The following is a 1,108,007-nucleotide window of genomic DNA, read 5'->3' as shown; positions in this document are numbered from 1 at the left end:
CTCCCCTCTGCTGCCAATGGAGACAGTCCAGCTCCCTAGCATGGTATACACCTCTCAGCTGGTGTCTCCTGTCACTCTTCCCACTAGCCGGACTACACACAGACAGACTATACACTTTCGAGCCTCCTAATTTTGCCCATGTTTTTCTCTCTACCCAGAATACCTTTCCCTAAGCTGCCTATAGGCCCTCTCAAAACATGCTAGTTCACTTTGTCAATGCCAGCAGAAGAATCTCTGTTGCTGCTATTAATGTCTTTCAAAGTCTCATGTGCTTTGGTCAGGCCTACCCAGGATAATCTCCATTTTTATTAACTCAAAGTCAACTGATTAGAGACCTTAATTATATCTGCAAAATTCCTTTTGCCATATGTGATAACATAATCATGGTGGTAATGTTCTGTCATACTCACATGTCCTGCTCACATTCAATGGGGTGATTATGCAAAACACATTAGGGGCCAGGAATCTTGAGGGCCACCTTAGAATCCTGCCTACTTCATATTCCTATAAACCCTCACCGGCAGCCTCCTCAAAGGCCATCAAGGTTCTATTAATAAGCTTTCACTGACATTTGCCTCACAGTCTTCCCACCTTTCACCTACTGCCTGGTGCCAATGGCACTCCCACAGTTTAGGAATTACAGTAGCGCCCACCTCCAAGTACCAAAATCCGTATTATTTGTCTATTTCTGTGTAACAAATTACCCCCAAAATTTAACAGACTAAAGCAACGATAAACTTGTATTACCTCACACAGTTTTCATACGTCAAGAATCAAGGAGTCATTTAGCTGGGTGTTTAAGACTCGGAAATTTTCATGACACTACAGTCAAGATGGTGGCCAGGGCCATATCATAAAACTTGATTATGACCGCAGGATCCAATTCCAAGATGGCTCACTCCCATAACTGGCAGATTAGTGCTAGCTATTGGCAGGTAGCCTTAATCCCTCATGGCATACATCTCTCCATAGTACTGCTTGAGTGTCTTCATGATATAGTAGCTGGTTTTTCCTAGAGTAAGTGGTCTGAAAGAGAACAAGACAGAAACTACAAAGTCTCTCATGACCTGTTCTCATAAATTACTCAGTTGTCATTCCAGCAATAGTCTATTGTTTACACAGGTAATCGACATTTATTATGGGGCTGCACTACCCAAAAGCATAAATACTGGAAGATGAGGATCACTGGGTGCCATCTTGGAAACTGGTTACCACATCAGGGAAATGCCAGTGAACACCACAATGAGATATGAATACACTAGAACTCACTAGAGTGGCTAAAATTAAAAAGCCAAGTGTTGACAAGGATGAGAAGCAACTGGAAATCTCATACATTGCTGTTTCGAATTTTATATGGTACAACCATTATAAAATCCAATGCCACACTTAGGTATTTACCCGAGAGAACTAAACATTTATACCAATACTTTTACATTATATTTCAAAGCAGCTTTATCCATAATAGTCAAAAACTGAAAACAACCTGAATGTCTATCAACTGGTGGTATAAATATATTATGATACATTTTCATAATGGAACATCACTCAACAATAAACGGACATGAATTACTGATATATGAAACAACATGGATTAATCTGAAAGCATTATGCTATGTAAAAAAAAAAAGACTACATGTACTGTGATTCCACTTACATGAAATTCTGGAAAAGACAAAATTATAGTGACAGAAAGCATATAAATTGTTTCCAGGCGGTGGAGGTAGAGGCAAAGTATTGACTATGAAGTGGGCACAAAACAATAGTTTGCAATGATGAAGATATTCTCTTGTTATTATTGTGGTAGTAGTCACATGGGTGTGTACATTTACTAAAACGCATTGACTTGCACAATTAGAATGGTTGTACTTAGTATATATAAACTATAAGGCTGGGCGCCGTGGCTCATGCCTGTAATCTCAGCACTTTGGGAGGCCAAGGTGGACGGATCACCTGAGGTCAGAAGTTTGAGACTAGCCTGGCCAACACAGTGAAGCCCTGTCTCTACTAAAAATAGAAAAAATTAGCCGAGTGTGGTGATGCGCGCCTGGAGTCCCAACTACTCAGAAGGCTGAGGCAGGAGAATCGCTTGAACCCGAGCGGCGGAAGTTGCGGTGAGCTGAGATTGTGCCACAGCATTCCAGCCTGGGTGACAAGAGCAAGACTCCATCTCAAAAAAAAAAAAGTATATGTAAATTATAGCTCAATAAAGTTGATTAAAATATTACTATCTCGCAGGATGATGAGGAATAAATAATATATGCACAGAGAGTTTTAGTCCAGTGCTTGTCATAAAGAAATATTCGGTTTATTCCGTATTTTCCTATTTAAGTTAGAGATTCTGAATATTATGAATGAGAGACTGATAAGTTATCAAGGTGCATAAGTACTTTGTGATACATACTACTATAGCTTCCTAAGTGAAAATAAATCTTATTTCTAGCTACTAATGTTCCTGGAAGTTTTTGATGTAATTCCTTCCCTAAGAGAAAATTTAACCTAGACTTTTACCTTTAATTTTGATTTAATACATCCTTTGAAGTAAAATTTAAAAAAAAATTCCTTTCCTCTTCAATGCAATGGTTGTCTTTAACTTTGCAAGAAAAAATTGTGTTGATGTCATTTTCTGGTAACTTGGAGGGAAATGTAATTTATCAGGTATCTTTCAGAATCAAGAAGAAATACATAGTCTCTCCTTTAATGCAAGGTAAAGGCTTTACCAGGTATTTCATGATACCACTGGAATCCTTTTAGGAAATACAGATATTACAAACATGACCTAGGGCTTCCTTTTCATGAAATGCTAGCAGAAAGACTCATTACTACTTGTGCATGCTTTTTAAATGGAGTATTTCAATGCATCATCATTATCACCACATTGCAGGCAGCATATGTTCTCAAATCTTTCATTTTAAAAGATACAGGCAATGTGGTAAGCACTGATTTGCACTATACATGTGATATTATAATAATCCTGTCTTTCTCACTTAAATCTATCACTGTAAGCCAAGTTTTCTTTTAAACAAGCTCTAAAATCTTAATAGTATTTATAAAAATTAGCAAGAAATCAAAGACATAGCTCAAAAAATAATTTAAGCATAGCTCAAAAAAAAAAAAAAAAAAAAAACAAGGACATCATCTTCAACCAGGACTAGGCTTAAGTTCCAAGCCCTGTTACTGTTTTGTTTGTTGTTGTTGTTTTTTGTTTATTTGTTTGTTTTGAGACAGGTTCTTGTCCTGTTGCCCAGGCTGGAATGCAGTGGTGCCATCTCGACTCACTGCAGCCTCAACCTCCGGGTTCAAGCAATCTTCTTCCCTCAGCTCCTCAAGTAGTTGGGACTACAGAAGCATGCCACCACACCTAGCTAATTTTTGTATTTTTAGTAGAGATGGGGTTTCACCATGTTGCCCAAGCTTGTCTTGAACTCCTGAGCTCAAGCGATCCACCCACCTCAGCCTAGAATTACAAGTGGGAGCCACTGCGCCCCACTCCATGTTATTGATTTTTATTGAAAAATATGATAGTATTTGTTAAGATCTGAATGTGTCCCCCAAAATTCATGTGTAGAAACTTAATCGCCAGTGTGACAAGAGGTGGGGCTTTTAGGAGGCAATTAGGTCATGATGGCTCCTCCCTTATGAATACGACTAAAGTCTTCGTAAAAGAAGCTTCACAAAGTATTCAATCAGCCTTTTTTCCCTTCCACCTTTTGCCACCTGAGCACGTGAGGATACTGTTCAAAAGTGCCACCTTGGAAGCAGGAACTGGGCCCTCCCCAGACACCGAATCTGCCAATACCTTGACCTTGGACTTCCCAGCCTCCAGAATTTTGAGCAATACATTTCTGTTCTTTACAAATTAACTAGTCAGTGGTATGTTGTTATAGCAGCACAAATGGACTAAGACAACAGTTAGAATCATTTTCAATAAAAATATTCCTGGAACTATTTCAATCCATCTGCAAAGGGTAGTAAATATATATAATGGAAAGAAAGTCAAATGAAAAAATTTTAAAGGCCTGTTTGAAAAGTCAGTTTTCCTTTAAGTGATAGAATCAACAGAGTACCAGTCAAATGGCTTTATGTTTGCATTTAAAATTAGTGAGAGAGAAAAAGATGACTCTTTTCAATAAATGCTTTTGGGACTATCAGCTAACCATTTAGAAGAAAATAATGTTTGATCTCCATCTTAACGCTTTGCCTCCTAAAACGGTTACATATTTTTTCATTGATATAATTAAACTATTAAAATAGTACTGAATCGCAGAACTGTGTGAGACTGAGGTGGGAGGATCACTTGAGTCCAGGAATTCAAGACCAGCCTGGGCAACATGGGGAGACCTTGTTTCTACAAAAAATAAAATAATTAGTCATGCACAGTGGCACGTGCCTGTGGTCCCAGCTACTCGGGAGGCTGAAGCAGGACAATCATTTGAGATAAGAGGTCAAGGCTGTAGTGAGCCGTATTCATGACACTGCATTCCAGCCTGGGTGACAAAGCAAGACCCTGTCTCAAAAAATAAAAATAAATTTTAAAATTAATAATAATAATAGAACAAAAAGGTAAACATTTTACGTTTTTGTTTTTGTTTTTTGTTTGTTTGTTTTTGAGACAGAGCATCTCTCACCCAGGCAGGAGTGTAGTGGCGCTATCTAGGCTCACTGCAACCTCTGCCTCCCAGGTTCAAGTGATTCTCCTTCCTCAGCCTCCCAAGTAGCTGGGATTACAGGCACATGCCACCATGCCCGAATTTTTGTATTTTTAGTAGAGATGGAATTTCAGCACGTTGGCCAGGCTGGTCTGGAACTCCTGGCCTCAAGCCATCCGCCCACCTCAGCTTCCCAAAGTGCTGGCATTACAGGCATGAGCCACCGTGCCTGACCAAGGTAAACATTTTTCTATTCTTGAGATAAAGAAACATCTTCTATGTCTCAAAAAAAATATTTTCAGTTAATAGCTTTATTATTAAAAATTAAAATAAAAATAAATTTGACAGGGAAAATATGTGCAATGTATATAATCACATCAAATTTTTAAGTGTAAATAGTTCCCATAACTCAACAGAAAAACACTAATACCAATAGAAAAAAATGAGTAAAGATCACAAAAGTAGAAACACAAATAGATAATGAACATGTTAAAAAATATTTTTCAATTCATTAGTAACATCAAAATGAAAATTAAAACAACAACAAAGCATATTTTTTAACATTTTGAATAGGCAAGGATTTTTTTCTAGAGGGAGAGTTGGAGCAACTTTTCTGGTGAGCAATGTGGCCATATGTAATAAAATCTTAATGTGAGTCAGTTTTGCATTGTTATAAAGGAATACTTTAGGTTGTGTAACATAAAAAGAAAAGAGGTTTATTTGGCTCACGGTTCTGCAGGCTGTACAAGTATGGCACCAGCATCTGCTTGTCTTCTAGTGAGACCTCAGGAAGCTTTTATTCATGGCAGAAGGTGGGGTGGGGGTAGGCATGTCACATGGTGAGAGAGGTAGAAAGATAGCTGCCAGGCTCTTTTTAACAACCAGCTCTCATGTGAACTCATTACTGTGGAGATGGGGCCAAGGCCATTCAAGAGGGATCCACCCCCATGACCCATAAACCTCCCACCAGGCTCAACCTCCAACACTGGGAATCACATTTCAACATGAGATTGGGAAGGGACAAACATCCAGACCATATCAAACCCTAAACTCTGACATTTCTGGGGATTTTTGCATTACTGATCATTTTTAATGAATAATTACTTTTTTTTGAGACAGATGATCATTTTTAAGGAATAATTACCTTTTTTTTTTGAGATGGAGTGTCACTCTGTTACCTAGATTGGAGTGCAGCGTTAAGACCTCAACTCACTGCAACCTCTGCCTCCTGGGTTCAAGTGATTCTCCTGCCTCAGCCTCCCAGATAGTTGGGACTACAGATGTTGTGGGTAGGAGCAATGAACAGGTGAAGCACAGAGAATTTTTTGGCAGTTAAACTATTTTGTATGATGCTATAAGGGTGGACACATGTTATTATACGTTTGTCCAAATCCATAGAAAGTACTACACCAAGAGTGATTAACCTAATGTAAACTGTGGATTTGGGGTAATGATGTTTCAATGCAGGTCCATTGATTGTAACAAATATACCCCTCTGGTAAAGAATATTGATAATGTCATGGGCTGTGCATGTATGGGGGCAGAGGATATATGAGAAATCTCCATACTTTCTGCTCAATTTTGCTGTGACTATAAAATTTCTCTAAAAAAAATTACATTAAATATATATATTTTAAAAGAAAGTCATTTTACTAGGCTTTTTCTTTTTTTTTTTGAGACAGAGTTTTGCTCTATTTCCCAGGGTGAAGTGCAGTGGCATGATCTTGGCTCATTGTCACCTCCACCTCCTGGGTGCAAGTGATTCTCCTGCCTCAGCCTCCCTAGTAGCTGGGATTACAGGTACGGGCTACCACACCTGGCTAATTTTTGTATTTTTAGTAGAGATGGGGTTTCACCATGTTGGCCAAGCTGGTCTTGAACTCCTGACCTCAGGTGATCCGCCCACCTCGGCCTCCCAAAGTGCTGGGATTACAGGCGTGAGCCACCGCGCCTGGGCTGCGCCGGGCCTAGTTCTTGAAATTCCCAATGGTAACATTCCTTAGTCACATTTTATCCTCCTTTTATCCAGGGAGGATAGAGGAAAGGAAAGGATAGAAGGAAAGAAGGAAAGGACAGTAAAAGGAAAATATAAAAGTAAGATGATTTAAGAAAAGGAAAAGATTGTGTCCCTCTGCTCCATGTTTAACAGATACTTTTTCTACAACCGAATGTCAATCGGCAAATGAATGGGTACACAAAATATGGAATGTACATTTATACATATGGTGGAGTATTGTTTACCCTTAAAAAGGAAGAAGATCCTGGCACATGCTACAATGTGGATGAAACTTGAAGACATTATGCTAAGCAAAATAAGCCAGTCACAAAAAGACCAATATTATATGATTCCATTTAGGTTGAGATGTCCAGAGTAGTCAAATTTATAGAGATAGAAGTAGCATGGTGGTTGCCAGGAGCTTAGGGGAGGGGGAAATGGAGAATTCAATGGATACAGTATTGAATTGTTCATTGAATTGTTCAATGGATACAGTATATCCCCCTTATCCATGGGTGATGCATTTCAAGATTCCCAGTGGGTGATGCCTGAAACCTCAGAAAGTACTGAACTCTATGTATACTAGGTTTTTTTCCTATACATATATACTGATTATGAAGCTTAATTTATAAATTAGGCACAACAATAATGAATAATAAAATATGAATTGGCACACTGGCTTGCATTTGTAATCCTGGCACTTTGGGAGGCCGAGATGGGAGGACCGCTTCAAGCCAGGAGTCTGAGGCCAGCTTGGGCAACAAAGCAAGACCTTGTCTCTATGAAAAAAAAAATTTATTAGCCAGGCATGGTGGTGTGCACCTGTAGTCCCAGCTCCTCAGGAGGCTGAGGTGGGAGGATCACTTGAGCCCAGGAGTTTCAGGCTGCAGTTAACTATGACTGCACCAGTGCACTCCAGCCTGGACAACAGGACACCCAGTCTCTGAAAAATAATAACAATAAGTAGAACAATCATAACAATATACTGTAACAAAAGTCATGTGAATGTAGTCTCTCACTCGCTCACTCTCTAAAAATACCCTAACATTTTTGGACTGCGGTTCGGTTCACTCTGGGTAACTGAAATCACAGAAAGTGAAACTGCAGATAAGGGGAGATTGTTACAGAGTATCAGTTGGGGAAGATGAAAAAATTCTTGAGATCTATAGTAGAGATGGTTGCTCTTGTACATTGAGCAGCAAATGTACTTAATGCTACTGAACTGTACGCTTAAAAATGGTTAAAATGGTCATTTTTATGTTATGTTATATTTTACAACAATAAAAGATACTTTTTCTTCAGAAGAGATGGAATGCATTTAAAATATTTGATTTCAAAAATGAAATGCTTGTGAAACATTTGTGAAATTTCTCAGTCCCACAGAAAAGCTGACATATGCAATGTTCTTACTTTTTTCTATTTTTAATTTTTTCTCTCAACTGGTCACATCACAGCAACATTCTTTAATCAACCAATAATCAAAGCTCTCTCCTCCCCCTTCAATGCCATTTTGTTTTGTTAAGTAAGAGTTTCTGGATGGAAAGACAGGGGGAGGCAGCAATAAGTGCAAGCTATATTAAGAGCCGCAAGACCCCAGGTAATTTCCCAGTACGGAAAAGTTTAAAAGAATAATAGGGATTTGAATTTCCATTCACCGGTTCCCTCACGATTACGTGCCACTTTCAGGCTGTTTGCCATTTTTTACCTTTCTCATTGCAAACCTTCCAAAGAGCTTCAGGGCACTGTGGTCTTTTTGTTTACTACCTTCTGTCAAACGAACAGCAGGCCTCCACTCCAAAGGGCACAACCCCTCTATTCTACTGAGCTACCATTGTGTGTCCTAAATGAACACAGTCTGCTTAATGCTACAGGTCGAACATCCATCTTCTTGATCTGTCCCCAGGTGAATCCCCTCTTAGAGTACAAGGATCTCTTGTAAAAGATGAGTGAATACCTTTGTTTTGTCATTTCTCAGATCCAATGGTGCTGACATAGCAAAATAGCCACCATTCTCCAAATAATTACAAGAGGACATGGTTATGTTACCAGCTGTCCAGTAATGTGCCATGCAGGTGCAGTGCCACAGCCTCTATTAATTTTTAGTTCTGTACTATTCACATGTTTTATTTCTCAGAAGACATATGTTTGCTTTTAGCCTGAGTGATCTGGCCCCTGACTGTTGCTTCACCTTCATAGCTCGCCAGTCACGTCTCCTTGCTGACAAAGCTTTGGTGATACTCAGGTTTTTGCTAACTCAGATGAGTCGAGGCCGGGCGCAGTAGCTTGCGCCTGTAATCCCAGCATTTTGGGAGGCTGAGGTGGGAGGGTTGCTTGAGCCCCAGAGTTCAAGACCAGCCTGGGAAACATGGCAAAAGCCCATCTTTACAAATAAATACAAAAATTAGCCTCACATGTTGGCCTGCTTCTATAGCCCCAACTACTCGAGAGACTGAGGTAGGAGGATTGCTTGAGCTGGAGGTCAAGGCTGCAGTGAGCAAAGATCACACCACTGCACTCCAGCCTAGGTGGCAGAGTGAGACCCCCATCTCAAGAAAAAAAAAAGAGTCACAGTTGTCCATACCTTCAGCCTCAGGACATTTGCATATGCCAACCCCCACTCCCACATTTCTCGTTATCCTTCACTGACAGTTCAACTTAATGTGGTTTCCTAAGGGAGATTATCTTTTCCTTCACATCACCCCACTCCAGCTTTTTTCCCATAGCATCATATTTTTTCCCCAGAACTTATTGCAATCTATAATTCTAGATTTGTGGGCTGATGTTATTAATATCTGTCTCCACCACTAGATTACAAAAATGTGTGAAGACAGAGAAAATGTCCGTCAAGTTTGCCACCAAATACTCAGTCCCAGATACATCATATAGGCTCAATTTCTGGAATAGAAAAGGGAGAAGGAGGGAGGAAGGAGGAAGTGAAGGAGGCCATACATATTTGCATCTTTAGCTCCATAACAAAGCTGATGTGCATCAGGAAGTTCCAATAGGCATCCGAAACTCCTAAAAGCCTATACTAGGGGATTGGTATTGCTATCGACATCTTCAGGGTATTCTTTCCCCCAGGAAACTACTGCATACATACATATATATATATATATATATATATATATATATATATATATATAGAGAGAGAGAGAGAGAGAGAGGAGTATATATATATGTGTGTGTATACACACCTCTCTCTATATATAAGGTGTGTGTGTGTGTATAGATACACCTTTATATAGCTGTGTATATATACATATATCTTTATATATATACACCTTTATACATATATATACCTATAAAAGTTGTATATATATATCCATACCAATATATACCTATAAAATATATATATCTATATATTTATATATACCTATATATACCTATAAAATATATATTTTATATATATACCTATAAAAGATATATATATAAAAAATAGATAGGTGTGTATATATATACCTTTTATATATATATGCCTATACTTTTATATGTATATAAAAGGTATATATATATCTTCTATATGTTGATAGACAAAACACAAAGAATTCATAAATATATACCCATATAAAAGTATATATATATACACCTTTATATATGTACACCTTTATATATATACACTTTTATATATATATCTTTATATATATATCTTTATGTGACTATATATACATATATACATATACATACAGATAGATATATATGTATTATACATACAGATAGACATATATGTATATATACATACAGATATATGTGTATATATGTATATATACATACATACAGATATATGTGTGTGTATACATACATACATACAGATATATGTGTGTGTATACATACATACATACAGATATATGTGTGTGTATACATACATACATACAGATATATGTGTGTGTATACATACATACATACAGATATATGTGTGTGTATACATACATACATATAGATATATGTGTGTGTATACATACATATAGATATATGTGTGTGTATATATACATACACATGTATGTACACATACATACATATAGATATATATGTGTATGTACACATGCATACATATAGATATATATGTATGTACACATGCATACATATAGATATATATGTGTGTATGTACACATACATATAGATATATCTGTATATGTATGTATACATATATAGATATATGTATATATGTATACATGCATATAGATATATGTATATATGTATATATACATACATATAGATCTATATGTATATATGTATATATACATACATATAGATATATGTATATATGTATATATACATACATATAGATCTATATGTATATATGTATATATACATACATATAGATCTATATGTATATATGTATATATACATACATATAGATCTATATGTATATATGTATATATGTATATATACATACATATAGATCTATATGTATATATATGTGTATATACGTACATATATACACATATATACACCTTTATATGGGTATATAGTTATGTATTCTTTGTGTTTTGTCTGTCAAAATATAGAAGGTACATATATCTTTTATATACCTATAAAAGTATAGGTATATATATATATAAAAGGTATATATACCTTTTTGTGTATATATATATACACCTTTATATGGGTGTGTGTATATATATATATATATATACACCTTTATATGGGTGTGTATATGTATATACCTTTATATGGGTACATAAATATATATATACACCTTTATATGGGTATATATATATAAATGTATATATATGTGTATGTGTATATACACATTTTTATATATATACCCATGTAAAGGTGTGTGTATATATATATATATATACACACACCCATATAAAGGTATATATATATATATATGTACACCCATATAAAGGTATATATATACCCATGTGAAGGTGTATATATATATATATACCCATATATATATATATACACCCATATAAATATATATACACCCATATAAATGTGTATATATATATACCCATATAAAGGTGTGTGTATATATATTATATATATATTTATATACACTTTTTTGAGGTTTAGAGCAGAAATTAAATAGGCGAAAGAGGCAGAATAGCTCTCTGCTACAGGGAGGGTCCCGGAAAAGTGGGTTGCCCTGCTTCTATATTTTTGACAGACAAAACACAAAGAATGTCAACTTGAATGTTTTTCTGGCAAGAGGGCATGTGAAATCCATGTGGCAATCTCTTTCCTAATTTCCCTGATCAGGGCCTTTTCCCGAGTTCACTGACATTGGCCTGCCATGATTTCCTTTAAAAAAAAAAAGGTTCTCTCAGAGACGTAACTGATTCCAACTAGAGCAATGATAAATCAGTTCTGTTGTGATCCAGTTGGCAATAAATTGGCCATTTCACAAGAGCAGAAAATCATCTCTCTTTTTAAAAGTCATTATGATGAGCAATGAAACTCTATGGTGCTTGCAGAAGTAAAATAGGAAGATTTAAAAAAAAATCTAGATTTTTATTTTAGTAAACTTAAGAGAGAATGATTAAAAATAAAAGTTTCCAAAACGTGAGAATACCATTGACTAATCGCTTGGAAACGGAGTCATTTTTCTGTAGCGTTTTAACTATATAAAGTCTTTTTCCATGCAATATATAAGTTGCCATCAGTTAGTATTTAGAGAACACTGTGCTTGCATAAGTGCTCACAGTTTACTTTGTTCTAGTGTATAATGGATAGTTAACCCACAAGAATGCTACCTCTATCTTGCTGATAAACTGTCTCAACAATTGGGTAATAGCAATAGTACATTGTCTATTATACCACCTTTCTTTTCCACTTCTATTTCTCAATTTCTGTAATTTCCTGTAAAAGAAAGATTAGATGGGCAAGAAAATTGGCACAAGCGTTACAAGAAAGATTTAAAGTTGAGAAATACATTTCTAAAATATATACTGTGTGCCTATCTTGTCTCTCAAGTATTCTACAATTAAGACTACGTTGTAATGAGAAAATAATTTAGTTTTAACTATGCATTTGTTTACATTAAAATTTATAGCATTTGTCCGTTACTTTGGGCAGGAATTTAGAGATGAGGTCCATTGTTTCATAAGCATTGTATTCTTTTTCATCCAAATTTATATACAATGTTGTGAGTAAAATCAATCAGGCCTGGGCTGAACAAAGACTTGCCTTTAAAACAAGTTTGGAGTCTGTCTTCTCATAATACTGTCTCATTGGAAATTAAGATTATCTTAGTATATAATACCATGATCAAATGGAGATTAAGATATATGTGGATGGTTATACCTGGCTTGTTTGCCGTGAAACCCCTAATTGTTGGAACTGCACCAAGAGTGGAAGACCCATGAACTGGACTAGTATGGTCTAAAGGAAGGTGGGGGGAGGGGAGACTGAGGCTGTAGCTTCTCTGTGTTAAAGTGACACACACGTACCTTGTATTTGAGGCAGCTAGACATGACTTATGTAGGTGAGGCGGGTACTTGGGTAGCATTTGGGTCTCCTAATAAGGCACAGATACCATACATGTGGTCCTGTATCCATCTAAAAAGCTAAGAAAATATGGTATTAGGTTTTAAAGCCTACTGAGTCTTTTGAATCTGATCGCCACATAGAACCTGTAACTAGGCCAGGTGAGGTGACTCACACCTGTAATCTCAGCACTGTGGGAGGCCAAGGCAGACAGATGACTTGAGCCCAGGAGTTCAAGACCAGCACCCCCCGCCCTGCCCAGGCAACATGGCAAAACTCCGTGTTAAAAAAAAAAAAAAGAAAGAAAGAAAGAAAGAAAAATTAGTCAGGGGTGGTAGTGCATGCCTGCAGTCCCAGCTACTTGAGAGGCTGAAGTGGAAGGATGGGAGGATTGCTTGAGGCCAAGAGGTGGAGGTTACAGTGACTACTGGAGTGCATGCCACTACACCCCAGCCTATGCAATACAGCAAGACTCTGTCTAAAAAAAAAAAAAAAAAAAAAAAAAAAAAGAACCTGTAAGTACTGCTTGCTGACCGATGCAAATATGTTAACTGAAATCTCCTTTATTCTGAAATGTCCTCTGTCTAATGCTTTATAATAATTTACTTACTCTCCCAAAAAATAATACCTACCCTTCATAAGAGGATTTTCTTATAAAAGAAACAGTATATACAGCCTTGCAGATTGTGCATTACATGGTTCCAAGGGATGCCAATTATACAGACATCCCTGTGAATGTGTTACAGATTTTTCATTGCCCAGCTCCAGGCAGTAATAATTACAATACAGTCTATGTACTTGGCAGTCTTTGGGCTTAAATGGTGCACAACTGGCTAATCCTAAATAGCCATATTTGGCAGCCCTGGATCTACCTCAGTCTGAAGTTTGTTGGTTCCAAAATGGACCCTGCCTCGAGGTAGAGAAAGTAAGGATTTTTTAGTAGATGTTGCAGATACACTGCCCCGTATCTGCTTGGCTCGACTGCATTGACACTCCTTGAACATGTATTCTTCTTCCATTTAGAAAGAACATTTAAACTAATTGAATGAAACCTGCAATGTGCAACAAAAAGATTTTTGTGTTTATTTATTGAGATTGTGCATGTACATGCAGGCTTCATTCAATTAGTGAAATGTTAAAACACTGCTGTGTTGCACAACTTAACCTTTCAGTATCAGGAAAACCCAAATAAAACAAATAACTAACAAATAAGAAAGTCAATGTTCTTAGCCAAACATGGAATCAGCAGAATCTGTTTTCCGAGATTCACGTTTCCATCTCAGAGCCCCATTAACCCTCCCAGTCAATACCCTTCCCTACCTGCTAGTTCCATAGTCTTCCTCTTTGCAGTCAGCTATTTAAAATGTTGGCTGATAGCTAAGGCAAGAACAGTGGTTTAACATTATGGCAAACATGTTACAGGCACCCTAACTTTGCCTACTGTACACACGGCAGACATTGATAATCTATCACTGAAATGATATTGTACTCGGTAAAGTGCTGCCAGCCTCCATCGGCAATCAGAATTGCTGCAACAAAGTCATTTCTCAACTAATCTTTGCTGAACTTAGACATGTTCCTGTCAATGTTCTGACTCTAGGAATATAGATGAACAAGATAGACAATGTTCTTGCTTTTTCTGGGGTACTAGCATTCTAATTAATGCTTTTAAAACAGAAAACTGAATATCCGAAAGGATAAACCTCCAGGAGTTGATGATATTGGCATTTTAGGCTTCATACTTCTATCAAATAGCCATCCTCATTATTTTCTTTTTTCTTTTTCTTTTTCTTTTTCTTTTTTTTTTTTTTTGAGACGGAGTATCACTCAGTCGCCCAGGCTGGAGTGCAGTGACGCGATCTCGACTCACTGCAAGCTCCGCCTCCCGGGTTCACTCCATTCTCCCGCCTCAGCCTCCCGAGTAGCTGGGACTACAGGCGACCGCCACTACGCCCGGCTAATTTTTTTGTATTTTAAGCAGAAACGGGGTTTCACCGTGTTAGCCAGGATGGTCTCGATCTCCTGACCTCGTGATCCGCCCATCTCGGCCTCCCAAGGTGCTGGGATTACAGGCGTGAGCCACCGCGCCCGGCCCATTCTCGTTATTTTCATGCAAGTTTCCTCCTATAAGTCAGTCCAGCAATTCTAGCATTGCATCATTAGGTCAATTATCTCATTATTAATAAAACTTCATGCCTAGGGGAAGAAGGTAAATAAACTGCATAGAATATTCCATTCTTCTCTTTGCCTCTTTCCATTATACAATACTGAGTGCCTACTGTGTATCGGGGCTAAATTTGGAATAGGGAATACAAGGATAATTTCATTCTCTGCCATTGTAAGGCTCATAGTGTAATGAGGGAGGTAGAAACATAAGCAGACGAACTCAAAGTAATCCTACAGACTACTAGGACCTGAACTCACTGTGTCAGCTCAACAGGCAGACCCTAGAATGTAATCAATTCATTGTAGAATTGTTGCAGTAAATATTCTGGATGTAATGGATTACTTTTATGAACTATACCAAAATAATTAGCATCTTTAAAGTAAGCAGTCTTTTCTTTTTTTCTCTAGACATAAGGGACACCCAAAGGGGAAACAGTTAGAAACCATGCTGTAATTTTTAATGAACATTTATCTCCCATTATTTTAAAAATTTAAAAACACAAAATCAAACATCTATGTATTAGCACCCAAAGGTATTTTTATATTTTATTAGTCTACTGATGTTTTAATAAGGGTAAGTTAAAATTATATTTAGTCAGCAGTTTTTGTATTTTTTCTTTTAGAAATTACAAGCATTTAAGGGTAATTTATTAAGTGAATTGGGCTTAAGGTTTTTTTTTTCCTTTTTTTGAGACAGGGTCTCACTCTCATCACCCAGGCTGGAGTGCAGTGGCATGATCACCACTTGCTGCAGCCACAAATTCCTGGGCTCAGGTGATCCTCCCACCTCAGCCTCCCAAGTAGCTGGAACTACAGACACATGGCACCATGCCTGGCTAATTTTTTAATTATTTATAGAAACAAGGTTTTGCCATGTTGCTGAGACTGGTCTCAAACTCCTGGGCTCAAGAGATCCTCCTGCCTCGGCCTCCCAAAGTGTTGGGATTACAGGTGTTAGCCACTGCACCCAGCCAGAACTAAGTTTCAAAAGTTAGTTAAGAATCTAGAAATTACAATTAAGTTAATATATTAAATCTTTACGAATTGTATTAATATAAAATATTATAAAACTTAACCATTTAAGAAGACAACCACTGCTATGTCATTTAGTTAAAAACAATGTAATACATGTATAATTTTACGTTTTAAATTTGGTCTTGAACAAAGCAAAATAATGTGTCAAGCTTTTGTTATGGTAAACTAATTATTCGAGACTGAGTGATGTCAAACTTCAGGATTGACACTCAGACACTTGCCACCAGTTATTTAAGTGGTGAACCCAGTGTAACTTAGCAGAATTCCTCTTTTGTTTGTCTCTTTTTTCATTTTACAATGTTTTTTTTTTTAATGGGAGTTCTTAGAGCTGCTGATGTGTGTAGATCACATATGGAGTGAAATTAGAATTATTCAAAGATGTGTGGGAGTTCTCGCTGTTGAACAAGTGTCTCCAGTAATTCTTACAACGAAGCAAGCTTGGGACATCTACCCTTGTTAAGGTCAAGTTTGCCAATAGATTTTTTTCTTTCCTTTTTTTTTTTTTTCATTTTACTTTAAGTTCTGGGATACATGTGTAGAATATGCAGGTTTCTTACATAGGTATACACGCGCTGTGGTCGTTTGCTGCACCCATGAAGCCATCATCTAGGTTTTAAGCCCCACATGCATTTGGTATTTCTTCTAATACTATCCGTCCCCTTGCACCCGCACCCCCATGACAGGCCCCAGTGTGTGATGTACCCCTCCCTATATGCATGTCTTCTCATTGTTCAACTCCCACTTATGAGTGAGAACATATGGTGTTTGGTTTTCTGTTCCTGTGTTAGTTTACTGAGAATGATGGCTTCCAGCTTCATCCATGTCCCTGCAAAGGACATGAATTCATTCTTTTTTATAGCTGCACAGTTTCCATGGTATATACGTGCCACATTTTCTTTACCCAGTCTATCATTGAGGGGCATTTGGGTTGGTTCCAAGTCTTTGTTATTGTAAATAGTGCTGCAATAAACATACATGTGCATGTGTCTTTATAGTAGAATGATTTATAATCCTTTGGGTATATCATTTTTTTCTTTCTTAAATGATCTTTTGTTGGCAGCTTCCTTGATTTCATGGCTTTGTAGCAGTTTTCATTTACTTCTGCTTTCACTCTTTTGTCCTATGTAGTGTAAAGTACTCTATATTGCATCTGTCTTTCTTAGGTTTTGGTAGTTTAATCGTGAAACTGTCTGTCTTGCTCATTCAGAGCTATGGTGCTTATGGTTGCAAAAGAAATAGTCATTTATTTTGTTGATGATAGAGCTTAAAACCAACTCAGAAATGTCTCAGCAACATCAATTCCTTATATGCAACATGCAGGCACAGTATTTGTAGTGAAGGATTAAAAATTGTTAACTCACTTGACAAGTTTAAAACAGAGTCTATCTATCTAGAAGACATTCCTTTTAAAAACAAATCATTACACCTATAACCTTAGGACTTTGGGAGGCTGAAGTGGACAGCTTGATTGGGCCCAGGAGTTTTAGACCAGCCTGAACAACATGGTGAAACCCCATCTCTATTTAAAAAAATAAAAAATTAGCCAGGTATAGTGGCACGTGCCCATAGTCGCAGCTACTTGGGAGTCTGAGGTGGTAGGATCACCTGAGCTGGGGGAGACTGAGGCTGTAGTGAGCTGTTATTGCACCACTGCACTCCAGCCTGGGTGACAGACCCTGTCTTTAAAAAAAATTATATATATACACATATATATATAAACAATCATTATATATATCAACACATATTTTGTTAAGGTATGTATAACAATATAATATATAACTATATGTAACTACATATTATATATGAAGTATACATATAAAATATATATATAAACAATCATTACCATTTCTTTTCCTTTTTCCTAAATTTCTTAACTTACTTGCCTCATTTCTTACTGGTCTCATTTCCCGTGGTAAGGAGGAAAAAGGAGTGCAGTCAAGAAACAATGATTATGACAAAGAACAGTCAGTCCATTGTCTTTCTTCCACCCTTACCACTGCCTCTTCTTGTGAATTGCTGCATGCAGAAATATCAGTCTTTTTCTCATTAGTGATTATACGGTACTAGACTAACTCCTTTGTGCCACAGCACCCTGGGGCTGTGTCTGGCACATAGGGAGTACTTTGTAATCTTAGGGATATTTCCCCCACTTAGTCAGTTGCTTGTTTAGTTCAGTGGCATTTTCTCGGAAAGCAGTTATCAATGAAAACCTTATCCAACATGAACTCTCAAAGGTTTATACCACCTCTGTAAGTCATTTCTGATTTTGATTTCTATTTTATAAGATACATAACTCTGTGGCCTATAAAACCAATTTTCCAATTGCTAAAAATAGCTTTTATGAAAATAGCTACTGAAAACATAAGTACAGGTTTGCTTGCTAGCTTTCTTCCGTGGGAGACCATGAAAGTACCCTGATCATTTATCTCTTTTGCTCTTATAAGGTATGGCTAATATGTGTATGGTCATTCTCTATGGAGATCCATTGGCAGAGCAACCACAATAAGCAGTAACCAGTGTATAGTGTTTGTAATACCTTTTATTTAAGAAAATGATGCTAAAAGGATCCATTGTTATGGCCATGACACTTGGATCCATAGCTGTGAGCCATGAGCCAAGAACTGTGACCACATCCTTGTGATCTGTATGCTGTGCCACCCACCATTCTTCACTGCCTGGATTGTGCAGCCAGCTGGCTTACCCCACCCGGCACCTGCCAGGGAAAATGTAGTAAAGACGAGGGGCAGTGGGTGGAGCCAAGCACAACAGCAGTCTCCTTGGCCAGCCAGGAGGCCCTTTTAGGGTGCTAGAATCAGTTTGGAATCCTGGGAAAGTTTACATTTTTAGCCCTCTAACTCATCGACTGCCATAGGGATAATTTGCCAAAGTAACAAAAAAGAGTAGTAATAGCCACTCTATATTTGTTTATATTTTTTACGTCACTGTAATAGATCATATTAACATGAATCAAAGCAGTATATTTGAAAATAAGCAGCAAAAGTTTAGGCAAGTTGGTAAATGTACGTAATTCTGAACATTATTTTCATATTGCAAGTTACAAAAGATCTAGATGAAACTAGAATGTGTGTGCATAGATCATGGTCATACTCAGCTTAGTGATGAGGGTGCATGTCATGGTTAGGGTGTAGTTGAAGGTCACGATCAGAGTCAGTGCAGCTCTGGTCAGGGTTAGGATCAACTCTGCATAAGGATAAGGTGTCAGGTGTAGGGTAAAAGTAAGATTCAACTCAGGGTCATGATGAGGGTCAGGGAAAGGGTCATGACAAGGTGAAGCTGGGGGTCAGGATCAACATCGTGGTGAGAGTAAGCTTCAATTTCATGATGAGGGTCAGGTTGAAGTTGAGGCCAGTGAAGGGTTTAGTGTCACAATGAAGGTAAAGAAGGGTCAGGTACAGATTCAGGATCAGTATCAGAGGGTTAAGGTCAGAGTCAGGATGAAGGCCAGTGTACATTTCAGGGTCAGTCTTAGTATAGTTGTCAGTGCCAGGGACAGGGTCAGGTTGAGGATTGAGGTCACTGTCAGGGTCATGGTCAATGGGGACAAGTAAGAGTCAACGTTCAAAGGAGGCTGAAAGTCAGTGTCAGGGCCAGGATAAGGGTTAGGATCATAGTCAACATGAGAGTGACAGTCAGGTTTAGGATAAGTGTCATTGTTCAGGGAAGGGTAGGGGTGAGAGTCCAAGTCAGGATGAGGGTCAGAGTCAGTTTCAGTGTCAACATGAGGTAAGAGTCCATGTGTGATTTAGATCACAGTCAGGGTCATGGTCAGGGTAAATGTAGGGTGAGAGTCAGGTTCAGGATAGGGGTAGTGTCAGGGTCAGAGTCAGCATCAGGGTCAAAGTCAGGGTGATGGTCAGAGGTAGGGGCAGGGTCAAGTAAGGTACAAGGGTTGGGGGGATAAGAGACAGTGTCAGGGTGACATCAGGTTTGAGTCAGATTTGAGGGTAAGGATCATGAGAAGGGGGAGGATGAGTATCAAGATCAGAATAAGGGTCAGGCTCAAGATCTCAGAACAAAGGTCAGAGTCACGGCCATGGTTAGGGTTGGGGTCACATGGAGGGTCAGTGCCAAGTCAGGTCAAGGTCAAGATCAGGGTCAGAGTGAGGGTCAAGATACAGATCAAGGTCAAGATCAGTCAGGGAGTGGGTCAGGGTCAAAATGAGTGTGAAGGTCAGAGTGAGAAGAGAGTCAAGGTAAGGGTCAGGGTCAAAGTGTGCCACTGGGAACGTGAGGGTAAGAGTTAGTGTGAGGATGAGGATCAGGGTTAGGCTGATGGTAAGGATGAGGGTAAAGGACAGGTTAAGGTTAAGGTGAAGATGCGGGTCAGATTCAGTGTCAGGGTGAGTGTCACAGTGAGTGCCGGAGTCAGGATGTGGGTTGGGGTCAAGTGAGGTGTCAGGGACATGGTGAGGGTGAGTGTCTGGGTGAGAGTAATGTAGAGGGTGTTGGGGGGATCAGCTTCAGGGTCATGGTGAGGAATAGAGTCTTGGTGTGGGTAAGCATCAGGGTCAGGTGCAGGGTCAGGATGGACAGACAGCATGAGGGCAAAATTCTAGGTCAAGGCAAGGTCCTAGTGAGGGTCACTATGAAGGTCAGACGCACATGAGGGTCAAGAGTCAATGGACATATGACCACTATGTCCCTGACATTCACCCCATTCATGAACTGCAGTGTCTTGGTGAGGATGAGAGCTACCATTAGGGCAAGAGTCATGTTAACAGACATGATGAGTTTCAGGCTCAGTGTCAGGCTGAGTGTCAGGTTAAGTTTGAAGGGTCAACTTGACCCTGACTGTGACCAGAACCTTGATTATCATCCTGTTCTGAAACCACCCTGACCTTGACAGTGATCCTGAAGCTGACTCTGACCCAGATAATACTCTTACACTGACCCTAATCCTGCACTTGACTCTGGACTTTTTCTGACCCTAACCTTCACTCTGACCTTCACCATGATGCTGGCTGACCTTGACCCTCAGCCTGACACTGACCCTGACTATCAAGCTGACACTTTCTCTGACATATACACTCACCCTTAACCTTATCCTTATGCTTATCCTGATGCTCTCTGACCCTGATCCTGTCTATGACCATCACTTGACCTTGGCCCTTCCTCTGACCCTCATGCTGACTCTGAGCTGACCTTTACCCTGAATCTAACCCTGATTTTCTCCCTGAATTTTATTGTCAAATTCACCATTTTTATAACTGTGAGCCTTACCCTTACACATATACTGACTCAGAATCTCCCTCTCATCTCACAATAACCTTGTCTTGCACCTGACTCTGACCTTGACCTTCAGCCTCACACTGACCTTACCTCTGACCATGAACCTGACACGCAAACTCACCTACCTCTGACCCCTAATTCCTACTCTTTCTCCAGTCCAGACACTCAAGTTCACCCTGCATTTGACATTACCACTCATCCTATTCTCACATTGACCTTGACCCTTGCTTACTTAGCCTGACAATTATTTCAATCCTCATCCTTATCCTTAACCTAACCCTGACCCTGACCCCAATCCTGATCTTTTCTAATGTTGATACTGACCCTCACCTGATGTTGATCTGACCTTGAAGCTGAGCCTGAGACTTATCCTGATCCTTTCATTGTAACACTCAACTTGATGCTGATCCTTATACTGAAACTTACTCTGAATTTCACCATGACCCAACCTTGACACTCACCCTTACCCTGAACTTATCCGTCACTATGTCCCTGATGCCTATCCTCATACAGACTCTGACACTGACCTTCACCCTGAATCTGACTGATACTCATTGTGTAAGGTCAGGTACACAATGTATATATATATATCTGAGTTTAGGTTGGCAAACAGAAGTAATATTGAAAAAAATTCATATTGGGGCAAACCAGCTTAGCCTTCTTACACATTACTCTCAAATGAAACTTCTTATTGCTTTTTAGAGTAAACTGACATAAACATAAGGACAGCAAAACATACTACTTTCAAAGGCGCATTCTTACTAAAATAAAAAAATATACAAAAGACCACATATAAGCCATATTTTAACTGACCCTTATTTATTAAATTATCAGTGAATTAACAAAACATGCCTTGGATGATAATACGTATATATTTGTATTTGCCTTCTCAAAACTTTTAATTAATATAAGATAATGCTTATTAAAAAATGACCCAGATGGTTTTTAACTTTCTGTCCTCTAGGTGTCACTTACGTCTACAGAAAAAGAAAGAAAAGGCTGATTAATTCAAGATAATAATTAATGTAGATGGTTGATTATGTAGGGTATAAGAATTACAGAAAGAGTTTCTAATTGATTTCTTATTAGTTTTTTTTACAGTTATTGCAGTTAATTCACATAATAATTTAATGTGATATAGATTGTTTTATTTAATATACTGATAAATTCTATTTAAGGCTATAAACACTTTATTATTTAATAATGTGTTGTATATCCACAAAATAGCTAATCTAGAATTAGCTCCACTTTCTAACAATACCAGATCTACAGCAAAACCCTCACTTCCTTAGACCCTCCCCCAAGTCACCCAACGAAAGATCACATTCTATAACAGGTACTTTCTGACGCCTTTTTACCGAGACACCCTGTAGTTCCCAGTGGTGTGCATTCTCCCCCAATGCAAGCCATAATAAGCCCAATTTATTCATCTCAGGTATGTGCCTAGGGGGTCTTTGACACAAGGACACTGACAAGTTAAGTGCATAGATACGCACAGAAGCTGCGAAGTCAGCATGACCAGGGCTGGATCCCTTGTTTTTGCCTTTTCAAAATTTTAAAATACTGGAAGATAAATTCTTATGAACAAATAAGTTGGATGGTTTTAAACTTTCTGTCCCCTGGGTTTTCCTTATGTCTAGAGAAAAAAAACAGACTGACTACTTACTTAAAAATAGTAATTAATGTAGATATTGATTAAACTGAGCAAAAAGATTGCAGAGATAAAAGTCTGCAGAGGATAAACGTATTTTCAATAGTCAGAAACCTATTTTTATGTTTGTACACGTGTGTCTGCCTAAATTCATACAAATAAATGTATATCAATAGCTCCTACACTTGATCTTAGCCAAAAGGGGGAAAAGCAATATCAATAGTTCCTTTACTACAATTTGTTACATAAATAATTTGCCAAATGAATAATTAGAATTTAGGTCTTCCATGTAAATTTACCAAATATTTTTATCCCCAGATCAATAGAGGTTTCTTTTGTCACCAAATTATTCTGTTAATTCTCAATGCTTTTTGCATATTCTTCAACCATTCTTTTGAGACCCCTTTGGATAGTGTTGACCTAATTTTATTTGTTCATATTTTAAAATGCCGGCACCTACTGTAATACACCCCTAAAATACGGACCACACAACCAGAAGATGGAGACGCCGAGCGCGTGCGCTGCTCGCTCGGCAGCACCACCCATCAGCCAGACGCTAGCCCGAGGGCCTGCCCGGCGCAAGCGCACTTGCTTGAAGGAACAGGTGGTGGGAATCTGGTTTTTAGCTGAGCCTCCAACCCTGCCTCCTGTGTCGTTCTTCCTACTGAGGAAAGAAGAGGATGCAGCAGATCTCCCCGTTAATCCCTAATCCTTGTCAGGCCGTTGCAGCAGGCACTCCCGGGGCTGCCGATGGCTCCCTACCGCGGGTTCCTGGAGAACAGCAATTTGGCAGCAGCTGCACCTGGAATAGTCTGTGCATGCTCAATAGTTGGGCAGGGGGCTTTTCCCCCAAAGATCAGCACAGGACAGGGTCAAAGGGATTACAGCGGGTGTTTCCTAGCAACGGTGAGTCCTGCCCACTGCAGATTCTGGGTAGGGGGTATGGGGCGGAGACTACTCTCTGAAAACTTTGCCAAGAGTGGCAGTACCGCATAATTGCGAGCATGCGTTGGGGAGCAGTGGGAAGGTGACTTATGCCAAAAGAACTAAATTGCAGGATTCTGGATGCATTAAACTTGAAATCCGTGACTGGGTCACTGGTAAAGGAGGTGGGATTGGGGTGGGCAGACAGCTCTGTTGCACCTCCCCCCCTTCCCCACCAAGGGGAGGAGTGGGTGAGTGGCAGGGTGGGGACCCCAGGTACACCACAGGGTCCAACCACCCGTTCCTTTAAGCAAGTTTTGGGCCCGGCGCGGTGTCTCACGCCTGTAATCCCAGCACTTTGGGAGGCCAAGGCGGGCGGATCACCTGGGGTCGGGAGTCCGAGACCAGCCTGGCCAACACAAAGAAACCCTGTCTCTACTAAAAACACAAAATTAGCTGGGCGTGGTGGCGCATGCCTGTAATCCCAGCTACGCGGGAGGCTGACTCAGGAGAATCACTTGAACGGGCGCAGAGGTTGCGATGAGCCTAGATCGTGCCATTGCACTCCAGCCTGGGCGACAAGAGCGTAACTCCGTCTCAAAAAAAGAGTTTTCATCCTTGCAGAATAAGGACCCTAGAGAGGGTTGATTTTAGATATGAAAGTTAATAGTAATGCTTTCTGCCATGGGAGTTTAAGAGATTTTGAGAGCTTTGCTAATTTTAGTTATAAAATTCCATTCGTTCTCTCTGTTCATCTTGAGGACTGCAGATGATAAGGACAGTGAAGTTTCTGTGTAAAAGTACTTAAGTGCAGTTCTAGTAAAATGAGCACCTCTGTCATTGGAGAGATAAATGGGAATTCCCCAGGTGGGAAAACAAAACCAAGCCATCCCCTGAACCCTTTCAACCCCCAACCCAGCATGGAATAGCTTTCCAGCAAGGAAAAACTTCAGTCCACCCTGAGAATAAATACACAATGAGCAAAACATATTTATAATTCATTGTAGAAGGTATTTGTATGAAGTCCATTTGGAGGTATTTAAAGGGGCATAGAGGCTTTGATTCCTGTCCATGAGCCCACCTTGGCAGTTTATCAGGGTGTGTCACTGGCAGGTAAGACACACTTTCAAACACATCCTTGGCAGCTACATCTAAAAGTAAGCCACCAGTGTTGGTCTAATATTGTTGTCAACTTATCGTTCCTTTATGGTTACATCATGAAGAATTTTCGTTAAGCTCCATTTTCAAGTGTTGAGGCACGCTCAGTTGACCATCCTGATGATCATCTAATGATCATCCTAAATTGAATTAGAGACTTGTTTCTGACAGTTAGGAACAGCCTCTCTGAATTTCTCCAAGACTTTTCTTGTCCGTGTGATGACAGGACTGTTTATCTAGGTTAATATTGTTTGTTTAGCATAGGGGCCAGCCAAAGCATTACCATGAGTTTCTAGGTCTTGTCTTTTCAATGACTGTGTTTTTATGATAGCTGTTTTCTTAGGTAATAGCAAAGCATCTAAAAGTTCTTTAATTTGTCATTTAATTGGTGTAAGTTTTTTTTTCAAGGTTAGAAACATGTCTGTTTCTAAACAATTCTGAATTTGTGGACTACCCCAAAAACACATTTACTATCAGCATAATTAATTGCTTATTTATTTATTTGTGAGCTGTCAAGCCCAGGTAAGGACAATGATGTTAGTTTTCTGAACTGATTTAATTTCTGGAAGTTGTCTATGTTTTAAGGGTGAATTTCACTCCATGATAGCATTTTAACTTTGATCAAATAAAATTGGTCAAGGTTATCCAAGGGAATCTCTGATGATAGTTGTAGAGAATACAAAAGCAGTAGAACAATTTGTCGACAAAAAAAGGAACCTCTGTTGACCTGGGCATAAAATAAGTCACCTCATGCAAAAGACCTAAATTCTAATTTTATTCTTTCGGTATATTATTTATATAACAAATTGTAGTAAAGGATATATTCCCTTTTTGTATGCATCAAGACATACAAATATAAATAGGTAATAATTTAAAGTTTTAAACTATAGCTTTAAAGCATAATTGTCAGTATACTAAATAAAGCAGTATGTATTATATTAAATTTATTATATGAGTGAACTACACAACTTTTAAAAATATACAAACAGAAAATCCTACATATACATACCTGTATCTCTCTGCAATCCTTGTACCTAGTATAACGAACTGTCTTTGTTAATTACTATCTCTAATTAAGGGAATAATTCTTTTCTTTCTTTTTTTTTCCCTCCAGACATAGGAGACATCTACAGGATAGAAAGTAAAAAACTGCCTAGGTAATTTTTCATGAGCATTTATCTCATGTTAATTAAAAGCTTTGAGAAGGCAAATATACACAAATATGTCTTATTATCCAAAGGTATTTACATATTTTGTTAACCCACTGGCATTTTAAGAAGGAAGAGACAATTAAAATTAGGTTTAATAAACAGTGTATTTTTATCTTTTTTCTTTCTAGTAAGAATGTGCCTTTGATATGTATTTTACTGTCTTATCATTTATCTTGCTTTACTCCGAGAAGCAATAAGGACTTCTAATAGGAATGTCTGAGGCCGAGCCTGATTGTACTACTACAAATTCTTTTTAATACTACTACTTAGATTCACTCTCATTTGCTCTGTTGTGTTAGTCAATTGAGCTGCTATAACAGAATACCATAGTCTGAGTGGCTGAAACAACAGACATTTATTTCTCACAGTTCTGGAGGCTGGGAAGTCCAAAATCAATGCACCAGCAGATCCTGTATCTGGAGAAAGCCCTCTACCTTGCTTACAGATAACTGTCTTCTCATACCCTCGCATGCTGGAGGGTCGAGAGAGGGAGCAAGTTCTGGAATTTCTCTCTTTTTTTTTTTTTTTTTTTTTTGTGAGATGGAGTCTTGCTCTGTTGCCTAGGCTGGAGTGCAGTGGTGCAATCTCGGCTCACTGCAACCTCCGCCTCCCAGGTGCAAGCGATTCTCCTGCCTCAGCCTCCTGAGTAGCTGGGATTACAGGCACCCGCCACCACACCCAGCTAATTTTTGTATTTTTAGTAGAGATGGGGTTTAACCATTATTGGACATGCTGGTCTCGAACTCCTGACCTCGTGATCTGCCTGCCTCGGCCTCCCAAAGTGCTGGGATTACAGGCGTGAGCCATTGCGCCTGGCCTATTGGAATCTCTTTTTATAAAGGCACTAAACCCATTCAGGAAGGCTCCACTTTCAGGACCTAGAGGCCCCATTTCCTAATACCATCAGATTGGGGGTTAGAATTTTAACTTTTTTTTTTTTATTATTTGAGACAGAGTCTTGCTCTGTCACCCAGGCTTGAGTGCAGTAGCACAATCTTGGCTCACCGCAACCTCCGCTCACCGCAACCTCCACCTCCTGGGCTCAAGCAATTATCTTGCCTCAGCCTCCCAAGTAGCTAGGATTACAGGCACATGCCACTACTGCCTGGCTAATTTCTGTATTTTTAGTAGAGATGGAGTTTCACCATGTTGGTCAGTCTGATCTTGAACTCCTGACCTCAAATGATCCACCCACCTCAACCTCCCAAAGTGCTGGGATTACAGGCATGAGCTACCGCAGCTAGCCAGGATTTTAACTTACAAATTTGGGGGGAACACAAACATTCAGTCTATACCTACCTTGAAAAAAAGAATACACCTTTTAGATGGATATGTGTTGTTCTTCTTACATTCATCTTAGTTTACTGCGGGAAACAATAAGGAGATATTTTTGAGAGGAATGTCTAAAACTGAGTTTGCTGATGCTAATACAGATTCTGTGTGCGTGTGTGTGTGTGTGTCAGGGACTCATTCTGTCACCCAGGCTGGAGTGCGGTGGCACAGTCACAGCTCACTGCAGCCTCGACCTCCTGGATTCAGTCAATACTCCCGCCTCAGACTCCTGAGTAGCTGGAACTACAGGTGTGCGTTACCATACCTGGCTAGTTTTTTGTATTTTTGTAGAGATGGGGTTTCGCCACATTGCCCAGGCCAGTGGATTCTTTTCAGTACTTCTGCTTAGACTCGTCCTTATTATTGTCCCTTACAGTAGGGCTGTGCCTTTGCAATGAATGACACATACTCATATGTGCTTATGTCCATCTCAGTTTACCCTAAGAAGCAATAAAAAGTTTCTTTTGAGAGGAATGTCTGAAACTGAGCTTATATGCACTAATACAGATTGTTTTCAATGCTACCTCTGTTTGCCTAAACCAAGATGTATTTAAGATTTATTTGACCCCAAAAAACTCAGAAACTCATATTCATCTTGATTACAATTTCTTCCTGTGAATCAGAACAAGATAAGAGGAACCTATGCTATATATGTGAAAATGAGTTCATATTTACACACTGTCCTCAACAGTAATTTCTTGCGAGTTAAAGCAGATATCATTGAAAATTGTATTTATGTGAACAGACTAGCATTAAAGAAAAAATCAGACACTTGTCTCTAAAGAAAATTCTGGTCAGGCACAGTGGCTCATGCCTGTAATCCCAGCATTTTGGGAGGCTGAGGCGGGTCAATCACCTGAGGCCAAGAGTTTGAGACCAGCCTGGCCAACATGGTGAAACCCCATCTCTACTAAAAATACAAAAATTAACCAGGTGCGGGTGTGCGCACCTGTAATCCCAGCTACTCGGGAGGCTGCGGCAGGAAAATCACTGGAACCCAGGAGGCAGAGGTTGTAGTGAGCCGAGACTGTGCCACTGCACTCTAGCCTGGGCGATGGAGTGATACTCCATCTCAAAAAAATAAATAAAATAGATAAAATTCTTAACTGCTAGCATTAACCTATGCTTTACCTGAGGCAAATCAATAAGAACCACACATTTTTCTCAACTGCAGTTTCTTTCTTTTCTTTTTTTCTTTTTTTTTTTTTTTTTTTTTTTTTTTTTTTTTTTTTTGACAGGGTTTCACTCTGTTGCCCAGGCTGGAGTGCAGTGGTGCAATCTCAGCTCACTGCAACCTTTACCTCCCAGGCTCAATCTATCCTCCCACTTCAGCCTCCCAAGTAGCTGGAACTACAGGTTTATGCCACCATATTTGGCTAATTTTTTAAAATTAGTTTTTGTAGATGGCTTTTCACCATGTTGCCCAGCCTGATCTCAAACTTCTGGACTCAAGCAATCCACCTGCCTCGACCTCCCAAAGTGCCGGGATTGCAGGCCTGAGCCACTGCACCCAGCCTTAACTGTAGTTTCTTACTTTGAGGGAGACCACAAATCAAAGCAGCATATTTGAAAAACACAGTAGGCTGGGTGCAGTGGCTCACTCCTGTAATCCCAGTACTTTGAGAAGCTGAGGTGAGAGGATCACTTGAACTGAGGAGTTCCAGACCAGCCGGGGCAACATGGTAAGACCTTGTCTCTATTTAAAAAAAAAAAAAAATTACCTAGGAGTGGTGGTGCATGCCTGTAGTCCCAGCCACTCAGGAGGCTGAGGAGGGAAAGTTGCTTGAGCCCAGGAGGTTGAGACTGCAGTGAGCCATGATCATACCAATGCACTCCCACTTGGGCAACAGAGCAAGATCCTGTCTGAAAAGAAAAGAGAAAAGAAAAGAAAGCACACAGTACATGTGTAAACAAGTTGAGAATTAGTTCTCAAAAGCACATTCTTATTGAGAACAGTAAGAAATCCAAAAGAAACTAGAGTGTGAGTGTATAAGATTTCATGTTCAAACTCAACTTGGTGATGGTTAGGTCATTATTAGAGTCAGAATCATTATAAGGGTCAGGGTGACAATGAGGGTCAGAGAGAGGGGGTCACAGACAGGGAGAGGTTAAGCGTAAATGTCATGATGATGGTGAGCTTTAGGATATGGTAAGTGTCAGGAGCAGTATCACAATCAGTATTAGGATCAGCATCTGAGGGTGTATTTGGGGATCAAGTTGGGGGTCAGGGTCAGTGAGGGGGTTAGTGATAGGGTGAGGTGCAGAGGGTCTGGAACAGGGTCAGAGTGAGAGTGGGGGTATATTTCAGGGTCAGTGTCAGGGTGATGGTTAAGGTCAGGGTCAGGGTCAACATAAGGGTCAGTATGAGGGTTGGAATAAGAATGAGGTCAAATAAGGGTCAGTGTATGAATGAAGTTCAAGGCCAGGTGAGGTTTAGGATCAGGATCAAGGTGAAAGTGAAGATGAGGCACAGGCACAGTCATTGTTCAGGGGAGAAATGATGTGTGTATCTAGACGAGGAGTATCCAGATGTGAGTTGGGATGAGGAATCCAATCAGGTTCAGCATCATTGTGAGGTAAGAATTAAAGATTAGGGTCATTGTAAGGATCAGGCATCACAATAGGGTGAGGGTCAGGTTCAAGGTAAGGGTGGTGTAAAGGTCAAGGCTAGGGCATCAGGTTCAGCGTGACGAACAGGGTCTGGTCAGGTTGATTATCAAGGACAGTAATGTTTGAAGAGTAACGGAGTCAGATACAGTGCCAGGGTGTTAATCGTGGTGGGGGTGGGGCTAAGTACCAGGTCAGTGTCTTAGTCCATTTTGTGTTGTTATAAATGAAAACCTGAGGGCTGGGTAATTTATAAAGAAAAGGGGTTTAATGGGCTCACAGTTCCGCAGACTATATAAAAAACATGGCACTAGCATCTGCTTCTGCCAAGAGCCTCAGGCTGCTTCCACTCATAGAAGAAGGCAAAGGGGAGTCACATGTGCAGAGATCCCATGGAGAGAGAGGGAGTGAGGGAGAGTAGAAGGGAAGGTACCGGGCTCCTTTTAACAACCAGATCTCATGGGAACTAATAGAGCAAGAACTCACTCATTCCCCTCCTTCCCTCTGCATACTCCAGAAAGGGCATTAATCTGTTCATGAGGGATTTACCCCCATGACCAAAACAACCTACACTAGACCCCACCTCCAACACTGAGGATCAAATTTCAGAATGAGGTTTGGAGGAGACAAACTTTCAAATCATTGTAGTCAGAAACTTGATAAATATAAGGGTCTGGGTCAGAGAAAGTTTGGGTTGCAGGTGAAGATCAGCATCAGGATCATGGTGAGGAGTAAAGTCAGGATGAAGGTAGGGACAATGTCAAGCACAGGATCAAGGACATGGTGAGGTCACGGTACATTTGAGGGTGCAGGTTAGGGTTTGTATCAAGATTACAGTGAGTGAGAGGATTAGAGTGACGTTCAGTGTTAGCTGAGTCTCAGGGTCAAGATGATCATGAGGATAGGGTTCTAAGTCAAGGTCAGAGACATGGTAATAGTGAGGAGGGTCATAGTCAGCATGGCAGCCAATATCAGGTATGTGGTGAGGGATAGGTTCAGGGTGAGAATAAAAGTTAGAGTCTGGGTTGCGTCATGACGATGTTCAGGGTAAGCTTCAGCTTCAGAGTCTTTTCATTCTCAAGATAAGGGTTAATATTAGATTGAGGGTCAAAGTGAGGGTCAGGGTCATTGTGAGGGTCAGCATAAGGGCCATGATCAGGATGAGTCTCAGGGACAAGTCAAGGTCCAGTTCATAGTCAAGGTGTTGGTCAGGGTGTGGGTGTGTGTGAGTGTAGGGGTTATGGTCAGGGTCAAGTTATATGGAAATAGAAGGATTGATGAGAATGTCATTGGTACAGTTAGGGTCAAGGTTGGCATGAGGGTTTCAGAGGAAAGATTAGGTTGACTGTCAGGGTCAGTTAAGGTTCAGGGTAAAGTTCAGGGCCAGGGTAAGGGTAGAGTCAGGGTGATAGCATGAATATCAGGGTCTTTGTGTGAGTCACTATCAGAGTGAGGATTACTATAAGGATAAGGGTGAGTTTCAAGATGTAGGTCATATGCAGGGTGATGGCCAAATCTGAGTATGGGTAAAGATGAGAGTTAGGTGCAGGTCAGGTTCAGAGTAAGAATAAGAGTCATCATAAAGGTCCAATTCTGGATGAGGCCTGGGTGAGTATACAGTTTGATCCAAGGTCAGAATCACTTTCAGGTGAGGGTCAGGGGAAGGGTAAGGCTGTGGGTGAAGGTCAAGGTGAAGGTGAAGATCACACTCAAGATCAGGTTCAGGGACATGATGAGGATCATGGATGGTGTCATGGTGAGGGTCAGGGTCAAGGTCAAGATGCAAAACAGTTCAGGGTAAGGTCAGAAAAGTATCTGGTTGAGGATCAGGGTCAGGGTCAAGATTAAGATTGGAGTTGGCCAAGGCTCTGGGTGAAGTTGAGGATCAGGGCTGATGTGAGAATAGTATCCATATCATGGTCAGCTTGAGTGTCAGAATCAGGTCAAGATGTTGGTCAGGTCAGGGTGATAATCAGGGCCAGGATCATGATAAGGTTAGGGCCAAGTAGAGGGTGAGGATCAGGTAGAGGTTAAAGTTCACAAGCAAGCTCAGGGACATGGTCAGGTCAGGGTTAAGGTTAGAGTGAATATCAGAGTCTTGCTGAGTGTCATGGATAAAGTCAAAGTCAGGCTCAGGGCCATGGTGAGACTCAGTCAAAGTCAGGTTGAGTATCAGTTCAGTGTGAAGGTCAGGGTCAGGGTAAGAGTGAGGGTCATGATGTGACTCAGGGTAAGAGTAAGGATGAAGGTGGTCAGGGTTATGGTCAGTATCAAGTTCAGTCAGCTCAGGTTTGGGGATATGGTGAGGGTCCCAATTGTTTTCATATTTATGATCTGGGTCAGATTGACGGTCAAGTTCAAATTTATGGTCAGGTTTAGGATAAGGATCAGGTTAAGGGTCAGTGTCAGGGTAAAGGTTAGGGTCAGGTAAGGTTCAGGATCAATGTCAGAGTGCTTGTCAGGGTCAGAGTGATGATTAAGGTGAGGTTGAGGGACAAGATAAAGGTCAAGTTCAGCAGCAGGGAGGTCAGTCAGTTTCAAGGTGTCATCATGGTCAGATTTCATTTAAGGTCAATGGAGAAAGTGAAGATAATGGTCAGGAAAAAGTTGAGGGTCAGATTCAGAGTCCAGTTTAGGGTCAGGATCAGAGTGAGATAATATCATGATGATGACAGTCAGTATGAAAGGTTGAGGGTCAGGGTCTTCATAAGGGTGGAAATCAGGGTCAGCGTGAGGGTCATGTTTAGAATAAGGGACAAGATAGAGGGTCACTATCATGCAGGTTTAGGTTAATGATCAGAGTAAGTATCGGGTGGCCAGAATGAAGAATAGGGTCAGGTATGCATCAGGGTCTTGGTTAGTATCAGGCTTATTGTGAGGGTGAGAATCAGAGTCGGTGTCAGGATGCGTGTCAGGGTCAGAATCATGGACAGGGTCATGGTGAGGGTCAGGGTCATGTTCTATGTGAGGATAAGGGTCAGCTTTAGTCTTGACATCAGGGTGAATGTGAAGGTAAAATCATGGTGAGGTAAGGGTTAAGTTGAGGTCTGATTCATGGTAAAGGTCTGAAAAAGATCATAGTAAAAGTCTAGTTCAAATTTAGATACAGGGTAGGGGTTAATTTCAGGGTCTAAGTCATGGTCAAAGAGAGGTGAGAGTCAGGGTGAATGTAAGTATATGTATAAAATACAGAGTCAGGGTTAGTGTGAGGTTAATAGTATGGGCCGCGGTCAGGCTCTAGCACAGTGTAAGGACATCGTAAAAGTCAAGACAGTGTCATGGTTAGGGTCAGCATGACAGTCACATTCAGGGTGAGGTTCAGGTTACAAATCAGGTAGAAGGTCATTGTTAAGGTCAGGATGTAGGACAGGGTCAGGTAAAGTTCAGCATAAAAGATAGGGTCACAACCACTATGGAAAACGATATGGTTGGTTCCTCAAAAAATTAAAAATTACTAGATGATCCAGCAATTCTACTTCTAGGTATATATACAGAAGAATTGAAAGTAGGGTCTCAAAGAGATACTTGAACGCTCATGTTTATAGAAGCATTATTCACAACAGGCAAAAGGTAGAAGCAACCCAAGTGTCCATGGACAGATGAATGGATAAATAAAATGTGGTATATACCGAATATTATTCAGCCTTAAAAAGGAAGGGAATTCTGATACATGCTACTACATGGATGAATCTCAAGGTTATTATCCTAAGTGAAATGATCCAGTCACCAAAGGACAAATACTGTATGATTCCACCTATATACTTAGATTACTCAAAATTATAGAGACAGAAACTATGATGGTGGTTGCCAGGGTCTGGGAAAGGAAAAAAGAGGGAGTTGTTATTTAACGGGTACAGAGTTTCAGTTTTGCGAGATGAAAAGAGTTCTGGAGATTGGTTGCACAACAACGTGAATGTACTTAGTGCCACTGAACTGTATACTTTAAAATGTTTAAGATGGTAAATTTTATATTACATTTATTTTACCACAGCTTTTTAAAGCCAGACTCAGTATAGTCAGTTTGATGATCAGTGTGAATGTCAGAGTCTTGGTGAGAGTCAGTGTCAGGTTGACGGTCAGGATCAGGGTCAAAGTTGAGTTGTTGGTCAGGGTCACGACCAGGGACAGGTTGAAATTTAAGTTTAGGGTAACTTTAGAGGGGTGGGATGGTTAGAGTCAATGTCAGCATGATATCAGAGTCAGAGATACTTTTAGGGGCAGGGTCATGGACACAAGATGAGAGCAAGAGGGAGGGCCAGATGAGGGCCAATTTTAGGGTGAACATCAGAATAAAGGTCAGGGTCAGGTTTAGAGTGAGGATTTGGTTGAGCATGTAATACATAGTAAACTCAAGGTGAGCATGTAATACATAGTAAACTCAAGGTGAGCAGAGTCAGGTGAACATAATGGTCCTGATGAGGATGAGTGTCTGGCCCAGCTAAAGTGTTAGGGTAGTGGTGAAGTAGAATCATTTGATGGTCACTGTGAGTGTCAGGGTCTTTTCAAGGTCATAGTGATGATCAGGACAAGGATAAGGGTCAGAATTTGGGTCAGGTTCAGGGTGAGGATGAATTTAAGACCAGTATGATAGGGTGATGGTCTGGGTCAGGGTCGGGATTGAGTCACTGTTCATATCAGGGTGAGGGTAAGGGCTACAGTCAGGGTCATAGCTTCATCAGGGTCATGATGAGGGTGGGAAAGTCCAAGGGTCAGAGTTATGGTGAGGTTCAGGGTGAAAGTCAGTGTCAGAGACAGGTTTTGGGTTAGGGACAAATTCAGAGTGAGGGTAAGGGTCAGAATAAGTATTAGAGCTGTGGTAAGAGTGAGGATGAGAAATTGAGAGACAGTGGCAGATTCAGGGTCTCAGTCACGGGGAGGGTGTGGAGCAGGGTCTTCTGAAGGTTAAAGTTTAGGGTGGGGTTCAGAGACAGGGCCAGATTTATGGTCAGGTTCAAGGTGAGTGTGAAAGGGTAAGGGTAAGAGTATGGGTCAACACCAGTGTGAGAATGAAAATTAGTGTCAGACTGAGTGTCTAGTAGGTTATGGGTAAGGGTCAGAGTCAACATTAGATAAGTGTCAGGTTCAAATTAAGGTTTGGGAAAAAATTAAGGTAAGGGTCAGACAAAGCTCAGGGTGAGGGTGAGGATGAAGGTAGAATCAGGGTAAGAGCCAAGTTCAGGGTCAGGTGCTTATTTAGCATCACGTTCAGTGTCAAGCTCAGGTCATGGTGAGAATCAGTGTGAGGTTCAGGTTAAGGGTCAGAGTTCAGTCAGGAAGAGAGTCACGTGAGTATCTAGATCAAGATCAGGGTCAAGATCGTGATGAAGGTCAGATTCAGGATCTGAGTAATTGTGAATGTCATGGTGAGGATTAAGGTCAGATTCAGAAGGAGTGTGAGGTATATGTCCAGGGTCAACATCACGATAAAGGTCAATGTCAGCATCAGGGTAAGGGGTAGGGTTAAATTGAGAGGGTAAGTGTGAGGGTCAGAGTCAGCGTGAGGGCCATAGGTTCGGGGACACGGTGAGAGTCAGGTTCAAGATTAGGATCAGATTCAGGGTGAGCATAGGGTTAGCCTCAGAGTTAGAGTCTGCCTATAGACAAGTTCATTGTGAGGGTGAGAATCTGAGTCCATGTCAGGGTCAGAGTCTTGGTGAGCATAGCTAAGAGTCATGGTAGTGTGAGAAACAGGATGGACAAGGTCATGTCCTGTGTCAGAGTGAATGGCAGGCCAGGCTGAGGCTATGGTTCAACAGGAGGCTCAAAATCAAGGTCAGGGTCAGCGAAAGGATTAGGTTCAGGGTCAGCTTCAGGCTGAGGGTCAGGTCAAGGTCAGGGTGTGGGTCAGAGTCTGGGGAAATGCAAGGCCAAGGGTCACCAACACTTTCTGGGTATTTGTTGTATAGAATAACCAAAACACACCCTAGGCCTTAGAGGTGGATTATTTATATTCACCGAAAGCCAACAGCTGCTTCATTGATCCTCTGCATCCCCTGCTGTCCAACCTACTACTTTAGGTCCTTGGAAAGACCGACCAGAAGAACCCTGGCTCTTAGGAAGCCATCTAGAACAGCAGGAGTATCTGCTTTTGTGTTCCAAATGCCTCCCCAGTTGCATCCTTCAGGCTCATTGAGCTAGTGACCTGGGGTTGGTCCCAGCCTCCTAAAGGCACATTTTAATTCTCTTTATTAGGAGCAGAGGATGACTTGTTGGAGATTCCCTGGTCTTTTCTACTGATACCCCCCCGCCCCCCCCCCCCCACCACTGCAGGTTGAGGCTGATGCCGGGCTCAGCCAATCCTGTTATAAGCATTAGATCTTGTGCCAGCGACTTCTCTTGTTGCCTCATCTGTAAAATAGGGGAGTTAGGTTTTATGGCCTTTTCAAACTCTATGGGAACCTTTCAAGCATTGACTCCTTGCAACTTTTAGGCCTTGCTTCTTTTCTGAAGACTCTATGAAACAGTGTTTTCCAGCTTTTTAGATTCAAGTCCCTAATGGCTAAAAATACACAGTGATGATCTCAGCTCTCACAATTCAGAGGCCACCTCCCGTTTCATTGGGAATTGCCATAACTCTTACATAACCCCAAAGGTCAAAAAGGTTCTGGAGAGCTTTAATTTCTATAGTTTGTACTATGAGAATAACAGCTTTTGGGGGACATCTTTCCAAATAACAAATTGCAATATGAAATCTGCTTTTTCAAACACCCCCCCCTACCACTCACTCCCTAGGAGAGCCCAACAAACTTTCTCAGGCTGTCATTTTCAGGTCTCTTCTCACCTCCCCTTTGGGAATTTCTGCTCTCGGATCATTTAAAGATATTGATTATCTGCTCCACCACGGACCCTGTTCTCTTTCTTTTTGTCCTAGTTGCCTGTGCTTCGTGTCAGTTTTCAGACAAGAAAACAGAGTGCTGTTAAGGCTCTATTTATAATATATCCTTGAAAGCCAAGTGCTGTCTTTGAGCTAAAACAAGGCAAGGTCACCCTTAGGGAGAATGAGAGCCCTCAATGCCCAAATGTGGGCACACTGGCACGCTCCCAGGCAGGCTCGCTCATGCACACACACACAACATCCAGGTCCAAACGAACAAGAGAAAAGACACGCAGGTCCAGGGAAAGAAGAGGAAATGCCTGGAATGTGATAGAAACTTAATACATGTTTGGTGAAAAAAAAAAAAAAAGACAAGGGGAGGGGATCAGGGAAGGAGGAATTCAGAGGGACTGCAAATTTAGTGAGGAAAGCACTGAAGTTGGAGTCAGGGGATCTGGATTTGAAGCCTGGCTCTACTTTTCTTAGAAATTTGAGCTTGGACAAGTTCCTTTCCTCTCTGAATTTTGGTTTCTTCCTCCCTTGAGTGGGTGTAAGATTTCCTTCCCAACTAATCTCATAAGATTGCTGTAAAAATCAAATGAAATAATGGCTATGGAAGTACTTTGTAAACTGAAACTACTATAAACAAATGAGGTGCTCAGTGTCGTAGCTAGCATTTTTTAGGGTGCCGTTTGCCAGTAACTACGACATGCTCTGTATACATTAAAGTATTTAACCTCACAACAATCTTGCAGATGTAAGCTGTTATTGTTACTCTCCTACAGATGAGGAAACATAAAGACACAGAGTAATTTGCTGGAGGTCACACTACTAGTAAGTGATCAACTTGGATTTGAACCAGGCCTACCTTAGTCCAGCAGCCAATTCTTTTAACCACTCCACCACCTGCTAGGCCTTAATATGTATCCAATGCCTTGTCACATACACAAGTGAACTTCAATCTGCCTTTCAGTGTTAAAAGACATTGTATTAGTTGCCTAGGACTGCCAAACAGGATACCACAGACCAAGCAGCTTAAAGAACAGAAATTTATTTTTTCACAGTTCTGAAGGCTGCAAGTCCAAGATCAAGGTACCAGCAGGGTTGGTTTCTGGTGAAGGCTCTCTTCCTGGCTTGCAGACAGCTGCCCTCTCCTTGTGTCCTCCCATGGCCTTTTTCCTGTGTATGTACACTCCTGGTGTCTCTTTCTCTTCTTATAAGGACACCAGTCCTATTGGATTAGGTCCCCACTCTTGCAAGCTCATTAAACCTTAATTACATCCTTATGGCCCTGTCTCCAAATACATTCACACTGGGGGTTAGGGCTTCAACACATGAATCTGAGGGGGACACGTTTCATTCCATAACAGACAAGCAATAGATAAATACTCCAAAAAATAAAAAGTTTGTCTACTTCTCCTCTCTGTCCCCCACCCCGCCCCCAATGAAGGATTTTTTTAAAAAATCTCATCAGGTCAACAACAGCCACTGCAGCAAAATTTTTCAGCTCTGAGTTCTGCCCAGACAACTGCTCTCCCATAATGCCAAGCACCTCTGCTGTGAAGGAACGAAGGAGGTTTTGTGCAAAACATTGAACATGTTTCTGTTCTCTGCCTCCTGCTCAAGAGCATTCTGAAGAAGTGGAAAGATCTGTCCCACCTTTCCCTCTTGCCAGCCATTCCTATTTATAGTTTCTGATGCTGGTGGGTCTGAAGGAGTCAAGAGTTTTGAAATCACTTCCGTTGCTCTGCGGCATGTTCCCTGCCCCTGCATTGGCTTCTCCTAGGCCATTAGAAACTTATTATTTCTGGTTCCCATGTGGTAGGGGTTGGGGTCAAAGGGAGACAGAGAAAGAAAGATTTGCAGCATGCAAAAGTGTGCGTTCTTTTTTTTTAAAAAGCCTCAGAGGAAAATAAATTGTGGTTGTATCCCTGTAGTGTTTTCTATTTAGGTCTGCTCATAACTACGCCTCCCAGTCTGTTCCTGGAAACCTAGAGAAAAAGTTTTAGGTTGACTTCATCCTTGAATCCTACTTCACAGAGATGCTGATGAATCTGAGGGCAAAGAGAGAAAGGCAAGAGGAGTTTGTTGCCTGGATGCCAGAAGCCAGTAAAGGGCTTTGCAATTCATCTCCCTATTCCTGGTGGCACGTGATAAATTACCAGCATCAATCTATCTAACAGTATCAGACTTCAGAACTTGTGAGTCATATGTTCATGGCATTGCTTTGTGCAAATAGATACTGTAACTATGCATCAATCTGGCACACTTTATGAATATTTATCAAAATGTTCTCTTGTCTCCCAGCATGTATATTAATAACAATAATACTAAATAATACCAAGTTGCAGCCATGCACAAGATTCCAAACTCTGGATTTAGTTTGCAAATGTAATGAAGGCTATTTGTAATCATAAAAAGAAAAAAAAAAGCCCAGTAACAAGAAGTTCTTATGGAAGATAAACTAAAGCGTATATGTTATAGTTTTATAGAGGGATGATAGAGGAAATATAGAAGTATAGTTGAACTTGATTTATTCCCAGTAAAAATTCTGCATTGGAAATAACAGAAATTCTTTACTTTGAGAACCTTATCTATGTGACTGTGAACTAAGTCATATCCCATATTTACTCTCACAGTGCTAATCTTACATTTTCAGAAAATAAATTAGATATACCCTTTAAATTTCTCTGTTACCTGGACTTACATTGCCTTATGAATTTGAGGGGGAAACATTTCATAATGTTGCCATAGCCAACAATGAAACTTCTGAGTGTCTGAAGACACAAGACTAACACATAGTTGCATTTCAAATCAACACACATTAAATTAGAAAAAACATCTGGAGAAATATATCAATATCAAATCGGCAATTTTGCTTGGGGCTTGATGCTAAATTTATAGGTCATCTTAATTTTTTTCAAAGCTTTGAATTTGCCAAATTTCATTTAAAAACATTTAAAGCTGCTTTAACTTTTTATTTAATTTGGGAAAACTTTAAAACGCATAAGAGAGGAAAATATGACAAATGTTCGTGTATCTCCCAACTAAAAGAATCTAATGTTAACAATTTTTTTCAGCTGTCCTTTCAATCTTTGCTTTCAAATAAATGACAAAACTTACAGATAAAGCTGAAATCCTCTCTATGTTGCTTGCAAGCCTCATGTTCCTGCCTGCCTCCCCAAAGCCACCACAACCAGGAATTTGGAAAACATCCTTTGACCACAAATATGAGCAGCCATTGATAACGTAAGATATTGCTTTGTGTGTCTTTAAACAATTATATAAATACCTGACGGTATCATTCTTCAACTTAATTTTTCCTTCTGCATTATACTTTCTTGAAGGTTTTCTTTCTATGTTACTTGCTGGCATTTAAAAATTTTTAATTTTTAAAACAATTTCCATCTCTTTAATTAGCAGGATAAGACAATTCTTAACGTTAACAAATCAAAGTAACTGAGAGACATCTAGAATCTCAACACTTTACAGAATGTTATCAGGGAATGCTACTCCCTCGATGTCTCAGTTTGGGACTCCCTAAGATATGGGCTTGTATGCTCTTAGTCTATCAGGAGAACCCAGAAAGTAAGAGTGTGGGAAGTGGGGCGGTGGGCAGTGGAAGCCAATATAAATGTGCATTACCGAAACTGCTACTGAGCTTGGACAACAAGGGACAACGTCTGTCAGTACCTCATGAAAAGTGCACCAAACGCTGCCCAGAAACGCCGCCCCAGGAGGTGGGGATGGAACCTTCATCTGCAAGCTCCTCTTCCCCATTGGCTGAAGATGGCCTCAGAGCACTAACTTCCCCACACTTTAGGCTATCCCTTCCATGAGCCAGGAAGGCTTCAGAAAAGGTCCGGAAGCAAAACAGGAAAGATACACAGTGCACACTTCCACGGGGCTCAGTCACTCACCTAGAACTGTTGGGCCATCTGAACCTGGCCTCCAGCTAGGACCACTGAAGCTGGGCAACAGCTAGTAGCAGGCCTCTGTCTTCCTTACACATGAATCTGACTTGACTATATGGAGTAGAGCTGCCCTGCTTCCTGAAATTCAATGAATGATGGGGAGAGTAAGTTTTCCAATTCCCACAAGCTGTCTCAGTTAGAAAATTCCAAACAAGGGGTCACCATCTTTGAAGTCACCCATCTCTTACAGCCCCAAACAAACACACACACAATATCAATTCTATTTAGGCTATTCATCTTTCCACGTTCTTTTCTGTATGTAGAATAAAAGAGCAGCTGCCCAGCAGCATGAAAAAGTCAACACCTTTCTGGGTTGCCTATACCAGATTACAGTTCAAGGGAATGAGCCACATGTATTTCTAAAATTCCAGCGCATAGTAGATGCTCAGTAAATTTACAGTAAAGTGTTGACTCCTACTTCATATCTAAAAAGTCAGCTTTACTTTGCATTACTCTTCAAAGGATGAGTCCACAACCTAAGGTGGTTTCATACAGTGTTCAGGTCCCTTATTTATCTCACTCCTTCCCATCCCCTGGGCAGTCACAGGACAGACGATGGGTGTGTTGTAAGAAATAAAGGGACCCACAGCATAGGCTCTACATAGGGCAAAAGGCAACAGTGGGGATTTAATGTGAGGTGGAGGGGGAACAAGGAGTTGGTAAGGAAGAGGTCAGTAGCTCAAAGGGTGAGTGGGAGAAACTAGGAAGTGTTGTGGGTTGTTGCTGATGAAAACTTTCTGTATCTTCACAATTGCTAGGAGTCTGCTGTGATTCTCTTTATGTGCAAAAGTCCATTCTTTCCAGTCGTCTCTCTGGAATAATTTCTATATTCAGAGCCTTCTTGTTACTTGTCATTGTCACTCAGATTGCTTAAACTTACATGATAATCTATTGTGTTCAGTCCAACTATGTCAGCATTGCCAACATTCTGCAGGGCAGAGAATATGTCAGCTGACTTCACTGTGGTGCCCAGCGTATTTGCAGTTCTCAGTGAACCCAGTTAACTGCCCATTCCCTCAACCCAGATGGCCTTTCTTTTGATTAAACATACCAGGCTTCCAATGCCAAAGGGAGACAGAGGATGATAGTTATTTTCTGGAAGACTCCAGCCATAATCTCACTTTTGCCTAAGTGTGATTTTGTTTACCTTAATTGCCTTTGTAGCTAGAGGGAGACTTTACTCTATAGGGCCAGAAAAAGACCTACGAAGGTTATTTATCATCAGGATAACAGGCTCAATTATCTGTTAGAAATAGAGACTAGATCCCTCTACCCTTTCGTGCTGTCTCTGGGAAGAAGGTCGATTTCCCAGGGCCTTCCCTTTTCATCTCACCACGTTTCACCCTTTCCCCAATTAAGGCAACCAAAAATAAAACACTCATCGGATTCTACAAATCAGGAGAGGACCCTTAGGAGAAATAACAATATGAGGTGTCTTTTGCTTCCCATCCACAAATAATACCTTTTATGTTATTGGTTAGGTATGATCTGATGTTAGACTTTCAAACCATGAGTCAAGTAAACACAAAAGTCTGAGACTTGCTAAACTCTAACACCCTGTTTTCTGGCTACCATTTTTTCCCCTCAATAGTCTCAATTTTTAGGTAATATCCTGTAACTGCAAATAGGTTTTAGAAGACTGATTTGATTTTTTTTAGTTAATCAATAAGGTTCAAATGTATTTTTGATTTACTAGGCTCCGAGGCATACACTGCATTTATATTAGAGCTGAGCATTACAGGAAGCAAGGACTGTCACTTGTAAAGGATGCCACCATCCACACACTTCCTCTGTGTTTTCCCCCTTCTGGCTACAAGAGCGTTCATCATTCCTAGTTCTTTATGCTTATATAACATCTCAACACTTTCTTAGTTTCGATGGAAGACACCAGAATATTTTTTTCTTAAAGAACTCTGTGCTATAGATATGCATAGATGGCTTTTCAAAACAATTAATTAGAGATGTAGCTTATTCTTGTACTCCATACCAAACATACAATGAAACACTACCCTAACAACTGGGTAGGGTACCAATTTCAAGATTAAAAGCATTAGCCAGGTGTGTTTTTTCAAAGATTCCGTTTTTCCAAACATCATGTTCAAGCGAAAGGATCAAGTGCATTGATGGTTTTCTAATTATTAAAGGAAAATTTTTTTTAAATTTAACAACCATTACTGTTTTGCTGAGTGGTTCCTGGTGATAGATATTATGCCATGTCTGTATGGGTGATAATTAATTTTATGTGTCAACTTGACAGGGCCATGGATGCCCAGATATTTGGTCAAACAGTATTCTCAGATGAGGTTAACATTTAAACCAGTGCACTGAGTGAAACAGATAGTCCGCCCTAATGTGTGTGGGCCTCATGCAATCAGTTGAAGGCCTGAATAGAACAGAAGGTTAGCCCTCCCTAGAGTAAGAGAGAATTCCTTCTGCCTCGCTGCCTTTTATCTGAGACATTGGGTTTTTTCCTGCCTTTGGACTTCAGTGAAAATGTCAGTGTTTCCTAGGTCTCAAGCCTGCCAGCCTGCAGACTAGAATTTACAACATTGGCTTTCCTGAGTCTCCAGCTTGCTGACATACCCTGCAGATCTTCGGACTTCCCATTTCCATAATCACATGTGCCATTTTTTAATAATAAACCTTTATAGCCGGGTGTGGTGGCTCATGCCTGTAATCCCAACACTTTGGGAGGCCGAGGCGGGTGGATCACCTGAGGTCAGGAGTTTGAGACGAGCCCGGGCAACATGGTGAAACTGTGTCTCTACCAAAAACACAAAAATTAGCTGGGCATGGTGGCATGCACTTGTAATCCCAGCTACTCAGGAGGCTGAGGCAGGAGAATCACTTGAACCTGGGAGATGGAGGTTACAGTGAGCCAAGATCATGCCACAGCACTTCAGCCTAGGTGACAGAGCAAGACTCCATCTCAAAAGTAAATAAATAAATAAACCTTTATATAGTAAATCTGTGTGTGTGTATATATATACGTGTGTGTATATATACGTATGTGTATATATACATATAATGTGTGTGTGTGTATATATATATATATATACACATATACATATAATGTCCTGTTGGTTCTGTATCTCTGGAGAATCCTGACCAACCCCTAATACAGCAGGAATCTAAAAGTCAGGTTTGCAAACCACCATTATGCCCAATGTCCCAGCTGGGCTTCATTTAACATGTAAGTCCACATGCAATTCTACTCATTTTCTGGATTAATGAAGGTGTGGTGCCAGGTGGACCAAGCTGTACTGACTGCATCTCTAGAGCTTCAAGTGGCATCCTCTGCGTAGCAATATTTTGTGACTTTTCACAGCGCATTTTCTTTTCTTTTTGAGACAGAGTCTCAGAGTCTTGCTCTGTCGCCCAGGCTGGAGTGCAGTGGCGCGATCTCGGCTCACTGCAAGCTCCACCTCCCGGGTTCACGCCATTCTTCTGCCTCAGCCTCCCGAGTAGCTGGGACGACAGGCGCCCGCCACCATGCCCAGCTAATTTTTTCTGTGTTTTTTTTAGTAGAGACGGGGTTTCACCGTGTTGGCCAGGATGGTCTCGATTTCCTGACCTCGTGATCCGCCCACCTCGGCCTCCCAAAGTGCTGGGATTACAGGCCTGAGCCACCACGCCTAGCCTCATAGAGCATTTTCATAAGCCTGACATCATTTCATTTTGGTCTTCATTTAGAAATAGTGATGAGTATTAATAAGTGCTTAAGGCACAATGTCTCTTTTCTCATGAGAGCCTTGTCAAATGAGTAACTGAGCTTCTAGAAAGTTTGGTGCAAAATGGAAATGTGGATATAAATGCAAAAGTGGGGGGATATGGGTGTTCTAAGCTCTGTAAACTTAGGTACAACTTCCCAAGCTACTGCTTATCTCTGATAAGGAGTTGGAGGGAACTCTGAATTTTCTGGAGAGAGCTGTTCATTGGCCAGGAACTGTCTATCATAGAAGAATTAAATAAGTCTTGTTTGGAGGAATACTGAACAGGAGCATCCTGTTTTCTGCTACTTAATATTTTAAGCAAGCCCATTCTACCAATGGTTTTGTTAGGCTTTCATGTTTTGTTTTGTTTTTTCTTTTTTGAGACGGAATCTTGCTCTGTCACCTAGGCTGGAGCGCAGTGGCACGATCTCGGCTCACTGCAACCTCCGCCTCCTGGGTTCAAATGATTCTCCTGCCTCAGCCTCCCAAGTAGCTGGGATTACAGGCATGCGCCACCACGCCCAGCTAATTTTTTTGTGTTTTTAGTAGAGACAGGGTTACACCATATTGGCCAGGCTGGTCTCGAATTCCTGACCTTGTGATCCACCCACCTTGGCCTCCCAAAGTGCAGGGATTACAGGTGTGAGCCACTGCACCCAGCCAGCTTTCGTGTTACTCTTATCAAGACACAGCGCCAGGTGGCAGACACTGTGTCACTATGAGAAATGCAAATCAAACCCCAGTAAAACTCACTCCATTTTAACCAAAGGCAATTATGTTCTTTTATATAATTGGTCTTTATTTGGATCAAATGCTACTCAAGGAGGGGAAAGGAAGTTTAAGTAAGTCATCAACGAGAATCAGAAAATTCCACATCTGCAAGGCACCTTACAGATGATGTAAGTTCAAGTAAGTGAAGACAAAGGAAGCCTAGCACGCTTAAACATCCACTCCCGGCTTATGAACCTGGATGGCACCAAGCTAGCGGAACAGCATTACCTACAAGACTGTAGTGGTCAGGTCTTGTCCACTTATGTGAGGCCTCTGCTGGTACCAGTACCCTATTTTTCTTCTGTGGACCCTCACCCTACCTCTACTCTCAATCTGCGTTATACCATTAGAGCTGACCTAAACTCTAGCTCCCGGGGAAAGCATGTGACCCAGGAATGGCAAATCTGAATCTTCCAATCCCCAGACAGGCATCGGGTTGGTGACAGGTATGTGATCCAAGTCAGGACAACCACAGACAATTCTAAGACTTTTTCTTACAACTGGACAAAAAATGCATCTTTCCGATTGTGGAGCTGCTGATAGCTTATGACAATTTGGAAAGCGCCTGAACAATAATGAAGTAAACACAGAGAGCAGGGCCAACAGATGGAGAGAAAGATTTCTGAAAACACTGTTGAAGCCTGTTGGGGTTGAAATGTGTCCGCCTCCAGATTCATATGTTGAAGCCCTAACCTTCTGTTCCTCAGAATGTGACCTTATTTGGAAATCGGTTCCTTGTAGATGTAATTAGTTAAGATGAGGTGTCTAGGGTGGGCCCCTCATCCATTATGACTGGTGTCCTCCTAAAAAGGGGAAATTTGGACACAGAGACATGCATCCAGGAAGAGCACCATGTGAACATGAAGGCAGAACTTGGAGGATGCTGCATGCGAGGGAACACCAAAAATTGCCAGCAAACTACCAGAACAAAAATTGTCAGCAAACTACCAGAAGCCAGGAAGAGAAGCAAAAACAGATTAACCCTTACAGCTTCAAAAGAAACCAACCCTGGTGACACTTAATCTCTGGACTCTAGAATTTTGAGACAATATATTTCTGTTGTTTAAACCAGCCAGGCTGTGGCTATGGCACTTTGCTATGGCAGCCCCAGCACACTAATATACAGCCCCAACCAGTCTTGCGTGAAGGAGGCTTACCCTAGAATTTTTAGTTTCCTGAACTGATAATTTATTTTTTTCTTTCTTTCTCTCTTTCTCCCTCTCTCTTTTCCTTTTTTTTTTTTTTTTTTTTCTTTACAGGTATCACTCTGTGGCCCAGGCTGGAGTACAATGGTGCAAACATGGCTCACTGCAGCCTCAGCCTCCTGGGCCGAAGCAATCCTTCCAGCTCAGCCTCTTGAATAGCTGGGACTTCAGGTGCATGACACCATACCTGGCTAATTTTTGTATTTTTTGTAAAGACAGGGTTTTGCCGTGTTGCCCAGGCTGGTCTTGAACTTCTGGGCTCAAGTGATCCTCCTGCCTCCACCTTCCAAAGTGCTAAGATTACAGGTGTGAACCGCTGTGCCTGACATTTTTTTTTAAACTTAATCCAATTTGATTGAGTTTCTAGCACCTGCTACATAAGATTCCTCACAAATACTCCATTAACCTACAAGCATCAGAGGAGGGGAGCGCAGGATGTTGATGGAATAAGACTGTGTCACCTAGGAAAGGTTGAGGGAGCTGGGAATATTTAACCAGCAAAAAAGACAACTTTACAGGAAAGGGGGTAAGGAAGAGTAGCGCTATCTTCATATAAGCTCCATGAGAGAAGGGATGTTTTCTGTGTGATTCCTTTCTGTATTTCCAGTTCCTGGCACATAGTAAGCTGCTCTACAAACATTTAAAGAACAATTGAAATGAACATCTCAGGGCCGGGTGCAGTGGCTCACGCCTGTAATCCCAGCACTTTGGGAAGCTAAGGCAGGCAGCTCACTTGAGGCCAGGAGTTTGAGACCAGCCTGAGCAACATGGTGAAACCCCATCTCTACCAAAAATACAGAAAGTAGCCAGGCATGGTGATGTGTGCCTGTAGTCCCAGCTACTTGGGAGGCTGAGGCATGAGAAATACTTAAGCCTGAGAGGCTGAGGTTGCAGTGAGCAAAGATCGCACCACTGCACCACATCCTGGGTGATAGAGCAAGACTCTGCTCAAAAAGAAAAGAAAAGAAAAGAAAAATCTCAGGGTCCTTCACTGCAAGCAATAGAACATGTTTAAGAGAACAAAAAAAGTAGGGGAAGGTTTATTAAAAGGTTATTGTTGAAGAGACCAAATAACCGCTAGGGATGGCTGAAGAACCTGACTAGAACGAGCAGTCAGCATCATAACCAAAATCATGCCACAAAAGCAGATGTGAGGACTCCACTCACATTTGTCACTGTTACCAAGGACTAAGAGAAATTTTTTACAAAAACGTTGCATTCCAATCTCAGTTTACCCATGCTACGTTCTGGTCCACAAATGTAAAATATTCATAATGTCTTCAGGGATTAGACCATGTTGGGGATAGCTCTGCTGCCAACTCTTCTGACACAAAGTAATGTTTTCAATGAAACAATAATCACATCTATTAAATGTTTGCTGTGTGCTGGGCTTCAGGCACTACATGTGTCCGGCCCTATGTGTGTCAGGCACTGTGGGATTATAGACGGATGGAATAGCAGAGTTCTGCAGGGATATTTAACAGCTGTGTGTCTTTAGTTAAGTGACTGAACTCCTCAGTACCTCATTTTCTCAATTTATAAAATGGCAATGATTCTTAGATGACATACCTCATAGATTCTTAGGAGGATTGTAATAAAATTGAGTTAGTATATATAAAGTAGCTACAACAGTGCTTGGTGTATAGTACCATGCGCTCTTCATCACAATTCTATAAGTGTGGTGTGACATTTTATGATGCTGAAACTAAGGTCCAGTGAGGATTAGTGGCCTGTGCATAGTAATACAAAGTGGTTGGTCCTAGATTCAAATAGAAATCTATCTGATACCAGACTCTGAAATCTTAGGCTTCTACAGGATTGACATTAGAAGCAAATTATGTTGAAGTGCCTCAGTCATACCTGAGGTGTAAAGCCGTGCACAGTTTTGGACAACAGAGAAATTAGCACAATTTTCAAAATATATTTCCTGCTCCATTTTTGCATATCTTACACAAACTGCTTAGATACCTAAGTAGTTTCAAGTATTTCTTTAATAGATTATTAGTAAAACCACAAAGGCAATACAAGTGCTTAATTTGGAACTTGCTTAGAACCTGAATGCAGGGTGCCCGAGCTTGCAAAGCAAAAATACTGGTTGCCCAAGTGTGTGATTTTGTGGAGCAGAATCGGGTTAGAGCCAGTCTAGATTGGTAGCAAGTCAGCCTCAGCCAGTGCCACCCATCCCACTGGAAGTATGAGGAAAATTATTGCTCTTCTCCCCAGAAAAATATACATATAATTTCAGAGGGTTCATGGACATCTAAAGATATCTGTAAATTCCAAGTGAATAACCCCTCTTCTTGATTAGTGACTCTAAAATAGTTTTTTAAATCTGCAACCATTTTTTGATTCAGCATCACACCATAGTTCCTCCTAATGTTCAGTAAAAAGCTAATATCTGCATGCTAGTATGTGAAGTTGCATAGAAACCAGATTTTTTTCATCCAACAAATGTTTATCGAGTGCCTAGTATACATCTGACATTGTTTCTAGGCACTGGTGACATAGATATGAACAAGATAAACCAGGCCCTTGTCATGGAGCTGAAATTCTAAGGGTGAAACCAACAATAAACGTGAAAAAGCAACATACGAAATAAAACAGGGTAAGGTAACCAAGAATGGCTGGTGGCTATTTTAGATGGGGTGGGACAAGGAAGGCATCCCTGGAGAGTCAGCTGAGCTGATACCTAAGTGAGGGGACGGAGCCAACAGTGTGAAGCACTCAGAAACGGTACTTCAAGGCAGAGGAAATGGCAAGTGCAAAGCCCTAACAGGTAAGGGATTGGTCTAACTGAGAAACCGAGGCAGGACCAGTGTAGTAAATTAATACTGAATTTAAGGCTTCAGTAAATCTAATACTGCACTAAGTTCAGTTTCTGGATATTTAATTTGAGCAAGTACTAATAACTACTTAGTAAGTACTTAATAGATTTTTAAGAACACTCTGGTCTGCATAATAATGAAAATCCAGGAAGCCAAAAGTAAGATGTCAAGAAAGAACCAGGATTTTCTTTTCTTTTAGACACAGGGTCTTGCTCTGTCACCCAGGCTGGATAGCAGTAATGCGATCATAGCTCACTGCAGCCTCGAACACCTGGGCTCAAGTAATCTTCCTGCCTCAGCCTCCCAAGTTGTTGGGACTACAGGCACACACCACCATGCCAAGCTAATTTTTAAAAAATGTTTTGTATAGACCAGGTCTTGCTATGTTGCTCAATCGGGTCTTGAACTCCTAGGCTCAAGCCATCCTCCCTCCTTGGCCTTCCAAAGGGCTGGGATTACAGGCATGAGCCACCATATCTGGCCATTTTTTCAATTATCAAATACCCTATCAGGAAAACCTGCATGGCTATCGATCAATTTTTAAGAAATTGCTGAACTAAATTCTTCCTTGAGGGACAGCCCCAAACTACCTCCATGAGCTGGAAGCTTACATGCACCCAACTTTTAGATCCTGCCTCAGTCCCTGCTTTTACTTAAAGCAGTAAATCTTCAACATGTCTAAATTATATTCCAAACACAAGCTTATTTTTGGAAGAAAGACAAAGTCTCATGTTTCTAGTAGGCATATTTCAAGTTGGGGGAAAAAAATAAAAGTAATTACAGTTCTGACCATAAGTCAAAACTCCAAGACTTTCTAAAAATGCCTTACAAAGGCAAGACTTTCTAAAGAACCAAAAAAGAAGGAAAACATTAATTTAAAAACTGCGAAAGTTTTTATCCTGCCTCAGAATTTCAGGAATGCTGCTATAATGGATTCATCTTAGTGCAGATGAAGTCGAGGACAGCAATAGAGTTTTCTATCACCCGCAACAGCAGCCATTTTACTGCCATTTAACAAAACATCACCAAAGTCGTGGTTCCCTGAAGGTTCTTCCTATAAAGTAATGTAAAAAGCTGGTGACATTCAACTTTGAGTAGATATATATGTGTGTGTGTGTGTGTATATATATATACACACATATATATACATATATACATATATATACATATATACATATATACGTGTATATATACACATATATACATATATACGTGTATATATACACATATATACATATATACGTGTATATATACATATATATACATATATACGTATATACGTGTATATATACACATATATACGTATATACGTGTATATATACATATATACATATATACGTGTATATATATACATATATACATATATACGTGTATATATACTATATATATACGTGTATATATATACATATATATATACGTGTATATATATACATATATATATACGTGTATATATATACATATATATATACGTGTATATATATACATATATATATATTTTTTTTTTTTTTTGAAACTGAGTTTTGCTCTTGTTGCCCAGTCTGGAGTGCAACGGCACGATCTTAGCTCACTGCAACCTCTCTCTACCGGGTTCAAGCTATTTTCCTGCCTCGGCCTCCTGAGTAGCTGGGATTACAGACATGTGCCACCATGCCTGGCTAATTTTGTATTTTTAGTAGAGACGGGCTTTCTCCATGTTGGTCAGGCTGGCCTCGAACTCCTGACCTCAGGTGATCCGCCTGCCTCGGCCTCCCAAAGTGCTGGGATTACAGGCGTGAGCCACTGCACCCAGCCAGAGTAGCTATATATTTTTAACCCATATTGAAATAACACAGAGATCTTTCCGTTTATTATTTAGTTTATTGATAAATTTACTAGATGAAATGCATTAGCTTAATGTCAAGGGAAAGAAAATGGAAGGTTTTCCCCATCATCAGGGCATTAAGGCTGCAGGACAGAATTGAATGAAATAATATTTATTAAGCACTTAGAGACATGTGGAAAGATTAAAGTGTTAGCTCCCAGAGAACATTACTGCATCTTTTGTGTAGGGCTTTCAAAAATTTTATTTTACTTGGTCCTTATAATAACTATTATAGTTATCATATTAGTCTTTGTGGTTGTAAGTCAAAGAAGCATGTCTTAAACCTGCATAAGCATAAAAGGGAATTTATTGGCTTATATAAAGTGTGATGCATTCAGGTCTGGCTAGATCCAGAAGCCAAACTACCTCTCTTATTATTCTCTCTCATTCTCTATTGTTCCTTTCCCTATGTCTTGGCTTCACTTTTTCTGTTAAATTTAACATGTTAGTGTCATTTTCTCCTGTTGCAGATTATTTCCCACAGGCAGCTGAAGCTTACATCATCCTTGCAGATTGCAAGTCCAGATGAAGTGGACGTCAGATCGTGTGGAAAGTCTAAGTGGCCCTACTTTGGCCATGTACCCTTTCCTCGAACCAATCTCTATGAACAATGGAACCCTTTACCATCTGTATTAGTCCATTTTCACACTGGTGATAAATGGACTAATACCCGAGCCTGAGTAATTTATAAGGAAAAAGAGATTTAATGGACTCACAGTTCCACGTGGCTGGGGAGGCCTCACAATCATGGTGGAAGGTGAAAGGCACATCTCACATGGTGGCAGACAAGAGAAGAGAACCTGTGTAGGGAAACTCCCCTTTATAAATCCATCAGATCTCGTGAGACTTATTCAATATCATGAGAACAGCACAGGAAATACCCGCCCCCATGATTCAATTACCTCCCACAACTAGGTCCCTCCCACAACACGTGGGAATTGTGGGAGCTACCATTCAAGATGAGTTTTGGGTGGGGACACAGCCAAACCATATCATCATTGAGGAGGCTCATGTCTGTGGCCATTCCAGTGGCCAGGCACTGGATGTGATTGACAGTCCAACCACAGCCATATGGAATTAGGGTTGGGGGTACTCATTCAGCAATGGAAAAGGGAGTGCTAAGCTGACAAAAGCTACAAATAGGCAGTGCCAATATTGTTAGCCCTATTTTGCAGATGAAGAAACTTTAATGGTGAACTTGACCAAATTAAAAATTATCTGTTAATGCCTCAAATCTCTACCTGAAGATTAAGCCTTCCATTCCAAAAGACAGATAAGGTGTAAATTGTACAGCAACACAATGAATTAAATTCACATCGAAGTAAAACTATCTGTTACAAGATCCTTCTCTGAGAGTCTGTCTTATTTAGGGGACAAATACAGTGTCTAACTAAAGGAGGAAAAAGAAATGCAGGAAGGAGAGTTGTTTGAGTCTTTGTCATTCTTTCTCTAGACTGCAAACTTTCTGAAGGAAAAATCTGCTACTTCCTCTTCTTTATCTCCTGCAGGCTTGGCAAATGATAGCACACAGCAATAAAGGGAGCCAAATAAAAAGAAATAAATTAGCACCCTTTGCTTGTCTTCTTTTCCCAGTAAACTGATGTCAGATCAGTATGTCACATTCAATTCTATATTCATCTGATAGATAGGACTGACCTTCCACGTTGGCAGAAACTGAAGGCGTTTGATAGAGATTTGAGAGCAGAGCAAATAACCCAGAATCAAGAATTTACAGAATATCAAAGCTGAGTTTTAAATACAATAAAATTCAACTGTTCTAATTTTATATATCAGAGAATACATTTCTGGATGCCAGAAAGTGTATACCAAGCTCAAAACTGTCTGTGGGGTGGGGATGGGGGTGGTGGGGAGAGGTGGGGTGGTGGGGGTAGGGAATTAGGTTGCTGTCCTTGGTCCTGAATTACCACTCCTTGCATGTTGTTTTTCCTAACGTTGGACACCGGGACTCCTGTCTAACCTCTCCAGGCACTATGGATTTTTTCCGTATTTTGTTTTTCAAGATTGATGGGGGGAAAAGGCAAATTATATACTACTTCAGAGAACACAGAATTGAGCCTTATATCACAGTATATAAGTTATTCCATATGCTTTTGATAGTTTTCATTTTTCTGACAGTTATTCATCCTCTCATTCCCAGGATTTGCTTATGATGTCCAAAGAAGTGAGTTAGTTTGTTTCACGTTCACAAATGAACTAGAGGTTCCAGGCTTCCCGAATCCTAACCAGCTGTTTCCCTCATCACCCCCACCCCTACACCTCACCATCTCACTAGTATCTAAAGATGCCATTCTAAGAGCCTGGAGACTAAGGCATTCCCACTCTCTTAGAAACCGCTGTATTCATTATCTATAGCTGCATTAAAAATCACCCTTAAAACTAAGGAGCTTAATGTAATAGATATGTATTATCTCATAGTTCCTGTGAGTCAAGAATTCAAAAGCAGCTTAGCTGAGTAGCTCAGGCTCAAAGTTTCTCATGAGGTTGCAGTCAAGATATCAGCCAGCCTTGCAGTCAACTGAAAGCTTGCCTAGGGCTAGAGAATCTACCTCCAGGGCGGCTCACTCACATGACTGGCAAGTTGAAGGTGGGTGTTGGTGAAAAGCCTTAGTTTCTCACTGTGTCGCCTGTGGAGAGGCCACTTACGTGTCATCACAATATGACAGCCACCTTCTCCTAGAATGGGCAATCCTCAAGACTGGGGTAGAGGTAGCAATGTTTTTCAGGATACAGTCTCTGAGGTCACATACTGTCACTTCTATTAGTCCAAGAAACCAACCTGATTCAAAGGCATGAATGCTAGAGGCATGGATCATTGGGGGCATCTTTAAGGCTGGCTACCACAGCTTCTTCCATGCATCCTTGTCATCGCACTTGTCCCACTGCATTATAATTACCATTCACTTGTGCACCCTTCTGTGGCAGATCCAGTTACCACCATGATAAGTGGGTTGTGAAGAGAACCCTGATTTTGTGCAGGTGTTAGAAAGCCCTTTCTCCAGGGGTCAGCAAACTATGGCCCACGGCCTGTTTTTACATAGCCCATTAGCTAAGAATAGATTTTACATTTTTAAAGGTTGTAAAAATTGACAGAAGAAGAATGTGCAACACAGATCATATATTACATACAAGGCCTAAAATATTTGCTATGTGGCCCTTTACAGAAAATGTTTGCTGATCCCTAGTCCAAGTCATTGACAGTAATCCTATTTTAAACTTGCCCTTAATGGTTTAAGAATGGGCAGGTATCCCAAGTCTGGCCTGTAGGATATAAGAGAAAGCCTATTGGGCATTGGGGGGCTTCTGGAAAGGATTTTTCTCCCTCATTAAAAAAAAACTGATATATCAGAAGAGATCCCTTATGCCTTTCATCCATCCTGCTTTGGGAGTTATTTGTGAGAATGGAGCTATGGCAGCTATTTTGCAACCATGAGGGAAAAGCAAAAAATATTCTGGGGAAGCTCACCCAGATACCTGACGTTGTTGAGTTGTCCAATTAAACAATCCTAAAATAACTTCCAGATGTTTGTTACAAGAGAATATTTCAAGTATCTTTAGGAAATTCTTTGAGTATCTTGTTAATTGCAGCTGGAAAAATTCTAAATGATATATGCTCCCTCCAGATAATAAAATTTTAGAGAGCAAAGGTCCTGTTTATTACAAAATCTTCTATTTCTACAATAAGGCCTGGAATATAATTAAGTTTTAAGTATTAATTGTTTAAATCGGAGTTTCTCAACCCCAACACTATTGACATTTTGGGCCAGATAACTTTTTTACCATGGGGGCTTCCCTGTACATTAAAGGATGTTTAGCAGCATCCCTGGCCTTTACCCACTAGATGTTACTAACATCTCTTTCCCACAGATGTAACAAACAAAATGTTTCCAGGGACTTCCAAATATCCCCCTGGGGCACAAAATCATCCCCAGGTGAGAACCACTGGTCTAAATAAATGATTATTAGGATATTAATTTCTACCATAAATTGTCATGCAAAACTTCAGATTCATCTTGGGGCTCAATCAGACTTTGGTCAAGGCAGAGAGGACTTGGAGACAGTGGGTTGAGAAGTGAGATAGAACTATAAAGACAGTGAAGAGGAGGCGGGCACTGTAGCAATCTGAGCTCTGTCTCAGGCTGGCCAGGCCTAGAGAGAATCACTAACATCTCTTCTGGTCCTAATTGAAATGTAGAAGTCATGAGAGCATAATGAGAACGATTTCTTGATCTGTCTTAGACAAAATAGTTCTGGGGACTGCAAAGGTGCAGACAACAGAGATGAAATAAATGTGATCTTGTTAATGGTATCCAGAGTCCAGACAGTCCCTAGCCCTTTGGGAGAAAGGTTATGACAAAGGACCGGGGAAAAAAGATGAGAAGATAGCACATGAAAGTGGTTGGAAAAACAACCCAATAATGAGAAAAATATATCAATGTTGCAGAGTGGTTCTCTGCAACACGTCTATCTCTTGAAACGACAACAGAAAAGTTTCCATCAAACTGTTTCCCGTCAAATGCTGGTCCCTGACAGATTGTGGCATATGGAACGTGGTTTGTCTTTTAAGTCATTGGGGTTTTCTCATTCAACTTCACCAAATCATGGCTGTAATTATGGCAGTAAATGCCTCTCAAATAGCAGCTTTTTTCCTCTTTAAAAGAATGAACATTTTAACAAGGATGTCGAGGACACCACAAAGAAATATGCACGGCAGGGCTTCTTGGAAGACAAGCTAGAGATGCGGTTCACTCCTCAGAAAGGAGGCTGATTTCCTAGAAAGAGCCAGGGTGAAAGGTGAAAAAAGGCCAGAGTTCCAATCCAGGCTGACCCTTTGCTGGCTCTGTCACCTTAATGAAGCAAGTTCCTCTATCTCTCTGAGCCTAAGCTTTCTCAGCTGTGAACTGGAGTTAATTTGTGAGGATGAAATGGGAGCATCTATACAAAAGAGTTTTCATAACTTCACCTCCATGTGCAGGGAATCTTATTATCCCCACCACCTCCACAATTCATGTCCCTGTATGAGTGATGACAGCCAAGAGGCTGCATCTGCAGGACTCATGCTAAGCATTCATGCGCCCAGCAGTGGTCTTTAGATACCACGTTAATTTAAGTATGATCCCCTTGCCTAAAATTCTTCCATGTGCCTATTGTCCCATCTTTAACTCAGATGACAAAGACCTCCATGATTCAGCCCTTCTCAGAGCTCTAGTCTCAAGTCTTCTTGCTTTCTACATTACATCTAAACTCTAGCCATTTCAAAATACTTGCAGTTTGCTGCATGGACCACTTTTTCTCACTTCTAGGCCTTGATACGTGAGTGCCTTTGGAACACTAAATTCTGCTTTTTTTTGGATGCCCCAGCTTAGAAGTCACTTCTCCTGTGTTTTTGGCTCAGTTGTGCACCCCTCCACCCAACCACAAAAAAAAAAAAAAAAAAAAAAAAAAAAAAAAATTCCATGTTGAAATCCTCTCCCCCAGGACCTCAGAATGCGACTCTATTTGGAGACGGGGCCTTTAAAGAGGTAAGTAAGGTAAAATGAGGTCGTATGTGTGGTCCCTAATCCCATGTGACTCGTGTCCTGATAATAAGAGGAGATTTGGATGAGCACAGACATTCACAGAGGGAAGACCACGTGAAGACACGGGGAGAAGATGGCCATCTGGAAGCCAACGAAAGAGGCCTTAGGAGAAACCAGTCCTGCCAATGTCTTGATCTCCGACTTCTAGGCTCCAGAACTGTGAGAAAATCAATTTCTGTTGTTGAAGCCACCAGGTCTGCAGTGCTTTGTTATGGCAGCCCAAGCATACTAACATGCTCTGGAAGTCTTCCATGAATTCCCCAAGGCCAGCCGTGACACTCTCACACCGTCGTTCATTTTTCTTTTCAAAACAGCTATCATATGGAATTGTCTCCTTTCTGGGTCTGTCTTCATCTTAGTGTGTGAGTTGGTGAGGTGGCTTGAGGGTGAACAATGGAAGGTCCTGAAGTCAGGGACTGTGTGTCTCTCTGCACCATGAATATTTACCTGAATACCTGGGATATCAAAGGCAAATGTATGTTGCCCATAGATGAATGCATAGATATGAATGAAAAAATATTATGTCAGTCATCCAGATAATTCAGGCAAACAAAAACTCTCTCACTGAAGAAAAGACATGAATCTGGAGTCACATTTTCCTAGTTTACCTGAACTCGCTAACTTCTAACAGAAGTATCTACACCTCATGAGACCTATGCAGTCACAGATTCTGAACATTTCCCATACTTGACCCTGGATTCATTAGCAGTCAGAGAAACATTTCTAGTGGGTTTCCCATTATTTCTCTTGCTTCTGTGGCTCACCATTTCTGGATCACATTTCCCAGGGGACTCAGGGTCAAGATTGGTGAGAGGGAAAGAGGGAAGAAAAAAAGGAAGAAGATTCTTTACATAAGGTAGCAGTCTGCAATCAGGAAAATTTCAGATATCTAACCTTGGCTCTCCTGCTACAGCCCGGATCTGGTTTATGCTGATTCCATGGGGAAAAAGTTGGTCACCACTTTTCAGGCAACCATCAGTCATAGAGTAAATTGACAGTTTCAAGAAACAAGTCCAAGATTAAAGAAGTTCTTTTTTTTTTTTTTTTTTTTACAACAACAACCGAAAAATTGAATCCTTTTCTATCCTTTTGGTAATTGCAACCACCCAATAATACCTAGACCGAATAGGCTTATTTAATATATGGATAACAAACCATTAAAAGCTGTGACAGCCAGAGGAAACAATTAGGAGGGGAAAGAAAATGAAGAGCTCTTGAATACATTCAGTTTTGTAAACTCTGTCAGCTAAGTGTTCCCTTTAATTACATTTTTTTTTTGAGACAGAGTCTTGCTCTGTTGCCCAGGCTGGAGTGCAGTGGTATGATCTCAGCTCACTACAACCCCTGCCAACCAGGTTCAAGCAATTCTCCTGCCTCAGCCTCTTGAGTAGCTGGGATTACAGGCGTGCACCACCACATCCAGCTAATTTTTGTGTTTTTAGTAGAGACGGGGTTTCATCATGTTGACCAGGCTGGTCTCGAACCCCTGACATTCAGTGATCCACCTGCCTTAGCCTCCCAAAGTGCTGAGATTACAGGCATGAGCCATCATCCCCAGATCCTTTAATTACTAGTAATTTTCATAATTGTGTATTAAGCCAACATGTCAATTAAAGTTTTGTCACACATTATTGTGCACATAGAATAATTCATTTTGCAATATTGTAGGGGAGGAAAGGCCAGGTGTATTGGGAATAGATGCATCCCCTTCACACATTCACATCTGACTTTTAAAACTGCTTTCCTTGAGCAGAACTTTATTTTAACGGAATTGATCAGTCATCTTGACAGTGTTTTGGCTCTGAGCATTAGCTTCTGAAGCAGTATTTTTACCCACTGGCTGTTTGGAGTGGTGGTGAAATGGGGGACAGAACTGATTTGACAAATCAAGTCAATAAAGCCATCTGACAAGATTCATTATTAGGCTGGGTGTGGTGGCTCACACCTGTAATCCCAGCACTTTGGCATGCTGAGGCAGGCAGATCACCTGAGGTCAGGCACTTGAGACCAGCCTGTCCAATATGGTGAAACCCCATTAAAAAATTAACCAGGTGTGGTGACGCATGACTGTAATCCCAGCTACTTGGGAGGCTGAGGCATGAGAATCACTTGAGCCTGAGAGGCAGAGGTTGCAGTGAGCCCAGATTGCACCACTGCACTCCAGCCTGGGTGACAGAGCAAGACTGTCCCAAAAAAGAAAAAAAAAAGATTCATTATTAATATTTTATTAATGCAGCGCAGGTCTTTCTTAGAGTTGAGCGAATCAGGGCCAAGACCCATTTTTTCATCACTTACTACCCTTCTCAAGCCTCAGTTTCCTCATGTAGTTACAGTGGGGTGTCATGAAAGACAGCTGCCTAGTCCTACCTTTCAGGGTTGCCTGGGACCTGAATGAGATAGTGGCAGGGCTTTCCTTAGGGTTCAAAATGCACCAAAAGTTACTATAGGCTTTGCTGTTCATGGGAAGCTATCATTAGCTTACAAACACCAAAAGACCTATCAGGCTTTTCGAGTACATGCCTGGAACCAGTATCTCCCAAGATTTACTAATCTGGCTAATAAAATAGAAATTAAACAGCAATTACCACGGGAGGAAAATCAGATGAATGTAGTGGTGCTTTACCTGAATATTAATGATGAATTAGGAGGTTCCATTCCAAGAATGTGGCAGGGCATGCTTTATTGGTTCATCAATAAGGCCCTCATGCTAATGGACTGGCATAAAACATCCTCTGAGGAATCAGCCCTGGCTTTCCCACAAGAGACCATAAACTCAACATAATTTACATGGCACAAAATCTATTTTCTTCCAGTCTGTAAAACAGTAATGAAAAACACCAGGCTTGGCGGAAAAATGAGGATTTAATAGGTCATGGATGAGTATATCACCCCTTTCTTCATTAGGGTCAAAATTCCATGTAATTGTCAGGCCTAGCATTCCCTAGAAGGAACAAATAAAATTAAAACACTGGTTTGCACAGGGCCTTCGAGATAAGGTTTATGTACACTGTCCCAGTGTTTGCCGGCCTGTGGGTCAGAGGTTCACATCCCTCGCCTGCTGACCCAGCTCCTAAAGCAGGACATGGGCCCACCATGTTGCCATGTGTTCTTGCATCATGGCCTCTTCTTGGAAGCCACTGCCTAGTAGCTATTTGATGAGGGCTCCCAGACTCTACATCCTCCCCATGCTTCTGTGGGCATGTGGCAATGCTGTCCCTGATGTGCCGATGTCCCTCAGCACCTCCCCCTACATGCTGTCCCACAGTATGGGGGAAGGTCCCCTATGCTGTTGAACCTGGTCACTTGGATCCCAGTGCATCCTGCTTGTGTGCAGACTCTTAGCAGGCTTCAGGAACTTCTTGGGCTTTACTATATCTCCTCTCTTCTCTGAGACTCAAGACCAATTCCTTAAACAAGGTTGGGCGACAACACTCATGATTGTCCTCATGTCTCCCTTCTTCCCTCTGCCCCTCTACAAACAAACAGATTAATAAATCCTATTTTCCTTCAGCCAATAAAACGAAAGCCACTTTGTGTAACAATCTATGAACTCAATGCCTGCGTGAATTACCAGCCCATAACCAAAAAGAGGGACAATAGCAAGTGTTGGCGAGGCTATAGAGAAATTGGAACTCTCCTACACCGCTGCAAATGTAAAATGGTGCAGCCACTTCGGAAAACAGGTTGGCAGTTTCTCAAAATATTCAACATAGAGTTAATGTATGACCCAGCAATTCAATTCCTGCATACGTACCCAAGAAAATTCAAAACGTAACATCCACACTAAAACTCGTACAACATGTTTGTAACAGCGTTATTCATAATAGCCAAAAAATGAAAGAACCCAAATTTCCATCAGTTGATGAACAGGTAAATAAAATGGTGTATATGCATACGACAGAATATTATTAAGCTATAAAAAAGAATGATACATGCTACAACATAGAGGAAACTTAAACATATTATGCTAAGTTGAAGAAGCCAGGCATAAAGGCCACATATTGTGCATCAAACAATATTGAAGCCTCAAAAAGGCTGCCGTACTCTCAAATACTTCCCACATACTTTCTGATGCCTAAAATTCCACTGTGGAGTTGGATTTTTGGCTAAGTAGTTTAATAGTTTGCTCTCACCTTCCACATTCAAGGGGTACTCTCTGCAACCAATCTTGTCTCTAAATGAAGACTAGTATAACACAACGCATTCTCCCTTCAATAGGTGCCAGACTATAATGGTTTGATGGAAGAGTTGCAAAAACAAAAACAAAAACAAAAACAAATTCTGCATTTGACCTGAAATCAGAGGTTGTTCACTCTCCTTTTCTGAATTTGAATAGAAAGTTTGAAAGACATCAGACATGTTGCACCACTGCACTCCAGCCTGGGCAATAGAGCGAGACCCTGTCTCAAAAAAAATTTTTTAAATAAATGTATAAAATGAAAGATACCAGATATGCATGTGGCATGTAGTAGAAAATGCAATGAAACTTGTAAGTGTGATGTAGTCATTTAATTGTTCAAAATTTTGTTGGAAGCCTCTATGTACAAGAGATAGGGCTCAGAGTCACCTGGAAAAAGGCATTATTGATAAGAAAAAAAATGGATTTTGGAGCTGAAATGTCTAGATTTGAAGTCCACTTCTACACATGACTTTGAGCAAGTTATAGAAGCTTTATGTGTGACTTCTTCACTTGTAAAATGGGGATAACAATAGTACCTACCTCATAGTATAATTGTAGAAGTTAAGTGAATTAATGCATACAAAGCTTTGCTTTTTCCTTTTTCAATAGAGATGGAGTCTCACTGTGTTGCCCAGACTGGTCTGGAACTCTTGAGCTCAAGTGATCCTCTCACAATGGCCTTCCAAAGTGCTAGGATTACAGGCATGAGCCACTACCCCCAGCGTGCAAGCAAAGCTTTTAGATCATTGCCTAGCATATATTAAGCATTAGTTGTCGCTTTTTCTTTTCTTTTCTTTTGAGACAGGGTCTCACTCTGTCACCTAAAATGGAGTGCAGTGGGGCCATCATGGCTCACTGAAGCCTCAACCTCCCAGGCCCAAGTGATCCTCCCACCTCAGCCTCCAAGCAGCTGGGGTGGCAGTTGTATGCCACCACACTTGGCTAATTTTTATTTATTTTTTGTGGAGATGGGGTCTCACTATGTTGTCCAGGCTGGTCTTGAACTCCTGAGCTCAAGAGACCTTCCTGTCTCAGCATCCCAAAGTGCTGGGATTACAGCTATGAGCTACCATGCCCGGCCAGTTGTTGTTTCTAAGGATGGTGATGGAACTGCCCTGAAGTTAGTTGCATCCTTTCCATGGAAGCCTGTTGGGAAAAGTCTAAGAGGCCTAAAGTTGAAGTGAACAGGTCAGCTCTCTTCACCCACTACATTCCCTCTACTTTCCCCAAAGCCTGTGTTAGGCAGGCCCCAACCCAATCAGAGGCAGGTGGATCTCGGAGTGTGGCATGTTCTGAGCCACTCAGAGCTTTTTTGATAGGTTCCAAAACAAGAGTTACAAAGGGTGGCCCCAGAGCCTGGTTGTCTCTTCTCCAGTCCCAAGATAGATAGTTTGCCTCCAATTATACCCCACATCATGACAAGCGTAAGGAGAATTGCAAGGAACATTCTGGACTCTACCCTTATGCCCTTCTTTATAAACCGAAGAACCAAATCTTGGCACTGCTTTTAGTACTTTTGGCCAGTATGACAGAACAGGACACTAAGTGGCAATCAAAATAACCCTTCCCACCCCTGGCCCTATCACCCTATATCATGTTGCTAATTTCTCCACTTTGAAGAAAATCTTCTTCATTGGAGAAATGAAGCTCTGTTGCTCATATACTTGTTTGTTGGAATGTTGACTTGTTTGCATTGTAGAATAAGGGCTCCAGGAGGGCAGGATCCTTGTCATCTTCCTTGTTACTGCTGTAACCCCAGCATCTGGAACAGTGCCTGTTACACAGTAGGCATGCAGTGAACATTTCTGGAATAAATGAATGGTACCCCAGTGCTCAGCACTGTGCCCTTGCTGTTGATGGGCTTTTGCCAATGATCACCTCTCAGTCTCCAATCCTCCCTGTTGGAATTTGTATCCCGGCTTTCCATCTGAGCCCCTGCTTCTGGAGCCCCTGAACAGTGAGGGGCAGATCAGAGGACCTCCCTATCTCCCCAACATCATCTACTTGTACCTGGAATTGACTCTTCCCCTATGCTAAGACATTCATCATTTCTTTAGAAATTTGGGTTTGGGACTCAGAGACTCTGGTTCCTAAGTCAAAGTCAGTGCTTAAAATGAGAGAGTGGAGTGGTCTGGTCTCATGTATGATCAAAGCAGAGGAGCCTGTATGCAACTGAAGAGAGGAATAAAACTAACTGCAGAGAGGATGTGAGGAGATGAGAGGAGAAGAGGGAAGTAGGGAGAGAGTGAGAGAGGCTGGGCAAGTGAACTTGTTGATTTGAGTGTGCTGGTTTTTCAGTTTTTCACCTAGTCCCTGGAGACCTGGCTGTACTTCCAGACTTGGCTATTTCTTTCAATTCACATTAGTTTGGTTGGTTTCTGTTTCTTGCAAACAAATAATGTCTAATGACAAAATCCTAGCACATAGGAGCCATCCTCAAAATATTTGCTGACTTGAATGCATTTTTCTTTTTTCTTCTCTTTTCTTTCTTTCCTTTTTTTGGAGACAGGGTCTTGCTCAGTCGTCCAGGCTGGAGTGCAGTGGCACAATCACAGTGGCTCACTGTAGCCTCAACCTCCTGGGCTCAAGTGATCCTTCTGCCTCAGCCTCCTGAGTAGCTGGGACTACAGGCACACACCACCACATCTGGCTAATTTTTTTTATTTTTTTTATGTAGAGACAGGGTCTCACTACATTGCCCAGGCTAGTTTCAAACTCCCGGGTTCAAGTGATCCTCCTGCTTTGGCCTCCCAAAGTGTTGGGATTACAGGCATGAGCCACCACGCCCGGCCACGTATTTCACTCATTGATTTGTTAATTTAGCAAGTATTTATTGAGCTGGTCTCTGGGCTAAAAGGTAAAAGCACACAGATATGCAAAAACTAGACACTGTCCTGCCCTTGTGGAATTCTAGCAGGAATGACAGCTATTAATCAAATAAAGACAAGAAGAGACATAATGAATTTAACCTTGTAGCACATGCTGCCTACTGTGTACCAAGAATGGTTCTGGGCTAAACAAAGACACCTAAACTGAGATGATGGACAGCATGCTCTGCTCAGAATAGGGAATACTCATAATATTGTTTATTGAAGAGCTGATACATACTTTATCTGATTTTACCTTCAAAATGATTCCATGAGATTGGTCTTAGAATATGCCCATTTTATAGGCAAGCTAGTAAAACTAGGCCTCGCCAGTGTTAAGTGACTTATCCAAAGTAAACAAGGCCCGCCGGGTGCTGTGGCTGATGCCTGTAATCCCAGCACTTTGGGAGGCCGTGGCGGGTGGATCGCTTGAGCTAGGAGTTTGAGATGAGCCTGGGCAACATGATGAAACCCCATCTCTACCAAAAATAACAAAAATTAACTAGGCATGATGTGGGAAGTTGAGGATGCAGTGAGCTGTGATGGCGCCACTGCACTCAGTCTGGGTGACAGAGCAAGACTGTCACCAAAAAAAAAAAAAAAAAAGAAAGAAAGAAAACGAGGTTGCACAGAGGCAGAGCCAGAATTGAAAGGCAGTCTTCTGTCTCCAAAGCCCAGAGTTTTTCATTTTCCTCCTCCACAGAATATTGCCTCTTCCATGAGACAGTAAGTGTGGAAGAATAATACACATCGTACAACCCTGCAGAAATGAGGCAGAAGGCATCCAGGCAGGACTGGGCTGTGCTATTTTTAGGATAATCTCTGCCAAAACAATGCAAGCAGCAAAGGAAAGAGGCATTTAATCAGCTCCCTCTGCTGAAGCTGCTACAGTGTGGGTCTCAGCGGGTCTATCTGCAGTGCTGTATAAATGCCCGGGGTCTCACAGGGAGACAGGGTGGATGGCTGAAGTTTGTGAGATCCGCGGTCTCATACCCAAATCGCCCAGCCAGCCAGGGTCTGGTGCCCGAGTTTTATATTCAGGCACTGCAGTGAAACGATAAACAGCCTGGTCACAGAGCTTCCCAGAGGCTCAGACCAGAATCAACCAAGCTCATCACAGCTCACGATTACGTGAAAGGACTCGGCTAAACCACGCACTCCCGACGGAATCTTATTTTCCTCCCCTATCATCTCACATTACGGACAGAAAGGATAGAAATAACCTTCTCAGAGCAGTGAAAACGAATGTCAATAAAACCCCCAGAGCTCCCTCGGCGCTTTGGAAGCAGTAACACTGTCTTCAGACAAATCTTTCCTCGGAAGAAGACAAGATCGTGAACTAGCTGGGGTTTTCATTTGGCTTTGCAAGACCAAGCCCAGCAAGGAGCAAGGGGAAGAGCTGCCAGGGCTTTAGCAGCCCGAAATATCTCCACACCCACTGCTGGTGCCTGAAATTCCACCAGGAGACTTGCATTCCTGGCTCAAGATGTTGCCTTTCATGATGCTATTTCTGGACTTTGCCTGGGTTCACACCTGAAAGCACACATTAAAAGAAATTCTGCGCATTCTGCGGTTGTGTTTCTCAAAGCGCGGTCTGCAGAGCCACCTGCAGCAGCAGCGACTTTATCAGAATAAACATCTAGAAGACTGGACCCCACTCCAGGCTGGAAGAATCTATACTTCAGGGAGTCAAGCTTCAGGAAACTTCGTTTTAAACAGGCACTCCTGTTAATCCTTAAGGACAATAAAGCTCGAAAACCATGGTTCTATACTATATGTTTTCCTATCAGTATGCCTGAATATATTGCAAATAAATAACTGGTTCTAACATCTTGTCCCTCTAGATCAAATGTTCTCAACCTCAATGCTATCAACATTTTAAGCCCAGTAATTCTTTGTGTAGGGGAAAAGAGATTTTTCTGTGCATTATAAGATGTTTAGCACCATCCCACTAGATATCAGCAACAACACCAAAAGTTATCAGTAGTAATTTTTGGTCGTGACGACCAAAAATAGCTGCAAGCATTGATAAATGGCCCCTGGGGAACAGAAAATCCCCTCCCCTGGGGAGTGAGAAGTATGCTTTAGGTAAATGGCTCCTACCCTAACTACACATTGGAAACCCTCAAGGGTCTTTTAAAAACTTGGATCATTGGGGTCCTGCCCCAGGAAACTTATTTTACACATCTAGACATCTATATTTGTAAAAGTTTCCCAGGTAATTCTAAACTGCCACAGTTGAGAGCCACTGCCCTACGTGGATGCTTGAAGGCAAGGGTCCCTGTATGTGTTTGTGATTTCATGAAATGTACAAACACCCAAGGCACAAGATGGGATTACTTGAGCACCTGTGGACCATCAGGACCCAGCTAGGACAATATAAGCTACCACTTCTGAAGCTAGCAAATAGACAACGTCAGCCAAATAAATTACAAATTCCCTCCCACCCTACCCCAGATATAACCTAAGTTAGTCAAATTGTAATTAAGACTAGACCTTTTCTTGATGGCTGGGGGAATAGATGATTTTATTTCCACTACATGATACCATATGGAGATGTGACAGCTGAAAAAGCTGATATCATTTTGCCACCATCAAGGAAGTCAGCCAAAAAATGAAAAGGACACTCCAAGGAGGGCAGCACCAAGAGAATCACAGAGGAACAGAGCTGGAGCCTTGGTGAAATTGTGTCTGAATTCCAATCTGTCACAGGCCTCTTCATTTGCAAAATAAATCACCTTTATTTTTTAAGTAAGTCATTTTGATCTGGGGTTTCCCTTACTTGCAACCAAAAGCATCCTCACTGATGTATTGCTCTAAGCTAATATCCTCTTGCAACTATGTTATATTGCTAAGAGTCTTGCTACTCAAAGTGTAGCCCTTGGGCCAGCAGCCTCAAAATCACATGGTAGCAGTTTAAAATGAAGAATTTCAGGCTCCTCTCCAGATCTACTGAATCAGAAGCTGCATTGTAACAAGATTTTAGAGGACTGGTACAAACATCAAAATTTTAGAAGTACCTGCTTAGATAACGGATCTCTCAAGCACTGGGCTAGGTGATAGGGAGACAATGATAAGCAAAAGCCGGACATCGTTATTGGCTTCCCTAATTTGATTAGATGCCCTGTTACATACTCAGTAACACCTCTATTTCATCCATCCATTCATTCTTTCACTCATTCTACAAAGATATATTTAGCACTACATTTATAAATTTAACAAAATTTAAAATATTAAAAGTGAGCAAAAAAAAGAGAGAGGGGAATAGTCCCTACTCTTAAAAAGCTCACTGTCTATTTGAGGAGACAGTTATTACTGATTCACATAAATAAATGTTAAGTGCCAATTATGTAAGTACTACGCTGGAGAGGTACATGAGGCCTGATCAGGGTGGTCAGGCACAGTTGCCCCAGGAAGACCAGAAGGGTGTGTTGGAAGGATGGGGATGGTAAAGAGGAAAGTACCCAAGTCAGAAGGAGAGGATGATGTGTAAGTCCCTCCATGGAGAAAGGAGCAGGATTAACCCAGTGAGCTGCCACAAGAACAGAGAGCATGGGGTGCAGAGAGTTGGGCATGGAACTTCATGATGAGCTTAAAGGGGTGGTTAAGGGTCAGGCTGTGTAACACATTACAAGCCAAGTTAGAGTTATTTTTTTCCCTTGAACCGCAAACTAATAGAAAGCAAGTGATGCATTTAAATACATTGCTTGCTGGCATGACCCAGCTTGTTGCTTGGTAGTGAGACACAGCCTGAGCTGGGCTCCCAATGCCTTTTGTTCTTATCTCCCCCACTCCCTGCCCCCTGCTTCCCTCGTAACCTAGCAGAGTAGACCAGCTTTGCTTAGCATGCCCACAGCCCACTTGTTATTGGAGGTGGTAGGCAGAATGGAGTAGTGGAGTAAGGCTGACTTGGCACATACCTTCTTTGCTATGAGTGCCACAATGGCAGGAATTACATGTAACATCGTCATCACTCTGCACTCAGCACTCCACAGCATTCCCTGGCCCAGAGAAGGATGTGAAAAATATGTGTTGGGTGAATAGCCTAGCCTAGGTTCCTTAACTTTAGAGAGGCTCAGCTTCCTTGTCTGTAGAATAGCATAAGGACAGTACCTGCTTCCCGGGGTGGCATTAGAACGTGACTGTGTAAGTACATAGCACAGTGCTAGGCACATGCCCCATGTGTCCCCCATTCCATACAGGCACACACACCCAAAAGGTACCCCAAAGGAAAGACAGTAGGAGCAGCTTGGTTCCCACTACCAGCCTCTACAGTCTAAAACAGAGGGTCTATCAAATATCCAATAAGTCCTGAAAAATCCAGATGATTTTGTGAATGGATGAAGAGATGTCTTCATTTACTACTTCTTACACTTCTAATGTCCAGCTGGTCCAGGGGACAAGCCACTTCATTTACTACTATCTCATAGCTTCTAATACAGCCCAAACTCATCCTGTTAATTACTGCTCCTCCAAGTGCCATGATATATATAATTATATATATATATATCATTTTTCTTGAAATAGAGTCTTGCTCTGTTGCCCAGGCTAGAGTGCACCGGGGTAATCTCAGCTCACTGCAACCTCCGCCTCCCAGGTTCAAGCCATTCTCATGCTTCAGCCTCCTGAGTAGCTGGGATTACAGGTGCCCACCAGCATGCCCAGCTAATTTTTGTATTTTTAGTAGAGACAGGATTTCATCATGTTGGCCAGGCTGGTCTTGAGCTCCTGACCTCAAGAGATCTGCCCTCCTTGGCCTCCCAAAGTACTGGGATTAAAGGTGTATGCCACCATGCCCGGCCTATGTTATATATTTTTTAAGTTAATGCTTTTGTTATTCTAGTGGCTCAATCACTACCTTTTAATAAAGTCACCTTTGTACCTTGAGATCTTCTGGTTTGGGAGCTTTGAGACAGGACTTTGACATGGCCAGAATTTCCATCTTCTGTGTCTTTGTATTGATCCATGCATTAGGAGCCCATGAACCTTGAAAAGCCCCATGTTTGGTCACAGAATAAACATAGGTTGGCCAAGCAGCACCTTCCCTAATCTTTCTCCTCCCCACCCATGGACTCTGTCATATGACCTTGGATAAATTACTTAACCTGTCCATATCTCAGTTTCCTCAACAGGAAAACAAGGATCACAAGAGTCATGGTGGAATGGTGAAGAGCTAAGTGACTTGCAGTGTGCCTGAGACAGTCCAAGACTGTGCCTGTTATCCTGGTGTCATTATCAAATTGCCCCAATCTAGAGGATAAATTATATAGTTATCTTATTAGGAGCACACATTTTACAGTTAAGCAAAGGTTTGATTTGAATGACAATTTAGTCCCTTAGTGTCATTACTTGACCTCTCTGTACCTCAGTTTGTTTACCTGGACAATGGCAATAATCATATGTTATTTTCTTCTAAGGGTTATTATAAGAATAAATGAAAACAATACACATAAGAGCACAATGAACTCTAACTGCTATTACCCTCAGCCTCCACATGGGAGGTTCTATAAGTCAGGACTGTCAGTTTCAATTGTGAGAAATATACCTCAAAGTAACATATGAGGCAAAGAAAATTTGTTGGCACATAAAACAGATGTCTGGGGTTTTGCTAGCTTCTGGCTGCTAGGGTCAGGTGCTGGAATTATGTCATCCCTAACCTGTGTTCTTCTTCCATCTTTCAGTTCTTTTTCCCTCCATGCTGGCAATATTCACCAAAAGGCTGTCCAGGGTGAAAAAGTTAGGCACTCCTAAGCTGCCTAACTCCAGCTCCTGAAAGCTCCAGACTTAACATAATCCTGACAGTTCCTGATACATAAAGAGATACTTTATTTTCTGGAGTCCATGTCACTCCTTGGAAAAAAAACTCTGAGTGGCCCCAATGGGTCATGGCCCCACTTATCCCCATGTCCACGGAGACGGGGCATGTTGTTTATCCAGCCTGAGTCACACTGCACCCCACAGCAAAGGAAGCAGGTGCTCTTGATTACATCCTACAGTGTTGGGGAGAGAAGGTTCCCCAGAAGGAATAAAGGATAGATTTTTAAAAACTAACAGATGACTACCATGTCTATCCTTGATAAATGATTGTTAAGATGCATTCAAACCCTAATGCTCCTATGTTGAGAAAGTGGTCTCTGGTAGACACGTAAAGTTTATTTTGTCCAGGCACAGTGGCTTATGCTTGTAATCCTAACACTTTGTGAGACTGGCACAGGAAGATCACTTAAGCCCAGGAGTTCGAGACCAGCCTGGGCAACATCTCTACATTTTAAAAGATCAATTCTATAAAGAACCAGGAAGAAGAAAATGAAGGAATAAAAGGAAACTAATTCCTTTTTCAAAATGGTAGAAAGGTATGAGAGGTAACCCACAGCTGAGAATGTATCTTCACAATGTGCTGCCAGCACAGCTTATTCTCCATTTATCCAACACATTCATTGTCCTTTGCTCTTTCCCATGCCCAGTGAGTCAAGGCCAGCCTCTTAGGAGGGCCTAACTTGGCTTTCACTGGGTTGAGATTAGGAGGGAGAAAGGAAAGCTAGGGTGCTTCCCCTCTGTCCTCAGCCCTCCATCCTCGCCATGGTCCTGTCAGCCCCAAGCTTTCTCCAGGCTCTGGAAACATGTTCCCATTCCTTTTGCCTTTGTGTCTACGGGTGGTAACAGCTTCCCAGTTCCTAGCCCCTGGGTGCTTTATCATGCCCTGATGGTTCCTTAACCCTGCTCACTTCTCTCCACAAACGTTAAATTCCATTTGACTCTCCTTTTTTAAAAATCTTGAGTGTCCCCATCAAAAAGTGGGCAAAGGAAATGAATAGACATTTCTCAAAAGAATATATACAAATGAAGAACAAACATATGAAAAAATGCTCAACATCATTAATCATCAGAGAAATGGAAATTAAAACCACAGTGACACACCACCTCAGTCCTGCAAGAATGGACGTAATTTAAAAGTCAAAAAACACCCGGGCATGGTGGCTCATGCCTGTAATCCCAACACTTTGGGAGGCTGAGGTGGGCGGATCACGAGTTCAGGAGTTCCAGACCAGCCTGGCCGACAGGGTGAAACCCCATCTCTACTAAAAATACAAAAATTAGCTGGACATGGTGGTACACGCCTGTAATCCCAGCTACTGGGGAGGCTGAGGCAGGAAAATGGCTTGAACCCAGGAGGCGGAGGTTGCAGTGAACTGAGATCGTGCCACTGCACTCCAGCCTGGGTGACAGAGCAAGACTCTGTTTCAAAAAAAAGAAAAAGTCAAAAAAACAATAGATGTTAGTGTGTTTGTGGTGCAAAGGGAAGGCTTTTACTTTGCTGGTGGGAATGTAAATTAGTACAACCTCTGTGGAAAACAGTATGGAGATTCCTCAAAGAACTAAAGATAGATCTATCATTCAATCCAGCAATCCCACTACTAGGTATCTACTCAAATGAAAAAGATATCATTATATTTAAAAAGACACATGCACACACATTTATAGCCGCACAATCCACAAGTGCAAAGATATAAAACCAACCTGAGTGTCCATCAACCAATGAGTGAATAAAGAAAATGTGGGTTGAGCATGGTGCCTCACACCTGTAATCCCAGCACTTTGGGAGGCTAAGGTGAGTGGATCACTCGAAGCCAGGAGTTCGAGACCAGCCTGGCCAACATGGTAAAACCCCATCTCTACAAAAAATAAAAAATTATCTGGACATGGTGGTGAGTGCCTGTAGCCCCAGCTACTTGGGAGGATGAGGCGGGAGGATCGCTTGAACCCAGGAGGTGGAGGTTGCAGTGAGCCGAGATCATGCCACTGTACTCTAGCCTGGGAGACAGAGCAAGACTCTGTCCTGGAAAAAAGAAAAGAGAAAAGAAAAGAAAAGAGGGACAGGGAGGGCAGGGGAAGGGAGGGGAAGGGAGGGGAGGGGAGGGGAGGGGAGGGGAGGGGAGGGAAGAGGAGGGAAGGGAAGGGAAGGGAAGGGAAGGGAAGGGAAGGGAAGGGAAGGGAAGGGAAGGGAAGGGAAGGGAAGATACACCGTGGAATACTTCTCGGCCATAAAAGGGAATGAAACAATGTCATCTGCAGCAACTTGGATGGAGCTGGAAGCCATTATTCTAAGTGAAGTAACTCAGGAATGGAAAACCAAATACTGTATATTCTCACTTATAAGTGGGAGCTAAGCTACTAGGCCGCAAAAGCATAAGACTGATGTAATGGACTATAGTGGGGAGAGTGGGAGGTGAGTGAGGGATAAAAGACTACATAGTGAGTACAATGTACACTGCTTGGGTGATGAGTGCACTAAAATCTCAGAATTCGCCACTACAGAATTCGTCCATGTAACCAAAAACCATTATAACCCCAAAGCTATTGAAATTTTTTTAAAAACCCTGAATGTGCCATCTGTTTATAGCCAAGACTTTGACCCATTAATTAGAACTAATGTAATTTATTAGAATTTGAATTAATGTAATTACAGTTACATTAGAAAACTAATGCTTTGCTTATATTAGTTTTCTCTTCCCCCATATGTACAAATAATACATATTCATATAGAAAAAATATGAAAATACAAAAAAAGCAGAATCTTACCACCTAGATGTGATCATTACTCACATTTTGGGATATAACTTTCCATATTTTATTCTTTGTGTGTAAATACATATACACACAGGTTTTTTTTATATAGCAAAAGTGGAATAATTATTAGATTTTTATCTTTTTTTTTTTTTTTGAGACTGAATCTCGCTCTGTCGCCCAGGTTGGAGTGCAGTGGAGTGACCTTGGCTCACTGCAACCTCTGTCTCCCGGGTTCAAGCGATTCTCCTGCCTTAGCCTCCCAAGTAGCTGAGGTTACAGGTGCCCGCCACCACACCCGGCTAATTTTTGTATTTTTGGTAAAGACAGGGTTTCACTATTTTGGCCAGGCTGGTCTTGAACTCCTGACCTCAGGTGATCCACCAGCCTCAGCCTCCCAAAGTGCTGGGATTACAGATGTGAGCCACTGCGCCCAGCCAATTATTAGATTTTTAAATGGAAAATTCTCAAAAATAAAATATGGGTAAAAACGGTCTACTTTCATGTTAAACAGGTAACAGAAAGTCAATGTTTTTAGATTAAACTTTAATCACACAAAAGTTAACTTTATGTTTGTAGAACGTTATTATTAGTTATTTGCTTTTTTCAAAACAATTACAAAATAATTACTTTTAAAGTTTTCATTTGTAAACAAAACACTCTGAAATTTTACTCAGGCGAGGAAAAATAAATGTGAGGAATATTTTTGGATTTGACTAGTTTTCAGCGATTTTCTTTAACTGTCATAATAGTGGGGAAAAAAGAAAATTGAAATAAGATGGAACACCTTCTAATTTCTATTTCCATCTGTTTATTTAGCTTTAAATGAGAATACAACATTTTTCCTAGGCACTTCACTTTTTATAACTTTAAAAAGTTGCCAATACTGATTAGTATTTTAAAAAACACAAAAGTTATATATTGTACACTCTGAATCAAATGCTGATTCAGCAATGCTTTTTAAACAAAGCAGAAGGATTTGGGACCCTGTCCCCTACCAAGAATTATCTTGTAACTAGACTCCCTTGCATGGCTGAAACCAATCACAAATGCTATTCTCACCAGTTGGTACTTCCACAAATGCAATAAATTTGAAGGCCGCTTTAGAATCTGATATGGTCTCCTTTGAAATAAGTATGACTGCCTTTATTGGCCCAAGTTATACAGAGTGATCTAGGATAACAAAGTGTTTATCCACCAAAACGACTGGGAACATTCACTCATGCAAACCCTATGAGCTGTTCACACTCCATGTAATCATTTATGTGATCTGGTGTCTTCACTTTCTCCTTTCACATGATATTCATTGCTCCTCTCTCATACCTTCTAATATTTCTCAGGGAAGACAAGGGAAATATAGATTTTTTTTCATTGTTAATAAACAGTCCCCAGCCCCATTAATTCAGTTTTCCAATCCATTGATTTTACAGTAATTCTTAAGGGATTTCTTCTGGCATGCATCATTTCTCTAACTCACCCACCACTCCCTCGTGGCTCTGAAAAAGTCTCAGCCTGGATGTAAACCTTACTTCTTTGGCATGGCCTTCCTCAGTTGCAAAGAGAACTGCTAGGTCAGCCAGACATCTGACTCTTTCACCTATGCAGTTCTTGTAAATGTTGTCTAGAGTCATGATCTCCACGTTTTCTCAGAACTTTATGATTATTAGAGCTTTTGAAGGCATGCTTAAAGAAATGAAAAGACACTCAATGAGCTAGCAATGATTGCAATGCACTGTCTACTCCAGTCAGTGTAACATCTGGTGGGGTCCATGAAAGTGTGCACAATGATCACTCTATTTTCTCAGCCTCGGTGCAACCTCCTTTACTTCCAGGACTTGGCTCTCAGAAACCTCACATTCTGCATACATCCCAGTAGACAATCTTTGGCATTATGGTATGCCTCTTACCACTCGTTAGTACCAAATCGTACTCCACACACACCACAACCAGCTAATCCTCAGCTCAGCATTCTGACAGATACTCTGTGTTCTCAGTTGATGCAAAATAAATTGTACCCAGTGGGCAAAATCTAGGCCCTAACTGAGAAGTGCTTGGGGAACACCAGTGTGCTATATCATGCTCACTGACAACCACGGGTCTACAGTTTAATGTTACCAAGACTGATTTTCACTGTCTTTATTCCAAAAAAGAGGCCCAAATCTTCCTCCAGGATTGTGGTGTTAGAAACTGTACTTACACTCAGGCTAAAGATAACCCAGTTCCAGCCACAGTGACCTTGTTTTGGTTCCTGAACTTGCAGACTTGCAGTCTTGGCTCAGTCTCTTCCCTCTGCTTGGATACGCTGCCCAGAGATCTTGATACAGTTGGTTCCTTGTTATCATTCAGGTCTCAGCTTGAATATGAGCTTCTCATAGAGGCCTTTCCTAACTACTGAAAGTAGCTCACCCACTTATATTTGTTCTCTATCATATTACCCCACTTTGTGTATTCGTGTGTGATTAACATCTGAAATTACTGTATTTTCTTATTGTCAGTGTTAGCTTCACAGGCCAACAATGCGTGCAGTCTCTCAGGACACCGTGCCTACTTAGAAGGACTCACCACTTGGTTTAAGGCTTTGCTGTTCTCATCTTAAAATTATTAATTTTGTTTTTGAGACAGGGTCTTACTCTGTTGCCCAGGCTGGAGTGCACTGGCATGATCTCAGCTCACTGCAGCCTCTGCCTCCCAAGCTCAAGCAACCCTCCTATCTCAGCCTGAATAGCTGGGACTACAGGTGTGTACCACCACCCCCAGCTAATTTTTGTATTTTTTGTAGACATGAAGTTTCGCTATGTTGTCCAGACTGGTCTCGAACTCCTGGTCTCAAGCAATCTACCCACCTTGGCCTCCCAAAGTCCTGGGATTACAGGCGTGAACCACTGTTCCCAGCCAATAATTTTTTTTTTAACGAGGGACCTCATTTGCATTTTGCATCACAAATTAGGTACCATTCCTGCCTATTGTTTATTGCCTTTCTCTTTGGTATTAGAAATTAAGTTCCAGAAAAGGAGGGATCTGAACTTTTGGCTCAATAATTGTGTTGCCAGCACGTAGAGCACTACAGGGAACACTGCAGTTGCTCAGTAAGTATTTGTTAAGTTCAACAGAATTGTCATATGACCCAGCAATTTCACTCATAGGTATATACCCAAAATAATTGGAAACAGGTGGTGAAAACCATACCTGTACACAAATGTTATACCAGCACTATTCACAATAGCCAAAAGGTAGAAACAACTTAAATGCCCATCAACAAATGAATAGATAGACAAATTGTGTTATGTTCATACAATGGATATAATGGATAATGGCAATTTTTTTAATTATTCAGCCATGAAAGAAAACTGTAGGAGAGGAGAGATTTATTTTCTAACCCATTGCTAGGTTCATAGCTGAGGCATTTGCAATAAAAGACAGCTTAGGCTGGGCACGGTGGCTCACATCTTAATCCCAGCACTTTGGGAGGCTGAGGCAGGAAGATTGCCTGAGGCCAGGAGTTCATGACTGGCCTGGTCAACATAGTGAGATCCCATCTCTACAAAAAATAAAAAGGAAGATCGGCCAGGCATAGTGGTGCTGCCTGTAATCCCAGCTACTCAGGAGGCTGAGGTGGGAGGACTGCTTGAGCCCAGGAATTTGAGGTTACAGCAAGCTAAGATCACACCACTGTACTCCAGCCTGGGTGACAGAGGCAGACCCTGTCTCAAGAAAAGAGAAAAAACAGCTTAACAAGAGAATAGCATACAAATTTTATGTGATATGGGAGACTTTTTAAATGAAAACCAAAAAACAGGGAAACCTAGGCATTTTTGTGCTTAGGTTTGATGACAAATGGATAGTCAGGCAGCAGTACCATCGGACAAAAGGGGTGTAAACTGATGATAATCAACTAGGGAGAATTTAGCAAGGCCTGTTTGTTCAGGTTCTTCTCTGAGTTCCTGTGTCCTTAGAGACAGGGCATTTTTCTCTGAGTATAGTGTGGCCATCTCTGGAATGGGGCCTTATGCCCTACTTCAGGAGAAGATTAAAAAAAATTCTTTTATAGTCTACTTCAAAGGAGAAGGGTGGGAGGAAGGTCAGAGAGAATTTCCTGCTTCTGCAGTGTTCTCAAATGCCAAGGTGCCATATTTTAGGGTAGTGGGTCCTGAACACCATCAGAATGAAGTACTGATACTGATACATGCGATGGCCTGGATGAACCTCAAAAACATTACGCTAAGTGAAAGAAGCCAGACACAAAAGATCATATCTTCCATGATTTTATTTACATGAAGTGTGCAGAATAGGTAAATCTAGAGAAGCAGAAAGCAGATTGGGAGTCACCCAGAGGCTGGAGTGGGGTTGGGGAGTAACTGCCAAATGGGTATGGGGTTTAATTTTGGAGTGATGAAAATGTTTCAGAATTGAAGACAGTGGCTGCACAATATTGTAAAGGCACCAAATGCCACTGACTTGTTCACTTTGAAATGGTTAATTTATGTTATGCAAGTTTCATCTCAATTTAAATAAAGGAAAGTGAAAATACATAAATATTTGTTGAACTACATATTGATAGAACTTGTTTCAGAACTCTTTGCCATGACTAAATCTAAAGTATTCTTAACCCAGCCTAGGGCTTCAACAACTTCCATCCACAGCTTTGAGTCTGCAGGAAGAAAAGAATACATTCAAGCCCGGCGCAGTGGCCCACGCCTGTAATCCAGTACTTTGGGAGGCCAAGGTGGGCAGATCAAGTTGAGGTCAGGAGTTCGAAACCAGCCTGGCCAACACAAAGAAACCCTGTCTCTAATAAAAGATACAAAAATTAGCTGGGTGTGGTGGCACATGCCTGTAATCCCAGCTACTCGGGTGGCTGACATAGGAGAATCACTTGAACCCAGGAAGTGGAGGCTGCAGGGAGCCAAGATCATGCCACTGCACTGTAGCCTGGGTGACAGAATAAGACTCTGTCTCAAAAAATAAAAAAATTTCACACTATTTCAAAGATTTGCTTTCATCAAGATGACACAGAACATCATTATCATCCTCACGACAACCCTATTTCTATTAGTTTTTTGTCTTATGCAATTATTTGAAAACTTTCTTTGGTAGGAGCTGAGTGTGGTGGTACATGGCTGTAGTCTCAGTTACTTCGGAGGCTGAGGCAGACATATTTCTTGAGCCCTCGAGGCCAGACCACATATGCAGCAAGACCCCAGCTCAAGAAAATTAGAAAAAAAATTTGGTAATTATTGAAGATGTACATGTAATTATAAAGAATTATACAGAGAGATCTCGTGTGCCCTTCACCCTGTTTCCCCCAATGCTAACAACTTGCATAACTATAGAATATTATGGCAACAAAGAAATTGACATAAATACAATCTGTCTACCTCATTTGGATTTCACTGTTTTACATGTGCTCATTTGCGTGTGTGTGTGTGTGTGTGTGTCCTGTTTCTATACTGAAGTGTAACAATAGCTCCTTTCAGTACTGTAGTCTGTTGACTAGTAAGAAATTTCAGAGAGCTGGTGGCACCACCACAGTAACCACAAGTAAGTGACCCAGAGCAAAAGTTAAAAGCAAGAAACATTTCTAAAGTCTTGCAAGGGACTTGGCAGTCCAGAACCTGTTAGTTCAATCATGCCTTTGACATTCACTTGACCCTTTTAGTGCCGCAGTTGTTAAAAAGGCTGGCATGCATTTTGTTTAATTCAACAGATGGAGGGATGTGATACAGTAAGAATTCCTTCTGTCATCTGAGAAACTGGGAAATTTGAAAGTGTAAACATAGAGTGGTAGCATTAAAAAGACAGGTGCCAATAAGGTAGTTTTACTAATGAAGAATATTTGCTAGTTCTGCCTGCTAATAGATTTAACTTGGAACAGAAACCTCAGGTGAATGAACAGATTTACGGACATTTTCTAGCTTTTACCTCAGCGTGCATCCTGTATGTTAGTTGAATTCATTCAAAGGTTCTAGTGAATGACCCTTTCTGAAGTGCACTGGTTGAAGGATTAGAAATCCCATTTTGCCAACCTGGCTTCCACACCACCTTCCTGTGTTAGTAGCATGTGGATTTTTTCTTTGAGGAGCCACCCTCTCCTAGTCTAGCTGTCTTGGTGACGCTATCCACAAACTCCACCAACCCCTGCCCTACACTCAGGGCTCACAGGATGGGCACATGACTCAACAGAATACACATTCCATTCTTCCACCTATAATCATTGGTTCAGAAAAGGCACATACCCAAAATTGGTCAAGAGATGTAATTCCTGATCTTTTGCTAGAATAACAAAGAACCTCTTTCCATTGGACTTGCAAGTGTTAATACATAGGCATGGAGCATCTGAACACCAATAATGAGAGCATCCTGCAAATGAAGCCACCATGAAAGAGAACAGACCTGACAGCCATCCTGAGCACCTAGAACCAGCCATACCTGAAGCTCTGACCTCTCAGTTCCATGAGCCAGTAAGTTACTAAGTTAATTACCTTTCTTGATGTGCTTAAACGAATGAGGTTTTTGGGTTTTTTGTCACCTACAACACCATGAGAAGGATCAATAGCAAATAACATCTATTAGGTTAAGCTTGGGGCCATAAATCCTTAAACTAATTTAGTGTTTATGCTCTCATCATTCAATAATTCCCTTATCTTTTCATCTAGTCTGCATTACTGCCTGCAATAATTTGCCTGACCCATGGCTTTAGCGCTTAGTGTGAAAGAAGTAACTCAAGTAGAGTAAACAAATGATGCTGTGAGTACATTAATACTTCTGGCCCTATAATGTCATCTTTTAAATAGGTTATGCATGTGTAACACTGCAGCCGACCATCTGTACTGCTTATTTAAGTTCTGTAATGAAATGGCCAGGGCCCTGTTTATTTATGTGATACAGGCAGCCTCCCTCTAAATCTAATTCAATCTTCAGTCACTGTTTTGTAGGCTAGGAGCTCTAATGACCGCAAAAGAAATGTGTGCTGCTTCAGATGATGCTATTAAAAGAAAATGGTTCCCAAAGAAATTTTTATCTCCTGATGGGGGGGAGCTAAATCACTATAAATTATGGAAAAGGAAATTGCAAATGTATCTTGTGTTCTTTTTATTGGAGGCATTGTTTTATCACAACTGTCAAGTAGAGCATACACCTATTTTGAAAAGCTTTTAACAACTTTGAATTAAGCAAAAATGGAGAAATAAGAGGCTGCAGAATTAGAGGAGCTAATGCAACCCTGCTTTGCAAAGCAAAGGCAGGGTTTCACCATTCCTTTTTTATTCACAAATGGCACTATCAAGGAGGTGGGCGGGGTGGCACAGAAGGTGAAACAGAGAAAAGCAACAGCAAAATACAGTAAAGAGAAGTGAGATCATCAGGAGAATCATAAGAATCTTGAAAGGAAAAGCTGAGAACTTTAGAATATCATTCTCCTGGGGCAGAGGAAAAGAGGATGGGGAGGGGAGGAGGACAGGAGGGGTGGGGCAGCAATTTGAATTCATTTCAACTGAATAAGTAATCAATCAATCTACTCCTGTTGGTGTGAACTTGGATCTTATAAAAAAGAATCTCAAAAAGAATGACTGTTTGTCTTTCCTGTTCATCACGGGGGATTTCAGTGGACTCAGGACCATTGTAGTTACTATTCACGTTAATCACACAGTTGCTGTGCTCAGCAAAGCCAGCAGAGGGAGTACAAGATTAATGGGTGGCTTCCAAGCTTTGCCAAGGAACCGATGCCCGTATCCAGGACCTCCCAATACGGTTTGTGAAGAGGAACGTCTGGCTCTTTCCCATGCCTCCTTCCTTACCTGCCTCCCTTCATCTCCCTCTTTCCCTACCCCAATACATCCCTACCCACCCTCCCCCCGCATCAATCCTCCCACCAAATTGTCTGATTTGTCATTTGGAAACATTTTACCAGAGAATTCACAGGTTGACATTCTGTTGGCCAACCCCATGACAGATGGGAAAGAAAGGCCCCGATGTAGGTCAAACAATAAAAATCATGCTGGATGAATTTTGAGTGCCAAGCAAAATCTAACCTTAGGAGAAAATAACAGGTTGCAAAATTGCATGTATACTAGGATCTCAAGTGTATAATATTTTTAATTATAGAAAAAAGAGAAATTTATCAAATTAAGAGTGGTTGCTCTGGAGTGTGATGTGTCTGAAGGCGGGTGAGATTTGTGGGATGATTTTTTTTCTTCCTTCATTGCATATTTCCATACTTCAGATGTATACATTGTATACGATGTATACATTGAACAGCTTTGATCACCATAGGAAAAATAAAACATTATAAATGCTCATGTTTATTTTACGTGTTCACATGCAATACTCTCTGTTTAATAATGCCATAGAAAGTGTTCATGTGGGCCGAGCATGGTGGCCCATGCCTGTAATCCCAGCATTTTGGGAGGCTGAGGGGGTGGATCACTTGAGGTCAGGAGTTCGAGACCAGCCTGGCCAACATAGTGAAACCCCGTCTCTACTAAAAATACAAAAATTAGCTGGGTGTGGTAATGCACGCCTGTAATCCCAGCTGCTCTGGAGGCTGAGGTGGGAGAATCGCTTGAACCTGGGAGGCAGAAGTGGCAGAGAGCCAAGATTGTGCTACTGCACTCCAGCCTGGGTGACAGAGCGACACTGTCTCAAAAAAAAGAAAAAAGAAAATGTTCATGTGACCATACTAACTAGCTTTGCAAAGGAAAGAAGAAAACAAGCTCTTATGGAGTCCTAAGTGCTAGGAAGTGTATTAGGAGTTGGGGGATAACAACATGAGTTAGACACACTCTGACCTCAGGAAGCTCATAGTCACACAGAGCATCTTATTCCCTTCTCACAATGACTCTATGAGTGTCTTAGGCCATTCCTGCTGGTCTCACAAAATACCACCAACTAGGTAATTCATAAACTATAGAAATTTTTTTCTCAGAGTTCTGCAGGTTGGGATGTTCAAGATCATAGTGTGGGGCTGGGTGTGGTTGTTCATGCCTGTAATCCCAGCACTTTGGGAGGCCAAGGATGGTGGATCCCCTGCGGTCAGGAGTTTGAGACCATCTTGGCCAACATGGTGAAACCCTGTCTCTACTAAAAATACAAAAAATTACCCAGGCCTGGTGGCAGGCCCCTGTAATCCCAGCTACTCAGGAGGCTGAGGCAGAAGAATTTCTTGAACCTGGGAGGCAGAGGTTGCAGTGAGCAGAGTTTGAGATTGTGCCATTGCACTCCAGCTTGGGCGACAAGAGCAAAACTCCATCTCAAAAAAAAGAAAGAAAATCACAGCATAGGTAGATTTGGTGTTTGGTGAAGGTCTGTTCCATAGATGGTGATTTCTTATGGCATCCTCACATGGTGGAAAAGGTGGCAGGAAAGAGCTCACATCTATTAGTCAAGCTATTTAATTAATGCTTTCCTTTATCTCAACTGATTTTTAACTGAAATTTATTTTAAAAGAAGCTTTGTGCTATTATCATAAATGCAAATCAGAATTATTTTCCATAAATAAGAGATAACCATAAAGTAAGCAAAATAAAAACAAAAATTTATATACTATTGTTGAAGAAGCTCCAACTCTCTTTGTTATGCTCTCTCTTTGTTATGAAAGGGAGACTAGCAAGTATGAGAGGGACACAGCACCTCACTGAGGCTTTCTTCTTGAAATAAACAGAAGGTCTTAACAAGTCCTGAAAGGGAAAAGCTTTGTATACAATTTAATGCATACTGTAAATGACATGGAGGCTTTGAAAACACAGGACTACTTGATGCAAAGCCAAGAGAAATATCCCAGTCAAAGCAGAAGAGAGAAACCTAGCGGCTGAAAGCCAGAGCTTAGGTGAAAGAATGTATAAATCAAATTTCACTACCATGATTGTTTTGGAAATATAAGCATCAACTAGAACATGAAACTAAAAGCCATCTTTTAAAATACAAAAATGTTATTTCTTAGTGACGAGGCAGTGCAATGAGTTAGAATACCATTTTAGAAATGAAATAGACATGGATTCAAATCCAGCTAAGCTATTTATTACATGCTTACCCTGTTTTTCTCCAAACTTCAATGTCTTCATCTATAGGTCAATGGAGAGTGATAAATAGTTTTTAATTATAAACTGGTCATTTGTATATCTTAGGTTAAAGGATAATTTTCCCAAAAAGGTAAAATCATGACTATCATATAGACATAAAATGAACATCTGGAATACATCTTATTTAACTCATTACTAATGAGTGAACCACCGAAATGTTATCATTCATTCAAAGGAGAAGTCCAACAGCAGATACATATATAGATGGGAACACTGAAATAAATTTGCAAGTAGACACAAAACTGTTTATTTCCACAATAAGAGAGGAAAATCAGTTGACTGTCCCCAGGACAGAATTTCCTTGCATGATTATGAACAAGAAATATTTGCATTACTATTAGTTTTATCATCAATTTCTGAATTGTTGTGATCAATACAGAAATCTATAGTAAAACACTTTTCAAGTTAACTTCTATCTCAACAGACTTGTAAAATAGCTTAGCCAAAGACCAAGATGTATATCCCTGTAGGATTACGTGGTCTCTAAAGACAGGTATTTCATTGAAAGAATATCCAATTTGAATATCCCAAAAGAATATCTCTTTTATTTATTCCAAAGTCTTAAATTTTGCCTTATACTTATGTTAAGACTGGATCTGTAAAAGTTACCTTTTTATTTTATTTTTTTATTGAGACAGGGTTTTGCTCTGTTACCCAGGCTGGAGTGCAGTGGTGCCATCAGGGCTCACTGAAGCCTCAACCTCCCAGGCTCAAGAGAGATCCCCCCACTTTAGCCTCCCAAGTAGCTGAGATTACAAGTACATGCCACCATGCCCACCTAATTTTTTATTTTTTGTAAAGAATAGGTCTCACTTTGTTGCCCAGTCTGGTCTCAAACTCGTGAGCTCAAGCAATCTACCTGCCTTGGCCTCCCAAAGTGCTTAGAATACAGGCATGAGCGACTGTACCCAGCCAACTGTTCACAATTAACAATTGTTCACATTAAAATATTGCCAACATTAATGATTCTGTAATACTGTGATTAACTAATTGGAGAGATGGAATACATGAACTTTAAGGCCGCTTCAAATTCTACAACTGTAGGATGTGAGCATGTAACATATTACAATGTTTATATTTTACTAAAGCTAAGTTTCAGTAAGATTAGGAGCAAATTGAAAATCGCCCTGAAACCAAGTTAAAAACATTTCTGAAATTCAAATGTAAGTTAATTAAAAGTTGATAATACAAAAACAAAATCAAAAACAATTTTCAGTAAAATTTGAACTTTATAAAGCCAGGCTTTTCCTTATTTAAGAAATATTGACAGGCCGGGCATGGTGGCTCACTCCTGTAATCCCAGCTCTTTCGGAGGCCAAAGTGGCTGGATCACCTGAGGTCAGGAGTTCGAGACCAGCCTGACCAACATGGTGAAACCCCGTCTGTACTAAAAATACAAAAATTAGCCCGACGTTGTGGCAGGTGCCTATAATCCCAGCTACTCAGGAGGCTGAGGCAGGAGAATCACCTGAACCTGGGAGGCAGAAGTTGCAGTGAGTCGAGATCACGCCATTGCACTACAGCCTGGGTGACAAGAACAAAACTCCGTCTCAAAAAAAAAAAAAAGGAAAGAAAAGAAATATTGACAAAGGATGACAACTGTCAAAGAAGAAAAGTGACAAAATCTCCAACTCAGTGTCCTGATCAATATGGAAATTGATGGCAAAACATTTCCAAGACTTTTTCCAAAGACATGGACATGATTTTTAGTGATTTTTAAGTCATTCCTTTGCAAGTCCTTAAACACTATTTCAATAACAAAAAGTACTGTTTTATAGTGAGAAAGGTAACTAAAGATACATTCTCTAAGCAATTAAGGTAACTTGACGGTGTTTGGAAGTTGATTTCTTAATTTCATCGTGACTCAAACTCAGATTTCCAGTGAAGTTCTGCAAGTCTGTCAACATTTTCCCACTGGCCCCAGATTGGCTGGTTCTTATTTTTGGTGCGGGGGCACTTCTCTGTGACAAACACACAACTCAATGATTCTCTCTTCGCCATTTAAACCACCCAAGCCCTCAGATAAACTTAGTGAACCCAGCAAAGGAATTCAAATAACATTTCCTTCTATTCACAAAAACTTCAACTTTTATGTTCAGTAATTAATGGTGCTGTGTAACCAGGGCTAACATTACAAAATAAGGGCAGTTATTATTTACTGCGACCATGTAATAAAGTGTCAAAGGTTATCACAACAGGATATCTGTGTTTAAATGGAAAGAGATAAGAAAGACCAAGTCAAACTAGTTATCCCTGTTTTGTTTTTCCACTGGAGGGAAGTCTGCTAAAATAACTTCTAAATAGCTAAGTTGCAGTCTCAGCACAAATAGAAACTTTAATGTTCTAGCCCTTCTTTCCTTCCAATTGTGGGTGGCGGTGAGTATTAGAAATAAATCTAATTGAGTACCTACAATGTGAAGATGCATTTTCTTTGCATCTTTTCATGATCTGTATGTAGTACGCATTTTCATTCCGTCTTATAGAACGAGGGTAGCTAAGTTCTAGAAGCAATCTGGAAATACGTGTGATGAGCCCATGTTGATGGCTGGGCAACCATGAGCATGAACTTCATCAGGGCTCCACTCGAACCACCTTCTCTCTGCTTTCAACTCATGGCCTTGCTTTCTCAGATCCCGCTACCTTTTCTCAATATAATTATAACTGCCATCATCTCAGCCCTTCATCCTTGTATTTACGGAAAGAGGTACAGCTTTTGGAGAACCACTGATTCCTCTCCCTGGGCTGATAGATGAAGACAGGGAAGCTCTGGGAGCTTCAGGTTACATATACAGTCATGTGTTGCTTAACCACCAGGATACTCTTCTGAGAAACACATCATTAGGGGATTTCATCCTTGTGCAAGCAACATGGAGTGTAAGTTACACAAACCTAGCTAATATAGCCTACTACACGCCCAAGCAATATGGTGTAGCCTATTGCTCCTAGGTACCAAATCTGTACAGCATGTGACTGTCCTGAATACCATAGGTAACTGCAACATAGTGGTAAATATTTATGGATCTAAACATGAAAACAGAAAAGCTACAGTAAAAATATGGCATGAAAGCTCAAAACTGTCCACCTGTATAGGGTACTTACCATGAACAAAGCTTGCAGAACTAGAAGTTGTTTTGAGTGAGTCAGCGAGTGAGTGGTGAGTGAATGTGAAGGCCTAGGACGTGACCGTACACTACTGTAGACTTTATAAACACTGTACACTTAGGCTACACTAAATTTACTTTAAAAGTTTTCAGGGTGGAGAGCAGGAAGAGAGTGAGGATCAAAAACCCACCTGTCGGGTACTATGCTCATTATCTGAGTGACAAAATAAACTGTACACCGAACTCCTGAGACATGCAATTTACCCATGTAACAAACCTGCACATATATCTTCTGAACTTAAAAGTTGGAAAGAAAAAAAAAAGGAACCAAATAGATGTGAGTTTAAATCCAATTAACCATGTATTGTATAGTCAGGCAACCCATAATAATGTTTTGGTTAATGATAGCATATAAAACAGTGGTCCCATAAAGATTATAAAGGAGTATAAAGAAAACCTATTCTGTTTTCTTTCTTCAATAATAAATTAACCTTAGCTTGCTGTAACATTTTTCCTTTTGAAACTTTTTAATTTTTTAAACTTTTGACTCTTTTGTAAAAACACTTAGCTTAAAACACAAACACATTGTACAGCTGTACAAATTTTTTTCTTTATATCTTTACTCTGTATTTTTTTCTATTTTTGAAATGTTAAATTTTTTTTTTTTTTTAATTTTGTTGAAAACTAAGACAAACACATACATTAGCCTAGGTCTACACAGTCAGGATCATCAGTATCACTGCCTTCCACCTTCACATCTTGTCCCAGTGGCAGATCTTCAGTGGCAACAATAAGCATGGAACTGTCACCTCCTACAGGGACAATGCCTTCCTCTGGAATACTTCCTGAAGGACCTGCCTCAGGCTGTTTTACAGTTGACTTTTTTTGTTTTTTTTTGTTTTTTTTTGAGACAGAGTCTTGCTCTGTCGCCCAGGTTGGAGTGCAGTAGCAAAATCTAGGCTCACTGCAACCTCCGCCTCCTGGGTCCAAGTGATTCTCCTGCCTCAGCCTCCCTAGTTGCTGGGACTACAGGCGTGAGCCACCATACCCAGCTAATTTTTTTTTGTATTTTTAGTAAAGACAGGGTTTCACCATGTTAGCCAGGCTGGTCTCGAACTCCTGACCTCAAGTGACCCATCCGCCTCGGCCTCTCAGAGTGCTGGGATAACAGGCATGAACCACTGCCCCAGACCAACTTATTTTTTATATATGTAAGTAGAAGAATGAAGCCAGGCACAGTGGCTCACACCTGTAATCTCAGTAGTTTGGGAGGCCAAGGTGGGCAGAGCACTCGAGGTCAGGATTTTGAGACCAGCCTGGCCCACATGGTGAAACCCCATCTCTACTAAAAATACAAAAATTAGCCAAGAGTGTTGGTGCATGCTTCTAATCCCAGCTACTTGGGAGGCTGAGGCAGGAGGATTGCCTAAACCCGGGAGGCGGAGTTGCAGTGAGCCGAGATCTCACCACTGCATTCCAGCCTGGGTGACAGAGCAAGACTCTGTCTCAAAAAATAAAAAATTATCATATCCTGTAAATATCTAAACCAGTAACATAGTCGTTTATTATCAAGTATTATGCACTTTACATAATTGTATGTGCTGAAGTTTTATACAACTAACAGTACAGTAGGTTTGTTTACACCAGCATTACCATAAACTTGGGAGTAATGCATTGTGCCATTGATGTTAAAGGCTAGTCAATAGGCAATAGGAATTTTTCATCTCCTTTATAATCTTTATGGAACCACCGTTTTATACGTTATCTTTCCTTTACCAAAACATCACTATGAGGTTCATGACCGTATGATCAATGCTTAATTGGATTTAAACCCACATCTATTCAGTTTCTAACTTGATGCCTTCTCCCTTATGCATTACCTCCTTATTGAAAAATAAGCTTGTATTCTTTTTAAAATTGACTTTACGGACAGGCGTGGTGGCTCACGCCTGTAATCTCAGCACTTTGGGAGACCGAGACAGGCAGATCACCTGAGGTCAGGAGTTTGAGACCAGCCTGGCCAACATGGCAAAACCCTGTCTCTACTAAAAAATACAAAAATTAGCCGGGTATGGTGGTGCATGCCTGTAATCCCAGCTACTCAGGAGGCTGAGGTGGGAGACTCACTTGAACCCAGGAGGTGGAGGTTGCAGTGAGCCAAGATCACACCACTGTACTCCAGCCTGGGCGACAGAGCAAGACTCTTTCTCAAAAAAAAAAAAAAAAAAAAAATTGGCTTTACATGTTTATTTTAAAAATAATTCCAGCTATGGCCAGGCGCGGTGGCTGAAGCCTGTAATCCCAGCACTTTGGGAGGCTGAGGCGGGTGGATCGAGAGGTCAGGAGATCGAGACCACGGTGAAACCCCGTCTCTACTAAAAATAGAAAAAATTGGCTGGGCATGGTGATGGGCGCCTGTAGTCCCAGCTACTCGGGTGGCTGAGGCAGGAGAATGGCGTGAACCCGGGAGGCGGAGCTTGCAGTGAGCCGAGATCGCGCCACTGCACTCCAGCCTGGGCGACAGAGCGAAACTCCGTCTCAAAAAAAAAAAATAATAAAATAATAATAATAATAATAATAATAATAATAATAATAATTCCAGCTATGTGAGAAAACACAATAAGAAAGTAAAAACTACTCAAATTCCCACCATGCAGTGGTTAATACTTGGATATATTATTTTCAAGGTTGTTTTGATTGCTGTTGTTTTTGTTTTTGAGATGGGTTCTCACTCTGTCACCCAGGCTGGAGTACAGTGGCGCAGTCACAGCTCACTGCACCCTCAAGCTCCTGGCTTCAAACAATTCTCTCACCTCAGCCTCCCAAGTAGCTAGGACTACAGGCACATGCCGCCATGCTTGGCTGTTTTCCAGTTTTTAAAATACATCTTACAAAACTGAAATCATCTAGTAATAACATTCTATAACCTCCTTATTTTCACTCAACAGGATATCAGTACCATTTTTTCATTAAATATTTTAAGAACATGGTTGCTTATCATTGCAAATAACTCCTTCATATTAATGTACTAATTTATTTAAATGATTCCAGTAACATTTTAAACCAATTTTGGTTATCAAAATCTTTCATCTTAGATGTTTATTCTATAAGTGGAGTTATTGCATGAATAACTCATAGAAATCAGAAATTAAGACTATAAGGTTTCCAGCCTGGGCAACATGGCAAAACCCCGCCTCTACAAAAAAATATAAAACTTTGTTGGGCATGGTGGTGCACGCCTGTAGTCCCAGCTACACAAGAGGCTCAGGTGGGAGGATTGCTTGAGCCTGGGAGGTTGAGGCTGCAGTGAGCAGAGACCGTACCACTGCACTCCAGCCTAGGCAAGAGAGTAAGACCCTGTCTCAAAAAAAAAAAAAAGAAAAAAAAGACTGTGTTTTATCAACAGTTGCCTGTGCAATGGGCTAAAGAGCAGGGACTTCCAAAAAAAGAAAAAAAGAGTTATGTATAATAAAGTATAATAAAGATATTAACATGTCTGAACGCTTTATAACACACATTTCTTTTTTTTTTTTTTTTGAGGTGGAGTCTCACTCTCTCGCCCAGGCTGGAGTGCAGTGGTGCAATCTCGGTTCACTGCAAGCTCCGCCTCCTGGGTTCACACCATTCTCCTGCCTCAGTCTCCCGAGTAGCTGGGACTACAGGCACCCGCCACCACATCCGGCTAATTTTTTTGTATTTTTAGTAGAGACGGGGTTTCACCATGTTAGCCAGGATGGTCTCGATCTCCTGACCTTGTGATCCGCCCGCCTCGGCCTCCCAAAGTGCTGGGATTACAGGTGTAAGCCACCGCGCCTGCCCTATAACACACATTTCTTAAAACTAAAAAGAAAAACTTTTCATTTAGGCAGCACTTACACAATACCAAAAGATTCAGGTCAAGAATGAAAAATGATAAAGATGGAAAATTATCAGGCAGTTTTGTCTAAGTGCTGAATCATCTGTATGATTTTGGTAATATCTGGGATGAAAGTGTACTTAGTCTTTAAAGTACAAGGGGAAAAACAATACAACCACGCTGCAATCTAAAAATGAAATGCAATGAGATATGTTTTGAACATTTCTATATGAAGCATAAAAAGTCACTGGGAAATGTGAAGTAAGGTGGTATTACAACCACAATGTTCACTGACATTTTTCCACCCTTCACCCTGTTGAGTCTCTTGCAAGCAGACTTGAACACACCTGCTGAGGTGGGTCTAGCCAGAATTTTATAGGAGCTATAGTTCTCAACACACACAAAGGGGTTTGCTTGCATGTGTAGCATATATTAGATAAAGGATAACTATAGCATAAAAATATTGGGAGGAAAGAGCTGGCAGCAAGAAACCATATAGCAACAGTCTCAAGAAGAAATAGGTTCAGTAACATTTAAATTGCTTATCGTGACTAGTCAGCCTTGCAGATGTAAAAAGCACCTTTCTCCATAACAACTGACTTACTAACATGAGTATGTGAGAGCCCTTCTAAGGCTATGTGGATTAGAATGTGGCATACCAAGAGTTTCACCCAATGCCACAGAGATCCTCTTCTTTGATAGACTGGCTGATAGGTTAAACAGAATTTTCCTAGAATTATTCCCTCTCTTATAAATTGCCCATATCTCGCTTATTTCCCTGAAAAAAAATTTTTTTTTCTGGCATTAAGCTTTTTTTTTTTCGAGATGGGGTCTCGCTTTGTCGCCCAGGCTGGAGTGCGGTGGCACGATCTTGGCTTACTGCAGCCTCCACCTCCTGCCTCCCAGGTTCAAGACATTCTCCTGCCTCAGCCTCCTGAGTAACTGGAATTACAAGCGTGAGCCACCACGCCCAGCTAATTTTTCTAGTTTTAGTAGAGATGGGGTTTCACCATGTTGGCCAGGCTGGTCTCGAACTCCTGGCTGCAAGTGATCCGACCACCCCGGCCTCCCAAAGTGCTGGGATTACAGGTGTGAGCCACCTTGCCCCAGCCACATTAAGCATTGTTAGGCTTTAAAAAACAACAAGGCCGGGTGTGGTGGCTCACGCCTGTAATCCCAGCACTTTGGGAGGCCAAGGCGGGTGGATCACCTGAGGTCGGGAGTTCAAGATCAGGCTGGCCAATATGGAGAAACACTGTCTCTACTAAAAATACAAAATTAGCTGGGCGGGATGGCGCATGCCTGTAATCCCAGCTACTCAGGAGGCTGAGGCAGGAGAATCGCTTGAACCTGGGAGGTGGAGGTTGAGATGAGCCGACATTGTAGCATTGCACTCCAGCCTGGGCAACAAGAGCAAAACTCTATCTCAAAAACAAACAAACAAACAAAAACAACAACAAGCAAAAACTCCCTCTCATGCTCCATTCTGTGATCATTTACCATTATTGTCAAGGAACCACCTTAATTTTTGCTATCTGTGAGAGAGAGGAGGGAGGGAAGGGAAGGGGAGAGAGAAGCACCAGAAGGAGAAAAAAACCTCATCACAGCTCTGAGAGAATGTTTAGGAAAAATAAGGATGATTTATCCCACATCTTGAAGGCTGGATTTTAAAGAACTAGGTAGACATAGTTATATGCTTTCTTGACTGGGATTAAATCATAACCAACAAAGGATCGGTAAAACTCACAGTTGATCTTGGCAAAGTCGCCTCTGCCTCATCATTCAGAATTCAGCTCCGATGTCACTTCCTTGGAGAGCTGCTCCTTTGACTCCCAGGTATAATATAGAACCTGAGTCAACTTCTAAATCGCCCTTATTATTAAGGACCCTGCACAGCACTTGTGGCTATTACATTTGGAATTTTCTACAAGTTGGTGTGTGTTTGTTTCCTTGTTTTCTGTTTGCCTGCACTATAGTGACAGCTTCAAGAGAACATGGTTATTAGTCTTATGGACGGTATTGCTAGTCACCTACTCAAGATGCATTTAATTGTACCCTACTTCCCAAGTTTGTTTACAGAAAACAAGGAGCCCATCAAAGAAAACAAAAGCAAACAAATGCTACATTTCTTAGCTCCCCTGCTGCTAGGGGTAGCCACGAGATGTACAAAGAGATACGACCAGAAATTGTTGTGTAGAGCTTTTCAGGAAAGCATCCTGGAGGGAGGAATCCTCTGGAACACACCTTCTCCCCTTCCATTTCCCCTTCCTTATTGGAATGCAGGCACTGCTGGAGGGAAAGCAGCAAGCTGGGACCACATAGAGAAGGTAGAGGCAGGCATGGTCCCCAGTGGCCCCTTGGAGCCACTGCGCAGGCACTGGACTGTCTGTGTCTAGACTTCTAATTACAGGAGAAAAATAAAACCCTTATTTGGTATAAGCCATTGCTGTCGGTGTTTCTGTCATTTCCTGCCAAAAGTCATTCCCAGTTGATATATTGCAGTATTCCTAGTACTTTGAACAGTGTCTGGCACATGGTAGATGTTCAACATTTGTGGAGGGGGGTGAGATTGAAGGCTATTCACCATCAGGCCCTAATGTAAAATAATAGATATATATTGGAGTTCGAAGATGCCAATTAACCATATTCCTCATTCCTAAGGATTCCAAGTCAATTGACAATAGACGCAGGAAACAGAGTTTTTAAATGACCTTTCATTCATTCATTCATTCGATATTTATCGAACTCCTATTATGTAGCACACACCATACCAAGCAATGGGGATAAACCAGCGGATGTAACAGACCAAAATGTCTGCCCACGTGGTGCCTTTATTTAGTGGTAGAAGAAAGACCATAAACAAGATATATGTGTGTGCTAGAAGTTGGGGGACAATTTGAAGAAGAGAATCACAAAAGTCCTCCCTGAAGAGTCATTTGAATATAATTCTAAAGGAGCAATATGGGACTATGCAAGGGAAGAATATTCTAGGCAGACAGTACAGCAAATCTGTGGGCCTGTCGTGGACATTTTCAAGGTCTTGACCTTATGCCTCAAGTTTTCCCATTTTAGTGCCAGCCTGATGTCAAATGACCAGCATCAGCACCCCTTATGCCTGAAGGCCTTCTCTGGGCACTGGACCCTGCCTTACCCCAGGCCTGAGACAGGCCCCTCAGGAGGGCTAACATTGTTCACCCCTGACGTGCAAGCTCTACACCGGCTCCCAAACCTTGCCAGTGGAATTGAGATCAGTTGCCCACAGGGGTAGCTGGCTGAGTGGCACACCCTTTCCTTTCCATCTCCTTTCCCAATTTCCTTCACTTTCCAAATAAACAATTTATATTCAAATCCTTGTCTCCAACTCTGTTCCTGGTGGAGGACACAAAGTGAGAAAGACCCTGAGTTTGGATATGTAAGGAGGCCGGGATTGCTGTACCTGAGGGAGGGAATGGAGAGAGTGACATAGAGTCATGGCACAAGGTCTTGTAGGACCCCACACACTCCAGCTTTTATGCCAAGATAGGAAGCCTTTGGAGGGTTTGAGGTATGGCCTCGACTTACGTTTTAAATGTTCACGCCAGGCGCCATGGCTCACACCTGGAATTCTAGCACTTTGGGAGGCCAAGGTGGGTGGATTGCTTGAGCCTAGGAGTTTGAGGCCAGCCTGGGAAATATGACCAAACCCTGTCTCTACTAAAAATACAGAAATTAGCCCACTGTAGTGGCACACACCTGTTGTCCCAGCTACCTGGGGGACTGAGGCAGGAAGATCGCTTGAACCTGGGAGGTCAAGGCTGCAGTGAGCCGAGATGGTGTCGCTGCACTTCAGCCTGGGTGACAAAGTGCAACCCTGTCTCAATCAATCAATCAATCAGTCAATCAATCAATCAATAAATGCTCACTCTAGCTGCTGTGCTGAGAATGGGTGATAGGACACAATGTTGGAAGCAGGGAAACTTTTTTTTTTTTAAATAGAGATAGGGTCTCACTATGTTGCCCAGGCTGATCTTGAACTCCTGAGCTCAAGTGATCCTCCTGCCTCAGCCCCACAAAGTGCTAGGATTAGAGGCAAGAGCCACCGCACCCAGCCTGGAAGCAGGGAAACTTCTAATAAGGAAACTATTACAACTAGTGCAGGTAATAAATGATCAGAACTAGGGTCAGAGTGGTAGCTTTATGACTGTCAAAGCTGGAGAGAAGAACACTGCCTAGACACAATGCCAACATGATATTCCCTTCCCTGGTCACCTCAGTTGAATTCATCCTCCAGTAGAGCAGCTGGAAAACCTCAGACCCCCAGGTGCTGAGCAGAGTCAGCATTCACAAAGTCACACACTCAGGTCTGAGTCCTGGCTTCATCACTTACTACCAATGTATCTTTGCACAAGGTGCCTAATGTCTCTAAGGCTAAAATATATTACCTACCATATAGGACTGCTGTGAAGAATTAAATTAAACGAGAGAACGTTTGTAAATTGCTGAGCACAATGCTTGGACCAATAAATTACAGCTTTAATATGATCATTCTGATTATCATACTTCAACAATTATAAGACATCATAGCTACTAAATGCCTTGTTATTTATCTACCTCCAAGGAAGAATAAAAATGGGGCCACTTAAATATGACGCAAGGTCTTAATGACAGTCCTGCATTACACATGAATGAGACACATCAGCTCTTCCCTGCTTTGAAGTATCTTTTTTCTGAGACGGAGTCTTGCTCTGTCACCAAGGCTGGAGTGCCATGCCACGATCTCAGTTCACTGCAACCTTTGCCTCCTGGGTTCAAGCCATTCTACTGCCTCAACCTCCCCAATATCTGGGATTACATGTATGCACAATAACACCCAGCTAATTTTTATATGTTTAGTAGAGATGGGGTTTCACCATGTTGGCCAGGCTGCTCTCAAACTCCTGACCTCATGATCTGCCCATCTTGGCCTCCCAAAATGCTGGCTTTACAGGCATGAGCCACTGCGCCCGGCTGAAGTATCTTTCATCTGTTCCAAGGAATTTGGCCATTTCTCCTGCCTTCAGTTGCATGATGTGTGATGGGAAATGCTTTTGCATATATCTGAGAAACAGCACGAACTCAGTATAACTGGCAGCTTCATCTCCTTGAGGTTGTCTGTCTTCTTAGATTCCTTCCACAAAACACTTAGAGGAATTGATGTCATTCCTCCTTTGACAAATATTTGTTTCAATAACATCATTTGCACCCTGCTACTTTACTTCTGTAGCCACAAAAACTGTGAAAACCGTGGATATAATAACTTTTCTTTTTAGTGCTGAATCACTGTGTATTCTTTCATAAAGTATATAAATGTCCATGAAACTGAACATGTATGGTTCCAACCATGGGCAAAATGTCATTGAAGCAACAATTCTGGATGTATCTGACTAAGTTAACAGATTCATAAGCAAGAACAACTACATCACGACCCAACAGAAATGGATACTCATGTGTGCTAAAACTCACATCCTATGATGTTTTTAGCAGCAGTCGGGGAGAAAAAGTAAGATCTTTTCCTCACCCATCACAAGGTTCATGGCTGAGGCCCCTGTAACAAAAGGTGACCTAACAAGAGAAAAGCATACAGATTTATTTCATGTAAGTTTTACGTGACATGGGAGCCTTCAGAAAAGAAGACCTGAAGAAACAGATACAAGTGTGTACTTTTATGAAGAATCATGTCAAAGTATAATCAGAGGACAAAAGGGTATGATCTAATGGGAATAAGCTGGGGGGAACTTACAAGGTCTATTTCTTCAGATTCTTCTTGGCATCTCTGTGTCTTCATTCCTTTCCTCCAGGTATAGGGAGGACCTCTCTGGAAGGAGAGTCTAATCACCTACTTTCAGGGGAAGGTCAGCTAGTTTTTATGGACTACATTAGGGGAGAAGGGTGAGACATATCAGAGAGACCTTCTTGCTTCTGTGGTTTTCTCAAATGCCAAGGTGCCATATTTGGGACGTAGCATGTCCTGAACCCCATTCACAACCCTATTCATAAAAGCCTCAAACTGGAAACTTCCCAAATATCCATCAATGGTGGAATAGAGAACTGTTGCTATATGCATACTATGAAATACACAGCAATGAGAATGAATAAAAAAGTATAGCAACAACATATGTAAACCTGACAGATGTAATATGGAGAAAAAGAAACCAGATAACAAAATACAATTCCCTTTCGATGAAGTTCAAAAACAATCAAAACTCATCTATGCTGTCAGAAGTCAGGAGAGTTGCTACTTGCGGTGGGGGTGGAGTTGAATAATGACTGCTTTTGAATAAGAGAGGAGCATCTAAGAGGCTGATAATGTTCTCTTTCTGGAGTTAGGTGCTGACAACATGGGTGTGAATGGCTTATGAAAATTACAATTCACTGAATTGTGCACTTATGACTTTTTCTGAAGTTATTTTCATTTTTTTTGAGACAGGGTCTCACTCTGTCACTGGCACTGGAGTGCAATGGTATAACCATAGCTCACTGTAGCCTCGGATTCCTGCGCTCAAGCAATCCTCAACCCTCAGCTTTCTCAGTAGCTGGGACTGCAGGCACGTGACACCACACCTGGCTAATTTTTATTTTGTAGAGATGGGGTCTTGCTATGTTGTCCAGTCTGATCTCAAACTCCATGCCCCAAGCAGTTCTCCTGCCTCAGCCTTCCAAAGTGCTAGTATTACAGGGGTGAGCCACTGCACCCGGCCATTTTTCTCTAAGTATAGTATAGATCAAAAAAGTTAAAAATACTGAAGGCCCAGAGTATGTTTACATATTTATATGTGTATATATATATAGATATATACACACATACATACACATACACGTACATAGCTATGTGTACATGAGTGTATATAACTACAAAACTGATCTTTATTGGGATGAAAAAGTGACACTTGAGTGAGGGATGACTTGTCACATCTTATAAAATTTTACTGATTGAAATTTTATGTAAAACATACTCAGAAGACTGAAGCAGGAAGATTGCTCGAGGCCAGGAGTTCAAGACCATCCTGGGCAAAATAGCAACACTGTGTCTCTAAAAAATATATATTTTTTTTATTGAGACAGAGTCTCACTCTGCGGCCCAGACTGGAGTGCAGTGGCGTGATCTCGGCTCCACTTCCCAAGTTAAAGTGATTCTCCTGCCTCAGCCTCCCAAGCAGCTGGGACAGCAGGGGCACACTACCACACTCAGTTAGTTTTTTAATTTTTTTGTAGAGAAAAGGTCTCACTATATTGAAAAATAATTTTTTTAAACTTTTCTTCAAAACAAAACAATCAACACTTACTTCATTCTTTGCTTCTTGCATGTAGTTGCAATCAGAAACATTTTATTGAATAAGAAAAATAACTTTCTTTTTATAATTTTATTTTTGTTTTCTTTCAAGGGAAACTCCCATTGAACCTGTGTGCACCCCAAACACTCACCTATGCTATGTACTGAAGTTTGCCCCTCGTTTAAAGTGTATCTAGTGGTAGTTTTCCTCAGATAATTAGGACTTCCTGTGAGTGGAAACCGCTGCAGAAACGCAGCAGAAGAAACAAAAATTTCTTCCTTGGAAAAGCTTGGAAAGTATTCCTGCAGAAATATGTAAAACTGTGGCTTCTGACACAAGAATCCTCAGCTCAGAAGGTCAAGGCTCAATCATTAGATGAGATGAGACTGATGAACTAGAGGAATGCCCAGGATTCAATGGCATTGTTTTCTCTGCACACTAGAAAATTGTCTCTTGTTATTTAGGCTGCAATTTACCAAACTTCCAGTCATTTCCCTCCACTTCTGTAATAGCTAAGGAGGTGAAGAAGACTGAAATATTCTCCCTAGGAATACCCAACCTTCTTTTCCTACACACTATAGTGTAATTACTTTTCATATGTTCTTACATGCTTGGCTGCACGATTCAGTTTGCATTCCTACTCTATGAGTAGATTAATTTATCAACCAGTTGAAAACTATCAACAGACTTCCAGCTACTCCAACTAGATTAGAAGAATCACCCATCCCAGCCCAGCCCAGCCCAGCCCACTCTCTGCACCTGCGAAATCATGACATAAAAGAAAACGGGGGCCGGGCACGGTGGCTCACACCTGTAATCCTAGCACTTTGGGAGGCCTAGGTGGGTGGATCACCTGAGGTCAGGAGTTCAAGACCAGCCTGGCCAAAAATACTAAAAATACAAAAATTAGCCAGGCATGGCAGAGGGCACCTGTAATCCCAGTTACTTGAGAGGCTGACGCAAGAGAATCACTTGAACCCGGGGGGTGGAGGTTGGAGTGAGCCGAGATTGTGTCACTTCACTGCAGCCTGGGCGAAAGAGCAAAACTCCATCTCAAAAAAAAAAAAAAAAAAGAAAAAAGAAAAGAAAAGAAAATGGTTGATGTTTTAAGTCACTGGGTTTTGGTGAAGTGTGTTATGCATCAATACATAACTGGAACAGCAGCAATTTGTTTCCAATGATGGGTAATTATAAGGAAATACACTAATTTTTGTAGATTTGGGAAAAGACTGAGAAACTTATTAACCCCAAGACAATTGCAAAATAAGATAATTGAAATAAATCTTAGAGACCCATTGGTACCAATGGGTCTTTTATTTTACCAATTTTTTTTTTTTTGAGACAGAATCTTGCCCTGTTGCCCAGGCTGGAGGGCAGTGGCCCAATCTTGGCTCACTGCAACCTCTGCCTCCTAGGTTCAAGCAATTTTCCTGCCTCAGCCTCCTGAGTAGCTGGGATTACAGGCACATGCCACCACACCTGGCTTTTTTTTTTTTTTTTTGTAGCGATGGGTTTCACCCTGTTGCCCAGGCTAGTCTTGAACTCCTGAGCTCAAGCGATCCGCCCGCCTCAGCCTCCCAAAGTGCTGAGATTAGAGGCGTGAGCCACCACACCAGCCTCTGATTCCTTTTTGTTTATCTATTTTTTTTGTAAGAGACAGGGTCTCACTCTGTTGACCAGGCCGGAGGGCAGTGGTAAGATAATAGCTCAGTGCAGCCACAAACCCCTGGGCTCAAGCAACTTTCCCACCTCATCCTCCCAAAGTGTTGGGATTACAAGCATGAGCCACCACGTCCAGCCCCAACCTTTACCTTTAAAGTTTCAAGGTCAGCCCGTGTTCCTCTGCTCTTCTCAAATACACTCAATCCTTTGGTGATTTCTTTCAGTCTCATGGCTTTAAACATCACCCACATATCCTTAACTCCCAAATTATATCTGGCCCAGACCTTTCACCTGAACTCCAGACTCGCTTATTAAACTACTTACTCAATTTCTCCTCTTGGATGTCTAATACATATGTTGAAATTCGCCTGGCCAAAACTTGACTCCTGTCCTTCCACTCCACCCCTAACTTGTTCCTCATGCAGTCTTCCATATTGCAGCAAATTTCAACTCCATTTATCCAGTTGCTCTGGCCTAAAACCTTGAATTTCATCCTTGCATGCTCTCTTTTTCTCACTTTCTGTAGCCTATCCACCAGAAAATCCTGTCGGCTCCATCATCACGATGTATCCAGGATCTAACCGCTTCTATCACTTCTGCTAACAATAAACACCCTGGTCTAAGTCATCATCATCTCTCCCCCTGGATGAAGCCACAGCTCACAGCAGCTGGAGGATGGATGCCCCTCTAAGTAAAGGGGATTTGAGCAGGGCACTGACAGCATCCATTCCAGTGACAGCACACAGAGGTACACCTACCACCCATGTCATCAGGCTCTCCATGTTAAAGCTCTTTGCCTTGCAGCACAGATACTTACTCACTCATTTGACAAACATTGTAAACCAAAAAGTATCTGAGACAAGTCTCAATCACTTTGGAAGTTTATTTTGCCAAAGTTGAGGACACACCTGGTAGACAAGTCTGTGCCTTTCTCCAAAGATGACTTTGAAGGCTTCAATATTTAAAGGGGAAAAGCAGGCTGTGGGAGAAACAGGGAGGGTATGGTCACATTCCTGAATCCACACGTTGCAAGAGAAAAGGAGCAGGTAAGGGAAAAGCTTACTATGTGTCCTTCTTGTTCTCAATAAATTGTCACTTTCCACAAGATAAGGTGAACACAGAGTGGAGACATTTAACCTTTAATCTGCTGCTATCCGCTTAGGAACAAAAGGAAAGGCAGTTGCTTGCATCATGACTCAGCTTTCAGCTGAATTTTTTCCTTTTGGCTTAGTGAATGAGGGTCCCAGAGTTTTTATTTTCCTTTCACAATATCCTGAGCACTTACTCCACGCCATGCGCTTTTCTTTTTTTTTTTTAGACGGAGTCTCACTCTGTCACCCAAGGCTGGAGTGCAGTGGCGCGATCTCGGCTCACTGCAACCTCCGCCTCCCAGGTTCACGCCATTCTTCTGCCTCAGCGTCCAAGTAGCTGGGACTACAGGCGCCCGCCACCACGCCCGGCTAATTTTTTGTATTTTTAGTACAGATGGGGTTTCACCGTGTTAGCTAGGATGGTCTTCATCTCCTGACCTCGTGATCCGCTTGCCTCGGCCTCCCAAAGTGCTCGGATTACAGGCATGAGCCACTGAGCAAGGCACGTGAGATTCTTGGAGCTCATACATTTGCCCCCTAATATTCTAGAGAGGACAATGACAAGCCTGCACTCAGCAGTGACCAGACTGATTCTTTTGCATTGTCCCTATGAGATCCAGAATTATTTTAGTTTCTTCCTTCTTACTCTGTATATAAATTGGTCTTCAATTACATAGGAAAAATAGGCTGGGTACAGTGGCTCATGCCTGTTAATTCCAGCACTTTGGGATGCTGAGGTGGGTGGATTGCTTGAGTTCAGGAATTTGAGATCAGCCTGGGTATTATGGGGAAACCCCATCTCTACCAAAAAATACAAAAATTAGCTGGGTGTGGTGGCATGCGCCCATAGTCCCAGCTACTTGGGAGGCTGAGGCAGGAGGATCACCTGAGCCCAGTTGAGGCTGCAGTGAGCTGTGATCAGGCCACTGCACTCCAGCGTCGGTGACAGAGTGAGACCTTGTCTAAAAAAATATACATATATATATATATATATATATATGAGAAAAATAAACGTACACATATAACATGCACACGTGTATATATTAATATGTATTTGTGTATATATATATATATGTTTGTATAAATATAGGGAGAAAACCAAAAAAGTTTTATAGGTACATATACATTTTTCTAGTTTCTGGGATATGTGTGTATACATATGTATGTATGTATACACATACACACTTACCTTTAAAAGTTAGACGTCCTCAGGATAGACCCTGGCCTAAGCCACCAGCTTTTCTTCTTTCTTCATCTTCTGATCTCTCTAGTTGATGTCACCCAGTCCCACGGCCTTAAAATCCACCTACTTATTTGTGGATGACTCTTGGTTAAAAGAAAGGAAGGGAAGTGCTTAGTGTGATGCACTGGCAATGAAGGACCACCAGTTCAGGCTTCATTTGAAGACAAAACCTTAACAGTGAAATTGCCGGGTGCGCTGGCTCACGTCTGTAATCCCAGCACTTTGGGAGGCCAAGGCAGGCAGATCACAAGGTCAGGAGTTTCAGATCAGCCTGACCAACATGGGGAAATCCCTGTCTCTACTAAAAATACAACAATTAGCCAGGCGCGGTGGCGCACACCTGTAATCCCAGCTACTCAGGAGGCTGAGGCAGGAGCTTCAGCCTTGAACCTGGGAGGTGGAGGTTGCAGTCAGCTGAGATCATATCACTGCACTCCAGCCTGGGCGACAGAGAGAGATCCATCTCAGGGGGAAAAAAAAAAGTGAAGTTGGGGAACTTACAGCAAAACTAAAAAAGCTTTTTCCAAAGTGAAGAGTCCACATAAAACATGTGGACCAGAGTGTGAAATTGAGTATCCTACCTTCTTCATTTCCCACTGGGAGAATTTAAGAATATAAACGTGCTGCCTGACCCACAGAAGACAGCTGGGCTTCTGTGTAGTTATAGATATACTCTAAACATCACTAAGGCTAGGGCTATGTTCTCAACCGGGGAGTGGTTTTGTCTCCATGGAACATTTGGCAACTGACTGGAGATTTTTTTCAGTTGTCAAAATTGGAGGGGAGGCCGGGTATTGTGGCTCACGCCTGTAATCTCAGCACTTTGGGAGGTGGGCAGATCACCTGAGGTCGGGAGTTAAAGACAAGCCTGGCCAACATGGCAAAACCCTGTCTCTACTAAAAATACAAAAATTAGCTGAGTGTGGTGGTGCCTGCATGTAGTCCCAGCTACTCAGGAGGCTGAGGCAGGAGAATCAATTGAATCCAGGAGATAAAGCTTGCAGTGAGCTAAGATCAAGCCATTGCACTCAAGCCTGGATGACAAAGCGAGACACTGTCTCAAAAAAATAAAATAAAAAATAAAAATTGGAGGGGAGATGCTAATGGCATCCAGGTAGAGGCCAGGAATACTGCTAAACATTCTACAATTCACAGGACAGCCATCCAGACATTATCTGGCCCCATATGTCAACACTGCTGAGATTTAAAAACCCTGGGCTGAGGATAAGTCCTTTCTCTTGCCTGTCCCCTCCACCCTCCCATTCCATCCCGCTTTGGAGCTCTCATCCCTTCAATGATGTTCTAATTTAAATACTTATGACTCTATCAGTTTAGACAACTACTTTTCACAGTCTAAGTCTCAGTTTCTGTAGTAGCTAACCTGCAAAGATTGCCTCCCATAAAACACACCTCTTGTATTTATGCCCTCAGATAGTCCTCTATCCTTGAATCTGACTCATTTTAACCAAAGGGACATCGCAGATGTTACACAAAGCTGGATCTGGGCCTAAGCCTTAGGAAGGTGTGGTGGCTTCTGCTTTTGGAGGTGTGAAGGTGCCATGTAGGAAGTCAACATGGAGAGGCCATGTAGACAGAGAGAAGCTCTGAAACTGCATGAGGAGAGAGAAAGGACCTGTGTCCCAGCCGAGCCCAGCCTTCTGACTATTCCTGTCAAGGCATTAGACAAGCCCATTGAGCCTCATGGTAACTGTAGGCAATGCAGACATCCCAAGGAACAGAAGAACTGCCCAGCTGAACCCAGTCAGCTCACAGAATTCTAAGAGGTAACAAAACAGCTGTTGTTTTAAGCCAGGGAGTTTTGAGATAGTTTGTAATGCAGCAACAGACAACTGAAACTGTTACCTTATCTCTCTACAATGAAAAGATGGTATGAGATCATATTTCAAATTATTTTTAGCCTCAGAATCCTAAACAAAATCTTATCTGGAAGCACAATATATGTATATCTGTGAGGAATGCTTTTTGAGACGCAAGTGACAGAAAACTCTGCACTGGTTTAGACAATAGTGGCTTCTTCCTCACATGGCAAGAAGTCTGGAGCCAGGTGGTTGCCGGAATTGGTTCAGTGACTCACGGAGGTCAGAGCCAATGTTTCTGAGATTCCAGGCATTCCTGTGCTTACAGCCACATGGTCACAAGATTGCTGTTGTAGTGGCAGACATGATGTTAGCATGGAAGGGAGGAGGAAGACAGGAAAGGACCATATCAGCCACATATGTCCCTTTTTAGTAAGAAAATAAAAGCTTCCTAAAAACTTTAGCAGCAGTTGGCTTCTTCTCACATTTCATGGGCTAAAACTGGGTCATATGCCAATCCATAGCTTCCAGGGAGACTGAGAAATTGAGGAAGAGGATTGTCATGAATGACCTTGACCACACTCCATAGCTTGAAGTTGAGCCTATTTCCCTGCACACAAAAATCAGGGTCAGGAAGAAAGAGTAAGGGAAGGGTTCTGAGCAATAAATAACTAGCTTCTGAAACAATGTTAAAAAAAAAAAAAGCATAAAATGCAGTTAATCTGATTGAATTAGGGGAGATGGGGCATGTATTTCTATCAGCTCATCTCCTCTTTCCTGGCTATTTCCCACTATATCCTGGATCCCAGGGGACTCCAACAAAACCCCAGTACTCCAGAGACCCACGTCTAAAAATCACTCAACTATATCTTAACAAATCTTCCTGCTCTAACATTCTGGAATCTGTACAGTCAATTGATGTAATTTCTTGGGGGTATCAATTTACATACTTTCTATATGGTGGGATAAGCATCTTAAATTTTACCACCTGTCTCAGATTGTGGGAGCTCCCCTTTCAGTATCATGATATTTCATTGTCATTCTTTCATTTATCAAGGTCCTTTAGGAAACCCTCGTATCTCTCCCAAGTGTAAAACCAGTAACAGAATAAAAAATATTTTATCGGCCAGGCGTGGTGGCTCACGCCTGCAATCCTAGCACTTTGGGAGGCTGAGGCAAGTGGATTGCTTGAGCCCAGGAGTTTGAGACCAGCAAGCTGTGATCAAGCCATTGCACTCCAACCTGGGCTACAGAGGAAGACCCTGTCTCAAAAAATATATGTATATATTTTTTTCTTGATCATTGTTCCAATGATCTTCACAGGTACTCTGTGAGGTAGGTATTATTACTCCCATTTTACGGATGAGGGAATGAAACTCAGGAAGACAGGAAACTGGACCACATTTACACAGCTCTGGAACTGCCACCCAAATCATCTGAGCCCATATCAAGAACTCTTTGTACTTACTAAATTCTACAATCTCAGACAAGCGTCACGCCTGTAATCTCAGCACTTTGGGAAGCCAAGGCAGGTGGATTGCTTGAGCTCAGGAGTTCAATACCAGCCTGGACGACATCAGAAAACCCTGTCTCTACCAAAAATACAAAGCAATAGCCCAGCATGGTGGTGCATGCCTGTAGTCCCAGCTATCTGGGAGGCTGAGGTGGGAGGATCGCTTGAGCCTGGGAGGCGGAGGTTGCAGTGAGCCGAGATTGTGCCACTGCCCTCCAGGCTGGGCGATGGAGGGCGGACCCTGTCTCAGAAAAAAGAAAGAAAGAAAAAGGGCTTAAGTTAATATTTAAAAATTTAAAAATATATTAAAAACAGAGGAAAAAAATTCTAGAATTCCTTCCAGTACCTGGGAGTAGAGTAGAGAAAAAGTCAAATGAGGTTTTAGCTCTCATGGGATTTATTTTCTAGATGAGAAAAACACTAAAAAGCACAAACTGGGGCAAGTAAATAAAGCCATGACTCTAGCTAGTACATTAAGGAAAAGATACAACAGGGCAAAGTGTTAAAAGAGTACTGTCAGGATAGGGTGGGAGCTCCTCTCAGCCAGGTTATTGGGGAAGCTTCTCTGAGAAAGTGGTCATTTGTGCTGAGAAAGTGTCAGCCGTGAGATTGGGGAAAGGGCTCCAGGTCATCATGAAGAACTTGCATATTTGAGGCATTTTAAGGAGACCACTGTGGTTGGACTGGTGGAAGGTAGGGAGGAACTGAGGCCAGAGGAGAGGTGAGAGAGGAGAGTGGGAGCCAGCTTGTTCATTTGTACACAACTGGTTACTTCACAAAGCCCACCTTCCCCAGGATGCTATTCAGAAGATGCACTCTGCTTTCACTTTTATCTCCTTTGAGGATCAAGAACTAGAAAGTTCAGACCCCATGATGCAGATTCTGGAACCTAGTGGTTTTATAAAAGTAGGCTTGGAAGAGAAATGGAGAGAGAGTGTCAAAGGATGAATCTTCCTAATCATCTTTCTTTCTTTTTTCTCATTTAGAAGCTGGCACTGACTAGATGAATCATTGTCTTTGCAGCTAAGAATTGCTGCGTCAAGAAGATATGACACTTTATTTTATGGGGGCATACACTCCATCTGTAATACATCTCTCCTGGGGTTAGCGAGCCAGTGCAATGATATATGCTCCAAAATAGGCAGGAAGAGTCCTAATGTTCCTAGTTCCACAGCTGCAGAATTTATGGGATAAGCCCTGGCTTTCTATTAGAAACCAACAAACAGAATTGATAACTGTAAAATCACTCTAGGCTAAGGCAAACAAATGGATTGATGTGTCTGCCAGCAATTAGCAATACCACAGCATTATTGCCCTAATAAACTTAACATAAGGCGTTTGGGTGTTTTTTTTTTTTTAATTAAGATAAAGACTGGAATTAGAAAGTTAGATGTGCTCCTTTTAAGCTAGAGCACCAGAAAGCTTCCATAGACAAGGAGAATGTTTTAGTGTGCAGGTGAGACCTGGAACCTCCACAGGGATTTCAACAAACCCCGAACATCATTTACAAGTTTTCTTTTTTTTGGGATGGAGACTCGCTCTGTTGCCCAGACTGGAGTGCAGTGGTGCAATCTCAGCTCACTGCAACCCCTGCCTCCTGTGTTCAAGCGATTCTCCCGCCTCAGCCTCCCAAGTTGCTGGCATTACAGGCACCACACCTGGCTAATTTTTGTATTTTCAGTAGAGACGGGGTTTCATCATGTTGGTCAGGCTGCTCTCGAACTCCTGACTTCAGGTGATCTGCCTGCCTTGGCCTTCCAAAGTGCTGGGATTACAGGCGTGAGCCACCGTGCCCAGCACAAGTTTTCATAACAAGACACTGGGAAAGAAACTGGAGGTAAGCAAGCACCTTTGCCCTTTGATGGGAGGGCTAAGATACTTTTTTAAAAAGTTCAACATGATGGTGGTAACATCCAAACCAACGACTGAGGGGTTGATACTGTGCAAGCACCATCCTCACGTGCCTGCATACCTGATGATAATTGCTAGTGTCCCTTTACTGAGATGAAAGGTCACTAAAGACCCTCAAATGTTAAATACCTTGACCAGTGTCAACATTTTATTCTGCAATCCTCAATGTAACAATAGTAAGCCATACAATAAGATGATGATGATGATGATGATGATGACTACTACTATGAAAACAATACCTTCTGCCATTCACTGAGCATGTATTATGTGCCAGGAGCCTGACATGTTTTATCTCATTTAGCCCTTACAATACCCATGTAAGGTGGATAGTAGTATAACAGATATTATTATTATTATTATTTTTGAGATGCAGTTTCACTTTTGTTGCCCAGGCTGGAGTGCAATGGCATGATCTCAGCTCACTACAACCTCTGCCTGCCTCCCGAGTTCAAGTGATTCTCCTGCCTCAGCCTCCCAAGTAGCTGGGATTACAGGCACATGCCACCAGGCCTGGCTAATTTTGTGTAACAGATACTATTATAATACTGCATGGTGTTATAATGCCCATTAAACTGAAAATAAAGCTGAGTCTAAGTGTTCAGTAACATTCCCAAGTTCACTGAGATACTTAGAGGAAGATTTAGAATTTGATGCTTTTGAATCTAGAGGATGTGAGCTTAGTCACTACGCATTCAGACTCTCAAACAGCAGTTGTGCCAATATGATCAATTTTCTGTTTTTAAAGATCACTGGAGAGCAGCCAGATGCTTCCACTGAAGCCGCTTCTCATTTTGGGTGAAGGGTCTTTTGCTTATCTGTTGCCCAGTGGCATAATCACAACTCACTGCAGCCTCTACCTTCTACCTTCCTGGATTCAAACAATCCTCCCATCTCAGCCTCTCAAATAGCTGGGGGCTACAGGCACATCCCACCATGCCCGGCTTTTAAATTTTTTTGTAGAGACATAGTATCATTTTGTCTTCCAGGCTGATTTTGAACTCCTGGCCTCAAGATATCCTCTCACCTAGGCCTCCCAATGTGCTGGGATTACAGGTATGAGCACCATGCCCAACCTAATTCAGTTGCATTTCTAAGTTCACAGGTTCACAGTAAAGAAACATGTCAGGCCCAGACAAAGGCAGCCTAAAGTATATTCTAACTTGGTTGGCTAGTAGTCCATATTCTATGCCACATGGAAAGGCCAGTTTGCACATTGCTTATTTTCTAGGAAAAATACCATGAAAGAGTTCAGGCTTCTTAACAAAACAAAGGTAATCACAGCAAAATTTCCCGTTTGGAAGGAAGGAAAGAAGGAACGGGAGAGGAAAGGGAAGAGGAAGAAAAAATGAAGAAAGGAAGGGAGGGAGAGAACACTTTCTACAGCATCCTAATGGACATCCATGGGTTGTCCTAAACCTCATTTAGGTTTCTGCAATGTCTAACAAAAACATTCCTAGGCTAGAAGAATTATTGACTGAAGATCAAGGGAGACGCCCTTCTACCTATCAGCCTCTGATCAATTAGTTCTTTTTGCAAGGTACTGAGAAACCAACTCAGGACTCCAAAAGACGGACATCAGTTAGAAAAGTTTTCATCAAAGCCCTTTTTATTTTCCACTCAAAATGCCATTAAGTAATACATTGGAACACAGACCCGGTAAACCTCAGGTGCTTCCCCTCTCCTGGTCCATGCCCCCCATTCACGTGGGTCACCGTTCCACTCCCAGGGTGTGGGATCTGCTTCCTGAACTGTTGCCAAGGGGATGGGTTACACAACAGGAAGAGAGGAGGTGTTGCTCCTTATGGGCGTAAGCCTCGGCCAGTGGGAACAAACCAACGGGAAATGCAAGATAGGAGGGTGAGGAGCAGATGGATCGCCCCTGTTTTTCCTCTCCCAGGGACTATTTCCAGTCATAGTTCCCCTCTGCAACCCTTGCGGAAAGAACTGTGTGCAAACCAAACAAGCCTGTTGAGCGGCCCACGTGTCTCCTCATGACTGGCTTGAGATAGAAAGCATCACCTTGCTTCACATATTTCCTTGCCTGGCTTGTCTTTTGCCCTCACCATCTCCCTGGGTTTGAAACTCCCAGATCAAAATTGTAGTGCCTTCCTCATGACTGCACAGACACAGAACAAACTCTTTGAGCTGAACGGCTATTTGACCAAGTTCTTGCTTGTGGGATGTGAGCAGATGTGATATATGCAAATTCCAGAAAATGCCCCTAAAAACAAGCAAGTTTATACCTCTCCCTCAACACCCCTTCTCTCTCTATCATCCTCCTCCTCCCTTTCCTTTCTCTTTCTCTCTCTTCATCTATCTCCACCCCACACAATGGCTGAGAATTGGCAAGAGTTGGAACAATCTTGGATGCTACATATCAGTGGCATAATGAACCAGTCAATACTGTGTTTTTAAGTGAAAGAGACACAAACTTTTATATTTAAAATAAAATTGGACTGGGTGCAGTAGTTCATGCCTGTAATCCCAGCAGTTTGGGAGGCTGAGGCAGGAGAATTGCTTGAACCTAGGAGTTCAAGACTAGCCTGGGCAACACAGCAAGAAGACTCCATCTCTATAGAAACACAAAACAAAATGAACAATAATAATAATAATAAAATTGCGTTAGGCACCTTAAGCTTTGCCTCAGGCTCTACTTTCTAAAGAACTCAAGCCAAAGCCAGTCTTAATTTGTATTTTGTTTGCCAGCTCTCTTCTGGTGAGAACCCTTTTTGTTTTTTGGTTTTTGTTGAGATGGGGTCTTCCTCTGCTGCCCAGGCTGGAGTGCAGTGGCACAATCATGGCTCACTGCAGCCTCAACGCCGTGGGCTCAAGTGATCCTCCCACCTCAGCCTCCCAAGTAGCTGGGACTACAGGTGTGTACCACTGCACCCGGCTAATTTTTGCTTCAATTTACTTTTTGGTAGGGACAGGGTCTCACTATGTTGCCCAGGCGGGTCTCAAACTCCTGGGCTCAAGCGATCCACTCTCCTTGGTTTCTCAAAGTGCTGGGATTATAGGCATGAACCAACACACTCAACTGAGGACACTTTTTTGAATTCTACTAGAAGTCCCAGCTAAACTAGAAGTGCTGCTCTGATTTAGGAGGGCAAGTACATCTGAAAATAAATTCTTCCATGGTCGAGCATAAAGACATAACTTGGATCCAGCTTTTCCCTCTGCTGGATGACTTTCTTTCATGCCTGAGATGATGGGCAGATGACATCTGAATGCAACTTTTTTCCTTCTCTTTGGAGTATTGGGCAGTTGGTTGCCTCTATTCTCAGATAGAAATATGACAAAGACAGAAAGTATGCTCAAATTCTCATGATGTAGAGAAAGACAGAAGTCTTAAGAACTTCCCAAGCTTTTATTCTCTTCGTGGTAAAAATTTTTAAATTAACTCTTAGGAATGAGCTAGCCCAGGCCTGGCAGTGCTATCTTTAGTGTTTAACTCTTGCAACATTGAAGAAAGACCCCTACAGAGCAAATGGCCAAGGCCTTGGCCAGCTGAGGCGGGATGAACCAGAAGTCCCCTGGCAAAATATCTAAATCTAAGGGCAATATATCTGGAAGTAGAAATTAGGTTGATTACGAAGACGATATGAGAAAAAAAAAAAAAAAAAGCCCCAAACATTTCCCTCTGATCCAGCAATTCTTTTAAGAATTTGCCTTAAGGAAATTATTAAACAGTTAGGATTACTATAAAATGATACTTACGATAGAGTTGTTCATGTTAATATAATAATACAAAAAAACCCCACAAAATAACAGAATATGCTGTTAGAAACAGTTATATAAATTCTAGTATATCCACGTGACGCAATACTAGGTAGTCATTCAAAATGATGATAGAGATTTCTATTTTTTGACCAGGCGCAGTGGCTCATGCCTGTTATCCTAGCACTTTGGGAGGCCGAGGTGGGCAGATCACCTGAGGTCAGGAGTTCAAGACCAGCCTGGCCAGGATGGTGAAACCCCATCTCTACTAAAAATACAAAAATTAGCTGGGTATGGTAGTGCATGCTTGTAGTACCAGTTACTCAGGAGGCTGAGGCAGGAGAATCGCTTGAACCCAGGAGGCAGAGATTGCAGTGAGCCGAGATTGCACCACTGCACTCCAGCCTAGATGACACGGCAAGACTCTGTCTCAAAAAAAAAAAAAAAAAATTATATTTCTCAAGCTGAAAAAGAAGCCCATGATATATATTATTTGACTTTTTTAAAAAAAGTTACTAAATGCAGTAAGATGGTGTCTATATTCTAGAATAATCATTCTTGAAGTGTGATCCCTTGACCAGCAGCCTCAGAGTCATTTAGAAACTTGCTAAAAATGCAAATTCTTGACCTCCTCTCAAACCCACTGAATCAGAAACTCTGACAGCCAAGTCCAGCAAGCTGTTTTAATCAACTCTCCAGGTGATTTTGAGGCATGCTAAAGACTGAAAACCACTCGTTTAGAACAAAGAGGAGGTTGCTAAAACATATTTGCAGGGGATAAGTAACAGCCTTGTCTCCCCTTTGTTATTCTATGTTATTCTAACAAAGCCCAGTACCAGGGGTATTAGGTGGAATGGTCAGTAATAGAAAATCCCAGCTCAAATGGTCTTTAACAATTGGTGGATTTGTTACTTCACATAAACTTGGAATATGGCAGGTTCCAGATCCTGTATTTAAGACTCCACCTCCATTTGTTCTGATTCTTTCATGAATTTGCTTCATTTTCGGCTGGCAGCCAGATGGCTGTTGCAGTTCCAGGCATCACATCCAGACATACCACATCCGGAGGCAAAAAGGGGCCGTCTCTGCTGGAGTCTCTTTAGTACTAAAAAACCATTCCCAGGAGCCCTCCTCTCCAGAGCTATGCCAGTGTTCCTCATATCTCATATTTTATTAGCCAGCCTGGGTCACAAGCTCATCCCTAAGCTAATTGCTGGTGAGAGGAATAAGAAAGCCCTGATTAGGGCTGGGCACCATGGCTCACACCTGTAATCCCAGCACTTTGGGAGGTTGCAGCTGGAGGATCACTTGAGGTCAGGAGTTTGAGACTAGCCTGGCCAATACGGTGAAATCTCATCTCTACTAAAAAATACAAAAATTAGCCAGGTATGGTGGCTCGTGCCTGTAATCCTAGCTCCTCAGGAGGCTGAGGCAGGAGAATTACTTGAGCCCAGGAGGTGGAGGCTGCAGTGAGCCAAGATCGCACCACTGCAGTCCAGCCTGGGGCGACAGAGAAAGACTGTCTCAAAAAAAAAAACCAGAAAGCCCTGATTAGCTTAGATGAAACAAGATTCGCCCCTAAGCTAGGGATAAGATCACCTTCCCTGCTGAAAATGCTGAACAAAACTGAGGTCCTGCTAGAAAGACAGAAAGGGAGAAAATGGCTTTTTTTTTGAGACAGAGCTTCGCTCTTGTTGCCCAGGCTGGAGTGCAGTGGCGCAATCTTGGCTCACAGCAACCTCTGCTGCCCAGGTTCAAGCGATTCTCCTGCCTCGGCCTCCCAAATAGCGGGAATTACAGGCATGTGCCACCACGCCTGGCTAATTTTTCTATTTTTAGTAGAGACAGGGTTTCACCATGATGGTCAGGCTAGTCTCGAACTCCTGACCTCAGGTAATCCATCCACCTTGGCCTCCCAAAGTGCTGGGATTACAGTTGTGAGCCACTGTGCCCAGCCTGAAAATAGCTTTGGGGTAAAAAACAAACTGCCTGCTACATTTGATCTAGGCTCAAAACAGCTTTTCTGTATTTTTCTATAAAACCTATGACTGCCATAAGTAACTTGTTAGGTGTGTTTTAAAAAATGGGGCTTGCTGGGTTTGTTTTGTTTTGTTTCTAGCCATTTCCTGTTTTGGAAATGACTCTTGAGTTTCAAGAGGAAGAAGAATTATGTCATACAAGGTTTTCTTTCTTTTCTTTTCTTTTAAGGCAGCTTCAAAGACTGACAATACTCCCGGCCCCTCCACTGTCTGGGCCGCTGTGCAACCTTCCAAGTGTGAAGTGACAGCCTTGTGTGTGATCTTTCTGCCTTCCCCAAGTTTCCATTTTCGACATTAAAGTTTACTTTTTAATTAAAAAAAAAAAAAAGACTGACAATACTATGTGCTAGCAAGGCTATGCAACAACTGAAAATCTTATACATAGCTGGTGGGACTACAAATTGGTACAAACACTTTGAAAAACTGTTTGGTATTATCTACCAAAGCTAAATATTCATTTATCCTATGCCCAAGCAATTTCACTCCTAGGAATTCTGAGAGACATGTGTGCATTGGTGTGCCAAAAAAAAAAAAAAAAAGTTCATAACAGCTTTCTTCACAACAGCACCCAACTGGAAACAATTTACATATGTATAAACAAAGTAACGGATCGATCAGTTGTGGTAGAGGCATACAAAGAAATATGACACAATACTGAAAACGAACAAGGTGCGGCTACTTCCAACAGCATGAACGTATCTCACAGATACAAGATCAAATGAAAGAAGTCAGACATAAAATAACAGATACCATATGATTCTGTTTACATGAAGTTCAAAAACAGGCAAATTCAATCTAAGGTGATGGAAGTCAGGAAGAGTTGTTACCTACACTGAAAAAGAAAAATTTCAAAGGTGGTCTTGCCTCACCAGACCAATAGACTTTATAATCAAAGCAGTGCAACGGGTGCAAAAAAAAAAAAAGACAAATAGACTTGTGGAATAAAATGCCCAAATATAGATTCAAGTTGAAATGAACACTTTTAGCGTATGATAAAGATGGCACTTCAAATCACTGGGGCAAAGACAGATTTTTACTAAATAGGGCTGAGAAAAATGAATAGCCACTTGTAAAAGATAAAATTAAATGCATATTTCCCATCACACACAAGAATAAACTCCAAATGGACCAGGAAGCTAAATGAAAAAGGAAAAAATAAGTAAAACTATACATATACTAAAAGAAAACATGGGTGAATTCCTCATTAACCTTAATGTAGGGAAAGACTTTATAATGACTCAAAAATCCTGAGGCAGTAAAAGAGGGATAGATTTGACCGCATAATGTGTATTTTGTCATACACATTAATAATTATGTATGACAAAAAGACAACTGGACAAACCTAAAGAACATATCTGCAATATGTATACATAAAAAAAAGACTAATATCTCTAGCTGGGTGTGGTGGCTCACACCTGTAATCCTAGCACTTTGGGAGGCTGAGGTGGACAGATTGCCGGAGCTCAGGAGTTCAAGAACAGCCTGGGCAACAGGGTGAAACACCGTGTCTATGAAAATAAAATAATAAAAAAAATTAGTAGGGCATGGTGGTGCACGCCTGTACTCCCAGCTACTCAGGAGGTTGAGGCACGAGAATCACTTGAACCCAGAAGGCGGAGGTTGTAGTGAGCAGAGATCACACCACTGCACTCCAGCCTGGGCAACAGAGCAAGACTCTGTTTCCAAAAAGAGAGAGAGAACACTTTGAAATTAGATTAAAACTAATAAAAGAAGGGGAAAGACACATGGACAGACAATTCAGCACAAAAAAATACATATGTACAGATGGTCCTTAAAAATACATATGTACAGATGTACAGTTGACAAGATGTGCAAACTGCCCCCCAATTAGATAAATGTAAATTAAAACTATATTGAAATACCATTCCCCACCTGCTAGATTTGTAAAAATCAAAAGGTATGACAGCCTGGGCGTGGTGGCTCACTCCTGTAATCCCAGCACTTTAGGAGGACAGGGTGAGCAGATCACTTGAGCCCAAGAGTTTGAGACCAGCCTGGGCAACATGGTGAAACCCCAATCTCTTTAAACAATATAAAAATCAGCCAGGCATGGTGGCGTTCACCTGTGGTCCCAGCTACTCAGGAGGCTGAGGTGGGAGGATCACTTGGGCCTGGGTGGTCGAGGCTGCAGTGAGTCATGATCAAGCCACTGCACTCCAGCAGGGGTAACAGAGCGAGACCCTGTCTCAAAAAAAAAGTATGACAAATCATTCCGATAGCAAGATCATAGGGAAATAGACACTGTCATACACTGCTGATGGAAATACATGATAGTACAATCCCTACAGAGGGGAATTTGGAACTACCTGACAAAACTACCCACTAACATGTTGAGCCAGCAATTCCCTTTCTAGCAATTCATAGTGGAGACACATTTCCAACAATATAAAAATACACACCAATAATAACAGCATTTTTGTCATTGTAAAATATTGGAAACCACCTACATGCCCACAGATGGGATACTGGATGAATAAACTGAAGCACACTCACACAATGGAGTATTGTGTTGCTGTAAAAAGAGAATGAGGAAGCTCTCAATGAACTGTTATAAAGTAATTTCCAATAGCATGTTTCAAGTGAAAAAACAGAGTATCTGTAGTAGGCTACCTCTGTGTAAGAAAGAAGGAGATGAAAGGAAATATACAAGGGATGGACACCATGGAAACTAATGAGACTGATTAACAACAGAAAAGTGGAAATGGGGTGGAAAGAATGGGGAAATGGGAGTGGGGTGGAACACATGAAAGGAGAATGACATACTTCTGAGTATAGTTCTAGATTCCAGAATCATGGTAATGTTTTACATCCTAAGGAAATAAATACATAATTGAAATCAACCAGAATGTAGGGAGAAAACAAACAGAACACAAACATTAACAAATAAAACTGAGATACCACCGACAATAATCACTGGGTGTAGGGGTTGAGCAAACTAACCTAAGTAAATTTAGAACACAATATTTTTTTTTTTGCTATGTATTACAAGACTAAAAAATTGTACACAAATATTGTATTCTAGTTAAATTTTATCTTCAGAGGGGTATGGATTAGCAACTCTGAAGCTATGTTATGTGTGTTCATGTACCACCACACCCAGCTAATTATTAAATTTTTTGTAGAGACAAGATCTCACCATGCTGCCCATGATGATCTTGAACTTCTGAGCTCAAGCAATCCTCCCGCCTCATCCTCCCAAAGTGCTAGGATTACAGTCATGAGCCACCACGCCCAGCCAGAACCACAGTTTTATAGACATAGCTACACAGCTATACAGATAGATGTAGAAATAGAAGTAGATGCGTGTGTATGTTAGTATATACATGTATGTGTCCAAGTGCTTTCTGCTCAAAGGACCTAGAAGCAACAAAAGAAATGACACCTCACAAGCAATGAGCCCAGGTCTGTCTCTATGCCATTCCCCAGTGAAAATAATAAGGGTGTCTTGGCTGCTCACAGTGGCTCATGCCTGCAATCCCAGTACTTTGGGAGACCGAGATGGGAGAATCACTTGAGGCCATAAGTTTGAGACCAGCCTGGTCAATGTAGCGAGACCCCATCTCTAGTTTTTTATTATTAAAAAGAAAAAAAAAAAGAAAAGAATAAGAGCTTCTTAAAGAAATGATTGATTCCAGCACTGGGGCAGGAAAAGCACAAGACGAGTCTGGAACATCTTATGGTTGCAGAAAGTAGACACAGGAGCAAGCATGAAGGCAATCCCAATGACCAAAGCTGGGACAATGTGAGCAACAAACACTGGCAGTGATGGGTTATAACACAAAAAATAAAAGAAAATAACCGTGAGTACAGGCTGACACTAAATGAATAGTTGGTAAATAAATATATAACATATATAATTATAAAACAATTTTAAATGTACTTATTAAATTATATTTAGTATATAAAATTTAAGTAATACATTTAAATGTTAAGTATATAATTGAATAAAGAAGTAAATGGGGGCTGGGCGCGGTGGGTCACGTCTGTAATCCCAGCACTCTAGGATGTCAAGGCGAGCAGATCATTTGAGGCCAGGAGCTGAAGACCAGCCTGGCCAACATGGCAAAACCCCATCCTAAAAATACAAAAAATTAACCAGGCGTGGTGGCGCATACCTGTAGTCCCAGCTACTCAGGAGGGTGAGGGACGAGAATCACTTGAACCTGGAAGGTGAAGGTTGCAGTGAGCTGAGATAGTGCCACTGCACTCCAGCCTGGGTGAAAGAGCAAGACTGCCTCGGCAAAAAAAAAAGTAGGCCGGGTGCTCACGCCTGTGATCCCAGCACCTTGGGAGGCCGAGGCGGATGGATCACTTGAGGTTCAACACCAGCCTGGCCAACATGGTGAAACCCCGTCTCCACTAAAAACACAAAAATTACCCAGGTGTGGTGGCGGGTGTCTGTAATCCCAGCTACTCGGGAGGCTGAGGCAGGAGAATTATTTGAACCTGGGAGGCAAAGGTTGCGGTGAGCTGAGATCACGTCACTGTACTCCAGCCTGGGCAATAGAGCAAGACTCAGTCTTAAAAAAAAAAAAAATTAAGTGGGGAGAAGGGATACCTCTTTCTTACAATAGAATTCCAATTCATAAATGTAGAAGGAATGATCAAAGCAGAGAACCACTATTTGGCAAACAGCAATAATGGGTGCTAAAATTAGTAGGTAAATGTATGATGAGTAACAAGATATTTGCATCATTTCAAAATATCTCCCAGCAAGATATTTATTAATTAGAAAGGCAGAAATAATAACTTTAAAGTTGAGAGATCTGGAAGATATCGCCTTTATCATGTGATCAAGGCTAACATCACTACCAGTGAGACATCATCATGTACCTCCAGATAGTAAGCACTAAGAAGGGCATAAGATCTCTGTCACATCATTGCCAAAAATGCATAGCTTGAATTTAATCATGAGGAAACATCACACAAACTTAAATTGAGGGATATTATATAAAATAACTGACCAGCCTCTTAAACTATCATAAAAGACAGGAAGGACAGAGGAACTGTTCCAGATTGCATTAGGCTAAAGAAACATAACAACAGGATACAATGTGTGAACCTGGCATTGATCCTGGACCAGAAAAAAAGATATTCGTGGAAAAATTGGTGAAAGGTGAATAAGGTCTATAGAATTCTATTGACGTTAATTTCCTGGTTTTTATAAGTATTTCATGACTTGGGAAAGGTGAGTGAAGGGTAGGCAGGGATACTTTATACCACTTGGCAATTTTTTTGTAAGGCTGAAATTATTTCAAAATGAAAAGTTACAAAAAATTTAAATATTAGTTATCCTTGGAGGAAGTACCAATTAGGAAGAGTATGAGGAAACCTGGGTGCTGGAAATATTCTCCATCTTGATCTGGGTTGGAGGTATGTGGTTGTATACTTTATTTACTTACTGATATTTTTATTTTTATTTTTTGAGACAGAGTATCATTCTGTCGTCCAGGCTAGAGTGCAATGGTGCCATTATGGATCCCTGCAGCCTCCACCTCCCAGGCTCAAGCGATCCTCCCACCTCAGCCTCCTAAGTAGCTGGGAATATAGGTACATGCCACTATGCCCAACTAATTTTTTTTTTGGAGAAACAAAGTCTCTCTATGTTGCCCAGGTGATCTCAAACTCTTGAGCTCAAGCAATCCTCCCTCCTCAGCCTCCCAGTGTTGGGATTATAGGCATGAGCCACTGCACGCTGCATGTGTACATATTTAAATTATGCAGAGCACTGAACACTTAAGATTTATGCACTTTGCTATAGGTACGTTATTCCTGAATTTTTCTAAGTGTTGATAAAAACCTACACAGATTTACTTCAGCCAAGTAAAGTTAAAGAGTAAGGCTGGGCGCAATGGCTCACGCCTGTAATCCCAACACTTTGGGGGGCCAAGGCTGGCGGATCACCTGAGGTCAGGAGTTTGAGACCAGCCTGGCCAACATGGTGAAACCCTGTCTCAACCAAAAATAGAAAAATTAGCTGGGCGTTGTGGTGGGTGCCTGTAATTCCAGCTACTCAGTAGGTTGAGGCAGAAGAATCTTTGAACCCGGGAGACAGAGGTTGCAGTGAGCCGAGATAGCGCCATTGTACTCCAGCCTGGGTGACAAAGTGAGACTTCATCTCGAAAAAAAAAAAAAAAAGTTGAGGAGTAATCTCAGTGATTTACATTGAGCTAGGCTCCTAATAAAAGTCCAGAAAACTGGATGTAGCGGCTCATGTCTGTAATCCCAGCATGTTGGGAGGTCAAGGTGGGCAGATCACTTGAGGTCAGGAGTTCGAGACCAGCCTGGCCAACATGGTGAAACCTTGTTTCTACTAAACATACAAAATTAGCCAGGTGTGGTGGCATTGATCCTTCATGACCTAATAGCAGAGGAAATTATAGTACCATTCTAATTTTTTTAAAAGATAAGGAAACCAAGTCTCAGGGAAATGAGAAGACATTGGCCCCCCAGCCAGAAACTGGCAAAGCAAGCATTGCCAAGCTGGCTGTGTCTAACTCCCAAGTCCAGAACGTTTCCTGCATCCCACACTGCCTCAAATGGGAAGATTTTGATTTTTATTTTTTTAAAAATGAATTCTGAGTTATTTTCTATAGCTGTAATTGTTAAAACCTGAACTCTGGTCATATTTAGCTGCATGCTATTTTTAAAAAACCACAAAAGGAACAAGATAATGTCCTTTGCAAGGACATGGACAGAGCTGGATGCCATGATCCTCAGCAAACTAACGCAGGAACAGAAACTGAAATACCCCATGTTCTCACTTGTAAGTGGGAGCTGAACAATGAGAACACATGGACACATGAGGGGAAACAACACACACTGAGGCCTGTCGGGGGGCTGTGGGGATGGAGAGCATGAGGAAGAATAGCTAATGGATGCTGGGCTTAATACCTAGGTGATGGGTTGATCTGTGCAGCAAATCACCATGGCACATGTTTACCTAAGTAACAAACCTGCACATCCTGCCCATGTACCCGAGAAATTAAAATAAAAGTTGAGGGAAAATATGCCTAATTAAAGAAAATTTTGGACACTTAGTTCTTTTTTATTTTTAAAAAAAATGAGACTTCAAATATTGGAAGAAAAACCTCAAGTCCAGCTTTTATCAACTTGACTTTTTTTTCTCCTTTGGCTAACTTTTGGGTTTCACTTCATTAACTTTCCCTTTAATTTAAGTTAATCTATCACTAATCATAACAAGATAATAGAACAAGTTCAGATAGACTCATTGTCAAGTCAATGGACAATGACTAATTTCTTAGCAAAGTGCTTCTTTGTATTACTTTGCCACACATATTAGAAACTGGTCTATTGCACCTCAAACATCTTTTATTGCAATTAGTCCATGAATCCAGAAATCATCTCAATGGATTCATGGATTCACATAGTTTAGCAGTGTCCTCTGTGGGCTGCCTATTGTTTAAGACCACTGGCCTTAAAATCTGATATACCTAGTGCAAGTCCTGGGTCTGTTGTGTTGTTGTTGTTGTTGTTTTGTTTTTTTTCCAATGGTATACCTTGGGCAGTGTATTTAACTTCCCTGAAATCTAATTTTCTTATCATTAAGGTGAGATAACTATTACTCCTTACTGTCCTTGGGTTACTGGAGGAATAAATGAGAGAAAGCATGTAAAACACTTTGCATATTCCTTGGCATGTAATCATTGTTAACTATTATTATTATCTGACAGTAATCTAAGCTGACTGGTATTATATTCATTGTTCAATTGCTCATTCCAGGTGGCTTCAATGAGGACCTACTATGCACAAAACACTTTGAAGGATATCCTTTTATTATGTCAAAGCAAAATAATTTTACTCTGGAATTCATTCTAAAGATGGTGAATGTCACAGAAACAGAAAACCAAATACTGCATGTTCTCACCTGTAAGTGGGAGCTAAACATTGGGTACTTATGGACATAAAGATGGCAACAATAGACACTGGAGACTACTGGATGGTGGAGGGAGGGAGTGGGGGCAAGGGCTGAAAAACTGTTGGATACTATGCTTAGTACCTGAGTGACAGGATCATTCATAACCCAAACTTCAGGATCACAAAACATACCCAAGTAACAAACCTGCACTTGTACCCCCTGAATCTAAAATAAAAGTAGAGAGAAGGGAAGGGAAGGGGAGGGGAGAGGAGGAAGGAAAGAAGGAAAGTTGTTGAGTGTGTGTCTACAATGTACCAGCCATTGTATCAGGTGTGGGGGAAACAGTGGCAAATAAGACAAAGTCCCTGAGCTCCTGATGCTTATATTCTATTGAGAAGAAATAGACAATAAACAAGTAAACAAAAACACAAGATGATTGCAGTCAGTGGAGAAGGTAAAACAGGTTTATGTGATGGAGAGTGCCTGAGGGAGCCACTGGTTGTCTATGGAAGCCTCTCGTTTTCTGCCCTTTCTGCCCTGACCTTTTTGATTGCTTAACTGCTCGAGGAGCTGGAGCAGACACATTGGAATGGAAGTAGGAGACACATATGGAAGGGGCTTTGATACTGGGCACCATTCTTTCTACACCAGCTTCTCTTGTCTAAGCCACTGTTATTTTGTGGTTTTGGCCCTCATCATCCAGCTTAATAATAACCAAAACAGTTACTTTCTTCTGAGGACATTTCAGCTCCCAACATAAACAAATATGAAAGTCTGGAAGAAATTGAGAATTTGATTCATAAAAGTAGAATGTCAGAAATTACAAAGTATGGTAGTAACAATTTAGGTATATTTTGTGAGTATCTTTAATTAGCATTTATTGATTACTAATTTGTAAAGCATCATTCATATTCTTTTAAACATCACAGTAACTTTATGAATTACCTACCTTGAGCCTCATTTGAAAGACAGACAAACATAATCTGAGCAAACAAAAAACTTCTTAAATAAGTGACTCAGCCAAGATTTGAACCCAGGTATCAGTGAGCTTTGGGTCCAAATGCCTAACTCCTTCCTCATACCATCTCTAGAGTTAACAGGAAAGTAGAAATGAACTGAAAAGATAGAGACACGTGACAGAGATAAAGGAAGTATCAAATAAATGACATGCATAAAAGGAGGTGAGAGCAAGAAGGACGATGGAAATAAAGAAATGGTGAAGGCCACGTTCATGGTCCTCTCGCTGGTGACTTGTTCTAAAATTGTGTGGCTGGAGACAATCATACACGTTACAAATGAAAGCATTGTCTTATAATCTAAGGGTACTACCCAGTGCAGGATTTCCTACCTAGGAAAGAAAGCACTCAAGCTTTGTTCTATGGCAAGGTATGGCTTTTGGGCCAAGATCTGCCTGAAGTCTGTTTTTATAAATAAAGTTGTATTGACACAAAGCCATACCCATTCATTTATGTGTTGTCTCTGACTCTTTCACACTATAACGGCAGAGATGAATAACTGCAACAAAGACCTTATGAACCTCAAAGCCTTAAATATTTACTATCAGGCCTGATACAGGAAAAGTTTGCCAACCCCTGATCGATGATATAGCTGACAATCCAAAGATCTCCCTGGTTATACTATTGCAAGCTCTCCTAACACATCAAGCTGAAGCATTGGGAACAACAATCTATTTCCTCTACTTTTTCCACTTTTGAACATATACTATTCAGGGGAAATGCTGAACTTCTATATCCTAATGAAAACTTTAATTAAATTCTCAGCAAAACCAAATCCATTCTGACTCCCCTCGTATGTGTGAGTGATCCATTTAATTCCCAGTATCTCTGAGACCATACCAGGAGACACTTCCTGAATCTTGTTAGCATACATGTTCATATATACCTGCTACCTTGCTTAAAAACATGACAGTAGTTTTAATTAAGCTTAAATCCACTGATTCAATTTTTATTAAATCATAATAAACTAAAGCAAAAGAAAATAGGGAAACTTGCTACAAGGAAGATGGCTTGTAGAATGTCATTGGTAAATACAGTGAAAAAGGGCATCTTGGCTATATTTTTGAACTGGCAGAAAACTGCAGTGGTTACATTATTCAGGAGTAATATAATACTCTCACACATTCCCGGAGGGCAGAACCTGGGGTTTTAATCATTTAGTAATGCACTTGCATCGAATCTTGCAGATTTGTCAAATGCCATAAATGAACCACGATTTCATCTATTTTGCTCTTTTGGGGCCCGCTCAATTTTTTATCCACAGCATGAGCATAGAAAGTTGGGAAGAGAAAGCATCTTTCCCAAGAACTCCTAAATCTCCAGGTGCTGGCCAAGCTGTTTGAGAAAGAAGTTGGCGATGGACTTCAGATACCTCCTATAATCCAGGTTTCCCAGAAGCCTGTGAAACCGCCTTTGCGAAGATTATGACAGTGAGAAAGTCTAGCATGGCTGACTCCTTCTTGCTTCTAGCCTCACAGGCTGGCTGTCCTCGCTTATTCCCAGGCACAAGCCAAGCTAACCATGGGAGGAATTCAGTTTATGGTTTAACATTAAAGAAAGGATGAAAATAGTCCTTCCCTAAAATGGACACTCTCCTTGTTCAGGGACTGAAACTGCCTTTGTAAGGCTAATGAAAAGCCACAGGCTGGGCAAAGTGGCTCATGCCTGTAATCCCAGCATTTTGAGAAGCCAAGGCAGGAAGATTGCTTGAGCTCAGGAGTTCAAGACCAGCCTGGACAACAAAGCAAGACTCCATCCCTACAAAAAATTTAAAAATTAGCTGGGCATGGTAGTAAGTGCCTGTAGTCCTGACTACTCAGGAGGCTGAGGCAGGAGGATCACTTGTGCCCAGGAGTTCGAGATTGCAGTGAGCTATGATCGCATTACTGCATTCCAGCCTGGGTGACACAGCAAGTCTCTGCCTCAAACAAAACAAAACAAAACAAAACAAAACAAAGGCCTCAAGATTAGAAGTATAGGAGTGGCTTGAATTTTGCTAAAAATGTAAGTGTAGCTTGCCCTTCTATAATTGGTTACTGTGCTGGAGGTCCTACTTCCCCAATTGCTCCTATAGATAACATCACTATTGTAGAACCTAAGGTTGGTCTTTTGAGATGTTTTTCAAACTTCTGCATTCTAGTGACCAACTGACTTCACTTGGACCCATGGCTCATGATAGCTGGTCCTGTGGTCCCCACCCAGAGGCTGATTCTGTGCAAGAGGATCATTTTCCACATTCCTATAATTTCATCCCCAATAAATCAGCAGCACACATTCCCTATCCCCCGCCAGCCAAAGTGTCCATAAAAACCCCAGCCTTTGAATTCTGACAGACTAAATTTGAGTAATAAACTTCCCATCCTTCCATTTGGCTAGCTCTAAGTTAATTAAACTCTTTCTCTATTATAATACCATTGTCTCAGTGAATTGGTTTTTTCTGCACAGTGGGCAAGATGAGCTCATTCGGTGATTACACCTCCTTTAAGGCAGGAGAAGCAGAAATAACTGCAACATTAAAATTTTTTCTGGGCCTCTAATGGGAACCACTTTTGGTGATGTTTGATTTACATGCTTGGTTCACAGTGGCCATGTGCATCTTATGACGCTTGCCTCAATGTGATCCTTTTCCTGTGTAATTTCAGCCATGTGTCATTTCTGTTTCTTCTTGGCTTCAGTCACACTATCATAAGGCTTTCTGGGGTAGGGGGGAAGTGTACAATCAATCTCCCTGGGGATTATTCACTGCGTGGATTATACATGGTGTGTTTCTTATCCCAGCTGGAGTCTCACATACCACCAAACATGAGCTCAGCAACACACTCCTCCATCATCTTGTGTGTTTGGGAAACAAAAACCAGTTTGAATGAGTTAACTCTGGCATCCAACTAAGAAAAACAGTAAAGCTGGGCAATTAAGAGGATAGAATTTAGCAGTAAGACCAACTTGATTCCAGACATCAGTTTTGCCTCTGCCTGGCTGTATGGCCTGAAGTCACTTAACTATTCTGAACCTCTGTTTCCTCATTTTAAAAATAGTCTGGCAATACTCAGTTCCCAGGCTTGCTGAGGGTTAAACAAGTACACACATACAGAGAATTTAGCTTAGACTAGAGAGGTAAAGGAGAAGGATTGCTTGAGCCCAGGAGTGTGAGTTCAGCCTAGGCAACATAGCAAGATACATCTCACAAAAAAAAAAAAAAAAAGAAAGAAAGAAAGAAAAAAGATCTTTAGAATAAATATTCATGAAGAAGACTAAATTTTCCTCTGAGAAATTTTGAAAAAAAATCAACAAAGCAATAGCAATATGACCAAAAGACATTGACAGGTCACAAAAAAAAAAAAAATATAAGGGTCCCTTAACCATATAAAAAGACATTTAATCTTATTTTTGTTTTGTTTTTGAGACAGGGTCTCACTCTGTTCCCCAGGCTGGAGTGCAGTGGTGCAATCATGGCTCACTGCAGCCTCAACCTCCCTGGGCTCATGTGATCCTCCCACCTAAGCCTCCTGAGTTTCTGGGACAACAGGCACATACCACCACAGCTTGTTACTTTTTCTATTTTTTGTAGAGACAGGGTTTCACCACGTTGTCTAGGTTGGTCTCAAACTCCTCGGCTCAAGCAGTGCACCCACCCCAGCTTTTCAGTGCTAAGATTACAGGCGTGAGCCAACACACCTGGCCTAACCTCACTTTTAATTAGAAAAATCCACATCAAAGCTATGCAGGGATATCATTTTTTTCCCTATCAAGTTGGCAAAAATCCAATCCAAAAGTTGTACAACATATCTTATAATCAATAGTAGAATTAAGCACTCTCATCCATTGCTGGTGAGAGTCCAAAATGGTGCAACGCTTTGGGGAGCTGATTGGCAATCCCTATCAAAATTACAAATGCATTTATTTTTTTACTCAGCAATTTCACTCCTGGGAATTTGTTTTACAGCTAAACCTAAACCAGCACTACATGAAGTTTCAGATACACCCTTGTATCGATTGTAGAGTTGTGTGTGAGCCAGAGGCTGGGAATACCCAAACATTCATCTAGAGATGAGTGGGTGAATAAGCCACAGTACTTCTGTACAATATTCACAGCTATGAAAAAGAGAATGAAGTTCCCTATGCCCTGTGAAATGTCACAGGAAAACAATTAAGTGAAAAAGTTAGCATGCAAAACAGTAATATAGTATGCGAACTTCTACGTAAAAGGAGGGAAAATAAAAATATACTTATATATGCACAAAAATAAATACCAGAAGGCTATGCAGAAACTTAATAAGAGTGGTTACATACAGGAGGCCGAAGGGTAGGAAATTAGGTAGGTTGGGTCAGGAATTAGAGTAAGACTTTTGATTTCACTTTTATTTTTGAACTATGTGACTAAATTATCAACTCAAAAAATTAAATCAAGCTAAAGAAAATGATTAATGTCTTCTAAAATGAAAAAAGACTTCCAAAATCAGTTGGAACTCATATTTGAATTACCTGTCACTTTGGATATACTGTATTTATGGCCCCTTGCTGGGTTGTAAACCTTGAAGATGGAGCATGCCTTATATAAACATCACTATAACCCGGGTGGCCAGCCATATGTCTTCCTCTCCATCAGAGTTAAATGAATACTTTTTACTAAACCAATGAATACATGAATGAACTTGCGGCTTTCAGGTGCAGAGAGAATGATCATTAGCTGACTATCAGAAAACTATCAAACAGTCAAGAAATGACATGAAAACAATGAAATTTTTCTTTCTTTCCTTTTTTTTTTTTTTTTTTTGACAAAAGACAGAGTCTTGCTCTGTCGCCCAGGCTGAAGTGTAGTGGCACAATCACTGCTCACTGCAGCCTCCATTCCCAAACCCAAGCAATCCTCCTACCTCAGCCTCCTGAGTAGCTGGGACCACAGGTGTGTACCACCACATCCAGCTACTTTTTATATTTTTCATAGAGACAGGATCTCCCTATGTTTCCCAGGCTGATCTCAAACTCCTGGGCTCAAGCAATCCACCTACCTCGGCCTCCTGAGTAGCTGGGACTACAGATGGTGCGCCACCACACCTGGCAAATATTGTTTATTTTTTTTGTAGAGACGGGGTCTTGCTATATTGCCGGGGCTGGTCTCAAACTCCTAGTATCAAGTGATCCTCCCTCCTCGGCCTCCCAAACTGCTTCAGTTAGAGACATGAACCACCATGCCCCACCAAAATGTTCATTTTTATAATAGGAAGTAGAAAGTAGACCCACTGAAGAGCTCGAAAGAAAAGGAAAAAACCCAACAACTATAAATGTATTCCTTCTCTGAACTCTACAAACTACTCTAATCCAGTTTACTTTGGGGGACTACATTTGAAACTGAAACCCAAACACAACAGCAGTGCTTTCTTGACAAAGCTGGAAAAGTCCACAATTCTGCCGCTGTTCCTGTCAAACCTGAGGAGTGCCTTGTTAGGTCAGAGAACAAGTTTCTAGACAGAACTTTCGACTCTTTCCTCATCACCAATTCCCTTAATAAGCATCGGGGGGAAGATCGTCCCAAACAGATGACTGATAAGATGTTTCCTATGCCCAGAAGACAATAAAAATTTGTTCATCCACACTTTTACTTCCTGGATCCACAATAATTTATTTTAAAATGTCATCTCCCTTACTGCAGGGTGGCTGATTTATAGATTAGGCATCTGTTTCATATAAAGGTCCCCAAATGGAACAACAATCTTATGTTTTAACAAAACAGAGAACTCGTTTCATAAATCACTTCCAGCCTATCTGGTATCTCACACTGAATATCTTTTAAATCCAAGCAGATTTCCTTCTCTTCAGAGCTTGTCCTGCAAGTTGCTATCAAGAACAGGAAAACACACATATACTTCAAGCTGTTGCAAGACTCCAAAGAAGTGTGGTGGCTCATGCCTGTAATGCCAGCACTTTTGGAGGCCAAGACAGGCAGCTTGCTTGAGCCCAGGAGTTCAAGACCAGTCTGGGCAACATGGTGAAACCCCATCTCTACAAAAAATACAAAAATCAGCCGGACATGGTGGTGCGCACCTATGTAGTTCAGCTACTCGGGAGGCTGAGGCGGGAGGATCCTTTGAGCCAGGGAGGTGGGAGCTGCAGTGAGCTGTGATCACGCCACTGCACACCAGCCTGGGTGAGAGTGAGACCCTGACTCAAAACAAAAACAATAACAAAAAACAAAGAAGCAATAATAAATCTAGAAATCAGTCTCTCTCTCTTTATTTTTATCCTATAATAAAACCCTTTTAAAATATTTTCAGGATGAAAACATTTAAGATAGTCAATGTCCTCAGAAAGCTCCTAACCCAGAAATTTGCAAACAAATGGAATTAGTTGGTCACTCCTTATTGCCTCGCCCATAGCAGACATGCCTAATTCATTGATCCTTTCCCACTGAGCTTGCTGAGGCCCTGCTGTGCTTCTCAACCCAAAGTTCCAGGCAGCCTCTATCAGGAACAGCAATTAATACGCAAGATGGAATAATCCAATTCAATCACTTTTATGGTAGCAGAACTGAGAAATAGAAGAGGTAAAAGACTTTGCCAACATCACACAGTGAATCAGCGATGCACCTGGAATATATTCTTAAGTACTGGCTCTAGCATTCTTCTTTGTCTACACCACCACATGACTTGCATTACCGAGGTCAAATTTGAGTTTGTTCTATGTCTGTGTGTGATCTTTGTTTTACAACAGAGCAATTCTCCTTTCCAAAAAAAAAAAAAAATCCTTACACATCAAAAAAAACATATGCTGCTTTCCAAATAAAGAATTTACTTGGCTGGGCACGGTGGCTCATGCCTATAATTCCAGCACTTTCGGAGGCCAAGGGGGGGGTGGATCACCTGAGGTCAGAAGTTCGAGACCAGCCTGGCCAACATGGCAGAACCCTGTCTCTCCTAAAAATACAAAAAAATTAGCTGGCCATGGTGGTGGTCGCCTGTAATCCCAGCTACTTGGGAGGCTGAGGTAGAAGAATTGCTTGAACCCGGGAGGTAGAGGTTGCAGTGAGCCGAGATGTCACCATTGCACTCCAGCCTGGGCAACAGAGCAAGACTCTATCTCAAAAAAAAAAAAAAAAAAGAATTTACTAATCATTCCAATACAAATGATTTGGTAGCTGCTGGCAGCCCGCCACTCTAAATATCATTTTGTTTTAGCAATAATCTTCTTTTCTTATCAAACACGCTTCTTCCTCAATACAGGAGGGATAATTGTTATTAAACAGGAAAATACTTTTCATTTGGGCTAACAAACGACGAAGTGATGAGCAGGGATTCATGGACAATACCCTCCATCACAGTTGCACAGCGACACGGTGAAGCTGTAGTGGCTCTTTCATCAAACTGTTACCAGGTTTATTAAATTTTTTAACCAGGCTTTATTTTTTCTTTCGCTTCAACCAAAATTTCTTAGAATTACACAATGTCAGAGCCAGATGAGACCTTATAATTCATCTGATTAAACAACTACAAAAATGTTGGAGAATCCAAGAAATGATTCAACCAGCATAACACAGGTAGGGCTCAGATCTCATGATTCTGAGCTCCTTCCATTTCAGGGTCCCACAATACTGAGGTCAAAATAAGGATTTTCCTGTCTAGGAGAAAATGTAAAACATACTGAGTTCTCAAATCAATGCTTTTCAAACTCTAATGTGCATATGGATCACCTGGGAGATCTTGTTAAGCTACAGATGACGTAAGTCTGGGATGGGGCCTGGGATTCTGCATTTCTAGCAGCTCCCAGGTGATACTGATGCTGCAGACCCATGTACCAGTGTTCTGTTTACTCCAAAGAGAACCACCTGGTTCTAGCAAAGAATCTTCATTGGATTTCTAACTAATGAGTCACACACAATCACTGTCAATCAGGTTATCTCATGTTGCATATAACTGAAATACAGTTTACACGTAATGGGGGTTTATAGGGAGAAACTGGCTAATTAAATGATTTGGGTTTGATAAGGTACAGAAGGAAGTAAATTCATCTCCCCCATTGCTATCTTCAAATTTTCTCCATTGTGTTTTCCTTCCCTACCCCAACTGAACGTCCAGGGCAGATTGCCTGGCATCTCCAAAAACATTCAAGTAGTAACAATCATTTTCAGGACAAATGTCCAATGTAGCGTAATAGCAAAACTTCAGTTTCTCATCCAAGTCAAGCTTTTCTCTCCAGCAGCTCAGACCTAACCCCAGATGAGAAAGCAAGAGGGATTTGTTGTTTCTTTCCTTGTTCTGCCTTCTCTCTCTCTCTTTTAGCCGGAGTCTCGCTCCATCTCCCAGGCTGGAGTACAGTGGTGCGATCTCAACTCACCGCAACCTCCGCCTCCCAGATTCAAGCAATTCTCCTGCCTCAGCCTTCCAAGTAGCTGGGATTACAAGTGTGTGCCACCACACCCGGCTAATTTTTGTAATTTTAGTAGAGATGGAGTTTCGCCATGTTGGCCAGGCTGGTCTCAAACTCCTGACCTCAGTGATCCGCCTGCCTCAGCCTCCCAAAGTGCTGGGATTACAGGTGTGAACCACTGTGCCTGGCCTTTTTGCCTTCTTTTTAAACCACTGTCTGATACTCCTATACCCCATAGGATTGGGATTGGGAGTGGGAGAGGAGCTTATGGAAGGGAACAATATGTTCTCACTGAACTGGTGATATATCTCAAACATTGCCTCTTTTCCTACTAGGGCAGTTTTATCAGTCTTTCAAGACTCACCATCCCCCACACCCCCAAACTAGGGACTTCTTTTTTTTTGAGACAGAGTCTTGCTGTGTCACCCAGGCTGGAGTGCAGTGACACGATCTCGGCTCACTGCAACCTCTGCCTCCCGGGTTCAAGCAATTCTCCTGCCTCGGCCTCCCAAGTAGCTGGGATTACAGGCATGTACCACTGTGCCTGGCTAATTTTTGTATTTTTAGTAGAGATGGTATTTCACTATGTTGGCCAGACTGGTCTTGAACTCCTGGCCTCAAGTGATCAGCCTGCCTCAGCCTCCCAAAGTGCTGGGATTACAGGCGTGAGCCACTGTGCCCAGCCCAAACTAGGGACTTCTTATGGTGCCCAATTTCCTTAGTAAATGCATTATTTTGCTGACTGCTTATGTGGCCCTTCCTGGCCTACTCTAGTGGTACAGCCCATACTGCCACATTCTGCTACACTCTTCGGCAGAGTGGGGTTCTTTCAAGAGATTAAAACAAGGCTACCATGCCAACAGGTCATCCACCCTCTTGGTTCAAAGCTCACCCTATAGGCTTTGCCACCACAATGTTCCCATCAGCCTCTCACCTTCAGGTTTTCCATATAAGTCAGGTTTCCTCCAAAGTCTGGGAGAAACTATTCAAGCCCTTCTAAGAACATTTCCATTGTGCTCTAGTGGATGCCATGTTGCCAGTTAAAAAAAAAAAAAAGTCTCAACCAGGCACGGTGGCTTACACCTGTAATCCCAGCATTTTGGGATGCTGAGGCAGGCAGATCACTTAAGGTCAGGAGTTTGAGACCAGCCTGGCCAACATGGTGAGACCCCCATTTCTACTAAAAAAAAAATACAAAAATTACCTGGGCATGGTGGTGGGCACCTGTAATCTCAGCTACTTGGGAGGTGGAGGCAGGAGAATCACTTGAACCCAGGAGGCAGAAGTTGCAGTGAGTGGAGATGGAGCCACCGCACTCCAGCCTGGTGACAGAGCGAGACTGCCTCAAAAAAAAAAAAAAAAAAAAAATGAAAAACTGTACAGAATGTTAACCTATGGGGTTTTAATTTCTAGAGCTATATATCTGTCATCCAAGAAAAGGTTTCCAGAGTACAGAATAGCTTTATATTTTCAATAAACTGACACATTCTACTAGCATAATAATTGGGTACATGGCATTCATTTCAGTTAATTAGAGCAATTGAGCATATACTAATTTCCAGGCACTCCTTGAAGTGGTAACACAGTAAGATTGCTATGAATTGATGATAAAAGTATTATTAGAACTCTGGTAGCTGATATTTTCATTTTTCCCCATGAAAAAAATATATCATAAAGACCATTAATCTTGTGGTTTTGAATCCTAGAATTGTTCAAATGGTAGGACAGAAGCACATTTCTAGAATGTGATATGACTAGCTATCTTATGTGATGGTTCCTGATCCTACCAGTGCTAGGGCTAGTTCACTTTTTTTTTTTTTTTTTTTTTTTTTTTTTTTTGGAGACAGGGTCTCAATGTGTCTCCCAGACTGGAGTGCAGTGGCACAATCTCTGCCCACTGCAACCTCTGCCTCTGGGGTTCAAGCCATCCCCCAACCTCAGCCTCCTGAGTAGCTGGGACTGAAGGCGCGAGTAACCACCCCTGGTTAATTTTTTGTATTTTGTGTAGAGACGGGGTTTCACCATGTTGCCCAGGCTGGTCTCAACCTCCTGACCTCAAAGGGATTCTTCCGCATCAGGCTCCCAAAGTGCTGGAATTGTAGGCGTGAGCCACTGCGCCTGGCTAGTTGATATTTAGTATTTCTTCATAGTCAATTCAACATAATAACATTTCTAGAGTAGACACCAAGCCCCAAGCACTTGGCAAGGAGGTTGAAACTATGTGTGTTGCAATGAGATTTCTCTTACACCAAACATTTATTAACATTCACAGATTCATCCACAGTGAAAATGATCAGGGTACTCCATTAATAATTTGCTTTATATGGTCCTAATCAAAGGGACTTAACCAAACAAGCTAGTGTCAGTGCTTGCCTTGCCCACAGCCCCCTTCTAAGGCGTCTTTACACTTAGGTTGCACTCTTTTTTCTTTGAGATGAAGTCTTGCTCTGTCACCCAGGCTGGAGTGCAGTGGCGCAATCTCGGCTCACTGCAACCTCCGCCTCCCAGGTTCAAGCAATTATCCTGCCTCAGTCTCCTGAGTAGCTGGGATTATAGGCACCCACCACCACACCCAGCTAACTTTTATATTTTTAGTAGAGACAGGGTTTCACCATGTTGGCCGAGCTGGTCTCAAACTCTTGACCTCAGGTGATCCGCCCACCTCAGCCTCCCAAAGTGCTGGGATTACAGGCATGGGCCACTGCGCCTGGCCATAGGCTGCACTCTTGAGCCATGTGGGACTCCACCACTTAGCTCAAAACTGATTGAAACTGACAGCAGCACTTGAGCCTACAGCAGCCACCTGTAAGCTGGACAGTGCCCTAGGAGATGGTTCAGGACCAAGAATTTTAAAAGTCCATGGTCATTTCAATTACATTCTTCCCTAAGGATACCAACCAACTTCTTTTCTAAAGAATCAAAACCTGGGCCAGGCGCAGCAGCTCACGCCTGTAATCACAACACTTTGGGAGGCCAAGGCGGGCAGATCATGTGAGGTCGCGAGTTCGAGACCAGCCTGACCAACATGGAGAAACCCCATCTCTACTAAAAATACAAAATGAGCTAGGCATGGTGGTGCATGCCTGTAATCCTAGCCACTCGGGAGGCTGAAGCAGGAGAATTGCTTGAACCCGGGAGGCGGAAGTTGTGGTGAGCCGTATACGCGCCATTGCACTCCAGCCTGGGAAACTCTGTCTCAAAAAAAAAAAAAAAAAAAAAAAAAAGAATCAAAACCTGAACCATCTTTTAGCCTCAACTTGTTCAAAAGCTGAAAAGGGTATGGAAGTGGGGAGTGAGAGGGGAACCCATAAGAGATGATCCCTGCCCACAACCATGCAGGGTGCAACACACCAAAAATAAATGGTCCCTAAGCCTGAGAGCTTACTGTTAAGAGTAAAACACAAACTAACAAGGCACTGTAGGAATCTAAAATTTGTCATCTCTGTTTTTTGACCCAAGAATGCTACTTTTAGGAATGGATCCTAAGGAAATAACTAAACAAGTACCAAAAGATGTATGCATGGGATCATCAGTAGCAATGGCAGTTTTCATAAGAAAGAAAAAACTCAACCTAAATCAATAAGAGATTGGGTAAATAAATACATTTACATAGTGAACTATCTACCTACATATTATTATAGAAAGAACTCCATGATAGATTTAGCCAAAATAATGTTTATATAATGAATCATATACAGTATGTAGATATATATATATTTTATAAGAATATAGGCTATAATGTTAATTAAAATGATTCAGCTTAAAGGAGAGCTTTTGCTTTCTAATATATGCTTTTCTGTGTTTCCAATCTTTTTTACTATGTTATGATACATTTGTAATCAGAAAAAAGATAATTAAAAAAATAAGTAATGAGGCCGGGCATGGAAGCTCATGCCTATAATCCCAGCATTTTGGGAGGCTGAGACGGGAGGATCGCTTGAGCTCAGCAGTTTGAGACCAACTGGGCAACATGGTGAAACCCTGACTCTACAAAAAATACAAAAATTAGCCTGGTGTGGTGGCTTACATCTGTAGTTCCAGCCATATCGGGACCTAAGGTAAGAGGATTGCTTGAGACTAGGGGGTTGAGGCTGCAGTGAGCCATGTTGGCACCACTGCACTCCCGCCTGGGTGACAAAGCAGGACCCTGCCTCAAAAACAAACAAACAAAAACATCAACAATAAACAAACAAATAATGGGCTAGGCCCAGGGGTTCACACCTGTAATCCTTTGGGAGGAGGAGGAGAAGGGAGGATGGCTTGAGCCCTGGAGTTTGAAGTGACAGTGAGCTATGATTGTGCCACTGTACTCCAGCCTGGGTGACATAGGGAGACTCTATCTCTTAAAACAACAATAAACAAAACCAAACTAATAATGATGCTATAAAATTAAAGCCCTAGGCTGCGCACAGTGGCTCATGCCTGTAATCCCAGCACTTTGGGAGGCCAAGATGGGCGGATCACCTGAGGTCAGGAGTTCGAGACCAGCGTGGCCAACATAGTGAAACCCCATCTCTACTAAAAATACAAAATTAGCTGGGCATGGTGGTGCACACCTGTAATCCCAGCTACTCAGGAGGCTGAGGCAGGAGAATCGCTTCGGCCCAGGAGGCGGAGGTTGCAGCGAGGCAAGATCACGCCATTGCACTCCAGCCTGGGCAACAAGAGCAAAACCCCATCTCAAAAAAAAAAAAAAAAATTTAAGCCCTAGTTTTTTTACTTTGTATATGTCTTTTGTGAAGAACCAACAATATACTAGATTAATGCATCCAAAAGGAAATGTAATGAGTCACAGATGAAATTTTGTATATTCTAGTTCCTAATAATATATCTTATGCAGCCCAACGTCTAAAAATTATGATTTTAACATATAACCAATATAATGCCACTGAAATATTTACATTCTTTTTTTCCTAAGTATTTGAAATCCTCTGTGTATTTACATAGCACATTTCAATTCAGACCATCTTTCAAGTGGTCAATATCTACACTTGGCTACTGTATGGGATAGTGCAGTTTTTTGTTTTTGTGGGGTTTTTTGTTTGTTTGTTTTTTGAGATGGAGTTCGCTCTTGTTGCCCAGACTGGAGTGCAATGGTGCCATCTCGGCTCACCGCAACCTCTGGGTTCAAGCAATTCTCCTGCCTCAGCCTCCCGAGTAGCTGGGATTACAGGAATGTACCACCACGCCTGGCTAATTTTGTATTTTTAGTAGAGACGGGGTTTCTCCATGTTAGTCAGGCTAGTCTCGAACTCCCAACTTCAGGTGATCTGCCTGCCTCGGCCTACCAAACTGCTGGGATTACAGGCATGAGCCACTGCGCCCGGCAGTAGTTGTTATTTTTAAGGAGGATAATTTTTAAACTTTTAGGTGCATAATTTCTGAAGTTGTTTGATTCTGTTTATATGATTGTTTATTAATATTATTTTGGTAATCTTTGAAAGACTGTTGCTAGGTTTTTGGTTTGTTGCATTTTTTTAAAGAAAGTGCTGGTGTAATAAATACTTTTTCCTGAACAAACACACCTTGGGTGAACTCTTACCTCTCTATTTCTCCTTTCCTTCTCAGTTGTTGACAGGCAGGGTCAAAAGTCAGAATTTTTAGTAGATATATTTGTTGCTGGTCCCTGGAAGGAGGAGGGGCAATGGACAGCAATAAAAGGTCACATTTATCAGAGGTCCCTTACTGCACCACTAGAAAATGACTGCAATTATTATCAGGGCTCCCTGAATAATCAAAACGACATATATCAACGGTCTGACTCATTCTGAAGAGTTACTCCCCTTCCCTTTTTTGTTTTTTTTAGTGTTTTACAAAGAGTAGCACCACCAAGGGGATAGTTATATTATCTGACCATCAACAAGACGGGTAGGCTACAATAGAGACCACAGAGCACAGTGAATTCAGGCAGATCTGGGCTTGGGTGTCTCTGGGCTTCTATATCCTCAACTGTAGAGCAGAGATTATAATACACAACCTATTTCAAAAGATTCATTTTTAAACAACTTTGTATCAAGTGTATAATACATAGAGAAAAGTGTACACATCCTAAGTGTAAAATACAAACTTCACAAATTAAATATACTCGTGTGACCATCACCTAGATCAAGAAACAGAACACTCTCAATGCCCAGTAGCCTCCTTCTCATCCCTACCCTCTGTGTTACGTTTCTACTGCGATGTAACCTGCTACTACAAATTGAGTAGCTTAAAACAACACAGATTTATTATCTCAGTTTCCATGGGTCAGGAGTGCAGGCACAGCTTAGATAGATCTCAGGTCTCACGAGTTAGCAATCAAGGTGTCAGCCAAGGCTTGGGTTCTCATTCAGGACTTGAGCTCGTTGCAGTTGCTGGCAGAATCAGTTCCTTATGGCTGTATAACAGAGGTCCAGCTCCCTTGCTAGCTGTTGGCAGGGGCCCACTCTCAGCTCCTACAGGCTGCCCAGTTCCTTGCTGTGTGGTTCCTGCCCCCATATACAGCTCACAACTGTGGGTCCCTTCCAGGCCAGAAGCACCTTGTCACTCTGACTTCTGTCTCTGACCTCTAACTGCTCATTTTAAGAGCTTGCCTGATTAGGACAGGTCAACCCATGATAGTCTCCTCGGTGATTAGGGACCTTAATAACAGGAGGGATACCCCACTAAGTCACAGGTTGCACCTGTACTCAAGGGACAGGGATTATATGAGGGAGCAACCTAGGGGGCAGGTATCATGTCCCCCACCTTAGAATTCTGCCTGCCTCACCATCCCCTAAGACTAACCACTACCCAGTGTCTAACCGTATTTTTCAAACTTCATAAAAATGGAATGTTTGTGAAATATACTCATCTTTTGTATGTAATTGCAGATGATTCATTTGCATTGCTGCATAGTGTTCCACTGTGTGAATATACCACAATACCATAATTTATTTACCCTTTTAAAGGTTGATAGTTAAACTAGTTATAACATAATGTATAGATTTTTTTAATGAGTAGGAAAGACAAGGAAACAACTACCTCTCAATTAGGAGTTGCAGAATAAAAATCATTTTAAGCATATGCAAAGAATTTGAGACATGAGAGAGTTTTATGTATCATCTTAGAGAAAAAGGTGGTGTTTGGTAAGTTTTTAGTTTTTTTGTTTTGAGACAGAGTCTCGCTTTGTCGCCCAGGCTGGAGTGCAACGGCATGATCTTAGCTCACTGCAATCACCACCTCCCAGGTTCAAGCAATTCTCCTCCCTAAGCCTCCCAAATAGCTGGGATTATAGGCACCTGCCAGCATGCCTGGTTTGGCTAATTTTTTTTTTTTTTTTTTTTTTTTTGAGACAGACTCTTACTCTGTCACCCAGGCTGGAGTGCAGTAGCATGATCTTGGCTCACTGCAACCTCTGCCTCCCAGGTTCAAACAATTCTCCTGCCTCAGCCTCCTGAGTAGCTGGAATTACAGCCGCCCGCCACTACGCCCAGATAATTTTTGTATTTTTAGTAGAGACAGGGTTTCACCATAATGGCCAGGCTGGTCTCAAACTCCTGACCTCAGGTGATCTGCCCACTTCAGCCTCCCAAAGTGCTGGAATTACAAGTGTGAGCCACCGTGCCTGGCCTAATTTTTTGTATTTTTTTAATTTTATTTTTTCGTAGAGACAGGGTTTTGCCATGTTCCTCAGGCTGGTCTCAAACTCCTGACTTTAGGTGATCCACCCACGTCAGCCTCCCAAAGTGCTGGGATTACAGGTGTGAGCCACTATATCCAGCCAACATTAATTTATCGTCTCAGTTTTTGCAGGTCTGAAGTCTGGGCATGGCTTACCTGGATTCTTTGCTCACGGTTCTCATAAGGCTGAATTCAAGGGGTCAGCCAGGCTGCATCCTCATGTGGGGCTTGGGGTCTTCTTCCAAGCTTATATAGATGCTTGCAGAATTTGATTCCTTGTGTTCCTAAGACTGAGTTTGCCACTTCTTTGCTGACTGTCAGCGAATGTCTGTTCTTGGCTGCTAAAGGGCCCCACGGTTCCTTGCTGAGCGCTCCTCTCCGTAGGCGGTTTGCATCACCACTTCAGAGGAGCAGGGAAATCCCTCCACGTGAAGTTACTGGCCCTTTCGAAAGGGGCTCCAGCCTGATGAATTTAGGACCGCTCAGAATACTCAGAATAATGTGCCTTTTAATTAAGTCACAATCAACTAAGAAATCAGTCAATTGGCTGGGTGCAGTGGCTCATGCCTGCAATCCCAGCACTTTGGGAGGCCAAGGCGGGTGGGTCACAAGTTCAGGAGATCAAGACCATCCTAGCCGACATGGTGAAACCCAGTCTCTACTAAAAATATAAATGTTAGCTGGGCGTGGTGGTGTGGGCTTGTAATCCCAATTATTTGGGAGGCTGACGCAGGAGAATCCCTTGAGCCCAGGAGGCAGAGTTGGCAGTGAACCAAGACTGCACCACTGCACTCCAGCCTGGCGACAGAACGAGACTCCATCTCAAAAAAAAAAAATATATATATATATATATGTATACATGTATACATATATATCAATCGATCAATCAATCAAGGTTGATGGGCATTTGGGTAGGTCCTATTTTGGGGCTATTACTAGCAGTGCTGCTATGAACATTCTAGAACATGTCTTTTGGTGAACACATGTATTCATTTCTGCTCAGTATATACGGAAGAATAGAATTGCTGGGTCATAGGGTTTGCATACACTCAGCGTGGAAGATACTGCCAAACAGTTTTCCAAAGTGGCATTACCAAGCTGTGTACCCACCAGCAGCGTTAGAGCAGCCCACAAGACTGTTTGGACAGTTAAAAGATGAAATCATGATAAATAACTTAGGACAGAACCTGGGATATAGTAATGACTAAATAAAAGGATTTTCAATAGAAATTAATACTAACTGTTATTTTCTGCTACTCTGTTAAAGTCTATGGGGTGTGTATGCCCAGCTTATTCATATATCCCTAGTGGGTCGCCAAAATTTATTAAATAGCCAAAGGAACATGTCAATGTTGGCCTCTTGTCCAAAAACAGTTTCTTCAGACTTGCATTTACTTTCGTTTTCCTTGGCTCTTGCACCAAGTCACACAATAAGGGGGTACTGAGGGATCTCCAATGTTAATACCTGAAATTAGTCTTCATAATAGGCCTCACAGAGAAGGTGGTTTCTTTGAGCCTAGGAGCAACAGGCTATTAGGCTATACCATCCAGCCTATGTGTGTAGTAGACTACACAATCCAAGTTTGTATAAGTGCTCTCAATGATGTTTGAACAATGAGGAAATACTCTAATGCATTTCTCAGAAGGTATCCCCATTATAAAGCGATGTTTGACTTTATTTACATAGCATTTACATTGGATAGGTATTATAAGTAATATAAAGATAATTTAAAGTACACAGAAGGATGTGGCTGGGTGTGGTGGCTCACGCCTGTAATCCCAACACTTTGCTGGGGCTGAGGCAAGAGGATTGCTTGAGCACAAGAGTTCATGCCCAGCCTGGGCAACATAGTGAGATTCCATCTTATTAAAAAATAAAAAATAAAGAAAAAAGTATACAGGAGGATGTGTACAAGTTATATGCAGATAATACTCCATTTAATTAAAGGGACTGAGGATACTTGCATTTTACTCCCCACCAGGGTCCTAGAACCAATCCCCCTTGAATACTGAATGATGACTGGCCCTTGCTTTGAAACCTCATCTAGGGAAAGATTCTGTGTCCTTTTGCAGGGAATTAAGTGAAACTCAGACCACATAGCAGCAATGAAATGTTAATCTTCTATACTTAGCTATTTTTTTATCCAAGGGCTCAGACATGTTAATCAATTCTTCCTAATTGCTTATTAGCCATTATTCCTAATAGAGGGAATGAGTCACAAGCTTCAGCTGCTTGATTCAAACTCTTTGAAGGCCAACTCAAATCAAGAGAAGTAGTAATCAAGAACTAGGAACTCTGCAGACTAATTCTCAGATAAATCAAATTTCTTGCCTAGGCCCAAAGATCTTTAGCAGTTGGCCTGGTTTCAAAAAACAAAAGAAGAAGAAGAAGAAGATAGCCTGATTTTAATCAGATGGTCACTAAGCCTAACTTCCGAGTCCTCATTTGTAAAATAGGGCAACGGAGAGCATCTACATTATAGGGTGTCAATCATTCATTGATTTAACAAATATTTAATTTCTACTTTATACCAGGCTCTGTGCCAGGCAATTAATAAGTATTTCTTAAATGTTAATCATGTATCAGCTATTATCACTGTAAACACTTATTTGCATATCGACTATCAACCTTGTGGGAAAATATCTGAAAAATGTGGTCTTAAGCTGGCTTTACACTCCCCTTAGACTCACCCTATTCACATACATAATTTTCTTTCTCATTTCACATACATAATTATATGCCTACTGTCTACCACTGGTGTGGAGCCAACTCCTCAAGCCTGAATCCTCAATTACTGTGGTCAGAGAATGCAAACTAATTTTATTATCAGCCTAAGTGCCTCAAAATTTAAAAGGCAAACATGCCACACTTCAAAGTCACAGGGGAAAGTTTTGGGGATTAACTGTCATTTTGATTATCTGCCCCACATTTCCCCTTCCATTAGCTAAGAAACATTAGGAGGCAGATCACTAGACACATCTGAAAGTGGACAGGTTCACTTTTACAGGAGAGATTCCATTTCCTCCTATACCCCCAGGCCCCCGCACCCCAGCTCCCAGGACTCTACATGAAACTATCAGTGGGAAAACATTTCCAAAATGCTCTTTATCCCCATCCTCATAGAGAAGACCTCAAATTTGCTTTCAGCCTTATTCATATGGTTCAGGAACAAATATTAAATTAACATCAGCAGAGGAACAAAAGAAGGTTGCAGAAGCAAAAGAACAGTATTGAATAGAATATTCATTTCTGGAGCCAAAATACTTGGGTTCAAATCCTGGCTGAGGATTGCCTGGCTTAGGGTTGCCAGATAAAATACAGGACACCCACTTAAATTTGAATTTCAGATAAACAACAAATAGTTTTTTTAGTATAAATATATCCTATATGCAGATTTAAGACATATTTCTGCTAAAAATTTATTTGTTGTTTATCTGAAATTCAAATTTAACTGGGTGTCTTGTATTTTGATTTGCTAAGCCTGGTAACCTGACTCTGTTTACTAGTTTTGTGATCTAGGATAAGTTACACAAACTGTCTGTGTTTGTTTTCTCCTCTGTAAAATAGGAACAGCAAAAGCATATTCTTCATAAAATGGTTTCAGTAGTCATTTTTGCTGTTCAACAAATGTGTCTTGTTCTCTTCCTTCCAGAAACATGGCGGGATAGCACTTCCCCATCTTCAAAGTTAAAGGAAGCCTGTGACTTGCTTTAGCCAAAGAAAAGTGAGCACAAGGGAAGTGTCATTTCCAGGTAAAAGGGTCCCCTATCCTACCTTCTCCTACCAGATCCAAGGAAGAGGCAAGTGTGAGGGAGAAATATACACATGAGGTTCTAAACATTGAAATCCAGGCGTTGTCACTGCAGCATAACTTAGCTCATCCTGACTGAGTGTGTTGTGAAGATTGCAAGAGTTAATAATTGTTAAGGATTTAGAACATGCCTGGCACATAGTAGGCACTATATACGTATTTATTAGGTTAATAAGAAATCTGCAACCTTTTTCTGGTACTAAAAAAGGATTGAGATAGGCCTTGCTTGCTGGCTATCATTCAGCTCAGGCTGCCATAACAAAACACTGTAGACCGGGTGGCTTAAACAACAGACCTGAATTTTCTCACAGTTCTAGAGTCTGGAAGCCTGAGATGAGGTTCTAGTGAGGGCTCTCTCCCAGGCTTGCAGACGGCCACCTCACTATGTGCTGGTCTTTCCTCAGGTGCATGCATTGCACATGTGGAAACGGAGCAAGATCTTTCTCTTTTCCTGTTCTTAGAAGGCCACCAATTTTATTGCATTAGGACCCCACCCTTATGACCTCCTATGACCTTAATTGCCTCTTCAAAGCCTTCCCTCCAAGTACAATCGTATTAGGGGTTAGTGCTTCAATATATGCATTTGAGGAGGAAACAATTCAGCCGACAGCATCATACAAGCTTTGGTAATACACACTTATTGTCCAGCTTTCCTTCTCCAGGCTTAAGAAATCAAATCTATCCCTTTTCCATAGTGATTGGTAATAAACTCTCTAAAGAGCAGCATTTAGCTTAGGGAGTCCCTTTAATCATTAGACAGAATGTTTATGCCTAAAACACTTCTGATATGGGTCCACTCAAATTGCAGCATGGGTTATAACAGAGCAGTGGACTCGATTGCAGATGACCAGGGCTGAGCAATCTGCGGAAGCCAGCCATGTGCACAGTAATTCAGAAAGGGCAGAGAAACCGGATCCAGGGGGAAAATCACAGGCAGTTAATGAGAATCAGATGCAATGTAATTCAGACCGCAGTGCACATCCTGATCTCTGGGCACAGGGAATTACATCCATAAACAGACCAGACTTGATTTTATGCAGCACTTTCATTCCCCAAAGAATCCCAAAAGCCTTCCAAAAGCACACTCTTGTTACTGGTAGCTCAGTGGTGTGGAAGACAAACAGAAAAATGTTGTGTTCATAACTCAGGCACAGAAACTTTGTTAGAATCCAGGCCATCCACGTGGGCTAGCTTGACTGGAATGCCAGGTGACCCTTTACTGGTATGAAAAATATACTTTTTTTTTTTCCTTTTAGATGAAAACATCCTTATAAAGGAAATCCAAGTATGCACAAAAGAAGCTTTTAAGCTTAGCCAGTGAACCACAGTTAAAAAGTATGGCATACATATCAGACTCACTCCACGGATATCTACATGTATGTGCATATATATTTATGTTTATATACCATGGAAACAAACTTTATAAAATATTACTTATCCTTATTATATGTGATGTATTCTGCACTAGATCTTAGCCAAAAGGCCAAGAAGTGATATGTGATGTGTTCTGATGCTATGGATCCTATTTTACTTTTTTTTAAGTTGATCATTATTTGGTAATTGATATGTTGATTTTATAACCCACTTCTGTGTACAATATTAGATTTTGAAACCCATTTCACTAAAGATAATGAAAGAGAGTAGAAGGCTCTGATACCATGACACTTCAATCATAACACAACATTTGGCCCTGGGACAGTTACTTTGCCTTTTTAGGTCATGAGTCACTGGGATTCTTTCACTTTTAACTTGTTAAGTTTTTATTTATCTATTTATTAGAGATAAGGTCTCCCTCTGTCACCCAAGCTGGAGTGCAGTGTCATCATCATAGCCCACTGCAGCCTTAAACTTCCGGGCTCAGGTGATCCTCCCACCTCAGCCTCCTGAGGAGCTAGCACTAAGAGGCACACCCCACCATGCCTGGCTAATTTTTTTTGTTTGATTGTAGAGATGGGGTCTCGTTGTGTTGCCTGGGCTGATCTCAAACTCCTGAGCTCAAGCGATCCTCTTGTCTTGACCTCCCAAAGCACTAGGATTGTAGGTGTGAGCTGTTGTGCCTGGCTACCTGCTGAGATTTTTATGTATGGCACCTGTATATAGGTAAAGCAAAAACATCCTGAAACCAACTTCATGTGAGATTATTTTGGAATTCCTATGTTGATTCAAAGTTGGGGGTTACAGCAGGCGGAGGTTGCAGTGAGCCGAGATCCCGTCACTGCACTCTGGACTGGGCAACAGAGTGAGACTCCGTCCCGAAAAAACAAAAACAAACAAACAAACAAAAACAAAGTTGGGGGTTAAAAATAGGGAGAAGATCCATTTTCTTCCGGCACTACACTGAGCTTTGGGTGGCCCCTAAATTGGTCAGAATTTTTTTGGTTGCATGTAGCAGAACTTCCTCCCATCCAAACAACACAGAAAAAATTACTGGCTTAAAGTCAAATGGTCCAAGGACTGTATAGGTGTCAGCATAGCTGGCTCCTGATTCTGAGATGATGCCACTATTCTTCTCCATCTCTGGGTCCTGCTTTCCTCTCTGTTTGCTTTATTCTCTCCTGTTATAGACAGGGCACCCCCTTGCACCAGAGAAGATGTTTAGTAGCAGCCTGACAACCCACAGGAAAGAGGGTACCTCTCCTGACTCCTTCAGCAAAAGCTCAGGCTTCTCATGATCCCAGCTTGGGCTACATGCCCATTTCCGAGCCAATCACTGTGAACAGGGACATGCCTTTCTCCAGTTACTCAGGTCTGCGTCATGTGCCTACCCACGGTGCATAGTAGTGGAGTCAGATCAACCAAATCAAACAAATTTGAGAATGTCATTATTACACAAAGGAAAACCAACAGGCCATTTCTAAAAGACAGGGGCAAGAATTTTAAGTGGATGATGAAAACAATGGCCACTACTGTCCTCTAAGCAGATGTCTTTGTCTGTTTTGTGCTGCTATAAAGGAATACCTGAGGTTGGGTAATTTATAAAGATGAGGTTTATTTAGCTCACAGTTCTGCAGGCTGCATAAGCAGCACAGGGCTGGTGTCTCCCTAGTTTCTGGTAAGGGCTTTTGTTTTGGTTTGTTTGTCTTTTGAGATGGAGTCTCTTTCGCCCAGGCTGGAGTGCAATGGTGTGGTCTCACTCACTGCAACCTCCGCCTCCCAGGTTCAAGTGATTCTCCCGCCGGAGCCTCCCAACTAGCTGGGATTACAGGCACCCACCACCATTCCCGGCTAACTTTTTTGTATTTTTAGTAGAGCCAGCGTTTCACCATGTTGGCCAGGCTGTTCTTGAACTCCTAACCTTAGGTGATCCATCCGCCTCAGCCTCCCAAAGTGCTGGGATTACAGGCATGAGCCACTGCTCCTGGTCTAGTAAGGGCTTTTGAGTTGCATCAAAACATGGTGGAGAAAGTCAAATGGGCACCAGACACATGTGAAGATGGATCAAACCTGGAGGCATCCTGGCTTTATAACAACCAATCTGGTGAGAATGAATCCATTCCTGAGAGAGCAAGAACTGTTATATCTGTCTCCATGATCCGAACACCTCCCACAAGGCCCCACCTCCTCACACTACCTCACTGGGGATCCAATTTCAACATGAAATTTGTTGAAGACAAACACACCACATCCAAACCATAGCCCCAGATATACCACCAATCCCTCCCTGTTATTTATTTATTTATTTAGTATCTTTTTTGAGATGGAGTCTTGCTCTCTTGCCCAGGTTGGAGTGCAGTGGCGTGATCCCAGCTCACTGCAACCTCTGCTTCCTGGGTTCAAGGCATTCTCCTGCCTCAGCCTCCTGAGTAGCTGGGATTACAGGCGCCCACCACCACCCCCAGCTAATTTTTGTATTTTTGTAGAGACAGGGTTTCACCATGTTAGCCAGGCTGGTCTCCAACTCCTGACCTCAGGTGATTCACCTCGGCCTCCCAAAGTGCTGGGATTACAGGCATGAGCCACTGCGCCTGGCCTCTCTCCCTCTTATTTAATCTTAAAAGTACAGAGAAGAAGCTGGAATTTTATCACTATACTTGGAGAATACTTTTCATCCAGAGAAATTCTGACATTTTCTCTCTGCAATCTCTTAGAAGTTAGAAGCTGTGACAAGGGATTCTCCTAGCTTTCAGATGGAAAACTTAATGTGCCATGAATTTCTGGTCATAAGCCTAAGAAGTAAAAACTCTTTGGGGCCTTTTAGAAGTTATCTCTCTAGCTTTACACTCATGGCTTATAATGTCGTAATTGCCTGGTGGTTGTACTGCAGCTGCCTTTGCAAACGGAGTTTCAACCCGCAGGTCACCTTGGATTAACCAATGTATTGTGTACTCAACCGACGGGCCGAACTGCCAGAGTCGTGAATACTTGCTCTGTCTCACACTGAAAAGCACATAGAAAGGGAAAACACATACATACATACAAAACCTTAACACAATTTGACAAAAAGGGGGAAAGCATATTGGAAAAACATGGCTTGAGTGTGATTATTTTCCTCCATTTCACCGAACACCATTATTCTGGGAAGCAATGCAAACAGAGCTGAGGCTTTCAGACTGCAAATATTATTGCTCTGCATTGAGGTGATAAACTTGCTGAAACAGAAGAAGACAGAATAGAAGGAATAGTCGTGGACATTTTAGCATACAACCCTCTATGTAAGACTAACAGGGCCCGAGTTTGGGGTTTTGCTCGTTTGCTTGCTTTGTCTTGTTTTTTTTTTTTAAATTAGTTTGGATTTTGTTTTTGTAACAATTTCTCATAGAATATTTCAGTTCACATTGGGGAAAGGCTACCTGGCTGTGATGTAGGCACATTTATCATCATAAGAAATGGACAGATTTCCTTTGATAACACTATTTTGCGTGGGGTTTTAGACACAAAATACAATAATTATTTCTTTGTAGATACCACATATGAAACACAGAAACTAGTGGTTTTCTCACTGCGTAGAACATTTTCCCTTCCTTTACCCTTGTGTTTTCTCAGCGTTCAGATCTTGGCTTAAATGTCAGGCCATAGTTTCTTAAACATTAAACATAAACAAAAGTAAAACAACCATACCATCAAGCAATTCCATTTCTAAGAATGTATTCCAAGAGAAATAAAAACATATATCCACAAAAAATCTTGTACATGAATATTCATAGCAACATTATTCATGATAGCCAAAAAGTGGAAACCACCCAAATATTCATCAACTGGTGAATGGGTAAACAAAATGTGGTAGAGCTGCGCAATGGAATATTATTCAGCCATAAAAAGGAAAGAAGGCCAGGAGTACTGGCTTATGCCTGTAATCCCAGCACTTTAGGAGGCCGAGATTGGTGGATTACTTGAACTCAGGAGTTCAAGGCCAGCCTGGGTAACATGGTGAAACCCCGTCTCCACAAAAAAAAAAAAAAAAAAAAATTAGCTAGGTATGGTGGTGTGCACCTGTAGTCCCAGCTACTCAAGAGGCTGAGGTGGAAGGATCAATGGATCCCAGAAGGTGGAGGTTACAGTGAGCTGTGATCATGCCACTGCACTCCAGCCTGGGTGACACAGCGAGACTCCACCTCAAAAAAAAAAAAAAAAAAAACCACCACGAATACATGCTATAACATGGATGAATCTACAAAATATGCTAAATGAAAGAAGGTGACACAAAAGAGCACATGCTGTACGATTCCATTTACATGAAATGTGTCGGAAAAATACATCTATAGAGACAGAAAGTAGATTAGTGATTTCCTATGGCTGGAGGTGGGAAGAGGGATTAACTTAATCAGGCATGTGGCTTCTTACTGGGGTAACGACAATGTTCTAGCTTTTGTTATGATGATAGTTATACAACTCAGCATATTTACTTTCTCTTGTTACCTAATTTAGAACTAGGCTGCCCAGGTTTGAATCCACTCCCTAACTTTGTGACCATGAGCAAGTTATTTAACTACATTATTTCATCATTGGAAGATGGAATTTTCATGAGATGTTAAGGTTCTTGTAAAAATTAAATGAGATGATACACATACCTGTTAATACATGTGCAGTGCTTAGAACAGTGCCTGGGACATAGTAAGTGCCTCTCAGGTGTTTGCTATTATCTGTATATCCCATATCTAGACAGATACAAAATAATGTACGTCTGCTTGGCTTTTGACTGCCTAGAAGTGTTTGTGTTCACTTCAGGCTTGCATCACAGGCATCTGTACACTCTTCAACAGCAAATGCTCACAGGGTCTCACTCTGCCACTCAGGCTGGAGTGCAGTGGTGTGATCATGGCTCACTGCAGCCTTAACCTCCCTGGACTCAGGCGAACCTCCCACCTCAGCCTCATGAATAGCTGGGACTACAGGTACATTCCACCACGCCCAGCTAATGTTTGTGGTTTTTGTAAGGACAGAGTTTCACCATGTTGCCCACACTGGCCTCAAACTCCTAGGCCAAGCAATCTGCCCATCTTTGCCACCCAAACCAACAGATCCTTTAATCCCTAGTCTTGGGTTCTCATCAATGTAGGTTTTCTTTTAGTAACAACTCAACAAACTCTTTTTTTATTTTATTTTATTTTTTTAGACTGAGTCTCACTCTGTCACCCGGTGGCATAAACTTGGCTCACTGCAAATTCCGCCTCCTGGGTTCAAGCAATTCTTCTGTGTCAGCCTCTCAAGTAGCTGGGATTACAGGCACCTGCCACCATGCCCAGCTAATTTTTTTCATTTTAGTAGAGACGGGGTTTCACCATGTTGGCCAGGCTGGTCTCGAACTTCTGACCTCAAGCAATCCACCCACCTCGGCTTCCAAAGTGCTGGGATTACAGGTGTAAGCCACCATGCACAGCCAACAAAGTCTTTTTGTACTAGCATTTATTCCATTTGTTCATCGATTAATTGAACATTTATTGAATATACATTAATTGAATGCCAACGACATACCAAACAGTGTCCTAGGTGCTGGGGATTATATATGGAATGAGACACAATCTCTGTCCTTAATAAGTTTGTAGTCAGAATGAGAGGTCCCCAAAACTAACTGGGCATGAGAAAAACAATAGGATAATAAGGTGGGATGTGGAGCAGGAAGGTTTTAGCCTTCTCTCTCTCCCGTCACTAACCTGCATCAATCCCTGAAAGCTACTTCTAATTTAAAACACAATTGTTTTAAAACTATGTAATATATGAATAAAAACACCTTAGAAATAGAAAACCTTGCTATTTTTATTGATCTGTAAGAGGCAACGTAAAAGCAGTGTGGTTGTTATGCAGACAATTTTATGGTAATTCTCCTATGGGTCACTCTCTCAAATTCCGATCCTGAGTTTCTTCTCTATAGCAATTCTGTAGCTTTCAACATGCCGTAAAGTTTTACTTATTCGTTTACTCTATTTGGCGTCTGACTCGGTTGCCCAGGCTGGAGTGAAGTGGCGTGATCACAGCTCACAGCAGCCTCCACCTCCTCCGGCTCAGGTGATCCTCCCACCTCAGCCTCCTCGGTAGCTGGGACTACAGGTGTGCGCCACCACGCCTGGCTGATTTTTTTGTAGAGACAGGGTTTCACCGTGTTGCCCAGGGCGATCTCAAACCCCTGGGCTCAAATAGTGCTCCCACCTTGTCCTCTCAATGTGTTGGGATTACAGGTGTGAGCCACTGCGCCTGGCCAGGTGGTAAGTTATAAAGCATAGATCCACAGACTTTCTGAATCAGAATCTATAGGGGTAGAGCCCAGGCACCTATTTTTTGTTTTTAACATAAAAATGTTTATATTGGTCACATATGCAGAAGCAAAACAGAAGATTATAAGGGGTATTAATGAACAGAATCGTGATTAGTTTTGTTTTTTCTGCTAGGTGATATCTTTTTTTAAAATTTCAATAACTTTAGTGGTACAAGTGGTTCTGGGTTACATGGATAAACTGTATACTGGTGAAGTCTGGGCTTTCAGTATACCCCTCACCAGAGCAGTGTACCCTATACCCAAGAGGTAATTTTTAACCCCTCACCCCTTCTAACCCTCCCCTGGCACCTATATTTTTAACAACCTTCCCAAGGGTTCAGTTTATGGACCTGCTTTTGGGAACCACTGCTGTAAATCATGGGTGGAGGAGGGAATATGAATTAAACTAAAGGTATAGAGGCCAGCTAGGAGGTGAGAGATTGGGACACAGTGAACCAGGCTAGGAGGTTGTAGTAGGCTCAAAAATAACCCCCATGGATGGCCATGTCTTAACCCTTGAACCTGTGAATGTTACTTTACATGGCAAAAAGACTTTATAGATGTGATTAAGTTAAGGCTCTTGAGATGGGGAAATTATCCTGAAGTATCTGGGTGGGCCCAAGATGTAGTTACAATTGCCCTTATAAGATGGAAGCAGAGTGAGATTTAACTGTAGGAGAGGAAATAGGTCATGTGACTACGGAAGCAAAGAGAGAAAAAGTGATGTAGTAGAAGGAAAGGGCCACAAGCCAAGGAATGTAGGTGACTTCCAGGAACTAGAAAACACACGAAGCCCAGGTGCAGTGGCTCACGCCTGTAATCCCAGCACTTTGGGAGGCCGAGGTGGGCGGATCATGAGGTCAGGAGTTCGAGACCAGCCTGACCAACATGATGAAACCCCATCTCTACTAAAAATAACAAAAATTAGCTGGGCGTGGTGTCGCAAGTGCCTGTAATCCCAGCTACTCAGGAGGCTGAGGCAGGAGAATCGCTTGAACCCAGGAGGTGGAGATTGCAGTGAGCAGAGATCACGCCATTGCACTCCAGCCTGGGTGATAGAGCGAGACTCAGTCTCAAAAAAAAAAAAAAAAAGAAAGAAAAAGAAAAAGAAAAAAAGAAAAGAAAAGATACAGAAATGGATTCTCCTTTAGAGACCCCAGAAGGAATCAGCTTTGCTGACACCTTGATGTTAGACTTGTAAGACTCATTTCAGATTTCTGGCCACCCAAACTGTGGGAGGATACATTTGTGTTGTGTGAAACCACAAAGTTTGTGGTTATTTTTTATAGCAGCCATAGTAAACAAATACAAAGGGAAAACCAAAAAACCTAATACAGACGTAGTAGGAGGAAAACCATTAAAATTTAGCAGTTGATAGGGTCTATTTAGGTTAAGAGAGAGGAGGAATCAAGAATGAGCCTAGATTTCTAATCATAGATGGCTGCTGTCATATCAATAACAGGAGGAAGGAAAGAATATAATTAGTTGTTTGGCCAGGTGCGGTGGCTCACAGCTGTAATCCCAGCACTTTGGGAGGCCGAGGTGGGCAGATCATTTGAGGCCAGGAGTTCAAGACCAGCCTGGCAAACATGGTGAAACCCTGTCTCTACTAAAAATACAACAATTAGCTAGCGTAGTAGCTCATGCCTGTAATCCCGGCTACTCAGGAGGCTGAGGCAGGGGAATCACTTAAACTGGGATGCAGAAGTTGCAGTGAGCTGAGATCATGCCACTGCACTCCAGCCTGGGTGACAGAGCAAGACTCCATCTCAAAAAAAAAAAAAAAAAAAAGAATATAATTAGTTGTTTGGTTGGTTGCTAGTATGATGCACAGGTAAAGAGGGCCAGCAGACATTTGGATATGCAGGGCTGAAGTTTTGATTCTGTCCTTTGCAAAATGGACAAAATAAAATATTCTTGTCTAATGGTTGTGAAGACTAAAGGTAATACATTCAGAAGACTAGCATGAATAGGTATTCAAGTGTTAGGGGAAATATCTTTACCACAATATGGTTCCAGGATCTGGGATTTGTTGTCCATCCCAAGGCATGGGATGAGACTCCGCCCCTAATCCCTACCCTCTTCCCATCAGCCTATTTGGCAGAATGCATAATAGTAGCTGGAGCAGTCATTGAAACGGTCATTAACACCAGCTAAGACTTTGTGGATTGCAGATACAGCGCCTGTGGAAAGTAACTCTATTGACCATAGAAGAAGACACGGGCTAATGCAGCTGGTCAATATTTTCTAATCGAGTAAAGCCTCATTGAGACAGAGGCTCAGCTGAAGTTTATCTTTTCCTCTTTTTAAAGAGAAAGAGTTTGGGAAGCAAATGAGTTTAACAAGATTTCCAAAGGGAATATTTAAACGGCTTAGAAAACAAAGTGCTTTTAATCACCTTCAAACACTTGAGAAGCACCATTTGCGGTCCAACTGATACTTGAATCGCACATCTTTTTTTTTTTTTTTTTTTTTTTTTTTTGTGAGACGGAGTCTCGCTCTGCCGCCCAGGCTGGACTGCAGTGGCGCGATTTCGGCTCACTGCAAGCTCCGCCTCCCGGGTTCACGCCGTTCTCCTGCCTCAGCCTCCGGAGTAGCTGGGACTACAGGCGCCCGCCACCACGCCCGGCTAATTTCTTTTTGTGTTTTTAGTAGAGATGGGGTTTCGCCGTGTTAGCCAAGATGGCTACTATCTCCTGACCTCGTGATCTGCCCGCTTCGGCCTCCCAAAGTGCTGGGATTACAGGCGTGAGCCACCGCGCCCAGCCAATTGCACATCGTTTCTAACTCTTTATTGCGCAAGTGCTCAGGGCAGACCTGGAAATCATTTTATAGCCCGGTTCTTTTTCCTGAAAATCATGAAACTGTTTCCTTTAAAATGTGTCTTCATTCCTTACCTTCCACTAATTCTGACTGGCTTTTCTCTAATAAGGAATCAGACTAAGTTTTGATGGATGTTTTTCCTCCACCATGTCAAACAAAAACCCAGTTCTCAATAACATCCTCTTCCTCATGTCCGTATCAAAGCCATTACCGAGACCTAACCATTTCCCTCCATTTCCTTATACTTTCACCTTCAAAATTCTAGTCACAGCTTCCATCATCTCTTAGCTAGACAGCTGCAACAGGTCCTTCTGTGGTTTCCTGAATCCTTTCTAGTGCCCTTCCAATTCTCCATCCTGACAACAGAGACTGATCCCAAACAAAGTGTAGCATCTGAAGTCGGACTGAATAGGATCGCTAGCTGTGGGGGCTTTAGCTCACAAGTAATCTTAATGAGGCTCATTATCTTCGTCTACAAAACAGGATAATAGCAGTAACTGCCACTGAGGTTTGAGGTAAGGATTAGGTGAGTGAAGTGCTTCTCATAGTGCCTGCAAATAGCAACTACTCAGCAAATATTCGATGTGGTTACTGCTACCAGCCTATCAGGACAATCTCACTTGTTATTATAAACATGCACGTTTATTATAAAACACTCATTCATCTGTTTATATAGGTGAAGTGCCAAATGGCTCAGGACTTTTCTTTCCCATAATTTTTGAGGCAAGCAATAATTAGAAAATGCATATGATTTAAATGAAACCAATCATACTTCGGAACAGTAAATTATATACATTATATAAAAGGAATATAAAAAATATGGGTAGATAGTTTTATGGTTCTCCCCTTAAATAAGTTAATAAAATTCCTTTCATGCTCCTCCCAGTCTCTTCTCCCAAAAAAAAAAGGTTGTTTTTTTTTTTTTTTTGAGATGGAGTCTCGCCCTGTCGCCGAGGCTGGAGTGCAGTGGCATGATCTTGGCCCACTGCAACCTCTGCCTCCTGGGTTCAAGTGATTTTCCTGCCTCAGCCTCCTGAGTAGCTAGGATTACAGGCACCCACCACCATGCTCGGCTAATTTTTGTATTTTTAGTAGAGTTTGAGTTTTGCCATATTGGCCAGGCTGGTCTCAAACTCCTGACCTCAGGTGATTCAGCCATCTCAGCCTCCCAAAGTGCTGGGATTACAGGTGTGATCCACCCCACCCAACCAACAACAACAACAAAAAAAAGGATTTTTAAAGAAATAAAAATCAAGTATCTAGAGTGGGCTATTAAGTATTCAGAAGGGCACTTTATCAGAATATGAAGAAATAATTAAATCCTTAGCTGACCAAATATAAACCATGAAAAGTCAGAAAGTAATGCTGCCCCCAAATTCTCCTCCATTTGCAACTCTTCCTAAGCACCAAAGTGTGTTTTCTATCAGGTGATTCCTTTTATCTTGGGAGCCCCTCTAATCACTCAGAATGTGCTCTGCATTGGGTAATTCAAAAGCAAAATCTCTCACAACCGAACTTTTCAGGAAAAGCTCATTAACTCAATGTGAGGGAAGCATTCCCTGAAGCAATGAAAATAATATTTTTAAATGAAATGCCGTTTTCTTACTTTTAAAGGACCCAGGGCTGGAGTTAGAACTTCAAAAGTCTCTAAAGACTGATGAGGTTCTGATGGCCATGCCCATACCCTACTTGGTATTTCAAAATAAAATCCCCCTTATGGCCAGGCTCGGTGGGATTATGAGTGGCTCACACCTGTAATCCTAGCACTTTGGGAGGCCGAGAAGTGTGGATCACTTGAGGTCAGGAGTTCGAGACGAGCCTGGCCAACATGGTGAAACCCCCATCTCTACTAAAAATACAAATATTAGCCAGGCACGGTCGTGCATGCCAGTAGTCCCAGCTACTAGGGAGGCTGAGGCAGGAGAATCACTTCAACCTGGTCGGTGGAGGTTGCAGTGAGCTGAGATCACACCACTGCACTCCAACCTGGCTGACTGAGTGAGACTCTGTCTCAAAAAACAAACAAACAACAAAAACAATAAAAAAAACCCTAAAGTAAAATAAAAGCTGCCTGAAAAGAAGGCCAAAGTTGTAGTTTTCCCGCCCATACTACATCATTGATTTTCTTGAAACAACATATATTTAATTCTTTCTTTTTTTTATTTTTGTCGATGTGCCTTCAGGAAAGTGTGTTTGTGTGTGTGTGTGTGAGAGAGAAATTGCTTTGCTGGTAACTAAGTACATGTTCAATGTGCCTACCAAGGGCTGTAAGGCAAGAACTGTAAGGACAAGGACCTGCATATGCACATCAAACTAGTCTGGCACAGAGTGATCTAGCAAAGGTGGAATTTAGAGGCCTGGGCTCAAATCCCAGCTGAATCACTTATCAGCTGTCTGACCTTGGGCTAGTTACTCTCTCTGAGCATCAACTACCTTGTTTGTTGTTGAAACACTGATGTGTGGTGATTACAGCAGGTACACAGAAACACAGTAAGGGTCCCCTAAATGGTAACTAAACAACAGTATACAGCGATTTGTCATTAACCAACCACTTATATGTAAATAAAGCCTAAGCAAAGTACTATCGATTTCCTTAAGTAGACTAGCCTGGCACCCTTACAAATGCTTAGTTTTTCACAATTCTCTTAGCATGTTTAGAGGACAAAGAATTGCTTAAAAACTCCACAAATTTTAATTTAGCAGAATCGAAGTTAATGAGTTTTCGGTATCCTAAAATGTAGAGAGAAGGAATGAAAAGAGAAGGGAAGAAAATTATATTTAAAATGACCTAAGGAAAAAATATAAAAGAATATATACGATGTCAGAGGATTTTAAGCATTTGGAGAGTAAACAAAATGTTATTTCCAGGAGTATGTTTATTATATTATATTTTATTTTATTTTGAGATGGAGTCTCGCTCTGTTGCCAGGCTGGAATGCAGTGGCGCAATCTTGGCTCACTGCAACCTCTGCCTCTCAGGTTCAAGTGATTCTCCTGCCTCACCTTCCCCAGAAGCTAGGATTACAGCCGTGCCACCACGCCCAGCTAATATTTTGGTAATTTTTTTTGGTACAGATGGGGTTTCACTGTGTTGGCCAGGCTGGTCTCAAACTCCTGGCTTCAAGTGCTCTGCCTGCCTTGGCCTCCCAAAGTATTGGGATTACAGGCGTGAGCCACTGCGCCCTGCCTGCAGGAGAATGTTTAATATCTGCTGGGAAGACCTACTTTTCTGAGAATATGAAGGCTTTCAATGCCTGCTCAATTATCTTGTGTCTTGTCACAAGACGCAAAAGATATCCTTGTTCTTAGGAAATACACACTAAAAATAATAATATTTAATACTGAGGATGATTTTAAAAAAAAGGAAGCTGGGTGCAGCGGTTTATGCCTGTAATCCCAACACTATGGGAGACCAAGCTTCCAGGAGGAATGATTGAGCCCAGGAGTTTGAGACCAGCCTGAGCAACACAGCAAGACCCGTCTCTATCAAAAAATTTAAAAATTAGGGAGGCGTGGTGGTGCATGTGCCTATAGTACCAGCCACTCAGGAGGCTGAGGCAGGAGGATCACTTGAGCCCAGGAGTTACAGCGAGCTATGATGGTGCCACTGCACTCCAGCCGGGGAGAAAGTCTCTTAAAAAAAACAAAAACAAAACAAAAAACAAAAAAACAAAAAAACAACCCTCCTATAAATCAGTAATAAAAAGACAAATAATTCTGTAAGAAAATGTCGAAGACTTAAAGAACACTAGAAAATACACCAAAAGTAAATAACCATTTCAAAAAGATTGAGACCTTGTCTCTAAAAGAAAGGAAAACAAGAGATGCTGTCATTTAACACATCTGAGGACACTTCCTCACCCCTGTGGTAGTCATTCATTCAACAATCTACTGTCAGCCCTTGTATTAGATACTGAGGATAAAATGACCAAGATTCGTGTGTGCCCCTCACTCACAGGGAGCATAGAGTTGGGGATGGGAGGGAGAAAAAGTGTACCCTTGAGGACATTTATTGAGACGTACCTATGTGCCAGGCACTGCTTTAAAACATTACATATGTGGCCGGGCACAGTGGCTCATGCCTGTAATCTCAGCACTTTGGGAGGCCGAGGCGGGTGGATCACCTGAACTCAGGAGTTCGAGACCAGCCTAGCCAACATGGTGAAACCCTGTTCTACTAAAAATACAAAAATTAGCCAGGCGTAGTGGCGGGTGCCTGTAATCCAAGTTACACGGAAGGCTGAGGCAGGAGAATCACTTGAACCCAGGAGGAGGAGGTTGTAGTGAGCCAAGATCGCACCATTGCACTCCAGCCTGGGCAACAAGATCAAAACTCCATCCCCCCCTACAAAAAAAAATCATATATACGAGTGGATTTATTATGGACTTCAGTGACAGTACTGAGTCAAAAGCTATGTAATTCTCATTTCTCCTTTTCTTACAAAGTTACCATTGAAAACTGTTAACTGAAAAATGGCAACAACCATTAAATTTAGGTTTCTTGAAAAAAACTCTATGTAAGCCATTTTAAAATAGGTTTGTGTTCTTCAGAAATGTCATTGTCATGAAAGACAAAGAAAGGCTGAGGAACTGATCAAAATCAAAGGAGGCATAATTATTAAATGTAACATGCAACCTTGGTCTGGATTCTGTACTGAAGAAAAAAAATGCAACAAAAGTTCTTTTTGGGTCAATTGACAAAATTGGAGGATAGATGGTAGATTCAATAAAAATATTGATCAATATTTAATTACCTGCAGCCGGGTGTGGTAGCTCACGCCTGTAATCCCAGCACTTTGGGAGGCCTAGGCAGGCGGATCATGAGGTCAAGAGATTGAGACCATCCTGGCCAACGTGGTGAAACCCTGTCTCTACTAAAAATGCAAAAATTAGCTGGGCATGGTGGCGCATGCCTGTAGTCCCAGCTACTCGGGAGGCTGAGGCAGGAGGATCGCTTAAACCCAGGAGACGTAGGTTGCGGTGAGCCAAGATTACACCATTGCACTCCAGCCTGGGTGACAAGAATGAAACTCCATCTCAAAAAAAAAAAAAAAAAAAAAAAAAAGTTTTGCATATGACAAATGACAAAGTAAATAGGTAGACGTTAACAGTTTGTGAATCTATGAAAAAGGGATGTGAGAGTTTTTTAATACTATTCTTATAATTTTTCTTGACGCTTGTAATGATTTATGAAAAGAAGTTTAAAAATTACATACATATAAAAAGAGCATTCCTAATAGCACAAAGGTAGGAATGAAAATTCCGAGCACACACCCTCTGCAGCTGGGTATCATTAAGAATGATGTCCCGTTGTGACCAAATATTAAAAGTTTGATCCGCCATGGTGAATTTCCATGGATTTGGGCAATAAAATGAAACATTCTCCCAGTCTAGGGTTTTATTATCATTCCCCTGGGAATGTATACTTGGTCAGATATTCTTTATTTTGGCACCAGGTCACCCGCCATTCCAGAATGTGTTTTGAAGTCAATTCATCTCTTAGGCCATCCAAATATTGAAAATGTCATTAAAATATAAGGTAAAACTGAACGGATTTTTATCTTGAAATTCCCCCAGTCCATTCCTATTTCTATTCATCACTGGGGAATTTTTACTTGTAATCTGAAGTCCCTAATGAGCTTAGACTCTTGATTGGCCAAACATAACTTTGCCCCAATTTAAAGTTTTTTCCTCATTTAACAATGTGATTTATGTGCTAACTTACACATATCTCAGGAGGTGAAGGATTCAAATACCAGCCATGACTTGGGACTTTAAAAGCAATAACTTTGTGTAGGCTCAGTTATACATGGAGAGAAAATTCTTACCTCATGGAGATGATGTAAGAGATAATTATCATTTGCAAAACGTCTCAAGGTCTTAAGATGAAAGGGGTCATTTGGGTGTATCAGACTGTCATTTTTATTATGGGTTCTCTCACATTTCTTTGATATTATATAGAGCACAATCATTTTAGCCTGTTTCCTCAGAAGTCTGTGAAGGTGGTTGCCTCATTTTGCCCATTAAACAAATGAATTTACTTTCCCTTGGCTGCAGGAAATGTTCCTATCAATGGAATAAAAAATAAAGAAACTCATAGGCCTAGCCATGTTGCTTCTCCTTTATTTTCACTGGGTGACTAACTTAGCTATTTTATTTTCAATTATTCTTTGGCTTTATTTTTTGTAAGAGATGAGGTCTCAGTCTGTTCCGAGGCTGGAGCACAGTGGCCATTCAGAGGCACAATCATGGCATGCTACAGCCTTGAACTCCTGGGTTCTGGATCCTCCTGCCTCAGCCTCCCAAGTAGCTGGGTCTACAGGGGTGCACCCCCATGCCTGGCTTGTTTTACTTAATTTTTTTCATGTTATTGTTTCAGTTTAATTTCATTAAACAAACTAATTTTACCTTAGTATGTTTGAATCATAAGCACATGGCCAAATAAATTCCACCAATAGTTATTCAGCACCTACCATGTGTTAGGCACAGAGAGAAAACGGATAGACAAATAGACTCAGTCACTGATCTCATGAAGCTCAGAGTCCAGTCAAGGAGAAACAAGAGAAACAATCACATGATTAAGTATTTAATTTTATTTTTCTATTTTTATTTTTAAATGTTTTTAGATGGAGTCTTGCTCTCTTGCCCAGGCTGGAGTACAGTGGCCCGATCTCAGTTCACTGCAACCTCCGCCTCCTCAATTCAAACTTTTCTCCTGCCTCAGCCTCCCAAGTAACTGGGATTATAGGTGTGTGTCACCATGCCTGGCTAATTTTTTGTGTTTTTAGTAGAGATGGGGTTTCACCATGTTGGCCAGACTGGTCTTGAACTACTGACCTCAAGTGATCCGCCTGCCTTGGCCTCCCAAAGTGCTGGGATTATAGGCGTAAGCCACTGCACCCAGCCAAATACTTCATTTTAAAGTTTGGCAAAGGCATAAACAGAAAGTAAAGAATGAGACAAGGGATTATAAAGATGGGCTTGATGTAAATCAATTTCTAATAGATCTTTCCAGTTCTGGTTGTAATGAATGTGATCACAGATTTTTCTCATAGGTCAGTTATTTTAATAACACATTAATTTGTCAGAAACCATGCATCTAGGCCACAGGAAGAGTTCAGAATCATTTTCTTATCAATGCTTCTTATTTTCTCAGAGTTTTAATATTTTTGAGGATTACATGATGAAATGGAATATTGCAACTGTAGAAAAAAATGGCAAATACTGAGCCAAAATTGGTTCTTACATACTTGTTGGTAAAAATCAAGAGGAAATTAAATATTTTTTAAAGCACAAAATGAACAATATTGTAGCAATGAATTAAGGAACAAACTATAGGACTCACTTCCATTCCTGAGATAACATCTAGTTAGTTATTAAATGCTTTCTATCTCTATAGAGTAAAGGCTCAATAAATGATACATTTGTTGGGCTCATACTGCCTTTTTCACTTAAAAGTATTGAATAATCTTGCATAGAAATGACCCCCTTCTGGTACACGTCCAAGATTGAGTACTGAAATAACTGTAAAACTCTCATAGGCAGTCTCTTAAGTACAGTTACACATCGCTTAACGAGGGGGTCATGTTCTGAGAAATGTGTAGGTAGCAGATTTCCTCATTGTTTGCACATCGCAGAGTACACTCACAAAAACCTAAATGGAACAGCCTACTACACACCTAGGTTATATGGGATAGCCTGTTGTTCCCAGACTGCAAACCTGTGCACCATGTTACTGTGCTGAACACTCTGGGCAATTGCAACAGAATGGTAAGTATCTGTGTATCCACACATATCTAAATATAGAAAATGGGCCAGGCCTGGTAGCTCACGCCTGTAACCCCAGCACTTTGGGAGACTGAGAGAGGAGGATCCCTTGAGCCCAGGAGTTTGAGACCAGACTGAGCAACATAATGAGATTCTTGTCTTGACGAATTTTTTTAAAAGAAACTAGCTGGGCGTGGAGGTGCACACCTGTGGTTCCAGCTACTTGGGAGGCTGAGGTAGGAGGATTGCTTGAGCCCGTGAGGTGGAGGCTGCAGTGAGCCATGATCACACCACTGCACTCCAGTATAGGAAACAGTAAGACCCTGTCTCGAAAGAAAGAAAGAAAGAAAGAAAGAAAGAAAGAAAGAAAGAAAGAAAGAAAGAAAGAAAGAAAGAAAGAAAGAAAGAAAGAAAGAAAATGTATAGTAAAAATACAGTACTAAAATCGAATGGGACCAATGTTGTATATGCGATTTGTCACTGACTGAAACATTGTTATGTGTTGCATGGCTTGTGTTAATATGTCTAAATAACCACAGAGGACTAGACATTCATTGGACCTATCACCTGCTTCTTAAATAAGCATGTGATATTAGGCCCTGGAGGTAACAATCAGCTCTTAAAATACTCCCTGGCACATACTGAGCACCCCAAAATATTTGTTGATAAATAAATGGATGGATCAATGAATGAGAAAAAGAAATCTATCTATTTGTAGGAGAAAAGAGGGTTATATGCCAAAAACTAAGCAACCAAACCCAGTTTTTGAATTCTTCTACTCAGCATCTCAAATTTAAAACTTTTGGTTCAACAGCCTGTGTTTACATAGGCTATTGTTTAGAAGAGTTGATACAGCTTTCAAACAAAGCAGCAGGTACAACACTTGTTGCAGCTTTGTATATGGTAGCTAAAGGTTACAGCCTGTAATCCCAGCACTTTGCGAGGTCAAAGTGTGAGGACTGTTTGAGGCCAGGAGTTCAAAACCAGCCTGGGCAACATAGCAAGACCCTGTCTCTATAAAAAAACTTTCAAAATTAGCTGGGTGTGGTGGTGCGTGTCTGTAGTCCTAGCTACTTGGGAGGCTGAGGCAGGAGGATCTCTTGAGCCCAGGAGTTCCTGTTACAGTGAGCTATGATTGCACCACTGCACTCCAGCCTGTGTTATAGAGCAAGACCCTATCTAAAAAAAAAAAAAAGTTAACAACCTAAATGACTCTCTGTAGGAGCTTGGTTAAATAAATTACAGAACCAAAAAATGAAATAGTTTGCAGCTGTTTAATAATTTTAAATACACATCCTCAGATACCTGTGAAGGTATTTGTTGCTGTTGCTTCATTTCACTGATTAAACAAACAAATTCCCCCCACCACCCATTTACAGGTAGGGTTCATAGCAATAAAATGAAGAATGAAAAATTTTAGTTATGTTGCCCTGTTTAAGAAGCAGCTTAAATATTTTCTGATGCGGAACAACCTCTAAGATATATTTCTGAGCAAAAACAGCAACGGTAATATAGTACCATTTGTGTAAATTAAAGGGAAGATCTATGCACAGAATATCTTAGAAAGTACACACAAAGAAATGTGCAACAACAGTTAAACTGTTGCCTTTGGAGAGAGGAACTGAGATGAGTAGGATGGATACCCTCTTCTCACTGTATACCTCTTTGTACGGTTGGCATTTTTCTAAAAAAACACACATATTTTTACTTATTCAAAATTTCATTTTTATATTTAAGGGATAAACTCTTGGAAGATTTCACTTAAAAACAAAACAACTTAAAAGAAGATGGATCTTGGAGCAATTCCACCCTCATTCTGATATTCTATAGATGCTGCTGTATTTTTAGAGTGCACAGAACTGTTTCTGGATTTCTATCACCCTTACCAGCTAGGACAATTTGGCTACCAGTTACAGAAGTTCCAATTTAAACAATAAATAGAATCTAGGGCCTTACCTAGCAGAAAAGTCTGGAAGCAGAGTATGCTTCACATGTGATTTGATTCCAGGCTTGACCACTGTTTCTCTTCAATTCTCTCAATCTGGCTTCCTCGAAATTAACACTGTCCCCAGGCTTGGATCCCCTCTTGGTGGCAAAAAAAAAAAAAAAGAAAAAAAGTCGCCCCCCACCCCACCAGGCCCTGTATCTACACCATCATCACCAAACTGTGCAGAATGAAGGGTGCCTCTGTCCCTGCATTCCAAGTACAACCAACCAGCATATTTTATTTATTTTTATTTTTTGAGACAATCTTGCTCTGATGCCCAGGCCGGAGTGCCGTGGTATGATCTCAGGTGACTGCAACCTCCACCTCCTGGATTGAAGTGATTCTCCTGCCTCAGCCTCCTGAGTAGCTGGGACTACAGGCATGCGCCACCACACTTGGCTAATTTTCGTATTTTTGTAGATATGGAGTTTTGTCATGTTGGACAAGCTGGTCTCAAACTCCTGGCATCAAGGGATCCACCAGCCTTGGCCCCCCAAAGTACTGGGACTACTTCCCTGTATGTTGCAGGAAGTCAGGAACATGAAATGGAGGGACCAGCTGAAGCCATGGCAGAAGAACGTGGATTGTAAAGCTTTCATGGACATTTATTAGTTCCCCAAATTAATACTTTTATAATTTCTTATGCCTGTCTTTACTGCAGTCTCTGAACATGGATTGTGAAGACTTCATGCACACTTATCACTTCCCCAATCGATACCCTTGTCATTTCCTATGCTTGTCTTTACTTTAATCTCTTAATCCTGTCATCTCGTAAGCTGAGGAGGATGTATGTCGCCTCAGGACCCTGTGATGATTGCATTAACTGCACCAATTGTAGAGCATGTGTGTTTGAACAATATGAAATCTGGGCACCTTGAAAAAATAAAAGGATAACAGCGATGTTCAGGGAACAAGAGAGATAACCTTAAACTCTGATCGCCGGTGAGCTGGGCGGAACAGAGCCGTATTTCTCTTCTTTCAAAAGCAAATGGGAGAAATATCGATGAATTATTTTTCTCAGCATGGAATATCCCTGAGAAAGAGAATGCGTCCCTGAGGGTGAGCCTCTAAAATGGCCCCCTTGGGTGTGGCCATTTTTTATGGTCAAGCTGTAGGGATGAAATAAGCCCCAGACTCCCATAGCGCTCCCAGGCTTATTAGGATGAGGAAATTCCCACCTAATAAATTTTTGTTCAGACCGGTTGTCTGCTCTCAAACCTTGTCTCCTGATAAGATGTTATCAATGACAATGCATGCAGAAACTTCATTAGCAATTTTAATTTTGCCCCATCCTGTGGTCCTGTGATCTCGCCCTGCCTCCATTTGTCTTGTGATATTCTATTACCTTGTGAAGCAAGTGATCTCTGTGACCCATACCCTATTTGTACACTCCCTCCCCTTTTGAAAATCACTAATAAAAACTTGTCAGTTTTATGGCTCAGGGGGCATCACGGAACCTACCGACATGTGATGTCTCCCCCAGACGCCCAGCTTTAAAATTTCTCTCTTTTGTACTCTGTCCCTTTATTTCTCAAACTGGCCGACACTTAGGGAAAATAGAAAACAACGTACGTGAAATATCAGGGGTGAATTTTGCCTGATATCTGGCTGAATTTCCCCCGATACCTGTGGTCACAGCTACTTGGGAGGCTGAGGCAGAAGAATCACTTGAACCCAGGAGGTGGAGGTTGCAGTGAGCCGAGATCATGCCACTGTACTCCAGCCTGGGTGACAGTGAGACTCCATCTCAAAAAAAAAAAAAGAAAAAGAAAAAAGAATACTGTTTTACCACGGGGTCATTTTACTTATTAATACAAAGTATTAAATGAGCAAAGGAGCACCCATCTAAGATATGCACAATCACCAAGTCAAGATAGAAACCCTGCCCCAACTCAGTATCATGAATGTGCCATTTGGATTCCTTTCCCCCATGGAAGGAGTTCCCCATGGTCATGGTCAGCTTCTATCTGTAGTTTTGAAATAGAAATCACAGCTTTGAATACTTCCGAATTTGCTGGCCTTTTCTAAACCTGGAATCTGGCAGAACCAACTACTCCCAAAATGCAAGCTGCATTTTCACTATTGAGGCTTTCAGATGGTTATGTCAGATTGTTTGAGTTGTTAGACAGCCAGTCAGCCAGTCAATAAATACAAACTGTGCCCTTTCTGTGTGCCACATTCTGAGTAGGTACTTAGCATGCAGTAGTTAACAAGACAGGGTCCCAGCTGCCCCCCTACCCCTTGCCCAGCTTGGTCCAGCAGGGAAGGCAGACGGCAAACATATTTATTTAAACAGCTACATACAAACTGCAAGAAATCCTGTGTGATTTGTCCCTTACTCCTGTCTTTCAGCTCCTCAAGGATGCCTCCCCCCTCATTCTCTGCAAGTCAGACACTGGATCTTTTATTTCCTAAAACTAGAGCTGTTTCTTTTCACCCCTGTGAACAAAGACTGTTCCCTCTATAAGGGAAACACCCTTCCAGTACCATATTCTTTTGTTGTTGTTTTTTTGAGACAGTCTAGCTCTGTCAACCAGTTTGGAGTGCAGTGGCAGGATCTTGGCTAACTGCAACCTCTGCCTCCCAAATTCAGGCGATTCTCGTGCCTCAGCCTCCCTGCTAGCTGGGATTACAGGGATTACACCCCGTGCCCAGCTAATTTTTGTATTTTTAGTAGATATGGGTTTTACCATGTTGGCGAGGTTGGTCCCAAACTCCTGGCCTGAAGTGTTCCTCCTGCCTCGGCCTCCCAAAGTGCTGGGATTATAGGCATGAGCCACTGCGCCTGGCCTGCAGGAGTATGTTTAATGTCTGCTGGAAAAACCTACTTTTCTGAGAATATGAAGGCTTTCAATGCCTGCTCAATTATTTTGTCTCTTGTCACAAGACACAAAGGATATCCTTGTTCTTAGGAAATACATACTAAAAATAATATTTAATATTGAGGATGATTGGTAAAAAAAAAGGAACCTGGGTGCAGTGGCTTATGCCTGTAATCCCAACACTATGGGAGGCCTGACCTCTTCCAGTACCATATTAATCACTTCTTCTTCTCTGGATTTCAGTTGAAACTACATTTCCTAAGGGAATCCTTCCCTCAGATTTGATCAGGTGTCTTTATAGTGTCTTCCAGCCATGTCTGCATTCTCCTCTTGGCACACAGTCCCTTTAGAATTAGACATTTACTAGGCAGATATTTGATTACTATCTGTCTCCCCAACCAGACTCTATGCCCCATGAGGGTAAGAGTATTTGCCTATTGTTTTCCACTTTGCTTTTCCATGCCACACTAAGCAGACTGTCATCTCAGGGCCTTGGTTCTTGCTGATCCCACTGCCCAGAACACTGTCTCCCAGATAGCTACTTGGTCCACACTCTCACTGTCTTCAAACCTCTGCTCAGTTCTGAACTTAGCCACGAGGCTTCCCCTTATCACCTTGTACATAACAACAATCCTAACCTTGGGCATCAAAAGTCCCCCTTTCCCCCTCCATAGCACCTATCTTCAGAGACTCTATTTTCTACTTTGTGTATTGCCACAGTAGAATGTAAGCTCCATGAGAAGAATGCCTTTGCCCAATTAGTTAAGGGCTTTCCCCCCACTAGCTCAAAAGTGCCTGACGTATCTTAGGTGCTCAATAAATATTTATTGAATTAAAGGACGAATCATTACCTAAGGTGTAGCAAATTGGCACATGATAAGCCTTGCAAATATTTTGGGAATGCCTGCATGAGGAAGTACAGGTGCTGCTAAAACAAATACAAGGCATTTAACCTAGTTGGAGGAGTCACGTAAGGTAGAATGGAATAAGAAAGAGGGGGCTGGGCACAGTGGCTCAAGCCTATAATCCCAGCACTTTGGGAGGCCGAGGCGGGCGGATCACTTGAGACCAAGAGTGCAAGACCAGCCTGACCAACATGGTGAAACCCCACCTCTACTAAAAATACAAATATTAGCCAGGCATGGTGGTGTATGCCTGTAAACCCAGCTACTCCAGAGGCTGAAGTGGGAGTATCTCCTGGGCTTGAGCCCAGGAGGTGGAGCTTGCAGTGAGCTGAGATCATGCCACTGCACTCCAACCTAGGCAACAGAGTAAGATCCTGTTTCAAAAATTAAAAATAAAAACATGAAAAAATAAAAAGAAAGAGGGTTTCAGCCCTTTTGATGATGTTAATCCAGTAGGTCAAATGTCAGTCAAACTTTCTTACAGTTGGTGGTTAGACTAGAATGTACAAACAGGAATGGGAATAGTGTTAAACCCTTCACTCCCCAAATTTCCATCTCTCCCAACCCCCTTGCTCTTCAACATATTTTCATTCAGCTGGCAGTTTTTGTAGTTCTGCAGTTTCTTGCCAAGAACAGAGATTGAAAATGTCCCACAGAGAAATCAGCATCAGGGTTAACCAACTGGAAGCCAAACCCTGCAGTTATTTTCCAGCGTTCCTCAACTCCCAGGAGAATCAGAGCAAAAAAAAAAAGGAGCAGAGGTTAGAGGGCAGGGTTCTAGAAGTGTCATTCTCTTACATACAATGTCTGAGTTGTGTGGGTGGAGGGACTGTAGAGGGTATGGAACAGAGAGCCTTGTGCCTGAATCTTTTGGGAGATGAATTTCCTCTCCCTCTTTACATGTTCTGGTCTTTTACTTACTAATGATACTAAAGGAGCTATATGATTTCTCCTGGAGCTGTGTCAGGATTTGCTCCATAAATTACCTGGGAGGATGCCATATGCAAATACAAGAAGAAATAGCAGTCTTGGTATTCATGGTGACAGCTTAGTTATCCTCAGGGGAAAGGAAGGAGAAGTAGGTATCTTTTTTCTTAACAAAGTTTTTCCTATCACCTCCGAATTCCATAGCTGTTCTTGGAAACAGGTTGGAATCAGCCTAGAAATTTTAGTAACAACAATTTAGCCTAAATTTCAACATAATGCCATATAATAGTTATAGTACATTTCTATACTCCTTTGGAAACTACTTTAAAGATCTATTCACACAATACTTTTCTGGGATGTAGGAAGCCTCTCAAGGAGATAAAAGCCATTCAAAATATGCTTGTTATCTCCCTAAACCCGATCAGTTTGCTTTTAATGTAGTTATCACTAAGAAGATTAGCAACATTCAATTCATAACCAAAGAAAGAAAGAAAGGAACAAACTATATATTAACCATCAACATCATTATTGTTAGGCTAAATGACACCTCATGTGAAAAGTATTTCATAATAATAGCAATCATACTCATTTTATAGTTGAGGACAGTGGAGCTGATATAGGTTATAAGACTTCTCTGAGGGCTGGGCTCATGCCTGTAATCCTAGCATGCTGGGAGGCTGCAGTGGGTGGATCGCCTGAGGTCAGGAGTTCCTGGTTCAAGAGATTCTCTTGCCTCAGGCTCCCTCCCAAGAAGCTGGGATTACAGGTGCCCACCACCACACCTGGCTATTTTTGTATTTTTAGTAGAGACACAGTTTCACCGTGTTAGCCAGGCTGTTCTTGAACTCCTGACTTCAAGTGATCCACCCGCCTTGGCCTCCCAAAGTGCTGGGATTACAGGCGTGAGCCACCATGCCTGGCTGAGCATGGGCTTTTATAACTGGCAGAATCAAAGCCCTGTGCTTTCACATAATGTCTAGACATCCTCAGGCAAGTCTTTTTTTTTTTTTTTTGGAGACATTGTTTTGCTCTGTTGCCCAGGCTAGAGTGCAATGGCATGATCTCGGCTCACTGCAACCTCTGCCTTCCAGGTTAAAGAGATTCTCTGAGATCGTGCCATTGCACTCCAGCCTGGGTGACAGAGTGAGACTCCGTCTCAAAACAAACAAACAAACAAACAAACAAAAAAACCCACGCTCTAAATCAAGATGTTCTGAGCACTATAATATTTTTATTTTCTGTAAGTTATATGTTTATATTGTATACCACATTCTATATTATTTTAATATGTCACAACTTTGTAATGTTGCCAGAGTGGTTTTTTAAAAATTATTTTAGGCCGGGCACAGTGGCTAGCACTTTGAGAGGCTGAGGCAGGTGGATCACTTGAGGTCAGGAGTTTGAGACTAGCCTGGCCAACATGGTGAAACCCCGTCTCTACTAAAAACTACAAAAATTAGCCAGGCGTGGTGGCAGGCAACTTTAATCCCAGCTTCTCAGGAGGCTGAGGCAGGAGAATCACTTGAACCTGGGATGTGGACGTTGCAGTGAGTCGAGATTGCACCACTGCACTCCAGCCTGGGCAACAGAGGAAGACTCTGTCTCAAAAAATATATATGTATTTAAAATTTATTATTATATATATATATTTTGAAAAAACAGGTCTCACTATATTGCCCAGGCTGGTCTTGAACTTCTGGACTCAAGCAATCCTCCCGCCTCAGCCTCTCAAAGTGCTGGGATTGCAGACGTGAACCACTGTGCCTGGCCATTTTTTTTTTAAAATGAATTTTAGGTAAAATTCATATAAAATAAAATTCCCCATTTAACCATTGTAAAGTATATGACTCAGTAGCATTTAGTAAATTCATAATGTTGTGCAACCATCACCACCGTCTAGTTCCAGAACCTTTTAATCCCCTCCCAAAATAAATCCCATAACCCTTAAGCAGCACCATCCTCACTCCTCCTGTCTTCAGCTCCTGACAACCACTAATGTATTTCCTGTTTCTGTGGATTTGCCTATTCTGGACATTTCATATAAATGCGATCATACAATATGTGGTCTTTTGTGTTTTCCTTCTTCCACTCACCAATGTTTTCAAGGTTGTTTTATATTTGAGCATGTATCAGTACTTTCTTGTTATGGTTGAATAATATTTCATTGTATGGATATACCACATTTATTTATCCATTAATCCATTGAGGGACATTTGGGTGTTTCTGAATTTGGCTGTTGTGAATGTTACTTCTATGAACATTTTTGAACAAGTGGTTTGTTTGCACACCTGTTTTCAGTTCTGTTGGGTATATATATACCTAGGAGTGGAATGGCTAGGTCATACAGTAATCCTATGTTTGACTTATTGAAGGACTGCCCACTGTTTTCCACAGCAGCTACACCATTCTACAGTCTCCCCAGCAATGTATGAGGGTTTCAATTTCTTTGCATTCTCACCAACATTTGTTATTCTCATTTTAAAAAAAATATACTCATCCTAGTGGATGTATAGTGGTATCTCCTTGTGGTTTTGATTTGCATATCTATAATGACTAATGATGTTGAACATATTTTTCATGGGCTTCAGAGTGTTTTAAGATGAATTTTAATTTTAGAAAAGTTTTAGGTTTATAGAAAATCTGCAAAGATTATATAACAGTATGTTAGTAACACAATCCTCATGTAAAATGTACTGGAAGGTATCTCTATGCTTCCTCCACTTCTTCTGTCTTAGGCCTTAAATTTTTTGATAGAGAAATATGTCATTGGAGCACACTATAGTTATTTATTTATTTAGAGATGGCGTCTCACTCTGTCACCTAGGCTGGAGTGCAGTGGTGTGATCATAGCTCACTGCATTCTTCAACTCCTGGGCTCTAGGGATCTTCCCACTGCAGCCTCTTGAGTAACTAGTACTACAGGCATACACCACCATGCTCGGTTAATTTTTATTTTTGTAGAGACAGGGTCTCCTTTTGTTGCCCAGGCTGGTCTCGAACTCCTGGCCTCAAGGGATCCTCCCACCTTGGCTTCCTGAGTAGCTGGGATTACAGGCATGAGCCACTGTACCTGGCTTACACTATAATTACTAATGAAGGCTCTAGCACATTGCTTATTTTGCCTTAAAACCATAGAGTAGATATTACAGGGATGTTAGAAATTAATAAATGGAAGTATATAGCACAGTGGTTAAGAACATGGTCTTGGTCCTAGTCTCAGTGACAACAGGTCTGAATACTGGTTATGTCATCTTTGGCAAGATACTTAACCTCTCTGAACCTCATTCTAAATTTTTAAAACAGGGATAGCATCTACCTTATAGTGTCATGAGGATCAAATGAGAATGGCATTGAAAGCACTTATGTGCAGTGTTAGGCATATTGTAAACACTCAATAAATGAGATGTTTACTTTGTTTGCTTGCATTTACTTCATTTTATTTTTGAGATAGACTTGCTCTGTTGCCCAGGCTGGAGTGCAGTGGCACAAACATGGCTCACTGTAGCCTCAACCTCCCGGGCTCAAGCGATCTGCCTGCCTCGGCCTCCCAAAGTGCTGGGATTACAGGTATGAGCCACCATGCTCAGCCTACATTTAAAAACACAGAACAATCACCTAATTTGTCTGTGTTCTCATAGTTGGTTAGGATCCATGGAAGACCATCATTCCGTCTCAAGGTCCTTCATTCATTCACGCATGTATTCATTCATTTTTCAAATATTAATCGAGTCCATGTTGTGGGTCAAGTTGGCGAGGAGCTACCAAGGTAAATAGTAGTCAAAATCACTGACCCAGAAGCAGAAAAACCTAGAATCAAACCCCAACTGCCATTTCCTAGGTTTGTGATGCTCTGCAAGTTACATAGCCTTATCAGGCCTCTGTTTCCTCACCTGTAAAATGGGAATGCGAATACTCCCTGCCTTATAGGGTGCAGAGGATTAAATACATGTATCACATAACGCATTTACCAAAATGCTCAGCACCATGAGCACTCCCTCAAAAAACGTTAGCCATTGTTGCTATTGTGGTCATGATTTTTGTTAAGACAAAGACAAATTATTGTAAAGATTTAATGTGACAGTAAATGCAAAGATTTGTAGCAGTGCATGCCATGTTGTAAATGTGTCTCCATATAAATGTTATTCTTCTTTTGATTTGTTTTTCATCCATTTAAAAATGTAAAGCCATTCTTAGCTCATGAGTCAGACAGGGATAGGTTAAAGAATGGATTGACTATGGGTTGTAACCCCTGGCATAGGGCATTGTAGGCAGAAATGATAATTTTTATTTTATTTTATTTTATTTTATTTTTATTTTATTTTTTTTGAGACAGAGTCTCACTCTGTTGCCCAGGCTGGAGTGCAGTGGCACTATCTAGGCTCACTACAACCTCTGCCTCCCGGGTTCAAGTGATTCTCCTGCCTCAGCCTCCCGAGTAGATGGGTTTACAGGTATGTACCACCACGCCTGGCTAATTTTTGTATTTTTAGTAAAGACGGGTTTTCACCATGTTAGCCAGGCTGGTCGCCAACTCTTGGCCTCAAGTGATCCACCTGCCTTGGCCTTCTGAAGTGCTGGGATTACAGGCGTGAGCCACTGTGACAGGCCCAGAAAGGATAATTATGGTTTCATGAAACGTTTGTTTCAACCATATGTATATATGTGTATGTGTGTGTGTGTGTGCTAGTGATAAAAATACATCTCCTATTGCAAACAGCAATCAGAAAAGTTTGAAAAACATGACTCTAGAGAAGGTTCTCAGCTATCTGGATAGCAGTATCAGGAAATGCCAGCTTGCCTTAGCAAGCAGATTGCATAGCTTTAATAGTTTCAGGCTTTAGTGGTATCAATTCAAAAAGTGAAGTCATACTGAGATTATGTGATAAAATTAATAACTTAAGGAAGGTAAGTCTAGTCTAAAACAGTCTAGTCTCAAGCCAGGTAACCCTGTATTGTAAGTGAGTTAAAAAAGAAAAAAAGATTGTTGTCTAGTTTTTGCTTCCATCACTCAGCTGTGAGTATTCCCAGCACTCTCAGAGTTCTAGAGGCAAGGTCACAAGATCAAGGTCAAACATCTGAAAAATGTAGATGCTGTGAGTTTGGAAGCAGAAACATTCCCAAGCATATGCCAGCTTGTGCATTCAATAAAGCAGAGGGCTAACTTAATAATGAAAGTTGCAGGATCTTCCAACACTTGGCTTAATTCAGCAGTTCTCAGCTGCATCTAAAATCCCTAGGGTACTCCAACTCGGGCAGGCTGAATTTCCAAGCCAGGAGTGTCAGGAATGTTCAGGACACAAGGACTCCAAATTTGGGCACTGACTCCCCCGGGGATGTTGCTCATAATCACTCTGGGTTTGTCTAAGCCTCCCCTCAGTTAGGCAACAGTCCATAAAAATGAGTTTAAAATTCTAGGAACGTGCTAAATCTGGAAAGTGAGTAATACATTATCTTTCTGAGTCCTCATTCATCTGGCTATACAGTTTGGTGGGGGCCAATTTTCCAAAGATGGCACAGTTCAAGGAGCAAGGTTGCTCAGACTCCAGATTGCTTCATTATCCCGAGTCATTTTTCAAAACCCCACCTAGTGTTTGCTGGATCAGCTTTGTGGCAAGATAGCATTGTCCTTTATGGAACCATATATTCACATCGTGGGCAACTTTAACCACCTCAGAACTCTGTGAATGCCTCCATAAAACATATCTTTGAGTATCATAATGCAATCATAAAGCTGGACTTTGTCTTTCACTTCTCAAAATACTTTTAAAATAAATTAGAGGAGAGGAGACAAGAAATTCTTCTAACAATGGCACTTTTAATTTCTAATGCCATGTTTACAAATTAAAATCCTCCCTAATGAGATGTCCTCCACGGTAACCTAGGTTTCCCTGTCATTGACCTTACCAAGTACTGATCTTTTTTCTTGTTTCAATATCAAATTAGGAGGTAGGCTTCCTCTGGGGGGGAGGGGGGGAAGTGTCTTTTAGTGCTGTGCCATCAGTCCCTACAAGGAGTTGACAAAATAAGTGTTTAATCAATAATTGCTAAAAAAAAAAAAAAAAAAAAAAAAGCAGCTGTGGCGAGGTATGCTGGCTCACGCTTGTAATATCAGCACTTTGGGAGGCTGAAGTGGGTGGATTCACTTGAGGTCAGGAGTTCGAGACCAGCCTGGCCAACATGGTGAAAGCCAGTCTGTATTAAAATACAAAAAATTAGCTGGGCATGGTGGCAGGTGCCTGTAATCCCAGCTGCTCAGGAAGCTGAGGCAGGAGAATTGCTTGGAGAAAAAAAAAAAAGTCAGATGTGGTGGCTTACACCTGTAATCTCAGTACTTTGGGAGGAGGAGGCGGGAGAATGGCTTGAAGCCAGGAGTTCAAGAACAGCCTGGGCAACATAGTGAGACTCAGTCCCTGCAAAAAATAAAAAAATTAGACAGGTTGGTTAGTGTGTGCCTGTGGCTGAGCTATGTGGGAGGCTGAGGTGGGAGGATTGTTTGAGCCCAGGAGTTGGAGGCTGTAGTGAGCCATGATTGTGTCACTGCACTCCATTCTGGGTGACAGAGGGAGATGCTATCTCAAAACAAACAAAAATTGCTGGGCTGGGCACGGTGGCTCATGCCTGTAATCCCAGCACTTTGGGAGGCGGAGATGGGCAGACTGCTGGAGCCCAGGAATTGAAGACCATTCAAGACCAGCCTAGGCAACATGGCAAAACCCCGTCTCTACAAAAAATACAAAAACTAGCCAGGTGTGGTGGTGTGTACTTGTAGACTCAGCTATTAGGGAGGCTGAGGTGGGAGGATGGCTTGAGCCCAAGAGGCAGAGGTTGCAGTGAGCTGAGATTGCGCCACTGCACTCCAGTCTGGATGACAGGCAGAGCCAGACTCTGTCTCAAGAAAAAAAAAAAAAATTGCTAAATGAATGAATGAATGAATGAATAAAAACAGTCTACCAACTGTCATGTGCCATCATGGGGTATTTAATTGTTATTTTCAGCTTAGCCTCAGAGAAACTCAAGACTCATTTTGGGACATTTGAAATCAATGTTATGTAGTTTAATGAGCCATCTGTATTAAACAAGTATAATACTTGACTGGCTTCCATTGTAAGGGGTTCAATCCTGCAGTGTTGCCAGCTTTAGAATATCTTCAAAACATCTATAAAAATATGGGCCAACCACTGCAGCTTTGATTGAAATCAAACTCCCACTATACTTGAATTCTTGGAACCTTTAGATAACTGCCGAAAAGGAGACCATGATAAGAGTCTGCAGAGGAACCCACCTCAATGAGGTTTCTCTAAGGAGCCCCAAACACTCTGCCAGACTTGATTAGGCAGCTGATGAGGTTTTTGAATCACTCGTGTTTATTGTGAAAGCTACCACAAAGTAGGCAGACTCTACCTCTACCCTCAACAACTGAAATTGCTTTATTAGAGACTGAAGTTTCTCTATTCCTTTTCCCTCCTGTTAGTGAAAATCTCCTTTTGGCTGGGATTGCTAAACCTGGATCATGTAGGCTGCTTGTAGCTAGCTATCTTTCCTGGCTGGCTGGAGAAGACCCATCTGTATGTAGTGGGAGAGGGTGAGGGCAAGACAGCAAAGGAGAATCAAGACACAGAGAGAGAGAAAGCTGAGGATGTCACTTGAACCTCTTCATCCAGACATACTGAAAACTAGTTTCACCTCTGGTCTTGCCACTTACACGGAGTAATATATTTCATTTTTTGCTTAAGGTAGTTAAACTGGGTTTCTGTCACTGACAATCAAAAACACCCTAATACAAATTGTTATTTTAGCCTTCTTCAGAATCCTGATCATCAATGGACTATTAAGATTCAATAAATTTGGAAACATTCTGAGAATAAAATATTATTCAATTATTGAAAGTAATAAATTCAAGTTCATGTAGGTCCAGTATAAGATTCACCAAATATAAAAAGTGGTTAATTATTGGTGGTAAGATTACAAATGATTTAATTTAATGTGCCTGTTTACTTGTCTGTTTTAAAAATTTCTTGCAAAAATTTATATTAGTATGGTATTTTTAAAAATATGGGCATTTTACCCTTAGTTTCAATGTGTATTTTCGTTTTTCTCCCTCTCAGTTCTGTTTTGGTACAGTAAATTGATAAAGATATACAATAAAGAAGAGGAAGGTTGGGTGTAGTGGCTCACACTTGCAGTCCCAGCTACTCAGGAGGCTGAGATGGGAGGATCACTTGAGCCTGGGAGGTGGAGGCTGCAGTGAGCTGTGATCTTGCATTCCAGCCTGGGCAACAGAATGAGACCCTGTCTCAAAAAAAAAAAAAAAGAAGAAAAAAAGAAATATAGAGTAAGCCATGTTCTAATTACCATATTTTGACAAAGTTGATGGGAGACAATATAAAAGAGGTACACACGTCTGTTCTCGGGAAAAATGAGAGTTTCCTGTTCTCAAGGAAATTAGTGTTAGTAAACCATCAGGTAGAGTTTCAGTGGAATTTTTAGGATGATAGGATAATTTGAGACACTTAGTGTTTTATATAGCTGAACCATTTGGGAAATTTTAGGAGAGATACTCGTGATACATTTTTTGATTTCCCTTGGTTCCTCAGACCAAAAGTCTAACCAAATATTCCAGTTCCCATGATTTATTATTTTTTTTTTTTGCACTTAAGTGAAACAGAACATTAACCAGGATTTAAACCCTTCCTGGAGTTACTTCCAGGGCTATTAAAATAATAGTTCATATATGATGTCTTGAAAAGTCACACAATTGTCACACAATTTAATATTTTATTTATTTATTTATTGAAATGGAGTCTTGCTGTGTCACCTAGGCTGGAGGGCAGTGGCACGATCTTCGCTCACTGCAACCTCCACCTCCTGGGTTCAAGCGATTCTCTTGCCTCAGCCTCCCTAGTAGCTGGGATTACAGGTGTGTGCCACCACGCCTGGCTAATTTTTGTATTTTTAGTAGAGATGGGGTTTCACCATGTTGGCCAGGCTGGTCTTGAACTCCTGATTTCAAGTGATCTGCCTGTCTTGGCCTCCTGAAGTGCTGGGATTACAGGTGTGAGCCACCGTGCCCAGACTTATTTTGTTTTTTATTTTTATTTTTTGAGACAGGGTCCTGCTCTGTTGCCCAGGCTGGAGTACAATGGTGCAATGATAGCTCACAGCAGCCTCGACCTTCTGGGCTCAAGCAATCCTCCTTCCTCAGCCTCCTGAGTAGCTGGGACTACAGATGGATGTCACCACACTTGGCAAATTTTTTGTATGTGTTATAGAGATGGGGTTTCACCATGTTGCCTAGGCTGGTTTCGATCTCCTGGGCTCAAGTGATCATCCACCTTGGTTTGCCAAAGTACAACATTTTATTTTTTCTTGCTTAGCTGAAAGTACTAAAGGGAGGAATACCATGGTCAGAGGAAGCTACCCTGGCTTCAATCTCCCCTACTGGTCTTCTGCTCTGAGTTACCTGTTTGGAGTCGGTTACCCTACTGTATATAACCTATTTATACTAACACCTCTAATGTATGCCTCCTGATAGCTTTCTTCAGAAATTAAAAAAATAACCAATTTATATGTCCTCCTTTGCCCCTGCAACTGACCAACTTATTTCCCATCCTCATATTTTCAGAAAAAGGAGGAAAATTACCACTTTAAACTGCAATGACACATTTCTTTAATCACAACTGGAAAACTTTGGAAAGAAATATATTTCGGAGAAGGGAAAGAAATGCACATTTCATATTCGTTTTTTCTTCCCCCTGGTAGAACTAGCTATATACAAATAAGATCTTAATTTGTCTAGTGTTTATTCTGTTATAGTTTATTTCTCAGCTGAATCTACCCTCTGTATTAGGAGTTCATTGTTGAAATGCTTATGCAATAATATAAGACTGCTTGGCATGTCACCTGTACTGCAGCCTAAACACTGTAGAAATGTTTGCAAATTAATTCTCTTTGCATTCCTGAATTATTTGAATCTTCAAAGCCACAGATGGAGAACAGGAGATTGAGTTCTGGAGTGAAACACTGTATCCTTTAGATTAAAGTGAAGAGACAGAAAGGAGGGGGACTTAATTACTGTGTATACACTATGTAGCAGATTCAAGAGTCCAGAGCATGCTGTTACCCAGATATGCTAAATGGCCACATCCTATCCTCTCAGACTACAGTGGTTCTGAGCATGGGTTTTGGGTCATGCCTCCGGGTTCACTTCCTGGTTTTGTTACTTGTAAGCTCTGGGGCAAGTTTCTTCACTTTCTTAGCTTCATTTTCCTCAGTTATAAAATCAAGGTCATTCCTGATAGTTCCTACCTTACACAACTGTGGTGATTGCATAAAATAACTCACATCAGCTGGGCGCCATGGCGCACGCCTGTAATCCCAACACTTTGGGAGGCCGAGGTAGGTGGATCACCTGAGGTCAGGAGTTTGAGACCAGCCTGGCCAACATGGCAAAACCCTGTCTCTACTAAAAAAACAAAAATTAGCTGGGCATGGTGGTGTACTCCTGCAATCCCAGCTACTCGGGAGGTTGAGGCGTGAGAATCACTTAAACCCAGGAGGCCGAGGTTGCAGTGTGCCGAGATGGCACCACTGCACTCCAGCCTGGATGACAGAGCGAGAGTTTGTCTCAAAACAAACAAACAAACAAACAAACAAAAACCAAACAAAAAAAACCCCCAACTTACATCACTATGCTGACATACACAGTAAGCTTGAAAGTTAGGTATTTTATAGCACTATTTCTCCCATCAGAATGTATTGCCAAATTCATAGCTAAAGTGAGACAAGTCAGAATACTAGGATCTTAGATCTATTCAGGAAAAATCTACTTCACAATGACATAACTATAAGCTCTTTTCATTGAAAGTAATGGCAAAAGCTGCAATTACTCTTGCACCAACCTAATATAAATATCCCTGTTTTGGCAACCAAATCTAAACTGACTTTGGATCAAAGGTCACATATTACACAATTTCATGTCATACTTCATCCATTTATTCAACAATTTCATGTCACACTTCATCAATTCACTCAACAACTGTGTATGGTGCACACTCCACACAAGGCATGGTTCATGGTTTTTGGTATTGAGGTTTCAAAGGTTGGATAGGAGAGAGATGATCTCTGCCTTGAAGTTCTCCAGTCTGGGACACAGGAACTAGACCACGTGAAACACCAGCCGGGAAGATGCAGAGGGAGCATCCTGGAAACTGGCAGCCTTGGCTACTTTGAAGGTTCAAATTATTTTTCCTTTTCCTGAATTAGAATAATGTATATTCTCTCCATATTGCCCTCTGTGCCCACAGGTACTACTTCTTCTTTTGGGGCTTTTCCACATCTAAAACCTGACGTATGCTAAATTCCAAGTTCTTTCCTTTCTCAGCTGCTGTGGTGACACCTGGAATCCTGGCAAGAGGGGGATGTTGTTGCATTGGGAGGAATCACAAAATGCCTGGTCTTGTCCAGCCCTTGGACTCCCCCAGGCAGAGGTGAGAGTTGAGTGGAGAGGTAGGGGACTCCTAATTCAAGATTGGTTGCGGGTATTCTTAGCAAACAATTACACTTTACTAGAATATGAAGTGGCAAAGTGGGGAAACACACAAGGTTAAGCTTACTAAGCTTACTAATGATTTGCAGGGGAATCTGTGACTCTCCACTAACATGGAAAGTAAAAATGTACATTTTTGTGGCAAGAGTCATTTGACAAATATTTTAGCATTTGCTAGTACCAGGCACCATTCTAGGAACTGGGAATAATATATCAGTAAACCAAACTGTCAAAGTGTCCTGACCTCCTTGAGTTTTTATTTTACACAGAGATGTGGATCACAGGTTTATTTGACAAAAAGGTCTGGGACCCAAACAATGCTTTGGAATCAAGATACTAAACCTATGGTGCTTAGCGTTGTGTACCAACAACACATAAGGGGAACCTTAAAAGTTCAAATGACTTAGCCCTTCCTTGCCATTCTGATTGGCTGGATCTGTGCTTGCGTTTGATAATTTATGTTTTGAAGTGCTGTTCATATTGACCTAGATTGCTTCTGAAAAAAAGCTGGAGACAAAGTTCCTCTCACCAAGCAAAGCCATGGAAAATTGGTCACCTCCTTTTTTCAGAAACACAACAATGCAATGGGATTTTCAGTTCTGGATATCCCAAGAGAGAAGCATCAACATCCCTCCTTATTTTTATTAGCTTAGAATAGCACCCTACAAACAATGCTTTAAAAGGATGTTTAAACGTATGCCTAAACCAGGTATGGTGGCTCACATCTATAACCCCAGCACTTTGGGAAGCTGAGTCAGGAGGTTGGCTTGAGCCCAGGAGTTTGAGACCAGCCTGGGCAATCAACATAGGGAGACCCCCCCCATGTCTACAAAAAATCAAAAAAATAAAAAACTAGCTGGGCATGGCGGCGTGTGTCTATAATTCCAGATACTCAGGAGGCTGAGGTGGTAGGATTGCTTGAGTCCAGAAGTTCGAGGTTACAATCAGCTAGTCGAGCTACTGCACTCCAGCTTGGGGACAAAGCAAGACCACGTTTCTAAAAACACCACCACCACCACCACCACCATCAAAAAACAAACACACAAAGTATGCCCATATTTTCTAAGTTCTAGAAAGGAGAGGATAAATTATCATACTTCCTAACTTGAATCCCCAAATGATTTCTTAATTTTCTTCCCAAATAATAATACTACTATTAAGAATATAATGAGTTTTTACTATTTGCCACTTTATAAGTGTTTTTCCACGTAATACTTCCAAGAACCCTGTGAGGTCTTGTTCTACTTATTTGATCAGCGAGAAACGGAGGCGCGGAGGTCACCAAGCTTGCTCAAAGTCACACAAGGGTGGACCCCTGAGCCTACCTCTCAACCTCGACTGCTGTGTCCATCCTTTCTTCATCGTTTCAACGTACCCCCCCCCCCCCCCCCATTTCTTGGAATCTCTCCTGTGACCAAAGATGAACAAAAGTTATACATCACTAAAGAGGAAAACAAATTGCTGGGGAGACTACCCAGCAGCCTGATTTGAGGAGTATTTGGGAAGGGCAGCCTTCCTGTGGTACGGGAGTCTTTCTGTCCGCCACCTCGCCGGGACAGAAGTCACTCTATCCGCACCCCGGGCGACCTCCGGAGGCCGCAGCTACCCCCGGGCTGCGAATTCCGAGTTCTCTCACGCCCCCGCGGGCGCCAGGACGCAGGGCATGTCCGCGCCCGGCGGGGATCCTTATCTCCTGGCCCCGGAGTAGGTACGCAGGCTTCCCGGCCTTGTCGGGAACTTGAGGCCGGGGCAGATGATTGACTGGGTCCAGCAGTCTCTGCTGGAAAAGCAGTTGAAAAGCTAGAGGGATCTCTTTTTTGGTTGAAGACCTGAACCCACACTAGCCCCATGGCTTCTCTCTCTTGCCTGTAGTTTCCCGTGTCCTAAAAAGTTGGTCCCAAAGTTTAAGGATGCGGGTGTGTGTAAGAGCGCGTGTGACCCGCACAGGGATCCCAGTTGGGGGACCGCAAGATCCCACCGTCCCCCTCCCCCGGGTCGCAGAGACCCTGGCAGACCCCGCGCCAGGACCCGAACCCGCGAGTGCAGGGCAGGCAGGGAGGCGGCGAGCGCCCCGGGGAGGGTCTCGGGGGTTTCAGTGGGACCTGCGGCGAGGCGGGCGGCGAACCAGCCGGGCTGGGTGACCGACAGCCTGGCCAGCCACTGGCCGAGGGCGGTTAGGAGGCTTAGGGCCGGCGCGAGTGCGTGCGCGTGTGCGTGAGTGTGAGCGCCAGGGTGAGTGTGGCAGTCTCCCCAACCCCCACCTGTTTGAAATGGTTTTCAAATGCCAAAGCCAGATTGCCCGGGTTTCAAAAGTTGCAAACAGTTGGAGTAAAACACGTGTGCGGCCCTCCAGCCCCAAAGGAATCCGCGGAGTCCAGGGCACTGTAAGAAAAGGAGAGAGGAGAGGGGTTCAGGAAGGGTGGGGGGGAGTTGCCTTCTCCCGGCCGGTCGGTTTTAGGACCCATCGGGAAGCACGTTGGAATCTCTCCCTTCGGGGAGGAGGGGAGGGGTGGGCCGGCCGGCTGGCGGTCGCGGGGCGCATGCGCGCGCGTCTCCTGTCGCCGGCCGCTGCGCTCCGCGGCGCGGAATAGAATGAACTGTAACAAAACAAGCCGAGCCTTTGTATCTGCTTAAAGGGGCCGCGAGCACTTACCTCCCGCCCTGCTCCCCGCCGCCCCGCCACCGCGTCTTCAGGGCTCCCGGCAACTGGCTGGAAGGGCTTCCCTCACCCTCAGTAACAGCCCGCCAGCGAGGAGAGGCGAGGCGGGCGGGAGGCAAAGAGGAGGCACCGCATTTGTAAAAGGCAAGAGAGAAAGGAAGGAAGGAAAAAAATAACCCGAGCGGCGCAGAGTGGACTCTGGTCCGGGAGAGCACGGGCGGGCGCCGGAACGTGGACCCAGAGGCACCAGAATGCAAACAAAGCTCGCGGGCGCCTGTGCGGGGCTCGCGGAGAAGCCCAGAAAGTTTGTTTTATGATGGCTTGAGTGCGCGAGCGTGTGCAGGGGAGCGAGGCTGCCAAGTTTCTCTCTCCTGTTTTGTGATTTGGGGAGAGATGTTTCTCCCATGAACCAGCGGAGGCTTGGGGGCTCGTGCTGTGGGGGGCACCTGTCTCTCGTTTTATTCTATTTTTTTGGAGGAGGGGTGTAACTCATCATGTCCAAAGTGATCCAGAAGAAGAACCACTGGACTAGCAGGGTTCACGAATGCACCGTGAAGCGGGGACCCCAGGGCGAGCTGGGGCTGACGGTGCTGGGAGGCGCGGAGCACGGGGAGTTTCCGTACGTCGGAGCGGTGGCGGCGGTCGAGGCAGCGGGGCTTCCCGGCGGCGGCGAGGGCCCGAGGCTGGGCGAAGGGGAGCTGCTTCTGGAGGTGCAGGGGGTCCGGGTGTCCGGCTTGCCCCGCTATGACGTGCTGGGGGTCATCGACAGCTGCAAGGAGGCCGTCACCTTCAAGGCGGTCAGACAAGGTAAGGCGGGGCGCGCCTTTGGGGGGCGCCCCGAGAAAAGGAGGGTGGTCTGTGGGCTGCCCCTCATTCTCGATTTCCCGCTTCCCTCCTCGGAGCGCAGTGAAGAGAAGTTGAGGCCGTGCGCCCTGTGGTGGCGGTGAAATACACAAAGTTGTTGTGAGGTTGTGGGTTGTTTGCCCACCTGCGTTTCGAAGAGGGGGCTGGGTTTGCGCAAGGTAGCGGGGGGACGTTTCCCAGGCCTGGCTGGCCAACCTGTTATCTCCGCCACTAAGTGCAGCGCAGTCTCGCCTGCACCCGAGGGAGAGTTGGGGAACTGAGTCAGGGGCATGGTGGACGCTGTCCTGGCTCCTTGGGGGAGGGATGCAGCTGGCGTTCTTTGGCCACGAGTCAGTTTCCATACCTGCTGAGTGGGTATACAGAAAGAGAGGGTCTGTAGTTTATTGGACCTCCCCCATCAGAAAATCTGCTTCACCCCGCGACCCCTCCAGGTGAGCTAGGACACCACTGCCTGGCGGTTCCTGAGCCCGCCGCCAGAAGAGCCTGCATTCACCCCTCAGCCGGATGACGCATGTGTCTCCACCGTGTGGCCCAGCCATAGACTTGGGAGGGGGAGAGGGGGAAGGGGTGCTTGCTTTTAGCTCGAATCGGGTCCAAGTTTACCCTCCCACCACCACCATCATCGTCATTATTGATGATGAAAATGAAGCTACTATTCATTGTTGGTTTACTACATGCCCGGCTCTGTGTAAAATACTTTACTTGCAGTATCTCACTCCGATTCACAACAGTTCTAAGAACGAGTTGTTCTTATTTATATACCCCAAATTAGAGATAAGGAAACTGGGATTGATATTGGTTAAGTGACTTGCTCAAGGTCACACAGTTGCCAAAAGCGAGGGTTTGAGCCCTTGCTGCAGAGCCTTAAGTATGGAGGAGGAAGAAGTGGGGGGATGACCCTACGGCACTGGAGGGGCTGATTCCTGAGGAGGGAGTGGAAGCAAATTCCTCTCTCAGAAATCTGTAGAGGCCTTTTAAAAGATGCATTTGGTGGCTGCTGGTGATGTAGGTCCATGACATCTCACTTTGGTACAGACAAGGGGCTGTCCTCATGTCAGCCCAATGGAGACCAACTGAGGCCCTTAAAGGGCTCCCTTGTGCAAGCAAGTGCCATGACGCAGGTTCTCCCCAGTGAAAGCACCGAAGGAAGTGGTGAAGTTGAACGTGGTGAAAAGTTCCCATGTGTTTCCATAAGGACAGGCAGCAGCTGGAGGAATGTGTCAAAGGAAGGGCTGGGCCTAGCTGGTCCTCTCTTGGAAACAGGCGTGCTCCAGATGAAATGGAGGAGGGGGCGGGGGACTCGCCTGGCCTTTTAGCAGCTTTGGGAGCTGAGGAGCTGACACTTAGCTATGGAAAGCTCCTTGTATTTATGACTTCATTCTCCACCGGGATACCTCCTCCAAGAAGCCCTCCAGAATCCTGCTAGGATGAACAAATTCTTCCTCCTTTGGGCTCCTTTAATGTCTACTTTGTGGTTTCTTTACTTACTCTGAACTCTGAGTTAGGTCCTCATTTCCATACAAGGTAGTGAGCTCATTAAAGGGAGAGATTGTGCCTCATTCCTGGCATACCTCTCCAGGTTTTGCTTGAGGTTCAAAACCTTTCCTGGCCTGACAATGCGTCTTCCTCACACTGGCTTTCCTGTGGGTATTACATAAGCCAACACGTGGAAAGTGCACCCAACAGTGCCTGTACATAGTAAGTGCTCCATAAAGATTAGCTATTTATGTTTGAATTGATTTTAGCAGCTATTTATTTCTGAAACTGGTTTTTAGTGTCAGGAACCTGGATAATTATGACTTGATAGGGCTGTAGAGAAAATACTGTGTGAAGGCATAGGATGGGAGCAGCTGCAGGTCTCAGTTCAGGACCATTTTGGAGAAAGGGTGGAGGAAGGACAGGCAAGGGTACCTGCCAAACTAGTGGGATGCCTCGCAGTGTCTAACGGGTCCTGAATAGGGGCTGGCTTGCAGTGTTTGCAGCGTGCAAAATGCTGCATGGGCTTGTGTCTCTTCCTTCCACTAGTTGCCAAATTTCTGGGAGGCGATGTCCCAGGGCTCATGGAGTTTAGGAAGGCTTGGTGAGATAATCAAGTGGGTTTGGAAACAGACACCTCTGAGTTCAAAGGAAACTGTAGTGTCTCCAGGTGTTAGCTCTCTTCACCCCTTGTGCACAGATTGTTCACAGCAGGGGCGAGTGTGTGTGTATGTTTGTGTGTGTGTGTGTTTATGTATGTATGTATGGATGTATGTGAATCTACTTGTAATGGGATAGAAATATGATACTGATTGGGAAACCTGAATGGCCTGGAATTCATTGCAATCTGAAAGTGACTATTTCATGTAATAATTACACAGGCACAGTTGGATCTTCTGACGTCTTCATTACCAGTAATGATGGCCCTAGAAACCATTTCACCAGTTTTCTGCTCCCTCTTCCATGTTGAGAATATGATTTAGATTGTATGACAGAATTGCTCTTAATGTGTCTTCATTACTGTGCCTTTTAAAGTCATATCAAGCAGGCTCATACTTGGTATATGGTAAAGAAAAATACTACTTTTGTGTTGTTTGCATCCCAAGTTAGCCACTTCCAGGGACACAGGTCACTCTGGATACTGTCTACATGGTGGGAGAAAATTCTGTTTCTACTTCATGGCAGTTCTCTGGAAAGATACATGGACCAAAACTGTCTGTGGCAGGACTGGATTGTGCAGGAATCAAACTCAGTGAATCTGCCAGGTTGGACTTGGTTCATTTTAAATGGAGAAGACAGTCCTTTGTCCGGTTGGAGTTGGTTCGTTTTAAATGGAGAAGACAGTACTTTGTCATAAAATGCCTTTACAAAGTTATATATAATTATGTGTATTCAGGTATCATTTACCTATAGTAAAATGCATATCTTAGATATGTAATTTGATGAGTTTTAATCGATGTATGCACTCATGTTAATCACTCAAATGAAGATAGAGAACATTTTCATCACCCCAGAAATTTTTCTCATGTTCCTGTCCAGTTAATTCCCCCCTCCCCCTGCACCATAGATCTACCATAGAATAGTTTTGTCTTAAACTTCATAAAAATGAACTAATGCAGTATGTACTCTTTTGTGTTTGGCTTTTGTTACTCAACAAAATATTTTGGAGATTTCGTTTTGTTGCATGTATACTTCATTTGGTTCTTTTTTTATTGTTTAGTAATATTCCATTGTATACACATACCAGTTTGTCCTTTTGCTTGTTTATGGACATTTGGAGTATTTACCATTTTTTACTATTATGAATAAAGCTGTTATTAATGTTTTAGTTGCTCTACATCTTTGGTAATCTTTGATTTTGTTTGTCTTTTGAATTTTAGCCGTCCTGGTATATGCTTCGGAAAAATGTAATTAAGGAAACTTTGATACAGAATATAAGATGTCGCTAGTATGTATTAAGATCTTGCCTTAGAATATAATAGGCGCTTGGCTAAGCTGATGCTTCGTGGGCATTCTCTTTTTCAGTCCTTACAATTGGACTCAAATGTTAGAAGCTGAGGTTCAGAGAATTTGGATAACTTTTCCAAGGGTCATACCACAGTGGCAGAAGTAGAGCTGCAATTCAGCTCTGTCTGATTCCAAAGCCTGTGCTCCCAATTCCTGGAACAGTAGGTCTCCAAGTGAGGTCCTCAGACCAGTGGCATTAGTATAACCTGGGAACTGGTTAGAAATCCAGATTCCTGGGCCCCACCTTAGTTCTACCAATTCAGAAGCTTTGCGGGGGATGGGGTTGGGGTTGGGGGATGGGGTAACAACCATGGGGTGTTTTAATAAACCCTCAAGGGATTCTGATGGGCTTATTAAGGGATTCAAGGGTTCAGTTTTAAGAACTACTGTACTAGGGTATAGACCAAAATTGAGAAGATGACATCAGATGAGACAGGTGACCTGGGTTCTAGAATAAGCTCTGCCAGGCACATTCTTGGAGCCTACATTTCTCTATGCCAAAAATAAGTGGGTGAGCCTCTTCAGGTTATTTGTGCTCGTGAAATCCTTTGTTTCCATGAATCACCCAGACTCCAAAGGTTTAAAATGGTATGATTGTAGTTTCCCAAAGTGGTGTATTACAGGTCATGCTTACAGATTTTTGCAGGTGAATTTTGTGGTTTTTCAGATTACCCAGGAACTGTAACTATCCCTCTACTTTTTGTGTATGTGTGGCAGTGTGGAGATAATAAAAGAGATACAATTTAAAAGCCAAACCAAACCACCACCAGACCCTTCCCCTCACTGTAATGAGGGAAATTGTGATCACATATGGTTGAATATAGTTCTTTGTGTGGTTTTTTGTTTTGGTATTGTTTTGATTCATTGGAATTTATGACAGTAACTCTCATTTTAAAACACAGGGCCTTGTCTTTCAGAGTTGTTTGGTTTCTCATGAATCTCTGGTCTTGCTTCTTTCTCCTCAGTGACCTCCTTCTGGTGTGCTGCAAAATGCTTAACAACCAGTGCTAGTAGTGGGTAGACCCTGATTTATAGCATAGCTGGAGTTGGGAAGAGACGCGTATACTTGCTGTTCCCAAGCCAATGTGAGCTGGCCCCCACACACCACTGAATGCATATAAGATAGTGCCCTTGAGGTGGCTCACCTGTAATCCCAGCACCTTGGGAGGCCGAGGTGGGTGGATCACTTGAGCTCAGGAATTTAAGACCAGCCTGGGCAACATGGTGAAGTCTCTACCAAAAAATACCTAAACTAGCTGGGCGTGGTGGCGAACTTCTGTAGTCCCATCTACTCGGGAGGCAGAGTGGGAGAATCGCTTGAGACCAGGAGGCAGAGGTTGCAGTGAGCCAAGATTGTACCACTGCACTCCAGCCTGGGTGACAGAGTGAGACCCCCATCTCACACACACACACACAAAAGATAGCTCCCTGAGTAAAGTGCCATTCCCTCACCCTGTTTGTTCCTTCATAGCCTTGACACAATCTCGTATTATCTTCTGTTTTTGTTGTTGTTGTTGTTGTTTTTTGTTTTTTTTTTTGAGATGGAGTTTCGCTCTGTTGCCTAGGCTGGAGTGCAGTGGTGCGATCTCGGCTCACTGCAACCTTTGCCTCCCGGGTTCAAGCAATTCTGATGCTTAGCCTCCAGAGTAGCTGGCATTATAGGCATGTACCACCATGCCTGGCTAATTTTTTGTATTTTAGTACAGGTGGGGTTTCGCCATGTTGCCCAGGCTGGTCTCTTGAGCTCAGGCAATCCGCCTGCCGCCTTGGCCTCCCGAAGTGCTAGGATTGTAGGCGTGAGCCACCGCAACGGGCCCTGTTTCTTCTTTATTGTCTGTTTCCCCTCCCATGAGAATAGAAGTTCCATGAAAACAAGAAGCTTGTCTCTCTTGTTCACTGCTGTATTTCTCAGTGTCTAAAAAAGACCCAGCAGGGCCGGGCGCGGTTGCTCATGCCTGTAATCCCAGCACTTTGGGAGGCCGAAGTGGGTGGATCACAAGGTCAGGAGTTCAAGACCAGCCTGGCCAAGATGGTGAAACCCTGTCTCTACTAAAAAAAACAAAAACAAAAACAAAAAAATTAGCCGGGCGTGGTGGTGGGCGCCTGTAATCCCAGCCACTAGGGAGGCTGAGGCAGAGAATTGCTTGAACCCGGGAGGTGGAGGTTGCAGTGAGCTGAGATCGCGCCACTGCACTCCAGCCTGGGTGACAGAGCGAGACTCATCTCAAAAAAAGACCCAGCAAATAATAGGTGCTCACTAAAATTGGTTGGATGCGTGAATGACTATTCCATTGTTTCGGAAGGTAAGTGCAACTAGGCCACTTGCAACATCTTTCCTCCCTTTATCTCGATTTGTCTTTTACTTCTTGTTTAGGATCCAGAGGTCTTCACTTTCTCATAATCAGATCTTCCAATTAGCTGGCTTTCTGTGTCTAATAATTTATACTGGGCTATAAATGACTGACAAGGATTAATGAATCCTATTCAAGTATTTCTGCCTGTTGAATCTAACTGAAGTTTAACAAGTAAGCCTCTAAATGTGAAATTTCAGATGTTCAGCAGGCAGGATCATGAGGATTTTTTTTGTTGATGTGGGACCTGTGTCCTCATCCCTAAAAATGATTCTTTCCCTCTGTTGTCTTGCAGCGTTGTCCCTGTGTACTTTTTTTTTTTTGGCTAATAGCAAATCAGATCTTTGCTACAGAACACAATCCTATTTTAGCCCTCTCGCTCTTAAATTGTACTTTTTATTTATGTCTTTTTTTTTTTAACTTAAACTTTCAAAAATCAACCTGTTTTTGTTCTTGGTGCCAAAAGACCACTCTTGGAAGGATATTTTTAGGTTACACTGTGGAACACTGTACAGGTTTTACAAAAAATGAAGCAAGGACATACAACGCAACTTGTCCATCGTTTCCAGTGGCCACCGCTTGTCATTGGCTGTGTTATTTAAAAATAGATTAACTTGACCTTCTGTGGCAATGGTATACAGTTGGCTCGCCGTGTTTCTTGGCATTCATTACCCAGCTGGTTTTAGATGGCAGAATTGATGATATCCACTAAGGGGAATTAAGTGGTTTATAAGAGAAAACATTCTGACATCTCCTTACCACAAGGGTTTACATGAAGGATGTTGCTTTGTAAACGAGGGTTATTTAATGCAAAGCACCACTCTCTGGTGTTAGTGGCCCTTTCCTTGAGTTTGTATATACAAGTAACAGGATATACCGATTTCGTATACACTGAGAATAAAGGCTGTCAAATTCGTTAAGGGCTGACGTTCACATCCTAAAAAAGTAGGTTACTGCATGCCTGCCTGTCTTTTTGCAGCTCATATGTGAGATCTGTAACCTTGAAAAATCCCTAGTACACACTGGTGCATTGCTAGACTTCTCCCCTATGGAGGTCGGCATCGATGTAGTATTTCTTATGAATTCATTTTGTTGTTTCAACAGATGTCAAGGTTGGTCCTATCATATTGACTCTGCTTTCTAGTTAAGTGTCCTATGGAGGGTCTCATGTGTTCTGGATGTCAACTTTTCCGAAGGCATGTAGCAAAATTAGAAAATGTAATTTGAGCAGTGTCTTTTATGATTAAATAGAAATCTTCTCTTTTTATGGCTCAGTAATTACCTAATGGAATAATCCATTATTAATCATTTCTGTAGTCTCTGTATCTGAGTGAAAGCCGAAGTCCTTATAGTGACTTCCAAGGCTGCCCGTGACCTGCCCTATGGATATTACTTCTCTTTCTCTGTCCTGCCTGCTAGTGCCCACCTAATCATCTTACAGGCTTGCTATCTCTTGAGCTTCAAGTCTTTCTGAAATGTCACCTGCCCAGTGAGGCCTCTTGTGAGCACATCATTGAAAACCGTAACTCCACTGCCACGTGTCATTCCCTGTTCCCCCTCTCAGCTTTATTTTACTCCATAGTATGTAGATCACTTCACCACAAGTAGATTTCTTATTTTACCTCTTTCTCTAGAATGTAAGCTCTGAGATGGCAGGAATGTTGTCTTGTTCTCCCACAGTATCCCCAGTAGCAAAAACAGTGCATGGTGCCTAGTACTTGCTTGGGTATTTGTTAAATGTTTACAGTCAAGTTTAGAACTAGAATAAATCTCTCCTGAGGTCAGTTACCTCTGAAAATGTGGATATATAGAAGTCCCTGAAAATTTAGGTGATTGATGATGGATCACATTAAAGTTGGTTAGAGTTTAACATTTACAGTCAATGGCTGGGGCTAAAATAGAGCTTAGCCGATTGATCCAGGAATATTCTTAAAGTCAGTGAACATTGCTGGCCTGCTTCAGTTGGTCTTAGTATTATGGGTTTACAAGTAAGAACATGTGGGTCCTTGGTTTCTTGTCAAGAAGGGGAGGGAAGAGTCCACTGGAGTCTCCTTGGAGTCAGAGATAAGGTCACATTTCCAATTTTAGGTTTCCCTGCATGGAAGAGGTCCTTGACTTTAAAATTAATTGAGTGTCCTGATTTTCAGAGGTTACTTTGATTTGGGAAATGACGGTAACAAGGGTTACCAGGTGGCTGATCCAAACAGGAGAGCTGAGGCTACTAGAGTCACCATGAGGATCTTGTCAAGTTAGGGATAGGTCTGTGCACAGCATCCCTTACTTAGCCAAGTCATTGGCCTCAGTCCACTTTCAGTCCTGTGTGCCCCCCACCAACATGAATCCCTAGAAGGCAACAGTTCTTCTGGCTGTGTGTGTAGACTTTTTCTGTTACCATCTCCAGTGTCATGAGGATGAGTTCCATAAGATAATTACATTCTCATGGCCAAGGTATCAACCCCACCATTACTGCGGACGGAGGCATTTGTGTGTCCGTTTAATGGGCCACAGTTATGCTTCTTACAATAAGGCTAATCTTTTACTCCGTTACGAGACAAGACTCGAGGCTCTCTTTATGGACAGGGGCATGATGGTGCAATTAAAAGGCGATCGTGCCCTGATTATAAGCCATGTTTCAAAATTACTGCTATATATAGTGTCGTCAGGACCGTAGTACTGCTCATAAAATGATCCACAAATAGCAATTTACTGATGTGTCATAGAGTCAGATTTTGGACCCAAGGTTGGCTTGGGTGAAGAGGCAGGCTTTACACTTTATGAGCTGGGTGTTCTGGGGCAAGATGCTGAGCCTCTTTGTGCCAGGTTTCCCCCTCGGAAAATGGGGATAATAATGATACCTACTCTCTAGGGTTGTTGGAAAAGTAGAAAGTAAACCACATGACACAGGGCTTGGCACATAGGGAGTGGTCAATAAATGTTGGCTTCTGTAATTGTTTGAATGCTCCCCATTTGAAAGCCCTTGGGAGAGAAGAAAGAATCTCTTGAGAGATGGAGATTGCAGTGTACAGTTCTCTGGAGAGTTTTTCAAGTCTAGAAAAAACACACTCTTTTTTCTGCTTGATTCAGATGCTGCCTTTTTGAAAGGCTGAGACTGGATTAGTTCAGACAAGTAGGAAGGAAGCCTCCGGACCTCACGGAGGTTTGAGTTGCCCGAGCTTCTCCCACGTTGTCCTCGGTGACGAATTGCTTTTAATGATTGTTCGCAGGTCGCAGGTTGTGGTAGTGTGGAGGGAGGGGGAGTTCTTGGGTGTTCAGGCAGGCTTTTACCATCAACGATGATTCTTGAGAATGGGACTCTGTGGTCCTCTCATCTTCCTGGTACCACGTCTGGGCTCCTACATCAGGAATGGCTGGGGGAGCAGTGGGGCTTAGTGGTCATAAGGGTTTGGAGTCAGACCGCCTGGGTTCAAATCCAGGCTCTCGCACTTCCCAGCTGAGAGACCAGGGACAGGTTAGCCTCCCAGAACACCAGTTCTCCCAGTTGAAAATGAGAATGTTATCTGTGTCATAAAGTGATTGTAAGGATTAAATGAGATAATGTACGTAAAACTTGTACTACCCTGCCTGGCTCTTAAGTGGTGCTCATTGAGGTATCTACCCTACTAGCAGCTGTGATCTTTTCTTTTCTTGATCTCAGCTCACTGCAACACCCACCTCCTGGGCTCAAGAGATCCTCTTACCTCAGCCTCCTGAGTGGCTGGGACTGCAGGCATGCACCCCCCACACCTGGCTATTTGTTTGTTTGTAGAGATGGGGTATCACTACATTGCTCAGGCTGGTCTCGAGCTCCTGGGCTCAAGCGATCTGCCTGCCTTGGCCTCCCAAAGTGCTGGGATTACAGGCATGAGCCTTCGTGCCTGGCCAGCTGTGATATTTTCAGCTGAGAAATGGAGGTATGTCAGTGAGTGCCTCTGAATCAGTGGTTCTCAGCTGGGGGCAAGTTTGCTCCCTAGGGGACATTTGGCAACGTCTGGAGCCATTTTTGGTTGTCACAATTAAGGAGAGGGTTGCTTCTGGCATCTAGAGAGTAGAGGCCCGGGACCCTGCTGAACACCCCACAATGTACACAGCAGCCCCTCAAGGGAGAATTATCCAGCCCAAAATGTCAGTAAGGCTGAGGTTGAGAAAGCCCCTCTACAGGCATGACTCCATGCTTGATACTGGGAATCTGAGTTAGGAGGGATATGCTAGTAATTATAACTATTATTTATTGTTCCTCTGATACATCACTTAAACCCAGGTTAAGGGTTTGCCTAGGTAGATAAGCTTATTCTCATTTCAGCTGTGAGAAAATTAGCTTGAGAAGTCAGGTTCTCCTGGTTCCCTGACTGCTGACCTAGGTGAGATTCAAACTCAGATCTACCTGATTCCAATAATCTTACTCTAGGTTTCCATGTTAGAAATGTCTTGACAGCAGGGGCATGGTGGTTCATGCTTGTAGTCCCAGCTACTAGGGAGGGAGGCTGTGGTGGGAGGATTGCTTGAGCCAAGGAGTCCGAGGCTGCAGTGAGCTATGATGGAACCACTGCACTCCACCCTGGGTGACAGAGAAAGACCCTCTCTTTTTTTTATTATTTATTTATTTATTTATTTATTTTTTTGAGACGGAGTCTCACTGTCACCCAGCCTGGAGTGCAGTGGTGCGATCTTGGCTCGCTGCAAGCTCCACCTCTGGGGTTCACGCCATTCTCCTGCCTCAGCCTCTCGAGTAGCTGAGACTACAGGCACCCGCCACCATGCCTGGCTATTTTTTGTATTTTTAGTAGAGATGGGGTTTCACCGTGTTAGCCAGGATGATCTCGATCTCCTGACCTTGTGATCCGCCCGCCTCGGCCTCCCAAAGTGCTGGGATTACAAGGGTGAGCCACCGCGCCCAGCCGATCCTCTCTTTTTTTAAGAAAAAGAAGAAAAAAAAAAAGAAAAAAGAAAGAAATGTGTCTACCCCATTAGCCTGAAGCCCTCATGTCAATGTAGAGACACCGGTCTTAGGCTGGCCCTTTTGCTGCCAGAGAGACAGTACAACATGCTTAGTGACCCCACGGAAGATAGTCCGATAAATAAAAAATGGTTTCCCAAAGTGTTTCCTGCCAAAAAACGGTGTGCTGCTATATATTTTCAAGCAATTCTGCTTAATTGCCGCCATCTCCTCTTCTCTCTCATCAGTCTCACCAACACTGTCCATTCTTTCCTCCCATGTGCCCTCTCTCTATCCTCCATGCACTTCATTATTTCAAAGAGTCACAATGGTGCCTTGTAACTATAGTTTTGCCCAACTGTCTCCCATACTAGATTATGTGTTTCTTGAAGGCAACATCCTTATTTTATGGATCTTTGTAGTCTCTGCCCTCCGTAGGTACTCCGGAATATCTGTTGAATTGAATTCTTTTTGAGGGTAATGAGTAGGCAAAATTAAAAAAAAAATTGTCTAAGATCTTGTTGGCTAGAAAATCCATGTCTTATTTTTAAGGCATATTAAATATACTTAGCCATATGTCTGACTTTTCCGTGATGATTTAAGATGGTTGTCTGCCAGTTGTTGTAGCATTTTGAACTATAGAGAAAAATATTGAATTAATTATGTTGAAGGTCTTAGAGGGCCTTTATTCTGGCCAGATGTGTGCATCTGCTTGCGCCTGTTGCTTATGTAATGTGGCCGTGGAAGGTACCACCTTGGCCTGGTTTAAATAGTATTTTACCACCTGGATTCTTGGCCAAGCGTTAGAATTTACATCTGATAGGGAGAGCATGTTCATTTCCTCCTCCATCTATCAGCCTGTTTAAGTCTGTGTGAGTTAGTTAAGAATTCAGAACTCAAGATCAAGTTGTTAAAAAAAAAAAGCTTTCTCCGGTGTTGCAGCATGTGTTTTTTTAACATTTTATTTTATAAAAAGCGTAGGCATCTAGATTTTGGTTTCTAATCTTTTAAAAACTTAAATAGTATCGTGACCTTATATGACTATCAATCACTATCTAAAATTGGTCTGTGATTCCACAGCTTATGTATTTTCCTGGTGAAATTTAAATTTTTTCTCATTTAAACAATGTATACAATACAGAAATATGTTAATATGGCAGAAAAATATGTCCGAATTGCTCGTAATCCCACCCCAGAGAAATACATGTGTTAACACTATTTTTATCCAGATGTACACATACACACACACAGACACACACACACACACACAAACAGAAACACAAACATATACTTTTGAAGATGGGGCTTTTTCTTATGAAAATAAGACTGTACAGTACATGCTGTTTGGGTGGGAGTTTTCTTCATGCCTAACAGCATATCATGGACTTTTTTTGTTTGTTTGTTTGTTTTTTTGTTTTTTTGTTTTTGAGACAGAGCCTTACTTCTCTGTCGCCTAGGCTGGAGTGTAGTGGCACGGTCTTGGCTCACCTGTATCTCCTGGGCTCAAGCGATCTTCCCATCCCAGCCTACTGACTAGCTGGGACCACAGGTGGGTGCCACCGTGCTCAAATAATTAACTTTTTTTTGGGTAGAGACAGGGTGTCACTCTCTTGCTCAGGCTGGTCTCAGAATCCTGGGCTCAAGCAGTCCACCCACCTTGGCCTCCCAAAGTGCTGGGATTACAGGCGTGGGCCACTGTGCCTGGCCAATCATGGACTTTAAAAAAATACTATATGTAGATCAAGTTGACTATTTCAGTGACTGCAAAATTTATTTTTGGTTACTTTATAATATAATAAGCTCTACTTTAAGGATGAACATTTAGAGTGTTTTCAGTTCTCTTTTATATAACATATTGATGACTACCCTCATACATACACTTTAGCGAACATCTTCAGATATTTTCTTTGGATAGCTATCTAGAAATAAAGCTGTTGGCTCACATGAATTATTTCTCTTTAAGACTTTTGGTATCCATCATCATTTTACCGCCCCCCCCAGAGAATATATTAACTAATATCCCTTCTGGCTGTATATTGAGCGTCCTGTAATTTTTCACTTATCTTACTTGTAAAGATAATACCTTCTACTGGAATTGTTTATTTATGGTGGTCTTCACAAGTCAGAAACTGAGTAGTAAGTTTTTCGTTTGTTTGTTTTGGAAACGGAGTCTCACTCTTGTTGCCCAGGCTGGAGTGCAATGATGCGATCTTGGCTCACTGCAACCTCCGCCTCCTGGGTTCAGGCAATTCTCCTGCTTCAGCCTCCCGAGTAGCTGGGATTACAGGCATGCACCACCACACCCAGCTAATTTTGTATTTTTATTAGAGACAGGGTTTCACCATGTTGGCCAGGCTGGTCTTGAACTCCCGACCTCAGGTGATCCGCCCACCTTGGCTTCCCAAAGTGCTGGGATTACAGGCGTGAGCCACTGCGCCCGGCTGGATACTGAGTAGTATTTTAAAGGACAATTAGGGAGTGGTGGGGACTAGGATTACCTGGAAGGGCTTATTCTGTTCAACGGGAAAAGCTGCCGTTCTCCTTTGGCCTCTTGCTGCCATGTAGGAACATTGGCCCAGTGTTTCTAGTGTAGATTTTTCAGGTTTTCAAGAGAACCCAGAAGCCTGTTCTTTTTTTTTTTTTTTTTAAATGAACTTTGCCAGTTTTAAAGCACTGGTTCAAAGTTTTCTTTTTTTTAAAAAAAGGGTGAACCAAACAAAACACATCTGGGAGCCATATTTGGTCCTCAGATGACAAGCTTGCAATGCCTTGTTTATATATTTGTCTCTCACTTGGTTTCTCTCATACTTCATCTCTCCAAAAGCAGTAATTGCATTACTCTTTCTGTATTCTCAGGGCCCAGGATACTGACCAACTCACAAAAAGGGTCAGGAAATGTGTGTTGAAATGAATAGTACATTTTGGAAGTGGTCTACTTTGGCATTATAGTCCATGTAGGTTTATTTGAGGCCCAGCTGGTGACAGCTTTCCAATTCAAGTTATGAAGAGCTGGGGAGAGAGTATATTTTGACAGCTGATCATAATTCTTGGAATATTTTGTCCCAGGGCCCTGGTCTGCCGGGTCTTAGAACTGGGTGCAAAGTCACATCTTGAAATTGATGTTCACATGAATTTGAGTTCTTAGTACAGGAATAGAATCTATTCTCTGCCCTGAAGTGATTTTATTGTGAAATGTGTAGCTTTACCAACAAGAACGAATGAAGTTTATGTATACCATTTAGGGAGGTTTTAAATTTGGCAGGAAAGTTCCTAATAATACAACTAGTTTGGACTTTCTGTTGATAGATTGGGACCTTAACCTTTACCCCAGGAGTGGACAATGTCAGAACATGATTAACCTCTAAGACCGGTAGGCATCTGTTTTTCAGTGCCAGCATTACATGGTAGAATTTTGTTTTTTGTTTTTTGCAAACCAGTGTAGCCCTTCTTGCTTTCCTGCCTGCATAATGGATTGTTCTGCATTGCGTAATTCATGTCGGGCACCAGGTTTGCTGCACTAGGATGAGGAAAGGGATTCAGGTAATTCAGATGAGAAATTTAGTCAGTGCAGTTTTTTTTCTATCAAGGAGCCAAGAAAGGTCCTCTATTAAATTAAAACTATAAAATTGTCAGCAAAAGTCCAATGCAGGGTTAAAATCTTACTTGGTTTGGACTTGTATTGTGTGTCTTTTCTCTCCTTCTCTGGTCCCCTTTCCCCCTCCATTTCCATATCAGAATGGAACATTCCAATAGACTGTCTAGGAATTCAAATTTTAGATAGGATATTCTATATGTAATCCAGAACTTCTGATGTGAGATGCAACTTAGGAGAGTTTTCAAGTTTAGACTACTGTATGCCCCGATCCACTTCCTTCATTGTGGTCACTGCTTTTGGAGCACCCAGAAGTCCCCTAGCTTGGCGTGAAGTTTGACTTCTTTCTGCTACTATAAAATGCTCAAGGATAATGTGGCACAAAAAGCTTGTATTTCATGGTGTTTCAGGCTGGGCGATCCCAGGTTAAATTTCTGTGCTTTCGTCTTTGTTAAAGAGTGTAGCCATGTCACAGTGCAAATGCACAGTTAAGTTCCTCCACAGTGTATATGAAACCTGTTTTATTTCAGTTAGGATTAGCAGAGCACTCTAGCTGACCCTAAGTGAACTCTAGGTGCGTATGTGATAAATGCGTATTGCTATATGCCACTGAGGTTTCGTGATTGTTCATTATATGGCATTATAATGGCAATAGGTAACAGAGACAATGAGATTCCATGTTCGAATGGCTGACACGTGTCCAAAAGCTATGGGTTAATTTGGGACTTTGAATCTTGAGTTTAGGCAAAGATGGAAAAAAATCCCCAGTAATTGTTCATTCCAGTGTAAGGACAGCAGATGAGACTGTTGTTTCGGATACCTACATCCAAGGAAATGTCCTGGCTTCTGCCTATTTGAATCTATGAGCCACATTTATTAACCCTATAAATTTATTTTTCTTTTAAAATTAAAAAGAGAAAACTTTTGAAGACACAAAGTGTTCTCTCAATATTGATATATTATACACGTGTCATTATTTATAAGAGAAAAATCGGGAAAATAGGATGCCCAGCAAAGGAAAAATTCATGTAGCTGTTGCCTAGGTATGTCTCTTCAACTCCGTGGGAAAATACTGCCATAGGGAAGAAAGGCCCTGGCTTTCTTAAGCAATGTGAATTTGTTTCTGTGACATTTTAGCTAAAAATGTAAGCTCAAGATATTCTGTGTGAAATAAATTATCCCAAAGAAAGATAATTGTGAGAAGAAGCCATTAATGGGAATAAGATAGCTGGTTGTAAGGATTGGAGGCTTTTTTTTGGTGGAAGGAGCTTATCCATGGGGTTTAATACAACATGGTGAGTCACCCTGTTGCCTGAATTCCAGAGGGGAAAGAGACATTCGGGAAAAGGCTGTGGGGGAAATTTGCAGTCCTGTGCACCTGTTACCAGGCACTTATATTCACCTGATGGCTGCTAACAGATTGCAGGCACAGCTTCTTGAAGAAAATCATCAACTTTGAACACAGTACCCCACACATTGGATTTGGGTGAACGGAAAGTATATCAGAATTACCTGGGAGAGTTTTCAAGTTATAGTCACCGGGGCGTGGCTTTATTAGTGATTCTGACTCATGTCTCACTGCTCAGCACAGTCCTGATACTCCAACTCCAAAGAGTGGTCCACAGAACAGCCACTTACATAGAATCAGGCAGGGTGTTTGTTAAATATGGGGATTACTAGACCCCAGCCCAGACCTATGGGATCAGAATCCTGGGGGTGTGGACTCTGTGAATCCAGTGTTTAAAGGTGCTCTGGCTCAATGTGGCAAGTCCAGCATGTGATGCTCCAGGCTCTAAAATATTGGCCTTTTCAATTCCAGTTATCTAACAAGTGATGGTAACAGACCCCACTGTACACTCGAATGAACACTGATTGTAGGAGGCAGTCAAGAATAGAAAGACAAATTGAGTTATTTGAGCTGCAGGTTCTTCTAGGGGGCAAATGCTAGGTGTGTGCATATGTGTTTGTGGAAGTTCATTTTCTTGCTTCAGGGTTTTAGTAATTTAGAGGGACCTTGTCCTCTGTACCATGCTTGCCCTTTTAAGACAGAAAGGGAACTCCGGTGGAAAGACAGCATTGGCCAATAGAACTTTCTGTGATGATAGAATATTCTTTATCTACACTGTGCAATATTTTATTCCCTAGCCACATGTGGCAATTGTGTACCTGTAATGTGGCTGAGGAACTGAATTTTACATTGTACTGACACACAATTTAAATCTATCTGCTTGTGGCTAGTGTCTACCATATTGAATGGCACAGAAGACAGTGCCTCCACAAATAGTGAGGACAGTTACAGATCTTTGGTGTCACATCCAGCTGCTCCAAGACAAGGTTGGAGTGATACTTTGGGTTGATGCTTCTTAACTTTGAAAGCTTGGGGTAGATCATGTTTTAGTGTCCCTTGGCCTTTTTCTTTATAATCGGTACATTTACTGATGATAGTTTTCTTAAGCTCAGCATATGGTAGTGCGCTAATTGTCCCAGGTGAAGTAGGTTAGGGGTGATGTTTTCTCCTGTTGACTGCTCTGTCTCCAGCACCTGTAATGAGTGAATATAATGGATGACTGAAAAGTGATTTCAACCTGAGTATTTTATGCAGGGTGGGAGACTCTGTGTTACCCCGAGGTTGTATAGTGAAACTGTTGTATCACTTGATGCTTTTGGTTATAATTAATTTAAAAAATGCAACTCAAATGGCTTAGGTAGCAAAGGAGATGAACTGATGCATATAACTTAGAATTTCAGAAGGATGGAGCTTCAGGTATGGCTCAATCAGGGTATGGGTCCAGTTTCTCTGTAATTTGCTTCAGAGCTGCCGATAGTCTGTATTGACTACCTGTGAAGATAAAACCTACATGTCTGTAATGGACAGCCTTGATTCTCTCAGAGCTGCTGTTTTCACCCTTCTCCTGTCTTGAGCCTCAAAATGGCTCTTCTTTCTGAGATAGAGTCTCGCTCTGTCACCGAGGCTGGAGTGTAATGATGTGATTTTGGCTCATTGCAACCTCCAGGTTCAAGCAATTCTCCTACCTCTGCCTCCCAAGTAGCTGGGATTGTAGGCGTGCACCACCATGCCCGGCTGATTTTTGTATTTTTAATAGAGATGGAGTTTCACCATGTTGGCTAGGCTGCTCTCAAACTGAGCTCAAGTGATCCGCCTGCCTCAGCCTCGCAAAGTGCTGGAATTATAGGCGTGAGCCACTGCGCCCGGCCAAGATGGCTCTTATTTGCAGATGGATAACAGGGGCAGACAGGGGTGATATGCCTTGTTACTCACAGCCAGGGAGAGAGAGACCCAGAGGAACGTCATGTACTGTGTGCTGAATGCCTTAGTTCTGCAATCCCTAATCATTGATGCTTATGCAAATTGGTGCCCACTTGCAGTAAGGGGTGGGGTCAGTCCTTATCTGGGCCTTTTGACTGTTGCACAGGGAGCAAAACATGGTTCCCTAAGGAAGAGGGAGGTGCTGTTGAGAAGAGAGAAGCCATGGAATAGATGCCAGGTCAAGTAACCAACTGATCCCCACTTCTGACAGCTACCTCCAATGGGATGGTGGATTTAGAGAAAGGTCAAATTGGACAGGTGCCATGGGAAATTTAATTGCAATTGAGTATGGATGAGGTAAGAGTGGACTCCTTGGATATGAGTTTTAACTTGACCCGATGAGTTAAAAAATACAGCTCCCATTTATTGATCATTTGTTATCTGAGCTCTTGTCAAACTCTCCACAGACACTACCTTATTATTATTATTTTTGCAACAACTTTGCAAGTAGATAAAATTTAACCCATTTTAGTGATGAAGAAACCAAGTCTTAGAGAGGTGAAGTAATTTGCTTTAACTTAACAGCTAGTAAACTGCAATTCTAATCTGGTTGTAATTGCAGAGCCTGTGCTGTTAAATAGTATTCAAGATCAGTGGTTTTCAACTGAGGTAATGTTGCCTTTCCAGGGAACATTTGGCAATGTCTGAAGACAGTTTTGATTGTTACATCTAGGAAGTGCCACTGGTATATAGAGAGGTAGGGGTCGGGGTACTGTAAACATCCTTTAATGCACCAGACAGCCCACTGCCAACAAAGATTTATCTGGCCCAACTGCCAATAGCAGCAAGATTGGGAAACCCTGCCTTCTAGTTCTCACAGAATTCCCCATAGGTTCACTCACCATCTCCTGAGCTCACTTTATTTTCTTCTTAGCTCTCATCACCATCTGAAGTTAGCCTGCCTATTATCTGTTCCACTGGAGTGTAATCACTTGAGAGCAGGAATCTGATCCATAATCCATGTATTCGACTCTACTTATGGCCAGGCAGTACCTGGCAGCTGAGCAGCATAAACATTTGTGGAATGAATGAGTGAATGAATGAACCAATCAAGATGGCATCCTTCTTGGTGTGGGTAGGTATCTTCCAATTGGATATGGCTCAGGGAAGATATGAGAATTTACCGGAAGCCTTGAACGGTTCTGGGGAACAATGGAGACACACTGTGGCTTCCCAAAGGGAAGAGCGAGAGGTGATCAGACAGCCAGTTCTCATTCTTGCAAAACTCGACAAGCAATGACTTGAAAGAGGACGATGGGAGGTAAGTAATGAGACCAACCCATACTGTGCTGAGTGAGGTGAGAGTCAGAGCTCAGGTGGCTGATTAAGACCCCGAGCACTCAGAATGCAGAAGGCTGCAAAGAGGGTCACCAGCCCATCAGTGGCCACCAAAGGCTGTACCAAGTCCACCTGGAACCTAGCCACAAGGGATGGTGATCATGATCCATGTGAGGCAAGATAGTTTAGTGGTTACAGTGGTCACTGGCCTATTTTCAATTCCTTCACCGCCCCTTACCGGCTGTGTGACCTTGATCATTTGCTTAACCTCTCTGTGCCTCAGTTTCTGCATCTATTAAAAAAAAATGCCTGGCTCTTTGTGCCTGGCTGGAGGCCACTTAGCCTAGAATTTTGGAATCCCAGGGTTTAACTCCTGGCACTGAATACCCTGGTTGGAAGGTAGAGAATGGGATGTCACCTCTGGGGTACTAGAGCATGGCCAAATGCTGTTAACCAGGCAGTCAGTCTTTGGAAGAAAATACTCTGCTTTTACATCCCCTGGTGGTAGCAGAAAGTTACACGTGTGAAAATATGCCAGGGGCTGCTCCTGTGTGTGTTGGGGTGAGGGTGTAGTGGAGGTTAAAGGTATTTTGTTCCAGCCAGGCTTGTAAAAGAAAACAACATTAAATGGGCATGTGCAGACACACCCCCCCCCCCCCCCACACACACACACCAAAGTGTCCTTCCTTATCTTTGTCTCCTGGTTGTGTGTGCGTGAAGCACAACCACCAAAAATTGTGGACCGCATCTCTGACCAAGATCAAAGGAGGAAAAATAAATGAGTCCAAGACAAAGCAATGTACAGATATTAATTCCCAAAGAAGAGTAAAGATGTTTGCTTTTTCTCTCAGCCTGTTGGTTCTCAGCATTCTCATTGTTTAACTATTCTAATGGTTTCTGCCTCCTTCTTTGTGTTTGCCTAAGAGTCCTTTCTTTTCAAAGTTGGGATGGCTTCCAGCTCTCACCTGCCCAATCTGTCCTGTCACCTGGCTGTTGGGCTTCATGTATGACAGTGAAAACCGAGGAGAGTAGAGCTATACGGATGATAACAATAGTGGAGCTTGATTTAGTGCCTCTCTGCTCAGGCTTTGCACTGAGGGCCACACGTGCACCATCCTTCATCCTTAGCACGTGCTGTGAAGTGTGTGTACCATCCTCTCCAGTTTAGCGGTCAGAACCCTGAGCCTTGGAAGTTGTTACTTGTCTGAGATTTCCCAGCAGATTAGGTGACAGCGGTGGGTTTCCTCTAGCTTGGTGTTCGTCAGGAGGCTGCATTGTTGCCTGGTGGCTGGTGGCGGGATCCCCTTCAGGGTGTGATGTACGATTGTGTGAATTAAGGGTAGGTGACCTCCTGGAGTTTGATCTGAAGAAAGCTGAGGCCAGGCACCCTTCCTTGCACCCTCCGTTGGGAGGGAGACGTTGGTGCCTTGACGATGGTTTCACTGCGAGCCTGGCTCATTGCAGCGCGGAGCTTCCCGGTTTTTCCATTTGCAGCCGCGCCCTGCGCGTGTTGAGACACAGGTGCTTGCGTCTTCCCGCACTGACTAACTCCTGCTTTCTCCTTGGGGTTCCCGGCAGTGCAACTTGGCACTTCATGAGCGTAGCAGGGTTCTATGAGACTTAAACAAAATTGTGGTAAAATATACGTAACATAAAATTAACCATTTTAATTATACAATTAAGTGGCATTAAGTATATTCAGGTTATTATGCAGTTATTACCACCATCCATCTCCAGAACTTTTTCATCTTCTCCTACTGTGCCTATTGCCAACTCCCCATTCCCCTTTCCCCTGGCCCCTGGTGACCTCTAAATTTCTTTCTCTGTGAATTTGACTACTCCAGATACCTCATATAAGTGAAATCGTACAGTGTTTACCCTTTTGCGACTGGCTTATCTCAATTAGCGTAATGTCCTCAAGATTCATCCACGCTGCAGCGTGTCAGAATTTCCTTCCTTCTAAAGTCTGAATAATATTCCATTGTGTATGTACCCCATTTTGCTCACCCTTCATCTGTTGATGGAGATTGGGTTGTTTCCACCTTTTCCTATTTGACTTTTATCTTCCCACTCCCCTTGGAAGCAGGTGGAGTCAGATTTTCTTGATGTCGTGACCTCCTCCGTTCTGCTTTTCTTTCTTGCTCAGCTTTGCCTGACTTTCCCTGGGTCTCTCCGGAGCACCACTTACCCAAAGTCTCCAGCTCCGGTGCTGGGGCACATATTGCCAGAGTAGAGCATTGCCAGCAACGTGTCCTCGTCGCTTCTTTGCAAAGGGTGTGTGTATTGGTCAGCTGTTCTTCAGTCGCGCCATCAGCTTTGACTCAGTCGACCCTTCCACCTTTCTGGCTTGGAGGCTGTATGCTCAGTAATTATGTGCACAGGATTTGAATTTAATGTAGTCCGGGTTCAAATCTGGTCCTGCTGCTTCCTTGCTATGTGGCCTTGGGTACATGTTTTTACTTCTGTGAAGTAGCAGTAATAAGAGCACATATCTTATATGATTGCTACAGGGATTCAATGAAATGATGCAGTCAACTCTCGGCATGGAACACAGAGCAAAGGCAACACTGAATAACTGATAGTTATTACCATATTAATTTTGTCAGTTTTCCTCCTTTGAATCTGATCACTTGATTCTAGGCTTGTGGAGGCGCTGAATAGACTTCGTAATTGACTCAAAACACTTCTGTTTAACACTCTGGGTTTTTATCTTCTTTCCTGGCACCACTACCTCCTTTGAGATTTTATAGAGCTGAATTTGTTGGACCAAATTATGTGGAGCATATTTGATAGAAACACATTCTAAGTATACTGTCTTTATGTCCTCATGTTATTTCCTTTCGATTTCTTGAAGTCTCAATTTAGTCACCACTCTGTAGGAAGCTACAAATGATGATAGAGCAATTAAATGATCCCTGAGTCTTTAGTGTTCTAGAATGATTGATGTACAGATAGAAAGAGAGAAAATGCGTATAGACATTTTCCAATAAACTTTATGTCAGGGTAGTTGCCTGGTTTGGTCAATTTTTCTTTCTATTGATTATTCCAGTGTAGATGGGATAAAAATTAAGCTACTAGACATTTATTGCTTATAAACTTTTTGGCATATTTAAAAAATCTCATCTAATTGTTATTTTAAGGCAGTAGCTACAGAATATCTAGCATATATGTACCCCTTACTGTATGCCATCCTTTGCTGGAAGTGCTTTTTATCAACTCATTTACTTCTCAGTCAGCTCTATGAAATGTGTTATAATCATTCCCATTTTTGAGAGTAGGAAATTGAGGCACAGAGGAGTTAAGATTTTTTTTTTTTCACTGCTGTTAATGGTAGGCAAAGTTGGGAAACAAACCAGGTTCTTAGGTTCAGGCTGGGAGGGGGTTGGCTGCGTCCACAGTTATCAATGAGGAAATGGATGCCTGCAGGACGTAAGGTGCTTTACTGGGCTCAGCAGAGCCAGGGCTTTATATCCAGGACTTTTATATATCCAAAGCTTATTTTTATTTACCATAGCTGTCTTAATTTATCAATTAGTACATGTGTATTATGTCTTTGCATTGCTATTTTTATTTTTTAGATTTTTGTTTTTTTTTTTTTTTTGTAGAGACAGGGTCTCACTATATTGCCTAGGCTGGTCTTGAACTCCTGGGCTCAAGCAGTCCTCCTGCCTCAGCCTCCCAAGGTGCTGGGATTACAGGCATGAGCCACCCTGTCTGGTGTGGGAGAGGGTGCTGGGTGAGGGGATGGTGGTGGGGCAGGATTAAACAGTGCTGCAGGCATTCCCAGAAGGAAAAGATCATGTAGAGATGATTTGTTGTCAGTTAGGGTTAGAACTGGCCTTAAGGGGAAGGTAGTATTTGTCTGTAGGATATTTACAGAGATGGGGTGGAATGTTATTCTAAGTGGAGGCAACAGTGGGAGCAAAGGCCTGGAGGCAGGAAAATTCCAAGTGTACCATGGACCCAGAGTGTCTTAAGTTAACATTTAAGAAAATGACGGAATGAGATAGCATGTGTCCTTTACCAGCCTGGCAGAATTTCAAAAGTGTTCATTAACTCTTGGTCTTGAAATGATTTGATAAGGCCTCTTTGGAGAGTATTGAGAAGAACCTATTAAAAATGGTAACATTTTGACCTAGCCTTTCTACCACTAGAAACCTATTCTCTGGAAATACTCAAACTCGTAGAAGATATATGTGGGGCTGTGTTCTCTATATAGCATTGCTTGTAAAGACAAAAATTTCAAGTTGGCTTATATGTGTTGTGGGTGGTTGAAAAATTGTATGGTATCTCCCTACAGTGGCTTATTCTGTAGTCAGTTAAAAAAGTGAGGTGGATCTCTGTCCTGACGTGTAAACAGATGATGATATATTAAATAAAAAAGTAAGAGACAGCATCTATAGGATGATCCCATTCTTATATCACAGCTACTGCTGACCTGGTTGGGTATGCTTGTGTGTGCCTTAAAAATAAAAAAAGATCTGGAACAACAAGGATCTGTTCCCTGTGGCTAACTCTGAGAAGGGTGACCGTATGTCTCGGTTTGTTTGGGAAATATCTGGTTTACACCTGTTGTTCTGGTGTAATTATTAATAGTACCCTCTTTCAGTGTTTGGTGAACTGCTTTGGATGGTGAATTATGTGTTTACCCTACCTTCCTCTGAGGATTGGAATTGGGGCAAGAGAAATGGGAAATGGGCTGTGACACAGGTGACTCGTTGGTGTAGTTTACAGCAAGCAGGTATTATTTTTATGAGGGAAATTGAGGAAGATGGCCCTGATACATTATGTAGTGGTTCACTGCGGAGCCACCATTGCATGGTCTTTATCAGGGGAGAAGTTACCTTTTTTCTTTTCGTCAGGTGTATGAGTATCTCCGTTTTACTTAAATAAGTCTTCAGTCAAATCATTGAAGATGTTTTCATTGTCTGAGAAAAGTGGGTAGCATTGGCCCTAACATGCTTTTTCAAATACCCAGTGGGGATGTTTGCCTTTCTTTCTTTCTTTTTTTTTTTGAGACAGAGTCTTGCTGTGTTGCCCTGGCTGGAGTGCAGTGGTGCGATCTCAGCTCACTGCAAGCCTCACGTCCTGGGTTTAAGCCATTCTCCTGCTTACAAGCTTGAGCCACCGAGTCTGGCCTTTATCTTTTTCTTTAATTTGGCTCCAAGGTAGTTGGATTGAAGTTCTTTTTTTTTTTTTTTTTTTTTTTTTGAGACAGAGTTTCACTGTATTGCCCAGGCTGGAGTACAGTGGCGCAGTCTTTGCTCACTGCAACCTCTGCCACCTGGGTACAAGTGATTCTCCTGCCTCAGCCTCCTAAGTAGCTGGGATTACAGGCATGTGCCACCATGCCCGGCTAATTTTGTATTTTTAGTAGAGATGGGGTTTCTCCATGTTGGTCAGGCTGGTCTCAAACTCCTGACCTCAGGTAATCCACCCGCCTCGGACTCCCAAAGTGCTGGGATTGCAGGCGTGAGCCACTGCGCCCAGCCAGAATTGAAGTTCTTCTTTGGGAAAACAACACACCTTTTTAAAAAATTTAAAACTGTGACCCTCCCCACCCCTGGGTTCCTCAAACATAAATTTAGACACAATAGGAGTTAAAATTATTAAATGAGCTACATGCAAACTATTGACCTAGAGTGGGCTTCAGAGTTGGCTAGGTTCCTCTTTTCTTTGCTTCCCAGTAAAACCCTAGAGGAAATGGGGATGGGTGGGAAAGAGCTGCAGTTAAAAAATAGCAGTGATTCAGATTTACCGGACATTACAGGGGCACTTCTGATGTGCCAGGCACTGTGCTAGATGATTTCACATCTGTCCCCTTATTTATTCTTTTTTTTTTTTTTTTTTTTTTTTTTTGAGATGGAGTCTCACCCTATTGCCCAGGCTGAGTGCAGTAGCACAGTCTTGGCTTACTGCAGCCTCTGCCTCCCAGGTTCAAGTTGTTCTCCTGCCTCAGCCTCCCAAGTAGCTGGGATTACAGATGTGTACCACCATACCCAGCTAATTTTTGTATTTTTAGTAGAGACGGGGTTTCGCCATGTTGGCCAGGCTGGTCTCAAACTCCTGGTCTCAAGTGATCCACTCGCCTCAGCCTCCCAGATGGTTGTCTATTTTTATCTCTCATCCATTTCTACCTCTGCTTTTCTGAAATTAGCTAGTTATTACTGAGTCTTAATTTTTTTTTGTGTTTCAAGGTAAGACTGGTGATATGGAACTTTTAATACTACCTCTTCTCATATTTATATTTATAGGAAAAACTTGGAATGAATGTTTACTGCATAAAGTATAGTTTGTATTATTCAAGTTGAGTGGATCATGGTGTAATTCCTTTTTATTTGCCCTCTGCTAAAAAAATAATTTCTAAGATGTTACTTGATAACTTGTCCAAGAAAAGTTTACTTAAAAGTTTGACAGATTAAAGCCAGTATGCATCTGGAAGTTTGGTGTTTTGGGTTAACTGAGTATAGAATGTTTCAGTGGCTGTCATTCTTTTGAATTTGAAGGATGTAACTTTGAAATACCATTTTGTTGCCCATCCTAACTAAAACAAGCAAAAGCAAATCTGATATAGACAAGGTTGTGTGATGTAGGGGGAGTTACAGCTAAGGAAAAAGGAAGTATTGGACATCTGTTGGGTATCCTATTGCCCTTTAAAAAAGTTAACTCATTTTTTTCCCTAGAATTGCATTTTACTTGACCTTGAAAAAAGGACAATCCAAATAACTTAATACTATTACCTGGCCATACTTCACTATCTCTCATTCCAGTTTTTTTTTTTTTTTTGTTCAGCATATTGTCTGGCTTCCTGGAAAGCAAACTCAGAGATGATTACCATATAGGACATTGGTTAGGGAATGCTTTTGGGATCAATTCCTGTTGAAGGAATTGGGCTGGAGGAGAAGTTAGGCTGTGAAGTCATCTCAACCAAGGCCCAGCCGACCTGCAGGAAGCTCTGACATTGAGATGGTTCTTCAGTATTGTCCTGTGTTAGGATGATAGGGCAAGGCTTGTATACCCTCAAGTCAACGAGGATTGGAGGCGGCTGTTCTGGGAAGGCTATGTGACCTCAGGGAAGGTGACTCTCTGCAGCCAACACAAGTCTTGGAGGGGGATCCTGGAGGCGGGTGGCATAGTACAGCATAGTGTTCACTGCATGTGGGCATATGACATAGGGGTGTATGTTTGTGTGTGTGTAATTGGCTTAATAAGCACCACCTTCTTCAGTAACATGACCAATAACACACATCTGGGAAGTGGGTGTGCTTGGATTTGAGCTCATGTTTGACTAGTTCTCGAACCTATCTTTTCGTCCCTCTAGGACTGTTGCAACGTTTGTTGTCGAGAAAAGAATACTTGGGCCGTTCCCTTTCATTTTCCCTTTGGCGCATTTATGTGTGCTGCCATGTGGGGACACCCTTGAAGTTAGCTGAATTGGCTTCCTCTGGTATCTCCAACCTTTTGTCACAGAGAGTTGAAAGGAAAGGTAAATTCTTTTGTCCTAAATGAATCATCAGCTGGAAGAAAAGTCTGAACTCTAGCCCTCTATTATATTCCCCAGCCAGGGATGACTTTGGGCAAATTGGTGTCCCTCCAGTTCCCTGGGAAGGCACTTGACTCAACAGGCCTCTTTCCATTTAAATACCACAGGTAACACTTGGCTTCCTCTGAGAAAGCTTTCAAGTCCTGCCCCTTTGCTTACAGCTGGCTGGCATTCTGTGTACCCCCTACGGCACTAGGATGAGACCGGCCATAAAATATTTGCTCTATGCTTTTATCACTGCCTGGAAATCCTGAGGGCAAAGGTGCTTTGTAAACACCAAGTTGGTAGTGAGTGGTGTGCAGAAAATTTGGAAATAAACACAGCTCAGTTCATGTAGGGGTTATGGGACTTCTCCAAATACCACAAACTGGAAATTCTGAAAAGAAAGTTAGATTTTATCAAAATTTGGGTGTTTGGGATTTTCAGAGAGCTGTCCTACTAATGACATCAGAGCCCAATATAGCCAGAGAAAGCTTCTTTTCATTATAATGGTGTAAGTGAGGAACGCCTAGAAGTGTGCTTGTTTTCAGCCTCTTATCATCTGCCGGCCTGCACCCTGGTCAGAGGATCAGATTCTTTCAAGAGGCAGTTTCTTTCATTCAGCCTTTTACTTGAGTGAAGCAGGCTTGTTGGGCATCAGTGAATATCATGCTAAGAGTTCCGTGGTTCAAGGAGACCTAGAATAAGGGCGAAAGCACTTTGTGAATTGCCCAAGTTATTGCCTAGGGATATGCATATTGGGAGCCCTGAGGAGTGGCCAAGGCACCACAGAACAGAGACTCACACTCAGTACCTGAGCAGGCTCCTTACTTTCTGTATACTTTTTGTTGTAAAATGGAGTTAATAGCAGCACCCATTTCATAGCGTTATTGTGATGACTTACTAATACATGTGATGCTTAGCATTGCTTAATGTTGTGGCTAAGCATTTTCTATATGTTAGTCGTTATTGTTTTTAAAAATAAACAATGATTCTTTTTTTTTTTTTTTTTTTTTTTTTGAGACAGAGAGTATCACTTTGTCACCCAGGCTGGAGTACACTGGGACAATCTCAGCTCACTGCAGCTTCCACCTCCCGGGTTCAAGCGATTCTCCTACCTCAGCCTGCTGAGTAGCTGGGATTACAGGCACCCACCAGCATACCCATCTCATTCTTGTATTTTTAGTGGAGACAGGGTTTCACCATGTTAACCAGGCTGGTCTGGAACTCCTGACCTCAAGCAATCCACCTACCTCACCTATCTCGGCCTCCCAAAGTGTTGGGATTATGGATGTGAGCCACTGCACCCAGCCAACAATGATGCTTTTAGGTTGAAGAGTTAATGTGCTCATGAGGGCAGGTTGAGGACCACAGTGCTGTGTAAAGATATACATTTTTTTATTGAACACCTACTATGTGTTAAGTTTCATGCTTAGAGCTTTGTAGACACTACTGTTTAATTCTCTCAGTAACATTGTTATGTAGGTATCGTTAGGCATTCTTAATAGGTGGAGCCTTGGAAAGTTTACCTTGTGTAGGTAGTCAGGGGTAGAACCAGGTCTTGAATTCAGATATTCCTTACTTTTTTTATTTTGAGGCAGAGTTTTACTCTTGTCGCCCAGGCTGGAGTGCAGTGGAAGGGTCTTGGCTCACTGCAACCTCCGTCTCTGGGGTTCAAGTGATTCTCCTGCCTCAGCCTCCCGGGTAGCTGGGATTACAAGCGCCGGCCACCACGCCTGGCTAATTTTTGTATTTTTAGTGGAGACGGGGTTTCTCCATATTGGCCAGGCTTATCTCGCGCTCTTGACCTCAGGTGATCCGCCTGCCTCCCAAAGTGCTGGGATTATAGGCGTGAGCCACCTCACCTGGCCGGATATTCTTTACTTTTAAGAGTCTGAAGTACTATGCATCACTCCCTCCAATGTCCTGGGGCAGCCACCAGGCATATTCATCTGTGTGTGTGTTTTTCTTTTGCTTTAGCATTGGGGCACTTCTTGCTTATTTCTTTGGTAGGAAAGGGGCTCAGTTTGTCTTGTGGGGTTGGTGGCAGGCAGGCCGGCTTACCCCTGATACGGCCCTGGGTTAGAAGGGAAGGGAAGATAAACTTTTATACAAATTGGGATAGCTGGGGTCTGAGTCCTGCTTCCTCAGTAAAATTCCTGGGATCTGCCTACACCTTCTTTTCTCTAACCTGGCATACCCTGCTTAAAGCCTCTCAGGGCTTCTCTCTGTTCTTAGGATCAAAGTATTTAGAGCTACAAGAGCCTGCATAGTCTGGCCCCTGCCTCCCTGGCCAGCTTCATTGTACATGTGGTGTTCTCTTGTCGTTCCTGTAATGTGGTATGCCATGGGGTCTTTGCACAAGCCTTTCCTCTTTGCCTGGACAATGTTCCCTGCCCCCCATACTCATCCTACTTAATATCTAGTCATCCTGCAGATTTCAATTGTAACATCATTTTCTCCAGGGATCCTGGCCTGACAGAATCTCATCTTGTTTAATGCTCTCATAAGACCACGTGTTTCCCTTTTGCAGCACTTGCCACTCAGTTGTATCTTTATGTGTGTTTGTGGTTGTATGGGTTGTGTCTGTTCCCCAGAATGCCCAGCTCTGAGCTGTGTGAGGGTCAAGGGCATTGCTGTGCCTGCCAGGTATAGTGCCTACATGTGGTGGGTGCTCATGTTTTAGAGACTAAATGGAGGAGGAGATGAAGAAAAGATTGAAATCTCTGGGTTCACCAGATGGTGTAGGGTCCAGCATTGTAAATTCACACGTTGACTGTGCTTGTGAATTATCTGGGGATGCAGGTCCTGATTCAGTAGGCCCAGGTTGGGCATCTCTAACAAACTCCCACGTGATGCTGATGCTGGTCCTATGAACTATACTAAATAGTAGGAATCTATGGAGCCAGGCTGGGCATGGTGGCTCACACCTATGATCCCAGCACTTTGGGAGGCTGAGGCAGGCTGATCACCTGGAGTCAGGATTTCAAGACTAGCCTGGCCAACATGGTGGAATCCCATCTCTACTAAAAATACACAAATTAGCTGGGCATGGTGGCACATGCCTGTGGTCCCAGCTACTTGGGAGGCTGAAGCAAGAGAATCGCTTGAACCTGGGAGGCGGATGTTGCAGTGAGCTGAGATCGGGCCACTATACTCCAACCAGGGTGACAGAGTGAGACTCTATGTCCAAAAAAAAAAAAAAAAAAAAAAAAAAAAAAAAAAAAAAAAAAAAAAAAAATCTATGGAGCCAGATAAGCTCCAGAGGACTAATGTGTGGGGCGCACATTCTCCCCTCCTCCAATTTAGTATCTTTCCTTCTCTTCTGCCCTAAGGAAAGTATAGCAAATACACTCAAATGGTTATTGCTGTACTAGGGCTCATCTCACTTATGAGCTATGTTCCTTGTTGTCTGCAGTATATTTTCTTGTTTGAGTCAAGCCCATCCATATTACTACTACCAGTTCCCTTGATAAATGGTCCTGAAATGTTTCCTTGGAAGCATCAGCAACAGACCTACTGACAACAGCTGCTTAGGATGCAGTTAAGGAATTTCTCTTCAGCCTTGCACCATTTCCCTTATCCTGCACATTTATGCTCTTGAGTTTCCTCTTCCTCACTCTCCTCCTCCTCACTAGAGTTGGACTGTGTTGGTGACATCCTGTGTCCAAGTGTTCAGAGTCAATTCCTGATTTCTCAGGCACCGATTAGATTTTGAGTGTGTTGCTCAGCTTTCCTGCTTTTTGGCTTCCTAATTCTTCTGTTTACAACTTGATTCTTACCTGTTAATGATATAGGAAAAGAGACAGTGTGTCATTGGGAAGATAGGATCGCTGTGGGGCTTAAAAGAGACAATGAGATAGAACTGATAAAGTTCTACCAAGGCAGGACCAGGGACCCCTTCCCTCTTGAGCGCCATGGGACCCAGCATCTGCACTGCACCCTGAATGTAGTCGAGCTTAATAGACTTTACGTGACATACGTGATCTTCAGGCCAGGCGTGGTGGCTCACGCCTGTAATCTCAGCACTTTGGGAGGTCGAGGTGGGAGAATTGCTTGAAGCCAGGAGTTTGAGACCAGCCTAGGCAACGAAGTGGGACTCTGTTTCTACATAAATAAATAAATAAATAAATAAATAAATAAATCGCTGGGCATGGTGACATGCACCTGTAGTTCTAGCTACTTGGGAGGCTGAGGTGGGAAGATCACTTGAGCCTAGGAATTTGAGGTTGCAGTGAGCTATGATTGAGCTACTACATTCCAGACTGGGTGAGAGAGTGAGACTCCATCTCTAATAAACAAAACAAAACGAAACCATGTTCTTCAAAGAGAGGACCGCTAAACCAAGAAAAAACTGAAACGAAAATTCAAAACTCATAATCCCATTCCCCTATTTTATTTATGTGTCTGTGTGTTCATACGTTTTTATGTCATACTTTCTTTAAACAACAGTATTATATGTGACATCATTAGAAACCTCCTTAAAGTTCTGGTACCATAGGATGATCAGAGTCTAAACAGATGAAAAAGCTTTACTTCAGCATTGCCTAGGGTTTGACATATGCTGAAAATAAACCATTCTAGTTTGTCTTACTCATATGTATATGTGTAGACACATATACATACCCATACACACATATATACATATATAGCTACACATAAACACATATACATATATACCTATATGTGTGTATATATGTGTCACAAGTGAAAAGTTACTTGTTTGACTTTATGAGAAGCTTTTAAGACTTTAACGTTCCAAATAAAATGCTGGGCAACTTTCTGTCTTTAGAAGGTGGGATTTCATTTTCTGTCGTATCCAATACTGGCAGTAATAGTTTTTCAGCCTCTCATGAGTTAATTCACATTTGCTGACATTATTCATATAGCAGCCAGCCACACAAATGCTTCCATACTGGTTGCTGGTTCCTGTCTGGTGAACAGCTAAATCCTCATGAGCAATAGACGATAAGGGCTAAATGAATGTGATAGATTTCTGTTTACTTGGCTGTGTCTGGTAGTGGTAAAGTCACAAATTTCAGTGATGGGAAGAATTGAGTTGTCACTTAACAAATTACTGATCTCTCTAAATGTAATTTTTTATCAGCTCAACATAACCCAAGTAAATCCAGAGTTTTGAAGTGACTGACTCTAGGCCCAGTGTGTCATTCAAAGAAATCCAGTCCAGGAACCAACCCTAGAAGTGACTGCAATCTTATTGGAAGTCAGGTGATTCCCTTTTGCAGCCCTTCCTAAGTGCCCTTTCCCTCTCTGTTTCTCATCATTCCATCTCTAGATTCCTGGTAGATCCATGGGAGACGCATGGAAGATCTCTTTGTGGTATGTTTCTTGTCCTCTACCAAATCTCTCCCTGGCATGGTGCTGCCATTCCTCTTTGTGTCATCTTCTCTCCTTGGCTTTGTCCTTCAGCTATTTTCTTCTCTCCCTTTGATTTCCCCCCTTCCACTCACACACACTGATGGCCTCAATATGTATAGTAAGACACAAGGGGAAGGCGTGGGAGATTTAGGAATGGGGTTAGTGCTGAGTGGGAAGTGCTAAAGATTTTCTTAGTGGGTGAGGAGAGGCGAAGAGGCTGTGAATATTGATTTTGAACAGCTGAGGATGAGGCTGTTCGTTATAAGATGAGGATATTATCCTGATGGGGATGGTGTTCCTGCTTAGTGAGGTAACCAGAAGTCTGAAAGGTGGGCCTATTCTGTCCTTAAAACATAGGAAGAGCCTGGAGTATCATTTTTAGGTTGAGACAAAAGAAAATCAAGATATGGGCCACTCATTGCAGATGATCTTATCTGCCTCCCCATCTCCTGCTTGGCCCAAAAGCAGCCTGCTGGGAGATGCAGCATTATTGAAGACTGTGGTCTGCCTTGCAACACATTCAAAGATCTGTAGGTCACATTGGTTCTTAGTTAAACCTAACCCACAGCTTTGCATATGGGACTGCTTTAAAAACAGCTGCCCTCTGTGATCCATTAAAAATAAAAAAGCGATTTAACATGGCAAATTCGTAGTTTCATAGGTTTTATCTTGATGTCATCTGAACTTTGGAATTATAATTCAGCAGATGTTTTAATACTCTTGTACATTAAATCAGATGTCAGTGGGATACAGAAGGAACCAAGCTGTAATAAAACAGCAAAGGTATATACAGTAATATATGTTGAGGACCCTTCTAATTGTTGCCAGGAGTAGTGTTTGTAATCGTGGCTTCAAAGGCACCTTGGTGGGCTTCTGTGGCTAAAATCCCATTCTTCTAGCTCTCTCCTGTGATCTTTTGCCTATCAGAGTTTGCTTTAAATCTGCGATAGTCGAAGATGCCTGAGACTCAGAATTTTTGGACTTACCTTGTTCATGGGATTTCATCTATCAGTGGTTTGTCTGCAATGGCAGATTGCATTTTTTTCCCAAAGATGGTGGCAAAAAATAGCTCCCATGCCAGATACAATGTGAACTTGACTGTCCTTCCATGGGAGTGGGGAAGGTGATGTCTATATACCATCCTTTTAAACCTGGACAGACCTTTGTGATTATCTGGACCAACAGAGTATGACAGAAAGTCACACCATGTGACTCTTGAGGCAGGACCGTAAAAATGCTATGTGCTTCTGCCTTGCTATCTTGGGATGCTTGTTCCTGGATCCCAGCCACCATGCTATGAGGAAGCCCAAACTAAGCCCACACAGAGAGACCACGCAGAGAGGCCACGTGTAGGTGTTTCGGCCGACAGCCAGTGTCAACCTCTAGACATGCGAGTGAAGATGCCTCCGGATATTCCAGCCTTTAGCCATCAAGTCACCCCCAACTGAAGCCCCAGACACTGTGGAGTCAAACTGTCCCCATTTCTGTCTGACTTCCTGAACCACAGAACCGTGAGCATAATGAAAGGGTTGTTTTATGCCACAAAGTTGAGGTGGCTTATTCTGGAGCATTAGTAACCAGAGAGAGAGAATGAGGAAAGTCCTTGCCTTCTAATAAAATCCGAGCAGGATTTTTTTCCCCACATCTGTTTTGGCGAACAGGAGCGTCAGCTTCTGAATTGTTTTAGATAGTCTCACAGGTATAAAGGAAGTAGCATTTTAGTTTACAAAGGGGGTGGGAGTGGATTATTGTGATGTCCCCCGCCTTCTCTTGTTACTATTATTATAAACAAATAAACAGCTTGTCTGAGTGCAGTGGTGTTTACAACTGGTTGATCACAACTGGTTACAGATTTCTTTGTTCTTTCTCTACTCTCACTACTTTACTTGACTAACCAAAAACCAAATAAACAAAAAAGGGAGAATTTGCTCTACACAGTTACCAAATTACCCTTAAAAACAGTTGAAGCTGGCCAGGTGCGGTGGCTCACGCCTGTAATCCCACCACTTCAGGAGGCCGAGGTGAGTGGATCACTTGAGGTCAGGAGGTTAAGAGCAGCCTGGCTAACATGTGAAACCCCATCTCTAAAATACAAAATACTAAAAATACAAAAATTAACTGGGCGTTGTGGTGTGTGTCTGTAATCCCAGCTACTCAGGAGGCTGAGGCAGGAGAATCGCTTGAACCTGGGAGGTGGAGGTTGCAGTGAGCCAAGATCACACCATTGCATTCCAGTCTGGGCAACAGAGTGAGACAAGGTTTCACCATGTTGGGCCAGGCTGGTCTCGAACTCCTAACCTTGTGATCCACCCACCTTGGCCTCCCAAAGTGTTGGGATTACAGGCATGAGCCACCGTGCATGTCCTGCCTCTCCTCTTTAACCTTGAATCAACAAGCCAAATCTCCACTCTCCATTACTCTGTGGCTGAATTGCAGTTGCTGTGGTGTGTCCTTGTCTCCACATGGGGAGGTGGTGGCGAATGGCTGGTAAGAAGGAGAGGGAAGGAGAGAAGAGTTTGTATTAGGGTTTATGGCTGCCCCTGTGACTCTGCTGTTCAAGGGGAAAGGGCTTTGTAGTTTTGCACCAACTGCCCTGTTCATCTTCACAGTCTTACAGGTATCAAAGTTATCTCTTCTTCTTTCATATGTTCAGGGCAGATGGATCAAAGCAGTTCAAAGGGAAGTTTTGCCTAAATACATGAATATAGATCTAATACTCCCTGGGACTGTGTATATGTGTGTGTGTGTATGTAGTGGTTGTTAATTCCAGCTCTGTACTATTAATAATTCTCCTGTTAGTGTCAATCATTAGGTGCAATTTACCTGTCTGGACAAATGGCCCTTACTATGCTTGTTGTACCTGAAAATACCAGGAAGGCCACGTTTGAAGTGCAGTGAATCAGAAGCACTATTTTTGAAAAATAGGCCAGGTGCAGTGGCTCATGCCTGTAATCCCAGCACTTTGGGAGGCTGAGGTGGGCAGATCACCTGAGGTCAGGAGTGCGAGACCAGCCTGACCAACATGGAGAAACCCTGTCTCTACCAAAAATACAAAAAATTAGCTGCCTGTGGTGGCGGGTGCCTGTGATCCCAGCTACTCGGGAGGCTCAGGCAGGAGAATCCCTCTACCAGGGAGGTGGAGGCTGCAGTGAGTCGAGATCGCGCCACTGTACTCCAGCCTGGGAACAGAGTGAGAGTCTGTCCCCAGAAAACAAAAAAAGAAAAGAAAAATAGTCTATGTGGGACAGGTGAGTTTTAAGCAGCATCAAGTCATTTCAGAAAAGACAGAGATCTTCACCACCACCCCCCACCCCATGAAATGTCCCTAATTCCTACCTAAGAGCTAGATCCTTACAAATAAAATTGGAAATGGTAGTATTGTGTTCTGTATGTTTGCATTAAAAGGAAACAAAATGTCAAGTGATTAAAATTGGTACCTCAGGGAATTATTTATTATAGAAACATTTAATGCAGTGAGATCTCCCCTCCCCATCCAGACATATTTTTTTCTTTTCTGCAAATTTGCCCAGTGTTTCTGAAAATGCGAATTTAAAATGCCTTATTTCTAAGCTAAATATTGAAGTTAATCCTTACCTGAGGAGAACTAATGCAAGTCGCTTTATTGCCAAGAGATTTTTGTGCTTGGCATTTGTTTTTGTTTATGAGACTCAATCTATGAAATTGAGGCAGGAAGCCTGTCAAGTGGCTTCAGAAGGGCTGAGCACACTGGGGCTTATAAGACTTGAGGCGGGAAGTGGTTGATCAAACCTGAGCTTGCTTTGGGAACAAGTACTGAGGCAAGGGGAAGGTTTGGACCTTGCTAGTGATCATATAGGATCACTTCTGTTTAATATATGTGAGAGCTTTCAGCTTCCGTGTTTTTCTAAAGGCTTTAACAGCTTGGCCTGTGGACAAGCAATTATTTAATTAAAATTGGCACAGATGTCCAAAATTTTCCATTGTTCTTCAGACTACTTGTTTTTTGTTAGGTAGACACATTGTTATGAACTGGATAGGAAGCAAAATTGGAAGGGCAGGTAGGAGCAACTGTTAAGGCCACGGACATGTAAGTTTCTGCATTATATAGGGTTGGGGTCTGCTTATTTGTCATGTGATTTTAAGCCATGTTATGTAACCTCTCTGAGCCTCAGTTTCCCCCTGTATAAAACAGGGGTAATTATAGGACCTGCCTCCTCCAGTTGTGAGGATTCAGAGGGATCTTGTCTGTCAAGTGTTTACATTTTAGATTTTTATTGAGTCCTGTGAGGCTGATACTCTTTTCTTTCTAGCATGACATTGCAATCGTTTTATAAATCTTGGCATATCTGAACTTTGGTCTGTGGATAAGTTGGTGGAGGTTTTAGTGGTTTGGATCTAGCATAATCATAATAATTTTTAGATATTATGTATCTTTTTTGAATATTCAAAGTTTATTTTAAAATTTTCTTTTCGAAAACCTCACTGAGGTGAGTTCTTTACTCCTGGGAGGTCTTCATCCCCCTTCACCTATTCCATCCTAATCAAACCAATTCCTACTTGTTCTTCAAGACTGAGGTCAAATACTATGGCCTTGAGATCCTCCACCCCCAAATACTTAGGGGCCTTCTCTGGGCACCCTGAATTTGTTTCTTCTAACTACATTCTATTATTTTCTAAAGACCTTTCTGTCTCCCCTATTTGATAGCAGGTCCCTTGAAGAGAATAATTTCATCTTTTCCATTTTGCTATGTATCTCCAGCACCAGGACAAGACATCTTTATAATATCTTAATACATGCCGACTGCAACTTTTGGAGCCTCAATTTCCTAATTGTTCACTGGGTCATTGGGATGACTAAATGAAATAATGGCCGTGAAGCACTTTAGACAGGGTCTGGCCTGCCGTGGGTTTTCATTAAAATTGGTGGGCTGAGAGGATAATAATTGCTGCCCTTCTGTAAAAGCCTGATATGAAAGGTTTAGCCTATGATGCAGGATGTTGCCCTGTCATGGAAAGGAAGTAAACACCCATTAACTGCCCATGTTGGGCCAAGCCCCTTGTGCTGAGTCCTGCCCCACCATGGGGGCTGAGCAGGGCTCTCTGGCTCACCTGCTTCCTGGTTGAAATACTCCAGTGTGGAATACCTTTCATCATGTGTGGTGCCTTTGGACAATTTTAGCTTTTATTTCCCACAAGGCCCATCTTGTGCCATTATTTACCCTTGGTAAGTAATCAAGGTAGAAGCATCACAGTATGTGTGTTGGGATTATTTTTGCCTTAGTCATATTAGGTTTTAAAATTTTTTTTTTAAACCCTGCGTTTATTTCAATAAGAAAATTTAATTGGGGTAGGAAGAAAGAGATGGAGAAATACGGATTAAAACAGAACATCACCTCCCAGCCTGGTTTCTTGAGCCCATTTGGAGGCCTTAAAAGGCATGTGGGGAAGGAATCTCAAGCTGTTTTATCATTAAAAGGGAACAAGGGCCGGGCGCGGTGGCTTACGCCTGTAATCCCGGCACTTTCGGAGGCCGAGGCGGGCAGATCACGAGGTCAGGAGATCGAGACCGTTCTGGCTAACACGGTGAAACCCTGTCTGTACTAAAAATACAAAAAGAAAATTAGCCGGGCATGGTAGCGGGTTCCTGTATTCCCAGCTGCTTGGGAGGCTGAGGCAGGAGAATGGCGTGGACCCGGGAGGTGGAGCCTGCAGTGAGCCGAGTTCGCGCCACTGCACTCCAGCCTGGGGGACAGAGCGAGACTCCGTATCAAAAAAAAAAAAAAAAAAAGCGTTGGGGGAACAAGACCTGATTAACAAGAGTACATTTTCTCAAGATATGGTTACCTAGTTTAACTAAAATGTCAAGTTTCTTTACTTTTAGGTAGAGTAAGGTTAACTCTGTGTGGTTACAGTGGCTCTCTCGGGGGCAGATAGGTTACTTATTAGTTCGTAAGCACAGTTGGGGAACACAGACTTCTCAAACTGGGCTGTATTTGCAAAACATGATGCAATTAGTTCTTGATGCCAAAACTATTGTGGAGCATTGGTGTGTCCTATTGTGGCTTAAAAGGGAACTTAGCAGTCAGATAATAAAGAAAGGAATAAACCAACATTAATACCATGTGTAGAAAGTGATTTGAGATGGAGAAAACGATAAACTTCCCAAGGTGGTCTGAAAGTATATGTTAAAATAGGCTTGTTTTATTCACGGAATATTTCACCATATATTTGCTGTAAGGCCTGAAGACTGTTAGGTGCTTTTTGCATTTTTTTCCCTCCACACTTGAGGGGTAAATAAAGATATTGGTAGGTCATAATCATCTATACATGTGAAATTTTGATATTGCATATGCTTGGCACATTGAAAGTAAGCATATCAGTACCATAGATGAGGAAGCATATTGCTCTCAGATTTTATTGATTCTTTCTCATTTCTGCCTGTCTTTCCTCTCCTTATCCCCCTAAATTATAATTTCATTGAAAAAGGGCTTCTTTTCAACACACACTAGTGCCTGTCAGGGAGTGCGGGAGTGCGGGGTTGTGGGGAGGAGAGCATCAGGAAAAATAGCTAATGCATGCTAGGCTTAATACCTAAGGGATGGCTGATAGGTGCAGCAAACCACCATGGCACATGTTTACCTACCTAACAAACCTGCACATCCTGCACATGTACCCCGGAACTTCAAATAAATTTTTTTTAAAAAAGGGATTCTTTTATAGCCCTTACCTTGAGTGATAAAGGGTCAGAATGAAAAGGTACTTATAAAATGTAATGCGATTTTATCCCCATTTAGATGTGATTCTATTCTCTGTTAAGAAATGAAATAACTGTAAACACAATACGTAAGTGAACTGTAAAACTACTTCCATTAAATGTTTCAAGTAATGGAAATACATCAACACTAACCCTACAAGCTATGTGCCTTAAAAGTTTATAGCCTCATTTTTATGAGCTTCAAGGCTTTTTGCATTAGATGAAAGGAATAGTACCCTGTAAAAATTGGTATCTTATGGGCTTGAAGCTTTCACCAGCATTTTAGGAAAGGAAAGGGTAAAAACAACAACAACAACAAAAAAACCCATCAAATGGTTTCAGAGTATAATCTACAAATGGGATAAGTGATCATTATCTTTTGGCTCTAGTCAAATAAGGAAGGCCTAACAGATTAGTCTTGGTCTCTTAAATCTTAACCTCTAAATATGTAGTTTTTATTAAAGGAGTATATTCTAGAGTAAAAACTAGGCTTAATACTTGATTTGTTGCAGAATTGTCACAATTAATGGGTTTTTGCAAGTGCTAACAAGTTGAGTCTTTTCATTTGTTACTTCAGCAAATGTTTATTGAGAGCTTGCTGTATCACTCATTTCTTGGCACGAAAAAGCTATGTAACAAACTACCCTAAACTGTGTGGCATTCAGCATGAAGTATTCTCACACTCAGGGGTCTGCAAGTTGACTGGGAAACTCTGCTGTATGTGTCTCATTCTGCAGCCTGGTCCTGGGACTGACATGACACACTGTCATTTCAGCACATACCCAAAGCAAGTCAGAGAAGTATAGTCTTCCCATGGAGGCTGGGGAGGAGGAGGGAGAGAATATTTGCCAAAAAAAAATAACGGAATCTACCACAACTACTGTTTGTTTGTTTGTTTTTTTTTCCCAAGACAGAGTCTAGCTCTGTCGCCCAGGCTGGAGTGCAATGGCGCAATCTTGGCTCACTGCAACCTCTGCCTCCCGGGTTCAAGCGATTCTCCAGCCTCATCCTCCTGAGTAGCTGGGGTTTTGCCATGTTGGTCAGGCTGGTCTTGAACTCCTGACCTCAAGTGATACACCCACCTTGGCCTCTCAAACTGCTGGGATTACAGGCAGGAGCCACCACACCCAGCCAACAACTACTATTTTGCCTTGTCTTGTGAGACTAGAGTTGGCGAACAGTCCTTGCTCTCATGGGTCTTAGGTTCCTGGTGTCGGGGGGGGGGCGGGAGTGTGTGTGGAGAGGGAAAAGAGGAAACACAAAAGCAATAGTTGAACAAGAGAATTTTAGATGGTGAGTAGGTTGACTTGGTACAGAACTCCGTGAAATTTCATCATGGATATGATATTTTCTTTTTGAGACGGAGTCTTGCTCTGTTGCCCAGGCTGGAGTGCAGTGGCGCGATCTCGGCTCACTGCAACCTTGCCTCCCAGGTTCATGCCATTCTCCTGCCTCAGCCTCCCGAATAGCTGGGACTACAGGCACCCGCTACCACGCCTGGCTAATTTTTTGTATTTTTAGTAGAGACGGGGTTTCAACTTGTTGGCCAGGATGGTCTCGATCTCTTGACCTCGTGATCCACCTGCCTCAGCCTCCCAAAGTGCTGGGATTACAGGCATGAGCCACTGCGCCCGGCTGATATTTTCTTATTTTTACTGAGTTCTGTGAGGCCGATATTCTTTTCTTTCTAGCATGACATTGCAATCATTTTATAAATCTTGGCAAATCTGAATTTTGGTCTGTGGATAAGTTGGTGGAGGTTTTAGTGGTTTGGATCTTGTATAAGGTCTCGCACAGTGCTGCTGGTGGTCAGTGTATGTGAGGAGGTGCTGCCAGACCACTTCCATTGAGGTAGGGTGGGTACATAGATGCATTTTTAAGTACTCCCTACAACAAAAACCATTCCCTGGGGAATGTAAAGTGCTGGAGGCAAAATAATCTGCAGAAGAAAATCTAAAGAACCGTATATATCCCAATTAAATTTCTGCCTCTGCTAAGCAAATTGAGAAAATCAGCAGTCTGGTTGCTTTTCAGCTGTGAGAAAATTGGGAATAGAATACCTGACAAGGTGTGTGTTGGAGATGACGTCATTCATGTATGACAACCACAAGAGTTGCTTGTTAAGAAGCAAGTATGCTAGTCATTTGATGACTTAATCTTTTATCCTGGCCGCCCGGGGCCCTCAGTTCAGGGTGTTGATTTCATCAGAACTAACCTAGAAAGAATGATGTGAAGCTTCCTGAGTGCCCGGCCCTCCGATGGTCCCAGCTGTCCCAGCACAAGCTGGAGTGTCTATTGCTTTACCTGGCAGAGAGCTCCGGGCTCAGAACAGGAAATGTGGGAGTTCTCCACCCAACTTTGACAGACGGGAGTGGAAAGGAGTGAAGCGAGCGGAAGTCTGACTTCATTTTTGGTTTTCAGACTGTCAGACTGGAAGGGTAACTTTAAGTGGGGGCTCACTTCCCCCCCCCCCTTAGTTTTTCATTTATAGTTATCACTAAATATATTCCAATGATGGAAAATTACGGCTTTTTACTTGCCATTTGGCAGCTGTGCCTGTATCTCTTTTTTAGTTTTTGGTGTGTATTTTAAATTTAGTTAGGATTGAATGGGGTGGAATTATGAGATTTAAAAAAAAATGAAGTGTTGCACTGTTAATTTGGGGTTAGGTGCAGTATAAAAAGACAAGTTATAATAGTAGCTGGCAATTATTGAGAGCTTATTGTGTTCTGTGTTGCAGGTGAAGACCTTGAAATACATGATATCATTTTTTTTTATCCTCCTTAACATTCTAGGAGGTAGGTGCTGTAATTATTTCCATATTCTAGATGAGGAAACTGAGGCTCAGAGAAGTTCAATAGTTGCCCAGTTGCGAAGTTCAATAGTGTTACCTAACTAATGAATGGTGGGTCCTAGATTCCAATTTACATTTGTAGGTTCTGGGACCCAAATTCTTAGAACTCTGGTTATTTTTTAGAAAGCTGAAAAAGATCCCGTTTTTGTTTTGTTTTGTTTTTTGAGAAAGGGTCTTGCTCTGTCACCCAGCCTAGAGTACAGTGGCACGATCATAGCTCACTACAACCTCAAACTCCTGGGCTCAAGAGATCCTCCTGCCTCAGCCTCCTGAGTAGCTAGGACTACAGGTGCATGCTACCACACGCAGCTAGCTTTTTAATTGCCGCACAATTTTTTGTCTGAAAATATTCCCAGGATTCCCAGAGAACAGACTTAGGTAGCTGTTGAGGAGGATAGAAATGAATGCACTGAATAATTACAAATGGGAATAGAAGGGCCCGGTGGAGCAGCGCATGCTCAGCTGGAAGAGATTATGGGAGGTTGTTAAATTTGCTGCTTCAGGAATGTGCTTGCTGGTCTGTCATTTTCTCTCCTTCCCTGACAATAGTTTGAATAGGATTTGAATTTACCATTTGGGGCCTAGTGATACATTTAGGATCTGATCTCTTTCTCAAAAAAAAAAAAACCTTTAAGGGAGCCATATATCCTTATGGGGAAATGGATGAAAAGGATGTGTCCTCTTGTCTGTATCACCTCTACTCTTTGAAAAGTATTTAAATTTCTTATTAACTTGAGCTTTCAGTGGGATTGAATTGACCTGTCTTATTATTTCTTGGCTCTCCTGCATTGGGACGGTGTGAGCCACTCACCTACTAATGACTCATTGTAATTATTGGCTATTGCTGAACTCCTCTGGACAGCACCGTTGTGTAACAAGTCCATCTCTAGACCATATTGCATTTGTTATTTATGTTTTTGCTTATCTCAGCACCTTTATGGAAATGTGTTTCTTGTTGTCTGTCTTCACCAGGGAGAAGCCAAGGCTGAGTGACTCATCAGAGGATCACGGTTCCTTCCGAGTTTTCTAGGGCCTGCAGTATGGGCAAGAGTTGAGGGTCAGTGGGGAACAGACAATGTTTTTGTCCCCGAGAAACTTATATGTGGATGGAGGAGCTTTCTGTCTAAGAACTCCATGCCCCTCAGGTTTAGCACCTGACCACTTAACCCTTTGTTTCTTTCCCATGGTTAAGGGAAACAATGAATTAATTTCCTCTCTGCAAATGACTGGTCTTTGTGGAGGACAGAGGAAAGAGGAATGGAGCCAGTGACTGAAGTTTGTTCATTCATTGATGTGTGTAAGTTACAGTCAGCTGTTGGCTAGATAGCCTCAGTGAAACCCACTTCATGTGCTTAGAGAGTCCCCTCCTGTTGAAGGTACACAGGGCTTGTGCACCACTTTAAGAGTGTGGCAGCAGTGATGATACTGTGATTCCAGCTAAGCAATTTGAGCCAGCACCCAGCTGTCTGAGCCATTCTAGCTGGGACCCCAGATGGTTCACCCCAACAGATAGCTCAGGGAGCTGAGACAGAAGATACTGCATTCCCTGTTCACATTCTAAATGCACAGAGTTGTAAGAGAGATGAAATGGTGGTTGGTTGTTCTAAGCCACTAAGTTTTGGGTAGTCTGATATAAAACAGTAGATAATTGAAACAGATACATTCAAGAAGTCTTTAGCCAGCACCCAGGGTGTTCCGACTGGGTTGCCTGTCTACCTCAGGGGGTGCTTAGCATATGAGGCGGGGAGATACTATTAAGCATTTCTAAGTTGAAAGTATTTTGAAAAGGGCACTGAGTCTCTCACTCTTTGCTGTGTTCTAGAGCATTGCATCTTGGAACCACCCACTTTCATGCTTTAGTCATTTACCAGTGTTTTTTTTTTTTTTTTTTGAGATGGAGTCTTGCTTTGTCGCCCAGGCTGGAGTGCAGTGGTGTGATCTCGGCTCACTGCAACCTCTGCTTTCCAGGTTCAAGTGATTGTCGTGCCTCAGTCTCCCAAGTAGCTAGGATTACAGGCACCCACCACCACGCCTGGCTAATTTTTGTATTTTTAGTAGAGATGGGGTTTCACCATGTTGGCCAGGCTGGTCTTGAACTCCTGACCTTTAGTGATCTGCCCATCTCTGTCTCCCAAAGTGCTGGGATTACAGGCTTGAGTCACTGCATCCGGCCTACCATATTTGTTTTAGTGTCTCCTGGCTGTGGGTTGTCCTCTCTTATTTATGAGATGGTAAACTTCTTGAGGGCAGGCAGGGAATTACTTTTCTTCTCTGGGGAGGGAGCACAGACTAGAGGTTATGGCATGAACCTTGCAATCAGGTAGAATTTTGTTCCATTTCCAGGGTTAGCTAATTGTGTTACCTGGGAGAAGTTGACTTACTGACCCCAAGCTATGTGTGTGTGTGAGTGATTTATTAGCTACAGGTAATGCTTACTTCACAGAGTCTGAAAATGATGTAAGATGATGTCACACAGTGGTTGATGAGATCACACTTGAACTGCCTAACTCACAGGCTTGTTATGATCAAGTTTCATTCAATTTGATTGAAAGAAAATTAAGTGTATCAAGGGTGTAAAGGCTACAATGGTGAACAAGTTTTTGGGTTCAGTCCATGGAGCCTTGAACAGTGCTTGGCACCCAATTAGTGCCCCATAACTATTTGTTGAATGAAAGACTAATGTGTGAAGTGTGTTTCTCTGTGAGTTATTCTTGTTCAGTAGGTGTTCAGTAAGGGCTTGCTGGTTCTTCTAATTGCCTGTGGGTTCCTACTGCAAATCACCTACCTCTAGCTACATGGGTTCTTGTTCTGTCAACATAGGTCCACACCCTGTGGAATAAGTGAGGCAGAGGTGTCATTTTAAGCCTCAGTGGGGAAACTGGTATCAGATGGGTTGCTGGTAAAACCATGTAAAGCAAAAAAAAGAAAATGAGTAATCTGTCATTTATAACCAGCTCCATGTGGCCTGCTGTGATGGCTCTCAGTTAAATGGGATGCTCTTAGACATTTCATTTCCATATGAAGCATCTGGAAATAAAGCTGTAATGAAGCCAGGTGCATGTAGTCCCAGCACTTTGGGAGGCTGAGGCAAGAGGATCGCTTGAGCCCAGGAGTTCTAGACCACCCTGGGCAATATAGTGAGACCCTGCCTCTACTAAAAATAATTAAAAAAAACATAGCCAGGCATGATGGCGTGTGCCTGTAGTCCCATCTACTCAGGAGGCTAAGGCGGGAGGATCTTTTGACCCAGGAGATTGAGGCTGCAGTGAGCCATGATCGTGCCACTTCACTCCAGCCTAGGTGAGAGAGTGAAACCCTACAATAACAACGACAACAACAACAATAAAAATAAAGCCGAAATGATGCCCAGATTCTTGGAAAGAGAAAGGAATTTCTGATAAAGTCTCTGCCCCTCGTTCCCTTGTTGTCTTTCCTGGATCTGGAAGGCATTGGTGGTATTGAGGGTTTTATTACTCAAAATATGGTCCATGTGCCAACTAGCAGCTTTCACATCTCCCGAACTGTTACCACCATGTGATTTAGGGAAGAGTCTAAGCAAGAAAGATATCTAGACCAAAACTCGTATTTGGTCAGTCAGAGCAAAGTCTTAAAATGTTGTAGTGTTTGTTAAGTATTAGAATTTCATTGCATCAGAAACAGGCCAGGAGATAGTCTGCTGGCATTAGCTCACCCAAGCTATTTCCTCAGTTTCCTGGGAACAAGAAAAAGCGACGTCTGGGAAGGACACTCAGAAATGGTATTGGAGGCAGAAGTTTCAAATGTAAGTTACTTGGAAACCACCTTCATGAGTTTTGCCATATTCACATATTATTACAGTATCATTAACTTTCTTTTTTTTTTTTTTTTTTTTAAGACAGAGTCTCTCGCTCTGTCGCCCAGACTGGAGTGCAGTGGCAGATCTCAGCTCATTGCAACCTCCACCTTCTGGGTTCAAACAATTCTCCTGCCTCAGCTTCCTGAGTAGCTGGGACTACAGGTGCATGCTACCACGCCTGGCTGATTTTTGCATTTTTAGTAGAAATGGAGTTTCACGCTGTTGGCCAGGCTGGTCTCCAACTCCTGACCTCAAGTGATTTGCCCACCTTGGCCTCCCAAAGTGCTGGGATTACAGGTGTGAGCCACCGTGCCCAGCCTCATTTACTTTTATTTTTTAGAGACAGGGTCTCACTCCATCACCCAGGCTGGAGTGCAGTGATATGATCATAGGTCACTGCAGGCTCAAACTCCTGGGCTCAAGTGATTCTTTTGCCTCAGCCTCCCAAGTATCTAGGACGACAGGCATGCACCACCACATCCAGCTGAGATCTGAGATTCAAAATCAGAAGATTTGATAGAGAATTAGAAAGGAAATAATTTTTCTCAAAATATGATTTGCCATTATTTATTTCTGTATCTGTATATATACCACCTAAGTTCTTCTGCACAATGGCCTATATATTTGAAGATGACTAAGTTTTTATAGTCAGCATTCTCTTTCTGAGCAGGTCCAGTTTACAACACTTGGCCTTTAGGAATGTTACGTTATACTGGGTTCAGGCTCATCATAGTTACTCTGTGCTAAGAGGCAAACCGGCTCAAAGGAACGTCATGCCATAGCAGGAGCTGAAATCTGAAGAATGAATCTTGAAGCATGTGCTTGAGAATGGCCTGACAGCTATGCTCATCTGGTGTTAGAAGCTTCAGCTAAACAAGGAGAGTCTCCCTTACCAGAGGGTCATTCTTTGGTAGGCGGTACCCATCCTAAGAGACTTGTAAATCTTTCCTTAGGGAACAAGCCTGAGCGGTTGATTTAGATGTTGGTCTTCCCTCAGTAACCTCCCTAATCTTTAACTTTTCCATTTTTGCCAGTGGTGGAATGCTGACCGAGAACCTGCCTGGTATTTATAGTACTTGGAGCAAGATACTGAACTTGAATTCATGATCCCGCACCTTGCCGTGGTGACTTGTATTAACTCTTTCTTTCCCTCCCCTGCCTCACGTTAATCTCACTCAGGTCTTGCCAGCTCTTCCTCCTGTGTCTGCTACTTCCTCTTTATTTCCTCACAAGATAATCCTCTTCATCATCATCATCATCATCAGATCTCTAGACTTTAGTCATTCTTGAACCACTTTAATTTCTTCATATCTGTGTACCACCTGAACCAGTTTTTATTTATATTTTTCTTTCAATCAAATTACTTTTTAAACTTTAGTCTGTAAAAACTGTAAAATCATAGGTTTTATATGACAGCTAACTTTCCCCAAATATTCAGTAAAATGAACACAACAACTGTATAACATTAAAAAATTATGTCTGGGTCAGGTGCAGTGGCTCATGCCTGTTAATCCCAGCACTTTGGGAAGCTGAGGTGGGCGGGTCACTTGAGGCCAGGAGTTCGAGACCAGCCTGGCCAATGTGGCAAAACCCTGTCTCTACCAAAAATACAAAAATTAGCCGGGCGTGGTGGCTGGTCCACAGTAGCATTACATTAGATTCATGTGGGAAGATATAAAAAAATACCAATGCCTCATGCTTCACTGATTAAATCAAAATTTATGGGAATGGAGTATAGAACTTCTAAAAAGTTCATTGGACAAGTCTAGTGTGCAGCCAGAATTTAAAAACACTGAGCTGAGAATGTGGTCAAATATCCTTCCCATCTTCACTCTCTACCTGTTTGAATGTATGTTTTACATTATTTCTATATAAATCCTCTTAAAATCTTCCATGTTTGAGGCTTACTGGTTATATAAAGGCAGTGACAGTGCTTTGAATAGTGTCTGCATAGGAAGCATTTTAAATGTGTAATTTTGTGATGGAGCATTGGAATAAAACTGAGCAAAGCTAGGTTCTAGGCTCTGTCCTTCGACTTACTAACTTGAGGATTACAGGCAGTTGTCTGCATCTTTCTGAGCCTTAGTTAGGTCAGCTGTCAGATGGGGAGACTAATCCTTACCAGGCATATCTCACAGAATTGAGTAAGGGTCAAATGAGAAAATATATTTTTAAAATGGTCTGTTAACTGTCTTCAGGGAATCAGGGCATAAAAATATTGTTAATTAACAAGTCAGTGGGTGGGGGTGGCGATAAAAAATAGAATAGGAAAAGTTTGAGGACAAAATATTTCACATTAGATGTGATAATTCTTAAAAATGAGTTCTTTCTAATTATAATGATAGAAGCTGTGCCATGTTTTTGCTCTTGGCCTGTTGATTGTCCTCAGAATGAGACAGCTGGGCTCATCTTAATGCTTGAACTGAACAACAGCTGCTAATTACAACTCAAGGAAAAACTACAGGCTGATCTGATTATGGTGTCTAGAGGTTAGACTCCCTTTCACCGTATCTCATTGTGTTCTTTATTGTGTTTCTGCTATGGTAGGTTAACTCTGGTTTTGCCCTCATTTGTAGGTAGATTCCTGGAAGTGGCACATCTCTACGTTGTTAGTAGAAATCTTGCCTTGCAGCCGCTGATGGCTCATCTGGAGTGATGTGACTGAGGAGAGACCTCCACCCTCCCAATCTGCCACTGTACTTAGGGGTACTGTCTGCATAACCCCCTTCACTGGGGCCAGTTGCCAACATTGTCAACAGCACAGTTATGCCTGCTTTAACTTTCACCTCAAAAATAGCTGACCACTCTGGCTTCTGTGTTGAATGAAAAAAAATAGGATATCACCAACACAAATGGATATCCTGAATTTCGGGACAAGTGTAGATTTGAGTAACTTGTAGAGGTCCCTGAATGTTTCCTGGTACTTACTGACTTTGTTTTCATACTTGATTGGAATGTCTTGAGCCCCAAATAGGCTCTGAAAAGCTGAGAGGTTTTTTGTTTTGTTCATTTTTTAAGCTTTTAACAATGTGTTCAGATAATAACTTACACTTATATCTTCAACCCATTTTCAGATTCGTGGTCTTATTTTGTCCTTATAACACTAGGAGGCAGGGGCATGCAAGTGCAGGGGCAGTCCTTGAATTTATTTACAGTTTTGATATGTAGTTCGTCATGGACTTTACCACACTAATTTTTATTTTTGAAAGTACTGTAGTCGGGAGCAGTGGCTCATGACTGTAATCTCAATACATTGGGAAGCCAAGGCAGGCAGATTGCTTGAGCCCAAGAGTTTGAGACTAGCCTGGGCAATGTGGGGAAACCCCATCCCTACAAAAAATGCAAAATTAGCTGGGCATGGTGGTACTCACCTGTAGTCCCAGCTACTGGGGAGGCTGAAGTGGGAGAATTGCTTGGGCCCAGGAGGCAGAGGTTGCAGTGTGTGGGGATCATGCCATTGCACTCCAGCCTGGGTGACAGAGTAAGACTCTGCCTTAAAAAAGAAAGGAAAGAAAAGCAGGCAGGCAGGAAGGAAGAAGTGAAAGTATTGCATTAATTCTTACTTAATTCTTGAGGGTTTTGGTGCCTCTTAAATTTTGCACCCAAGGTAAGTGGCTCGCCTGCCTCACCCTAGTTCCTACCCTGGCCTCCCATCTCTAATGAGCAGTTACCTACATCTTGGTTTCATATGCCAAGCACTGTGTTGGTTGACTTACAAATGTCTGTTATGTCTTTGATTTAATCCTTATACCAACCCTAAGGGGTCGGTACTGATGCCATCACCATTTCACCTAGGATACTAGAGCACATGACAAGGTGCATGCCTTGCCCAAGGATGCACATTAGGAATAGCAGAGTTCAAGCTCTTCCCTCCCAAAGTCACATGAGTGAAATCTGTAGCTATACTGGTATCCCTTGACAGGTAGGCTTAAAATCCCTTCTTTAGGCCAGGCACGGTAGCTCACGCCTGTAAACCCAGCACTTTGGGAGATCGAGGCGGATCACTTGAGGTCAGGAGTTCGAGACCAGTCTGGCCAACATGGCAAAACCCCGTCTCTACTAAAAATGTAAAAATTTAGCCGAACATGGTGGCGTATACCTGTAGTCCCAAATACTCTGGAAACTGAGGCAGGAAAATCACTTGAACCTGGGAAGTGGAGGTTACAGTGAACTGAGATCATGCCACTGTACTCCAGCCTGGCCAACAGAGTTGGACTGTGTCTCAAAAAAAAAAAAAAAAAAAAAAAAAAATCCCTTCCTTAATTGCACTACTTACCTTCATTGTAAAGAATGGACAGCTGATAAAAATTACATTATTCTCAAAGTACCAGTCCAGAAACAGCTTGTAAGAAGACCGTTGGACTATCACAAGCTAAACATAAATAATGTGACACCTATCTTAAAGAATATTTACGCAAAAAGCTTCTAAGGTGCCAGACGACATTTCAAACACGAATAACATCCCACAGGAGAAAATAATCTCAGCTTCCCAACCTGAGCCAGAACCAAGCTTTTGGAAATCCTGGTAAGGCCTGCACACATCTTGAAAAGGAAATCAAGTGCATCCAGAATGAAAGGACCAAGGCTGTGTGCACTTGCACCTGGGGAACATCAAGGCAAGAGCTAATTTTAGGATTGGCTGTCCTGCTCGCGCCCTTTATCTTAATTACATACTTCTGTTAATAGAGCTTAGCAATTGGCCCTGATTCAGATGCAAGAGACAAATTCAGGTGCACATCTCAACTCATCTAGGGATAAAATTAGCGTTTAGGTTGTAAGGGTATTTATAGAATCTATTTCTTCAGCTGAGCTTAGATATTTCTACTAAGATAAGACAATCTTTTTTTTAAAAAGTTAATGTGGGTAAAATTGGGACTACATCAACAGAAGAAAACAATGTTATTTATCAAGGATGGTATATAAGTTTCATGTGCCAATTCCAATAGAGAATGATGTTGCAAACATGTCTGTGTTTAGTGAGAAGAGGCACCATGATCAATCAGCTATGTCTGGCTGGAAATGGAAGGAAATGACCACAAACATCTGGCCCATTTGCTCCTTCTATCCTATACCCTTTTACCCTTGAGCTGATTCTCCAAAAGCCAATGAAGGACAGAGAATCTATCAACTAGGGAAGACGTCTTTACAAATACAGCATTTAATACATTCTTCTTGACTAACAGTTCTAAGCCAAGTCACTGAGCATGTTCAAATGGGGCACTAGTTTAATTGCTTTAGTTTCAAAATTGCCATTTTCTATTTCCAGTTTTCTTGGGTTTTCTGCAGTGCCACTCACTATCCTTTTCACCTGAACTCAGAGATGCAAAAAATGTGAGCCAAACTGGGTCTATCCCAACTGACTACTGAACACCACCCCCTCTCCTTGCTCTCTTGTGACCAGAGCTTCCATTGTTCTGAGACAATATGACATTTCCTCCAAACAGGTAGTTAGTAAATAAACCATCAAATACTGGAAACAATGTTTATTTTAAGTTTTCAAAGTACCAGGGGAGAAAAAGACGAGAGATTTCCACTTAAGAAAGTCTATTAGTCCTGTCCTTATTTCAACAATGTTCAATTCCATGTAATCTATTGGAGTATGATACCTAAAGGAATTTTCAATGAGACTTGAGACAGGTGCATTTCCAGCTTTTCTCAATTGCTTGGTGTGTACATTTCCAAGGAGGAGCCTGTATACCAACTAATTCTAACTCTCAAAGTCCATTGAGAACATTTCTGCATATGACCAAAATGATCAGGCTACCAAACTGGCCACTATGATCATTCTAGCTGTTCTCATAAGAGATTAAATTCATGAACAAGGTGTCAGCTTGAATGCTTCTCTTGCCTTACTTGACCTGCCACCTCCCATTCTTATAGTGTTAACAATAACTTGTCATGTGTTTCTGAAACACTGTGAACTTCTTCATCCAATAATATTCAGTATGTTTCCAGTCACATGGTCAGGGTAAAGTCATGGCTATCTCGCTCCTCACAGAAATCAAGAGAGTAACAGAGCCTTTTGAAAGTCACACATGCTCAAAAAATGAGGAAACACTGGGGTTGACATCAGTACCAAAGCTGGGGTAGGAAGGGCTACTACAGAGAACTGGATGGAGAGTTAGAAGGCCTGGGGCCTCTGCCCCATTTTAAATGAACCTCAGACAAGACCTCCAAATATCTGTCCTCAAGTTGCTTCATCTACAAAGAAAAGAGAAAACTTCCCCTTGTCTCCATGGTACAAAATTAATCTGAGAATGAAGTGGTATTTTGTGCCAGGCATGGTGGTTCACACCTGTAAATCCTAACACTTTGGGACGTTGAGGCTGGAGAATCACTTGGGCCCAGAAGTTCAAGACCACCCTGGGCAACATAGTGAGACTCCTATCTGTAAAATTAAAAAAAAAAAAAAAAATTAGCAAGGCATGGTGGTGCATGCCTGTGGTCCCAGCTACTCCCGAGACTAAGGCTGAAGTGGGAGGATCACTTGAGCTGGGGAGGCTGAAGCTGCAGTGAGTGGTGATCGTAACGCTGTACTCCAGCCTGGGCGACAGAGTGATACCCTGTCACACACACACACACAGACATACATATTTTATTTTGAAAATATTATATTAAACGTGTTTTAAAAGAAGGGGAGGGGAAATATGAACATGCAGATTGGTCATCACAGTTCCATGAAGCACTTACATCCCAGTATCAACAGAATTTTTAATAAATAAATGGTGTGTTTGAGGATCCATGAATGCAAAACCGCATCTTTCTGTTAACCACCAGATTCCTAGTACCCAACACACTATTTATTTAGTTTTTTAGATGGCGTCACTCTGTCACGCAGGCTGGAGTGCAATGGCACAATCTTGGCTCACTGCAACCTCTGCCTCCTGGCTTCAAGTGATTTTCCTGCCTCAGCCTCCCAAGTAGCTGGGATTACAGGTTCCTGCCACCATGCTTGGCTAATTTTTGTATTTTTAGTAGAGATGGGGTTTCACCATCTTGGCCAAGCTGGTCTTGAACTCCTGACCTCAGGTGATCCACCCGCCTTAGCCTCCCAAAGTGTTGGGAATTACAGGCATGAGCCATTGTGCCCGGCCTACACTACCTTTTAAGAGGGCACTCAATTACTATTTGATGAGTAAAATATGACAACATGAGTACTTCCAGGGTGCTAGGTACGACTTCAAGTACTTTAGATGCATTAACTCATTCAAACCTCCCACCAACTTATAAACTGTACTATTATAATCACCTTATGGGGTGAGTACCATCACTATTCCCGTTTTACAAATATAAAAAACTGAAACATAAAGAAGTTAAGTAATTTGGCAAAGTTACCCACCCTGGAAGCGGCCGTTGTCAACTAATGTTCCCTCTAGGAGGAGTGCTGAGTGACTGTGTTAGCCAGGGCATCAGTGAATAAGTGACAGAATAATTGGGAGGGAGAGAGAGATAAGGAGGGGTGGGGAAATGACTTTTTTAAAAGACTGCTATCAAACTCTAATTTCATTTTTAAAAAATTTTAAAACATAATATTCACCTAAAAAGAAACTGTATTTGGAGAAGAGCACCGAAACTTAGAATCAGGCTATCTAAATCTCATTGTCTATTGAAATTCTTTTCATCCAAACTATATGAGTGAATTTTAAAAGACAGAAAAGTCCAGAGTTGAAATGCTCACCAGTGGTTTTAAAGTCATTTCACAGAGAGGCCTCGGAGAGTCTCATTGTACTCCACATTATTCACATAAAAGAACTTCACTTAATTTTCCCCAGCTTCAAAGGAGAGCACTACTAAACAATGGTTCATAAATCAGTAACTACTGAAGCAGAAGGCAAGACCAGAGAAATAAATTATATGCACATATAAAGAAAAGCAAATATTTATGTCAGAAGGCAAACAAGTTTTACTTTATGATGTGTCTTGAACTTTTTCTGTATTCTAAGAAACCTCTTGCATTAAAATATTCATTTTCCCAGCCTGGGCAACAAAGCAAGACCCCATTTCAACAAAAACAAAAATAACCTGGGCATGGCAGCATGAGCCTGTGGTCCCAGCTGCTCAAAAGGCTGCTGCAGAAGGAGCCCTTGAGCCCAGGAGTTGGAGGTTGCAGTGAGCTATGATTGTGCCACTGTACTGTAGCCTAGGTGACGGAGGGAGAGCCTGTCTTTAGAAAAATAAAAAAATGAAAAGTCATTTTCCTTACTGTTAAGAAACAAACAAACAAAAAAATATATTTTTTGAAGTAAGCCAGGACTTGTGCTCTCAGGACCTCTCATGAGAGCTTTTAGTACCTGGGATGCATCAGTCACAAAGGGCTTCAAATGTAGATTTTTGGCACTGGTGCCTACTGAGCTTAGATATACAGTCACTATAATGGTGACTGAAATGACAATACAATCATTACGATGTTACACATGAGCCCTATTACCAGACCACACACTCTACAATACAAGACACTGATAATTAATATTCTTTATGAGACCATAATTGTCTCGTAATGGCAGTCACTCCACGTGGCATATTATGTAGGCATTAAAAGCATTGATTTATTAGGTATTGATATTTAAAATATACCATCATTTTTACGGCTGTATTCTGGCATTTCTTCCCTTTTTAAATGCACCATGGAAGTTGCCCAGGTGTCTCTGGACTTCTGCCCAGGGTGGATGGCACGAAGCATTTCCCTGGTGAGAAGGAGAAAGGTCAAGAGCAGGACTCTGCCTTTTTTTCTGTAAAATGCACCTTGCAGATGATAGACCTTGCACCAAAGAAGGGGCATGTGGCATGCCCAAATGTCGGCCAAGAGATAAGCAGAGGGTGGGAATTAAAACCCCAGGCCAGTCTCAGGCTGAGGGGATCATGGAAGCCTTCTTCCTAAGTCAAGACCTCTTCCCAAAGCCACAGGAGAGGGCCGATGCTCAGGGAACTCGACCAAGAGGTGCAGGCACTTGTTGTTAGAGTAAATCCAGCTCTGGTCAAAATAGCACTGCAGGAAAAATCTTCCTTCACTGTTTTATTTTAAGTTACATAGTTAAAGTCTCCAACCCTGCAAGGGGAGAAAGTGTTTTAAAAGATTGGTCTCTGGAGGCAGACAGATGCCTCGACTTACAAGACCTGATACAAATGATAAACTCTACGTAAAATACATACATGCTATCTCTTGAGCATTTAATACTGTATTAGTCTGTTCTCACACTGCCAATAAGGACATACCTGAGACTAGGTAATTTATAAAAATAAATAGGTTTAATGGACTCACAGTTCCACATGGCTGGGGAGGCTGCACACTCATGGCGGAAGGTAAAAGACATGTCTTACATGGCAGCAGGCAAAAGGAAAAAATAAGAACTGAGCAAAAGGGGTTTCCCCTTATAAAACCATCAGTTCTTGTGAGACTTATTCACTACCACCAGAGCAATATGGGGGAAACCACCCCCATGATTCAGTTATCTGCCACCGGGTCCCTCCCACAACACGTGGGAATTATGGGAGCTACAATTCAAGATGAGAAGGGTGAGGACACAGCCAAACCATATGAAGTACTAACCGCATATATCTAATACAGTCTCTCATATAATATTTTATAAGTCTGTGAGGGGCTATTATTATCTCAATTTTACAGATGATGAAACTGAAGGCAAGTTGTTTGTTCAATGTCAGGCAGGATTTGAGAAACCAGAATCAGAATCTGAAGTCAGTATAACTCCAAAGTTATGCTTAATGGTCATATTTTACCAACTCCTCAAAAAAGCCGAAGTGGGAGCCAAAAGGTTCACCTGCTTGCTAAAGCAGTACTGTCCAACAGAACTTGCAGTGATGTTTAAAATGTTGTACAGTGGAGCTATCCAATATAGAAGCTAAAAGCCACACATGGGTACTGAGGTCTTGAAATAAATGTGGCTAGTGTGACTAGGAAATTAAATTTCTTTTCTTTCCTTTTCTTTTCTTTCTTTTTTTTTTTTTTTTGAGATGGAGTCTCACTCCGTCACCCAGGCTGGAGTGCAGTGGCCTGATCTGCAACCTCCGCCTCCCGGGTTCAAGTGATTCTTCTGCCTCTGCCTCCCACGTAGCTGGGATTACAGGCACACGCCTTGATGCCCAGCTAATTTTTTTGGATTTTTAGTAGAGACTGGGTTTTACTATGCTGGCCAGGCTGGTCTCGAACTCCTGACCTCAAGTGATCTGCGTGCTTTGGCCTCCCAAAGTGCTGGGATTACAGGCATGAGCCACTGCACCTGGCCGGGAAATTAAATTTCTAATTCTATTTCATTTTAATTCATTTAATTGTAATTATTTAGATTTAAGTAGAATAAACATTGGACAGGGTAAGCTCTACAGCACATGTATAATCTGTGGCTGTGCTTGCACTAATAAGCGAGCATTCCAACTCTCAGGCCATGGCCTCTTCCACAATACCAAACATTAGGGGACCTGTGTACTAACTAGTTCTCTTATATATACCCATCATTTAACCAGTCTGCACCTCAGCTACTGATTAGCAACTCTGTGCTAAGTCACAATGACTTCTCTATCTTGCCTTTTTTTTTTTTTTTTTTTCTTTTTTTTTTGAGATGGAGTCTCAGTCTCTTGCCCAGGCTGGAGTACACAGTAGGGCGATCTTGGCTCGCTGCAACCTTCACCTCCTGGGTTCAAGCGATTCTCCTGCCTCAGCCTCTCGAGTAGCTGGGATTATAGGCGTGCACCACCATGCGTGGCTAATTTTTGTATTTGTAGTGGAGACGGTGTTTCACCATGTTGGCCAGGCTGGTCTTGAACTCCTGACCTCAGGTAATCTGTTCACCTTGGCCTCCCAAAATGCTGGGATTATAGGCATGAGCTACCACGCCCAGCCATTACCCGTTTATTTTTCATATACCTATGTGCTATATTTCAAATGATCTCCAAAAGTATGGCTTAGAGAGGCTAAGTAATTTGTCCGGTGTCACACAGCTAATAAGGGGCATGACCCAGAATTTAAAACACCTAACTTTTTGGCCCCAGCTTTTTAAAAGCTGGACCTTAAAGCCACCACTGTTCACTTGTATCATTAATCCCACCACTGTTCACTTGTCCCACCCTCATCCAGATGTGTCGGTTGCCCAGGGACAAGGCCATGTGCTGAAGGCCACGTGCTCAGCAGCTTTTCCGGGAATGGTGGTCAGTTTGTAGTGACCCACTCTAGAGGCCAGTTCCTCTTGAATCACCCGCACATACTTTCAAGATTACTCTCTGGAGTCCAGGGTGCTGCTTAATATTGGAATATTGCTGAGCTCACAGTTTATTGAGAAGACTGATTCTGAATTTTTGGTCTCTTGGCCTGGTGCTGGAGCCATCTGAGCTATGCAGCCTGACACTGGAGTAATTGGCATGTCCTATTAACACATAAGCTTTTCCTTTATGAGCACCCTTTGGATTGCAAGCCATCGAGTTTATCTACCTATCGACTCTTTGCAGAGGTGTCACATGGTTCCCGGTTTCTGATCCTGACCTGCATTCTGAAAACAAAATGAGGAACAAAGAAAGAGAAAGGATATTCATTTCTTTGGGTACTTCAAGGTTCTAATGAATGAAACAGAAATGCTGCTATTAAAATTCCCTGAAGCAAGACAGCAGTGAGTTTTACTAGCACATCACCAAAGAAGTTAATCAGGTTTCCTTGGGGTTGCTGGGCTACGTTGCTTTGAAGAAAAATAGCACTTCCCTGAAGAGTAAGAATAGCTGAAACCACATGTCCCAGCGAGCTTTCAGCCAACTGCTCCTGAAGGAAACGGAATTTAACTGTGAGAATGGTTTTTGTTGGATGACGTTTTGATTAAGCAACAGGCTACTTTTCCACCCCGGGAATGTGATCATTTGAAGACAGATATATTATGACCCAAATAGAAGCTGGAGTAGAAGGAAGGGCTTGTAGGCTGAGGTTGTGCCTTATTTGGTAAATTACTATAAGAAAATTGAACGGGGTGAGTTTAATATTCAGTCCTTATTTTCTGTTCCAGACATCTTGATATCTCTGTGAGTAGCTGTGGGGGGGAAAAAAAAGAAAAGAAAAAAACTTTGGCTGTTCTTTCTAACTTGACTTCTTTTTCTAGAATTTAAAAAAAACGTGAGTGAGATGGATAGTTGGGCTCAGTGAATGAAGGAAGAGATGCTTTCTGAGTCCTCGAAATTATTGCTTTGTGAATGAAGAAATTAAGAGCTGAGCCAGGCGTGGTGGCTCACACCTGTAATCCCAGCACTTTGGTAGGCTGAGGAGGGCAGATCACTTGAGGTCAGGAGTTTGAGACCAGCCTGGCCAACATGATGAGACCCCGTCTGTACTAAAAATACAAAATTAACTGGGCGAGGTGGCGCATGCCTGTAATCCCAGCTACTCAGGAGGCAAGGCTGGAAAATTGCTTGAGCCTGGGAGGCGGAGGTTGCAGTGAGCTGAGATTGCACCATTGCACTCCAGCCTGGGCAACAAGAGTGAAACTCCATCTCAAAAAGAAAAAAAAAAAAGAAATTTTGAGCTGAGTCACCCCATTGTAGGATTTCAGATGACACTTGCAGTGATGGAACTGAGGATACTGTTAGGAATGGGGGATAGGATCCCTGGGTTGGAAGTATTTGGGGTATGATAGGAGAGAAAAAGGAAGTCCACCTAGGCTAGGAGACAGTCAGCTCCCTCCCCTGGCCTTCTCTTCCAAGCATTCTAGGCTCCTGGAGATTCAGCAGTGAGCAAGACAGAGCAGGTCTCTGCTCTTGTGGGAAGGAGGCAGAATGTCCTACTTATCAGTGTGGATTCTAGAGCCACAAACTTCCAGACTTGGATCCCAGCTTTACCATTTAGTGGTTGTGTGTCTTGGACAAGTTACTTAACCTCTTTGTGCTCTAGTTTTCTCATTTGTAAGAGGAGGATAATATTCTTACTTGCCTTATAGGCTTGTGAGAAACTGAAGTGCTTAGAACTGAGCCTGGCATATAGTAAATTTTCCATACAGTGTAAGCTTTAGCTTTGATCAGCTGCTATTATTATAAAGCTTACCATCTTATGTGCACACATATGGCACGTAATAGGCATGTGAGTGAATAAATGCGGAAAAAAATAACAGCTAGTTTTGAGAGATAATGGGTAATGCAATAGGTGTTACATGCACTGGTCAGGGAAGGCCTCTCTGGAAGTTAGAAACTTGAGACAGGACCTGGATTTTGGTCTAGGAGTTGGTCTTCTGGTGATCTGGGGGCAGAGGACAGTGGGCAGAGGGAGCAGTGCCAACAATTCACCGAGGCGGCAAAGAATGTGGCAGGTTTGAGGAAGAACTAGCAGATGAATGTGGCTCAAGTCGGGCACAAACAGGAGATGGAGGCCTGTAGGGCCTTTCAGGTCATGGAGATGAGGTTTCTTTTTTTTTTTTATTTGGTAGTGGCAGGAGGATAGAGTCTCACTCTATCACCCAGGCTGGAGTGCAGTGGTGTGATCTCGGCTCACTGCAACCTCTGCCACCCGGGTTCAAGCGATTCTTGTGCCTCAGCCTCCTGAGTATCTGGGACTACAGGTGTGTGCCACCATGCCCAGCTCATTTTTGTAATTTTAGTAGAGACAAGGTTTCACTATGTTGGCCGGGTTGGTGGTGAACTTGTGACCTCAGGTGATCCACCTGCCTTGGCCTCCCAAAGTGCTGGGATTACAGACATGAACCACCGCGCCCGGCCGAGTTTTGATTTTATTGTAAGGGTGGCAGGTCCAGCTGAGCGGTGGTGTGATCTGGTTTCGAATAGGCTGTTCTGGGACACTGAAAGCATATTTACCTGTACCTAAGTGTGTTTTCAGGATGAAGTCAAGTGGAGTCCTCGTAGGTTGAGGGTGACAGTGACAACAAAGTGATGATGTTGGCAACCTTTCACATATGCCACTGTGGGATGGTGGTGGGGCCAAAGGATTAGACTCCATGATGACCTATGGTCTCCTTTCCAATGTTGAGATGCCTAAAGCACAAGTTAGATGGAAAGAAACCCTATAACATCACAATCATTTATAAGTAGGTATTGAGCATCACTAAAAAGCCCAGGGTGCTTTAATTGACATTTTGGTTTCCTGGAATTGGGATTTGAAAGATTACCTGCTGAGATGGTTTCCATTTCTTGTTAACTTGTAATATGTGCACAATTTCTGCTTGAAAATACCTGTAAGAGACACCACTGAGAGTGAAGCTGTCATTTGAGGATGCCTTCTACCTGTTGTACCTTTTGAACAAAGCAAGTGTGAAAGCATGTAATTTGAATTAGGGCAGGTAATAAAGCTTCTGCTAATTTACGATGACACTGCACAGCTTCTAAGTCTTCTTCATGGTTTACCTGTGCCTTAAGCTAAGTGTGTTTTGATTAATTCTTGTATGTAATTGAGTTTGGTTCAAAGTCAAACGCGAGGGTAATTAACTCCAGAACATGATGAAAATATTTTTTAGCCATCGACAAACTCATTAGTGAGAAAGGTCTTTTTTTTTTTGTTTGTTTGAGACAGAGTCCCAGTCTGTCACCCAGGCTGGAGTGCAGTGGTGCCATCTTGGCTCACTGCAACATCTGCCTCCCGGGTTCAAGTGATTCTCGTGTTGCAGCCTCCTGAGTAGCTGGGATTACAGGAGCATGCCACCACACCTGGCTAATTTTTTGTATTTTTAGTAGAGACAGGATTTTGCCATGTTGGCCAGGCTGGTCTTGAACTCTTGTCCTCAAGTGATCCACCCTCCTCCGTCTCCCCACAGTGCTGGGATTACAGGCATGAGCCACCATGTCTGGCCCAAAAAAGATCTTTTAAATAAATTTTGTATGGCCTACATCTTAGCATCCCTCATCCCACTCTGTTTAAAAAATGGCTATATATAAGTAATTACATCATTTAAGGTATTGGTGATGGTTTGCTTAATTTGTGAATATCTTACGACTTTTACAATATCATCTTATGTCACATAGGGGTTGTCTAGGGAGGAGCAGCAAAAAGTCACCACCAGTGCAGAGAGACATAGCCGAGTTCACCAAATGTTCCTGGCTTCTTGGCACTCAGAGTAGAACTGGGATGAAACACTTGCAAAGGACAACTTTGAAGGCACCAACCTAGGATGAAGCCATAAATAAAGACTGTCCTTTGGAATGGAGATTCTCCATCATTCAGTAGCAACTGACTTCAGCCTGGTATTTGTTTCTCTTGAATTTCCAGCTCAAAAATATAATTTGAAGTATTTTGTATTAGTACATGCCAGCCACTGCCACCATCCCTCAGAAGCATCTTACATAAGGAAGAATGTGCAAAATAAGGATACTCAGGCTTGATACGGTCAGAGAAGAGCTTGAGAGAGTCAACAGCTGTCAGTTATGACTTAATCTTAGTCCAAGTCTGAGTGACATTTCATTGCAAAGGAAAAACTAGAGAGAAATCAGTGCAAAGATTTGGTGATGCAAAAATCATCTTTCTTTATTATTTTATTTTATTTTTAATTTTTATCTATTATTTTGAGATTGGGTTATGAGACTGTCTAATTTTTGTATTTTTGGTAGAGAGGGGATTTTGCCATGTTGCCCAGGCTGGTCTTGAACTCCTAGGCTCGAACGATCCGCCCACCTCCACCTTCCAAAGTGCTGGGATTACAGGCTTGAGCCACTGTGCCCGGCCTAAAAACCATCTTTCAATTCAGACTTGGGTAATAAGGCATTCTAGAAAGTATTTTCTTATATTTTATGCCTTGTATAAAATGTCGAAGACCCCACCATTTCAATATGCTGGTGTGAGGACTAGAAATGACAGATTATTTTGTGGTGTAAATTCTTTTTCCTTTAAGTTTGGCCTGTGCTCCATAAAGAGACAGACATAATTTTGGAAATTCGCTTTCTTGGCACTGATGTGTTTGCTGAGTCAAGTCTTGAATTTTTAGAATGAAAATGAACTATTGCCATGAGTTGAAAGTTGGGCAGGAAGAACATTTCAATCATTTTTGGGTTAGGAAGAAAATCCAAGTTGACATTTCTCATGGATATTTACTGTTTTTTTTTTTAAATAGCTATTTCCCTTTTAATCTTTGCAACATAATATGAATGATTTGAATAAGTTTTTGCAGCTGTACAAAAATAACCCTGCCTATGGTACTATGTTAATTTGTTACTGGCTTTGCAATTTAGAAGATTTGATTATTTCAAACTCCACAGCCTCTATGATGTCCTCCAATGATCCCTACCTCCTGGTATTTACACTTTCGTGCAGTCTGTTCCCAGGTCTGTGAGACCAATAGCCTAATGATGGCGTTTCACTTCCAGGATAAGGTTATAAAAATCTGCCTTCTGTCCTAGTCATCCTTTCTATTTCCCTCTCTCTTGGATCTCTTGCTCTGGGAGAAGCTATGCTGCAAGCAGTGCTGTGGAGAGGCGCACACAGTGAGGAACTGAAGCCCCCTGCTGACAGCCATGGGAATGAGCTTGGAAGAGTATCCTTTGGACCAGTCAAGCTGTAGATGACTGCAGCCCCACTAACACTGCAGAGGTGTGAGAGATGTTGAGCCAGAACCACCCAGCTAGGCCAGTCTTGGATTCCTGACCCACAGAAACTGTCAGATAATAAATGCTTATTGTTTGAAGCCAATAAGACTGGGGTTACTTGTTACACAGCAATAAATAACTGATACAAACTGGCAACATAAGGTTGGTTAATCCATGCATCCATCCATCCATCCATCCATCCATCCATCCACCCATCCACCCATCCACCCATCCACCCGCCCACCCATCCACCCGCCCACCCATCCACCCCTCCCTCCCTCCCTCCCTTCTTCGCTCCCACTCTCCCTTCTTCCCTCCCACTCTCCCTTCTTCCCTCCCACTCTCCCATTTGCTCACTCTTTATGCTTTCAACAAATGTTTGAGGGCCTACTATTTCCCAGGAACAGTGCATAGTGATTAGGATGCTAAGATGATTGCCACAATCCATGCTTTGAAGGAGCAAAATATCTAGTTGTCTTCAGCAAAACAAGAGTTGAATTCTACTTTGTTACTTTCCTAGTATTAAATTTGAATTCTAGAAGTAAATATCTAAGAAAGATTTTATTTTTCTGTACCTTTCCTTTTTTTATATTCTTCATGCTAATTCTAAAAAAGGAACAATCAACATCCATTTAAACCATATTTGTTGTATACTATAAAACTGAATTTTAGATGAAATTAATGCAAAGCATATTTTATGGCATCAGCATTTATAAATTATGTAATGCTTTAAGTGGATTATTTGTCTTCACTGTTTACATTTTTTTCCCTGATTATATGAATTGTTCTGAAAACAAAAAGGTACTAAGGAATTTAAGAAAGAAAATGAGACTTGGGTCAAATAAATAGTAATATTGATAGAGTGCTTTCTCTATGCCATACTCTGTGCTAAGCAATTTATGTACATTTCTTTTATTAATCCTCACAAGGAATTGTAAGTATTATCCCTATTTTATGGATAATGAAACTAAGATTTAGAATAATTAGGAACAAAGTCCAAAAATCAGTAAGAATTGAAGGTGAATTTCAAATGCAGATCTAAGCTCTTAGCTGCTCTGTTGTGCATATGTTTATATGGCTGTGTAGTGACATGCAGTACCATGCTTCAGGAGTGCATAGTTTGGCTAGGAGACATTCACTTATACCATCTCCTGTGTGTACACAGAGCCCTTAAAGCGTGGTTTGGCCAAATTTGTATCAGAGTATCATGGGAGCTGCAATAGTCAGAACTTTAAATGGTGTATCTTATTAAATCGTGTACAACCCAAAGGAAATTTTTTCTACTTCCCTTACAAAGGTACTGAAGATGAAGAAAAAAGAGTAGAAAATACCAGGTTAGAGAACTTAACAAAAATTTACTTTATCTCATAACATTTTGATGACTGTTAGGAAAGGGGGCTGAGATGAGTGAGAATAGGGGGCACCTGTTCTGCTGAGAGGAGAACAAATTGCCTTTTATTTATTTTATTTTATATTTTATTTTATTTTATTTTATTATTTTTTGAGACAGGGTCTCACTGTGTCACCCAGCTGGAGTGTAGTGGCATGATCATAGCTCACTGCAGCCTCCAACTCCTGGGCCCAAGTGATCATCCCATCTCAGCCTCCCAAGTAGCTGGGACTACAGGTGTGAGCCACCACACCTGGACTGCCTTACTTTTCATCTTAGTAAAAGTGTAGTTGGTACCCACCAGGGGGTAGTATACTAGTGAAGTGGTTCGGAGAACAAGACTTGATTGATTGGCTCTGGCTTTCTTAGGAGCACCGCTGTCTTTCATATGTTTAACTTTCATCAACTTGCTGGAACTCATTTGAGCTTATTTTCCATATATAAAATAAGAATAAAACAAACATGTTTTTGTGTTGTTCTGAGGATTAAGTGTATGCGTATATGTGCCTAATAAATGTTGACCGTGAATAGTTGAGTATCTGACTGCTTCTCTTGATGTTTTTCCCTTGTTGTTCTTCATCGTTATTCTTATTGTTAGCAGCTGATCTCACCCAGTCCTAGCCCTTCAGGGGGGATCATAATGATTTTAGCAAAAATACATGATATTTTGGACTGAATAGAAACTGCAAATAAAAGGAAGTGAAATGGCTCTGACCCAGTAAAGATCATGTAGTGCCTACTGCCCAGAAGTTGTTTACATAATAGAAACAAAGTTAAAAGGAATACCTAATTAATTAATTTATTATAATTTTAATAAAGGAAGAAACATGTATATGTCACAGGCATATGTCTTAGACATAGGAACCTGACTGCATCAGAAAATATTTAAAACTACCAAGATGTAGTCAATTAACCAGCAAAATTTCTTCTGCTGAACATTTTCTAAAATATATTCTCTGCTCCTTTCTCGCAATAGTTAACAGTTTGAATTAGCAACAATGGCTTTATGTTATAAACCTCTTTCCATGGTCTTCTCTCCTTCACCTTCTTTTCTGCTGCTAGTGTGTGTGGACTTCTCGTCTGCCGTCTTATGTCCCTGTCAGTTTTTCAAATGAGAGATAAGAACTGCTTTGCAGTGTGAGGTGGCAGAATTAGGGACCAGTCAGGCTGCCAGGCTGGAGGAAGGTGGGCCTGAGCAAGCCTTGCCCAAGCACCTCCTTTCTTATTTCCTAGAATAGTCTGTTGCCCTTTGCTAGTTTTCTCATCCCTGGCTAACAGCTTGTCCTATTTGCCTTTGGATTTTATTATCTGCTCCTCCTTGCTGAGGTACAACATGATTATTAAGTGTGCCCAAGAGGAAACTCCATTGAGCTCTTGGGGTGAAGCAGCGTAAGAAGTTTGCTCCTTAGGAAAAATAAAAATCTTAACTGGTTCTGGTCCTTGGTCACTGGTACAGAGGTGGAGAGAAGTAGAGCTGGTTAAAGTCCAGGGAAGTGTGTCAGGCAGGAAGCTGGGAGGGCTTCTCCCAGCAGGGTGCAGGAAGGCTTCTGTGTCTTGTGGAAGTGATGATGTGCCCGAGTCTGCTTCACGAGTCTTTGTAGATGATAACAGGGCTCCTGTGAGCCCTCAGGTTGTTCACAGTTTGTTTTCTTTGAATTGCGTGAAAACATGTGCTTGACTTGGATGTAGATTTTATTTCCTTTCAGGGTGGAGGGTTGCAGACAGTAGAAGATGTTGGCTGCCAGCTTGGAGTGACTGCCAGGGCCAGCTGAAAGGGGAAATTTAACGAGAATGTTGAGGCCTGAAGTGCTTCAGGGAGCATTTCAAATTGCATCTCTTTAGAATCAGATGGTCTCCAGAGATCATAATGGGTTATGAGAGGTGCCAGGGTTTGTTTTCTTCAGGCTCAACATCACTTAAGACCACAATCCATAGACTCTTAAGGAATGAAGCACAGTTCTACATTGGACCCACCTTCTTCAAGGATCTGAGGCTTAGTGGACCTTTTAAATAATGATTCATCAAATGTCATAGTTCATGGTTTTATTTATGTATTTTTGAGACGGAGTCTCGCTCTGTTTCCAGGCTGGAGTGCAGTGGCACAATCTTGGCTAACTGCAGCCTCTACCTCCTGGGTTCAAGTGATTCTCCTGCCTCAGCCTCCCGAGTAACTGGGACTACAGGCGCCCGCCACCATGCCTGGCTAATTTTTGTATTTTTAGTAGAGACGGGGTTTCACCATGTTGGCCATGATGGTCTCAATCTCTTGAACCCGTGATCCGCCCACCTCGGCCTCCCAAAGTGCTGGGATTACAGGCATGAGCCACCGTGCCCAGCCTATTTATTTATTTTTTAAAACTGATCTATCTGTAGTTTTAGAATGCAGCTGATCCTTAGCCACACTGTGGCAAGTATTCATTATTCTTTGAATGTTCTCTTGGTGGCAAAGCCATGACCATTGAGACTTAATGTATCTGACTCTTGCTATAAACATGCTGTGTAACAAACTTCCCTGGAACCCATAACCTGCAACAGCAAGGATCTCATTCTCTCAGTCATAGCTTTGTAGGGTAGCTTTACTTAGGGTGTGGGTTGGCTGGTGTTAGCTCCAGAGTGTGGGGTTGGGTTCAGGTTTGTTCCATTTATTTCTGGAGTATAGGGATGCTGTAAAGAATTGTGAGCAATGGTTCAGTCCACCATACCATATTAAGCTTTCTTGATTCTTTTTTTTTTTTAACAAAATTGTAAAGTATACCTGACACAAAATTTACCATTTTAGCTACTTTTGCGTGTACACTTCTGTGGCATTAGTTATGTTTACATTGTTGTGCGGTCGTCACCACCATTCCTCTCCACAACTTTTTCATCTTCCCAAACTGAAACTCTTTATCGATTACATATTAAGTCCCCACTTCCTGGTACCCCCCATCCCTGGCAACCAACATTGTATTCTAGCTCTATGAATTTAATTATTCTTGGTACCTCATATAAGTGGACTCATAGAGTATTTGTCCTTTTGTGATCGGCATAGTTCACTTAGCAAAATGTCTTCAAGGTTATTCACGTTGTAGCATGTGTCAAAATAGTCTTCTTTTTTAGAGCTTAATAAATATTCTGCCATGTATGCACACCTTGATTTGTTTATTCATTCATCTGTTGATGGACAGTGGGTTGCTTCTGTTTCTGCTCCTTTCTCACTGAGTTCCCATTTTTCCTATGGGTGGAACCATCTGAGTTGGTTTAATGACTTTTGCCAACCAAGACCCTGAGCCCAATCATATTCATTCCTTTATTCAACAAATACTTATTAAGCCCCCATGGTATGCTGGCAACTGTTCTAAAGGAGCTTAAATGCTCTCAGTACTTAGAGCTGTGCTGTTCTATTAGGTGGTCGAGGGTTACATGTGCCTATTTAAATTTAATTAATGAAAGTCAAATAAAAAATTTTAAAATGCAGTTCTTCGATAATAGGAGCTGTATTTCAGGTGCTTAGTAGCCCCATATGGCTAGTGGCTGCTGTTTTGGACAGCACATGATGGATATCTTCTTGCAGAAAGTTGTGTTGGACAGTACTGACTTAGAGGGTTTAGGGAAAGCCCTATAGCAGTGGTAAGGAGCAACAACTCCTTAAACCACAAGCTTATGAAGGGGTCACCTTGTGAGTGCAAGCGTGCTCTAGTTATTCAGCCACATTTGAGCCAAAAGCTGGGCAGTCAGTGTCCTTCCCCAGCACTTGGGAAGGTGAATGAGCAAGCAGTTCAGTTTCTCCCAGGTCAGTGGCAATTTTATCCCCTAGGGAGCACTTGGCAATATCTGGAGATATTTTTGGTTATTGCAACTACGAGGAGGGGGAATGGAGGCCAGGGATGCTGATAAACATTCTACAATGCACAGGACAGCCACCCCCCAGCCCTTAACACAGAACCATACCAGCCAAAATGCCAGTAATTCCAAACTTGAGAAATACCTCCGCTCCCGGTGAAATGGTTACAGATAACAGCTAGGAACTGTGGAGCAATGTTTTGTGGCATGTGGAAGAAGCTACTACTGTACAGTGAGAGGAAATGAAGTCATGAAGATGGAGAGACTCCCCACGGTGTTCAAGTCTTCACTTCCCTTGTTCTCCAGACCAGCCTCAATTCTTCCCTTGGGTTCTATGAAGGACCTCAGTGTGATAATAACTTTACTCTTTCGCTTGAATTACTCTGAGCTGAGTGTTAGCCTTTTGGTAAATGTTCCTAATACAGCAAATTACATAGTCCTTCTTTTGATTGTATCCCATGTAAAACTTGGTCTACAAATATGCTCTCTGACTACCTTGGATTTAAGGTCGTCTCATCAAATGTTTAGCATACGATAAGCATTTAATTGCATGAAACTTACAGGGATGTTATGACTAAATTTCAAACAAACCATTACATTTCTTATGAATAAAAGGTTATTTTAAATGGTCTTATGTAGAATATTCGTATATATGTAATTTAAAGTGAGAAAACTGTGTAGAATTAAAAAATTCAATCATAATAAAAAAGGGTATAGAGTGAAAAGTCTCTAATATCCTGACTTCTCCAGTTTCTTGTCCTAGAATTGTTTATACACATACAAGTATACTTGTTTCCCCTTCTTTCTCTTGCTCTCCTTTAAAAAAATATGATATATATATATATTATATAAAGAATCTGTGTGCATATACACACACACACCTTATTTTAAAAATGATATGTGTATATGAGTTTCTGCTCCTTGTTTTTTTCCACTTCACGTTTACAGCTACATTTTAGAGCTCTTTTTCCATCAGCACCAAGATGGATTCCATTCTTTTCAATGACTTGGAGTTTACCTTTGAATCAGTGTTCTGTATGTAATTCATTAAGCCTGTCCTCTGCTGATGAGCATTAAGGTTCTTTTCAGACTTTTGTTTTTACAAATAATGCTGGAATCAGTAATATATCCTTGTATTTTGATCTTTATGCACATATAATTGCATTTGTAAAATGAAATCCCAGTAGTGGACTTTTCTGGTTCAAAAGGTGGACACATTTCATGTTTTTGTTCGATATTGCCAAATTGCTCTTTCAAAAAGATGCATCATTTTTCACTTTTGCCAACTGTATAAGAACATGCCTAAAATTTAATTCCCTTTCTTACCATATTTTTCTTTCCATTTCTGTCTCTCACTTATTTGCTTCCCTTAGACCTAGTCTAGAAGCTGTCAGGCTTTCAGTTCAAGGGTTTATCTCATTACATTCCGTACAGCACCAGTCATAGGAGCATTTGTGAAAGACATAACCTGTCTCTTTTGAGAGCACTGCCTCAGTTTCCTCCTTGACCCCCAGGGGTGGGCATTACCGCTGCAGACTCACGCCTCCTCCCCTTTAATCGTTGGCTCAGCTTCACCTGGATGAAATCCCCTTCCTCACTCTTCCTTCCCTTCCATCCCCTGGGAGGTCTTCAAGAGCTGGTACTCATCTATAGAGCCTGAGAAGTTGAAATCTGTTAACTTGCCTTGGGTGCTTGCCAGTACTTAAAGACAGGCCTGGTTGGACCACTGCATTCTTTGTCTTTGTAGGAGAAGCCATATTTGTTTGCATGTACAGTGTCAAGAAACGTTTCCTGTCGACTGCTTTGGCCTGGCATTTCCATTAACACTTTCAATTGGGAGATGGTTTCTCTAGCTTAGCTGGCAGAGGACCCAGTTTTACAGCCCATCTGCTTCTCTCTCTTTCTCAGCCATTGGGCCCAGTTGGGGCAACCTGTAACTTGAATCTGTGGCCTATAGATTTTAACTGGGATACTTTTTGGAGGGGAGGCAGGTGGGGGTGGGGAAATCCTTTCATCCTGACATTATTGGCGTAACCTTTTTTTTCAGTATGCTTCCATTTTTGAGGAGGAGATGACACTCTGGGTTCTTCCTTGCTCTCCTCCCAATGTTTTCTTATGAAAAATTTTAAACATACAGCAATGTTGAAAGAATTTTTTAGCAAACACCTGTATGCCCGCTACTTAGATTCTGCCACTGACATTTTACCATGCTGTTTTATCACATAGCTGTCCAACTGTCTGTCACTCTGTCTACCTTTTTGGGCTTTTTCAGTGATGTTTCTCCAGCATTTTAAAGGCACCATGGTATGGGTGGTTAGGAATATGTGCTGTGGTGCCAGATTGTCTGGGTTTGAATCCTGTCTCTACTGTCCACTAACCCTGTGACTCTGGGCAAGTTGCTGAGCCTCTTTGTGCCTCAGTGTTGTCATCTGTATAATGGAAATCGCGATAGTGCTAACTTCATAGAGTCTTGTGAGATTAAGTGTATTAATACATGTACGACATTTAAAACAACGGTTACTGTATATTAACCATTTGGTATATGAAAGAGAGTAAGTGCTAAAGTAATGTTCATTTCATGGATTTACAAAAGACTAATTCAGTAGGTTTCATGGATTTTAGGGAGAAGCAACTGTGTGCCTGGTACTGTGCCAGACATTTTATGTACATTGCCTCATTTGGTCTTCAAAACCACCTTAAGCAGATTATCCCGACTTGCAGATGAGCAAGCTGATGCCTCGTAATTAGCAGCAATGGGGTTTGATCACAAATCTATTTTATTTCTATGGCCATAATCTCTAGGCTTTGGCCGCGCCCCCACTCTCCCCACTACCCCCTACCCCTGCCCACCTATCCTGGAGTGCAGTGGTGCCATCATAGTCCACTGCGACCTCGAACTTCTAGGCTCAAGCAGTCCTCCTGCCCTGGCCTCCCAATAGTTGCCCTTTCTCTTTTTGTCAGTCACAAGATGCAGAAATTTCAGGATTCTATAAGGTGGCAGAGATTTCTGTGATTGAATAAAACAAATAGGTAGACGCACCTAATTATTATTTGTTATTATTATTATTTTGGTGTAACTTTTAGCTATTGAAAAGTCAGTCTTGCAGAAGAGAGAACACCTTGCTGTTTTTTGTAGTTTGGTAAAATACTGTCCCTTCCATTAGTATTTCCAATTCAGAGGGCTTTTGCTGTATGGGCTTTAACTGACTTAGCTGAATAGGAATTACCATGGGGTATTTTGGCAGTGCCATCATTGGTCACCTGTTTAGCTTCTGAGATGCTAGCAAATTACTCTTAGTTTGTTGTCCAAAATATTTTGTGGGAAGAAGGTTAGAAAATAGAAATAAGTACACTACTGACTCTATCTTATACATGGAAGTTTTGAGGACAAACCACACTCCAGTTGGTCATTTACCCTAGATTGTGGCATTGATACCGTCTTCTATCTCTGAGAAGTAGCCCATAGTAAGCAGTATAAAGAGGAGGGTGACTGGTGGGGCGTGATGGCTCACATCTGTAATCCCAGCACTTTGGGAGGTGGAGGCAGGCAGATCACTTGAGGTCAGAGTTCAAGACCAGCCCAGCCAACATGGCGAAATCCCGTCTCTTAAAAATACAAAATATTAGCTGGGCATGGTGGTGCATTCCTGTAATCCCAGCTACTAGGCAGACTGAAGCAGGAGTATTGCTTGAACTTGGGAGATGGAGGTTGAAGTGAGCCACTGCACTCCAGGCTGGGCGACCGAGTAAGACTCCGTCTCAAAAACAAACGAACAAAACCAAAAAGAAAAAAAAAAAAAGGTGAAACAGAGTCCTCAGATTTTGTCTTCTCACTTGAGTTCCTGCTTCAGTTCAAATTCATTCCTTTCCTCCTCTTCCATTAATCCTTTCTCAGTTCTTGAGATTACATCAAATAAGTCTCTATTAGGTGTTAATATGTCTTCAGCACCCCCTAACATTTGCTAATTTTCCTTCCTAATTGAGAGACCATACCTTGTAATGGCAAGATTTTGCTTTCAATGTATTTGCTTTTAGTTACTTTATTTTTATGGCAGCTGGTTCTGCATGTCTATTCCTAGAGGTGATATAAAGTTTCCATTTAAAATATATTTAATTACATGAAAAGAAAGTGGTTTTAAAAAGGGTAAAGTGGAATAGTAGAAGTGGTACCCATATGTGGCGAAAGTCAGGAGGCGGGGATGCAAATGATGGAAGTTCTTGTGAACACTGAATTAAATGATCCTCAGAGTTTGTATGTCTGGTCTCCATTGACAATGGATGCTCTGGGCAGATGGAACATTTACCAAATAGTTGCATCTGTTTTGAAGGTACTCAGTGGAAAACCATTTATACTCTACATCTGTTTCTTGGCTAAGAAAAATATATGCAGTAGATTCTGGCCACTTAGGAAAGTTTTAGAGCAAGGCTAATTATGCCTTGGGGCTTTGGCCAATGTGCTTGTCTTTATGAAAGAGTCCTTGGTATCATCAGTACCTAGAAGTAGATATGCATATGCATATAGTTTCCAGGAGAGTTTCTTATTGAAATTCTTTCCATTTCTTGTGTGGCCTGGACATCCACAAAAAGGGGACTGTGTATCTGTTGGACTTGGGGGTGGCTTCCTAAGGCTGATGAACATAAAAAAGGGGCATCCTCAGGGAATCCCCTGAAAGTGAACCTAGGATATGCCTGAGGATTTGCATGATTCCTGGGGATTCTGGTCAGGGAGACAAAGGTGTGCAGCTGCTCAAAAAATCTGTCTGAGTGGAGTTAGTGCTAAACAACCTGAAGTTTGGAGAGGAGTGGAAGTTAAGGGCGATAGCCCTGCCTTGAAAAGAGAACCACATACTCACCGGTGATAACTTGTGGACAGTTCATGGAGCTATGAGAATGGGAGCAAATGAAAGAGATGGTGGTTCCCCCCGCCCCCGCACTACCCCCAAGATGTATAAAAGGATGTACCTTTTTTTCTATCTCAATAAGAAAGGAACCAGTGACTCATGCCCTGTTCTATGAAGTGTTCTTCTCTCTATGACTCATTCACTCTCTGACCCACAGATATAAGTCCCTGTTTGGAGTGTCAAGGTGATTTCAGATGACCTTTCTTTCTCCTTTGTAGGGTCTGATTTTGATATCAGTAGGGAGGTGATACTCTCACAGTTAGGGCTGCCATACCTCAGCAGGTGAGTGGTTTGGCTTATCTCAAGTCTTAACATTGTTTTTGTTCGTGGATCTCTGACGCTAAGGTAATTACCAGGGGCAGAGGTACACTGTGAATGAGACAGGGACAGGATATTGAAAGATAGGGCAGGGCAGTTGCTATGCTTAATGGGTTAAAATTGTGTTGGTTTCTCAGTCTTCAGGATGGTGGCTCAAAGCTTCCTTGCAGAAATGTGATGCAGTAAAGATTAATGTTAACACCCTTAACAATTCTATTAGATGAACTAGACTCAGGAATCTGACTCACTGCCCTTCATTGGAAGCTTGGCTTAGTCATTTCCCAGCCTTGTGGTCTCAGACAAATTTCTTAATCATTATGAGCTGTATTTGTCTAACATATGAAAAAGTGTTGACCTTCAGTCCACAGATATAATTAAGTACCACTCTATCCCTGGCATTGTGCCAAATCTTAAAATAAATAAATGTATACAACAAGCAAAGCTCTCTGTCTTTACGAAATTTTTCTCCTGTTTTGGGAGTGTTGTGCGATTTCAAGTAAAATAGTGCATATTAAAGTAGTTTGCATAGGGCCCTTTTAAAATCATATAAGAATTATTATAGAAAAGTTACAAACTGCCCATCCTACATTAGATTGTCATTATTTTTATTTATTTATTTATTTAGAGACTGAGTCTCACTTTGTCACCCAGGCTGGAGTACAGTGGCGTGATCTTGGCTCACTACAACCTCCGCCTTCTGGGTTCAAGTGATTCTCCTGCCTCAGCTTCCTGAGTAGCTGGGACTATAGGCGCATGACACCATGCCCAGCGGATTTTTGTGTTTTTAGTAGAGACGGGGTTTCACCATGTTGGCCAGGATGGTCTGGATCTCTTGACCTTGTGATCCACCCACCTTGGCCTCCCAAAGTGGTGGGATTACAGGCGTGAGCCACCACACCTGGCCGAGCTACTTTTTTTTTTTTTTTTTAAGAGACAGAGTCTCGCTCCGTTGACCAGGCTGGAGTGCAGTGGTGCGCTCTCGACTCACTGCAACCTCCACCTCCCGGGTTTAAGCAATTCTTCTGCTTCAGCCTTCCCAGTAGCTGGGACTACAAATGCCACTCCCAGCTAATTTTTTTTTTTTTTTCCACTGTGTTGGCCAGGCTGTTTTCGAACTCCTAAGCTCAGGCAATCCATCTGCCTTGGCCTCCCAAAGTGCTAGGGTTACAGACGTGAGCCACTGCGCCTGGCCAGATTGTCATTATTTTAACAGCAGAACTCTCTGAACAAATTACTTCATTGTTTTATATGCAGTGTTTAAAAAAAAAAAACCTCATCTTGTTTTAACTTTTTTATTTTTGCTGACACTTGAGGTAAAACCTAATTTCTCTGCTCATTTTGTTGTGACTTTCTTTTTTGTTTCTCCTCCTCTTCTTTTTCTTCTGCTTCTGCTTTTTTTTTTTTTTTTTTTTTCCTGAGGCAGAGTCTCGCTCTGTTGCCCAGGCTGGAATACAGTGGCATGATCTCTGCTCACTGCAACCTCTGCCTTCCATGTTCAAGTGATTCTTGTGTCTCAACCTCCTGAGTAGCTGGGATTACAGATGTGGGCCACCACGCCCAGCGTTTTTAGTAGATGTTGGGTTTCACCATGTTGGCCAGGCTGGTCTTGAACTCCTGACCTCAAGCAGTCTTCCCACCTCAGCCTCCTGAAGTGCTGGAATTACAGGCGTGAACCACCTCACCTGGCCTGTGTCATGACTTTCTAATGGACGTTTTGATGTAACAAAGCTGATCTTCCTAAATAAGCAAGTTGGAAAGTACATTTCTTGTGTGTGTAGCTCCTGGAGGAACTTTAGTACACTTGAAAAATACAATTCAGAGGCCGGGCACGGTGGCTCACGCCTGTAATCCTAGCACTTTGGGAGGCCGAGGCGGGTGGATCACGAGATCAGGAGATCAAGACCATCCTGGCTAACATGGTGAAACCCTGTCTCTACTAAAAATACAAAAAAAAATTAGCCGGGCATGGTGGCGGGCGCCTGTAGTCCCAGCTACTCAGGAGGCTGAGGCAGGAGAATGGCGTGAACCACTGCAGAGCTTGCAGTGAGTGGAGATCGCACCACTGCACTCCAGCCTGGGCGACAGAGAGAGACTCCGTCAAAAAAAAAAAAAAAAATACAATCAGATTAATGTCCATGAGAACAAACAGTCCAAATATGCTTTCTTCTTATCTTGAAACTACTGATATGCCAGATAGGAGGAGACAAACAACCTCTTCATGAAGACTATGCCCAGTCACTTCATGGAAACCGTCCCAATTTGGAAATAGCTTTTTCCGAAGCACTTAGCTGATTTGCTCAGGTGGCTCCCAGACTCTTAGCTCTAACCAAGCAATTTGCTGTAAACTTCTTTCTTCTCAGCACAATGGAACATTCATGATGTTTATCTGGCAGAAACTTTATTAAGGGAAGCCTGACAGGAAGGTCGGGGGAAGAGGAATGGAGTCTGTCTTTATTGGAAAGTTTGTTCCTTGAAACGTGTAAAATGACACGAATGGATGTGGTTCTTTGATATCAGTTCACCTCCTGACTGCATTGAATACAAGGAACCCTGTTTTCTGCGGAATGCCTTAGTAAGGCACGATCTAGGCACTCACTAGACCTTTAAAAACAAGTCATTAGTTTCTCCAAGAGGGCTTCATTTTAATATTATTTTCTAAGATACCCTGCAGAGCATATTTAAGGGTCTTTCTATGTTGAATGCACAAATGATTTTTCAGTGGATTTTTGGGGGGTTTTTACATATTTTCCTTAATTTACATGAGGACTCTTTATTATACTGATCATCTATTTAGTTAAGTGTACAGTTCAGTTATGCATTTTTCAGTGTTGCATAAGGAACTGGAGTTGAAAATAACAGTTGTAGTTACCACCTAGGAAGGGAGGGGATGAATAACTGAATGAATTTCAAGAGGTGAGGGGAAATGCATTATGGGTAGATAGTACCAAGCTCAAGGTGACTTACTTCTGTAGATTTATGTTGACTAATTCTTTGACTGGACAGAGACCAGTTCGTTTCCTAGCTGTTTGTCCTACCTTTAATACATTGCAGTAAGTGGTAATAGCCTGTTGCAGGGGTATACCAAATGGACACAGGAATGCCCCCTTCTGCCTTCCCCTCTTATCCCTAGATGAATGGTGTCATGGAAATTCAAAGGTTATTCTGGGATTTCATGTTAGTTGAAAGCAAGTTTACTTATTTCTCATTTGGCATATCAATTTTTGCAGGCCTGCCTTTTCAGGCTGGCCCATGCTCTGTACTGCCTATAGTATAGAAAAGACAGATGAACTTATAGCTTAGAGCCAAGGTACAGAAAGTAAATAAGAGTGATGTCTTCTTAATAGACAAGGAAGGAATCTATTCAACTGGGGTATTTCAACTCTTTTCTCAGAATTTCTTTTCTTTGTGGCCATATAGGAGCAAGGCTGGTGAAGTTATATGGAAACAAAGGTGGGGAAATTACAGACAGAGATGGAAGAGTTGAAAGGAAGGAAGGATAACAAGAGCCCACCTCCCTGCAGTCTGGTCAAGGGAAATCTTGTATAATTTGTGTGGACAATGAAATTTATAATTTTGGCTTCAAGCCTGGGTGACTTTCTCCTCTCTGATTATAGGAAAAAATATTATAATTAAATTAGGATTAGGCACTTTTTCCCCTCTTCAGTGTCCTTACATAGGACAGACATCCTTTTTGTTTGGTGACCACAGGGACCAGTGACATCCTAGTTTTCTTGGAATTGTTTGTACTTATTGCTTTATTAGAAACCAGTCTATAGTCAGATGTCTGCCCACCCTTCTTCAGTTCTTTTCCGCCAAGATGTCAAAACCCTGGTGAGGAATCTGTGAAATGTGAACTATGATTTGGTTGTATGAGGTTCAGTGAAACAGCTGGAGGTTTTCCCAGCAGAAGGCTAAAGCAGAATTGTCTAGACATAACTTTTTTCTTATCTAGTCAAGCTTTTCTGGGAGCTTTTCCACATGAGGAATCTAGGCTCAAAGGAAAATCAGTTTGACTGGCTAAAAGCTCATCTGGCAAGTTTAAATCACTCCGGAAGCATACAGAGCTGCAGTCATTGGTTTGACAAGAACAGAAAGATACTTGTCTCTGTTGTTGCTAGTATTAAAAGAGAATTTATTGGCCGGGCGCGGTGGCTCACACCTGTAATCTCAACTCTTTGGGAGGCTGAGGCAGGCGGATCATGAGGTCAGGAGGTCGAGACCATCCTGGCTAACACGGTAAAACCCCGTCTCTACTAAAAAATACAAAAAAATTAGCTGGGCGTGATGGCGGGCTCCTGTAATCACAGCTACTCTGGAGGCTGAGGCAGGAGAATGGTGTGAACCCGGGAGGTGGAGCTTGCAGTGAGCCGAGTTTGCGCCACTGCACTCCAGCCTGGGCGACAGAGACTCTGTCTCAAAAAAAAAAAAAAAAAAAGAGAGAATTTATTCATTTGTCCATTAAGACATTAGGATGGGCGTGGTGCCTTACACCTGTAATCCCAGCACTTTGGGAGGCTGAGATGGGAGGATCACTTGAGTCCAGGAGTTTGAGACCAGCCTGGGAAACATAGGGAGACCTTGTCTCAATAATAATAATAATAATAATAATAATAATAATAATAAAAATGCTGGGATGGTGGCCCATGTCTGTAGTCCCAGCTACTCAGTAGGCTAAGGTGGGAGGATCTTGAACCCAGGAAGTAGAGGCTACACTGAGCTATGATCACACCACTGCACTCCAGCCTGGGTGACAGAGTGAGACCCTGTCTCAAAAAAGGAAAAACCAAAATAACAAAAAGAGCATCACTCACTTACTGTGCACAGATATAGTGCCTTGCGCTGGGGAATCAGTGATGGGTAGAATAGTGATGTTCTTTGTACTGAATTAAATCATTGTATAGCTAAGAGGATAAAGACAACTTGAGTAAAGGGCAAGTAGGAAAGGAATAATGTCTTAAGGGAGTAGAAGACAAAGGATACAGTAGAGAGAAAGGAGAAATCAGAGAACGTTTGAATGCAGTAAGCTTGAGGTGAGCCTGAGATATTTTTGGAATTTAACCAAAGGAAGGGGCTGTCAAACAAAGCTAGTTCAGAGTCCCAGGATTTGTATCTTTTGGAGTGACTGTGCCCTCAGAAACTTCCAGAGACTTTTAGAACTCATTCAGGCTTTGGCTTTGGCAGTTGTAAGAAGCACCACAATTCTTTCTACTCCGGACAAGGGGCAAAATGTGTGTTTTTTTTTGTTTTTTTTTTTTTTTGAGATACAGTCTCACTCAGTTGGCCAAGCTGGAGTGCAGTGGCACGATCTCAGCTCACTGTATCCTCTGCCTTCGGGGTTCAAACGATTCTAGTGCCTCAACCTCCCCAGGAGATGGGATTACAGGCACATGCCACTGTGCCCAGCTAATTTTTGTATTTTTAATATAGACAGGGTTTCACCATGTTGGCTAGGCTGGTCTCGAACTCTTGGCCTCAAGTGATCCTCCTGCTTTGACCTCCCAAAGTGCTGGGATTATAGGCCTGAGCTCCCCCGCCTGGCTAAATGTGTATTTTTGCTCACAAGCACCATGGGCATCAGCTTTAAACCTCCGATATATGGGCCATATTACCCGGAACTCTGTTGTCTTCTGTACGACTTTTGGAAGTTAAGTCTACCCATGCGGATAAGGATATTTAATTCCACACTGACCTCAGCTTCTCTTAGGAACCACTGCAGAGAATGCCCAGTTTTTACCCAGTCTAAGGCTATTTTCGGTCAAGGCATGAAATGACTTTGTCATTGCAGTAAACCCTAGTCACTGTGCAGGTAAGCCTCTTCTTGAGATGGATTGCATGCATACCTTTTTGATGATACAATAAGCAGGTCTTTATTGGATGTGAACGGAGTTTAAAATGCTGCTGAGTTGAACATTGGAGGGTGAAGGGATTTCTCCATAGAGTTGTTCCTACATGTTAAGAATATTGAGCTAAATTTAGAATGTCTTACACTGTACCTATTTTTTCCTGTGTAAGTCTCAAAAACTTGATTTAGACTTGAAGTTTTTATGAATGTCCCTACTTTTTTGTTTTAAGAGGGAGGAAGAGGGAAGGAGAGGGAGGTCATTTGATTGAGAAGGGCATAAATCGCAGTGGATGAGTTACCACAAAGTCAGTCCATATGGGTTACAACAGTTCAATCAAGAACTAGGCCAGGCGCAGTGGCTCACGCCTGTAATTCCAGCACTTTGGGAGGCTGAGGCGGGTGTATCACCTGAGGTCAAGAGTTCGAGACCAGCCTGAACAACATGGTGAAACCCCCTTTCTACAAAATTAGCTGCACGTGGTGCTGCATGCATGTAATCTCAGCTACTTGGGAGGCTGAGGCAGGAGAATCACTTGAACCTGGGAGGCAGAGGTTGCAATGAGCCAAGATCATACCACTGTACTCCAGCCTGGGCAACAAGAGCAAAACTCCATCCCAAAACAAAACAAAACAAAACAACAACAACAACAACAAAGAACTAAAACATAATAGCAACCAAGAAGCCCCCGGGTAGGCTCACTCCCTGGTAACCATTGTCCTGACCTCTATTCCCATTTTCTTGTTTTGGAACTTTGTACAGATAGATTCACTCAGTATGGATTCTTTTATACCTGACTTCATTTCCTCAACACTGTACTGAGATTTGTCCATGTCGCATGTAGCTGTAGTTCATTCCTTTTTCTTTTTCTTGTTTTTTTTTTTTTTGAGATGAAGTCTTGCTCTGTGGCCAAGGCTAGAGTGCACTGGTGCAATCATGGCTTATTGCAGTCTCCACCTCCCAGGCTCAAGCGATCTTCCCACCTCAGCGCCCCGGGTAGCTGGGACTACAGGCATGTGCCACCATCCTCAGCTAATTTTTTTTTTTTTTTTTTTTTGTAGAGACAGGGTTTTGCCGTGTTATCCAGGCAGGTCTTGAACTCCTGGCCTCAAGTGATCTACCCATCGAGGCCTCCCAAAGTACTGTATTATAGATGTGAGCTAGTGTGCCCAGCCCATTTTGACTTCTGTATAATACTATAGCATTCATATATCTACATTTACTCATGTGTCCTACTTTTGATGAGATTTGTGTTGCTCGTAGTTTGGACTATTACAAATTATGATACTGTCATTATGCCTTTTGGTATATGTGTATTTTCATTTCTCTAGGGTATGCCCCAGAGTGGACTTGTAGGATTGGGTTAGACTATGCATTTTTCTAATCCCAATAACATAATTTTTTTTGAGAAGGATTCTCACTCTGTCACCCAGGCTGGAGTGCAGTGACGTGATCTTGGCTCACTGCAGCTTCTCCCTCCAAGGTTCAACTGATTCTCCTGCCTCAGCCACCCGAGTAGCTGGGATTACAGGTGTGTGCCACCATGCCCGGCTAATTTTTTTGCATTTTTTATATAGAGATGGGGGTCTCATCATGTTGGCCAGGCTGTTCTTGAACTTCTGACCTCAAGTGATCCTCCCGCCTCAGCCTCCTGAAGTGCTGAGATTACAGGTGTGAGCCACCATGCCCTGCCTTCAATAGCTAATTTTAAGCAGTGTTCCAGCTCTTCTAGTTTATGTTACCACGAGTAGTCTATGGGTTTCCATTATTTAACGTCCTTGTCGGTGCTTGGTATTGATGATCTTTTAATTTTAGCCACCTGAAAGTATGCCTACTTTGAATTTTTTAAATTTCTGTGTTTCACTGTAAAGAAATGAGAGTGAGGTTTAGAGCCAGAAACTCTGAATGAGTTTAGCTTTAACCCTAGTTGAAGGGCTACTAGGTGATCATTTGAATCCTTAACTGAAGGTGGGGCCATTTTGTTAGACCTCACCCTACAGAATCTCACACACCAAGGTCCAAATGCCCGTGGCAAGCTATGTAAACCTACACAGTTATTTACCTCTTTGAGACTCAGTCTCCTTATCTGCAAAGGGATGTCATTTTAAATTCCTCACCGAGTTGGTATGAAGAGCATCAGTCATTCCACCAAAAAGCACTTAGTTCCTGGCCCATAGTTATTATCAAACAGTGAGTCACAGGAAGAAGTGGCTAGCTACATTGCTGTAGAATACTCTTGTATTTATTTTGGTTTATCTATTTTTAGGGGAAACAAAGTTATTTCATCCAGAGCATTAGACGTCAAAAGTCGATATATCCTTTCTGGAGCTGCCTTGTTTGTTTGATGTCCTGGTGTTTTGAAGGCTGGCATGTTTATGGCCGGGCAGAACCATAAACACTCCTTCGGCCCAGGGCTGCCCTGGATTTGTGTGTATTTCATACATGGGCAGTGGAGAAGGAAATCATCTTCAGCTTGTGTTTTGACACAGAGAAGTTTTGCTTTTCGTTTATCTACTCTCTGCATCCTCCACCGAAAACAAACAGAACACTCCGGCATGGGTAAATATTGTGACTGGCGGCCTCAGTGGTGGTGTTTTTCCCTTTGCTACAATTGCTGAGAGACTGATGGTGACATAGTAGAAGATCCATGGTTGTCATTCTGATACTTCAACCAGAACCATAGCAGTTCTGGAAATGAAAAAGTGAAGTAAAGAAAAATAAGAATTACAAGATAATTTTTTTTTTCCAAGGGAAATTGTAAGGCATTTCAAGGACGGAAAGGCAAAAATGTTATATGGTTTTGCATTTCTTCTCCTAGCACCGATATTCATCATGCCACCACTCCTGAGCCTTAGAATAGATAGACTCTTCAAAGACAGCTGAGCTTCCTTTCAGGTGGGTTCCCTCCGAGCCTTCTCCTGCTTCATTTGCCCTGCTTAGTGAAACTCAGCTAGAATTGAGGTGCAACTGGTCTAGGAGGCTAGGAGAGGTGTAACCACTTACTATGTAGCCACTGAGAGTTTGGCCTGGTGGAATTTCATTTGCAATTAATTATGTTTATTTATTTATTTAGTTTTAAGAGGCAGTGTTGTCCAGGCTGGCCCTGAACTGCTGGGCTCAAGTGATCCTCCTGCTTTGGCCTCCCAAAGTGTTGGGATTACAGGCGTCAGCCAGCACTCCTGGCCAAGGTTATTTTTTATTAGCTTAAAAAGTTATTTACCTCTAACGTGTTTTCTTCGCTTCCCCCCTCCTCCCTGTCTCTGTCTTTCTCCCCATCTCTCATTCTCTCTTTCTGTCTCTGTCTCTCTCTTTCGGGAAGTTAAGTAAGGGAAGAAAGACCAGATGAGAGAGGTTAAAACTGCTGGGCTCTGATTTCACAAACAGGACTGGATCCCTCCGTGTAGTCTTTTACTAACTGCATGATTTTGAGCAAATTCCTTCATTTTCTAAGTCTCAATTCTTTCATCTCTCAGTGGAGGTAACAGTTGTACCTCTTTTGTTATGAGGGTTATGTTCAGAATGACAAATGTCAGAATTTGCACAAATCGCAACAGCTGCCCTTACCTGGCACTTCCTCAGTGCCAGGCACTGTTCTGAGTACCTGCTTGGTATATATCCCAGTAGCCCTGGGGGTTGGGGCCTGTGGTTTATAGGTGAAGAAAATGAGGCAGAGAGTGTTTAAGAAACTTGACTTAAGATTCCTCCAGCAACAAGTGGCAGGACTGAGATTGGAGTGCGAGGCTGTGTAGTCCAGAGTCGAGGTCCTCTGTCGCAGCACTGCCGTTTCCCCGCCGTGCCGCCTGACAACACACCCCGCCCCTCCTCCTCCTCTCTGTAGATAACTATTTCAGTTTGGCATAACTTCCTTTGTAATTTGAAGCAACAAACCTGGGTTCAGACACTCCACTGCCTGTGCATCTTGCCTGTTTCCGGATCCGCCGTGTCACAGACATTTTCTATGTCAGTGCCTATGGCTCTACTCAGGTAAAAAATTAACCACCTCGGTGAGCGCTGCCCGTGTCGCTCCTGCTTGCTGGGGCTGGCTTTCTTTCAGAGCAACCCCGTTCTAGCTGGCCTGCTGCCTAGGCCCTGGCTTTCTTTCCCACAGAATAGCTTCTGAGAAAAACTGTGGGAAACAAATGACTTCAGAGGTTTTTAGAAACAGAAGTGCAAACTCTAACAAATTTCATCTGGCCCAAAAATGTTATTACCCAAAATCTTGAAAATATTTTCTTATAGGATTATTCCCCCAAGGTTGTTAATCTGAGAACGATCCAGGCCTAATAGGCCTGACTTTTTGCCCCCTGATATTGGAGTCTTGAGTAGTTGAGTGCCAGAGTATGGGGGGTTGAGGTAAAAATATTCCTCTGGAGGAAATGAAGTCATTTTATTTAACATTATAGCTACCACTGGGACTCTATCATTTTAGAAAGGGAATGCCAGTTCACACAGCCAAATGAAGCTTTTAAATTAGTCCAAGAAACCTTTTAAAAGGTAGCACTAGGTTTTCAGTTCCACAAACATTTATTGAGTCTATCTGTCCTAAAGATTCTTGCCATAGTTAAATTTTACCTAACGAACATTGCCTTTCTAGATAAATGTTATTGTAACATTATCTGCTTCTCTCTTTCAGCGGTTGGCATTTTACTTTCGGTGCTACAGAGTGGCAGCAAGCTACACTGTTTCTGTGCTGAGGTTGTTGTCTGAGAGAGGTTTATCTGGCCCTGTGAGCCCCGCACAGCAGAGAGACAAACCTTCATTTGTTAAGTGGAGGAAAGAATGTGGCCTTGTACACCTGCCTCCCTGGATACACCTGTAGGGCTGGTTTCCCTGCTGAAACCTCCCTGTGGAGCTCTTGACAGTGGTGCAATTGGCTCAGCCCTGGCAACAGTGTCAACAGAGACTGGGCTCGGAGGGACCCAGGTTTCCGTGTCCTTCTCTTGCTGGTTAAATCCCAAGTATGTGTGTAATCGCTCTCAGGCTGGGGAGGTGAAGTTGAAACCTGACTTATCACTGGGCCTAGATTCTCCTGTAGCATATTTTAGATAAGAGTGGAAAAAATTCCAGGCCCAGCATTAGCTGCCCTGAGACTGAGGAGCTTTGTTTTTCCTCATGAAGGCCTTTGGTTTCGTCTGGAAATCTGCCTGTGAATAGGCCAGAAGTTATAAAGGCAGCTGTCCTTACTTATGTAGTTTTGATTTTTCAGCAAGTGATTTGGAAGCAAGAATGAAGATTTGATCAGAACCTTTGCTCACTTGCAATGAGTAGAGTCTTGTTGCTTGTTTTCGTTTGGCATTGCCCTCCCCTTGAGAACACCATAGGCAGCTGCTCTCTGTTGGAATTCCAGTTCTGTGACCTTGGGCAAATTACTTAACCTTTCCCTGAGCCTCAGTTGTCTCATCTGTAAAAGGGGGATAATAATAGTACTTGACTCATAGGTTGTGTTAGGGATTGCCGAGTTAGTATTTGTAGTCCTTAGAACAGTATCTGCACGTTGTGTTATGAAAGTGTTTGTCAAGACAAACAACAGGAAATACTTTGTACAGTTAATTATATGAAGTGCCAGTGGTATTTATGTGGCTTTTTGTTGTTGTTTGTTTGTTTATTTTTGAGATGGAGTCTCGCTCTGTCGCCCAGGCTGGAGTGCAGTGGCATGATCTTGGCTCACGGCAAGCTCCGCCTGCTGGGTTCACGCCATTCTCCTGCCTCAGCCTCCCGAGTAGCTGGGACTACAGGCGCCCACCACCACGCTTGGCTAATTTTTTGTATCTTTAGTAGAGACGGGGTTTTACTGTTTTAGCCAGGATGGTCTTGATCTCCTGATCTCGTGATCCACCCGCCTCGGCCTCCCGAAGTGCTGGGATTACAGGCGTGAGCCACCGTGCCCGGCCTTATGTGGTCTTTCTGGTTGGTAAATATTCTAACACACGCAAATTAATCATTAGATCAAAAGAATTGTGTTTTGGTACGTAGTTAAGGTGCTCTTTTCTTTTAAATATACACTCCTTGCTGTTCTTCCTGTTCCCTTTGCAGAGCAAAAGTATCGGAAAAAAACAAGTGCAAGCACTTCCTTCTAATATTGGTTTAGTTGTGGTCAAAAACAGGAATTATGAGTCATGAACACCAAATTAACAGGAATGAGCCAAGGCAAAATTACATCCTAAGGATGGGGGTCATCTTTGACAAACAGACACACAGATTGATCAGGCATTAAAACAGCATTCTTAACCTTGGAATCCACGGGTCCCCAAAAAGTCTGTCAGAGAAATAGGGGATCTGCAAATGTGGGTGGGCTAAGAGTTATCTATCTACACTTTCACTAACCCCTAACTGAATTTGAGCATTTCCTTGAATTATGAATGTAAGCAACAAACCACAGTGACAGAAGCAATACTTATGACTTTGTCGTCAGTAGGAATCTCAGATATTTTTATATCATGTTGCAATCTCATTTACACTTATCACTACAGTAGCTAATAGATTCACCATTATTTATTTATTGTTCTTCAGTGCCTTAAGAAAAAGCATTATTATTTAAGAATATTTTGCTCACTACAGTTCAGTATAATTAGGTTCCTATGGACTCTTACATATTTTATTCATTTATAAACATTATTCTGAGGTAATAATAGTCATCACCAGACTGCCAAAGAACTCCATGCATAAAAATGATTAAGGAGTTTTAAAGTTGAAGGCTTAAGCTGATTGGAATCTCTAGAGCTGTTCTGTCCAATAGAAATATAATGCGAACCACTTGTAATTTAAAATTGTCTGGTAGCTACTTTAAAAAAAGTAAAAAAGAAAAAGTGAAATTAATTTTAATAATACATTTTATTCAATTAGATATATTTAAAATAATATCATTTCAACAGGTAGTCAATAATAAAAGTTACTTGTGAGATATTTGACGTGTTTTTCATACTGTCTTTGAATCACATGCGTAATTTATACTTCAGAGTATATCTCCATTTCGATGCAACAGTTTCATTGGAAACATTTGATCTGTTTTTACATTTAACAAAATTTCACTGAAAAAGTAGATTCAGGTGGTTCCAAACACAATGAAATGTTTTCCACTAACAGCATTGAGTATTTTCAATTTGAATCATTGAAGATGAAATAAAACGAGAAATTCAGTTCTTCAGCCATGTGAGGTATATGACAAGTCCTCAGGGTCTGCTGGGGGTTACCATATTGGACCATGCAGCTCCAGAGCCTGACTACACGCAGAATTCTCTGGGAGGAGAAAGCAGTGATTGAATGGATGCTTTAAATGTGGCCCAACATAAATTCATACATTCGTGAACTTTCTTAAAACATTATGAGTTTCTCTCTCTTTCCCTCTCTCTTTTCTTTTCTTTCCCTCCCTCCCCCCTCCCTCCCTCCCTCCCTCCCTCCCTTCCTTCCTTCCTTCCTTCCCTCCCTCCCTCCCTTCCCTCCCTCCTTCCTTCTCTTTCTTCTCACCGACTATCATTGTTGCTAGTGTATTTTATGTGTGGTCCAAGACAATTCTTCTTTTAATGTGGCCCAGGGAAGCCAAAAGAGTGGGCACCCCTGCCCTGAGGTATCCCTGCACTCTATCTGTCCCTGACTAGGTCCTCATGTTGGTAGTGACAGTACACAGTGCATACCTCTGTCTAGGACTTCATGTGACTCAAGGGAAGCATTTCCATTTAAGTGGTGGCTTTTGCAGACCAGTGGGGGGTAGCATTTTGTAATTTCCGTTCCAACCAGTTGAAGAGGGATTTACAAATTCTTGGAAAGATGATAACTTTTTTCCTTTGAGCAATCTTTGGTATAACAACAGAGTTTAATTTACATAGGGATTTTTAGTACTTTGCTTATATTCTTTGTTTGTTTTTCTCCTGTAGTGTTTTCTAGAGAGGGTGAGCTGCAGGGCACATTTTAATCTTTTAAATTAGTTTTTCATGGATTCTCAACATACTTTCTCTGAGGATCATTCAACAGCGAGGGCGGGGTACAAGCCTGGGCTTTTAGTCTTTTGGGGCCATGGGAGAATATGCAGATCTATGCAGAGTACCCTTACCAGGAGGGTTCTTTGAGGCTTCAAAGAACCCAGATCTTTGGCTAAAGTTGTTAGAAATGTCTTTTCCTTTTCAGGAGTGGTCTCTGAACTAAAGCTAGGTAATTTCAGCCAGTGCTAAGTTATCCACTTGGGTGGTCTAGTCTACTTTCATCTCCTAACTTGTTTAACTTTAATACTGAATGTGGCTTTTCATTTCTTTTGATTAAAATTGACAAGCTGTAAATTAAAAAAAAAACAGTAATATTGCTAGTTCTGGGTTTTTTTTTTTTTTGATGATCTGGCTCTGTTGCCCAGGCTGGAGTGCAGTGGTGCCATCTCGGCTCACTGCAGCCTCCCCATCCTGGGCTCAAGTCATCCTCCCATCTCAGCCTCCTGAGTAGCTGGGAATATAGGCACATGCCACTCTGCCCGGCTAATTTATGTATTTTTTGCAGAGGCAGGGTTTTGCCATGTTGCGCAGGCTGGTCTCAAACTCTTGAGCTGGGATTACAGGCATGTGCCACCGTGCCCAGCCCCAATCTAGTTTAAATATAAAACTGGAGCCAAGATATAAAAGTAAAAGAAACTTTTTTCCCTAGATAGAAAAGTTTAAAAACTTGGGAATTTAGGTAGATGTGGAGGTTTAAGTTTAGATCCTACCAGTAAGTAGACTCTCCCCATGTAGCACTTGTGGTATATCTTAGCACTTTGGAGAGAAAGTTGAACTCTTTTCAGCCTTAGAAACTTGGAGGCATGTCTCATACTTCAGCTGAATGCTGGACATGTTGAATATTATACTGTGCTAGGGCTTGTGACCAACAATAAAAAGTACATTTCCTTCTTTTGAGGGATTGTAGTCTTGGTAAAATGAAGCAATAAACTTGGTCAAGTCTAAATGATGATTGAGACAGAAGATAACATTTGTCAGTGAATTCTGTTTTGTTTTCTTAAGTCTGCACCTAACAGGAACTTAGCAATTTCCAGCCACCTAGTAGTAATAACAACAGAAATAGCAATTGACCTTTAACACCTCGTCCAACAATGTTTAGTGGGTGGTTACTCTGTGTTAAGCATTATTCTAGAATATAGGGACACAAATGTTGGACACAGCTTGCATAGGTTTATTATGCAGGTGATGGGAAGGTTTCTGATATGACACGTGCTCTGGACCAAGGGCCTTGCATTTTAATAAGTGGAGTGAATAAAAATTTATAGCCAAATGTCATGTTGGCAGCAATGGAAGTGTGCTCCGGAGGTGACAAATGCTTTGAGGAATATAGAGTGTCTGACAGCACAATGTGAAGAAATGACAGCTGCCATCTTTGCCTGTCTTTTTCTCTGTGCTGCATTTGCTTTGCTCTTGTCACCTTTCTTAGGCTGGTTACTGGGCAGTTGGAAGAGACTGTGGAGAATTCAATTCAGTTGTTTGGCTTAGGGACATAAAATTGAACTGCATAATTCATGGATAGGTATCTGCAGCATCGTCTTCGTGCCCTGTAGAATGGGTTGACTGCCAAAGGATTTTACGATTCTAAAATCCTAACAGATTTTAACAGTTGCTTAAATATTATTTCTTGGCATATATAGCTTTTTAAGTCTGTGGGTCAAAGATAGATGTACTCATTTGAGACTTAGTGATTTGTTTCATAAGTATGTTGAATAAGTTGAGCCAGTTTGAATTGTGTCCTTCTCTTTTAAAGAAAAGATTTCCCAAATTTAAACCTGGATTTAGATGTTTTTTGGGTTAACCCTACTGACTTTCCAAAATTTTCAGGCTTCTTGGCCTAACTCAAATTGTAATTTCATGAGGCTGGCCAAGTGATTTTTAATCTCATTTAAAAGTTACCATAAGCTCTACTTGAACAATTTGGGTTTTAGTATAATAAAAGGGCACATGTATTGGGCTTTTTATTTAGGCTATTGCAATAAAGAGAACTTTCATTAATGAAGAAAGTCTCAAAGAAAAGGCAGAAAATTTGGGGTTTTATGAAACAAGGGAGTCATTTAGGAAGGCTGGAGATGTATCTTATAATATTCCAGGGCAGAGTGTCCATTGCTGCTAGCAGCAATTATTTTTTAAAAGATATTGCCAGGCTGGGTGCAGTGGCTCATGCCTGTAATCCCAGCACTTTGGGAGGCTGAGGTGGGCTGATCACTTAAGGTTAGGAGTTTGAGACCAGCCTCGCCAACATGGTGAAACCCCGTCTCTACTAAAAATACAAAAAATTAGCCCGGTGTGGTGGCACGTGCCTGTAATCCCAGCTACTCAGGAGGCTGAAGCAGGAGAATCACTTGAACCTGGGAGGCAGAGGTTGCAGTGAGCCAAGATCGTACCACCGTACTCTAGCCTGGGTGACAGAGTGAGACTCTGTCTCAAAAAAAAAGAGGAAGATATTGCTGATTGCTGGGCACAGCAGTTGCTCAATGCCTGTAATCCCAGCACTTTGGGAGGCTGAGGCAGGAAGATTGCTTGAGCTCAGGGTTTGGGACCAGCCTGGGTAACATAGTGAGATCTCATCAATACTAAAAATAAAATAAATTAGCTGGGCATGATGGTGCATGCCTGTGGTACCAGCTACTCAGGAGGCTGAGGTGGGAGGCTCGCTTGAGCCTAGGAGATCCAAGCTGCAGTGAGCTGTGATTGCACTTCTGTACTCCAGTGTGGGTAACAGAGTGAGACCCCGTCTCAGAAAAACAAACCAAAAAACTGATATTGCTGATTAAAGCTTTCACTTGAAAGTCTCAACAGTTAATCAGAAATGTACAATTTATAGTTAGTGTAAATTGAGCATAATAATTTTATTATAGCTTATCTCAGTGTATTCATTTGATGATTTAAAAATATAAATATAGGAGTTTTCATCCTTTAAATTTATGTCAGAATTTAGAGACATGTTGTATTATTCTTTGTGTTCCTCCATTTTAGGTTGATTGTATACTTTTTCCAGGTTTTAAATATATTTAGGGGATATTTATACCTTACATATGCTGTTTGGGGTATTACAAATTCTAATCCCAGAATTACTATAGATAAAACCATAAATATAAAACGATAGAGGCCTATTATCTTAGCATTTTGTTAGTCTGCTTTTAGGAACTATTTGCTCTGGCTTACCGATACAATTTTCTTTCAACATTAGGATCCTCTTTCCTTGAAGAACTACAGGAAACACAAGCTCGGGAGTTATTTTACGTAACAATGAGGATGAGATGTTATTTGTTTATAAGTTATTCAGTGTCTAAAAGCCTTAGGGTACCAAACGTAACACAAGATAGAAAAGAAACAAATTTGCCTTGACATTTAGCTGTAAACTGAAATTAATTCATATAAAATACTGAGATGAAACACTTTAGTTGTAGAGTTTTGCATACTGCTTAGCTTTCATGATTTTGTCACTTTAGATTTTAGTTCAAAAGTGTGCTTTTAAACTGTATAAACTCATTAGCTGCATAAAATTCTCCAGCTATCCACTTTTTCCTATATTTTCTTACTCTGCAGGTGAAAACAGCATTTTTAATATTTAACATTCTTAAGTGATCTGTTTCATGGGGATTGTTTTTCGTTTTCTTGTCCCTGGCCCTACCTCTTCTGGAGTCAGCGCAGGCTGGTGGGTGCGCTGCCAGATCTGGGTGTGCGTGTGTGGTGTCAGGATACCATTATTGGGAAATGGATGACTGCAAAACAGCGAGGCCTACTTGTAGGCAGATGACATAACCAGCAGCTCACTGAATGCCATTGCCAAGACAAATAGGTTTGAGCTCTCCCCTCTTGGTGGCTGTTCTCGTCCATGCTGAAAGTCATTGCCACCCTTGGCTCTGCTTTTCTCTAACCTGGAGGAGGTTGCTGAAATTTCTGCCCAGTGGAAAAAAAAAACAAAGGGACCAAAACAGGATGTAAGTGAAGTTTTAATATTCCAAACCAGGAAATAAATGATGAAATGCAGAAAAGGCAGGGAGGAAATTCTAACTGGCACCAAGTTGGGAGGTCAGCGTCAATAGCCCACAAGGCGCTGACGAGGACTTGTAGTTCCCAAAAGTTTTTTAACTTGTGTTTCTTGTGAGTTGAAGTAACACATTTTTTATTCCTTCTCCATCACCACCCTTCTAATTCTCAGTCATCACCCTTAGTGCCCTGGGAGGGCATGCAGGAATGGCAGGAAGTGCCAGGACCTCACTTGGACAGATACCCTAGGTGGCCACTCCCTTCCAGTGTCCATGCTGTAGGCGGACCCTAGGGCCAGGCCCAGAGAGCTTTCTAAGGTGCATTTCCTCTTAAGTAAAACATAAATTAGAGAGCAGGAAAATGTTGGCTCTTGATTTTTTTTCAGGGAATTTATTTAATAAATACTATTTTAATACTAAAGAATTTTAAAAGAATGATTACCACTTTATTGCTTGCCTCTCAAGTGTGCCTTTAGCCACTGCTCTGTCTCTAGCACCTAGAACAGGGATTGGCAGTGTTAGAAGAAAAACTTCAGCCGAATTAAATTTAAAGAAGTTTAAGTGAGCAACGAATGATTCACAAATTGGGTAGTCCCCAGAATCACAGCAGATTCACAGAGACTCCAGGGATGCCCTGTGGTCAGAATAAATTTATAGGCAAGAAAAGAGAAGTGACATACAGAAATCGGAAGTGACATACAGAAATAGCTGGATGGGTTACACGTTGGCATTTGCCTTATTTGAAAAAGAGTTGAACACTCAGCAGTGTATGACTGGTTGAAGCATGGCTACTGGGATTGGCCAAGACTCAGCTATTGTTACAGCCGCATACTCCTAAATTAGTTTTTCACCCTTGTCTACCTATTAAGTTAGGTTATGGTTGGTCCACAAGGACTCAAATATAAAAGTACAGAGTCCTTCTCAGGCTATATTTGGTTTGCTTTCACAGCAGATACTACATACCCATTAAGTTTTTCATGAAATGAATGTGTGGTCCCCAGATCATCAGCCTCAGAATCTCCTAGGTGGTCATTACAAAATAACTCTTGGGTACTAAGTTTAGTACCTGGGTGACGAAATAATCTGTACATCAAACCCTCATGACACAAGTTTATCCGTATGACAAACCTGCACACGTACCCCTGAACCTACAGTAAAAGTTAAAAACAACAACAAAAAAACCGAATGCAGTTTCTTGAGCACACCCTAGCCCTTCAAAATCAGAATGTTTGGGAGAGAGCCCACAGACTCTGCATTTTAAAAAGGGCTTCCCCACCAGATCCATTGGTGCTCCCAGATTTGAGCACTCTTACCCTATGGACACACCACTTGTTTCCAATTTCCTTGTTGCTTTCCATATATGTTGTAACATGATGGATGAATTTGGTTCCCGTCCTCTATTTCATGCCCCATCACAGCAATATTATGTAATGGATATCCTCAATATAATGAATGAATGCTAATATTACATAATGAATATTTGCCTGGCTGTTATATTTTAATGCTGTCGGACAAAATTGACACTGTCTTTATTACCTAACCATTTCCCTATTGTTGGATTATCCACCTCTCTACCCCAACTATCTTCCCTTATTCTGTAATGCTGCAAAGAGTATGAAATTTAGACATACATCTTTGTTTTATTTTTTTAGCTATTTCCTTGGTGAGCTGGGCATTCTTCTAGAAGTTTCTTGCACACAGGAGATCTAATATCCAAAGGACTCCCTTCATGGCTCCCTCCCTCCGTCCCTTCCTTTTCCTTCCTTCTGTTCTTTCTTTCTTTTGCTCTTCCTTTCCTTAGTTCTATTTCTCAAAAAAGGCATTGGAAAGCTATTAGCATTTAAATAGCACTTTATTTTTTTTCCCCTTGAGATAGGGTCTTGCTCTGTTGCCCAGGCTGGAGTGCAGTGCTATGAGCATGTCTTACTGCATCTTCAACTTCCTGGGCTCAAACTATCTTCCAACCTCAGCCTCTCGAGCAGCTAGGACTGCAGGCACGTACCCCACATGCATCTCATTTTTTTATTTTTATTTTTTATAGAGATAGAGTCTCGCCATGTTGCCCAGGCTGGTCTTGAACTCATGGGCTCAAGCTGTCCTCCTGCCTCTGCCTTCCAAAGCGATGGGATTACAGGCCTGAGCCATTGTACCTAGCTGAGCACTTTCAATCTCTGCTATCTTACCTGCTTAACAAGTAACATTCCCTTTTAAGGGAAAAATAATCCAGGGTCACTTTTTATTAAATTTTACTAAGAAATGGCAAAACTGCTTAATGGAGTTGAACCAGGATTCTTAAACAGCTACTTGAGTTAGGCACAGAGTTAGGCACTTTTAGATTCAGTCAGAAAGAATGTTTTTTTCCTGGAACTCAACTTTTTTCATTTGAGAAATATGAAAATTGGCCCACAAGCTATATGATGCTGCCCTGTCATAGTGGAGGAAAACAATGCTCAGTTCACAAATAAGTTTTGAGTTCTATAGAATGAATATATTTCTTAATTGCAGGATATCTAATGACTTGTACTGTTGTTAAGGTGTACAAAGTAAGGCTTTCTCAAACTTTCTTGAACATGAAACTCTTTAATATGTTGTGATACTGCTTCTCTACAGAATATTCTTTGTGGAATACTCATCTAAAGCAGTGTTTTTCAAACTGTAGGACAAGATTAGTGACTGTAGTGAAATCTATACTGTGGATTACAAACCAGAATCTATATATACATACATATATATATACACGCACACACAATCACACACACAATTAGTGCATCACATATAGTAGGGTATTGTTTCCTGAGAAGTTTTTTTTTTTTGAGATGGAGTCTCGCACTGTCACCTGGGCTGGAGTGCAGTGATGATCTTGGCTCACTGCAAGCTCCACCTCTCGGGTTCAAGCGATTCTCCTGCCTCAGCCTCCCGAGTAACTGGGATTACAGGTGCCCGCCACCACGCCCAGCTAATTTTTTGTATTTTTAGTAGAGACAGGGTTTCACGATGTTGGCCAGGCTGGTCTCAAACTCCTGACCTCGTGATCTGCCCACCTTGGCCTCCCAAAGTGCTGGGATTACAGATTTGAGCCATTGTGCCCGGCCCTGAGATGATTTTCTTTTTTCTAGGGCATGCATAAAGGTTCAGAGAGAAAAAGGGACATTTTCAAAGAATGTTTCTCCATCTTCTCCCAGCAAAAGAAACACAGAACAAAACAAAAATACAGCCAATCTGGCACGAAGAATGCAACTGTAAACATTATAATTTCTCCATCAAATAACAGAGTTATATAGATTGTATTTGTTTAACAAGCACTTATATACCACTTGCTATATGTAAACAGTATTGTGAGCATTTTACAAATTTGTTTTCTTTTGAGACAGAGTCTCCCTCTGCTACCCAGGCTGGAGTGCAGTGGCATGATCTCGGCTCACTGCAACCTCCACCTCCCGAGTTCAAGGGATTCTCTTGCCTCAGCCTCCCGAGTAGATGGGATTACAGGTGCACACCACCACGCCCAGCTCATTTTTGTATTTTTAGTAGAGATGGGGTTTCACCCTGTTGGCCAGGCTGGTCTCGAACTCCCGACCTCCTGTTATCTGTCTGGTTTGGCCTCCTACTAAAGTGTTGGGATTATATGGGTGAGCCACCGCACCTGGCCGCATTTTACAAATACTGATCCTCAAAACAAAATTTGATCTGCATAACAACCCTCTAGGGTGTAGGTGCTATTATCTCCATTTATGGATGAGGAAAGTGAGGCACTTGCTAACATTCTGTATGATATACTTAACTGTAAAATCAGAAAGTGACAGTAATCATTAGAACTTTGACCTCATATTTAACAGTGGTAGTTAGAAACCAAAAAGGGAGCCAACCCTTTTATATTAGAGTCGGGATCATGCCAAATGTTTTTTCTGGCCCCCGGGTAATGGGGCTGGGAGACCAAGAAAATCATGTCCAAATCCCAGAATGATCAACTATCTGTTTGAGGCTATTAAAAGATAGTAGTTCTCCAGAGTACAGATAAAACATCTTCAGATATCATTTGCTCATTTCTGGGCAAAGCATGTGAAAGCCAATCACTCTCAGTAAGGAATTCTTTTGGTTTACAACTGAATATTACACTAATGTCAGGATTTCTCCTTTTGGTGGTTTTGTACGTGTTTTTTTTTTTCCTGCAAATGGTATTATATTAGCCATTAAAGTAACACTTCTCTCAGACTGTGCTGTGCATATAGCAACATGCTGTGTGGTAAAGCTCCTCGTCACAGGTCGGGAAGGAAAATGGTATTTTCTAAGAAAGCTAAGGCTGGGTATGGTGGCTCATGCCTATAATCCCAGCATTTTGGGAGGCCAAGGCAGGCGGATCACTTGAGCCCAGGAGTTCAAGACCAACCTGGGCAACACAGCGAAACCCTTGTCTCTACAAAAAATAAAAATAGTTGGGCATGATGGCACATGCCTGTAGTCCCAGCTTCAGGAGGCTGAGGTGGGAAGATTAATGGAGCCTGGGAGGCAGAGGCTGCAGTGAGCCAAGATTGCACCACTGCACTCCAGCCTGGTCAGCAGAGTGAGACCCTGTTCCAAACAACAGCAGCAACAACAACAACAGAAAGTTAATACTTCTCCTTTAATGCCTGAAAGCCATTGGGAAACACTTCTTATTTCTGAGGATGTTATTTTCTTCATTTATGAGAGAAGCCAAACTCAAGAGCTTTAGACTTTGAAGTTGGTGTTTTCATTTCAATGGTGTTCAAATAGCAGTGGTTCTTAAGGGGAGGTGGGGGTGGGGATGTTGTCCCCATAGGGCACAGTTCGCAATCTAGACTTATTTTTGGTTGTCAAAACTGGGAGAGTGCTACTGCATCTACAGGGTAGAGGCCAGGGATACTGCTTCAACATCCTACAGTGCACAGAAGCAATAACTAGCCCCAAATGTCAATAGTACCAAGGCTGAGGAAGCCTACTTTGGAGCAGTCTGATGCCATTTTGTATTAGTGAACTGTCTTGGTTTTAACTAGGGGCAATATAATTTTTTTTTTTTTTTTTTTTTTTTGAGATGGAGTCTTGCTCTGTCACCTAGGCTGGAGTACAATGGCGCAATCTTGGCTCACTGCAACCTCCACCTTCTGGGTTCAAGCTATTCTCCTGCCTCAGCCTCCCAAGTAGCTGGGATTACGGGTACCTGCTACCATGCTCAGCTAATTTTTGTAGTTTTTAGTAGAGATGGGGTTTCACCATGTTGGCCAGGCTGGTCTCGAACTCCTGACCTCAGGTGATCCGCCCACCTCAGCCTCCCAAAGTGCTGGGATTACAGGCATGAGCCACCGTGCCCGGCAGGGGCAATATAATTCTAATTCTTTGTACCTTGATTCCATTTATAGTTTTTTTCTTGAATACTGTTTCATGTGAAATTACAAATTTTGAGGGTGGAAGCAGTGGAGGGAAGAGGTGACATATGGTGTCAGTTGCCAGGAAAACTGTAATACCTCTTAGAGTTTCCCTAATTGTTGAATATGATGGGATGGTTTAAGGTTTGGGGTTTGTGAGGAGTTGAGAGATCTTCCACTGAAACGTGCTATGAACAAACTAAATCATGGTTAATACCTTGTGGGTTGCCTCTGGGTTGTGCAGTCTGATATGCACTTTGGTTACATTTATTTTGTTTACTCCTTGTAATAGTTCCATAAAATTCAGAATGTTACCAATACTAAAGCTGAGGAAACAATCTCGGTAGAAAAGTAATGGGACCCGTGTTATAGACTGAATGTGAATCTCCCCAAAATTTATATGTTGAAATCATAACCCTCAATGTGATGGTGTAAGGAAGTGGGACTGTTGGAACCTTTGGGAGGTATTTAGATCATAGGGGTGGAGCCCTCATGAATGGGATTAGTGCTCTTATAAAACAGACCCCAGAGAGCTTTCTCACTTTCTTTTCTGCCACGTGAAGATACAGTGAGAAGTTGGCAGTCCACATCCCAGAAGAGGGTCCTCAGCAGAATCTGACTGTGCTGGAACCCTGATCTTAGACTTCAGCCTCCAGAGCTCTGGGAAATAAATTTCTGTTATTTATAAGTGACTCAGTCTATGATATTTCATTATAGCAACATGAACGGACTAAAACATCCCCTAATTTCTTGTGAGAGTGTGGCATACAGAGTAAATTCTTTGAGCAGCCATTCCTAGTATTGCTTTCCCTAAGCTCCCTCTGCTTTGCTTGGAATAAGAGGTAGGAGGGTTTGGAGAACACTCCCCTGGGTGTTATTCTAGTACTTCACTGCTTTCCCTCTTAAAGGGTGGCCTAGCCTAGCTCCTGGCACATGTTTGCCAGTGATGTAGAAATTCTGTTTCTAAGGATTAAAGAGGTAGGGACGAAAATAATTAGGCAACTTGCAGCCTCTGCCACACTCATATTTCAAGATTCTTCTTTGATTTTTTTCATTTTAGTCACTTAATGATTCTTCCTTCTTGTTTGATTCTTCCTTGATCTCCAGGGACTGTAAAACAATCCAGAAACTTAGTAATATTATGAACAAGCATTTATCAACTGGCCACAATGTGCTTATTAATGTTCAAATACTATGAGGAATGTCAGCTTTGCTCCCAAAACCTTGTTAGACTCAAACCCTCATGAGACTTGATACCATGACTACTTATGTCCTTTTATTCCCCAAATCGATTTCCCTTTCCTTTCTTACTGGGTTTTAGATGCAGATGACACATTCCAGGGAAGATCGGAGGGCCTGTCTGAGTATGGAGAAGTACGAGTTGGTATTTTATATAGCCTATGACACTCCTACTTAATGATTTAGATGGGTTCATAATTTCACATTCACCATTGAAATATTTTTTCTGAAGTTAGAAAATGAACCATCGTTAGGGCTATTTGACAATATTTCTTTGGGATACTTTTCCTCATTCAGTTTGTTTATGAGTAATTTAAGATCCACTGTCATCATCTACATTTAGCTGTTTGTAATTTGTGGGGAGTTCACATTGAGTTATGGATTTTACCCCCACAGTGTAAACATGAAAGACTATGAAATAATGATCTTGCTGGTGAAATGTTTGTATATTTTTTAATAATGAGGACTAAACATTTGGCTGTATGAGTCTTCCTGCCCATAGGAATAGAAATGTGGAAACCTGCAGGAGATACAAAAGGCATTTTTTTTAAAAAAGGGAAATAGTCTCTTCATGTACAACTGTAGGGCCACAGTAACTTCAAAAGAATTTATTTCATTGATGACTTAGTAGCCCATTTAATGCATAATCCATGTTAGTTCAAAGTAAACTAGTTTATGTGTTTTTCTTTTTCTTTAGCAATATAATTATAATAAATTGATTTTGGGATGGGGGCGCAAAAGAATTACTAGTGCTAGTGGTTTACTCTAGTGGCTGAGGTCTCCTAAATTAATGAGTTAAACAGGACAGGATATAGCATCAGAAGAGAGTTCCTGCTGTTTACCTACAATGGTTGCATCCTCACTAAAAAAATATGCACTGCCCTCTGCTACAAAGACACCCACCAGTTCTTTTGTCTTTGAGGACTGTTTCCCCTTGTGCTCTGCCAGTCTATCACAATAAAATGATTTCAGTGATGTGGTCTCATTGCAGGAAATGTTTAATGAGTCTCAGGAAAACTATAAATAAATCTTAGGTCATTGTTACACCGAAGAACATCTTCAGGCCTTAGATAATTAGGATGTCCCGCCTAGGTTTATTACGAGAAATCTTCATTCAGAGAGGTGCATGCTTGATACTTCATTTTAATTTATTTTATTCTGGGCTTTAAATTGTCCTGTCTCAGTGCGGAAAAGGAAGAAGTGTCAAGTCTCTTGGCGAGTAGGGAGGTTGTCATTTTTAACAATGTCCTCATAAGACGGAGGGGACATTCAGAGGTTGGTCATCTTGTCCATCTCCAGTCTGCAAATATTAATAGTACTTGAATCACCTTGAACAGATAAGTGAGAACAGAGCTTGTTGTTAAAGGTCCTTAAAGACCTTTATTTATATTAAGTTAATATATTTAATATAATATTTATATTACTTCTTTAATATATTTATGTTAATTTATTTAGTATAATTATGTTAATATATTGTAATATTCATATTAGTTTAATATAACATTTACATTAAAGCACATTTCAAAACTGTTTCCCCAGGTAACATTTTAGTTAACTTAAATGGAAAGAAACTGTTCCTATCCACTGACCTAATTCTTTATTTCTCATGGAAGCTCTATTTTTATTTGTAGCTTAGGTAATTGAAGAATGTTCTTGGTAGCTTGAAGTCTGTCTTCCTTGTATGCACTTGGATTTGATAGGAAGAGTGATCATATTGACCCATAATATGGAATATACTTTTTAAGGTCAAGTTATCTGGTCAGCCATTTATTTCCTAATAGAGTATTGCTTGATCCGTATTCTCTTGATTCTGATAATGTCTCTTTTTCTTTTTTTATAAAAGTACATTAAAAAAATAAATGCCATATTTTATTTTCCAACAAACGGAATGATAGCCTGATTAATTCTTATTTGGGCTGGAGTAATCATCTAACAGAACAATGTCCCTTAGGCAAAATCTTACTTAATTTGGGTGTAGTTTCATTACTTATCTCTTTCCCTTTTTTTGGTATCAAACCTTACTGTCTGCAGTGGCTCTTCTGCTTGTCAGAAGTTAATTAAGTTGTAACTAAAAAAAAAAACAAAAAACCCACAAAATAAAAGAAGTGGCTTAAAAATTCTATTTAGCAGGTTAGGCATAGCCAGTTGTGCTTGTGCTTATCCAAAGCAAGCCACCTAGCAAACACACATGCACCCTGATGGCTTCACACCACAGAGGCTGCCGGTGGCCTGTGGTCAGACCATCATCCACAAATTGGTTCACCAGGGGAGTGCTCTCAGCCCCTGACACAACCTCTCTCTTTCTCTGTGGGCCTGTGGGCCACCTCCAGGAAAAACCTGACTTCTAAACAATTTCCTGGTGAGCCAGCTGGGGAAGGAGAGGATTTCCTTAGCTGAACACTGAGCACTGCCATTCAAAACAGACAAAGCTAGCAAGCGTTGGAAATCTGAGGCAAAAGGGCAAGGGAGAAGTGTCAGGGTGGGGCTGGCTGAGGTCTGCAAATAGGCTGCAAGAGTTTTCAAGGTGTTTGTCAGGCTGCCATTCTTTTGACAGCTCTTCAAAATCTCAAACAGTAATAACTTACTATTGGAATTCAGATTTCAGAATATAGGCCTCCTTGTCTATTGCTAGTTTATTTCCCTGATGAGATTCTCTTCCTGGGACAGTGAGTGTGGTGTAGGCTTTGCTCTTGGTAAGCTATACAAAATTGTTAATCATCAGGAGGAGATACTGTCTGTGGAGAAAATTAGGTAGAGATTAAAACAACCACCACCACCACCACCACCAACAACAACTTTGAACCTGAGCTCAGTGGCGCACACCTGTAGCCCCAGCTACTCAGGAGGCTGAGGTGGGAGGATTGCTTGAGTCCAGGAGTTTGAAATTGCAGTGAGCTGTGATTGTGCTACTGTACTCCAGCCTCGATGGCAGAGTGAGACCCTGTCTACACACATACCACACACATACACACACACCCCGCACGAGACTTTGAAGGTGTAAGGTACTTTGGAGATTGCCCTCTTCTATAACTAACATATTAAAATGTACCCACCTTCCTGATGAAATATAATATATATATATCTACATAAGATTTTTTTTTTTTTTTTTTTGAGAGGGAGTCTCACTCTGTCACCCAGGCTGTGGAGTGCAGTGGTGCGATCTTGGCCCACTGCCTGAGTAGCTGGGATTACAGGAGTGTACCAGGCACAGCCAGCTAATTTTTGTATTTTTAGTAGAGACGGGGTTTCGCCATGTTGGCCAGGCTGGTCTCGAACTCCTGCCCTCAGGTGATCGGTATGCCTCAGCCTCCCAAAGTGCTGAGATTATAGACGTGAGCCACTACACCTGGTCACTACCTAGGAATTTTTGATTTGCAGTTGACTTGCTGTGGGTTACACTTAGGAATTTTGATTCTGCTGTTTCTCTTTGTATTTTGCAGTCAGTTCCCTTCCTCCCACCATATTCCTGATATTTCTAGGGCCTTGGGAGGTTTGTTGGCCTAGGTACTGTGTCTGTGGTACTAATGGATTATGTCACTCTGTTCTTAAAACCTTCCATGGCTTTCCATTGATTTTAGGATGAAGGTCAGTTGAAGTCCTTAACCTGGTCCTGTGTGTTCTGGCTTTTTTCTGTCTGCTGCCTAACAAAGCCCCCAGGCTTAGTAGCTTTAAAGAAAACCAATGATTTGTTATTGCTCATCATTTTGTGAGTTGGCCAGATAGTTCTTAGGCTGGTTTCACCTGGGCTTACTCATCTGCCGAGTTCACCTGGGTGGTGGTTGAGCTGGAAGTTCTGATGTGACTTCCTTCACATGTCTCTGGCCTTGGTACTGGCTGTCCTCTGAGGCACCTTGGTGTCTTTTCCACAATGGTTTATTTTCCTCCAATAGGCTAGACTGGCTTCCTTATTTGGCAGTTTCAGGGCAGCATTTCAAAAGCAGGAAGGTGGAAGTGGCAAGGCCCCTTGAGGCCCTTTCTTCAGAGCTCACACAGTGTCACCTTTACCACATTCTATTGGTCAAAGCAACTTCCAGGCCAGCCAAAATTCAAAGGGTGAGGTAGTAGACTCTACCTCTTTTTTCTTTGAGACAGAATTGCGCTCTATTGCCCACTCTGGAGTGCAGTAGCAGCCTCATGGCTCACTGCAGCCTCAACCTCCTGGGCTCAAGTGATCCTTCCATCTCAGCCTCCCGAGTAGCTAGGACCACAGGCACATACCACCACACTCAGCTAATTAAAACATTTTTTTTGGTAGAGATGGGTTCTCACTTTTTTGCCCAGGCTGATCATGAACTCCTGCCCACCTCGGCCTTCCAAAGTGAACCACCATGCCTGACCTCTACCTCTTGATGGAGTTTGCTGCAGAGAATTCAATCTACAAAACCATTCTTCTTATTCATTCCACATGCCCACTTTTGTTCAACACTGTAATCACTAAACCTCTTTCAGTTCTTTAAACTCACCTTGTTCTCCAGCTTTTGGCCTGAAAACATGTGTTTCTCTCCACCTGAAGTATTCTTTCTTGCCTGTTTTTTCTAGCTGACTGCTATACATAGTTTAGGTTTTAGCTTCAATGTCATTTACTAAGGGTATTCTTCCTTTCCAAACACCCTAGATTTGGGGAACTGTAACCTCTCTTCTTTGATCGAATAGTTCCCTATGCTTTCCTTGTCATAATAGCACTAATTATTCCTTTACTGGAATGTTTACTTTTTGTTTTTGTTTTGTCTTTCCTGATAAACTGCATACTGTAGAAAGGCAGGACTGGTATCTGTCTTGTTCTTTACTGTGTTTGTACCAACCACAGTGGCTTACTATAGATAGGATTAAATAAATACTTGTGCAATGCAGATTAAATTGGTGCAGATTACTTATTGATGTTTGCTCACAAGAGGATTTCAATGTCCCCCTTTGGAATGTCCCACCACAACCTCCCCTTAAAAAAAAAAAAAAACAAAAAACTTTTTCTTCTCAGCCCACAATCTGGCACCATTAAATAGCCCAATATAAGAGGGACTCGGTTTTTATAATTAGGTTGGGAGCCTTTTTCTTAAATGTACTGCACCATTAGTCCTGTTAAATCACTTGCTAACATCAAATGAATGTTTGGAAAAAGTCCTACTTGTAGTCTATAAAATAGATGGTTAAAGATGCCACTTGAAGGTAAGCCTTTATTTGTAAAGAACAGAGAAAGACTTTCCCCTGCTTTATCCGACCTATTGTTTCTTCTTTTTCTGAACCTCTATTGTGTTTAGAATCATGCCTATAATCCTACCATTTTGGGAGGCTGAGACAGGAGGATCCCTGGAGGCCAGGAGTTTGAGACCAGCCTGGGCAACCCAGCAAGATCCTCTCCCTATCTTAAAAAAAAATTGGTAAAATATATTTAAAAAAAAAGAATCAGTTCATTACCCTAATTGCCCTCTAATTATTCTTGTGCACATCTTGGTGTCTCACCTAGATTCAACTCTTTGAAGGAATAGGGATTTGTTTTTGTTTTTGTTTTTTGTTTGAGACAGAGTCTCGCTCCGTCGTGCCCAGGCTGGAGTGCAGTGGCGCAATCTCAGCTCACTGCAACCTTTGCAGTTCAAGTGATTCTCCTGCCTCAGCCTCCCGAGTAGCTGGGATTACAGATGCCCACCACCAAGCCCAGCTAATTTTTTGTATTTTTAGTAGAGATGGGGTTTTATCATGTTGGTCAGGCTGGTCTTGAACTCCTGACCTCAGGTAATCTGCCCACCTTGGCCTCCCAAAGTGCTGGGATTATAGGCATGAGCCCCCGCACCTGACCGGAATGGAGATATGTTTATAATACATTTATTTTCTGCTGTGCATACATACTATGATAAACAATTAATAAAACAGGCTCATTTAAGATATCTTTCTTCTTTTACTCTGAATACTATATTTAGTGTAACTTTGGAGTTTCAAGGAGTATGTAGCCTAATCTAGCCAATTGTAGCTAGCCTCCAAGACCCCACCTTCCTCCCAATAATTTTCACCTCCATATATTCATGGCCTTGTATGGACTCCTCCTAAGCTGAGTAGGACTGACATTCAAGCCAAAAGTATGTAGTAGAAATGGCACAGTATTGTTTCCAAGGCTAGGTCATAACAGAATTGTGGCTTCTGCCTTGCTTTCTTGGATCTGTCACTCTGGGGAAGGCTAGCTGCTATAGTATGAGGACAGACAAGCAACCAATGAGAAAGGTCCATGTAGCATGGAACCAGGGTCTCTCATCAGCAGCCATATTAGTGAACCATTTTAGAAGCAGAAGCAGATCCCTCAGCCCCAGTCAAGCCTTCAGATGAGTGCAGCCCTGACCCATATTTTGATTGCAACCACATGAGATCCTGAGCCACGAACTAAACTGTTCCTTACTTGTAGAAACTCTGTGAGATAATAAATGCTTATTGTTTTAGGCCACTGCACTTCAGCCATTTTGCATTCTCTCTTTACTCCAAGGCTAAGATATGGCTTTTGTCTTCAAGTGGATTAATATTGAGTTTAGTCCTGGAACAGGTTCTTTCAGCCATACACACTTAAACAAAATACTTATTGAAACAAGTGTAACTGTAAGCTTCCCTGAATGCCTGATTTTCAATGGAGCATTTGGTTAGGTGCTGCCTAGAGGCAGATGGTATTCTCTTTCATATCAAGATTTAAACTTTGAAAAGATAGGACTGTTAAGTAAATGTAGTCTGGTATAGCGTAATGTAGTATCATACTTTATTTAAACATAATTATGAATCAGCTTTGGTTGCAAGTAATAGCCTAAGCAGGAAGGATAATTTATTATCTAGAGATGGCAAAGTCTCATGGAACCCAAGGGGAAGGATGGAGAGGGCCTCATGAAGGATCTTCTTTCCTCTGATTATGTTTCTTTCTAGATGGGCTTTCTCTGATTTTCCATCTACAAGGTGGAATTTGGAAGCCCCTTTGTCTCTCTTATTATATGATGGCTTTAGTCACAGAGAGTTTCTGTGGTTTAGCTTCCTGGAAAGAGAGAATTTCATAGGTAGAGCTTCAATTAGGTGCCCATGCCTAAGGCAATTAGCCATTGCTGGGGTGGGTGGAACTCTAGGGCTGCCTGGAGCTTTTTTTCTGTTGATGGTATATATATGTTGGGGATGGTGGGAATGCTGAAGGGGATTGTGTTCCAAAGAAGAAACTTAGGGGGCAGACACATACCTCAAAGTTACATGCTATGGGAGAGAGCAGTTTTAGAAAACATATTACCTAATCTTTCTTTTTTATTTTTGTTTCTTGAAACTGAGTTTCAGTCTGTCGCTTAGGCTGGAGTGCAGTGGTGTGATCTCAGCTCACTGCAACCCCCGCCTCCCAGGTTCAAGTAATTTGAAAAGAACGTAATCCACAGTCTTCGAACGGACCTTGTTTGCATTATTTTGTGTTGATTGGGAGAGAAAATATGCAAGAAAATAATCTACAGGTCGTATCAGAAGAGTGCAAGTTCAAGGCATTCTGTCCTAACAAAATAGTTTAGTGAAGTATTTTGAAATATTTGTAAGCATTTGTGTCCACAAACGTTAGAAAACTCGATACGATTTTTTCCCGTTTCCATGTGTTTGGGTTTTCAATCTCTTGATTTATCTCTGTGGCTGATTTTCTGGACTATTTGGTAACTCCAAGTTTCAGTAAAGTATTTAAAAATGTGATAGTATTACGATGGAGAGCAGGTAGTTTAGTGTCATCAAGCTTTTCTATGAGTTGGCTTATACACTTACCCTTCTCTAGTCACAGTGCAATGAAAAGTCATTCGTACAATATAGGTAGTGATTTTCATTGTGTTTCAAATGATCTGTTTCATTTGAACCCACAATTGGGTTCAAATCCACATGTAATGGCAGGTTTTTATATGCTACAGAGAGGAATAATAGTGGAACTGTTTTTTACCCTGTAATATAAGTTGAAGAGAGCACAAGAATGCAAGTGGACTTTTACTGTTGTTGAGACAAGGTCTTGCTCTGTCACCTGGGCTAGAGTGCAGTGGCACAATCTCGGCCCACTGCAACCTTGACTTCTGGGCTCAAATGATCCTCCCACCTCAGCCTCCCAAGTAGCAGGGAGTACAGTGTCTGCCACCACACCTGGCTAATTTTTGTATTTTTTATAGACACAGGGCTTCGCCATGTTGCCCTGGCTGGTCTGGAACTCCTGTGTTCAAGCTGTTACTGGAAAGGGGTCTTGATCTAGACCTCAAGAGAGGGTTCTTGGATCTCACATAAGAACGTGAGGCAAATCCACAAAGTGAAAGCATGTTTATTAAGAAAGCAAGGGAAGGCCAGGCACGGTGGCTCATGCCTGTAATCTCAGCACTTTGGGAGGCTGAGGCGGGTGGATCACGAGGTCAACAGATTGAGACCATCCTGGCTAACACAGTGAAACCTCATCTCTACTAAGAAAATATAAACAATCAGCTGGGCGTGGTGGCACGCGCCTGTAGTCCCAGCTACTCGGGAGGCTGAGACAGGAGAATGGCTTGAACCTGGCAGGCGGAGGTTGCAGTGAGCCAAGACTGTGCCACTGCACTCTACCCTGGGACACAGAGTGAGGCTCTATCTCAAAAAAAAAAAAAAGAAGCAAGCAATGGAGTAAAAGAATAGCTACTTCGTAGGCAGAGCAGAAGCATGGACTGATTGTTGGCTATTTTTATGTTCACTTCTTGATTATATGCTAAACAAGGGGTGGATTATTCGTGAGTTTTCCAGGAAAGGGGCGGGCAATTCCCAGAGCTGAGGGTTCTTCCCTTTTTAGACCATATACGGTAACTTCCTGACGTTGGCATGGCATTTGTACACTGTCAGGACACTGGTGGGAGTATCTTTTAGCCTTCTAATGCATTATAATGAGCATATAATGAGCAGTTAGGAGGACCAGAGGTCACTTGCGTTATCATCTTGGTTTTGGTGGGTTTTGGCTGGCTTCTTTACCGCAACCTGTTTAATCAGCAAGGTCTTTGTGACCTGTTTCTTGTGCCCACCAATCTGATCCTGTAACTTAGAATGGCCAATCTCCTAGGAATGCAGCCCAGTAGGTATCAGCCTCATTTTACCTAGCCCCTATTCAAGATGGAGTTGCTCTGGTTCAAACACCTCTGACAAAGTGATCTGCCTGCCTCTGCCTCCCAAAGTGCTGGAACCACAGGTGTGAGCCACCGTGCCTGGCCACAAGTGGACATTTTGATAAATACGTCTCCGTCTTATTTGGGGAAGTTAGTAGTAAAGACTGAGACACAATGGAAAGACCTTGGTTTTTCCTTTAGATACAAATAACATTTTTTTTTTTTTTTGAGACGGAGTCTTGCTCTTTCTCCCAGGCTGGAGTGCAGTGGCGCTATCTCGGCTCACTGCAAGCTCCGCCTCCCGGATTCACGTCATTCTCCTGCCTCAGCCTCCTGAGTAGCTGGGACTACAGGCGCCCGCCACCGCGCCCGACTAATTTTTTGTATTTTCAGTAGAGACAGGGTTTCACCGTGTTAGCCAGGATGGTCTCGATCTCCTGACCTGGTGATCCACCTGCCTGGGCCTCCCAAAGTGCTGGGATTACAGGTGTGAGCCAACGCGCCCAGCCTAGAAATATCATTTTTAATGTGATTTGCCCTTCTAGGAAAGCTGTGAGATACACAGGGGAAGTATTTTCCTCTTTGGCTGATAAAGGAAACTGCAACTTGGTTCAAGTGACTTGCCCAAAGTTTCATAACTCTTAGTAAAAGTCAAAGAATGGATTAGACCCCAGAATTTCTCCCAAGCCCACTCTCCATTCCACAGGCCTTTGGTGTACTCAGCTTCTTACCCTGAATTATTACCATGGGTTGATTTGCTCTTTGAGGCCCTTTTGTTTGTGGGAATTTGTTGGAGTTTTAAACTTTTATGGCTTTTGTGCCCCGAAAGGGTCTCAAGTTATTCAAGATAGAATTATCTAGTATCTTATGTGGATTGCATTGTTGAATTCTTGACGTAAAAATCTTCCTTGGCTGGGCACGGTGGCTCACGCCTGTAATCCCAGCACTTTGGGAGGCCGAGGTGGGTGGATCACGAGGTCAGGAGATCGAGACCATCCTGGCCAATATGGTGAAACCCCATCTCTACTAAAAATACAAAAATTAGCTGGGCATGGTAGTTGGGGGCCCCAGCTACTTGGGAGGCTGAGGCAGGAGAATCGCTTGAACCTGGGAGGCGGAGGTTGCAGTAAGCTGAGATCGCGCCACTGCACTCCAGCATGGTGACAGAGCGAGACTCGGTCTCAAAAAAAAAAAAAAATCATCCTTGATATCTGCCTGTGTGATGACTGAGTTTTTGTCAATTTTAGAAAGCCTACGTATGAAATGAATTTGAGTTAGATTGAGGAGAAAGGGTGAAAGGATGAATGAGGTATATAGATAGGTTGTCCCAAACAGGGGTGCTCTACAAACAGGTTCATTGTCACAGGTTTTTTTCTTTTTTCTTCTTTTTTGTGGCAGTGTCTCCCTTTATCACTCAGGCTGGGGTGCACCGGCAGGATCATGGCTCACTGCAGCCTCGACCTGCTGGGCTTAAGTGATCCCTCATGCTTCGGCTTCCCAAACTGGTGGATTATAGGTGTGAGTCTCTGTGGTTCTGGGCCTGCTTTTTTCATTAAATAAGCTGAAAGCATCAATGATAGCCTCTTATGTCCTGCCCACCCATTATCATTGTATCTCAGAAAACTCATGCTAATTGCATTTTTAATTAAAACTGTTTCAGTCATCTTCGGGGTCCTTTTGAAGTACAGAGAAGGTTTCATTATTTTGCTTAGAGGCTGAAATAATGGGCACCCTGCAAGGTGTGGTTTTACTTATGTAACAGCTCTCATTGTGGTTGCATTTTTATTTGAAAACGTAGGTTTTAAAAGGGAAACTACACATTTCATATTTAAAAGAAGGCATTGACCCATTTTCTCTAGTGATTAGAACCGTGGAAATTAGACTTAATGTAGTTTGACATGTACTATAGAATTTTAGTCTTTCGGCTGAAAGGAAACAATTGAATACAGCAACTAACTCAAAGTTACTTGCTTGCCACTGTGACAATGTTGAGAGATGTAGTTGAGATTCCTGCCCTCATAGAGCAGTTGAGGCCAGTGGAAAAGGAATACATTGATTTCATCTCATGTGCTCCTGACAAATGAGGTCATACAGTTTCTATTGAAACAATGGTACCAGTTCAATATCTGAAAAACTCTCTTTCTTTAAGTTCATTCTTACATTCTTGTTGCCTCAAGTTCTCAGAGCAAGTGCAATCAGTGCTAGTTAATGGTTAAGAACCAGCTCTGGGCAGGGAGCACTGATTGTAGTGTTTGCCAATTTCCTTTGTGTACATGCTCCCCCCACGGCCAGTATTAAGTGACCACTGTAAACTCAGTGAACCTAGTATTGGGAGGAGTTGCACACAGTTGGCTGTCTGGTGTTAATATGTATCAGTCATTGCTCTACACACCAGGGGTGCATCAGTGAACACTGCTGTAAAAAAATCCTTGTCTTCATGGAGTGGGGCAGAAAATAAATTCATGTAAAAGTAACTCGTGTTGCATATTAGGAGGTGAAAATTCTAAGAAAAAAAAGAACAGAGTAAGGAGGATTATGTATACTGAAGGGACTTGGGTTGCACTTTTAAGTAGGGTGATCATATTCCTCAAGTGGCTTAATTTTCAGATACTTGTCATTCTTGATTGCTTTTTCTGAAAAGGACATGCTGTGTTAAGTAGTTGATTTTCCTGAGTGCCAGGTGTGGTCTGCTTGGCTCACTGTGAGGACAGGATCTCCCTTCCCTTGATTCAATCCCTGACAGGTTAGGAATGAGCCTAAGAGTCCCTTCTCTCACCTCAGAACTCTGTCATACTCTTGGCTGATGTTGATCTTGTGGTCAGCCCAAACCACAGTCCCTTTCCACAGGAACTGCCAGCCAAGCCAGGTTTTCCTCATTGTATCATTTTACCAATGATTGATTGAACCTAAAAGCAGTACTTTACATTGATAGCTGTGATTTCTCATTATGTAAAAAACCTACAGAAGCACCCTGATTTCTTGGCAAATAAATCTGCATTTGTGACATCTTTAGTTGTTAATGCTGCTTGAAGCAATGTTTTCCAGTGTGGGACCACCTGTGATGGGTGAGGGCCTTGAGAGCAGTTCACACTTGTGGCATTAAATGGCTTTGGATCCTGCAATGAGACAGACCCTTTGCAGGTCACATTCAGTGGGCGTGATTATGTGGTGGAGAAAATGTTAGTTTGGTGCCTGTGAGTGTTTAATATCTTCTTGCACTAGCAAATCTACCTTTTCAGGAGATGAAAAGGCAGAGGTGTTACCGGAAAGGGGTCCCCATCCAGACCCCAAGAGATGGTCCCTGGATCTTGCACAAGAAAGAATTTGAGGCGAATTCATAGAGTAAAATGAAAGGAAGTTTATTAAGAAAGTAAAGAAATAAAAGAATGGCTACTCCATAGGCAGACCAGCCCTGAGGGCTGCCGGTTGCCCATCTTTATGGTTATTTCTTGATTATATGCTACACAAGGGGTGGATTGTTCATGAGTTTTCCAGGGAAGGGGTGGGCAGTTCCTGCAACTGAGGGTTTCTCCCCATTTTTATTTATTTATTTGAGACAGAGTTTCACTCTTGTTGCCCAGGCGGTGTGCAATGGCGCAATCTCGGCTCACTGCAAACTCCGCCTCCTGGGTTCAAGTGATTCTTCTGCCTCAGCCTCTTGAGTAGCTGGGGTTACAGGTGTGCACCACCGCGCCCAGCAAATTTTGTACTTTTAGTAGAGATGGGGGTTACACCATGTTGGCCAGGCTGGTCTTGAACTCCTGACCTCAGGTGATCCATCTGCCTCAGCCTCCCAAAGTTTTGGGATTAGAGGTGTGAGCCACCACGCCCGGCCCCTATTTTAGACTATATAGGCTTTCTGATGTTGCCATGGCATTTGTAAACTGTCATGTTACTGGTGGGAGCGTAGCAGTGAGGACAACCAGAGGTCACTCTCATCACCATCTTGGTTTTGGTAGGTTTTGGCTGGCTTCTTTACTGCAGCCTATTTTATCAGCAAGGTCTTTATTACCTGTATCTTGTGCTGACCTCCCATCTCATCCTGTGACTAAGAATGCCTTAATTTACTGGTAATACAGTCCAGCAGGTCTTAGTCTTATTTTATCTAGCCCCTTTTCAAGATGGAGTTGCTCTGTTCAAACCCCTCTGACAGAGGGAGGTGTAGGGAGGGAAAGAGGGAGAGAGAAAGAGAGAGAGAGAGAGAGAGAGAGAGAGAGAAAAGAAGACTTCAGTCTTGGATCTTCTGCAGATGACAGTTTTTAGGTAACAATAACATTCTTTTATTTACATAGTATTTATTTTTCAGACTACCTTCTATTTAGTGTAGGTGATAACACACAATAATGTAATAAAATTTCCTTTCAGGTTAAATCTATTGAAGTTAAAAAATGACTTCATTTAAAGAAATACTAAATAACAGAAACGATTTTGATTTGAATTTTTCTTTTACTAGTTGTGTGATCTTGAGTAAGGTACTTAGTACTTGCCACCTCAGTTTACTCATCTGCAAAATGGAGATAAAAGCATTTACCTCAAAGGGTAGTTGTGAGGATTATATGAGTACATATGGCCAGGTGCAGTGGCTTACGCCTGTAATCCTAGCACTTTGGGAGGCTGAGGCAGGTAGATCGCTTTAACCTAGGAGTTCAAGACCATCCTGGGCAATATGGTGAAACTGTCTCTACAAAAAATACAAAAATTGGCGGAGTGTGGTGGCTCGTGCCTGTAGTCCTAGCTACTCAGGAGGCTGAGGTGAGAGGATGGCTTGAGCCCAGGAGGTGGAGATTGCAGTGAGCCAACGTTGCCCCATTGCACTTCAGCCTGGGCAACAGAGGGAGATCCTGTCTAAAAAAAAAGTTAGTACATTAAGGATGGTTAAGGTTATATGAGAGAGCTATTATTATTTTTTTGAGAGGTTGGGGTTCTTTATTTTTATCAATCTAACAAACGTTCTAATTGTTAAAGGAGTATTTAGTGTTCTAGGTTATGGAAATAGAAAGAGGAATAACCAGTATTGTGTGACTATAGTGAACAAAGTTCCTGTTGTTTTTCTCTTAACTCTGCATCAGGGAATTATGTAGTCACTGGCCTTGGGTTGTTTGCAGTTGTCCTTGTTGGGTCAAGGTGGGCCTTTTTACATCAAATCTGGGCAAGGTGCCCTTTATTGTCATTCTGTTTGGCCTTTCAGCCAGCTTTTTGTGTATAAGTAATACAAAAACAAAAAAACAAAACAAAACAAAAACACTACCTGCACTGAGGACTTTTATTACCTTGGAATTTATTTCCAAAGGAAATATCAAGGACAATTCAGTGGAAGAAGAAGTGGAAATCTAAAGGTGACTTAAACAGGCATCTGGTTTTTTCTTCCTCAGCCATCTCATGGCTTAAATGATAAAGTCTTCTCAATTCCTAGATGAGCAATGGAAGTAGACGAGGCAGAGACACAGTCATCATGGAGCAGTGTATCCCATGGTGAGCTCTACAGGACTTGAGCTCCCCCAGTGATAGAAAATGTTTTATGGGGAGATCAAAGGATCTTGTGGCCAGACAAATTTGGCTAAGACCGGCATATGTAAAGCTCAACAGACTTATTTGTTTTCATGACTTCTCTCAGAGGGTTTTTATGGACAGAAATTCATCAAGATGCTCTACAAAAGAAAATAATAATAACAATTACCTTTTATTTAGCACTTAACTATGTGCCAGGCATGACTGTGAGTACTTTACATGCATTAACTCGTAAATTCCCACAACAGTCTTATGAGGTAGGCATGGCTGTTTATTCTCATTTGATATATAAGAAAACTGAAGCATGGAGCAGCGAGGGGCAGTGTGGGATGTGGGGTTTCCTAACCGAATCTGACCGGAGACAGGTTTAGTGGCGGACCTTCGGTAATTAAGAGCCCACCAAAGCAATCTGGGAAACCTGCTCTAGTACTCTAAGCAAGCTGTGACTTACAGGTAGATAATTTGGGGATGCGGGATGGCCTCATTCTTGCCTCATGTTGTTTGAGCATTCTGATTCCTGCCACGGAAATGATGGCTTCTCCTAGAATCCTTGTGTTATATAAATTCACCTCCCAATGATATTCTTGCTTGGTTTGATGCTAGAAATTCTTGAAATGGGACTCATGTATCTTAAAGTGACAGGCTTAATTTTCTAATTTTACAGTGTTCTGGAGAGGGAGATGCAATCCCACTGCTATAGAGCGACCTTTCTTAATTCGGGCATTTTAGTAGCTTCTCTGGAAGGCAGGAATTTGATATGTGGAAAGGAAAGACAGGTTTGAATAGGGCTTGTGATCCTACTTTAGTCCAGTGAAAGAGCACTTGATTAATAAATCATTTAAATCTTCCTAAAGTTAAAATGATGGAAAATGCTACTTTTTAAATCAAGGTTTTAAATGACTGTCAATTGGTAAAGAGCCATAATGCCATTTTTTACAGATGGTCTTAGCTTCAATTATTCATACATCTCCTTGAATTATTTTAGTATTACCCAAGAGATGAAATAATGTTGGATAAATTACTGCTTCTGCTCCTGTGGACAGCTGAGTCTAATACTTAAAAAACACTTTAATTATTTTCTGTTAATATTACTCTTAATATAAAATTCAGGTGCATTGATGCTGCAAGATTAGGTGCTTATCCTCTACAGTTTCAGAGCTGATGCTAGTTGGAATTGCTTCTTTGTGGTAATGAGGAAACAACGCTCTTTTGTGCATATGGAGAGAGCTGTACTTCAGGCCCAACATGTTACTTGGCCAAATGTGCTTGTGCAGTGTACCCCCTGTACAGCTGTATGTGATTGGCCAACCTTATCTCTTATCTCCCATAGCACCCTTAATGTCTCCTTGTTAATTCTCATCTCACTTAAAGTTACTTGTTGAATGTCTCTCATTCTTGCTAGAGGGTAGACTCCCTCAGATATGGCGTATACTTGTCATGTTTATTCCAAGGACAAAACAGTGCCAGGTACCTAGTGGGCTTTTTATGATGTTTATTATTTAAGATGTTTATTGAGGCCAGGCGTGGTGGCTCATGCCTGTAATCCCAGCACTTTGGGAGGCCAAGGCGGGCGGATCACGAGGTCAAGAGATCGAGACCATCCTGACCAACATGGTGAAACCCCATCTCTACTAAAAATACAAAAAATTAGCTGGGCATGGTGGTGCGCGCCTGTAGTCCCAGCTACTCGGGAGACTGAGGCAGGAGAATTGTTTGAACTTGGGAGGTGGAGGTTGCAGTGAGCCGAGATCACACCACTGCACTCCAGCCTGGGTGACAGAGCGAGACTCCATCTCAAAAAAAAAAAAAAAAAAAAAAGTTTATTGAATGCAAACTTAACATTTGCATGCATGGATGGGTGGATGGATACATACGGAATGGATAGAGCAAGTATAGGTCTTACATAGAAGAATTAGAAATCTTTTGCCTGGGGCATGTGATCCTGGGATCTTGGAGTCAAAATTGCAGGCCAGTATGGAATAATCAAATTTTATCTAAGCACTTCTAAGCCCTAAGGGAAGCTATAATTTGCAAATCTCCTCTGTTTTGAATCTCTTGTGTTCAGCATAGCCAGATGTTCCTGTTATCAAGAAAAAATGTTATGTTTTCCTATTATGTATAGTCCTACCAGAGTTCCTCATAGACATAGTTGTAAATTGGGTCTTCTAAAGACTATAGGAAGGAGCAGGAAATACGCCAGTGGTTATTATTTGACAGAAACCTGCTGATCTTCTAGCTGGCTGGTTCTTATTACTGTCTCTCCTTTCTGTACACCAATTTTCTTTGGGGATGAAGTGCTGGCATTGCAATGCTCCATTGATTCATTGTGTTCTCTTCTCAGGTGTAATCATTTCCCTGGGCTGCTGTAATAAAATATCACAAACTGGGTGACTTAAAACATCAGAAACGTATTCTCTCATAGTTTTGGAAGCTAGAAGTCTGAAGTCAAGCAGGGCCTTGCTTCCTTTGAAGGATCTATAGATCCTTAGCCTTCCTTGTCTCTTTCTAGCTTCTGGTGGTTTCCAGCAATCCTTGGCATCCTTGGTTTGTATCTGTGTCATTCCAGTTTTTACCTCCTCTTCACATGGCTGTCTTCCTTCTGTGTGTGTTCATGTCTCTGAGTATCTGCTCATTTTTGTAAAAGGACACCAGTCATATTGGTTTTAGGGATTACCCTGATTCACTATGACCTCAACTGATTATATCTGCAAAGGTCCTATTTCTAAATAGGGTCACATGTGGTTCCAGGTGGACATGAACTTTCAGGGGATGCTATTCAACCCCGGTATACCAGGTTTTAACTCTTGCATTGGTTGCTAATGCATGAATCTAGGTCTAGTCTCTGCTGTTTTTTTGTGTGTGACCTTGTGCATGTCATTTCATCTCTTAGAGTCTCTGTTTCTGTAAAAGGGAACTAATAATAGTACCTGTATCTTAGGCGATTTTGAAGGTTAAATGAGTGATGGAGGTAAACCATGTTAACACAGAGCTAGCACATGGCAGGTACTTGATACACTCCTATAATTATTATTATTCGTTTTTCATATCTAACCAAAATGTATTTTCTATATTCTTTCCTTTTGTGTAGTGTGTGTGTGTGTGTGTGTGTGTGTGTGTGTGTGTGTGTTGTGGTTGGAGACAGGGTCTCACTCTGTTGCCCAGGTTGGAGTGCAGTGGCGCTATCGTGGCTCACTGCAGCCTCAACCTCCTGGGCTCAGGCTAACTTTCTTTCCTGATTTTCTTCTGTGTTCCTTTAACTTTTACTAGCAGGCTACAGACAATTGTCAATCATTTTGATTGATTCTCCTTTGATTGATTTTGTGGAATGACCTTTTCTTGAGGAGGAATGGATTAAAAGAGTGGTAAGAGCTTCTGTATTGATTGGAGGTTATTCCAATATGGTGGTAAAGATCTTAAGAAAATGATAAGTCAGCCGGGCATGGTGGCTCATGCCTGTGATCCCAGTACTTTGGGAGGCTGAGGTGGGAGGATCACTTGAAGCCAGAAGTTCGAGACCAGCCTGGCCAACATGGTGAAACCCTGTCTCTACCAAAAAATACAAAAATTAGCCAGGCGTGGTGGCGCATGTCTGTAGTCCCAGCTACTCGGGAGGCTGAGATGGGAGAATCACTTGAACCCAGGACGCAGAGATTGCAGTAAGCCGAGATTGTGCCCCCTGCACTCCAGCCTGGGCAGCAGAGTGAGACCCTGTCTCAAAAAAAAAAAAAAAATTATACGTCATTGCTAAAATACAGATTGATTTAATAATCTTATCTTCTCAAATCAATTTTTTTATTATACATTGGCCTGAGCAAAATACCACGTAGTAGCTTTCTTCCAACATGGCAAACATTGTTAAATAATTCTGCAGTGGGTTAAAATGATAGTAAAAGTCAAAATTATACGTTTGCATTTTCTGTGCAATTATAACTTCCGAACTGAACTCAGTTTGGCAGTAGCATCAATTGTAACTAAAAACTGCAGCCCAATTCCGTTTTTTTTTGAGACAGAATCTTGCTCTGTCGCCCAGGCTGGAGTGCAGTGGCGTGATCTTGGCTCTCTGCAACCTCTGCTTCCCGGGTTCAAGCAGTTCTCCTGCCTCAGCCTCCTGAGTAGCTGGGATTACAGGTGCCCGCCACCTGGCCCAGCTAATTTTTGTATTTTTAGTAGAGATGGAGTTTCACCATGTTGGTCAGGCTGGTCTCAAACCCGTGACCTTGTGATCCACCCGCCTCGGCCTCCCAAAGTGCTGGGATTACAGGCGTGAGCCACTGCGCCCTGCCATTTTGTTCTTACCAAATGTAAATGTTGTCATATAAATTAAAACCCATGGGGGGAGGGTAATTCAATTAATCTTAATTTTCATTTTCTTCTGAAATGTGAAATTAAATAAAAGTTGTTAAAAATGTTTTTGGGAAGGGGAAGAATGGGCTAAATTTAATTGTACTATATTGTTTTAAAAATATTTCTTAAGTCCCAGAAGAGAGTGAAGCTTATAAATATGGAATGCCTTGAGGTGATTGAATCTAGGAGAAGAGAGATTAGGTTTTCACCTGACACATGTATTATACCTTAAAAAGAGATGGTTCAGGATTAGAAATTCATATGGTGTTTGTGTGTGACTGTCAGAATTTGATGGAAGATCCAATATGTTCTGTTCCCCACTGCTTAAAACTAAAAAGAAGATAATTTTAGAGCCCTTGTTTTTTAATATCACTGTTTTTAATGACTATCACAGGGGTCTTTGAGAAATTGAGGGCACAGGTCGAGGTGTTTAGCTGGAAGGAAAAAATACAGCAGGATGCAGGTGGAAACCAGCTCTTTAAATACATGGCTAATATGTGTAAATGAAGTCGGCCTCATTCTGTGTGGGCCCTAAAGGATGTGAACAGGACTGTTGTGGGTAATTTGTGATGTGCAAAACTCCCTAAAATAAGTGTGGCTGCCAAGAAATGTGGTTTGTTCACTGATTCAGAGCTTTCCAAGTCTAGTCTGGGTCACTGCGAGAAGTTTGTGTGAATTTAAACATTGGACCCGAAGTTAGACCAAGTGACCACTTAGATTTATTTCATTCCTGAGTTTCCAGGAATCTTAAGTTGGTGACCAATGGGATAAGATTGAAAAAAGTTAAAAGGGGTCAAGATGATGGAAGGTCTCTGATGTCTGGCTAAAACTGAGAGTTCTAGTGTTTAAAGCAGTAGTTAGATATCAGGAAGCAGGCTAACAGACTGTATGAGAGAAATTATTCCAGCTGTGTATAATGGTTACTGTTAACAAAGCCTCGAATGGGGGAACGATGCCTTTTTCTAACTTGAAAAATGTGTGTGAGAGAGAGAGAAAGAGAGAGAATGAGAGAATGAAAATATATCCAAGTTACCTCCTGATACCTTCTCTTGTGTAAGCATTTTTTGTTTGTTTCTTTTTTGTTTGTTTGTTTTTTCTTTTTTTTTTTTTTTTGAGACAGGGTCTTGCTGTGTCACCTGGGCTAGAGTACAGTGGCACAACTGTAGCTCACTACAACCTCAAACTCCTGGGCTCAAGAGATCCTCCCCCCTTAGCCTCCCAAGTAGCTGGGACCACAGGAGCGTGCCACCACTCCTGGCCAATTTAAAAATTTTTTTGTAGAGATGGGGTCTCCCTGTATTGCCCAGGCTGGTCTTAAACTCCTGGGCTCAAACGATCGTCCTGCCTTAGCTTCCCAAAGTGCTGGAATTTACAGGCATGAGCCATTACATCTGGCCCTTGTGTTAAGCATTTTGGAGGTTAAGAAGTAGAAAATCAAATTGTTTTTACATTTATAACTTCAGAATGAGAAGTCAGCATTTTGTCTCCTGGGGGGAAAGCTCCCTCAAATTCAATGAAATTAATTTAGCATTCTCCAAAGGAAAAGCCAGTGAAATTCTGTTGAGCAAGGATCATGAAAACTGATAGTCTTCAGTCTTCACAGATCAATGTTAACCATACTATCTGGTTTCATGTGTAGTGAGTGCCCTTCTGGGCACAGTATTGTTTCCCAGAATAATTTGGGATTCCAATTTTATACCCTTTTGGCTAGTTTACATTTTGTTTTGTTTTGTTGTTTTTTTTTTTTGAAAATGAGGATTATTATCCTTCCTTAAGAAAAACAGATCACTCTGCAGTATAATTGAACTCCTCTTAACTTTTTGTAAGCATTCTCCTTAACTTGCATTTATTTGTTGGTAGGGATAATTTGAAGAGAAGAGCATTTTAAATTCTTTGAATTTAAGCGAAGAATAATTTTAAGCTGACCTGTGTAGTCACCAAGCAATAGGATGAAAACAACTCATTTGTTGGCAAAAGAAATCACTTTAAGAATGTTGTGGAGGCCGGGCGTGGTGGCTCACACCTGTAATCCTAGCACTTTGGGAGGCCCAGGCAGGCGGATCATGAGGTCACTAGATTGAGACCAGCCTGAGCAACATGGTGAAACCCCATCGCTACTAAAAATACAAAAATTAGCTGGGCATGGTGGTGCACACCTGTAATCCCAGCTACTCGAGAGGCTGAGGCAGGAGAATTGCTTGAACCTGGGAAACAGAGGTTGCAGTGAGCCGAGATCGCGCCATTGCACTCCAGCCTGGTGACAGAGCGAGACTCCGTCTCACCAAAAAAAAAAAAAAAAAAAATGTTTTGGAGCAAGAGTATAATGCACAGGTGAATATATGTTCCCAACCCCAGATTTTTAACCAAGAGAAGCAAAAGTAGAGTGCAGAAAATTGACCTGAGAGAGTTATGTAAGTTTCTTCTTAAACTACAGATGCCCTTCTAGGGATTTAATAAAAATGCTTAATGATAGGAATTCATGTTTACTGATTCTGACCCTACCTCAGTGTGTAGATATTCTCTTTGTAACTGTAAAATTAGTTTCATTCTTTTATTTTTCTGAGTAGCTGTTTAAAAACAATAGATTTCGTTTGAGCATTTTTGGATTCACAGTAAAATTGAGAGGAAGGTACAAAGATTTTCTATGTACCCTCTGCTTCCAGCCTGTGCACAGCCTCCCCCATTATCGACGTCCCCCACCAAGGTGGTACATTTGTTACAATTGTTGAACCTACATTGACACATCATTATCACCCAAAGACCTTAGTTTACATTAGGGTTCATTCTTGGTGTTGTACATTTTATAGGGTTGGACAAATATGTAATGACACGTGTCCACCGTTATACAGACTAGTTTCACCGCCTAAAAATTCTTGGTGCTCTACTTATTTATCTCCCCGCTCCCCTAACTTTTGATCTTTTTACTGTCTCCATCGTTTTGCCTTTTCCAGTATGTCAGATAATTGGAGTCATATAGTATGTAGCCTTTTCACATTGGCTTCTTTCACTTAGCACTATGCATTTGTAAGTTTCCTCCATGTGTTTTCATGGCTTGATGGTGTGTTTCTTTTTAGTGTTGAATCATATTCCCTTGTCTAGATGTACCATAGTTCTTTTATCCATTCATTTACTGAAGGATGACTTGGTAATTGCACATAAAGCTTTTATAAACTTTCATGTGCAGGTTTTTGTGTGGACATAAGTTTTCAACTGCTTTGCTGAATACCAAGGAATATGATTGCTAGCTAGATTGTGTGGTAAGATTATGTTTAGTTTTGTAAGAAACTGCCAAACTCTCTTCCAAAGTGGCAATATAATTTTGCATTCCCACCAGCAATGAGTGAGAGTTCCTGTTGCTCCATATCCTTGTCAGCATTTGGTGGTGTCAGTGTTTAGGATTTTAGCTTTGCTAAAAGGTGTGTAGTGGTATCTCATTGTTGGTTTTATTTTTCAATTTCAAAAGTGCTACTAGTGATGCAGAAGGATAGAGGAGAAAGGAAACCCTGTAGCCCCACGAAACTCCTCATCCTTTAGAGTTAATGGTATAATATGTATCTTTCTAGATGTTTCTCTCTTTATGTGTAAGAAGGTGGAAATGTCTAAGGATAAGCTTAAGAAATAAAAACAGATCATTTCAATTACCTTTGACATTATAAATTTAAAGTATAAGAAAACACCTGGCAGTCCAGACAAATTTTTAAAGAAGTCAAAGTTAACTTTTTTGGACCATTAATATATTACCTGTATGATTATCCAAGATTTTAAAAAGTATACAATGAGAACAGTAGATCTTATCCCTGACAACTGTCTTCTCCTATCCTCATTATTTCATTATTTCGTTTCTCTGGAGGTAGTGGCAGGGTGTGTGTGTGTGTGTGTATGATACATGTACTTAAGTAAGAAATTCATGTATATAGGCTGGGTGCAGTAGCTCACATCTGTAATCTCAGCACTTTGGGAGGTGATTGTGGTTTGGCTGTGTCCCCACCCAAATCTCATTTTTAATTGTAGCTCCCATAATTCCCATGTGTTGTGGGAGGGAGCTGGTGGGAGATAATTGAATCATGGAGTGGTTTTTCCCATTCTGTTCTTGTGGTAGTGAAAAAGTCTCACAATATCTGATGGTTTTATAAGGGGTTTCCTCTTTCACTTGGCTCTCATTTTCTCTCTTGCGTGCCACCACGTAAGGTGTGCCTTTCGCCTTCTGCCATGATTGTGAGGCCTCCCCAGCCACGTGGAACTGTGAGTCCATTAAACCTCTTTTTCTTTATAAATTATCCAGTCTTGGGTATGTCTTTATCAAGCAGCATGAGAACAGACTAATACAATGGCTGAGACGGGAATATCACTTGAGGCCAGAAATTCGAGATCAGCCTAGCTATCATGGCGAAACCCCGTCTTTACTAAAAATACAAAAAAACTGGTTGGGTGTGGTGGCATGTGCCTGCAATCCCAGCTTCTTGGGAGGCTTAGGCATGAGAATCACGTCAACCCGGGAGGCAAAGGTTGCAGTGAGCTGAAAACGTGCCACTGCGCTCCAGCCTGAGCAACAGAGCAAGACTCTGTCTCAAAAAAAAAGAAAGAAATAGATGAATATATATATATAATATACTGTGTATTGAATATTATAAATTATATGTATATAAATATATACATGTTATATATATTCACATTTCATATGTGTATAATATAAATGTATATGTATTTCTTACACAGAAATGATAATACACAAATTTGCATCTTGCTTTTTCAACATAAATCAAAGCTTGATTCACTAAGTTCTGAATCCTTTTTTCAGGGTTATTTATTTTTAGAAATAAGGAAGCACAAATGAACTGGTTTGTCCATAGAGAGGAAAGCCAGGAAGTATAAAATGCCATTAGTTACCTGACAGTCATCATTTTACCAAGCAAAGAGAAGGCAGTTTTCAGGAAAGCATATGGAATATGGCTCTTGGTGGAACTACGTGCCACTTGAAGGATACACTGGATAACCCAGAGGGATGATTCACAACCAGTGCAGCTGTAAACTTTTCTTTTAATTAGGTAGGAAGCACCTGTGTGTTATTCATCGTTTTTCCTCTTCCCAGTCCAGTCTCTTCAGGGATTTAAAAAAAAGAAAAAGACCCAAACAATTTGGAATTTAAATTTTCTGTAGGAGAAAGCAGCCAGTGTCTAAAAAGGGGCAAGTGTGCAGATCATCTGCTGGAAGACAAGGTGAGAAGAGTAACTTGAACGGGTGTGAATTTTAGAGGGCAAATGACTGTGCACATTGCAAGGTGTTTGGCATGGAGCGATGTGTTAGCATCCCGTTGGTGTTTGGATTTATGCTTCTGAATTGAGTATTTAAAAATATTTAACAGAATTAATGCTAAATATGTACAAGCTGCTGTTCAAATGTGAACAGTCCTAGCATTTGTATCTCCTCTGGGCTCTGAGCATTACCATGAGATGGCACCAGCATCCTTTCATGACCTCTGTGTGGCAAGAGGCTAAGTGAGACTGGTCATGTGATTAGCAGTTTCTTGCAAGGGACTGATCAACATCATTTACCACACAATTTGCCTAAGAGATTGACTTTGTCCTTGAATGAATTGTTCTAAATGTGCATTATAATACTAGCCTAAATATGCTTTGTAAAAAAATTATCAACTATCATTTATTGAGTGCCTACTACATGCTGAGAGCTTTACAAATTTATTCCTGTGTAACTTTCACTACTATCCCAAGGGGGTGCTATTATCTTCATTTTATAGATGGGGAAGTTGATGCTCAGCAAAATAACATATCTTACCCCAGGTCACGCAGCAGGTTACTCTAAGCCATTGAACTCTGTTGTACAGTGCTGAAACCCTTTGTATATGTACATATATCCTGTAAATATCCATCCACCATAAGCAAATTTGTTTGGCACATTTGGGTTGATACTGTTCTCAACTTTGTGATTTGTAAATTTAATATGCTCATTAGGCATTTGTCGAACATTAGGCTCAAATCCTCTTAAGGATGGTGGCCTTCCCAGAGCTCTCAAACTGGTAGCCTGTGGGCTGAATTTGGACTGCACCTGTTTTGTTTTGTCTGAGGGGAGCTAGAATCAGCACTGTGTTTTAATTGAATTGAGCGTGAATGCCTTGAGGCTTGGCTTGAACTCTCAGGTCCCCTCTTAGTCTCCATAATTCTCTACTTTTTCAGACATTGTCTGCTTCACTAGTTGAGGTTATCTGCATAGCCCCTGATGGCATTTGAATTTGTGATGAAACCAGGAAGTACCCCAGTTTGAATGTGTTCATTTGTGGGTTCAGATTAATTAGTTAACAGATCGATCTTTGCTCTGAAATAAATGTTGCTGGATTTATGTTGCTCACTATGCAACAGAGTTGACTTTTTTTCCCAGGCTTTTCACAGGAGGCCCTCTGTTGGTAGAAGTCCCCGCCGGGTTTATGCTGGCTGAGTATGTATGCTGACCTGTGGATGTAGTCATATGGTGCATCTCTTGAAGGCTGATGTTTGGTTGATTATAGTATGCCCTGAGGTGATTTTGATCACGAAGATAAACCTAATGGAGAAAACATGAAAGCCAATTAGTTGTTAATAAGCATTAGGGGAGAAAGCAGGGTCTAAGATCCTCTTTTCTTCCCTCTTTGTCTCCCTTTGTGCTTTCTAATGGACTCTCTGGGTTTAAAGCAATTGCTTTCTGGGTCCATGTGAGTGTTTTCTAAATTGCCAAGAATATTCAGGAGTGTTAGAACCCCTTGAATTGAAGATAAAGACCTTGGGATACACAGTCAGTGGTATAATTCCTCCATGGTACTCTACTCACATTGCCTTCAAAAAATACGGTATGTTCCGAAGGAATTTCTCCTCCCTGTATTTCCTCTGTTAACTGTCTTCTGCTGTGTTTTCAGTTTGTTTTCTGTGGAACACCTGCCTGAAGGATGCTCTTTGCAAATAAGTTTGCAAAATGCTTTTTGTTCCAGTACTTTGTTAGGGATTTGAAAGGCATCTCATGGTAAATACTCCAAGCAGTACTGTGTTTAAGGAACCTGTTTTGCCCAATGCAGCATTTCCCAAATTAGTGAACTAACAGAACCCTTTCTGGAATCTCTCCTTTCTGAACACTACCTCCCCATCTTCCGAAACAACCTATACCTATTAGCTTTCTACAGGCCATACTTTGGGGTTGCCTCTCCCAAATTTAGGTCAGAATTTAGGTAGAAATTACCTGAAAGCATTGAACCATGTTTTGGATTTTTTTGGGGGGGTTGGGGAGGAGGAATAATCCCAATTCCATCTAAATGCAATTTTGTCAAATATGAAAAAATGGTTCTCAAAGAATTGAACTTCATGGCTTGGAAGTGTTTATTTATTATTTTTTGTTTGTTTGTTTTTTGAGACAGAGTCTTGCTCTGTTGCTCAGGCTGGAGTTCAATGGCACAGTCTCTGCCCACTGCAACCTCTGCCTCCTGGGTTCAACCTCCGCCTCCTGTGCCTCAGCCTCCTGAGTATCTGGGATTACAGGTGTGCACTGCCACGCCTGGCTAATTTTTGTAGTAGAGATGGGTTTTCACCATGTTGGCCAGGCTGGTCTCGAACTCCTGACCTCAAGTGATCTGCCTGCCTTGCCTCCCAAAGTGCTGGGATTATAGGTGTGAGCCACTGTGCCCAGCCCCTTATGGCTTGGTAGTATTTAAAGAGATCAAACTAGATAAAAGTTTACTTTATTCTTCATGATGTCTGATAGGTTGTTTGCTGATATAGGTGCTGTGTCTGGTTTTCCTTTCGTGACTTGTACCTAGTGTAGCTATTTATAGTGTATTTGACAAACTTTTCCACTTGTAGACTCAGGTAGGCCTGCTTGACCTCCTCTGGGGATATTTGTTAATGTCTTGTCAGAGTTGATAAAATTTTCCATGTTCATGCTTTCTTTTGATTCTCATAATAATCTTCTAAGGTAACTAAAAAAGAATCCTTATTTTCCCATTTGATTAAGGAAACTGGTCCTAAGAGATTAAGTCACTTGGTCAGGGTCTCTTGGTGAGGTGCTTAAGTGAAATTGGTTTTCCAGGTGCTGGTCTTCCTTTTCCAAACGAATCCTACTTTGCGTGTGACCTGAAAAACACTTTTTTGTTACCTGTTTTTGTTTGTTTAAACATGTACTTGTTTATTAGACGAAACAGGGAGCCCAAACAAAACCAGATGTGAGCAGCTTTTAACCATCCCTGAATCGTAGTGATCCATATGTGAATTATCCCCTTGTAGCTAGTTTTTAATCCCAGACTGGGCTCTTCCAGTTTTTCAGCCTGCTGTTCAAGTCTCCCCAGCCCCTGACATGGTTTTGTCAGAGCAGATTAGAGAGAAATTCTACAGTGTGAGAACATGATGTGTATGATTTAGGAAGCAGAACTCTTTTTTTTTTTTTTTTTTTTGAGATCAGAGTTTTCTTTGTTTTCCATTTACCTGAAGTAATGCATTGTTTCATTTAAACTTAAATAGCTTTCAAGATTGGGTTCATGAACATGTCAGTGGGCAGAGTTTCATATCTAGACTCGAGAGATGACAAAATAAATATGTCTAAGATAGAATTATTTTCACACCTACCTTTTCCCTTTCAAGTTCTATCATCAGTGATTGAGAATTTAGGCTTTCAAGGGCACACTTGGATTTAAATCTCAGTTTGTCCATTTAGTAGCTGTGAATGCCCTTGGGCAAGTTAATCTCTTTGCCTTGGTCTGGTTATCCTCCAAATGGGATAACCCTACCTATAATGAGGAATGAAATGCAGTAACGAGCGGGAAGCCACTAAGCACAGTGCCTTACACAGAAACTTTAATAATAGATAAAAATATTTGTATCACCTTCTGGGTGCCAAGTTTGATGCTAGGAAATAATCCAATGGGCTATAAAAGTATGATTTGGTAATTTGTTTGGAGCATGGGTAAATGAAAACAGTAAGAATACATAATAGGCTTATATAAAAGTTTTGAAGAAAGAGCGGTTATGCTGTTGGGGTGTGGCTTTGAAGGGCTTAAAAATAATCAGGAGTGTTGAGTTTTGATCCCAAGGTTTAAGAATGACTTTAATAAGCATGCAAGTTAGGATATAGTTTGGTCCTAAGTGCAAAAAAAATCTACCCTGAATCCACCCTAAGCAGAAAATAAATTTGTTGTAAACAAACAATAGATACATGGAGCAGTTTACAGGATCTGAGCAACACCTGAAAAATGGGATCAGAAAGGTGGACGCTGGGCAGCTCTGGGGCTGCTGGTGGAGGGAGCTGAAGCCACATCTCTGTAGAGCGTTCCCCGGAGGATGAGCCAACTCCAACCCTTTTCCGTCTTTTTCTGCTTGAGATTCAAATTCCATGGACAAACGTTCAAATGTCCCAGTTTGAGTAAAATGTCTAAACCAGCCTATGGAGATAAGTTATTTTCATTTGATAAAACTGGATTGCTTCTGTCAGAAATGGGGAAAATAGATGTTGGATAGCAAAAGTCCACCATGTCCAGGCCAGGCGCTGTGGCTCACTCCTGTAATCCTATCACTTTGGGAAGCCGAGGCAGGCGCATCGCCTGAGGTCAGGAGTTCGACACCAGCCTGACCAATATGGTGAAACCCCGTCTCTACTCAGAATACAAAAATTAGCCGGGTGTGCTGGCGTGCACCTGTAGTCCCAGCCACTCAGGAGGCTGAGGCAGGAGAATCGCTTGAACCCAGGAGGCGGAGGTTGCAGTGAGCCAAGATCATGCCACTGCACTCCAGCCTGGGCTACAGAGCGAGACTCCATCTCAAAAAAAAAAAAAAAGTCCACCATGTCTGAAAGAGGCCTCAAGGTAGACACCCATCTACTGTGTTGGATAGGTGATGAGCAGAGATTTAACTGCTAGGTCAGGACCTTTATGTCGAGAAGTAAAATTAAAGAGGTATTTTGAGATTATGGCCTGACAGTGATAGGAAGCCACTGTAGAGTTTTGATGGAGGTTGGGGGCACTCGTTTCTAGCGCAGGATGTTTTAAGTAAGTAGTTCTTTAATAAGCAGTAGTGACTCTTTTCTCAGATTAGATGATCACTTTCCCAGCTATCTCATGCTTCCATGTCCTCCATCGTATCAGTGTTTGGCATTGTGCTGCCCCAACAACCACTTCGATTAGTATGTAAACAGGAAAGCCATTTGCAATGGTGGCGTACTTTATTGGTTGTTTTTCAATGATTGATTTTCAAGGGTGCTTGTTTTTCCTCTGGAATATGCATTTGAAAGACTTGTGTATTTTCAACAGTACAGCATTGCATTTATCCTCATTTTTAAATGTGTTTTCATTGTGATAACTTTTTCATGGGGGGATAAAAGATCTTTTTCCAAATTTGAGATTCTCAATTATATCTATCTTTTAACAAAAGTACTCTGTAACTCTTCACTTTGGCAGCCTCAAATACTTAAACGTGTTTATTGTTTTATATTCAGTTATTTAAGGTAATATTATCCAAACATAGACAGAAGGTTATGAGCTAGATGAGGGGTCCCCATCCCCCAGGTCATGGACTGATGCTGGTCTGTGGCCTGTTAGGAACTGAGCCGAACAGCAGAAGGTGAGCATTGGGCAAGTGAGCATTACTGCCTGAGTTCCGCCTCCTGTCAGATCAGTGGTGGCATTAGATTCTCATTGGAGTGTGAACCCTGTTGTGAACTGCACATGTGAGGGATCTAGTTGTGAGCTCCTTATGAGAATCTAATTAGTGCCTGATGATCTGAGGTGGGACAGTTTCGTCCCCAAACCATCCCCCACCCCTGGCCCATGGAAATATTGTCTTCCACCAAACCGGTCCATGGTGCCAAAAAGGTTAGTGATCGCTGGTGTAGATACTATCTGGGTTTGATTATCTTGCTTGGAATCCCCACATCCCTGAAATAAAGCGGGCAGCAGCTAATTTACATTCTTTTCTTTTTACATTTTTTTAATTTTTGGGGATACAGGGTCTCACTCTGTCACTCAGGCTGGAGGACAGTGGTATGATCACAGCTCACTGCAGCCTTGACCTTTTGAGCTCAAGTGATCCTCCTGCATCAGCCTCCTGAATAGTTGGGATTATAGGCGCCCACCACCACACTGGCCTAATTATTATTTTTTGAGACAGGGTCTTGCTTTGTCACCCAGGTTGGAGTGCAGTGGTGTGATCACGGCTCACTGCAGCTTCACCCTCCCAGGCTCAAGCCAGTCCTCCCACCTTGGCCTCCCAAGTAACTTGGACTATAGGTATGTGCCACAACACCTAGCTAATTAAACAATTTTTTTTTTTGTAGAGATGGGGTCTCAACTTTGTTGTGCAGGCTGATCTTGAACTCCTGGGCTCAAGTGATCTTCCTGCTTCTGCCTTGCAAAATGTTGAGATTACAGGCATGAGCCACCATGCCCAGACTATATTAACTCCTTAAAGGTGGGCTATGGAAATAATGTTGATACTAGCCCTTCAGTGATGGTGTCAGTACAGGAAGAGAAAATTTATATACTTAAGTACATTTTGAGGGTAGCTTCATGAGGCACTGTGAGCGAAGGCTTTTGGTAATGAGAGTACTCTACCTGGTCATAGACGCACCTTAACTTGATTCCCAATTGTGCATGGAATTGGCATTATAAAAGACCACCCCTAGAAAATGGGTTATTTGATCACAACTAGAAGTCATTCTCTATATTTTAGAACCATAAATTTACTACTTTTATTAAAAAATTGACTCATGTCAGCATAACATGCTGAGAATAAGCAGACTTCTGAGTGTCTGCCCCACTGTGTTGTAGATTGAAATGTAGACTATGAGTGGTCATTATGGTTAATGACCAAGAGAGTCCTCTAATGATAAGGCATGCTGGAGAGCTGCCCCAGGAGTCTGTTAGAAAGACTGATCCACATTTTCCAGAGGGGAAGTCAGCCAGGGAGTCCTAATATCCTTTACGTTGGACAGCTCAGATACTAGTTTTTACGTAGCTGATTTTTGCAACCTCACTTATTTCATGGAGAGAAAAATATAGAAGATGATTTGCAGGAATTAAAAGTTGTTTCATTCGGAAATAATAAGGATTGGCTGGGTGCAGTGGCTCACGCCTCTAATCCCAGCACTTTGGGAGGCCAAGGCGGGTGGATCACGAAGTCAGGAGTTCAAGACCAGCCTGGCCAAGATGGTGAAACCCTGTCTCTACTAAAATTACAAAAGATTAGCCGGGTGTGGTAGTGGGTGCCTGTAATTCCAGCAGAGAATTGCTTGAACCCGGGAGGTGGAGGTTGCAGTGAGCTGAGATTGCACCACTGCGCTCCAGCCTGGGTGACAGCTTAAGACTCTGTCTCGATTAAAAAAAAAAAAAATTAAGGATTATTGTGGACAGTATTGGCAGAGAGAAGAGTGTTCAACACCAGGAAAAAGAGGTTGGTGTTTTGTTGTTTCGTAGACATTTTCTGCATATACTACTTTTGAATGTTTCTTATTGTGTGGTGTATGTGAGCTAGCAAAATATTCAATATTTGATGTCTTCTGTTATTTTGGATTCATTTATAAGAACTTTTCCTTCAGGGCATGTTTGTTTATGAGTGGCGTTTGGTGTATTTCTTGTGTTAACTTTGATTCTTTTTTAGTTGTGCTCATGTGGTATTTGCATGCTCCATGAATCATAAGAATTTCAGATAATCATAAGCACTGGAGAGAAAGTGAAACAGAGGGATTCCACAGAGAGTGATGGAGCCGGGGTAACACGTGACAGGGTATTCCTAGTTAGCTCCTTGGCAGAGGGGACATTTTGAGTTGAGACGCAAGTATGGGGCCAAGTCAGGCAAATGGATACTGGGGACAAGAATGTTTCCTAAAAAGCCAGTGACAAACACCAAGACTCTGAGGCAGGAACAAGCCTGAAAAGGCTTGAGATGCTTGAGAAGGTAGTTGGGGTGGAGAAGGAATAGCCTCAGGCTCACAGGAGGTTACAGTGAAGTCACCTAGAGGGAGCTATGGCAACTCTGAATGAGAATTCAGAACTGGGCATCTCAAAACACCAGATCCGCTGAAGACTTCAGCCTGAAAAAGGTAAAGTCTTTTGGTCATTTCCAGAAGGCAGCGGATTCCTAGATTTTTAACCAATCTGTGCTTTTGCTTTTAATGTGCCCATTTTACTTCCAAAGTTGCTTATATTTCCATAGCCAGAGCTTTACTGGCTGAGTTGTTGTAAATTCCAGGGAAGGCGGGTGTGGGGGGATAAGTACTTTGCATGTGGTGACCTTCAAAGGATTTGACAACAGAGACCTGGGTTTAAGTCTTGGTTTTGTCACTGACAAGCTGTAGGACTTTGAGCAAATAACTCAGCCTTACCAGGTCTCAGCCTGTGAGAAGGATAATCTCATCCACCCACTAGGGTTATCTGAAGGATCCATGGGAATAACATATATATTAATAAAATGTTTATTTTCAATAATATTATGCATCATGCTATATTTGAAACCAAAGGGAGTTAAGCAGTAATATTTTTAGCAATATGAAAAATCTAATTAAGGGCTCTCCTTAGGCAGTAGAGTAGAATTCATGTTAATTTTGTCATCGAGCCATTTCTTTTTACAAATCCTTAGTCTTCACCAAGTGGAGTGTTTTTTTTTTGTAAACAAGAGGCAAGATTTTTCTCACTGAATTTGTGGATCAATGCTAGAGACAAAGGGGAAATCTCATTTCTACCACTGTTCAGGTCCAGAAGTACTTGTCAAGTTCTTTTTCTTTTTTTTTTTTGCCAAAATTTACTAGGATGTCTGTAGATTTTTTTTTTTTTAAGGCAGAGTCTTGCTCTGTTGCCCAGGCTGTAGTGCAATGGCGTGATCTTGGCTCACTGCAACCTCCACCTCCTGGGTTCAAGCAATTCTCTTACCTCAGCCTCCCTAGTAGCAGGGATTATAGGTGCCCACCACCACGCCGACCTAATTTTTGTATTTTTAATAGAGATGGGGTTTCACCATGTTGGTCAGGCTGGTCTCTAACTCCTGACCTCAAATGATCTGCCCACCTCAGCCTCCCAAAGTGCTGGGATTCCAGGCATGAGCCCCCACACCCAGCTAAGATGGCTGTAGATTTTGATTTTGATTATTGAAACTTTTGTTTGTCTTTGGCATTTCCCTTGAGAGTTTAATGAAAACATGGACTTTTGTGGATACTTCTGTGGAGGGCAGGAATGGGCCTGGAAGAAAGGGGGGGGGTGATATCCCCTGGGAAAAGAAGCCCACCCATTGCATCTTCCCCTTGCTGTGGTTCAGCCCTGTATTAAACTGACCAGTGGACATGCTGCCCTTCAGACTGGGCTGAAATTCCTTCCCTGCTCCCATCTGCCTGCCTCATCCTAACCTCTCTTTAAGCACCCAGCCCTGGTGCTTCCTTCTTCATGGAGCTTTTACGTGCTATTCCAACCCACATTGATGTCTCCCATCCTTGAATTCACTTCAGACCATCAGTCTCCCTTTCCTAGTTTAGTCCTATTTCGAGTAATATATTCTTTTTATTATTAGATGCTACCATTTTCAAGATGTGCCTTCATAGTAACAGTATATTTTCAGGGAGAAGAATGACACACTTCTACATTATTAGCTAATGGAAAACACATGCTCAAATATAGTGATGTTAAAGAAACCAAGTGAGCAAAAGCAAGGTTATGTTTTTAATAAGAGAATGCCTTAATTGTGGATAAACCATCCCAGAAACTCTTTTATTTCAGTATTTTAAAAACACTTGGAGAACTCTTTCTTATATCCGGAAAGCACCACAAAAATCTGTCAGATGACAAGTCTGTTCTGATCTGTGTGGTGCATTCCTGCCTAGATATGTAGTCATTTACTACTGTGTAGTATAATTTGAGTAGAGTGCAGTCCTCAACTAAGTTGTTAGACTACATTTTGTCCTTTTTCTGTAACTTCTGAGTAGTGTACTCTAAATTTGCTCTGTAGACCTGAGCTGAGGTGCAAAGTCTGTTTTTGTTAACCTGTGCACAATGGTATAAATATAGAAATTGAGACTTAGAATTTAGAAATGTAATAGTAATTGGCTGAGTGTGTAATCCTAGTTGCTTGGGAGACTGAGGTGGGAGGATCATTTGAGCCCAGGAGTTCAAGACTGATGTGGGCGACAGAGTGAGACCCTGTCTGTAAAAAAATAAGAAGAAAAAGAATTTTTTTTTTCTTTTTTAAGGCAAGGTCTCACTCTGTCACCCAGGGTGTGTACATCACGATGCCCAGCTAATTAGAAAAAAAAAATATTTCATAGAGATGAGGTCTCACTAGGTTGCCCAGGCTAAGAAAAAGAAATGTAGTTGCACAAGACAGTTGTCTATCTGTTGAGTTTAATAATTAAAAGTTGGGTCTTGTATTTTGTAGGGTGTGCTTGTGTTTTTTCTGGTCATTAATTTTTATTATCTTTTGATACTTTGGGAAATAAGAAACAGCTGGTCCTTTCTCACAACTAGTTTGAGAAGCAGTGCTCTAAAACAGTAGTTCTCAACCCTAGCTGAATATCATATCATTTAAATCACATAAACCACATTTAATATCAATTAAATCAGAATCTTGGGGATATAGTATAGGCATCAGTATTAGTATTATTTTTAGTATAATTTTTAAGCTCTCCTATGTATTGTAATGTGGGGTTCTGGTTAAGATCCCCTATATGGAGTACCTAATTTTGTTGAATCGTATTGATTTCCATTGCAGAGAAAGTTCCAGGATGAGGCGTTTTCTTGTCCTGTTACCTGCTTAAGCTTTGTCTCCAAATGCTGTCCAAAGAGGAGATGGGCAGCCTCAAGAGGCAGTCACCACCTTATGTGCCTGGTCACCCTCCCCATGTGGCAGGTGCTGCATCCACATGATGACCAGCATATGGCCCTGCCCTCCTGGAGCTTCCAGTCTAGTGAGGAGAGGGAGGCAGGCTGTAAACAATTAAACTCTTCACTATTTTGTCAATGATACTTGTGAACTGAATGGTGGGTAGGTGATCTGTCTTAGCCAGGGTAGTCTAAGACCTGGAGAATGAGAAAGCCAGAGATAGGATTGATGGAGAAAGGGCATTCTGGGCTGAGGGATGGTGGAAGCAACATCCTAGAAGTGGGCAGAGCTTGGAGTGTTGGATGAGGGTAGGTCTGGGGGAGAGCGGTGGGAGCTGGGTTGGGAAGGGCAGCAGAGGCCAGGCCGCAGGGCCCTGAAGGCCGTGGTCAAGGTTTTGGATTTTGTTCTAAGGGCAGTGGCCATTCACTGGAGGGGTTTTAGCAGGAACCAAGTTTCCTGTCACCCAGTTTGATACATCAGAGGGTGGATGTCTCTTTGAAGATGTGGTAGGTGAGAAGCGGCCTGAGATTGTGTGACCTTATCACCCTTCTAATCCTGAGAGTCAAGCAGGCAAAACAGAAACTGACATAGGATTGGTCATTCCAGGCCATTCTTGCCCTCATGGGCTCTCCTTGCTGCATATTTTGTGAAATATCAGCCATCAGGGTAGTGGTGTCTCATTACTGTCTGGAATTAGTTGGAAAGTTGAGAATTGAATCAAAAAGTTATGGCACAATCTTGACAGCTTCCTCAAAGATTAAGTAGTCTGTGCTCCTTTCTAATTTGCTAGATTTACATGGTTTTGAGGAAATTAGAATGTTTGTTTGTTTCTTTCTTTCTTTCTTTCTTTCTTTCTTTCTTTCTTTCTTTCTTTCTTTCTTTCTTTCTTTCTTTCTTTCTTTTCTTTCTTTCTTTCTAGAAAGAGTCTTGCTCTGTCACCCAGGCTGGAATGCAGTGGCACGATCTCGGCTCACTGCAACCTCCACCTTCTGGGTTCAAGCGATTCTCCTGCATCAGCCTCCCAAGAAACTGGGACTACAGGTGTGCACCACCACACCTGGCTAATTTTTGTATTTTTAGTAGAGACAGGGTTTCACCACATTGGCCAGGCTGGTTTTGACCTCCAGACCTCAGGTGATCCTCCCACCTCGGCCTCCCAAAATGCTGGGATTACAGGTGTGAGCCACTGCGCCTGGCCTAGAATTATTTTCTGTGCCTGATTTTAGGCAAATCGAAATAAGCACTTAGGAAGTTTGAGTAAATCAAGCTGACTGGCAAGGATAAAAACAAAACCTTTCAGAAAGTACCTTCTTTTCCCTCTGTCTTAGGGAAACTGATCTCTGGAGAAGGTGTGTGTACATGCAGGCATGCGTGTATGTGCGTATGTGTGTGTTGCATTACATTTGATAAGAACATTTCATGAGTGCTCTTTGTGTGTCAGAAATTTCATTCTTATGCTGCCCTAGGAAGTAGGCATTGCTGTTATCCTGGTTTTGTAAATGAGGAAACTGAACTCTAGAGAGAAGTTACTTGCCTACAGTCACACCTGAGTTAGAAACGGCATCCAGGATACATACCCAGGACTCCTAGTCCAAGCTTCCACTTGCCACTCCTATACTATATTAAGACTTCAAGCTGTGGTGGCTTATGCCTGTAATCCCACCACTTTGGGAGGCCAAGGTGGGAGGATTGTTTGAGCCCAGGAGTTCAAAACCAGCCTGGGCACCATAGAGACCGTGTCTCTACAAAAAATAAACAACATTGGCTGGGAGTGTTGGTGTGTGCCAGTAGTCCTAGTCCCAGCTGCTTGGGAGGCTGAGGTGGGGGGATTGCTTTAGCCTGCGAGGTTGAGGCTGCAGTGAGCCGAGATTGCGCCAGTGTACTCTAACTTGGGTGACAGAGTGATACCTCTCCCCACCACTCCCCCCAAAAAAGACTTTGAGCTGAGAACCCCTGCTGATTTTTACTGGATTGACCTTGGTGTTCTCATTCTAGCCATTTAGTGACACCTGTGACCCTCTCATTCTATTCCTTTTGATCCTTAATTTCTGATTTTGTTAAAGCTTCTTAAGGCAATTTTCATTTTCTCTCTGCTTTCCTAGTAATGTTGGCAGGGTGATGCAGCTGATCTGGTCTGATTCCCAAGCTGGAGGTAATGGCGTGTGTCCTGTCCTAGTGCTGCTCCCTGATGGGGAGCATGCTCAGTTTCCTGCATTCAGGTACGAGCAGAGACTTGGCAGGATCCGCCCCGTTCAGAGTTGCAGGAAGAGCCCTGGATGCCTGTCCCAAATTGGAATAAGTGGGAGGGAGCCACAGGCTGGTACAGGTAAGAGAGCTCAAGCTCTGTCTTTTCACAGCTAAAACTTAGCCCTTCTGCTGTGATTCTTAGGAGGGCCAGGGGTGCTTCCTGCAGGAATGAATGACTTGTAGGAGCTTACTTTTGCATACGCAAGGGGCTGGGCTGTGGCTGCCTTCTCAAGTTCTCAAGTCCGTGTCTAGGGGCTGCTATCTTCCTGAATTGCTGCGAATTTTACTGCTAAGGAGCCATCTTGGCTGAGTTTGTTTTCATTCTACTATATGAGGTTGGGCTTGCATTCAGACTGGGAGCAGTCTGTGGCTTCCCTCCTTGTCAGATACTTTGGAGGTGGGAGCAGTGTTCAGGAACCTGATTCTCTAGGCAGACACAATTGCGATGTGAGAGTTTTCTCTCTCCTACAGCTTTGCTTGTTTGTCTCCCTCGTATTTGTAAAGCAGTAAAATACCAACCCGTAAGATTATTGTTTAGTAAACATAAGCAAATCCAGACATTTATTCCCTACTATTGCTATATTTAGAAATGATCATTAATCCATATCAGAGAACTCTCACAAATATGTGTCATTTTTGCATTCCTTAGCGTTTAATAAATATCATGGGGAAACATTAAGAAGTATGTTATCCTTTTGAGGAGACCAGTCTTGGTAGTTCTTTTGTGTAGTGAAAATGATGTATTAAAAAAAATAATGAATTTTAAAACCTGGTAAGTATTTTCTGCAGCAAAATAAGGATGTACTAGTAAAAGTGCTAATTATTGGAACCCTGTGGGATAGCAGGCATTTGTGAGTTTTTAGGCATTCTGGGATGTATACATGCAAAATTGTGGAGGGTGCTGAGGAAATGAGAACAGTAGAATTAGTCTATACAAAATTTGCCTTTTTCGCAGAATCTGGGGATTGGACCAGAGACCCGATATAACTTGAACAGAAGTTATTTGTGTATGTAGATAAATGATTTTCACCGTTCTGAAGCTTAACAGAAATATTTTCAATAGGGAAAAAACCTTGCCGTTGCAGTTCTTTATTTTCCACAGCGATAGCAAGCCGCAAGTGAGAGAACGTTTTTAATTGAAATCACATAACTTCATCTCAGCCAACTTCCAGTTGCTTCCCCTGTGCAGCGTTTTGCCAGAGTTTCAAACAAGACTGTACAAGAAAGGAAAAGAATGTGGTATTCACAGATACTAAAACATTGTAAAAACAACGCTCATATCTCCAGCCAATTTCGTCACCACGTGACTCTCACCCTTCCACCGAGGATGAACAGAAATGTCATCCATACACTTTCTCTGAGCTCCCAGTCTCTGGTCTGGGCCTGCATGGTGGATTCCTCATCATTTGAAAGACCACCCTGGGCTATTTTGCCCTTCCTTTTGTGTGGCGTCATCTTTTATTTTTTCCTTGTCTCTGGATTGTTTTGGTTAGAGAGGAATAGTCTTTATGTTGGGCTCTGCTTTGCAAGTAGTATAAATGCTCTTGAGCAAAAATGAAAAGAGGATGTTTACTGTAAGGGTATCTGAAGCATACCCAAGGTAAGGGTTATCCAGTGTAGGCCAGTTTTGGAAACACCCCGGGACTAAGACTTTGAACCTTATCAGGTTTTTCTGTTAGGTATTTTTCATTTCCTGCTGAATGCACTCTTGCTTCATTCTTCTGTTCTCTCAAAATAGACTGATCTGCTTCCCAGACCCTGGCTGTCCACACTCCTAGCATATACTTCCTCTCAAGGGTTCATCCAGACTGAAGCTGGAATCTCTTAGTCCTGATTGTAAATACCAGGGAGAAGGTTTCTCATTGGTTCATAATAGGTCAGATGTCTGCACCTGTGGCCAGCGTAATGGCGTTCTATGTGAAAATGATGGCTGAAAGTATGTCTTTTGTAACCTATAGGGGTAAGAAAATGGCTAGAAGACTGGGGAGACAGGGTATTCATCTGGTAACCCGGTGGTGTTCACCACAGTTGCCTTTTTGTGTTTCTTTGTGGGGCCTCTTACTAACTCCCTCTTCACGCCAATTTCAAGTTCATCAAAACTTAGTCAAACGGTGAGTATTTATATGCATGGTGTTGGACAGACAGATATGGCTAAGTAATTCTGTACTAGTATATTATGATTAAGTGAACATTTATTGAGTGCTTACCATATACTAAGCCCTTTTTCAAGTCTAACACTAGGCAAATAATACATGACTCTTTTAATTTTTGCTCACACCTTTATCACCTCTTCCCAATTATAACACTGTGTTTTCTGTCTACCTCTTACACATCATGTTCATTGTAGTGAGTGAGAAGTTATCTTGAAGGTTGGTTAGTGATGTTGTGACTTTTACCTTTAATGTCCTGGGTGATGGATGGGATTTTTAAGTGTTAATGAGTCCAAGGATGCCTGACATAGGAAAGACATGATGTTGCGTGTGTCCTTGCAATAACATGCAAAGCATGACGATGGGTGTATACTGCCTATCTCTTGTCCCCAAGACAAATCCAGTAGCATAGAAAGCTCATTTTTTTTTTTAGGTCCAGGTAATTGTAATCATGGGACACATGATAATATAAAAGCTAATCTGAAATTCTTTTGGAACTTTGATTACTCCCTTTGATCTAAGTATGTAAGTGATTAACTGCAAGATACGTGAAAAATGTTCCTTTCCCCTCATCTTTGGAAGCAAGATCTGTATTTCTGTGGGTGCAATGCCATCTTAGCACTCTCACTTTGGACTTGACCAAGACTTCTATGGTATCTGAAAAATTAGTGCATCAGGAAGGGTTTATTTTAATTTGGGTTCCTTAATCCAGTTTTAACTTTATCCCCCTTTGAAAGTGCCATTCAGAATGTAAGCAAGTTGGCAGAAGTATATATGAAACTGTATTAGATATATCTTTGGGGCTCCATATGTATGGAGAATTAACATTGGCACCAAGGCCCTTGCTGCAAATTCATTTTTCCAGCATAAAACATGAGAACAGGTCATAATTGTTCTTTCTGTTTTCAGCTCTCTTAATTTTATTCCCCTGGTATTGTCTGTAGGGATTTTTATCCCAGTTATGTCACAAAAGGATGGTAGTGTTTTGCCATGGTGGCATTTCCATTATCTGTCAGCACCTCTGAAATGATCTCAGTTTTTTCTGAGGTTGACATTCCTCCCCTGCCTTCCTGTGATCTGTTTTCATTTCTTGATAAGTCTGATTTCTTCAGCGGAATGGTCATAATGGGATATGTTATTAGTAAGAATTGTAGAGAGAAAATGGACCTGAGTAGTTACGAACTTCCTTCCTCTGATGACTCTTTTCCTGGAGCTGAATCCTCACATTTTACTTTTTCCACTGTGAATGTATTTTCTGTTTTGAAAGACATCCATGTAGAATATATTACTTAAAACATCTTTTAGGCTGGGCATGGTGGCTCACACCTGTAATACCAGCACTTTGGGAGACTGAGGTAGGAGGGTTGCTTGAGCCCAGGAGTTCCAGACCAGCCTGGGCAACATGGCGAAACCCGTCTCTACAAAAAAATTAGCTGAGCATGGTGGTGGTGTGTGCCTGTAGTCCCAGCTGCCCAGGAGGCTGAGGTGGGAGGATCACCCGAGCCTGGGAAGTTGAGGCTTCAGTGAGCCAAGATTGTGCCACTGCACTTCAGCCTGGGCTGCAGAGTGAGACTCAAGTCTCAAAAATTTTTTTTTTAATTTTCTTTAATTATTTAAAAATATATTTACTTAAATTGACAAATAATAATTGTACATATTCATGGGGTACATATGACATTTTGAAAACATATAATGTATAGTGATCAGATCAGGGTAATTAGCATATCCATCTTCTCAAACATTTATCATTTCTTTATGTTGGGAATGTTCAATATTTTCCTTCTAGCTATTTGAAACTATACAATATATTATTATTAACTATTACTTTGACTTTGGTTGCTGTCATTTTCATTTGCTTTTCTATGTCAGTATGTTTTGAAGGACTTTGTATACTAAGTGTTTCAAAATAATAGGAACTTTTGTGAAATGAGACATAGCAAATGAAGGAGCCATGAACTTACTCCTATTTTCTATACCTGTCAACAATTTGAATTTCAGGGTTCTTTTGTTTTGTTTTGTTGTTTTTGTTTATTTGTGTATATAATTTTTTTACACATACATATGTATACATACAAATGAACAAGCCTGTGTGCATTTAATTTTTTCAAGTAAATGCCTACTTTTTATGATGCCACACTAAACTCTTCCATATTACTGCCTTTCCCTAGGGTTTTGTAAAATAGTGCTTTATCTCCAAGCTACTACCCAGCCGCCTTTTATTTAAAGTGTTCAGTGGACCATTATTTGGGATGAATAAAAATTCGATGTTATGCCACAGAAAGGTAGGATTTTGGGGAGAAACAAATACAGGAAACAGGTGGAAATAGATACATTGAGAAGAATCCTTTTGAGCAGGGATTTTTGTAGAAAACATTAAACCAAGTCGTATATCAAACTGTCTGGCTGGTGGTCAGTCTAATCACAAGCATTTATTCTTAAGTGTCCTACAGAGAGAAAAAGCTGTTTATGGCTGTATCTTGAGTTAAATATTTGGATTTGGACTGCAAGTTAATTTTAGGGAGAAAACATCTGTCTTTTCTGAAAACAGTATGCCTTTAAAAGTGATCCCTGTGGTAGAATGTTGTTGAAATGCTTAAATACTTTCCATTAAGTTTTTTTTCCCCCTTTTCCTTTCTTTCTTTTTTTATTTTTTTTGGACAGGATTTTACTCTGTTGCTCAGGCTGGAGTGCGGTGGTGCTATCATAGCTCACTTCGGCCTCAACCTCCTGGGCTTAAGTGATCCTCCCACTTCAGCCTCCCTAGTAGCTGGGACTGCAGGGGTACACCACCATGCCTGGCTGATTTTTTAAAAAAATTTTTGTGGAGACAGGTTCTTTGTTTTTTTTTGTTGTTGTTTTTTTTTTAATTATACTTTAAGTCCTAGGGTACATGTGCACAACGTGCAGGTTTGTTACATAGGTATACATGTGCCATGTTGGTTTGCTGCACCCGTTAACTCGTCATTTACATTAGGTATTTCTCCTAATGCTATTCCGCCCCTGCCCTCCACCCCACAGCAGGCCCCAGGGTGTGATGTTCCCCACCCTGTGTCCAAGTGTTCTCATTGTTGAATTCCCACCTGTGAGTGAGAACATGCGGTGTTTGGTTTTCTGGCAGACAGGTTCTTACTGTGTTTCCTCAGCTGGTCTGGAACTCCTGGGCTTAAGCTATCCTCCTGCCTTGGCCCCTCAAAGTGTTGGAATTAAAGTCCATTAATTTTCTAATGCAAAAGAGTGTGGTACATGTTTATTACACAACTATTAGGAAGAGCTAACCCAAAAACTCACCTGTTTTTCCACCTATCAAATATAACCAGTTTTATTCTTTAGTGATGTACTAAATATAGTACAAATAAAAAAACAGTGTAACAACTATTTACATAACATTTGTATTGTATTAGGTATTATAAGTAATCTAGAGATGATTTAAATTATACAGGAGGATGTGCATAGGTTTTATGCAAGTACTGTACCATTTTATATCAGAGATGTGAGCATCTGTGGATTTTTGGTATCCAAGGGGATCCTGGGAACCAATTTTTCTTGGATATGGAGGGGCAATTGTATTATTCTAGGTGTATTATGTGTAGGTGTATAAAATCAAAATTTATATTGAACAGTATACATTTTGTTACTTGAATACTCATTTCCTGTGAAATCATGAACATGTTGCCATGTCAAAGAAAAGCCTCACCTGCTTTTACACTATCATTTTAAAGTTTTACTTAGTATTTCATTGTATGGATGTATACTGTCCATATTATTGTTGGGTATTTAGGTTGTTTCCAGTTTGTTTGTTTGTTTGTTTGTTTGAGACGGGGTCTCTGATGCCCTGCCTGGGGTGCAGTGGCACAATCATAGTTCACTGTAACTTCAAACTTGTGGGCTCCAGCGATCCTCCTACCCCAGCCTCCTGCATAGCTGGGACTACAAGTGTGAAACACCGTGTCCAGCCAGTTTTTCATGTTTTAAACAACTCTGTGTTGAACGTCCTTGTAGCTAAATCTTTGTCCACATGATTCGTAGTTTTCTTGGACAAGCTCCCCAGATGTGATATTCCTGAGTCCAAGGTTTTGATAATTTCAAGTCTTTTTTTCTTCTTCCTAAACCATGTATAACCAAATTGTCCTCGATTGATAACCTTCCTGTCAGCCATGGGCATGGTTGTACTTTTTTTTTTGTCGTGATTACTGCTGTTAGTGATAATAATAAAAATACTTATTATATTTAGTACCCTGGTAGGTTTCAGTTTTGACTGGGACTTCAGTTTTCTTCCTTGTCTGAGTCCTGTTACTTATGCCTGAATTTAAAGTGAGTAGGAACATTGGCCTTTTGTCTATTGCCTATAGGGAGAAAAATACCGCAGTGGGTGGAGATTTTGGTCTGTCTGGGGGCTTCCCCATGTCAGCCAGGCTGTTAGGTACTATTGAGCTAGTCCTTGCAGCATCACTTCTTGAGGTTTACAGAGATGCAACGGTATTGGGTCAGCCTGTATTCCTCTCCAAGCTGGGGGCGGGGGCGCTGAGCGAGTGTTTCCAACAAAGAACAACCTGGGTATCTATCTGCTTCTAGGCAGCTAAGGAATGCTGAATAATTAATAGCTTTCCAGGGAAATATTACTTGCTATAGTTGAATATTCTTTTGGATTTAATGCCAGCTATAGTTTGATGATTGAAAAGTCCCTTTGAGGAAAAAGTGTTTAGAAGCAAATATATTGATGGTATTGATAAATACTGTTTTTCAATGTTAAAATGGAGGGTAACTGACGTAAGTTTGGATGGGGCTTCATCATCTCAATGACTTTGATTTTAGCCATTACTATGCACTTGGCACGTGAAACTATAATGAATTTAGGTTAAGTTATTCCCTTTGATACAGAAAGCTGCCGGATAGATAGATGGTCATTAATCATATAAAGAGTCTTTGTAGGGATTTGGAAAGAAAAAGTTAGATTATTGTTTGAAGACAAAGGTAGTGTCTACCATGCCTTTCCTTCTCGTATGAATTGTAGTACTTTTGAGAATTCTGGTCTCTGACCCTGAGGGTGGCAGTTTAATTTCTGAAACCTGAAGGTGTCACACAAACTCAGACCAGCAAATTGCCCGTATATTTCACATGTTGTGTTCTTTAATGCCCATGGTTAAGACATTGAGTGGAGAGAATAGGGGCTGGAGAAGCGGTGCTGAAGTTTTGAATGGGGGACTCTGCCTGTTGTACTAGCTGTGAACCCGTCTAGGGAACAAGTGCTGACACTGCCTACTTAGAAGAAGACACATTTGTTAAAGAAGTACAGTTGCCTTTATGTCTGGCATTTTAGTTAACCAGTAGCAAAATAAAGGACTGATGGATTTATTGTCAGATTATGCACAACCATGCACATATTGCCAAGTCCTCCATGAGCATCACAGATATCTAGAATAAAGGAGACGTTTTTATTTGTTTTAATAAATAACATTAGCTAGCACCTCCATTTCCAACCATTCAGTCCTGTTTGGAAATGCCACAGTGATGGGTGTGTGTTATTTTGAACTCATGTGAAGGTTCCATGACAACAGTAAACATTCATATTGCACATTTTCATAAGGCAATGAATCTGGATGAGGCAAGTGGCCTCAGCCGGCAATAAAGATGTGTTATGAAATTTCCCATGCCAGAAGAGACACTCATAGCTGGGATTGGCCTTTTCAGAAGCAGTTGATGGTGATGAGTGATAACTCCCCTTTTAGTTTTGGCATCAGATGGAGTTTGTAGCTCATTGGTTTCATTGTGTTGCCTGGCTATCTCCTATTTAGACTTAATTGGATGGTTTGCACCACTGTCCTAGGTGGTTGCTAGTCTTTTCAAGGACTATCCTTACTGAATACTCTTGGTATTGTATTTCTCTTTTCTTACACGAATCCTCAATTACAACAACAAAGAAAATGCTAACATTTGACATCACTGGTAAACTAAGAATGCTTTAGATTAGGCTTTCCATTTGCTGCCTTTCCAAATTTGATAATTTATATTTGGATATCCTTTTAGCATATTTTTGGTGGAATGGTTCACTTTATTATTATTTTTAAAAGATGGATGTGTCCTAGCTTTCACCAAGGAACAACTCAGTTTCGATGGAATGTTTTATAAATATGATGTAATGGAAACTGAACAGGATTTGGAGTCACAAGGGCCTGTGTTGGCATCTTAGTGCCATTATTTATTGTGTGACCTTGGGCAATCACATAGCCTTTCTGAACTTCCATTTTCTCACTAGTAGGTAGGGATGATATTATTGATTGTTATTTAGGGGTTGTGGCAGAAATTATGCTGTTCTTACAGCTTTGAGATTCTTTCCATAGGGAGGCGGGTAGTGATGTCTCCTTCCTTCTTTTTGTATGGACGGGTGGCCATGTGATTATGGTGGAGCAGTGCTGTGAGACTTCCAAGATAGGGTCATAAAAGGTGGTTTAGCTTCTACGTGGTTCTTTTGGGACACTTGACTTTGGAAACCAGCTAGGAGGCTGCAAGGGAGCTCAAGGAGCCAAATGCTGAGGCCACATCCAAGTGTTCCAGGGGAGGTGAAACACACCTGAGGTTTCAGATGATTCTAGCCCTGGGCCATTGAGTTGCCTGCAGTCTTCCCAGTGTAAGATTCAGACATCAGGAACCAGAGACAAGCATTTCAGCTGTGCTTTGTACAAATTCCTGACTCACAGAAATTGTGAAAGATAATAAAATGATTGTTGTTAGTTTAAGCCGTTATATTTTGGGATGATTTATTACGCAGCAGTAGATAATTGTAATAAAGAAATCATGAATTCAAATAGTAGTTCTTCTTCTAATTTTGCATACTGTCTCTACCACTTAGTAACTGAGTAACCTGGGGCAAAATTTGTAACTTCTTTGTGTCTGTTTTCTTAATTGTAAATGGGACTCACGATAATTCCCTCTGGACTTATGATGAGAATTAGTGATTTAATACTTGATACGCTCAGTAAATGTTGCTTGTCATTATTTTCTATTAAACTATATTGTTGGATTTTTGAGAATGCATGAAGAAACTTACGTTAATTGTGTTTTGATTTTTAAAGGAGTTATGTAAATTTTGTTTTGTGCTTTTCTCCAGGCAAGAAACCAGTTTGAATGTAATTTTCATGAAATGAAAAAAAAAAAAAAAAGAAAAATGAACAGTAAATCTGATGTTAGTATCTGCCATTTATTTCACATTTTTTTTTCTGAGGTTGCATATGTCTGGGAACCTTTGACTTTGCTTGGTAGAAAGAGGACTAATGACTCCAATTAGAGGACATCAGTAGAGAAGAAGGGATGAAGGATGGGAGGTAGGAAAGAAATCTTATTTTCAGTAACTTATGTGCCAGAAACTGCACTGTAGCCTTTTACCAGTGTAGCCTTCTTAGATACTCTGAGAGAGATAATAAGAGAAGAATGGATTGTTACTTAATTTTTATCGTCCCTGAAATTGAGGTTGTTAGTGTCCTTCTCTGGTGTGTTACCTGGGGAAAGGAACAATGATTGCAGTTTTACTTTCAGGCTAAAAGCTACAAATCTGAGCTCACATTTCTGTTTGTTTCTGCCTCTGATCCTGGGTGGCTTTGTGACCTCTCTAAGCCTCAGTTTCTTCAGTTGTCAAATGGGTCTAATAGTGTTTCCTATTTCCTGGCGTTGTTAAAGAAGAGCCCATGAGAATCTGTTTCCTAACCTAGCTTGGTCATAAGAATGATTGTAATGCATGTTTTAAAATAATGGGACCCATCCCAGAGCTACAGAATTAGAATTTCCAGGGATTCTGTGATTAAGTGCCCCAGGAAAGTCTTACTGTTAGGCTGATTTGGGAGACATTAAAACAATGTGTAAAGTTGAACAGTTAACACCTAATACATAAATGTTAGCTGCTGTTATAATTATACTTAACATTAATTTAATGTTTTAGGTAAGTTCTTTTATATATGTTCTTTAGATTTGCTTTGGTAGGTTTTGATAATTTCTAAAAAATAAACACAAGAATGCCTTGTATGCCACTTAATAAAATGTTGGTATGCCACTTAATCAAATCTGATCCTGCTATTATTATCTTAAACAAAATCTGATTTTGCTATTATTTTATGTCCATCAAAAAGTTATGCAAAGTTTTCTCTTTTTCTTTCCTCTCTGAAATATAGACGATCATAACTAAGTTAATGAGTTTCCTCCCAACCTTTCCTCTTGAAGCTTAGGAGGACCATGGATTGAGACATCTTTTTCTGTAACATAATTAAAGAAAAATAGCTTCACAGTAGGGTCACTGAACCTTGAGGGAATTTGCCCATTGGCTGCCCATCAGGCTGTGATCAGAAGTTTTCGTGTTATATGTTACATACTTAAGGATGGGGAATAGCTATTTCAGAGACTCTAATTAAAGACTGTGTTTTCTATATAATGAGTATCTATAATGAGTTTTCTGTATAAAGTATCTATTTAGAACAATATGGGAGGGGGTGTATCTCATTGTCCAGCATAATCCTATAATAACTGGTTACTTGTCACAAATTTGAATTGGAGCAACATGGGCATATGTATATATTATACTTTAAGTTCTAGGGTACATTTGCACAATGTGCAGGTTTGTTACGTATGTATACATGTGCCATGTTGGTGTGCTGCACCCATTAACTCGTCATTTACATTAGGTATATCTCCTAATGCTATCCCTCCCCCTCCCCCCACCCCACAACAGGCCCCAGACAACAGGGGTTTGTATCCCAGTCTTCCAACACCTTAGGGCTATTGTCATGCATGTTGCTTGTCAAGTATTTTGCTGAATACTTTGGAGTATGGTTGCTTTTGTCACCCTTGGTTACATTGTATATCACGTTGACTCCTGCAAAATAGTGGGGAAAAGTAACCTTGGCAATGTATAATTAACTTATGAAGTAGAAAATACTTCTATCCCTTAATCTAACATTTTAGTTTGTTGGGGCTTATTGTGCTAGCAGCCCAGGCTTCTCTTCCAGTTGTGCTTTAAGGGTTTTATTGATGTGCTTACCTAAGTCCTAGTTCAGTGATTGGTCAGTGATGGGTGGTAGCACCTGACATATTACCAGATTTTATAATAGGTGCTCAGTAAATGACTTCTTACCATTATAGTTATCTGTCTCATTCTTTAAAGAGCAAGTAGTTGTCCATGTTACAAACCCATTAGAATAGTTTTTTTCTTCTTGTTGTTGGTTTCTTTCCTTTTTTTTTTTTTTTTTTTTTTTTTTGTGACAGGGGCTCACTCAGTCGCCCAGGCTGAAGTGTAATGGCGCACTGCATCCTCCGCCTCCTCAGCTCAAGCTATCCTCCCACCTCAGCCTCCCAAGTAGCTAGGACTACAGGTGCATGCCACCGTGCCTGGCTAATTTTTGTAATTTTTGTAGAGATGGGGTTTTGCCGTGTTGTCCAGACTGGTCTTGAACTCCTGGCCTCAAGCAATCCTCCTGCCTCTCAGCCTTCACAAAGTGCTAGGATTAGAGGTGTGAACCACTGCCCAGGCTGGAATACGTTTTGTTTTCTAAACAAACGAGGCGATACATTTTATTCTTGTTTTTCTTTCCAAGTTAATGTTTTGTGCTGTTCCAGCTGGCTATTGACAAATACAATAGGAGGAGTTCAATCAATGTAGCTTATTGGGATAGTTCTAAAATTGGAATCTGGGTTGCCATTCCAGCTGTATGACTGGCCTTGGGCAAGATCCTTCAACCATAGTGGTTCTCAGCTTGTACCTCTTATAAATGGATGGGCTGATATTTTGTGACTTGTTCAACTCCTGAGTTTTTGGCTATGTGAATCTGCTCGTTCTTTTAAAGAAGTGTTTGCGTTGGATGTGGTGTTAAAGTTGGAATGTTCTTGCAAGTCATTTGGGAAATTTTGGTCCTTGGATCTGTGCTGGGCCTTGTTCAGACATGAAATGAGAAAAATATTGTTGAATTTTATAAAGCTTAATGTTTTGAAGTTGGATGCACAAGAACATGTTTCTGACCTCCTCGGTGTGTGTGTGTGCCTGTGTGTGAGTTAGGAAGGCATATGATGAGTTTTTTTGTTTGTTTGTTTTTTGTTTTGAGACGGAGTCTCACTCTGTCGCCCAGGCTGAAGTGCAGTGGCGCTATCTCTGCTCACTGCAAGCTCCGCCTCCTGGGTTGACGCCATTCTCCTGCCTCAGCCTCCCGAGTAGCTGGGACTGCAGGCACACGCCACCATGCCCGGCTAATTTTTTTTGTATTTTTAGTAGAGACAGGGTTTCACCGTGTTAGCCAGGATGGTCTCGATCTCCTGACCTCATGATCCGTCCGCCTCGGCCTCCCAAAGTGCCGGGATTACAGGCGTGAGCCACTGCGACTGGCCGGCGTATCATGAGTTTTTAATGTCATCTGGAGCTGAGAACTGGTTGCCCACTTTTATTTTTTTCTGTAAACAGCATGAGGTAGACATTAAGATGACAATCTGTTGAAAGGCACAAAGCTTGCTTGTGTGCTTTGGCTTTTATAAGGAACACTGCAGTGACCGTCTTCATACAAGTGGCAGCATCCTCATGCTTCTCTGTTGTGAACACATACCAATACATTTCTGTATATAGCAGTACATTCTGCTTATCTTTTTGGTGTTGGCTCAGGTGGCTCCCCCTCCAGAAAGCCTTACCTGACAACCCCCCATGCCCCCATACTATGAGTATAAATTTTCTCAATATAGTAGCTCTCAGTAGATGGTAACTGACATTATTATTTTCCTTATCAGTACAGATTCTTTCATTGTTGTGTTACTTACTGTTATGTTAAGGCCTCCCAAGTTAAACTCCTGTGTTGCGCTGACTTTGGAATGCAGACTACTGTTTCTGGCAGCAGCTTTTAGGCGAGTATTTCTCCCCTGCCTCACAGATGTTCAAAAGTTGGTTGGCATGAGCTTAGAATTTTTTGAACGTCACCAGTGGTATTCAAGAATAGTCATTACTATGACTCATGATGTAGCTGAATAGAGGAGAGAACAGAGAATCATGACTCTGTACTGAAAATGTTGAGTGTGTCGCTAAGCCCAGAAGAGAAAAGTCTGTGCAGATACGAAATATGTAGCAGCAACTGGTCTTCTAAAAAGACTCAGAAACAGAAGGGGTTCTTGCCTTTTTAAAGTGATGGATCTTTCCCATCTCCTTGCCCACATTCTCTCCTACATTATCAGATGATTACTTTCTTTGCTTATTTAATTCAGCCATCTCACTCTGACCCATGGACATTATATCAGCCAGGTCAACTGAAGGATCACTCTGGATTAGTGTGGTGGTTTCAGTCTTTTAGAGGCTATGCTTCAAAAAGTTTCACAGATGCTTACTTAATATTAGTTGTACTTTTAGCGTCTCTTGGTTTTGGAAAACTGCTATGAATCTGATAATGAATAGTACTAGCCTATAGAGGTCATTATACATTATATCTTTGTAATATTACATTTGTTACATATGTATACATACACACATATATAAATATATACATAAACATACACACATATATGGCATCTGTATATTATAGAAAATACTTTTACTCACATTTTTTTTAGTGCACAGATAATTTCTGGTGTACCTGTAGAATCCCAAACCCCTTGGAATAACCATTTTCCATCTGTCAGATTTTGTGGTTCATAGTTTTTGGGAGCATTGAATTGGAAGGTCTTGGGCATCCTGGCCAGTCTTCTGGCTTTTTTCTTTTTTTTAGAAAGGAGAAATTAAAGCTTTTAGTTCTTTAAAATCAGTATTTCATTTTTGAGTGTTTAAAAAAAATCTTAAAGATTCTTAAATGTGTATGTACTTGTGTATATGTGTGTTTAAGACTTGTGAATCCAGTTGCTAGTTTTAATTCTAAATCTCCTTTCATTTCTTATTTCATTAAAAATTTTATCCCATTTACTACTTGTATAATTTTATTTTCTTAACATCTGCCAGTGGTAACTTGCAATGTATTCCAACATTTTTTTCTTCTTAACGTAGCCTCATAGGAATTCTTTTGGACATAAACGTTTATAATGGGCCTCTTGAATACTTTGGTTGCCAATGCTAGACATATACTAATTCCCTGCTCAGTACTTCCCTTGGCTCTGACTCTGAAGATGAAAGACATAGTCTTCCTTTCTCAACCTCTCCTTGACTATTATTGTGCTTTTGTAAAGTTACTGAGATGGGTTCTGATGCTTCATATGGCTTCTTAGATTTTAAGTCCTGTCACCATTAGGAAAAATCTGTTCTAGGAATGTTTGAAGTTCAGGGCCTTCACACACAATTATGTAGCAGCTTTCTTACCATCAGGCTGGATAGTGGGAATTGTTTTCACAGTAGAGAGAAGGTAATTTCGCTAATCAGCTGGGCGCCTTTTATAAAGATTGGGTTTTGCTGATCTCAAAAAATCTTAGTTTGGTGATAGGTTCTTTATGAAACACACAATATACCATATTGAACTAATATCAACTTGAATGATACAGTCAGTTATTGAGAGTGTAATATACAGGTTATAATAGTTGCTAATGATGAATATGATGTTAATGTGTGTTTTATGTGCATGATCATTTAGGATACTGTATCTATGCTGTTCTCTTGTGTGGAAATAAGTTGAATGAATAATAGGTCACTCAGTAAGTGAGATAATGGGCAATGTACCATATCCTCATGTGGTCTTGATAGCCTTAAGACATTGATCAAAGCTCAAAGATGAACTGACTTACTATCCAAATTGAAAATACTGTGCCTTAGATAATAGTGGTGTCCTATGATTGTGAGCTTATTAACGTCTTAACCAGACATAGAATTTTTATTTTTCTGTCTCTTTAGTTTTTCATGAGTTTTACGTTTACTGCCTCTGTCTAAGAGAAATTGTGGTATTTGTTAAAGGTAAGGAAGTTAAAGAAATAGATTCAGGTTTTATGGTATGTTATAGTTTTTTTTAATGCACAATAGAAGTTACAGGTTTATGAATTTACATCCCAGAATTCAGAAGGCTGTGGTTTTATTTGTAGATAGAAATTTTATTTCCCCCTCTTGCCCCTGCCCTTTTTTTTTTTTGGTATCAGTCTGCTGTACAGAGTTCTAATATGTGCTTTATTTTTGTAGTTTTTGTGTATTACTAAAGTAATACATGTTTATGGCAAAAATTCAAGTAAAACACAGGAATATAAAGTAGAAAACTAAATTTTTCCTGTTATCTCCTTCTGTTCTCAACCTAAAATTCTAATCCTCCAGAGACAACCAGTTTGGGATATATTTTTTCAATTTTTCTATACAGATAAAAATATGCATATGATCTTTGGAATCTTTTTTTGAGATGGCATACATACTTATTTTACTCATGTCTGAGAATCTTGGTTTCAACTTAGACTATTCTTAATCAGTATTTTATATTTATTTTAAGTGCACCTTGTATTTTATGAGTTTGCACAGAAGCCTTTGACATTAACTAGGTACTTTATTTTCTTAAATTATTAAGAAATGACAGTGGTGTATACCCATTCTGAAATGTTTTTTTGGAGAAGAGATGTGTAGGATCAGGTAGGAGAAATTAATAGCTTACTGGTTCAATACTGGTTATTTTGTTCAAGCTTTCTGTGTATCAGCCAACATATAGGTTTGGCTGCATTAGCAGATACCTCAAATCATGGTGGCTTCAATATAGTAGAAGTTCATTTCTACCTTATGTAACGGTCTAGCCATGTAACAGTCCTACACTACTGTGATTCTGCAAGGTTGGGGACTGAGATTCTGTCTCATATATTGCTCTGTCACTATAGAGATATTGTCCTCCTGTGCATTCTGGCTAGTGAGACGGAGACAAGTGGAGAGCAGGTCTCTTCTCTTCACAGAGACGGCTTGGAAATGACACACTGTGCTTCTGCTCACATCTCATAAGCCAGACCTTGCTCGTGTGGCCATAACTAGCTGCAACAAAAGCCTTTAATCAGGGCAGCCATATGCTCAACTGAGAGTTTGGAGGAAGGGGAGAATGTATTTTTGGAGGTAACTCAGTCTTTGCTGAAGAGCATGCCTTTATTATTTTTTTAAAAAGAGAATCTTGAGACACACTTATTTGAGATTAAATGAAAAATCCCTTTGATGTACCAAATGAAAAAAATTGCTATTTAGAATATTTTCTTGTCCTCATCCATTTATGCAGTTTGACTGTCAAAAAATACAACATATAATCTTGCTAATAATAGGACATTTACATATGAACTTTCTGTGCAGAATTGGTGTGAAACAGTATCTTATTAGGTAATAAAACTATGCAAAATAGGGAGATACGGAATATAAGAGCCTATTTCTCAATGGAACGAAAGGTTGGCCCATTATAGTTCTAAACTTTACTTAAGTATATAGCACATTATTCTTTGTAAGGTGATTTTTGCTTTAAGTTATACTTGTTTGCATAGTTAGATAATATAGATAAATAAAACTGTAACATCTCCGCTCAGAGATAACCACCATTCAACATTTGATTTTTAAATAGTATTATGTAGTATGAGTGTATATGTGTGTATGCATGTATACACATGCAGACAGATGCCACCTATAAGCACATGAGCATTTATTGTATAAATTATAACCATTTCGTACTGTGTTAGTTCGTTCTCATGCTGCTAGTACACACATACCTGAGACTGGGTAATTTATAAAGGAAAAAGATTTAATGGACTTACAGTGCCACATGGGTGGGGAGGCCTCACAATCATGGTGGAAGGTGAAGGAGGAGCAAAGTCAAGTCTTACATGGTGGCAGGCAAGAGAGCGTGTGCAGGGGAACTGCCCTTTATAAAACCGTCAGATCTCATGATACTTATTCACTATCATGAGAATAGCATGGGTAAAACCCACCCCCATGATTAAGTTACCTCCCACTGGGTCCCTCCATGACATGTAAGGATTAAGGAAGCTACAATTCCAGATGTGATTTGAGTGGGGACACAGCCAAACCATATCACACACTCTGAGTTTTGTTTTTCCCCCTCATTATACTTGATAGGGAATAACGTTCACAATATATGTGAAAACTATTTTTTTTTTTTTTTTTGAGACAGAGTTTTGCTCTTCTTGCCCAAGCTGGAGTGCAGTGGCAAAATCTCAGCTCACTGCAACCTCTGCCTCCCGGGTTCAAGTGATTCTCCTGGCTCAGCCTCCCAAGTAGCTGGGATTACAGATGCGCACCACCACACCGCGCTAATTTTTTGTGTTTTTGGTAGAAACGGGGTTTCACTGTGTTAGCCAGGCTGGTCTTGAACTCTTGACCTCAGGTGATCTGCCCACCTCGGCCTCCCAAATTGTTGGGATTACAGATGTGAGCTGCTGCGCCCGACCTGAAAACGTTTTTTCATCCAGGTACCTATTTTATGACTGTTTTATAATTTATTTTATATGTGATTTTTTTGTTGAATATTTAGGTTGTTTCTGAAGTGCTTTCATAAACAATGATGGGATGAACAATTTTTGTGCATACAGCCTTATATATCTCTCTGAATATTTCCTTGAGACATATATTACATGTGGAATTACTTGGTTATAGATCTTTAGGTTTTGGTACATATCATGCTAATACAAATTTTCTTATACTCTCTCCAATCCTTAAATCTCTGTTCCTCTAACAGAAAACCAAATTCCATGTGCTCTCATTTATAAGTGGGAACTAACATTGAACAGCAGACACTGGGGCTCCCAAAGTGGGGATGGAGAGATGGAGGAAGGGGTTGAAAAATGCCTGGTGGGATTGTGTTCGTTACCTGGGTGACAGGATCATTGGAAGCCCAAACCCCAGCATCATGCAATATACCCATGTAACTAACCTGCACATGTACCCCCTGAATCTTAAAAAAAAGGAAAAAAGAAAAGAAAATCTTTGTTCATTTGATAGCAAAATTAGTTGTTTAATAGCTCAGTATTTTAGTAGTTAGAAAATGGATTCAAGTTGTCTTAAATGTACTCTTCCTTAATTTTATCTCACATTTTGATGCCATGTTTTTTGTATTTAAGGGAAGTACTTTTTGGCCATTGTTCACCTATCTTGTGTGTTTCTAGATGGGAGCTTGGTCAAGTTCTCCCTTCGTTCTTCCACCCCATGTGGTGCAATTTTTCCTTGTGTATTGGTAATGAGTCTGCCCTTGGATACCTCATGCACAGTATCGCTATGTGCTATATGCACAGTGTCGCTAGTTCCTTGTATCTAAGAAAAGGCAGCACATGGCAGGGTGGAGAGAGTTGGTAGGCTTTATTCGGACATGTTTTTCTTTCTGTTACATTGTGAATTCAGGAATCTAATTAGTTGACCATCACCTTGAAATCCCTTTAATAAAACCTGTGGTTGGTTTCTTCTATTCTCTGTTTATCTTGCTCTTTTCATTCTTGTTCTTTTCCCTTTAAGATAAGTGTATTCTGTCTTGCTTTTCTGCTAGAGTCTCATTTCATTTTCCTTCTTTCTGATTTTTTTTAAAAGCCTTTTAGGGAATGATTCAGAAAGAATTCTTTTCTTTTTTCTTTTTGGTAGACTGGGGAATTAAGACTGAAAAGCTTATTTCTTTCTGATGAACAGGAAATGTACTGGCTCCAGTAGTTTATTCGGGGGAGTCACATTTTGCGAAACGCCCACAGGCAATTCCTGTGTACAGAAAACCTAAGATAAACAGTTGTTACTGCTGCAGCCATTGTTTCTCCCTCTGTCTGAGGGCAAGAGACAGGGAAAATCAGACTGAGGAGAGGGTTAGAACAGTGAGAAACGCAGTGGCAATTCAGGAATGTGTCATTTGTCTCACAACTGGATAGTCTGATGCCAGTGTTTAAAGCAACACTTCTTTTTCATAGAATATCTTTTGAAAATTGTGAATATTAATAATTCAGTAAAGGACACATTCCATTTAAACTGGGTGGTCTTCCAGGAGTAGAATCTCATAGCAAATTGCCAGTTTCTGTAGAATTCCAGAGATAAGTCTTTTTTATAATTGTTGTGAAGAATTATTTGTCTAGCAAGCATTAAATTCTTCCTTACTGTGACCCACTCTGTTTATAAAATATATATTCTTGTTTGTTCTTGAGGGTCGCGTTTCAGAATTATTTGATTTTACTTCTTTTAGACTAGAATTTGCTAGTACAACTTCTGTGGAGGAGGGTTTTGTGAAATATTTTTTTCAACTTGTTTAGGTAACACAAAATCCAACTTCAATAACTGTTGTGTAGTAAAATGGCTGAATCCTTTTTTATGCCATTTGCTAATATTTTGGGTTCATTTCGAACATATGCTTTTAAACTGTACTCTTCACTTGAGTGGCTGTGGTATTTCCAGACCTGTGACGTTTTACTACAGCTTGAGCCACGAAATGACTGGAATGTTAAAAGAAACTGGGGAGATAAATGGGTGTATAAATTGTTGATGTGGGCCACTGGTTAGGGGCAGCTAAGATACCTGAGAGCTTGTTTGTGAAGTCAACTTGTCCTTTCCCTTCCCTTTTCCCTTTTCTTTCCTTTGTTTTTTCCTTTTTTTTTTTTTTTTTGAGACAGGGTCTTGCTCTGTTGCCCAGGCTGAAATGCAGTTGCGTGATCATGGCTCACTGCAGCCTCAACCTCCTGGGCTCAAGTGATCCTCCCACCTCAGCCTCCCAAGTAGCTGAGACTGCAGGTGCACACCACCATGCCTGGCTAATTTTTTCTGATATTTTGTAGAGATGGGGTTTCACCATGTTGCCCAGGCTGATCTTGATTACCTGAGCTCAAGCCATCTGCCTGCCTCAGCTTCCCAATGTGCAGGGATTACAGATGTGAGCCACTGTGCCTGGCCAACTTGTGCATTTTTGGCGTGCACATTTTCTTTTCTGATTTATTCTCTTCTTTTTCCTTTCTTTCTCTCTCTTGCCTCCTCCTTTTTTCCCCCCAGTTGAGGAATGTCTCCCTTAGTCTTAATGGGATGGTCAACCGAGGTTCCCTGCCATCCTGTAGATGGGAAAACGTGTAACTTAAGCTCTGTCAATCAGACATACTCTTCCTGAGTTTGAGTATGGAACTGAGTGATATAAAAACTATTCACCCAGAGGTGAACAGAAGAGATTGCTAGTTCCTGCTGCCTAGGTCTTTAGAGTTATTTTGATTTCCTACCTTCCTAAGGCGATTTCTTCAGCTTTGTCTTTTGTGTCCATGTAGTAAACAGCTTTTTCTTCTTTAAGTTAGGCAGAGTTGGTTTCTGTTACTAACTGAAGAAGCCTGTCTGAAAGGTACATCTTAGAGTGATCCCAAGGAGCCTCACAAAGGGTGTTTCCCAAGAAACTCACATCAACCCACCTCACAGAGAATGATACAGAGATCAAAATGATTGCTTATGAATTTACAGAAAGAAAACCAACTTTCTTTGGATAGAATGTTTATTGTTGCATTTTAATGCATTTCTCCCTGTTGGCAAGCCTCAGAGGGGAAGTCAGGAGTTTCCTAAACTGAAGGTTGCTTGGGGAATAGGAAGTGTTGTCATTTGATCTGTGATAGAACTTGATCTCCTCTTGACGGGCCTTGGATGGGCACTGCCTAGCTAGGGCCGTTTCCTCTACTGGCTTTCCAGAGGCTCTTATGCCTTTTTGACCACAACCTACTTAGATGAAGAAAGGAATTTAAGGGCTTCCTCTCCTATTCAGCCCAGTTGCTAAAAAAAAAGTGCTTGGATGAACACTAGGAGCTGAATCCCCCTCCCATAGACTTGAGAACACATTCCTGTACACCTAGACGTTCTTAAGAGAAAATAAAAATCATCTGATGAGCTTACAAATGTGTGATGAGCTTATTATACTCATATGGAAGTCCTAACTTTTTTTTTTTTGAGGAAGGGTCTGGCTCTGTCACCCAAGCTGGAGTAGAGTGGTGAGATCATGGGTCACTATAGCCTCCAACGCCTGGGCACAAGTGATGCCCCTGCCTCAGCCTCCTGAGTATCTGGGACTATAGGCACACACCACCATGCCCAGCTAATTACAAAAAATTTTTTAGAGATGGGGTCTTGCCACTCTGCCCAGCCTAGTCTTGGACTCCTGGCCTCAAGTGATCCTCCTGCCTTGGCCCCCCAAAGTGCTGGGATTACAGGTGTGAGCCACTGCACTTGGCTTTGTCAAGAGATTTAGATCCATCATTTATGCATTGATCAGATATTTATTATCTATTTCCTAATACCAGGTACTCTCTTATCTAAGAGTATTGGGTGTTTAGCAGTGAACAAGTCCCAGTGCTTGCCTTTTTTAATCTCAGGGTGCAGAAGAGTTAAAATCAGATGCCAGAGTGGCTCATTTCTGTAATCCCAGCACTTTGGGAGGCTGAGGCAGGTGGATCGCTTGAGCTCAGGAGTTCAAGACCAGGCTAGGCAACATGGAGAAACCCTGTATCTACAAAAAATACTAAAATTAGGTAGCCCCAGTTAGTTGGGAGTCTGAGGCGGGAGGATCGCTTGAGCCCAGGAGGCAGAGGTGGCAGCATGCCACTGCACTCCAGCCTGGGTGACAGAGGAAGACCCTGTTACATACACACACATACACACACACACACACACACACGCACACATGCATGCCAGAGATATTTTATTTCCCATGAAAATGCGGAAGAGGACGAAAGTGATGAGATATTGCTGAGATGTGTCCCAGGCCAACAGTAGTATCTTTATCTTTTCTTTAATTCAGGAGGTTACAACTAGTTCTTTGGGTTTTACTCTCAGTGCAGTGGAACTAAGTGAATAAAACTTAAAAGTGTTTCTTCCCTGCCTTTGCTGCTGTGATGGGCTAGTGAGGATGTTCTCCCGGTGGAATCTAGTTGTCAGCCGTTTATCATCTCCTCAAGTTTGAAGCGTGGAATGCTACTTTTATGACATGGCCATTTCATATGCTGGTTCTTCCACCTCATCTGTCATAGAGATATTTGTTTTGGGACCAGTCAGCAGTATTTCTTGTTCATAATTGTCCTGCCAACATACAGCTCTCCTTTGGTGATACCATTTCCAAATCCCTGATGTTTTGGCTGAATTGTGACACATAGAGTCCTTCCTGACAGGGGATATGAGATGTTGTATATATACCATTTAGCCCACAGCGACGTGCGCTAAGGGTCACTGATTTTGGCTGCTACTGTGATGATGACAGCAGCCATCACTGCCAGCACTGCTGTTACTACTGTTATCATTACTACTGTATGGGTTTTTACAGGAATTTTCTTCCAAGACTATTTTTTTTTTTCTTTCTTGAGACAGGGTCTTGCTCTGTCACCCGGGTTGGAGTGCAGTGGTGCAATCTCAGCTTAATGCAACTTCTACCTCCGAGGCTCAAGCAATCCTCCTGCCTTAGCCTTCTGAGTAGCTGGGACTACAGGTGTGTGCCACCATACCCAGCTAATTTTTATATTTTTAGTAGAGACTGGGTTTAATCATGTTGCCCAGGCTGGTCTTGAACTCCTGCTTCGGCCTCCCAAAGTGCTGGGATTACAGGCGTGAGCCACTGCGCCCAACTTTTTAATCACACAGATTCTAGTAGCTGATGCCATGTGTCTGTTAGGGATGACAAGGGCAGGAACTACAAGGGGAGAGGAGAGACTGTAATAGGTAATTAGAGAATGGGCTTCAGAGTTCATCAGACAGACCCAGTTCAGCCCACTTATCAGCTGTGTGACTTGAGACAAATTTGTGATTCTTTCTAAGGTTGGTTTCCTAGTCTGTAAAGTGGGAATAATAATAATAACCATCATGAAATGATAATGCTACCATTTTGCTCCTTTCTGTGTACCAGGTATTGTACCTAGACTATCAACTTCAAACCTTATAACTCTAAATTGAGTTGTAGAACTCATGATTATTCCCAGTTTACAGATGATTCTGAGCACAGAGAGGTTAAGAACTTTGCCTGAGAACACACAGCCAGCACATAGTAGAGCTGGGATTATGTCACAGGTGGTCAGGTTGCCTAAGGTTGTTATAATATGTGAAGCTTTAAGCATGATGTCTCCTAGCGCGTTACAACATTTATTCCAAGTGTAATAACATGATCATAAGGTAGGCTTTAATTGTTAAAGAGACCTGTTTCTTCCCTTAATCGCCTGACTTCTCTCTGCTTGGAACCTTTACTCCCATATTCAGATTCTGCCTACTGTGGTGGATTGGGGCCAGGTCTTCCACTGTCCTTAGCAATGCAAAATGATTGCTGAAAACAGGGGGCTTAATGGTGGACCCTGGGACTCCCAGCGAACTTAAATGCTTCTCTTTGCTCTCCGCTTCCACCTTAATGTCTAGCTTTGTATCAAAAAGTTGAGAAATTTTTGGCCGAGTCTCTGGTGCATTGATGAGCTGACTCACTCCCAATTAGGCTGTGGGCCTGCCTGGTGGGGATACTCTTGTTTACCAATGAGCACAAGTCTTTTTGGTGGTTGTTTTTCAAAAGTGGATTGATGGTATGGAAGCCATTCTAAAGTGAGGCTCGTATTGACTTTGATCACTGCACCCCTAGCTGGAGCACAGGCAGCAGGGGCAGGTGAAAGGAAGTCAGGCGGGCTGAATGATGTGGAGGAAGGCCTTGGAGAAGGAAACTGCCCACTGCAGAAAACCATACTCACCTCTGCTCTTTCCCCTACCTATACCTGTTTCGTAGATAAATTGGAGGCAGCTTCTGGTTGGAGATGGTCATTACATCAGTCCAGGCAGTCTTCCTTTGAGCTGTGATCAGGAGCAGGGCCCTGGGCTATTTGTAACCAGCAGACAGCATTGAAGCAAAGTGTAATATTTAAACTGCCACAAACGAAATATGCATTCATGGTGGGAAACGTATCCATTTTGTCACTGGTGTGCTTTATCTTTTACTTTTATTTCTTCCTTCTAATATTGGGGTATAATAAACACTTATTCGAGGATGGTAGAGAAAAATAATTTATTTTTTCTTTATTTTGGCAAATAAAAAAATAAGTCTGCGTTCTTTTTTTTTTTTTTTTTTTTTTGAGACTGAGTCTCGCTCTGTTGTCCAGGCTGGAGTGCAATAGCGCAATCTTGGCTCACTGCAACCTCTGCTTCCCAGGTTCAAGCAATTCGCCTGCTTCAGCCTCCCAAGTAGCTGGGATTACAGGCACCCACCACCATGCCTGGCTAATTTTTGTATTTCTGTAGAGACAAGGTTTCACCATACTGGCCAGGCTGGTCTTGAACACCTGATATCAGGTGATCTGCCCACCTTGGCCTCCCAAAGTGATGGGATTACAGGCGTGAGCCACCATGCCCGGCCAAGTCTGCATTCTTATATCCAACTTTTGACTTGAAGCCTGGAAACCGTGTTAGGTGAGGTTTTCGTCCAAAGCCCAGTGTGGTTTTGTGATGTCCGTGTTCCTGTTTTTTTTTTCCTTTTTTTTTTGAGACAGGACCTCACTCTGTCACGTAGGCTGGAGTGCAGTGGTGTGATGATGACTTACTGCAGTTTCCAACTCCTCGGCACAGGTGATCCTCCTGCCTAAGCCTACTGAGAAGCTGGTGTCACAGGTGTGTGCCACTGTGCCTGACTAATTTTTTAAAACACTTTTTGTAGAGACAGTGTCTCACCATATTGCCCAGGCTGGTCTCAAACTCCTGGGCTCAAGCAGTCCTCCTACCTTGACTTCCCAAAGTTCTGGGATTACAGACATGAGCCACATGCCTGGCCCCATGTTCCTGTTTTGTTATGGGGTGTTCTGTTCTCATAGATGATCAGATTCTTTTCCAGTGATCAGAAAGCTTTTGAGTTTGTCTCTACAAAAATACAAAAATTAGCCAGGCATGATGGTGGGTGTCTGTAATCCCAGCCACTTGGGAGGCTGAGGCAGGAGAATTGCTTGAACCTGGGAATCAGTTAAACTAAAATACAGGTGACTGTTTTGGTAGGAAAATATTTTCCCACCTTCTTCTTACCTTACTGATTTCATGTCTGAGAGCTAAGACACTTTCTCCAAGTGTCTTAGAGGCATGCTGTCTTCTTCTGGATTCAAACTGAGGTCATCTCTGGGGAACCTCTCTACGTGGATACAAGTGGAGAAAAACACATTAAAATATCTGTGGGCATTTGAGAGCTGCTCACATTTTCAGGGAGGCTGCCAACATTTATGTTTGTGCCGTAAGTATTGTATAAGTCCATGCCCTGAGATGTTACTCATCCCAGTTTCGTGTTTGTTGGTAAAGAGGGAGTTGTACCTTGTAGAGTTTCATTTCTTCTCTCCCGTACGTTGACTCATATTGGTGATTATGTCAAAAACTACTTAATTTGTATAAAGGCATCTCCAACAGCAGTTTATATAAATCCCATATGGGAAAAGGTCCCATAAGTTGGACCACAGAGTATGTTGATCACAGCCTGGAATTTGGACTCACGCTTGCATTTGAGTCCCAGCTTAAACTTGGATAAGGTTTTTGTTTTGTGTTAATTTAATTTTTACTTAAAAATTAAAGCATAGGCCAGGTGCAGTGGCTCATGCCTGTAATCCCAGCACTTTGGGAGGCCGAGGTGGGCGGATCACGAGGTCAGGAGATTGAGACCATCCTGGCTAACATGGTGAAACCCCGTCTCTACTAAAAATACAAAAAATTAGCTGGGCGTGGTGGCGGATGCCTGTAGTCCCAGCTAATCGGGAGGCTGAGGCAGGAGAATGGCATGAACCTGGGAAGCGGAGCTTGCAGTGAGCTGAGATTGGGCCACTGCGCTCCATCCTGGGCGACAGAGCAAGACTCTATCTCAAAAAAAAAAAAAAATTAAAGCATAATACATGTAGATAATCTTAAGAAATTCAAAAGTACTTCAAGATTTATCACAAAAACATTAATCTTTAATATCACTGCTGCCCATTCTTCAGTGTGACATCACAGAGGGCACCACCTTTAACTCTGTAAGCTGTTCCTTCTGGCATTTCCCTCTATATTTAGAAACGATATGTTCATATTTATATTTATTGTGATTTCAATTTTAGGTATTATCTATTGTTATTTTCTGTTATCCCTGGTAAAGAAGTTGAGGATTTAATTTTGTTTTACTCCCTAAAACCCACACTTTTTTCCATCTACCTTCTTCCTAACTACATAGTAGTATCAGTACATCAGCATTTCTCAGCTGAGCCACATAGGACACTATAATTATATCGCCTTTTTTGGGGGGGTGGTGAGTGGGTTAGGAGATGGATTCTTACCATATTGCCCAGGCTGGAGTGCAGTGGCTGTTCACAGGCGTGATTGTAGCACACTGTAGCATTGAACTCCTGGGCCCAAGTGATCCTCTTGCATCAGCCTCCTGAGTAACTGGGACCACAGACATGCGCCACTGTACCCAGCTGTATTGCTTTTTTATGACGTGAATAAAATGCTTTGCTTTTTTTTTTTTTTTTTTTTGCTTAATTTTCTTCATCCTCATCTCTAATTCTTCCCTAAACTCTCCAGCAAAACTGAAAAACCCTCACAGCAGAACTGAAAAACCCTCACAGCATAGCTAAACCTATTAAAGCATCCATCAGTCCCTTAAAAAACGAGTTCTTGGTTTCCTCCCTCTTACTGTTTTCTGTCCGCTTGCTTTAATGTGGACTGGTTGGTTTCTATGTTGATTCCACAACTCTCATCCCCTCTCAGCCACAGTTCCTCATCTGTGCAATGAGGATAACAGCGGTCTCAGGGAGGTGTTGTGAAAATTTAATGAGCTGAGACAGGAACAGCAGTGGCGTGAAGTAAGAGCTCAGTCAGTACTAGCTGTTATTATTCCTTTTTCTTCTTCTTCATTATTATGTTAGGCTGTGGTCACTAATCTGTAATGCATCTTTAAGAATAAGGATATAGTAGGGCTGGAAGGGAACTACAATATGACCTATTGTAGTCCTTCATTTTCAGAGAGGCCTGGAGGAGATAAGTGTCTTTACCAAGGTCATGGGGCTGATCGATACGGAGAGGCAGAGCTACAAATAGATCTGTGCACCTCTGACATTGGTCATAGTCATGTGTTTTTTCCATTTCCTCATGCAACCTCAGTAGCCTTAAGGGTTTTGTAGAAAACATTTTCTAAATTTCGTAGTCATTTATTCTCCTTTTTCCTGATTCCTTTCTTTTCTGAAATACATAACAGCTTTATTAGGATATAATTCAAATACCATACAAATCACTCATTTAAAGGTTATAACTAAATACTTTAAATATATTCAGAGAATTGTGCAGCCATCTCTGAAGTCTAACTTAACATTTTCATCATCTCAACAACAAACCCTTTACCTTTTCTGTATCACTCCCCTACCCCCAAGTTCTAGGCAGCTACAAATCTGTTTTCTGTCTTTTTTGGATTTGGCTATTTATATTTCATATAAATGTGAACTGCAGTGTGAGGTCTTTTGCGACTGGCTTCTTAGCGTAGTATTTTCAGTATTATTTATATAGTAGCATGTGTCAATTCTTTATTCCATTGTTTGTTTATTTGTTTTTTGTAGAGACAAGGTATTGCTGTGTTGTCCAGGCTGGTCACAGACTCCTGGCTGCAAGTGATCCTCCTGCCTCAGCCTCCTTGAGTGCTGGGATTACAGACGTGAGCTACCACACCTGGCTTTTCATTCCTTGTAATGGCTAAATAATGTTCCATTCTATAGATACATATTTTTTTCCCCATTCATCAGTTGAAGGACATTTGGGTTGTTCCTAGTTTTTGGCTATTGTGAGTAATACTGCTATGGATATTCATGTACAGGTTTTTGTGTGAACATATGTTTTCATTTCTCTTGGGTACATACCTGGGAATGGAATTGCTGGTTCAAATGGAAACTCTTTAAGTTTTTAGTAACTGCCAGACTGCTTCCTAAAGCAGCTGCACCATTTTACATTCACACCAGCAGTGTATGAAGGATCCAGTTTCTTCACGTCATCACCAGCACTTGCCTGTCTTCGTACACCAATCAAAGGTGTATGAAGTCGATCTCATTGTGTTTTTCATTTGTGTATCCCTGACGGCTAATGATGTTGCCCATCTCTTAATGTGTTTATTTGGTCTTTTGTACATCATCTTGTGGAAAAATGTCTGTTAAGATGGTTTGCCCATTTAAAAATAGTGTTATATGTCTTTTATTATTGAGTAACAGTTCTTTATATGTTGTGGATACAAGTCCTTTATCAGATGTGTGATTTTAAGTATGTTCTCTCATTCTGTGGGTCATCTACACTTTCTTAAAAAAATTTTTGAGACAGAGGCTTTTTAAACAAATTTTTTTGAGACAGAGTTTACCTCCCAAGCTGGAGTGCAGTGGTGAGATTTCGGCTCACTACAACCACCACCTCCTGGGTCCAAATGATCTTCCCAACCCAGCCTTCTGAGTAGTTTGGACTACAGGTACATGCCACCACACCTGGCTAATTTTTGTATTTTTTGTAGAGATGGGGTCTTGCTGTGTTGCCCAGGCTAATATCGAATGCTTGGGCTCAAGCTGTCTGCCTGCCTTGGGTTCCCAAAGTACTGGGACTACAGGCGTGAGCCGCTGCACCTAGCCTGCATCTTCACGTTCTTGATGGTATCATTTGCAGCACAAAACTTTTATCTATTTTTTTTCTTTTGTTTGTGGTTTTGGTTTATATTTAAATAGGCTTCACCTGACCCAGGGTTTTGAAGATTTACTTTTATATCTCCTGAGAGTTTCATAGTTTTAGGTTTTATATTTAGGTATATGGTCCATTTTTTGTGTGTATTGCATAGGAAAGGGTCCCAACTTCATTCTTTTGCATGTGGATGTGAAGTTTTCCCAGCACCATTTGTTGAAAAGGCGATTCTTTTTCTGTTAAATTTTCTTGGCACCTGTGTTGAAATCAAATATGCAGAGGTCTTGACACACTGTTATTGTCCAGTCTCTACACATGCTGTCCTTCTCTCCCACAAAGTGTAATAATGTAATAATGCAATAACGTGCCTGATAACCAAATGAGTGGATTTCAGCAGTCCCCCTTTGTCTGAAACCTTTGTGATCAGAGGGAATAAACATCTTAGAGGCATGAAGCCTTGCTCAGATAAGGAGAAGATAGAGAACCAAAGTGCCATAATGTACCAAGTAAAAAGCATCAGATGTGCCAGAAAATAAGCAGTAGGAATTAACTTTGAGGGTTATCACAGGACCACTATGTAGAGTAAGCACAAGCAGCTCAGCTGTGGATGAGCTTTGCTGTAGATTTTGCTGCAAACCTCTGCAGGCCTGAGAGCTTGCTGTGGGTCCAGAGAGCAGCACATGTACTTGGCTGTGACGTCACTGGATGTGTCCTGATCTACTCCTTCTCCTTCTCATACATGAGGTTATCTGAGGTCTCAGCCAAGAGACAAATCAGCACTTTACCCAAGGACAGCACCAAAGCTCGCCATCTTGGCCGCTGCCCCAGAACCTTGGAAACTTTTGCAGTGAAATGGATTCTGATTATTTTTATTACCTTTGTTCTTTTTTTAGAATTGAAGTCTAGAATACATAAAGTGTGTTAATATTAAGTGGAACTTCGTGACCTTTTAATTGAGGTATTACTGTGTAACCATCACCAGATTAAGATATGGAACATCATAAGTACCCTGGGAGACTCCTTGTGCTATTTCCCATTCAGTGCTCTCCTCTTAAAGAGGTCAGCACTGTTCCGGTTCTTCTATTACCATATATTTGTTTTGCCTGCTCGTGAACTTCAAATAAATAAAAACTATGGTATGTACTCTTTTATGTCTGGCTTAATTTGTCCAGTATGTTTGGGAGACATGACCCTTGTGTTGTGTGTGTCAGTAGTTCATTTTTATTGGTTGTATAATATTCACTTGTATGTACATACAATAAAATATTTATTTTTCTATTCATATGCATCTGGGTAGCTTGTAGTTTGGGGCTATTTTCAATAAAGCTGCTCTATTTATTGTCTGAGTGTTTTGGTAGACATAAACACTCCTTTCTTTCATTTGTTTGGCTTTAGAAGATACTGCCAATAGGTTCTGATTTGTATCCTCTTCTGTTTTAATCTCACACTCAGCTTTGTGCTTAGAGTGTATGTTTGTGGTCTCCAGTGTGTGCAGGTTGGGGACAGGAAAGAGAAAGAGAAATTGATGAAGGTAGAATGGAGAAGGGGACAGGCTAATATGTATTAAAGAAAGTTAGGGAAGACTGGAGAGGAAGAGTTGGAGACAAAATAATTATTAGTTGGGTACATAAATTTTTAATATGGATTCAAATTCTAGCTCTGCCATTTACTAGCTACTTAATGTTAGAAAACTTAAGTCAACTCTAACAAGCACCTTTATTATAGGGACTGTGAGCAGTATATGAAGCATTGCCTAAAAGTAACAGCTCACATTTACCGAGGGCTTTCCATTGCTAGTCATTGTGCTAATGTAATTATTTAATTTGATCTTTACAACAACCCCATGAGCTATGTTCTGTTAATTTTCCCAGTTTTCCCAGTTAGGAATTTGGAAGTCTGAGAGGGTCAGTAACATGTCCCCAGGTCACACAACTGGTTAGTAGAGCGAGAATTCTGATAAGTTGACACCAATGTATTGACTGCAGAAGACTGGGAGGCAGACACACATGAAAGAGAATGTCTTTGCTTATAGACAGGAACAGGTGGAGAACTGTTACTGACCCAGGCAGAATAGAATAGCAGCCAGTGATTCATCCAGGGCTTTCTGGGCTGGTCCAATAAGGGACAATGACTGCATGGGGTTAGGGAGAAAGGAAAGTTGGAAATTTTCTTTTTGTAATATTTAGCCTTATCTGAAGGGCAAGGTTTTGAGTTTCTGTCCCAGCATTCAGTAGAAAACTTTGCACAGAGGTAAACCTAAGTAGTTATGATTCCTCCTCACCTTACTTTAAGTCCCCCAGCCTGATTTTTCCTAAGCCGGATCCCTGAGCCTGCGTGTTCCTTCCCTCCACCTCACTCCACCTGCTGTGTTTCCAGCTGTACTGGCCTCATGCCAGCTCTTGACTGCTGACTGCTTTGGCCTCTAAGCTGTAATACTGGCCTCCTGGGAAGCACCCAGAATTCCACAGTTATTTTCCTCTCTTTCCCCTTCAGCAATTCCCAAATTTGCTTTTCTCAGTGTTGTGCTTTCAGCTGGCTGGCTGTGCTGCAGTCACGCCGTCCCAATCCTGGAGCAAGTCAAACATTAATTACACAGGTGCATGAAGAAAGAGTGCATGCATTCTTCTCTCCCACAACCCCCAACCACAATTTCAACTCTCCCTCACTCCCACCTTGAGACATTCAGTGTTACCTGGTTGAATATATATAATTTTTGTTTTAAAAATATAACTATTAGGCTGGGCGTGGGCGCTCATGTCTGTAATCCCAGCACTTTGGGAGGTGGAGGAGGGTGATTTGCTTGAGTCCAGGGTTCAAGACCAGTTTGGGCAACATAGTGAGACACCACCTCTAGAAAAAATACAAAATTAGCTGGGCATGGTGGTGTGTGCCTGTAGTTCCAGCTTCTCAGGAGGCTGAGGTGGAAGGATCAGTTGAATCCGGGAGACAGAGGTTGCAGTGAACTGTGATCGCACTACTACACTCTGCCCTAGTTGACGGAGTGAGACTGTGTCTCAAAAAAAAATTTTTGTACGTATATTTATATGTGTATGAGATGGAGTCTCATCTCAATTTATTGCCCAGGGTGGTCTTGAACTCCTGGGCTCAAGTGATCCTCCCACCTTGGCCTCCCAAAGTGCTGGGATTACAGGCGTGAGCCACCATGCCCGGACTGAATATCTTTTCACACTTGTAGGAACATATAAAAGTCTTAGTCTTTCTTCATTTCCTTTTCTTTCTTTCTTTTTTTTTTCACTAAAATGGTAAAATCCCACTATGAACAGTCCTAGTTTTCCTTCTTCTCTACCCTCGTTCCTACCCCTCCCAACCCTGCCTCTCTCCTGTCTTTCTCTGTTTGTCTTCCTTCCCTTCTCCTCTCCCTCCCTCCTTCTCTACTTGATTTGACTCTCTTACTGTCTTCCTTTCTGCCTCCCTGTCTTCTTCCCCTCCTTCCCTGCTCTCTTTCTCATTTTAGTGAGTCACTGCCTTGGTCCATTCATAGAGCCGGGGCCAGGGGATAGATAGAAAGATGCATTAAGACACACCCTTACCCTCTAGGTCCTAGAGAAGAGATCAGGGTGCATGGGGAGATCAGAATGTGAATAGCTCATTGCTACACAGGCTTTCCCTATCATTTGGACAGTCTTTCTCTTTCACTTAATGAATGAAACTGAAGGATTTGTTGGAGTCCCAGGCTTCCAGTATTGAATTGACCTTGGATCCTGGGAATTAAAAAAAAAAAAGTATCTCAGTGCTCAGGCAGCCTATTAAATTAAGTTCAGTCCCTGCCCTTCCTGTGTTTGTTTACTCATCATTACGCACATTTGTCAACATTGTAGGCTCCTGTCTATGATAGAAATAAATGCTCAGCATCCGTATAGAACAAATCGCTCTTTCTAAGAGGAAATGCATTTAATGAAGAATGGCTCCCCCAGATTCAGAAACAGCTTGAGGGTAGTAATCAATGGCCTGAGCTATGAAGCCAGGTACAGAATGCAATGCAGATTTCCATTTCTAGGGTAAAGAATAGGAGAGATGCACTGAACGCTTACTGCGTGCCAGCACTGGGCCACGTGCTGCACATGTGTCTCTTGCCCTCTCATTCTCATGAAATAAGCAGCACTACAACCGCTTAATTGCAGGTGAGGAATGTGAGACACCAAGCGGCCAGGATCCTCATTTCATTTCAGTTGGATTAGAAATATTTATAGAGTGCCTACTATGTGCCAGGCTCTGTTGTAGGCCCTTGGAATACATCAGTTAAAAAACAGCCTTGGCTGGGCGCGGTGGCTCACTCCTGTAATTCCAGCACTTTGGGAGGCCGAGGTGGGCGGATCACAAAGTCAGGAGATTGAGACCATCCTGGCTAACACAGTGAAACCCCGTCTCTACTAAAAATACAAAAAATTAGCCGGGTGTGGTGGCGGGTGCCTGTAGTCCCAGCTACTTGGGAGGCTGAGGCAGGAGAATGGTGTGAACCTGGGGGGTGGAGCTTATAGTGCGCGGAGATCACGCCACTGCACTCCAACCTGGGTGAGAGAGTGAGACTCTGTCTCCAACAACAACAACAACAACAACAACAACAACAACAACAACAAAAAAAAAACCAGTCTTGCCTTTGGGATCTATACATTCTAGTGGGGATGGCAGGTAGGGTAGGATAGATGACACATTATAAACATAATCAATTAGTATTTTTTTTTTTTTTTTTTTTGAGACGGAGTCTCGCTCCGTCGCCCAGGCTGGAGTGCAGTGGCGTGATCTCGGCTCACTGCAAGCTCCGCCTCCCGGGTTCACGCCATTCTCCTGCCTCAGCCTCTCCCAGTAGCTGGGACTACAGGCGCCTGCCACCACGCCCGGCTATTTTTTTGTATTTTTAGTAGAGACGGGGTTTCGCCGTGGTCTCGATCTCCTGACCTCGTGATCCGCCCGCCTCGGCCTCCCAAAGTGCTGGGATTACAAGCGTGAGCCACCGCGCCCGGCAGTAGTTATGAAGTATGTTAGAAGTTGATACGGGCTATGGGCAAAGGAAAAAGTAGGGCAGGGTCAGAGGTTTGAAAATGTCCAGGCAGGTAGCAGGTGGTAGTATTACATGGGGTGATCAGGGTGGACTTTGTCGAGAAGTCAAGAATTCAGAAAAATATGCAAAGTATTGAAAAAAGCTACTTTGTCTTAGAATCTAGCTACAATTGTTTAAGAACTCATTTAACAAGTCTTTGCTGAGCTGGGTCATGTAGGAATGGTTCTTGTCACCCTTGCCCTCTAATGGCCTGTGGTTTTTTGAGGGAGATTAGTTAGCTCCCAACATATAATTAGGTGCTCAAGGGAATAATGCCGACAGATTTCCATTGGCATTAAGAGCAGGAAAGACTGGATGTGGGTAAGCATTCTCCCAAAGATATATGCTGAGTGTGTTTGTGATACCCCATAACTGATACAATGAGACACTAAGGCATTTTTCCAGGGCGCAGGGAGTCTGTCTAGAAGGTTATGTGGTGAATTCATGACAGGCCCTCTGTTCAGAGTCGAACAGCATTTTGAATCTGAGCTCTACCCGTCAACATTTGGTGTGTTGTGTCATATCTTTGAGATTTGTTTTCCTCCTCTGTGAAGTGGGAATATTCATACTTAGCCCAAAGGTTGATGTAAGGATTGCTGAGAGCATTTAGTTTGGGGTCTCACACATGTTGAGTATTTACTGTGCAGTGGTGATCACTGTCATCCATCCTCAGTTTGCAGGATCATTTGAGGTTTTGCCTCAAGGTAAACCTCACTGGCAAGGTGGCTGTGATAACAGTTAGTTTCTTAAAGGTAACTGGAACCTAGGCCAGAGGAGAGGCTGTGGTAGGAAAGCACTGGAGCATCTTTCTTTCTCTACCTGAAACAGGGCCAACTTTCCAAAACAGCATATGGACCCTAAGAACTCATGGGGATTTTTCTCAGCAGGCAGACTTGTAAGCAAATGACAGGGCAGGGAGGAGCAGCTTACGGATTCCTGATAGATCAGTGGTTACAAGGAGGCACTTTTGGGACTGCCATCTGTTCCCATCCTCCTCAGACCTGACGCCTCCTCAGACTCCTGGACCCTGAGTCTCCAGTGCGGAGTGGAATTCAGAAAGCACAGTAAATGGCAGGGCTTCTTGGGGGCTAGGGTGTGGAGCTGTCTTATTGTGCTTGTTGTACAGCCCACTCATACCCCCACTCCCACCCCTTTTTTGATTCAGGGTCTCGCTCTGTTGCTAAGGCTGGAGTGCATTGGTGAGATCATGGCTCACTGCAGCCTTGCACTTCTAGGCTCATGTAATTCTCCCACCTCAGCACCACCACCTCCTCTTGCCCCCACAGTAGCTGGGACTACAGGCGTGGGCCACTATACCTGGCTAATTTTTAATTATTTGGTGGAATCAGGGTCTCCATATGTTGCCTAGGCTAGTCTCGAACTCCTAGGTTCAAGCAGTCTTTTCACTTCGGCCGCCCACAGTGCTAGGATTACAGGCATGAGCCACCATGTCTGGCCTCCCACTCACACCCTTTGAAGTTAGGGGAACTGGGTTGATGATGCCAGAAAAGCGTTGTGGAGCTTAACTTTTTAGGAATTGTTCTACAGTTGATTGATGTGTTCAGAAAATGCTGCTGCCACCAGTGTGCCAGGAATTGGACAAATGACGATAGCATATCTTCGTCCCTCAGGGACCCCCTGGCCCTCAGGTAGTAGCAGCCCAGGGGTTGCAAACTGGTGGCCTGTGGATGCTGGTGGTTGGAAGATGATGAGTGCCAAATGCTTACTCTGGGCCTGGTAACTTTCTAGGTATTCTGGATAGATTAACTCATTGAAACTTCACAACAACCTTGTGAGAGACATGTTCTTAATGGTCTCCAATTTCCAGATCGGGAAACTAAGCAACTCACCCCAAGGGCATGCTCATGGACCCTTAAAAAATAGAGAGATTTCCCAGACATCTAGGTCTTCAGCTTCTCTTTAAAAAGATCTGAAGCTAGGTGGATGTTGCTGAGTTCACATCCTGTCCGGGACAGCCAGCAGCAGTCGAGCTGATTGACCACAGCCTCCACCATCCACTCTTGTGTGATGCCTCCCTTCTTCCCTGTTTACACCGAGTAGCTGACTTCTTTTGCTCTTGGTAAGGGACCACAAGTTATGTTTTGTTTTTTTTTTTTTCTAGCTGATTTGATGAACATGGCAGTGCCTTAGGAAACAATCAAACTTAGAAGACAGAAGTTTAGACCTCTGGGACGAGGGGAGGTGACAGAGAATGTAAGAAAGGTTTAGTAGGCAGTACCCACAGTGGAATTCATATGTCAGCCCTATGTATATATATAAATGAGATGCTGCATCTCTTTAGTTCTTTTGTTCCAAAGTTCAGGTTATACAGGTTAGTCTGTCATTGCCTGGTCTTTCTGTGTTGGTGGGAGCAGGTAGCGGTTGGGTGGGAGGGATTATGAATAGTCGTTCAAGGCCTACTGAGATCTTAGATCAACCTGCTTTTCTGAATCCCAGCCTAGGATTTTCTCTTCCTTTTTCTTTTAGTGTTTCCTTTTTCTGTTACTGCTTTTTTTTCCCTCTTAAATGTACATTGCATTAAAAAAAAAAAAAAAAAGTAGGCACTCAGGAGGTTGAGGTGGGAGGACCACTTGAGCCCAGGAGGTTGAGGTTGCAGTGAGCCATGATCACACCACTGTACTCCAACTGGAGCAACAAAACAAGACTCTGTCTGTTAAAAAAAAAAGTAGAAAAAAATTGAAAACAGCAAATATCAACAATTCCCCCAGCCACAGTTATTCTTTATACATAGTATATATCTTATATAATTTACATGTTTTATATTTATATATTTAATGTATTTATATATTACATGTTTACTTAATAATTATAAATTATATGTTTACGTTACAAAAATTGAATCAAAACAGTGCATAATGTTTTGAAACCTATTTTTCTCTCGGTCATATGTTATGAACATCATTCCATGTCAGCTGCTGGCATTGTGGTTTTAAAAGCTTGCAAAGTATGGCCTGGCATGGTGGCTCACGCCTGTAATCCCAGCACTTTGGGAGGCTGAGGTGGGTGGATCACCTGAGGTCAGGAGTTCGAGACCAGCCTGACCAACATGGTGAAACCCTGTCTCTACTAAAAATACAGAATTAGCTGGGTGTAGTGGCGCATGCCTGTGATCCCAGGTACTCTGGAGGCTGAGGCAGGAGAATCGTTTGAACCTGGGAGGTGGAGGTTGCAGTGAGCCGAGATTGCGCCATTGCACTCCAGCCTGGGCAACAAGAGTGAAACTCCATTGCAAACAAAACAAAACAAAACAAAACAAAACAAAAAAACACTTGCAAAGTGCTTATTTTTTATTTTTATTTTTTGAGACAGGATCTCACTCTGTCACCCAGGCTGGAGTGCAGTGGTGTGATCTTGGCTCAGTGCAACCTCTGCCTCCAGGCTCAAGTGATCCTCCCATCTCAGTCTCCCAAGTAGCTGGGAGTACAGGTGTGTGCCACCACGCCTGGCTAATTTTTGTATTGTTTGTAGAGATGATGTCTCACCATGTTGCCTAGGCAGGTCTTGATCTCTTCAGCTCAAGCGATTGCCTCGTCCTCCCTAAGTGCTGGGATTACAGGTGTGAGCCACTGCACGTGGTCAGTGCTTTTTTTTTTGAAGTTTAACAGGTGCCATTTAGGATTTTTCTGATTTTTTATATTGGCTCACATCCTAGACTATTTATTTGGTAAAAATCTAGGAGAAAATTATACCATCAAAGGGCAGAGAATGTGAGTTTATGCTGACTTGGCTTCCTTCTGTTTTTTAAGTAAACATTACCGTATGTTATATAGACCCTCTCTGTAGGTGTGTCTATGTAGTTGTGTGTATGGCATAGTTACAGATGTACATATCTACAATATTGAAGAGGAGTGCTGCTTAGTGTCTATCCGTATGTTATATCAACCCTCTCTGTATGTACGTAGGTGTGTGGATGGCATAATTACAGGTGTGTATATCTACAGTATTGAAGAGGAGTGCTGCTTAGTGTCTTATCATTTTGATAATGATGACCATTTGCATATCTTTCTTTATCCCTGCCAGCCTTTAAAAATATTGATTTTCCCAATATTTGTAGCCTCAGTAGAATCTTCATTTTATGACTGTAGTTTAGATTTGGACAGTGGCAGGGTGAGTAGGCAGGACTTCCATATTAGTCTAATGTTTCTGGCGAATGGCCATGAAGAGCCACCTGGTGTTCCTCCCACAGCCTGGAGGCAGGTGGTAGAGTTACGGAGGCAGAGTCTTGTTCCCCACTCCATTCTTCACCTTCTCCTCTCTGTAGTAACCTTGTTCAATCTGGGAAACCAGAATGAAAAGTACTGTTTTTCCTGATTCTGCTATGCAGCTGTGCAGGGCTGGATGTGGCCGGCGTAGCTGTGTGGCACGTGACATGGAGTCTGCCATCTCGCTGTGGCTGATGGATGGCCTTGACAGTCCAGGCTTCCCCATCATAGCTGCCATTTTTGTAGTTGGTGAGCAAAGCAAGAAAGCAGGCCACTTCCTCCACATGTTCAGGAAAGCTATTTCATCCATCACTTAGTAGGAAATTAACCCTGGCCTGTACCAGGGAGAAAGAAGAGCCTGAATGGGGTCATGATCACTCCACATAGATCCTTTCAACCTTGGCTAGAAAAATCCAGTGTTGAGCTTTTGGTGAAGAATCTTCCAGAATTTAGGTTATAGAGGTTATTTATTCATACATTCCTCTGTGCCTGTGTCTGTGTATGTATTTAGGTTGACAGATGGGTATAACGTTTTTACAAAATAGGATCATGCTATACATGCTATTATATAACCTAATTTTTTTTGGTTTACGTTTTTTTATTTTGTTTCATATTCTGTTGAATGTTTATTCATTCATTCACTCACCCTATTTACAAATAAAAAAGAGAAATATTCTTTCCACTGTCATTTATTTAGTAGTAGTTAGAGAGCAAGACAATAATCAAATAATTATACCAAATCAATGTGAAGGAGCTCTGAGGGAAAGTTACTCTGGGAGTGCCTAACAGAGGGGACCAGTTTCTAAGGAAATGACACTTCAGCTACAATCTGAAGACTAAGATGTGGAGGTAGAATTGGGGTAGGAAAAGAGGGGACTATGTCGATTTTTATAGATGTATAATATTTAATTTATGGATATGCCATAATTTATGTATCAAGTCATTTCGGGTTGCGTTTATATTATTGCTGATTTTTCATCTATTTTATCCATTTTGATGGATGGATTAGAGGCTTTGAACTCTTAGTCTAGCAGTAGAGTGGATCTGTCTGAATTTGCCAACGTTCTCATTTGTCTTTGTAATGTCCAGTGACCCACATTTGTATATCTCAACCAGGGCTGTCGACAAAGGTAATTGACCTGCAAAGAACTTACATCAAGGAAGTGGTCTCATTTTTATGATATTTGAGGCCAAGTAGTCATTTCTGGGCATACTACTTAATGATACATGGAATGTGCCCTTATTTCTTTATGATTTTAAATTTACCCTATACAACATACCAAGTTCCTACTCATTCCAGCTAGTGTGTTAAGGATTAAGAATATGAAATTGAAAGGCTCTTAGCCTCTCTCTCCAGAAGTCCTCAGTAGTGTGAAAACACAGAGAGACACTTGGCTATATATCATAAGTAATAGTCTTGTAGTAAAGGAGTGAGCATAGTCTGTTCTGTCTATTCTGGTAGCCAGAAGACATGGTAACCAGTATCACATGAGCTCTTCAGAGGAGATGGTATTTGAACTGTTCCTTGAAGATTGATCCGAATTTTGTCAACTATTAAGGAATTTGGTCCTTTCTGATAGATGGAACTCTGAGAGCAAAGATTTCAAGGATTGGGAAGGTTTATTAATGCCTGGTACTTATGGAAAGTACTAGGTACATTACTGGCTTCGTGGTGAGAAAGGGGCTTGGAGAGTAGCTGGGACTGGATTGGGGGAGACCTTGAATGCCATGCTAGGGAGGTCAGGTTTCATTCTGTAGATAGTGGGAACATACCAAATGTTTAAGAATGGAGAAAGGTAATGTTAGCTGCCCTAACAGAGAAACTCCAGAAGCTCTGTGACTTAATCTGTGAGAAATTTATATTTTCTTCACAAAATTTCCAAAAGAGGTGTTTCTAATTAGCAGGTGACTCTCTTCCAAGTGGTGATTCAGGGCTCTACGCTCTTCATTTTTGTGGCTCTGCCATCTGCAGCATGTGGTTTCCATGCCATTATGCACACTTGTGATGAGCTAGTGGAAGAGGAGAGAACATGGACTGTCATGAAGTTTTTTATAAGCCAAGCCTGAAATGGTCTCATGTCACTTCAGTTCACATTTCTGTTAGCTATAGAACCCAGTTACATGGTCCCACCACGTTACATGTGAGGCTGTGGAATAGAAACTAGGTGTGTGGTGCAGGGTGAAGAGGAACAGAGTGGTAGATCCTGCTGTGCTGCTGTTTATGGCAAATTAATTGTGATGATGCTGGTGTTGAGAATGATCTAGAGGAGAGAAACACAGAGACAGAAAGGGAAGAGGGCTCATGGGGAAGGCATGAGTAATTAGATTAATGAAGTCTAACATTTATTGAGTATGAACTCTGTGGCAGGTGCTGTTAAATACTTAATACACATCAACCATATGAGAATAGGTACTGCTCTTTCCCCATTTTATCGAAGAAAAAACTGAGCTTATGGGGTAGCTTGCTGAGAAAAGAACCAGGATTTTCAGACCCTGGCTAGTCTTAGTCCAGTGCCTGAGCTCTTAACCTCTAATGAATGCCTCTTGCTAGGCAATATTACCTTTCTGGGTATTCATAAAGAAGAGAAGGTAAACAAAAGAACCATGTCTTACATGAGGTGGACAGAGCCTCATTAGACATAGTGCAAAGAGAAGAATTGAAGATAAATAAGACGTCAGTTCTGGGAGCCTGGTGGTGCCAATTAGAGAGACAGGGCATGGTCTGTGTGACTTTTTGTGCAAGAGGTCTTACCAGTTGTCCCAGATCTGCCATCTTATGATGCCTGACGTGATTTAGCACTGTGGACTGCACGTGCCTGCTAATATCTCAACAAGTTGCTTTATAAGGGTTTTTGTTGGCTGCTCTGTGTTGGTTTTTCAAGGAAAGTTAGATCCACATTTCAGATGGGACAATGAAGGCCCAGTCCCTGTGATTCAGCCATTGAGTCACTCTGCTCTTCATTGTACGAGTGTCTTTTTTTTCACGGTGCCCCTTCCCTCTGCAAGCTCCCACTCACTGTTATGACTGAGGTCAAATGGCTCCTCACTCTGAAACTTTTCATTGCCTCCTTGGACAGAGATGGATTTCCCTGTTCTCTGTTCATGCTGCACTGTTACCCATCTTTATTTATAATAATCTCTTCTGGAGTCTATTTTCCCTATTACAGTACTAACATACCCAGTTTCAGTGGTTTATATACAAGAGGTGTTAGTAAGAGGGGTAATACTTTTTCTGTAGATAAGGGGTTTAGTTCTTTTCTCCCCATGACTATATAAAACAGGGATTGCAAACTCCAAGTCTTTAGAGTCAAGAGGGTAACTCAAGAGTGACACTGGCCTGGCTGAGAGGGTCAGAACCTGTGGGTGGGGTGGTGACTGGACCAGAGAGTACACACCTGGTATAAGAAATTCAAAACTTAATTAAAAATCAAACAAACATTTTGTTGGCACGCCAAATATTTGCAACAGCCTTCTTCAGCCTCCATGATTCCACTTTGTGACTTCTGATAAGGAATACAGTTCCTTGCCTCCCTGCAGCTGGAAAACTAGAGCGAGGGGGGCTTGCTTTCTGTCACTCATCCTTTTGAGTGTGACCCTGGTCCCATGATCAAAGGCCGCGTTGTGGCTGTGCTGTGGCTGTCCCTCTCACATCCACGGAGATGCTGCTGAAAATAAGAACCTTCATTAAAGAACAACCTATGCCCTTCTTATTTGAATTCTCTGTTACCCTAGAAGTAATGGGTAAAATAATGATTATTGTTTGTTACTTTGAAATGGTATTTGAATTTGAATTTGAATTTGAATTCTCTATGTTACCCTAGAAGTAATGGGTAAAATAATGATTATTGTTTGTTACTTTCAAATGGCTTGACAAATGCATTTGTCGTGTCGGACCTGGCTTAAATCTCTGAAGGACAATCTGCCTTCTCAAAGAAGCTGGGGAAATGGAAGAGGGAAAATTCCTCACCGTGAACCTACCGCATGCATCTTGCCTTTCTCCCCCATGGAATCTGTTCAGCAGCACTGGCTGCCATGGGGAGGACAGACTCTTGACACCATCCTAGGGGACCTTTCTCTGGCACCTGGCTGAGCATGCCATTACCATGGCAGATCCCCATGGCTCCTGTTAGAGATCCCTGCAGCACACTCCGAGGACCTGTTCCTCTTTTTAATTGGTGCGGAGGGAGGGGAACGCGCGGGCTGCCCGGATCGGTGGCTTCTGACATGCCCCTGATCAACTCTGCCTCCGTGTCTCTATCTGTAAAGATGGCTCTGTCAATACCCTTGTCTGCAGTTCTGATATAAGGATTAAATACAATCACATATTTGTCAAAAGACAAAATTACAGTAAACTTAGTTATAGATCTAATTGGCTTTTATTTGCGATTCATAAATCTGAGCAGCCTCCTTCAAAATAGAATAAGGGCTCCCTCTGGGCAGTAGTAGAACAGCGAGTTTTGTTAGGTGGGAACGGGGAAATAGAAGAATAGAAAAAACACCTGATTAGGCTGGATGCAGTGGCTGACACCTGTAATCCCAACACTTTCGGAGGCCTATGCAGGTGGATCACCTGAGGTGGGGAGTTCGACACCAGTCTGACCAACATGAAGAAACCCTGTCCTTACTAAAAAATACAAAATTAGCCAGGCATGGTGGTGCGTGCCTGTAATCCCAGCTACTCGGGAGGCTGAGGCAGGAGAATCGCTTGAACCCCAGAGGCAGAGGTTGCAGTGAGCCGAGATCGCGCCATTGCCCTGGGCAACAATAGCAAAACTGTGTCTCAAAAAAAACAAAAAAACAAAAATAAAAAACAAACAAACCAAAAAACACCTGATTGGTTAGCATAGGTTACTTTTTGGTAAGGGTTAAAGCAGAGGTGACCTACTTATTTTGCTGACTCAGGTAGACTGGAATCTCCTGTTTTCAAGAAAACCTGGTCTGTTTGGGGGATCTATCTGCTTCCTTAAAGTTTTTTTTCTTTTTTTTTTTTTTTCTGAGATGGAGTCTTGCTCTGTCACCCAGGCTGGCGTGCAGTGGCATGATCTCAGCTCACTGCAACCTCTGCCTCCCAGGTTCGAGTGATTCTCCTGCCTCAGCCTCCTGAGTAGTGCCACCTCACCTGGCTAATTTTTGTATTTTTTGTATTTTTAATAGAGGCTGGGTTTCACTGCGTTGGCCAGGCTGGTCTCAAACTCCTGGCCTCAGGTGATCCACCTACCTCAGCTTCCTAAAGCGCTGGGATTACAGGCATGAGCCACCATGCCCAGCCCTGCTTCCTTAAAGTTTTGATTTGCTTATGTGGCATTTAGCATGAGTGACTCCATGCTAAATGGAGTTTCAGTTTTTTCTGGTTTGTAGGGGCCTAATGCAGGTGCTCAGCTAAAACAATGGCCTCCCATAAAGTTTAGCTCTTTTTTTTTGTAGACGGAGTCTTACTTTGTCGCCCAGGGTACCTCCTGGGTTCAAGTGATTCTTCCACCTCAGCCACCTGAGTAGCTGGGATTACAGGCATGCGCCACCATGCCCAGCTAGTTTTTGTATTTTTAGTAGAGACAGGGTTTCACCATGTTGGCCAGGTGGGTCTCAAACTCCTGACCTCAAGTGATCTGCACACCTCAGCCTCCCACAGTGCTGGGATTACAAGCGTAAGCCACCATGCCTAGCCAGTTTTAGCATTTTTAAAGCACGTAGCACAATATCTGGCACACAGCAGGCCAACGTGTACATGATCCCTTCTTCTCATCCCTCCCTTTCTTGCTCTTTAAGTTTGATGGCTCCAATTATACTTATGGTGGATACAGAGAAACTTGGTGTTAGCTCATTCAGAAAGGAAGAGGAATTAACTGAAATAATAATACTAGCCAATCAGAAAATAGGATTTGATTTATTACTATTTTAATTTATATGCAGTTGGAGCAGATATATTTGCATAAAATGTTTCTTGAAAATTGCACTGTGGTTTCACCCCATGTCATCACAGATGAGTTTTTTGCAGAGATAATTAGACCAGGTCATTGGTGGTTTTAAAAAGCAAAGATTTCTGGTCACAAGGCTGTCTTCCTCCTCCTTTCCTCTTCTCCAAAGATAGATATTCATAATTAGATCCTGTGATGAGATAAAGAGAACAACAGATTTAAAAGGAAAAGAATCTTCATTTCCTTCTGGGAAGAAGCAATTATTTAGTTATTCTTTATTTGAACTTTGAAAATCTTGGTTCTTATCTTTTACCAATTTATTAATAGCATTACCCAGCCAATCAGAGTCACAGATCTACAAGGTGAAAAAATTAGTTGAATGCAGCAGAGACCCATTGATGTGTTGTCTCCACAACTGGCTTGTGTCGTAGATGGTAGGCTGAGCTCCTTTTCCTAATCATTATGTTTATAAATCACAACATCACTTCGTATTATGTCAACATGGAGCAGTGAGTTCTTTCTGAAGTCTTCTGGAAACTTCTGCTGGTCATGAGTTTGTTTGATGCTAAGGATGGCATTTATGCTTAGGCCATTATTAAAATATTATATTTGTTAACATCATTTTAGAATTAATATTATTTTTGTTGTTTGTTTGTTTGTTTGTTTTTGAGACAATGTGTCTCTCTGTCACCCAGGCTGGAGTGCAGTGGCACAATGTTGGCTCACTGCAGCCTCAACCTCCTGGGCTCAAGCAATCCTCCCAACTCAGCCTCCGGAATAGCTGGGACTATAGGCACAAGCACCATACCAGGCTAGAATGAATACTATTTAAAACACTAGGTTTTCATGAATCCCTGCCTAATCACCTAAATGTTGTGTGATTAGACCCATTTGTTCCCCCCCCTTCTTGCCTTCCTATCTCTTTTTAAATGTCTAAGGGATGTTTTCACCGTGTCCCTGGGAAACAAATGTCACACAGGTAAAGCAGGCCCTTCTGTGTCTGTCCCATCTATGTGGGTGGCAGACTACAGCACCACCTGACTAGCTTCCTAGCACATAGCAGTTTTAAAAATTTCACCAAAGACAGCATCTAAAGTTTATAAACCTTTATAAGGTCTTCCAAGGGGCGATATACTTGGCAAAAGAGCTAAAAATCACAGCTTTGCTGACCAGCTTTCTACGATATGGTATGGCAAATATCTCTACCAGGGCAGCCTGAGCTATTAGCTCTGGACCCTGAACTGTGTGACCCAGCAGGACCCTCTGCTCTTGTTTTCTTCTGTGTGATTTGGGGCTGATGATAGCTGCCCTGGCTGGAGTAATGCAAAGATTAGCAGGTGTAAATTAGAGAATAGCTAAGAAAGTCTTCTGATTTGCAAACAATCATAGGGTGATAATGAACAAAAGTTTATCAATTTTTAACTTCTTCAAATGTGAAGAATAGGACATCTCTGCAGCATTACTTGATAGCATTTCTGTGTTTTGATGGTTCATAAAATCTGAACCAGTCCTAGATTTTTGTGCTGTACTCTCTCATGTTTCTTTTCTCCAGGAAACTGCTTGCCAGTCCTTGTAAAGATTAGCTCTGTTTCCTGTTCTAAATGCTTCTGACCATGACTCTGGCAACTGACCTTAAGAACAAAGGCCAACTCCTATTGAGAAAGAAGGGCTGCCTTTCTGCCAGGTGTAGCCTGTGCGTGTGCAGTGGCCATGAGCCCCAATAAGCCCCATTACCTCTGTTGGAGCTGGCCAACTCCTGTCAAGTAAACAGGGCCGTCAGGGTGTATTGGTTTTCATGTGATTACTGTGTTTCTGGTAGGTTAGTTGACAGTTTCTAATATGTCACTGGATTAAGAGAAAAGGAAGTCTGGATCCATGGGCAATTTGAGTTCCCCTTCCATTAGGCGTCTCATGAACTTGAGCATGCCCAGAAACGCCCATGGAGAGGCAAGGTCCTGTTAGTTTGTGCTGCTGGCTGGAGCCAAGAGACCATTGTAGTTTTGCAGAGAGGGTTAAGACCATCAGCTCCCAACTTCAGTGTCCCAGGCATCAGTATGGAGGGGACACACTGACCTCTTGAAAAAGTGCCATTGACATTGAGGTGTAGCATGTGATGATGTCCTTACTTGTTCATCTGAGATATGTCAGAATGGAGGGGAGGAAAGCCTGGCGTGTTGTCTTAGAATCATTGTTTTCTATAGTCATGCAGCATCTGTGTCACCTGATGACCTTCTCCAGGCAGGGCTGTGAGGAAAGGACACAGCATTGGGCAGCGTTGCAGTTTGGGTCAAATTGGATCAGATACCTGAGTTCATTGAGTCTTGCTCTGGTCACACTTTATTGAGTAGGACATTGAGTGTTTGTCACCATCTGCCATTCATTTTTAACTTCTGCCATCTGGGAGGATATGTTACAGGGTTGTGGGAGGCAGGAATGGAAAAGCTGTGCATTTGATTGGTATAGAAAGTTATGAGTATACAGGGAGGTAAAACCTGCATTCTACTCTTCTGGAGTCTTCTATTCCCTTTTGCTTTTTCTTCTTCCCAACCCGAGGGCGATGCCTGGACACCCTGCCTAGACCTTTACTATCCACTATGGTAGCCATTAGCCATATGTGACTATTTAAATTGAAATATAAATTAGTTAAAATTAAACATAATAAAATACTCCCCCCACCCAGTCCCTCAGTTGCCATAGTCATATTTCAAATGCTCAGTAGACACATGTAGCAATCATATAGGGCAAAGCAGATCTAAAATACATCCATCATCAAGAAAATTCTGCCGGTCAGTGCTGGACACAGTAAGCTCTGGAAGAGTCCTGTGTTGGTCTAACACCATGTCCTCAGGCCAGAGCCAGGGGTGCCTGGCATGCGAGAAGCTTCCAGTGACTATCTGTTGCGTAAGTGAGGGAAAGAATGAGTGAGTGGATGCACATGAATGAAAGGCTTCATTTCACATTTGCTTGGATTGGCATGGTGCTTTTCCCCACCCGAGCCAATGTATCTATGGGGGTTAATGGGCTATCCGGTGTTGGTTCTTACAAATCTACATGTGCTATCTCCTACTTTCTGATTTTATTTAATTATGTTTTCTTTTCTTTTCCTTTCTTTTCTCTTTTTTTCTTTCTCTCTCTCTCTGTTTCTCCCCTCCCCTCCCCTCTCCCCTCCCCTCTCCCCTCCCCTCTTCCCTCCCCTCTTCCCTCTCCCCTCCCCTCTCCCCTCCCCTCCCCTCTCCCCTCCCCTCTCCCCTCCCCTCCCCTCTCCCCTCCCCTCTCCCCTCCCCTCTCCCCTCCCCTCCCCTCTCCCCTCCCCTCTCCCCTCCCCTCTCCCCTCCCCTCTCCCCTCCCCTTCCCCTTCCCTCTCTCCTGCCCTCTACCCTCCCCTTTCCCCTGCCCTCTCCCCTCCCCTTTCCCCTGCCCTCTCCCCTCCCCTTTCCCCTGCCCTCTCCCCTCCCCTCTCTCCTCCCCCTCTCCCCTCCCACTCTCCCGTCTCCTCCAAGGTCTTACTCTGTTGCCCAGGCAGGGATGCAGTGGTCTCATCATTGCTCACTGCAGCCTATAACTCTGGGGCTTAAGTGATCCCCCTGCCTCAGTCTCTGTGTAGTTAGGATTACTGGTGCAAGCCACTATGCTGGGCCATTTTATTTTATTTTATTTTTAAAGTTACTTTATTTTATTTGTAGAGATGGGGTCTTAGCTTGCCCAGGCTGGTCTCAGACTCCTGGCCTCAATCAATTCTCCTGCCTTGTCTCCCACACTGTTGGGATTACAGGTGTGAGCCAGCGCACCAAGCCCTTTCCTCCCATTTCTTTGGTACTGTTTATCTCTTTCTGTGGATCTCTAAGCAAACATTTCACAGGCCTTTTTTTCTCTTGTGGACTTACAAGGCTTCCTGCTTATAATGGCATCTTTTAATGAGCACATCCTGTCTGCTGATTAGGGTGCTAAGTGCTTCAGGCTGTAAACTCACCCCCGCCCCCCATGGATTTGGGCAGGTTTTTATCAGCCCAGAGTTTAAATAATAATTTTTATCCTTCAGGTGTGGCACACCCTCTGCAGCTGCAGCCAGCACCATCCATCCCCTCTTGCATAATACCCAGCAGATGTTGTACGTACTTATTTATGTTACCTTCCTTGTCCCTGTAGACATTTGAGTTTGCAACCCTTGATTAGGGGATGCTGTTTACGTTTCCAAGGTGTCATACTTCTCCCTTTGGTTGTGGACTTCTGTGGACTTCTCCCTTTGGTTGTGGTTGTAGGTATTCCCCTTTCAGTAGTGTGACCATCTGTCATGGCTTTGCACCCTGGGAGGTTTGCAGGAACTGTGAGTCATGGTGCTACCAGATGAGCCAGGCCACAGCAGCTCATTTAGGTGACAGAGACTAGCCGTGTTTTTAGGTGTGTGCCTCATTTGCAGAACCCACTGGCTGAGCACCCTCTGGTGGGACATTTTATTCAAATTCTTCCGAACAAAACTTCCTTGAGTGGTGTTTGTAAGAACAGCATTGAGCTTTTCCATGAACATATTGCAAAGTTACCCATTTTTCAGAAAAGGTGGCTGTTTATTTTAATCACACGGAAATGGTGGTTGTGAAGACGCTGGCATGGGAATTTCTGAGCTTTTGAGGAGAACTCAGGATTTTCGTGGAGAGATGGAGGCACATTATTGCCTCATCCACTTATTCTTTCAAAGTTGTGTGTACAAAGCACTGTCACATTTACTGGGACAGCAAAATCCTTGAGTGAAAAGGAGAAAGTGTATTGCATGTACTCATGTCTCCTTGTTTCTTTCTGCTACTTCTTGGTTGTGTTTTGTCTTAAATTTGAAACAGGGTCTCACTTTGTTGCCCAGACTCTTCTGAAACGCCTGGCCTCAAGGGATCCTCCCATCTCAGCCTCCTGAGTAGCCGATGCTTTTTTTTTTTTTTTAAACCTTTAAATAAAAGATTAGAATTTTTACACAGCTAACCTGTTTTTGTCAGGCCACTTTTTTTTTTGAGACAGAGTCTCGCTCTGTTGGCCAGGCTGGAGTGCAATGGCATGATCTTGGCTCACTGCAACCTCCACCTCCCTGGTTCAAGTGATTCTCCTGCTTCAGCCTGCTGAGTAGCTGGGACTACAGGTGTGCACCACAACACCCGGCTAATTTTTTTGTATTTTTAGTGGGGATGAAGTTTCACCATGTTGGCCAGGCTGGTCTCCAACTCCCAACCTCAGGTGATCCACCAGCCTTGGCCTCCCAAAGTGCTGGGATTATAGATGTGAGCCACCACACCTGGCCTGTCGGGGCACTTCTTGATTTAGATAACCACTTTCTCCATGGAAGGTTTCCGTATTGAGTATTAGCAGCAAAATGCATCAAACAGAGAGAAGCATTTTGAAATCATTTACTAAAATATGGTCTTGTGAGGATAGAGACTGCTTTTGTTTCCTTGCATTCAGCTGCCCTTTTTTGGATACATCTTAGGTTTTACTTACTGATCCAGAAATTCATTGCTTGTCTCCCTAATATTAAGTTAATGGGGAGGTTAGTGTGGGCAGAACTGAGAAATGAATATGTTTTGATATGTTCCAACTTCCCAGCAGGTGGTAAAAGCATGGTATGCATTTTAGACTTTTGATATTGAAACATTTGAGGGATGGAACTCGTGTTAAAAATTTCGTCGGCACAAAGTATGCATAGGTGAATGAATTAAGATCTTATCTTTGCCCTACTAGGAATTTACCTATCAATGCATTAAACATGTACTTATAGAACTATTTATATCACACAAGCAAGGTGATGTTTATAGTTTCAGTTGAGCTGTTTACCACATCATGTTGGGTTGGGCTATCATTAATCTGAAGACTTATTTTTAAATCTTGAGTTATGAATTAACAAAGATGCTGCTGATGTGTCCCAGAGTAGAAATCACAATTAATTTTTTTTTTTTTCTTGAGACGGAGGTTCGCTCTGTCGCCGTGGCTGGAGTGCAGTGGCACAAATCTTGGCTCAATGCACTTGGTTCCCGGAGGGAACCTCTGCCTCCTGGGTTCAAGCGATTCCCCTGCCTCAGCCTCCCGAGTAGCTGGGACTACAGGCACGTGCCACCACGCCTGGCTAATTTTTTTTTTTTTTTGTATTTTTAGTAGAGACGGGGTTTCACCGTGTTAGCCAGGATGGTCTCGATCTCCTGACCTCATGATCTGCCTGCCTCAGCCTCCGAAAGTGCTGGGATTACAGGTGTGAGCCATCGCGCCCAGCCAAAACCACAAATATTTTCTGATACTTTGCCAATTACTTAAAATTTGGTGTCGGCCAGGTGCAGTGGCTCACGCCTGTAATCCCAGTACTTTGGGAGGCCTAGGCGGGCAGATCACCTGAGGTCGGGAGTTCGAGACCAGCCTGACCAATGTGGAGAAACCCTGTCTCTACTAAAAATACAAAATTAGCCAGGCGTGGTGGTGCATGGCTGTAATCCCAGCTACTTGGGAGGTTGAGGCAGGAGAATCACTTGAACCCGGGAGGCAGAGGTTGCGGTGAGCTGAGATCATGCAGTTGTGCTCCAGCCTGGGCAACAAGAGTGAAACTCTGTCTCAAAAAAAAAAAAAAAAAATTGGTGTCAAGTGTGTCTTCAAACATTTTTATGGTAATGGAGGTGTGTGTATATACGCACGTCTGTCTAGTGTTTACCTACTGGGTAGAGTTTCACATGTTGTTCCACCATCTGAAACACAACGTGAGAGCAATAGTAACAAGCAAGATATGTTTGCTCACTACCCTCCTCTTCCTTTCTGGGGAGGCTCAAAACTGATGCTGGCCAGGTGCAGAGAGCCCATCCTAGACAGCAATACTACTTCCATCGCCAGCTACCTTGTTACCTTGTGGAAGACACCAGCAGGATAACCTTGGCAAGGCTTTCTTCCTTATGATAGGGCCACCAAGGAAGACAGATATAGGTAGTGATGATGCACGAACTTGCTTGGTATTTAGGCTGTTCACAGCCCTACCAGATATCTTCCTGGTTTGACAAGTTTGCCTTGGGCCCACAATTCCTTGAGCCTTCCCACTTCCAGCTCAATGTATTCGCTTTTATTCCTACTTAAAAACCTTCCCCATATGATTCAGCTTTTGGCCTTTATCCACATTCCTCTCAAATTCTTCCCCCGTTCTTGCCTCTTTCGCAGATCAAAACTATGCAGTATCTTCCTCCTTATGATGCATGTGTTCTAAAACTTTTTTGATTAAACTTTTTTATATTACTGAACATAAACATTTGACTTCTGCCTGTATATTTTTGAAAATATTTCCAAACATATGTGGCCATCTTGTATGTGTATGTACATGTTAGCCTAACACATTTTTTTTTGAGACAGTGTCTTCCTCTGTTGCCCAGACTGGAGTGCAGTGGCACCATCTCAGCTCACTGCAGCCTCTACCTCCTGGGTTCAAGCGATTCTCCTACCTCAGCCTCCTGAGTAGCTGGGATGACAGGTGTATGCCACCACGCCTGGCTAATTTTTGTATTTTTAGTAGAGATAAGGTTTTGCCATTTTAGCTGGGCTGGTCTGAAACTCCTGACCTCAAGTGATCCGCCCACCTCAGCCTCCCAAAGTGCTAGGATTAGAGGCGTGAGCCACCGTGCCTGGCAACCTAACAGATTTTTTTTGATTTAGTTTGCAAGCTTACATTCCATCACCAGTGCCCATCAAAATCCAAATAAGGCAACAACATAATACTCATAAGTCATTGTGTGGGAGAAAATAAGGTAATCAAGAGATCTGCAAGATAATAGTCACTTTTGTACAGTTCTTGTTAATATGCAGAGCACTTTTATGTATATGATCTTGTTTGATAGCGTCAACAATCCTGATGTGGATATTAGTTTTATCCCTGGCTGAGAGATGTAGTTACTCATTTAGTCAAACTCCAGGCATAGTTCTAGGTACCAGGCATACAGCAGTGAACAAAGCTAAGTCCCTGCCTTCTAATGGGGCATTTTTTTTTTCTCCAGATGAAGTCTCGCTCTTGTCCCCCAGCTGAAGTGCAGTGGCGCGATCTCGGCTCACTGCAACTTCTGCCTCCCGGGTTGAAGTAATTCTCCTGCTTCAGCCTCCCGAGTAGCTAGGATTACAGGCAACTGCCACCCTGCCTGGCTAATTTTTGTATTTTAAGTAGAGACAGGGTTTCACCATGTTGGCCAGGCTGGTCTTGAACTCCTGACCTCAGGTGATCCGCCCACCTCGGCCTCCCAAAGTGCTGGAATTACAGGTGTGAGCCACCGCGCCGTGCTTGAGGCATATTTTTAAAATAAAGGTAGCCTGACTGGGGCCTAGAGCAAGGTTAATGACTGTTCTCAGCCTGTGGAGAAAGTAAGGGAGGGAGTGAACGTTGCATCCTGGTTGTTTCTGTGTCGGTGGCTTCTCTTCTAAAGCACTGCTTATTAGTCTTTTTCTCCAGTGTGCCCCTGTAAAAACAGAGGACAAAAAGCCCAACATTACTTTGACAGCTTGAGTTCTATTCTAAAAGTTCATCCAGAGTTTATATCGTATTCTATTATGTATCTTTGTTTTAATGGAAAACTCTTTTAGATGATGTAATGTTCCTCCCTTGTATCTTTACATTCCAGGAAGAGGTGTCTTGCTTATCTTGACACTTCAAGGATATCTTTGCGTTAGGATGACTAGCCATCCTGGTTTACCCTGGGTTGAGAGTGTTCCTGGGATGCAAGACTTTCAGTTTTAAAACCCAGAAAGCACCGGGCAAACTGGGATTAAGTTTGCATATGGTTTCCAGGTTTTTCCATACTAAAAGTGGTCAAGACTTAGGCAAATTGTGACAGTTGGTCATCCTAGTTTGTATACTGCAAAAGAAGGGGACTGCATTTACCATAATTTACAGCATGACACAAACACATGCGTTCAAACTCTTAGTATGTTCTCTAACATACATTTAAATTAGCACTTTATATATATATATATAAAGAAATAGGGTATTCAAACAAGTTTGGCTGGTAATGTTTTATTTCACTTCTAATATCAGTGATTTAGAAAAAAATATAGGGTATGACCCTAGATCATAATAGTATATAAATTATATAGTACATAATTGATAAATTAATTTCAGATACATATTCTTGCTTTGAACCAAATTAGTAAAGTGACTAATTTATCTGCATTTCAGAGAAATTCTGCAGTTTAAAGTTGAATCTAGAGAGAGAGAGCTGGTTTCTTTGGGGTTAAATTTCTGTAGATTCCCAAACACTGACATCAAATCTTTAGTGGAACCTGGAAAAACGGGAAGGAGAAAGTATTTTAGCTCAGTTAACGTTCTTTCTCCGTTAGATGTGATGAAAAATACACAGTCTAACCATTGTGTAGAAGAAATGCTTGTTTCTTAACAGCAGCAACAAAATGTCGTTTATTAAGCACTTACAGACATCTTACCAGGCTTTATTCCTTATTTCATTTAGTTGTTACAACCAGCTTATGAAGTAGTTTATCAGTCAGTATTAGACATCTAACAATAACAGACCAGCAACCCCCAAATCCCAGTGAGATATATATATGTATATATATGTATATTTGATGATATATATGTATATTTGATGATATATATGTATATTTGATGACATATATGTATATTTGATGATATATATATATATGAAAGTTTACTTTTAGCTTAGGATACTTGTGCAGCAAATAGGTCAATGGTAGGGAGATGGACTGTGCTCATCACTGTCACTCAGATTGACAAAGAGGCTACCCAACATTGCTAGTGTTTGTGCAGAAGGGAAAAGAATGCTCTGGGTCAGGTGCGGTGACTCATGCTTGTAATCCTAGCACTTTGGGAGACTGAGGCGGGTGGATCACCTGAGGTCAGGAGTTCAAAACTAGCCTGGCCAACATGGTGAAACCCCGTCTCTACTAAAAATACAAAAACTTAGTCAGGCATGGTGGCACATGCCTGTAATCCCAGCTACTCGGGAGGCTGAGGCAGGAGAGTCACTTGAACCCTGGGGATGGAGGTTCCAGTGAGCCGAGATTGTGCCACTTCACTCCAGCCTGGGCAAAAAGAGCAAAACTCCATCTCAAAAAAAAAAAAAAAAAAAAAAAAAAAAAAAAAAAGGAATGCTCTGAATAGTCTTGAGCTGCCAGTTAAGTGTTTGGACTGCAAGTGATTTGCTTCACTTTTGCATACAACTCACTGGCTAGAAGCAATCACATGGCCCCACTCACTCACAAATCAGGAAGGCAGGAAGTGTCCACAGCAGCAGAGAGCTGGAAACATTTGGTGATCTGCTGTGGTGTGTACTATGGCAGGAAGTCTTCTCCACTTGAAGATGGGGGACCTGAGGCTGAGAGAGTTTAAATAACGATCAAGAACATTCAGCTTGCAGGTGACTGGGCTCAAACTCAGGCCTATCTGGGTCTAGGACCCAGGTGTTTAACTGCTAAGCTATAGGTTTTTCATCTCTTAATTAATTGTAAAATCAGTTCTTCCCTTCAGTGAAAACTCTCAGCTTAGAAAGAAAATAAAAAAAAAAATGAATACAACTTATGTTGGGTAACTTAAGAGAGCAGTTGTTTTCTTTGTGCAAACTGTGCCTCAAGTTATTTTCAGTGTATTTTAATTAAAGATTGCCTGTCAGCTCTTTGAAAGTGTCCCATTATTGCAAGTTGAACAATAATAGGTCCATGGGGCCAGGAGTAAGTGTACTTCAGTGCTGAAGTAGATTCTCAGGCCATCGGATATCGATGTCAGCTTCTTATTAAGCCTGCTCAGAACCAGCGTAGGATACGAAACATTCTAAGTTGCTTCGCTTTGCTTCACTTAGCTCGCCACTTTAATTCTTCCATATGTTTCTCATTTGGTTTTCTTTTATATGAAGTTTCATTTAGGATAACATGCAGTTCCCATGTTCACCATTCTTCCAGTAAACCAAACAGAGACACGTGGTCTGACAAAGTGGAATGCTTCTGACTTCTTCTTTTTAATTCTGGCAATAAATTGGGCAAATGAATTTCCTGTCCTTTGGGTAACTCTTATTCTCTGGTTGTCTCCTTTGTTCTTCTATTGGGGAAGGGTATTGATCACTTCTGAGCTATTCAAGATCAACCAAAACGTTGAAGTCTCACTGTGTTGCCCAAACTGGACTCAAACTCCTGGACTCAAGGTATACCCCAACCCCAGTCTCTCAAGTTGCCGGGACTACAGGTGTGAGCCACCATGCTTAGTTCCAAAACTACATTTAAATCCCAGCTCTGCTATTTCTGTGACCTGAGACAAATTCCTTAGTTAGGCTGAGCTTCAGTGTCCTCACTTGTAAAATAGTGAAGAGCGTAGTACCCAGTGGAATTTCATCATCAAAAGCACATTTAACTTATACAAAATCATCTCTGCATCCTTAGCGTAAAAGAATAAATAAATGATTGAGGGGATGAATGAATAATAGTTGAACGATGTGTTGGTTGTTCCCCATGATGTGTAAGCTCAAGAGTACTCTCGGGATTTTAAATTCATATATTTTGATATTTATCATACACATTGATAAATATATTTAAGAGAATGCACTAGAGATGAGACTATCTCCATATGGATAAAAATAAAATTTGTTTAATATGTTAGTTAGGATTATATGAATATGAAATTAAAGATTTCTTCCATGGATCACTTTGACAACAAGAATGCTGTCCAGATCTTAATTTTATGGCCTGTGGGGACTTAGATTTTAGAGGAAAAAAAACCACCAGGTGGTGCCGGCCAGAAAAGAAATAGAAACCTAGTTAGGGTATTTCCATCCATGATACCCTTAACAATTTGGGAATTCTAAAGCATTGAGCCATCTGCCTCAGATTTTATGTTATTAAGTACGTTGAAATTCTTGAGCTTTAAATCCTCATGTAGAAGACTCTGTCTCTGATTTGTGATTTGTCATGCTACATTCTTTTAGCTGATAGGATTTTTGTATTTATAAGAAAGAAAATTGCCTCTAGTGATCAGGTATTGCTTTTTGCACAGTCATTTCATTATGTTGGCAGTGTTTTCATAAGTACCCAACTTCAGGGTAGTAAAAATTTGGTTTAGGAAATAATTGTCTTAAAATTGGTATAAACGAATGTGCTTAGGGTTTTTTTTTTTTTTTTTTTTTTTTTTTTTTTGTAAGACATTGCTATTCTTTGTAATCTGAAAGAACAAGTCAATGTTTCTTTCCTTTGTTTGGGGGAGTAGGACCCCAGAGGATGAAAGCACCAGATAATTATATTTGTCGACCCATCCATCCTTTCAAATATGTATTTAATGCTTCTTCACAGAGGCAATGTGGTATAATGGCTAAGACCATAGGCCCTGGAATTAGACTGCCTGGATTTGAGTTCTAGCTGTACCATTTCCTAGCTGCCTTGGGTAAGTTACTTAACCTCTCAGACCTTCAGTTAATGCCATCTGTGGCGGCAATAATAACAGAACCTGCTTCAGAATTGTTACAAGGCGAAAGCACATATTTTTACAGAGTGTGTGCTCAAAACATATTGGTGATCATGACTGCTGGTACTATGAGGCAGTTGCTACTCAGACTTACTATAAGGACCTTTGTGGGGCCCTATTATGAATCTGGTGGCAGAGCATCATTTAACTGTAACACTCTGGAAGATCTAGATCATGACCCCTGTTTTACAAATGAAGTGTGGTTAGAGTAGCTAAGTAACTTACTAAGGTCACTCAAAGGCCAAACCTGCATCCATTGTCTCAACCTTGCCCTTGATTTGCAATTTTGCGGAGTTTGGGGTGAAGTTTCCCTTTCCAGCTGCTATTCACTTGAGACCACACTACATAAGGGCTTGCATCCTAGAATAAGACTAGTTTTCAGGCAGACTCTAGCCAACTTTAGGAGTCATTTTCATAGATTCTAGTGATGATCTTGAAAATAATACTTTTACATAACCACTGCCTTCTTTTGGAGGGGCTGGTGGCTGCTGGATTTATAGCTGCCTGGTACCTGTTCCTTTGCTCTGTGTATGTCTACCCATGCACAAAGTCAGTTTCGATGGCTTCTGACCTTGGGAAATGAAGTGTTGTTGCCAAGTAACAAGTGGCATTGTTACTACTGGTTTGAGGCTTTTATTCCCAAATTTTATAAAAGAAAGATTTAAGCTTTTTTAGCCTGGCCATCTACCTGCTTTTCGTCTTTGAACCAGAAAAGGACAAAAGAATCTGATAGGCTTTGCAGGTTAACTTGTCTGGCGGATCACAAGGCCAGCAAACTATTGGCTGGCATCCTGAATGATACTGGAAGCAAAACAGCAAAACTTACCTTTCCTAAAAGACTGTGAAACTTCTAAAATTCAGGTTGTCATTTGGAACCAGAGAAGGTCGAGACAGGTGTGGCTGGAACAGATGGGGAGGAAGAGCTAAGAGCTGCCACATGGGAGTGAACTTAACACATCAAGTTCTTCAGTCTGGCAGTGCAAAGGCATAGCAAAGACATGAAATTGGTGCAGTTGTGAGTGATGTGTAGAAACATGTTGAGGTGTTTGGACCCGGCTGGAAACTAAAATTGGTTAATTTAAGATCTGATGCATTGGATGATGAAAAATGTAGCAATAGGTGGCATTTTTTGAGTGCCTACTCTCTTCCAGACACTGTGCCAAAGCTAAACAGGAATTATCTCATGCATTCCAGTGTGGTAGATATTATTATTATGCTCATTTTCTTATAAAGATGGTGAAACTTAGTGAGATTAGTTGACATGCATAGTAAGTGATGGTCAGATAGCAAGTTCAGCGATACTCCAGGGGCCCATCATCTTAACCACGACACTCTATGTGCCCAAGGATTGATTTCTTTTTTTTCTTTTTTCTTCTCTTCTCTTCTCTTTTCTTTTTTTTTGAGATGGAGTCTCCCTCTGTTGCCCAGGCTGGAATGCAGTGGCACAATCTCAGCTCACTGCAACCGCTGCCTCCTGGGTTCAAGTGATTCTCCTGCCTCACCTTCCTGAATAGCTTGGACTACTGGCGTGCACCACCATACTCAGCTAATTTTTCTATTTTTAATAGAGACGGGGTTTCACCATATCAGCCAGGCTTGTCTCGAACTCCTGACCTTTTGATCCTCCCACTTCGGCCTCCCAAAGTGCTGGGATTACAGTGTGAGCAACCGTGCCCCGCCTATGCCCAAGGATTTCAATGGGCAGAAGAAATACTCAGATGAAGGAAAGGGTTGAGCAAATTAATGCATGGCCACAAAGAGTGCTGATGTCTTCCTAAACTTTAAGAGTGGAGTTAGGGATCCCTGGGGTGTCCTTTAGTGGGTGATTGGTAGGTAATAGTCTGTATCATTTTTCGTAATTTAATTCTGTGTGTTTAGATTGGATCCAATCTGCACTGGAAAACGCTCTAAAATAAGCCCTAGGTCTTGCATGAATTGGGTTTTCAGTTTCTTTTTAAGCTGCACTTTGAGAACTGCTTCTCTGGACCCCTGTTCCGGAAGTATGCCATTTAGGATGCTGGTTCAGTAAGATCTCAGTTGATCCTGATGTGTGTGGAGGGTGTGTTTTGAAGTTAAGTGGAGTTCTTTGGCAAGATCAGAGCTTTCAATATGTTAAAACTTCAGGGCTCTCTGAGAAGAGGACATAGCTTGTAGTGTTCTCCAGACATTTAAAATTGTTTTACTTGGATTTATTTTATGCCAAATTTATTCTTGTGCCATACGTTTTTGTTTCTTCAGTTTCTTCTGGGATATCCTTTTCTTCTGTGTAACCTTCTGTTCTGCTTTAGGAACAATTTGTACCTTTTCAGTCAAGATCATCTAGATGTGGCAGGGAGAGCTCGTGTATCAGTTAATCTGACAGTATGAGCTCTGCAAGTCCTGTAGCATATCTTAGGTGCTTTGTTCACCCGGATCTGCTCAATGACCAGAGAATCTATATCCAAACTCTTAAGTTCAGCATGACTCTCTGCATTTTTACACATGTGCAGCAAAAATTTAGCACTCTTTTTGGGCCACCGACCCTGTATCCAGCCCCACTGTTTGGCCCAGACACACCTACCAACTCCACTGTTGTAGCTTTGGAATGGCACACATTGCTTCTGTCAAGTGACATCTTTTAGATACTTGGTGGCTTTCATATCTGCATACCCTCAATGGCCTGGGTGGTTCCACAGGTGTTCTTGCAGTGAAAATGAAAATTTTAACCTCTCAATTTGCATGCTTTTTGTGGGAGTTTCTGGGTCAAGAGAATGGTGAACCATTTTCACCTCAGGCCATTTAGGGGAAGAGCCCCAAACATTTTTAACCATAAAACTCTCTTCTCTCAGAGCTTTGCTGAGACTGGAGTTGAAACTGGACTAGAAGTTTAAACCTTGGTTTCTTTTAGTTCTATTCTGTTTTGGTTGCTTTGATGTCAAAACAAAAGAAAACAGTCCACACTGTTTAAGTCATGGTGATGACTTATTTCCCTATACCAGGAACCTGATGAGGAGAGCGAAACGAAGAAGGGGTCCTCTAGAATCTGGGGGTCTTTGGAAATGAGTGAGTTAACTGATGGGTAAATAAGTCTTAATCTTGGCTGTGAAAGTCTGTAGCTGGGAAGTTACATTAGTTATCTAGTGCTATGTAACAAACTGATGTTTATTTACTTTACCCCACAAGTTTTTAGCTTAAAACAACAAACATTGAGCATTTCCTTGTTTCTATGGGTCAGTAACTTAACACAGCTTAACTTGGGATCCTGAGCTTCAGGTTTCTTATGAAGATACAGTCAGACTGTCAGTTGGGCTGCAGTCTCATCTGAAAACTTGGCAGGGATGGTGGGGGAATCTCCTCCCAGGATCATTCTCCTGGTTGACAGGCCTTGGTCCCTCATTCCGTGGACCTCTTGACAGGGCTGCCACATAATATGGCATCTGGATCCTTCTAGGAAAAAGGATCCAGGAGATAATGAGAGATCACCTAAGACAGAAGACAATCTTTTTATAACATTATCTTAGAAGTGACATCCATCACTTTTGATCAATTCTTTTTATTAGAATTGAGTCAATACGCCAATACTACATTTATGGAGAGAAAATTATTCAGGGTTATGAATACCAGGAGGTGGGGATCATTGACGACCATTGTAGGAGCTACATATTATGGATGTGTAAGAAGGGACAGAGATTTTTTGGTAGGGGAGACATGTTTCAGTTTTCATTTTATTTATGGTGAGGAGACAGGGAAAAGTGTAAGAGAAAAGCCACTGTCTCCCATTGGAAGGATCATATTCCACAGTCTAAGAGTAAGTAGAGAAGATTAACATACGTCAGACTGAATAAAGAGCAGTAGGTCACCATGACTTCACCTTCCAGGAGAAGCGCCCTGTTGGCTCTGAAGCTTGCTAGAAAAAAGAAAGGAAGGAACAAATTATAGAGAAGCATTTTGCTATGGTCCAAATATTTGTTTCAGCCGGATTAAATTTTATGTTAGAAGTACACATTTATGGCTGGGCGCAGTGGCTCATGCTTGTAATCCCAGCACTTTGGGAGGCTGAGGTGGGTGGATCACCTGAGGTCGGTAGTTCAAGACCAGCCTGACCAACATGGAGAAACCCTGTCTCTACTAAAAATACAAATTTAGCCCAGCGTGGTGGCACATGCCTATAATCCCAGCGACTCGGGAAGGCTGAGGCAGGAGAATCGCTTGAACCTGGGAGGCGGAGGTTGTGGTGAGTCGAGATTGCGCCATTGAACTCCAGCCTGGGCAACAAGAGCGAAACTCCGTGTCAAAAAAAAAAAAAGTACACATTTATAAAATTTCAGGGGATATGGAACATTAAAAAAAAAAAGAGAAAACAGGTGTGAATTCCTTTACTTGATTAAATAATCTTTTACACCTCCTCCCTTACTGTATTGTAAATTGTAGTGTTACAAAAAGATGGTATTGTTTGTTATCTCTTAGACACCCAGGAGAGAAGATCAGTTACTTCTTGCTCTCTAGGAAAGGGCTCCATAACTCAGAGCACTGACATCTGTTTTGACGTTTGAGAAATGGCAGTAAAAATTTGAGTCAATACTCTTCATATAGTGGAGGTCTGGAGCAGGAACTGGAACGGTAGACTGATAAAAATGCTCAAACTGATATTTATTTACTTATTATTTAAATATTTTATTAGTAAGATTGAGTTCCTTCTTGTCTATAGTACCAAAGTAGATAAGGATCCTGTTTTTTGAAATGAACCCCAGTTGCCCCTTAGGCATTGTGAGTTGGCTTATTTCAAACCAGTTGTAATATGGTCTTTTATTCTCTAAATTTCAGGACCTGATGCTAAGGAATGTGAATATACAGTTAGGTTCCTTTGAACCCTGTGTTGGTTCAAAAAGGCTGGTGGAGGGAAATTTATGACACTAAATGCTTATATTAGAAAAGAGGAAAATTGGCCGAGCACGGTGGCTCATGCCTGTAATCCCAGCATTTTGGGAGGCCAAGCCAGGTGGATCATGAGGTCGGGAGTTCAAGATCAGCCTAGTGAACATGGTGAAACCTCGTCTCTACTCAAAATACAAAAATTAGCTGGGTGTGGTGGCAGTCACCTGTAATCCCAGCTACTTGGGAGGCTGAGGCAGGAGAATGGCTTGAACCCGGGAGGCGGAGGTTGTGGTGAGCTAAGATCGCACCACTGTACTCCATCCTGCATCTCAAAAAAAAAAAAAAACAAAAACAAAAAGCAAAACAAAACAAAACAAAAAAACAAAGAAAGAAAAGAGGAAAATTTCAAGTAACAGTTTGGAGCCCCTACATCAAGAAACTAGAAGACGAGGAGCAAAATAAACCCAAGGCAAACAGAAGAAAGGAAATAAAGATAACAGAAATCAATGAAATTAAAAACAGAAAACAATAGAGAAAATCAGTGAAGCAAAAAGGTAGTTCTTTGAAAAGTTCAATAAAATAAACGGATATCTGGCAAGACTAACAAATAGAAAAAAAGATACAAATTATTAATATAAAAAATAAAATGGAGGCTGTCACTGTTGATGTCACCATGCAGATACCAAAAACGTCTAGGGGAATAATACTCTGAACAACTCTGCGCATATCAATTTCATGACTGAGATGAGATGGACCAATTTTTTGAAAAGCACAAACTACCACAACTTACTATCAAATGGATAATTTGAATAGCTCTATTATTTTTAAGGAAATTGAATTTGTAATTTGGCTCTCCCCCATCTCTAGGCCCAAATGATTTCAATGAAGAATTGTAGCAAATGTCTAAAAAAGAATTAATAGCAACTCTATATAATTTCTTCCAGAAAATAGAAGAAGAGGAAATAATTCTAACTCACTTTATGAAGCTAGTTTTATCCCGATATCAAAACTAGACCAAGATAATACTAAAAACAAAAACAAAACAAACAGCTACAGAACAATATCCCTCATGAATCTAGGCCACCCCCCACCCACACCAAAATCCTTAACAGTGTCTTACCAAATCAAAGCCAGCACTATTTGAAAGAATTCTACTACAACATGACCAAGAAGGGTGTATTCTAGGGATATAAAGCCGGTTCAGTATTTAGAAATCAGTCAAGGTAATTCACCTTATTGACAGGCTAAGAAAGAAAAATCACATGATTATATCAATTGATGCAGAAAAATTATTTGATAAAATGTAATGCCTATCCATGATAAAATCTCTCAGGAAAGTATGAATAGAAGGAAACTTCTTTAACTCAATATGGAGTATCTACATAAAACCTGGAGCTATCATTGTACTTAATGGTGCAAGACCGAATGCCTTCTGCCTAAGGCAGTGAACAAAGCATAGATGTCCATTTTCTCCACTGCTATTCAATACAGTACTGGAATTTCTAGCTAGGGTAGTAAGGCAAGACAAGGAAATAAAAAACATATACTCTGGAGATGAAGAAATAAACTACATCTTTGCAGGTGATATCTTTGTCTACAGAGAAAAGCCTAAGAAATCTACCCCCCCCAAAAAAAATCTTAGAACTAATAAAGGAGTTCAGCAAGGTCACAGGATACAAGATAAGCTTACAAAAATCAATGCTATTTCTATATACTGGCAATGACCACATGGATACTGAGTTTAAAATGTATACCACTTACAATTCCACAAAAAGGTATACTTAGGTATAACTCTAACAAAATATATACCAGATTTAGTATGTTGACAACTATAAAGTGCTAATTAAAGACAATAATGAGATCTAAATGAATGGAGAGATACCTCATTGCATATATTGAAGACTCAACATCGTAAAGATGCTTTACAACATGACTGTATTTGGTTTGCAAGTAATGTCTGTCAGTTCATAACTTATTTTTTCATCTTCACAGGTCTTCTGTGTAGCGAAAGTCTTGAATTTTGATAAAGTCCAGTTTGTCAGTCTTTTCCTTTTATGGATCATGCTTTCAATGTCGTGTCTAAGAATTCTTCTCCAAGCCCTATGTCCTGAAGGTTTTCTCCTGTGTTTTAGCTAAACAGTTTTATAGTTTATATTTTACATTTACATCTCTGATCCATTTTGAGTTAATTTTTGTTTAAAGATGAGCTTAGGCTCAGCTTATTTTGCCATTATTTGTTGAAGACTGTCCTTCCTCCATTGAATGTGTTTGCGCCTTTGTCACTCACGGAGCGGTCATTTCCTGTAACAATATCCTCTTCTGGAATGCTTCCTGAAGGACCTGCTTGAGGCTGTTTTACAGTCAATTAAAAAAAAAAAGTCGAAGGAATACATTATAAAATAATGACATAAAGTATAATATAATAAATACATTAACATTTATCGTAATTATCAGGTATGTACTGTACATAAATTTGTGTGCTGTACTTTTCTATGTCTGGCAGCACAGTAGGTTTTTTTACATCAGTATCACCACAAACACATGAATAGCTAGAATCTTATGATGGCTACAGTATCACTAGGCAATAGGAATTTTTCAGCTCCATTGTAATTTTATGGGACCACCATTGTATATGTGGTCTGTTGTTGACTGAAACGTTATGCAGTGCATGACTTAATAAAGGACTCATCTAGAATTTATAAAGATGTCTCAGAACTGAACATTAAAAACCAAGCAATTCAATTATAAAATGGGCAAAAGACAACACAGATGGCAAGTAAGCACTTAAAAAGATGTTCAACATTACTAACCATTAGGGAAATGCAAATTAAGACCATGATGTGTTATTACTACACAGAGAACAGCTGAAATAAGAGATAGTGGCAACACCAAATCCTGGTGAGGATGCAGAGAAGCTGAGTCTCTCATACATTGTTGGTGGGAATGTAAAATGGTACAAACACACTGGAAAATGATATGTCCATTTCTTAATTAATTAAATATAGATTTACAACAGGACCCCAGTCATATTCCTGGGCATTCACCCTAGAGAATTGGAAACTTATGTCCATGCAAAAACCTGTACATGATTGTCCATAGCAGCTTTGTTTATAATGTTCAACAACTAAAGTGTGCTACAACAGCTGAATGGTGAAGCAAACGGTGGTACATGCATGCTGTGGAATACTGTTCAACAATAAAGAGGAACGAACTATTGATATACACAATAACTTGGATGGATCTCAAAGGCATTATGCTGAGTGAAGAAAAAACAATCTCTAGAGGTCATATGTTGTATGATTCTATTTATGTAATATTCTTGAAATGATCAAATTATAGAGATGAAAACATAGTATTGCCAGGCATGTTGTGGAGAGGTGTGTATGCACTAAAGGAGTAGCACAAGGGAGATGTTTGTGGTGATGAAATATTTGTGTATCTTTTTTGTTTTTGTTTTTTTTTTGTTTTTTTTTTTTTGAGTCTCACTCTGTCACCCAGGCTGGACTGCAGTGGTGGGATCTCGGCTCACTGCAACCTCCATCTCCTTGGTGCAAGTGATTCTCCTGCCTCAGCCTTCCTAGTAGTTGGGATGGCAGGCGTGAGCCACCACACCCAGCTAATTTTTTTGTATTTTTAGTAAAATACTGTGCCCAGCCAGTTGTGTATCTTGATTGGGGTGGTGGTTACACAAACCTTTATGTGATAAAATAACATAGAACTCATACACAAATATTGCAATGCCAGTTTTCCGGCTTTGAAGTTGTACTACGGTTATGTAAGATGGAACCTATGGGGGAATCTGGGTGAAGGGTAAGCACAACTTCTCTGTTCCATCTTTACCACTTTCTGTAAACCTAAAATCTTTTCAAAATAAAAAGTTTAAAAATAAGACCTTCATGGGTTGGTCAAACTGAGTTTGAGAAACCCTGTATTAGACCTTTAAAGACGAATAAGGAAGTGTGAAATTTGAGGTTGTGCCTTTTAGGAACTAGCTAAAAATATCAAACAGGACACCAGAGATGAGCAAAACAGACCAACATAGATTTAAATGCTGGCTGAAACCACTCCTGTGATTTTAAAAAGAAAAATGTAAAGAAAGAAATTGGCAAGTTTGAGTTACTTCGCACTTTGCATTCATATTTAGTGTTTATACCTTAGAGAAGATGCTCACTGTTACCAAGCATCAGGAGGTTGGCCCCCATGGTTGGGTAAGCAGCTGGGTGGGGTCGTGGCATATTTTATAGAAGCAGAGGACAAAGTCGTCTACTGGTTGTGGTTCCCTTGTGTGAGCTGGACAGATATAATGGTCATCTGACTTTCCAGGTGTGTGGGCAGTGGAGAATGTTGCTGGAAGAATTCCAGGAACTCTCCTATCTCTGGGAGGTCATGGCATCAACCATCCCTATTTTCATATTGTGCTTTATCTTCCGTCAGCAGGTGTGGCAGCTGAAGTTGATACTCATCTGTGGGGTTGTTCAGACAGCTGCTGTAGAAATGACAGCCCTGATGGAGGTGGGCAGGGCCAGGAAGGCACACATCTGCCTTTTTGCCTGGAGTTATTTCTAGCAGGAGGTGATTCCCATATCTTACCTGTGTCTTCTTGGAGCTGAGGTACCATAATACTTCGTGGAGAAGCAAGTTCTCTGTTTTTGATTTTTATTTATTTATTTTTTTTGCATTGAAGAAAACCTTCATTTTTTCTGTCTTGATGGTGTCAGTACTTACTTCTTAGGAACCTTTTCCAAAAGGTGTCACATTTAGGACCTATCTGTGAGGAAAGGTCACAGGTATGTAAGATGGTGGCATTATTCTTGTTATTATAACACCTCCCATTTATATTACAATTTAACAGTTTCAAAGACAGTGAGCCAGGGCAGATGATTGCAGGTGTGGTGTTTTTGGCACCAGATATTTACAAAAGTGATGGCTCCACAGAAAGCACAGCTCGCTCTTTCTCTCTTTCTCTTTCTCTCTCTCTCTCTCTTTCTCTTTTTCTCTGATGGAGTCTTGCTCTGTCGCCCAGGCTGCAACCTCCGCCTCCTGGGTTCAAGCATTTCTCTGCCTCAGCCACCCGAGTAGCTGGGATTATAGGCGCCCACCATCACGCCCAGCTAATTTTTGTAGTTTTAGTAGAGATGGGGTTTCACCATCCTGGCCAGGCTGGTCTTGAACTCCTGACCTCGTGATCCACCCGCCTCAGCCTCCCAAAGTGCTGAGATTACAGGCGTGAGCCACCGCACCTGGCCTCTTTCCCTTTCTTTAGACAACCATCATCTTTCCTATTGGTCTCGTCATACCTATCTGGTCTTGTCTTTGTCCTGTGCTTCCTTATTTTTGTCCTTTATTCACGATCCTTATCACTAAGCCGCTAGTCCTCAGCCATTTTATACTTTAGAGATTCTTTAAGAAACCAGAAAGGTGAATGAACATTATACTGTGCCTGCAGAGTTAGATTTATTTCTTTGTTACCATCCAACATATCACTGAATAGAGTGGTTTATTCTTCTGACTGAGATCTTGCATGTGTTCATGGAGCAAACTATTCACATTTTGCAATGACAACATCATTTTTTCTTTGGCTTTGTAATGTTATGCACTGTAACTTTTACCCCTTACTTGGGAATGGTTGTACCTCCCTTCCATCTTTGGTCTGACAACCTGCTCAATGCAATGTCTGGTTGGTAGATGACAGCACAGCAGTGTGCCCCTTGGGAAATGTGGATGACATGCCACAAGCCACCAAACTTGTGCCTTGACACTGGGTCCTCAGTTGAGCAGGTAACCCCCAGCTTGCTTGCCTGCAGTGATGTGGACTTCAGTTCTGCTCTCATCTCTTATCTACCATACCAATTTTTATCATTAAAACAGGAATAAACAAGGTGCTTAATGTAATCTGCAAGGGAGAAACAGGGCGATTGAACAGAAGGGCTGCATTCTGGTTTCAAGCACAGGGCAGGAGAGTCTATATATGGTGCAGAGGGTGCTAAAATTGTAAATATAAATTCTTAAATCTGCCAAATAATGGTCTGTAAATAGTGTAAAATAAGAATGTTCTCATTTACATTTAAATAGTTTAGATTTCTTGTTTTTCACTACACAAATATAATATTAGTGCAAATATTATCTGGCAATGAAAGTAAATACACCAGACAGAGTCGTTGATTTCTTGTATATAGTCATCTGTTTTCAAACACTGGCTTATCATGAATGGCCTTTACCATACTCACGAGTTCTATTTGTTAAAGTGGCAAGAATCAGAAACTCAGGAAATGCAAATGCATGGGATTAGGAAATTCATTGGCTTTGGGTTGAAAGTGAATATTTTCTCTACTTGCTTGACACAAGTTAACTTGCTGGTACATTTGTCATTGCTATTAAGTGGCCCCTTTAACACTATTTTCTCTTCCTGCCAGACAAGTCTGAACTAATGAATTTTTTAACGTCCTTATCATATAACTGTAGTTTCTTGTTTCCTTGATGTGAATAAGGTAGTTACATAGTACTTAGTCCCTGGATACAGTAAAATAAATATTATACCAGAGAGGCACTCAAAAATACTATAGAAAAACCAAAATAGAGCTTTTAAAAAAGTTTAGGTAACCCAGAACAAGGTAGAAAAAGTAAATTGGAGAAAAGAAAAACAGAGAAGAAACAGAAAACAAAAAATAGAATAAAAACCTTAAGACCTAACACATTAACAATTTTATTAAAAGCAAATGCTCTAAGAACATCAGTCGAAAGACAAGAGATTGGCAGCGTGGACTAAAACATGACCCAGCTATATGCTGTCTTCAAGAAACTCACTTCAAATGAAACAATATAGGCAGGTTCAAAGTAAAAGGATGGAAAAAGGTGTGTAATGCAAACACCAATCAAAAGAAAGCAGTAATGGCTGTATTAACGTCAGATAAAGTAGACTTCATAGCAAATAAAATTACCAGAGACAGAGAGGGACATTTTATAATGATAAATAAAAGGGTCATTCCACCATGTCAACATAGCAATTCTAAATGCCTATGCAACAAACAAAAGACCTGCAAAATATGTGAAGCAAAAACTCCTAGAGATGAAAGAAGAAATAGATACATCCACAATTATAGTTGTAGACATCAAAACCCCTCTCTCAATAATTGATAGAACAACTAGAGAGAAAAATCAGCAAAAATGTGGAAGAACTCAACACCATCAGCTAACTGAATCTAATTGGCATTTATAGACCTTCCACCCAACAAAAGTAGAATAGATATTGTTTTCAAGCATCTACAGATCGTATACCAAGAAAAACCATATCGTGAGCAGTAACACAAGGCATGAAATTTAAGAACTGAAATCATACAGAGTATATTCTCCAACCATAGTGGAATCAAAGTAGAAATCAATAAGAGAAAGATAGCTCCAGCTACTTGGACTTCCTGAGCTATTTCCTGAACATGTTAAGCTCATTCACACTGTTCGGGGTTTCTGTGTGGAATGCTCTTCCCTCAGATTTTTCTCCTGGATGATTCATTCTGAGCTTTAAATTCAATGCCATTTCAGAAACTTCTGTAATTACCCAATCTAAAGTAGCCTTTACAGAACCTCCTTTGGCTAATATCTTCATGTTCCTACCTCCTCTTACTTTCATACCGTCCTGTTATTTTCTTCTTAGCACTTATTATCTGAAGTTACCTTTGTTGTTTATCTATCAGCTGGTGTTAGGCATAAGAATTTCAGCTGCAGAAAAGTAGGAATTACATGTGTTGTGTTCACCACAGGATCCCCAGTGCCTAGGGAAGTAGGTGCTGAGTAAGAATTTGCAAATGGACTGTAGATTTCTGTTACATAGCTAGTCATGTGTACTAGTAATCTAAAGATATTTTCACTGCTACAGAAAGCCACTGGGGAGCTTGTGAAAGTTCATAAACTTTTTCCTGCATGCAAATGAAACTAAGAGATCTAGCCCCTCTCTTTTCAGCCAACTTTTGGCTTCATGTAATTGTTTACTCAATTAAGGAAACTTTTCTGGGAGCTCAGATTGTAATAGGTTGAATATGCTCAAAAGCATGCTGAAGCCTGCCACCTAACTTGTGGAAAAAAGCTGGTACTTGCTTCAAGTTGGTTGTAATAACACAACAAAAATCTCATAAAGCCTGGAATTTAAAAATGAATATTCTCTATTTTATATAACATAGTAACGACTTACAAATAGGCAAGTCGTCAGTGATTACACTAGTAAACAGATATTTGAACATATACTTGCACATTCAGTGAAAGTTCATCTTCAGTCTTTCTGTTTTGAATTGGAGTTGTAACTATGCTATTGGTCTCTGATGCTACTGGGGAAGCCAGAGAGATTGTATTGTATGGGTGTTAGAAGTTCAGTAGACCTAGGCCAGGCGTGGTGGCTCAAACCTGTAATCCCAGCACTTTGGGAGGCCGAGGCGGGCGGATCACTTGAGGTCAGGAGTTTGAAACCAGCCTGGCCAATATGGTGAAACCTCCTCTCTACTAAAACTACAAAAATTAGCTGAGCGTAGTGTTGCACGCCTGTAATCCCAGCTACTTGGGAGGTTTAGGTAGGAGAATCTCTTGAAGCCGGGAGGCGGAGGTTGCAGTGACCCCAAGATCACATCAGTGCACTCCAGCCTGGGTGACAGAGTGAGATTCTGTCTCAAAAAAAAAAAAAGAAGTTCAGTAGACCTCCATTCCAGTCCTCACCCACTATTACTGATTGACCTGTTTGGAGATGTTGAAAAAGTCATTTATTTACCTTGCCAAGCTCCATTCATTCACTTCATCCATACAAATGGGAATATAATTGCACCATTGTAGAATTCTTGTGAGAATTTTAGTGAAATATAGTAAGAATGCATATTTAATCTGCTTCCTTGATACAGTCATATACTGGGTGAAAGCAGTGAGTAGGATTCAAGCTCCCCCACATTGAGTAATAATAACCAGACTTGAAAACAAAATAGTATCCATAATGGTTTGCTATTTTCATCAAAGTGGATAGAGACCATGATGGTTAGATTGAAGGCAGATGCTTTGCCTGATGGGTAGTCATTTCAGTAAACATTAAATATCTCTTGTACGCCTGGAGCTGCCCCAGGATGTGGAGGTATAGAAATAAGAGGCTCAAGTCTTCTGAGAGAGATGGTCAGAAAAATGAATGGCTCCAAAACACATGGTAATTTGTTGGAAGAGAAGCTTTGGGCTGAGTGCTTTTGTGGCACAGAGAAGGGAGCATCTAGCTTCATCCAGGAATCTTGAAAGATGAATGAACAGAAGTTACTTGCCAAGCAGATAGGCATGGAAGAGCATGTCGTATTCAGAGACATGCTAGCAGTTTGGTTATGAGGAATTGCTGTAAGCCTTTTATTCTTTTGTGATTCTCCATCCCTAGGAGTTTTCTTTTCAGTGTGTTCAGTTTCATTACATGTGCTAAAACCACACTGGAAGTCTTTATTGTTTTGAAGAATCTCTCTTAGCCCCTCCCTTGGCATCATTTGTAAAGGGCTTAACCAAATTATAAGACACAAAGACTGCACAGAACCAGCTGAATTTGCAGGCACTGATTTGGGAGACATCATTTCTGCCAGTTAAATTGGTGCCTAGTGGATCTGCACTGTGATTTATGCTGATGGCTGTGCAGTTGTTGCCTTTCCAGCTGCAATTAAACATTAATCTTTGGGCAGTCAAGAGAAAGGTGCTCTGAAAAAGAGGGCTGGTTGGAAACATCAGAGACCAAAAGGCACTCTTGAATGATGACAGCAAAACGTTAAAGACCTCCTGATAAATGGTAATGTAAGGTCTCTCGAGATTATTGGCACAATATGAAAGGCAAGGCCCCCACAATTATTACTCAACATTCAGTAAGTCCAGGAATGGGTAAAGTATGTGAATTGCAACTTTGGCAAGCTGTAACCTTGTGGCCCACGTATGTGGTGGCATAGTTCAGATTTGCCTTTTTAAATTTCAAATCTGTAGTAAAGACTGCCACCTTTTATTTTCTCTTTAAAGCAAATGTATTTCAGAGAGGCATTTTATCTAAAACTTCCATTCACACAAGTAAATTCTCTCCAGTAGATGCTTTTTAAATATTTGCAAAAATCTATGTGGAATTTTTTTGTTTTGGCCTCATGAGTTTCCTGCCTGAATCTTAAGACCAGGAGTCATTTAGTTCTTTGCTTTTTAGTTCAAAAACGGCATTTTTATAGTGGTAGCATGCCAACTTTCAAGAGTTAGAGGCCAGTCTTCAAATCTCCTTTATGGATTAAGTGTTCTATTTTGTGTACTTTGGAAGAGTGGTTAAGTTCAACCGTGTATGTGGTTATACAATAAGATGCTTTATCTCTATACTGCTCTTCACATGCTCCATCCTTTAAAGCATGGAGGAATTTGAACTCACTAGCTTTGGGTTTCAGCCTGTACTTGTTTTAGTTTTTGATGCATAACATCCAGGTAACGCTACTTGGATTCTGTAAAAAATTTTTGCCAGGTAGCCCTGTTCATCTTCCTCAGAATTAGCGGAGGAGGCTCTTAGCGAAGGAGAAACTGAAGCTTGCTGGGGAAGTGACACTTGCTTGAAGTTGTCCATTAAGTCAGTGGCAAGTTGCAGAGTAATGTGCTGACTTCTAGCTTGAAGTTAGAAGTGAGGAACAGGACAAAAAGGTCATTGTTAGGGACACTGCCAATTCACTTAGCATTCATGAATTTAGAATGCAGAATCAAATGCAGACCAGTCTCCTCATTTCACAAATAAAGGGGAATATCATTTAGCAATTGGAGCTCAGAGAGGTCCAATTGCTAAAAGTGCATATAGCTGATTACTGGCAGAGTCTAAATGTGTTTACATTTTAAAGATATTGTGTAACCTTTCTAAAACCACCCAATGTCACCCTCTCCATAGTTTTGCATGCTTGTTTGCTTCAGTTTAATACTATAAATCTTTTCATTTGTATTAGCAGATGTCACAGGTGGGACTCCTGGTAAACAATGGAGGTCCCATTGTTTCCTTATATTTACCTTACTGAAAACATGGAGGGTATTACAACCTTGGTAAAGTTTGGGCAAGCAGTCCCATGTTTCATCACTTGGACACATCTGATTATTAAAATCTAACAGATTGCATAATATAATACTGTGAATCATAAATCAATGGAAAACTGATAGCAAATATAAGTCAGTCTTGTTTAAGGCACCTCTATTGATAAGGAGTCTGATATAGAATCTGGCTATGGAAATCTGGTGTGAAATAGTGTCCACTGAGAGAAGTTGTGTTGTGGCAGCCCATTAACTTCGCATTGATTTAAACATATTTTGTGTTTTGCATGAGAGCTGTTACTGGAGCCGTGGTTGAACCGATCATTGGTTGGTTGGTGATAAACTAAATTTGCCAGCTATAGCTACCCCATGTCTTTATTTGGAAGTGAACTTTATATGTTTTCTTTCTCTCTCTCTGTGTTTTTTTTTTCTCTCTCTCCTTTTATAAGATTTTCCCCAGGTGTGGTTTTAGCATTACACAAAAAGCCTCAGGAAGATTTGATTCCAAAATCAGACTTATCCTTAAGGTGGAAATTAGAAAAACTGTGATGCCTCAAACAGATGTTCCCTCTGACACAGTATGTGCCAAGACCTTAATGGTAGTTTTCAATCCACGACACTGGCTTTCATGTTAAAGATCTGGGCAGTGCTGGTGGTCAGAACTCAGAAAGGTCTTTGCCTCTGTATGTGTACCAGGCTTCATTTGCATAAATAATGATCTCACGTGTGTCTGGAATGTCATTTTTTCACGTGTATGTAGATACCGTTGTGACTAATAAAACAGTTTATTTGTAAGCATTGCTGAATCCAAAGTAGAATTGGAGGTAGAGTCAGTCAACACCTACTGAAAGCACAACTGTTTATGTAGGGATCCATGCCATAGTTTTGCCATTATACAAACATATTACACTGGAAAAAAACTTGAGATTCCTGATCAAGCTTAATTATCTTTGGCTTTCAGAATAGTCTGGGATGATTTAATATCTTTGAGAGTAATGGCTCAGAGACTTTCCCCTACACCTACAGCTGTCTTTGGCATTGCAGACGTTGCAAATGGGGTTTTGTGCAACTCTCATGCTTATTAAAAAACATTTGTAAGCAATATACCATGTGTCTTAGTGTATTAGGGCTGCTATAACAAAACACCTTAGACTGGGTAATTTACAAGCCTGAGAAATTTATTGCTCACACTTCTGGGAGCTGGGAAGTCCAAGATCAAGGCACCAGCAGATTTGATGTCTGGGGAGGTCTTCTTCGTCATGGATTGTGCCTTCCTGACATGCCAGAAGGGGTGGAAGAAAGCAACCTTGAGCCTCTTTATAAGAGCACTAATCACATTCGTGAGAGCTGAGCCCTCATGACCTTATCTCTTTCCAAAGGCCCCACTTCTTGATACTATCACACTGGGTATTAGGTTCCAACATAGGAATTTTGGGAGGACACTGACATTCAGACCATAGCACTATGCAATTAGTTCCTTTTGATTTTAAAGACCAAGAGCCTAAGAAGGTGTTCAGAAATGCTCTTCATTTTGCCTGAGCCTATATATTAATTTTCTGTTGCTGCTATAGTGAATTACCACAAACAGAATGGCTAAAACAACACAATTTATTATTTTATATTTGTGAAGGTCAGAAGGCTGACGTGGATGTCAATGGGCTAAAATCAAGGTGTTGGAAGGGCTGTGTTCCTTTTTAAAAGTTCTGGGGTAAAGATCCTTTTCCTTGTTTTTTTGGGTTGTTGGCAAAATCAGCTCATTGTGGTTGTGGTACCAAGATCGCCTTTTTCTTGCTGGCTGTCAGCGGAGGGCCATTCCCAGCCTCTAGCGGCCACCCACATTCCATGACTCATGGCCCTATGCCTCTGCTTTTAGAGCCAGCCACAGCAGGGTTGAGCTCCTTTTCCTTTTGGAATCTTTTCTCTTTCTGTCCCATCTGTCTGATAGAACAGGAAAAGTTCTCAGTTTTTAATAACTCATGTGATTAGATCCGCCCGACTAGGTAATCCAGAGTAATCCCCGTATCTCAAGGTCCATACCCTTTATCATAAATTGCAAAATCCTTTTGTAATGTAAGGTAACACATTTGCAGTTGTGCAGATGAGAACATGGACATCATTAGGGGGCCATTATTCAGCCTGTTACTTGACTTTAAAACTTGAAACTGTGTTAATTTGCTTAGATTTCTGCCCTTGGGGTTTGGAAAGTACAGCATTATCATTAACCACTTAGTGACATCAGTAGGGCTCATTCCTTTCCTTTCAGTCTCCCATCTTACTGCTAACTGAAAAAAGGGGCTGTTTAAAGAATACATAGATGTGAGATATACTACCCTGGAGAACTACAACAATGCAGAGACTGGATTTAGCCATAAAAAAGTGTTTGAATTTGGGTGGTGAGAAATCTTATTGTGGGATAGACCTTCTTCTTCCTCCTATAAAAGTTCAGCTCCACAGTTAGCCTGTGATGTTGGTGCTTGATGTTCACCAGGTTTTGACAGAACCTGATGGTCCTCCTCTGGCCAGTTGAAGTCTGATAAGATATGCTGAGTTAACAGTGAAAAGTAGAACTAGATAAGAACTAGCTGCAGATGGAAATCATTCCAGACTCAAGCCTCCCTTAAGCTGATTTGAAGTCCATCACTTCTCCAATGCCAAGAAAGCAGATGGGCTCTTGTCACTGCAGAATGAAGCTATGTTAATTAATATCTTATAAAATCAACTCTAGTTGAACATGTATTTTGTGTGAGTGAGTGGTTCCTGGTTCATCTGGAAGGAAATGTTCAGGGAATCTTTTTGGATGGATTTCAGCCTGACTGTTTTCATGATAGACATAAAGATGCTATTAATTTTACACATAACATTAAAAAATTTTTTGCTGCAGGCAATTAGAATAATATAATGGGAAAATAACTTAAATGTTATATAAATGTGAATATAAATATACTTCTGAGTACTGAAAAGAGACAAGAGAAAAAATATCCCTCTCTGTAATAATTATCTCAACAACATTATGCAGCTTCTTCCATGCCAAAAGCTTGTAGCTTGGGACTTTAAGAGAATGTAGTTGAGTAGAGCTTGAAGTAAGGGTGCGTCTGACCCATCTGTGTTTGACCCTTTTGATTCAGCCATCCTAGGTCCAAGGCATTTCAAAGTTTAGACCCTGGACTGCGTGGAGGGAGCAGAGTATAGAGCTTAAGGCAGTGGGCTTCGGAGCAAGAGCAGTTTGGCTGTGTTGTTAACTAGCTGTGTGTGACTTTGGCATTATGTCATTTTGCTAAGTTCCAAGTGATAATATTGCCTCTTGAAGAGGTTTATGAACATAAAGAGACTTTAAAATGTTTTTTTGTAATATTCTTTGTGCTGTGCCTAGCATAGTGTAAAGTGATTAATAAATGGAAGTAGTTGTTTTTGTCTCCTACGTCTTCCCCACTTACTGTCTTACTTCCCAATTTGGCATCAACTTTCGACATTCTGAAAGTCTCTTAGGCTCTTGGTCATGAATGTTGCTGTTTTGTTCCTGTATCAGGGAGAAGCACAGAATATAGGAAAGAAAAAAAAGGAGAGCTACCCAGATAGTTGTGAAAGTTTAGATTTATAACCAGCCCCTGGTTCCTTGGGACTGGATAAAGCAAATCCTTACTTTAAAAACCTTTAATCAGGTGATTACTTTGGATTATAGAAAGTGAACCCCAAGGTTGATGCTGAACTTCTTTGAGAAATAAGGAAACATTGTTATAGGAGCAGCAGACCGGGGGATGGTGGCACAAATTCGTATTAGAGCAGGTCAGGTAATATGAGGAGAAACTGAAGAACATTGCTGAAAGCAGTGCTATTAGAATGGATGAATTTCCTTTTATTTGTTTTTAAAGGCTTCCTTATTCCTCTCAGTAATGTTATTGATAATGTGTTTAAAAATTGTTAGAAAGAGAACTATTTGAAATCTAAAGTTAGTCGTGTTTTCCATCTTTAAAACCCACTACAAAGGGTTTATGGAGGATCTGAGATGGTTAGCATATCCTAATTGCAAAAGTGTTGATGTCTCAATACAGTGCCCTTAATGTAATTAGAGACAATTTTTTAAAATCCATGCAGATAAATGTCAGGCTGGTCTGGTCTTCTGAATTGGGCGCAAAATGTACCAACTGTTGAATGATGAAGGCCAGCATATGTAATAATAACTAAGGTCAGTAAGAAACATATTCTTCTCAATTGTATATGTTTTGTTTTCAAAGTTTCATCAGACTGAGTAGCCATACTTAATTAGCCCAGAGGCAGATGAAAGCTCATTTAGGCAAAAGTAACAGGTAAGAATTTGCACAGAATGCTGATATCCAGTCTCTTTCAGCACATGTTTAAAAATAATATTCCCTTCTACTTCTTATCCCACATATAAGTAGCTCATAATACTGGCATTGAAATGCATATGCTTATGCCAGTATAATAATATTGATTTCTTTTTATTTAAGTTTTAGTATGATCTCCTACCTGTTATGAAATAATAGCTGTTCATTCTAAAAACCTTGCAAAATTCAGAAAAGTAAAATTAAGCAAACAGAATTCAATCATAATCCTTCCAGTCATTGATAGTGTGTTTTTACCATTTGGTGTATTTTTTCCATGCATGTATATGTGTATACCATGCATGTATATATGTGCACATACACATCTACACATATATACAACTACTAAAGTGGTATACCTATAAAATACATATGCATATATATATATAAAATTCAAAAATTTTATTATTATTATTTTTTGAGTCAGAATCTTGCTCTGTCACTCAGGCTGGAGTGCAGTGGCACGATCTTGGCTCACTGCAACCTCTGCCTCCCGGGTTCAAGCAATTCTCCTGCCTCAGCCTCCCGAGTTCAAGCAATTCTCCTGCCTCAGCCTCCCGAGTAGCTGGGACTACAGGCATGCACCACCATGCCTGGCTAATTTTTATATTTTTAGTGGAGACGGGGTTTCACCATACTGGCCAGGCTGGTCCCGAATTCCTGACGTCGTCATCTGCCTGCCTTGGCCTGCCAAAGTGCTGGGATTACAGGCATGAGCCACCGTGCCTGGCTGAAAATTATCTATATTTTTAACTTAAAAATACTGTTGACACCTTTCCTCATTGATGAATATATAGTTTTATGTTACCTTTTAGGTGTTTTAGAAGTCCATTGCATAACTGTGCCATAATTTATTTAACATTTCCCTTTTGATGGGCATTTTAGCCTCACTAGTAGCTAGGAAGTATTTAACTACTGACTCTCTAGGGAAGAAAGAGCTCTGATTTATAGCACTTGCTGATTTCCATGATGTCAATGTATCCACCATGGTTGATTTCAGACTACCAATATGAAGTCACTGAATGTGAAGTTGGGGAGAAGTGCTACTTTTGTGAGCCAATACAAGCCAGCTTCAGCACAACCACTGCTTAGGTTAAAGTATTTAAATAATTGATTTTAACGATAGTTCTTTAAAAGAAGTATTGTTCAAATGGGAGATAGATTCTAAAGATGAGAAGAGTCCCTGCCTGTTAGTGGAAAAAAAGAATGTGCCATGGGCCAAAATGTTTAATTGATAAGCTATAAGCTCTCTTCTTTTCATGCTTAAATTAGTTTTCCCAAAAGTAACCTCAGGCTTAGATTTTCAAAGATAAACTTTTAAAACATCTCAGACCAATATGCTTTCTAAGAGCGCTTCATACATTTTCTGTGTCTGCGCTTTTGAAGATAAGTTACTCTTCCCTCTTCTTTACTTTATGGGTGTTTTACCTTAAGCCATTCGTGTGTGTGTTTGCTCATTGGGGGCAGGGAGTACAGACATGCTTCTTTCAGGGAATAATTTTGAAGTATTTAGTATCCATGTAATCTTACAATATTTTAAAATATTCCCACAGATGCTTTGGTGTCTGGTAGCAAAAGAGGTTAAGACAGAAAAAAATATGACATTTTTCAGTAAAGAGGTATTTCTTATAACTTACTAAGAGGTTAAATTATTGGTAGGCAAGAAAATAGCCATGACTTGTAGTAACATGGCCTTTCTGGGTAAAACCCCCAAGCTCTGAATGCTACATTAGATGTAGAAGGTATTTAGGCAGACAACTTAAGGAGGGAATGGAGGGCTACTGTGTCTCTTTGTTCATGAATTCATTAATGTTGGAAAGAGATTGGGTCAGCTGATAGCAGAGGACGGATTTATTTTTGAAGATAAAGACACACAAATTCTTTCTACAACTTAGTTGACTTGTATATGCAGCTTTCTTAAGGTCTCCAGCACCGTTCACATGTTTTCTAACAGCTGTAGTTTGGGAATTCACCTGGGGCCTCTACACCTGCTGGGCCCCTCGTTTTTCTCCCACTCATGTAATGGTATATGTTCATTGAAGACATGTTGCTTTGGACTTGTGAATCACTCTTGGCCACCTAGGAATTGGAAAGCAGGCCAGATGTGATGTGAAAGCAAGCCCTACTATTTGCACATCTGCAGCTCTGGCCATTATTTACATCGGTCCTCCAAGATCCCCCATGGGCTTAGGGAAAAGGCAGAGCAGGGATTCCTGAAATTATGTCAAGTTCCAAATTCACAGGGACATAGGCTAGGCATGGATGACCTGGCAAAACAACTTTTAATCCTTTTTTAATTAAAACAATTCTTAAAATTTTCCTAAGGAAAAAAATTGTGTAGTAAAAATAATCAGTAACCTGATTGATTGTTTTGTACTTGGCATTGTGGTAGGAACTCTAGGAAATAGATTTTAAAAGATTCTTCATTTTATCAGTGAGGACACAGAGGCACAGTTTAAATAATTCACCCAGTGTCCTACCATCTGGTAAGTGGCAGAACCAAGATTCATACCCAGTTTCTTAAATTCTGGAGTCCAGTGTGCACTATGACCTCTCATATGGTGAAATTGGGGAAGGAGGCGTGTGTCCATCGTTAAAAATGGAAGGTTCACGAAGCATCCTCAGTGCTTATAGGTCAGCTCTGGCACATTGTACAGGCTCAATAAATATTTTTTATTTTTTAAAAGTAGATTGCTTTGGGTAGGATTTTTCTCAGTTTTATTGCCTTCTCATAAAAATAGAGATTAGGTATAAAAGCTGTCAGTACTGCAGGAGAAGCCACCTGGAGGTGTAACAGTAATGACAGTGAGAAAGAGAATAAAGATAGGTTGTTGACAACAGTGTATGCAATGTGTGTGTCAGGAGAAGCAGGCTGTGGAAGGCTTTATATAGCTTTATATGGCATACCACATTGCTCCCATGAGCCTTGGACTAGTGGAATGAATAAGAAATGTTCTCTCCTTCATTTAAGAAATATTTATTGAGCTCCTACTATGTATTAGGAACTGTGCTGGGCACTGGTAATAGAACAGAACAAGATAGCTAACATCCCTGCTTTTGAGGAAGTTTTTTTCCTTTTCCTCTAGAAAATATAATGGACCATAGAAAGAGGAGACAGAATAACATAAGACACCCCATTGTACCGTCATCCACTTTTGCAAACTCTGCTTAATTCTGTCCAGGCCCACTAGCTTCATCCTTCCTATTTTATTATGAAATAATTTTTAGATGTCAAATCACTTTATATGATATATATTTCAATATTTACATCTAAGAGGGGTATTTTAAATATATGTGATTAAAACAGTTAAAGTTAAAAAATTTAGCTGTAATACCTTAGTTGTCAAATATCCAGTATTCAAATTACTAATTGCCAAATGTGAAATATTTTTTCTCTTTGTTTGAATAAGGATCTAAGTGAGGTGCACACATTGTATTTGGTTGGTGATATGGTTTGGATCTGTGTCCCCACCAAATCTCATGTCAAATTGTAATCCCCAGTGTTGGAGTTTGGGCCTTGTGGGAGTGATTGGATCATGCACGTTCAGCAGTGGTTCACAAATGGTTCAGCACCATCCCACTAGGTACTGTCCTCACAATGGTGAGTTCTCGCAAGCTCTGATTGTTTAAAAGTGAGTAGCACCTCTACCCTCACACTCTGTCTTCCTCATACTCCTGCCATTGTAAGATGTACCTGCTCTCCCTTCACCTTCTACCATGATTGTAAACTTCCTGAGGCCTCCCCAGAAGCCCAGCAGATGCCAGCATCATGCTTCCTGTACACCCTGTGGAACTGTGAGCCAATTAAACCCCTTTTCTTTATAAATTACCCAGCCTCAGGTATTTCTTTTTATTTATTTATTGTTTATTTTTTACTTTTTTGAGACAGAGTCTCGCTCTGTTGCCCAGGCTGGAGTGCAGTGGCACCATCTCAGCTCACTGCGACCTCCGCCTCCTGGGTTCAAGTGATTTTTCTGGCTCAGCCTCCGGAGTAGCTGGGATTATAGGCATGCACCACCGCACTCGGCTAATTTATGTATTTTTAGTAGACACGGGGTTGCACCATGTTGGCCAGGCTGGTCTCAAACTTCTGACCTCAAGTCATCTGCCTGCCTTGGATTTAGGTATTTCTTTATAGCAATATACAAAACTGAATATACAGTCTAATACAATTGGTCTTTTATGTTTCTTTTTATCTATTAAATTCCTTTTTCATTTCTCCCCTCCTTCCTGACCTTCCTCATCTCTCTTTCTTCCTGGAATTTATATTTGAAGAAACTGGGTTGTTTGCCCTGTAGTTTCCAATAGTGTGGATTACCTGATCCCATCCCTGTGGTGTTAGTTTACATGTTCCTCTGCTCTCTGTGTTTCCTTTAGGTTGGTAGGTATTATAGGCACTTGATGCCTTCCATCTTTGTATGAATGAATAAAAGGAGTGATCTGGTCAGGTTGAAATGGTCACCTTGAAATGTGGAAAAAAACTTCTGAAAAATCATATTTGTCTCAGGGTTTATTAGTGTGTCTAAGCCATCATGCCTTGTTAGGGTTTGAGTTGCCTTATCATCACTGACATCTCACTCTCTGCCCTCTGGTATCTTAGCTGCTTGTCTTAAATTTTGCCCACATCTGAATATGTGAAGTCCTAGGGGAACCAAGCATCCCCTTTGCCCAGGTAAATTGATGACTGTATTGTGATGATGATGTTGCTTCTTTTGGTTTGGCATTGGCTATAGGTTCGGAGTGATTTCCGTGCTTTGTCATAATAGCTGCTAGAGCCATGCTGGTGGGTAAGAATCCAATGTCTTTACTTTTGTAACATCTTAGACCTCTGAGAAGATTGGATTGACAAAGTCTTTAGTGGTTCACTTGGTAAGAAAGCATTTGCAGATAAAGATCCAAGGAAATATCCAGGTGTTATGGCTGTATTTTAATGTATTCAGTTTCTCATCCAGGAGACACTGTTGACTTCCAGGAAGCATGCCAGGTGTGCAGCAGACATGGCAGATGTGGACGTTAATTATATGGAGCTTGTAGTCATGGGGAGGATACCAGTCACATAAACATATATGCTATGACCAAACTCTGGGAGACCTCGGGGCCTGAAACGGCAGGGGAATGATTCAATCTTGGGGAGTCCAGAGAAGGTCTCAGGAACTCCAGGACCCCAGGTTCATACTTTGAGAATTGCTGGTTAAGATCACTTTGTTTCCTTGAGTTCTACAATCCTGTGATACTAAGATTCCAATGCAAAGGTTTAGTCTACTGAAATTCAGTCTGTAGATGGGGAGTTTGTAACTAGCACCCATGCACCTGTCTTCCCCCAAGAGCCTCCTAGATTTACTTCAACTACCACCACCCTTTCCTTTGCAGATTTGACCCCCGGCTCCTGGGGTCAGCACGTGGCCCAAGATTGGGCAAATAGAGAATAACATCGTTTTGCCTACAGTGATTGATTCAGGGACAAGCATGTGACCCAGTCAGAAAAATTAGAATTATTACTGTGAGTTTTGTTGGTGTGTCAGGAGAAGGGTACCACCTTCTTTCCTGTGGCCTTGAATCTGGGATGATATTGACCTGGAACAGTTAGTTGCTATGGTACTAACACAGGGATCCTAAAATAAAGCCCCAAGTGAAGAGAGCCTTGATGATGCAGACTACTCAAAATGTGCCTGAAGCACATTATTTACTTAAGACAACAGAGTCCTGGGGGTTAGGGAACTTGAGTTAGTTTGATTTAGATTTCCTTTTTCTTGTGACCTGAAGAATCCTAGGTAATCCACCTACATTGAGGGGTGCATGAATAGACTTAAGAAATTGCTTTCAAGATTTTGTGATTCTAGGGAGTTGTGACACCATAGGCTCATGACCCTGAAAGATTAAGGACGCCTAATGTGTATGTTTCTAAAGTAGGGTGGACACAGTACTCCTCGACTTAAAAGAGATCCCTATGCCATAACTACCCCTTGTATCTATCAGCCCCTTGACATGGAGGATCACACTGCCCATGTGACTGGAGATGAGATGTGATCACCACAGATAGGCTGTAAACAGTAAGAAATCCTGGATAAATCTCAGAGGATAATGAATGAACAAGCTTCTAAAACTGTAGCAGAAAAGCACCAGGGGCTCATCTCTGAGGATCTCCCTGATAATGGTAAATTTTATGCAGTGCAAGCTGAAAGGCTGAAAAAAAAATTGCCACAGTAAATAACACTGCCTTCAAGTGTGGCAGTTTTTTTTTCTCACTTTGAAACCTTGCTTGTGTGGAAGTAAAGATTTGTTTCTGTTTGGTTGCTGATTGTCAGGTATTCTAGTAAGTCTGTTCAAAGGTCAATCAACTGATTAATAAAATGCTGGGACAACATCCCAGTTGTCCAGTGGGATGATTCTTGAGTTATATACACATGCCAGTGCAGTATATTTGCTTAATATAAAGATACATAATTCTGCTTAGCAATTTCTGAATTGATAGTTTCTGTTGACCTAAGCAGCCTTTATTCTGCAACCTTCCTTTTTTTTGAGATGGAGTCTTGCTCTGTGGCTAGGCTGGAGTGCAGTGGTGTGATCTCGGCTCACTACAACCTCTGCCTCCTGGGTTCAAGCGATTCTCCTGCCTCAGCCTCCTGAGCAGCTGGGACTACAGACATGCACCACCACGCCCAGCTAATTTTTGTATTTTTAGTAAAGACTAGGTTTCACTATGTTGGTCAGGATGGTCTCGATCTCTTGACCTCATGATCCACCCGCCTTGGCCTCCCAAAGTGCTGGGAGTACAGATGTGAGCAACTGTGCCCAGCCTCAACCTTACTTTTTTTTGCCTTAATGCTGGGGTGGATTTCAGGATTTAAGTTGATGAAATCAACTTTGTAAATAAATAGTTAACTTGGTTTGAAGGAAGATCTCTCTAGCCCTAACTGTCCTGCTGTTATTCACTTGTATACATTGGTCACTAGGATGACCAATGTGAGGGTGGAGGGAAGGGGTACAGTGCATAAAATTTAGGTCAAGTGAATTAAGCAATGATAAAACAGTTAAAATCGCATATTCTATTGCTGGGAGATCATATGCCTTGTTTATTTTGTTGTTGTTGTTTGTTTGGTTGGTTTTTGAGATGGAATTTCATTCACTCTTTTTGCCCAGGCTGGAGTGCAGTGGCACGATCTTGGCTCACCGCAACCTCCGCCTCCCAGGTTCAAGTGATTCTCCTGCTTCAGCCTCCTGAGTAGCTGGGATTATAGGCATGCTCCAACACACCCCGCTAATTTTGTATTTTTAAAAGTGATGGGGTTTCACCATGTAGGCCAAGCTGGTCTCGAACTCCTGACCTTGTAATCCGCCCTCCTCAGCCTCCCAAAGTGTTGGGATTACAAGCATGAGCCACTGTTCCTGGCCCATATGCCTTGTTAATAAAGCGTGATAGAATTATACATTTTTCTGAGGGTACAGTTAAATAGATATGTTTTCTAGTACGAATGGAATTCAATCAACGTTATTGATCTTTTGTTGAGCCGTGATGAACTACTTTCTGGGAGCTAGTGTTCTAGGAGTCTTCCGCATTCTGGCTTCCTGCACGCTCCAGTCTTCTCTGTGCAAGGCTGCTGTAACAATTGTCCTATAAAACTCAAATCTGGTGCCCTCCTGCTCTCAGAATAAAAATTGAAACTCCTCAATAAGATGTATTAGTTCTTCAGTGACTACTTCCTGCTTATTCTCTGGCCTCATCTTGAACTCCCTGCCTTCCCCTTGAGTTATTAAACGTTGGGTTCCTCCTTCATGCAGTGTTTTGTCCATTGCTGCGCTGTCGTACAAGTCATTTCTTGTACAGCAGTGCTCTCAACTCCTTACCCTCTGCCCCTCTGCATCTTCTGTGGCTAACGTGGATTCACTGTTTGGGCTGCATCTTCTGGGAAGTCTTTCCTTTCTCCCACATCTGGGTTGGACCCCCTCTGTTTGTTCTGACTGCATGCTGTGCTTACTCTCTTTAGCACTCAGCCCTTTATTCAGCTGTAAATCTAGATGCTGTTCCATCAGACCAGGAAACTTACCATGTTTATTATCAGGTCTCCAGCACCTGGTATGGTGCTTGGCAAATGGAGCCTCAGTAAGTATTTGTTGAATTAAATTGGGACAGACATAGAAACTAACCAAAATAGCACAGTGAATGCTTGGTAGAATAATGTATGTGATAACTCCTGGAGGACTAATTAATCAGTGTTTTCTGGACTGGGACAGTGTTTGAGTAACATGGAATATTGTGTGTGTATGTGTTTTAAGGACTGCAGATTTAAAAATAATTGTTTAACAAAGGAAAGTCAAAGAGAGAGAGACACACACACACACTCATAATTTTACTTAGTTGTTTTCTAACTGCAGTTAATGCATTATGTCTTTTGGCTTTCCCTGTGTAACTAGAATGGAACAATTAGTTACCATGGTCTCTTGCTTTGGAATTGGCTGTTTTAAGCCATTATCATAGTCCAAATTTCTTTTAGGATTAGCTTTTCTTTTTTATTAGACCATTGTGTCTTGTTCTATTACATTTGCAATGTCATTAGCTTAAAAACACAGGCAAAGCCTCCTTTTTTGTTACTGTGATAAAAGTGGTGTTTACCGAGGCCACAGCAGTAGTTGTTACTTTGATGACATAGAGCAGAATAGGAATGGTCCAAAAGAGTTGTGTCCTCAAAGCAAGTGATGAATTGAGCACATTTTACACATTTTCAGTGTCATTAATCACTCTCCCTCTTTCTTTTCTAACACTACTCAGTTGTTAACCTGGCTTCATCTTGGAAAAATGGGAGGAAATGCGAGTATATTATTGGACCAAGAAGTATATCAGTATGTTTTTAGCTTTTCCTTTCCAGGCAGTTTAATTTTTGAAGCTAAGCTCTTGTTTTCATGTAGATTCGTACCATGCCTGGGTTTTAGTATTACTGCGTATAAAGGCAAATGTAGAGCCATAAATGATGTTTTCTTTTTTGCAAGCTCCATTCAGAATATAATAAAATTATTTTTAACTATGGAGGGATGTATACGTACAATTAGCTAAGTATAATTTACTGCAGAGCATTTCTAAATTAAATTAAGTTCAGATATAATATATGTGAACATCTGATATACAAAATTCAAATAATCTGAGACCTTTAAAAAAGCATATAATTTTATATCAAAATTTTGGGGAATATGCACATCTTCAGAATTAGTCCATTGACATATGTAGTCATGTAGTTCAAATTAAGGAATGTGTAATAGCTCGGTACACAGGCATGTTACGCACCTAAGTAGGAAACAAATTTTTATTGAAATAAAAGTGAGACATATTGGTAATTTTTATGAATTGCAATTTATGTCCAAACCCTTTTATTCTGCATGTATGATTGACTACAGTATGCAAGATAATGGATAAATGCTCCATTATTCCGCTATCATTAAATTATTTTTTAGTCCATTGAATAGATATTTAAAGTACTGGAGTAGGTGCCAAAGATATGAAGATGAAAGAAAAGATTCTTTTGACCCACAGTAACAGCAGAAGTTGTTGACAAAACATTTTACATCCCTAAATTCTCTTCTTTCCTCTGCATTACTGTGATGATCTTGGCATTTATACTGGCCATGGCTAGCAACTAGTTCTTGCATTATAGGGAGCAAATTAACACTGACCTGAAGAATTATGTCCTTAAAGAGTATTTAGCTAAATATATTTGACATATTTTCCATGGCATTGATCTTTTTTTTTTTCCCCTGTTAGCTACTCAGAGCATCTGACTTGTTAACAAAGCTCCATTTTGGACAATCGGTCATGTCAAATAATTGATATGGACAGTAAGAGCTCATGTACTTGCCACTTTGTTTACGGTCAACATCTCAGTTGACACATTTCATCAATAAAGCAGAGGCACGTTGACAGATCTCTGCAGCTGTGCTGTCCAGTACAGTTCCCACTACCCCATGTGGCTATTTAAATATAAATTCATTGAAATGCAATGAAATGTAAAATTCATCTCCTTAGTCACAGTAGCCATTGTTGCCATTGGCGACCACATTGGACAGTGCAGATTATGGAACTTCTTCATCACTGAAAGTGTTGTTTTTTTGGATAGTCCTGTTCTAGAGATTTCCAAAACCTTGTTTGTTCACTTAGCGTCCTCTATGAACATTTAAGTTCTACTCCAAATCCTTCTAGATGGTGATTTCCAACCATGACTCTACATTAAAATCACCTGGGGAGTGTTTGAAAATGCCAATTAGAATCAGAATTGGGAGGGGGAGGGGGCTTGGACCCAGGCACCACTATTTGAAAAAATGCCCTCAGTGATTCCAATCAGCTGCCAGCTTTCACGACTACCATTGTAGACAATAATACTTTATTTTTTAATATACAAATCAGTGTCTCCTGAACTTAGTACCTTTCTTTTCGTTTGTCCTCCTTTGAATTCTGCTTAGAGAGAGGCAGTGGAGTATGTTAGATCTCTGCATTGGGGAGTCAGTTCTGCCTCTTACTAGCTGAGTAGCTTTTGGTTAGTTATTTAGCCAGTCCAGGCTTTTGTTACTTCATGTGTAAAATGTGGACACTGGTACCTGCCTTGAAACAAGTGAGGATTAATTAAGATAAGGTATATGAATCACTGGTGACAGTCTCTGGCACATAAGCCCTTAATAAAAATATATTTTATGATATAATTTTAATATTTCAAATGTATATGACAAGTAATAAAATATATTTTAAAATATTACATGTTTAATAGTATAGAATATGCTATTTTAAAATAACATTCTTGCTAAGATAATACTATATGATTTGACTTCATGGATTTTGCTCTGCCTGTTAGGGAACTTGTAAATATTTTCTTTAATATATCCAATGGTGAATTAAGGTGGGAATTTAGGCACTCCTGTCAAGTGAGCTGGGGGAGGGGTAGGTATTTTGGGGTAGGAAGGCATCTATAGAGTCTGCTCTTATCTACCAGAAGTTGCTTGCTCTGCTTTCTTGGTTAGATCCTTGAAACTGCTTAACTGGAATGAATGAAAATGCCCTTAGCAGGTGTTTTCTCTTGAGAAACAGCTAAGGCTGGTAGTGCTTCGTTCTTTAAAGCAATCAACAACCATGTGTTGGCCCCAGGCTGGATTAGGACAGATATTTCATTCCCAGATCATGGGCCCCACAATTGTCAGACTTTTTGACGAAAGGAACTTCTATTCAGTCCCTTGAATCACTGAGATTTCCACTAGCTCGGCAGCACAGGTTGCAGGGAGAGAGCAGATACGAATGCTGCCGCCTCCCTCTAGAGAAGGGGCTCTCATGGCAGCAACTGGTTGGGAACTGTACCAGGCAGGACTTAGAAATACAGCTGTGGATCTATGGACTGTGTTTCCCAAGTGGATGATCTTGCAGCTTTCCCAAATCAAAACTAAAATGCAGTTAAATTTTATGAGCTTCATTCATCCTTTTCCTCTCTGTAGATATTAGTATTTTCTTTCAAAAAGTATGTTTTCATAAGCTGCCTATTAAAATGCCAACACTCTTAGCAAGTGGTTATATAAATGAACCATTTTATGTCTTTGTTTTAAAATGATCAAATGAAATCACTATAGAATTGAAATCTGAATTATTGTCATTTCTTAGAGACATAAAAAGATGACAGCCATATTTTTCTTTATAAAAGAGTTCTGTAAGATTCTGTGATGCTCTGAGCATTCTATGAGTAGTCCTGTGATTTTGAGGGAAAGATAGTCTGTTGGGGTTGTTAGTGCTGAGGTGCGGTTGCTTAAGAAATGAAGTGCTTGCTTTCTTAGCTGAAAAACAAAACAAAACAGAACAAAAAATCCAAATTGTGTAGTTCAAAGACTGGAATCCTCTGGGCGAAAGAAATCATTTTTGACTTTATAAAAGACTTGATTTCATGGATGCCTTCCATGAAAGTCAGGAGGTCTGAGCTGATGATGATTTCAAATGCTGTGTGAATGAGAGGTGAGGAATAAATACTGGTAAATGTGAAATTCTAAGCCTTAGATTGATATGCATTAAAAGAACTTTTATGATGGAGTATTGTGTACCAGTCGTTGAGGTAAACACCATTACATGCATCATCTCAACTAATTTTTACTACCACCTTAGAGAATGAATTTTATCATGACTGCTTTATGCAGATGAATATGAAAGAAGGATACCCACTATTAGGAGTTTATTAGTGATGAGACACCCTGTGTCTGGCAGGGTAATCTACATCTTTAGCAGCTACTGAAGACCCGATCTCCTCTGAAGCTTACTAGATACTGGGGTGCCACTTGTTCTTTTTAGTTTGTGTATATTTTTATACAACATGATTTATAATGGCTGCATAATAGTCCTTAGCATCTAACCATTTTGTGTTTGTTGCTTAAGCAGTAGCATCATTTCCGTACCCGTAATTTTATGAGGATGGCTAAGTCTGGGATGAACGGGAGCAAGACCTGTCTATTGGGATTCATTCATTACTCCTGCAGGGTACCTTTAGATATGTCCGAGAGACTCATTCAGCTTTTCATTGAAGAACCCTGGACCTAATTATGTGTGTTATATTTCAGGGAACCACTCCATTAATATGGAACATTTAGATTGGCACCATTATCTCCCTATTATAAATACCATTTTATGACTTTAATTGTTCTAAACATCTATGTACCCTAAGCATTCTGCATATTTCTGATTATTTCTGTAGGATAAATTTCTAGAAGTGGAATGGCTGGGTCAAAGATGATACATATTTTAAAGAGATGTGCATTGCTAAAATTCCTCCCAGAAAGGTTGAAACAAGTTACTTACCCATAGTCAACTCTGAGACTGCTCTTTTTCTATATCCCCACCATTACTATGTAGTATTTATTTTTTCTGAGTAGTTGCTAATTTCATAGGCCCTAAATAGAAGCTCATTTTGTCCATTTGATTTGTTTCTTAATGGTCATTTTTTTCATAATTCGCATCTCCTTCCTATTTCCTTGTTTTCTTCCTTTTCCCCCAAATTGCCTTCCATCAGCTTTTGCTTAAGGATGGTTTTGCCATGCTGTAGGATTTCCTGGAGCAGCCAGTTGAGGAGTGAACAATAAAAGGAGCCTCAGTTGTTACAGGCCTCACCCAGTCCATGCTAGATTCATGAACAAGCTGGGAGAAATGGGGGTGTGGCGCTTGGTGAGACAAAGAGGATAGCTTGGAAGTCAGTTGGGGTATATGTGCAAATGCCATGTTCACCTCTCACTCCTTTTGGATTCTTTCAGAAGAATGAAGATGGTTTCGTTTCCTTGAATGCTGTTGTGACTGTGTATTTTTATATTGCTTCTCTTTAATAAAAAAGAAATTGACTTTTTTTTTCTTTTAGAAAATGTAAACTAGGCTGGGCGCGGTGGCTCAAGCCTGTAATTCCAGCACTTTGCGAGGCTGAGGCGGTCGGATCACCTGAGGTCAGGAGTTTGAGACCAGCCTCACCAACATGGAGAAACCCCATCTCTGCTAAAAAATACAAAAATTAGCTGGGTGTGGTGGTACATGCCTGTAGTCCCAGCTACTTGGAGGCTGAGGCAGGAGAATCACTTGAACCCAGGAGGCGGAGGTTGCGGTGAGCTGAGATTGCACCATTGCACTCCAGCCTGGGCAACAAGAGCAAAACTCTGTCTCAAAAAAAAAAAAAAAAAAAAAAAAAAAAGTAAACTAACTTTTACCAGTCAGTTTATATCATTGATTTAATGTGGTCTAGCATTTCTTTGGAACATAGAATGTATCATTGCTAACTCTTATAATGATCCTATAATTTTATTCGGTCCTTGCTCAGTACTGGCTTGTAGTTCTGCCAAACTTGAAACCATAAGATACTTGGGTAAATAAGTCCTGAAATAAAAGAAAATGATAGAGAAGTGTGTGTGTGTGAGAGAGAGAGAGAAAGAGAGAGAGAGATTTTATAAAATTATAAAATCCTGTAATTTTTTCAACCGTAATGTATTTAGGGTCACAGCAGTGTGTGCCCCCATCATGCTAGCCCTGCTGGGGAGTAGTGGGCCAGGAACAGGTAAATAATAACAATAACAGCAACAATTAACATTTTTAGAATACCCGCTTTGTGCCAGCCTTTACGTTGCATCTGTACTGAGTCAGGAATGTGATAAGATTAGTCAGGTTGGTGGTATATTATTCTTTTCTTCCTACACTTAAAAAAAGTATTTATTATGTGTCTGGTGTCTGGGAAAAAGCGTTTCCTGAGAGCTATTTAAATAGCTTGGCTTTGAGTTACAGAGAGACACAGATCAGTTTCAGGCTGGCTTAATGCAGAGATCATGAGATTACCTCCTCTCCCCCTGAGTTTTTGTGGGAGTTTGTACAAAAAGAAATAGTTTTGTGTTTATAGCTGCGAGTGGACGCTCTCTCTCTCTCACACACACACGTAAATATACAAAAGATTTTAAAATTCTCAGGAAATTAGATTATACATGTTATTTATAATCAACTAGCTGGTAATGACTAGCTTAAGTTAAAGAACAAGGGGGGATTCTTTATAATAAAGCTACAGGGTTAGCTCATGCCACTTGGGCAAGAATGGACTGGTACTTAGGAATGGACCTGAAAGATTATCAGTTTACCTCTCTGTCTTGGCTCTGCTTTTCTTGTTTTTTGTTTGTTTATTTATTTATTTATTTTTGCTACATTATCTCTTTCCCTGCAGCCCAGCTTTCATGTGAAAGAAAACATGAATAACCCTTAGCTCGTTCTGCAGTTTCAGGAACCCACAGAGACTGACTAGCTGGCTCTCAGTCATAGCTCCACATTTCCTTAGAAAGAGACTCTGCTTTGCCAAGCATGAGTCAGGTGACTGCTCTTGGTCGATGAGTGGAGGTTGGATTCCCAGTCCAAATATGGCTGCCTGGGGGCTCCCCATGGAGATCTGGCAGGAAGCTTCCCAAGAAGAGGGTTGGCTTCTGGGCTTGGCTGAGAATCTAAAAATGTCTAATGGAATAAGAAAAAAAGCAACCCAACATTTAGACACTAGTCTCCTAGCCTCTTACCGGGGAATGTCAGTGAATATAGTCTTTCATTGTTTGTTCATGTCAGTAGAGGCTGGGTGATAAGACATTGCTATCACAATAGGTGCTCTTCAAATGTTGAAGAGCCAAGATGCAAGGATTATCCTATGAAGTTGCCTGTAGGAAAATAATGAAGGCTGTGTGGCAGTTTTTGGCTTTTCTGTATACATACTTTGATACTGTATTTTCTATAGTTAGTTTTCAGAACCTAACATTCAATACTTGATTGAGAAGGCAAGTGTGCTTTTGTTTGTCCACATGTGACCATTCATTCAATTGTTTATCAATCTTTTGTTTAGAAATCAGCAGATTAATTATCCCAACAAACATGTGTTAAGTACCTACTATAAGCCATGTACTTGCAAGGTAGTGAAGGTACTGCCTGGAGCCCTCCTGAAATATGTAATCTCATGGAAGAGAAAGAGGAAAGAGCTAAATGTGTCCACAAATAACAAAACAAAGTCAATTATGAGGTGTGTGTGCACCATGAAGGGACCTAAATAGGCTGCTGGAGTTGAAAGTCAGTAGACCTGGGGAGGGATTCTACTCTTTGCATTTTGTGGAGTGTGGGCTTTCCCTCCCTGGCTGATTGCAGAAATGCAAGAGCTCCAAGGGAGAGCTGCCATCATCTTCCCCGGCGATAGACTGCCACCATTCCTGACAGAGATGAAACCTTTATTAGATCCTTGGAAATAAGAGAAGGAAAATACCCATCAGTTCATTCGATTCTCTCCAGGGAGCCACGTTGGAGTTCGTTTTCCATTTGTTGTTGTGGTTACGAGTTTCTTGTCTGGAGCAGTTTCTGACTTGTGTTCCTAATCAACACTGTAATGGAATTACTCATGTTTCATTTAACAGTCTGTCTTAAAATAACCTTTTGGAAGTACTGAATTACTTTTCTGGGTAGAGGCATTACTGCCACATTAATGAGCCGTTTGGGTGTATGGGATAGAGACTGGATAAAAGAGAGAGGCCTTCTGCTAGTTAGACTTCATAGGCAGCCTCTCTGTGTGGCATGAATTGAATGTCTTTGGGAGAAGGGTCCTCTTGGTCTTGCCCAATGTGCCAAAGTATCTAAAATTCCACCATTAGCATGCATTTCTTTGAGTTGAAATGGCTTTACCTAATACGTGAAATTATAGGTAAAGATTTTGATAGCACTTTTTGATGGATAAATTCATGTACTGGCTCATAGTTCTGTCATACTTGAAACCATGATACTTTGGTAAATAAGTCCTGAAATAAAAGAAAATGATAGAGAAGTGTGTGTCTGTGTGTGTGTGTGTGTGTGTGAGAGAGAGAGAGGATATATGTGAGGTTGTGTGTGTAGGAGCAGCAGTGGGAGAAGAGTTGGGGTGGGGAATTCAGAATGGGGGTGTATAGCAGGGCACTAGAGAGGAAAGGAGCCTAGGTGAATTTTGAAGACAGATTGTGAGCTCTTGTAGAAAGAGGAACTGGACAGGAGTCATTAATTTCTGTGCAAGACAAAACGGAATGGAATGTCCAGTGTATCTGTTTTGCCTGCATAATATCCATTTCCCTTCCTTTGGTAACTGGGCGCCACTTTTTATCTGGGCAACTGACCTTCTCCCTGGCCTCAGGGCTCCAGGGCTGGGCATGTCACTAGGCCAGTAAATGAGAGCGTCCCATCCTTAGTTTGAGTTTAGTTTTCCATTACAGCTGAAAGTTTTTTGATTGTTCAGGATTTCTGCAGGATGGTGGGACTGGGCAGAAGGTATTTCTGGAAGACCTGTAATTTAAATTGTTCTTTCTCACCCCATTCATGTCTCTTCTCTGTCACCTTTCTTGGCTCCAGTCCTCTGACTTGGGTAAGCAGTATTATTTCTATAGGAACTTGAAATGGATGACGTTGGAGAACTGAATTTCTGTCATCTTGATAAAGTTTTACATAAAGTTTTCTCACCTTCTTTTTCAGCTTCCCCTTGGAAATGGTGACAACTGTTACCATGTCCTAGTGGTCTTAAATTTATCTTCTACACTTGACCTGCTGAAGTGTCCGGAAACAAGTTTAGGGTCCCACCGTGGGCAATTATCCCAGTTATTAGAGCACATCGTCGCTGTCTGTGCTGGGAATGCTGTGTGAAACCTTTTTACGCTGCTCTGCTGTCTGTGTGTAGCATAGTATTTCAGTGTAAATGCATTTCTTAATAACCTACCCATGGGCCCTGTGGACCATAATCATTGGCTGAGTTCTCCTTTGGAATTCCCAATATCCAAATATTTCTCTCAGATTAAATATCTATACTTTAGATTATTCGCACTCTGAGTATTACTCTCATTTTCCCAGCGTAAATCTCCCCTTATTTCCTTTCCCTTTTAGATTACCCGTGGAGACACATCATTGCTGTACCTCACATTTCCCAGCAGAGTTTTAGCTGAGAAGTTAATTAATGTTCTTGTAAGAGGAGAATGCACTTAAAAAAAAAATCTGCTTTTACTTAAAATGAGATATAAAAAGCTGAGACCCATGTAGGTCCTGTGTGCGGCGCAAGTCCTCTTGAGTGACAGCAGAGCAGAATGGTCCCCAATTTGTGAGGTGGGTGGAGAATGATGCTGGAGTTCTGTTGGTGTCGTGAAGGTCTCATCATGCAGTGGGTCCCACGGGTGTGTAACTTGTGTCAGTTCCTGCTGAGAGCGTGTTGGCTGCTTACATTAATATTGTCCGTTGACCCATCAAATCATTGTTCTGGAAGTAAATGAGGCTCAGCAGTCAGACCAGTTTCATTTTATTTATTTACTTTTATTTTATTTATTTGTTTTTTTGAGACAGAGTCTTGTTCTGTCGTCCAGGCTGGATTGCAGTGGCACAATTTGGGTCACTGTAACCTCTGCCTCCCAGCTTCAAGCTATTCTGCCTCAGCCTCCTGAGTAGCTGGGATTACAGGAGCGTGCCACCACGCCCGACTTTTTGTATTTTTTAAGAGAGACAGGGTTTCACCATGTTGGCAAGGGTGGTCAAGAAGTGCTGACCTCAGCTGGGCGCCATGTCTCACTCCTGTAATCCCAGCACTTTGGGAGGCCAAGGCGGGTGGATCACCTGAGGTTGGGAGTTCGAGATCAGCCTGGCCAACAAGGAGAAACCCTGTCTCTACTAAAAATACAAAATTAGCTGGGCATGGTGATGCATGCCTGTAATCCCAGCTACTCGGGAGGCGGAGGCTGGAGAATCGCTTGAATCTGGGAGGCAGAGGTTGCAGTGAGCCAAGATCACACCATCGCACTCCAGCCTGGGCAACAAGAGCCAAAAAAAAAAAAGAAAAGAAAAGTCCTGACCTCAAGTGATCCGCCCACCTTAGCCTCCCAAAGTGCTGGATTACAGGCATGAGCCACCACACCTGGCTGGGTCTCATTTTAAATCTTGGCTCCATCAGAAAAAACAGCCCTGTGATCTTGGATAATTTACTCAATCGCTCTGTACTCAGTTTTCTTATCCATAACATGGAGATACTGGTATCTATCTTGAGAGGTTGCTCTGAGGATTATCACGTTGTGTTTAAAGCACATGTTATTAATAGGGAACATGAGCATTTGCAGTCTGGTGGTGGCCTACTTCACTCACTCCCAGACATTATCTCTTGTATCTTTTGGGTACTGTGTTCTCCATTTACTTCTGTTTGGAATAGCCTGATGCTGGGTTCACAGAGCACTCTCATAATTCTCTGTGTGGTGGAGATGGCAATATATAGCATGTTAGTTAAAATTATGAACTTGTAAGTTAGGCTTGTTTGTGAACCCCTGGTCACCCTCTGCTATGGTGTGAAAGTGTCCCTCTCCTGCCCTGGAATTGTGTTGAAACTTAATTGCCAATGTGATAGTATTAAGAGGTATGGCCTTTAGGCTGTGATTAAGTCACGAGGGTGGAGCTCTCATGAGTGGAATTAGTGTCCTTATAAACAGAGGTTGAAGAGAAAGCCCTGGTCCCTTTTTGTCCTTCCTATATGTCAATGTACAGTAAGAAAGCTCTGTTTTGAAAGCAGAGATGAAGGCCTTGCCAGACACCACATCTGCTGGAATGTTGATCTTGATCTTCTCAGCCTCCAGAACTGGGAGAAGTGAATTTCTATTATTTACAAATTACCCAGTCTAAGGCGTTCTGTTATAGCAACAGGAACAGATTAGGACAGCATCTTACTGTGTGACCTTAAATAGGGCATTTAACTTTCCTGAGCCTCAGTTTCTTTATCTATAAAATGTGGAAAATTAGAATACCTGTCTCATAGGGTGGTCTTACAGAAGAAAGTGTATATAAAGTACTTGGCACAGCATCTGAGTAGAGTACTGAGTAGGAGGAAATTGTTTTTATTATTTTATTGCTATGATGATGTTTCCATCATTATCATCATCAACTATGTCATCAGTATAAATCAGTAGTTCTCAAATGATGGATGGTTATTGCACTGTCTCCTCCCTGCCTTCTTCAAGGGGGTCATTTGGAATGTCTGGAACAGTTTTTATAGTCACAAACTATGGGTTGTGCTACTGGCATCTAGTGGACAGGGTCCAGGCATGGTATATTTAGATCAGTTTGATATAAACTAATTTTCAGATGACATCACTGATTGGTGTGGACAATTCATTTGTATCAATAAATTGATATTGATAAAAACTCCAGCAGAAATAAATTTAAAGGAGTTTAATTGAGCAATGAATGATTGGTGAACTGGACAGCCATCTGAGCCAGAGAAGGTTCCGAGATTCCAACGCAGTTATGTGGTGGGAGACTTATGGGCAAAAAATGGAAAGTGACGTACAGAAAACGGAAGTGAGGTACAGTAACGGTTGAATTGGTTACAGCTCCGCGTTTGCCCTATTAAAACACAGTTCGAACAGTTGGCTACATTTTTTTTTTTTTTTTTTGAAATGGAGTTTCCCTCTGTTGCCAGGCTGGAGTGAAGTGGCATGATCTTGGCTCACTACAACCTCCGCCTCCCGGGTTCAAGGGATTCTCCTGCCTCAGCCTCCCGAGTAGCTGGAACCACAGGTGCACACTACCATGCCCGGCTAATTTTTGTATTTTTGGTAGAGATGGGGTTTCATCATGTTGGCCAGGATGGTCTTGATCTCCCGACCTCGTGATCCACCTGTCTCAGCCTCCCAAAGTGCTGGGATTACAGGCGTGAGCCACCGTGCCTGGCCAGCTACATTTTTAAAAAAAAATTTTAATTTTTAAAAAATTTCTTTAAATTTTAAGTTCCAGGATACATGTGTAGGATGTGCAGATTTGTTACGTAGGTAAACATTTGCTATGGTGGTTTGCTGCACCTATGAACCTATCACATAGGTATTAAGCCCTGCATCTATTAGCTATTGATCCTGATGCTCTCCTTTCCCCTGTCCCCCACCTGACAGGCCCCAGTGTGTGTTATTCCCCTCCCCGTGTCCATGTGTTCTCATTGTTCAGCTCCCACTTATGAGTGAGAACATGTGGTGTTTAGTTTTCTGTTCCTGTGTTAGTTTGCTGAGGATGATGGCTTCCAGCTCCATCCATGTCCCTGCAAAGGGCATGATCTTGTTCCTTTTTATGGCTGCATAGTATTCCATGGTGTATATGTACCACATTTTCTTTATCCAGCCTATTGTTGATGGGCATTTAGGGTGATTCCATGTCTTTGCTATTGTGAATGTGCTTCAGTGAACATACATATGCATGTACCTTTGTAATAGAATGATCTATATTCCTCTGGGTATATACCCAGTAATGGGATTGCTGGGTCAAATGGTATTTCTGGTTCTAGATCCTTGAGGAATCGCCACACTGTCTTCCACAACGGTTGAACTAATTTACGTTCCCACCAACGTTGTAAAAGCATTCCTGTTTCTCCACAGCCTCGCCAGCATCTCTTGTTTCTTGACTTTTTAATAATTGCCATTCTGACTGGCGTAAGATGATATTTCATTGTGGTTTTGATTTGCATTTCTCTAATGATCAGTGATGTTGAGCTTTTTTTCATATGTTTGTTGGCTGCATAAATGACTTCTTTTGAAAAGTGTCTGTTCTTGTCTTTTGCCCACTTTTTAATGGGGTTGTTTGTTTTTTTCTTGTAAATTTGTTTAAGTTCCTTATAGATTCTGGATATTAGACCTTTGTCAGATAGATAGATTGCAAAAATTTTCTCCCATTTCGCAGGTTGTCTGTTCACTCTGATGATAGTTTCTTTTGTTGTACATAAACTCTTTAGTTTAGTTAGGTCCCATTTGTCAATTTTTGGTTTTGTTAACAATTGTTTTTGATGTTTTTGTCATGAAATCTTTTCCCATGCCTATATCCTCAATCATATTGCCTAGATTTTCTTCTAGGGTTTTTATAGTTTTGGGTTTTACGTTTAAGTCTTGAATCCATCTTGAGTTAATTTTTGTATAGGATGTAAGGAAGGGTTCCAGTTTCAATTTTCTGCATATGGCTAGCCAGTTCTACCAGCACCGTTTATTAAATAGGGAATCCATTCTCCATTGATTGTTTTTGTCAGGTTTGTCAAAGATCAGATGGTTGTAGATGTGTGGCCTTATTTCTGAGATCTCTATTCTGTTCCGTTGGTCTGTGTGCCTGTTTTGGTAACAGTGCCATGCTGTTTTGATTACTGTACAGTTGGGTACATTTGATTGGGAAAAACTTGGTGATTGGCACAAGTGTAGGCTACGGTCCGTTTACATCGCCACTTGCTATAGTTCATGATGTACAGAAAAACTTATAGACCAAATTTAAAATATGTAAAGAGGCAGCTTTAGGCTAAACTTGGTTTAATAATGTAAATATCAATTTATATCAGTATATAACATGTATTGATATAATATCAATATAATTTATATCAGTATAACATATTGATATAAATATCAATGTAATTTGTATCAATTCATATCAATATTTATATATATCAGTTTATATCAATAAATTTATATCAATTTATTGATATAAATACATTGCCTGTACCAGTCAGTGATGTTATCTGAAAATCTCTCCTCCCCCTTAATGTTCTGATGTCACTGTGTATGTGTTTTTTTTTTTACTAAGCCATCTGAGAAATGTTCTGTTTTGCAAAATGGTAAATTCTTTAGAATGTTCTTATTTGTGGCTTGTGCCACGCAGGGTCTATGCCAGGCCATTGGAGAAGCTAATAGTGTGATGCTTTTCTGTTCTTCTACATCAGTAAGATGAATGTTTGTTTTTCGAATTTCTTCAGTGTTATAAAGGGGACTTGAATGTTCTTAGAGTTTTCTCTTGGAAAGATGCAGAGTGGAATTTAGGGATGCCTCAGTTTGTGCTAGGTTCTTGTTAATCTATCATGATTATCTTAAAGGTTTAAGGAGTCTTCATGAATCTTGGTTACAATTTTTATTGAAGCACTCGTGTTATTGTTTCTGAGTTAGAGGAGGTGTGAGAACTTTTGTCATACGCAAAATTCATTTAAGAAATTATTGTTCAGTACTTGGTTTTCTCTTCTTGTATGAGTTTGCTAAGCATAATGGCCTCCAGCACCAATACTGCATGTTCTCACTTGTAAATGGGAGCTAAATGATGAGAAGACGTGGACACAAAGAGGGGAATAACAGACACTGGGGCCTATTGGAAGGCAGAGGGTGACAGGAGAGAGAGAATCTGGAAAAATAGCTGTTGGATACTGGGCTTAGTACCTGGGTGATGAAATAATCTGTTCAACAAACTCCCATGGCACGAGTTTACCTATATAACAAACCTGCACATGTACCCCTGAACCTAAAATTAAAACAAAAAAGAAATTATTTTTCCTGCTGACATTCTCAAATGATGGATTGAACAAGATTTCACAGGGAATAATTTAAAGATGAGAATGTAGAGAGGTCATGTAATGTCACATCTAAAATTTCCTTTTAGGAAATTTTAAGTCTATCTTTTATTTATAGTCAGTAAGCATGTAAAGGAAAATTATTTAAGCATTGAGCATTGAGGGAAAATGTATTAAAATTAGAAACCTTTGAGATTTTTTCATATGTACAATCTCAATTGCAGTAAATTTCACCTACAATATTTTAGTCCAAACAGTGTTAAATTGTCACCTGCTGTTATAATATCACAGGATTCCTAATACTATTTTTAATTGACATTGCTTTACCGGATTAGAGATGTTTGCTAACTCTAGTTAAAAAAAATCATCTCATTTAGCTGTTATCTTATTCAAAGTGAAATACTTTGATTTTGCAAGGAGCAGAAAACAAAGAAACAAAAAAATGGGCAAAGATGTTATTAAAATAAGGCCATATTGAAGGAGTGTGGTAGGAGTACTGGTAATGTCCTCTCTCTATCTTCATCTGCATGTTGGTTACATGGGTGTCTGTATCAGTAGAAAATGTTGAGGTTGTAGAGATGAAATTTGTGTTTTTCACCATAGATGAGTTAGATGCCAACAGAAGACACACACACACACACACACACACACACACACACACACACACAAATGAGATGATCTTTTGAGTGGAGTTTTGGAGAGTGTGTTGAAGTCACCGTGGAAGGAAAATGGTTAGGCATTCAGTACTTGAGGCAGGAAACTAGGCATTCTTCAGTCATCCATTCAGTCAGCCATTTAATGTTTACCTAATTCAGTGTTTGTTTTATGCCAGGTATTGTGTACTTGATAGATGTTACAGGAATGAACAAAAGAAAGATGGTACTTGCCTGAGTGTTGCTACCAGATAATTAAACTGAATTGATATGAACAATTTGCAAGAGCCACTGCTTTCTGAACCCCAGGGTGCAATGTGGATTTGGGCACATTTTTAGAGGGCCTTTAAGTAATTCTAAAGGACTTTTTATTTTTTCTAGACATTTCTTACACAGATGCTCTGTTTACCATCTTTTATTTTTAATTACACAAGTAACTCATGAATGTGTTCACATGGTGAAAAATTACAACCCCAAGGAGGAATGGAGAGTTGCCTCCATCTTCCTTGTCTCCCCCATCCCTCCCACCAAATAGAATTTAGAATTCTCGTATCAGAATAACCATTTTGTTCAGACCTTTTCTGATAGGATATGGAAAGGAGGGAGGGAGGGAAGGAGGAGAATTTTAAGGGCAGAATTGTACCTCAAATGCTAAGAATAATGCGTTGCACATAGCAGGCTCTCAGAAAAATTTTAACTGAATGAAGATGTTTTAGGGCAGTGGTCCCCAACCTTTTTGGCACCAGGGACCGGTTTCATGGAAGACAAATTTTCCAGGAGGTTGAGTGGGGCAGGGAGGGTGGTTTCAGGATGAAACTGTTCCACCTCAGACCATCAGGCATTAGTTAGATTCTCATAAGGAGCGCCCAACCTAGATCCCCAACATGTGCAGTTCAAAATAGGTTTCATGGTCCTCTGGGAATTGAATGCCACTGCTGATCTCACAGGAGGCCCAGCTCAGGAGGTAATGCTAGTTTACTGCTCACCTCCTGCTGTGTGGCTGGGTTCCTAGCAGGCCATGGACTGGTAGCAGTCTGTGGCCTGGAGTTTGGGGACCCCTGCTTTAGGGGTTAATAAAATAGAAAATCTTATAGTGAATTGAAAAGTTTTTGTTTCTATGCATTTTCTTACCCAACAGATATTTAAAATATAATTACTGTCATGTTAGGTTCCACTAAACTTTAAAACCTATCTGCATTTTTTAAAGAGTTGAGAGCCATTGGGTTAGAATGTAGGAGAAGTGATTGGTCGGGGAGCTGTTAGAAAGTGAAGGAGGCTGTCAGGGAGATGGAGACCTGGATTTGCAGAGATCTTCCTCAGATCTTGATAATGGAGAGCTTTTTTCCAGCCAAGTTGGCCTATAATGCTGTTTCTGCTAAGTGATCCAAGTACAGTTATTCATCTCTAAATTTGGTCATCACTTTGATGGAATCTAAGACTTAAGCGACCGGACATTTTTCTAGAATGTTATAACTTTGCATCTGAGTTCAAGACCTAGCTACTTTGACCATTTCAAAGCTTTGGATTTTCTTTCCCTCATCAGACCTTTCCTTTGAATGTTCTGTATTAGATCTCAAAAGACTCAAATGGTTGGTATTGTCTGCATCAGTGTTTCTGTTTAACTTGAAGCTAAACGCATGCTGTTCTTGAAATCTGTATTTTTTCTTGACTTCCTCTTTTTTTTTTTCCATTTCAAGAAGTGATTATTTCACTGGAAACATTAGATATGTGTTGGCCAAGAAGAGTTTTACCTGAAATTATTCTTTATCTCTCATTTTCATAAGTATCTCAAATATAAACCAATGGTGCTTGACAATTTGCAAATAAATGTAAAGTGACAGAGGAGAAGAACTAAGTAGGAACTTCCAGGGAGATTTGCCTGTGAGCACCTGATTCATCCAACTCTGTTTTATCCCAGGGGAAATATTACATTGGTGCAGAAGTTACTGCGGTTTTTACTATTACTTTTAATGGCAAAAACCACAATTAATTTTGCACCAACCTAACAGGAACAATAAACTGTGTGACAAATAGATTCACTCTAAGATAAAGGAAGAAAATGTATGAGAAAAATACCAGGCAGTCCTGGTAGAAGCTAACAGCAAAATACTTGGAAACCATAGGAATGGATACATATTTTAAAATTTTATTTTATTTTTAGTTTTAGTTTTTGCTATCACTCCTTTTCAGAAGCAACAATTTTGCCAATTTCTTACATCAGTTTTTTTTTTTAAATCTAATTAAAAAATGTATTTCCCATGGTGGGAGTTCATATCTTATTGGATGCATTTCTGATTGTTTGAAGCAGTCCATGTTCTGCCCTTCCAAGCACCTGTTCACTGGGCCTGTTTGCTGGGTTATAAAGACTATGAGACAGGACAATTGGACTCACTGATACACAATGTCTGGTTTTGCTAAGGTTTCCCTCTAACTCTTTGTGGGGATAAAAAAGAAATTCACAATTACTAAAAGATACTCTTCAGTGTATAGAAAATACTCCAAGGGGAGGGAAGGATTGATTATATTTAATATTTAACATGCCACCCCTAAAACTTTGCTTGCTCCTACGTTGAACTACTCTGACACCTTTAAATGTAAGAACCACAAATTAATGATGAAGAAGAAAAAGAAGCTGATGATCAGGATTAGCACTTACTAAAGGCTTGCCACGTGCCAGGCATTATTCTGAATGCTTTACATGTGTTAAGTCACCTGTTCGCCACTAGAACCCCATATGGAGCAGGTATTATTAGGCTCTCCATTTACGGATGAGGAAACTGAAACTTGGGAGGAAAGTAACATGCCCAACGCCATTCAGCAAAGTAAGTGGTAGACTTGGAATTAGGCAGTCGGAACCTTCAGGAAGTCTGAATAATTGGGAAACGTAGTATTAACTTATTTTAAAATGGTACATTATTTATGTGTTTAAATAATATGCTTGCTTGTTTTATCTATTTTTTTCAACTTCCAGACATCTTCTCAGCTGAAGAATATTTAAATGTAAAGCATTGGGTACAATTATTAATGTGAGGGGAAAATGTGCAATACACTACAGAGTTTTCAAAAGTTGTGGAAACATCAGCCCAAATAAATATTTTTTTAAAAACACATAAATATGAGTTTTGTTTTCATATTCATTTAAAACTACAATTAACTGACATGTCAGCTGCTCTTTTATTATTTGTAGTCCTCCTTTATCTGCAGGAGATATGTTCCAAGACCCCCAGTGGATGCCTCAAACCATGGAATAGTACCAAATTCTATAGTATACTTTGCTCTTCCCCATACATACATATGTGTGATAAAGTTTAATTTATAAACTAGGCACAGTAATGAGATCAACAGCTTCTTCAACTCTGCTGGAAATGTGACAGCCGCTTCTTCATCAGCAGATAGAGACCCTCCAGTAATTTTTGTATTTTTCGGTACAAGCTTATCCTGAATCTGCACAACCATTTGTTACTTGCAACAAATAACTTAGTGTCACTCATTTTAGGGGATCTCTTGCTGAAGTCTTTGTATAGGCTCGGTGCTTCCTGGTGCCACATGTTTCAGTCAGTTGGAACCCATTTCTCTTGATGTCTTCCACCCAAACATTTTTCTTTCCATTTGAACTAAGTACTTGTAATGCACTGTGGCCATAACTTTTGTAGTTTGAAGTGCAACAGAAAAGTAGCACAAATTTCTTTTTCCTTCATTACAATTTCATGGATAGAATACTATAGAGCTCAGCAACCTCAGCATATGATTTTTTTCTTTGCTTATTAAATCGAGAATTTTCACCTTTTTCACTAACAGAAGCACATTACAGCTTCCCTTTTGGCTGTTTGACTTGCTAGCCTCACTAGTCTTGCACTCTCGGGTCATCATTAGGTAAAATAAGGGTTTCTTGAACACAAGCACTGTGATACTTTGACAGTCAACCTGCTCACTGAGATGGCCGCTATGTGACTAATGGGTGGTGAGGGTATACGGGGTAGAAATGCCGTCCTAAAGGCCGGTTCCCCTTTGAGCTGGACACAGTGGAATGGTGAGAGATTTCATCACATCACTCAGGACGGTGCATGATTTAAAACTTATGACTTGTTTATTTCTGAAATTTTTCATTTAATATTTTTGGACTGTGGTTGACCGTAGGTAACTGAAACTGCAGAAAGCGAAGCCGTGGATAATGGGGGGACTACTGTAGCTGTAGTATTTCTAGAAATTATTTTCATGAAAGGAAATTTCAGTTCACAAAGAAGGTTGCCTTAGATCCTGGGAATATTTATTTTGACTGCAATCAGCATGAATCTGTGAAGTTTAAGGAAACGCAGGGCATCCTTCCTAAGCCATGGTAAAGAGGCAAGAGCCATGGTAAAGGGCAGCACCCCTACACCTATCTTGGCCCGAGGCCTACAGTTGGCGGCTTCCTTTGGAACTTCAGAGTGTCTTTGATGTGCCTTTCAGAATGATGTCTGCTCCATGGGTCCTGATGACTTATGTTTCCCGGGAAGAAGAAAGGCATGGAATGGGCGAGGGGTTGTCATTTTCAGTGCTTGTGAGGCTGTGTTTTTTTTGTTTGTTTGTTTGTTTGCTTTGAGATGGAGTCTCGCTTTGTTGCCCAGGCTGGAGTGCAGTGGTGCGATCTTGGCTCACTGCAAGCTCCACCTCCCGGGTTCAAGTGATTCTCTTTTCTAAGCCGCCCAAGTAGCTGGGATTACAGGTACACCCCACCATGCCAGCTAATTTTTGTATTTTTAGTAGAGACAGGGTTTCACCATGTTGGCCAGGATGGTCTCCGTCTCTTGACCTCGTGATCTGCCTGCCTTGGCCTCCCAAAGTGCTGGGATTTCAGGTGTGAGCCACTGCACCCGGCCAAGGCTATGTTTTTAAGGTGAGGAATTGAAGATGCAATTTAGAAATGAGACAAACTATATTCCTTTCAAGGGCTGTTGCCCCATAGCTGTAATGCCCATAAACTACAGCACAGTCCAATCCAAGGTTACACTTAGATGACAAAACTTCCCAACATATATTGAATAATCTCCACTAGAAATCTGTGTTATTTTTCCTGTCCGTGGTCTGGATTCTTCAAAGTTCTTAAATATTAATATTGGTTAAAATATTAGTATTTATACAAACTAGGTTTCTGTTTTCTTTCTTTTTTTTGAGACTGGGTCTCACTGTGTTGCTCAAGCTGGAGTGCAGTGGTGTGATCATGGCCTACTGCAGCTTCGACCTCCAAGGCTCAGGTGATCTCCTGACCTCAGTCTCCCAGGTAGCTGGGATTACAGGCCTTTGCCACCACACCAGGCTAATTTTCTTTTGGAGATGGGGTTTTGCCATGTTGCCCAGGCTGGTCTCGAACTCTGGGGCTCAAGCCGTCTGCTTGGCTAGACCACTCAAAGTACTGGGATTACAGGCATGAGCCATTGTGCCTGGCTGGTTTCTGTTTTCTTTCTTTTCATTTTAAATCTGTTTAATCAGAAGCAGCAGTTGCCATACATAGATCAGAGTAATTCAAAAACTATTCTAGAATAATGTAGTGAGTCATAGACTCTTTACAGGTATCCTGTCACACTATTAAAGCTTCCTTAGATGCATCCTTAATGTTTACTGGGCTAGTGTTTACCTGCCTCCACTCTTTCTTTTGAAAATGTAAGAGACCATTGCAGGTGGATAATGGCTTACACTGTCTGCACTAATTGGGCTTGCCTTGTATCTCAGAGACTGAGGGCTTTAATATTTTTTTCCAAACACTTAAAAGTGACCAGCAAATAATCACTTGAGCTTCATGTTTAATAGGTAATCAGAACTCATGAGGCATAGCTAAGGTTTTCTGGATGAAAAGTAAATGCTGTTGGAAAAAAAAACACACAGATGATTCGTTTCAATCCAAGATCACACCCTTGGAAGATAAGAGAAAGAATGAAAAGTACCTGAAATTTTGTTGGTAACAGAGGAGGCATCTTCAAACTATGGCCCTGAGGCCAAATCTGACCCACAGCCTGTTTCTGTAAATAAAGTTTAGTAGTCACAGCCATTCCCATTTGTCATGTATAGTACAAGGCCGCTTTCCCATGACAGCAACAGAATTGAGAGGTTAGGGTAGAGAGCATATGGTCTGCAATGCCAGCAGTATTTACTGTCGGCACCTTATTATAGATGAAATATGCCGACCCCTTGGTTAGAGCAGTAGGAATAGCATATTATTATTCAGAAGGTTTAGGCATTTAAAAAGATTTAAAGTAAATGAATATAAATACTCTTAATTTTATTTCATGGCAAAACTTATTAATAGCTAACTTGCCCCACATAGATATAGCTGATGTCCAACCGCTGTGGGAGCCAGTGTGTCCGTTTCCCCTCATATTTTCTGCTTAGTGACCAAAAGCCCAGCAGAAAAGAGATGAAACAGCAGCTGTAATGATTAATTTTGTTTGTACTTGGCTAGGCCACGGTACCCAGGTATTTGGTGAAACACCAGTCTGGATGTTGCTGGGAAGGTATTCTTTAGATAAGAATAACCTTTACATTGGTATTATTAGATTCAGAGCAAAGCAGATTACCCTTTCCAGTGGGGGTTGGCCTCATCAATCAAATCAGTTGAAAGCCTTAAAAGAAAATAGACTTAAAAGAAAATAGCCTTAAAAGACAAAGAAAATAGAGCTCCTGGGAGGAAGAAGGAATTCTGCCTGGAGAGTGTCTTTGCATCAGTTCTTCCCTGGGACCCCGGCCTGTGCCAGCTCTGCAATTTTGGACTTGCCATCCTCTGCAGTCCTGTGAGCCAATTTCTTTTCTTTTCTTTTCTTTCTTTCTTTTTTTTTTTTTTTTTTTTGAGGCAGAGTCTCAGTCGGTCACCCAGGCTGGAGTGCAGTGGCATGATCTCTGCTCACTGCAACTTCCGCCTCCTGGGGTCAAGCAATTCTTGCGCCTCAGCCTCCTAAGTAGCTGGGATTACAGGTGTGCACTACCACACCTGACTAATTTTTGTGTTTTTAGTAGAGACGGGGTTTCACCATTTTGTCCAGGCTGGTCTTGAACTCCTGACCTCAGGTGATCCACCTGCCTAGGCTTCCCAAAGTGCTGGGATTACAGACATGAGCCATCACACCCCACGGCCTCACCAATTTCTTAAATCTCTCTCTCTCTCTCCGTGTGTGTGTGTGTGTGTGTGTGTGTGTGTGTGTGTGTGTGTGTATCTTATCATCTTGAGTCATCTTACTAGATTCTCCCTGGAACGTATTTCTTTTATTGCTAAGAAACTTTTTGAGGACTGTCTCTGGAGAAGTCATGCTTAGGAAGACAGGGATGTTGGAAGGCACAAGGAATCAAGGTGGAAATTGCTGGCAGGGCTTCATCACATTATCAGGTGTGCACCATGCTGGCGCTCTCAGGGCTTAGCCAGTTTAGCCAGGATAGATGGAACACAGAATGAATCTATCTGTGACAACTTTTCATAAGATTATTCAGGCCCTGGCAAAAGATGGTTTTGCTTTCCGTGGTGTCAGTTATACACGGTCAACTGTGGTCTGAAAATATCCAATGGAAATTTTCAGAAATAAACAATTCATAAGTTTTAAACTGCATGTGGTTCTGAGTAGTGTAATGAACGTGAATCCTCCCATTGTCCATCGGACCCATGCTGTATATGCCACCTCCCTGTTAGCCACTTAGTAGCTGATCAGATCAGTTGGGACAGTATCTCAGTGCTTGTGTTCAAGGAATCCTTATTTTACTTTTATTATATTGTTATAGCTAGCTATATAGCTAGCTAATAGAATAGCTAATAATACATTGTTATAGCTAGCTATAACAATATATTATTAGCTATTCTATTAGTTTTAATAAAAAACTGTATTAGTTTAAAATAGTTATTAGTAACTACTATTATTATCATCGTTTGAGAGAGTCTTACTCTGTCACCCAGGGTGGAGTGCATGATCTTGGCTCACTGCAACCTCCTCCTCCTTGGTTCAAGCAATTCTCCTGCCTCAGCCTCCCGAGTAGCTGGGATTACAGGTGTGTACCACCACACCCGGCTAATGTTTGTATTTTTAGTAGAGACGGGGTTTCACCATGTTGGCCAGGCTGGTTTTGAACTCCTGACCTCAAGTGATCCTCTCGCCTCAGCTTCCCAAAGTGCTGGGATGATAGGCATGAGCCACTGCTTCTGGCTTGCTATTAATTATTAATGGCTATTTTATTAGTTTTCTATTAATAGCTATTTTATTAATAGCTATCTTATGATTAGCTATTGTTATTAATCTCTTGTTGTGCCTAATTTATAAATTGATTTTTTTTATCAGAAGTATGTATGTATGTATGTATAGAAAAAAAATACGTAGACTTGGGTATTATTCATGGTTTCAGGCATTCACTGGGGTTCTTGGAATGTTTTCTGGGCAGATAAGGGAGAACTAGTGTAAAAGGATTTAGATGGGGCTAAGATCTGTGTTTTGAAAAGGCACCTGAAGGCAATTGCGTTGCCTGTGGTCCCAGCTCAGACTGTCCTTTTGAAAAAGCCTTAAAGAAACACCCAGAACATTTATCTATATATTTGAATGTTTTTCTGCTATGGAAGTAATATATATTCAATGTAGAAAATTTGGCAAATGGAAAAACACACACACACACAAAACAGAGTAAACACTACCCATAAGCTACCAATAAGAACGTTCACCTCCTCATTAATTTAATTTGGGATGGAGGATAGCATATGGTATTGATTTCATTTCTGTGACCATCCTCCACCTCTTCCTGCCTTCTCTCCCACTCTTTTATTCATGTTCTTTGTCTCCTCCCTCCCTTTCTCTTTTCTGTGTTTAAAATATGTAACTGTATACCCTCCAGTATAATAAATATTCTCATTTGTAGCCTTCTTCCATGTAATGTCCCTTAAATATTTTCTAATATTAGTATTTTTTCAGCAGTGTGCTTTTGAATGTCTATCGTGATATCAGCAGGCTGTAGGCTTAAGAATATTCTTAACCGAGGTTGATTGAATTCATAGATGTGGAACTCATGGATACGAAGGGCTGACTGTACCTAGAATTTGTGTCTTCATTGTCTGATGCTCCCCTCTTGGGTTTTTCAGCTTCGAAGGAGGAGAGTGTGTGTTCTTCCTACGCAGGCTGGATCTGCACCAGTCATTGGCTTGGAGCGAAGAGAGGTTGGCAGTAATGGAGGCATGGACAGCACGTGCTGTGTGGGGTGTCTGTTTTAAAAGAATTGCACGTATAAAGCATGTTGATTTGCACATTCTTTATTTTTATTTTAAGGTTTTTTTTGAGGAGTCTTGCTTTGTTGCCCAGGCTGGAGTGCAGTGATGCGACCTTGGCTCACAGCAACGTCCGCTTCCTGGGCTCAAGTGATTCTCCTGTCTCAGCCTCTCCAGTAGCTGGGATTACAGGCGCATGCCACCACACCCAGGTAATTTTTGTATTTTTAGTAGAAATGGGATTTTACCATGTTGGCTAGGCTGGTCTTGAACTCCTGACCTCAAGTGATCTGCCTGCCTTGGCCTCCCAAAGTGCTGGGATTACAGGCATGAGTCACCGTGCCAGCCTGCACGATCTTCGTTGTACCAGCCTTGTACGACTATAGAATCGAAAAGCACAAGCATGTTCCCCTGCGAGGCTGAGGTTGTTAGCTGAAATGTCATGATGCTTTGGGTCTGGGCTACCCCTTTCTCACTTTATTAGCTTGAGCTTGACACTTTTTTCCTTCTACAGCTGACTCCAGAGGACTTATAAAATGCTACCTTATCAAGATCTAACTCTGTGTTGTAGGAAAAATAGGCAGTCTTTTTGTCTTCTGCCTAACCATTCAAGAGCATTAACCCTTAAAATGGCCATCTAATTTGGCTTTTAGTAAAAGGAGAAGGACCATTACTGGACTTCAAAGGGGTTGGATTAAAAACTTGTGAAGTCTAGGTTAATAAAAGATTTATTTAGGCAGAGCTTTGCTGGACAACTATTTTGCAAGGAGGCCTCAGTGGACTTCCATGTCTTTTTTGTTCTTTCCTCCCCAATTATGTGAACTGCTGTAATTAAGAAGGCAATAGGATCAGAAGGTCAAACAAATCGTTTTATCTTTTGTTTTCCTTTTTTCTTACTATGGGCCAGTGGTCTTATAGTTCTTTTTAATTTTAAGTATTGCATCTTGGCTTTTAAACGTTGGGTTTATTTCGTGTAATCGGGGTAAGCGTAAACTTGCCTAGCCTGTTAAGCACATACAGAACTAGTTTTCTTCCCAAGTAGTTGTTGGCTTTTTAAAAAGAAAATCTTTCTGTTAGACATCTTTAGTTAGGTCTGTAAGTTTTGAAGTAAAAGACATGCAATACATTTAATACGTTAATAATCATTACTGATTCTGCTTATAATGTTTCTGATCCTGAGCACTCTGGGCAAGAGCTTTATCTCATGGACTATGAGATTTTTGTTTGTGTGCAGAATGCTTCCTTTTTGTGGAAAACAGAACAAAGACAGGAAAATTTGTCCAAATTATTGAGATTGCATATTGCTCAAGGACTTTTGAAAAAGAAACTTTTTTTGTTTTTGTTTCTGTTTTGTTTTTTTCTAGGGAGTCCTCCATAAACCCCACCTAGTGCTCATCAGTTTTAGGTCCCTAATTGCAGCCATAGGGCCGTGGGCGAGGGAGATCCCGGCTAAATCAGCCTCTTTATGTGCTTCGCTTCTGTCCTTTAATACTTAAAGTGGCTCAGTAAGTTTGGGCTCAGAGACTTGGATTTTATTTCTGAATTTTCCTTAGACTGGCCAATTAACTTTAACTTACTTAACTTCTCTGGTGATCATCTGCCTCAAGTGTAAAATGGGAATTGGCTAAAGGATTAAATGATACTCAGTAATGTTTGGAACTGAGGGGCCTTATAGCCAAGCAAAATGTTCCTTGTCCTGGATCTGTAGAATGTAGTGGGGAGATTTCAGGGTCTGTGCCATTCTCTTGGCCACCCCGGTATGATTTTCAAGGGCTTTTATTACAGCCTAGAGGAGCTCTTGACTGGGGAACGTTAAGCATCCTTTGGGAGTGGTGGGGGAGGGAAGAATACCACAGGACTGGTGGCACTATCTTACTACTTTATGTACTTGCTTTCGTTTCTTCCCCACTGACTGGACATTTTGGTCATTATTTATTTATTATCATTTGTTTGTTTTTTTTTAGAGATAGAGTTTTACTCCCACCCAGGCTGGAGGGCAGTGGTGCGATCATAGCTCACTATAGCCTCCACCTCCTAGGCCCCAGCAATCCTCCCGCCTCAGCCTCCTCAGTAACTGGGACTACGGGTGGGTGCCGGCAAGCAGGGCTAATGTTTTACATTTTTTTTAGAGAAGGGGTCTCACTATGTTGCTCAGGCTGGTCTTGAACTCCTGGCCGCAACTGATTCTCTTGGATTGGCCTCCGAAAACACTGGGATTATAGGCAAAAGTCACCATACCTGGCCTCATTATTTATTTTTAATTTTTTGTTTGTTGTGTGAGCTTGGGGCTTTGGGAATAAATAAACTTCTCTAAATTTTCCTTGTATTTTCACTGAGCAACTCCCATACATAATGGTTGATTTATGGCTAGTATTGAGCTAATATTATTTTCCTTTGAGGCTGCCTCATTTCTCTGAACACTGATTTATTTAATACTTTCTGAGACACTTCAGTTTGGTGTGGGTCACAATACACAGAATGCAGACTGGAAGTAATTTAGAGTGAGCTACCGTAGAGTTGATTTTATTGCCACAGAGGGTCTTGAGTGCAAGCCAAACTTTGAACTCTGAGCAGACCTCGGCAACGCAGCTGGTGATGGGGCTTGTTAGGATTGAACTTGGGCATAGAGCAGTTCCCTAGAATAGCTTGAAATGAATAATCTAAAATGCATAGGGGAAAGTGGTCATAATGTAGGTACATACTAGCCACTGGCTTCCAGAAGGAAGCAGCTGTTATGGTGCAAGTAAATGATATTTGGAATTAGACCAGAGTTCTGTTCCTGAGTTCCAGACCTTGGCTAGTCCTTTCTCCTTTAAATAAAAATTAATATTTGTAAGATTGGGATGAGAAAGCGTGTGGGATCATTGTGTGATTCCCAGGACAAACTGCATTTGAAAAACATTCGAAAAACCTTCAAGCACTTGTAACATATAAGTGACTTGCTAGCCCTGCCCACATGGGCTTTTGGAGATTTTTTCATCATTGTTGTATGTGAGTTTACTTGGGCACAGTTGAGTTTCAACTTATGTTAATTACTTCTGAGACTTCTGGTTTGACCTCAAGGAAACCTAGAAAGGTCTAGTAAAAGTGGGGGGAAGAGGAAAAATGCAACCTGTAACTTTGCAGGCCATTGCAGGGATGACTCCCTAAGGATCAAGACTAAATAAACTTTTTTCTTGATTGGCTCATGCTTACTTTCTTAACCCCTGTCACTTTCCATGCTTGGTTTCAACTATCCTGAGCTCTCTCTTACTTCTTGAACTTGCTGAGATATCATGTCTTCAGTCCTTGGCACAGGCTGTTATTTTCTGAGAAATATGCCTTTCTCCCCATATTTTAATGGCTCCTAACATTCAGCGGTGTTATCATATCCATTTATAGTTATTTTTAACCACCCAAGGCTAATTAGGTGTTCAACCCCTGTGTTCCCATAACACCATGAACTTGTCCCTGACAGTCTACTCTGTTTTATTATTGCTCATTTATTTGTCCATCTGGCCTAGCAGGCGGTGCAGTCCCAGAGGGCAGGGAATGTGCCCTGCTTGCTGTTATATTTCCAGCATCTAGTATAGCCCTTAGTTACACGGAATAATTTTTAGGAATATGAGTGAATGATGTGTGAGAGTTAGTTCCCTTGTCACTCAAACACAATGTGTTTTGGCATTCTATTTAAAGTTTCTGGGCTGCCTAGAACCGACTAAACATAACATCTTTGTTTTGACAGTAGACTGTTCACCTAAAAAACGGCAGAGGAAGACTTTTCAAGTTGAGTTTATCATTTGGTGATCCGGTTTCTTTTATAGTGTGTTGCTATGAAAATGCTCCAGTGGCTTATAAACTCGAGGTGTCTTAAAGATGACCGGGCCCTGTGTCTGTAAAAGCTCATCCTTCACCCATTCATCACATCCCAAATGAAAAACCTTTCAGAGATTGCCTTTCCATGCCTAACTTTTGTTGTGACTGAGCTTAGAGTAAAAGTTTTTGTAACTGAATGTGGCTTCTGGGGAGGAAATAGGGGCAGTTTTATTGTTGTTCCAGAAATTAGTCTGATGTCAGACCCCTTGAAACATGAGATAGGAGAAGAATCTGGTTTCCTCTAATGAAATGTTCTGTGCTTGTGGCTTAGTAAGAGGTGCATTGATGGAAAAACATTAAGTAGGAATACAAAAGGTAATACAATGAGAGAGATGTGTTGGTCAGCATTAAAAGATTCTTGGGGTCATGCGCAGTGGCTCACACCTGTAATCCCAGTACTTTGGGAGGCCGAGGCGGGCGGATCACGAGGTCAGGAAATCGAGAACATCCTGGCTAACACGGTGAAATCCCGTCTCTACTAAAAATACAAAAACAAAATTAGCCAGGCGTGGTGGCGGGCGCCTGTAGTCCCAGCTGCTAGGGAGGCTGAGGCAGGAGAATGGCGTGAACCCGGGAGGCAGAGCTTGCAGTGAGCGGAGATCGTGCCACTGCATTCCAGCCTGGGCGACAAAGCAAGACTCTGTTTAAGAAAAAAAAAAAACACATTATTGGGCCAGGCGTGGTGTCTCATGCTTGTAATCCCAGCACTCTTGGAGGCTGAGGTGGTAGGACTGCTTAAGCCCAGGAGTTCAAGACCAGGCAACATGGGGAAACCCTGTCTCTACAAAAAATACAGTAAGTTAGCTGGGTGTGGTGGTGCATGCCTGTAGACCCAGCTGCTTGGGAAGCCGAGGTGGGAGGATCACTTGAGACTAGGAGGTTGAGGCTGCAGTGAGCTGTCATCATGTCATTGCATGCCAGCCTGGGTGACACTTCAGTTTGGTGTGGGTCTCAATACACAGAATGCAAACTGGAAGTAATTCAGAGTTGTTGATTTCAAGGCAAAAAAAAAAAAAAAGTTATGATCGGCTGGGCGTGGTGACTCATGCCTGTAATCCCAGCACTTTGGGAGGAAAAGGTGGCCAGATCACCTGAAGTTAGAAGTTCGAGACCAGCCTGGCCAACAAGGCGAAATCCCATCTCTACTAAAAATATAAAAATTAGCCGGGTGTGGTGGTAGGCGTCTATACTCCCAGCTACTCGGGAGGCTGAGGCAGGAGAATCACTTGAATCCAGGAGGCAGAGGTTGCAGCAGTGAGCAGAGGTTGCAGTGAGCCCTGATTGCACCACTGCACTCCAGCCTGAGTGACAGAGCGAGACTCCGTTTCAAGAAAAAAAAAAAAAAAAGTTAAGATGACAGCAGGAATAAGGGGGAGGTCGGGAAGGATTCATGGCCTAAAAAATTACACTTGATTTTACACAATGTCTCTGTGAACTCGTTTCAGAGATACTTATTCAGTGAAATGATTGTGATGTTTGGTATGGGTGAAAAGAAATATTTTGATGTAGTCTCCAAGGTAGGTGAAATTTTTTCTGAAATTTAAGAAATGTTGATTTCACTCATTCATTCATTTATCTCATTCATTTAATAAATATTTATGGAGTGCCAATTATGCTAGACATGGTTCCAGGTGCTAGAGATAGAACAGAGAACCAGAGACCACGTATTTATAACATGTTTCATTTCCTGTGATGATTTATATTATCTCACTGAATTTTATCCTAAACAAATAAGTTTGTATAACCTCTTGTATGACAAGAAGTGAAGGAAATGAATGCAATGCAACATTATCCGTAGTTTCTGTTACTGAAGTTTAATTTTAAACATTTACTTTTTATCTGTGTATAAGTCATGATTTTTCAGCCTGTCACCAACCTTGGTGACACTATTGTCTTTAATGTGTTGTATGAAAGATACTAATACCTCATTCCGTCCAAGAAAAGGGGGAAGAATGAAATCAAATTGGTAAATAGGACCCCTGTATGTTAGGCACTCGTTTTTCTGTAGCTGTGAGGAAAGCGCCCTCTTGTGGTTATCTATGGTTCTCCTACAAATACTTCTTAAACACCTACTTCCTTAAATAAAAATTACGTAGTAAGTAACTCATGAATACATATGGGATACAGAAGTTAAATCACATTTTAAATAGCGGTATTGAGATATAACTAATATGTCATACAATTTATTCATGTAACATGTACAATTTAGTATTTTTAATAGATACACAGCGTGTGCGACTATCAGTATAATCTAATTTTAGAACATTTCTGCCCTCTCCAAAAGGAATCCTATATCCATTAGCAGTCATTTCCTTCTCTGCCCTCCACCGCCACCCTCTCAAGCCCTAGGTAGCCACAAATCTCTTACAGATTTGACTATTCTGGACATTTCATCTAAAGGGCATTGTAAAGTATGTGGTCTTTAGTGATGTGCTACTCCACCTTATCTTGTTTCAGGATTCATCCATGTTGTAGCATGCATCAGTGCTTCATTTCTTCTTCCCAAATATTATTCCGTGGTTTGACTATACCACATTTGTTTTTTTTCTTTTCTTTTCTTTTTGTTGTTGTTGTTGTTGAGATGGAGTCTCGCTCTGTCGCCCAGGCTGGAGTGCAGTGGCGCAATCTCGGCTCACTGCAAGCTCTGCCTTCTTGGTTCACGCCATTCTCCTGCCTCAGCCTCCCGAGTAGCTGGGACTACAGGTGCCCGCCACCGCGCCCAGCTAATTTTTTGTATTTTTAGTAGAGACAGGGTTTCACCGTGATCTTCATCTTCTGACCTTGTGATCCGCCCGCCTCGGCCTCCCAAAGTGCTGGGATTACAGGCGTGAGCCAACGCGCCCGGCCCTACCACATGTTTTTTATCCAGTCATCAGTTGATAGGCATCTGGGTTGTTTCCACTTTTTGACCTCTTATGAGTAATACTGCTATGAATATCCATGTACTAGTTTCTGTGTGGACGTATGTTTTCAATTCTCTTGTATACATACCTCGAGTGGGATTGCTCCTAGGAATGTGGTAACTCCATGTTTAACTTTTTGAAGAACTCCCAGACTGTTTTCCAAAGTGGCTGTACTATTTTGCGTTCCTACCAGCAATGATGAGGGTTCCAATTTCTCTGTGTGCTCATTAATCCTTGTTATTGCACCTTTTTTTTTTGAGATGGAGTCTCACTCTGTTGCCCAGGCTGGAGTGCAATGGCACAATCTCAGGTCACTGCAACCTCCACCTCCCAGGTTCAAGGGATTCTCCCGCCTCAGCCTCCTGAGTAGCTGGGATTACAGGTGCCCGCCACGATGCTCAGCTAATTTTTGTATTTTTAGTAGAGATGGGGTTTCACTGTGTTGGTCAGGCTGGTCTCGAACTCCTGACCTCAGGTGGTCCATCTGCCTCGGCCACCCAAAGTGCTGGGATTACAGGCAAGGGCCACCACACCTGGCCTGCACTTTTTTTAAAATTAATTTTTTTTTTTTTTTGGTACAGGCTGGGTGTGGTGGCTCACACCTGTAATTTCAGCGCTTTGAGAGGCCCAGGTGGGCAGATTGCTTGAGCCATGGAGTTTGAGACCAGCCTGGGCAACGTGGCAAAACCCCATCACTACTGAAAATACAAAAAAAATTAGCTGGGCATGGTGATGCACGCCTGAAGTCCCAGCCACTCGGGAAGGCTGAGGTGGGAGGATTGCTTGAGCCAAGGAGATTGAGGCTGCAGTGAGCTCTGATCGTGCCACTGCACTCCAGCCTGGGTGGTGACAGACTGAGACCCTGTCTCAAGACAATTTTTTTTTTTTTTTCTAGAGACAGAGTCTCATTATGTTGTCCAGGCTTGTCTTGATCTCCTGGACTCAAACAATCCTCCCACCTGCCCTCTCAAAGTGTTCGGATTACAGGCGTGAGCCCCTGCGCCTTGCCTTATTTTGCCTTTTTGATTGTAGCCATCCTAGTGGGTGTGAAGCGGTGTCTTGTGGTTTTGATTTGCATTTCACTATTGTGTAATGATGCTGAGCATGTGCTTCTGAGCTTATTGGTCCCTTGTATATCTTCTTTAAAGAAATATCTGTTAAAATATTTGTCCTATTCTTTCTTTTTGTTGTTGAATTGTAAGAGTTTTTTTTTTTTAATACATTCTGGACACTGGACACTTATTAGATATGTGATTTGTAAATATTTCCCCCAGTAGGTTGCCTTTTCACTTTCTTGATGGTGTTGTTTGCAACACCAAAGTTTTTCATTTTGATGTCATCCAACTTTTCTTTTTTCTTTTTTTTTTTTGTTGTTGTTGTTTTGTTTTTAAAGGTGCTTTGGGATTATATCTAAGAAACCATTGCTTAACTCAAGGTCATGAAATTGATTTTTCTCTCTCTCTTTTTTTAAGAGTTTAATAATTTAGCTCTTACATTTAGGCTTCTGATCTGTGAAATGACTTTTCACAGATGGCCCAGTACTAATAGTGTCTGGCTCAAAGGTTGTGAGGACTTAATAAGATAACACTTATATTGCAAACATATTAAAAGCTCAGTAGATGTTAATTGTTGTAGTTATTACACCTGAAAACAAATCAGCTTGACTAAACAGAGTCCTTCAGTATATTACGATTATACCTAAGCTACAGTTGAAAAATGAACCTTTCATCTAACTTTTTTTTTTTTTTTTGCTTAAGAAATCCATATACTTTAAAAAATAGTTTTTATTCTCCTTTGGTCCAAAAGGGTTAGGAACAATAACTCAGTAGTTACTTCCTGTATTAGTTTCTTATTTGCTGCTGTAACACTTTTTCACAAAGTGAGCGCCTTAACACACATGTACTTAATATCTTACAGTTCTGACTGGTGACGCTGGGCTAAAACCAAGTTGTCACAGGGCTCTGTTCCCTTCCTAAGGCTTTATGGGAGAATCCGTTTCCTTGACTTTTCCAACCTAAGGACACTCCTTTCCTCCATCTTCAAAGCCTGCTAGCAACGTTGTATCCTTCTGTGCCATTCATCTACAGTCTTATCTTTTACAGATGCTTACGATTCTATTGGGCCCACCCAGATAATCCTATTTAAAGGTCACCATAATTAGTGACCTTAATTCCCCTTTGTCATGTAACATAGTCACAGGTTCTGGGAAGCAGGATGGGGATATCTTTGGGGTGATTATTCTGCCTATTATGCTTACTAATGATAATTTCTACAATCTGTGATTGACAAGTGTTTCCCTTTGATAGTTAGGGGCTCTAGACTTGGGACATGTGATAAATGGACATGAAATGCATGCCATCCCCCAGAATATATGGGAAAGTGAAATCTACCAATCTGCCCAGGAGACCCCTCTGTTTACCAGCAACTCTGTTTTTACAGAACAATGTTAGGTTTATAGTGAGGGGGAGCTCTCCAGTCAGATGGTTCAGCCTTCCACTGACTCACTTTAGGAAAGCTGCCTGTACTCTCTGTGTTTGCGTAGTTGCAGAGTCAGGGTGATGGAGATTAATGAGAGAATCAGTAGAAACCTCTAGCACATCTCTTCCGTGGTAGCTGTTATTATTATAGATGTTGCCATTATTGGCCAGAAGCTATTTAGGATCTTGTAATGGCCTCTCAGCCATGAGATGAAAACTGAATTGTCTATAATACGAGTTTAATGTCAAGTCAATTTCATTATATCTTTGGTCTTTGAAAAGTGGCAGTTGCTATATAATTTGTATAATAATTTTTTAAATGAATCTATTTCTGTGAAACAAATCACTACTGTATTTAGTTTTAAAAAACCTATTCCATGCAGCAAACCACCACGTACATGTTTATATATAACAAACCTGTACATCCTGCGCATGTACTCCGGAACTTAAAAAAAAATCTATCCATTTCCTGATCAAGGTAGATAGGCAGTTGCGAAGATGAAACAATCAAATGTTCAGATGATCAAATGGAGCCCTTAGAAACTACTGCCTAGCACATGTAAGTATACTCAATGAATGCTGTCAGATACCTTGTACTGTGTCAGTATCTGTTTGGGAAGGCTCTGTGTGCAGGTACTATTCTGTTTTCCATCCAAACTTTTAACTTTTAAATTTTGTTCTTTTTTTTTTTTTTGAGACAGAATCTTGATCCGTCACTCAGGCTGGAGTGCAGTGGCGTGATCTTGGCTCTCTGCAGCCTCCGCCTCCCAGATTCCAGCAATTCTCCTGCCTCAGCCTCCTGGGTAGTTGGAATTACAGGCATGAGCCACAACGCCTGGCTAAGTTTTATATTTTTAGTAGAGATGGGGTTTCACTATGTTGGCCAGACTGGTCTGCCTGCCTTGGCCTCCCAATGTGCTAGGATTATAGGCGTGAGCCACCGTGCCCGGCCCATCCAAACTTTTAAAAAATAAAATATGCAAAGTAGTGAAACATAAAACAGAAAAATCACCCGTAGTCATGGCCCTTACATAGTATATGATAAGCAGTGCAAATCCCTTCTTCTGCTCCATGTGGGCTAGATTCTTTTCCTTCTCATCAACCCCCTTCTGTAACCCATGGTTGATAATGTGGTGGCCATCCTTCCTTAATTTTTCTACATTTTTTATAATCAAGTCTGCAAATGAGCATAAACTGTACAGGGGCTTCTTCATCTGTTGGATCAAAGTAATGATTTATTTTTAATGTTAAAATTTTTTTTCAAAAATGGATTCTTCACTCAAAGAGGAAACTTTAAGTCAGCTGTTAACCATTTCTGACCCTGTGTAATCTTGAGTTTGAGTATTGAGACTTTCTGTGAATACATATGCAAGTTAGCTCTCCAAGGCTCTTCTCTCAATAGTTTTGGACCTCATTGTTAGTCATTTGAATCTCCTTAGTACTGTGGTTATAGAACTTTTGCTTTAAATCTTCTTCAGTGCTTTTGCAAGTATTTAGGCCAAGTTGGTAATTTCAGAATTAAGCATTGGCTGAAATTAATCAGTATATCTTCAGATGACAGCATAGGCTGGGCGTGATGTCTCACTCCTGTAATCCCAGCACTTTGGGAGACTGAAGCGGGGGGATCACTTGAGCCTGGGAGTTTGAGACCAGCCTGGGCAACATGGCAAAACACAGTCACTACAAAAAGTACAAAAATTAGCCAGGGCTGGTGGTGCATACTTGTAGTCCACAGCTACTCAGAAGGCTGAGGTGGGAGGATCACCTGAGCCCACGATGTCCAGGCTGCAGTGAGCCGTAATTGCACCAGTGCACTCCAGCCTGGGCCACAGAGTGAGATGATGTCCCCCCTGCCCTTCCCCCATAAAAAATTGATAGCATGTTCTCAGATCTCAGGACCACCCCCTTTTCAAGTTTGTCAAATGTGTTAGGAAACTAAGGACTGTGTTACAAGTGTCATTTTTTTTTCTTTGTTAGTGCTGTTATTTTCATGATAGTAAATGTTTCCATCACATGTAATCGATAACAGGAACTAGCTGGTAAGAAAAAGGTTAGAGTTACTTGCTACTGCTTTTGCTTAACAGCATACTTGTCACTTTCCAAAGATAGATCTTTTTTGGAGACCTTAAGGAATCAAGATCTTTCTCTCCATGGTGTGAATAAAATTCATTAGACTATTAGACTGTGACTTTAAAAGAAGCCTTGTGTTCCCACAGGAGAACTTTTCATCTAAGTAGACCTATAAATCTTTAGTTGAGTTTTTCTGGGAAGGGGCAGAGGCTATCAAATGAGGGGATAAATCTATCAAGCGATTGTGCAATTCTTGGTCTTAGAAAATTCTGAGATTCAACTTTACCTTTCTAAAGTTTACTTTTTAAATCATCTCACAGTTCCTTATACAAGAACACACAGGCAAAGAAAACGGCATTGCTGGGTTGAAGATGAATTATTTTTGGAAAAATGTTGAGTGCTTTAGTGTATGGCATCTGATATAGTCCCCTCCCGGCCCTTCTTACCTTGGGCTGAGCCCTTCCAGAAGCAAATTTGGGACCTGCTTGTGTTCTCTTGAGACCAGAATATTCCATTTGTGCACATTTACATGGAGAAGAGGGCCACTCACATTAACGCTGCCAGAGCCCCGGGTGTTATGGAAGAGGTCATACTGGCAGTAATGTGTACTGAAGTGTAAACTTAATAGTGAAGAAAAAAAATGAGTGAGGCTAAGTGGTTATTCCTGTGGAATTCTAGAGCATGACTAAGCAAAGTACAACTTTTGGAAAGTCAAAAAATTTTCATTTTGTGGGTTGCTACAGGGTTTCTTTTCCTATGCACTGGTGACATTTTGGACTGGATAATTCATTGTCTGGGGTTTGGGAGCAGGCAGCTGTTCTGTGTGTTGCAGGTTATTTAGCAGTATCCCTGGTCTCGACCCCTAGATGACACTAGTACCTTCCTAATTGTGATAACCATTAATGTCTCTGGACATCCCCAAATGTCCCCTGGGGGGCATAACTGTCCCTGGTTGAGGACCTCTGGAGTATATTGGAATCTTTGGAAAATTATTAATAGGAACTTTATCCAAGATGAGAGTTGTCTTTTAAAAAGTCATTAAAAGTGAAGACACATTTTGACTGGCTTCAGTCATCTTAGTATTTTTCTGTTTGGCAAATATTAAGTTGGGCAGAAATCTAGAGTCATAAAGCCAGTTAGGTCTAAGTTTGAATTGTGGCTCTTTGACCTGAGTGGTCCTGGCAAGTTGCTTAACTGCTGTTTCCTCACCTGTGCAATTGAAGTCATGGTCCCCATCTTCTGGGTGCGGAGTGAGGACACAGACTGTATATGTAAAGGTCACTATATGGGGCTTGGAATGTGCTGGTTATTCAACAAATGTTATCTTCCCTTTGAACCCTCCCTACATTTCTCAAAAGACTTTCCTTTTTTTTTTTTTTTTTTTTTTTGAGACAGAGTTTGACTCTTGTTGCCCAGGCTGGAATGCAATGGCATGATCTTGGCCCACTGCAACCTCCGCCTCCTGGGTTCAAGCGATTCTCCTGCCTCAGCCTCCCAAGTAGCTGGGATTACAGGCACCCACCACCATGCCCTGCTAATTTTTGTATTTTCAGTAGAGACAAGGTTTCACCATGTTGGCCAGCCTGATCTCAAACTCCTTACCTCAGGTGATCCGCCAGCCTTGGCCTCCCAAAGTGCTGGGATTACAGGTGTGAGTCACTGTGCCTGGCCAAACTTTTCTTTTTAAATTAATATTTTCTTCATTAAGTTAGTGCTGTAAACTGTGTATCACATGGCTGCTGTGGGGCTTTAAAGAATACAGTATCTAAAATGGCCTAATATGATGTATGTACTCATTAAGTATTTGATGTCTGAATAAATGATGCCCACCATATGAATTATTATGCATACCTATTTAATCATGATTTACCACACTTTCTAATAGCACTATAGTAGTGTTAGTTAGGAGTATTGATTGTTTACTGCATGCCAGTTTTCTTGCTAAATTTTTTATATAATTTAATTTAATCTTTCACAGAAAACGTATGCGATGGGAACTATGATAATTCCATTTACAAATTGTTTACACGGAGGTCCAGAAATTACACAGCACTGCAGTCAAATAGGTGGGATTTGAAACCAGCTGTATACATTTGTTTTCTATCTTTTAGGAGACTGAACATATTTTTCTTTTCCCTTTTCTTTTTCTTTTTTTTCTTTTTTTTTTTTTTTTGTGATAAGAGTCTCACTCTGTTGCCCAGGCTGGAGTGCAGTGGTGCAACAATCATGGCTCACTGCAGCCTCAACCTCCCAGGCTCAAGTGATCCTCCCACCTTGGCCTCCCAAAGTGCTGGAATTACAGGTGTAAGCAACCGCACTTTGCTATGAGCATGGTTTTCAAGTCCATTTGGTATTTATGCCAAATATAGTCCCTTTATTTTAGTAAAATGGTGATAATGAACCTGATGTTTATTTGCCAGTACTTCCTTTTTTTCTTGACACATAGTATTTTCCAGTCATTCGTCTAAGTACATCACAAATGGTGACTAATTTAACCCTCACAGCAACCACTTGATTAGGCACTGTTAGGGTCTCAATTTTATAGATGAGAAAACTGAAGCCCAGAGAAGCTAAGGAACTTCTCTGAGGTCACACAGCTAGTGAGCACATTATCTGTATGTTTGCTTCTCAAAAGTCGAATATTTCCCTTAATAAATATAATTTTAGAATCCTGAAAGTCTTTGAGTTTTCACTGTTTGCGTTTTGTTCATACATTCTTTATCCATGCACATGCTCACTTACCCTACAGTCCATCTACCCACAGCCTTGGTTGGGCATCTACTATGTTCCAGGTGCTGTGCTAGGCCCCAGTGCCCTTCAGGGACATGAAAGATGAAAGCAAGGAGAGGGTAGAAGAAGGTTCCTTGTTGGAACCTGTAGTATAATAGAAATAGGGAGCCCTGTTCAGTGCAGACATAACCAGGGTATGAATGAAGCAGCCAGCGATGGATAGAAACAAAAGTGGCTGAGATGCAGAAAAGTCTGATGGAAGAGATCGAATGACTCTTTGTTCATGAATCACACAAATGTCTTTCAGCTGCTCCAAGCTGGAGGGCTGTGGATTCATGTTTTACATTAAATTCGTGGTTATTCTGTGTGTGTGTTGCAGGGGGAGTACCGTTTTCTGTTGCTGTCATGAATTCTTTTTCACTGGGATGCCTGAAAGCTGGCATTAATTATTGTAGTGGTATGTCTGCCCAGAGATTTCCTGCAGCTGCCTGGAAAACCAAATATTCGAGGAGAGCCAGAAAATCACCCCAGATGTGTTCTATTACAGTTTAGAAATCAGCCTGTACAAAACTGATGTCCAATTTATAATTTAATATATTTGACAAGATCTCTTTTTATTATGTGTTTAAATAAGGGTTACCATTTTTAAAAATTGTGTTTCCTGGGACTCAGAGGCTTTGAAAAATTTTTGGAAATATATCTTCCATTCTCTTACCTAATCACTTTTTTTTGACATTAATATTTATGTGACCTTTTTAAAAAAAACAATTGAGAGTGGGATTTAATTAATGGAGTGTAAAACATTCAGAAGCCATAAACAAAAAAAAAAAAAAAAAAGAAACCCAACTATCTGCCAGTAGTGTTTCATATAGCAAGTAGTAAAGAATGCTACATTGATTTTTAAAATACTTTCGGCACCACCTATGTAGAAGACAGGAGGATGAGCTATTTCAAAAGGAGTGGTAAAAATTGCAAACTAAGTAGGAAGGGCAACAAAAAATTCTTATAGTAATTTATTTGACTAGATTTGGGGCACACTAAGTAAGTACGGGATTTATGGCAAAAATTTTTGTGTAATGTTTTTGTTTTGCAAATAATTTAAATTCATCAAAGAATAATTAGAAACCTTTTTTTTTTTTTTTTTTTTTTTTTTTTAAAGACAGGGTCTCACTCTGTGACTGAGGCTGAAGTGCAGTGATGTGATCATGGCCCACCGCAGCCTCAACTTCCCAGGTTCAGGTGATCCTCCCACTTCAGCCATTGGATAGCTGGGACTACAGGCATGCGCCATCATGTCCAGCCAATTTTTTATATTTTTGGTAGAGACATGGTTTTGCCGTGTTTCCCAGGCTGGTCTTGAACTCCTGGGGCTCAAGCAACCCACCCACCTCCGCCTCTGAAAGTGCTGGGATTACAGGTGTGGGCTACTGCATTTGACCAGAAACCACTGTTAAAAAGAACTATATAGTATTACCTTTCATAACCATAGTTAATACTTTGGTGTATGTAACTGCACATTTTTTGTCTGCATATCCATTCACATAATGGACTATGTTTTCTTTAAGATGCCTTTTTTTTTTTTTTTTTTTTGGCAGAGTGGGTGAGAAGAGAAAAAAACACTTAAAAAAATTTTTTTTTTTCCAGAGAAGGTCTCACTCTGTTGCCCAGGCTGGAGTGCAATGACACAATCTAGGCTTACTGGAACCTCCAAGTCCTAGGCTCAAATGATACTCCTACCTTAGTCTCCCAAGTAGCTGATACTACAGGCATGTATGACCATGCCTGACAAATTTTTTTAATTTTTTTGTTGAGATGGGGTTTTGCCATGTTGCCCAGGCTGGTCTGAAACTCCTGGACTCAAGGAATCTATCCATCTTGGCCTCAGAAAGTGCTGGGATTACAGGTGTGAGTCACCACGCCCAGCCTGAAAATACTTTGTTATATTCACAGGATTTCAGAAATTTTAGAATTAAAAAAATGCATTTGAGATCAATCAGTCTGTAGGTTACATTCATGTGGCTCTTTGGGTTGATAAGAATGACGATGATAATAAAAATAGCCAGTATTTATTGAGCACTTATTATACGCTCGGTACTATGAAATTCATATACATTGTCTCGTTTCACTACTATCCCGTGATGTTGACAACGTTTTTATCCTAACTTTATAACTGAAGCTTAGAACGGCTAAGTAATTGACTCATGTCGCAATCAATAGTGAAGACAGAAATCAAAATCTTCTCCCTACTGCCTAAGGCGAGTTAGTGTATCTTAGAACCCCTTGTTAGGCACAGAACATAGGCCCAGTACTAGTTGGCTCTTTGGTTGAATTTCTTGTTTTCCTCTTACTTAAAAATCACTTGTGATCTATATGTTCCATGTACTTGTTCATCACCAAATAGGAAAACATTTTGTGTATGCCGTTTCTCTTAGGCAAGCAGATGTGAAATGTCAGGGTTAAGAATGGGTGCACAGTATATCCATAAACTATGTGAACAAAAGCTTGGTAGACTCTGAGTTTTTAGGGGACGCAAGCCAACGGGATTATAAGGAAAGTATGAAAGCACTTATTATGAATTCTTTTCCACCAAAACCTGGACATTCAAAATAAGGAGAATTTTGCCCCAGGAAGATTTTGAATATATAACAAACATGGACTTCAGAAACTAATTATCCAAGAGGGATACAGGACACAATTTTTGCTCATTTCAAATGCATTTTCAATAAATTCATGGGTGAAAAACATCACAGGGAGATGGTGGAGACAACAGTGGTATTAAGATAAGTATCTTCCACGCCTTTGACAGTAACATCAAAGATGATAACTACCATTTCACCCTGCTCAGGACTTATTTGCTTGTGTAAAACAGAATTTTGGTTTAGCTGGAATTATATGTCAGATATAGAAACTCATAACAAGGAAAAGTTTCACCCAATGTTAGAACAAAACCTTATTTTTAGCAATTAATTTTTTTTTTGAACTAGCCAGAGGATCTGGGGCTATGGAAACAAATGCCCATGTGCCACTTAGTTATTGGGATGGTTAGCATTATGGGAATCTGTAGTGTGTAATTTCTGTAATAAACCTGTTTATCCTTTGGAATTTTTTCTCTTCCTGTGAAGTTTCCTTCATATCGTTCCCGGGAAGAAATTGTTCTAATTTGTACCTTGTTCAGCAACCACAAGTAATTTGTATTAAAGGGAAAACACAATGAGATATAAAAATTTTAATCTTTATATCGAATTTAAAAAAGTCATTAAAATGAAAGACTCAAGTATGATTAAGGCATAAACACTTGAATCAAGGCAGTCTGAGACCCAAAGAAAGCAAATTAGAGTATAGTTACATTTTCCTTCTGAATTCACCATGTTCTCCAGAAGGCAGGCTTGTGAACTTCTAGATCATAAACAAGGAGACTGTAACTTAGAATTCCAAGGCATGTACATCAGCATCACAGCCAGACAATCTGAGTGATATGGATAGACCTTATGCTAGTATATTCTGAGTTTACCTACCAGTGATCCCACCCCCACTCTTTTTTCTTTTTGTCTTTCTTTTGAGACAGTGTCTTGCTCTGTTGCATAGGCTGGAGTGCAGTGGCACCATCATACCTCACTGCAAACTCCACCTCCCAGGCTCAAGTGATCTTCCTGCCTCAGCCACCTGAGTAGCTGGGACTACAGGCATGCACTACCATGCCTGACTAATTTTTTAATTTTTTATAGAGATGAGGTTTCACTGTGTTGCCTAGACCAGTCTTGAACTCCTGGGCTCAAGTGATCTTCCTGCCTCAGCTTCCCAAAGTGCTTGGATTACAGGTGTGAGCCATGGTGCCCGACCCCCTACTTTTAAGGTTGTTAATCTTTTGGGGGTGTTGGCTGTTGTTTTAATATATTACTCCTTCATCATAGTGATTCAGGGTTAGTGAGAACTTGAGAGCTCTTTTTCTACCCTGTCAGGTACTTTTATGAATACTTTACATGTGATTTCTTTTATTTCTTACAACAGTCCTGCCAGGCAGGTAGAGTTTTTTGCCATTTACCAGATGAGGAAACTAGTCCGTGGTAGATCAAAGAGGAGGCTGGTGTGAGGTGGAGTCTGTATCTTCACCCAGTTCTGCAGACCTCATGACCTCTGTGCTTCCTGGTAACTTTCATCTGGTAGTTTTTCAATTCTTGCCTCCTCCCATTGCTTCCCCTCCTTAAATTCACGTGCTGTTAATTGTTTTCTGTGCATCTTTTCTGTCATTTGTAAATGCAAGAAATTCTCATCAGCCTGTGCAGTAATCAGGAACTGGGTCATAAAATCAGGTCCCTGGAAACGTGTCTTGTCCCAAACTTAGACTCATTTACCTGCAATACTGCCCTCAGTGAGGCTGAAGTTTGTTAGCTTCCTGATTTATGAAGCTTATCCTTATGCTGTCTCGTTTTCCTTTTCTCTGCTCCCTGTTTGCTTCCTCCGTGTTTGCTTCACCCTCACGAAGTGTTCTCCATGTGGCAGCTCCTGGCCTACTTCCTTCTTATGGCTGCTGATCCCAGGGAAAGAGGTGTCCCTCCCTTCTAGCACCATGATCGTTGTCTGCAGAGAACTCAGTTGGCTCAGTTGGGTCTTTTGCCTACATTGGTGGTGATTGGCCATCCCAGGTCCCATGCCCACTCCTGTGGTGAAAAAGCCAGGGTCTCATGATGGACAGCTGTACTCGAGTCCCCCCTGAATCAGTGCAGAAGAGACAAAGAAGGAATGGCTTTTGTCTATGGTCTGACAATGTTAACAGGGAGACACAGGTTCATAAAGTCTCTGTTTTTAAGAGGAAAGAGGAAACTGGCCCCTACAAGGAAGGGATTGGGCCTAATAGGTTATATTGTTGTTTTTTTTTCTTTTTCTTTTTCTTTTTCTTTAGACGGAGTCTTGCTCTGTCGCTCAAGCTGGAGTGCAGTGGCATGATCTCGGTTCACTGTAACCTCTGCCTTCCAGGTTCAAACGATTCTCCTGCCTCACCCTCTCCCTGGGATTACAGGCACCCACCACCAAGTCTGGCTAATTTTTGTATTTTTACTAGAGACAGGGTTTCACCATCTTGGCCAGGCTTGTCTTGAACTCCTGACCTTGTGATCCACCCGCCTCGGCCTCCCAAAGTGCTGGGATTATAGGCGTGAGCCACCGCGCCTGGCCAGGTTATAAAAGATGCAACACTATTCTTTTAAAATAGTCAAACCATAAATTAAGATCTTACGTGATCTAGCATCGTAGAATGGACTTCAGACTCCAACTAGTCCCTGCTTCTCATATCATGCTCCATACAGCACTGGGGATTCCTGGGTTAGGCTGAAGGAGAGTCAAATAATGATGAGGCTTATTGAATAAAATTAAATCCATTAGATTTTGTTTTTTATTAAAGGTTTCAAAATTTTTTGTGCTGACTAGCTTATTTGCTTTCTAATGCTAGCAGAACATAAAACATTATAAGCTAAATGGCAAATAACTATTAATCACATTTGGAGAAGGCTGGTTATACCTTATTTTGATAGCTAGTTTTAAACAAATTGCAGACATGTAAACTGTGGTTGTGCTTTTATATTACACAGTTGTAAAATTTTCTTTATTTATGATGAAATAAAATATCTCTATGTTTCCCTGTGTTCTGTAAAGAGATACTCACTTCCCCATGGTGCTATACTACCTGAAATAATTAAGAAACACCTTTAGGACTTTCCACCTCATATTCACCTACTATCTGAGCTGATATTTGCTGAGTAATCTTCTTCTTCTTTTTTTTTTTTTTGAGACATTGAGACAGATTCACTGTCTGTCACCCAGGCTGGAGTGCAGTGGCGCAATCTTGGCTCGCTGCAACCTCCGCCTCCTGGGTTCAAGCGATTCTTCTGCCTCAGCCTCTGAGTAGCTGGGACTACAGGTGCATGCCACCACGCCTGGCTAATTTTTGTGTTTTTAATAGAGACGGGGTTTCGCTATGTTGGCCAGGCTGGTCTGGAACTCCTGGCCTCAGGTGATCTGCCCGCCTTGGCCTCCCAAAGCGCTGGGATTACAGGTGTAATCTGTAATACCACACCCTGCCCAGTAATCTTCTTTAAAAATAAAATAATTTGCTGGGCGTAGTGGCTTGCGTTTGTAATCCCAGCACTTTGGGAGGCCGAGGTGGGTGGATCACGAGGTCAGGAGATCGAGACCATCCTGGCCAACATGGGAAAACCCCGTCTCTACTAAAAATACAAAAACAAATTAGCTAGGCATTGTGGCACATGCCTGTAGTCCCAGCTACTTGGGAGGCTGAGGCAGGAGAATAGCTTGAACCAGGGAGTCAGAGGTTGCAGTGAGCTAAGATTGTGCCACCGCACTCCAGCCTGGTGACAGAGCGAGACTCCATTTCAAAATAAATAAGTAAATAAGTAAATAAATGAATAATAATTTACTAAAAAAGGATACGCCTATATGCAAACATCCAATATTTTTCTAATGCTCACATTACCTATTAAAAGCATCTTTCATACCTCTCCCTCAGCTCTCATGGTGTGTGAGTCATACTTTGAGAAACACTTGAGGCACACAGGTATCATTTACACAAGAGTAAACTGAGGCATGTAGAGTACCTTGCCCCTATTAAGGGTTGCTGGACATTATCAGAACAAGAGCTGGCCAGTAGGTTTCCTCGTGTCAGTTTCTTCCTGCACGTGGCAGGATGGATGGGAGCTTAAATCACCAATGCCCTACGGTACCTAGAAGGCAACTAAAAGATGAACATATGGTAGCATTTTTCATACTTTTAATAATTAGTGCTTGACCAATTTTGATGAAAAAACTGGGAATTCTGATGTTAGTTTTCTATGAGACAGTCTTTGGAACTGGGAGAAGTCATAGAGTCTCTGGGAAATGCTGAATGGCCACATAGCCCTTGACACACTGGTTGTATTTCCACAGGCAGGAGTCTAGAGTAAACTCATGGTAAGCAGACAGAGCAGTTTCTGCCAGTGATGTGTCTTCTTCTGCCTCTCTCACCTTTCTTGTCCTCTCAGTAATAAGGTTCATGAGAGCAGTAATAGCGTCATGGGCCCAAGATAGCAATCCTCCCAGGTGGCACGTAAATCTCCTCACGGTGAATTTTGAAAGTGAACATCTTTGCCCAAGGGCCCTGTTGGATACGGTGACTTTAGTTGGAGGTTTTGACAGGAGAGGCTGTCTCATTGGTGTTATTCAAGCTACTTTATTGGGGAAGTGATGCAACAAAGGAAAGCTCTTTCCAGCCGCCTTCTATCCGAAAACCTGAACTTGAAGATGCCTTCTCACCTTTTTTGCTTTTAAGAGGCACTGTTACATAGAGATAGTAGGCACATGTTTAAACCCAGGTAGACACTTATTTCCTTGGTGTCCAGAGACCCGTGTTATCAACATCTACATCTTCTCATCAAAGTCAAATAGGGAATGGTGCTCCGTAAAGTATCTTCCCGGCTATGGCTTCTTCATTTTTCAATTGCATGCCCATCACCTTGAAATGCTGTGAAATTGCAGCTTGTACCTGGGTGGGGCCTGGGACTGTTTATTTCTAGGAGGCTTTGTGTGATATTGATGAACTTTATTTTTATTTATTTTATATTTTTTTCTTAGAGACAGAGTCTTGCTCTGTTGCCCAGACTGGAGTGCAGTGGTGCGATCATAGCTTACTGCAGCCTAAAACTCCTGGGCTCAAACGATCTTCCTGCCTCAGCCTCCTGAATAGCTGGGACTACAGATACACAACATCATGCTCTGCTACGCTTACGAACTTTCAGTAGGAAGTTCAAAGTGCATGTGCAATGTGAGCTCATTTTTATAAAAAGATCAAAAGAAAACCAAGTAAAAACCCCATTATATGCATATATGAGGATTATATACCTAAGTAATCATTTGGTTTTGTCTACTCATTATTTATTTTTGTCATCAGAAAAAAACAGATCAACAACTTTTAAAGAATATTTTCCTATTATTTTCTTCAGTAAGAAAGCGAATATTGAGTTCAAATTTTGCAATTTTTTTTAAAAGGCATTTCTTTTTTTTCAGGCCCAGTGGCTTTAAAATTGAAATTCATCTATTTAAGTTACCAAGAGGCTCTTTGCTGGTTTCAAGTTTCAAGGAGTTTCTTAGCACTAGGTTTGCTTTGTCAAAATCCTGGTGGGCTACAGTAAAATGACACTGGAAAATTTGCTTTGTCCCTGGAGTTTAAAGGGGAAAATATTATTCTCTGTACGGAGCAGTTTTTATCTTCTTAAACACATTTCTCACATTTTCTAAAAGATAATGATTTCTTTAAAGTAATGCCACTGTAGTATTTTCTAAAGCAGAGATATTAAAAATTAAATTGTAGGAAGGTTCAGACTGGGACTCCTGTGTGTTCTACCACAACTGGAAAAATCTGAGCCTACACTGCTGCATTTCATCTTTGCCATTTATTAATAGATGTGAATAAAGTCATTCTACCCATAGCTGGCTGTTATTATGTGAGCCTTGCAGGAGTGATTAGTTTTTTAGAAAGCATTCTAACTTTCTGCTATTTGATTTCAATAGTTTTATTTTTGGTACTTCAGTGAAGCCAAACAATGAAGAAAAAACTTGACTGAGACAAGCAACCTTTGCTTTACCACTTCTTGAATTTAATATGGTGGCACCAATATCCTTAAGTAATTTCTTTTTTTTTTTTTTGAGATTGAATCTTGCTCTGTCACGTAGGTTGGAGTCCAGTGGCGTGATCTTGGCTCACTGCAACCTCCGCCTTCCGGGTTCAAGTAATTCTCCTGCCTCAGCCCCCTGAGTATTTGGGACTACAGGTGGGCACCATCATACCTGGCTAATTTTTGTATTTTTAGTAGAGACGAGGTTTTGTCAAGTTGGCCAGGCTGGTCTAGAACTCCTAACCTCAAGCCTGCCTCAGCCTCCCAAAGTGCTGGGATTACAGGCATGAGCCACCACACCCAGCCTTCTTAAGTAATTTTTTAAAGCAACTTGTGTAAAGGGTTGCCAGTAGGAATAGAATGCTTGCCTATTTTGGTTGTGTTAAAACACAAAATTTCAACAAATTAAGTTTAAAGATGTTATTTGCTTTTAGTAGCAATTCATGAATTGGAGAGCATGTCATGCAAAGATTTAGAAAAGGCACTCCATTGGGCATGGCAGAATGGTCAGTTTTTATATGATAGCTTAAGCCAGGAACAATGCAATTGCATAATACAAAAAGTGGGTTGGTTTACATTAAGCTACATCAGATTGCTTTTCCTGTAAGGGTTAAAGCAGAGGTGATTTCCCTTTCATGCCAGCTAGAACTGCCTGAGGATTTGGCTGTCATCTCTTTTGTCATTTCTCCTAAGCTTAGACACCTTCGTTTTGTTTTGGTTGAATGGAACCTTAGCATGAGTAATCCCATTTTGGTTTGGTCTGTTCTGTTGGGGCCTAGTGCAGGAGATCAGTCCAAAACAATGGCCTCCTAACATAAATTTCATGTAACAATTGTCAGAGCTTCATTTAGGGGGAGTTCTTTCTTGGGGGAAGGATGAATGTCTTTGAGCTTTCTAAATGCTATAAAACTATTCTCCAATTTAGGATGACAGGAATTTTGAAAATGCTTTGAGTAAAGTCTTTATTTATTTATTTATTTTTCTTTTTTCTTTTCTGTGTTTTTAGTAGAAACGAGATTTCACCATGTTGGCCAGGCTGGTCTCGAACTCCTGACCTCTAATGATCTACCTAATGTGGCCTCCCAAAGTGCTGGGGTTACAGGCATGAGCCACTGCTCTGGCCTGAAGTCTTTATTAAAAAAAAAACTAAACTGTGGGTGAGTCAGAAAGAGATACTATATATATTTTCGGATCTGTAAGACATATAATAGAACTTGGGGGATAACACTCTTGCTTGGGTCAGGCAGGCAAGTTAAATGTGTGAATAGGTGATTATTGATAAATAGAGAGGCAGACTTGATGATCTGGAGAGTTCATGCTAACCAGACAGAACATGTGTGCAGATTGATTTTGCGTGTCATGATTCTGTCATTCCTGCTACCTAATCTAGAGCATGCACTTATGTAAGAAAAAAGAGAGAGAAATGGAAACTTAGAGAGGGCAATATGACCTGCCCAAGACGGTAGTTTGTTACCAACGACATTCGGACTAGAACCCAAGCATCTTTTATCCCCAGGCTAGTGTGCTTTCTCCTATTCTGTTGTTATTATTACTATTTGAGATGGAGTCTCGCTCTGTCACCCAGGCTGGAGTGCAGTGGTGTGATCTCGGCTCACTGCAACCTCTGCCTCCCAGGTTTAAGCAATTCTCCTGCCTCAGCCTCCTGAGTAGCTGAGATTACAGGTGCCTGCCACCACACCTGGCTAATTTTTTATTTTTAGTAGAGACGGGGTTTCACCAGATTGGCCAGGCTAGTCTCAAACTCATGACCTCAAGTGATCCACCTGCCTTGACCTCCCAAAGTGTTGGGATTACAGGCGTGAGCCACCGCACCCGGCCTCTTATTCTGTTATAATAATGACTGTGATTAAGATAATTCTTGCGGCCAAGGGCCGTGGCTCATTCCTGTAATCCCAGTACTTTCGGAGGCCTAAGCAGGCAGATCACTTGAGGTCAAGAGTTTGAGACCAGCCTGACCAACATGGAGAATAGCTGTACAATCCCTTGCAACCTAGTTTCGAATTTCTATTATCCACATCCTCTTTGGAAACAATCTAGTTTATGTTCCTCCTAAAATATGGTACCCGGAAAGAATCACAATAGCTTGGGTATATTCTAGCTGTTGTCCACCAGGCCAGGAACTGGGACTCCTTCTCCCTTGTTCTATATAACATACTACATTGAATGTAGCCTTAGCTTATTAAACTCCCAATTTCTGAGTTGAAGAAGGTATCCCCCAGTTTACCCAAATGAAATTTTTTTGAAGATTAGTTTGTTGACTTGTGCCTTATATATAGAAAGAGCTGTGCTAAATCTGTGAGTTTTAATTAATACCAAATATGTTAGGAAGGCAAATGTAAATATCCATAGCTGTTAAATAAACAAGCAGGAAAATGTTAGGGATACTTTAGTCCTGCCTACTCATCTCAACTTAATAAGCAGAGAGAAGAAAGCCACAGATGGGACCGAGGCTGGGATGATCAGATGAAATTATTTAGTTAGGGTCAGCAGATGTTTTGGTGATACTACCAGGGTTCACAAATGTTTTAAAAATTTAGGCAGATATTGCAGAAAGTGACTTTTGTATAGGAAGAATCATTGCCTTGCTTAGAAGCAAGATTGAGAAAGAGAAATCCGAAAATGGCAACCCATGTTGAAGACTGTCCATTGACTCATATAATGGAAAAATCAGTAGATTTCATGGGGAAGGAATCACTAGCATTCCCCAGTCAGTGATTAAGTTCTCTACAAAATTAATTCCAAAAGGCCATACAGCCTCTGGTTGAATATTTCTAAAGAGCAGGAGCTCAAACTTCTCAAAGCAACTTAAGGTTAGAGGAAAGGCACCACAGCCTCATGGATCTGGTATTAGGTTGTCCTGGGCCCGAATCCTGACTCTTCCAACTCTCTAGCTAAACGACTTTGGATAAATTACTTCAATGTTTTAAAATTCAATTTTCTTTATTATGTAAGGTAGTGTAGTACACCTCTCCTAAGTTTGTAAAGGGCATTAATGGGACTCTGGAGCTTAATAAGCAGTGGAACATTGGTTTCTTTATAGTTGTCCCTGCCAGTGCCGCAACCAAATGCTTGGCCTTACCTCAAATAAAAAAGTGCTTAATGGCAATCCTGTTATGGGATCATGGGATCAGTAGCCTTTCCCCTCCTTTGGTAAAGGTTCATTCCCAAAACCAGACCTATAAGTAGGATTCATTGTCTTTGCCAAATGTTTTTATTCTACAACAGTCAGTCACATATGTTATACTTTTAATAGGAACAGGCAAGTCAGATAATGTTAGATAAATTCTGTAGCACTGAGGACACCATGTAAGGGGCCATCCATTGACTTCCATGATGGGAAGGATGCATTCCTTACCTTGGGGACACAGGCCCTTTATGAAAATCAGCCTCACTGTTAGGTTGACTTAATTTAGTTCCTATAATTTCTTTAATGATTGTATCCATTTTTCTGCCATCTTCTTGGTTCAGTGCTGAAACCCCAGAAAATTAGTACATAGTCTGTTGCCATGTCACTTTTTGAGCCAAGTAAAAAAGGACAAAACAAGCGGTTCTGTTTTTAAATATCTAGGAGAAATCAACAAGCTTCAGGCATATACTGAATCTGTGTGTTTACACCTATGCTTATTCCAGAAACTAAAATAATTTCTGAAATTCCTTTCAAAAAGCTAAGTTAAATGACGTGACTTTCTCACTGTATTCTAAAGAAGATGCTTAAAAAAAAAAAAGAAAAAGAAAAAGGAAGCTGATTTATGGTGGATGGTAGATGTCTGCTGTCTGCTTTTGATGAATTTTTCACCTAAGCATTCTGTAGAGTGAGGTGATCTTTCCAAAAGGCCTCAGTTGTCAGCCTTTTTTAAAACTTTAAGGTAAATTGAACTTTGATTTAGAGTGAAAAGTGAAGAACCAAATTAAATAAACTGATGTTCCTTTTCTTCTAAAATGTTGGTTCTTTTGAAAACATAGCAAACATAGTAAAATAGAATATCAGCAACCCTTGCAATGTCAGAGCTAGACATCCAGCTTTTCCTTTCCTTTTTGAATAGTGGGGGAGAGGGGAGTGGACAGGAGTGGGAGAAGCATAGAGAATGAATCACAACCTTAAGTAATATCATAGCTGGCTTGCATTACATTTTTACCTGAGAATCTCTTGATCATTAAGTATCATGCCATTTTCACATCTACATTCTTTTTTATGGTGGGTGGGTGGGTGTGGAACTAGAAATTTTTATTACTGTATTTGAAGATTTCATGTTGATCATAAAAGGAAATGGAAGACCATAGACCATGTTAATACCCAAACTATAATTCTTTTGAACAAGAAGGTTTTTTTTCTTTTTTCTTTTTTTTCTTTTGAGACAGAGTCTTGTTCTGTCACCCATGCTGGAGTGCAGAGGTATAGTCTTGGCTCACTGCAACCTCCAACTCTGAGGGTAAAGTGATCCTCTTACCTCAGCCTCCCCAGTAGCTGGCACTAAAGGTGCCAGCCACCACACCTGGCTAATTTTTTAATTTTTTTGTAGAGATGGGGTTTCTCCATGTTGCCCAGGCTGGTCTTGAACTCCTGTGCTCAAGTGATCCTCCCGCCTCAGCCTCCCAAAGTACTGGGATTACAGATATGAGCCACTGTGCCTGGCCTCAGGATTTTCTTTTATTTATTTATTTCTTTTTTTTTTTTTTAAAAAAAAGCACTTGTGTGATATGAAATATGCCTATGCTTCCACCTAGGAGACTGTGCTGTTAGTGTAGGGAAATGCTTATGGGCACAGCTACCCTATTCAGACAGTCTGGGTTGGAATCCAGCCCTTGTGCTTAGCAGCTTTGTGACTTGGGAACGTTACTTTTTTTCTTTATGCCTCAGTTTTCTGGGGTTGTTTTGAGGATTAAATGAGTTACTATATAAAAAGTGCTTGATAAGTGATGTGTGCTATATAAATGTTGTTATTGTAGGATAGGCAAACTTTTTCCTTCACCTTCCTAGTTTTTTTCAGCCAGGCCTGAGAATTAAAGCACTGTGAGAGTCACAGGAGAAAAGCTTACAAATTTATGTAATGTAAGTCTTTTGTGACATGGGAACCCTTATATGGAAATGTAGATCTAAGGAAGTGGCAAAACCTAGATACTTTTATATTTGGTTGAACAGAGAGAGGCAATTCTGGAAAAGTAACTGAATTATGTAGGGAGAATGAAGGAAGAAGATAAGAATTGTTTTATCAAGGTCTGTTTGTACAGAACTCTCTTGGTCTCAGCTTCCCATCCTTGATGATACGAATGTGACTTTCCTACTAGTATAGGGAGGATAATTCCACATGGGGGTTTTATCACTGCTTTCAGGAAGGAAAAGAGTGGGGTCAGAGAGCCTCCTGCACTGCAGATATCCGCTTGAATGGCTCTTCCCCAAAGTAGTAGTGATGGTTCAAAAAAATGTACCATCCCTACTTTGGGAAACAGATGTTGTTTCCATTATTGGTCCCAGATTATGTTGCAATGAATATCCTTGTGTATAAAGTTGTGCCTGCATTTAGACCACATTCTGGAAGTGGTAGAGTGACGCTTGTATGAATTACTGTGCAGACCAGAGTTTCAGTCCTATCTGAGCCACTTACTAGCTGTGTGACCTTGTGAGATACTCAGTTTCTGAGGACCTCAGTTTCCTCATCTATAGAACAGGAAAAACAGTAATACCTATATCAGTGGGTGGTTGTAAGAATTCAATGAGAAAATCATGTAGAGGACTTAACAGAGTGCCTAACCTATAATAACACACCCATGTTATATAACTAAAGAAACAAATAGAAACAAAGTAATTATTGTTACTGATAGCATTTTTGTTTCCCTGGGCCCTGCTTATGATTCTCCAGTGAATCAACAAGTGAACAATGAGTAGTTCACCCTTTTCTTGGGATCATTATAATGTAAAATAATGATGGCATCCTTTGGAGATCTGTGTGTTTTTTCTTCCTGTTTTCTTTTTTCCCCTTCCCATTCTTTGTACTTCACTTGTCCACCTGCTGTGCAGTAATGAGATTCCTAGGAGAGGCTGGTGTTCGGAGAATGAATTAATGCCTTGCAAGTCGCCTCTGCTGCATGTATCTCCTTTATCATCAGCAGTCTCTAACCAACTATTTAGACTTTCAAAATCTGAAAAGGAAGAAATGGGTGTTCAAGGAGCTGAACTGTTAGTGGGACCCACTTCAGGAGGCATTTGTGATTGTCGTTGGAGGGGGAAAGGAACCACTTGAGCTGTGATTGTTCATAGACTGCCCTCCTGGCAGGTGCTGGGTGCTGGAAGTGGCTTATACCTAGTGAAATGCAGCCATTCTGGGGTATTGTGAGCCCTGGATAGTGAGTTACTGTAAAGAAAAAATGAGGCAGTTCCCACCACCACCCAGCTGACCTCCTGAAAACTTTTTAGGCTCTTACTCCAGTCTGCTCTATTGAGGTGTGGATACGGAAGGGTTAAGCAGTCCCCATTTTGTGTCTATTTAAGCCCATTTAAGAACAAGATGGAAAATGCAGCTTTTCATCTTGTCAAGACCATTTTTCATTTCTCACAGTACCATCCCCACACCTGACTTGTTTTCACAAGCACTTGGGAGCTCAGCAATCCTTGAAGGGAGGGTGGAGATGAAACAGATCACATTCCCTAGTGAGTGGTACTGAGAGGCAAAAACAATCAGTTTTACCTGCAGCCATCATGGGCATCTGTTTTCGGTGATTAACACGAAATTGTGCATTCTAGGTTCATTCTCGGCTGGTTAATGAGGAACCCGCTGGCTGATGGAATAAAGACTTCTTTTGTGGCATTGTGCATTTGGTTTGTGGCTGGCTTGAAACAAAATGACTTGCTCCTCTTAACCTCCCTGTGTTTGCCACTAGAAAAGAGACAGGCATAAAAGCGTTTGGAGAGGTTAGAAATGAAACCTCATGTAATTACTATAGGAAATGGCTTAACATTGTTGGAATTTAGCATTTTGCTGCAGTTCTGAAGAGTCCTTACTTGACAAGACTGGTACTAGGTCTATTGGAAATATAATTTATCCTTTATAAAAATGTCTAACAGTATTCTTCATTTGACTCCATTTGTCGTCTTTAGTTGGACAGGACAAGAATCTTCCATTTTAATCTCGTGTCTGATAATTATTACCCTGTAATTTAGTTCACAATCAGGTGGCAAATGTGTATGGATGTTAAGTTGGGATGTCTGAGAGCTGTTTTCCCTAAAACATACCATCTTTTGCCTAGTACATCCCAGGGCGCTCTGGAAATTGAATGTGCCTGGTGAAAGTCAAGAGGACTTGAAGATTCCAGATCACATAAGTTGTTTAGCTGCATCTGTCCTGTGGAAGGGCCCCCTTCTTTCATCCTCAGATATCTGCGTAACTTCAGTGTTTGGGATCTCTGATTCTGTCTTCAGGGTACCTATCCGTCTATGGGCGCTACATATGTTTAAAATGGCAAACAAGCTCACTGCATGCAAAGACTGTTTCCTGCCTACCTCTACCCCTTGTTTCAAAGAAGTGTTTCTAGGAAGCTTCCCTCTGACTGGCCATCTCAGGAGAGTGGTTTCTTTCCCTCCTTCTCAGATGGGTCTCATCTTTTGAGATTTTATGTTGATGAGAACTTCCTTAAACCCTGTTTTTCACTCTTCTTCTATCATAAGGCAGTGGTTTGTGGTAGCTAGGGGCAGAGGCTTTGCGGCCTGACCGTCTGGGCTCAAATTATAACTGTAGGCTGGGCCAGTGGCTCATGCCTGTAACCCTACCTCTTTGAGGGGCAAAGGAAGAGGATCACTTGAGGCTAGGAGTTTGAGACCAGACTGGGCAACATAGGGAGACCCCATCTTTACAACAAATAAAACAATTAGCTGGGCGTAGTGGTGTGTGCCTGTATTCCTGCCTTATATTGCAATGTATTCCTATCTTCTATATTCCTGTATTCCTGTCGCTTGAGCCTAGGAGTTTTAGGATGCTGTGAGCTATGATTGTGCCACTGCGCTCCAGCCTGGGTGACAGAACAAGACCCCATCTCTTTCAAAAAAAAAAAAAAAAAAAATTACCGCTCTGTTACTTCCTTGTTGTGTGACCTTGGGCAAGTTTCTTATCCTTTCTGGTCCCCAGTTTCTTCCTTTTAAAAAGAGAATAATAGTAGTAACTGCCTCTTAGAGCAGTATCTAGTGTGTCATAAACAATTATTAATCAGCAGACATTTATTGTGAACCTCCTGTGAGCTAGACATAGAGCTGGACATTATAAAGGAGGACGGGGAGGAGGAGGAGGAGGAGGAGGAGGTTGAAGACAATGATGATAACAATCATAGTAACAATGGTTAACATTTATTTTCCATGTGCAGTATTCCAGACCCTATGTTGAGAGTTTGACCTGCATTATACCATTTGACTTCCAACACAATTCTATTATATGAAGGAAATCCTTTCGTGCTCTCCAATTTTTGCTCAGGAAAGTGAAGGTTAGAAAGGTTGTATAGCTTTCTAATAGTCAGAGCTAGTTACACACCAGAGCCAAAATTTGAATCCAGGCTAATTCTAGAGCCCTGAATCTTAATTTCAGTGCTATATCACTCAAATAAAAAGGGGCCCCCTTTTGAATCTTTCTCACCTCTTCACTACCTCTTTAAATAAGGAGGTATAGACTCTATCAGTTTTACTGGAACACATTTCACATTCAAGCACACACTTGTTAGCCCCAGCTTTGCCCCATGACGTTGAAATGAAGACCTTTCTTTTATGCCTTTCAGAACAGAAAAGGAAATAAATGCAAGTAAATGTTCAAGACTTCTGTTTGTTCGGTCTTGTGCTCCATATAACTTGAAATCAACGTCTTCTACCCCCAACCCACTGCTGCTGGCTGAGATAGATAGTATTTTGCAGTAGATACTTTTTTTGTGTGTTGGGTTTTCTATCCCAACCTTTTGGTTGCTTGCTCAAATAATGTTCTGGTATAATGACACACATTGTCCTGAGATCCCACTAATAAGAATAACAAGAGCAGCTGCCTTTTCTAGTTGAGTGCTTCTTTTGTGCTAAGCACAGATATAAGGAACATTATCTCCTCTATTCCTCACAACACATCCCCATTTTATAGATAAGGAGACTGACACTTAGGCGGGTTAAATGACATCCATGAATATATGGCATTGGATGAGATGGTTACAATTTTAGCAGCTCAGTTCAATATTTTAAAAACTGTCCTAGAGGAGGGCATCATGTATTGAGAAGAACAACACTAAAATTAGGGACTTGATCCGATTCCTTGCTCTCCTGCTCACCCATCGGGAGACTCCAGACGAGGTGCTTTTGACTTCCTTCAGTTTCAGTTTCCATTTCTTTTTTTTTTTTTTTTTTTGCACTGGGCCGAACAGTTCTTCTTTCTGGGGCCGTGGTAAAGAAAATATGTATGAGATCATATATGAGAAAGCTTGCAAGGATTAGATGGATTTAACATTTGAATTCTAACATTCACCAGCATATATGTTCCTTGAGTATCTTATTTTTAAAATGTGGGGACTAAGTAAACATTTGCCTATTTTTCAGAATTCTTGGAGGTGTTTGTTGGAGTCAGTAAAGAGTTTGGAGTCAGAAAGTTTACGTTTTTGAGAAACACTGCCCTCATTGAATGAAGGCAACAAAAATATTATTAATTGATTTCTCACAGTTTCTCAACCTTGCCATATTTAAGGCCGAATACTTCTTGTTGTAGGGGCTGTCCTGTGCATTGTAGGGTATTTAGCAGTATCCCTGGTCTCTACCCACTAGATGCCAGTAGCATCCTCCATTTGTGACAACCAATAATGTCTCCAGACGTTGCCAGATGTCTCCTGGGGCATGATATTTCCCCCCAGTTGAGAACCGCTGCTTTGGGAATATATGTTGGAAATTAATTTACTTAAAATATTATGAATATGCTGTAGACTGGGTAAAATGTGATAACGGGAATGTATGGGCAGTTTGCAAAATCTGGCTCACTGAGGACCAGAGTGCCATTTTCAGAAATGAGCTCCAAGTGATTAAAAGAAAACAGTCAGACTAGATGTCTAATATTTGGGTAGTTTTGAATATAATAAAATCAACAGTGTAAGTAAACATCTTTGAAAAGGATGAATGACCTTTCTCTTTCTCCTTTCCCCAAGTTTTGTTCGTAAGCTTTATTTCTCTCCCCAGATGCTCCGCTTTGTGTCTTGCTGTGGAAAGGTGATTGGCTCAACAGCTCCATTCTAGGGGGTCTTTTCTGCACCTCTCTGAAAAGACCCAGCTAGGACTGAGAGATTTATCTCCTCGAGTCAACAGACCTTTGAAGTCAGCGAGTGTTGTTGTTGTTTTGGTTAGAACCCAGTTAATTTGACCCTAGGATTTGAGGTGCCTTAGAGCTGTGTGTGTGTAAGATGCTGTGACATCACAGAAATGGGTCTCTCAAGCCAGTTTTTCCTGAAGGAAGTTTCTGGAAAGAGAAGAAATGCTCTAAAGTATCTCTCTAGAGAAGATTATGTGTCTCTATTGTTTAAGGGATATTGGGTGATACATTTAGTTAAAATTGAAGTTTGTCTTGCTTTCTAAACCAATGAATGTCTTAACTTTATAAACCAGAGAAAGCAGAAATGAGTACTTAATTTCTCAAATAATTTATTTTAGGATTTCTTTCTTTAAATCATGTGGCTGAGAAACCTAAAAGTTGAAGCAGTTAATAGTTCCTGCATAAACTGAAACACTTCTGAGAAGATGGTTTAAGTCATTAGGAGGGTATGGTTCTATTTATAGAAATTAATAATTTATCGAGATGAAGTCTGGCTCTGTTGCCCAGGCTGGAGTGCAATGGTGTGATCTTGGCTCACTGCAACCTCTGCCTCCTGGGTTCAAGCAATTCTCCTGCCTTAGCCTCCCAAGTAGCTGGGATTACAGGTCTGCACCACTGTGCCCACCTAATTTTTGTATTTTTAGTAGAGATGGGATTTCGCCATGTTGGCCAGGCTGGTCTTGAACATCTGACGTCAGGTGATCCACTTGCCTTAGCCTCCCAATGTGTTGGGATTACAGGCGTGAGCCACCATACCCGGCCAGAAATTTAATGTATGGTACATTTTTGAAAAATGTGACCACTGGTTATATAGCTACAATGGAGTTTATTTTAAAATTTCAGAAAACCTCTTTTCTATAGAAGGTCCCTGGCCTCCAGTTTTGGTCCTCTGGAATGGTTATAAGTCAGTGCTCCTTGTGCTCTCAAACTCAGTGAAAATTAAAAGAGTTAACGTAGACAATCAAATATGTTTTTCTCTCCAAGTTACTGTTAAAAAGTAGCAAATGGAAAGCTACATAATTTGAGAAGAGCTCTTAAGTGATTTTATAAACCTCCCGGCAAGGAGGTAGCAACCCAAAGCTGTGCTAGATTATGAGATTCTGCAGTATGTTTTCTTAAGTGTCTGAAAAGAATTATTTCAGTATGGTATTTGAGTTATTTTCTTTAACTAAAATACTTTCAAATTTGGCATTCCGTGTATGGGTTCAGATATAAGTTCATTACCAGAGGAATTCTGTTTTTCATCAAGGATAGGTAATAAAGTATCCTCCTTGTATGATGGTGTGTTTGTGTATGTGGGTATTATGTTGTTTTAGTTGAGGCTGTATAGCTTTCATTTTAACTCTATTCTCTGAATACTCTGTATTGAAGGTAAGACTGTCTCCTGATGACTTCAGAATATGTCATCTGGAAATATGACTGTAATTTTTCTTAAAGGTAGTTTACAGGAAGAGACTGTGGCACCATAATGCGCTTCAGAGTGTGTACAGTTGGCAAAGGACATATCTCAGGATGTACAGAGATGCTTATGAAAGACTTGTTACAGTAGAGACCTCTGCTGACACCAGGAGCCAGACGCTGGGATGAACACGTATCATTTATAAAGCCATGCTCCTGTTCTGTCTTAGGGCAGGGTTTTATTTAAATAAGCAGGGTCCCCATGAGAAGTATGACCTTTACTCATGTTTTTATGAGCTATTTAAAGTGTTCTAAATTTACTAGTACATGCAACTTTTACTGAAATCTTGCAGCTTCTCTTTTCTTTAGATCCCCATCACTTGTGAGAGCATTGTTCTCATTCACACCGACATGCACCACCATTTAACTTATTTATGCTGTGTAAAAATGCGCACAATTTTTTCCCCACTGGCCATCTTTATTTTTTTCTCAGGGATCCACTAGTGGAAAACTACATCAGATTGTCCCTTTTCTTCTCTGTAAGAGGGGATCAATTACAGAGTGAACTAAGTTGGAAAAGAGAGAAGTCTATAAACCCCGACACGATAATTTTTAACTTCACGAACATTGTGTAGTTGTTCCGAGATATAGAAAATCTTTGGAATCTTTCATTGTGAAAGTTGAAATTATTTTAAAGACTTAAGGAGAGAGCTTATCTAGAAGTAAGAAATGGTTAAGACTATGAATTTGAAATGTAAGTGATCAGAAATGACATATTTTGAATTATCTAGGTTTAGCTTATTCAGTGTTTATATTGCAGCATGATAATGCATAAGGTTGCCTGCAGGGTAACAGTTTTCTCAAATTAGAACTATCTGAAATGAGTTGGCATGAGGTTAATAAGATTTTATTTTAATAATAATGGTAACTTTGCAGAATAGCTGTTGCCTGAATTTTTTTTAGGCTTACTCAGTTGTGGGTAAGTTAGTTTCATTATTCACATGAGAAAATATTAAAGCATTATGCTAACCTTCCTGAAGGCCATAAACATATATAGTTGTAACCTTGGGTCTCATTTACATTTTCTTAGAAGACTTATTCATTTTATATGCCTATGTGTAAATTCCTACCACTTGATGCTGAATCCTATCACAGACTGTCTAGAAGAAATGAATTCTAATTACCACCCCCACTGTTCCCTTGCCCCCGAAGTACTCTATACAAAATAGTGATTTTTAATTCAGATACACTTTCACATGCTTGAGTGAATACTCTGATATCAGAGACCAAAGGTATAGAGCTAATAGTATGGGTTGGATCATATCAGATATGACCCTGAACATGTCTGAATTACTTAAGCTTTCTAAGCTTTTTCTCTTTGATTCTCAGAAATAACTACTTCCTTGGGTGAATTGTAAACATTAACTGATATAATGCAAATGTACTGTTTGTGGCCAAGCGCGGTGGCTCACACCTGTAATCCCAGCACTTTGGGAGGCTGGGGCGGGCAGATCACCTGAGGTCAGCAGTTTGAGACCAGCCTGGCCAACATGGTAAAACCCTATCTCTACTAAAAGTACAAAAATTAGCTGGGCCTGGTGGCACACGCCTGTAATCTCAGCTACTAGGGAGACAGGAGAATTGCTGGAACCCAGGACATGGAGGTTGCAGTGAGCCAAGATCACACCACTGCACTCCAGCCTTGGTGACAGAGTGAGATTCCATCTCAAAAAAAAAAAAAAAAAAAAATTAAAATAAAAAATAAAAAATAAATAAATAAATAAATATACTATTTGTGGTGTAACAGTTATTTAATTGGCCAGCCCCTTCCTCACCTCTCTTTATATGAAAGATAACTTCCTTTTAAACATAGAAAACTAGCTGATACTTACTCCAAATAAGTTTAATCTCCAAGATTTAGTCTCCGATTTGGACAGTAATCCAAACTGGTTGGCTAAGATGTTGCCATATGTTCATTTGTAACTTGGCGTATTTGGTTTGAAATAGTGAGAATAAATTATTTGAAAACCCAGTGGGCCTTCTCCAAAGCTTTAGTTCTTTTAGCTGCCTAAAACTAGCACTGCCTTTAAGAGGAAAACCCAGTTTACATGAAACTATTTTCTTTAAGACATTGCCTTTGAAAGTGGCAGTGATAAAAAGGCAGGCTCAACATCAAAAAGTGAATCATGAAATACATCTAATAAGATACTTGTTTCAAAAGCTTGTGGAATAACTTTCTTGATCTTGAAAAGTGATATTACACACAGAAATCTGGGGACCAAAACAAGTGAGTGAGCATAAAATTGGTTGAATGAGTTTTCCTGTGCCCTATAAGTCCCTGATAGATGTTTTAGACAGTTATTTTTTCCTTTCTTCAGTAATTAGCTCATTATTTTCTTCCTACATCACTTGATTGAGGATGGAAATTAATTGTAAATGTGCCATTGTTTTTACATCAGATCGTGGCATATTTGCTTGATTCTTTGTTGCGGTGATCAAAATTCTGTCTCTCAGTGATAAGAAGGAATTGTGGATTTTGCTTTTATCCTTTAAAATCATTGGTAAAAAGTCACTATATTTTAGCAATGTCTATCATGTGACAGATTTCAAGCAAACAGAAAATGAAGATGGGGAATTGAAGAAAGTTCTTTGGGAATCCCTAAGATCAATGAGAAAGATTTTATATAATTATAACTAATGCAGAAGGCACAATAAGTTATTTAGACACTGTGTTCAGTCAGACGTTCTCTACAGCCTATACCTGCAGCTGTGTGGTCCTTTCCCATGCCTATGATCCGAAAGTTAGGTGGTTCGCTCCTTCTGGGCCCTTCTGCTTTTCCTAGAATTTCAACTTTACTTTTCTTTCTCCTGGATATTACTTCCTGGGAGGTAGTTTTGTGTGGTGATTAAAAGAATGGGCTTTGGAATCAACTTGCCTGGGGTTGAGTCTAGACTCTTTCACTTGCCAGCTACATAGCATGGGTACAGATTACTTTTTTTTTTTCTTTTTTTTTGAGATGGAGTTTGTGGTGGTGCGATCTTGGCTCACTGGAACCTCTGCCTCCCGAGTTCAAGCGATTCTGCTGCCTCAGCCTCCCAAGTAGCTGGGATTACAGGCATGTGCCACCATGACTGGCTGATTTTGTATTTTTAGTAGAGATGGGGTTTCACTGTGTTGGTCAGGTTGGTCTCGAACTCCTGAACCTCAGGTGATCCTCCCGCCTCAGCCTCCCAAAGTGCTGGGATTACAGGCGTGACAGATTGCTTTTTTAACTCTTAGTTACTTTACCAATAAAATGGAGATAATAACCATACCCAGTTCATAGGTGTTTTTGGTGAAGATTCAGTGAGATAATATGCAGGAGAGTGCTTCGTATTAGTGTTTTTCTCAGCTTTCTCATTGGGTAGATGATGGCAGTGTCTATAATACCACAAACTCTGACGAGCCTGGACAGTTTAGGTCTCACAAAGTGAGCTGAGTGTGTGTATTTACAATGCATCCCTGTGGTTCTCGGGCACTCAGTTTCAGTTCAGGATATACAGATCTTCCCAGATTTTCTTATCTCGGTCTCTGCCGTCTTTGGTGTTGCACTATGACGTAAGTTCCTCCTTCTTTCCCTATTTCTCTTTTAGACATTGTTGAGGAAAAAAATTATTCTGACACTTGTTAAAATGGTCAGGAAGACTTTACTGATGACTGCTGTAATAGGGGTATTACAGTAGAGGAGGGAGATCAGGCTCAACTTTGAATACAGCCAGGACAAGTGGGATTTATAGCTAATGAGCAAGGGAGGGTGTGAGGGGAGGTCAGTGGATGGAAAATGACTAAGAGGAGATATTAGAGGTAGAAAGATTTTGGCTGCACTGACCTAACAGGATTCTTGCTGAAAGCAGGCCAAGATGATAAGATGTCAAGGATTCTAGTCGGGGTGGGATATGACTGAGCAGGATTCTTTGCTAAGACTGGGCTGGCCAGCCAAAGACAGGACAGGGGTTAAGGTTGAGGCCTAGTCAAAAAAGAGGGCTCGTAGGAACCAGACAAAAGTTTGATCAAGAAGAGAGTCTTTGTGAACACACATCAAGGCCTTGTCCTCCACCAAAAATACATGCCTGCATGACACCATAACCTTAGTAGCTTGCTTCTGTATGCTTAGAAATTATACCTCTGAGATTATAGATGTAATTTTACAAGGTTTTTTAAAACATTTTTTGGAGAAAAACCATTTTGGATTAATTATGTCATTAATTTTGACATTAAATTACGTTGATTTGATTGGTTACCAATTATAAAGCACTTTCCCATGCATTGTTTTATTTATTCCTCACACCAAACCTAAGTAGGCATTTCCTCAGCTTATAGAAGAAAATTAAACCTTAGAGAGGCTAAGTTACTTACCTAACACCATATTAAAGTAAACAACAGAGGCTGAGTTTTGAATCTGATCTTAAAGCTACTTCTAAGTATCTTTAGAGGTATATTTGCCTGGGTGCGGTGGGTCACTCTTGTAATCCCAGCACTTTGGGAGGCCAAGGAGGGCACGTTGCTTGAGTGCAGGAGTTTGTGACCAGCCTGGACAACACGGTGAAACCCTGTTTGTTCAAAAAATACAAAAAAAAATTTAGCCAGGCCTTGTGAGTTGCGCCTGTAGTCCCAGCTACTTGGAGGGGCTGAGGCGGGAGGATGGCTTGAGCCTGGGAAGTCAAGGCTGCAGTGAGCTGAGATTGTGCCACTGCACTCCAGCGTGGGTGCCATAGCAAGACCCCGTTTCCAAAAAAACAAACAAACAAAAAAATCAGACGATATCTTTAAGGATAAGTAGCTTTTTAAAAAGTTCTTCCATAAGAAATTCTGTTTGTAAAAGAATAGAATAAAGAAGGAAATTTTTAAAAATTGGATGGAGATCAAGTCTTTTGACTCTAAATGTTGTATATCTTTTAAACTATAAAATTGAATGTAGAGTTTTAATATATTTTCTTCAGAGAGAGCACATATATATGGAATGCACATGCATATGTAAATCTGCACACATACATCCTTACATACACACTGCCCACATTTGACTCAGTGATACTTGCAAAGACCATTCTTCAGTGACATTTGGAAACTGCCTTTGTCATCTCTCTCTTTCCTAAGGCCTCTATTAAATGACAAGATTATCGTCTTGTCCTCTTGGTAAGAAGTCCATACTGCTAGCATCCAGGAAGTGTTTTTTAGAAAGCGGCTTATCAGAACCGTGTAGAACAGTGCCCTTTTCTCCGAAGGTCAGTGCAACATCATAATGTTAGATTGAAAAGAGACATCAAAAGTAGACAAAGGGAGAGACACTGTGTGCTCTTTGAAGCTGACCTTGCCACACAATGGGAATGCTCCAGCCTGGCTGTGATGCCGGGAACATTTCTCAGGCTCTTTCTGTCAGTGCACCATTGCCCAGCAGGGGGCAGGACAATTTCTTTCTTCATGAGAAGCCTCCAGCTGAAGGATCTTTACATTTATTTCAGGTCTCTGAGCTAGAGTAAGGGCAGAAATGGGATCGATACCTTTCTCATCTTTTGAATGCAGGACTAGTTTTACCGTTTTAATCAGATGTTTCCCCCAAATAATTATAGCTTATACTCACCAAGCTGGTTCCCAGTGCCAGGCACGTGTACACACAATAAACACATTAGATGGGTCAACCCTCATCACAAATTTCTGAAACTGTTTTTAATCCCCATTTTAAAGATGAGGAAACAGGTTCAGAGAAGTTGAATCACTTGCCCGGTGCATCTTATATAAAGAAAGGTTTCAAGCCACTTTGGTAACTTATTTTAATGACTCATGACACCTAGCACTGTAATGTTCTTTCTTTTCCTGCAAAAATTTCAAGTAGTACTGTATTTCGTATGTTGATTGAGAAGAGTTAATATGTAAGAGCCCTTCCTTCAAGGTCTACTTGCTTTCCCTTGGTGGCTTTCAACTTTCAGTGTATGTAAAATACCTTGCGGGGAACTTGTAAAAAAAACACATTCTTGAAACCCGAGATTCTAATGTTATAGATTTGGGATTGGACTCCAAAGTAAGCATTTTACCTCAAGTGAGGGAAATGCAGGCTATTAGTTGACTGCTTTGGAGAACTTCTGATTTACACAGCAAAATTTGACTTCTCAGAATTTTGATTCCCATAGTCACTAATTACATTGCATATGTTTCTAAAATGTGTGTGAACCAGTATTTGTTAAACAAATCAAATCACTATTTAGAGGAACTATATTGTTAGGTCTTTTGTAAACTTTATGAACTCATTCTACAGTTCATCTAGCTTGTTAATTTGATTGTAGTGGTAGATTTTTTCTTAGAGGGAGATGCATTTCTACTTGAGAAGCATCATTAAAGATCCCTTTCTCACCACTGTACATATAAATCCCTGGTACTTGTTCCGTTTTTAAAAAGCCCGTTTTCCCAACCTCCTCATCACATATGTAACTCCTTTTAGGTTCTCCAGATTTCTGTTCCTGCCCTCCGTCAACACACTGACCAGAATTACAGGATGGTTGCTTTGGGGTCCCGAACTATTATTTTGCCAATTACGGGACCATCTTGTTTTGGTGTTTGCCAGTGGGTTTCTGCCATTTGGTTTTAATTTGCAGAATGTGTCCCAGCCTCAGCACCCACAGGAACCCCTTTCTGCTCTGCCTGCCCTTAACCAGAGCCTTGGCCACCAGGAGTTTGGGTTTTCCTCGTTTGTTGTGCTGCAGCCTCCCTGACCCCATCTCTCATTGCACCATCATTTTGAGTTTAAATGCTTCCCACTGCATTATGGAGTAGGTGGAAAAAGTAAGCTCTGTATCATCTGGATCTTGCTTGGGAAGGCCAAACAAAACCTCTTGTTAAAAATAAGGATTCCAGAACATATCCTGAGGCCTCCACTTTTGTTTGCTTGGTCAGCATTTGATTCAGTGTATCATTTCTACTGGCTATAACCCTCAACCTCACTTGCATAATGAATGATTGGCCCACAGCGTTGTTTTTTTTTTTTTTAACTCAGACTGGACCTGGTTTTATATATTTATTTTATTCCCATAGGTTTCTGGGGAACAGATGGTATTTGGTTACATGAGTAGGTTTTTTACTGGTGATTTCTGAGATTTTGGTGCACCCATCATGCAAGCAGTATACACTGGACCCAGTTTGTAGTCTTTTATCCCTCATCTCCTTCCCATCCTTTCCCCTTGAGTCCCCAAAGTCCATTGTGTCATTCTTACACCTTTGCATCCTCATAGCTTAGCTCCCACTTATGAGTGAGAAGATATGATGTTTGGTTTTCCATTCCTGAGTCACTTCACTTAGAATAATAGTCTCCCATCTCATCCAGGTTGCCACAGAACAGTTTTGCAACTGATTTTGGTCATGTTTTACATAGAATCACATCACCTTCACCTTATTTGATGGATGCTCAGTTATAAGGATAGCTGTGGTAACAGTAACAACAGCTCTTATGAATTGCATCATGCACTTACAGACATTGGGCATTCTCTCATTTAACCTTCACTGTCATGATCTCTGAGGTTTGCTGGCTACCACTGAGTGCCTTGCATCTTAACATGATGAAGTCTTGGAAGCCCATCAACTCTCCCACTGTAGAGAATTGGATGGCTGTGCTGTGTTCCTCTTATTCCTCCCATACCTCCATTTATAGTAGTGCCTGAGCTCTGTCAGTTTTAACACATCTACTGTCCACCCCTACTGCCGCTGGCCTGTTTGAGGATGCCATCTGGATCACCATTGCCACCCCTATTACTCTCCTGCCTCCAATGTTATCCCCCTTCCCAGGGCTGCTTTGGGATCGTGTGTTGTTTCTGCCCTTTTGTCCGTGTCATTTCTCCAGTCTTAAGTGCTGTATACCCCACTGGTTACTAACCTGGCCAAACATTAATCCCCCACCAGGCCTTGATTTTGACAATAACTCCCCCAGGAGGTCATGCCCCTTATGTCCTTCTTTTTGGGGGCCCATAGCATCCTTTCTTTATCTCTCTTATTACATGTGTCAAGCTGTATAATTGTGGCCTGTTTTTTAAATCTCTTCCTACAACTTGGTCACCAGGTCCTTGACATCAGATGTGGCACACAGTAGGTGTTTAATAAGTATCAGTTGAAACAATGGAAGGACAAGTGAACCTAGCCTGCCCCTCACTGTGTTGCAATACAAAGCGGCAGCTGCAAATTCTTATCCTTTGAATAGATACATAACTTTTCTTCTATTTTGGACTCTCTGGGGGTTCCTGCTCAGTTTTAGAAAATCTTAACTTAGAGCAGAGCCAGAACATCTAAAGGCCCATATCCTACCCTGGGCTTTGCATTAATCATCCCCAAAAGACTTGAACTTGAGAATCAGAATATTCCTGTGGCTCACAGTTTTAGTGTTCTACTTGACACACAAGAAAGTGGGCATGGGGCCTGCTTAATGTCACTGTTCTCAGCAACTCTTTGAGGGCAGTTTTTGAGTTACCTAATAGATATTAAAATAACAACTACACCTTAATTCCTTTAGGAATAAGATAAGAGCAAACTTGAAAAATCTTCTTGTCTAAATTTGGCTGCTAAGGAGCACCTGGCCCATGCTTGGAGCCTGACTGCCTCTGAGACTCTTAGGTTTTCCTTGTCCCTCTTAGCTATCATCAGTTTTGGAGAGAGGAGGAGTCCTGTTTCTGGCAGGAATGCTGTGAAGCAATATCTTTTTAAAAACTGTGTTTAGAGCCACATTCTGGTCCTAATTACTGGCACCCCGAGTCTTGGTTTCCCAGCATTTGGCTCATTGGCTTCTCTGCCCACCACCCCTGCCTCACCTGCTGGCTTCGCTTCTGCCTTTCTGTAGGCCAGTGGTTCTCAAACTTTTTGGTCTTGACATTCTTTTAGACTCTTTTTTTTCCTCGTTAAATAGACCTTATTTTTTAGAGCAGTTTTAGGTTTAGCAGGAAGATGGCACAGAAAGTAGAGTCTCCATGGACGCCTTCTCCTCCTCCCCCGCAGTTTCTCTTCTTAACATCTTGCATTATTGTGGGACGTTTGTTATCATTGATGAATCTATATCAACACATCACTTAACTGAAGTCCACAGTTCACCCCTCTGGACTCTTAAATATACTTGATGACACCAAAGAGCTTTTATTCCCTGCATATTTACCTTTTTAGAAATGGAAATTGAGAAATTACAAATGTATATTAATTCATTTAAAAATCACAATAATATCCCCATTATGTATTAACATAAGTAACATTTTTTAAAGAAATAGTTTCTAGAACTAAATATTTAGTGAGAAGAGTGGAATTTTGTTAGATGTTTGGCCATCTCTGGGCAGTCTGGTTTAATGTAGGGCAGCTGGGTTCTCATTGCTGCTTCTGCCTTCAGGCCTGTAGCCTCTGGAAAACACAACTGTAAGATGAGAGTGAAAAGGGCATGTACATCTTTGCATTATTAAGTAATGGTTTTGAGCTTATGTATCTCCTGAAAAAGTGTTAAGACTCCTCAGAGGGTCCCCTGAACACAGTTTGAGAACCACTTTCATACACCTAAATGATGCTTTCCTTTAACTCCTATTCATCCTTTAGGTGACGGAGACAGGGTCTTACTTTGTTGCTCAGGCTGGCTTTGACTTCCTGGCCTCACACATTCGTCCTGCCTCAGCCTCCTGAATAGCTGGGATGTCAGGCATTAGCCACCATGCCTGGCTTAGATCTCACTCTAAATGTGCCTCATCAAGGCGTCTTTCATTAGCCCAGACTAGATCACCTTGTTTGGCCTTCCCATTACATGTGCTTATACTAAAATATCTGTATTTGCTACTAGACTGTAAGTTCCCCAAGGCCAGAGATGGGGCTCTGTTTGCTGCTGTATTATGTATTCCTAGCACAGAGAAATGCTCTGAATATACTTACTGAGTCAGTGATTGACTAGGCAGAAGCAGTACAAAGTAAGATAATTATTTTCCAGATATTCACCAGTGAAGAGGGAAGAGGCTTGAATATAGTTTATTTCTACATTATATTATAATGCCCTTGATGGCTGGAATCATGCTTTTCCCCTCCATGTCATCAGCAAGGGTAGTTTGTGCTCACTAGATGTGCCGAGTGAATGGATAGATACCCAAGAAGAGGACGGGTGAATTCAGGGGTTGGATGAGATTTCAAGTAGGACTTTAGGGTCCATTTGATTATGTGATTGTTATGTCCTGGAAATGACTAATTATACTGTCAATAATATAGTTATTTCTGAGTTACGTTTGATATAGTGACTCCATATGCTTGCATCAGGAGCATTTATCATCCTATATAGGAGCATTTATCATCCTATATAGAAACATTTACATCAAATTAGTCTTGAATCAGGGAAAAATATGCATTGAATTAAGAATTCAGGGCCGGACGTGGTGGCTCACACCTGTAATCCCAGCACTTTGGAAGGCCAAGGCAGGCAGATCACAAGGTCAGGAGTTTGAGACCAGCCTGGCCAACATATTAAAACCCTGTCTCTACTAAAAATACAAAAATTAGCCAGGCGTGGTGGCAGGTGCCTGTAGTCCCAGCTAGTTGGGAGGCTGAGGAAAGAGAATCACTTGAACCTGGGAGGCAGAGCTTGCAGTGAGCTGAGATTGTGCCACTGTACTGCAGCCTGGGTGACAGATCAAGACTCCATCTAAAAAAAGAAAAGAATTCAGTATCTGGCCAGGTGCAGTGGCTGATGCCTGTAATCCCAGCATTTTGGGAAGCTGAGGTGGGTAGATCACTTTAGGCCAGGAGTTCGAGACCAGCCTGGGCAACATGGAAAATCCCTGTCTCTATAAAAAATACAAAAAATTAGCTGGGCATGATAGTGCACACGTGTAATCCCAGCTACTGGGAGGCCAAAGTGGGAGGACTGCATGAGCCTGGGAGTCTGAGGTTGCAGTGAGCCAAGATTGTGCCATTGCACTCCAGCCTGGGCCACAGAGCAAGACTCTACCTCAAGGGGGGGGAAAAAAAGAGAATTCAGTATCCACTTGCCATAGGCACCTTGCAATGAGAAAAAGAAATAATTGATTAAACATATGTCTTCAACTACTAAGAAAGGCATAAAATTTGCCTTTTGAATTTTAATGTGTGTTATGTGTTTATGTTTTTCAGGTAAGGAATTACATTTGGTTCTGCCTGGTTTCCTAAGGGACTTGACAGATGCTGTCTTCTTATGTTCATTTGTAACCTGCCAATTCATGCAAAATATGCTTGCCTGCGAAGTTAGGGCTTCCAATTGTAAGTAATACGCTCTGTATTTTTGTCAGTGGATTGGATCTTGTGGTAAGAATTGTGCAAGATGATCTTGGTTATATCCCACGTGTTGTCTGCTAGGCTGATTTCAGAGGTGCAGTCTGACTTACCACTAATCCTTGACACCGCTCGCTGTGCCATTCTGGGGGCACTGTCTGTCCTCTGCCCTGTGCCCCTTTGCCTGTCTCATTCCTCCTGCTTGAGATACCTTCTCTTTCCTGCTTCTGTTTCTCTGTGGCTTACACCTTATTTGAGACACAAAGCATTCTGGTTCCCTGTATATAACATTTCCATTGTAAAAAATAATTTAATATGCGAAAATAGTTTTCCAAAAAATCACTTGTGGAAAAACCGTGAAAACATTATGCTAAGTTAAATATGCCAGATGCAAAAGGACCAACACTGTATGATTCTACTTGTATGAAAGATCTAGAATGGGCAAATTCAGAGAGACAGGATGGAGACTAGAGGTTGCCAAAGGGCTGGAGGGAGGGACCGAATGGGGAATTTATTGCCTTATAGTTAAAGAATTTCTCTTCCAGGTGATGAAAAAGATAGATAGTAGCGATAATTGTGTAATGTTGTAAATGTTACTAGTGCCACTGAATTACATACTTAAGAATGGTTAAGATGGCAAATTTCGTTTTATATATGTTAATGTAATTTTTAAAAAGGGAAAACAAAATCAGTTGTCCATAATCCCACCCCTCGGAGATTTCACTGTTAATACTTTGGCACCTTTTTCTTACCTTTATTAAAAAAACAGAAAACAAAAATATTTCCTGATAGTCTTTCTTATCATTGAAATTAGGATCCTAGAGTATAATACAGTCTATATCTTCTATAAAATCAGTCTATATCTTCTTTAATTCAGTCTTCTTTCTTAAGCATGTTTCCATACAATTGGAACCTTTGCATCAGCCTGGTCAGCTACTTAAGATTTCATTCTAACCAGACTCATTCATTTAAAACAGCACCACTATAATCTTTCTCAGCCTGTTCTTGTTATGCTGACTTCCCCATTTCATTTATTCAGCAAACATTTACTGAGCATTTGCTATGTGCCAGTTATACTTTGGGCCCTCGGAGGGAGGTAGAAACCAGTAATGGGGTTCAAAATCTGGAGTCACATCGTCTAACCTATGCAAACCAGTTCTCTGTGATATATTTTGAGAGACATTGGGTGATCTATAGATTCTATACTATTCATCTGTTCCTAAAATTCTCTGATATGGGGCATTTAGTTGTGAAACCCGAAAACTAGCTAGAAGAAACCTGGCCATGAACAAACTGTTAGAAGCACATTTTAAAAGTTAGCTTTCACTGTTTTTCTCTATTAGGGAGATACCCATGAAGCTTTTGGACTTTCCTAAAAACTGATTTGAAATATAATGAACAATTTGAAATTTTCATTCCCAAGAACAAAACAAAACACCCAAATACATCCCCTTATTAGAAGTCTAATGAAGGAATGTTAAGTCTCACTTTTTTTTTTATTTTAAAGTTTTAGAATAACAAAGCCCACACATAATCATGGTGTCTTGGTGAATATATATTATCTTTATGTGTAAATTAATTTTCCCCAGACTTTGTTTTATTATATTAAAATGTGTTCCACTCAAGACTTGAGAACCAACACAAAAAATGAATATGTATTATATATACCCTAGAGACAGAAAAAATAAATAATTACTTTAACAAAACCCTTAGTGACACGAATAGACTTTTCTTTTAGACTTTTTTTTTTTTTTTGAGATGGAGTCTTGCTCTGTCGCCCAGGCTGGAGTGCAGTGGCACAATCTCAGCTCACTGCAGCCTCCACCTCCCAGGTTCAAGCAATTCTCCTGCCTCAGCCTCCCGAGTAAGCTGGGATTACAGGCCTATGCCACCACGCCCGGCTAATTTTTGTATTTTTGTTAGAGATGAGATTTCACCATGTTGGCCAGGCTGGTCTCGAACTACTGACCTCAGGTGATCTGCCCACCTTGGCCTCCCAGAGTTCTGGGATTACAGACATGAGCCACCGTGCCCGGCCTAGATATTTTAAATACTGACAGAGATGAGGACTGCTTCAGAGATATTTTTCTTGGGTGATTTAGAAGGAAGATGGTGGAATATAAAGAACTTGGTGGACAAACACTTAGGAATCTTCTAGACTATATCCTGATTTTATAGTACCAGGCACATAGTAAAAGCTTGGTATAAAGTTGAGCAAATGAATGGATTTTGAAAGGACTGAACTTTTAACATTAGAATATGAATATTATCACCATGGGAAAAAAGATACATTATTTATTTTAACAAGTGATCTCAAGAGTGATAATGAGATGATGTGGTATGAATCATGTTTGTATGCCTAGACGTATCTAGCATCCAGGAAAATATGCAGATATCTTTGTAGAGAGAAGTCATGTAGGGCCTCTTTCTTTTTTTTTAAGCAATTGATAGAATGAAGTTTATTTAACCCTGTCTCCCATTTACTCCTTTCTTCAAAAGCTAATTTTCATATCTGTTTTCAGACTTTTATGTGGACAGATGTTTCAGGGTTTGTTTGCAAACATTTCCCAGACATATTGTTGATCAGCAGGTTTCTGCAATTAACAGCATCTTCTTAAGCCTGTTTCCTACATTCTGATTGACTGTATGACAAATGCTGTAGGTTTTCACAGATGCAGGGAAAGAGAAGGTTACCAGCTCAGCAGAATCCTGTGGAAATCAGATATGAGCCTTAGGACAGTTCATTTGAAATGGAATTCAGTAAAAGGTTGAGAGAGCATGAAGTAGTGTGGTTGTAGGTGGCATCTTGAATAAAGTCAGCTGTTGTGCATGCACCACAGCAGATACTGGGCAATGCACAGACACATTCACTCACACACAGTATCTCCTTTAATCCTCTGAAGAATTCTGGGAAAAGCGACTGGGGTCTTTATTTCAGGGATTAGGACAGAGATGCTCAGAGACCACAGAGCTTGCCCCAAAGCCCATATGAACATTCATGGTGGAGCCCCAAGTCACATTCTGATGTGTCTGGCTCTGAAGCCCTTACTTGCTCTACATAAAAAAGTATTCATTAAAATGAGAAGCAGGCTCTGGGTATATTGGATTTTCATAATGGGGAAAAAGATGCATTCATTGTCTCAAAACATGGGCGCAGGAATTCTAAGAATTTTTTTCTTAAAATTAATGAAATAATGATGTAAAATATTTGGCAGGGAACCTGGTGCATTGAAAGTGCTCCAAAGTAAGGCCTGCTGTTGCTGTTGTTTTTGTTATTGATATGCAACAACAGGAACCTTTGAAGAACAGCCTTTGTTCTTCTTGGACTTGATACAGTGTTAAATATTGTAGAATTCTAAGCATTTTGATATAAATATATTTAAATATCATATCCCCATGTTAGTGAACAAGGGCAATGAAAGCCACGTAGTATTCATTTTGTAGACTGCATTCCAGTGGATTCCGAACATCCTACTCTGTCAAGGTGGCACCTCCTCTATGCTGCCCTCATTAGGCTGTACCTAGTTCTGGGCATGACACTTATTAGTTATTTGTTGAATGAATGGGTGATTAAAATTGGTCGTGGGGATTAACTGTCTGCAGCCTGGATTGGGTCTCCATGTCCGTGGATTTTCTAGAGTGTGGATCTCCTTGTTGAAAGCTTTCTGCTGATGTATAATAAATTTTATTCACAAATGAAACACGTCCTTTGATGTCTATGACATGTTGTGATCCTAGGGTATATTCCTCAGCATTAAAGCCATTAACTTACCCCAGTACAGAAGCATGGTTTAAAATGAGTCTTCTCAACGTGGCTTCTTTAAAAACTCTGCAAATTGTAGCTCAAGGAAGATAGAATTACTCCCTGTTAGGTTTTTAAGTTCTTTTGTAAATTTTAAAGATTGACACAACTGCAGGAGCCAACAACAAGAACTTTTTATTTCATCAAATGTGCTCATCAAATGTTGTAGCTTAATAAATAAAGCAATAGGCCAGGCGTGGCGGCTCAGGCCTGTAATCCCAGCACTTTGGGAGGCCGAGGCGGGCGGATCAGGAGGTCAGGAGATTGAGTCCATCCTGGCTAACACGGTGAAACCCTGTCTCTACTAAAAATACAAAAAATTAGCCGAGCGTGGTGGCGGGCATCTGTAGTCCCAGCTACTTGGGACGCTGAGGTGGGAGAATGGCATGAACCCGGGAGGCGGAGCTTGCAGTGAGCCGAGATCGCGCCACTGCACTCCAGCCTGGGGGACAGAGTGAGACTCCATCTTAAAAAAAAAAAAAAATCAATAATAGCAACCTCTTTTATTTTGATGGAACTGCAGTTTCCACAGTTGATCAAGTTCTCTCTGGTCATAACCATAGTCTTTGATGTTGTTTACATGATTATAGAAGGAGCTTCAAAATGTGCATTTCAGAAGCAGCCCAAAAGGCATTAAACTCTTCTCACTATTCCCCCAAAGCTGTCATTGAATCATATTTCCCCCATTACAAAAACAGTAAATCTGAAACACTTAGGAAAGATAGAAAAGCATAAAGAAGGAAAAATAGTGATCTCAAAGTTAATGGCTGAACATTTTTGTTTATATTTTCTAGTGTTTGTGGATGTGTGCATACAAAAATGGGGTCACATATTTACAAGTGGATTTTTATTTACTTAGCACTATGTGCCTTAAATTTTTAAATCTTAATATGTATTTTTTCACGACCTGACCTTAGTGGCTGAAAGCAGTGGTTTTATAGAGATAGAGGTTTCCTGAAGTTTTCAGAATGTCTATTGATAACAGTTGAGAGAGTAGATTATTTCTTAACCGATGCAAAATAATGAACAGTAATTAAGTTTTCCATCTTTTCTCCCCACTATCACTGGGATTTTCCTGAGACCTTAACAGTAAATGTGAAAATAATGTGTGGCCCTACAGCCAGACACCCTTATCACTGCCCTGTCCACCTTCCCTGGAAGAGGCAAGTAGGCATGGCTGTTAGAAACAAAGGGTTCAGATTCGGGCTTTCCAGGTTCAGATCCCAATATCTCAATTTACTGGGTGTATGACCTTTGCAAGCTCCTTAACAATTCCAAGCATTGGTTTTTGCAGTGGTACAATGGGGATAGTAATTATACTAACCTCCTAGGATTTGTGGGAGCGTTAAATTAAGATAATGTAGTAATGTCCCTCACACGATGACCAGTGCCCAGAAAATATTATTAGCATCATTATCAGTCCAGTAAATTGTTTTAAAAACCAAAAAGACACTAGTGGAAATTGATTTATGGTGTTTCCTGGCAGAAAAATGAATATGGGTTGTTATGTTTCTGTGTGTTTGAGGGTGTGTGGGAGTACGCATGCATACTGAATGCACATTCCTATCAGAGGCTTCAGATAAACTAGTGCTTGAAAGCCATTCCAGGCACATCCTTTTTATTGTGTCCCTCTATTGCACTTTGCAGATACTGCGTTTTTTTTTACAACTTGAAGGTTTGTGGCAACCTTGCATTGCCCAAGTCTATTGGTACCATTTTTCCAACAGCATGTGGTCACCTTGTGTCTTTGAGTCACATTTTGGTAATTCTCACAATATTTAAACTTTTTCCTTGTTCTGTCTGTCTTGGTGATCTGTGATCATTTATCTCTGATGTTACTGTTGTAATTTCAGGGTGCCACAAACTATACCCATATAAGATGGCAAACTTAATAAGTGTTGTGTGTGTTCTGACTGCTCCACGGATCCCCCTTTGCCATGTCTCTCTCCCTCTTCTGGGGCCTCCCTATTCCGTGAGCCACAACAGTATTGAAATTAAGTCAATTAATACCCTGCAATGGACTCTTTAAGTGTTTGAGAGAAAGGAAGAGTCACACATCTCTCACTTTAAATCAAAAGCTAGAGATGATTAAGCTGAATGAGGAAGGCATGTGGAAAGCTGAGAGCGGCTGAAAGCTAGGCCTCTTGAACCAAACAGTTAACTAAGTTGTGAATGCAAAGGGAAGAGTTCTGGCGGGAAATTAAAAGGGCTATTCCAGTAAGCACACGAATGGCAAGAAAGTGCAACATCCTTATTGCTAATGTGGAGAATGTTGTTCTGGATAGAAGATTAAACCAGGTACAACATTTCCTTAAGCCAAAGCCTGATCCAGAGCAAGGCCCTAACTCCCCAGTTCTTTGAATAAAGGCTGAGAGGTGAGGAAGCTGCAGAAGAAAAAAGTTTGAAGCTGGCCTATAAGTTGGTTCATGAAGTTTAAGGAAAGAAGCTGTTTTTATAACATAAAAGTGCAAGATGCAGCAGCAAGTACTATTGTAGAAGCTACAGCAAGGTATGCAGGAGATCAAGCTAAGATAATTGATGAATGTGGCTATACTAAACAACAGATTTTCAGTGCAGATGGAACAGCCTTCTATTGGAAGAATATGTTGTCCAGGACTTTCCTAGCTAGAGAGGAGAAGTCAATGCCTGGCTTCAAAACTTCAAAGGACAGACTCAGTCTCTTGTTAGGTGGTAACGTAGCTGGTGACTTGAAGTTGAAGCCAATGCTCATTGACTATTCTGAAGATTCTAGGGCCTTAAAGAGGGTGCTAAATCTACTCTGCCTGTGCTCTATATATGGAATAACAAAGCCTGAATGATAGCACAACTGCTTACAGCATGTTTTACTGAATATTTTAAGCCCTTGTTGAGACCTACTTCCTCAGAAGAAAAAAGATTCCTTTCAATGTATTGTTACTGTTACTCATCGACAAGGCACCTGGTCACCCAAGAGCTCTGATGGAGATGTACATGGAGATGAATGTTGTTTTCGTGCCTGTTAACACAGCATCCCTTCTGCAGCCCATGGATCAAGGAGTCACTTAAACTTTCAAGTCTTATTATTTAAGAAATACATTTTGTAAAGCTATAGCTGCCGTAGATAGTGATTCTTCTATGGATCTGGTCAAAGTAAGTTGAAAATCTTCTGGAAACAATTTACCATTCTAGAGGCCATTAAGAACATTTGTGGCTGGGTGTGATGGCTCAAGCTTATAATCCCAGTGCTTTGGGAGGCTAAGGTTGGAGGATCACTTGAGGCCAGGAGTTTAAGTGCAGCCTGGCAATACAATGAGACCACATCTCCACAAAAAAAAATTTTTTTTAAATTGGCTTGGGGTGGTGGCCCATGCCTATAGTCCTAGCAACTCAGGAGGCTGAGGCAGGAGGATGGCAAAAGTTTAAATATAACTTTTATATGTGCTGGAAAACCAAAAAATTTATGTGACCTGCTTTATTGCAATATTCACTTTATGGCGGTCATCAGGAACCAAACCCACAGTATCTGTGAGCTATGCCTGTATAAGTATTCTCTGAGGATATTGATGGGATGAGTGCCACTGTCAGTGCAAACCTGTGATTTAAACACTTTGCTCCTGCAGTGAGATGTGGCCTAAAGCCATTAGCACAAAGAGGAAGAAAAACTGGAGGGCTTTGAAAGCACTAGTTGCCTACAGTGAGTTTTTATTTTCAAGTTAGAATATTGTAAGGGAATGTGGAATCTGATTTTAGGAGTCCTAATGAGGCAGGTTTAATGCGCTAATGGCATGTGTGTGTGTAGAGAGGTGTGTGTGTGTTCTTTTCGGTAATTGGTTATGTGAAACTTCAGGCTTCCATCTTCACCCCTTCCAACCGATTTGCCATATGTGGGTAGAGTAATGTTGATAAAGTAGAATTTAGTGATCTCACTTCCTCATTTAAAATCTTTCATTGGTTGTAATTTGACGTGATTAGCCTGGACCTTTGTGGTTTGACCCCAGCCACCTACCCTTGTAAAATCTTTATTTTCTGCCTCTTGGAAGTATTGGAAAACCGGGCACCATATGGCAGCCAGTGATTGTGAGTGAGCTACCACCTGCCATGCTCCCACAATGCTCTCTGCTTTCCTGTATTGGAACAATGTTACATTATTGTCTTATTTCCTGTTGTATCCCCAGTGTTTAGCACATTGCTGGATTCTAACTCAGCGCATACCTGGTGAATAAATTAATTAGTTCCAAACATTGACTTGTTCTTTACTGGAAGAAGTTGCTTTTATTCATTAATTTTAAGGCTGATTTATTCATCCATCCATCTGTCCATCCATCCACCCGTCCGTCCATCTGTCCATCCATCCATTCATTTTAAAAGTCTTGATGCGCTGGGCGCGGTGGCTTACACCTGTAATCCCAGCACTTTGGGAGGCTGAGGCGGGTGGATCACGAGGTCAGGAGATTGAGACCGTCCTGGCTATAACACGGTGAAACCCCGTCTCTACTAAAAATACAAAAAATTAGCCAGGCGTGGTGGCGGTGCCTGTAGTCCCAGCTACTCAGGAGGCTGAGGCAGGAGAATGGTGTGAACCCAGGAGGTGGAGCTTGTAGTGAGCCGAGATCGCGCCACTGTGCTCCAGCCTAGGGACAGAGCGAGACTCCATCTCAAAAAGAAAAAAAAAAAAAGTCTTGATGCAAGTGTGACAGTATTAACAATCAGTTCTGGCTGGTGGGCACAAAGGTGTTTGTGGTATTCTACGAATGAAGTTGCCTTTGAAATTAATAGTGAGATGGTTAATTTTGTGTGTCATCTTGACTGGGTTAAGAGATTCCCAGGTAGCTGGTAAAACATTATTTCTGGGTGTATCTGTAAGAGTGTTTCTGGAAGAGGTTAGCATTTGAATCAATAAACTGAGTAAAGAAGATCTGCCGTCACCAATGTGGATGGGCATCATCCAGTCCTTTGCTGGCCTGGATAGAACACAAATATGGAGGAAGGGGGAACTTGTTCTCTCTTCTTGAGCTGGGACACCCATCTTCCCCTGCCCTTGGACATTGGAGCTCTTGGTTTCTGGGTCTTCGGTCTCTGGAGGATTTATACCAGTGCTGCCCTTACCCACCCCAGGTTCTCAAGCCTTCTGGTTTGGATTGGGAGTTTATACCATCATGGATTGAAATATACCACCAGTTTTCTTGGTTCTTTAGCTTGCAGACAGCATATTGTGGGACTCCTTGGCCAATTCATGTGAGCCAGTCATGTGAGCCAATTCCTATAAATAAACTTCTCCTTATATATCTGTATATATATGTCCTATTGGTTCTGTTTCTCTGGAGAGCCCTGACTAATACAAATAGCATTCTTTTAAAAGGAGTCTCTGTTCTTGTCACCTGGAGCTCCATTGATCTAAAAGTCACCACTGGAAGATCCCACATAGATGAAGCTGCTACTTTTGCTGGGAACTTTTCTTACAGGTTGGAAATAGAATGATAGAAATGAAAGTGCTCTTGTGGCAAGACCCATAGAAAACCAATAGAGAACTGAATGATGGTAACAGAGAATGAACCTTCGGCTCTCTGAATTCACTTTCAAAAATATCAGTGTTATTCCTGAAAATTCTGCGTCTGGGAGATTTAATTGTTGGAGTGTCTCAGGCAAGAGCAGTGTCTTTAGAGATGAAGATGTGGGTTCAGATTGCTGCTCGGGCACTCACTGGGAGTAGAACTTTGATCAGGCTATCTAATCTCCATGGGCCTCTATGAAATCTGACTGTGGAGGTAAGAATGGTCCTCACAGAGGCTTCAGTTATTGACATGGTGCCTGTAAAGTGCTTGATAACCTGGCACATTCTAAGCATTTAATGTGTGGCAGCAGACATCAGTGTTAATATATGTGTATTGGCAAGTCAAATTTCTTTTGTTGTAAGTGAAACTTAGCAGAGGGAGAATCTTTAATTGTGGAGCCTCCTTGGTCAGCACATGTTGCTTTTCTTTTTGTCTTCAGTAGGTTGTTGATAATAATGATAACTGAGGTGCTGCTCTGGGGCCTGGGGGTTGCATTTTTATACTAGCTCAAGGATCATTCACTGGGTTGGATGGATCCCTAGCTAGAGCTGTGAATACCAAATTCATTGCTGTCTGACCATCTGTGGAGGCTTCAGATTGCCCTGGATCTGTTGACAATATTACATGATAGATCAACTTAATGGAATCTCGCTGATCTCACTCATCTTATTGGTTCTTATGTAGGTCTCACCATCTTGCATAACCTTAGGAATCACCTCCAATATTTATATTTTCTGTTGATCTCCTGTACACACACACACACACACACGTGCAGACACACTTTTAAAAACAGGCTTTATACACTTTTAAAATGAGAACCCCCCAAAAAATCCGTAACTTCTGTTTCCATTTGTCTATTATTAGAACACTTGCAGACAGCAATCTATAAAGTGAAATTTTAAAGCAGTCTGCATGGCTCTTATTCATTCATTTTCAAGAAAAAAATTAAGTGCTAGGAATACAGCATGATTCCAATATGTATTTGATGAAACATCTTCAGAGGTTAAATGACATTCATAGATATTTAAATTTAGCTTTGTGTTTCAGGAGTAATTTATTATTAAATAATAAGGGTCTTTTGCCAGATTCTCAAGTAACTCAATTGTATGCATAGGTATATACTTTCTTTTTTAATAGAGAGAAGCTTTTATGTGAATTGTAATGAACTATAGGATAATTTTAGGATTTGTCTTCCTTCCCCCTCCCCTCCCCTCCCCTCCCCTCCCCTCTCCTCCCCTCCCCTCCCCTCCTCTCCTCCCCTCCCCTCAGCTCTCTTCCTCCCTTCTCCTCCCTTCACCTCCCATCTCTTCACCTCCCCTCCCCCCACAATTTCCTTCTCTGTCCTCCCCTCCTGCTGTTTATCTAGATATGACACTGGATTTAGCTTCCCTGGAAATTTATAATAAATCCATACACACATTCAAGAGGACTCGCTTATTATTAGATTTTAACAACTCTGCTTCCTTCAGGAATCTTCAGCAGTCATATATTTGTGTTGGAAACAGTCACTAAAGAGTTTTCAGTGCTGTTGAAATAGAGATTTGACTAATGATAATGAAGGTTATGTAGACAAGACAGTTTCTCTCCCTCTCTCTCTCTCCCTCTCTCTCTTTCTTTCTCTCTTCCTCTCTCTCCCTCTCTCTTTCTCTCTTTCTTTCTCTTTCTTTCTTTCTCTCTTTCCCTTTCTCTTTCTTTCTTTTCTTTCTTTCTTTCTTTTTTTTTTCTTGACAGGGTCTCACTCTGTTGCCCAGGCTGAAGTGCTGTGGCGTGATCATGGCTCACTGCTGCCTCGACCTCCTGGGCTCAAGAGATCCTCCTGCCTCAGTCTCCAAAGTAGCTAGGGCTACAGGCAAGTGCCACCATACCTGGCCAAGTCTTTAAATTTTTGTAGAGGCAGGGTCTCCCTGTGTTGCTCAGGGTGCTCGAACTCCTGGGATCAAGCCTTCTTCCCACCTCCTGCCTCAGCCTCCCAAAGTGCTGAGATTACAGGTGTGAGTCACTGCACCCAGTCAAGATAATGTTTTTAACCTGCAAATGAAAAACGAGTTGGCATCCTCATCTGCTAAATCTGTTCTCCAAACCCTGTCAGCTATGGGAAAAATCGACTGAGACGATGTCCTTCTTTTTGAGAAAGATAAATGGACCTCAGAAAGGGACATTATAGTGATAGGAGGAGTAGATTGGATTTTAAATCAGACCCAAGATGGAGAAAAGTAACACTCAGAATTAGAGCAGGAATTTTGGTGTTAAACAGCAAAACTGCATTGCCCTTCCCTGGGAGCGGATTAACAACAGCTGTAGTGACATGGCCTCCTACAAACATGTGAAGGTGGTTTCATTGCTTCCATCCCCTTCTTGGAAGTGTCCATCTGACTATCTTTTAAAGTGCTTCTGGACTGAGCAGGCAAGGAAGAAATATCCTAGATGGTTGCAGTGATTTATTTATGCCTTAATATGCCATATAATATAGCCACTTTGTTTCAAGATTAAGATCAAACATCCAAGGAAGGGACTGGCTGAAGATTTAAACGGTCTTCAAATTACCACATCTGCTACATCTGTCCCTATAAACCAGATGGTTTTTTGATAGGATGACTCTCATTGTGTGAGAGATGGATGAGGTTTCCTTCTCTGGTTTTTCTCTTGGATTGCAGTTGCCACTGACAGATAATCTTAGAGCAGAAATGTCTGCTCTGATGGGCTAAATCTTCAAGATATTTCGCTATTTGTTTTTCTTAGTACAGTGTTTTGAGGTCAAACATTCTAAAATATAGAGACTTTTACATACAATTAATTTTCTGGCTTTTCATTTAAAAACACAAAACACAGCTGGGCACGGTGGCTCACGCCTGTAATCCCAGCACTTTGGGAGGCTGAGGTGGTCACCTGAGGTCAGGAGTTCGAGACTAGCCTGGCTAACATGGTGAAATCCCATTTCTACTAAAAATACAAAAAATTAGCGGGGCGTGGTGGCAGGTGCCTGTGATCCCAGCTACTCGGGAGGCTGAGGCAGGAGAATTGCTTGAACCCAGGAGGCGGAGGTCGCAGTGAGCCAAGATCGCGCCATTGCACTCATTGCACTCCAGCTTGGGAGCGAAACTCCATCTCAAAAAAACAAACAAAAACAAAAAACCCACAACAATGACAGAAAAAACAAGTGATCTTGGAACCCTGAGTCCAGACAATCAGCAAGAACTTAATAGATTCTTACCCCATTAATGGGGCAGGAGATTCCCCAGTTTGCCACAGTCCTCATCATTCCCTGATATTTTACACCTAGTTCATTTTTCTCATTTGAGTTTCTCATCAATGAATTCAATAATCAAAGTCAGAGTTTTTTTTCCAGACCTTAAAGATACTTCTTAGCATATAGTTTAATGCTTTGAGTTAGTACAAACTCCAGGAAGTGGATCAGACTTGGGGAATGAGGGAAGATATGCATAACTTTTGCTTAATTGTGATGTATAATCTGTAGCAGGATTTTTGCATAATTTTGTTATGATAGTTGATACTAAAAACAGAAGTCTCAAAAGAGTTTTGTATATTATATTGAAGGAATCCTCATTCTATTCAACTTCACATTCTTGTTTTCTAGGTAGGTGCCGCGCTGTGATTAGCAGTCTTTCTTCTTCTTTACTGTTGTAATGCTGATATCCTCTAGAGGGTAGCAGAGAGCAGCTTGATGTTAGAGAGTCTGGGGAAGGATGCTGGTTTGAAATGATTCAGAAACCGTTTCTTTCCCTTTCTCGCATAGCTAATCCTGGGAGCTCTTGGAAAGTGTGGCAGGAAGGATGAGGTTGTACTCTTTACTAGTTACTGCTTATCAGTATCCCCAAGGATCAGTCTAATGAGAAGTGGGTTTGTGTACAAAGTCTTTGCAAGTTTTCATGTCTTGTCAATGAGAGTAGCCAAATCTGGCTTGTCTGTGTGTTTTGCCTAAGTGCAGAGCACCTGGACTGCAATCCTAGCACACAGACATTGAAAAGAGGCAGGAACTTTTCTTCTCTAGATTCTGTTATCTCTCTAAGGTTGGTGCCCTCTTCTTTATGCTGAGACTGAATTCGTTGTATTTCTGAACAGTTCAGCAGGGGCTAATTTGCTAAATTGATATGTGAATGTTTTCTACCAAGAAGCTATATAATTTAAAGGGGAAAAATATTCATAATACTTAAAATAGAATTGTTTAATTGTGACATTTCAGCATCCCAGTATTATATCTGAACCACAAGTAATCAACTCTGACAATATTCTACATGACAGTTTCTAAAATTTAGACCTTCATTCTGTCCTGTGCTTGTAAACTTAGCAAGAATGGAGATTACACCTTATATTCCAATTCTGGCTACTATCCACATTTAACATTCTTCTTAGTATCAGTCTTCGAATCCTGGGGATAAATAAGCACAGCTTGCTTATAGGCTGAATTTTAAGAGCACCATTTATTATTTAAAGCACTAAAAATGGCTGATTTATGCATGATAATGTAAATTTCTTTCTTTCTTTCTTTCTCTTTTTTTTTTTTAATCTTTTGAGACAGAATCTCACTCTGTCACCCAGGCTGGAGTGCAATGGTACAATCACAACTCACTGCAGCCTCGACTTCCCAGGCTCAAGTGAATCTCCCACCTCAGCCGCCCCAGTAGCTGGGACTACAGGCATGCATCACCATGCTCAGCTAATTTTTTTTTTTTTTTTTTTTTTTATTTAAAGAGATAGGGCTTCACCGTGTTGCCCAGGCTGGTCTTGAACTTCTGGACTCAAGTAATCCACCCACCTCAGCCTCCCAAAGTGCTGGAATTATAGGCGTGAGCCATCATGCCTCGTCGTAGATTTCCTTAAATGCTGTCAGAATTCTGTTTAACCCGACTGGAGCCAAGTTTTAAGGTGGACTGTGTGATGGTGTTTTTAGCCATAACACGAAAATTCCCTTTATGTATGTCTGACATGGCAAACAAACATTCCCATATTTTCTCCAAAGCTATTACATTCTGAAGACAGGGTTTCTCTCTTGAAAGTATTTGTCAGCCTTTTACTTATATACCACTCATGAAATCATGGGGTATGGGTTATATGTTTTAAATGGACATTTTGATCACCCTTCAGGGAAACTGGAAGAAATTCCCTGTTGCACGGTGGTTACCTTTTGAGTTATCCAGTAACTAAATTTGGGGGCTAGAAGATGCCTCCAGAGGTAACTTGATTCATCGTGATTCTTTTCATTGAATTTGGCAAAACTACAATGGAGGTAACCATTCCACTTATTAAAAACGAAAAAAAAAAAAAAACCCCGGGGGGGGTGGGGAGAGTTAGACAATAAACAGATTCTGTTCTACAGCTCTGACAACACTTCAGCCTCTCACAATATTTTGCTGTAGAGAAAACAAAAATGAACTATTACTTTTTTCTTTTAGTGACCATTTATTCATTTGTTTATCCGTAGATCTTTCCATTCTAGGAAACATTTGTGGGATACAATGCTGTCCTTATCTCCTCAGTAGCATCTCCCCCTGTTCCCGCTAACCGACCCCTGATTTTGTGTCTAGTCAGCGCAATTACTTGATCTCAGGCAAAGCAGGCCTGTCCCAGGTCATACATCGTGAATCACAGTTGGTCTAAGCCAGTCTGGTCAGTCCATTCTGCCACACCAGTGACTGGTCTAGAGTTGTATATGCGACCCAGCTCTGGCCAATGAGACATGAGAGGAAGTAGAAGAGATTCCCTTCCTCAGTAAAAATGACGGATACTCATGAAGATAGTCATTTTGCCCCTGTCTCGTGCTTCCTGCTTTGAATGAGGATATGTTGCTTGGAAAGGCAGTAGCATCTTGTGAAAACGAGGTGACAGGCTTGGGGAGGAAAATTCACATGCTGAGAATGGTGGAAGCCATTTTTTTTTTAATAGCATTGTTGAAGAGCTGAAGCAACCCCAGGGATCACTTCCAGATTTTGTGAGATAAATAAGCCACTAACTGTTTAAGCTACTCTTATGCAAAGATTCTCTTATTTGCAGCCAAAAGCATTCCTAACTGATAAACCACCTAAAAGGCAAATGATGTAATGGAGATATTCATCAATTCCACAGCAGTATATTTTGTCTCAATCTGCTCTTCATAAATATTTTCTTTTGGCCTGGAAAGAAAGACAGATGCTGAGAAATGTAATTAGACTCTTGGTATGTGTGGCCAAATTTTAATTTTTAATTGAACATGAGGCCCCAAAATGTTTAGTAACAGAAAGAAAGTAATACAGCATCTCTTATTCATTCAAGTCATTCTGAACTACTTATATAACCAAAGGTCAGTGGTAGCAGGATTGTATTACATGGTGATTTTAATGTTCTGCCTTTTGTTGCTAACTGCTTGTTTTAAAATCTAGTTCAGTTTCCTGCTTAGATTGCAGTGCTGTATTTGCAGTAGACAAATTCAGAGATTCTCTTGGGAGACTCTGGTTATGGCTGGATTCCCAGAACAGCTGAAAAGGTCAGGAAGTAGAGTTCACTTTTCATTAGCGATGGGGAGCTTCAAAGATGGGTTCCAGGGTCAGCAAACACACATTTGCTCAAGGAATTTGGCCTTGCTGGGTAGTGGTTGTAATGTTTAGTAAAGCAGGATTGGCAGTGGCTCTTCCCTGAGTTAGATTCAGTGTTGTTTCTAAACCTTTGGCTGGAAGTTAGTCCACTTAGACATTCAGATAAAACCAAATCTTAAATGACTGTATAAAATATGTATGTTTTATGTTTTATATTGTCTACTGTGCATAGTATTATACCCAAAATGCTCATACATAGTGATTTCGTGTGATTTTAGCCAACCTCAAACTTTGATCCTAACTGTATTGTTAGCTGAAGTCATTGAGAACTTTCAGCCGGGAAATATTTTTAAATGAATATAGTTTGTATACTAATGTAGGTGCAGGCAACCTCAACGTATGCTTATGTAATGTAATAGAGATTTTGGAGTGACCTGCTGTCATGAATAGATAAGCAGTTTATAATTAGTGTGTTGGTCCTATATGAATATACTTGTAGATAGCTTGTTTTCTTCAGAGTGAGTATCATCCCCGCCATTCCATTTTTTGTTAACTGCTAATTTGTAGGACAGATTTGTTTTTATTGGATAATGCAGAACACAGATTCAGACCATGCCAGGTCCAAATTTTTGCAAAACCTGATTTAATCGGATCAAAATTAGTCAGGTTTTACTGCATGTCATTCCTATTTAATCTCAAGAGTTATTAAACACAGTAAATGATCATTTTGTGAGGAGATGTCATATGAGTATTGATTAGGAATCACAGTAAAGCCTTACTATTTTAAAAAATAATTGGCTTCATTACACACTCAAGTTCTACTAGAGGAATAGTGCTTATGCAGTTAAAAAAGTTTTATCCCCAAGTTCCTTTAAGATTTTAAAAAAAAGTGTTAAGAATAGTGGTGTCCTAGACAAAATAATATTTAAAAAAATACGGTTTTTTCTTTGCATCATTTCTTTGGGACAGTTGTATCTCTTCTGACAATACTGTTTGAAGGGTAAAAGTTCAGCTGTGCCACAGAACACCTGCTCTTTGCTTAGCTGAATGACTATCTAGTTTGACTTATTTCTCCAGGATTTGGAATTTTAGGCCCTGGGGTTTGAGGAAGTAACTTACCATGTTTAGGGGTGAATTACTTCTCTTCATCTTTTCAGCTTTTCTTCTTGCTGTTTCCCACACAGCAGCAGCTGTTTTTAACAACAGAAATCATGTCATAGCACTTTCCTGCTGAAAACTGCTGAGCAGCTTCCTGCAGACAAAGATCCAAATTCCATACCATGGGCTCTATGATCCCACGTGGTCTGTCTCTCTTTGCATCTCCAGCTCATCTTAGGCCACCTTCTGCGCCTCACAGGGTGCTCCAGCTCCAATCATCCTGTTCTGAGTTTTCCCCAAGCTCATTTCCATCTCAAAGCATTTGCTCCTGTCATTTGCCTCATATGGGAATCTCCTTCCCTAGATCTTTCTTGACTGATGGCTTCTCGTGGTCCCAGACTCAGTTCCTATGCCACCTCCTTAGAATAGCCTTCCAGACTTCCAGACCCTTCCTGAGTGTGGAAAATGCTATTCTGACAATACATTATGTTAGCTTACACTGAAGTTGCCTGCACCTGTATTAGGAAACAGACTATATCCCTTTACAAATGTTTCCTTGTCTATTTTGGGTGGGGGTACTAATTGACTTTCTTCTCAAATAGTACTCCCACCCAAATTTCCACCTATAGTCACTCTCCCTCACATCACCCGGATTGATATATCATCCTTAAAAGTATAATATAATTTTCACTTCTGAATAATATATATCTGCTTTCCTATCGTCTGTCTGCCTCTGTGAAAATAGAAGCTCCGTCTTGCCTACCTTGTTGATCCGTCTTGTCTGTCTCTCTGAGGGAGCCTGGGTGTCCCAGTGCCTAGAGCATATAGGAGGCACTCATAGTTACTCATTGATTGAAACAAAAGAAAGGGAAACAAGCAATGTGTGAATGCATCTGGAATATTTTAGAAGTAAAATAACAGAATTAATTTAGGCCATTCACATATATTACTCACATCTCCCAGGTTACATTCAGTTTATCATAAAATATCTTCCTCATTGGAAGCTTCATTTGGAGTAACTCCCATAGAGCCAGGGGCAGTGGCACACACCTGTAGTCCCAACTACTCAGGAGGCTGAGGCTGGAGGATTGCTTGAACACAGAAGTTCAAGGCCAGCCTGAGCAATATAGCAAGACCCCACCTCAAAAACAAATAAATAAATGGAATAACTCCCTGTTTCTTTATATATATAATAATTCGATTGTAACTCAAATGTTTATTGAAGTCCTTTTATCAGGTAACACAAATGTGTAAAGCAGTGGTTTTCAAACTGTTCTGTGAATTCCTAACTCTGGTAAAATTCCGTTTAAATAAGTGTGCTGTCAAATAAGTTGTTGAATTACAGCAGTATCATATTCTTTTAACATGTTCTATCAGCATGTTAAAGAATTTTTGTAAATCCTACAGTGAAGAAATTTCTATTACTTTGTCTCACTACTTCCTATACATATTTGGCCACAGAATTTTCTCCATCCCATATATTTTGTTTTCTTCCAAATTCCTGCTAACATTGTGTGGAATTACAGGTTGAATATTCCTTATCTGGAATGCTTGGGACCGGAAGTGTTTTACATTTTGGATTTTTTTTTTTTTTATTTTGGAGCATATTGGATTTCAGATTTTTGGATTAGGGATACTCAACCTGTTTATCCATCTCCCTTTATCTGTTCCATTCTGCCTCTCGTCTTTTGCATGCCATGGCTGTAACAGATAATGGTGATACTTGCCTGGGGATTTGAAGCCCTATCAAGATGCTTGTAGGATAAGAGACCATTCTGAGGTCCCAAGGTTCCTGAAACCCTGCCCAGGCCCCCAAGAGCTGAGGGCATCAGTGTTTCTAGGAACCCTGGTGAAGTTGTGCTTTATAGCACACCTGTGGATGGTGTCCTAGAGAAATTACGGGTTTCTTTCGGATCAGTATGTGTAAAAGACAATAATTTTCTCTAGCCATTTTTGAGATATCACCAATGAACTGAGAGTGGCATTATTCAGAGATTTCTGGGCTTTGTGAATGCTGCAGAGACTTGATACCGCAACAATAACCAAAAAAATAGGGCAATATATGCCTGCCTTGCTGTGTGATTTTCAAAGATTTGGTAGAGTTTCTGAATCTACTTCTCATTTGTAGGAAAATGTACATTGCAATAGTTATTCACTGTCAGAGACTCAATATCTTTACCAGATTGAATGGTTAGCAACCTGTACGCTGAATATTCTATTCTCCTAGACTTCCATTTTGTCATAATTTAATTCAAAATCAAAGTTTCTCATTGTGAAATATTAAGCCAAGGTGTTTTATATAAAAAAGCATTGAATTATCTTATTCTCCAGGTGGCGTAGCTTAAATAAGATGGAAATGTAAATCTAATCAATGACAAGACTGTGTCTATTTTATACTGTATAGCTTCTTTAAAAAAGACTGATTCATATGCAGCAGTAATTCATTTAATCTCAACAAGTCTTTGCATAATTTTATATTTCTTTACTATACTCACTTTGCCAAGAATATGTTCATATATATTACTTTAACCCTGCTAAACTGGCTTCAGAAAATACTTGAGAAGCAACTAGACTGTTAACCCTTTAAATAATAGTTTCTCTTTTCCGTTTCTTTCCTTTATTTTTATGACGAATTGACTTACCTGGAATCAAGTTTTTTTCAGAATTTGAGTTCCAACCTTTTTCCTGTTATGCATAGACTTTTCTAACGTTGGAGCAACCAGCTTGGAGAGTCTTGAAATTCTAACTTCTAGATCTTTTGTCTTTGATCATCGGCTAAGACTGTGCTGCTCCCATTTTAAGTAGGCTGGAATGGAATGTGCTGCTACTTCTTCCAGGATCTGGCAGAGTGAAGAAGGAGATGTACTAATTCCTGTCTTTCAGCATTGTTAACTTGGTGACACTCAAGTCCCTTGCATTTCTTCTTTTCCATGCTGTGCCATAGAATGTCAAAAGGTGAGTCTACATGCCTACTTGCCAGCCTTAGTTTCTCAGTGACCAAGTTGTCGAGCCCCAGCCACCAGGGTTTGGCAGAGTTGAGACAATGGAAGACTGTCTGATAATTGTACCTCTGTCCTCCTGCTGTCTTGTTAGACATGTAACAAGATCTATAATACCCTGTGGGGGGTGGTATAATAAGAACTCAAGGAAGTTTTATTCATCTTTGTAGCTATAGTGTGTGCTCAAATGGTAATAGCTGATGTTTGAGATAGGTCCCATTACTCTCCCTGTTTTTCAGATGGAGACACTGGGGTACACAGAAGTCAAGTGGTCCCTTCAAGGCTATAAGGAGATAGAGCCTAGTTTCACATCCTGACATTATTGTTCCAGAGTCCATGCACTTAACCATTGTACTGTCCTACTTCAATTGAATGACTTAATTATAACTGAAAGGGATAAAGAATCAAACTGTGTTGCAAAGGAATCTCATTTGGAGTTGTTTCCTTCTGAGCATATTGAAATATTGAGTTTTTTTTGACTCAAATCCTGGGTGTTGTGATTTAAAAATGAAATAGATTTCACCTGGGACTTTAATTTATGCTGTGTTTTTCATGGTGATTGATATGGTTAGGCTTTGTATCCCCACCCAGATTTCGTCTTGAATTGTAGTGCCCATAATCCCCAAGTGTTGTGGGAGGGACCCAGTGGGAGGTAATTGAATCATGGGGGCAATTTCGGCCATGTTGTTCTCATGATAGTGAGTGAGTTCTCACGAGATATGATGGTTTTATGAGGTGCTCTTCCCCTATTTGCTCTGCACTTCTCTCTTCTGCCACCATGTGAAGAAGGACATGTTTGCTTCCCCTTCCACCATAATTGTAAGTTTCCTGAGGCCTCCCAAGTCTTGCTTAACTGTGAGCCAATTAAACCTCTTTCCTTTGTAAATTACCCAGTCTCAGGTATGCCCTTAGAGCAGCATGAGAACAGACTAATACAGTGATCATTTATGTATTTAACAAATGTTGAGCACCTAGTATGTGTCGGGCATTATCCTAGATAACAGTGGCTCACCAATGAACAAAACAGGGGAAAAGCCCTCTTTTCAGATAGCATCCATTCTAATGGGCAGTATAGATTTATCTGATCCAGGTATCCAGTAAAATTTCCTACCCAAAGACTTTGTAGTTATGACTATACTCAGGTGAAGTTATGGCTATGCTCAGGTGATTGAGAATAATGGTAGTCCCATGCTGAAAGGGCTGTCTTCTAGACTGCTGAAGGATAACTTGAGCAAGCCATTCTGACAAAAACCTGAGAGACGAAACAGAATCAGACATCTTTAGTGTGGTGGTGATTTTTGTTGCTGTGGTAACCATTTCTGTTAGCATCCCTCTCCATGACTACATTATAATTTTCACAGGACAGTGTGAGTTTATATACAAACACATGTGCTTTTATAAAGCCTTGTTGAGGTGGAAGAAAGCTCAAGGACATGTGTTGTCTTTTTTAAGACACACAGTGTTTGGGCTAATTAAACCTGTCTGTTCAGGCATATCATTGTCAATGCTTTGCTCAGAGTATTAAGTTGCTTTCTTTGAAATGATGATGTATGTGTCTGCAATTGATGGGATTTTTGAAATGTGTGTGTTCACAGGTACACCTAGTAGATTTTTACTTTTTCCAATCCCCAAACATGCTAATTTCCACACAAAGTTCTCTTGCACTCATGCTGAATCTCACTAAAGATTAAATACTTGACGCTCTAACGAGACCCTCCTATATAATTAAGATGATCACTCTCACTTTAGCATAAGTTCTCCACCAAAACTGTGATTATGATGTGCATTTTTACACGTCAAAAGTACTAATTTTGCCATTCGTTGTTGTTAACTTTCTGAAGTTAATGAGAATGTACTGTTTAAGAGGAGCATATGTGTAGAGGAAACACAGATCCCAGTTTATTATCTATGTCGACTGATGTTGCTAGATATGTTACACATATAACATCTATAGAACCCAGTCCCCTTTGTGACAAACACCATGAGCAGGGAAAGGACTGGAAAGGAATAATTTTGAGGAGTACAAATGAGTCCTGAAACTTTGAAAACTGCTGCTTGAGGAGATTCTACAGCCAGAGGTGCCAAGAGATGGCTCTTGCTATTATTTCTGCTTCTAGAGATTGTCAGCTTTCTTTTGGAGCTACTTTGGGGTGGGGAAACTCTTAACACCTTCCAGATACTGGATGTTCTGCATGAAAAGTCCAGGATTGAAGCATTTTGGTGATGTAGCTCTTTTCATCAATAAGCTTATGGACAGAAGATGCTCTTGTAGACAAAAGATGCTTATAAACACACACACTTCCTCCGAGGTGTACCCACAGTGCCACAAGGGGTTTCACTCCTAGCTGCACTCTGACCTGAACTGTGTCTCTTCTTAGTTCATCTAGGTTTTGTTGAGCACTGGCCACTAGTTCAGACTAAGGCAGGTTCTCCATTGCGCCTTCCTGATATCCTTTTCTGACCTGTATGATGACAGTCCGGGCAATCTAAGTCCATGAGGGATGTCCTAATATCATTGCTCCTTCTCGGTGATCTTTGAGCTCACATATGTGAGCACAAATTCTCATTTGTGACTTTTTTTTTTTTTTTTACTACAACAGATATCTACATCTTGTATCTATAAAAATCAAAGGTAGCATTCAAGTTCCCTCCAGCCCCTCCACCCCTCCCCTACCCCCACAAGTATTCACTGTTCGAAACAGAAGTGGCTGGAAACTCACATGGTGTTTCTTTTGTTCCTTTACAGAAATGTGGGCCTATGGAGGGCTAAATTTGCTCATGTGAAACTTCTGCTAACGTTGTTCATAATTTCTTGAGGCTTTCATGTCACACTAATATTTTATGATTTAGATAAAATTTAGTCTTTGTTATCACAGAGTTTAACAACCATGTAGAAAGAAGATGAGTCCAAAGTAATTTTTTTGTTTTTGAGACAGGGTCTCGCTCTATGACCCAGGCTGGAGTGCAGCGGTGTGATCAAGGCTCGCTGCAGCCTCCAGCTCTTGGGCTCAAGCAATCCTCCCACCTCAGCCTCCTGAGTAGCTGGGACTACAGGTACATGCCACTGTGTCTAGCTAATTTTTTTTTTTTTTTGGCATAGACAAGGTTTTGCCATGTTGCCAAGGCTGATCTCGAACTGCTGGGCTTAAGTGATCTGTCCATCCCTGCTTCCGCCTCTCAAAGTACTGGGATTATAGGTGTGAGCCACTGTGCCTGGTCCCCAAAGTAATTTTTTTATTGTCTGGCTTCTCATCTGTTTCCCAGAGTTTTCCCATTCACTAGGTCATTTAATTCTTAAACAAATCTAGGTGAGGTGGATAGTGACAAATCAACCGTGGTGAGTACTCGTATCACGACATAATAAGTTTAGTTTCCTGATATTCAAAGTAGAAACATTCCACCTACCTCTCAAGACTGCTGCACGAATTCGTTGACTCAGTTCTTAAGCCATGGAACTTGCTCTCCTGTGAGAGCACTGTGGAAAGAGCAACTGACCCTGAGTAGTAGGATTGGAGGAGGGAAGGAGGTCAGCAACAGAGACCTCATAGTGGAAAGCAAGACTTGTAAGGGCAGAGTGAGAATGTGGGGGGACATTCCAGGAAGAAGAAACTGGGTAGTCGAGAGCCCAGAGTTGAGACACACTGGGAAAGTAGGGAATTACAGATTCCTTAGTCAACCTCCAGAATTAGAAATCAAGTCTATGTAAGCCTACTTGAAAAAAAAAACAAAAAACAAAACAAAACATACAAACAGAAACAGCCATTTTAAGGAAACCAACTGAGGCAGTGTGCAATGATTTAATTCCGTAAGTGTTCATTGTCACATTGTTTGCAGTAGCATAAATAAGAGGAGTAGTACTTTCAAGTATATTAATATGTTTTTCTCTTTTACATTTCTGTGTAAATGACCTTCTTTCCCAACACCCAGAGGCATCCATTTGCCTCAAGGGATTATGATTCTTAAAGCGGGAAGGTAGGAAGGAGTCAGTGCTTAAGTTTTGTCTACCAAAGTAAGATTTTCTAAATCCCTTAAGCCTGCATTAGCATATCAAGAACAAGGCCCAGTGAACTTGAATGTCAAGTTTAATGTAACTAGGGTGACCACACTTACTAGCTTGCTTAGGACAGCTCTAATTCATGCACCTTATCCTGACCTAATTATCAGTAGCACCCCTTTTACTCTCAAATGCATCCTGGTTTGGATGATGAATTATAAGTAAGGGAAGTCCCTGCCTCAGAAGAGGTAGAGTGACATGGAGCCCAGCCCTTCAGGCCCAGTGGAGTGTGGGGATCAAGGAAGATGGAAATGGAGGGAAGTAACAAAATATGTATGTGTGTGTGTTATGTTATACCCTGGAGTCAGAATTCCAGTGTATGCTGGGAGTGGTGGCAAACATATTAGTTAAAAGCAATAGGGTGTTGGTCTCACTACCTCTGGAACTCTAGGAAGGCTACACTGCAGGGCCATCCCATACCAAGACAGGTTAACAGCAGCTCAGTAAGTTTAGGAGAATGGCCAGGGATTTCAGGTGGGATTTCACACCTGAAATCCCAACCCTTTGGGAGACTGAGGTGGGCAGATTGCTTGAGCCTAGGAGTTTGAGACTAGCCTGGGCAACATGGTGAAACCCCGTCTCTACAAAAAATTAGCCAGGTGTGGTGTTGTGCACCTGTAGTCCTAGATACTGGAGAGGCTGAGGTGGGAGGTTCTCTTGAACCTGGGAGGTGGAGGTTGCAGTGAGCTGAGATTGTACCACTACACTCCAGCCTGGGCAACAGAGGGAGACCCTGTCTCTAAAACAAAACAAAAAAATAAAACAAACAAAAAAAGAATAAGAGCATATCAGGCTCAGGCAGAGAGAAGGCCTGAGAGATCTATCTGTCCTGAACTTCCTCAGCAACCACTTGGTATGAAAGGGAAGCTTTACGTGTTTCTTGGGGGATGTATAAGGTCCTGAGGAGAGAGCCTGTGAGCTTACCATGGGTGATGCTTTAGTGATGGTGAGATAACATTCTAGAAGTACAGGCTAAGATGGGCTAAGTCAAGGATTGGTTGGGGGATGGGACTGAGGCCCAGAGGTTCATCAGAATTTGAGGGGGTTAAATTAGGATGGAATTGGTAAGAGAGAACGTAGCACTCAGTCCAAGCCTGGAGAACAGAGCCAAGTCTTCCAGGGTAGACTTCAGTGTCAGATGCCCATGGGGCATACACTGGGTAACCTGGCAGGTAAGGTACTTCACAGCAGAGAGAGCAGAGGACTCGGTGACCAGCACAGGACCCCTCTTCCTACTGCCACAAGATTGTGTGAGCCTCCCAGATACCTGGATGTCATTGTAGGGAGGATTTGCATTCACATTAAAAAAAGAGATGGATTTGTTCATTTAAAATATATTAATCCAACACTTACCCTATGCCTGGCACTACTGTAGATACTGGGAATACAGCAGGAAATGAAACTGAAAAAAATCCTTGCCTTCATGGAACTTACATTCCAGTGACTTCACCCAAAGACTCCATTTAAAACACAAGAAATTGAGATACTGTCAACAATAACTTAGCACTACTCTGCTACCTGTCAGGGTAAGAGCTCTTAAGGAAGGTTAAATAAACTATAGACAATTAAGAAGTTGCATTTGTTTTGTGCATCTGAATTGTAACATTTTTAAATTTGACACTGCTGTCATAACTGTGCAAGATACGAAGTTGAGTAGATGGGCCAGGTGCAGTGACTCATGCCTGTAATCCCAGCACTTTGGGAGACCAAGGCAGATGGATCTCTTGAGCCCAGGAGTTTGAGACCAGCCTGGCCAACATGGCAAAACTCCTTCTCTACAAAAAAATACAAAAATTAGCCTGGCATGGTGGTGTGTGCCTGTGGTCCCAGGTACTTGGGAGGCTGAGGTGGGAGGATCACTTGATCCTGAGAGGTTGAGGCTGCAGTGAGCTGTGATTATGCCGCTGTACTCCAGCCTGGGCTACAGAGTGAGACCCTGTTTCAAAAAAAAAAAAAGAGGTCGAGTAGATAAATTATGGTACTTCTCTAATAAAATACTATGTATTAACAATGATGTTATAGTTGAATATTTATTTATATATAACTGTTCACAATGTATGATGTAAATTGTAGAAAGCAAGTTACAAAAATCATACATAATATTTTTAATTTAAAATATATATACATTAAACATTGTATAATATCCACATTCTACAAAAATGTATATATGGTAAGCCCAGATATACACACACACACACACACATATGTGTATATATATGTATGTATGTATTGTATGTAATATATATCCATATAAGCCCAATTCAAATAAATCTATAGCAGTGTCTTGGTTACATTTATGTAGCTAGACTGCTGTTTATGGATCTCTTTGTATTTATCTGTCTTCTGATGCTTTTGTTATTAATACATAATGTTTTGGTTTAAAAAGTTATTTTTCAAATGATTTTTTTTATTATTTTTAGTATTCAACAATTTAGGGCGTTTGCTTTGTGTCTTTTTTTTTTTTTTTTTGGTAGGGTTATGTGCTACTGGGTAGAAGTTGTGAAAAACAACATATAGGCTGTGGTGAGGAGCAGAGGGAGGGCAGGAAAAAGGAATTGACCTTTTCTTTTAGTGCTTTTTGAAAGGAAGGGAGGAAGGAAACAAAAGAAGGAAAAATACCTCAGCCCAATTGGAAAGACCAGATGGAAATCTGTAAAGGATGCCTCATGATACCTGACTTGGGAAATTTAAATACAAATGTGACAAATTTGTTGTTTCTGGGAGATTCATATGAAAAAGGATTTTTTTTCATCTCCGTTTTTATGTTGTCCTCAGTGTTATATCAGTTTCTAGGCACATATATTTGTACGTGAATCCTGTAATAATTTGATCTGAGAACGGGCTCTGAAATCTTTGTCATCTTTCATCACAGGCTACTTCGACTGTTTATACCAGAGTCATGAAAATGTGAAATAACTTAAAGGCAAGATGCATTACTAGTATGTAACTAAAGTGAACCGCCTGTGATTTGCAGAGAAAAGAAGTGTGATAGAAGTAGATTGGAAAAGATAGAGCAAAGGTACAACATTGTAGGATTTGCCCTGGGGCACGAGGTCATTTCTGTTTCTCAAATGTATATTGATATGGCTGTTCAAAGATTGGTTCATCTCCATCTCGTGCTGGAAACATGTTCTGTGAAAGGAGTTGCAAAAAGTTCTCACAGTTATCCTTTTTTTCATCATCTTAGGAAGCTATCTCTTAGGTCCAGCCAAAATGTTTTTGGCAATACTGGGTAACTTGCTTCTGCTGTTAGAATGCCCAGTCATGGCTTTCTCTAAAAAAAAAGTTTGTGTTGACCAGTATGATGTCACATTAACCACAGACGACATAGCCTATCAGTTGTATGTCACTGTGACCTTGTAGAACACCTTATCAGGAGTTAGATTCACAGACCAATCAATTCAAGGTCCCGAGTGTAGGTACAGGGATTTCTGCATGGAAGATGTTATAGAATGTTCATAAAAACCTTCCACAGTAACTCTGCCCACTTGGTTAGACAGAATCTACCATGGTAGTAGAAACTTGGGGGAAAAAAATCTTTCTTATGTTGTTTGCTCTTGGTGACCACCCTCTGCTATTACAGTAGGTTTATGTGGAGCTGGAGCTGATTCAGCACTTTCGGCCCTAGGGGAGGGCAGATCACCAAGCTTGGGCACTTAGGGTAGTGCTCCATCCTCATGGCCACTGTGATTAGTTCAGGATTCAGAGGGTGATCTAAGCTGGACCAATGAGAATCAACTCAAGGGCTTTTGCCAGACCTATCTAAGAAGTGATTCCTGGAATGGAAAGTTTTGAGCTTGAAGCTATAGGGGAATGTCTAGATATTGCAAGATGTTGAGTAGCATCTCCAGCCTCTACCTACTGGGTGCCAGTAACACATTCCCCCAACCCTAGTTGTGATCATCAGACATGTTTTCAGGTATTGCCACATGTTTCCTAAGGGACAAAACTGTTCCCAGTTGAGAACCACTGGTTGAGTCTAACTGGGTTTGAAGACAACTCTTTGACTTTTCAGTTATTTGTCCTGTATTAACTTTCTTTCACTGTCTTTTAGATGAGCCTGCTTCTGTTATCATATGTATTTCTCTGACTAAAGCCAGGAAAGGGCCTCCTCTTTTAAAAGATTCATGTGATTTGGCCCATCCAGATAATCCAGGATTGTCTCTCCATCTCAAGGTCCTTTACTTAATCATATCGGCAAAGTCCCTTTTGCCATGTAAGGGAACATATTCACAGATCCTGCAGAGCAGGATGAGGACGTATTTGGGGAGCCATTATTCTGCCTACAACATTCACCAATATTTTTCTTTTTGGCTTGAGCAAGTTGATTTGACTTCCAGTTGCTTCAACTAAGATTTTGTGATAAACTGTGACATAGTTTGGAAAACCACTTTTTAAATCATGCTGCAGTTCATAGACTGATTTTTTAAAACCCCTAGCACCTAACACAAAGCCTGGTCAGTGATGGGTCCTCCATGTGTACTCATTGAATGCAGAGTTTATTCTTTCGTTTTATCTTGGGTCCCATGAAGAAGAGTTATTAGAAACTACCACAAGAATTGTTAGGCAGAGCTTTGGGAGAGAGAATACTGAGAAAGGAAGTAAACATTCCCTGCAAAGATAAGCAATTAAGTGATTTTAAAGAGCTGGGAATTTCAGAGTCAGGTAGCAAGAAAGGAATTGCTGTTCCCCACTGTTCCTACCACTCTGTGAAATAAGATAGTCTGCCTTTGTTGTCGGCCTAATTGCTGCTCTTCCCTTCCCCTCATTTTTGTGCACTGCACATCGAGGTAAGTGACTGATAAATCTAGCCTAGATGGAGAAGAATTTATTATTTTTATTTTCCTTCTCAGAGCAGTTTCTCAGGATGAAATATATTTATGTTCACAGCCTCATGTATTCTGAGGTCTGTGTGTTTTCTAACAGATTACACAAATCCCTTTGGGATTACAATCAGCTGGCCTGTAGCATACACAACAGTCCCTGTATCATTCTCTGTGTGAAACTATCCCAGATCCTTAGGCTAGTCCTGAATCTGATATAGTGTCTCAGTCCTAAGAAGATGGTGTCTAATACATCAGTTCCTAAGTTGAGGACAAGAGGATGCCTTTAAAACAATTTGAGGGGGCTTGAATGGTTTAATTTTGTAAATGATTTTTTTGGAATATAATTTTTTGTTTTCACAGGCCTTAGAAAACAGAACTGAGTCTCGCATACCTTTGATTGTAACACAAACTTTTTGAAAGCTCTACTTCAACAAACCACTTCCAACACCTCTGTTGCTCCAAGGAACATCTCAACTGAGATGTGCAGCTGTCTTGGCTTTGGTTTACTAAATTTACAAATTTACAAATCCAAAACGGAAGGAATTCTACAACCTAAACTCTTCCTGCTTTTTTACTTAAGCAGCACAAATTTTTGGTTATAAAATGAAGTGTTTTCATATAATGAGTGCACATAAATATTTCATTGATGCGATTATCTTTGACATGAAATAATTCCACAGCATGGCGAGTGCCTGAGAGAAGTGATAAATCTGCTTCCTTTCCCCAAGTGATTTCTTTTTTAAACAAACAAAATGTGTGTCTGAAACGGTGGTGCTTGTGTGTACGTGTCTTTTTGTACCTGCCATTTCCTTCCCTGGAATGTGCACGTGACCCCTAGGAGTAAGTGGTAATCAGAGAGGAAAGCAATGTTGATTTCTGCAGTCAAGATGAAATAGACAAATGCTGGTCCAACTGGAATTTCCAAACTCCCAGCAGTATGCTTAATTAAAAATGCATTTCAAATTCTGAGCTTTTGGCATATATAGCAAGAAATAGCAAATTGAACTTACACCTGTATTATTAAAACCAAAACAAAAAATCAAAATCCTGACCTGGAGAGAAGGATGAAAATGCTATAAGGGGACCAAGAAAATGTTTATGACCTGCAAAAACTATAATTGTTGTTTGTGCATTTTTTACTTTAATTTGGGATGCAGAAAATTGTTACACCAATTTAGCATCTGATAAAAGTGATATGCCCTTGAGAAAATGCCTTTTTGCAAAGCATTGCTGATTAAAATGTCTGAGGTCGTTTTTCTTCCTAGGTAAGTCTTCACTTTGAAAGCAAATCTGTATACTACACCACATTTAGATTTCCCACCTTCTTTTTTTGTATGATTCTTTGGCCATCCCACCCCCCACCATCTCTACCCCTCTCCCCATCCCACCCATCTTATATCTTTGTCACCATCCTTTGTCCAGATTCTAAACCTGTGTCTGTGGTCCCTGCTCCTTCTGAGTTTCGGGGAGAGCAAGACACCATCATTAATATCTATACTATTTTTCCTGTAGTGAGGAACAGAAGAAACTGCCAGGCTTGGTCGCAGTGGTAAACAGAAATTTCAGATGATTTAAATTGGTGTTGTGGGGTGTGTGTGTGTGTGTGTGTGTGTTCATTTTATGATAATGGCACTTAAGAGTTGTCCTTAAAAGAGACTGTGATGTCAGAGAAGAAATGATTGAGGACTTGATTTACCTGTAAAAAGCTAAATTGAGGCTCACTGATGATTCTTAAGAGACAGTATCAGGCTTCGGGTTTTTTTAACCCTACTTAGAAGCTAATAATTTAGCCTATTATACAGTTTCATGCATGCTGGCAACCAACATGAGACTCTTGGGTCAGAGATAAAGGCTGTTATTGCTCACAGCACAGCAAGCGGCATGAGCATCATGTTTACGTAGGCTCCTATGCTCCCCAAATCCTGAGGAGGGTGATTCGAAGGGGCCCAGGTGGAGATTGTACACACTGAGTTTGCTTTGCTGCTGAGAAACCCTGAGCTGGGGGAATCTGCCTCTTGTACTGCAAGCCTGCTCTTTCCTGGATGGAGACATTACCTCATCTCTCAAGATTGTTTACTGCGAACATAACCCCAAGCAGTGGTCCAGGCAGAGGGTGTTCAGGCCTTAGTGTTCTTTGCAGGAACATTCAGGGGTCAGGGCCATTGGAGGAATGCCTCTCCCTAGAAGAGTACTCAAGGCGCTTTCATGTATCATAATGATAATAACTGCCAGTTACGGAACGTCTGTGTATGCAAGCACTGTGAACACGCTTTACATGGGTTAATTTTAACCCTTACGTCAACCCAGTGCAGTGGCATGCTTGTTTTACAGATAGAGCAGCCAAGACTTAAAGAGTTCAAGCAACATTGCCTGCTCTGAGCGCAGTTCCAAAGTCAGGTGCTTTTTATGGTTTTTTGTTTGAGCTTTTCGTATGTCCCCTTCATGGTTCTTATAATAATGTTATTTTATTTTAACTTTTCTTCCTCTTTTTCCAGCATTGGAGTGAAAGCTCTTTAAATTCAAGGACTTTATTTTGTTCACCTTTGTTTTCCCAGCAGCTAAATTAGTGCCTGGTGGTAGGAAGCAGGCATGCGGTAAATGTTTAGGAACCATGTCTGTTTTGTACCCCAGGGTTTTCTCAGTGTTTAACAAAACTACCTGTGACGTAGTAGGCGCACACAAAATACTTACTGAATGAATACATAAATGAATGAATGAACTTACCAGGTCCTGAGTAATGGAGCCAGGACTTGAACTGAGGTCTCTTTGGCTCTTAAGCCTTGTGCTTAACTATTATGTATCTCTGCCCTTCTCGGTTAGTGGTAGAATCAGCCCAGTTCTCAAAAATTGTTGGGGCTTAGGCTTCTGTCTGACTTGTTTTAGTAGTTCCCACAGGGTAGACAGCCAGTATTATATTGGAAAGGGACTTTGTAATAAAAGAGTTTCTTTCTTTTTTTTCTTTTTTTTAAAAATCTCTCTTGCAGCTTGATAGGGGGAAAACAATGGTTACCTCCCAGAATCTGAAAGAACCATTTTTACTCAAATACAAGGCTCTCTTTCCAGAGCTCCCTGTGGGTGACAGCACAGAGGGTTTGACCAAGAATGTTGAGTTTCTTCCCGGGCTAGTTTCCATGGTGATGGCTGCAGCTTTGCTAAGGCTGGTATGGCAGAGAGAGGAAGCAGAAGACAGGGTGATGTTGCATCACTCAAGCAACCAGAATGTTTTATGCCCACAAACAGCAGGGCCTGCTGCAAATGCCAATGAACAGAAACTGGCTCAGGAGTAGAAGGAATGGGGCCTGGAAAGCTATTCTCTCTGTAGGACTTTCTGTCTTTATTGCATTTTGAAAGCTTAGGCTGTATTTAGGGTCAAAACTGAACAGTAAGATTCCTTTCCTAGCTATGAGTTTCCTGAATGAATATTTAATTGGAGAGCCTACCAGTGAGAGAATAAAGGTAGAGTGATGGTCACTTGCTGAGATTTGCAGAGACATCCCAAAGCATTTAGGGGCAGCATTTGTAGAAAATTCCTAGAAAGTGTTTTATTGAGCAAATATTTATAGAATGCTATTTAGGTCATTTGTTGCTGCATAGCAAATCACCCCAAAACATAGTGACTTGAAACAATTTCTTTGGGAGACCGAGGTGGGTGGATTACTTGAGGCCAGGAGTTTGAGGCCAGCCTGGCCAACATGGTGAAACCTCGTCTCTACTAAAAATACAAAAATTAGCTAGGTGTGGTGGTGTGTGCCTGTAGTCCCGGCCACTCAGGAGACTGAGGCATGAGACCTGTTTCAACTTGGGGGCAGAGGTTGTAGTGAGCTGAGATCACGCCGCTGCACTCCAACCTGAGTGACGGAGTGAAACTCTGTCTCAACAACAACAACAAAAACAAAAACAAAACACAATTTTATTATCGCTCATGGCTTTGTTTTTTTTTTTTTCTTGCTCGGGGTCTCTCGTGGTTGCAGCCAGATGGTAGCTGCAGCTGGATTCATCTGGAAGGATTCCTGACTCACATGTCTGGCAGTTGTTGCTGGCATTGTTTGGAACTGACAGTGAGGACCATCAGCCAGAACCTACACATGGCCTCCCTGTGCGGCCCAGTTTCCTCAGAGCATGGTGGGTGGGCGCCAAGACTGAGTATCTAAGAGAGAGGAACTGGAATTCTCTTAACCGTTTGACCTGGAAACTGTTAAAAATCACTTCTGTCATATTCTGTGGGTCAAGTCTAAGAGCCCAAATTAAAGAGAAGGGCACATGGACCCTACCTTTCAATGGGAGGAGTGTAACAGAATTTTTAGGCTGTGTTTTTAAACCATCACAAGAGCCAACCATTTGCTAGGCACTTTGGAGAAACACCCTCTCTTTCTGTCCTCATGAAGTTTATAGCCTGGGAGATAGATATCAATCCAAAATCACAAGAATGAAAGATAAATTGCAATATGGTAAGGGTTCTGAAGGAGATGTGATCAGAGAGTCTACAATATGGGGATTGTATTAATTTGCCAAGGCTGCCATAACAAGGTATCATAGACCGGGTGGCTTAAACGATGGACTTTGTTTTCTCTCAGTTCTGGAGGCTAGAAGTCCCAGATCAAGGTGTTAGTAGGTTTGGTTTCTTCTGAGACCTTGCTCCTTGGCTGCCAGACTCCTGCTGTTACCCCTCTGTGTCCTCACCTGGTCTTTCTGCTGGACACTTGCTCATTCTTGTCCTAACCTCCTCTTTTTCTCAGGACACCAATTGTAATGGATTAGGCACACCCATATGACCTCATTTTGCCTTAGTAACCTCTTTAAAGGGCCTATGTAAATACATTCACATTCTGAGGTACTGAGGATTAGGGTTTTAGCAGATGAATTTTGGGGGAACAAAACTAAGCTTATAGCAGGCAATTGCTTAAAGATTTTTTTGTGTTTTTTTGTCTGTAGATATATCTTGTTATGGATATAAACTCAAATTTTGGAGTTTTGAATTATCAGTTTTTAGAGATTGTTTATCTAAAACCTTTTTACATTTGAATAAAACGTTTATGTGGTTCCAAAGTAAAATCTGAGGTCTATTCAAAGAAATCTGGCTTCCAAACTTCAACCTCATTTCCTCTGAATGTCCTTCTCTATTTGACCTTGGCATAATAGAGTTCATAGTAATTGTTTCTTACTAGTAATTATTTCAACGCTTCTAGACTGCAAGCTTCATGAAGGCAGAAACTTTTATTCTCTTGTTCATAGCATCATCCACAAAAAACTAACACTGTACCTAGAACACACTTGGTGTTTGGTGACTAGTTGTTGAATGGACATGTGGCATTGGAGTTTAAGGTGTAGACTGGAACCAGTAGGTTTGGGAATTGTCTTCATTGTCTTCATAGAGGCTATGAAAATGGATGAGACCCATCTAGTGGGATGAGTTACAAAAAGAAAAGGCAAACAGTTGAAGGTCTATATTTAGGGGACAGAACAAGGAGGGTAAGCAGAGAGAAAAAAGGAACAGTTGGAGAAATGGTAGGAAAGTGGGAGAAAGTCTGTATCAATGGGCATTGGGAAAGCATATATTTAAAACGGACTCCTTAGTCAAGAAGGGCATGGTTGAAAAGTGCTGAACTGGACACTGGAAGACATTGGTTCAAGTTTTGCTTCTACCTTAATTTGTTGTGTGACCTTGGGCAAATTAGTCTCTGAAAATCAGTTTCTTCACGTGTGGAATGAGAATCACTGTATCTATCTGCATTGTCTACCTCGTAGGGTATATGAGCTTCAAGAGATAATAGTGTTAACTCAAATCTAGAAACTTCTTAGTGCTTTAGAAATGTAAGGTTAAGGCTGGGCACGGTGGCTCACGCCTGTAATCCCAGCACTTTGGGAGGCTGAGGTGGGTGGATCACCTGAGGTCAGGAGTTCGAGACCAGCCTCAATATGGAGAAACCCCATCTCTACTAAAAATACAAAATTAGCCGGGCATGGTGGTGCATGCCTGTAATCCCAGCTACTTGGGAGGCTGAGGCAGGAGAATTGCTTGAACCTGGGAGGCGGAGGTTGTGGTGAGCCAAGATCACGCCATTGCACTCCAGCCTGGGCAACAAGGGCAAAACTCTGTCTCAAAAAAAAAAAAAAAAAAAAAAAAAAAAAAAAAAAAAAGAAATGTAAGGTTGATAAGTGATTCACCAAGTAAAGACATCTTCTAAACTTACCTAGTTTAAGCTTGCCTTTTCACTGATCGCTTGTCTGCCTTCTATTTTGCCTTATTATAGTATTTTGCTTTTTAAAACCATTCCTTTAAAAAAAGGCTTGTGAAATCTTGGGGAGTAACCTCTTAACATACTTTCTCTAACAACAAGGTAGTCTACAAAAGACAACTTTCAGAAGTCAAAAGCTTGGGCTTTATGTGGCACATTTCACTATTTGCGCACCAAGTCAGCTTTTTGGAGAAGCTTTGATTGTAAGGTCACTGGTTTGGGATCCAGTGTTTCTCATAACTTAATTCACACCAGATACTTCTAGGCAAGAGAGTATCAATCATGATTTGATTTACACCAGTTATGGTTTATGTTTCAATTAATGTGGAGGCTAGTTCTGTACGTCAATTAGAGCTACTAAAATTCTTTTCAAATTGCTTGACAAAAGCATATCTTCAAGTTTTAATCTGTCAAATGCAACGTGAAAACGTGAAATGAGCACTCTTCTCATATTCAGATGAAGGTGGCAAAATTGGGTGTCAATGTGCTTAAAGACATCTCTAATGGATAAGGTATGGAAAGGCTGATCCGAAGTGCATCTGGTCTTGCTAGAAGCTCATGTTGGCAAAGAAATGCCGTAAGGCTACTGACGTTTCCTGTTGTCTCTAATTTGGTATCTTTGCTTTCCCAAAACTCACCCATGATGTTCCTAAAAGAGGTTTAAATATTTTATCCTCCAATCTTGCTCTATTCAGTGGCTCTTAAAGATGAAGAGAGACCTCAGATGTATTAATAGAGGTAGGTGAGTCAACTCACTTTTAATGACAGAGACTTGACAAAAGACAGCTTCAAAGATACGTGTTCTTAAAACTTTTGAAGGCTCTGTAATCCAGTGTGCTAAGCATTGGACTGGAAAAAAAAGAGATAGCAGGTTTTCATTTCTGGCATGCCACTGACTGCCGTTGCTTTGGAGATTGGTATAAGAAATGTGTTGAGCTGCACATTTTCTCTTTGCCCCTTTTCATTACTTGGAAGAAACCAAGAGAGAATGATGTGAATGCTGAGCACATTTCTGTCACCAAAAGAGAACGGCCATGTAGTGTATATACATATTCATGTTTACTTGAAAATTACTGGCTAGCTTTAAGCATAATTTCTGTTATGCCAAAGCCCAGGTGTGCAGGCTTGTCCCTCTTCTGAGGTCCAGGTAAATTAGAACCCTTATAAAACCTCTGTTAACCTTTATAAAACCTCAGTTTGCCCCTCTAAGGCCACAGAATTTGTGGGGCATTGGGAGATGGGTGATAGAGTTGGAAATTACTCCTTCCTGCTTGGGTGGATTTACCGTTTCTCCTTTCTCCTCATGTTCATCACCTACCCAGGTATCCTGGAATTTGATGAAGAAGAAAAAGAAGAAAGAAGGGAAGGGTTGATTGAGAAGAATGGCAAAGTCTGTCTGGAAGCCACCAGAAGAAATACAATGCTAGCTCTTGTCTGTTCTTTCTCTGTCCTTCCCCCTGTTTTCTTTCTCTCTTCTTTCTTCTTTTGCTTTTTACTCTCTTCCCATCATTCTCCTCTTCTTCCCTCCCTTCCTTTTTTCTCACTTTTTCATCCTTCCTTTTTTCTTTCCTCCCCACCACCAATGACCGATTTGCCCACCTGACTGCCCCCAAGCCTTAACTAGAAGAAATAATTGAGCACTTTCTCCCCAGATTCAAGTTTCAAAAGAAAGAGATGTTCTGAGTTAAGTGAGGCAGTGGCATCTCCCAGTCCGTCTCTGCTTCTTCATCTCTGAGGGGTCTCTCACCTCTAGCAGTGAAGCAAGCACCTGGCTGCTCCTCTGAGCCTGTTCTGTCTCTCTTCCTCAGGCACAGAAGAGCTTCTCACTGGTAATTACAAGAGGACAGAGGATACTTATCCCAATGAAAGCTAACTTTCCTCTTCTTTTGGCGTTTACTACCATCTCTTTATTCTTTTAACAATTCATTTCCATATTTAAATGCCATTGATTTCTTTAAAAGGGGGGAAAAGCCAGGTTGGGTCCTATCTGTAAATCATTGCCCTGTCTTGAACCTCAGGTGAGAGAGGCATTGGCTTTGTCAGGTTGATTCTAAAGATTATTTTTCAACTCCAGGAAGTGGGTTACATTTATAGGGGTGATTATTTTGGTAAATAGGACATATGTAGAACTATGTCTAATTCCATACTCTTTGATGGTGAGATGCTTTTAAAATGTGTAGACATTGATACCTTATCCAATATTACCTCATTCTTTCTATGTGCCAGTTTTATATTCTTCACACAGTTACAGCCGCAGGTTGGATTGGCATGGCCATGACTTTGGATTTTTAGCGACCTCCTAATTTTATTGGCTTGCTTTCCTCTCTGGTTCAGCTATCAATATAGTTTAAAGGTTTTACTGAGAAAGAAGCTTGAGAGGGTGTGTAAAATCCATAGTTGGTGAAATATCTTTTTATCTTTGTGGCTTAATAATTATCTTTTCTCCAGGGATTCTTTTGCCAACTTTTTTTTTTTTTTTTTTTTTTTTTGAGATAGGGTATCACTCTGTCACCCAGTTTGCCGTGCAGTGACCCCATCATGGTTCACTGTAGCCTCAACCTCTCAGGTTTAAGCAGTCCTCCCACCTCAGCCTCCCAAGTAGCTGGGCCTACAGGCACGCACAACCATGCCTGACTATTTTAAAAAATTTTTTTGTTAGAGAGACAGTGTCTCACTGTGTTGCCCAGGATGGTCTCAAACTCCTGGGCTCAAACAATCACCTGGCTCGGCCTCCCAAAGTGCTGGGATAGGGAGCCGCTGTGGCTCAGGCCCGTTGCCCTGGCACTCGGGGAGGCGAGGCTGCACGTCCAAAGTGCTGGGATTACAGGTGTGAGCCACTGTGCTTTTTTGCCATCTCAATTGCATGGTTTGATTCTTGACAAAGTGCTTCTATGTGGCATAGCATCAACCCTGAAACATATGAGTCATTAAATATTTAATTTGGAAGTGTGAAATGGCAGGTTCACTTTTTAGATTACACATTAGAGCCCTGCCAATCAGCATTGAAGAAAAGTTGCCTACATCTAAGGTTTGGTCAGACTTTGGGAATAGAAGTTTATACAACATCTACAGTAACTACGGCAAACACATTCGTGTTTGATCAATGAGCTGTCATTCCCCGAAATCTTTTGCCAAGTCTTTAGTTTATCCGACTGCCATGCCGAGACGGTGGTTCACTTGAAATGATAAATGAAACCCACAGGTGGTTTTGGTATGGACATTTTTTGTTTATGTCTTGTGAGATGGAATTATAGGACTAGGATTTAAAGCAAATTGAGCATCTTGAAGAAAGTCTTTCAGTGTCTTCCTGTTGCAATTAAAATGACATGCTGAAACTTATTACCATGGCTGAGAGAGTCCTGTGGTCTCTGGCTCCTGCTTGCCTTTTCATTTCCATCCCATACTGTTCCCCCCACCCACCCATCCATTACGCTGTAGTCAACATGATGGCAGTAATGCTGTCAGATTTGCTTTGTCTCCGGACCTTTGCATTTCCATTTCCCCTCCACATCTCTTTCCTTTCTCCTCCCCTGTCTGGATCCTCCTTATCTTTCACTCCTCTCCAGGATATTCTGGACTCCTAACCACCTCAAGCCTTCTTCTGTCCTTATTTGGCACAGTCTGTTGGGATGCTGTTTGCCAGCTCATTGAGAGAGAGGACTTTGGCTCATTTTCGACAGTTTCCCATTCAGAGCACTGTGCTTGGCACCCAGGAGGTGCTGGGCGCACATTTGTTAAGTCAGTGAATGGAGGCTGGGTAATTTCAGGGAAGGCAGAGGCTATGGTATGGCGCCTTAGTCTTTCTGGAATAGTTGCTAAATATTCCAGTGAGGCTTTTAAGAGTTCCGCTCAGATTTAGCTCATTCATGTCAACAGTTGCCATGGTTTGCTATTTCAGAGCATTTTTTAAAACATAAATTTTGGTCCTTTCAGACAGAAGCATCAATTTGGTAAAGATTATTTTGTTTTAAATCCCATTTGCAAAGCGAAATGAAATTTAAACTAGCCTGTGTACCATCTACTAGTGGTTTTCCTGACAAAATGTAGCAAAAGTGCTAATGTTTTCATTACATTGATTAGAAAAAAAAATTAATTGGAGAACTTAGTTTGCTGAGCTGTTGAATAGAAAGTGCTGAAAGGCATATTCTCACAAATACAGTCAGTTTGTACTTTACAGAAGGATTTGTTACTCATGGACTCAGAGCTGGGTTTGTATGATACCACATTTCATCTACAGAAATATACTGCAGATAAGGAAATACATCTTCACCATAAGAATTTATTGTGCCAATCAATAAGAACATTAATGCTAACACTCCATTAGATTATCTGTTGAGAGGAAGGATTAGCCCCAAACCTATACATTAACCCTGTCTGAACAAGAGACTTAGAAGTTCGTTTCATATTAGTGAGCTCAAACTTTTGTAGTCATTTGATTTTGAAATTCCTTTTCCAAACTCAAGTAATCTTTGGAATGGGACACATTAATGTCTCATTATCTAGGGGTATGTGAAAATGTCCAAGATCTATTATGACTTAGCTTTTGAGAATTATTCAAAGCCATAAATTAGGGATTCTGCAATTAAATGTGATACTCATGGCTGCTCCCCATGTGAATAAAGAAGCATTACCATCAGAGGTTGTTTAGACTGACTTGCACCTTGTACAATTTCTTTTTGTACAAATCAGGGTAAAATTCACATAACACAAACTTAACCATTTTAAAGTATACAATTCAGTGAATGCTCACAGTTGCTTTTTTAAGGGATAATGTATTGTTGGTATTGCTCCTCTTGAGGGCTTACTAAGATACTCTGTATTTAATTAGAATTTCAGTAAATTCAAAAAGCACATCATAGCTGGCCTTGGTGTGCCACTGAATGTTAACCACTTTGTGAAATTTTCTAGAGCAGAGAAAATACTCAGTTAAGCTAACATACTCTGAAAACATTAAAGTACTTAAAATAGCACTTTATTATCCAAATGTAAGCTTAGAAAATTTTTTTTCTTCAAATAGGCCTTGATAAGAACATAGTTTGACTTAAAACCATGACAATGAGAGTTTTTGCAAAATCTTCTGAAATTCTCTGCATTTCTGTCCTATCTAGTATTTGTATGAAGGTAATATAAGATGAATTGTGACTGATCCTTAACCTCAGCAAAGGTCTCTAGAAATTCAGCCAGGCAGAGCCATTTTTAATTGGTTGGGGATTTGAGGAAACCGCGGAGGAGTCTGTGCAGTAGTAGAAAGCCGTGTCTTGAGTCTAGAAGGAAAATAGGGATTATTGGGAAGGGTAGGTAAATATGAGAAGTGCACATCCACTGCAGACTGGGATGAGACGGGGTCTAGAGGATGACTGAAAAGAAGGAGAGAGATTTAGCTCACCACAGAGGCGCATTTCTACAAAGTGTTAGCTACTTGTGCCTTTTTTTTTTTAAATGAATTTTTAAGTCGTCATGCACTTGAATGCACACAAATTTTCAGGAACTGATTAAAATGATTGTTGAAAAAGAAAATTGAAGTGACTGCCATAGCATTCCTAAATTTTAAAAACCACATAAGCCACATTGACTCTTTTGTCAAATGTGCAAGTTCTTGGTGCCAAGTCAGATGAGGAAGAAAAGTTTCAATTCAAAATAATCTCTCTGGACAGAGATAATAAGGAACAGAGAAGATCGAGGGCAGGAGAAACCTGGCAAGTGGTAATGTCTAGAAACCCCGTTAGGAAGCCTGGGGAAAGGAGGCAATCTAGGACAGCCAGCCCGATTTGAGCTTCCCACTGGAAAGGGTAGATGCTCCCTCCTCGCATGGCAGTTGAGTTGACACCTGGGGCTGGTGCTCATTTTGTTAACAACTGTGTCTAAGAACATTGGAATGAGTTGAAGCTTGGAAACAAACTGCAAATGAGGTGTCTCCTAAGGAGGAGAGAGCTCTGTTCAGGGCTGGGGAAAACTAAGCCTGTTCGTGTTGGTGGAATAAAACATAGAAGAAATGAGGCAGAACAGATAGCCAGCTGGACTTGGAGGATGTTGTAGGATGGTCTTTTCCTGTGAGGATTAGTAAAAGGGAATAGTGGATTGGTGATGCCCTGCCTTCTTTCCCCTCTTCTCATCCCCTGTGCTAGGAGATAGTTCATTAACTGAGACCCCTAAAACGCAAAGTAAGCAATAAAAAGGGTTGTTCAGATTGTACCAGCTTCCCAAAAAACTCACTGAATTCTAAGCAAGTGAATTTCTTGAAACAACTTTAAGCCCATCCATGTCTAAGAAATCCCTAGCTAACACTGAAGTTAACAGTTCCCAGGGTTAATGGGAGGTCAGGTAGCATTTTATTGACATCCTCATTGCTATTACTAATCTAGAACTCATTTTCCTGAGGTTCATTTACCCAAGCAAGTTGGTACAATGGCACTCTCCCTCCTACTGTCCCACAGGCATCCCCGTCAATGAGGTGGAGGCATCTGGGCACACTGGGAAGCCTGTGTATATTCTTTGGTGTCATCTAAACTATAAATTAGCTTGCCACTTTCTATTAGTGTACCTTAGGCGAGTTTTGCACATTATGAGTCTGAGATGACTGCAAGATATCCAAGTAGCAGTGTCCAAGAGGCAACTGGATTTCTGGGAGGAGCTCAGGAAGAAAGGTACTGGCTGGAAGATACATCAGCAGAGAAAGAGCAATTGAAGCCTTGGGCTTGGGTAGAATTGCCTAAGGGCAGTTCATCTAATGAAATGAGAAAGGGCACCTGGAGTATATTTAAATATTCTTAGACAAGTTTTTTATTGGGTCTTTATTCTAATCAGGGAGAAAACTTGTCCAGGGCAATCTTGCTAGCATTTGAATAGATAATTGACTGGCCAGTCATGGGTCCTCACTTACACCCTACTCCTGCGTCCAGCAGATGCCCTTGTGGTGTTCATTACTCTAGTTAAACTCACTGGGCACTGGAGCAGTTGTCAGATTTGCTCATCTTCTGGTTCAGTAGTCAGGAAGCACGTATAGCAGCAAAGACCGAAAGCCAGCCACCCCCTGCCAAAACAGTAGAGAGATGCGCATCATGCCTTGAAGGCCAAATGAGGCAGATTGTCAAGTGCAGCATGGTGCTCCTGAACGTGGAGGGTGAGCTGCCTCTCCAAGCCGGTCCTCTCAGTGTCTCTGCTCCAGATTCTGCTTGCAAGTATTCTATGAAGGCGGGTACCTTCCATCATTCTCAGCAGGGGGTAGTCCTGCATCTCAGAGATCTAAGGAAGATGGTTTCTCACCACCATATGGTGAGCCCAAGCTTTTGGGAGTGGAAATAAAAAGGAAGAGCGGCTTATTTATTTATTTATTTGATAAGTGTGCATTAAGGCTTTAGGAATATCCTGGTTGTCAAAATGGACAGGGTCCCTGCTTTCAAGGAGTTCAGATCCTGAAGGAGATAAGTAAGTAAAACAAATAAAATAAGTACCAGTGGTTGTAGTACATATACAGGTGGCCTAACAGAAAATAATCTAGGGTTATCTTCTTTAGCTAAGGAAGGCCTCTCAGAGAAGGGAGCTTTAAGGCTGTGCCCTGAAGGATGCAAAGGTGTGTAGAAGCGTCAAGAGCATTTAAAGAACAAGCAAAAAGACCAGGGTAGGAGAGGGCTTGGTAATTAATTCTAGAAAGTAAGAGGAGGCTAGCACGACTAGTTAATAGCTTCTGGCCTGGATTCTGCATATATATTGTAAAATGGACACCTTACTGTCGTGTGTGTCACCTCTGCCATGTGAGAGATGTCTCCTGGGGTAGCCTGCACATGGTCCCATGATAAATTACAACATTGACCTTAAAGGTTATGGCAATATTGGGTTCCACTGTGGAAACTCTTTCTGCCTAATGACTACATCCAAGAGGTGGTTTGTTGTGTTTGTGCGTTGATTTTTAAAGAAGCAGGGTGGCTAAAGATTGCCTGTAACTAGGGTGAGGCCTTATAAGCTGACACTTAAAAAATATATGTATATAAATTCCTCTTGGTATTTGGATTTAATGCTGCTATTATGGGGGACCAGTGGGCTCGCTCGTAAACATAGGTACTGAATACTGATCAGAAACCTTCAGATTTGTCATCTTCAGTATAGCAAATGTTCTATCCAGAGTGCTGAGCCAAGGGGGTAGATTTCCTAAGGGCCACATCCTAGGGAGAGCAAAAAAAATAAATAAATAAAATAACAAGCATGGGGGAATATATGCAGGCATTGTGTGGGATTTGCATATAATTTGCATAGCGCTTGATAAGCTAAAATCTGTTCTCAGAAAATGTTCAAATTAAAATTTTATCACGGCTACCAGTGCAGCCATTTCTTACTATTTTCTCCTCTATTTTATTCTTTTGCTCATATTGGCTGTCTCTGATTCATATATCTTTTTGTTAGAAATGTACAGCTGTGATTCTGAGCATCAAGGAAGAAAAAAGGGAAAAATCTGAGTCCACCAGAGACCATTTCTTGGCAAATGAAGTTCTTATTCAAGCTCTTCCTAGTCACATCTTTTTCAGTCCTATAATAAAAGTGCCTTTATTTGGGGTCTGTCTTGGAAGCTCAAGGGAGCCATGTGTGTGACAGGAAAAAAAAAAGAAAAGTGAACCTTGCATTAAAAGCTACTTGGGACTGGGCGCGGTGACTCACGGCTGTAATCCTAGCATTTTGGGAGGTCGAGGCAGGCGGATCACTTGAAGTCAGGAGTTCGAGACCAGCCTGGCCAACATGGCGAAACCCCGTCTCTACTAAAAATACAAAAATTAGCTGGGTGTGGTGGTGCATGCTTGTAATCCTAGCTACTCGGGAGGCTGAAGCAGGAGAATCGCTTGACCCCGGGAGGTGGAGGTTGCAGTAAGGCAAGATCACGCCATTGCACTCCAGCCTGGGCGACAAGAGCAAGACTCTGTCTCAAGAAAAAAGCTACTTGGAATCAAGTTAGAGCTTTTCTTTTATGAGAATTTTAGATAATCTATTGGTACATCAGTTTTTTCATTAGTAAACTGGGGATACATGAAAACCTTACGGAGCTATTGTGAAAATTAAATAATATGTGAATAACACTTAGTGCAAGGCCAGCAATTAATATCGGTAAACCTGTTTTTAGAAACTGCCCTTAAGCTATATTGTGGACATAATTTTTGTGTTTCCAAGTTGGTAATGAGCCCCCTGATGGTGGCCGCATTGTGTTAAAAAGGGGCGGTTGAATAAGTGATTTGGGGGTCCCAGCCTTCATGTTCTAAAGGATTGGTGGGTATAAGGAGTATGTTGGTGACCTGAAGAGCTGTACTTCCTCTTAGAAGTACTCACATTTGCACTTAATATTTAATTAACACATGCATCGACTTCATTAGAAGCAATTAAAGAAACAGCTTCAGGTAAAGACGTTTGGTGAAATTTTTGGATGTGAGGCTGTTAGAGATTCACATTTTCTATCCTTTGAGGGTTTCTTATACGACGTGTTACAGTCATTTTTTAATTTGTTGATCCCTACTAATTATCAGAACTGCTACCCAAAAAAATCACGACATTAGGATGAAATCAGATGTGGTTGTTCAGTTTTATTTATAAGTAGATCCAGGGCAGCCATGGAATACAAAGCTTGATTTTAGGAACATATTTAAAACATTAGATCAATTCATGTATGATTACTATTCAAAATTATAATTTGGTCGAATGGTAGAATGAAATTTGCTATTGCTATTATTATTATTTTTATTTATTTATTTATTTTGAGACGGAGTCTCGCTCTGTAGCCCAGGCTGTGCCCAGTGGTGTGATCTCCACTCATTGTGACCTCTGCCTCCTGGGTCCCAGTTCAAGCAATTCTCCTGCCTCAGCCTCCTGAGTAGCTGGGATTACAGGCATGCACCACCATGCCCAGCTAATTTTTGTGTTTTTAGTAGAGGCCGGATTTCACTATGTTGGCCAGGCTGATCTTGAACTCCTGACCTCGTGATCTGCCCGCCTCGGCCTCCCAAAATGCTGGAATTACAGATATGAGTCACCGCGCCCAGCCTGCTATTGATTCTTTAGAGGCTATCTCAACCATCTTATAAGGAATGTCATATTTTCAATGTACAAACCAAAAATGTCAAAATTGTACATAGTTAAAAATCAGTTTCTAAAATCTCACATTTTTCTTTAGGGGAGTAGTTTTCAAACTTGAGTGTGCTTTGGAGGGTTTGTGAAAATACAGATTTCTGGGGCCCTACCTTCAGAGTTTTTGATTCAGTAGGTCTGGGGCAAGGCCTAAGAATTTGCATTTCTAGCAAGTGTTCTGGGCTTCTGATGCTGAGTCCAGGGATCACATTATGAGAACCACTCGTTTAGGGAAAATTTATAAGGGTTTGGCTTTTCCCCTATTCTTGTTTCTTTATTATATGTATGCTATGGTGTGATACATTAATTTTTGTTGAGAATCCAAATGTATATTTTATTTTATTTTATTGCCACAAATGTTAGGAAATTCTGTTTTTGGTATCTGGCAGGAGGGAAACAAAACATGAAGCTCATGGACATGTATTTTCATGGGCAGTTAAGCTATTCTTTAGATGAAAATGGCCTTAATCATTTTAATTATTTTTTTAGTTATTAATTAATTATTTAATTATTTCCCCACTTATAAGTGGGGAATACATTTATTTATTCATTCAACAAATATTTAATGGGGACGCCTTATGTATCAACTACTGTTCTAAGTGTTAGAGATGCCTCATGAATATAAAGGGTAAAATTCCTTTATATTTATATTGGATAAAATCCAATATAAAGGTATTGGATGGGGGGGCTACAAAGGGTGAACGAAGAAAACAGATAATTAAAAAAATGTATCTCAAGTGGAAGGTGTTATAAAGAAGACTAAAGCTGAATGAAATGGCAGAAAGTGATGGAGACAGAGGGTTTCTTTACATAGGGTGAGCAGGGAAGGCCTCCTTGATAAGGTGAGTTGAATAGGTACCTGCAGAAAGTTAGGGGAGGGGGATGTTTCTGATGGAGGAAAATGCTTCTAAGATAGGGAGGCAGGAGTGAGCTCACTGTATTTGTAGAATAGTAAAGACGCCAGTGAAGTTGGAACCCATTTGGTGGGAAGGGAGATGGACGGTGACTGGCCATTGGATTTTATCTTGAGTGAGAAGAGGAGCTGTTGGAGGGTTTGAGAAGTGTTGTGATAGCATCTGCCTTACCTTTGGAAGGGTCATTCTGGCTGCTTGTGGAGGGTAGCAACAAGGAAAGTATCCTAGGTGATGTAGGATGAGTAAAGAGTGAGTAAAGCACAAATATTGGTGGCTACACTCATGCCAGACATCACAAATCAACCACAGAGGCCTTTCCCAGTGTCCTGGATGTTGACTGGGATGAGTTCCCGACATGGCCTGCAGCTGGAACTGAGAGCCCTTGGAATCTGCACAGCAAATGAAGTCTTTTTGTTTCTTTTCCAACAATTCAAATATCAAATGGCTTTCCAGTGCCTTATCTCTCCTTAAAAGAGGTCTAGGCGTCTACTGTAGATTCATTCATCCCCCAGCAACACCTGTTGAGCATAAAAAAAGCAAGTCTATAAGTGGATGAACTTCATAATTTCAGATCATATGTCCTGGGAAGAAAAAGGATGTGATTGAGACCTGGAACATAAGGAGTTGGCCCTTTCAAGAACAGGGAATGGGCAGTCTAAGCAGAGGGAGCAAGTACAAGTTCCAAGGTCCCTATAGCTAGGAGGACTGAAGGGGAGGATATCCAGGACCTCCTTCTGTTTTCCTTTGGTTCACATGTATCCTTGTGATCTGCTTCCATAAGGTGAACTCTGCAAGTCTTACCTCCCTGGGACAAGATTGGCAACATCTACTATTTAATGGGGGTGATGCCTGAATCAGGCCTGAACTTTGTCCCAACAGTCTCCCACCTAAAATACATCTTTTATCCTGTACTCATTTTCCCATTGTTATCTTTCTTCCTTGAATTCAGTTCTCTCTGACCCTCTTTTTTCTACCTTATCGGTTATCTCTGTTGAAGAGAATTGTTCAGGGGAGTAGAAGAGAATGGATTTCACATGGCATTTGTGTATTAATAAGATTATTAATTTGGGGACCTTCTTCCCTTTCCTTCCTGCATAATTTTTGGTAATAAATGCCCATCTAATTTACTAAATATTCCCTTGAGCACGAGCAGCCTTATATGCAAAAGAAATTTCGCACTTTGTACCTGAATGTAGTAGTGGCTAATACATACACACAAAAAAAGCAATTCAGTAGGAAAAATAAAATATAAAGAAAACCAATTATCTCAGCCTGTTCAAAGAGACAGCCAGCCAGGTAGTGAGTAGTAATTGCAGTATTTTGTTATGGAAGTCTTTGGTTGTAATTAATATATTTCTGCCTTTTAGTACATTTGATTTATTATGCATTAGAGGACCTTGCTTTGAGTAGTGCAGCTCAGGGGTTAGTCACAGGAGTATGAGTTAGGCGGAAATATCTGGGCACTACTATTTGCAGCACATTGTAGCTATTTCCAGGTATGGCTGGGAATAAGCTGAAGGCTTAGCCAGAATCAACTTTTGGTGTTGCGGAAACTGTCCTGATTAAGTCCCTTTTGTTCTCTGACCCCTGAGGATGGCTTATTAAGGTTCAGTTTACTCATCTGAAAAATGGAGTTGAAGAAATCCTCCTTAGAAGGTTGAACCCCGGGTGGTGGTAATGAGAATACTTCATATTTTTTTTTAGCACTTACTACCCGCCAGGCATATTCCAAAGCACATTATGTATACCATTTTAATTAATCCCCACAACAGACAGGTGGGGTAGATGCTGGCCCTATAGATTAAACCATGGCATGGAAACATTAAGTGATTTGCTCAAGGCACACTGCTTAGTGCAGTGTATGACACTTCTTAAGTATTTATATGAAAATAATAACCACAGCTGCTATGGCTTAGATATAACTTTTTTTAAAGGAGTTTGAGTATATTACAGAATGTAGGAAGTCTCATTCTCAATGCCTCTTGTTTTCTGTTTGTTTAGTTAGTTATCTGGCTCCATTTTACAGCACCAGTTTTCATCTTTATTGATTTTCTGCTGATTAAAAACAAAACCTGTTTGTATATTTTACTCATTTTTTTGGTTGTCCTTTAAGAAAGTGTTCTGGGCTGGGCACGGTGGCTCATGCCTGTAATCCCAGCACTTTGGGAGGTCGAGGTGAGTGGATCACCTGAGATCAGGAGTTTGAGATCAGCCTGGCCAACATGGTGAAACCCCCTCTCTACTAAAATACAAAAATTAGCCAGGCATGATGGTCCACGCCTGTAATCCCAGCTGCTCGGGGGCTGAGGCAGGAGAATCGTTTGAATCCGGGAGGCAGAAGTTGTAGTGAGTCAAGATCATGCCACTGCACTCCAGCCTGGGTGACAGAACAAGACTCCATCTCCAAAACAAAACAACAACAACAAAAAACAAAAACAAAAACAAGCTGTTCTGAATATGGGTACCCTGGCCAAGGATCTTCTTAAAGCCACCATGTGAGAGGATTCAGACCAGAGTCCGGGCTGTGTAGCAGACTATGTCCTGCTGTTCTAGGGTCATGACTGTGTGTACTCTGAAGTTGCCACTCTCACAGGGGTCAATGATACCCATGGACCCTGGCAGGAACAGTCCTGCACCTGGAATCTGCAAGCAACACCTATGTGCAGTGTTCAGGGCCAAAGGCTGTCTGTTGGGGTTATCACAGCATAATGACTTAGTAGGCCTAGGATCCAGGGTGTGAGGGGCTCAAAGCCAGGTAAACGAAACCCTCAAGTCCTTCAGTAGTCTGATGATAACTTTAACTGTGAACTGAGAACCATTTTCCTTGAACCAGCGGGCATGCCGAATGGCTGCTAAGGCACCCTGCAATACCTTGATATCCAAACGGAGTTCTGGGTCCAGTTTTGGAAGACTGGGTGGCACTGTTGTAATGACAGTCTTCACTGTAGCATCAGAAGAACTGATTTCCAAGCCAGTTTCATCAGCTTGGTAGGCATGGTCAAAACTTCAGAAGGATCCTGTGCTCTCAGGCTTCCCCCGACTTTGTTTCCCAGGGCAGCAACAGCTTCCAGCCTTGGCAGAATCTTGTGTATTACCAGCGGGGCAGCTGCACTGTGGCCTGTAGTGACCGTTCTCTTTTTATAGGATCCCACCTATCCAACTTCTTCAATTTGCACTTCAGATGTCCCTGGAGCCACAGATTGTCAATCACATTGTTTATTTTTGTCACCAGGGAAAAGTAAGAGGCCTGCTCAGCGGAATCAGGAGCTGGGTCCTGATTGCTCTTCAGCAAGGCCTCACTGAAGGAAGTTGCATGAGGTGTTGGCTTGACCCAGGGGAAGGCCATTTCACACAAATAGAAATCAAACGGGATATGTGGTACAAAGGGCCTGAACTCTCCTCCTGAGCCTCTTCTGGAGCCCAAGTGTCCACCACAGCCATGACCTTTGTCACTCTTCATGGTGCCTTAAATTCCAAATGGAAGCCGCATCAATCACCCCTTCCTCCCCTGCCCCCCTCTCTTTTAAAATCTTCAGACAGGATCTTGCTGTGTTATTCAGGCTGGTCTTAAACTCCTGGGCTCATGCGATCCTCCTGCCTCAGCCTCTCAAGATAGCTTGGATTTCAGGTGCATGCCACCAGGCCTGGGGATTCTTCATTTCTGATTAACTCCCAAGTGATGTCAGTACTGCTGTTCCGCGACCACATTTTGAATAGCAAGACTTTTTAGGACTTAATGAAGTAGTGAGATGCTTGCACCTATACATAGAATCACTGTGAATGTTTCACCTATAAAAGCACCTGCTACAGATTCATCGAATGGGTTACCGTAAACCAGAAACGACCTTGCTGTTGGAGATTCAATATTCCAAAATGATAACTCTTAGTAAAGTTATAAAGAAAAAGTAGCAGTTTCCTCTAAATTTGCATGGTTTAGTGTGTGATGTGTATTAAAACTATAAAAAACATACTGTGCATTTGTTTTTATGTGAAATGAAGGAAGATTCTTGGTTCAGATGCTTGGCGTTTCACTTCCTGTCCACTGAGACAGTCCTAAGTCATGCATGCCATAGCACAATTCATTAAGAGATTCTGCCTGTTAAATCCCAGTTTTGGTGTCCAGTTGCTGCAACAATCCCCTTCCTCTCTGCATTTAGAAAACAACCCTACAGGGCCGGGTGCGGTGGCTCATGCCTGTAATCCCAGCACTTTGGGAGGCCAAGGCGGGAGTATCATGAGGTCAGGAGATCGAGACCATCCTGGCTAACACGGTGAAAACCTGTCTCTACTAAAAATAAAAAAAATTAGCCGGGCTTGGTGGTGTGCGCCTGCAGTCCCAGCTACTCAGGAGGCTGAGGCAGGAGAATCGCTTGAATCCAGGAGGCGGAAGTTGCAGTGAGCCGAGATCGTGCCACTGCACTCCAGCCTGGTGACACCGAGTCTCTGCCAAAAAAAAAAAAAAAAAACAAACACCCCTACAGATTTCCAAAATGCCCAGAGGAGAGATACCATCTATGGAGAACCCCCAAATCCAAAGGCCAATGAATGGGAACAGGCCATAAGATGACTCATAGGTGTGATATGACTGCTTCTAGTTTGTTCAAGCAAATTGTCCCCAGAGCCAGGGGCCAAAGAAAATCAAGTAGAGAGTCACAGTTATTGCACAGAACATGACAGCAGAGCCGTACAGTCTTGTTGGAGGTGTTTTCTCTGCTGTTCACTTTGTTTCCCTAGCAATTGGGGAAAAAGTTTCTATGGCCATATTTGCAGCTGACAGATTTGTTTTGCACCGTGCTGCGAGAGGGTGTTAAGTGGAGGCCTGTGAAGAATCTGAAGCAAATGGAGATAATTTTCAGGGGAAGAAAACGTGTCTAACTTCCTAGTAACCACAGACTGAACTGTGTTTTTCCAGCTTAATTTCTGTCTCTCTCAGTAGCCCTTGAGTGTCAGAGACCACTGGCATTCTTCCAGGACTAGAAAGGCAAGAGAGCAGTTATTCAGAGCAACATACTCCTCTGAAGTTCAGTTTTCCTGAAAGCCTTATTTTTACTAAAATAGAAACTGATGGAAATGATCGAATGAAAATAGCAATATGTAGGGTGAGTTTTATTGATTGAATCAAAAGATGTATTTATTTTCTACTTCTAAATTAACATGACCACCTCAGATAGTTTCTTAACTGAAAATATTTTAGTCCGCAGACAAGCTACGTTCTTTGACATTGTGTGTAATACAAAATATATATGAGATGGATTTTTCTGCTTTTGATATCAAGCAGTTTTTATAACACTGGAATATGAAAATGATATATTCATTAGAGACTGTTTGAAAACTAAGTTTAAAATTTGAGGAAAAAGTTAAAATGCAAATAAAGGTATGTGTAATTCTACCACCCAGAAATGACAAGTATTAACTGGAATTTTCTCCTAATCTTTTTTTTTTTTTTAAATGAAGAAATATACAAGCATGTGCTCACATTTTAACAAAATTAGAATAGTTTCACTACTTTTGTATGCTAGTATTTTCACTTCTGTTATGCAGTATGCATCTTAATGATACTAATTTTCAGCACTTTTTTATTAATGGAAAATTTTGAGATAATTGTGGATTCATAGGCAGTTTTACAAAATAATACAGTGAGAGCCCTTCTACACTTAGTTTGATTTCCTCCAGTGGTATAATTTCCCAAAACTATACTATAATATTGCAATCAGGATATTGACATTAATACAGTCTACCAGGCCAAACATGATGGCTCATGCCTGTAATCCTAGCACTTTGGAAGGCTGAGGCTGGTGGATCACTTGAGCCCAGGAGTTCGAGACCAGCCTGAGCAACATAGCAAAATCTCATCTCTACCAAAAAAAAAAAAAAAAAAAAAAATTAGCCAGGTGTGGTGGCTTGCACCTGTGGTCCCAAATGCTTGAGAAGCTGAGGTTAGTGGATTGCTTGAGCCTGGGAGGTTGAGGCTACAGTGAGCTGAGATCATGGCACTGCACTCTTGCCAGGGTGACAGAGGAGGACTCTGTCTCAAAAAACAAAACCAAAAAAATCCTACCAAGTGTAGTCAGATTTCCCCAGTTTTACTTATACTTTTTTGTGCGTATGTGTGTATTTAGATTTATACACAATTTTTTCACCCATGTAGGTTCATGTATCTACAACCACAGTCAAGATATTGAACAGTGCTAATACCACCAAAATCCCTTCTATAGCCACACCCATCTCTCCCCTGGCTCCCTTCAAACTCCTGACAACCACTAATCTGTCTTCAATTTCTGAAACTTGGTCATATCAGAAATTTTATATTAATGGAATATATAATTTTTATTGCTGAGTAGTCTTTCATGATATGTGTATACCACAGTTTAACCACTTACCTGTTGAAGGACATCTTGGCGTCTTGGCTGATTCTAGTTTTTAGCTATTACACATAAAGCTGTTATGAACGCTGGCATACTGGTGGTTGTTGCAGTTGTTTTTTTTAATTTAAATTTTCCTTTTTCTGGGATAAATGTCCAAGAGTACAATTGCAGGTTGAATATTTAGTTTTTCTTTTCTTTTTTTTTTTTTTTTGAGACAGTCTCTGTTGCTCAGGCTGGAATCCAGCGGCATGATCATAGCTCACTGTAGCCTCAGATTTCTGGGCTCAAGCAATCCTCCTTCCCCAGCCTCCCAGGTAGCTGGGACTATAGCTGTATGCCATCCATCCTGGATAATTAAATTTTTTTTTTTTTTTTTTTTTTTGTAGAGATGGGCTCTCTCTACATTGCCCAGGCTGGTATCACACTCCTGGGCTCAAGTGATCCACCTTTCTTGGCCTCCCAAAGTGCTGCAGTTACGTGAGTGTGAGTTTTCTTATAAAAGTACTTGCCAGAGTGGCTATACTGTTTTACATCTCACCAGCAGTATGAGTGTAATCCAGATTTTTCACCTCCTTGCCAGCATTTGGTGGCGTCAATATTTTCATTTCATTCATTCTGATAGGTGTGAAGTGCTCTCATTGTGGTTTAAATTTGCACTTTCCTAATGCCGAATGATGTTGAGCATCTTTTCATGTGCTTGCCACATATATATATATATATATATATATATATATATATATATATATGTATCTGTATATATATCCTATTCAGTCAGATGTCTTTTCAGGTCTTTTGCCCATTTTCTAATTGGATTATCTGTGTTTTCAATATTGACTTTGGAGAATTCTTTGTATGTTCTAGATACTTGTTCTTTGTCACCTGTGTGATTTGCATGTATTTTCTGTCAGCCTATAGCTTGTCTTTTTTTTTTCTTTTCTTTTCTTTTTTAATAAGGCTTTATTTTTTTAGAGCAGTTTTAAGTTCACAGCAAAATTCAGAGACATGTCTGGAGGTATCCCATATACTCCCTACCCCTGTACGTGCACAGCCTCCCACATTATCAACATCCCCCATGAGAGTGATGCTTTCATTACAGTTGGAGAACATACACTGACACATCATTATCACCCAAAATCCATTGGGTACCTTAGGGTTACCTCTTGATGACATAAACGACATAGCTCTATGGGTTTAGATAAATTTATAATGACATGTATCCACCATTGTATACCAGGGGTCCCCATCCCCCAGGCCACACAGTGGTACTGGTCTGTGGCCTGTTAGGAACTGGGCTGCACAGCTGGAGGTGAGCAGCAGCAAGCAAGCATTACTCCCTGAGCTCTGCCTTCTGTCAGATCAGCATTGCCATTAGATTCTCATAAAAGTGTGAACCTTATTGTGAACTGTGCATGTGGGGGATCTAGGATGTGCACTCTTTATGAGAATCTAATGCCTAATGATCTGAGGTGCAACAGTTTCATCCCGAAACCATCACCTCCCCCGTCCCCATCCGTGGGAAAAATTATCTTCCATGAAACTGGTCCCTGGTGCCAAAAAGTTTGGGGACCGCTGTCATACACAGTATTTTCACTGCCCTGAAAATCCTCTGTGTTCTGCCTGTTACCGTTCTTTTTCATTCTCTTCACGTGGGCTTTCACAGAATGAAAGTTTTAAATTTTGATTAGATTCAATTTTCCCTGAGTGGATCACGCTTTTGGTGTCATGCCTAGTAACTTTTTCTCTGGCCCTATATCCTAAAGATTTTTTTCTTAAGTTTCTTCCTAAAAGTTGTATAGTTTTACATTTTACATTTAAGTGCATGAGCCATGCCAAGTAAATTTGGTGTGAGAGATAAAGGTCACAACTGACTTAGTGTAAAGTGTGAGAGGCAGGTCAATGCTCCTTTCTTGGCCTGTGAATGGCCACTTGCTGTAGCTCCATTTGTTGAAAGACTATATCCTTACTTTGCTAAATGCTTTTTGAACTTTTATCAAGAATCAATTAGGCATATTTTAGGTCTATTTCTGGGTCTACATTCTTCTTACCTTGATCTAGGTCTCTTTCCCTTTGCCAGTACCACAGTCTTGATTACTATGGTTAAATGATGAGCCTTAAAATTGGGCAGAGTGATTCCTCCCACTTCCTTCTTTGTAGGGAGTATTTTTGCTAGTCACGGGCTGGGTTGCTTATTGTCAGTGGGTCTCCTTTTCTGGCTTTGCAAGCCCACCCGTGATGCTACTTTTGAATCTTGGATTCATTTTCTAGGTTTCTCTCCAGAGGGGTTTTTGTTTTACTAAAGGAAATAAATTCCCCTTTTCCAGGGAATTTTTTCTTTTTTCCTCTGAGTACGCTAAAAGCTAACCCTAGAAGTTAAAATTGTGGATGTGAATGATGTTATTTTTGCCCCCTTAAACCTGCCAAACTCAGCTGGACAAAGTAGCATGTGTGTGTAATCCTAGCTATTCAGGAGGCTGAGGTGGGAGGATAGCTTGAAGTCACAAGTTCAAGACCAGCCTGGGCAACCTAGTGAGACCTCATCTTTTAATTAATAAAAAAACAACAAAAAAACAAAAAAAGCCAAAACTCTTATTAAACATCTTGCTGTGAACTTGTTCTGCTTTGGTATCATCTACTCACTTGGGCATCTAATTCTTAAGTTCTTTTCATTTTGTTCAAATTTAGCTGTATGATTGAGAATGGGGATGAAGATATGGAAAGTACTTGTTATCTATGAGTGCTTTGTTCAAAAGCAAGATGGCTTTGCACTGAGTCTCAGTAAACTTGAACATAAATAGAAGTGCAGAGGGTCTGCTAGTATTTATTTATACAGAAAGTTTTTGGGGGTTATCTTCTATGGAAAATGTTTCTAAACAGTGTGACAGCAAAATGATAGTGTAAATTGTAATGTCTGTCCCAGTTGGATATATAAACATATGAAGTGCTTTTTTCTTAAAAATGTTTGGGTGGTTCATTTAGAGTAAAAAAATGATATAACTCACATTCTAAAATAATGATAGGATAAAATAAGGATTTTATCTTTCAGTGTCATTTAGGTGCTTTGTTACTTTCCAGGGACTCTCGTGAGAAATGGAATTATGGGCGTAGCTTATTTGGGGCAGATGTTTGTAGATTGTGGTCTATAAATGAGACCCAGGTCTTTGGAAGAGAGAGGGAATAAATTCAGGGAGAAAGGATTTAGAATTATTCTTGGAGTTATAAATAATGAAGTGGTTGCGCTTAAGTAACTATAATGGCATTTTAGCAAGTAGACAAAATAGTACCTAAGCCCTGTTTTCAAAGTCCCGGAGACACTAGTGCACAGATGATAAATCAAAATACAAGAATGTAGGTGCTTTGTCCCTAAGCCCCACTATAGATATTGATTAAATAGGTCTGGATCTGTGGACCTATGGAGAACTCCTTTGCCAGAATGGCTTAAAATCTAAAGTAGGCCAAAATCAATTCTTCATCTTCCCAACTCCGAAACTAAAATACTGAATCTTTCCGTCCCATTACGAGAAAAACTCATACTATGCTTTTTCGACTTGCCTGGGAGGATAATTCTAGTATGTATGCCTGGTTGTCCCATAATTGCTATCATTATTATGATTTTAATAATTTTTTTTTGTTTTTGTTTTGAGACGGAGTCTCGCTCTGTCGCCCAGGCTGGAGTGCAGTGGCGCGATCTCGGCTCACTGCAAGCTCCGCCTCCCGGGTTCACGCCATTCTCCTGCCTCAGCCTCCCGCGTAGCTGGGACTACAGGCGCCCGCCACCACGCCCGGCTAATTTTTTGTATTTTTTAGTAGAGACCGGGTTTCACTGTGTTAGCCAGGATGGTCTCGATCTCCTGACCTCGTGATCCGCCCGCCTCGGCCCCCCAAAGTGCTGGGATTACAGTCGTGAGCCACCGCCCCCGGCCGATTTTAATAATTATTAAAGTATCATATCATATCATATCATATCATATCATATATCATATCATTATTATATTATTTGAAGTGCTGGCTGGGTGTGGTGGCTCAGGCCAGGTGTTGAGGCTCACTCCTGCAATCCTAGCACTTTGGAAGTCTGAGGCCGGAAGATCACTTGAGTTCAGGAGTTCGAGACCAGCCTGGACAACATAGCAAGACCTTGTCTCTACTAAAAATTAAAAAAGAAAAATTAACCAGGTGTGGTGGTGTGTGCTTGTAGTCCCAGCTCCTCAGGAGACTGAGGCAGGAGGATCACTTGAGCCCAGGAGATTGAGATTCTATGAGCTATGATGCACCACTGCTCTCCAGCCTGGGCAACAGAGCAAGAGACTGTCTCTAAATTAATACATCAATCAATTGATCAGTCAATAAGCTCTCCTTCACAAGAGCTCTCCTGTTTGAGTGATAAATGGTATGGTCACCATAGTCTTATCATATTCAAATCAGAGACAGATCAAAAGGAAGAAATGAATGACCTGCAAGAGATGGTGCCGTATAGCTTGTTGAAGACCTGCTGAGGGCTGCTGTCCCTTGATGGGTCTAGGCTGAGGTGAGGATGGGTAGGGCATTGGAATCCAAGGGAGATGCTAGACCCATACTACCTAATGTCATGGAAGAATAGAAAATGTACAAAGAAAAAAGTGAGAGCGGTGAGGCCTTTGTCTATAGGATGCTGTCTGAGCTTTCTTGTCCCCATACTTAGGAGGGAAAAAGCTTTGGGATCAAAGAGAGAGAGAACTAATCTTTCTACCCTCTAAGCAAGGACCCTGTATGCCTTCATCCCACTTAAGAAGTAAGCCTGAAATATGAGTTATTTGGCCATACCCTTGTCCTACAGTAGTCCTAGTCTTTGCTACCACCGAAGCCAGCTTCATGGAAACTAGGCCATATTGGCATGTAAGACCGAGAGTACTGTTTTAAATAAACATGCCCTAGATTTATTCTAGTTTATGGGAAAAACAAAAATAATTTGCAAACCAGCAACAATTATTAACACAATTTTTGGTGACATTTCCCCCCACCCCTGTTGGAAAACAGTGGGTTTGAAAAGCGCTGACCAAGAGTTGTGGGCCTTGAGTCACAGGCAGCGTGCAGAACCTCCTGAGGATGCTCCCTGTATCTGGTTCTGTGGTTCTGTGCCCTGGACTGCCGTTCTCCTTTCTTCTTGATAGCCTTTCTTTCCATGGGCTTTTTTATTTTATTTTTTCTGGAGACAGAGTCTTGCTCTGTCACCTAGGCTGGAGTGCAGTGGCATGATCTTGCCTCACTGCAACTTCTGCCTTCTGGGTTCAAGGAATTCTTGTGCCTCAGCCTCCCAAAGTGCTGGGATTACAGATGTGAGCCACCGTGCCCAGCCCCAGGGGCATCTCGATTAAGCAATAGGAGTGCAGTTAAGGAAGTGATGAAATTTATCAAAGAATCCTTAGGAAATGTCAGCTATAGCTCTTATCACCATGGCTGTCTGTAAAAGGGTGGTCCTGAGATGAAGTAGTCTCTGAGTGCTGGATTTTAAGACCCGTCTCACTGTATGGAATTCATATATCAAACACAATGAAAATGAAGTGTATTTGTGACAGTTGAGTATGAGACTTTTATTTTATTTTGTTTTTTTTTTGAGCTAAGGAAGTAGGCAGGTAAACAGAAAACCTTCACTGCAGAATTGACACACTGTAGAGGAAAATTGCTTTGTCTGTCCAAAGATATGCTTAGCTGACGAGAAATTAAACAACATGATTGAGGAGGAAAACCTGAATAAGTGGAACACGGAAGTAAAAAAGGATTCTGTCACTATTTACGCCCATTATTCAAGTTGGGAGATGGGATGATTCTTAATTATTCATTTGGGTGTCAATGCGGATAGAAAATCACCATCATAGAAGGATACATTAAAATGAGTAAGAGATTTTCAAAATTCACAGAATAAGTATGTGTGGAATTTTGCAGGTTTTCAGGAGCCTGTTGAGTTCCAGGGTAGGAGAGAGATGTCACGCCAAATGACAGTTTTCTTGTTCAAGGAGCGTGAACACAACAGGCTGACAAAATTTGAAAAGAGCAGTGCTGATGAGCAAAAGGAAAGAGAAGAAAGGACGGCTCTGGGCTTCCTGCTCTCAGTGAGGCAAGCTGTGGGTTAGTGTCAGTTAACCAGATATGAGTATGCTTCCAGGAGTGTGGCGTGGACTTGAGGAAGTGCCAGTTACCTATTCCCTGACATGATCTGTTCCCTCCACTCAGGGCCAGTGGACATCTGTATGTACGTTTCCCTTAATCCCATTATGTTTTTACTTGATACCAAGTAGCTCTTTTGTTTTGTTAGCAACAAAGCTTGATTTAACTTCTTGGTTTGCAGAGTAGATACTTAAGAAGAATGCAAAACTACTCTCACTTTGCTGTATAAGCGGCTAATTTTTTTTTTACCTTTTTATTTTATTTTTTAAAGGTTTTCTTTTTTTATCATTATACTTTAAGTTATGGGATCCATGTGCAGAACATACAGGTTTGTTACATAGGTATACATATGCCATGGTGGTTTGCTGTACCCATCAACCCGTCATCTACATTAGGTATTTCTCCTAATGCTATCCCTCCCCTAGCTCCCCATCCTCTGACGGGCCTCGGTGTGTGATGTTCCCCACCTGTATCCATGTGCTCTCATTGTTCAACTCCCACTTATGAGCGAGAACATGCGGTGTTTGGTTTTCTGTTCCTGTGTTAATTTGCTGAAAATGATGGTTTCCAGCTTCATCCGTGTCCCTGCAAAGGATGTGAACTTATCCTTTTGTATGGCTGCATAGTATTCCATGTTGTATATGTGCCACATTGTCTTTATCCAGTCTATCACTGATGGGCATTTGGGTTGGTTCCAAGTCTTTGCTTTTGTGAACAGTGAAGTGGCTAACTTTTTAAGGGACAGGAAATACAACCTGCCAATGATTAATATGGTGTTGGATTTTTGTCTTCATGTGCAGCACTTCCCGTGATTTAGTGTATTCCTTTGTGGATTGGGGTTCAGCCAAGGTGCCTCTTTTGGCATATGAAGAGTTTGACCTTTGACGTGGATACGAAAGAGTGGGAGAAAGTGCGGAAGTTGCCACCAAACTCCCATACTAACTGCAGAAAGCTGTGAGGTGTGGAGAGTGAGGGAACACAAAGTGATGATTCTCTCTCTTAAATCATAAGTCTGGGTCCAGTGTTGAGTTTTAACTACCTTCCTGTTTCCACGTGCTGAGATTCTTCTCTGATACCTTAAGCACTCTGCTCAACGTTTTTCTTCATTGCATCTGTCAGTTACATGAAAATCCCCTTTGGTCACTGAGACCCAAACGTTGCCAGTGTGTCATTGAGCCAGGTCAAGTCTTCGATATGACTGTGCTCCTACCCTCAACCCAGCCTTTGGCGTTTGTCCCTTAGTGACTATAGAAGCCATCTCCATCTTGCTCTATACCCCTGCCTTGACCCTTGCTGGCCAATAGTAAAAATCCCCTCCCAAAATATTTTTAAGTAAACAAACAAAAATACAAAATAATGTTTAAAAATAGAAAATGAAAAGTTTAAAAAAATCCTAAATGTTTATCTCCTCACCTTATTTAGCCTAGTCTGAACTCTAAAGATTTTCCTAGTGCTTCAAAAACTATAATGTCTGCACATTCTCCTAATCTTAAACTACCCTGAATTGTTTATCTTTTTCTCATCGTGTATCTCCCTCTCCACCATAAAATTTTAAATTTCCGAAGGGTCCTGCACAGCTCATAATAAAATACCAAGAGCACGGGAATCATTGAATCAATAATTGTTGAATTAAATTAAGTACATCTGGTAAAATCCCTTTGAATAGCTCATTGGTAATGGAGTCTGGTATGTTTGTATGTGGGGAGCAAACTGGGATATGTCGTTCTGTATTGTTGAACACAATAGTGTCCCTCCAGAAAAACACTGTTGATTTTGTGTGATTCATTGACAGATTCAAAGGATGGTGTAACCATCTGTTTTCTAAAGCTCCTGAGAAAAGAACAAAAGGATTGGGCTTGGAGTTGAGAATGAGAAGGGGGTAGATAAAAGGTAGAATTTTTTGCACTGCTTAGCTTGTGTAACAATCGACCGGATTAGCCAGGAACTCTGCCACCTCCTTCCTGAGTATGAATAAAAAGGAGTATTTTCTCCTTTGATGGAGATGCTGGACACAGCTTTTCCTAGATGACCTTTCTGGCCTGGTCCAATTCTGCATTTTTAATTGGAGTGTTTTTCTTCCTTATTCTCCAGATTTATTTTTTTAATTACAAAAGAAGTACGTTTGTTAAAAAAAATCTGAGAATTCAGAAATTTATAAACCAAAAGCCCCTGCTCCAATTACTTTTCTTGGAACTAACCATGATTATTGCAGTCATGATTATTTGCTCTATGTATTTTCATGCTGTCTAAATAGAGACACGTGTGTGTACATGTCATGGCTTTTATGAAAATGTGATTAAGGTTTTCATCCTGTCCTTCAGTTTGCATCTATCCTCATCATTATCATGTGTGAGTGCGTAAGTCTCATTTCTTTTTAATGGTTATGTAGAGTTTCTCTGTATAGAGAAACACGATAATTTTGTAATAGTGCCCATATAGATGTATATTTGGGTTTTTCCAAAATTTACTGTTAAACATAATGCTACAAATAGCCTTTGTGCTTTTACTACAAGCTTGTCAAAAATATGCACTCAATTTATCACATGCTTTCTTTACACTCTTTGCTGAGATAACCATGTGGTTTTTCTCCTCCAAACTATTGACATATATAGGGTAGCTTAAAGTCATCAAACAAGGTGAAAATTGAGTCCTGCCATAATTATCTTTGAAAATCCATTAAATCATCCCTGTTTGTGCTGTAGCATTTCTCAGTAAGAGCAGCTCAGCCCAGTTTTTTTTTTTCCAGTATTGGAACAGAATGTTGTTTCTTTGGTTGAACCCATATGAAGTGGTTGGCTTGTGTTCTAGAGCCATCTTTTATCAAAGACAATTGTTATCAGTTTTGTTATTGTTGTTGTTTGATTTTGTCTTGTTTTCTAGCTTACATCATTGAAATTCATAAACTAGAGGTACATGTGCCGCTGTGATGCTGTAATGAGCCACCTCATTAGATGGCTCCTTGAATTTTTGAATTAAGCCCTACTTGGTCTGTGATGGGTTTATTTTTTGGTTCTGCTTTTAATACACTGGTGAATTCATTGTGCTGCCCCGTTTTGTGAATTCATCTGAGTTTTTCTCTGTGTATTCTTCACAAGTTCTCTAATAAATAATTTTTTCTGTGTTCTATAATGTACTATTAATAAAACTTTCAAGTGGTATTTTTCTGGCATTCCCCCCGTTTTTAAATCACCATTTATACTTTGGCAGAAATTACTTTGAGATTGATGACTGCAGCTTTCCAAATTGATTTATTCTAGGCAAGCATCTTCTACTATTCTTGAAATTTGGAGGCCGTGGAGGTTCTGTTTTTAAGGCTGATATGTTGCTGTTTCAAATTATACTTGAAACTCTGAACATATGGAGCTTTTCATCCACCCTTCCATCACCCACATAAATGAATATCATAATTTTATTTTCATTTGGCCTCGTGAATCTCAGTGCCCACACATTGTGATTGAGACTGACAGTGTGGTTGAAGTTTTGTTGGGGAGATCAGAGAGCGTCTGGTCAGAATGTTTCTCTTCCTCTAATTTCTGATTCTTTTATCTTACGAGATACAGCAGAGCCAGCCACATGAATACTTGGAAAGTGCAGCTCTGGAATATCAATGGAGCCCTCTCTCCTGTCTGTTGGGAACCAGGAGCAAAGGCAAATTGGGAATGCATTTTTCAGTGTCTACAGGAAGTTTGAAGTTCATTTATTAACACGAAATGCATCTGTTGGGCTGCAGTGATGAGATTAATCCTCATTTTTAAATATTTGATCTGTAATTGATTAAGCCCTTGAAGCTTTTGCTGTAGTACAAATTTAGACTACTGATGTGCCTGGGAAGTGCACCAGGTTCTGAATTATACAGCGGGTTGCATAGTGGGCAACCTTCAAACCAGAGAACACCTGGGGCCAGCAGGAGTGGGAATACTGAAAAAGTGAAGGGCGCACTGGAATTTTTTAAAATTTATTTTGGTGATGACTCTGAAGGGAAAGGCAGTGTTGAAACTGTCTGAGAACATAAAGCCTTGGAATTAACTGCTGCTAGAAACGAGGGAAAGCCAAACTGTGTTAGTAAAAGAGAAAGAAGGGGTTGTTCTTGTGATGCATAGCCTCTGACACCTTGGCCCCTTTCCTAAAAATATAGTTCCCATATGTGGAGTTTCACAGGCACCTCATGGGCTTGGGAAGGTCTCTGATCCTAGGGGAGAAATAAAATGACTGGTTCTTGAAAATACATTTGAGGGCTTGAATTCTTCAGCTTTGGCAAGAATCTTAACCAAAGATCTCATGCTGATAGGGCTGAGATCGGCTTCTCTGTGCTTGTGTATTGTCTTATTGTGCTTGTCCAACATCCAAAATCCACAGGCCGTAACATGCAGAAATCTTAGCTACTTAACATCATTTTTAAGAGCTCTTTTGTTATGGTCATTGCTTATATCTTTAATGTCATCTCCTGTTGCATTCTTGAACACTAGACCTAACCTTATTGAGCTGTCGTATAAGCTTAAATTATTAGTATTTTTTGAGATGGGGTCTCGCTATGTTCCCCAGGCTGGTCCTGAACCCCTGGGCCCAAGAGAGTCTCCAACCTCAGCCTCCGGAGTGGCTGGGACTATAGGCACATGCCACACGCCCAGCTGTGTATGCTTAAATACGAGGTGACTCTAATAGAAGGCATTCCTCCATTTAGCTAATGAGAAGAATGAGGGAGAAAATGCTTTTGTTCTGCCAATTTGAGTAGATATGCTTTTAGAACTATAGGTGAAATAGGAAACGCCTATTTATAATATTTATTGAACTAGACAGACTAATATAATTTACAAATCTCTGCGCCCACATGTTATAGGAATGTACACGCAGGGCTCACCAGTAGTGAGATGAGTGAGGTGTTTGTGTCCGAAGATCCAAATGACTGTTGTTTCAGAGAATGTCAGAGCTGGAAGCACCCTTAGAGATCCTGTCCATGGTCCTTACCTCACAGATAAGGAAACTGAGGCTTAGTGTGGGCACACAGCAGGCTGTGGCAGAGCTGAGTTCCTACTTGTTCTCAAATTGGAGTAGGAGTATCTCTGGAGGATGTAGGTATCCAAGGTAATATGCCCCAGGGGCTAAATATGGCACACCACAACAAATTATCTATTTAACCCGAATATTTGGTCATACAAGTTAAGTAGTTGAACTATAAATATTTTATACATGTTTTTACGTAAAAAAACAGACACAGATTACTCTGGTATACAGCACAAGATTCGTATAAAAGTTTAAGATAAACTAAGACATCAGGAAATTTGAGGCGGTTATTTTAGGCTTCACCTCCAGATCATTAGAAGAAATTCATTGTGTCTGGCCATGTAAAAGGGTATAAACATTAGGAGAAATGTTTAAGAGCGTCTGCACTACACCACTTAGAGTAGTATACGGATGCTGTCCCTCATGTAAAACTTCAGTCATCGAATCTTAATTTAGGTGAACAAAAACTCGCAAGCCCAGGCACAAGTGCAACAGCTCTGTGTACCACCGACAGATGGCGCTGGCGGTCATTTATGTGATGCCCTTTTGAGTTGGGAACAAATATTTTTTAATACTCACCTTCGCAGAACCTGTCATAACACATACACTGAGAAACTAGGATAGAAGAAAGCAATTTATCATACTTGATTATGGCCTTGTGGCATATCACCTAAGATTAATTGATTCCCTTCTACTATAATTTTATACTCATAAAGAATTGAAATAATTTCTTGTAACACTTTAATAGTGGTTAGGGCCCACCCTTGATAGAGTGCACTGGTAGTACGTGCTTTAAAGGAATGGATTTGAATTATAGTTACAAGTCTGTTTCCTCCGAAATCAGTTGCTAGTAAATGGATTTATTGGTATCTGATCAACTGAATTGATAACATGCAATTTCTGAGCAGAATTCTATTGTGGTTTCATAATCCAGGACATTTTCTCCTTCTTCTCCATGCCTTACAGACACCCTTCTATTCAATATCCTTTTAAGGATGTTTTTCCCCCTCTTCAATGAAGATTGTTCCTATTTTTACTTTAACAACCCCAGGCACTTTCAAATGTAATCATTTTCATCCTGTTTTTACACATGGGTATATAAAGTAAGTGTGACCTAAACCGATATAATCTGATATATCTATAAATTAGTAAAATTTTTTAAAAATGGGTTCTTTGTCAGCGATTTATCATCAGCAGTTTCTCATTTGGAGCTTAATTAGCATATACAAATACAGCAAAGACTAATTCTCTAAAGTACTTTCTTGCCGTGGAACAGATTTGTTTTGGGTTGGAGATAGGATCTGGGATTGTCAGACTAAACCCTCCATGTCTAAAGTGTAGACAATGCCCACTTTTTTCTTTTGCATTTTGCTTCTTAAATGACATGAAAGCATTTCATGAATCTGAAAAGAGGAGCACATTCCCCAGTGTCATTTGGAGTCAAGGTTTCTAGTAAATTCAGTTTTGGCAATACTGGTTTGGGGATTTTTTTTTCCACCCAGGAATGCAGCAACCACTTTGCATAATGGGAAAATTGCATCTCCAATTTGGGATTCAATTTTTACCTACCTCAGGTGTGTGAAGTGGAAACTAACCTTTTTGTAGTGATAATTGTGCCCAATTTTGTATCTATGGTGAACTGATTGTAAGTCTATCACGGGTCAGCTTTTGGCCAGATTTCCTTATAGTTGTATGAGGATTGGAGTTGTAGGAACTTTTTTTGGTCATTACACCCTCTCTGTGCAGTGTGAATAGAAGCCTGTCAAGGAGGGAAGTGATGGGTATCTGAGTGATTTCACAGACTGGATTGTTAGCCATGGAAAGGTTTGACACACAGTCTAGCTTTGCCCACTCAGTAGCTAGATAAAGAAATTGAGGCACAGAGAGGGCAAGTAACTTTCTCAAGATGACATAACTAATTGGTGACAAATGATGGACTATTCTATGGGACCCCTTGACACTCTGATTCTCTGAATCAGTGGTAAGACTTGCTATCTGCATTTTTAACCCATTAAAAATATACCCTAGGCATTTCTAATATGTAGCCAGGTTTAGGAATTCCCTACTTTCTTTCTTTTAATTTATAGCAGTGGTTTTCAACCGGTGGCAGTTTTGAATTGCAGGGGACATTTGGCCAGCTCATTTGGGTGAGTTGGTTCCTATGGGAGACATTTTTAATTGTCACAAATGTCGATTGCTCCTGGTATCTAGTCAGTAAAAGCCAAGGATACTGCTGCACATCCTACAGTGCATAGCAATGCAGAGCAAAGAATTATCCAGCCCCAAATGCCAGTAGTGCCAAGATTGAGAAACACCTGCTTTACAGTGATTCATAGCATTGGCTCTAGAGTGCCAAATCCCGGTTCAAATTTTAGCTCTTACCAGCTCTGTAGTACTAGGCAGCATGATCAGTCTCTTGAAGCTCAGTTGTCTCATCTGTAAAATGGGGATATTAACAGTTACTTCACAGGGTTGTGGTGAGGAGTAATGTAAAGTGCTTAGAAGAATTGCATGGCTGATTCTACATTCTCAATAAGCATTAGGTATTATGATAAATATTAACATCATTACAATTCATAAGTTTCAGTTATTTTACATCATAAAACAGCTAAAAACAGTGAATGAATAGCTCCCAACAGGAGAAAGTTACATAAAGCACTTTGCTACATTCTAGAGGCTTAATACATGCTTGTTGGTTTTTACTTAATTAAAGAATATGAATGTGGTTGTATATGTGCCTGTTTACCTTGGCTATTTTTCTGTTTATATCTAGTAAGAGTGATAAGTAGCAAATTTGCCCAGTTTCAGGGCAAGGGCTATATTTATCTACATTAACTATGGAGACCACTGAGGTTCCCAGGGAAGAGATGAACAGTGGATAAGCTCCATGGGTACCAAACATGATCCCAGAAAAAGAAACACGTACCAACTATGTGGTTCATTAGCTTTGCAAAAAATCTTAGCAAGATTGTAAACTCATTACAGGTAAAGACCTTTGTTATAATTCTTCTGTAGTCCATAATGTCTATGGCTATGTCAGACATATTGATGGTACTCTATAAATAATTATTTTGGGGTTGAGGATTTGAGAGCAACCTCTAAATTTTCATGAAACCTACATAAAAGCCAGGAATTCAAATAACTCAGATTCTGCTTGAGTCATATTAAAAAAAACCTTCAATGTTGGCCATAATGAAGCCAAGCACTTATGTATATATGTATATATACATGGCATATGTGTTATATATGTGTGTATGTATACATATGTATGTATATGCATATATATGAGGAGTCTTCAAAAAGTTCCTGAAAAGTACACAATAGGATACAACTATACATGGATTTCAATTTTTTTTCCCCACAAGAAACTCATACTAACTTGTTATAAAGTAGCTGAACAGGATCTAGTTTCAGGTACTAAGAATGATGAGACATCAGTTTGAAAAGAACTTCTAATCGAGCAACATGAATTCTGCTAAAATCGAAACAAGAACAAATATCAAATTTGTGGTGAAATCACTGATGCTTTACCAAAAGTTTATGGGGGCAATGGCTCAGAGAAATCCACAGTTTACAAATGGATAATTCATTTTAAGAAAAGATGAGATGATGTTGAAGATGAAGCCCACAGTGGCAGACCATCCACATCAATTTGCAAGGAAAAAAATAGATCTTGTTTGTGCTCTAATTGAAAGGGACCGACAACAGCACAAATAATAACCAACACCATAGGCATTCTCAATTGGTTCAGCTTACACAATTCTGGCTGAAAAACTAAAGTTGAGCAAACTTTCCACTGGATAGGTGCCAAAACCATTGCAGCTAGATCAGCTGCAGACAAGAGCAGAGCTTTCAACTGCAATTTTAAACAAGTGGGATCAAGATCCTGAAGCATTTCTTTGAAGAATTGTAACAGGAAATGAAACATGGCTTTATCAGTAGAATCCCGAAGACAAAACACAATCAAAGCAATGGCTACTAAGCGGTGGAAGTGGTTTAGTCAAAGCAAAAGCAGACTGGTCGAGAGCAAAGGTCTTGACAACAGTTATTTTGACTCTTCAAGACATTCTGCTTGTCGACTTTCTGGAGGACCAAAGGATGATAACATCTGCTTATTATGAGAGTGCTTTGAGAAAGTTAAAGCTTTAACAGAAAAATGCCAGGGAAAACTTGACCAAAGAGTCCTTCTCCACCATGACAATGTTCCTTCCTGCTCATTCCTCTCATCAAGCAAGAGCAATTTTGCAAGAGTTTCAAAGGGAAATCATGAGTCAACTTTACAGTCCTGATTTGGCTCCTTGTGACTTCTTTTTGTTTTCTAATCTTAAAAAGTCTGTAAGGGACACCCATTTTTTACTTCAGTAAAAAATGTAAAAAAGGCTGGGTGCAATGGCTCACAGGGTCAGGATTTCAAGTCCAGCCTGGCCAAGATGGTGAAACCCTGTCTCTACTAAAAATACAAAAATTAGCCAGGCTTGGTGGCGGGCACCTGTAATCCCAGCTACTCAGGAGGCTGAGGTAGAGAATTGCTTGAACCTGGGAGGTGGAGGTAGCAGTGAGCCGAGATTGTGCCACTGCACTGCACTCCAGCCTGGGCAACAGAGTGAGACTCCATCTCAAGAAAATAAACAAATAAATAAAGATAACGTAAAAAAAGACAACATTGACATGGTTAAATTCCCAGGACCTTCAGTTCTTTAAGAATGGACTAAATGGTGGCTGGGTACAGTGGCTCACGCCTGTAATCCCAGCACTTTGGGAGGCCGAGGCAGGTGGATCACAAGGTCAGGAGTTCAAGACCAACCTGGCCAAGATGATGAAACCCCGTCTCTACTAAAAGTACAAAAATTACAGCACGCCTGTAATCCCAGCTACTTAGGAGGCTGAGGCAGGAGAATCAGTTGAACCTAGGGGGCAGAGGTTGCAGTGAGCTGAGATTGCACCACTGCACTCCAGCCTGGGCGACAGAGTGAGACTCCGTGTCAAAAAAAAAAAGGACTAAATGGCTGGTTCATCACTCACAAGAGAGTTTTGAACTGGTTGGAGCTTGCGTTGAGAAATAAAGTTTATATTTTTAATTTTTATCTTTTAATTCCATTTTTACACAAACTTTTTGAAAATACGATGTTTGTGTGGTATGCTGATAAATGTTTAACACCTGGCTCTGGCAGGGGATGACTGATGTCTCTGAGTACGAAGGTAGGAAGAGGTGCTAACATTTGACTCTCATGAGCCAGTATAAGCTTACTCCAGTGCACAACTATTTAATAGCACTTGTGTGCCAGGTACTATGCTAAGTGCCTTATTAAGTGTATTCGTTCATTTAAACCTCACGTCAGCCCTTCTGGTGTAGTTGTATTATTGTCATCCCCATCTTGCAGATGCAAAAACTGAGGCACAAAGAGTTTAAATGCCTAGCCCAAGGTCACACGGCTTGTTAGTGACAGAGTTAGGATGAGAACCTAAGCAGCCTGGGTTTGGAGTTCATGGTCTGAACCTCAACATTATACTATTATCTCTCAGAAAAACCTGATGTTACCAATTTACATTTTCATTAAATTAACAAAAACATTACACAGGGAGCAAACTCTTAGTACATAGCTATACTTGACGAAAATCCCTTGCACTGTGCCATACACATGTCCAGCTGCAGGTGGGAGTGTTAAAAAAAATTGGTTTCTTCTTGGCTGGGTGCGGTGGGTCATGCCTGTAATCCCAGCACTTTGGGAGGCCAAGGTGGGTGGATTACTTGTGCCCAGGAGTTCGAGACCAGCCTGGGCAACATGGCAGAACACCATCGCTACAAAAAATGCAAATATTAGCTGAGTGTGTTGGTGTAGTCCTAGCTACTCAGGAGGTTGAGGAGGGAGGATCACTTGAGCCCAGGAGGTTGAGGCTGCAGGGAGCCATGATTGCACCACTGCGCACCAGCCCGGGTGAAAAAATGAGATCCTGTCTCATAAAATAATAAAATAAAATTCAATTGGTTTCTTCTTTAAGAGTACAGAATTCATCCTGAGAACACAGTCATTCCTCCTGGTGCTCTCACTTGTCCCACACACGCAGCCATTCCTTCCCCAGTCTGTGCGAAACACACATCACACTTCTCCTGCGGTAGCATCTCTGATGGCCTTGGAAAGTATAATTAAGTTTTACCTTCTGGCTGCTTTTCTCCCAGGAATCGGCCACCGTGGAATTCTGATGAACCAAACTCTGTTCTGTATTATATTCGTTCATGCTATTTAAATCATTTTGAAACCTCCCCTCCCATGCTGGTCTACCCACCTCTGACACCCACATACTGTAGTCCTACTTTCCCAATTTTGAATTGTCCCTCAAGGCCTAGCCCATTGCCCCTTCTTCATGGGAGCCTTCCTCATGGCATCAAATAATGTAGATAAATGATTTTTGAAAATGAAAATGTCTATAATTTGAACACCTTTTTTCCTCTGTTCTCATTCTGGGCAGAAGGAATGCCATTTTCACTCACTGCGAACAAATAGGACACTGCTGTTTATCTTGCAGGAGACCATTGTTTTTCTCATGCTCGTCTCTCCCAGTGGGATAATTGTAGGTATGTCTGAAGGCTTCATCTAGTTTGGGTTGGATGTTTTCATGGAGAAAAGGGTATTGAAGCGGAGCTCATCTCCCCCTAATGGTGGACCTTGCCTGTGGTCATGAGCAAAGGGTGCAGCTGTGGAATTTCTGGAAGAGTCCAAAGCTGTCTCCGTGATTGATCTGTGATGAATCCTTGCACTGGAGAAATAAGGGTAAGGAATTTTCATCAGAATGTGGAAATGGCCATGAGGGGAGGTTGTTTCATCTTTTTCTATGGCCTCCACCAGCAAGATAATAAAATAACACTTCTCAGCATTGTTTCCTGGAACTTATAGGTTTGTAAAGGAAACGCATGGTCAAATCAGTTTAGGAATTGCTCACTGAAACATAGTTTAGACATGTGTCATTCCTATCTTCCCTTCAGGGCTTCTCAGAGCTTTTACTATGCTAATGTGTGATTGAATGTCTATAAGGTTTTATTAGAAGCAGCATTTTCCAAACTCACCTGCCTTGGAATTTTTTCGTTTCAAAGCATTCTCTCTGACTTGTGTTCAGTGGAATAGCCTTTGGAGAATTCTATACTGGAGAGAAAGATTGTTGGACATCTGGGGATGGCCATAAAAATCTATCCTGAGCATGAGTCTTGTCATTATTCTCTTAAGGAAGTATGTTTCCAAATCACTATTTATAGTATCTCTGATTATCTTTTAATGCTCTTTGTACAGTGCCCTGTCTACTAAGATAATAGTACATTGTGAATGCACGCACACACATGGAAAGTTTTAAAGAGGTGGGAAATTTGCTGAGAGCAACAGGGAGTTGATGGTGAATCCCTGCTCTGGACTGATCAACATGAGTCAGTGTATCTGTGATTAGTACTGAAGGGCTCCTAACTCAGCAGGTAGACTACTGGCTAGAGTTCTGGGTGGAGTTACTTTTTCAGTGACCATATGGAAAGTGTTTGAATTTTTTTTTCCTTAATGGTTTAAAAAAGTTGTGGCCTGGAAGCAAGGATATAAGCCAAACAATTTCACAGCATGAGCCCTCTGTAACTGTAAGGCGCTCTATGGTATACAAATTTATCAAAAGTAGGAAGAATAGTTTTTTTTAAAGATTTTTGTTGGTTTTGTTAGCATGATGTATCACAGTGGTTCATAAACATGGGTCTGTGGATGAGGAGCCTTTAAAACATTTAGATTTCTGGGCCCCACTGTTGAAATTTAGAAACTTTGAGGGGAAAGCCCAGGAAATGTTCCAAGAGTGATCCACATACTGTCAGTTCTTGTTTTTGTGTCTGTGTGTAGTTATGTTCTATAAAGTCACCATGAACACTTAATTAGCAAATACTGATCTGCTAAAGGAAATACAGGATTAGGTTCCTGTGAACTTCTGGTCACATTTTCATCAACTGATCAATACATAATTGTATCTTACTTGTATTTCTGTTTAATGACACTTTAATGTTCATTTCTTTCAAATCACATATGCAGTATTTCTTTATAATAAGATGTCACTGAGAAGGGTTGAACACTTTCCTGATCCTTTACAGCAATGCTGTTCACTATGTTTTTTCAAATTTTTCGTCTCACAAATCCACAAATTTAGCCTGTTTTCCATCTTTTCCATAGCCTCATCATGCACTATAGATCTTACCTTGGCAATCTGTGGCTTGGCCTCAGAGCAGCCAATTTCCTTTTTCTTTTTCTGGACATATATTATTGTGGATTCATTAACACCGAACTCACAGTTAAGAGCACTGTAACTCATGCCTGAATGAAGCATATCCAGCACACCATTTTCTCTGTAAGGCTGGTAAGGTTTAAAGAGGTAGGAAATTTGCTGAGTGTGACAGGGAGTCAAGGGTGAACACTTGCTCTAGATTGATAGCATGAGTCAGTGTATCTGTGATTAGTACTCAAAGGCTCTTCTGCCTCAGCAGGTAGACTTCTGGCTAGAATTTTGGGTGGGGTTACTTTTTCAAGGCCACATGGAAGATGTTTGAATTTTTTTAATGGTTTAGGGCAGTTGTTGCTTGGAAGCAAAAATATAGGCCATATACAGCCTTCTTGCACTTAGAAACACTATATAGACTTTAGCACTACAATTGGAGGTCATTTTAAACAGAGAAATTACCATCAAAAAGCACAAAAATGTGAAAGAATGGCACTAAATAGACTGTAAAAAGCACATTTGTTCACAGTGTGAGACCTGAATCAGAAGGACAGGCCATGGTCTTGTTTGATCTCCACTGGAAACATACTCATTGGGCAACTACAATTTTTCACTGCTCTGTACATGCCCATAAAATGTCGTGAAAGTGCCATGAGTATTGATTTTGAGGTTTCAAATAAAATTCAGTGAGTAGGCAAATATGCAAATATGGAATCTATTAATAGTGAAGATTGACTATTTTTCTCCACAGAAACTGGAATGAGAAACCACTGGTGTGGTCGAGTTCAAATTCCTCCCCTTTGCCACTTGGATAAGTTATTTAATTTATCTTGGCCAGAGTTTTTTCATCTGTAAAATGTGGCAATATCAGAAGCTACCTTGTAGGGTTGTTATGAGCATTAAATGAGATTATGATCTGAGAACAATACCTTATACATATACATGTTCTCTGAATAAGCGCTATTAGCCTTTGTTGTTATTGGTGGTAGTAATGATGTTACTAGACTTAGAGACAGTAAACCTGAGTATAGTGTCTACCTGGGCCACGTTATGCAAGTGGCTTATTTTTTCTGGATCTCTTGTTTTGTTTTTCATGAAATACGTACTGTAATAATTTCTTGGCGAACCTGTTATGAGCATTCTGTGAAATATCCTAGGTGACTATTTGTTCAGCATTGAAGCCCATTGCAATAGTAGTTGGGAACTGTTGTAATGGCATGGAGCAGTATGAATGTAGCCTACCATTTGTAATGACCATAAGTATCACTTAGTTGAGATATATGTTTCATAATGGACATTATTTCTTAATGAGGATTTAACATTTTTGGGTTAAAGCCCTATCTGTCAACACGACTTGACATATTATAGTTGTTATTAACTGTAACTATCATTCCTTTGCTATAGGTCTGTGGTTCACAGTGGGGTTGCTTTTGATCCCTAGGGGACATCTGGCAATGTCTGGAGACATTTTTGGCCATCACAACTGGGGGAGGTACTACTACTGACTACTGACCTAGTGGGTTTAGGTCAAAGATACGGCTGAACATCTTACAGTGCACAAGGAACGTTGACAAGGAAGAACAAGGCAGCCCCAAATGTCAGTAGTGTCAAGGCTGAAAAGTTCTCCACTAACTGAAGACTCCCCAAGGGCTGCCACTGTGGCTTGCTCACTGTCCTGAACCCTGGCACAGGAATGGATACCCAGTGGGCCCTCAATAGATACCTCTTGAATGAAGTAATCTGTAAAGACACAAAGCCCTTTAGTTTGGCTTTTCTGCAGTTGGTTTCATGACCCCTGAATTTTAGGATTCCATATTTGACTCCTCTTCTCTGTTCTGATTTTATTTTTAAGTTGTTAATTGTGCTATATTTCAAACATAAGGAAAAAATAATATAAGCAGTGCCCAAAGTGTGGTCTGTGGACTGGTACCACGGTAAAACCATTATCAGTACAGACGAAGGCAAGAACAGAAAATGAGAGTAAAAGTTTAGACATTTTTCTGGCAATTGACCAATGCTGTGATGTTTCTGCTAAATATACATAAATATCCTTCTGTAGCAATATGGAAATTAAAAACCGTGGTAGTCTCAGAAGCACAGATAACCAACATTTGCATTTCAACTTCCCAGACTTCACACATGTTGACATTTTACTATGTTAAATTTATATTTGTATATTATTTTCAATCTCACTTTGTTACCCTTTAGTTCCCTTTTCAAGAAATAAAACATCGTGGACATATGTATTGAATTCCCAGTATGTGCTAGGCATGGGTAGGTGTACCTCCTTTTGAAACAGGGTCTTCTTGGCTCCTCCAGCACCCGTCTCTGGTCTACCATCCATCCCCTGCTCACAACTGAAGGTGGAACTTCAGGAAGTGGACAGAAACATTGGTTAGGAAAACAATGAACAAAACCTGTCTACCAGCAGAATAGTGATTACCAGGGACAGGGAGTTGGGGCAGAATGGAGAGATGTAGGTCGTAATGTGTAAAGTTGTAGTTATGTGTGGTAAATAAGTCTAGAAATCTAATGTATAGTATGAGGACTATAGTTAATAATATCATATACCGGAAATTTGCTAAGAGGGGATTTTAGGTACTGTTGACACAAAAAAAGAGGTGACTATGTGAGATGATGGCTATGTTAATTTGTTTGACTGTAACAATCAGTACTTATATGCATATCAAAACATCACATTGCACAACTTAAATTGATACAATAAAAAAGAGAAACATCATTAGAACATACAAACAAACAAACATATCTGCCATACTGACCTCTCAAACTTCTATTTAGATCAGTGATTGGTAAACCACACCTGTCCCAATAAAGTTTTACTGGAACGCAGCCATGGCCATTTGGTTGCATATTGTCCATAGCTGTATTCACACAAATTGGCAGAATCAAGTAGTTGCTACAGAGACCGTATGGTCTGCAAAGCCTAAAATAATTACTGTCTGGCCTTTTATAGAAAGTTTGCTGCTCCCTAATTTAGACGAGTACATTTTCATTTAAACCCAGGCCAGGCTGCTCATTTGAATGTCATATGTAAACAATTTGGCTTCTGCATGGACTGAGTATGTCTTACTTGTTAATTGAAGGAGAGAGAGGGCACAGAGTGTACCCAGTGTTCTGATTATTTTTATTTTTTTCTCCTTTCATTCACCTTGTGGTTTATTCCACTTCAGCCTCCATCCTGAACTTGTTAAAGTTCTTGGTAATTCCTCTGTTTTTTTCTTGGCAGCAATAATAAAGAAATACAAAGATGAGGCTGGGCATGCTGGCTCACGCCTGTAATCCCAGCACTTTGGGAGGCTGAGGCAGGTGGATCATGAGGTCAGGAGATCGAGACCATCCTGGCTAACATGGTGAAACCCCGTCTCTACTAAAAATACAAAAATTTAGCCGGGCATGGTGGCGGGCACCTGTCGTCCCAGCTACTCGGGAGGCTGAGGCAGGAGAATGGCATGAACCCAGGAGGCAGAGCTTGCAGTGAGCCATGATCTCACCACTGCACTCCAGTCTGGGCAATAGAGCGAGACTCCATCTCAAAAAAAAAAAAAAAAAAAAAAAACAGAAAAAAACAAAACAAAACGAAAGAAATACAAAGATGATTTTAAGAATACTAAAAACAGGTAACACTAGTGCCAGGTGTCATGCTATGAATTTCATATGCTTCCCATCACAGTAAGTTTATCCTCTGTTTTCAAATGAGGAAACTGAGGCTTAGAAACAAGAAGTGGCTTGCTCAAGGTGTCTGGCTTAGAAGAAGCAAAGCCAGGATTCCAATGCAAACATCTTGATGAAAGTCTCAGACTTTAACCATACAGCAGGGCTTGATGGTTATTCATATGTTGCTGTGGTTTATTTGGACCCACTTTTTTCCCTCTGAAAACCAAGGTGCCATTTTAAATGGCTTCTTTCCTCTGCATTTGCCCTTGTTTAATTATGAAAATGACTTGTGTGTTTAATAAGGTGCCACTTCCAAAACAACATACAGAATTCATTTTGTTGACAGGAAATCACTCATTCTGTAATTTACATATGATAATGGGGGTTTTGCCTGACATTTGCTTTTCTCCCCACTCGTTCTAGATTTTAGACTAGGGATCCAAAAAGGCTAATTCTACCCCCAGGGGACATATACTCACAATTAATCTAGTTATACACCATCCTGTGAGCAAATATGTGTAAGAATATACATTGGGGGCTTTTCAATTTGTTTTTTATTTTTTAGAGCTCTAAACCGATGTCAGGAAAGTTGGTTCTGTGTCCTGAAGGGTACCTAATTTACTTTAGAAAATTAGTATTCATCTTGGAATCCTGGGGTGTAGTTTAGTGTTTTGTTTGATGTGCCTGTGAGGTGTCAGTTTGATGAGTGTATTTTTGCTTCAACTTGATGCATTTTTCTCTATCCATCTTGTTCCCAGAATTAAGATTCTAGTAATAATTGGTCCTTTGGCATTATGGATATGGGTCCAAAGTATTGTGATAGCTTATTATGGAAGGTGAGACATGGTGGCCTCCCATAGAGATGATGGTCCCTGTTCATCTTCTTTCATTATAGCAGAATTTGTTTAATCTGAAAGTGAAAAGCATCATTAGAAGACAGATGTCAGAAAACTTTCTGACTTTCCAGCTTTCTGTGAGTTTAACCATAGTTTGAAGTAATTATATGTTAAGAACAAAAATTGGGTTCATTTTTCCCTAATGAGATCTGGAAACTTTTCCAGAAGACAATAATAATCTTTGTTTGCATTGAATGCGTTGATTTCAGAGTTGTCAGAGGACCATCACTTTGTGTAACTAGACCTCCCTGTAGAAGATTAATCAATGTCCATGTTTATTTATCTTAAACTTGTCTGAGTTTCCTAGGATGTATTGTCTGTGCCCCTAGACAAGGTCAAGGTTCACAGAACATCTTGTACTTCACCCTTGTAGTGTTCACCACTATCGTGATTATTTGTATAATTATGCATTTAATGTCTGTCTGTCCTTTTTGACTATAAACTCAGAGAGGGCGAAGCCCGTTTACCATGTTCACCTTCATGGCGTTAGTGCCTTAGAGAATGCATGACATGAGACACTCACTTAGTGAATATTTGTGGAATGAATGAATCAACAAGTCAATGAACTTTTACCTCACTATGGTAAAAGTTCACCACAATGAACTTTACCTTTACCTCTAAGAAAGTTGGACTTTCTTTGAAGCTGAAATTATGCCTTCTCTTTTTTTGTATTTGCCCCACAACATGTAACAATTGGCATAACGAAATCATTTTGTAAATACCAGGTAGATTAAATGGTTGAGTGCTTTCTATGTGGCCAACTTGTAATTTGTGTCTTGTCAGTGTGGTTCTGGGTGGGTCATAAACTATGATCTTGATTTAGCACAGAGAGATTGTAACCAAACTCTGGAAACCTTTGCTATCCCCTCATTTGGAGATTGGGGGTTGAGAAATGTAGAACCCAGGCCAACATCACTGTGACACAGAGAGTGGTTTTGGTTTGGAGGAGGTCTCCAAGCGCTGGTGGGACTTCAGTTCCAGCTGATATCAGGCTCTTGGCCCCATTCCAAGAAGGAATTCAAGGATGAGGCAGAAAATAGTGCAAGTAGCAAGATTTATTGCAAAGTGAAAAATACATACTTAAGAAAGGGGAGTACGGGTTTACTCAGGAGAAAGTCATGCAGTGGGGTTTGCGGTTTCCATCTTTATGGGTTTCTTTAACCAAGGGGTGGGATATTCATGAAAATTCCTGGAAAAAGGTGGAGATTTCTCTGAACTATGTTGCCTTCCAGTTTTACACCAAATATGAGTGTTTTTGGAACTGTCCTGGCACTGGTGAGTGTGTGGTTTAGTATGTTAATGAGCATATAATGAGGTTCTAGGTGAAACCTAGGTCAAATGCAGCAGCACCATGTTGGGTCCAGTTGGTATTAGCCAGCTTGGTCCATGCCTGTTTTTCAGGGTCTTATCAACTCATAGCTTTTGTAGCTATTTCAGTAGTCTCTTTTTTGCTAGTTATGTGAAATTACTCCCTGGAATTTTCCATTCTCTTGTGATCACCCTGTTTTATTCCTGCCTCATTTTCATGTCCTTTTTTTTCCTCCAGAAACAGAACTGGAAGTTCTCGGGTAACTGTACTTCATAACACAGTGGTTAAGAACATGGACTTGGGAGTCAGACTGGCTCTGTACTTCCTATCTGGGTGACCTTGGTGAAATTATTTAGTCTGACTGAATCTCCCCTTTTCTTCTATAAAATAGGAATAAAAATAGGACTTACCTGGCTGTTGGCATTAATTGTACAAGAGGAGCTGGCAAGAAGCGCATAAAGAGGAAGCAACTATCATTAATCCACAAGTAAAGAAGGTGTGGATATAAGTTCTAGTTGATTTCTAGTATTTATTATGCATTATTGCATGCTCATGTGGATATGTCAAAATACAGGGCAAGAAAACCCTCGGATTTAGACTGGACACAATATTGTGCTTTGCACTTATTTCACTTCGTTTTGACATTGGACAGAAACTTCCTCTGAGATAGGAGGGCAAAAGATGGCTTGTGAATGGATGAACAAGTCAAAGCTGGATTAAAAAGAGAGAGAGAGGGAGAGAACTTGTGTTCCATAGCCTTGCTCCTCCCAGCTGTGGTCCAGGGACCAACAGCATTAGCATCACCTGGGAGCTTTTTAGACATGCAGAATGTAAGGACTCATCCCAGTCCTACTGAATCAGAATGAGCATTTTAACCAAATCCCTAGATAATTGAGATGCGTATTAACATTTCAGAAGAACGGGTCTGAAGAATTCAGTTGTTCAGTCAGTGTTACAATTTGGTTACCAGTAACTGGAATCTCAGTGCTTATACATTGTGTTGGAGAACAGAGCAACTAAACATTTTAAACAGTCAAACCGGACTGTTAAAATAGCAACATTTTACCAGATCATTTGGTTTTCTCTGAATAACAAATGCAGGAAGTTTTGTTCCTGTACTGATGTATTGCTATTTGGTCCATCGTGTCCTTATTAAAAGTCAACAGTGATATTTATAAAGAGAACTGTAACATTCTCTAGAACCCAAAAGGAAGGGGTTTAAAGTGATTCTGAGCCAAAATCAGTTATTATAATCATCACCTCATTCTACCTTCTTAATATAAATTGTTCTTTTCAGCATTAAGTCTCATTCCCCCAGGGAACACATGATAAAGTTCGTGATTTTCCTTCGTGTGACTTCCACATCATTTTAAAGTCCTAGCATATTAAATTAACATTAAACCTCAAATTATTTTCTGTGTGCACACTTAGTGATTCATTGGTAATTATACCAGACATTGTGCAAACCATTTCACACACATTATTTCAATTAACAGTGACCTTCTAAAGAAGGTATTGTTATGCTAGTTTGACAGATGAGAAAATTTCAGTCCTAGAATGTAAGTGACCTTCCCAGTATCATTTGGCTATTCGGTAGCAGACTCAAGATTTAAACCAAAGTTTTCATGCTATCACTTCACTGGGGGTCATCATGCAAGGTGGTTTGATTTTTATTGGACTTGGCTCCAAACTTAGGAGCAAATTTCATTGTTACCAGACAAAGCTCAGCTTAGAATGCAGCCACGTAAAGATTTTAAAGGAAACAAACAAAAAAAATTTCTTTTAAACTTTCGTGATGTTGTCATTCCCCAGTTGCTAGGGCTTCAACTTACTGACTCCTTTAACAGAGAGTGGTGTTCATTTGGGCAATAAGTACAACTGGCTCCCTAAATAAGTAGCTTCCTACGGCTTTCCATGTTGCTCTCTGTTGTGTGCACAGAATAGAGGACACTTCTCCCACTCCTCTTAATTCAAAGACAAATTTATGTGTTTTTTTTTTTTTTTTTGATAGAGATGGGGGTCTCACTGTTTTGCCCAGGCTGGTCTCAGACTCCTGGGCTCAAGTGATCCTCCCACCTCAGCCTCCCAGTGTGCTTGGACTACAGGTGTGAGCCACCACGCCTGGCCTCAAAGGCAATTTTCTATTTGCCTACCTGGGAGGTAGTATTACCACTGGCTCTGAGTTTGAATCCCAGTGCCACACTTATTGTATCTCCTTGGGTAAGACACTTAGCCTGCCTTTACCTCCATTTCCTTATCTTTAAGTTGGGGATAAGAATAGTACCTACTTCCTAGGGATGTTGCGTGGATTCCAGGTAGGGGATGTATGTAAAGTTTTTAGCCCAATACTTGGCATGTAGTAGACATTCCATAAATATTAGCCAATGATATTGTTATTCTTATCCTCATTATCATCTTTTTTGCTATTGTGTCTTTTTTTTTTTTTTTGAGATGGTGTCCTCCTGTGTCACCCAGGCTGGAGTGCAGTGGAGTGATCTTGGCTCACTGTTCAAGTAATTCTCCTGCCTCAGCCTCCCGAGTAGCTGGGATTACAGATGCACGCCACCATGCCTGGCTGATTTTTGTATTTTTGGTAGAGACGGAGTTTCACCACGTTGGCCAAGCTGGTCTCGAACTCATGACCTCAAATGATCTGCCCACTTGGCCTCTCAAAGTGCTGGGATTACAGGCATGAGCCACTAGGTCTGGCCCTTTGTCTCTTTTTTGATACCTCTTGATATATTGTATGTTTGATGTGGAGTACAATAAATATCGTTTATTCCCATCTTTGTTAGGTGGCCCTTCTTCAAATCCGCCTCCCACCCCCCCTCGGAGTAAGAAGTTTGCTCTAAAAGATTTTCAAGTGTTCTTTTTCTTTTGATGTTGTCTTATGCCATTAACCTTTTATATTCCATAACATTTTAATTGCATAAGGTTTAGAATTGAAAAGCACCTAAAACATGTGTATTGTTTTGTGTTTAATGATGGTTTGGCATATGAAATTGGGTTCTCTTTTAATATGAGACACTTTGAAAACAGACACCAGACTTCACCTCATTTCCAATATTAAGCCCTTCGGGAGGCCAAATGGAACAGACCCTTGCCAGTTCAGTGTCATAGGCAGCTTAAGAGACAGTAAACTGCATCAGAGGCAAAGGGGCTTTGAGATGGATGCAAGTTTTCTAACTTCTGATTAAGAAGAACAAAATTTTCTCAATATATGGTCCAGAATTTCCTTGGTGATATTGAGGGAATTTTTTTTTTTTTCAAATTTAACACTTCTGAAACTTAATTTTTCTGTCCCCATTGCAGACTTGATGACATGAGGAGGTTATATTTTTATTAGGAAACTGAAATCCAGAATGGTTAGTGAGGAGGCCCACACCTTCGTGCATACATAGACAGCACTAATGTCTGACACAAGAGCTTTCTGGGTTATCAGTGAATTCAAGATGTAGCCAAGATTTGAAGAGAGACAGAAATAAAACCAGAAAAGATTATTTCTGTTAAATAACATGACTTTTCACACAAAGTGTGGAAGAGCTTGGATGTGGGAACTGAACTGGAGTTGGAATTTACCTGGGCATTGGAATTGGAATTCAACTGGACATTGGAATTCAGCATTGGAATTCAACTGGAATTCAGTTGCATTCAAGTTCAAATCCAATTTCTACCTCTTACTAAGCTGTGTGAACTTGGACAACTTTCTCAGCTCATCTGTGCTTCCATTTCTATTCTGTCTGACTGAGGTAATGATAGTTCCCATTTCAAAGAGTGGTGAGGACTGAATTAAATAATGTATGCGAGCACTTAGCACTGTCCGGCAATAAATTGTAGTTATCATGGTGATGGATGATGACAACTCAAAAATTCTCCTCTGCATGTCAAGTTGAGCAAAATGGGAAAACTCTTTGAATTAATAGATCTGTATGCATTCCATTGTACCATCAGTGGAAGGAGGAACGGAAGAGCTCTTTATTTTGTCATCTGTGTTTTGCTGGAGTTTGACTCAGTTATATTTCAGAAGTCACAGTTGACTGTGTATGTAATAATCTGTACCATAACTATGTATGGTTGGATGTAGATTTTTTTCCTTTTAATTAGTGCATTGCTTTATGTGTTTTTTGAGCCTTTATGGGTTTACAGTGAAGTATCTTCCAATGCCATCTGGGACTACAGGTGGTGAGACACTGTTTTTTCTCCGCTCTACGTCTCTGTCTGTCCTCACAGTCGTCATATTGTCATAATGCTAGAAGGCCAGGAAGTTGAATGAGACATCCCCGCTCCACTCTACCCTGCTTTACACTGGTAGGAAGACACACTGTGTGTAATAAAGGGAGCTTATAAAGACTCCTATAATGTTTGCAACTGGGCTTGCTATTCCAAGGCTGGAGCCAGTATTCACCTTTTGAAATTGATATAAAATAAATTGGGTAATGGCAAGATGCATTTTCATTTGAATTTAAATGATTTGACAATTATAAAACACATATAATCGCTCCATAGGCAATCTATGCTTAAACTTTTACATTTTTATAACAACTGGGCAATAAAGTCAATGTATCTTGTATTCTTACATTTGAGCCCAGCACTCAGAAATTTAGAAAAAGAAATGCAGTGGGCAGTTGACAGAGCAATTGGTGGGCCCCACACAGATGTTCACTTCATGCCCTGACAAAGACTCATACTGCAGCTTCTGGGTGAGTAGAGGAGAGAGTATGTAATATTTAGCAAATGGGTATCTAATCACACTCATCATGTTATACCCATAATGAAAAGGATATTCTTCAATGTAAAAAAAAAAAAAAGTCATTACTCATATGTCACTAGCACACAGAAAGAGACTCAATGGTGTGTGTTGAATGGAGACTTGAATTTGAAGCTTTTAATATTCATGGAATCTTCTATTTGAAAGTGCTGGCAGAGAAAGCTTTTCACTGATTATTATAAGGCTGCCATACTTCATAACTGTTTTTCTCTCTGTTTACAGTCGTGATAGGTCACCATTCCACAAAACGGCACACAGGCACTAATATTCAACTGCAAACACTTAACAGATTCACTGGACATTTTTACGCCCTCAGTTTTGTTTATGTCCGTGTGTACGTTAAAAACCTTAGAGATGATTGATTTTGGGGATGACGTGTGAAAGCATCAAATGACAACAGTTTCCATTCTGGGGCTGTTATCTGGGCATAAAGATCTGCAAACTGAGAAGAATCAGGGCAGGTGATAAATCTTTTCATTCTAAAACAATTTAATGTTACCTTTGCCATGTATTCTATATGTAGGTCCATATATTAATATAAAGACTTAAAGTAACCATTTAGAGTTTTAAAAAATTCCATTATTGATAGTGGAACATACATGAAAGTATTGAGAATCAAATTAATCATCTCTAGTCTCACGATCCAGAGATATTCCTGTTCACATATGGCTGTATTTCTCTCTAGTTCATTTGCCTTGCATATTTCACTGTGTGTAGCAATCCCCTCCTCCTCACCATGGAAATATAACGCCTATGTGTATGCATATTTTGAACATATTTGGAGTTGTGTTTTATATACTGGAGTCACATGATAAGTGCAGTGAGACTCCACCAGTGTAACAAAAACTCTTTATAAAAAGAAACAGAGAGTGAAATTTTGTTAATTATGCCTCTTCTTCCCCAACTCACAACCCTGCTAGATTTAAAATAACCTTGGCCTAACTCCCTTTCACTGCCTTAGGAAGGGCACAATAGAAATGCAAAGAGAAACTTAGAGGGGTTGATTCTTGGCTTTTGAGATCCCAAAAGTCCAGATTCTGGAAGTTTAGGGAATTGTTAAATGCAATTTGCGCTATCAATGATTCGGGTTTTATAAACTCCTGTAGTACAAAACCCTGCATAAGTGTGATTTCATTGCACATGACATTGTGTTCTGTGCCCCACATCCATGACTCCTTATATTAAGTCATGGTCCTGATAACACGGAAGCTTGCAGGTGTCTGTAATTTATTCTAAGCACATCGGAAAGCCCATGAAAGAATGCAGACTGGAGAAAGGCAATCAGATTTGTCTTTTAGAAAGATTGCTTTATGTCTGGTGGAAGGGGCCAAAGTGGAAGGTAAGCGACTGATTAGGAGGCTTCTGTAATGGTCTAGTAGTGAAAGGTGTGTTGGAAAAGAGTGGGCTCATTCAAGAGCTGTACAGGAGGTGGAATTAGAAGAACTGGGCAGTTGATATGTTGTGAAGGATATGGAAGATGGAGGGAGTCAAAGGTGACTTTGTGGTCCAAGAAGGTGCTCTTTATTCCTACTCAAGTTGTGATGTTAATGCATATTTCCACTGGGGAAGAAAACAAATATATACAAGGTTTCTCATCTCATTGAGATTATTCTGAAACTACAAGTGACCCGGATTCTTGCTGGATAAGCTCTCCTGGTAGACTTCTGATGACTCACATGTCCTGGACTCCAGCTATTTAGGCTAATAGGTGGTCATATTTTTGATAGTAACTTAGGCCAGGACTATAGCTTTCTTGTCCAAAGTTTTGGGCATCATGGCTTTCTCAGGTATGCCCCATAATAATTCTGGTCATTGGTGTCAGCCTTCCGAACTACATCTTTAGTCTCTTGAAAACCAGTGGCCAGTTAATATTGCCATTATTTCAGTCGCTGTAAAGCCTTGCCATGGCCTTGCATTACATGAAAACCTACTAAAACTCAGGTGATTCCTAAAATGTGGTCATAGGAAGCTAAATGGTGACAGTCATTCTATTGGGTTTGCAAACCACGAAATCCCTAGAGGGCTAAAGGAGAGTTGAGTTACATTTGAGAATTCAGCTAGGTTGCCCTAGTCCCTAAGTTAAAGCAGTAGTTCTCAACTGAGGGTGATTTTATTTTCCAGGAGACATTTGACAATGTCTGGAGATGGTTTTGGTTGTCACCAGCTGGTAGGGAATAAATACTGGCATGTGGTGTCTTGTGGACAGAGACCAGGGGTGCCGCTAACATATCCTACATGCTGAGCAAGACCCCCTTCTCCCAACAACAAAGAATTATCTGGTCCCACGTGTCAACAGTAGTAAGATTGAGAGCCCTGATTTAAAGTGATTATTTTTGTAGGTTATCTGTCCCCGTTAGTCACTTTGAATGACTATGAATCCTATTTTCTTCTTGAAATATTTAAATAATGGCAATGGCAACATATCTAGAAGTGAAAACAAAAATTTTTACAGTGTTGAATTATTTATCTACCCCCTTTGATAATCAGAGTTTAAAAATATTTAAATAATGGCTCCACTGCACAGGCGTGACTAGTCTAGACACGATAATAAAACTCATTTTAACCATTTCTCATTTAGTTTTCATTTTGGATTGCATGTATATAAATAATTGTTGAAGTTTGGAAGTAGATATTGTTTTGTTCATCCAACTTAGCATTAGTGCTTTAATTAGAGTGGGGTTTTTGTCCTTCAGCATAATAGCTAGAGAAGATATGTTTTTAGATGTTTACATATAAATATTCCTAGAGCATGTTTGAACTGGAGAGATACATTCTCCGAAGATGAGCTGAAAAGTTTGTCTGAAATGTAGTCACTTTGAGATGAGTGGGGAGAAGGTTGACTTATAGGCCAAATCATTTGAAAAATTAACTTTGGAGGTGAATGGGGCACATTGTTGCTTTCAAATATGCAAAAAAGGATTCTCTCTTGGATCCTCTGGATATCTGGTGGTGTTTTCTTGGTGTCATATGCAAGGATGGCATGCCTGGGATGTCTGTCTGCAGTGAGAAAAAGAAGGAGACAAATAATTTGACAATTGACTCACTGATGAACAGTTAATTGACTTCATTGTCTGGTGGATGCTGATTCCACATGACTGGCAAAGTGGGCTTAATGTGCGGGTCCACATGCCGCAATATACAGGGAAAGGTCTCCATGTGCACAGCTAACCACCATGACCATCAAGGCACTGAGTGTTTCCTGGGGTTCTAGCTGCCAGATCTGCATCCTGGAATAAATGTAGACCCAAAGATTTGGACTTGCATGGAGTATGGGTCTACTGGCTACTTTGCCTTAGCTCCAGGGTGTGTTTGAACTGCTTTGGGTGTTTCAAAAGATAATTATCTGGACCAATGTTTTGTTTTGTTCTTCTTTTATGAGGTCGAATTGGCTAAAACCAGGCAGGTTCCTTGTACACCTGGTTGTTAATGAGCCTGGATAAGTCCATAATGTGGTATTTCATTCTACTGTGTGACTCGTGATCCTAGAAGAGCAGTGGGCAAAAAAGGCAAATGCTGATCTTCATGTAAGTCTGCTAGCCTTAAAAAAGTTATCATAAAATAAATTAGCAGAATTATAGAGAATAAAATGAGGACTAGGTGGGGTTGGGGGAGTTACAATCCCTTCACCTTAAAGCAACAATTTTTTTGGTCTTGCTTATTTTCATTCAGACTTTGACTATATACACACCAGGAAAAACTAAAAATATGCATTTTTCAGATATGCACCTTACTTATTTTACACGTGTTGATAACTAAATGCTTTCTACATTGGTACAAAAGTCATTGCTGTAAATTGTAAGAATTGTATAGTAGTTTATGTCAATGCCTCTCATACTTTAATTGCATTCTCATCACCTGGGAGCACTGCTTAAATCCAAATTCTGATTCACAAAGTCTGGATCAGGACCTGAAAATCTGGATTCCTAATAGGTTCCCAGGTCGCTGATGTGGCTGGTATACTCATTTCCTGTGGTTGCTGTAAGAAATTACCACAAACTTGTTGGCTTAAAAACACAGATATTTATTCTCTCACAGTTCTGGAGGCCAGACATTGGAAATCAAGGTGTTAACACAGGGATGTGCTCCCTCCACAGGAGACTCTGTCCCTTGCCTACACAGAAGGCCCCCATTTGGCATTTCTCATTCAGTATAATTCCCTGGAGATTCCTCTAGGCTGTTGCATGTATCAATAGTTCCTTCCTTTTTATTGCTGAGTAGTATTCCGTGATATGGATGTGCCACAGTTTGTTTAACCGTCTATCCTAAAAACAGGTGTGCACAGGTTTTTGTGTGGGCATGATTTTTCATTGTTGTGGAATTAATGTCAAGGAGTACTGTTGCTGGGTGTCTTGGTCCATTTTGCATTGATATAACAGAATGTCACAGACTAGGCAATTTATAAAGACAAGAATTTTATTTATCATAGTTCCAGAGGCTGAGAAGTCCAGGGTCAAGAGGCCTTCATCTGGCACAGGGTGGAAGAGAACCAGAGCATTTATGCAAGAGCATGCGGTGCAATGCAGACTCATCCTTTTATGAGGAACCAGCCTGTTCTTGAAATAATAGCATTAATCCAGTCATGATCACCTCTTAAAGGTCACACCTCTCAACATTGTTGCACTGGGGATTAAGTTTCCAAAACATGATTTTTGGCAGGATACAATTAAACTATAGCACTGGGTCAAATGGTAGTTGTGTTTAGGTATTTAAGAAACTACCAATCTATTTTCCAGAGTGCCTATATCATTTTAACATCCCCACAAGCAGCGTATGAGTGATCCAGCTTTCTGGATCCTAGCCAGCATTAGGTGTTGTCAATATTTTTGCCATTCTGATAGGTGTGTAGTAATAGCTAATTGTGGTTTTAATTTGCATTTCTCTAATCACTAATGATGTTAGACATCTTTTGATATGCTTATTTGCCATCAGTATCTTCTTTAGTGAAAAGTTCATATTTGGAGTCTGTTCATATCTTTTATCTATTTTCTTCTTGGGTTATTTGTTATTGTTGTTTTACTATTGAATATTCAGAGTTCTTTATATGTTCTAGATAGACACTAACCCTTTGTTAGATACATAGTTTGCAAATATTTTCTCCCAGTCTTTTCATCCTCTTAACAGAGCCTATTGCAGGAAAACAAGTTTTTAATTTTCATAATGCCCAGTTCATTATTTTTTCCTTTTATGGATTATGGTTTTGATGTCATGGTGTGAGAAAACTTTGCTTAGATCCAGATACCAAAGACTTCACACATTTTACTTTATTTTATTTGCTTAATTTTTAGAGATAGAGTCTCTGTCACCCAGGCTGGAGTGCAGTGATGCAGTCAGCTCACTGTAACCTTGTAATCCCGGGCCCAGGCAACCCTCCTGCCTCAGCCTCCCAAGAAGCAGGAACTACAGGTGCACACCACCCCACCTGGCTAATTTTTTGTATTTTTTTAGAGATTGGGGTGGGGTGTCTCACTGTGTTGCCCAGGCTGGTCTTGTACTCCTAGCCTCAAGTGATCTCCTGCCTCAGCATCCCAAGTTGCTGGGATTACAGGTGTACGTCATTTTTCACACATTTTATAGTTTTATATTTAAGTCTACCATGCATTTTGGATTAATTTTTGTGTAAGATATGAGGTTTAAGTCAACATTTGTCCTCTTTTGGCTGTGAATGTCCAATTGTTTCAGTATCATTTGTTGAAAAGGGTATCCTTTCTCCACTGAATTGCTTTTGTGTCTTCATGAAAAATCAGTTGGGCATATTTGAATGAATCTGTTTCTGAGTTCTGGATTCTGACCCATTAGTCTGTGTGTCTGCATCCCCATCAATGCCACGTAGTCTTAAATATTGTAGCTATATATTAAGTTGTAAAATCAAGTAAGCTGATCTTTATTCTTCAGTTTCAAAATTTTTTACTATTCCAGTTTGTTTGCCTTTCATATGAATTTTAGAATAATTTTGTCTATATCTACAAAAAACATTCATGGGATTTTGATAGGAATTATGTTAAACCTAGCAGTTTGAAGAGAATTATACTGTATTTACTGTGTCGACTCTTTGAATTCTTGATTGTGGTGTATCATCACCATTTATTTAGGGGATCTTAATTTCATCACTGTTTTCTAGTTTTCAGTAAACACGTACTGAATTTGTTAGATTTATACCTAAATGTTCTTTTTATTTTGATTTCATTGTGTTCATTGCTAATATATAGGCATACATTCATTAAGGCCAGGTGCAGTGGCTCACACCACTTTGGGAGGCTGAGGCAGGAAGATCCCTTGAGTCCAGGAGTTAGTGAACAGCTTGGGCAACATAATGAGACCCTGTCTGTGCACACACACACACACACACACACACACAGCCTGTAGTACTAGCTACTCTGGAAGCTGAGGTGGGAGGATTGCTTGAGCCCAAAAGGTTGAGGCTTCAGTGAGCCGTGATAGTGCCACTGCACTTCAGCCTGGGTGACAGAGTGTTTCAAAAAAGAAAAAAAAAAAAAGAAGTACATTCATTTTCAGATGTATATCTGGTATCCTGTGACTTTTCTGCATTCGCTTATTAGTACTAGGAGGCTTTTTGTTTTTAAAACAGATTCCTTGGGATTTTCTATATAGATAATCATGGTATTTGAGGAATAACAAGACAGTTTAATTTCCTCCTTTCTGATTTATATGCCTTTTATTTACTTTTCTGGCTCTTTTTGCCAACACTTTGGCCAGAACTTCTAGCTCCTTGTTGAACAACAGTGGTGAGAGCCTTGTGCTGTCCCAATCTGAGGGGGAAAAGTATTCCATTTTTCACCATGAATTATTACGTCAGATGTAGGGTTTTGGGTATTCTTTACCAGCAATATACCTCTATTTGTAGTTTTCTTTCTTTTCTTTTTTAATTTCACATAAAGAATGGAACTTGCATATTTGTAGTTTTCTTAAAGTTTTTGTCATAAAAGAATGTTGAATCTTATCAAATACTTCTAAATCAGTTGATATGATCATGTGGTTTCTCTTCTTTAACATATTAATATTGTAGATTTTAATAATTGATTTTCAGGTATTGAACCAACCTTGCATCCCTGGAATAAACCCCACTTGGTCATAGTGTATATTTTTTTCATATATTGCTGGATTCAGTTTGTGAGATGTTTTTTGTTTGTTTGTTTGTTTTTTAGAATGCTTACATGTAGGTTTGTGGGAGATACTGGTCCACTGTTTGTTGTTGTTGTTGTTGGTACTGTCTTTGGTTTTGGTATCAGAGTAATACTAGGTTCATAAAATAAATTGGGAAATCTTGTTTTCTCTTCAGTTTGCCTAACAGCTTTCAGACTGTCCAAATTATATATTTTATATGGGATGAGTAGTGGTAGTTTGTGTTTTTCAAACTCCATTTCATCTCAGTTGTCAAATGTATGTTTGTAGATTTGTTCATAATATTCCTTTATCCTTTGATGTATGCAAGGTCTTTAGTGATATCCTTTGTTTGCATCATATTGTTGGCAGTTTGTGTCTTAGGTCGGTTTTTCCCTGTTGTCAGTCTTGCTAGAAGTTTATCAATTGTTTGGTCTTTTCAAAGAATCATCTCTTTGTTTTATTGTTTTCTGTTTTTACTTTCATTGATTTGTTCTCTTTTCCTTATTATTTCCCCTTTTCTCCTTGTTTGGGTTTATTTTGTTCTTGTTTTTGTGGGTTCTTGAGGTGATAAGAGAGTTTATTGATTTGAATCTTCTTTTCTAATGTGATCCCTGTAAATTTTCCCTTTAGCACTGCTTTACCTGTAATTGTACAATTTTGACATGTTGTTTTTTTATTTATGTCGATGTGTTTTTAAAATTTCTCTTGAGATTTTCCCTTTGATCCATGAGTTTTGTTTTAACAAGTGTGATTTCTAAGCATTTAGAGGTTTACTCCTATTTTTCTTTTATTTATTTCTAGTTTGGTTCTCTTCTATTTAGAGAACACATTCTGTATACTTTCGACACTTAACATTTGTTGAGATTTGTTTTATCATACACAACATGGTCAATCTTGGTATATGTTCTGTGGGCACTTGAAAAAAATGTGCTTTTTGCTGTTGCTTGGTCGATTGTTCTGTAAATGTCTTTTGGATCCTGTTGTTTGAAGGTGTTGAGTTTTTCTACATCTTGGAAATTTTCTAGTTCTACCAATTATTGAGAGAGAGAAAGAGAGAGAGATGTTAAAGTCTCTAACAACGATTGTTGATTTGTTCCTTTCTTTTTTCTGTTCTATCAGTTATTGAATTATGTATTTTGCAGCTCTCTTGTTTAGTGCACACACATTTAGGATTGCTATGTTTTCTTGGTGGTTTGACCCCTTTATCATTACATAATGTCTCTTCCTGTCTATGTTAAGTTTCTTTGCTGTAAAGTCCACATTGTCTGATATTAACATAGCATTTCTATTTTATTTTCATTAATGTTTGCATATTTTTTTCTATCCTTTCACTTTCACCATGCCTATAGTGTTATATTTGAAGCAAGTTTCTTGTTAACATAATATAGTTGGGTTATGTTTTTGAATTTACTCTGCTAACCTCTGTCTTTTAATTGGTGTGTTTAGGTGATTTACACTTCATGTAATTATGGACATGTTAAGCCTTAAAAATTATGTCTTTTTATTTTTCATTTTTTCTGTCTTATTCATTTATTTTCTTTTTTATTCTTCCTGTGGGTTGAGCATTTATTAGCATTCTATTTTGATTTATCTATAATGTTTTTCAGTATATCTCTTTTTAGCCTTTTTAGTATTGCTCTATGTGTTACATTATATATAATACTAAAAGGGCTATAAAAATAGATATACTCAAAAGTATATAAAATATCTATATGTAGAATGGTCATTTTACCAGTTTGGCTGAATTGCTGAAACCTTACGTCTCTACATCCTGGTTTATAATATCATTGTCTGAAATATTTCCTCCATGTACTCTTAGAGCCACATCAGATAGTTGAGCTTCAAACCTAATTTAGAAAACTCAGCAGGAGAAGAGAAATGTATTTGCTTGTGCTTTTACTCTTTTCATTGTTTTTCTTCCCTCTTTTTGTCCTAAAATTCTTACTTTTATAACCACATTTCAGAGAACTTCTTTAATCATCTTTTTAGGATAGGTTTACTGTCAATGAAGTCTATTAATTTTTTGTTACCTGAGAATCTCTTGATTTCACCTACATTCCTGAAGAATATTTTTACTGGATATAGAATTGTGGGCTGACAGTTCGTTTCTTCTAGGACTTGAAAAATGTTGTACCCTTTTCTATTAGGTTTCCATGGTTTCTGATGAAAAATTTACTGTCACTCTATTTTTTCTATGTAAGGTAGTATTTCTCTCACTGCTTTCAATATTTTTTTCTTTCAGTTCTCAAAAATTTGAGTATATTTTGGTGTGGATTTTTAAAACATTCTATTTTGGGTTTGCTGACCTTCTTGAACCTCTCTTTTTATATATTTTGCTAACTTTAAGAAATGTTTTGTCATTATTTCTTTAAGTAAATGTTTAACTCTTTCTTTCTTTTGGGCCTCCAGTGACACAAATTTTAGGTCTGTTGTTAGAGTCCCAAAGATCCCTGAGGCTCTGTTTCTTTTTTCCATTCATTTTCACTGTTTTTTTTTTTCTTTCTTTTTATTTATTTTTTTGAGATGGGGTCTTACTTTGTCACCCAGGCTGGAATGTACTGGTGTAATCTCGGCTCACTGCAACCTCCGCTTCCCGGGTCCAAGTGATTCTTCTACCTCAGCCTCCCAAATAACTGGGATTATAGGTGTGCGTCACCATGCCCGCCTAATTTTTGTATTTTTGGTAGAGATGGAGTTTTGCCAAGTTGGCCAGGCTGGTCTTGAACTCCTGACCTCAGTGATCCATCTGCCTCAGCCTCCCAAAGTGCTGGGATTACAGGCGTGAGCCACTGTGCGTGGCCTTTAATTTTTAATATCCTACCTTCAAATTGACTAATGTTTTTCTACTGTCTCCTCCATTTTCTTGTCGAGCCTATCAACTGAGCTTTTTATTTCATTGGTTATAATTTATAGTTCTAAAATTTCTATTTATCTTTATTTCTTCGTCTTCTTTTCTTTGAAACAGGGCTTACTCTGTCACTGAGGCTGAGTGCAGTGGCACAATCACTGCTCACTGTAGCCTCAACCTCCTGAGCTCAAGAAATCTGCTCGTCTTAGCTTCCTGCCCTGCTGTGTCTTCTGGGTTTGTTTTTTTTTGTGGGGGGGGCTGAGGTTTTATACTTCTTTGTTTGTTTCAAGTGTGTTCATAATTGTTCCTTGAATCATTTTTAGGATGACTGTTTGAAAATCCTTGTCAGATAATTGTAACATTTTTGTCATCTTGGCTTTTTCATTCAGGTTGAGTTTTTTTTATTCTTCATATGATGAGTGATTTTTAATTAAAATCTGGACATTTTGCATATTATGTTATGAGACTGAATCTAACTTAAACCTTCTGTTTTAGATGATTTTGTCTGACACCACTTTTTTAGGGGAAGGGGATATGAGACCTTGTTACAGTCCAGTGGGGGTAGAAGCCTAGGTTTCCCACTCCTCTTCTTCCTTTGACATTCAGTGGGAGGAATGACTTCATATTACTGCTATGTGGGCCAGAAGTGCTGAATTCCTCTGGGGTCTCCAAAGATGACGAAGAGCGGATAAGGAAGAGGGGATGTGGGGAGAAGAAGAGATTCCACCCATGGGGTCGAAGATTCTGTCTTTACTCAGTCTTCTTTGACAGTAGCCCAGAATGAGGAGCAGAGATTAGGTGACCCCAATACAGTCTGAAAAGGGCGGAATTCTAAGCTCCCCATTCAGTCATTGCTGGCGTGGGTGGTGGTGGAAATATAGTCTTTTTCTGTGGCATTTGGCTGAAGTAGAGCCGTTATTGTGTAACAGTTTTCTTTATTGCCAGTTTCCCTCCTTCTTCCCTAATTCTTTAGCTAGAGAGAACAGGCTTTTGTTGTTGTTGTTGTTGTTGTTGTTTTCCTTCATCCCACTTGGTTTTTACCCATTCCTGGGTTCTTCAGCTCTGATTCTGGGATATATGAGACATAAAGAAAACCCATGAAACTCATCACCATGTTGAGGTTTGTCCCAAGGTTCCTAGTTGGTCTGCCTTTTTCTCTTTACATTTCAGACGTCTTCTTAATTTCCTAGATCCAAGGCCTATAGTTGTACTTAGTGGGAGGAATAGGGAAAGGTATGTCTGCCCTATCTTTACAGAAGGGGAAGTGTCACCCTCTTTATTTTTCGTAGATAGCAAATGAGACATTGACTTGACTGTATAATCCAGAACACTTACTAACAAGAGCTGTTGAGTTGGCATGAGGTGTTTGCTAGTAACATGGTTTTAAAGTAGAATAATAAGTACTAAGAAAACTAGTTCTATGTGTTTATCCAGTTCTTTTATTTCCAGCTCTTCTAAGGGACCCTGAACTGAGAAGTCACTAATGGAAGGGAAAAGTGGGTGAGGAGCTGAGAAATGAATAACTCACCCCACCATCTGGTCTGCTGCAGTTCAGAAAGTCACATGGTGCTACCAAGTTAGATCTTCTCCTCTGTGTTTACTGGAGGTGCCAAATGCTATATTTAAGCCAAGAACTGATTTTGAAAATATTTTTCTACTTCTGTTTTGTCAAACGTGTTCTCTGGCATATTATGTTAGGGCTTGTTCTGCTAAAGCTTAGCAGAGCCTTCTGTTTCTTCAAGCTGATTTGGCTTGCACCACTCAAAACATTAGACCCTCATTTTGGAACAGAAGTCTTCTCTAGAGAAAGCACTAAGTATGATTTAATTTCCAGGCAGGTAATACCTATCAAATGAGAGATGGAGCTTTATTCCTTAATTGTTATTCTTTTATATAAGGCACTTTTTAAAAAAGCTATTTTCTGCTCAAGCCTGTTTGACTACATTTTCTCTTTCCAGAATCTTTCTAATTATGGGGAGAAAAGCAAATGTGAAGCTAGCCTTCTTTTTATCAAGAAAAAGGATAGAAAATGTAACTGATTTACTTTCATGATTTGATTTTGCTTGAACTTTTGAGATACCAGTATGACTTCAGTATGTATAAACAGAGCTTACATATCAAGGTTACAGATAGGGCGGATGTCTAGCTAAGTCATTATAAAAACACTTTATTCAAAATTTTGGTATCTGGTTGAAGAAGATGGTTTTCTGCTAGCCTTAAGTATTTTTGGTTTGCTGATGTAAAATTCTCAAAGGCTTTTCATTCCCTTTGAGTCTTCCGGATAGAAGGTTTGATGGTCACAGCATGTTTGACCAGTGGCAGAATAATGTCTCATTAAAGAAAATTGATTGTTCTTGTGAGCACTGAAGGGCTTGATCAAGATATGGGAGTGGCTGCAAGCATTCATTGGTGCTGGTGCTTGAAGAAACCTTTTGAGGTAGCACACGGTTCAGTGTTAGCTGGAGTGTAGAATCCATCAACGAGATAATTACCCAGCTCACAGCAGTCATGTTGAGTTGTGTTTAATTTTGGGGAGCCTTCTATTTGTTCTTTCATCTTTTCCAGTGCTTTCTAAATGTGTTGGTGCTTTGTGCAGCTTCAGAAGTCAGCCTGTGCAACTTTTAAGACATCATTATTATGATTTCAGTGTGGGAAAGCCCTGCATTTGTGATCCCAGCAGGCCCTTTCTCACCTTGTTCCTTGTCATCGATCACAGCCTGGCGGAAACCTTGGGCCCCTAACCCATCCTTTGTATTTGATGTCTGTTCTTCAAACTACGTATCAGTTACTGATGACTTTTCTCAGGAATTGGTGTGAAAGAGAAAAGTGTGGCTGAGCCACAGTGAGAGACATCAAAGTACAGGTCACTTGGAGTCTCCTGATTCTTTTAGATGAAATTTCTACCCAGCTAATTTCAGTTTTCTTCCTTAGTCAGGGCAGGCAGAAACACGATTTAAATTCCCAGGGCTGTGACTCTAAGAGGGTGTTAGAATTTTTCCACTTCCTTATCTCATTGATGTTCTTCACTCCCGTCCCACTCTCTGCACCTGGTTCAGAGTCTTATATTTCTTCTTTGAAGCTAAGGGCACTTCATCTTAGGAGATTATACAGGATGCTCTATCAACAGAAGATTCTGTGTGTATATTTTGACAATTAGTGAATCTACTGTGAATTCACAGTCTGAGAAGTAGGCTAGGCTTAGAACCCTGGCTACACTGTGGAATTACTAGTGGAGATTAGAAAAAAAATACCGATGCCTAGTCCTTCCCTATAGATTCGGAATTGGTCTGAAGTGGGGGCCTAGGCACTGGTGCTATTATAGACATGCCCCAGGTGATTTCAGTGTTCATTGAAGTTTACATCCCTGTCTTAGAGGTAACAACATTCGGTTGCCACTTCCACTCTGAGTAAGCCTGGCTGATGCCTTGTCATTAGAACATTCCAGGACCCCAAGAGAGAGCAGCTCTGTGCTTTTGCTGTTAGAGCCATGTGGGGAAGCTTAGTGAACTGAATCCCTTCAGGTTCTTACTATAGCTCTCAGTCACCATCACTTACTTTTTATTTTTTAATATAGGCTTATTAGAAAGCAGAAATTCTCAATTGTGGTTTGGTATCTCCAAGGGTGTGGTTTGGTCTCAAAGGGCATTGCAAAATTTATTTAAAGTCACATGAATGGGTAAAGATAATTTTCTTTCTCATAAGGACTGGTTTGGAATCAAGCAACAAAAAAGAGGGTGTCACAGTTCCCAAAGGCTGAAGTGTGGACCTCTTTCAGTTTGTTTCAGTGACAAATGTTTGATCTCCTTCTGTGTTTTGGGAACTATAATGTGTCAGGGACTTTCTTCCCTAGTAGGAACACTCGTTAGTTGGATTTATTGGTGCATTTGGTATCTTCCTTGCAGTTTTAAAATGTTATTTTAGGATTCGGGTAAATACGTCAGTATATAAGCAATATATTTGGAGAGGAAGTTAAGAGAATTCAACTGCTGCAACCCTTGTTGTGAATAAACATGCAACAATGTTGAATTTTTGTGAACTCTTCAGCTTCCTTCCAAAAAGGTGAGGACAATCAAACCAGAACAGGTTTCTATGTAGCTGGAGCCTGTTAGAATTACTTCTAAGCTGATTAGCTGGGAGGGAGCTTTGTCACTTTTTCTGAGAAGCACAGCCGAATTAATTTTGGTGGAGGACACCTGAGGGAAAAGGAGTCATTGGAATGGAAAGGTGAGAGCAAGATAAGTATCAGAGGCTCTTAGAACAGGAGAGGCCTCTGGGGTTGTCGAATCCAACTTATTCATTTATAGATATGTGAATTAGAGCCTATGTATTAGACATTCCAGCAGTATTCATTAAGAATTGAGTAGAATGCTTCATGCTGTGTTGGAGCTAAAGGAGGTAGATGATGTATTAGTCAGTGTTCCCTAGAGAAACAGAACCAGTAGGATGTATATATAGAGAGAAGGAGATTTCTTTTAAGGAATTGGCTCACACAGTTATAGAGACTGGCACATCCCAAGACCTGCACGTGACAAGCTGAAGACCCAGAGGAGCTGATGGTACTCCCAGTTTGAAGGCTGGTGGACCTGAACCCAAGAAGAGCCCATGTTTCAGTTCTAGTCTGAACACAGGAAAAAACTGATTCCCAGCTCTAAGCAGTCAGACGGAAGTAATTTTTTTTTTTTTTTTTTTTGAGACGGAGTTTTGCGCTTGTTGCCCAGGCTACGATCTTGGCTCACTGCAACCTCTGCTTCCTGGGTTCAAGCGATTCTCCTGCCTCAGCCTCCTGAGTAGCTGGGATTACAGGCATGCACCACCATGCCTGGCTAATTTTGTATTTTTAGTAGAGACGGGGTTTTTCCATGTTGGTCAGGCTGGTCTCGAACTCCAGACCTCAGGTGATCTGCCCACCTCGGCCTCCCTAAGTGCTGGGATTACAGGCCTGAGCCACCGCACGTGGCTGGAAAGTAATTCTTTTATTTGGAGGAAGGACAGTAATTGTGTTCTATTCAGTCCTTCAACTGATTGGATGGGGCCCACCCACACTAAGGAGGGCAATCTGGCTTACTCAGTCCGTTGATACAAATGTTAACCTTATCCCAAAACCCCATCACAGAAACACCCAGAATTCTGTTTGACCAGATACCTGGACATGCTGTGGCCCAGTCAAGTTAACACATAAAATCAACCCTCCCAGATGACTTCCCGAAACTCAGATACTTGTGCAGATTTAAGTCTCAAATGCAGGCCCCCTGACTCCTTCCCCAGAGTTCTTCTATTTCATTGTTTTGTTTTCTGACTCATCTGTAGTAAATTAATAATAGAGAAAAAATAACCATAAAAATTGATAAATTAGACCTCATTTCAACATAGAACATTTCCACTCATCAAAAGGCATCATTAAGAAAATGAACTGGTAACCACAGACTGGGAGAGAATACTTGAAAAATGTGTTTCTGCAAGGGACTGATATGAGGGATATATAAGGGGCCTTTACAAGTCAACATTAAGAAGACAACCAATATACACTGATGAACAATTTGAATAGAAACTTAACAAATGAAAAGACACTTCTGTTAGTACTTGACAAGACTAACATTGTCAGTCATCAGGGCAATGCAAATGAAAATAATGGGCAGCATGCAGTGGCTCATGCCTGTAAACCCAGCACTTGGGGAGGCCAAGGCGGGAGAATCGCTTGAGCTCAGGATTTTGAGACCAGCCTGGGCAACATAGCACAACCTTGTCTCTACTAAAAGTCAAAAAAATTAGCCACGGCCGGGCCTGGTGGCTCACGCTTGTAATCCCAGCACTTTGGGAGGCTGAGGTGTTTGGATCACCTCATGTCAGGAGTTCAAGACCAGCCTGGCCAACATGGTGAAACCCCGTCTCTACTAAAAATACAAAAGTTAGCTGGGTGCAGTGGCACATGCCTGTAGTCCCAGCTACTTGGGTGGTTGAGGCAGGAGAATCACTTGAACCTGGGAGTAGGTTGCAGTGAGCTGAGATCGCACCACTGCACTCCAGCCTGGGTGAAAGAGCGAGACTGGGAAAAAAAAAAAAAAAAATCAGGAGAGCATGGTAGCGCACTCCTGTAGTCCCAGCTACTTGAGGCCTGAGGTGGGAGGAAGGAAGGAAATTCTGTCTCTGCTTGCACACCTTCGGCCATACAGTGTAGTACAAACAGAAGCGGGCGTGTGAAAGCAATCTGGTGATAACACACCAGTTTTAATTAGTTTGCAGTCTGGAGATGTGGAAAGGCTGGCTTGTTTAACTCATTTGTTTTGTACATTGTCATAATCCTGGATCTTAAAAAAAATTCTTTTCTGTTACCTTCTTAGAGAATAGAATTTCATGAAAGGTATATTTGAATCATGTCACTTTCAAGTCAGATGATGAAGGAAAGGGTAGCTCACATTAATGAGCATTACGTTGTATATTCTCATTTAGTCCTCATGACAGCCCTGTCAGGTAGATGCTATTCTTATCCCCATTTTTCTGATGAGGAAATGGAGACCCAGAGTGATTAAGTAAGTTGCACAAGAACATACAGAGGCAGCAGATGGCAAAGTCAGGATGGGAACATAGGTCTGCCTAGTTCTGCTTTAGCCACTGCCTGTGTCATTTTAATTAGCAGTATCATCCTTTATTCACTCAATTGTTCAGTCACATAGTCTATGCCAGCTCCTCCTGTAGGCCAAGAGACTCTATTCTAGGCTAAGAGGATCTCAGTCTTCATAGGAAACTCTCATGGTTTGGGGGTGTGGAGATGACAGACAATAAACAAGATAAATATATAAATAAGAATTTCAAAGAATCATGACTGCTACGAATGCAATAAACCAGAGCAATAGAACAGACACTGATGGAGCAGTGTCTTTTAGATACAGTTTTCAGAGAAAGCCTCTCATACCTGTGTTCCCAGCCCTAAACCGTGCTGCCTCTCGCACAACAGCCCTGTGCTAGAAGAAATGTATGGAAATATATGCATGTGCATATCAAATCTCAACAATTTGGAATCATCCCCAATATAAGCCCTTTTGCAATTTTCTTTCTTTCTTTTTTTTTTTTTTTTTTTGGAGACAGGGTCTCAATGTCACCTAGGCTGAAATGCAGTGATGCCATCATGTCTCACTGCAGCCTTGATTTCCCAGGCCCAGGTGATTCTCCCAACTCAGCCTCCCAAGTAGCTGGGACTACAGGCGTGCACCACCATACCTGGCTAATTTTTTACATTTTTTTTAGAGACAGGGTTGTGCCATGTTGCCAAGGCTGGTCTTGAACTCCTGGGGTCAAGTGATCTGTCTGCCTTGGCCTCCCAAAGTGCTGAGATTACAGGCAGGAGCCACCATGCCCAGCTTGCAATATTTTTTTGTCTAATATGCTGTTTGCTCTAAAAGAAAAATAAGAAAGAAGATTCCACATATGTGTAAAGGGGCACTTAAGTATAACTGTCCCCAATTTCTATATGTTTACCCAACCCCTGGGTGGGACTGTCACACTAGGTTTGTCACAGTAACTAGGGAATACACCATGCATTTAGTTTGGAGCTGCCAAGAACAGGGATGCTGAATGTCCAGAGTTTCATGGAACAAATTCACAGTGACAAGGAATTGTCCTGCCCAAGATGACAGTGGCACTCCTTTTGAGAAACACTAGGCAAAGCCTGCAATGGGCTTAACCTTGTGTATATTGAAGCCTTTGTGCTGAGGGGATAAGATTTGGTCGGCTAGGTCTGAAGTTTTTTGTTTTTGTACTTGGAATTCATTGAGGTCTTTCCTATTTGATGGCAAGTGCCAGGATTTTTACGTGATCCAGTTTACTTCATTCTATGCCTTCTCTCCTTTCTCTGGATATGTTAAATGACAAGACAGAAAATAAATGGCTTAGTGTGTGTGTGTGTGTGTGTGTGTGTGTGTGTGTGTTTTCCCTTATAAACATAGTTTAAAAAAAAAGCTGTAGAACTTTGGGTTGCCAGTTTGCTCTTTAATCAAGAAAAAAATGATCATTAAGGGCAATGTTATACGTGACCAGTGAGCCTGTCAGAGGGGAAACCAGGATGGCAGATGTGATAGGGTTGTCTTACATAAATCACCTTCCATTGCCAAGGTTGGCATATGGCCAGTGAGTGTCCTAATTACTGAATGGCTTTTATAGCCCCATTATTTATAATCACTTTTGAATAGCAGCTGGAAGACTACAGTGAGGTGGAATGAAAATAGTGGAGTGTGAAAATTATAATCGTTTATGGAATTATGGAGATTAGAAATATCTGATAATCAGCCTAGAAGTCTCTCCCCTAAATATTTTTTAAATAAGAGCACTATGTACCACATTCTTGAAATATGAGAGCTGTGGTCAATCAGAGAGATGAATCTTAATGGGTTGAGACTGTTTAACTTAGTGGGTTGGCGACATATGAAATAAGTCTAGAACTTGTACACAACGACATTTACATAAAATAGGTGCCCCTCTCCTCCCTTACCCCTCTTCCTCCCTCTGCCCCGGGACCATGGCGATTACTTGTGAGTCTCTCTTTTGTTTCTGACTTTGAAACTATTTAAAGAGAGGCGCTGTGTAAAGAATAGACTCAAGGATGCTCTGTTGATAGGAAATTGTGTCACTTTTTTCAGACCCATCAAATGATGTGTGTATCACAGTGGTTTCTGCTCTCACAGTCCAGTAGAAATTGAAGTGGCATGCTATACTGTAATGCAGTCAGAATGAGATTTCCCAATGTAGGTCAGAGCACCTAGAACTCTGGCCCCAGCCAACTGTTGCATGAATGACGTCAGATCATATTAGAATACAGTTGGCAATCCAGATTATCTATTCCAGTCTGTGAATAAATTGGGGTGAGGCTGGGAGGGTAGGAGAACATTTGTGTTAATCACTATGGATGTTCAAGGCTGTGGAATACCAATGGGATCTCAGTTGTATTTGCATAAAAACATTTAAAACATCTTACCTGTCAGCAGATTCCTAAAACCCTGGAGTACAAGGCTTTACCCCTGGGTGCTGGCTCATGGAAACAAACCTTGCTTTTATGCCTTGGCTGAGTGTTCTCTGGAAGTCTGTGCCATTCAGATGTCACTCTCTTGGTTTCTTCATATGGTAGGCATTGAGAGGGCCATTTGGACAACTTTATGATGTGGCAGTTTAGAAGGAAAGTCAGTCTTTGGTTTTTATATTGAGATTCACATAGATGTTTTACAGTGTCCTTATGACTGTAACTGCTTTTAAAAATAATTATTGGCTGAGTACGGTGGCTCACACCTGTAATCCCAGCACTTTGGGAGGCCGAGGCGGGAGGATCATGAGGTGAAGAGTTTGAGACCTCCCTGGCCGACATGGTGAAATCCCATCTCTACTAAAAATACAAAAATTAGCTGGATGTGGTGGCACACACCTGTAGTCCCAGCTACTCGGGAGGCTGAGGTGGGAGAATCACCTGGACCTGGGAGGTGGAGGTTGCAGAGAGCCACGACCACACCATTGTACTCCAGCCTGTCTCAAAAATATATATATATATTTTATTTTACTTTTTTACTTTGAAAGTTTCTAAACCCACACTAGTGTTGAAAAAACAACAAAACATATACTCCCATCACCAGGATTCACCAGCTGTTAACATCTTGCTACACCCATGCCATCTGTCCATATTTACACCTATTTCCATTTTGCTAAGTTATCTGAGTTTAGGGTATAGATATCATGATACCTCATCCCCAAATAACCAAAAATTACCACAAAATGATGACATTTTCCTACAAGCCATGATGCAGTTGTCACTTATCAGCATTCGTTCAGTAACATCATCAAACTTTGAGTTCATAGTCAACATTCCCTTAGCTGAGCCATAAATGTCTCTGTTGTTTTTATTTTTTTTAATTCCAGATCTAATCAAGCTTACACACTGCATTGTTATGAGCCTTGGTAAAAGTAACAATTTACTGCACACTTACTATGTGTTATACTAGATATTGCATTAGTGCATGATCTCATGAAGCTGCACAGCCCTTTTGAGCAGATACTATTATTATCCCCACCTGATAGATTAGGGAACTGAGGCTCGGAGAAGTTCAGCAACATGCCCAAGGCAAGCTGGTGAATTTGGGGCCTCGATCTGAACCAATCTAGCCTCGCTTGAAGTTCAGCACTCTTAACCATATACTACTGAAAGAAACACACTCTGTGGGGACATTGATCATATCAACAAATTTCTACAACACCAGCTATGCTTTTGGGAGACTTCCCAGAATCAGACACTGTCTTAAAAACCTTTGCGAGTACAAGAACTTGAATATAGAAAGAATATGTGTTGGTTTTTTGCTTTTGTTTTCTATACTGGTGCTTCCTGGTTTGTCTTTATCATCATTCTGATTGTGAACATTTCCTAGACCTCTCTGGTCAGGAACACAGACAGTCATACTCCCCCGGATTTGAGTCCCGTCTCCTCTGTTGCTTGCTACCTGGGTGATGGGGCAACTTCTGAGCCTCAGTTTATACTTCTGTAAAATGAGACTAGTAATCTCATTGGGTGGGAGTAAGGATTATAAAGTTATTGCTTCATATTGCTATCTGGCTCATTGAAAGTGCTTAATCAATGTTCACTGTCATCTCGAGTCCAATTGGTCCAGTTAGAATTCTAATAGAGTATCTTTTCAAGAATTTAGAATATTCTCAAAGGGCACAGACACCCGTATCTTTAGATTCCACTCAGCATTCTGAATGTAGAGACACTTCATTTCAGCTTTTGGTGAGGCCATGCAGCTGTTTACGAGGGCATGCCATAAGCTCACATCAGCTATATTACTTTACCAATAGGGGAACATTGTCGTTCTGCTTTCTGTGTATAAATCCTTTGTTTATTTTTTTTCTGAACAGATGTTATTCCACTATCTTAGTGTAACTGGAATAAATACAAGAGGCACCAAAGGCTGTAAATAATGAAAAAATCAAGATGATGGAATTTAAACCTAAGCTTGCTTTTCTTTCTATGCTTGATTCAAATTTTTTCTCACTGCGGGATGAAATTTATAATAAAAAGATTCACCAAGAGAAAAGAACAGAGAAGGCAGGCAGAAAATAATAATAAAGCGGATTTCCTGAAGTGCTAGCAAAATGTTTCATGCTTGCTCATGTGGGGAGTTAAATGTAAATAGTAGCTTCTTGAGCTTCATCAGCATACATAAATCTGTCTCGCAGCCTCTCTCTCACATCACACTCACCACACGTTTCTTTTTTGTTTGTATTTTTTAACTTTTACAGAAACATGACTAAAAGAACAATAGCCTTTGTACCACTCGGGGAATAGCTTCCATCTCTGCATGTGTGTTAAGGTACCCCCTGTCTGGAGTCATGTGTGATGTGTGCCTGTTATTGTCAGCCGCACAGTGGGGTGGCAGCACTTGAGATTAGCAAGAGATGAGGACCTGCTGTGAGAAATAGAGCCTAGCTCCCCATATTTCATTAGGACGTTTTGATGTGGCTGAGACCATTGGTCCACAAACTTTAGGAGGTATTAGAATCACCCCGAAGGCTTGTTAAAACAAAGATTGCTGAACCTCCACCCCTAGAATTTCTAATTCTATCAAGTCCTGGGGTAGAGACCAGTCATTTTTATTTCTTGTAAGTTTCTGGGTATTGCTGCTGCTGCCAGTCTCATGGGACCATATTTTGAGAACCACTGGCATAGACTAACCTGGGAGACAAGGAACACCCTCCACCTCCACACCAAGTATTACTTGAACTCTACCCCAACAATTACTTAAGGAGAATTCCTTACCTGAAGAGGCATGACCAACATCTAGACCAGGATTTAGCAAACTATGGCCCAAGGGACAAATCTGCCTCTTTCTGTAAATAAACTTTCATTGAAAAACAACTTCATGTACATATTGTCAATGGCTGCTTTCACACTACAGAAGCAGAATTGAGCAGTTGGATAGAGTTCATATGCACTATCAAGGCTGGAAAATAGTTGTTATCTTAGCTTTTTATGAAAATATTTTGCTAGACCCCTGACCTAGACCAATGCTTGAATGTTTAGAGAAGGGAGGTTGGAAGTAATTGTGTAAAGAACAGATCCACTGAATGTTCTTTATTTGTGTATTTTTTAGATGTGAGAGTTTTTGTTTTTTTTAGTTGAATAAATATGATCATGGCAGTCATTCATTATTTCTCACTAAGCCATACTCCAAATTAATTTTCTTACTAGAACGAGGAGTTTCTCAAAATGAAAGGTGACAGTTTTATCGTCATGTGGTCTCTTTAATACATTGTTGACATCTGTTCAAATTATTGGTGGAAAATTCTTAAAAACCATAATTAAAATGTGAAAAATTAGTCTCATTTTGACACTGTAATTGTCAGTTGAGTGATGCTGATTTTTTTCCAGATTTGGTAGAAACTGCCATAACCTTTAGGTAAAGCATTTTGTGAGTATTTATCAAGAACCTTTAAAATAATATTCATACTCATCAATCTAGTAATTCTACTTCTAGGAAATTTCAGCAAATTTTATGTTTAAAGTTTTTTATTACAGCATTATGTATAATAGTTGTTTTAAAGAAAGACATGCAAACGTCTGTTTTTTTTTTTTTTTTTTTTTTTTTGAGACGGAGTCTCATTCTGTTGCCCCGGCTGGAGTGCAGTGGTGTGATCTTGGCTCACTGCAACCTCTGCCTCCTGGGTTCAAGCAATTCTCCTGCCTTAGTCTCCCAAGTAGCTGGGATTACAGGTGCCTACCACCACGCCCGTCTAATTTTTTGTATTTTTGGTAGAGGTGGGGTTTCACCATGTTGGCCAGGATGGTCTCGAACTGCTGACCTCATGTGACCTCATGTGATCCACCTGCCTCAGCCTCCCAAAGTGCTGTGGTTACAGGCATGAGCCACCGCATCTGGCCACAAATGTCTATTAACATGAAACTCATAATATTGCCATGAGTTTACGTACCTACTTTGGAGCCATTTAAAATAAAGCTGGAAGAAGGAAAGCTAATATGATCTTTCTGGAGGGAATTTGTATCAAGGGCCTTAAACATTTTTGTGCTTTTTGTTTCAATATCTCCACTTCAGAGATCTCAAGAAGATAATCAGAAGTACACAGATTTTGTTCAAGGAGGATAATCAAAGTAGAAACAATTTTTATGCCTACTAGTTGGTAATAGGTTAAATAGGTTGTGATGAATTGATGAGATAAGATACTACGTAGCCCTTAAAACTGTATTTTTGTACACTAATGTTGCAAATGCTTATGAATTATTTGTTAGAAAACATAGATATAAATCCATATATGTGGCATGATCCCACACATCCTACACTTAAAAGATACCTAATAGATCTCTGTATTCCACTCAAAGCTGTTCGTTACCAGTTAAGCACAAACACTGGATTCCTTTTTGACTCCATTGCATGTGGTGTCTTCCTCCATCATGTCACCAAACTGTATCAGTTCTAGTTTTAAATTACATCTCTTCTCTGCCCCTTCCTGTCCTTCTTCCCAGACACTCCCTTAGTCTAGGCCACTTCAGGACTTGTGTGATCATCAGCTCTACTGGCTTCTTCTGACTTCCACCTCTACACATGACCCTGCGTGTGCATACACACTACACAACTGCAAAAGAAACGTTGATATTTAGACCACGTCCTCTACTTCCATGACTCAAATCCTCTCAGTGCATTCTTACACACGTAGAATAAAATGCAAGCTCTTTATCACGGCCTGCAAGGCACAGAATTGTCTGGCGACTGCTTCTCTCTCTCTCTTTTTAAAAATTTGAGTAGTATTTGGGGTACAGGTGGCTTTTGGTTACATGGATGAGTTCTTTAGTGGTGAATTCTGAGATTTGAGTGCACATGTCACTGAGTAGTGCACACGGCACCCAGTGTGTAGTCTTTTATCCCTCACCCCTCTCTCAATCTCCCCTCCTACATCCCCAAAGTCCATTAAATCACTCTGTATGTCTTTTTGTCCTCATAGCTTAGCTTCCACTTATAAGTGAGAACAGATGGTATTTGGTTTTCCATTGCTTCATTTAGAATAATGGCCTCCAGCTTCATCTAGGTTGCTGCAAAAGACATTATTTTGTTCCTTTTTATGGCTGAGTAGTATTCCATGGTGTATAGATATCACATTTTTCATTATCCACTGGTGCTTCTCTTTTTAACCTCAACCTGAGCCACCCTCTGTCTGAGCTTCATGCTGTTTCTCTAGCATACCAACCTCTTTCCTCCTTCGAAACTTTTGCATATGCCGTTCACTCTGCCTGGAATAGTCTTTCCCCAACACTTTGCAGACCTAGCTAGCCTCTCATCCTCCTTTAGTTCTCACCTTAACAATTGTCTCTGCCTGGAGGTCATGTCTGTTCATCCTTCCTAAAGCAGGCATGTACCCTGCTGCTCAGGGGCTCTGTATTGTCCTTGTTGCATCCTCAGGGCTCACAGGGTGTTTAGCTCTAGGCACTTAATAAATACATGTTGAATTAGTGAATGAAACTCCCCAAATGTATAAGTGTATTCTAAGTGTGCATGTATGTTTATAGGTACATAGGCATACAGAGGAGACCGTACCAAAATATTAATTGTGCTGTAAATGAAGTCACAGGTGATTTTAACTTTTGTTTGTTGTACGTTTGTGTATTTTTAAAATCTTGTGATTATTCATATGGCTTTTTCATTGTGGTTAAATATATATAACATAAAGTTGACCATTTTTCCCTTTCTTAAGTATGTGGTTCTGTAGCATTAAGTACATTTATATTGTTGTGCATCCGTCACCGCCATCCATTTCTAGAACTTTTTCAGCATCCACAAGTGAAACTCCGCACCCATTAAAGGGTAACTCTCCGGTGATTTATATTGCTTTTACAATAAGAAAAAAATATAGAAAAATATATTAGAAAAAGCAAGTAGCAAACATCCTTCTCAGATAAAGCTCACTTAAATGAATTTTGGATTGTAAGTTTGAGTGACTATAAAACAAGCTAATTTGTTTTTCAATTTATAATTTTGTGTTTAAAAAATCGTATTCTTTATAAAACTGAAGTGCTGAACTGATGGATTTTTTTTTGCTGTAATAGCACCACTGCAGTACAAACCATTTGTTGTTGTCCTAATAAATGGATTTTTCCTACAACTATAATCATTTTTTTGAAGAAATTGTGTGCTAAAGCAGAATCACCTGAAAGTGTGATTAGTTCAAAATCCTTATGCAGGTTCTCCTTAGCATTGAAAATTTGAACAGTATTAAAGTGTCAATTCTAATTGTAATGAAATACCATTCTTCGACCTTCCGGATGTGGATGTAGCTGTGGAGCACATGCAATACACACAGGGAATTGTATTCTGCCCTCTCGGTCACAGATGGATACATTAAGAAGACTCAAAAGTGTTCTCTCGGGAAACCTGGTTTCTTGACCACAAAGATTCTTTCTACTGAGCAACATTCCTTTTCAGATCTCTATCCTAGGAGATAGAGATCAGTCCAAGCAGGGTCCCCTCATCATCCATCACCTTGAAAAGATGCTTCTGGTAAGAGTTGATATGTGACAGAAAAAGAGACACGACACAACTTAGTTAAATTAGGGGATCATTTCATGTTTAAATAATGGCAAGAAAAATTTATACCATAAATAAGTGCTAAAGGAACCCTATCCAGAATATACAAGAATATCTCTTTATCAAGAATAACTAGATAACCTAATAGGAAAACGTATAAGAAATGTGAACAGGCAAGTCACAGAAAGGAAAACATAAAAGACAATTTAAAAACTATAATAGAATGCTCACTCTCAGTTGTAATCAGTAATTACAAATTAATATAACACCAAGATATCATTTTATCTTTAGTAGATTGGGAAACATATATAAAGTTGGAATGTGCAGAAAAGAGTTAGTGGCAGCTGGATGGAACGCTAAGGTGGCCCTTGGCTGGCATCTGGGAACTTGCATTTCAGGGAATTTCTTCTATTCTGGTAACCGGTAAGAGTGGCTCACTATGTCTAGACTGCATGCCCAAATGCTATCATTTATGCTTTTTTTTCCCGAGAGTCTGGAGATTTATTTTGTGCCAGGCAAAGGCTGCTTACCTGACCAACTCCCGGGCCCTGGGTGTCTAAGGAGCTTCTCCGGTGGGCAGCTTTTCATATGGGTTCTTTGGGGAATGTGTGTGTGTCCTGTGTAATGCCATTTGGAGACGACACTTGGAAACTTACACCCGATTTTCTCTGGACTTTGTTCTGTGAGACTTTTTCCTTTGCTGATTTTACTTTGTATCTTTTTGCTGGAATAAACCATAGCCATGAGTACAACTATATAACGAGTCCTCCGAATCTTCCTAGTGAATCATCCAATCAGGAGTGGTCTTGGGGACCTGAAAGATAGTGACAATAGCCAATGTTGGCCTAAGTGTGGGAAAACAGGACCACCAAAACTATTTATGAAAAGGCAAATTGGTATCACCATTTTGGGGATGAATTCAGAAATGTTAAGATAAGTCGAAGATATCTATGTCCATTTTCAGGTTTAGATAATCTAGAGGGAAAAACCCCACACATTTGCTAAAAAAAAATTAGGGGAGGGAGGCATTACAGTGACATTTATAGCAGCATTGTTTATATTGGAAATAGCTTAATTTTCTATGAAGGATAAATAAATTTTGGTTTATTTTAATATTGAATATTATACAACATTTAAAATAAGAAAAATTACATCCATCAAACATGATTAACATTCTGTAAACTCATGTGGGTGAGAAAAGCTGAGTTACATTGCTGTAAATTTAAAAGACACAGAATTCCAGATATATAGATAAGATACAGAAATATAGCTGGGCTCAGTGGCTCAAGCCTGTAATCCTAGCACTTCAGGAGGCCAAGGTGGGCAGATCACAAGGTCAGGAGATCGAGACCAACCTGTCTAACACGGTGAAACCCCATCTCTACTAAAAATACGAAAATTAGCTGGGCATGGTGGCGGGCGCCTGTAGTCCCAGCTGCTCGGGAGGCTGAGGCAGGAGGATGGCGTGAACCCGGGAGGCGGAACTTGCAGTGAGCCAAGATCGCATCACTGAACTCCAGCCTGGAGGACAGAGCAAGACTCCATCTCAAAAAAAAAAAAAAAAAAGATACAGAAATATAAAATAACGGCAAATCAAGAGAGCATCTAAGCCCATTTTCCTCAGTTAAAATATAAAATTGTCTTAGAATAAACTCTGAACCCCTTTCTTGGAAAAAGTTCTATATATAGTCATGTGTTGTTGCATAATGACTGGAATACATTCTAAGAAATGTGGCCTTAGGTGATTTAGTCATGCACACATCATAGAGTGCACTTACATAAACCTAGTTGGTATAGCCTACTAAACACCTAGGCTGTATGGTATAGCCCGTTGCTCCTGGGCTACAATCTGCACAGTATGTTACTTTCCTGAATACTGTAGGCATTTGTAACACAAATACTTACCATTTGTAATGGTAAGTATTTGTGTATCTAAACATATGCAAACATAGAGAAGGTACAGAAAAAATACAGCGTTGTAATTTTGGACCCATGGTAAGTATGGCTTTGACTGGAACTTTGCTATACAGTGTATGACTGTATTTCTGACCTATGTTCTCTTTTCTATTTACAAAATAAATCTTGAATTTCAAAGAAAGTGAAGATGCTATGACAAACTGTCTTCCAACTTATTTTATTGGCTCACTGCCCTTGACAATTAGTAGACAATTTATAGACATGTCTCTTGAATAATTGGCAATTAATTTGAGATTAGATGCCAAAATGTACAGTATTTTTAATAGAATGTGAAGGTTGAGGCTTTTCATGTCCAAATGTCATGGAACTCAGAGTAAATGTTAACTGGCAGCATAGTAAACTCAGTCTTTTTGCACATCTGCAGTAGAGGGGAGTTTTAGTTTGATGACCATAAACCCTAGCTACCTTGGCTAGTTTGAATATAAGCTTAGGTGTAAACCAAGAGCTTGTACTTAAGAATGCCTTCCAGGTGGGGCATGGTGGCTCACACTTGTAATCCCAGCACTTTGGTAGGCTGAGACAGGAGGATTGCTTGAACCCAGGAGTTCAAGACCAGCCTAGGCAACATAGTGAGAACCTGTATCTACAAAAATTAAAAAAATAGCTGAACATAATGGTGCATGCCTGTAGTCCCAGCTACTTGGCAGGCTGAGGCTGGAGGACTGCTTGAGCCTGAAAGGTCAAGGCTACTGTGAGCCATGATCACACCAATGCACTCCAGCCTGGGTGATAGGGTGAGACTCTGTCTCCAAAAAAATAAAAAAAGTAAAATGGTTTCCAATCTATATGTCCCTGGTTTATCTTGATAGTTACCACATATGATCCATAAGGATGTACAAATCTTTGTTATATATGTGATAAAAAGTTACTGTATCTGAAAACTCCTTTGGAATGTTGCTTTTGATTTAAGCATTTTGGATATCATAGACGTCTTTGCCATGGCTCAAAGGATAAATGTTAGTGTCTTTTTAATGTCAAGAACTCTTGTCACCTAAGAGAAATTTAAAACCCTACATTGCAGGCAATGGGAATTTTGCTGGTAAACATTATTTTTTTTACTCAATTCCTAGAGTGTCTTATACCTCAAGCTGGAGTTAGCAGGTAGAGAGATCACATATCAGTGACTTACTAGTTGATTTCATTTCCTGAACTTCAGCCCCAGCACAATGCCTGGAATACATTAACCACACACTAAATGTTTATTAATGAGTTTACATAGGTCCACACTATTTTAGCACAGGTAGATTTTTATTCACTTCTAGAAACACTAGAAACATCCTTTCATCCAGATCTCCGTAGGTCTATATTTTGTTTCTGGCTATTTCTAAGCCAGTAGAATAAATTTGGTTTGCATGGATTTTTTTAAAAAAAGAGTAAAAGTTCATGTTTGAACTGATTTTCTTTCTTTGCCCCCTCACCTCAATAATCGTCCATTCAACAACATCATAATTATAATTTCCATCTTTCACTGAGTGTTTTCTTTTTGCCAGGCACTGTCTGAATGTATCATCCCATTTAATCCTCACAACAATCTTGTGACAGAGCTAATATTACATCAGTGTTCTATTTTTACAGTTGAGGAAAGCAAGGTTCAGAGATTAAGCCCTGTTCTCAGACTCACCAGCTAATAAACAGTTGAGCCAGGATTCAGAAGTAGGCATGTCTGTCTTAACTACCTAGATTTACTTTCTTTTTCCTTTACTTCAACTCTCTGAAGAGAGAACTACGCAACCTGAACATTGACTCACACATAGTACTCATCCAATCATCCAATCATTGTATATATTTTAAACTTTTGAAATCGATTTTATTGGCATAGCTTACATATAATAAAACATACTTGTTTTATGTATATAGTTTTGTGAATTTTGACAAATATATAAACCAATGTTATTAATCAAGAATATTATACTGGGGCCAGGAGTGGTGGCTCACACCTGTAATCCCAGCACTTTGGGATGCCGAGGTGGGCAGATCACTTGAGGGCAGGAGTTTGAGACCAGCCTGGCCAACATGGTAAAACGCCATCTCTACTATAAATATGAAAACTCGCTGCGCGTGGTGGAAGATGCCTGTAATCCCTGCTACTCGGAAGGCTGAGGCATGAAAATCGCTTGAGCCTGGGAGGCAGAGGTTGCAGTGAGCTGAGATTGTGCCACTGCACACAAGCCTGGGCAACAGAATAAGACTCCATCTTAAAAAAAGAAAATATTATATTGGCATCTCCTCCAGAATCTTCCCTTGTGTTCCCCATTTTAAAAACTGACGTTAAAAATATTATATATTCACAGGATATTATAAAACATAATATAGAGGCCCAGTGTATAGAATCCTCCATGTATAGAAATCATATAGAAGTCCTTCACCCTGTTTTCTCAATTTCCAATGGGGAAGACCCATAGATCCATAGATTTTATTCCCTTATGCCCTTTGCAGTCAGTTTTTACCTACCTTCAGCTCTCTGTAACAACTAAACTGTTTTCTCTCACTATAAATTAATCCGTTCCAAAATTTTTTAGTCCATCCCAAAACTTTCTATATGAATGAAATCATGCAATATTTTATCTTTTGTGTCTGACTTCTTTTGCTCAACATTCTGTGTTTGAGATTCATCAGTATTAATGCATGCATTAGTAGCTTCTTTTAATTTCTATGTAACACCCCAGTGCTTGATTATACCACAGTCTGCTTATTCATTCACCTTTCGATGGACATTTGGGTTGTTTCCAATTTTTGGCTATTTGTAATTAAAGTTGCTGTGAAGATTCATCTACGAGTTTTTTTTTTTTGTGGACTTGTTTTCATTTCTCTCATGTAAGTAAGGGTGGAATAGTTGGGTCACTTGGCTCTTGAAGGTATGACTTTCTAAGATATTGACAAATTGTTTTCCTAAGAGGACGAACCATTATGCCTGCTAAACAGTATATTTGAGTTCCTGTTTCTCTACAACCTTGCCAACACTTGATACTTTCAGTCTGTTTAATTTTTGTTATTCAAGTAGTTATTTAGTGGGATCTCATTGTGAATTTATTATTTTTCCTCTAATGACTAATGATGTCTAACATCTTTGTATATGCTTAATAGTCACATATATTCCATTGTGAACTGTCTGTTCAAACCTTGTGCTGATTTTTTTGGGGGGTGGGTTCATGTGGCATGTGGGTGTCTTCATTCAGTAAATACTTGATGAATGATTGAATGACCTAAGATTGGTTTGAATATATGTATTTTCCTTTTGGCCACTTGAAACAGTAGATAGAATACCAAATAAAATAGCTCAAATTGGGTTTTATTATCTATTTCAAAATGAGCAGGTGTAGCTGGAATCTTATATTGAATGTGATATTAAAGTAAAGATCAGTAGTTTCCTGCCCTAGGTAGGAAATACCATCATCTTAACCATCACTGTCATCCTCATGATTTACTCTTTTTGACCATAGGGAAGTTACCATTTGAAGACATGAGTTCTGTAGCTCACGTGACTCCTGGGTTGCTGCATTGTTTCTCTAAGGCTAAAAATGCTCTTACCTAATTTGTATCTTGTCTAAAAATGGAAAGACAGTCTCAGCCTAGTTATTTTTAGCTGTCATTGAAGCATCTTTCTCCATTAAGAGTGAATGCTAGTTAAGTTGGTCTACAAGCCTTCTGTTGATCCTGTAGACTGTAATTTGTGATTATGATTTTTTAAAATGTGTCTCTTTTCTATGACACATTTTTGTGATAATATAATATTTTTAGCTTTTCTTTTGTTCTCTTAAGCGTAGAGAATTGCAAAGAAATAAACACAGACTCACTTAGATAACTATGCTTAACAATAACAACAACAACAACAACAACAACAAAAAAGCAACATACATTTAGTGTTTGAAAAGCAACACAGGATAGGGAGATGTCTATGTCTATGTCTCTCTCTCTGTCTGTGTGATGAAAAGTGAAGTCTTCTTATTTATCCCCAGCTCAAGTCCTTTTTTGTACATGAAACTGTTGTTAAAACTTTCATATGATTCCTCCTATTACCCAGTCTCTCCTTTTCCAAATTCATTTTTACAGAAAAGGAATCAGACATTATGCACAGTTCCACACATTTTCTCCCAATGTCAACCCATGAAAATCTAGCTTATGCAAAGTAGTTGTTATATGGATGAATTGTGCTTTAATTGCTCCCTTTTGGTTGTTTCCAGGTCTTTGTTTTTATTTATTTACCATCATAAAAAAAGCTATAGTAGGGCCAGATGCAGTGGCTCACACCTGTAATCCCAACACTTTGGGAGGCCGAGGCGGGCGGATCACTTGAGGCCGGGAGTTTGAGACCAGCCTGTTCTACATGGTTCTGAAGCCCTGTCTTTACTAAAAATATATAAATTAGCTAGGTGTGGTGGTGGGTGCCTGTAACCGCAGCTACTCGGGAAGCTGAGGCAGGAGAATCGCTTGAATCTGTGAGGCGGAGGTTACCGTGAGCTGAGATCGCGCCACTGCAGTCCAGCCTGGGTGACAGAATAAGACTCCAGTTCAAAAAATAAAAATAAAAAAAATAAAAAAAGCTATAGTAAATGTTCATGGAAATTTGAAGAGATTACAAGTATACCTGTAGAGTAAATTCTTGCCATTCGAATCCCTGGTCAAAGAACATTTTATGATTTGACAGTTATTGCTGGATTGTCTTCTTTAAGGTTTCAGTAATTTATGCTTCTAGTAATAGTGTCTACAAGTGTCTATGGCACATATTTAAATGTAATAGCCTACATTAAACACTTTGATATTTTGGCCTTCTAGTATTATGTGAGATAGGATCTCCAAATTAATGCATTGCCAGTGCTGTTTTATCTTTATGACATTCTGGCTTGACTTTACCCCTGCAGAGGAAAATCTAAAGTACATCCTCCTAATGACTAGGGGTGGCAGGCTAGAATTGCATCCTGTGGCTTTCTTGCAATCAGTTCTTGGCTACTTCTTTTCTAGGAGGCCCTGTGTTGATGTGGTATGTCTATTTTATGTATTTCCTGCAGGAGGAAGGCTGAACAAGGACCTGCGACATTTTCTCAATCAGCGATTCCAGAAGGGGTCTCCTGATCATGAGCTCCAGCAGACCATAAGGGATAACCTTTACCGCCATGCTGTGCCTTGTAAGTAGCCAGACGTTGGCATCTCACTGCTGGGTGTGTGTGTGTGTGAAAAGTCCAGGGGAGAAAGGAGATCTCAACAACTGGTTCTGGAACACCTGGTGGTTGGCCTACTGAGTGACTCCTTAACTCAAGCAAATCATAATTCAATAACACAGTGTCGTGGTGTGCCTGGGTTTCAGTCATGGCTCTGCAATGTGGGGCAAATTATCTACCCTTTGTAAGGCCCACTTTTCACATTAGTGGAAAGGACGTGTTAGTAATACTAGCTTCATGGAACTGCTATGAGGAGTCAATGAGATCAGGCACAGAAGGCATTCTGTAAGGTAATGGTGTGCTGTGAGCCTCCATAAATGTTAACATTTGCTGTTATTAATGGAGTAGACTTGGCCAGCGGCCTTCGGACTGACCTTTGTGGAGACCCCCAGTGAAGGGAATACCCCAGTGGGCTCTCTCTTCCTTCCCAGGGTTCTCCTTTTGGCCAACTTCATCAGATTCATAAGTCAGGATTTTATGTATAATTTTGTTCAAAGAAATGATTTCCCCAGATAAAAAATCCAAACCCCCAAACCATTAGATTACACCAAATCTGAAAAAACAAGACACAGAACATAGGAATGCTGAAAGCAGAGTGTCTGTAAAGAAAGGCAGCCTGTCTGTCTGTCTATGGTTGGATAAATTGGCAGCTCCGTTGTAGTGAAGTATCACTGTACTGTGGCACACTGTGTTCCTGGTTGTTTAATTTCTTTTAAAATATAAGGGAAGAATTATTCTGGTTTTATTACTTAGAATTTTCCTTTCTCCTCTCTATCACCCAGTCCTTCAAAGTTTGGAATTTATTTTCCTAGACGTATCATTTTTTGAACCAGCAAAAGAAAGGAAGAATAATTTAATGTTCAAGGTATCGTGTTTATTTCTATGATTTGTTTGCTATAAATGGTTTTCTTTAAAAAAAACTTGCAAATGATATGCTAGAGTGCTAATGTTTTCTGATAAACATTAGCTAATTCTTTCTGTAAAAGAATAAGCAGAACTAATCTCAGGCATTCTGTAGATTTTAAAGGACTTAGACTATAGTTCTAGATGATAACCTCCACAGATCAGATTCTAGAATAGCCCCTGGCTCTCCATTTTACTCATTAATAAAACAGAGGCTATGAGAGGAGAAGAGGTTTGCTACAAGTAACTTGGGACAAGGCCCCAAGGTTGCCTCTGTCCATGGAGTGGCTAAGCTGCATTTGACGGAGAGGAGGTTGTGATGATGTGTTAATGTGAACTTGTGGTCCTCAGTTCTTTTAGTCTTTTAGCATTGAAGTTATAAACTGTAGTCCTAGTAATAACCTCGTAGTAATTTCTTATATTTTGGCTTAATAATAATTAATTCCTAATGCTAATCACGTAGGTAGGGCAGGGATTATCATTCTATTTTTACAAATCAAGAAACTGAGGCAATGAGGAAGCCAATAAAATCAAAGCCAAAGGTGATCAGGGCTTCAAGTCTCATGAGTTCACCATTGCCCTGCTTCTTCTGCACTGTCAGGCATTCCTCCTATAGTAACCCTTTGAAGTTGGGGGTCTTTAACACCCATTTTACGGAAGAAGAAACAAAGTCACAGGGAGGGTCAGTAAGTGGCAGATCTGGTCTTTTTCACTCTTCTGTCATCTAGGGCTGTTTTCATAGGTGCCCTGTAGCTGCCTCTGAAGTTATAGTACAGCAGGTTGAATACAATTTTGCAGAAATCAGTAATTGCAGAATCATGATTGTTCTCTGTGTAATTTTTCCCCTACTTAGATTCCAATTTAAGAAATGGGGATGAAGCAAATGAGCACACCATTTCTTGATGCATCTGTGGTGTTACCATGGTTACATTTTGGCATGCTCTCCCATTTATTTTTTCCACTGATTTATTGGACCTGACTGTGAGCTAAATGGCTTGATTTTAAGCTTACCACTATGTAGGAATTGGGGCAAAAAACGAACTCTGTCTTTTAAAAACAGTGGAAAAATCATGTTTGTTTTTGCTTGTATAAAGCCCCTTGGCATTGATGTTTTATGGCTGTGAAACCAGTAAATCAGGAATTTGGAAAGCAGAAATGGTGTTCCTACTAAAAGAGAAAACAGGTAACAATTCATTTTACACTTTCTTCATAAAATGGGAAGGAAATTCAGAAGAGGTCTGTTTTGGAGTCTGGTGGAGCGTGTGTGCCTTTGAACATGAGTAGACTGGGGCTTACTTGGGATTCTTTCGACTTATGTTACTCTGGCCACATTTGTGTTTATTTTGATTCTATGGCCCATGTGACTGAGAAAGCCAAGCTCTCCACCAGCCTGTTGTGCTAATGGATTAGGAAGCCGTGGATTTGGGGAATGGATTCTCTTGATGATGATGTAACTGTGCTGCAGGGAAATGGGCTCGTGTAATCTGTATATTCCAGAACTTCCTGCCACTGACATTTCATTGACTTCGGTATTTTGAGAAGAGATGACCTCATGAACAGGTGCTTGTGGTGGGGGTAGACATCTTTCCCTGTACATTTTAGGAGGCTCATGGGTCATTGGAAATGAAGAAATAAAGCTCCTTCATTCTCAGGTTATTTTTAGCATTGCCATAATGTAGTGGAGCTGTATGTGCATCATAGCACACTTTACCACTTACGACTCAGTTTATCTTAATTCTCTGGCAAAGGAAACGCAGGTAATAGCACCCCTGTTTTACTGGCCAAAAGATGAAGCAACAAAATTGAACTTTCTCAAAATTGTACCATTTGAAATGCCATATTACTCATTCCTCATCTGCTGCTATTTTACTTTTTAAAATTTGTAACGGCGTTGTTGAAATATAATTCACATACCATACAACTTACCCATTTAAAGTGTTCATCCAGTGCTATTTTTGTTACAGTTATTATTATTCTCCACTCCGCTTTTATCTTCCCTTTATTCAAGAACTTTTATTATTTCTACAGTAAGAAGAAAGGGCATGTTAGTTGAAATTTAATTATATTTACCATTCAAAATACCACTAGAAAAACCCCAACAGAAAAGGGATGCAGATGCAGAATGAGTTCAGGGGCCTGTTGTGAAGTCTGAGGGCTGCACTGCTGGCTGTGTGGCCTGGCACAAGTCACATAACCTCCCTGAATCTCGCTGACTCTTCAGTAAAATGGAAATAGTAGTACTGACTCAACCACTGTCTTATCAGATACACATAGCAATCCTGTAAGGTGAGTCTTATTAAAGGAAACAGAGGCTCAGAGAGGTTAATTGTTTGCTTAAGGTCACACAGCAAGTAGCATGGTCAGGGTTAAACTAGTTCTCTGTAACTCTCAAGTTGGGTGTTATTAGTAATAGACTGATTAGAGTAATATACAAACAGACTATTGAGAGTAAAAGAAAAAAAAGTTTCTGATGGCTGAATTTAGAGCTCTAGTTGCTTAAAATAGTGACGTTTTATCTGTTGGGTTTGGGAGCAATGGAAGGCACAATACCTTAAAAATAAGTATATGCTCTCTGATGTTCAAGTAATTCACTGGTTGTACAATATAATTTTAATAATGATTATTCAGATTCAAAAAAATCATTACATGATTTTCTTAGCATATCTAAGTTTATCTTATTTTCCATTAGATCTTTTCTTTGTGTACCTATGGAAAACCTTTGCAATGCTTGTAAACATGCCTACTTCTCTCATTCCTCAGAACCACCTGGCTAATATTTCTCTTTCTCCTCCTCCAGTTTTGGTCACATTCCCAACCCCTCCCACTCTGCGCTTCAACCCTACAAACTTCATATTCCAAACACACTTTGTGTCTTCTTATAAATGGGTACATATTATTTTTTCCTATTTCGCTGCCTATCTGTCTGACCAGTTCACAGTCTTCTTTTTAAGTTTTAGCCAGATGCCACTTCCTCCACGAAGTCCTCTATTGCTTCTGCAGATTGGGCCTGTTGCCCTCTCCCCCAACTCCCCAAGCTGCACTCCGTGACCTCCTTCATGCCTGTTTTGTGCCTGATTGTAGTGCCTGCTGCATGCCTGCCTGTCCTAATTAGATTCTAACTTTCATGAGTCAGGCAGCATATCTAACTGAGTGACCAGGCCACTCCTAGCTTAGTGTCTGGACTATAGGATAAGTATTTGTTGAACGAATGAACAAATGAAGAAATGGAAAAAGATATTCTTTCTTTTTCTTCTTTTATTTTTTTCTTCCTTACTTAGCATTTGAGAAAAACAGCAGAATTGCTTTGACCATAACGCTTTCAGAATAAAAGGAAGGTCAGAGTCTTGAGCCCCAAAAAGGGTCATAGATGACTGATAAGGACTTCACTAATTACTTGGCTGGTAATCGCATCAAAGCTCCCATGAGCTTGGAGCTGGAGTGCCCATTCAGAACTCCTCCTAATTGTAGTCTAGAGATCACCGTACCTCCTGCATTGATAGCCTTCTTGTTTTATGACTTCTTGTCCTAGCTGATGTGACAACATCTGAGATTCTTGCTTTGGAATGGCCGCTTTTCCCATGAAGATAAATGCATTACCTGACAGGGCTTGTCATTTACTATACTGCTGCTGTCAAAACGAGATACAACTCATCCAGTAGTGCTGGTTCTCTGGAATGCTGTACAATGCCCCTCCCATTCCTCCTCACTTTTCTGGACTCAACTGTCATCTTTCTTTTCAAGCAAAGGTCGCCTAAAAGAGGAAAGGATGTCAGTTTTGTTCTGCAGCTTAACACTTTGTTCATCAAGGCTCTTCCCAATACTGAGACCATTGTAACCAGTCTAAGAGGTATTGATCATTGACTTAAAGGACTTTACAGAGGGATTACATGTGTTTGATCTACAAGGCAATTTAAATTTGATGTGGTAAACATAGGTGATACTGGTCTTTATACGATAGCCATATTCAAAAGGGCATTTTAGCATCTGCTATCATTGCCTATTATTTTAAATGGGGCCATAAATTACCATTAGTTCTATTTGAACTTACAGTTTTCTCTTAAACATAGTTGTTTCCAGGATGGCTTGCCTAAAATCAACCACTTTTCCTGTGATCTTTGACAATTAGAGCTGATAACATCAACTAGACCTATTTGTCAGCAAGTGTCCAGGATAAAGAACTGGATGTTGGAAAATAGTTTGTCTCCTGGAATGTGCATACCTGTGTTCAGGTTGTGTTGGACTCTGGTGGAATGCTTCCGGTCATAACTCATGAACCTGAGAGTTCTGCAAGCATCATAGGACTGATCAGATAAAGAGATAAAGGTCACTGGAAACTTTCTCTCTATTGCTGTTTCTCTGTCCTTGTCCTCTATCTAAACCAAGGGCTGTCTAAAAGGATTGCTTTAGCCTTTACAAAGCCTAGCCTGTGGCAAAACTATGACTAGTAACAATAGCAATAGCTCTCCAGCTTTTGGGTACCTACTGTGTACCGGATCCTCTGTCATGATATCTCTCTCTGTCCCTTTCTCTTTCTCTATCATGTCATCTCTCTAACTTTGGCTTCATCTAAAGTATACAAACTCTTAAGGATCTGAACTCTTCGACTCTATCTCTTTTCTATTTAACCACAGATGTTTGTTGCGTATAAACAGCATTTATCTTGATCAGCTTTCTACTCTTTTTCTTCCCTTCTCTTCTACCAATCATGACTGTATTTTCCCATGTGCCCTTGGCTTGTCTGTGATACGGGGACTCCTCCCACCTACTGACCCACCCCTTGACTGCTTACACCTGTCCTTCTCCATTGAAACTTATTTGCTGTGCATCGGTTTGCTATTGGGCTTCCTTTAAGAAGACAAGCATTAGAACAAAGAAGTGAATGTTTCTTATTGTGGTATGAGGTTCCCTTGTCCATCATATATTTGTGACTTTAAATGTGGTTCTGTCCAAATTATCCTGTGTAAGAGGATGTTCCAACAGAGGACATTCATGGCTAGCAACGAATTCTTACGCTTTTGATTTGTTTTTGTACTCCTCATAATGTTTAGCACAAACTATGTACATAGAAATCACTTTAAATACAAGATTGCCCATGTCAAGGGCGTTACTGTGTCAAGGATATCACTGCACTGCTTGTACGTGGTTTCCTATTTCACTATGTATAAGGTGAGCTATGATTTATGTTTCACAAAGTAAGGTAATAGTCCAGGCAAGGAGTTTTGTGCCAAATTAAAAAATCATGAGATTAGATAACAATACTTTTTGTTTAGATGTGATTTGGAGCTAGAGTATGGGCTCAGATAAGTGTAAACACATTTTTATCCATGGGACTCTCCAATGGAGCACTGGAAGGTGGTGAGGGAAGCGGGAAGGTTCTTTGTTATTCTGGAGTTTTATTCATTGAGGAACTTGGAGCATCCCTGGAACCCTCCTCATAAATGCCAGCAGCATCCCCCATATTTGTGACAACTCAGCAGAAAACCACTTTGCATTTCTACAGTACCCCTTCAGGAGCATTGAAGTGTGGAATCTATATTTACCTCTTGCTAGGGGAGAAGTGAGTTTTCCTGTTAGTGAGTTTATGAGAAGGACCTGGACATTCCTGACCGTGACAATTCCTGTTCTCTTGGGGGCTCTGTCTGATCCCAGGGAAGCGTGCATTCACTGTCCATCACTGCTGGAAATCTTCTTTGGGTGGGTCTCACGGGGAAGACAGTGGTTTTGAGATTTGCTGGGGAATGGGTTTGGTAAGTGTAATTTTGGGGGTGATTTATTAACAGTCCCCTTGTTAACAAAGATCTAAAGCCATTTTCTCCATTGTAGCTTTTGTCAGTAATAAAACTGACACTGTGATGGGTGGATTATGCCATTTATTACAAGGCTTTGTTTATTCTAGTCCATGTCAGTTACTTCTATTGATACTCCACCTTCTTACCTTTTTCTTGCTTGCTTTTTCTCTTTCTTTCTTTTTTTTTTTTTTTTTTTTTTTTTTTTGAGACACAGTCTTCACTCTGTCTCCCAGGCTGGGGTACAGTGGCATGATCATAGCTCAGTGCAGCGTCCAACTCCTGGGCTCAAGTGATCCTCCCACCTCAGCCTCCAGAGTAGCTGGGACTACAGACACATGCCACCGTGCCTGGGTCTTTTTTATTTCTCTTTTTGATCTTATGTATTTTATCAATCCTTCTCCTTACAGCTTATCTAGAGCCATTTTTTTTTAAAGCTTTAAGATCGGCTCTGAAATTCTAAATTCTGCACTAGACAGGGCAGCTGGCATTCATCACTCTTTGTCAGTAAAGAGCCTACGTACTTTACAAATATTGTTTGGTTAGTTGTACCATGATGCTAGTGGTAGTTATTACTGTCATTACATATGAGGTAAAGGGGGAGCAGAGAGGCTGAGTAACTCATCTGATACCATGCTTTCTAATTTAAAAATTGATACCTTTTTTAAAAAAACCAAGTTGTGTTTATTGAGTATGCCCAGTGTGTCAGGAACTCTGTTAAACACATTACTTACATTATTTCCTTTTATCCTCTTAATCTTTTGAAGTATAAGCTATTATTATATCCATTTTCCAATGAAGAAAATGAGATTTATAGAGGCTCAAGTGCATACACTTACAGAGCTGAGTTTGATTTCAGTCTGATAGACCCCAAAGTTATTATCTTAAACCACTGCATTTTACAGCCATTTGTACTATTAGTTTACTTTAGCACAATGGCGTATGTAATGGAAAAGAGAACCACTGGAAAGGCCCTCCCAGCACCTTCAGGCCACCTTTCAGGGCCCATTCAGCATAGTACACTTGGACTCATGCCCTGCCCCTGTGTGTCATTAGCGCTTGTCTTGTTGAGTCTAGAACATTCAAATGTGTTGGGCTTTCAGGTGTGGTGGACCTGAGAGGCTGGCAGGCTCTACCACTTACCAGTTTTGTTGGCTTGGGCAGGTTACTCATGCTTCCTGTGACTCAGTTTCCTCATTATCTTTACTGATGTTTAGAAGAAGTATGGACGCACCCAGCCATGAGCTCGATACTTCGTAGGCCCTCTGTTAAGACTGATCCTTCTTCCTTACCCCTTTCCCTTCCCTTTCTAGCATGACTTCCCAAACACTCTTTTCAGTTTCTCTTTAGGCTTTGAGGCCTTATTTATATGAAGATTCTTTTTTTTCTTTAAACAAGCTAAGTTTTAAAAAACTGACTTTCCGGCATTTGTAGAGTAACAACCCAACACTAGATGCCAGGCAAGAATATAGTGAAGATTAATAATTGGATGATTTAGCCAATAATAGGCATGCTTGAAACAGCACATTTTTTTGCCTTTTCCCAGCATCAGCTAATTCCCCAATGTTCTGTTTCTTTGTATTTCTTATTATACGTTGTTAACCCTAATTGCCATTGTATAGTTGCTGAGTGGATAGAGTCCTATTGGAGAAAAAATGGGAAAAAAATTACAAACGTAAAAGCTCATAACACTGGACTTGATTTATATGTGTCTGTTAATAGATTCAAATAAACATGGTTTGGCTGGTGTTCTTTATTCTAAGGTTCTCAGGGATGTAGAAAAAGGGAAAGCCATGGGAGTTTTAGATTAAATTTAATTAGAGTTGTGGTAATTTATAATCTTGTGAAAACATGTTAGATCAGACCTCACCACTTAATAATAACATCTATCATTAATTGAGCACTTACTGTATGCACCAGGCACTGTGCTAAGTGATTTACAAGCTTTGTTAGCCATCTCTGAACCCTGTAGGGCATAGTGTTATCAGTTCTGTATTCTGTATTCTGTAGTATGAGTGCAGCATTTGAGGTGTGGAGAGCTTAGGTAGTGGCATCTCCAGGGAGGCACAGTTTAATAATGATGGAACTCAGATTCAAACCTAGTTCTAACCACCTCCAGAGTCCAAGCTCTTGGTTTATTTTTCTGCCTGCCATCACCTTAAAGACCATTTTTTAAAATTAACATATTAAATTTTAAAAAAGAGTCTCCTCCCAATAACATATGGATTAGTATTTGTCTGAGCGTAGGATACTAATATATCTATTTGGCAGTCATGTTAATTTATTTAATTGCTTTATAATTTTAGCTGACATTTTCCATCAAGATTTGTTGCAATTATAAAGCAATTTCCATGCCGATTTTTGAAGGCACATGAAAGTTTTCACAGTATCCTTACCATGTATTATTTATTTTGAGGAAAGGATGTTTTAGTTTCCCAAGAATCATTTGAGTCAAGAGAATGAGAAATAATATATTTTAAAAAATTTCGTTGTATCAAATGTGTTCAATAAACGTAAGTAAAATTTCTGGCTTCTATAGTGGATTGTGTGTATTTCTTCTGTGGTCCAAGTAAGGAAATTTCACCAATTGTGTTCTGATGGCCCTACCTAGTTTGTGTTGGGGAATGAACTGCCCAAAATTTAAACAAGAAAACGTCAATTGTGTTATTTTCACTACAATATGAATAAAGTAGACTTTTAAAATGATCAATGACATATTTTTTCTTTTGCATTTAAAATTAACCAATAATACATCATTATTTTTAGGAAATACATGCTAATGTATTTAGGGATAAATGGCCATGGTGAATGATGCAACTTATGCTCAAATGGCTACAAAGCATTAAAAATGGTTACAAATATATTATGTGTGGGAGGAGGGAGAGAGAGGACAAATGACAAGCTGGTAGGTTAAAACGTTAATAACCAGCAAGCCTGAGTAAAGTGTGTATGATGTTATTTGTACTATTCTTATTCTTGCACTGTTGTGTAAATTTGATATTTTCTATAAAAGGAAAATCAACCTATACCAAAAAATAAAAAATAATCAAACTATTATAGTTTGGGAGAAAGGGGATTATATGTGAATGTTATGTTTTTGTCTCTCTTCCCCCTTACTTATATCAGTGTTTTTAGTCTAGAATTGAGATTTTGTTACTACCTTGATAGATCGTGTTCATTAAAGTATAGAGAGACTAGCCTGAAAGATATTGTGCACATATTAAAACAAGAATCTAGCACTTACAGAATACCAAGTTTATGCTAAGTGTTTTCATTATAGTTTCCCATTGAATACTTGTAGAAATCTTATAAAGGAAGTAATTACTATTAGTATCTTCACTGATGAGGAAACTGAGGCTAATAAAGTTAAGTGGCTTGGCTTACAATGATCGAATAGGACTGCAGCTTAGTCAGGTTGGTTACAAGAACCCCCACTAATAACCACCACTGTTTCTTTCCTCAGACTATATATGTGTATATATACTATGTATGTATACACATACAGTATATAAACATATACTATATACTGTATATACACATGTATGACACTATATATACTATAATAGTATAGTATATATAGTACTAGTATATGCTGTATATACTAGTATAGTATATATAGTGTCATATATGTGTATATACAGTATATAGTATATATACAGTATTCTATCTGCTGTATATACATATATAGTATATATGTGTGTATACATGTGTGTATGTATAATATATATACAGTATAAACAGTATACTATATATACTGTATATACAGTATACATACATACTATATATGTATATACAGTATACACAGTGTACTGTATATATGTATATATACTGTATATAGTATACTCTATAGTATATGTATAGTATATGTATGTGTGTATATACATATATATGTATGTAATTATATATGTAATATACATTAATGTATGTATGTAATATATAGTGTACATATATGTACATATAGTATATACATATAGTATACTATACTATATATAGTATATATACATATAGTATACATACTATATATAGTATACATACATGTATGTATATAGTATATATAGTATACATACATGTATGTATATAGTATATATAGTATACATACATGTATGTATATAGTATATATAGTATACATACATGTATGTATATAGTATATATAGTATACATACATGTATGTATATAGTATATATAGTATACATACATGTATGTATATAGTATATATAGTATACATACATGTATGTATATAGTATATATAGTATACATACATGTATGTATATAGTATATATAGTATACATACATGTATGTATATAGTATATATAGTATATATACTATAGTATATAGTACTACACATGTGTATACACACATATATACCATATATGTATATACAGCATAGATGGAATACTGTATCTATACTATATACTATATACTATTTATATATAGTATACTATATACTATATGCTATTTATACTATATATAGTATACTATATAATATATAGTATACTATGTATATACTATACTATATATAGTATACTATATACTATATACTATATAGTATACTATATATTATATATGTATATAGTACATATACTATACACTATATGTATGTATATATAGTATATATACTATATACACACTATATGTATGTATATATGTATATAGTATATATACTATCTACTATATAGTGTATATATATGTGTATATATACTATATATATACTATATATACTATATAGTATATACTATCTACTATCTACTATATATATACTATATAGTATATACTATCTACTATCTACTATATATACTATCTACTATATAGTGTCTATATACTGTATAGTATATACTATCTACTATATTACTATCTACTATATAGTGTATATGTACTATATAGTATATACTATCTACTGTATATATACTATATACTATATATACCTATATATACTATATACAGTATATATATGCTATATATATACTGTATATATACTATATACTATATATGTACCTAAATGAACATGACATTTTTCTCCTTTCCCGTCTCATAGGATAAGATTACAAACAGACCTTATAGAATTATTGGAGTTGCAGTTTCTGTATTCTTAGATTTCATCAATTGACTTGAGGGATACATATTCCTTATTTCCATCTCGAAATGGCTTTACACAGTCTCAAGTTCACTTAATTAGTGACTTGGGAAAAAAAAAGATATATCTGTTTCAGTGGAATTTTGAAAAAAAAAGTTGCCTGAGTTGTAGGTAAAGTATTCTTTAAATGTATAATATGACTTGGAAAGAAGACATCATGTGAAATCGTCAGGTGGACTGAAATTCTGTTCGAATTCTATCAGTGTTGCCTGCCTGACCCTAGCTAATTCTGGGAATCTAGATGGCTTTTTCCCCAGTGGATAGAAGTTTGTGGCTAATACAGGTTTCATTAACTTTTTTGTTTGATGTTCAATTCTAGTTCTCCCCGAGGCGAGCTATTGAAAGGTGGGCATTCAGTGTCATGCATTGCTTCAGTATTAGATACCCCATTCCAATCCACTTGAGTCAAGGATGCTGTAGGGGAATTTTGTAACTTCTTAGCTCACTGTTGAGTGGATCATTTATAAATCAAGAAACAGTTAGATATCTAAGGAACATGGAGTAGGTAAAAAAAATGTTGTTGATATAATAATTGCTGTTTTGTTCTGAATTTGTATTATATACTTAAGGGTCTGGCCTGTCCGGGCACATCAAAGTCTCTTTCCCTTCCTCTCTCCCTCTCCCCTTCTCTTCTTCCAGTTCCTTCACCTTCTCTCTTTCCTTCCTTTCCATCTACCTCAGAATGGTCTATTTCTTTCTCTTATTCCAGATTCTGGCAGTAGAATGCAACGATTGTGAACAATTGCTTGTGCTAGTCATATGCGGGTTCTAACAGAGACCCTTTAAAAAAACTGAAGGAAGCAGGGCGTGGTGGCTCACGCCTGTAATCCCAACACTTTGGGAAGCCAAGGTGAGCAGATCATTTGAGCCCAGGAGTTTGAGACCAGCCTGGGCAACATTGGGAGACCCCATCTCTACAAAAAATTACCCAGGTATAGTGGTGCACACCTGCAGTTCTAGCAATTCAATAGGCTGAGGTGGGAGGATCACCTGAGTCTAGGAGGTCGAGGCTGCAGTGAACTATGAGCATGCCACTGCACTTCAGGGTGGGCAACAGAGCCAGACCTTTTCTCAAAAAAAAAAAAAAAAAAAAAAAAAAGAACAAAAATCCGGTGGCTCGTGCCTGTAATCCTAGCACTTTGGGAGGCTGAGGCAGGTGGATTGCTTGAGGTCGGGAGTTCAAGACAAGCCTGACCAACATGGTAAAACCCCATCTCTCCTAAAAATACAAAAAATTAACTGGGCATGGTGTCAAGTACCTGTAGTCCCAGCTAGTTGGGAGGCTGAGGCAGGAGAACTGCTTGAACCCGGGAGGCAGAGGTTGCGGTGAGTCAAGATCAGGCCACTGCATTCCAGCGTGGGTGACAGAGCAAGACTCCATCTCTAGAAAAAAAAAAAAAAGAGAGAGAGAGAGAGATAAAATAAGTATAGCAAGTTATAAAAATCTTAAGTGCATGGTTTGATAAATTTTTACACACACACATGCACCACGCACACTTATCCATATAACCATTACCCAGGTCAATATTTTGAACGCTGAGGATTTCAGCAGCTCCCTTGTGTCTCCTCTTATTGAACGCTTCCCTTCCTTCCCAAAAGTAACCACGATTCTGATGCTATCACCCTGGATTATTTTTGCCTGTCTTTGAATTTCATATAAATGGAATGATAAAGTATGTATTCTTCTGCTGTAACTTTGTTTGCTAACATTACTCTCTGAGATTCATCCATGTAGTTTGAATGTAGCAGTAGTTTGATTTTTTTAATTGCTGTGTAGTCTTTGATTGTATGAATATACCATGATCTGCTTACCCATTCTTCTGTTGATTTGTTTCCAGTTTTTAGCTACTGTTGTGAGCATTCTTATACAATGGACATATGTGCACAATTCTAGGAGTAGAATTGCTGGATTACAGTGTAGTCATATGTTCTGCTGTAATAAATATTGCCAAATAGTTTCCAAAGTAGTTATACCAATTTGCACTCACACCTACACCGTGTAAGAGTTCCAGTTGCTTCTCATCCTCACCAACATTTGGTATTATGAGTCTTTTAAATTTTTGCGTATCTTGGTGGATGTGCAGTGGTATCTCATTGTTGTCTTAATTTGCATTTTTCTGATGTAGAATGATACTGAACACTTTTTCAGATGCTCATTGTCTATTTGGATATCCTTTTTCATGAAGTTTTTATTCAAGTCTTTTTCCGTTTGTCCGTTTTTTGTTTTGTTTTGTTTTTTGTTTGTTTGGTTTGTTTTTTTGAGATGGAGTTTCACTCTTGTTGCCCAGGCTGGAGTGCAATGGCGCAATCTCGGCTTACTGCAACCTTTGCCTCCTGGCTGATTCTCCTGCCTTAGCCTCCCTAGTAGCTGCGATTACAGGCGCCTGCCACCACGCCTGGCTAATTTTGTATTTTTAGTACAGACTGGGTTTCACCATGTTAGCCTGGCTGGTCTCAAACTCCTGACCTCAGGTGATCCGCCTGTCTCACCCTCCCAAAGTGCTGGGATTGCAGGCATGAGCCACTCCACCCGGTCCCTGTTTGTCTTTTTTAATCGGATTGTCATTTGCTTTCTGATTTGTAGAAAAAACTGGGTTTTAAATTTTGACTCTGTTGCTTATTGGCTGTGCTTGCACTGGTTGTCTAACCTTTTTGAGCTGCTTCTATGGAATGGGGCTAATGATACCTGCTTTGTAGGTTGTGGTGAGAATCACACGAGGAAGTGTATGTGAGTTCCTAAGCATAGTTCCAGGCACACAGATGGCATGAGTAAGTAGTATTAAAAAATTTTTTTAAACCTATTCTTAAATTAGGTGAACAGTTCGTTAAGTTATTCTGACTTATTTTCTTCTCTTTTCTTATGTGCTGTTCTCTTTTTTATACTTGTAGTACAAAAGGAAAGACAGTGGCCTCATGCATAATACGCAGTAGGCCGAAACACCTGATTTGTTCACCGGAACACTTGAGGTCATATCAATTCTCCTAAGAAATTTTTCTTGTAATGGGAACAAATGAGGACCAGAAGTGAGTTTCCAAAAAGAGAGAATAAGATAAAATATAGACATAGGACCCAATTAAAGAAATTTACCTGTCCAGGGTAGTAGTAGGGAGCACATAAGAATAGTCAGTGGGCTTTGTGTTTTATTTCCTGTCACTCCCTTGTCAGTTTCTCAGAGACTCAGTTTTTTTCATTTGCAAAGCAAAGATAACAATGCCTATTTTAAAGGGTTGTTGTGAGGCCTAGCACAGTGCTTGGACTCCTGTAAGCACTTTATATAATGAGGGCTGCTGTGATGTGTAATTGTCATGATGGGAGTGAGGATGATGTTGAAGGTAATGAAGATACCACTTCTGTTAACAGAGGCATTGCCTGCCTTTACTGTTGCCTGTTGAAAAGCTGCTTCAGGGGCATATACAATAGCAGTTTCAGGGAGTGGTGTGACCTGTAGCAGGAAGGGGAAAGTCAGGAGAAAAGAATTTTCTTCTCTGCAAGAGACTGGGGTAGGTACCAGCTATTTGACAGGGAGGCACTATTCTTGGATGTCCATCTGCACACTAGATTCATGAGTGTTGGGGATTACCTGGGCATCCCAAACCATATTACAATGAATTATGTTATTGTTATTTATTTAACATATACATATATTTTCAAAATATATAGAAAATGTCAGAATGGGAAAAAAAATCATAGGGACTTAGGCAGTTATTAGAGCTTGCTTTAAAAACCCGTATCAGTGTTGACCAGAATCTGGGTTTCAAGAGAATTGTCAGGAAAAGCAGTCTTAGGTCAGGAGTGGTGGCTCACACCCATAATCCCAGCACTCTGGGAGGCCAGGGTGGGTGGATTGATTGAGCTCAGGAGTTTGAGACCAGCCTAAGCAACATGGTGAAAACCCATCTCTACAAAAAATACAAAAATTAGCCAGGCCGGGTGCAGCGGCTTACACCTGTCATCCCAGCACTTTGGGAGGCTGAGGCGGGTGGATCACTTAAGGTCAGGAGTTCGAGACCTGCCTAGCCAACACGGTGAAACCCCATCTCTACTGAAAATACAAAAATTAGCCAGGCATGGTTGTGGGTGCCTGTAATTCCAGCTACTCAGGAGGCTGAAGCAGGAGAATCACTTCAGCCTGGGAGGTGGAGGTTGCAGTGAGCAAAGATCATGCCACTGTACTCCAGTCTGGGTGACAGAGCAAGATTCTATCTGAAAAATAAATAAATAAATAAATAAATATCCGGGTGTGGTGGCACACACCTGTAGTCGCAGCTACTCTGGGGGCTAAGGTGGGAGGATTGCTTGAGCCTGGGAGGCGCAGGTTGCAGTGAGCCAAGATTGTGCCACTGTACTCCTGCCTGGGTGACAGAGCAAGATCCTGTCTCAGAAAAATAAATAAATAAACAAAATAAAAAAATAAAGAAAGTGAAAGTAAAATAACCTTCAGGGCACTGAGAGGCACGGTGCAGTGGTTGCTGAGTAAACATAGGTTTTGGATGTGGAAAGATACATGTTTGACTCATAGCCCTTCTGTTCTCTGGCTTTGTGGTCTTGGATAAGTTCCTTCCCGAGGTTTTGCAATTTATAAAATTGGGACAATAGTATTATCCCCATAGACTTGTAGGGAGAGTTAATTAACATAATACATGAAAAGCACCAAGAGAGGCTCTGGCACATAGTAGGTGCTCAAACTGCAAAAATATGTCCATGTATCTGATGAGTAGAAATGCACATTCTGTGCTAATTGAAATAATCATTTAGTAGGCAGAGTTGAATGGATGCAAAGGAGGAGGGAAGGGATGTTTTACATGTAAGTATCCTGCACACAGTAGGACTCGCTGGATCTCCTCTCTGGGTTGTGGGTAGAAGTGGACTTTCATTTCAGAGTTTGATTCTGTAATTCTTTCGTCAAAATATTTGATGTTTCCTAGAGCAGTTGCAATTGAGATATGTTTCCTATATAAGTAATCTACCATTGAACCTGAGTTGGACAATGTATACTTTTCTAATATAAGGCACACTGATGGGCACACTTAAATAGTAAGTGTGATATTGTAGACTTATTTTTTCTCTCTCCTTCATTAACTCTTATCTGCTGAAAGCCCTTCAGCATGCTTTAAAAGTAGGTCAGACACTCTAGAAGGGTCTGGTTGGCCTACAAGGGCTGGTTTTTCTTTTATTGCCAACTCTTAGGCTCTCCATCATTGAGTTTGTCTGTCTGCAGGAAGATGAGCACTTCCTACAGTTGTGCATGGCCTACAGGAAGCACAATTACTTTCACATCATACTCCCCAGCAAGTATCAAATCTATAATTTCTCCCCCCTTTATTTATTCACTGTGGCAGATTTTTTCAGGAACTCATTTGGCTGGTATGTGAGTGTAGTGTAAAGTTTCACAGGTGAAATTTTTCAAAGATGCACATGGTGAACATGATGTCGAGAGCCATAATTTGTGTTCTGAAGCCAGCAAGAGTCACAACACAAAATACAAAAGGATGATACCAGCACAGGTTCATTGTAAATTGTACAATTTTAAGGATAAGTGGATGTGGTCTTGTAAAACAGGTCATTTATAGTGAGGTCTCGTCATACAAATTTAAAGGGTCGTTATGACATCCCTTGTACAATAAATGTTTGAAGTTTTTGGAACTTTATCTTTGATAGAGCTGTTGTAGAATGGTTCTTCTCTCATTAGCTATCTTAAGTTGCATATTTTCATGGCATGAGTCATTTTCAGGCAAAGCAACTGGAAGCTTGCTGCTTTTGTGTTTTCTTGGAAAGCCTGTAAAAGAGCCTATTTGAGTACCTTCCAAGAAGATGGTCATCTTTTGCACCTTGGAGGGAAGTAATGCTAAATAGTAACACATTAAGGAAAATGTTCCACATCTGTTCTATTTTCACTTCTTGTTGAAATTTACAGTCATAGGAATTTTGTTTATTCCCCATTTGCTGCTTGATTTTCCAGTTGACTAATAAAAGCCAGAGACTTGTCAATGGAGTTTTTTTTTTTAAATAAGCAGTTCACTTCTTCACACATTTGTGGCAATTCAAGTTAAAATCCAGTAGGAAAATAGCATTTCAAGTTGGTGTTTTTGGTTTCTTTTTTCTTATATGATGGAAATCAAAGGTTCTTATAAGGAAAACCCCCATCTCTATGAATATATAAATAACTGTGGAGTGATTTATTATTTGTCTCTGACATTATATGAAAGTCATCATATTCCACAAGCCAGGAAAAACATCCACAGTAGCAACTCTGATATCGTTTCTCTGTTATTATTTTTAGGCCCTTGGCCAATTTGAAAAGCATCAGATAAATTGAGGCACTTTTGTTTTGCTTGCCTTTCTCCAGCAGTATTTGCTATTTCTTAAATAATCATTATACATTAATGTCAATATATAACTAAACATCATTATCCAGGCACAACTTTGCTGTAGAATCCAACATAGCTTAAAATGTTATTATTGGAAGAGTGTTTTTCATTTTTATTAGTGTCTTCTTTGTCATATAACACCAATATTTCTTGATCCTCAGATACTTTTTTTTTGCATTTGGATGTTTTTAAACATAGATGTGCATATTTAATGCCGTAGTTTTCTTTTCCCCTGAAAAGCCATAAATTGAAAGTTGAATCTTATAATTAATTACATCTTAGAACTAAGGAAATTTTGATATTGTGAAAATTACAATGTGCTATAATGTGAATGTATCACCCAAAGTTCACGTGTTGAAACATAACGGCCAATATGTAGTAAGAGATGGGGCCTTTCCGAGGTGATTCAGTCGTGAGGGTGGAACCTTCATGGATGGGATTAGGATCCTTTTAAACAGACTTGAGAGAGTGGGTTTCCTTTCTTCCAGTCTTCTGTCATGTGAGGACCCAGCATTACCCCTCTGGGGGATGCTGTAACAGGGCGCCATCTTGGCAGGAGAGACCAGGCCCTCAACAGACAAACTTGCCAGCACCTGGATCTTGGAATTCCCTGACTCCAGAACTATGATAAATTTCTGTTCTTTACAAACGACTGTCTCAGGTATTTTCTTATAGCAACACAAAGAAAGACAAGGCTATTCCTTTTTGTTAGTTCTGCTTTAAGTTTATATTCAGGCTTACAAGACCAGCATGTAGGAGGCTTTTCAGTTTCTTAGGGATTTTACCTACAATTAGAATAACTTTCTGTTCGATGGCAGTAATGCCTCCCTTTTATCTATGCTCTATGGTTCAATCAACTAGACAGAAAATTTAATGCATGTTTCCAAATAATACCTTAATTTTTTATTGCAAATAATTGTCAAATTTTTATTATGTAGATTGTCATATAAATTTTTTTATTCAAAATGGAAGCAGCATTGTGAATTTCAGTGTCCCCTTTGACCATCTCAACACTGTGCTATATATATTTTTTGGTCTGGTAATCATAGATTATCATTTTTTAAATATTCATCTGAGATCTTTTTCTAATTATTCTTAACATGTATGAACCTGTAGAAAATATATAATAAACAGTATGGAAAGTATGTGTGTTTGGAGTTGCATAAAGGGTATCACACTTTTCTTTGAAAGCTTGGTAAAATCTGTCCATAAAATATCCTGGCCTGGCACGTATTTTTTTCTTTGCAGTAGCTAGGAAAAGGGAAGGAGGAGATAGTTCTTTAACTTCATTTTAGTTACAGTCATTGCTCTATTCACATTTTCTATTGCTTGTTAAGATAGTTTCATTAATTTATTATTCTAGAAAATGATCCATTCTGTCTAGATTTTAAATTAATTGGTATGAAGTTGTACATGGTATTCTCTTATACATGAAAATAAATCTTTTTAATATTTGTATTGCCTCCTTGTTTGCTCCTAAGGTTGATTATATATGATTTCTCCTTTCCCCACTCATGGTCCTATTTGCCAAAGGTTTTTCTATTTTAATAGTGCTTCCCTAGAAACAGTTTTTCTCTCTATTTTTTCCTTATTGCCAAGTGTCCAGTATAAATTTCTACCTTAATTTCATTGTTTCTTCTTTCTACCTTTTAAAAATAGTTTTATTGAAATATAGTTCCCATACTACATAATTGACCTATTTTTAAAAATCATTATTTTTTAGTTTATTGTCAAGGTGTACAACTCTCACCACAAAATTATAGAATGTTTTTATCACCCCGAGAAAGAAACCCTATACGCATTAATAGTCACATCCCATTTCCTTCTAACTCCCACAGCTATAGGTAACTTCTGATTTACCTTCTGTCTCTATACATTCACCTATGGTGTAGATTTCATATAAATGGAATAACACAATATGTGACATGTTGTGTCTTCTTTTACTCAGCGTGATGTTTTCAGGTTTATCCATGTCGTATCAGTGTTTCGTTCCTTTTTATTGCCCAATAGTATCCTCTCATATGGGTGTGCCACATTTTATTCATTCATCAGTTAGTGAACATTTGAATTATTTCACTTTTTGGCTATTATGAGTAATAATGCTGCTATAACATTCATGTATATGTTTTTATGTGGATGTATGTTTTTATTTCTCTTGGCTGTATACTGAGGGAATCATTTGGTCATATCATAAATTTAACTTTTTGAGGAACTGCCAGACTGTTTTCCAAAGTGGCTAAACCATTTTATATTAGCATACAGGACACTTCCAATTATGAACATCTTTACTTACTTGTCCTTTTAATTATAGCCATTTTAGTGGGTATGAATGGGATGTCATTGTGGTTTTGATTTGTTGAGCATCTTCCCGTATGCTTGTTGGCCATCTGTGTATTGTCTTTGGAGAAATGCCTATTGAATTCCTTTGCCTATTTTTAATTGGATTATTTGTCTTTTTATTGTTTAGTTGTAGAAGTTTTTCACATATTCTGGATACAAGCACCTTATCAGATAAATGCTTCACCAGTATTTTTTTCTTTCCATGGGTGTCTTTTCACTAACTTGGTGATATTGTTTTCAGCACAAAAGTTTTAAATTTTAATACACTGTAATATGTCTAATTTCTGCTTTTTTTTTATTTGTGCTTTTGGTGTCACCCAGGATAAAAAAGATTTACTGCTTTTTTATCTTACTCTTAAAAGAGTTTTATAATTTTAGGCCCATGGTGCATTTTGAATTAATCTTTGTGTTTGGTGTGGAGGTGGGGGTCCAACTTCATTCTTTTGCATGTGGATATCCAGTTGTCCCAACACTGTTGACTTTTCTACTTTTGTTTTTTAATTTATTTCATTTTAACTTTTATAGCATCATGCACAGAAAGCATAATTAATTTCTGTCTCTCTTGTTCTCTAATAAATGCATTTAAGGCTATAATTTCCTTCTGTGTGGGCATATGGGTACATCCTGCAGATTTTATTATGAATTTTTGCTTTCCCTTTGACTGTTAATGGCTGTTCTTACTGCATTTTAGTCAGTGAATGTGGCCTGTGTTATGTGAGTTCATATTTTATCCAAAGGACATTTCTGTTAAAAAAACAAACAAACTATAAAACCGCTTTCTGACCCCATGGATGTATTCTACCTCTTTATTATATCCAACAGAGCTATATGCTTGGTATGTGCTCAATAAATATTTGTGGAAAAACATATGCAGAGCAAGCATTTAGAGGGAATCCACACCTAAGAGTTAGCGTGTTGATGTGCCAGTAATAATACTTAGTCAGCACTTTCTCTGTGCCAGGAACTCAGATCTAAGTACCATGCCCTCTATTTCCCCAGTTAGTCTTCATCACAGTTCCATGAGGCAGGAACTCTTTTTACTCTCATTTTATAGGTGAAAAAGTAGAGTCATTGTAAGGTCAAGTTTGCCCAGTGGTTCACACTGAGAAAGCCAGAGGTGGGGTTTTGAACTGGTCTGGCCCCAGATCCCACTCTCATAACCAGTATGTTCTACTGCCTCGCAAGTGGTCACTTTTCCACAGCATTTATTCTGATTCCTAAACATTTCTCTAATTACTTTGAATGTGTTCAGTGAGAGAAACTGTTGGCCTTTTTCTCACAGTTATTTCTCAAAAATTGCCAGTAAAGAAGTGTCTACATTTCACTGCCTCTCTAAACTGTGCTCTCAAGGCACTGAAGCCATAGCTTGCCCCTGGGCTCTATAAGCCAGGCACCCATGAAGCTGGCTAGCCCAGGACCTACTAGTTTTAATTTTGTGTGTGCGACAAAAGAGACTTTAAAAGAAATGCAACTAAGCATCTCTCCTGGCTTATACTGGAGACCACACAAGCTGGGAGAGCCTTGGTTTTTGAGATCGAGTGTGTCAAGATACTACACCTCTGAGAAAAACCAAGTAGATTTTCATGGACTCTTTTCCGTGTGCTTCTCTTGCACATAGAGAAACCTGGTCTTTGGAGCTCTGATTGAAAATAATTTGTTATTATTAGGGATATTTCCTAACCAAAATGACAGCTATTTTTCTCTCCCTATTGAAGACTGGAAAGCTACATCCTTGAATACTTATTGAATAAAAGTTCCCTTCTTTCTCTCATAAAAAGAATGCCTTTTGTATTTTTGTTCCCTTCAGGGAAGTCTCTATGCAGATTCCTTGTAAAAGAGCAATTTAATTTGTACTGTACAATCATTTTCTTGTGGAAAACTAATAAAATACAAATTCCATTTTTCAGCATTAGCTTGTGGCTAAAGGCTTTTGAAAGTTTTATGTAGTATCTGCTTTTCTTTTTCCATTTTTAAAAATAATGATTGAGAGGAAAAGTGATGTAAATGCTCTCGTATGTATTATGTACATGGTTGATAAAGTATTCCCTTAAGTTTATTGTTTCTCTCAAACAAAACATGTAAGCGAATACTTTGCATGTAACTCTTAAGGCCTTTCACCTTCCTGCAAGTAGATGTGAATCAAGAATGAAGCCAGTGAATCTGTGTTTCTTCTGAGACATCTTACTCACTTTTTTCTGGCAGGTCCAGGATGTCTAGGGTTCTGGTGTTTGCATTTCACTAATTGAAGCCCTGGGAGCTGTTCCATTTTGCAGGTCCCCTCAGTAGTAGAAGATGAGCACTTTCATTTGGTTGAGATGTTTTATATAGAAACAATCATAATAGTAGCAGTAGTGATAGGTGACATTTAGTGAGCACCTGTTATGTATGGTGAACTGTACCAAGCACTTTGTATGTGTGATCTGTATAACAAGTAGAGAGTTTTTGTTCCATTTTGTACACCAGGGGAAACAGGCAAGTAATTATCTACAGTCACACAGCTGGAAAATGGAAAGATGGGGTTGGAACCTAGTGAGTCTGACTCCAGTATTGAGTCTTTTGACCACAGTGAGTGACTAGAAGGAAAAGGGGCCTTAGACATGCTGTCCTTTCACACCCTGGATTTTTCAGATGGACATGCCTAGGTTTACCGAGTAGCAAATATGAAGGAACAACATTTATTTTCTCATCTGCTATGAAATCCAGCCGATACTGCATTCGAAGGAAAGATCTATGCTGCCTTGTTATCTAAATGGCCCACTGCTCTGTCACCTTTCTCCCACACCCGTGAAGCCTGCTTTGCCATCCTATGATCCACCCATTTGTAATCTAGCTTCTGCATTGCCTCCCCCAACATACCCCAGAAAGAGGTATGCCCTTGCTTCCCTTCCCCTCTTGCCCTATTTTCTTGGCATTCTTCCTCTCAGAACATCTTCCAGCCCCTTTATCTCCTCCTGTCCAAGTTGTAGTAATGAATTCTTGGAGGATGCTTGCACGTGACCCTGTAGCACCTGGATTATGAGAAGGAAGGCAGTGGATAGCGTCCTTTCTTAGACAGCCTGGAGGCATTCACTCTCTTGCTACAAGGTGTAGCTTCAGCAATGACTGACCATTTGAAAATAGAGAAAACTTACCTTTCCAAAGCTAGAGGTCTCTCATAAAGTTTTCTCACTAAGGTGGATGAAGAGGAAGGATCCCTCAAAAGAAACAGGGTGGAGGTGATACCGCCGGCTCTTAGAGAATCTTTTAAAGAGGCAGCTTTGCCAACCATCTGCTCCAGAGGCCAGCCTCTCCCTATCCACTATCCTGTCACTCCTTAAAAACAGTGAGTTTTAATGACATAGAGGTGCGCAGTAAAGAAGCAGCTTGATTCTGAGTCAGATTGTACCCTTGATTCTTGAAGTGTCAATTCCTTGAAAGTGGATCCTTCAGATTCATTTTCTAAGCCACTCCATCGTCTTTAGTTTAACTCCAAAGGAAGACAATTATTTCAAACATAAGAGTTATTATCTACTGGAATTCCTTCCAAAGTTGGGGAAGAGGCAGAAAGGCAGAAGTCAGTTTCATCAGAAGGGACTTCTGTCCCTTGCTCTTGGGAAGTCAGGGTTGTATCCCTAACCAAGAAAGGGAGTCACGCCTCTTCCCTCGCCCTCACCCACCCACTCATGCACTCAGCCTCCAGCATGTCGCAAATGGGGCAACCCTATTTCCCGCCTTTCCATGCCCAGGGGCTCCCACAGGGCCATGCGGGTGATGGGGACCTGACACGCCCCAGCAGGGAGAGGCTCGCTCAGTCCCCGCCCCCTCCGCAGGTGCAGCCCCCTAATCCCCCCGGCCTAGATATCCGGCAGCCTCTAGGAGCCCGGGCTCTGTGATGTAATGCTCTTTTTTCACACTCCCGGCTTAAATACAGATGGAAATTGTTGTCATGTGTTAGAAATGTCGCCAGTAATATAAAAGGCGCAAGCCTGGGCATCTTCTCTCCCTTCTCGCACCATCAGCTGCTCCTGCTGCCAGCACCTCTTCCCTCGAAAAACCGCTCTGTGGTCAGGTGGCCGAGGCGCCCCCAGCTCTCCTAGGAAGGGGTTCGGTCCCACCCCCCCACCCCCGCCTCTCTTTACAGCCGCTGCAGAGCCGAGGACCAGCGTGGTGGGAGGCGGTTTCAGGCTCACAAAGGGAAGGATTAATCTTGGCGATTGGGCTGGGGTTTGCAGGCAAGTACAAGTGGTCCATGATCTCCTCTCGCCACCCCTCCACCGCCGCCTGCCCACCTCTGGATTCGAACGCTCCGCTGCTGGAGGAAGCCTGGGGACAGGCAGGCGGCGGCAGAGGCTCCCTGCCACCGGAGGTTTGAGCTTGGGTTGTGGGAACATCCATGGAGGTGAAGATGCCGTGTGTGGTGTGTGGACCAGGGAGGAGGGGCGGGGAGAAACCCGGCCAGCTTGGGAGGGCCAGATGGCCGCGGCTGCGTTTTAATTCACCAGGCAGGCCCGTTTGGCCAGGCTGGGAGGAAGGGGGAGGGGGGAGAAAAAAAAAATCAGAGGTCAGTGGATAGGGAGAGGCCGGGCTCTGGAGCAGATGCCTGGCGAACAATGGGGCTTTTGAAGGGGATGCTGGAGGAAGTGTGGCGCGCGCTTTGTATTGCCTCCTCCGCATTGCAGGTTGGAATCGGGCAGCTAAATTTTAATGAAGTGCATTCCAAAGTGTGCTCGTCAGCCCGGGCTTTTGGAGCGAGGGGCTCGGCTGAATGGGGACTGGGGGTGGGAGGGGGAGGGGGCCGGCGAAATGAGTTCCTGATGGATGGTAAAGGAGGAGATGAAAGCCTGCTCAGTGTGGAAGGCAGGGGAAGGGAGGGGGGAAAAATCAATACGTCCCTGTGCATATTAATAGGCTCCAGCAGGTGTTGGTAAATGTATGTTGCTGCATTGTTCCGGCGCCCAGGCTGTGGAAGGCGGGGGAGAGGGAGAGCTGCTTCCCCGGGCAGCGCGGTGGGCAAATGCCTTTGCACTTTGGAGGGCTTTGTAAGCTCTCGGGGAAAATAAGAAACGGAAGGGCTGCGATTCTCCTCTGTCTTTTTTCCTATTTCTAAAAGGAAGAATGTACATGCGGAAGGCTTTTTAAGTTTGCTTCCTGGAAATTAACATTTGTATGTTAGAGCACTGTCTTATCTAGGTAAGAGATGTATGTCTGTGGGCATCAGAAAACAGAATCCAGAGTCTGGCTTGCTGAGTGCTTGGGAGCTAAAAGGCTTTTCTCCCTGTCTGGTTCTGTAAGTGAATGGGCCAAACCCGGAAGGCTGGGAGATTTTTGAAGATTCAGGAAGGCTAGCCCTCCCTTCCTCTTCCTAAGTCCTAAGTCTAACTGACCTGGGTACCAGGGGGCAGTGGAGTGTACAAGGAAGCTGTCTTGTCCACAGTGTTGGTATATAGACTTTGTCTCACACACAAAGGGAGTGGATTTGTGCCTGAACTAAATTATTTGAGGGTATGTATAGCTTATTTATAAGGATTAGGTATGTTGGGCCCTTTTCTCTTTCCCAGAGTTTACCATGCTCAACACCCTGTCAAGTGAGAATCAATTAGGAGACTACTTATGAGTGTGTGCTAGCCAAATAACCCTTGCTGGTTTATAGTGTTGTTTGTTTTACTACTCCTCTTGGATGAGTATTCAGTGCTTTCAAAAGATTCGGACATATTTGTTGGGGGTTTCAGTAAAACGGGAAGCTTTTGCATGAGGGCATTGTGACTTTTATATTGAAAACATAAAAACTCCATATGCACATGGTAACCCACGGAATGACATACTGTCTTTGGGGTTCTGGGAAAATAAATGCATTTCTTAGTTGAGAAAAGCTTGTCTTTTATCATCTATAAGGCTCATACTTTCTGAAAAACTGTTGTTTTTTGATCACTTGGAAGCCTGTATTAATTAGATATGAAGTTGGATTCTTTTCGTGATTTAACTTGCACTGAAACTTGTCAACAAGGCACAGCTCATCACTTGCCAATGAATTTTAGTGCTGTTGAAAGCTTTAGCAGATTAATGATATCAACAGAGACTTGATTCCTCAATTTCTCAACTGAGCAAACAGAAGCAGTCTGCCCCTGTCTCTCAATGCCTTTCCTCTTTTGGCTTTGGGAAAGGGGATGGGGCAGAGGGAAAGGATTATTGATGAGGATACTCCTAACTCCTCACCCCCACCCTACCCAGCCCCGGGAGTTAAAAACTGAAGCTTACCCATTTGCTTCCCCATGTAGTTTCTTTCTTAGGCTGTATATTTCAAGTTGTATTTCTGTGTTTAAAAAGATGCTTGAGGTTTGGTGTTTGGATTTGTTGTGTTTGTGCTAGAGAGACGTGGAATTGGTCCGTTATTCTTTTTACTCAATTATGGCTCTTATATCGGTCTGTTCCTATGATTAGACTTGAGGCTCCTCTCCTGATCTTTGCTGAGCAAAAGCATGGGCATGTGTGTTTGATATGAAACCACCCCCAGGGGAGACTAGAGCCTCACTGCCTCTTCAGTTTAACTGTGGCCAGAAGAGGCAATTTGTGAGGTGGCCCCTGGTGTGTCCACTGGAACTACCAACCCTGAGTCTAGATTCTCTAAAAGCTTGTGGCAAAACAGTTTCACATGGGCTTTATTAACAGAAAGGAGCTCTTTGAACCTATACGTTTGATACCCAAGACTGTTTTTGTGATAAACAGTTGTATGGATCTTTGACATTATTGTGTATAAGAACAGAAACTATGCCCATGAATTAATGGTGCCATAGAAGTAATGACTGTAGCTGATTTTACTAAGACACATCTAGCAAAGGCTTCTGATGAGGCAGCCTCTCCTTTCCCCTTGTTTTCTATTCATTCTTGGCATATGGATGGGGGTAGAGGAGTGGAAAAAGAAGACAGAGAGAATAAGATCTCCATATTTACAAAGGAGCTAAACACCGTGCTTAATTGACACCAGTTATTGAAAAATTTAATTGTAATTTCTCTTTGACCCTGTGCTGCGTAATATAAAGCAGGTGATGTGATACCAACTGAAACTGCCTGTTTAATGATTTCAATAAATAAATACACAGACCTATGCATTATTCTGATGTTGGCTTATTAGGCTTGCATGGAATAGAATTTGGGAGACACAGAGCACTGAAGGTAAAAGGGTTTCTAAAGCTGAAAGTAAATATAGAGTTGATAGTACTAGAAAAAGCTAAATCAAAAGACACCCCCCCATCAGAATACTGCAGATATTTCTTTTTCTTTGCAACTGTATTTGCATAACAAAATTCTGTTCATTTAGTAATCACCATTTTCTCAGCATGTTTGTTTCTTCCTTTGAAAAAAAACATTTCTTATGTTGATAATCAGACCCCAAATATTTGAATGTAAGCACATCCCTCGCAGTCATACTGACACCCTCTGGCACCAGAAAAACTGTCATAGCATTTTTTGAGATGTCTGGTGGGAAGAAAGCAACAATGCCAGCCATTAATTCAGTAACTCTGCTGATCTCTGTGTCTGATAGTAGGCCAGCTGTTGATGACTTTTAGGCTTTTGAAGTGTTATAAACACTAAAAATGTAAAGATGCTGCCTTCCTTTGCTTCCTCGGTCTTGTTGACAAGTTTCTGCTACTGTTGGCCTTCAGTAAATTTACATGACTAATTTGGGATGTCAACACTCAGGAAAATTATGACTAAACAATGTTTCTAAATAGTGGGATCTGGGATTTGCCATTTTGTTATTGGTAAACCTGTTTGACAAGTGATTCCATTTGATAAAAATGGCACTCAATCCATTTGCTTTTCAAGAATCTAGTGAGTTGATGACTGATGCCATCTAGATATCTGGTTTGGTTTTGTTTTTTCAAATACAGTCCTTGAGCTGCTGTTGCTGATTATTATTTCTTCATCCATGGAGGTTGACATCCTTAAAGTTTTGATAGGTGGCCAGATTCAAGAATAAAAACAGGATGGAGAAAATGTTATCTGACTTTTACCAAAATGTTTGAGAAGATCTGAGGCATGAGAGTAAAGGGGAGGTCTTGGGCTTGAAAGTGACTCATCAGGCTGAATGTTCTTGAGTGAAAAGATTTTTAAATGATTATCTGACCTGAAAGGGCAGGAAAAAAAAAAACATATTTCTTTTAATTCCATTCTGTGAGGCTTTTGTTTGTGGAGATTTTTAAATTATTTCTCTTTCAATATCCCAATATATCTATATCCATATAATGAGATATCAATATGTTTCCAGTATTTCTATATCTAGTCGTAAGCACAATGCTTAGCAGGTAATACATGTTCAATAAATACTTGAATGAATGGACACATTAAGAACTTTGACCTTATGCAGTCATTATGAAGTTCAGGCTGTTTCCTAGAGTGCTATTGTAATTATCAAAGCAATGCAAAAAAGTACAACTCCTTGAAAAATCATTTTGAAAATAGAAAATGAAACATAGGTTTGTTTGTATTTAGTGATACATATTATTTTCCACCAACCAGATAGTTTATCCTATATTCTATTGGAAGTAAAAAAGCATTTAGATTTCTGCTCACTGTTGAATTGTTCTGAAAAGTTGATACTGCTCGCCTGATTAAAGAATCTCCTTTCCCCCCCATCCTTCACAATCTACTAGTCCTTGCATCTGAATTATTGCACTGGGTATATTTCTTTGCCACAATAAAGATTAGATCAGTGGGAATCTACAAATTTGACAACGACTGTATGAAATAACTTGGCTATAAGACAGTAAGTGCTATAATTTTCTCATTAATTGTGGAGTCATGCCAAAGAGAGTTGCTTTAAAAATACATGATTATAGATAGTGACCTGAAAGGGAAGCAAAAAAAGTCTGTAAACATTTAAACTCCTTTTTATGAGGCTTAACACTCCAGTTTATGGATGCTTTTGCTATATCCCTTTCTAGCTTGGGACTTTTTAATTTACTACTTATAATTTTACCTGAAGGTGACCTTATATTGAGAATAACTTATAATATTTGAGTGTCTACTATGTGGTAGGCGCTTGTTAGGCACTGGGGATCATAGCCCCATCAACAAAATATAAAAACCCCCTGCCCTCCTGTAGCTTGTATTAGAACCCATCTTAATTTACTTCTAATAAGATCAGGGAATAGGGAATAAGGTAGAAATGATTAGTTAAAATGAGATCTTTCCACTATGGGAAGTTTTTCCCAGAAGTTCCTGTGGTTGGCAAAACAAAAGTTGGGTTGGTTGCTTGCAGAAAAGTCAAGCACAATGGAAAAATGCGGCATGAAATTACACACTAGCCCTCATTCTTTCTGAAGTCCAACTCTCCAAAAGTAACTGCATGTGCGTGTGTTCCTTTGTTTCCCTCCTAACTTTTCTGCACTAATATATATATGCACATAGCTTTTTTCTTTTTTCTTTCAAAGAAGATGCTATCACACTCTACCTCCTGTTCAGTCAGTAAGTCAATTTCTTTTCCCCATCTGAAATTGACATGTTAATATGTAACACAAATATCCTACCTTATTCTTGGTGACAACCACATAATGTCCCCAAGTATGGTGGGAAGATGGTATAATATGTTTAACCCTTGCCCTGATGGTGACCTGTTAGCATGTTTCTAGTTTTTCAGTATTATTAATAATGCTCTATTAACTCCCCTTTGCATGCTAGTTCAGTTGCACACTTTGTATTCAGTTACAACTTGACTTTTCTTATTGTCTTTACATCTGGGCAACTTTCCATGTCAGTAGATGCATGCCTACTTTATTCTTTCTAATAATAACTGGAACCTACTTTTGTTAGGTTGCTGTGTGCTAGGGCTAGCTGATTTAGTCCTCACAGAAACACTAAGATATATTTATTTATTCAACAAGTATTTATTTAACAACCTTTATGTGCTAGGAACTGTGTTCTGCCTGCCTGGTATATATGATCAACCAAAACAGATGAAGATCCCTTATAGGGTTTATGTTCTAGTCAGGTGAAATCAAAACAGTACATGTAATAGTTGAGTAAATCATTTCGTATATTAGAAGGTGGGACATTATACGAGGGAAAAAGCAGAGCAGAGTAAGGGGGTTGAGTGTGGAGATTGGGCATGTTGCAGTTTTTAAATAGAGTTTTCAAGGTGTCAAGGGTCGACCTCACTGGAAAAGTAACATATAAGCACAAACCTGAATGCATGAGGGAAGGAGCCATGTGCATAACTGGGTAAAAGCCAATCCAGTGCAAAGGCCCTGTGGCAGAACTGGTACCTGCATTTTCAGAGGAACAGCAAGGAGGCCAGAGTGGCAGAAATAGAGTGAACAAGGGTTAGAACTATGGGAGGAGAGGTCAGAGTATAAGGAAGAATGACAGATTATGCTAGACATTTTAGACCCTAACCAACCACGCCACCCAGAATGAAATAGGAACCATTGCAGAGTCTTGATCCAGGCAGTAGCATGCTCCCAATGAACATTCGCAGAGCCTCACTGAAGGTAGTAGGATGAGGTTTTCCGAAGGAGCGGAAGCAGAGAGCACTGACAGGAAGTTGTTATGACAGGAAGTTGTTATAATCCTGGTGTGAGATTATAGTGGCCAGACCAGAGTAATGGTAGTGGAGGTGTACAAAGTGGTTATATATATTTTGAGAGTAGACTTATGCCTGATGGATGACCTGAGGGGTGTGAGAAAAAGAGAGGAATTGAGAATGACTCCAAGGGTTTTGGTTTTTTGCTTTTTAACATGAACAACTGGAAGGACAGAATAGTCATTTGCTAGATGGGGGACACCAGGCGGGGGTGGGTCATCTCTTAGTTTAAGATCAGGAGTTTCATTTTGGACATAGTGAGCTTGACCGTCAGGACTCTCAAGAAGGCAATGGTTGTAGATGGTGGAGTTCATGGAAAATTTTGCTGTACCATGGTTTAGCCCAACATTCCCCAGTTTTTGAATGATGGAAACGGTGATGAAAGGAACATCCTTGCACACGTAGCTTTGTGTGTATTGTGAATTCTTCTGTAAGTTAAACTCCTGAGAGTGGCATCACTGAGTTAAAGAGAATGCACATTTTAGGATTTGAAAAACTCCCAAATTGTTCCACTAAAAGAATTATATAATTTACATTCTCATCAGCATGTGTAAGCGTGTTCATTCTCTTGTTTCTTAAAGTTTTGCTGGTTTGATAGGTGAAAAAACATGGACTTTTTATAGTCTTTACCGCAAGTTCATGTTTCCTTTGGCCTTAGAGGCTCTGTCTAGATTCTGGAAGATGTGGGAATTTATCCTGTCCTGTGAAGGTTTGCCTATCCTGGGCACAGTAGTGACGTAGGTCACATTTGGTAGGACAGACTAATTGCTTGAGGACTTAGCTCTCTGCAAGGATGTAATATATTCAGCATTGTTCAAGCAGCTAATTAAAGATGAATGGGGGGGACAGCTAAGTAGCAGTTTTAAAGTACATCTCCTTTAAAAGGGGAAATTTTGAATTATATTATCCTCAGAAAGAACAGTTTATTCTGACATTTGGACAAGTTTTAATAGCAAGTGTTGAATTAAAATAGTTGGCACAACCAAGATAGTTAAGAGCACCGAGTGAATTCAGATTTCTTTACAGTTATACAAGGTCAAAGGAGTACCAAGTTGAAATCTTTATGATTTTTTTTACTGATTAATCAAACAAATAGTTGTTATGACCCAAATATGTTTATGAGCCCGATATTATGCTGGGTGTTAAAGATACAAAGATGTACAAAATAGCTTTACCCTCACAAGGGAATTGGTGGGGGTGAGAGACACATACATGGCCAATGACATCCCACCGTCACATGGGTTGTAAGAGAAGTATGTCAAGGTGCTGGGGGAGCACAGAGACTGACCTGACTTTGTCTAGAATTCAGGTCAGGGAAGATTTCATAGTAGAGGAGACACTGGTGATGCGTTTTAAAGGCTGGATGGGAGTTTTTCAGAGGAAATGAAGACATTCCTGGAAGAGGACGCAACCATGTGTATATCAAGTCATAAGAGGCTGGTGTTTCTGGGAAGGGATTAAGTCATGGATCGTTGAGTGTGCAATTTTAAGAGTTATGAGACAGACTCGGGGATGGACACAGAGATGCCAAGGAGCCTGGAACTTATCCTGAGGGTGATGGGTATCTTGGAAGAGTTTAGGAGAGTCACATGGTACTATTTGTTTTTTTTTTTTTTGAAAACCACCCTGGCAACCATCTAAAGCAAGGGTCATTCAAGTAGGGTCCTGAGGTCAGATTTGGCCCACTGCATGTCGTGGTAAATAAAGTTTTATTGGAACTTGGTCATCTGGTTATTGTATTTTTTTATGGCTGCTTTTATGCCACAGTGGGAGTGTTGAGTAGTTGTGGCAGAGACTACACAGCCTCCAAAGCCTATTTTCTATTTATTATCTGACCCTTGACAGAAAAAATTTCCCAACCCTTGATTTAGGGAATGAAGTTAATGCAGGGGGCGTCAACAAGGAAGCTATGGTCAAAGTGAAAGCCCAAGCTAAGGCAAGGAAGATAGGGGAGATACCCAATAAATAAATATTTAGGGAAAGAAAGGACTTGGTGAATACTGGAGCAGGAAGTGCAAGGGAGAGGAAGAGGTCCAAGATGACATGCATGGTCCTAGGAAGGGTGACTTAGTAGACGGGAAAGTCACAAGGGGCATGCAAGTGGGCTGTCCAGCAGAGTGTGGGATCTATAAGCCTGGGAGTGGCCTAAGTGGTTGTCCAAAATGGCGTGTTTAAGTTTGAACCTGTTTTCATAGTATCTTGTTAATATATAAAAATATAGAAGCACCTTATTTCACTGCCCCATTGTAAGGAAATGAATCCTTCTTGCCATCATTTTAAATCATTTTTAACTATTCAAGTTTCCTGTCTCCCCAGTTTTCTGTCCACGTACTGCAGGAAGCCGTCCATGCATACTGTAAACTGTTTACTCTGACCTATCCCTGCTCTGAACCTAACAACATTAGAAAACTCTTTACTTCCTAGATGGTTCTCTTCTTAAGCTAACATTTCTTGTTTCACTATCTAGAATATAAGTTTAAGGATAACTTCAGTGTCTCATACATTTTTGTGTTCCTAGGGTCTGTCGTGAAGTCACAATTTAGGTATATAAATATTTATTTCTTAATTACAGAACCCGATAATCAAATGATGGAGCCAGGCAAACTTATCCTGACTCTACTATCATTCATCATTCGTTCAATAAAAATTTATTGAGCATGTTGTATATGCCAAGCACTCTGCAAGGTACCAAGGGTACAATAATTAACACTTCTTTCCCTTGGGGAACTTTTATTTTTAGTAGAGAATGACAGACAGTACATTGCCCTTTGTACTTCCTTAAGTCCTAGAACTATAGAACATAATGTTGCAAGAGAACTCAGAGATGTTATTTCTGTTCAATCCTCTCATTTTACAGATACTTAACCTGCACAGAGATAGAATTTGAACTGCCCATCTCACCATTAGAGTAGTGAGAATTTCATCTACATTGCCTAGATTGAAAAATGTGATTTGATTCACACTGAAGGGCATAGGCACTCATTGTTTTAATGTGCCTTTTACATATGGGGAGTAGTTTGTCATCTTTGGTCAGTGTTGATTCTGAAGGTAGCATTTTTTCTTTTTGTTATTAATACACCCCTACCAGACTCGCCTTTGAATGCAAACGCTCCACCTTAATGGGGTCAAATTTAGGGAGGAATGCTTCACCCTTAGAGCAAGTGCTTATCTCATATAACATGCTGCTATCTCTATTCTTGAAAACTGACTATCTATATTCTTGGAAGGCTATCTATATTCTTGGAAAATAAAGGAGCATAGAGTTTCCGGCAGCTTCCCATTTTCATCGTTACAGGAGTTGAAAGCATCAATTTTCATTTCATTTTTTGAATTGCTTGTAATATGGGTTTTTAGCGAGCCTTTGGTAGGCAGATGAGCCAGCGCTTTGGGGCTGTTCAGAAAAGGAGCCTCTAAGGAAAGCCGGAGAATAGGCTCTAGAGCCTTGGGAAAAGAACCAAATGTGTGCTGGAGAATTGAGATCCAGATGGATCCCAACACTGGGAAGTTGAGCTTCTCTCAGGCTTGCCATACATTTTGTAGAATTACTCCCTGATTGAGTGCTTCTGTTGTTTCATTGTGTTGTAATGCGAAGAAGGGAGGGAGGGTGTGGTTAATACAGCTGGTCGAGTTACAACTCAATCTCTCAACTTTAAAATGGTAAAGTAGGCTGGGCACCTTGGTTCACGTCTGTAATCTTAGCACTCTGGGAGACCAAGGCTGGTGGATTGCTTGAGCTCAGGAGTTTGAGACCAGCCTGGGCAACATGGTGAAACCTCATCTCTACAAAAAAATAGAACAATTAGCTGGGCATGGTGGCATGTGCCTGTAGTCCTAGCTACTTGAGAGGTGGAAGCTGGGAGGTGGAAGCCCAGGAGGTAGGGGTTGCAGTGAGCTGAGATTGCACCAGTGCACTCCAGCCTGGGCGACAGAGCGAGACCCTGTCTCAAAAAAAAAAAAAGAAAAAAAGAAAGAAAAAAGTAATAATAAAATGGCAAAGAAATGCCATATGCATTCAGTAGAAACCATACTTCGAGTATCCACACACAACTGTTATGTTTTTTACTTTCAGTACAGTATTCAATAAATTACATGTGATTTTCAATACTTTGTTATAAAATAGGCTTTGTGTTAGATGATTTTGCCCAGCTCTAGGCTAATGTAAATGTTTTGAGCACGTTTAAGATAGGCCAGCCTAAGCTATGATGTTCAGTAGGTTAGGTGTGTTCCCAGTAAACCAGTGGTTTATTGGGACATAACTCCAAAGTGAGTCGAGGAGCATCTGTATCCTAATGGCATGAAGAAAAAAGCAGCAAAGTCTTGGGCCCAGCAATATCTTATTGGGGAATGTCAAAGATTTCAAATGAGCTTCAACCCCAACCTCAAAAGCAAAGCCCTCACACAGCAATAGATAGGGATCTCGGGGCAATTCACCAGGTTGTTCTTACAGTGCCTCTTCCATAATGGGAAAGCAGCAAGCCTTTGGGAAATTTTAGCTTCTCCTGTGAAGAAAAACTCTGCATCAGCTTTTGTGACCTGTTACAGGCTAAGGAGAAACCTTCATTTGCCCATACCAGAAGCTTCCCTGTGCCCTGTTTGCATTTTCCAGAATGCAGAATGAAGATATTGGAGCGAACTGTTCTGCTTGCCAACCAGTGAGAAGGTGTTAAAAAAAAAAAAATCTGTTACTTGCCAATTTGAAATTGTTGATGTTCCAACATTTTGTCATTAAGAGTATGTCTTGTAGTTTGGGATGGCTTTAGGCAAAATTTTAATATTTTTGTGTATCTTTGTGTATTTTTGTGTATTTAGTATTTTGTGTATTTAGTATTTTTGTGTATCTTTGTGTTTAATTTCTGTCGTTCAAATCACATTTGTTGAAGCAAATTGTATTCATTTTGAAAATTAACTTGCAACAAAAGTTACTCTTTTTGGTATGCAGTGCTCTGAGTTTCAGCAGTTGCATACAATCATGTAACTACCACTTCATTCAAACTATAGAATAATAATACTATCACCCCTAAAAATCAGCATTCCTAAAATTATTTTCTACTGACCCTTTGTAGTCAATCCTTTCTACCTCCTCCAAGCAATTATATCCATTTTCTATTCCTAATAATTTTGCCTTTTTTTCTGAATATCATGTAAATGGGATAATCTAGTGTATAAAGGTATTAGATTTAGCTTTTCTCACTTAATAAAATGGACTTAAGCTTCATCCATGTTGTTGCTTTTTTTTTTTAGACAGGGTCTCTTTCTGTTGCTCAGGCTAGAGTACAGTGGCATGACCATGGCTCACTCCAACCTTAACCTCCTGGGCTCAAGCGATACCCTCACCACAGTCATCCAAGTAGCTGAGGGTACAGGCATGCGCCACCACGCCCTGATAATTTTTTAAATTTTTTGTACAGACAGGGTCTCACTATATTGCCAGGGCTGGTCTCGAACTCCTGGGCTCAGCTGATCCTCCTGCTTCAGCCTCCCAAAGTACTGGGATTACAGGTGTGAGCCACTGCACCCGGCCTATGTTTTTGCTTGTGTCATTATTTTGTTCCTTTGTATTGTTGGATATTATTCCATTGTATGAATATACTATAGTATGTGTAGCCATTCACTAGTTAAAGGACAGTAGAATTGTTCTCATTTTTGGGAATTAAGAATAAAGTTGCTAAAGGAGACTTCAAAGACAGCAAGAGAATAGGTTCAGAGGGCCAGAGAGATAACTAAATATGTATTAGATAGGTATTTGTGTCAACAGTGGTTTTCATTTTGCTTGGTAGATACCTAGAAGTGAGATCTCTGTGTAGTATGGCACATATATGTCCAACTTTATAAGAAACTGTCAAGCTTTTTCCAAAGTGGCTGTACCATTTTTCATTTTCACCAGCAACATCTAAGAGTTACAGAAGCTCTGCATCTTCACCTGCCCTTGGTATTAAAATTAAAAACATTTTTTCTTTGCCTTTCTAGCAGTGTGGTGATATTTCACTGTGATTTTAACTTGCATTTTCGAAATGATTAAGGATGTTGAACATGTTTTCATCTGCTTATTTGCCATCTGTGTATTTTCTTTTGTGAAGTGTCTGTTCAAATCCTTTATCCACATTTAAAATTGGGTTGTTTATAATCATACATTTTAATGCATTGCACAAGCTGTCAGTCAGTCCTGCTCACCATTGATTTGCCTGATTTTTTTAATACCAAGATGATATCTTATTTTCAGACATTAAGCTTATGATAGGAGTTGGACAGATCTGGGTTTATATCTTGGCTCTGTCCTTGACTGTCTGAATGACCCTGGCAAATCATTTGACCTCTGTAAGGCTCAGTTACCTCATCTGTAAATGGTCTTAATGACTAATTGCTGATGTTGTTAGGATTAAATGAGTCCCTCACATAGAACCTGAAACATGATAGGCATTCACTGAATGGTAGTTCTTATTACACATCAATAAGTCTTACTGACTTAGGTGAATCAATTTGGCCCGTCTGCCTTTCTCACAATGGATATGAAGGTCCCTGAATGCGGGTCCTTGTTGGGTTCAGTTTCCCATTATAGCACCAGTGTCTAGCACAGTACCTGGTACAAGGAAGACTTAAATGAACTGGTCGAATGGATAAATGAATGAGATAAAAATGAGTACTGTTATACTTGACTTGGCAAGAATATCACAAATATAGTTTTGCGAGGCACTATCCTGAATCTAGAAATGTTTGTTGAACTATATCTTTATTACATTTTCCATTTATTTTAGTGCTGTAGTCATTGATAATCTTTGTACCACACACTTCAAATTTATTTTTAGGTAGGCTGAGGGCATAAAGATGTGGGGATGTGATGTACTTGCTTCCTTCCTTCTGCTTTTATATGTTTTTTCAAAGGCCAAAAGAGCTGTGACCTGTGTATTGTTCCTAGGTTTCTCGTCCACTTGAATGTGAAATCTTTGAGTAATTGCGAAGTAAATCAATGGCTTCCCAGCTTTGTGTCAAACACTGCTTATCGCTCAGGTCTACTGAGGTTGCTGCCAGTTGTGTCTTGGCTGTTTTTAGGATAGTGGGTATGTTGTAGTCTGGTTTTTTTCTTTCTCCAAGAAACCAGGCCAATAGATATAGCATCTGGGTTCCTATAAGCTGACCCTATTTTAAAGAAATTGCTGACTTTGGCAGGGTACTGTCAGAGCCTCACCAATTCCAGTATTGGCCTCCTGAAAACCATTGTTCCAACTGGTCTCTGCTGAGTCAGCTGTCGGAATTAGGCCAGAGTAGCTCATTCTGTAGGCTGGGCAATGCTTGATAACAACCTTCCATGGAAAGGAAAAAAATTCACTTTAAGCCAGTTTGCCTTTTTTTTTTTTTTTTTCAAGAGTAGATTTTTGAGGGCCTGACTAATGGAAATAGGGGTAGAGAATGTCAGAGTCTGGATGTGCTGTGATGTGTTAATTATTATTTTATTGCTATGAACTTCACACCACTGTCACTGTGGAAAGTTCTCCAGATTGAACTGCCTTTCATATTCTTGTGATCCATTTCACCTTTGAAAGACTAGTAGAGGTCACAATCTCATCTTCAGGGAGAAAATGACAGAGCTTTTCTTAGTATAGATTTTCAAAACAACTTTCACCTGGTGAATTAGCACCTAACCTGAATGTGTTCTTTAGTTCTTCTTCATTTAAAACTTGGTTAGATCATTCCTTTGAGTCCTTAAAGAGCCCTATTCTTCTTCAGCCTCATTTTGTACCTGTTCAAACACTAAGAGCTGGTCCATGGGAGTGCAGTTTATAGTGAGAAGGTGATTGTACTTGAACTTTCTCCTGCTTTCAACCTCCTTTCTGTTGCTGTTCAGTTTATCTTTTGGTGGTGGTGTTGGCAGAGCTGTTTCAAAAAAAACCTTGTAGTTAGTTCCCATTTCCCTGCTGTCAGTAAGAAACATCATTCTTAGAATCTTAGGAATGTCATTGGAATTCAACAAAATGGGGTTCTAGTTAGAGATTAGAGAAACAAATATATTATTTGTGACTCTGAGAGACAGGGTAACTCTATCCTAGTTAGCAGCCCTCTCCCACTGTAACATAGCTTCATTCAACTGTCTTGCAAGACACATGTTTTGGTGCTGAGAGTAATGAAAGTAGTGTCATCATAGGTTAGAAGACTTTCAAAATCAGTTCTAAGATCCTTAAATAGTGTAAATCTAAGAGCAGCAATAACAACTTGGGAGAGAAGGTGCTTGACATCTGTACTCACACTGTCCAGGTCAGTGGTCACTAGCCACATGTGACTGTTGGGGCCATTGAGATATGTGGTCAGTGTAAAGTGGACCCCAATTTTGAAGACTTAGTATGAGAGATAAAAGGCAAAATATCTCATTAATAATTTTATATTGATTTCATGTTGAAATTACAGTAGTTTGGATATATTGGGTTAGAGAAAATACACTATTAAGTGCATTTCACTTGTTTGGTTTGACTTATTTTTAACATTATGTAACTTAAAATCATATATGTGGTTTACATTATGTCTGTGTTGCACAGTGCTGATGGACTGGTGTGGCAATGATACCTGTAATTCTAGAAGTTGTAGAAGGAGAAGTCACGTCTCATGTCAGCGTTCATTTGCTGATGTGGCGTATGTATCTTTGGAAAACTGCATTCATGGAAGCAAAACCTTTAACAGTCATGGCCAGTCAGAGGTGATTGGAGTAGATGACTGCTGAGGTGACTTCCATGAGGCTTTGGGGTCGTAGTGGCCTTGGTGTAAAGTTCAAGACAGAGAATTGAAGTAACCAGGATGCAAAGGGAAATCCCTGCAACTTCTCTGGAGAAGCTTGCTTTCAACAGAAGTCTTATTTGACCTGGATTTTGTACTCAGAATCGTCAGGCATGTCAACATCAGAGAGCCGCTCTTTGATGTGATGCACCTAATAGGAATTCCAAAGAGCTGCCACCTGAAGTAAAGCGCTTATGCAGCATGTTTAAAATCATCCTCTCCATTACTACTCCTGAGAATATTGAAGAAGGCCTGTGCATATTGTTGCTAACTGTGATTTTTTTGAACCAACCATGAGGAGACTAGGTAGAGTACATAATCAGGGCCGAGCCTCTCCCACGTGCCTGGTGCTCTTCCTTTGTGCTGGGTAGAATCAGAAACAAAGCACATACAAGACTCTTATTCCTTGTTCACAGGGAGCTTACTCATTCACTAAATATTACATGCTTCTCTATGCCATGTACTGTTCTAGGGCAGGGAATGCAGTAGCTGGAAAGCAGCCTAAAATCCTTGCCTTCAGGGCGCTTACATTCGAGTACAGCCTATAGTCATGTCTAAAACACTCACTTGGAATGCATTTATGAGCTAGAGAGGACTGGGGGATTATGTAGGCCAACCCATTTATTTAACAAAATAACAGTCATTTTACATGTTGAATCTACCATAGGGGCTAGTGCAATGCCTGACATACACTAGGTTCCAGTTGTGTACACTTTTTTTCAAAAGATATTTATCAAACATCTACTATGTTCCTGGCACTTTTCTAAGTGTCAGGAATATATTCAGGATTGGAAGGAAGATTGTTGTTCTCAAGGAGTTTAAGATTCTAGCTGGAGGTCAGTAAGGGAGAGTTAGATAAGGACCGCAAAGTATTAGTAAGTGAGTTATATGGTATATCTGAAAATGATAATGCCTGTGAATGGAAAAGGAAAAGTAGAGTAAGGTAAGGGGTATTGGGTATGCTGATGGGAGATGAATGGCAGGTTTCAGTAGGGCTTAATTAGGAATGTGATGTTTGTGCAAGAGATAGAGTGGAGAGTATTAACTTCACAAATGGCAGGGGAAGAGGGATTCCAGGTAAAGGGAACAGCCAGTGCCAGGTCACTAAGGGAGGACCATGCCTAAATTGTATGAATAGCAGCAAGGGGGCGGGGACAGTGTGGCTGGGACAAAGTGAGCAGAGGAAGTGAAAGTACTAGAAGATGAAGTTAAAGCAGTAATAGAGAATCGGGTCATGTGGCAACTTCAGCAAGTACAATATAGGTTTTTGAGCAGAGAACTTCCGTGGCCTCATTTGCCTTTTTTTTTTCTTTTACAGTAATTTTCCTTTTTACTGGACAGTAAAATTCTCTTATTCATGTACATTTCTGTGATCTTTAGTAAAGGTTCATATTCAAGTCATATCGTCACTACATCATTCCAGAAAAGTCCTTTGTGCTGCCCCCTTTTTGACTCAACATTTCAAAGAATGATTCTGGATGCTCTTTGGATATAGAGTGTGCCTCTCAGACTGTAGGGAGTCAAACTTGGATGCAGAAGACCAGTTATGAGGCTTGCACAGCTATCAAGGTGAGTGGTGATGGGAGCTGGCACAGGGTGTGTAGATATTTTTGATGGGAGGTATGAGAGGAAGACAGGAGAAAAGGATGATATTAATATCCTGACTTTTGCCCTAAGCTCAGAGAAGGGCTGGAGTCATCCTTTACTGAGAGGGGACAGGCTTGCAGGTGGAGCCCATTTGAAGGGGAAGATAATTGTTTAACTCTGGGTATTTTGAATCTAAATATCTGTTAGATATGCAAGCAGAGGTATCACCAGGGAAGGCAGCTGAATTGAAATGTACACATTAATGTGTGGAAACTGGTGTGCATACTGTAAGAGAAACAACTGACAAAAAAATTTGTGATTCTTATAGAAGCGACTTCTCAGTCTTAAGCATTCAGAGGTGCTTGAGTAATCTGACAGCCCAAGATTGGTATCTGCCACATATTTTTTTTAAATTGTCCTTCACTTCTTTATTCATGCTTTGGTAGAAAGATATATTTACTTTATGTGCAGAAAATACTACAAAGTTCAGTACAGCTGTAATTGTCCTGGTGTTTGCGTGACCTGTTAATTGAAAAAAATAACCTGTGTTAGGAGTAAGGAAGAACTGGTTCAGAGGATTCTTTTTATTCTGCAAAAGTTGTCTGACTCCAGGAAGAACTTTTGGTGTTTGACTTTGGGTCACTGTGTATCGATTTGCTCATTTCTGATGTCTGTAGCTGTCATTGCACTTCAATTGAAGAAGAGAGAACTGAAGAGAAGGTTAAAATTAAAAGCAAGATGCGAGATTACTTGGCCAAAAAAAAAAAAAAAAGGAGAAAAAAGAAAAGACAAACCAAATGGGATACAAAATTATTTATATAGTCTCATCTCAAATTAGATTGAAAACTTGTATGTACATGTACAGAATACATTCTGGAAAGTGCTAACAGTTGCTATCTCTGTGTTGCTAATTGATGGGAGAGTTTGCTTCATTTTAAATTTTTTTTCTATGTTTTCAGGACTTTCTCAATGAACAGATACATTTTTCTTCTTAAAACTTGTTCAGGACATGTTTATTTAATATGCAGTTAAGACCTGGACTTGGGACAGACCAGTGAACGAGGCAGAAAAAGTCTTTGCCCTCAGAGAGCTAATAGTCTTATAAGATCATGTGAAATTGTTATAATTTTTTAATCAGAAAAAAGATACAGTAATTAATGAAAAAAGAATGCCAGTGAGCTTGTCTAGTTTCATTGGCTTTTTTAATGTCCCAATGATACTGAGTGAGTTTTTTTTTTTTTTTTTGAGATGGAGTTTCGCTCTTGTTCCCCAGGCCAGAGTGCAATGGCGCGATCTTGGCCTACTGCAACCTCCACCTCCCAGTTTCAGGTGATTCTCCTGCCTCAGCCTCCCGAGTAGCTGGGATTACAGGCTCCTGTCACCACTCCCGGCTACTTTTTCGCATTTTTAGTAGAGACAGGGTTTCACTGTGTTGGCCAGGCTGGTCTCAAACTGCTGACCAAAGGTGACCTACCCGCCTTGGCCTCCCAGAGTGCTGGGATTACAGGCGTGAGCCACTGAGTCCGGCCAGTGAGAGAGTTCTTTATGGATCATTCTCCATTCGTGTTTATCCCTGTTACAGTTGTCTCAGAGGGTCTAAGAACAGACATTTGTGACTGTGGGGACTCCTGGCTGCATTTTGGAAGTCACTTGTGTAGTGTGGTGTATCTCGTAGTCATAGGGCATGGGGAATCACTTCACTTAACCACAGAAAGGAACTGTATAAGGCCCAAATATGTGGCAGTCCTGGGATCAAATGGTCCCACCACAGAGCAGCAGAAAGCATCCTAGTTTTTTGGCAGAAGCTTGAGTAGATGGTTGCACCTGCTGCCATCATGACCTAGGTAAGACAAGTCACCTGGTCTTGCTAAGCCTCTGTTACCTTATCTGGAAAATACTTGGGATGAGCTGGTAGAATCTGAGATGTTCTGACTCCAGGATTTGCACAGTGGTGGGGCTGGACAATGTGATTCATTACACAATGGATATGTGTATGAACGTAATTATCCAATCTTCTTTCTGCTTTGGGAGGCTCAGTGCCGAGTCTATATTTTGTATTAGTGACCCCCACCCCTCCCCCGCAAAAAAATGCATCGCTTTAGGAGAGCTTGCAGGGAATATCTGTTCGTTCTCTCTCTCTCTCTCTCTCTGTCTGTCTCTCTGTCTCTCTGTCTCTCTCTCTCTCTCTCTCTTTGGAGACAGAGTGTTACTCTGTCACCCAGGCTGGATTGTAGTGGCTCGATCTCACCTCATGGCAATCTCCGCCTCCCAGGCTCAAGTGATTGTCGTGCCTCAGCCTCCCAAGTAGCTGGGGGTACAGGGATGTGCCACCACGCCCCGCTAATTTCTTGTATTTTTAGTAGAGATGGGGTTTCACCATATTGGCCAGGCTGGTCTTGAACTCCTGACCTCAAGTGATCCACCCACCTCGGCATCCCAAAGTGTTAGGATTACAGGCGTGAGCCATGGCATCTGGCCTGAATATCTGTTCTCATTGAGAGACTTGGACCCATGAAGATTTCATTTTCCCCCATGACTGTCTCTCCTTGTAGGGTTAAATATGTTTACTGAAGTTGGCATCCAGCTCTTATATTTGTTAGTGATTGGCTAGATGCCACAAGTGGGAACAAAAAAGAATAGGAGAGGATAGTTTTATACTTCAAGATGTGGAACCTGCAAAAAATGTTTTTCTGATATCTTCTCTATACTGGATCTCATAGCTGGTTGATTTTTCACCCTCCTCTTTTTTTTCCTTCTTCTTGTGTGCAAATGTTGGTAGGGTGATTTCTTTCTAATTTTATCAAATACAGTATGTCCAGAAACAAAACAGAACCATGTTTCTGTGTGTGATTCCTGGCAGAAATGGTGCGATTTCATCTCAGGATAAAACTGTGAATTTATGGGAAGCAACATGGTATGGGTGCTTAGGGAAAGCAAAAGGAATACATAGCCTGGTTGCCAGAGTCGCCTTTGTCTTGGCGGCTGGAGGAAATCACTAGTGATTTGTGGGAGCTGAGGCTCCTGAGGATGGAGGCAGAACCCGTCAGTCGCTCAACAAGCAGGCATGCTGGGTAGAAGGCCAAGGGGCGGGCAGCATTGCATTTCCAGTAGAATCACATTATTTATTCATTCAAGTTACACAAGTCGTGTGTGAGAGTGTGAGAGAGAGAGAAAGAGAGAGACAGAGCACAAACAGGAGCGAATAAAGACAAATAAAAGAATGTGGTTGATTCTGCCTGCCTTAGAGTCTGTGCCTGAGCCAGGGTGAGATGAGAGACATGGTTCGACTCTCAGTTCCCAGGAGCCTCCCATGGCATCAGCACCTTGATGAGCCAAGTGTGAGTCTGCTGTATAAAGACACACATTTTGTATACAGCCTGGCTCCTTAAGTGTAAGCCATCTTCTTCATCCAGGGCTCACCTGGAGAAACGTAGCACTGTTCTAACACTAAAGGCAAACTGGTGGTGTTGAATTTAGTGAGAGTAGAATATTATATTTTGTGGATAGTTTAAGGGATTCTTCAAGGACTGTTTTGACAGCTGTGCAGGGCCAGGATTGGGGTGACACGAGGGAGGCACTCACCTCCGGCACAGAATTGAAGGGAGTGCTAGAAACCTCAGTAATGAGGATAAATAATATTTTAATATAATATTTTTTAATCAAAATTATTTTAAGTGAAGATAGGAGACGTGTTTGATTTTTCATTTTGCCTCAGGCTTTGATATGGCTCAGTCCTGCACTGTTCTGATTTTGCCTTTGTTTAAAACTGATGTTTTATTCATAATGGATTCTTTGCGTTATTTTTATTTTAAAAAATATTGCATGAAATATTATCTCTCTCATATGTGGAGGGTTTTTTTGGCATATCCTTTAAATTTACATTCCAGGATTATGATTCATTTGTTTCACTCTAGTCCAGCTCTGCCTGTGATATTTGCCTTGACTTCTAACTATAGAAACCCTGAGTAAAATATAACTCCAAGGGACAAAAAGAGCACCTAGGGTGACTGCCTTCAAGTAGCTGAGTTATTATAGAGTATTAAGTGTGTATGTGGATCGAACTTAATGTGCCATGATATGTGAAAGACTACTTACATATTTACTTACAGCTATTTGTTGAACACTTACTCTGTGTCTGGCACTGTTTTCGGCACTAGGGTTATATAAAGTAGACAAAATGTTTGAATTTGTGGAGTCTACATCCCAGGGGTAACCATACATCATCTCTAGTTCTGAAGACAACTCTGCAATATAAGTATCAATTTACAGGTAAGAAAAGTGAAGCTCAGAGAATAATTCTGGCGGCAGATACCTAAATGTGGTATTGTCTAGCAAGGAATCTAGTAGTGAAAGGATTCAGAAAAAGTCAAGTTTATTATGACCTGAGCTTAGTCAATAGGAGGCTTCCTGGAATGTACGAGTTCTGAATTGGCTCTTAAAGGAAACCATTACTTAAATGCAAGACAAAATGCAGATAGCAGTACAACGCCCATTTTTCTTGATTTAAGCAAAGCAACAAGATAGCACAGAGACAGCCTGGCAAGAAGATGAAGATAAAAACGTATTTGCCTACTTCAGTCAGGCATCATCAGCATCATCAACAAGACCCCTGGATGGCAGAGCGGGTTCACCATTTGTATTAGCTCCAGCCTGTTAGAGCTGGAATCTTTTATTCAGGCTCAGAGAGGAAGAGTGTGGGGATTGATTAGCATTGTCTATGTAGGATTTACAAGGATCACCACTAATTGCATGCTAATGTGTCACACATGTCATGATATTGGTGTCACTATATTGATTGTTCTAGCATCCTGAGCTGAATTTTCAGAGGGCCACTGTTAGAATTATTATCAAACAGGTTATTAATACATGTTACTTGATTAATTAGATATTTAGAAACAAGAAGCAAACAGAAAACCGCTAAAAATGCTAAGTATGCATGCTCTACGTTTTATAAAATCTGTGTGTATATATACATAAAGTAATTAGAAAACAAAATTAGACAAATATCTAATGACTCTAAAAACATCTTTACTGAGGTAGAATTAATATACAATATCCTGTCCATGCTTAGAATGTATGATTTGATAAGTCTTGACTTGTGCATATACCCATAAAACCAGCACCACAATTAAGGAAACGAACATACATTAGCTCCCCCAAAAATGTCCTTGTGCCCCTTTACAGTCACTCTCCTCTACCCTGTATCTCCTGATTTCAAGACAACCAGTAACATGTTATCTGGTGCTAAGTTTGTTTTATCTAGAATTATATGTGAATGTAATCATGTGGTATGTATTCTTTTTGTAGCATGAGGAATCTGACTTCATTCGTAGCATAATAGTGAATTATACATCATTCACTAGCACAATTTTTTGAGAGCCATTCATGTTGTAGCATATAGCAACAGCTCACTATTTTTGTTGCTGAGTAGTATCTCATGGTATGGATGTATCATCTTTTGTTTGTTTATTCACCCATTGGTAGGTATTTGGTTTGTTTCCAGTTTGTCTATTACAGATTAAGCTGCTATGAACAATTGTGTGTAAGTCTTTATATGGATGTATGCTTTCATTTCTCTTGAGTAAATATCTATGGGTGGAATTACTGGGTCACATGGTCATCTCTCATTTTAAGAAATCTCTTAACCTTCCCAGAGTGATTGCATCACTTTATATTCCTGCCCAGCAGTGTAGGAGAGTTTCACTTCTTCCACATTTTCATCAATACTTGCTTTGGTCAGTCTTTTTAACTTTAACCTTTCTAATAGTATATCATGGTACCTCATTATGGTTTTAATTTTTATTTCTATAATGACTAATTTTTCATGTGCTCATTTGCCATCCATATGTCTTTTGTTAAAGTGTTTAATTCAAATATTTTGCTCTCTTTTTAGTTGGTGTTTTGTTTGGAACTCTGTAGATTCTGAATATAAGACCTTTTTCAGATATATGATTTGTACATACTTTTTCCCAATATGTGCCTTATGTTTTCATCCTCTTAACAGTGTCTTTTGGAGAACAGAGATTTTTAACTTTGAAGCAATACAAATTACCAATTGTTTCCTTAATAGATTGTGGTTTTGGTGTGATATCTGTTTTTACTTAACCTAAAGTCACAAAAGTTTTCTTCTATAAGTTTTATGGTTTTCAGTTTTAGTTTTATGTCTATGATCCATTCCGAGTTGAAGTTAATTTTTTTAAATGTGAAAGTCCAATTGTTTTAGTGTCACTTGTTGAAAAGATTTCCTTTCTCCACTTAATTGTCTTTGCATCTTTGTCGGTAATTAGTTGTCCATATATGTGAGGGCTTATTTCTTGATTCTCTATTCTGTTTCACTCATATACTCACCTTTCTTTACACCAGTACAACACTGTCTTGATTACTGGAGATTTATAATGTCTTGAAGTTAGGTACTATTAGTTTTCCAACTTTATTCTTCATTTTCAAATTTGTTTTGGCTATTCTAGGTCCTTCAATATTCCATGTAAATTTTAGAATCACCTTGTCCATTTTGACAAAATGTGTGGTAGGATTTTGGTTGGGATTGCGTTGAATATCTAGATACAGATGAATATGTGGAGAATGGACATTTTAAAAGTATTGCCCATGAATAGGGTAGATTTTAAAATTTCTCTCAGTACATTTTTTTTTTTTTTTTAGTTTCTATGCAGGTCATTTACATCTGCAGTCAGATTTACTGCTGGGTATTTTATATATTTTGTTGCTGTCATAAATGCTGTGTTAAAATTTTTGTTCCTGAAAATATCTATTGGGTACTATACTTATTACCCAGGTGATGAAATTACCTGTACAGCAAACCTCCATGGCATGCAGTTTACATATATATATGTATATATATACATATATATATGTAAAAACCTGCACATGTATCCCGGAACCTAAAATAAAAGTTAAAAAATAAAAAGTAAAATTTATTTTTCTGATTACAAGTTACAAGCAGAAAGAAATATAATAGATTTTTATATATTGATCTTGTATTCTGTAGTGTGTCTAAACTTGCTTATTACTCCCAGTAGTTTTATTGTAGATTTTATCAGATTTTCTACATAGATCAGGGGTCAGCAAACTTTCTTAAAAGGCCAGATAGTAAATAATTTAAGCCTGTGTGTCTCTGTGGCAGTTACTCAACTGCCCATGGTAGTTGAGTAATTAGTAGGGTGAAAGCAGCTGTAGATAGTACACAAGTGAATGGGTGTGACTGTTCTTATGAAACTTAATAACAAAACTGCCACATTTTGCCAAACCCTGACACAGCTAACCATGCCATCTGAGAAATAATAAAAGTTTTACATCTTCCTTTTCTATTCTAAATGCTTTTTATTTCCTTTCCTTGCTTTATTGCACTGGCTATAGCCTCTAGTAAAGTGTTAGACAGAAAAGGGTAATGAAGATATTCTTGTTCTCAATTTTAGGGAAAAAACATTCACTCTTTCACCATTAACTATGATGTTAGCTGTAGGTTTTTCATAAATTCTTTTTATCAGGTTGAAGAAGTTCTTTGCCATTTATAGATTACCAGGAGTTTTTTTTTTTAATTTTTAAATCAGGAATAAATGTTGGAGTTTCTGAAATACTTTTTCTGTGTCTACTGAGAGGACTATGTGGATTTTATATAGTTTATTAGTGTGATATATAATTTATTAGTGTGATAAATTATGTTAATAGATTTTCCAATGTTAAAATAATCTTACATGACTGGGATAAACTCTATTTCCCTATTTGCTCATGATGTATTATGCTTTTTATTTATTGTTGGATATGATTGGTTAAATTTTTATTTAGAATTTTTGCATCTTTGTCCATGTGAAATATTGGTTTGCAATTTTTTTGTTCTAATGATTTTAAATATGTCTATAATATTAAGTAGAAAAAATGAGTTGTATAATATGTGCAGTTTGTTTTTATTTTGATTAAAATAAATTAACCCCTTATATATGTATCTATATGTTTATAGTTTTGTGAAAGGAGTGAATATCAAACACAAAAATATTAACACTGGTTATTTGGGGAATGTAATTGGCAGATAGGGGTAATAAGAGTAACTTTGTCTTCATATCTGTATAACTTTTTTTTACTTGTCAAAATATGTGCAAGTCTAAATTAAAATTCTTGAATAGACTACACCTCTGAGAAATGTAAATGTTGGAGAGAAACAATCTGTTCTTTGGTCAGAGTTTGACCCTTCTGAAAACAAATCAAATGTTCGTATGATCTAGTTGCTGCTTTGGGGAAAAAAGGTAGTGTAGTGGGCATGGGTTTTTGTAACTAGACAGGTCTGACCTTGAATCCTGGACCTGCTATGGGCCTTTGATTTCTCTGCGTTTAAGATGAACATAATAATACTTATGGGACAATATTGTTATAAGGATAAAGGATAATAAGGATAATAAAGGAAAACAGCGTATCATAAATGGTAATTTCTACTACCACTACTATGGCTGCTTCTACTTATAGGATCAGAGAAACTCAAGGTCTCTAGTTCAACTTTGCACTCAATGCCTGAGTCCTGTCTCCGTGTTTGACAGGCAGCCTCTTGCCTCTGCTTAACCGCTTTGAAGGATAGATGTCTGTGACCCTGTGATGCAGTCTTTCTTCCCTTGGAGTGGACAGTAGTAACTCCCCAGCTGGTTATTCAGTTTCCCCTCATTTTGTGCAATGCAATAGAATGCACTCTGGAAACATTGGCTGGCTTTCTTTCCCTTTAACACCATTCGCTTGTTCCTAGTTCCTGGTGTTTACATTAACTGCCCTCTTAGCCTTGGCAAATTCAGCTCTCCTCATTTAAGGTCATTTGACCTTAGATCATCCTCTAACCTCTTAGAGTCTTAATTTAATTGTTTATAAAAATGAGATAATAATAGTTCCTTTCTATAGGGTGATATTGATAAGATATTATTCTTAAAGTATTGAGGATGGTACCTGGTACATAATAAATGCTCAGTATTGTAAACTAGTCTACTCTGCCTCATTTTTGTTAGTCAGAATTAAATAGGATGATTACCTCCCTCGTTTTTCACATTACTGTCCTGTTAAAGGAAATCTTTTTCTGTCCGTTTCTCCTGTATACTTTTTTCTAATTTGTGCATATATGCTTATTTTTTATCTCCACCCAAAGAGTAGAACTTTTGTTTTTTAATCTGTTATGAGGTTGGGTATATTTGCCAAAACTGAAAAAATGAGTTAAAGCCCTCATTTGGTGCCTAATTTTGTGCATCAAATGATCAGTACTGTCCTATAGCTATTTTTGGTCAGCATGCCATTTACGTTTTTGTTTAATACATGTGCATATTATTAATGGGACAAAATCAAACACAGAGGCCAGTGACATCTCTCAAAACATATTCATCAACTACACCTATGGGTATAGTTGTCCTGTTACTCATGGCTCCTCCTTTATAGAAAAACCCTACCAAATTTCTTTTTGAAATCTAGTTGCCCTTTGCTATATTATTTGACCTGTTGTCTAAAATAAAGTGTAATAAATTACTCAGAGAAGTTGGTTGCTTATTGCTTTTTCTGAATAAACCTATGGTATATTCTAGTAATCATTACTTGCTTTTAAAGGATACATTTAGTGAACTCATTAAGTAGTAAGACTTGTTACTCTTCTGAAATTTTAGCTAGGGATTCAATTTAAGATCATTTGGATCCTTTTATAAATAACACTATACCATTTTCTTTGAGTGATAAGCCCTCATTACATGTATTCATCATTTAAAATACCATTTAAAGAGCATTTATTTCTTCCACATTTTCTGAAACACAAAATTTGAGGAAAAATTTGTATCATATATTTGTATTGCCTTGATGAAAACTTATATAAAATAATTTGTATACAGTTGAGTAAAGGGAGGAAAATGACCCTCAGTTTCATTCACTGCAATTTTTAAAATAGAATTTTCCAAGCCGTTAATCCCTAATGCGGGCAGGTGCATTTGGGTTTTTCATTTTCTGGAAATATTTCATGTTCAAAATTGTAATGAAAAGCAATAAGCAAACTGGTTTATAGGTTTTTGGAAAAAGAGATGACTTTTCTGTTTCTTCTCTTCAAGTTAACAAAATTAGTAAGTGCATCTGATTTTGAGGCTTTCCAAAAAAATGTAAGCCTCCGTTTCTACAGATACCATTGGCAAAATTGAGTGTTATTCGGTAATTGAGTTTGGTTTGCTTGTTTTGTCCTAGCAGTTCTTTTGAACCATTGTATTTGAAAGAGCCCCCCAAACAACCAGGCAGCCTGAAACGGGGTAGGAGAGTGAGAAAAAGAGTTTAGTCTCTATTTCTTGCTTATTTTGTTTTATATGTAACATGATCTGGATTTTTTTCCATATAAGTCAAAAGAATGGTGCAATGAACCTAGATGCCCAGATGCCCATCATGTAGCTTCAACAGTGGTCAACTTATAGCCAATCTTATTTCATCTGTATCACCATTCTGGTTTATTTTCCTGCCACCGAATTATTTTGTAGCAAATCCTGGATATCATACAATTTCATTTTTAAACATTTCCATGTGTTCAATCTGATTTATAAGCCTTAAATATAAATGGCATTCATAATATTTGATACTTTATACTTTAGTGCAACTTTTAATTTCTAAGCTATATATAATTTTTCTTCATTGTTATATTTTTAATCTGAGCTGATTAAACATTTTTAATGAAGTATTGTAGAAAGGCCAGGTGTAGTGGCTCATGCCTGTGATCCTAGCACTTTAGGAGGCTGAGGCTGGTGGATCACTTGAAGTCAGGAGTTTGAGACCAGCCTGGCCAACATGATGAAACCCTGTCTCTACTAAAAACATAAAAATTAGCTGGGTATAGTGGTGCACGTCTGTAGTCCCAGCCACTTGGAGGATGAGGCAGGAGAATCTCTTGAACCCAGGAGGCTGAGGTTGCAGTAAGCCAAGATCGCACCACTGTACTTCAGCCTTGGCTACCGAGTGAGACTGTGTCTCAGAATAATAATAATAATAATAATAGTAATAATGATAATAAAGAAAGAAAGAAGCATTATAGGAATGGAAAGAGCTCACCTAGTGGTTGAGAGAGTATACTACCTCTCATCTTTCTAATGTTGCAAAGTCCTCCTTGCCTTGTCCCATGTAAGTATTTCAGTAAAAATAATTCAAGCATTTCAGTAAAAATAATTCACCAGATAAATATTCTTGAAACTTTTTTTTTTTTCTGAGACAGGGTCTCGCTGTATTGCCCAGACTGGATTGCAGTGGTACAATCATGGCTCACTGCAGCCTTGACATCCCAGGCTCAAGAGATCTTCCCATCAGCCCCCGAAGTAGAAGGGACTACAGGCGCATGCCATCATGCATGGCTAATTTTTTTTTGTTTTTAGAGACAGGGTCTCATTATGTTTCCCAGGTTAGTCTCCAACTTCTGGGCTCAAGCAATCCTCCCACCTTGGCCTCTCAAAGTGCTGGGATTACATGCACAAGCCACCGTGCCTGCCATCTTAAACATTTAAATCTTAAAGGATCCTTTAAAAATTGTGGAAGGATTTATATACTTTAAACTTACCTACAGTTTTGATTTCCACAGTGCACACATATTCATTTGTATAAGTGGAGAAGGTTTTTTCAATCTTTTTTATAGCGGTAAAATATGCATAACAAAAATTTACCATTTTAACCATTTTAAGTGCATATTTCAGTCACATTAAATACATTATGCTATTGTGCAACCATCATCAACATCCAATTCAAGAACTTTTTCATCATCCTACACTGAAACTATGTACTCATTAAATGACAGTTCTCCATTCTCCTCCCTCTCGCCCCTGGTAACCACAATTCTACTTTCTGTCTCTATGAATTTGACTATTCTAGGTACTTCTTGTAAGAGGAATCATGCAATATTTTTCCTTTTGTGTCTGGGTTATTTCATTTAGCATAATGTCTTCAGAGTTCATCCAGGTTGTAGCGTGTGTCACAACTTCATTCTTATTTAAGGCTGAATTGTATGTACCACATTTTGTTTATCTATTCATCTATCTATAGGACTTGGGTTGCTTGGCAAGTTATTTTTAAAAAGAATTTAAAGTACTGTGTGAGCCAAACAAAACATTTATCAGCTGGCTGGATTTAGCACATGGGCTGCAATTTGATGTCAACTGCTCTATATGGAAAATAAAATTATACGTGGATATTATTATGAACTCATTGCTATAGGTCATAGAAACTTTGGAAATGCAGAGGATAAAGTAACCCTGGAAATCACAATAAAATGACAGACCTCTTTCTATTTAAAGGCTTGACTAATTAGGAATTTATGGAGCATTATCAGAGACTTTACTGAACACCCTGAACTGGTATTTAATAGTCAACATGGCTCAAGCCCTAGAGCAAACTTGGCAGCAATCCTTCTCCTTTGGGAGCCAACATACAACACCCTGCACAAGGTTTTGCCCAGAGCAGGCGCTAAACAGGTGTAGAACGAATGAATACATTTTAGACTTGAGTGTGCAGTCCCTATTATCCAGTACACTGCTATAGAAATTAAATCTATTGGCAAATCAGCCAACCTGAGCAGAGCATGAGTATAATCAAGTGAGAGCTCCTTGCTCATATGCAGTGACTCCCCGACTCACCATTTCACCAAGTTGACACTATTATGTGCCCTGATTTGATGATGGTTAAGGTTTTACCTGACCAACCATAACAAGGAATCACCTATATTGCTTGCATGGATATAACAAGGGCTTTCTAGCTCCTGTGCACAACCAAAAAGAAAAAAAAAAGTGTCCAGTCAAAAAATATTTTATTTTTATTGCCACGAAGCTTGGGATATGAACTGGGGAAACGAGAGGGAAATGAGATAGGGAAATAATTCCTGCTTCAATATCAACAAGTGCCTTGCCTGCTCCTTACTCAGATGTGTGAAGAATGAATGATGAGTTGGTCTTTGGGTGGGAGTTTGGCCCTTCACCAGTCTTCCACGTTAAGTGCCTCTGGTTGTGTCCTTTACCCGGTAAATAGATTCCCTTAGGACTGTGCTTTGAAAGGTTTCTGTGTTGGAATTGACATGGATTCTGACCTCAGGATTTATATCCTGATATCCCTTTGAAGGAAACATTTAACTACCAAAGAGATTTGCTAGAGTCATGTTCAGCCTAAATTAAATATAAATATCACATAACATGCCAGTGGGATACGTTACAGCAACGTTTGAAGATTGCATGAGCTTCCCTTTTTTTTTTTTGTTTTGTTTTTGGAGAAAGAGTCTCCATGTGTCACCCAGGCTGGAGTGCAGTGGCATGATCATGGCTCACTGCAACCTCTACCTCCCAGGTTCAGGTGATTCACCTTCCTCAGCCTCCCAAGTAGCTAGGATTACAAGTGTGTGCTGCCATGCCCAGCTAATTTTTGTATTTTTAGTAGAGATGGGGTTTCGCATGTTGGCCAGGCTGGTCTTGAACTGCTGACCTCAAGTGATCCACCAGCCTCAGCTTCCCAAAGTGCTGAGATTACTGGTGTGAGCCACTGTGCCCAGCCATCCTTTTCCTCTTTCTTCTTTGGTTAGATGTGATGAAATGATTTGGGATACAATTATAGGGCTTTCCATCAGTGCTTTCCGTAGTAGGACTTCTATTATTTTTAAATTTTAGTAGTTGTCCTTCTGTTAGAGCTATTTTCTGGTCTTTATCCATCAGCCTTGCCTGTGTAATTTTTTTTTTCATGGTCAGTGGGGGTCATTCCTTTTCATACTTTTTACACGGTCAGCGTGAGTGTGGAGGCAGCAGGAAGCAGGAATGGCCTCAAATGTAGACTTTTGTCATTATCTCCAAACAAAAGTTGATGTACAGCCATGTAGATACATTCACAAGATTTTAATTAATATATCTTAAAAAAGCTCATCTTTTAAAACCACATTTAGCTATCTCATACTAGAGGTCTTAAAATTATGAGTGTCCTGGGCCTCTTCTGACATCTCAGAGGTCCTGCCAGTTTTGTCTGCTTTCAGAAGCAATGCCACTTAAAAGTGTCTGTATGTCATTCCTTTTCATACTTTTTACAAGTCATCTCCCTCCCTGTGGAGGGAGCAGGGAGCAGGAATGGCCTCAAATGTAGACTTTTATCATGATCTCCAAACAGTGTTGATGTACAGCCATGTAGATGCAGTCACAAGATTTTAATTAATATATCTAAAGATGGCCGGATGCTGTGGCTCATGCCTATAATCCCAGCACTTTGGGAGGCCCAGGCGGGTGGATCACCGGGTCAGGAGAGGTCTCAAAAATTATGAGTGTCCTGGGCCTCTTCTGACATCTCAGGGGTCCTACCAGTTTTGTCTGCTTTCAGAAGCAATGCCATTTAAAAATACATTTAAAAATGTATTGTCTTTTGGGTTATTTATTGCTGAATGACTAAACTCTTGGACACAATTATATGATCCACATTCCAAAACAAACAAACAAACAAAAACCCAGTAACACGGACTTGGGAAAACTGACTTCTGAGTATGTATGCCACCTTAGACAAAGCCTTAACTTTGGAACCAGATTTCCCTGGGTTATTAGTGGGAGGTATATGCTTTTTGCTTTTGCTGCCATTTACATGTAACTATCACAGAGATCATTTGTGTTAACTATGGAAAAAAAAAAAAGGTGAGCAAAACAGCAGACATAAAAATCACCCTGAATCTTACTACTTAGTCCCTGTTAATGTTCTGATGTTAATAGCCTTCATGCCTTTCTGAGTATATAGATAATATATGTAGATAAGTAACATGTGCCTATATTAACCAAACTTGCTTTATGTCCTTATTTTTATTTTTTATTTTTTATTTTTTTTGAGACAGAGTCTTGCTCTGTTGCCCAGGCTGGAGTGCAGTGGTGCAGTCTCGGCTCACTGCAGCCTCCACCTCCCGGGTTCAAGCGATTCTTCTGCCTCAGCCTCCCGAGTAGCTGGGACTACAGGTGCCTGCCACCATGCCCAGCTAATTTTCATATTTTTAGTAGAGATGGGGTTTCACTATATTGGCCAGGCTGGTCTCGAACTCCTGACCTTGTGATCCGCCCACCTCGGCCTCCCAAAGTGCTGGGATTATAGGCGTGAGCCACCACAAACTTAAAATATTATGACGTTTTTCTCTGCCTGTACATATTACTGTTGCATCATATGGTAAGGACTTCCTCCAAATCCACTGTCCGTTGTGTGATAGCAATGTTTCTTTTTTTTTTTTTTTTTTTTTTGACACAGAGTCTCGCCCTGTCGCCCATTCTGGAGTGCAGTGATGCGATCTTGGCTCACTGCAGCCTCTGCCTCCTGGGTTCAAGCGATTCTCCTGCCTCAGCCTCCAGAGTAGCTGGGATTACAGGTGTGCACCACCACACCCGGCTAATTTTTGTATTTTTAGTAGAGACAGGGTTTCACCATGTTGACCAGGCTGGTCTTGAACTCCTAACCTCAAGTGATCTGCCTGCCTCAGCCTCCCAAAGTGCTGGGATTACAGTCATGAGTCACCGTGCCCGACCATAAGCAATGTTTCTTAATGAGAGTAGTGTTGTCCAAACTGAGCCACACTGTCATACTGGAGAAGTTGAGGATCTGAGAAGTGAAGTCACTCAAAACACTGACTTTAACAACCGTGAACACAAATGACCACTGAGTTTTGTTTTTTGTTTTGCTTTTGATTTTCTTAACTACTACTGTCTTGAAATATTTTCTGGCCATGAATGGTCCTATGTATTTCTAATTAGTATTGACATACTAGGTTTGGCTATATATTGTGGATTAACATTAAGGAATATGATAGACTATTGATAAAAATAATTATTTTCTGTTGGAGTTAGCCTGCACCTGACATAAGCTACAGCATCAGATACTGAAGAAAAGGGAATGGAAAAAGATGTCTTAAATCATGCACCTTTTTTCTCTTGCTCAGCTGTCACTAGAGATGTGTTTCACCTTTAATGAATTGTTTGTGCCCGTATATATGTGTGTGCACCCGTGTGTATGCTGATGTGCTTGCAGGCTTGTTTTGGAGCCTATTCGTGTTATCTAGGTTTGGAAAGAATGAAATAATCGTCACAGTATCTCAGCAGTTCAGCTGGCCTTGACTGAAGGTCGATTGTTTTTAGGTCCTCTGGGTAAGAGTATTCAGAAGATGGAGCCCCCACTGGCTCATCTCTAAGTTGTCACCTCACTTGGTCTACAGGCTTTGGAAGCATATTGTGTTTCTGCCATTGATGAGCTGGTTGGCAGTATGGGGCCAGTAAACTTATTCTCACACAGGCATTTAATGATGAGAAAAAAATTGTGATATCATTTAAGAGCACTTTTGACAACTAGTCCCTCTGCTAAAGACCCTAGCTGCAGGTTAGAGTACTGTTAGGACATCGGAATGCACACAAATAAATCTTTCCGTTGCTATTGAACATGAGACAAGGCTGTGTCTATGTTTAATTTCCCAGGGGATTCAGGACTAGCCACTGCATGGCCTACTATTTTTACTTCTTTATTTATTTATTTTTGGTCTTCATGTTGTTACTATTGTAAATTGGATGACAATTCTTTGTCCACAGTTATTTCAAGATTTCTGCAGGGAGTTATTTATAAGCCATCTCTTTTTAAAATCTCATTCATTCTTATGCCATCTCATTGTCTCTTTGCCTTGGCTAGATCTATTCAGCAAACAAGAAAAATCAGAATTAGATATGGAAGAAGGCCAAAAACAGGGGCAGAAGATGGCAGTGGAATTATTAAAATCAGGACATTCATGCAGCACATTGTAATTGTAAAAGGAAGGAAAGAATCTTGAAAATAGATTTGTTCTGCCTTTTTTTTTTTTCTCTTAGAAGATTTGTTATCCATTTTCGTAGCCTTGTCTAAGGCGGGGGAGCTGGTCCAGGCTTCATGAGGTCATTTGCCAGCCCTGCACTCCGTTCCAGTTGGTTTTTCCTGACCTAGTCAGGAGGACGGCTTTGAGAAGAGTGAAACAATGGGAAAGCGTAAATGCAGGAGCTCCGTTGGCCCTTTCAGCCTCTGGAGATATGCATCTTGTTCCCTAGGAGCCCAGTTTCCAGTTGCATGAAAGCCTAAATGTCATTATATGTGCCATTGCTGGAAGCCACATTTATTAAGTATTTCCCATGTGCCAGGCACCATTATCTACTTCAGTAAATGAGAAGGACTGTGAAGGCTTATAACCATGATAATAATGAATATGAATATAAAGGCTTGGCATACTGGTCTCATACAAGTAAGCAGTCAGTAACTATCAATTGCCAGCAATATTTGTCTTGAATTTGTAACAACTCCTAGTAACTACCTAATGAATCAGCACCATCATCAACCAATTTTACTGAAGAGAACATTGAATCTTAGAGAGCAGAGTAACCTTACCCAGGGTTACTCTGCTACTAAGTGGCTGAGTCTGGGTTCAAATCCAGGTTGGTCTGATTTGACTGTTCGATCCACTCTCAAGGTGTCTCACTCACATGTCAGGTCAGTTCACACTGGGTTTTGGCAGGAAGCTATGTGGACTTCTCCCTAGGGTTGTTTGAGGGATCTCATGGCATGGCAGGCAGCATCCCTAGAACAAAAGACCAAAGACAGAGCAAGTTGGAAGTTTTAATGTCTTTTATGACCTCACTTCAGGAATCACATTCCATCATTTCTGCAACATCAGGCCAGCTCTCTTCATGTGGGAGGGGGACTAACTACACTGGAGCTTGAACACCTGGGGGCAAGAATCATTGAGTGTCACCTTGAAAGCTGGTGTTCAGTTGCATACTGATGTTCCCACTGTGAGTTGCAAGCTGTCCAATAGTCTGTTGTTTGTTCTCAAACCTGCTTATATCATTGTTACTCTAACAATATAATTTAATTAAATATTATGTAAACCAATGAAATGTAAGTGGGGAGGGAAAGCTGATATTTCCCTGAAAATTTATTGGAATCCATTAGGACAACTTAATAAAGTTCTCTTGCTTAAAAATTGCTGTTAAATTAGGTGTACGTAAAGACTGTAAAATATAAAGGGAAGTCATAAAAAATCTAAAGCACTCAAATTGGTTTGCAAGTGTGTTTACATTATCACTGTGTTTCAAATAAGCCCAAATTAGAAATCATAGACACTGAATTATAAGTATGGTTTATATCATGAAAGATACTACAGATCCCAAACAGGGAACCTAGGTTTAAAAAAAGTTAATCTACTTTAAAAGATGGATGCAAGAATGAACACTGTGTGTGTTAAAATAAAATGCTTTAAATACGTATGAATAATTTTATATGATTTCTTGCTTTGTGCAAGAATTAACTCATCATTTACTGGTCTCATTTTTGTGTTGGAACAAGGGCTTTTAATTTATGAGATGTCCCACAAGTTCTTTCTTACCTGTTAATTATTACAAAAGGAAGTTTACCATATTGTGTTCTTTCAAGAGTCATAAATCAGTTTGGCAAATTGGCTTGCACTTGTAATCCCACCTCCCCAGAAGGCTGAGATGGGAGGATTGCTTGAGCCGAAAAGTTCAAGGCTGCAGTGAGCTATGATCTTGCCACTGTACTATAGCCTGGGAAACAGAGAAAGAGCTTGTCTCTAAAAAACAAAAACAAAAAACACAACAAAGAACAAAGCATAACAAAACAAGCCAAGAGTCCTATAAGTCATTACTTTTTTACAATACTATATTTATCAATTCTAAGATGCATAGTATTCTACATTTTAACATTTCAGAAATCAAAATGCATTCTACAATGAGTGGCATTCTGTAACTTAATTGGCAGTATTTCTTCTGCCTTGTTGCTTCATAAGCTATAATTGTTGCCTCAGATTTGATAAAACGTGGTAAGTTTTATGGTTTTGTTTTTTAATAAATACAGTAGTCCCCTTCTTATTAACAGGGGTACATTCCAGGACTCCCAGTGGAAGCCTGAAACTGCAGATAGTACATAACCCTATATATACTCTGTTTATTCCTATACATACATACCTATGGCATGCATACATACCTATGTTAAATTTATAAATAAGGGACAGTAAGAGACTAACAACTATTAATAAAATAGAACAATTATAATGATATACTGTAATAAAATTTATTGTGAATAAATACATGTAGTGAATATGGTCTCTCTCGAAAAATATCTTATTGTACCATAAGCACCTATTTTCAAACTGTGGTTGAACGAGAGTATCTGAAACCACAGGAAGTGAAACTGGATTGGGGGGATTACTGTATGTTAAATTAATGTGAATCACTGGTTTGTTAGAGTTGAGTTGCGTATTTCTGCCCAGCTGTAGTTTGACTGACTCTGTCTCAACTTGCTAATAAAGTTTTATAAAGCAATGGCTTGATTTAAGAAGTGAGAAACTCATTTGATTTTCTTTCAATGAAGGTGGTAAATATCACATCTGTATGTCTTAGTTTTGTCATGTATAAAATGAGAGTTGATGTAAATTATTTCTAAAACTCCTTTTCAGCTTGTGCATCTCAAGATTCTGAGTCTTTTCTAGAAGAAACCAGAACTTCATACTTAATCTGTCTCATGTCTCATGTATTTTCAGGGTGTTCATAGATCCCCTAAGCTTGTTCCTGAACACTTCAGGATCCTTTGAGTTCAAGTTAAGCACCTCCTTGAATTTTGCTTCTTGTGTTTAGATTTTTCTGAGTGGTGGGTTTCGTTCCTTAAGGCTCAAGCCTTTGCAAATAATCCCCTCCTTAGTCCTGTTAGAGTTCTTAGTACCATTTGCCCCAGCCATAGATTGGGTGTCCTGTTGTTAAGGGTGAGGGAGAAAATACAACAATACAGAGGAAACGAAAGCTCTCAAAATACTTTAATAAAATGATCTTTCTGCTATGAATAACTCATAGCTCTGCCAAATAGGGAAGATTTATTGATAGAAAAAGAAGATAGCTGTCACATTTCCAAGTTTTCCTAGCAGTGTTTGAAGATCCATAAAAGCTTTTTCTACCTGGAGGTACAAAGTCTTGACAAAAACCTCAGGTACAGAGTCCATTAGAGAAACAGGGAAAGTACCAGGTCTAACGCTGTCTAAGTGCCTTGGACAGCTTGTTTTTATTTATTCCCTGTATATCTGCCATACTGATTGTTTTGTATCCCTAAGAATTACTGAAGGAAGGATCTACTGGCGTAACCATTTTTAAAAAGTGGGCTTCATTTGTGCTGATGCAAAAATTTATGGATCACTTTCTCTGATGCTTATATTAGCGAATGTAGTAGTTCCCATCTGGACTAATCACTGAGCAGTCTTCCTCCCAGACTTCTCTAGTGTTTGGAGATTTTGCCACATGTCTTTTGTTGTTTTTAGTGGGCACCATAGTAGAAAACCCACCCACATTGGCCTGCCTCATCATTGTGACTTTGTACCAGATGGGTTTCACTTGGTGGCTTTTCTTTGTCCTTTGCAGAGCTGTTTCTTTCCTATGTCCCTCTTTTCCTATCTGGTGGGGGAGAGGAGTGGGAGTAGCAGGAAACAGTTTACATTTCCTCCAGTTTCATTAAATTAACTGCAGATGACCGGCTCCTTTAGAATCTAGAACTATCTTTAGAATTTGTTCTAGCAGTTATAGTTTCTCCTTATTAAAGGATAGAAAAGATGATGAGCACATTTAAAAAATTCTCTAAAAATTTTATTTTAAATTTCCGCGGGTCCATAGTAGGTATATGTATTTATGGAGTACACAGACATGCAATGCATCATAATCACATCATGGAAAATCAGTATCCATCCCCTCAAGCGTTTATCCTTTGTATTACAAACAATCCAGTTAAGAGGAGTACATTTTTCAGTGCACCATCATAATGGATGCTTTTAATTCAAAACAGGCTGATTTAGCGGCAGTAATGTGATACTTTCACTAAAGTGATAGAAAATCAGCACTGATATGTACCAGGGAATCCCCTATATATTTCTCTTAAAATAGTATTATTAATTTCACAGTGGGAAGATATTAAATATTTTATCCTATATATATGGAGTTCTGTATTTTGCTAAACAGACAAGCTTTGAAGTCAGATGTGTGTTTCCATTTGTTTGTTTTTTGAGACAGGGTCTCACTCTCTCGCCCAGGCTGGAGTGTAGTGGTGCAATCTTGGCTAACTGTAGCCATGACTTCCCGGGCTCAGATGATCCTGCCACCTCAGCCTCTCGAGTAGCTGGGACTACAGTTGCATGCCACCATACCCGGCTAGCTTTTTGTATATTTTATACACATAGGGTCTTACTATGTTGCCCAGGCTGGTGTCAAAGTCTTCAGCTCAAGGGATCCTCCTGCTGGCCTCCCATAGTGCTGGTATTACAGGCGTGAGCCGCCATGCCAGGCCCAGATGTGTTTTAAATCCTGGTTTGTCACCCATGAGCCAAGAGAAGTTAGACAAGTTTTGTAGCCTTTCTGGGCTTCCACTTTCTGATCTATAAAAAGGGAATAACAATCCTTACATTGTAGGAGTGTGGACTGATTAAAAGAAGTAGTGGATGAAATCACATAGTGTAGCCCCTGGCACACAGTAAGCACTGTATGAATGTTAGAATATTAGAGAGAAATCTATTTCAACAGAGAGCAAAGAAAAACAAGTAGAATTAAATTAAAAAATTTAAAATAATATGTAGATAAATATTTTCAAGTTATGATTAGTATTTTGGAAACTGAAAATATTATGGACTCATTCAATCAGGTGGAAGTGTCCCTCAAATTTTCAGATAGATTGATTTAAAAGTAGCTTGAGAGTTGTGGTCAAAACCTCCTTCTTCTTCATGACCCATGAAGGATGAGAAAGACTGGCTAAGAAAACTGTTAGGATTATTTAATCCTCTAATTTGGAACATAATGTTATTTAATGTAATGAATAACTGACATGAGAAAATAACATTTCTGCTAATTTTACTTAGATGCTCAGCTTCTGAAAGGGGTATTCTTAAAGAGATACTAAAGTCAGTTTTTTATTTGTGAGTTCACTGACGAAAATGGACTCCAAGAAGAATTCTGTTGTCTTCTTTGTTGTTGTAAGACTTTTTTTAAAACTTCACCTATTGTGAAAAGGACTTGAGCTGTCATGTGTGCAGTATGTATAATTTGGCCCTTTAGTTCCTTTGTGAGAAGCCTAATCTAGCAGAGGAGTAGTACTTGAGAATGAAATTACCTAAGTTTTTTGCTTTAGAAGATTCATTATTTTCCTCAGTTTTCTGTCATATGACTTAGAACAAATATTTGGGTTTGCAGCTTATTATAATGGAAGTGGTTTTAGGTGACATGAACTTTTATGTCTGGTAATATAATCTATTTTCTGAGTTGGTGGTTAAAATTGTAGATTGCCAGGCTCGTCCTCTGGAAATTCTGATTCGGTAGATCAGGATGGGGTCCCAAATCTACAGGGGTTTTTTTGTGTGTTTGTTTGTTTTTAGCATGCACCCCATTTGAAAATCAGCCAACCCATTGGAAGTGTTGGCTAAAACTCATGGGTTTCGTGGAAGTGAAACTTAGCTTTTCTGTACCATAATACCTGAATTTGAGGAAACGAATGAGAGAGAATGATGTAAGAAGATAACAGGATCTACTGTCAGCTGTTTTTTTGTTTTTGTTTTTTTCTAATAAAGAGACAGGGTCATGCTATGTTGCCCAGGCTGGTCTCAAGTTCGTAGTCTCAAGTGATCGTCTTGCTTCAGCTATCATCAGCTTTGATTAAACATTGTTTGCTGATGTCCTGTCTGCTCTCTTCGTAATACTACTGGCTGTATTTTGCTTAGTAATTCTTTCCACTTGCAACCAGTCATCATAATATTCCAGAGAGGAGACCAATAAAGTGTCTGTCATCCATGAAAAATAAAAATCAACCAATTAAAAATGGAAACGTTTAGAAACAGATGGGGGCACTTGGACTCCTGATTGGGTATTGATAGCCTCTACATCTATTAATAAGCAGGACATTGTACTTAACATGAGAATGATGATAATTATCCTTCAAGGGTAAGAAAGCCTATTGGTGCCCTGGACTCATAGATCTGTAAGATAGTGACAGTAGAGATACTGCAGTCTGGACAGACCTGGATCAGATCCTATTTTATTGTTATTAATTGACTCGTGGGTAGAAGGCAGTTTATCTCCCTATTGAAGGCATACTGCAGATTGAAACTGATGGTGGATGAGGCCGTGGTTGGGGGGACCTCTCTACATGGTTATCTTCTATTAATTACTGACTGATTTTAGGGCTCACATTACATGTTAACTCCCTACCAAAAGCAAATTTAGCAGAGCAATTAAGTGATTGAAGGGAAGTCTTCCAGTTGTATTGCTAGGACAATTAATTCACCCACCTAATGTTTTTGAGGCCTGTCACAAAGTTCTGGAAATACTGTGGTGAGATTAGGAGACAAAAGTGATGAGGAGACTGGCACTGATCGATTTAGTTCAACAAATACGTAATTACCAAGTGAGATATGCAAAAGGAACAAGATTCCACAAGAGGATATGACAGAGGCATCTAACCAAGCATATTCATTATCTGTTGCTAAGTTTTAAGGTAATTGCTTACTGAGAAAGCTAAAACGATATATTTAATGATCTCACACAGTTTCTGAGGGTCAGGAATCCAGGGGTGGTATAGCTGGGTGGTCTTGGCTCAAGAACTCTCATGAGGATACAGCTGGCTGTCAGGCAGGGATACAGTCATCTGAAAGCACGGCTGGGGCTGAAGGATGGACTTTGATTATCACTTACATGGCTGTTGACAGGAGGCTTTAGTTCCTCACTATGTGTGGCTCTTACCACGTGGTAGCAGGCTTCCCCTAAAGTGAATACTCCAAGAGGAAGACAGAGAGAATGCACAGAACCAAGGTGGAAGGGACAGTGTCTTGTAACCTAATCTTAGGGGTGGCATACTGTCACTTCTCCTATATTCTATTAGTCATCCAGACCAGTTTTGTGTGCTGTGGGAAGACAATACACAAGAGTCTGAATACCAGGAAATGGGGCTCCTTAATGGCCATCTTGGAGGTCAACAACACACCGAGTCTGGGGATTTGTTGGAAAGTTCTTCTGATAAGTTGCTGTTCAAATTGACACACAAAGAATAAATAGGTGGAAGGAAGGGTACTTTGGTAGAGAGCCTTTCCCAGGTGGTCAGAGCATGGAATGTTCTGAAACAGTAAACGAAGGCCAGTGCGGATTGAACAGAACAAGTCTGGAATCATATACTGAGAGATGATGCTGCAGCAGTTGGCAGAGACCAGACCATAAAAAGACATGTCCTTTTAGGTCATATTAAGGATCTTGTTCTTTGGAGACTCAAGCTGTTGGAATGACATAATCAGATTTACTTTGTGTTGGTTTTTCCTTTTTAAAAAGATCTCTCTGCCTTCTGTAACAGTGTGGATTATAGGTAGGAAAGCCAGCTTGAAAGCTATTATAGTAGTCTAGGCAAAAGATCATGGTGGATGAGAACATTGGCAGGAGAAATTGTAGTGAATGCATGAAATATATTTAGGAGGAAAATTGTCAGAATTTAAAGACAAAGTGAAGAGAGTTGTCCAGGATGAATTCTCAGGCATTAGCTTTTATAATGAGATGGATGCAAATGACATTCACTGATAATGAGAACTCTGAAAGGGGACCAGGCTTATGAAATACATTACAGAACTGATCTTGAAATTAGAGACATCACTATATGTAGTGAGTAAATGTCTCAGGTGGTTCAGGGCATGGGGACCAGCAGGGAGGTGTTTCCAAGAAAAATGTAATTCTAGTCTAAGTGACAAAATCATGTTGCATTTTTAAAGCCATATGACAAATTTGGTTTTTAATTTTAATTTGTGTAAGTAGCTAATGTCTGGAAAAGTACATCAGAGATTTCTTGGTGTTTCTCTTTTGATGATCATTCTTGTCTTTCAAAGTGAGAAGATGCAATCTTTTAAGTACCAGCTTATGTTTTGAAGTATTAAGGTCCATTGGGATGTACTAGTTCAGGTCTCTATTTCTCTGTTCCACTACTTCCAAACTAATTCACTAACTCTCTCTCATACAATCTCTCGCTATCACAGAAACACACATACATTCTTATTTGTCAAAGAATCAAGCATAACGTGTCATAAAATTATAACATTTGAGAGTCCGCAGAGACCAACAGCTGATCATTCTTACATTCTAGGCAAGAAACATGTTAAGTGAATGCCTATTTTCCATCAGGCTCTGTATCAAGGGTGTTTGGTTTTTTGTTTGTTTGTTTTGTTTTGAGACAGGGTCTTGCTCTCTCAGGCTGGTGAGCAGTGGCATGAACATGGCTCACTGTAGCCTCAACCTCTGGGCTCAAGCGATTCTCCTGCCTCAGCCTCCCAAGTAGCTGGGACTACAGGCACGCATCACTATGCCTGGCAATTTTATTTTATTTTTTTGTAGAGACAGGGTCTCACCTTGTTGCCCAGCCTGGTCTTGGCCTTGGCTCAAGTGTTCCTCCAGCCTTGGCCTTGCAAATTGCTGAGATTACAGGCATGAGCCACCATACCAGGCTGGGTGTTCATATTTTTTTAAATGGCACCACCTCTCACCTATCAAAGATCTACTGTGTTCAAGCAGTGTTCTAGGCATGTGCTACATACCAGGCCGTGGACATGGGAGCTCACCTCCCCATCCACTCCCATGAGCGAAAGGCAGAGAACAGGAGCCATGTCCTGTCCCTAATGTGAGGAGATATGACAAGAGCAGATGAATTTGACATGGCAGTAGTGGACAGGATAAGACTTATAAAGCATGGCCTCATAGCTATTCTGAGGCAGAAAGGAATCCGGAGAATACTATGTTAACCATGATATTAGGGATTATTGTCTTGTTTTGTTCATAGCTGATTCCCCAGCCTCTGGAAGGGCCTAGCATGGGTGGGCCTTTAAAATACTTTTGTTGAAAAAATTGAATGAGTAAATCACCATTTAAAAAAACCTTTTAATTTCGAGATAATTTAGACTTAAGAGAAAAGTTACAAAAATTGTATGGAGTGTTCCCATTTATTCTCCTCTCAGCTTTCCCTAATGTTGACATCTTACATAACCATGGTATCATGATCAAAATCAGGAAATTAACATTGGCTATTAACTAAACCATGTACTATTAACATGTACAGTACTATTACCTAAACCATGACTATTTGGAGTTCACCATTTTCCCCTCCACTAATGTCCTTTTTGTGTTGCAGGATCCAATCCAGTGTCTCACATTGCATATCTTTGTCATGTCTCCAATGGAGACAGTTCCTTAGTCTTGCCTTTTCTTTCATGATGTTGACACTTCTGAAGAAATGTTCTGGTTAGTTATTCCATAGAATGCCCTTCAATTTAAATCAGGGTTGTCTGATGACTGAGGGTTCTTTGTGCTAGAAAGATTTCATGAAGGAAGTGGGACCTTTGGTGGGTTTGATGTAGGTATGAGACTTGGATGAACAGAAGGGTAGAAAGAGGATTTTTCAGGCAAAATGAACTGTGCCTAAAAGTATCTATTCTGGAGCACTTTGGTGTTGTGTTGCTTCTTCTTTGCATGTGTAAATGATGGGTAATCTTAGCTGACTCATTAAGAGAGGTGATCACCCTTGTCCAGCTGCCCTGATGCTTTGTGTCTTCTCTTTTTCCCATTGGTAAGAAAGTAAGAAGGTCTTCTTGGTTTATGCTCAAACCCAGCCTCCAACAGACTCTTTGTTGTTGGATTCAGGCTTTGGTTTCCTGGGTGTCAGAGCTGATGTGCCTCTTGTCATCTTTTACCACACTTTACTCAGATCTTCTCTAGTCTAGGGATATAGAATCATATGTTTATTTTGATGATTATTACTGTTATATTTGCTAAGATTTAGCAAGCACTGCATGACTCTATATCACATAGTGTCCAAAGTGACTCTTGACCATGCCTTCTCAAAGGTAAGTGATGTCTCTCCTAAGGGAGGTGAGTACTGGTTCTTAGGGAGTGAAACAAAACTTACCCTTTTTATGTAGAAAGTACAGATCTACCTACAATACCTAAACAGATATACAGTATATCTATGGTATTACAATTTCACTGGAAAGCAGGGGTTGATTAGGAGAAAAAAATCTAAAAAAGCTCATTGCTTAGAGCAATAATGAAGGAAAGGGTGAGCAACACTACTGTAGTCCAAATGATTTGCCTATATTGTCTCATTTAATTTTATAACATTACCTCGAGGAAAGTATTCTCAGTTTCTTCATTTGTATTTTGTAATAGAGATAATGAGAATTAGCGAAACTGAGAATTAGCCCAAGTGAGTATGGATCATGGGGATACCCACTCAGGACAGACAGACTGCAGAGTCCAAGGTCTAAACATAGTTCATTGCTGTCCATTTGTAACCTTACTCACATTAAAAAACAAATAGAAAGTCCATGGGAAAAATATATAGCATATCCTAAAACCAGGGAAAAACTTTTGGATGCTTATTCATTCATTTGTCTTAATATGTCCCCTTGCACCACTGTTATTAGGGCTGATAATTATAGTGCACTCTATATACACTTGCAACATTGATGTCAGGATTCTGGTCAGGCACAGGTATATCATCACCGTGTCTGTTCACTGTTACATCTCCATTGTCTAGAACAATGCAGCACATATGAAGTGCTTTAAAAAAATGTGTTGAGTGAATAAAGGAGACAGGATGTTATATTAAAAAAAAATTTTTTTCAAAGCCAAACTGAATTCATTCTATTTAATGTTAGGGCAATACTGTTTACACTTAAAAAATAAATGAACATGACCAAAATGTAGGACAAGACTCATACCTACCACAGAGAATATAAGTTCTGGGTGGCCAAGTGAGTTTGATGTAGAAACTACCTCTAGCTACTTACACTCCAAATGTATGACTTAATATTGTTATACCATGCATAGCTGATAGATTAAATCAGACTTAATTTTTCCATCCGTCTTCAGGGGCTCAAAAAAAAATCCAACAACTCAGTATTGTTATTTTAAATAGAATGGTATTAATGCAGTTGAGTGAAGTTATAATTAAGGCATCTTTTTTTCTTTTTTATCTGAGTATCAGGAATAGCAATTTATGTTTGAAGTGGGGACTACACATCCCTTAGATGTATTACCACACTGAACAGATCAGCAAAAACCTCAAGTTGCAGGAGGATATAATTCCCTCTCCTGGAGAAATTTTGCGTTTACCATCTGTGAACAGGAGACATAAGTTAATCAGGATATTACACAAAACCTATGAATTCATCTCATAATTAAACCAAGGCATAACACATGCATCTGGTTGAAGGTTCATATGTCATGTCAAGAGTGGCTGTGGAATGAATTAAGTTAGATTTCCTAAACTTGCCTTTATAGGCAGATGCAAATTTCAGTTTTCACAGGCCCTTCCCGAAGTAAGTAATTCACAGGATCAGGGCCCCAAGAAAAGCTAGATTTGCTCAAAGGAGGCCCATTTTCATCTATATGAGTGGAGACAGACAAAAGAATGGTGACATCACCACCAAGCCCTCATTTTCTTGTCCCCAGTTGCATTTACCCATAGTCTTGAGAGGGCGTCTAAGAAAATCTATCATGAGTGCAAATGAAACTAGCAAGTTGTGTAGCTCAGAATCCAAGAGTGGTTAGGAATTTTGCTGGCTGCTTCAAAGGATAAGCCACTCTTTTACCCCTGTATTAAATGGAAGCTTCTTTTGGAAATGGGTTCAAATACCTTTTGTCTCTAAATCACTGTTTGCTTTTAATTCTCATTTTCCCACTCCCCTGAAGCTTATAAGATTTGGCATAATTGGATGTTCATGTTGGGAAATTGGAATGGGGACACACACACACACACACACACACACACGTACACACACTCCTGAGCTGAGCCCTATTACCTGGACATGCTGTACTCCAATCCTCTTCATCAGAGAGGGTGGGTGGTTCAGGGCTTCTAATTACAGGCTTTCTGCCTCCTAACCCTCAGCCTTTGAGAACCCTCTCAGCAGGAATGCCGTGTACTACAGACACTCCATTCCACACAATGAATGACCTAATATAATTATTTGAAATTGAAAATCACTTTCACTCTGACAGGAATATCTCACTGCCTCCCCCACTTTGGAGTTAGCAACTTACACATTCCTTTTCTGCCTCTTATCAGCATCAGGCTTATCTAGTCCTCTGATGAGCCCCACACAGGGAAATTGTACCAGCTTTGCTTTAGTGAACCTCTCATGTCAAATTACTCCTCTTTGTCTGCTTTAAAAAGAGACAGGAGTAAATGTGATGTTACTCACTCTCTTAGCTAATGCATTTATGCATTTCCACACTTGTGAAGGAAGGTCTGTTTCAGATGCTTAGTGTGGATTGTATAGTCTTCTGCTTCTGTAAGTCACATGGAAAAATCATTCTAGTATTATGTGAAGTATAACAAATAATTGCTTTTGGCTTTCTTCTTGGGTGTGTTAGTCCATTTTCACACTGCTATAAACTTCCCTGAGACTGGGTAATTTATAAAGGAAAGTGGGCCGGGCGTGGTGGCTCACGCCTGTAATCCCAGCACTTTGGGAGGCCGAGGCGGGCGGATCATGAGGTCAGGAAATCAAGACCATCCTGGCTAACACAGTGAAACCCTGTCTCTACTAAAAACACAGAAAATTAGCCGCGCGCGGTGGAGCCTGCCTGTAATCCCAGCCACTCGGGGAGCTGAGGCGTGAGAATCGCTTGAACCAAGGAGGCAGAGGCTACAGTGAGCCAAGATCGTGCGACTGCACTCCAGCCTGGGTGACCGTGTGAGACTCTGTCTCAAAAAATAAAAATAAAAAAGGAAAGTGTTTTAATTGACTCACAGTTCCTCATGGCTGGGGAGTCCTCAGGAAACTTAGAATCACGGCAGAAGAGGAAGCAGGCACCTTAACAAGTCAGCAGGAAAGAGAAGCAAGCGAAGGGAGAAGAGCCCCTTATAAAACTCTTAGATCTCCTGAGAACTCACCATCATGAGAACAGCATGGCAGAAATCGCCCCCATGATCCAGTTACCTGTCTCCCTCCACACATGGGGATTACAGGTCTCTCCCTCGACACATGGGGATTACAATTCCAGATGAGATTTGGGTGGGGACACAGAGCCAAACCTATCATTGGGAATTCCATTTCTTTTTAAGACAGGGTCTCTGTTGCCCAGGCTGGAGTGTAGTGGCACAATCACAGCTCAGTGCAGCCTCAGACTTCTAGGCCCATGCAATCCTCTCACCTCAGCCTCCCAAGTAGCTGGGACTACAGGTGCATGCCACCATGCCCAGCTAATTTTTGTATTTTTTTTTTTTTTTTTTGTAGACATGGGGTCTCCCTCTGTTGTCAAAGCTGGTCACAAACTTGGGGGCTCAAGTGATCCTCCTGTCTTGGCCTCCCAAGTTGCTGGGATTGTAAGCATGAGCTATGGTGCTTAGCCTTGGGAATTCCATTTCTTCTTGCCATTCCAGGCAGTGATGTGAGCATGCTGGGGGCCAATCCCAGTTTAGTCAAATTGATTATTTCCCATCACTATTGCTGTGGTCCACCTGAAACTAAAACTAAAGTTGTATATGAATAAAAGGAAGAGCTGCCTGGAGGTGACAGGTTCAAACAGGGCTCTCTGGGATTTTCTTCTTGGCCTAGAGAGTCCAATTTCTTTCAAGTTTTATTCTTGCCAGTGAAGAGGTGAGATATCATCCAGAACTCAAAAGGGTGTGATGCCTTCTTGGCCTTAGAAGTTTACTAAAAACAGTAGCATGGAGAGACCAAGATCCAGGACTTTGAACTTGGACTGACCTGGGGCATTGCTCCAGCATTTCTTAGCTAAGTGGCCTTTGGCAATTATTTAACCTCTCCGAGCTTTGTCGTTCTGATCTTTAATAAAAAGACAAATACTTAACCCCCTCCTGGGGTCTCTTAAGGGTGAGATTCATCAGATTTGAGGCTAAAGACTAGGACCAGGATAGAAACTTAAGGGCCCTTGAATGCAGAGCTAATGTGGGTAGCTTTTCTTCTATGGAATCGGGCCAGCAGAGGTTTCTAGTGAGAAGAGGGAAGATGTGATTCTGTCTGTATTAACCAAAGTGCCAGGTGGTGGACCCAGAACACACAGGCTTTTAAAATGTTCTGTACCAGAAGAGAATTTTTTGGCTCATAGTAATCACTTAATAAAATGGCAGATGCTATTTAATGATAATCATAAGTAAAATAGTGATGATGATGATAATGAAAGGTTCAGCTCTCTTCCTGCTGTATTTCGAAGTCAACCCCACACTCCAGTGTTTGACCGGCACCTCCCTATTCATTTCAAGGTGGTAGCAGCTCTTGGTGGGCCCCTCTTACCCTGGCTACCCAGGGCCAGAACCATGTGACTCCCTTCCCCTAGTGGGTGCCCTGAAAGCCATATTTGTCCCCCACCCCCACCCCCGTCCAAGGCCCTGTGGATGGGGGCGGGCAGGCAGTCGCGCACTCCCGGGGGGCGTGTAGAGGGGTACCAGCCGCAGCCCGGAGTGTGAATAGCGCGCATTGACGCCGCTGCCGCCCGAGCGGGCTGGGGACACCCTGGCCGAGCCTACTGCCTGCGAGCCCCATAAAAGGAGCAGCTGCCGCCGGGCCGCTCAGACGCGCGGGGATGAGGCGGGCGGCCACCGAGCGCACGCCTGGGCTCCGGCAGTGACCGAGGCGAACTTCGGGGCCGCTCCGGGGCCGGCAGGTAACGGTTTTGTCCTTGGGTTTGGAAGTGACAGCAAGAAGAGGGGAGGGGAGGGGGTTAGGAAGGGAGGAAGGAGACTGGGCGGGAATGAGGAAGAGGGAAGACGGAAAGAGGGAGGAAAGGGAAGGAAGGAGAAGGCGAGGAAGTGGCCGCGCCGGGGAGCGGCTGGAACGCGCTGCACTTGCCGCCCGCCCGGGCGTTCAAGTTCCCCCCTCCCGCCTCCCCAGGCTGGCGGTCGCGTCCCTCCCGCGCCCCGCGCTCGCAGCTCGGAGGCTCCAGCCAGCCATGTTTCTTGGGCGAGCATCTCGGCCCGCGCCCCGGAGCGCAGGGCCCGAGCGGGGGCCGCCTTGGCTGCGGCGCCAGGGCAGGTGCAAGGAGACGCGGGCGGCCCATCAGCCGCAGGCTCGTTCCGCCTAGGGCCGGGGTCCCTTGGAGTACAGATTACTTTGGCTCCAGTGGGTTGAGAGCCAGGTTCCCTTCCCCCTTGCTGCCTCCCGTTCCCGCCGTCCCCGCTTCCCTGGCCTGCTGCCACTGAATGAACTGTTGGCTCACCCCACCCCTCCAGTAGCCTGCATTTTGAGCTTAAGAGTGTTGTTTGCAGCCGGGCGTGGTGGCTTACACCTGTAATCCCAGTACTTTGGGAGACCGAGTTGGGCGGATTACTTGAGGTCATGAGTTCGAGACTAGCCTGGCCAACATGATGAAACCCCGTCTCTATTCAAAATACGAAAATTAGCCGGGCGTGGTGGCGCATGCCTGTCGTCCCAGCTGCTAGGGAGGCCGAGGCAGGAGAATAGCTTGAACCTGGGAGGCAGAGGTTGCAGTGAGCTGAGATCGCGCCACTGCACTCCAGCCTGGGCGAGACGGAGAGACTCCGTCTCAAAAAAAAAAAAAAGAGTGTTGTTTGCATAAAGCTGGGCTCAGCTGGAGCAAATGGACAGGAATTGAAAAGGGAGGCCCTTTTGTGCAGAGCCTTATTGTAGAGCCACTTATCTCCCCTGGCCCTGAGTCTCTGGTGGTCCCCAGTGCAGGGAGAGGGGATGGTAGGGTGCCTAGGCCTTCTTGCGAGCTGTGTGCCAGCTGCCCCTCTTGTCCCTCATTGGGATGCTTCATCTGTGGGCGGAAGGCTCCTCTGAGGTGGTGAGAGCCTCATTTCACCTGGGATGCCCCCAATACCCCATGGCTCTAGTGTCTGTGGCTTCCCTGCTCACTCACAGGAAATGTAACTTCTGGCAATCAGGCCTGTCTGCCATGAGCAGAGCTTCTTCCTCCAGAGCAAAGCGTATTCACATCAGACTGAATGGGTTCCAGTCTGCAGAGCTGGTTATTGCTGGTTATTGCTGCAGGGCTGCAGGAGGTTATTGGAGACCCGTGCTTGAGGAGCTCTGGGATGGTAGTTTTGGAGTTCCTCAATTACTTCATTTACTCCTCATCTGAACATTGTTCTTAACTTTTCTTCATAGTTCTAAGCTCCCAATGAACTTCATAGCTGACCTTTTTTCTCAACATGTGGTATGTTTGAACTCCAGGCTCTGCCCTGAGTCTGGGATAGAACATACCTGATTGTAATTCTGTTATGGAGTGAATATGGGCAAATAACCATAGTTGCAAGCTGTATGGAGTACCTAAACATAGGGCAAACACTGCTATCAGCTCTTCATATATATATTCCTCTTCAATACACTCAGCCACCAAGAATATCATTCCCACTAAACAGATAAACAGAAGTGGGATTTGTCCAGTGCACACAGCTACCACGTGACTGTGCTCGGATTTGAATCTAGGCAGTAGCCCTCCAGAGCTCCTGCTTTTAACCCTGCTTCTTTGCAGAAAGTGGGCAGTACAACTTCTCCATGGTTTCATTCTGGGGTACCTTGAGGTGACAAAAAAGAATACCCAGCTGTGGAGTAGGTAGATGTGGGTTGAATAATGGATCCCACATTTATAAAAATCATAAGGTAACCTGTATAAATCCTATGTGATATGTTATACTCTGGTAATAGATATAAAATGCCATCTCATAATTTATAAGCAGATATTATCAGATGTATTTAGAAGTTACAGTAGTGTCATACCCTTTATAGAGATTTTAAAGCAGAGGCTGTCTACGCTGACATTCAGCTCTATCGCTTAGGGGTTGAATTAACGTGGCAAAGTATCTAAGCCACTGTAAGAGTCAGCTTTCCTATCCTTACATTGAGTTATTTTGCATAAGAGATGCACTTAAAACAGCACAGAGCCTGGCACACATTTTAGGTGCTCAAGAAATCTTGGGGTTATTGTTTTATAAGTCAGCATGGACTCTTGTATTGGTTATGTATTTATTTTGTAAGATGGATTGATGTAACAGTGGTTCAGCATTACTCCTTCAGCTGCAGTGCATCATAGACCTTCTATGAATGTTAGCTTACATACATGTACATGCATCCTCACGTGTATGCATATACACAAATGCATACATATATACACGTATATACACATACACAGTGCCCAGAAGGTCTACATTTGAGATTATAAGACCTTAGTGAATTCTGACTTGTTCAGTAAGGGCTCTGTTTTTCTTGGCAAAGCAATCATTGACTTTTTTTTAAGGGTTAGAGAAACTTCAAAGTTAATTTTAAAGCTGTCTGAAAACCAGCTGGGAGAATTAACACCACACCTAACAGTTGCAAGGAAAAAAAATGGATTGACTACGACATTTACTTTCTTCATAGGCTGTTAAAAACTGTAAGGTAATTTGCTAAACTGTTGCAAATAATCAACTGGAATCTTAACTTAGTTAAACAATTCTAGAATGAATATCTTCTCTGATGTGGTTTTATAGATGTTGATAAGTGAAAACTAAGTCATTGAATGAGGCATTTTCAAAATACAGCCTTGACACAGATGAACGTGTTTTAAACAGTTGTTCAGGGTTTGGCCAAAATATTTGCTTATAAAAGAAGAGGATGCTGCAAGCCCAATGTTTATAAAAAAGAATGTGCAGAGTAGAAAACAAACTGAATGTTGATCCGTAAGGGACTGTACATTGTAGCATGTACTTACAATAGAGTGAATATGCAGTTATCGAAATAATGACGTATTGTTTATATGCTGTATAGAATGGCCCATTGAGATACCACCTCCATGGGGGCAAGAGTTTTGTCTGTTTCGACTGCTTTTTTAGTGGTTCCTCGAATAATTGCTGAATGACAAGTAAATGAACGAGTGAATATTGTTCAACGAGACAAAGCAAAGTATTTAACAGGGTCTATAGTTAGTGGCCATTCATGATTTTAAATGTATGTTTATATGCAATTGTGCGTGTGCATAGAAAACATTGGTTGTTTCTGGGGAGGGACTGGAAGGCTAGGGTTGGGACAGAGGGAGATTTATTTTTGTAGTTTGAGTGTGTGTGTGTGTGTGCGTGTGTGTGTGTGTGTTATCATACCCCATTATGCCCATGTACTAATTAAAAATAAAAGTTCAGAGGACCTGGTTCCCCTGAGTTTGGTCTTATTTTTTATTCTGCATAACCTACCCTTTCTGTGACCCGTTTACTACATACAGGCTGTTTAATTTTCTCACCATGGCTAAGTGCCTGCAAGCTTTTGATGGGATCATCACATTTTTTTGAGGGGAAGGGTGTCTACTAGATGGAATTCCTATAAAATAAATGGTGCATCATCCTGCCTGTAGAGATTGCTCATCAGGGAGGCCTCTGGAGAAGTCTTCATGGACCTCTGACACCTTAGATCAAGCTTGGTCCTTCTTAGGAACTCTGTAGATACTTAAGAATGAATAGGTGGCTAGAATATGAGTCATCTAAGAATTTATAATTTCATCACAATAAAGGCCTGTCTGAAAGTAAGGAAGTTTTACTTCACTATGGGTACTTCCTGGCCTTTGACACACATCTTATGTACAGTTCCACTATTCTGACCTCTTGTAATTAGGTCTTTTAAGGAAGTATTCTCCAAAGTGGGAAATGACCCATGAGAATACAGGAAGAAGTCCTCAGGAGTTCCATGTATATACATTTTTAAAATGTTACCTTTTTAGTATCATATATATACAACATGTTACTGGTATGCCATCTCTCTCTCTCTCTCTCTTTGGCTGAACCATCAAAAGTAAGTTGCTGACATTATGCCACTTCACCTTTGCCCACATTTTCCATTTCTCAAGTTTCTTTTAAGTTACTGTATTTTGGGATAGGTGTTAAATTTTTTGATTTCTCATGGATTTGTCAGAAGTGACACATTATGAGGGGATGCGTATTTTAAGAGTTGTGTCTGAAGTTTTCACATGTGTCCATTTCTAACATTTAGGTCTTAATTTCCATCATCTCTAACCATTTTGATAAACTGAAACTAATGTACAAGTTTCTGTTGCAGCCCGCCCCTTTCCAAAGATATAGATCCTCCTGCACTAGATAGGATTGATATAAATGACAGTGATGGTGAAGATATTAGCAACATGGTAACATGCATGTGGCTGTTTATATTTATAAATCACACTCACATGTATTACTTAATCTACAAAATAACCCCATCAGGTTTGCATTATGTTTGTTTTCAGAAATAACCCTAATCATACTACCTGCCTCTGAATATTTCTGACAGCTTATATATTCTTTGCTATTCTGGAACTGGTCCGATGCTATCAGTTAGGCATTGGGGTTGCTCGTGGCTTGGTGATGGATCAGAACAAAAACAAGACCCCTTGTAATCATGCCTTAACACAGACAAAACATGAAAATTGTCCAAACCACAAAAATGACCACACATCCTCCCATTCTGGCTAGTATGAGTGACTGCTGCTTCTTTAAATATTAGAGTTGTAGCATTGCTTCCTTCTTTCTGCATGCTAGGTTAGATTTATTAGGAAACACAATCAGGGAATTACCTCCATGTCTTAACAGCATCTAGTCTAGAACAAAGACCTACTTCTTTGAACCCTCCCCCAAATCACATAAAATTACCCAACACATGCACAAATCCTATAAAAGTTCTTTGCAATCTCCTCTTTCTGAGATCCCCCAGTTCCCCACAGTGTGCATTATCCCTGCTGCATTGAGTGATATGTTGACTAGCACAACTACAGGTATGTTCCTAATGGTCTTGGAAGCATTTGCTGTTTAGTTGTTTACAAACAGAAGAACTTTGCAGAAGTCATTGGGTAGTATTTTATGGTAAAATACAGCATTTTAAAATAAAGTAGTCATTTATTATAATTTGTAAAATATAAAAATATAAAAGTCACCAAGAATAAAAGAAAAATATGCATTAATTTTATAATCCAGTAATAATCATGGTGAATATCTGGATATATCTACTTTATATATCTGCTTCTATATCTACTACACCTCTCCCTTTCCCCATATATACTCACACACATATACACACTTGTACACATAAGACATAGATAATTGGTATTATCCTGTGTATGTAGTTTTTTATCCTGCTTTTTTTGTTTAACATGATTATCATGACTATTTCTTGTATAATCTGATTTTCCTCCAAATATATCTTTAATCAATAGTATCTTGTCATATGAGAATAGAAAGGTGTTCATTATTCTGTCTAAAATGATTGGTTTTTCCTTTTTAAATAGCTGTGATAAACATCTTCCTGTGTTTTATTATTATTATACTTGTAAGTTCTGGGATACATGTTCAGAATGTGCAGATTTGTTACATAGGTATACACGTGCCATGGTGGTTTGCTGCACCCATCAACCCGTCATCTACATTAGGTATTTCTCCAAATGCTATCCCTCCTGTAGCCCCCCATCCCCGACAGGCCCCAGTGTGTGATGTTCCTCTCTCTGTGTCCATGTGTTCTCATTGTTCAACTCCCACTTATGAGTGAGAACATGTGGTGTTTGGTTTTCTGTTTCTGTGTTAGTTTGCTGAGAATGATGGTTTCCAGCTTCATCCATGTCTCTGCAAAGGACATGAACTCATCCTTTTCTGTGGCTGCATAGTATTCCATTGTATATATGTGCCACATTTTCTTTATCCAGTCTATCATTGATGGGCATTTGGTTTAGTCCCAAGTCTTTGCTATTGTGAATAGTGCTGCAATAAATATACGTGAGCCTGTGTCTTTGTAGCAGAATGATTTATAATCCTTTGGGTATATACCCAGTAATAAGATTGCTGGGTCAAGTGGTATTTCTGGTTCTAGATCCTTGAGGAATTGCCACACTGTCTTCCACAATGGTTGAACTAATTTAGACTCCCACCAACAGTGTAAAAATGTTCCTGTTTCTCTACATCCTCTGCAACATCTGCTGTTTCCTGACTTTTTAATGATCACCATTCTAACTGGTGTGAGATGGTATCTCATTGTGGTTGTGATTTGCATTTCTCTAATGACCAGTGATGATGAGCTTTTTTTCATGTTTCTTGGCCATATAAATGTCTTCTTTTGAGAAGTGCCTGTTCATATCCTTTGCCTACTTTTTGATGGGGCTGTTTGTTTTTTTTTCTTGTAAATTTGTTTAAGTTCCTTGTAGATTCTGGATATTAGCCCTTTGGCAGATGGATAGATTGCAAACATGTTCTCCCATTCTGTAGGGTGCTTGTTCACTCTGATGGTAGTTTCTTTTGCTGAGCAGAAGTTCTTTAGTTTAATTAGATCCCATTTGTCAATTTTGGCTTTTGTTGCCATTGCTTTTGGTGTTTTAGTCATGAAGTCTTTGCCCATGCTTATGTCCTGAATGATATTGCCTAGGTTTTTTTCTATGGTTTTATGGTTTTAGGTCTTATGTTTAAGTCTTTACTCCATCTCGAGTTAATTTTTTTATAACGTGTGAGGAAGGGGTCCAGTTTCAGTTTCTGCATATGGCTAGCCAGTTTTTCCGGCACCATTTATTAAATAGGGAGTCCTTTCCCCGCTGCTTGTTTTTGTCAGGTTTGTCAAAGGTCATATGGTTGTAGATGTGTGGTGTTATTTCTGAGGCCTCTGTTCTGTTCCATTGGTTTATGTATCTGTTTTGGTACCAGTACCATGCTGTTTTGGTTACTATAGCCTTGTAGTATAGTTTGAAGTCAGGTAGTGTCATGCCTCCAGCTTTGTTCTTTTTGCTTAGGATTGCACTTTTTTGGTTCTATATGAAATTTAAAGTAGTTTTTTCTAATTCTGTGAAGAAAGTCAATGGTAGCTTGATGGGGATAGCACTGAATCTAAAACTTACTTTGAAAAGTATGGCCATTTTCACGATATTGACTCTTCTATCCATGAGCATGGAATGTTTTTCCATTTGTTTGTGTCCTGACTTATTTCCTTGAGCAGTGGCTTGTAATTCTCTTTGAAGAGTTCCTTCACATCCCTTGTAAGTTGTATTCCTAGGTATTTTATTCTCTTAGTAGCAATTGTGAATGGGAGTTCACTCATTATTTGGCTCTCTTGGTCTATTATTGGTGTATAGGAATGCTTGTGATTTTTGCACATTGATTTTCTATCCTGAGACTTTGCTGAAGTTGCTTATCAGCTTAAGGAGATTTTGGGCTGAGACGATGGGGTTTCCTAAATATACAATCATGTCATCTGCAAACAGGGACAGTTTGACTTCTTCTTTTCCTAATTGAATACCCTTTATTTCTTTCTCCTGCCTGATTGCCCTGGCCAGAACTTCCAACACTATGTTGAATAGGAGTGGTGAGAGAGGGCATCCCTGTCTTGTTCCCATTTTCAAAGGGAATGCTTCCAGTTTTTGCCCATTCAACATGATATTTGTTGTGGGTTTGTCATAAATAGCTCTTATTATTTTGGATACATTCCATCAGTACCTAGTTTTTTGAGAATTTTTAGTATGAAAGGGTGTGGAATTTCATCAAAGGCCTTTTCTGCAACTGTTGAGATAATCATGTGGTTTTTGTCATTGGTTCTGTTTATGTGATATATTACGTTTATTGATTTGCGTACGTTGAACCAGACTTGCATCCCAGGGGTGAAGCTGACTTGATAGTGGTGGATAAGCTTTTTGATGTGCTGCTGGATTCGGTTTGCCAGTATTTTATTGAGGATTTCGCATCAATGTTCATCAGGGATATTCATCTGAAATTTTCTTTTTTTGTTGTGTCTCTGCCAGGTTTTGGTATCAGGATGATGCTGGCCTCATAAAATGAGTTAGGGAGGAGTCCCTCTTTTTCTATTGTGTGGAATTGTTTCAGAAGCAATAGTATCAGGTCTTTGTACCTCTGTTAGAATTTGGCTGTGAATCTGTCTGGTCCTGGGCTTTTTTTGGTTAGTAGGTTATTAATTATTGCCTCAATTTCAGAACTTGTTATTGGTCTTTTCAGGGATTCGACTTCTTCCTGGTTTAGTTTTGGGAGGGTGTTTGTGTCCAGGAATTTGTCCATTTCTTCTAGATTTTCTAGCTTATTTGCGTAGAGATGTTTATAGTGTTCTCTGATGGTAGTTTATATTTCTGTGTGATCAGTGTTTTAATATATGTTCAGATTTCAGTTTTTTTCTTTAGGATAGATTTCCCTTGGAAAGAATATATCTTTTCAAACTTTTTTATGTCTTGCCTGATTATTTTTTAAAAATTGTTTTTGATACATACACCATCCAGATTTAGTAACAGTTGGGCCCTGGGGCTTGCTGCACCACGGGGAGCCCTGAATCCCTCTCTCAGCCTGGCTGCCCTTCCCAGCACATCTGCTTCCTTCCTCTCTCACAGCAGACTGGTTATTATATTTTACCAACATGGCTGCATTTGCAGTCACCACGTGGAAGAAGGGAGAGAGGCACTTACCAGTGAAGGAAGAATGATTGTGCTTTGAGGATGCAACCCAGTGTGTATGAGCTAAAACCTCTTTAAGGGCATACTCTGATGAATCATTACCTCTTTCTTAGCACCTGGCAAGCAGCTTTGTGAAATGCTCTGTCCAATAGATAGTTTTTGAATAAATACATAAGAAGTCCATTTTAGATGTAAAGCAACCTGCAGTATCAAAAATCCTTTTAATAAAATACAACCCACTCTCAAAACAAATGTAAAAATTGATAGCCCCCTATATTTTTAAAATGTATATTCATTCTACCATCCTGCAGATATTTATTGAGAGTCTCTGTTTGCCAGGCACTTTTTTAGGCACTGGGAATATAGTAATGAATTCAACCAAGCTTACATTATGGAGCATGAATATAGAAAAAAAAACCCAAAATAAATATAAAATGCCAGGAAGTGATATATGCTGTTATGTAAAATAACGAATCAGGGTGAGGGGGTAGAGAATAAAGGGGTTTGATGTAATTTTAGGTAGAGTAGTCCAGGAAGGCATGTATAAACTAAGAAGTCTCTCTCCTATTGGTTGTGATTACTGATCTCGAATATTCCTTTTAGCTTAGAAGTTACTGAACATAACATATAGCATAAGTTGTTAATAGCATAAGTTGCTGTTGTATGTGGTTTGTGACTTTCCCTTTGAGCCCATCTTGATGTTAAGCACTTTCCATATGTTGTTTAATATTCCCATTGATCTAATGAGAAAGCTCTTAAGCCTTTTCTGTGGAAGTGAGTGTAGGGGAAGTGAGAGAGGTTACCTTACTTGCCTGAGTTCAGGTAGTAAGTGGCAGAGCTGATCCTGAAATCCGAACTTTGTTTAAAGCCCTTGGAAACCCATCATTAGCAAGGACTGAGAAGCCTAGGGTTAGTGCTCTCCCAGGTTCCTGAGGCTAAGAAGGAAAATGCACTTGTGGTCAAAACTACTGTGGTGAAAGGTTAATTAGAAAGCATTGGTATGTAAACTGTATTTATATTGACGACAGACTGCTTTTGTTTCCAGAAAGTGGGTAAAGGCACAGGCCTCTCTTCATATGCTAAATAGTTGCCACAGTCTGCTAGAGTGCCCAGGAAACCAGCTCCCTTTATGTCTAGGAATATTGTGGAAAGCCTGGCCAGGCTTTTGATCCAAGTACATTTCCTTGCACCCTCCTCATTGAGCACTTCTGCTTTGGCCATGATCACAAATGAGGATACAGGTTAAAAGGACACAGGCATCTTTTTTGTTTGTTCTTGGTCCCAGAGAACACGGTATCCATTTCAGATGGTTGCTTGGCAATATTGTGCAGAAGAGGTTTTCTCTTTGACAGTAGTTGGTCTGTGTTTCTGGTTGACAGTAGTTGGTGTGTGTCTTTTTGATGGTAGTTGGTATGTGTCGGTTTGACAGTAGTTGGTATGTGTGTTTGTTTGATGTAGTTGGTACGTGTTTCTGGTTGACAGTAGCTGGTATTTGTTTCTGTTTGATGGTAGTTGGTATGTGTTTCTGTTTCACAGTAGTTGGTGTGTATGTCTGTTTGTTGGTAGTTGGTACATGTTTCTGGTTGACAGTAGTTGGTATGTGTTTCCAGTTGATGGTAGTTTGTACATGTGCCTGTTTGATGGTACTTGATATGTGTGCCTGGTGACAGTAGTTGGTATGTGTTTCCAGTTGATGGTAGTTTGTACATGTGCCTGTTTGATGGTACTTGATATGTGTGCCTGTTTGACGGCAGTTGGTACATGTGTCTGTTTGACGGAAGTTGGTTTATGTTTCTGTTTGATGGTAGTTACTATGTGTGTCTGTTTGATGGTAGTTGGTATGTGTTTCTGTTTGATGGTAGTTGGTATGTGTGTCTGTTTGATGGTAGTTGGTACATGTTTCTGGTTGACAGTAGTTGGTATATGTGTCTGTTTGATGGTAGTTAGTACATGTTTGTGGTTGACGGTAGTTGGTATGTGTTTCTGTTTGCCGGTGTTAGTATGTGTTTCTGGTTGACAGTAGGCAGTTGGTATGTGTGTCTGTTTGTTGGTAGTTGGTTTGTGTGACTGCTTGACTATAGTTGGTATGTTTGTCTTAGTTAATAAAAGAAAAATGTTGAGGATCGAACAGAGAAACGAGTCTGCTCTGGGTCTGACTGCTGCCCTTCCTGTCCGTCTGGTGTGGATATTAATGTTGCTCCGAGGGTTAGATGAGAGCGTGGCATCTAGCGGACCTTCCTGATTGAAGAGAATCACATTAGGGCTATAATTAATTTTTCAGCTCAATTACAGGCTTCTTTTGACATCCTTCATATTGTATTTGCCAGATTTCTAAGAGCTTTGGTATATTGCAGTTCAATGCCAGCCTAACTTGGTATAAATTTAACTGTAGGGAATAGATTTCTGCATAGTTACTTGTTTTAGAAAATGCTGAACACATGAGAAAAATGTTTTTGGATGACAGAGAAGGAGGTAGATAGAGATCAGTGTTTTTTATCACCGCATGGAAGGATGGTGTGTATCTTTTAATCTGGCCAGAGAATATCCCCTGAGTCCATGCCACTTAAAGCATTATTCTTAGCTGTGGTATTTTGTTGTTTTTATTGAGAATTTAGAAGTCTTGAGGCCATTGTTTTTCTGGTTCCCAATAATGCTATCTTCTGGTTTTATCCTTATACTTCAACCTATAGGTTGGTGGAAAAGGCAGAGGGTGTTGTAAACATAACTGTTTACATTTATTTTATTTATGTCTTTATTTTTTATTGAGATAGAGCTTTGCTCTTGTTGCCCATGCTGGAGTGCAGTGGTGTGATCTCAGCTCACTGCAACCTCTGCCTCCTGGGTTCAAGCGATTCTCCTGCCTCAGCATTCAAAGTAGCTGGGATTACAGGCACCCACCACCACACTGCTGATTTTTATTTTTTTATTAATTTTTTATTTTTTAGTAGAGACGAGGTTTCACCATGTTGGCCAGGCTGGTCTTGAACTCCTATCCTCAGGTGATCCGACCGCCTTGGCCTCCCAAAGTGTTGGGATTACAGGTGTGAGCCACCGTGTTTGATACATTTAAAAGGTAATTATCTTCATAATCTGTCTCTTTAAATGTGTAATTTTCAGGGGATTGGGGAACAGCATGAGATCCTAATTTGACTATTAAATAACAATTGTTTCCTTTGCATTCACTTAAAAAATCTAGTGATTTTTTTCAGTGGAAGGCGAAAAGTTGGGAGGTCATTTTTAATCCAGCAATAATTTCCTGATTATTGTTTTTATTGCAAGGTATACCCAAGTTCTGAAGACTCTTGTTCAGAGTCTGTCCTTCTTCTCTGCCCTGCATGACCATAACATTCCCCCACTGCCATTCTTTCCTCCTTCTCACTGATTGAACATTAAACTATGAGGAGATAAAGATGAATAAGTTACAGTTTGGGGAGAAACACATGAATAAATAACAGTGAACCAATGTGGCAAGTGCCACAAGGTGCCATAAATTATGGGGAAAATGCAAAAGGGAACACAGAGAAAGGAGTGAAAGGGAACATGGAGAAGGGAGTGCCTGCTCCTGCTTATGAATGGTATGGCTTCCACAGAAAAATGGGCTTTGTAGGATCAATAGGAGTTTCCTGGGCAGAGAAAGAAGGAAAGATCTCATAGGGAGAGGTAATAGCTTGAGCAAAGGCATGTTGGAATAAATGTGTTTGATCTATTCACGGACAGTGTATAGTGGAGTGCATTTAGAACTTAAATTCACAGAATGGATGAGGGATGATGGCAGAGGAGGTTAGACAGCGTAGGTTGGGATATATTGTAAAGGACTTGAGTTTTATGAGCCTGTGCAATCCCCCCTAACACTTCTGTTTCACTTAAAATTGACTCCATTGTCATAGCCAGAAGAATTCAAACTCAAACAGAAAAGAGAATTTATGTGCTTACCTAATGAAAAAGTCCAAAGATAAACTACCTACGGGCATGGCTGGCTCTGGGTACCCAAAACATGTTAGCGATCTGTCCTTGTATCTGTCTTCTGCCCTCTGCTGTATTGGTGCCATTCTCAGTCTTATCTCTGGTGGGAAGAGGATTGTTCCTTGCAGTGTTAGAGTCCCATCCTTGAAGCTTAGCATCCTTCACGAAAAGTGAATTTCTTTTTCTCCTTTTTCTCAATGGTTACAGCCAGTGTCCCAAGATTGAATCTGGTTAGATTAACCAGGATCATACTGCTAGCCCTGAACACTGACTAGAGAATGGATCATGCTGATTAGCTTGCTCAGGGTCACATGCACCTCAGGAGCTGTGAACTGGTGGCCAGAAAATGGGTAATAGTGACTAGGTAGACTGAAACAGTGCATTTCTAATATAAATCCCACCCTACCCTATTAGCTCCTTTGAAAAGACCCTGGAATCCTTTTTTATTCCTTTTGCCTTTATAACTGTTGCAAAGGAGCCAGCCAGAATGCTCATTATCTTTTTTGTACAAATGCCCAGGAAGGGTGTGCTCTAGCAATATTTCAGGGAGAGAGATATGTATGTATCCAGGTCACTTTTTATTTTCATTCATATTATCCCATACAGGTTTCCTGAGACCTTCCGATATGGGAAGTTCTAGAAGCTAGAAATCTATAGTATGCTAGGAGTTATTATACAAAGATGAATCTAGGCTTCACAGAACTTGTAGCTTAGTAGGGGTGATAAGATTAGAACAACAACAAAAATATACAGGGAAACATTAGTATATATGTATGTAACAGACACAAAATCAACAGTGTGTACTAACTTAAAGTTCAGGGGAAAACATATAAATGTAAATAACAGTCCATGCCAGCTGCCTTTGCATATGGTGTGTAAAGGTCCCAAAGTGAACAGGAGTTTAGGCATGAGTTGGATTTCTCCATTTGTTTTCAGTTCCCATGTGCCCCTCATGGTGTGAGCACCTCACCAAGTGGGTGTTTATTCTAGTGTCTTACTCTATATTTTAAAAAATTCAACGTGGTCCTTAAACTCAAGCCAGCTTCCTCAGCTGCTGTTTAACCAAAGAAGCAGCAATGAAGGGTGATTTTGACTTTAAGCTGTCAAGAAAAAATATTGAAGTGTCGTAATTAAGATAGAGGTTACCTAACTGATCTCTATTTTAAGAAATATTAATTTTCATTTTGCCAAATAAAACCTTATATTTTTTCCTTTGAATCATCCCCTTGTAGTTACATGCATAAAATAGCTTTCAGCTGAATGAGTGATGGTATTTGAATGCCATTGATAGTTTCATTCCATTAGAAGAGAAAGAAACTGAACATTTGGATTGCTTTTTAGATTTGAAAGAGTATGGTGTTCATTGTTTTCCTGGTGTGAAGCATGCCTGAATTCTTACAGAAATTCACTGAGTCCTTGTTCCCTGTTCTTTTTCTTGAACACAAACTTTACTCGTAGAAAATGGGTAGGGTTGAATCTATACAGCTTCCTTCTTCCTCTTCCTGTTGCTATCTCTGGCTTATTGACTGGAGTCAGCAGCTTATTTCAGAGCTGCAAGAGACAAGGCATCTCATTTAGTTCACCTGCCTTCTTTTAGAGACAAGGAGAGTGAGGTTGTTAAGCTTCTTCAAAGTTAACAATAATCTTCTCTTGAAGCACATCTTCCCTTTGAAGAGCTATTCGTGTACCAGGCTTTTAGGAAAAAGGAAAATTGTTTTAATGAGCTGGTATTAGAACTCTCCACTATCATCAGACTTCCTTTTCCTCTTTCATATCTTTTTCAAATTCATGGTAAGGAGTGTCAGTAGAGTCCCTTGGGGAACAAGAACAACACCACCAAGAAGGAGCTGACCTGGGCTGACTTCTACCAGGCGTGTTGGATTCTGCCAGAGTTATTTTTGTCCTTGGCAGTCTTCTTCCTTCCTAATTGCTGGGCCATATGGTGCCTTGTCCCCCACATGGAGAGTTGGCACTTCCCCTCCATTCAATCTCTATCCTTTCTGTTGCACAAATTACCTGCCATGGTGATGGGGTTGAACAAACTCACCCCCTAGAGGCTCGGCAGCATCCATACCTTAGAAATCAGAGCTGAAACCTCCTACTGATGCCCTGGATTGGTGGCCAAGAATGAAAAAGCTGAACAAGAAATAGTGAAATGGGATTGAATTTGGAGGCAGCCAGACCTGGGTTCAAATCTTGGTGCTCTCTTGCCATCATCGTCAGTGTTCTCACTGACATCACAGTCAATGTGAATTGAGTGCTTACTGTGTGTGTATGCCAGGCACTGTGGTCTCACTTCCTGATCTCATTTGTTTGTCATGTTAGCTCTCAGGGAACTGTGGCATGGAATAGTTATGAAGACAGTTGCCCAAGTAACATGGCTTGGGCTAGTTTCAAACTCTGATCTCTCTCTTTCCAAATCTCACACTCTTTTTCTTTTTTAGAGACAGGGTCTCACTCTCTCACCGAGGCTGGAGTGCAGCAGTACATTCACAGCTCACTGCAGCCTTGAACTCCTGGGCTCAGGTAATCCTCCACCTCGGCCTCCTGAATATCTGGGACTACAGGTGTGCACCACTACGCCTGGCTGATTTTCATTTATGTATTTATTTTTGTAGAGATGAGGTTTTGCCATCTTGCCCAGGCTGGCCAAATTCCTGGACTCAAATGATCCTCCCACCTTGGCCTCCTAAAGTGCTGGGATTACAGGCATGAGCCTTGCACTTGTGGTATGTGTATAATTTGGAAATAGGACTACCAGTGATCATGCTTTAGAAACACACACACACACAAACATACAACAAACATTTATTTTCTCACCAGGTTTCTAAGGGTCAGGAATCCAGGAACAGGAATCCATAATCTGGCTTAGGTAGTTCTGGTTAGTTCTCTGTCTCACAAGCTTGCAATCAAGCTGTCAGGCCTCAGTCATCTCCAGTCTTGAGTATGGCCAGAGAATCTACTTCTAAGCTAGTGCTTGTGCTTTTTATAAAACATTCTGAGTCTAGAATTTACATAAGCCATATAAGGTCTCATGAATGATCTTACCTAGTAGTGGAGAATTTTGGATTGGATGGATGTAATATTTGGGATGATTTCATGAGACTTTGCAGGTTGAATTTTTAAAGCCTCCACCAAGAAATGGTCTTAACCATATGGATTCTAATGCTCAGAGAATGTTTTGAAAGAGGAGATCTTTTAGAAGCTGCCTCATTGGGGGAGTATTTGGTCTTGTTAAAAGAACTCTGTTTATAGCTTTCTACATGGTTTTGGTAGAATTCTACATGTCACTTTCCTCAGAGGGTAGTGAAAGTCTTTGAATTCTAGAAAGTGATTTTGAGGCAATCATGGTACACTGATGGAGTTTTTCAATAATTACGTATTTAATGACCTTTTGAAACTGTATTTTGGAAGTTGTCCATATTTTGTGATAGTCACAACACTAAAGTAATGATTGCAGTGTGTTTAAAAAATGGATCCAAAAATGACAATTATGGGTACAGTCTGAGTTTCTTCCTAAGTAAACACAACGCAAAAGTTACTGTCAACTTATCTATTCCTTCAGTATGTGATTCTGTGATGAGAAGAGCAGATTGCAGTGTTACTATGAAGCCCCTGGGGTCAGTGACCACACCTCCTTTTGTCTTTATTTCTCCAGTGTCTACCACAGTGTCTCCACCCAATAAGTGCTCCATAAATGTTGGACTGAGTTAAATCTACTAATTTGAGATGAGAAGGAAAACCACCCAGTATTTGGAGGAAACACAAAACCAGGTCATTCACACATACCATAAGTAAGCCAGTCAAAAAATAGGGATTGCATTCTTTTTGCAATCCAGGAGCTGTTCTAAGTGTGCGGGGCTACAGAGGATGCCCCCCAAAAGTTTATCTTTAGATGGAAGGAGGCAGGCATTTACAAAGTAGATAAAGAATTCCTGTGCTATCACATGCTGCAAACAAGAAAGCATAGAGTCACATGGTATAGACCAGGAGAGAGAGAAGGGTCCTGCTAAACCAGTGACACCCCTAATGTTGTGCCATTTGTGGGGAGACTTGACCAGTGAGGAGGAGGCAGCCACACATGGATCCATGGGGAAAATTGCTCTACAAAGAAAAGGGGAATGATCATAAATTAAAGCAGCTTACAGGATGGGAGTGCATTGTATGTTTCTTCTCCGTGGTAAGTAACCTAGATCTGATGATGCAGCTTGGTGATCACCTGGACCCAGATTCCTTCTGTAGTTTTGCCTTTCCCTCCACAGATTTTGGCTCCTTCTCTCTGGGTTAATTGCATTTTTCCAAACACATGCTCCAAGCTTGGGCTGCTGTTTTTGCACTGTAGCCAGTCTGACCCAGAAAGAGCAAAAGAGAGAAGTGCCTTCTCTATTTAAGGTCTTTTCCTGAAAGTTACACATACTTCTGCTTAGATCCCATTGATAGATTGTAATTGTTTGGTTATGTCTAGCTGCCAGTAGGCCACATATGTAGTCTGTATTCCAGGGCACCATGTGGCCCTGACAAATTGAGTGTTCGAAAGCACGGGAGAATGAATGTTGGAGTTTAAGTCGCAGTCCATGCCACAAACAGCAAGTGCAAAAGCTTTGGCATGCTCAAAGCCATTGTGTCTTAGTGAAGAGAACAGAAGCAGATGAGGTCAGAGAAGAAAGCAGGAGTGAGATCATAGAGAACTTTTTAGGCCATTATTAAGAGTTTTTCAAAAAAATTGCTCCCAATAGGAAACGATTGGAACATTGAATAGAAACCATTGGAGTAAAATATAAGATGATTTGGTTTAGGATTTAGAAAGTTTTCTCTAACTATTATGGAAAATGAATCCTAGGAGGAGAAGGCTGGGAACAGAGATATGATTGGAACATGTACAGATTTATAGGAATTGATGATGGTGGTGGGGTTATACTAGAGTTGTTGGCAGCTGAGAGAGTGAGAAGTGGTCAGGTTTAGAATACATGTTGGATGTAAGTGTAGGGCTAAGGGAAACTAATAATAGTGATGGCTAATTTATTGAAAACTTACAATGAGAAGTGGACCGTTTGAAGCACTTTAGTGTATTAACTCACTCTTTTAATCTGTATAATAACTGTGTGCTATAGGTTCTATTTATTCTCATTTTATGGATGGGGAAACTGAAATACAGAGAAGTCAGGGAACTGGCCTGAGGTCACTTAGCTGGAAACTGGAAGAGCCATAACTCAAACCCAGCAGTCTGGCCCCAAGGCATGTATGTTCTTAATGCTGTTGTATTCCACTTGAGGGTGATGCCTAAGTGCTTCATCTGAGCAACTGGTTGGACAGTGGTTCATTTACAAAGATGGATAGGGAATTGGAGCCAGAGAGCAAACCTATAGTAGTTCAGTTTGAGAATGTTAATCTTATTATTACTAGAAATAAGTATTATACTATAAATAATAATTGTGTGTTATAACTATTATTATAAATAAATATTATAACTTTAAATTTTGAAATAGTTTGACTCATATAAAGTTGCAAGCATAGTAGAGTTCCTGTGTACACTTCACCTGAGTTCCCCTGACGATAATATATTAGGCATGCACTGTATTAATTCTAAGCTGTCTGTTACGGGTCTAAGTGGAAATTTCATGTAGGCAGTTGGATGATAGGCAAGTCTGTTGCTCAGATGACAACCCTAGCTATAAATTTGAGATACAATTTGAGATCCATTATTATATTGATATAAAGCTGTATAGGTCTGGATTGGAGCATTTGGGGTTGATTTTTTTCAGATTTTTTTTGTGTGTCCTGAGAGAATTTAATGTAAAAAAAGAGATTTTGCTTATGCTAGGAACCTACTTAATTAATGGTAAGCAGTACCATTAATCTGTGGGCCAGGCACTTTCTTAAGCATTACACATGACTTATGTCATTTAATTCTCATAGCAACTTCAAAGCATGGGGATTATTGTCCTTATTTTTCAGAGATGCAAATAGAAATTTATGGGAACTACGAATAATAACAGAGCCAATGGGGATTCCAACACTGGGCTGTTTTTCTCCAAACCCCACCCCTCCTCTTTCTCTCTCTCCATATATATATATATACACACACACACACACACACACCACACACACACACACACACACACACATACGTGTGTGTCTTGCTCTGTTGCCCAGGCTGGAGTCGTGTGCAATCTTGGCTCATTGCAACCTCTGCCTCCTGGGCTGAAGCAATCCTCCCACCTCAGTCTCTCCAGTAGCAGCTGGAACTACAGGCACACACCACCACACCTGGGTAATTTTGGTATTTTTTGTAGAGACGGGGTCTCACTACATTGCCCAGGCTAGTCTAGAACTCCTGGGCTCAAGCAGTATGCCTACGTCAGCCTCTCCAAACCTGAATTTTTAGCCACTGTGCTATATGGTTCTGGAGGAGTTTGTGATGGAGAAAAGGAGTGAAAGACTCGCTTAATTCAATGACATGGATGAATTAGCACTCGCCTAATTCAATGACATGGATGACATTAATGACAGGTATCCAGAAAGTGACATTCAAAGTAGCACTCTGAACACTAGGGTTCACCTTCTCTATTTTAACCTTGGATATGAATATGGAGTTGATCTTGCTACAGGTGCTTGCTGTATTTGTGCTATATGCAAGGTATTGCTTCATTCATTCATTCATGCATTTTTTTTCCAACAAATACCTACTGAATCCCTAGCTAGGCACTCTCATACATATATGGGTAATATGTAAACAGGTGGGATATGGAGAGGACTTAAAGTCATTTAAGACATTCCAAATGTGAAGGTGGGAGAGGGTCAAGATCAGCTAATGATGGAGAAAGAGAGGGAAAGGCCTTAACCAGGGAAGTATAGCAAACGCTTACTACTGCAGAAATGAGCTACTGTGTGTATATTATATTTATGTATATATGTGTGTATATTATGTGTGTATATACATTTTTATGTGTGTTATGTCTGTATCCATATATTATCTATGTGTGTGTATACATAGGTAAAATCTATTTCACTCCTAGGTATATACTCATAAGAATTGAAAAAGATTTTTAAATAGAAACTCATACATGAATGTTCATAACAGCACATAATTCACAGTAGCCAAAAGTTGGAAACAACTTAAGTGTGCATCAACTGATGAATAGATAAACAAAGCGTGGTATATCCATGTGAGAGAATACAACTGCTCAGCCGTGAAAAGGAATTAAGTACCAATACATGCCATATCACATGCCTTGAAAACGTTTCACTACAAGAAACATCACACTGCAGGAAGACAGACACAAATGGGTACATATTGTATCATTCCATTTGTATGAAATATCCAGAATAAGCAAATTCATAGTAGTTGCCAGGAACTTGGGGGAGAGGAGAACAGGGAATTAATGCTTAATGGGTATGGAGTTTCTGTTTGTGGTGATGAAATGTTCCAGAACTAGATAGTGATGATGGTTGGACAACATTATGAATGTACTGTCACTAAATTATACAATTTAAAATTGCTCAAATGATGACTTTTATGCTAAGTGTATTTTACCAAAATGTGAAAAGTATCTACTCAAAATCTCTTTCTGTTAACCTGGGAGCAGAAAGTCCAAGACTTTTTTTTTATTTTAAAAAAAGAATATTTACCAATTAGGCATTACTTAATGGCAATATTTTGTTTTTGTTTTTTGTTGGTTGGTTGGTTGGTTTTGAAACAGGGTCTCCATCTGTTGCCCAGGCTGGAGTGTAGTGGTGCAGTCTCAGCTCACTGTAACCTCTGCTTTCAGGGTTCAAGTGATTCTCTCACCTCAGCTTCTGAGTAGCTGAGACTAGAGATGTGTGCCACAATGCTTGGCTAATTTTTAAATGTTTTGTAGGGACAAGTTCTCACTCTATTGTCCAGGCTGGTCTCAAACTTCTGGGCTCAAGTGATCCTCCTGTCTTGGCCTCCCAAAATGCTAGGATTCCAGGTGTGAGCCACTACGCCTGACTCCATAGTATTTTGAATGGTAAAATAATGTTTTGGTACAGGGGCCAGTTTTTACCTTGAGAAGAGGGGCAATATTGGGAGTTGACATTTGCTGAGCATTTGTTCTCTGCTACACATCCTGCAAAGTGCTTAACTCTTATAGATTATCAAATTGAAATGATCACAACAGCCCTTTGTGATAGGTGATATTTTCTTCACATTACAGGTTCAGAAATTGAGATGCAGATGGTTCTGTGACCCGCCTTGTATCTTACTAAAGAGAGGTATAAGTTCATTGGAGTTTCCACTCCATGGGGACAGACACTACATCTCCTTATATATCCATGGTGACTTTAGGCCCTAGTCCCTGTCCTGCCATGGTGTATCTATTGAATCTCTTCCATGAATGAATGAAGGACTTCGGCTATGTAAAGTAGCACCATGTTTGACAGCAATTTCGCTGTGTTGAAAATCTTAGTTTTGAGAAACGCTTAGATAAATTTTGCAATATTGGATGAATTTTGCAATGTTATATCAATTTGTGACAGTTGACGTGGAGTGAAAGAAAAGCGAGGTAAAAATAAAGTGCTTCTGTTAGTTTTCAGTCTAAATTTCAGAACAACTTTTTCAAGGTGTTTCAGTTTTTTTCTTGATGTAAATGATAGCAGTGAAGCAAGGAGAAATTAAAAAGCCATTTTTTGTTAACTTATGATACTCTTAAAATCTTTGTAGTCTTTCACCCAACTGAAAAAAAGCAGTCTGTAAAAATACCTTTGTTTTATGTGAAGATCAGTACTCCTCACCCCACTTTTTAAAAAATTGCCAATTGGTACTTCTTATGATCTCTCTTAAATATAATTAACTTTTTTTTTTTTTTCCTGAGATGGAGTCTTGCTCTGTTGCCCAGGCTGGAGTGCATTGGCATGATCTCGCAACCTCTGCCTCCTGGGTTCAAGCAATTCTCCTACCTCAGCCTCCTGAGTAGTTGGGATTGCAGGCATGCACCACCACTCCTGGCTAATTTATTTTTGTTTTTATTTTTTATTTTTATATACATTTTTTGAGACAGAGTCTTGCTCTGTTGCCCAGGCTGGAGTACAGTGGCCCAATCTCGGCTCACTGCAAGCTCTGCCCCCGGGTTCACACTGTTCTCTTGCCTCAGCCTCCCTAGTAGCTGGGACTACAGGCGTCTGCCACCACACCTAGTTAATGCTTTGTATTTTTAGTAGAGACGGGGTTTCACCATGTTAACCAGGATGGTCTCAATCTCCTGACCTCATGATCCACCCGCCTTGGCCTCCCAAAGTGCTGGGATTACAGGTGTGAGCCACCACGCCCGGCCAACTCCTGGCTAAGTTTTATATTTTCAGTAGAGATGGGGTTTCACCATATTGGCCAGGTTGGTCTCGAACTCCTAACCTCAAGTGATCCACCAGCCTCAGCCTCCCAAAGTGCTGGGATTATAGGCATGAGCCACCGTACCCAGCCCTGAAATATAATTAACTCTGAACAATGTAAGTTAGGTGTGAGACTCAGTGCTCTTATGGTAGCATCCCAAGTTCGGCAAGCTGTGGAAATGCCAGTGTTAAGGGCTGGGACTTTGCTTCCTAAAAGGAGCCACTGGTGTGACAAAGGAGCTGTTGCTCATCCTCTGCAATCTCAGCCTAAAAGCAGTGATTTAGGTTGGCTGTTTGAGAAGTCAAGACAATCACCAATGGAAGAAGAGAAGATACGTGAATCTTAGCCTTCCTAAAATATCATAACCATTCTAGAGTTTTTTAAAGCCTGCTTTCTTTGCTTTATATGTATCTTTCAGGCCTGGAATTAAGGACTTAATATTCTTTTTTCCTTTCTCACTCCTGCCTGCTGGTGGCCTTTGAAGGTCCCAGGAGTTACTGTTAATGATTGATGGCAAAACTGGGAGCTAACAGCTGTGGATTGGATGACCGTTTAATTTTTTAACTATTAGAGGATTGTAGGAATATTTAATCACCAAGTTACCCACAATGTCAGTTGAGGGAATGCTCCCATCATAGCACTGAAAGAGTCAGGCCTGTAAAAGGTAGCCTAGAAATCCCCCTCTTGGTTGTTCTTGTATTTAAAGTGATGAGAAGGTGGGTTAAATACAGTGGTCTGGGCATGTGAGGAGAGAATTGGGCTTTTCACTTTATAAGCAATTGCAGGTATGTCCAATGTGTTATTAAGGTAATTGAACTGCATTTCCATAAAGAGGATAGTTTCATTACCAAATTCTTTCTTTAATACTGTCATAATGGCAGCTGTAGCACATATAAACTAATTTACATGCAGATAAAGAATTCTGGGCAGCTTGGTAGCATAATTGCTGCATAACATAAGTTGCAAGTAAGAGCTGGAGCTTTTACTAGAGGTATGCTCGTGGGACCCATCTCTCTGACTTTGTTAAATTTCAAATGAAATACAATCAAGGAATAGCCATTTCAGTGATGCCCCATTTGTTTTACAGGCAGTAACTTCCCAAGTTACCTTAATTTGAGCAGTCATTTTGGCAAAAAATGGCAAAGATGTCAACAACACCTTCACAGTGAACTGAACATCAAGGAGGGCAGGAAAAAAAGAAAAATGAAACAAGCATATATCCCACCCTGCTGCCACTGGAGTGGAAAAGCACAATAAATATTTCTCACTTGCAAATCACATTTATTAGGTGATGTAGATTATGATAGAAGTGGAGAATTTACCATGAGTTATTTAAAAACTAATTACATATAACAAAAGATTCTTTGTTTTTGCAAAGATTAGGAAGCCTTTTTCCATATACATTTTCTATAAATTGTGATTTCCGCCTGTGACTTGGTGAAGTTACTGAAGTCCCCAGCAAAGTAAGCAATTAAAACAGGGGACAATGTGTGCCTCCCTTATATGGGGCACGCTGATTGAACACAGTGGGGATTCAGGAAGTAATACCTACTAATTGTATACTTGTACAATTGTGATACCTAATTGTATAATTAATAAGTGGCTTCCCACCATCAAAACCCAGATGTTGAGTTAAGCACATTCTACCGCTATATTATTGACAAGGTAAGTTGTTTTGTTCTTTTGTTTTTTCATAAATTTTTACAACTCAGAGGCTCTCTGTGACTGTAATTGAATGACCATGTAATTATAATCTCAGATGATTATACAGTGCTTATTCCAGACCAGAGCATTCGTTGAAAGTAAAGATGCCATTTTATTTTACCATTTCAGAAGCCATATTAGTGGACTTAAAAACTCAACATTCCAAACAGAACATTTCTCAGATTAGTGTTGATTCCTTAGTGAGGATGAAATCTTTGGGTAGCATGTGTGTATCTTAGTTCTACAGATTTTAAAAGCATTCCAAAGGTTAGTCAGTTGTTTCTCTGCAGATTATCCCAGTACAGCAGACAATGTGTTTGGCTACAAATACTGTAAAGGAGAAGAGAGAAAAAGAAAAACCTACTGAGGGTTGAGGGTGTTTGTGAGGGTCATACTGAAGCAGAGTTGCAGATTTGAGAAAGGTACTCCTCTGCTCAGCATGTGTCTGTCCGTAGAGAGGTAGTGTGGAATTCTTCTGGGAAGGTTGTTCACAACAGGGTGGCTTTGACATCGGTGCAGTGGGATAGTAGCGTCTGGCAGTCTTGCTGATTGATGGCAGTGAGCTGGAAATGGGTGCATTATAGAGAGATGAGAATGTGTAAATTTGAGTCTAGGGATGCAATTCCAAGTAGGTGTTTGAAATTTTGACTGAGGGTGCTGGTGCCAAGGGGAGAGGAGAATGATTTCTAGCAAGCAGCACAAGTGAACCTCGATGGTAAAATAATTGTTTCTGGAAGACAAACGTGAGGCTGCACCTCCAAGGCCTGTGGCTTGAGTATTTGATCTAAAGGGTACCATTTGCAGATCATTAATGGGCTGTGTTGGGACCTTTGCCAGTTTTCCTATTACATGTTTCTGGATCCTGGCCAAAACCTTGTGGATGAGCTCCAACCTCCAGAGAGAGCCCCTTGGAGCTGAGAGAGAGTTAGAATGCGAGTGACCACTAGGAATTCTGCATGGCCTGATGTATCAGATATCCACCTGTTGCAATCTATCGTTCAGCTTATCTTGGTTCTGCAGTAGAGTTTACATAACTTCAATGCCCTTCACTATTTTCAGACTCACACACCAGGACAGCAGAGTAGGATGTGTTGACACTTTGTCGACTGGGTTGCATTTATTCATTGTTTCTACATCCTCGTTTCTATTTGAGCATGGTCCACTGTGGAATTGAATGATGCACTGAAACCCTTCCGTATTTGCTTTGGGAATTTGACAAAAGACAGTCCAATTTACCCTACATGTCTCACTTTTCTATAAGAGTAATGAAACATGACTAACATATATTAAGTCCTGTAAGTTCCCATTCCTGTGTGAGAGAAACTTTCTATTCATTATTGCTTAGATATTCTTACAGCAATTTTATGAGCTGCTGATTAGAAAGGAGTACTTCTGTTTTACCTATGGCAATTGTTTTTCTTCTCTTGAAACCTATGAGAGACTCCATCGTTTCCAGATAGAATGCATCAGATATTTTCCATTGGGTAGTATTGCCTGTTGCCATTGTACACCAACTTTGTGATTTGAGAGTATATAGTAAAATGTTCATTGTGAAAGATTGCTGTCAAAACTTTCCCAAAGACCAAAATCAACTTTTCATTCTTCCTTCCTACCTTTCTTCCTTTTTCCTTTTCTCTTCCCCTTTTTCCTTCCTTTTCTTCTTGCTTTCCTTCCCTTTCTGCTTTCCTCTCTTCCTTTTTCAAAGTTTCATTGAGCATTTGCTTTGTAACAAACACTGTAGTAACTTGAGGTCTGTGTTTCATGTGATCTTTGCGTTTGAATTTCTGTTGGTGACAGCAGTAATAGGACATCATAAGCTCTTCTATAGCATGCACTCCCAGGCTTCCTACTCTGAAAGTATTTGTGCTGGTGATTTTAAATGATACAAAATTGTAGAAGGGATATTTTTACCCCTAAGGCTAATTACTGTTTGTGTTTCACTTCTAATCACTATTTCCAGTTATTTCCAGGACTGAGAGAAAAATTCTTTCTTAAAATACTTGTGCAGTTGAGTTCTAACTTACATATGAGTTCCTTTTCAAGCACATGAGACAAACAAAATTGCTTGAGGTCAAGATTTCCCTTGAAATTCTCTTAATCTGTGCAATATCTAACACTCCATGGAACAGGATGCATGTGAAACAGAGACTAGTGGGAGAACAGCCTCCAGTCACCTGGTCACTCCAGGACAGAAGTTCATTTACAAGGAGAAACAACACTACTCTTTAACTTTCTTTTTTTTCTTGCATTCTTTGCTTTTTCTTCCCTCCCCCACTCCTTGCCTCCCTCTCTTCACCTCCCTCTCTTCCTTTTTAAAATTTCTGGCCTTGCTTATGTTATTAAGGTTGCCACATTAAATGGTGTTTATAGTGACTCCAGTAACCCTCTGTTGAACTTTCACAGTTGTGTAAACTAGAGCATGGCCTCATGAAACATTCCTATTATCTGAATTAGAGTTTTCTACTCTTGAGATAAATGGTGGGCATGCATTAGTTCAATAATAATTGGCTAATGTGGTAATAGTATCATACACAGTAAGATTATATGTATTTTATTGGTTGACTGTGGTATAAAAGACTCTTTGGCAAACATAATATGTATGCTTAGACTCCATCTTCAGTACCCGGGAAATATACATTCTGGTTGAGGAGATCAGTAAGGGTGTCATTCCAGTGGAGAGTGGGATATTCTAAAGTGCGGGAAAGGAATGAATGCTATGAGAACCCATAATAATGATACTAAGCCCGACCTTTTTGTATCAGACATGGTTCCTGGAAGAAGTCATGTGTAAGCTGAGCCTGAAGCCAAAAGAACATATGGGAGTCTTCCCACCCCTACTGCAGCAGGAATTGGTGGCATAAATATTTTTTTGGTAGAGGAATTATAGGTATAGAATCTCCAAGTGCAGACAATCAAAGTAAGTGCCAGAAGTACCACATTCAGCTAAATTAGCCAGGACTTGTCTGCCTTTGAAGCATTTACTTTGGGGAGAGGTTTGTGGGGAGCTAAAAGTACCCAAATTGAAGTCTTGAGTACTGACACCTATGACTGGGGAAGAAATGATGAGCAGGTCATAAAGAAACTTTCAAAAGCTTGATTGACACAATGTGTGTTTTACTATGTAGAGTTTGGGAAGCTACTGGAGGGACTTTAAACTGGTAAGTGATGTAATTAAATTTGTATTTGTTGTTGTACACTGGGTCTAGAAAGTGTGCCCTTTCTCATACATCATTGTGAGATTTCATCCTAAACTTGGCTTTATGTAGGGGAGAAAATGAGAACAGGAATCCTTTCTTGATTTAGAGATCCTTTAAAAACCCAAGTAAGTTACCTATGAGATTAGGGAAAGTGGTACTTAAACTCCAGCAGCCTATGCTTGTGCTTATAGAACACTAGTCCTGTGAAATGCTCTGTGAAGAAAGAGTTGGGTAAACACAGCATAGTTTATTCTTTTTGGAAACTCTCAATTAATATCAGCATATTCAACACCTTTGAGAAGTCTTGCAGTGAAGAATTATTTTTAATTGGGTTGAACTCAGTGCTTTTTGACATTATTTGACTCATATGTCATTATTGCTGGATATATATTAACACTTTTAGGCCATGTTGTGGCAGAAAATACTGCTCTTGGTGAAGGCCATTGTAAGAGTGAAGGAGGGTACGAAATTCTGTTTGGATATTTTTCCTCTGTGATAGTATTCCCTCTGTATTGCTACTTTTCTGTTATAATAGAGATTTGGGAACTCATCATTACCTTAAGCTTATGTAGCTATGAAGAAGAATAGAAATGTCAGAGGAACACATCCCAGATACATTAAGTCCCATTGAAATAAGCAATTAGATTAATCACCATTATAATTTTTTTAAAATAGCAAAGCTATGGTTTATGCATCAGCAGAGAAATGGTAGCTTCTTTGTAAAAACTGAGTTTTCTGATTGTTATCCTATAATGACTTTCTAATGCCTTACAACATAACATTCAACTTTTCATAAAGCTCTTGGGCCTGAAATGACTCATTAATGTATGGCAAAGAGTATAACATTTATTACCATGTAACAACCACCCAAGAGGAAGGTAAATCACTCAGGGACTCAGGTATGCATATTTACATTAAAATAGTGAATTTTCATTGTCCTTGAATATTCATTGTATTGTATATTAATACTCAGTAAGTAATACAGGCCTCAAGTCAATATTCCCTGAAATCTATATTTCATAAACTAATGGCATGTTGGCGTATGTATTTAAATATTTATTAAACCAATTCTAAACATCTCTTGTACTTGCTCCTAAATCGTGGGCTATTGATTATTTTTAAAGCAACATTTCTTTCCAACATCCTTCCAGTGATATATCTTGAAGGCTGGTTGTTTAATATAGAGATATATGCTAGGAGGTTTATCTGTTTTGTTATAGCTGTGAGGTCAGAATTTTATTGCTTCTGGCTAAAGGCCACAGAAAGACTTCTATTGTTAAAAATCAGCTCTCTATTCAGCGTAATCTCTGTAATAAAGTGGAAGTGGGATGTGAGTAGTATCTCTAACAGAGATCTGTTATCAAGCTTAGGTTAATAAAGTGGTAAATTGATCCTTCTGTTTGAAGTCCCTTCCACTCTCTGTGGTAGATATTACATCTCACATCTAGACTTATATAATGGGGTTTGCACTAATTGTCAGCAGCAGGATTTGGGATGGATTGATAAAATCATGCCCTTTTTCCTCTCCTTGAATTTGCAGAATCTCTTAAGTTGGTGTCATAATAGTTTGCCCTCCACTGAATTGGCTAATATGTTTGCCAAAATAGATGTGATAGTGTTAAAATTTTGGAAAGCTATTTTGCTGAGGGTTGGTAATATTGAGTTAGCTCCCATGACTACCATGGTTTATAAGTCACGAAAGGCTTCTGAAAGGCAGTCTGGCAGTTAATCCTATGACATCTTAATAAACATTGTTTATGCATAGAAGATGGCTAGTCAACTGTGGCTCTTGTTTCTCCTGGGACTATAACTCTTTTTGCATCTGGCCTCTTAATGTAATGGAAATCCGGGAGTTGTGCCACAGAAGCTTCCATTTTTGAGAATGTTGAATGATATGGTGCCATTTTTAAAATAGTAAAAAAATCAATCCTATTAATAGCTCACTTTTTTTGAATACTCATTAAGTGTCAGGCATGGGGCAAAGCATTTTACATACATTATCTCCTTGTAACCTCACAACATCTCAAGAAACTAGGCCCCATTACTCTTCCGATTTGCAGATGAGATAACTGACTGAGGTTCAGGAAAACTAATTAATTTGCCAAGGGCTACCTGTTAAGTGATACAACTGTGTTCAAATATAAGTTTTTCTGGCTCCAAAACCCCAAGTTCTTAACCATATTATTGAAGGATCTTCCACATAAGTGCATTAGGAACTATCTTTTCCCTTACGGCTGGTTTGAGCTATCATGAATTCTTTTTTTGGTTATCTGTTGCTATGTCACAAATCACTCCAAAACTTAGTGGCTTAAAAAATAATAAGCATTTATTTTGCATATGAATCTGTAATTTGACTAGGGCTCAGCGGGATGGCTTGTGTCTGTTGCAGGAAGAGTAGGTGGGGTGGTTCAACGGGATCTAGCCAGTCCACTTCTAAGATGGCCAACTCATTTTGCTGCAAAGCTGTGCTGGTTGTTGGCTGGGAGCCTCCTTTTTTCTCCTTGTGGGTCTCTCCAGCTTTCTCCGAGTGAGGCAGTTATGTTCTAAGAGCTGCTGTGCCAAAGGACCAAAGCAGAAGCTGCAAGTATTCTTGTCACCTAGCCATGGAAGTAGCACAGCACCATGCCTGCCTTATTCCTTCAATCAAGCAAGCCACTAAGGCCAACACAAATACACAGGGGGTGGAATTGGACTCCACATCTTAATGGGAAGAATAACCTATCACAATCTGTAACTTCAATTACTGTAATAACCACCAAACTGTTGTTCCTCTTTCCACTCTAGTCCATCATAGAGTTTATTCTCAATTCAGTAGATGGAGTGATCTCTTTAAAATCTAAGTCAGGGCCAGGTGAGGTGGCTCATGCCTGTAATTCCATCACTTTGGCAGGCCAAGGTGGGTGGATCACGAGGTCAGGAGTTTGAGACCAGCCTGGCCAACGTGGTGAAACCCTATCTCTACTAAAAATACAAAAATTAGCCAGGCGTGGTGGCAGATGCCTGTAATCCCAGCTACCCGGGAGGCTAAGGCAGGAGAATCACTGGAACTGAGGAGGCTGAGGTTGCAGTGAGCCAAGATCGCACCATAGCACTCTAGCCTGGGCAACAGAGCGAGACTCCATCTCAAAAAAAAAATAATATATATATATATATGTGTGTGTGTGTGTGTGTGTGTGTGTGTGTGTATGTGTGTGTCAGATCATGATACTCCTGTGATGAAAACTTTCCAGTGGCTTCCCATCTTCCTCATAAGATACAAAGTCCTTATGGTGGCCTCTATCTCTCTGTGTTGTCAAGTCCTCATTTTCTCTCTGATCTATTAGGTTGGTGCAATAAAGAAAGTAATGGCAAAAACCGCAATTACGTTTGCCCTAACCTAATAACATCTTTCTCTTACCCCACCCACTCTGCTTCTTACTGTAATTCAAACACATAGCTTGCTCCTGCCTCAGAACATTTGCGTTTGGTGTTACCTGTTGTGCCTAGAACACTTCCAGGCCTGGCCCATGTCTCCTGCTCTCATTTCCTTTAGTCCTCTGTGCATATTTTACCTTCTCAGTGAGGAATTCCCTCATCATGTAAAATTGTAATTCTACTTCTACCGTTGAAAATTTCCTACCACTCTTATTCTGCTTTTTCTCCCTTACGTTAAGTGACATATTGCATATTTACTAGTTTATTTAATGTGTATCTCTACTGACTAGAATATCAGCTCCATGGAGAAGTAAACTCAGTTTATTTATTTATTTATTTTTTGCTGCATCTACCATCTTCAACATTACTTGGCACATAGTATGTGTTTAGTAGATATTTGCTGAAACCATAGAGGATTTCAACACAGGTTTTAATTTTTCATGGTGTCGATGTTTGTGAAGTATTTTTTAATTTGTGACTATAACAATGTCTCATAATACCATCAAATCAAATTTGGCTTAACAGCTATTTGGGATTCCAAGTCACATCAAGGAGTTTAGGGTACAGGATCCCACTGAGATCACTACTAATTCCCATCTCCTACCTTTTCTTGTGGGAAGAGCAATAAAATGTGCAAATGATTATTTTCTCGTGAAGTTAAGCCCCAGTGTACCTTTATTTCCACAAAAAATCGTGCAATTACTGTGTGCCTAGCCTGCGCTAGTCACTGAAGATGTAGTGGGACAGACACAATTCTAATTCTTATGATGTCAGTATTATGGTGAATAAGAAAGATAAATAAATATACAGATACAGAAAGTCATTTTACAGATTGTAAAATGTGCCGTGGTAGACTTATGCAGTGGTCTGTGAAGGAGAACTAGAGGGGATCTACTTTAGTTAGGGTCAGAGAAGCCTTTGGGGTTAAGATAGTCTTTAGGCTGAAACCTAGGCAATGTCTTTTGGTTAGTTTTAAGCTACTAACTAGGGGGATACATTCATTCAGGTGATGTTTATTCAGCACCTAATATGGACCAGATACTATTCCAGGTGCTTAGGATTCAACAGTAATGAGACAGACAAAACCCTCTGTTCTAATGCTACTGTGGAAAGATTACTTTCTAAATTTTGTTTAAAAATCTAAAGTTATTACATATTAAGTATATCATTTGGGGTCCAGTCAAGAAAGCAAAAATCATACTAGGTTTTTCAACAGAGGGACTCTATTATAGGGAATTGGTGTTGGAGATCTGAAAAAGCAGAAAGAGAGCTCTGAGGTCACACAAAGGAAATAACTTCAGAAAGCAGCCTGCATGGTTGGGTGGGAGGATCAAAATAAAGAGTTTGGAGTTGTTTGAGTCTCGAGGCTCAGAGGAGGGATCCCTGTGGCAGAGAGCTCAGATGTCCGAGAAGATGGCACTGGTACCTCTTAGGATGCGATGAGACTGACTCGGGAGTTGGAGACTGGAGCCAACTTATGCTGCCAGGGCGAAGGGCCTCTGCTGGGGACATACTGACAGGAACAGCAAACATATGGGAAGTAGCTAGTCCACTCTGACCTCCCACCTTCTTCAGTTTTCCCCTATTGCAGAATAATCCTAGGAAATACAGTTTGTAGACTCCTAACTTGAGCATTGCAGAAGAGCGTTTGGAAGGGTAGATTTGGAGCCAAGCCACTAGTTTAATAACCAGCACAGATGTTGATATGTGCTGTGGAGAAAGATAAAGCAGGATAGGTAGTTCAAGGGTGGGAGGAAGAGCTTACAATTTACAATAAGCCATTAGGAAGCTCTTTACCAAGAAGGTGACATTGGAGCAAATTCTTGAAGGAAGTTTGGGAGCAACCATTGGGGCTGTCTTGAGAAAGAGTGGCCAACTGAGACAAGAGTGTTGTAGGGAGGAGTAATAGCAAGTGCAAAGGCCCTGAGGCAGGATTCTTTCTGGAGTAGTCTAAGAATAGAGGCCAACATGCTTGATGTAGAATGAGATATGAAGCCAGGTAGTGTAAAATTTTAGAGCTTAGCTTCCAGAGTAGGAAAACCTGGGTTTTAATCCCAGTTCAGCCCCCTTAAAGAGGTGGGATGTACTATGTTTCTTTCCAAAGCCTCATTTGAAAAGTGGGCTTATTTTAGTATTTTGCTCATGATTGTGATAAGGTTTTAGGGGAAAAGAGAGTACAAAGTACTTGCAGTGCCTGACGTGTAGTAAGTGCTTTATAACTCTTTTGTGGTGATAGTGATATTAACAGACCTCTATTATTAGTTAAGTGCATGCTACTATTTATTATTATTATACTTTTAAAAAGAGACAGGGTCGGCCAGGCACGGTGGCTCATGCCTGTAATTCCAATGCGTTTGGAGGCCAGGCGGGCGGATCCCAAGGTCAAGAGATCGAGACCATCCTGGCCAACATGGTGAAACCCTGTCTCTACTAAAAATACAGAAATTAGCCGGGTGGGGTGGCGCATGCCTGTAGTCCCAGCTACTTGGGAGGCTGAGGCAGGGGAATCGCTTGAACCCAGGAGGTGGAGGTTGCAGTGAGCCAAGATTGGACCACTGCACTCCAGCCTGCCAACAGAGCAAAACTCCATCTCAAAAAAAAAAAAAAAAAAAAAAAAAAAAAGAGAGAGAGAGAGAGGGAGACAGGGTCTTGGTATGTTGTCCAGTCTGGACTTGAACTTCTGTGCTCAGGCAATTCTCTCACTCTCAGCCTCTTGAGTAGCTGGGACTATCGGTGTGTGCCACTGCACCCAGCTTATTATTACACTTTTTAAAGGACCCAGAGCTTGAAAACTAGGGCAAGAAATTGTTTTTGATAATTTCTGCTATTTCAATTCCCCGTGCCCCTGTAAAGATTTTTGAACTGTGCATCAGTCAGTACTGCCTTCTCCAATAAACTTTATGATGTGTTCTCACCCTCATTTTCAGTATTTGTGTAACCTGAAGCATGTAAGTGCCAGGCTTGCTGTTATGGTTGTAAAAAATAGCAATGCCTTTTCTCTGTAAAGTATTGGACCATATGATTTGGTGTTGATTACAATGAAGCCTGAAGTGGCAAGTGACAATTCTGATGGCTGAGAGTTTGGCTGAAGATTCCCAGAATTCATCCTGGGCCGTGGGTTGGTGCCATAGACTTTGGATACTTAACTGTTGATAGGGTTTATTTCTGGATGGTGGGGGTACTTGTCTTTGTGTTCTTTCGTAGATTCTACATTGTCTACAGCATTAACTTTTTATATCTGAAAAGACAAATAAGGGACAACTACCAAAAATTTGATCAGGCCCTATTGTGTGAATTTTATATTTTCCATGGCTTGCTTTTAATGTGTCATTCATTGACATTAGTTAGTATTCATTTAAGCATTTAGAAAGCCACTTCTTTTTTCTTAGATGTCTCATTTTCTGTTTTGCTTATGTAAAACAAAACAAAAAATTCTTGCACAGCATTTTATAAAGTGGTTAATTTAAAAAATTGCTCTCTTCAAATGTAACATATGTTATGTGTTGAGATTAGGAGCTTTCTGGATTTCCCAACTGGTTCATTTAAATACCTGTGTTTTGTTTGTTTGTTTATTTTGATTGTTTTGTTTTGAAACATTAAGCCCATTGGAGGCCAAGGCAATAGCTTCAATTAAACACTTTGACTCTTTGCTTCCCTCTGGGCAAAAATGTGGGTTTCCCAGAAAATGAGAGCCTAACTGCTAGGTAAATATGTTGAGAGGCAAGTATCTGGTGAAAACTTCTTGTAAGAGCTCCAGGATCATCCATCGTATCAACAGGTCTTCCCTGGCTCACAGGAAGCTAATGGCAGTCTTACCCTGCTGCCAAATGGAGGAAATAAAGATTGCCTCTGCCCTCTCTATGCCCTTGATCAGCAGTTGCTGTTGACAGGGATGACAAATCAGATGGAACCCAAGAGTGAGAACCAGTAAGCATTGTGTGATAATGACACTCACTTAATACACATGAAACAAAACACAACAAAAACAAAACTCCCCAGTTTTTTCTTTTGTTATTTATATGTCACAACAAAGGTATCCATTTCCTTTTAATGAAAATTATCTCTAATACAGATTCATTGATTGGATTTTATCTGGACTCACATTTGGTCCAGTTTGAATAGATGACAAAGGCATAATCTGCATTCTTGGATTAATGAGAATCCTATAGGCTTAAAGTAATGTGACTGTCTTAGAAGGCATAGCACTCACCTGACATCTCTGAAATAAGGAAGGCTTGTTTGAAAAGGCCCAATTTCTATTAGATTCTATTTAAAGATTATTGTCTTTATATAACATAATAATTCAAAGTAACTTATAATAATAAAAGCTGCTTGATTTTATTTATTTTTATTTTTATTTTTTTATTATTATTATTTTTTTGAGACAGAGTCTCGCTCTGTTACCCAGGCAGGAGTGCAGTGGCGCAATCTCGGCTCACTGCAAGCTCCGCCTCCCAGGTTCACGCCATTCTCCTGCCTCAGCCTCCCGAGTAGCTGGGACTACAGGCGCCCACTGCCACGCCCCGCTAACTTTTTCGTATTTTTAGTAGAGACGGGGTTTCACCGTGTTAGCCAGGATGGTGTCGGTCTCCTGACTTTGTGATCCGCCCGCCTCGGCCTCCCAAAGTGCTGGGATTACAGGCGTGAGCCACCGCGCCCGGCCGATTTTATTTTTTAAAAATTGGCCACTACTTTTCTGATAATACCGTTGATACCTCATATAGTATTCTATTTAGATAGTTATTTTTAAAGTCAGTGTGGGTAAAGACCAGAACTTGGGTTTATCACATCAGCACAGGCTTCTGTTCCTCACTGTGTGCATTTTCCAAGCAAATGTTTAGAAGCATTAGTAATTGGGTTTTTTATGTTGCTGTTGTTAAAAAAAAAAAAAAATCACCTCTAAAAGCTACCTAATTTGGCTTAACAACGAGACTGAAAAAAAATAATTTCTGTGACTCATCTATCTAGAAACTCTATAGTCCATAACATAAAATGAGCTATAGTTGTAGCCAGAGAAGTACCACATAATGTGAGAATGTAATTGCTCACTGAGACATGAACTAATTGAAATGAGGGCAATAACAGTTAATCAGCTGGGTCTAGATGATTTTGCAGTTGCTCCAAGTCCATATATTTTTGGATTGTGATTTATAGTTACAGAGATCATTGGCAAACATTAGATAAGGTAATGGAAGGGGCTGGGAGTCAAAGCTATAGTTTAGTTTTCTAGGAATCTGCTGATGTCATTATTTATGGGGGAAAACATAAGCATGTTACGAACAACACCAGAGTCCCAAGAGTGAAATCAACTGCCTGAGAACCCATATTATGACCAGGCTAACACATGTGTTGTCTCATGTAATCCTCATACAATTTTATGTGATATTTAAATGCTCATGTTTCTCAGCCTTTGCTCATGAGACACTTTTTGAATGTTTGAGTTTTTGATGCCAAATGTAAACCCCCTTCAAGGTAAATACCACTATAAATATGAGGGAAAAAAGCATGTGTTAACAAATGGAAAGATATGTTCAGTTTTATGCTACTTACTCTGTAGACCTGCTTCAACATGATACTGCTGTGTGGCTAGAAATTTTACTGCCCCAGTAAGTTTTCTTCAATTCTGTGAAGACCATGCACAGGTAGTGCTATAGTGTACCCTTCTTTGGTGTAGGCTTAGTATTGTACCCAATTCTTCTTTATTTTTTCAACGAGTTCTATGTTGCACTCTGTGATATTTCCTCTTGTTTACTTTGATGTAGCCATATGTATACTTGATGGGAGTGAAAATAAAATTTACATGTTCGTGACTGTTTGGCTGTACACTTGAGAAGGCTTCAGAACTATCATGCCTATGTCAACTGAGAATGAATGTATTTGTTAAATGGGCATAAACTCCTTTTTTCTTTTATCTGTTTTGAATTGCTATTGTAATTGCTTTGTTTTAGTACTTGATACAAATTTATTTCTCGTTTTATATCGTTATATAATATTTGCTCAATAAATATCACATTCATTTAATTATAGAAGGCTTTGATTATGTGAAGAATACCATGGTTAACATGGAATTAGGGCAATTGAGATCCTGAAATTTAAACATTATATTTCAATAAGTAGGCATTTTCTTATGGATCCGTGCTAGTGGCTAATGACTAGAATGATGGTATTTATAGAATGTGTTGACTTTGTGATTTCTTATTGAAAGATAATCCAAAAAGTTGTGGTTAGGAGCTATATAGATTCTTGTGTGACTTTGAAAAATGGTGATTAGGGATGGAAAATTTCATCAAGGTTGGAAAAATATACCCCTCTTGGAAGAATTATATTAGGCATTATGTATAGAAAACGTGTGCTCTTTGTTAGAGATATAGTAAGTGATCCATAGTCTTCCTTCTTCCATAACCATTTGCCTTTAGAAGCACAGAGTATGTTGTTGGGGGCGGGCGTGGGCAGATACTGTTGTTGTCATGGTTAATGCTTACCGAATGCATATTATGACCAGGTCAAGCATTTTACCTGTGTTATCTCATGTAATCCTCACACAGTCTTATGAGGCATGCATTATTATTATTCCCATTTTAGAGATGAGGAAACCAAGACCCAAAATGTTTACCTTGTCTATGGTTGCACAGTTTGCAAATACCAGAGCTGAGATTGGAACTCACCAAATCTGGTTGTAGATTTTGTAACAGTTTCTCTAGACTGCCATTCTGAAAGAGCTTTAGATCCCTGCAATTTTTAGGAAAATGACATAACATGGTCAGTGATTGCTGATCTCACTCTTTAAGTTCCCATATGGGGAGGACTAATGAAAGCAGCTGTTAAATTGATGAAGAGTAAATTATACTATTTATTATTATTTATGGAAATGTAACAATGCCTCAACTAAATTATAATATTCATGAGAACAGTGATCATGTTTTGCCCATCTTTATATCTCTGCAGTGTAATAGTTTTTTAGCAACTTTATTGATTTACAATTTATACATAATAAAATTCACTCCTTTAAAGTATATAATTCTTTAGTTTTTATTATATGCACAGAACTGTGCAACCATTGAAACGATGTAATTTTAAATAATGTTCATTATTCCCCAAAGAAACCATGTAGCTATTAGCAGTCATTCCCTATTATTATTATTATTATTATTGTTATTATTATTTTAGACTTTGTCGCCCAGGCTGGAGTGCAGTGGCACGATCATGGCTCACTGCTGTCTCAACCTCTGCTGGTCTTAAGTGGTCCTCCCACCTCAGCCTCCCGAGTTTCTGGGACTACAGGCACGTGCCACTATATCTGGCTAATTTAAAAAATTTTTTTAGAGACAAGGTTTCACTATTTGCATAGGCTGGTCTTGAACTCGTGAGCTACCATGCCTGGCCCCAGTTATTATTATTATTTTTTAACTAAGCAAGAAAGCTGCCGAGTATTAGAAACATTCAGTATTTAGCATTGAGCATGCAAAGTCACCTAATTTGTGGAAACTTGATATTCTTAATTAATCACAGGTTTTCACCAAAATAATTATTTTCTTTTAATATGCTTTTGAAAATTATCTGGTTGAAATCGTTGGAAGTAGTTCATTCCATTTTACACAAACAATTGCTATAATTAATCAGAGAAAGCGAAAGTATTATTACCTGCCATAATGGAGAGAGTCTATCTGCTCTCATCCCCTTTTCTCATAGACAACTTTTAGCGCTAGGGTATAGCGTTACTGGTTTCCTGAATCCCCCTTGGAACAAAAATGCCTCGAGGATAATCCTCAAAAGTTGATTTCTGATAAATGTGTATCTAATGCTGAAGATTCTTATCCTTTATTTCCTGGATGCTTTTTAATACTGTTTGAAATGAATCAATTACAGCCTGAGAACTCTCATGTTCCTGACTTTATTGAATGCGAGGTTTCCATGAGTTTGTATGTGCCAAAGTTCCCTTCCCTGAAAAATGAGGAAAAATGATTAATGTTCAGGTTCAAGTTGACTTTCCTGTGGAATGTTTTCTGGTCCTCCTCAGTATTCTGGTTAAGAGGCAGTAAGACATAGTTCCTGACAGTTTAGGTTTGGGATCAAAGAGGTTGTGGGGAAGGGTTTTACCAGCTTTCTTCTCCCAGACCGTCAACTCCATCAGCTCCCCGCTATGTTTCCTGGATGAAGACAGTGTTGATTTATTCAACCCTGGGTGAAGAGCTGTGGAAATTCAGCTGCACCTCGCTCCTCCCCTAGTTTATCCTCCCACCCCTCCCCAGTGTCTTCTTTGTGTACAGAAGTTCCCACCTAGTAACAAAAACCTGGTTTCAAGTCCTGGTCCTGCCACTTACCAGCTGTGTAATTCTTGGCAAGTCACATAATGTGTGCATGTTTTCTCATCTGTGACACAGGATAATAATATTACCTACTTTATAGTGTTGTTGCAAGGATTAAATGAGATAATGCATATAAAGAATAGACGTTGACCTAAATACAGATTTTTTAAATGAACATAATTTTCTAATGCCTTTAATTTGCTGAGGGGTTTGTATCCTTGCACATGAATGTATTTGGTCTCACAATCATTCTGTGATATAGTCAGAGCAGTAGTTACCCTTTTTGTTTTACAGATAAGGACATTGAGTGCATAAAAGGGAATGTTCCAAGGTAGTCACATAATTAATTTAGTGGCAGAGCTGGATCAAGACTGGTTCTTCTTACATCAGCTCCTTGAGCTGCTGTTTTTGTTTATTACTGGGAACCATTTGCTTGCCCTAGACAAACATATACTCTCTTTTTGTATTATATGATTCATTCAACAATCTGGAAGGTTCACATTTTTCTTTGACATAATGTGGTTCTCCTTGAAAGGTAACATGTTTACACTTAACTGAGAGCACCTGGCTTCCAGGAAAAGGATACATGGACGGTTTGAATAGTTCCTGTGGAGCTACTTGGATTTGGCACTCAAAACTTCTTCTTTTCCTTCATCCCATGTCATAGCTATAGAGAAAAGAGCTAGAAGTAGGATCATGAAAACCAGATCAGATGCTTCCCATCTCTCATGTCTAGGCCACTTTTGCAAATCATCAGCACAATGGAATAAATGCCAAGTCCTTATTTATTTCAAGTATTGTAGGTGTGGTTTTTAAAATGAGATTCCAATACCTTCATCATACAGTGTTCTTCCATGCAAGATGGAACCTGAAATGGTCTGCTGATCCCAAACCTGCAAGTTATAGCTGGAATAAAATAATTGTCTTTACACACCTGCTGTTGAATGGCTTGGCATTATTCCATTTATGAGATGAAATTACTGACACTACTGTGTTGAGATCTGGGATAGAAAAAATAAGGGTCCTGTTTCTGACCTTTGTTATCATAGTTGAGAGTTTTGGACAGAGAATACCCCATTATTCAAAATGGTGCTTCTAGAAAGGATCCATTTATGTTGCCCTGAGTGGCCTTGCTTCTTTGTGAAGTGATTTGTAGATCACCACATATAAAGTGTTAAATAACTCAACAACTTACCCTGATTCCTGAGGAGGAGGCTGGCCTTCTTTATTCGTGTTTATTTTATAATGTGTTATAGGGATGACAATCAGTCAAGTCTCTTTTAGCTGCTTTCTCGTTTACAATGAGGCATCAATTCTGATTAGACACAGACCCAAACTGATTCCAAGTTCTTAGAAGACAAGGATCTTTCCTTTTCAACTTTGTTCTGCTGGAGGTACAGCACACCTGGGAGTGGGGAGGGGGCAGTGTATGTGTGTGTGTGTGTTGCTTAGTGACACTAACAATTTGAGTCACATTTATTCACGTGACCCTTTTGAGTCTGCATAGCTGTCTCATCTGGGATTACCTGTATCATGGATTTTTACCCCCTCTCTCCACTGTTCGTTTTCTAACCACTCCCACCCTCGAAAGTAGTAGGAGCCATAGATTTTCTTTCAGCCCTTTTCTTGGCACCATGACCACCTTACCCACACACCTTTTCTTTTCACATTGGAATTGTTTCTGCTTCAATGCACCCTTCTGTCTCCCTCTCTCACCTTTGGGTCCCTAATTCCTAATGTAATGGTATTTGGAGGTAGGGCCTTTAGGAGTTAATTAACCAAAGGTCAGATTCTCGTGATGAAATTAATGCCCCATGTAAAAAGGGGAAGGGCTTTCATTTCCTGTCGTGTGAAGATACAGCAAAAAGGCAGCTGTCTGAAAATCAAGAAGAGGGTCCTCTCACCGGACAGTTCTTGTTATGTTACCCAGGCTGGATTTGAACTACTGGGTTCAAGCAATCCTCCCACTTCAGCTTCCCTTGTAGCTGGGACTCCAGGTGTGTGCCAAAATGCCTGTCTCAACAATGCTTATTGTTTAAGCCACCCAGTTTATGGTATTCTGTTATAACAGTCCAAACTAATGAAGACAAATCCTTATACTTATGCTAAGCAGAAAGTCTCAAATTGACATTAATAGGCATCTAAGATATTTCTAATGTTTGTCAATCCCCTTTTGTGATAATAGGATAATTCAGACCTCAGGCTCAGAGCCTTCGGCTGCAGATAAAACAAAATGGCTTTATTTTTGTTGCATTTATTTTTAGTTACTTACTGTTTATGGCAGGATGAAACTGATTTTCCATTTGAGGTAAAGCTAAATGTTTCCTTTTTTAAAAAATTATATACAGTAAAATTCACCATTCGTGGTGTGCGCTATGGGTTTTGACCAAAGCACAGTCGTGCAACCACCACCGCAGGCAGGAAACAAAACAGTGTCCTCCTCCTTTCCCTAATTACCTGTGCTGCTCCCACCCTACATAGCTGGTAACCACTGCTTGATTCTCCATCTCTATAGAATATATAGAATATAAATGGAGTAATCATACAGTGTGTAATCTTTGAGTCTGGCTTCTCTTTCCCTGAGCATAATGTATGTGAGACTCGTCCATGCTGTGTGTATCTGTAGTTTTGCTGAGCAGTAGTTCTTTGTAGGGATGTGCCACAGTGAATTCATTCACCAATTGAACCACATTTGGTTGTTTTCATAAAGTTTTGGTTGATTATGCATAAAGCTCTTCTAAACATTTGTGTATGGGGTTTTGTGTGAATATGTTTTCATTTCTCTGGGGTAAACATTTAGGAGTGGGATTGTTAGGTCATATGAGAAATTTATGTTTAACTTTTTAACTAACTGCCGAACTCTTTCCCCAAATGGTTGTACCATTTTGTATTCTTCCCAATAAGGCATGTGAGTTCTAGTTGCTCCATATTTTTGCCAGCATTTGGTATTACAGAAACATTTTTAAACCATTCTAATAGGTTCGTGGTGGCTAAGTATTTCCTTTTAACCCAAATATGTTTAAATTTTTTTCTTTTTTTTTTTGAGACAGAGTCTCGCTCTGTTGCCCACACTGGAGTGCAGTGGCACGATCTCAGCTCCCGGGTTCAAGCAGTTCTCTGCCTCAGGCTCCCAAGTAGCTGGGAATACAGGTGCCTGCCACCACTAATTTTTCTATTTTTAGTAGAGGCGGGGTTTCACCATCTTGGCCAGACTGGTCTTGAACTCCTGACCTCATGATCCATCCACTTCGGCCTCCCAAAGTGCTGGGATTACAGGTGTGTGCCACCGCACCTGGCCTGTTTAATTTTTTTTAAAAGCAGTTTCAGAAGGGGTTTTTTTAATATTAAATAAGATGTCTGTTTCACCACAAAAGGCAGTTTGATTTGAGGGATAGATATCAAGTAAATTGTAGTGCTGATTGTCATATATGGCAAAAATTGTGCGAGAGGTAGGTAACTGAGTGAATTTGGAGGACTAATACATTCTACTGTGCTCTAGCTCTATCAGCTAAAGAATGAACTGCATGAGGCTGTCCTGGATATCCAACTGATACTCTGGATATTTATCAGATGCAAATGATTGTGTTAGAATAGGAAAATGATGATCTGTTCTTAACACGTAAGCGGTTGCAGTGACTGTCATTTTTTGAAGTCTTGTTAGATTTTGACAAGCAGGACCCTGATTAATTTAACAGCAGGTGATATCATGGAATATTGACAATTTAATCTTTGTGGGCTGATTATTTTCCTTTAACAGTCTGGCCATAAGACCATTTGGACAGTTGCTGAGTGAGATCTCAACATCTTGAAACCGGATGGCGTTGGGAAGGTGAAGCAGTGGGAAATGGCTTATCAGAATTTCACCAGTAGGATTTTTCTTTTTCTGCCTCAACTGGATATTTCAAGAGAATGTCTAGAATAAAAAGATAGCGCGGACAAGTTCCCAGTCCAGTTTCCTTTTTGTAGTCATGGTTTGTGGATTTCAGTGATAAGGAAGGTCACTTTCTCATTTCCTCAGCACGAGTCTCTGAAGCCAGATACACTGCAAGTTTATGAACCATAAAATGTGTGTAAGAAGCAGATAGCCACTCAAGCTTTACTGGATGAACTTTGGGGGCATTGCTAATTCATTCTGAGACACTCACTAGGACATAGCTCAAATTAATTACTTAAGTTATTATCTAGTGGTGGGAAGGGTTGATATTCACTATTCTAGTACAAATCTTGGAGGTACTTAAATACTTAAAAAGGACCCTGTTTAAGTGATGAGCAGTTTGGGGTTTAAAAATAAAATCAAGTGGAAAAAATAGTACCACTTTCTCAAATCTACTTGTAGTATATTCCTATTCATCGGTAAGGCAAGTAAAGTATTGTTGACCTTGAGGCTGGCTTTCTGTGAGATGGGAAACCTTGAAACATTGTTTGTGTGATTCAGCAGGAGTCTATAAGTTGTTTGCATGTTTTTTTGTGAGGACTAAGTTACTGTTGAAAGTACTTGAATAAAATACCCAAGAATCAGGTCTTAAAATATTTCTTAAATAATGATTTCATTCAGTTTATAAAATGCCAAGACAGTTACCTGCCTATTGATACCATTTGGAGCATGAGAGTTGTTTAAACAATCATTTCATCTCTTCCCGTTTCTGAAGCTACCCTCCTGAGCTTACCACTGTTAAGGGTATAGTATTATTATACCCATTTAACTATGTGAACTCATAAAACTCATAAACTTGTAAAACAAGCCATATTCTGTTTTTCAATGAAATGCAGTGATAGTTTACATCTTATTCTGTAATTTGTTTGTATCACTTCAGTGCACATTAAAGGCGTTCCTTCAGGTAACTGCATGTAGATTTAACCATTCTTTTTTTTTTTTTTTTTTTTTTTTTGAGACGGAGTCTCAGTCTGTCGCCCAGGCTGGAGTGCAGTGGCGCAATCTCAGCTCACTGCATCCTCTGCCTCAGCCTCCCAAGTAACTAGGACTACAGTTACCTGCCACCACGCCTGGCTAATTTTTTGTATTTTTAGTAGAGATGGGGTTTCACCGTGTTAGCCAGGATGATCTCGATCTCCTGACCTCGTGATCTGGCCACCTCGGCCTCCCAAAGTGTTGGGATTACAGGCATGAGCCACTGCACCTGGCCAATTTAACCATTCTTTACCATTTACCATTACATAGCTAAAACATTTTCCCAAGGGTGGATCAACCATATTTCATTCAATCATTTCCATATTCGTGGACACTCATTTTTTCTGTGTCTTGGAGGGCTGCTTTTGTTTTGGTCTTTTTTGTTTTGTTTGCTACAAACCATGCTGTCACAAATATCTAAGAAATTTTTTTTTTTTCCTAGAGACCACAGCCAATAGGAATCAATAGAATTTTTAAAACAAATCGTGGAGTTGACTAGATAGTTTTTCAAAGCATATGAGAGTTTTTTTTTTTTTTTTTAAGAGCAGTTTTCTTCTATCTGTTTGAGATGTCATGCTGTTTCAGGTAAGTATGTTTCTTGTTCTTACTTTGAGTGCTAGAAGTTGTTTGGGACATGGTACTGGATGTAGTGTAATGAAGGCAACTCAGATATTCTCATGGTTGAGAGCTGTACTGACCAGTCCAGTAGCCACTAGCCGCATGTGGCTATTCAAACTTAAAGTTATTAAGATTAAATAAAAGTTCATATTCAGTTTCTCAATCACACTGGCCACTTTTTAATAGCTACATGTGGCTAGGGGCTACCAGGATAGACAGCACAGATATGGAACATTTCCATGAAGACAGGTTCCATCAGACAGTGATGGTTAAGGATGAGAGATGCTGCTGTCACATTGCCTGTGTTCAGACAGACCATGGCTCTGCCCAACTTGTTATGTGACCTTGGGCAGGTTACTTCTCTGAGTCTGAGCTTCTTCATCAATAAAATGAGGGTAATAATAATCTTTACTTCTGTGTTTCTTGTGAAGATTATATACAATAATAGTATTGATTAAGTGCTTAACAGCTTGCTTGGGACATAAGTGAACATCTGAGAAATGGAAGCTATTATTTTTTTCCCAGTGTTATATATTTTTTTTCTTTTTTGGGGGGTTGGATGCTGTGCTTATTATTAGCTTAGAGCTAATAACTGCAAGATATCGTTGGCCCAATTTCTAGCTAGAAAAAGAGAAGGCAGTATTGTAGGCTAAGGAAAATCCCAGTTTGTCAGCCTGGTTGCTTTTTTTTTTTCTTTTTTTTTATATTAATACGCTGTCCCTGAGAAACATGGTAGAATTTGTTTTACTCGTCTTCTGTCAGGAAGTAACCCTTCTGGCTTTGTTAGAAGCATGGTTTATAATAATTGTACCCAACCCAGATGGCTCCTGAAAACCCTTTGAAATGCCATCTGCCAGGCGTGTGTCCAGCCAGCAGCCTGTCATTCTGCTACAAGAAAAGAGAAGGCGGGGTCCCCTCCCTGGGTCCTTTTCTCCACAACATCGGTGAATAGAGCCTGGTCAGGTTGGCCCAGACCCAGGGCGGGCTGCTCAGAGGATAGCTGGGAAACCTTCTGCTAGCCTGAGCATGGAAAGGTTTTGTCTGGGTAATAAACCCTGAACGTTTTGTGGGTGGAGACTTGCCCGCCCTCCCGCTCCCTTCCCCTGCTGCTGTAAGGCATCCTAAGCATATTTATTTACATGGAAAAATGGGATCTGCTAGTTTCATGTTTCTGCTGAAATGTAGCATTTTTGACGTTCTTGATTATTTTGAATCCTCTCAGGAAATTAAGACCCCAGGGTAATTGTTGTCTTTAAGGTAAACCTGACAAATTGGATCTGAAAACATCATTGAAAGAATGGCAAAGATGGCTGCAGAAGGAGAAAAAAATCAACATTGTCTAGTTTGGCAAGACTATGAAACTCAACACATTTTTTGTTTTGTTTTATTTTGTCCTCATTTTTTTTTCAAGATGGATTAAGTTAATGGAACTTTGGTATGGAGGCTGAATATGAGAGTTGCCATATAGAACATATTTAGGACAGATCCTTTCACAGCAAGTTTCAAAGAGATTCTATTCTTGCACTGCACTGGAATTCCCAGTGTGATGTAGACTGTTTGTGTTTTAGAGGTAGCTGGCTGAACAGCTTTTTCACTTGGCTCCAAGACATCACACCCTCCTCCTTTGCTCCTATCTTGCTGGCTACTGCTGCTTAGTCTCCTTTGACGATCTTTCTCTTATTCTCATCTTCGAAAAGTTAAAAGTTCTTAGTATTCAGTCCAAACTTCTTGGCTTTTTTTCCCCTAAACTCTCTCTGTAGATTTTATCTTTCTGTCTCTTGCCTTCAAATGCCATTGGTTTACTAATCAACTGATCACTCTTAATATTATTATTAAGTTTACATTCCACCCTCTACTCTGACCTTCAGACTTTTAAGGTCAGCTGTGCTCCAGCTCTCTGCTCGTAGGTGTCTATTAGGCATTTCAAACCTAACATGTCCAAAAGTGAACTTTTGATTTTCCCTTTTCCCAAAACCTTTCCCCTCAGCCTTCTCAATCTCTGCAACTGGCACAGCCCATTTGCCCAGGTCACAAAATAGGTATTTCTGTCTTTATTCTGTCTTTCTTACATACAACATCCAATCCATCAGCAAGTTCTATTAGTTCTGTCTTCAAAATATAGACCTAGCATGGTGTGATGAGCTGACATACTTTTTAAAATTTATTTTTATTTTAAGTGCTAGGATACTTACATATGACATGCAGGTTTGTTACATAGGTAAACATGTGCCGTGGTGGTTTGCTGCACCTGATCTTCGTATTAAGCCCCACATGCATTAGCTATTTATCCTGGTGCATCTCCATCCCCCTGATGCTCTCTGTCCCCCATCGTTGGGTGGCATGGAGAGCATCAGGATAAATAGCTAATGCATGTGGTGCTTAATACCTTGATGATGGGTTTTACTTTTAATATGTCTGTTCTATGGACTATGCTGTAGCTCTTTAAAATACTCATGTTTGTAATAGAAATCTCACTGCTTCTTATCACTTCTGTCCTATTCTAGTCCATATCTTGATTACCATTCACCCGGACACTATGGTAACCACCCAACTGGTCCCCCTGCTTTTGTTCTTTCCCACCTCCCGCCCTACTCTCCAAAAACTTGTTCTCCTTGAAGTCAAAGAGCTTTAAAAAGGAAAACCAAGCCGAGTGTGGTGGCTTATGCCTGTAATCCGAGTAATTTGGAGGCCAAGGTAGGAGGACTGCTTGAAGTCAGGAGTTAGAGACCAGCCTGGGCAATATAGTGAGACCCCCCATTTGTACAAAAAAAAAAAAATTAGCTGGGTGTGGTGGCAAGTGCCTGTAGTCCTAACTACTCAGGAGGCTGAGGTGAGAGGATCTCTTGAGCCCAATAGTTCAAGGAGATAGTGAGCTGTGATTCCTCCAGTGCACTCCAGCCTGAGCGATAGAGCGAGACTCTGTCTCTGAAAAGGAAAATAAAAGAAAAACCAAATCAAGGCACCGCCTTGCTCAAAACCATTCGAAGGATGACATTCCATTATCCTTAGAATAAAATATGAAGTGTTTTCTATGGCCTACGTAATCTTGCCACTTGCTTTCTTTTCCAGCCCTTTTTTCATCACTGTACCGCAACCATGCTGGCCTTTCTGCCCTTCCCTGAACACACCAGATCACACCCGTATCAAAGCCTTTTCCCTTCCCTCTGCCTGGATGCATTCCCCATCACCTTTTCTATTAGCCAGGCTCTTCCTCATCACCTAGCTAATATAGCTTCCCTACTTCTCCCTTGCTCCCTCCCTCCAAGACACTGTCTAAACCTTTAACCTATGTTGCTCTGGCATACTTTCTAATCTTTCAGTCTGTAGAAGAATGATTTCCTCCTGATATTATATGCTATATTTATTTATATACATATTTGTTTTCTGTGTCTCACAGTAACATATACATTCCATCAGGGCATGAGCTTTGTCTTGTTCACCAGTGTTTCCCCAGTGCCTGGCATGTGTTGGGGCCTCAGTAAATATTTGTTGAATAAATACAATATATAATGCCATGAATACACACACATATACATAAACAGATATATATATATGTATATAATAACAGATTATTATAGTGGGATTTGAACGGTAAGATTCTATCAATTCATTCTAACAAAAACATAAACTATAATGTCTGCTAAAAATTATTGAGCAAAGCCCTCAAAAAGGATTATCTCATTCAATACACACAACAAACTTATGGATTAGGTGCTATTATTATCCCTATTTTGCAAACAAGGATACTGAGAAATAGACACTAAGGAACCTGTCCAAGACCACAGGTTGGAGAGGCAGACCATGAACCTAGGATTCCCACTCCAGACCACTGTTCTTTAACAGTATATGATACTGTCTCTATGTTTCCTGTGCCTGACACTTGAGATTTAAATTTAAAAGTTGTGAACTACCTCAAGGGATTTGTCATCACCTGCCAGGGGAGGCACGAAACGGGAACAAATTAGGAAACAGTGTAAAAGTAGACTTTTTAACCTGAAGGTTCTAGCATGCTGATTATGAGAAGCAAACATCTATACTATAACCATCCTATGCCCAATTTGCAGCTATTTAAAATATTCAGATTTCAGATAGAAGAATTATGTGCACTAAAAATACATTTTGCCTGAGTAAAGTGTGTACTAAGTGTTGAGTGTTTTTGACTTATGAAAATTGTGAATATCCAGTGTAGGTGTGGATGCGGTTATTCACATGGGCAAATGATCAGAGACTGCACAGTGCTAGGACCTTTAGCGCCACTAGGCACATATAGTCGGTTATTTAATTGCATTACATTTCAACGAAGAGATCCTAGACATAGGGAAATATTGTTGCTTATTATATAGGAAAACGTTGACCTTAAATCACCACCACAGGTAATAATGCCTTGCAAAATGAGCTCTGTTGAATGTAACAGCAGAAATCACATTTTTTGCTCTTTTTTTTCATCTCATAATATTTAACATAGGCTCCTAGTACACGGTACATAGTTGCTGTTTGGTTTATTTTCCTTTCTTGACTTATGTGTAAACCACATTCTACTCATTGCTTCCACTTTGTTGACTGAGATTGGGCTAAAATGATAGATCCATAGCCCAGCACCTGAGCTGGGTGACTTTTTTACTCTGGATGCTCTGCATTATTTCATAAGAGGAAGCGTTACATTTGTTAGCCACTGAGAAGATGACCAGATTAATTCAGGGGGAGAATTTTCTAGCAAATGCAGTGTCCTTTCTCCCTAGTCAGAATTCATGGACGGCCTCTTTTTGCCCAACATATTAATTACATGAGGAGCAGCAGCATTTTAATCCCTGGGAGATGTCCAACCACAGATGTCAGGCAATCATATTTCTCTGGTGATGTGTTTATGCAGCGGGTGTCATTTTCTTTAAAGGGCTTTGGAACTTGCCGGTTGTATTGAGGAATACGAGAATCTCAAGGCCTATGATAAAAACACAAACCCCTTAGGCTCTGAGCTTAAGGTGGATACGTTTTTAGTATTTACTGGAGTCGTAAAAGCTGCTGACTGTGAATGTTGTCTGTATAAAATCCAGTTCACCTTTTTTATTCAGTGCATTGTCAAAAATGGTATAAAACTCTCTCTAGGTTACCCAGCTGTGCTTGGTTTTCTCTCTCTCCCATTTGGGGGTCCCAGGCACTAGAGTGTGGAAATGAGAATGCTGTTGTGTTGTATTAGAAAGAAGTTGCCTTTACTGTGTCCCTGTCTGGACAGATGAGGCGGCAGAGTCTTAGGTACGCCCTCTTACTGAACAGGTTATTTTAATTACACCTGGATGTGGAACTTCCTGTTTTAGTTGATTGATGGTTTGTTGTGCCTTTGTATTTTCTGCTACAGGCACAACCCGATCTCCCAGAGAAGGAGAAGTGCCTGGCGTGGACTATAACTTTCTGACTGTGAAGGAGTTCTTGGACCTCGAGCAGAGCGGGACTCTTCTGGAAGTCGGCACCTATGAAGGTGAGTTACTTGTACGACAGCATAAAACGCTTCTCTCCTGGGTACTTGAGAGAAGCCAGAGCCATCCAGGCAAAAATGTTTTGTGGAATCTGGAGGTCTAAACAAATAACAGGAGATTGCAGTTCACCTTAATATGACGAATAATAGATAAAGTCTATGGAATAAGGCTTTGTGGAGTTCTTTAAAAATAGTTTTAGTTTTTCTCTAGGAGTTTTCTTTTTTGATTTACCTATTCAAGTATGTGGGTGTGTTTTGTTTTTAATATGGACATGTATGGTATTAGGAGAGAAGGAAGAATCATGGTTAATCACAAAATGTGAACCTATAAGTAGTGTTGTTTTAATATTGAAGAAATAAAATATCACTTTCCTACTGACTGGTTTTTAATGTATTTTTATGTGATTCATAAAGCAAACTTTTTTTTTTTTTTTTTTTTTTGAGACGGAGTCTCGCTCTGTCGCCCAGGCTGGAGTGCAGTGGCGTGATCTTGGCTCACTGTAAGCTCTGCCTCCTGGGTCCATGCCATTCTCCTGCCTCAGCCTCCCGAGTAGCTGGGATTACAGGTGCCTGCCACCACGCCCGGCTAATTTTTTGTATTTTTAGTAGAGACAGGGTTTCATCGTGTTAGCCAGGATCATCTCGATCTCTTGACCTCGTGATCCGCCCGCCTTGGCCTCCCAAAGTGCTGGGATTACAGGAAAGCAAATTATTTTAAAAATATTTAGCTAAGTAATCTTCATATACCTGTCTCCCACCTGCCTGATTTAGGATTCAATATTATAAATAATCTGATTACTCTTCTGAAGTTTATGTCAATACAGACATGCGTGTGCACATGCGTATGTACATATGTGCATGCCTGTTGTATGGATATTCCCATTTCTTCCCAGTTTTCCCCAAAAGGTAGTATGTAGTACATGCTGTTTGGACCTTGCTCTTTTTGTTTAACAGTATGTCTTAATAGGTCATTGCAATTCAGTAATAAAGCACTTCTGATTTTCTTCTTTTTGAAATATAATTATAAAAATTATAATTCCTTTGTATGGGCATACCATAATTTATTTAACCACTTCCCTCTGAACAAATATTTGAGTCAGTTTCAATGTTTCATATTTCTAAACACTGCTGAGTTGAATGACATGGATGTATCATTTCATACAGGTGCAAACATATCCATAGGATCAGATCCCATTGCTGGGTTAAAGCCAAATGTGGTGGAAAAAAGTCACGTTTTTCTGAAAAGAGTATTATAGCTTGATTACTTTTTGGAGTGTTATTATTATTTGAGGCAGAAGTGGTGTAATGATACTATTAACTAGGACAGATTATTAACTTGGTCAAGTTATTATGTGTATCTCTTTACAAACTCTTTAAAATTTGGATTTATTAGGCATTCACAGGGGCATTTTAAAGATTAGACTTAAACATAAAGGGTAAATACAAAGTAGATTATTATTTTATTAGGGACATTATAGCTTTAATGTGATAATTGCTCCTGTTACAGTGACTAACACTCATACCATGATCATGAATCTTAGAGATGGCTGTTTCTGGTTTGATATTCTTTGGAGAAGACGGGAAGGAGCATTGTCTTTGTACATACTGCTCCTTTCCAAACTGTGAATATACAGTAGAGAGTGTATATTAATCAAATTCCTGCTCATGAATCAGGAATTTTTGTTTGTTTTTGAGTGTTGCTAATTATCAGTTGGCTTAGTTTCCTGAAACTACATGTTGGAATGTGACTGGGTGGCTGGTGGGCTGGGCAGGGGTCTGAGAATAATCGAGGTCTACGAGTGTATAGAGGGAAGGGAGGGGGGCTGCGGGAAGGTACAAGGAGCTTCTTCAACATGTTGTCAGCATGCTGTCCTCACATGTTGTACATGTGAAGAGGAGAGCATGTGTGACTCCTCTTTGGTTAGCAGAGAGAGAATTGTCCTCATCTGCAATCAGTTATTATGCCCATCTGGGGGGCTTCAGTCGTCAAATATATAAAACATCTATTTGCATTTTTGGAGAGGCTGGGGTGGGAGTGGTTGTACAAAGCAAAAGAGGATTGGGTCGGAAAGGAAAAACTTGTGATTTAGACTCCAATTTAACTTGGAAGATGGAAAGTAAACTCACTTTATTTGATGTTAATGGAACAAATGATATATAGGTGGAGTCAGTTATTTTTCTCATTTAATTTTATCATTGCAACAGAGGTGGCTATTATCTTCACTGAATTTTTAGATGGGGACACTGAAGCCAAGTGGTATTAAATAACTGTTTCAGAGTTGCATAGTCAGTTCTAGAATGCTAGAGAAGGAACCAAACCCAGCTCAGTGTGACTCTCAGATCCTACACTCTTTCCTAAAAACCCAAAGAATATCCTAGATATAACTAAGAAGCTAAGGAAAATAACCCATTAGTACTTGAAGCTAACTTCCTGGTGTATAGCAGTAGAGGAATGGTTTTCAGAAAATGTCTGATTGTCTTATAGAAAACGGTGCCTTTGTGAATGTTGTGTAGTTATTTTGGAATTGGAATTTTCTTAGGCGCAGGATTAATCTTTTCCAGTTCTAACCCATTTGTACAGCGTTCTTCAGCCTTTGGCTTATTAGCAGCGAAATTTCCTTACCATATGAGATGGCTCATAATTTTTCTTTTTCTTTTTTTTTTTTTTTTTTTTTTTGAGACAGAGGCTCGCTCTGTCGCCCAGGCTGGAGTGCAGTGGCGCAGTCTCAGCTCACTGCAACCTCCGCCTCCCATGTTCAAGCGATTCTCCTGCCTCAGCCTCCTGAGTAGCTGGAACTGCAGGTGCATGCCACTGTGCCCGGCTAAGTTTTTATATTTTTAGTAGAGACAGGGTTTCACCGTGTTGGCCAGGATGGTCTCGATCTCATGACTTCATGATCCTCCTGCATCGACCTCCCATAGTACTGGGATTACAGGCGTGAGCCACCGAGCCTGGCCGAGATGGCTCATAATTTTTTGGAACTGACCAGAGTATATTATATTGACTCTTAAAAGCTGAGAGCCAAATGGAATGTTTATTAAATGCCATATACCCTCATCGGAGTAGGGCTGGAAAGACATTTAGAGAACTTCCTCTGTCTTTGCCTCCCCTGGACAAGTCCCTTGATGGTGGCTGCTGTCTATTGGTGGACACTAACAAGCATGCAAGCCCTGCTGTCACACTGCCTGAGTTGATTCTCAGCCCCTTTGCTATTGAGCTGTGTGCCCTCTGGCAAGTTACTTAATGCTGCATGTCTCCATTTTCCCATTGGTAAAATGAGGATAATAATAGTGCTTCCTCAGAGGTAGGGCTAAATGAGACAATAATTGGAAAGGGCTTAGCAGAGTGTCTGACACATGTAAGCTCTCCTTCAGCATTAGCTCTTGTATTTACACGCACCTAGTTCAAAATTGCTCCTGTAGTGGATCCCTTTCCCCTCTACTAGTCAGTAAACCAGCAGATTTGCCAGTAAAATGTCTTTATTTACTTCCCAGGTACTCACCATCTTTTTTCCCCTCCTGAAATTGCTTTCTCCAGACCTCTGCTGGTTCCAGAGAGGAAAAGTCTACCACAACAACACAAAGCACTCTTTAAAGCAAGACATATATAAATGTTTAAGTAACAGTAATAAGTGTACATGAGGGAATAGTTCCTACAGTAAAAGCCTTAAAACTAGCTAAGTCCTACTTGTTTCCCCTCTTCCATATAGGTAACCATTATTAAAGATGCTAGTGCAAATATTCAGAAAACTTATATGTACACAACATATATGTATATCTTGTTTACTTCACTCTGTTATTGCCGTTTGCCCTTAACATACCCTGGAGATCTTTCCACATTACCCCATACAGTTTCACCTCATTCTTTATAAATGCTGCATAGTGTCTCAGTGAATGAGTATATATATATATCTACATCTATCTATCTCTCTCTCTATCTATCTATCTATCTATCTATCTATCTATCTATCTATCTACCTATCTATCTATCTGTCTGTCTGTCTGTAAATATATAACTTATTTAACCAGCCCCCTGCAGATGGACATTTTAAATGTCCCCTGCCTCACCTCCCCCTTCTGTTTTTGGTGGTGGTGCTATAAACAGTGCTTCAAGTATATTGTTACGCAATTATGAGCATAACTATAGGGTAAGTTTCTGGTAGCACAGTTTTAAAGCAGGCCTTTTAATGCATATGTAGTTTATTTCAACAAATATTTATGGAGCATTTATTTCAGGTCAGACTTTTTTGTGAGGCAAGGGATATGATGTACAGGGCAGTAGACCAAAACTACCTGACTTTGAAGGTGCTTATGTTTTTTAATTAATTATTTTTGCTAGTGCTTGTGTGGCACATAGTAGGTGCTCTTCAAAGTGCGTTGTATGCACAAATTCATTTGATCTTCCTAACAAGCCTATGAGGTAGGTTCTATTTATGTCCATTTTACAGAAGAGGAGTATGAGGCCTAGAAATGCCAGTAATCTCTTCTTAGTTCACATGGTAAATCAAAGATAGAGCTGGGATTCAGATTCAGGCACTCTGGCCACAGAGTCTACACTCTTCCCGTGCTCAGTCTTGTGAGGCAGATTAAACATAAACAATTTTGCTGGACGAGGTGGCGGATACCTGTAATCCCAGCACTTTGGGAGGCTGAGGTGGGAGGATTGCTTGAGCTCAGGAGCTCACGACCAGCCTGGGCAACATGGCAAAACCCCATCTCTACAGAAAAATACAACAATGAGCTGGGCACGGTGGCGTGCACCTGTAATCCCAGCTACTCGGGAGGCTGAGGTGGGAGAATCACCTGATCCTGGGAAGTTCGAGGCTGCAGTGAGCCAAGATCACACCACTGCACTCCAGCCTGGGCAACAGGAGCAAGACTCTGTGTAATATATGAATGAATGAATGTAAACAATTTTAAGAAAAGTGATGAGTAGGCCAGGTGTAGTGGCTCATGCCTATAATCCCAGCCCTTTGGGAGGCCAAGGCAGGTGGATCATTTTAGGTCAGGAATTTGACACAAGCCTGGCCAACATGGTAAAATCCCCTCTGTACCAAAAAATATATAAAAATTAGCTGGGCATGGTGATGCATGCCTATAGTCCCAGCTACTTGGGAGGCTGAGGTGGGAGAATCACTTGAACCCAAGAGGCAGATGTTGCAGTGAGCTGAGATTGTGCCACTGCACTCCAGCCTGGGCGACAAAGTGAGACCCTGTCTCAAAAAACAAAAAAAAAAGAAAAAAAGTTATGAGTGTTTTGAGAGAAACTACACAGCGCTCCAGAAGCTTATAGAAAGGGCATACCATTTCATCTAGTTTTGGCAGACTCCCTAGAGGAGGCGAAGCTATGGGAGGACTGTGTTAGGTCAGGTGAGAGGCTGGGAGATGGTGTTTGAGTTTAGTAATCAGCATGGGCCATGGGGCCTGAATCCACAGAGAACGATGTGGTGATGAACCAAGAGAGGATTAGAAGGATGGCTTCTAGAAAGGGAGGGGAAGCAAGCACACCTTGTTTCCCTTAGAACCACTGCTATCCCGTAAGAACTTCCTTCCATGCTGGGAATGTTCCGTATTCTGTACTGTCCATTACGGCAGCCAGTGGCTCTTGTGATTGAGAAACCAAGTTTTAAATTAACTTTAATTCAATATAAATTCATTTAAATTTAAGTAGCCACACATGGCTGGTGGCTCCAGTTTTAGAATAAAAGCTTCTGAAAGGAAGGTTGAGGACCTGCTCAACAAGATCTCTGTCCTCACCAGCTGACTTCACAAAGCAAAGCAGGTCTTAAGAGTTAAGCTCCTTTAAAAAAGAATCATCATGTTGAATCTTCCCAAAGAGGATGTTATGCAGAGGAGTGGTGATCTTCTTTTGTGGATACATTCTATGACAGGCAAGATGGCAGACAAATAGAGTGAACCAGTGAAGCCTCAAGGCCCAGTAACCTTCAGAATTCTCTTTCAGGCCCAATATTTGCTTGATTTACATTGGTCGGTTGTAGGACTTTACAGCTGGAAATGCAGTAAAGTTAGTTTCTTCGGATGATAGAACTGAAATCCAGAGAGAGCTTGCTTTAAGATACTGCAGGGAGTTAGGGACATAGCCTGGCCAAATGTTGCAGGACTGGGATGCTTTTATTTCCCTTTGCCTGAAAAGTAATGCTTCTTTTGTAGCCTCAGTTACTAGTCTGTGAGTTCATTCATTTATTCATTAAAGATAAAATGCTGAACAAAAGCAGATATGGTTGTGGTCACTGTCTTTATGGGTCTTAAATGTCTAGTGAACAAGACACTTTATTTAAATAAACAAGTAACCAATTGTAAGTGTGCGAAGGTCTTTAAAGGAGACCATAAGGCAGGGAGAGTGGATGTCTGTGTAATCGAGAAAAAGTTCCTCTGTAGAAGTAGTAATTGAAGTGAGATCTGATGGTTGAGCTGGAGTTAGGTTGCTGGATTTAGCAAATAAAAACGTGGAACACCCTGTCTTGCATTTCATCTGGCAACCACAGTTGGAGTTGGCTTTGAACCACATTGGTGATGGTGGTGGTAAATAGTCAGCTGAATCTGGAGATATTTATGTGAAAAGCTGAATTTGTTAATGTATTGGTTATTGTGAGAACGAGGTAGAAAAGACAGATGATGATAATCCTCCTAAGATAACTCCTAGTTTCTGTGTTCTGTTACTGGATAGATAGTGGTACCATTTGTGAAAATAAAAAATTCTATAATTGGGGTAGGTTTGCGGGGCAGGGACTCCATCATGAAACTTTCTATCCACCGGCAGCTGTAATGCTGAGAGTAGCATTATACTCCCAACAGAGTAGAGCCCCTTCCTGGCTATGTAAAGAATCTGATTATCATCCCTCACAAGGCATAGAAGTTATTAGTAGAGTTTGTCATTGATCTCTGCTTTGCAACTTGAACCAGCTCCTCATTCTGTCACTGAACAAAATTGGCATCAAAGCAAGGTAAAGAAGGCAAGAATAAGCACATCTTTCCAACTTGGCCCAACTTCCTAATTGTGGCACTGAGCTTATTTATTTGATATGGTGCTTAAAATAAATCAGCTGAACCATTTCCCTTTTCCCTTGCTTTTCTTTTTTTTTCTGTTGACATTTTTGCTCTGCAAGACAGGTCACTGCCTCAGCCAGCCCTTGGGACTTCTCTAGGAGAGAGTTTACAGGGGATGAACTATTCAGTGGAGGGTGGGGGTCCAGACATGGCTGTTTTACAAATGCCTCTGGGTAGAAGAGGCTGATTATACCCTTTGAGCATTGCAAAGGTTTTCCTTCAGCATAGAAGTGCAGTGCCAGGGTGACATTTCAAATTGGAGTTATGGGTTGCATATTTCTGCATGTTAATTAGGAAGAGGATGTCAGCATTCAATAATGTTATTGTTTTGCTTCCTAGAAGGTCTGCAAAAAGGCAGCTGCCAATGGTATAATTTTTGGGGACACAGAGATAAAATAGGGGTGAAGAGAGTTCTTGTTTCTGGTTAAAGAAAGCGAGACTGTCTAGAGTCCTGTTCTTTGGCAGGCCTTAGAAGCAGTCTGTTGTGATGAGCTCTGTTGGCAAACTCTGTCGTAGAATGTTCTCTGTTGATAATGAAAGTGACCAAATCAAATCTGTGCTATAATTGGCTGTTCTTCTGCTTATGAAGATGGGGGGAGCTGGCGAAGTTTTCTTTAATTCCCTGCTTAGAGATCCCCAAATATTCCTGGAGTTAAAAGCGTAGATGTCAGAGACAGACTAATCTGTGTTTAAATGCCAGTCATCATCTTTGACTTGTGTAAATATCAGTTTCTTTATGTGAAAATGGGAATATTGATGCCTTTTTTTCTGTAAGATTGTTTATAAAGATTAGAGTAAGTGAATATATGCGTAGTGACACTTAATATGTGCACGATAAAGGTAACTTTAAAAAAATGTTGTTCTTTGAATATGTGTTGTGATAATACACTCTTTTACACATTAACCCTATTATCTGTCTACAACATCAGGCCTGATTGGAGACTGGCAGAGTTGATTATAGGCTAACATCGTGCCAAGCACAGCGCTGGGTGCTTTATACACATTATCTAATTTAATCTTGACAAAAACCTATTAGGTTGCCATGATTTTTGTCTTTATACTATGTGAACTGAGGCTGAAGAGAGAGAGGCCCCTTACCTCACTCAGGGTCGTAAAACTCTTATGTTGTCCTGTTCGGTCTTGTATTAGAAACCAAATGGCACTGGCAAGAACAAACTGCTAATTATAGAACAGTGGTTTATTGTCCTTCTGTGCATGAACATCCTATTTTTGTAGGGTGGGGCAGGTAGGAAAAGGAAGAGTAAAAAGAAAGTATTGCAGTTTTATGAAGGAACTATCATGTGCTGAGCAAGCAAGTAGCAAAGCGAAGTGATGCAGATCTTGGTAATTCAAATGTAATTGACGGACTGGAAAGAAAGTGTTGTGAGTCATGCTGTTAAAAACTGGATCCACAATACAGGTTTTTAGGAGGATCCCAGGCTGGAATTCATGTGCACTATCTGCCTTTATTCATTTACTCATTCTGCAGTGAATTACCGGGTAATGGTATGTGTCTGGCACTGCGTCAGGCCTGAGAACACAGTGGTACACAAAATCAGATGTGGCTCCTGGCCTCTTTGAGTTTATAGTCTAGAGGTGAAGACAGGTACTGATTAATTAAACAGTCTGCTATATACATTAAAGGGCATTGGGAAGGGGAGGTATGTGGTTCCTTGAGAACATATAAGAACTGATAAGGACAGCTTTGATCTAGTCTGTGGGGTCAGAGATACTGTTGCTGAGGATGAGCAGGTAGTAACAGGGTGTGGAGCAGAGAGAGGAGTGGGTGCAAGAGCTGTGAGATGGGGGAAGGGGGCACAGTTTACATTCTGAGGGCTGAAAGACAACCAGTGAGGTCAGAGTGAAAAGAACAAGGTGAAGGCAATCAGGACAAGTGCTTGGAGAGTGGGCATGGGGCAGACCACTCAGGACCTTGAGGCCAAGGCAAAATCAGATATGCTGGATGTCCGTGTATTCATGTACTCTATACATATTTGCACTATACATAAAGAGAGTAAGGTTTTTGTACCTCTCTCCCCCCAAAAAAAGAAAACAATTTTTGCCCCCTTGGGGGTGATATTGCCCCTGTTGAAAATGCATGCTGTAGATTCCCAGCCATAGGTGGTCACTACCATCCTGTTCTCAGGCTTATTTGCAAAAGCTTGTCTCGTAGGAAGAAGACAGACAAGTACCCCCAATTCCCACCCCCATTTACCTTGGACCAGCCATGTAACTCCATGGCAGGCGTTTCTGCCACTTTGGGCCTCTATGTTTGTCATCTGCAAAAGAAGAATGATATTCTCTGTCCCAAATGGCTTTGCTACACAAACAGTGATCCATGGATCTCAGGCCCACCCTGATCATTACTTAATGTAATTTAATTGTTTGCACATTGAAGCTTGACAAAACTGATGTATGCCATATAGAATGGTTGTGAAGATCGTGTTTCAGTCCAATTTTTACTTTGTATATCCCATGCCTAGCATTAAAAAGGTTTTCTGTAAGGAAATGAATGAATGAATAGTAAATTTGTATAATTTGAAAGCCATACAGATTTGATTCATCCCAGCTTAAATTCCAGGGTTACAATCCTCCTTAAGTATTTTATAAAGCCCTAAAAATTGATTTGCAGTGCCTATTAATTTTTAAATGTGTGTCAGAAAAATATTTTCTTTGGCTTTGTCCTGGCCAGAGATTTTGCTTGTTAATTAAGGCCAGCAGTGGCTTCCTCTTAAGTCCTCCTTTGCCCTCCGCTTTCCTCCCTGGCTACCCTCCCTGTTGAGTTTTGTTGTAGAACCAGTTCTGAAAATAGCAGCAGAGAGAACAAGTTTCCACTTGGGAGGGAGCCCAGCCACTGCAGGAAACGTGTGTTGGATAACACAGAGCCTGTGGGACAATCAGCCTCATGGCTCCTAGACACTGTGCAGCCTGCCAAGTGATAGCCCCAATTAAGTTTTTAATCACTTACAATTTTTCAGATGATTTTTATTTAATACCGTTAAGTCGCGCATACTGTCTGTAAGGTTTGTGTTTCTACATGGCTAGACTTTGTAAGGTTTGTGTTTCTGCTGTGGCTAGACTTTGCTTGATTGTGATGAGAGTGCAAACCATTGCAAAGGTGGAATACTTTCTGGAAGGTTAGAGTCATGAACTCAAATGCCTGAGGGGCCAGACAGGTCAGGTAAGAGGGTGCTTAGAGGCAAAGAAGACCACTGGTGACTGTGGCAAACTGGAGCAAGCATGACCCATCCTGCCCATTGCTGCATGGTAAGGGCAGTTCACAGCAGAATAAGACAGCCAGAGTTGAAATAAGACAGCCAGAGTTTTTGTCCAAAAGCCCAGGGCCAAAAGCAAGCTCTCCAAAAATCAATTCACTCAAAGGCTAATCTGTGAATTATTGAAGACTTTTTGAAGTTTAAGGTTTTCTTACATCTACTCATGCCTCTGCTCATGCCCCTGTATCTGCCCATGCCCTTGCATTGCAGCAGCCTGAGGGCACTGTTCTAGATGGGGTCCAAGATCTTTGTCTGTCAAGGGTCAGGCAAAACCAAGAGGAGGAGCAAAAATTTCTCTGCAGAAATCCTTGGTTTAGTATGTTCATGTGAATTGGCTTTAGACACATACTTGCTTTTCAACATCCTCTATAAGAGATGGAGTCCCTGGAACCAGTCTTTACAGTTTGTCAAACAGCATTGAGAATCCAGACTTAACTAGAAGCTTTCTAATTTTAAATGTTGGTCACTAATCCAAATTATTTTAAAACAGTGGTGTATGAAAGTTTGAACACTCTGCAGTTAGAAAACCACTAGACAGGAACTTTTCTGTAAAGGTTGTAGGTTTCAGTATGGGAAATATGAAATAGTGGAGAGATTTGGATAATAATAACACTATCTCATATTTAACATCTTATAGTTTACAGAGTACCTTTGAAAACTCTGCATTAGTTAATTTTCACAATAATCCTATGAGGTTGCTACAGCTGGTGCTACCATTCCCATTTCACAGAGAAAGTACTAGAGAGACTGAGTGTTAGAAGACTTGGTTATTTGGTTATTGACAGGTTTGCTTGCTTAGTGGTCAGTTACCACGTGCAGCACTTTGGATACATGGTCTCTTTGATCCTCAAAACAATGTAGTATGGGTGTCATTTTAAAGACTGAAAACATGTGATAGCAACTTTAGGTAGCATTTATCTACCCTCACCATAGTGGCAGACTTCAGCATAGGTTAAAGGCAGACCGTCTCATTTTGTCTTCCTAACAGCTATTCTAGGTGTAAACTAGGTTCTCTTAGAATCCCAAGTTAAAGGAGGGCAAAGACTGGCCCAGAGTCACACAGCCAGTTAGTTAGTAGTGGGCTTTCAACTCTGAGCTGTCTCTTCCAAGCCTTTTACCCCATGATATGGTGTGCCAAGGCTCTGCAGTATTGCTCATGGGCCACTCATTAGATTAAAGCCAGTGAAATTGCTTATGTTTGACAGTTTATATCTTCTACAACAGCAATTTCATATGGTTCAATCTAATATTATCTACTTTATCTGCCTCCAGTCAATGTTAAACTAATTTTCAGGAGCAGGAAACCGTTGTGAACAAGTGGATTGTTTTGGGTTGTATGTAATTGCATTAACAAATCTGCTAATCATTTATTAACTTAAGAAAGATTTTGAACTTGAAAAGTGAGGGTAGGTACCTAATGGAAAATCCACACATATTTGTCAAAGTTAAGTGGAACTTTTATTTTCCAAGCACTTATTATTTCTGCCATAAATGCAGATGTTGAAGTTTTCATTGATTTTAAATGATTAATAATTTTATGAATGCTACTTCAGTTTAATGGCACTGAAACTGAGTGATATGGTTAGGAAATTATGCATATAAAAATTACGAGGGAGGGGTTCCACATCTTTCAGTAGAAGTTTCTTATTTATAGACATTGGCCTTAATTTAACATCTAACTTGAAAATGTACATGATGTCGTGATATAATAATGATTAAGGAATGAAAATTAAATTCATTAGAGCTTTGTCTCTCTCCTTTTTTTCTCACTATGCAGATTATTTTTAAAATAGGTAATCATCGTACTTTCCTAAACTTCACTAAAGAGTCTTCAGTTAATGAGAAAGTTAACAGTTTGGCCTAGTTACTTACACCTTCAATGAAGGCATGAGACATCCTTTGATACAACCACTGTAGAAATGCAAGATTAAGTGCATTTCTTGTTTGACACGTGCTAATTTCTTCTTTGCTCAAGTGTTAGCCCCTAAAGACACATGTGAGATGCCTTTCTTCAAGCTGATTCGACTCAATTCTAGCGCCTGTAAGTTGGAAACCTGAAAGAAGATTTTTGAAGATAAGGATAGATTACTTCCTATGAAAACACTTGAATGATTGAGTTGAGTATAAGCCACCAGAATGTGCGTATCAGGTTTCTACCTGGCACCCTTCAAATTTGAACGTGGTGCTCTTTCATGTACTGCATTTAAAAAATGTGTATGTTGAGTTTTCCTGCTGATACAGACTATTACACTCCTCTCAAAGAAAGTGGGTGTGTATCTCTATAAATTTTGATGATTCAAAAAACATTTAAAAAAATTTTAAAACTTTTTATCTTAAAAAAGAAACCTTATTGGCCAGGCATGGTGGCTCATGCCTGTAATCCCAGCATTTTGGGAGGCTGAGGCAGGTGGATCACCTTAGGTCAGGAGTTCCAGACCAACCTGGCCAACATGGTGAAATCCCGTCTCGACTAAAAATACAAAAAAGTTAGCCAGGCGTGGTGGTGCATGCCTATAGTTCCAGCTACTTGGGAGGCTGAGACTGGAGAATCGCTTGAACCTGGGAGGTGAAGGTTGCAGTGAGCCGAGATCGTGCCATTGCACTCCAGCCTGGGTGATGCAGCGAGACTCCATCTCAAAAAAAAAAAAAAAAAAGAAACCTTATTTATAAGAATAAAGCCTGATAGAAGCAATTTTTTTTTTTTTTTTTTTTTGAGACAGGATCTAGTTCTTTCACCCAGGCTGGAGTGCAGTAGCACGATCTCTGCTTACTGCATCCTTGACTTCCCAGGCTTAGGAAATCCTTCCCTCTTCAGCACCCCCAAGTAGCTGGGACTGCAGGAGAGTACCACCACGCCTGGCTAATTTTTGTATATTTTTTAGAGACAGGATTTTACCATGTTGCCCAGGCTGGTCTTGAACTCCTGAGCTCAGGTGGTTAGCCCGCCTCAGCCTCCCAATGTGCTGGTATTAGAGGCATGATCCACTGTACCCTGCTGAGAAGCAAATTCTTTATTATCTGTATGTCTCACGGAGACCAGGCTATTACTGTCTCCTTTTGTGGGTTTTTTTTTTTTTTTTTTTTTGGTGCTTGTGTAATAAAATGTGTTTGTTATGTAACTATGTACTGAGGTTAGACAATGGGGTTGGATCCTTGGGAAGATACAGTGTGTACAGGATTTATTATTATTTACAAATTCTGTTTTACTAAGCATAGAATTACAAATATTAGTTAGGATTGATTCAGCATCTCAGAATCATTTCCTGGCTTCCTGGCCTTACTCTAAAAGATGTGAAGTGGTAAATGGATCGATGGCATTCTAAGGTTGATGTCTTTTATTATGTAGCCACTGAATATTATTGATAATCAACGTGTTTTTCAAACTTTGATCTTGATGAACCACCCTTTATGATTTTGTTCATATGAGAACATGTATTATTTATTTAATGTTATCTTTAAAATAACTTTTAAAAAATAGCTTACTTTTTAACTTTTCAAAAGGAAACTCTTATTACTACTATCTCTATTATGTATTCAGCTGATTAATTTCTTATTATATAAAACTGTCTTTTGAAACTTCAAGTGAAAAATAAGTCAATTTTTTAAAGTATTGCTTTTTTTCTTAAATTCTAAAGGCAAACTTTATATTGCTGTCATAACTTACCAGTGAGATTTCTCTATGGCAAATTAAAAATATACGTATCTATTAAAATAAAAAAATTAAAATGTAAAAATCTATTTATGTACAAGTGAGAGTCACATAGCACACTATAGTGGGACCTAAATCAAACTGGGAAAGAGTGGCTGAAAGTGAAGATGGGCCACTACTGGAAGAATGACCCATACTGGGTGCCACCATTGACACAGGGTTTTCTGTTAAAGCTTGGCAAGGGTTTTTTCCTACCCCGCACGACTCTGAGAGTCAAGCCTGCCATTCAGCTAAAGAGGCGCCACGTGGGGTTTACTGTCCTCCTTTTTAAATATTGCCCTGGTTCCCTCTTGATGAGTCCCCTTATTAAGGGAAAGTGACCTCAACTTTTTAGGCCTGTAAGGATGCCGGCAGTAATGAATTTTTTATCTTCTGTGAGGCTTGCTCTAAATTGGATTCAGCATTATGCTGGTGCATATATGTAAAAAGATGACCAATTGATATTCAAATGTAATGAGGAGGAAGGTTTACTATTCAGCATAGCCTCCTTTGTTTTTAGCCCTAGTAGGTTCTTTGCACTAAAACAATACAGCTGTCCTCTTCCCGTCTGAAATTACTGTGTCTAGCTGGATAGGAAAGACATCTTTTCTAACCCACTCCAGAAATAAAATACAGTTTGTTCTGGTTTTCTAGTTTAATTTTTTTTTAATGTGCCTAGAGATTTGGATGTGAAGTCTTAAAAAAAAACACAAAGTATTCCTTTTGAAACATGCAAATGTGTCTCTCCATCACCTAGGAAACTATTATGGGACACCCAAGCCTCCTAGCCAGCCAGTCAGTGGGAAAGTGATCACGACGGATGCCTTGCACAGCCTTCAGTCTGGCTCTAAGCAGTCGACCCCGAAGCGAACCAAGTCCTACAATGATATGCAAAATGCTGGCATAGTCCATGCGGAGAATGAGGAGGAGGATGACGTTCCTGAAATGAACAGCAGCTTTACAGGTAAAGGTCAGACCATGTTGCCCTCAATGGACCTGGGGAAGGGATGACGAGGAGGCTTTTGCATAGAGTTTTGAAAAGGATGATGTTCTCAAGAGGGATTTTGTAGAGTCGCCAAAATTCAAACTTGGGCCACACAGTGCTTGCAGAAGAGATGGTCCTTTCCCTGGTCTTCTTTTCATGCCCCTTTACAGGTATATTTTAACTTCATCAGAATACCTTAAAGGAGCTGGGGGTGAATGTATGAAGAAGGCAAACGAGAAATCAGCATGGTTTCTTTCTCTTCAAAATGATATATGTATATAAATATCTGTATTTTGTTCATTGATTTTTTTGGGGGGGTAACTTGCAGCATCTCTATCATTATGGCTGGTTGCTATGAAGCAGAATATGAGAATGTGTTTTATCAGTTTAATGTCAGTTGATGCTGTATAGAAGGCTAGCAGCATGCTCTTATATCTTTGAAAGCAGAGATATAATGGAAGGATATTATGTGTTCAGTTAACTTACGCAAAATTGCTATATGCCTTAAAAGGGAGAAAGATGGAAAAGTAAAATTCTAACATTATATCTATATATGCATTCTATATTATATAGCCTATGTATTACTGACTATATTATATATATTTTATCTATATTCAGGGCTGTCTACCTCCGAGCTTAGGTATGTTGTATTTTATGAAGGGATTTTCAAGGACAAGGCCTTTGGGTAAGGCCATACAGGCTGAGTACTGCAAAACTCGAGGGGGTACCATTCACAGGGTATGATGTGTGTTCCCTGAAGGGCAAAGATTGCAGTGAGCCGAGATTGCACCACTGCACTCTAGTGTGGGTGACAGAACAAGACTCTGTCTCAAAAAATATAAATTAAAAAAAAATAATGATAATAATAATGTTGTGTGTTCCTTGGGTTAGTGCAGTGACCCAGAAGAGCTCAAGAATATTTTTTACTGTATGAGGATTTGACCTTACATAGTAACTCCAAATGTAACAGCTGAGTAAGATAGGCGTAACTTCAGTCTACAGTGTTGTGGATTAGAAGAACACCTTGTTTCTTCTGTTGTTCCTGTACTTAAATATTGCCTTTAATATTTTAGAGTTATAGCTATGAATAAGTTATCCATTTTCAACATAGGAGATTATCCTCTCCCATAGTGGCCTTTTCTCACATTATCATACTTTGGTCATTGTTTGATTAGCATCAGCCCCAATGAAGGTGGAGATGAGTAGACTGTTTTCCCCTGTGCTACCAACTCTAACAGAATATTTAGGAAAAGTTTGTTATTTATGAATGCTGTTTGCAACCTGTATGGGCCTCACTTAGGTTTTTTAAAATTTATTAGCTAAGCTCAGAAGACTAAAATTTATCACATGGAAATAAAATTTTTTGGATGAGTTTATTGTCATAGCAGTAGGATAGCCAAACATTTGTGCAAGAAGTGTTAGGTAAAGACAGAGGAGATTTGTTTGTTACCCTGGCTTGGCTCTTGGTAGTTGTCTTTTTAGAAACGTTATGCCTAACTCATCCATATGTAAAATGACTCGCGAGGATTGGATCATTTCTGAGTTTCCCCTTTTAGCTGTGTGAATTTGACTTCATGAAAATTTCTGTTTTCTCAATTAGAATGGGTTAGGCCAGTGCCTGCCCAATAGTTGTAATGTCTAGAAGAAATTTGCCACCTTGTACCTATGTTTTAATTAAAATCAGCTGTTTTCATTCATTTAGGAATCTTTCATCTGTTTATAGTGGCCCTTACCAAAATGAAAACAGATCATGAAACATGTTAACATTTCTTTCAAAAAATCTCATACTTCAATGCCTTGATATTTTGATAAATAAGAATAGCAAATCATGGTATAACCTAAGCCATAGTTGTGGTCACAGAAACAGAAGACTTTGGGGGTAGTGTGCAGCAAAACAGTTCTGCCAAGCAGATTGGGTGGTCCCCAAGAAGCTTGTGTGCCTGTATTTGTCCTCTATTTATTAAATAGATTTTTTGGTAGAAAGAAGGAACAAAGTAGAGGTAGTTTACTGTAAGTCTAGATGCAATTTCCTGTTTCTAACTACTATCAATCTTTCTCTCTAGAAGCCATGCCTCAGAAAATCTGACCTCATAAAATCCCCACTTGAAATCCTGGCATCTTAGAACAACTTGTGGGCCCAGATCATCATTGCCAAAATCAGTCTGATGATTAGTTTCCACACAAAACAGAAAGCCAAGTGACACCTGATTGTGTTCCTCACGTTCTTGTCTGATACCAGGAAGGCCAATAGGGTGCACTGAGGAAAAAGTGGCCTTGAGATATGCACGTGATGGGACCTCTTCACAATGTATGGAGCATGTTGACTGTCCCCTCACTTACAACAGTATACCTGCGACAGCTGACAATCTGTCATGCACTAACTCATGCTAAATCTTTCAAATAATTAACACTACCCAGTCCATAAGTATGTGAAACTAGTGGTATCAAAGCATTTTGTGTTCTGAACCACATTAAATAGGAATCCACCAGCCAGTTTGCACGTAAAGTGACAGCGGCATAATGAGGTGTTGGCTTCTGCTTGGGCCAGCTATGATAAAGGCATGAGCATCATATCAAAATGTAGAAATATTATGAAGCCATTAAATATTATATTTACCAGGATGTTTTTAATAACTTGCTGCTGTTTCTATCTTAGCTGCCTTTTGCTTGAGTGTTTTGAAGAAGGTATGTCTCAATAAGATGCCTAAGTAACGTTGGGACTGTGCAGACAAAAGATCAAGGAGCCTATTGGCCAGAAGCATCTGGGAAGGCAGCCCACCCCTCCTTTCTGCAGTCATTGATTAAGGCAGAAGCTGAACAGTGAGCAGTCATCCCAGATGCTCACCATGGAACTGACTGTGAACACAAAGCAATGGGACAGTCTTCTACAAATTGTGCCCGAATTATCGACCTAAAAAGAGTCCTTGAGAAAGAACCCTTCCTATGTGGGCTTAATGAAGGTAGAGTTAAGCCCTGTTGGCCAAAGCACAGATATATACACAAACAAAGACTTTTGCAAAAATATTGTGTTTATTAGAGACAACTTAGAAAGTGTGTAACAAGGGCCGGCATGGTCGCCCATGCCTGTAATCCCAGCACTTTGGGAAATTGAGGCAGGCAGATCACCTGAGCTCAGGAGTTCAAGACCAGCCTGGCCAACATGGTAAAACTCCATCTCTACTAAAAATACAAAAATTAGCTGAGTATGGTGGCAGGTGCCTGTAATACAAGCTACTCAGGAGGCCAAGGCGGGAGAATCACTTGAACCCCGGAGGCAAAGGCTGCAGTGAGCCGAGGCTGCACCATTGTACTCCAGCCTGGGTGACAGAGTCAAACTCCGTCTCAAAAAAAAAAGAAGAAAGAAAATGTGTAACAAATCACCACAACTAAAAAGTAACAGGTTCATTCATGAACACCTCTGAGAGACATCAAAACATTACTTAATCAGGTTTCTAGGCTTTTTTTTTTCCAATAATCCCTGATATTCTTAAACATTAGGTTGCTGACACTTCTTTTTTGTTGGTAGAGAGTGATAAAGCATTGATTTGGAAAGTTAAGAGATAATCATTTCTATAAGAGCTAATGTTTCTCAAGTATGGACTATATGGCAAGCACTTTGCTGAGTTCTTTATGCATATACCAGGGAGGTCAAATACCTTGTCCAGTATCGCAAAACTGGTGATGGAGGGTCAGAGTTGCCACTGCAACCCAGAAAGTCTGATTCCACAGCCTGAGTGCACACCTACTATGCTATTTGTGTTTTAAATCAAGTTCATCAGCTTTATGGAGCCTCAGAGATCATGATTGGTTGTACACAGTGGGAGATACACATAAACCTAAAAGCATGTATAATTTAAAACGAGCTTCAGAAATCTTCTTTGACTTGGCTTATGTTGTTGAAGTCACCTTGAAAGGTCCCCAAGAGTGAGTGAGTGTGCGTGTGCGTGTGTGTGTGTGTATAAATGCTTGGAAGCTTCTGATTTACTATTAATAAAAATGTCATTCATGTTCGTTTATGTTTTACAAACGATTTTTACGTGTATCCCATAAACCTCCTGAAAATCTTGAGAGAGAAGCAATCCATATATTACCTTCCCAGTTTTGCAGATGAGAGCCCTGAAGGACTGTGTACTTGTTACACCACTGAACAATGGGAAAACCAGGTTCCCTGTCTCCCCATTCCATCTTGTTCCAGTATTCCATTCTACCTGTCCTCTTTGGATTCACTGATAACCTTTAGTAAGAAAGTGGTGGCTGTGCTCCTAAATCTTTGGTAAATTAAATGAAAGGTTTTGTTTGTTTGTTTGAGACAGGGTCTCGTTCTGTGACCCAGGCTGCAGTGCAGTGGCTCGATCACAGCTCACTGCAGCTTCAACCTCCCAGGTTAAAGTGATTCTCCCACCTCAGCCTCCCCAGTAACTGAGACTATGGACACGTGCCACTACACCCGGCTAATTTTTAATTTTTTGTAGATATGTGGTCTCACTATGTTGCCTAGACTGGTCTCAAACTCCTGGGCTCAAGCACTCCTCCTTCCTCAGCCTCCTAAATAGCTAGGATTACAGGAACATGCCACCATGCCCAACAAAAGATTTTTTTGAAATCACAGCATGTGTCAGAGTCAAAACCATGACTAAGGCTGTGAATTCTTGAGTCTGCCGTGTGTCTGTGCCAGCAGCTCATTTTTGGACTTTCCATTTTCTTTCTGAGAATGAGATTCAGATTCTGTTGAGCTGAGAAGAAGATATGGAAAGCATATAAAATAAAAACAAATACTTGGATAATGTAAAGTAAGATCTCGTTGCTGAAGGGATTTTTTTTTTTCCTCCAGGAAATTAAAATTACTAAGAGATTTTCCCAGAGAGCTAATATTCCATCTTCACGCATTGTCTGGGAACATTGGCAGGACTTTTTTTTTTTTTTTTTTGTAAACATGTAGACACTCAGTGTTAAATTGAGTGCATCTCATTTCATATGTAGTGGCACTACCCTTTTCCTGTTATATCCAGTTTCTATTAGAATAGGTTAATTAAAATTTTCAAATGAAATTATTCTTTCTCCTTATCATCCTAACAGTTTAATGCCTCCTAATTGAAAAGGCTGTCACCAAGTTTGGACAGTTGTAGTTGCAATAAGAGGTCTCAGTCCCAAGCACCCATTGAGCATGCCCCAGGTGCCAGGCACTTTGCATGTGTTAATTCTGTTCTTATGCCATGTACATTATGCCCATTTTACAGGTCGAGAAATATGTGTGCTCAGAAAGGCAAAGCCACACAGCTAGAAGCAGACAAGACTATAATCTGTGGTCTGATGTTATAACCTATCCTTTTTCTACCTATTTGTAATGTATTTGCAGGCTGGGGGACAGGTCTGGCCTGAAGACAAAATTAATCATAATTTTGATGAAGATAGAGGTACTTTTGCTGCTGGCAACTACCTACTATGGCTCACTATGTGCTAGACACTATTCTAAGTGCCTTATCCATTTAATCCTCCCCACAACCCCGTGAAGTAGAGATTGTTTTTGTCCCCATTTTCCAGATAAGCAAGTGAAGGCACACAAGGTTAAGTACTTTGCCCACATCAGTAAATGGTAAAGCCAGGATTCAAACTCGGATAGTGTGGCTCCAGGGTCAGTGTCCGTAATCATGACCTTTCATTTTTCACTGATGTCATACTGCATTATTTTTTAAAGAAATTAAGATTGAAAACTTGGGAGATTTTACATAAAAATACAGATTTCCAACTTGTCTTGAAAAATCAGAAGTTTGGCAACCCCAAGTCCACTCTCCTCCAGGGCACAAACTGTCTGGCACTGAGTGCCCAGCTCCCTTCAGCCTGGACCCACTCTCTACACGTCTCATTTGCATCACTGGCCTGGCACTGGTGCACGGAGGAGTGTGTAGCCAGAGACTGCACCACTCTCTGCTCGTTGGCGGCAGGGCAACACCTGTCCTAAGAGCTGGAGGTTCTGGTGATTCTGGAAAATGGCAGGTTCAAACCAAGAAGCAGGTAGAGTAATTCCCAACTGAAATTAGAACTTTTTAAACAATTGGTTTTCTACATCATTCTTTCTTTTAGTTCATAGGAGAACTCTTAGTGTCTTTGTCTTTAAAATGTAGTTATTATACCACCTGAATATTCATCACCTGGGTACTTAAAAAGTGTACATTTTGGAACCTTGCCCCAAACCTGTTTCCTGGAGGACAGAGCCAGAAATATTCATTTTAACAATCTCTCCAGGTGATTCTTTTATGCACTTAAGTGTGAAAAGTCTACCTTCCAAAGATATGCCAGAAATGAATATTTGTTGGCTTCTAGAGAATTAAAGGTGACTCCTTTAATTCTTGCCGGGTTTTGAATTTATTTTGTTATTGATCAGTAATTTCTAAATTTTTCTTCTATGTTGGCCTAATTCCTTTCTGTTCCCTTACTTATAGTTGATCTATTAATGTGCACTCTTGGGTGCAAGTTGCAAAACTAACTCAAATTGGTTTAAGCAGGAAAGTGAATTTGGGGGTTCAAGCAAACAAAATGAGGGGCATCCTTGATTTCAAGTATGAAATCAGAGATCAGAGGCTCAGTCAGGGATATTAGATGACTTTCTTCATCTTTCACCTCTCCTTTCCTCTGTGTGGACTTAATTCTCTGGCAGGTCATGTCAAGCTATGTCAGGATGGCTCCAACACCTGCAGCATGAGAACCTATTAGCAAATAGGCTCCAGCCTCAAGCGACCACCTCTGACTTCATGGTTCCAGTAAATCTTCCATGTCTGACATTCAAATTTGTTTGCCTTAGATCATCTACCTATTCCTGACCTAATAACAAAGACAAAAATGATAGAATACTCCTGATTGGCAAGGAGTATGATGTAGAGCCAGGAGTAGGTCCCCTCCTGGACCATGTGGGCCTGGAGTGGAGAGGGGTACCACAAGGATACCTGAGTGGTGCTAGCATGAGAAGAGCAAATAGATGCAGGGCTGGGAATACCTACAGTCAGCCTCCTCAAGGGTGGTAGATTATTGGTGGTGGTGGTGGTAGTTTAGTAGGCTTGGCATGTCTTCCATCCACCTTTTAGATTATCTTTACTCTCATGTGTGTCATTGGGAGCTTCTCATCAGAGAAAGCTTTGAAAACAGCCTTTTATCATTCTTCAGTCTGTTTTTGCTAAATCAGAAATGTCTACAGAATCACTGTGGGAGATAGAAATTCACTACATACCCTGATTATTCAGTTTTAAAGCCCCGTGGAGATTGACATTTAATATCATCGGCCTCTATAAAAATTCAACCAGAATGTCAACAATGCCATTTGGGGATACTTTGATGACATCACCCCTGAAGTTTCTAGTTAATAAGAAGGCAAGGAGACTCAAGTATTTCGAGCCTTCTTTTAAGACTCAAGTCATATCAGTCCACCCACATGATACTGTTCTGGGGGTAACTGTCTTGGTTTTCAGAGGAACATAACTTTTTCAAAAGAGGTTCCAGTCTGACTCACTGGTATAGCTCTCTCCATATTCTAAACTTTTGTATACGTTTCAGCTTAATTTACCATTCTTTGATCTTTGCCAGTGTCTACCGAAAATATTTATACAAATATAAAAATAACTTATAAAATCATTTATACAAGAGTGGGTAGTAATGCCACTGTGTCTGTGTTTTCACCCTGGATACTTTTTTGTGCCCAAACATCTGACTAATGAAATCAAATGATACCTATGGAATGAGGGTGCAGATCCATCTGTGTTTTGATGGCCTTCTTAGTTTAAGAGTTTGAGTCATGAATTGGTTTCTTCTTTGACATTTCCAAGATTGTGAGCAATGCATTACTTGGGATTTTTTCCCCCTTCTTTTTAAGTAAACTAAATTTCATTGATCATTTTGATGCTTTCTAATTAAGGGACAGACATCTAAATAAAATAGAAGTAATAGTTAACGGCCAGGAATTAGGAAAGGATAAGAGCATGAACACGTACGTTTATTGCGGCATTATTCACAATAGCAAAGACTTGGAACCAACCCAAATGTCCAACAATGATAGACTGGATTAAGAAAATGTGGCACATATACACCATGGAATACTATGCAGCCATAAAAAAATGATGAGTTCATGTCCTTTGTAGGGACATGGATGAAATTGGAAACCATCATTCTCAGTAAACTATCGCAAGAACAAAAAACCAAACACCGCATATTCTCACTCATAGGTGGGAATTGAACAATGAGATCACATGGACACAGGAAGGGGAATATCACACTCTGGGGACTGTTGTGGGGTGGGGGGAGGGGGGAGGGATAGCATTGGGAGATATACCTAATGCTAGATGACGAGTTAGTGGGTGCAGCGCACCAGCATGGCACATGTATACATATGTAACTAACCTGCACAATGTGCACATGTACCCTAAAACTTAAAGTATAATAAAAAATAATAATAATAAATAAATAAATAAAGTAAAAAAAAAAAAAAAAAGAATATAGATGTGTATAGTTGCATACTTCCCGGGTATGGGGTATGATTGCTGAATACCATTTTTTTTTTCTCTCTCTCTCTCTCTCTCACCTTTTCACATGATTAAGCAGCCGATTCTGGTGAACAAGACGAGCACACTCTCCAAGAAACAGCATTACCACCTGTGAATAGTAGCATCATCGCTGCTCCCATCACGGACCCTTCTCAGAAGTTCCCTCAATACCTACCTCTTTCTGCAGAGGATAATTTAGGTCCTCTACCTGAAAACTGGGAGATGGCCTATACCGAAAATGGAGAAGTCTATTTTATAGAGTAAAGTATAAAGCTTTTTTTTCTTAATTGAACTACAGTGTCCTTATTGTTTTAAGACTTCTTCATATATTCTGGATATAATTCCTTTATCATATATGTGATTTGTATGCATTTTCTCTAAGTCTGGCTTTTCTGTTCATTGTCTCAAATGTGTCTTTCAAATAGCAAAAAATCTTAATTTTGATAAAGTCTGATTTATCAGTTTTCTTTTTAGTCAATTGTGCTTTTACTGTAGTAGCTAGGAAATCTTTGCCTAACACAGAGTCATAAATATTTTCATTTTTTACATTTTGTGTTTAGGTCTGCAATGCGCAAGTTAATATTTTTACATGGTGCAAGGTGTATGAATTAGGTTTGAGAACAGACAGACAGGAAAGTCTTTCAGATTTATAAAATGTAAATACTAGCTTTTCTGAAAAGGAAAAAAAAAAGCCGACATTTGAAACCATTCTGGAAAATCTAAGATAATGTGGTTTTCCTAACCAACAGTAGTCAGTTTTTAAATGCAGTATTTTGACTTTATTATCCTATCATTGAGATTCACCATGTTTTAATGTACCACTGAGAAAGAAAAAGAAAATGGCTGATTAAATTTAAAAAAAAATACCACAGATTCATCTATTATACTCGTATAGATTGAAATTGATCTACTGTTAAGTCAACAATAACAAAGGGGAGGACATTGCAGAAAACTATGAGAAGGATCTCAATTTTGCAAATTATACATGTATACACACATATCCTACATCTATTCTATGTGAACATTTGTTTCTGTTAATATGTAGATCAAGTTATAGGCACAGAAAGTTCTAGAAGTATCTATTAACAGTTGGGTTTGAGTTAAGTAAATAACTTACTTTCTAACCACATTTTTCATTGATATGCGTTGTGAATTTTTTATACTTTGTGTGTGTGTGTATACACACATTTATTTATTTATTATTTCCCTTCCTGAGATGGGGCCTCACTGTATTGCCTGGGCTAGAGTGCAGTAGCATGATCATAGCTCACTGCAGCCTCTGTCTCCTAGGCTTAAGTGATCCTCCCGCCTCAGCCTCCCAAAGCGCTGGGATTACAGGTGTGAGTCACCAAGCCTGACATACTTAGCATATGTTTTATAATTAGAAAAAACAATGAAAATTAGGTAGTATGATTTTTCTAAACATATGAGAGTTAGAGAAAAGGCTTGGATCTCAGAACACCCTCTTTGACAGCCGGGTGCAGTGGCTCATGCCTGTAATCTCAGCATTTTCGGAGGCCAAGGCAGGCAGATCACCTGAAGTCATGAATTCTAGACCAGCCTGGCCAACATGGCGAAACTCCATCTCTATTTAAAAATACAAAAATTAGCCAGGTATGGTGGTGCATGCCTATAGTCCCGGCCACTTGAGAGGCTGAGGCAAGAGAATCACTTGAACCTGGGAGGTGGAGGTTGCAGTGAGCCGAGATTGCACCACTGCACAGCTTGGGTAACAGAGCAAGACTCTGTCTCAAAAAAAAAAAAAAAAAAGAATACCCTCTTTGAGAACCTACCCGGGAAGAGTTCTGAGATAAGTGAAATAGAGCTTCTGTGCTATTTTCCAGCCAGAGGGAGGGGACAACCCATGTTTCTGTCTTCATGTTAATGACAAATGCTTTTTAAAGATAAGGATAAAAGAAGCAGTCTTTTCTTGAGAGTCAAGAAGTGTATTAGTTAAGAGCTCAACTAAAGGGTCATGTTGTTTCCATCATTTACAAGTTATTTGACCTTAGGAACTTGAGTTTACTTCTTGCATCTCAGCTTTCTATACATATATATAAAAAGAGGACTTGAATATTATGAATTGTACCTACCTTGTCAGACTGTTGTAAGAATTAGAGGAGATAGAGAAGCTAAAGTTCTTGGGCTAGTACTAATTAGTGATCACTATTGTTATTGTTACCATTTTCATCATCATTATCTGTGGTTATTCTGAGGAGTTTAAACATTGTTATAAAAATGGATGCCAACCATAAACTCAGGATTTTTTACTTAGCTTTTGCAATAAATTGCCTTCGAAATTATGTCACATTAGTAAAGAAGAATTATGCTGAGAAAAGGGAAGGATAATAGGTGTTCCTGGTACAGAATAATCTGTGAAACTCAGATTCTTAGAAAAGGATGTACCAGTAATTTTGTTCAAGACTGACTTGATATATTGGAAAAAGGGAAGTTGGATATCTTGATGGTTAGCAGGATGCTGGCCTCCTATACTATGGCTGGCTTACAAGAGAATGTAGTGATTTGCCTACTTTTTATAACTTAGGTTTTAGCTGATGTGAAGCCAATGTTTCGTTTACCTAAGGTTTAGTAGAAAACTTATACAAAAATGTGGCTAATGATAATTATGGGATTTGGGCTGCAACTGTCAAATTTCATATATATTAAGTGATTAGATACATATCATTTATATTTTAGCCTAAATTATATATACTTGTTACTTTGTTTTCATGTGTTTTTCATTCCGAAACACTTCTTTTTAGGATATCTTCCATTGAATAGCAAATTAAACCGCATTAGAACCAGATCTACCTTGTTTATGCATGTACGTATATGTACACTCACATGCAAATATATACACATTTGTTTTATAGTTTTTGGGAAATTGAAGAAATAGTAGAAATTTAAAAGAACATTAAAAAATCAAGCATGGATTTATAAACCTTTGGCATTGCATAGAAAACAAACATAAGAAGACTTTGAAAGGAAGAGCAAATAAGACAGACTGGCTAGGGGGCGTGGGATCAAAGGAATACTAGGTGGTGAGTTCCCTTTCTGTTTTACTTCATTTATCCAGACTTAAAGCTAAAGAGCCAGCAACCCAGAAATGCCTACAGATAGAGGCAAATAAAGCCCTGATAAAAGCCTGCTCTCTCTAGCCAAAGAATCAGGAAAGGGGCATCCTGCAAGACAGAAAACTTTTATCCAACAACCATTCTACTCCAGCAACAGCGCAGAAAAACCTGTGGTCCTGCGCCCCAAGGGTAGAAGCTTAGACCTCTATCCTTGACAGGCTGTGGGACTAGGAGCTGAAACCTCCCTGCTGGGTGGCGTCAGAAAAGGCCAAGTGTAGAGCTGGCACTTTGCATCCAGGCAGTAAGGAAATTCCCCTTATTTCCACATAGATTTAGTGGAGACCACTTGAGGGAACTCAGGACTTCCACCCCACCTGGCAGTAATGAAACACCCTCTTCCTCCCCACTGGTGTGGTGTCAGAGGAGGTTTAGAGGAGAATCAGGATTTTTACCCCCATCCAATGGTAAAGAGCCCACCCTCTCCCTGTGGAGTCAGAGAGACCAGCTTGGGAGCAATAGCGAGATAGTCCTACCCCTCCCAGCCTAGCTGGTATCAACAAAGGCCTGGTGGGGAGCTCAAGCCACCATCCCCACCCAGCAGTAAGAAGGAGCCCATTCCCCTCTCCGGTGTCAACAAAAGCCAAATGGAGACCCCACCTAAAAGTAACAGATAGCCCCCTTTCCTCTTTTCGGCAATATTAGGAAAAGCCAATAGAAGGTTTAAGATCCAGACCCCTATAATGTAATACCAAAAATATCCATGTTAATAAAAAAAATCACTTATTATCCTAAGAATCAGGAAGATATCAAAATGAGTGGAAAAAGGCAATGAGTAGATACTAACACAGTGATAATAGCACTGTTAGAATTTCCTAACCGATTTTAACGCAGCCATCATAAAATTACTTCAGCAAGCAGTTATACCATGCTTAAGCCAAATAGAAAATTAGAATGTTTCAGCCAAGAATAGAAAGTCTCAGCAAAGCCATAGATGATTTAAAAAAAAGTAGAAAATTTTCAACTGAAAAATACAGTAGCCGAAACAAAAAGCTTAGTAGATGGATTCAACAGCAGAAGAGAGTGGGGATAGGAGAGAATCAGTGGACCTGAAAATAGGAATTACCCAATAAGAACAATAGAGAGAAAATCAACTGGGGCAAGAAAACCAACCAACAAACAAACAGAGCTTCAGGGGCATTTGGAACAGTAACAAAAGATCTAACATTTATTTCATTGGAGTCCCAGGGGAATAGAAAGTGGGTAGGACTGAAAAGAAAGGTACTTGAAGAACTAATGGTTGAAAATTTTCTGAATTTGGCAAAAGAAATAAACCTACAGATTCAATAAGCTGGCTGAACCCAAAGAAAACTACAGCAAGACACATTCATAGTCAAGTTTTTGAAAACTAAAACCAGAAAAACGTTGAAAGCAATGAGAAATGACACCCTATGTATGTTAGTGAAACAAGTAAAATGATAGCATATTTGTCATCAGAAACAACGAAGGCCGAAAGGAGGTGGCATAGCATTTTTCTAGTGCTGAAAGAAAAGAAGAATTAACCCAAAATTCTACATCCAGTGAAAATAACCTTTAGGAATCAAGGGAAAATGAAAATATTCTTAGACGAAAGAAAACTAAGAAAATTTGCTGCCAGCAGGCCTACTCTCAATAAATGGCCAATGGATGTTCTCTAAACAAAAAGAGAATTCTAAAACAATACCAAAATTCTAAAAAAAAAAAAAAAAAAACAAAAACAATGAGGAAAAGAGAAGAATGGAGAAAGTAAAACTATAGATAAATAAAATACTTTTCTTCACCTTTTGAGTTTTCTTTTTTCCCATTTTTATTGAGATATAATTGGCATCTCTTTAAATTTTCCAAATTAGGTTTGAGTGTTGAAGCAACAATAATACTGTTTAATGTTTCTAAATGTGTGTAGAGAGAATATTTAACATAATTCATTATAAATGAGGGAGGGTAAAAGAATGTCAATGCAGATAAGGTTTATCTACTTCAGTCAAAGGGGTAAAATGATGATGCCAGCAGACTATAAGATATATAAAATGTATTTATAGATTTTATATATATATATATATATAAAATGTGTGCATATATATGTAATGTAGTACCTAAAGCAGCCACTTACAAGCTATACAAAGGAGATATACTCAACAGTACTGTAGATATATAAAAACAGAATTCTAAAATATTCATGTAACCCACAGAAAGGCCAGAAAAATAAAACAGAGGAAAGAAAAACAGAACGAAAAGAAAATTACAAACAAAATGGAAGACTTAAGCCCTAACATATCAGTAACTACATTTAATAAAGTGAACTAAATACAGCACTTTAACAATGGGGAATGGCAAAGTGAATTAAAAAGCATGACTTAATTGTGTGCTATCTATGACACATTATTTCAAATGTAACAATATAGGTATGTTGAAAGTAAAGAATGGAAAAATATATCTTGCAAATGTTAATCGAAAGAAGCAAGAGTTGACATATTAATGTCAGATACAGTAGGAAAATCTCCAATGAATTAGAAGCAAACTAAACAACATACTTTTAAATAATCTATGGGTCAAAGAGGAAGTCTCAAGGGAAATTAAAGATAAGCAAATAAATTGAACTGAATGAAAATGTAAATACAGCACATTAAAATAGGTGGGACACAGCCAAGGCAGTGATGAGAGGTAAATTTATATCACTAAACATATATATGAGAAAAGAGGAAAAGTCTCAAATTAACAATCTAAACTCCCAATGCAAGAACCTGGAAAGAGAAGAATAACTTAAGCTCAAAAAGGTGGAAGGAAATAATAAAGATAAGAGGAGAAATTGTCAAAAGCTGAAAAACAATAGATAAAAATCAATGAAAGAAATAGCTGATTCTTCAAAAGGATTAAAAACATTGAAGAACCTCTAATAAGACTGACAAAGAAAAAATGAGAGCAGACCAAATTGTCAGTATTAGGAATTAAATAAGGAGTCACTATGGACCCTAAAGTCATTCAAGATAATAAAGGGTGGAGATTCCTCCTCTCTGGCCAGGGCATCCCTGAAAGAGAGAAGAATAGAATAAACACAATAAAAAATGATAAAGGGGATATCACCACTGATCCTACAGAAATACAAACTACCATCAGAGAATAGTATAAATACCTCTTTGCAAATAAACTAGAAAATCTAGAAGAAATGGATAAATTCCTGGACACATACACCCATCCAAGACTAAACCAGGAAGAAGTTGTATCCCTGAATAGACCAATAACAAGTTCTGAAATTGAGGCAGTAATTAATAACCTACCAACCAAAAAAAGCCCAGAACCAGACGGATTCACAGCCAAATACTACCAGAGTTACACAGAGGAGCTGGTACGATTCTTTCTGAAACTATTCCAAGCAATAGAAAAAGAGGGTCTCCACCCTAACTCTTTTTGTGAGGCCAGCATCATCCTGATACCAAAACCTGGTAGACACACACACACACACACACACACACAGACACACACACACACACACACACACATTTCAGGCCAATATCCCTGATGAACATCGATGTGAAAATCCTTAATAAAATACTGACAAACCGAATCCAGCAGCACTTTAAAAAGCTTATCCACCACGATCAAGTCAGCTTCATCCCTGGGATGCAAGGCTGGTTCAACATATGCAAATCAATAAACATAATCTATCACATAAACAGAACCAATGACAAAAACCACATGATTATCTCAATAGTTTCAGAAAAGGCCTTCAATAATATTCAACACCCTTTCATGGTAAAACACTCAATAAACTAGGTATTGATGGAACATATCTCAAAATGAGAAGAGCTATTTATGACAAACCCACAGCCAATATCATACTGAATGGGCAAAAGCTGGAAGCATTCCCTTTGAAACTGGCACAAGACAAGGATATCCTCTCTCACCACCTGGAAGTTCTGGCTAGGGCAATCAGGCAAGAGAAAGAAAGAAAGGGTATTCAGATAGGAAGAGAGGAAGTCAAATTATCTCTGTTTGCAGATGACATGATTGTATATTTAGAAAACCCCATCGTCTCAGCCTAAAAACTCCTTAAGCTGGTAAACAACTTCAGCAAAGTCTCAGGATAGAAAATCAATCTGCAAAAAATCAAAAGCATTCCTATACACCAATAGTAGACAAACAGAGAGCCAAATCATGAGTGAACTCCCATTCACAATTGCTACAAAGAGAATAAAATATCTAGGAATACAACTTACAAGGGTTGTGAAGCAACTCTTCAAGGAGAACTACAAACCACTGCTCAAGGAGATAAGAGAGGACACAAATAAACGGAAAAACATTGCATGCTCATGGATAGGAAGAATTAATATTATGAAAATGGCCATACTGCCCAAAGTAATTTATAGATTCAATGCTATCCCCATCAAGCTACCATTGACTTTCTTCACAGAATTAGAAAAAACTACTTTACATTTCATATAGAACCAAATAAAGAGCCCATGTAGCTGAGACAATCCTAAGCAAAAAGAACAAAGCTGGAGGCATCATGCTATCTGACTTTAAACTATACTACAAGGCTGCAGTAACCGAAATAGCATAGTACCAGTACCAAAACAGATATATAGACCAATGGAACAGAACAGAGGCCTCAGAAATAACACCACACATCTACAACCATATGACCTTTGACAAACCTGACAAAAACAAGCAATGGGGAAAGGATTCCCTATTTAATAAATGGTGTTGGAAAAACTGGCTAGCCATATGCAGAAAACTGAAACTGGATCACTTACTTACACCTTATACAAAAATTAACTCAAGATGGATTAAAGAGTTAAACGTAAGACCTAAAACCATAAAAACCCTAGAAGAAAATCTAGGCAATACCTTTCCGGACATAGGCATGGGCAAAGACTTCATGACTAAAACACCAAAAGCAATGGCAACAAAAGCCAAAATTGACAAATGGGATCTAATTAAGCTAAAGAGCTTCTGCACAGCAAAAGAAACTATCATCATAGTGAATGGGCAACCTACAGAATGGGAGAACATGTTTGGAATCTATCCATTCAAAGGGCTAATATCCAGCATCTACAAGGAACTTAAACAAGTTTACAAGAAAAAAACCGCTATCAAAAAGTGGGCGAAGGATATGAACAGACACTTTTCAAAAGAAGACATTTATGTGGCCAACAAATATGTGAAAAAAAGCTCATCATCACTAGTCATTAGAGAAATGCAAATCAAAACCACAATGAGATACCATCTCATGCCAGTTAGAATGGCAATCATTAAAAAGTCAAGAAACAGGCTGGGTGTGGTGGCTTATGCCTGTAATCCCAGCACTTTGGGAGGCTGAGGTGGGTGGATCATGAGGTCAGGAGATCGAGACCATCCTGGCTAACACGGTGAAACCCCATCTCTACTAAAAATACAGAAAATTAGCCAGGCATGGTGGCGGGCGCCTATAGTCCCAGCTACTCGGGAGGCTGAGGCAGGAGAATGGCGTGAACCCGGGAGGCGGAGCTTGCAGTGAGCTGAGATCGCGCCACTACTCTCCAGCCTGGGCGACAGAGTGAGACTCTGTCTTAAAAAAAAAAAAAAGTCAAGAAACATTGGGAGGCCAAGATGGGCAGATCATGAGGTCAGGAGATCGAGACCGTCCTGCCTAACATGGTGAAACACCATCTCTACTAAAAATACAAAAAACTAGCCGGGTGTGTTGGCACGAGCCTATAGTTCCAGCTACTCAGGAGACTGAGGCAGGTGAATTGCTTGAACCTGGGAGGTGGAGGTTGCAGTGAGCCGAGATCGTGTCACTGCACACCAGCCTGGGCGACAGAGCAAGACTCCATCGCAAAAAATAAATAAATAAATAAAAAGTCAAGAAACAACAGATGCCAGAGAGATGCATTTACACTGTTGGGAGTGTAAATTAGTTCAACCATTGTGGAAGACAGTATGGCAATTCCTCCAGGATATACAACTAGAAATACCATTTGACCCAGCAATTCCATTACTGGGTATATACCCAAAGGATTAGAAATCATTCTACTATAAATATACATGCGCACGTATGTTTATTGCAGCCCTATTCACAATAGCAAAGACTTGGAACCAACCCAAATGCCCATCAATGATAGACTGGATAAAGAAAATGTGGCACATATATACCATGCAATACTATGCAGCCATAAGAAAGAATGAGTTCATGTCCTTTGCAGGGACATGGATGAAGCTGGAAACCCTCATTCTCAGCAAACTAATATAGGAACAGAAAACCAAACACCCCATGTTCTCACTTATAAGTGGGAGTTGAACAATGAGGACATATGGGCACAGGGAGGGGAACATCACACACTAGGGGACCTGTCGGGGGCTGGTGGGTAAGGGGAGGGACAGCATTAGGAGTAATACCTAATGTAGATGACGGGTTGATGGGTGCAGCAAACCACCGTGGCACATGTATACCTGTGTAACAAATCTGCATGTTCTGCACATGTATCCGTGAACTTAAGTATAATTTTTTTAAAAAAGAAGAAGAAATAAGTAATGCAAGTAGTATTCCCAGGCTTAAATAAGGAGTCACTCATCACAAAAAAAAAGATAATGAGGGATGAATTTGTATATTTAAGAACTCCTGAAAAAGGAATATTGAACTATTACACTATTTCTACATAATGTCTTCCAGAAAATAAAAGAGGAAGAACACTCTACGGTTATTTTTATGAAGCTAATATTACCTTGATAACAAAACTAAACACAGTACAAAAAAGGCATAAATGCAAAAACCTTTAACAAAATTTAGTAAGTAGTGATCAGCAATTTCCCATGATCAAGTGGGAATTGTTCTAGTGCTTCAAGGCTGTCTCAGTATTCAAATAAATCAATCAGTGTAACCCACCATGTTAACAGGCTAAAGAATCAATGCTCATATTCATTGATGCAGAAAAAGCATTTGACAAAATTCAGCCCTCTTCACATGGGAAAATAGGAATTAAGGGAAATTTCTTTGACTTGTTAAAGAGCATCTACAGAAAACCAATGGCCAACATTATACTTAATAGTGAAAAGATGAAATGCCTTCCCTGCAAGTGTGAAAACAAGCCAAGGATATCAGCTGTCCCCACTCTTTTTTCTTTTTTTCTTTTTTTTTCTTGAGACAGGGTCTCACTCCTGTTGCCCATGTTGGAGTGCAGTGGTGTGAACGCAGCTCACTGCAGTCTTAACTTCTCTGAGCTCAGGTGATTCTCCCACCTCAGCCTCCCGAGTAGCTGGGACTACAGGTACATGCCACTACACCCAGCTAATTTTTTGTAGTTTTTAAAGAGACAGGGTTTTTCTGTGTTGCCCAGGCTGGTCTCCAACTCCTGGGCTCAAGAAATCTACCCGCCTCAGCCACCCAAAGTGCTGAGCTGTTCCCGTGGTTATTCAACATCATGCTGGAATTTCTAGCCAGGGTTATGATTCAAGATAAAGAAGTAAATGTCATACAGATTGAAAAAGGAAGAAATGAAACTACTCCTGTTTGCAGATTATATGGTTATCTTAGTAGAAAATCATGTGAAACATACCAAGAAAATTTTATAATAAGCGAGTTCAGAAAGGTTGCAAGATAAAAGATAAGCATATAAATAGCAGTTGTATTCTATGTTCATGGATTGGAAGAATCAATATTGTTAAAATGTCCATACTACTCAAAGAAGTCTACACATTCAATGCAATCCCTATCAATATACCAAAGATATTCCTCACAGAAATATAAAAAACAATTCTAAAATTTATATGGAACCACGAAAGACCCAGAATAGCCAAATATATCCTGAGTCAAAGAATAAAACTGGAGGAATTACATTACCTGGCTTCAAATTATAGTACAGAGATGTAGTAACCAAAGCAGCACAGTACTGGCATAAAAGCAGACACATAGAGCAATGGAACAGAATAGAGAACCAGAAACAAATCCATACATCTACGGTGAACTCATTTTAGACAAAGGTGCCAAGCACACACATTGGGGAAAGGATGGTCTCTTCAATAAATGGTGTTGGGAAAACTGGATATCCATATACAGATGAATGAAACTATCCCATATCTCTCTCCATATACTAAAGTCAAATCAAAATGGATTAAAGGCTTTAGTCTAAGACCTCCAACTATGAAACTACTAAAATAAAACATTGGGGAAGCTCTCCAGGACATGAGAGTGGGCAAAGATTTCTTGAGTAATACCCTATAAGCACAGGCAACCAAAGCAAAATGGACAAATGGGATCACACCAAGTTAAAAACCTTCTGCACAGAAAAGGAAACAAAGTGAGGAGACAACCCACAGAATGGGAGAAAATATTTGCAAACTGTCCATCTGACAAGGGATTAATAACGAGAATATATAGGGAGCTCAAGCAACTCTATGGAAAAATCTAGTTGTCTGATTGAAAAACGGGGGAAAGATCTGAGTGGACATTTCTCAAAAGAAGGCTCCAGATGGCACATAGATATGTGAAAAGGTGCTCAACATCGCTGATCATCAGAGAAATGCAAATCAAAACTACAATGAGTTATCTTACCCCAGTTAAAATGGGTTTTATCCAAAAGACAGGCAATAACAAATGCTGGCGAGGATGTGGAGAAAAGGAAACCTTCTCACACTGTTAGTGGGAATGTAAATTAGTATAACCACTATGGGAAACGGTTTGGGGGTTCCTCCAAAAAAAAAAAAAAAACAGAAAAACTAAAAATAGAGCTATCACATGATCCAGCTAGGGATGTACCCATACCTAAAGGAAATCAGTATATTGAAGAGATAACTGCACTCCCATGTTTATTGCAGGACTATTCGCCATAGTCATGATTTGGAAACAACCTGAATGTTCATCAACAGATAAATGGATAAAGAAAGTGGAGTCCATATACCCAGTGAAGTACTGTTCTGCCATAAAAAAGAATGAGAACTAGTCATTTGCAACAACCTTTGTGGAACTGGAGGTCATTATGTTAAGTGAAATAAGCCAGGCACTGAAAGGCAAGCTTCACATGTTCTCACTTATTTGTGGAACTAAAAATTAAAGCAATTGAACTCATGGAGATAGAGTAGAATGATGGTTACCAGAGGCTGGGAAGGGTGGTGGAGTGGTGGTAAGGGGAAGTGGAGATGGTTAATGGCTGCAAAAAAATAGAAAGAATGAATAAGATTTAGTATTTGATAGCACAGCAGGGTGACTGTAGTCAATAATAATGTAATTGTACATTTAAAAATAATTAAATGAATATAATTGAATTGTTTGTAACATAGAATAAATGCTTGAGGGAGATGGTCAGTTCATTTACCCTGATGTGATCATTACACATTGTATGTCTGTATCGAAGTATCTTCTACACCTCATAAATATGTGCACCTACCATGTACCCACAAAAATTTAAAATTTAGTAAATAGCAAGTGTATATCTATATACTAGAATACTTGGTTACCAAAATCAAAAATAAAATATAATTTAAAGTTGCTCAAAAAAATAATACAGGTGTCAATCTAACAAACCATATATTGGATCTTATATGCTGTAAACTATAAAATGCTAATGAAAGAGGTCAAAGAAGTTCCTTATAAATGGAGAGATATACTTAAACATGTACATGAATTTTTATAGTAAATTTGTCCAGATAGCCAAAAACTAGAAATGATCCAGATGTCTTTGAGTGGTTAGACAGGCTGTGTGATACATTAATTTCATGGAATACTACTCAGCAATAGAAAAAATTGATTACTGATATATACAGCAATCTTGATGAGAATTATGCTGAGGGGAAAAGCCAATCATAAAGTATTACATACAATGATTCCATTTATATAACATTCTTTTTGAAATTATTTTTATTTTTATTTTATTTTGAGACAATGTCTCGTGGACATACAGGAAGACTCAGAGTTGATAGAGATGTCAGTGCTCCCCAAATGGATATACAGGTTTAATGTAATTTCTGTCAAAATCTCAGTCTTTTTGTAGATACAGACAAGTTTATTCTAAAATATAAATGGAAAGGCAAAGGAAAGAGAATAGCTAAAACAATTACAAAAAGGAAGAATGAAGTCATAGTAATTAGTCTGCTTGATATCAAATGTACTAATTTACATATTGTGACTTTATTATATAGTCACAATAATAAAGACTGTGTGGTGTTGGTGAAGGAGTAGACTCATAACCTAATGGGACAGAAGGCAGAACCCAGAGATAGATCCATAAGTGTCCCCAACTGATTTTTTACAAAAGCAATTCAATTTGAAAGCAATCCAATGGAGGGCAGATAACCTTTTCAGTAAATGGTCCAAGAGCAAGTGGACGACCAGAGGCATGTAAGCTAACCTCCACCTAAACCCCACACTTCATACCAAAAAATTAACCCCGAATAATTCAGACTCTGAAATGTAAAACATAAAACAATAAAACTTTTAGGGAACCAAAAAACCAGAAAATTTTTGAAATACAGGGCTAGGCAAAGAGACATCAAAAGCAAGATCCCTGAGAAAGAAAAAATGATAAATTTGACATCATTAAAATGAAAATTTTTTGATTTGTGGTAGAGTCTGATAGAGGATGAAAGGACAAACTACAGAGAAAATGTTTACAGACTCCACACCTAAAAAAGGACTGGTATGTAGAATATACAAAGGACTCTCAAAACTCCAGAGTGAAAAAAAAATATATCAAACCATTCATTTAGAATGTGAACTAAAGAGAGGGACAGAGGGACAGACATTTCACTGAAAAGGGTATATAGATGGAAGATATGCACATGAAAAAATTAGTTCAGCCCTAGGGAAAAAATTAGTTAGCTCTAGGGAAATGGAAATGAAAACCACTATGAGATGTCATTTGCTTATTAAGATGGCTAAAGTAAAAAATAGTGACAACACTAAGTGATGGTAAAAATTCAGTGAAACTGGATCTCTCATCCATTGCTGGTGGGATTGTCTGGCATTCTAGAAAACAGTTCCTAAGAAACTAAGCATGCAGCTCATACCATTTGGCAATGACACACGTGATCATTTATCCCAGAGAAGTGAACACTTAAATTCACACAAAAACATGTACATGAATGTTTATAATAAATTTGTCCAAATAGCCAAAAACTAGAAATGATCCAGATGTCTTTGAGTGGTTAGACAGGCTGTGATAAATTCATTCCATGGAATACTACTCAGCAATGAAAAGAATTGATTATTGATATATACAACAATCTTGATGAGAATTATGCTGAGGGGAAAAGCCAGTCATAAAGTAAGACACACAATGATTCCATTTACATAACATTCTTTTTAAAATTATTTTTATTTTTATTTTATTTTGAGACAGCATCTCACTCTGTCGCCCAGGCTAGAGTGCAGTGGCACAGTCTCTGCTCACTGCAACCTCTGCCTCCTGGGCTCAGGTGATCCTGCTACCTCAGCCTCTCCAGTAGCTAGGACCACAGGTGTGCACCACCTGGCTAATTTTTTTGTATTTTTTTGTAGAGATGGCATTTCACCACATTGTCCAGGCTGGTTTTGAACTCCTGAGCTCAAGCAATCCACCTGGCTTGACATTCCAAAGTGCTGGAGTTACAGGCATGTACCACCACGCCCAGCGCTATATAACCTTCTTGAAATGACAAAATTATAGAAATAGAGGACAGATTCGTAGTTACCACGGATTAAGAAGAGGGTTGGGGGGAATGGTTGGAAGGTAACCAGGTGTGACTATAAAAGAGCAACGTGAGGGACCCCTGTGATGATGAAAATGTTTTTTATCTTGACTGTGTCAGTATCAGTATCCTAGTTGTCACGGTATACTATAGTTTTGCAGGATGTTATTATTGATGGGTTCTAGGTAAAGGGTGTGTGGGATCTCTCTTCTTTCTTTTAACTGAATGTGAATCTACAGTTATTTTTGTTTTCAACACAGTTTTTTTCTTAATCCTGCATAATCTCCTCTCCTAACAATGATCCTTGTTACTATCTTACTGTGTAGGAGTAGTGCAGACTGTGGATTCTAGTGCAAAACTCTCTGGGTTTAATTCCCATTTCTGTGATGTCTCAGCAGGGTGTCCTTAGACAAATTGCTTTACCTTTCTATTATCAGTTTTCTCATTTGTAATATGGGGAGCAATAATTTTAATGCTAATAATACTTCTCTCATAGGGTTATTGTAAGAACAGATTCTGGCAGTCATACGTGGTGGTGATGGTGGTGGTTGCTATATTACCTTTTGTTATTTTTATTTTAACACAGTTGATATGACGTGTATACATTAGCAGATTCTGTTTTTCTCTTAAGCCATATGGTTTTTTTTTGACAATAAGATTTGAATCAAAAATAAAGAACTTTGGCAACCCCTCTTCCCTGCCAACTCCCAAATTTACAACCGAAATGTCACAGTTAAAAAAAAAGTTTTAAATTACTGCCTGAACTTAATTTTTAAAAAACTTCTTTTTTTTTAAAGAAGTGTTTTATTATTATTATTATTATTATTATACTTTAAGTTTTAGGGTACACGTGCACAATGTGCAGGTTAGTTACATATGTATACATGTGCCATGCTGGTGCACTGCACCCACTAACTTGTCATCTAGCATTAGGAATATCTCCCAATGCTATCCCTCCCCCCTCCCGCCACCCCACAACAGTCCCCAGAGTGTGATGTTCCCCTCCCTGTGTCCATGTGTTCTCCTTGTTCAGTTCCCACCTATGAGTGAGAATATGCGGTGTTTGGTTTTTTGTTCTTGCAATAGTTTACTGAGAATGATGATTTCCAATTTGTTTTCATGTCTAGTTTGTAGCCAGAACTACTGGACTGGAGTTGTTTGCCCCACCCACTTAGCTGCATGGTGCCCTGGGGGCTCAAGCAGAACTTTGTCCCAGCCACTGCTTTGGGAAGCACAAAAGCTGAATGCTTCCAGCCATTCTGGTGACATTTCTAATATGATTGAATGGCGATATCTTTGGGAATGTGTCTCTACACTTTCAAATCTGCAGGGTCCCAGTCACCATCTGTTGAAATACTTCATCTAGAATTGAACTTTATCCCTTAAAAGGCAGTTGAGTGACATGTTTAGCCTCTCCAAGCTTATCCTTGGTCCAGATTCTATTTATGACGAGTAATTTGGGGCTGCCTTCATTATGTCCAAAGCATAATTTAGGACATTGTGATTTAATGATGTGTATTGGTAGTTTTGAGTCATTTATGTGAATTAAGGTAGTTTCATGCTGTCATGAGAATTCTTATGTAATATAATGAATGAAATAGCAGCCCTCTTTGTGAGTTTCAGCATCCAAGACTCAAGTCATAGATAAACTTTAAATTGAAGTTTTCTCTGTGACAAATGTAAAGCCTAAAATAATCTAGACAAGGGTAGATGGTATACGCAAGGGGTATCATTTGTAACTTATTTTTCAAAAATAAAACTGGTATTATTTTTTAAGCTTTCAGTAATTGAATAATCGTATGTTAGGTAAGTAAAAAGCCTACCTAAGACCCTCCCCAAGCCATTTTATAATTCTAAACTCAGGCTCTCTTCTGGTTTGGGTTTACTGTTGGAAAGCATCTTTGTTGTAGTTAAGGAAGAAATATTCAAGAGTGTGTAATTCCGTCATTGGGCTTCTTGCTTTTTTTTTTTTTTTTTTCCAAACAAATTTCTTATTTTTGTTTCTGGATTGCAGCCATAACACGAAAACAACATCTTGGTTAGACCCTCGGTGCCTAAACAAGCAGCAGAAGCCTCTGGAAGAGTGTGAAGATGATGGTAAGGGGCCAGGCAGGTCTTGGGTTAAGTGAATTGGGGGCACTGTTCACATGTGCAAATTTTAAAGAGTCATAGGCAGGTCAGTCGGGTCTTATGTTGAGTTTTTAAAAGGTAATGCAATTTCTGCTAAATGGACTGTGGTTTACAAAAGCAGGAAGAAAGTCAGAGTTGTTTCAAGAGAAGAATTTGTTTACACATAAAGACAGATGCTTACTAATATCTCCATTAGAAGCAGAACAGTCAGAAACTGTTCAAATGAAGATACGTCCTCTGTCTTCAGGAACTTAGAGTAAATTCTAGAAAGTCTCTAGGAATAAAGAAACCAAAGATGGTCTGGTCACTCACACATTCTCAGGTTTAACCCTATCTTATAAAAGTCTTAGGGAGAAAAGTTGGGAGTTTTTCTTGAACTGTACATATTTCACATACTTCCCTAGTCTTGGAGGTAGGGGAAACAGATCTAGACATGTTTGAGAATCTCTGTGTAACTTAGAGTATACCCACAATATGTAGTAAGTGTATTCTTTTGAGACAGAGGTTGAGGTGTTACCTAGAGCACCACTCTCCCTGTTAATCTTGGAAATGAACTAACTGGCTGTAAGAGCTTTTGTTGAAAAAGTTCATTTCAAGGCTTTGGGTTTTTTAATTACTTCTCCAAAATGAAAAAAAAAAAATTGAAACAGAGCTAGTGTGTCCCTTTTCAGTACACCAACGTCTATCCCAAGTTCTACCAAAATTATTTTTTAATGTGGAAGAATGAAAAGGGAAATGGTTTGCTTTGCTCTGCTTCGCTACTCATTATTCAATTCTGGCATGTGAATTAGTAGTATAATTATTAAATATGTATTTTACTGTAAGATAACAGAACTTTATTATTTGTCCTATAGTGCAGAATGGTTGTATATATAAACTTGAAGATTTTTTGAAAATGCAAGGCAGTATTTTATAGTATAATACTGTCAAAACCTTGCACTCCCTGATCCTTCTATTATACATGGTTTGCAGATTATGTTAAATGACATAGACTATTGTGTCGGTATTTATCTGAGTTACTTCAAATGGAAACAAAAGTCCTTCTAACTTAGGAGGCATGACCAAGATGCTTGTTTTATCTTGGTTGCTTTGTTTCATTCCTGAAGAAGGAATAGAACAGGTTCATTCAGCTCTGATATTTTGCATGCTTGGGAGATAATAGACTGTACTGATTATTTCAGTATTCTGTTTAACATGTAATACTGGTTAAGTATCCCTGATCCCAAAATTTGAAGTCCAAAATGCTCCAAAACTGGCCAGGCATGGTATGGCTCATACCTGTAATCTCAGCACTTTGGGAGGCTGAGGCAGGAGGATCACTTGAGCCAAGGAGTTCAAGACCAGCCTGGGCAATGTAGTGAGACCTTGACTCTACAAATAATAAAACAAAAATTAGCTAGGCGTGTTGGCATGTGCCTGTGGTCCCAGCTACTTGGGAGGCTGAGGCAGAAGGATCACCTGAGCCCAAGAGTAGGAGGCTGCAGAGAGCTGTGATTGTGCCACTACACTCCAGCCTGGGTGACAGAGAGAGACCCTGTCTTAAAAGAAACAAACAAAGCAACAATAGGCTCCAAAATCCAAAACTTTCTGAGTGTCACCATGATGCTCAAAGGAAATGTTCACTGGAGCATTTTGGATCTTGGATTTTCGGATTAGGAATGCTGAGCCAGTAAGTATATTACACAAGTATCTCCAATCTGAAAATATGCAAAATCTGAAACCCTTTTGATTCTAACCATTTTGGATAATGACTACTCAACCTGAACATAAATAACCAGTTTTCCAAGATCATAGCATAAAACACATTCAACCCTAAAATTTCATGGAACGATAATCATTATTTGATGTCTTATGATTTTGAAAGCAATTTAGGCACTTATTACCGTAGGGTCTTCAATGTCAATATCCCTTTTGTAATTATTCTGGGAATGTATGAAAATGCTTGTTAATACAATATTATAAGTGATCGAATACTGCAATAGCTTTTACTGAGAAAAACTGTACATAGAGTAAAATTATTGAATGGAATTGACATTTTTGTTACCAAATCTAGTAATTTTTAATTCTTAAAATTCTTATCTTTTTGTGTTAATGTTGTTTCCTTTGGAACAAGAATGTATTCATACCAAATGCAGTTAGTTTATAATTATCTCTTTAATATTAGAATTCATATATTCTGTTTCTAGTAGAAATTCTATGTATATCTGTGTGCCTGTACACACAAACAGTATAAATATATAATCAGATTATGGTAAGTATCAGTTTGCATTTTCTGTTGCCAGTTAACGCAAAGCTGCCTTGTTATTATTTATAACACAAAGCGGAAAAACATATTGGTTGCAAATATTGTCCCTGTATTTCTTTCTGTTCTCTGTAGGTCATACATATGAGGTGTAACAGTATAGCATCATACTTAATTATTATAAAGATTTAATATGTTCTATTTCCTACCTCAGAAAATCGAGAAACTGGTTTGAGATTTTGATGTTAGTGAATGACTCATTCTGTCACTGCTGTGTCCAGTTCAGTTAGAAGCCCTCAATGTTGCCTTTGAACTCCAGACCAATATTGTAATCCATGTGATTGATAATGTCAACGATTGTCTCAAAGATACTTCGACTTAGTCATATTAAAACCATTAAAACTGATGATCTTTCCCCCCCAAATTACATAATATACAAAGTGTTCCCTGTCTCCATTCATGGTAAATTTATGCATACTCAAAATTCCCCCTTGATATGTCACTTTTCTTCACACCTATTTCTAACCCGTGAACCAGCTGAATTCATTTGGCATCCTAAATATCTCTTGGATCCATTCACTATTTTTTTCACCGCATCTACCATTCTCATCTGGGATCATGCTCATCTCCCATACAGACTCTTTTCACTCTCCTTTTTATGTTGCACTCGGAGAAATCTTTTAAAATGTAAATGTGATGATGTTATCGCTGACAACCTCCACAGGGTCTGCTTAGGAAATGCCAGGTCCATAGCTTGCTTCTCTGAGCCCTGTGTGGTCAGCCTCTCTAGGTTTTCTCACACTATTTCTCTGCTCTCTGCTCTTCATCCCCACTAGTCCTCATTGAGTTCCTGCCTCATGTCAGTTAAATGTGCATTTCTCTCTTAGAATATGCTTACATTTCACTATACTCTTACATGTCACAATAGTTATTGAATAATTTCTGTATGTCACGTTCATCCTAGGTATTCGAATGTGTCAATGAATACAACAGACATTAAACTTTGCATATCCTTCAGGTTATACTTCAGGGAATTTTTCCATGACTTTGCCACCAAAAATATGATTAGGTCACTCATGTATCTTACTCTGTTGAGAACTTATCATGGTTTTAGTTTTATTTGTGTGAGCTTTGGATTTGTCTCCTGTTCTGGAAAAGTAGAGATGTCTGATTGTGTTTTTTGAGATGGAGTCTCGCCCTGTTACCCAGGCTGGAGTGTGGTGGCATGATCTCTGCTCACTGCAACCTTTGCCTCCCTGTTCAAGCGATTCTCCTGCCTCAGCCTCCCGAGTAGCTGGGATTACAGGTGAGCACCACCTGCCTGACTAATTTTTTTGTATTTTTAATAGAGTCGGGGTTTCACCATGTTGGCCAGGCTGGTCTTGAACTCCTGACCTCAGGTGATCCACCCACTTTGGCCTCCCAAAGTGCTAGGATTACAGGCATGAGACACCACGCCTGGCCCCTGATTGTGTTCATTTTGATATGTCACCTAGCACAGTGACTGGCACATCATAGGTCTTGATAAATAACTACTGAAGAAGTGAACAAATGCTCCCAAAGACATTAGATAATATCCAAATGGGCATTTTCACAGATGACTTTGTGTAAATTAGATTCTCCTTTTAAGAAACGGTGCCAATCAAAACTTACCGCTGGCAGTGGGATCATTTTTTTTTTATTATTATACTTTAAGTTCTAGGGTACATATGCACAACATGCAGGTTTGTTACAATATGTATACATGTGCCATGTTGGTGTGCTGCACCCATTAACTCGTCATTTACATTAGGTATATCTCCTAATGCTATCCCTCCCCCCTGCCTCCACCCCACAACAAATCAAGAGTTTACAAGGTGTCTAGGCCCATGTTGGTTATTTAAGTCAATCATTGATTGATTGGTTCATTCATTCATTCATCAAGAAATATTTAGTACCTAACGTGTGCAGAAGGCTACACTGGGCACTGAGCGTACTGTGGTACTGAAAACAGGCTCAATCCCTGTGTTTGTGAAGCTTATAGGAGACACTTGCCCTGACCCTGGGGAAACATTATGTATGAAATGATTTTTGTGTGTTCTCCCATGTTTTCTTCTCAATAATAAGAAAATGTTTTACTGACAGCAAGAGGACGAGGTCAAGAACAGAAAGGATTTGGACTTGTTTTGCTCACTGAAATTTTTGAGGACATTTTAATTCTAATATTTCTGAGCTGCTTGACTTAGAAAGTGTGTGTGTGTGTGTGTGTGTGTGTGTGTATGTGTTTTCTCACAAAACCAGTTAAATGCCTCCCAACACTCCTTCAGGGCAGTTTTCAAGGCTTTCTTCTTTGATATATTTTATCTTGACGTAATTCATCTTTCCAGCTCCTTTTTGAAAGACATCAAAGTTAGCTCATTATACAGTCTGCACTTTCAATTTGACCTCACCTTCCGTTTTTCAAGCAGCACTGTTACTTGTAAGTTAAATAATGCTTTAATTGTGAGTATAATTGCCTCACTGATTAGAGGATTATTGAAGGATTAAAAGGACTGATAATGAAAGGTCTAACAGCTTTGTTTACTCCCAATAAGGTCTGTAATAAGTGACTTCCCACTTAAGAACATTGAAACCGCAAAGGTATTTGTCATCTTTTACAACCAATCAAATCCTATTTTGACATGCAAGGAAATGAGCCATGTAATTATTTTGCCAATATCAGCTCTTCCCGTTTTGTGATTTACACTGAGGTCGCAAGTTTACTATCCAAGCCAATGAAATAAGCCACAATGCAGGTAAGGATGAACTAGAGTGATGTGTTTGCTGCTGTTTTCCTGAGGAGATTTCCTTTCTTGGTTCTGGTGTCTGAATTTTGCTTTCTCTCTTTTCTGTCTCATTCCTGCTATTCCTTTGGAGAAGAAGGGGTACACACCGAGGAGCTGGACAGTGAACTAGGTAAACCCTCCCTGCCTGCTGCTGCTGCATGACACGTGCATGACATGGCCTGCATGGTTTTCTTCCCCAGTGAATTGCTTAATCCCTCTGTTTCTTTAGTTTGCACTCCTCCAATTATGATTTTCATTCTAGCTTATCCAGGAAAGGTCAGTCTTACAACCTGCGTGTCTGACTGCAGGCATCACGCGGAGTTGTAATACATTATGTTTACAAAGAAAATGTCTGACTGAACAGAGACTAGAACGAGAGTTAGCAAATTGGTAATGGGTAGTCTTGTAAAGCGAGGATTGGGAAAGAACCGAAGAGATGCTCGCTGTGTCCCTTGAACTTTGGCGTATCCTGTCTCAGTCTTATTTCTTTATTTGTTTAGTACGGATGGTTATTTGAGTAATACAAAAAAGCCAAGCAGAACAAACAAAAATCAATTAAGACTAGTTTAAGGAGCATTATAGGAGCACTTGCAATAAAAGAAGGTCACTGAGGAATCGAATAGTTAAGTCTTAGGATTGTGTTGTTATTACGTCACAGACCACGTGTTGTTGACCTTGCCATTATAGTGAGTGGTTGTTTATATAGTGATGCAGCACCTATATGTACTGTTTGCCTTAGAGTTGTGTCAATGCAAATCAAGTCTTGACTACTCTAGTTATTGTTGTTTAGGAATAATTTATACTAGCAGATGATGCTAAATTCTTGTTTCTTTGCTATTGGAATATATTGAATTATGTTTGCTGTTACGTTCAGTCCTTTACGTTCAACCTTGAACAACATTAAAATTAGTTTGCATTCCATCTGATACATTTGCTGATGGATTCATAGGAAAGCATAAGTTTCAGCTAAATTGCTGATGAAAGCCTCGGCTGATGGAAGATTCTTTAGCAATTGAAGATTGTTTAAGTAGAAGATTGTTTAACATCAGTATGAGTGGAACTGTACTAAGATTATTGAATCTGCCTGGCATTTTTGAGATTGCCTAAAGACCTGAAAATATAAGTCTATTTAGTACAGATTATTGCATTCATTTTGTTTTCTTTATTTTTGTTACCTGAGATCAAGATAATCAGTCATGGTTGGCTAGAATTATGATAGAATAGAACCAAGCTCTGTTTTTCTTAACATTTGGAACCTGTCTGTTGTAATTGATGCACATGCCAACAATGGTCAATAACTATTGATGGATCTATTTTTAAAGATGTTTAATATTAGTTGTCTTTGTGGGCATTGTGAGAGGGATGACTTAAGGTTCACCCTGAATGATAGAACAATTTGAAACTAATTTGATCGAAAAAAGAATTTGCCAATCCAGTGATATTAGATAAAGTAATTGAAAGAGACAGAAATAGGTTTTCCAGACACAAAATGAGTGTCTTCATCATTTGTTCAGCCAATTTCAACCACTCTTGCTACCTGAGTAATAGGTGTGAGAGATCACTCTGCTGTCTGCTGGCAGCCAGTGGAGCTAGCACAGCTGTGTAGAGGAGCACAACCTTATTTGCTTCTCTGGAAATTTGAATTTGAAATTTTCAGGAAAGAAGTTTCTGCATTTTACCCACATGTAACTGTGATATCGTGGTGACTTGCTTATGCTGTTAAAGACTCTAAACGTGAGTTCTCTTGGCTTTCTCTGGGTTCAGATCAAACTGTGTGGCTCACCTGCGTACTGGCTGTGCAAACTTAGACAAGCTATTCACCTTCTTTTAGCTTCCCTTTCCTTATCCATAAAGAGGGGCCAAAAGAGTAGCTCCCATGGTGCTTATGAGGTGACTTAATGAAAGCGTGTTTTAATATTTGTCCCTGTGATCAGCACATTCTATTAGCTATTTGCAGTGTTGTTATTTATTACCTAATTCCCTCTTCTTGGATTTTTCAGTACTTTCTTACGGTACTTTTTTCCATTAACACAGCACAAGGGAGGAATGTGTTCTATATTATAGAAATGGCCCAAATGTGTTCTTGTAGGAAGGGTAGAGATAAAACCTTTGATTTTTGCCTGCACATGTCCGCTGTGTAAAGAGTAGCACACGTGTACACACACTGTTTTCTGTTGCATTCACTCCAGATTCTGTTGACAAGCTCACTGCTCATTTTCTTAATAAGAGGGTCCTAATTTCAAACAATAGCAACTGTCAGGTTTTCAGTGAACAATGTAATTCCAGATGTGACAAGGAAACCCTCTTTGTAATCGGCCTCTGAGAGGCGTGGGCAGTTGGCTTGGGTATTGGACACAGATCATTTGATTATAGAGTTGTCATTTCTGAACTCTGTTGTTTGAGCTGGGTCAGTTGCTCCATTATGTACTTTGGTTTGCAGAATTTATCACGTCCTCTGCAGACATCTCCCAGAATTAAAAAGCACCTGCAGAACCTTCTTTTGGAATTATAGGGTATTCATGTGGTGAAACCAACTAGGGGAGATAGAGCCAAGAAAGTAAGTTCTCCTCCCACCCAAAACTAAGTCACAGTTTTGAAATGTATCTCTGATTTTGAACATGATTTTCAATCTATATACAGAGAAATCTCTTTGAAAAGAACTTAGATCCTTTGACTGCTCAGTGTTTGCTCTTTGGAGACAAAATAGTGCAGCATGAGATTTTCAGAGGCAGGAGTAGCAAGTACACAGGCCACAGACATCTGTCTTATTCCTTTTGTGCTTTCCTGGAACAGCTGCCATTTGTTGGACACTTTCTATGTGCCAGGAACTGTGCTAAGTGTTCAGAAGTATCTTTGTTTAATCCACCATTGACTTTTGAGGTAAATCCAGGAGAAAGATGTGGTTCAGAGATGTTAAGTAAGTAGCCCAAGGCCACAGAGTAGTAGAGATAAATGAAAGAACTAAGGCTCAATCTTATATCTGGGCAATGCCAAAAGGATCTTAGCCACTTCAAATCTCTGTGATAGGTTGTACAGTCTAATCTGCTCCCTGACTGTGGTTAGTCATACGAGGATTCCTTTTTAAGAGTCTTTAGAGTGTTTGCTTAAAAAATTATCATGTCATTCTGGACTTAAATATTTTCTGCCTTTTTCAGTCTTTTAGAACCAAATGGCAAATTCTAGGACAAACATCTTCCTATTTAAAATCGATGACCCATTTCTATTTTAAGCATTAGGAGACTAATTTCTATGATTAAGTTAATGACCACATTGGAAGTGAGAAACTATCTTTCCAGTTTCTGGAGTTTGCTCATCTGTTCCAAAAGATGTGTTTAAACTGACAAATGTCCAGATATGCCAGTTGACTGGACCCATTTTTCAACTCTAGAATATTAAGTTGTTGACTAGGCACTAGAAAAGAAGTCACGGGTACCTTCTTTTCTAGTACCCTCCTTGGCCCTCCATCAAAGCACATACCACGTGGCTGAATTTTCTGCTTAGATGATGCACTTGAGTTTGTCTTTGTGTCCCTGGTGCCTAACACACCCTCGGGCAAAAAGTAGGCATTCAACAAATGTTTGTCAAATTAATAACTGAGTAACTTGAAAGCTTAGTATTTCCCCTGTTTTATCTAAAGATAATCAGGCCACATATCTCAGTTTGCAGATTTTGAAAAGAGGTGGCGTTTCTATGAAACTTAATGCGGTCTCCTCACATCCACCCACCCTTCTGCCCTATACAAATGTATGACTGTGCACCAATTTGCATTTTTTTAATCTTCGATTTCCCAACTCTTTGGTAATATTTTCCTGGTTCATTTTCATTTAAATGGTAATTTCCAGCTTTGTAAGGGGAAAGCATTTCCTAGGCATTCAATTTGCATCGGTCCGCAAGACTCAGTATATACAAATGCCAAGTTGTATCAACATCTGCAAATTGGACCTGTCTTGCATTTTAGTAGCTTATGTCTCCTACAAGTCAAAGACTTCTTTAGAACTTGCTAAATGTTTTTTCTTTTTAATTTAGAAGAAAAGGGGGGAAAAACCTGTCTCTTTGTTTGCAAACAAGTAACATGTGGAGCAAAAACCATGAAATTAATGTCTCTTGATGTGCAGCCAAATCTGAACAAAACATAAACTTTGAGTAATTAGCCTGTATGTGTTTGTGTGCATGTGCATGCCTCCACCTCAGTCTGGAACTGTTTGTGGTATATGTAAGCCTTCTGCCCTGATGACATCATTATTTAAATCAGTGACCACATGATTCCTTGAATTAAACAAAAATCTATTTCAAATATTTCAAGTTTGTAGTATTCTATCAAAGTTGGTCTTAATAGCTACTTCTAGGACTAATTATTCACTTTAGAGTGTGGTGTTACGTAAGTTTGCCTTGACTACGTGTATCAGGGAAGCTTTAAAATTAAGTTGAATAACTGTTGCTCTGCCTGAAAGGATTGTTTAATGACAAAAAAAAAAAAAACACAACCTAGTCCCTTCTTTCACCAAGTAAAATAATATGGTGCAGTGGGCCTTTCCACAACAGATTCTTGTTCAGACAGAACTATTACCTGTTTAATAAAGTTTTGGCCTTTGATATGAAACCTTAGGAAGTTCTGTAGAGCATGGCTGAGTTTTCAGAAAGGCACATACATCCCCCAGTGCCATTGTACCACCACATTTAAAGAAATAAAATCATCCGCCTTAGATAGTGAGCTCTTAGGGATCAGGAGCTGTGTTACTGCCTTCACAGGTTAAGTGCTGAGAAAGATGGGCCAGCCCAGAGGTAGCAATTGAGTGATAGTTGTGTGCAGTTCAAAAACCCAACTGCATTTTCATTAGGAACAAGGAGAAGATAACATGCAGATTTTATTTTATTTCAAGAAGAGCAAAGCAACACTATTGTACTGAAAATGAAACATTAATTTTCATCCATTTTTGCTTGTGTAATAAGATGGCCTAGGAACAAAATGAGAAAACCGTAAACATTTAAGATAGGAACTAGGCATTCAAGGCAAGTTTAACCTATAGTTTCACTAAAATCTAATTTAATAGTGATTTAGAATAAAGGCTGCATTTTATTAAGTTTTATTTTCTTGCATAAAATACCAGTAGATAAAGAAATGCTGTTCATGTAGAAAAATACACTGATAAAATAATAGATACTTTTTTTTTTTTGGTTAGGATTTACAGTTTTAATTGGATTTAAAGCATTTTTATGAGTCTTTCTCTTTTTGCCTAACTCAGTTGTTGAAAACACCCAGGCTCTTCAAGAATATGCTCTTCTTGCCCTAAATGTTCTTTTATTTTTCAGAACTGCCTGCTGGTTGGGAAAAGATTGAAGACCCTGTCTATGGTATCTACTATGTAGAGTAAGTGCCCATTCACAATCCACACATTAGTTTATACCTCTCTATAATTATGTACATTTGTGTTAAGTACAGCCTGACATCATTATAAGGCACAAACCAATTAACAATATTAATTTTATGATGAAAATATGTATGCATATTTTAATGAATGAGAAGATATTCAATAAATCTGAAAATAGCAAATCATATTATTAAATTCACATGGGCAGGATCCATGTCTTTTGTTCACCACTGCATCACAAAGGCCCAACATGGTCCTGGCATATGGCAGGTACTTAATGAGTATTAGTTGAATGAATGAATGAATGAATGAGAAAAGCCAGGATTCAGTAGACCAGATGAAGAGGGATTGTTTGTCTTTACAAGGAGTATCTGATTTGTCCACTTTTTGCTCTACCCAGATCTGAACTCCTTAGCAATTACTTCTTTATTCATTCATACATTTCAAAAGGTTCAGCCACGGTAATTTATGAAATGTTGCCAGGATTGAGGAGAAAATGGAGAACTAGCCTAGGATGCAGACTTTGTGTGTTTCTTTGTTTCTCTCTTGCCTGAGGTTCTGGTTTCCCATTTTTAAAAGTCTAAAACCCTTGTGACTTTACTGTGTGCCTTATTCTAGCATTGGGCACCCACTTTTTCCTTTCATCAAAACTGTTGATTGATAGGATGATACTAAAAGAAACCCAAAGGTTAAGACATTGAAAAAAAAAAAGCTTTATATTATATAGTTTCCTCTGAGAAAAATGAGAGGTAACTAATAAAAGTCCCTTCAAACGAAGCAAATGCCATATAAATATTGTAGAAACATAATCGTACCTGCCACACTGAAGATGTAACTGTCATATTTTCTCTCCTTTATGCTGCTGGTGATGAAAAGTCATTTGTATAATACCCTGGTGATATGAACACAAGACGAAAAAAGTGCCAGGCCATAAAATAGATGCCCAGCATCTTACTGTAGAAATTATGAGTTCAATATAGCAAGTGTCCTTGGCCAGTACTAACTTTTACCTCCACTTTGCCTAACAAGAGGGATTGGTAATATGGGGCATCAGAGAGGCAAACTTGGCTGTCCCTCTGAGCCTCAGAAAATAAATTTCTTTTGTGTGCCCCAAAGATCATGTTTCTCACAGATGTACTGTGGGGTTTTTGCTATTTGAAGCTCATTTTGAATTGTCCCTCAACTAGTTTATGCATTAAGAGAGAGCAGGAACAGATGACAAAAGCTTTTATGGGTGAAGACACTAGTTTGAGGGGCAAGTTATTATCTTACCACACAGTTCTCCGTCTGTCTTTTCAGATTCATGTGCCTGTTAATGGTAGACCATTTCTTAGAATGAAATTGCTACAAGAATTAGGAAATAAACATGTAGGCCTTTAATAGAAATTAAGAGCAATCAGTCTATCCTTTCTATTGATAAGCCTGCTTAAAAAAATAAAGCCTAGCTTTTTAAAAAACTTTAGAGTTCTAAATAATCACAATAGTATGCTCCTAAATTTCTAATAAACTGTTATTTTGAATTAAGAAAAATAAGTTCAGGCATGGTGGCTCATGCCTGTAATCACAGCATTTGGGGAGGCCAAAGCAGGTGGATCACTTGAGGTCAGGAGTTCGAGACCAGCCTGGCCTACATGGTGAAATGCCATTTCTACTAAAAATACAAAAGTTAGCTGGGTATGGTGATGCACGCTTGTAATCCCAGCTACTCGGGAGGCTGAGGCAGGAAAATTGCTTGAACCCAGGAGGCAGAAGTTGCAGTGAGCCAAGATCGCACCACTGCACTCCAGCCTGGGTGACAGAGAGAGACTGTCTCAAAAAAAAAAAAAAAAAAAAAAATATATATATATATATATATATTTATACGTATATGCTTGTGTGTGTGTATATGTGTGTGTGTATATATATACACACATATATGTACCATATATATGTACATATATATGTATACATATATATGTACATATATATGTATATGTATACACATATATATGTATATATATATAATTAGTTTTGTAGCCGTCTAAGTGTTTGGATCTTTGTCATTTTGAGCACATCACATCTACTTAGGTTAACTTTATTTGGATTCTCTCTGCCTAAGGCCTGTACTTTTAATTGTGCCTCTATGTTTAGTGATCAAAATAGTTAACAGATGTGAGTCGAGTTCTTTGTTTAACTTCATTTTTTGGATGAATACTTATGCTTCTGTGAACCCTACTGCAGACAGTTACACAGCAGTTCTGGCATTGTATGTTACAGACAATGTCACATAGCCACTTTAATCTTATGTCTCAATAATTCCTTAATCTACTTCTTATTGAATTAAAGCAGCTTCCCCTGTCAGGTGGTATCTTGGACATTTGGAAGGGGGTCAGTGGTTAAAATCCTGGGATTTGAAAGCAGACAAACCTGAGCTTGCATGCCTGTTTCCTGCTTACTAGCTATATTATGCTAGGTGAAGTATTTAACTGGCCAGACACTTACTTTCCTTATTCATAAGATATGAATAAAAATAGGACTTACCTCCTGGCATTTACTGAGGACTTTTAAATAAAATGCATATAAAACTGGTAGCCCAGTGCTTAGTGCATATAAGTAGTCAGTAACGGAAACTTCATTTTTATTTCCTCTTTCTAACTGAGCATTTTAACACACGAGGGTTAGCATCTCAGACCACTTGCTCTGCTCAGTTTGATTCCAGGGACTTGGTCTGATTGGCATTTTGCTGGTAGGATGAACTGTTTCAAGCTGAATACTATTTGCTGTCTTCCCCAGCCACATCAACAGGAAGACACAATATGAGAACCCGGTTCTAGAAGCCAAACGGAAGAAGCAGCTTGAGCAGCAGCAGCAGCAGCAGCAACAGCAGCAGCAACAGCAGCAGCAGCAGCAGCAGACAGAAGGTTGGCCTCTTTCCTCTAGGCTTTTTCTTGATCAGGGGAGCATGGGGCGAAATCTGAGCGCTGACACCCTCGTGTGGTCAGAACTGGCCTCGATGATTGAGTCCTCTGTTGCCACGCTGAAGAGTTGATGTCCTGTGGGGAGGAAGAGAACCCCCTCTCCATGTTCCTCTGGATGGCCAAAGTGGAGATCCTAATTCAAAGTCACCCAAATCTCCATTTTAATTTAGAAAGGAGCATCATTAGATCAGAGAACTTTCTGATGGGGGAGGAAATCTCTTGCCCCCGCAGTATTTGCATTGCAACTGATAGCTAAATCCAAACCACTTTTAGCATTTTTGCTTTAAGTGGAGTTACTGGGCATGAAACTAACTTTTAATTTTAGGAACATTACATGTAAAGAATCAGAAAGAGCTGGTAGTTTTGGGTGCTTTTAAAAATTACAGACTAATTCATGCTCTTTGTAAAAATATGGGCAATTCGGGAGTATAGAACATTAAATTCTCCCCTGGTTGCCCCCTTCCTATTCTCAGAGATAAGCCCTGTGCAGAAATTTTCTAGGGATATACATATACGCATATTTTAACAAAAATCTGATAATAATTTATACGTATATAGTATGTATGTGAGACCTGTTTTCTCACTTTTTATTTCTTGCACATATTACTAAGTTGGCTAATATAGATTTAGCTTATACTTTTTAATGGTGACATAATATTCCATTTCTTGAATGCCTCTGCTTTATTTAGCCATTCGTTTATTACTAGATACTCTGGCTTTCCCCAGTTTTTCATTGTGATCTTTTAGAATCATAGGCTTAATACTCCCCTCAGTATAATATGTGAATATCAAATAGAATACCAAGTATAATGCTTCTGTTACTATAATATTGAATATAATAAATATAAACCATAGACTACAGGTTGGCAAACTTTTTCTGTAAACAGCCAGATAGTAAAGATTTTAGGTTTCGTGATTCATACAGTCAGTCTCTGTTAGAACTACTCACCTCAGCCATTGTAGTATGCAAATAGCTGTAGACATTATGTAAATGAATAGGTGTAGCTGTGTTCAAATAAAACTTAATGGGCACTGTAATTTGAACTTCATGTAATTTTCATATATCACGAAGTATTCTCCTTTTTATTACTTTTCAACCATTTGAAAATAAAAGTTATTCTTGGCTCACAGGCCGTATCCAAACAGGAATTGGCCCCAGTTTGGCTAGTGGGCCATAGTTTGCCAACCACTGCCCTGGACTGTACAATTTAGAGAGAGTAGGTATGTATGTCTGTGTACATTCACCCATTGAAATGTTATCTACCTTAGTCTCTTTTCTAGCTAAAAAGAGCTCTTCTCATGTACGTTTAGTGGGTACAAGTTCAGCTTTTGACACATGGGTATATTAAGTGGTGGTGAAGTGTGGACTTTTAGTGTAACCATTACCCAAATAGTATACATTGTACCCATTAAGTAATTTATCATCCTTCATCCCCCTCCAACCCTTCCGAGTTGCCATGGTCTATTATTCCACACTTCATGTCCATAAGTACACGTTATTTAGCTCCCACTCAGAAGTGAGAACATGTGGTATTTGACTTTCTGTTTCTGAGTTGTTTCACTTAAGATAATGGTCTCTAGTTCCATTCATGTTGCCGCAAAAGACATAATTTTATTCTCTTTTTTTATGGCTGAACAGTATTCCATGGCATACATACCACATTTTCTTTATCCAGTTATCCACTGATGGACACTTAGGTTGATTCTGTATCTTTGCTGTTGTGAATAGTGCTGCAGTAAACATACAAGTGTAGGTATCATTCTGATAGAATAATTTCTTTTTCTTCAGATACCCAGTAGTGGGACTGCTGGATCGTATGGTGGTTCTATAGAGGTTGCAGTAATTTACATTCTCATCGACAGTGTATAAGCATTCCCTTTTCTCCACATCCTTATCAACGTCTATTATTTTTTGTCTAAAAAGAATTTTTTAATGTATCTTTCCTGAGCTGATAAAACTTGGTAGTGTTAGAAAGTGCAGTTTGCAAATGAAAATGTACAATTGAATATGTTAGCTGAGCTGGAAGTGATTCTGGGGTGCCATCTCAAGGGTCACTCACTGTGAGTTATGTCTGGCCTTCCAAGGTGAATAAGACTACAATTAGGACCCAGGAGTATTTGTAATAGGTCTCATTTGGATTCAGAGATAACAGAAGAGCACACCCTTAGCAAACTGCTGAAATCTACCTTCATCTTCCTCCCTACCTAAGACAAGCTGGCCTCAGCAGCCCAGCTCATGTCTCAATCACATTAGAGAAATTTCTCCCTTATACAGCTGCCATTAGTTGACTGTATGTCTTTCCTGACATTTTTTGACTGACTTCACTTTGGACTTTCCAGCCAGAGAGAACTGGAGTTCTTATTCATTATATCGTAATATTTCTTTCCCAAAACGTCTTAGACAAGAAAAAAAGAGTTTCATAGAATGAGGTCAGATAACAACTTCTTTTTAATCTAAGCTATCTGCCCTTGGTTTATTGCCTTGAGTATTATTAATAATAAGGTGAATCATAAGTAACTCAATGAGCCATTTGAAGGAAAAATAGAAAACTTTCTTTTCTTTTTCATAGAATGGACAGAAGATCACTCAGCCCTTGTGCCTCCTGTTATTCCAAACCACCCTCCAAGCAATCCAGAGCCAGCCAGAGAAGCTCCACTTCAGGGTAAAGTACTTGTCTTTCTAATTGTGTCATGGTTTTAGCTCAAAATCTAATTTTTTTAAGGTATTTTGAAAAGTGGAATCTCGTAACTCCCAAGTCATTCCTTTGATAGTGAAAACCATAAATAATGAAAACAATGATAACTGTATTGTTAGACTTGTCAAGAAAAATTAGGAATCTTCCTGAATAATTTTTTTCCAACTATTTGTAATATTTTAAAAATAAAGACTACTTGTTAAATGATCATTCAAACCAACGTTTCTCAGTCTCACCACCATTGCCATTTTGGGGTAAGTAATTCTTTGTTGTGTGGGTTTGTCCTGGGCATTGTGAGATGTCCCCTGGCCACTAGATGCCAGTAGCACACAGCCCACCTCTCATTGTGACAAGGAAATTGTCCCCAGACATTGCCAGATGTCTCTGGGGAGCAAACCCATCCCAGAGATAGGAATCACTGACTTAGAGACCACAGATATTTAATAGTATGTTAAAAAAGATAAATCTGAAACTCAGCATTAGATATTTCAAGAGTCTAGCCAACATATTAGGTTTTGTCTAAGACTTTCCTATAAATGCAAATGGTTTGATATCGTGTTTTCAGTTCTCATTCCCTATTCTTGCTGCGGTTTTGGTATTTATGCATGTTTACAACGTTTCAATAGGTCTTGTTTGTTTACATTCACACATAGGATGAGGCCTTTATAGAGGATTATTCTTGAAAATTGGAAGCTCCAGAACCTTACAACTTTCAGGCCTCATTACTCTTAAATTATAGAAAATATTTGTGTTTAGTTTTCTTTTTCTTTTAAACAAGCATCATGTTTGACAGAGTTGGGGAATGTTTGTGGTACAGAAACAATAAAAATACTATAAAATTTGTCTTCCTTTCTACATTTTAAAAGATTTAATTGTGTTACATATAAAAAGATAAGTAGAATAATTCATTTCTTTAATTTTAATTCATTATAATTTTCATAAGAAAGAAATTGTTTCTCTGCTAGCTGACATTGTCACTAGATTAGAATTAGTATCAATTTATGTAAAATAATTTCTTCTGGCATGAATATACTTTTTAATGGTGATAATGGCTTTAATAAAGATGGGATGTAGTAGATAATAATGTTGATTAATATCAACATGACTGTGGAGTCCTCAGTTTTGTGGGGTTTTTTGTAAATATAAAGTTCCTTCTGTAGGCTCATGCCTTCTTACCTTCCCCTCTCTCACAGTAAGTTAGCCTCCTTTCAGTTCTTTTAACCAGCAAAACTGTGAACCGCTTCTGAGCCTTTGCAGAGGCTGTTCCTTCTGTTTGCAGTTGTCTTTTCCTCCTACTTCTTACTCTGCTAACTCCTGTTCACCTCAGGTCTTTGCTAGATTCCCCTACCATGTTTACTCTTAACCATCCTGTACTTCACATTTATGAAATTTAACCATTATAACTAGTGTTCATTTGTGTGCTATTATTTAACAATAGTTTCCTCATTAGACTTTAAATCCCATGGAGGCAAGAGACTATGATTCTCTGTTTTTTGTTTTTTCACTGTGAGATAATCCCAAACTAGGCATAATCCCTTGATATCCATTTTCTGATGCCATTATTATTGAGTGAAACAGTATCCATCCATCTTTCCTTCCATCCATCCATCCATCCATCCACGTATACATATAGAATAGCCAACCAGACTTTCTTACATAATTATCTTAGAAATTAAATAAATTAAAGCTGTAAAGGTTCAGGTTCTGAGTGCCAAATGCTTAGTGCACCAACTAAGAATTGAGACGGTATTTATCTGTATTAGACACTTCATCTCAGATTCTTACTTTTCTTTAACTCAGCCTTTTTTTCTTTTTCTTTTTTTCTCTTCTTCCTTATTTCCTTATATCTCTTCCTTGTTTCTTTAGTCATCTAGTGATTGACTAAGACATCCACTGGTTCTTCATTCAGGCTGCTATAACAAGTTGCCATAGACTAGGTGGCTTAAACAACAAACATTTATCTATCAGTTCTGGAGACTGGGAAGTCAAAGATCAAAGTGCTGGCAGATCCAGTGTCCAATGAGGGTCCACTTCGTGGTTTATAGACGGCCATTTTCTCGCTGTATCCTCATGTGGTGCAGAGTAGAGAGAGAAAGGACTAGTTCTCTTCCTCTTATAAGAATTAGCCCATCATGTGGGCTCCACTCTCATGGTATAATCACCTCCCAAAGGCCCCACTTCCAAATACCATTCAATAGTGTCTGAAGGTTCAGGCTCACTGAACTCTCCTTGAGATTGACTCGTTTATTCTTACCACCCTTCTGCTGTGTAGTCTCTTTGTTGATCCACAAGTTTCAAGCACTTTTATAATCTTTGGAATATAACTGATACCAAAGAAACCAGTTAAAATCCATACCATTTGGCTCCAAGCTGTGATTTCAATAAACATTAACCTAGACTTTAGCCTCATTGGTTATAACTCTGGGTTTCCTGCCTACTGGTTAAGTGTCTTGATTAGCCATCTAGTGTCTAGTGTCTTGTGTCTTGGGCAGTATCTAGTGTTGATAGACTGTCAGGAAGAAGCCATATAGCTAATTTGGTTAGATTGTTTGGCAGTAATTTTGCCAAGTTCACAGGCCAACGAAATTCTCCCCTGATCAAGAGTGTACTTCTAATCTCAGCAAGTGATAATTTGGAGATTTGCTCTTATGAAAACTCTCCAGCTTCAAGCTTATGCTTGGAGAGAGATTTTTGCAGCTACCCCTCCACCACACTCACTCTATCACCACCGCCATCAAAACAATAACTCACTTATTGAGCTCTTATTATGTGCCAGGTACCTTCCCAGGCACTTTACCTACATTATCTGCCATGGTTGTTTCTCACAACTATCATGTGAAATAGGTATCATCATTACCTCCATTTATACTTGTGATACTCAGGCAGAGAGGTTTAGTAACTTGCCCAAGGCCATATAGCCACTAAGTAGCAGAGCACAGATTTGAACACTATACATGAGGAATAGTTTAACTTCTGGTTGAAAGGTTTTTGGTTGTTTTAGTTTTTGTGGGATACCTCATTTGTGTAGTCTAAATCTATGCTGTTCGGTATGGAAGCCACTGGTTACATGTTGCCATTTAAATTTAAATGAATTACAGTTAAAGAATCAAAAAATTAAGTTTTTCTGTCTCACTAGCTGTATTTCAAGGGCTCAGTGGCTACATGTGACTAGTGGCTGCCATATTGAACAGTGCAGGTACAGAGCATTTCCATCATCACGGAAAGTGCCATTAGACGGTACTGGTCTAGGGTATTTAAACACTAGTGTCAAGAAGTGACATTTCTTTCCCCTCCCCCCAGCCTGGCAGGGAAACATGCACCTAAGGTTCATTCAGGTGCAGAGTTTTGGGCCAAGACCCAGAACATCCTGATCAGTGAGTCTAAGGAAGGAACTGAAAATGAGTACATTTTAAAAAGCTACCCAGGGGATTTTCCCTGGGTAAGACACAACCAAGTCTTACCGCTGGTGACTGGTAAACAGAGGTTAGGATCTTAGAAAATTACATGTACCACAGGGCTGCAGCTGAGAGCTCCAAGTTCCACTGCTTATGGGGTGAAAAGCATTTCTTTCCAAAAGCTACATTAACTAATGATCCACCCATACGTAAAAAGTAATAAAATGTGCATAAATGTGAAACCCTCTGATTTTCCTTCCCTTGTTAAACATTGGAAAAGGAAGTCAGTCGTATAATTTCAAAGCTCTGCTCATGTCTTTATTAAGTTAACATTCTCAGCACAAAATATGCTAATGTATTTTTTTTTAATTAGATAAACTGCCAGGCACATTTTCACATTTTCTAACTTAGCCTATAATAAGAGTGAAAAGCTCCAATAACCAAACACCTCTTTTCAGCCTTCTCAAAGACATGATAAATATCATTTCTGTGTGCTTTTATTTGTTCATTCATTCTCTCACTCAACAGAAATTTTTGGAGCACATAAAATGTACCAGACAATATTCTAGATACTTGATATACATATAAAAATCCTCATGGAGCTAACATTCTAGTGGTTTTATGTACCTGCATATCAGTGCCACTCATGCATGGGAGTGGGGGACAGTAAGAAAACCAAAGCAATAAGTAAGATGTATATTCTGTTGGAAGGTGGTAAATGATAAGGACAAAAATAAAGCAGGAAAAAGGGATTGGGAATGTTGGAGGTACTGCAATTTTTAGTAAGGTGGTTAGGGAAGGTCTTGCTGCGAAGGTAATGGCTGTTGATGTCTCTGCATAGCTGAAATGTGTTTCCCTTCAGGGCCCTGGAATGCCCTAGCAGCACCTGCTACAAGAGTGTAGGCCAGTCACCCTCCTCCCCCTAAAGTAAACTTTGGGGGTTATCTTACCTCACCTCAATTTCCATCTGATAATTGTCTTGGCAGCTGTCTCCCCAAAGCTCTTGGTGCAAGTGACACCACCCTCCCAACGCCTTGGCAGATGACTTTGCGTGGCGAATCCTTGTAAGTCTTGCCTTTCTTTAGCCACTATGACAGGGCTGTAGTTTGTCAACCTTCCAATAAGCTTTGGGACTGCGCTAGAGAGCAGGTTAGTGAAAGGACCTCTGATAGCAGGCAATTTAAAAGAGCCTTCTTTGCAAGAGCCAGAAACTTTTAAAATATGCAATTAAAAATTGTATGCATGCCCAGAGACCTTTTAAACTCTTTTAGATATAACTAACCAAAAATAACTTTCTTTCCTAGGTGCCAGGCTCCTAGTGCAGGGATGTAGGGGCCTAATGTCTCCCTCTTTCTCTCTCTCTTTTTGTTTTGGATAACATTTTTGATAGAAAAGAAACAGGGCAGATGGAGAAGCTGTGTGTGGCAAGGACAGGGTATAAGAAGTAAGTAAAGTTAGAAGAGATGAAAGAAGCTGCTCATGAAATTAGGTCTACTACTTGGGATAATCAGAGAAGTTCCAATAAGTTTCTCAATTACAGAGAAGTGCCTAGTAAAACCCAAAAGAAAACGTTTTGGTTTATGTTCAAAATGTTATTTGTGAATGTATCAAGAAAACTCAATAAAACCTTAGGTAGCATGTTTGGAAGTAATTTAGCGATATCTCTATCTGTAAATTTATTTTATTTTTATTATTTTTTTGAGACAGAGTTTCGCTCTTGTTGCCCAGGCTGGAGTGCAATGGCGCGATCTCAGCTCACTGCAACCTCTACCTCCTGGATTCAAGTGATTGTCCTGCCTCAGCGTCCCAAGTAGCTGGGATTACAGGCATCCACCACCTCATCTGGCTAATTTTTGTATTTTTTTTTTTTAGTAGAGACAGGATTTCACTATGTTGGCCAGGTTGGTTTCGAACTCCTGACCTCAGTGCTCCACCTGACTCAGCCTCCCAAAGTGCTAGGATTACAGGCATGAGCCACCACACCCCCAGCCTAATTTATTTTAAATAAGACAGCTGAATTTGGAGCTGTGTGGCTACTCTTAGTAACTACTTAGTTTAGGGATTTTTGTGTGTGTGTGTGGGGGGGGGGGTTTCTTTGTTTGTTTTTTTGGTTTGTGTTTTTTAAACAAATATCCTAAACTTGTTTTAAACAGTAAATCTTAGCCGTAGGCATGCGTTGGCTATATCACAAATTTAATAAAAGATGCAGATAAATAGGAAAAAATCAGTTGAATTTAGAATTCAATTCAAAGTGATGACCCTTAATTTTGAAAATAGTCATTCTACATTTTTGTCAAATTATTATTTGTGACTATAATATGTTTTCTGGTATTATCTGTGCATTTTCAGCCTGGATTTTCCGTTTGATTAAAACTTAAGTTTTTGTTCTGTTGGTTTTTCAAGTGGAAGCCAGGCCCAAAGCAGCACATCAGAAGCCATACAGCAAAATAAAATTAAAACAAAACAAAAGACATAAAACAGACCAGTTCCATTTTCTGTGAAGGGGTTTGTGGCAGCTCAATTCCTGTCAAAGTGCATGAATAGAAACCAAGAAGTGTGTCACCTGACAGGGACTAGTTTCATCCCTCTCTTGTAGTTTCTTTTGGACCCTGGAGTTGACATACTCAATGCTTTACCTCCCTCCATCAACACTGGGGCCTAGGAACATCCTTATTCCTCAAATTAAGAGAGGACTTTCTTAAGATGCTATATGCCCAAAGGCTCTAGGGCATAAGCTTGAAGAATTATCTATATGTTGTCTCAAATCTTGTTTAATTCTCCTTTTCACCAGCGGTGACATTCCTTATGCGTTTCTTATTTTAATCCAGGCAAACCCTTTTTTACACGAAACCCTTCTGAGTTGAAAGGCAAGTTCATTCACACAAAGCTGCGGAAAAGCAGTCGTGGCTTTGGCTTCACGGTGGTTGGAGGGGATGAACCTGATGAGTTTCTCCAGATCAAGAGCTTGGTCCTAGATGGTCCTGCTGCATTGGATGGCAAGATGGAAACAGGTAGCGTCAACATGGCCTTAGTGTGTTCTGTGTGGTGAGACTCCAATCCAGGAGATAAACATGTGCAATCATGATGTTGTTTGTTTGAGCAAGACCAAGCAACGTCATGATTGCACATGTTTACACCTTTAAACACCTTGAGAATGAGCCAGGTCTCCACATTATATAAATTCATCCCTTGGGACAGATTAAAACCTGTGAAGTCATTTTCACTTTGGGAAACTGTTTGAGTACAGTAAAGCAATAAGTTACTAAAAAATGTAGATCCCCATTTAAATAAATGAATTCTAAACTTGGATTTCTCCAGTGAGATTTTTTTTTTTAGGAGAAAGCTCCAATGTTCTGTGAGTGATTATTACATTCTCATTAGCAGGGAAGACACTAGGTGCTGAAAGAACACTTTATTAGCTGTTAAAATCAGTAATAGAAGCACTTTATACCCTATAGTATCACACCCACATGCAGTTTCAGTTCAGCTTTATATTAGTGGAAGATATTATAATACTGATGGCAATTTTCTGGGTGCTGTTTTCTTAACCCCCACACTCTTGCCTTCTACAGGGGATGTGATTGTAAGTGTGAATGACACCTGTGTTTTGGGACACACACATGCTCAAGTTGTGAAGATCTTCCAGTCCATCCCCATTGGTGCCAGCGTGGACCTTGAACTCTGCCGAGGTTATCCATTGCCTTTTGATCCAGATGACCCCAATACAAGTTTAGTGACCTCGGTAGCCATTTTGGATAAAGAACCAATTATTGTGAATGGGCAAGAGACCTACGATTCACCAGCTAGCCACAGTAGTAAAACAGGCAAAGTCAATGGCATGAAGGATGCCAGGCCAAGCAGCCCAGCGGACGTGGCTTCAAATAGTTCTCATGGTTATCCTAATGACACTGTTTCTTTGGCTTCCTCCATAGCCACTCAGCCAGAACTCATAACTGTTCATATTGTCAAAGGGCCAATGGGCTTTGGTTTTACTATCGCAGACAGTCCTGGTGGAGGTGGCCAAAGAGTGAAACAGATTGTTGACAGCCCAAGGTGCCGAGGCCTGAAAGAAGGGGATCTCATAGTGGAAGTTAATAAGAAGAACGTGCAGGCCCTAACTCACAACCAAGTGGTGGATATGCTGGTTGAGTGTCCTAAGGGAAGTGAGGTCACATTGTTGGTGCAACGAGGAGGTAAGTAGGTTTGTTTTGTTCTTTGAATTTTTTTTTTGTCCCAAATTCATTGCTTAACTTACTCATCTTCAGATGACCACTGGGGGCTTTTTAAATTTATTTAAATGTTTCAAAATGCCCACTGATTTCTCCAAATACTAACCTCTTTAGCATAAAAATTGTGGTTTGTACATTATGACAGACATACGCAGTTAGAATGATACCTTAAAACAGAAATCAGATTGTGCCTTTTTAAAATGTTAAGATTTAAAAACCTAAGTTGGGTGTGGTGGTACCCATCTGTAGTCCTGGCTGCTTGAGAGGCTGAGGCAGGAAGATCACTTGAGCCCAGGCATTTGAGTCCAGACTGGGCAACATATTGAGACCCCATTCTCTAAAAAGTTTTTTAATATATATATAAAAAATAATAACCTTTATCCTTTAAATCTCCTGAACTTGGCCTGCATAGCCTACAAAATGTGGCTATGGTCACTCCAAACTTGTCTCATGTTCCTGTCCTCCATCTGTTGGTGCTTTAGCCACACTGGCTGCTTTTATGGAGCTCCTTTAATGCTTCAAGCCTTTTCTTGCCTCAGGCCCTTTATATTTACTGTCCCGTCTGCCTGGAATGGTCCTTTTCCAGCTCTTTCCAGCTGGCTCAGTCTCATTCAGGTCTCCTTATGAGAGAGGGCTTCTCCCATCACTTTATCTAAAGTAGCTCCCAACACTTCCATATAATCTTTATCACAGTTTTTCATAACCTTGATCATCATCACCTTTTTAGCATAAGACGTTATTTCATGCTTTTATTTATTTTTCATTATTTGTCTTTCATTAGAATATAAAGCTCCATAAAGCCAGGGCCCATGTATGCATGTGGACAGCTGTTATCCCCAGCATTTAACACAACACCTGACTCCTTTTAGGTATTTATGAATGAATAGGTATTAAGTGAATAGGTATGTGATTATTTCTATTTGGCAGAAACAAGAGGTCTGCTAGTCATATTAAACACTTCCTTCAACATGCTCACATTTAGTAGTTTAGGATCTCAGAGATCTGGGTTATTCTAAATCTCGAGGCATTAAACTTCCTCCTTTCTCCTTGAGTCCGTATCCCACTCTCTGCCTCACCAGAAAACACAGGACGTCACACTGAGCAATATTTTCCACCATATTGAAATGTCTTGCTCCTGGAATATATACTTATATGTGATTAGTCATGACTGATAGTTTTACACAGTGGGCCTGAGAATGGCTGTTTCCCTGATCCTTGCTACCATGATTTGTTTCATGAACAACATATTCAAAGAGATCAAGAACCAGACTTTGACTTCCTTTTGGTTTGTTGCAACAGGGGAGCTCATTTGTGTCACAGCAGCCAGATTCTCATGTTTTCATGAACCTGTGTGTTCTGCGATCAGAATGGCTGGGGTCATTTGAAGGAAACCCAAAATACAGAGTAGCTGTCTATGTGAATTGAAATGCTCAATGAGCCTGGCTTAAGCAGTTATAAAAGGCATTGTGCAAATTTTATTTTTTTAAAAATGTCATTTCCACCAACTAATTTTCAAGTCTCTTCTTGTACCTAGATCACTTGACTGCTCAGAGAACTGGTTTTAAACAGTAGCCAAGATGTATGTAGTAGGAAATGACTTGGGTATAAGAACGATTATGACAATAATGATGATGGTGATGATGAAACCTGGCACTTATAGAAGAATCAGTGATACACAAAGCACCTTCATACCTGCACGTGCCTCTCCACTGATATTTGTCACTTCCCTGTGAGGTAGGAAGGTGCCACCCCACAGTAGTTCTGAGCTGTTCACCCTGGCTCTGTGGTTTCCAGTCCAATGTTCTGCCCTACTTAACTGAATAACACTGATTTTTGTATAATTGCTTAATACTGTGGCTGACAACCTGGAAACTTTCAAATAATTCTTGGTACATCAGGTGCACCTCTGATTCAGCCACTGCTCATTTGACAGACACAAACCACCTTGTTCTCCTAACTCATCTATCCTCTTTCTCATTTCTGTTATTGATGTGTTGTTTATTATCCCATTAGATTCACTTCTAAGGAGACCAAACATAAAGTTTCATTATAGCCAACTAACTTACACATTTATTAGAACCATATTGTAATGAATTTGCCTACGCCAGCAAACAACTGATTATAGAAACGTACTCCTTGATTTTATTTTTTATTTTTATTTTTGAGACAGGGTCTCACTTTGTCACCCAGGCTGGAGTGCAGTGGTGCCATCTCAGCTCACTGCAGCCTCAACCTCCTAGCTTCAAGCGATCTTCCTGCCTTAGCCCCCCAAGTAGCTGAGACTGTAGGTGCATGCCACCACTCCCGGCTGATTTTTGTATTTTCAGTAGAAATGATTTCTCCATGTTACCCATGCTGGTCTCGAACTCCCGTGCGCAAGGGATCCACCTGCCTCGGCGTCCCGAAGTGCTAGGATTACAGGCATGAGCCACCATACCTGACTATACTCCTTGATTTTAAATATGTTTGCATTCTCTCTTCTTAATTCCCAATGCCATCTTCTTATTAATGCTGTTACATTTTATAACATTTATATGAAAAATCCGGAATATATTGCCATATTCATCAACATCTACATGGTTTATTTCAGAACATGAGTAATTTAAAATCACTGTGACATCAGCAATCTTTAAAATACACCATATGTCTTGTGTTTGATTTATGTATAGGATAGAAAGTTTGTACATCTGCAGTTGGCAGGCTAGCACCGGATACTATTAATCTTTCTGGAAGGCATATAAATATATTTGTTTCTGCCATACATTAGTTGCTTGAATCAGGGCTGACATTTAATCATCTCTTCTGTGTAGTGGGGATGTATTGAGAAGGCTTGATGAAGGTGCTTCAAGACAACAGCTAGGTTGAATGAGAAAGTAAATGGCCACTTTACCGATTCTTTCTAATGAATCTAGTTTATTTTGTAACTGCTAGTAAGATGGCTGATAAACTCATCTACACTGTTCCATGAGTCTCAGGAATTCCTCTCGTGAGGTTGTGGCTTTCTATGCTTTAAAGAACGGGCCATTTTTACTCTGGGACAGAACTGGCTGCTATGTTTGTAGCACCCATTTTCATTCCTCATCTCTAGAGCTCATTTTTGACATTTGTTCTTGTCAAGATCTAATACATTTCATTTTTAGTATTTTTAGTCCATCCCCCTTCCCTCATCTGGAAATCGAGCTGAAGGTTGAAATATCATCTGTAAATGTCCAGGGTCAGACAGTTTCGTGAGTCAGGCTTAGAGCTGCTGTGCAGTGTTCATCCATACTCCCAAGTAGCCGGGACCAGTCCTGATTTGCTTACAAATCTCCTCTTCATCAACATCTCCCTGCTTGCCAGTCGATCACTCAGGTTTTTAAAGGGCAGCTCCTCCTGTGTCTGGTTCCGCTCTTCCAATTGTGTGTCCTTACTCCTTCTCCCTCTGCTGTCCAGTCAGGAAAGTGCTTTTTACCCTTCTATTTTGAACATAGCATCTGCATTCAGAAATCCTGTCACCTGACATCAGTGTGCATCTAGAGACTTCTTTGAAGTGTTTGGAAAATCAAACTACTTTGTGGATTTTTATTTTTAATTTGTAAAAGCTATCGAACTTGTCCCATAAGGATTTTTTACTTTTTTAAAAAAGGCTCATGTAGATAGCGTAACCAGCTGTGCCCCTCTGTGTCAAATATTTTTGATATTCGGCAAATTCACACCTATCAGTAGGTGTGACACTCTTTAAGATGTAATTTCATGTTGAGTCACAACACTCTGTTTCAAGAAAAGATTTGGCAGCACTGTATGCAAGTGAAGATCCTATGTTTTACTTTTGAGAGAAGGCATGTATTAAAAAGAAAACTGAACTTGGGATACCAGGAGCTGACCTTGAGTACAAACTCTGCCCGTAAGCTTCTGCATATGCTTCAGAAGGGTACTACTTCTACCCTGACACTTATTTTTTTAATCTAAAAGATGAATGTTTTGAGCTAGAGAATCTTTCAGGCACTCCATTCTGGCTCAAATTTTATGCAAGGGATGACCTTATTGTTGTATAGAGGAAAGACCACAGGACTCTGGAGACAGAGGATGCAAGTTTAAATCCTGGCTTCTGCTCTACTTCCATTGTGACTTTAGGCAAGTCACTTGCCTTCTCTGAGCTTAGTTAGACTTCTGAAAAAAATGGGCATGATGTACATAGATTAAATAAGGTAGCATTTGTGCCAATTCCTGACGTAGTAGTCATCACATGATAAAGCAATAGTGGCAATTGGGTGGGGAAGCATTAATATTTTATTTTTTATAAAAAGTTCTAGCTGGGCCATACAGATTGTATGATGTTTAGGCATGTGTGTTTTTTTGTTTTTTTGTTTTTTAGAAGTTCTACTGGTAGGTTTTTTTTTTTCTTCTTCTCTTGATACAGGGTCCTGCTCTTTTGCCCAGGCTGGAGTGCATGATCATGGCCCATCACAACCTCAAACTCCTGGGCTTAAGTGAACCTCCTGCCTTAGCCTCCTGAATAGCTAGGACTACAGGCATGTGCCATCTTGTGAGGCTAATCTCTTTTAAAAAATTGTTTTGTAGAGACAGGGTCTCACTCTGTTGCCCAGGTACCACTGGTGATTCTGATATACAACCAGAGTTGCAAAAAATGTTAGGCTTCTGCCTCTACGGTCCCTTCTAGTTTTGATTCTTTGACCTATAAGTTGGATGAAAATAAGTTTATAAAGCTTATTTGAATATTTTCGTTTCTGAGTAATGTTCATCTTTTAAAGTCTGTTTTGTAAGTGACAGACTTTTCAGTCTTCCCTAAGGTCCATTTCAGCTCCCACATTCTACATTTTTCTACTTCCGAGGAGAATAGAAAGGGGACTTGCTATTGGAGATGCTCATTTAGAGTGCCGTCTCCCACTGGCTTTTGGTGATCACAACAGTAATGGAAGTGAAATTTTCCTTTCTAGTTTGCACAAACCATATACTGAATGCTTTGGTCAGGCCACTAAGTAATTTCAGGGTCTGATTATAAATTCATGAAATGTTAAAATTCCTAGAGAGCAGTAATGTGTTTGACTCTTACTCTTGTGTCTCTGGCACTTCCTGGGGAACCTGGCAAGTGATAAGGTCTCAGTAAATCATAGCTGAATAAATTAAACTTGATCCACCAGTCACAATGGAAGATTAATCCTCTAGCTTTATAAGCACACTTTGTAACTCTAGAAAAATGATAATGAGAGTTAAAAGGCAAAACTTAGATAAGAAAATGGTGGCGGTGATGATAATGATAATGTCACTACTGTCATTTCCTGAGTGCTTACTATGTTCCAGCTGTGTTACCATGATACATGCAATACACACACATACATTCATGCACACACACATGCCCAAGAAGGTAAATAAAACCTTTCAAGACTTCATTGTTGCAACCACATTGAAACTGCCACCAATTTGCAATGTGATGATGGGTTGGATCCTTGTGAAATGAAGGCAGTGATTGTTAGCTTCTATGCTAGGACAAAATACAAGAAGGAATTGTTTTTGTTTTCCCACAACTTAATTTGGTATAAATTAGTATAAAGCAAAGGAGAAAATTCTGTTTTAGTTGGGAAAACCTGCATAAGATTTGGAATGAAAACAATAAATGCTTCTACAATGTGCCAGGCATGCTTCTAGACATTTTACATATCATAATTCATAAGAGTCCTCTGAAGTAAATACAATCTTAGCTCCATTTTGGAGAAGAGGAAGCTGAGGCCCAGGGAGTTTCTGTGGTTTACCCAAATTAGCTGGTTAGTGGCAAAGCTAGGATTGGAACCTAGGAACACTGGCTCCAGACAGTGCTTAAACACTCTGCCCAAAAGCCTCCTGCCTTACAGGCAAGAAATTGCTCCAGTACCATAATTATTGAGGACTGTATCTTATGCATAAAGAAATGAGTAAATCCTGAAGTCTATGGGCAGAGTAATGCCTCTTAATTCTCATCAAAATTTACTGATGATGTTTAGTTCATTAAATCGTCATTGATCCAAACAGAGAAAGCAGTATCTAATCTCGTTAGCTAAGTGCATCATTAGCATTAGCTCTTCTCTGTGTGTGTGTGTGCGTGTGTGCACGCACGTGTGTGTTTCTGAAATGATACAAAACCATCATAATTAGAACCACGGTAAGCCATGCACAGAGAGTTAAACCCAAGTGATCAGGCACTTCTCCTCTTTGCCCTCTGGTCTTGGACCAGAGAATGAATTGTACATTATACTGCTTAAGTGTTTGACTGCCACAATGTCTCAGATTGAGCTGTAGGGCCCCAGAAAGGGGAATTCAGGTTGTGTATAGAGTGATATCTTAATAATGTTGGAGTCCTATATGTTCCCATCAGCAAATACTGCCAGTTCTCCCTTCTCAGTGTACTCAAACTTGGTTTACATCTCACCCCATCCCTGGCCTTTACCACCCATTGTAGGGCACCTGGCCTTGCAGTGGCCTCGCAACAGGTCTCAGTGCTTCCTCCAGTCTGCCCTCCAGCTACAGTGCTTTAAAGTACATCAGATCAAGGCAGTCCTCATGTCAGAGGACTGCCAGCCAAGGGAATGTTCCCATCATTAAGCGTGAACTCCAAAGTCCTGTGTCAGGGCCCTAGCACTTACATCTCCTTCTGTCTGTATTTTTCTTCTCCCAGGTAGCCACAGGACCTCCTCCCTCACATCATTCAGGCCTCAGCTTGGAGGTTATTTCATCCCCTTTCATCTGAGGCGTCTGCTGTGACCATTCCTCATAAATCAAGCAGCATCTCCCACGATCACTGTCTGCTCTCGTGATCTTTCTTATGTACTATACCTACCTGTGATCCCCCTCAGATAAGGGACTTGGTTGCAATCACTACTTTATTCCTGCTGCCTAAAATGGTGCCTAGTCCATTATAGGTATTCAGAAAATCATCTGCATTGAATGAAAAGATGAGTTAATGCAGGACCCTTTGATTTCATAAGTGCTAATCCTGAGAGAACTTTCTGAGGTTGTGAGCATTATAATAGACTGACCACCCCCCAGTCACACAGCTAAAAGGGTTCAGATCCTGACTCTGAACCCAGGTCTGTTTGTTTGCAATAGCTGTGTGCTCTGTTCACAGGCTGCCCTAAACAGCTAGTAGATGCATTGTTCATTGTGTCCGTAGGCCAAGATGTGGGAGCTTCATGTCAGTGAATCATGTTGGTTCCAAAGCCTGTTCTCCAGCATCTTGTCAAGTAGCCACTATCTCATGATTAAAATTATGTAAGATTTAAATTTCAGTTTCTCAGTCCATCTGTCCACACTTCAAGAGCTCAATAGCCACATGTGGCGAGTGGCTACCATATAGGACAGTGTAGACAGAGAACATTTCCACCATTGCAGGAAGTACTGTTACACAGCACAGTTCTAGAGATTTTAATTATTTCACCCTCAGAAGTGAGAAGCTGGATATCCTTTATTTTACCCTTTCTTTTGTTTTTATACATTTGAATAGAAGAAAAATATGAAATTGAAGGCACTTGCATAGTTAATGGATTTATTTTTATGCAGAGAGTAATAAACATAGGTCCTGTTTATTACATCATTTCCATGTTTAGTCACTGCTCTGAGTTCTTTATATGTGTTAACTGGATGTTAGGGAATGCAAGGAATTCACACTCAGAGGATTTAAGACTTGTAAAGTATAAGTGCTTGGGGGCAATCTCCACTTTCTCAATCCTGGCATGGTGTCATCAAGTTTATAAGCGGGTTACAGGACCTCCACCTGGCTGGGAAGCATCTCAGCTTTTATACTAGACTGATGTTATTTAAGGAGCTTAAATTAAATTATTATTTCATTAAAGTACCTTTAATCTAAAAAATGGAAGAAACCTCAAAACACAAGAAAAACTCAACTAAAATTTTTATATATCAAATATGTATAATCTGCCATATGAGCTATCAGCAAGTTACAATTTGTCAGAAGTCTGTTTTAAGGGGGAGACTTTGAAGTCTCCTTGGTGTATTTATCTGATTCCTTGATTCAGTATCTCAAACTCATTGACCTCACTCACCACTATCTGTGGTGCTTGTATTTTCTAATAATTTTGTAATTTGAGTCCTCTTGTCACATCCAACGTGCTGCCTAACATCTTCTAGCTGTTAAAAGTTGTTCAAGTTAAAATTAGCAAATTTTCTAGCACTTCCACCATGCTAAACAGGATGGCATTCCAATTTGGTATTAAAGGAGCCTTCTGGCCTTTATTCATAATGCAGTTTTAAGTTGCTATTTTGATTTATTGCCATGGTTTAAAGTTATCAGGGATTTTATTTGAGAATTCTTTGTAGACTGACAGGTCACATTTATATTTGAGATGACTTACAGCAAGAGATGAGATAAATATAAAAATGTTTCTATTTTGATTCTGTCTTTCATTATATAATGCATAAAAATTATTCCTCACTTTCACATCTTAAGGAATTCTGGATTCTTTACGGATTTTTGATCTCATGGTTTTTAAACTTAAGCAAGCTTTACTTATTTAACATTTGTATGCAACTCAGACTTTATTGGATGATTTGAGTTTTATTTCTGTTATATTCACAATGCAAAGTGGTTGGCACACATAAAACTTTTACTTTTGTTCTACAAAGCAATGTCTCATTCTCCTTGAAGGTAAACTTAATGCATTGAGTTACTTACTTATATGCATTATTTATTACAAATGTGTTCGTGTGTGATTTATAATTCTCATTAAGGTGTGGTGTCATCCCTTCCCCTTTCTGGAAGAGTGGTAGAATTTCATTCCCTTGGCTGTCAGGCTGTAGAATTATTATTCTGTGCTTTTATTTAAGTGTGGAATTTGAATATAAAGAAGTTGCTTTGTTGTCTCTTTTTGGGGGACAAATTCATTAACATCACGTGCCTGTCATCGTCTAGGCACTGGGAATAGAGCAGCGTCATCTGCAAATGAAACAAACAGGCTCCTGATTTCATGAGGCATTTATTCTAGGGGAAGGGGAGAAAGGGCAAAAATAAACAAATGAACAAAATCATGCCAGCCAACGAAAAGTGCTGTGAAGCAAATCAGAGCAGGTAAAGTGAACAGGTGTGGCAGGCCTGGCAGTGAGGGGGCTCTTCTAGATTAGAGGTGAAACTTGAGTGACCACAGAGAAGGGAACAGTATTCCACCAGGAAGGGACAGTTAGTGCAAAGACCCTAAGAAAGAATTGGAACAGAGACCTGTGTGCCTGGAGAAAGGGGAGCAGGGGATGGGGATGGCTGAAGTCAGAGACTGGAGGCCAGGACCTGGAGTTCGAATTCCATTTGCAGTGGGAGGTCCAGATTCACACGGTGAAGGGACAGGCTCTCAGTAACATGTTCAGATAGTCCCTGTGGCATATATATGAAGAATGTATTTTAGGGGAACAGGAGGGGAAGGGGAGACCTGTGAGGGCTTTTGCAGTAGTTCAAGCAAGAGTGTTAGCAACTTGGACTTTAGGGCAGACAGAGGATCACGGCAGTGGGGGACTTGGGACACCTAAAGAATAGTCAGCAGGGCTCCATAGGTTGACTGTAAAGTGGAGGGACACACTTTTTTTGTAAAGAGACAAAGGGTAGACATGTTAGGGTTTGTGGGCCCTACAGTCTCTGTCCCCACTACTCTACTCTGCCCTTGTAGCAGGCGATATGTAAAGGAATGGGTTGGTTGTGTTCCAAGAAAACTGTATGTGTCCCGTGGGCTGTATTTGCTGACCCCAACTGAGGGAAAGGAAAAGGGAGGGAGCCAAAATGACCCCAGAATTTTTGACCTGGGAGAAATCTTTGCTGAGATGTGGATCCTAGGGTAGAAACAGGTAGGACTTGAGCTGTAAAATCAAGGGTTTCTTCTCACACTTGTTAATTGTGAAAGCCCATTTGACATCCAAATGAAACAGAAATGTAGGCAGTTGTCTGGAATGTGGGGTTTGGTGGTTGTGAGGTTAGGTCAGGAAAAATACGCGTTTATGAGCCATTATCGTCTCAGTGAGTATTCTATAAACTGTGGGCTGTGACCTATTACTGGGCTGTGAAATCAATGTATTGGGCTACACCCAGTGTTTTTCTTGGAAGTGAAACATAAAACATTAGAGTATATCACACTCCCTGAAGATAAGTCCTTTTTTATGAAATATTTACTGTGTGTGTATACCCACGCATGCATACATGCATACACACACACACACACACACACACACACACACACACACACACACACACACATTTCATAAAATGGGAAATACAATTTATAACACATTCATACACTTGTGTGTGTGTATATGTGTGTGGGTGTGTGTGTGTGTGTGTGTATGAATGTGTTATAAAATGTATTTCCCATTGTGGAACATAGTCACATAAGTTTGTAAAAGATAGAATCAGAGGTTATTTAGAGCCATGGGGCTGAATGAGATTACTGAGGGAAAGAGCAGGAAGGAGGGAGAAAAAGTGCAAGATAGAACCCTGAGGCACATCACCATTCAAGGGTCAGACTGAGCAGGATGCCCCAGTAAAGATGGAGCCACCAGCGCAGATAGGAGAAAGAACAGGAAAGCGTCATATCACAGAACCCAAGAGAAGAGAGTGTCACAAGGCGATTCTAGCAGCACTCATGGGTCAAGAGGTGGACGCCTGCAGGGGTGAAAACACTGCCTGTGGCATAACGTCCCCTGAGGGCAGGACCCATGAAGTGTGGCTACTAATGCAGTCGGGCTGGGCCGGAGAGGCTGGAGAGGGGAGGAGATGGGATAGGGATTGGGGTAAGCTGTTCAAGAAGATCTGCTGTGCAGTGGAACAAGTCCTGGAGAGGGGTGTGGAGTCAAAGGAGAGGGCTTTGTTTCGTTTTGAAGATGAGAGATACCACAGCGTTCTTGTGTATGGATAGGGATGACTCAAAAGACAGGAAGAAAGTAATGATTGGAGGAGAAAGGAGGATTCATTGCACTCCCTCTTTGCAGGAGTGAAGTATTTAAGAAGGGGAAGAAGATGGGATGCAACATAGGTGAGAAGGGGTAGGCCTTGGGGTTAGTCTGTGTAAACTGTGCAGAAGATGGAACTAGATTTGATCATTCTTTTTCCCTCTAAAAGCAAACTATTGAAATTTCTATTTATTTGAGGCTTTCCTATTTAATTTCATAGTCCTAGTAGTAATAGCCACAAGCCTCTTTCCATTTGACCCATTCTTGTTCTTCATGAAGGACTGAGGATATTGTTTGTGCACAGTTCTGAAATAAGGAGAAAATAGTACTCACAATCTAGTTAGGGAGGCAAGACTAACAAGTGAGCTTTACCGTCAGTAATATGTAGTCTGAGTCTGTGCCATACATATTTGGATAAGAGGTGAATGGTGGGGTACGGAGGATGGACAACAGTCTACTGGAACTGGAGCAGAGTGCCCCAGCCTCCACAGTTTGTCATTTTGGGCCAGACAGTTATTTGTTGCGGGAACTCCTCCTGTGCATTGTAGGATGTTTAACGGCATCCCTGGTCTCTACTAAGTAGGTACCTGTCACATACCTGCCCCCTTTCTCCAATGGTGACAGTCAAAAACATCTCCAGACAATGACAGATGTCCCCTAAGGGGCAAAATCGCCCTCTGCTAAGAACAGCTGGACTAAAGCAGTGCTTTGAAATATAGGAAGGATTTAAAGTTACCAACTGGTCCATGGGCAGTATTTGACATGACTCATCATGTATTTTTTAATCAGTCTTAAAAAAAAATTTTCAGATCTGAATGCATTTAGCTGGAGCCAACAATTCCAGCTTCCCCCTGGCCTGCTGTTTCTTACATCTGTCCTTACTCTTGCCCATTGTGTGCCTGTGGCCCACAAAGCAACTGAGTTTGAGACCCAAAGACAGCATACACAAAAACATCAAGAAAGGCAAGGATATCATGCATGAATGTGCAGGCCTGTTGTGGATCCATTTCCTAGGACTTTCTTTTCACCATCATCTCAAAATCCCAGTAACTGGCAACTTTTCTTTTCTTTTTGGTTTAATTTATGCTTAAAAAAAAAAAAAGAGAAACCATATATCATCAGACATTTCCCCCCTTAACTTTGGAGTTTGTTTCCTACCCTTACTTTGGTTCCATGTGAAAATTAGTTTATTAGTTGTCAGCAACTTTGGATAATGTTTCCCATTTGAAAAGTCTTTGCTATGAGGAATATTATTATGATAGCATCCTCCATTATATCAGTCTTTTTTTCCCAACTTTAAGTTCAGGGGTACATGTGCAGGATGTGCAGATTTGTTCCATAGGTAAATGTGTGCCATGGTGGTTTGCTGCAGATCATCCCATCACCTAAGTATTAAGCCTAGCATTCATTAGCTATTCTTCCTGATGCTGTCACTACCCCTGCCGCCCTCCGACAGGCCCCAGTGTGTGCTTGCAGCCTCACTTTGTTGAACTTCTCTTTATTGCAAGAGATATCATCCTACTTCTATTGGAAGCATTTTTCAGTTCTGAGCATTTTTGAAACCGTTATCTGAGACAGAGTTTACCTTGTGTAAAATGTTCCCACCTTCCTTCATTTCCCTCAAATGAAATCACACGTTCTTTACCACCATCTGGAGGGAAGTATTTGCCATGGTGCTTACTGAGTCTGTCTTTGCAGTGTCACCTGTAAAGTTAAAACTTCTACCTTACCTGGTATTTCCTTTGTTTGTATTTCTGCTTAAATATTAATCATGTCCCCTATTTGTGAACATAATCCTTTTTGGTTCAAACATCTTGCTGGTAGAATCTTAATGTCTTCAAAAATAGCCTGGAGCCCTTAGGAGTAATATGATTCCACTGGCAACGTGGAAAATGCCCTTTATTGTGTGCCAAGTTGTAACCTGGGCTTATTTCAGACTCTTGTTAACAGTGTTCCTTTTTGCATTTCTAATGTTCTCAACATTTTTGGTTCCTCACCATATGCAATAAGTGTCATTCATTCATTCATTCAACAAACTTTAGCACTGTGCTATTCTCTCATTATAGAGGAGTGCCGTGAAGGAAACATCAAAAATACAGTGTGGTTAATCACAGCTTCCCCATTGTCTCCTGCCTAATTCTTTTTCTAGAAATCTCATTTGGTGTATTACCTTTGCCATGAAAAATTCTAATAGACCCTTTTTGTGATCTTTGTATTTGTTGCAAGATTGTTTAAAGGTCCTTTTCCACTGTGTCATAGAATAGCAGTCATAATAACTATGAAGCTGCAACATGGACCAGCTATGACTTTGTGATGGAGGGAATCCCTTTCTTTCCCTAGCATTGGCTGTTGACTCCACTCATTCATCAACCTGAGTTTTTAATTAGGCTTTTATTTTTTCAATTGGTATGCAAAAGGGGTCTTGGCATGATGAACCTGTGTAAAAGCTGTGTTTTAAAAAGCTTTCTTATAGTTACATAAACATGAATTTGTTTTCAAAAATTGCTTGGAGATAGTTGGAATTAGGTCTACACGCTCTTAGGTATTTTTGTTGTTTCTAAATTTAAAAATGGCTTGCATTCTGTGTAGTTACTTTTGCCATAGATACCACTTACCAAAATGGCAGATGATTGCATTGAAAAAATAACAGCACTGCCCATGAATTAATGGGATTCTATGTTTATATAGTTTGTCTGCATCTGCAAATCAACTTTCACGTAGACTTTGGTAACTAAAGGAGGAAGAGAAGGCTGTTTTATAACCTAGCACTAGCTGCCAGTAGCACCCCCGTCTCCCTAGTTTTAACAACCAATAATGTCTTCAGACAGGGCCAAATGTCCTTTAAAGAGCAAAATTAGATGTGCTTGAGAACCACTGTTTTAACCCCTTCAACACCCATTTGGTTTTGCTTGTTAGAAACTCTGTGTTCTGTTTGTTTAGGTACAAATGAAATCCACTTCTGGGTTATTTTTTGTTGAATATGGATTGAAGAAATTTTATTGGAGAATTCCCCACTTCTTCTTAGTGTTGCCTCTGCATCTCCTCAGTAACGGAGTGGCAGTGTAGTCAGCTGCGAAGGTCTCCAGCGTGATCTCTGCTATCACCCAGCAGTGCAGCCTGAGCCAGCCCTGGGCTATGTCCATGAGCCTCCAGATTATCATCTGAAGTATGGGTAGGACTGCACCCTTCTCAGCACTGTCATGACGATGGAATAAGAAGAGGGTCTGTTACACCTTCAGCGCTGCCCTGTTCTGATGAAGAGTTTCTTATTTTCTGGCCCCTTGCTCTGTCATATTGAGTGGAGCTTAAGAGAAAAGAGGTGGAGGAGAGGCTGAAGCAGACCTGTTTTCAGTACCTTTGACTTAGTTGTCTGGAGTAGAGAAAAGGTTAAGGAAGGTGAAAAGGAAGAGCCTGGAAGGAAAGGTGGTAGGAGATGTGTTCCTTTTGGTCTGTGACAGCATGTTCCTTCAGTAAACAATAATGAGAAAAACCAGGATGGAGTAGTAGGTTTTTCATGAAGTGAAGATTTTCCAATATGAAAGATTCTCCTTTATAGGTAATGACGTTCTTCTTCTTCTGTTTTTTTTTTTTTTTTATGCCCAGGCTGGAGTGCAATGGCATGATCTCGGCTCACCACAACCTCTGCCTCCCGGGTTCAAGCAATTCTCTTGCCTCAGCCTCCCGAGTAGCTGGGATTGCAGGCATGCACCACCACACCCGGCTAATTTTGTATTTTTTTTTTTTTTAGTAGAGACGGTGTTTCTCCATGTTGATCCGGCTGGTCAGGTGATCTGCCTGCCTCGGCCTCCCAAGGTACTGGGATTACAGGCATGAGCCACCACACCCAGTGTCTCTTTTTTTTCTTATGAAAAGGTTGTTATCATTTATCTCCTCCTTTTTAATCTTCTTAGTTCACAAAAGAAAAAATTGGCAACGTAGGATCAATTGCTCAGTTCTGTTTTCAAAATCTGCTGGCTTATGAAATGTGAAATCCAGGAATCACTGCTCTAGGGAAAGGCCCACAGGAGGTTGAGAATAGAACAGGATACGAAAGCAGAGCTGCCGAAGTAATGTGTGAGTGGGGGTCTGGCATCCAAACCTCAGGAAGAGCAAATGGGAGCTCCCCTCTTTCTTTGATCATTGCTTCCCCTAGATCTTCATTCAAGAAGAAAGAGTTCGGATTCAAGGCCAGGGTTACATTCGTCACTCTTATGTAATACAACATTTATTAGTCACACCCTTTTATGAAACTCTTTTGTCCTATATAAGTTATCAGGGTAACCCAGGAAGTGAAATCCAAAAGCAAGACAAAAATTGGGTGAACCGAGCACATTTAGTGTGCTCGAGGGCACCCCAAAATATCCATAGCTGGTTTCTTGTATGTAAAAAGCAGTCTCAGAAACTTTATGACAGCTTTCAAAAATTCATTTCAAGTTGTGTTTGCTTGCATTAAGATCACCATCTGCATTGACTCTAAGCCTGATTAGAGCTTCATTTACCAAGAAATAAATAAACAATAGGAAATAGCCAGAATCAGACAAGAGAGAAAGCAAAAGGATCTTGGCATTTATTTTCCGCAGTGAGAAAGTTGTTGACTTGAGTGCTTACTGGGTCAGCATGTATTTCGTTTCCATTGTACTTACTCTTCCCTGCCATAAATGCAATGCTTTGTTACACATCTTGTTCCCAACTAAAATATTTCATTAAAGGGCCTCACAGTTCTTGCATTTTCCTGCATCTCCAATGTACTTGACCTATAAAAGTTACTTCTAATTGAGGCTTGTCCTAACTGGGATAGTGTGTGGGTTGGGGTGTATGTGGGTGAAACTGATTCCTGTACTCAGCCTTTAAGCAAATCCAATTGGTACAGTGAGCACTGCCTCACCGAAACCTGAAATCTAATAGCTGAACAAAGCCCAAGCGTCTCCTGCCCTTCATAGCTATATGGGGCAGCAATTCATTAGAAATTGACATAGTCAAGGAAACAGCTTTTTTCCCTCTAAGTCACATAATCACTTAGACCAGTTCAGATACTCTTTCAGCAAGAGGATTTTGAAGACATTTAATATCTCCATGGGAGATGAATGGGGCTGCTCACTGTATGTCCATGCTCTTTGGAAAACGTGACCCCTCAGTAAATGACTTCTTTAGGTCTGACTTGCAGACACTTTGAATAATGCAGTGCTGCAGGACTTGAAGCCCGATCGCCTTGCTGTTGTTAACCATGACTTGTGTTTTCTAAGGCTTATATGATTTCTTAAATTTAAGATATTGGAGTAAAACTTGATATGGTACCAGGCATGGCCTCTGTTGCAATTAAGCAGTTTGGTAACAAAGCTAATTGAAATTGCCAAACAATGTACCCCCCTCCAGAGCAAGCTGGAAAATTTTCCTATTTTGCAGAAGTATCTTGTGACAAAAAGTGACCATCACATCAATCAGTCTGTTGAAACTGCTCAAGAGATTCATGGATTTGCCCTAAGAAAAGGACCTGAGATTTTTTTTTTTCCATCAGCATGTGTTCGCTTTTTGTAGGGAAGAGTGAGGCATTGAGAGGCATTGAACCCAGTGCTGTAATAAAAGTTTGGTTTAGTAAGTAAGGATATGAAGCTATCCTTACCTGAAGATTTAGATCTCAAAGAATCCTTGAGAACATATCCATTTGCTGGGGTGGGGAGCTTATAGGGTTTGGTGTTCCCCTCTGAGCTTTCAGTTTGTTCTGAGACCAAAGCTCATCCGTGGTGATGGGAAGTCAGGACACAAGGTGGCACAGCAGAACCTTGTTCTCTGTGCTGAGTGAGGCAGTTGTGAGTTGAGCCGAACCTGGCAGCTCACCAATAAATCAAGGAACAGACCAAGGATCAAGAGCTGTTAAACAGTCACTGCAGCAATGATGGCTATAAAAAGAAAGGCCAAGCAGCTCCTCCCCTTTGCCTCATCAGCTCTTCCTGCAGCTTTCAAGGTGTAAACTCATTTTATGAGCTCTGCACATTCATACATGCATTTGAGAGATACAGGTGTTTATTGAACTGGTGACCAGATACTGTTCTAGGGATAGACCGATAAAATAGAATAGGTCCCTGAAATAGAGACAATCAATAAGTAAACAATAAACAATATAAATAATAGACAAGTAAACAAGGTCATTTTAGAGAGTGATAGGCTCAATGAAAACAAAGAAACTGGGTTGTGTGAATAAAGTGGGTCAGAAAAGGGCCACTTCAGATCTGCTGGTAGCCTGCCTGGATCTCTGGTTGGCTCTCTGAAGGAGTCACCTTTGAGGAGGGTCCTGAGTGAAAGGCAGGAGCCACCCACACATAGATCTGCAGGCATAGAGTTCCAGGCAGAGGGAGCAGCCAGAGAAAATGCCCAGAGAATTGCAAGGAGGCAGTTCCGCAGTGGAGGGTGGCAACCTGGCTGGAGTGTGTGTCCAGGAGGAGGAAATAAAGAGATAGGAAGGGTCACATCCAGGAGGGCTTAGTGGGACACTGAACAAAGAGTTTGTCTTTAATTGAAATGGTTTTGGGAAGCCATAGGGACATGGAGCCAGGAGACAGTACAATCTGATTTCTGCTGTATAAAGTTGTCTCTGGCCTCGGTGCGGATAATAAAGAGGAGAAACCATAAAGCAGAGACCAGTTTCTGGACTCATGTGGTCATCTAGGCAAGAGAAGGTAGTGGCAGTGGAGATGAACTTGCATGGATTCAGAATGCGTTTGGAGACGGATATGGTGGGAGAGAGAAAAAGAAGCCTCAGGCAGGGTCTTAGGTTTCAGGGATTTGGTGTCCTATAAGGTTAAAAGCCCAGATATTATTCTGGGTTTCTATCTTGGTCCTGAGCCTAACTTACATTACTAAAAATAAGCAGTTGGGATAAGAAACAACCTAAAAGTCAGAAATGCAAAAGAAAAGGGCCCCAGCATGTATTTTTTAACCTACAAGCTTCTCAGCACCAATTACAGTGATAGGTTTTCCTTTGGGGCCGGTGACCTTAAAATAAGGGCCCACACAGCATCCTGTTTTTCCAACCCAGAAAAGGAATCCTTATCAGTGTTTTCTTTTGGTGAGCTATTTTGAGCTATTGTTTCATAATCCCCCCGTACATCCTATGTAGTTAAAAATCACCCTCTCAAATTTGTAGGAACTGCATGGGGCTATCAGGCCACCATAGTTTCACCTATCTTAGGGAGACCTCTGTGAATGAGCTGTTGTTAAGAGGAATGGGTTACATGGTCAACCCTTAAGTATTTGCATAAAAAGCAATTCAAATTTGAAATATAGGTACTAGAAGCCTCAAGTTGTCGGTATGGTAGTTAAGGAGTCTTCCTTAGAGGTAGAAGCATTTTTAGATGAAGACAAGACCCGACTTCTAAATGCCACAATTACAAATATTTTTAACTTACATAAAGTTAGAGAGCTTTCCTAGAACCATATGAGAAACTAGCTTAATTCTACCCTTAAAAAGTAGATCTTGGTAGGAATATTACCTAGGGTAGAAAGATTGACCTCGTGGTAGGTACATCTTGACAAATTAGTAGTTATTTTAAGTTAACGGTTCTTTTTCTTTCCTTTCTGGAGAGAAGATGCCATAGTTCACTCCACTTCTGACTCATTCCATATCTTTTCTCTAAGCCCATTAAAAAAAAAAGAAATTTTGTTATTAGGTAGTGTCAGGAAACATTTGCAAGCTAGAAAAAGCTCCTGCCCACTTTGAAACTGAGTTTTTGTGGCCAGTCAACCTGTTAGTTGTGTAGCTTTAAAGACATGCTTCATTGTCCCAAATAAGAGACTGATCTCGTTGTATTTTTAGCATGTGTAGCCTTGAATGACCAGTGATTTAGGTACTGAGACTTGGAGTAAAATATCAGGGATGTGTTAAGAAATTGATTGACTGTGCATACACTCTTCGGCTATCTGTAGAAAAGAACTGTCTTCCCAAATGCATGTCGCAGTTATGAGCCCTTGATACCTTGACCCCGTTGACCTAGCAGTTGTCAGTGGTAGGTCCATGTGTTTCATAAAGCTATATTAAAAATTTTCTGTAAATGCATTTGGTATGTATGAATGGCTATAGGATTAATCTTATCATAGTAGACTCTAAACCAAAATAATTAAGGAACCTTTGAATGACAGCATATAGTTTAAAAGCACAGGCTTGGTTTTAGACCAAGTATCCCCAGCTATTCACCTGACTGTGTGACATTGGCCATGTTACTTGACCATCAGCGTCTTGGTTTTCTCTTCTGCAGAATGAGAAGATATTAGTACTTAGAGCGCAGGTACGAAGAATAAATTTATGTCAAAGACAGGCTCTGAATACTTTTTAGTTATTTTTGCACTCAGCTTTCAACCTTTATGTATACTTCACATGTTTTCAAGAATAGCAACAATAGGATCATCCATATCATTTCAATGACACCTTCTCTGGAGTGACCATTTATTTCTCAGGAATTGCATGAGGACAATTCATCCATCTTACCCAGGTCTTTGAGCAGTCCAAGGTATTTATGACTTTAGGTCTTTCTTACCTGTGCCAGGTCAAGGCTTGTGACTTTGAGGTGAAAGGCTCTGTAAGCCATCAGGAATCACCAGCTTTGCAAGCCATTTATTTCTCCTGGGACATATTTATTAGACTATGTGTACTGTGTAATTGAAGCAGACTTCTCTGTAGCTATAAAACCAGTACAACTATGTTCTCAATCTTCTTCACAAAATGCCAGCTGACACTGCCTTGGGAGCTACTTATTTCAGACATCTGAAGTCCAACTATCTCTCTAAATTATGATGGTCAAAATACTTCATAATGACCATTATTAAGTCCCCAAAGGAAAGAATGTCTTCATCTTTTTGGAGACATTGGGTCTGATACTTATGTTCTTGGCAGCTGGTATCATGTTTGTATTGAAAAATTATGCTACGGGGTTATGATGGTATTTAGCCAGAAGAAGGAGAAAAAAAAATCAAACATGTCCAAACTGGGATCGTTTTTTCATTCCTTTTTATGGATTCAATTTTGTGATATATAGTGTTTATAAAGTCCTTCAGTGAAAATGTACTCTGGTTTCAGCTTGGCCTTGAGTTTATGCTGGTACACTGATTTAGCTAAAACAAAACAACAACAAGAAAAGCTTATCATCATTATTCACTCAAGCATCAATCATTGCATGTGCTTCCACCCACTCCCCCACCCCACGTTTAAATGCTAGCCATTCTTCACTTCAGCTCCTCCCTCTGCCCTCTTCTTCATATTGGATTAGATGTCTCTTCCCTGTATTCCTGAAAGCAACAGTGCTCCCTTCTCTCCTGGCATGTAACACTTACCACTGTGAATTATAAAATGGTTGCTTTGCTTTTTCTCTTTTAAAATAGACTATGAGCTCCTCCAGGGCAGGGGCCATGTCTGATTTACTTTTATCTCTTAGTGATGCTTTGCTAGGCATATGGCAGAGCTCAATAAATCTTGTATGAATGAATGGTCTCATGACTGGTTCCTTCTCATACTTCAGCTCTTAGCTCAAATATGGTCTCTTCAAGAAAGGCTTGCATGATCACCCAACATAAAATAGTTGTGCATCCCCGGCACAGCCTGTTCCATTGTCCTGCGTCATTTTCATCACAGAAGTTACCACTCTCTGAAATTGTTTGCTAAGTTGTTTATTCTGTCTCCCCACAGAATGTGAGCGCTGTGAAAGCAGGACCCTGTAGGTCTTGCCCGTTGCTTTATTTCATGCCAGTTCCTAGGCTGTCAGCACAGTTCGGTTACATGAGTGAGTGAATTTTCCCTGTTTTCCTTCCTACCCTCAGTGGAAACTGTGAAGGCTGAATGTACCTTTTCCTGTTTTCTGGACTGTCGTTAGCTTTTTATTGGTACAGAGAGAGCAGTTTAAATTTATTTCATGGCTTATATATTCTCTATTAAACAAAGAAAACAAGAAACTGGTTGGCAGGAAATGATGCAGATGGCTTTTTTTTGGAAGGGTTGCCGGCCATTGATGTTCATTGTTTAGAACCACTGGATTGCAGTCAAATAATCATCAATTCTGATTGGCTGGGGAAGTCTCAGATTGTTCTCAATTTGTCTTTCCTGCACCCCATTGCGACTTTGCCTCGATAATCTCTTACTGTTTTGACTCATCATCCTACTACCCCCAACAAATAAAAGCATGGCCTAGGAGGCACATTCCTTTTACCAGGGAGTAGCACTTTTGCTGAAAATTACCTGTGTTCTTTAATACAGTTCCTCTCCTCATAATTTTTTCAGATGTGTCTTTTAAAGCTTTCCAAGAAAGAAGGCGAAGTAAGCAATGCAAGTTTTACCTTTCTGTTTGATCCTTCCCATTGGCCCCTCTACTTATATGCTGCTCTTACTGAAAATAAAAACTTAGCTAAAGTAAATCTCACCCTAGGAATTGCTTCTAATGCTATAGCCATATACTTCGACAAGGATGATTTAACTTAAGGACTATAGGCCCCAATAGAGTGGGTTTCTGAGGGTCACTAGTGAAGGTTTCAAAGACTCCCTGAAATTATATGCAAAATTATGTGCTTCTGTGCAGCTTTGCTTGAGAGGGGCTATAACATCTTTGTATCACATTTTTCAATCAAGGCCATGACCCAGTAATTTAGGAGCATAAACACTTGAGTAGAATGGTAGTGAGTCATTGAGCCAAAGGAGAGATAGAACAAACTCCAGTTGTTTTTTCATCTAGCACTGCGCTAAGGCCAGTATGTGCCATTGTCCAGGCATGCTAAATATTGGCTGCAGTACTGATCCTGTTGATGATTATTGCCACATTATATGTAAAATCCAGCAATCTTTGAAAATACTGAAAATAAGAATATGAATTACTTATTAATCCTAGTGTTTAGAAAAATATTTTAATGCATTTCCTTTAGTCTTTGGGTATATGATGTGTGTGAATATATATGTATTTCCACTTTTTAACAATAAGTTTATATATTCTATGCACAGTTTTTACCCTGCTGTTCATGTCTTATATCATTATTTTTCCCCCAATCACTGAATATTCTTTGTTGTGCTCATTTTTAATGGTTTCATAATTTTTCATCTTATTGATATAACACATCTCTCTACTCAGTCCTCCGCTCTTGGAAGTTCAGATTGTTTCCTTTTTTTTTTTTTTTTTGAGACAGAGTCTCACTCTGTCACCCAGGCTGGAGTGCAGTGGTGTGATCTCGGCTCACTGCAGCCTCCGCCTCCCAGGTTCAAGTGATTCTCCTGTCTCAGCCTCCCGAGTAGCTGGGATTACAGGTACCTGCCACCACACCCAGCTAATTTTTGTATTTTTAGTAGAGATAGGGTTTCACCATGTTGGCCAGGCTGGTCTCAAACTCTTGACCTCAGGTGATCCACTTGCCTCAGCCTCCCAAAGTGCTGAGATTACAGGAATGAGCCACCGCGCCCTGCCTGTTTCCATTTTTTATCTTCTTAAAATAGTGCTGTGTTGACCATCTTTTTATAGGAATTTTTGCAAGACTGATTATTTCCTTAATACAAACTCCTAATGATCAGTTTACTGAGTTAAAATTAATTGTAAATTTAAAGTCCTGCATTTAGAATTATGCATTGATAGGTTTTCGAATAACAGAGAAGGCTCATGGGGTCTGAGATTGTGCTCAGAAGTACTTTTATCTTCTTTGGTATCTAAGACCAGCCCTTGACCAAGACCTCACAGTCATTTTCTTTCAGTGGCTTTCAGTGGTCCCTGATGACTCCCTCTCTAGCTCCTACTCTCTCTCTCTCTCTCCCCCCACCTTCTTTCTCTCTCTCGATATATATATATATATAGAGAGAGAGAGAGATCTATAACTGTGTGTGTATGTGTGTATACATATATATACACACACACAGTTCCCTGCCCCTTGCACACTGTATTACCTAATCCAACTCCAGGACAGTTTTTATTGCAACATTTGCCTTGCGAAACTGTAAAGTATCCCATGTGTTCAGTGACATGTGGATTAGTGACACAGCATTTGTTGGAATGCTTAGGAGGAAAGCAAAATGTTTCCACTAAAATGCTGAAGTCGGGAGACCCAAATGCAGAAGGGAATGAATATCACAATGAAAAAATGTAAATTGATGACATAAATAGTACATTTTTCTTATGCGTAGATCCATTTTGTATGTGACAGACACTTTAGGATTCACCCTTTCAAAGCCTCTTTGTGCAGTTTTTCTTGATTCATTCAGTTAGCGAGGTTGGTTGGCATTCCCACTTGCTTTAAACCTGGAGGAAATTAGGTCCAGAGAGGTCCACTCTCTTTCCCAGCAACTCAGGTTTTGTTTGTCTCAGTGCTGAAATGGCAATGCTCGGCTTCTGCTTGGTTTCCCCAACAGCCCAGCTGAGCTCTCCTACTTCTTCCGTATTTATATTTAATCAGTAGGACAAGCACAGGTCCTAATCTATGAGGGTTCTTTAATAAAACTATATGTATGCGTTCACTTTGGGGAAAAGTAAGCAACTCTTGGAGGATATAGAGGTCAGTGATGCTCAAGAGATTTTAAAACGCAACAAATGTTCTGAAATGTGCTGCATTTATCTTAAAAAGCAGTATAGAGGCCAGGCGTGGCGGCTCACGCCCGTAATCCCAGCACTTTGGGAGGCTGAGGTGGGTGGATCATGAGGTCAGGAGTTCGAGAGCAGCCTTACCAACATGGTGAAACCCCGTCTCTACTAAAAATACAAAAATTAGCCAGGCGTGGTGACGTGCACCTGTAATCCCAGCTACTCAGGAGGCTGAGGCAGGAGAATTGCTTGAACCCGGGAGGCGGAGGTTGCACTGAGCCAAGATCACACCATTGTACTCCAGCCTGGGCAACAGAAGGAGACTCTGTCCAAAAAAAAAAAAAGAAGCAGTATAGAGTTTTGTTTATTGTGGTATCTGTGGATATGTATGTGTGTATTTATAAATAAATAAAGCTTTTCTTGATGTAGAGATACTAAAAATAGTTAATAAAGCCACGCATAATCCCATGAGCCAAAGAAAATACTGTTTTCATGCATAACCTTCTAGCCTTTCTTTGCAAAATGGTATGTATTCTGTTACAGCTTTACTTTTTTCATATAAATTATTTGTGTACAAGCATTATAAAATTTCACCAACTGTGACATTCTGCCATTTAGTTATAGTTTATGGCCTTGATATTTAGAGGAAAACAGATTTCTCCTCCTTACATTAGTTGGTCAGGTCCCAGTCACTAGCAAAGAATTTGCCATTCGTTTTTTCCAAAATGACACCATTTTAATAGAGAGCTTTAGATACTCAAGTCGCAAGCTTTTCTCGCTCCTGCAGATCACACTTTGAACATACACTTCCCTGGAAAAGTTTTCTGGGATCCCTTAGAAGTAATATTTGCTGCCTTCTAAGGCCCTAAGAGCGGATGCTGCCATCCATAAACTCTTTCTTCTGCCTCTTCTGAAAGTTCCCCTTCCTTACCCTGAATGGACCAGACAAGCCCATTAAGACAGGTGCCGTATGCCTTATATGTAATATGTGACATGATTTATAGAACACAAACTTCCTGCTGCCACAAGGCATACAAAGTGTTTGCTTGTCTAGGGAAGACCAAGACCACTGGTATGCCATGAAGTATGGGATGATGTTGCTTCCTATGGCCTGGCTGGTAGGGATATCTCTGCAGTTAACCAGTTACATACTCGCTATCTCCTTTGATAGGTCTTGGAGCATTCTGTCTTGTCAAGCAGTGACCTTTTGAGTCTTTTCTGTTAGGTCTCCCAGCTGTTTTCAATCCATCTGAATAGTTTGGGCTAAAATAAATTATAAACTAATAAGGTTTTTCCAGCATTCATATGTATTAGATTTTAAGATTTAATGACCATGTGGGCCTAAAACAAATCTTTGAGTTCTTTTTTAAAAAAGCAATCAAGTGGAGTCTCTTGATTTTTGACTATTTAAATATTAATTTGTGGTTGTAACCTGCTTTTGGGCTGCTGTAAAAGGTGTGGCTTTTTAAAATGAAGGTTTTCAGCAACTAGCCAGCAAAGAGGAACAAATGCCTCTTTAAACAAAGATTTTCTTATTTGTTGTAATATACGGTTTGTTGCGTCAGTTGAGCTGGGATCTTCTGGAATATTCCATGGACTACTTCCTCAGAGGAAACAGACCTTAACTGGTTACCGCCATATCCTTCAGACTGGTTGGCTTTGTGTAGTTAACAATGAAGGGGCCATTAATTAATTAATATTTATTTTTGAATTAGTATTTTATTGCATCAGTGATATGTGAAAATGCTGGTCTTAAAAAAGAATTCTAAATAAGGCTAAAGTCTCCTTAAATGAGTCCCTCTGATCCTTGCCCCTCCTTGCCACTATTGAACATATCCACATTATCCATTTGATGTGGACGTTCATGGAAGGCAAAAGCCACACATGTGTTTGAGTGTGTGGAGCACCTGTCTCCTGCTGTGCCTGCCATTCTGCAGTGTGGCATTTTACTGAACATTATGTTTTAAAGACCATGTTGTTACCTGTAGAGATAGCTCATTCCTTTTAACCTAGCTTTGTAGGTTGGATGCCCCACAGTTTTTTAGAATTTCCAGTTGTTTCCAGTTTTCTTTTCTACCAACAATATTGCACTGAACATCATTGTGAATGCACCTTCGAATGTGCATTGCTAGAGAATGAAAAATGCCCTTTATTTTATATATGAAGCTCTTAAGAGAAGGGATTTGAAGATCGGCCAGAGTCTTACAAATGATTAGCAGAGTATAGATTGAAACCATTTTCCTTGACTCTGCTTACCTAATGGGGGATTGTTTCCAAATTTTCATGTAGGTCATTGGGATCCTGGGCAGAGTCAAGTGTAGTAAAAGATAACTATGGTGAAACCTTGCTGATTCCAATTAACTAAGAAGGTCTCTCTTAATTAGGAGAAAATATGAATTTAAAGATGTCATCTTATATAATTTTGAAGTTTATACAGTGACCCACACTTATACAACCTAATAAAATTTCTTAAGGGAATCATATTAATAAGCCAAAAAAAGCACTTAATTGTTATTTTAAAAAATAAAGACATGTCAAAATTGTTCAACACAGTTACTTGTATCCATAGGTAAAATATTTTCTCCTATAATCTTTTTTATATTTTAATATGCTTAGCAGATGATTTTTCTGTAGTTAGTGCAAGATAACTATACCACTTCCTTTCTGAATGATGTAAATTAGCTAAGGAAGGTGAAAAGGTGTAGACATTTGAGTAACTCCTCTGTGCCAGGTAGGAGGCTTTTAAACATTTTCTCTTGTTTCATTATCTTAATAATCTTGTGAAGTGAGTCTTACTATTTTCCCTTTATAAATGGAGAAACTGAGACAGAGAGGGCCCCAAAGCACTTTGTTAAAGGATGCCTATCTGAGTTTGCCTGATTTGAAAGAGTAATACTCTCCCATATCAGAGTTTCCTTAAATATGGTCCTCAGATTCTCTGTATCAGAATCTCCTGGAATTTTTGTTAGTACTGCAGATTCCTCGGCCCCCAGTGGTGGGACCTGGGCTGCTGCATTTCTGACAAACTACTGGGTGTGCCTTATGCCCTCTGAGGTCTGGGAGCCAGGCTTCCATGGTGACCTCATTTTGGTGATGCAAGGAACCTTGCCAGAGGGTGCCCCCATGCCTCCCAGGACGAGTAATCCTCATCATGCCTCACTCCCAGTGGGCACTCTGCCGGCTCATCTGGGCTGCTTCCTCCTTACTCACCCACTTGCCTTGCCTCGCCTTACATTACTTGTGCTGAACTCAGCATGGCTCATGGTTTGACAAGTCACTTCCAAAAGAGTTGAGATCGTCACACTCCCTAGGAATCACTTTCAAAAACAGGTTGAAATCTCCAGTGCACCATCACCAGATCCCAAGCATCTCTTGTGTGCTTTATACAGATAGAATCTGCATTTTGCATTCTAACTCCTGCCCAAAGAAAAAAATCAAAAGAGGCAACAGCTTGCAGAAATGAGTACTTTTGAAACACCAATGCACGCTTTATTTTCCTTTCTCACCTGTCTTTCGCACCCTTCCCTGGTGGTAGATTTCCCATAAGTCTGCCCCCAATTGCTCCTGACTTCCCTAGAATTGAGGAGCTCACTTGTCCCTTCCAGCTCCAGCCCTCCCACTAAGGACAGGGTTTTGGAAGAGCCAGCTGGATTCAATGACCTCATTTGCCTTTCTTTCTCCATTATTATCTTTTTCTTTCAGCTTTGTGCAATTTTTCTTTTTCACTCCCAAATGACATGCTTTCCCTCCTGAGGGCTAGTCCTGCTCCAGTCCTTTCCAACAAGCTGTGAGTAGGAGGTTGCTTGGATGACTGGCAGACGTTGAGACAGACGTGTGCTGATGATCCAGAGGGGACCCTAGACCAACTTGGATTTGTGTTCATTTGTTAGCATTCTGTGTTGGCAAAAGAGCATCCGTCTTTGTTTTGGTATTGAGCTCATCCAAATAAAGAAAGCATTTCCTCTTCCGAAAGGCAGAGGAAAAAAAAAGAAAAGACCAAAAAAATTTTTTTAATTTTAACCATGTACTCCTTTGAAACTAAATATATACCCTTTCCTCTGTCCTGATTGGTCCGTTTCAATTGACAAGTGGATCGTGTGGAAAGGAAATATCCTGGACTTAATTGTAAGTTAAGTCTCTCTTAATCCAGAAGAGCATTTGAGATTCTGTCCAAGTGTTCAATTTCCCAGGCCGCTGAGGTCTGTGAATTTCTTTTCCCAGCCTCCAGGCTGCTGCAGTACAAGTCAGCATAGCTAATGCAGATAGATCTCCTGCCTCTCGCTCTCCTCCTCCCTCTGCTTTGATTCGATATGAACAGCCTGGTAACTCCGATGCTGGGGAGAAATCTGACATAACTCTGCAGATGGCTAGGTTGCCATGGAACACCTGGGGATTGTTCTTTAAGGAAAAGGTAACATTTATATGCTAATGATTTCTTCCCCCCTCCCCTCCTTGTTGCATTTTTTCCAGGGCTGCCAGTTCCCAAGAAGAGCCCAAAGTCGGTAAGGACTTGTCAGTTACTTGGTGCTTGTTGGGGCTGGGGTGGATGGTGGGGGGCTGGAGGTGGGAGGGTACTCTGTGTGGCTTCACTTCACTAAATGTGTTTTACAGTGGATGGGGGAGACAGGAGCTGGGGCTCATTTTCTTAAGTTCTGGGGATCTGTTTGTTATACAAGGTATTTGGGCTTGTCTTTAACTGTATAGTGATTTGTGGGCAGGCTGCAGGAGCCAGGATAAAGAATGCATGTTTGAAATCTTCTCTATACAAATGCATCCACACTCTCCTTCAAAGGGATGAGTTTCTTAGCCGTTTTAACTTGATACAAATGCTATTGTTTCCTTTGGAAGGAGAGAAAAAAAGAAAGCTCCACCTGCTCCGTGAGTAGCATTGCTCTCAACTGGTGTTCCCAGCCATTCACATGTCTACCCATTCTCTCCCTTAGCTTTCTTAGGCGCCGGAGGATGAATTATTTACAAAATAAAAAGCCTGTAGGTTTAAGGAAGAATTGCTCTGCCCAATATATGTGACCATGCTCAGATGGAACAATGTTCACTGCCCCAGCACTGAAAATAAGACATTTCCTTGCTGTAGAAATGTCCTTTGTTGTTTTGCCAGCTTTAGCAGCATTATGCTGCAGGTATAGGATTCTTAAAAAAAAAAAAAAAAAAAAAAAATCAATGTTTTGCTGTCCTTTCCAATCTGGTTTCCCTGAAGATGCATTACCTAGTTGACATGTTAGCTAATAGCTTAGAGGCTATAGTGTTTTGCTTGGTGGTATGGGTTTATGCTCCCGGGGCACTAATGACAAATTAAAATGCTGCTTAACTCAAAATCTGGAACTCCAGTGCCTGTGAAATTGATCTGGGTGGAAGGGGCTTCCCAATTCATTAACATTAGGATAAAGAGGGATGTTTCCATGTGGTTTAGAAGATTTGGGGGAGGGAAAATGTACAGCCTCGGGCCATCCAGGAAGGGAGAACCTTGAAAACTTTGCGGCTTACGGTGCTGCAGCTGAATTCTTTCCACCTGTCTCCAAGCCTGGCAGCATGAGGCAGAAGTTTATTAAGGAGATGAGGGAGGGAGCTTCCTGCATTTTAAACCTCACTCCTAAGTTCTCCAAAGAGAAAAACCTGCAATAATTGATGTGATTCCAGTGGCATAGTGCCGTGGTGATTGGAACTTTGACTTCAGGGCTGGTTTCCTTGTCAGTGTGTGTTAATATCCAGGCAGAAAAGTGCTGGTTGGTGCCCACATTGGAACCACAAAGATGCCAGAGTGTGTGCATGTGCGCATGTGTGTCTCCCTGTCCCTTGGTCATAGCCAGTAACCCATCTGCCTTCAGAAAAGTGGAAGGAAATCCAGAAGATGTGTCTCATAAGCTTGAGTTAGCATGAACCATCCTTTTTTCTCCCCCACCCCAGCCATGCTATGTTGATACATGGGCTTATTTTACACACCCCACATGGAATGGAGTCTTAACAAGGAGTGTGCTGAGGGAGACATAGTAGTTTTGAGCAGGTAGCATGACGTCAAGTAGCAAGGTGTTCTTTTCCATTTTGCATTCCATTTAAATTTAGTGTGCAAAAGGATTTTTGTAATTCATTTGCATTTCTGTTTCCCCCAAGTGTTTTGGAATTACCTGGTGAACTCAAAGGCTATCAAATAGGTATTGAACCTGCATTCACCAAGTCAGTTAAGAGAATTCCCTATGACAGTTAATTTTTGCAGAAGCCATATCATTAGCAAGCAGCAAGCCAATTACTTGGGCTGCATTCCTAAGAAAGAAGCTCTCAACTGCTTTACCCATAGTCTGCTGGTTCTTAATTACCACAAGCTAAGAGAGTGATGTGTTGCTGGGTTAGAAAATAATAAGCCCCCAGCTTGGGGCTTGTCCTTACCTGATTTCTGTGCCAGGACAGGGTTGAGGATTTTCACAGCATTGCTGGCACACACTGGCAGTTGCTGTACAAAATTTGGGAGCTGTCGGCCAAGGGCTGCTGTTGGATGTAAAGTGCTGCTGACATCTGTGATCAGTGAGAGCTCTGTACAGGTGGGTTGAAAGTAGTTTCCCTTTCCCAGTTTGAATTTTGATGATGTCCTGCCAGGGAGACAGATGATTGTGGGATTTTTCTGGTGGGGTCAGAGGGAATTCACAGGGAAGCTGGATGTCCTGGTACCAGAAAGCCATTCAAGTAATGACACATAAGGTCAATTATGCAGGATGCATAATTAAAAGCACACTGATTGTACCTGGGTTGTGACTCACTTAGATTTGGCAGTAGCTCTGTGCACATGTGCACAGTGGTCTTAGCTCAGGACCATTGTGTTGTGGTTGTTTTGTTTATTTTATTCGAGGCTCCTGACAATGTTGGCTTGCTCATGTGACTGGCAGCTTCCTTTTGCCCTCATACCTTTTTTTTTTTTTAAGGTTTTCAATAATTAAGTAGTTGGGTTTTTATTAGAACAGAAGGACTTATCTTTTTTTATCTTGTTTCTTCTCCTGGATAGTCCCTGTAGCTTACTCTTAATAAGCAATTTCACCTGCAAGATTTAGTTTAAATGTTGAAATTGTGGTTTATATACTCATTGGGGACAATGGCAGTATCTTAATAAAAATTTATTAATTTAATACCTGGACTTTCATAACATCAGGGATTTTTCTGCCAAATAGTAGAGACAAAAACAAGACATATTTTCTGTCAGGTTTTAGACCTCTCTGGGAAACTGATTCTGTGGCCCAACTTAATCATCCTGACTGAAAACTCATTTAACTGAGACTCTCAGTCTAAATCACCCACAAGGATGTTGTGTATGAGAATTTAAAACTAAATATCACACCAAACCCTGAATTTTAAGTCAGTATCCACCCGTTTTCCTATGAATTCATTTCCCAACTCTTCTCCCTTAATCTGTCCCCTCTTTTTTTTTGAGATGAGGTCTCACTTTGTCATCAAGGCTGAGTGCAGTGGCACAGTCATAGCTCACTGCAGCCTCGAACTCCTGGGCCCAAGCAATCTCTTGCCTTAGCCTTCCAAGTAGCTGGGACTGTAAGTATGCACCACCATGCCTGGCTGATTTTTATATTTTTTGTAGAGGCGGGAGTCTCACCATCTTGCCCATGCTGGTCTCAAGTGCTCCTCCTATCTTGGCCTCCCAATGTGCTGGGATTACAGTCATGTGCCATCACACCTAGCTATCATGTTCTATTTATCCGTCTGTTCCTCCACCTACATATTCATCTTTCATCCATTCATTCATCCATTATTCAGAAAACTAGTATTTAGAACCCATTAAATAACAGGTTTGGTGTGAAGCACTGGAAATACTATAATAAATAAGGTGGTCATGGCACCTCTCTTCTTGCAGTTTGCAAACAAACCGTGTATTGATTGCTCCTTGCAAAAAAAAGATTAATTGTCACAAATTTCCAAAATGTTTATGCAATCATTTCATCAATAAGTATTTATTATTTTATGTATGCCAGACCCAGTGCCAATATTGGATAAGAATTAATCAGAAAACATCCCTGCCCCCATGGAAATGGGGAGGGAGAAATAATAACCATATTAACAGGCAGATCTACAAAGATCCTCACCTCATAGGGATTAAAGTGTGATGAGCATTAATAAAGCAGAAATATAACATGGAAGCAACTACACACATAATGTAATCATTCCACTCTTAATTATAATGACTTATAAGTCATCATAAAATGCCAACACCCATGATTGAATAAGTGCTGTGATTGAGCTGTGGAGTACTTTGGAGTTCCCCAGCAGCCTAGGCAACATAGGAAACCACATTCTTTACTTAGCTATTATTGTCAGATGAAAGAAAGTGTACCATATTCACTAAAGAGACAAGAGTTTCCTGTTTACTAAAAAAAAAAATTCTACCAAAAGTTTTTATATAGAGGACCCTGGATGGTGGGCAAAGCATCCAGTGCCCATCCACATTGAAGAGGCAGTCTCTTCAACAGCCTCTTTAGAGCAGACATAGCAAGCTGTCTGCAGGGTAGCCACAGTGTTAGGTTTTTGTTCCACTATCGTCTCTGTCCCTTTCCCCTGCAAGAGATGCTAAAGGAAATTGCTGAAAACTAGTCATTAAGAGATGTGAGGGAGACACTCCTTTTACACACACACACTGAGTGACCCTGGCCTAGATCATTCCATTTTATGTACCCTGCCTCTTTCTCAGACTCACACAGTTGTGTGGCACCTGTCTTCCTTTTCCCTGATGCCACTTGTGTGACAACCAGCAGGATGATTGATCCCATCAAAGCTTCTACAGCCTACAAGAAGAAACAGTGAGAGTAGTAGATGGGTGAAGGCATAGGATCACTTAAGTCAGTCTCCTTGCCTCTCACTTCCTGTGGCAACTCCCCTTCTCTGCCTTTTGGAGCCCTGGAAGATGGACTTTGCCATTGTATTACATTCCTTTAAAACATGCAATGTGAACCAGAACCCACTTTCATATCCAGTCAATGCCTGCCTTTTCTTCTCCGTTAACTCCTCTCGCCCACCTTTTTGGAAGAAATCGTTTGACTTAGACCCATACATGATAAAAGAAACAAAAGGAATGACCATCCTCTGCACTGGCTTGGATTCGAGTCTCTGATTTTCACACACCCTTTAATGACGTTGGCCTAATACCTCATCAGCACTTGGAGTTTTTCCTGTTGTCCATGTAAATCACTGCAGTAGCCTTCGCTCTTTGCAGATAAGTGAACTGTAAATAATTTTGCTTTAAAATGGATCGATTTGTCATTTTAAAGCCACATGAATTCTTTTCATCATTTAAGCTCCTAAGTGCTGTCTGTATTCATTTGCTCTTCCAAGCAAATATTTTCAGTTCACTTTATAAGTACCTACATTTTGAAATCATTCTGGGAAATACTGATGAGTTGATTTTTTTTCCCATTTCCATTTATAAAAACCAATATGTCTTCCCAATTTCCCTGGCCTGACAGTAAGTAAGGGAATCATTCATTTCAGAGAGGTTGGTACAGTTTTAGTTTAAAAGGTCTTGTGATACAGGTTCTTGGCCAACATGTGGCCAAAGACCTTTACGGAATTTTTTTAATTGAGCCCATTTCCATATTCCTAGTTGGCTATGAATTGAGACTCAGCAGTAAGACTCTTGCTTCAAAAATATCAACATAATGACAACAATTAGCATTGGAAATTCCTATCTTAATATATGGCACCCCTTCTCAACCAGTTACTCACACTAGAGATGTGGTGCATGGATATCCTTGTTTCTAAGCTCTCCTCCTTTTGGTGATCCTCTTCACCTCCCTTCTCTCCTGTCCCCTCCATTCTCCTGCTCCTAAGCCTCCTCCATCCAGTCTGTCAGCAATCCCTGTTGAATTTGGCAACAAAGTGTCTTCTGACCTCACTTGTTCTTTTCCTGGGTAACTCCAGCTACCCTGGTATTGCCCACCTCAGGTCCCCACATTGACTGCACCTGGGGCTTCCTGACTGGCCTCTCTGCATTCACTCCTCTTCCCCACCAATCCATTCACCACCCAGTAGTGACACCAAACTTTCTGGAAACATGTTGGCTCTTGGAACATCCCCACTTGAAATTCATTAATGGATTCCCCCTCTTGAAACTAAGAATGAAACCCAAACTCCTTACGTAGCCCACAGGGCTCATGCATTATGTGGCCTCCCAGTTCCTCTCAGGCCACCCTCCCTTGCTGTGCCACACTAAGCTTTTTTGTTCTTCAGAAAGTCCACTTAGCACACCCTCTTTTTTTTTTTTTTTTTTTTTTTTTTTGAGATGGAGTCTCGCTCTGTCACCCAGGCTGGAGTGCAGTAGTGTGATCTCAGCTCACTGCAAGCTCCACCTTTCCAAGCGATTCTCGTGCATCAGCCTCCCAAGTAGCTGGGATTACAGGTGCATGCCACCACACCTGGGTAATTTTTGTATTTTTAGTAGAGATGGAGTTTCACCATGTTGGCCAGGCTGGTTTCGAACTCCTGACCTCAAGGGATCTGTGTTCCTTGGCCTCCCAAAGTGCTGGGATTACATGTGTGAGCCACCATGCCTAGCCTTCTCTTTCTGTTAGTAGGGTTCTTCCAGAGTCCTCTCTTTACCACCTTTCTAAAGGACATTGCAGTGTGTTGCTGTCAATAGATTATATTTGATTAATATTCATCTACACACACTATGTATACACACACTTAGATACATTCCCAGGGATAAATTTCAAGAGCTCAGGTACCATCTATTCCTTATTTACATGTTGTTTCCCTCAGTATCTGGCACACAGCAGGTGATCCTATGTATTTATTGGGTTAAGTGAATAAATCTACTGCAGGTAGGGCAGCACACTTAGGAGCGCCTGGGCTGGATGTTATATCATTTGTGTACTAGGTTTTTCCATTTTTCCATGTTCTTAGTATGCACAGGGTTTCGTTAACAGACTTAAAAGTATACTTTTAACTACAGCTACTTGTCTTTGGGCTAGTGTCTCACCTAGGAAAATGAGGTGAAATACAATTGCATTAAATGCAAATCTGCTCCTGTGTCATAAATAGTTCAGAAGTGAACGTATTCTCATGCCCCTAGTCTTCTGGGAGGTGATCCAGACTGCTGAAAATGCGTACAAGTTGACTTTAATTTGGGAGATATATAAACATGGTTTTTCTCCTGGACAGTTCTGGGCTCTAACCAGATAAAGGACAACCTCATAGCTAATTAGCATGCTAACAGAAAATAAAAAAAAAAAATACTTTGAACTCCCCTCACCCCCACAGCACAGTTTTAAAAAATCCAGAGTGCCAACAAGATATTAAATTACAGAATATATCTTCAAATTAATGAGTTTTCATAATTGAACTTGAGAAGGAACATAGAGTGAGGTTAAGTCTTAGCAGGGAGAACATCCAAAAAGCTTCCAGATTATTGTGTATTTAGCCCATTAGTGTGCCATTTATATATGCCAGTTAGAGATAGTTGAGTGGTGGCGCAGTTTTTAGAGCACATTCTCAGGATGCTCCTTTACTTTTATTTTCCAGTTTGAGGTATAAAATTTAGATGGCATTTAAAAGAGACTCAGAGGTGCAGTTTGACCGAGAGGCAGTTTTGCAAACTCATTCCAGATTGTGTCTGTCATTTGGTGTTAAATTGGACCTAAATGAGTCATTTATTGGGGAGGTGAGAAAGGGTGTTATAATTTGAAAAATGGCCCAAGCATTTCCAGTAGGCTTCATTTGCACTCTCTATTTCTGGTGGAACCATCTCTTCAGTTAAACGTAAGAGATCTAGGTTCTTCCATGTCAGGGATTTATTATACTGGGACAGACATGAGAGGGTTTCAGAAACCCATGACGTGACATGCTGAATCTCTGCACACGCATGTACAGGTATGTATGTAAAAGCACATACGCATTTTCTCTGGGAGACAGGTCCAGTACTTTTATCAGACTTTCTCAGTGGGTCAGGGATGCCAGAAGGGTATTTCTCTCCAGTTCAGGAAGAGGGATCAAGTGGAAAAGGTTTGAGTTAGGCTTCAGAAGGTAATGGCCCAAGAAGACAATGGAACAGAAACTGCCAATAACCCTACAAAAGAAGCAGCAGCACAAGGTTGTTTCCTGCAGGTAATCCTGCAGTGTGCACACCTTTGTGAAGCGTAGTTTCAACACGATGAGACCAGAGCTTCCAGGGTCAGAATTTAGTGCTCATAGGCCAACCCTGGAATCAATCTGGCATCTACTAATTTGAGGAACCAAAAGAGAGTGGTCCTTTGAAGGGAGGCATGCCACTCTCAGGGTAAATGCAGAGGTCTTTTATTGAGTTTTTTGCTTTTACATTTAAAATATCTTTCCCCTTCATAGGTGAACAAAAGTAAAACATTACTAAAATGTAAAAAAATAGGAAGTAGCAGTTCCCGTTAATTCTATTTACCAAGGTTCATTTTGAAATGAAAATGACTTTAAATTTTGTCTTGATTATAAAAAGTATTCTCTGTGCACCATAAAAATAAAAAAGGTAGGTAATGTGGGAAAGTATAATGATAAGAGGGAAAAACTCCACCCATAATCCCATTTTTTCTATGCGTTGTTATGTAGGTTCACACAAAAAAAGGGCCGATGCTATACATGGTTGTTTATAATCAAGACCCTTGTAAAGACCACATTGAAGAGCGGGGGACGGGGGAGCGGTGGGGGGAGAGAAAAACAACATTCCCATGTGCATGCAAAAGAAAATGAGTATGGTATCCATCATTTACATTTTCTCACTCTGACCTTGGGAGCTGAATTCACTGTTGGAGGAGAAACTGTTGAAGTTGGCAGAGCCAGGTTCTATCAACTCTGGAATGGCAACCAAATCTGAGCTGAGCACTTGATCCTCAAAAGAGAAAAATGGTGACGTGAGATGATGATGGTGTTTGTTCCCACCCAAACATCAGCGTGTTTTCCTGGCATCTGCAACAGTGTATGTTTTTCCCCTTGAATTGGAGTGAATTAAGCCTCTCATACAGTTTTCCCAAGACCTCCAGGATAGCTTAGAATATGGTCCTCAAATTTCTCCTGCAGGCACATCAAGTATAATTTTAAACGGTCTCTCTTGCCTTCATTGAATGCATGTCCAGTTGTTCTCAATTTTGAATCCTTGCCAATACCTGCATTCAAATCTGTAATAGTCAAGAGCAAATGAAGTTTTTGTCCTCCTTGGTCTTTCTTCAGATACTTGTTTCAAAGCAATTACTGGAAGGAGAGGAAGTATAGGGACCTGAGAATTAAATGAAGAGAACTTGCAAATTCCCAGCAGAATTCCAGGGGAATGAAAGATGAAGGATACTTGGGGAGACAGCAAGGAAGAATGGCCTTGATAGGATTGATCGGAACACCTGGTGGAAGAATTGGGCTCTTCCCTAAAGAACTTCAGGGATCTAGAATGATCAAGGTCAAAGCTCTTATAAAGTACTTTAAAACCACGAGCTCTACAGGATCTAAAAAAGAGAATGGAGAGCCCCTTCTTGTCCTCTACCCCATACAATGCTTTAAATCAGCTAAGTATAGTGACATGGTGTCTATGGTATATGAGGCATGACTGCAGGATTTTTTGTTTTGAATAGGGAATGCTAAACACCTGAGATTACCACAGTCTTTTACTGGAGAAAATAAGCACTACAGTTATTTTCTGTTCTACCCACTATTTTCCTTTCCATTAGGTCTTACTCTCCATTCATTCCCCATTCTAACAGAGCTTTTTGTAAAATGAGAAGGGTCTTTGCTGAGCAGATTTTAATGAACAAGGACTTGGTTATTCAACTGAAATTTAAATGGAACTCTTCCCCTTTGAATATTATAATACTTGGACTTTGGAGAAGTTGCAAATCTGAGAAGGCTGACCCCCAGAGGTCAACTCATATACAAAGTTTGATCTTGGTTTTCAACCAGCAGTACTGTCAGCAGTTTAAGAGGTGAAGTGTAATGCTTGCAAAATTGATTAGCTAAGAATTATGGAAGTTCTTCATATATTAGTAATTTCTACACCTAGAAATACCAGTAAACATATAATACTAGGCATGATTTTTAAAAGATCTGACCTCCTTTTTTTTTAATAGTCGAAAAGAATGGATAGCAAACTCTTAGAGAGGAATTGGGTATTTTATTATTAAAAGATACAAGACATGGAGTCCTGAGGAGCATCTTTAGCCCTGATTATATTTCTTCTGGATATTATAGCCTTATCGTAAACCACTCATGGTATTTGGTGTCACATATTTTTGTGAAAATGGGAATGTTAAAACTGATCCATCTTGCAGTAAACGAGCATAGCGTCTTAGCTGAGAACCTGTGATGAATATCAGATTTGTTTTCCGCTGTAGCCCAGAGAGCAGTATGGGTTATGATTATGTCTTCCTATCTGGCCCACCCCTGTGTTTGTCTGCCAATCACCTGGGGATTTATCTGCATTCAGCATTAGCTGGAGAAAGGTGGGAGCCAAAATACTGTTGATGTGTGTGTATATGCAGAAGTGCTAAACAAAGACAAGCTGGTGGAAAACAGCCATTTAGAGAACCAATAATAATCTTTTCTTCTTGCCCCTCTCACTTACTTACTTTCAGCAACCACTGGAAAGGAAAGACAGCCAGAATAGTTCTCAGCACAGTGTTTCCAGCCACCGAAGCCTGCACACAGCATCCCCAAGCCACAGCACACAGGTGCTCCCCGAGTTCCCACCTGCAGAGGCCCAAGCTCCAGATCAAACTGACAGCTCTGGCCAGAAAAAACCAGATCCTTTTAAAATCTGGGCCCAGTCCAGGAGCATGTATGAAAACCGACGTGAGTAGCATCCTGGCCTCTGTCTTACCCTGACCCCTCCGCAGGGCTCTACCTTTCTCTTGAAGGTTATTGAAAATAGATGAGTTGCAGTGTGTAAACTGGATAAAGTGAAATCCACAAGAGGCAAAAGTATCACAGAGGGAGTGGACTCTGCTGGCTATTCATGGAGGCTCCACTATGCCTTCACTTTGGGGAGGGGGTAGAAGTGGATGGTTATCACATAAATGCCCTGGGTAAAAATGGGTTTTTTTCCTCCCTTCAGTTAAAAGGAATGGTAGATAAGAGCTGCTGTCTCATTAATTCTCCGAGTGGAGATTGTAATGTGCTCTGAGCACAAATCTGATATGCAATAGAACTTAAACATGATTGACTGGGATATTGGGCTAATGAGAAGAAATTAAATGCTTTTTAAGTGGTCTCTTGATTTTTAAAAATACTGGTAATTTTTTTTAACCATTATAATCTCTCTAAACATTCCCCACAAAAAGGAAAAAACCATAGCAGTGAGTGGTTGTGCTTTAATTACTTACCCAGTGCTTTACCTTTTCTATAAATATGAGCCAGTGATAGTATACTTTGTAACTTCTTGGCTTGTATAAACATAATATCACCCTCATGTTTAACGTCTTTTTATTATGAAATGATTTCCAAAAACTATTCACCATAAATAATATTCATTTATCTTACCAATGAACGTTCCTAAAAATGCCTTAATTTTAGGTGATGCAAATTGATTGTTGTTGTTGGGTAGCTGTTTTCTGATGTTTTCTTATAATGATCAGGGTGAGGCAGCTATGAAGGACAGATAACTCATTTTCTCTTTTTGGTATGGGGTAGGAGAGAGGTGTTGTGACGGTGGAGATTCGGTTTGTCGAAGGGTCTGGGAGAAGCTGGAAGAGTGAAGGGAATCATTTTGCTCATCCTCCCCTCAGCACAGGTTTCATTCCTAGCTGCAAATGTGGTCACTGCTCAGCAGGGTCCCCATCGAGAGTCGTGGCAGAGAGGTTGTGTGAGGTGTGGGTCCCCGGCCTCCTGTCCACCACACAGACCTGGCCATGCTGTGCTTCCTTTGCCGGCCGAGGTGCATGCTGAAAGTCAACTCCTCTGTGACCCAAGCAAAATGGGGCAGTGAGGCCAGCATCCTTGTCTGAGGAGGAAAGTTGGTCAGTCCACTGAATGATGCTCAGCAGTTGGGGGGCAGAGGTGAGCCTGGAGTCTTGCTGGTTATCAAATGTTAGGAGTCACTCAGGGCTTCATCCTTTTCCTTCTCAAGGGAGAAATATTACTGCCTTCTTGCTACCACAATGCATGGAATTAAATAGGCTGTTTTGGCTACAAGTTCACTCTGCTGACAAAAAGCCCACTAATTTGAGCAGGGACTTATTTAGTCGCTGGACTAGAAAGACACCCCTAAAGTACCCCTGAGGCCTGACTAAAGGAAATGAAATTCCATTTGGAATGACCTCATATGCAGTGGATGCTAACCAGGAACCAGGTTCTGTCCTCATTGTGTCTCCTCGCTCATTGTAGTGATTTCACTGAAGAAAACCGTTTAAGAGATATTTCCAAAGTGGAGCGTTTTCACATTCCCCGCACATTTCTCTCTGAGCTTGTGGCTCGTCCAATCAATGGCCCAACTTCAGTTAATGTTGAGATATTGCTTTATTGACCGAACTCCTGCTCTCCTCAATACAGTACACATTTATGATTGAGTTTTCCTGTATGAATCTTTTTGTGATAAAATGAATTGCATTCTGAAGGGCTGGCAGGGGCATCCTGGGTTGACAGGACAATTGTAAAACATCTGTTTAATAGAAGGCTCTTGCTCAAATGCCATTTTTACCCTGGTGGTGGCAAATTTTCTTAATAATTTGACTTAATCAAATGTTTCTAAAAAGTTTTCACTAGGAAAAAAAAATAAGAAAAATATGTAATGTGGCCATAGCCAGCTACTGTAAGTACTGAAATTGCTCAGGTGGCAGCCAGACTGAAATATTCGGGGCCAGGCACCATGGCTCAGTCATATAATCCCAGCACTTTGGGAGGCCGAGGCGGGCGGATCACAAAGTCAGGAGTTGGAGACCAGCGTGGCCAATATGGTGAAACCCCGTCTCTGCTAAAAAATACAAAAATTAGCCGGGCGTGGTGGCGTGCGCCTGTAGTCCCAGCTACTCAGGAGGCTGAGGCAGGAGGAATCGCTGGAACCTGGGAGGCGGAGCTTGCAGTGAGCTGAGATCACGCCACTTGCACTCCAGCCTGGGTGACAGAGCGAGACTCTCTCAAAAAAAAAAAAAAAAAATTCGGAATGGTGCCAGTTTTGTTCCTTCACTTTCTTTAACATCTGAGGAATCGGATAGAGAGCACAAATGAGAACCTGTTCCTTTTTGGTAATTGGAGTCTCTGTAGTTGACGGATAGATAGTAGCTACCTAATTGATGTTAACATTCACATGGATTTCTTCCTCACTACTAAATGAGGATAATGATGAGACCTCCCCCTGGCCCCCATGGTAATTATTCAGTATCTGTCACAGATTTGCCTATTTTCACAGCACCTAGGAATGAACCTGCATCAATCTCATCTTTGAATCAGTATTTTTCTTTGTCTGAGATCAGTTTCTGCCATTCTCTTAGGTTGTTTTGTATCTTGTCTTTCAAAGAGAAAAAAGTGTATAGCCTTGTTAGATGTGATTCCCTGCCCCCTCCCGCCAAGACAGTAAAATGAGCAGAGTAATCCAGGAAAAACACGAAAATTGAAGTCAGCAACAGCAGCTTAACTGTGCCATATTACCCTCTTTTTGTTGGAAATACATTTTTCTTTTTCTTTTCTTTTATTATTAGGGGCAATGTGGAGATTAACACAATCTGTGAACGCATTCCTTCACATGGTCTAAATGTGTTGTGATGTACCATATTTTTGATATGGCCATCTCTCAAGGCAGCAGTATTAGAATGAATCAGTCTGAATTACAAATGTGTTCATGAATCCTTTTGAAGGGTTTCAATGTTTAATTAAAAACAAAGACGAGCACTGAAGTCCTTTAAAAGCCATGTTGCCTGTTTTATGGTTTCTCTAGAATTGTGCACATCTTAAAAACGACAGCGATGCAGTCTTATTAGTAAATGTTTAGGAAAATCAGATCCTATCCAGTAGCATTTAGTACAAAAGAAATTATAAGGCTTATAGTTGAAACTTTGCCTGTTCACTATATAGTTTGGAAAGAAAAAGCTGAAAACTGTCCTATTAACCAACATTGTAAATCTGTCCTGCCTTGGAGAGACACGCTTACAAGTTTGGAAGTGGCGATTGAACTTCTTTATCATAGTGAGCTTAAGAAGCTTGGATATACCGCCAGATTTTAAGAGCAATTATGAGTTTGTATTTGTGTGTTTGTTCAGTTCTCGGATAGATCCATTGATTTGCATCTCTAAATATAAGACTATTCTGGCTTGAAATGCTTAGAATTCACCTGAACAGATATTAGTACAAGAATGAATTTCATCCTGGACTTGATACACTTTTGAATAAATGCTGTAGTATAGTGGTAGCACAAATATACTTAAATTTTTCAAAAAGCAATAAGGGTTTAGACAAACCATGATTGAAGTAAGGCCATTCAAGAATGTGTACTTTAGTGTGTCATTAAATAAGGAGAGTTTAAGATGGTAATAGGAGTTATAGGAAACTCTCAATGGTGCAATTGTAAATTCTACCTTTTTTACAAGTAAAGCACTGTGAAAAAAAAAGAAAGAAAAAATGGAATCAAACTATAGTCTTTTAAAATAACAGCCATGACCTTTATTGTGAAAGCTGAACTGACTGTTCCTTATCAATCAAAACTAAAATAAGTGAACTAAGAGAAAGAATGTACATTAAGCTTTGCAAAATTGTGAAATTAATATTCCAGCTATGTCACCTTCACCTGCGTCGGGATTGAGCAAGGGTGAGAGAGAGAGAGAAATCAATTCCACGAATTTTGGAGAATGTCCGAGTAAGGATCCGCTGAAAACTTTTGTCTCTCCATTTTCATTCATCTTGTTTGATGTTCTCATTGGTCTGGGGGCCTGGGGAGAAGTTCAGAAAAGAGAGGGAAGAAAAAAGGGGCATGAAGGGAAGTGCTTTGGAGCTCTTGTTGACCAAACGCAAACCAAAGACAAGATGGAATAAAAAGGGTTTTGCATGCCCTTGTCAAGTCTGGAAATGTGTTAGTTTGTCTGTAGTAATGGAGACACCAGGCAGTTTCTCTGCAAACCTGGTGGGTCCATTCTCTCTAATTATCAGAGGAAGTCTTTTGACTGCTTTATTGAATTGTCACTGGCATTACCCAAAGGAGACTAACTGCAGAAACTGTTCATATGCAAGGGCTTACAAATGAAAATTGGACAAGGTTTTCTTAGCTCTATTTGATTTAGCCTCACTCAAAAAAAGTGATATTAATATTGGGAAAATGGTTCTACCTTACTGCCGCCTAAAAACTTAATTCTAATAAAATCTGCCTGAAGTAAGGAAGAAAACCATTTTGGGAGAAGTAGTTTAGAAACTTCAATGCCTCTAAGGAGAGGTGGCCTCAGAGGACACAGAAGAGAGAAATTTTATAATCCCATAATGTGTTTCAGTACTCATTTATCGCCAAAGTTATATATTGGGGTAAATGGCATTTAGTTGGTAGAAGAGTAGAATTCTTAAAATACCAAAATTAAAGTAGCAAGACTTTCTTTGTAACATGTCTGTGTGTCGACGTTTATGTCTGTGTTTTCTGGCTCACTGTTGTGTCTTTAACATCCCTAGTGTCAGTGGGCATCTTCCTTTTCAACAGAAAACCTTTAAATAAATTTGCCATTTTCCCAGTGATTCTCAGAAGGAAAGGAAGCTTTTTTTTTTTTTTCCATGTGGCCTAAACGGTGTGATAAGCCTAAATCTGTTGGCCACAACCTCCCATACCATGCTAGCTCACACCTAAATGAGCAACAGTAGGCAGAAACTTGTTAAATTTGGTGTCACTGTAGGATGGGCAAATGTTCTGGTGTTAAATGATGCTGAGAAAAATGGATCTGGGCTGGAAGTCTCTGCAGAGGCCCTTTCGTTGTTCCCAGAAAGGCCACACACTCAGCAGACCTAAAACAGACTCTGCCAGGAACCCAGTGCTGGCTGGAAAGCACCAGTGGTCTATTTCAGTAATAATCCTCTTGCTTGAGTGAATCAAAGACGGAGACACAACTTGATTTAATTTGTTGTTTCATTGAGGCTATTACAGCAAATATCCTTTAGCCAGCTACTCGAACAGAAAGAAAATATTGTTACCTTAGCGTGCTCAAGAAAATATTACTCTCAAATTGTGTTTATGGGAGTCCTGTGCAGTAGCTTAGCTCCATGTTCTGGGTGTTTTGCAGCTTAGCCTCAGCAATTATAATAAAAGCAGTGGATAGAAAGCACCCATTTACAGCCCTGGCACTGAGATAGCTCAAGTAAAAAGATCAGATTCAAACTCCTCTGACTTGTACTTACTGGTCACTTGGTTTCTTCTCTGTTGGTGTATTCATTCACTATACATTTTAAGTTTGTGGGTGAATCACTAAAAAGGGACATCTCTTCGCCAACCTAAAATCTAAACATCCACCTTCTTCTTCCCTATTCCATTGTACAAAACTGGAGAAGAAAAGAATTAAATTCTCAGGCCTGCACTTTCCTTCAGCCCCAAATCCAGTTAATTAAATAAGAAGGTATGCACTATAGCATTTGAAAATCTCCTTTAGGATTCACTGCAACTGAAATATATTTTTTTCTCTTTAAAAAAAAGATATTTTATAGGTCATAAAACACCCTATGTATACATTAAAATATTAAGTAAGAATTAAATAGAAATAACTCTTTTACTTTAGTGAAGTAACACAGTGGTGTATAGAACAATTTCATGTATAGTAAGTATTTTCTTATGGAAATTGCATTTGTTTTAAAAAACAAGATATTCATTTTAAAGCCCTGGACCATTGCTGAGTATTGAAAGTAAAATATCAGGTTACTGGAAAATGAATTAATACTTTTAATGCTGAAATATCATAGGCAAATTCTAGAGTAAAGCAGTCATTTTGGCAATGAGATATATGATTCATTAACATAGACTTTTTGTCATCACCATTGATCTTAAGGATTTGGAGGCCTGGCTGATTTTGGTAATAGTATTGAAATCCTAATAAAATTTGTACAGTCACCCCTCAGTGTCTGCTGGGGATTGGTTTCAGGACACCCGCATCCCCAACCAAGGATATAAAAATCCATGGATGCTTAAATCCCTAGAAAATAGCCTAATATTTGTGTGTAACACACACACACACCCCTTCCTATATTATTTATTTGTTTGTTTGTTGTTTATTTATTTATTTGAGACAGGGTCTTACTCTGTCACCCAGGCTGGAGTGCACTGGGGCAATCATGGCTCACTGCAGTCTCAACCTCCCTGGCTCAAGTGATTCTCCCACCTCAGCTTCCCGAGTAGCTAGGACTACAGGCACACACCACCATACCTGGCTCATTTTTTATTTTTTGTAGAGACAAGGTCTCACTATGTTGCCCAGACTTGAATGCCTGGGCTCAAGCGATTCGCCTGCCTTGGCCTCCCAAAGTGCTGGGATTGCCACTGTGAGCCACTGCACCCCACCTCCTATATACTTTAAATCATCTCTACATTACTTATGACATCTAATACAATGCAAATGCCATGTAAATAGTTGTGATACTGTATTACTTAGGGAATAACGACAAGAAAAAAATCTGTACGTATTCATCACAGCTAAAACCATTGTAGGTCTAACAAATTTTCTATCTGTGATTGGTTGAATATAAGGATGCAGAACCCACAGATATGGAGGACTGACTGTATGCAGAAATACTAGGATGTTTTAGAGTAATTTTTGGCAAAAATGATCTAACAAAGCCTATTAGCATTGCTAGCCTTAATTATTTTAAGGAAGAAGAAAGTGACTTAAAGATAAATCAGAAAGTCTGTTTAAACCAAGCTGTTCTCTTTCATCCTCTAGTAGAGGAAACATCTGGTGACTTAACATGACTTCAGAATCCTTAGATCTGGCTTCAGAGGTGACTCTGACTTAGCCTGAGTGTTCTTGGACATGGGCACCTGCTTTGTGGTGTGGCACATAATAATTTTAATTTACTTAATTCTCCTTGCAAGAATACTGAGGAAAGCAGTTAATGCTGACTATTTGTAGTTAAGGATCATGGCTTGGGCTTGATTCGGAATTATCAAACAGTGATGAGTCCTGTGAAGAACTTTAGGGCTCAGTGACTATTCCCACTGTTTATCCCCGTGTCTTCCATTATTTCACCTGTCCAGAGTATTTTGTTTCTTTACCTATACTGAAAATCTTCCATCTGATCAAGCACCACCATTCTTGTCCTGCAACTGTGTTCATCTTGGGAGTATCATTGCTTTTATCAGTAAAATAATCCTTCTCTTTTTTCTCCCCTTTCTGCAGTTCCAGATTACCAGGAACAGGACATCTTCCTCTGGAGAAAAGAGACTGGATTTGGATTTAGGATTCTGGGTGGAAATGAACCAGGGGAACCTGTGAGTCTTTTGCTTGTCTCTCTTCCCAGCATATTTTTCTAAGGCTTCAAAGCAAATTGGCGACAGTGACAAATCACCAAGATTTAAGTCCAGCTAGATGCAACACTGACTCCTTAATCTTGAGTAGTGTGGGTTTTTCATTGGGTTTTGTGGAGCTCTCTTTGTCTTGAGGAAGAAGAGACTAGATTCTTTCTAAAAAGTTTGTATGAGTGTTTGTGAAAAGTGGCAGCTGCCTCTGTAGACCACCCCTTTCCCCCAAGGGAGATGAAAACAGAAAGCAAAACAGGAATAGGCATCACCTAATATCACTGTGGCCTGGTCCTTCTGGCCAGGACCCTTCACTCTGCCAGCAGGTAGTAGGCTTTGTATGTTGAGTTGCTGGTGTGCAGAGAGTACTTCGCAAAGCCTTATGAGACAGTGATTGGAAAATGTCAGACCCCTGCCTTTACAAAACTTGAGAAAGAACCCTGAGTAAGGGTCAAGAAACATTGAACTTCCCTGGGCCTCAGTGTCCTCCATTTTGGAATAAATTTAGAATAACATAACAGGGTTCCTTTGAAGGAAGAAAAGAAAACTGAAATAGGTATTGTTAATTTCCTTGTGATAATAACAGCCATTATTCATCAAGCGCTTACTATGTGCCAGGTTCTGTGCTAAAGGCTCTTAACATACATTCTCTCATTTATCCATCAAACCCACCAGTTTATCCCGTTTTCACATCAAGGAAAAGAAAGGCTAACTAACTTGCCCAAGATCACAGAGCTACCAAATGGAGGGACTGACAAATAAGGTCTGACTCGAGTTCATGTTCTTAGCAACTATTTTGTCAAAGTTCTTTGTAAACTATAAATGCCACGTAAAGGTAACTATAGCATTATTGTCTGCTGGAAAGGCAAGGCAGGCACAAATATTTTAGCTAAGGTTTAGTGAATGGCAAATATAACAGCAAGACACTAACTATAAAGAGTGCTCTGCTTTCGGGTGCTAAAAGACTTCAAAAATGGAGATGTCAAACCAACTTTTGCTTCATTCATTCATTTAAGAGTATTTATTACAGATTCCCTATTCCTAGGCATGATGCTAGACCCTTAAATAAAAGTAATATTAATATTTTAATTAGCAGAGTTTTATGGAAAGAGAGTTTTTAGGTAGCTACCAAAGAAGAATAGGGTATACAATGAAGGGAGAAAAGTAATTTATATCTGCAAAGGGGAAAAAGAGAGTGAGTCATCAATAGGCCACAGATAAACATCTGGAAACTAAGCAAGAAATATTCTTTCCACCATTTAAGAATTGTTGCAGTGCTTAGCACAATGTCTTGTACACAGTGGGTGCTCAATAAATGTTTGCAGCATGCCTGCAGACATGAATGAATGAATTGTTACCAGAGATGTGAAGGCTATTGATGTAACAGTAAACATAGGAGAGCAATGTTTCATCCATCGTTCAATTACTCAACAGATTTATATTGGTCACATCGTACCACTGGGTGCTGCTGATACTGACGGCCGCCTGAGGTCTGGAGATGAATTAATCTGTGTGGATGGGACACCAGTAATTGGAAAATCACACCAGCTTGTGGTCCAGCTTATGCAACAAGCTGCCAAGCAAGGCCACGTCAATCTCACGGTGCGGCGTAAAGTGGTTTTTGCGGGTATGTATTTCATTCATTCCTTCAGACAGTGCGTTGTCACTTTATTCACAGAAAAGGCCTCCTTCCTGTGTCTGCCTCCTTGAGCGTCTATTTTAGCAAATGTTTGCAAATGTGATCAAGCTCAGAATTTCCAGATGGCTTGCTTCTCTCAAACCCTGCAAAAATTACTGTCATTCTAAAGTACTTTAATGTGCGTTTGCATATGTTCAACAAAGGCTTCCAGAGGAAGGCTAGTTGAATATATATTACTTCCCTTCTATCTCCTTGCAAATCAGAACTTAGCCATCCTCTTCATTTGTTGCTAATCCTCAGCAAATGAGGTCATTATGAAAGTCAGAAGAGTTGTAGCTTCATATCAAGGGAACAGAAATCGGGTTTGTGCTACAAAATAAGCTCGTAAAAAAGTTACTGATTTCTTACTGTCCTATGTATTAAACCAAGATTTTTTTTTTCTTTCTTTCTACAAGAAAGTTGTAGAGCTGGCCAGTTCTAGGTCAGCTTTGATTCCTTCTTCCTGCCCATAAGCTTTGAACTTTAATTCTCAAAATACTACATATCCTTTCAGGCTCAGCTCAAATATAACTTTCTTCCCTCGGAAATTCCTCCTTCCTCCAACTGCCTTCAGATTTTAGCATTCCCTCCTTGCCATTCTAGTGACTCATGGTTTACTGCTGTATCAGAATCTGCCATTTTGAGACAGTGAATTGTGTGAGTGTCTGTCCTTTCCCTTGAAAGCTCACGTTGAACACACCTTGGTTGTTCACCTTTGGATGCAGCTCCCACCTTGAAACCTTTAAGGCAGAACCCAGAATGCAGCAGAGGTGATTGTCTCATATCAGTGGAATTACTGGAGAAATATGACCTGAAATATTATGAATTCTCTTGGCATTCATATTAGTGAAACAGATACCTGTCAGATAAAATTAATTGGTAACTTCTTTAAAAAAAAAGAGTATAACCCATTTTAAATGGTATATGATTAATTATAGAATTAAGATCTTAAATTCCAGTGTGTTTATGACCTCACAATCCTTCTTAACATACTATTCCATGTAGCTAAAAGCAGTCAGCTAGAACCAGTTTTTGAGATGAGATGAAAACTAACTATCTCGCTTCCCTGGCCCAAATACAAATAGTAAGGCAATGTGATTTTTTTGTTTGTTTGTTTCAGGTTTATTTTTTTAAATCTTAAATATTTTGGATTTTTAGCTCTGTGTAAAAGGCGTGTCAAATCTATGAAGAGACATTATGCAAGCGAACTAGTCACAAAAGGAGAAATATTGATTCCCTTTATATGAGATACCTAGGGTAGTCAAATTTATAGAGATAGAAAGCAGAACGATGGTTGGTGGGGGGTGGAGGAAATAGGAAGGGGAATTAGTTTTTAATGAGTACAGAGTTTCAATTTGGGAAAATGACAAAATTCTGGAGATGGATGATGATGATGGTTGCACAAAAATGAGAATGCACTTAATACCACTCAACTATATGCTTAAAAATGGTTTAGAAATTTGTTATGCTTATTTTTCTAAAATTAAAACAATCTATGAAAAGAGAAGCTTTTGGAAATAAATACAGTCTGATCCAAAACTTGGACACAACACACATTTTGTTTTTTGGCGTAGTTGGTTCCACCTACGGTGTTGGCTGTTTAGGAGTGCTTTACCTCACAGTCTGATGGTAACACTAGAATGGTGACTAAATTCAGAAGGAGGCCAGTGTATCCAGTTCTGTGATCAGAGTCGATGTTGACACCTGGAAGCTAAGAAGAGAAGCATGTGTATGTCTCACAGGTGTTGTCATGAACCCCACATAGGGCAGGTAGCCTCAACGTTACTATCACCTTACCGTTTGTTGCCTGATGGAAAAAGCTGAGTGGAAATGTGACTGGAAAGTAATGACAATGTGAACGTGCATCCAAGGTTGTATCTAAGAAGCCAAAATGGCGGTCTTCACAGGTGTAGCCCTCACCTACGCTTAGGCCCTTCCCTTTGTGCAATGGGGAAATATTTCACAGCAGGCTGATCTTGCTGCAAGCTTGATTCTGAGTGTGGATGTCGACATATAGCATGCTATAAACAACAAACGCTATTTGGGAGTCCCATTTGGTGTTAGGTGGGATCAATGTTCGTAGATACTGAATGGTTAATATTTGTCAAGAGAAGCTGCTTTCAATCCGTATATCCAGGTTTTGTGAAACCAGGTGCTGTCTCCTCCCCTCGGTTCACGTTTTGATTTCTAGCAGGAGTTGCAGGAAGGAGGGAGGGGCAGCAGGATGGAGGGGCTGCAGGACACGGTGATGTACGCGTGCATCTCTCTGCTATAGTGCCCAAAACCGAGAACGAGGTGCCCTCGCCAGCCTCCTCTCATCACAGTAGCAACCAGCCGGCCTCGCTGACAGAAGAGAAGCGCACCCCGCAGGGCAGCCAGAACTCGCTGAACACGGTGAGCTCGGGCAGCGGCAGCACCAGCGGCATCGGCAGTGGCGGCGGCGGGGGCAGCGGCGTGGTCAGCACCGTGGTGCAGCCCTACGACGTGGAGATCCGGCGCGGGGAGAACGAGGGCTTCGGCTTCGTCATCGTGTCCTCGGTGAGCAGGCCCGAAGCAGGCACGACCTTTGGTGAGTGCTGAACATGAAATTACCCAGGGTTTCCCACCATGCCTGGGAGTTTTTGTTCTCTTGCGAGTGAAAGCTGACTCAGACTTCACGTGCAGAAATGCTTTATAGCTTCTTGCTCTGGGTAAAGACTTAATTGGAGATGGAGTTGATTTGGTAGCTTTTTCCCTTTTGAAGGTTGGGAATATTTGTTCAACCCTTTCAGCTTCCACACTGAGAATGTGATCACGCATACACAAGTTAAAGCATACATCAGATTTGCGTGAAATTTGAATAGCAGCCGGGCGCTGTTGCTCACGCCTGTAATCCCAGCACTTTGGGAGGCCGAGGAGGGTGAATCACTTGAGGTCAGGAGTTTGAGACCAACCTGGCCAACGTGGTGAAACCCTGTCTCTACTAAAAGTACAAAAAGTAGCTGGACGTGGTAGTGCATGCCTGTAATCCCAGCTACCTGGGAAGCTGAGGCAAGAGAATCGCTTGAACCTGGGAGGTGGAGGTTGCAGTGAGCCGAGATTGTGCCACTGCATTCCAGCCTGGGTGACACAGCGAGACTCTGTCTTAAAAAAAAAAAGAAAAGAAAAGAAAAGAAAAGAAATTTGAATAGGAACCCCTGGACAGCATACAGAGTCTACAGTTTTTGCCAAAGCAAGGCTTTTGAAAGGTCTTGAATAGGATAGCACTAATTGCAAGGGCCTCAGAATGGTCTTAAGAAAGTCTTAAGAGTTTTTACAAGGAGCATACGGCTGTAAAAATGCTCTAGGAAAAACAGAGGTGTAAGGAGTAAAAATACTACATGAGATGCTAGTCTGCCTCATCTGTGTTCTTTCTCTACTCTATCCCCATAGGAATTTTTTTTTTAATTTTAAGTAATATTTTTACTGTTGCTTGATTTAAAGTCTGGTTAAAATCTGAGTTAAGAGTCATTCGATTTTCCTGTCTCGTCCAGACATTGAGGGTTTCAGCAAAGTATGGAGAAACACAGTTGTCACTTTCTCAGAAGGATTCACTCTCTTCTGGGTACACTAGCAAAGACCAAGAGAAACCCAGATGATTGCAGAAACTAGTGATATATGAATCTGTTTCCCATTGCAATGGATTGATTATAGATGTACACTCCAAAAATAATCCACCTTCCTGATTGGGTAAAAAGTCATTTGTTATCTCCCAAGCACGTTTGTTACTTACTATGGAATACAATGGGAGAAGGGGAAGGGCTGTACAGGCTGTGCGGGCTTTTCATGCACCTCAGCTCTATCCCTGAATGACTTATCCACATGGAAACTGGCTAGAATCAGCAAGGTGCTATAACCCTTTAGCATTCTCATCCAGTAGAGCTCACTTGGCCTCCATTTAATCTTGGTGTGTTGCTTCCTGCTGGAGCTGTCTCCCCATAAGTTTTATGTTTAACAGGGGACAGTGACTCAGCCAGGTCTATGCATGCGTGGCTGCAGTAACAAACGCCTATTACTAACAGTGCTTTTTGAGCTACATTAATAAAGTCATCATAGCATGTCATGGATGGATGACCTGACATCAAAGCAAGGTTTTTTGGTTTTGTTTTAAAATTAATTTCAGAGACTTTCTTGCTTAATATAAAAATAAAGAGAAGGAAGAGGGGAGAAAGAAATCCCAAATTATTTTCTTCAGATCTCCAGTTGACTGTCTCCATGCATCCTGTGACGTTCCTATTTCAGAATTGTCAGTTTCACCTTCTAGAAAGAAATAGCAAATATGTCAAGTGGCAGGTTATGTGTTATATAATGAATATTGTATTCACACTCACAATTTGGTCTTTGATTGTTTTCCTTTGGCTCTTACAACGAACAAATTAAACTTTCCCTAATACCTTGCATGAGGCTTCTGAGCTTTGCTGAGCTTTCCTCAGACCTGCTGTTCGATACCTTTGTTATACCAATTGTCCTTGGAGATCAACTAAACTTAGTCAAGACCTTGAATTTGAGTATGGGAGCATTCCAGCACACCTACCTATTGTATTCTAATAGACTGTTAACTTTTAAAAATTATCTTACCTTGATGTTCCATTCTGTGATACAAGCTCAGGCAAATCTGCTGAAATTCAAAGGAATTAAAGTGCATTTTCCCACACACTTTACCCTTAAGGTCCAAATTATGACAGAAGAGCCTACTCAGTTAGTTGTAATGTCCCTCATGTTATTTGTCACCCTTTCCAAAAGGTAACTCAACTGCATAACTACCTTCATAGTCCCCAGAAAGACAAATTCTCAAAGTAGGTGAATATGCATAAGAACTTTGAAACTCAATACATGATTAACTAGATTAACTAGAAGTCCTGTGTCAGGCCTCAAAGCCAGCCACCGCTCTCTAGAAGTTAGCAATGACATGCAGTGCCTCAAAGTGCACGATAAACCTTTCTCTCCAAATGCACTTTTCTCGGTCTTTGATATTGTGGATGTGCAGTAACTGATGATGAGAAAGGAGATGATTAAAGGAAAAAGGGTGAGGAATGATTTGAACCTAGCTTTGGATCAATGTCCTCAGCCCGAATAGGTACTAGATTTTCATAGTCCTTTGAGGGGATTTTTGTGAGGCAGGAGAATGATTTCAGAGCTAATGAACCAGTCGGGCCACGCTCTGAAAGCACATAAGACTAGCTGCTTGAGCAAAGGTCCTAAAAGGAAAAATAAGCTTCAAGGTTGGGTGCTTTCTTGGCTCATCTCTTATAATTACACCCTTTTTCTAAAGCTTTCATCATTCTGGGGAGAAGGCAGAAAGTCTGAGTGTTTGTTCATCAGGTGTTTTCAGATTGAATTTTTGGTGCTAGCAGACTCTTATGCCTCACCAGATGCCCAGTGATTATTTTTCTAAACGGAGAAAGAACAAAACATTGGCAGAAGCTTAAACAACAGCTGGCAAAAATGAAGTGACATGAACACAGAATGAGTAAAAGCATCCATCCCAGCCTTGGGTTTCACATTTGCAGTCCCAAAATAAGCGAACAGCCAGTTATTTTGGGGCTCTTAAAAATCTTTGAAGTTGCCAACTATCCCAAATTTTGTAATTGGTTTAAGGAGGAAAGCTGGGGATTCCCCTAATTTTGAATCTGGAAAGGATGGCAGCAGTGAATTCTAGTTTCAGGGCAGTAGCTCCTTATACAGACACCCTGAGTATTGCCAATGTTTTGACCATCGGTGCAGAGCTCTCCTTTAATAACATTTGCTTAATGCTTTAATTTATTAACACTTAACCTTCTCTTTCCCTTTTCAACCCTTTTTCTCTTCCCTTTGCTATATTCCCACGTAACTTTAAAAAAATTAAAACTCAATATCAAAGCAGGCAATGCATGTGTGGCTATGCCTCACAAAATAGGTCGGATTATTGAGGGGAGCCCTGCTGACCGCTGTGGCAAGCTGAAAGTAGGAGACCGGATCTTGGCAGTAAATGGATGTTCCATCACCAACAAATCCCATTCAGACATTGTGAACCTAATCAAGGAAGCGGGAAACACAGTTACCCTCCGCATCATTCCTGGGGATGGTAAAGTATACCTATTATCTCTCTCTCTCTCTCTCTTTTTCTCTGTCTCTGTCTCTGTCTTTTCCTTTTCTCTTTCTCTCTCTTTCATTAGTGTTCATGTAACTGAATAGTATTAATTTAGTGGCAGCTTTATTCATCCCTAACTAAATATACCCATCAGGTAAACGTGAGCCATTGTTACTAACCCATACCTCACCCTCTTATGTAATTAATCCTCTAGCCCTGTGACCCTGTGTTGCTGCAAACATAAAAGTTTCAGGCCGGGTGCGGTGGCTCACGCCTGTAATCCCAGCACTTTGGGAGGCCAAGGCAGGTGGATCATGAGGTCATGAGATCGAGACCATCCTGGCTAACACGGTGAAACCCCGTCTGTACTAAAAATACAAAAATTAGCCGGGCGTGGTGGCGGGCGCCTGTAGTCCCAGCTGCTCGGGAGGCTGAGGCAGGAGGATGGTGTGAACCCGGGAGGCGGAGCTTGCAGTGAGCTGAGATCGCACCACTACACTCCAGCCTGGGCGACAGAGTGAGACTCCATCTCAAAAAAAAAAAAAAAAAAAAAAAAAGTTTCAGAAAAATCTTCAACCTTTCCTCAACTTATTTAGCTTTTTGTGTCCTTGTCTTCAACACTATAAAATAGTTTTAATACAGGTGGTACAGATCCTCTGATATGTATAATATGAACTGTATTATATGGTGACATGAGAAAACCTGCATGGTGGCAATTCAGAGCCAGTACTATGGTTTTTTAGAATAAGTGAATATATCAAAGTTTTTTATTTAATGGGAGAATCTAAGAGTTTGTGTCTACTGGATTTGTCCCTAATTTTTGGATGTGAATGAAGAAAGAATGAAATCTCTCTATTTTTGATAAATTGTATCTGCATTAAACTAGGCCTGTCCTTATTTGTTTGTGTGATTAGTTAAATTCAAATCTTTGGTTCTTTTATGTAAGTGGTGATTCTGCCCCCCAGGGAACATTGGCATTGTCTGCAGTGGGTGTGAGTAGCATCTAGTTAGGTCAGACATGCTTCAAAACATCCTACAGAACACAGAACAGCCCTCACAGTAAAAAGTTACCCAGCACAAAATACCAATACTCATTGTATTATTCATGTTTAATAAAAATTAAGTTGAGGCTGAATGCGGTGTCTCACGCCTGTAATCCCAGCACTTTGGCAGGCCAAAGCGGGTGGATCACCTGAGGTCAGGAGTTTGAGACCAGCCTGGCCAACATGTTGAAACCCCATCTCTACTAAAAATATAAAAATTAGCTTAGCGTGGTGGCACATGCCTGTAGTCCCAGCTACTTGGGAGGCTGAGGCAGAAGAATCGCTTGAGCCTGGGAGGCGGAGGTTGCAGTGAGCCCAGATCGCGCCACTGCACTCCAGCCTAGGCAACAGGGCGAGACTCATCTCAAAAAAAAAAAAAAAAAAAAAGTTAAGTGGATACACTAAGGTCAGGAAGTATAGATCCTTTAGCGAATTAGTTCCTGAATATTCACTTTATTCTAAGCTGACTTTGCTCTTGGGAGGAAAGTGACACACTTGTCCCAAAATGTTTAAATGTCTTTTTTCAGTCTTGCTATACACGTTATAAAATATATATTCTAAAAGTGAGTATTTCTCAAGAAAAAATCTAGTTTATGAAGATAGTGTGATAAAAACTCTATGCCATATATCTATAAAATAAGAAAATTAGGGTTTCATCTGAAAGTTATTTACCAAATGAGTATTTTTATATACTAACTGCTAGAAAGTGAACTTTATAGTTCAAGATTTGAAAGGTGTAGCCGGTGCCTTACGGAAAAGGTAAATGCAAAACCAAACAGTAAAAATTTAAAATTGTTGATTCCAAGAACAGAGAACTTTCTCTGCACCAAAAATATGCCACACTAAATGTGGAGGAAAACACTGGCCTCTTGAATGATGGTCTACTTGACCCTCCTTCAAATGCATGGTTAGTCACTTACCAACTGGTCTGGAGTTCATTCCACCAATTCATCACTCTGGAAAGCTGTTACAATTTAGGAAAGTGGTCACAAGATGATAGAACATAGGTTCCTAATAGGAAGGATGAAGGAAGCCAGAAAATATAGTGAGAAGTGATTGAGAGAGCCAAATGCGGTCCAGACATCCCTCCTTTCATTGCACTTCATTTTATTGCGCTTTGCAGGTACTTCATTTTGTACAAATTGAAGGTTTGTGGCCACCCTGCTTCGAGCAAGTCTGTCAGTGTCATTTTTCCAACAGTGGGTGCTCACTTTGTGCCTTTGTGTCACATTTTGGTAATTCTCACAATATTTCAAGTTTTATTAGTATTAATTATTATTATATCTGCTGTGATGACCTGTGATCTTTGATGTTACTGTTGTAATTGTTTGGGGGTGCCACAAACCATACCCACATAAGATGACAAACAATAAATGTCATATGTGTTCTGACTGCTCCACTGACTGGCCGTTCCCCATCTCTGTTCCTTTCCTCGGGCCTCCCTTTTCCAAGATAAAGCAATATTGAAATTAGGACAATAAATAACCTTACAATGGCCTCTAACTCTTCATATGAAAGGAAGAGTCACACATCTCTCACTTTAAATCAAAAGCTAGAAATGATTAAGCATAGTGAGGGAAGGCATGTCAAAAGCTGAGATAGGCCAAAAGCTAGATCCCTCATGCTAAACATTTATCCAAGTTGTGAATGCAGAGGAAAATTTCTTAAAGGAAATTAAAAGTGCCACTCCAGAGAACACATGGATTTTAAGAAAGCGAAACAGCCTTATTGCTGATATGGAGAAAGTGTGAGTGGTCTGGATAGAAAATCAAACCAGCCACAACATTCCCTTATGCCAGAGTCCAATCCAGAGCAAGTTCCTAACTCCTCAATTCAGTAAAGGCTGAGAGAGGGGAGAAAGCTAGAGAAGATAGTTTGAAGCTAGCAGAGGTTGGTTCATGAGATTTAAAGAAATAAACCATTTCCGTAACATAAAAGTATAAGGGGAAGCAGCAAGTGCAAATATAAAACTGCAGCAAGTTTTCCAGTGGATTTAATTATTAAGATCATGGATGAAGGTGGCTACACAAAATGACAGATTTTCAGTGTAGACAAAACAGTCTTCTATTGAAAGAAGATGTCATTTAAGACTTTCCTAGCTAGAGAGGAGACATCAATGCCTAGTTTCAAAGCTTCAAAGGACTGGCTGACTCTCTTGTTAGGGGCTATTGCAGCTGATGACCTTAAGCTGAAGCCATTGCTCATCTGGCTATTCTGAAAATCCTAGGACCTTTCAGAATGATGCTAAATGTACTCTGCCTGTGCTCTAGAAATGGAACAACAAAGCCTGGATGACAGCACATATGTTGTGCTGTGGTTTATTGAGTATTTTAAGCCCACTGTTGAGACCTACTGCTTAGGGGAAAAAAATTTCTTTCAAATATTACTGCTCATGGACAATACACCTGGTCACCCAAGAGTTCTAATGGAAATGTACAAGGAAATGAATGTTGTTCTCATGCCTGCTAACACAGCATCCATTCTGCAGCTCGTGGATCAAGAAGTCATTTTGACTTTTAAGTCTTACTATTTAAGAAATGTATTTTGTAAGGCTATACCTGCCATAGATAGTGATGGCTCTAATGGATTTGGAAAATCCATTTGGAAAGATTTGGAAAATCTTCTGGAAAAAAATTCACCCTTCTAGATGCCATTAAGAACATTTATGATTCATGGGAGACATGTTGACATTAACAAGATTTTAGAAGAGGTTGATTCCAACCTTCATGGATGACTTTGAGGAGTTTCGAGACTTCAGTGGAGGAAGAAACTGCAGAAGTTCCTTTGTGGTGGAAATAGCAAGAGAAGTAGAATTGGAAGTGGAGCCTGAAGATGTGACTTAATTGCCATAATCTCATGATAAAACTTGAACAGATGAGGAGTTGCTTCTTATGGATGAACAAAGAAAATGGTTTCTTGAGATGGAATCTACTGGTAAAGATGTTGCAAACTTTGTTGAAATGACAACAAAGGGTTTTGATTATTAAATCAACTTAAGTTAATAAAGCAGTGGCAGAGTCTGAGAGGATTGACTCCAATTTAAAAAAAGTTCTACTTAGGGTAAAATGCTATCAAACAGCAACATGCTGCAGAGAAATCTTTCATTAAAGGAAGAGCAAACTTCATTGTTGTCTTATTTTAAGAGGTAGCCACAGCCACCCAACCTTCAGCAACCACCACCCTGATCATTCAGCAGGCATCAACATCAAGGCAAGACCCTCCATCAGCAAAAAAAGTTTACAACTCACTGAAGGCTCAGGTGATCATTATTTAGCAATAAAGTATTTTAAAATTAAGGTATGTAGTTGTTTTAAACATAATGCTATTGCACACTTAATAGACTATAGTATAGTGTAAACATGAATTTTATATGCACTGGGAAACCAAAGAGTTTGCATGACTCACTTTACTGGAATACCTGCTTTTTTATTGCCATGATCTGGAACTGAACCCGTGATATCTCCGAGGTATGCTTTGTGTATGGATTTAGACACGTTTATCAACATGTCATGGAAAGATATCAAACAGACTAACCCAAAAGAACAGGACCCAGGGATTGACTTGCTGGGTTTATAATTGGTCAAGCTTATTGTGGGAATGTGAACATCCAAAAGAAGGAAAGGAAGTACTGCCTGAGTGAAGAGCTTAGAAAAAGAGTTTGAAGTCAGTAAAGACATAAATACTCAGAAGCGACTTATTCTGCAGTGTAGATAGTAGATGTTGACTTAATTTAATAAAATACACAGCTGGATGCGGTGGCACACACCTGTAATCCCAGCACTTGTGGAGACTGAGGCAGGAGGATCACTTGAGCTCAGGAGTTCCAGGCCAGCCTGGGCAACATAGCGAGACGTCGTCTCTGCTAAAAATTCAAAACAATTAGCTAGGAGAGGTGGCTTGCACCCGTAGTCCAACTATTTGGGGCAATGGGCAGGATACGCTGGCAGGAGGATGGCTGGAGCCCAGGAGGTTTTGGTCGAGCTTCAGTGAGCCCTGATCATGCCACTGCACTCCAGCCTGGATGACAGACTGAGACCATGTCTCAGAACAAACAAAATAAAATACCCTGGAAAAAAAACTTTTAAGCCTGAACACCAAAAATTATCATGCAAGGTGGATTATCCAATAACAGTTGGCATTATAAAGGCAATTTTAAAATTTAAATATGTAGGAAATATAAAATTCACATAGACATCTTGTGCTACCTTGGTTAGAAACAAGTAAACATAAAACTGGTACAACATAGTTGAGGATTGATATTTTTTAAGGCAATATATGTTCTGCTGAGCATGTGATTTCATCCAAGATGTTTCAGGAATTTGGTTGATATGATAATAAGCCTCTTCTCTAGTTACTTTGTAAGTGCCAGAAGCCAGGTAAAGGGAATCAAGTCTGGCAGAGGGTGAATATGTGATGCTCAATTTTTTTTTTTTGAGACGGAGTCTCGCTGTGTCACCCAGGCTAGAGTGCAGTGGCATGATCACGACTCACTGAAAGCTCTGCCTCCCAGGTTCATGGTGATGCTCATATTTTAAGTGGGTCTGAGAAACAGCATTTTGGAAATTAGAGTTGAAGCAGGGGAGTTAGATTTCTCAAAAGATGTGGGAGATCCAGGAGGATTTTGCAAACCCCTAGAAGACGAAGAGTGAGCATTACAGTTCAGTGAAGAGATAATCACACTGGATCCACTTCCTTTCTGTGAAAGCGTGTTGGACATGGTTGATTCCAAAGCAAAATGGAGGTGCCTATGCCTCAGGTCTCTTTCAGATCTTTTACTCTAATATTTACTTCATCAAGTGGCCCAAAGACCATTTGTTTCATGATATCTACAAGGAGACTGAAGGTCTTAACTCAGAGTGGTTTCTAAGCTCTTAGAAATCCATCATGTCTGGGGCCAGGCAAGGTAGCTCATGCCTGTAATCCCAGCACGTTGGGTGGCCAAGGTGGGCGGAATGCCTGAGCTCAGGAGTTCAAGACCAGCCCAAGCAACATGGCGAAACCCTGTCTCTACTAAAATACAAAAAATTAGCCAGGCATGGTGGCGCATGCCTGTAGTCCCAGCTACTTGGGAGGCTGAGGCACAAGAATTGCTTGAAACCAGGAGGCGGAGGTTGCTGTGAGTCAAGATCATACCATGGCACTCCAGGCTGGGAGACAGTGAGACTGTGTCTCCAGAAAAAAAAAAAAGAATCCATCACGTCTGGGACACTGTTCTCGAAACCCCAGCAGGCCCTTTGAAAAGATGCTGTGTCCTTTGTGCAGTGCTTGAGTCTACTCTGAGTCCATTTCCATGTCTAGTTCATGCTATCTAATTCTTTGCTCTTGTCATCAGTAGCCTTATTCTTTCTCCAGTTTCACTTATCTCAGTCTTTAGTTTCCCTCACTCTGCTTCCCACATTTTTCTCTGACTTTTCCAACAAAACCTCCAAAACGTGATTCGTCTTTCCTTGGCATTATTTTTTGTTAGAAGGTCTGGCAGGAGTGTTTTCACAGCCTTGGTCAGGCCAAGGTTGGGGGAGTCCTTACCTTCACTGCTTTGATTCTCTTTGGGACCAGGGTGGACAATGGGGGAGGGCAGAACCTTCTCTCCTGTGAGATATGGGCAAGGGATGAATGAATAAATACACAATGGCAGCACAGAAGGGCCCAGAGAATAGCTGAACTTACTGAATCTGAACTTGAAATCTAAGAAGTCAAACAACATTTGCATTGTATGGAGATGCCCCATGGAGTGGGAGAGAGACTTTAATCAGACAAGGACAGAAGCTCCCTGAGCCAGGTAACATGGAACCATCAGATTGAATCAAGTTCAATATAACGAAAATCTTTAGAAGCTTAAAAATGCTTTATTTGAATAATGGTCCTAAATTTGCACTTCAGATCACTCTGATTCAAAGTATTTGCTTATGTAGGAGGTAGAGCTTGGCAACATATAGATATTGCTGTTTCCTTGGCAAAGGCGTTAGAATAGTAAAAAGTCTCCCAAAACTTTTCAAATATTTATGGGATTCAAATTTTCCCATGCCGCCCTTAGATATTTATTACGTACATGTTTATCCAGTAAAATATTTACAACAGGAATAATTGTATCCTTTGTTGATTTGCTTGGCTTTCAATGTGGATTCCGTAAGGGGAGGCTGAGGATATTAATATGGGAACAAGGTTAGAATTGTAATTGCTTGTCACAGATAGATAGGTTGAAACCCAAGATGGAAGATGCTGTTGGAAGAGTAAGTGCCGAGATTTGGAATAGTCCCTGGACAGGGCTGTGAGAGCTCGGATTTGCTTCTCTTGATACATGACTGCTATTGAAAGTGTAGTAATCTCCATTTTCACTCCTCTGGGAGAGCTAAAGTAGGTATAAACACTGTTTAATAAAGGATGTTGGGTACTTTCTGGAATTTGTCATAAAGTACCTAATCTGTCCATGTGCCTTGCAGTTTTAAAAGTCAAATAAATTGACACCTCTTTCTAATACTGTTTCTGGAGGGCAGGGAGACTCATACTCTTGTTTTAGGCCCTTCTTTTATATTTTTTCCACCATAAGTGGTCAATTTTGCTTTGGGATAAAGCTCTTTTTTATAATGGGCTCATCTTTATATTTTAAAGCGCTAGAGAGCATTTCAGCAAATACAATCCTGGTTTAATTGCAAATGAAGAAGTAAAAGTTCATTAAAACAAGTATAACTTTATTGATAGTATAAAAACATCCCGGAAATCTAGGGTATACCTAAAATTATTTTGGTGCTGCTCTAAGGATGGCTTATAAAATCTAGCCATCAAAGCAGGGTGTTTCATATTTTAATTCATCTCTGATACTGCTTGGTGAAGTTGGTAGTATTTATACAGTAAAATAAAATTATTTCTTTTTTGAAAGGAATGTTCCAATTAGATATGATTTCCTCAATACCAACACATAATTCCTATGTAAACCGAAAACTAAAAGTTCACTGTCAGGCAGGTCCTGGGTTTAATTCCCAGTATCTCCACCTGCTGCCTGAGTGACCTTAGACATATTACCTACATTTTCTACACCCCAGTGTCTTCATTTGTAAACTGGGGCCATAATTGCACCTATTTTATTGAGTGGTGAGAGTCAAATGAAGTTTGTGGTGATGGACTTAGCACAGTGCTTGGCACGTTTAAACGATCATTAAATGGTGGTGCTTCATAGATTAAGATAAACAACAAATGAGGAAAATTCAGCAAGGTCAAATTGACATTTGCATGCTAAATGTTAATTTTACTATGCTTAAAATTAAGCTTCAACCCAAAAAAGAGTTTCACAGACATACAGATGAGGAAAAAAAATAGCAAATAAAGGATGGGAATAAAAATAATAAAGGAATTCTGTGTATTGGGTGATTATCTCATCAAATTATGAAAGCAGCAGAAAAATAAAAATAGTTTGAGAATGGAATCTGATCTGCTCAGAAAACTCTGGCTACCAACAACACGCAAGAACTGTAAAGAGGAACCTCTGTACAATTCAATCATTATAATCACTTTGATTACAAGGAGACATTCTTTTTAGTATCCTGATTGTGATTTCCCCATGGCCTGAACAACCTGGTGATTTCTGAGAGTCTCCATAAAATTAATTGCAATGAGCAATATGTAGTTTGCTAAAAGACCAATACACGTGTTTATGAAAGTTCCGGAGAGTCACAGCGATGGGCTATACAGCTTGTTTGTCCTATTTAGTGACACAGGGAGCGTACTTTATAAAATATTACTGATTTCATCACCTTGGTTCTGCTGGTTAACTGCCTTCAAATGGGAGTCATATGAAGGAGCTAGTTTTCCTCCAAAAGCTCTGAAAATAATTTGCTGTTAAAATAGCATCATTAAAATATACAAACAATATGCTTTTAACATTATGATGACAATAATAAACACATGGTACCAAAAATAAGCTAATCACTTCTGAGCAGTTTTTGTGTGCCAGGCACTATTCCAAACAATCTTCTTGGATCATCTTTGCCCCAGTTTCCTTAGATAATTCTCTTATTCCCAATGTGCACACGAGAAAACTGAGGCACTGAGAATTTAAGTAACTTTGCTTAAGTCCCATCCAGGAAATTGAAGAGCATAGAATGCAAAGTCAGATAAGACAGTCCGACTCCAGAATCTGACCTAGCCACCATTGTGCTAAACTGTCTCCCAGTAAGCCTGAGAAACACCACCTCCCCATCTTGGATGGTCACAGGCATATTGGTGTAGTAAAGACTCAGAGGAGTGCATAGGAAATGATTGGTGAAACAGATTTTGGGAAACATTGTCCCAAAACATGAATGGGATTCACGTAACAATTCACTTGATTTAGTTATTTTCTTCTTACTCTTGTGCCTTAGCTATAAGAATAATGGGCTTTTATGGCTGCAGTATATTAACTGTTGAAATCATATTTCGACTTTCTCATTTTGCAGAGAGCTTAAATAACTTACACAAGGTCTCATAGTAATAAAAAGTAGTAGCTGTAATAAATGTGTATTGAGTGCTTATTGTATGTCAGGCACAGAGCTTAAACATTGCATATACTTTTATCCATGAGAGGGGAATTATTGTCATCACCCCATTTTAACAGATGAGAAAAATAAGGCACACAGCTAATGAGTAGAAAGAAAAGGTGATTTGATCACAGGTCTGAATCGCAAGCCCATGCTTTTAACCACTATGTGTCATGAAAATAAAATAACAGGAAGCCGGACCAAAGCTGAGTAAGATCCTTGGGAAATGTAAATGGAAGATAGACCACAGGTAGTTGGGATTTGTGGGATGTCTTTTGTTCCAGGACTCCAGTGGAAAGATATATATTATAGGTATCTCACTTTGGAATAGTTAACATGTTTTCCCATATAATAGTTAAATGTGATGGGAAGATACATGTATTCAGTAAACACGAAAGTGCCTACTATAAGCCATAGGTCTCCTGGTAACTTCTAGATTTAATGGTGCACTGAATTAAATGGGCATGCACAGGTGAATCTTATAATGGAACCTAACACCACATTTAGCATTTTCTTTATTAGAAAATGTATGACGAGTTTCAGTCAACCTACAATTAAATATTAAAAATACAACTTGCTCATAGTTGGTTGCTACTTGCCTTGGTCTTAATGAAGAAATTATTAGTAAAGAACATATAGCTATTACTATAGGAATTATTATATTTTAGTACGTGCAGTCCTTAAGTGCAGTCTGTAGTTGCACTTAAAAGTGTTTTTGGATTCAAAATCTCCAAACTTCTGGAGATAATGAAGTTGCTTGTGAATGTGATTAGTGGAGAAGGTCAACTTATATAAGGATATAATTCATTTCATGGGGTGGCTTCATGATTTGTATAACTTACATTTACAAACTCTGGCTCTGACTAATGCAAATTTTAAAATTGACTTTTCGTGAGTTATACTAAACAAGATCTGTCAAGAGTTCCATATTTTCAGTTGTGCTTTATTAAAAGCAGTGGGAAAGATAGTGGATATTATATGTGTGTTTAACAAGATGTTAGTACACTTCTGATCTTCATATTCAGTTGAGGAAATCAAGCCGACTCACTAAATATTGCTGATAAATTGCAGGAAACATTGGTAGAGACATTTATTATCAGACTTTAAAGTTCTGAAAGAGAATTCTGCTGTGGTGCAGCACTTTGATGGGACTGCCTTTTTTCAGTGGCAGGGGAGGAGTGAGAAACACCTACCTGGGCTAGAATTTTAGAGCAGTGTTTTCTTTGGTAAACTCTGTTTTATTTGTGGAGGTGTCTGTTTGGGAGGAGGGTCATGGGGACATACATGACCCACATCAGAGAAGATCTTAAAATGGTTTATTAAACTCCTAATTGTCTAGAAATTCAAGTCAGACTGCTTGAAATGGGGACAGAGAAGTCACACTTGTTATTCAGATACAGGGCTTCTGCACACCTCCTGGCTGGAGGATGTCTTATCTGGGGTCTTCATTTCTTTATGCTCTGTCCCTCTTTGCAGAGTCCTCGAATGCCACCTTGCTGACCAATGCAGAGAAGATTGCCACCATCACCACCACACACACCCCTTCTCAGCAAGGGACCCAGGAGACAAGGTCAGACATGGCTTTGGTTTCCTTTGTTAAAGGGGAAAAAAGTAACTCCCAGCATGACAATATATGTCCTTGATTCTTTCTCAGTTTGCTAATGGGTTGCTCTTATATTTATTTCTTTCACTTTGGCAGGAATACCACCAAACCAAAGCAGGAATCTCAATTTGAGTTCAAAGCACCCCAGGCAACACAGGTGAGCACCATGTCTCTTTTTTCTCTATACTTTGCACATTTCCTTCCAACTTTCTCAAGCTACTTTTATGGGATATTTTTTGAAGCACCTTTACTTTAAAAGAAATAACCTTTTGTGAGGTGATTTACCAAATGTATACTTACATTTGATTGTCTAGGAAATAACATTTTATTTTACTACCTTAAAATATTCCTAGATAGCGTTTTCTAGGGGAAAAAAAATGAAAAGCAGTAATTGTCACAAGGATCAGCAGTTAGAGAAAGCAAAGCAACCAATATCTACTCATAGTATTCATAAACATGCTTCTGCCAAGAAAATGTCTTTTTGATAAGGTGTTTTTCAGGCTTGAGAATTTAAGGTGAGATCCATAGAGCAAAACGCCTGTCCTCAGGATGGCGAGGGAGAGTGTGAAAATACTAGCAGGTGAAACAAATTTGAGGAACTCCTTTGGGTGTGCAAAATTAAACAGATTCCTTTTTTTTTTTTTTTTTAATTAAGAGACAGGGGTCTCACTGTGCTGCCCAGGCTGGACTGAAACTCCTGGGCTCAAGCAATCATCCTGTCTCAGCCTCCTGAGTAGCTGGTATTACAAGTGCCCAGCAGGGTTCTTTCTTTACTGGTTGCCTGAGGGCTTTCAGTTGTCCCTTCATAATTTTCCTTGATCAGGATTTGGAGAGGTTTTGTTGGTATCCTCATGATGGGCGCAGCCAGCATTTATTGGACACAGGTCAGGGAGGCTGGGCATCCAGCAGCCAGGTGGCTGGTATCATATAATGAGGAATTGTCCTTCCCCAAATGCAAATCACAGCCTCACTGATTAAATTTTAATCCACATATGTTATAATAAATACACAGATGCATATAGACATGCTCATAACTGTTTTCAAATTCTGGCTCTGTGACTTCTGAGATTAATGAGGATGAATCAAGATTATTAATAAACAAGAGTCACCAAGAGGGGGATAGAGATTGTGCCTTTTTGCCAAGAATGTTTAGGAAGAGTCCTATGGATATTAGTTCTCCTAGAATGATTGCATTTAATTTCTTTAAATAGGAGCAAGATTTTTACACTGTGGAACTGGAAAGAGGAGCCAAGGGATTTGGCTTTAGCCTTCGAGGAGGCCGAGAGTATAACATGGACCTCTATGTTCTGCGCTTAGCAGAGGACGGTCCTGCGGAGAGGTGTGGAAAGATGAGGGTAAGTGGAGAGAGGAGTCTGGGGTAGGTGCAAATAAACCATCTGCAGTGAATTCTTGTCATATATGGTTAGAATGTTCATGTTCATAAGAATTACATTTTCTGTAGCTTTCATGATTCTCTTAAATGCATGACTCCTACCCTACCAAATATTTCTGCCTAAAGCACAATTAATTATAGCTGCTAAAGTTAGGTGAACACTTACAACTCTTTGGGGTTGATATAGGGAATAAAAGATTTAAATTACTTTTAAATATATTAAAGTAGATATTTTTCAGAGCCCATTTCTATAGTTTTTGTGCTTAATGTCATGGGGCAGGCACATCACTTGACAGGAATTCTGGGGTACCCTGGGATGCTTAGAAAGCAGGAAAGCCATATGGCCCTGTAGATTCTGGGCAGTGAGGTCTGCTTATCCTCTAGCTGGTTACCAGTGGTCTTACCTTAGGCTCAGAGAGAGCAAGTCTACTCTCTGCCTTAGCAAAGAGCTAGGGCTCTGTGGCATGAATATTCAGAGTTGCTCTGTAGTAAGAGCTACAGATTTTTAATACATAAATGCCAAAAGTCCACTCTGCTCTGTTTCACTAATATCTGTTACTGTAGATGAATGTGCTGTTCTCCTGGGCAGATTAGATGATTAAGAAAACATAAATCATCTACCCATAGATAGGTCACATAGATTGGGAATTGCCCATGGAGAGCCATTTACAACAAATTAAAAGAAATCAAGACAGTCAGGCCAGGAAAGGAAAAAAGTGAATGCAGTTGGGCCTGAGCAGAAAAAGGGAAAAACTGATTAAGGGTGAAGATCGTAACACTTGCACTTAAGCCACAATCTTGATGTTTAGGTTTCTTCAGAGTGAATTTTTTAACATTTAAAATTGAGAAGGTAGCGCATTGAATGTGTTTTAAGAAAATTAAACAGTGAAAAATGTAGTAAAAATACAGTGTCCAGGGCCAAACAGTATACCAGTTTCTCTCATATTCTTTTCTTTTGCATGTATATATTCAAGGGGAGATACATGGTGGTATATATTTTTTTGTTTGAATTTCAGATATAAGGAATTTATTTTCCCTTCCCTTTTAATCACTTTAAAAAGTTTCTGATCAAATGAAATATTATTATGCTACTTTGTATAATGGTGTATAGTTTACATGACAGGTTTACATGTATTACCTGATTTGATGCCAGCAGCTTGGTAGGTGTGAGTGGTATTATCAGCCTCTTCTGTAAGTAAGAAAGTAGACTCCAGGAAGTTAAAGTACGGGGAGCAAATCAGTTACCAAATGATAGGATTCAAATTAAAGACTGTAGACTTGAAAGCCAGTGCCATTCCTCTTCTTTTTAGAATATAAGCTCTATTTGAGTGGGGATCTGCCTCGTCTTATTTATTCTTTTATTTCCAGTGTCTAAAATAGTCGCTGACACAAAGTGAATGCTGCATTCAATATATCAGTCAGGATTATGGTCTCATCTGAAGTCTCACATGGGGAAGGGTTTGCTTTTTAAGCTCACTCACATGGTTGTTACCAGGATTCAGTGCCTTTTAGGGCAGTCCCTCATTTCATTATCATGGGACTCCAGAGGATAGCTCATAACATGCATCAGGGCAAACAAGTGAGAGAAGAAAAGAGGACAAGTTAGACAGATGACAAAATCGTTTTATGACCTGATCTTTGAACTGATATCATGTTTGCCATATTCTGTTTATTAGAAGCAAGTCACTTGACGTAGCTCACATTCAAAGGCAGGGGGAGATTACACAGGTTGTGAATGCAAGGAGGCAGAAATCATGGGAGCCTTCTTAAAAGCTGCCTACCCCAACCATTAACATGCCCTTACTGCTTTTTTTCCCCCCTTTCTCATGTAATTTGGCATATATGTAGTTTTCTAATTGTCTTAATTGTCTTTCCCTCTTTAGAATATAATCTCCATGAGGGCAGGGATTTCTGTTTGTTTTTGTCACTGCCACCTCCAAAGCAATAGATGTTCTGCCACGTGCTTAATAAACATTTGGTGAATCCGTACATGAATTTCAAATCTCACTTAGTTTTCTTTTGCTTTGGCAGATTGGTGATGAAATTTTAGAGATCAATGGTGAGACCACCAAAAACATGAAGCATTCTCGAGCTATAGAACTGATAAAGAATGGTGGCCGCAGAGTTCGTCTGTTTCTGAAGCGGGGAGACGGCTCAGTACCAGAATATGGTGGGTCAAACTATGAAAACATTCCTTCCTTCCCTGGCATGACTCCATGAATTTGTCTCCAGAACGGCAGCAGGAAAGTCTTTTTTGTTTCCCCTATTCACCAGTGTCTTACCAGCCTCTCGCACCATGTGATTATTTGCCTCGCTTGTTCTGAAATCTCTACACATTTCATCCTTTTGCTTGCTTACGTGGACTGGGGCATGGCCTAAGACAAGATCTTTATAGCCCCCTTTCTGATAATCAGAGAGAACGTTTTGTCTAGTCCGACCAAGAGCGAAGGAATGTTTGTTTGTACTGTGCCAAACTGTTCCTCAGATCCAATTGTTAGCACAAAATGACTATATACTCCTTTTAAAAAGCAGGAAAGCAGGTTTCCTGGGTGATATGTTGAGGCACAATTATTTTTTCCTTTTTGGTTACTTGGTGTCTTTATTTAAGAGGCATGAAATTTTGAGAGATTTGGGGGCTTTGCTCACCTCCTTTATGCTCTGTATACAACACTTCTCCATCCCCCAACTGGTCTCTTACCCCAAATCAGACCATCTGAGCCCACTACTATCAAACAAACAAACAAAAACTGTTAATATATTAGCCATAATGTTTTTAAATGATAAAGGTTGAAATAAATTCCCAGTGCTCATCATGAGGGAAACATGTGACTATACCTTTCCTATGAGGAAAGCCAGGTTATACATAGAGTTCCTTTGTCATATCTTTAGACTTGATTTGAGTAGACAGCAATGATCTTTACATAGCTTAGTGTTCTGATGGCAAAATATTGTATATGATAATAATTACGTCCTATTTATTTGAGATTTGTGTTTAAAATTGAAAAAAAAAAAAAAAAAAAAAGAAGCTATGCCCTAGATGTAGGGCTTTTTTTCCCAACCAAAGGTCTACAAAAGTTTCTATAGAAACTGTGATTGAATGGTCCCCAGATACGTTGGTCCCCTTTATTAGGGATTTATCTATTATCACCCTCTTTTCTGAAAGTCATTCTGCACAATTCTCAGTTGCATTTTGGACTTAATGAGATGTTTAATTCAGGTGCAGCTCAAGGAGAAGGATAGCTCCTTGTAGGGCCAGCCTTCCCAGGTGTTGGACATTTGTACAGGTGCAAAATACGAGGGGTCCGAGGTACAGGGGGAGGGGTGGGTATTAGACAAGGCCCCTATAGACATGGCCAACCACAGGGGAAGTATTTTGACAACATTAAGATGTCGTGGCTGTGCACTGTACTGAACTTCTGACCATTAGGTGTATTGATACCACTGAAACTGTGTAACATTGTCTCCCTTTTCTGTCTTCCCTATGCTTCTGTTGGATGTGATATTTCATTTGAGAGTCATCGTCAGTAACCTGTGTACCTTCTCAAAACCTATGTCTGTTGCACTGAGGATGAAAATCCAACACTAACAAATGTTCTTTGGGCTAAAAATAAAGATCATTTAAATACATGGTTTTCCAAGAAGGGTTGAACCTGCCAGGGTTGTGCTACTGTAATGTCTCCATGCGTCACTTGGACTAAATCTCTCTAATTCCATTGATTAGAGTCACAAATGGGTTATAATATGTTAAGTTCCAATATTTTTCTGACTTGATTGGAACCTGCTTCTCTGTGAGGCTATTTTTGTAATGAGTTTTTTGTACTTAATTTAACTGCCGCGGTCTTTGGTGGGGGTGGGAAGGGATTTTGTTCTTTTGTTGTTTATTGTTAATGCTCTCTTATGCCAGCCTGTCATTGTTCCAGTTGTTTGAAAAAACAAAACAAAACAAAACAAAAAAGGATGCATTCATTGTCTGGGTTCTCGAGTCACCTTATGGCTGTCTAAAAATGTCACTGTTCCGATTGCGGTCTCTGCAGCCTTATTTGAGTGTTGCCTTAGACTGTCTGACTGGACAAATAAACTCTCTTTGCCCTATGTTAACAAATGTAGATTTTTTTTTCTTTCCTCTGTGTTATAGGGAATCTAAATGTTCAACTTTTTCTCTTTCTCTCTTTCTCTTTCTCTCTGACTGTTCTTGGTGCTGGGCCCTCCCTTCCACAGCGATGATACCTCCTAATATCGCTGCATGTATGAGAAATGAAAAGCTCGGGGAGGCTTGCTTCTACCTTATGGGCCATAATCAAACTACGGTTTGTAGCTCAATCAATACTAGGTGTTTCTGTGCTGTGGCCTAATTTCCTCATTGCTTCTGCTTAGCTCTGTTTTGATATGTTTGGCAATTCATTCTGAGCACCCTGCGTTCTTTGAATTGTAAGTACAACGCTGACCCTGTTGAAGTGTTGCCTTCCCTTGTCTTAAAAGTAGGCATAAGAATCCACTGGTGATCCAAGTGCCTTCCTGTATCTACATCTTCAAATGACCTTTGTTAAGAGCCTGTTTTTTGTTCATTCTCGTAGCCAACCCAGTATTTAGAAAGAATGAACCTTGTATCATGGAGCCCTGTATCATAGGGCTTTGCTAGATGGGAAGACGAGATTTCCTGCTTGGTCAGGTATCTCTTTGCAAACTACAGTCCATGGGCCCAATCCTGTCCATAGCCTGTTTTTGTAAGTAAAGTTTTATTGACACATAGGCACGCCCATTACTTTTGTGTTGCCTGTGTTTTTATACCACAGTGGCAGAGCTGAATAGCTGTAACAGAGATGGTGTGGCCCAAAACACCCAGATTATTTACTGTTGCCCTTTAGAGAAAGTTGGCTGACCCCTGCTTTTGGCTTTTCACTTGCTTTTTGTTAAAAACCCATTCTAGGTTTTGGGAAGTTGTCATGAAACAGGTTAATTGCTAAATATTGACCTTGTTGGCTCATGAAAGATCCTTAAAGAGCCCCAGTGACCCCTTAGTCTCTGACTGTCATACAAGTCTGCCCTCCAGACTGCAGTGCCTTGTTTCAGGTGCTTTGCTTGGAATGGTGTCATGTGGATGACTTGTTGGGTTTAGTTGCAACAAAGCATCCCAGCTTTGAAAAGAGCTCTCCTCAATTCAGGACACTGCCTAAAACATTTGCACTGTCATTTCAAATATTGAATAATGATAAATAGGGGCCATTATGGGCTGCCCTGCTTTTAAACCTGTAGAAACCTTGATGTTACAGGAGGCAGCCCAGTGACTCCAAGCTCTTACATGTCATTATGACTGCCTCCCATATCATAAAGAAAAAGTGCCTCTAAACCAAAAATTGTATTTGACCCCCATCCAATCTCAAATGTGTACCTAGCAGCTTCTCTTCCCCTACCTTTTATCTATCAGAAAACACCTTTTAAAAACAGTTCCTTATTTTTTAATGTGTGCAAAAGTAGAGAAAGTAGTTGAATAATACAGATAGAACAGTTTAATGGGCCCTTGCGTACATACCCCATTTGCCAGTCATCAACATCTGGCCAGCATGTTGCCTCTGTAATCCCCTTTGCCTGCTACCCTGGATTTTTTTTAAATAGAAGTATACTTCTGCATATGGTAAAATGCATAAATCCTGAATATACAGTGCAGTAGATTTTTCACTTCTGTATGCGCCCATTTAATCACCACCCAGATAAGATGTAGATGATTCCTGCCCTGCTCCAGAAAGCTTCCCAGGTGCCCCTTCTTCACATCAATACCCTAAATTATTTTTAAGTAAATCAAAACAAGTATTCTTTAAAGCAAAGAATATTTTCTTGGGGGGTGGGAGAGGGGTGGGCGCAGGGGAAAAGGGTTGGGGGGTGGGAAAGGAAGAACAAGGGATAGCTAGAGAGAGGAAATTTTCATGCCTCTAGACAGACTATTTGGATTGTGCCTTTAAAGACTCAAATCATGACTGATTTTTGTCAGTTCTTTAATGATCTATGTCTCGGGTATGGAGAACATTCAGTCAGCCAGACGCTGAAAGCCACAAGTACTAGTTTTTAACCCTAACTACGTGCAGTTATCCTTAAATTAACAAGATTCAGTTGGCTTTGAGTCTGACTGCTTTAACAGTTGTTTGCTTGTGACTAATGAGGTCTCGAGTGTGGGTGCGAACGGGGACAGGAGCCGAGGGACCTTCGTACCCAACTGTTGCTCTCGTTTATTTTCCTGGCAGACCCCAGCAGCGACCGCCACGGCCCCGCCACCGGTCCACAAGGTGTTCCGGAAGTGAGGGCCGGGCCCGACCGCCGGCAGCATCCGTCATTGGAGTCCAGTTACCCACCCGATCTTCACAAATCATCACCACATGGGGAAAAGCGGGCACACGCAAGGGATCCGAAAGGCAGCAGAGAGTATAGCAGACAACCCAATGAACACCACACCTGGAATGGGACTTCGAGGAAACCCGACAGCGGGGCATGCCGACCCAAGGACCGGGCGCCGGAGGGACGGAGGGACGCGCAGGCCGAGCGCGCGGCAGCCGCCAACGGCCCCAAGAGGCGGTCCCCAGAGAAGCGGAGGGAGGGCACCCGCAGCGCCGACAACACTTTGGAGAGGAGGGAGAAGCACGAGAAGAGACGAGACGTCTCTCCGGAGCGGAGGCGAGAGCGGTCACCCACCCGCAGGAGAGACGGCTCCCCCAGCCGGCGGAGACGGTCTCTGGAGAGACTCCTGGAGCAGAGGAGGTCCCCCGAGCGCAGGAGAGGGGGCTCGCCCGAGCGCAGGGCCAAGTCCACCGACCGGAGGCGCGCACGCTCCCCCGAGCGCAGGAGAGAGCGGTCCCTGGACAAAAGGAACAGAGAGGACAGAGCCAGCCACCGAGAAAGGGAAGAGGCGAATCTGAAACAGGATGCCGGCAGAAGTTCCAGACATCCCCCGGAGCAGAGAAGGCGACCTTACAAAGAATGTAGCACCGACCTCAGTATCTGAGACGCTGAGTCACATTCCAACCTTTACCGTGTCAAAGGTTCTAAGAGGAAAGTCACAAACCTGAAATTATTTAGTTTCTTACCTAATGAAGCATCTGACACCTGATGATCCTATGAATAACAACAAACATTTTATGCATTTGAAATCTTATAAGAAAAAATATATATGAAAAGTATTGTGCCTGATGTATCATATTAAAGAAAGTATTTTTAAATGCATACTTTTTTGGAAATTATTTGCCAAATGCTGGCCCAAAGGGATATAAATTTTGTTTCTACGTAACCTGTAGAATCGTCAAGAATTGTTCCCGTTTTTGGGCAATCTTTTTCTCTCCTGGTTAATTGGGGCTGTTGATCATTTTCTCTAAGTAAGGGAATTTATTGATTAAGTTTAATTAATTTGATATAGACTGTCATGTAGTGATGTAGTGGTATACTGTAGTCGGAAGTTTTTCTTAAAAGCAAAGAGCAAAAATGCAAAGTTTTATTTGTAAAAGCTGAGGACCCTTGGGGATGGATTAGGTTTGCCGATGATCCTAAAAGTAAGCAAACTGTATGACAAGACTACTATTGCAAATGAAGGATATTTATAGCTAAACTGTGCAGCACAAAGAAGTTTTATATTGTGAGTTATAGTTGGTTCAGAAAACAGTTTGTACTCTCCCTGGCCCAGGAAGGCACAGAGACAAAAATGCCGGCCACCTTTACCCAAATACAGCCCAAGCACAGACAGTCAGGTTCGTGATCATCTCCAACATCTGGTAAAATCTCATTGAAGGCAATGCCATCACAGCTTTGCTCAATTACTACGAGGAAGAGACAACAAGCATCTTTGGTGTTGTCTCGTCTGATTGGAGGCTGAATAGTAGATGGAATGGGGGACAGTGTGCCTGGTGTGAGGAAGACGTAAGATCCCCAATTTGGAAAGCATGCCCCCCTCCCTTTTAGTAGAAGCCCATGGTTGCCCTTTGCCAAACTGGGGAGGAGGCAATGAGCCTTGGTGGAAGGAACCTCTCTGTTGATATTTAAAGAAGTGAGGGCTGTGGGTATTCATTGTTAGAAATGCCAATTTCACTTTGAAACCATAGTCCAAGTCTCTAGGTTGGTAGAAGGGAAAGGAAGGAAGTGGTCCCAGTGGTTCTAGATCTGGTTGGGAAACTTCTGCCTCATGACTCTGTCCTTTGAGTCCTTTGGACAGCAGCACAAAACATAACAATTTTTATTTTTAAACAGACCCATTCTTTTTGATCCCACAGGAGCTGTGGTTGGGTCGGCCGTAGCCCCGGGATGTGGTTTAAGTGGATTACTGCCTAGCTGAGCCAAAATGTTTGCTTGTACCTGTTGGACCACTACAGCAAACCGCTGCTTACAGTGCATTGTGTATTTCTGTAGTACTGTTTTGCATTTTCCATACAGACAGAAAACTTTGCAAGTCAATCACTGTTGTTCCCATGGTACTGTAAGAAAAAAAAAAGGAAAAAGAAAAAAAAAAAAAGAAAACCAGCCAATCATTGCGTGTACAGAGCTAAAAATTGTAATTAATAGAGCCTGTTGGGAAAAAAAAGAAAACAACTGTTGCCTTTTTTTCTTGTATAAAAGAGAATTTATGACAAAATTTAGCTGTGAGGAATGTGATATGTGTTTATATTTCTGAATATGGAACAAATTGATTCGTGGGGATATATTTTAATGTAAACTAAATCAGGTATGTAAAGTTGTTTTAAAATGGGAGGCTATATAAGTAATTCTCTAAAGCTTTAGTTGGTTTGAATATCATCATTTCCTCCATGGTGAGCCTGCTTGTGAATTATTAAGCACTTGTTTGCATTCTCTGTTCTTCACTCATTTATTTCTTGCAGTGTGCTATGGACTTAATGCTCTTTCTGTATTGATGAAAAGCAGTATGTGGGCCAATCTTTTTATAAAACACTATGCATATATAAATATTACATTGTTCATAGCTTTATTTGACTTATGGGTTTATACATAACATTAGAATGAGTAGCTGTAGTTGTGTGGACATTTATAAAACAAGTTCCTTTCCTGGAACAGACACAATATACATTCTGTAGCTAAAAAGGAGGGAAAAGTCTGTGAATGCTATTTTTATTATTAAAGTTTTCCATACAAAGCATACATTGAGCTGTAGTAAGGCTGAGGAAGAGTACAACTGAATAATGATGTTCTTTTTCATCAAGTTCCTAAGAGCTGACTTGGAGATTTTATTCCCAGGGCTCCACTGCTAGGATTCTTCTCACTAGTTCTAACAAAATCTGTGATGTTAAATGACTGATGCTCTCAATTGTGATCCAGAGTTTTAAATAAATGAAATCAAGGTGGATTTTGGGAATATATCCTGAAGTTAACATCTTGATGTCCTTCTTGTTGTAAGATGATATTTGACAATTTAAAATCTATGTGCTACCCACCTGGGCTTGTCTCAATCCGTGGACTTTTTGGTGTGGCAGTTTCACCTGAATTCCACACATCAGATTTGTTTGGAAATATTGTACTGTACAGGGACTATGCATTATGCAGAAAGATATAGTTTTCTTTGAACTGCTGTAACCTTAAATTGGAAACTGATTCTTGTGAGCCTACTTTCCTTAATCCTGCCGCCCCCCTCCCCCACTTAATGTAAATGTCTTGATGAGATATAATGGATGAGTGTTTTGTATGATGAAATCAAACGATTTAGGAATTTGTCTCCCTCCGTTACACAGTTGATGCCTGAAAGAATGTTGGGGGGGAGGACTCAACACCCTAATTGTATTTTTTAAGTTTCTTTTGTGAAAGATTTTTTAATGCATTTTTACTGTAAAAATACATGGAAATGTATGCATTCCACAACCACTATTGCTTCTGGATTGAAATCTTCCTTGTCTCTATGTTGTCTCAAATGTATCAGGGTCAAGTAATCAATTGAGGGCCCCTGACTCCAACTTGATGAAATGCCATTGTGTTGAAAGAGCAGGATCTATGCCATTGCAATAGCATAGTGCCTTGCTACTCAAAGTGTGGTCTGTGGACCAGCTGCCTCATCATCACTGAGGAGCTTGTTAGAAATGCAGATTCTCAGCCCTACTCCAGACCTACTGAGTCAGAATGTACATTTAATAAGATCCTCAGCTATGCCGTATGCACATGAAAGTTTAAACAGCACAGCACAGTATAGCACAGAACCCTGATAATAAAACAAATCCTGCCAAGCTAAGAGCTTCATCACTTCTGGTGTGATTCTTGGGCACATTCCTTAACCTCCTCTGAAGCCTCCATTTCCTCATCTGTAAAAGGACATACTTCACAGAGCTAAGAATAGATACACATCTTTGGCAATCAGAAGAGTCCTCAGTAAATGACACAAACTTTTTTTTTTTTTTTAATTGAGGAAGATTTCTGCATGGCAATGAGTACTCTATTTGTTGTCCTGGTTTATTTTCCAATCAAAATAAAGGAAAAAAACATTTTTTTTTTTTTTTTTTTGAGACAGGGTCTCACTCCGACGCCCAGGCTGGAGTGCAGTGGCATGATCGCAGCTCACTGCAGCCTCAACCTCCCAGGTTCAAGTGATCCTCCCTGCTCAACCTCCCGAGTAACTGGGACTGGAGGGGCATGCCACCAAGCCCAAATAATTTTTGGTATTTTTATAGAAATGGGGTTTTGCCCTTTTGCCCAGGCTGGTCACAAATGACTGGGCTCAAGCAACCTGCCCAACTCAGCCTCCCAAAGTGCTGGGATTACAGGCATGAGCCACCATGCCTGTAAGAAAAAATTATTTTCTCACTCTGTTAAAATGCGGAGGAAGGCCTTTTAATTATGAATAGTATAGTACATACTATTCAACAAAATACTACACTTAACCATTGCTGAGGAATATGAAACCAAAATGCTGTGCTGTGAAAACTGAGACAAAGTCATCTCTAAGTCTAACTTCAGGAGGTAGATATGTGTGTGGAATTAGATATACTCCCAAGTCACACTAGATACGAAAGTTAACCATTCTCAAGTGACCTAACATTCATGGGGGTGGATCAGGTAGTGTTGAATAACTTTCCAGTTTCCTTCACACAGTTTTTGGTTGTTCCTTTTTATGACTTAGTGTTTGGGGTTTTCCTCCAGAACCTAAGCTCCTGGGCATTCAAAAAGCATTTTGTTGAATAGTAGGCCTTCCTCCAACCCATCTCCTTTGCTGTATTTTGCTTTGTCACCAGGATGGTAATTATGAACTCTGCTCACTTCCCTAGTATCTCCTTTATAAAAGATGGCATCTCAAAGCGGTCCCTGGCTTAACCAACAGTTGAAGCTGTTTGTAAAGCCCTTATGTCATGCAAGTTCTTTGCCTGCCGTAAACAGCCACACCAAATCTGCAGAGACTCAATTATGCCGTCAGGATTTTTCCAGCTGGGGGCAATCCGAGACCACCTTTGGTGGCCTGCATTAATCATAAAAGGAAAAGCCCTTTCAAGTTCCTCCGAGCGATTTCCCCTTTGAGGCAACACCATCAGCATCGTGGATGTTTAGCACAGTGAGATCCAAGTGCTCTGGCAATACAAATCATTAGAAGCTTATGTGAAGGGAAATGCCCTCTCCAACACAATGATTTAGGGTATTTTTTGCAGGAGTGGATCTTCTGTGAAAATTTTTTGACTACTTCCTCCCACCTCTAAGTGATGTCTTTATGCATTGTGGTCATTGTCAGAGGCAAGAGGAGTGTGGCTTTACTTCATTAGTGTAGTTATTAGGTGTCCAATGGATCCAAAGCACAAGATCTCTTTGCAAGTACATGGATTTAAGCAAAGTAGTGATAACTGTTGAATTATACAGTAAATACTCAAGTACTGCATGCGACTGCTACCCTTGACTGCATCACCTTTCCACCTAACTGAAAAGTCTTTATTGTCATGTCTCTGGAGGGAATAAAGGCATGGTCTTCACAGCCGAGAGCTCTAAACAGCACTCCATTAAGTGCTGTACTTTATATTTATCCCTCAGAGAATAAATTCTCTTTGGTCTCATAAGATTGTGGAATTGAAGGGAAAATATCTCAGAAAGGCTGCTCATTCCTACATGTGTAATAGGCAAGGCTTGCTACTCTATTTCTCATTTCCTCAACACATTTATTGAAGATCAGCTCTGTGCCAGGTACATGGTGGGGGCTAGAAATGCCTGGTTCCTGGTCTCAAGTGCTCGTAGTTGGTGGGGAGAAGACAAATGCTTGCAAACTGCATACCAAGCAGAAGCACGGGGTCCTCTGATAGCAACTAATAGGAAATTTAGCCAGATTGAAGAAGGTTATAATTCAAGCGAGGCCAGAAGGAAGAGGAAGCTAATCAGTGAAAGAAGGAACAAAGTGCAGGCTGAGCAAAGGCCCAAGTGCAAGGGAGTGTGGTCTAGAAGGGAAGGGTTGCATTGTGAAGGGAATAAGGGTTGTGCCAGGCTGGACTTGTTCCAGATTGTAGACTTCAGAATAACAGAAGACCACTGAAGAGCTTTAACAGGGCCTCCGGCGAGCTGTGTGTGTTCGGGGAGGGAGAGGTGACCAGCTCAGGTTTAAGTTTGAGAAAGATGGCCTCACAGCGTCATGGGAGAGCAGACTTGGAGAGAGGTGGAAAGAATCCACTTAGGCACCGGGGCTGTCCAGGGCAGCAATTGTTACCATGAAAACCCCTCCTGTACCATGCAGTTCTCAAAGTTCAGAAGTCCCCAAGCCCATGTTTGCCTTCCTCTTACTAAAAGAGTTCATTTTATTTCCAACCTAAATCCTTCAGCTTCTCTTCCCTATACCTTAATTAATACATGCAGAACACTTTGTACCCAATTTCTTCTGTTAGGTAAGGTCCATCATTTACTATTCTACTGGGTTTTCTACAGGTTTACAAATTCCCACCTTACTAGCCTTTTTTTTTTTCCAGATCCTTGTTTCAAACCTAATCTTATTTTCATTTATTTTTAAGTTGACCACATCTTTCTCAAGTTACAGAAGCCTGTCTATGTATTATCCAGTCTTTGCTAGCCATTCCCCATGTTTGAGTGTGAAGAAAGGAACCACTCAATCCTATGATACCCCATTTTTAAAAGCAGAGTTTTTATTTACAAAACGAATTCATATTTACAATACGAATGCATATTTACAAATGCATATTTACAATAAAAGATTCAAGCATTTCAGGAAAGTATAAAAAGTGACATTCTTCCTTACACCTGTCAATCCCAATCCACAGAAATAACTGTTATTAGCCGCTTGATTCGTGACATTTCTAGTCTTTCTCTGTGTGTGTGTGTGTGTGTATGTGTGTGTGTGTATAACTGTATGGGTATATGTGTACGTATATACAGTTTTTATGAAAAAATGGGCCATTAGCCCTTACTATGTCATGAACTGTTCCTTTACCTTACATATTGTGGGTATTTCTTCAAGTTAGGAGTATGTATGTATATATAGATGTACGCACACACATAAAAATAAAGCCTCTTATACGTCACTCATTCCCATTCTTTGTCCTTCTCTCTCCCCCACTCTTGGATTAGCTTCCTTGCGGTTCTCTCTGCCTTTTCCCTGTGCCACCTACAGATTCCTCTCCCTGTAGCAGGCAGAGCTACTCTTTTAAAATGTCAAGTGAAAGGTCAAAGTCCTTAGAGTAGGCTCTGAGGTCCTCCGGGATGGGGTTGGCCCCTCTTTTCCACTCTGGCACACTCAGCCTTAGGGGCTTTGCTCTAGCTGGTCCCCTGCCTGGGACTGGTCTTTCCTCAGATATCCATGGCTGACTCCCTCCCTTTATTCAAATCCTTGCTCAGTTGTCATTCTTCCAATGCATCCTACCCTGATCACCCTATTTAAAATTGCAAGTTGTTTCCCGTGTTCTACTCTTTTCCCCACTGCGGCACTCAACACCTTCTAACATGGTGTGTAATCTATGTGCTTACTCATGGTCTCTCTATTTTTTCTTTTTTTTTTTTTTTTGAGATGGAGTTTCACTCTTGTTGCCCAGGCTGGAGTGCAATGGCACGATCTCAGCTCACCGCAACCTCCGCCTCCCAGGTTCAAGGGATTCTTCTGCCTGAGCCTCCCGAGTAGCTGGGATTACAGGCATGTGCCACCATGCCAGGCTAATTTTGTATTTTTAGTAGAGTCGGGGTTTCTCCATGTTGGTCAGGCTGGTCTCAAACTCCCAACCTTAGGTGATCCGCCCGCCTCAGCCTCCCAAGGTGTCTATTGTTTATCACCTGTCTCCTTTATAATCAGGGCCAGCTTTGTGGAGATGCAAACTGTGCACTCACACAGGGCCTTGCACTTAGAAGGGCCCTTTGCTTGATTTAATGCTCTGCTCTCATGGTCTTGAATTTTCAGTAATTTTTGAATAAGGACCCCCACATTTTCAATTTGCACCAACTCTTGCCAGTTATGTAGCTGGCCTCTTCTAGAATAAGTTTCTTCATTAAGTTTCATGAGGGCAAGAATCTTTGTCCTGAATCTGATGAATTCCAAGGTCCTGGAGTAGTGCCCAGGACATAGTTTGTATACTCAGTAAACAAAAGTATTGTGCTGTCTCTTCATAGCTGCATATTCTAAAGTTGACCACAATTTACTTAACCAATCCCCTATGGACACGCAATTGTTATTACAAAAACATGTTGCAGTGAAGAACTTTATACTTTAAAACCTGGTACCGTTAAGTGGTTTGTTTAAATAGTTTTGAAGAGATAAATTGTGATTCCTAATCCTCCTTTTTTCTGGTGACACTGATGTTACTGAGAATTTGCATTCTTTTATTGGGAGCAGCTGTTTTTAGCAAAGTGCTTGCAGTCTGTGGGACCTTTTCCCATCAGATGAGAGTTACCAGGCTCAGCGGAGCCGCTGAACCAATGGTTCGTACCTTGGGTGCACATTGGAATCACCTGGGGAGCTTGAAAAGCGCTGATGCCTGGGCCCACTTCCAGAGATTCTGATGTGGTTGCTCTGGGTGTAGCCGGGGTTTATAAAAGGCCCCAGGTGATTTTAATAGAGAGCCATGCCCTTGTCCATCAGCTTTAACCCCATAGCCTGATGGGGATTGAATGTGTCTGCTTTGCTTTCTCTTTTCTTCATAAGGTGTCTATGCTTGCCTTTTTAAGGTTGCGATGATGCAGCAGCTCAAAGAAAAGATGGTGTGAGATTATTTTCCGAAAGTAAACTAAAAAACCTTCCTACTTGCACAAAATTATTAGCCAATATAAACATAATGGACATGTATATATCAATTGTGAATTCTGTTTTACATTCCTGTCACCACTGAATTCATTCACTAATAAGGACAGTTGTTCTCAAGAACAGGGCAGAAACACCATCGTTTTATCAAGATTAAGCTATAGTATTTTTTCACTTAAATTCTTTTGAGAAATATTTTATGTTCTTATTTAAATAGAACATGTGGTATGTTAAAACTTAACAAGAGAATATTGAATAGTTAACAATCAGCAGTCATGAAGAGGGAAAATTATTTCTAGCAAGTTCTTGGTTTCCAAAGTATTTATGATGTCTCTGCCCCCATCTCTACCCACAAATAATTTTAGCAGGCAACTTTGGGGCTGAAAAATAATTGTGTTATGAGTGAATGAGTGGAGTTTGACATTCCTATGACCAAAATAACATACAAGCCTTAAAATTTAGGGGAAAAATATTCTTGGGAAAATGCTACTGACAAAAAGTGTCGTTTACCTAGAAGCTCTAGTATTTATGTAAGCAACTCTAACACTGGTCCAGTCCAGTGACCCAGAAGGTACCATTGATATGACCAGCCCTAATTTGGGACCAAAGGAGAAATCAGGAGTACATTTGAGATAGTCATGAAACCGAGAACTAGATAGTATCTCTTTTATTGGCTGCAGAATGTGTCAAGACTAGTGAAAATGTCATCTATCTCTCCAACCCATCTATTTGACAGTCCTCCCTATAGCCACCCCTTCTAGGAGGAATTTTATGATTTAGATTTTCCACTTATCCCTGGGAAATTATACCTTAGATGACCTTAACTCACTCCATTGTCTTCTAAAAATGTAAATCAGGCCAAAGCAGTTTGTTAACAAATAGGTACCGAGTATTATTTTCCAGGCTTGATGCTGGGCACTCAGCGTCAAACAAAAGCAATAAAACTTCAGCCTTCCTGAAGTTCAGAATCTGCTGGGAAAGACAGACATTGGATAATTGAGTTAAATTGTGGTAACAGCTATGGAGTGTATGTGGTGCCCTTGAGTGTCTATAATTGGAGGACTTAATCTGGATAGAAGAAAAAAGGGAGGCAAGAAGGAAGAGCTCTTTCCAAGGAGGAAGCAAGACCTGAGCAAAGGCCTCATGGCCAAGGGTGTGTGTTTTATTCCAGGCATGGAGGGAAGGCCCATGAGACTAAAGATCTACCATAGCCATGGGGAGAAATAGAAGCAAGAACTGAAATGTGTCTGTGAGCCTTAGGGAGAAAAACTCACTGCCTATTCCCATAGAGGAAGAAAGGAGAGACAAAAAAAAAGCTATTTAGAGGGGACCAAATGACCCTCCCCATTGCTAAAATAAAAAACAGTGAGAACAACCCACATTCAACATGTGGATCATCCTAAAACCTCTTAGAATTACCACAAACTATGTGAAAGGAAAATGATGTGCTCCTCTCCTTTTTAGAAAGAAGCAAAGATTTTATTTATTCTTCCTACCAGAGCCAACAATTGGGTTCCAGAGAACACATCTGGGCTGGGAGTACCTTTGTTTCCAGTTGCTTTCTTTTAACTGGTCTTATTGGAAACTTGTAACACGGGAACCATTTCCTGTAGCTAGGTGGGCAAAATTATTGTGCACTGTCACGGGCCCTGCAAAATCACCCCAGGAGTTTGGCTGATGATGTTTTCTCCCCTCAACTTATTTCAGTTTTATTTTTGAAATCTATTTCATGGGGGTTATTTTTATTACTTTGGTGTATTTTGTCTGGATTGGTTTTTGTTTCACTCTTTATTTTTATTAAAAATGTATTCCCTCTCCCTTCCTGGATTCCATTAAAATGGATGAGAAATTCCACAGGTGCATGCCTGGATAATTAAAATGTCTCAATCTTTGTTCCTATTAATGAGCTTTATTTTGGATTTTGAGGAAACTGTTCTTGCTTCATGCCCCTCCCCCACTATGTCATTGATGGTTACACTGAAACAGTGGGAAATGGTCTGGTCCATTTATAGAATTTAAACCAGAAAGAATGCCATATTCTCTATGATTTTACGCTACTTTCAGGAGGGACCAGATGTGGGTGTCACGAAGAACATGATTCAGGCTTTGAGAAGACTAAGAAGAGCAGTTGAGACCAAAAAAACAAAAAAACCCAAAACAAAAAAACTCTTAATATTTTGTTTTACGATGCAAGTAATGCATACTACATTAGTTTGGTTTTTTTAAAAAGTCCAAATAGTGTAAGCTAAAAACTCTTAACCACTCCCTTCCTCAATTCCAGTCTCTTCCCAGAGCTACCACTGTTGCCATATTGGAACTCTCCTTCCAGACATGTCAGGGTATCTGCTAATGCACAAAAGCATATGTGTGTGTGTGTATGTTTTTTGTCTGTGGGGTTCTAAAATTACAAGTGCATAATAATGTACCTATTGTTCAGTGGTGTTATTTTCTCCCACTTAATTCATCTTTTGAATCTATGCCTTTTTTTTTTAACTGCTAAATTGTACAGTCATCCCTTGGTCTCCATGGGGGACTGGTTCCAGGACCCTCTGCAGATACTAAAATCTAAAGATGCTCAAGTCCCTGATACAAAATGGTGTAGTATTTGCATATAACCTACATCCTCCCATATACCTTAAATCATCTCTAAATTACTTATAATACCTAATACAATATAAATGCTATGTAAATAGTTATACTCTATTATTTAGGGAATAATGACAAGAAAAAGGTCTGCACATGTTCAGTAGACAATTTTTTTTCTCAATTATTTTTGATCCACGATTGGTCGAATCTACAGCTATGGAGGGTCACCTGTGTTCTATAGCATATTAGTCAGCTAGGGCTTCCATACCAGAATACCACAAACTGTGTGGCTTCAACAACAGAGATGGATTTTCTCAGAGTTCTGGAGGCTGCAAGTCCAAGATCAAGGTGTTGGCAGGGTTGGTTTCTGGTGAGGGCCCACTTGCTGAATTGCAGATGGCCACCTTCTCACTATGTCCTTAGGTGGCCTTTTCCCTTTGTGCGTACCCCTGGGGTCTCTTCCTCTTCTTATAAAGACACCAGTCTTATCACATTGTGGCCCCACCTGTATGACCTCACTTAACGTTAACTGCCTCTTTTAAAGGCCCTATCTCCAAATACAGTCACATTGGGGATTAGAGTTGCAACATATGAATTTTGGGGGTAATTTAGTACATAGCAGATGTATATATCTCCTATACTTTAATACTTTGTACTTTGTCTGCCATGGGATAAATTCCTTTACATTTTTTCTTAAAAAGCTTAATATAGTATGATTTTGCCTCCTTGGTCTAAAAGTGATTAAGATTTCCTTTACCTCTGAGGGTAGGGGGAGGCAAGAGAGGAAATGGAGATGGGAAGGGATGGGGGGGGGGGGAAGGGATTGATTACTTTTAAGGCTGATATCCAGTTACTCATTCTCAATAGCCCGCAGGGTTTTCAGCTGCTTCTCTGCCTGCTAAGCTACAAAGTGGGAGAATTTGGCATTTGAGGATGCAAAGTTGGAGGAGGCAGGCAAGGCCCGAAATGTCCTGTGTGGGATGCAAGCCTTCCTTGAAAATTAGCATTGCCAGTGGGAAGCCTGGGAAGATTTAAAAAGCTCTGGGCCCCGGGCAGACACCTCCAGCTCTCTTTCCAGTCGCTATGCAGACTGAGTTGTCTGGGTGAGTAGCATCCAGTTACCAAAATTCAGCATTTACCATTTTGTGCATCTTTAAGGACCCTCTGTGCTGGCTCACCCAAGTCCCCTTATGTCATGGGAAAATCTGAAATTCTTTGTTCATTTGGATCAGAGTAATGGCTCAGGGAAGACAAAAACTTTTTTTTTTTTTTGAAAAATCTACAGGGGCTCTCTGGATATGTGCAATACTGGAGAGAAATACTCTGACCTCTTGTCTAAGGTAGTAGTTCTCAGGGGCAATTTTGCCTCCAGGGTACAGTTAGCAATATGTGCGGACATTTTCATTGTCACAACTTGGGGAAGAGGTTGGTGGGCTACTGGCATACAGTAGGTAGAGGCCAGGGATGCTGTTAAACACCCTACAATGCACAGGAAAGCCTCCCATGATGAGGAATGATCCAGCTCTGTATCAGTCTGTTCTCTTGCTGCTGTGAAGAAATACCTGAGACTGGGTAATTTATAAAGAAAAGTGGTTTAGTTGACTCACAGTTCCACATGGCTGGGGAGGCCTCAGGAAACTCACGATCATGGTGGAAGGCACCTCCTCACGGGGTGGCAGGAGAGAAAGAATGAGAGCCGAGCAGAGGAGGAAGGCCCTTATAAAATCATCAGATTTCACTAGAAAAGCATGGGAAAAACCATCCCCATGATTCAGTTATCTCCACGAGGTCCCACACTTGACACATGGGGATTATTACAATTCAAGGTGAGATCTGCCTGGGCTCACAGAGCCAAGCCATATGAAGCCCCAAGTGTCAACAGTGCCCAGGTTGAGAAACTCTGCTCTAAGCCAAATGATAAAGATTTGCTGGGGCCTTGCAATTGGGAGAATAATTTCAAAGAAGGTTGACATCTTAATTTTGCGGAAGATGTAATTTTAGGTAAGTCTGCATCCCTCCAAAATTGCTGATTTGAATGCTTCTTTGAAACAGCGGGTATCTCAGTAAACGACTTCCTTTTCTATGTTTCCAATGGCTGCTGAGGCAGTCTTCAATTTCTTAGTCATAACATACAGGATTCTTGGAGAGCAGTTTGTGAAATCCAAAGCCATTCTATGTTTGGTTACATTTTCAGTTGGGTTAGTTCTATCAAGTGGCCTTATTTAAATTTCAGCCACTAACTAAAGCTTCACCTTGAATTTAATAATAATGCACACCTCACAAGGTGTTATGATGATTAATTAGTTAACTTTTGTAAGGTGCTTTGAAGACAGGAAGTCCACTCTGAGTTCTGTTATAATTCGGCAAATTAGGCAATTTTTAACCCGAGTAGTGGCTTTGATCCTGCCTGCCGTCTCACATACCTGAGCAGTTCGGTGGGAGGAAGGATATTGGAATAAGCAGTCATGGTCAGCAGTGGAAAAATGCAAACCTCATTTGCGATAGCTATTTTCAGGTTCTTTTAATGGTGAGATGAAGAGGAAAACACCCCAAGGGAAATTAATATCCCTTAGTAGTGATGGAAGACTTCAAGTTATTACCCCTGAAACCCCAACAGGTAAATTAGAGAAATGGTGTATTCTCTCACTCATAGTTATTCATTCATTCTGTCTCTTCCCCCTCTTTCCCTTCTTACCGCCCCTGCCCTTTTCAGAAAAGGAAAGCATGATGACGAGACTCTGCTGAAACTCTATCAAGTAAACCACAGGTTACATCCAGGAAATCTTCATTTTCTGTGTGGCTTCTATCTTTTAACTCCTCTAGAGTTTGCCTCCTTCTTCCTTTATAACCATCATCATTGTTATTATCATCATCTTGTATTTGCACAGCCCTTTGCAGTGTGGAAAAAAAAACAAAAATTGAAGCCAAAAACACCTCCAATGTGCCAGGCACTGTCCTGGGACTCCATCTATTCCTCAGAACACCTATTAAGATAGGTACGATTACCTCCTGTTTACAGTTGTGATAAGTGAGGTTCAGAGACTGCTATCAAGACCATGGTCACTGACCTGGGAGGTGATGATGCTGGGAGTGCTTGTTCTAAAGTCGGTGTTGTATTCTTTCCGGAACCTCAAGCTAAAAGAAATTTCACAGCACCTTGTTTTTCATCTGACTTTCGTCCTCTTGGGAGTCTAGTAGGGAAGGTGGCATCTTCTTTGCTTTTCAGATAAGGAAAAAGAGGAGTAAAAGGGTTTGCTTATGAATACCAAGTTAGCTGGTGCATCGCCTCGCTCACCGCTCATACACGCCTCACCCCCTGCAATTTGGCTTCCACATCGCCCCCTGGTGGCCCTCAGCCACCAAGGCCACCTGTCCTAATAGACAAGTCTAGTGCTACCTTTCCTCTCTTCCCTTTCTGCAGCCCTGGACACAGGGGACCACTGCCTCCTGGATTCTCTCCCCTTAGCTTTGATGTTTCCTTCCTCCCCCTGTGATGGGTACCCTCCCTTTGTTTTCTCCTGGTCCCTCTGCCCGCTTTATGCACTGATGGCTCCCCAGGAATCCCTCTTGGGCATTCTTTTCCATTTTGGTGATTTCATCTATTTCCATTGCTTAAATCAGTGGTTCTAAACTTTGCTGCATATTAGAATCACATGGGGGAGCTTTCAAACTTCCAGACTGCACCATAGACTAATTAACGGAGAATCTCTGATCATCAGTATTTTTGTTTTTTCCCTGTATCTTTCCTGGTGATTCCAAAGTGCAATGAGGTGTGCAAACCAGAGGCTGAATAATCTGCTATATGTGACTCTCAGGCGTGCACTTCCAGCCCGGACCTCTTCCTTCAATACAAGACCTATATCTCCACCTGCTTACTCTGTCCCACAGACACTTTAAACTCAGCACATCCAAAGAGTATGGTTGTCAGATTTAGTGATTAAAAATACGGAAGGCTCTGTTACATTTGAATTTCAGATAAACAAATCATTTTTGAGGGTATGTCCCAAGTATTGCATGGTGCAGTCTGGAAGTTTAAAATCTTCCCCAGGTGATTGTAATCTGCAGCAAAGTTTAGGAACACTGATCTAATACATGGAAATAGGTGAAATACTTTTAGGATAAGTATATCCTAATTATTTCATGGGGGCATACTTACCCTAAAAAGTGATTTGTTGTTTATCTGAAACTCAAATTCAACTGGGCCTCCTGCATTGTATCTGGCAGCCCTCCCAAAGAGAAAATGACTTCTCTTGGAATTGCCTCTCTGCCTGTGCCCAGTAGCTCAGGGAAAAGCTTTACCATCCTCCCTATCAACCCAGTGGTGAACCTCAGAGCCTTCTTTAACCCACTTCTTTCTCACTTACCTCACATACAATCAATCACCCACTCTTTTGACCATCCCTCTGCATCAATGCCAATGTCATTGCTGTAAGTCTACCCTCCTCTCCCATCTCATTCTTTCGGGATTATGTTAACTTTGTACCTGGATCCCTTTGCCTCTACCCTTTCCTCTAACAATCCAATTTTCATGATTGGCCAAAATAACCTTTTAAAACACATCTGATCATGGCACCCTTCCCCCATAAAAGCTTCTGATGGCCACTGATTGCTGAAAGACAGGGCAGCATGTGCCTCGCAGAATCAGACCCCAACTCACCCCAGATCCAGGCCTCCAGTCCTAGAGCATGGCCTGGCCCTTTCCTGCATCCTGGCTTCTAATTGGCCCGGACTACCTCACAAAATTCTGGCCATTCAAGGCCAGAGAGGACAAAATAAAAACCAACAAAACCAAATCCACCTTGGAGTCACCCTTTTCACTTTCTGATCTATTAGTAATTCCTGTGAACACTTCCTTCCTTATAACTCTTTCCAGCTGCCCACCAGCACGCTCCTTTCTCCCTACTAATGCTCTTTCAAGACTTCGGCGTCTTGCGCCTGGACTCATGACAGAGCTTTCTGGTCGGACTCACTGCTTCTACACTTGCCTCTTCCTCGTGTGGGCCTTTTTAAGCAGGTAAGATCTTGTCACCTATGTACCTATGTACGCCTTCCCTATTTTGTTACACCCACTCCCCTTGCTGGTATGGCCAGCAACTGTTTCAGAATACACCGACTGGACCTCCATCCAATGGCCAGGTTCTGAGCTTCACTGCCTGTGAGCTTTCTCTGGCTGGTGGAGCCAGCTATCCTCATGCAGGCAGCAGGCTGGCAGTGACCAGCAGCCCTCAACCCATGGTCGACAAACCTTGGGTGGATAATCCACACTGTTCTCAGAGTTCCCCAGCAGGATTAAGCGCAGTTGCCCACAGGGATGATTTGCTTGTTAACACCGTTCATTGGCTCCTTCTATTCTTCCCATATTGGCATTTACTGGGTTCACCTCCCAAATAAGCAATTTGCCCTCGAATCTCTGACTCGGAGCCTGCTGCTTAGGGCCCCCAAACTAAGACACTGGTAAACTGTTAGTAATCTTCTCAGTGTGTTAGATCATCCTCACAAATGCACCTGATGAGTGGGAGAACATACAAAATTGAAGGACTGTGCGGAATCAAGAGAGTTTGAATACATGACTTTTGATGACATCACAGGGTTGACCTCTTTTCCTCCTTCTTATTGAAATCTCTTCCTAAAACTGGAGAGAATTCCTATCATAAGCTCTTTTGACGTATACTTATGTGACTCCCAGCAACCCCTTAAGTGCCTGTTTCACCCACAAAGGAGGGGTCCTGGGAACCTTGTTTATTGTCTCTGACCCTGGCTATAGATGATTGAACCAGAGTGGACTTTATTTGCTAAGCTGGGAAAATAAAGTCCGATCTCTCAGGGATATAGAGTTAGGACTAAAGACAGTTTAGCTCAATCCCAGCTGAGAAAAATAAAACCTAGGAACAATGAGACAGCCATTTTCCATCACATAGTTATCACTACATAGGCTAAAGCTAGTTTGCAGAGAGAGAAATAAAGGAGGCAGAGATGAGAGGAGGAAAGTACTGTCTTGGTCCCTGGCTGCTTTTCAACCCCTTCCTAAAGCTCAGCCGCATCTTTGTCCATGGCTTCTGAGAGACAACCTGTATCCTTGTGATGTGTTTTTATTTTCTTCCTCCTTTAAACACTTTAGCTAGCTCAAGTTGGTTTCTGTTACTTGCAGCCGAGGGGTTCTAATAAATAATGTTTCCATGGAGCTTTCTACAAAAGAAATGAGACATCTTTGATGTGATTTCCTGCTGGAAGATTTTTGTCCAGACTACTGAGGTGGCCAAAAATAAGCATCCACTGCCCAAGGGGGGCTGTCTGGAGGAAGGTGGGGAGCACAGTGCATTGTGTTTTTGTTTCCGGACAGGCTTTAGTTTTTTGTTTTTTCTTCCTTTAATTTGACCATACAACTGGAGTATTTTGGTGCCATTTGGCTTCCTAAGATATCTCTGTTAAGACCCAACATTGTGACGTAGGCATATCCTATGGCAATCATCCTTAAAATTATAAAGCACTTCTCTTAAGCATGGTTAAATATGGGAAAATGAGCAATGCCATCTTTCAGGTATCCTAAAAATCTAATGTATTAGAACATAGGTTTTCAAAGAATCCATCAATCAGTTAATTCTCCCACCCTCCCCCTGCTTAAGTGGTATTCCTATCCTGAAAGCATGCCAGTAATGAGCTGGTGTTGGAGTGGTCATGGTGGTAGATTGGCTCCACTGATGACCCCAGTTAAGGGCTTCTCTGTATTCAATTCTTTTTGTCCTGAACCTTTACAGTCCTGTTTCAGTACAATTCTGGGCTAACCTTGTGACTTACTGTAACCAAAAGAATGCAGTGGAAATGAGAGCATGACTGTTCTGGGTCTAAGTCTCAAAAGGTCTTATACACTTCACATGCTCTCTGACGCAGTTGGTCTTGCTCACTCTTGGACTCCAGCCATGCCATGAGAACAATCCCTGGATAGTGTGCTGGGGCACAAGAGACCAGGTGGAGCAGGACCAAGTCATTCTAGTCAAGGCTATCTGAAACAAGCAAGCCCTACGCAACTTACCAGTTGACTGCAGACAGTTGGGCAAGCCCAGTTAAGATTAGCAAACCAGGCCAGATTAATTCAGGTGATCCATAGACTTCAGATAAATGGTTGTTGTTTTCGGCTACAAAGTTTTGGAGTGATTTATTATATAGCCCTATTGTAATAACAAGCATAAGTGATATACCACCAAATACTTACTCTATTGGAATTTCAAATGCCTAAATCCCTAACATGAAACTTGAAAGGAAAATATATTATAGTTCTACCTATAGGTATTACGATAGATTTTCAACAGATCTATTGGAAGCTGTATTTTTGTTTCGTTTTATTTATTTATTTATTTATTTATTTATTTATTTATTTTGAGATGTTGTCTCACTCTGTCACCCAGGCTGGAGTGCACTGGCACGAGGTTGGCTCACTGCAACCTCTGCCTCACGGGTTCGAGCGATTCTCCTGCCTCAGCCTTCCAAGTATCTGGGATTGCAGGCTAGCACTGCCACGCCTGGCTAATTTTTGTATTTTTAGTAGAGACGGGGTTTCACCATGTTGGCCAGCTTAGACTCGAACTCCTGACCTCAGGTGGTCCACCCACCTCAGCCTCCCAGAGTGTTTGGATTACAGGCATGAGCCATGGCGCCTGGCTGGAAGCTGTATTCTAAATGACTGACTTAATATGGGCTATACTGTGTACCTGGAAGTCACTCTACAGACACTTGGGTATCATCTAAAAGATTAATCCTCCAGAGCAGAGGCGAGTGGCCATTTACAGCCCATGGGCCAAATCCTAGCCATGGCCAGTTTTTGTAAATAAAATTTTATTGGAACACAGTTACACTCGATGATTTACATATTGTCTGTGGTTGGTTTTGTACTGCAACATTAGAGTTGCATAATTGGGATAGACTGTACAGCCTGCAAAGTCTAAAATATTTACTTTCTGGCCTTTCGTTTAAAAAGTCTGCCAACTCCTGTCCCAGAGAATCTGAAATTAAGGTTCCATGTGCTAATAATTGGAAGAGCTGTGTTGTATGGATTAAGATGGCCAAGGAAGAGAAAACAATGATTTCAAATATAAAGCAAAAACCTGAAGTTGCAGTGGTAGATGCTCTTAATGGCAGCTACCCACTTGGGATGGAGATGCTTTGCACAGAGACATGTGTGTGCAGCATGCTTTATGGAGAATCAGCAGGAGGTTATTTAAATAATGACCAATAGCAATTTCTCAACTCAACAACAGGGAGCCCAGTTTGCTCTAAATATAAACATCACCTTTAAACTCCTTAAAAATCACTTTTTTCTGTAGTTAACAGCTCAGAGTGTGTAATCTTTCTCCCAGGAGTGTAACTTTTTTTGGAATGTGAGAAACCATAGGGAAAATTTTCTAAAGAGATTTGTTTCAATTAACTCTGCCATTGATTTACTCCTTAATAAATAAACAGAGGGAGAGTCATGAAGATTAACCAAGATTCTTATGGATGATGGATTCCAGATACCCAAATAATTTCTCTTATCAACTCTCATATTTAAGGAAAAGATTGGAAGCAAAAATGTATAGGTGAATGAGACAGATAAAATTTTTGGGCTGGGTGAGGTGGCTCACGCCTGTAATCCCAGCACTTTGGGAGGCTGAGGCGGGTGGATCACTTGAGGCCAGGAGTTTGAGACCAGGCTTGGCAACATGGTGAAACCCTGTATCTACTAAAATTACAAAAATTAGCCAGGCATGGTGGTGCACACCTGTAATCCCAGCTACTCGGGAGGCTGAGGTGTGAGAATCACTTGAACTCGGGAGGTGGAGATTGCAGTGAGCCAAGATCACGCCACTGCGCTCCAGCCTGTTTGACAGCACGAGACTCTGTTTAAAACAAAACAAAACCAACAAACAAAAAATTCTATCTAAATTTGTCTTAATTGAAATATATGAGAGAGATGCATACTTTAAATGAGGAGTTCATAAGCCATGGTAAAGTAAATCATGTAAATCATTTTATGCTGTTATTGTCCAGGCGTGTCTGCTTTTCCCCTCTTCTTGCCCCCTTGACTGATCCCTTGCTATGTGTCAAGCATTGTGCAACCCCCCCACCTGAATGCTGAAGAAGCATATTGAGGTAGACTTGCCCAAGAAGACAGCTTACTGATTCCTCCACCCAAACCTGCTTTTGCTCAGTTCTCCCCAGTCCCATTTGATGGCAGCAGCCCCACCCAGTTGTTCATGTCCAGTCCTAGGCAATTCCTTGGCTTCCTTTCCTTTTATTTCCCATCCAATACATCATCAGATTCTATCAGTCCTTCCACTGAAGTAGAATTCAAATCTGGCAGTGTCCAATGTCTCCAAATCCCCATTGCCATCACCGCAGTCTATAGAACGAGTGTCTCGCTTTGATGCCTGGACAAGCCTCCTACGTGGTCCTGTTGCTTCTGTTCTGCCCTGTGTTCAGTTCTCTACACAGCAGCCAGAGTGAGCTTTTCAAGGTGTAATCAGGTCAAATCCTTTTCCTGCCCAAACCTTACAGTAGTTTCTCTTGCCACTCCAGTTCCAAACCTCCCACTGCTATCTACAAAGCCCTATGTGATCTGGTTCCTCACTGCTTCTGTGACTGTCCCTTTGACCATTTCCTTCTCCTCTGACTTCGGCAGTCTACATGCTCTAAACTTCTTCCTGTTCTTCTAAATCACCCAGCTTATTCCCACCTATATGCCTTTCACTGGCCCTTCCTTCCATCTGGAAGACTGACTCTTTCATTCTCTCTCCTACTGTACTTCCAGTGGTTCTCAGCTGGAGTGCCCTCGTAGGGCACACTGGGTAATGTCTGGAGACATTTTTGGTTGTCAAATCTGGGATAGGGGGTTGCTACTGGCTTCTAGTGGGTAGAGTCCAGGGATGCTGCCAAGCCTCCTACATTAACCAGAATAGCTCCCATAATAAAGAATTATCTGGCCTTATATCAGCAGTGCGGAGGTTGAGAAGCCCTGCCCTGTTGAGTTCTCTGCTCAAATATTTTCTCTTCCGAGAAAACTTTTTCCACCTACTCTTTCCAAAAGGGCTTTTCCCCTCTTCTTCCTCTATCACTCTGTAGTTCCTCATCCAGTTTGACACTACCTGGAATTTGAGCATATATTTCTGTTTTTTGTCTCTCATCCCCACTCGAAGGTAAGCTTCCTGAGGGCAGAAGCTCTGCCTGGTTTGCCACTGGTTCTTCAGCATCCAGGCCAATATCCAGCACATAGTGGGCCTTCAAAATATGCTGACAGCTCTCTGAGGCTTGGAGAGGTTAGCTATCCTCAAGATAGCTCAAGCAAAATCACGCAAGGCTCAAGATCACGCAAGGCTAGGGAGAAGACAAGCCACCAGGTTTTCTATCAGTCCTTTTAAGCTACTGCATATGTACATACAATCCAAGGAAAAGTTTGTGCTGATTATGAGAATTCAAATTTAAGGCAATTTTCCTAGCTTTCTTCTTCCAATTTTCCATGCTTTCCCCATGCCCTGTTGCCAGTCCCTCCTGTGTAGAAATTCTATTTTCATTAAAATCCAGAAACTCTCACCACTCCCACTTCCCCGTCAAATACTTATTTCTTGAACACCTCTGATTTCTCTTTCTAATTCAAATATGGCTACAAGTGAGGTGGAAATGCTAGGCAGCCTGGAGCCCGATCACACATGAGCTGTCTGTCTATCAGCAAACCCCACTGTCAATATTGGATTAATTGCTTGCATAACCTCACATTCCCTGTAGCTTTCCCCTCCGAGACAAAATTACCAGTCTCCTTCAGCACCAACTTGGCAATAAGAGGAAGCCTTGAAATGATTATCCTAATTTAAAGACAGCATGAATTCCTGGCTTTTTTTTAGGAACGTAAAATTGTGAGTGTCCTTTGTTCTTGCAAAAGTGATGCACTTAAAAAAAAGTCATTTAGTTTCCCTTCTTGACTTTTCTGAACTTAAAGATTACTTCCAGTTTTATTTTTCAAAGACTTGGCATTTCAGTATTTTAACATTGGACATTTTAACTTCAGCCTTTGAATGTTTCTGTAGATTTTTTTTTTCTATTCCATTTCATCCCTGCTTCTCTAGCTCCCTCCTCCCCACATTCACCAACTGACTGCTCATTTCTCATGCTGAATAGATAGCCGTCATTACTATGGAAGTTGATGAAGGATGGCTGGTTGTCAGAGGGAGCCCCCAGCTGGACACCCCCAGGGTTGCAAAATGAAGGATGCCACTCTCTCCTTGGAAGAAGGTCCCAGACTTTTGCTGTCGGCTTGCTTTTTTGCCCTTATCAAAAGTGGTGTATTTTCTCTGCTCCAAAGCCTGTTCCTCAATGAATTAATTTCTTGGCAACCCTCGCAGTGTGCAGCTGAGCACTTCAGTTTCTCACTTAGGATTTCCTGTCAACCTTGACCTCCCTTGGCTCTTGCTGGGAAAGTAGCCTGCAGACTAACATGATTCTAGCCTCACTTAGGCTGAATTACTTCTTTCTTAGGAGACAAGCTGCATTTGTTCCCTCTCCATAATCCCTCTGAGGTCTTCGACTTGAGAGAAGCCCTGAAGCTCTTTGAATCACATTTGAGCAGCAGTTGTGTTGGCTGCAAAATTTAAATTAGCCAAGCCCAGGAGAAAGTGACTAAGAAAATCAATGTTTCAAGGAAGTAGTATATATGGAACATGAGGTAGGAGGTCACAGAGTGGAAATAATTCAAGCTTTTGTAAGGTGTTGGGTCAAATTCGATTCAAATGCATAAACACTGTGTGACCCACTGTCAGCCACTGAACCTCTCTGGGCTTCGATTTCCCCCACAAAATGGGATTTACGCTACCATTTTAGAGTTTGTGGAAGGATTCAGAATAGAGTATGAATAGTACCTACTAAAGTGACGGACTGTTATTAGGAGCTATTTTTTTTTTTTAATGAAAATCTTTTTTTTTTTTTTTGAGACAGTATTTGTCTCCCAGACTGGACAGTGGTGCCATCGTCGCTTAATGAAACCTGGAACTCCGGGGCTCAAGCAATCCTCCCACCTCAGCCTCCCAAGTAGCTGGGACTATAGGCACATGCCACCATGCCTGGCTAATTTTTACATTTTTTGTAGAGACGGGGTATCACCGTCTTGTCTAGGCTCCTGGGCTCTGGTGATCCTCCCACCTCGGCCTCCCAAAGTGTTGGGATTACAGTGAAAATCTTAAATATGGCTTGTTACTCTCTGTGAAAACCCTAGCCTAGTGCTTATGTTTCTGTAAAGATTCAGTCACAAGTGGGCTCTAATCAGGCTTCTTTCAGTACCTGTGTCTGTAACCTGGGCTCATATACTTCCCTTCCCTGGGCCTCTGAGATGCCACTCATTAAGGAATCTGAGATGTCTTTCTAGTGGGTGTGCTAATTAGTGGATCCCCTCAACCTCATGGCTTTGTTTGTGGTAAATTGTTTGGGTAATTGACTGAGTTTCTAGCCTCATTCTCTGAGCACTCTGGGCCTGGCTAAGGTTGAGTTGCCTCAGCCCAGCCTTTTCTTCTGGGCATCGGCTGAAGAACAGTTACAACTGGCTTTGAAAAACAACAGCCCTTATGTTTGTATTGAGTTTTAAAGCTTTGTAAAGTGGCATGACAATACAATTTCTCATTTATAATCCCATATAACCCTAGGAAGTGTATATGATCATTTTGTGCCCATTTTGTAGGTGAGGAAACTGAGGCCTTGGAGTGTAATGATTTGCCCAAGTTTGGACAGTTAAGGGATTAAAGCCAGATCTCCCACCCCACTGGCCTCTTCATTACAGTGTACATGTGGTGGTCTTCATGTTCAGATTTATGGATGCCTTGGCTCCGGGGGCTCAGAACAGTCTGACATTGTGCTGATGTTTAGCCTCTATTAAAGCATGGCCTCTTCAAACCTGGGTAGTTTCTCCTTGTTTGCAATTTGCAGTCAGTAATGGCTTTTTAACAGAGGGCCTGGATGCCTTTTGAGAGAGCATGAATGGACAATAATGATGGTGATGGTGAGAGTAATAGCAGCTAATGTTTTTTTCGGGACTTTCAAAGGCACTGTGGTAAGTGCTCAACAAAAGTGACCTTATTTAACTCCTTTAACAAGCTTCATAATGCAGAAGAGCTTCCTTGAAGAAACTTGTGTATCTATCCCCATGTGATGAAAGAGAAAACTAAGACTTAGAGAGTCAGGGTCACTTGTCCAGTATCACGTGGTAGGTATGTGGAAAAGCCAGAAGTAGAGCTTGGATTCTACAGCCCATATGCTTCACAATTCAATGCTGTTCTGCAGTAATAGTTTAAATTTTTTTTTTTTTTTTTTTTTTTTTTTTGCAGAGTCCTCTCTGTCACTCAGGCTGGAGTGCAGTGGTGCAATCTTGATTCACTGCAACCTCTGCTTGCCAGGTTCAAGCAATTCTCATGCCTAAGCCTCCCGAGTAGCTGGGACTACAGGTGCACACAACCATGCCTGGCTAATTTTTAATATTTTTTTGTAGAGACAGGGTTTTGCCATGTTGCCATGGTGGTCTCGAACTCCTGAGCTCAGGCAATCTGCCTGCCTCGGCCTGCCAGAGTGCTAGGATTACAGGTGCGAGCCACCATGCCTGGCCCATAGTTTAAACTTTCAATGGACAAACCCACTCAGAAAAACTTCCCTGTATGCCTGCTAGATGCCCCACACTGCATTAGGTTCTGGGCAGACGTCACTGTATTAGGTGCTGGAGAGGCTGTGAATTTATGGGGAAGATAGCCAGAAAAGCAAGTCATTCTAGTTCCACAAGCTGGAATGTTATAGTAGAGGGATTCACAAAGCAGTGTGAGGACATGGAGTGGGGAACAGAGGCAGGTCTTGAGGTTGAGAAGGATTTATTAGGAGGATAGTTCAAAGTGCACTCGGAGGAAGTTTGAATATTTGTTGCATTCAGCCACATTGGAATCTAGGATCTCAAATAATATCAGCAGGAATCTATCTTCCTCTCTCCTTACTTAGGTTCTGCTTGCATGCAGTGCAACTTGAGATCTTTGTGTTCTGTAACTAGGAGATACAAGAACATGCTTGACAAGCACAGATGACAGCTTCTACCCTCCTCTACAGAAACTGATATCTTCTCATGCATTGTTTGTAGATGCACGAGTTTTCATCGTTGAAAGTTAGAGCTGGGAGTAACCTTAGAAATCTGCTATTGCCAGGCCGGGCGCGGTGGCTCATGCCTGAAATTCCAACACTTTGGGAGGCTGACGTCAGCAGATCACTTGAGGTCAGGAGTTCGAGACCAGCCTGACCAATATGGTGAAACCCCATCTCTACTAAAAATATAAAAATTAGCCGGGTGTGATAGCGCACACCTGTAATCTCAGCTACTTGGGAGGCTGAGGCAGAAGAATCGCTTGAACCCGAGAGGCAGAGGTTCCAGTGAGCTGATATTATGTCACTGTACTGAGCCTGGGCAACAGAGTGAGACTCTGTCTCAAAAAAAAAAAAAAAAAAAAAGGAATCTGGTATTGCCAGATAATTTCCACCTCAGCCACCTAAGATGCTACATGGTGCCACCCAGGCCAGGAGCCCAACTCTGGTGATTCCCAGCCAGTAACACACATCGGTGGAGTCATCCTGGGATCTCACTGTGGAGTTTGATCAGTTCATCCAGGAGACTTTCATATACTCCCCATCCATGTTGTCAAGCAGCCCAAGCGTTTCCTTTGGATTCAGATGTTGAGTTGCTTTTTCATAGTTACTTAGTAGCTAGGTCTAGAAGTCCTGGCTCTTGAATCAAAATCTGGACTTCTGTGGAGGAGACTGTTGACTAGACACCAACAGTCATATTTTCTTCTTCGTTTCAGTTCTGTGAGACCCTGGGATAGTCAATGCATTGTCCATGGAAGCCATGAACTCCACTTCAGCAGGGGCCCATGAGCCTCCCCGACTTCTTCTGGGCTGTTTTTTCTTCCTGCTGGTTCAAACGGGGACAACTCCCAAGCAACCATGGAATTTACATCTTGAAGATGGTAGCTGCTCTGCCAGCTTGGCTCCTCCAGATGAGTGCATGGGAAGTACCCCTGGCACCCTATAATCCAAACTGTTATACAAGCAAGAAATAAACCTCTAATGTTTGGGGTCTATTGGTTATGCCAGTTAGCCCACCCTAACAATCAGAAGTTGTTTGCCTGTTAGTTTCTCTATACCAAGCTTATTCTGTTAGATGGGCTTATGTAGGATTGCAAATAATATTTCATTTTCTTAATGCAAAATAGGTGAATTCAGACACCATGGTGATCGTATTTTGAAACGGATATCTCACTGTTCATCTCCCTGTTGAATTTCCTCTGTGAGTTTGCTTTGCTCTGAATACAAAGACGGGAGAAATGACATCATTTCTTCAAGATCTTTAGCAACACTACAGTGAAATTGAAACTAGAAGCAGAAAGCCATGCACCATTTTTTGCAAGAAGCTTTCAACTTCATCACAATAGCTTTTTTCTTGAGTTTTCCATGGCCCTTGGTCCGGTTCCCAAGGCCTTTTCCCTTAAGGTTAGTGTGCCATCTGTGTTCTCAGAGGACTCTGTATTTCCCTTCTCCCTCAGTGGTTCAAAGAAAGACTCCAAATGAGTTTTTTGTGATGAAAGGGGAGGAAGGCTTGCTTGTGCAGTCTTTAGCTGAGAGAGCCTGGCACCCAGGAAAGAGTTGCAGGAGGCCGTGACAGTGGGAATGAGGGAGGCATTTATAGAACAACAATAACAATACAGCCACAGCTGCTATTACTGCTCCTGCTTGTTAAACTCTTCCCTTATGCCAGTATGTATATTACAGACATTGTATTACTAAATCATCACAGCATTATTAGGGCAAGCATTACTATTGCACTTTACAGGTGAGGAAACTGATGTTTGCAGAGGCCAGATAGCTTATCCTAGTTAGTAGTGACACGGAAGCCTGGAGTTGAAGCAACTTGCTTGGCTTCTAAACCTAGAGCTCAGAACCAGTCTGATAGATTTCCCTCCCCACTGGTGTGTTGGGGAAGGCAAATAGTTAACTGAGTTCCCTGAAGGTAGGAATTTCTATTTGAAGAATACATAGCAGGAGGAAGACTTTTAGGAGAAGCAAAACAGACAGAATATTTTATGGATGGTGGAGTTGTGGGTATAGTTGTTGATAAAGAGAGTTGTGTGTTGTGTTGTGCTGTGTTGCAGGGTTGTCCACAGGAGGAGTAAGTATGTTGACTTTGCCATTGACTGAATATCTGACCCACAGACATGTGAAGATATCTGAGCTTGAGTTGATCTAGTCTGAGTAGCCACCAATGACCCGCATGTAGCTTCTGATTCACCCCTTTGTGACGCATGGATTGCATCTATATACTCTCCCAAAGTCTTTTATTTTATACTATTTCATGTTATTTTATTCCTCCATTTTTTCTCTCTTAAAAACATTTATTCAATTTGTGGGTGTCTTAGGATGTACTTCCCCAGAAGCAGGCTGTGAGGCAAGGAATTGCGTGCAAGTAGTATATGTGGAAGGTGATCCTAGGAAGCACTGGGAAGGGGATGAAGAATTGAGACAGAGAAAAGAAGGAAGCCATTACAACGAATGTTAGGGAGCAGGCTACCTCTAGGGGAAACCGGCTTAGTCCCTAGGGAAGAATCCCAGGGAGGCAGCACAGAACATATCTCTGAGATGTCCCGCCAGTAGTAGAAGCCACCAGCTGAGAGGTGAAAGCTGAGTGATAATGGTTCAGGAACACTAGAAGCATCTGTCACATTGGACAAGGTAAAGAAAATAGAGTCTGGGAATGAAGAGGGCTGAATTCTATCAGGGAGTCAGTGCAGTCTTGGTAAGAGTCCCAGGCCAGGAAATCAGGACTGCTTTCTAATCCCAGTTTACCTCTCTTCAGCTGGGTAAGCTTGGGTAAGCCACTTCCCTTCTCCAGAGAAGGGAAGTTTTCTCAACAGTAAAGGAAAGAGCCTGGGGTAAATGATTCTGAAGACCCCTTCTGGCTCAGAGGGTCCATGGTTCTTTGAATCAAAGTCTTGCGATGGACTCAAACAGATCGATCTTCTACCTCTGCATTTTAACCTAAAGGATAGATTGTGATAGCTATCTTCTATTGAACAAGTCCTTGCAACAAACTTAAAAGTATAATGGAGTATTTTATTTCATCTTCACAGCAGCACTATGAAAACAGGGACTGTTTTTATCTCAATTTTGTAAAAGAGCAAACAAAGCAAGGTTGATTAATTTGTCCACACTGCATAGACAATATGTGATATAGCTGGGGTTTGAGCTCATGCCATTCTGAGTCATAAGCACTATATTCTGCTGCCTCCTACTTTTGTGGTGACAGCCCAGAACATCTGTGATATAGAATCTTCACACATGTGAATATTTATGTGAAAATACAGTGGAACCAGTTGCTCTATAATGTGCCGTGGGACATATGGATTATAAACACACTCCAGGTCTGTTCAGTAGACATCTATATTATGAGCTGTGTCCCAGAATGGAAATCGACAACTGAGGTACAGTTTTCCCAAGATCATCCTCATCATCATCACTATCATTGTAGTGTCAGTCACTTTTTGATGGCTTACTACATGCCTGGCACTGTTCTCAGTGCTTGACATTACAACGCTGAACATATCAACTTGTTCAGTCTGTACTCTAACCCCATAAGGTAGTTACAATTATTACCCCCATTTTGCATATGAGAAAACCCAAGCAAAGAGGAGTCGAGTAGTTTGGCTGGGTCACATGGCTAGTACGTGGCAGAGCCAGGAGTCTGGCACCAGAAACCATAGTTCTTCCCCTACCACAAGTCTAGCTTTCCAAAGGCTCAGATGCATGGCCACTGTGACATTTGTATTTGCATGGTGGCCTGCTAAGTTAGAGCTTGGACTTCATTTCGCTGTGCCACCTAGAAAGCGATGGGAAGGAGTGACTGAGAGCCATTTTAGTCAAAGTTATCAATTGTCAATATGTGACTTAAAAGGGAGCATTCCCAGGTCATCTTTGTTTCCTGGTGTGTTCTACTTATTGCAAATGCTCTTTGTCTGAAAGTTGGGTAAAGTCCAAAGAGACTTTTTGTTTTTTAACCAATTCAGGGACATGGCATCTGCCTTGGTCCTTAGGATTATTTGAATGCTGTGTTGCATTCCAGTGTTCTCATAGTACCCATCCTTCATCTGCCGCCAATTACTCCCAAACCAGGGCAAGCAGGGTTTTTCTGCACGATAATGAAGTTCCATTGGTAAATGTGCTGCTGGCTGTAGGATCTGAGTGAGGACACCCATGCTGAGACTGGCCATCTGTAGGCACTTGTGATGATTTCTTCACCTAGTTAATCTGACACCCATTCATCGACTCATTTCTTTGTTCGTTAATTCAACAATTACACCCCAATTCATTGTCAGATTCTGTATGAAGTACCATAGGGAACACAGAAAGATGAACAAGATTTATTCAGAATCCTTAAAAATTCACTGGCAAGCCTATTAAAATAGAAAATTGAGGCATAGATAAGGGAAGAACCAATTAATCATGGAACGAAATTAGGAAACAATCATGTTATTCATGAAACAAACATTAAATAGTGAAAAGTCACCATGTTAAGACTATGTAAGACTATGACCTTCAGAAAACAATAGGAACATTTGACTGCGACATGAGAAAAGAATGTTTTGAACTGGAGAAAAAGAGGAGGGTAAGACACGGCATGTTTTTTAAATAAATAACAATTTAGTTTCAAATTAAAGGTCATCTTGAGATTTTATTTTTTGAGAAGTGTACTTAACTTTTTCCTTTGGTTATTTAACAGGTTTAAAATCAGATCAGATTGTATCGGTAGCTCATTTGAACTCAACCTCTGATGTTAGCCTTGCACAATCTCAAGGCTTGTTGTCAATCAGGACATATTTACAGTTCCTTCATGGATCTGAAAGCAGTTTGTAATTAAGCAACAAGAGGGAGAAAGACTTAGTTTGTTCCTGAAGATGACAGTTACAAGTGTTGCAGTGTGGACTTCTCTCAGCAGTGATAGATTGATTTGTCCTCTGGAGAGCAGGGAGTGGAACACAGGAAAGGGAAAATATCTCCTTGTGTTAGTCCATTCTCACGCTGCTAATAAAGACATGCTTGAGACTGGATAATTTACAAAGGAAGGAGGTTTAGTGGACTAACAGTTCCACATGGCTGGGGAGGTCTCACAATCATGGCAGCAGATGAAGGAAGAGCAAAGGGACTTCTTACGTGGTGTCGGGCAAGAGAGAATTTGTGCAGGGAAACTCCCCCTGTTAAAACCATCAGATCTTATGAGACTTATTCATTATCACAAGAAGAGCACAGGAAAGACTCATCCCTGTGATTCAATTACCTCCCACTGGGTCCCTCCCACGACAAGTGGGAATTGTGGGAGCTACAATTCTAGATGAGATTTGGGTGGGGACACAGCCAAACCATATCACTCCTTTTCAGGGAGCATTGCGCGTCCTGACCTCTGCAAATGGCTTGGCTGGATTATTTAAAGAGGATTAGAGATAACATGTATGGGAGATGTCTGTGATGAACCAGGACGTGGGCCCCATGATCTATTGAAATGAAAACTGATGATGATCATTCAAATTCATATGCCTTTTCTTCCTGAGTCTTCCAGAATCCTTGAGCTGTAAATAGTAAGTGTACCCTACATTCCTCTTACTTGTTTCTCTCACAATGTGAATGTCAACCGCTGGAGTTATAATGTTCTGTCTGCCTATCTTCATAATCGCTCCACTTCCTATTTTCCTAGCCACTTACCCCTTTTCTGATCCCTAGCCACAAAGAGGATCTTATTCCAGTCCCGTCTTTACTTGTGACAGTTGTGCCACATGTCCTTTATCTCCAAAGACTGACAAAACAGATTTCTGAGTAAAGAAAGGATTTTTTACATGGAAGATGTGATACTGTAGCAGCTTGCTATTTGCAGGCCGTCTACCTAACACCTCATCAGGAACATCAGTGAAAAATCAAAGCCAAGAAATAAAAGATCCTGAAGGATAAAGCACAGGTCAGAAAGCCCAGGCACAGAATCTCCTAGGAAAATTCATCAGGCCTTGACTGATATTCAGCTTGCTCTTACTATGAATGGTTTTAACAAGCTTGTTTGGTTGGTCCCTCAAATTAGAAAATTAATTACTTTGGGGGTAGCTGGAGTGGACGTTTTAGACCAGTACTGGCCAATAGAACTTTCTGCAGTGATGGAAATGTCCAATATAGTAGTGGCCAGCCACATGGGTCTATTGAGCGCTTGAAATGTGGCTAGCACAACTGAGGGGCTGAATTTTTATTTTACTTAATTTTAATTAGATTAAATTTAAATCCAAATAGCCATATGTGGCTAGTGGCTCTCATGTTGGACAGTGCAGCTCTAGATAGACTCATTGACTGTAGTGAAATGACCACAGCACCATGGTATGAGGTTATTTAGTATAGAGACAAAGAAGCTTCTAAAACTCCAAGAACTCCTAAATCTCATTGAGTTATAGCTCTGATAATTCACTTATTTATCCATTCTTTTATTTGGTAAATGTTTATTAGGCAGTTACCATGAGCCTGCACTGTTCTAGGTGGTGGAGATGTAACAGTGAACAGAATGGATAGAGATCCTTGCTTTCATGCAGCTTCCTGAAGGGATGTCTCCACTAAACAAATACATAATCAAAATACATAGGATGTCAGTTGATCGCAAGTAATATGTGCAAGTCAGCAAGAAGGGATAGGGAGAAGGGGAGGATGTGGGAGTTGCAACTGTAAATAGGAAGGCCAGGGAAGTCCTCAGTGAGGAAATACAAAAGGGAAGGATCAACCCTGAGGTTACCTGGTAAAGAAAGAGCATGCAAGTTATAGGGAACAGTGAGTTAAAATGTCCTGAGTAGGGAGGGCTCCTGGCAGGTTCAAGGAATAGCAGTTGGAGGAGTATGGCAGTAAAAAGAATAGGAGGAGATGACACATGATGTTAACTCATGCCAGGGTGGCAGCAGTGGGGGTGAGTATTTGTTGATGGTAGAGCCATTAGCACTTGTTGACAATTTGGTTGTGATGTATAAGAATAAAAGATGAGTTCAGGATGATTCCAATGATTTGAATCCATGCAAGTAGAATGATGAAGTCATTTCCTGATATGATGGACCATAATTATAATATAATCTTGACTTATCAAGAAGAGGTTAAATCAGGTATGATAGATACTTGGAAGTGAAGTTATTTCTTCATGCTGCATCCATGGCAGACATTAAGAATGGGCTTGAATGTGGCCTCAGAATCCTTAACATAGTTCTCCTGGAAACCAATATGTGTCTAAGTTGGCACTCAAGATAAAACCATCACTAGACTTAATTATGCATGTAATCGAGTGAGAAAGGTGAGGAAAGATGTGATTCATTTCATGAAGCATTCGAAGAGAATGACTTCATTTGTATATAATATAATTGCTTATATTAATGGGATTGGATTCTCCAAAGTACATTTTTCCAGAGAACCAATGCAAGTAAAAGATTCACAGAAACTTGGAACCCTCTGTTACCTGACTATAACATCTTTCATTGTCGAGTGGAGTCTCCTGTGATGCGGGGCTGACTTGTACCACTGTATCACGATTCTCTAAAGCACAAGAGCCATTTTCATTCATATCCTTCTCCCCAGTGCTTGGATCATTGTAAATGATCAGTAAATGCTGGTTAACTTGAATATTTCTGAATTTAAAAAGGACCTGATTTTAAGGTGACCTCACCGTATTTAATAACACTATTAAAATTTTATTAAATACCTACTATGTGCTGGATATGGGACATCTAATAGTGCCAAGTGTGAGAAGACCCATATATGTGATATTGAATCATAATTAAACCAATATTTATTGAGAACCTACTGTATGTCACAAACTAGACGAGACAATACACAGAGCTGCGTAGGATTCAATTTGTGCCTTCATGTTGCTCAAACATGGATGATCTCAGTGTAGTGTAATTGTTTCACTGAGTATCACAGATTCACATAAGCATGGATCTTGGACAGAGATCTCAGACTTCCTATCCTTAGGCATGTCTATTCTCTGTTTTCTAGGCAAACAACTGAGGGCCAAACAGGATTAGTAACTTGCCCAAGAACATGCACCTGAGCCTTTATGGAAATTGTTCTCAGCTGGGTCAATTTTGAGCTGCAAGGGACATTCAGCAATGTCTGGAGACATTTTTGGCTGTCACAGCTGGAAAGATGCTATGGGCATCTAGTGAGTAGAGGCCAGGATTGCTGCTAAACTTCCTACAGTGCACGGTACAGCCCCTACAACAGAGAATTATCCAGCCCCTAGTGTCAATCGTTCCGAGGTTGAGAAATCCAGCTTCATATCTACCCTATAGTGCATCAGAGTTGTGGGTTTACTTTTTTTGAATCTGAAGGAGGGGAGGAAGCAAGAAGTATAGTTTGAGAAACTTATATATTGACACTTTGCATCTTTAAAATACGAGGACACCCTGTATGTCCACTCTGGAGAGTGTGGAAGTATTTGCTGACCCAGGTGCTCCGGATGGCTCAACTTTGTTTTCGTCTTACCAGGGTTTGGACTTTGTTTTGGCTGTGTTTCTGTGTTCTGCGTCAAACTAGATGGTGTTTGTTCAGAGAAAAATCAGGAGGTTTGCTTAGAAAAAGAAAAAGGAGGCCGGGCATGGTGGCCCATGCCTGTAATCCCAGCACTTTGGGAGGCCGAAGTGGGCAGATCACTTGAGGACAGGAGTTTGAGACCAGCCTGGCCAACGTGGTGAAACCTTGTCTTTACTAAAAATACAAAAATTAGCTGGGTGTGGTGGCACGTGTCTGTAATTTCAGCTACTCAGTAGGCTGAGGCAGGAGAATTGCCTGAACCCAGGAGGCAGAGGTTGCAATTAGCCAAGATCGTGCCACTGCACTCCAACCTGGGTGGCAGAGCAAGACTCTGTCTCAAAAAAAAGAAAAACAAGCAAACAGACAAACAAAACAAGGTTTTTGCTGTTTTGTTGGAAATTTGCTATTGACCTCACAAATGAATCCGAGAGGAGAAAAGGGACAAAGGCTTTGGTGCAAGGAGACAAGGAGACTAGGTTCATGATGGTGAGCCTTGCCCTGTGGGAATGCCACAGGCTGATGATTTTGTAAATCCTCCATCCTCTGAAACAGATGGAAGAGAAACTGCCAGTACAGAGTCAGGACAACAGTAGGAGTCAGAAAGAGCTCATGAAATATAATACTTTGTTCTCTCACTACATGAGTGGATCTTGAAAAGAAATTCCTTACTCTCTGGCAACTTCCTGACACACTTAAAACACCAAAATCCTTCCTATGAGCTTCAAGGCCTTGCCAATCTCTCTGACCTTCTCTTTTGCTTGTTCACTTCCCTTGCACCTCACTGGCCTCCTTGCAGTTCCCGGAGCACACCAGGCATGGTCTTACTGCAGGGCCTTTGCCTTTGCTGTTCCCTCTGCTTGACTCTCTTTCCCTACATTTCCTCCTGGCTTGCTCCCTCATTTCCTTCATGTCTCTACTCAGAGAGGCCTTCTTTGACCATTATCCCCCCCCAGCATCTTTTAAAATTCTTACTCTGTTTACCACCTGATGTAATTTAATTTTTCGGTTTGTTTGTTGTCTGTCTCCTCCACCTAGTATGTAAGCTCATGATGATGGGACTTCTTCTGCTTCATTATTACTGTCCCTCAGCACCCAGAACAGTACCTGACACATTATAGGCATCCAAGACTTATTTGTTTAAAGAATGCATATGGCTAGTCGGGACTGGTGGCTCACATCTGTAATGTGAGCCACCTTTGGGAGCCCTAGGGAGGCTTTGGGAGGCCGAGGCAGGTGGATAACTTAGGCCAGAAATTCGAGAACTGTCTGGGCAATATGGTGAAGCTCCATCTCTTCTAAAAATACAAAAGTTAGCTAGGCATGGTGGTGCTCACATGTAATCCCAGCTACTTGGGAGGTTGAGGCACAAGAATCAGTTGAACCCAAGAGACGGAGTTTGCAGCCAGTGACAGTCAAGTGACGGCCAAGATCATGTCACTGTACTCCAGCCTGAATGACAGAGCCAGATTCTGTCTCAAAATACAAAACAAAAAAACCTGACGCATATGGCAAATAGAGAATTTTAGGTCATGCTCACAGGCAGATGTTGTGTAGCAGTATAGAAATATTGGAAGTGTTATGCATATTTGTCCTACCCCTCAGCAGCTGTGGAGTCTTGTGGAGTCGGCAGCTTCTAAAACAAGTCCCAATGACCCCTGCCTCCTGATGTCCATGCCCTTGTGTACTCCCCTCCCCTTGACAGAGGGTTGGACCTAATGATTTACTGTAATGAATACAACGTGGCTAAAGTGATGGAATAGCACTTTCAAGAGTAGGTTTTTCTGGGAGGCTGAGGCGGGAGGATCTCTTGATCCCAGGAGTTGTTGCAGTGAGCTGAGATTGTGCCACTGCACTCTAGCCTGGATGACAGAGCAAGATCTTGTCTCTAAAACAAACAAACAGAACAGGTTTAAAAAAAACTGTGGCTTCTGGATTGCTTGTACTTTTTCTCTCTGACTCTTCTTGCTTTCTGCTTCTGATGAATCCAGCTGCCATGTGATGGGCTGCCCTATGGAGAAGTCCACATGGCAAGGAAATGAGGGTGGCTTCCAGCCAACAGAAGAACTGAGGACTTTAGGCCAACAGCCTACAAGGAATCTAGTCCTGCTAAGAACTATATGGGTGAGCTTGGAAGTGGATTCTTCCCCAGTCAAGCTTTCAGATGAGACTGCAGCCCCAGTGACCCTGTCTTGTAGTTTTGTGGACAATGTAAAGCAGAGATTCATTTGCACCCAGATTTCTGACCCATAGAAACATAAACAATAAATATCATTAAGCTGCTAATTTTGGAAGTAATTTGTTAGGCAGCAATAGTTAACAAATACATCTCATGTAGGGGTTTGTTGAGGATTAGATGAGAAAAAGATGAGTAAGAAATGACTCCTCCCATCAAGGACAGTATAGCCTAGTGGGAGGTTTTATATCAGCTGTGGAGCATTAAGTATGAGAGTGAGATGAAAAAGACATTCCAAGAACAGAAAATGGCATGACCAAAGGAATGGTAATGTGACAAAGCATGGCAGGTCATCTGAGGCATAGATATTTATGGAAGGCATTGAGCCTGGGATCAGGCCAAGGACAAACCCTTGAGAGGCTTTGTGTGTCCTGAGAAGGGGCCTGAGAGATTTTCCTGTAGGTAATGTGTACACTGAAGTATTTTGAGCACTGGAATATGTTGGGAGGAGATGTGCCATAAAGGATTTTAAGGTCAAAGCCAGTAGGCTACACCTTTAAATATTTACTTCTTTTTGTATTTTTAAAATGTATGAGTAATGTGTATATTTTCACTGTAAACAAATAATTAATACAAAGTAAAAAAAAATCACATTTTAAACTCTTTAATTTCCCATTTTCCCCTTCTGAGGACACCATAATTTTGATTTGCTGTGTCACACACAGTGACACAATGTACAGTGATGTGCTGGAGCTGGCTTATAGCAACCCTTGTGTTTAGTGACAGCATGTTAATAGCTTGAAATTGAGCATATTTGCATCATAGACATTGGCAAAGACTACAGGCCACTTCCCTTCCAAAAAAATAAGCTTGCTTACAGGGACGCCACTGGTTGTGTGTATCCTTTAAGATCCTTTTCTACTAAGGTACATGTAAAAATTAATTTCAGACGGATAGTAGAAATATGCAGTTAGTGGCTGAGAGCACAAATCCTGGAGTCAGACTGCCTGAGTTCAAGTCTTGTCTCTGTCATATACTAAGTGACATTGACTGAGCTATTGAAACTCTCAGATCCTCACTTTCCTTCTCTGTAGAATGCAGATAATAATAGTGACTGCCTCATAGACTTTTAATGAGGATTAAATGAATGAATGTGTGTACAGGGCTTGGAATAGTGCCTTGCACACTGTAAGTACCTAAAAAGGTTAGTTAATATTGACATAAAAGGGGCCATACTGTAAATAATGTTCTACAACTTAATTTTCTTTAAACAATACATCTTGGAGAGCTTAGAGATAGTATTCCTTTTTTTTAGAAAAAAACTAAACTTTTAATTTTGAATAACTGTAGATTCACCGGCAGTTGCCACAAAAAAAAAAACACAGAGATCCCTTGTACCCTTTCACAAGTGTTACACAATGGCAACATCTTGCAAAACTAAATTAATATCACAACCAAAATACTGACATCGTACAGTAAAGATATAGAACATTTCCATCACCAAATGGATGTCTCCTGTTTTCTTTTCATTGGCACACCTACTTCCCTCCCACCCCCCAATTCCTCCTCAAACCCTGACAACTACTAAAATGTCCTCTATGTCCTCTATTTGTATAACTTAGTGATTTCAAAGATTTTATATAAATGGCATATTACAGTAGTTAACCTTTTGGTATTGACCCTTTTCAATCGGTGTAATTTTCTGGGGATTCATTTAGGTAGTCGCATGTATCAGTAGTTCCTTTTTATTGCTGAGTAGTATTCCATAGCACAGATGTACCATGGTTTGTTTAACCTTTTTACCCTTTGAAGAATATCTTGGTTGTTTCCAGGTTTTGACCATTAGGACTGTTACAAACATTAATGTGGAGATTGGGTTGTCAGCATCTTCAGCTCCAAAGCTTGGGTTATTAAATAAGGCCAAAAAGAAAACCCAGGGCATTTCCCACCATGTCATTCCTTTGATCACAGATCCCTAGCTGGTTTGTCTTCTTCGTTCCTCCTTTCAGAATTTACTTACATTTGTGTTATATGCAATGTACAGAGCTTTTAGTTATACTAAACAGGAAAAATAGGAAAAAGTGTGTCTAATCTCTCTTCCCGCAAGCAAAAGTCCTAGCATTCTTTTGAACTGCTGAGTATCACCCTATACAAACGCCTATATTTTGATAGGTACTCCAAATTGCCCTCCAAAAAGGCTTTCCCAGTTTAAATTCTTACCCATCCTAATACATACCAGATACTATTTTGTGGGCATTGCACTCATCTGATGTGTACAGGTTAATGTGGAGTGAAGTGAGGTAGACCTGTCATGATCTGCATATGGACTCAGACCTGAGCTTATTTTTTGTGCCTCTGAGCATGAAATATTTTAAGTGGCAGCCAGGTAGCTGGTGAGAGACCAGTCTCACAGCTGTTTGCTCCAGTGAGCCAACAGCGAGGGCCTTGTTGAGATGACTGGAGAGGCTGCTGACTAACAGGAAGATTCCTAATTAAACCCTCATGCCTCCATTTAAGCATGTGAGAGAGGGTTTGGTTGGCTGGGGAAAATTAGCATGGATTCAAAGCCAAGAAGAAACTGGGTCACAAGTCTAAATCTGGGGGTGTCACTAAAATTTGGAATGTTGCTAGAGATTGCTTTTGTTGTAGAGAGAGGAGAAGGGTTGAGTGGTGGAAAAGAAGGATAGGCCCTGGGAAGCACCATCAAAAGATCATGAGGAAACGATCAGGCAGAGAGAGTGGAGTACTGAGCATATATGTGAATTCATGATGATCCCGATGGAATATGTAGGACCATGTGAGACATTAAGGCCCAGAGTCTTCCATGTGGGAAAACGGTGTTGAAAAGAGGCTGAAAATCAAACTGCTTGGGAGGTCCTTGGATAAATTGTCAGGTTTTAGGTGAGAAAAAGGTGAAAGAGAGATTTCAGATCTGATTCTTGAAAAAGGGGCAGGATTTCCAAAGAAGAAGAGCATTCTAGAAGGACAGCACAGCACTAGCTTAATTTGTTTCCTTGTCTGTGTAATAAACTTGGCAGCTTCAAGCAATATACATTAATTATCTCACAATTTCTATAGGGCAGGAACCTGGGTTCTCTACTCAGCCTCTTACAAGTTTGCAGTCAGGGTGTTGGCCATGACTGGGTTCTCACCAGAGATGTGACTGGAAAAGGATCCACTTCCAAGTTCCCTTAAATTATTGGCAGAATTCATTCCCATGTGGCTGCAGGGTTTGTGGCAGGTTGTTAAAGCAGACAGAAAAGTGAATGAGAAAGAGAGAGAGAGACTCCAAAATGGATCTGCTAACCATACAGAGTTTATAGCATAACATAATCACGGGAGTAACATCTCATGACCTTTACCACATTCTATTTGTTAGGAGCACACATGCAAAGGGACACGACGAGAGAAAGGTGAGCACCAGGTGTTGGGGGTTATGGTGGCCACCTTGAAGTTTGTCTGCCACATGGCACAGGCATAAAGGATTATTACAATATTGGGTTCAAGGAGGAAGAGCAGGGATAAATTGGCTGTTGAGGAACATTAGATATAAGGATGGATCTAAAGATTGGGGCTCCATCCTGCAGAAGAACCTCGAAGGCCAGTTTGAGAGCTTTACCCTTTGGCGTTGTGGAACCTATGAATGTACTCTTCCAACCTTGGCCTCCTGTTGCTTCCTGAAGCCCACGTGCTTGCTAAGAAATACAGTTTTCCTTTCCATTCTCTGCTCACTCATTTCCTAAGCAATCATTTCTTTTAAAAAGCGTTTTAGAAACGAAATGATAATTGTATTTAAAGTGCAGTATCTGCATCGAATTAACCTTGACCATTTTCTATAGTTTCATTATTTGGGGAGTTGTTGAAGCAGTACACACAAATGAAAGCATTGAGAAGCAAGATAATAGGTAACCTTCCCAACTTTTATCTAACTCAACTCCTCAGTGGGACTAATTGTAGAGAACAGAATGAGCTACTTGCTAAATGCATCATGTCTTTATCCTCTCTTATGAGTGTCTGTTTAAAGAGCTATGTTAGAAAATTAAAGATTCTAATGGAAATATTCAGGAAGGTAAAAATGCATGGAGATGGAGTGCATTTGAATTATGTCAGAAATTGTTCTCAAATATAAAAAAGATTAAAAAATAACTGCAGTGCCAAATAAACAGTTCCCTGTAGGTGGAATTTATAAAAAAGATTAAATATAAAAAATATAAAAAAGATTAAAAAATAACTGCAGTGCCAAATAAACAGTTCCCTGTAGGTGGAATTTATAAGCCTTTACTACTGTGATTAGCTCTGTTTTAATTGTCAAATATTTTGTGAACTTCCATATGATGGTGGTGGTGTGTGACTATTAGCATCCCTTGGTCGATAAGGTATATATTGACCAAAAGTAAAATCTTTACAATGAATTTATAATTTTTTGAAGATGACAATCACATGGCTGATTATTATTAGTATTTTGGTGAATCTTATTATTAGTACTTTGTGAATCTTGGCGGGAGCTATGGACTTTTGAAAAATGCTTATATACAGAAAACTACATAGAGTTTTAAGAGGTTCATGAGCCCCCTGAAATCATCCATTGTGGACCTCCACAAATCTGACACTGAGAAACCTTGAATAACATATCTTTGAAAATTATAGTAAATCCACATATAAGGTGTATAACTGACTCAGTCTGTACCCAGTGATAGATGTCCTATGGATTTGAGAATCTTTCCAGGGCTATTTTGGACCAATGGTCTAAGTGACAGATTTTATTATATGTTTGAAGTTCTCATGTCAAATCCTGGATGTAAAGGACTATAAAGAACTTCTTTGTGCTCGTATTGGAATTTTGTTTTCTAATAATGTTCAAAATTTCTCTACATAGGAACTTGTTTTTCAGACAGAAGTTTTATTGTAATAGTGTGGGAGACATGTAACAGTCTATTTGGGGTTGATGATAAAGATAAAACAACAATGCCCTTATGTGTTTGTGTGCACATGCATGTGTGTGTGTGTGTTTGTGTGTGAGGCTGTGTGTGTGTGTGAGAGAGAGAGAGTCTGAGAGAGAGAGGTGAGAAGAGAAAGGGAGATGAAGAGAAACAGAGAAGAGCAGAGAGAAATACATACAGACAGGACCACAGAGAGAGAGATACGCAAACATAGAGGTAGAGGGAAACTCACATAGTGACAGAGAAGTGGAGTTAAAGGGAAAGGAAGAAACAGTCATAGAAATAGACAAAGAGACAGAGATTCAATCAGTCAGTGCTATGATCTGAGTGTTTGTGTTCCCCCAATGTTCATAAGTTAATACCTTAATCCCCAATGCAGTAGTATTGAGAGATGGTGTCTTTGGGAGGTGATTAGGTCATGAGGGTGGAGCCCTCATGAATGAGATTAGTGCCCTTGTAAAAGATGCCAGATGGAGCTTGTTTGCCCCCTCCGCCATATAAAGATACAGCTAGAAGGCAGCATCTGTGAGGAACGGGGCCCTCACCAGACACAGAATCTGCTGTTACCTTGATCTTGGAATTTCCAGCCTTCAGAACTGTGAGCAATACATTTCTATTGTTTATAAATGATCCAGTCTAAGGCATTTTGTTATGGCAGTCTGAATGAACTAAGACAGTGAGATTGTTGGGAATATGGACAGACAAACATAAGAGACAGGCAGTATGAAAGGCAGAGATTTTTTAAACCAGTGAGCACCCAGGGGTGCTCCTATCTGTTGGCTGATAGTAGGATGCCAGCAATGCATTTTATCATCATGATAGGGCCAGGTAGGTGCTGGTGGGTGATTAAAGAGGCAAGAGCTTGCTAGATGAATTACTTCCTGGGTAAAAATTAAATGATTCAGAAAGGACATTACTACTGGCCTTGTGCCACCTGTGTTAAACATTGTCTGGGACAGTGCTGCTGGGCTGAAAGGAACTGACACTTCTTAGCTTTCCAGGAATTTTTTGTTGAACTTCTGAAAAATTTTGCTGAACTTTTGAAAATGTGTTTATTTTATCCCTCTATGAAGGATTAGATGAACATTTAAAATAGAACATGCTTTCATCTCTTCCCAAAAACTTGCTACGGTTTTTTTTTTTTTCTTGAATACCTAGTTTGTGAATGTTACATAAGTCAAAAAAGAGTCATTTAAAAAGACACTATACTAGTCTTTCATGAGGGATCAGCCAAGGCCAGCATTAACACCGAGAAGGAGGTGGTACATTTAGAGACATCATCTTTTGATGTGCAAAAAATTACCCACTGGTTCCCCACACAGTACACGGCTGTAATTCATATGGTGAATGATCAGTGTCTTTAATGTCTTGTAACATAAAAATACTTGGAATTTAAAATCTTGCTTGAAAAAATAACTCACGTGTTAGTGCATATGTCCCTGATAAACATATGCTTTGAGCAGATATTCAGTCTCTCCTGTATGCTGAGCTGATGGAAACTCTAAGGAATTTACTGGAAAGCCTTCTTTTAATGTGTCCATCACATTACATTAGGAATGTAATTTGTGTCAGAGGATGGCTTATTTTTAAATCAAACCTTGACATGAACAGTTTTTCAACCACCAAAATTAAACATCAATTGTGGTTTATGTTGTAGAGGGTTTGTTAGGGGACCCACTAACTTGAGAAACCATGAATTAGAGAATAGAAGTGAAATAAAATAATCTTAATGTATCATATTCCATAAATAAAGACAGAAATTTTATAGGTAAAGATGATATGAACCATCTTTAAGGGATGAAATCTTATAAGAATTGACCAGAAAGTACATGATATGAAAGGATCTAGAAAGACATTTTGGACTGTTGGTGGAACATAGGCTTGACTAAGATACTTGGGATCAGGAACCTGTCTACCTTGTTGATATTATTTAACAATGCTAAACTCAGAACCGTGCTTGGTTCTTAGTAGGTGCTGAAAAATACTTTTAATGAATGAATGAACAAATAAATAGTGTGTTAAACAGAAATATGAGTACATTAAAAGAAGGATCTAGAAAATACATTTCAGAAATACAGAATTGTTCATTTAAAGAGAAATGAGATGACAGGAATTTTAGCAGACCACAGTAGATAACATGAAACAGATGTGGCTAAATCCATAACGGCAAAATCATTCAAGTAATCACTTAATTTGGTTTCTTTTTATACCTCCAGTCCCCCTACTTATTTACTTAAACAAAACACTTTGTCTTAATGAGAACTGAGTCATTAGGGACAGTTTTGGGACCCTGACTTTTTGGTAGGAGAAGGATAAACCTGATCAGTTAAAAATACCAGTCAACCATGGTGGAAAGCAGTATGGTGATTCCTCAAAGAGCTAAAAGCAGAACAACCATTTGACCCAGCAATGCCATTACCATTTATACCCAGAGGAATAAATCATTCTACCATAATGACACATACACATGAATGTTCATTGCAGACTACTCACATTAGCAAAGACATGGAATCAACCTAAGTGCACATCAGTGACAGATCAGATAAAGAAAATATGGTACATAAACACCATGGAATGCTATGCAGCCCTAAAAACGAATGAGATTATCTCTTTTGCAGGAACATGGATGGAGCTGGAGGCCATAATCCTCAGCAAACAAATGCAGGAACAGAAAACCAAGTACAGCATGTTCTCACTTATAAGTGGGAGCTAAATGATAAGAACTTATGAACACAAAGAAGGAAACAACAGACACTGGAGCCTACTTGATGGTGGAGGGTGGGAGGAGGGAGAGGAGCAGAAAAGATAACTGTTGGGTACTGGGCTTAATTCCTGGGTGATGAAATAATCAGTACAATAAACCCTTATGACATGAGTTTACCTATGTAACAAACCTTCACATGTACCCCCGAATCTAAAATAAAAGTTAAAAAAAATACCTGTAATGTGCAAACCCTTTATTAGTGGAATTAATGTTTGAGCAATCATCATCACTGTAGAAGTAGCTGTAAATAGCATTTTCCACTTGCTCTATGCTGGGCACTGTACTATATGCTTTACTAGCTTTTTAATTATCAAAGACTCCTTCATTGTTGGATATTATTACCCTCGTTTTCTTCATGAGGAGAATGGGGCTCACAGAGGCTTTGTAAGTTACTCAAGGCTGCTCAGCTAGACTGGAAATGGAAGTATGCATATGCATACATTTCATTCCATTTCCAATTACTCTTATTTGTAAACATTAACTTCCATGTGAACTAATTTGTATGTGACATAAGTACTTCATGGTTCAAGAATGTCCAAGATTCATTCTTTTATTCTGTGCCAGGATGTATTTGCATGTGTATCAGTGTCAATATTAGATTACTAACTCTTAGAGGATAGAGTTGGCTCTTTAAACCTCTTTACAAAGTGCCTGGCTTTGTGTCCCCAGAGCCTGACACTTAGAAAGCATTCAGTAATTTATCCAACAAGTAAATGAATGAGTGAGCAAGCATCACATGTAAATTAGGACCTTTCCTTTGGGCTCATAAAACCACTTTTAGTGTATTAATAAGGGTGTGCTTTACGTGCTCATTATACATAAATTCAAAAGTATCAGAGAAAATGATCAAAAATAATGTTGAATTTTACATTGTAAAAGCTTTTGTAATGCTGATGAGACACTTCGTTTTGTATCTCTTGGGGCCAGCAGGGGAACCTGGGGCTCATGTCTCACTCTCTGGGTTCAACACTGGAGATTTCAAAGTTCCTTTGGGAACAATTATAAAGGGACTCATTGGGGAAGGGGATGGCAGTGCTCTCTCTACCTATTCTCAAGATTTTTCCAATAGCTGTTCTTTGGGGGTTAGACACATTTTAAGCTACCATAGCCTGATTTCCTTCATGATTCTTAACTTCCTTTATGATTATGTTCACGTTCCACTTCCTGTGGGCTTTCTAAACATAAAATGGGAAGAGGAGAGAACACATAACTAAAAAGTGTGTTCTTAAAAGAACCCTTGGATTTTCTTTTGCAGGTGCCCATGAGGTGGTCTGGACTGGTACATCACAGCATTGTTTCTGGCTGCAGGTATGATGGTTAATTTTATGTCTCAACTTGACTAAGCCATGGAGTGCTAGGTATTTGGTTGAATATTGTTCCCAGTGAGTCTGTGAGGGTGTGCTTTTGGATGAGATTGACATTTGAATTGGTAGACTGAGTGAAGCAGATTGCCTCCCTAATGTAAGTGGAACTCATCCAGTCAGTTGAAGGACTAAATACACCACAATGGCGGACCCACCCAGGAGTCAGGGGAGACTCCTCTGCCCCACTGTTGGAGCTTGGAACACTGGTCTTTTCCTGCCTTTGGACTCCAACTAAGACCTCAACTCTTCTTGGGTCTGAGCCTACTGGCTTCCAGACTGGAACTTATAACATTGGCTGTTTTGGTTCTCAGACCTTTGGACTTGGACTTAACTTATACCATTGGTTCTTTTGGATCTCCACTTTACTGAATGCAGATGTTGGAACATCTCAGCTTCTGTAATCATGTAAGTACATTCCTTGTAACAAATCTCTTTGTATGTATCTGTATCTGTATTTATCCCCATCTCTATCTGTATCTCTTTTGGTTCTGCTTTTCTGGAGAATCCCAACTTGTAACAAAACCCTAACTTGTAACAAAAAAAAATCAAGTAAACTTAAATGAATAAGATGGCTATTTGTCACATGAGAAGTAATCCAGGACTAGGCAGTACAGGGCTGGACATGGCAGTACAGTGATAGCATCAAGGACTCCGACTCCCTCTACCTTCCTTCCATACCTTTTTGTGTGGCTTTGTTCTCATGCTCTCAGGATGGTTGTTGTACATCCAGGAGTTGTGTTCACATTCCAGGCAGGAAGGAGGTGGAAGGTCAAAAGACCAAAGGAGCTTGCAGGAAGTCTCACGTGAGGGTGCTACTTATATATGTCATTGGCCGGGTTCACGCCACATGGACACCTCTACCTTCTGAGGGTCTGGGAGCTAAAGCATTAGCTCAGCACATTACTACTACAAATAAATTTGGGGTTCTTTTGCAAGAGTGGGGTATGGATGTTGGTAGGGCAATGCTCTCCATGGATTGTTAGATAACCATGTCAAAAAAAAATGTTAGTACTTCACTGGTTTGGGAGGTTATATAGATTCAAAATAAGTGTGAATTAAATATTATTTATAAGTTTCTCTAGCAGAGTGCATCAAACATTATTTCATGGAATGAGGCAAGAATATTAACATTTACAGAGCTTCTATGATATGCCACACACATAGCCATTGCTTTACGGGCATTGTCTCTTTTGATTCTCACAGCCCTATGAGGTCATTTCTATTGTCCTCATTTCACAAATAGGGAAAATGAGTCTGAGAGAGTTTACTTAAGTTATCTAAATTTGCACAGCAAGGAAGTAGAAGAATAAAATTAGAACTCAGGCCCATCTTGACCTTACAAAGTCCTTATAAAACTTTATTCTTACAGGAAATCTTATATATATCTTTCATATATGATAACATATTTTTAAAAAAACTCTGATTCTTAGCACAGCAAGCTCCCAGGAAATGTCTGCTGATCATATCTGCTTTTCTCATCGTAGCTACTGAATTCGATGCTCCTTTTACAGGTGTCTCTTTAAGTCCCAATCCAGAACAAGCGGCTCACACCTGAAGTCAGACAATAATGTCAGTAATATGAGAATGTCTTCAGTTTTAAGGATATTCAACAAATATTTGTTGCACACTTATGTTGAGTCAGGCACAGTGCAAGGACCTAAAGGTACAATGCCACACAACTCAGGAAAGGTCCTTTGTTCATGAAGCTGAACTTATTTTCTATGGGAAAGAGACAGGCAAGACTCTAGTAAACAAGTGAAGATGACAATTGGAGAGAATGATGAGTGTGCCAAGGAAATGAGCAGCACAGTGGTATAATGACCTGAGAGGGAGGCTGCTTTAGAGAGGATAGTCAGGAAAGGCTTTCTGAGGAGACACCATTAAAATGAGGACTGAAAGATGAGGAAAAGCCAACCATAGAAAGAACCAGAAGAGCATTCCTGGCTGTGAAAACAAAACAAAAACAAAAACTGTGCAAAGGTCCTCAAGCAATTACAGGCTTGGAATACTTGAGCAACAGGCCGTAGATCTGGACAGTGAGGAAGAGGGAGGGTTGTTGGGAGACAGTGTACCCAAAGGCAGGAACCAGATATATCCTTCTAGGACATGGTAAGGGCTATGCATTTAATTTGGGGCAATTTTAAGCTAGAACTTGATTTATGTATATAAAAGTTCAGACTTGGAATCTAAACAATTAATCTTCAAGGGAACATGACGTATTGCAGAAAACAGTCTGTGCATCTTTCTTCATTTATAACTTTTCTCTTGAAATCATTATTAAAACAATGAATGCAACGTATTCCAATGGAAGGCTAATGTTATCAGTAAAAGGAAAATACACCCATTAAGAAAATTTAAGAAAACACAAATGTCAAGGAGACAGCTAAGTCTCAAAAACGATGTATTTTGATCCTGCCTTTCTTCCCCTGCAAACCTTTAAAAACACATTTTAAAAATTATTTCACCCATGTTTGGAAGCCCCATGTTGACTACCGAAGTCTTTCTGCTTGAAGTTAAAGTTTTGCTGTTGCTTTTAGTTTATTTCAAGACTTTTAAATGTGTTTACAAACTTTCCAAGAAAAGATGCTTCAGTCTTTGTTTGTTACATGTTCTTTGCTCTCCATTGCTTCTTGCTAATACTTCTTCCATCCGAAGTCACTTTTCTTTTGCCTGAAGTTTATCTTTGAGAATTAGATTTTGTAGGCAGTCTTAGTTTTTGTCTAAAAATGTCTTCACTTTTGTTCTTGAATGATTTGGTGGAGGTAGGTAGAGGATTCTTAGTTGGCTGTTATTTGTCTTCAGTAAATTGACAGTACAACTCCACCCGTCTATTGTCTTCTGTTAAGAAGTCAGCTATCAGTCAACTGCTGTGTTTTTTTCTCCAAAAAAATCTTTTTGCTGTTAAACTTTTCTAAACTTCAGTTTCCTGCGATTTTACTCTGGTATATTTAGGTTAAGATTTTTTTTTTTTTTAAATGCCCTGTTTGGAAGTCATTTAGCTTCTTGAATCTGTGGACTGACATCTTTCACCAGTTCTAGAAAATTCTCTCTTCATTAATGCTTCAAATATTGTCTGCTTCCTTCTCTCTCTCTTTCTCTCTCAATCTCGCTCTCCTTTCTTTTCCTTTCCTTTCTCTCTTTCTTTCTTTTTCTTTCTTCCTTTCTTTCTTTCTTTCTTTCTTTCTTTCTTTCTTTCTTTCTTTCTTTCTTTCTTTCTTTTCCTTCCTTCCTTCCTTCCTTCCTTCCTTCCTTCCTTCCTTCCTTCCTTCCTTCCTTCCTTCCTTCCTTCCTTCCTGTCTCTCTCTGTCACACAGGCTGGAGTTCAGTGGCATGATCACAACTCACTACAGTCTCAACCTTTCCTGGGCTCAGATGATTCTCCTACCTTAGCCTCCTGAGTAGCTGGGACTACAGGCATGCACCACCATGCCTGGCTAATTTTTGTATTTCTTCATAGAGACAGGGTTTCATCATGTTGTCCAGGCTGGTCTCAAACTCCTGAGCTCGGGCAATCTGCCTGCTTCAGCCTCCCAAAGGGCTAGGATTATAGGTGTGAGCCACCACCTCATTTTCTTTTATATCACTTAAAAAAGGTTTTTAAAAATGTATATTAGGTTTTCTCTTCCCCTCTCTTCTTACTTCCCCTCCTTATATTCTTGTTCCTGAGCCTTTTTTCTTTTCAATTATGTGCTCTGTGTGCTGCATTCTGGATAAATGTCTTCTATTCTCTCTTTCAGTTTACTTAGTTCTTTTTCATCTGATCTGCGGCCCAATACTATACATTAAGTTTTAGATTTTGGTTATTGTATATTTTATTTGTGGAAGTTCAATCGTGTTCTTCTTCAAATCTGCTATGATATTTTGTTTAGTTTCCTATACCCTGCATTTATTTCTAAGTTTGTCTTTTATTTCTTTAAACAAAGAACATAATTTTTAATAATTTATGTCTAATAATTGCAATATCTGAAATACTTAGGTGTCCATTATTTCTGCTGGTTTTCACCCATGGCTTATTATTTCCTTAAGTACTTTGCTGTGTTTGTGAAGTGTTTATTTCCCTTAAACAACTCTATGTGGGGTATTTCCCAATGACTAAATAACTATTTAAGTTAAAATCATAGTTTATACTTCTTGGATCACTTAGGTGCTGCAAAATTGGTGATGTAAATCCTAGAGAGAAAGTGCCCATGCTTCGCCTCCTCTCAAGGACAATTTGTCTATGTTTTCTCTTTCTTTCCTTCCTTCCTCTTTATTTCTCTTCTCCAGCTCTTCTTAGTCCAAGGTATCTCTCCCTGCAATCTACCCGGGTGGAAGGAGATAGGTAGATATATTGATTTATCCGTTCCCCAATACTGTATACCTTTGAGAGCTCGGGGTATTATAGTTGGAGGTGATTTACTAGACACACGACATTGAATGGGCCTCATCCTTTAGTTATTGCTTCCTCCATACCACAAGTACATTAAAAGGAGAGCATAGTTCCTTCCAAATTGGCAAATGGCTTCAGACCTAAAGCAACTCCAAAGTTTTCCATTTACATCTTTTATTTTGGTACTTGGTATTTCCTTTTTCATTTTGCCAGCTCTTTGATGCTGTTAAAAGGACTAAAAATGTTTACTACGTCAGTTTTAGTTGTTTTTAGTGGAAGAGTTAGTCCAAATAACCTAATCTGTCATTGTTGACTCATCAACTTTTAAAAGCTTAAAAACTTTAATAATTTTTTCCTGTAAAAGTAACTTTTCCTGACTAGAAAGTAAGAGAAAAGCTAAGACATTAGGGAATTCTTCCATCCTTTATGTGATTTATAGCTCAGTCTTTTTTTTTTTTTTTTTGACTTGGAGATGATTTTCTACTTCTTGGGACCTGTACTATTTTCCAATGATGCCATCCATTTCAGAACGCTAACGGGAGATGAGGTGAACATATGGGAACTACGGCAGAGAGATCTGGGCTTCGCTGTCACCTATACTGGATGTGGGATTGCATACATAGCCCCATTTATTTTTGTAAATTTGGCCAAATTGGCTAATTTAACATGTAATCAGAATGAAAGTGGTCAGAAATATCCATGAAGAGGTACATTGGGAGGGGAAGTGTGAGCTACCCACTTCCTTAATAGGAATGCAATTCCAGGTTGCGCAGATTTTGCAGGTCTTAAAACTAACTTCCTTCACTCAGCCTTTTCATTAACCTGTAGCTGTATTTTTAACATGCTCCAGGACGTACACCTAGGACCTCAGTTTTGTTGTTATGAGAATGTTACATAAGCTGTGTTATCTTCTGTTTAGTGAGTTTTTTAAGAGTATGATTTTTTCCTTCACTCTCTATTATAAATGTCTTTTTTCCTTCCCTTTTAAATTCTCTGTGGTTCTACTTCGATGTTTTATGTTCACTACTCATCTCACATATATTCAATTTGCCTTTTTTTTCCTAAACGGAAATAGTTTTGCTTTTATTTTCTCGTTATTTGAGTGATGTATTTCTGTGAAAAGGACATCTTCTCTAACAGCCCTTTCCAGAGATAATTACTATGAACATTTATTAAGAGTTTTGGTAGATACCGTGCCAAACTCCACTTTCTCTTCTCTATATATCTGTGTAAATTTATGATACACACGTGCACACACAGATGTATACAGTCATGCACTGCATAAAGCTGTTTCAGTCAACAATGAACCACATGTACAACAGTGATCCCACAAGATTGTAATGGAGCTGAAAAATTCCCGACATCTAGTGACGTTGTAGCTGTCTTAATGTCACAGCACAATGCATTACTGACGTGTTTGTGGTGATGCTGGTATAAACAAACCTACTGTGCTGCCAGTAGTATAAAAGTCTAGCACATACAATTATTTACAGTACATAAAATAAATGACTATGTTACTGGTTTATGCATTTACTCTACTTTTTATCATCACTTTAGAGCGTACTCCTACTTACTAAAAAAAAAGTTAACTGTGAAACAGCCTCAAGTGGATCCTTCAGGCAGTATTCAGGAAAAGGCATTGTCATCATAGGAGTCAACAGCTCTATGCGTCTGATTGCCCCTGAAGACATTCCAGTGGGATAAGACGTGGAGGTGGAAGACAGTGATATTGATGATCCTGACCCTTTGTAGGCCTAGGCTAATGTGTGTGTGTATGTCTTTGTTTTTAACAACAACAACAACAACAACAACAAAGGCTAGAAAGTAAAAATTAAGAAAAAGTTTTGTTTTGTTTTGTTTTGTTTTTTTGAGACGGAGTCTCGCTCTGTCGCCCAGGCTGGAGTGCAGTGGCGCAATCTCGGCTCGCTGCAAGCTCCGCCTCCTGGGTTCACGCCATTCTCCTGCCTCAGCCTCCCCAGTAGCTGGGACTACAGGCGCCCGCCACCACGCCCGGCTGATTTTTTTGTATTTTTAGTACAGACGGGGTTTCACCGCGTTAGCCAGGATGGTGTCCATCTCCTGACCTCGTGATCCGCCCGCCTCGGCCTCCCAAAGTGCTGGGATTACGGGCGTGAGCGACTGCACCCGGCCTAAAAAAAGTTTTAAAAATAGAAAAAAGTTTATAGAATAAGGATATAAAGAAAAAATATCTTTGTACAATTGTACAAAAAGTTTTAAGCTAAGTGTTATTACAAAAGAGTCAAAAAGTTAAAAAATGTGTATAAAGTTAAAAAGTTATTGTAAGCTAAGGTTAATTTATTAAAGAAAGAATTTTTTATACCTTTAATGTAGCCTAAGCGTATAGTGCTAATGAAGCTTACAATAGTGTACAGTCATGTCCTAGGCCTTCACATTTGCTCACGGCTCACTCACTCACTCAGCCAGAACAACTTCCAGTCCTGCAAGCTCCATTCATGGTAAGTGCCCTATACAGGTGGACCGTTTTAAATCTTTTATACAATATGTACTGTACCATTTAGATATACATAATGCATAATTGTGTTACTTATTGTGTTACAGTTGCCTACAGTATGCAGTACAGTAACATGCTGTAGAGATTTATAGCCTAGGAGCGATAGACTATACCATACAGCCTGGGTGTGTAGTAGGCTAGCCCATCTGGGTTTGTGTAAGTGCAATCTGATGTTCACACAAGGACAAAATTGTCTAACTATGCATTTCTTAGAATGAATCCCCATTGTTAAGTAACACATGACTGTAGATGTAATATATATCTATACATATATAATATATATAGCACATCATATATAAATACATATATGAAGTATGTGTATGTGCATACATACATATATATTTATAAAAATGTGTCCAAACTATATGTAGATGTGAGAAAAGACAAACTGTACTAAAAAAATGTGCAGTCACTTCTGTCTTTTTAAGGGATGGCAACATTTGTTTCTGGATTTGTTTATCAAAATATATTTATCAGTAAAATGATGGTCTCTGTACAATTCTTAAGGTAGAAAATGGAAACAAAGATAACTGAATTTTGGCTGGGTGCAATGGCTTATACCTGTAATCCCAGCACTTTGGGAGGCCGGGGTGTGTGGATCACTTGAGGTTGGGAGTTTGAGACCAACCTGACCAACATGGTAAAACTCTGTCTCTACTAAAAAAATACCAAAATAATAATAATAATGATAAAATAAATTAGCTAGTTGTGGTGGCAGATGCCTGTAATCCCAGTTACCCAGGAGGCTGAGGCAGGAGAATCACCTGAACCTGGGAGGTGGAAGTTGTGGGGAGCCGAGATCACGCCCCTGCACTCCAGTCTGGGTGACACAGCGAGACCCTGTCTCAAAACCAAACCAAACCAAAACAAAAAAACCCAATAGGACAACTAAAAAACCATGGATGGCCAAAATCCAATCTTCAGCCAATCTCTGTAAAGTGCTGTGGGTACACTTCCCCTCCTCTGCCCTCTGCCCGTTCACTCTTTTCTAAGCCATCTGTAGAGGAACACATATACTATCCTTTGTCTGGGTTGTGATGTGGAGTGAAGGCATTGGGGTGGTGTCCAGTGAGGCCTGACACTCTCCAGAAAAGCACAAGCAGGAAGGCGATTCAGAGCAGTGATGGAGAATTCAGAATGGATAGGAATGGGAGCGTGAGTTGGTGAGAAGACATGGACTCACACCCAGACTCCTGGCAAACCAAATCCCATGCTCTTAACCACAAGTGTTCTGAGCATGGTGGCTCCGTCCTTCTCACCCCGTGAATTGCCTTTAGCTATAGTCCGAGACCAATATTGTTTCCCAATCGGCATTGCATGCCTCACGGCCTAGGGATTTCTCAACTCCACTTACTACTGCAGCCTCATCCCACACCTGTTCCACAATTCTCCCACACAGCTTTGACGAGTTACCAACAAATGCCATCTCTTCCTTTCCACATCATATATAAGGTAAGACACTTTTAAAATCATTCTTATCCACTCAAATGGCAATATTTGAGGAGAAGATTTGGTTGATTGCAGCCCTCAAATATAAGAAATAAAATTTTTAAAAGTCAGCGAAAATACCTGGTATACATTAAGCCCTAAAAAATACTAACTTTCCTTTTTTACTGTGTATTCATCTAACACATCACTACTTAGGGCAGGGGTAATGAATGGGGTTGAAGACACAGAAAGACTATTTGAAAAAAAAAAATGGAGCAATAAAAGCCCAGATTCCCTGTCCATTCTGCTTCACCAGTATACTCTCCTCTATCCACTCTCTCTATCCAACTTCACGAGAGACTAGCTGTTTCTTTTATTTTTTTAATTTTAGAGAGAGGGTCTTACTCTATTGCTCAGGCTGGAATACAGTGGAGTCTTGGAGTCTTGACTTCCTAGGCTCAAGAAATTCTCCCACCTCAGCCTCCTGAGAAGATGGGACTGCAGGTGTGCACCACCATACCCTGCTAATTTTGTTTTTATTTTTATTTTTTAGAGATGGAGTCTTACTATGTTGCCCAGGCTGGTTTTGAACTCCTGGCCTCAAGTGATCCTCCTTCCTTGACCTCTTAAAGGGCTGGGATTACAGGTGTGGGCCACTCTGACTGGCTGAGACCAGGTGTTCCTTTTCTGGAGAAACTGAATGTGAGAATTAGGTTATTGTATCAGCACACTGAAGTGAAACTCTCCCATTCATACAGAGCTTCTAATGTGATTTTTTAGTATTGCACTTTTTAATAAGGACATCAAAAGATCAACACGTTTGAGGAAAGCCTTCAACTTGAAAGACAGAGACATTTCTATCTTCCTGGAAGAAACAGAAACAAAGTAAGAACCCAAGAAAACTTTGAAAAGAAAAACATAACAGCAGTAGCAGCAGCAACAACAACCAGTAATTAATTTCCTCAGAGATATTGCAAGATACTGCATCCATGACATGAGAACAAGAGGCTATAAAAAAGGGAGAAATCTTAGAAAAAGAAAAGACTTTTGGAAATTAAAAAGCTGAAATGAAATGGAAACTAAAGCTGAAATTTAAAGTTCCATAGATGGGCATAACAAAAAGAAATGGACAAGAGAGCAAGGATAGGAAAATTAGATGATAATTCCAGGAGGTTCGGGGTGCAAGTTACAGAAATTTCAGGGAGCAAAACTAGAGGAAAGAGAGGAAAGGAAAACATCAATTAATCAAGAAAAATGTCTGGAAGTGAAGGAGGTGAGTTCCAGAATGAAAGGAACTCATGAACACTATAGTGGCTTTGATATGGTCCCAAACGCCAGTGGGACCTTGATGCCAGCCAGTGTCCACGCTCTTGACGCCATCACAAGAAGGAATTCAAGGATGAGTAAAAAAATATTGAAAGTACAGATATTTATTGCAAAGTGAAAAATACATACTCAAGCCGTGTTCCTGCCACTGCACTCCAGCGTGGGCAACAGAGCAAGACCTTGTATCAAAACAAAACAAAACAAACAACAAAAAAAATGGGGAGTGTGGGCATACTCAAGAGAGAATCACACAAGAGACATACAAGAGGGTATGGGATTTCACCTTTATGGACTTTTTTTAACCAAAGGGTGGAATATTCACGAAGATTCCTGGAAAAAGGTGGAGATTTCTCAAAACTGATGCCACCCATTTTTACACCAAATATGGGTATTCCTGGAACTGTCATGGTGCTGGTGGGTATATGTTTAGTATGTTAATGAGCGTATAATGAGGTTCTAGGTGAAACCTAGGACAAATTCAGTGCCATGTTGAGTCCAGTTGGTCTTAGCCAGCTTGGTCCACACTCTGTATTTTAGGGTCTTAGCCCCTAGGTTCTGCAGCTATTTCAACAGTTTCCTTTTGCTAGTCATGTGAAACTGCCCCTGGAATTTTCTATTCTGTGACCATCCTTTATTATTCCTGTCTCAGGTTGAATAGTGTCCCCCCAAAATTTATGTTGACCTGTAACTTCAGAATGTGATTGTGGTATTGTGAAATATATATTTGGTCTTCAACCCCCTTTCCTGGCATAAAACTGCTAAAATTCTTAGAATTACCAAAATGATGTCTGTTTGTATGCTACTGATTGACTGGTGGCTGGCCATCCCAGGGTAGCTTCAGGATGGGGCAGATCACAAGAAAGATCAAGGCAGGATTAGAGGGCTGGGACTTTCAGCCCCACCCCTAACCTTCAGGGAGGGGAGAGGGTCTGAAGGGCAACTTGATTACCAATGGCCATTGGTTTAATTAATCATGCATATGTAATGAAGCCTCCATAAAAACCCAAAAGGACAGGGTTTGAAGAGCTTCCAGATAGCTGGACATCATGGAGGCTCCTGGAGGATGGCTCACCAAGGGAGGGCATGGAAGGTCCATACCCCTTCCCATACCTCACCTTAGGCATCTCTTCATCTGTATCCTTTGTAATATCCTTTATAGGAAACCAATAAATGTAAGTGTTTCCCTGCATTCTGTGAATCACTCTAGCAAATTAATCAAACCCAAAGAGGGAAGCATGGGAACCCCAACTTGGAGCAGTTGGTGAAAAGTTCCAGAAGCCTGGACTTACCACTGGGGTCTCGGGGAGGAGGGAGGCAGTCTTGAGGGACAGCCCTCAACCTGTGGGATCTTACTCTATCTCCAGGTAGAGGGTGTCAGAATTAAATTAGGGGACACTCAGCTGGTGCCTGCTGCTTGGTGAGTGAGGAAAAACTCCCACTCATTTGGTCACAGAGGTATTCTGTGTTGGTGGTTGTTGGTGGTGTGAGAGAAGAGGATCAGACAGTTTGAGTTTTTCCACGCCTTGATCTTATTTGGAAATACAGTCTTTCCAAATAAGTAGCAGATGTAATCAGTGAAGCTAAAATGAGGTCACACTGGATTGGCATGGGGCCCATATCCAGTGACTGGTGTCCTTATAAGAAGGCCATACAGAGAAATAGAGGAGACACACAGGGAAGAAGTCCTCATACAAATAGAAACTGGAGTGATAATGCGAATTTAGCCAAGGAATGGCAAGCATTGCTAGCAACCATCAACCCTTGGAGAGAGGCATGGAACAGATACTCCCTCAGAGCCTCCAGAAGGAGCCAGGCCTGTTGACTTCTTGATTTTGGACATCCAGCTTCCAGAACTTTAATAGAATACATTTCTGTTGCTTTAAGCCACTCAGCTGGTGGTTCTTTGTAACAGCAGCCCTAGGAAATGAATATAAGCACCCAGTGCGATGGATGAGATCAGACCTGCATGAAAGCACATCATCATGAGGTTTCAGAACCCAAAATTGAAGAGCCAGTTCTGCAAGCTTTAAGAGAAGAAAATAAGTCATATACAGGGTATTGGGAGTCACGTATGGGTTATCAGGAGTCATTTCTCATCAGCAGCAATCCAGAAAACTGGAAGCAATAGAGCAACACAATTTTGAGAGAAAAGAATCTTCAAGCTAAAATTCTACTCAGCCTATCAACTTAGAATAAATAAATGGTGTTGTCATACTTGTGAGGATTCAAAATATTTGCTTTTAGGGTAGCTTTCCTTAGGAAGATTCTGGAGGATGTGTTTTAATAATGGGTTCAACAAAGACAACAAAAGCAAACATGGAATTCAGAAACAGACACTTCAAGACAGGAGAACTGCAAAGGACAGGACCCAGAATGTGACCTGGACAGCAGGCACGGAAAGACAGGTCCAGAGTAGAGGAAATGGACGTGAAGTTCTGGGAGGGAGGTCTTTGGGAAAGAAAATAATGGAACTGATGTGTCTAAGTAAATGGAAAACGTTATTCGTAGGTGTGAAGGCAGAGGTGTTGGGGCATTTGGAAAATATTAGCAATTTGGGCTTAGAAAATCAGACAAATTAAAAAAAAAAGACAACTCTGAGACAATGATTGCCTCCAGGAAAAATGAACGATTGCCCAAGGAAGAAGTTATGGTGACAGTATACAGATTGATTCAAAAGTAATATAAAATGTATAGATAATGTGTGAAATTGCTAAGTTAAGAAACAATAGTACACGGATTGGTTAATGGGTACAAAAATACAGGTAGACAGGAGAAATAGGTTCTAGTGTTCTATAGCCCTGGAGGGTGACTATGATAAACAATAACTTACCGCATATTTTCAAATAGCTAGAAGAATGGACTTTCAGTGTTCTCAACACAAAGAAATTATAAATGTTTGACGTTTTGGATATGCTGATTACTCTGACTTGATCATTGTACATTGCATACGTGTATTGAAATATCATACTGTACTCCACAGAAAAAAGGAGTTGGGTGGTCATGGTGGCTCACACCTGTAATCCCAGCACTTTAGGATGCTGAGGTGGACAGACTGCTTGAGCTCAGGAATTTGAGTCCAACCTGGGCAACATAGTAAAACCCGTCTCTACCAAAAATATAAAAATTAGGTGGGTGCAGTGGTGCATGCCTGAAGTCCCAGCTACTCGGGAGGCTGAGGTGGGAGGATCACTTGAACCCAGAAGGTTGAGGCTGTAGTGGGTCATGATAGCACTCAAGCCTGTGCAACACAGTGAGACTGTGAGACCATCTAAAAAAAAATTGACGTAAGTGTAATTTAACTTCATAGAGCAATTGAAAATTTTCCATTTAGTGTTAGGAAAATGTTACAGAGTTTCATTTAATCAGTTATCCAAATAGAAACAATAAAATTTTCATTATACCAGAAAAAAAGCAAAAAGGCATAGTTTTTTTAAAATAAATATGAAAGTAAATATTAAGGGAAAAAACTAGAAAGATTGAGGGCTTGTTGCCTATGGAGAATTGGACTGAAGTATCCAGAGAGGTTGGGTAGAGGAATGCTATTTTTCGTTATAAGTCATTAAGTATGCTATTTCGTATTTGAAACAAAGTGCTACTTAGTTTGATAAACATTAATTAATCTAAGAAACAGACAATGTATTTTTTTTTTTTTTTTAGACGAAGTCTCACTCTGTCACCCAGGCTGGAGTGCAATGGCATCATCTGGGCTCACTGCAACTTCTCCCTCCCAGGTTCAAGCAATTCTCCTTCCTCAGCCTCCTGAGTAGTTGAGATTACAGGCGCCCTCCACCACACTTGGCTAATTTTGTATTTTTAGTAGAGATGGGGTTTCACCGTGTCGGCCAGGCTGGTCACTTGTCCAGGCTGGTCTCGGACTCCTGACCTTGTGATCCTCCCATCTTGTCCTCCCAAATTGTTGGGATTACAGGTGTGAGCCACTGATCCCGGCCAATGTATGTTGTTAATACAGCATTTTATATAGCATATTTTAATATACAATTTAAAAACTTTATTTGGTGTTCAGCTGAGAAGTTTTTCAACGCTCAAGTAAGATAATTTGTTTTGGAATCACTGAGAGATATAATAGCACAATGATATAAAATCAAGTAGACTTGATTTTGAGTGATTTAAAATATTTCACATGATAATTTTTTAAGACAGGCAATTGTTGCCTTACTTACCAATTAAGAAACTAACCCCGTGTGAGATAGGATTTTATACCAGCAGAGACTGGAGTTGCAAGATTTAGCAAAAACAGACAAGCAAGCAAGCAGACAAGCAAGCCAGTTACCAGTTAGATTCAAGTTTCAGACAAACAGTACCTTTCTTTAGTAGAAGTATGCCCCATATACTCACTGGGGACTTTTTATACTAAGACCTTATTACATTGGGACCTTATTTTACTAAATATTACCCATTGTTTACCTGAAACTCAAATTTAAGAGAATGTCTTGTTTCCTATGTGACAACCCTAATAGAGGTTCAATAGGCAATCGTTGAACTTTTTTTCTTCTTGATAACCCATTAAGATCTGTTATCCAAGAATTGTCAAAATCTGCTTGCAATCTACCTCTATTTTCAGGCTGTATCCAATTCTGGTGTTAATGAGTTCCATAAGGTAACCAACCACCCACAACTTCAGAAGAGTGGTTCCATCGATGCTGCTCCATCATAAATTTATCTGACACTAGACAATGGCCAAAATAATGACTTGAATGCAAAACTTAAGAACACAGCCAGGTAAATGTCAGGGTAAACAAATATGGTAGCATTTTTTTTTCTTTGGTGGGTAAGGAAAGGACAGGGTATATGAAATGGAATGCCGTATCTGAATAAGTTGGCATATACTTGGTAGAGGGTTGTAACCTTGTCTAAAGGTGGCCAAACGTAAAGTTGCTCTTATACTCTCTTTGAACTCAGGCTCAATATTGTAATAGTCTGGGCTGTCACCAGTCTAGCTTTTATCCCAAGTCAATACAATTTTTGTTAGAATTGTTCCCTGGGACCTCTTTCACCTTTAATAGAATTGCAGAGTAATTCATTCTTCTTCATTGGCAATTAGATGGTTAGGGTTGGTATGCCCAGTTTTCAAATCCTTTCCAGAAATCAGCTCTTCAAACAGCTTGGAGTAATCAAAGAAACCAGAAAGTGGTCAATTACATGCTTATGTTTTTCAATTATTTCCAGCATTGGTAAAGATTCTATCTATGATGGCCTTATGAGTATTAAATCTCTAACTTCATAATGTGTTGTTTTCTGGTTATCAAAGAACTGTCTGAGACTAAATGTGTCCTGCTGTAATTACTCCTCCAGCTTGTGCTGTTCTTCCCTCCTCCTGCCCCTCATTTCTAAAAGGCACATTTTCTCCTCGTAATTCCCATGTCTTTGGTTTTCCATATCTATCCAACAATGTCAATATGCTTCTCTGTCTGAAGATCGTTGGCTTCTGAAAGTCTTGTAACTTCAATTGTGTAATCCCTTTATTTTTTTTCAACTTATGTCTGTTTCAGTTACTTTATTCCCCTCCTAAAACTTCACCCCAAACTATGAAACCCCAAATGGCCCGTGTTAGTAAGACTTTTTTTTTTTTTCTTAGAGACAGAGTCTTACTCTGTCGCCGAGACTGGAGTGTAATGGTGTGTGATCATAGCTCAATACAGCCTCTACCTCCGGGGTTCAAGCGATCTTCCTGCCTCATCCTCCCAAGTAGCTGGGATTACAGGCATGTGCCTGCCACTCTGCCTGTTGAGATTCTGAATTGAAAATAATAAGCCACTGGTGGAAAGAGCCATACAAATCCAAATTGGAATCCTGGCTCCATAATTTTCTGTGTATTTATTCTGATTACCCATTTTCCCTAGCTATAAAATAGCGATAACAGTACCTGCACAGAGTTTGGGCTTAAATAAGGTGAGAGTAAAGGGTGCATTGTAGCATCTCTCACATACGGGTCACACAATAAAATGTAGCTATTTAGAAAGCACTTCCACACAAAATACCATGTTTTTTGGTCAATCCCAGCCCACCACCCAAACCCATAATGTTGGCAGGAAATATCTCAACCCCACACAGATGAATTGTTTCATGCCTGAGGGCTTATACCTGGAAACATGAGGCTTAGGATTCAAGGATTCAGATGCTCTCTGCTTTTCTAACACACCATACCACCTCATGACTTCATTGGTAAGAAGGTTTCTTAAAAAGCATCTACTTTTGCTGAATTAACTTAAAAAACTCTCTGTCTTGCACTTTTGTTAGATTTTAAAATGTTTTTCATTGTAGAATGTATCTCTACAGTCTCTCTGGCCCAACAAGGAATGAGAAATAGTAACCCCAAAAATCAAATTTGAAAAATAATAAAAAAAGGGATTCATTCTATACTAAATGCTAAGGTGCATGATATCTGTGGTTTTGAAATGTGAGAACATTTTGTGCTACCTCCCCAGACTATGAAGTGGTCTCCCGAATTACGATGGTGAGTGAAGCAAGATCAGAAGTATGTAGGGGCAGTGACAGTATGCTTTGGTTGAATTGTCAAGTGGTTTTATTGGTTGATGTCCTTGAAGAGCCTTCAGCAAGAAGAAGCCAGATTTCACTTATCTATCTGCCTCCGAGAAATGGTGATGTAAACAAGGTTAGAGTCTTCCGATGGGTGAATGTGAATTTGCCCTATGGCTCACCTGCAAGTTTTGTCTCTCTGACATAGAAGCTTGTCAATTATGGTAACTCTTTTCAGTTATCATGAAAGTATTTCACTTTAGATGAGTTTGGCCTGGCAAGGGTGGAATAAACCATCATAATTTATTGGTGCTTTTCTGAAAAAATGGTTTTTTTCAGAAAAAACCACTGGGGCAGCAACGTGCTGAAGCCTAGGGAGTGAATCGTGATTGACTTAAACAATACCCTTGCCACTTACCCTTGTGCTAGGATAACCATTGGCAAAGCTCTAACTTATCAAGTAAAGGAAAGTGTGCTAAAGTATCTTGGAAAAAAGCAGGGCTTGTTGGTATCACCCTCATCCCTTCCTTTACTGTGGATGTGTCACCTTTTCTGGGAGACTTTCTCTGCTCTACTTAAAACAGACTCCCCTCTCCTGCTATCACAAAACTACTTACAACATTTTCTTCTCCTTAGCCCTTAGCACCAGCTAAGGTCCCTGAGAACAGTGTTGTTTTACTCTGTTTTATTTAATGCCATAGCCTCAATACCCAGAGCAGTTCATGCTAGAGGCAATATTTGGGGAATGAATGAATGAGCGTCTTGTTCCGTAACCTGCACTCAACAGCCTGGCTCCATCTCCCACCTGTCTCACATGCAAAATAATACATAAAGATATCCACTGGCGTGTCAGACTTTTGTTTTTGAATCTGAATAGCCCTTTTGCAATAAGAGAATACTAATTTTAATCCACATGACTGTCAGTTCTTACTCCTCTTATATCTTCTTAGTCTAGACATCAATAAAATGGAAAGAATTTTAGGTGAGATATCTACCAAAACAAACAGATCTGAATTCTAACTCCAGCTGTACCTCTAGTTCATTGTGTAAAGAACACAATCTCTTTCATCTAATTTTTGTCATCTCTTAAATTTGCATTTTCTCAAAGATGTTGTCTCACTCAGTCTTGAGTTATGTAAGAATAAAAACAAACTCTTTTCCTAGTTTTCTAAAAATGGTGCCTATTTCATCAGCATTTATACTGTAAAATTTGCTTAATAAATTCCTGATGATGATCTTAGGGAAAAATAAAGTCCAGAAGGGTTGTAATTGCTTGGTCTTGTCCTTAGGGCTAAGAGTTGAAGGAGCCTTAGACTAAATACTTGGAAGGTTACAAAACTAGTTTTCAAGCCCTCACATTGACCACCACAATATAATTTGTCAAAGAATCAAGGCCAGGGGCATCTACCCAAGGCTTTGATCTAGAATAATTGCTAATCTAATGAGGCTTTTATATTAAGGGTATTATTTCACCCAACAAACTCTTCTCTATGGAAGGAAGTAGAGAAGAGGGTGAAGTGATAATAGAGTTCAATTCATATGAGCAGCTTTGGAAAGAATTATTTAAAACATTATGCTTTTGGCTGCTCAATACCGGCTATTCTTTGTCATCTATTCTCTGTTCTAAGGAGTTTTGCTAATATTTGGATCATTCTGTGTTTTTGTTAATGTTTAGCTCATCTGTTCTAAGTAGTTTACACCCTTCCTGTGTCTGAAAGTGGCTTTTGTTAAAATTTTGGGTTAGTGGCCATCTGGTATCTTCCTCTATTTCTCTTGCAGTCTCTCTCCCCATCTCTTTCTCTATCCCTTTTCCTCTATATATCTTAGGATATCTCAATTGAAAGTAAGAAAATCCTAGTTCAAGCTGCTTTTGAAAATAAGGAGAATTACTGGCTGGCATACGTGAAAAGTCTAGAGATAGAGCTTCAGATGTAGTTTGATCTAGAAGTTTATAATATCACCTGATAACCAGGTCCTTTTCTCTAAGATTCACTTGCTTCTACTGTCTTCGTCATCCTAAGATTATTTTCCTTATAATTGCAAAAATGGGCCAATTTCCCACTTCAGTAAACCATACATCCTGGGGGAGAACACGCACCTGTTTTTCAGGATACCAAACCAAAACATGAGGACCTAAAATAGTCTAGGCCACAAGCCTGGAAGAGGCTACTGGGTTGACCTCTCATATCTTCTATCCCCTTCTTTTCTAGTAATAGAATTTTATCCAGGCACATAAATGCCTGAAAAAAAGACTATATTTTCCATCTTCCCTTGCTGCTAGCATGGCCATGTGACTAAGTTTTAGCCAATAAGATATAAGCGAAAGGTATTGTGTGCAATTCTGGTGTTTTGCCCCTAAACTAAAGAAGAGGAAACATGGGAGCTTTCCTAGTTGTAAGCAATCCTGAGACCACACAGACAAGAGCAGCACTCTAAGAATGGAACAGCAACAAGATAGAAGGTGCTTGTGGCCCCCGATGACTCCACAGAGCATAGCCATTGTACGAACTTGAGTTTTATGTGACAGAGAAATAAGCTTTGATCTTGTTTAAGCCACTGGTAACTTTGGCTCTCTGTCCCATTCATAGCCAAACCAACATTCTTTCTTAAATACCTACCTACTCCTGAATTGTGACCAAGTGGATGGAATGCGTGGCTTGGGGTGGGTGGGCTCAGCTTCCCAGAGCCATGTGGGTCTCTAAATGAAAATGGAAGCCTGTAGAGAAAGAAGTGGGAGGAAGCTTGGGAGATGACCATCAACCGTCTACTCATTTCTTTTCCTTTCTCTATCTCTGTTATTCTGGTTTTAATACCCATGACCATCTTTGCCTGCAACCCACAGATTGTTGTTGGCTTAAGTAGCTCAGACAGAAAAGCAAACAACACAAAAACCAGGAGGTTGCCCCAATATCTTGGAAAATGGCAATACTCAAATGATTATTTGAAGACTGCTGCTTCTTTAGCAGAACTAAGGAAGACTGAGATGCACACTTTACCTTGATTTTAGGCTTTTATGAGTAGGAGCCATGTGTTCTTCACAAAGGATAAGCTCAGTACATGTTTGTCACTCGAATGTGCTTAAAATAGAGACAAGGAATAGATTGTAAAAATATGGAAATAACGCTTACTAAAAGAGAATAAATTTCCCCAATGGCACAAAAGTGTAAGTTTAGGACACATAGTTATGTTTAGCACATTTATGTAGAGAAAAGAGAAATAGGGATAGAAAAATCTTACAGTAGCTATCCCCTAAGTTTGCCTGCTTATATTTACTTTCATGGTTTTTGCTTGTTCATCTGAAATTCAGGGATGGGGTATTTAACATGCTGGTGGCTTGTTTTAAATACATATTCCAGGCAGGAGTGGAGGGAATAGAGCTGAAAGGCAGTTTGCTTTCCTGCCTGTTCACATCCTGAAGAGCTCCATCTCACAGATTGAAGTAAATTGCCACCAAATAGCATTGCTTACCCTCAAACCTTCCCTTGTGCAGAAAATAAGGCATTTGAGCCTTCAAAGGGCATTGCCCCTATGCTTCTTGAACAGAGTTAAACATCTGTATGAAAAATCCATGAATGTCAGTGGAGGAAGTCTCAAAATGTACTCTATCAAGAAGGATGAAGCTAAAGTAATAGTACGGAAAAACCACCAGCCTATAACAAAGAAATTGCCACGAAGGTGCTACTGTTTATATTTGCTCAAGGGCTCCAGCTATATGCATTGTTTCAAATAAATATTTTATAATATGTCACCTTGGGCTGTTTCACACATCAGTCAAAGCTGGGAACTTTTTCTCAGTGTCTCTCTTTCTATTGCTGTGTGAACAATGTGCTTCAAACACTTGTCTAAACAAGGTTTATTGCTGTGCAGGCAGCAGCAATGACTGCTGGGAAGTTATACTAGAAAAGGGGGAGAGAATTTAGCAGCTGAGTGGTGTCACTGCATAGACAGACCAGGCTTGGATTAACCTGGTGCCCATTGACTTTGGATGCTGTTGGATGCATTTTCCTGAGTTATTAATCTATGAATATAGGTGCCACACACCTTTAATGACTTGCTGGGATCATATGGTGAAAATGGTAGCTTCGTTTGGACTGAGCTGACAACCACATGTACACAGCCCTCAGCTCTGTTGGTTTTACAGATTATAGAGAACAACTTCTAGTCTTGGTTAGCTGCCTGCTGAGAGCAAAGTTCATTTTAAGTGTTTCCAGAAAATCAATAGAGCTTTTACTTGTTGCAGTGAGTTTGTGCCAAGCATACAACAAGACCACTTACACCATTAACTCCTCTGCTCTGAGCCTGCATGGAGAATCACAATGGGACCTTTTGGCCTTGAGTCACGTGGAGAAGATTGGTTATTTCCTTGGCCCGACCATGATCTGGGGGACCAGGGATGGTTTTTAATCGGTAGCCTAACATTGTATGAGGGAGTGGGATGAAAGGAGGAAGAGCTAGGTCACAGACTTCATCTGTCTATGAAGCTCAAGATATTTTAAAGGACTATGGTCACAAGCTACAACTCATGATTTATAATGGGACTGAAATTAATATTTGAGTGGCCCTTATGCCTGGGCAGAGAAAACTCTTGCCTTTGATGTAGAGAATTGGCACCTGGAGTGAGTCCCTGCCTGCTGAGTTATACCTGGTCCCAAGTGAGTTTGTACTGCAGAAAAACAATTCTTTGATATTGGTGGGAGACATGGCTCTGTCTACTCTGAAGGCCATGGTGAAGGAGGGGGGCTACAGTTAACTCTCTTCCAGGGCCTTGGTTTTCTACAGCTGGGGTTTCTGGATTCTTTTTATCTCTAGGATCACCTGGAGAGCTTTAAACATACTGATTCTTGGGCTTCCCAGCAGACTTACTGAATGGGAGGCTCTAGATCTGGGCCTTGAGATAAAGTCTTTGAAAAAGTCTCCAGGGGGATTCCTAGGTTTGGACAGACCTGAGGAAGTGTGGGGAGTTTGAATTAGACGTACAGAGTCAATCCCTGCTTTGCTACTTCTCAGCTGTATGAGCCTAAAGTAGTAACCTAACTTCTTTATACTTCAGTGATGGCATCTGTACATGGGGGTTATAATAGAACATCCTCACTGTACAAGGACTGAGGATGAATGCTGGAAAGAGCTCAGCATAATATCTGGCACTCAATCAGTTCTCTGTAGAAGATAACTATTATTTGGCTTTTAAGGTGATATTAGTCCTTAAGAGCCCAATCTATCCATACCTTCCCTACCCATCAAAGTCCCTACCCATCAAAGTGTCAATGATAGCAATGGCAATAGCTAAGAGTCCTTGTTTACTGTGTACCAGTAAACACAAAATTCTTTCCAATTATTTTCTCTTCATCAGAACTAGTCACTGAAGTAGGCAGTATTAATATTGCTATTATTTAAAAGTGGTGTCTGATGCTCAGAAAAGTGAAGTAATATGTCCAGAGTCCTGTCCCTTGAAGCTTGTGAGTGGCAGTGTTGGCATTCAGACACTGGTCTATTGGACTGACCCCAAAGACCTTGTCCCCAACAAGGTTACTTGCCATCCCTACCCTGGGTCTCTCCTCTAGATGAGGCATTTCTAGGCCTTTTTAAAACCCAAGTTTCCTCTATATTTTTCACTTTCTTCTGTGTTTCTGCACCAGCCAAATAGTTGTCATTTCTTTTGGTTTATGATATGGAATCCTTTTTCAAATCTCACATGTCTCCTTTCTCTCTGCTGAGAGTCACTGTCCTTGAACATGATTTGTCTATTTCACTACTATGCTCTTGGATAAATGCGTTACTCCTATTGCTCATTGCTGTGAGCCTTTTAAGGACAATGATAGTGCTCTGTGGTTCTTCAGCCTCCCACAGGAGGCACTGGGGCCCTGCCCCATGCTGGGGACACAAGAGAAAATGGGCAGATGCTCATGGAGTTCTTCCCTGAGAGCAAACTTAACCATGTTTGGAGTCGCTAAGGATTTTCTGTCTGATAGGCCTTTATTCAGAGTGTAGACGGTGTTCCTTGCTCTGGAAAACTTAAATTTTCTTATTCTCAACTATATCCAAGGTCTATGTTGGGAGTCTTAAAAAGGAGGATTCTCAAATGAAACTTACCTAGCTGGTTTGGTTTGCCTCCCACTGCCCTTGGTCTGTCCTAGAGCTGACTCTCTATTGCTCTCTAACATCAACATTCTCTTTTTAACTTCAGACATTTCATAATTTTCTTTTGTGTCCGGGGATGGTCAGAGGGGCCTTCTTTACAGTCTCATAGCACTCTATTTCTCATTGCCATTCATCACAATCACTCCAAACATATTATCTGTATGTTTACCTGACTAATGTCTCCCTCCAGCCCCAGTCTCAATGTCTGTTTTGCACATCACAGCATCCCGGTACCTACCAGAGGGCCTGGTGTGTGACAGGTGCTCAGTGAATATTTGCTGAATGAGTGAATGAATTTGTCATTCTTCTATTTGTGGAGAACAAGCGTGGACAGAAATACAACTCGAATTGGCTCTATTATGAAAAAGGAATTATTGACTCACACTATTGAAAATTCGGGTGTAGACTCAGGAATGGATGCACTAATGAATGTGTCCTAATGCTCAAGTAGGGAGTTTCAAAATCTGCTTTCCTCCATCTCTCAGCTCTGCCTCTCTTTGTTATCTTTATTCTGAGGCAGTCTATTACCATATGGTGAATAGATTGCCACTAGCTGAGATAGCATCCTCAGACTTTAGTCATCTGAATGTAAAAAAGCGACTGTTTTTCAAATCTTCCATCAGAAATCCCAGACTTAAATACCACTGGCCCAACTTGGACAATATGCCCATTTCCTGAATGAATCATTATTGCCAGAGGGAAGGATGATGACAGTTGTCCGGTTTTGCTCATGCCCATGCCATGATTAAAAGAAGGTGTGGTCAGACCCACCAGGACCATGTGGTCTGAGAGTAGAGGAGGTGTGTTTCCTTCCTGGCAGACTCAGATGCTATTTCTGGAAGGAAGACCAAAGGGAGCTGGATAGGCAAAACTAATATGTCTCCACTGTGGTGCCAAAATGCCTCCACGTCTGATAAATATCCCTGAAGCCAAGAAGTGGACCTGCCATTAGCAAGAAAAGTTGATAGGCTGGTGCAATCCAGGCCTCACTAGATCACTGGGTGAGGCCCACAATGACAAATTCCAAATTAGAGGGAAAAATGACCTGTGAAGGTTTAGGCTTCACTTCTTTCCTATTAAGAACCCCGCTATAGTTATGAGCTGTGGCTTCTTATGGTGAAGTGAAGTGGACTAAACTGGGAGAGCATTGTGATAGATGTTGCAGTGCAGAGCAGGGCTTAACCAACACAAGCCTTTCTAAAAGCTTATTTCTTTAAGGAGCACCGAAAATGTCTTCCTCTCTGACTTCAGCACATCTCACAAGGCTAGGAAGGTGTTATGGGGTTTCATGTGTCCTACTAGCTTCTGTTTTCACTACTTTAACTAATGGACCCCAAGAAGTATCCATGTAATGGAAGGTGGCCCAGCTCTCTGCTTCTAGACTTTAACTTCCTAGTAAAATTATCTTGGAGAATAGATTTATGTATAACCTAGAATAGCAAGCACTTGACTTTGATTGGCTCAATAATCATTCATCTTCCTAAAGCTTAGTGCTAACAGTTTTTTTTTTTTCCTTTTAGAGAATTACTTCTTCTCCATTGGGTGTGGGCTTCTTTCTTATTACAGAAGCTGGAACACGGAGGTGGGAAAGAGAGAACCAATTCTGCCTCTACCTGCTCCTGAAAGGCCAGGAGCTGGATCTGTGACTTGAGCTCAACCAATCAGGCACTTTCATCGGAACATTAAATCTTGAACTAGTGATAAAAACATAAAGAAAATGTTTGGAGGAACTTTCATGACAATTGGGGGTAATGGCAGTAACAAGTGCTATTAGCTGCAATATTCTGATCAAACTATTTCTGAAAGGAGACAGTTGTTGTGCTTCCTGCTCCCACAAAATCGGCCCCCAGAATCCCAATATTTCTAAACCTCTCCTTCCAGCCATCTGTTGATATGGAGCCCTTTATATTTATATTCTTCCAGTAAACCCTTCTCTCTAAAGGTGGTTACAGTTGGTTTCTCTTGGGAAATCCAAACTGATACACTTAGGTTTTTGTTTTTGTTTTTAGATGGAATTTTGCTCTTGTCGCCCAGGCAGAAGTGCAAGGGCACAATCTCGGCTCACCGCAACCTCTGCCTCCCGGGTTCAAGCGAGTCTCCTGTTTCAGCCTCCCGAGTAGCTGGGATTACAGGCATGTGCCACCATGCCTGGCTAATTTTGTATTTTTAGTAGAGACAGGGTTTCTTCATGTTGGTCAGGCTGGTCTTGAACTCCCCACCTCAGGAGATCTGCCCGCCTCAGCCTCCCAAAGTGCTGAGATTACAGGCGTGAGCCACCGTGCCCAGCCGCACTTAGTTTTAAAAAAATTGCTTAACTGTATTTCGTAGACAAACTTCCACTTTAAGAAAAAGCCACTGTGCTGGGAAACAGTAGAAGTGAATTTAAACCACAATTCTGTAGGTCTTTAGCAATACAATTTCCATTATGTTATTTAAAGTCCATCTCAGTTTCTTCACCTATAAAATGAGAGTTGGAAAATTTTCTGCTTGTGGGGCTGTTATGAGTGGCAGTGAGACAGTGCGGCAGAGCCATGAGAAACATAAATGCCATATCAATTATAAATGTGCAATGCAATTATATGGGTCATCCATAAGTGGATGGATTTGATTTAATCCTTTAGTGTTGCAGTTGTACTCTACCTCTACCCACTGCATGCTAATTACTGACATTGAGATTCATGAATTCATTCTAGAGAAATTTATTAAATACCCACTATGTGCAAGATATCAGCTTTTAGTTAGAATTTTTATGAAATATCGATCATTTGCTGTCTGTCTGTCATCTTCTTCCAGTTCTATGGAACACATTACTCAGATCTCTATGCCTACAGGAGGAAACGCTGACTACTTCACAGGTGTCTTGCCTCCTTTGCCAAGAGTCATTTTTTTCCTCCAGAGAAAACACTGATGAAATAAACAAAGGCAACCAGGAAGCAGCCTTTCTTTCTTGCAATATCCTTCCTTTCCCCAGGAAAAAACTTTCAAGATGTAAGTGGCTTTCTTGGTGCCATATTCCCTTCGGGCAGCTTCTGAAGGTGTGCTTGCTGCCCAGGGGAGAAGGCCATGATTAGCAAGCGTTATGACTCTGTTGTGAGTAAGGATTGGCAGAGCCAGCGAGGGGCAGATGATAATTTCAAACATCAACCGCAGCTGACACTGCTTTTTGGAAACAAAAGAAAAACCATGTAACAATGTCATAAATACGTTGGCAAATAAAAAAATAAAAACCAGCCTCTTAAGCACAATACCAAAAGAACTATTCTTAACTAATGAAGTTTTTTTTTTAAACTTTATTGCTTAGTTAACAGTCGACAAAAAGTGAGAAAAAAAGAGGCGAGGACTTCAATTCAATTAATGAGTACAGTGCACATGCCCTAAAATCAAATGTCTTTGATCCACATTGAGAGCTACATTATGTGAGCAAGCATTCAGAATTTCAGAAGAGGGTTGTGGTTAACAATGATGGCTGGGAAAGCTCGGCAAGTAGGATTTATTTGGAATGTACTAAGTATCTCCTACTCCTATGAGAGCCTAAGTGGTCTCTTCTTTCCTAGTCAAAAGTAGAGACAATTTAGCTGGGAGATTTATTTGTCTGCTTTAATAGAGCTATGAAATTACACTATCTTCAAATGTTAATATCTAGCTAATCCCCCTGAATTTTGCCTGGTAGCTGGGATGAAGAACCATGTTTAATGTCGACTATTTACAATTCTAAAGAGAACACAAAGAAGAGAAAGTTTCCTTGCTGCATAATTATTCGAGGTGATTCGATGTTTCTGGAGTGCCAGTTCTACCGCTGGCATGCAGGAATGAGCACAAAAGCCCCCATCAAGAGGGGCCGTTAGCTTTTGTTCCATGAAGCTGATTGTTTTCGGTGAGGTGGACAAGCCTATGCTGGGACTACTTTTGGTTTACCATCTAAAAAGCAAGCTCTTGCACAATCTGATGTGTTAAATGTTGATTCACAGAATGTGAGAACTGAAAGGGACATTGGAGATCATCAAATTCAGCCTCCCCCTTTTTCCAGAAACTGTAAGCTAGACAACCTGGATACTAAGAATAGTGACAAATGTCATACTGAAATCCAAGACTTTGAGAATGTCAAAATCCTGCCCCCTGCTATATTGTCTTTTCATTCTTTTAAAACAGACCCATTTGAAGATTTAGCACGGTTTAAATGAGTGACTGCAGTGGCTATTTAAATCTACCAGGGGAGGTCTTTGCATCTTTTTTATTATGGATTATCTTGCATCTTTAAATAGATTGCTTTCTAAAGTAATGTGGAGTGGAGAAAGGGAGGAGCAAATGCCATTTTCTATAAAACATCTCCTGTGAGAGCAAACAGAAGAGAAGCCTGGAAAGTGTGACAGACTTGGCTTCCTGAAAGAGGCTCTGTGGGCTTGATGACCTTGATGTTCATGCTATAGTTGTTATGGCAACAGGAAAGTGAAATTATGGTTGCTAAGGGACACTGAACTGAAGAAACCTCCATCACTTGCTGGTCACTCCACTCTGCAACTCAGAAATCCACCCAGAGCAGGGATGAGTCAGCAAAACAAATTTTAAAGATTGAGCTAAAATCAAGCTGTATTTAGTAGTATTTGTTCTTGAAGAAAGTCCCAAGGTTTTGAAAGAGTGTGGCAATTGTTTTTAAAGTCTTAAATGACTTAAATGTGATAATCTTCCAAATGAAAGGAATGCTCCGAGGCACCACAGCACCATTTCATTTACAAACAGATGATTTTTGAAACAGGAAATATATTCACAGTGTAAATCTTTGCCTCCAGAAAGGTCAACATAATTAGTGAAGAGAAAACTCAGGCTATACCTGAAAATGATTCATGATTCACTAAGTGGAACATCTCCCAGTACCATCCTGGGAGGACAGTCAGTGACATCAACGTCCATTTTCCTGAGTGATAATCCTCACTGTTCCACACATTTGTCAAAAAGCACCGTGTGCATGGGATTTCTTGTTGACCAAATTGTGCAGGGGAAAACATGGATATCCATTACATACGGTAGAATCAAATGCCTCTGTATTTCCATGCCCAGGATGGAGACCACATATGTAAGTCACATGTTATCTTTCCATCTGGCACATAGCAAATGCTCAATATATATTTGTTAACTGTTGGGTGGATTACAGAAAAGGGCAGGCTACTGTATACATGCAGCCTGTGGAAGAGCATTTTTAAACATCAGCTGTGAGCTAAGTTATGCCAAAAATGGTTCCTGTCCTTTAACTCTTCCTCCTTCACTCTGTTCTTCCTGCCCTTTCCTTCCTCCAATATTTGCTATTTGTGTCTCATCTACCAGGTACTCTGACAGGTGTTGGGGGATACAGAAATAAATATGGGTGTGCCCTTAGTCTTGGAGGAGCATGTTCAAGTTGAGATCATGGACTTGTGAACAATGATGACATGGTGCACTCAGTGTTAACACAGAGATATGAAAGGTGCAAAGGGACTAGAGAAGAGCTAAAGCTGCCTGGGGTGTGGGTTTAGCTTGCTTCATGCAGTGTACTTAGCCACAAGTGTGCATGCACACAAATACCTTTTTCTCTCATGGGTGTATAGGAGAACTTGTAGGTCTGTTAAGTGATGTGTGACAGGTTCTCTGAGAGGCAGATACAGGTAGAAGTGTGAGAATTATTGGGGATAATGCCTATGAGTGGTAAAGAGGAAGGAGGCAGGAGCAGGCAGGTAAAGGCTTCAGACCTTGAAGTAGGTCTGTCATCTATGAAAGGTAAAGAGAAAAGAAGGAGGAAGAGCTGCAGACTGCAGAACAGCCCACAGGGAGAAGTGGCATGAAGATTGGCTGTAGAGGCATCTAATGTTAGTGAGCGCTTGGCTGGAATGTGCCTGGAAACTGGGTGATCTTGGCTGAAAACTGGTGCAGATTCTGAAACACCCACAGCTTAATAGCACTCCTTGAGTCCACATCTCTCTCTCTCTCTCTCTCTCTCTCTCTCTCTCTCTCTCTCTCTCTCTCTCTCTCTCTATCTCTATCTCTCTCTCTCTCATTATGGTAAAAAACCTATAACATAAAATGTACCATCTTAACTATTTGTAAGTTTACATACAATAGGGTTAACTATTTGCAACTTGCTGTCTAACAGATCAGATCTCTAGAACTTTTTCATCTTGCAAATCTGGAACTCTACATCCTTTGAACACGACTGCTCCTTTTCCACTGTCCCTAGTCCCTGGCAACCACCATTGCACTTTCTGTTTCTGAGTTTACTATTTTAGATACCTCATATGGGTGGAATCATGCCGTGTTTGTCTTTCTGTGACTGGTCTGTTTCACTTAGCATAACATCCTCAAGTTTCTTTCATGTCGTAATGTATGACAGGAGTTTCTTCTTTTTAAGGTAAAATGATATTCTATTGTATGTATATACCACATTTTCTTTATCCATTTATCTGTTGATGGGCCTTTACATTGCTTCCATCTCTTGGCTGTTTGTGCCGTGTTTACTGCACAGTGAACATGAATATGAATATGCGAGTATCTCTTCAAGATGCCAGCATCTCTCTTGAAGGGACATCTGAGTAGTGTAACCCCATGGCTGCAGTGCTGTTAGAGTGCACATTTCTTTTTTGGATGGATTGTCATAATGTATAAGTGAAGATGCCCATCATTGAGCTATTTAAGAGAAGCCAGATGATTGAGACAAAACATTCATTTTAACATCTAAGGGTATTCTTGGGGCTACTTTTGGGCTGCCCCGTTTTCTGAGAAATTGTCATTCTCCTCACATGAAGAAACATGACCTTGTAGACATGATTACATTACCTAATTATACTCCTCCCTGACTCCAACAGATTGGATGAGGATAGACAGCTGAATAAGGTGAGTCCATCTATTGGCTGGTGTCAACCAATCAGATGTTCTCACCTGGGAATTTGGAACTGGGATGCAGGAATGGTAGTTAGCTAATTGGAGGCATTAGAATTGGAAAACAGTGGAAGGCATCCAGGCAGCCACGTTTTAATCATGTTTTTGAAGAGGCAGAGAAAGCTGGGTTTGAGGAAATGTGCACACATAGAGAGAGAGAAAAGTGAGAGACCAGGAGACGATGTGGCAGCCAAAAAGGGAAGAAAGCAAGATGGAGAAAATAGCTTCCTCAGTCTGAGTTAGCCTTTGGTTTTCAGTTTCTCAAGAGCCTTGAGATTACATAAAATATTCCTGATTCTTTAAAATGAATCTCCTCTTATTTAAGGCAGGCTGAGTGGGTTTCCATTTCTGGCAACCATGTGACTTTGAATCTTTGCCAAAATGAAATTAGCATTTATCTCATCTTTTTTGACGTGCAACCTAAAGTTTTCACCATGAGTCTGAGAGAAAGGTAAACTGGCTATGAAATGATGTGGCCCATTTGTGGGATGGAGGAAAGGATTTGGGTTCTAGGCTCGTATAATCTGAATTTTAGCTACCACTTTGCTACTTTTTGACTGTGTGACTTTGGAGAATCACTTATTCCGTGGGCTGACATTACCACATCCTTAAAATAAAAGTTGCTTCCTGTCTTAGTCCATTTTCTGCTGCTATAACAGAATATCTGTGACTGGGAAAGTTATAAAGAAGAGAAATTTGTTTCGTTCATGTTTCCAGAGGTGAAGTCCAGGAGCATATGGTGAGGGCCATCATGCTGCATCCTCCCATGTTGGAAGGCTGAAGGGCAAGAGAGTATGCTTGAGAGAGCAAGAAGGTGCCAAACTCACTTTTATAACAACCCACTCTCACAATAACTATTCTACACCCAAGATAACAACATTAAACCATTCATGAGAGCAGAGCCCTCATGACCTACTCATCTCTAATTAGGTGCGACTTCCTAATACTGTTGCATTGGGGATTAAGTTTCCAACACAGGAACTTTGAGAAACACATTCAAATCATATCCCTCCCGGTTTGTAAAATACTGTGTTTCAGTAACACTTACAGTGCACACTGTATTAATGAACCTTGACAGTCTGTAACAATAGCCAGCATACAAATGGGGGCCATTTTTTTGATACACAGTTGGGTGAAAGGCAAACAGGTTAGCTGGTGCTTTGTAAAAGGTGATGTGATAGAAATATATATTTAGGCTTGCATATAGTAAATACTAAACATTTTTAGCAGCTGTTTTCAAGCCCATTGCTCATCTCTTTACATACCTTTTCTTCCCAACATGATCATGACCATCATTTCCCTTAATAGTTAATTAATATTCATTAAAATGACTTTGGTATGCCTAGCACTGTGAAAGTGAAAATGATGGAAAAATGATCCCCTATTAAGTGACCTCTGTGTGGCAGATCATGTAAGTTTTTCCAAATGTCTTATTTCATGTAATTTTCACAATGATTTTGCAAAGTAGGCATTTGTTCTTTTACAGATGAGGGAACTAAGACTCAGAAAGGTTAAGTGACTTGCAAGGTCACCCACCTGAGAAATACTAATACGAGGACTGGACCCTGGTTTTCTAACTTCTACTATTCTGTACTCTGTGGTAGGAGGAAAGATGCAGCCCTGGCCCTCAAGAAGCATATATCTAGCCTAGGGCAGAGTCAGGTGGGTTGGTGGATGGGAGTTCTAGGCAGAAACAAAACACAACCACCCAAGGAATAGCAGGAGAACAAAACCTGACTCTGAATCCAGTTAGTGTATTCCCATCACTACACTAGCTTAGAGAAGAGTCAAAGGGCATTGGATGATTCTCAAAGGACATCATGGAGGAGGAGATCTAAGGGAACCTGGTCCAGTTATCTAACCTCTCCAAGACAGGGATCCCCATAGGTAAAACAGGAATAACAATATTTGTTCTTCTTTCTTCATGGTCATTTTGTGAGATCAAATCGCTTGAAGTGTGTTACAGAACTTTGAACTATCCAAGTGCTTTCTAAATGTGAGGGAATGATTTTATAAATAAGGATAGGCAGGATTTTATACTGCCAGAGAGAGAGAAAAAGAGAAGGAATTCTAGGAAGGGAGAAGAGCATAAGGACAGAGAGAAGTAGAATGACTTCAGGGCTCTCTCTCTTAATCTCTGAGTCTCTTGATCTCCACATCTATCTAATTTCTATTTCCATTATGATTGCTATTTCTATCATCTCTAGAGAAACAGCTAATGGAGAGAAATATATAGATCTAAATATATGAAAGAGCGAGCTAGGGAGAATGGGGGAAGGGAATGGATGAATGGGGGTAGAGAAACTGACTTGACTCCATAGAAAAGTTCTAAATGAAACTCTAAATTGTCAACCGTTAATGGCAGCATCTTACTTGATACAGAAAAGTATTTGAGCATGCAGTGGACATATGCCATTTTATTTGATTGCCCAGTATCCATGCCCTGTCTTATTTATGCACAATATCCTATTATGTGTAGTTCTTTTTGGAAAACTGAAGGAGGCTGTCAAAACAGATCCTGAGACAGATGTTTGCCTGCAGGTGGTTCGCTGGGGAGTACTCTTAGGAACAACACAGGTAGGGGAGTGAGGAAAGCTGGATGGGGCAGAGGGTGAAGTTGAACTGTAATGTAGTTTGCATAAAGACCTCAGTCAACTCCACAAGGAGGTCTGAGACTAAGACGGCTCTTCAGAGATATCCCAAATTGAGGCACAGTTTGCAGGCTTTTGTATTCCTTTATCAACTGTCAGAGGCATTAGAACCAGAGAGGAATCCATCTTCAGTGAGGGCAGGAAAAATGAGGCTGGGGCTTGCGGGAATGCATTCGCAGAAAGTTAGGTATTCCTAGCCTCTAGATGTTTATGATTAAGGGAAGAGATTGATAATGTTTACTAAACAGACCCAGACTCAGGAATGTCCTGATATCCCAATATCTTGAGAACAGAAGCATTCCTAATTTTGCTTTAAAGATAATAATATCGATTCTTGCAAAATATAGTAATAAAATAAATTCTTTATCACAAACCCTTGTAGCAGAGCACTTATCCCCATGATTTTTTGTTGTTGTTGTTGTTATCATGTATATAAACAAGCATTGTACCTAGACTGGGTGCGTTCTTCCTGTTACTATTGGGAACAACCTACTCTGTCTATGGAGCAGCTATTCTTTCACCACTTTGCTTTCTTAATAAATTTGCTTTCGCTTTGCACTTTGGACTCGCCCTGAATTCTTTCTTGAATGAGATCCAAGAACCTTCTCCTGGGATCTGGATCAGGACCGCTTTCCAGTAACCTACCCAGGCATTGAATGCAGGCTGCCCCCAGTAGAGAGTGTACCCTTGGGTGAGGCAGCTTCTCCCAGTGGAGGACAATTCCAGGGGAGGGATTTATCTGGGAACCATCAGCAGGCAATATCCGCAGCAGCTGGGGGAATTGAGAGGCTGGGTCTTGAGAGATCTGTCAGTGTACCACAGCATCCCCACCAAGGGTCAGCTTCCCCTTTTCCATGTTGCCTGCCTGCTGGGTCAAGGGCACATGAGCTAGGTTTGGCCCATCAGATTCTCTCACCAAGGACTTTATCTTGAGTAGATGACACAAAGATGAAGGATCCAATAACATTCACTTAGGCAGCAGTAGTAGGCACGGTTATCTTTTCAGTTTTGTGGCAGTAGTAGCTGGCCAAAATATTCCTGAAACACAGCTTTTGCCAGTGTCCTGTGGTTCCTTAGTATTTTCTAATCCTTGGCCTTAAATCTCTGGTTGATGCTGTGAGTCTTTTCTTTCTTTCTGGTAAACTTCATTTTATCTTTAGACATTGAAGCTTGGTTTTGGTTTCTTAAAACTAAGGAACTCTGATAAAGGGAATAAATGACAAAAGAGAAAAGGAAAGAACATTAAATTCTAGAATAATGCTTATTATCTATGCTAGTATGAGTACAAAGAGGGTATCATACCTTTTAATAGAATATGACAGTGGTAATAGTAATTTGATTATTATTTTCCTTCAAGAGTTTCATTTTTTAACCCCAGAGAAGGATATATATATATATATATATATATATATATATACAGAATCTTACCTCTTTTGACAGGCTGTTTGGCAAAGAGATACTCTCCATTGTATATACTTCTTTTGCATCATATTCTCAAGCTTGTTTGTAAAAATGAATGAGTTTGCAGAAGACAGATCTCACTAAACAGGTTAATTAGTTGAGAAAAATGAGAAGCCACTACTGGGCATTTTAAAATCACTTACAGGGCCAAGGTGGGTGAAGTCAATTAAGAAGTACAAAAATTCACTAAGACTACGGTGGCAATTCTTTTAAGGCCCCTTTGGATAATACAGAGTTCAAGGCTGAAGAGTGTGTGTGCAGAACATAAGGTAAGATGGAGATGCCAGTAAGGTGTATAGGAGATACCCAGAGGCAACAGCCTCCAGAAATCATTCCAAGAAGTGGAACAGGAGGGTGAGAAGTAGGAAGGTAGTTTAAGTATTAATGACAGCATGTTTAGGGTGTTGAAATCTTTGACTAATGGCTTAATAAATCATGGATTAATAGTGAGATTTCCAGTGGGAAAATCAAAGTTCTCAACCAATTTACTTACATGTAGATAGAGTGCTCCCTGGGTTAGGTCATTAAAACTTCGTCAGAAAGTACTTAGTAAAGCAAGTGGTACTAAACATGAGGCTAAATTGCCTTGCCTTGTTGACCGGATTCAAAGCAAATCAGCTCAAGTGGGTTCCTGCCATCCCTTTTGGAGTGTGCCTGCTGACAGAGGAAATGGATCCCAGCGGGAGCAGATTTCTGAGTATTTAATCTCCCATTGCTACTGTTGCAGTATCCACAGGCTTGAGATGGCTAGGGTAAAAACTGAGATTTCTGTTTGTTGGTCTCTTTGAAGCAAGGGAAGAAGGAGGAAACCCTAGAAGAAGGTACTAAGCTTTCTCTTTTGGGGAGGTGGTGTTGCAAGATGTTGGGTTTTGGAGGAGGAAACACATGTTCTTTGGGATGGGTGGTCAGAGAAAGGCTCATTTACGAGGTCATATCTAGGTTGTGACAAGTAAGATCAGAAGGAGGAAGCCATAGAAGGACACCAAGAGTGAGGCTGGGAGAAGTGAGGAAGGATGTTCCAGGAAGAAGGGACAGAGCATTGCAAATACTCTGGGGGAGGAAAGAGCTTGGAATCTTTGAGGAAGTGAAGGGTGACCAATGTGGCTGGAATTAGAGGGTGAAGATTATGGTGGGGAGTGGGGATATTTGGTACTGAGACCCAGGTAGAGAGGTAGGAAGGGGCCCATTATTTTGGCTAGCTGGATCATGATATTATACAAAGCTGGGATTTTGTTTGACCTGCAACAGGAAGCCATGGGGGAGTTTTAAGGCAAGGAGTGACATGATCAAATTTCTATTTATAAGATGCCACTGTGGCTTCTACAAGGAGAATATGTTGGAGGAAAACAAAAATGAAATCAGGCAAAGTAGTAAAGAGGCAATTACGGAAGTGTAGGGGAGATGTGGTAAGCGTTTGATCTAGAGAGGTGGCCAATGGTTGTCAATAGAAGCCGACGGATTAAGGGTATAGTTAGGAGGCAGAAAAAGAGGATTTAGTGATGAATTGGCTGGTGCAGAGGGATCATTAGAATGAGATAAATCTAGGATAACACCCACATTTCTGTCTTGAGCTACTACTGGTATGTAGCAGTCATTTTCTGGCTTGCCTTCTAGCCATTGGCCCCATTTTTAAATTCTGCAATTTTATTCCCTTCACCTCTTGCTAAGTCAAGGTCTCAGGCACTGCTCTTCTTGTCACCCTCATGCCTGCTTGGTGGTCAGAGGAAAAAAAAAACAGCTCCTCTCCTGAGTGAGTTGTGTCTCTTGTCAATAGAATTAAAAAACAGAGCTCCTTCTCCGGTATCAGCACCACGCGACTAGCCTCTCTTGCATGCAGTGCTGGATCCTTGAGTGATTTAGAATCAGCGTTTCTTACTCAGCCTTGATATGAATGCATTGCCTGTTGATTATCTCAGACACAACTTATTACCCTGAATTTAAGACTCCTTCAGCGCTGTTTCAATTAATGTGGTGGTGAGTGTGAACATTAGAATGGCCAAGCACAGCCAGGATTTAATTGATTTAATTTGCATATCTCATTCTGAAAGAATTGTATGTTGTAAATTCACCCACTGGCAGGACCTGACCACTGCTACCTTCTTTGTGAATACAAAATTAGCTTCCCTGAAGGTTTCCCTAACCCTGGTTGTCTTTAGATCACTTAAGACTTTTAATGTTCGTTCCATCTTTTTAGAGAAGAGTACAGAACCCTCTTGGGAAATAAATGCCAGTTTGGGGGAAGGCTGTGAGTATGACTACATTGCTTATAAGAGGAGCATGTGCACTGAGAGTAGTGTCATTTTGGAGCCATCTGCAAGGGATCTTTTGGGGACTCTGGTTTTGGGAGCTGAAGTCAGAGCAGATGCTTCTCTGATGGAGACTAGGTTGGGAAAAGGAGTTATTGTATCTTTCTAGGCCAAGACACATTTCCCAGAAATCTTTCTGGGTACTGTTAGAAGTTTTATTATAAAAAATGTGTAAAAGACAAGCTAATGGAAATCTTATATTGCATACATACCTGTGTATGCAATATATTTAAATATGTTATACACATGAACACCCACCCACACAAATAGCTATACATCTGGTAATCACCAAGTATGCATCAGTACACCTGTACCAGTTGATGACATATTGAAATATTTTCATTGCACTTGGTAAATAGATGCTGCCCCTGAATACCCCTATGGCTACCTGCTGTACCCTCTGGGGCTCCCCTTGATCTCCTTGATGTGTCCAAGTGGAAACACTTGGCTCTTGAAGGATGCCTCCAGGCCTCTGTCCTGATTCTACAGCCAGAGTCCTTTCTGATGAGTCTGTGAATTTACAGGTTGTTAGCCATTTTGAATACCACCTGTGTGCATGTGTGTAAATGTTTGGGATTTGACCTCATGTTGAAATTTCTTTCATTAATTCATCCGCACAGTGAGGCTTGCCTACTATATGCAAGATACTTTGCTAATTTCAGGGGATATGAAGTTGAGTTAAATAGTCTCTGCGCTCAAGGAGTTTAGTCCAGGAGTGGAGACTGACACATCAATGTGTAAGTGTCATGACAGAGATAAGCAAACAGAATCACAGGATTGTTGGGGGCTCCTAATCCAGCATGGGATTATGGTGGTATAAGTAGTCAGGGAAAACTCCTTGGAGGGAGGATAATTGAGCTGAGTCTTACAGGATGAGTGGGAATTACCCTTATGAAGGGGTGGGGGTGAGGCAGGGTGTCCGGGTGTCCACTGAGATTCACTGGCAGGGAGTGTCCAGAGGAGTGAGAGAAGAGGGTGAGGCAAGAACAGGGAAGATCTGGCATATGCAATAATTGTTATTTTGTCTGCACAGCATTCTTTCTGCTAACAGAATGTATCTCTTTCTTTTGGGTTACTCTGCCTCTCTACTCTCAGACTGGTAGTTTGGAGGTGATGACTCCCACTTCCTGTTATGCAGGTGGGTATGTAACCGAGGTCTGGGTAAATGTATCCTCTGTTGCTTTGGCACAGGGATTGGTTCCAAGATAGGCATGGACCCAAGTCAGTCTGGTAAGAATCAGCTCCAAGATATATGATGGATACATTGGAAAAAGGAACCCTCTCTTTTTCTGCTGATGGGGCTAAGCCCCTGTTGGCCAACTTGCTATTGTGAGGAGAACCAACCAACCAACCACCATTCAGGAAGGCAGAGTTGAGACATAACAAAAATAGATTACTGATAGATACATCTGAGCAATTGGATTCCACTGTGCCAAAGCCCATATACCCTGGGGTTTTTTAAATTATATGAACAATACACTTTTCAGTTTAAGCCAAATCAAGGGCAGGGCCTAGAGTGTGCAAGTGAAGGAAACCCAATGAGCTCATGTCATCCAGCAGAGTGAGCCACGAGGACTCTTGGGAACAGTGCAAACTAAGAAGTGAGTGGATGCAGAGGACTTCACCAAGGATGCAAAGATGGAAATGTCAGGGAAATGGGAGGAGAACCCAGACAGTTGCTTGTACAGAGAGCTTTCTGACAACTTGAATATAGCTTTTCCTCTTAAGTATGTCTGAGCAGAATCATGTTTGCATTCTGGCTTCTTGTTTCTGTTCAGATTGGTCCTATTCAGTCTATATAATCTGCATTTCACCATTTTATTTGCTTAAAAAAATTTTTTTAAAATCAGCACTTCAGAGGGAAGTGTCAGTGAGGCATTTTCCTTAACATCACTGAATTTGAAGTAGTGGATTTTGATTTAAGAAGGTTTATCAAAATGCCCCCAAACCTATCTTAAAACACTGTACTCCCTCCCTCCTTAATTACTACAAGTTTGTCTGGGGACCACTTTATTTTGTCATTTGCACTTTGGATTTCATGGCAAGCTAACTTAATAATGTGGTAATGTAAACAATAACAATATTAATCACTTATTCCATGCCCAAGAGTGTTCTAAGCTCTCTGTATGCAACTGGCCTGTGAGATGACCACCATTATAAACCCTGTTCTATTTTATTTTTTGCTTTTTTAATTCATCGACTTTATTTTTTTAGAGCAGTTTTATGTTTACAGAAAAAGTGAACAGAAGGTACAGAGGGTTTCTATTTATCACCCCTAACCACAGTTTCCTATATTATTAACATCTTGCATTAATGTAGTAAATTTGTTATAGTTAATGAACTAATATTAATGCAATATTATTAAGTGAAGCACATAGTTTATATTGATTCACTCTTTGTTGTACAGTTCTGTGAGTTTTTATAAAAGTATGATTCATATATCTACCATCACGGTATAGTACAAAATAGTTTCACTGCCCCCAAATTCTCCTATACTCCAACTATTCATTCCTCCCTCCCTCAACATGAATGCCTGGAAACCACTGGTCTTTTTATTGTCTCCATAGTTTTGCCTTTTCCAGAATGTCATATACTTGGCATTATCCAATATGTAGCCTTTTCACACTGGTTTCTTTCACTTAGTAATATGCATTTCATGTTCTTCTATATCTTTTCATGACTCTGTGGCTCATTTTTTTAATCACTAGAACATAGTCCATTGCATAGCTGTACAACAGTTTGCTTATGCATTCACGGATTGAAGGACATCTCGGTTGCCTCTCAGTTTTGACAGTGATAAATAAAGCTGCTATAAACGTTCACTTAAAAGTTTTTGTTTGGATATAAGTATTTATCTCATTTGGGCAAATACCAAAGATCGTGACTGTTGAATTGTAAGGTAAGTGCATGTTTAGCTTTGTAAGAAACTACCAAACTCTTCCAAAGCAGTTGTGCCATTTTTCATTCTCATCAACCATGCATGAGGGTTCCTGTTGTTCCACATTCTTGCCAGCATTTGGTGTCAATATCATGGATTTTAGCCATTCTATAGGTGGTAGTGATATCTCGATATTGTTTTAATTTGCAGTTCCCTGGTAACATATAATGTCGAGCACCTATTCAGATGCTTGTTTGCCATCTGTATATCTTCTTTGGTGATGTATCTACTCAGACTTCTTGCCCATTTTTTAATTGGGTTGTGTATTTTCTCATTGTTGAATCTTAAGAGTTACATTTTTAAGAGGTATCTAATTTATCAAATTTGTGGGCATAGAGTTCTTCCTAATATTTATTATCCTTTTAATATACATTAAATCAGTAGTGATGGCCTCTCTTATTTCTGATATTAGTAATTTGTATCTTCTTTCATTTATCCTTAGTTAGCCTGGCCGGAGGTTTAACATCCTATTGATCTTGTCAAAGAACAAGCTTTTGATTTCATCATTTTTCTCTATTGGTTTCTTATTTTAAATTCCATTCATTTCTTCTCTGATGTTTAGTATTTCTTTTCTTCTGCTTACTTTGGATTTGAATTGTTCTTCTTTTGCTACTTTCCTAAGGTGAAGCTTAGATGATTGATTTTAGATCTTTCTTCTTTTCTAATATTTGCATTCAATGCTACAAATTTCCCTTTGAGCACTTCCTTTGCTGCATTCACCAAATTTTTATAAGTTTAAAAAAATTTTTTTTTAGGTTTGGGGGTACATGTGAAGGTTTGTTACACAGGTAAACACTTGTCACTGGAGTTTGTTATACATATTATTTCATCACCCAGATATTAAGCTCAGTACCCAATAGTTATCTTTTCTGCTCCTCTCCCTCCTCCCACCCTCCACCCTCAAGTAGACCCCAGTGTCTATTGTTTCCTTCTTTGTGTTCATAAGTTCTTATCATTTAGCTCCCACTTATAAGTGAGAACATGCCATTTTAGTTTTCTGTTCCTGCATTAGTTTACTAAGGGTAACAGCCTCCAGCTCCATCTATGTTCCCTCAAAAGATATGATCTTGTTCTTTTTTATGGATGCATAGCATTCCATGGGGTATATGTACCACATGTTCTTTATCCAATTGACATTGGTGGGCATTTAGGTTAATTCCATGTCTTTGCTATTGTGGATAGTGCTGCAATGAACATTTGTGTGCATGTGTCTTTATGGTAGAATGATTTGTATTCCTCTGGGTACATACCCAGTAATGGAATTGCTGGGTTGAATGGTAGTTCTTCTTTTAGCTCTTTGAGGAATTGCCATACTGCTTTGCACAATGGTTGAACTAATTTACTCTCCCACCGACAGTGTATAAATGTCCCTTTTCTCTGTAACCTCGCCAGTATCTGTCATTTTTTCAGTTTTTCATGATAGCCATTTTGACTGGTGTGAGATGGTATCTCATTGTGATAAACTCCATTTTAAAGATGAGAAAACTGAGGTTTAGAGAGACTGAAACATTACCAACTCATACAACTAGTGAGTGACAAAGCTGGGCATAAAGCTTACCTTTATTCCATTTTTGTGAGGAAAATATTTTTTCTATTACAGACATCCATAAGAAAACAACTAACCTTAAAGGCCTAGATTTTTATTTTATTTTATTATATTATTATTATACTTTAAGTTTTAGGTTACATGTGCACAATGTGCAGGTTTGTTACATATGTATACATGTGCCATGTTGGTGTACTGCACCCATTAACTCGTCATTTAGCATTAGGTATATCTCCTAATGCTATCCCTCCCCCCTCCCCCCACCCCACAACAGTCCCCGGAGTGTGATGTTCCCCTTCCTGTGTCCATGTGTTCTCATTGTTCAATTCCCACCTATGAGTGAGAACATGCGGTGTTTGGTGTTTTGTCCTTGCGATAGTTTGCTGAGAATGATGATTTCCAGTTTCATCCATGTCCCTACAAAGGACGTGAACTCATCATTTTTTATGGCTGCATAGTATTCCATGGTGTATATGTGCCACATTTTCTTAATCCAGTCTATCGTTGTTGGACATTTGGCTTGGTTCCAAGTCTTTGCTATTGTGAATAGTGCCGCAATAAACATACGTGTGCATGTGTCTTTATAGCAGCGTAATGTATAGTCCTTTGGGTATATACCCAGTAATGGGATGGCTGGGTCAAATGGTATTTCTAGTTCTAGATCCCTGAGGAATCGCCACACTGACTTCCACAATGGTTGAACTAGTTTACAGTCCCACCAACAGTGTAAAAGTGTTCCTATTTCTCCATATCCTCTCCAGCACCTGTTGTTTCCTGACTTTTTAATGATCGCCATTCTAACTGGTGTGAGAGGGTATCTCATTGTGGTTTTGTTTTGCATTTCTCTGATGGCCAGTGATAATGAGCATTTTTTCATGTGTTTTTTGGCTGCATACATGTCTTCTTTTGAGAAGTGTCTGTTCATATCCTTCACCCACTTTTTGATGGGGTTGTTTGTTTTTTTCTTGTAAATTTGTTTGAGTTCATTGCAGATTTTGGATATTAGCCCTTTGTCAGATGAGTAGGTTGCAACAATTTTCTCCCGTTTTGTAGGTTGCCTGTTCACTCTGATGGTAGTTTCTTTTGCTGTGCAGAAGCTCTTTAGTTTGATTAGATCCCATTTGTCAAGTTTGGCTTCTGTTGCCATTGCTTTTGGTGTTTTAGACATGAAGTCCTTGACCATGCCTATGTCCTGAATGGTGTTGCCTAGGTTTTCTTCTAGGGTTTTTATGGTTTTAGGTCTAACATTTAAGTCTTTAATCCATCTTGAATTAATTTTTGTATAAGGTGTAAGGAAGGGATCCAGTTTCAGCTTTCTACATATGGCTAGCCAGTTTTCCCAGCACCATTTATTAAATAGGGAATCCTTTCCCCATTGCTTGTTTTTCTCAGGTTTGTCAAAGATCAGATAGTTGCAGATATGTGACATTATTTCTGAGGGCTCTGTTCTGTTCTATTGATCTATATCTCTGTTTTGGTACCAGTACCATGCTGTTTTGGTTACTGTAGCCTTGTAGTATAGTTTGAAGTCAGGTAGTGTGATGCCTCTGGCTTTGTTCTTTTGGCTTAGGATTGACTTGGCAATGCAGGCTCTTTTTTGGTTCCATATGAACTTTAAAGTAGTTTTTTCCAATTATGTGAAGAAAGTCATTGGTAGCTTGATGAGGATGGCATTGAATCTATAAATTACCTTGGGCAGTATGGCCATTTTCATGATATTGATTCTTCCAACCCATGAGCATGGAATGTTCTTCCAGTTGTTTGTGTCCTCTTTTATTTCATTGAGCAGTGGTTTGTAGTTCTTCTTGAAGAGGTCCTTCACATCCCTTGTAAGTTGGATTCCTAGGTATTTTATTCTCTTGGAAGCAATTGTGAAAGGGAGTTCACTCACGATTTGGCTCTCTGTTTATCTGTTATTTGTGTATAAGAATGCTTGTGATTTTTGCACATTGATTTTGTATCCTGAGACTTTGCTGAAGTTGCTTATCAGCTTAAGGAGATTTTGGGCTGAGACAATGGGGTTTTCTAAATATACAATCATGTCATCTGCAAACAGGGACAATTTGACTTCCTCTTTTCCTAATTGAATACCCTTTATTTCCTTCTCCTGCCTAATTGCCCTGGCCAGAACTTCCAACACTATGTTGAATAGGAGTGGTGAGAGAGGGCATCCCTGTCTTGTGCCAGTTTTCAAAGGGAATGCTTCCAGTTTTTGCCCATTCAGTATGATACTGGCTGTGGGTTTGTCATAGATAGCTCTTATTATTTTGAGATACGTCCCATCAATACCTAATTTATTGAGAGTTTTTAGCATGAAGGGTTGTTGAATTTTGTCAAAGGCCTTAAAGGCCTAGATTTTTAAGTTTTCTGAAATTTATGTTATGTGGCTTTTAACTTGCTAGTCCTTTGACTGTGTCTCACTGCTCTGAGTATCATCTCCTTGTCAATAATTTACAGGACCTCTCAATAACAACAAATAGTAATGCTCTTTTTTCTATGCGAATGTGATGACCTGCCTGTCTAACTGTTCCCCAACCTGTTAAAAGTTACATGAACCATTTCATGTGATTTCCAAAACCTTGCAACTGATATTTTATCTTTCGTTGTTTAATAAATATAATCAACACTACAACCTTTAGCATTTTGTGGAAACTACTCTAATTTCTCAGCAATAATGAATCCATCTACCAGAGGAATAGCCTTGGGGGACTCTATTTCTTGTAGAACAGAATGAAAAGTTTTGCCCATAAAGCAAAACCAGAAAATCTGGGACTCCCCTTGGTGCTATTTCATGATTTTTCACCGCTCAAATGGCTTTAAGCTCTGTGATTGTCATTCCTCAGTGTCATAGCAGAAGCAAATAATTTCTCAAGTGACTGTTCAGAGATCTAGGCTTAGTCCAGGTCTGATCTTTGATGAATACTAAAAGTAGGCATGGCTTTCTCTGGAGGAGCATTTTTTTGTAAAATACTAAAGCAAAACATACACAAGATGGTGAAATTTCCTATATTTTGAAACCTTAAATTCTTTGTAAAACATGTTTGAATGAAGTCTCCTACTTACTTTTATTGTTTTATTTTTGCTCACTGAGCAGAAATTGTTTTTATCCCGATCATCTTTTCTGTTCTGCCAAATAAAAATGAAATATGATCATATACACACACACAAAGCTTCCTGGGAGAATCATTCCAGAATCTCTCAGCTTATTAGCAGTGAGGAGGAAACAGAGCAGTTGTCAGAAATGAAGTCATTCCTAGCAGCTGCCTCACGTGTGAGAATTGCCTGTCTCACCATGAAAAGGCTGCTCCTTGACAACAGCGTTTTAATCACTGTTTTGTTTGAGGGAAGACCAAAGTTTTGGTTATTATGTGTGTTAGTCTATTTTCACGCTGCTAATAAAGACATACCCAAGACTGGGTAATTTAAAAAGGAAAGAGGTTTAATAGACTTATAGTTCCATATGGCTGGCAAGGCCTCATAGTCATGACAGAAGGCAAAAGAGAAGTAAAGGCACATATTACATGGCAGCAGGCAAGAGAGCGTGTGCAGGGGAACTTCCCTTTATAAAACCATTAGCTCTCATGAGACTTATTCACTATTACAAGAACAGCATGGGAAAGACCCGCCCCCATGATTCAATTACGTCCCACTGGGTTCCTCCCACAACACATGGGAATTATGGGAGCTACAATTAAAGATGAGATTTGGGTAAGGACACAGCCAAACCATATCATTAAGTTTTTCAAAACGGTTCATCCCTTGACTGTATCCAGACTTATTTTCTACCACTTTGGATAAAATTGTTGGGACATTCTATACAACTTTCTAATGTTTTGTTGTTTCGCTGTATAATCTGAGTTGGAATGGGTTTGAAATGCTATGTCTGGATCCCAGAAAAGTAAAATGCCCCTGGATTATGGCAGATTTTGTAATTTGTAGCAACTCTCCCACTGATGACAAACCAGAAAGCTGGACAAAATATCATCTATTAAAAAATCTGTTTTAAGGCTTTAGGGAACTAACTAGGTGGTGAGGAATTATTGAACCCAGATGTAAGAAATAGAAGTACTCAAAAGAGGCGCAATAACATTTTTGGCTGCTGTAACCCTGGGTGGGCTTGCAGATTCCAGAAGAGGCAGCTGAGACTGGAGCAGCACTTTCAGCAGACTAATGGAGTTGGAAGTAGGTGGCAAAAGTTAGAGTTCAGAACCTGCTTATGGTAGAAACCTAGTAAGAGCTCTACACATTGAATTGGGAATGTAAAAGCCTGCCCCTTAATTAGAAAGTGTGTACCAGAAGCAAAACTGTATTCTTAGAATCCACATCTTTGGATTATCTGGGTGGTTCCTGAAATCAGATAGATACTATTCCAGATTTCTAATGCCTCTAGTTGCCTGACGAAAATAAATAAAAAATCCTCCTTAGAAGAAAATAGCATGATTTGAGTTCAAATTCTTTCTACAAACACTTTTTAAAATGCATTTATAGGCACACAACTCACAGATAGTCAGGCACATAAGACTACACATTGAGTGAGTGCAGATGGAACAGCTGGCACGAGATAGGCCCCACCCAGATGTTGGAAAGTTCAAAAACATTTAAAAATAACTGTGCTTAGAAAATTAAAATGTTTTGTCAGAAAATTGGAAAAATGACACAATGTATTTTAAAACAAAACAGAAATACAGAAATTGAAAATAGCAATAACCAAAATTAACATCTTAAGAGATGAGTTTAACAGTTGATTATAAAGAAGAAGAATTATAGAACTGTAAGCTGTCAAAAATAAAAAGAAAACGGTATCTCAAAACTGCTGGGGGCCACAAATGATGGGATGAACTCATGGAAGGTATAGCCTGATTCTGCTAAGATGGATTCCATGAATCTATCATTTGTAAAAAGGAATGAAAACAAAGTTTTATTTGTACCGCATTCTTCAGAAATTGTAGTGGATAACTGTGTTAGGATCCATATTCTACCTGATTCAAATAGAAAGGGATTAAATATACAGAGATTTAGGGGCTTACACAATAATTGAAAAGACTAAGCAAACAGGCTGCAGGCTGGGCTTCCAAACGGTCACAGAGGTGGTTTACCAAAAAAAGTTCATCTTTTGTAACGATTAGGAAGCCACCACCACAGCTGGTGGCTCCAAGACTACATTGCCTTAGCCAAGACCCTTAGTAGCAAATTAGGTTCCTGAGCTCTATTTCTTGCTACACATGAAGCTGGGACCATCTGTAAGGATCTCACAAATGTGTCCATGAATGCTCTTGCTAGAATAAGTAGTGTAAGCAGCTAGATTTTGCATGATTGTGCCTGTTGGCAGAGGCTGCCCATTGTGAACCTGAGTTGGAGGGAAACTTGAATGAGTAGTTTTTAGCTTCTTGGCCTCTAGCATCTGTAAGGCATACTACAAAGGGAGGAAATAAAGAGGCATGAGTCCATCTGCCACATCTACCACATCTGTTGTTTGTGTTTGTCTGGCACCACATCATCCTGTTTCTTATGGAAACAGAACTTTTTTTTTTTTTTTTTTTCCTGTAAGGGAATAATGCAGTCAATGGTACACACTGACTCAGATCTACCAGTTAGACTAATCTGTCCCCTAGACACTGTAATTTGTTTATAGATGTGCCATTGATCCATTTTGGTTCTGTAAGACTCGTCTCCAAGGCTCCTCTGCCAAAGCTATGAAAAGAGACTTGTTCTTACTACCAAGAATCCTAAACATGCAGGATATGAATGTGGGCTGCTGTTGGTGGTTTCCCACCATGAATCGAGGGCATATTTGAAAGTGAAATGAAGTAGATTCCAGAAGAGAAAAGAAATGGGAGTGGGGAGTGTTCCTTTGATTTTTCTTGAACCCTGGGTCAAACTGTGCCTAAGCCTGTTCCCCTTTGGATTGCTCAGTTATATGATCCTATAGATTCTCTTTCACTTTTTCTAGTATGAGTTGGGTTTCTGTCATCTGCGATATAGAGTTCTGATTAGGAATTATGTGAACTAATGTGTTTTGATATGCACCATCTTTACAGCTGGAAAACATCTCTCTTTGTAAAACTGACGTAAAGATTGTGGCATCTTATTTCCCGTAGAAATCTACATTGTACTGGTCAGAGGTCTGTGGGAGGGATTCTGAGAGCTTCCCTTCAGGCCTATCCTGGACCTCCCTGTGGGTGGGAGTCTGAACAATCCAGCCCTTTGTGGTAGTAAAGTATTTGGCAAGTGAGGTTGTGCCATTTAAAACTGGGGTGACCAGACCAGCAATAAGCCTTACATTATATCTTGTACTTGTCTCAGGAGTCTTCTCAAGAATTCAGCTATTTTGATATAAGGCTTGTTTCTTCATTCGTTCATTTATTCATTTAACATTTTGGAGTCTCCACTTTGTAGCTTAGGGCAATTAAGTTTCAAAGAAATGGCTATCCAACTCCACTGTTTACAAAATTTAGTGACTCCGTGCTGCCTGGGGAAAATGGCCAAAATCTAGATCCTTCTGCATCCAAGCCTGACCTGCGTTTGCAGTAATATCTTGGCCTGCGCCTTTCTAGAGGGTCCATGTGGCAGGTGCTTTGTGATATTCACCTCTATGTGGCAGGAACTTTGTGATATTCACCTCTATGTGGCAGGTGCTTTGTGATATTCACCTCTACGTGGCAGGTGGTCTGTGATATTACCTTTATGTGGCAGGCACTGTGATAGCTACCTCTATGTGGCAGGCGCTGTGATATTCACCTCTATGTGATGGGCTCTGTGATATTCACCTCTACATGACGGACTCTGTGATATTCACCTCTAAGTGGCAGGCACTCTGTGATATTCACCTCTATGTGGCAGGTGCTCTGTGATATTCACCACTATGTGGCAGGCACTGTGATATTCACCAGTCCGTGACAGGTGCTGTGCTATTCCCCTCTACGTGGCAGGTGTGTGCTATTCACCTCTACGTGGCAGGCACTGTGCTATTCACCTCTACATGGCAGGCGCTGTGCTATTCACCTCTACGTGGCAAGCATTGTAATATTCACCTCTATGTGGCAGGTGCTCTGTGATATTCATTTCTATGTGGCAGGTGCTCTGTGATAGTCACCTTTCTCCTAAGGAGCCACAATTCCCAACCACACCCCCACTCCCTTGCTTACATGACTCTTGGATATTGATGCATTTCCTTGCCTATTCATTTTTCATAATTTGGATCAGGTGGCACTGATTTCAGGCCCTGATCTTTACATTAAGATCAACCTTTCCTTTGTGCTCCCAATGTATTTTTTCATGTCACTCTTGTTAGATTTATCACATCCCAATGATGTTATTTTATTCTTGTTTTTTCCTTTATTACCCTGTAAACTACTAAAAACTAAATGTAGTACCTCATTCACCCTTTTATCTTCAGTGCTCAAAACAAATACTAGGTCAATTCCTCATTCCTCAATTGTACACTTTTATAGCATCACTTATTTCTTTGTAATATTTGTCAAGATTGGAATTTTATAGTTGTTTTTGTGAGTTTTGGATTAATTTGTGTCTTCTTTACTAGATCAAAAGCCTAAAAGGGGTAGGGTCATGACTAATTTTGCTTGCCAACATATTCCTCCTGCCTAGTGTAGTCCCTGACACACAGTAGGTGCTAAACACATTTATTGAAGAGATGAGTGAAATCTTTGTTGAATAAATGGATGGATGATAGATAACAGACTGTGTTAATCCCCTTCAGGAATACTAGTAGTTTAAAAAGAGTAGCCTAGAGGAGTTTTCTTCTAATGGAAAGGACCAGTAATGTCACTGTTAGTGGAATTTCAGGTACCATAAGACCCTAGGTGATTTAAAAACAATGTTTAAATTTCTATCTTACAGAAAAGTTGAAAAAAGAGTACAAAGATTTTTCCCCCTGTAAGTTGCAAACAGTCCCCAGTCATCCTCCCATACTTGAGTATATCTGATCTAAAGGAGAATATTCCCCTATATAATTATAATACAACCATCAGTATCAGGAAATTGACATTAATAAATGGCTACCATTTAATCCACAGGCCCCATTCAGCTTTTGTCAATTGTTGCAATAATGTCTTTTTTTTCCCAGTCATCAGGCTAAAAATTTATTTTTTTTCCTTTTTTAAATTTTAAATTCAGGGGTACATGTATGGTTTTGTTGCATATTGCATGATGCTGAGATTTGAGCTTCTAAAGATCCTGTTGCCCAAGTAGTGAACATGGTACCCAATAGGTAGTTTTTCAAGCCTTGCCATCCTCTCTTCCTCCCTGCTTTTGGAATCCTCCGTGTTTGTTGTTCACATCTTTGTTTTTGTGTGCACCCAATGTTTAGTTCCCAGTTATAAGTGAGAACATGTGGTATTTGGTTTTCTGGTTTTGCATTAATTCGCTTAGGATAACAGCCTCCAGCTGCATCCCTTTTGCTGCAAAGGACAAGATTTTGTTCTTTTTTTTGGCTATGTAGTATTCCATGGTGTATATCACATTTTCTTTATCAAGTCCACCATTGATGGGCACCTGGATTGATTCCATATTTTGGCTATTGTGAATAGTGCTGCAATAAACATATAAATAAGGTCACGTGTCTTTTTGGTAGAATGATTTCTTTTCCTTTGGGTATATACTCAGTAATGGGATTGCTGGGTCCAATGGTAATTCTATTTTTAGTTCTTTGAGAAATCTCCAAGCTGCTTTCCACAGGGTCTGAACTAATTTGCATTCCCACCAGCAGCATGTAAAGTGTTCCATTTTCTCCTCAACCTTGCCAACATCTATTTTTGACTTTTTAAAAATAGCCATTCTGACTCGTGTGAGATGGTATCTCATTGCGGTTTTGATTTGCATCTTTCTGGTGATTAGTGGTGTTGAGGATTTTTTTTGGTATATTTGTTGGCTACTTGTATATCTTTTGAGAAGTGTCTTTTTTTAACTTCTTTTTTTAAATTATACTTTAAGTTTTAGGGTACATGTGCACAACGTGCAGGTTAGTCACATATGTATACATGTGCCATGTTGTTGTGCTGCACCCATTAACTCATCATTTAACATTAGGTATATCTCCTAAAGCTATCCCTCCCCCCTCCCCCCACCCCACAACACGTCCCAGTGTGTGATGTTCCCCTTCCTGTGTCTGTGTGTTCTCATTGTTCAATTCCCACCTGTGAGTGAGAACATGTGGTGTTTGTTTTTTTGTCCTTGCCATAGTTTGCTGAGAATGATGGTTTCCAATTTCATCCATGTCCCTACAGAGGACATGAACTCATCATTTTTTATGGCTGCATAGTATTCCATGGTGTATATGTGCCACATTTTCTTAATCCAGTCTATCATTGTTGGACATTTGGCTTGGTTCCAAGTCTTTGCTATTGTGAATAGTGCTGCAATAAACATATGTGTGCACGTGTCTTTATAGCAGCATGTTTTATAATCCTTTGGGTATATACCCAGCAATGGGATGGCTGGGTCAAATGGTATTTCTGGTTCTAGATCCCTGAGGAATCGCCACACTGACTTCCACAATGGTTGAACTAGTTTACAGTTCCACCAACAGTGTAAAAGTGTTCCTATTTCTCCACATCCTCTCCAGCACCTGTTGTTTCCTGACTTTTTAATGATCGCCATTCTAACTGGTGTGAGATGGTATCTCAATGTGGTTTTGATTTGCATTTCTCTGATGGCCGGTGGTGATGAGCATTTTTTCATGCGTCGTTTGGCTGCATAAATGTCTTCTTTCGAGAAGTGTCTGTTCATATCCATCGCCCACTTTTTGATGGGGTTGTTTGTTTTTTTCTTGTAAATTTGTTTGAGTTCATCTTTTATGTCTTTTGTCCACTTTTTGATGGGTCATTTTTTATTGCTGATTTGTTTATGTTCCTTATGGATTATAGGTATTAGTCCTTTGTTGGATGGATAATTTGCAAATATTTTCTCATTCTGTAGTTTGTTTACTCTGTTAATATTTGAGTGGCTGTACAGAGCTCCTTAATTAGGTCCCAGTTAACAATTTTTATTTTTGTTGCATTTGCTCTTCAGGACTTAGTCATAAATTATTTGCCTAGGCCAATGTCTATAAGGGTATTTCCTAGGTTTTCTTCTAGGGTTTGTGTAGTTTGAGGTCTTACATTTAAGTCTTTAATCCATCCTGAGTTAATTTTTGTATATAGTGAGAGATAGGGGTCCAGTTTCATTCTTCTGCATATGGTTAGCTAGTTTTCTCCAGCACTGTTTATTGAATAGAGTGTCCTTTCCTGTGTTGATAAAAATAAACAATGCAGAAAGAGTATCCTATTCAAGAAGTAGGATAGCCTTTATTTCAGTGGTTTCTATTCTGTTCCTTTGGTCTGTGTATCTATTTTTGTACCAGTAGCATGCTGTTTTGTTCACTGTAGTCTTATAGTATATTTTGAAACCGTATATAGTATATTTTGATATTTAATATCATGCCTCTGTTTTTTTCTTTTAGCCTAGGATTGCCTTGGCTATTCAGGCTCTTTTTTGGTTCCATATGAATTTTAGAATAGTTTTTTTCTAATTCTGTGAAAAATAACATTGGTAATTTGACAGGAATAGCACTGAATCTGTAGATTGCTTTGGGCAGTATGGACATTTTAACAATATTGTTTCTTTGAATCCATGAGCATGGAATGCTTTCTCATTTGTTTGTGTCTTCTGTGATTTCTTTCAGCAGTGTTTTGTAGTTCTCCTTGTTGAGATCTTTCACTTCCTTGGTTAGATGTATTCCTAGGTATTTTATTTTTTGTGTGGCTCCAGTAATGTCTTTGTAGCAAAAGGATTATCCAATAAAGGACATTATTGAAAAAATTGACGAAACTTGATCTAATCCTGGATCACATGGTACATTGGTTGTCATCTCTCTCTTAAGTCTTCAGTCTGGAAAAGTTCCTTAGTCTTTCCTTGGCTTTCATAAGCTGGAGACATTTTTGAATATTACACTTCATTTACTTTGTAAAGTTTCCCTTGATTTGTGTTTGCCTGATGTTTTCTCATGATTAGATTCAGTTCATGCCTCATTGGCAGGAGTATCACAGAAAGCAGTGCTGTGTTCTTTTCATTGCTTCCTATTACAAGAGAAGTTTACTTTGATCAGTGGTTTCTTCACTGTAAAGTTTTTCTTTTTCTTCCTTGTATAATTAAGTATTTTTTTAAGGAAAGAGACTTTGAGGTTATGTAAATATTTCACTTCTCACCAAACTTTCAGTGAAGGAGATATATTTGAGCAAAGAATCCTTTCTGGCATTCTCAGATGCAGTTTTACCCTTAGACTTAGGCAAGGGGGACTCCTTGCTATGGGTGAGCCCTTAATTTAAAGGAACCTCATCTCCTTTTCCCTTCCCTTCCCTTCCCTTCCCTTCCCTTCCCTTCCCTTCCCTTCCCTTTCCTTCGCTTCCCTTCCCTTCCTTTCCCTTCCCTTCCCTTCCTTTCCCTTCCCTTACCCTTCCTTTCCCTTCCCTTCCTTTCCCTTCCCTTACCCTTCCTTTCCCTTCCCTTCCTCTCTCATACACACACAGAACTTCTTAATGTAGGTCCCAGTTATCAATTTTTATTTTCATTGCACACACACACACACACACACACACACACACTATTAGTATATATGAGTACATCTGTCATTTATGATCCAGTGCTCAGCTTTGCTACAGGGAGAGTTGTAATCCTAAACGTCAACTGCCATGACTAGCACCTCTCAAGTCTCAGAGAACCACTTCACAACTTCTCTTGCCCAAGGTTCCTGAAGCAAAAGATGACTGAATCTGAACGTCACTGAACCTGGAGCTTTGTGGATTGTGCTGCTGCCTACATCAGGGACACTGCTCCACAGTACGGGAGGGCTTAAATGACAGAAGGTAAGACAGAAGTAAGAAAACAGATATATTATTTAACATGTAAAATTCTTCCTTTTGGATAACATAAATGCAAGAATAGATTTTGCATACCAAGAATCTTGTTTTAAGGCTACTTATGAGTCAGCTGTGGATTTGTAACAGTCACATAAGGCAGCTAAGGGATAATGTACAATATTAAACAATTTTCAATTTATTTAGTTCTAGATAAAATGTGAATGAAGCATAATACCAATTATTTGCACACTTCAATAGTAAGCATTAGCATTGTGAGTAGTTTTATTTCTACACACTTAATGAGATTTAAAAGAAATATTAAATATTTAGTAAGAATTTTTAAAAATTAAATAAAATATTTGTTTTATTTAGTGTTGATTTAAAATTTGAATACTCCATTAATTATTTTAAATTTTGTCTTTTAATTTTAGTAGATAATTTAAAACATTTTAGAAGACAACATGTGAAGGCAATACTTTAAGTAATATTATATAGTTTATTAAATAATGTATAATAGATATAAAAAGGATAAAACATTAAGTAATAATTTAAATAATTCTTTTTAGCTTATTACATTTACTTTAACTTTTGAATAAAAATATTCTCAAATTTAGTGTATTGTGAATATAATTTACATTTTATCTAGAATTCTTTAAATTATTATTGTTAATAGAACATAGATAATGTGAAAATCTTGATTGTAATATTAGTGAAATGATTATAAAATTGATTCTGTGGAAATAAGGGCAAGAAAAGTAAAGCTTATGGGATAGATAGGTAACAATTTATGACTACGTATGGCTTTATTTTATTACTCATTCAAATGCTCCTGGCCCATTTACAGAATACTCAGAGCTGTACAATAATCTTTCCATTCAGTCATCTTTGATATGTTATTGATTTGTGGTCACTTAAAAGCCATGGTTTTACATATTTTCCATTTCATCTTTGTGGAAAAAATAGTCATCAAGGTAGGGAGACAGAACACATTTTATTTAACAGTTTTTAAGCCTGATTTATAAAATAGACATACAGCTTATGGGCTTCCATTTGAATTCTTACCCCAGGCTCTGCAAGTGTTATGGGTGAGCTTTCTCAGACCCCCTGCCCACCCCACCACTTATGTAACTACCTAGATTTATGATGATCCTGAACTCTGGGGACAACTCATATTATCTTCAAATTCTGTGCATCAGATAAGATTGGATATTTTTGTCTGTAGAGTAGCCATTGGCATCTATTTCATCATCAGATAGCTTTGTGGACTATTAGGGGACTTCTGTGCACATTGCATCTTCTTTTGGGGAAGGTCTGATGTCCATTAACAGTTGAAGCTGAGCTTTAACAAGAAGGTTAATAAACTTCAAAAGTGAGTCCAGTGTTTTAGGGCCGGCTAGTATATCCTTTAATGCCCTCTCCATTGGTTGGCATGGATCTGCAGGATGGTTGATATGGTTTGGATGTTTGTCCCTGCCCAAATCTCATGTTTAATTGTAATCCCTAATGCTGGAGGTGGGGCCTGCGGGGAGATGTTTGAGTTACGGGAGCAGATCCCTCATGGCTTGGTCCTATCTTTGAAGCAGTGAATGAGTTCACATAAGGTCTGGTTATTTAAAACTGTGTGGCACCTCCCCACCCCCTACTCTCTCCCTTGCTCCTGCTTTCACTCTGTGATGTGCCTGCTCCGTCTTCACCCTCCTTCATGACTATAAGTCTCCTGAGGCCTCCCCAGACACAGATGCTGCTATGCTTCCTATACAGCCTGCGGAACCGTGAGCCAATTAATTAAAATACCTGAGACTGGCCAGGCATGGTCGCTCATGCCTGTAATCCCAGCATTTTGGGAGGTCGAGATGGGTGTATCACTTGAGGCCAGGAGTTCAAGACCAGCCTGGCCAACATGTCGAAATGCTGTCTCTACAAAAAAATACAAAAATTAGCTATGTGTGGTGGTGTATGACTGTGATCCCAGCTACTCGGGAGGCTGAGGCTCAAGAATTGTTTGAACATAGGAAGGAGGTGGAGGTTGCAGTGAGCCCGTATCATGCCACCACACTCCAGCCTGGGTGACAGAGCGAGACTCTGTCTCCAAAACACAAACAAACAAAAAACCACCACCAACAAAAACCCTGAGACTGGGTAATTTATATAAATTATATGTTAATTAAATTTATATAAATTATACAACATATAAATTATATGTTATTTAAATTTATATAAATTACCCAGTCTCAGGTATCTTTTTTATAGCAATGCAAAAACAGCCTAATACAACAGTGTTGTGTTTGTGCCCCACCTCCTCCTAGGAGGCCCTGTGGGATTGCAATTTGAGCAGTGCAGCAGGAAGGTTCAGTGTTCTCTCCCTTCTAGTAAGGGGCTAGTGGATGTTGAAAATTGTCTCCATTCTACCCTTGTCTCCGCTTGTACTTTGACCGTGTGTGAGGATTTTTTCTTTTCTTATCACAAAAGCAATACATGTTTATAGGAGGGAAAAAAACGATAATGAAAGAGAAGAAAATAAAAACACCAACAATTCCACCAGGCAGAGACAGCCTCTGATAACATATCTGTTTGTATCTTTCGAATCACCTGGGGAGCTTTTAAGGAATATCAGTGTCTGTTGCCCATTCCCAGAGATTCTGATTCAAATAGTCTGGAGTGTGCAGGACTAGTTTTTTAAGGTCTAATATGTAGCCATAGGTGAAAAACCATGGGTCTAGACATTTAGTGTATAAAATGTATATTTTTACCAAAATGGGCATTCTATAATACAGTTTTATTACCTGATTTTTATCATTTTATTACAAACATCTTTCTATAGAAGGATGAGAGAGCAAACCCATCTTTTTTAATGACCTCACAGTAGAATTTAATTTGCTTACTCATTTCTTTGTGGTTGGAAAGGCAGAATGTTTTCACCTGGGCTGGGGAAGGGGGTGGGGTGGGGAGGGTGTGGGCAAAAAAGGACTGAAATATCCATACTGGCATCAGAAAGCTCACAGATGCAGAGAAAACTAAGACAAGCTCAGCTTGGGTTATGACAGATGACACAAATACTGGAATTGTTTGCTATAAAGCTATGGTTGTCAGTGGGAAAGTCTCCATATAATTGCTTATTAGTCATAGATACGCCTGGAAGTTTATTCCGTTACTTATTTCTCATTCATTCATTCAACACATACTGAGCATTACTTAGGGCCTAACACTGGGAATACAAAGATAAGATTTTGTCCTTTACTTCAAGGAATTTATAATCTAAGAGAAAGCACAGGCAGATATACAAATAGCTACATGTGTATTTATTGAGCACTTAACTCTGTTCCAATCACTCTTCAAACCATGCTCAGTGAATTTCGTCAATTTTCCCCATTACCTAAATGAAATCAGTAGTATTATTATTATCCCTTCATGCAGATGAGGATACTGAGGCACAGAGAGTTTACTTTGTCCATGGTTACTTAGCCAGTAAGTGGTAGAACTAAGAATCAAGACAAGGCAGTCTGTCTCCAGAGTCCAAGCTCCTAATCTCTATTTTCTGCTGCATCAAAGAGTACATCAAAGAACAGTAGGTTCCAGGACAGGATTCATAAAGGAAGAAGTGGTAAGCTCTAATTTGGGAAGGGATTAGAAAAGAGGAGTTTCAGGAAAGACATTGGAACTCAAAAAGTTATTTAATTTTAAGAGAAAGTCCAATAAGGAGGGAGAATATGTAGATGCTTGGCATACATACCCACAGTACTGTAACTCTGGCTTGTCAGAAATATTTTATTTTCTATTTGTCCTGTATCTGCCTACTGTGTCCCAATATTCCATGGGAGCTGGAAGAGGACCAACTGAGGTAGTCTGATAGCCCTTCCAGTGTGGGTGGGCCCACAGATGTATCAGTGTCTGGTGGGACAATGGAGCCACTGGGCTGAGGAGAAGGATGGAACACTTGCATTGGGAGTAAGGCCAACTCTGTGGCCTTCATCCAGCAGATAAAAGTGCGTCACCGTATTAGTCTGTTCTCATGCTGCTAATAAAGACATACCTGAGACTGGGTAATTTATAAAGAAAAAGAGGTTTAATGGGTTCACAGTTCCACATGGCTGGGGAGGCCTCACAGTCAGGGCAGAAGGTGAAGAAAGAGCAAAGACACATCCTACATGGTGGCAGGCAAGACACAATGAGTGCCAGCAGGAGAAATGCCAGATGCTTATAAAACCATCACATCTCGTGAGACTCGCTCATTATCATGAGAACAGCATAGGGAAAACCACCCCCGATGATTCAATTACCTCCACCTGGTCTCTCCCACAACACATGGGGATTTGTGGTGTTGGGTCCCTCCCACAACACATGGGGATTATGGGAACTACTATTCAAGATGACATTTGGGATATGGCCAAACCATATCAACCACCAAGGAAGGAAGGTAGCATCATTCAAAGACCCTCCTCACAAGAGGAAGCTATTGAACCAAGTGCAGAGAAGATAAGACTCAGGAGAAAATTTAACTTATGATAGATCTGAGGCGAGTGCTCAAGGAGCTCTCATCAGTGAATTTATCTAGAGGGATATCTCAGAATGCCTGCCATTAAAATTCACATTGCTATAGGTTCCTTGGCTAGCTGGAAGAGGATGCTGCTTAGGAAAATTTACTGTACCCATCAAGCAGAAAAAAGCACAGAAATAGGTCTTCCCAAAGGTGAAGAAAATCCCGTTAGAAAACAGCCTATATCATACTGAATGGACAAAAACTGGAAGCATTCCCTTTGAAAACCAGCACAAGACAAAGATGCCCTCTCTAACCACTCCTATTCAACACAGTATTGGAAGTTCTGGCCAGGGCAATCAGGCAAGAGAAAGAAATAAAGGGTATTCAAATAGGAAGAAAGGAAGTCAAATTGTCCCTGTTTGCAGATGACATGATTATATATTTAGAAAACCCCATCGTCTCAGCTCAAAATCTTCTTAAGCTGGTAAGCAACTTCAGCAAAGTTTCAGGATACAAACTCAATGTGCAAAAATCACAAGCATTCCTATGCACCGAGAACAGAGAGCCAAATCATGAGTGAACTCCCATTCACAATTGCTACAAAGAGAATAAAATACCTAGGAATACAATTTACAAGGGATGTGAAGGACCTCTTCAAGGAGAACTACAAACCACTGCTCAAGAAAATAAAAGAGGGCACAAACAAATGGAAAAACATTCCATGCTCATGGATAGGAAGAATCAATATCATGAAAATGGCCATACTGCCCAAAGTAATTTATAGATTCAGTGCTATCCCCATCAAGCTATCATTGACTTTCTTCACAGAATTGGAAAAAACTACTTTGAATTTCATATGGAACCAAAAAAGAGCCCACATAGCCAAGACAATGCTAAGCAAAGAGAACAATGCTGGAGGCATCATGCTACCTGACTTCAAATTATACTACAAGGCTACGGTAACCAAAACAGCATAGTACTGGTACTAAAACAGATACATAGATCAATGGAACAGAACAGAGGCCTCAGAAATAACACCACACAGCTACAACCATCTGATCTTTGACAAACCTGACGAAAACAAGAAATGGGGAAAAGATACCCTATTTAATAAATGGTGTTGGGAAAACTGGCTAGCCATATGCAGAAAACTGAAACTGGATCCCTTCCTTACACCTTATACAAAAATCAACTCAAGATGCATTAATGACTTAAATGTAAGACCTAAAACCATAAAAATCCTAGAAGAAAACCTGGGCAATACCATTCAGGACATAGGTGTGGGCAAAGTCTTCATGACTAAAACACCAAAAGCAATGGCAACAAAAGCCAAAATTGACAAATAGGATCTAATTAAACTAAAGAGCTTCTGCAGAGCAATAGAAACTATCATCTGAATGAACAGGCAACCTGCAGAATGGGAGAAAATTTTTGCAATCTATCCATCTGACAAAGGGCTAATATCCAGAATCTACAAAGAACTTAAACAAGTTTACAAGAAAAAAACAACCCCATCAAAAAGTGGGCAAAGGATATGAACAGACACTTCTCAAAAGAAGACATTTATGCAGCCAACAAACATATGGAAAAAATGCTCATCATCACTGGTCATTAGAGAAATGCAAATCAAAACCACAATGAGATACCATCTCATGCCAGTTAGAATGGTGATCATTAAAAAGTCAGGAAACAACAGATGCTGGAGAGGATGTGGAGAAATAGGAAAGCTTTTACACTGTTGGTGGGAGTGTAAATTAGTTCAACCATTGTAGAAGACAGTGTGGAGATTCCTCAAGGATCTAGAACTAGAAATACCATTTGACCCAGCATCCCATTACTGGGTGTATACCCAAAGGATTATAAATCATTCCACTATAAAGACACAGGCACACGTATGTTTATTGTGGCACTATTCACAATAGCAAAGACTTGGAACCAACCCAAATGCCCATCAATGATAGACTGGATAAAGAAAATGTGACACATATACACCATGGAATACTATGCAGCCATAAAAAAGGATGGGTTCATATCCTTTGCAGGGACATGGATGAAGCTGGAAGCCATCATTCTCAGCCAACTATCACAAGAACAGAAAACCAAGCACTGTGTGTTTTCACTCATAAGTGGGAGTTGAACAATGAGAACACATGGCCACAGGGAGGGGAACATCACACACCAGCCCTTTCGGGGGGCGGGGGGCTAGGGGAGGGATAGCATTAAGAGAAATACCTAATGTAGGTGAACAGTTGTTGGGTGCCACAAACCACCATGGCGCTTGTATACCTTTGTAACAAAACTGCATGTTCTGCACATGCAACCCAGAACTTAAAGTATAATTGAAAAAAAGAAAAAGAAACCAGACCACCCCTGGAGAGTGTTAAAAAAATTTCTTACATTCATTGATAATCTTCTTTAACAGAGTGGATCCTGGCCTTGGTTCTATGAACGTCTTGATGGGTTTGTTATACAAGTATGAAGGTCAGAACTGTAGAGATGTGAATTACTGTTAAGATGTTTTAGGCTGAAAAAAGGAAAACAATGCCCCAAATGAGCTTAAGGATTAAGTAAAGTATTATCTCATAAGAGGAAGGTTAGGGGTTGAAAGACTTCAGAGTTTGTTGATTCAGGAGTCAAGGAATGTGGTTGTATTAATCAGGTTGAGTAATGATATGTGCTATAACAACAAATTAGTCCTGAGATCTCAGTGGTTTAACACACAGAAAGACACTAGTCATTCATGTAATCATTTAATGGAAATAGAGGCCTCTACTACATTCAAGAACTTTGGCTTCTTCTATGTGATAGCTCTGTCATCTTCAATATGGCTTCACAATCACCCTATCATCATTCAGCCTGCAGATGGAGAAAGAGCAAAGATAGGGAGGGTGAACCAGGCCATTTTAAAGGCCAGGCCTAGAAGCTGTAAACATTACTTTCATACACAATCCATTGGTCAGGACTCAATTTTCTTGTACTGCCTGACTTCAGGGGAGGGGGCGGGGTGTCTGTTAACTGTAGTTTATTCTGTGCTCAGGAGAAAAATAAAATGGGTTTGGTGAATTCATTGTCTCTATCTCCTGAGCTTTTTCTCCTTTTCTGCTCTGTCATTTTCAAAGTCACTCCTTCTCTTCTGGTAGCAAGATGGCTGCAGCAGTTCCAGGTGCCCTATCCAACTACCACAGCTGAGAGAAGAAAAGAAATAATTTCTTATTTGTGTGTCTCCCATGAATGAGGAAACTTTTCCCAGAAGCCCCCAGCAAATCTTCCCTTATGTTTCATTGGCCAGATTTGGATCACATGCTTTTTTCTGTAGCAATCCCTGAAAGGGAAATGGGATTGCTGTTTGACAAGTCAAACCTGTCCCTGAGGCTGGTAAGGGGCAATGTCCTCTGGAGCACACAGTTGTTTGTATATGTGAATCTCTAAAAAAATTTCAGGGTTCTGTTAGGATGCAAGAGGGAAGTGTTGTCTGGTATCTGTGCAGCAGGGTCTGGTGTAGTTACTGTATGTACTCAGGAGGAACTAAGTTGGTTTCTCTGGGCACTGAGTGAGGAGGACTGTGAGGAGAAAGCTGGGTGATGTGGCAGGAGATCTGAGGTGACTGCTCTCTCAGTTCCATGTCCTTCAGTACATTCTTCCTCTTTCTCAGACTGCTTTTGTACAAACTGGCAAGGGGCTGAATTTCTCATCTAGGTTGACAAGGAGGGAAAAGGAACAAATGCAGGAGCTAGGGACAGAGGAGATCTAGGGAAGTGGTAGAAGCCACTGGGAGGGCAGTGTAGTTGGGTTTTAGTCAAGTTAATCTACATTGCAGGTTGCAGACAGGTTGCACACATCACAGGTGGTTGCAGACAGGGCCTCAGCAACCACCTGGGTAACAAGATGGCAGCCACAGACTGTGTGGATTTTAACCTGATAGCATCATTCTTCCAGAAATTGTAAGTAACACTGAGAACAAAACCTTGGGGCTGGGTGAATTCTTTGGTTAGTTTAATTAATGTACCATTTGCTAACCACAAAACACATGCTGATTTTGACTTCTTCCCTTTGTGTTGACAAAAGAAGACATGGAAGTCAAGAAATAGAAGACCGTCTGGGAGAGTGAGATCCTAGAAGTATGGATGGGAACTGGGCTAGGTGAAGTGTGATTTACTTCCTAGGAAGTGATGCAAAGATTTCTCAGTCCCAAAGTTTTCCATGATGAAAATGACCCATAGTCATCCAGTGAAAAGGTGACAGTGTGAAAGTCTACCCAGTGAATGTCCCAAAGGCTTTGAATGCTGTGCCCGTGGGTGACCAGAGCATATTCCCTGGGAAGTGACACAGAGGTTCAGAGCATTGCCTCTGGGGTGAGACAGTCCTGGGTCTCAAGTTTCGTCCTCTTTCCTAGCTCCTTGATCTGAAGTAGCTGACTTAACCTCTTTAGACTCAGTTTCCCTTTGGCAATATACATTAGGGTCATTGTGCAGCTTGTAAGAGATATTTAACGTAAAAGTGATTGGTAGAGTCCCTAGATGGCAGAAAATGCCTAATAAATTCTAGCTATTCTTTCTCCTGAAATTTTAGTCTGTAACACAGCAGCTATGGTGGCAGAAACTGAGATGCACTTTGTGGATGACAGAAAGGTGCATAAAAGTGCATGCATGGGACTTTGGAAGAAGGTAGTCTCAAATGCCTTTTTAAGAGAGATTATATTGTCACTTCTCTGGCAGTGTTGAAGATAAAACAGAGGGTGCAGCACTCTTCTTGGGAGGAAGAGCCCTGCTTTGACCTTGACATCTGTTGGTGCATTTAGCAAAACTTATTTTAAACAACTCCTAAGAATTTTATTCAATGTAAAACTTCTGTATGTATCTGGATGGAAATACTGATCTGCCCTTGATTCATTTTATCCATCACCTGTCTTATCTCATCCCACCTCACATTATCTTATGTTATCTTATCTTATCTTATCCATCTAGTCTTGTCTTGTCTTTCTGTCTGTCTGTCTATCTGTTTCATACATCATCCATCCATCTGGTTATGTCCATATGGTGTAAATGATAAAGAACTTTCTGCCCTCAAGTTGCTCCTAAGCTTGGAGGGAGACATTCCAATAGACAAAACAAGAGGACCAAAGTATTCATGGGATGCTTTAATGCAGCACAGAGGGTTTCCACTGCAGATTGGCAGTGGACTGAGAAGGCTTCCGAAGGGTTAGTAAGAAGAATCCAGGTAAAATGTATAGACAAGAGGTGGAGAAGGATGCTGGTAAGGACATTGGCAGTAGAATCCCCAGTCAATGCAAAGGCCTGGGGGCAGGCAGGTGAAAGACACCTTAGGAACATACTGAGTAGTTAATCATGGATAAAGCAAGGGCAATGCATCCTAAATGCTACTGAGCATAGAAGGCACCAAGAGAGCTTGTTAAAATGCAGATACACACACAAAATATATTTGAAAAAAATACAGACACCGTGACCCACCATAGAGATTCTGAACCAGTGGATCTGGGATGAGGTCCAGAAAACCAGCATTTGACACAAAAGGCCCTAGATAATTCTCAGGCAGGTGGTTATCCTACAGTCCATTAAGAAACAATTGTGTGAGGTTGCAGAGAGAGTTTTATATGTGGTACATCTGAAGCGAAAGCTGTGGTCCCTTGCTATTCAAAGTGTGGTCCTTGAAGGAGTAGACTTCGCATCCCCTGGGAGCTTGTTAGAAAGGTAGAATCCCAGGCCCCACTCCAGAACTTCTGAATCAGAATCTGCATTTTAAGAAGACTCCTAGGTGATTTGATGCACATTAAAGTTTGTAAAGCACTTTATCAGGCAGGGATAGCACCTTAAATGGTTTTATCAATAATAGTGAGATACTTTATATAATAGGTGATGGCAAGTCAGTGAAAAGCTGTAGCTGAGGGAGTGGTGTGGTTCAGTTTGGTCTTTAAATTAAATATTTAAAATTTTTTTTTGAGGAGTTTGTATTCTCCCTGCCTTTTCCCTTTTCTCTGTTCCAAGAAGGATTCATGCCCTTGATATTTCCTTAACTAAGCTTTTTTAATTTTCATTTTTGTTTTCCTAGATTGAGAGCCAAATTTGCCTAAACAAAATACTGTTTCTGCCTCTCCAAAAAGCCTAAGTTTGTAGAAGAGATGACACAAAGGGTCTAAGCATGTAGAGCAGAGGGAGGGTGTTCAAGGTCAAGGACTGAAAGTAAGGATGTGTTTGTAGGAACTGGAAGTGCCTAAAGCTGGTGAAGCTCTGCCGGAACTGAGGTTAGCAGATCCATCTAAGGTTTTTTTCCTTAGACTGGGGAGGAGTGATGCCTACCCAAGGTACCCAGAGATGGGATCATAAACTCAGGACTCAGGAGTAGCCCAAGATTCTCAAGTCACCAGCATGGCACAGCCGCCACGGAACCTCTCCTTGGAAACAGTGTGCCACAGATGCCCTATTGGGTAGACGAAGTGTCACCTCCCACTCTCTTGCTTGGGGTTGGGTAAGACCCTGGGATGTTGGTGCATCCCTGGGAGGGCAGCAACAGCAATAAGCACTGAGAGGTATTTGAGCCCATGGTCAGATGGGCACTGGGAATCAGACAATTTGATTTAAATAGAAAAAACCATTTCTTGCTCATCTGAGATTAGGAACTAGATTCATCTTCCAACATTTAGAAGGTTCACCTTGATGCTTTTGTGAATTTCAAGAAGGGTTAAAAAATTGTAGTGATGTAAACACAGTTGTCTTTGATGGCAAAGTCTGGGCTGCCTTCTCCTGTATTTCCTCTCCCTCTCAGCAATGCAGAAGCGTAGAGAAGCAATCAGAGCTCCCTCACTCACTTTGGGATATTCATGGAGGACAATGCACATGTCAGTCCTGCTGTCACGGTCACATCATCCATCTGCCCCCTTTTCTCAGCTGAAAGGCTGAATGCAACATTTCTGTTAACAACAGGATCTACTTTTTCATTTTACCATTTTATAATTCTAAACTGCAGAGCTGTACTAATTCCAAACTTCCAACAGTTTTAAGTCCTCTCTGTTTTCCATCAAGCAGTGCTTTACCCTTGGTGGATGGAATATCAAGTGCTTCCTTGCATATCTGAGTTTGATAATTGTCTTTAAGTATTTCTAATATCTTTCACTGAATGATTACTGTGTCTATTTAGTTCTCTAAGGATAACTAGTAATTTGCTTATCTGGGCCTGGGTATATGGATGATATCACATATATGTTCTACCAGCATATATACATATTAAAATGTCATCTTTTCAATGAAGCCACCCTCTCATTCTTTCCTAGAGCAAATAACTTCATGTTTTTCTGAATCTCCATATCTGTCTAGCTATACCAATCATTCTCAAACATGGCCACACATCAGAATTACCTGAGGATACTTTAAAAACAAATATTCAGAGCCTTGCCCCAGACATATGGAATCAGGATTTCCAGGGGAGGGACAGAGGCATCTGCATATATATATTTTAAAACTCTCAAAGTGATTCTGATGCATACTGAAGGCTAAGATCCACCGATCTCCACCTCTCTGATGGTACTGATGCTTTTCTACTTGGTGATGCAGTTATCAGTGGGTATGACTCTTCTGCTTTTCTGGATTTAAAACTCTGAATCTCATTAGTCTCTGTCATTTCTCCTATTCCCAATACACGTACACTGACTACCTCAGTGCTATATACATAATAGGTAATGATTTATTGGGTGAATATGATTATCACCCTACATCTAATAGTAATAGCTACTGCTGCAAAAGAAAAATGTCTATAATATATGATAAAGGGAAAGGTATGATTTTAACATCCAAAATTTGGTACAAAGTTCTTAAACAAAAAATTGCAAATATCCAAATCCATAAAAAGTCTTTGAAAAATGGAAAGTTTGAAAAAAGTTTTAAAAACTTGCTTGTTTTTCTTATTGCAAAAACATTTTATGTTCATTACTGAAGCATTAGTAAATACAAGCCAGGCCAAAAAACAAACAAACAAACAAAAACACCAAAAAACACTTTTTAGTGGCTCTCTCCCAGATAAATACTATCATTTTTATCCAAAGAGGCTTTCTGGTAGTTCAAGACATTGAAAATTTTCAGGGCCTTAGGCAAAGTTGAAAGTTCTGGACATAGTAAAAAGAACTGATCATAAAGCAAAGCATGACCTAAAAGGGAGGGGGGAAAAACTCATGGGCCCCTTTTTTCTAAGTACACAATCTTCAGACATCCATCACTGACCAAAGCATACATTTTCAAAGATAATCATGGGGATGGAGGCTAGATAAAGAAAACCGAATGGAAATGGAACAGTCGTCAGAAGCTCTGCTCTCCTGGAAGAGCGAGCAGCACACCTCCAGAGGCATGGCTTATGCAATTCCTGTCTTTATCTCCTTATCTTAGAGGTCAGCTTGGCTGCATTTTTTCTGCCTCAGTGATTTATAGAACGTTCAGCATTTTCAGAATAATTTTCCTACCCGTCATTTCTTGCCCAGAGTGCTGAGGAGTGGCTAATCAAGAGAAAAATACTAAGACCCAATTTTTGAGCTAGGAATAAGGCTCAAAAAGTGGCAATTTGTACGTAATTTGATGTTGGGTTATGCCCTTAAATTACTTTTTCCTTACAAATACTTTACTTTTTTGCAAACCAGAATCACTGACTGTCAATTTTATGAGACACACTGCTCAGAAGTCTCCAGAGCATGCCCCCATTTAAAAAAAGAATTCTCTGATCTGTCTGACTGAGTTTAGTTTTAGGTTGTGATTAGAACTCCTAATTAATCTCTGCAAACGTGGAGATGTGGAAATGAACTCAGCAGAAAAGCAACTGAGGGGCTCTCTATGATTGTTTTTCCCATTAACCAAGTCTATTGCAATCCCTAAGCCAGCTGTGGCAAGTCTATTTAATAACTTTATTTTCATTTCCTGATTTTTTACTCAGTTTCTCCTGCAGTCCTCATTCCCGGGTAGCCTGGATTCATTGTTTGCTATTTCCGTCCATATGCTACTTTAAAATAATCACATGTGGATTTATGTTGAAGTCTGTCCTTAGCATTGGTTTCCTTGGCCAGCAGTTATCAGTGATGGAAATCAATGTAACAAAAGACTTGGGTAAACCATGAAGGGAGAAAAACAAGAAAGACATCCACTTCTCCAGCATAATGTTCCATAGGGTGCTGAAATGTTACGTTTTATTTTTAATTGAAAATAAATTTTTCCACACAAAGGCCCCTTGTGTGGTGAGGCACAAGAGGGCAGTGTTACGTTAAATTACGTTAAATTAAACTTTATGAAGATGTGATTAGTTGTGGAAACCTGGAGGGATTCAATTAATCATAGTGTTGGAAAAGCAACTTCTGTGCTAGTGGCAGTGAGAACGTGAATAGGTGAATAGTGCACAAGGACAGATCAGAACCCAAGTCCCAGGGCTCAGATCTGTTGACCGTGCTTTGTGACCTTGGCAAGTGGACAGAGATCTGAGAAGAGAGAGGACATTAGCCCTCTGCAACTGAGCCATATCAGGGATTTTGCAGGCCATGACCTCTAGAATACATTTCTCATGACCCTTGGATTTCGGAAGTCTTGCTTTTCTTGATAATTTGATATTGCTTTAGAGGGCTCTAGGGAGCTGGTACAGGGCCAAGAAGAAGGGAGAAGATGAATGGTTGAGATGAAAGTGTTTGCTATCAGTGTTTTAGGGTCAGAGGGTTCCAGGGCTTCACTTAGCTTCTGGGCAGCTGAAGGTTTCATTCAAGCTCCAAAGCCAGGAAGCATTGGTGTTCCCATGTCTGCAAGGTGCTAGCCAAGAAGTATGATTGGCCTTGAACCAAGCCAACTTCCTTGTCTTTGCTTTGTCTCTCTTGCCCTGTCTCTTCTGCTATCTTCCTTATTTCCTCCTGGATGCCTTATCTTTCCTCCACAGTATCCCATTTGCTCCCTGAAGATTCCACAAGTCACTTCCTTGTGCTTCATTTCCACATTCGTGGAAAATGGCCCCAAATGAAGCTATAATATTTACACATGGGATAAAATGAGGAACGCACCTGTCAGAATGACTAGGATATTCTTTCTTTTTAATAAATAGTAAACAATTTTATTATTACTGTGACTGTCAATCTATAATATAGATGATGTTGCAAATGAGTTTAACTTCTCTTATATTTTAAAATATTTTCATGAACCCGGGAGGCAGAGCTTGCGGTGAGCAGAGATCGTGCCACTGCATTCCAGCCTGGGCGACAGAATGAAACTCCGTCTCAAAAAAAAAAAAAAAAAAAAATTCAGCATCCAAACACTCATAAGCTGTTAAAAAAATTTAAGGAGATTTACTACGATTAGGTTGATTCTATAGGTATAATTTATCATTCAAGCTGGGACAACTTTGAAAGTGAAAAGTAACGCTAGTAATAATTACACTAGGACAACAGGTATAAACCAGGACTGTCCTAGCCCAATCAGGATGTATAGCCATGCTAATATAATGTGCAGGTTTTACTGAAGCAATAAATTCAGATTTGAAATGCTGGGGGACTGTTAAGTGCACAAGCATGCAATGGAAAGTGTCTGTTGGGATAGAAGCCCTATCCTTAGGGCTTTTGGTATGAATATCTCCCATATCCAAGGAAAAAATCCATGGCCACATCCCTATCTCCATCCCCCGGTCCCAATGCCTTAAAAAATAGGAGTTTCTTCTCCTCCTGGTGATATTTTCTTCACTCCAGTTTCCATAGGCCTTAAATCTGGGTAAGGAGTTGTGCTTTTGTTTCCTGACACCTGTGGAGTGGTATTTGCAGATCCTCTTGGGAAAAGAGCTAGGCCTAGGGAGAGGAGGCCTTTTAAATATCACCCATTCAGGGTAAGACTACCTGAATCTAAGCCCACTCCAGTGTCCCTCCTCTGTGGCCCATGGGTTTGTTTTTTCTTTCTTTTTCTTTTTTGCACTGATCATGTCACATTGTGTGTGTTGTCCATGGAGGACAAGAACTCTGTCTCATTCATCATTGTCACCAACCAGGAGGACAGTAGCTGACACACAGTTTAATATCCTTGACTTAAAGGAGGAAGAAAATAATGACTGGAGCCCTTGAAGAGTTAGAAAGGAAAAGGCCAGCCAACTCATGTAGAGACCTACAGGACTCTTCCAAGCAAGACATACAATTTATAATGATAACAACTAAATATTTATTGAGCTCTTGCTATGTGCCAGACCTTGCTAAGCACTTTACCTTTTTATTTCATTTAATATCACAACAGTTTTATTTCTGGTTTAGAGATGGGGAAACTGAGGCTTACAGATTTGGGGCAGCTTGCCTTACATTCTACCTCTGCTAAGTTAATTTAGATCAATGCTGACTGTTCCAGACAGAGCTACAGAAGGAACTTTTGAGAGGTAACAGAGACAATGAGGCCTAAAGTAGATGAGAGCCACTCAGATGCTGCAACTAACATGGGACCATCACTGCGAAAAATTTTATGAGCTTTTCCTTCCAAAAAATGCAGACCTATCCACCAAGTCATCTGCCTATTCTTCCTCTGTTCTCAGGGAATCTTTTTTTCCAGGTTGAGTTTGGACTCCAAGTGACTTCTCCACTTTTTAATGATTTCTCTTTGGAGAGATCACTTGTGCTACTTTTAAGAAATCCAATACTGGCCTATCTAGGGCCTCTTGCCACAGTGGATAATGCTTGTGGACTTGTGCAAAGAGTTTTAAGTGGTTAAGAAAGATGCTAAGTAGTTAAGAGAAGTCATTTACTTCTCTGGTTGGTACTGCTGATGAGTTCACTCCAATCCCACTAGCCTATTATAATTCTTCCTTAGAAACTTCCTAAGGACCGAGTATATTTTCCCTTTTTCTTTGCCTCACAGTTTCACAGATTTAATGGACAGTGGTTTACTTTACAATGTGCCCACTTCTCTTCCCTGCTCACTGACAGGCAATGGGGCTAAGAGGACAGATTGTAGAGTTTTGCAGATGTTCTTGTCACTGCTCTGACACCACTCTAGAATGTATTTTTGGTGGTTAGGAAAGAAGTAAACAGCAATTGGAATCATTTTCCTAGTATTATTTAACAACACAGTTATCTTAAAAGAGTGATCACATGGTGTTTGGTATTGGGCTACAATTTAATTGCAACTTTGAAACAAGAAGAAGAAAATCAGTATTTTAGCCTGCTCTGAGTGTGTGCTTGAAGGCTCCTATTTGAGCTAAGGGTCTAGGAGTTAAAACTTCATGGTTAAAGCTTCCAATTATTTAGAGGATGGAGTATTGTTTTTTCTGCACAGTAGCTATTCTGTATCAGTTAGGATAATTCAGGTTTTGCCGCTGTAACCAACAACCCCCAAATCTTGGTGGTGCATAACAAGAAGGACTTATTTCTTGCTTACATGCATGACCATAGCGGTTTGTCTGAGGGCTGTTCTCATGTGGTCTCTCAGAGACTAAGGTTGAGGGAGATTTCATCTTGATAAATGTTTCCTTGATCTCTCTGCAACAGTGGGTGGGAACATAGAGAATCACAAATTGGCCTACAAAGCTTCTTCTAGAAATGATACTAGTTCATATCTCATAGGCCAAAGCAAGTCACTTGTCTACATCTAAATTCAAAGAAGCTGGGAAGTATAAACTCACCATGTTCTTTGATGGCAGAGAGCTGAAAATTTTAATGAATGGTGCTCATGACCTCTGTGACATTTTTCCCTGTAACACAAAAGTTACCGACATTCAACATTCATTGAAAATGAATACATGGAACATCCATATGCCATTTATGTTTAGACTCAACAATTGTTAATTTTTGCCATATTTATGCTCCTCTCTGTCTTGCTCTCTCTCTCTCTGTGTGTGTGTGTGTGTGTGTGTGTATACGTGTGTGTCTTCTGCTTCCTCTTCACATTAAAATACATGAATTTTGCTTTGAGGGAAATGGATTACCCATTCTTAGTAATGTGCCTTTGGGGGATTGACGGCCTCAATTCTGGCAAGCTCTTTTGCAGGAACTACCAGAGAGGACTTCGCTTCCTTCTCTGCATGATGCAGTACAAGGAAGTGATGCTCAAACTGCTGCAGCCATTTTACATCCATGAACAGAGAGCTCAGAGCTGCCAAGGGCCCACTATGAGACAGGCAGCACTGGAGGAATCAGACTGTAGAGACAGGCAGGACTTGGGTGCTTGATGGCATTGTTTGCGTCTCCCCTGAAATCATCTTTAGACTTTTCTTTTAGGTAAGAAAATAATTTCCTTTTTTTTGGAAAATACTTAAGAGTGTCAGTAAAAGACCAGTGGAGAGGACCCATGTGAGTACCATGACATCTTAGGTGTGTTAAATGGCATTTGGTCTGTGAATGATGACAGAGTGAATGATGCTCATATATCATACCTGTCTTCTTCATGTGCCATCATCAGTTTTATAATAATACAGAGAGTCATGATTTATAATAAGAACACTATCCTTATCTAGGTCTTTGTTTTCTGGTGTTTGTCAGGCAGCTTGAAGGTGGAAGTCATCAATGCCCAAATGACTATAAGCCAAACGTGGCTCACTTAACTGGTAGGTTTTGTGTTGAGGAGCTGAATTTACACGTTCATATTGTATTTCCCTCATCCTACATGAAGGATATGCAGAATATCTCTCCTTGAGATGAAAGGAAAAGAACTGTGACCATTCCAGAGTCACATCGTCCCAGTTAAGTCATCTCCGCAATAAGAGGTGCTTCTCTCTACCTGTATCCATTTATGACTACAGAGAAGGCATCTGCTTGAACCATCTAGCCCTTGTGGATCAATTGCTGTTGCAGGAAAATCAGGAAACAATTTTGCCCAGGTGATCAGGGAGGGGAGTGGACACCATGCTCAACCACTCTTGGAGTAGGTGGTAATGGTGGTGGAGAAATAGGAAATGAGGATGTTTGGCAGATGAAAACAGCAAGGCCCTCTACCTACCTACTCATCCATTTTGCTAGCTAAGACAAACAAGCAAAAATAATAGACGTGTACTAAAATCTTACTATAGGTAAGGCAATGTGCTAAGTTCTGTGTGAGACTCCCAAGGAGTGTTGGGCACAAATATTGCCATTTAGGAGCAAATAGATCTCACAAATAAAGATAATGCAAAATCAGAAGTGCCAAGAAGGGGAAGACGGGTATAGTTGAAAGGCTACACATTTTTAGAGGAACGAGTTATTTCCTGTTGCTGGGGAAATTAGAGATGACTTCTCAGAGGTAATGCTGACATAATGATTAAACACATACATTACTGGTCCCTAAAAGACAAGGGTTTGAATCCTGGCTCCACTGGTTATTAGCTTTGTGACACTGGGCAAGTTATACTCTCTGAACTCATCTCCATATCTCCTAAGTGGGAGTAATACAGTATCTGCCTCATAGGGATGTGGCATGGAGATGAGACACGTGCGGTCCCTCAGCACAAGGCCTGGCATGAAGGCTCAATGGATGACAGATGTCGTGGTTTTGTTGTAATTGTTTTTAGAGCTTTATTTGAAAACTTCCACCTGGAAAAGAAATACAGCATCCTTAATGACAGTTGTGAATGTGCTGAGGCTATTGAAAGCCGGTATGATTGTAAGAACACCAGGGGCTCGTCTGTGGGAATGAGGGAGGTAGGGGGTCCTTGTTTTCACATGATGGACAGTAGCCACGTGGTGGGTGGCAGCTAGATTGTGTCATACCCGTTTGTGTGCCCAAAGCTTTGTGTTTTCTATTGGAGAGGACAAAGAGACAATCAAAGAAAAATAGACATGAATTATAGGCAAAAGGATGCTGGGTCTGTTTTGGATTAGTGGAAATAAAATGGGTGGAAAACATTTGGTTGTTTGATCATAAGGAGAGCTATTTTAAAAAGCCCCAGGTTTGTATGTTATCCAGAATATTTATTCTTAGTAATAATGCCAGGAAGTCATGTGATGTAGGAAAAAAGATGTAACTTGGAAGATCTAACCTGAGTCTTGAATCCACCAGGCTCTGTTGTGTGAATATGCGAGGGCCCACTTAGAGTCATCAGCATCAGTTTCCTCATCTGCACTTTAGGGTGATGCTCTACTTTCCTTGCAGGATTTCTTTTGGTGGGGGTGATCAAGTGATTTAATGAGATATAAATTGTTGGAAGAGTCATTAGCACTGTGGAATGAGCTGTGGAATAGAGCAAAGAGTATCGGATGCAGGGGACAGAGGAAGTGTGTGGTCAAGTGAAGACAGCACGGGTCGAATCATAGAGTGGAGCTTTTCTAACTAGGGGATTTGCTAAAGTTGGGAAATGTAGCCCTGTCTTTGGAGGGTGACTTATTTGTTATGAGGGTATTTCAATACTGTATTTTTCATTTTGATGAAAATCTAACAAAAACAATATAAGCCTGTTTTGGATCATCTGGTTCTCCTTATAACCAAGTACTGCCATGCAATGCCAGTGCCTACATTTGCACTGGTGTTTACAACAGTGTTGGAGCCAAGACAAGAAAGACCACTTTGATTATCACAGGCTAAAACGAAGGCAGATCTTACACAGAAATGATGAATTTTAGCCAAGGGAAGGCCATATACTATTGTGGGGTACTGTATAAGCAACTCATGTAAATTTATGAGTGGTGATTTAGGGTCAGCAAAATCATCATCTTTCATATTATTACTACTAGTAGTGGGAATTTTTAGTTTTGTTTGGATTCAAGTTTTAATTTTTTATAGTCGTAGAAATAAAAGTATAATTTATAAATAAAAGTGCCTGGTTTTATGTTGCTATGTATTTTGTTCATATTATAATACAATTAAATATCATTATAAAAGTAAAGGAACTTTGGGGATTGATATGGTTTCATTTTTTCATTTAAGAAGAATCATACTGTATGTGTTTGAGAAACAGTGATGTTGAGTGTAAAAGCTTGCACTTGAAATAAGAACATGAAAAAATGCTCAACATCATTATTTATTTAATGGGGAAATGCAAATTAAAGCCACAATGAGATATCACAACATATCTATTAGAATTGCTAAAATTAAAAGACCTGGGTCTTACCAAATGTTGGCAAGGCTGTGGAGCAAATGGAATTCCCTAAGCTGCTGGTGGGCATGGAAAATTGTGCAGCCACTTTGGAAAACAGTCTAGCCATTTCTTGAAAAGTTAAATATATAGTTTCAGTCATTCCACTCCTAGGTGTTTACCCAAAAGAAATGAAAGCATACATTAGCATAGAGATATTATGTGAATGCTCACAGCAGTTTTATTTCTAATAGTCCAAAACTGCAAACAATCTGAGTGTCCATGAACAGTGAACAGATAAACCAATTGTGGTATATCCATACAATGAACGATTACTCAGCAATGAAAAAGAATAAACCATTGATAAATCCAAGAGCATGAATAAATCTCAAAATCAATGTGCTGAGTAAAATAAGCCAAAAAGCGTATGTAGTGTATGATTCCATTTACATAAATCTCTAGAAAATGTAAACTAAGGTATCATGACAGAAAGATTAGTGGTTGCCTGGGGATGGGGTGAAGACAGGGAGGGAGGGATGGCAAAGAGCATGAGATAACTTTTAGAAGAGATGGATATAGTCATTCTGTTGATTGTGATTATGATTTCCTAGGTATATACATATTTCAAAACTCATCAGATAATACCCTTTAAATATGTACAATGGATTTACCAACTGTAGTTCAATAAAATTGTTAATCAGTGGGCAAAGGACATGAACAAACACTTCTCAAAAGAAGACATTCATGTAGCCAAAAAACTCGAAAAACAGCTCAACATCACTGGTCATTAGAAAAATGCTAATCAAAACCATAATGAGATTCATGTCAGTCAGAATGGCGATTATTAAGAAGTCAAGAAACGATAGATGCTGGAGAGGTTGTTGGGAAATAGGAATGCTTTCACATGATTGGTGGGAATGTAAATTAGTTCCACCATTGTGGAAGACCGTGTGACTATTCCTCAAAGATCCAGAACCAGAAATACCATTTGATCCAGCAACCCCATTACTGGGTATATACCCGAAGGAATATAAATCATTCTATTATAAAGACACACACACACATATGTTCATTGTGGCACTATTCACAATAGCAAAGACATGGAATTAAACCAAATGTCCATTAATAGTACACTGGATAAAGAAAACATGGTACAGCCAGGCGAGGTGGCTTACGCCTGTAATCCCAGTGCTTTGGGAGGCTGAGGCTGGGGATCACCTGAGGTCAGCAGTTTGAGACCAGCCTGACCAACATAGAGAAAACCTGTCTCTACTGAAAATACAAAATTAACTGGGTGTGGTGGCGCATGCCTGTAATCCCAGCTACTTCGGAGGCTGAGGCAGGAGAATTGCTTAAACCTGGAGACGGAGGTTGCGATGAGCTGAGATCATGCCATTACACTACAGCCTGGGCAATAAGAGTGAAACATATACCACGGAATACTGTGCAGCCATAAAAATGAATAAGATCATGTCCTTTGCAGGGACATGGAAGGAGCTGGAAGCCACTATCCTCAGCAAACTAACACAGGAACAGATAACCAAACACTGCATGTTCTTACTTATAAGTGGGAGATGAACAATGAGAACACATGGACACAGGGAGGGAAATAAGACACACTGAGGCTTGTTGGAGGGTGGGATGGAGGAGGGAGAGCATCAGGAAAAATAGCTAATGCATGCTGGGCTTAATACCTAGGTGATGTGTTGATAGGTGCAGCAAATCACCATAGCACATGTTTACCTATGTAACGAAGCTGCACATCCTGTACATATACCCTGGAACTTAAAATTAAAAAAACAAAATACAAAAAACAAACAACAACAACAACAACAAAAAAAAAAACTTCACCAAACTTTGCCATCAGAAAGACCTGGTTTTGAATCCCAGCTTGGCTCTCACTATTGTTCACTTGGGTAATTGCTTAACATTTTGAATGTCACATGTGAAATGAGTCTAATGATACCTACCCCAGAGGGTTGCTGTAGAGCCAAGTGAAATATATGTATCTTCTAGCAAAGAATTAATAGTACACAGTAAGTAACCAATAAGTGGCAGTTGTGGGTTGGAGATTTCACCTGGCAGAAAGCAATTTGGACCTTATTTCTGTGCTGACATCTATTTTCTGGTTTTGGAGGATCATGCCGTGCACTTATGATCTGTAAATACTCCAATAAAAAATGTGCTGCCCTCTCACCTGAAAGCCTATGTGCAGCTACGAACAACAAAAACTGCCATTGCTTATGCTGGCCTCTGCATGAGTGAAATCAGAATCTTGAGGGTGAGGGAGTGAGAATCCCACATCAGTATTTCATAAACGTCTGCATGATTCAAATTCATAGGGACACTTGAGAACTAGGGCTCTCTCGCTGTGCTACTCAGAGGGTGGTCCTTAGACCGGCAGTATCACATCATGCGGGACCTTCTTAGAAATGCAGCATCTCAGGCTAAAACTCATATATGCTGAATCAGAAGCTTCATTTGAGCAAGAACCCCAGGTCATTTATATGCACATTAAAGACTGAGAAACAACAGATGGGATGATCTTGGAGGATCCTTTTATTTTTTTTTCAAATACTGTGCCAAAGTTTTGAATGTGATATGATAACATAATCTCCCATGTTAAATCTTATTGGGAGGAATCAAGGAGACCAGAAGATTATACCTCAGAGAGTAAAGCAGGTCAGAGAAAAATTTACCAGAGGAGATGCTTACTTCTTGGAGCAGAAGGCCCTCAATTAGTCCCTTATAAAATGATAATTGGGGAAGATTTGGGAAAAATTGACCTCAATAGAAACTCTGTATTTACATATTTACCATTTATGTGGGTTGTTTTCAAACTCTTTCCAAATATTGCAATTAACGTAATTTTTTTTCTCAGAAACCTGATTTCATGGCCAGCATTGCAGTTTGCTTATAGTTAACTTCTATATATTAAATATGTCTATCTGCTAGCCTCTGTGCAAGAGCTTTTGCTACCCTGTCTTGTTTAATTTAACCCTCATATTAACCCTATGAAATAGTTACCATCAGTAAACCCATTTTTACAAATAAGGGCAGTGTGGCTTAGGGAGCTAAGTGACTCCCTAAAAGTCCCATCCAGCTAGAAATTGGCAGCACAGGGATTTGAACCCATGTTGGATTTGTGTAAATCAAAGCTTGGGTGTGTACTAAAGCCAGCAGAGCAGAGAGATGAAGACCATGATGCTGGAGCTGGCCTGCCTGGGTTTGAGTCTTAACTCCATGTCGAATGGAAGAGTAAATGAATGATTTTGTTGTGCGTAAATAAGTGTGAGTCAGGGGACAAGGTCTAGACCAGCAGATACTTTAGACTAGTAGAGATGAGGCAGTAATTTCAGGGAAAGAAAGGGCAGAACAGTGGCACTCAACATCCAATCTGGAGGGTTTTTTTTTTTTTTTTGAGACGAAGTCTCTCTCTTATCCCCCAGGCTGGAGTGCAAAGGTGCCATCTTGGCTCACTGCAACCTCCGCCTCCCGGGTTCCAGTGATTCTCCTGCCTCAGCCTCCTAAGGGGCTGGGATTATAGGCGCCTGCCACCACGCATGGCTAATTTTTGTATTTTTAGTAGAGACGGGGTTTCACCATGTTGGCCAGGCTGGTCTCGAATTCCTGACCTCAGGTGATCCACCCGCCTCAGCCTCCCAAAGTCCTGGGATAACAGGCATGAGCCACCACGCCCAGCCCAATCTGGAGGTTTCAGAGTAGGGCATGGAGTAGGAGGTGGAGGATGGAGAAGGGGAGGGGAATAATGTAGTTAAGAAGGATAGAGTTTCAGGGAGATGGAGGTATTGATCACAAACATGGCTGCATCATATCTTTGCCCAATTTAAGTGACAACGTGTAACAATTGTGTTTGGCATAAGCCTGACACCTAGTGAGACTTAGTAAATGGTAACCTATCACTAGATCCAAGGACAAATCTATTGTTACTATTTTCTATCAAACAAGAGCCTCTGCAGGAACCAGCTGCTTCATCTCTTGTCATTCCATTATCTTCCGTTTCTAAAGAAAGTGACTGCAAACTGAAAGCCCAGTTCCACCCAGTGCCATTTGGTCCCATACTAAGACTCTACTTCAAAGATTATGAAATACCTCTTTGTAATTGTTTTCCTGTATTCTTTATTTATTTAACTTGATTTTCATATCACCTTATTTAAAAAATATATATATTAAAGAAGAAATATAATTTTGTGAAAAAATAGAAAAAACATGCAAGCAAAAATAAAGAAAACATAATATGTAACTCCAGTCTTTCATTGTGTAATATTTAGGTAATTGGCAATATGTTACCATTTATAAATGATGCTGGTATGAACATCCTTATCTGCAAACCTTTGCACATATCCTTTATTATTTCATTAGGACATATTTTTGAAGCAGAGCCAACGAAGCCATTTGTCACTGGTTTTCACTGTGTCCTCTAGCACTAGGTTCAGGGTATAAACCCCCAGGTCGAAATTTTGGGGAAAATGACTTAATAAATGGTAAAAATTTGCCCTTCCTGATTTACATCTATAGCTTCCCCTGAGACTGAGTCTGCTCTGGGGTATCTCAGAGGTAACATTTCAAAATGGTATTTGGGAAACTCACCTATTAAAAATGCCCAAGAGCTGCATTTAATTCTGGAGTTCCTGGGCCCCCACAGCCCCCTACCTTGGGTTTTCCTGCATAGCTGCCTCTAGCTCCAAGGTCTGAAATGCCAATAGGAATCACGATCTCTCTCTTTTTTTTTTTTTTTCTTTTTTTTTTTTTTACTTCTTTTTTTTATTATTATACTTTAAGTTTTAGGGTACATGTGCACATTGTGCAGGTTAGTTACACGATCTCTCTTTTGAGTATACAAGTTTCTCCACGCTTTGAGAGAACTCAAGCTACTATTTTACTTTTATACAGCCTGAATCCTGGAAAATTGTATCATTTTACCATAAATGAAGACAAACGAGTTCAAATTGGTCATTCCAGTGATCACAGAGATAACATCCGTATGAACAGGAACGAGATTTAAGTCAAGCAATCATATTTGTTATAAAACATACTTTCTCTAAAAGCAAAGTAAAAATTAGAAAGAAAATCAATACTCTTCATTAGGAAAAGGAAGAACATAAAAGAACATTGCAAGTCTTGATGTTGGAGAAAGCTCACCTGGGCCTACCAAGAAAACAGAAGTGCTGATGAGTGATTTCCCCAGAAGCTGACAAAAGGATTATTTTTGAGGCCCAGTTTGGTTTATAAGCACCCTGAGTCATTTGCGCTGTGTTCAAATTTCTTATGAGAAAGGAGAGAGATGTGGTTGCTGACTTGAAAGTTAAGGAGCAAAATCCTCCCCAGCTGGTTCCTGGGGGAAATTCCACAGCATGACGGTGGCAGTATCTCCAGTTTTGTGGCCTGAAGTGGACCTCTATCCTCAAGACTCGGCTGCCATGTGTTTTTTCAAGGCTTCTGTCTGTCCAATAAACAAAGGGAGGTAACCTAACCATATAGCAAAATAGAATTCGTGTTTTCATCCTCTCGTTTATAGTACTCGAATAGCTAAAATGTTTATCACGTGATTTTTATAAAATACTTATGTGGAAAACCTGAAACTGAAACCATGTTAGAGATGGCAGCCTAATTGTTTTTTAAGTGGACAGAAAACTTGTACCAACACATTACAAAAGACGATAACCAGATGGACAATAAATATTTGAAAGATGACCTACATCATTTATTATCATGGAAATGCAAATTAAAAACACAATGAAACATACTACAAATCCACCAAAATGGCTAAAATTGACCGTATGTCATCAAGGTGAATGCATGTATATTCAGTGACCCAGTAATTCAGCACTGACTTACACATCCGAAAGGAATGTGTATACCAGAAGGCATGTACAAAAATGGTCAAAGAAACAGTCTTTTTAATAGCCATAAAATTGGAATGCACCAAAATTTTATCAACCGTAGAATGGATAAGTTGTGTTGTATTTCTGCAAGGGAATACCACACAGCAATATAAAAGAGCAAAGTATAATGACACACAACCACATGGATAAGTCTCAGAGTGCAGTGTTGGACAATATAAGCAGATGTACAGTAAACACCATGAGATTCCATTATATTAGGTTGGTGCAAAAGTAATTGTGGTTTCTGCCATTGCTTTCAATAGCAAAAACCACTATTACATTTGCACCAACCTAGTGTAATATTTAAAACAGACCAATCTGATCAGTGATGTTAGAGATCAAGACTGATTACCTCTTGTGGGGAGGGGCAGTTACTGGGAGGGTGGATGATAGAAGCTGGTCACATTCTGTTTATAGTGCCTGATTACCTTCGTGGGAACACTTTGTAAAAATTAATTGGAGCTGGCCAGGCGTGGTGGCTGACTCCTGTAATCCCAGCACTTTGGGAGGCTGAAGCAGGCAGATCACGAGGTCAGGAGATCAACACCATCCTGGCCAACATGGTGAAACCCCGTCTCTACTAAAATACTAAAAAAAAAATTAGCCGGCTGTGGTAGTGCATGCCTGTAGTCCCAGCTACTTGGGAGACTGAGGCAGGAGAATCGCTTGAACCTGGGTGGCAGAAATTGCAAAGAGCCACAATCGCACCACTGCACTCCAGCCTGGTGACAGAGCGAGCCTCCATCTCAAAAAAAAAAAAAAAAAAAAAATTGGAGTCATACATTTTTATGTACGGCGCTTTTCTGTAGTATGCTACAGGTCAATAAAATAGTTTATTTTTAAAAAGAGATCGCAAAGGAAGATGTCTGATAAATAAGTAGACCATCCCATTTTATCAGGTGAAGAAAATGACTGTGATTGATTCAGGGATGATGATTTTCATAATTATATCTTATTTTGCTCAGTGAAGAAAATTTGTGGGCAAATGTTTTGCTAAATTGAATCTATTCTTTTTAAGGAGATCCTGTTATAAATCATTTTGAGAAGGTCCTTGCTGTCTAATTCATCTCATCTATGAATTAAGACTTTTATTCATTAGGCTTGCTTTCAGCAAGGTGCATCTGAAATGCTTCAAATACAGGTCGTTTGCTCTTCTGTTTACGTTTAAGTTAAGCTCTATGCTCCAGTAGCATCTACATTCACAATAGCACTAGCTTCCTAGGGCTGCCACAACATATTACCGCAAACTGGGCAGATGAAACAACAGAAATGTACTCTATCATGATGGTTCTGGAAGCCAGAAGTCTAAAATCAAGGCATTGATGTGGCCTTGATTTTTATCATGTAATCTTCTCGACAATCCTGCTGTTTTGCAGATGTCACAACTGCGGTGGCACAGAGAATTTACCTAACTTTCTCAAAATCACATGACTAATGAGTGATTGAGGTTAGGTCCATCTGCTCCAAAAAGCAGACGCCTGCTCTTAAAATTGTACCACGAGGCAAAGCGCATTAATTGCATGCGCATTGCAGACCAGGCCCCAAATTAGACCACAGGAGATAGAATTAGACCATGGGCCCTGGCTCTGAGAAGCTCATAACCTATGTACTTAATTAACTTGAGAGTATAGATGGCAAACCATTCAGTCAACAAATCTGCAATGAAAACCTTGAACATGCTAGGCATGGGTTTAAGCACTTATGTGACTTTAGTAAACATGACCCACAAGACCCTGCTCTCTTGGGGTTTATAAGTCTGTTGGGGAAAACAGAATACTAACAAGGAAGCAAAGAGGAAATCAGATGTGTCCAGATTGTGATAAATGTTCTGAAGGAAATGAGCTGGGAAATTAATAATAGCTTGGTTTCACCCCTTCTGGGCAAGTAATAATTTAGCAGTGACCTTTGAGAGCAGAACCATGTGTAGGCACTGGAGGTGCTAGAGGCTGGTGGTTAGGTTATAAAGCTCCGCATAAGACTTGGGTAACCCCTGGCAAGTTACTTGAAACCTCATCTGTAAAACAGGGATAATAATGGTCCTTACCTTGGAAGGTTGCTTCACCAATTAAATTAGTTGATAGACTAAAAGGACTTTGCATTTTGCCTAGCATGGAGCAAGGGTTCAACAAAAGCTGTGACTCATAACTTCCATGGTTATTATTAAGTAGGCAATAAGGTTAGAGAAGGGGATGGGGTGGTAAGGAGTTGCTAAAACACTCCTGTCTCTCCCTGCTCATGAATGCCACTGTGCATTTGATTTATCTCCGCAGCACGGGAGGCTGGGCTTCGTAGCAAGCGCATACTCAGTTTAGGGAGACAATGACCAACCATGAGAGAGGATGAATGAGGTGTTCTCTTTCTTAGCATCCTGCTTTTATTACTCCTGATGGCATACAGCCTTTAAACTAAGCCCTTTCTTACCCTGTGTTCATTAATACTGTTTCCTACCTCCTCAAAGCTGCCCATGGAGCTCCCCTGCCCACTGGCCAGTACTGTGTTGCACTGCCATTGCTGATAGCATCTCATGATGCATGCAGGGCAAGTTTAAATGTTGACAGCAGTGACTGGTCGCTAGACACACCCCACAATTGCAGAGCTGATTTCTCTCTCTTCTCCTACGGTAATGTGATAGATTTCATTCCCAGAGAGCTCTGCAGGCAAGATTTAAGTATGTTTTTCCCTGCTGTGAGCCTGGAATAAAGTCTTCACAGATTGCCAAAGCAGACTCAGTGAATCACTCTAGCTTTCCGGTGCTCCTCGTTCCTCTGCACGGAGGACACAACCTGATTTAGTAAGTGTCTCTCTCACCTTCCATTCATCACCAGCCTTAGACACACTGCCGGATGGTGAAACTCAGTTGCAGATGTTCCTTTCAGCCCATTACATGAGCAGAGAGACTTTTCACAACGTAGCTTTTCAAATAGGAGATTGCCCTTCTTCAAGAGACAGGATTGCAATGTGCCAGGGTCACTGTGTGGCCTAACAAGCCAGTGATTCCTGGGTCCAATTCTGAAGCATCAGCTCTGGAAAAAGTCCATGTTAAAGCTTATGGCTTTTGACAGGATATAGAATTTTGTTTACAGAAGTTAAATATACTGGCTTAGGAGTGATCTGGTACAGGTTTGACTCTATGAATTACAGTCTTTGTAGCTTTGGACAAGTTGTTTAACCTCTCTGATCCTCAGTGTGTTCATCTGTAGAACAGCACTTAATTTAGGGGGTTGTTAAGTGGTACAATGTACTTAGCTCAGTGCCTGGCACCTAGTGCTCAATAAAAGTTAGTGGTTTTTAACGCTGTGGTTATTCCTGCTGTGTTAGTGTTATCATTGATGTTATTTACAACCAGGCTAATGGTTAGCCCAATCCTGTCTTTTCTCTTAGCCTTCCTTTGTGGAGGAACTGAAGGGACAGTGTTTTAGAAAGTGTCATTTTGCTCCCTCTGGGCTGACTGTAAGTGAAAAAGTTAGGATGCTACGGTTTGAATTTGTCCCTTCCAAAATCCAGGTGTTGTCAATGTGATAGTTCTAAGAGGTGGGGCCTTTAAGGGGTGATTAGGTCATGAGGGCTGCTTCCTCGTGGATTTGATTAAGGCCCTTCTAAAAGAGGCTTCATGCAGTGTTCGGCAAGCTTGCCCTTCTGCCATGTGAGGACAAAGCCAGAAGGCCCTCTCTAGATCAAATGCTGGCGCCTTGATTTGGACTTCCATGCCTCCAGAACAGTAAGACAACAATTTTCATTTCTTATAAATTACCCAATCTTAGATATTTTGTTGTAGAAGCGCAAAACAGACTAAAACATGGAAGCAACACATTATGATGTCAAGAAAAGAGACAGCACTGGACTTAGAGTCCCAAAATGTGATGTTAAGTTCATGCTTCTCCACAAGCTACTTACTGGAGTTAGGTCAAGTCCCTTAAGCCCTTTTGAGCTTTCCTTTCCTCTCCTCTGATGCCTCCTTCAAATGGTTGCTGTGAGGATTAACAATGATTTCTCACTCTTACTAGTGCAATATCTATGATCTATTGAGTGCAGAGTATAGCTCAGACACTGTGAGCTATACAGCTATACATACAGACATCAACCTAATCATCTCAACAACCCTGTGACTCCAAAGCCCTTATATTTAACCTTCACTGTCTCATAAAATGAGATCATGTGTTTGAAGATAAAAATTCTCAAAATCTTTTTGGTGTCCTGCAATATTAAATCCAGATTCCTTTATGTGCCATTTAGGGGCCATTCAGGTCTCACCCAGACCACAGTTCCGTCCAGGTCCTGTCTATAGCTGGGATCTGTGCTTCCTCTACTGCAGCCATAATTCACTTGCCATTTCCCAGAATTTGTATTTCTCAAAAAGACTTCTGAACCTTTGCATATCTGTTCCTTTTGCTGTAATGTCCTTCTGTCTGCTTGTTTACCTGGGAAAATTCTACTACTGCTCTTAGGCTCAGAATAGGTGACCTTTACTATGATTTGTGACTCTGACCTCTCAGGTATTACCTTGTCCTTTGTGTTTTCAGTGCACCCTGCATATGATTTTCACACAGCACATATCACACCCTGCGATGATTATCTGTGAGAATCTGTGGTCATCTCTATTCAAAATGCTAAACAGGAATCAAATTGCCAGTACCAAATACAGTACCTGGCACACAGTGCGTGTTTGATACATGCTTATGGAATGAATGAATGGAATGTTCCCAGTTACCTGGTGGGGTTTGCTCCCTGCTACCCTTCTTTGACCTTCTCCAACCTCACCTGTGATGGGGAGATTTTTTTGGCTCGGTAATGTGTTTAACACTATAACATATGCTAGGACTGGAGACCCATATTATTATTATTATTTTTTAAATTTTACTTTAAGTTCTGGGATATATATATGGAATGTGCAAGTTTGTTACATATGTATACCCATATTATTTAGAGAAATCTGGTTTGTTTATAGGAGAGCTCAGGTAAATGGCTCTTGGCTAATGCTGGAGCTGGGAAGCCCACTTGGCCTTATATGCATCACAAACACATACTTGGCCCTATCAAGAAATTTATCCTGAGATTGTAATCAGTACTGGTGAGAATATTTTATCTTTTTGATATTCGTCATTGTGTTTTATATAATAGCAAATAATTTATGAAAAAATCTAAATGTCGTACAGTGAGGGATTTGTTGAATAAAAGATGGCAGCTCTATATAAAAAAATTAAAGTGGTCCATTAAAAATAATATTGTAGATGAACATTTTGGTATGGAAAGAACGTTCCCATGCAGAGTAAGAAAAGATCACCAAAGGTTATATACAGCATGATTCCTTATTTATAACAATTTATTATCTGTAATTTTATAATTTTAATTTTTAGTATATAGATAATATAAATGTATCTGTGTGTGTGTTTCTGTGTGTATGCGTGTGTGCATTTGACACAGTTGGGAAACGTTTTGACAGGTTATACACCAAGGTTTTGACAGAGCTTTCTGTCTGGCTGATGGAATTACAGGCATAGCAATTTTTTAGGGGGTACAAAAAAATTCTGAGGTTATATTTAATATTAAAGTATATTTATATTCACAGCAGTGTTCAGTAGAATTTGTTTTCGAAATGCTAATGTTTCCATTACATTAAAACAAAAATTTTCTTCTTCAGTGACATAGTGAAATGATGCTGGCTGCAACTATCAAAGTCTCCTCTCTATTATACGTGACAAACTATTCTGAAAGTGACGTCTTTTGGACAATTCACGATTGGATTGCTGGGGTGAAAAATTATCTTGGTACAGGCAGGAGGAAAGGGTGAATTATAATTGCCTCTTTAAATGGATTTTATGTTGAGAATTCTAACTGATTGATTTATGGTTTAAATCAGGCTTTCTATAACTCCCCCAAATATATCAGCCAACAAAAGTCGTTAACCGATTGAGGATCCAGAGATAGTATTATAATGAGACATTTAAAATAGAGATCATGAGAAAGTACTCAATTGCAGGCAAGTTGCCATCTGCAAGGCTAATGTAATTATATAGACCAAATCTCATATAGTTTTTCTTTTCACCAAATTCCTCTGGTACTTAGGTCCTTCCTTCACAATCTAGCCCTTGATTATGCAGGGTCTTATATTCTTCCCTTCTTATTTTTTGGAATAAATTATGTTCACCACATCACATTGTGAATTTCTAAAGGTAAGCATGTGCTGTGCACTTTTTTTCTTTAGCAAATCGACACCCAGCTAGGGATTTGTGAGCAGAGAATAGTGGATGAGGATCCTTAACCTATTTTTAGTATTTCAAAATATCAGCCAGACATGGTAGATTTTCCCATCCTAAAGCCATTTAGGCTAAAATGTCAATTTTCTTTGCTCTTGGCTGGAAGTATATCAACAGGATGGTTACCTTGGTTATTTTTTGCTTGCTAGATGTGCCAATTGGTTGCTGAAGACATTATAGAAATGTCCGGGATGTGTGTGAAGGATCAGTTATCAGAGCCCCATGGTTTGTTAGTGAAGAATTGCAAACCATTGGCTGAGCTGAACACAATGTTACTGTTAAATATTTGTTAGTTGACTCAAGGGGAAAAACACCTCTATTTCATCAAGATAATTTATTCAATCTGTTTGACCTCAAATCAAGCAGACCCAATAGTTGGCTATTGACTGAAATTTTCAATTCCAACTGTTTTGAGATATTGATTCCCATATGTTGCATCAGAATCACCTGGGCAACTTTTTAGAATACAGATTCTCTCACTTCCCCTTTTCCTTCCCTCCAAGATTCTGATTTAGTAGGTCTGGGGTGAGGCCTGGGGATCTGAATTTTGCAAGCACCCAGGTAATTATTATGCACAGTTAAATTAGCAGCTGCTAACACAGATCAATATTAAATAAATCTAATAATAGGTTTAATTTTTTTAAGCCTATGAAACAAATTATTTTTTCCCCCTATTTAAAACCAAAGGAGATTCCTAGAGCTCTACTCCCCTACTTTCAAGTGTCCTGCCTTGGAGGATCGCTAGAATGTCCCAGATCTTGTTGGCTGTTGTTTCTCCCCCATCTTATCCCCAGTAAGCCTCTTCTGTGGGACGTTCCCTTGATGAAATATGAAGACTGCATTACTTGCCATGATGTCAGTGGGAATTCTCTGCTGGGAATAGAGGAACTCTTTTTTCTCCTGATTTCAAGGATGTGGAGGCTCTAAAGGCAATGAAGGAAACACAAGAAATAAGCAGGTGGCTTTAGTATAAATTATTAATTCAGAAAGGAAAAAAGGGCATAATTTGCTTCTAGATCATATTCCAAGAGATATACCTGACCTAACTAATATTCTCCTTTCCTTAAAAGATCACTTGTTTTTCCAATAGTATAGGCAAGGCAGACTCTGATCCTGAATGAGTTTGAATTCAGAGTGTTTTTCCAGTTTGGAAGCAGAACCCTGGCACTGTAAATGTTTTATTTAATGTAACAATGCAGTGAGAGGCCCCACTGCTGTTAGGAAAGTTATAAATAGTTATCTAAGTCATCAAACCCAATATATTTTAATAAAAATAATGCCTTGAGTTAAAAATAAACCCATGGAAATCCACATAGAGGAATTTTATGTGTAGTAAACACATTTTGGGGGAAGAATAATGACATTTAAAATGTTCAAAGCACATTGCAAAGTGATAAAAACAAAAAGCATATGCTAGCATGAACCAAATTTTGGCAGAAAAACCCAAATAGAAAAAAAAAATTGGCTAGCAGGAACACTCCAAAAGTACTATCAGTGGTTATTTCTGGATGATATAATTAATTACAGCAATTTTTATTTATCTTGTATCATAATAGTTCCTTTATTTTCTAAACTTACTACACAAAACATAACTTTCTAATCAGAAGACAAACCAATTTATTTTGTAAAGAATATCCACATATATAATACCTTAGGTATTAGTCCATTTTCATACTGCTATGAAGAAATACCTGAGACTAGGTAATTTATAAAGAAAAAGAGGTTTAATGGACTCACAGTTCCACATGGGTGGGGAGGCCTCACAATCATGGCAGAAGGTGAAGGAGGAGCAAAGGCATGTCTTACATGGTGGCAGGTAAGAGAGAGCTTGTACAGGGGGACTGCCCTTTATTAAACAGTCAGATCTCATGAGACTTATTAACTATCATGAGAACAGCATGGGAAAAACCTGCCTCCATGATTCAATTACCCCCTACCAGGTCCCTTCCATTACACATGGGGATTATGGGAGCTACAATTCAAGATGAGATTTGGGTGGGGACACAGCCAAACCATCTCACCTTAGATATTCACCTAACTTTTATTTGTCTATACCCATACAAACGTTTGAATCCTGGATAAAGAATGCAGATAGAAGTTTCTTTAAAGACATGAGGCTGTAGGGTCAAATAAGAAGGAAACTGGGGCCTGGGGTTGCAAGGATGGCAAATGCCTGGCAAGCTTGGGGTCAACTACCACCTTCCATATGAAACCCCTGGCAGATATTATCATTGGCGTTGATCCTCTTTCCCATAGAACCTTGGTATCAGATTTCCCCAAATCCCACCAATTACCAGTAGTTGTTTGGAGAAGGCACACAGGGAGCAGCTTACTGGTCTTTGCTGGCTTAATATAGAGTCCCTGCCCCCAAGGCCCTATATATAATGAGGAGACACAGCAAGTATAAAAAAAGAAAAGCATAGGATTGAATTCCCAAGTCGAAATCACAAAAGAAAGAAGAAATGTCACAAGGCTGTCCATGATTAATTACCAAATGAATGGTGGGAGAAGATCATTTTATTTTGGGATGGTGAGAACACAAAATATTTTCCGGTATGTACCAGCTATGTCTATATGATGTCAAAATTTCCGAAAGAAAAATGTCTGTCTCGGGGCAGCCTCCTTCCCACTCCTGATCAGAGCTGACACGCATCTAGTCAAACAGTGAACTTGTTGCACTTCAGCATGTTGGTTTCTCTCTCTGTTTTTTTTTTTTTTTCTTTAAAGTGAGTTGGCAGGCTTTGCTATGAGAGGTTGTGGCAAATGTGATAATATGTAAATATTTTGCAACTGTAGGAGAAAGGCATGAAGGTTATTTAAGTATAGTAAAAGTCCACTTTAAAACTGTCTTTTATTTTCATAGACTCAGTTTATTCCAAGTTTCAAATGATAACCTCTCTTCTGCTGTGATAAAGCATTCTTTTCACTGTGTTTGGGATGGTTCACAAAACAGATGAATTGTGACATGCTAATTAAACTCTTACCCCCCTCTCCCCTACTTGTAGGGTGTCTGTATTGCTTTTCATTCATATGTTGATATAGTTAAAGAATAGACTAAAGCATATTGCAGAAGCCATAAGATAGTTATTGACTGAATGAATGCAAGTTTTATTGCTTTCCAATAATGGACTATGACAACTTCACTTTAATTTGTGAAAGCACAGTATTTTGTCATGAGGTTTCATAGCAGCAGGACATTTCATATACATTTTGGGCTGCTTGCCAAATGAGGAAGAACATGAGGGCAGAGATTAATATACCATATAATGCCAATATGTGGGCATTTTCACATATATATTTCACAATACTTTTTCAGGGTTGTACTGGTAGTCAGAAAACCTAGGAGTTAGTCCCAACTTGGCCACTTACTAGTTATAAGTCCTTGGGTATCGTGAATCCCTGTTTTGTTTTATTTTTTTCTACACCCAACTCCCACTTCTCCTTTATTAGGATAACAGTAGCCCAATACTCATTTGAATAACTGCCCTTTTGCTATTCATTGCCCATCTCTGAGGGACTGTCGTACAAATGGACCTGGTCAACCAGAACAACAATGACTGAAAGAAAGATGAGTATGAAATCCAAACTGGGCCACTTAGAGTGACTCCTGAGATATTACTAGAACTTTTAGAAGGAATTATCATTTACATTGGATCTTAAACCTGTAGATATAAAGAAATACCTGAGGCTGGCTAATTTATAAAGAAAAGAAGTTGATTTGGCTCACAGTTCTGCAGGGTACAAGGCATGGCACCAGCATCTGCTCAGCCTCTGGTGAGGCCTTAGAAAGCTTATAGTCATGGCAGAAGATGAAGGGGGAGCAGGTGTGTCACATGATCGGGGGCTAGAGGGAGGAAGAAGGAGGAGGAAGAGGAGGAGAGGGAGGAGGAGGAGGAAGTTCGAGATTTTTTTAGACAATCAGATCTTGCATGAACTCACGGAGTGAGAACACACTCATTGCCATGAGGATGACACCAAGACATTCATAAGGTATCAGCCCCCATGAGCAAAATACCTCCCCAGGCCTCACCTCCAACTTTGGAGATCACATTTCAATGTGAGATTTGGAGCAGACAAAACATCCAAATTATAGCAATGGCCATCTCATCACTCTTGGGAGTATCTGCCTAAGAATAAAGCCAAACTAGAAGAAGAGATACAAAAGAAGAGAAAGACATATTCTAGACAAATATGACTTGATTACCAAGACTTAGCCACTACTAAAACTAGAAATACCTCAATGGGCCTCAGAGTCCTGTGAGTCAGTAAGTTAGTTGATTTGCTTAAACTTTGAATTAGGTTTTTGTGATTTGCAGCCAGGGTTTTAACCAATCGGGCAATATTCCCCTTGTGTGATTCAGGTTTCTTTTCTTTCAAGGGTTAGACATTTTGAAAAATTATTATTTTGCTTTCTAATTAAAAAATCAATATATGCTCATTGTAAAATGATAACATTATAGAAAAGGATTATTAGGTTTTATCTGCACTTATCAGTTATTTATCACTGTGTAACCAATCTCACCCAAATCCAGTGGCTTGAAATAATAAGTGTTTATCAATGCCCATGACTCTAGATGTTAGTTAGGTGGGTCTGTTATTCTGATCTAGGCTTAGCAGATCTAATTGAGGTTGCTTATGTGCCTGTGATCAGCTGGTATATTAGCTGAGTGCTGACTGCCGGGGCAGGGGGAGAATGGGGTGTCCAGGCTGTATTTCTCTTATCATCCAGCAGACTAGCTTGAGGCTTGTTCTCATTGAGGTTGAATAGGGCCTTAAAAGAGCTAGTGAAAGCCTTTTGAAGCCTAGGTTTGTGACCGACATGCCTTTACTCCTGCTGCTTCTATTGGCCAAAGCAAGTCACAATGCCAGCCCATGTTCAAGGAGAGAGGAAATGGACTCCACATCTCTGTAGGAGGAGTTGCAAAATCACATTGCAAGCAGCAGAGATATGGGAAAGGGAATAACTGAGGCTAGTTTTGTAATTTATATATTACTTCATTCTCTCGGAAATAATTGTTGTTAATATATTAATGTACAGTCTTCTGGATTTCTCCACAATACATATCCTCTACTCTATTTTCTAGAATATATAATATATATACTTCCAAAAAACGTATTTTCTGCTTAGTTTTATTTTTGTGGTTATGTTGAAAGACAATTTATAGGTGTATTATCCTGCAATTTACAGTTTTCAACTTGACGATATGTCTTGGAACATATTTCCATGTCTACACACATTAAGCTCTTCTAAGAGATTGAATGTAGATGATTTCATTGGCTCTGACCTTCTGTGACTCTGGAATTCTATCGCTCATTATGAACCAAATTCCCAAAATCCTCAAGCTCACATCCTCAGAGTGACAGGAGAACCGCTAGATACCCAAGTAGCTAAAAAGTTGAGCCTATAATCCTGACTGGGCATATGTGTCAATTTCAAGTATTGAGTGATTTTGCCCTGGCTGGTTAGAAAATTACTTAGCATTATTATTATTAATTATAATGATAATTAAAAGATGGTTTCTGTTGAAATCCCAGTAATTGACTCTCATTAGCCCATGAAAGAATGTGCTGATTGTTCCAGATACATTGCTTGTCTTCTGGTTTGCACCAATTCAGCAAATAAGCTAAAATTGGAAGACAGAACAACCTGCTAAGAATAGGTAACCCAGTTGTAATAAGTCAAGTGCTCACCAAACGGATCCCACAGCAATCAAGTTAATGAAGGACTGGACTCTGGCTTCTTTCCGGCTACTTGGTTTTGATAAATCAGTGAAGTCTTTAGGGCTGTTTACATTTCTTTAAAGCGTGCCCTCATAGTTCTTAAGCATCTTCAGCCTGAAGACAGCTTATATTGTAGAAACTGGCTTTGGGAATCTGAAGGATTCTTTTATGTTATGATTAAGATCTTTTTGGAAATTTTAGTTAATAAATGTTAGCTAAAAAATAAGGCAGTTATGGATCCTTTGGTAAGTAATTCATTACTAAAATAATATCCTTTCAATCTCTTTCCTTTCCAAAGTAAACTTTGGTAATGTCATCAGTGACACCGACTGACAATTGATCAGATCAATGTGACATGAGCTCGGCTTCCATTCCAAGATGGCTGAATAGGAACAGCTCTGGTCTGCAGCTCCCGGCATGATCTATGCAGAAGATGGGTGATTTCCGCATTTCCAACTGAGGTACCTGGTTCATCTCATTGGGACTGGTCAGAAAGTGGGTGCAGCCCACGGAGGGTGAGCTGAAGCAGGGTGGGGCATTGCCTCACCTGGGAAGCACAAGGGGTCAGGGGATTTCCCTTTCCTAGCTAAGGGAAGCCATGACAGACTTTACTTGGAAAATCAGGACACTGCCACCTAAACACCCAGCTTTTCCAATGGTCTTAGCATACGGCATACCAGGAGATTATATCCCACGCCTGGCTCAGCAGGTCCCACGCCCATGGTGCCTTGCTCACTGCTAGTCTGAGATCAAACTGCTTGACTGCAAGCCTGGCTAGGGGAAGGATGTCTGCCATTACTGAGGTTTGAGTAGGTAAACAAAGCAGCCAAAAAGCTCGAACTGGGTGGAACCCACTGCAGCTCATGGATGCCTGCCTGCCTCTGTAGACTCCACCTCTGGGGGCAGGGCATAGCTGAACAAAAGGCAGCAGAAACTTCTGCAGACTTAAACATCCCAGTCTGAGATTCAAAGAAGAGCTGGTACCATTCCTTCTGAAACTATTCCAAGCAATAGAAAAAGAGGGAATCCTCCCTGACTCATTTTATGAGGCCAGCATCATCCAGATACCAAAGCCTGGCAGAGACACAACAAAAAAAGAATTTTAGACCAATATCCCTGATGAACATCGATGCAAAAATCCTCAATAAAATACTGGCAAACTGAATCCAGCAGCACATCAAAAAGCTTATCCACCATGATCAAGTGGGCTTCATCCCTGGGATGCAAGGCTGGTTCAACATACGGAAATCAATAAACGTAATCCATCACATAAACAGGACCAAAGACAAAAACCACATGATTATCTCAATAGATGCAGAAAAGGCCTTTGACAAAATTCAACAGCTCTTCATGCTAAATACTCTCAGTAAACTAGGTATTGATGGAACGTATCTCAAAATAATAAGAGCTATTTATGACAAACCCACAGCCAGTATCATACTGAATGGGCAAAAACTGGAAGCATTCCATTTGAAAACTGGCACAAGACAGGGATGCCCTCTCTCACCACTCCTATTCAACATAGTGTTGGAAGTTCTGGCCAGGGCAATCAGGCAAGAGAAAGAAATAGAGGGTATTCAGTTAGGAAAAGAGGAAGTCCAATTGTCCCTGTTTGCAGATGACATGATTGTGTATTTAGAAAATCCCATCGTCTCAGCCCAAAATCTCCTTAAGCTGATAAGCAACTTCAGCAAAGTCTCAGGATACAAAATCAATGTGCAAAAATCACAAGCATTCTTATACAGCAATACAGATAAACAGAGAGCCAAATCATGACTGAACTCCCATTCACAATTGCTTGAAAGAGAATAAAATACCTAGGAATCCAACTTACAAGGGATGTGAAGGATCTCTTCAAGGAGAACTACAAACTACTGCTCAACGAAATAAAAGAGAACAAAAACAAATGGAAGAACATTCCATGCTCATGGATAGGAAGAATAAATATCATGGAAATGGCCATACTGCCCAAGGTAATTTATAGATTCAATGCCATTCCCATCAAGCTACCAATGATTTTCTTCACAAAATTGGAAAAAAGTACTTTAAAGTTCATATGGAACCAAAAAAGAGCCCACATTGCCAAGACAATCCTAAGCAAAAAGAACAAAGCTGGAGGCATCACACTACCTGACTTCAAACTATACTACAAAGCTACAGTAACCAAAACAGCATGGTACTGGTACCAAAACAGAGATATAGACCAATGGAACAGAACAGAGCCCTCAGAAATAATACCACACATCTACAACCATCTGATCCTTGACAAACCTGACAAAAACAAGAAATGGGGAAAGGATTCCCTGTTTAATAAATGGTGCTGGGAAAACTGGCTAGCCCTATGTAGAAAGCTGAAACTGGATCCCTTCCTTACACCTTATACAAAAATTAATTGAAGATGGATTAAAGACTTAAATGTTAGATCTGAAACCATAAAAACCCTAGAAGAAAACCTAGGCAATACCATTCAGGCCATAGGCATGGGCAAAGACTTCATGACTAAAACACCAAAAGCAATGGCAACAAAAGCCAAAATTGACAAATGAGATCTAATTAAACTAAAGAGCTTCTGCACGCAAAAGAAACTACCGTTAGAGTGAACAGGCAACCTAAAGAATGGGAGAAAGTTTTTGCAATCTACCCATCTGACAAAGCGCTAATACCCAGAATCTACAAAGAACTTAAACAAATTTACAAGAAAAAATCAAACAACCCCATCAACAAGTGGGCGAAGGACATGAACAGACAGTTCTCAAAAGAAGACATTTATGCAGCCAAAAGACACATGAAAAAATGCTCATCATCACTGGCCATCAGAGAAATGCAAATCAAAACACAATGAGATACCATCTCACACCAGTTAGAATGGTGATCATTAAAAGGTCAGGAAACAACAGATGCTGGAGAGGATGTGGAGAAATAGGAACACTTTTACACTGTTGGTGGGACTGTAAACTAGTTCAACCATTGTGGAAGACAGTGTGGCGATTCCTCAAGGGTCTAGAACTAGAAATACCATTTGACCCAGCCATCCCATTACTGGGTATATACCCAAAGGATTATAAATCATGCTGCTATAAAGACACATGCACACGTATGTTTATTGCAGCACTATTCACAATAGCAAAGACTTGGAACCAACCCAAATGTCCATCAATGATAGACTGAGTTAAGAAAATGTGGCACATATACACCATGGAGTACTATGCAGCCATAAAAAAGGATGAGTTCATGTCCTTTGTACGGACATGGATGAAGCTGGAAACCATCATTCTCAGCAGACTATTGCAAGGACAGAAAACCAAACACCTCATGTTCTCACTTATAGGTGGGAATTGAACAATGGGAACACTTGGACACGGAGTGGTTAGCATCACACACCAGGACCTGTTGTGGGGTGGGTGGAGGGGGGAGAGATAACATTAGGAGAAATACTTAATATAAATGATGAGTTAATGGGTGCAGCATAGCAACATGGCACATGTATACATATGTAACAAACCTGCACATTGTGCACATGTACCCTAGAACTTAAAGTATAATAATAATAATTAAAAAATGTGGCACATATACACCATGGAATACTATACAGCCATAAAAAGGATGAGTTCATGTCCTTTGTAGCGACATGGATGAAGCTGGAAACCATCATCCTCAGCAAACTATCATAAGGACAGAAAGCCAAACACTGCATGTTCTCACTCATAGGTGGGAATTGAACAATGAGAAGGCTTGGACACAGGGCAGGAAACATCACACACCAGGGCCTGTCGTGGGGTGGGGGTTGGGGGAGGGATAGCATTTGGAGAAATATCTAATGTAAATGATGAGTTAATGGGTGCAGCAAACCAACACAGCACATGTATACATATGTAACAAACCTGCACATTGTGCACATGTACCCTAGAACTTAAAGTATTAAAAAAAAAAGTGACATGAGCTAAGAGCAGGTGGACTTCTGTATCTTCCGTAAAGCAATTATTTTCATTCATTCATTTGTTCAATCAAAAAATGTTGTGCATGTGCTGTTTGCTAAGCCTGCACTATGATCTGGGAATATAAAGATGAATAAAACACACTTTTTGTCCTTAGGTGTTACATTTTTGTAGAGGGAGATTGATTCTTACAATGTGATATGAGAGTTCCATGAACAGAAATTGATTTAGTAGTCTAAAAGAAAATTGAGATGGCTTATAAAGATACTTAAAATATGGCCTGAATTACATTACAATAATATAACAGCACATGCTTACGTAATATTTCTATCCTTCCTAAGCACTTTGTATGAATTAACTTATTTAATTCCCATAAAGCCCTGTAAGTGCCATTATTTTCTTCATTTCACAGAAAATACACATGAGGCATAGAAAGGTTATGTACTGTATTAGTCTGGGTTCTCCAAGGAAACAGAATCAATAACATGTGTGTGTGTGTGTGTGTGTGTGTGTGTGTGTGTGTGTATGTGTATGTGTGTATAGGAGCCAGTTTCTAAATTGGCTCCTCAAATGTGCAGGTCAGGCCGGCAGGCTAGAGACCCAGGGAAGAGATGTGCTTGAGTGTGAAGGCAGTCTGGAGGCAGGATTACTTTTTCCTCAAGGGACTTCAGTCTTTTTCTCTTAAAGCCTTCAACTGATTGGATGAGGGCCACCTCCATTATGAAGAGTAATCTGTTTTTCCCAAAGTCTATTGATTTCTATGTTAATCACATCTAAAAAATAACCTTCACAACAAAACGTAGACTGGTGTTTGACCAAAAATTGGATACTCTGACCTAGCCAACTTGATGCATAAAATTAACCATCACAGTTCACCGTTTGCCGACTTTGTACCCACACACATCTTCTCAAACCAGACTTACTCCCCAGATAAAGACAATAACAAGGTCGTACTTCTGCTTAACATGATACAAATATCCTGTATACAACTGAAAATCCATTAACCCTTTCCCATTGGGGAAAAGGATGCAATGTCCTTGGGTAGTATTCACTTTTCTTTGATATGATGTAACTTAAATACTATGGTATAAAGTTAACAATACTTAAATACTGTAATACAAAGTCAGTACAGCTTATGTTGTATGACAAGGGGATAAAAGGAAGAAAACAAAGATATGTGAATATGTGTATATATTATGTATATATGTAAGTGTATGTACATCCTCTCATTCTCTAGGGCCTCTCCAAGAGGGCTCTTTTCCACCAAGCTAGCCTGCACATATTTCTACAAACACACACACACACACACACACACACACACACACACACATATATACACAATGTATATATATACATACACAGCTAGTTACACACACACACACACACACACACATTCATAATAAAATGAGGAAATGCTTATAACAATTACAGGCCTCTTTTCTGCAGTAAGTCAGATAGTCATAGCTGGTCTTTACTTTCTTTCACTACCCTTTCCATATTCTCTTTGCTTGCCCTCAGCAAACACCTCAGCTTGTCATGATTCTATTATTAAAGATTAGAATAAATTTATAATTCCATTACTGAAGGATATGGGACATTAGTAGTCCTGCCTGAATTGGGTTGGTATAGTTTTCCATTGACTTTAATCACAGGGGATGGTAGTGTTAGGAGACACCCTAAGAGAGCTCCTGTACTCCAGCCATACCCTTTTTACCTTCAATGTGGAGTAGCAGTCCAATTTCTCCCTGGTGATCAGGATCAATCACCCCAGCCATCAGAGCCACTCTCTTCTTTGCTCGTTGATTCAGAGGCATGAGGAGCCCAAAGTGTCAGAGCAGCGGTCTTAAATTCCAGGTCAGTGGATTAATTTTTGTTTCTCCTGGTGGAAGTATTTCTCCTTTTAGGATAAGGCCTCTAGATTGGCAGAGAATAAGGTCTCAGGGACAGAAAATAAAACTTTTGGTAGTGGATCACTAGGGGTCTGTGCCAGTAGAACACCCCTTGATTCCTGGACCCATGAATGCTAGCTATGGGAGAAGTAACACCATATACTGGGTACTGATTCAGAGCATATACTGCCTCCTGGAGCACTTTGTCCCAGACCTTCACTGTAGCTGGCACTGTAACTGAGTCTTCGAAAGTCTATTCCATCATTCTATCAAGCCAGCTGCTTCAGGATGGTGAGGAATATGGTAAGATTAGTGAATCCCATGAGCCCCACTTCATTTGCTGTGAAGTGAGTTGCTTGATCAGAAGCAATTGTAGAATGCCATGAGGGTGGATAAGTATTCCGCTAGTCTACAGATGGTAGTTCTGGCAGAAGCATTACATTTAGGGAAGGCAAATGTGTATCCAGAATAAGTGTCTATCCCAGTAAGGACAAAATGCTGCTCTTTCTATGGTGGAAGGGGTCCACTGTAATCACCCTGCCACCAAGTAGCTGGTTGATCACCCAGGGAAAAATGCTGCCATCTTGGGGACTTAGTGGTGATCTCTGTTGCTGGCAGAGGTTTCAGTCACACAGGTAGTAAGGGAATGTGCTTCCAAAATCATGTCTTAACTGTTTTGCCTTAGCTGGCCTGTTACAGTGAGAAGTGATCCAAAAAGCAGGCACAAAAAATAAAGTCCCCTCTCTAAAATTCCATGTGTTGAAGATGAAGTACTGAATAAGATTGAGGAAACCTGACTTTGATTACAAGTCAGTCAGAAACTTCTTATACTTCTTGGGAAGCTTCCTTTCTCCTTCTATGCCTCATCTGTAAAATAATGGTCTTCATTTAAATCATGGATCTTGCACTAGAAATACCATTTGACCCAGCAATCCCATTACTGGGTATATACCCAAAGGATTATAAATCATTCTACTATAAAGACACATGCACATGCATGTTTATTGCAGCACTGTTCACAATAGCAAAGATTTGGAACCAACTCAAATGCCCATCAATGATAGACTGGATAAAGAAAATGTGGCACATATACACCATGGAATACTATGCAGCCACAAAAAAGGATGAGTTAATGTCCTTTGCAGACATGGATGAAGCTGAAAACCATCATTCTCAGCAAACTACCACAGGAACAGAAAACTAAACACTGTGTGTTCTCACTCATAAATGGGAGTTGAACAATGAGAACACATGGACATAGGGAGGGGAACATCACACACCAGGGCCTGTCGAGGGGTGGGGGGATAGGGGAGGGATAGCATTAAGAGAAATACTTAATGTAGATGACGTGTTGGTGGGTGCAGCAAACCACCATGGCACGTGTATAATGTATACCTTGTAACAAACCTGCACGTTCTGCACATGTATCCCAGAACTTAAAGTAAAAAACAAACAAACAAAAAAACAAACAAAACAAGCTAACTTAAAAAAAGAGAAAGAATGATTTAGAGAGGCCAAACAGGTGAATTTCTGAGTGCCTTCCCCTGGCCATCCCACCAAGAGAAACTTAACTTTTATCTAGTTTCATCTATTATAGTTTGAAGATCTCTAGACTAGAAGATTGAGACCTTTTGTTTTTTAACATTATAAAGGAATGAGACTGAGATTTGGCCAACATTACTATATTAGAAGTTCCTCTCCTTATGAGCGTTCAACCTAAAAATTGCTTTCAGTTACTTATGACTTAGTGGCTTAACACAACCATGTATTTTCTTACAATTCTCTCAGTTGACTAGGGGGTCGTTTCCCCAACATGGTGTTGGCTGGGATACCTCATGAAGTTACAGTCAGCTGGTGGCTAGGCTCGTCTGTGATCCTCAAGCCCTTCCCTCACATATCTGAGGTCTCAGTGCTTGATGATTAGGAAGGCTTTGTTTTTCACCTCCTGTTCTCTCATCTTCCAGGGCCTCTCCCTGAGCCCCCTCTTTCACCAGGCTAGTCTGTACTTGGGTAGCATGATGACCTCTTTAGGTAGCATTTCTGCCATATTTGATTGGTCAGTGAAAATCACAACAATCCAGATTCAAAGAGAAAAGAGATAGACCCCCACCTCTTGGTGGAAGAAGCTGCATGTGTGTACACGGAGGAGAGGAATTATTGGTGGCTTCACTTTGTTTCCATTGATTTTTCTCTATTGTTTCTCTCATCTCTGTTTCATTAATTTCTGCTCAAATCTTTGCTATTAATATTTCCTTTGTTCTATTCACTTGGAATTAGCTTACTCTTCTTTTTCTAGTGTCTTAAGGTTGAAGGTTATGTTATCAAGATCAAGACTTTCTTCTCTTTTAATGTAGGCGTTTACAGCTATAAATTTCCCTGCAAGCACTATTTTACCTGCATCCTGTGAGTTTTGATGTGTTGTGTTTTCATTGTTATTCATCACAAAGAATTTTCTAATTTCCCTTGTGATTTCTTTGATCTATTGGTTATTTAGGTATGTGTTGTCTAATTTTCACATATTTGTGAATTCCTCAAATTTCTTTTTGTTAATGAGTTCTCATTTTATTTCATTGTGGTTACAGAATATACTTAGTATGATTTCAGTCATTTTACATTTATTGAGAATTGTTTTATGGCCTAGATATGGCCTATCCTGGAGACTGTTCCATGTGTAATTGAGAAGAATGTGTATTCTGCTATTGTTGGTGGAATGTTTGTAGATTTCTGTTAGGTCTAATTGGTTGATAGTATTGTTCAAGTTTTCTTTTTCCTTGTTGATCTCCTGTCTAGTTGTTCTATACATTATTGAAAGTAGAGTATTAAAGTCTCTATTATTGCTGAATTGTCTATTTCTTCCTTCACTTCTGTTAGTTTTACTTCTTGTATTTTGAGGCTCAGTTTTAGATGAATAAATGTTTATCTTTCTGTATGACTGGCCCTTTTGCCATCATAAAATATCCCTTTTTATCTCATTACTTTTTATTTTTTTTTTGAGATAAAGTCTTGCTTTGTCCCTCAAGCTGGAGTGCAGTGGCGCAATCTTGGCTCACTGCAACCTCCGCCTCCTGGGATTCTCCTGCCTCAGCCTCCTGAGTAGCTGGGATTACAGGTGCCCGACACCATACCCCGCTAATTTTTATGTGTGTGAATTTTTAGTAGAGACGGGGTTTCACCATGTTGGTCAGGCTGGTCTCAAACTCCTGACCTCAAGTGATCCACCTGCCTTGGCCTCCCAAAATGCTGGGATTACAGACGTGAGCCACCATTCCCGGCCTCTCAAAACTTTTTATTTTAAAGTTTATCTTAACACTTTTTGTTCCAAAGTGTATTTGTCTAATATTAATGCAGTTTTAAAAATGGTTGCTCTTTCAATAATATGTCTTTTTCTATCCTTTTACTTTCTCTGTATTGTGTCTTTGAATTTAAAGCATGTCTCTTATAGAGGTATATAGTTGGATCTTGTTTTTTTTTTTATCTATCTCTGCCTTTCAACTGAATTGCTTAATGCATTCACATTTACTATTATTACTGTCTAGTTGGATTTATGTCTGCCATTTTGCTTTTTACTTTCTATAGGGCTCATGTCTTTTTTTGTTCCTCTATTCTTCCTTTACTGCTTTCTTTTGCATTAAGTATTTTCTAATAAAACACTTTAATTCCTTTAATGATATTTTCACTTTTTATTTTTAAGTTATTTTCTTAGTAGTTGATCTAGGGTTTACCACACACATTTGAAATAATCAGAATTGACTTAGATTTATACCAACTGAATTCCAGTGAGATACAGAAGCACTACTTTGATATAGTTCTATTCTGTTTTTCCCCTTTTAAGTCATTATTATTATATGTATTATATTCATATATGTTGCAAACTCTGTATTTTTTGTAATTATTGCTTTATATAGTTTTATGTCTATTAAGGAAACTGAGCCTGGGCAACATAGCAAGTCACCATCTCTACAAAAACAAACAACCAACCATCAAAAAAAATAGCCAGGCAAGGTGGCACATGCTTGTGGTCCCAACTACCTGGGAGACTGAGGTGGGAGGATCACATGAGCCCAGGAGGTCAAGGCTGTATTGAACCATGTTCATGCCACTGCACTCCAACCTAGGCAGCAGAGCAAGATCCTGTCTCAAAAAATAAAATAAAATAAAAAATAAAGAAAGAAAAAAAAGAAAAAGAAAACAGAGGAGACAGGAGAGTACATACATGTTTGTAGAGTTTTTTTTTTTTTAATATTAATCATCCTATCTGCCATTTCTGGTTCTTTTCATTTATTTCTGTGGATTCAAGTTACTGTTTGGTGTCATTCCTTTTCTTCAATACAGCTTTGCTCTTACCCACCATCTTTGTGTTCTTATTGTCAAATATTCTATACTTCTATATGTTACAAGCCTATAGCAATACGATTATATACATATGTTTTATACAGGTGCTTTGTAAATCAGTTATTACAAGAGGAGAAAGGAGAAGAAATTCATACTATCTTTTATAATAACATAATTACTTTTACCAGTGTACTTGTTTTTTATTTTGTTTTTCATGTGGATTTGAATTAGCATCTGGGATTACTTCGTTTCAGCCTAAAGAACTTCCATTAGTATTTCCTGTAAGGGGAATTTGTGACAATCTTTGGGGAAAATCTATCTCAAATAGTTTCAGAATTCAATAAAGCCACACACTGGACTAGAAGCATATCAACTCTACCCACCACCAACAGATGGCATTAGAGGTTCCATCAATAACATCATCAGTACACTTATGATGACCTTGCTTGCAGCCATAACTGTAAGTAGAGGGAATTTCAGTGATGCTGAGGCAAGTGCAAAGCAATCCTTCTGGGAAGAGACCCTAGGAAGGTCAGAGGAAGGGAAACTCTCAAGCATGGGCCAGGGCTGCAGAGCTGTCAAAGTGGCTCCCTTGGTTGATATGATCCACAAAGCAGAGGAAAGGAGGCTTACAGCTCTGGCTCCTTCCCAAGACAAAGAAAATATTCCCAATTATACTGTGGCAGCTTGAAAATAGGTCATATCTACTGTCTCAGTTATTTTGCAGTGACCCTGTAATCTAAACCAGCTTCCTTGCTCTGTATTTAATTTGGAAAAATCATTAAACCAAAACAGAACAAGAGCCCAATTAGGAAAGACCTGCTGCATAACAGATAATTATTGCTTTTCCAGAAAATGAGTATCTTTGGCTATACCTGGATTGGGAGAGGCAGTTCCAAACACCCTGGGTCTGGTACTGTGCTGGACATCATCCACAATTTCTCACTAATGTCTCATGAAAACAATGCTGTGAGTCAGATGTTATTATCTTCTGTTTATAGAAGTAGAATCTGGAGCCCTGAGAATTTAAGTAACTGGCCCAGGTCCCAAAGCTAGTAAGTGGAAGAGAGTTGAACTGTGGGTCCTTGTGTCCCAGATCTCGTGACAGTTGTAAGGGTCAAAACGGTAAATTTTAGATTGTGAAAGCACTTTTTAGCCCTTCTGGTTTAGCTAGGACCATTTTTCTTAATCAACATCCCATCTTTCTGCATGCACCCAGTTTATGTTCTGTAGTTAACTCTTTTGTGTGTAGACTGATACCCTAATGTAAGTACATTCTATTGATTCAATGGTTTGCAAATTTTAGCAAAATAATGATTGCTTTCCAGTCTTCTCACTGATGCAAAGGAATGCATGGTGCCACATTTTTCTTCTCAGTAGTTAAAGCTTTAACTAGGATTTGTTTGTGTGTAAAGTTGTCTTGCAGGTCATGATACACTGAATGCTTTCATGGGAGCATTATAATAGAAGCTAATTCGATACCTGGTTGCTGGGTTAAAAAAATGCCAGTCTGGCTGCCAGGAGATCTTTGTTGCATTTCTATTTCTACCATGAACCATTGCATGACCTAGAGCAAATCATTTCTCCATCTGGAAAAGAGAGGGTTGTATTTGATACTACTAAGTTTCCATTGCCTCAGTACTAAGACTTTGTTGTGGCCTCATCAGATCCCTAGGTGTTGGGAGAAGAGCAACTTGACAGACCTGGGAGCTTGTTACTTGTCCCACCATCTCTGCAGCCACAGGACACACAAGCCAATTGCCTAGACACTTGCCTGTCTAACTTCTTCTTTCCCACCCAACTTGTCCATTTCCATTTGAAGCCTCATATATTGTTACTCTCTGAGTCCTTTGGTTTCTGAATTCATGAAGTCACTTTTTTGGCACCACTTTTCCCCCGAAACATTAATATAGTGGTCACACTTGCTGCCTTGTGTTGAGCCCCACTATATCCCTGTTATGTTCTGAATGCCTACTACATGCACTGCTAAAACCATTTTGCGTGGACAGTCTCATTTAACCCCCACAACATGCCCTTAAGGAGGGGTACCATTATAATCCCCGTTGTAGAAATGAAGAAAATGAAGGCTGGAGAAGGTAAGAGGCAGAACTAACGTTGGAACTTAGGATCTAACACCAGCACCTGTGCTGTTAGCCTTCAGGGCACCCCGCCCCCCATGATAAGTGAAAGACCGGAAAGTGTCAGCACCACTCACCTGGAGTGGGAGTCTTGAGGGTGAGGCTCTTCTTCCCAAACTGTGTGTCCACTTTGCTATGGGGGAGGAATTAAGTGAATATTAGAAAATCACAACAATGTCCAGTCTAAAGGTTTTGGGTAAAATTGCTAAAAATAATTTGTGTCCATACAGGAAGTTATCAGTAGTTCGTAACTAAGAGCTATTTAGGAAGGCAGGGGGCCAGAGCATAGAAAAGGTGACTTTGGTGTTTCCAAAGGCAGGTAAGAAAGATAGGACCTTCCCACTGAGTTGGAGGATCTGAGAATTAAGATCGACAGTTCAAGCTTTTGGCTATCATGTCTCCTGTCACAATTACACCCAGCTGAATTATATATCCAAGCAAGTCCCTTCAAAATGGCTTCAAGGACTATTCCATCTTGGGAGTTCCCGGCGTTGTGGACCTCTGGCGTCATCCCTTTGGCCACATGACCTGAGAGCTGCTCCAGCGAGCTCAGACCGCCCCCCAGCCTGCCACCCAACATGAGATGCTTCTCATGGAAAATACTGAGTGAGGTAACAGAGGGGAGACACTTGTCCCTTCCTACCTTGCTTCCATTCTTTCAGTTGAAGGGATTTTAGGAAGAGGGAGGAGCATTACTCACAGAAAACTCCAAGCATTAGACTTTGTGCTCAGGTTGTTCATAATTAGCTTGGGAATTAACATTAAGGAAGATTTATTACAATTTTGAAGATCAGGACCACTGATCTGCAATAGACAAAGCATCAATTTTTCTATTGTTATTTTGGTGATGGAAAGAAGTTTTGTAGCAGAGCTCTCTGCTGACATATAATATTTCTCTGTACATCACATATCCTGGCTTAATATCTAGATGGCAGATTATGTGTTGTGTTTGAGTGAACTTGGCACATACACAACTTGAATCAAGCTGAGCAAATTCTCATGTTGCCAAAACCAATCCCCTATTGGTGATTTATTCTCCACTTCCGCGTTGGCCCTCCACCTGGGAAACATGCACGTGAAGGAGATCTTCAGGCTACATGCCCGTGCCTGTTATTCTCCAGGGACAATCTGACATTGTCTTTTATATGGAAAGGAAAATAGAGGTACTTATTTGAGAGTAAATAGCAAACATGCAAAATCTAGGTTGTACCCCTCTATGTAGTGGAAAAAAAGCCCTAAAACATAATAAATAATAGTTCCTTCTATAGATACTTCTCAAAAAAAAGTGAAACTATTTTTTAGAATAAAGCACCTTGGGGTATAAACCTTTTAAGATTCTAATTTCAATAATATTTATGCAAATGATTTTATTTTTATTCCTTGTGCCAAATACAAATAATGATAGTCCATTCCTAAAGCTTAACAAAGAGCTGTTCTAATGGTGTTGTTTTGGTTTTATGGATTCATTTAGCTAGAGGCACATGTTTATAATAGCCAAACAGGATTTTATGGAGTAATTAGTGGTTAGAAAGAAGCAAACATAAACATTTTTCAAAACAGAGGGGACCCAAGTGCTTCTGATAAGCAGATAGCTTGCTATGTTTTTCCTATTCCACAACAGTTGTCTACTCTGAACACTAGCTACAATTCCTACAAGTTCAAAGGCACTTATGTTCCTAAGCAGTGGTGCCAGGTAAGAGTGCCCTCATTGGCTTGGATAGGAAGACCTGGGTCTAAGATCAATCTTCGTTTAGACAAAGAAAGGCGTGGCTTTTGTGTTATGATTCAAAAAGTTCTGATGCTGGCACACATGGGGCTTGGAAAAGATCTAATGACATCATAATGTCCTTTTACTATACCTACCCCTCAATAGCTCATCAACAAGCTAAGTAAAAAGAATGTGCTTCCTAGGTAAATGCAACTTTAAGACAAATCAAGTTTTCACCCTCTAACAAGACTGTTGACCACAATCCCCTAATATATGAAAATTCTGGAGCTAACTAGGTTTTGGAAAACCCTTCCCTCCCTAAAGGGATTTAACTGCATCATCAGTTTCTGTACTTATAACTCTGTCATAGGACACTCTGGCTTTAAGTTTGGTCTCTGAACACATAGAAGCCCCTGTGAAGTGAGGATACTCCTTGAAGGATGCTTGGCTTTTAATGATCCCTGCATCTTGCCTTCATGGTCTTGTGTAATCCTCTTCTCTTAGGAATGATGGACCTAGTAACTTGCTTCTAAGGGATAGAATAGGGCAAAGTGATGGGATATCGCTTCTGGGACTGGGTTTTCAAAGTCTGTGATTTCCGTTTTGCTCTCAATCCCTCACTCTTTCTCATTTGCTTGTCCTGATGGTAGCCAGCTGCCATGTTCTTAACTGCCCTTCAGAGAAGTCCATGTAGCAAGAAGTGGAGGGAGTCCTTTTGCTAACACCCAGTGAGAAACTGAGACTCTCATTCTATAGCCTGTGGGGATATGAAACCTGCCAGCAATCATGTCAGTGAGCTTGGAAGTGGATCCTTCCCCAGTTGAGCTTTCAGATGAGACCCCAGCCCCAGAGAGACACCTTGATTGCAGCTTGAGAGATACTGAGACAGAGGCCCCTGTACACTGCTCCTGCATACCTGACCCAAAAAAAACTGTGAGATAAAAAATGTTTTAAACCATTGAGTTTTAGGTCTCAAAGTAAAATGTCCAGCCTAAAGTAATATAATTATTAAAGCTGATTTCAATCTTTATCCTGAACCTTCAATTTTGTACTTTTTATTTCTTTGTCTTCCTTTGTTATGTTCTTAAAAATAAATTGCATATTTTGTTTTTTCACATAGGCATGTAGCATTTGTTTGAATAATTATAATTTATTTCTGGCTAAAATTATATATACCTCTTTGGATCTTTCCTGAACCTTTTTTTCTAAAATCATATTGAATTCTTAAATATGAAAGAACCCCCTTTGCAAATAAAAGAAGCCAAACTCAAGTTAAAGGAAGAAGAGACTTTATTAGCTCATGTGTCTGAAAAGTCCAGGACAGCGAATCCTGGCTTCAGTATGACTAGATGCAGAAGTTCAAATATTGCCATCATGATTTAATTACTCTCTCTGTTTCTCCACTATCCTCAATCCCTGCTTTCCACACCTCTATCTCTGTATTCTGCCTTCTCTTATCCTGTCTTTATTCCCAGGGCAACTCTCTCTCTTCTGTTAGCCAAGATACCACTCCAAAGCTAGAAAATCCAGAGAAAAGGACATCATCTCTTTTCTCCAGAGTGGGCATTGATCTCCCTGGAGGTCTCTGATTGGCTCTGCTGAATCATATGTCATGTTCCTTGAACCAATCACTGTATCCAGCATATTCTGATGGGCCAGGTTGGAGCACATATCTGGCCACGACACAGAAGACTCCAAGTTGCCTGGTAGATAACCCAGAAAAATCATATGGCATTGGGAAGGAAAGAGTTCCTAAAAGGGAAAAAGAGTCCCAAGCAGTCAAAAGGTACCATAAGTACACTAAGTAGAAAGATAATTTATTAGAAAGAAATTGTTATTTGTTGCTACATACAATCACCACAAACATAATGGCACAAAACAACAATAATCATTTTTTATTATTGCTGATAGTCTTCTGGGCTGAATAGACTTAGCTAGATGATTCTCACATGGGGTCATTAAAACAGTTGCAATGAAATGATAGCTAAGCTGGTGTCACCTTGAAGGCATCCTCACTCATGTATTTGGTGCCTGGACTAGGATCACTCAAACAACTGTAATTCCTTTCTCTCTCTCTTCCTCTCTCTGTGGTCTCCCTATATGGTCTTTCCAGTATGGTGGTTATAGGTGGCCAGACTTCTTACATGGTGGCTCAGGGCTCCAGAGGCCTATGTCCCAAGAGGAGAGACAGCCCGGTGCCTTTTATGGATCTAGCCTCAGTAGTCATACACCACCACTTCCTCTGCCTTCTCTTTGTCAGAAGTGAGCCACGTTCAAAGGGAGTGAAATAAGATTCCATTCTTGATGAAATACACATCCAATAATTTGTGGACACATTTTAAAACTATCACATTCAGATTTTAAAAACTGTTTTCTTTCTTTCTAGACCAGCATATAATTATGAATTATTCCCTGGTGAGGTCAAGATTTGACTGAGACCCAAGTGTGGTCGATAGAGGAAGGTGATAAAGTCATCAACTCCAAGGATTGAGGTTTCTAATTTCTGAACTAGAAAAAAATTTGAATTTATATTCTTAATCAGCACTTATAATCCTAATGAAACATGATTTAATACACAGAATGTATACACATGCAGATACGTGTTTGTTCATTTGTTTATTGTCTTCAGCAATCCTCATGGTGAAGGGTGGCCAGTGCACGTGCTCATTTATAAGCCATTGTATTTCTCATGCATATGGAGGATTCTGGACATGTTTAGGGGTTTCTTTTCTTGTACAGATAATCATTTTTATTGAGGAAAGATATTCCAAGCAGTAGAATTGCTTTTTGCTCTGTGAATTGGTCTGCTCTCCGCATTCCACTATTTGTAATATATTTCCCAAGGGTTTCTATACTTACAGTTCTGTGTGTGTGCAAATAAATGATTTAAAATGTTTGATTAGCAAAACCAAGGGAAGTGGTCCTTCTTTTCTCCGTGAAAGAAACTTTAACGATTGGTCTTATCAACTGTATTTGCAACAAACTGGGATTGTGATGTTGGGTAAGTCATGTCATCTTTTTGTGCCTCAGTTTGTTTGTTGGTTTACATTGGACATGGAGTTTAATGCATTCAGCTTATTGCACATATCTAAATACACAAACTTTACAACCTGAGGTTCAGCATGAAACAAACACAAAACAAAAGCCCTCCTGTCTGTGTACGTCACCAAATTCCTTCTAGATGCGCTTCAACCCCACAAATTTTAAACTGGACATGCTCAGTCTCCCAGTAATTCTCTGCTGCCTCTGGGCCACTGCTATTTACTTTGATTCCTCCCCTGCTGACAAGATACAGGAAGAGATGAGGTGGCAAAATGGATTTTCTAATACCATTATTTCCCTACTGGTAAGATACAGGGAAAAGAGGAAAAACAACATGCATTTCACGGTATCATTTGGGGTTACTTGCTATGGTGTGAGCTGTGAATACAGCTGAGTCTCCTGATATTACAGTAATTGAGCTCATAAATGCAAGCAGAGTAACAAACCAGGCTGACTCTTAGGAAGGGAATCCTCTTAATATCTTTTATCTGTAAACAAGGTCCAAACTAGGGGAACATTGAAGGTCTGGTCAGCAGTAAGCCCTTGCTTTCAGAATCTTATTTACCCACTGCCTAGTACATAGTGGGAGTTCAATAAATATTCATTAAGTTAATTTATCCAAGTAGCAAATTCTGTGGAAAGAGTATAGCTGTTGAATGCAGACAGACTTGAGTTCCATTCTCAGTTCTTCTTTTAACTGTTACCTTGGAAGTATTACATGTGGCTTCTGTATCAATCCAGATGCAACTGAAAAAAACAGAAATCACTCAATGTATTTGAAATTGAAGGGATATAGTGCAGATAATTCATTACACAGATGATAGAAGCGAGGCTGAGAAGCCAACAGGAGTCATTGAGGCAACCCAAGCAGAAGCAATGGAAGGAAGCTTATTCCATGCCTGGGGTGGGGGTCAAAGAGAGGAGGTAAAATTACTGAAGCTCAGGGCCTGGGGTCAACTGACACGAGGCCACCAGCCAAGAAAATTTTGGTTAAGATTTCTTTCTTTCTTTCTTTCTTTTCTGAGATAAGTTCTCACTCTGTTGCCCAGGCTGGAGTGCAGTGGCACAATTTTGGCTCACTGAAGCCTCTGGCTCCTGGGTTCAAGCGATTCTGCTACCTCAGCCTCCCGAGTAGCTGGGATTACACGCATGTGCCACTAGGCCCAGCTGATATTTGTGTTTTTAGTAGAGATGGGGTTTTGCCATGTTGGTCAGGCTGGTCTTGAACTCCCATCTCCTTGGCCTCCCAAAGTTCAGGGACTACAGGTGTGAGCCACCATGCTCAGCCTGAGCTCTCATTTTTATAGTTTGTATCATGGAACAGAAAATAAAGTAATTAAAAATATGTATTTTTTTCAAAGTACCTATGTCTCCATCCCAAACCTAAACCTAGTAGTCTCACTTTGTTATGAATTACTGAATAAGACAAATGTAATCAGTGAACACAAAGCCTGGTTCATGGCAGATGCTTAGTAAGTTTTTCAGCAAAATAAAATTGTAATGGAAACATCTGTGGAGAAGGTAGCATATTAAGTTGCTGTCACCTTGGGGCAAAATAGTTTATGATATCTTTTCCTGTACGTTAGGTGATAGATGGGCCTGGTACCTGCTGTGGCTCCTTATGGAGAGGCACATAGAGAAGTCAAAGCTACTTAAAAACATGAGCAACCCAGATCTTTTGGCATAATTGAATTACAAATGTCTCGTCTAAAATCTCCCATCAACCCCAAAGATATTACCTGGTAGATAATTCCTTGCTCTAAGCTAAGCTTTGATATGGGTATCTTATATACATTTTAAGAATTCAAAACAACTCTAATCCCATCTATCCTAATAAAAGAAAAAAGTGCATCCAGTCATACAGAGACTCAGAGTAACCGTGAATTAGCAATTTGTCTTTCTCTTTTTTCACCTCCTTGAGAGAATTAAGCCTTATCCTGTTTTCTCTGTAGGACAATCTTTTTGATATTGGTTGAGATGACACTTCATTTGCTTAATCCTGATTTTCTAACAAGGATAGAGATAGACTTAAACTGAAAGAAGGCGTTTTTAAAAGTCCAGATAAGAATCTTCCTGTGAGCTAGAGGAGGGGTGAATTATTAATAGCAGTCTGAGAATTCTTTTTCCCAGAAGCACTGTCTTTCACAATATTTCTACTGGCCCCACGTATCTTCCCATGTCCATGATCAGAGGACTTCCTTCTGAATGCAAATCTATAAGAATACAAAGTCGTCATCTAACTATGAAAAATAATAAACTGCATCTGAAAGAGAAGCTTGTTTGTTTTCTGGGAAGAAAAGAAGCCAACATTTTAGAATTACTAGAAAATTGTTAGAAAACTTTTCCCTTGTTGTTATACAGAATTGCCAAGCTGGGCCCTGTCTCATGGTCTTTGTGCTTCTGTCCTGGCAGGACTGCTCTTCGTCCAGCTTAATCCCTTGTGTCTTTCAGGGATCACTGAGGTCCCTGCTCATATGTCACCTCTTCAGAGAGGCCTTCCTTGACCACCTGAATGATGAAGTTCCTGCTTTCCAGAGAGCTGACCTTTCAGAGGGGGAATGACAAGCAGATTAATGTTTTATATGACAAGAAACAAATTAAGGGTAAGGGACATCCAGAATAACGGGGTGGGAGGCTGGGAGAGGGCTCTATTGGCTGTCAGCTGAGGCCGCCCTCATGAGTTGACATTTGAACAAAGGGCAGGAGCTTGCTCTGTGCATTCAAAGAAAAGGAATCTAGAGGGCCGAACTGGAGTTACCAAGAGGACAAAAGTGGGAGATGTGATCAGCGAGGTAGCCGATTACAGTCCAGGCCATGGAAGCCATGATAAAACTTTGGATTTTGCTGAAGGAGATGGAATGTTTTAAGTAAAAAGGTAACATAGCCTAGTTTCCTTGTGATCATTCTGTTGCCTTTTGGAAAATGGACTGTAAGAGATTAACAAAGGAAGCAGAGAGACAAGGGTTCCTCCTTTGGCATTTCCTTGGGTAAAGAGATCACATGTACTTTGAACTCCCTTTTGGTTTCTGAACTGTGATCCACTGACTGCCGCTCTCTGAACTCCATCAAGGCTGTCATCCTGGACCCCGGGATTTATCTTCTTTCCTTGTGCATCTGGTGTTCGTGGTATGCTAGCTGCAGTGCCAAGAATAGGGACAAAAACCTGGCAACCTGCATTTATTGATAAAACCAAGGGATGGCATAACCTGGAATAAGGAAAAGTTACACGTGTTCAGATGTGCCTGCTTCAGCCAGAGATTTTAGTACATCTATGAGGCTTATTTAACAGAAGAATGTTTCAAGGGGTGGAGTGGGAGAATTAGCTGCTTTGTTTTTCCTTTCCCTCACTCTCCTACTTGTAAAAATGTTTGTGAGACACGCACATGGCCTGAACATCAGAAGGAAGATTAGCAAGGAAGAGGAAAAAATCAGATTTGTACTTTGAATCATCTGGCAAGGGCAGAGAGGTCCCAAGCTCAAAGGAGGCTCTTCTGCCTGAAATAACTCATTTTGTCAGTTCAGCTCTGTGGCAGGGAGAGGTTTCAAAGCCAAGCTTGCATCCTGGCTCTAGCTTACTTGAAGGAAACCCCTGGAGTGGATTCTAGCAGGGACACAATGCCATTGGTTCAATTTGGGACCCCAAAGTGCCAGGGGGTGAAGTGTCCATGTGGTGTGAATATTATTTCCAGGCTCCCAGTGGCTGGCAGCCAACCCAGTAGCATCTTGTTACCATGACAACGAGGGGACCACATCTCCTGTGACATCCAGTGATGGCTGCAGGCGAAAGGACCATGAAAAACCATGCTATAAAGCTTTCTGCTGTTGTGTGTAATTTTGAAGAGCCCACTGTCTTGAGCCTGTTTGAAATAGAAAATGAATTGCAGATGGACTTGCATGAGAGCTGCTCTGGAGAAAATGCCTTTGGAATCTTAGAACATTCCTGTTCCCCCTCCCTCTTTGCTTGGTATCAGCTGGTAATGAAATGGCTTTTATTCATCCTAGGTATTGCCTTGAACTGGAGTTGAAAGTGTCTGCAATTCCACCAGGACCAAAACTTGGGGAGATAAGAAGATTGGTACGCCAAGACCAACAAATAAATTACATCTGTGTGATAGTTACTCTGTTTTCCTAACATGGCCTGGGCTTAGGTTAACATTCATTACACGGAGCCTCTCTGGGTCTTAATTCTAACTTGAACCTTAACATTCCAAGATTTAAATAACTACCTTTTGTGGCTTATTTTGCCTTGTTTCCTTGGGGGCACCGGGAATTTGCATAATGCTAGGTCAAAAGTCCTTCAAATGTATGATACAGGAACGTTTTGTAGAACAAGAATGATCTTTGTGCTGTGAAGGAAACCAGTTAGTGGCAAGACTTTACACATTGATCTAAAAACTTAACCTCTGCCAATCAATTATTATCTCCATGTCTGTTCTCTTTTTGAGAGATAGGAAATGTAGACCACAACACAGGGCAGACAATAGATCTATCAAGGTGCCTCATAACGCAAGCATCGCAAGGGACATCAACTGGATGGCTCCTCAGAAGAATGTGAACAGGGGCTATCTGGAATTATGATTTACTGACTTCAGGAGTGGTGTGCACTCCAATCTGGTCAATCTGATGGGTGCATAAATACTCTACAGGAATCTCAAGCTCCTTTGTTCTCCTAGTAGCATCTATTTGCCTTTGATTTGACTCATCCTGTGTCTCTATTTTCACTGGGAGGCTTTTGGTAATGGATGGGATGGAGCAGGGCTGCTGCCTTTGCACAGTTCCAGGGCTCCCCATTCTAATTTTAGTCTATGTCACTAAGTTTTAAATGGGGATGATTCCCACCCCCCGAAAAGAAAACATTTGACAATATCTGGAGTCATTTTTTGGTTGTTGTCACTGGGAGGGGGTTTGCTAGCACATGTAGTGAGTGGAGGCCAGGGATGCTAAACATGTTGCAATCCACAGGACAGACCATCGCCCCTCCATCTCCCTGGTCATCAACGATTATCCTGCCTCAAACATCTATAGTGAGAGATGGAGAAACACCGCTTTACATAAAAGAGCTGATCTTCTATACAAATGGCCAAAAAACATATGAAAAAAATGCTCAACATCACTAATAATATGGAAATGCAAATCAAAACCACAAAGTGATACCATTTTATTCCTGGAAGAATGGTCATAATCAAAAAATCAAAAAAATAATAACTTGGCATGGATGCAGTGAAAAGGAAACACTTCTACACTGCTGGTGGGAATGTAAACTAGTACAACCACAATGGAAAACAGTGTAGGGATTCCTTAAAGAACTAAAATTAGAACTACCATTTGATCCAGCAATCCCACTACTGAGTATCTACCCAGAGGAAGTCATTATACGAAAAAGATACTTGCACACGTATGTTTACAGCAGTATAATTCACAATTGCAAAAATATGGAATCTGCTCAAATGCTCATCAGTCCAGTGGACAAAGAAACTGTGATACACATACACACACATATATATACATATATATATGTATACACACATATAGATGCATATATATGTATACACACATATAGATGCATATATATGTATACACACATATAGATGCATATATATGTATACACACATATAGATGCATATATATGTATACACACATATATATGCATATATATGTATACACACACATATACATATATATGTATACACACACATATACATATATATGTATACACACACATATATACATATATATGTATACACACATATATATACATATATGTATACACACATATATATACATATATATGTATACACACATATATATACATATATGTATACACACATATATATACATATATATGTATACACACATATATATACATATATATGTATACACACATATATATACATATATATGTATACACACATATATACACATATATATGTATACACACATATATACACATATATATGTATACACACATATATACACATATATGTATACACACATATATACACATATATGTATACACACATATATACACATATATATGTATACACACATATATACACATATATATGTATACACACATATATACACATATATGTATACACACATATATACATATATATGTATACACACATATATATACATATATACACATATATATGTATACACACATATATACACATATATATATGTATACACACATATATACACATATATATATGTATACACACATATATACACATATATGTATACACACATATATACACATATATATGTATACACACATATATACACATATATATGTATACACACATATATACACATATATATGTATACACACATATATACACATATATATGTATACACACATATATACACATATATATGTATACACACATATATACACATATATATGTGTACACACATATATACACATATATATGTATACACACATATATACACATATATGTATACACACATATATACACATATATATATGTATACACACATATATATACATATATATGTATACACACATATATATACATATATATGTATACACACATATATATACATATATATGTATACACACATATATATACATATATATGTATACACACATATATATACATATATATGTATACACACATATATATACATATATATATGTATACACACATATATATACGTATATATATGTATACACACATATATATACGTATATATATGTATACACACATATATATACGTATATATATGTATACACACATATATATACGTATATATATGTATACACACATATATATACGTATATATATGTATACACACATATATATACGTATATATATGTATACACACATATATATACATATATATGTATACACACATATATATACATATATATATGTATACACACATATATATACATATATATATGTATACACACATATATATACATATATATATGTATACACACATATATATACATATATATATGTATACACACATATATATACATATATATATGTATACACACATACATACACACACACACAGTGGAATACTACTCAGCCATAAAAAAGGAATGATGAATTAATGGTATTCACAGCAACCTCGATGGGATCAGAGACTATTATTCCAAGAGAAGTAACTCAGGAATGGAAAACCAAACATTGTATGTTCTCACTCATAAATGGGAGCTAAGCTATGAGGATGCAAAGGCGTAAGAATGACACAACGGACTTTGGGGACTTCGGGGGAAAAGGGTGGGAAGGGGGTGAGGGATAAAAGGCTACAAATTGGGTTCAGTGTACACTGCTCTGGTGACGGGTGCAGCAAAATCTCACAAATAACCACTAAAGAACTTAGTCATGTAACCAAATACCACCTGTTCCCCAAAAACCTATGGAAAAAAAAAAGATCTGATCTTCAACATACTCCCACACCATTCTCCCTCATGCCAGTATCCTTCAAGGTGGCCCTGCAAGGATCCAGGACAGAAAATATGCATGCATTTTATTTTACTTCCAGATCTTAATAGTCTCTGTCCCACTAGGGAATATCACGTTGTTATTGAGAGCAAATGGGCTGTGGAGTGAAATAAGCTAGGATTGCTTTCTTCAGGTCCGCCTAATACTAGCTGCATGGCCTTCAACTAGTGACATAACTGCTGCTATGAACTCAGTTTCTTTATTTGTAAATGAGGAGAGTATTATCCATGGTGAGGATTAGAGAAGAAAATGGGTTTAAAACACAGAACACCCTGTCTGCCCCATAGTAACACCGAATAGGTGATAGTTACCCAAAGAAGCTAGGGCTAGACTTCTTAAGCTGAACCTTTTAACAGGCACCATCAGCAAGCAACTGTACTAAGCAGAATGAGTGATTGCTGCATTTATTATTTTTATTGCAGGTAGTTGGGAAAATATATAGCAGTCTCTGTGTCAGATAAAAATCCCCTTGACCACCATCCACTCTGTGGGAAACTTGTGCTGTATGTGTGGTGTATGATCTTTGGTACGGAGGCATAAGAAATCAAGATAGAAAATATTTGCAACTACAAACAAAAGCAACTGAGAGAAGAAGAAATGCCAAAGTCATAAAAAATTAAACAATCTCTTGGATTTTGTTGTGATATCATTTTGGAAAAACTCTAATTAGGAAAAAAAATGCTCTTTGGGGAAGATACTGCTCTAATCTTGAGCCATTTAGTCTAATGATATTTGCCTGTACCTCCACCCCCAACCTGACTCCCCAGAAATGTTTTGGAGATGTCAGAATTTCCAAGCAAGTTTCCCTGTGTTCTAACAGGATTCTGAGAATGCCTTCAACATGGCTTATGATGGATGTTTGTGATGGAAGGCCCCTGTGGTTTTCATTTTGGACTTGACTTAATCAAAAACAATCATGCTAACAAAAGAGGGGGGAAGGGAGTTTGCTTCTCCCAGTTTTTCTATTGTGTGGCCAATTTAATGTCAGGATTTCTCAAGGGGCTTTAAAATACAAGACAGCAGGAAAACAGTTTAATATAAAAATGCCAGTGTGGACTAAATCTAAGTGGAATAAATCAAGCATGAAGAGGTAGAGCGTCTTAAGGGTATAGAGATTTTTGTGTGTGTTTTAGATTTTAGTATTCAATAGCCCAGTGCCGTGGTGTTTGAGGTTCCATGCATGAACATAACTGCTCAGAAAAGGCTTTCAACAGGTACACACCAGCGGGTACAAGAGCACCTCTCACGGGAATCTTCAGCCAGTGTGATTTCCCTGTTAGTTAAATATGATGAGAATTTACAACACAATGCTGGCATCCCATGCCTAGATGGAAGAAGAAACTGATTGCATCATGTGACATCCAAACCGACTGAAAATATTTCTCCGAGTCGACAAGCATACCTGAAATTCCTCTGTAAAATTTTCCTTTGGGTCAAAGCATTGTAGACTCTAGTTAAAGTACAGACATGATATTCTAACTGGCAATAGCAATGCAGTGGCTATCAACCTTGGCTGCACATTAGAATCCCATGGCGAGTCTTTCTCAAAATATTGATGCCAGGCAATATCCACCAGGATGTATAGTTTAATTGGTGTCAGCATGTAAAAATTCTCCCACGTATTTTTCTAATCTGCAACCAGGGTTGAAAACTATTGCAATAACAATTTCAGCTCTGTTCTTTGGATATACTTTTTTCTGCTTCAAAACACCTGTGCATTCCCAGACAACTTCTGTCACAGTGACTCACTTTGACATTGATTCACGAGACAGAATCTTGGGTTGGAATAGGGAAATAGAGAAACTGGAGAGAAGTGCAGGAATGACATAGGTAGCTGGAACAAGCTCCATAAGCGGGGCAATGTTAAGGTATTTAATGACCAATATAGCATGGGCCCTGAGCTTTCAGAATAGAGGCTACTTAATACTGGGTGTGTTTGTTGATATTCCCCTAACTTTGAGAATCTCAGTATGAAGACGTTGGCACCTGCTGATTCTTTTACACTGTGAATTTGTACTACTGCTAGCAGTCTCCTAGCAAAAACCCAAGTCAGAGGAGGAAAGGAGGCAGTTAAGAGAATTTGGGGACCAAGGGTGCAGCATGTGTGACAGCCATGGCTATCTAGTTGGGGAGGGAAGGGTTAAAAATAGAGCAGTGCTAGACAGAAGGCTAATAGGTTTGGGATAAAAAAACAGATGTTACCTACTTCCCAGGGTTGCCTTGGTTCAGCCATATTCTTGGGTGTTCAGATGTTTTATAAACATAGTGCCCTTTGTAAGAATTCTAGAGATGAACTATAAAAACTTGGAGTTTTTTTTTTTTTTAAAGGCCTTCTAATGAGAACCAATGGTTCTCAATAAATTCCCACAGGTCACATAACAACCAAACCATAAATTGTAGACCTTGAGACCGAAGCAAGGGGTCACCGTGATATTGTGTATCATTAAACTGGTGACTCTTGGTGGCCCAGGGAGTCGAGGTGGGGGGAGCTTTCTCCTGCAGATTCAACCATTTCTGTTCCCTGAGAGCCCAAGAATTTCCAGGGAAAAGAGGAGACCTTTTTTTTTTCCAACTGTTCCTCCAACTGCATCTTGGCTTCAATCAGCATTTTTTTTCCTCCTGCAACCTTCCCTCTGGCAATCCTGGTCTGTATGTACAAGGCAAAATTTGAAAATGTAAGTTGGTGTATAATTGAAAGTTCATCCTTAAAAATTGTTGTGTAATTGTCCTCTGACATGGGAAATTTGCCGTTTCCCATTAGTCAAAGATGTTCTTTGACTTTAGTCCACCTTTAACTAATTTCAAGTTGATCTGGAAAAGTGATAAGAATTGAAATAGGCATCTTCTTGCAGATATTGAGCATGTTCAAGACCTTAAGATAAGAAATCTAAAAATCCATTTATGCCATGTGCCTTCAGACACATTTCTAAGTTGTAGTGATTTATTAAAACATTTGCCAGATACCTTCTCCCCACTTTCTCTACAAATGCTTGACTGCTGGTGGACAAGATTTTCTTTGACAACAATGAAGCATTACATTGCCGAGCTGTTACTTATGTGATTTTTGAGGTCAAGAGGATATTTGATCCCACCATCACTACCACCTTCAAAGACAAGATGAGTTAATCTTATTTCCTAGCAGTTCACTAGTAAGTGAAAAATGTCCCAGTGGCGAAGATGGATTGTTAGTTAAAGGTCATTCCAGCTTTACTGTGGAACACCCTTCATTCCTGGTTCAGAATCAGTATTTAATGTTTGTACAAATGATTAATGACAGGTTTTCATAGACAGCCTTGAGACTGTATTCCCAGCCCTGTTGAAACTGTGTCCGTACTCATCTTTTATTCATTTTAAAACATTTGTTGTTGTGGATCTGTGGCAGAATGGTTTCAGGTTAATTATACTTTCTGTCACATTACATCCTTGTCCGGTGAAAAGATCCTCTTTTGTTCTTTTTGGTCATCATTCATCCATTTGATTTTCACATGCTTCACCCCCATTTATGCAGATGATATTATTATTTTATAGATTTTTTTTCTATTTTTTACCCTTTCGCCCACTAAGCACTATGCATTTAAGATTTGCAATGCCCAATAGGATGTCAACTGTATGATGCAGTGTTCTCTTCCAAATAAGTGGAAATGAGCTGGCTGTGATTGGGAGCTCCTCCCCTCTCCCAGTTGGATGGGCTGTATCCAGCCTCAGGTCCCCCGAATTCTCTAGATGCTATAAGCATGAGCATGCAGCTCCTCTGAATAGCCAGCACCCAAGCATAGGCTATTTTGTCCCTGCTTGCAAGGGCTCTCACTAGTCCTATAAAAAAGGGATAGGTTTCTCTCCTGGAGCATAGCCCATGAGACATCTAGCTACCCTCTGGCCTAAGAACACCTCTCCATAGAATGCTGTAATAAAAGGCAACTGGGTGTCCAATATCCTGCTGCAGCCCTTCTCCCTAGACCTTCTAGTCTGCCCATTTGAAGTTTATATAGTGTGTGACAAAGCCCTGCGCTTAACAAAGAACTCCTGTGGGGCCGTGTGTAGCCCTTTGCTTCACCTGCTGCATATTGCTCTGTTATGTACCTCTACTGCTTACCTAATCTCCTCTCCCAGTAATGGACGTCCAATTTCTTGCCCCCACAAACGTGTACAAAGACCGTACCCCTGCCTTTTCATGAATCTTTGTGAAATTTCCCCTGGAGTAGAAGTCCTAGGTCATAGGAAATATATATAGAGAGATGTAATTTGCCTGAGTAGTTCCAGATTGCTCTACTATGAAAACTTGCCTCTCTGCACAAAGCTGATTGGCCTCAGGTTGACAGCTGATCCAGGCTGAGTCAGCTGGATTCCCTCTAGAAATTTAGAGTCAGGAAAGGGAGTCTGTCTCATCATTTGACTTGGGGATCTGCGGTCTTGAGAGACAGGGGTGGGGCCTGTTTCTGTCACGCATGCGTAGAGTGACAGAGAAAGCCTTTCTACAAAGAAACGAGTGAAGTGAGCTGTGATGAGGTGAAGAGAGGAGAGACCACCAACGGCAGAATTGGGGAGATCCGGGACTGGCAGTCTTGATTCATTCTGGCTTTCTAGTGCTTGGGTCTCATCCGTACTGAACTGTTTCCTCCGTTCTGAGTTCCATAGTGTGTTCTTGCACATTCCCCACTCCAAAGCAAGACACAATGAATTTCCATTACTTGTGACCAAATGAGCTTTTAATATAAAAGAGATTAATCCCCCTGAAAATCAATAACAAACCCAAATTTGATCTGAATATTTTACGAAGTTTGCTGAAACCTGTGTTCTACAGGTTTTGATAAAGGAAGTTTTGGTTTTGAAGAAACGCTGAGTATTATCCATTGATTTTCTCATGAGAAATGGGATTCTTCTATCAGATATAGGCAGTAAATATTCATTCTTGAATTTCTATTAAAAGATCAAAAAATAAAACAATAATATATATTAGAAAAATTTTACAGGACCAATACCCTATAGAAATTAGATAGCAACTAGCAAATGTGAAGACAGCTGTTTTAATGTGTGACTTTCAAGTAACCTGGTTGGCATCATGTACAGAGTGTATATATGGTGAGTTGAACTTTTCCTATTTAAATATTTTGTATCATAGTATATATATTGCCCTTCCGCCTTTGGCTGTAAATGTTAGCATAACCTTTAACATTGTAGGCTTTTCTTTTCTTTCTTTCTTTCTTTTTTTTTTTTTTTTTTGAGATGAAGTCTCCCTCCTGTCCCAGAGGCTAGAGTGCAGTGGTGCGATCTCGGCTCACTGCAACCTCCACCTCCTGGGTTCAAGTGATTCTCCTGCCTCAGTCTCCCACGTAGCTGGGATTACAGGCGTGTACCACCACGCCTGGCTAATTTTTGTATTTTTAGTAGAGATGGGGTTTTGCCATGTTGGCCAGGCTGGTCTTGAATTCCTGACCTCAGGTGATCCACCTGCCTCATCGTCCCAAAGTGCTAGGATTACCGGCATGAGCCACCAGCCCAGCCCATTGTAGGCATTTCTTTAGTCAAGTGATTCTTCTCAATCCTGTCCTTTCACTAAAATGTTTGGATGGTTATACTCAGATTTGGGTGGTCATTAGCTTTTCATAACATCTTTTCATAAGGCTGGTTAAAAAAATGTCTGAGTTGCGTTGGGCCAGATATATGGGAGTAGATGGATTTAGTATCATTGAAAATGGTTGCCCTCTTTTATGACTAAGAAATATACAGAGGCAGTGAAAAGAAATTCTTGATGGCAGGACGTAAAAATATGGTTGATAAAATGCCAAGATACCTTTTCTTCTTCTGGGTAGCAACAACACTAAAGGTAAATACTGCTGTTTCTGTAGTTTTATGAAGAAAATGGTTTTCCTCATTCTGTTTCATTGGGACTACCCTGTTCACCCTCCTTTATATCCTGTCTGAGGGTTGTTTCATCTTCTGTGTAGTTGTTGCCCAATAATTTTATCTTTTCTTTCCTCCCATTGTATTTTTCTTGGTTCATAGCCCATCTGTTGTGAATCTCAGATAAAATGTAGTAAAAATTCAGATTTATGGCTAGGGAAAATCAGAATCAGGTGGTTTGCAGTTAAAGAGAAACAGGTCCATAATGGCAAAAATCTAGCAAAATCACTTGCAAACCTAGAATATATCAAGGCCTCTTTCTAGAAAAAATAAGAAAGATAAGTAAAAATGACCAGGTGCTTTCACTTGAACATTTCTACATGGTCAATGCATAGATCAGAAAAAAAAATTGAGGTGGAAGGGAAGCAGTGGCTAAAGGCCTGTGAGTTTACCAAAAAGAAACTTTTTTTTTTTTTTCCAGTTTGTAAGCTCTTGCTTTTCCCAGGAAGATAAAAGGCAGAATTTCAAAGCCACATTTTTTTTTTTTTTTTTTTTGCTCCCAGGAAATGTTTTTGTGTTCGTATTATTGTTACAAAGTTAAACTTTTTTCTCTTTCTTGAACAAATGAATGGCTGGATTATGCCACATGTTGAAGTTGTTAACCTCTTTTAGTAATTTAAACTTTATGAATCAGAATAAGTGAATGAGGGCATTCCAGTCCTTGGCTTCCAGGTTATGGGACAGCCCCTCTCACTGAACTTGGACTTGTATGGTTACTCTCCTTCCTGTGAACAGAACTTGCCTTCTGAAATCAGACGTCTTGGGGGAGAGAATGTGGTGGTCATCTGTTGGCTGCCAAGCCTTTCTTCCTCTGAGAGTTGCTTTTAAAATAGGTAGGGTTTGGGGGAGTAACTTGCTGGAACAGAAAGCTGCAAAAAAGCCGGCAAAGCTTGGCCAACAACCTAGGGTTTAAAAGAAATGTGAAAATTTCATTGCATGCTCTACAACTCCTTTTTACTAACCCCTAGCATAATTCATGCATTTTTCTGCCTGCTTTTCCCCTGTGGGGATTTTGTAATTCCTGGTTTACAGGACAGACAAATGGCAGCCCAGACTATTCACTCATTCATTCATCCATCAATCCATCCATCCATCCATCTATCCATTAACAAAAGTTTACTTAGTGCCTTCTCTATGCTAGGCACTGTGTTACATGTTGAAGATGAAACTGCAAGCATTATCAAGTCTCTGTTGTCCAGGAATTTAGAGTCTGGTCCAAAAGATAAGCATTACTCTTAGCAATTCTACTGAGTGGGTGCATAATAAGAAACAATTAGAAACATATTTAAGCCCTGTAAAGGAATGAAACTGGCTCTAGACTGGGAGAAGGAATGTGATAAAAAGATTCTTCCCAGCAGAATAACTGAGCTAGGATCTTAAGAAGGAGCAGGGGTTAATGGGAGAGAGAAGGGTGTGAGAGGACACTGTAGACTATGGAGGCAGTGAGCACAAGGCCATGTGACACCAACAGCTTGGTACGGCCCACAGGACAGTCAGAGGGCCAGAGCAGCTGAGCACATGGGGAACTGGCTGCATTTGAGGCAGATGAGCTACATGCACAGTGGGCATCTCTGCGAGGGCCTCACAGACTGATTAGGGCTTTTGCTCATTATCCTAAGAGCCATGGGAAGTCATTGAAGGAACATCAACAGAAGGCAGTGCTGTGACATGGTAGATGTTTCACAAGGGACACTCTGGCTGTTAAGTGGAGAATGGAGGAGAATATAGCAAGAAGGAAGCAGTGAGACAGGAGTAGGCTGTCTCTAGGAGAGAATGGTGGCTTTGTCTAGCATGGTGACAGGGAGCTAGGATAGTGGTTGGCAATCAATTGATGGAAAATAACAATAGACAGCCCTAGGTGATGGTTAGGTGTAACGTGAGGGAAAGACAAGGGCAGGCATCAAGAATGAAAGAATGATTCCGAGATTTTTGCCTATGGAATAGGAGGGATGGTAGTACATGTTGGTGCAGTAGGTTATTATGGAGGATGAACAGCCCCGCTATATCTTAGTCACTAGTGTCTGGCAGCCTCCCTCTGTTTGTCTGTGTTTCATTTCCAAGTCAGTCTTCTCTGAGCTGCGATTTGAGAGATGATGTAATGCAGATATTTTGAAAGGTGACCAGTAGCAAAAGGAAGAACAAACTTTTACCAAGCACTTATGTGCCAGGCAGTGAGTTAAGCATTGGGATTCCAGGAGTGAGGAAAATGAGATCACGTTCCTGCCCTCTAGGAGTGTCCAGTCTAACAAGGTAGACAAATAATAAATAATTATGATGACTTTGTTAGTGATTTTTGTTTCTGTGAGAGGTACCATGAGAGTATGGCTAAGTGAGCTGATCTGCTCTGGTGGGAGGGTGCAGGGTCAATGTAGGTGGAGAATTGCAACTTAAGTGAAGACCTGAATGATTAGTTGGCAATGAGAAGAAAAACAAAACCTTCCAGAAAGAGGAAATAAACATTTTTTAAGGTCTAAACGAATCAAAAATATGAAATGTTTAAAGAACTGGCAGAGATGTCCTTCTATCTGATGAAAGTGGGGGATACAGGAGACAGTGACTTATGTCAGGATTGGGGTATAGACAGGTTCTGGCAGATTGGTGCTCCTGGCTTCCACTTACTTGGCATCTGAGAGCTGTTTTTTGCCTCCTCTCCTCATTCCTTAGAACTCAAAGGACACACGAGGAACTGAATTGGGAGAGGCTTGGCACTAACAAAGCAGAAATTGTCAAGGGAAGGGGGAAGAGGAACTATCTACCAGTGAGAGCAAGGAGGGTGGTCTCTGGGAAGAGCTTTTGACTCCCTATTTCTGACTCAAGCGCTGATTCATCCCTTTTATTTTTTGCAATTAGCTTCTTGGTTTGGGATAATTTTATTTGATTACCCTTTAGTTCCCATTAGTTCCCGAGCTTATTTTGACCAGGGTTATAGAAAATGTACCATATGGTAACCACCTTCTTCAAGTCACCCACAGAAGTGTTTTCTCTTGAGTACTTCCCTGGCTGCCTTCTCCAGATGATGTGGCTGTCATTCTTGTCCTGGGTGAGAAAGGAGATTAAGATGGTTTATAAGAAATAAGATGTCACAGTGAAATAGTCTCAAGGCACCGTGTACCTTGCCAGTTTTCTGTTCTAACATGTATTATTTGGTATAAGGATACCCTATAATTCTTAATTTTTTATTTAAAAAATTTTCTCCAGTCTCTTTTCTCAGCTTTAACCTCTTTGACCCACCCAACAGAGCACTCTTTTATTGTGTTTTAAGTTCCTTCTGTGGGCTACCAGAAAAATAGGCCTTATGAAGAGCTCTGCCTCATAGAATAACTTACTTGAAAGGAAGAAAAGTGTCAGGGAGCATTTTAACCTTTCTCATTTTCTAGATACACTCAGCTGAACATTAATTTGAGGTACCTCTTTAGGAAGGAGATCATGCATGTCTTATCTCAACGGCTTTTCTGATAATTCGAGCCGTGTGCCTGTTCCGAGATTGGGAGTTTCTTCTTGGGCGGTTCTGTGGACAGCATGATTGGTTATATCTTGGAAATGAAATAATCTCCCACTTGTACAGTTTTGCTATCAAAGATTTTCAAGCAATTGCTCCTCTGTATGAATACAGAAAAACATAAATAGCTTTTAGGTTTGTTTTGCAACAGATTAGGCACCCTTGATCTTTTTCCTTGGTGTGTGCACATGCACGTGCCTTTATGTGTGTGAGTGCGTGTGTGTGTGTGTGTGTGTGTGTGTGAGGGGGGCAGCAGAGAAAACACATTGCCATGGGAAGAGTGCACAGGACAGGGAATTCGAAATTCCAAATTAGAATCTTGGCTCTGTTTGTCTTCCAGCTATCCATGTAACCCTGAGCAAATCATCCCAATGCCCAAGATTCAATTTCTTCATGTGTAAAATGGAAATAACAATAATAATAATAATTCCCACCTATCTTCATCAAAACACTGTATTGAAAATATGAACAAATGCTTTATACATATGAGAAGACAATGATTAGAATTACTACTTCTCTCTCTCTGGGTAGTCATTCATTCATTGGTCCCTTCATTACCAAAGATGGGGAGTGGCATGATCTGACTTGCTGGTGGAGCACGGCATGGAGGAGAGCTCAAGTGGAGGTAGGGGTGCAGGACTGTGGTGGCTGCAGTTGTCCAGGAAAGAAAGAGCACAGCGGTGACAGAGAGGTTGGAAAAAGGTAGAGAATTGAAGATAAGATAGAGTGGACTGATTAGAATTTTTATGGGGGAGACAAAACTTGAGTTTAAATCATTCAAGAATATGGTGAGTTCTTGGGGACAAATATGTAGAAAACTGTGCTCTGGGAAGGAATAGGTCAGCGAGGATTGGGTGGAAACTACTCCTTGTTTTGTTTTTAATGCCCAAAGTCATACATTTAGAAATGCAAAGGAAGAAAGTTGTTTTCCATGTAAAAGATCACAAGCCATCAAACTGATGATTTTTTGTTGTAAGTAACACATAGCATGAATAATTTCTTTATTAACTTCCAATCACTTTGAACTAATTTCTCACAGTATGGCAATGACAACCTCATAACCCCAAAGAAACTTAAACCTTATAGCATAGTTGAAAATGACTTTTATGTTTTATTGAACAAAAGGATCACTTAAGGGAGAATCACAATGTCCATGGAATACAATAAAACACAGGCTCACATTGGCTGGTACACGCTCATTGTTAATAGAATCAGAATAAACACATCAATACCAAACTATGCAATAAAACCTGCATTATTAATCTACAGAATGGTAATAGAGCTATTACCTGATTTACTTATTCTTTTTTTAAAAAAATATTGCTGAGTGGCAAATGTACAGCATGTGGATATGAGTTAGGTGTTTTGAAATACCACAGCAGCAGACAGTACGTTTTGGAGACTGTGATTGAATTGAATCAACTACAATAAGTAGGTCTACTTTCATTACATTCTCTACTTCTAGATCTGCTAGTACATATTTTTTATGAGAGGAGTTAATACACCATTATTATTCCATTGAAATAAATGAAGGACACATGTATATATCACTTTTCATTAGCAAATTATTGTATATTATCTAGCTATATTTGGGAGAAAATATTTTTTAAATTTCCTGATTATTCTTGCATTTGGTAAGCATTTGTTTTACCATATGGGAGACATTGTTCTAGGCATGGAAATTCACGGAGGACAGGCAGATATTATTTCTGACCTTCTGAATGGGAAGACTGACACATACCCCAAAATGAAACATGCCAATTAGTAAAATAACTGCAAGTTGTAACATTATGCAGGGCTTAGTATATGTGAGAGGGCTTTGGGCTTTAGTCTGAGTATGATGGGTAGGTTATGTAAAGTTCTGGGCAAGGGAGTGTTGAGATCAGGTATAGATTAAAGACTATAATTTTGCTACCTGGTAAAGAATAGATTGGGCAGAATAGAATAGCCAGTAAGTGCAATACAACAGGCTCAACATCATTAGTCATTAGAGAATGCACATCGAAACTATAATGAGTTACCACAGTGAGATATCAGTTCACATCCACTAGGAAGACTGTAATCAAAATGACAGATATAGTAAGTGTTGGCAAGGGTGTGGAGGAATTGCTAGTGAGAATGTAAAATAGTGCAGTCACTTTGGAAAACAGGCAATTCATCAAAACGGTAAACACAGAGTTAACCATATGACCTACCAATTCTACTCCTATGTATATATCCAGGACAATTAAAAATACGTGTCCACAGAAACACTTGCACATGAATGCTAATAGCAGCATTATTCAAAGCAGCTAAAAAGTAGAAGTAAACTAAATGTTTATCAGCTGATAAATGGATAAATAAAATGTGGTATAGCTACACAATGGAATATTATTCAGTCATAAAAAGGAATGAAGTTCTGATATATATCACAACTTTGATGAACCTTAAAAACGTTATAACTAAAATAAGCCAATCAGAAAAGACCACATAGTACAGGACTCCTTTTATATGAAATGTCCAGAATATGCAAATTCATAGAAACGAAAGGTTGATTAGAGTTTGTCAGGGGTTTGGGGGTGGGAATGAGGGATGACTGACAATGGGTACGGGTTTTTTCGGGGGAGCAATGATAATGCTCTGGAATTAGTGTTGATGGTTGCAAAACTCTACAAATATACTAAAATGAATCATATATTTAAGTGGATGAATTGGATGGTATGTGAATTGTATCTCATTACAGATGTTGAGAAGAAGAGAAAGATAAATGAAAGGGGAGACCAATGAGAACATGTGTTACGTGACTGCCCTCTCTTCTTGCTATAGGTCAGAACTGGCCAGGCCATGGAACTGCTCTTGGGGAATGAATGTGCCAAATATATAAGTACTAGCAGTCAGGATTCCCTCCGTGCCTCCTTCTGTACCTCATGTACCAGCCCCACAAAATGACCTGCCATTTCTCTGAGCGAGCCATGCACTTTCTTTCTACTTACCTTTGCTGAGGTGTGACTATGCTTTCTTTTCTTTTTCTCTCTACTAGGAAAAAAAAATCACCAGTTCTGCAAGCTTAGTTCATATTCCTCCTTGAAACTCTCCTTGGTTGCCTGGCCCTATAATACATCATTCTAATTTTCTGTAAGCCCTTGACATGTGGCTTGTGCCTCTGCAAGATCTCAGCCATATAGCATTTCAAAGACTCGCTTTGAATTCTCTCTTTCTCTATCTCCTTCTCTCCCTTCCTCCCTTTTATCTTTCTTGCTTTCCTTTCTCTCTTTCTTTCCAACTCCTGTGTCTGTCTCCATCCACGCATTTTTCACAACCAAAAGGAGTTTCTTTGCCCCTTTAAAGTCCCTACACTTCTCTCCTGTTATCCAGTATCCATAGTTCTGTTCACCATTGGTTTCCTAAGTAAGGCTATATGTATAACAGACATTCATTCTTCTTACAGAGGTCCACCTTATTGTCATTACAACACTTCCCTTTCTTCTTACAGAACTTAAGTTCTGTTGGAGATTTTCAGCAGGATATAATAAGTAAATTTTTCATAATCCATTCAACAAAAGTTTTCAATAAGTATTTATGGAGCAATTACGACGTGCCGGGCACTAGTTCCTAGGAATACAGCTGGGAAGAAAACAGTCCAAGGACTTTGGTAATATATAAGATCAGAGCACGGCAAGTGCACTGCAAAGACTTATATTGAGTGATGTTAGAAAGGATGAGTCAGAGGCAGCTTAAGTTTGGGTGGGCAAGCAAGGATGGTGAGGAGGTAGCATTCGAATGTGATCTGAATGACAAGGAGGAGCACAGAAGCCTTTCTGGTAGAGGGAACAGCTCAGGAATAGCCTAGTGTCAGAAGGCACTTGGAATGTTCAATGAACTGCATAATGTTTAGCATAACTGTAATTTGGTACGCAAAGGAGAGAGAGAGGCATAGGCACAGTTGAAGAGTTAGGCAGGGGCTAGATCTTATGTTTGAATGTTGGGGTAAGGCATTGAGATTGCTTTTAACCGCAAGGGGACACCGTAAGAAATTGACACATGCACCAGTCTTTAAATGGGTTGGAGTTTAGAGATTTCATGTGTTTATTTTTATTTTTTGCCTATAAAGAAAGTAACACACCAGTCCAGAATGTGAAAAAAAAAAAGTAGAGAAATGGGCAAGAGGAGAAATGAAGCTGTTTACTCTACCTGAGCATCCAAAATGAAATACACAAAATATTGATCTTCAAGTGAACAAAAGATAACCCCTAGGGATGCTATTGCCAGAGGTGGCGCAGTAAGTATTGTGGATTTCATATATTTGCATAATTCAATTTCAGCTCAAAGACAACAGGAAAGAATTCTTTTTTTTTAATCAGGGAGAGTTTTAAAAGCCTTTCTATTGCCACACAGAAGACAATGTACATCTTTTAAAAAAAATTTTTTTATATAGAATCTCACTCTGCCAGCAGGCTGGAGTGCAATGGTGTGATCTTTGCTCACTACAACCTCCGCCTCCTGGGTTCAAGCGATTCTCCTGCCTTAGCCTCCCGAGTAGCTGGGACTACAGGCGTGCACCATCATGCCCAGGTAATTTTTGTATTTTTAGTAGAGACAAGGTTTCATCATGTTGGCCAGGATGGTCTCAATCTCCTGACCTCGTGATCTACCTGCCTCGGCATCCCAAAGAGCTGGGATTATACGCAGGAGCCACCGCGCCCGACTGAGAATGTACATCTTATGGGGGAACTGATGAGAGATCCTATTGCTTAGAGAGAGAAAGAACTGTAGCATCACATATTTCCAACCAGAATTTGAAAGAGCATTTTAGGGGAAGCAATGTATCCCAATAGAAACCCATTAAATAGACCAGAAGCTTCAATAATGTTTATTCCTTTTGGGTATCACAAATTCCACTCCCAGGAATTTATCATAAAGAAAAGATCACAGACTTGCACAAACATTAGGGGATGTTCAACCATTTTTTTTAAAAATAGTAAAGTTTGGAAACCTAAATAGCCAGTAATAGAGGAATAGTTAAAGAAATACTCCTACGCAATGTAGTATTCTGCATAAGGCACAATAATGTTTCGAAGAATATATAATGACAAAGATTTTTCCCATGAAGTATGATTAAGTAAAAAATATGAAATCCCCCCTTACCCCGTAATTGGTGGTTAGATGGGAAAAAATTAAGTTATAAAATACCATATACACTTTGGTATTAATTGTTCAATTGTATATTTTAGAAGAGAACTTTTTCAAAATGTTTAAAGTGGCCATTTCGAGATATTCCATAGCAGAAGGTTTGAAACTTTCTCCCCTCCACTGTTTTCTGAAATTTCTAAAGTGAATATAAGTAAAAAATTAATAATTTATAATGATTAAAAATTAGTAAAAATAGCTAAATATTTGCCTGCTGTGTGCCAGGCACTAAGTGGTTTACCTTATCATCAATAAATTTATTTATGATAAATGATTACAACCATATTCTGACACAGGTACTATTATCAATCCCATTTACTTTTGATAAGATTGAAGCAAAAATAGATACTAACAATGGGCCTGGCACGGTGGCTTATGCCTGTAATCCCAGCACTTTGGGAGGCCGAGGCGGGCGGATCACGAACTCAGGAGATAGAGATCATCCTGGGCAACATGGTGAAACCCCATCTCTAGTGAAAATACAAAAATTAGCTGGGCATGGTGGTGCTTGCCTGTAATCCCAGCTACTCAGGAGGCTGAGGCAGGAGAATTGCTTGAACCAGGGAGTTGGAGGTTGCAGTGAGCCGAGGTTGCACCACTGCACTCCAGCCTGGTGACAGAGTGAGACTCCATCTCAAAAAAAAAAAAAAAATTGTTAATAATGTACCTAAGTTGTGCACCTATCAAATATCGGCACTGGGTTTAGCACTGCAGGCAGTCTGACATCACAGTCCACCCCGTCAATGGTGGCATTATACTTCTATTAATAGCAAATGCTTAAGCAGAAAGTAAAGTCTCTCTGTGACCAGACAGTATGAAACTGTTTTGCTCAAAGTCATTGTTAAGAGATGATCACCAATTCCTCAGTGAGGAATGGCTAGAGACTATGCGTCATTTATTACAAATTTTATACAATGTAGATTTCCTTATAGAATTCAGATTCCATTGTTTTCCACGAGCCTCTCAGGTTTTATGATTAAATAACATATCAGGGTATTCTCATATGTAGGTCCTTGGACAAGTGAACCATACCAGACTTTATGAGTCAAGATTCTGATGTCTCCACAGTGGGAAAAATCAGACAAGCTGACTTTACATAATTCTGACTTACCTGGGCTTCATTCTATCTGGGTTTGCAGTGTACTCTACCACCTTCACTTACGGTGGCCTTATTGTGCCTGTTGGCTTGGGTTAGATCTTGTTATGTACACTTTTTATAGAGCTAGACACTATCCTTGAAACAAAAGCATGCAATACGAGGCGTGAAAAGAAGACTTTGTAGCTGGGGTGAGACTGGAATGAAATTTAGAAAGAGGCTGTAGTGAGAATTGTCCATAACTGTGACAACAGTATGGATCACGTGATATATATTATTGAGTGCCTGGTACTTGCCAGGCATTGCACCAAGTGCACATAATATATGTTATCTGTATTTACTCCTCACAATAGTCTGTGAGATGGGTATTATTCTCCCCACCTTATGCATGAGGAAGCTGATGTATACAGAGGTAAATTGTCCGTGGTCATGCAGCCAGTACTAGTGTTTCTGATCACAAAGCTATTTTTGCTTCCACAATGGCAAATGGCATCTTTCACAGCCACTAGCATGTCTCTGTTCCTTCCTCAAAAATAAATCCTTAAATTATTGTTTCAATTATCATTTTACTTATACTACATGATAAAGAAATTAAATTTTTTTCTTTTTGTGAGCTTTCAGCCTCCTTTGGAGAGAAAGAATCTTTTCCCTCTTATTATAAAAACTCTTCGTTGAAATGTCTGTGTTCCTTCAGCTGCCCCTGGGGATTCATGTTCCTGAGTTGGACTGGCAGAGAATGTGATGTTTCTCCACGAGGGACTCTGGGAGTAGTCTGATCATTGTGAAATGATTTCAGTAGTCACTGAGTCAGAGTGGCTGGAAGACTTTGGAATCTGACAAATTCACACCCTTTTTTGTTTACCTGCCACTGTGGCTTACTCTGGGTATTCCCAGGCAACATGGCTGATGTCCCGGTTACTCTGGTAACTGTAAGGAACTGAGAGGCTTTCTTGCTTTGCGTCTCTCTAGCCTGTCCTTCAGGCAGCATCGGCGGCTGCCACCACAGGAAGAGCTAGTCTTTGTCGGAGAACTGGGCTCTTTTTTGGCCTTGTAAGAAATCAGAGCCATGTTACTGGGACAGCCCCTCTGTCTTTGCCTGCGTCTTGCCAGAAATTCCTAACTGATTGTCAGCAGTTATGCTGTGTTCCTTCCAACTGGACATTCCCATTTAAATGTATTGTCACTGCAGCCAGGGTCATTTGCAGCTTGTTTTTAACATGGTACCTTTCCCCCATGGGTTTTCTATACCCCTGTCCACTCTCATGTTGGTCCTGAGAAAGTTACCCTTTTTCACTCTGACGTTTAACACACACTCTCAGGGATTATGGTGTTTACAATGTCACTTTCAGCACTGCATTTTTCTTTTAGTTTATTCCTCAATGAATGATAATGCATTTTTTAAAAAATCACTCTTTTTCTTACACAAATAATAATAATGTTAATTTTAGAAAATCAAACAGAAAAAATTAAAATTGCCTACAATTAAAGTGGCCAGAGATTACTAGCGTCAACATGCTGGTGTCTTCTCTTCCTATTGGCATGCGTTCTATATTTTATGGGTAGAGGCACACATACAGCTATGTAGTTGTGAACATTTATTTTGAAAATTTGGGAAGAAACACAGCACATTTAAAAATTTTGGCCTGGCATGGTGGCTCATACCTGCAATCCCAGCACTTTGCGAGGGTTAGGTGGGAAGATCGCTTGAGGCCAGGAGCTTGAGACCAGCTTGGGCAATATAGGAAGACTCTGTGTCTACAAAATATTTAAAAGTTAGCTGGATGTGGTGATGTGAACCTGTGGTCCCAGCTAGTCAGGGGGCTGAGGAGGGAGGATTGCTTAAGCCTGGGAGGTTCAGGCTACAGTGAGACATGATTGTACCACTGTACTCCAGTCTGGGTGACAGAGCAAGACCCTGTCTCTCAAAAAAACAAAAAAAACAAAACAAAACAAAACAAAAACAAACAAAAAAAACCCCAAATCCCCAAAACTGGCTGTGGTTTTAGCTGGTCTTCCAAGGAAGATGAATACATTTCTGTTTGAGGTAATTGTTGTTTTGTTCAGGCCAACACTTATGTTTCCCTTGATAAAAAGCTATAATGTGTATATATTATAGTATACAAATATTTAGTGTAGAATTTAAGAAATTCTTACGTATGTATATACACGTATATAACCACAACCAAGATCAAGATATAGAATATATTCAGACCCCATCCCTAGAAGATTCCCTCATGACCCTTCCCAGTCAGTAACCCCTTTTCGCTAAGAGGAAACCACTGTTATAACTTCTATCACCATAGATTAGTTTTGTTAGCTCTTGAACTTCAGGTACATGGAATCACACATTCTTTTGTGTCTGATGCTTTTGCTTAATATTGTGTCTGTGAAAGTCACCCATGTTGTTGAGCTTAATGGTAGTCCTTTTTTTTTATTACTGCATAGTATTCCTTGTCTCAGTATACTACAGTTTATTTTGTTGATGGAGATTTGAATTGTTTTCTGTTTTAGGCTCTTACGAACAAGAATGACGTTCTAAGGCTGAGGCCTTTGCTGTCATTGCATCGTCTCCCAACTTCTTCCTCTGGCCTTCCCTTTCCCCACCACTGTCAATCTTGAAGAACTCCCTAATCATCTTTTCTCATGCTAATAATCACCATCTCACAGTCTACTTCTTGACCTGATCTGCAACAACAGCCCTGATGGATTTATTATATCAAATTGGCTATGGTGTTTTACTTTGCTCTAAGACTTAGAAATTCTGAACCTTACGAGTCAAGTTTTCATAAGGCCCTGAACACAAAAGAGATAACAACTGGCATGCTAGGTGCACTGTCAGAGTGAATGTCATAATCAAAGGTGATTTTCCAAACATGAATGAACATTTTGTAGGTTTCTAGGCAAAAATTTCATGTAAAATGAGAAAAGTGGTGTATTAGGAGGTATAATCTGGCTTTGTATGTACGAAACGAATTGGAGAAGAAACCTGTTAGACAAGTACAATTGTTCCAACATAAGGAAACAATAAGAAAGAAGGGATGTGAGAGCCTTTGTGGAGAGAGGAGGAACAGGTTGAGGGCACTGTGGCTGTGTGTGGAATTGTCAATGTGGAAAGTGGAGAAGTTAATGATAACACCAATGCTCTGAATCCAGATGGCCAATGTAGCATTTCTCATTCCATTCATTTGAGCTTTGGGGAAGAAGAAAAGAGTGTAAAGGAGTAAGCTTTTGAAAAATATAGATGTCAGGAGGAAATACTGGTGTGTGGTTAAGGAGATGCAGAGTTCAGTTTTAGAGCTGGTGGAATGATAAGAAAAGGATGCATCAAAGAATAGGAGAGGTGAGCCTTTTGTGTAAGGAAGGAATTAAAACAAAAGAGATAAAGATTGGGGCAGCAGGGTTATATCTTGTATTAGTTATCTATTGCTGTACAACCAATTACCCTAAAATGTAGCAACTTAAAAGGACTACATATTTACAATTTCACAGATTCTGTGGATCAGGAAACCAGGTGCCACGTATAGCTGGGTCCTCTAGCTTTGGGTCTCTCACAGGGCTGTAGTCATCTCAAGGCTTGCCTGGGGAGGATTCACTTCTAAGAACACTCATGTGTTTGTTGGCAGGCTTCCAATCCTTGTGGGTTGTTGGAGTGAGTTTCAGCTCCTCATAAGCTGTGAACCACCCTTGGTTTCTTGCCACGTGGGCATCTCCATCGGGCAGCTCACAACATGGCAGCAAGCAAGCAAGAGGGTAAGAGAGACTGCCAGCAACAGAGACAGAAAGCCAGCGAGATGCAGGTAAGACTGCAACCACATCATGGAAATGACATCTCATCACCTGTGCTATGTTCCGTTTGTTAAGACTGAGTCAGTAGGTTCTGTGCACAAAGGAAGGGGATTCCACAGGTGCCTGCGTACCAGGAGGCAGAGGTTGCTAGGAGCCCTGTCAGAGCTGCCGACCACATCTACATAAAGTAATATTCGAGGACATGGTGCTACTTCACTACGGAAAAGCTCTCTAAGCATTTTTTGCCTCCTACAACCTTGCTGTTAGAAACTTCCATAAAGTATTAGAAATGTTTTCCTTTGATAGAAGACCATATGTCAGTGGAGATGTTTTTGTCATTTACTAATGCACTCAGTAACTTGATTTGAAAAGTGAACTGTGCAATACTGTATAATTTCAAATGCTTTTCTAGCAAAAATGTATTACCTTTAATTAGACTGATTTAAAGCTGTTAAGATTCTTGTCAGAAATAATTTTTAAGTGGATGTGTCAAGATAACAGCAGTTGTCAAGTGAAGAAAATGGTAATTTGTGCATGTGCTGTCTGGCTTATGAGCAACTGGGTCTTTAAATACTAGCTGAGCGTTTGTGCTTACAATCCCTCTTAAAGCAGCCACTCTGGCAGTTAAGGATTCAAACTGTTGAAATGCTATTGTTTGTGGTAAATATTTGTCCTATGACTACGGAATTAAATTTGGTTCCTGCCCTGTAATACAGACAAAAGCACCACTAAGAAGGGAATGCGTTTAAGCAATTCAGTTTTCCAATTGGTCCAGCACAGAACATGAGCAAAGCATTCTGGGTGATTACAGTGGAATAATGATAATCATAAAGACCATTGTTTGATGAAAGCAAACCGGGTGACTTGAAGCATTTGAAAAAACTTGAATTCTATCTTGCAATGTTTTTAGGCTATTCATTTCTTTAGCAAGCTTTTGTTATTGGGCAGTGGAAAGGCGGGCTTTTTCTTGACTTTGTGGCGGGGTTTCTTAGTAGTGGCACTATTGACTTTGGGGACATATAATTCTTTGTTGGGGGCGGGGGTTCTGTCCTGTGCACTGTAAGTTGTTTAGCACCATTTCTGGCTTCAACCCTCTGGATGCCAGTAGCTCTGTTCTTCCCCATCCCCACCCCAGTTTTGATAATTAAATATATTTCCAGACAATGCCAGACGTACTCAAAGGTAGGGGGAAGAAGGGAAAATCACCATGCTATGGGAATCAACATAGCTTTTTGATATGGTTTGGCTTTGTGCCCCCACTGAAATCTTATCCTGAATTTGTAATCTCCAGGTGTTGAGGAAGAGACTTGGTGGGAAGTTATTGGATTATGGGGGCTGTTGCTTTCATGCTGTTCTCGTGATAGTGGGTAGATTCTCACAAGATCTGATGGTTTTATAAATGGTAATTTTTCCTGAGAAGCTCTCACAGGCTCTTCTTTCTCCTGCCACCATGTGAAGAAGGTCCTTGCTTCCCCTTCCATCATGATTGTGTTTCTTGGGGCTTCCTCAGCCATGTGGGACTGTGAGTCAGTTAAACTTCTTTTCTTTATAAATTACTCAGTCTCGGGCAGTTCTTTATAGCAGTGTGAGAACGGACTAATACACTTTTGGCTTAGGAAATTCTAAATTAACAGGATTTAATATGTTAAATTTATAAATATTTTGTCTTTTCTGTTAGTCCTCCAGAGCATCCACATGCTATATAAGATTATATATTCTCTTATTGATTCAGTTAATAGGCATTTGTTAAGTGCTTACTACCTGCAAAAGACGTTACCCAGGTATTAGGGAGATAAGGAGAAAAACAGATATAGATTTTTTTTTTGTCCTGAAGAAGCTTGAGATGTGTGGCAGTGGGGCAGGGACTTAGGTCATTCATACACATAACAGTAATGCAAGTAGAAAGCACCAAGTTTGACCAAAGAGCTAAAATTTTCTGAAATGTAGATCTGAGAAATAATCTAATGTAATTATTTATAATGTAAATTATTTCCTTCTATTTCAGAAATTTCAGAAATAATGTAAATAGAAGGAAAGGAACTTCTATTTTTCTCTTGCAGACAAGTGGTGGGTTAAAAGCTCAACCCTGAGCTGAATTTAATAGGGTGAGGTTGACCTGTAGTTTAGGCACATGAGAGTAGGTTTTGGGTTGGGACTGAAACTCCGGAATATAACATCAAGTCTAATGGGGCAAGGCAGGGAGATGGAAACCCAGCCTGAAGCCCATGGTTCTCAATTACAAGTAGCAAAATGGAGGCAGCACATTCAAGGGGACCAACAGAGACAGGCACTGGAGAAGGTCCCAGAAACACAGACAGCACCTGGTGCCTTTGGTAGGAAAACTGCTCATATCTCCCTGGAGCAATGAGAGATGTAAAAGGACTACACTAGTTTGATGAAAAGAGAGGCCTTTCAGTGGAATCAAAATGATTATTCTCCAATGTATGGTGCTCAGAAACTCAGCAGTGGTGTATGGAGAGCAAGTCCAAACCAAATAGAGGCCGCAGAAGACAAGATATCAAAAGGTTCTCTTTCCAGGTACCTACCACAGACTGGCTGCTTGCCCAACATCTCCATCAGTAGAGCTTTGACGTTTGAGCCAGCCTTCTGAAAAAAGCAAAAATTCTCCTGGAGATGGCATTAGTAGCCACAAATCTCTTGGTGGTACAATTCTTGAAGTATATTCCTAAGACTTTTAATGGCTGTTATTGTGAAGAGTTCTATTAACAAGTGTGTTTTTGGAATGACAGGTAAAACAAGAGAAACATATGCCTTCACTGTAAAAATTGTCAGTCTTTCAGGTACACCATAAACCTCAAATCGAGGGATATGATGGGAAGCCTTTCCCAGATTTATTTGACTACAAAGCTATTTCATTGTGTAGCATCTGTGCTTTGGTAACCGTGCCTTGTTGTGAATGAGTCTGTGAAATAAGTGGCTTTTGCCAACTCTCTGAACTTTAAGTGAGTAGGGAGATTGCAGGGAAAATACATCAGCATGTGAGTATTCACAGACCCCTCCCTCCCTCACCTGCTATGAAAAACCTGACTTTGCCTGCCTGGCCCACCATTTCTCCTGCTCCACCTAATAGGTCGCTGGCTTGATCACCAACTTCTTGGTTTTTATTATTACAATCACTGTAAGTGGTGAGGTCTGGAGATTGTAGCTCATTACTCTAGAAAGGTCAAAGAGTAAATGGTAGAAGAAAATAAATAGAACTATTAAAGGGGAAATTAAAAGTGGGACTGTTTGGAGGGGGTGGTTGTCAGTACCTGAGCAGGCAGGTGAGTGGCCTTGAGAGCAGCCTTTGTGCATCTTGGAACTTTCGAAAGGAGGAATGGTTGGTAATTGAATGTTTTTTTGAGTTCTACAAAAGTAATTCTGAAGTTTTTTTAAAACCAAACTGTAGTAAACACAAAGTGTTTTTTATTTACTTATGACTTCTAGGATGGATTTCTTTAAATGTGAAAATGAGATCAAGTGGGATTTTAAGGCAGGATTTAAAAGGTCTATGTTTATAAGAATTATTCCAGAAAATATTTAATGGGAAGCAGAGGTCATGGGTTAAAGTGAAAGAGGGTCAGAGGATGTGTGTATTCTGGTAATAAAGACAGAATGGGATGATATGGTAAATAACTGTCATTTTTTAATCTTTTCTACTTACCTCTCAGAATAACAAGCACCCTATTTCTAGGAACAGCTCTTCCACTCCATGTGGTTCTGAGGAGCTGCCAATCACAGGACATGGCCCTGCAGCCGTAGGAATGGACATAAAAAGTAGGCCTGGCCAATCATAGTAACTGGTTTCCGTGGCCACAGGGATGAGCACATGACCCAATTTAGGCCAATCAGAGTCCTTCCCTGCAGTTTCATAGAGAGAGATAATGGAATAGAGAAGCTCTGGTGTTACTAAGCAGGAAATGAAAGCCCAGAGTTGTCTGCATCCACACCTCTTTTACCATTTCCTCATTCAACCCGGCCACGAGGAAGAAGCCAGTCTATAGAAAAGGAAGAAGACAACATGTAGAACCTGAGCTTGGAGATGGAGGGAGATAGTAAAATGTAATCACATTGTCTAAGTCACTGGGCTTCCTGGGGCCAGCTTACTCCTGGACTTCCCTGCTATTTGAACGCATCATTCCAGTTTGGCTTAACTCAGAAAGTTTAGTTTCTGACACTTGTAACCAAAGGAGTCCGGGTGAATCAATGTTCTGAGTGCCTTGAGGACAGAAAGCTGTCAGTGGCTGCAATGAGGAAGAAAGGCCACGCTGATGGGGTGAGAAGGTGTTGCTGTCAACTTCCCATGAGCCCTATTTGCTTAGAGCAGGTCCTCATGGTATAAAGAGGGAGTGGGAATCATATAGGGGTGAGAACTGAGAAATTAATGTCCTCTTGCCTTGAGTTGGCTGCCTTCCTGGGGTGATGTGGCAAGAAGAGTTGGGTTCCTTGAATGGTAGTTTGGTTTTGTGTTACCACAATTTATGCTATAAATATTGATCTGTTTTCTTTCTTATCTGTTTCATCGCTGTAGTTGCTATGCTACATTTCAGTTAAAAAATACATGTCCACAATTTTTATTGGTTGCTTGTTTTAATTATTTCTTTATGGTTAGATGAGGCTGTATATGCAAAGAAACATGTGATGCTTCTTTATGGTCATCTGGCATGGTCTACAGACATGACGAAATGAGGCACAGTCTACCCACATTGGCTGAGTGTGATGATTCATAACACCAACGCAGGGAGGCGTGTTTTACTACATTGGCCTCTATAGTTTCTCCTCAAACACACTCCCCATGTATTTCCTTCAGAAATTCAATTCATGCTGCACAAATTAATGTCTCATTTTTGTATCTTTATGAAAGGCAATAACTTAGATGATACGCTTTGAAGTAGGAAGCATTGGAGTTCTTGAAAGAAAAGACAGACACCGTATTGATTTTTCACTGTGAACCAAAAATGCAAATAAGAGCACTATATGTTTTCTTTTTCTTGTTATTTATGTATTTTTTTCTTTTCTTTTCTTTTCTTTTTTTTTTTTTTTGAGTCTCGCTTTGTCGCCCAGGCTGGAGTGCAGTGGTATGATCTTGGTTCACTGCAAACTCTGCCTACCGGGTTCACGCCATTCTCCTGCCTCAGCCTCCAGAGCAGCTGGGACCACAGGCACCCGCCACCACGTCTGGCCAATCTTTTGCATTTTTTAGTAGAGATGGGGTTTCACTATGTTAGCCAGGATGGTCTCGATCTCCTGACCTTGTGATCTGCACGCGTCGGCCTCCCAAAGTGCTGGGATTACAGGCATGAGCCACCGCACCCAGCCATTATTTTCTTTTTTGTTAAACAAAAAATCCTTTTGCAACTGTCCTGGGTCTTAGACTGTCTCCTCCTCCTCTTCTATTCCTATGGTGTGGATGTAGTATAGACTCAAGCTGGATTAGAAGTCCAATTCTAAAAGTAACTGAACTGGGAAATTCACTTATTCTTTGGTGTGTGTACATGGGCATTAGGTGTGGGCCTGGCTTGGTGGGAGGAGATGTGGCAATCAACTTGTGGTCCTAGTCAGTAAACCCCCATAACTTGGCAGCAGAGCTAGGGAACTTCTTATAATAATCCAAGACTTCTCCCTAGATAAAAGGGCATTAGGCTATATGTCCTGGGGGGACTATTAAATGTTAACTGATTTTTAAATAGTTAATGCTATTCTGCATTTGTTGAAGAAACTCAGGATGTGTAGCCAAGTGAATGGAAAGGCATGTGGTGAAAGTGATGATGATGATGATGGCTAATACTTACTGAACACTTACTACATTTAGGGCACTGTTAGGAGTATTCTGCACCTGTTCTCACTTAATTGCTACAACTTCATCAGGTTACCCATTTCTCAGATGAGGAAACTGAGGCTTTGACATTGACTCACACAGCCAGTGTGCATGGACCCAAATCTCCATGACTTCTGATCCCAAGTTATAAAGGAGCTGATTGGGACTCAGCTAGGGAATGATAATTTGATGTGCTTGTCAAGAGAATGGCTATTCTGCCAGGCTGTTCCTGGGCATGTTCAAGCCTAGGTTGGAGGACTATTGTCAGGGAAGTTGTGAAGGGAATTCTCATACATTGGGTAAAGAGATTAGGGTGCAGACTGAGAGGGGAAATGTGGCATGTTGGGGAGTGACCCGAGGAGAGGTTGGACAAGTAAGCCGGGGTTGTATGTTATTATAAGGATTTGTTGTTTTAATCCTAAAGGCCTTGGGAAGCATTTGAAAGGCTTAAAGCCAAGAGGAACTTACATTTTTTTGTAAGATTAAATTGGCTTCACTTTAAAAAACAGATCCAAATGGTTGGCCGGGTGCAGCAGGACCTTTTAGGAGGTCATTCCACTTTTACCATTGACATGGGAGAGCTAATGATGGCTTGAACTAAGCCACTTGATTAAAAGAAATTAACCAATTTAGACAATAACATCCCCAAATGTCTAGTCCGCCAAACTCTCATTCATTCCTCCTGCCTTGTAAATTCTCTCCATTGCTCATCACTTTCAGCTGGTCAAGAAAACTTGGGGCGGTTTCTAAAGAAGCCATTCAGCAAATATTGACAGGCAGGGAGGATTAGGGCAAATAAGTGATTTATTTAACCCTGTCCTTGGATGCACAGAAGTTTGTGGGTGACAGGATTGTTATCTCTTTAAAGAAGATGGAGAAAGGCAGATACCAAGGGCTAGGTTTGCTGTAGGGAAGAGGTGGAAGAATTGAAGTTACCATTTGTTCCCAAGTCAGGCATCTCAGGGAAGTAGAAAACGCTATGAACTGAGAATCAGTAGATTCTTCTTTTTAAATTATGGGACCTTGGCCATGTCACTTAACTTCCTCAGTTGCTTTATCTAGAAAGTAGACATTCCTGCCCCATGTTTCTTATAGGATTACTGGGAGGATTCAATAAAATGGCACATATGGAAATTCTTAAAAAGTCACAAATCATTCTATACACACTAATTGTCATGTTCAGTCATCGAGGTAAGAGGCACTTTACGGGTGCAAAGGGCAACTTTACTGAGAAAGCATGCTCATGTTTTAAAATCTCAGTTTTCTCAGGATCTGAGTATCGTTCCTAGTATCTGATTATACTTTCCACTATAAATTGCTACTTAATTTGCACTTCTGTTTTGGGGAAGCAGTGCTATCCAGTGTTAAGAACATGAGCTTTAGAGTCATACAGATATAGAGTTAATTTTCTGCTCTGCAATTTGACATCTTTTTAATATTTAACTTCTCCAACTCAGTTTTCTCTTCTGCAAAATGGGTCTATAAATAGAATGAACTTTATAAGCCTGGTTTGAGGATTAAAAGAAATATTACATGTAAAGTTGTTAACACAGTCGTTAGCCCATGTTAAGAGCTCATCACATGTTAATTATTATTTCTATATCCTTTAAAGTTTTCAGGGTACTTTCTAGCTCCATTTTCTAATTTAATTTTTCTTAACATTATCAATAGGGGGCTGATATTATCCGTCTTCCTTCATTTGTCCACTTAGGTAGGTTTTGCATGGACTACATGAAGGGTCTTCCACCTCCCTCCACCTAAAAATTCCTTGGGAAATTACCCAGGAGAAAGAACCAAATCCAAAAGAGGCAGAGACAGCTGATTTTTGTAAGGGATAGTGAGAGTAAATGACGTTAGGCCAGTTCAAATTATTGACGTCCCCAGGGCCACTGAGCACCCAGAACTATAGTGAAGTTCCCAGCAGTCCTTGCATCATCAGTGGTGTTCCCTCATTGCAGACCCATGGGAGAGCACGTAGGTGCCATGTTCCTAACGTGATGCTGACGCACAGCTTTGCAAGTTTCCAACCAGTTACCGGGAGGCAGTGGGCTCTGGGCCAAGCTGGGACTCATGACATCACAGAGGAATCTCGGCACTTGAATAGCTGACAGTGTCTGCCTTTGCCAGCTATGCACTGGAAGTTGGAAGGGAATTTGGCCTCCAGAAAGCACATTTTTACTCCAGCCTGGAGCCTGTCAAAATCAACACGAGACTCTTAGCAACTACAGAGTTATCCTGCTAATTGTTGCCGACACTTAAGAAAGTGAGGAAATGTTAAAGGGCTGTCTCCTTGTCCTGAGTAGCAACCCTGATCCTCTCTAAGCAGATGGACCAATAATTATTCCCATCAATAAGGGGCAAATGCACAGCTCTGCCTTCTGGTATCTGACCTAGGGGTTCTCTGTGTTGTTTGCCAAAGCCGAGGATGAGAATAGAACAAAAACTGTAGGGGGAGCTATTTTGTTTTGAATGCAGAATGTAATCTGCCTTTTTGAGTAAGCAAAATATTAAAATTCTCAGAGTCTCTTTTAGAGAAAAATTTTACTTTCTGGGGTGTTAAGAAAACGCTATAGAAATAAGCCTTGTTCACAAGATAACAAACATCATATAATATGCATCAATATGAATCGAAATTAGAAAATGAATTCCCCCAGTTATTTCAAGTGATATATGGGCATTTGGTGGTAGAAGTGGTAAGAAAAACAGACTTGGGTTCGGATCCCAGCTCAGCTGTTATTAGCTGAGTGGCCTCGAGCAAACTGCCTCATAGCTCTGTAATATGGAAGTAGACTGCCCTGCCACACCCAGAGTTCTTATTTGGATTTAATTTTACAATGCATTTAAAGCTTGACAAGTAGCAAGTGTTCAAAGAATGATTTTTTCCCACCTCCCTTATTTCTCTCAAGTGTGAAATATCATACCCATTCATATCTATCTATGAATTATGGCCAGGTGTGATGGCTCATGCCTGTAATCCCAGTGCTTTGGGAGGCCGAGGAGAGAGGATCATGTGAGAGGCCAGGAGTTCAAGGCTGCAGTGAGCTATGATTGCAGAACTGCACTCCAGCCTGGGCAATAGAACAAGACCCTATCTCACACAGAACAAAACAAAAGAAATAATTTTTCTTCTCTGATTGGCTTCCTGCTTTTTTTTTTTTCCCCAAGACAGAGTCTTGCTCTGTCACCCAGGCTAGAGTGCAGTGGCACGATCTTGGCTCACTGCAGTCTCCACCTCCTGGGTTCAAGCAATTCTCCTGCCTCAGCCTCCCGAGTAACTGGGATTACAGGCGCCTGCCACCACGCACATCTAATTTTTGTACTTTTAGTAGAGACAGGGTTTTACCATGTTGGCCAGGCTGGTCTTGAACTCCTGACCTTGTCATCTGCCCGCCTCGGCCTCCCAAAGTGCTGGGATTATAGGTGTGAGCCACCTCACCCGGTTGGCTTCCTGCTTTTTCTATGGACAATGTGATTAGGTATATAAAACAGGGTTTGTAGTCACAATGAGTTCTACCGTGAGGCTGAGTATCCTGCAGTTAGTTCTTTGATAGGATGGTTTGAGGATGAAGCCTCTGCAGAACAGTGTTTGATGCTGCTGGACAATGTATTTGTGCCCAAGCCCATGTCAGGATGAAAATCAAGACAGAATGGCATTTGCTTCTTTGGAGAGGCCTGGGTAGTGACTTGAAAAGGATCCTGGAACAAAAGTATATTTCCTGGCATACCAAGGATCTATAGTTGTGGCAGCTCAGGGACTGCTCTGTTCCTTAACCAGACATAATATTCTTCTCAGGTTAAGCCTCCATCAGAACCCAGAAGGCCACGAGGTACAGCAAGCCAAAATCTCAACTTCCAGTGAAACAAGGATTGCCTTTGGAATCTGTTTTCTAAATCACAAATGGGGGTTACTACGAGGCTAAGAAAACTATTAATATTAGTAGTTAACCAATAAATGGAAACAAGGGAGGAAAAACAATACAGATCTGTGAAAGACCAGCAACATATCACAGGGGAAAACATTTTGCTGCTTCTTCCTCCTTCTGCTGTGCTGGGCCGGGATCTCTTAATGAGGAGCCATATCCTCTCAGGATATTACCTCAGAGACTATCAGAAGCCTTGCTCAGAGGTTGCTCTCTCACATTTTTTTTCTCCAGTCACATTTATACAAGAGAATTCCATATTTGACAGCACACTGGTACTTCCCTTGTTTAACAAAGGCATCTTAATTTTCCATGACGGTAACATTTAAGTTACCATAAGTTCAGTCTTAAAATAATTGTTACACTTAACGGGTATTCTTAGAATAAGGCCGGAAGGAAACAGAAACAATCACTCCAATTCCCTCATTTTATGGGTGACAATCTGGGGGCCCAAGTTTCATGCCTTTTCAAAGCAACACTATGTCTGGGCTCAGGGCTGGGTTGAGAAGTCAGATTTATGTTTCCACACTGACGCTCTCTGACTTTGCCTTGTCATCATTTAGGGGTGGGTAGGTAATAGAAATTTACAAGTGTTAACAGGGGTTTAAGTATAAGAGAATACTACCAAATAGTCCCACTGTGGAAAATCATGATACACAGAATTTTATGAAGGAGGGATATCATGAGGTTTACACAAAAATCGTGAGGGTTACATTTTACAGTTAAAGAAAATGTGGCAAAGAGAAGTTTAGTGACTTGCCCAAGGCAACATAGCTAATAATTAATGGAGCCAGGATTTGAACTCATTGTATCTGGCATATCTGGTACAAGTTAGAAATTAAGCTGGAGTTGCTTATAGGCATTTATGTTATTCCTTGAGGTTTACTCATCGTACTTCACTGGTCTGGGGTGAAGCTTGCACTTTGGGAGCACATGGAGAAGGCTGGGATTGGGAATTCTGCCTAGCCTGAATGTAGAGAGTTATCCAATGTTGTCTCCATTTCTGTATCACATGAGTGAATAGGTTGGCATAACAGAAAGACCCTAAAGAGTTTTGAGATATGTTTGTATTATGGTGGGGACTGTGTTATGCTGGGACTGTTTCCTCTTCTGTCTCTGCTTTCTCAGAGACCCTGCCTTAATGCCCCAAAGAGGCAATCTTCACAGCTCCTCTGATTGGACTAGGGGTAGACAAAAAATGACTTCTCTCAGAATCTCTCGCCATGGATTTTGAAATTAGTGTGTGTTTGAATTAGTTTCCTTTGGAGAGATGAGTTGGAAAGTCACATAGGCTTGTGATCAGAAGTCACCATCTCAGGGATGCTGTGGTCATCGATGTGTTTTTAATCAGAAAGTAACTGCTTAGAGAGAAACAGGAGTAGATGAATGAATGAATGAATGAATGGGTTCAGTCAAATCCAATGAGGCGCAATGAAAATCTTGCTTATGCTTCCTCCTCCCCCAGCTATAAAAAGTACTTGAGCCTTGATTTTTCAGGTGTCACTACAAGCTTTAATGTCTCAGGTCCTGACCATAAAATCAACAGAGGAAGACAGAGTGGAGATAAGGAGTAAAAATGAGTCCAGTGACATCATTTGGATCCTGAATTCATTTGTGCCCTAAGCCAACCTCTACCCTGAACGTTTCTGATAGAGGAGAAAATATCTTCTCTCTCTCAAGTCAATTTAAGTTAAGTTTTCAGCCCTACTCAAGATAAAGAGTTCTGACATATGAACCTCATATCGCCAATACGTTTCTTTGTTTTGCAGGCTGCCCAGCCAAACTTCAAGAAAAAAGGAAAAGAAGTGCTGGTCAGCTGCCTTTTGATAGTAGTTGTTTCATTTATTATTTTCTGTTTTGTTGTTTTTGTAAAGAACATGTAAGAAACTCTTCAACCGAATTCCACGTGGTGCCTAGATCCTAATCCTTCTGAAGCAAAAAATGTTTTTCTGTTCTCTGGGTGGTTCCTGGGATACTGCAGTTCCAAAAGAATAAGACATGGAAAAAGTTGGCCAGAGTTAGAAAAAAAAAAAAAAAACCTGAAGAGAGGGAGTAGAAATGATTAAAGCAAAACAAAACAAAAACTGAAAGTGAGTGAAAATGGAATATCCATGAATTAAAAGCAGTACACATGGAAACAGAGCATCTCTCTTTCAAGTTAGAGCCCTGGAATTGAATACATTGACTCATTGGCTACAATCAGCCTTGACTGAGCTCCTTTGTTCACCTCTAAACTAATCACTATGGCTCCAGGGATGTGATGCTGTAATTGATCAGGCTTGGATCACCTGACCACATGTGGTGCTGTGGAAATGACAAACACCATCCTACTGAGATTATGGAAGGGGCAGTTCCACGTGGAAATCAGGTTGCTTAGGATGCAAAAGACAAGTGAATGAAAGTCAGGCAGATAACAACAGAAAATATCCAGACTAGAGTTCCCTCTAAAGTAGCCACTATGTAGAATCCAAAATCCTTTAATGACGTATTTCTAAGTGAAACATTTTTGCCTAAGATAAGCATTTCTGTAAGATTTATAAAAAATACAGCTTTTCTCTATGTTGGAAATTTCACACTAACAGGAATAGTTCTGAAACACTGAAAATCTTAGAAACCTGTAGGATATCTGTAATAATACTGAGAAAGTAAGGATTGAATATTATGAGACTGTGAAAATTTCATTTTCAGTTTTTTTGTTATATGTCCTTATTATAGACTCAGGATTTCCTTTGGAGCTCATTAATGTAAATACTTTCAAAATTACATTAATAATTTTTATGAAACTGTAATTTTTGTGAAACTATCAGCCCTGGTCTCTTTGAATTTGTCATATTCTACAACTCTCTCAAAGATGCAGCTATAAAGAAAGAAGAAACTGCTTGGGGTGACTAGTTGACCATCGCAGAATGGTTTCTTGAATTGTTTTGGCCCCTTACAAGAAGTTTCTTTAAAAAAACAAAAGTATATATTGTGCTGTTTCAGACTAGGGTTGAAAGTGTGATTTTTCTCATCACACTCTTCATAATCCTTTCAGAGAATTTTGATGCAGAAATAACTTATTAATTTGGAAATCTTCCGTCACACCTAGGAAATACATCTCACTCTGAGATGAATATGGATGGTTACAATAAAAATTAAGTGCATGTACGGTAAATGGGCATTGTTGGATAAATGCAGTGATGGAAGAAAATAAGATGGTGGTCATGCCATTTCTACCTGACTTCCTTTTCTCCAACTTGATGATACTCTACCTTCAGAAACAGGTGAACAGGCCATCCATCATATTCTTTTCTTTGTAGTAACTTTTATTGGTTTGAAATACCATATGTTGTTCACTTGTGCAGTGTTTGAGTTGAAATAGGCATAACTAAAATTACATCTTTTTTTTAAAGGAACTTTTGTTCTTAAACACAGGAAGTTGTAAACTCTCCAATAGCAAATTTTATTAACTCATAGGCAATACTATAAATGATGGTACTCTATTGAGTCAATGCCTTCAACATGAATCAGGAGATTAACTTTTGCAGCAAACTGTCAATCTTTACTCCCAAATTATGGTAAGTAGTTAAGTTTTTTTGTTTTGGCTTTGAAGTTGAATGATTCTCTTTGCTCAGTTGTGTCAGTCAGAAAAGGGGATTTTTCTTCTCAGCTGAGCTCTGCATGTTTTTCTTTAACAAATTATCATCTCCCCCCCACCCCCGACTATGTCATTACATTGTTGTTATGAACATTCATCAATTTCTAAATATTTCTCTAAAGTTCTGAGGGATTTGGCAGTTTAAACTGTATGCCATTATTGACAATATTAAATAAAACTTTCTGAAAACCCTTATGCAGGCTTTCATGTGGGTTTCTGTCAGGTTTGCAGTAAAATGTCATAATGTCATATTTGCATCTTTTTTTGAGAGAGAGAGAAAGAGAGGACAAGAGAGATGGTGTTCTGAGTCACTTGCTGAAGCTTTCTATACACATTTTTAGACCAAAAACCATGATCTAGGAGAGAAAAAAAAAATCAATTTCTCAGAAGCATTCTATGATATCCAGTCAACTGGTATATGAGCCTAAGTGCACATGATAGTTGCCCAAGAAAATTCATTGCTGCTTTATTTGCATCAGCTAAAAAATGAAAACAGAAATAACCTAAATTTGTAAATCAATGAAAAGTTAAATAAACCATGACATAATGTAATGTTATGTAGTATTTAAAGTAGATTTACCTGAACTCACTTAAAATGAGGCTCAGGAAAATATTATTAGGAATAAAAAAGCAATTGCACAACGTTTGATATAGTGGAATCATTTTTTCTGTAAAATATATGTCTTCATGTCTTCACATATATGAATGTATACAAACAGTTAACTATAGTTACCTCTGAGTAGTGAGACTGTTGGGTAATGAGTAGGGAGAACTTTGCTGTTATCTTGACATACCCATGCGTTAAAAAAATGATGAACATGTATAACGATTGTAAAATGTACATGCACAAAAGAAAATAGGCTATCAAGCACTTTCATTTTACAAGTGAGAGAACGGAGCATGGAGAAATTAAATGACTTTCTCTGGTAACAGAGCTCATTAGAGTCAGAATTTGAATTCAGAACTTTAGACTTCAACTTCTGTATGATTATTCCCCTACCAGATCAATCCTCTTTAATGTATTAGAAAAAAAAATTTTAATCATGAATGCCTGCATCTTTGAAATACAGTAAAAATAACCCCTCCTGCCCTCAAACCTTGGCATTTAAATTTTAGAAGTTCAGATCTTGCTTTTCCTCGAGATATCTATCTATAAATGCACTTTTGTATATGACTTGGAATTAAATGTTTCTCCTTAGTTTTCAAATGAGTTTTATTATCATCTGATAAGTAGGCTAACCCTAGTGCAGGGAATAAATATCTTAATTAACTGATGAGTGGTCAAATCAATCTACAAAATTAAGAGGAAGAGGGCAAAGGGGCAGGAGGGAAGGCTGCCTTCTATGCTGCTTTGTGTAATAATCTAATCAACCAACATTAGCAAAAGTCTCCATGGCTCAGCTCTTCCAACAAAGGTGTTCATTGTAGTGATATCCAGGAATCAACCTCACAAAACCATCTATCCAGGTGGGCTTTGAATTGAGCTCTGTTTCTTCTACTTTAACTTGGTCTCATTCATTTCTTCCTCCCTGGCTACCCATAAAAAGTTGCTCTGGAGAAATGCTCTGGCACCTAAACTCACCCTGTGGAGTACTTTATTCATTGTTTTCTTGTAGTCCTCTTTAAATTGCAGACATTCAAACTTATTAAGCTGTGGCATTCTATTTCTATCTGGGGGTGGGATCTGAGTTAACTGAGTGCTGAGGAACAAACATTGTTAGGGATGTACAAAGGGCATGATCAGAAGAATAGGGAGATTCTGAGCTAAATTTCAATATCAGCTAATATTCAGTATCAGCTTATAATCATCAGTCACCACCAACATCAATATAGACCTTGTTAACTTCAGAGATACCATTTACTGGGCATTGACTAGGAGCCAGGCAGTAGGGTAGGCATTTTACAGGAACTCAGGCCCCATTACAATCTGTTGGGGGCAGATACTGTTATTATTCCCATTTGTATATAAGGAGATTAAAGCCAATAAAGCTTGGACTGGTTCAAGGTCACATTGGCTAAGGACTGCATTGCTTGTTTTACAGGAAAATTGTGTTCTCTCAGAATTCAATGTTTGTGTAGGAAAACAAGCCAGGGGACTATAACAACATACTCAACACAGAAGTGGGATCTTCCAACACTTCTTTCCCCCAGTGGATTCAGCTTGTTAGTATAGAGGGAAACTCTTCGACTTTTGGAAAATATCTATTGATTTCCTTGTGTGGGGAAATTTACAATTTATATGCTTCAGATGCCATTGAACCATTCACTGCTTTGTTGCTTTGTCATGGGCAGGAAAGACGTTTGTGAAAGGAAGGCCAAGTAGCATCCTCATTTGGCCTCATTTGTGCAATAGATAACTGTGATCCTGGCATTGAGAAGGATGCCCCAAAGCCACTTGAAAGATGAAAGGGCCTATCTTGAAATAAGGTTTGCTGGAAGATCACAACCCAAGCATCTAAAATGTTAGTTCAGAAAAAGGATGGCAAAGAACTACCAGAGTCTTCAAATAGGAATTTCTAATTAGAATTTTAACAGCATGAAATTATCCTTTCTCCACCCTTGGAAACTGCCTTTTCTTATAGGAAGTAGATAAAATTTTCCTATCCCTTGGTTATGGACTTCAAAGATATGCAAGGATCAGTTTTGTTTTGTTTTTTTTTTTTTTTTTGTCATTTTGCGCAGCTTTGGTATCTGGGTGTTCCTGCTGAATTCTATAGTCCAAATTCTTGTCTACAGCTCAAGGCTGATCTTAATATAAATGGCAGGTTTGTCCTACCTCAGATGCTTATTAAAATGTCATTCAGCAATTAGCTGAATCAAGGAAAGGAACATAGTACGCTTTTATTCTGTCTCAAAGCTTGCCCATATCTAAGCTGAGAATCTCTGTTTGCTCCCATCACATTGAAGCAGCTGTTGGTTATGGTGCCTAGGTTATAAATATAGAAGGAGCAAGTGCTGTGCTTTGGAGATATCTGAAGGAAAATAACTTCTGCTACCTTCTGCTAACAGCACCAATCAATTTTGGAAGTGATAAGGATAGATTCCCTGGGGGCCATCAGCTGCTCTGTAACACATCCTGAAATATAAGAATTATATTGAAACGTTGCTATTTCATATAGCACTTTACACACATTTTTAGATTTAACCTTGAAAGTTGAATAGAAAGGGCTATCAAGAAAAAAAAAACTTAGCCCCTACAAAATCCATACTGCATAATGTATGTATCGATACTATTGGTGAGACTTTTTCTTCCTCCAGTGAATTAGAGGGAATCCCTGAGATATTGACATCACACTAAACGGTTAAGTTTTTAGGGCAAGCATGAAAGAGTTTAATTTTTCTCAGCACCTTGCTTCATCTCTGGAAGTTGCCACAACATGCCTCACTTTGGTAGCACAGCTATGTTGACATCCTTTGGGCGTAGTAAAAGTAGTAAAAACAGGGAATCTCCCCTTCTCACTCTCACTAGTGAGTATCATGAAGAAACATAATAATGGATTTGCATGCTTAGTATTGTAAGGACATTACTTCCAATACTATTTGGATCTTAATTGATAGTAAGCAAAAGAAACTTATAAAGAATGTGCTGCATCACTTAAAAATATTTCAAGTACTTTAAATTGGCAAATTAATTTTTCTTTGTTTTTTAGAATTGACAACTACTCCATCAATGCCCAATTCTTATTAAGTGCATTTTCTACTGGCTCAAGTTCTATCTTTGATTGCTCTTTTCGGAATTCTGCAGTAAGAATCTCAATAAATAAATAAATAAATAAATAAATGCATTGGGCTGACTTCTAGAATGGTTGAGTAAGGATCTCTGAAAATTCACTTCTTCATAAAAGAAATGAAGAAATAAGAACACTTGCAAACAAACAAATAAACAAATAAAACCAACCAACCAAACAAACAAACAAAAAACCTGTCAAAATCAACTTTTGAAGAACTCTAGAAATAGCTAAAGGCTTACAACAATCTGAGGAGTGTTTATTTAAGAAAAATAATTGAAACTTTATAAGAACAATTAGATTTATAGCACTTTAAAATTTATAATTCTTTCCTCTTCCCCAGCCATAGTAGCCTTGAAAACCATCAGGATTACAGTTATGATTGCTGTGAAAACCAGTAGCCTATCAGCCACTGGAAGGGAAAAAATAGGTTTGGAGTTTTCCTAAAGCCTGATCTCCAGAGAATTTCCACTATTTGGCTTGTCTGAAAGCTTGCTGAAAAGCTCCATTCTCAGGGCTTGTTTTTATTTGACTTGATTCAGAACTCACTCTGTATGAATAGTGTTATCTTCAAGATACTTGTTGAAAACAATTGGCAGCAAATGTTTAATATTACAGCTGTCTGAGGTGCCATTACCAGTTGGGGCTAACAAGAGGTTGACCAAAAAACTTAAATGGAAAAACTGAGGAATGAGACATTTGCAGGGGTCTTTGAAGGGCTCTGACATATTCCTGGGACTCTAAAAAGCCACAGAAATTCTATATAAAAAATCATAGTGAATCCACAAAAGAATTATTGGAGTTAATAAAGAAGTTCAGTAAAGTTGCAGGACACAAGATCAATACACAAAACTCAGTTGTATACACCAGCAATGGACAAATTGAAAATGAAATCAAGAAAGAAATTCTCTCTACAATAGCACAAAAAGGAATAAAATACTTAGGAGGAATAAATTTCACAAAAGAATTGTGAGATTTGGCACTGAAAACTAAAAACCATTTCAGTGAAGTTAAGAAATACCTAAATAAGTGGGAAGATATTCCATGTTTATAGATTGTAAGAATTAATACTGTTAAAATGGCAATACTCCCCAAATTGGTCTACATATTGAATGCAATCTCTTTCAAATCCAAGCTGCCCTTCTTTGCATAAATGGAAAAGCAAATCCTGAAGTTCATGTGGAAATGCAAGGGGCCCAGAATAACCAAACCAATCTTGAAAAAGCAGAACGAAGTTGTAGGCTTTGCACTTTCTGATTTCGAATCTTCCTATGAATTTATATTAATCGAGATGATATAGTACTGCCATAAAGATAGACAAATAAGACAAGTACATGAATAATGTAGAATCAAAAGCCTAGGAAAAAACCCTAGCATTTATAATTAATTGATTTTTGCCAAGAGTGCCAATTAATAAGAAAAGCAGTCTTTTCATCAAATGATGCTGAGACAACTGGATACCCACATGCAATAGAATGAAGTTGTTCTCCCTACTTCACATGATATACAAAAATTAATTTGCAACAGATCATAAATTTAAATGTAAGAACCAGAATTAATTTTTTGTGACATTGGATTAGATATGGTTTCTTAGAAATAACACCAATGGCATAAGCAACAGAAAAAGAAATTGGATGCCATCAAAATTAAAAACTTTTATGCTTCAAAGGACACCATCAATAAAATTAAAAGACAACCCAGATAATGGAGAATATATTTTCAAATCACATATGTGATAAGGGTCTAGTATCTAGAATATTTAAAGAACTTTTTACAACTCAACAATAAAAAGAAACATCTAATTTAAAAATGGAAAAAGGATTTGAATAGATCTTCCTCCAAAAAAGATATATAAATAGCCAATAAGCACATTAAAAGATGTTCCACATCATTATTCATTAGGGAAATGTAAGTCAATGCCACATGAGATATCATTTCACATTTATTAGGATGGCTATATCAAAAAGACAAAAATAATGAGTGTTGTGAGGGTGTGGAGAAATTGGAACTCTCATACATTGCTGGTGGGAATGCAAAATGGTACAACCATTTTGAAGAGAGTTTGGAAGTTCCTCAAAAATTCAAGATAGAGGCACCATATGACCCAGAAATTCCAACTTTAGGTATAGACCCTAAAGAATTAAAAACATATGTTCACATAAAAACTTTTGCATGAATGTTCATAGAATTAATAACAGCCAAAAGGTGGAAACAACACAAATGTCCCTCAACTGATGAATGGATACACAAAATATGGTATGAACCCACATGCAATAGAATGGATGTATTCTATACATCCATGCAATAGAATACAATAGTATTATTTAGCCAAACAAAGAAGTAAATACTTCTATCTTCTACAACATGGATGAACCTTGAATAAGGGAAAGGAGTCCTTCATAAAAGGCTGCATATTGTAGCATTCCATTTATATGAATTGTCCAGAATCGGCTAATTTATAGAGACAGAGATGGGTTAGTTGTTGCTAGGGGCTGGATGAAGGAGGAGGTGGGGAATGGCTGCTAACAGGCATGGGGATTCTTTTTGGGATAATGACAATGTTCTGGAATTAGATAGTGGTGATGTTGCACACCTTTGTGAATATGCTGAAAACACAGAATTGTATACTTTAACAAGATGGATTTTATGGTATGTGCATTATATCTCAACAAAGCCGTTATTAAATGAAAAAAAAAAAAAAAAAAATGAAGGCATTCCCCCAGCTGTTCTCAATTGCTGTTCTCAGGACTTTGTGGATGAATGACTCAGCAGAACTCACTACTTTTTTATTTTATGTTATTTTATTTATTTATTTATTTATTTATTTATTTATTTATTTTGAGGCAGAGCCTCGCTCTGTCGCCCAGGCTGGAGTGCAGTGGCACGATCTCAGCTCCCTGCAGCCTTGGCCTCCTGGGTTCAAGCTATTATCCTGCCTCAGCCTCCTGAGTAGCTGAGATTACAGGCACCCGCCACCACACCTGGCTAATTTTTGTATTTTTAGTAGAGACAGGGTTTCGCCATGTTGGCCAGGCTGGTCTGGAATTTTTGACCTCAGATGATCCGCCTGTCTTGGCCCCCCAAAGTGCTGGGATTACAGGCGTGAGCCACTGCACCTGGCCATTTCTTTTATTTTTTAAAAAGCAAGACTATTTTGCCACACAGAAAACATATATTAAACAAAATATATTAATCACATATCACTGTTATAATCTAGATAAATAAATAGACTTCTTCACAGACACCATATGGAGATGGAATTCACCTACAAATATAGTCAAAATACTGTGGTAATTTCACATTGAGCTTGGGTTGGCAGAGAAAAAAGAAGGAGAAGTTAGGGAGAATAATTCAGGCCTGATGATTCTCCTCTTGATCAACAACAAAAAGCCTGTCTTAGATTCTTAACCATCTAGCCTGGTTCTCTCTACTGATTATCTTCAACAGATAATAGTTTGTCTGCCAAGTACTGGTAATTATTTTAGATTGTGAGATTTCACTGTGATTAAGCGAGTTAAAATCTGTCTCCCTGGCATCCTAAATAAATCCTATACCTCTCAGAGTTTAAGCAATCTTTTTTTCTTAAGATGGAGAATGGTTAAAAAGAGATTGATCTCTCCTTGTAAAAAACAACAACCCTACCCCCCGCCCCCACCGCCGCCACCAAACACACACACACAAACCCCTCTGACTCTTCTAGCTAGTGTCACAATAAAAGATGACAATCAACAAAAGATTGAGCCTTTTGGCAATGGAGATGGCTTTAAACCTGAACAATTCTGTTGAGGTTTTTGTTGGTCTAGTCTGTTCCTTTCCAGGTAAACATCTTTGTTTATTTAATGCACACATTTTATTCTAACGTTCTAATGCTAATGTTTTATTTCTATCCCCCTGGACCTAAGAATACATTATGAAAAGATAGTATCCTGCCAAGATTTCTTTTTTTTTTTTTTTTGAGATGGAGTCTTGCTCTGTCACCAGGCTGGAGTGCAGTGGTGTGATCTCGGCTCACTGCAACCTCCACCTCCTGGGTTCAAGCGGTTGTCCTGCCTCAGCCTCCCAAGTAGCTAGGACTACAGGTGTATATCACCACGCCCAGCTAATTTTTGTATTTTCATCACTGAAAAGGAGGCACACAAGAAATTTCAAGTTGGAGTTTCATGATTTTTGTTTTTAGTGTGTTCATAGGCATAAATATTTATATTTTGCTCTGCATTTACTAACTTAAATCTTGCATGCTTATATAATCTTGATATAACCAAGGTGGTACACCTGAGGAAATGTAATTGTAAAATTGGATTGTCATTTAAATGTTCCATGGAAGCAAATTAAGGATATTATTCATCTTATGGATTGACAAGTTATTTCGGGGAGAGGTTGAAACATAGATCAAGCAAAACTCTTCCCCTTGGTGAACCTCTTTTGGCCACTTGACAATTTTTCTACTTTGGACATACTTATCATAGGTTTGTAACAAGAAGGCAAAGAGGAAGGCTTTGAACTGTCATCTGCAAACTGAATTACCTGATGTCATTTATACATCTTATGCAATCTGGGGGCAGAACTTGTTTATTTAGATCTGATTTATACTGTGGAATTCCCATGTGGATATGAATATGGTAATATTGAAGGGTAATTTAGATTTTCTGTTGCTATTTCCTAGTGACTAGTTTTGCAAAAGAATGCATATAAATTAGAAATTAGAAGGAACCATGTCTTTAGGATTTTGTACTTATATTAGTGATGGAAGCAGCCTGGCATTGTTAAAAAACAATCAAAGGATCTGAAAATGTTTCCAAATAAAGTGGAAAGGTATTGTCCCAGTCCTTCTCAGTGACATGACTCCTAAAAGAATAAATTAGTAGGAAATTGGGACTGGCTTAATTTTGGAAGAGTTACATCCAAAATGGAAGTGAGTTTTTAGGTCTTGGACAGAATCTACTTAATCTCTGAAAGTTTTGGGAATTAAATCCAGAAATTTCAGGGAAATAGACCCTCAGCATGCTAGCATGCATGGCAGCACCCTCATGTCCCATGCATGGTGGACATCATGAATGAAACAGGACAAACTTTCGTGCTAAACCCTAAGGCAAAGTATGATAGCCAGCCTCCAAGATCTTCCCCAATGATCCTAGCCTCTCTCGTGTATCCATACCCTTGTATAGTTCCATCCCATATTGTATGAGGCTGGCCTGTTTGACCAATAGAGTCCTGCAGAAATGACTGTGTGTGACTTCCAAGGCTAAGTCATAAAAGATATCATGACTACTGCCTTGCTCTTGTGGATCGTGTCCTCTGGGGGAAGCCAGCTGCCATGTCAGGAAGACCCTTAAGCAACCCTGTGGAGAAACTCACATGGTAAGGCCAACTGCTAAAAGCCAATACCAACTTACCAGTCACCTGAGTGAACCATCTTGGAAGTAGATCCATCAGCCCTAATCATGCCTTCAACTGATGGCAACCTCATGAGGGTCCTAGAACCAGAGCCTCTCAGCCAAGCTTCTCCTAATTTCCTGACCTATAGAAACTACAAGAGGTTATAAATGTATATTGTTTTAAGCTGCTAAATTTGAAGATAATTTGTTACATTGCGATAGATATCTAATGCGTAGTGTTTGAAAGGTGATTCTCGGAAGTTTAAATGAGTGAGGAAAAAGAGACAGGGAAGACAGAAGTCAATATGTTGATGAATGAGTTACTGCTATAGACAAATGGGTTCAATCCCCCTGGGGATCCTGTGATCGTTGTATAGGATGCACCTGAGAACAATGCCCATGAAGGAAGGGGACGCTTGCTTATTTTCCCAGTGATTCCCATTTCTTCACTGGATAAAGTTTTCCTCTGGAAGCATTAAATCCTTAGTACTTGCAGGCTGCCTTGCCCTTGGGTTTCCAAGGAATCAGAAAATCCTTAGCCAGAAGAGCAGAAAGTTGCAGGTGGTGGAAATAGGAAGCTACCCTAATGCAAAAGAACTGTCCACAGAGCCCAGAATTGAGCTCAGGGGTGAGTTGGACTTAGTGAAGGATGGGTTGGATGATGGGTGGCACTTGGGTAATGCCTGCCACATAGCTTCGTAGACTTTGTCATTGCCACACTTTGAGAAGACACTCCTAATCAATTAGAGTTAGGGTTTGAGATAATGTTCATTTGTCTTCTTCAGTTCATAATGTACTCCCCACTCTTTTTTCTGGCCCCTCCACTCAACACCACTTTCCACCTGGTGAATTCTCGTTTAATTCACAAAGGTCAAAGGGTACCCACTCCACGAACCTTTCCTAATTATGCCTCCTTAGCCTGGCTAAGTTAGCTTCCCTTTCTTCTGATTCTCTGTTTTCAATAGTTACATGGATTGTCACTGTTTCTTGATGTGTTTGTCTCCCACCTGTGGGTGAGCTTTTGCTCATCTTTGTATTCTGAATGTCTGGTATGTATTAGGTCCTCAAAAAATGTCAGCTGCTGGTCATAGGTGGAAGCTAAGAAAAGCTGATCTCATAGAAGCAAAAAGTAGAACAGAGAATACTGGAGGCTGGGAAGGGTAGGGGGAAGGGAGGGAAAGGGAGCCATTTGCTAAAGTGGCAAAATGACAGCTAGCTAGGAGGAATTAGTTCTAGTGTTCTATAGCACTGTAGGATGACTAGAGTTAACAATAATACATAGTTTCAAATAGCTGGAAGGAGGATATTGAATGTTCCTAACACAAAGAAATGATAAATATTAAAGATGATGGATATGCTAATTACCCTGATATGATCACTACACATTATATGAATTGAAACACTATGTATCCCATAAATTTGTATAATTATTATATGTCAATTAAACAGGAAAAAATTTAAGAAAGAAAAAAATGTGAGCTGAAAGCAAAACTAGAGGAGTCGGGGAAATGTCTAAACCGCAGTGTTCTACAATATTCTCTCGGTTTATTTTCCCTACAGAGGTACTCATAGATGCTTTATTATGGTTAAAAGAAAACTATTTACGTCCTTCAGGATTACCGGGATTTCTCTGTATAGCAGTAAGCCAATTGAGAATGAAGATTTACCAAACTGACCAGGTTTGAGAAGATGTAATGTTAAGCCTCAGGCCATCCAATACCTGAATTAACTTACCATATGTACTTTTCAATCTGTTCTATCTTATCTTGGTAGAGAAACTTTTGCACTTAAAAAAAAAAAAAGATTCTCCAAGGCAAAGGCACGAAATGGATATGTTGCCATGTTAACTGTGGTGCATGAGATTTGGTTCCTATTAAAGTTCGAAGAATGAGGTTTACATCTGAAGGGAAAAAGTGACCAGCAGCATTTCAGAGCTGGCATTGTTTCTAAAAGTGCCCAGGGAACAATCCCATCCCCAAACATTAACAGATGTCATTCTCTTGTCCTGGACTGACCCGGGGCCCTTACCCATGGTTCACTTGTGATTTAACCGGTGTGGATTAAGTTATCTTTCCCTTCAGGGCAGGACAAGCAGAGAGAAGTTTCATTTTGGCTCATTTTGTTTTGTTTTTACCCCCTCTGAGCCATTCCATGGCTTATGTTGGGTGCATTGAACAGTTGCTGGACCCGGAGAATCCCTTGTTCTCAGATGCCAAGAGTTAAATGGATTCAGTGCATTGTCCAGGGGGCGTTATGAAAGGTGCTAACAGATGCGGATTTCAGCTTTGTCATTAAAATGCTTCTCAAACGCCACCTGATGTCCCTGGGTTAGAGGTTTTCTTTCAGCCTTTTCTCATTACATTTTAGCTCTGTTTTGTGAACTAAACCTTTGAAGAAACTTGAGAGCTATTTTGGAAACCCAAGAATTAGAAAACATGAAATGTCTATAGCTCTGAAATATGCATGTGACCTTATTCCCCATGCCTGTGGTGCAGGGAAGGCAAAAGCAGATGCTAAGTGTTTTTCTGTGCTCTGAAAATATCATATTCCTTAAAAAATTTGCCATTAATTATATTACAATGATCTATACACAATAGTTTCCACTGCGGTCTTTGTAGAAAATTCTTAAAATTGGGTGCTAAAAAGATTCATACCATGTTTGGATCATAATAATGTCTGGAACTTTTGAATGCTTTTATTTTTCCTAAAGGTGTACATAATAAATCTAATAATAAGCACCCAAATGCTCTTTCTTCTTTTTTTTTGAGACGGAGTCTCACTCTGTCGCCCAGGCTGGAGTGCAGTGGCGTGATCTCGGCTCACTGCAAGCTCTGCCTCCCGGGTTCACGCCATTCTCCTGCCTCAGCCTCCCGAGTAGCTGGGACTACAGGCACGTGCCACCACGCCCAGCTAATTTTTTGTATTTTGTTTAGTAGAGATGGGGTTTCACCATGTTAGCCAGGATGGTCTCGATCTCCTGACCTTGTGATCCGCCTGCCTCAGCCTCCCAAATTTCTTTCTTCTTATAGTTACCTGTAGTAAAGACAAAGACTAAATGCCAGTATCAGGCTCAGGATTTACATTATTAGAAGTGGTTTGGGACCCATCTAACTGCAAGTAAAATAGAAATCTTTTAATTCAGCTGATTTCATTTCACTTCAGCTCTAGTGGCACAATCGAGTTTTGCTAGGGTCTGATTCAATTAGGATTGTAAGCAATTTCTGGCTATTCACAGCAGAAAAGCAGTGTCGTGTGTATCTCTGAGGATGCCCTTTACACAGATAATCCTGCTTTCACCAATTAGGAAATGAGCTATTATAGGCCTGAAATGTCAAGGATATGTCTAGTATTTGTTGGCCAAGCATCCCATCTCCTTTCCTTGGAGAACCACCCATTTCCCACTCCCACCCTCCTCACTACCCTAAGCCCTAGATGGGGATAATTCTATTTTGAGGGTTCAGGGGTGCGTTCAAGACTCAGGCCAAGCCAATTCAGGATCAATTTTCCCTGATTGCAGTGATTTGGTTCAGGGATGGGCACCTGTATTAAATTAGGCCCATCAAGAGCTTTCCGAGGAGTTTTGCTGGAATTATCAGACAAGAGTTCCACTTGTCTTCAGACTGAGATTTTAAGAAACTTTTCTATTCAGAATTGTTAAGTGGCCACTTTTGGCACCAAATGGAGAGAATCCACCATCAAAATTAAGAAATCCAGAGGAGAGAGGAGCCAAGGAAAGGTGCGAGAGTTATTTCGAGGAACTGACTTTAGCCTTCCCTATTATATGAGCCAATAAGTCCTCCTTTCGTTGTTGTTTTGGCTCTAGAAGTTGGAATCCAAACTAATATACAGAACTACCTTGGAGATCCTTGGCAGGGTGAATGGAGTGTGACCTCCTGTAGATGTGACACGGTCCTGGGAGGTGGGGCGGGGGTTTCCACAAAGACATGACCTGCTCTGGCTGTCACTCCAGTTTTTTGACTTGAATACCCTAATTTTAGGCAGTTGTTTTTTTGTTTGTTTGTGTTTTTGCCCATTTTTGGGGGGTGGAGGAAGCCAGAATGAATGCAGGACAGGTACATGAGTTCTCATCCTCGCTCTGCACTAACCCGTGACCTTGTGCAAATCCTTTCCAGTGCCACAGCCACTGGCTTCCCCTCTGTGGATTGCAGTTTCTTTGATGTTGAACCTATGTTGGTAAAGTTTAAACTCTTCTGAGGCACCCTCGCATTTCTGGGAGGAATTCACCTTAGGAAATAGAGATCAAGTCATCCCAATTCCGGCTCTTTACTACATTTCCCTCCCTGTTCAACCTGCAAGTAATCTTTTACCTATTTTGTGTTTAAGATTGCACTTGAAAAAGAAAAAAAAAGTCCCTTTTTAAAAAATGTTTGAAAACCACTGAAGAGGTCTCTAACCTTCCTTTCAGCTTGTTTCGCTGACGTCGTCAAGATACTAATCCCTGAGAACATTACGTTGAAGGAGTCAGAGCCTGGTCTGCACCTGAGCTGGGCTAAGCCTCTTTATAGATCCTCAGGCCCTATTGATACAATGAGCCAAAGGCATTATGTTGCCCTTTTCCCTTTTTAAATGGTGGGTTTGCTTTCTCGGTAATTCTAAGGATATTAAAATCCCTGACCTTCTTTCCCAAAAGGACCTATTTGATAAATAGTGTATTGTATTTATCTTATTAAGGTGAATGGTTTACACAATTTAAAAATTATATAAATAGTACTTGCTCGTTATAGAGATTTTTAAAAATCAGAAATTAAGGGGAAAAAAATCCATAGTCTCATTATCCAAAGACAAGCCAGTCTTCTGCTCAAGTCTCCCTGATAGCTTTCCACTGCCTTTGGGAGCAAATTTCCTTGCCTGGGGCTGACCCAGCATAGTTATAACCCTTGCCCATTCCCCTTTTGCACTTAATGTCTTCTCTGACTTCTTTTAGTCCACTGAAAGGGCTCACTTGCTTTTACCACTAGACCTTTGTGCCTCCTGTTACCACCTTCTCCATCTTGCTGGTTCCTCCTTGAGTTGCAGATCTCAGCTGAGATGGCTCTACCTCTGGGAAAACTTTTTTCCCAACAGGGGCTCTGATAGACACTTGCTCTCAAAATATCTTCTCTTTTCCTGAGCATTTACCACAAGTTGGTATTGTTACTGGTTTATTTACCTATGTCTCCTCTGTAGCTCCATGATAAGAAAAACTAGTTGAATTGTTTTCCCCATTATTACTGCCAGTGCTTAGTGCTCATCTGATACAATTACTCAGTGTAGATTGGCTCAATGAATCAGTGTTGTTTAACCACTGAATTGTTCAGTATATTTCTTTTGTCTTATTTTCCTTATTATTTTTAAACATAGTTTGTGCCAACTGTTGAAGTGTTGGTTGTGCTCTGGATGTTTTGTTAAACAATTCGTGCAGCATGTGAGAGCCTTCTCTCCTTCTCAATTGTTGTCTCTTCCATGCTAAGGCATTAATATTATTTATGTGCCCCCTTCTCTGTGGCAGACACTGTGCTGGGTGCTTGTCCATACACCAGCTCTGGCGTATAATCTAGGGCAATGCAGAACAGGGAGACTGTATCATTCTCATCTCTACATTACAAATTGGAGCCTGTTAGGAGTTAAGTAACTTACCCAAGGACACCCAACTGTCGAGCGTCTATATTGAGATCTGAACTGGGATTCAGATGTTTCTGAATTAAAGGTATCACTTTACCTCTTGTCTTTTTTTCATTCAGGTTGCTATAACAACATACCATAAACTGGGTGGCTTATAACCAATGGAAATTTATTTTTCATAGCTCTGGAGACTAGAACGTCCAAGATCAAGACAACTGCAGATTTGGTGTCTGATGCGGGCTTTCTGGTTTCTATTCTAGATGGTTCCTTCTTGCTGTGTCCTTACATGGTGGAAGGGGCAAGGTGACTCCCTGGAGTTTCTTTTATAAGAACACTAATCCCATTCATGATAGTAGAGCCCTTTTAACATATTTTGGGAAAACATAACATTTAAAATGTAACACCCCTTTGTTTCTTGGCCTGTGAACTCAGGCCAGTCTAAAAGGAAGTTTTGTTGGTCTCTATTGAAGTTTTCACTGGGCCACAAAGTAAAGAACTTTAAAAAAGTAATATCTTCTGCTAATTCAATCTGCTAACCAGAGGGTAAAGTGACATAGTACAAATGCAATCATAGGTAAAAGATTAACCTATTTTAATATGGAAGGTCTTTTGTTGTTGCTGCTTTGGAGGAGTTGACTTAGCCCATCTGGGAATGAGGTACCTTCCTGATATGCCAAGTAAATACTTCCTCTCACTGGCAAGAGGTAGAAATGAAAGAATTCTATTTTAAAGATCAAGCCTTCCCTGTCCTCAAGGAAGTGACAACCAAATTTTTGCTTGACACGTTTGGATTCTGTTTTAAATGAGGCACTGAAGGTTTCTAGTAGGCCAAAAAAGAAAACGGGATTAGGGGGTGGTGGATAGTAGAATGGTAGTCTGTGTGTGTGTGTTGGGAGAGGTGGCAGGGAAGCACAAAGAAAGGAAACTAAAGCCTGTCGCTCTGGGAAGAAGGGATTCGAGGTGACTAGGCTCTGCTTAGAAGGTGCCTGGTGAAGTGCCCTGAGAAGAAGCACTGGGTCGAGAATTTATCAATACACTTATACAAATTTAGAAAATAAACATGACCTCTGCAAGAGCTCCACCCAATTGACAATCCAATTTTCACACCAGGGTTCTCTAACTACTCTTAGCAATGACTATCTCGCACGAACAACAAGTGGGCCCAAGCCACAGGGCCTTTTTCTACCCTCATCTGAGGACATGGAGGAAGGTACGTGTACCTTCCCACATTGTTACCAAGCTACTATAGATTTGAAGGGGCCCTTTGAAGCGGGATGGAGGTGAGCACTTTCTATGTGTGGAATGGGGCTGAGCACTGGGGAGGTATGTCTCTGTATTAGTCAGGGTTCCCCAGAAAGACAGAGCCAATAGGAGATATATGTGTACATATATATATATATATATATATATATATATATATATATATAGAGAGAGAGAGAGAGAGAGAGAGAGAGAGAGAGATGGGGAGATGGGGATATAGGTAGAGAGGTAGGGAGGTAAGTAGGTAGACAGGTAGGGAGATAAGTAGGTAGAGAGGCAGGGAGATAGGGAAAGAAATATACATAGATGAGTGTGGATTTTTTAGGGGAATTGGCTCATGCAATTATAGAGGCTGAGATATTCCATGACAGGTCATCTGCAAGCTGGAGACCCTGGAATGGTAGCAGATTGGCTCAGTCCAAGTCCAAAGGCCTTAGAACCAGGGAAGCTGATGGTGTAACTCTCAGCCAAGGCCAGAGGCCTGAGAACCCAGTGGGCTGCTGGTGTAAGTCCTGGAGTGCAAAGGCTGGGGAGTCTGAAGTTGTTATCCAGGGACAGAAGAGGAGGACTATATCCCTGGCCAGCAGACAGATCGACACATTTGCCTTTTCTCTGTTTTTGTTCTCTCCAGGCACCCAGTAGATTGGATGGTGCCTGCCCACACTGAAAGCTATCTGGGATTGAACGCATTAGTTCCCCACTTACCTGCTATTTCAACCTGCAGATTTATATCATAGTGACTGGCACAGTGCCTAGAGCTTCATTTAATTTGTTGAATGGATTAATAAATTTGTGCATGTATGCATGCATAAAAAGCAAAAAGTTATTCATCTATGAATACCATGATGAAACTGAGAAGCTTAGAATACTGTAGCATGAAGGGTTATTATCTCTTATCTGAGAAGTACCCTAAATATTAATACAACACTGAGAACCAACATAGTGAACTGCCTCTCAATCCCTAGCAGTAGGGGGGGTGTTCCGTGTAACTGAGCCAAGTCAGTTCTCTTGGTCAGGCAATGCACAGGGAGAGCCTGTCCTAGGTGGCCTCTGCAAGAGTGACAAACTCACTTCTCACTGCTGGGACATTCCATGTACTGCTTCAATCCCCTATTTGAGTTATTAAACTTAGGCAACCTTAGACAGTATCTAGCCTGGCCTCCCATTTAGAGAATGAGTATATGGGGAGTGAGGTGATGTTACCAGTCTCCTAGCTAGAACCAAAATCCCTTTATCTTGCCTTTTCAGAATCCTTTCTCTATGACTTCTCCTTTCCTCTAAATCAGACTCATATGTTTCAATGCTTTATGGGAACCTAGTAGGAAACATACATGAGAGAAGCTGTCATATATATGACAATAGGGAGTAGTGGTGAGTATGACAAACTACAGCACATGCCCCATCTAAAGGACAAACCTACATTTCAGCTCTAAGGGTTGCATAAGGGAGGACGTGTGCGGTGTGGACAAACCTTTTCCTTTTTAAAAGTCTAAAATCTGAATATTTATGTGAAAAATTTCAACTTTTACATTTTGGCAGCAAAGTTTTAAAAAACTTTAAAATACCATATGGGCAGAATAGAACATGTATTCAAGACCTGACAATGGGCTTTCACTGGTGACTTCTGTTCTATACCTTCCAATGAACTTGACCACAGAGCAAGGATATACAGGTATAAGTGGTGTGTCAAGCCATTAGATAGTAGTGACTCTCTCTTTACCAATGTCTGAAGGTAACCTTCTTTTAAAACATATATATTTGTGTGAATTTAAAGTTCTCACTCTTGTGCTACTGTCAGTCTCTTTGCACTTTGTTGAGTTGTATTTAGGGTATGTAGGCTACTCTTAAATTTAAGGTATTTAGGGTATTCCTCAGAAAAAGATGCAGTCACATTTATGTCCCTTAGCAAGCTGCAGAGTTAGTGGTCAGGAACACAATCTCTGGAAACTTTCTGCCTGGGTATGTGAACTTAGGCAAGTTACTCGATCTGTCCATGCCTTTGTTTCTTTATGTGTGAAACGAAGGTAATAACAGTAGTGCCTACTTTGTAGTGTTGTCACAAGGAGAAGCTAAGCTATATATAAATTGCATTAGAGTAGTGCCAGGTAGTACCTAGGAAGCACAGAGTGATTTTTGCTGTTACTTGGATTAGTTTGTTAGTATTGCTAGTGAATTGTTCTTTTCCTTGAATCTATCCGCGGATTGTGTCCTTCATGTGGATAATAGCTGAACAGATGTATGTACTGCTTTTTACAACATGTAGGCAGATAGGGGCTGAGAATAGTTAAACATAATCCCCTGGTCTTTTCATTTGGATATCCTCTTTTGGGGATTAGGAAGCCATCAGGCTGTGGAGACCTTGGCAAAATAGAAGGAATAGAATTGGGGTGGGGTTGAGAACCTGCTGAGGTGGCTTCTGAAGTTCTGAGATAGGGCTCAGGATGGTTTTAAACTGGGATCTCTTTTAAGCTAGACTACTTCTGACCTTATCACCAATATGCCATTAAAACCAGCAACCTCTGTTGCTCTGATTGGCTATTGGGCTATTCAATGTTCTTAGAATTTCTACCAAGTTTTAATATCCTTGGTGTCATTTTCTAATACTTCAGCTTTTTATTAACTTAAACTACATTATTGAATTTAGTAATTATCTTGGTCATTATCTTGCAATACACATATGTCATCTTAAAGCATATGTTTTTCTAGCTGATGGAACAGGCTGGAACCTCTCATGCAGGTGGAAAAACAAACCCTTTCTATATAGACAGGGAGGTGTCCAGAAACAAATCATGTAGTTTCTTGTTTGTTTCTCAGCAATGCAAATTGCAGTCATATGATAGCTGTCATGCAACATAATGGTGAGAGGACAAGTTCAGGATCTGATTTCATAAACATTTCAAAGAGTTGTGCTGTGTGTCTCTTGACCTGCATCATTCCTTTAACTTGAGGCCACCTTGCCATGTGCAGAAACCCTCTCAGGAAATGAGATGAGTACATCTCTGCAGGTGGCAGGCAGGTGTAATAGGAAAGGAATGTGGAGACTTAACGTTGAGTTTCTGTGATGTGGAAATCACTACAGTTTCTCTTTGAGCTGTCGGAGAGGCGATGGTGGATTTGTAATGAGAGAGCTCCTCCTCTTTAAGAAGGGTTCTCTTTCATTATTCTTCTTTCTTATTCTTCTTTTCCTTTTTAGGGAGAGAACTCTATAGAGGGTGGTGTCAGAAATTTGCTGGGGCCTGTTCTCCAGACCCGCCCACCTCCCAGACAGACATTTATGAGACAGAAAGAAGATGATCTAGAGAGTCTAGTTGATGTACAAATGATGGAAGGGATGTGATCATTTCCTGGAGGAGAGGAAATCTTGATGGGAGGACTGTGACAGATACCCACAGCTGATCTCCACTGACTGTTCTTAGAAACTCATTTAGTGGTGGGCTGTGCAAGATAAGGCTGTCCATGCTGACCCTTTCGGGTTTACTTCCAATGTCATCTATGTCTTATCACTCTTGTTTCTTGGTCAGGCTTTCTCTTGCCATAAAAGCCTTAGGGGGACCTAAACTCCATTTATCTACAATTCTGCTTATTAGGATCGTGAGTTTATTGCCCTCTTATGCCTGGAGTTAAATGGGTTTTTTGAACTCTCTTCTAAAAGTCAAGTCATCCTTCTGAACCTCATCTCTGATTAGTAGAACATAAACTTTATTTCTTTATTTTGATTTTCTTTTTCTTGAACCATGATTTCCCCCTTTTGATTGGAACAGAAATGACTTGATTATTTTCTTTCCCCCTCCAGAAATTGTATCAAAATGAGAGACATCGTGGGCTGTTTCTTGAGCTGTTCCTTGCATAATGTCTTCTTGATAGGCCAATTACAGTGAACAAAACATTTTAGATGACATCTAACTGGAAACTTGTAAACTACATTGTCACTTTGATTTCTGTTCTATCACTTATTATTGTATTTTTCCCTATTTTAGCTATAATCTTCCATGTGGTTTTTAATTCAGCCCAGGTTCTGAAACTTAAAAATGTGTTTGTGTGGCCAATATGTTACACCAGAATGGTCTCTTTTTATTCACAGTAAATGTGGGGCTTGGTTTACATGTGTTTGTACCAATTCTTGTTCCTAAAACTCAAAGCCCTTTGCATTTTTGTGGATATTACTAAAGAAGTTATTCATACACTGGTATTGCCATGATTAATACACACTCCATTTTGTGGCTTATTGCATCTCTGACTGTAGATGAAAAATTCTTGGTAGCTATGCATTCTATTTGAAGTTGTGATAAGAACTGACTTTTATGTTTACTCCTGATAAAGGGATTTTTTAAGATGTCTACTTACTGATGCAGCATTGGAAATCCTTTATAAGCTGAAAGGAAAATAATATCCCCTTGGCATCTTGGCTCCCGTGTCTGGAAAGTCTCTACCTAAGGCCTTCAAGCAGCAAGTGTGGCAACATTGCCATCCAATAGAACTTTCTGCAATCCTGGAAATGTTCTATTCATAGCTAGTAGCCACATGCGGCTATTAAAATTTGGCTAGTGTGCCTGAAAAACTCAAGTTTTTATTTCATTTTATTTCATTAATTTGAATTTAAATACTCACATGTATCTAATAGCTATCTTATTGGACTAGGTATAATCAGGAACAGGAAAAAGTTGATTATTGAGGCTTCTATTAAGTTTGTAAACTTTTCCCTTGTTCTCTCTTGTGTTTAAGTTTGCCCTGAAAAATTAGTAATAGTTATAAAATTTTTGAGTCCTTATTATGTGCTATCTGTGCTACATGTTTTAACATGCATTATTTCATGTAATCTTCATTTCAGACTACAAGGGAGCTACTACTTCATTGTTGTTAAAATGGAGACAAAGAGAAAGGAAGTAACTTGCCAAGGTTACACAGGGAGTTGGAGTTATAGCCTGAGGCCAAGAGACCCCATATGGGTGCTTTTATCTCTCTACCAGTGCCTCAGTCTGTTTGGGCTGGCATCACAAATTACCACCAGCTAGGTCATTTATAAACAATAGGAATTTATTCTCACAGTTCTGGAGCCCGGGAGGTCCAAGATCAAGGCGCCAGCAGATTCAGTGTGTGGTGAAGGTTTGCATTTTCCTTTCAAGATGGCGCCTTTTTGTGTCCTCACCTGTTGGAAGGGACAAACAGACTCCCTCAAGCCTCTTTTATAAGAGCACCAATCCCATTCCATGAGGGTTAGGATGTCCTTTTTGGGGGAGTGGGGTATGCAGTTCAACCCACAATAGGAGCCTGTTTTTTTCTGTTAGGAATGGAACTTTCTTGCATTCTGAGAATGCAGAAATCTTGGGTAATTTTACATTGAGATTTTCTGGAAGAAGAGTAGTATAATGGAAAGAGTACCACATTGGAAATCAGGAGGGCTGGATTTGAATCATGAGGGTGTTTTAGTCCCTCCATTCCTTGGTTTTCCCATCTGTGAAATGGGGATAACAACAGCAGTAGACTGGTGTCCCCCTTCTTGCCTCTTTTTCTGGCAGGCCTTGCTAAGTGAGTGACGAATGGAGGCTGCGGCCAGCACAAAGCCATTTCCTCCACAGGCTGAGCCTGCCAGTAATGCCTATGGCTCTTTCTCCCATATCTCTTGTCCCCACAGCAGGTCTCAGGGCACAGCCCTTCTTGAAAGTTCAGGAGAAGATGGGAAGGTGGTGGCAGAAGTCAGCATGACATCGTATACCCATTGTTTTTCAGGACTCCCAAGGATATGCTGGTATTTTATGATGGGTACTACTGGTAGGAAGGAAGTGGCAGGGGTGGTGGCACCCCTATGTAGCATGATGCTGGAGAGGAGGCTGAGCAGCTGAATGCCCCTTTCTGGGTCCAGCTCTGCAGTCACCAGCTATGTGGATGAGGTGAACTCACCTCCTCTTGGAGTCCCAATAGTTTCCTCTGTTGCCACAGCAGAATTAGATTCTGTGTTCCCTTGGCTCTTTTCTGCCCTTCCTAACTTTCTCTTGAGGAATGCAGAATTAAGCCAAAGACCAGTGAGGCCTTTAAAAGGTTTTGCTTATTTGTTTAGCCCACACTCATTTTCACCTTTTTCAGACTTAGGTTTGCTTTGGAAGCATGGAAGTAAAGTTTAACCTCAGATGAGCAGCTTAACACGGGTACCTCCTCAGAAGTTAGGGAGTTAGATGTGGATCAAAGCTGCTCACCTTCCCAGTGTCCACAGGCTTGAAAGCTCAAATACACCCTGCCACTGATATCGAGAAAGTCTGGCGGTAATTCTTCTAAATATCTCTTAATCTGTGGTCTTGCAATGAGTGGCAGTGTGTGTCCTTCCTTCTGTCCTCTGTGCCTTAGTCTTCCAGTAGGCCTCCTGGGCTCATTGACTCAGGTCTTGTGCTGTTCTTTTTCCTGTGTGAGGTTTATCAAATAGGAAAACACAGGAGGTAATCAGGCAAGTAAAGATGAAATTACGGCTGCATCCATTCTTGTCTCCAGATTAGCTGTGTCCCAAATTATACACAGAGATGGAATACTGACTTTTATAAAATTTATCTGGTATTAGGAAGACAGAAACAAAAGAAGATGCCACCATTGTAAACAATAGCTAGCTATCATGTTGTGAGCAGACTTGCTCAGGTTGTTGGAAGATGATTACTTGCTTCTATTATTATAAGTTGGCTTTTCAAGAAACTGCTTTGTTTAGTAGTATGCAGTGATTTGAGGAATGTGTTTTGTAAGTGATTCTCTTTTAAGTGGACATCTCAACTCGTTATGCAGCTGTTCTTCTAGTTTGCTGTCGTGAATAGTGCTGCAGTGAACATATGCATACATGCATCTCTGTAATAGAATGATTTATGTTCCTTTGGGTATATACACCCACTAATGGGATTGCTGGGTCAAATGGTATTTCTGGTTCTAGATCTCAGAGGAATCGCTACACTGTCTTCCACAATGGTTGAACTCATAAGTGGGAGCTGAATAGTGGGAGAACACACAGACACAGGGAGGGGAACAACACACACTGGGGCCTGTTGGCAGTTGGGGTGGAGGGAGGGAGAGCATTAGGAAAAACAGCTAATGCATGCTGGGCTCAATACCTAGGTGGTGCATTGATAGGTGCAGCAAACCACCATGGCACCCATTTACCTGTGTAACAAAACCTGCATATCCTGCACATGTACCCCAGAACTTCAAAATTACAATTAAAAAAAAAGTGCTTATGGTATATACTAGCTTTGCTCCTTGCTTAGAATTCTGAAGGGAAAATTTATCTTCCAATTATGAATATGCCAATTTTATAAAAATGTACAATAACTTCACAGAGGAGCTTAATGAGTGTTTAATATTCAGCACTGGATTAGATTACATTTCCATGGGAATAACAGAAAAATCCCCAAATAGCAGAGGGTTAAAGAAGGTAGAAGTGAATTTCTTTCATGCATTTAAGAAGCTAGAGGCAGTCTACCCAGGGATGGCATGGTCTATGACATAAGAGAACAAGATTTCTTCTTACTTATCTTGTCACATGTATTTTTCTTTCCCATATATGTCATGGTCTAGGATGGCTGCTTACCTCCAGCCATTACATCTACATTCTAACCGCAGTAAAGAGCAAGGAGTGGCAAAGGGTACTCTCCCGTCCTCTAAGTGAACTTCCTAAAAGTTACGTGGCCGGGTGCGGCGGCTCACGCCTATAATCTCAGCAATTTGGGAGGCTGAGGCGGACGGATCACGAGGTCAGGAATTCGAGATCAGCCTGGCCAATATGGTGACACCCCGTCACTACTACAAATACAAAAGTTAGCCGGGCGTGGTGGTGTGCACCTGTAATCCTAGCTACTCGGGAGGCTGAGGCAGAAGAATCGCTTGAACCCAGGAGGTGGAGATTGCAGTGAGCCAAGAGCATGCCACTGCACTCCAGCCTGGGCAACAGAGCAAGACTCCATCTCTTCAATTATATGCTCATTCATATCATTATCTGATGGCCTTCTTTTTTCTCCACTAGACTGTAAGTTTCTTGAAGGTAGAGATTATGCCTGTGTTTTCACTGCCAAACCTACCGTGGCTACCAGTGCTCAGCATATGATGAACACTTAATAATATATGTAAAAAGAATGAATGAATGTAAAAAGAATGAATGAATGTATCAGTAGGCTGCTATTAGCTCCATAGTAACTTCAGTCTCCATATTAATGAGAATAATTTTTCTTTTACTAATTAGTTTGTTTACAGGTTGTCTTCGGTTCATTTTCTGCTGCCATGACAGAATACCACAGACGGGGTAATTTATAAATAATAGAACTTTATTTGGCTCACAATTCTGGATGCTGGGAAGTCCAAGAGCACAGTGCTGGCATCTGGGTCATCTCATGGTGGAAGATGGAAGGACAAATCAGCACACCAGACAGAGAAAGAAAATCAGGTTGATTCTTTTATCAGGAGCCCAATCCTGAGATAATTAACCCACCTGAGTGATAAAGACATCAATCCATTCAGGAGGGCAGAGTTGATAATGGAAACAGGAGAATCCTTCTGTTTCTACCTGTACAAATGGCTTTACACTCCATGTGTGAGTTTTCTCATTTAGAGATGTGGATAGTAGGGGAACCTGTCTTTGAGGTACGTATTGGTTTGGATAGGCCATGCTGCACTAACAAATCTTCCCAAAACACAGGTGCTCAATACCACAAAAGTTTATTTCTCATCAACACAGAATCTGCTGTGAGCCAGGTGACTCCCCAGGGCAACTACTACCCATTCACTGACTTACCAGTGATCTAGGTCACCTCAAACTTGTGACATGCATTAAAGCCACTTTACCGCAGTGCTTTAAGGAAAGCAAGAGAGAGCTTGGGAGAAGGGGGATCATTATTCGCCCCCCAGCTCTTAAGTGCTTCAGATAGCAAGGGACAGATGTCACAGCCACTCACAGCCCACTGGTCAGAACTAGTCACATGGCCTTACCTGACTGCAAGAGGGCAAGACCATGTGCGAGAGCACACACGAGTAGGAAATGAATCAGCCATGGCGTAACTGTCACGACTCAATATTTGACGATGATGATGACATTCTGAGAGATGTTTCCTTGAGAGCAGAAGTTTTATTTCTCCTTATCCCTCACCCCTTCCTCCCTCTCCACAAACAAACAGGTAGTAATCAGTACGTGTTTAATACCCTCTAAATGTCTGCTGAATAATAGAACACAAGGGGGAAAAACAGCCACATTCAATAAATGATAGCTTCAATGATGAGGTGGATGATGGGATTCCAATGAAGGAGCCATAAATTGCAGCTAAATACACCAAGAAGTCTTTGTGGTGATACTGAATGTATTTGAGCTGGCTATGTAGGTCAAATAGGATTTCAAGGGGCATGTGGCGAATCAAAAAAGAGGACTAATATGAACGATGTTCCCAAAGCATCAAGTGTCATGTGTGAAGGGAGGTGATTGCATGTGGCCAGGCCAGGAGAAAGGGATAGAGACAGACATGAGCATTCTCATGAGGGGAGCAGCTCAAGTATTAATCTGCTTTAAAAAAAGGGTTGACTTCAACTAGACTGATGGTGCAGCCCATTTATCACCAGGTTCCTGTCCCTATCCAGCTCTCCCTTTTTGCTCCTTCTACTTTCAATGTGCCAGATCCCTAAGAAAGGAAGGAGCTCACATTTTTGATAGACTCTGATATTTAGTGAACAAAGAAAGTCTTTCCCAGTCTCCTGACCTACTCTATAATTTGTATATACTTTGTGATAAAAATATGGAAAATGGGCTTTGAAACAAAAATATCACCTTTGTATTTTTTTTCCTGACACTTTCATCTAATCTCCCTGTTACTCTCCAATAGCTGTCAGGGTTGGGTTAGCTCAATGTGGGCCTCCATCTCTCTCATCTATTTAAGAAAGAGAGGTTGGCGAGGAGACCTTTGATTTGTCTTTTCATCTGTTGTTTTTCACGTTTTCAGAGAGTGAACACATGTCATTAGCCTTTATTCCCCTTTTCTGAGTAAAATATCCTTTCTATTTCTATGGAAACCCTCTGGAAGTGCTACCATTATTTTTGGTAGAAGCCACTGATTCTTTATGCTGTAGGAATTGTTTCTCCGTGCTGTAAAAGTGAGGTATTTTTCACCGGATAGGGCCAGATTCTCTTAAAGTGTGTTCTATATTTCTTCTAAATGTATGTTTTTTATGATATCCCAAGAAGGGGGCAAAGATGCTAAATTTATCGTGGAACTTAAGGTGAAGGATGGTTTTCAAGACATCCCAGCTTAGAAGGTGAGGCTCCAAGTTGAGTTTGAGGGAACCTGGGGAAATAATAGCATTCCTAGGTTGAATGTGGTAGCTAACAATATCGCACGTTTCTGAGAGTGATTAGGAGCTAAAAATGAAGGCTCTTGTGGAGTGGAATGGTACATTAATCAAGGAAATTGGAATCCTCATGCTTTCTTTATGCATGCTGGAATAAATTAAGGTAAAAACTAATTCATCATGGCCATTCCACGATGCAGGCACCTTGCCTGGAAAATGAAAATTGAGGGAATGGAATTGCATCGGGGGGAAGGCATGTTACACTCGACCCAACTGAATTAATGAGTGCTTGGAAGGGGTCTGGCAGGCAAGTGAGTTATCAGCTTGTTGGTATCACTCTAGTAGTCTGGGAATTTAAGATAATGGGAAAAGAGAGGGAGGACTGGGGCATAACAGGCTAAGAGAAAGCAGACTATCAGATGCCCATGGGAGCAGAGAGCTTAGATGTCATTAAAAAAATGACCTGGCTAGCAACAAAGATTGATGTGAAGAGAAGAAAGAAAAGGGAAGGACCTTTTGAAAGTGCTTTTGGCTTGATCAGGAGGTAATTTATTTACTGTTTAACATGGCAAGAAATGCAAAATGAGATTCCTGGGTTGGAAAGGGGGTTTCATATTTGGCAATCAGTCAGGGGCTTAAAATAGAGTTTCCTGAACCTGTAGGCCAAACAGGTATGGCAGTTCAGCAGTCTGTGCCTCAGGATTAGCCTACAGCAGTGTTGGAGGATGGCAGATATCTGGTGATTGTCATGGCACGTGGATTTAGAGATACAATGTAGAAGATGTGAAACCAAGTCAAAATATAATGCCAAAAATGTAAGGAGGAAGGTCTCTGGGCCAGACAGTTTTCATCAAAGTAATAGTTCCCATTTATTGAGATTAAACTATGAGTATATCGTTAGATTTAATCCTTATAACAATTTAGAAGTTAGATCAAAGTATTGTGTCCACTTTACAGATGGATGGACTGAGGTTCAGAGATGTTAAGTGATGTGAGGAGAGCACCCAGCTAAGATAAGGTGGCCTAAGAGTTGCGATACCTAATGCCAGCTAGGTATTAGGTATCTCAAATCTTAAGCCCCATCATGCAGAGTTCAAACTCTGAACTGCTGCCTTTCCTAAGAGACGCATAAAAGACAGAATATGCGCATGAAGATCAAGGTAGGCATGTATCCTGACTTAGGCAGCAGTTAAAGGGCAAAAATACATGTTGGAAATCATGATGGTTCCTGTGCACTTTTCTTGACACCATTACCTCAGATCTCTGTACTGATCTTTTTTTGTTTTGTTTACTGTTCTTTTCCCTTGCTTTATTTGTACCCACCTTTTAGACTGTGGTTTTGATCTGCCTTCTCATTCTGTGCTGTTCTTTTTTTATATCTAAGCAGTCAACATAGAATGGTGGTTAAAGGTGTGGTTTCTGCTGCCGGGTTGCCTGGGTTCAAATCCTAACTTTGCTACTTGGCTAGCTAAGCCAGTGGCCTTTTGTGATTCAGTTTCTTCACCTTTTTTAGTTACCCATGGCTATATAACAAACCGCCCCACAACTTAGAGGCTTAAAAAAATTACAATCACTTGGCCGGGCACAGTAGCTCACACCTGTAATCCCAGCATTTTGGGAGGCCAAGGCGGGCGGATCATGAGGTCAGGAGATCGAGACCATCCTGGCTAACACAGTGAAACCCCATCTCTACTAAAAATACAAAAAAAAAAAAAAAAAAAAATTAGCCGGGTGTGGTGGAGGGCGCCTGTGATCCCAGCTACTCAGGAGACTGAGGCAGGAGAATCACTTGAACCTGGGAGGTGGAGGTTGCAGTGAGCTGAGACCTCACCACTGCATTCCTGCCTGGGTGACAGAGCGAAACTCCGTCTCAAAAAAAAAACCACCACTTAGTTGTTCACAATTCTGCAAGTTGGCCAGGGCTTGGGATGGGTGGCTTGGCATGGGAGGCTCATCTCTGCCCCCATGTGCTGTTGGCAGGGGAGGTGAGCTGGGGGTGGAAAAGAGGAGTGGGGAGAGCTTGACTAGAGCTGGAGGATGCAAGATGGCTTTGCTCACATGCCTGGGGCTTCGGCTGGCATAGATGGAACTGCTAGGGCCTCGCTGACCCTCTCTGTCTCTCCATATGTTCTTTAATCATTCAATAATCTAGCCCAAGCTTCTTGACATGAAGGCTGGATCCCAGGAGGCCAAATGCAGAACCTGCCACGTCTCTTAAGGTATAGGCCCAGAAATATTAATAGATGTCACATAACATCCCTTCTGCTCCATTTTATTGATCAAAGAGAGTCATGAGTCCAGCCTAGGCTTAAGGGCTGGAGAAATAGACTACACCTCTTGGTGGGAAAGATGGCATGTGTGCTAAAGATGAATGGAATTGTGGAAGGCCATTTTGCAGATAATCTACAGGGAGGATAAATGATCTTTCCTAACTGGATTATTGATACAGGTAGTTCACATTACTGACTTACTTTATTCTGACCACAACTTTAAGAGTTATCAAGAAAAAAGTATAAGGATTTATAGACTGTGGGGTTCTATTTTAAGATGAAACATGCACCAGAGCAGATTTGAAGCAGGGCGTGAATTTACCGGCAGTAACCCTCAATATAAGCAAGTGGATGTGCTAAAGTGAGAAATTAAAACATCTATCAGTTAGGTGATGTTTTGTTTCCTTCAAAGACAGGGATGTGCTAAGTTTTTCCCAGCAGTTCATTCTCTCATAATTACCTACATTATAATTCAATTTCCATGAGGGTTTAACAAAATTGTTATTACAGAAATGAATTTGTTATTTGCAATAAAGTCTACTTGCTTGACAAACCAGAAATTTATAAAGGTTTTTCTTGTAAGTGGTTATTATAGGCAATGTGCAATATTCCTGTCCAGTGCTTTTGACAACACCCATGTCACAGCATGTTACACATCATAAATACATGGAACCTTTTAGTGCCAGTGCTCCCATAACCTTGGTTACTGAAATTTATCATGACTTCTGAAAAGGATCCCATGAGTGATGGCATATACAAGGTCATCCAGGATGGGATCACATAGGAGCCTTAGTAAATCCAGCAAGCTAAAAATCTTCAATCTCATGCCGTGTTATAGATATGAACAACTCATTTTCCCCTTTCATGTGAAATCCTGCAACGCTCCTTTTTTTGAAGCTTTCCATGTCCCATTCTTCACACACAGAGTGAAGCACTCAGTCTTCTAGGCCACTTCTGCGGGAGGACCATTATATGCCCATCTGTCTTAACTGACTTCAAGCATACTCAGTTGAGACCCCTAATGCTTTGCCCATAAACAGGCGGTGAATGAAATTTAGCCAGGTGGCAAGGTAAAACACAGAGGAAGAATGAGTGAATAATACCAGGGGTTTTGCCAACACAGAAACATCAGATACCTTGCTTAGGAGGCAGTTATGACTTCGTCAACCTTCTGCAGGAATAAATGGAAGAATCATTTAAGGGCCATGAGAAACATTGACTATCACTGTGCTTTCTGGGTGACCTAGAGGAAATTTAGATTGTGCCCAATTTTCATCTTTAAACACCACTGTCTTGGTAAGATTAGGCTCTACCTCTACAATTCCATTGTTACTGTACTTAAAGTACTCTATTGTGTTTGCTTGCCTCCTCTATTTATTTTTTTGTTTTTGTTTTTCTCAGTGGCAGGGTCTCTCTCTGTTGCCCAACCTGGAGTGCGGCAGCACAATCATAGCTCACTGCAGCCTCAAACTCCTGGGATCAAGTGATCCTCTCACTTCAGCCTCCTGAATTACTAGGACTACAGGCATGTGTTACCACGCCCTAATATTTTGTTGTTTTTATTTTTTGTAGAGACAAAGTCTCGCTGTGTTACCCAGGCTGATCTCAAACTTCTGGCCTCAAGCCATCCTCCTGCCTCAGCCTCCCAAAGCACTGTGATTACAGGTGTAAGCCATTATACCTGGCTACCCCCTCTATTTGGATATGTTAGGTTACAATAACAGAGACCCGAAAATATAGTGGCTTAAATAAGATGGAAGTTTTGTTTCTCCCTCATAGAACAGTCCAAGGATGAATAGTCCCGAGTAGTTGTGCCATCCTAAATGTGTGGCTTCCATCTCTGGGCACAAGAAAATGGCTAGAGTTACTGTCATATCCCAGCCACTGGGAAGGGAGGAAAGGATAATGGGGGGAGTGCAAGCAGCTTCCTTCACAAGATCATAATCTAGAAGTTGCAGGTATCATCTCTGCTCACATCCTATTGGCCAGATTTGGTCACATATTTATACCTGATTAAAAGGGAGGTTGGAAACACTAGACCTCAGCAAGGCAGCCATGTTCTTCACTAACACTTGAGTTGGTGGTGGAGATTCTATTAAAGAGAAAAATGGGATACAGTTATTGCAGGGTGATTAGCAATTTATACTCCTCATTACACTGTAAACTCCCTGAGGGTCAATACTTTTAATTATTTGGCACAAAGCAGGTACTCATGAAATGCCTGTTTAATTCAATTAAATGTAATTGTACAGACTTTTCCTGAATGTATATTTATGATCATGTGTCTCTCTTATAAACTCCATGAAAACAAGGAATGCTTGTTTGAATCAACTCACCAAGATGTCATATAGCAGTTTTACACAAGGTAGACATTCATTCATACACAACAGGTACTTATGAAGCACCTACTGTGTGCCATATACTTTGCTAGGCTCTGGGGATTTAGCAGAGAATGGCAGTTACATAATCCTTCCCCTCCATAATCTTCATCTAGTGAGGATGGCTGACATCCCCCAAAAATAATTCTAAATAACTAAGTAAATAATCTTAAGAGTACAGAGTCTCACAAAGGAAAAGTCCAGGATGCTATGTGGTTATACGATATGGAACTCAACTCGGTATACAGAGTTAAGAAACCCTCCCTGAGGAAGTATGTGTTGAGGTTAAGTCAGTCAAGAGGTAATTATTGAGCATCCTCTATACCCTGGGTACTTTTCTAGGAATTCAGGATAGAAAAGGAAAAAGGAAAGAGTAGAAAATGCCTAGAAGAGAGTAGGGAAGGACATCTCAGACAGAGGAAATGCCATGTGCATTGCCCTGGTGAGAACTGGGAGAGAGCCAGGAATATTCCAGAAATCGAAGGAAGTCAACATAGCTAGAGCCAACAGAGGGAAGGAGGAGTGGAAGAATGGAACAGGGCTGGAGAGGGGGGCAAGATTCACATCACACAGGGCTTTGTAGTTTGCATTAAAGATTTGGGTCTTAATTCTACAAACATTAGGAGTGGTTAGAGAATAGAAGCCAAAGAATGGCATTCATTCACTCATTTTCATTTAACAGATATTTTGGGGACCTTTATGTCAAAGATTGATCAGGTAGTGGGTATAGAGCAGCAAATACAACATAAGTTTCTGAGATTAACTGCTTTCTGGTATCAGTTTTCCCCTACTTCTGCAATAATAAAACCCCTGCTTTTTGTCTGGGCCTGTGCAGAAATATAAGCCACATTTCCCAGCCTCCCTTGCAGAAGGCATGACCATGTGACTAGGTTAAACTAATAAGATGTAAGCAGAAGAATATTTAAAGGACAGAGGGCCTTGCCTCTTTTTACCTAGTCTTCCTTCCTCCTGGTTGGAAAAGAGATGCCATGACTGGGCCTGGAGATAAAAGCCTTGTAGGAAAGAGAATAAAAAAGAGAGAGAGAGCCTGAGCCCCTTAGAGATCTTGGAGCCACCTTACCAGCCCTGGACTGCTTACCTCTGGAGGCAAGAAAGAAAAAAGTTTTGGTCTTAAGTCACTGTTAGTTTAGATTTTCCATGACCAGCAGACGAAGCTCATCTTAACTGGTATAACAGGTCAGGTTCCAGTTCTCAAAAAATTGATGTTCTATTTGGTAGAAACAGGTAATAAACAAGGGAAGGGAAAGATCACTTGGAGATCAGCATTCAGAGGAATATAATGCTGGATGCTTCCTTCAGATTTATGGTCAAGGAGGTGTCTTTGAAGAAGTGACAGTTCAGCTGCTGCATGGGTGAAAGATCGCTGGCAGGGATATAGCAAATGGGTTATAAGACGGGGCATTCTCCCCCTATTAGACAGGGAAAAGGGATAGAAGGTAACAGTCTGATTTATGTTGGTTTTCTTTCTTTTTTTTCTTTTTTTTTTTTTTTGAGATGGAGTGTTGCTCTGTCACCCATGCTGGAGTGCAGTGGTGCGATCTTGGCTCACTGCAACCTCCACCTCCCGGGCTCAAGCAATTCTCCTGCCTCAGCCTCCTAAGCAGCTGGGACTACAGGTGCCTGTCACCATGCCCAGATAATTTTTGTATTTTTAGTAGAGACAGGGTTTCATCACGTTGGCCAGGCTGGTCTCGAGCTCCCGACCTTGAGTGATCCACTCACCTCAGCCTCCCAAACTGCTGGAATTACAAGCGTGAGCCACTGTGCCTGGACTTACGTTGGTTTTCTAAGATCAGTCCCTACGTACTCTCATTCAACTGCCCAAAACCTGTATCATAAAAATACCAGAGGAGAAATCTCAAATAGAAGTCCAAGGGGACATCAACTTATTCAGCTTGCACCGCCACACTCACAACAGTTACCAAAGTGTTCTTCTACCTCCGGCCAAAGGGACAGACTGCCCAGAATCTGAACCAGTAACCAGAGGTGAACACATTGGTGTTTCGTTTGATGACAGACTTTGTGGTTGATCCCACCAACCTCCATCTGCAAATCACACATTTTAGACCAGCACAGTGGCATCACCCCATGTTAAAGCTGATTAACCCTTTGGAAAGTATCTAGTAGATACTTAGAAAGGAAAAACAATGATTTGCATGGGTCCTCCTCCTGCAGAGAAGCTGAACTTCACCCACCAGTGAGGACACTGTTTCCTTAGCACTCTGAAATTAGGACATTTGTTATTGGACTACAGGTCGTGTTCAGAGCAGTTTTTATATATGGTTTTTCTCTCCTGACTTTGCTCTCTCCTTTCCCCAGCATCACTTTGATTCAGTAGGGCTGACAGGCTGACAAAGATGCTCTTTTGAATGATTGGGGAAAAGATGTGGCATCAGCAATCTTGTCCTGTGGACAGAGCATAACCAGATACTTTACTGTTCTCTTCTCCAAGCAAGCAGGAATTATAAGAAAGGCTTCTATAACCAGGGTTTGGAGGGGGCATTTGGATACCTTTTATGGCTATGGTACCTATTCATTACCTCTAACTTGTATTGTTGGCATGAAAAAACCACCACACTTCTCCCTTATCAAGTTTGCTTCTTTCTTTGTTTTGAGACAGGATCTCACTCTGTCACCCAGGTTGGAGTATCGTGGTGCGATCTTGGCTCACTGCAACCTCTGTCTCCTGGGTTCAAGGGATCCTCCCACCTCAGTGTCCCAAGTAGCTGGGCCTGCAGGCATGTACCACCATGCCAGGCAATTTTGTTGTTGTTGTTGTTGAGACAGGGTTTCACCATGTTGCCCAGGCTGGTCTTCAACTCCTGGACTCAAGCAATATGCCTGCCTCAGCCTCCCAAAGTGCTGGGATTACAGGCATGAGCCACCGTGACCCACCAGGTTTGCTTCTTCCTATCAAGGTTAACATCGTTACCTAATATTTACCAGGGAGGTATGAAGAGGTTCTGAGATGATGATGGTAAGAACCCTGGAACTTGATGGAAGAGTGGCTCATGTCCTGAGTAAGGCATTTCATGATCTACAGGTGAGCGCACTGGCTAGGAGTCTGAAGACTCTTGTTTTATTAAAAGTTGTAGGCCAGCCCACTCTCAGTACTCAGGAACTCTGTGAGGGTAGAATATCATAATGTTCATACTCACTGAGCTATTAGGAAGGCCAGAGCTATCAGTAATTCTGAACATGGAAGCTGATTAATCATTGCATCGACTCATTCACTAGGCTTCTGAACATCTGGAAGAAAACATAAAATAGTGATTAAGAGTGTGGATTGTGGAGGCAGGGAAGCATGGGTTCAAGGACCTGTTCCGCCACTTTTAGCTGTGAGACCTTGAGAAGGTAAGTCTCTTCACTTCTCTAAGGCTCAGTTTCTTCATATGTCAAGGAAGAATGAGGAAAATATTACCTTCCTCTGAGGGAAATGTGAAAGTGATGTAAGTCATGCATGCAGAGCACTTAGCACAACACCTGGCACCTGGTAAACACTCAGTAAAAAATGGCTTTAAAATGTGTTATCAATAATGATTCACAACTGAGTGAACATTTTAAATACACTATATATTGATATTATCTCTTGGCTTGATTCATTATTGGACTGGCTAGTAGTGTCATAGCCATTGATGAAATCTTGAGACCACACACTTTAAGATTTCTCATCTCTGTTTTTAAGTATGATTTTCTAAAAATCCAATTCTAAAGGGCCAAGTTTAGAAACTTACCCAATCCCATGGCTTGGCAGCCTCAGAGAAGAGGCATTCAGACAGGCAGTTCTGTACCAACAACAAAACTAGGAGAGAATGCAGCTTAGGAAAGAAGCAAAAAAAAAAAAACCAGCACTAACTGGAAGGTACGAAGTGTGAAAGAAGTGCTCAAAGGATCCTCAAAAGAAGGAAATTTAGAAAATGGAAATTTCTTGGTGGTTGACAACATTGCATTCTCCCTTCGCACAGAGAGAAAGAGAGGTTGTGTGTGTGTGTGTGTGTGTGTGTGTGTGTGTGTCATTTTCCTTTCCTTTTGTTTTTTTTTGAGACAGAATCTGGCTCTGTTGCCCAGGCTGGAGTGCAGTGGCGTGAGCTTGGCTGACTGCAACCTCCACCTCCTGGGTTCAAGTGATTCTTCTGCCTCAGCCTCCTGAGTAGCTGGGACTACAAGCACCCGCCACCACACCCGGCTAATGTTTGCATTTTTAGTAGAGACGGGGTGTCACCATATTGGCCAGGCTGGTCTCGAACTCCTGACCTCATGATCCGCCCACCTCAGCCTCCCAAAGTGCTGGGATTATGGGTGTAAGCCACCATGCCTGGCCTTTTCTTTTCAATAAGACACCATTTTTCCCCCCAGATATCTTCCTATCTCCATTCAGGGAAGAGGACCCTCTCTCCAGCCAAAGGGTTAGTTTGATGTGTTTCAGCCAATTGAGTAATTCCTCTTGCTAGTAAATTATTTTAAGGGTGGGCATAAGGCCTAGCTGTGGCCGATGAAAATAGTGTGACTGGCTGGGGGACTTCTTACAATTTTTCCAGAAGAAAATTCTACTTCACTCTTAAACTCAGGAATAGATTGTCTCTTTCTTGCCAGAACTTGTTTCATCCCCGTAGGAAGCCTGGAGCTGTTTGGGCAGCCATCTTGTGACCATGAGGAGAGTTATCCTGGAGTAAAACTCCTCCATTGAAGATGGTGGAGTCTAAAAACTAGAGACAATAATTTTTCTAACGCAGGCAACACTTTGAGACAGTGACTAATTCTCTTGAAATATGCTTTGTGTGAACTTGGGTGTTGACATTACCCATGTGTGTCCTTGTCCTGTTCTCCCAATATTGAAAGTATAGAACTTGGTTTACGATATATTTTTAGCCATTGCCTACTTGAGGGCCAATCACGGAAATGATGTATTCTCTTCAGGGGGCAAATTATCCAAGGGGCAAAGGGGTATCTTCTGGTAAATTAGCGGTGGAATAACAAGAGCAAGGTATTCTTAGCCCAATACATGAATCCTTCTCTTTGAACTGCTACTTGGTAACCATGGGAATTTAGACAAATTTCTTTTCTCTCAGCCTCAGTGTCATCATCTTTAAAATGATGTTAATAACACTGACTTTTTATTTCCCTTGCTGTAAAGGATCAAGTAGGATCGTGTGTATAGAATGTACAATGACAATTCTACAATGGTATAGGAATGCAAAACATCGATGATACCGATAGCAATTATGATATCTCAACACAGGTCTACAGCTAAGGGGGAAGCATACTGTTGACGTTTTGAAGTGCTTTCACTGTTTTCGTTTTATCTCTGTGATTCACCAGAAGAGAAATTCAAACTGACTTTTGTTCCAGGGTAACTTAAGAAGGACAACCCAGAGGGAATAATGTATGCCTCTTTCTCTTAGAAGCATTAAGTGGTAAAAAAGAGAACTTACTCATCCCCTTTCACAACAGGTGAGGGCATTCCCCACCTCGGGTTCCCATTTCACAGGCCAGATAAGGAGAAGTTTACTTTTCTCCCCGGTGAGAAACAGAATCCAGCATGGAAGCTCAAGAATGATACTGATCATTTGTGGACACAAGCAAGCTGCTCTCCTGATTCAGATATCACAAGGTAAATGTCCTTTGGAGTTTCAGCACCCCATCTCAAGGGGAGTAGAGAAAACCTTATAATTTCTGCCTAAAAGACAAATCTCAGTATGTCTGTGGAGTGGGCTGTATTTTTCCTTAAATTTTTGCCATTTTTCTCTAAAGGTACAGTCATGTGGCAGGCCGTGGGACTGGCAGGTTTCTATGTTTATTTCATTAGAATTGGAGTTTCAGAGAATTATACTTAGAAACAGAGGTGAGGCTAGGCACAGTGGCTTATGTCTGTAATCACAGCGCTTCGGGAGGCTGAGGTCGGAGGATCGCTTGAGGCCAGGAGTTTGAGACCAGCCTGGGCAACAAAGCGAGACTCTATTTCCATAAAAATTTTAAAAATTAGGTAAGTATGGTGGCACATGCCTGTAGTCCTGGCTACTTGGGAGGCTGAGATGGGAGAATTGCTTGAAGCCAGGAGTTTGAAGCTGCAGTGAGCCATATCACACTGCTGAACTCCAGCCTGGGTGACAGAGCAAGATGCTAGTTCTAAAAAGTAAAAATAAAAACAGAGATGTAAAAACTTAGGGTGTGTGGTCTCAAGGTCTCATCAATGGCTATGACACCACTAGCCAGACCAATAATGAATTCAGCCTGAAAAAAATATATATCAAAAAGAGGCTATCAAACCAACCATTTAGTGTTGTGGAAATTGTGGGTCTCAGTGAAATCACCTCTCTCTAGGAGTTGTATAGCAAATACATGGATGCAATTTTGGTTGCTCCAAGGATTGGAGAATATCTGTAGCTCTTGTTTTTCTGTTACAGATGAAATCATCTGACTGCTTTATTATGATTTCCAGTTTAGAGCCCAAACATGCAAATATTAAATGCATATTATAATAAATGACTTTCTTTTTTCCTTCCTTTATATTAGTTAATACCTGTTTGTTTATTTAAATTACATGTCAGTAGGTTATATTATCTGTGAATTTTATTTCAGAATGGTAATGAAGATGTGGCAAAATAAGTGGCCGATAACCACAAGAGAAAACTTCCTTGTGGTTCAGCAGAATTCTTTGATTTTTATAACCAGTTGATTCAGAGTTGTGGGGATATAACCTCACCCCTGTCAGAAAGCATTTTGTCTGTGCCAACTTCTCCCAGCTCAAAAAGCGTTTGAAGAAAAGAAAATTCATTCACTAGCAAGTAATTTAGTAATGAGTCAGTGGAGAGCTGGTACGTTAGGAGAACAATTTAGAGGATGATTTTGTATGTTTCTGGATAATTAATCTGTTTCGTGATTTATAGTACCGATTACAAATGTTTATTTGCCACATGTGACTCTCTCTTTCCTCCTAGGTTATTTTTGTATAGGTAGTTTATTTCTTAAGCTGTGTTTCTTTGTTACTAATTTTCAAAAGAGCTGAAATGTCCATGAGTAATTAATGGGGGAACGTTGAGCTAGTTTAAATGGGCAAATTGTACTATGGGAAAAATTGCAACCCAGATCTCTTTTGTATGCTCACAAGATGCTGGCCCATTCTGTGCACAGGTTGATAGCTCATTTTTTTGTAGCACCTTAATCTTGAGGTAGCCAGACTTTTTGATGATTGTTTTCATGAGCACAGAAAGTTAGCATGCCATTCCTGAGCTGAGATCATAAAGTGGGCCTGGCCATTTGCGTATGATGCAATAAGCCACCAAAGTCTGTGAGTGCAGATGTGTGTGAGAAAGTTTATTCATCATGCCTCTTAAAGCCCACAACTTGAGTTAAAATGTAAACATATTATTCCAAAAGCATAATTCATTATGACATTCTCACTTAGTCTTACTCTAAAACAAAGTACTTACAGAATTAGCCTGGAAACTGGAACATAACGAATAAGCCGTATCATGAGCCATATCACAGGTCAGTTGAGGTTGAAGGGACACTCCATGGTCTAGCCCCTCATGTAGAGGTAAGCTGAAAAAAATGGGAGCAAAATATTTGGTTAAGAGAGTCTAGCAAGTGATGGAGTGAAGTATGTGTTCAAGATGAAGCCTGTCAATAGAAAACACACGAAGGAATAGATTGGAGAAAGGTAACTTGTGTCCTTGTTCAAGTTCCTGTTCCTGTAGAAATAAGACCTGATGATTTTGGCACTCTTTCCTGTTAAGAAAGGAGATAGCCTTCTAAACACAGAGCTGTAGGAATCCACTACCAGCTCAATCTGTTTTTTTTTCGTTTTTTTATTATTATTATACTTTAAGTTTTAGGGTACATGTGCACAACGTGTGCAGGTTTGTTACATATATATACATGTGCCATGTTGGTGTGCTGCACCTATTAACTCGTCATTTACATTACATATATCTCCTAATGCTATCCCTCCCCTCTCCCCACACCCCACAACAGGCCACGGAGTATGATATTCCCCTTCCTGTGTCCATGTGTTCTCATTGTTCAATTCCCATCTGTGAGTGAGAACATGCTGTGTTTGGTTTTTTGTCCTTGCGATAGTTTGCTGAGAATGATGGTTTCCAGCTTCATCCATGTGCCTACAAAGGACACGAACTCATCATTTTTTATGGCTGCATAGTATTCCATGGTGTATATATGCCACATTTTCTTAATCCAGTCTATCATTGTTGGACATTTGGGTTGGTTCCAAGTCTTTGCTATTGTGAATAGTGCCGCAATAAACATACATGTGCATGTGTCTTTATAGCAGCATGATTTATAATCCTTTGGGTATATACCCAGTAATGGGATGGCTGGGTCAAATGGTATTTCTAGTTCTAGATCCCTGAGGAATCGCCACACTAACTTCCACAATGGTTGAACTAGTTTACAGTCCCACCAACAGTGTAAAAGTGTTCCTATTTCTCCACATCCTCTCCAGCACCTGTTGTTTCCTGACTTTTTAATGATCGCCATTCTAACTGGTGTGAGATGATATCTCATTGTGGTTTTGATTTGCATTTCTCTGATGGCCAGTGATAATGAGCATTTTTTCATGTGTCGTTTGGCTGCATAAATGTCTTCTTTTGAGAAGTGTCTGTTCATATACTTCACCCACTTTTTGATGGGGTTGTTTGTTTTTTTCTTGTAAATTTTTTTAAGTTCTTTGTAGATTCTGGATATTAGCCCTTTGTCAGATGAGTAGATGGCAAAATTTTTCTCCCATTCTGTAGGTTGCCTGTTCACTCTGATGGTAGTTTCTTTTGCTGTGCAGAAGCTCTTTAGTTTAATTAGATCCCATTTGTCTGTTTTGGCTTTTGTTGCCATTGATTTTGGTGTTTTCGTCATGAAGTCCTTGCCCATGCCTATGTCCTGAATGGCATTGCCTAGGTTTTCTTCTAGGGTTTTTATGGTTTTAGGTCTAACATTTAAGTCTTTAATCCATCCTGAATTAATTTTTGTGTAAGGTGTAAGGAAGGGATCCAGTTTCAGCTTTCTACATCTGGCTAGCCAGTTTTCCCAGCACCATTTATTAAATAGGGAATCCTTTCCCCATTGCTTGTTTTTCTCAGGTTTGTCAAAGATCAGATAGTTGCAGATATGTGGCATTATTTCTGAGGGCTCTGTTCTGTTCTATTGATCTATATCTCTGTTTTGGTACAAGTACCATGCTGTTTTGGTTACTGTAGCCTTGTAGTATAGTCTGAAGTCAGGTAGTGTGATGCCTCCAGCTGTGTTCTTTTGGCTTAGGATTGACTTGGCAATGCAGGCGCTTTTTTGGTTCCATATGAACTTTAAAGTAGTTTTCTCCAATTCTGTGAAGAAAGTCATTGGTAGCTTGATGGGGATGGCATTGAATCTTTAAATTACCTTGGGCAGTATGGCCATTTTCACGTTATTGATTCTTCCTATCCATGAGCATGGAACGTTCTTCCATTTGTTCGTATCCTCTTTTATTTCGTTGAGCAGTAGTTTGTAGTTCTCCTTGAAGAGATCCTTCACATCCCTTGTAAGTTGGATTCCCAGGTATTTTATTCTCTTGGAAGCAATTGTGAATGGGAGTTCACTCATGATTTGGCTTTCTGTTTATGTGTTATTGGTGTATAAGAATGCTTGTGATTTTTGCACATTGATTTTGTATGCTGAGACTTTGCTGAAGTTGCTTATCAGCTTAAGGAGATTTTGGGCTGAGACAATGGGGTTTTCTAGATATACAATCATGTCATCTGCAAACAGGGACAATTTGACTTCCTCTTTTCCTAATTGAATACCCTTTATTTCCTTCTCCTGCCTGATTGCCCTGGCCAGAACTTCCAACACTATGTTGAATAGGAGTGATGAGAGAGGGCATCCCTGTCTTGTGCCAGTTTTGAAAGGGAATGCTTCCAGTTTTTGCCCATTCAGTATGATATTGACTGTGGGTTTGTCATAGATAGCTCTTATTATTTTGAGATACGTCCCATCAATTCCTAATTTATTGACAGTTTTTAGCATGAAGGGCTGTTGAATTTTGTCAAAGGCCTTTTCTGCATCTATTGAGTAATCATGTGGTTTTTGTCATTGGTTCTGTTTATATGCTGGATTACGTTTATTGATTGGCATATGTTGAACCAGCCTTGCATCCCAGGGATGAAGCCTACTTGATCATGGTCGATAAGCTTTTTGATGTGCTGCTGGATTTGGTTTGCCAGTATTTTATTGAGGATTTTTGCATAGATGTTCATCAGGGATATTGGTCTAAAATTTTTTTTTGTTGTGTCTTTGCCCAGCTTTGGTATCAGGATGATGCTGGCCTCATAAAATGAGTTAGGGAGGATTCCCTCTTTTTCTATTGATTGGAATAGTTTCAGAAGGAATGGTACCAGCTCCTCCTTTTACCTCTGGTAGAATTCGGCTGTGAATCCATCTGGTCCTGGACTTTTTTTGGTTGGTAGGCTATTAATTATTGCCTCAATTTCAGAGCCTGTTATTGGTCTATTCAGAGACTCAACTTCTTCCTGTTTTAGTCTTGGGAGGGTATATGTGTTGAGGAATTTATCCATTTCTTCTAGATTTTCAATTTTATTTGTGTAGAGTTGTCTATAGTATTCTCTGATGGTACTTTGTATTTCTGTGGGATCGGTGGTGATATCCCCTTTATTATTTTTTATTGCATGTATTTGTTTCTTCTCTTTTCTTCTTTGTTAGTCTTGCTAGAAGTCTATCAATTTTGTTGATCTTTTCAAAAAACCAGTTCCTGGATTCATTGATTTTTTCACTGATTGTTTTCAGCACCATACTGCACTTACTCCAAAATTGACCACATAGTTGCAAGTGAAGCACTCCTCAGCAAATGTAAAAGAACAGAAATTATAACAAACTGTCTCTCAGATCACAGTGCAATCAAACTAGAACTCAGGATTAAGAAACTCACTCAAAACCACTCAGCTACATGGAAGGGGTTTTTTTTTTTTTTTTTTTGAAGGGTTTTTTGTGTCTCTATCTCCTTCATTTCTACTCTGATCTTAGTTATTTCTTTCCTTCTGCTAGCTTTTGAATGTCATTCCTCTTGCTTCTCTAGTTCTTTTAATTTTGATGTTAGCGTGTCAATTTTAGATCTTTCCTGCTTTCTCTCATGGGCATTTAGTGCTATAAATTTCCCTCTACACACTGCTTTAAATGTGTCCCAGAGATTCTGGTATGTTGTGTCTTTGTTCTCATTGCTTTCAAAGAACATCTGTATTTCTGCCTTCATTTCATTATGTACCCAGTAGTCATTCAGAAGCAGGTTGTTCAGTTTCCACGTAGTTGAGCGGTTTTGAGTGAGTTTCTTAATCCTGAGTTCTAGTTTGATTGCACTGTCATCTGAGAGACAGTTTGTTATAATTTCTGTTCTTTTACATTTGCTGAGGAGTGCTTTACTTCCAACTATGTGGTCAATTTTGCAATAAGTGCGGTGTGGTTCTGAAAAGAATGTATATTCTGTTGATTTGGGGTAGAGAGTTCTGTAGATGTCTATTAGGTCCACTTGGTGCAGAGCTGAGTTCAATTCCTGGATATCCTTGTTAACTTTCTGTCTCCTTGATCTGTCTAATGTTGACAGTGGGGTATTAAAGTCTCCCATTATTATTGTGTGGGAGTCTAAGTCTCTTTGTAGGTCACTAAGGACTTGCTTTATGAATCTGGGTGCTCCTGTATTGGGTGCATATATATTTAGAATAGCTCTTCTTGTTGAATTGATCCCTTTACCATTATGTAATGGCCTTCTTTGTCCTTTTGATCTTTGTTAGTTTAAAGTCTGTTTTATCAGAGACTAGGATTGCAACCCCTGCCTTTTTTTATTTTCCATTTGCTTGGTAGATTTTCCTCCAACCCTTTATTTTGAGCCTATGCATGTCTCTGCATGTGAGATGGGTTTCCTGAATACAGCACACTGATGGGTTTTGAGTCTTTATCCAATTTGCCAGTCTGTGTCTTTTAATTGGAGCATTTAGCCCATTTACATTTAAGGTTAATATTGTTATGTGTGAATTTGATCCTGTCATTATGATGTTAGCTAGTTATTTTGCTCATTAGTTGATGCAGTTGCTTCCTAGCCCCGATGGTCTTTACAATTTGGCATGTTTTTGCAGTGGCTGGTACCGGTTGTTCCTTTCCATGTTTAGTGCTTACTTCAGGAGCTCTTGTAGGGCAGGCCTGGTGGTGACAGAATCTATTAGCATTTGCTTGTCTGTAAAGGATCTTATTTCTCCTTCACTTATGAAGCTTAGTTTGGCTGGATATGAAATTCTGGGTTGAAAATTCTTTCCTTTAAGAATGTTGAATATTGGCCCCCACTCTCTTCTGGCTTGTAGAGTTTCTGCCCGGAGATCAGCTGTTAGTCTGATGGGCTTCCCTTTGTGGGTAACGCGACCTTTCTCTTTGGCTGCCCTCAACATTTTTTCCTTCATTTCAACTTTGGTGAATCTGACATTTATGTGTCTTGGAGTTGCTCTTCTTGAGGAATATCTCTGTGGCATTGTCTGTATTTCCTGAATTTGAAAGTTGGCCTGCCTTGCTTTCTTGGGGAAGTTCTCCTGGATAATATCCTGCAGAGTGTTTTCCAACCTGGTTCCATTCTCCCCGTCACTTTCAGGTACACCAATCAGACGTAGATTTGGTCTTTTCACATAGTCCCATATTTCTTGGAGGCTTTGTGCATTTCTTTTTATTCTTTTTTCTCTAAACTTCTCTTCTCGCTTCATTTCATTCATTTGATCTTCCATCACTGATAACCTTTCTTCCAGTTGATCAAATCAGCTACTGAAGCTTGTGCATTTGTCACGCAGTTCTCGTGCCATGGTTTTCAGCTCCATCAGGTCCTTTAAGGACTTATCTGCATTGATTATTCTAGTTTGCCATTCGTCTAATCTATTTTCAAGGTTTTTAACTTCTTTGCCATGGGTTCGAACTTCCTCCTTTAGCTCAGAGAAGTTTGAACATCTGAAGACTTCTTCTCTCAACTCATCAAAGTCATTCTCTGTCCAGCTTTGTTCCATTGCTGGTGAGGAGCTGCGTTCCTTTGGAGGAGGAGAGGTGCTCTGATTTTTAGAATTTTCAGTTTTTCTGCTCTGTTTTTTCCCCATCTTTGTGGTTTTATCTACCTTTGGTCTTTGATGATGGTGATATACAGATGGGGTTTTGGTGTGGATGCCCTTTCTGTTTGTTAGTTTTCCTTCTAACAGTCAGGACCCTCAGTTGCAGGTCTGTTGGAGTTTTCCGGAGGTCCACTCCAGACCCTGTTTCCCTGGGTATCAGCAGTGGAGGCTACAGAACAGTGAATATTGGTGAACAGCAAATGTTGTTGCCTGATCTTTCCTCTGGAAGTTTTGTCTCAGAGGAGTACCTTGCCCTGTGAGGTGTCAGTCTCCCCCTACTGGGGGATGCCTCACAGTTAGGCTACTCAGGGATCAGGGACCCACTTGAGGAGGCAGTCTGTCCGTTCTCAGATCTCCAGCTGCATGCTGGGCGAACCACTACTCTCTTCAAAGCTGTCGGACAGGGACATTTAAGTCTGCAGAGGTTTCTGCTGACCTTTGTTTGGCTATGCCCTGCCCCCAGAGGTGGAGTCTACAAAGGCAGGCAGGCCTCCTTGACCTGCGGTGGGCTCCACCCAGTTCGAGCTTCCCAGCCGCTTTACCTGCTCAAGTCTCAGCAGTGGCGGGCACCCCTCCCCCAGCTTTGCTGCTGCCTTGCAGTTTGATCTCAGACTGCTGTGCTAGCAATGAGCGAGGCTCCTTGGGCATAGGGCCCTTCGAGCCAGGTGCGGGATGTAATCTCCTGGTGTGCCGTTTGCTAAGACCGTCAGAAAAGCGCATTATTAGGGTGTGAGCGACCCGATTTTCCAGGTGCCATCTGTCACCCCTTTCCTTGGCTAGGAAAGGGAATTCCCTGACCCCTTGCACTTCCTGGGGGGGGGGGGCGATGCCTCTCCCTGCTTCGGCTCACGCTTGGTGCGCTGCACCCAGTGTCCTGCACCCAGTGTCCGACAATCCCCAGTGAGATGAACCCGGTACCTCAGTTGGAAATGCAGAAATCATTCATCTTCTGCATGGCTCACGCTGGGAGCTGTAGACTGCAGCAGTTCCTATTCGGCCATCTTGGAACTGCTCCTAACTCAGTCTGTTTTTATTTTTCTTCTTGAACTTTTAAATTCCAGGGTACATGTGCAGGATGTGCATGTTTGTTACATAGGTAAATGGGTGCCATGGTGGTTTGCTACACAAATGAACCCATGACTTAGGTATTAACCCCAGCATCCATTAGCTATTCTTCTTGATGCTCTCCATCCCCCCACACCACACTGACAGGCCCCAGTGTGTGTTGTTCCCCCTATGTGTCCATGTGTTCTCATCATTCAGCTCCCACTTATAAGTAAGAACATTCGGTGTTTGGTTTTCTGTTCCTGCTCTAGTTTGCTAAGGATAACTGCCTCCAGTTCCATCCCTGTCTCTGCAAAGGACGTGATCTCATTCATTTTTATGGCTACATAGTATTTCATAGTGTATATGTACCACATTTTCTTTATCCAGTCTATCTCATTCTTAACACATGAAATGAAGCTTATCTTTCTGCACACACTGGGGTGTCTACTGTAAGTGATGTCAGCATATGAATGATCCCAGGAATATAATGGAGCCAAAGCTCAATCTGGAGATGTGCATGAAAACATTTCTTTAATTGATACATGGAATTGCCTAATAATTATGGAGTTCTTGTACTAGAAGATATCTCAAGTAGTCAGCTTGTCCATAGGATGAGTACCCTAAAATAGGTACACACAGAGGGAGGCACAGGCACATGCGCATGCACACAGAGAATAATCTTTAAGCATATACCCACACACATTGACAGTCCAGTTAATCTCAGGGGAAGCAAAAGTCAAAACAAAAATTCAAAGTAACTCTTAAAGGGAAATCATTTGTCAGTTGTACATGCAGACAAGATATAACGATGCCTTTGGTTTTGCAGACACAATTGCCTAATCCATCATTAGGCACACTTTTCAGATTTGCTTTTTAATATTTGGATTTCATGAAAATGTACAGCAAATATCCAGCTTACTGGTAGTATTCTCTTGTGAACACCTTATAGTTTTGGTCTTAAGTGGGAACTTTCACCCTAACCCAGATAAGAAAAAGTAGATATGGCAATCAGAAAAATCTTGGTGATGCTCGCTAGGAAACATGACTATATAATGAGAAATATCTCCTTTGCTTTATTCTGTTGGGAAACAAAATGTCTCACAACAACTAAATATATTGTATCTTTCCAATTTCTCCCCTTAGATTTTCTAACTTAATTCCTGAAGCAAATGGATGGTGCCTTGTTCTCAGCTTTGCTGAGTGTGAGATGCTCTGGAGGAACTGAATTTTGATGTTGTGAGTAATTCAATTTCTCAGGGCAGAGGCAATGGAGGACAAAACAGAGCCTAGAGTCTTCTTAGGAGCAAATAGAAAATGCCACAAGTCTGTCTACCCCCAGGCAGATTTATGGCTTGGTGTCTGGTGAATCTTTAGATTAACGCTCTCCAACCCCTATTGTCTAGACCTGGCAAAGGCGGAAGATTAATGTCAACAGGGAGGCAGCCCGCACTAGATGTTGAAAATACAGATCCTACCTTTGTCTGGGCTATAGATCAAAAAAAACTTTCCATTTAGACAGACTCTGGAAAGAGATTTGCAAATCAGAGAGAGGCATTCATGTTGAGAGTGAAAAAGCAAGGTGTCTGAAAGAAAAAGAAGGTGCATAATAACTTAAGTGGAAAAGACCACAGCCATCTCCTGTCTTAACCTAGGCAACTTGTGGCTCCTGTTAGTTGGAAGTCGGGGCAAGGATGAGGGTAGAAACCTTGGCTGTGGTTACAAACTTCATTCTGTGGTGACAGACATGGGGTCACCTCAAAGATCCCACATGTAGAAGTTGGGTATTTGTTTAGCACCATTCAGTTCCCACTCAAATGTGTGGGTTTAAAAATTTGCTTTCATCGAAAAAATTTTAAAGGGTATGTTTGGAGAGATCATTTACCTTCTCTCCTCCCCTGAGGAAAGCATTTAGATGATTTACTTCTATGGGAGGTAGGAGGGTTAAGATTAATCATAAAATGCATTCTGTCTGAAATATGAGCAGACGGCTGGCTGACCCAGAACAGGAGTGCTCAGTGGTCCTGACTTCTAACTGGAAGGGTCACCAATGGATATGGGGTGAGTTTCTAGGACTATAATTCACTCCTGGCTTTGATTCATTCTTTGGTTCCACTATTTATTAATTCTTCATTGTTGATTTGTTCACTTAGCAGCCAAATGCTACACTTTCTTTAGTTCCGTGCTTGGCCTTAGGTTTGAAAGTCTTATTTATTTATTTATTATTTATTTATTTATTTTTGAGACACAGTCTTGCTCTCTCGCCCATGCTGGAGTGCAGTGGTGCGATCTCAGCTCACTGCAAGCAAGCCCCACCTCCCGGGTTCATGTCATTCTCCCGCCTCAACCTCCCTAGTAGCTGGGACTATAGGTGCCCGCCACCGCGTCTGGCTAATTTTTTTGTATTTTCAGTAGAGACGGGGTTTCACCATGTTAGTCAGGATGGTCTCCATCTCCTGATCTTGTGATCCACCCGCCTCAGCCTCCCAAAATGCTGGGATTACAGGCGTGAGCCACTGCGCCCAGCCAGGTTTGAAAGTCTTGACTGTCACAGTGGATCTCACCTGATGCCCTTCCAGCCTCCTTGCATTCCATTCCCCACACAGAGCCAGTGTGTATGCTTTAAAAATATAAATCACATCAGATGGTACCTTTACCTAACACCCTTCAATGCCTCCCCATCTCACTTAAAAGAACATCTGAACTCCTTCCCCTGCCTTCCAAAGCTGACGGGAGTAGTGCCTCACCTCACCTTGCATCTTATCCTTGTCCCCAATGCTTGCTGTATGATCTTTTCCTTTTCCTCAAATTTTTCAAATTTGGTGCCACCTAGGGACTTTGCACTGATGTTCCCTTTGGTCCCATATTTTGGCATGACTGGCTTCTTCTTGCCATTCAACTCTCAGCCTAAATGTTATCTCCACAAGAGTCCTTCCTGAAACCTGTATGACTTTCTTTCTTTTTTGTTCTTGAGAGGCAGTGTCTCACTCTGTTTCCCAGACTGGAGTGCAGTGGCACAATCATGACTTACTGAAGTCTCCGCCTCCTGGGCTCAAGTGATCCTCCCACCTCAACCTCCCAAGTAGCTGGGACTACATGTGCGCTCCACCATACCAACTAATTTTAATTCTTTTGTAGTGACAGGGTCATCCTATGTTGCACAGGCTGGCCTCGAACTCCTGGGCTCAAGCAGTCCTCCTACCTTGGCCTCCCAAAGTGCTAGGATTACAGGCACAAGCCATTGTGTCCAGCTCCTGACTTTCTATTTTAATATCCCATTTTATTTACTTTGTGTCACATATTGATGTCAAGTATCCTCCTTTCTTTGTCTCACATTAAAATGTAAGCACCAGGAGAGCAGTAGCCTTGTCTAAATTGTTCACTGCTGTCCCCTCAGCATCTCAAAGTGCCTGGTACACAGGAGGATTTATTCAGTATGCATGGAATTAATGAATCCTAGGAACACTTCAAGATCTCTAAAGGATATGTTTAAAAATGCGGATTCCTGCATCCCACCTTGGAGACCCTCAGGTGAATCGCAGGCATCCTTGCTTTCAGCAGTTCCACAAATGATTCTGATACATAGGAGTCTAGTTGTCTCTAAGCTTTTTGACCACCCCAGCAATAGAAACATTTTGAGGAAGGAATACAAAAATATATGTATTTACTTATTTACAAATTATGTTCCTATATCACTGTGTTATGTTATATTTAAGTCATTTTTATTAACATAAAATCTCTTATATTCTTAAGTAGATTAATAATCTGTATGCTTAGCTTTGAAATGTTCTTGCTAATTATATTTTCATATTATCAATAGGTCAAGGTTCAGTATATATGAAAGTTAAGGATCATTATTAATAATAGTAAACACGAAAATAAGTTCAAATACTTTTTTTGATAATCACTTTCTTCCTGGCATTGTGGCAAATCTGATTCAGTCATTGATTTTAACATGAAAGAAGTATGGTTTTGGAGTATGAGAAGTGTCTGTTCTGCTGTTTTCTTGTGGTTGCTTGTGTTTCCTTTTTTGGTATTATCTTCTAACTGGAGTTTCTTGGTAGGCATTAGATTACATAGTCCACTGTTCATTTTGGCAATTTAGTTATCATTGGATAATATGACTTTAGTGTGATATGTCAATGAGAAGATGTGAGGGCACCTCTGTTCATGTCTCCACAGTTCAGAACTCCTGAATGGTGCCCAGCTTACCTGGTGAGTGAGCCAGGATGACCGGGGTCACCAGGGTGAAAGTGTCTGTTGGTGTTACTGCACCTTAACTTTTAAGATAATAAATACAAAGGAGACTGATGGAAAGTAATACAGGATGAGTTTGGAGAGGATGGCAAGGCGTTTTAAGTAAGAGTAAAGAGTTTTGCTTTATCCTAAGTGCAAGGAAAATCACTGAAGTGTTCATGCAGATGGGTGATATGATCATATTTTTGGTTTTTGTTTTGTTTTATTTTTTGGAGAGTGCTTATTTTTAATTTTATTCTTTTAAAACTAAGGCACAGTTGACAAAAAACGCATATATTGATGGCATATGAGGTGATGTATTGATACAGGTATACGTTGTAAAATGATACAATCAAGCTAATTAACATATCCATCACCTCACATACTTATTTTTTGTTGTGAATAGAGTTGAGATCTAATATCTTAACAATTTCCAAGTATTCAATACATTATTATCAACTATGGTTACTATCCTACAACAGATATCCAAACTTATCCAATTTGTGTTTATCAGATCACTTGGGTCTCCATGTAGAGAATGCACTGAAGAGGCCAAGGATGTAAGTCCAGAGCCCAGGGAGGAGACCACTGGAGTAGCTCAGGTAGCATGGGGAAGATTGGAAGCAAAATTAATGGGGTTAAGTGTTAGACTGGACATGGGGTGAAATGAGGGACAGAGGAACCTTGGTTGATTTATGGTTACCAGCTTCTATGTGAGGTATCCTTTCTTATCCAGGATTCAAATATGGCTATTTGAGAACCATTTCCAAAGCCAGCTTATTGGCCTCATCTGCTGCTAACATGCAGAGTTTAGCTTTTGCCTGTTTTTGGCAAAAGTGTGACTCACCATGTCAGGAGCATAGTGGGCTTGACTTAAGAGACTGTCAAACCAAGATGTTCCAACAGCTTTTCTTGAAAGTGAATGGATCACAACATTTTCAATAAAAGTTTATGGCTTTGGAATAAAAAAACAAACAAATGAGTTGTGACGTGTTAATGATATTCATCTTTTTTAGAAGAGGACGGTGAACAAATACATTGTCTTGAATAATAGAAATGTAAGTAAAATGTCTAAAATACAGGATGACTAAAGACTTTCTGATGTGGACCAAAAATTATTGAATATAAAGCTAAATGCATTTTGACCAGATCTTACAAAAATACAGAATATCAACAGTAACATATCTGTAATATACAGTTGAAAGCCTGGCACCATGGGGATGCTCTGAATGAGATTCTTTCAGCTAAAAATCTTGGCTGTCTTCAGTACCATCTTGCAAAGTGTAATGTCTTTTCACATTTTCAATTAAAATGAGCTAATAATTTGGCCTAACAGCCTGGTGCTGCCTAAGAAGTCCTCTCCCACAAGTCTTGAGTTTTGCATGTGAACAGTTAGTCATTAGTCTTCATTCTGTACTACTTACAGCTGGTCCTCATATTGTTCAAAGCAACTGACATCATGAGTTTTCCCAAAGATTGTTAATGTCAGTGGTAATACACCAGCTTCTAATGATTCTAAATGCCCTCTGAAGTCCTCTATTCTTCCCCCAAAAATGTATTAACCTGAAATCAAAATTATTAATGGTTTGAGTATTGCCAACAGGAAATTCAGTGTTCTGTTTGTCTTTATAAAAACAATTTTAAAATCAGTATTATTTATAATACGCTGTCAATGTGCCACATTTGTTTGGCATATCCTCCAAAAAGGTTACATAAGCCTTTTCTTCTTCCAGAGGAAGGTTGTAATCAGGGATTTTTCTCTTGTATTTCATCTGACATGTTTAAGGACTTACTAACCCTTCCTCTGTCTTCTTTTTCTCTCTCTGCCACCTTTTCTTCTTCCTTCTTATCATTCATCTTCTGTCTCCATGTCTTCCTCCCATTCTTCTCCAAGCAGCTGATCTTTGAGCTCTTTCATATGTGGCAGGTGACAAGGGCCCTGTACCTGAAGATCAGATAATTAAATGGGGGAGACCAATTCAGAAATAAGAAATTTCAACATTAGTAAAAGGGACTCTGACAGACATAAATGATTAAGGAGACTTATGGGACTATCTGACTCCTATCTCTTCTCTGTTTTATTCATTCATTCATTCATTCATTCATTCAGTTAACAAATATTTATGGAGTCTCTATGTGCCAGAGAGATAGTACTTAGAAATATGGAGTTTAAAGCCTAGGAGAAAAGGCAGTAAAAAATAATTGCATATAGAACAGTAAAACTGCAATTGTGGTAGATGTACTCATGGGGAAGTTGCAGGTCCTGTGGGATCGCATAACAGAGGGAACAAACTACCTAGTTTGAATGCTGAAGTTGGGCTTCTCCTAATGCCTTGACATTTGCACTGTGACTTGACGGATGAAGGGAAGACAGAGGTTAGAAATGCAGTGAGCAAGGGGCAGGGATGTGGGTCAAGGCCCCGTGATGAGGGAAAAAACCAGCATGGCTGAAGAATAGTCAGCTAAGGGAAAAATGCTGAGCAGGAGCTAGGGAGCTGCGAGTCTGCGCAGGACTGTGTAATTCATCCTGCAGATCTTGACCTTAATTTCGAGAGCCATGAGAAAACATTTAAGCAGGAGATAGACAGCATCTTGTTCGTTTCAGCATTTTGCTTTCCCTTAAAACTCCCTGGCCTTGACTTTCAGCCAGTTTCTCCAATGGATCTGGCAGCTGTGGGATTGGAGATCAGTACCTAGGAATAGTGTATTAACTGTAATTAGAGTTCATATACTGACACCACAAGCCAGAAAAACACACTGACCCTGGAGCATGGCCCAAGGACTTGCATGTCTACTAGTAGATATGGTGCTTGTGTTATGGAGGTTTACATAGTGAGGGTTGAGGGCAGCAATCAACTCAACACAATTTCTTGCCATCATGTTTATATTATAGCCTGTGAAACACTTGAAATGTTGTAGCTTTGATAAAGCATTTGTAAAGCACATTTAGATCAGCAACCTTCCTTTCTCTCTCTCTCTCTCTCTTTAAATGTGGAAGACTTCATGATATTCACACCAGCAATTAGAAGTAAATGCTATACAAACTGATGACAGGTACCCTATTTTAATAAAGTTTAGCACTTTTCTCACCGTGTGTGCATGTGTGTGTGTGTGTGTGTTTTAAAGGACTCTTACCATGGGCTAATTAGATTCTACCTCAGAGAGAAAGGGCACCTAGTCTCTTGAAAGTCTTTGAAATTGTTCTGCAGTTGAATGCATGGTACTATATCTAAGTCAAGCAGGGTTGCATGTTACCACATGGGCAATGCAGCACCAAAGACTATGCTTAAATTAAAACAAAATTCTTTATTTTTGTTGTCATAAGAATCCCCGGCCAGGTACAGTGGTTCATACCTGTAATCCCAGCACTTTGGGAGGCCGAGGTGGCCAGATCACGAGGTCAGGAGTTCGAGACCAGCCTGGCCAACATACCAAAATCTCATTTCTACTAAAAATACAAAAATTAGCCAGGCGTGGTGGCAGGTGCCAGCAGTCCCGGCTACTCAGGAGGCCATGGTAGGAGAATCGCTTGAACCCGGAGGTGGAGGTTGCAGTGAGCCGAGGTTGCACCCCTGCACTCCAGCCTAGGCGAAAGAGTGAGACTCCGTCTAAAAAAAAAAAAAAAAAAAAGAATCCCCCAACCTTGAGTTTAAATTAAACACCAAAAAGAGCAAAAGAGCCAGGTAGAGTTTCCTGCAGATGTTTTCTCCTGATCTAAAAGCTATTTTTAAAATAAATGTTTATGAGAGTTGTTTTCCAAGGAGAACCATCACTTCATCTCTCATACCATTCAAGATTTTCCACAACAAATTATTTTTTGTTTTGTGACTTTTGTTTGGTATGGAGATTATACAGAGCAGCCATAGGTGCTGAGGTTATTATATTCTACCAAGTTTGATTTATGAATTCCTTTTTTTACTATCACTATCATTCATTTGGGCTTCAAAATTGATCCTCTTTGTTATGTACATAGGAAGGATAATGATCATTTATGTTCAAGCAATTCATTTAGCTAAAAACCAAGGCTGGAATATTCTTACTGCTAATTTAATTCCACAAGTTGGAGATTATTTTCAATTTTTTTCCATTCATACTAGACATAGACATACAGAGCTAAAATCAGCTCGAAGGATCTATCTGGTCCATCTCTTTCTAGTGTAACTGGTAAATCACAGCTCTTTGGGGATTTAGCTCTAATTTAGCATCATTAAATAATTTAGTGCAGAGATCTATGAAAGTCAACGGAAACATTGTGAAATAATGAAAAAAAAAATCCTTCCTTTTTGGAAATGGTATAGAATGGGAACTGCATATTGCTGGATTTTAGGACTTGCCTTAGATTTTTATTGCCTTTTCCACCCTCCTACCTAAGAAATGACAACTAATATATAACTAATATAAAGCTAGGGTTTGTAGTAGTAGCCCCTTCTCATCTGGTTTCACATAAAAAATATTAGTAGTGACACCCAAAGATAGTTAAAAAGAAATTTAAATCTCTTATGAAGTCTTTCAAAGAATGGCTGATGGAGACATTGTATAGCAAGACTTCTTCTAATTTGCTTTCCCTCATCTCTTTATTTATTTGCAATTGCCCTCCATTTCTCTATCCTCCTGTCTCTACATTTCCCTGAACTTTCCCATAATCTCCCCCTGCCTGAATATTTCTCTTTGCACTTCCCCTCTCTATTCACCCCTTCATTATGTATGTCTGCTTAGCCTCTCCTATCTCTTTCAATTCTCTTGAGGCTATCCATGTGTAGATAAAAATCAAAGACAAGGCAATTGCAAAGTGAGTAAGGAGGCTTTCTCCTTAATAGGGTAGGTAAGTTGGAGGAGGAAGATATAACCTAGACCTGTGCTTTCCACAAATGAATGTGCACATGAACCACCTGAGGGACCTTGTTAGAAAGCAGATTCTGATTCGTTAGGTCTGGGATTGAGCTCATATTCTGCATTTCTAATAAGTTCTCAAGAGAGTCTCTTGCTGCTGGTCCCTGGACAAGTCAACCTAAAGACCAAGAGAGAGAAGTCTTGGATGTAAAGAGAGCAGCTAGACATGATCTCCATAAAGATGATGACAATGTCTGCATTATTTACCACTGTAGCACATGCTCTGATACACAGTCCACCCTGTTCAGTAATTTGCTTATTTATTTTTGCCTGATGACCTTGAATACAAACTCTGAAGATATGTTCCTTTCTTTCCTTTCCTGTCTTCTCTTAAAGCTTGAATTGCCTAAGCAGTGCTACATTTCTTAAAGCAACCCAATTTATTCCAGGCATCCATCTGGCATGTGATTTACACTGAATCCAGAGGCACTCAAGTATTTTTGTCTGACCCTTGCAGTCTTCAGAGATTCATTCTTCACTCCCAAGTATACTCACACTCCACACTTGGCCATAGCTCACTTCTGACAGGCCAGTTTGGATCTTAATCACAGCTCCCAAAGTTTTAGTTAACACAGCTTCATCCATGAACATAATCAGCAGGCTCTCCACTCTAACATTTCAACCATTGATCAAACAACAGCCACTAAATCATAGAGAGCCCTGGTTGATCCCTGAAAACTATGCCCATGCTTGATGCTGGGCCATTGATGGAAACTATTTTGTACTGCCTTTTAACCACTTATTTACCAGTTTTATTTCAACTGGATTGTCTCAGAATAACTCATGTAAGACCTGATTTTATTTTAAAAATGCAAAAATTTGGAAGCATATAATATAATAGAATTTTTCTTCATTCTTTCCCTAATTTCACTTCTCTCCTCAAAGGTACTCACTAGATAGATTTTTTTTTCTTTCTGGAGCTTTTAAATTTGCATTTTGTATCTCTCTCTCTCTCTGTCTCTGTCTCTGTCTCTGTCTCTGTGTGTGTGTATGCACGTGCGCACGCATATGTGTGTGTGTACTGTTAGAAATATTTTCTGTATATCCATGTGCTCTTCCCAATTCCAGTTTCCTTGCAGCTCATATTGGCCTTGAGATTAGCTTAGGCCCATATACTATAAACAGAAGTGAGGCCAGGCACAGTGGCTCATGCCAGTAATCCCATCACTTTGGGAAGCTGAGGCAGGAGGATTGCTTGAGGCCAGGAGGTCAAAATCAGTCTGGGTAACATAGCAAGACCCTGTCTCTACCAAAAAAATTTTTAAATTAGTTGAGTGTGGTGGCATGCATCTGTAGTCATAGCTACCTGGGAGGCTGAGGTGGGAGGATTTCTTGAGCCCAGGAGTTCAAGGTTACAGCGAGCAATGATTATACCACTGCACTCCAGCCTAGGCAACAGAGCGAGACCCTGTCTCAAAGAAGAAGTAATATTTGTCATTGCTGGGCTGATGCATAATGGTAAGAATGAGTTTTCCATGAGCCTTCTTCCTTTCTTGTGAAGACTGAGGAGGCTCCATCTTCTAAATGTTACATATGCAATGTGATGGAAGCCTGGGTCCCTGAATGACTATATGGATTAGCATTCTTCTCTCATCGTGCATATGTGTGTTATATATGTACCATGAGCAAACTATATCTTCCTTGTGTTTAATCACTGAGATTTCAGAATAAGCTAGTTACCACAGCAAAACCAATTATAACCTAATACGTGAATCTGTACTTATGATATTTTTAAAAAATTCAAAGGATTATAGTATATATATTGATCTGCAGCTTATTTTTTTCTCTTAGCATTTCTAGACATCAGTCCTTGTCAGTACATATCAACTGTCCTGATGTTATAAAGTCATACTCTCAGAACCATATTTTGACATGTTAATAACCATCCACTTAACATAGAGTCTGACTAAATTTATGTATAAGGTAAATATTGAATATATACATGTCTGTAAGTATGCATCTGTAAGCATTTGCCATTTAGTCATTTGTAAATGCATTTACAATAATTCTGTATAATTTTGTATGTAAAGTAGTATAACATGACAGGTTCTGAGAGACTTGAAGAGCATTCTCATGAAGAAAAAAGTTGAAAGACATTTTCTGAAGATTAAAAAAAATTAAGAAGCAGCAAAGAATGTGCCAAAAGGAAAAAGAAAAACAGCCACTTGTCTTTTAGGAAATGTCATAGAAAAGCATCAATTTGTTTATAGAGGATAAAATTTAGTATACCTAAATCTTAAAGTCGGGGGCATAATAAAAGATGAAAACATAAATATGACAACTACAAAAATGACTGAAAGTATAGCTCATTTTAGTTTTCAAGAGATGATCAAACAATATTTTTACATTTTTAATGAAAATGTTAAGAGGTCAGAGTTCAATTAACCTAGCGATTTTATTCTTGAAGCAGACTCACAGGATAGGAAAGCTACATTGAGCTTTTATTTCTATTTCTGTTCTATGAGGTTAGGGAAAGCTTCATCTTTTATGGAACATTGCATATATATACTTTTTCTTTTTGTCGTTGTTATTTTTTAGCATCTTTGCTTTTCAGCTCCCCTTCATTAAGCTGTGAATGGTTGGAGCTCAATGTAAGATAAGACTAGCTCACAGAATCAATTCTGTGTGGATATTGTTGTGTTTTGGTTGTTCAACCTCGTTGTCTTTTCCTAACAGTACCCTGATTTCCTTTTAGGGAACCCCATTTTATGCTGTCTTGGCAAGACAAAGAAAATCCAAGTTGTGCATGACAGTAAAGGGGAGCCTGGAAGCATCTCTGGCAGTTCCTTTCTTTCCCAATTCTGAAGTGGGAAAAAGTGAGAAAGAAGAGAAAGTGGAAGTAATGATTAAACAAATGTGCAAAGACTGACCCTTACTGATGCGCATCAATGAAAGGAGGACAAAGCAGGCTTCTACCTCCTCTTCTTTTTGTATTTTCTTTCCTCTCTTCTCAATTTTTCCTATTTCTATTTTTCTTTCTCTTCATAAGCTTTCTTCTCAATTTTTATGCTCCCACATTACATTTCATCTTGGTCTTTGTTTTTCTTCCAATCCTGTAATTTCTTTGGTACCCAGGGGATATGTCTCAGGAAATCTGTTACCCTATGTCTCTTTGCTGTCTAGTTATTTGACAATGTTTCATTCTCTAACAAAGTTTTCTCCTTCTTTATGTTCCCTCTCATATGTTATCCCTTCATTATATTAAGATACTCAAAGAAAGGAAAATGCCTTGGCTGTCTTTTCCACCAACCAAGCTGGGTGTAATTCCATTGTTTGCTGAGAAAAGAATTGCGTGTGACTCACAGGGTTTATCTTTGTCCGGACGCTCTGTTCATCACGGGTTATGTTGTTTGGCTGTGAAAGATGTATATTATGCCCAAATTATGTCATCTGCCCAAAGATTTGCAACAAAAGCTGGTCCTGGTACCTCCAACTTCTGCACATACTGATTGCTTTGCTTAGTTCTCTGCATCTATATTTTTAAATCCTCTCCACTGAATTTTAGCTGGAGCAGCACAACCCACCCAATTTAAATGGTTTTATCAATTGTGCACAAAAGGCCAAATAGCTCCAAGCACCTTGCAGCTCCCTCAACTGCGACCTCTATTCCTGTCTCTTATTCTTTCCCTACCACTACCCTGCTCCCCAGTACACTCTTCCTTATATTTTATAGTAACAGTACTGTTAGAAAAATAACACATAAAGGCAAATTCTACTGGAAATTGTAAACCACTGGCTGGCCATCTGACCAGTATCACTGGTATTATACAGACATCTATTATTTCCCAGCAGAGGAAAAGGATGTTGTCAGAAGTTCTTATTCTGCACACTCTATAAAGACAATGAGATTATACAAATGCATAGACTCAAGAAATATGATCAATGCCCTTGTGGTTTCTGTGATCGGTTTCTGTGATGAATGGCAAGCTGCTAAGAAGGATCAGTTAAAGTGGAGGGAGGAAACCTCAGGGTGATATAAGATGGTGCTTTTTAAAGTCAGCTTTGAGTATTTCCTTGTGCATTTCATGAATCTGATTATTAGCACTGCTCATGATGATATAGTGTGGCTATCTCAGAGAAATATTGGGGCACATTATTATTTGATTGAAATAAATGGGAAGAAAGAAAACTATACTCAAAATATCATTCTTTTTATACCAGAAAGAAGTTCAAGATGACCCGGCCCAACTCCCTTATTCTTCAACATGGAAGCTGAGGCTCAGAGAAATTAAAAGGCTTGCTCATGTCACATAGGCATTTCTAGACAAAATCTGCTCCAGGATCAAGATCTCTGGTCTCTGAGATTGGTGCCCTTGTCACCTCTTTGAAATTCATAAATATGTAATTTTTTTCTCATGCTAATTCTCATGATAATTTTTGTATTTCTCTGCATCGCTAGGTAATTTTTGATAGTTGTAACAAATTCAACAAATATATATTCATTAACAATTTTCCTTTTTTTTTCTTTTTTTTTTTTTGAGACAGAGTCTTGCTCTGTCACCGAGGCTGGAGTGCAGTGGCACAATCTTGGCTCACTGCAACCTCCGCCTCCCAGGTTCAAGCAATTGTCCTGCCTCAGCCTCACCAGTAGCTTGGATTACAGGTGCCTGCCACCACACCCAGCTAATTTTTGTATTTTTAGTAGAGATGAGGTTTCACCATGTTGGCCAGGCTGGTCTTGAACTCCTGACCTCAAGTGGTCCGCCTGCCTCAGCCTCCCAAAGTGCTGGGATTACAGGCGTGAGGCCAACACCTTTACTTTTTAAAGCTTATATGCAAAGAATTATGCCTGTGGCTTGAATAGCAGTGGGGGTAGCACAGTCATGTTAGTTTTCTGTTGCTGCTATTACAAATAGTGAGAAACCAGGTGACTTAAAATCGTTTTTTTTTTCTTTTTTTTTTTTTTATTATCTTACAGTTCTGCAGGTTAGAAATCTCACAATAGTGGTAAAAAGTTTTGGGATTTAGAGCTCACCTGGCTCAGTTTGAATGATAGCTCTGTGATTTTAGACAACTCACTTAACTATTCTGATTCAGTTTCCTTTCCGTAAAATATGAGTATTGATGGTACCTGCCCCTTAGGGTTGCTGTGAAAATTATAGAAGTTGATTCGCATTAAACATATAGAGCAGTGCCTTGTACATTGTAAGTGTGTGCGTGGGTGTATGTGTGTGTGAGAGAGAGAGACAGAGAGAGAAAGTCTTACTACTATAATAGTTCTTACTCTAAAACTTGAGCAACAGAATTCCTATTTGGGAGCTTACAGTTGAATTGTCAAGAAACAATATGAATCATCTGAGTATTTGAATGGTTTCAATAAGATGAGTGGGCTTGGTGTACAAGAGAAGGCAGGACTTTTTGAGCAGAGGGCAGCACAAGAAAGGCTTAAATCCAAAAGGAAAGTTGAATCCAAGTATGGTTTATCCAGCAAGCAAGCTGGACAAGTGTTGCAAATAGACCTAAACCCGTTTATTTGTTCACATGTGTCAAGGTCTTTCGGCAAACATGGTTAGCCCCTAATAATGAGAGCTAGGTGCAAGCTAGATGTTCCCTTCCCTGTGTATAAACTTTTCTGCCAAGTGGTACGTTCATGAGAGCAAGGCTCAAACCAATTTCTGCCACACTTCCAAAGGTTATTCACAAGTCTCTGTAATCCAATGGCCGACTCTGCTCTCTGTTGTTTCAGGTTCTCCAATATCATATATGAAAGGGTCAGTTGGAGACAGATGTGGCTATGATCTGAGGTAGCAGTAACCTAATTGCATCAGGCAGCAGGAATATCCACAATGTACGCCTACACAAGACTGAATGACACCACTGTGGCAGCATCATTAGGCTTCTGGCTCACCAGATTCTTATGCCCCATCTTGGTAAGGGTGACAGCTCCTCTATAGCTTTTTAAATCTAACCCATCCACTTCACCAATGTACAAATTATTTCCAATGTCTGTTATGCTGATTATGAATCTTCTGGTTAACTTTAGATATACAGCCATGCACTGCATAAAGACATTTCGGTCACGATGCACCGCATGTATGATGGTGGGCCCATATGATTATAATAGAGCTGAAAAATTCCTATTACCAAGTGATGTTATAGCTACCATAATGTTATAGCACAATTATGGTATTTTTAAAATAAATGTAAGTAGACAGTGTTCATAAAGTCTACAGTGGTATACAGTAATGTCCTAGACCTCCACATTCACTCGCCACTCATTCACTGACTCACCCAGAGCAACTTCCAGTCCTGCAAGCTCCATTCATGGTAAGTGCCTAATGCAGTTCATTTTTTATCTTTTATACTGTATTTTTACAGTATCTGTTCTATGTTTAGATGTGTTTAGATACTTTCCATTGTGTTACAATTGCCTACAGTGTTCAGCAAAGTAACATGAGGTACAGATTTGTAGCCTAGGAGCAATAGCCTATATACTATATAGCCTAGGTATGTAGTAGGCTATATCACTCAGGTTTGATTGAGCCACACTCAATCATAGTGTTCTCTGGTTCTTTGTGCTTGTATATTTATTCTCTCATCCTATATCACCAATCTACTCATCATAGCCTTAAGAAAATACCTGTAGTGGTTCCTCTCAAATTTTCATCAAAAATCTCTCCTCTGAGTTTTAGTCTTATATATTCAGTTACTTATTTTTCTCATGGCATATTCATAATCTTATATAGTCAGTTATTTATTTTTCTCACAGCATACATGATATGATGTTTGCACAATGATGGAATCACCTACTGACAGAATGTAGTCCTGTCATTGAGACATGTGACTGTATTTTAATGATCTCCATCTTCTATGTAAGAGTCATTCCTCCCAATGTCTTGGTCGTGTGTTCCTGATTAAAAGAGGGAAAATGCCCTGATTGGATGAACTGAGTGTGTAGGTACGGCTTGTCAACTTTGAGGTTTACTTCGGGGCATCTGGGTAGGTCATTTTTGGATGAACTCTCAATGTAAGTATCTTTAGGTTCTTCTCCCTTGACTTGGTCAGGTTCCCAGGTATATTAGGGTTCTCCAGAGGGACAGAACTAATAGGATATATAAATATATGTATGTGTGTATATATATATATATATATATATATATATATATATATATATCCTCCCAAATTTTCATCAAAAATCTTGTGTATATATACATATATACATACATGTATATATAAAAATACATATGTGTATATAAATACATATATATGTATATATATGAATATATAGAGAGATATATAGGAGCTTATTAAGTATTAACTCACATAATCACAAGGTTCCACAATAGAGACTCTAGTTCTTTGTGTCTTATGTTTATTCTTTCATCTTAGATCACCAGTCTACTCATCACAGCCTTAATAAAATAACCTGTGTTGGTTCCTCCCACATTTTCATCAAAAATCTCTCCTCTGAGTCTTCGTCTTAAATATTTGATTAGTTATTTTTCTCATAGCACATTCTATTTAATATAGTTATTTGCATATCTAATTGTATCCTCATTTTCTTCTTAGACTCTGAAGTCTATTAAGAAGAAACTGTGTCTATCTTCCTTACCATTGTTTACCTAGTATAGTACCTGTCACATGGTAGGAGTTCAATAACGTTAATGTTAGTTCATGTTCACACTGCTATAAAGATACTACCTGAGACTGGGTAATTTATAAACAAAAGAGGTTTAATTGACTCACAGTTATGCATGGCTGGGGAAGCCTCAGGAAACTTACAATCATCTTGGAAGGCAAAGGAGAAGCAGGCACCTTCTTCACAAGGTGGCAGGAGAGAGAGAGCACAGGGGAAACTGCCACTTTAAAAACCATCAGCTCGCTGGGCGCGGTGGCTCACGCCTGTAATCTCGCACTTTGGGAGGCCGAGGTGGGCGGATCACGAGGTCAGGAGATTGAGACTGTCCTGTCTAACACAGTGAAACCCCGTCTCTACTAAAAAATACAAAAAATTAGCCGGGCATGGTGGCGGGCGCCTGTAGTCCCAGCTACGCGGGAGGCTGAGGCAGGAGAATGGCGTGAACCGGGGAGGCGGAGCTTGCAGTGAGCCGAGATCGGGCCACTGCACTCCAGCCTGGGTGACAGAGCGAGACTCCGTCTCAAAAAAAACCATCAGCTCTCGTGAGAACTCCCTCACTATCATGAGAACAGCATGCAGGAACTGCCCTCACCATCCAGTCTCCTCCCATCAGGTCCCTTCCCTGACACCTGGGGATTACAATTCGAGATGAGATTTGGGTGGGGACACAGAGCCAAACCACATCAAATGTATACAGGATTAATGAATACACACACACACACACACACACGAATATGACTTAGATTTTGGCCCTATATTCTTCATTCTCCACCATATTATGCCCTTTTTCTAGGACTGAATTAAAGACTTTTCAGATCATTGATGACTTGTATAGATCACTGCCCTTGTTTTATTCCCCATCCCCGATATGTGCCCTTAATAAGGCTTTAGAGAAAAGATTCATCCAGATGGTAACATACGTTTAAAATCAGACAGCTGAGGAAAAAAGTCATCAATTATATTAGGGGAGTTGAGTGTTGAGTAAGAGCTTTTTCTAAAACATCCGTTTGATTTGTGAAAAACTCCAAACTACCAGCACTTAATTTCTTGCTCCAAATTCCAAATTAAAAAAGAACCATGGTTCTCCTTTTTTCACGTTTTATAGCCTTCCACAGGGGAGAAAGTGCATCATGAGACTGATCAGGCACCACCTGATTATGGGTTCTTGCCTAGTTCTGGAGTCTACATTAACTCCTGACATCTTTATTTGTGGAAATATTACTTTGGGGAACCAAGTAGAGCAGACATGAAAACCAGAGGATTTCTGACAGCTTCCTGGCTTGAAGTTTCCTTTTTAGTTTTTCACATTGCCTAAGGAAGATAAGCTAAAGATTACTGAAAAGAAAACAAAGCTTTGCCAGGTACTGTGATATGGAAAGCCAGGGCTCGCTGTTCAAAGAAGTACACCTCCCATGCTGTTGAAACAGCCTTGCTTTATCATGTGTTGAAATCATATTTTAGACTCTTGGCTATTCTTCCATGTCTCTTGTGGCTGAGCCTGTCTCTGATATGAGTTCAACTGGGCATAGATTAAAAACCAATTCAGTTCAAAGAGCATTTGAATCTAAATACTAACTATTCTTGGCCAGTAAAACAACCCCATGGGAGACTTTTTTTTTATTTAAGTGATGTAAAACTCACAATTAGCTTGATAATGATTGGTACAATTTAGTCATTAAAATAGTCTAAGCCATTTTATTCACATTTTGAGGAGCTACTATACAACAGAAGCTATTCTGGGTACTACAGATATTGCAGGAGACAGAAAAGTTGGAGGAAGACAGAAAAGAAGCAAATATATTGAAAATAATTTTGATAAAAGAATGATTAAATTGTATCAATCATTAACAAGCTAATTGTGGTTTTTTAAAATCACTTAAAAAGAAGACTCCCGTGGGTTTGTTTCACTGGCCAAGTATAGTTCATATTGAGGTTCAAAAGCTCTTTGAACTGAATTGGTTTTCTATCTAGGCCAAGTCAGACTCATACCAAGGATAGGCATGGCCACAAGAGACATGAAAACATGGCTGAGAGTATAAATACCATTTCACATAAAGAGTGTGATGTGATAGAAAACATCTTACAGTAGGTGTATGTGTATAGGTTGTTTAGACCAAGGTGATCATGGAAGACCTGTTTGAGGAGTTACATCCATGCTGAAAGTTGGAGAATAACAAGGAGCTAGTCATTTGAAGACCTACGGAACAGCACTCCTTGTGGGAGAAATGAGGCCAAAAACTTAGGTCATTAGAGAACTTGGTGTGCAGGCAGAACTACAGGACCAGTGTGGCTGAATATAGTATGGAAGGGGGGATGGTGTTTGGTGGTAATGTTAGAAAGGTGAGTGGAACTTGAATCATGGAGGACAGTGGGTCTCAAAGACTCTACTGGAAGTCACCAAAATATTTTGGAGAGTCCACAAAGCTAAAATAATTTTCATAATAATACTAAATATTATTTTCCTTTTTCACATTGGTTCTCTGATGAACATACAGTAGAGTTTTCCAGATGCTACATACAATCATTCCTAAATCTCTCAGATTGCTGAGGTCTCAGGGAAATCAACTCATCTGAAATTTAAGCAAAGACAAGTACATATAAAGAGAGATGGACTACTAGCCATACAAGCTGATAAGAAGTTTCAGCTAAAAATTTTAATGAATGAGCTAAAATAGAAGGTGGCTAATATGAGAGTATAGAATCCTTGGGAGCTGCAGACACAAGGGGGCTTGACACTCACTCTCAGGCTCTTTTTTGTGGACTTTACTGGATATTCATGAGAAAGATGAGAGGCAGGTAAGAGTCCAGAGGAAACCTCCGTTGTGGTGCAAGGCATGGAGGAGGGGAACAGCAACATCCCTAGGAAAGGTGTGAAGCCCCACCCAGGTCCTTCAGTTGGAAATATCAGACAAATAATTTAAACATAATTATCAAGCTAATGGATCTGGTAGAAAAATGAAGAACATGCAATGTCAGATGATGAACTTTAGCAGAGAGATGACAATTATAAGAAACAATCAAAATGCTAGAAGTGAAAAACAGATTAAATGCTTTTGACAAATTTATCAGTAAACTCAATACAGCTGAGGAAAGTTCAGTGCGACTGAAAATAGGCCAATAGAAATTACCCAATTTGAGACACAAATAAAAAAAAAGGAACTGAGTATCCTAGAGTTGTGGAACAATATCAAGTGGTCAAATGGTCTAATATACCATATGATTGAAATCCTACAAAGAGAAAAAAAACATGAAAGAAGCAATATTTGAAATATATGGCAGAGAATTTTCTAAAATTAATGATGGATGACAAACTACAGCTCTAAGAAGCTTAGAGAACAATACAGATGTTAAAAACCCTAGACACATCATATTCAAACTTCTGAAAACCAAAGATAAGGAGAAAATCTTGAAGGCCATGAAAAATAAAAACATTGCATAAAGAGAAGCAAAGATAAAAATTATGAGCCACTTCCCCTTAAATCTCTGCAAGCTAGAAGACGAAAGTGACATCTTTAAAGTGCTGAAAGAAACAAATTAAACAAAATTATTACATGTACCCTGGAAATATGTACATCTATTATGTATTAATAAAAAAAATTTAAAAACCAAACTGTCCATCCAGAATTCTATATCCAGCAAAAGTATCTTTCAAAAATACTTTTTCAGGCAAAAACTTGGTGAACTCATGACCAGCAGACCTGTTCTGTGGAAAAAATGTTAAAGGAAGTTCTTCAGACAGAATGTAATACCAGATTAAAGAAACTTGGACCTACATGAAGAAATGAAGAGCACTGGAAATGGCATTAAAGAAGGTAAGTATAAAATTATTTTTTCTTCATTTTAAATTGCTCTAAAAGATAACTTTCTGTCTAAAGTATATAGTAATGTATTGTATATTTATAGCATATGTATGAGTAAAATGTATAAAACAATAGTAAAAAGAGGGGAGAGAGGAACCAAAAGAATTTGTTCTAAAGTTTCTTACCTGCCATGTGAAACTGTATAATATTTGAAGGTAAACTGATTAAAGACATATATGTGTGTATACATACATATATACACACACACACACACGTATATATACATATATACACACACATACGTATATGTAAGACCCTGGAAGAGCAACCACTAAAAATGTATTTAAAAGAGATATAAAAATATCCCAGCTTTAGTTTTTAATCTGGTAAATATCAATAGATATAACCAAGCTCTTTGTTTTCCTCACTAATTTCTAAAAGTGTGAGAGAGTCCTGAGGCCAAAAAGTTTAAAAGTTTTAAGGTAGCACCTTGAAGGCCCTGGTAAGGAATTTCAGTTTCACTATAAGTGCAATTGGAAGCCTTTTGAGTTTTAAGCAAGGGTATAACACACCACATTTGCATTATAAACAGATGTGGAGAATGGACTATAGAGAGCAAGAATGGAGGGAAGACCAGTCAGGAGGCTACCATAGTCATCCTAGCCACGTGTGGTTGGGGCTTGTACAATAGCGATGGCAGTGGCAATGGAGAGCAGTGGATGGATTAGGATGATTTTTAGACGTTGAAGGGATTGCATTTATAAATGACTTGAGGATGATGGAAAAAGATCAGTCAAGGATAATGCCTAGACTTTTCATCAACCTTATTGATGAAGTTTTATCCATTTAAAACATACACCAAGATGAGTATAGAAAGATATATATACCTATGAAACCACACCACTGTAATACAGAAATATCAAATTTTTTACCAATTCTAAACAATTCTTTGTGCTCCTTTGCAAGACCTCCTAGATTTTTTACTTTAGCAACTGAAAAAAATAATGGAGTACATTTCCAAGGTGCATCCATTAAGGAAGGAATATAGTTAGAAGAGGAAAGTGGATGGGAATTGAGAATTCTGGCACTAGATTGATAGGCTATTTCCAATGGTTATGCTTCATATCCTCCAAGAAGACTTCCATACCCATTGCTCCTTGCTTTTCTTCAGCTGGTCGAGAGCCCAACTCTGCCCCGCGATGGCATGCGGCAGTTCCTGCTATAGTACAGCTACTGTGCAGCTGCACTGTAATTGCCATTATATCCTCCAATACAAAGAGCGCCTAAAAACAATAACTGCATATTCCTGCACAGGGTTTGTACATATGGACATGCAATAAATGATTGCATAAATAATCATTCATGAATTCTTGATGAATAAATGAATATGAACAATTCTTAATTTGCTGGAGCTTGCCATCATTAATGATGCCATTCTTCATACCTCACTGGCATACATACAAAAAAATCCACCTTTACCACCAGTTGCATGTGGGCTGTTTTACTGGTTGAGAAACATCCTCCTCGATGTGACTGTGGCTTTTCCAGGCAACAGATAGTATCTGAAAAGGCATTTTCAGATTGGGATGAAAAGGCATTCTAGGATTAGAGTGATGATAACTGATCTGTAGAGATTCCAGCTTCTTGAGCTCTGAATGCTAACATAAGGCATCCAGACAGCCTTCAAAATATGCCCTACCCATATTTTCTGTAACATACTCAATGCCATTACAGAAATATCTCCTGGGTGAACAATGAGGAAGACTTAACTTGTGCATTATATTGAAAAAAAAAATCTAAGTATAATACATATACAATTAAGTACATGATAAGTTTTTACACATGTATCTACCCACATAACTATCACCCAAATCAAGATATAGAACATTGCCAGTACCCCAGAATATAAGAGTAAACTAAGAGTAAAGAGAAGAAAATTGACTGGTCAGTCTGAATTTGTGAAATACACTAAAATATAGAGAATTATAGCTTAAAGTATATTTTAATTTCCATCTATTAAATAAGGAATGTGATTCAAATGCCAACTTGCATGCCATGGGAAACAGTATAACATTACTTGAAAGTACATTGGTTAATTAAAGATGTAACCCTAGGGCAACCACTGAAGATTCTTTTAAAGAGGTATAAAATTTAGGTAATACATGAGTAGCTATATTTATTCATCACATTTCTTGTTCTTTTACATGAAGATGTATACAAAACTTTTAAAATATTTTTAACTTTCTCCTCCAAACTCATTATATTTATACTTCCGTTTGCTTCACAACTAGTTTTATCAAAGAGAACAGAAAGAAAAAAATTCAGCACAAAAACAAAGAAAAAGAAAAAATTCAGCACAGGCTCAGTTGAATAATTGAAATGTCCAAATTAGTGGGACCTGAGCTAAAATGGTTGTACAGGTAATAACAAAGAATTATGTTCTGCATTTCTTGTCTTGGTCAGCTGCATTACAGGTAATTAGTGATGGTGTTCTGGGGTGGGAAGACCACACTGCCTCTTTGAGTACCTTATGGATTCACTCACCGATTTGAAATATGTCAACACTCAGAGAATGAAAACAAGGGATATGAAAATAATGTCTGCCTGCATATTATCTAAAGTCAGACTTACTGGAATAGTTTTAAAGGAATAATGCATTTATCCAGGAGAATACCGTAGAAGAGACTGACAGGCATTGCATAACTAATGTTCTTCCAATAATAACAATACCTTGCATTTATAAGCTGCTTTTAACTTTTCACTGGCTTTTACATATCTCATTTAAGAGCATTTTCAGTGTCTCCTAAAGCACACATAAATGCTGGATTTCAAACATAGATGAAGCTTACAACTGATTTTGAAGTAGTCATAAATTGCTGTGGATGTACCCACAGGAATACGTCCTCTGTAACAAGAACAGTGTGTGTCTTTAAACCTCTAGTGTTAAGAGGCTGACAGTAGACAGATTACTGTGAGAGCCAAGCTGTTTTCCAAGTCCCCCCCAGGAACCATTTGCACTTTTTTCAGATATGGAGTATTCAGGATTGTTTTTAATTTGGAGCCAAGAGCTTTGTCTTCTCAGCTGATTCCTTTTCTTGTTTTTACCTGTATCCCCTTAAGCTGGGATTCTAAGGAGAGTGATTAAAATCAAACAGATAACTTCTTCTGTGGCCAGGGAGGGAACATTCTTTAAGGCAGGAGGAATTACTGGTAGAAGAAACAGCAGATTTTAAGTAAAACTTTCCAAAATGACATTAAACTAGACATTTCTTGGGGAGCTGGTATTGCTTGAGGGCACTATAAAGTTGGGGACAGATATATATTGTGGTTCCAAAAATACTGGTCAAGGAGGAAAATAGAAATCTGCTGAGATCTATTCAGTGCTGTTTATAGTGAATAATCTGAGAACACAAAGGCTGCCACTGACTGTATGTACAGTTACTGTGGTAGAGCTTCAGAGCATGAGTTTGGTTTCAGACTGGATTATGTTTGATTCCTAACTCCATGACCTAGGGTAACTTATTAAACCTCTCTAGGGCCTCAGGGTTTTCCCTGTACAATGGGAATATGCAGGAAAACTCAGCACAAAGAAGTTAAATTATCCACCCAAGATCACACACTCAATAAGCAGCAGTGTTTGTGTTTGAACCAGGGCAAATGACTCCAGAGCCCTAACTCTTTCCCTCAGTGGCTTGATCAAGGCCAACATTAAGCCAAAGCATTATTTGCTTTTAATAGAGAGTCCATACGTCCCAAGTTGCCTGAGACAGTCCAGTATATGCCTGGTATAGTTATTAACAGCACCCCCTTTCACTTTCCAAATCGTCCTGGCCTTGTCTGGACCATAAATGTTATGGTCTTCCTCATCCTTGGTTACTCTTTATCCTCATCTCTCATTGGGCCTCATACCTCCATTTATCATCATTCCTTCAGGCTCCCAGGGCCTTATGATGCCCTGAGCTGCTTCCACTCCTCTGTGTTGCCACCTTTCAAGGCTAGATGGCTACAAATGCCGGCAGAACTGCCTTAGCTCCTGCAGACGCTGTAGCTACCCCTCTTCCCACCATGATACCTTTCACTCATTTTTGGGCTTCTCTGCCCACTCTGACACTATGTCTTGATTCCCCCTACTCACATGGTGGTCTTTGCTTGGGAATGATCTCAGCATCCACTTTGGATCTGGCATTTGTTTCTCAGTTCCATGCACTCATATGCCCCTGATTCCAAAAAATTCTCTACTGTGGTTTTGAAACAGCCTGGCTTGGCTTTGTGACTATGTTTCTTTTCATGACATGCTGATGACTGCAAATTATGACAAGTGTTCTCCAGCTGGGTGCCCTTCGCTAGAAAGAGGCCGTTCACCCTCTAGGAGGAAGGAGAACATTGAATATCTACATTTTTTCTGTTGAAAGTATCACTTTTTAAAAAATTATTCTTTTGCAAAATATTTGTTTCACATAAATGTGTATGTGTCTATGAATAGGTTATGAAAGACTTGCCTCTGATGTTACAAACAAAAGAATGTGAGGTTAAAACAATGAGCCTGTAATTTTTACCCTGTTAATTTTTTTTACCCTGTTAATTACCCAGTTAATTTTTACCCTGTTAATTACCTGTAATTTTTACCTGTTAAAGGGGTAAAATAGTGAGTTCTTTGCTTCTGGTCAGCACCCTGTTGTGTCTCCCTGGGGACTCGGCCGCAAGGCAACAGCAGCCTATTGACCCCGTCCCTTTGCTGGCCCATTCCATATGCACCCAGTGGCCTGAGGCTAAAGATTTGGAGGCAGGGAGCATCTTTTCTTGCGATCAGCTTCAGATCTTGATGGTCCAGCACCTTCTGCCATTTCAACTCAAAAGATCTAAACTGAAAGTCCTATTACAGAACTGGGGAGATCATTTCATGAGAAAGCATGTGCCAGATACACAGTGGCACACACAGTAAGTACCCAAATGTGTTCCTTCAACTAAAATGGAATTTAGAGCGGCTCTTCCTTAAAACAATTCGTAGTAATCATTCAATAAATTCTGTAAACATTTAAAGACTCCTGATAATCTTCTCCATCTCTGTTTCAGTTACGATCTTATTATGACCTTGTTTACCCTGTGACATAAATAGTATGGTTTCCATGTCATCAGGTGAATGCCTAGCTCAAGGTCACACAGCTAGCCAATGCCTAGCCCAGGCCCAAATTCAATATTCTGAAAAATTCCCTCACATATCTCTTCACTTCTTTCCAACATAAAACCAAAATAGCCAAAGATGTGAAAATCTATCGTGTGACAGAATATTTCTTTAGACAGCTTGTTCAAAAAACAGACCTAGTATTGCATGTAAATGAACATTGTGGCCTTCATTTATATTCAGGCAATTTAATGTGTAGAAGTGAAGCACAGAGCAGGGTATGACCATTATCATGCTGTGTTCATCTAATGCATCTGGACAGCTTTAAAGATATACACGCAAAGAATTTGGCAAATGTAAATGTCCTCTGACATTTACTTGGTAGT

General features: G+C 40.4%; 1 protein-coding gene, 1 long non-coding RNA gene and 1 pseudogene across 38 annotated transcripts; 1 reads left to right on the top strand and 2 right to left on the bottom strand.

Annotated features, from left to right (window-relative positions):
* Window positions 1-179,506: 179,506 nt before the first annotated feature.
* MAGI1 (membrane associated guanylate kinase, WW and PDZ domain containing 1) lies at window positions 179,507-846,096 on the top strand. 36 transcript variants are annotated; one of them, XM_019023925.4, is made up of 25 exons: window positions 179,507-180,757; window positions 584,392-584,508; window positions 707,207-707,326; window positions 722,112-722,318; window positions 730,926-731,127; window positions 747,629-747,711; window positions 752,885-752,920; window positions 758,101-758,158; window positions 760,932-761,059; window positions 763,687-763,779; window positions 770,036-770,218; window positions 770,780-771,400; window positions 799,351-799,382; window positions 809,466-809,682; window positions 813,590-813,673; window positions 817,173-817,264; window positions 818,726-818,918; window positions 821,245-821,538; window positions 824,851-825,051; window positions 836,087-836,180; window positions 836,310-836,370; window positions 837,425-837,568; window positions 839,638-839,776; window positions 841,825-841,913; window positions 843,843-846,096. In XM_019023925.4, the coding sequence occupies exons 1-25, from the start codon at window positions 180,445-180,447 to the stop codon at window positions 843,897-843,899; spliced, it is 3,858 nt and encodes a 1,285-aa protein (XP_018879470.1). In that variant the 5' UTR covers window positions 179,507-180,444; the 3' UTR covers window positions 843,900-846,096. The 36 variants fall into 36 exon arrangements, with proteins under 36 accessions (XP_018879470.1, XP_018879469.1, XP_018879467.4 ...); XM_019023924.4 differs by having other exon boundaries at window positions 824,848-825,051; window positions 843,843-844,053; XM_031009083.3 differs by having other exon boundaries at window positions 179,824-180,757; window positions 730,923-731,127.
* On the bottom strand, window positions 471,993-518,957 carry LOC101124430 (interleukin enhancer-binding factor 2-like; annotated as a pseudogene).
* A 164,591-nt stretch (window positions 846,097-1,010,687) lies between the features above and the next one.
* LOC129532788 (uncharacterized) lies at window positions 1,010,688-1,027,293 on the bottom strand. Of its 2 annotated transcripts, none has more exons than XR_008678719.2 (4): window positions 1,027,157-1,027,293; window positions 1,013,354-1,013,544; window positions 1,012,884-1,012,981; window positions 1,010,688-1,010,847 (listed from the first exon to the last, which is right to left on the bottom strand). It is a non-coding gene; the product is annotated as an uncharacterized lncRNA (long non-coding RNA). The 2 variants fall into 2 exon arrangements; XR_008678718.2 differs by having other exon boundaries at window positions 1,010,694-1,010,847; window positions 1,012,898-1,012,981.
* Between the last annotated feature and the right edge of the window lie 80,714 nt (window positions 1,027,294-1,108,007).

Source organism: Gorilla gorilla, chromosome 2 (genome assembly GCF_029281585.2).
Source record: "Gorilla gorilla gorilla isolate KB3781 chromosome 2, NHGRI_mGorGor1-v2.1_pri, whole genome shotgun sequence".
NCBI lineage: Eukaryota > Metazoa > Chordata > Mammalia > Primates > Hominidae > Gorilla > Gorilla gorilla.
This window is presented reverse-complemented; position numbering and strand designations above follow the sequence as displayed.

Coding starts and splice junctions, on each gene's coding strand:
- MAGI1 (XM_055383915.2), top strand. CDS start 180,445: ATGTCCAAAGTGATCCAGAAGAAGAACCACTGGACTAGCAGGGTTCAC. Junction 817,265..818,725: donor GAAATGAACCAGGGGAACCT/GTGAGTCTTTTG, acceptor ATTACTCAACAG/ATTTATATTGGTCACATCGT. Junction 825,052..836,086: donor CCGCATCATTCCTGGGGATG/GTAAAGTATACC, acceptor CCCTCTTTGCAG/AGTCCTCGAATGCCACCTTG.